The sequence below is a fragment of the Vicugna pacos genome, chromosome 5 (genome assembly GCF_048564905.1).
Source record: "Vicugna pacos chromosome 5, VicPac4, whole genome shotgun sequence".
Classification (NCBI taxonomy): domain Eukaryota; kingdom Metazoa; phylum Chordata; class Mammalia; order Artiodactyla; family Camelidae; genus Vicugna; species Vicugna pacos.
The window spans coordinates 31667578-32821010 of NC_132991.1; the positions used below are offsets into that span (position 1 = coordinate 31667578).

The 1153433-nt window shown below is 35.7% G+C and overlaps 2 protein-coding genes, 1 long non-coding RNA gene, 5 other non-coding genes and 3 pseudogenes across 20 annotated transcripts; 6 read left to right on the plus strand and 5 right to left on the minus strand.

The window, feature by feature from the left end:
* Window positions 1-26789: 26789 nt before the first annotated feature.
* On the plus strand, window positions 26790-27427 carry LOC102534691 (UPF0488 protein C8orf33 homolog pseudogene; annotated as a pseudogene).
* A 302696-nt stretch (window positions 27428-330123) lies between these two features.
* On the plus strand, window positions 330124-331022 carry LOC102532712 (ADP/ATP translocase 2 pseudogene; annotated as a pseudogene).
* Window positions 331023-394628: 63606 nt separating this feature from the next.
* LOC116280637 (uncharacterized) lies at window positions 394629-854314 on the minus strand. Of its 6 annotated transcripts, none has more exons than XR_012072592.1 (18): window positions 854295-854314; window positions 853008-853150; window positions 759574-759760; window positions 557620-557708; window positions 508283-508374; window positions 504101-504221; window positions 502597-502744; window positions 479900-480061; window positions 479079-479172; window positions 478518-478660; window positions 434552-434655; window positions 429024-429127; window positions 412649-412775; window positions 410983-411051; window positions 408503-408613; window positions 396110-396181; window positions 395157-395304; window positions 394629-395017 (listed from the first exon to the last, which is right to left on the minus strand). It is a non-coding gene; the product is annotated as an uncharacterized lncRNA (long non-coding RNA). The 6 variants fall into 6 exon arrangements; XR_012072590.1 differs by lacking the exons at window positions 853008-853150; window positions 854295-854314 and adding exons at window positions 627842-627928; window positions 764243-764398; XR_012072587.1 differs by lacking the exons at window positions 853008-853150; window positions 854295-854314 and adding an exon at window positions 764243-764398.
* Window positions 442382-442538, minus strand: LOC116280692 (U1 spliceosomal RNA). Its single transcript, XR_004190183.1, has one exon. It is a non-coding gene; the product is annotated as a U1 spliceosomal RNA (small nuclear RNA).
* On the plus strand, window positions 463983-464084 carry LOC116280755 (U6 spliceosomal RNA). The gene has a single exon (XR_004190235.1). It is a non-coding gene; the product is annotated as a U6 spliceosomal RNA (small nuclear RNA).
* LOC102532952 (elongation factor 1-alpha 1 pseudogene) lies at window positions 825406-827133 on the minus strand (annotated as a pseudogene).
* Window positions 854315-873291: 18977 nt separating the features above from the next.
* On the minus strand, window positions 873292-883323 carry NR4A2 (nuclear receptor subfamily 4 group A member 2). The gene is given in 8 exon segments (XM_006196174.4): window positions 873292-874860; window positions 875010-875188; window positions 875583-875785; window positions 876682-876845; window positions 877237-877354; window positions 877356-877367; window positions 878159-879024; window positions 881337-883323. Coding segments are annotated over 8 exon segments (1830 nt in total). The 5' UTR covers window positions 881368-883323; the 3' UTR covers window positions 873292-874603.
* Window positions 883324-895969: 12646 nt separating this feature from the next.
* GPD2 (glycerol-3-phosphate dehydrogenase 2) lies at window positions 895970-1091278 on the plus strand. Of its 8 annotated transcripts, none has more exons than XM_072960982.1 (17): window positions 895970-896133; window positions 989000-989109; window positions 1007415-1007586; window positions 1021153-1021277; window positions 1022565-1022662; window positions 1023656-1023819; window positions 1055509-1055673; window positions 1056495-1056639; window positions 1062949-1063142; window positions 1073788-1073922; window positions 1074152-1074327; window positions 1074876-1075007; window positions 1075932-1076090; window positions 1084469-1084581; window positions 1084685-1084763; window positions 1084959-1085057; window positions 1087861-1091278. In XM_072960982.1, exons 2-17 carry the CDS (start codon window positions 989008-989010, stop codon window positions 1087984-1087986), a joined length of 2184 nt encoding a protein of 727 aa, XP_072817083.1. In that variant the 5' UTR covers window positions 895970-896133; window positions 989000-989007; the 3' UTR covers window positions 1087987-1091278. The 8 variants fall into 8 exon arrangements, with proteins under 8 accessions (XP_072817083.1, XP_006196240.1, XP_072817085.1 ...); XM_006196178.4 differs by lacking the exon at window positions 895970-896133 and adding an exon at window positions 957198-957539; XM_072960984.1 differs by lacking the exon at window positions 895970-896133 and adding an exon at window positions 957931-957950.
* On the plus strand, window positions 928348-928419 carry TRNAA-CGC (transfer RNA alanine (anticodon CGC)). The gene has a single exon. It is a non-coding gene; the product is annotated as a tRNA-Ala (tRNA).
* Window positions 928717-928787, minus strand: TRNAG-GCC (transfer RNA glycine (anticodon GCC)). The gene has a single exon. It is a non-coding gene; the product is annotated as a tRNA-Gly (tRNA).
* LOC116280727 (U6 spliceosomal RNA) lies at window positions 1026609-1026715 on the plus strand. The gene has a single exon (XR_004190212.1). It is a non-coding gene; the product is annotated as a U6 spliceosomal RNA (small nuclear RNA).
* Window positions 1091279-1153433: the final 62155 nt, after the last annotated feature.

Sequence of the window (1153433 nt, forward strand, 5' to 3'; positions counted from 1 at the left end):
GTATCTCTTCTTCAGTTTTAATGACTTACATGTCAATAAATGCAAAACATTTAAAAATAATAATAACCTCTGAGAAAGTCAATTTCAACTCCTTTTTGCATGTTCTGCAACATATTTTACATTTTGTGCTAACTGCAGTGTTGATTATCATGACCAACAGCAAATCCTCTCCCTGCAATAACTGAAATGTCAAGTTCTAAGAAATAATCCTTAGAAAATTTTCTTTGATTTGATGCTTATAATGTTTAGATACCCTCTAAAATTTTTTTCAAATTTTAATTTTAATTTAATTTTTAAAATTATGGTAGATTAATTATGCATAACTATATATAACATAAAGTATACCATTTAGAACATTTAAGTGTATACTTCAGTGACATTAAGTACATTCACATTGTTGTGCAACCATCACTACCATCCATCTCCAGAACTTTTCATCTTCCCAAACTAAAACTTCACACCAATTAAACAATAAAGCATCTCTCTCCCTCCCCCAGCCCCTGGCCACCTCTGTTCTACTTATATTATCTCAGTGAATTTGGCTATTCTAGGCACCTTATACAATGGAATCACACAATATTTATCCTTTTGTGACTGACATATCACATGGTATAATGTCTTAGTATTTAATGTCAACAGGATTTATTCATGTTGTAGAATGTATCAGAATGTCCATCCTTTTTCAGGCTGAAAATTTTCCATTATATGTATATATGTAGGCACCTTCGTGTGTGACCCAGGCACTTCATTAACTGCTGCTCCTCTACTGGGTCTTGGAGCACGTGAATCTTTGCATGTGAACTTTGAGTGCAAGTCCTTCATTTCCTACAGCCCTCTGGCTCTCCCAGATGTAAGCTCTGCTGGTTTTCAAAGTCAGGCATCTGGGTTTCATCGTCTTCCTGGGCTGGGAAGCCTGATGTGGGGTTCAGAGCCCTCACTCTTCAGGGAGGACCTCTGAGGCTATGCTGTTCCTCCCACCTGTGGCTCACAGCACTGGGGATGTGGGTCCCAGCCAGAACATGTTTTCACTGCTCCTAAGCATCTCAAAGTGGCTTTTTCATTTTATCCTTAGTTTTAAAAAATCTTTTCTGCTAGTCTTCAGGTTATTCTCAGAGATAGTCGCTCTCCATGTAGTTGTAATTTTGGTGTGTCTGTGGGAGGAGGCAAGCCTAGGGTTTTCCTACTCCACCATCTTTTAGCATAAATTTCTTTTTCTTTCTTCACAATTTCAGATAGAAGGTTTGTTCTTATTATAGATCTTAGCAACTTCAGTATATGATTATTTTCCTTTCCTTTTTTAAGTAGAGAACTTTCACCTTTTCACTCAAAGGAACCACTTTAACTGCTTTCTTTGGCATATCTGAATTGCCAGCAACACGACTCCTGTGGTTTGGGGTCATTAAGTAAAATAAGGGTTACTAAACACAAGCACTGATACAGCAGAAGAGCTGATCTGATAACCTAGATGACTACTAAGTGACTAATGGGCGGGATACACTGGATGAAGGGATGATTCAGGTCCCGGGCTGGGGCAGCAGGACAGCACGAAACTTCATCATGATACTCAGAATGGACTGCAATTTAAAACTTATGGATTGCTTATTTCTGGAATTTTCCAATTAATATTTTCAGACCATAGTTGACCGTGGGTAATTGAAAACATGAAAGTAAAACCACAGATAAGGGAGGAGTACTGTATAACTCATATTTATCATACACACACACACACACACACATACGTAATACTTAATAAAGATAATGGTATTCTAAATCTGATTGTTTAAAATATTGGATACATAACCTACAAATGACCAGTGAATAATCATTATCTTTCTACTCTAAGTGTGTATTTTTCTCTCAATTGGTGATTCAGTGTATCTCATTTTCATCCATCTGTTAAATTACCCTTACTTATAATTAATGTCATCTCCAATCAAAGCCTCCTACACTTAAATAGAATAATGTATTTAAAAAGAAAACAGTTCTTTTTTTAATAAATGGAAAACACTTCAAGTTAAAATTTGAAACAGTATACAAAACATCATTTCCTGGTAGCAGGTTGCATACAAATTATATGAAATGAATCAGAAGGGCTTGAGTCCTCTCCATGATTAACAGCTTAGACAGTAACAGAGGTGCAGTAACCCTTTACAACCACGGTGTTAATGCTTGCTTCCAGCTCATATCTCTGCCTGGGGCAACTCAAAACTCTGTGATGGTGTGTAAGGTAGGAAGAGAAGTACAAGAACAGGCTGCTTACATTCTTACACAAGATAGCAGGAATGTGACTTTCCTGCTCTTAGGTTTCCAATTTCTGGGATTTACTTTCTAGAAGTGATTTCCAGTTTACTAGTTATGAATGTGAATATATAACCACATCAGTTGTTATTTATTTCCTTCCTCTCTGCCAACCATTCTGCCACCCAAGACAAGGGAAATGATGTTATAAAGGGAAGAATCATTAGGGAAGAGGCATCATGCCAAGCAGTTTACCTTTATGATCTCATTCTGACCTGAGAAAACTGTGGCTTAAAAAGAATAAATGTTAGCATCATATCTAAATTAGGAGTTAAACAAATTTTGTTAGTTTGTCATAAAAAACCTAGTAAATATCAACCAAATATTCTAGAAAAGATTGTGATTAAGATCATGTATTTAAGACCACATTTTCCAACCCCAGTGTTCCTATCCTAAGGCAACATTCTAACAGTCTTTGTGTTTTACTTTCTTCTAGAGATTTCTTTCATGTTGTTTTATGTTAATTTTTTATTTTGTCAACTTCAGGCAATAGTTATTGACTGCATCTTATAAAGCTAATGATTTATCTCATTTTACCTCTTCTTGTACTCTCATATTCTCAGTGTTTGACAGTTGTATTATTATCTTATTGGTACTGATTGCTCAAGCAACTTTAAATATTATAATTGCATTTTTATGTGTTTCAGTCATTTCACAGTATTTATTGGCACCCTCATTTTGAATATGAGAATAATAGTGTCTTTAAAATCTTTCTCTTTTCTTCTCCCTTTGCATATACTATATTCTTTTAAAATTTGCACTGTCAAGGTAATTAACATTATGTTGCATTCTTGATCACAATTAAATCTTTGTCTATATCTTAGCTCTGAAACTTGAGGATAATTTTAATCTTTTGATTAGGCAAATACTGTTCATCACAGAATGCTAGAGTTCAAATTCATTCTCAGGTCACTGTCCCTGGTTAGTGCAGTTAACCCGCATACAGACCTCAATTTACTGCCTATACCTGCTAATTTTGGAACCTTGGTCCTCTCCTGCCTTCTCAAAGTTACTTGCCCCCCCCCCACCTCTTTAGCATCCATGCAGCAGCTTCTGGTTTCTATCTTCGAGAAGTTTTCAAATCTTATCCTATAGTAACTACTCCTTTCCATTCTGTTTGCGTTTATGAATTTATTCCTTTTGTGTTACACTTTTAGGAAGGTTTTGTGGCTGAAAGGAGGGCAGTGCATTTGCACAGTCCATCACCTTCAAAAGGAAGTCATGAAAATTGTAACCCTGCTTAGCTGTCTCCATGGTCCCAGCTTTTGCTCCCTAAATGGATATGGCAGTGCTGGATTCAACATCTCGACTCTTTTTCAACTATGTCTGGATGGCAGTGGATATTTTCCAGTACAACTCTCATAGGAAAACCAAAGAGGCTGGGTCAGGCCCCACGGTGTCATGTAAACAGGTTAAGATAGGTACTATGGTAAGTCTTCCTGGGATGGTGAACCAATCATTATACAGTATTCTTTCCCTCTGTTTCTTCTTAGTGCTCACCCTAGGGACGGGGCTTAATTCCCATTATCATTTTACACCTAATAGTAGTGTTGGGGATCCAATTATTGTTACCTTCCTCCTTTATCTTGCTTAGGGAGACTAAGAACAAAAGACACGCACTATTTTATTCTTCAGATATGATTGGCCAGTAGAGGCCTGTTACTTTTGTCTCGATTACAAGGCAAAATGTAAGCTCCCTATCCTTTAATAACCTCCCAGGAAAAGAAAATAATCACAATCAGATTCCATAATTACTGTTTCTCAATGTATGTAAGCACTGAGGTGTCAGCTGCACAGGGTACTGCAATCCAAGAGGGGACGGTGTCTTGAAAGAAAAGTAAGCAGAAGGGAACGGAGAAACACCAGAGCAGGGCAGCTGAACTCTTCTGTTCTGGAAGGAAACTCAGATCCAAAAGGATAAGAGAAACTAAAAACAAAATAAAACAAAAGCTCCAAACAGGCTGTCTTTAGGCATTTAGAGGAGCCACTTTGATAGGTAAGAGTTCAGAGCTGGCAAAAGGAAATGGTGCCTTTCAACATTTGGGGAGCATTACCTAGAATCAAATTTAAGTTTGTGCTGATTACAAGGATGTCCCAATAAAGATGAAAAAAAAATCAGAATATGGTCCAGCACTAGGAAATAAGGTAAAGGACAAAAGAAAAGAAACGGAAGTGCTCTTGCTCTTTGACTAGCATACAGACTGAGATATTTGAATTAAGGAAGAGGAGAAACTTTGTGCAGAATCTAGTAACCCGAGGCAAACGTTTCCCACCCTATCTTGGTTCTGTTAAACTGTGGTGCTTTGTTCTAGTGCACAGGATGACAGACAGCTTCCAGACCCCACTGGCTCATGGCAATAGACTTTCTAGTACTCTGTAGTCCTACCTTCCCTTGGTTTATCAGGTTAGGCTGGGAGAGATGTGGACCAATGATTTACCTTTTAGATTTACAAAGTCAAAAACTTACTTAAATGTGATTGTAAAATTCTTCTTTAAATTTTGTCTAAGTGCTTCATGCTACCATTTTACTTCAGTTCTTCCTTTTAACTTCTTTACTGAAAATTCAAAAATCAATCCTTGACTGCACAGTGCTTTCCAGTGGGTATCCACAAGGACGAATCAGACAGCTCCTCCGTTCGTGCTCCATGAACACAATATAAAGGTATATGTCAAGGTGAATTTGGCACAACAATCCTCTTTCCTTGATCTTCTGTTTTCTTACTTTTTTTCACATATCACATTAAGTACCACTCAAAAGCATTACCAGCAAATTTACGACATTAAAGAGCAACTTGCTTCTTTAATGCTGTGAGAATGTATAAAATATAGAAAGCTAAAGGTAGAAATTCAGGATAATTTCAGTCTGATGAACATGCAAGACTCAGTCTTTAAGAACCAGATCAGTCTTAAAGTTTACCAAAAATCACTTGGCTCCAATTCTTTTATTATCTGGTGTTATCATCCAACTTTTTAAGCATCTCCTAACAGTGGACTTAATTATTGTAAAATGGGTTTATGAAATGTGAAGTGCCAGATGTAAGCTAAAACTGAAAAATTATATGAAGCCTGAATAGAACACATACTATAGAACAAAAGCACATAATGTGATAACATATTTTTAAAAATATAACTTGTTTTCATTTAAATGTAGCAACATATGTTTATGAAAAATGGAAAATACAGACAGAAAGAATATTAGAATGTTTAGAGCCAATAAGAGAAGTTTTTTGGTTGTTATTGTTCCGTTTTTCTTGTTTGTTTGTTTTAAATCCATGGACATGCCCAGGGCAAGAACTTGCATTGTGAAATTTTGCAAAGGATTTCTCTTCTAGAAAGCAACCTACATCAGGACTAATGTTTAAGAACAGCTTGAGTTTTATAGGCAAAGGGTGGCAGAACTACTTTAATAAAGCTCACCCCTGCTGTTCTTGCTGATGGTACCTCCTGCAATGCATTAAACCTTCTTTGTGTGCCAAATAGCGGTAGTTTTAATCCACGATCATTAAAATATCAAGTTTTAAAAATCCTGGAGGCACGGAGCTTAAAACTAAGGAATACAACAAATGAATAACCATATTCCAAGGAGGAATCCAGTCATCTCTAAGATCGTCATATAATTAACGTCTAACTGGCTGGCTTATGGACAAAAGCAAAAACCTGATTTCTGTCAAAGAGCATCTAAAAAACACATTTTTTTTCTGAACTGAGTTTTAATTTTTTTGTTTTTATAAATATTCATGATATGTACTTAAATTAGCATGAAATTCTCATATTTGTCCTATAGAAAACTGTCAGGAACTTATTTAAAAAGCAATAGAAACTCTACATTTTCCCAGTTAGAGAAAAAGTCAAAATTAGGGATAATGTGGGTTGACCTTTGTGGATAGAGAATTCACATTTCAAAGCCACCCCAATATTTTAAATTTAATCATTCTAAACAGCATAGGATTTTTTCCCTTAGATTTCAACTAATATGAATTTATTATCCATCACAAGGGACACTTTTTCTATTTGCACAGTCTCATTATGGACCAAGAAACACTATCAGTTTAAACACTACATGTGTATGCCCTTTTTTTTTTTTTTAAGAATTAGACAGACATTGCATTTCAATATAATAAAAACACTATTGATTATTTAACACTTAAAATGATTTGGTAACTAGACTAGTGGTGGTAATCACTTTGTGGTGAATATAGATGTTGAATTTTAATGCTATAAACCTGAAGTTAATACAGCAAAAAAAAAAAAAAGGTTTTAAATGATGATGGATCACACGTAATTCCGTGCCCTTTGATGGCTCCAAGTATAAATAGGCAATGAATCTTTACTTGAGTCAATATTCACAGTTATTTAGCACAAAAGGCTCTCGAGTACAAAATGTAATTCTTTGGTAATTTTAACTAAGAAATGGCAAATTTACAATTTATTGGTCATTTGGAATTGTTTCTAGTTCTGCTTTCTGAGGTATAGACAGGTTACGATATTGTGCTATAGTGTATGCTTTTATTTACCTGGAATACAATTTTTTCTAGCCTAAAGCTAATTCACTTTAATTCCTCATCCTGGGGTCCCATACTAATCAGAGATCAAAAAACAGCTTGAGCTGTTCTATCACCAGCTGCTCAAGGTGCTCTTGGCTCTCACTATAACTCTGTGTTATGCAGGGGGGAGAAAGCAAATATGGATGAACTAAGCAAAAAATAAAAAAATTAAATATAAAATAAAGATATGAACTCAGGTATTGCCTATAAATCTTGAATGATTATATTCTGACAGGTATGAGGAAGCACTGCATTTTCACAATCAGTTTTCACTGCTTAAATATCTACTTACACATGTCATAATTGGGCACTTAATTGAGAAGTAGAAGAGATAGTATTACATAAATAATTTGCTTTGCTGAAATATCTGTATCAGAATCTTGTGCTTTATTTTTCTCTCCTTGATATTATAATTTGAAATTAAGCTACTATTTGCCTACAACTGGTTTTATAAAATTAAAGATAATTTGATATTTAACAAGAAGACATATGATAATACAGATGTATGTTGTATTAAGTTTAAGTAGATCTGTTTTTTGAACATAGGTGGCAGCCTACATCTTAATGATTTTATTTGTGATATCAAGTTCTACTTAAGGAACACAAGTCTCCGAGATCATGTTTTGGTTCTGTTACTGAGTCCCTAAGAAAAATTTGATGAGTCAGACATAAAGAAAATTCTATTTCAGAGTTTTTAACAAAAGGCAACTCTCATTAATTATTTGAAGGGAAAATTAATATAAAGTCAAGTGAATGAGTACAGGTCAATGTAAACAGAACTGAATCCTTGAATCAGGCTGCATGGGTTCTAATCCTGACTATACTACTTAACAGCGACGTGGGCTGGGACCAGTTACTCACTTGCTCTGTGTTCATCTCTAAAACAGGGATAGAACAGTATCAACTTTGTGGGTTATTTTGTGGATTAAATTTATCAATGTATATAGAAGATCTTAGAGTAATATTTGACATCAATTAGTATTATATGAGTGTTCCTTCTGGTTATTATTATTTATTTAAATAAACTATGTTTTCCATATTGCTATATGGGATGACCCCCTAGTTTATGTTCAGTGGGCTGACAATGGGTCTAACTGCAGATAATAGATCTGAACGTCTTTATTCAATGGATTAGTACGCCTACAATTTAATACATAGCCGGACCCAAATGTTTTTGACACCTGTATGGCCCTTGCAGTTTTTTAATTTTTATGATGCAATGCCAGGGAGAGAAACTTCTACCCAACTCAATCTTCTAAAGTATTAGGATCAGAGCTCTAATGTCTTTACAAAAAATGAGAAGTTTCAAATCTCATTCCTCCTTTCCTGCATGCCCTCTAATTTACCTATGCCTCTCCTTGTCGGTAAATAACTGAGACTCTGTTATACTGATAACAGGCTTTTGCACACCTCTCTATTCTTTGATTGAACCCTCTGTGTTCTCTGTGCCATAATGAACTAAAAAATACAGTTGTCATTGGAGTTATTATTTTATAACATATACATTTTATTTCCAAAAGAGATATTTCAATGTATAAGAAGTTAGTATCTCTCTCGGGTAGACTGCCTATTTCTACTTCACTTAGCTCTTCCTCTGGAGTTTGATGTTGTTCCTTCATCTGGACCAGGTTCCTCTGCTGCCTCATTTTGTCTGTTGCTATTTGCATTTGTAGGTATATGGTAGGTTAGTTACCTTTCTGGATCTTGAGAAGCGGCCTTCTGTAGGAGACTCCTGTGTGTTCCAGCAGTGCACTTCCCTCTCGTCGCCCAAGCTCCCGGGATTCCTCCTAAGACGGCTGCGTGTGTCCCTCTGCTGTGATCAGCTCACTGCTGGGCCATCTGGCAGGCCTGGTTGCCAGGCCCTGCCTTGTGCGGATGCTGCTGACTGCCAGTTGGTGGGCTGGTCACAAGACGGCAGGCAGCAGCACCCCATGGGGCCCCAGGGCTAGTGCTGACTCACTGGTGGACAGAGGCAGGGTCCAGAAGACTCCAGAAGACTCCAGGACTATTGCTTCCCTACTGGTGGGTAAAGCCAGGTCCTGGGGTTAGTGGTGGACTATTGGCAGGCAGAGCCATGTCCTGGAGTCTGGCTGCATGGCCCAGGGATCCTCAAGCTGGTATCAGATCTCTGGTGGAGGGGAGCAATTCTTGACACAGTTGAGTATGGAGGTCCCGCTTGTCCCCAAGCTTGGGTTGTCCTGCCAGTGGGAAGGGCCCGGGCTGGCTGTTCCTGGGGCAGGGTCTGGCCTGCTGTGCCTGGGTCCGCAGGCTGTGGAATTGTGGGTGTCTTGCATCTGGTGTCCGCCCTGGTGAGTGAGGCTGGTCTACAGACCAGCGCAGGCTTCCTGGAGGGCAGAGCTGGGTCATGCCCACTGGCGGGCGGAGCTGGGTCTTTGGCCCTCTGGTGGGCACGGCCGAATGTTGAGGCGTGTCCAGAGGCAGCTGTGGGCTCCTGGAGACTTTAGACAGCCTGTCTGCTGATGGGTGGGGCTTGTGCCCAGCCCGGAGGTGTCCCGGCACCGGCGCCAAAGGCTGCTGGGCGGGGCCGGGTCTTGGCGCATGTCAGCTAGAGGGAGGGCGCCAGGACTGCAGCCGCCAAGGCGGCGCCGCCCTGTGACGCGCCGGAGAGGGAGTTCCGAAATGTGACTGCCGCCAGTTACTCCGTCCCCAGGGTGAGCCGCAGCCGCCTCCAGCCTCTGCGGGACATTCTCCGAGACCACCAGGTAGGTCTGGCCCAGGCTCCTAGCAAATGACTGCTTTAGCCCTGGGTTCCCCGTGCAAGTGAGATTTTGGGCGCCCGGCTGAGTGAAGTCTCCATTTCCCCCAGTCCTGTGGGGCTCCTGCAGTTAAGCCCCAGGGGCCTTCAAGCCAAGTGCCATGAGGGCTCGTTTTCCTGTGCAGGACTCCCTGGGCTGGGGAGCCCAAATTCTCTCACAGGAACCTATCCTGTGAGGGAACCTTTGCAGTATGAAAAAATGCATAGCATCCCTAATCATCAGGGAAGTGCGAGTCAAAGCCACAGCATCACCTCACCCCTGTCAGAATGGCCATCATCAAAAAGAGCACGAATAACAAACGTTGGTGAGGATGTGAAGAAAAGGAAACCCTCCTACACTATTGGTGGGAATGTAAATTGGTGCAGCCACTGTGGAAACTGTATGGAGGTTACTCAAAAACCTAAAAATAGAACTATTATATGACCCAGCAATTCCACTTCTGGTTATTTATCCAAAAACAAAAACAAAAACATTAATTAAAAAAATACATACACCCTGGTTTTCATAGCACAATTATTTACAATTGCTAAGATACAGAAGCAATCTAAATGTCCATCAACAGATGAATGGATAAAGAGGATGATATATTTATACACAATGGAATACTATAGCCATAAAAAAGAACAAAATTGTGCCATTTGCAGCAACATGGATGGACTTGGAGGGTGTTATGCTAAGTGCAGTAAGTCAGATAGAGAAAAACAAATACTGTATGATATCACTTATATGTGGGATCTAAAAAATACAACAAACTAGTGAATATAACAAAAAAGAAGCAGATTGACAAATATAGAGAACAAACTAGTGGTTATCAACAGGGAGAGGGAGGAGGAGGAGAAACATATGGGTCGGGGAGCAAGAGGTACAAACTATTAGGTATAAAATAAGCTACAAGGACATATTGTACAACACAGGGAATATAGCCAATATTTTTAAATACATATAAATGGAGTATAGTCTTTAAAAACATTGTGCACCTGTAACTTATATTGTACAGCAACTATACTTCAATAAAAAAGGAACTTAAAAAAAGCTGGTAATATTTTATAGTATCATCATTTAGGAACCATGAAAATTATTAAAAGGATTACTTTATATAAAACATAATCTCTTATTTAAGTGCATTATTCCAAAGAGCAGTCTTAAGGAACAATAATTTTCTTATAATGTCATAGTAATAACCATAACAATAAATAATTTAAAATATAGTATTGATAGAGAAAAGAGTTTGTACTCTAAAAAATATAATTTTGTAAATGAACTGAAATGACCTTTATGTGGTTGAAAACAACATTGGATGGAATCATGAAAATTACAAGCCTTAAGGAAATTGAATGTCCCCTCACCCTGGCCAGTATTTCTTGGTTTGTTTTGTTTAGCTCTTCTGTTTCTATTCAATGAAGAAGCAAGTGGTAACAGTGGACCTTGAGACCATGTTCTCTATTTGTCTGGGACCCAAGGTTTGAGAACTATTGACTTAGAGGTGAAAATTTTATCAGGTTCCAATTGCATATGGAATAGGACCCCTATGGAAGTTTAGTTATAAAACAACAAATTCCAGTGGCATCACAGTCTCTCTGCTCTTCCCATTATTGTTTCCCTTTTCAGTAAAATGCCTCTGTGTACTGTGAGAGTAAACCACTCCTCTCAAATTCAGGGTTTATTTAGTCATCAGAGTATCTAGCATCTCTATGACACTGGACGTATTATTGCTTCAAAAATTTGTTGAACTATTTTCTTATGGAATAATGTTAAGGTAGAATTTTTTTAAGTATTTGTCATTATGGAGGCATTAAAAAAGTCATTTTGAGACCTCAGTGTAAGTTAGAAAAAACCTAAATTTCATTAGCCACAATATTGATAGACTTCACCCAGAGTCTGCACCTATGCATTTTGTGTTAAAGTTTTAGTGTTTATTTAACACTTTTCTGCATAATGGAGAAACCAAAGGCCAGAAGACATTTATAAGCAGACAAGCAAGCTCATCCACAGCAAGGACAGGAAAACTTAGGAGTGTAGGCAACAGTGGGAAAGGCATGAAAATTATGCCACGAATGGGACACACTTTAATATAAGGCTTATTATAACTAGAAGACAGTAGTTCACATGTTTATAACCTCCAGTGCATAGACTTGAGAACAAAAATATATGGAGATACGCAATATTCCTTTTGCTGGTTAGTTTATGAAAATTCAAATCAAGGAAGTTATTTAGAGGAAACATAGTCAATCACAAAATCATGTCACAGGGGGAAAAATCACAATTCATAAATTAGTGGCCCAGCAGGTGGAATCCACATCAGAGTATGTGGGTTTGTATCCTCGATCTGCTACCTGCTAGTTGGAAACCTCTGGGAAAATCATTTCACACCTCTGTGCCTCATTTTTCTCGTCTATGCAATGGTGATGATAATAGTAACAGTACTTTCCTCATAGGATCATTTGAAGATCAAATGAATTAAGATCTGTGAAGTGCTAAGATATCTGATTCTTGTAAGCATTCAATGGTTTGTTGTTATTAATGGGTGAAGAAAAAAATGAAAACTAGCTAATGAGAAGAGGAATGAATATATATAAGGCACTGGCACATTTTAAGTAACAATTAACATAATCAGAGCATATCCATTGTTTTGCTTCATTTAAAAATTGCTTTTAAAATAATAGATTCAGAATAATTTTAAAAATTCACGTATGATAGATTAAAGGTGAGGTTTTTGTTAATCGAGAAGACTACTTACTTCAATTCTTAATGTATGTGCAGATGAGTTACTGAGAAATTTCTTATAAACGTATTTCAAGGTTTCTCAAATTTTAGAAGTTTAGAAATATACCTTTCTTCTCCTGTATCCCTTAACCTTCTTACTTATTTTGTTTTCTTTGTTTCTCAGTTTATTTTTTGATTTTGAGCACACTTTAATCTCCTCCAAATTATTGCAACATCTCACACTAAAAAAAGTTATTTTTCCTACAGATTGCCCTCAAGATGTATTTTATATTATTTAATTATTGCCCAGGTACTTGCTTTTATTTTGTTTCAATCATAGGTGATATGAAAGTTAATTTTAGGTTATTATATAGTCCTTTCCAAAAGTATCAGGTAGATTGGACCTGCTGGGTTATGGCTCCTTGGTTTTTTGGTGGGAGCTCTATTTGCATCAATATTCATTAGTTTTCATACAGAATTACAAATTCCCTGAACAATTTTAATAAAAATTTTCCCTATTTTCTTTTATGATTTCACATTATGATCTGAATCATTTAAACCAAGTATAAATAAAGCCACTGTTCTGAACAAAGCAGACAAAGGAAGCAGTTGCCTAGCAACAGAAATCGCAGAACAGATCCTGAACTCCTACTCAGATGGAAGCTTCCTACCCCAGCTCGGTGGTGAAAGCATTTCTTAGTACCCTTCTCTCACCGTGCATGCCCTTCACACTGGAAGAAGAGGCACCTTTTGATCCTGCTATTAAATCGAATTGGAAATTAACAGGCTTCACTAGAGTTTGTACCATTTTCTTTGAACTCCATGAATTATTATGTTAAAGATGATGAATACGTTACATGCCTGACACACTCTTACTTTTGTTTTAGAGCTGAGTGACTGTGTACCTGAGAATTATTCTGAATGCTCATGGGATGACCATATGGGCTGAGATAGAGATTAAAAATGCATCTGAATCTGTGTGTGAACAAATCCAAAACAAGCACTGGGACAGCCTAGAAACCAAATCAGCTTGATATACCCTTATTGGAAGTGCTGTTGTTTACAGCTCTGGGTTTTGCATATGAGGATTTGTGAACCCATGCAAATTACAGCTAATTTAGATTTTAATTCATATCACAATTCCCTGTATTTGAGCATTGGAATCTTCGAAAGTGATGACCGATTTCATTGTCTTGCCTTTTGTATGTGTTTTAAATTTCTCTCTGAAATTAATATATTAAGGAAGACCAGTATATTTTAAAATTATTTTAAAATTATTTTGAGGTTGTAGGTTAAGCTTTTTTTTTCTTTATAGATGTAAGGTGTACAGAACTGGCTCAATCTTAATTTCTGTTTCTCTGTATATCATCTTTGGCCCTTGCCAGGCCTCCTGCAATTAAAATATTTACTTAGCTGGCAATATTTTTGAACAGTATATCTGGTTGTCTTTCATGAGTGTGAATCCTGGTCATTGATGTTCAATCCATGGGCCAATTCATGTATATTTTCAGAATGGATGAAGCTGGAATGCCCTCCTAAGTGAACAAACTAAATTAATTCAAGCTCTGAGTACCAACCTGAGTGGAATATAATTGAAAAAGATCATTATAGATGTGGCATGAAGTGTCATGTGTAAGGGGAGAACATGTGAGACCACAGACAAAATAGAGAGACAACAAAGCAGGAGCCAAGGTGTTCATGGAAACATGAGAGTATAAAGTGAAATGAAGGATGTGGTTGGGGACCTAGTCCACGGACCAAGTCTGTAATTTTTAGTGGGGGCCATCTGCATGGGTATCGGGGGTAAATTGGTAGCTGAAGGTACTATGTTCTGGTTGTGCCAGGCATTGTGTTCCAGGCTCTGAGGATCAAATAAATAAATAAAACATGGTCATTGCTCTCTAGAGTTCATAATTAAATGGGGGAAGATGAGCATATAAATGAGTGATTCCTATAAAGTATGGCAAGCTCAAGAACAGAGATGTTCCCAAGGTGCATTGCAGAATGAAAGGGAGTGGGGCGGGATAACTGTAGAGGGGAGATGTACTCAGAGTGTGATGTGCTTAAATAGACAGCACTTCCTGTCAGTCCCAGAAGAGTTCAGTTCCGCATGCAGGTAAGGGATTTCCAGGCATCTGTATACAGAGATTCAAAATTCCCTGCACAGTGGTGTCTATTTCCCAAAGACATGGCTTCCCACAGTTCCTAGAGTCCTATCAGTTTCCATCAGTTATGTACCCTTTCTCACCTCTCCATGTCAGGAGTCCTTTAAGGCTTGCTTTCTCAGAGCAGTTGCCTTTCTTCCTCTTTAACATAAATGCCTACATTCTTTCCTCAAAGTTCTCTTTCATTTCCATAAAGTAGATTCTTTCTTCAAAGACCTACAGCAAGTGCACAAAAGTGACGCAGAATGTGAACCATATAGGGCCCTCCGCTGAGTGCTTTTTCATTCTGTGATTGTTTTCGCAGTCTCAAACTTGCTGTGAAATGAAAACATGCATAAAGCTAGAGAGAAAAACCTAATAGGAACGGGCCAAAGTGCTAATTATCTATTTCCCTCTCACCTCTCTAATTTGTTGTGGTGAAACGCATGTGATCCGCATGGGGGTTCATGCAGGTAGCTGGCTCCGGTAGATTGTTCCAAACTGCCAACGTCAGTAAAATTCTCTGCTCATTTCATAGACTCATCCTGCTTGTACCCCCACTTTCTACATTGTTGAGGAATGCAGAATTCCTTGGTATTGAACATTAGAGCATTTTCCTATTTTTAATTATTTTTCTTTCCGTATGGCGCATAACATTAGAAGGCACCAGGGGCTCCCTGAGTTGGATGGAAATTAAACTAAGACCAGTGACACCAGGAATTATTCATTTAGTCCTGAAGCAATATTTTTCCTTGAGGGCTAGCACGGCCAGAAGAAAAGGCACAGGAGACTGCAGACTTAAGATGGATGTTTTGGCTCCATCATTTACTTACCATATGGCTTTGTTAGGTAGTTGAGGATCTCAGAACTCAATTTCCTTTGCTGAAAAATTAGAGTAAGATCTAGCTCTCAGTGTCGGTTTCAGGATTAGTTGAGATAAGCAGAACAGAAGTGTCTCGCACAGAAGCACTCGACACACGCTGGACCCCTCTCTTTCGTTTCCCTAGTCCCCTGATGTTATCAGTCTTACTCCTTGACAGGACTTTGGTGGCATATCTATTGATTAACGTTACTTTGTGAATTTAAGCCCTGAATATTGTCACACTTCTGGCTGTAGTGAAAAACTACCTGTTGAAAGGTTTGCATCCCGTCCTTTTAAATTTTGTGTCGTCTAGTGGTGTTTTTTTATTGTGAACCTGAAGTTCCGAGCACGTTCTCATTTCTCAGGCCCCACTTGCATAGCTGACAAGTGCAGCTTTTTCAGGAATTTACAAATATCTTCAGCTTTTGCTATAAATTTGCACATAGTGACGTCTATGACAATTAAACTTGGCCTTCAGAATTCTCTCTGCTACATAGGGAGAGGCTGTTGATACCTGAGACGAAATACTTCATATACACTGATGAGAGAGCATCTGTAGTTAGGCAATCTGTCCTCTCCCAAATTTTGACAGAGTCATTTCACTACATTTATATTTATTCACTTGTTTATTCATTAACGCGTTTATTACTTACTTATTCATCTGTTGTTCAATGAATGCTTATATTCCAAATGGCTTTGTGTTTGCCAGGCTTAATGTTGCTAGGCACAGACTGGAACTTTAGCTTTCCCATAATAGTGTACTTAGTAAGATGCCTTACACATTATGATCACTTGGTTCTCCTGGAAATGATTCTTGAAAAAGAATTGCTATAATACATTTACTTTAGCATTTTCTGGCTCCCTATGATCTGATGGATAAACCAGGAAAGAAGATGGGTTAGTGGATTTTATTAATATAAAGGCAATAGCTTTTACTTTTTTCTGTTGTATGTACTGATCTTTTATTATTAGAGATCGGTCGGGTATATTGCATCATACTCATGCCACATCTTTACCGACTCAGTATTCCTCTGACATTTTTCAGTAAATATCAAAGTTCAGTAAATGACTGTAGAATGCAAAGGTCAGATTGCTTTGGGATCTGGAAGTACCCTCATATGAATTTTGCAGATGATATCAGTAAATGCCAAAGGACAAAAAAATCAATAATTGACCATCTTAGGGCCAATATAATGTAATATAATATAACGACTCTCTCTCTCTTTCTCTCAAGAGAGGAAGCTTTTCACTGTTAAGTGATACATTTTCAAAATATCAATTCCATTTCATTTTTTGAAAGGTGTCCTTGTATATATGAGAATATAGTCAGAGAATAAATATCAGAATGCTGATGGATTTCTAACTTAGGCTGCATTTTTTTTCTTCGAGCTGAGTGAAAGTTATATGCTGGACTTACCAGATAATCATCTAATTAAAATATCATTGGTATATTAAAGTTTAAATAATTAATAACAAATTTTACACACTTAATAGTGATGCTAGTAATTTGATTTCATTTTATAGAGGATGAAATTGAAATTTATGGAATTATAAAAGACTTTTCCTTTACATACCCAGGGCTTGGAAACCTATGAATCCACAGTCACTTCATATTTGATTAGTTTCTATCTCCTTATGTGACTGATCTTTGTTGGGTGTACATAAATCTGTAGGTGGTCTTATAAACAATACATGAAAATAAGACCTGGATTCTGCTGATTGGCATCAACACCATTCATTGAGACATTTATGTTCTTGCTTTCAAATGCACACACAGCCCTTTCTCTACAGAACTGCTTCCCAAAGGGTGGTCTACAGGCTGTATCCATCAGAATCACCTAGGAAGTCTGACAAAATGAACCCAAACTACCTGGATAAAGCTCAGTGTGAGTAGCAACCTGGGACTCTATAGTTTTAACAAGCTTCCGTCACCACTGTTATGTACACTAAAGTGTGGGAACAGCCACTAAGTGATCGTGCCATTCCTCCAAGATGAGAATGTAATTCCAGGCGCTTTCAGTTATTTGGAGAAGTTGTCTGGGCACGCAGAGCATCTAGCTGTGGAGAGTTGTGCAGCACAAATAATCCTCACAAGAACAGATGACACTTGATAGTAGGACACAGTACAGTCCTTTCGGAGAAAAAAGAAATCCATACAGAGCACAAAATGTGATGTCTCCCCAGGTTGAAACTGGGAAGCACATTCTTGGGAGAAGTCAATTTCTTTCCAGTGTGGTTAGCCTTATTGTGTGTAAAAAGGAGTATATATGTAAGTTTGAGTCTAAAATCACAATCTGCTTTTTTAAAATGTGTTTTACTTTTCTTAAAAAGCCAGTAGTTAATGAATTGAGAAATCATCTGTATGGTCTATCTAATACAGCACTGTCCAATACAAAGATAGCATGAGGTGAAATGCGAGCCACGCATGGAATTCCTAATTTTTCTAGTAGCCACATTATAAAGAAGGAAAAATAAACAGGTGGTATAAATTTTAATGCTATATTTAACCAGTATATAAAAATACAATTTCAGCATACAATCAATATGCAAATCATTAATGGGATAGTTTACATCTTCTGTATCATCCAGGTTTTCAAAACCCGATGCATATTTTGCACTTGTCACATCTCAATTCGAACTAGCAGTACATCAGGTATTCCATAGTCACATGTGGCTCGTGGCGATCACATTAGACAGTGCAAGTCCGATAGAAAGAGAAGGGTTTTGTTCGTCTTGTGATGACCACTTCTGGGCCTGGTGATGTCTGCCAAGTTATATAATTGTTTAGAGTGGTGGTTGTCTCACCTGAACAAATGTAAATCGGGAATAATATATAATATATAATATCTACCTTGCAAAACCACCATGTCAATTAGTCTACAAACACAAAGTACCAGTTATCTGTATCCATATATATACATTGGTGTGCTGGTATTAGGAATGACTGAAAAAGGAAATTTCCATCATCTTCAAGTTTAATAAAAAGAGGAAGTTATGTTAAGATTGTCCAAGTCTTTAAGGGCAAAGAAATGTACTTTGCCGGACAGAGATAAAGGTTATGAGCCTAATAAGAGAATTACAAGTTTGGTTTTCTGTGCACGAAGGTCCTTTATTCTCACAGAGCATGGGGTATAAATGACACAACCACTGTCTCTGCTGCACACCTTACACCCTCAACCTGGGCTTCTGCTCACGGAGGAACGTAAGAACAGCTAAGAAGAACTTGACTTTAGCAATTTGTTAGGCAGTTTAGTAATCCATCAGCACCCCAGATCTATAAATGGAAACAGTTCACTTCACCTAGAAAAAACATTACCGAAAATGTCTTATATTTTGCCTACATAACACTGAGGAAGCTCACCAAATTACTTTAGAGTTCTAGAACAGTACGGGGAAGTGTTGGCATTCTAGAAGACGTATCTAGGAGGATTCCATTTCTTGACTTTAAAAGATGAGGCTGTTTCTGCGTACAGAGGTGTTGCTACGCTTCCATTTGTTCTAGGAATGTATGATTTATGGCACGGTTTGTGTCACAAAATGACAAAGGGATAAAAGAGATAGTTGCCTTTTATTCGGATTTTTCATGTACGGAGAGAAGAATGGATTCTGATGTGTTTTATTTATATTTTTGTAGGGAATGTATACAGCAAAGCAAAAACTCTTCAAAATGAAATAGTAAAGCAGGTTGAATAACTACTCATTTATTTATTTGTAAATTGTAAAGGGACAGATGAGTGGGGAGATACTGAGAGGCTTGGGTTTTCTTACTTTGATTAGGGGGAAAGTTTGCAAAGCTAAGGCTATAAATGACAAGTTCTCTTACGCTCCATCTACTGAAATTCATGGCATTTTTGTCTGAAAAATGTTCCTTATTGCTTTATTAATAATAAATAATAGTGCCGGCTAGTGCTTCTGTTTTTATTCAGAGACAGTCCAGGAGTTTGCATCTCTAATCCTTTCTTTCTAGGGTCTGAGCACACAGATGGCTAATAATTGAAATTATGTGTTCATGGCTTACAGTGTTTTTGCTTGTTTATTCAGTCTGCAGTGTTCCTTTTGGAGCTTTGCATGTCCAAAATAGTAAAGCAAATTAATGTGTCTTTTGTTTTCAGCAGAACAGTCTCCAGAGGTAATTGCCTTTAAGTTAATGATTGAGGTTTTTCCTCCCACACATGTCATATGCCATGGCTTGGCATGATTTTGTTTGCGCTTCTCAGAATATGAGACCCAGACAGCATGTACAATATTCACAGCAAGGATTAGAGACACCTTGTTGAAAGCAAAACAAAAAGATGAAAATAGCAAAGCCCACATCCCACTTTTTCTTCACTTCTTTTTCTCATTAGCACAGATTATTTTCCAGAAATGGCTTCTTACCAGATGATTCTCTGGCAAACATCTTTTTAAAGTTCGCTTTCTCTCTCTTGCGCTAGTTCTAATTTAGGGTGGTTGGAAGTGTTAATTATTAACACTGCCCCGTTCAGATACCTCAGCAAGCATCTTCTGAGAGTCAACAAAAATCTGATGCTACAGTGGGGTTTATGTAGACAAAACAGTTCACCTTAAGGGACTATCATCCTTAAGAAGCTTATAAAAATAAGAAATTAAAATTTAGGGGTTCAAAAGAGTGATCCAAAAAGTATTTGAAGCAACATATATGATAAAGAGAAGAGAATGTAGCTTTAAAAGCCATAATATAGAGTTGTCGCTTGGTGTCTGTGGGGGATTTGTTCCAGGACCCCCGCAGATGCTTAAATCCCTTCTATAAAATAGCATAGTATTTGCATATAACCTATGCACATCCTTCCATATTGTTTAAATCATCTTAAGATTATTTATAATACTGAATACGATATAAATGCTATGTAAATCATTGTAAATAAAATGTAAATGCCATGTAAATAGTTGCCATTATGTGGCAAACTCAAATTATGTTCTTTGGAACTTTCTGGAATTTTACTTTTCAAATATTTTTGATCAGCGGTTGGTTGAATCTGGTGATGTGGAACCCAAGGATAAGAAGGCTGGCTGTATCTGTAAAAATACCTTAAGTTTGCACAGAACCCAGACATTATTGTTAACAAATAGTAATGGCATTCTTACTATCCGTGAAGCAGGGTGTTAAAATCTAAGAGCAGTAAGATATAGTCCCTAAATTCGTATAGCTCGAATCTGGTGGAGAGATGTTCACATGTGAATAATTTTAGTACACATGGGATACTTTCCAAGACCCCCAGCAGATGCTGAAACCACAGACAATACCACACCTTAAATTTACTATTTTTTCCTATATATACCTACCCATAATAAAGCTTAATTTATAAATTAGGCACACTAGGAGATTAATAACAATGACTAACAATAAAATAGAATTATAACAATATTCTGTAATGTAAGTTATGTGAATGTGGTCTCTCTCTTTCAAAATATCTTATTGTGCTGTACTCACACTTGTGATTAATATAAGATGGTAAAAATGCCTGTGTGGTGAGATGGAGTGAGATGAATGACATAGGCATTGTGATAGAGCATTAAACTGTTTTGACCTTCTGACAATATGTCATAAGGAAGAATATCTGGTTTAGGTAATCCTGGATCATTGAGCCATGATAATGTCAGTGGTTGGATGTCAGGAGCTGACAGTGTTGATGGGTGGGGATACCAGGTGAGACGGAGTCAGATGGTGCAAGATTTCATCACATTACTCAGAATGGCAGGCAATTTAAAACTGATTAATTGTTTATTTCTGGAATCTTCCATTTCATATTTTCAGACCGAGGCTGACTGTAGGTAAATGAAACTGAGAAAATCAAAACCATGGATAAGGGCTAAGGGGGTGGGGGTAGTACAATATGTAACAACTATTTAATAGAATCATATTTGTGATTCTTGGGAAGTCTAGAGGTGGGGTCATTTTTCCCTGACTGAGGAAAAGTGTTCAGGAAGAAGTGATACCTGAAATGAATCTGTAAGAATGAGTAAATGTTTGCTAAGTTGACAAAAGGAAGAAAAATATTCCAGGCAGAAGAGCCAGCAAAAGAGAACATGACTCACTCAGTGAAACGTGGGATGTTAAGGCATATATGGGAATATGTAAGGATGTTTATAGGAAATAGGTACAAGCCAGATCCTGAAAAGACTAGGTTTGCTTGGTATATTTAAAATTGTTTCTTTGTGGCTCATTTAAAATAGGAGATAGTTACAATTAACTTCCTTCTTTGAAAAAAACACGGTACCTGAAGTTTATATAGGCATGGAATGAGACTTGGATGGGGGTGTCCTGCTATAAAGCTATTGTAATAATCTAAGTAAGAGACGAAGTGAACACAAACTAATGAAGTGGAAGTAAAAATAGAAAAGAGATGGATTTCAGAGATATGTAGTAGTCAGAATTGACAAAATGATATCTGAATGGATATGGAAATGGAAAGAAACTAAGAAATTAGAGATAATTCCTATATTTGAAGATTGGGCAACTAGATAAATGGTCATTCCCCAAACCAAAAACCTAGTGTATAGGAACAGAGGCAGGTTAAAGATACAGGGTGGTTGCTATAGTTTATATCCTACTTGGTGTCTAAGTCTTATTGCATGAGGAAACAGGCATGCACTTGTAAGAATTCATAAGGGATCTTAGAACTAAAAACTTCTTAGGTCTAGGATTCATTCCTTTTATTCTCCTGTGTTATTCTATGGCATTGCTGAGCATACTTCTAAAGTAGTCTTGGTTCAAGGCTGCAGCTCTTTTCTTCCCCTGCTGATCTCCAGTGATTTATTGCAGGTTCAAGCTCTTTTTGATGGAATTGCAAAACAGTTGGACTGAGGTCAGATATTTCACTGAAGTAGTGAGAAAAATTGAATAATAGAACATTAGAATCCAGCAGGTGATTTGACAGAATTATAGAAGGTTGTTGGGACAATGAACATGGTAGTAATTTATTCCAGAGACCTTTTATAGGCTGCCAGAATCTATTACACTGTAGGGGTCAAGAACTAACTAGATTTTAAACTGCAAAACTCAAAGACTCAATTAGAGATTGGTAAAACCATTGAAACAGTAGATAGCCTAGTCATTGGGTCCAGTTGACTTGGAAGATGTTTTCCATAGCTCTTTCGCCCTTCTGGGATGGGAATGAATTGCTGCCAGTGCGTTATGTCTCTCTGAGTAGGAGAGTAAAGTTTTTGAACTTACAATAATGGTGGAATCTCCAAATCTCTACAGAGAGTCAAGGTCAGAGAATTTTTGTAATAAAATTGCAACCCCGGAAGCATGCCATATAATATGCATTTTTTCAAACAGAGCCTAGAGACAGTTGAATTAAGGATCCCCTGGTTTTCTAGGATGAAGAGACTTAAACAAGTGTAGAATGATAGAAATGCTTTTCTAACACTGTTTAATGCATAAATCCATGTGCCTTTTTAAGGCAGTTTCTCATCTCAAGGTGATCAGATGTTGCATGTGCTCAGGACAAATTTTTTTGTCACTTTAGGCAAAATTAGGTGTAAGCCAAGTTTATCTTTGGCATCCAAATTTGGATTTTCCCTGACTTTCTCCCCAGTCACACTGGCTGCCCTCCAACTCCAACCCCTCCAGACTCTCTGTATTATACTCCTTTCTTATTTTCTCCATACTCAGTCTGCCAAAAACTTCTTTCAAGAAGGCACTGGATAAAGTCCTTCACACTAGGTTTATATTTTTGATGAGGCTTAAAATGTTAATTCTTTTTTGGGGGGATAGAGGAATAGTGATTAGCTTTTCCTTTAGCCATAGGAACAAAATGTTCCTAAGAGTGGAACTGCAAGGTGCCAACAAACAAAGCGATGGGGAGACCTCTGTCATCATCTTTCCTGGATCTGCCTGCCATCACCAAGCTTTTATTAACTGGCAGCTTTAAAAGACAAATGCTCTCTTTGCCTCTCTGCTTTTGCACCTAGAAAAAAAGTAACGTATGCTAAAAACGACTCATATATCCAAACTGACATCCTCACTCCCTGCTCTTTACCGGTGACCTACGGGGATATGCCAGGAGATTGTCTACTGTTAGATTACTACTTCTCTCTCCTGTCATTTTGTTTTGTTTTGTTTTGCATTTCTTTTTTGCAGCAAGCCTAATGGCTAAACATGTTCTCCTTTCTGCTTTATATGTTCTACCATGTCCTATCACTTGGAATTCTTTTCCATTCTAAATCTGTTTTCTCGTCTCTCTGGGGCAGCATGCAACTCATAAGAATAACAATAACTAACAAGGGTGAGTTCTGGATAATAATCCCTTTGAAGCCTCATAGAGGGCCTTCCCAACCCTGTATATACCCATCTACAAAACCATAGAATTGTCTTTTTCTCTGGTTCAGTAAAAAGATCTTAGAGATGCTGAAAGCCATATTTAGAAAATGCAAAATTATTATTATATTTTTAAACTAAGATTTAGAACACTTAAAAAAATAAAATAGAAACAGTCTAAATGGTAAATTTTTAAAGGAGGAAGTAATTAAAACCTCCCTAAACAATAAAAATTAAAACATATATTCTTTTATTCCTACCTTTAAGAAATACATCAATCTAGGTTTAATGATTAAGTATCTATACACAGAAGTCTAAATTTTTTATGAAGACATCACCAGAGGAACATGAATATGAATAAGTATATATATTACTTAACCAAAAATAATACAAGCAATCATTAAACAGATGGATACTTCTATGCACTTTTTAGTTTCTAAAGATTTTTCATTACAAACTCATGTCACATGGATGTTTTAAAAATACAGAAATATTTATTCAGAGTACATGAACTACCAGTGACAAAGGTTTTATTCTTCTCTAGCTATTTCTCCTTAGAGTCATTTTTATTTTCCTCAAAAAATCAGGTATGCAAGGAAGACAATGCACATGGTGAGTAGGAGGGACAGGACCAGTTCAGTCCAAACACAAAGTGTCCTCATTTAGCCCTCTTAGAAGTTGAAGTTAGCTTAGTTAGAGTAGTTATTTTCATCTTTAAATTACATGCCCAAGAGACCTAACATAATTTGGCTAGAGGAATTTTAGAACCTTTTTATGCCAAGTTATTTTTCCTCTATGATTGTCAATCCCAAATTCTCATTCAAAAATTCCAAAGAAATGACCCCTGAGAATTTAGCAAAACCTAATTTCTTTCCAAAGAACATTAGCAGCACATTTTGTGGACTTAATCAGGGAGATACCTCATTTGTAAAATGGCTCAGTGGGAATGGCCATTTTCCACCCTTCTTCACTCCCCTTACAATAACTGATTATGAGAAACCTCAGGACATGGAGGAGGGAGAAACCCCAACAAATAAAGATGACTGTGGATTTTAGCAGAAACTGAATAGCTTTCTCCACTAGAGGGTCACTACCTTTGTGCAGTGAGGGCTGATGGTGGACACATCTAAACCTCTGGATTTGGATTTTGGATGCTCCAGACATTTCATAAAACAACATCTCATGCAACATAATCATGAAACAAAAACCTTTAACTGAATGTTCTCCATTACTTATATAGTTTACTTTAAAAAAAATAGATCGACGTTCTGTCTGCTGTGGTGGTTGTGTAAGGTATCAGCTGGAGATCTAATATCTTAAAAAAACAACTAATGGTTTGATTGTGCTGAAGAGTTTTTTGTTGTTGTTGTTGTTTTATTTTGCTCTGCTTGGATTTTAGGATCTGACTTTAATTTCAGATTGTTTTTGTTTTTCTTGGATCACTCTGGAAAGATCCATTTTACTAATTTTAACATAGCCTTCTCTTTCCTATACTAATTCTGTTCCTGCAGACTTAGTTTTTCAATTTGTCATTATTGATTAGTGTCTTTGATTTGGTTGCAACGTTTCTCAAAAGACAAGTGATTGCCTTTGTACATGTGGAGAGGGAAGTAAATCATAAACTTATGGAAAATGGAGTCTCTTTCTTAGGCTCTAAGGAGTCATGCTCTTTATCTGCCATAGCTTTTGATTATAGCAAAGCTCTCAGGTGATTATTTGAGAGAGGGTTTGGATGTGAGGCAGAGTACATTGGATGACTTGTCATGGGCGCTGCTCTGAGTCTTAGGCGCTGGCTTCCATGCTTACTCTGGGAGCATCCTGTCAGAACTCCCACCTCAGAGAGCAGTGCTAACTCCTTTACCTGGATCCCTGTTCTTCAGTCTGCTGCTCCCAGAGTAGAGACGGTTATATTCAATTAATTTTATTTTTACCACATCTCCTGTTTGCTGGCCTTCATTTCCTCTCTTCCTGGTTCTCTTGAGGGATCTGTTAGGACAGAAATGTGTTTTGTTATTGTTCATGTTTGCTTTCCTTCTTTTATTTTGTTTCTTCTTCTTTTATTTAAATGCCTCTGGCTCCTAGTTTCTGTTTAGGGTAGTATGTTCTGTTCTTTTGAGTAGATTTTGCTCTCAGTCTACAGTCATCTGCTGTAAGCCATCTAGAATATCCTCAACCCTCTTATTTTGATAGTGGTATTATGCAGTCCTCCTGATTTTACTTTAAAAATATACTTACTGTGTAATTTCCCATGAATTTGAGGAGGAAGGATAGGTTACTGGAACTTTTCTCTTTCTCACTTTTAGATATATTCTTTTGAGGTGGGAAGCACCATGAAAAAGACCAGAAGGACCCCTAGACAGGGCCAATACTCTCCCACCGTCACCATCCGGTTCCCTGGCCCAGCGGCATTATCTCGCTTTTTGCCTCTGAAACAGCTTACTTCTAGGAAAGTGGAATTTACTCCTAAGATTCTATTGGTTCCCTGAGCTAACTCCTGATTGGTCCATTTCTACAAAGCCTGTTCCTAATTAGTCAAGTTTTGTTATACCTTATTTGCATATGATGTTGCAAAGTGTAGACTGGCAGCCTATAAAAGACTGTGTAAACCTAAGATGGGGTCCAGAGCTCTATTGTTAACTCCTATGGGCCCACTGGCGTAATAAACCTGAGTTCACCAACCCTCGGAGTGCTGCTTTGTCTCTCGCCCAGATCCGGGTTGCTGTCACAACTGAGCTGTAACACTGAGCTGTAACACACTTTGCTGCAACACTTTCTCCTTTTTTAACCATCACTTATTCTACCTGCCATTTATCTCCACTGTGATTCTGAAGGTGTGTAAGATACAGTGTTTGGTATTCTTTACCTTTCTGCCCAGTATTTGTTAATGTACCTTGAGAGTTGATATTCCAAACTTTTGTGACCAAATCACAGCTTTTTCTATTACGTATCTTTTCTTCACATATAATTGTTTACCTTTGTTTTCCATTTAACCATATTTATGAATTTACTGCAAAAGAAATATTTAACAACTTTTAGTAATCGTGCTTTGCATTTTTAACTTAAGTTTGAGAGTTCTTTTGCTTTGATGAAATGAAAATCCTGAGTTTCCTCTCTCCCCACCCTGAGAGATACATGTTCTCTTAGAGAAGATATATTCTCTAAATCCTTGCATTTCTGGGAATGTCCAAGTATTATTTCCACACAAGAAAAACTAGTTGGGAGACGTGTTTCCGGGGGAGCGAATTCGGCGTCGGACTCGAAGCCGTCCGCGGGCTCGGGCGGCGGCTGCGGCGGCGCAGGGCAGCTCCGGGACGTCCTGCCCGGGAGACGTCGGACGCTCCAGGCCCGGGCAGCCCACGGGCAGTGACGCCGCCTCCAGGGCCAAGAAGCGTAAGAAGAAGAAGAAACACCGAAACGTGGCCTCGGTGGCGAATGTAGGCAGGAAGCCTTCAGAGGAGCCGCCCCAGAGGAAGCCCCGTCAGCGCTGAGGCCCAGGCCGAGCAGCCGGAGTTGGGGCTGAAGGCGCGGAGCCCCAACCCTAAGCAGAAAGAGCAAGCTCTTGGGGCACTCCGAGCCCTGCGCGGTGGAAGAACCCCCCTACCTCGGAAGAAGCATCTGATGCGCTCCTTGTTCAGAGACCTCAGGGCTCAGATGGAAGCTGAGAGGTGCAAGGCCCTGCAGGCTCTCAGGACCGCATACCGCTCAGCCCAGGTGAGCCCACCAGAAGGAAGAGCTGGAAGGTCTGCAGGCCTCGTCCAGCAAGGGGAGCCGAGGACATCCTAGACACTCCTGATGAGTTCAGGTTCGATTTCTTTTAGCCTCTTCCCTATCCAGGACAGTCCCCCTCTGCAGGTGGTAGAGGGGTTTGCCTTGAGTGCAGAGCTTTTCCAGGGATGCTCTGTCAGACAGATGTGGGGTTGGCCTGTCCCTGGCCGGTCAGTGAGTCTTCTGTCATGGCTGTTGGGCAAATGTGAGACCTCCATGTTGGTACTGACTGTCAGATAAGCAAAAGAACCCACTTGTAGGTTTTCAGCTGAAATGACCCTCCTGCCAGAAAAGGGAGGTCCATTTAGAAAAGCTTCTGGAATAAAGTGAAGAGAGTGTTCAGCATGTTGTAGAAAGACTTACCAATCTTTCAGAGCGGACTAAGTAGGTGCTGGTAATGAGGATTAGTGGGGAAGCTACGTGCTTGTACGCTGGTGCTCACTCATGAAAGGACATCCCGTGGGTGGTGTAGAGCTCTATGCCATTACATTATGTTGTCTTAATAAAACTATTTCTTATTTAAAAAATAAGAAAAACTAATTGGAAGGATATAAAATTGTATGTACATGGAACAAATATTTGAACTGATATTTCATTGTCTTCCAGCATTTCTTATTGACTGACTGTGTGTGGCCTTACTCGCTATCTATCCATGCATGTGCTCTTTAAATTACCTTCCTAGAAGCATAGCTGAGAGTGGTAGAGGGAAGGTTGATGTGAGGTCTCCTAGCAAAACTTTCAAGTCTCAGTAGTCATTCATCTAATTTCCTTCTGTCCCTCTGAAGTGCTTTTCCTGTACCTACTAGCTGGTACTTCATCACTCTGAAATCCTGGAGCACTTCAAGTTATCAGGCTACCTCTCCACACACACCTTCACATGCTTACACACATATGTGCCGTGTCATCCCTCACCGGCCCCCCACCCCAGGCCACCTCAGGTATTAGAATAATTTAATCATTCTATACACAGAAATACTGGCTTGGGTTTGGAATCTGGAAATCAATGCTCTGATCACCTAAGAGTTATAATCCTTAGCATCAAAGAACAGCCAGCCCTTCCTTGTCATATCTGTTGGATAACTTGTTTTTCTTAACTGAATCTGATATTTTGTACTTAGTGGAAAAACCTAGTACTTAGTATCAGTTCTAAATTTCAGTGAGTATTCTTTTTCCTTTTACCTTACAGGCTTTTCAACGATAGGTGTGAGATGTTTCATCATGGATGCTTGTGAGACGCTGCTTCCCTGTTCACTCCAATGACACCGGACTCTTAGCAGGTGAGCATTCCCCTTATACTGTTCTTCATCCTATACTCTTGAATTGCCTCTGTATACTGTTAATGTCTCCTTAGGGCCAGCCCACAGGCAAAGCTAAAAGCTTGTCTTGAAGCTTGTATTACTTTTTCAATTCTCTCAGAATCATCTGTTATTTTAAAAATATGTTTAAAGAAAAAAATTGCTGCCCTGGATGTCCAGACGAGCTCTCACAGTGGAACTGGGCAATCTTCAATGCCTTGGAGAAATGTAGTGGTCAGTTCCTGGTGCTAGGGGACGCACAACATTTAAAAAATGATACGCTGTATTTTTACTGACAGTAAATCATCTAGTTCTGTTTGTACCAAAATTCAGCTTGATGCAAAGAACCCAGTCTCTAAGGACTAGTTTGCTTACCTCTTGTAAAGAACATTATGGCTTCTCTTATGTTACCTTAAATAAGTGATTAAAATGATATAAATTATAAAACTCAAGTTTTTAAAATAACAACATAAAAAACAAGTAGTAGATGAAAGCATAATCAAGTCAAACATAATATGTATACTTTACACTATATTTCTAAATTTATCAGAGAGCCTTATAAGAATTTCAATTTAAAAGAACAAATGTTAATGCAATTAAATTAGTATAAATTATTGTGCTATTATTGCTTATATAAGTATGCAAACTCAATTTTGTTGAATAAAATATATAAATAATATAGAAAGAAATAATATCTAAGAGTAGTCACACAAAAACATCACAAACAATGACAGGGGCAACTAATTATTTATAAAAATTTCAACAATCAGCAAACTATCTGAAACATAAACTCAATTCTTCCAAACATTATGCATTGTCTTTTTTTCCCCTCATCAAGTAAATGTTTAAGCTTTTAAAAACCAGTTTCAGAGTGTGCGAGTCATTTTTTATAGCGTAACAGTCTGAATGGACATTAGTTTAAAAAAAATGGGTAAGAACATTTTTCTCCAAGAAACACAGAGATAGATACCTCAAGCAAAACAATCCACTTAATCTACTTATTTACTGGTGCCTTGTTATTACAAAAAACACTAGAGAATTCTGAGTGGTATAAAGGGAACTTGTGGACACAAAATTCTTTGAAGCCTCATTAGTACCCAAGAATATTGTATTCAAGAATATTGTATTCAAGAAATATCCAAATACAAGAATATTGAGATCACTTAAATGGTTTGTAAAACATTCATAAGTGTGCTGAAGAAGTCATTTTGGTAGCTAGAATGTAATATTATTTCAAAGCCCATGGTGGAGGCAATGATCTCCATCTTACAAAAGCAAATGCAACTCAATCTAATATAGAAAGAAGTGGTTTTCAAATTGAATCGTGTTTAAGGTATAATGGCAAGGTTAACAACTCAAGGTGGCATTTGAATCTGTCTTTATAAACTCAAATTCATATTCTGCACTAATCCTATTTGGAAATATGTTGTTCACAGTGGACATTACGATGGTAAGTGCATTTCCAATGAACTGAGTTTTTAATTTTCTATGTATAAATTTTTAGTCATTAGGCATGCTGACTTTACATATTGCTTGCATATGAAAAGAAAACATGTCAAAACAGAATGGCTGGTCAATGTAAGAATTACGTTACTCAGTGTAAATTCATAAATGGGAATTTTATTTTTATATGTCAGCGTCAATCTCTGAAACAGTGCCTGGTATATGTAGGTGTTCAATATATATTTTTAACTTTTTGTGTTTTTGTTTCTTTTTTTGTTGTATAATATGCTATAGTTCTTCAGCTTAAGCTAAGATTCTTGAGTATCCTATGTTCAGGCCTTTGATATGACTCATTTTCTGAGTTGCAAAAGTAGAGGGGCTCATCTTAGGCAGTAATGAGTTCAAGTTAAATGCCATCTTGGGGAGCTATCTCTTGGTTGTTAGTGATCTTTTCTTAGCTGATACACCCTGTTTTTTCATAGTAACAAGGACACCTGGACACAGTAAGTAGAGGGGGCATGGTTTAAAGGTGTTACATGAATATTCCTCTACAAGAAGTTTGTAACTCTTGCACAAATAGAAGGTTCCTATCAATACGTTTATTAGATTAGCAAGAATTTTTTTAAAAAATTGAATATCCTTGCAACTTCTTAAATATCTTGAGATATAGAAACCCTCAAACTGCAAAAGTGAATCAAGCTTTTGACTAAAATAAACTAAATGTGCATAATTTACCCCTGCCCCCACTAATATGAAAGAACACAAAAACGGACAAACTGCATGAGACAACAATTCCCAGGGACTAAACATCAGACGTGAAGGACAGCGGTCTGTAAGTGGTGGGAGCGGCCGCGCTGAGCCCCTCGGTTGTGCTGGCTCTGCCCTTGAGTCACCAGACTGGAGACCAGGGAGCAGTGACTCAGGCAAAACCCAGTAGCGCCATTCACCATTTCTACCAAGCATTGCCTGTTCATACAAACCACAGATGATATCTCCTTTTCTTGGGTTCAGTTATGTTTCCTTGCCTGAAATTATGCATTTAATTTTGACTTAAATATCTACATCTGACAACATATAAATAGGAATAAAAATTTAAACACAAGTTCCTGTGTGTTGCTCTAGGAATAGTGAATTGTACATGTGATCATAACAGAGGAAGTTACCCTAAAAGGGGGCAGTCTTTAATAATGTTAAGTCCTGGACCCAAAAGTTGTCCCCTGGCCTCCAAAAACCAGAGGAGTTTATATAATTTGTCATATTTCCCCTTTTCCTGCTGCTACATAATGTAAAATAGAGAAAAGTCCAGTTCGGGTGCTAGCAGAGAGCAGCAGCAGCTAATTTGCAGAAGTGGAGGAGAGTTGAGGTTCCTGAACTTTCAGCATTAGTATCAAACTGTATGATAGTTAACGGGAAAAACAATACTATGTGATGTATTTTTGATGGAGACTCAGTAACAAAGCCAAATCCTTGAGCAATTATAGACAGATACTGAATTTTTCCCATTTTTTTTCAATGTACTTGTGTAAAATACAGAAATGTGTCCAAAGCAGTCCACCAAGTAGGATGATCCAGACAAGATCAGAATGGAAGCATGAATGTTATTCATATCTGCATAAGAGTATTATAAGCCCTTTCAAAACTAGATGAGATTATTAGAAACCAGAATGAGTTTCATTTGTGTATTAAATAGCTCCAATTAGCTGGCATTTGTATTCTGGGCATTTTTTTCCTCTCTGAGTCATGAGAGCTCAAGGAAGACAAGCAGTGGTGGCTACTGGTCTTTGATTCCATGTCTTGTCTCTCTTTCATCTCCCTACTTGTCATCTTAGGAAAGGTATGCTATACACGATGCTGGTATTCTCCCATGACTGCACACTGGAATTTTAAGCCAAAGAACAGAATGACAAAACTCATTCATTTATTTATCCAGGTCCCATGTATATTTTGTGCTTCATCATTAGCGTGGTTAGTGGAGAACAGGGTGAAGATAACTAATACCTTAAATTTAATTCCTCAGAATAATCATCGCACCTTAAATGTGTCTATTTCTGTAAGTTTGCGAATTATTCTGACATAAATAGTCTCATCATAACGATGGTTAATGACAAATGTTCTGAGCCAGGTTTTGTAATTCGTACCAGGGATACAGTGGTGAGAAAATTGATGTGGTTCCCAGACTCGTGAACATGATAGTCCATAAGCAAACTGAAAAAATATATACCTTCAAACTGTGATAAGGCATGTGAAGAAAAGGATAAGGTTCTAGGAGAGAGAATAATGAGAGGGAACTAATTGATCTTGAAGAGTCTTGGAAACCCACTCTTGAGGAGGTGGTAATAAAGATGAAACATGAAGAAACGAGACAAACCCGGACATATGAAAAGTTTGAAAAAGAGTTTCCAGATCTAGGCAATCACTTTAGCGATGTTTCAGAGTCATGTATCTAGTTAAGTAGCAGAGCTGAAATTTAGCAGAAAATTCTGAAAATGATAATTAGCATTTGTTTAGCTCTTTTCATGTATATAATCTCATTTAGTAAGCACACTATGAGGTGGGAAACTTGGGATATGATTGATAGGTAGAAAATTTGCCATCCTCCTTTTGACTTAGATTCTATTATTAATTGAAAGAAAGAAATCTGAGGGTAGGTTAAAAACATTCTGAGTGACATATGAATTATTTGTAGGTAAAATACTCAATAAGATATTTCCCATTTGAACAATGCTGAGAATGAATGTGTCATCCAAATATTCAGAAGCATGTGATTATATGCTAATCATTTACCTTAATTGAGCCTACACTGTATTTAGAGCTCTGTGTGAGGTATTTTAAGAAGAAAAATGACTATGTGGAGAAATAAGCAAAGTTTTAAAACATTCTGAAAATCTTTCAATAGGGACTTGGTATACACAGAAGTGTATTTAAATATTTTTAAGCAATGTATCTGTGTATACCAATGTGTATATATGTACATATATAATAGATAAAATATATATATATGTATGCATATATATATATACATACACACACATATAGGCCATAAATATGTTTTAATTCATATAGTCTGTACCAAATTATTATCCTTCTATTAAAAATGACAGTACACGTTAGCTTACCTAAAGTATTGCTAATTAAATTAACAGATCTTAGTTGAAACCATGACTAAAGAAACACCATTAAAATACATTAATATACTGGAACAACTGAATATCCACCTGCAAAAAATTATCTCAAAATGGATCAAAGACTTAAATGCAAAATTCAAAACTATAAACACTTAGATGATAACATAGGAGAAACCCTAGACAATCCTATGTATGATGATGCCTTTTTAGATACAACATGGAAGACATGATCCATGAAAAAAAAATAAGCTGGATTTATTAAAATTAAAAACTCCTGCTTTACCAAATACAGTGTCAATAAAATGAGAAGACAAGCTATAGACTGGGAAAAATATTCATAAAAGATATCTGATAATGGATGGTTATCCAAAATACACAAAGAACTCTTAAAACTCAGTAATAAGAAAACAACCAACCTGATCGAAAAATGGACTAAAGACCTTAAGAGACACTGCACCAAAGAAGATACACATATAGCAAATAAACATGTGAAAAGATGCTTCACATCATATGTCATCCGGGAATTGCAAACTAAAACAACAAAAAGACACCACTAAATGCCTATTAGAATAACTGAATCATGGAGTGCTGAAAAAAGGAAAGGCTGGCAAGGATGTGAAACAACAGAAACTCTCATTGTTGGTGGGAATGCAAAATGCTTCAACCCCTTTGGAAGATAGTTTGGCAGTTTCTTACAAAATTGAACATATTCTTACCAGATGATTCAGCAAACTGATTCTTTGATATTTATTGAAGTGAGTTGAAAACTTATGTCTACCCATAAACCTGCACAAGGGTGTTTGTGGCATCTTTATTCATAATTTCCAAAACTTGAAAACAAACAGGATATCCTTCAATGGGTGAATGGATTAATATACCTTGGTATATCCGGATAATGGAATATTTATTATTCAGTGTTAGAAATATGCTACCAAACCACGCAAAGACATGGAGGAATTTTGAGTGTTTATTACTAAGTGACAGAAGTCAATCTGAAAAAGATATAAAAGACTACATGAGTCTAGTTGTATGACATTCTGGAAAAGGCAAAACTGTGGAAACAATAAAAAGATCAGGGGTTCCCAAGAGAGGTGGTGAAGAGATGAATAGCGGAGCACACAGAATTTTAGGGCAGTGAAAGTGCTCTGTGTAATATCATAGTGATATATATGTCACCATCTAAACCCATCGAATGTTCAACACCAAGAGTGAGCCTTAAGGTAAACTATGGCCTTTGGGTCATTATGATGTGTCAATATAGATTCACCCTGGGTAAAAAATGTATCACGTTGGTCAGTGAAGTTGATAATAAGGGAAGCTTCGCATGTGTGGGAAATCTTTGTGCCTTCCTCTTAATTTTTTGTAAACCCAAAACTTCTCTAAAAATGGATTATTGAATTTCAGAATCATCAGGCTGTGTACTTACTAAAGTAAATTATTTATGTAATTACATTTTCAAAATATTTATGAGCATTCTGTGTGTTCTGTGTTCAAAGGTAGAAGGTTGCATGAAACTATCCCTTAAATTCCTTTTATTTCTCAGACGTCATTGAATCTCCTTTCTATACTGATACGTGTATATTATGGTCTTTTCTCCACCCAGCAACCACAGTGGCACTTTTAAAACATACTGAACATGTGGATAAAATGGGTTTAAAGGATACCTGTACACAGACGTGTAGAAATGCTAAGGACGATTGGTTAATTTCAGTTGTTGGTATAATTTGTAATTTAAAAGCTCAAATTACTTTCCTGGCAGCCCCTTCCATGCAAAGTAAAAGCCAAAGTATTTCAGGGACTGAAAACCACGTATCTTGCTGCCTGACTACTCTTATTTCTTCTCCTGTCACTTCCCACTTGCACCATGCTGCTTACAGCCACACCGGCGTGCTATTTGTGGGACACACGGAAAATGCTCCTATCTCAGGGTCTTTATACATTCTGTTATCTCTGCCTTACTTGCTCCTTCGTTTCCTTCAGCAATCTGGTCAAATATCAACTTACCAGACAGAGTCTTCTTTCTTCAGCTCTTTGAAAATTGAGCCCTCACTCTCTCCATTTTCCTTATTCTCTTACTCAGTTTTACTCTTCTTCATGATGTTCATCACCATCTGAGAAATACTTTTATTATTATTTTTACTCCTTCTATTATAGTATAAACCCACAAAGAATGTGTCTTTGTCTATTTTGTTTTGTGCTATAATCCTAGCCTAGGGGAAAGTTGATACTCAGTAAATATTTGTTGAATGATTGAATGAATGAAAATATTAAAACAATGTGTTGTAAAGAGAAGTGTTTTTACTATCACAGTTGATACCTCTTTATATAAATAAGTTTTCTATATAGAGGTAAAATTATGCCAGCAGTTATTCCAATACTTTCCCCGTGAGGAACAGTGATACAGTCGGCATTCACAGGGCAGAAGCAAACTGATAATCAAGTAAAGAGGATTTTACCTGAAGTTTTCCTTTTGTGTAATTTGAGGTAATGGTGTTGAGTCTTGGAAATTTACTCAGTATTTCCCAAAGATGGGAATGGCTCAGCCTCTCTAATATGTGAAAATGAAATATTAGTTGATACAAGTTAAATAGAAGACAAAGTGGACATGATGGATAATATTTCAAATGATACAGAATACACATAAGATACCAGCCTAGAGCAAAGATGAAACACTCATTTGGGAAGTTGGAGCTCTTTATTTAAACATCATTCATCTCTTGTACCAAGGAGAGGCAAACGCTAAGGGATGCAGTAGGAAAAGCAGCCTATTTTTAGAGACATACACACATTCATTTACTTTTTATCTTCTCAATAGGAGAAAAAAGTTCATAGATTATTAGATCAGTAAAAAACCTGCAAGGCATTAGCAGAAGAGGAAACTGATACCTAGAGGGAGAAGTAAGACCCGTGGCTGATGAGCGGAGGAGCCAGGGCAAACTGCTTCTGGTCACCAACTCCAGCTTCCACTGTACCTTCATCTTCATCACGATGCAGAATAAAATCAGAAATCAATCAAAATAAATTTTTTAAGTGATAAAAAGTAAAGGCAAGGACAGAGCAGTTTACATCTAGCAGCAAACAGATAAACACAATAAATCACAGTAAACAGAATAATAAGAGTGGCTAGAAGGAATGGTGATAAATCCACATATTTAGAGATGCTAAAATGTTCTTGTCAGAGCAACTATTTTGATCAAAATCATTTGGCATCAAGAGATACTGATTTTTAAGATTTCAGATGGCCTCAAATCTTTCTTCTTGTTTGGATAGGCTGGTTTGCTAAAAAAGGTTTGGGTTTTGTTTTCTTTTGTTATGTTGTTTGTTTTCACTTTTATGCTTCACGTGTTTCTCCAAGCCATCCTGGCCATCAGAGTCCTATTTTTATATTATGTGTAAAATGTGTACATAATAACTGATGTAAATATTCCTGTTAGAACTCAAGTTTATAGAAATGCCCCTGGTTTTATTAGAGACAAAATTAAGAATTACAAGAATGTGAAGTCCACTTCTCAAAAGATCTTTTAACATTGGGGCAGATAATTCTCTTCTTGAGTGATTTTCATTGAATATTTTCATTGATTCAAAGCAGAAAATTGTGGCTAGACGACCCTATAGGGCTAACCATCTCTTGTTTAAGAAGAGGGACCAGAGAACCAAATCCCTGTTTCTTCCTGTGCCAGCTGTTTGATCTCGGACGAGTTACTTAACCTCTTTGTAAATCAGTTTTCTTATTGCTGAAAATGGGGATAAAGGTAACATCTACCTCCCAGGGTTTCTGTGAGGATTAACTGATTTAATAAACTGTGAAGTGCTCAGAACATGCCTGGCACATGGTAAGTACCAAAACACTTCAGGGCGTTCCCAAGGGCAAAGGCTTTCCTTGAGAACCCATCACATTACAGCTTCTCCATCTGCCTGTCCTTTTCCCTTACCTTTCCTTCCCTTCTGTAGGTGATGCTCCCCAGAATGCTCTTCATGAACCTCCTGCCTGCTAATCTCTGACTCAGTGTCTGCTTCTCAGGAAAGCCAACTGTGTCATCCTCTCTCAGTGATTTCTCTCTAGAGCCAAGAAGGATCGTTACTTTTCAATTTTTTGATTATTAAACCAGGCTATAATTTCTAACATTGAAATTCAGTGATCTTCCCTCTCCCCTGCTCCACTTTCTGTTTCTTGATCAGCTCAAATTAGAGAGATACAGAGAATAAGAGAGGGACAATAGAAGAAACCCAGGCAGAAGCCAGAGTTGTCCTGGAAAGACAAGATCTGGACATAGGACAAGTTTGTCTTTGCCACCTTATACCCTTTTCTTAGCTGTTTTCTCCCTGTTTCAACCCCTGCATCCCAGTTAAAATAACTAAATAACCTGCTATGACTTGACTTCACGACTTCTCTTATAGTTTTGGAGTTTTTGTTTTAGAGATTCACGGGAATGGGCAGATGAGGCTTTGAGTATTACTCAAAAGTTTTGTCACTCCACTTTAGTTTACCCCGAAACCTAGATTCTTTCTTACAACTAAGCAAGGGAACCAGAAAAGAGAGAGAAAATAGTCAGGGGTATAAGGAGAAGGAAGAGGAGGAGACAGACAGAGAGAGGGAAGATAGAATAACTGGAAGAAGAATCTAGTCAAGAATTTGGAAGAAAAGATTTGGAGATATAACATGGAAGAGACAGGACAGGTGTTTGGAAGAGACACGGAAAGCATAGGAAATGTGTTCGGTGAGTAGCCTTGTCTGTTTAACGTAAGAGGAGTTTGACTCTTTGGAGTCCTAGTTAATGGAAATTATTCAAAACAGATTCTCTGTTTTAGCATGCATGCAAGCCATGTGTGCTCACATTGGTATCTTTAAACAGTGGCCTGCAAAGTTCTCCAGCTTTTCATTCATAGAGGAAGTGATGCTAAACGGTCACTTCCCAGGACTCCAAATGAGGCTACAGGTATGTCCCTTCTGATGTCTTATATGAATGTCAGCTTGGACCATAAAGGGTGTGTGTGTGTGTGTATAAATATATATATATATATGTATATATGTGAAACCAGTAGATCTAGCTGCATGATTAAATGTTTTCCAAATCACTGTGCCAAATGAATATTGTTTTCTGGAAGTTATATCAAAATTTGCAAAATAATTCAGTAAGTGGGAAGAAAAGTGCATTATAGATTATACTATGGTTTAATACCTAGAGCCACAGTTCTAGGAACTACTTGTAAAATAAATCAAGATATTGGCTGGAGAAATATTTGAAGCATCATAGAATTTTTAAATAATTGCATTTAATCTGAATTATAAATATGAAATACTATAAAGTAGAGGAACATTCACACACGTTTGAAAAAGAGAACGAAAACAGGAAATTAAGTAGTTTAGGGGTAGGCACATTGATTATTGTTGGAGATAAACTACTGAACATAATTACATAGAGATCTAGAAAACACATAGACATTACCAGAAGCTGACATTTTGAAATTGACATACATTTTAAAAGACTGACATCTATTAGAATTATATATGATGAGTTAAATTTTATTACAACAAAATTTTAGTGGCAAACAGGTTGAAAACTAAGACCATAAATACTATGTTAAATTCAGAACAGGTCTTTTTTTAACTTTTTAATTTTTATTTCATTTTACTTTTTTACAGCTGAGAGTAGGAAGTAAAATTGTAGTTCACTCTTAATTATAGAGTTACAAAAGGAACACCGTAATTAGAGCTGTGAAAATTGTCTGGCAACAAATTTTCTTTGTAGTTTGAAGGAGTAAAAAATCCTATGGATGGTATTTTGACATGGGTTTCATCAAAGTGCACCAAAGGGATACACTAACTTAATATTTCTCCGACACTCTGAATGTGACAACTACTAATTGTTATTTTAGTATGTGGTCACTGTTTGAAAATATTCAGGTTTGTATTATAAAAGGTTTACACTTTTCTTTCATGTCTAGAATTTTAGACTTAGAAGATTAGAAGAATGGACAGGATATAAATACCAAAGTGAACACCAGAGTCAAAGCTTTTACCCCCTTTTATATATCACATCAAAAGTATTCTCTGCTTATAGATGTTAAATGATTTGTAGCTTGTTATCATCCAGTTCAATTCCCTAATTCAACAAAGATTTAATCTAAACTGTGAAAGACAGATGGCTATTTTGTGGTCTGAAAACCTTTAAGAACTTGCATGTTAGACTGTACCAGTGTTAATCATTTTTATAAGAAGATAGTTGATTCTCCCATCTTTTGTATTTACTGAGTCAACTAAGCAATGAGATAGCTTTAATTGATTGAAAATTTTTTATTTTAAAGTTAAAATTTTTGATTCAGTCCCTCTAGTTTTGTTAATTGAAGCTTAAATATATGGGAGACTTTTTTTCAATATTTTCTCGTAAAAAACTGACACAACTCATGGGAAGAAAGAATGAAAAAATAAGGAATTGACTAGATTGGTACGATGATAGTAAAATGGATTTCTTCTTTGATTCTGTTGTTATTTTATTATGTAGTATGGGAGCAAATACTTTAAAGCAAAATTTAGAAAAAATACATTGAATACACAGACATGGAATATAAGTGTATTTATGGGATCGTAGAGGGTATTTTATTCAATTCCCACTTCAAGTTCAGAATTCATCCCCTCCAGGTGCAATTTATGTCAGTCCTTAGGAGTAACCGTCTTCTACAAAGGAGAGCTGTGAAGAATTATTGCTCAGAAGTTTATGATGCAATCAGGAGGATATAAATCCTGCTCTGGTTACTCACAACAATAACTGAAAATGAACAGGCTTGCTTTTTTACTTTTTCATTGTTTAACAAGGAAAAATCAATTAAGATTCATTTGCTTTGTGTTAAATAAAATTAGCTCATGCTCTACTGGAAAGCATACATACTTATAAATTATGTCTACCTCGTCTTACCCTAGTCAAAGAAGTATATATATATATATATATATACTTTATTTTAATATTATTTATTTTATAATTTTATTATTTTAATAATACATATTTTAAAATATGTATATTTTAAATGAAACAACATTGTCTTTATATACAAAAAGGCAAAGCAGAGAAGACTCTACCTATTAGAGAGGGGTGACCAAGATGGTGGACGAGAAAGAAAATGAATGCAAAAGACAACAACTAACAAGTGTTGGCAAGGATGTGGCGAAAAGGGAACTGTCCTGCACTGTCAGTGGGAATATAAACTGGTGCAGCCACTTTTTTCTTTTTAAAGATTTTGTTTTTATTTAAAATAAAATGCATTTATACAGTCTTTAAGCCATAGATTATTGGACAATACTGATGATCTACTCTCCCTGGCACCCTTTTGGGCTATATGAGCTAGGAGTTTTATGACTAGCATTGTGGAAAACAGTATGGCAATTCCTTAAAAAAATTAAAAATAGAACTGTCATATGATCTAGCAATTCCACTTCTGGGTATTTACCCAAAGAAAACAAAAACACTAATTCAAAAAGATACATGCATCCCCATGTTCATTGCAGCATTATTTAAAATAGCCAAGATATAAAGGCAACCTAAGTGTTCATTGATAGATGAATGAAGATATGATGTGTGTGTGTGGGGGGGGGGACTATTACTCAGCCATAAAAAATGAAGTCTTATCATTTGCTACAACATGGATGAATCTGAAAGTATTATGCTAAACAAAATAAGACAGACAGAAACAAATACCATATGATCTCACTCAAATGTGAGATCTTAAAAAAAGAATACAAAAGAAAAACAGACTCACACAGATAACAAATGGGTGGTTGTCAAGGGGGCAGTGTGAGATATAAGTGAAGGGATTAAGAAGTACAAACCTCCACTTATAAAATAAATAAGCCATGGGAATGTAATACATGAGTAGGGAATAAGGTCAATAATATTGTAATAACCTGTATGGGGACAGATAACTACTAAACTTATTGTGGTGATTATTTCACAGTGTACACAGATGTCAAATCCCAATGTGGTACAGCTGAAACTAACATTGTAAGTCAACTATATTTCAATACAAAAAGAAGGAAAAGATATCTATTAGAGAGTAACTATAAAAAGACAGATATACATATACACATGTATACAATACATAAACTATTCTATTGAAAATATGGCCCAAGATTTTATAATTTATTTTATTTATATAGATACTTATTTATTTTATTTATATAAATATGGAGGTTTCTGGAGTAGAGAGAAACAAGATTCTGTTTCTCTGGGTGCTTGTTATACAGGAATTTTTAAAAACTTTGACAAAACTTATCAAGCTTACAATTGTGACTTGCGCATTTTGCCGTATGTGTGTACATTTTAATAGTTCGTTTAAAAAATCTTAATAGTGTTCTACTTCTCTGCCTCTACATATTTCTATGTGATTGTAATGCAACCTCAAGTTATTTTCTAGGGTAGGTTCTTACGCCTGCATGATTTCTTTGCTTATTTTGTGCCATTGCCTCTTTCTGCCTGTTTAATGGCAGCTACCTTGAAGCCATCTAAGAACATAGGATTGACTGGAAAAGCCATATTTTTAAATTTTTTTTTCTTGCCACAAAGCTTTTCTATGACTGTTTCTTCAAGGGCTTTTGTTGCTCAAAGCTGCTTTTTTTTTTTTTTTTTTTTTAGTCTCATTAGACTGTCCCATAAGAGCCTTTGTTCAAAAGCTTTTTCAGTCTTATTTTCGGCCACTTGGGCTGCAGGAACACTTGGCTTTTCCAACCCTGAGAAATGCTTAAGGTCTGTATCCCCTCTGCTGTCCTCAATTTGTTTGCAGACCAGCTAGTTTATTCCCTCACCTCATTGCTTTCTGAAATACCTTGTCAAAAGCAAGGAGAAGCCAGCATTCTCCAACAGATTGACTCTTTTTCTATCCATTTCTCCTAGAACTACACACTCAGAAGGGACTTGGTAAGCCTAAGCTGCTGTTTTCCAAATGTACTGCTATGATATAAAAAGTTTTTTCGGCTTTCCTTTTGGTTAAATGGGTTTCCTTCTTGCCCAGTAACTGATAGCTGAATCAAAGTCATGACATATTTATCCGTTTTCTCCCTATAACTTTAACATGATCCTTTTAGGTTTACATTTCTTATGTATGAGAGCAAATCTTTTTCCTTTTATTTTTTTCCTAGTACTTACCATCGAAAGTTAAATAGAACATTTATTATTATAGTATTTTTGCATAATTATTTGAAGAATGACATACAAAACCTTTTCAGAGGCATTTTTTTCCCTGTCTCAAGTCTTAATGTTAAATATTCCACCAGTCACAGTTTAGGTAGGAATGTGCAAAATGTTTAAAGAGAATTTATTCTACTTTTGGACAGTAGCAATAAAGAGCTTTTTGATATTTATTCTTAAAAACTTTTAGTTGTAAAAATACTCTATTTTTGTATTTAGCATTTAACAAAATAAATTAGTCACACATATTAGTTTATGTAAAAAGAGTTCAGATTTTTTTAGATTTATCCGCTTAGAAGACAAGGTGTATTTAGGCTGTGTTAGAAGAAAATCTATACGACATTTTAAGAAAAAAATCGAATTAAGTCAATGGAGAAGATGATTTTGCAAAACTTATCCCACAGAATAGTTTATCAAGCCTTTTTAAGTGAATGTCAGGATTAGTTGACAGAACAAAAGATATAAAGATGATTTTTTTTTCTCTTCCATTACTACAAATAACCCCTCCTACAATTACTGGATAAAGTAAGCATGTACATAAAATTAAGTACATTCTATAATTGAGAAACCAAGATGGTTACTTTCTAAAGCTACTTTTGAAATGTTTCAAAATCAATTTTAATGCTCATTTTTCATGAAAAACAAATGAAATTAAAACTCATAAGGCAGCTTTAGTAATGTGTTTAATGCAGAGTTATTGAAATTCAATGACTGTGGAATCTATTTAACTATTAGTGACCTAGGCCTAGGGCATAGATAAGAAACAGAAATGATATAATGCTAAGAAAAGGGAACACATAAGAGAAATAGAAGTAAAACAAAGAAGAAAAAGAAGAGGGAGAACATTTTAAAAAGAAATTTAATGTTAGCTACCAAAAGTTTCAAACATTTCAGCAATATTTTGGATTAAAGATAACTTTTCAAAACCTGGCTTCCTCCTTCTGACTTGTGTTGGTCCCTTGGAAGCACCCTACTCTTCAGTGCCCAGAACTTCACCTTTCACCCATGTGCTCATTTCCAGATCTGCTCTCAAGGAGGTATTTTATAGAAGTCAAGTGTACCTTGTGTGCATGAGGGCAAATGGGAATGTTCCAGGAATATCTGCATATCATCTTTTGTCACTCATACTGAACAAAAGCCTTCTACCAAAATAACCTTTCCAATTTAGAAAGGAGACCTAAAGAAACCTGAGGGCTTTGCCTGGTGACAAGACATTGCACTGTTAATGCCACTCTGACTACAAAATATCAGTGAGATTTTTAAGCTAAATATCATATGGGAATCACATACCTCTTGGATGTACATGATCTTTTATAAAAAGTATTTCATGGAAAGCTATAAATGAGGAGAAGCTCTTTTTAAAATACAAAGTTACATGTACTAAATAAAAGGGAAAGATATTTCTAAAAATAAAACAAGTATAATTCACAAAGGTAACTTTTTTTAGTTTAAGTAGGTTAATTTTTTTAAAAAGTCAACACTAAATAAGTCTAAGTAGGCAAGAAGAAAGTATAATATCCCAAAGCTAATAACCATGGTTAAGGAAAGAAATACACAAGAAAAAAAATTTAATTTTTATTTATTTTTATTTCTAAAATTTTCAGTAGATTTCAACTAGATTTCAAAAAAGAGTCATCATTTTTATACATGCAAGGCTGAAAGAAAAGGATTTTTAGGTGAGAGCAGTAGTTTCGAGTTTATTAAGGATCTCCAGTCCAAATAGGCTTAAATAATTAATTAATTTTGTTGTTTTATGAGGAGTAGATAATTAGGTTTATTTATTTATATTTGGAGGAGGTACTGAGGATTGAACCCAAGACCTCAAGCACACCCTCATGCATGGTAAACATGTGCTCTACCACTTGAGCTCTACTCTCCCCTCCAATAGGTTTAATCTAAACAAGAGGCCATCCCACTATCTGTCGTCTCCCCCTGTAATGCTCAGAGAGGATATGCCAGGAGTCACAGCTAATGAGCAGTCCTGCAACATGACTCAAAAGGGCACTCTTGGACTGTGCCCTCATTAACTTCTAACTATAGCACTTGGGCCATTAAATCCCCCAGACTTCAGTTTTTCTCATGAAGATTTTAATAGCTACATTATTGGGTGTTTCTGAGAACCAAATAAATGACACCACTATACTTAGAACGTACTGGCTATAACCAAGCTCATAAACAAGTGAGACTCATATCAGATGAACAGAAAACAACTTTGTGTAGTTAGCTGCAGCTCACCCCATTAGTTGTATAGCTTTGTAGAGATAATCTAGTCTCCCTTTGGAGGAAGGGAGCATGTTCTAGTTCCCTAATACAGTTTAACAAAACTTAGTGACGGCAACAATTTATTATGATCTCTTAGGGTTTTGTGGTTTATTTGACTTAGCTAGAGGATTCTTGTTTAGGGTCTCTCATGGGTTTGTGTCAAGTAGAAGAAGCTCAGGCTAGAGTTATCTGCAGGCTCCACTGGAAGGGACGAGGAAGCTGCTGGGGCTGTTAGGGACCGTATCTGGGACTGGCACAGAATCTTGGGTGGTATTTTATTGGTTATAGCAACAACAGGGCCTGTTCAGACTTGATCAAGGTCCTGGAGAGATGAACACCTTCTTTTGATGTGGGAGTGGCAAGGTAACCGTAGTAAAGAGCAAATGACACAGGAAATATTATAGCCAGTTTTTAAAAAATACAATCTGCCACAGAGTGCTTGCTGCTGGTATTCTTGGAGCAATACTTGAAACTGAGAAATTTTTCATTTTAAATTCCTGATATGTAGGCATTCAGAGGAGGTTACCTCTTCTTCCTCACCATCCGCCCTTCCCATTATTCCTTTCATGGTGCTAAAATGATGTTTTTTTATCCTCTTAGTTACAAACCTTACGAGCATATCAAACAATGGAAGTCAAACTTTACAATATTTGAAACAAGTGTCTCATGAAATCTTTCGGAATTGAAGAAAAGATAATTTCATTTTCTTTTCCCCTCAAAGTTTATTGTAATTGAATTTAATTTCTAAAATTAACATATGTTTTCGGGTCAGAGTTTTATAAATTCTGATACCTGCATAGGTCCATGTGGCCATGGCTCCCACACTCAGAATTCAGAGACTTCTGCAGCTTCTCCAAAAACTCTCTCGGGCTATCGCTTTGCAGTCATTTCCTCCCTCAATCCCTCAATGTTTGCAACCCCTAATTTTTTCTTCACCACTATAGTTTTCTCTTTCTCAGGATGTCAAATAAATAGAAGCACATGGTGTACAAACTTTTGAGACTGACCTTTTTCCACTCAGCACAGTCCTGTTAAGATCTATCCAAGTTACTGCTCTACCTATATTCCATTACCTTTTATTGCAGGAAAATAGTCCATCATATGAATGTACCATGGTTTATCCACTTGCTTGTAAAAGACATGTGTATGGTTTCCAGTTTTTGACGATTGTGAATAAAGCTGTTGTAAACATGAATATACAGGTTTTGGTAAGAATTTAATTTTTCATTCCTTCTGAGTAAATTCCTATGACCTAGATCACTGGGTCATGAAGTTTATATACCTTTAATTCTTAAGACACTGCCAATCTCCTTTCCAGGGTCCCTGTATCATTTTCATCCCCACTGGCAATAAATGAAAGTTCTTACTGCTTCTGCACCCGCACCAGCACTTGGCAATATGTATTTTAAATAATTCTATTAGGTAAATAGTAGTTTCTCATCGTGGTTTGAATTAGCACTTCTTGAGTATCTAATGGTGATGAATATAATTTTAAGTGCTGTAATACATTATTTATGCTCCTGGTCAAGTGTGTGTTCAAGGATTTTATCCATTTTTTAATTGAATTGTTTATTCCCTTACTGTGGAGTTTTGAGTGTTTTTTATATATATTAGATACATATTCTTTGTCAGATATTAAATTTGCAAATATTTTCTCCCAGTTTGTGGCTTACTCTTTTTATTCTATTAACAGCATATTTAGCAGAGCAATTTTTTTTAACTTTGACCTTGTCTAAGAAATCCTCACCTAAGCCCAAGGTATAAAGATACTACATTTTAATTTAAGATTTATGATTTATTTTGAGTTAATTTTTATTTAAAGTTTAAGTTGAGGTTCTTTTTGGGGGCATTTATGCAGCTATTCAACTGTTCTAACATTATTTGTTGAAAAGACATCCTTTTTTCCATTTATTTGCATTTGTACTTAAAAAAAGTATTGGCTATATTTGTTTAGGTCTGTTTCTGGACTCTGTTCTGCTCTATTCATCTGCGTATCTAACCCTTTACCAATTCCACACTTTCATCTTTGCTATAGCTTTACAAGTAGTCCTAAATTCAGGTAGCAGGATACCTCTAACCTGAGCTTCCTTTATTAAAATTATTTTGGCCAGTCAATATCTTGTTCTAGTTCATTTGTCTTCCCATATAAATTTTCAAATGAGCTTGTCTACATCTGTCAAAATCCTGCTGGTAGGGAATTGATTATAATTGTGATAATCAGTGTGGAGAGAATTGACAGCTTTAACATGCTGTGTTGTTTGGTCCATTTCCAATTTTTCATTGTCAGCATAAGGAAATATAATTGATGTGTTGATGTGTGTGGACCTGTATCCTGCAACCTTGAATAATTTACTTATTAATTCTAGTTGCTTTTTTTAAAAGCTATCTTTAAAGCAGATTCAAGAATTGGGGAAATTGGTTGGTTTCAAAATCAACAAAAATAAAAAAATCATCTTACTCACCAGCAAAATGTGAGTAAAAATTTATAGTAGAAAAAAAAATCACTTTTATAAACTCACAAAAAAATATAAATATTTAAGAATAAATCAAATATATGCAAAAACTTGGTGAAAAAAATTAAAATGTGATTGAAAAACATAGTGTCTGAATGACAAACATCAACATAGTAGAACACTCAGATCTTTAATGTAACCTAAAGATGTAATACCAAGCAAAACTCCAAAATTCATCTTGAGGAATAAAAATGTAACAATAACTACTATAAATTTGAAAAAAATAACAAAAGAAGATTTTCTCATCTATATATTGAAACATGGCACAAATATACAGAAACCTAAGATTTGTTCTATTAATGCATAAATATGCATAGGGAACATTCGACTAAAAGAGAAAATGAGAAAAAAGGCTTACATATAAATGGGAATTTTCTGTGTTATTTAAGCAAGTGGGGAAACATCTTTTGACTGTGTGTGTATTTTGTGTATACGCACTCATGTGTATATTCACCATATACCTCTGTATCTGTATCTGTGTCTATATGTGTGTGTGTATATATATATATATATATATAAATAAACAAGTTAACCCACCACCTGAATCAATTGGAAAAAGAAGAACAAAAAGCCCCAAAAAGCAGCAGAAGGAAGGAAATAATAAAGATCAGAGAGGAATTAAATACAATAGAGATTAACAAGACCATAGAAAAAATCAACCAAACCAAAAGCTGGTTTTTTGAAAAAGTAAATAAAATCGACAAACCTCTGGCCAAACTCACAAAGAAGAAAAAAGAGAGAGCACAAATTAGCAAAATAAGAAAGGAAAATGGAGAAATTACAACAAACAAAATAGAAATACAGAATATCATATGAGAATATTATGAAAAACTATATGGAACCAAACTGGATAACCTAGAGGAGATGGACAAGTTTCTGGAAACATACTGTCCACCAAAACTGAATCAAGAAGAAACTGAACACTTGAACAATCCGATCACTAGAAAGGAAATAGAAATAGCAATTAAAAACCTCCCTACAAATAAAAGTCCAGGACCGGACGGCTTCACCGGGGAATTCTACCAAACATACAAAGAACTCATACCAGTCCTTCTCAAACTCTTCCAGACGATTGAAAAGGAGGGAATACTCCCAAACTCATTCTATGAAGCCACCATCACCCTGATACCAAAACCAGGCAAAGACACTACAAAAAAAGAGAATTATAGGCCAATATCACTGATGAACATAGACGCCAAAATCCTCACCAAAATTTTAGCAAATAGAATCCAACAACACATAAAAAAGATTATACATCATGACCAAGTGGGGTTCATCCCAGGGACACAAGGCTGGTTCAACATACGCAAATCAATCAATGTAATACATCACATCAACAAGAGAAAGGACAAAAACCACATGATCATCTCAATCGATGCAGAAAAAGCATTTGATAAAATTCAACACCCATTTATGATAAAAACTCTCGCCAAAGTGGGAATAGAGGGAACATATCTCAACATAATAAAAGCTATATATGACAAGCCTGCAGCCAGCATAGTTCTCAACGGTGAAAAACTCAAAAGCTTCCCACTAAAATCTGGGACAAGACAAGGATGCCCACTATCACCACTCCTATTCAGCATAGTCCTGGAAGTCCTAGCCACAGCAATCAGGCAAGAGAAAGAAATAAAAGGGATCCAAATTGGAAAAGAAGAGGTAAAAGTGTCATTATATGCTGACGACATGTTACTATATATAGAAAACCCTAAAAGGTCCACACAAAAGCTACTAGAGCTGATTGAAGAATTCAGCAAGGTAGCAGGTTACAAAATTAATGTTCAAAAATCAGTTGCATTTCTTTACACTAACAATAAATCAACAGAAAAAGAAAGTAAAGAAACAATCCCCTTTAAAATAGCACCCAAAGTAATAAAATATCTGGGAATAAATCTAACCAAGGAGGTGAAAGAATTATACACAGAAAACTATAAACCATTGATGAAGGAAATTAAAGAAGACTTTAAAAAATGGAAAGATATTCCATGCTCTTGGAAGAATCAATATTGTTATAATGGTCACACTGCCCAAGGCAATCTACAGATTTAATGCAATCCCTATCCAATTACCTAGGACATATTTCACAGAAGTAGAACAAATCATAATAAAATTTATATGGAACCATCAAAGACCTAGAATTGCTAAAGCATTACTGAAGAGAAAGAAAGAGGCTGGAGGAATAACTCTCCCAGACTTCAGACAATACTATAGAGCTACAGTCATCAAGATAGCATGGTATTGGTACCAAAACAGACATATAGACCAATGGAACAGAATAGAGAGCCCAGAAATGAACCCACAAACTTTTGGTCAACTCATCTTCGACAAAGGAGGCAAGAACATATAATGGAATAAAGACAGTCTCTTCAGCAAATGGTGTTGGGAAAACTGGACAGCAGCATGTAAAACAATGAAGCTAGAACACTCCCTTACACCATATACAAAAATCAACTCAAAATGGGTTAAAGACTTAAACATAAGACAAGATACAATAAACCTCCTAGAGGAAAACATAGGCAAAACATTATCTGACATACATTTCAAAAATTTTCTCCTAGAAGAAATAAAAGCAAGAATAAACAAATGGGACCTAATGAAACTTATAAGCTTCTGCAGAGCAAAGGAAACCAGAAATAAAACAAGAAGAAAACCTACGGAATGGGAGAAAATTTTTGCAAGTGAAACCGACAAAGGCTTGATCTCCAGAATATATAAGCAGCTCATATGACTCAATAAGAAAAAAATAAACAACCCAATCCAAAAATGGGCAGAAGACCTAAACAAGCAACTCTCCAAGGAAGACATACAAATGATCAAAAAGCACACGAAAAAATGTTCAGTATCACTAATTATCAGAGAAATGCAAATCAAAACTACAATGAGGTATCACCTCACACCAGTCAGAATGGCCGTCATTCAAAAATCCACAAATGACAAATGCTGGAGAGGCTGTGGAGAAAGGGGAACCCTCCTACACTGCTGGTGGGAATGCAGTTTGGTGCAGCCACTATGGCAAACAGTGTGGAGATTCCTCAAAAGACTAGGAATAGACTTACCATATGACCCAGGAATCCCACTCCTGGGCTTGTATCCAGAAGGAAATCTACTTCAGGATGACACCTGCTCTCCAATGTTCATAGCAGCACTATTTACAGTAGCCAAAACATGGAAACAGCCTAAATGTCCATCAATAGGTGACTGGATAAAGAAGAGGTGGTATATTTATACGATGGAATACTGCTCAGCCATAAAAAGCGACAACATAACGCCATTTGCAGCAACATGGATGCTCCTAGAGAATGTCATTCTAAGTGAAGTAAGCCAGAAAGAGAAAGAAAAATACCATATGAGATCGCTCATATGTGGAATCTCAAGACTCATGGACAGAGAATACAGACTTGTGGTTACCAGGGGGGTAGAGGGTGGGAAGGGATAGACTGGGATTTCAAAATTGTAGAATATATAAACAAGATTACACTGTATAGCACAGGGAAATATACACAAAATGTTATGATAAATCACAGAGAAAAAAAATGTGACAATGAGTGTGTATATGTCCATGAATGACTGAAAAATGGTGCTGAACACTGGAATTTGACACATTGTAAAATGATTATAAATCAATAAAAATGTTAAAAATATATATATATATATACACACACACATATATATATATAAAATTTTCTTTCCAGACTTGTTTATGATAGTGAATAATTAAAAACAAAGTTATTCAGTAAAGTAATAGTTAAATTAATGCTCTCATCTCTTTCATAAGAAATGCTTTACAGAATTTTAAAAATATAAATCTTTATGTGCTATGTTGTTGAGTAAAAAGAGCAAGTCAAAAATAAGTATATATAATACAAAATCATTTATATAAATACAAAATTATGTTTGTGTCTATTAATGCCCATTCAAAATACAATTCCACTTTTGTGGGGAAAATACGTGTGAACGTAAGTAAAAGCATATATACAGTGTATATTTTTATATATACATAGGTTACTTAAGGAGAGAGGTGAGGCTTGGGTTTATGTCATGTGAAAGGGAAAGAAGACAGACATTTACTTTTTCTCTCTGTAAATTTTTGCATTATTGCAATGTTTTTTTACAATAAGCATGAGTTCATAGAATAAAAGTTTAAGAAAAATGAAAAGGAATATCCTAAATTAAGCAACTAACAAGAAATTGTTAGTCCTCTTCTCCAGTTGTTTTAGTCTTAAATATAGATAGCTACGTAGATAGGTAAGAGATAAGATAACTGGACATGCTTGCTTCTTTTTAGAGTCTTCCTTCCAAGAAGGATTATACGAGCATTGTGTTTATTCATGTACATTATGAAGGCGGATTCCCATGAGATTTTTGTTAAAATTAATGCACTGTCATCTTGTCACAGCCAGATGATCAGTGTGAACCTGTGGCCTCTGTAACCACTGCATCACTAATAACTGTAGCCAGTAGAGTTGAGTCAGGATTAGCTGTCTTAATTTTAATTTTGCTTCTGAACTTTTATCATTATCTCTCATCATGTCAAGCAGGTGGAATGAATAACAGCTTCCATCTGTGACATTCAGTGGCTTATGAAATTCTAAGACTGATTTAGAGTGATGCTATTGGCCTACATCCCATATGTTATTGTGTGGTTCATAATAATAACACTGGCTTATCATTTTTCATCCCCATACAAGATTTAATCTTATAAAATCATACTGCAGCTGTGCCATATGGACAATATAATTATACACACTTCCATTTTTAATTCCAATTTGCAACTGTGAATATTCTAAATTATGTACCCTTTTAATCTGCATGTATATCCCTCCCAAATATTAGTAAAGCTATGTTTAAGGTGCTTTTAATAGTGATAATGGATTCATAGCTTTAGTGATGTTTCACGTGGGACTATCTGAATAAAGCTGGCATGATTTTGCTTTTGAGAGACTAACAACAGTTAGTAAGTTGATTGATCAAATTCTGGCTCCTGACATTTTGATCCATGATGTGAGCATGGGATGCTTATCATGTGAATCTCCTGGGGACTAAAAACAGTACTCATCAATGCATCATTCTGGTGGAAAGGAAAATGAAGCATCAGAGGAATAGAAAAAAATCAATTAATTTTGGGCCCTTGGAGAGGATTAAACCCTAAATTCTTGGCAGGGAACTAATAAAGAGGAAAAGAACCATGCATTTTTGTCCCTGAATAACCATCTTCTGTTTATTTTTATTCAAATAATACATAACTATGGATTTCTTCTTTTTCTCCTACTTCCATACTAACATGTTTGCACATACATGTAAAATGATGCATCTGCAAATGTAATTCATATGGGCTTTTGGTGTACTCGATTATGTCTACTAACATATTGATTTAAGTAGGTCATAGTAGAGTGAATATCACAAGACCCAAGTTTCTTCTTTTAGAATTTTAAAAATTAATTCCATCTTTGATCCTTACAGGTCATAAAGCCTATGAAAATTCTTTGGTTCTTACAGAGCTTGAGAAACTGGTTTTTTGTGCTTTTCCACTAGAGTTTTCTTTGATGGCTTTCATGTCTGGGTTCACAAAGTGTACTGCCCAATTTCTTGCTTTAAACAAGAATTTCTCAGATTTATTATGCAGCTGCATTGGTACTATACTTTAGAAAGAAAACAAAAGAGTAAAAAGTTGCAGTGGAAACATTTGTGTTTAAAAGTCTTTTGAAGTATTTCTTTCTAATAAAATGTGTGTAATTTAAAGCTTCCTAATGATCACTTTTTCTCTTATGAATTGATCCATATTTTATTGCCATAATACCACTGTCCTAACCAGTGCAGTGAAATTAATTTTCATATTATCCAGCCATTAACTTGGTCATATAGTTTCCGTATGTATGATAACCTACCTGAAATTTAATTTTTAGCTAATGATACTCTTTTATGTGTGAAGGAGATATGGCTTCTCTTTTTCTAACTTAAAAAAGTATGTATCAATTTCAGTTAAAGGCACTATGATCTATAGCCTGTGCTTTAATTTCTTAAGTACTTGTGTATGTGGTTTACGTATGATTCATTTCCAAGGAGATTTTGAGAAAGCAATATGTTAAAATACATTGTGAGAAAAAAGACAAATTAAGAGGTTAACCAAAATGGAATACATTTATAGAAAACAGGAGGAGTAAATGTTTCTAAACACTTGTAATAAATTGATAGCTACAACATGGCACTGCAATTTATTCTTACTTTTCTTGAAACAAAGGAAAAGAGAAAACATCTTGGATTGTAACCTTTCATCTGAAAGCATATGTCTACATCCAAAAAGACAAAATGTATCTGGATCAAAATTGAAAAAACAACGTACATTAACAAGCATGTGATGAGACTCTGTTTTTAAGAGTTATGTGTGACCAAAGTATAGATCTGCCCCTCAAAATTAAGGCACATGAGGGAAGGCCAACATGAATGACAAAACATAGACCTATTTGAAGGTCCTACATTCCCCTGAGTGGGGTGGGGTGGGTGAAGAATTTTGGAAATTACTGATCAGACCTACAGTACACCAATATTAAGTTTGAAAAGAAGAATAGAAACAAAATGTAATACTTCAAAAACTATTACAAGAATATAGATAAAAGTTATTCCAAACCCTGAGAACTCACACCAGGTGAAATGAAAAAGTACCCAACTATGGTAGTCAGACACAAGTTTTAAGGGCATTGAAGATTACTAAGAGAACAAAACACAGTAGTACCATTTAAAGACTATTTGGACCAGCCCCAAGGACGTTCTTTAAATTCCCCAAACAAGAGAAACATTTTACTTTATAAGTTTAGTCGAGAAGGAGAATACAATTAGGAAGGATCTGTCTACAAAGTTTCTGAGCCATGTGGAATTGCATGAGTTGAGTAAAGGCAGAAAAGTGGCTGCAGATGTGGATCCAAGTGGTCAAACAGGTCTAGAATGTCTCCACAGCAGAGCCTGCTATGGTGTCAGTAGCTATTGGACTGCCATGCAGGTGACGCTTACAGAAGCTCCAGTATTAGAGGGTAGCAGCAGCATGTGCTGGAGAGTTTCTCTTTCCTGAACGTACTATATAAAGGGAGATGGGCTTCTGGTACAAATGTGTGTGATGAGAGTCCTAGGAATACAATTCAAGGTCCCTGTGACTATGAAGTGTGGGAATAGGGAGATGAGAGAGAAACTTGAACCATATATAGCCATGATTTGCAGCATTTTGATTGTTCTCAGTGCATCTGCAGCCTGTAGGAAAAAAGTTAAACCAACTGTATAGAAGGCATTACACTGTGGGAGAAATAAAGATTTACTTTAGTTAAGAAATATTTATTGAACAACTTATATGTACCAAGAACTGTGCTAGAAAAAAACTTTTGTGCAAGTGAATAGAAGTTCTACACTTACAAGTCTCCATTTTGGAATATGAGACAGATAGGCAGATTTAAAAGAAAGTATAATTGCATGATTTAAAAATGTAATAAAGGAAATTAAGACAAAATGATTAGAAAAAAGGTGCAGTGATAAAAAATAATGATGTGGGAGATTATATTGGTTTGTCAGATAGGAATGACAAAAAGGAATCATATGTATACAAGGAAAACATGTACATGTTTATGCAGGCAAGGTTCAGAAGAGGGGGACTGAGAAGAAAAGACAATACAATTTATTGAGACAACAGAATGTGTGAAGGCCTTAAAGCAGGCTGTGTTGTGTATGAGGATCAGAAAGAAGACAAGTGGGAAAAGGACAGAAATGGAGTGGTGCAAAATGAAGTTGGATTATGAAAAAACAATGGCATCACAAAGTTCACTGTAAACAGGATCATTATCAATTTGTTCAACTGCAAAAGATATTGAAGAATTATTAGCATAAAAGTGACATAATCTGATTTATGTTTTAAAAATATGAGATTTGCAGAAAACAACAGCTAAGGCAGCGTAGTTCTCTTTCTTTTTTCAATCAATTAAATTCCACAATTAAAATAATACAGAGTAAATAAAAAAGCAAAAGCAAAGCACATGTACAGCATCAATTCTAAAACTAGATGACCGATTATACCTAGGAACTCCAAAATACCAGCATGTGGGCATCAGATACTTACAACTCTAAGGTCCTCATGGTATCATCACCTGCCTGGGAAGATGAGAGACAAGAGGGAAAAGAGAGAAGGAGGAGGCACTGGACTTGTAAGAATGTTGAGAAAAGGAGCTCCCCAAATGACCAAGAGGTATACAATGAGCATCTTGACACCTAAATCTGGGAGAGACTCAATTCAAGGTTGAATGCAAAGAACTGAGATGCCAAGACTGGAATCTGATATTTCAAAGGAAGTAATATAAACTAAGAAAATGACAGAAGCTATGAAAGAATAGCATTCACTGGAATTTTTTATAACTTCAAAACGAAGATCTGGCGAGAAGAACATTTAAAAGGAGTGTTGATAGAACTAAAAGTTATAAATAAAACAAGAAACGTTTTAGAAAAGAAGACTAAACTAGAAGGAAGACAGATGTAATAAACATGATGGATCATACTACAGGAGAAACAGAAGGTGGAAAAGAGGAAACAGAAGGTGGAAAAGAAGAACAAAAAAAGAAGAGGAAAGATTAAAACATCACTGAAACTTTAAGGTAGTTCTTGCTGTCTGATAGTGTAAGTTCTGTAATTTTGTTGTTCTTAGTCAAGAGTGCCATGAGTACTCTTGGTGCTCTCTATTTTTGTAGTAAATTTTCGAAAACTCTTGTTAATTTACACAAAAACTGATGCTATAATGGATTTGCATTAAATCAGTAGATCAATTTAGGGAAAATAACATCTTTACTCAATACATAGATTTAATTTAGATCTTTTTTGATTTTTCTCAAAAATATTTTATAATTTTCAGGATAGATATCTTATACATTTTTATTACATTTGTTTCCATTTATCTGAAATTTATAAATACTAATGTAAGTGGTGTCAAATTAAAAGCAACATTTCTATTTACTTGTTACTGTTGTATAAATATATACATAATATATATAATTTCAAAATAATGATGGCTGTATGCTCAAACATATTGATTATATCAATTAATTCAGATATGCTTATTACCATCAAAATTCCCTATGTTAAAGTTTATTTGGAATGATCCAAGGCTAACTAATTTTTATTAAAAGCATTTTGATAACATTATGAAGATGCTTTATAAATAAATTTTGCTATGGACCTTGGAAGATTTTTACATCAAAAATTGTTAGCTCTTTGAATTTCACAGTCTAAGTTAGTTTTGTAGAGGTAATTTAAGTACATCATCTAAAAATACTTTAACAAGACTTTAGAGACTAATATGGACAGATTAGAAGGTATCATAGGAGGAAATCTTGTCAATCAAAAGATTGTATATTAATCAGTAACATTCTAACATGCTCACTTTGTACTTCGAGCATAAAACTTTTATGCCTAGTACATTTATTATGAGTCAATATGGTGATTCAGCTCTTGACTGCAAGAGAGCCATTAAAATAATGTAATTAATTGAATGTTGGGAGAAAGGATAAGTCTCTAATTTTAATGAGATTATAATAATGTACTTCATGCTAGAATATCTATTTTTCAATTTTAATAAGTATTTGAAAAGTTTCCAACATGGACAGTTCTTGATTCTGTGTTGAATTAAAAGTTTTGAAAATAAATGAGATAAATTTCAGATATACATGGCAGTTTCTAATAATTAGTGAGCATCGATTTACATTTAATGTATGGGACTAGTCAATTTACTGAGTGAAATGGATATCCCTTAAAGTTTTTGTTGATGAATATAACAAAATCCAGACCATTTTCTCAGGTATCCAATTCCATTCATCACTTACACTTATTTAGATCACTGTCTAAATGTACAAATACATCACAATTAGCTGTTAGTACCCATTAACAAACCTTTTGTATCATATTAACTATCTACAAAAATGAAGATCATTTGGAAATAAAATTGCTAAGCACCTATTTTTTTGCTCCATATAATACTGATTGATTAATGATTCATTGTTAACAATGTAATATTCACAACTTCTTACTGATATTTCAAGAAGTATAATGATATAACCCATAATGAAGTGTATTAATAAAAATAGATTTGGAAATGATACTGTATGGAAATTAGCATAAAATAATATTGAAACAGCTATTATTAACATTATTTAAAGGAAATAATGTACATAATGAGTGAGCACATGGAGACTACAAGACCAGAGATATAAATATTAAAAAATGGAATTATCAAATTCAAAATAGAGTTTTTACGGTAAAAGTTCCAATGAGCTTAACAGCATATGGGGGCATCAAAATGAAATGAAGTCAGTGAACCTGACATTTCCTAGTCATTATCAAAGGAATATAGTTTTCAGTTTTATAAATTAAGTTTTACAAATCAATCAACCAATAAAAAAAGTTAGGTCTATTATTTTTCTAGCACTAGGCCAATTTTAGTATACATATACATAAAAGAAAATTTATCTCCTTTAAGTGCTAATAATTTCTTTGCATAAATAGTGATGAAATGTAGGAAGCAATTAGCAAATCGCTAAGTACATGCATGTGATATTATCAAAGTGCTTTAGAAAATCAGAAGAAGTCAACATCTGAATGGACTGTAGTTGTTAGACAAAAGTGTTTGGTAATTGGTACTTAAAAGATGGAAATTTTGAACTAATAATTAAACAAACACTCATAGCACTTACAGTATGCCAGGTCTTACTTTTAAATTTTCTCATGTATTATGTGATTTAATTTTCACACCAAACTTATGAGAAGGTAATATTATCTCCACTTTGCAGATGTGGAAAAATTCTCAAAACAGGTGACAGCCAAGGTGAGGTGAGTGGCAGCCTTAGGGTTGGAATACAGACTGTCTGGATTGGGGATGAATGCTCTTAAGTACTTGATTACACTGCTTCATTAGACTGAGTGTCAGACAAAGATAATGGACACTTTGAGCAAAAGTATAGGAATGGGGATTTATCTGACACATTTGGAGGACAGCAGGGAGGTCACTCTGACTGTAATAAATGACTGAAGTTTGGACTTGCTGGGAAATATTGGCTAGCCAGGATAAGATCAGACTATTGAAGGCCTTCTCTATTGTTTGGCAAAACTGCTGAGAGGCTTCTGTAGGCACAAATAGTTTCCAGTTCCTTCAATCACTTTCAATTGATTTCTAGGCTAAGATAGAAAATGGAAGCTGCATTGCTTTAAGAGATGAATGATCCTTCTTAAGTGATGGACTCAGAGCTAAAAATATCAGCAGGCAAATTCAATTCACAATGCGCTGCTTCACATGACACAGAGCAGGCTATTAGCCCAATTGGTATTTTTAATGGAGTTGCCTCCTGTGACTCCAGTATTGCTTTTCAGAGGTCATTGCCTGAAGAATCTAAATTATTTGTTTTAAAGCTAAACTGAAAAAAATCTGCCTTTGAAAATCTAAACTTTTCATAGAAAAGAGATGCTGTTATTATGGTTGCTCTCCAGTTGCAGTAATTTAAGAGCTTTAATTTTGCTTCTGTGCCCTGAAACCAGCATGGGGAAAGTGCTGCTAATACACATGATATTGATTTATTTCTAATAGGTATATACCCTACTAGAGCCTAGCTTTTTATCTGCTACCAATTACCTTTGATACACTGAAAACTTCACCTTCTATATAAGTATTATGTTTTTTGTGTATATGTGCATAGCCACAATAGTATATGTATGTGGCTTTACTACTAAAAAAAAATAATCATCATAAACCCTATTGATTTCTCAAGGAAATAATCATCTGATTTCATTTTTGAGAAGTTATAATATGTAGCTTTGATTCACTAATTTGCCCAGAAACGCACTGTACTCAGCAGTAAACATTTGTATCAATGCCAATTATTTCAAATGTTGTGAGGAAAAAAAAACCAAGATTCTGGGGTTTTCTAATGGCTTATGAATGCTATTTTGGACAAATTAGAAGGTAAATAATCTTTCAATAGACTGAGCTTAAAACTGATGAGAATAGTGAACCACAGTATCAGAGAAAAATCTTAGTAAGAATTCACCTCCTTTTTCTAAGGTCAGAAAGGCTTCCTGCTCTAGACTGTGAAACTAGGGTGATTTTAAGTTCTTAGCATAATGTTAGTCTTGGAATAGGAACAGAACAAATAATTATTGAATAAATCTTTTGACAGGTAAAGAATATATGAAAAAGTAGATGGGTCTTCAGTTATACATACTCACATTGCTAATATGAAATCTTACTGGGTCTCAGGATCAGTAAAATTGTTTTTCTTGCAATACTTAGGGACATAATGCTCTAGCTGCATCCAGTTATTACTCAAAGCAACATTCATGATTTTACTCAAGGCCTTTGTGTAATTATTGCATAACCAAATTTCTTAAACACTTTATTTCAGGAAAATATCTTTTAATAAAACAGATACTTTTTTTTTATTATAGCATAAGAATTGTATGCCCTCCTGTTTCCCTTTTTTTCTTTGACTCATAGCAATCATTTTAACTTAAATAGTTGATATATTTGTTTTCCTGTGTCTATTTGTACATTTGCCGTATAATTTATTATTTATATGTGTTTCTTTTATTATAGACTGATTTAGCCAGTGCTCACTGTGTTATATTATTTTAGGTCTAAGTTATTCAGTGTTTCATTCAAAAGCTCCTTGGGGCCATAGATGGAAACTTGATCTACAAGAGATTCTGTATTATATAACCAATTAATTTCAGTTATTTTATGATTAACTTTTTCCTACCTTATTCTGATTATACCTAAAATCTGGAGAAAAAGCAACTCTATAATTATAAAACTTTTAGGGGGTGTTATGGTCATATTTTAAGTCATTTGTTTTAGTCATAAAATGTTTTGCATGATGACAATTCAATTCAGTCATTAGTAGTAGTTAGTTGTCTTTTGAGAACCTAAATTTTGGTGGGTACTGGAGAAAGCCCTTCTGATTCCAAAATAATTATGATATTCTTTTAACAATAATAAGTAGACAAATGCACCCAATTCCATTAGACATCTTGGTTCACCTTTTTGAGTTATTTTGCAGATATATGATGGCTACTCTTTGGTATGTATGCTGATGAAACTTCCCAGTCTTTCAGAAATACACCTTTGCTTACTTTTCTCAGTCTTTCCAAGTCCTATATGAAAAAGTCTCTATGTCTTTGCCTTCAAACCTTTAGAAATTTCATTTATACTTATGAAATGAATGCTGGGTTTCTACAGACAAGGATTTTTCCTTATATTTAAACTAGATTTTTTTTGAAGGTCCTAAAATTTGACAATTCATAATAGGTGGCATAATAGGAGAATGACCCAGATTAAACAAAGACCTGTGTAACATGTTACTTTACTTCCCTTCATTCATTTTACTTTTAGTGAAAAGGTATGACATATCACACCAATGATTGAACTAGATAATTCCTAGATAATGCTGCTACATATGATTATGATTTAAGGGGGATTTGAAAAGATTAATGAAGAGGAACCAAAATGGCTAGGAGTACTGTCTGACCCATAAATGATGCCAGATACATTTTTACCTACTGGCTAGTAGGCAGGGTAAATGAATCTAGTTGATAACTATACTTATCCCATTATAATAAGGGCAACAATTACCAGAAATTCAACAGAGTTCCTTTTGCAAATGCCATTTCCTTTCAGAAGTTCATTGCTTCTTATTGCTGAGTAGTATTCTATTGCAAAGATGTATTTAGTTTGTATATCCACTCACGTGTTGGAGAACAACTGGATTGTTTCTAGGTTTTGGAAATTATGAATAAAATTAGTAAACATGTACATAAAGTGTTTAATATGAACATGCATGTGTAGAATGCAAAAATAGAACTTCATTAAAGTGTTAAATCAGTACATTTCTATATATTAATCACAAATGCAAGGTACTGGTTGATACTATTTTTTTCACAGTTTCTTCATATACAAGTTCTCTAAAAGGATCCTCTTTCACTTACATTTCCTTTACTCTTTACAACCGACTCCACTCCCAGCATCCCATTCCAGGGACAACTAGAAAACAAGGAGATCACATTTAGACTACTGACGACCACTGAAATGTTTTACCATCATATTTATATTCCTCACACTTCAGGAAGTAACAACCAACATTGCCTCTGTGGATACTTGTGTGTGATGTGGAGAGCGTAGGGTGAAGATGAAGAAGGGAACAAGGTTGAGAAATCTTTGCTAAAGTACATTGGAACAGATTCAGACCTCTGTTCTTCTAATTAGTGATCATTCCAGATTTCTAAACCAAATAGAAGGAGCCATGACCTCACTCTGATTTCTCACTTTCCATAATGTTCTAGTTTTTAGACTTGCTGCTATATAAATCCATGGTAATAATAATAATAAAAAAAAAAGACGAGGAGTAAATTCTCTAAGTACATTAGGGGAAAATTCCTTAAATAAAGCTTTTCCTTAAATAGTTCATCAAAATTAAAATTATTTTCCTCTGATTTCATTACACTAAGTTGATACATAATTTTTTAATGGGCTCCCACAAACATTTTCAGTTCCCAGAAAATCATTTTATCCCCTGTCCCTTTGACAATATATACACACAGGCATTCACAACCACACACACAGAGTTGTTTGGGAGAAAATTGATGCCCGGAGCCTGAAGAGCCTCTTGTTGCTATTCTGGGTATTTCCTTCTGTCCCAGTATTAGTGCCAACTCAAATCCACTAGCAAATAATGCACTCTTTTGAGGCAGAGATTCTATTTTTGTTTTGATTTTTCTCAGTACATCTTCCACTAGTAATTGTGAAATATTTATAGCAGTACTTTGATTCAAATTAGCTGAGGGGGAAATACTTCTGCTAGGAACATTTCTGTATAGGCAACATCACTTTTCACCAAAAACCTTCCTGGAAGCTAAGTCATTATGTGAATTGCCATGAAAAGCACAGTGTTTTCTCTGAAGATTAATATAGTCATATTTCTGACTAAGGAGTTTATTATATTCAATAAAGAAACTTTGTTATTAATTAAAAAATAATATATACCAATTATATTAAATTAACCATGCAACTTAATACAGACTTCAATATACTATAGACAACATATCATTCCCAAACATAAGCTTCTATTACATACTGTATGTAACTAAACTAATGTTATTTTATTACTCTGAGCTTAATAACTACTCAATAAATATCTATTAATAACATTAGAGAGGTTTAAAAATATTTTTTCCATCTGAAGATTTAGATAGAATTCCAAGGTGGTTTTGGTGATAACTTCTTCCTAGAATTCTGCCCAATTAACTTAGAACTTAGACTTCATTTTCTGTAAGTACATTTACTTATGTACTTTGAATTTACATCTTACAGCTCATTGATCTACTCACAGATTATACAGGCTTCACTCAGTGAATGTCAGCACTTAGCAAAAGATCATTTTTAATCCATTCTGACAGCTTTATTTTAAATTGGTATGTTTAAATAATTTACATTTTCTATATTACTGATAAGATTTAAGTTTTATAATTTTATTTTTGTTTCCTCCTTCTCTTTCTCCTTTTGAGTTATTTTAACAATTCTGAACATTCCATTTTTATTTTACCTATTGCAGTTTTGACTATATCTCTTTGTGTATTTTTAATGGTATCTCTATGGATTAAATTGTAAATACTTAATTTTTTACATTCCAGTTAGAGTCAGCATTTATCTCTTCAATTAGAAATCTGAACCACCACACATGTACCTTTACCTTCTTCTGATTATGTTATAGTTTCTTCTTACTACATCTACAAGTATTGAAAAACTGATCAGACAGTATTTTACATTTCTCCTTTTAGCACTCAAGCATATTTTAAAGAACTCAAGAGAAGAACAATCCATTATATTTACCCAGATATATATCATTTGGATTATTTTTCTTTGTTCTTAATTTCCAGTTTTCTTTCTGGAATCATTTCCATTCTGTATGCAAAACTTTCTCTGGCAACTTAGAGTAGATCCACTGGCAAAAATGTTCCCTTAGTTTTCTTTTTTCAGAGCATGTCTTTATATCATTTCATTCATGAGGTTTAATTTCACTGGATATAGAGTTTTGCATTGGAAGTTCTTTTCTTTTTAGCACTTTATAAATATTATACCACTTCTTTCAGGCCTCCATAGTTTTGGATAAGAAATCCACAATCATTCAAATTACTGTTTCTATATATAGCAGATTTCTCAGTTTTGCACTTTTGACATTTTGTACCAGTAATTCTTTTTTATGTATGTATTTGTGTGTGTGTGTGTGTGTGTGTGTGTGTGTGTGTGTGTGTGTGTGTGTAGGGGAATGGGGGTGTGTGCATTGTATGATGTTAAATACCATCTCTACTCTCTACCAAATAGATGTTAGTGACTCTCCCCGACTCATCAAAATAACAAACAAATGTGTCTCCCAATACTGACACGTGTGCCCCAGAGAGCAAGATTGATCCCTGTTGAAAAGTATGACTCCAGAGTGTCATTTCCTTTGGTGTTTTCAGGTTTTCTTTCTGTTAAATATTTGCAAGTTTGATTATGTTGTATTTGGGCAAAGATTTCTGTTAGTTTTTCCTGTTTAGATAGAGCTGAGAGCTTAAATAATGTTTTCAGCCATTATTTCTATAAGTATATTTCAGAGCTACAGTCTTTTCCCTCTCCTTCTAGTACCACGATGACACAAATGTTGGATCTTACATTATTTCTCTGCTGTCACTTGTGAATGAAAATATTACCTGCCATATCAGTGAACAAGGATGTTGCAGCCTTCAAGCCATCACATTGCAGCCACCCCCAACAGTGAGCTAGTGAGCCCTGAGGGAAGTCAGGATGGAGACAGGATACCCACCATCAAGCAGTCAGTCACCGCAGCCACCCCAACAGTGCACCTTGAGGAGACTCAGGAAGGGAAAGACTCAGCACCTAGGATGTTGGCCCTAGGTAGCTAAGGTGCATATCAAAGGAATGATTTTAAAGAATTTAGACTTCTGCATGTTCCCATACCTGAAATGCACTAAATTTCTTAAACTGAGATATCTGATTCTCTGTAATTAATGGTAACCTTTTGATGTTCTGACTACCTGGTCTTTGTTGCAAAAACTCCTATGTATCCTGGCTCCTCCCTGACCTCTTCAGAACAGTCCCTTAGAACTATCTGAGAGGCTGTCTCCTGGGCTTGAAGTCCTCAGAATTTCACCAAATAAAACATGATTCTCAACTTTCAGTTTGTGCACTTTTTTTCAGTCAACACCCTGAAACCCTGTTCATTTTGTTTTCAATAATATTTACTCTGATGTTGGTTCAATTTGGATAATTTCTGTTGCTCAGTCGTCAACTTCACTGATCCCTTTCTCTGCCATCTCAATTTGACTACTGAGCCCGTCCTGTGAGGTTTTTACTTTGCTTTAGTTTTTATTGTAAATTCTAAAATTTTCATTTGGCTTTTCTTCACATGTTATATTTTTTGCTAAGTGATTTTAATCTTTTTGTCCATTTCAAGGATGCATCTTCTTTTTATAATTACTACTTTCAAATATTTTTCAGATAATTCCTGCATCTGTGTCATCTCTGCATTTATTGCCTTTTTCCCATAAAATTGAAAATTTCTTGGTTCTTTCTATGCAAAGAATTTTTGGATTCTATTCTGGAGAGCTTTAAATATTATTTTAAGGAAATGTAAATCTTGATTAAATCTTAAGGAAGGTATTTATATTTTTATTAGATAAAGGCCATTTTAACTTACCTTCTGTGGGCTAGGGTACAAAGGCCAGTTCAGTTTTCAAAGTCTTGCTGTGTTATTAGGATCTGTCCCCATGGGTGCCTCTCAGTGACATTGATAGGCTGAGTGATGGCCCTCAAAGACATGAATGTCCTGTTCCCCAGGTATGTTATGTATGTTACCTTGTATGGCAAAAGGGATTTTGTGGAGGTGTTAACATAAGGATCTAGAGAAGGAGGAAATATTCTTGATTTTGCAAATTGTCACTAAATACAAGCACAGGTGTCTCCCTAAGTGGGGGACAGAAGTAGATACGACTACAGAAATAAAAGATGTGATGATAAAAGCCAATGACTGGAATGATGTGGCCATCAGCCAGGGAATGCCAAGGAATGCGTATACTCTCTAGAAGTTGGAAGAGTCAAGGAACAAATCTCCCCTGGAGTCTCTAGAGGAAACTAGCTCTACCAACACATTAATTTCAGTCCTATAAAATTCATTTTAGACTCTGACCATAAGAACCATAGAGAAAAATATTATGTTGTTATAAACCACTAATTTTGTTATAGATTTGTTAAAATACAATAAGAAATTAGTACAGTTACTGTACTGGAAACTGGTATTTGTTTATCTTCTAGCTCAACTTTTGAAATGTTTTGATTCGTTGACTATGGTCAGATCCATGCATGTTTAACTCAGAAGTGAGCCAGGACATTCACAGACAGCTTTACAGTGTTACTTTCAGATCTCTGAAATCTCTGGAATCTCCCTTATATTTGCTATTTCCTTTTAGTCTTCTGGTCCAGAAGGGTATGCTGAAGTTATCTTGTTACTCTGTTTGATTCCAAAAGTGCATACATACCTCAGGCCAAGTAGCAAGTGGACAGAGAGAGAAAAAAGCAAATAGGTAAGGGGTGTTGCTCCTTGCTCTCCGACTATAGCTCAACCACTTGGAGAGGAAGATTACCTTCCCTGGAATTTTAACTGCTGTAGGCTCCCTTTGCTGCTGAGGCCATGGCCTCCACGGAATTATTTGGGAACCAGGACTGAAGAAAGTGAAGAAAAAAAGAAATGAGAAATTTTCACATTTTCTGAGTATTGTCTTCTTCTTAAACCAGAGGGGTGATTTTGGAACTATGTTTTTGCCCTGGTGATCACTTATAGATTTTAGGGTTTGTTGAGATAAGGTGGGGGTGGGGGTGGGGAGCGAGGGGATATAGTGGGAAAATAAATTGTGAACTCATCGCCAGGTGAGTGATTCTTCAAATTCTGGTCTTCTTCCCTCGTCTACCTCTTACTGTTTCTTTTTTAGAGTCCTCAGATTTGCTATATAATGCATTCTATCCAGGTTTAACAGCTGCATTCAGTGAGAGAAACGAGCAGAGTGTGCTCTTTCTGTGTCTGTGTACTTTTTCTCAATCCTAATATACATTTTTCTCTATATTCCATTTTTGTAAGTTTTATGAGGAGCTTGTATACTGATTTTCATTAATTTCATACCTTTACATACTGCCTTTTCTTTATATCTTTTATTTTGATTCTTTTCCTGTTTTACAATTTTTTAGGTAAATGTTAACTTCCCTACTTTCATCATTTAATTTATATATTTCTTCCAGTTTCAGTGAGATATAATTGGCATACAGCTCTGTATAAGTTTAAGGTGCACAGCATAATGATTTGACTTACATATTATAAAATGATTGCCATAGTTAAGTTTAGTGAACATCCATCACTTCATATAGGTACAAAATTAATGAAGTTAAAAAAATTTTTTCCTTATGATAAGAATTCCTAGGATTTACTATCTTAACAACTTTCATATATAACATACAGCGGTGCTAATTATATTTATTGTGATGTACATTTTAATAAGAGAAAACACAGTTTCTTCTAAATACAAATATTTTGGTGTTCATAATCTTTTAATAACCTTCTACATATTATTCTACTTTGATTTCTTCTTGGATTAAATGGTTATCTGTGTGTATTATCTAATGCCACATAGCTAAGAAACCTTGTTTATCTTAAAAATATTTATTTCTAATTGTATTTGTAATCAAGAGACAAGAATTACATTATATAGAATGTTTCTTGAGACCCAATGGATCTTAAACTTGTGATCTAAACAGGTGATTGTGAATTGTGGGAGGTGAATGATATCTATTTTGCTTTACTGTGAAGAGGTTGGATTGTGTTTAAAATTAGAATCTAAAGAATCCCAGTTAAATATATATCCTATTTCCTCTCTTGGGACAAGTCAAGTCCACAAAAGGCTCTAGTCACCATTGATGTTCCTTTAATCTATCACAAGGTGCCTAAAAATAATTCACAGTTTTTTGAGAGAGGATGAGGAATTGATAAGACTTTCCAAATGCTTTATTGGAGCCATAAAAAAGCCCACATGAAGGTATCTGACTCTCTGAATGTTAGGAGTTCTGTTGCCTTCTTAAGACAAACCCATGGGAATTTTCCTGGAATTGTCTCTGTCTCCAACCTGGTTCTGGGTTCAGGGGTCATGGGAACCCTTCAGTGTCTCAGTCTACAAAGTCAAATCCAAGGTAGAATAATAAAAGCATTTCAAAAATCAACCATTTCAAAAAAATATTTACAAAAAAAGTATCTGTTAAATTCTCTATGGTGTTTATTCAATTAACTTTGTTTAGGGAAACACACCTGTATTATTAGGTTGCAGTTTATTTAAACAAATGTCATTTTAAACATGCCTGACGTTTTCCAAGTATAGACAACATATGAGATGGACTTTCAGACACATTTGCATTTTACAATTTCCCAGTTATTAAACCAGATTTGATTCTAATTAGATCATATTTTAAAGCAAAGAAGTTTTCTCAAAGACAATGTGCTCCTTTTCTGTACTTTTTTCTGTTTATCTTACTCTAAATGGAAAATAAAAAGAACAGAATTCCAAAGTCATTATGAGCATATTTTACAGTATGAATAATAATTTCAAAATCAGTATTGTTATACTAAGGCTAAATATAATCCAGAAAGTGTACTAATGTTCATGTTTCTAGCTATTTGAGAATATTCATTATCAATGTGTTCTAGAATATTTTCAAAGTTTGCTACTATTAATACATAGTGAAATTTTAATTTCTTAACATGCCCCCTAGGAATCATCAGATAGGGATTAAGAGCAAGTAGCACCATGCCTGACATATAGTAGAGGCATTAAGTAAATGTCAAACATATGTGAATCTGGATCAGTTAAATGGGGGGTTATATTGACATTAGCAAAAATAAGTTTAGAAATAACAGCTCATAAGCATATATGAAAGCATCCTCTCCTCCCTATTTCTGTGTCACAATAGCTTTGATGGACACTGAGAGGAAAATTTGAGGTTATTTGCACTACAGCTGAGTTGTTATGTGAATTATTCTGCAGTTTCTCTGCTGATTTAAAAACAGACTTTGATAAAAATCAAATTTACTTCCAGATAAGGACAGTTAGAATTACTTGTGCCCAGTTCAGGTGGAGAATCTGGCAAAAACATATATGATATAGTGAGTTAGCAGGAAGGCCTGTTAAATTTTTAATTAACAGATATTTTATGTCACAGAACGATGATTTTAAAAAGTGAGCAAGAGATTTTTCAATATTTAGGTTTTCTGTAGGTTTTGATTTTCATGAAGCCACATTATTATTTCTTTTGTATAAATTAAAAGTATAAATTTTCCTTTTGCTTAGTATATTATTGCTAATGTTTTAAGTTAGCATAAGTAAGGAATATTGTGTACCATGGAATAGTCCTGAAAAACTAGTTTTAATTTACTTTACATAATTGCTATATTTATGAAATCTTTACAGCTAATTAAAATTCGATTAAATCATATTATGAATAGACTTGGATTGGTACTACAATACTTACGAGTTGGTCCACTTATTAAACAACTCCATTTAAAATGTCAATAGTCAATCCTTACTTTATAAGTTTAATTAGTTTGAATTAATTAGTTAATTAGAGTATAGTTACTACATGGACTTCAAAAGGATTCTTTTTAGAAGATTTCTACCTATTTTATGTAAGAATTAAGCGATTTGACTTTTAGTAGTGTAATTATCTTTCTAATGTACAAAAAAGTAGTAACACTCCCAGAAAGAACTGGTGTTCATAATGTACCTACTAAATTATTTCATTGTTACCTTAAATTAATTTTCAAAATGACTCTAGGGGATTTTTTCTAATTTCCAAAGGACAAAATCAGGGTTTAGAGAAAGCAAGTAATTGACCCAATATTAAACAACAGAGCCTGTGTTTCCATGTTGGTCTGACTTAATGTTTTTCAAATATCATTTGGTAGAATATTTCATTGGTAGAAATAGGATTTTGTGCCCTTAAAAAGAAACATACCTTTTAGATGTCATGATTTTAAAAATTCTTTTGAAAGTGTTTATCTTCCATCTGACTTATTTATGATAGAGTTAAACTCTGTTGAATCTGAAATGCTGAACTGATATCATAACTAGCCACAGTTATAATATTCTGTGGGATCTAAGAATAGTAGGTATAATAACTACTAATATTACTAAAAATAGGTTAAAAGTAAACACACAGCTGACTTTAAGGCAATGTTGCTTAACTCCGGCTATATTCTATATTTATGGTGGTGACTTAAAAAAATATACTCTTGGCTTGGCCCAGTCCAGAGCATTTACATTTGAAATCACTGAAAAAGTAATCCAGCCATCAGAATTTTTAAAGTTGTCTTGATAATTCAATATGTTAGCCAAAATTGAGAACCACTACTTTTAAATTTGAGTCTAAGTCTTACAGAATCTTACATGATTTGATAATATAAGCAACGGGTAATTTCTTCTTTTTATTTTGTTGGTAGCTTATTGCAACTTGATGCAGTTGTCATTTGTTTAATCTATTGGGTTAATAGAGTTCCCTGATGGGGAAAATGTTTCAAACTATGTTACTAATCCATCCAGTATATGACTTTCCAAATAACAAATGGAATTTTGTTTTTTTAAACCTACTTAAGTGACAATTCATTTCATTATTGTGAATTGACAATTCATTCATTATATAAGTGACATAATCATTTCATGATTAAAGACAAATTTTTCAATTGTTTATTTCTAGATTTTTGTTTTAATAAATTTATAATATACATGTGACATAATGCAAATGTTTTATGTCATTTGCTATTTAAAAAACATTAATTTTAATGGGTAAGTTAGTGATCTATTGTTAAAAGTGAATATGTACTTACAAACAGAATTAAAAAAAATGTACGGGGAAGCAATCTCATTCTCCCTGCAGGGAAAATAATATTCTTTATGTGGAAAATACACAGATGAATTAGGAAAAACAAACATAATTGAAACAGAAAAAAATGATCATATCAGATCTATGATAAATGGAGCTATATGATATTTGAAATGAGAATGTGAGTGGAAAAAAAAAAAACACACCGAAATCTTGAAATCTTATTAGCTTGCATGCACAATTTCCACAAATGCAGATAAAGCATATTTGGAATTCACATAATAAACCAACTTTATTCTTATCTGTGCATTTAAAAAATTTCTTAATAGAGTTTAACTGCAGCTTTATAATACACTACGTAATATCTGTTCAGCTTACCACTAATAATATCTCAAGATGCAGTAAGAAATAAAATTTAAAACTTAATGATTTATAACTTCTGTTATTCTAATATAGAACAGAATCCACAGATTCAATATTTATAATTATTTCAATGTATAAAATTCAATATCAACCTTAGTACTTCTGATTAACTGAATAAATTTTACAAATATAATTATTAAATGCTACATATTACTTAATCATCACACATTGCTAACATATTACTCCTGAGTTATTTCCTATATGTTAATTGCTGTTCATTATAATTGATTTATATATTTTTAATTTTCATGAATCTTCAAAAAAATGGGAAAAAAGTCAAATAAACTTATTTTCTTTATTAAAATAGTGACATTTAAGAGACATGAGCTAAATATTCTGTAAGAAATTAACTTTTAAAGAATTGACTGTTAAAGGGAGATTGACGTCATCATGGCAGAGTAAGAGTTTTCTATCATCTTCATCCAAAGAACACCCATTTAGACAACCCCCATGGACAAGAGAGCATTTGGGGAGGTCCAGAAGTCTAGCAGAGAAGTTCTAGAATACAATTGTATTAAAACAAAAATACAGGACACTGGTAAAATCAAGTATATACTCAAATTCAGAATATTCTAATACTGTAGTATTAAATGTGTTAGTATGTGTTAGTATGGTGATGTGTTCACCATGTAACTATATTACAAAGGTTAAAGGATGAAAGTATTAAACATAACTACAGTTACAACAACTTGTTAATGGATACACGATATTAAAAGATATAAGCATAAAATGTTGAGAGGAGAGTAAACAGGTAAAGTGTTGTATGTGACTGAAGTTGTTATCAGTATAAAAGACTTGTATCTTTAAGATGTTTTATGTAAACCACAAAGCAACCACTACAGAAGATACACAAAAGAAAAAGGGAAGTGAAACAAATCATGCACTTTAGAAAATTATCATTTCACAAAAGGCAGTAAGAGGAAGAAAGGAACAAAGGAACTACAAAGCAGCCAGTAATCAAATAATAAGATGGCATTAGAAAGTCCTTTCGTATCAATAATTGCTTTGAATGTAAATGGATTAAAATCTCCAAAGGCAAAGAATGACTGGATGGATTAAAAAAATACCTGATGTTATACAGGTAGATGAAGATGATTTTTTTTAACCACTAGATTCAGAGTAACCTGAGAACCACTGGAAGCTTTGAATCAAAACTACAAGTGAATTTTATAATACTAAATTTAAATGTTATTAATTCTAGACCAATTTAAGACAGGCCTGCATTTAATTAAGTCATGTAAACAAGTAAGAGTTTACCAACATAAATAATTCTCTTCTTGTTACAAATATTTTAAAGGCAAAAAAAAAATTATGGGTCATTTTTTCTTTTTACCCAGAATGCCTGGTGTGGAAATAAATTTAACTGTAAATCTCACCAAAATGGAATATTGCTCAGTAAAGTTAGTCAATAAACTATCAAATAAATAGAAACTTCTATGTATGTCAGTGCCCATCAGCAAAATTTCACATGAACACACTTGAAGTTAAGCAAGTTAAGTTTATTACTTGTTGCAATGAGAGATAATACAACCATGGGGAAATATGGATATCTCAGTAAAGAGTGTTAGCCAAAAATTTTCACAGGATTTAGAAATTGTTAGGTGACTTGGGAGTGTCTGAGGAGACAGGTGTTTGTTCTAGATTGAATACTGTCATAAATCAGAGGAAATTCCGTGAGTCAGCATCTCAAAAATTTTTATCTATAAGAAAGGGAGACCAGAATGAAGATAAAGTTGTAATTGGTACAGAAGTAAGCAATCACTCCTTTTATCCAAGAGAGGGGATTGTTTGGCATTTGAGGGTAGTACAGCGACCTTGATTCTGTCTGTTCTTAGGCAACACTGTGAAACCACCTAGTTTTGTCTCCTTAGGTCATAGTATCTGAGTATCCTTGTCTGAGTTGGGTATATTGCAAGATTGTTTATGTCCAAATGGAGACCAAAATGGCCAGCTTGAACATCAGATCAGTTCCAGATACTGGATACTAATTTTACCTCTCATTAATAACAAGTCTTCTTTTCCTTTTCTTTTTTGTTGGTGGGGAGGTAATTAGGTTTATTTATTTATTTATTTAATGGTGGTACTGGGGATTGAACCCAGGACCTGGTACATGCTAAGCATGCTGTCTACCACTGAGCTATACCCTCCCAGTCAAGTCTTCGTTATCTTAACCCCATGGGGTGAGAACAACTAAGAAGGGTCACGTCACCTGCTGTCACAAATTACCCTTACAATTGCTGTCCATTAGACTCAAGTCACCGGTAACAGGCAGTAGTATCCATTGGTTTCTATCATTATGTATGTTACAGTGTATTGTTACGTGCTTTCTGTTTATTGGTAATTATTTTTCTTTAAAAAAGTAATTTTCATTTTGATTGTTAAACCTCTGGAAAATATAAGCAATGACTAATAAAACCAGCTCTTAATTCCACCAGGCAGAGAATTGTTAATATTTTCATGTGCATAATGACTCAGAAATTAGTGGTGCCCAACTACAGAGTTTTTAACTTAGTTTGAAAGGGGATCCTCTAGAAAAAACTCCTGCTCATGATGAAGTGGTAGACTTACTGCTTTCTCCCGTGTGTGTATATATATATACACACACATACACACGCACACATAGTACAGAAATTTTCATCAAAGTATAGAGCTGAATAAATTTTCACCAAGTGAACATGCGCATGTAATCACCGTTTAGATCAAGACATAATACAGCACATCCCAGGAGTCCTCCTCATGCCTCTTCTCAATCCCTCCATCACAACATTCTAGCTCTTCCACAAATGTAAGCCTAATCTGACTTCTAATGCTATAGACTTGTCTCCTGATTTAATTTCACATAAATGTATTGTCTGTGAATAATGACTGTTTAATTTCTCATGAGCCAATCATTAAACTTTCATTTTTTTTTCCTCTTTGTCTTTTGTACTGAATGGGACCTCTGGTACAATGCAGAAGAGAACTGATGGCAGGCAGCCTGGTTTTGTTCTTAATTTCAGGGGAGGAAAGGATGTTTTTAATTGCTCACCACTAATTACAGTGTTAATTGTGTTTCTGTCTGTGGTCGTTTCCTTTCTGACTTAATAACTTTCTTCAGTATTTACATTCCTGTCAGTCTTCTGGTGATCATTTCTCTCAGGCTTTATTTGTCTATCTTTTGCCTTCAATTTTGAAGGATATTTTGATGAATATAGAAGTCTGGTTTGCCAGTCATCACTTTGAAGATGTTATTCCTCTGTCTTCTTTTTATCTGGCTGTTTAATTTTTTTCTTTTTCTTTTTCCTTTTGGCTGATTTCTTTTTCCTTTCTTTTCTTTTGGCTGCAAGCTTGATTTTCTTCATGTTTACCCTGCTTCAAGTTCATAGCAAATCTTGAAACTATGGCTTGATATCTTTTATGAGTTTTTTAAAAATGCCCAAATATTGTTTCTTAATATATTTTTTGTGCCTCATGTGCTCTCTGCTCACCTTGGAGTCTAAGTTTGTGTATTTTATATGTTTATGCCTTGCTTTTTATATATTTTATATTTTTGATATTTTGTTTCATTTTGGTTACTTTATTCTTCAGTGTGTATAGTTTTCCATGACCTATTTTTTTCTTTGTGTAATATAATTTTAGTACTGAAGAATTTTCAGTTAAATCTATTGTGTTCTTAATTTTAATTTCTGTATTTTTAAGATCAGAGTTTCCATTTGATCTTTATAATTTTCATTTTTCTTCTGATAGTCTTCATATGTAATTTCTTGAATATTAATCACAACTATTTTAATGCTCATTTCTGTTAACTCCATTAATTGAGTCTCCAGTTAGGTCTCTGTTGTCTGGTTATTCTCCAAGGCATTGACCCATTCTTGTATTTTTGAATGCTTGGCTATTTTTTAATCACATATATTACGTATTTAAAAGCATGTAGAGACAATTTGAAGCTTTGCTGATGTTAATTGTCCTCCAGAGGCTACTTACCTTTATTTTGTCAGACTTTAGTGTAGGGGCTGATTAATCCATTATGAAATCAGCTATCTGGTAAACCCATGACTAAGGTAAAGGGTCCCTCTTTCTTTGTGGGTTTTGAGTCCCAATTTTGCCCTTCAGTCCCATCAACTGCCAGTTCAGCTGTTGCTTTTTCCTTTGGATTCCTAGCATCTTAGTCACATTTTGAATCAGCACATGTTTGAAGAGACAGCAAGACCAATGTAGGGCTCACCCTTATGGCTATCTTTGTCTTTTGGAATTATGGCCTGATAGTTCCTTCATGATTCTGTAACTGCAATGGCTTGAATTTTTTTTTTTTATTTGCCATCTTTCATAGTCAGTTTCAGTTAGAAAGTGCTCTGAAGCAAACTCTTCTGCCATTGCTTCAAGCAATAATCTTTTGGATTCATATTTATTTTCTTCCTTCAGGGTCTTTAGTTTCAATAGATTCCACATTTAGTAAAATTTGATATGATAGTTAGCATTATAATAACAATAATAGAAACCAGTCCCTTCTTAGAAATTCCACAAAAAAGTCCACACCTAAAATTAGTACATTAATATACAGTGCTCAGTGGGGTCCAAAGCTATAGAAATGGTGAGACAAAGGAGCAAAATCATCAGTTGCTTACATCTGAGTTATTTTTGAATATCCAAGTGTCCGTGCCATAAGCCCAAAGATCTCTATAAAAACAAGGATATCAAGGAAAATTCTTTCCTGGAAAGGAGAAGATTTATAAAGAACTTTAAAAAATACAGCTGGCATTTGTAAGCTAGTAAAGCCAAAGCCTCAAGTAAGATATAATTTTGCACTTATGTGTGTATGGAGAAGGCTGTTAGATAATAAAAATTAATATAAATATATATCTCTTCCTTCTAGAAGCTTATAATTTACATGGTGGATATAGAATAAAAGAAATGTTAATTACAAATATGGAACACTAAAAGAGAAAATCATTACGAAAATATAAGAGCAAGAATGATTCCTTAGTAGAGATGGATTTGTAAGAGAAGGCTTTAAGGATTTGGTAGGATTTAAGTTCAATTTAAAACATTGGTAGGATTTAGTTTGAGATGAATAAGTTGTCATTTAACCATTGCTGGCACTTTAATACCAGAGTCTATAAGATAGTGGAAGTAAATTCATATTCTGAAGCTTTAATTTAGTCTCAAGTTGGTCTAATTTTAACTAAAAAGAGATGATGGGCATTAAGGACTTCTGCTCCAGAAAATGTGTTATATGTTCACTTCTCTCGCTCCTGCCCACTAAGTGCAAATAGACTCTCTGGAAATAATTCAAGAGCCAACCCAAGAGGAACTGTGAAAGGTGAAAGAAGGAGGCCTAAATATTTAAGGCACCTAAGAATAGAGGAAAAATGTAGATGTAGGACATCTAATGAACCCCGCCCAGCAGAAAAAAACAAATGACCCAGTCTCACATTATCTCAACCCCCAACCTAGTAAAAGAAGGTGGCCAAGATAGACTCATTGTGTTTCTCTAGACTGAAAAAAATCCTCACCAACATCAAGTGATTCCAGCTTTACTAACTGGAGTAAGTCAGGAGTCCACTGATAAACATCCAGAGATAGAGCTGTCCTTTCCTCCTGAACTTGAGACATCCCTCACACACTGAGAGATAATGAGTGTCTGGGGATGGGACACTATCAAGGAGTGATCCCACCAAACACGCACATACTGGGAGGCTGAGCCCCACCGCCAAGAATGATTTCACCATAGCAAGTAGCACAGCACAGGAAGCCTCGTGGTCCCCTGTGGTCTGAAGGACCAGGAAGCTCAGCCTGGGGCAACTCCTTCAGCTTGTTCAGGCAGCACCAGCAGATGGCAGCGGGAGCCCCAGAGGCACCAGATAAACTAAGAAGACCAAAAAAATCGCTGCATGTATTTTAAAGATTAAATTGTCATAGGGACAGCAACCCACAAAAGTAGATAAAGACCTGCATGCTAACCCTAAATGATATGGTTGCATGCTAAAATAAAAGATTTAAATAGGACCTAGAATCTTCTATTAGCAAGCATGTCCAGGATACAATCAAAACTAACTCACTACATCAGGGAAACATAAATTGGACCAGAAAATCAAATGATGCCAACACAAAATACTTTAAGTGTTGGGATTATCAATAACTGTTTGTAAACAGTTCTCATAAAACTGCTTCAATTAGTAACTATAAACTTTTTTAAAACAAAAAAGTTAGAAATCTCAGTGAAGAACTTTGTTATAAGGAAGAATCAAATGGAAATTATAGCACTGAAAAATACAGTAACCAAAATTAAAAACTTGATGGATGAACTCAGTAGTAGAATGGAGTTGACAGAAGATAGAATGAGTAATGTTGGGGAGGGACTAATAGAATTTACCCAATCTGAGCAACAGGAAAAAACAGATTATCAAGGATCTGTGGAACAACAACAAAACATTCGATATTCATATCAGAGTCCTAGAATCAGAAGAGAAAAACAGGCTGCAAGAGTAATCAGAGAAATAATTGCTGAATACTTCCCCAAATTGATGAACAACATAAACATACTGATTCAAGAAGATGTGATAATTCCAAATATGATAAACCCAAAGAAATCCATGCCAAGACATATAATTAGACTTCTGAAAATTAAAGATAAAGAAAAAAAATCTCGAAGCCAGCAATAAATGACAGTTACCTACAGAGGATCACCAATTCAAATGACAGATTTCTCATCTGAAATTATATATATCAGAAGAAAGTAGTACATCATATTACAAGTGTTGAAGGAAAAGGACTCTATGTGTCTCAAATTCTGCATCTGGTGAAACTATCCCTCAGAAATAAAGGAGAAATAAAGGCATTCTCAGATTAAGGAAACCACAAATAATTTGTCTCCAGCAGATCTACCCTTAAAGAATAACTAAAAGAATTTCTGCAAACAGAAATGAGATGATTAAAAAAAAAAAAGAAATCTTGCAACATCAAAATGAGGAACAATGATAAGAGCAAAAATATAAATATGTACTGTAGACCATCTTTATCCTCAGGAGTTTTATAAGACATATTTCATGACTGAAACAAAAATAATAGTACCATGTAATACCCAAGACAATGATGCTGAAAAGAGAGGAGAGGAAAGAACCTCAATGGCAGTCAGATTTCCAAACTTCACTTAAAGTAGTAGAAAAGTTGACACCAGTAGACTGTGATGGATCACATTTGTATTTTGTAATACTCAGAGAGACCATCAATAAAAATATAGAAAGAAACGATGAATTATTTAAGATGAAGTCCTTTTAAATTTTCATACAATCACAGGAAGGTAAGAGAGTAATGGAGGAATGAGAACCAGGAGAAATGAATAGAATCCAAATAATAAAATGGCAGACTTTGTAATAGCCAAAAACTGAAAATAACCCATATGTCTTTCAATGGGTGAATGATGGATTAATCAAGCTTTGGTACATCCATGATATTTAATACTTCTTAGCAATCAAAAAAACAATAATTAATAAATGGAAGAACTTAAGTGAGTCTCAAGGGAAATGTATTGAATCAAAAAAAGTCTATCTCTAAGGATTACATCCTGTGTGATTCCATTTATATAGAGTTATTGAAATGACAAAATGATAGAAAAAGAGAACAGATTAGTGCTTGCTATGGGTTAGAACTGGAGAGGATGTGGAGGGAGATGGGTGTGGTTATAAAAACGCAAAGGATCCTTGTAGTAGAATTCTTCCGTATCTTAACTGTAATGATGAATACATGATTTTACACATGTGGGAAAACTGCATGGAAGTAAATGCACACCAATACAAATGAATACAAGTAGAACTGAAGAAATCTGAATCAGATTGGTGAATTATATCAATGTCAATATCCTGGTTATGATATTGTTCTGTGGTTTTGAAAGATGTTACCATTAGGGGAAACTGATTAAAAGGTACACACAGCATTCATTTGTATTATTTCTTACAACTGCATGTGAATATACAGTTATCTCAGAATAAAAAGTTTTAAAAATGATGAAAAATATGAGCAATTTATTTTTATCTTTAAAGAGTGCAAACTTCATAAATGATTACTTTTGCTCCATACTTAAATGAGCACTTATACCTTATATTATTTTTTCCTTTTGATTAGCAAAGAATTGTGCTGTTTTGCAAACTCAGTCATTTCAAGTGGGTATCAAATACAGTAAACATAGAAAAGTCAGATTTTCTGCATAATAGATCCATGGCACCTTGATCTTATTTATTGGCATCAAAATGATTAAAAGTTGGGTGGGGGGCTAAACTTACTGATTATAATGCCCTACATAAAAAACCCTTGGACAATAATTCTAGAAAAGACTGAGAGAATAGTAAAATCTAAACTTTGGGTTGATCATATTTCTCAAAATATTCACTGTCTCTTTATTAATCCTCTTGCTGCAGAAATATTATACACACACACACACACACACACACACACACAAATTGTAGAATTGAGACTTGGTCATCTGAATTGCTTTACCAAATGGAATGTGAGTATAAAGAACATGTAACTTGTACCACTTAGGAATATTAAGAGCCATCTCATGGTCTGCTGCCTTTGTCATTTCCTAGTACCATCCTTCTAAGTTCCAAATGAAAAAGACATGCAACTGATTTATGATGGAATTGCCATAGTAGAGAGAGATAAATCTTTGTTGTTTTAATATTGGATCTTGTCATTTTTCTTAACCTAACATAACCTAGGGTGACTTCCTCATCTTAAGTACTGAGTTCATCATGGTGGTTATTTGGAAACTAAGGGTGGATTCAGGCTCATGAATTTAAACACATCTCTGGAAGATATTTGTTCCAAAAAAATACATTTTCCAAGTATATTCAACTTGAAGTTGCAATAAATAAAATGTTTTATTTTAAATTGTATTTATTCTGAAAATAATTATAGCCATATTCATGGCTACCTCTTAATATTGAATATGTATTAAAATTTTGGATATGGCAGTGGCAATTGGAATTTTATTTATTAATATGAATTGAATAAACATACTTACGTGTCTACTTTACAGTTTTTCATTTTCTCCTCTGTTGGATCTTTTTTTCCTATCTTTATGTTCTAGCTCTGACAGCTTCTCCATTTCTTCTTTTTGTTGTTTTAAACTACTATGGGCTGGGAAACCAATTGAATATAAAAGGCAATAATTTATGCCAATAATTATTTTATCTGTAGAAACTCGTAACAGTCAACATCTCTTACACTTCAGTTCTTGGTTATGTTCCAGAACTTTGAAATTACTCCAGATATCTGCAACTTTATCATATATGTTAGGAATTTACATGCAAGCAATTGACATTTTGTATACATGTAATTATAGTAAGTTTTCTGATTAGCATCATTTATTTGAATATTTTCAGATGTGGAAAATTCTGAATCTACATATACAACCAAGGGACGTGTTCAAAATCTTAGAATTTGAGATCAATTCCTTGAGGATTGGGATCCTTAAAAATTTTTTTTTCATGTAAAAATGTTCATGGTTCAGTATAAATTATCAACATTTAACTTATGAATCTGATCCAATAAAGGAAATCATATTAAGTATCACATTAGCGGAGAAATGTATGTTAGGCTAAGCAAATTTAGATCGTTTGGTGTGAACTTTTAAACTAAAAGAATAAATGAACTATGGACAAGTAATCATTAAGATTTGATCAGAAAAGTTAACTAAAAAGCCTATTGACATCCTTCTTTATTTCTTTGTCTTAAATTCATTTATTTTCAATAAGCATTATATACATTTCTTTTTCAGTTACTTTATCTCCAATTCATATCTTTCTTTCTCATGCTGACGCACTTTACACAATGCCATATATAAAGTCAATTCACTAACAGTACCTTCCTGCAAAGCTCTGGTGTCCAGTCTTTCCTTAGTAACAATATTTGCTTTGCTGTATATTTATGTACACATCATTCAGCAAAGCTAAACAGTGAATTTGGGAATTGACACTGTCATGATAACATCAATAAGAAAAGATGAGATGCTGAAAATTAATTTCAACTACTGCAGGCTTTGAAAGCATGATGTCTCTTTCATCCATTCGACAAGACTTAACTTAATAGCATATTAATGTTTTTAAACCTAAGGTGAATGATAAAACTAAAGCTTGGATAAAATTTTGGGAGGAAAAATGGCAAGCACATTGAGTCACTTATGTGACAGTATTCTGTGAAGTATAAATGTGCAAATGGAAAGTATTATTTGAATCCATATATAAATCTCTTGCCAAAAAATATACTTTCTTAATGAAAGAAGATGAAGGGAATTAAATACCATTTTAAACTGCTGAATTCATTGAATTCTCTTTATTATAATAAATTCAGATTCACAACTTGAACTTTCTAATCCTTCCCCTATGATTCTCCTGCTCAGAAGTCCCTTTGCAATAATCAGCCAGAATTACCCAGTTTTCCCCCCAAGATCTCCTCATCCATGTTTGCTCATCCTTTAGAGACAGGATCATAAAGAAGTTCTGAGGGGTTAGAAATAGACTGAATGTGTTCGGCTGTAAATAATAGATAAAATACTTTTACAGTGGCTTAGCTCATGGAGAAGAGATTTTGAGATTTGTGAAAACACTTTCTTTTCAGCGCATTGAATTTTAAACTTGACACACTCGTGTTGTTTCGTCTCCTTTGTTCCTCTCTCCACTGATTTTTAAGTAAATCCTTTCCACTTTTTCAATGTTTTGATTTGTCTTTTAGGAAAACATCATATCATTATCAAAACTGTGAAAAGTATGTATGATGCTGGAGCAAAAGGTACATTTTTCCACAATAGGAATAATGCGATTTGATTTCCTTTTCATTATGGATTATATGGATCAGTTCCCCTTCTCTACTCTTACTAGCTGTACTTGGGGTTAGAATAGGACATCCTGTGCCTCTAGTTTTAATGATCATCAGAAATCTGACCTTTCAGACTAATTCCATTAAAGCTTTACTTTAGTGAGAAGAGGACAAAACATAGGCTGCCATGGTGAGATTATGGGAACATTAATATTTGGTAAAACATGCTTCTTTATATCTAGTGTAATTTTCCCAAGTAAGAAAAATTGCTACCTAAGCAGTCATTTTTTCAATTTTATTTAATGCATACATAATCTCTTTTAAGGAACAAATTTAAAGGCAAACATAAAGGTCAATTTCTACATACTTCCCAAGGAAGCATAAAATTATACTTCTAATTGTTTTACATATTCCTTGCATAATGATTATTTATAACTTAACTGAAGCATTATTCTTTTTCAAAATACTTTATGAAAGTGTAATCCACTGACTCTCAAAAAATCCATAGAAAAATCCAAAGATTTTCTCAAATGTCTCCTTTTAAACTGGCAACAATGCATGTCTATAAGGAGGGAAATCGGATGTCCCAAAGGTAGTGGGGGGGGGGACGACTTTCTTTTCATTGTGTATCCTTTGATACCTTTCTAGTTTTGTACCATGTGCACGCACTGCCTGTAAAATTTTAAAAAATAGTGAGTAGTAATAATTAGGCTGGCCAACCCTGCAAAAGAAATTCCACTTTATGTAGTTTATAATAAACTAAGCAAAATGTTTAGTTTCACTAATGAGTCAGAGAAGAAGGGGAAGAGGGATTCCTGGAGAGAAGTAGAACGTGATGAATTGTGGTAGAAGAGCGTGGAACCAGTGAGATGGTGAGAAGCTGGAATGGAGTTTAAAAGATGATCTCTGAAGTAGTCGGAGTGGTGGTTACATGAAATTTTATAAACAAGGCTATTTAAGGTAAGTTGTTCCCAGTATCCTCCTCCCCGTCTGCCTGCCTTGTATCAGATAGTCTTTTTCTAACTGCAGATACTGTGACTTTACTAAGAAATAAAGTCCACTTCCACTCTCAGATAGTGCCTCCAACATCTCCCTTTCTGCTCTGTTACCTTTGACCTGATTGGTTTGACCTGTATCAGGCATGTTAAGCTTGGTTAGCTGAGGCCACGTGATTATCCTTGAATCTAGGCTGGAGTGAGTTTACTGACGTCTATGGCTAGAATATTGAAGATGCTACATATAGATACTGGTCCCCCAAAATGGGAAGTGAAACGCTGTGCAAACAAAAATAGTGAAAATCTATTTTATTTAATAAATTTATATTATAAATAGCTGACTTGTCTAAAATGTATTTGGGGAAACTGTAGGGAATATGAGTTTGTTCCACTTGAGCTAATTGGCAGAAAAGAGAAGGGATACTTATATGTAAAATGAGAGAGGCTACCAATTTAGCAACCATTAGAAATCAGAACAACAACAAAAAGTCCAGAGGAAGTCTAACCCCATAAGAAAAAACCTGAGGATTTGGGCCACAAATTTGTCCCATGAACATAAAGTTTTTCTGTAGGACGATGTGTAATATCACAGGATATCCTCGATAATCCAGGAGACATAATTAAAAGATTCATGAAACCCACAACTATAATAAAATTATGCTTAAGGATTCTACATTAAGTTTAGCATTCTTGGGGATGAATATTTGGGTTTAACTCTGTTAGATATAGTTTTTCTTTTCTTTTTTTTTTTTAATAGGTGGATATGTACAAACAGCCTCAGGCAAATACATCACAGACCTGAAAGGGAAAAAACAAAAGAAAACAAACAAACAAACAAAACGTAGATCAAAGTGTAATCTTTTCCCAGAACACTCTCTACCTAGGTGAATATCTTGATGAGTAACTTTCTTTTCATGTAAGGAGATCAGGTATATTAGGTCTAGAGTCTAAGAAATGGACTTTAAATGCAGGATAATCTTCATATCCTTTTCTGTCCTCAAAATGCTCTTAAATAGCTTGTATTGCCCTTTTTTTTTCTTTATAAAATGAATTAACTGTGGTGGAACTACTTTAAATAGGAAAAATTATTTTCTGATCAAGAAAGCAAGAGTAGTGAAGAAAGTTATAGTCATTTTAGTTAATCCTGAAAACTAGAAGTAGGGAATGATAATTAAACCCTGTCCATAATTGGAATCCTAGCATTTTATATTTGCTGTCTACAGTGGGTGGTCAGATTGCCATTGTGTGGATTCAGTTTCTACAGATTTGCAGTCAGTATGCAAGATGGGAAGCGATCAGGCCTCAGAGTGACGTCTGGGTCTAAGATCACCGGCGTATACCAGCTCTGTGACCTTTGGGAACTTCTTCTAATGTATTTTGAGTCTGTCTCTTTTCCTGTCAAATGGTGATTGCTCTAACTTTAACTGTTACATAGGATGTGTGGTAGTATTATGTAGTCCTTTAAATTTTTTTCTTTTTATTTTAGAACAATTTTAGATTTACAAAAAAACTACGAAGTTATTACAAAGTCCCATATATAGCATGAAGGGGTGGTGGTAAATTTTCCTTTCCAATTGGATCCTCTGGGCTGGAAACAGTTTAACAGGTATCTTTGGCTGAGTCTACATTTCCATGGTAGATCACCCTGTACAAATGGTTTTGTAGACCCGATTTATAGCGATTTATGCACATTATGTCTTCAACAGCTGAGACTATCACTTCTACCTTCTCTGTCACTGGAAGAATCATGCAAGCTCTTTTTAGCAAATTGGCTTCACAAAAACCTATAGATCATTTTGATTCAGCTGCATACATACAGGCTCAGCCTGAATCTGAAAGCTTTATTTCTTTAATTGGGCCTAAATCCCTTTTTTGTCACTTTTGCACCAGGAGAAATGCAGTGGAAATTCTAAGAGTCCAGAAAGAATGAGACTCTAATTAAAAATGATTTGAGAACCAAGCAAATCTATTAACTAAGTTGCCAACTGAATATCTGAAAAAGATTTTTATATTCACATCTTGTTAGTTGAGCTTTGGGGCAAACTGTATTCCCTAAAGATTTTGATACAAGAATGTTTTCTTAACACTTTAATACTATTCTATTTGTGGATGTAGTTATGTGAATAATATTTGTGGCATAGAATAATAATTTTGTGTATATTAGGAATTTATTTCCAGCAACTGAAAATTCTGGGCAAACCCAATTTTGATGCATAATTCATCTATATCGAGTCCACATAATGTACAAATCAAAGTAGAGATACAGATAACCAGAAGTAGAGTGTAGAATGGCATAAATCCTATGAAGAGGGAAAAGAAAAACTGTTCAAAGTGAGTAACAGTTTTTCACTAGCTGGAGCATTAAGATAAGGTATCATGGCAGAGATAAATTGAGCTGGGTTTGGGGCCGGATGATGGAGAATACTGGATGCCAGACTAAAGGGTCTGGAGGCTAACTTTTGTAAGTTTTAAGCAGAGTAGTGACGTGATCAATATGATGCTTTAGGAAGCACACAGGGTAGGTTAAGAGGCCAATGGTCTATAGTAGTAAAGTCTCATCTAGGCAGGTGCAACTTCAAGAGGACAGTATCTGAATTTGGGAATCCTTTTTGTTTCATTGATAGGATGATGATACTAGCATTTGTGGGTAAGGGCCATAGATACAAGACATTCTGTCATGGGTAAGACAACTTCAAACAAGAAATGATGGTTTCATATTCCACACAACTTTCAAATGCTTTGATGGATAGTGTACATTAAAAACCTATTTAAAACCTATTTTTTAAAATGTAAATCCAAATAAAAATACTTCTGCCTGGCTTTAATGGCATTGAATTTTCTACAAATAAATATAATAAGGAAATTTAGGAGTGATTAGTTACCTGACTCATGTGACTTTATATTAATATTTGAAAATATTTCTATGGATTTAGTATTTATTCCAGTATATTGACTACAAATGATATGTATCAACATTACTCAGTTGTATATTTCAGACTGAGTTTTAAAGATATGTTATAAATAAGTTATCAGCATAGCTAACCTGCCAACACTTTTTATTTTATGAAACAATGAAATGTTAAGTTGAACAGAATATTTGACAATGAAATATGCTGGTAAAGTTAGCAAAATATACTTCCAAAATTTAGAGAAACTTTTGAAAACTCTATATTTTTATTTTAATGTTAAAAGAAAAATAACCTCATCATTAAATAAGGGAAAAGAGATTATTTAAGATTAGCACAAATGAGTATAGCATATGCTAAGCTACATATTACTAAACAATTAAACTTATCAGCTATGAGAGGTTATAAGATTGAGAAGTCCAAATAATACATTTTCTCTTACTCCATTAAGAAATAATTCTGTTTCAAGAAAGATTGATGCAATAGCAAAATATGTGAAAAATCAATTGTATGATGAACTGCAATTAAGCACATTTTCATTACAATCACGAGAACATCATGTGTCAGTATGATGCTTTCCTGCTCACATATGTTGTCTCCATAAAGTGAAAAGTATTAAAATTTATTTTCAAAAATATTGAGAATGGTCACCAAATGTCTGCCAATACTTATGCCTTACTTTATGGACAACATATTTGACGTTCCAAATGTCACTGCGTGTACAAACTGATGGAGCACCAGCTGTGGCTGGTAAGCAGAATGGTAGTAGTCATAAAGGAGTCACAACTGGTTACCATTTATTGACATATCTTAGAAACCTGGATTCTTACATCAAGACCACAAATTGCAAATGTTCTTATTGTTACTGTTAATAAAATTAAGAGTAGCATATTAACAAAAGACGAATTCGTAAGTGGTAAAATGGCATGTGAAAAATGTGTATGAACATTTTTCTTACACAAAAGGCAAATGACTATCCAAAGGAATTGCTTAAAAAAAATTTTGCTATTTGAGATGATTGTAATACATATAATAACTAATGCAAAATTAAAGATCAAAATTAGTATATTTTGATCTGATGTGACATGTCTTTCAGATATATTTTTAAATACGATTCTAAAACTGCAAAATGATGAAATCAGTATTAGAGAAGGGAATTAGTATAGAATTAGTATCATAACATTTAAAATTAACATTGCTTTCTTAGAATTATCACAATTTATTATTTTTACAGCAATTAAATAAAGATAGGATTAAAAATACTGCTTTTCCTTACATACTATTAAAGTATATGATGATTGATTTTTAAAATGTGTATGAAAATTTCAGTACCTGATTACATGATCACAACATTTGAAGTATTTTATAACATGCTAATGAACGTTTTTAGGAAGATATAATTAAGTTGTAAAAACAGTAAAGAATTTAAAGCTGAAGCCAGTTGGATTCATCAAATTACAAAATGTTTTAGGATCCATTAAGAGAAGAACACTCAGAAACATTTCCTAGGCAAAAAAAAAAAAAGGAAAAAAACCATTATAAATAAAAAAGATACGTACAATGAATTCATGTTACTGTAATATTTACATAAATGCACATGCATATTTTCAGCATGTAGTAATAAGTATGATACTTTGAGAAAATTCTTTATACAAACAATACCAGTATCTTATTTTATCTGTACCATGGGGTTTTGAAATGGCAACAAATAGTTAAGAATATCACTTTTTGTGACATTATTAGAAAGCTTTCTTTAACAATTCCAAGTATAGCTAGCAATCAGTTTGATTTTTGCTACTCAAGGGGAGGAAAACATGATGAAGTTCAGTTTAAAATGCTTTATTTATAATGTGATAAAGCTTTCTTCCTGTAAATCCATCAAATGATCTTATATAATCCTTTAAGCAGCAACCTCTGGTATGAGTCTATTACAGTTCTTTCCCGAACACTAGGGAAATAAATTTGAAAGATCCTTATTCAGTGTATAAAACCTTATGAATTTATTTGGACTACTGCATTTGGACCACCTCATCCTTCAAGCAATTTACAGTACTAATTCTTGGATTAATAAATAAAAAGTGACTTTTCTAGTCTCAAAAAGCCTATCACCAGTAATAGCTCTCAATATTTTATTATAAATTTAAAAATACTTGATATATATGAGCATTAGAGGATATGGTTATAAAATTACAGCAAGAATTAGGATAAGTATTTAAATAGTAAAGGATTCATTGTTGTTATAATAGTTGAATAGCAAGTGCTCATTCATAATACAATATGCAAAAAATTTAGAACATGCCATATGTTCTTTTTGTTAATTTTCTATGTACAAAAAGAATAAAGGTGGATTTTCAGCATCTTGTTATTTTTATATTTTTTCCTAATGATTTTCTAATTTAGAAATGTGACTTTAGTAACAAAGTAAATTGAAGCTAGCAGGAGATTCATGTTGTAGTATTTGTTCTGCTACTAACCCCATGTAGGATATATATGTGTCACTTTACTTCTGTAAGCTATAATTTTTTCATTGTAAAAAATGAGCTCTTAGACCGGATCATATCTACCATTCCTTCCACCTCTATTTTATGCTTCTGTAGCTGCATATTGGTTTGCTAAGCAAATCAGAGAATTATATAATATTCAGCAAGTAGGATGTGCTAGTATACTACTGCTTTTTCTTATTTTGCAATTATTCTATTATGATGATTTTCATACTCCATGATCATAATACTCATCTCCAGACCATTCTTAAAAACAGAACCTTACTAAATCAGAATCCCTAGGGGAATGATCTGAGACTCTGCATTTTTAAAACTACCAACTGATTCTTATAATTATGCATGTTTGAAAAATACCGAGTTATGATATTGGACACCAGGAGGAATTATATGATACATTAGAAAATTTTTGCTTGTAAATGATGGAAAATCCAACTTAAATTGGTTTAAGCATCCTAAGAAAAGAAGCATTTATTGAATTATTTAATAGAAAAGCCCTGGAATAAAGTATTGTTTAGTCTCTAGAAAATCCAGGGCTCATATGATGTCATCAGGGTCTGATTTCTGTTTCTATGTGTGTACACTAGTGTGTTGCTTATGATTCTGCTTTCCTCTGTGTTTTATTCATTCTCATACATACACTGCACTTGAGAGCCCTCGTTGCAGTCTCCTGAATTTCCAGGCTTGTTTTCATACTGCTTTAGGGAACTGGAATAAACAAACATCTTTACTAGTCACTCCACAAAATCCCTAGATCAGTGCTGATTGCTTTTGATTGATGCAGATTCCTGTCTGGACGGAATGGAATGCAATGCTCTGTTGGCCAGGTCTGCATCACATACTCATCCCTGAAACATCTGCTTCACAGAAATAAAACAGGATTAGGTTGGAGTAGAGAATATTTCCTGAGGGAGTATCAGGTGTTAACAGAAAAACTGATCTTGGGCAAGAAGACATTAACTATTCACTACATGTAGATAGATTGCTCAGAGACGTCTCCACTGTCCAGGGAAAGTCATGGATCAAAGTTTCTTCAGCCAGCTAAATAGGAATATACCCTGTCCTATACTAGATGTCATCACCACTTCTCATCAATACATTTTTATTCAGTTAGGTCCAAGTTCAGTGAAAATCGTTCCCATCTCCTGTTTCTCCCCAATGCTGCAGCTCTGATCCAAAAAGAAGGAGGAGAAAGGGGCGGGGGGAGGGAGAGAGGAAGGAGGAGGAGGAGGAGGAGGAAGAGAAGTGAAAGCACTTTGCTCAGTAAATCATTGGGAAAAATTTGTATTATGCTGTCAAAGTTTTGCAAGTAAAAGTTAAAATGTAAAAACACATGCCATTGTTGTTATACCCTAGCGTCCAGGAGTTTTAACTTCATTTTCCAAATTTATTTCAAAGGGTAAAAAACCGTAAACTTTTTTATTTAAAATTTCAGTCATGTTTAATAATGGAAATTGAAAAAGGTAATATATTAAGATATTTACATTTCTGGACATCATTCTGCACACTAATCTCTTCCTAACATTGAAAATATTCCTTCCTTTTGATTTCCAAATATAATCCATTTTCTAGGTGGAAACATTTAAAAGTGTTAATACTTTGAAGCACATAAAGACAACTTATTTATTATATTAACCTAGCAAATAATCCATCCACCTCTTATTTTAACTAAGTTCATCATATATTGATAGCATATTAATTTCTAGCTTGAAGAGGGCCTGTGCAAGCAATTCTCTAAGTGACACGATAACAGTATGTTTGGAGACTTCTGGATGTGGCTAGGATGGAGTAAGTAGAGGCCACCCTCCCTCTCCATAGACCACAACTTGAAATGCTGGGCACAACTCATGAAGCAAATACCTGAGAGCCCTGAAAAGAAAATAAGAGAGGGTTGGTTAGGGAGGGAAATCAAAACTCAAGGACCAATGCAGTAATGTTTTCTCGGTTACTTTTCTCTCTCCTATACTCTAGCGTAAAATCTAAGAATAATTCAGTGTTTGCCAGGGACTGGGGAAAGGGGATTAAAGAGGACAGTAGTAGGAAACTTTTTGTGGTGAGGAACTTGTTCGGTTATTCTCATTATAATGGTGGTTACATGACAACTATGTATTTGTCAAAAAGTACAGAACTGCACACTACAAACTTTAATATATCTGTATATAAATTAAATATAAAATAAATATATTACTTGACAAGTTTTCCCCTGCTTGTTACATCATAAACTCAGTAGATATATAGCATAGAGAAAAAATAATATTATATATCTGGTGAAGATTACTCATTTATTTGGGTAATATTACATCAATTACAGTCAAATTATTTTGTTTTTAATTCTTATTGAAGTGTGGTTGATTTGCAATGTGATTTCAGCAAAGTGATTCAGTCAAACATACATATATATATATATATTTTCAGATTCTTTTCTATTATATGTTATTACATATAGTTCCCTGTGCTATACAGTAGGTCCTTGTTGTTTGTCTTTTATACATAGTAATGTGTGTTCATCTCTAACTCCTAATTTACCCCTCCCTACCCTTTCCCCTTTGGTAATTAACATAGTTTGTTTTCTATGTCCCTGAGTCTGTTTTTGGTTAATTACAGTCAAATTCTCATTCAAGAAATTACTCATTCACTCCACTCCATCGCCACATGCAGAAAGGCTGCTTTTACTGATCTTTTACATAACACCTGTCAGTAAATCACAATTTCAATGTTTAATACTATTCAGTGACAGTGCAATAATTTTTAAAAATCAAACTTTATTTTATAGCCACTTATAACACTTTCATTTAATATTTTTATTGTTATTTTTCATATATTTTATTGAAGTATAGTCAGTTTACAATGTTGTATCACTTTCCAGGGAACAGCATAATGCTTCAGTCATACATGAACATACAAAAAGAATATGAAAACAAATATAACACTTTTAGAACTTATCATCTAGAATATTTCAGTTAAGTTGCCCTAAAATTTGGTATGTTTGTGTGTGTTTGACTAATGCTAGAAACTGGTTAAGTTATTTTCCCAACTAGCCCAATTAACAAAGATTCTGAGTCAGCAGGGCACAGGCATGTATCTTTTATGAAGTGCACAAATGAATGATGCACACCACAGTTTGGAAATGTTGTTTTAGTTAAAACTTATTCCTTAATTATGCAGACTGTGTTGTCTAATATTGATTCATCACAATATAATTTATATACAGTATTTTTATGATGGAATTAAGACAATGCACTAAGCTTTAATTATCAAACAGACAATTAATTCCAAGAAGCAAGATGAGTATCTATTAAGAAAAACCACTCTACCACATTCTTGTCCCAACCACCTTCTCCCAAAATCTCATTTATCTTTATCATTGAAGAATACAATACCACAATGAGCAGATAATTTGTCTCTGAATTACCATCACTGGCAGCTTGTTAAACTTGGTTTTAGGAAAATCTTTACAATAAATCTTTATAATAACTCTTTACATGTTTGTGAGAATTCAGATATTCCAACCTTTTATATCTTTATAAGCTTTTGTCTTCAGTAGTCACAAGGTAAATGCTCAGGGAATCATAGATTTCATCATGGAAAACTCAGGCAAGGAAGCTTCAGAAATCTGTGCGATCCCTACACAGTCTCAAAAGGAAAATTCCTAAAAACAATGAACTGTGTGCTTTAAATTACACTTTATTTTATAATTAAAATAACCAAATGTAATAATAAACAGATAATTTCAGGAGCAATGGTGTGTAAATAGGTTAAAAAGCAAGGAAAAATGAAGTTGCATTTGAAAAGTAACCTGAGAGCAATCTCAGCACTGTCATCCCTCCCAGCTCAGAGATCTGGCCTTGTTCTGAGAGCTGATGCAAATCTCAGAAAAGCACTGAAATGTCTCAACAAGTGGTACAATTCTGATTACTTTTTTACTTTTCCTTCATACACACACCTTCCATGTATGTTACTTTATTTGCATCAGTTTCTTTTCAGGTTACAACAATACAATAAAAATGTTTTAAGTTGAGAAATATCAGCAAAGCATCAGATACAAAATTTCTCTATAGAATTAAAGTTAACTTATTTTAATAGAAAAACATGTTTTGGGGTTATCAGTTTGGATTGTTATGGTTTATTGATTCCATCTTCCCCTTCAACTTCCTCTCCCTCTCTCTTTCACACATGTGCATGTGCACGCACACACACACACAATCTCAACTGCTAATTGTTAAGTAGATATTCTTGGAAGTCTGTTTAACCCACATAAGACTGAATTTTTTAGAGCAAAAATAATTTCACTTAAAGAGCTCAAATCTAAGCTTTTCATATTGCGTGACATACACTCGTATTTTTGAGGATTTTTAAAGTTTTCTCTAACATTGACATACCGCTCTGCCTAGCTTTGCACTCATCTTTCAAGCACATGTGCTCTGGATTATTTTCTTTTATTTTTTCTGTTTCCTTTATATTATAAGTACAAGTATGACAACTTTCCTATAGCAATGGAATAATTTATTTTATTCAATTGAGATTTCATTAGCCATTTTAGATACTTTAATTATAGGAATAAAATACTTCAAAACTCTATTGTGATTATCATACCAATTCATTGAGCAAATACACCTGGAATAGCTTGTGACAAGTTATCTTTTGTTGCTTTGTCTTTAATATAAATGTATTTTTAAAGTGAGAATATTTTTCACTTGATTTTAAATTTGAAAGGCTTGTGAAGTACAATCTCTATCATATTTTTCATGTCAAATCCATGAGTTTTACTCATTAAGCATTTGATAAACATTTGCAAATTACTAGGAAATAATTTACTTATACTTGATATAACCCTTCTAATTCATTTTACAAAATATTTTCATCTCATAAAACATTGATGTAATCACATCAATGAATTGGTCTTCATTATTGAATCTATTTCTGTTTCTTAAGGCAGATATTATTTTAGCAATCTACAAAGTTGACTCTAGTGTGAATGAAAAGATAAAAATCATTTTAGATACAAATATCATGTTAGATACAAATATAATTTTAAATAAAATAACTTTTTCAATATTTCAGCATGGGATAGACAAAGGCATTTTTTTCTCTCTCTCCTTCGTACACACAGAGACACTTACTATAGCTCTTTAAACTTACTGCCCACACAACACCTGTCATTTCAATATGTATTTTGCAGTGCACAGAATTATTTAGTCGTGGTTTCTTGAAAATGCTACACATTGCAACCATTTATTAGAAATTGTAATTTGTCATTACTGCTCCATAGGCCTGCATCAAAAATGAATAAATTAAACCTAAATATAGCTTCCTTCATTTTTCAATTTGCCTAATAATTCATTTTTCTATGGAAATATGTATCCATCTGCAATATGATTATTAAATGGCTTCTTCAAATTACTAACCATCAACATACTGACTTTTTTAAAAAGCTTTTGAAAAATTTAAAATGTTAAAACAAATACAGTCCTCAGATATGTTTTTCTCCACTATATAATTTCATGACCACATACCAAGATTTTTGCAGGGAAAAAAAAGTAAAAATGGAACCTTAAGAAAAATGTCTGGATACATTTTAGCCAGCAACTTTTTCAGGTGTATTCATAACAGACTTGCAATTTTTTTCATTCAAGACAGATTTTGTGTCATAAAATATATGTGCCTTACCATGATACATGTTTGTGACATAAAACAATACAAATTTATGAACTGAAATGGGTCTTACCTGGCAAAAATAAAGGGGTTAGCAGGGCTGTATTCCTTTCTACAGGTTTCCAGGTAGGAGCGTTTTCTCACTTTTTCTAACTTCTAGAGGCGGCCCACATTTCTTTGTGGTCCCCTTTCATCTTCAAACCAGCCATGTCTGGTTACATCCTTCTCACTTAGTATCGTGCTGAGTCTAGGGCAGTATCCTTCAAATTTTTATTGTGGTTGTTACTCATAAGCACATGCTATAGATTCAAATGTTGATAAAAAGTTGCCTGATTCTTTAATGCTGCACTTGGCCTATACTTATAGCGTGAGCATAATGTGGAAGGTAAGGACTGTGTACTTTTTTAAACAACACCTGAAAAATAATGCTTTGTGATGATGAATGGCAACATTATAGATAATTATGGTATTACTACCTTTGGTCCAAGTTACCTATCAAGAAGATTGGAATTTTAAATCTATACAGTTTATTGCCTCATAGCATAATAATATTTCCATAAAAATTACAATGGTGAATCCTTTTGAATACAAAAGGACATGAACATGCATATTATACCAGTGCACAAAATATTGTGAATAATTTAGTAGATCCATGAACTTCCTGAAGTAAATCTGTGGATACTCTAGGAGTCTAGAAAACTCAATTAAGACCCTTTGAATTAGGGTAAGCATACCAGCATCACACTATACTCCCATCTGGAAGGGAAGCTGGGATACAGCTTTTAGACAGGGAGCTATTTTCTTGGCAGGGCAATGACCTAAGGGTTACTTAATGCCTGTATGAGCAGGGTGGCAGATTCTGTTCAGTTCTAGGTAAGGCATAGAGGTCTAAAGCCAGTGAGATTCAGGGAGAGTTAGAGTACTTGGTTAAACTGCTGAAACAAAGAAGTTGGGCAGAACCAAAGCAGATCTAGGAATTTTGTTTGACAAAAGACAGTAGACAATGAGAAGGATTACATTTTCAGAAAATAGAGCTGGCAAGAATAAGCTGGGAAGAAATGAATTCTCCCTCCCATGACACCATTACTAAAGAAGTCCTACTCGAAACAAAGGCTGCAAACCTGTGCTTGTAGGTAAGTTATCAGCAGCAAAGAGGTGAATACCATAATGAGGGTTTGGAAATTTTATAGTATAATGTTACGTCTGCTGAGTCCAATCATGGAAAATTTGCTTGTGTTTGTGTGCATCTTTTCAATTTTCAAGTTATATATTTTATTTTACAAAAATCTTGATACACAAAACCAATACACTAGAAATTAATAATAATAAAAAAGAATTTCCACCATATAGCTTGAGTAATGGCCATTCAAAAGGAACTGAGCTATTCTAGCCAGTAAATGTCGTCGAGGGAGTAGGACGTATTTTCTCTGTTGAAATTTCTCATAGGAGATAATTGGAAAAGTGAGAAATGCCTAGTAACTTCTACTTCAGGTGCAGAACAACAGAATTAATGTCCATTTAAATCCTCTGCCATACAGACCAAATGTTTCATTGACACTCCATTTGATTCTGAGTAGTAGGTTACATGCCTGCAATACTTCATCACTAGAAACAACTTGAAAAAACTATTTGGAGCATTAATTGACAGAAAATTATCTTCTCACATTTTTTTGCTTGATATTTTACCCTAAATTTAAGAAGATTTAACTTCTTATAGTATGGTTCACAATATTTTCCAAACAGAATATCACCAGACAAAATACAGATATATTTTTCCAGGCTCAACTCCTATGAATTCGCAAAGCAAATGGAAAAAGTTGCCAATTCATAGAAAATTGGATATTAATTCAATATGTTCAGCTTTGCTTCCTTAATTTTTGAACACTACCATATTTTCAAATAGAAATTTTTAGATATTTCTATTAATAAGTGAGACCATTCAATTATCTCTCAAAAAAAAAACCACATAATTTTAATCAGGAGCTTCATCATCAGAATTATTTTAGGTGACACATATTTTGTAAAGATAGAATGAAAATTTATTGAGAAGTTCTTGAAAGGCTGAGATCATTTGCAGTAGAGTAATTGGATTAAACTGTAATCATCTTTCAGTTTTGAGTTTAAAATGGCATTGCTAACTTACTCCTAATTATAGCCCTTTAAACACATCGTTATGGCATTACAATAACTTTGACAAGAAATGATCCTCAAGTAGTTTTTCAGCTAAAAGTATATGGGTGAAATTAATGTGCACATGAATGATATACTGACAAAATTAGCTGAAGCCACATGTATTGAAGACAATGGCTTTAAATGAGCACTATTAATTCAATAATTGAAAATCACACATACACACACTTTAAAATGCTAATATTGGATATTTAAGATTTCAGACCATTTTATTAGGTATTCAAATTCTGACTCTTTGTCCCCACCAAACATCATTTACCAGTGGAATCCAGAAAGATGTATAAAACTGAACACAGGCCAAAATAAAACGAGAGACTGAATGTCTAATCAAAAGAGAAATGAATAGTAATTCAGAAAGTTTTCTTTTCCAGATTCTTGCTACTAATGCTCCATATGATCTTAAGAACTTTAAGTCTTCATTCTTCCATCCTTTAAAGGCATGTTGAATCAGATAAAGTTTATTTTCTATTTCAGCTCTAAGGCTAAAGTTAGCTAACAGTAAGACCATATTTGTGATTATAAGATTTTCAAATGGTGCCACATTTTCAATAATTTGTTAATAGTTGATTAAGTTTATAGTATATTCTTTTTGTCTTCAGCATGCCAGGCAATGTTGTTGTGATGAGTGTGGATTTAATAATTTATCTATTAGCAATAAAAAATAAATATAAGAGCAAAAAAAATTCACTCTGAAAACTCACATTCTTATTTGGCATCCAAAATATATAGGTTAACTAGCCATTACATTTAGAAATTTGTGTAAGTATTTGATCAATTGTTCTCAACTATTTTTTATTATAAATTAGTGTATTTACATGTTGTCATGCATTTGTAAAAATATAATAAGGGAAAAGATCTGCCAATTCCATTCATTTTTGCTTTTACATCTCTCCTAATTTACTCTAAATTTAGAACAGCTCTGTGAGCAATTTGCTGTCTGATTGAAGAATATCTTTTCAAAGTATAGCTGACTTTCTCTACTTATTTCTACATATAATTCTCTATGTGAAGTATTCTTGAATTATCTCAATTGCATTAGTTTTACAATTAACTAAAAATTACTCCATTTAATTTTTAATAGAGATTTTTTCCTCTGAAGACAATTACATAGAAAGCCATGTAGACTTCAGAATTATTCAGTGCATCTCTATATGGCGCCATTGTGCATTATCCATTTTTTCATTTGATCTTTACCATAATTTCACTATTTGGTTTCACCTGCTATAGTATCAAGAAGCTGTATTATCTCTCTTTGAAATATGAGTATGTACAAAAATGATATATAAGAAAGGCTAAAACTGAGATTAATTTGTTAATATAGTATATATTGTCGGAGCCAGCCGACAATCGATCAGGTCCAGAAATCTGTGCTGCAGGACTGAGAAAAGGAAAGACGTAACAAAGAGACAGCAAGACAAGAAAAGTTGGGGTTGAGAGGGTCTCACTCTAGCCCGCAAGACGCTAGGTCAAGAGTGGACGACGAGTTTATTTCTTGCAGTCAATTTATATGATTTTAACCGATTAGCTCATACATTCCTGCCTGGAGGCAAAGGTAGTGTTTTAAGGCGTGTACTAAAACCATTAACTTGTATATTGTTACAGACATCATTATTGTTTACAGTTCTTGTAAAAGATTAAGAGTTCCTGGATCCAAGATGATAAGCTAAGACATTGTTCCTCTAGGCTATCATCGTGACTCGTGTATATTTAGCTCAGGTGATTGTTCTCTAAAAAGATTACTGATTTGTGTGCCGATTGTATCTCTCCCTCTGAAGGTCCTTTGTGACTTAGTAGCTCAAGGGTATTTCCTCAGGCATAGGCGCACCTGGTGCATTCTTTAGTAAAAGGTGTGGCGGGACAGAGATTGTTCTGACTCAGTTGACCTTTGAGCCGGGCGCCCCGCACTGTGGGAGTTTAGGCCCAACCTTTGTGCTCGGCAGCCTCAATCTCAGAGCCTGGCGCCCTGCACTTTGGGGTTTTACGCCCAAGTTTTGTGCTCGGCAGCCCTCCGTCACCAGCGGCTCCCCGCAATATATAAATGCATAAATGAATATATATACATACTTATATTCATAACCATATCAGAGTTTAGATTTTTCTTAATTCACTGTGAGCCAAACCAGAATATCTGAGGTGGGGAGAACTTGGAATCATTTTTGTGGCTAATATCTTTTGTTCATTTAGGGAATTCACACTGGCAAATATTTCAGGCTAGGCTAGAAGAATGCATTTTAATAAACTTGATAGCTTAAAAAATTTAAACACAGTATTATATTTTCTAAGATAAAAATTTTAAATGCCATTTAAAGGTCAGTTAATGCCTAGTGTTTAAGACACATTTCTAGAAACTGCACGTAATACTTAACATGAGCTTCATTTTTCTTCATTTTCTACTCGTGTATATAGAATCCTTTGTTCCTCAAAAGGCCAGCTTCAATCAATTTGGTACAAAGTATAGTCTTGCCACGCTTTAAGAAGCAACTCAGTATATTATTCCATATAGGTTGTCAGCCAAAGGAACTGTTTTCTTCAATGCTTGCCATTATTTTATGTTTTTCTCTAACTCCTCTTACTTCATTTAAATATTTTAAAGATTTTTCTTAACCTTTTTAATCATCTGCTTGTCTAATTTAATGTATGTGCATGTCTAGTTTAATGTAATGTGTGAATTTTTAAAACAAGAAAGCTGACAATAAACCCTCTGAGGAAGATTTTATGTTTTGAACAAATTTCTCTCTTTCAAGAACTCATGACTTGCTGGGGAATGCTTTCCCCTAAGCAACATTTATAACTGCATTTGAATATATCATGTCACACAACATGAGCAGAAGTCTTCTTAGATGAATATAGTATCTCCTTTTGCCACTGATTTTTTTCTTCAATTTATCTATTGGTCATCACTCTTTGGATTAGCTATGAAATTACTAACAAAGAGAAGTTTTGCTGCCACTGTAAGAAGGAGAAACCAACATAACTTATTCTGCAGCATGAAGACTCGAAATCCAGCTCAGTCCACAATCAAAAGTCACTGTCCTCTAGTGGCTGCTTTTTAGATATCTCCAGAGACCAGAGGCAGAAAGTGACATGACAAAGCTGGGGACCTGAGCTGTAAATAATTAGAATGCAACAGAAGTGTGAGCAAAATTCCTCAGTGTAATTATTTAACTGTTGAAACAGATAACAGCACCCAATACCTACCCTCCTCACAGTCCAATCCTCAATAAAGCTGTTGTATGTATGTGTATGTATATAGACATCTCTCTCTCTCTTTCTATCGTGACTTTCAAAATCTGTGTAATGATCTAATAGGCCCCTGCATTTGACATCCATCTGTTTTTAGTTTCCTAACTGAAACAGACATTGTGTAGCAAAAGATTTTAAAGGTTTTATTAGCAAAGGGAAAGTACACCTCCAAGAACAGGAGGTGGGCTGATCCAAGGGCAGAAAAGCAGCAGTCTTTGTTTGCCCCTTCCTCTTATGCCCTTGCTTAGAAGTGGTTTCTTGATTATTGATGGCTCTTGTTCCTGGTGTACTTAGTCATGCTTGTCTCCTTTTGCACAAGTCCTTTCCCATGATGCACGCAGAAAAACCCATGGTGGGAGGTCTAAACCGCAATGCTAATTATATTACGATGAGCACTGGGTCACGTCCGGTTAAGTCCTTACTACAACGCAGTCGTAGCTGTCGAGTTCTACTTGGTTCCTTGCTGGCACTCATTTAGAGGAAGTAAAGCCCCTTTATGCTGAAGGCGGGCATAACGCCATCTTCTGGACCATCTTCCCTTTCCTCTACCTTATCTGCCTGGTGCCCCCACTTATCTAACTACCTATCAGAAAATGATGTAACCAAAGGCATTTGGAGAGAATAGTTTTATGCTCTGAAGACAGACATGAGCAGTGTTGTTGGCACCAGCCCTAATAGAGCTTCATGGCTTCTCATTCTCAGGCCCCCTCCAGGTACCAGTGTTGCTTCTCCAGGCCCCTTGGGACCCAGCTGCACTTTTATTTCTGCTGTTCTGCTTGATAGCAACACTGATGCCTGGTACAAAAGCAGGGGGATATTTGTGGGACTCAGGGAGGATACTTTTGTGAACCTTATAGTACTCTCTTTTAACAGTGTCTTTAATGTCTTAAATCAGTAATATTTGTGGTTTAATGTTTCATATATTTCAGCTTTTACTTACTTATAGTTCCTCCCACTGTGGGGCTGGGTAAGAAGAAAAATGTGACAAATAGATACCAAGGTTTGTTCAGAATTAGTGTTTCTACCTGTAATTTTGTTGGTGTTACTGTTAAAGGGATAAGTCTGTTGGGTCCAGGTCTTAATTGCCTTAGGCGGATTTTGTTTTTTTTCAGAAGAGACCTCAGTACTTCCTTCTGTATGCAAGTAGACTATTGCCTGTCTACATAACTAATCCAATTGATGGCATGTTTATATACAGTTGTCCCTTGGTTTTCTCAGGTTTCCCTTCTCAGATTCAACCAACTGTGAATGGAAAATATTTGGAAAAAAACTCCAGAAAGTTCCAAAAAGTAATTTGAATTTGCTGTGCACTGATAACTATTTACATAGCATTTCCATTGTATTAGATGCTCTAAGTAATCTAGAGATGATTTAAAGTCTGTGGATTGCATAGGTTATATGCAAACTCTTTGGCATTTAGTGTAAGGGACTTGAACACCCACAGATTTTGGAATCCAAGAAGGATCTGGAGCTAATCCCTTGCAGATACCTAGGGATGACTGTATGTTTAAAACTCTCCTATGCCCAGGATGAACTTTGTCTACTTGCAAATTAATCCCTTGAATCTTAGTTTACAAGTCATGCTCAAGCAAATCTAGATCTTAATTAGTCTTAGAGAACACATATATGTGTGTGTATACATGCACTTGTATGTATATGTGTACATATAGTAGCTGATAATTTCCTCCTTGATTTATATGTTGTTATTTTAGGTTATACACTTGAATAGAACTATTTAGCCCTGAAAGTAAAAAATATGACTTCTAAAGCTTGGTTTCCTATTTTCTGAGTAATTTTTATATATACCACCAAAACACCTTATTACTATGTATTACAAAATACAGTTTCAAAATTTAAAGTGTTTTGGTTCTGTTAGAATAATGATGAAGTCACTAAAAATAAAATAAGTTCTAAGTGTCCTGTATCCTAAGGAATTTCAGATAATAAATACTCATTTTATAGGATTATTAAATATAGTCTATATATCTTAACAAACAATAGAATAATTTATAAACCTCTAAAGAAATATGATTATAACACAGGGCATACTTAGGGATTATAATTAGAATTATCTTGGTTAATTAATCATTTTTCAGTTTGGAAATATGGTCAGATGGGTGTTTTAGAAATAGCATTGTGACATTTTCTGCTTAATTGCATGAATCTGTGTGGTATTTAATTGGATTTTCAGGCATGACTTAAAAATTATAATGTCTACTATTTAAAATAGTTGTTCTAACATTCCTTCAAGTATTTTTATTTAGTAGTTCAAATAATGATTAACTGCAGTTTGTGTAAGGGAGAAAAAAACTCTAGGAAGAAAATATGAAATTAAATCATACATTTGATTCATAAGTTGTTTTGTTTTATAACACATCTCTACATGCTCATTTACTCAGAAATGGCCACACCGCACCCCCTTCATTTCTGTTTTGTCATTTCTTCCTCTAATCACACATTATGATTTTTTCTCCTGAGGAAGTAGTTGCCTTCTTTCAAAGACACTCCCCAACCAAATATCACCTCCTCCAAGAGCATTTCTGATGCAACTGGATGTCCAAATCCATACAAGACTGTACTTGTAAAACATCGTCACCTAACACAAAACTTTCCTGCAGGCCTGTACGTGTGATAAATTCAGGAGGGAATATGGTGTAATTGCTTGGGAATGTCAGTGTGGTTGCTGATCTCTTCATGTGGTAGCATGTTTTACTCCAAAACTTGTCATTAGGATGTTTATTTCTTCAACTTTGAAAAAACTTTTTTTTAACTACCAAAAAACTCTATAACTCAGGATATGTTTTATTAATCAATGAAAGGCCAATTGACATCCTAATGATTTCAAGTATTTTGCAAGATTCATAACCTTAGACCAACACTGTGTATTGAAAACTTGTTATTAGTCCTCATAATTATGCCCTGAGGATATCAAAATTCTTTTAATGTGGGGAAAATAGGACAGGTAAGCTTCACTCAGTCATAAGATAGTGTATATTTATATCCACTCAACACCTGATTCAACAAGACTACAGATGGATAGATGTTTAGTTAAATAAGGACAATTCGTTATTGTACCTTTGTTATTCTTTTTGGCAACAAATGTTACAAATCTAATTTCATAAATGTATGAACTGTTTGTCTTATAAGTTAGCAATGAAACTTCTTTGCTATCAATTTCCATACAAACTATACCTTCTTACAGTCCTAGATCTATCTCCTCCCCTGAAAGAGAAAATGAAAACTCTTAACTCTTGATTCTGCCTCTGGTTAGATTTGCCTTCTGCTCATAGACTGGACCCCTCCGTGTGGTGCTAACTGTAGACGAGATTACAGAAGCAAAAGTTTCTGCCTAGGTTTTCCTCGAGCCTGTGCTCATTGGCACTGCATAATGACGTACATAACTTTACAGATTCATGACTCCAGCTTGCCTGTTTTTATCTATGTCATCTGACTCTAGATTCCCAGAGTTTGCTTTTGACTACCAATACTCTGTCTCTCTCTATATCTACCCCTGTCTGTCTGTCTGTCTGTCTGTCTATCTATCTATCTATCTAATTAGCTGTCCATCTATATCTAGAATTTTTCCTAAACCTTGGTTTTCAGTCTCTGATTAACATCTCCCTAGAACAGCTTGAAACCAAACCTGTCAATCTCAATTTAGGATATTTTCTGGCTCATGCATATACTTGGCCAGTCCCTTAGTAGTTGCTCAGCCTGTCAGAATTTTCATGAGGCCTCTGATTGATTTCCAATATAATTTAATATAAACTGCTATCATATATCATATGGTGTCTTATTTATGGTGTTATAATCTTTATACATAGGTTCCAATTCGTTCATCCATTGTTAGTCACTGTGTTAGTAAAAAAAAAATTGCATTGGTAAAAAAATAAATGAATAATTTTGTGCCTTAGGTTGCCTAGAGTTTGGAGGGGAGAAAAGATATATGCAATAATATTATGACATGAAATGCTACACGGTAGTACCTATGGACTACCTAGGAAAAATCTTGCGTTATCCACTTACTAGTAAATGACTTGAAACGTGTTCATCTACACATATTTACTGACACGTGATAATAATCCAATGAATATCTATAGCTACCACAGTTGTAGAAAGTCTCAATGCACAGTGGAATCCCAAAATGTGGGGAAATAAGGGCATGTTAACATAATTTGTTAGACTGAGATATCTTTTTATTATCTTTGTAACTAAAAGTTGTATTCTCAGTATGAACTATCTAGACTTTGATTTGTGGATTGCACCTTTTACTGAAACTGTCTTCCCACCTAGATTTACAGCATTACCTCATCCTTCTAAATTGTTTCCTTCATATTTACGCTTGAGTTATTCTCTCTAGCAACTCTTATGAATAGGATCAGATACCACTTTCCAGAGTAAAACTTTAAAATACTAAGGTATGAAATATCTTCTCATAGTACTTACAATCAAATCCATAATTAATAACTTGCAATATTATCTAGAAATGTCACCAAAATGATTTTCAGTAAAAAAGCAGAAGTTATAATTAATAGATTGCAGTTGAAAATTTAATTGAAGACTGACTTGTAACAAAATCAGAAAATCGTCCTGACAGGACTCAAGGAAGGAGGGAACCCCTCTGCCTGGCCTCCTTCAGAGGGAGCGCGGGGCTGCCAGGAGGATCCAGGTTGTGCACCTGCATAGGAACAGGGAGCTGGCCGCTGCCAGGGGCTCACTTGCCACCCTGGGCTGTGAGCCATCCCCTTTCTCCTGTGTCCTGGAACAGGAGGTCTGAACCCTGCACAGGCCTGGCTTACAAAGGGAGGGAAGAGCTGGCCCAGGGAGGTGGCCTCATGGTGGCCGCATGACACACCCAGAACCAAGGAAACAGCATTTCACTCCCTGGTGTTCACAGTCCCAGGATGTCAGAGAGCTGGGCCCAGTGGGTCTCCTGCCCTTCTCTTTGTCCCTCACACAAAGCAGCCTCATTCTAGGGGTTTAGCCTAGAACTCAGGGGTCACCCTGGGATCCCCTCTTTCCCTCCACACCCTGCCACCATGCCCTCACCTGGACATCTCACTGACCCCCACGGCCTGGGCTTCCAGCACCCCCAGTGCCTCACTGCTGCTGTCATAGTGGCAGCTGTGAATGGTCCCTCTGGTCCCTCCCTGCCCTGACATCTCCCAGGGTCCTTGGATTCAGCCCATCAACCTCCATTGGCTTCTCTCCAGCTCCCTCTTGACCCCAAGAGCACCCCTTGCCCAGGGCGACCTTCTTCCTCCCCTACCCCAACAAGACCAGCTGGACACCTCTGAGAACTGGCCCCAGCTAGTCATTCATTGTCCCCTCTGGTAAGAATGAGTCCTTCCCCACCCCTCCACCTGCAAGGTTCCCTGTCTGGGCTGAAGCCATTTCCTACAGAGAGACTCCCAGGTCCTCCAGCTTAGACACAAATTGTTCTCTGGGAGAGCTGATGGGGTGCCTGCTCCGTGGTGCCCCATCAGGTGGGGGCCTCACACCCTCTCTGGGCCTCAGTGCTCTGTCAAGTGGGAACCAGGCCTTGGGAAAGAGCAAATGGAGAACTACTTAAGACAGAACACAGCCCTTCCCAGGGGAAAGCAGCTTAATAAAAATAAAATTTAAAAAATCATAAAATTGAAGACAGAAAATTACTTTGTTGAATGATCTGATTAAAACTACTGAATTTACTTCTGAGTTCTTGGGAAATGCAGTCATATTTAAGATTTATGTATCTATGGCTCTGTAGTTTATGTAGACATGGTACTATCAAGTTAGAACATGGCATGTGCTATTAGTAGAATAATGGTTTAATTTTTTCTTTTCCTTTTCTCTGATGAGAATTGCAGGATTTGAAAGGCAGTCAGGATAAAATCTACTATTAAAATCTCCTCTAGCAAAAAAGAAAAAAAAGTGATAAAAACAGTGTACTTCAAGCTAACGCTTCATTTTAATCATAAATCATTTGAAAATTGTTTATGTAATACTGTTTAGATTTCTTCAGCTTTGAATAAAAGCTCAGCCTTTTATAGTTGTCTACCTGCAAATCTTGTGAAGATCAATAATGCTCTTCTCACACTGAAACTCAAAGGTCAATTTTTGGTTTTGCTTCTCTTTGTGTTCCACATTTAGGACACTGCTGACTGGCTCTACTGTAAACTCTCCTTTCGTGGTTTCCATGCTGATGTTCATTCTATCTATCTATCTATCTATCTATCTATCTATCTATCTATCTATCTATCTATCTATCTACCATCATTGTACCAACATCATTTATTTATAAGACCCATCTCAATGGTAGTAAACATTTCACTACTTCCTAACTTTATTTCCTGGAATTCCCCAGCATTTGGAAATATTTTGTAATAGCAGTTACAATGAGGTTATTAATATTAATGCTGTATTGCATCTTTTTTATCTAACATAATGCCTGTCACATAAAAAATGTTTGTTGAAGGGATCAGTGGATAGATTAATGATTCAATCAGCTTACCTTACTCTGTGGCCCATAGGTGCTCTCTCTCTCTCTTTTTTGTTAAGTATTTTCTTCCTTTCTTTTTATCGAAGTATAGGCAGTTACAATGTGTCAATTTCTGGTGTACAGCACAACATCCCAATCATGCATATATATGCATATATTCATTTTCATATACTTTTTCATTAACAGTTATCACAAGATATTGAATATAGTTCCCTGTGCTATAGAGAAGAAATTTGTTTTTTATCTATTTTTATAGACAGTGGTTTGTTAGGCTCTCTTAACCTCTGACTTTCAGCTGGGTATTGGCAGGCGAATAAGGGAAGACAAGAGAACATGAACAGGATGTTTATTCCACCAAACTCTGCCCCATCCTGGTTTCCTTCTATCAGGATTGCTATGGTCTGAAGGTGTTTCCCCATAATGAAGAAGACTAAGTCTGTCTCAGTTATCATTTCCATATAGTTGGGGTAAGAGATCATAGGCCATCTATATTTGCTATTCACCCTTACCCAGAGGAAAAGTAAACTTTCTAGTATCTTCATAACACAAGGTAATATTACAACTTGGAGCAAGGCTCCCACTGAAGTACAGCTCCTGCGTCCCACAGAGCCTGGAAGCTAGAAATGCGATCTTCCTTGGTGATTACATTTCCAAGAGATGGCTCCAATGGCTTGAGAAAAACTGTTCTGGAATGTAAAACTGGTAAAAGGCTTTTTGAAAGATTTACACCTCAAAGGGGCAAAGAAAGACTTGTCAATTACCAATTTTCTAAAGCAAATGCTTTAAGAAAAAGGAGGTAATGGGCTTCTGTAGTTAGGTCATACGGATTCTGTAAAGGACTTCGTGGGAGGGAGATCAGGGGCTTAGAGACAGGAAGTAGCCTGTTTAGTGTTTAGTCAAGCTGAGGGAAACCTTAAGGTTATCATGCTGAGTGTAATTTAGGAAGAAAGTACAAGGGCCCCTTAGAGAATGTCTCATACAAATGTGATGTACGGGCAAATAAAAGAACCTCAGTAAGTCTGAAGCATATAATGCGAGAGCAAGTATTTTGAGAGATGAGTCCATAGCAGTTAGAACATGAAAAGTCTTACAAGGACACTGAAATATAATCTGGTTCAGCTAATTAAAAGGTAATTTAAAAAGTAATGGAAGCACAAATGTATGACATAGAAGCAAAACTAGAAAAAAAAGATATATCTGAGTCTAAGAGCAAACAGCATTCATTAATAAATGTGAGTAAAAAATGCCAAAGGTGATGACTTAGAAACAGTCTAAGATGTAGCTCTTAGGGCAGAAATCCTAATAAAGTAGTAGAGAAAGGAATTAGATGTAAAGAGTTGAGGAAGTAGTAAATAGAATTTGATAATATGAAAGAAGGCCATTTTATAAAATTTTCAGGAAGTCTGGCAGTAAAGAGAAGGAAATTGTGATTCTTCATTTTGAACAAAGGTTTTAGAAATATTTCTGTATTGGTCTGTATTAGGATAACTGTAGTGGCTTAGCTCTCTGGGATTTTTCCTTGTTGTTTACTCAACCTGACTGATCCAAAGTTTGCTTGATAGGAAAGGCAAATATCTCATCAGGCATATGTTCACTTCATATGGGTTTATCCCATTCTCAGCCTCAATTGTGTGGACTAACCATTTCCGACCCATTTGTTATATATCTTGATGTTTGGCCAGCTTCATACCACTGGTTTAACTGGTTATATTTGGCCAGCTTCATACCACTGGTTTATACTGGTATCTGTTCAGGTGTCTGTGAACTGATTGGGAACTTCCTTATCAACATTATAACTCAATCCTATCCAGAGGCAAACTTTATTTAGATCCTATTATATTGCTCAAAGCTGCAGCATTGGTAAGACACACTAAAATTCAAGTCCACCACAAGAAATCTGGAAATACCATTTCCACTAAATTAACACTCACTGTGGGATTAAGTCATTCTAACACCTTGAATGGAATGGTGATTGACATATAAAAGGATCAAATTAGAGGCACAAAGAAAGTATTGAGTAGTGGGATATTAGAAAGTTGTTCTTCTGTTTTTTTGGGGGGGGGGTGTTTCTCTCTTTTTTTTTTTTTCCTAGGATATTAGAAAGTTAGTGGACCAGGGACTAGCAGAAGGGGAAGAGAACAGAGCAGTTAGGTAGGAGGTGGATTACATAGCAATGCAGGTGTGTACCTTGGACATTAGGGTCTTTAATGTGTTGGTGCTATTCTGGAAGCTTCGAGGGAAAATATGTAAATAAAAAAATGTATTACTCATAGAGAGTCACTAAAATAAATCATTATCTTTTTGTCTTCAGAATGTATTTTCTATTCACTGTGGATCTATGTTAAGGAAAAACATTGTAGTAAACTTGTGTGAGAAGTATTACTTTAAAAGTTTATCTCAGAAAGCTATTTTTTTCCCTAGTTCTGCATGTTGATTTGCAGTCATTTTTCAAGAAATCATTATATTCTATAATGATTATATTATACATATATATATAAAACATTATATATAATTTTATTTTGTTCCCAATCCATTATTAAATAAACATGCTGATATATTATTCCATTATAATGTATTAAAATTGATCAGAATATAATACAACTACAAGCAATGCAATTGAGTTTTTAGTCTGAAAAATACTATATTATCTAAGAATAATAGAGCTACTATGCTACTTATTGATAACTAAATGCATGGCCTTAGTTACTCATTTATAAGCCTTTTTTTTTTTAAAGAAAGATTTATGTTTCTTTGTAGGTATCAGTTAAAGTATAGCCTGAATGCTCTACAAACTTCCACATAGAATAAAATTACCTCCTTAAAATTATTTGCTTATTTTATGTTATATGATATATAGTTGGGATAAGATTTAAAAGTCTTAAAAGAATGATGAACTTTTTCTGGATGATCATGTACCTTATTTTAGTCCTTATATTTGAAGTTTCTCACCTAGACTCTCTACTTTAACAGCCTTTAAATTGTCTAGCTTCATTACCGAAAACAGTAACAGCAACAAAAGGAAACTTGCTAGGTTAAAGAAGTTAAAAATAGATTTTTTTTTTAGAAATTTATGCATATCCTGCTTAAAAATAGTATTAGTCAGGGTAGGGTAACTGAGAAAAAAAAGATCCCCCCAAATCTCCTGGGCTAACACAAGAAAATTTTCTTTCTCATTTGTGTGAAGTCCAATGCATTTGGTCCTTGTTAGACAGCTCCTGTGAACAACTCTTCCAAACTCTGACTCGGGTCTACCCTCCTTGTATTGTGTCTGCCATTTTGTAGTGCCTAGGAGAGCAGAGAGGGAGAGAGAGTGTACTGAAGATTGTGTTTTCATCATTTTTGTGAGAAGTATCTAGTTTTAATCACATATACTCCACCTGCCAGAATTTTGTCTCCTGAACCCAGGCTCAATCAGAGAGGCTGGGGAATATATTTAGGAATGTCCAGCATGCAGAGAAGAACCAGATAAATTGGTAAATACAATCAGCCTTTCCCACAGTTAGAAAATATTTTTTCTTATTAATATTTTATAAATGTAAATTGTTTTATATTGAGATCTATGATTGATGTAAAAAATATTGAAGTTATTATTATCTCTGTTACCAAATGAAGACCTTAGAGTAAAATAATTTAGCTACACTAATATTGCCAGTTAACTTAGACTTAAATCCAGCAAGGCTCATGCTCTATTCTAAAGCACAGTATTTAAGTTCTGAAAAAAATACAGTGGAGACTAAAATGCAAGTGTAGATATTTTGGTCACCAGGAAAAGTTACATAGTCTGTATTTATATATAATTTATTATAATTCAAAATTATGTGGCATAAGTCCAACATAAATAAATATTTTATAATATAATAAGAGAACAAAGAACTCAAGTATTTTTTAAGTTTTCTTAAAGACAAAATTGATACACATTACTATACAAATTTGTCTTTATTCTACTTGATTTTTATCAAATTAGATTTAGGTTAAACAGACTAATAGAATATTAAATCATGCATTTATTTTAAAAAATTCTGAAGGATAACACGTTCAATATTATTCAGTTCATCAATAATAGCTTTAATATTACTGTTCTCCCGAAATAAATTTCTCTTTGATTACTGCCCACTATTTAATCAAACTTTCAATGTTAGTAATATGTCGGTCCAAATGTTATCATGTTGAGCTGTCTTTTCTCTTGCCCACTAAGCCCGTCAAAATGTAAATTGCTTTCTCTGACCAAAGCTACAACAGGAGCACAGCCTGGCTCCTTTCTTGCACAAAACCACCAACAGATTTGTTAACAGCTGCTCTTAGGGTCTGTACACGTAATGGAAACTTCAGAACCTTGCAGGACCCACGGTTTCTCTGTCTGCCGCCCAGGAATCATTTAACAGTAGGTGACACTTTTGGCAATGTATAATTAAAGGGCTTGTTTTAGCAAAATTACACACTGTGAAACACATAATAAAAGGAGGTGGGGAAGGTAACATGCATGAGTGTACAATTTCGATTGTGGCTGAGAATGTGAGCACAGCTGGGAGCTTGACAATTTTGGCTGTGGTTCCTGAGATCAGATTTAGAAAAACAAATCACTGTAGGTTTCAACACTATCCAGGTGACAATTGAATAAAGATGATTAAAAATATCTTTCCTTCCTTATTCTGCTCATTGAGACTGGGGAAGATTATAAAAGGTCCACAACATGACAAACCAAGGTCGTCAATTAATTTGGATATCAGCAGCACCTTTCCAAGGTATTGATATTTGGTTTATAGGGGAATAAAATAAGGAAAGTGACTCTGACTTGCATTTTTCTGAACACTTATGCTTTGATTCAGACTGATGGGATTTAATAGATCTTTAAAACAAGACAGCTTTGGATCAATGAGGCAAGCATATTGGGTTGTATTTCTTTCAGCATCTACTTGTTGATTCTTCATCATTTGCTACTAAAAGGAAAAGCAATTCTGTAGTTTAGAAACTGATTTAAAAAATAAATTAGAACCTAAAGAGAAGAAATGTAATCTGTTCCATTCCTGACAGTTGTACATCCCATTACTCATTAATACCTTTACATGATTAAATATGTTTCACATCTTCCAAGGAAGATGACTTCCTTCTGCATGTCTATTACCTTTGGCTACTTTTGCCTACATCTGAAATGTACATAAATGAAATCATCCTGTGTGTACACATTTTGATCTAGCTTTTTTACTTAACATTATGTTAAATCAAAGTTGTAGTTTGACTAATTGTATAAATACAATTTTTTGTATTACAAATACAATTGTATTATAAATACACTTATTACAAAATCTACAAATAATTATAGTTCATTCATTTTCATTGATGCAAAGCTTTCCATAATAATTCATATTAGTCTATGCCATTCTATATCTGATTAATATTGATAGGCATTTTAGTTACTATAAGTAATGCTGACCTAAAGATTGTTTTACATGTATTTTGGCGAACATGTATAAGCATCTTGATAGATATATGTACAGATACAGAATTGCTACTTTACAAAATATGTGTATATTCAGCTTCCCTAATACTGCCAAACAATTTTCCAAAGAGTATGTACCAAGTTACACCCCTACCATCAGTATACAAGAGCTCCATATATTCAGCAACACTTAGAAATATCAATATTTTGTTTTATTTTAGAAATTCTCATGAGTATAGAGTGGTAATTCAATATTGTTTTAATTTTCATTTTCCTGATGATGAATGAGGTTGGGCATCTTTTCATGTTATAAATCATTTATTTGAAGTACCTGCCCAAGTCTTCAGCTTTATTTTTTATTGGGTTGTCTACCTTGATACTGTTGGTCTGAAAGGCTTTTTGTAGTCTCAGTATTTGTCATTCAAACATATAAGTGTATATAACACACACATACATTCACATATAATCTCCTTATGACTTGCCTTTTCAAACTGATGATAGTGTATGTTGAGAGAGACTGAATTTCTTAATTTTAATAAAGTCCAATTTTTCAGTTTTTCTTGTTTTGGGTTAATTTTTATTGTGTCATAATCAGCTGACTGTATATATGTGGTATGTGTGCCTCTGTACTCTACATTCTGTTCCACTGATCAGTTTATACATGTGCCAGTACTTCACTGTTGACTCACAATGGAATTTTGAGTTAAGTATCTGGTGTTGTAAGTCCTCCAGTACCACAGCTGTCTTGATTGTTATTGACCATTCTTATTTTCATGTATATTATAGAATCAGTCTGCAGTTTCTATAAGACAACCTACTGGGGATTTGCTTTGAATTACATTAAATTTATGGGTCTGTTTGCCAAAAATTAACATCTTTACGATGCTGTATTCAAATCCATGAATATAGTATGATCCTAATTAGTCTATAATTTCTCTCAAACATGTTTTGTAGGTATTTTTGTTTTGTTTTGTTTTTAGAGGTCTTATACAACTTTAGTTTTATTTCTAGGTATTTGATGTCTTTATAGTTTTATAATTTATATCATTTTAGAATTTTAATTTTCAATTTGTTGCTGATATTTCTGTTCTTTTCAATTTGTTTTCTCCCTTTGATTAACTTGTAAGGTATTAATTGATTTTGTTAAACTTTATACTCAACTTTATAATTTGTGTATTCCTCTATTTTATATTTGTTTTCTACTTCTTTAATTGTTTACTCTTCTTTCTTAATAGTTTCTAATCTCCACATTTATTATGATAGATTTTCCCCTTTTATTTCTAACTTCTTGAAATAGATATTTCAATAAATCAATGTTTTTCAGCATTTTTCTTTTATACTTATTTAATTCCATAATTTTTCCTGTTTCAGATTAGTGATTTCAACTTCTCATGCTTTGGAATAAAAGAGAATGGTATTTTTTTTTTAGTGGATGAGAATTTACACACGTACCCCCCAATCACAATGCATTTGTAGTTTATATGAGGCTCTAAACAGATTTTGAGAGGCTAAAATAATAATATGGCAGTTGAAAATCAGTTCTAGAATATATCATATTAATTAAATTCTAACTAGTGCTACACAATACTCAGATTAGATGAGAAATAATTTCAAAATTACATAATTTACCATCTTAATAAGATGTACACAGCTCTATGGAGAAAAATGATTTTAAAAATATTATTTATAATATTTACATGTTTAATTATTTATTAATTAATATAAATATATATTTTATATTTTTATATTATATATTTATATATTTTATATAATATAAATAAAATATAATGTTAATTTTCCAATTATTGATTTTGATAAACATAAAATTATTGGAAAAGTATTAGACTAAAGTAAAATTAATGATAAATTTCAATTATTGGAACAGGCTCAAATAAATAATTTTACAATTGGTGAACAGTTAATCTACCATGCAAACTCTGTACTAAAATCTTTGTGTATAAAATCTTATTAAATTATTGTAACTATTCTGTGAGATGAGTACTTTATCTTCCCCTTTTGAGACAGTTGAATTTCTGACCTGCTAAGGGACTCTCCCAAGATCACAGAGTAAACAGAAGGAGCAGCTAGGATTTAATACAGTTCTATCAGACCTGGGAACACAGGATCTACCAACTCAGCTAAGTTTTTTTAAGAAAAACTTTTTTTTTGAACACCATAAAAACAGCAGGAAACTTTATTTCTGTTAAAGAATGAAACTCATGCCAATTTTAAGCTGACAGCTGGGCTTCTCAGAGCCTTTTTTAAATGGCACAGCCCCCCTTTTTTTTTGTAAAGGTGATACTTTTGTTTTTCTTAGATATTGATGGATGCAGTATAATGAACAGTGGTTGTGAGACCTTCTGTGCAAACTGAAAGGAAATATTAATGCTGCAAATCTTTTTTTGTCACATATTTTAGTTGTGTGTCCTTATTCTTCTTAGAATATAAGCACTTATTTTACTATGATCTTCATCTTCCTCTTTTTAGAATTCTTATCAGTTTATAGACAGTAGTACATAGGTATCCAAATATAGAATCTGAGGTTGCTTTCAAATCATAGGGGAGTCTGAGCCTAAGAGGCTGCAAATAATTAGATCAAATCTTCAGGAAAAAATTTTAATGTTAGATTGTATGAAGTTACTCATGAGTTAAAGATGAGTCTGAATCTTTACTCTCAAGGTTTTGTTTCCATGTTAAACACTTGGCACTAAATCCGCAATCCATATGGGCTTTTATTCTCTATGTTTCATTTATGGGCTTTTTTTTTTTTCTTCAGGTAAATATTCAGGCTTAAACCTCTTTTAGGAGTAGAATTTATCTAGCTGATGTGCAGTTGAAATATCCCTTTATTCTCCTTGTCATTCTTTTCCCTTGTCAAACTTTCTTCTTCTGGTTTGTTGTCCAGGAACCAAATACAATTTGTTTTCCACTACTAAAGTATCTCTCTACTTTTTATTATCTAGTATATTGCTTTTAGTGTAATCAGTACTTACAAGTCATTGGTGTTGGTATTTAAATAGAGTGTTAATCCAAATCACCTCTTGACAATAAACTAATGAAAACTTTTGGACTACTATGCTTACTATGCTGGAGAGCATGTTACAAAGAGTGACTTTGTGTGTGATTTCCAGGAATGATGACAGGATAACAGGGGGTGGTAGGCCTTCGTATATCAGTTTCACCTGAATAAATATGAAGGGACTTAATTGATTTAACTGTCTATACTTACTAACATTTAAAAATTGTTGGGAATAGTACAGCTTTCAGATACATGCATCCTTATGGAAGTGCATTACTTTACATGATTATCCTCAATCATTTCCACCATGAATCCTCCATTTTCTATTGGTACAGCTTTTTCTACCTCACTATTCACTTAAAAGAAAAAAAAAAACACAGGTTTGTGGATACAATGTAGTTGGAAGAGAAATAAGTGCTTTGAGTTTAACTGAATCATTGGTCACAGCTTCTTTCAGAATTTGTGTTGGTTGGTCTCCCTAGGGAAACAGACTGAACATCAGCTTTGCAAGCAAGAGGTTTAATAGTGGGTGTTTTGGGCTGAAACACCCTTGTGAGGAAAGGGGAACAGGACTGGACAGTAGGAGCAACAGAGCCTCAGTCACTCATTCAGGGAGCTCATGAGCTGTAGGCCCTTCAGATTTGTCATTTTAGATACCAGGGGGCCTAGGCCTTTTGAAACCCTCCTCAGAGCAATTTTAGGATGCTGGTTGCCCTGGAGAGAGCATGTCACTGTGGATGAAACAGCTTGCTTTGGCTATAGGAAATTCTTGGAGAGACTGGGCTGTGAGCTGTCAGGTGAGGCCTCAGTTCTGAAGGAGGATCTGAACATCGGGCCTTGGTATCTACAAGTCTTTAAAAGACGTATTTGAAATCAATATACATCTACATGTATATCTTATGTTCTGAGTGGGGCTTTCCATTTTTCAAAACTCAGACTTCTTTCATAATTTTCATCTTTTCATAATTTTCAGTATTCATTATTTTCTCTCAAAACATGTGAAAAGGGGTCTCTGATTTTGAATATATTTATATATTTTAATCAAGTAGGAGGCTAGATAAATGTGAAGAAAACAGAGAACTGAATAAAATGCAAGATCAAATACATTCAAAATTACTTTTAGAATAGTTCCAATTTTAAAACTTAATAGTCCCTCAAATATAACATGAAATAACAAAATCATAAAAAATATTTTGAAAGTTTATGTAAGCTTTCTCCCCAGTGTTCCTTGATCTTTTGACTCGTATGTAGGTGAACTGGAATGTTGAGATATCTTTATCAACAAGAATTATATTAAATAACATTATCTAAAATAGGCATGCTCTTTTTTAAGTGTTAAAATTTTGACTAAGCGCTTAGGTAAGTCTATTATACCACAAAAGGACATTTAAAAATCATGTGTTCATTTCCTCACATGTGGAATAAGTCTGAATCCATGAGTTTCAATTCTGTGATGTGCTCAGGAAGAATTTTAAGAATACCATACAGAGCAATGACTTTGAGAAAATATTCAGAAACAGCTCTCAGCAACTGCTAGCATTTATTGAATTCTGCGTTCTAGGAACTGGGCTGTGTACTTCATGTATCTTATCTCATTTAATTCTCTGCAGGACAAGAAGGTAACTCCATTAAGTCTGTTTTCCAGATGAGAAATCTGAGACTCAGAGTTTAATGAGGTTGCCTGAGGCTACAAAGATAGCAAATAGAGAAATCAAGAAATAGATCTATCTTTATTTGCACCCAATACACAGGCTCTTTCTATATTACCAAGCTATGGGGTTCAACAAGAGTGGTAGTCACTGAGTTGGAAGTTGAGTACAAAGCAGTATGAATAAGCAGTCAATGTTCTTGAAGCGTAGTACTCAAAGCCTTTTTCTACCCATTCCTAAAATGAATGATAACATAGATAGGAAATGAAAATAGATCTAGGAATGATTGTTCCGAAATTTATTATGTACACTGGTATAATAACTATTATACACTCCTACGAAAGAGAAGAATAGTGTACTTGCCTTCCAGAATCTCCCAAGTAAGTTTGAGAGATGATGGTTTAAACAAATATACATTTCTTTAAACTTCAGAATCTTAATAATGTGCATTGTAAACACCCTAAAAAGAGAATCTAGTATGAATCATAATTGCAAATGCTTCTGGTCGAATAATATTTTTCTTTTTTTTTTAATCAGCCATCTCTCAGGACTCATTTCTTCAGGATACATGAATACATAATGCATGATATTATGTTAAACATATATATCCACTTCAGAAGAACAAGTACACTAAAACTATAGCTGTAAGATGACCATATTGTCACTGTTTAGAACTACATAAACTAAAAGAATAAAATCAAACAAAAACTGTACAAAAAATTAGGAAGTTTGGCTGAATTTAATTTAGGAAATCTCCTTAATTTATAGTCGATTCAGTCTTAACTGGTGCTCTCTGAACAGATTCACACATCCTTGATGCTTTTTCATGCCAACCTTCCCAACAACTTAAATACTCTTCACTAAAGCAATCTGCAGATTCTCTCAAGCTGAGATTTGCAAGGCATCAGGACAGGACTGATAGGGATTTGAGGGACAGAAAGGGGGACCGAAGCCTAAGTTCAGCCACATAGAAATGGGCAGAAGTTTCTCAAGATAAGGGAAGCAAGTGTGTGGGCAGCATAAAGGAGAGAAAAGGGGAGGAGTCACATGCTGTTTCTACACAACTGGGCAAACGAGGGGCAAGTCTAAGAAGTCCGCTGAAACAGTGGTCAGTGGCACGAAATGTATGGATAAATACACTCCTGGTACTTGGAGCAAAAGTACGGTGAAGAAAGAACCAAAAAAGGAAAGAACCCAGGCTATCAGAGGTCAAGACTAGAAACAACTTGATACCAATTCAATGACTTCCTGAGAGTGGCGGGTCTCTTAATTTCTTTCTGTCCCGAATCAGCTTTTCTGAAGTCCTATCCAAATGGAAAACATTAAACACAGTGAGGCTGAGGAAGTGAGATTGGGGGAATAAAAGCAAATGGTTACAACAGTTCTTACCGTACCTGGGAGGATATCTCAAAATATTAGGGGCATGGAAGATGTCTAAAATGAAGGACTAAGAGGAAGAGAGAAACTCACATTATTCAAAACAGTGTTATTAAGCTGTTGCTGTAAGCACAAAGTCCAATTGCTTTATTTTTTTTTCTGTTAATTCTGAAAACTGCTCCCAAATTATTTTATATTTTCCCAGTTCTGAGAAAAACCATCATTAGATTTACATTAAAGAAAATTTCATTGAAAGCATCTACTAGCATTTCTCAATGATACTGAATTACACACTGGGAAAGTTACTCTACTCAGCATTTCTCCATTATTCTATTCACTTTTCACCTAAGATCACTGGAAAAAGTATGTTAAGTAGTAGATATAGACACTCTCTGAAAAAAAAAGTGAAGTTCTTGTAAGCAAATATTACTTACTACTTTTAGAAGCATAGTTTTTCAACTTAAGTAGCCTCATTATAAGTCTTTTCTCTCGACACAAATATTTTTGAGTTTCAGAATATGGCCAATGTTGTATTACATATGTCTAAAAACTAATTTTTTTAATAGGACAATATTTTGGTTAAAACTATGATTACTAGGCATGTGCAGAGATTAAGGAAAATATAATTCACTAAATAGCTCCAGGGAACAAATTAATCTGGTGTGATATTTTAGATATATAAGCTATATAAACAAAAAAGAAAATCTTTGCCTAAATTAAAATAGAAGAGGTTGTGTGTGACTATGCACATATGCTTGTATTTACTAAGAGATTAGCTGAAACAATCTTATTTTGATTGGTGGTTTTAGCTTCAGTGTATTTGTTAAAAGACTAAACCCAGTGACAATGGGAGCAGTGATAATTTCAATGACATTGGGAAATTTGGTTATGATGGATTTTATAAAGTAAATGCAAGTTTTATGGAGTACTTACTTGTGGAAACATTTTTCAAGTTGTATTTGCTGTAATGCACAATTAGTTAAGAATTCAAGCCAAAGCACTGACCTTGTATATACAGCATATGTTGTAAATGGCTTTTGGCTGACTTTGCTGAACAAATTTATAAAGTTGTTGCAGTGTATTTTCTTTGCCAAAAGAGAAAATAAATAATGCTTCTGTAGTGTTATTTTAGGGACATCATTTTAAAGTTAGTACCATTCCTAATGGAAAACCTTTTGCAATTCAACAGTGGCGGCACTTAGATAAGGCTAAAAATACCAAGTGAAAAGAATGAAGATGACTTTGTGAAGCATTTAGAAACATGAAAAATATATTTTTGGAACTAGCTTTATAAAATTTACTCTGTAGGAAAATGACCAGATGGCAAGAAGACGAAGGGATATAATTAAGGAATGTCACAAATTATTATGTGATATAAATGTTAGAGGCAATTTGCATAAATCAAGGATGTATCACCCTCTGACTTAAGTCAAGCTTCAGGATTATAAATTAACACAAGTCAAAACTAGATTATCATTAAAAATGCACTGAAGTGGGTAAAGAAGGCAAAGTCTTTTCCTCCTTTTTTTTCTTTTCCTTTTGGCTATCACAAAGAAACTCTTTTGAATTCTCTTCTCACTTAGTAAATGAAGGTGAGTCATATGTACATTAGATATAATAGGTTTGAGCTGAAAAAAAGAAGCCAAGTCTAGGCAAGTCAGTCATGTTTCAAAATACAAAAGAATGCAAAATAAAGTACTAATACCTACTCTATTTAATACACAGGAGTTGGATGTAGAGGAGTAGTTATAAAATCAATTGAGAATATGCATATGAAAATTATTTCAGGAAAGAGCTATTAAAGACAGGAGTAGTAGGATAAGACTGGGTGACGTAGACCTTGGGAAGATGTATTCCTTAGGTCTCACATCAATTTTACTGAGAAATAATTACCCTACAATAAAATTCACAGATTTAAGCAACCCCTTCTCAGTCAAAATATAGGACAGTTCCTATCTTGGCAATTGATTCCACCACCTCCACCCCGCCACCCAGGCTGTCATTGATCTGATTACACCATAACTTCGTTTTGTCTACTCAAGAATTTCACATAAATGGAGCCATTTATTCTCCTATGTTTAGTTTCTTTTGCTCAACATAATGCTGGAGAGATTCACCCATGTGGTTGCAATATCCAGAGTTTGTTCATCTTTATTTCTGAGTTGATGTATACTGTATAAATGTACTACATTTTTTGAAATCCATTCTCTTATGGAGAGATATTTGTGTTGTTTCTAATAAAATTTTCTTTTTACTATGATGAATAAAACTTTCATGAACATTCATATAGAAGTCTGTCTGCAAGCATATGTTTTCATTTCTCTTGAGTACATACCTAGGAATAAAATTACTGAGTTGCCTACCTAGTATTTACTCATGAGAAATGAAAACATATGTCCACACACACAAAAAAAGACAAAAAAAAGAAAACCGTGCAAATGTTTACAGCAACTAGTTTATTTATATTTTAAGAATCTCCTTTGGGCTAGAGGATAAGATTGAGTATTAATGGATAAGGCAGATATTCTTTTATCCTTGTTAAGGGGTTCAGCGATTCCATAGTCAAAAACTCTATGTGGACAAATTAATTCTGGGGAGGGCGAAGAGACTAATATGACGGAGGGATATCTGCCTGTCTCTGGGTTTTTAATGTATTAACCTCAGATCTGAGACATGAAAACCCTGGAGTGTCCCTGGAGCGGGGCTGGCAGAAGAAGCAATACGCTATTGTTATATTGATGTGGAGCTAAACAAGGCGTAATCAGCAGTGTACTCACCCTTTACTTTTCACAGAGTGGCTTCAGTAGCTCAGATATCAGCTTTGAGTCCTGAAGCAAAAGTGGGAACATGGGTGGTGGTGATCACTTTAGGACAGGTCTGCCCAGGAAGTGGATATGTGCTGAGGGTCAGCGTTGGCATACACAGTAAAGTGGGCGGGAATAAAGGAATCCATTCCCAGATCTGTACCTTGAGAAAGTCCCAGGAATAACTTGAGAAATGACTCTTTACAGAATACTAATATTAGGCGAGTTGGCTTTGGAGGCTTGTCTTCTAATAATATGTATATAAAAATTATGTATGTTTTAATTTGTTTTCACTGATTCAGGACAGCAGTAGATAGGAGTTTTGTTTTTATTAAATCAAATAATTCAGATGTTTAGGGCATATAGTGCATGACCCAATAAGTATTAACTGACTAATTCAGGACGTATTCTTATTGAATAATTCTAAGTTCATTAAGCTTTTGGAATGCTCAGAAAATTAGGGGTCAGACTCAGTTGGAGGCTTGGATAATTATATGAGGCTTTACTCACCAGTTTCAAAGATTATTTCCTTCTCTCTGTATACTCTAAATAAATATATTGTGATTGTCCACTGATTACTGGAATTAATATTCCTTCTGGAAAAGTCCAGAATATTTCTCCTGTTTTTCCAGATCCCAGGGAACCTTCCCACATTTCTCAATTAAGAATTTCAACTATAATGATTACTTATTATTTCAGTAAATTAAAGTCAAAGTATTGCAAGACAGACATTAGTTATAAATTTTGAGTAGGTCTTAACCATGCTATTACACCCACAAGGTAACTGAGAATAAGAACTCCATTGCTGAGCTTATCTGGACTTGCATGGTAAATTATAGATGTAGAATGTAAAAAGAACATGGTTCCATCTTTTTTCTTTAAGCAAGTATAATTTAATTTTAATTTTGGCTTTTCTTCTGTCATATAAAGAGTACCATACCTTAAAATGGTAGTGTCTACTCTGTAATTACAATTGGTACATTTGAAATCACTAAACTATAACAAAGAGCATCCTTCTAAAAGCCTTTGTAGAGTATAGGTTATCACTGGCCATGCAGGCTTACCTCCTACTCTCATCATGTAGCCACGAATAACTAAAAATGATCCTCTAATATGCAGCTGCTATTAACAATGTGCACACATGGGTATTTTTCACTCTTTGGTTTAAGAACTGGCCAGAAATCATTACTCCAAACAAAGCACCTTGTTTCCAGTTGCTGCTTGCCAGGTGCAACTGTCTGCAGCTCTTATCAAGGTCCCTCTCTGTTATACTTGAAATACCCTTAAAACGTCCTCTTTTATCCATACATGTTCCTCTTCCACTCATGTTATGTAAGTTTTCTGAACATCAATCTTTCACATGATAATAAGAAAAGGAATTATTAGGGCCATGATTTTCATTAACTCCTCACTAGGCATCACAAAATTTCCTATATTTAGTATAAATTATTAGCTACTTTGCCTTCTAAATAAGGAAGGTTTCATTTTACATCTCCATTCCTATTGAAAGTAGATGCCATATCAACTCTATGTATCTGATTCATTAATTACATTTCTGAGATAATATTTGTTCCTTGTTGTCCCAGTTTCTGTTTTATGGGAGAATTTGAAGTTTCTAATAATATGCTGAAGGTGAAGGAAAAAAAAATCTTAGTGTTCCAGATGTTACATATGGATCACACAAAACATTTCCTAGGCATCTGGAAACTAAGAGGAATAATAAGTACTGATGTCAGAGAAAAAGTCAGGTCACTGGAGAAGAGGAGGACATGAGGAATATGATACTCCCAGGATCTTCCTATACAGAGCAGTCATATATGTATTTGTATAGCTGTCTATACAATAATAAATCAAGAAAATTATCTACAATACATTAAATTACTTCAGATACACCACCAATAGTACCACCTTGACAAAAATTTAAAAGACCAGGCAACTGACTTACAATAAATTATTTCACATTGGAAATAAAATTGTTATGAATGCTAGTAAACTTCTGAAAACTTGAGGGAAAAAAAGAGTCTTGTTAACCTTAGCGTGGTGTGGAAGACTCTCTGTTGCCCACTCTAGATTCTGCCTTCTGCTTCACCTCCAACATCGCTGAAATGAGCTCTTTCCCTTCATGGCAAACGGTGTACATCATGTGGGCACCTGGTCTTTCTCATGTCCCCACAGACTGACAGATGAAGTTACACTGCCCTAGAATGATCATTCCAGTCTCATCTACCTCAGATATTCTCAGTCCTAACACCACCTCTTTGAAGATCCCTTCATACAAGGCAGAGTAAATGTGCTCCTTCCCTCCCTTGTTTTGCTCTTGTAACTCCTGAGGCAATAGTCTACAATAGAACTTCTCACATAGTTGAGTGATTGTCCATTGAGCTGTCCCTTTTAGCAGCCTGAAAGAATTTTTCATGCAAAGGTGGATCTTATATGCATATTAATCTTAATACCTCACATATTCTTGACACACAGCACATAATCAGTAATTGTTAAATAAATAGAATTATACCACCAACTTGCACAGGCTATGGGCACAGAAATAGAATTTATTTTTTAAAAATGGATGTTGTCTTCAGGGCTAGCAGTTCAAATTTATATTATCACACCAACCTTAGTTCAGTCTGAAGAACTTTCTGGTGTTAGTGGGATTCAAATATTTCTAAGCTATGAGCCATTTATTTAATATTACATAGGAAGGGAGTGCTATGATCTGATCTGTGATTAAGAAATGTTATTTAGCAACACTGAGGGAATGAGAGAAGTGGGGAGATTAGATCCTTTACAGTGGTGTTAAACTATCACAAACCCACATTTCAAAGAACTTGTGACACTTGATAACACATGACAGAGCTTGGTGATACTTTGAGAATATCTGTTCCTTTAGGAACCTGATGAAATGCACTGCTTTTTGACTTATCTTAATGGACCTCCATAGTAGACTATTTGAAAAATCTATATTTTAAGAAAATCAATTCCAAGTATAAGGTTTAAAATAAAGCTACAATATTTTACCAGTACTAGAGAATAAATAATATCAAATGGAATCAATATCTTTAAACTTACTGTCTTCTACCCCAGGAAGAAACAGACCCTTATAGAGCTGAAATTTCACTTGAATATGTTTTGGCATAATTTGACCAGCTATTATAAAACCAAAAAAGCATGATTTTCAGGATTAAGCATAAGAAAATTTTCATGAGTCAATGTTCATTCATTCATAAAATATTTACAGAAAAATAAAGGCATACCTTTGAGTATAGCTGAGAAATTAAAATCCAACTCAGAATAAAGCTGGGGAAGTATAAACCTCCCCCCAAAAAAATCAAGGGCATGATTTAAAATAGTTGAAAATAGATAAATGTATATATATTTAAAACAATAATCTACAAAAGGAAGACTTTAATATTAAGTTTAAAAGTACTCCCATTTTCTCCATAATCAGTGTATTTATTTTGCTTTCCAATAAGTACAAATTTGTTTGGCATATGTAATGATAAAAAAATAAGGCAAATAAAATATATAAGTAAACCAATAGATTTTTCTGTTGTTTAAAAACTTGGGAAAACACCTGGAATATTTATATAAGATACAATTAAAACCAATTACTGAATAGTTAAGTGAGACTAACCCCAAATCATTATCCTCTATATCAAATAGAGAAAATTTCCTTAAGAGTGGAGACACTGGGAGGAGGGTATAGCTCTGTGGTAGAGCACATGTCTAGCATGCATGAGGTCTTGGGTTCAGTCCCCAGTACCTCCCTTAAAAATAAATAAAAATAAAGAAATAAACCTAAAGTGAAATTGAGACTGGTAAAAGGTACTTAATAAAATTATTTAAAAAAAAAAGAATGGAGACACTAATAATAAAAGAATTGCCTTATGTCAAATTTATAAGAGCCAGCTGAATGAGATGATGCAATGTCCTGTGTGTTGAACGAGTTAGCCCCAGTCTGAAATCTGAGAAAAAGAGAAACCGCAATGGTAATAAAGCATTCAGAGTATAAGCATGTTATGTTATAAGGAATATCTCAGACCTAAGATCAAAGACAAAATACCAAAAAAGCAAAGCACAAAGGAAATTTGCATTACTAAGGTAGGCATATCATGACCAAGCCTGGAGACATGAAGAAAAGAGCAAAGACGAAGGCAGCAGCCGCAGTCCTGGTGATGGAATGGTTACATACCACTGGGACTGGCCTTTTCAACTCTTCACATCATAAGAAGAAATCTTGTCTGCAACGGATTCCACAGAAGGAGCAGGAATGCTAAAAAAGTTTGGGCTTTTGCTCTCTTAAGTATTGCCACAGCAGGAAGGAGTGAGAAACACACAAATACACGGAGAAAAATATAACAAAATCTGGCAAATGGGTGAGAACCGCCACTGTGTTATACTTCTGTCATCAAGTATTTCTGACTCCTCATCAACACCAGTGACAAACTGAAATTGTGCTGAAGTAATCATAGTTCAGGCATGCAAAAACATTCTGGCAGCCGCCAAGGACCTGGGTTCAGACATGTCCCTACGCCACTAAGAACTTGAACTTTCTGTGAACTATACCAAACCCAAGGATACCAGCTGTTTTTTAAAACAACATGTGCAGTCTCTTCAATAACTGGTGCTGAGAAAACTGGACAGCTACATGCAACAGAATGAAATTAGAACATTTTACAACACCATATACAAAAATAAACTCAAAATAGATTAAAGATCTAAATGTAGGACCAAAAACCATAAAACTCCTAGAGGAAAACATGGCAGAACACTCTTTGGCATAAATAATAGCAATTTTTTTTGGATTTGTCTCCAAAAACAAAGGAAATAAAAGCAAAAATAAACAAATGGGACCTAATTAAACTTAAAAGCTTTTGCACAGCAAAGGAAACCATTGACAAAACAAAAAAGTGAACATACTGAATGGGAGAAAATATTTGCAAATGATGTGACCAATAAGAGGTTAATATCCAATATATATAAACAGTTTATAGAACTCAACATCAAAATAACCTGATTAAAAAATATGCAGAAGACCTGAATAGACATTGTTTCAAAGAAGGCATACAGATGGTCAACAGGCACATGAAAAGATGCTCACCATTGTTAATCATCAGAGAAATGCAAATTAAGACCACAATGAGATTTCACTTCATATCTGTCAGAATGGCCATTGTCAAAAAGAATACAAATAACACATACTGGTGAGGATGTGGAGAAAGGGAACCGTTATGCATTGTTAGTGGGAATGTAAATTAGTGCAGCCATTGTGGAAAACTGTGGAGATTTGTTCAAAAACTAAAAATAAAACTGCCTTATGACCCAGAACTTCTACTCCTGAGTATATATTTGAAGAAAATGAAAACACTAATTTGAAAAGATAAATGCATCTCCGTGTTCATAGCAGCATTATTTGCAGTTGCCAAGATACAAAAGCAGCCTCTGTCCATCAACTGATGAATGGATAAAATCGATGTGGTATACACACACACATACACACATATCTATACAATGGAAGCCATAAAAAAGAATGAAATTTTTTCATTTGCAAAAACATGAATGAACTTGGGTGGTATTATACTAAGTGAAATAAGTCAGAGAAAGACAGACACTGTAGGATATCACTTATATATGGAATCTAAAAAAAAAATACAATAAACTAGTGAATATAACAACAACAACAAAAAGCAGACACACAGATACAGAGAGCAAACTAGTGGTTACCAGTGGGAGAGGGAAGGGGGATGGGGCAAGATAGAGGTAGGGGATTTGAGGTACAAACTTTTACGTATAAAATAAGCCTCAAGGATATATTGTACAACCCAGGGAATATAGCCGATATTTTGTAATAAATATAAATGGAATATAACCTTTAAAAATTGTGAATTACTATGTTGTACACCTATAACATATAATGTACATCAACTATATATCAAAAAACAAAAAACCACAAAAAACTGCCAACTGCATCCTTGATAAATCTCCCTCATTTTGTAGACAGGTGAGATAATTCAAGAGCTTCTTGAATCTGTGTCTCCTGAGCTGCAGTCCTAACAAACCCCAAATAAACATCCCTTTATTTCAATCAGATCTCTGTTTCTGAAATTTAGTTAATAGTACAAAAGGACCTGACCTTAGATTGTGATTCAGAGGTTCTATACTTCCCTTAGATGTGGGTTTCATTTACGTGTTTCAACAAAACCAAAACTTTCAGGGGAGAAAAAAAAAAGAATTAAAAAAAAAGGAAGGAACAGAAACAGTTAAATTATAGGAAAGACTAATAGACTTTTCTTACTTTTCTGATATATAGCTTTTCTTGTATAAAAACAAAAACAACAACAAAATGAACAATTACGTTTCAAAGCTGATATATATATATGTTTTTTTTAGCTAAGGTTTGAAATGCTTACTTGGGTCTGCCAGGGAAGACAACCTAAGGAGAAATGTCAAAGTTTCTGCCCTCTTGACTTCTTACCAGAACTTGTGGGCTCAGTTGCTGATCTAACCATCGGATATGCTGAGCTACCTTCATAATGCCATCCTGCCACTCTCTTCCTCAAAAACTCTCATTTCCTACAAAATCCCTCAAAAATACGCTTTCAGTTTCATTTTATTGCTATTTCCCTAAATTCCACTACACTGCAAACTCCTTGAGAGGACGAGGTATGATTTGATTTTGTATCCACGGAGTCTAACTAATGCAGTTACATTTTTAAAATTTTAATGCAAATTACATTTTATATAGATAACTTGATGTGCCCTCCCTGAATGAGTGGTATATATCAATACAGGCATAAGGATATTTAGATAGGCCTGAGCTGTTTTCTCGACATGCCTTGCGTTTTCAAGCATCTTGAGTATTTACTTGGATCTGGAATGACTTTACGACCTCTGTCACTACATCTTCCCTCTTCTCTCCATCATTGTATCCAATGTGAACATTCTATTCAGTCTTAAAGTAAGTTTAATAATAATAACTGGTACTTAATGAACGTGTCCTATACACCTATACACCTGTAGGTATTTCTCAATGTGAGTTTGCTATAAAAATGGAGTTTTATCATTACAATCATGGTAATCTATCTTCTATAGCAGTGAATCTTAATCTGTCTGGGATTATGGGACTCTTTGGGATCTGGATCTCCGCAGCAGGAAAAAACAGTTATACTTATTTTCAATGTAATTTCTTCAGGACTTCCTCTTAAACAGAATTAGATTCCCCTACATAAAGAAGTGTTGAGGACAGAAATTTTGCTCCAAAAATTGAGAAGAAAATAATTTTACATTTAGAGAAACAGTTAAAGTGTAATAAGTAAGTACACTATGAATGTTTTTCACATGAATAGCTACAATACTGGGAATTGTGTTGAACATGAAATGTGCATAATTTTCCCTTGTCAACCACTTAAATTTGTCTAAAATAGAAACAAATAACTGTTTTCCTTGTTTTTTTGGTTTTACTTCATTCTATTTCATTTATTTGTGGGCAATTAACTTCAAGGCCATTCTAACACTAATTTTGTATATGCATTTTGTGAAAAAAAATTCAGGTGCCCCAGTTTCTAGATCCCAATGTTCTGCAATATTTCAGAAGCAGCATTTCAAGTCTCAGAGTTCTGGTCTGTCACTTCTCTGAAACTACTCTGGCCAAAGTTACGTACAACACCTTTGTTACTAAAGACAAAGGACACATTATTATTTTTTTTTCCCATACTGCAACTTTTGAAAGTATATTGCCTGGTGCCTACTTCTACTCTCCAGAGATTATAGCTTTTACCGCAAGGGGAACAGCTACCTTAGATTTTCCCCTACATTGCTTTAACTTGCTTTCTGACCTCTTAAATATCCTTGTTCATTGGTATTCCTTGAGCACTCTTCTCTCTCTTTACCTACTCACCATGGTTGGCTTCATCCAGACCAGGTTTTCTACTTATTTAAATGTTTATGACTCCATCTGGCATTTATTTCAGAATGGAAATTGGCTCTCAATGTCAACATCTAAGTTTATGGAATACAATTCTTTTCAATACTTGGTAGCACTTGTCATTAGAGCTCGTATGTTATGAAAATGGTAATGTAAACGTGTGGAAAATAGATTGCTCAATATATAGGACAATTAGCAATCTATTAAAATAAATATAGATTTGTATCTCAGGCCGTACCTAAAAATAAATTTTATATGAATTGAACATTAAAATATTAGAAGTTATGAGTGAGTCATATAAAAATAGATAAAAGCTAAGGTCATTTTTATTTTACAGGTAGTGAAAGAAGGAAGTTTAGTTTTTAGAACCTCATTAATAACATTATTTCCTTTTAGATTAATTGATTTAAGTTAGTAATTTTTTTTTAATGGAAGTACAGTCAGTTACAATGTGTCAATTTCTGGTGTACAGCATTATGGCCCAGTCATCCATACATATACATATATACATGTTCATATACTTTTTCATTAAAGGTTATTGTAAGATATTGAATATAGTTCCCTGTGCTATATAGAAGAAATTTGTTTTTTATCTTATCTATTTTTATATATAGTGGTTAACATTTTTAAAGCACTGACACAAATAGAAAACTACTATTTACAGTACTGAAACATATTTGTAAATTTAATAATCTAAATCCTAACTGCCTTTTTGTCTCACCATATATTCTACCTTGTCATTCTCTCTTCCTCTGAATATGCTCTTCTTTCAAAATTGCATCATAAAAATGGACTTCTAATGACAGAAAAAATTATGTGAAGCTGGATAATGCATTTCATTTGTTATAGAATATGTTTTCACAGATAAATGCAAGTATTTGTTTATATCTTTGAGTGTTTTCTCTCAGACCTCAATAGTGTAAAATATTCATCTGTTGGATACAGCAATACAGTATTATTAACTATAATCACCATGTTATACATTAGATTCCCAGAACTTAATTATTTATAACTGAACGCTATTGCCTTTGACCAACATCTCCCCAATTCCCCAGCCCCCAGCCCCTAGAACCCACATTTCTACTCTTTTATAAATTCGACTTTTTCAGATTTCACGTATAAATGACATCACACAGTTTTGTTTTTATGAGAGACAAAAATAATTTTATAAACACAAGGTTAGAAATCACCAAGAACAACCCTACAACTTTGCCAATAAGCTCAGGGGCTCAAATAACTTTGGCATCTGCTCAAATCATAAAGGTAAAAACTGAGAAAGGCTGTTAATAACCAGCTATCTTCTTTTGTACTTAGAATCCTTAAAATGTTACCTTTTGGCTACATACAGAAAATATTGCTGCCACTATTTACAAAGTATTATCTTTAGAGTTTAAAAAGTCACCATTGCCCTAAAACACTTTGTGAAAGTAACTTATAGCATCTAATCACCAAATACCCCAGTTTAACAATCTAACTTTAAATATAATAGTGTAAACTGGTATTTGAACCATGGGTTTACACTATGGAGAAATAACAGCAACTTGTTTCTATTCCATTGATTTGATTTCCTATCCGAAAAATGATTTCCTTTTTTTTCTTTAAGGCTGACAGTAGAAACTAACACTCTCTATTGCTACTTGTGATCAAAATCAAAATTTTTTTCTGGCTCAGAGCTTAAACCTACATATCTGCCATGGATATGAAATGTATGTTTAAGTGATTTTATGGTGTCTCTTTTTTCATACGGTCTTTCCATCACATGATGGTGATGTCAAAAATTCAGAAATACGAAAATTAATGCCACAGATCAATAAAATAGTATTCCATAGGGATTTATTGTGCAAATAGGTGAAGTCTGCAAACTGAGAGCTTTCAGATTCAGAACTGATGTGCAGTTCACGGACATGACATTACAGGATGGCTTATGAGATGAAAATGAAGAGGTTTTTTAACCATTACAATGATTGGTTTTTACAGTAGGGGTTTCCAGGTGGCAGGGGATTGGTTGAAAGGGATTATCTCAAGTCTAAATGAGTAATTTAATAAATGCTTATCACTCATACTAGGTACAAATATAAAACATTAAAGCAATTAGCAAACTGACAAATTATAATGATATTTACTGTCTAATTCCTAAGGCTAATTTTAAAACAAACATTTTTTTTTGTTGTAAAAGCATTAAATCAGTATGTTAGAGTAACTAAACATTTAGATTGAAAATGAACATAATTGGTAATATTAATTAATAGGCAAATCAAAAATGGATATTTATCAGGGCATACGACTGTAAAGAAATGAATCTAGACATTTATTTCAACCTTTAACCTGTATGATATGTAAAATTTCTAGCTATATTTTAATTATCTAGGCAGTGATTTGTTTAGGAAATTGCATGAAAACAAAAAAAAACCAGAGCAGAAATCAGGTGTAATTAAATTTTTTTATATGTAGAGAAACTTTCCCAGTTAAAAATGATTAGATTCTGAAAGACTGTTGATAAGCTGATTTCTTCATAAACACAAAGTAAAACTATATAGCAACAGCTGACATAGTATGGATATCCAAATTGATTAAATTTGTCCCTTTTTGTTTTTGTTTTTGTTTTGCTTAGTTGAAAGCTAGTGAATAGAGAAACTTGAATATATAAAGATCTAGAAATTCATTCCTTGCACCACTAATCTATTTTAAAATCATATGAGATAGTTATATTCATTAAAAGTTTATAATATTTATATTTATATATTTTACATACACAACTATATGTTTATGCATATATTTAAATATATATAACTGTGTTTCCAAATTTTACAATAGAAACATTTCAAAAAACTTTAAAAGGAACTTAGTGATCAGGTAATACAAATTAACTTTGCTATTGTTCAAATATAATAATTAATTTTTACCCTACTCTATCATTATCTGTAGCTCTTATATGTAATGGGAAAGCATTTCCATATTACTTCTTACTTCTAAATTAATATTTTTTCCAGTGGTGTATGTAGCAGCTATTACCTTTAGAATCTTAGAAATGAAGATGATTTATAACAATCGCTGTCAGTTAAATTTATGTAAATTAATTATTTTAAAGAAAATGAAATGACCATCAGAAATTCCATAATACACTTGCATATTAACCACACTATTCCGGAAGCTCTAAGAAACCATTTCTCTGACCAAATCCTCTATTTTCTTTTCTTTTCTTCTTCTTTTTTAATCTTTTAAAGACTCTGCCTCAGACAATCTGTTTCTCCTTTTCATTGACTCTCTCAACCTAGAGGATATTCAGTGCGTCTTAATTGCTGGCTCTATGATTACCTGGTCAGCATGCTACCCAATTAAGAATTGGACATTATTAAATATCCACATATCCTAATTTGTCCGTAAGAGAAAAAGCACATTTTACTTAATGTGCATTAAAACTGTATCCAGATCAACCTTAGTACAAAATTTGTTTTTGTATATGGAGGTGTGGATCATAGGCCAGTGACTCACCTTTTTTAAACCTAAGTTTGCAGAGCTGACAATATCTACCTATCAGAATTATTGCAAAGTTTAAAGATGTCTATGTGAAACTTCATCATTATCTATGTACTATACAAAATTAAAATTTTTTAACTATAAGTAAGATGAAATCGGACATCTGTGTTCTAAAGAAATTCAATACATGCAAATCCAAACATATAAAACGTAAACTAGCACCCAAAATTTTATAAGCACTGCATTTTTCATTTTTTAAAGACAGTTCATATTATGAGAACGACAGGGTGTATTTTTTTGTTTTGCTTTTTAAGTTTTCATTTTATAACTGTAGAAGTGACAACCAGAGATAAGTTACTTATCAAAAGTTACAAGTGTACTAAGTACACGTGAACCCTAAGTACAGGGGCTAGGACTACGATTTAAGCATTTGTAGCATTTCACAATTTCCTTTCACTTCACAAGGAGAATTTACACAAATGTTCAGGTACAGGGTAATATTTAAGTAAGTCAAAAATAAGGTTAAAGTCAATAGAACTGTTACCCTACTTTCTTCTTTCCAAACCCTATCTTAAAAAAGGTAAAGAGACTTCCATGTCCAAGGAAATAAGAAAATAAACCATAACTTCAAGGCACGATGAAGGACATCTGCCGTACACTGTAAAATCTACACACAGCAGGAAAGCGAATTAGAGGCAACTCACAGCACCCTCATCTCTGAAAGTGGCCCAGAACTAACTCAAAGTTCCTTATTTGATCTTGTCCTTAAAATGACAGGATCTAAGGGCCTGAGGAAAACCACAGGGAGGAATGAGAATGTCCCCAAAGGCCCTAGTTTCATAATGCAGAAGAAAGAAAGTAGAATTGAAAAAGGAAACATGTAACATCACCTACGTATTCTGGAATTTAACTTCCTAAGCCAGAGTGTGGTGAAAGCTGAGGGAAGATGAGGGAGAGATGATAACACATAGCACAGAAGGAAAGGGGCAGATCTGGCAAAGAGTAGGTGTGCAGAGCAGAGCAGCAAAGGGAAGAGAAAACCTCAAGAGGCAAGTTTTAAAAATGTTAAAACAATAAGCCATGCCTGGCTGAAAGTAGTGAAACAACAAGAGCGAGAGAGAAAATACCTGAGCACTTCCGGTGTACCAAGAGTGATGTGGCAGAAGAAAATATTTCTACTGCCACTGAGGAAGCACAAATTATTCAAGGTCCAGAAAATTCAAAATCTAGGCAAGGCAAGAGTTCTCTGAAGAGGGGACTTCAAAAGAGTTTTTCCTCACTACTGTCTTAGGTCCACGGGCTTCAGATGCTCCAAAAGCAGTTTCATTCAGCACCTGTGTAGAGTGATTATCTGGCCAAAAGAGATGTAGGGACACAGCAGAAAAAAGAGATACAGTTCACACAACACGCAGCCCAGGAAGTTCAGAGCACAGATTTTAAAGGAAAATGTACGTATTTATAGTGTGACATGGAGATGAAAGTTGGCCTCAAGTGATGCCTGGTAACATTATATCAAATTTTAAAACTTCCATGTAGAAAGCATGTAAAGTCACTTCGCTGAGCAAGGATGCTGCATGCAGAGGTAGATTTTTTTTTTCCAGATCTGAAATATTTAGATGCGTTATTAACCCTAAATATGCCAGATTTCCAAAAGTACTGAATCTAAGTTTTCTTTTTTCTCTCATACTTTCTTTCTCTGTTTCAAGATGCCTCTGAGTCTCTGCTTTGTTCTTGGGAAACAGTAATATGAACCTGATTGTACAAAAGTCAGTCCTAGGATCTAAGAGTGTACTTTTGCTTTTTAATAACTACTTTAGGTGCTGGGATGTTTGCATTTTCTCAATTTCATGTGCTTAATGCTGTGTTAATGTTTTGAGTGGGGCACCTGAGAAATCTGGTGTTGATTTGACTCAACCTCAAAGGACCCGAAGAAATTAACACTTGTTTTGGTAGAAGGCAGCTGAGGCTGCAGTTGCTAAAGGAACCCAGACTCTCCCTGGGCATCAGGGTAAAACTTCATTTGTTGGAGATAAAAAAGACTAACAAATTGGCTAGAAGAGTTGGTTTGTGATTCCTTTGAACTAAACTTTAATGAATTCGAACTTCCCTATTTTTTAAGTTATAAAATTCAAGGAAAATACAATTATATCAGCCTTGACTGCTCATTGAGATTTGAATAGTCAGAAGAGAATCATATTATTCATATGCAGAACATGTTACATGTCTGATTTATTGTGTGAAGTGCCTTTGAATTCACCACATAGGTTCAAGTGAATTATATTGGACATGATTTGTATATTTTGAATGGAGAATAGAATAAAGTTTTGATTTACGGTGCAGCATGGTCTTGGAGTTAACTATTTGGACCCATTTCAGAGCCTCTTCTAGTAAAAGTTAAATTGTTTACTTTGGATTTGGAAAACTCAGAGGAGCCATGGATAGTTGGAGAGGGTCTCGTGAAGGTGATACAGTACTACCCTTTCTTTTTCCCTGAAGAGTTAGACTGTTGGGGAGACTATTAAAACAAATAAGAGAAGAAAAAGCTGGAAAATATAAGGCTTATCCATCATTTATATTTATGTGTTCATGAAGAAACTTCCATTCCACTGTGATTAGAAGGGAACACTAAAAGGAAGATTATTTCTGATCTCTCAAACTTCTTTCCTCACTCCAGCGTCCACTGAGTAGGAATCACTTCCTAGTGATGAACTAGAGGAAGCAACCTGAGCATGAGTAGTCCAACTGTGTCCTCTCTAATTCTTTGAGTCCCAATATCCTGCAGCAGGTGTGCACCTACTGCTACTCCATGTCCCTTACTGGCAGATACCTATATCAATACTGACATCCATATATAGCCTACTGGGTCTTTCTCTGCTGGGTGTGAGCCTGCAGCTTAGGGTGGGAAAGTTTAATGAAGCCAATACATTATTCTGTATATGTCAGATTACCTTATTCTTTAATTGTGCAGAAGACATATAAGTGTATTTCTTCTATTTTCAATGCCCAATACCCATTCTTCAACTTGCAAAGTTTTAGTTACCCACTCAGACCAACTTACACGGCATCAGTCCTATAAAGACTTTTTCTGATTGTCTAGCAGAACTGGTTGCTCTGTTTTTGCTCATGATAACAGCTTCTGTTGTGTATCTTTCCAATTCCCTTCATTTGATCTGTCTGCATGTCTGTTTCCAAGGAGTCTATGCTAAGAAGCTTAAAGGCAATACTTATCTAATTTTGTGCCCCATCCACATAGTATTTAACAAATACTGATTCAGTAGCCTGACCACACCCCACTTTCACTTTTGATATGGCATGAAAACTTTCTCAGGTACACAGATTTATAGATTAAAATTTTAACCAAATCATAAGAACAAAGCTTTGGAGGAAAAATTCATTCTGGATTAATAGCCTTGTTGAGCCTCCTTCTCTGTGTACAGGAAGATTCTGAAATTTTTGAGCCTCGGTTTCTTTATCTCCACAAAGGAAATAATAATCCTTAATTAGCAACTTGACTAGTAGTTTTTGGAAACAAAAGGACGAATGTATATAAGGTGCCCCCACAGTGCCTGGCATATAGTAGTCACTCAGTGGACAGGAAGCATTATACACCAAAATAAAAAGACTCTTGCTTTTTAAAGGAGATATTTCCACCTCTTCACATCAATTTACTGATTCTTTATTTAAAGATACACTTTTTCTCATTAATTCCTAATAAATAGACAGGCTAGCTAAATTTTCCCATTTGACGAATACCTTCTCACTTTCCCCCATTTACATTGAGGTGATTTCAAGAATTAGAGAATGATGCCAAGGTCTGTTAGCTCTATTCAGAAAGAAAAATACATTTTTATTTGATTACATGAAATTCACAGGAAACTTGAAAGAAATATTAATATTATCCTACCAAAAACTATATGTTTAAAACTACAAGGTGACTTTCCAAAGAATAAAGTCTTGTGGTTGATAGAGAGGCAGGCAAGTCATTAAAAATCGTGTAATTAGCAGTTGTGACAAAAGCTTTGAAGAAGTATGGAGATACACAGACACATTACAGTGATGTCTCTTCTAGAATGGGCTTCTTTGAGAAGGTGACATGTGACTTGAGATCTGAAGAATGACGAGCAATTGTTAATTGGCATTGGGAGGTAGTCCGCTTTGAAGAAGAAACACCAGCTTGTATAATGGCACAGGGCAAAAAGAAAACATGTTTGCTTGAAATTGTAATCAGAAGGTGTTGAGAATACAAGAGCTTGATGCTGCAGCTTCTTACAAAAGTTAACTTCATTAAGAACACATTAAAGAGTTTGGGGGAGATAAATTATATGATGTATTTTTTTTAAATAAATGATTACTGCATCCACACCAATTGGGCTGTTGGAAATATAGTAGGAGTAATGGAGGCAATGTGAGTAAGGAATCTATGTAATAGGTGAGACACAATAGTGTCTTAGAATCAGATGATGGTGATGGAGAAAAATATCACACATTCAAAGATATCTAGGAAAAAAGACCAGTTAGATGTAGTTAATTGATATAGCATGGCAAGTCCTGAAGTCTAAAGTCATTTGTACATATTCTGAATCAAAAATAGATAAGATACATAGATAAACGAGGTCCTACTATATAGCACAGGGAATTATATCCAATACCTTGTAATGGCATATCATGAAAAAGAATATATATATATGTATAAATGAATCACTATGCTATATACTAGAAATTAACAAAACATATAAATTGACTCTACTTCAATACAAGATAAAGGCAACCTACAAAATGGGAGAAATATTTGCAAATCATACATATAAAAAGGGGATAATTTCCAAAATATTCAAGGAACCCCCTACAACTCAATAACCAAAAACAGAAGAAAACAAAACCATCAAAAAAAAGAAAAAAAGAAAAGAAAAAGCATTAACCAAAGCTCAGTTTTCTCTAACATTTCAGCTCTCACTTACTGAATACTTTTTGCATTGTCCAGAGAACTAGCTAAAACAATTCCATAAAATATGGAGTATGTACAAGTAGACTTGTACAAGTCATAAATTTGAGTCACTACTGAATTCAGTCTTCTGAACATTCATTTAACTAAAATTTCTGGCTAAGAACTATCTCATGTTACATTAGTATGGTCTTTCTCAATTCCTGTCCACATAAATAGACAGTGTCTAATCTAACAAAATTAGGATTTATCACTACAGAAGACATTTCCTACACATGCACAGAGAGAACATAGACACCATGCTGGGTGGTTAGTTGATCTCTCTTACAAGCCCGGTGGCTCAGTCCTGCAGATAAACTTCATAGCAGTAAACACAGAGTTCAGAATTGTGTCACAGCAGAATGCTAGATTACCACACGTCATGGACACAGAGTTACTCATGAATGATTGTCCTTGCTTTGGTGTACAAGGCTCTACCTTTTCTGATTCCTAGCTCAGTGGGCTCTGCCTTTGCTCAGTTTGCTCTTGGTGCTGATTCTTGTCCATGTGCCTGACTTAGGGCCCCTGTGGAGACCACTCCCTCTGCGGAAAGCCCTCCTGCCAGACCCTCTATTGCTTCTCTCCCTGCTTTATTCAAATTACTGCTCCATATCCCCCTCCATGTCTCTGATCATACTATCTTTATTGGTTGCTATTACTTGATGCCCTCGTACCTTGCCTATTTTTCATTCATAGCATTCATCAATACCTGATATTACTTTGCATCTCAAAAATTTTGCTTGCTTACTATGGTAGATTAAATAATGGTACTCTCCTATTGTGGGACACAAGGCGGGCCAGTGTGCGCAGGTGGTGAAAGAATCTACCAAAAAACCAAAAACCATGAGGATTTAAGAACAAAGGGGAAGTTTATAGCTATGCTGCTGCAGGCAACAGTGGGCCACACAGGCGGGAAGTGCCTGAGTGAGCGCCGAGGAAGGGCATGCAGGGTCTTTTATTGGGGGGAGGGAGCTGTGCACACAAGGATTAGGGGCTGCATGATCAATTCGTACACAGGTACCTGACTGGCTGCAAGATCTGTCAGGGACTTCTCTGAACAATATAAGTTACAACTTGGATGAGCGCAGGATGTGAAGCCTGTCCGCCTAGGGTATTGTGAAACAGACTGTTTCCTGGGGCAGTTAGTTTTGTTCAAGGGAAGATTATTTATTTTAGAAATGCATGTACGCAGCAGGTCCTGCAGTGAGGAGTGGGGGTTAAGGTGTCTCCAGGCACACAGAGAGCCCAGGTGTGGGGGTTTTCTAAGTTTAAAGTGGCTTCAGAGACCACCAGGGGGCTCCACACCTCCCACATCCTGAAGATGTCCTTGTCCCAACCTCCAGAAACTATCATTTTACATCATAAAAGGGACTTTGCAAAATGATTAAATTGAGGATTTGGGGATGACAAGATTATTCTGGATTATCCAGGTGAGCGTTAAGTAATCACAAGGGTCCTTATAAAATGGAGGCAGGAGGATTGGAGGAGAAGATATGATAATGGAAGCAAGAGGTTGGAGGAAGGCAGGGAGGAGGTCATGCACTGAGTAATGCATGCAGATGCTGGAAGCTGAAATAGGCAAGGAAATAGATTCTCTTCTGAAGCCTCCAGAAAGAACCCAGTTCTACCTTGATTTTAGACTTCTGACCTCTAAAACTGAATGAGAATAAATTTGAGTTCTTTGAAGCCACCAGATTTATGGTAACTTGTGACAGAAGCCATAGGAAACTAAAACAGTTCCTCTCTACCTTCCCCACCAGAACGTAAACTTGAAGAATGTAGGGACCTAATCTTTTTTTATTATTATATAATTATGTATAGAACACTGTGTGCTCAAGTTAGGTAATTAATGACCATTTCTAAAATAAATAAATTACACTAAGAAATAAAATGTATAAATACACTGAGCCTAATATACACACGTACACCACAAACACTACAACGTATACTCTCAGACATCTGAAAAATACTACTATACTCTTAGTTAATTCAATATATGCCTATGCATATATTTCAAAAATAGTTGATTAAACATCTTTTAGTTCTCACAAATGTACAAAAAATTCAGGTAAGGTAAGAAATAATTTAAGTGTAATAACTATACCCTAGTACATTGGATGAACCATTTTAATCAAGGAGATGAACTTCTATATCAGCATTTGGTACCTCCTGTTGCAATGCAATTGAGATGAAGGTAGCATGGCTGTTACGGTTTAAAGTGCATATTCTTTCTTGAAACAAAAACAAAAGAAAGAAAAGCCTTTTTGCTACTCGGCTAGGTCTTCAGCACCAGGTTTTCCAGCAATAGCAAGGGTTTGACTTTTAGGGAGAAACGGTAAATAAACATAATTCAGCGCTGAGCAAGAAAACACATTATCTCACTATTACTGAATTTAAAGGCTGATTTTCAGCCCTTTGGGTGAGTAGGATTACCACTGCAGCCAGCCAGGAGCTCAACAAACTACTGTAGACTGCCCTGGCAGCCACCCACAGTGGTATCCTGGCAACCCTGGGTGTTTCATTCAAGCCAGAAGCCTTATAATAGTTCTACTTTGGACTTAAGAGTGAGATTGTGATGCACAATTTGTTTGGAATTAAAATAAAAAGGCCATAATCAAATGTAATTCAGACGCTTATATCAATAAGTGGTTTTATCTGGTTAGTTACACACTGCAGCTCCCTTTATGCACTTGTTATATAAGGAGGATAATCTTCAGCCTCTTCCTTTGCCAAACAAATTCCTTACCTACACCGATGATGCGATTTCCTAGTCCTCCAATGTATTCAGCTATTAAAATAGAATAGCGAATGTTGGAAATTTACATAGAAGCCGATCAGCAGTGTTCATTTTTAGAATAGCTAGGATTCCAAACAGAGATGCTGCGGCGCTGCAATCTGCCATTTTTATGTTTGAAAAAAAGGCCTATTCATCCAAAGAATAGAAATGAGAAATCACAGAGCGATCATTTCCTTTAAAATTCCTGGTCAATATAATATTACAATGTGTGCTTTATTTCATTCAAACAATGAACAATTAACATCCCTTTGTTTATATATTTAGTTATAACATTTTAAGCAAAGCTGGTGCAGCTAGACCTCAGGACATTTATTTTAAATACCTACGATATAGCAAACTACAATTTATCCAGCCAATATTGGCAAGAAACTAGAATCGTAGTATAGTTAATAAGCATTTGGGGAAACATAACATAACAATTGGGTCTTAAGCCTGATTTAGCATTTGGCTTGATTGAGGATATTTCCAACTTTATTCAAAATTACTTCTAAAATTGAAACCTATCTCAATTTAGAAAGTATCGCATAACAACCAAATTACTTATAATTCTAGTAACCATTTTTATATTTAGTTCTATTTATCTCTTTTGAATTAAATGCTGGATTTAAATTCCCATGTAGTAAATGCTTTTCCAAATTCAATTTAAATATACACTTAAGATGTGGATTCATTTTGATTTTGTGTTTTCCTATTTGATTTTTCATAAAGCACATAGCTGTTTATAAGTTAATTAAGCATTAACCTTTTTATAAATTATATTCAAAGACATTTAGTATTCTTTATTAATTTAAATATGCAGGTTGATAGCCATTCCATTTTATAGTTTATTAATCTGATAAAGAGTGATATGAGCAGGGAAGATGGAGGAGAGAGCTTTGAAAATTCCCTTTTGAAAAAGCAATGAGAATACTGCCAAAATTTTTCAAAGTCATTTTTTCTTTCAGAACTTTGGGAATAAACCAAAAGCTTGCAACAATTGGGGGGTGGGCATTTAATTAAGGAAAAAGCAAGTAAATCTCAGGAAGAACAGTGAGATTTGTGGTGTTTTAACTTGCCCTGTTCCCATCACTCTCTTCCCAACTCCATAGTAGCCTTGAAAACTAACAACTCCACAGTCACAGTGAAAACCAGCAGTCCATCAGTTACTTGAGGTGGCAGTATGGGGTTGGAGCTCCCCCACAACCTTATTCCCAGAAAACTACCCTTAATTTACCTGAATGATAGTTTTCCTTAAAAATTCCACTTGTAAGGCTTGTCTTTATTTGCTCTGACTCGGAGTTTGCCCAGTGCAAATAGCCTCTCGCCTGAGGGTGTTTGTTGAAAACAGTTGGTAACAATAGTGTATCATAACTCCATTAGGCAGCAAAATGAGGTGGGGCAAATAACAAGGTGATGAAAATACTTAAAAGGAAAACCTGGAGAATAGATGACCATACAGGGCTTTGAAGAATTCTGTCATATTCTTGGAAATCTGGAAGTGCGTATAAACATGACTGTACAGATGTTCACAAAAGACTGGAGAAGCCTTCTAAGCTTTACTTCTGGCTGATCTCCATAAATTAAAAAGGAAGTCTCGGACATGGTTGTGAACTGCCTCCCTATGCATTGAAAACATGCCCAAATATGCACATGGAGTCTCAGCAAAGATTAGAATGCTTACTGATTCTAGAAATTTAAGAAAATCTTGTCCAATCATTATTTGACCACTAAGCTGACAGACCAGAGACTTCAGTAGCCACAGAATATGTAGTCCACAAAAATTGTTCAGGAAAGTCATTAAACAAACAGCTGCAACAGCAGTGAAAACAACAAAAAACTCTAGGAAATCTAGTTCCTAAAGTTGCCATTTTATACTATTAAAAATGTTCAGTTTTCAACCAAAAAGTTGAGACATGTAAACAAAAACAAACAAACAGGAATATAAGGCCGATTAAAAAATGTCAACTAAAACTGTCTCTGAGGAAACTTTACTTATTAGACAAAGACTTTAAATCTAGTATTTTAAATATCTTCAAAGAACTAAAGGAAACTATGCCTAAAGAACTAAAGAGAGTCTGACAACTATGTCCCATCAAATAGACAATATCAATAAAAAGAACGTAATAATAAAAAACTAATGGCAGTTCTGTAGGTAATAAGTACTGAACTCAAATGAAAAATTCACTTGAGGGGTTCAAGAGTATGTTTTATCTGTCATAAGAAAGAATTAGTAAACTGGAAATTAGGTCAATTTTGAAAATCTAGTCTGAGGAATAAAAAAGAAAAAAATAAAGAAAAATTAACAGAACCTGGGAAACCTGTGCGATAATATAAAGAAATCCACATTTACATAATGGGATTCTCAGGAGAGAATGAAAGAAAGGGGCAGAAAGAATATTTAAAGATAATGATGATTTAAAAAAACAAAAAATTGTTGAAAATATTAATCTACACTTCCAAGAAAAATCAGCCAACTTAAAGTAGGATACACTCAAAGAAATACATATCCAAGCACATTAGAATCAATCAATTGAAAGCTGAAGCTAAGAGAAAATCTTAAAGGTAGCAAGAGAGAAATGACTCATTATGTATTATGTGATATGCTCAATAATATTGACAGTTAACTTTTAATCAGAAACCATAGAGTCTTGAAGACATGCAGATTATATATTCAATGTACAATGAAAGAAAAACACTGTCTCAACTAAGAATTCTATATCCAGCAAAATTATCGTCCAAAAAATGAAGAGTGCTAAATTATTCTGAGATAAACAAAACTGAGAAAATGCACTGCCAGTAAAACTGCCCTACAAGAAATATTATGTAAGTATTTCAGTCTGAAATGTTAGGACATTAGAATTAACAGGAAGAAATAAAGAGCAGCGGTAAAGATAGTAGTAACATAGATAAATATAAAAAATAACATGAATGAATATAAATGTATTCCTTGTCTGTAACACTTTTTCCTCCTATCTGATTTAAAAGACAACAGTAACAAACATATAAAGCAATAATTATAAATCTGTCTTGTTAATTATGCAACATATAAAGGTTGACAATAACAGTATGAAGGAAGGGAAGAAAACAGAGCTATATAGGAGCGAAGTTTTTGTAAACTATTGCAATTAAGTTTGTGTTAATCTGAACTAGATTGTTAAAAATTAGAATGTAATTTGTAAAATTTGGGACAACCAGTACAAAATAATCAAATATTGTAAAAGAAAAGAAAATGAAATTAAAACAGTTTACTAGAGAATATCTATTTAATACAAAGGAAAGTAGTAGGGAATAATAGGTAAACAAACAAAAAGAAGAGTCAGGACAAACGGAAAACAAGTGGCAAAATGACAGACAAAATCCCAGTGTATCTGCAATTATATTAAATGTAAATATTTGAAGCATTTCAATCAAAAGGCAGAGATTTGCTAAATGGATAAGAAACATGAACCAGCTATAAGTGGAAACACACCTAAGTTTCACAGACAGAGTTTGAAAGTAAAAAATGAAAAAATATATACCATGCCAATAATAACTAAAATGACTAAAAAGAGCAGGAGTAGATATGCTAATTTAGACAAAGTCTACATCAATGGAAAGACTGATGCCAGAGACAAAAACAGTTTATAATGATAAAAACATCAATCTATCATGAAGCTGTAATTATAAACATATAATCACCTAACAATAGAATCCCAAAATATATGCAGCAAATATAAATAGACTTGAGAGAAATATACATTTCAACAATATCAAATGTATACTTCCATAAATGAGCTTCAGTAATGGATTAAAAAGCTAGACCTCAAAGAAACAAAAGATTTTAGCAATACTGTAAAACAAGACCTCACAGATATTTAAAGAATACACCATTCAACACAGCACAATATATATTCTTCTGAAGTGCACATGAAATCTTACCCAGGGTAGACCATATGTTAGGCCATAAAAGAGGTCTTCATAAATTTTTTAAAAATGGAAATCATACAAAATATCTTCTTAAGCCACAGTGGAATGAAACTAGAAATCAGTAACAGAAGGAAATCTGGAAAATTCATGGATCTATGGAAATTAAACAACACACTCCTAATTAATCAGCAGGTCAAAGAAGAAATCACAAGGGAAATTAGAGCATATTTTGAGATAAATGGAATAAAGACACAACATACCAAAACTTATGGGATGCTTAGTAGATCTATAGCTGTAAATAACTCTGCTTTAAAAAAGGAAAGATGGTAAATCAATAATATAACCTTCCACCTTAAGACACTAGAATTAGAAGAGCAAAATAATTCAAACAAGATAGAAGTAAGGAAATAAGATGAGACTGGAAATTAGTGAAATAAAGAACAGAAAAGCAATAGTGAAAATCAACAAAAGATAATGGAATAAAATTAAGAGTTCAGAACTATACAGGAGCGTTCATGGTCAATTGATCTTTGAAAAGGGTGTCAAGACCATTGAATGTTGATATTGATACTTAAATAACTGCTACTGAGACAAGGATTTATCTACATGTGAAAGATTAAAGATTGACTGATATACCTCACACCATGTATAAAAAATACCACAAAATGGATCCAAGAACTCAATGTAAGACTGTAGAACTCCTAGAAAGAAACACAAGTATAAATCTTCAAGACCTTGAACTAGGAAATAGCTTCTCAAGTATGACACCAAAAGAAAAAGAAGAAAAAAAAATCAGTTTGGTTATAAATTAAACATAGAATTATCAAAAGGTACAGCCAAATCCACACCTAGGTATATATATAAAAGAAGTGAGAACATGGCTCCATCCAGAAAAAATACATATTTTAATGCTTGTAGCATCACTATTGACTGTAGTCAAAAACTGGGAACAACTCAAATTTCCATCAACTGATGAATGGAAAAAAAGTGGTATATCTACACAATGAAATATTATTTAGCCGTAAAACATGTCAGAACATGGATGAATTTTTATCCTATTGAAAGAATTCGGACACAAAAGGCTATATGTTATATAATTCTATTTACAAAATTTCCAGAATAGGCAAATCATTAGAGAGAGTAAGGGGATTAATGGTGGCCAAGGGATGAGGGAAGGTGGAATTTATACTATTAATAGGTACAAAGTTTATTTTTGGATTAATGAAAATAATCTTAAGTATATAGGATGTAGTTGCACAACCTTGTGAATATACTGCAAATCACTGACTTTTGTGCTTTGAAGATTGATTTTATGATATGTGAATTGTATCTAAATTCCAAATAAACTGAGAAACTAACTTTGATTAAATCTTAAAATAATTCATGTATTATTTTTGTAATATTAAAATTTATTTTCAAAATTGAATAAGGAAAAAAATGAAATTTCAGCTCAAAATTACATCCATTAACCAAAAGAAGATAAATTCAAGGCAATGCAACACTGATCAAGTTTTTATTTATCTTTAGAGATGCCACATTGCATTTTAGAAAGATAGATTTTAGAACCAGATAAAATTTGCTAGGTGTTATGTTTTGACACCTGGAAAAGTCATCTGATGTTACTATTTCTCAATTTCCTCACCTTTACAATTGGAATCTATACTACTTTGCAGTTATTTTTAGATATGAAGACAATACATTTAATGAGCTTAACATAAGGTGCAGTGTAGAGGAAGTTAAAGAATTAGTTTATTTTATTATTATTATGATCTGTTTTAGTTTTTTTATCTCAATATTTTAATAAATGTGCTTGAATCATTAAGTCTCCTTTGGCGGATTAGAAATCATATTATTTGACCTTAACCATTTGTGATAGGTAAGTTCTATAACACAGTTGTTTAATACTTAATAATCAAGGGGGAATATACCATGTTTTCAATTTCACTCTCACAAAATAAAAATGAGTGAAATGAAAAGCAATAAAAGTGTTCTGCTTTATCTTTTAATGAAGATACTTCACACTAATAAATGAAAGTGGTTTGGGGCTCAGGGTATTTATTTGAAATACCCTATTGAAATCTAGTAACACTGTCTTGCCTGTCTATCCCTGAGTTTACAGAAGTGCAAAATCACAATAGTTATTTGGTTCTCTATGTTAGAAGTAAGGATTTGGGACTCCAAAATAGATGTTGTAATGTTTATCTAAATGGCAATATCTACAGTGTAGCTTCAATTTATGAGCAGGGATATGTTTTTCTCAAATATCAATAATATTTCCCCCAAACAGGTTAGTCAATAAATAGAAAACATAAAGATTACAATGATAAGTTCCTCCTGATTAAATAGCTTTGTTTGTACTAATAGTGCATGCAAGCTGAATTAAGATTTCATTGATATTTCTAGATTTTCATGTGAAAATATGAGATAATTGGTGCACGTATGTAATATCTTTACTTGAAGATCATAGGACCTAAACATTCCATGTCAGGACTGTAGACAGCTGATGAATCTATAAAATTGTGTGAAAAATGTGGGCTTGGGCATTCTTCAGAGAGATAATTTATAATTTAACCAGATTATTAAAAAATTGACACAATCAGTTTAATCCTCACATTAGTGAAACACAGTTCCTGAGTCTACAGTACACATTCATGACTGTGTTTACCTATATATCAGAAACTTCCAACAAACAACTGACATAAATTTAAGTAAAATGGAAATTTTTCCTTTCTGCTTATGTATCTTGCATTTTAATTTTTAGAGACAATTAAATTCAATAACTGTTCAGATTTAACAAAAGTATGTAAAGGAAACTAATATTGACCCTTAACTTGTCAATTTGCTAATTCACACAGTTTTGTTTATAAATGAGATTCATTTATTTGATAAGTATTGAGACTACTGTATTCATAATAAATACACTCATTACACTAAACAAAATATTTGTAACTTTTTACAAAGTTATGCCTTTTCAAATTCGCTGTCAGCCAAAAGCCGTCTAATGTACATTCCCAGAGGGATGGCGTTAAGCAAAGCTGCGTTGCTGGAAAGTTAAGCTTATTAACATCATCCATTTTTATTTCAAATTAAGCTACACTGACTGCATTTGTTGAAAGATTAACTCATTGCAACTCTGGCAGTACCCTATGTCTGATGGGAAAACACCATGTAAAACAGAAATGATCAAAGTTCTGAAGATATGGCGGATCCCACTCTAATAGGGACACCTCGGTCAAACTTTCCTCAAAGACGCTGTGCTGCTAATGAGGCTGTGGAAGGAAAGGAAATCCAAACTGTTACAAAAAGCTGCAGACAACCCCCACTTGAGTGCTAAGTGCAAATACGGGCTGCTCTGCACTGCAGAGAATATCCATCACCAACAGACATCAAAGGCAAGTCGGATGAAAAATAAAAAATGCACTCTGAGCCATTTTTGACACATAAAGCAGCATGAATGTTAACAACTTTTTAAACAGAACAGCTGAATTGACATCAACAAGATGGGTAAATAAGTGTCCTTGTCTGTATCCCCCCTCAAAAACAATGATTTGTCATCCATCGACAGACAAAAGTGCACTTGCGGGAGCTGGGGCATCCATCTAGGAGATGGTGGGACTCCAGGGCCATTGGAAAAAGAGGAGAGCCATTTTGAGAAGTCAGGCCTGCACGCAGGTGGCTGACTCACTCACTGAGGTCCCAACAGCAGTCCCAGAAACAACCCCATAACCCCGAGGACCCTGGTGAAGCCCCGATGTGCTTTGGTTCCATCATCAGCACCACACACAGAGGGACCCAGGGGAAGTCTTGCCTACTGATGTGCCAGGCACTAGGCATGCATGCCTTGGTCATGGCTCTGGACCCTGAAGTGCCCATGAACTGGCTTCAGTCTCTTTTGGCCACAGGCTGGGAGCTGCTGGAAAACACTGAATTAGACAGTTACCCATCTTGTGGAAATCCAGGAGTTTGCCAAAGAAGTTTTTGCATACCACTGAAGCCAAAACCACAAGATTCAATGCACTGGGAAGGTTAAGAAGAATAATCTGACTTTCCCTGTATTACCCTCTCCTAAGGGGACACAGCTCAGTGCCAAAAAAGCCTTTCTCAACCTGCAATTGTGAGTGAGCGCCCAGCAGAAGTCCTGGCCACAAGCCACCATTGACTTCCCCACCTGGCCCAGGACACCCCTGTGTGTACCTCACACATTCCTACCCCTGACTCCACGACTGCCTCCCTGTGCACTCTTAACAGTGGTAACAGCAAGCCTTTGCAGAAAGCTGGTGAGTGTATGCAGAGCTGGCCTGAATCTTCGGGCCTGGGTAAGAATGCCACTGGGAAAGTAAAAGAAGTTGTCAGCACATGGCCTGGTTATGGAAGATTGAGCCAAAACCCGCAAGGTTAAGGATTCTGCCACAGAGACAGCAAGAAGTGTGGAGAAGGCATATCCACAGAAGGTCTGAGGAAGCCTCAGAATCCTTTATAGGGCCGAAGGAAGGTATTTCTCTCCCAAAGAGAAATTTCTACCAAAGAGGTATTTCTCTCAGTTAGTAAAGACTCAAGGAGGAACATGAAAATTCAAGGAAATAATGACATCACAGAAGCATCCCAGCAGTCTTCTAATAACCAACCCCAAATATATGGAGAGCTGCCACTTTCCTGATAAAGAATTCAAAATTGATGTATTAAGGAAACTCAATGAACTACGAGAAAATACAGAAAGATAGTTCAATGGAATCAGGAAAACAACACATGAGCAAAACGAGAAGCTTAACAAAGTGATAGAAATAAGAAAAAAAAAGAATCAAAAGGAAATTCTGGAGCTAAAATTACAATGAGTGATATTTTTGAAATGCCACACAGAGCATCAACAGCAGAATTCATCAAACAGAAAACTGACCTAGTTTGAATGATAGGAAAAATATTTCTTGGGAGTTTTCTGTAAACTGCAATGAATTTGGGAGTAAATTAGGCAAAGCCTTGGGTAAGTCAGCTGGTGGTATTGTCAGGGAGAGAATTCGAGGTATAGGAAATAGCTAGATGGTGGGTAAAAAAATATTTTTCTGGATAGGAGTGGCAACTTGTAAATTTCTTTTCTACATGAATTTGTACTCTTCCATCATAAAAGCCCAATCTCCACAAAAGGTAATTATTTAGCATATGGTTAGTGTAATAAGACAGGGTCTGTCAGCTGCACAGCTTTACTATTTTTATCTTAATCTTCCTTTACATATGCAATTTATTTTCCTTAAAGTAGACATGTGCATTAAACCTGAAAAATTTAAAACTGGACTTCCACCATAGCAAATTAGATTTAAAATGCAATAACTGTCTGCTTTCCTCACACTATGTATCTGTTATTTCTAATTCTTTAACTGTGTTCTGCTTTTCTCTGTTACGTGCCAAATGTAGATTCAATTACAGGATTAAAAAAATTTTTTTTGAAAATGATACATTATTTTACATATATACAAGTCACTCTATTTCATTAATCTGCTTTATTTTCTTCAGGAAATTAGCATACTAATTTCTGTTTGTTGCTGCCTCCTCGACACTGGTAAACCCCACTAAAGCAGGGACCCTCCAGTCTTGTTCACCAGTATGCCTGTAGTATCACTGTAGACAGTTCTGGCTCAATAAACATCTGTTAAAAAAAATGGATAAGTGAGTCATATGTTGGCAAATATGGACACTGCATAAAAGATCTATAGTTGTTATTACTCTGGCTATCTGGAGAGGGACAAATTTCATAAATATATACAAGCAGAATACTTTTTCTGCCCTTATGGAAACATACAAATAATTGTATTTTAAAATCTTATCTTTGCATTTAAATAAATGTTCATTTCTTTAAAGTATTATTTGGAAACATTTAAAGGGCAAAAGCAGAAAAGGATAAAAGTAGTAAAATGAAGTCTATGGGATGCAAATATAGATTATATGATTATAAGAGAAAAAAACAGAAAACGTCTCTTTCCAGTTTTATTTTCTCCACAGGAAGAAAGTTGTTAGTGAAGTGACTGTTAAATTTATTTGTCCATTCCAGTCTGTTACTTCAGAGAAGCCAAGAATACTTTGATGTTTAATATCATGTCAGAGGAAAGTCATTATACTAAGAGATTCTTACAAGATAAAAATGGACAATTTCAGCTTGTGTTAGAAAATGACTTTTATTGCATTGACATGTTCCATTTATTTTTATATTTTAAAATGACATGAACTCAAATTTAAAGCAAATCCCATGAAATAACTAGAAAAGTATTTTACTAGAAGTAATGGGAAATGTAAAATTTGGTGAATCTCTTAAAACAAACTCCAATTATGCACATAGTTGGATCACAACCTTGCAAACAATTTGAATTGAAAACTTTTATATATATTCTTTTGTGTTTGTCTGAATAACTCTGAGGTCAAGTAATATGGCATAACATTTGAGCAATATCTTATTTTCCACTAATCTAATCATGAATGTAAATATATGGAGGTTCTTACCTTAGGAAAGATATATGGAAAAGATGCTAAATTCTGAGGGTTCCTGGATCTTTTTTGTGTTTATTTTTCTAGAATTATTTTGTATTTTTTCTGTTTTTTTCTTCTTTGGAGATTCTCCTAGAACATAAATTGGTAAAATCAATTTGTGTATTAAAAAATGCAATATAAATTAAGTTTTATTCAATCACATATTATTCACAAAAAATGAGTAAATTCATGATTTCGAACAAAACTGCCAAATTCCAAATAAAGATGATGTATTAAAATTTTCCCACTTTAGTTTATAATTAAACCCAAGCAAAAATGCCCATTATTTTTACCAAAATGGTATGGTATTTTACTATGTTTAAAAAATAATCAACTTAAATTTTTTACTCATAATATTTAGGAAAAAAATACAATTTCTATAAAACTCCTTATCATAAAGAATTATTTATGGAATATAATTTCTACAACACTGAATACTAACAAGTTATAATGTTTATTTGCCTTACCATCTTTTCCTTGACAAGTTATGAACCAAGGCTAAAGTTTCTAACAAAATATCATCAAATGAATAAACTGTTGTATTTAGTAATATTTCAAAATACGCCTGGAAAATAAATTTTGGAATTCCATCTCTTATTTCTGGGCTACCCTATTTCAATTTAATGAGTGAATATACAAATAGTTTAGGCAGATCCATGACTTCCCTGCGAATGCATAACTGACCTTTGTTTCATATGCAGTTCCTTTCTCTTTGTATCCCCTGTACTGAGAGATCAAATTTACAAAAACAATGTTACCTAAGTTGATTCTATTTATGAAGATGGATATCTGTACCCCTGCTAGGTAAGTGATGGTACATATCTGATTATTTTTGCACAGGAAGATGATTAGTTATAAATTCTGCCCCCAAATAAAGTTAAGTTATGTATTATGCATTTTGTTAAGCAATGAGGCTTCCTTCTAACACTCATTTACTTTCTTAAATTAGGACCGGGATTAACAGTCTTGAAGCAAAAGGGAAAAAGAAGTAAGTATATCCAAACACCCCCTCACTATCAACTCCTTTATGCTATAATATTTTCATAAGTAAAAATTTGAACCAAAGTTTCAATAAGATTGCTTAACCTTTAATATTGTGTTAATTATAAACGGCTCTAGAACTCACGACTTTGTAATCGTGCTGTTTAGTCACCTAGTGGAAACACTAAAAATAACATCTAAGGCAATCCTTCTCTCAGGGGCGAGGATGGTTCCTGGGGGGCATTTGGCAATATCTGGAGACATTTTTGGTCCCTGCTGAAGTTATTACTGTTATCTACTGGGTAAAAGCAAAGGATGCTCATAAACATCCCAAATAGGATGCTCCCCATAACAAATAATTTTCTGACTCAAAATGTCAGTGACACCAAATTGAGAAAACTTGATCTAAAGGTCTTGATCTGATTTTAAAATACGTCATTTTAAATGGACTAAATGGCCTTTAGATCAAGACATTCAGATCAACTTCAAAATTAGAAACATGTAGAGAAAAGCTGTATATTTGCTTTTGTACTTGGCAAAACTCACACTCAGGTATAGGAACATTTTCAGTGTCAGAAAACTAGTGAATTAAAGCGATGATTTCCGGGAACGTATGTGAGTAACTATTTTCCTAAAATCGATCATAAGGAATAGCCAAGAGGATACCTGAAAAGAACAGCCTTTCTATGCTCTCTGAGAAAATAAACAGAAGAGCTGAAGTGAAACAAATTTCCATACTTTCATCAATGTACTGGGCATTAGCATCTCAAAAACTTGGAGTATCTGCAGCATGTAGTGCTGATTGAACTAAACTAAAGGAAGATATCAGACGTTGACAGAAACTGCCCTTCCAGAGACCAGAAGAGAGTTATTGGAAGTGTGTTGTAGAAAATCTGGGAAACCATAACTGTCTCTGTTATTGTAGATTAATGCTGGAGAGCCACAGCCAGAGGGTGTGACACATTCAATATTCTAGCTTATCCATCACCCATCCCAATCTCCTTCCTCTGTAACTTCCTGTACTGCAGAAATTAGAAAGCAAAGAAATGTATTCCCTGAGTTCACAGCAGCTAGGGTTCTATGTGTGATTTAGATTTCTAACATCAGATAGATTCATATGAGTTCTGAATTGAATACTGAATTAAAATAAAGGAGAGATAAGAAAAATCAGAGAGAGAGAGAAATAGAGAAGAGGATACAAGATCAAGACATCCACTTGGCAGGACAGTGTATAGTGACTTTGGAGCCAACAGTCCTGGTGGTTTCTTCCTGATCGTCAGATTGCAGAGAGCAGGTAAAGTGATGGGAAACTCTGGCTGCTAGTTGATGCAACAGGCTTCTCAATCTCAATTTCTGGAGTTGGCCAAGTAAACTGTATAAAGGTTAATATCCTCTGTGTTATCATGGTGTTACTTAAAATAGGCAAAATATGGAAACAACATAATGTTCCTCAAAAGTGGGTCACTTAGATAAATAAATGTCCATTAGTAGCATGTATTTAAATTCACTAATTAAAATATTGTAGATCTGTGTTCAGTGTCAGGATGTGGTGATACAGATATTGAGGCATTCATTTTTTAGCAAATATTTACTGAATGCATACTGTATACTTGGTAACGTAAAAGATACTAACAATGACAAAATAGAAATATTTCCTAAGATAAATTAATATTTTGAAATTCATAAGATTTCTTTAAATAAAAAATGTTGTGAAACAGTATGAACAACAATAATCTATCATTTGTAACATGCCTGCATTTGCTTATTTGTAGAAAAATTCCTAGCAGTTCATTTAGTAAATATTAACAGTGACTATTTCCAAAATATATGGATAAAAGCTACTACCTGATTTCTTCATATACTGCTTGATTTTTTTTTGCATCGCAGTTTTATTGTTTGTATAAGCAGAGGAAATAAATTATTTTCATTTTGAAGTAGAAGGATTTAGAAATTTGTGATATAAATCCCCTTTATCTATAGTACACTATTTCTTCTCAGGTCCAACTTGTCTGATGTGTGAATGTACAGTCTTACATATATGTATTTGTTTCCTTATATATGTGTCATATTTTATACATCTGTTATTGATAACATTAATATTGTATGTCTTCTTAAGTTACAATAGAAATAAAAAGAATCAGCCAAATACATTTCTGAGTATGCTGTAAAAATGCCAATATACATTTCTTCCAAATGGCTATGCATTATTGAGCGTTTATAATGAGTAAACACTTCAGATGAATTCCCTTAATTCATCCTCACCACAACCCAATACACTAGATCCAAAACCTAGCACCCCTTTACATAATAGGAAACTATCACCCAGAGGAGCTAAGTGTATATGGCCTTACTCAGTGTCTATGGCCAGTAAATGATGAAGCTGTTGACTTGACAAAACCCACAACATAAGAACTATGAGTTGAGTTTATTTAGTGTTTTACTGAGAACTATAGCCCAGGAGACAGCTTCCCAGATAGCTCTGAGGACTGTTCTGAAGAGGTAGCGGAGGAACCAGGATACACATGAACTTCTTTGCTGGGAAAAACATGTAGTCAAGCACAGAAAGATTACTGCTAATCACAAAGAACAGAGAACTCTAGTTAATGATTTTAGTGCTTTTCTACATATGAGAAGATTTAAGAATCTAGGGTCATTTAAAATTTTCCTTAGATACGGGTTTTAACTCTCTAGGGGTCAATATAACCAAGGCACAGAATGTTTCCTGTTTTCCTCTGTCCTCCAACTCCCCGCAGGCGCACTGTTGGTGGGCGACCACAGTGGCGGATGGCTTGATCCTTGTAGAGCTGGAATGGGAGGCAGCATGTTTTTCTCTGTGGGGCATAGATTTGACTGAGTTTTCTAGAGCCTCAGAGTCCATGTTTTAAAATACTGTATCATTTTATTTACTTATTATTTTATTTTTGGTACTTCAAATTCATCTTCCAAAGGATTGTTCTTTCATCCAACAACAACAACAAAAAATAAGGATTCTAAGTTCCTTACATCATTTTCAATGCTGATTATCTTAACATGATTTCAGTTTCAGGCTATGTGATAGTCTAGTGTAAGCTAGACAGTTTGCTTTTCTTTTTGTAATGCAGGTGCCTGACTTAAGCTTTGGTTGCCCAGGCATTCACTTCAAAGAAGCATCCACTTCAAAGACAGCCATCTCCAGCATAAACACAACACCAGCCACCAGGTAAAGAGCCAGGCTGCTTTGGTTTAAAGATCTTGGCTTTTGATAACTGACCTTTGAACCATTTTTTTCTATTCCTGTGTTTTAAATTCCCACACTTATGTCTTAATTTTACCAATAGCAAGCCCTTGAAATCCTAGGCCCCCAGTCTCCACCCCAATAAAAGCAGAACCTCAGACCCATTCTCCCTCTGTACCGGTGACCTCCCCTTGTGGCCCCAGGTGTGCTGTACAATATCCAGGACTTGTAAGTAATAAAAATGTTCCTTTTTCAAGTTTTCTCCTGGTTATTGCTGAGCACATCTTGCAGTTATAAGAACCACAGGGGAACGTCCAGCCACAACACTGATTATCGACAGGATGAGACCAGCACAAAACAAATGCGCTTTGTGAACTTCTGTGTTTGTTTTCTCACAGCATGGTAAAGAGGCACAAGCTCACTGGCTACATCTTCACTTGTGTTGAGTTTAGTGTGTTGAGTTAGTTCACGTTAACCCCATGATCCTCAGTGAAATTCTGCTGCTTGCCATTCACAAAGCTGTGTAAACATATCTATTTTGTTCACCATTACTTTCTTCTGCCATAAAAATATCCTTGTTTTGGAATCTGTATATCATCACTTTGGTGGTAAAAATTTAGAAACAAATAAAGGAGCATATCAAATTAACCGCAGAAGGTTATTATATAACTTTGTGGCAGTATCTCGGTGTCCTTCGAAAGAATCCTTGTTAAGAACAATATGTGTGATGTGAATCTGAGGGAGAAATTAACATACATCCAGAATTGGTGTGGTAAAGATTTGTCTGTCCTTTCTCTACAACTTTGAATCAGCCTTCTTGTTTCTAATTGTCTGTGCAATTCTTAGTCATATCCTTTCAAAGAAAAAGTTCATGATTGAAAGTTACCATCCTATTATCCAAGTGACTGATGTTAGATAATGGCATTGTGAAAGATAGCACCTACAAATAAGAGCCTTCTTATTTTCACCAGCTTAGCACTCTTTCTTAATAAAGCACCAAACTGTTACCTCCCAAATGTTATTATTCACACTTGGTTTTATAACTAAACACTGTATAATAAAAGAACAAAGGTGACAGTGGGATATGAAGAATCCTAGTGTTAAATGTGAATGTGGTTGTATTTTTTTCCTTGACTTTGCAGTAACACTAAAAATACTTGTACAGACCTAAGGCAAATGCAACCAGATGAACTTAAAGCATAATATACAGAAAAATCATCTTTATGAATTCTGCCACCAACCAGAATATGCTTAATATAATTAATTAAGGTTGGCTCTGATTTCTAGACAGTGCAATTCAAATAATTTAAAAATCCATGTTAAACTACGCATTGTACTAAGTATTTAGGGTTCAAAATTGAAAAGAAGAAATCTGTCCTGAAAGTAGGAAATGCCATCTAACAGATGAGAGAGCCAATGCAATGAGCTGTAACCCTGTCTGCAAATACTTTATACAAACTGTGAGTAAAGGAATATCACAGAAGGTGCTTTATGAAACTCTATGAATCTTTATGGATCAGTAGGATTTTGTCAAACCAAGAAGGAAAAAAAGAGATTAATTCCAGGGAGAGAAAATAGTATAAAAGAAGCCAACATGATGAGACTGCATGGGGCGGTCCCATAATAATTTGTGGTCCAGTACAGCTAACATGGACAATGCATGGCAGTAAATGGCGGCAGATCAAACTAAAGGTAGATTAGAGATACATAATATAATGTAAGTTATCAGCTCTGTTTTAGAAAGATAACTCCAGCAGCATCTAGGGGGCATGGGGCCAGGGTAGGAACAAAGACCAAAGATCATTTCTGAGTCTGTTGCAGGAATCTATGGGAGAGATGATGAGCAAGCCTGAGCAAGGACAGTGGAGGCTGAATGCAGGTGGGGACAGAGGAAGATCCAAAAAAGTATAGAGGGAAGGTCAACATCAAGGTGGTCAGCTTTATGGGGACATTTAGGAAGGAGACAGGAAAACTTCAGCTTTAAAAACTGTGTAGTGCTTTATGAGAACTTCCATTCATTTCATTTTATAACATCTGTATTGGACAGTCAGCACCATGGCTGATCTGTAGGTAAAACAACTGAAACCCTGACATTGTGTAGTTTACCTAGTTCACCAAGAAGATTCTAATCTAAAAACAATTACCTTTTCCTGACTATTATTCTGATACTCTTTCCATAGAACAACAAGTAAATTTTTATACAGTCATAAAAAATTTTAGAAAATATGTTTTCCATTTGAAAATATGTCTGTCTACATCCACATTTACATCTGTTATCTCTATCATCCATCTATTTATCAATCTTTAGCATAATCCTCAAGAATAGGAGAAATTATGATATGAAGTTCTGCAATAAATTTCCTCCAAGTAACAGTTTTATTATCTTTATATACGATATGCTCACATTGGAGCTCCTGATTGCTTCTGTGTGCTTTCTTCCCCAGTCTGGACAACCATGTTCAGAGACTTCTGGAAAGTCCTGACAAACATTCTGTATATCCTAGTTCCAGCATGAACAACAGCCACTCTAAACTAAAATTACCACAAGTACACCTCTTCTTCCACTTCTCATAGATTGTTCTCAAGCCACAAGAGACAGTTTAGATCCAGCCCACTAAAAATATAACATTTATTTCAATTATATCCTTGTTATGGTTTGGAAATGCCTATAGGCATCAATCAGTGTATCTAAAATAATTTTAAACCTAGAATATAAAATGCCATTTTAAGCTATTATATCACTATTGCAATATTAATAAAAATAAACTAGAATTTGTTGAGTATTTTCTAGTTGTCAGTGTCCCAAGTGCTTTCCATGCATTATGCCATTTAACCCTCACAATAATATTATTATTATTTTTATTACCATTATTATTATTGTGCAACTAGAGCCATGGAGGTTTGGAAATATTAAACAAATATGTCAAGGTCACAGAACTATTAGCTGTCAAAACTAGAACTCAAACCCAGTTCTGTTTGACCCTAAAGTTAATTGTCATGTTGTAATATTATTGTATAGCAAATATCCTCACTCAAAGTCCCTAGCATAGTGCTTAGTAAAACCTAGGCACTAAAACTAGCCTTGATTGAATGTCAGAGTTGCTTAAGTAAGAAAATAAATATATTGAAATAAACACAAAGATATTGAAGACAACAATGCAAGAAGTTTAATACAAGTGTGTTATTAATTGGGAGATGCATGTACAATAATTGATGTTTTAAATTAAAATCCAACGGCCATCCAAATGGGCATTTCTTCCTTCTCTCCTTTTCTTTACCCAAGAGCTCCTTGAAATGATATACTGGATTTTACACAGTTTTGAAGAGTAAGCTCATAATCATGATGGAAAACCAGACAATATGCAAGCAGTGGATTTCATATTTTAAGAAATTCTTGGGAAATGGAAGGTAGATATAGAAGGGAGGGGTTTTATTTACTGATAAGGAGCAGAGAACACTACAAGCAAAGCTACATCATGAAAGAGTCTAGAGAAACTCTCAAATGATGGTGAATCATCAAAAGCAGGAGGGGAACTACAAAGGCACAGGACCTTCTTTAGCATTTCTGAGAGCTTTTTTCTGAGAAGCTGCCCGTGAGCAGTGTGGGCAATCTTCACTTTCAACCTACCTCAAACATACTCTGAGGAGAATGTTCTAAGAGCGAGCTCCCATTGTAACCATTAAGGCTGGAGATTTGCAGGAGCACAACTCCAGATCACCACTAGAACCACTGAGGAAGAAGCAGAAAGAGAAGAAACAGGTTGATTCTGGCTTCCATCCTGAAGCAGTGACTCTCTGAAGGAAGACTTCTGACATGCTGGGCTCTAGCTAGAGAAAGAAAATAGAGAAGCCCTGAAACTCTTGAGCCTACAGAGGATGGTCAGTTGCTGTAGCTGGAGTACATACTAACTACACACTCACCTGTCTTCAAATTCCTGCAGCTTTTTAAGCCACAATAACAGTTTCACTGACAAGGAAATATCAATAATCAAATTCAATTAAGAAAAAACAACACTGAACTGACAGATATTTGAGAAAATCAAAGGTTTCATGTAAAGGCAGGAATCCCTACAAAAGCACTACACCAAAGTATTCGATTTTAAGCAAAATATATATTCAGTATCTTCAATAAAAATGCACAGATAACACAAATAGAAAGATAAACACAATGTATTTAAAAAGAAACAAAGTAAACAAGACTGACTATTGAGTTAGTTAACTGGAAAGCACAGTCGAGTTTCTACATGAATGCTGAACCAAGGGCAAAGTGGTAAAACTTGTAAGAAACTTAGGAAAAATTAAAAAATGTATCCACATCCTCCAAGATGCATCTAAGAGAAGTAAGTAAAAGGAGAATATTGAAAGAATTAACAGAAGAAAATAATGACATGGCTCAATTAATTTCCCAGAGCTGTGGAAAGACAGTCTTCTTCAGATTAAAAGGGCTAACAGGGCTCTAATTAGACAAGAGGGGCGTGTATTTTAACGAGACAAATTTAGGCATATCCTTGGCAAGTTTCAGAGCTCCAGAAATAAATAGAAATAAAAACAACAACAGAAAATCTTTGGCATTAAGATTTTTTTTTTATCACTGCTAAAGACAATGACAACCTGAGAGGAAATTATTTTAAACTTATCATCTTATGCCAGGGAAAACTAGAATTTCAATATAAAAACTAAATAAAGATATTCTCTGAAAATCTCCGGTACAGTTCAGGGATGATAAATTGAAGAAAATAGAAATCAAATCCCCCCAAAAAATGGGATATAAGACATAGTGTTGAGCAAAACATAATTATATGTAAATAACTATCAAAATATACACTAATCAAATTGTGAAATAATATTGTAATACTATCTTGGGACTAGACATGGGGAGAGAATAACATATAATGAGAAATTTATTAAAGCATTCTGATCTATCAGTAAAAATAGAATTTAAGACTTATGGGCAGAAGCTATTAGGATTTACATTCACCAGAAATTAATGAATTAATGAGCTATTTTTCCACTTTGGCCCAAACCGTAAAGAGTTTGTCACCAGAGTTATTCAATTAAGTGTCTCTTATGTGCATAATAACATGCAAGGCTCACATTTTTTGGCCAAAACTTATAATTGACTTTCCTTTGGTTGGAATTGCAAACTGAAATAAATACTTCCTTGATGTTAACACGCACTAATAAATTTCTTGATTGCTTTGCCTCATGAGCTCCTAATAACCTTTTAATGTAGCAGTCAGATGTTTTGACTATCTTCTGAGACAAAAAAGAAAACAAATAAATGATGAAAAATTTTTGTTTAAACAGTGTTTTTATTTCTCTTCATCCAGTTTGTTAAAAGACATTCACATTTTCTCGGGAATAAAATTCTGCAGAAAACATTTCTTCTTTTATAATGTATATTAGATAATTATATATATATTTTATAATGATAAAACAAGGTACATAAAGTATCTGCCTATTTGATGCTACCATAATTTAAAAATACATTCTATATACTGGTTTATGTTTAGATAACTTCTTGTTCTAGTAGGGATTTTAGGTAGAGATGGAGAGCTCAGAGCAAAAAGTCAAGGAAATAACACACGTATTGGACTTGAAAAAAAATCTAGGAAAGTTATTGATAGCAAGATACACGTTCAATAGCTCTTTCTCCTCTGAGTGTCTCTGCAGGATATCAAGAATCTTCAAGCCCATGACTCTATGAAAAATGTGGCTGTCTTGCACCCAATCTGTCCTTATCATTTAGAGCATATAGAAATGTTCAAATGTATTTAAATGAATAAAGAAATAAATGTTTGCCTAAATGAGTAATGAATAAATTGATTGCCTGGAACACAGGAGAAAACATAACTTACGTTTAATCACATATGTATATGTATATATACACACAATGAAATAATTATTTAGAAGAATCATTACATTTAATATACTAGTGTACTAAATATTGGAAGAGAACATTGAATAAGGCAGAAATCATCCTTGCCTTCAAGATGTAAACATATGAGAAAAAAATGAAAATGAAAAAAAGAATTAAAAATAAGCTAAATATTAGCATAAGTGAAGGCAGTTTAGCTACAAAGAGGGAATACAAAACCTGGAGAAATCTGAAGGATAAATAGAAGGATGGGGAAGGAATAGAGTGTATAAATAACAGCTTAGAGAAATATAGCTGACCCTTGAGAAACATGGGTTTGAACTATGTGTGTACACTTATACGTGGATTTTTTTTTCAACAGTCAATACTGCAGTACTGCACAATCCAAGGATGTTTGAATCAGTGGATGTGGAGCCACGGATTTGGGAGAAGTGCAGGTACCGAGGGCCAATTCGGCATAAGTTATGCACAAATTTTTCACTGCACAGAGGGTCATTGCCTGTAAGCTCCATGTTGGTCAAGGGTAAATTGTATTTCAAATCATCATGATTTTCTCAGATGCACAAGGTAAGTTTTTGGACATCTTTTTTCTTAATGCCACAACTAAAAAGTCAAGCAGGAAGTTTAATTTGTATTGTTATAATGTGAATTGCATGTAACACAAATTTTAAAAAATTTCTTCTGACACTGCCCTAATTTTGACAATTTGCCTTATGTCTTGGATTATTGCAATGCTTTCTAATCTTACCTTTAACATAGAACTCTAACATAGAACTTTTTTAGCACATTGTTTTCATCAGTGATTGTTATTTTCTACAAGATCATGCTGATCACATAACACCTGTCTTTCAGATAGTGTTAGGGCTCCACACATTAACATCCTTACCATGGCAACCACAAGTGCTATTATGTGACACTGACTGATCTTTCTACTGTGTTTTTAAACCAACCTCTCCATGAAATCTCCATTACAATTACAGTAGAAGGAGAAACTATTGGTACTGACATAAAAACAGACACATGGATCAGTACAATAGAATAGAGAGAATGGAAATAAACTCATGCTTATATGGTCAATTCATCTATAACAAAGGAGGCAAGAATATACAAGGGGAAAATACAGCCTCTCAACAAACGTTACTGGGAAAACTGGACAGCTATATGCAAAAGAATCACCCTGGACCACCTGTAAGGCCTGAAATCATAAAACTCCTAAAAGAAAACGTAATCTATACCCTCTTTGCCATAGGTCTTAGCAGTATTTTTTGGATGTATCTCCAAAAGCAGAATCAAAAAACAGAAATAAACAAATGAGACTACCTCAAACTAAAATCTTTTGCACAGAAAAGGAAGCAATCAACAAAATATAAAGGCAACCTACTGAATGGGAAAAGATATTTGCAAACGATATATACAACAAAGGGTTAATATCCAAAATATATGAAGAACTCTTACAACTCAACATCAAAAAAACAAACGAGCTGATTAAAAACTCAGCAGAGGATCTGAATAGGTATTTTTCTAAATAAGGCGTATAGATGGCTAACAGGCACATGAAAATGTGCTCAACATCACTGATCATCGGGAAAATGCAAATCAAAACCACAGTGAGATGCCACCTCACTCTTGTCACAATGTCAGTTATCAAAAAGACAAAAAAAGACAACAAATGTGTTGGTAAGGCTGTGGAAAATGAGCAACCCTTGTGCACTGTTGGTGGGAATGTAAATTGGTACAGTCACTATGGAAAGCAATATGGAGGTTTCTCACGAAATTAAAACTAGAACTGCCATATGATCCATTAATTTTACTTCAGACATTTACCTGAAGAAAAAAAAATGCTAATTCGAAAAGATAAGTGCACTTCAGTGTTCTCTGCAATGTTATTTGCAAAAGCCATCTAATGGAAACAATCTGAGTGTCCGTCCATAGACAAACGAGTAAAGAAGATGTGATGTATATATAATACGGAATAATACTCAGCCATCAAAAAACAATGAAGTTGTTCCATTTGCATCAACATGGATGAATCTAGAGAGTATTATGCTAAGTGAAATAAGTCAGACAAAGAAAGACAAAGACTGTATAATGTTACTTATATATGGAATCTGAAAAAAACAAAACATTCAAACAAAACAAAATGAAAAGCCTCATAGATACTGAGAATAAATGAGTGTTTGCCAGAAGTCCTGGGGAAATGAGAGGGTGGGCAAAATAGGTGAAGAGGATTAAGAGGTACAAACCTACAGTTATATAATAAATAAGTCATGGGGAATCAATATACAGCATAAGCAGTATGGTCAGTAATATTGTAATAACCTTGTATAGGGATAGATGGTTACTAGACTTATCATGGTGATCATTTCATAACGTGTGCAATGTCAAATCATTATGTAATGCACCTGAAATTAACATAATAGTATAAATCAACTATATATCAATAAAATCTCCTTTCCTTTTTATGCTATAACATCATGTTAATATAATTAAGATATTTATTTAGTTCTTCTTTACATTAAAATTATTTCATTCATTTGTTCAGTAAATATTGCTCTGTCTAGTGTGTTAGATGTTTCCTGTGTGCCCCCTACTGGCATATAAATTCTTTGAGAATAAGTTGTGTGTTCTTTTATTATTTCATCAGTGTATAGAAAGGTATTTTGTGAGGCATATATGTAATATTCTATTTTATAATTTAAAAGTACAGCACCAGGAGATAATCTTTTAAAGAAGATTAGATAAGAAAATTATGTGTCTGTTATAAGAACAAATCCTAGGTTAAGTCGCCTTTTTAAAAATATTCAGAAAAGCTCAGTGATGTTCACACGTTCTCTTTCTTAACCAGAGTCATCTAATGCATTATATTTAATTTTGTGTTTTGCAATTGAAAAGTCCTATTGGAAAAAAATTAAGTGTATGCAAAGACACATAAATAGAATGATGAAGTTCTGAAACATTAGGTTATGGGAAAAGGGTTGGAAAATTAGAACAGTGGAAAATATCTGTATCAGAGTGGGGAGAGGGGAAGAGGAGGATTACTATCATGAAATTTTGCATATCCTTCCAGATAGCAGATCTAGAACTAATGCAAAATATAAAATGGAGATATAGAGTCAGATTTTGATTTTAAAAAAATAGGGAGTTACTTGTGAAGAGAGAGAGAGTTCTGTGGGAGTGTTCCTGCAGAGACTGGATAAATGCTGAATAGGAACTCCTTAACTGGAATGCTGTAGTACAAGCAGGGCATTGAACTACACGATTTCTAAGGCTCCTTTTCAAGTTATAAGCCAAGAAGACTTCACATGTCTAGTCATATTCCAGTTTTCCATTTTTTTCTTCGTTTTAGGATTTCATTGTTTTCACTGTAGCGAGAAAGAGTGGCATGTAAGTGAACATATTAAAGTATTAAACATTTGTACTAAGTAATGGTTTAGAAAGTAAAAATATTTCTGAAGCATAGATTTTTCAGAGATTTCAAATATTATTTACAAATGTGTATACATTAACAAGTCGTCAGAAATTTCAGTGCCTACCCAACTTTCAAAAATTGTATTATCACTCATAATTGAAAGTCCACTTTGGTCTCGTAAGATTTTCTTAACATAAGTACAATTCTATTTGTGAAGAGCAAATATATTCAACACAATTAAATAATAAGTCTATGCATGAGCTCAAATACTTTATATATTTGATGTGTTTTGGGTATTTTTTCTACTCTAAGCCAAAACATTTATAACATTTATAAAATGCCAAGACAAGCTGTATTTTAAAAACACCATTATAAAACTATAAAATTATTTTCACATGACATGTGACATTAATATGTTTAGTAGAGAAAACAGATATATGGCCTAAAGAGCAAAGAAAAATATAAGTAGCATGAGAAAATGTGTAATAAAAGAAGAGTTAGTGGCACACGTTTGAAAAATCTATAGGAGGAGCAATTCACGCAGTCACTCTGCTAATTATCTTGGTTGTAATAGGGCCACATGACCACCTTGAGTCTCAATTTTCTCATCTCTATAGAGAGGATATTGGTGCAGATCATCTAAAAGGTCCCTTTGAATTCTAAACATATAACGTTATAAAATTCCTATGTATTCATTATCGAATAAAGTGCTTTTCAGATGCTTTGGGAAGCAGGCAAGTTTTCTTGTAATGAAGGGAAAGGCTTTGGGAATATTTGTCAACTCCCAAATATCTAGCTTTGAAATTACCCATTTTCTTTATTTATCACTTGTCTTTTCATTGCACACTTTTCAGTCATTTTGCTGCTTATTAACACCAGAGGGTTTGTAGGGAATTGACCATGTGGGAAACTTAAAGCAGCAAATGTTGCTGTTATATGATCCTTTTAAAAACATAAGAGAGAAAATGGATTGAAATGAAGCCTTTGAATTAACCATACACTGAAGGAGTCTTCTCTTTACAGCAGATCATCAAGACTTTGCTACTAAGACTATGGAACATTTTGGTGAGAAGTTGTCCTTAGCACCTAATGATAATGTCAACAAAAAACACAGCTACATAACAATAATTATATAATTATTGAGATAGATTAAATTGTTAGAACCTTATCTAATAAGAATATTAGTATTAGTCCCTAAAGATGGTCACGTACTTAAAGATTAATTGTAATTGAATCATTGAGGCTGCAACCAGGTATTCAAATTACAAAAGAATTCATTTTGAGAAAATTTGATTTAATCTGAATGTATGATAGTATTAAAAAATAGAGATATGCCACATAAATAACCAAGTTAATTAATGATTAATGTATTCATGAACTCAGTTAATATGTATAACACAGTTATATTTGGGTAGAGTAGTAATGAAACAACAATTAAAATACAATATTCTAATTTATATGCATATATGTAGAAGAAGCTATAATATACATTTTAAATAAATCCTTTCCTTTTATAAAGTAAAATTTGCAATGGCAAAACATTTTATGTTCATATAATTTGAATGACTGTTAGTTAATCACAATTAAAGAAATATAAAAATAACTACTGATTTTCCAAATGGACAGTCAAAAAAATGTTTACTCATTTTTGTGTGGCATATTAGCATATAAAATATGTGTAAAAATAGAAGACACTCGTTAGAGTTCTTCCTTTGTTGTACAATGAACATATAAACCAGTCTAAAATAACATCTACATAGGTCTATTTGCTCTTTTTTTTTTTTTACTATTTAACTGTAAATTTTCTTCATGAATGGACACTGATTTTTGTCAGGTACTTTTTCTTTCTTGTGGTTTTGCAAAATTTGTTTTGCATTTTCTAAAAATAGCTACAAAAACATTTCCCATCCAACATGCTTTCACTTTGACCTTACCAATTGGAAACTATTTCTCTAGTCCCTTGAATGTCAGCAGACTTCAGTACCACTTTGTTTAATAAAATATGGTGGCCATGATGCTATGGGCTGATTCAGGATGTAGCCATTTACTGGTCAACCAGTTTCTTCTACTTGACACTTGGAAGACAACCACCATATAAGAAGTACAGCAACTCTAAACCTGCCATGCTGTGAGAAGTCAAACAACAAGGAGATGCCCTAGAGAATGAAAGGAACTATGCAGAGACAGGGCAAGGGCATCTGGGCATCAGACATGTGAGTGATGATGCCATCATGGCAGTGGATTTTCTAGCCAAGGCCACCTCAGCTGAATGTGCACTGTTATTCTGCTTCTGTTGATAGCTTTTACTTTAAACATTTTTCAGAGTAGCAGCTAAACATTGAAGAGTATATTTAATGCTATAGTCTTTCTTTTCCTGAAAAATATATTAACAGCACAACACATTATAAATGAATATATTATTAGAATTAAGAAAATATGGTACCTATCCAGTTCATAAGCTTCTCATCCTCCATTGACATGTGAAATAACCCTAAGAAATTAGAAAGCTTATCACTTTACATAACAAGTTCATATTTCACTATTCAACAAAATGATCTTTTAAATAAGTCCAAGGTCAAATTATTTCTTCAAGTGTAAGTAGTTGAGAATACTGTTTTCTAGAGTTATAAAGACCAAGTTTGAAGTCCTGCATCTGACAAGTGTCTGTAAGACATGTAAATAACCATCTTAGAAAAATTCCTCAACCATTCTTAGTATCATACATAAAATAAAGATCATAATATGTACTTTATACATTTGTGATGAAATTAAATGATCTCCCCCACCAAAATCAGTACAGTATGTAGTTGATACTAAAATTCAGTATATGTTAAATTATTAAGATCAAACTTTGATGGGATTTTTTGACAATTTTAAAATATATGTCCTGAAACTTCTAAAGGATCATTGTAATATAGAAGTTAATGGCTTCATTATTGTGTTATGGGAAAAAAACAATAAAGAGATAATATAATCTGAACCCAGTAGACAATACGGACAGAATGATTAAACCTTGAAAAACTAACTCATCAACTCTTCCTCCAGAAATGATTTACAGTGAAAGGTATTCCTCTGTGTACAAAAATTTCCGCCTATGTGTTTTTGGATGGATGCCTTGAGCAGCACTTTGCGTTTTCTTTCTGCTAAGTGTGCAGTGTATCTGGTATCCTTTTCTGAGTGAGGATGAGTGGAGGTGAAGTGGAGGATGGGTCTGGTCTGTAGTGTGCTGTTCTGTAGACGCAGAGGTTGGCTAGGAAATAAAGGAGCACGTGAAAAATAAATCAATCTGAAAGAGTAAAGGCAAGTTCAGCAACCAGCAACTGGAAATAAGTTCTAAAAAAAGGAAGAGCTGGAAAAATCCCCTGAGGCAATGTTACAAGATCTAGATTTGGAGTAGAGCGCCTTTTCTAAAATGCCAGGGGAGGAGCTCTGGGTCAGAAAGAGGGCTGTCAAGGGCCCTGAGCTAGTCAGACAAATTAAACATGTGTTAGTGTGAGTAAAAGGGTGTAAGAATCAGAACTCCAAGATATTGAGCAATGTTTCACTCATCACTTAACAAAAGAGAAACTTTAAAGAACAGGGAACAGTTGTAAAGCTAAACTTTATGAGTCTAGTAAGGAACATCAAGGAGTCATATTTGTGTCTTAAGGACACTTAAGAGAGAAAAACTTGCCTGTTATTAGCTGAAAAGACCAAAAATAAGAAGAAAACATTGACCTTGCTTAGGTGTATTTACAATTTATAATAACTTATAGTACGTTTTTGGTTTAAAAGAAGAGAGATTACTTTTGTGTTAGTTTTAAAATTTTAACTGTGTACCTAAATCTCCCCAAGCCTGTACTTATTCTCAGTTTCTAAATTAGAAAAGTCAATGAATGGGCTTCTTACTTTAACTCTACCTCTACTGCCGGTGTTAATGCAGATTCCAAACTTGCAACTTACACTGATTTAATTTAATTTAATTTTAGACAGCTTTATGAAAGTATAATTCATATACAAAAAAAAGGACATGTTTAATGTATACAATTTGATGAGTCTGCAGATATGCAAACACACATGAAACCATCACCGAAACATATCCACCACCTCCAAAGGTATCCTTCTGTCTCTTTGGATTTTTGGTTTATGTTGTTGTTGTTGTTGTTGTGTGATAAGACCTCTTAACATGAGATCTACCCTTTTAACAAATTTTCAAGTGTACGACACTGAGTTGTTAAGGATGGTCGTACCTTGGAGATTCTGCGGATTCAGTTCCAGACCACCGCAGCAAAAATATCACAATAAAGTGAATCAAATGAATATTTTGGTTTCCCAGTGCCTATAAAGTATGTTTACACTCTCCTGTAGGCTATTAAGTGTGTAATAGTCCATATTATACTATGTCTAAAAATACAATGTACATACCTTTGTTGAAAAAAATTCATCACCAAAAAATGCTAACCGTCCTCTGAGCTTTCAGTGAGTCATAATCTTCTTGCAGCAGTAACATCACTACCACTATCACAGATCCCCAAGACAAATATAATAATGAAAAAGTTTGAAATGTTGCAGGAATTACCAAAATGTGACACAGAGACACGAAGTGAGCAAGTGTTGTTGGGAAAATGGAGCCGATAGCCTTGTTTGAGGCAGGGTTGTTACCATCCTTCAATTTAAAAAAGAAAAAAAAACACAGTGCAAAGTGCAATAAGACAATGCGTGCCTGTGTGACATTGTTGTACAATAGATCCCTGGAATTTATTCATCTTGAATAACTGAAATTTCATACCCATTAAACAACTCCCCATTTCCCTCTACTCCCAGGCCCCAGCAGCCATCATTCTACTCTTTATTTCTAAGACTTTGACAGTTTTTTGATACCTCATATGCTGAATCATGCAGAATTTGTCCTTTTGTGAGTGACATTTCACTTAGCATAATGTCCTTCAGTTTGATTCATGTTGTCCCATATGGCAGGAATTCCTTCTTTTTCGTTGCCAAATGATATTCCATTTTATGTAAATACCATATTTTGTTCATCAGGCAATGGAAATTTTCATTGTTTGCCTATCTTGACTATTGTAAATAATACTGCAATGAACATGGGAGTGCAAATATTTATTAAAAATTCTGATATAAATTCTTTTGGTTAAATACCTAGAAGTAGAATTGCTGGATCATGTGGTGATTCTATTTTTAATTTTTTTTAATTACTGTTTTCCATAGTGGTCACACTACTTAACCTTCACACCAACAGTGTACAAGGGTTCCAATTTCTCTGCATCCTGTTTTTTGTTTGTTCATTTGTCTATAACTGCCATCCTGACAGGTGTAAGGTTATGTCTCATTGTGGTTTTGATTTGCATTTTCCTGATGATTAGTGATGTTGAGCATCTCTTCACATGCCAGTTGTCCATTTGTATATCTATTCAAGTTCCTTGTCCATTTTTAAGTCAAGGTATTTGATTTTTTGTTATTGAGTTGTAGAAGTTTCTGACATGTGATTGATATTAACCCCTTCTCAGATAGATTAATTATAGTAGCTACATATATCATGCCTCCCATTACGCCCTCCAGTGACTCCATTTTTCCAGTCCACCCCTCACAGTCACTAGACTATTTTCCTTCCTCTTATAGGACTCCCAAAGATAATTTTTCCAATCAATTATGTTTTTAAAAGCCAAAGTAAGTTTCATTCTTGTTTGCTTCTATGTCATGTTTTGTTTATTTTGTTTTGATTTTCCCCAGACAATTTCTGCTGTAGGCATGATTGCACAGACCAGCCTGGGGCAAAGATAAATAATTTCTTGTGATAAAGGAGAAGGGAAATGCATTAAAACAGAATATAAATCAGTATCTCAGTAGTATCTGGCCTACATATTTGCTTTAGTTGCCTTTAAAGCAGGGGGACAACTTTGACTCAAATTAGCAGACTTTTCTTAGTCCCTAGTAGACTCTTGTGATCTAAGAACCCAGATCTTTCTTAACTTTTCATTTAATTGTTTATGTTTCTTCTCCAGCATTTGTATTACAAGTATTGTTAGATCAATGGTGAATTACCTCTGCATTTTCTGTACTTTTTTTTTTAATCATAAATGCTATTGGCTCTTTTTTTTTCAGTTTTTAGCAAATTTCTCAAGCTGGACTCCTACTTCACTGATTCAGTTTTGCTCCTTCCACTATTTACAATCTTTTCCTAAGTGATTTTTTAAAAAATTTCAGCAACTGTAACTTTTAAAAAATTAATATTTTCTACAGGGTTTTTAAAAATAGATCCATTGACATCTTGAACCTTGTTAAGACTGTGAAAAGTATTTTCAAAGGCTTTCTCCTGTTTATCAGAATGTTTCTTTAAGAGGTGAACATTTACTTCTTTATCTTCATGTAAATTTCCTTCTTTAGAATGTTTATATATGCCTGACATTTTTCTCTTTTGGAAGAAAGTATGCATTTTTTTCTTCATTATAATTAAGATTGTCCTGTTAGACTTTTTAATGGGTCCAGTTTAAAAATTTAGCCTTAGAGAAAGAGAGAAGAGGAAGAATTGTGTTGTCTGCATTCTCGCATTGTTAATTGGGAACTCTGTTTCTCTGTGAAGCACAGGCAGAAAATTCATCCCAGAAGAGTGTGGCAATGGAAGGAACAGTTACTGCGGTGGGGATTAATTGTGATAGCTGGGAGTTAGCTAGGAACAACAATCCTCTTTCCAACTGGCATTTTTGATCTTGTAGAGAGCCTGTCCCAGCAATAACCTCTTTCACAAGTCTCTTTGTGTCTCTCCTGAGGTTTGATGAGAACTCACTGCAGCATCCCCCCTGGTGTTGACATTTACTCAACATCCTTCTGTCCTTGGAGTTGGTACGTGTCTCAACACCTCCCTCCTGACCTTGTCACGGCCACTCTCACTTTCAGCAGCTGACTCTCTAACTTGAGGTATTTTTGTGTTTCCCAAGAAGAGTCTATTCAACTTATTCCCAGGTGAACTTTTCCATTGAACTGATCGTCCCACAGACTTGGTGATATGTCCCTTTATCCAATCCTTTCTACATCATATTTTGCAAAACAATTTCATATATTGTGGCATTTCAGTGAGAATTTTAAAGGAGTGAAATAATTCAAATGTGTTGGTTCAAGTCATCAACCTGAAGTAGAGGACTTTTCTTCTACTCTAGAATAACATGTCACCCATGAAAAGTAGAAAATTAGAGTTTGACAGCACTTTTGAATTTCTTTAGTGTGTTCTGTGAAATAATAAATTGTCTGCACAGGGCTTTGAACCTTTGTAGGAAAATTCAACATAAATGCAAAGACCAGAGCTCTTCCTCAGATGGAAATGTTCTCTTACATAGTTTCATAATGATTTGGAGTTTTCAATAAATGACAACATAGTCCAAAAAAGAAAAAAAGAAAAGAAAAGAAATTTATTCTTCCTTAGAATCCTGCCTCTGATTTACCTCTTTTTAGATTCAAATATAAAACAGAGGGCATATTTTAATTATTTATAAAATAATTTATGTATAGTTATTAAATTCAGCTCCATATGGGAGTATACTTAAATGTAAAATTTAATGTTCTTCACTCACAGCGTAATTATTAATTATACTTAATTAAAATCCACATTTTAGCATACTAATTGGAAAGAAAATAACTATATACAACGTGTCATGTGCTTGAATGTCTTGTTCAAACCTTTAGTTGGATTGAATTGTCTGACTACCTAATATGCTTGTGTGGTCACCTTTGATAGTATATTTTTTTGAAGTTAGGACTTGGATTCTTTTTTAAAATGAGCAAGTTATTTGGTTACTCAAACATTAAATATCACTTGGCTTTTTAGATGGCATTTATACCTTTTTAAAACAAATCATCTGTTGTTCTTGCTTTAGTGAGTTTATGCTGCAGCATCTTAAAATCTTTATTTCTCCCTCCTCCGCTCCTATCTCCTCCCTTTCTTCTCTCTCTTCTCTTTCTTCTGTCTTCTCTCCCTTTTTCTCTCCCTTTTTGTTGCTAGTGTCTAAGTCCATTGACAAATATCCTTCTTTGACTCTAATTCTCTTATCAGTACCCTTATGAAAACTGTATTTTCCACCAGGATAATACAGAATAATTTTCCCATCTCATGACTCTTAATGTAATCACATCTGCATTGTCCCTTTTGCCAAGAACGATAACACAGTCACAGGCTTCAGGAAGCTAGTAGGTGGACATCTTTGGGAGGCCGTTATTCTGTCTGCCACAGAGATGCTTTATGAAACATCTGGTTGTACCTTAAATGTGTCCTAAAACAAATAAAGTTTGACGCATCACTACAATTAAAGGAGACTAAAGATAGATAAAAACTAAATGTAGTGCCTGATCATGGATTGGAGTTTGGATTAGAAAAACTTGCTCTAAGATCCTATTGAGATGATGGACAGAATTTGAATAACTGAACTATGATTATGTAAGTGAATGTCTTTGTTCTGAGGAAATACACATTGAAATATTTAGGAGTAAAGAAATGTACTGCTGCAACTTATTCTCCAATGGAATAATAATAATAATAATAAAGAAAAATAGAGAAGATATGGCAAAATATCAGCATTTGGCTAATCTGTTAAAGGGATACAAGAGTTCTTTCTTTGTAAGAGTCTTGCTAATTTTTCTGTACACTTTTAAGTTATTTCTAAATAAAGCAATATTAAAGTATACTTCAAGAAGATCTCTTTGAATATGATCTTCTCAGCTAAGTTCTTCATCATCAGCACTTACATTAACAGAGTTACCCAGAAATGATCTTCATGCTGGGTCAAATGAGGATAATAGGAAAACATAATTGAGGCTCAGGTGAGAAGACGCTGGAGGCAAATATTCAGTGTTGATCCCTAAATGAGCCTGCATTCAAGTACAATGGAATGGTAATACACAGAAGTTTAAAGTCAGTGGTAAATTAAAACTCCTTTTTGAGCTACAAAATATTTCAAAAGATATTTTAGTTTGGGGATAACATGATGCAAGCAATAATTAAGACAGAAATGTTTGAGATGATTGGAAGCAAATAACATTGGGATTTAGCAGCAAAATGAATTTACAACAAAACGTTATATGACTTCTCTGGCATTGTAATTTTGAGATGTTAGGGATTAAAACTGGGATATTAGCAGGTGGCCTGAAGAGGAAGAGATACAGAGTTATTGCAAAAAAGAAATCAATAGAACTTGATAACAAGCGAGACAGAGCAAGATAAAGATGAAACTAATATTATATTTGATTTTTTTTTTTAGTTTAGACAACTAAGCAAAGAAAGGAAACTTCAGGAAAATTGGCATGTGAAAATGATTAATCCAATATTTGGCATAAACAGTCTGGTTACACAGCAAATTAAACATTAAGAAATAACCAATAAGAAATTGTAGTTTTAGGAGTAGATCTCAGTAGACACAAAAAGAAGTTCAGCTGTAAAATTTAGTTATGGAAAGATGTCTACTGATTCTAACATCCTACATTAACATTGGAGCTAGAGTTATTTGATGTTATGGAAACATGGAAAATCTAATATAGTAAGAAGAGAAATCTATTTTAACTTCATCTAGTTCCATACTCAGATAGCAATAAGCTGTCAGTTTATGCACTTGCATATTTTCATTTCCTTTCAAGATAAAATGAATTTTTTATGTATAATTTATCTCTAATTTTATCACATTCTGTTATTTTAAGGCAATGCAACAGATTTATTTTTGTCAAGATATCATCATAATTTTAGAACCTGAGTGAAAATTAACTTCAAAATCTATAAAATCACATTGAAATTGTCTTGATTAATTCCTCCTCGTACTTTTCAAAAAAAGTCATTCACTCCCTCAAAATATGCAATATAAATTCTATGTTAATTGATTCTGCAAAACTGATAATTATCACTCAGTACTTAAATAGTCTGCAGATTTTTTTTTCCTTTTTCACATTCCCAGGTGCTATAACCTTTTGAAGAATTCCCAATTGAAAACTCTTTCCCCTTTTTGATAGCCTCTCTATCTGTACTTCTATCTACTGCCAGTGGGCTGCATCCCATTGGATCCTATATTTGTGTATCATCCTTTAGGAAAATAGCCCTCATTATCATAGATAGTATTTATTGAGCATTTGCAATGCCCTCAATGTAGCATGAAGTAAGTGATCATTTAAACATATGAGGAAGCACGATAGATTAGTTTCCTATTACTCCTGAAACAAACCATTACAAATTAGTGCCTTGAAAAGTGCAAATTTATTTTCTTACAGGTCTGGAAGTCAGAAGTCTTCTTAAAAACAAAAGGTGTTGGCAGGGCTGTGTTCCTTCCAGAGGCTTCATGGGAGAATATGCTTCCTCCCTTGTCTTTTCCAGCTTCCGAAGGCTGGCCACCTTCCTTGCCCCTTCCTCAATCTTCAAAGCTCATTATTACAACCACTGCTTCCCTTGTGCCAACTCCTTCTTCTACCTTTGACCTTCTTACCCCCTCCCATAAGAGCTTTCTGATTATATTGGGCCCATTCAAATCCAGGATAATTTCCTCATCTTAAAATTCTTACTTAATCACATCTTCAAAGACGCTTTTGTCACGTAAGGTGATATACTTATAGGTTCTGGGGATTAGGAGGTGGGCATTTTGGGGAAGTTGTTATTCTGTTTACCACTCCTGATTCAAAGAGATAAATAACTTTCCGAGGTCACTCAGTGTGTTAGGTAGCAGAGGTCAGAACAGACCCAGAATTTTAGGACTCCAAAGGCAATCCCTAGACCACTACACTGCATTGCCTTCCCAGATAGCCCTTGCACCCTCCATCCTTCTTAAGGCTCCTACCTACTTTAAATCCTAATTGAGTGCTAGGAAATACACATACTGCACATAGTAAAAACTGTGGAAATGAATCACCAGAAGGATATCCATGTCACTCCCTCAAAAATAACATGGACACATATTACTTCTCTTTAAGCCTTGGTAAATTTTTTATAGTTTAAATTTTTCACTGTGATGGATATCCACTTTGAAGTGATTGAACGAGAAGCCTTGAAGAATTGATGTAAGTACCAAAGCAAACACAATAGACAACTCTAGAACTCCAGTCCACAGGAGATCATATCTCATAATCATTGTTTATCTATATATCATTTTGTCTATATATTTTCTTTGGGGGCCATGAAAATTTTCATATGCTTAGCAGAATTTCAGATCTAGAAAATAAGAGCAACAAGATAATATCAATTTAAAAAACAATGAAAAGTGCTACTTTGAAATGGGGATTTCCAAATAGCTTTTGAAATATATTCCTAGCCTCATAAAGTCTGGAAATAACATTTACTGGGCACTTACATTGGAAATTAATCTGTGTATAGGTAAAATATCTCATTTTATTCAGAAGTTTATAAAACCCAGATTCCTACTTCTCAGTTTCTAAGTTTGTCCTTTCCCATATTTTGAATATTTCCACCTTTAATATGTCTTTCTGTAATTAAAAAAAAAAATCAGTCCCTAAAATGAGTCTATGCAATCACATTGCATTTGACAAACATGAACTTACCGTTAATCAAAATGTTATCTAAGACTTCTGATTTGTTTTAGCTTATCCTCCTCTACCACCTTCCATTTTCACACCAGTTGTCAAAAGAGAACTTTAGTGTGGTGATGGCAAATCATTCCTTATGAGTAACTTATGCATGTAGGTGTAGTCTGGTATTCTGTGTCCTAATAATATCGTTTCTCAACATGTTTTGTAAGCCCAGACCATATTTTTTGGCATAGCACTTAATTCAGATGGTTCCAGTTCTTCTTCCTTTTGCATAATTTATTCTTGATAACTTAGAATAACAAATTCTTGGTACTCTTTTCCATTTTCTAATTATACTGCTAAGGTAGGTCATCATAAACTGACATAGAAGGAAATGGAAGTTTCTTCATGGCTTCTTTTTTAAAAGATAAGAAATAAAAATCTCCTACAATTTCCTTTTAATATAATGCTATTTATCATTTTATCTGCAAGAGTAGGAAATAAGTTTAAAATATTATGTCAGGGGTTTGACACAAATAATCTTGGATGCCCTTCATGTCATAGTAGCTCAACTCTGTTGTATTAGTAACAGTATAGAATTTGGTATATTTTCTCAGTTAGGCTTATTGTATCAACACATCAGATGTAACATGCTGCTTTTCCTGCATATAACAGAAAAAGGAAACAATATGATATTCAGTTGGCTTACACTGAGCTCTCAGATCACACCTTCTAGATTTAGATAAGCACATTTATTATTATGCCAGCGTCAGAAAGAGGACAAACAAGAAAACTGATTCTTCTATTGAAGAGACACTTCCAGGCTATTTTACAAGGCTTTTTATTAATCATACTTATTTTCTAGAGGAAGTTTGGAATAAGATAAGAAGCACATGTTCAAATGCAGTGTAGTTACTTATTTGTCTGTTTCCTGATCTGGTTTTTAAAGGAAACAATATTAATTATTAGCAGAAGTTCTTACATTGCATTTAAGAGCATTATCAGGACTAAGTAAATTGTATAATAGGCTGATGTGTTGCTAAAAAGAGTCCAATTAATTTTTCTAGCACATAATTTTCCCCTACATAGTATTTATTTATACATTTCTTGTTTCTATTTAAATAATTAAAGTTTGTTTGAGCCACCGTGTAATAGCTCTTGCCAAAAGATCAGTTGATAATTAAGTGAAGGGAATGTTTTATAAAGGTGTTTTATAAAAATTGTATGCTTAAATATAATGTAGACAGTTATCATTTGGTGGCAGTTTATATGTATCCAGCATTGTAATAAATGCTGATACTGACAATTACCTTTCAAAGTAGTGGTTTCTTCATTTCATAAATTCATAAACTGAAGCTCAAGAAATTTAACCTGAGTAGTCAAACTACAGAGGTTTACTTACATTGTGTCAATTTTTTTTGAGTAACATTTAAGAACCTAGCATTACTAAAGAGTGGTTATCATGATGAAAAAAATGGGCTCGAACTTTCATCATATAAAGACTAGTCAAAGGCTTCATAATTTTTAGGGTGCCTAATAATGCCTGTCTTTCAATATTTTAAAGGCAGGTATATTTTAAAAGATCCTGATCTGATCAGAAATTCACATTTTCAACAGATATTTACTGAATATTTTGTTAGCCACTATGCTAGATGCTGAGAAATACTACAGTGAACCATGAAGTTATGGTGCCCTTCATGATCATTTCTGCAGTTCTGTTAGAGGAGAAAGACATTAAAGAGAGAAATTTACAAGTCGTTCTTAACTGTAGCATTGATTAATGGAGAAAACATCCCATCAGTTGAAGCTACAGAGAAAGACAACATTTGTCCAAAAATAAGTAGTATTGTTTAAAAATAAAAGATTCCAAACATCTGTGATAGGTGTTGAGAGAATTCTGTCACCTGAGGTGTTCATGTACTGATTGGATGCCATATATTCAAGGTTTGCAGATGTGACTTGAACACTTAACAGTTCCTTAGAACCTTGGGATCATTTGAGATTTTCTGTAGAATTGGTCTTACCTTTCTATGCAAAAATTTGCCATAGGTATTAAGGATACTCAAACCATGATAATGATTAAATATAGTAAGTAGTAGGACTGAATGAATAAGGTTATACATGTATTTATTAATGGTGTTTTTAGTTTGTAGTTGTTCAGTCACGTATGCGATCTGGATAGTCTGGATATTCTCATTACAGCATTATCATCTCAAGGCTGTATTTTGGGGGCAGCTTCTGGGTATGGGGGAGGCAAGCAGAATGCACATTTCAGGACAGGAGAGAGAGTGAGGAGCCTCCAGTTGCCTGGTCCAGCTTGTGGGTCCAACCTGCAGCCCCATCTCTTGATGACCTCCTCCAATATTGCTCATAAAATGTATTCTACACGTTCACCTGCCTTGTTTAACAAAAGTCTGATCTCTGTCCTTGAACATATGTTTGATGATTTGTTTTGTAATGTAATGTTTTGGTACTTCTAGAGCACTGAAGACAATGGTGACAGCATAGCTCTCTACTCCCAGTATTTCCTCCCCATATAATAAAAGTACAAGAAGTGAAAATTAAATTCTACCCCAAACCACATCCTCAACATAAATTGAAGGCAGATATTACCAAAACTTCAAAATACCTATGAATAAAAATATAAAAACCACTAAACCTGCATATGAAGTTGCACTTTTCCATTCCAGTCTTAACCTACCCTAATTCTTCATGACAAGCAAAGGCAAAGTAACAAAACCTGCAAGGAAGACAAAAGAAGGAAGTTAACAACTCTGTCCAAGTTCATCTGCAACCACTCCCAGCAACCTTGTTTGTCCTAAGTCTAAAATTACTAAAGATAACACCAACAAAAACAGGTCTGGTCGGAAAATTGCATGGACTACAGAGAGGAGACTCCAAAGGGCATGTGATTTAAAGAGAGAGATGAGATTGAAATGGGCATTCCTTGAAACAAATGCATAACTTCTGGGAAAGTTAAAAATCAAAAAGAAAAACAGAAAAAGAAGCACCCATTGATAACTGACAGAAGGGAAAGAGAAACAAGAGCACTGTTATGGGTTGAATGTGTCCCACCAAAATTCATATGTTCAAATCCTAACCCTCAATGAGATAGTAAGAAGTGGGACTTTGGGGAAGTAATTAGGTCATGAGCGTGGGGCCCTCATGAATGGAATTAGTGTCCTTGTAAAAGAGACCCTAGGGAGTGCTCTCTGTACCATGTAAGGTTACAAGGAGAATTTGGCTGTTTGCAACCTGCGAGAGGACCCTCACCACAACTCAACCATGCTCACATCCTGATCTCATATTTCCAGCCTCCAGAACTATGAGCAATAAATATTTGTTGTTTAAACAAACCCAGGCTCTGGTGTTTGTTATAGCAGCCTAAACTGGCTAAGACAGGGATAATTTAGGCAATCAAAAACTAGAGGAATAAAAAACTCACCACCTACCACAAAAACAAAAAGACAATTCTGTTCCTCTTAATTACTTCCCAAAGGCTCTACTTTCTAATACTATCAACTGGGCATTAGGACTTCAACATATAATATGAAAAACAAACATACAGACTGTCTATCTAGCTTTAGATATAGATATAGATATATATGTATATCATACATACATGCATTGGTGCAAAAAAAATTAGGAAAGTTTAACTAGAAACTAAAAAGTTTAGTTATAGGAGCTGGATGGGAAAAGCGTGGAAAGAAAAATTAGGACCTGAATGACAGGGATAAGGAGGAGGGGACACTACCATGACTACACATTGTATAGCTTTTACTCTTAGAGCCATATTAATGTTCATGTGCCCCTAATAAGTAAATAATTAAACCAGGATATGGTGGGAACCCCAAAATGGAATAGAAATGGTAAAAAATGAACCCAACTATATTACAAATGAAAAATGTAACATACTGGATAAAATGAGGAATGTTTAAGGTTAAAAAAGTTTGGATAAGTCTTTGACCCTGAAAGATTTATAGGTTCAAATTAGGCTTATCAGGTGCCTATGGTCAACAAAAGCAGTGATAATCTCTGGTATTCAAAAAAGCATTATACCATGTTTGTTACAGAGTAAATGCTCAACAAATGGAAGAATCAATGATGAATTTGAAATGTAAATGGTTATTCAATCCTCAATTTTAGACTGGCTTTCAAATGGGTATGATTTTACCCCCAAGGGACATTTGGCAGTGTCTGGAACGGTAGTTTTATAACAACTGCTGAGAGGGGACTTGCTGCTGCCATCTAGTGGATAAAAGCAAGGACTACTGCCAGTCATCCCTCAATGCATAGAGTAGTCCCTGTCTACAAAGAGTTATCCAGCCCAAGATATCAAAACTGCTGAGGCTGAGAAACTGTTTCAGAGCAGTGCAGTTGTAATAAATAATGATGAATTAATGAGAATCTGTACCTTTTGAATATGTAAATGAAACAAAATTAGTGTTCAGGATACTCCATAAATTAATATAAACAAATGCACATGTTATCACAAAAACTATTTATATAACATCTAGAGAGCAGTGGTAATTGCACTGATCTTGAATAAAGTGGAAAACAATTCGCTTTGTGTTGTCTCAGTCTTGTGGAGAAAATCACAGATATTAAGTCAGGTTTGCCCAACATTTGATCAGAGAACTATATGTTCTCCTTTTGGAAGTGAAAATATCTTTAAAAAACTCATCAAACACTGTAATTACTCTATTCTTTGTTCTGCACAAAAATTAGCCACAGCTTCCTGCAGAAGACAAGGATGCAGATGTTGCTTTTACACTCAGCCAGATGATTTCATTAAAACCAAATTGTAAACTCAAATATATGTTTCAATCTCTTCTCTCCCTTATGGCTGCAGCATTTTAAGGCCAGATTTTAAACTTTGTATAAAATATAGGCTAAGAGGAAATGTGCTTGAGATATCACATTAAAATCAATTCAAGGAAAATATTAGAATTTTAATTTTTTTAATCATTTTTTTTTACATATTATACTATCAAGTATAATTCTCAAATGGACTTTCTGGAGGTTCTAAGGACTTTATTGAATTTAGAGAGTGCAGCCTGCCACACTGTTTAAATCTCTTTCTCCACCAACAATGCTCAGTTCTTTTCCAGGCAGAAATATTTACCTCTCACCATCTTATTGTCTTAGTCAGCCATGTGTATTGAGTGAATCACTGAATTCTTTACACTTAACAGTTCAATTTCAGTCTCTAATATCACATGTGATCTAGTACAGTTTATTTTGTCTCCCTTTCTAAGTGACATACAAGTCACTTACTGTTACAATTCGTTTTTAAACATAAGTTCTGTTGCGAACTGTGAATTCCCAAATTTCTAAAGTAGTTTAATTGTGAGTGGGATAGTCTGAGAAACATTTAACTAGGCAATGGGTATGATTTGACTCAAATAGATTATTTAATTATTAATAAGCAAATATCCTGTGAGATAAGACAGGTGACTTTCAAAAAATCAACATTCAAAGAAAGTTTTTGCTTAACATAATTCCTAAAAGTCTGCCCAAGATCAATATACTTAAGCTAAGATTATATCTTATAGCATTTTAATTCTAAATAGGATTTTTAAGAAAGCATAGAAAAAATGGCCATTTTGACATGAGACTCTTAATCATAAAACCGGCAATACAGCAATAGATTTTATTCATTTTAAGGCCAAATTATATTTCATATTATGGATACACTACATTTTCTTTATACATTCTTCCATCAATAGACATTTAGCTTATTTCTATCTTAGCTATTGTGAATAGTGCTGTAGTGAACATGGAAGTAGAGATATCTTTTTGAGATTCTGATTTCAGATCTATTGGATATGTTCCCAGGAGTGGGATTATTGGATTATATGGTAGATCTACTTTTAATTTTTCAAGAAACTTTCATATTGTTTTCCAAAGATGCTGCATCATTTTATATCCCCACTAAGAATTCCAATTATTCCGTGTCCTTGCCAACATGTAATAGCTTTTGTTTTTGTGATAATAATCAGTTTAAGAGATATGAAGTTATATCTTACTGTGGATTTGATTTGCATTTCCCTGATAATTAGTGATTTTGAGCATCTCTTTGTATATCTTTTTATATACTGTTATCCGTTTGAATATCTTCTTTAGAGAAATGTCTATTCAAGTCTTTTGTGCATTTCTAATGACCTAAGGAAATTCCTACACTCTTTATAGGCAACTAAGACATACACAGTTAATTTCTAAAAATTGTTTTGCTCTACAATGGCATTTCTTCCTACCTTTTCACTATAATATTTCCTGATTCACAGAGTAAAAAATTTCTCCCTATGATGAAAAAATTAGTAAACTCAAGACTGACAATAAATTACTCAAGTTTCTCATTTCTTGGATCACATTACTTCTGTTCAATAGGTATTTATTTAGTAAATACTATTTGCCCAGCATAGTCTTAAGGCTGAGGGAAAAAAGAATAAGGCACCTGGATTTATGCACAAATAAATAACACTGTAACATGATCTTTGCAATAGTAAAAGTAAATGTGTGTCACAGAACTAATACAGAACTTAAACTAAGGCATTCAGGCAGCTGTAGTCATGAGGCAAGCATCAGAAAGGAAGAGTTTCCTCAGCAGAATTTTGAAAGATCAGTGGGAGTGCCCAGATTTGCATTAATTAGGAATCCCAGGAAAACAAATCGCATGTGTCAGTATCAGCATGTGGGTGACTCTGTTTTTGCCTCATTTAGTATCCACTGAGTAAAATGGACTTGGGAAGTACAATATTCTTCATAGATAAATATTCTATCAATCACCAAATCAATTTTTCACTGGGACATAAGATCATTCTACTCCCAATTATCATCAATATCAACTTCTTCACTGGAAACAGAAATGATCTCTCCACTTTTTTTCTGTTCTCTGTGGGATCATTCTAGGACCCTATATAAGATATTAGAACTTTGTGATAAGAGGTGTTAAAAACCCTCAAACTACATATCAAATATCCTCTTCCCAGTAGGTTTGGAAAATACCTGCTCTAATAGGAAATAAAGTGAACAGTTACCTGAATACCATATTTGCTTCTTATTCTATAGTAAAGAATGTAGTTGAGATAAATACTGCCAATGACCTTTATATGTGCCTCTTTACAAGCCATCCAGATACAGGTTAGCTATGTACTTAATCAATTAAGAATAGGTACCAAACAACAGATAGAAACTTTGAACAGGATTTATGCAAGGCCCTCTTTACTTAAATTTTTTGAGTTGATGTTAGAAGTAGGTAAAAATAAAATGATATAATTGTTCTTTTGTAGATAAGAAATATCAGACTGGGTCAAGAAATACCAGACTGGGTCCTTAGAAATCATATCCAGCTAATACACTGAAAAATATAGAGAAAGAGCTAGAAGAAGAGAAAAAAAGTTATATGGTATAAATTCTCAAAGTCACATCCAAGATTAATTTAGAGTAGGAGAGTTCTAACATAAATATTGGTGAGCACACATACAAATCTTCAAAGCTGTCTTGGTTCAAAGCATATTTTCATGAAACTGTAAATTGTCTTACATAAAAGTGATTCTTGAAATGAGTGTAACCAATACATTCATGATTGAAAGGGAATAGGAGAGCAAGAAAGTTGAAAAAGAAGCTTATTAAAGTGTGCTTATTTTACATTCATAACATTGAATAGTTACCACATTATTTATAATCATAAAATAGTTTATTGAAATCATACAATACAATAAAAATCACTTTGATTGAATAATGAGGCTAATGGAATAAAAGTACTAAAGTATAACCATAATTGACAAAATAAGGATAGCGGTAGACAAGGAATACAAAATAAAAGTTCACAGATGATTATTTTGGATTGTTTTTCAGAAAAATTTCAACACTCTTTCCCTATCACTTTGAATGAAATTTAATTCCTCCTTTCATTCATGTTGGGCTTGGCCATGTAAATTTCTTTGGCTAATGGAAGATAATGATGTTGTTGTAACCAAAGTCTTGGCTTAGATCTGATGGTCTGTCATGGGAGTACTACACTCCAGGTAGTCTGGGCCTCAGGAGGGGCCAGTAAAACAGACCATAAGCCGTGGAGCTGCTGGTTCAAGTAAGAGGCGATAAATATGAAACTTACCTGAATTTAAATCTACAGCCTGGAGCCCGAGGTCCAGAAACTAGAACCTAGAATCTAGTCTAACCCAACTGATTTGCAGCCTACCCTCACACCTAGGAGCATAAGAATAAATGATTGTTCTTCTAAATGAAAATAACCGGTCTCTTAAGAGCTAGATAGAAAAAGAACAAAGCTAGAAAGAAAGTAACGTATTGGGATGTCATGCACGAAATCATTTTGTTACGATTTATTATGTTTGTGTTTTTGCTCACCTTGACTGTACTACACTTGGTTGGTGAAAAGTCATACCTGAGTATAGTTGTTCATCCGTGTGGTATTTCCAGGAATCTTGAGTTGACCTGAACATAAAGAGAAGACCTGTAGGATACCAAGAGTTATGCAGAATAACTTACTGCTCTTCACCAATGAGCTCGAAGTTCGTAGACAGCAAGTCATCCTGACATTTTAAAGATCTTTAGGCCTGGTACTAATGTTTATGAACAACCAAGTTAAGAAAATACAAGCGTTTAGGGATGAGTGACAAAGAGAATAATAGCATGTCGGAAAGGAAAGTGTCAGTGGTTGATTTAGACGTGTACAACTGACTATAAAATTCTACCGTTGGTCTGTGGTTTCCTTGCAATTCTGCTTTTTTCAGGCTTCATGCTCTCACATAACACTGTCGGATGTGATGGTTAGTGAGGTGCCATATAAAATCCACTTTGTCAAGAAACAGTGTACTTTCTTCCTAAATTAATGAAAGATTTCCAGGTTACCTATGAAAAGGGAAATGTTGCATGGTGATCTTGCACTCAAGTCCAGAGAGATTTGCTTGTCTTCCACACATGTTGCCTTGTATTTTGAGTTACGTTCTATAATTAAATCCAGAGGGAATGAATTGTAATTCTTTCTGATAGCCCATCTTTCAATGTTTACACGTAAAATCGGGTGATGTCTTGGTATAATGAAGCTAATTGGTCTCTGTGGGAAACACAAAAGAGCGTTTTGAAGCAGTTGGGTTTCATTTGCCTATGAGTTCTGCTTGGTATATTATTAATATATGAAATAAAAATGTAGACGTCGAAGCATATGTAAAATCATGCCTAAAATCTAAGTAACAGATTCTGTTACATGAGGCCTGTTTAAGTCGGTTCTTTGGAACACAGATTGAACTTTGTCAGAAAAATAATGGTCTCTCTAAAGATTAGGATTCCAAAGACTGAAAAATAAAATAACTACACTCTAAAATGAATTTCAGTTCTCTTTGGAATACGGCAGAGTGCGAAAACAAATAAATCTTAATGTAGTTTACTTACAGATTATATGTTAACCATATCAGCATGTAAAAAACAATCCAGAATTTCATACTGGCTTCCAGGAAATGAATTACCTGTACTCTAGTCCAGGCATAAAGAAAATGGACTCTAGTTTTGAGAAGAGCTAAATAACATAAACATGGTATAAATTTAAAATATATTAGAGAAAATGAAGGATTCCACAGGGTAAAGTTGTGTGTGTTGAGGAATAAGAGTGAAATTTATGTTTAGGGTGGTCCGGTTCTAAGGCAGAATGTCATAAAGCAGAGTGGCTGACAGTGGTGGTAAAATATATGTGTGTGTGTATGTAATTTATGATATATACATAATATTTTACATAGTACCTATATACTTGGTAGCAGTATAAGCTGATCACCAGTGCTGACAGCAAAATTGGTGTTGACAGTAGTTGCAAAATGGAGCTCAAGAGCACATTTAAGCAAGGAAAAAAACTATTGGGAGCCATGGAGTAGGCATTAAGTTGAGAGGCTATAAGAGTCAGGAAAGATGGCGTACCTCCAGGAGTATAAGATGGGGAAAAAACATCTGCTGAGAATTTTCTGTATGCAATGCCCTCTAATAAAGAGAGAATTAAGCTGGCATTTTTTCTTGTGTAAATTAATGGCTTACTCTTTGTAATTGAACATAGGTTAATCATTTTTGTAAAATCAGCCTGAAGATAATCTTAAATATATCTTTTTGTTTGTTTGTTTGTTTGTTTTGATAGACTTTATTCTTTTAGAGCAGTTTCAGGTTCACAACAGAATTGAGCAGAAAATACAGAGTTTGCACATAGCCCTCCCCACCCAGACATGTATACTCCCCTACCTTCAGTAACCCTCATCAGTGTGGCATATTTGGTACAATCGATGAACCAACATGGGCACATTATTATCAACCAAAGTCCATAGTTTACACTAGGGTTCACTCTTGATGTTGTACATTCTATGGGTTTTGACAAATGCTAAATGATATGTAGCCACCACTACAGTATCATACAGAATAATTTCATTGCCCTAAAAATCCCTTGTGCTCCATCTATTCATTTCTCCCTCCCTCCATCTCCCCAAATCCCTGGAAACCATGATTGTTTTATTGTTTCTGTAGCTGTGCCTTTTCCAGAATGTCATTTGATTGGAATCGTACAGTTTGTAGCCTTTTCAGACTGGCTTCTTTCATTTAGTAATATGTCTTTTAAGTTACTTCCATGTCTTTCATGGCTTGATAGATTTTTTTTTTACTACACACATATTTTTTAATTTACATATATATACTGTTCATTGTTTCTAAGAATATTTAGAGCTTTAGGTTTTTAAACTTACACAGTTATCAAAGGAATAAAGGCAAGCACAAAATAAGAATTAACTCAAAAAGATACATACACTCTGCTATTAACAGCAAATTATTTATAATTGCCAAAATATGGAAGCATCCTAAATGTACATCAATAGTTGAATAGATAATGAAGATGCAGCATATATATATATATATATATATATATATATATATATATATATGTATAAATATAATGGAATACAACTCACGCATAAGAAAGAAAGCTATTTTTTTTTTTGCCACTTCAAAAACCAGAATTTGATAACTGGCAGAGACATTTCCATTATATCAAAAACAACAAAATACCTAGAAATAAACTAAACCAAGGAGGTTACCTATACTCTGAAAGCTGAAATGACACAAAGAAATGGAAAGATTTCTTGTGGTCTTGGATTGGAAGAATCAATACTATCAAAATGGCCTCACTACCCAAAGCAATCCACAGATCCAATGCAACCCGCATCAAAATACTCATGACATTCCTCACAGAACTAGAACAAACAATTCCAAAATTTATAAGGACCTATAAAAAGACCCCAAATAGCAAAGCAATCTTTTGTAGGTATCTCTCTTTTTTTTTTTCTTTTTCTTCTTTTTGTTCTCTTTTCTTATGGTTTGATGACTAGAGACGGTCCTTTAACATTTGTTGTAAAGCTGGTTTGGTGATGCTGAGATCTTTTAGCTTTTATCTATCTGTGAAGCTTTTGATTTCTCCATCAAGTCTGAATGAGAGCCTTGCTGGATAGAGTATTCTTGGTTGTAAGTTTCCCCCTTGCATCACTTTCAATATAGTGTGCCCCTCCCTTCTGGTGGGTAGAGTTTCTGCTGAAGAATCGGCTGATAACCTTATGGGAGTTCCTTTGTAAGTTATTTGTTGCTTTTCTCTGGCTAATTTTAATATTTTCTCCTTATCCTTAATTGTTGTTAATTTGATGACTATGTGCCTTGGTGTGTTCCTCTTTGGGTTGATTCTGTGTGGAACTCTCTGCGCTTCGAGGACTTGGGTGACTGTTTCCTTTCCCAAGTTGGGGACATTTTCAGTTATTATCTCTCCAAAAATTTTCTCAGGTCCTTCCTCTCTCTCTTCTCTTTCTGGGACCCCTATAATGCGAATATTAGAGCGCTTCATGTTGTCTCTGAGTTCTCTTAAACTATCCTCATTCCTTTTCATTCTTTTTTCTTTTTTCTGTTCTGAAGTAGTGATTTCCACTAATCTTTTAGCTCACTTATCTGTTCTTCTGCCTCATTTAGTCTGTTCTTGGTTCCTTCTAGTGTATTGTTCATTTCAGTGATTTTATTCTTCAACTCTGTTTGGGTATTCTTTATATTTTCCAACTCTTTGCTAAAAACTTCACTCTGTGCATCTGTACTCCTCTTGAGTTCTCTGAACATCTTGGCCATCATTGCTTTAAACTCTTTCTCACACAAATTTCCTATCTCCTCATCACTTATTCCTTCTTCTGGGATTTTATCTTGTGCCTTGGCCTGGGAGATATTCCTTTGCTGCCTCATATTGTCTATCTTTCTATGTGTTTGTGGATTTCTTCCACAGGCTTTGGGATCATTGTTCTCCTATTTCTACTATCTGCTCCTGGTGGATGAGACTGGACTAGAGGCTTATGCAGGTTTCCTGGCAGGAGGAGCCAGTGCCTCCTCACTGCTGGGGAAGCTTGGTCCTGGACCTCTGGTGGGTAGGGCTGTGTCTAGAGGCCTTTGTGGCTTAGGAAGTCTGCTGATGGGTGTGGCTGTGTTCCCACCCTGTATGTTGTTTGGCCTGAGGCTTCCCTACAGGCTGCTGGGTGGGGCTAGGTCTTGGTGCTAATGATCAAATCAAGGTGTCAGCCTCCAGGAAAGCTCATGTAGATTAACACCCCCGGAATGTCCACCACCAGCTTTTATGTCCCCTGGGTGAGCCACAGCCACCCCCCACATCCCTAGGAGACCCTCCACATCCAGCAGGCAGGTGTGGCCTACGTTCCTATGAAATCACTGCCTCTGCCTTTGGACCTGGTGCATGTGAGTTTCCATATATGCTTCTCAAGCGAATAGAGTCTCCATTTCCCCCAGTCCGGTGAGGCTCCCAGATCCAAGCCCCCAGCCTTCAATATCAGATGTTCTGGGGTCTCCTTCTCATCCCAATGGCAGGACCTGGGCTGGGGAACCTGACGTGGGGCTTGGAGCTCTCACTCCTCTGGGAGGGCCTCTGCGACTTAACAAATCTTCAGCTGGTGGGTCAGCCACCTGGGGGGTATGGGGCCCAATTATATCATGGACACACCCCTCCTACCATCCTGTTGTGGTTCCCTCTTTATGTTTCCAGTTGCAGAAGATCTTTTTTTGCTAGGTTCCAGTCTTTTTTCAATGGCTGTTTTGCATTCAGTTGTGGTTTCATTGTAGTCGTGAGGAGGAGCGAACTCGTGGTCCTACCACTCCACCATCCTGACAGGAACTCTCCCAGAACTCAATCTTAAATATATCTTAAGGCCAATAGTTCAGCTGAATGAATTGACTAGCAGAAGTGTTTCCAATGTTTAATGCAGTGGTCAATCTAGTATGTCAAAAAGATTATACAGATCATCAATAAATATAAGATGAAAATTAATCTAATCATGAAAGAAAAGTGAACAGATTAAAAAACAAGCCAGTGTTCACCCCAGAATAAAATCAGCAAATATTCCTTGAGCCTGAGGTGTGGGTTGAATATACGTCAACTCTGCTACTTTGGTAAGCCATCCAACCAACCATGCTCTATGCACTCTGCACTCTTCCCTTTCTGGGGATGTTTGAAGTGGCCCTGCTTAGATATGCATCAGATAAGGGGAGCAGAGATCTCAGAGACTGGTGTTTGGCCAAGAAGAATTTTCAGCTGAAGACAGGGGTCTCAGTCCAGTGCTGAGAATGCACTGAATCCTGAGGGGATATCAGGTGTTTACTGGGAAAAGTTGAGTTCAGTTTTCACATCCAGGGTGCCATCTGAAAGCCTTGATGACAGCATCTAGAGTCAAAAAGTAATGAGTAACCTAAGAGCAGGACTTTATTAATCTATCTTATTCATCACTGTTTACCAAGAGACTGGCCCACAGCAGGTCACCCACCAATCCTTGTTGACTGAATGATTAAATCCCAGGGGGCCACAAATAGGGAAAATGTTTTCAGATGTTTAAGACACAACTGGTATATATGTATATGTATGTGGGTATCATGTTATCATATATCATCTATTATATATTACACAAAGAACTTCTATAAATAGACAAGCAAAAGACAAGCAACTCTATTAAAAATCTGCAAAATCTTGCAGACATAGTATATGGGAAGGAACTGTAATAAGTATATGAAGTTTTGCCTTACCTCTTTCAAAATAAGAGGAATGCAAAATAAAATCACAATAAGACACCATTTCACATGTACACAGGCTAGGTAAGAATTTTAACATCAGAAAATGTCAAGTATTAGAAAAGAGGCAGAACAACCAGAGGCTGACGAACTGCCTGTGACAATGCAATATGGCCTAACAAGCCTAGAAAGCAATTTGGCGTTATCTAATAAACTTGAAGCTATGCAAAACACTTAGAAATCCTACTCCTGGGAATAGACTCTAGAGAAGTTCTCGCTATTTATAAGCTGCAGGAGACCTCTTCAAAAATATCAATGGCCTTACATTAGCAGACACCTGGGAAGAGCATTATCATCCATTAAAAGAAGCATGGATTAAAGGTCTCTCTCATATTCATAGGCTAGAGTATGACACAGTGTTGAAAATGAGTACATTATGACAACATGAACTGATTTTAAAAACTTAATTATGATTGAGAAATACAATAGGCAGTGTAATTTCATTGTAAACATATAAAATGAAACTGTAGTTCAGGAATGAAAACATGTACAATTATGATGAAAAAGAAGATTATAAGCACAAAGTCAGGATAGTGGTTTTCTTTTTTGGGAGGGGGAGGGAGGCAATTAGGTATTTATTATTTATTTATTTATTTATTTATCTATTTATTTATTTATTTATTTATTTGATGGAAGTACTGGGGATTGAACCCAGGACCTCGTGAATGCTAAGCACATGCTCTACCACTGAGCTATACCCTTCTCTCCAGGATAGTGGTTTTCAATCTGACAGAAAAAAAGGATTGACAAGGTAAAGAACACATGGGGACTTCAGAATTCTGCTAGGTAATATATTATTTCTTAGCTTGGGTGATATTAACCAAATCACTACTTTATACTACTTACATTTGATAATCTTTTATGCCTACAAATAATTTTTTTAAAAAAGAACTTCTAATACTTTGCTCTCACACCTCAAAGGACTGTCTGTCATACACCTACATGGAGGCTGCCTACTACAGAATAAAGAGGAAAGATAAGTACCCATCTTCACCAGAATTCCTTACGGCTCCCTAGAGACATACTTTTAATGTTTTCTAAGGTTTTATAGGGTTGGAGCCTTTCTTTCTCTATTTCTTTATATAATTAATTCATCCGGATTAATCCTCCTTCAAAGGTATTTTTTAAATTTCTTTTCCTTCTTTTTGTTCTCCTAAGCACACAGGCTGGCATGACACACAAACGTTCTCCTGGCCCTGGTCCATTCCCTTTATTTCTCTCTGGTAACTCCTTGATGTTTTATTTTTCTTAGTTCCATGTTCGTTCTTGTAATTACCACTCTCTTTAAATGTGGTTTGTAAAAAAATTCATGCTCAAAGCAATTCAGTAGGTTTTCAATAGAGGATAGCCTTTTCAACACATTCCCAGAGCGATTGACATCTATAGGCAAAAAGAAAGAAAGAGAGGGAAGAGGGGAGGAGGGGAAGAAAGAAAAGAAAAGAAAAAAGAAAAGAAAAGATTTCTATACATAGCATAAAACTATAAAAGTTTCAGGGGAAAACAATAGAAGAGAAGATATTCAATATTTGGGGCTAGGCAAAAGGTTCTTAAACTTGGCACTACACACATGATCCATAAAAAGAAAAATTGATAAATGAAGCTTCATCAAACTTAAAAATTTTTGCTTTATGAAAGATCCTGTTCAGAAAATAAAAAGATAAACTACAGTGTGAGAGAAAGCATTTATAACTTCATACTCAACCTAAGACTAGTGTGTGAAATATATAGAGAATTCTCAAAACTCAACTGTGAAAAGCAGATAATCCAATTAAATGAAGAGCAAAGGTCTGGAGAGCATCACTAAAGTAGATATTCAGGGGACAAATCAACACATCAAAAAGTGAGCAACATTGTGAACCATTAGGAAAAAGAAAGCTAAAACCATACGATACCACACAACTATGAAAAAAACAGTTTTTTTTCAGTGTAATAAAAATGACAAGACCAAATGTTGGCAAGCTTGCCAAGAAACTCAATTGTTCATACATTTCCAGTGGGAATGCGAATGGTTTAGTCACTTTGTTAAAGAGTCTGTTAGTTCCTTAGAAAGGAACTAAACATGTAGTTACCATAGGACCCAGCACTCCTGGCCATTTATCCCCGAGAAACGAAGACTGGTTCACACTAAAACATACATATGAGCATTTAGCAGCCTTATTCCTAACAGCCCCAAACTGGAAACAAGATAGCTTTCAATGAGTGAATGATTTAAAAAACATTTAACCATGGATAAACACACTGGTGCTGCCTTATCACGTAATACCTCTTAGCAATAAAAAGGAACATGCTATTGATACACACAACAACCTGGATGAATTCTGCTGAGTGAAGAAAGCTGATCCCAAAAGGTTATCTATTGTCTGATTCCATTTACAGAACTGAACAATCTACCACTGACGAAATTATAGGAATGGAAAACAGATAATAGTTATCAGGATTTATGGAAAGCATGGGGACAGGAGGGAAGTGGATGTGGCTATAAAAGGGCAACGAGAGGAATCATGGTGGTGCTAGAAATGTTCTGTGTCTTGACTCCATCAATGTCAGTATCCTGGTTATGATATTGTATTACAGTTTTGTGAGATGTTACCATTGGGGGAAATGGGATAAAGGAAACATGAAATTGCTCTGTACTACTTCTTACAACTGTATGTGAATCTATATTTATCTAAGAAAGAAAAAAAGCTTATCTTAAAAGTAAAAATTAATTTAAAAATAAAAGCACAAGTTTTTTAATTTAAAAAGTTTAATTAGAAAAAGCACATTAATGAGAGTCACTAAATTAACCCTAACAAAGTATAAACATGTGATATTAGAACACCTTATTGAAGTAATAGTTTCATCTCTTTATGCCTCTGCAGTATTAAAATATAACTCAATCAGCAAGTTACAAGGTAAAATTAGATTCACTTAATTTTATGTACTCATCATTACTTATCAATTATTCACTTATAATTAACAAGCTATTTAACTTAACTATTTAACTTAAGCTATTGAATTTAAGTGCCTTTGGTCAGTAATGTAATCTAACTTCTCATTTTCAGTGGGAAATCTAAGGCAGAGCTTCCTAAACTTTAGGAGTGATTGGAGAGTTTTTTGACTCTCAGACTGCTGGGTCCCACCTACGGAAAGTCTAATTCAGAAGCTTTGCCTGGGACTCTGCATTTCTAACAAGTCTGCAGGGCTTGCCGGTGCTGCTGGTGCAGGTGGTCCGGGTGTTGAGCTTCAGCCATATCTGAGTAGTACTTTCCTTAAGGCCAAAGGAATTGTTTTCCTAAAAGCCACCCAATTCTCAATAGCCAAGCACTATTTCCAGTCACATTGCATTCAGTACCACCTCTCTATAATGGAATTTAGTTGTTGTTTCACTGTTATTTTTAAAATACTTATAGTAAAAGATTTTTCATTTCCACTGGATGGTCTAATAAGCCATAAAATAGAATTCCTACTTCTATTGCTCATATCCTTCCATGAGCTCAACAGATTTCATGAAAAATTACCAAAGTTGAATGCACCATTTTAATTTTAGTTTAAATAGATAAAAGCGTCTGACGCTTTGTATAAGAAGTGTAAACTTGTCACAAGATGACTTTCAAACACAGCACATACATAACCACACAGAAGCGATCTCTTGCACAAAATCACCTTTAAACTGCACAGTAGCATTGCGTTATAGGTCTTACGTTTTTGAACTGTAAAAATAAAACAGCAGTATTTTTGCAGTATTGCTTAGAGGTAGATTTAAAACTTTAGATATACATGATAACATGGCCATCTAATGTGCGGTGCCAAGGAAGTTATATAGTTCATATTTAACACACCGTTGTTGCCCAGATTCTGCTATAAATCCAGAGGATAATCTTAGGTTACTGTATCCAAATATTGCTAAAAATAATAGGATAATTTTTTTCTGAAGTGGAAAACACTGACATAATGAATCACAAACTACTGAGTCTGTTAAAACATAAGCTTTCTTTTGCTGATAGATCTAATTTTTCCTATTTCCCAGGAAACAAAGGGGGACAAAATTCATAATTTTTTTGGTGTGTTTCTTAAAACTAAAAGTTCATTCTCAGTCAAAATATTTTAACACTAAACGCATTTTGTGATAGAATAAAGTGCATTTAAATTTTTTTTCTTTTTAAAAAATAAACTAGAAAAATCATCAGAAAGAGAAGCAGATGGTTTGCAAAGATTGCTGCATTAAAATAAGAAAGGAATGGAGATCAAGGTTAAGTACCTAGAGGTATGCTAAATAGCACAAGACCAGCAGACAGTTGACAGTCATGGTCTGACTTAACACAAATAGATCAGAGTTTTATTGTTCACAAAATAAAAAATTTGAGATCTTTTAGGCGCCTGACTGATTTAATCAATGTTTTTCTGAGGTGCAGTTCCTTTCCTCACGGAGGAGAAAAATTGTTTCCAGTTAAGAAAGTTCTTTCCAAGTAATGCTGAGCCCATAATCACATCTCTTTTCTCTGGGATTTCCCAAATGCATTACAAGGCACTCAGTTTAAAGCATTCCTTTTCACTCTTCACAACCCCAAGTTTTACCACTGCCTCAAGTGATGCAGGAAAAGCGGATGTGGGGCAGGAGGAGGGCCATGTTCCAGGCTTCAGTAGAGCCCCTGGGACGCGCCCCGCCAAGTGTGGGTCCTTGGCTTCGCACAGGGAAGAATTCAAGAATGAGCCACAGTTGAGTAAAGGTAGATTTACTTAGAGAGATACATCGAAAAGGCAAGAGAAGGGCCATGAGTTGTGGGAGTTGGGTACACACTCCATAAACAGAGCGCAGGCCGACTCCAAAGAGGGAGAGAGAGAGGGCAGCGGTGGCCCCGAGGCACCGTGTTGCCAGTTTTAATGGGCTCAGTGGCTTCATATGATTATAAGTGGAAGGACCAGTGTAACTAGTCTGGGGAAGGAGCTGGGATTACCAGCAAGTTGGCCATTTCCCACTTTTTGACCTTTTGTGGCTAGCCTTGGGACGGTCATGGCGCCTGTGGGCATGTTATTCACCATGCTAATATATTACAATGGGCGTATAATGAAACTCTACTGGAAGTCAAATCTCCCTCCATCTTGAGCCTCAGGGCCTACTGGGGGTTGAATCTTCCACCATTTTGATGTTAATTGCTGTAGCATTTTTTGAATGGCTGTGCCCTGCCCCTTTCGTGTCTCACTAGTATCATAAAAACACATTTTCCCCACAATATTCAATCCCCGAGTCACTGCAATCTTAGGAAATAAAGTCTTCCAAGTACTCATCTTTCTTAGTATATATGTTCAGTAACATACGTAAAGATAAAAGCAGAGTATCTAAAATCGTATTGTATTTAAGGTTGCCTCAGTTACATAATAGATCTCCTGATTTTTGTAAGTAACTTTGTATAATAGAATGTCCTTATTGTTAAGATGCATGTGGACATATGTAGAAGTAAATTATCAGGGTATCTACAACTTACTCTCAATGGTTAAAAAAAATTTGATATAAAAATATTGGGCAAATGTTAACAATTGATGCACTGGAGTAAATGTTTTATAAGGAGTCCTTTTTATTATTTTTGTCTTTCTTTTGATAAGTTTGAAGTTATGATAAATTTACAAAAAAAAGAAATATCATTATGTCCATTAAATAAATTATATTAATTTTAGATAAATATAGAGATTTAGTTTATTTACATTTTAGTGTATGTTTCAGGACCCCTGGTCTATATGTCTGTGTGGTGAGTAAATGGGTCCACTCCCACTTCAGAACTCTCAAACATCAGAAAATGTGTGACATAACAGTGACACAATAATGACAATTCTTGTAAATTTAACGCAAACCATATTTTTCAGCTTTCTAAAGGATAAAACTCAAAATTAATGTTTCAAAATAAATTCTTGTTAACTTCTTCATCAAACTAAAGGGGATGTGGAGCAGAGCCTACAAATTGTATCATCTTGATTAGAGCTCCCCTTGGTGGCTTTATTTAGAATTTCACATGATACACACACACGTTTGTGGCTCCACAAATACTTAACTTTACAAATAAAGTAGGAAGAAGACTTATTTCAGTACTTTGAAAGATACTGAAGTGCAGCTCCTTAAGTTTCTTTTCCAAAAATGCTAAAACCAGGCAGCTTAGTGTGAAATAATCAGATTCTTCCATTTAACCCAACCTGATCACAGTCTTTTCACGTAAGATACAAAAACAAAACTTCTAATTGTTTTAAAGAGAGAACTGTCATTAAAAAAGTGTCTATAAAAGCAAATGAACAAATATGGTAACACATTATAACTTATATTTCCTGCCTGTGTTTTCATAAAAAATATGCATTTGAGGGGCTGAAGTGAAAGTAGGACTCTTAACAACATATGTTTGCTTCCTCTTCTTTCAGTAATTGATGTGAAACTAAATTTCTTATGTGTTAGCCACTCAAAAACACACAAGATAACAATGCCAATAAAAATGTATGGGAAGATGCTGAGTTTATATTTTGAATATACAAATGTTACATTTGAGTCAGAGAGTTTTTGACTATTTGATTTGTAAGCCAGAAGAAGGTGAAGCAGAAGCAGAAAAAGAAATGAAAAGATGGCACAGAATTAAATAGGATTTGAATTTGACATTGTGTGGAGTGTGTGTGTGTAGGCGTGAGAGGAGGGGGCAGTGGGTGAGGATTGACCCAGCTCTATTTTCTTACCCTGGAAACAGTTCTCCCCTTCTTAGGGGGAATTATTTGAAAACCCAGCTTCCAGATGTGTTTCAAATGAAAGATGGCATTGTCCCGCTTTCCCGGCCCCAGTGAACGGTGTGGGACCATTCACTATCGACCCAGTGGGATAGACACCAACAATTTGTCCCTCACAGTTCCCTCCTCCCCTCCTGGTTTCCACAGCCTAACATATTATGCCAGAGTTGGTCTGTATGTCCAATAGAACATGCAGAAGTCATTGCAGGCTGCTTCGGAGGTGAGGTTGTAAAAGTCACTGTGAGTCTCATCTTGGTCCTTCCCCTGTCTGCTCTGTCTCTCTTGTCCTCTCACCACTTGCTCAAACAGAAGTCAGTCGCCTTGTTGGGAGCAGCCCTATGGCAAGGTAGCATGGTAAGAAACGGAAGATTCATTTTTGTAATATCATTCCTGGGTGCTACCTCCATATAGTATCAGTGTGAGGCATACTTTGACTTTCTTTGCCTCATGAAATCACGCCTGTTGAAATCCTACTCATTTTTTCCAAGCTCAGATTAAAAGTCACCTCTATATTGAAGCCTGCTTGAATCTGTGGACATATGTGACTTAAGAATAGTTCTGATCAATTTGATATTCTGACTGCTACAGTGGACTTGTGGCAGGACTGGGATATTAGTTGAACACCTTACCCTTCACATCATGCTCAGATGCCAAACAGAACCTAAAAGGGGAAGGGAGGTAATAAAAAAGAGTATTATTAAATTGTTTTCACATTCCCTATTTTTATTTCACCTTTTCTATCCATTCATATAAATATATTTAAGTCTATTTCAATGCATAAACCTACTAATACAGTTATTTTGACAATAGCAACTCATTATTTGGTCAAAAAAAACAAGGAAAATGAAGTCTTATTTACAATGCCATTTCTGGGCACTGGGAATATGCTATCAGTTTGGGTGGCCATTCCTGTCCATTTTCACCTGCAGGAATCTCATATATTGAAAACTACCTCTTTTTCCAGCCGCAGACTAAGTGCCACCTAGACTGTGAAGTCCGCTGGGTCCATAAAAATAAAACAGATTACTTTGCTGCAAGTTCGAATCTTTGTTTTGTGTTATAATGAGTTGTATACCTGTATGCCTTCTCTGCTGTATACTGTGCTCCTGGAAGGCAGGAACAATCATTGCCCCCTTTATGAATTGTATTAGCAGATAGCTAAATTAGAGTCTCTTTTAATAAAAAAAAAAGTTCTAATGTCAGATATGATATGAAATAAATGATAGATAAAGAAATGATAGAATTAAAATATCACCATTTTATAACTCCATTCACAGTGAATTAATAAATCTTGGTGTTAAGCATCAACATTATAAATGGAGAAATTTCCAGTTTATTTCTCCTATAATCTTGCCCAACAGGACCTATAGTGATGACAAAAGGCCAAAACTTCTGTCTCATTAAACCTCTGGATCTAGTTGCTAATTTTCAGAAAATACAAAGGATGGAGAATCATACTGAAATCCACTCTAAGTGTGTAGCCAGGAAAATCCTGACTGTGGAAAACTCTCTAGGTCAACTAGCAGAGTCCTTTAAAAATAAATTGTTAAGACAAAGAAAAACATAGGTGAGGGATACATGGAATAAGAATTTTTTTAAAATATTAATTTTAAATGGACATGATTAAGCTATATTTTCTAGGAATTCATATTTGTGTAATAAAACACTTTTTTAAAACAAGGAAACAATTGTTACAATTGTAGTCTATGGAAAGAAGGAAGGATTCATTATGGAACTGGATATTTAGAGGTGCTTCTGGGATGATTGGTAATAATCTGTTTCATGAGCTCATAGTTATTTGTCTTACAGTAGTTCTTTAAGCAAGCTGTACATTTGTTTTGTGAATTTTTCTGTCTGGGATTTATTTTATAATAATGCAATTTTTACAAAAAAGAAAAAAGAATATCTATATATAAGAGACTCATGGATACAGAACCCATCTCTTTCATCAAACGTTAATTTAAAATTAAACTCTAGTATTACAAATTAAATTATTGAACTGTCTACAAATGAAGGACTAAAGATGAATTTTAAAATTGCTTTGCTTGCTTCATTTTGGAGAAGAATGAAAACTAATCTGAAGTTAATAGAGTTAAAGTCTCTTCTTCTAGTTCTAACAACATATTTCTCTGAGGCTGGTTTCTCTGTTCTTCTATGAAAATAAACTGCAAAAACTATTTATTTATATTTGCAGTGCATGTAGTATCGGCATCAGTCTTACTTAGATTTGATGAGTTAACCAAAAAGGCAATCTCACTTGATACATGAAAAACTTTAAATATTGCTACAAGTGGTATTTATTCAAATTGTTTTATACAGATGTTTAATTTGAGCAATTGCTATATCACTTTTATTTAGTTATATTCATAGAACAACAAAATTTAAAATATAATATTCAGGATCAATCACCAGTACACAAGTTTTTGGAGAACAATAGGTATAGTTTTATAATTCTCTTGTATTTGCTCATGCAATAGATATTTCAATTATATTTATTGAAATAAAATTTTATGTCTGTTGCATCTAATAACAAAAAGTTAGACTTGCACTTCATACCACCTGATTTTTTAAATTTTACCGTTAATGTATTTACTATATTTTAAGAGAATTTGCTCTGCAGTGAGTTGGAAATTAGAAAGCCTAGTTTTTCATCATGGATAATTTGAGAAGTGTTGCCTTTCAACACTAATCAGAACACCATTCCCTTAATCCATAATGAATGTATTTATAATTCAGCTCACCAGATGTCATTGCTCAATGTTGCTTCCAAAATCTCCAAGTCTCCTTCTACTGTATTTTAATTTTTATCATATAACAGTACTTTACTTCAGAGTATATTTATCTAATACAAGTCAGTGGAATTTAGTTTAGTTCTACCAAATTCCTGGCATGTGAAATGTACTGAACTAGGCAATGAAGGGCAAAATGAATTATTAATAAATTGTCCCAGACTTTAAGTAGCTTAACACTCCAGTACAGAGAATAAGAAAACTATACAAATTGCTGTTATATAAATGCAAATAAGGTATATGAAAAGCACTTCACCACGTAGGGAGAAATCATATTTTGTTCAAGAGATCAGGAAAAAAAACATTTTAACTGAAGAGAATTTTGAAAGACCTTGATGGAGAAAAAGTTGTAGAAAGAATATGAAGAAAAGATTTTCATGTTTAATGGAGCACCTGGATGAATAGAAACAGAGACTTAATAGAAAATAATATTTGAAAGATACATTATGGAGGACTTTAAATCCTAGGGCTAAATAACTTATTTATACTTTCAAAAAACAATTTTTTTGTTACACAAGTCCATGTCACAGGCTATGTGCCAGAAAACTGGGGTAGACAGAGGGAGGAAGGGGAGGTGAGATTAAAATTACAAAGATAAGTGAACCAAAAAATAGTGCTGAAAGATAATTGCAGTCATGGTGATAAATTCTATGATACAGGGAATCATAAGTGTATGAGTATAAAGATGAAACAAACTATTTAGCTGGAAGCTTTGATTTGGGTGTTGAAAAATGAATAAAAGTCATCAATGGATAGAAAAATTGTATTATAGGCCAAGGGGAGATCATTTATTCTACCACATAGTTACCATTTACTAAACTCCTACTGCATTTAATTTTTTTTAACATTTTTTATTGATTTATAATCATTTTACAATGTTGTGTCAAATTCCAGTGTTCAGAACAATTTTCAGTCATTCATGGACATATACACACTCATTGTCACATTTTTTTCTCTGTAAGTTATCATAACATTTTGTGTATATTTCCCTGTGCTATACAGTGTAATCTTGTTTATCTATTCTACAATTTTGAAATCCCAGTCTATCACTTCCCACCGTCCACCCCCCTGGTAACCACAAGTCTGTATTCTCTGTCTGTGAGTCTATTTCTGTCCTGTATTTATGCTTTGTTTTTGTTTGTTTGTTTGTTTTTGTTTTTGTTTTTTAGATTCCACATATGAGCGATCTCATATGGTATTTTTCTTTCTCTTTCTGGCTTACTTCACTTAGAATGACATTCTCTAGGAGCATCCATGTTGCTGCAAATGGCGTTATGTTGTCGCTTTTTATGGCTGAGTAGTATTCCATTGTATAAATATACCACCTCTTCTTTATCCAGTCACCTATTGATGGACATTTAGGCTGTTTCCATGTTTTGGCTACTGTAAATAGTGCTGCTATGAACATTGGAGAGCAGGTGTCATCCTGAAGTAGATTTCCTTCTGGATACAAGCCCAGGAGTGGGATTCCTGGGTCATATGGTAAGTCTATTCCTAGTCTTTTGAGGAATCTCCACACTGTTTGCCATAGTGGCTGCACCAAACTGCATTCCCACCAGCAGTGTAGGAGGGTTCCCCTTTCTCCACAGCCTCTCCAGCATTTGTCATTTGTGGATTTTTGAATGACAGCCATTCTGACTGGTGTGAGGTGATACCTCATTGTAGTTTTGATTTGCATTTCTCTGATAATTAGTGATATTGAGCATTTTTTCATGTGCTTTTTGATCATTTGTATGTCTTCCTTGGAGAATTGCTTGTTTAGGTCTTCTGCCCATTTTTGGATTGGGTTGTTTATTTTTTTTCTTACTGAGTCATATGAGCTGCTTATATATTCTGGAGATCAAGCCTTTGTCGGTTTCACTTGCAAAAATTTTCTCCCATTCCGTAGCTTTTCTTCTTGTTTTACTTCTGGTTTCCTTTGCTCTGCAGAAGCTTGTAAGTTTCATTAGGTCCCATTTGTTTATTCTTGCTTTTATTTCTTCTAGGAGAAAATTTTTGAAATGTATGTCAGACAATGTTTTGCCTATGTTTTCCTCTAGGAGGTTTATTGTATCTTGTCTTATGTTTAAGTCTTTAATCCATTTTGAGTTGATTTTTGTATATGGTGTAAGGGAGAACTCCTACTGCATTTTAGATATTTGACACAACTTTACATATAGATGGAAATATACAGAATATAATGCTTTGGGCCTGACTTCCTTTACTTAATATCATGTTTATGAGACTCGCTTATGCTATGGTGTATAGCTGCAGTTTGCTTCCACTGGTGGATGGTATGTCTATACCATAATGTATTTATCCATTCTTTTTAATGAAGGGTGAGTTAAAGGGGCCTTGCACAGAGACCAAAAAAAAAAAAAAAGCCAAAACCTCAGAATTAAGAGCTATGTCTAAATAAGCCCTTTCACGTTGATGTTAGTACGTGAAAAGGAGTGGAAGTGTATCAGTCATACACAAAGCCCAGTAATATTTCGGAAACGTTCTATTGCTAAAGAAATCACACAACTGACCTGTCGAAGTCTATGTCTGCGTGATCCCTGAAGCCACTCCTGGTTACCCAAACCGGCGCCAGCAGGAAGAGAGTCAGCACAGTGCTGGAGACACAAGAGTGTACTCCGTGGTGTGCTACAGATATGGCCACACAGAATGATGTACAAAGAGGTTTCTTCCTGAGAGTGAACTGGGGACTGTAGACATAAATTTAAAGGTTTTTTCCCTGTCCCTCTAAGGAACTTATTCTACTCTCAGGGCTGAGATTTCAGCCTGAGTTTCTGCACAGCAGGATTTTAATATGGATATGTAACAGTGACAACTATTTGTACCTTATTTTTTCCCTTTTTAAACTAGAACTTATAAAACATAGGCATACCTTGGAGATGCTATGAGTTTGGTTCTAGACCACTGCAACAAAGTGAATGTTGCAATAAAATGAGTCACAGAATATTGCAATAAAGTGGTTTCCCAGTGCATGCAAATACAATGTTTATACTATAGTGTAGTCTATTAAGTGTGCAATAACGTATGTCTGAAATATGTATATACTTTAAGTAAAAAACACCCTATAGTTAAAAAAAATGCTAACCATCATCTGAGCCTTCCACGAGTCATAATCTTGCTGGTGGAGGGTATTGCTTCGATGTTGATGGCTGCTGACTGGTCAGCGTGGTGGTTGCTGAAGGCGGGGGTGGTTGTGCCAGTCTCTTAAAATAAGACAGCAATGGAGCTTGCATTGACAATCAGTTGACTGTTATTTTTATGAGTGATTTCTCTGTAGCATGCAATGTCATTTGACAGGGCTTTACCCACAGTAGAACTTCTTTTGAAATCGAAGGAAATTCTCTCAAACCCTGCTGCTGCTTCATCAATTGAGTTTAAGTAATATTCTAAATTTTTTGTTGTTATTTCAATAATCATCACAGCATTTTCATGAGAAATAGATTCCATCTCAAGAAACAATTTTCTTTGTTCATCCATAAGAAGCAACTCCTCCTCTCTTTAAGTTTCATCATGAGATTGCAGGCATTCAGTCACATCTTCAGGTTCCATTTCTAATTCTGGTTCTCTTGCTTTTTATGCCACACAAATTACTTGCTCCACTAAAGTCTTGAAACTTTCAGAGTCATCCATGAGGGTTAAAATCAACTGCTTTCGAATTCCTGTTAGTTGTGTTATTTTTACCTCTTCCCATGAATCACAAATATTCTTAATGGCATCTAGAATGGTGAATTCTTTCCAGAACATTTTCGATTTACATTGTCCAGATCCATCAGAGGAATCATTATCTATGGCAGCTGTAGTCTTACAAATGTATTTCTTAAATAATAAGACTTGAAATTCGACTTACTCTTTGGTCCATGGGCTGTAGAATGAATGTTGTATTAGCAGGCATGAAAATAATGCTAATCACATAGTACTTCTCTATGAGAACTCTTGGCTGATGAGGAACATTGTCAATGAGCAGTAATGTTTTGAAACAGATCTTTTTATATGAGCAGTAGGTTGCAACACTGGGCTTAAAATATTCAGTAAGCCATATTGTCAACAGATGTGCTGTATTCCAGGCTGTTGTTCCATGTACAGAGCATAAGCAAAGTAGATTGAGTATAATTCTTAAGGGCCCTGGGATTATCAAAATGGTAAATGAGCATTGGCTTCAACTTAAAATCTCCAGCTGCACTGGGCCCTAATGAGAGAGTCAGCCTGTCCTTTGAAGCTCTGAACCAGACATTGACTTCTCTCTATTTATGAAAGTCTAAGTCAGCATTTTCTTCCAATTTAATGCTGCGTTGTCTACACTGAAAATCTATTGTTTAGAGTAGGCACCTTTATTAATAATCAGAGCTAGAACTTCTGGAAAAATTACTGCCACTTCTACGTCAGCACTTCCTGCTTCACTTTGCACTTTAATCTTATGTAGATGGCCTCTTTCCTGACACCTCATGAACCTACCTCTGCTAGCTTCAGACTTTTCTTCTGCAGCTTCCTTAACTCTCTCAGCCTTCACCGAACTGAATGGAGTTCGGGCCTGGCTCTGGACTAGGCATTGTCTTAATGGTGTGTTGTGGCTGGTTGGATCTTCTGTCCAGACCACTGAAACTTTCTGTATATAAGCAATAAAGCTATTTCCTTTTCTGTTATTTCTGTTTTCACTGAAGCAGCACTTTTAATTTCCTTCCAGTAATTTTCCTTTATCTTCACAACTTGGCTGTTTGGTGCAAGAGGACTAATTTGGGCCTCTCTTGGCCTTCAACAAGCTATTTCATTAAGCTTAATTATTCTAGCTTTTGACTTAAAGTAAGATGCGTGTAACTCTTTCTTTTATTTGAACACTTCGGGGCTTTGTAGGATTATTAACTGGCCTATTTCAATATTGTGTCTCAGGGAATAGGGGGCCTAAAGAGAGGGAGAGAGACGAGGAAATGGCTGGATGGTGGAGCCGTCAGAAACACTTAGCAATTAAGTTTGTGGTCTTACGTGGGTTTGGTTTGTGGCATCTGAAAACAATTATGAAAAGAGCATCAAAGATCACTGATCGCAGATCACCGTAACAAATACAATAATAATGAAAACGTTTGAAATGTGAGAATCACCAAAATGTGACACAGAGAAACAAATCGAGCAAACGCTGTTGAAAAATGGTGCCGATAAGCTTGCTCAGAGTTGCCATAAACCTGCAATTTGTAAAAAACACAGTATCTGCAAAGTGCAATAAATGGAAGAGCAATGAAAGGGATATGCCTGCCCCTTTGTCATGCTTCTACTCCATCATTATAAATTCAGTTGGCTCAATAACGCATACAATTTTATTTGAGTTTATTGGTTGCCAGACTATGAGAAATTGTGCTCTGGAGATGGAACTGAATGTAATTACTGTATGGAACTCTGATATTCCCCTTTGGTTACTTGTGAATACTTTTTATGTACAGGCAAAGGGTGAGTATGGATAGTAAGTCAGCAGAAGGGACATCATTTTGGTGACTGAAAAGTTGTCCCATTTACATCCATTCTCTCTTTCACTGGAATTAGGCCTCCAGGGTTCATGGATTTCCAGTTTAAAAATATAATTCCCGGTAACTTTTGCAGCTAAGTATGAAATATTTACACTGAGAAAAAAAACTTCCTAAAATCTACTATAATTGATACAGTGTGGTTCTGGTGTAAAGACTGCTATGGATAACTAGGGAAAAACAGGGAATCCCAATATAGATACACACATACATATTCTGTTGCTTTCCAAAAACAAAGCAAAGAAAATTTAATGGTGAAAGAGTGCTTTTTTCAACAAATGATGCTGAAAAATTAAATACCTAAATGCCAAAATTAAAATTATCCATATATCACATCATATTAAAAATATACTCAAAATGAATCATAAGTCTAAATGTAAAATATAAAACTATAAAATATCTAAAAGAAGAGCAATGGAGAAAACCTTTATGAGCTTGTATTAGACAAAAAAATTCTTTAATGTAATTCTAAAAGCAAAACCTATTAAATATTTTATAAACTGTACCTCATCAAAATTTAAAAAAAATTCATTGTATCACATATAATGTAGAAAATTTAGTACCTCTTCAAATATTTGAAGTCCTTCAAATAATCTTACATTTATTATAAATATCTTGTGTCCACTTCCTGCCACTGTAGAATTCCTAGTGACTGTTTTGAGTTACACCTGTTGCCAATCTTGTGTTCATTGTTCACTTCACATGATCCCAGTATTTCTCTTAAAAATATGATTTATTTTATAGGCAGGATATTTTGCTGAAGACTTGTTATAATGTATACAAATTGTAACTTTGCACAATTAATCAACTATTATGAAGTGAAATGGTACTTATTGTGCCTATTAAAGTTCATTGTCCATTTTTTCACCACAGAAAATTATTTATGAAACATAATTAAACCCGTGCTCTGTCTATTGCCATATTCTTGGTCCTCTTTCCCCACACCTGGAACTTATTTCTCTTTACAAATTCATAATCATCAATTTTTTTTCTATTCAGAACAACTTAGATTTTAGAGGTCACTTTCAAAAGTCTCAAATTTCATTTTTTAAAGAATACAGAAAGCTTCCACATTAATTATGCCAATCTACTTATAGGCACAAGACAGATTTTTTTCCCCTTGCAAATCTCTTCCCAGTGTCCTTTTAGCAAGGCATACATAGCACCAATAGAAGGAAAGAAAAATAAGTACTACGTATTAAGGCAGATTGTGTTCAGAAATATTATGCTTAATAAATATAACAAATATATAACAGATGTATATATACTACCATATATATATATATATATATATATATATATATATACATACACACACTGATATACTATGTGTGTGTGTAATATACTTGTCAGTAGAGGGCAGTATATAATCATATAGCTCTACTTTTTGGTAATTCAAGGACAAATACATGGAGAACATAAATTCCAAAGAAATAGATTAAAAATTCCATTCAGTTGTTCATTCATTCACCTGACACAACAAAGTAAAATACTGCAACTTAAGCAAGTGGAATAGAAGTGTACAGAAAGTAAGGCAGCGACACTTCTAATTGCGTCTTACCCCAACACTTTTGCTATCTCTTGGCCTAAGTTTGTAATGTTTGCTCTCCAGTTCCATAATCATCACCATACACTTTGCCTTCCAATTTTTATTTTTTATTTAAAAATGCACATATATAAAGTTCAAAAAGCATTAAGGGAACAGTCAGTGAATTATGGCAAAATTTTCACACCTATGTAACCCTTCCTGGATGTAAAGGATGCTATATATGTCACTGAAATTGTCTGGGAGTGAGCTATTCATTTCTTCTGTTGCCAAGAGTGTTGTCTCCTCACAACTCACAACTAAGTATGCCTTGACCAAAAGTTGCTACCTTTTTTAGGTTACACCGCCCCCCTGGGGCAGAAATTATCCAGTGATGGGTTGACAAGTGAGGACAATGGCTCAACACTCTTGCCATGAACAAGACGAGCTCCAGCGCTCACCACTGGGTCAGCTGAGGCTCCTACATCTGTTTTGCAAAAATAGAAAGAAAAAAAAAAGCTGCTTTTCCTGTCCAACTCCACTTCTTTCACTCCTTTCTAAATATATTTCCCAGGAGTCCATGAATGCAAATTTCTACATCAGAAACTATTTCCAGAAAGCTGGTAACAGACTTGATCCTAGAAAGCAGGACCTAAAATGGGGTTTTAGAGGTGGATCGTTCACTGGCCCCCTCGCACTGGGGGCTCTAATCACTGGCGGTAGGTAGAATGCTGGCAGCTTGTGGGATATACCCTGGCAGCACAATTTTTAAAACTTATACTGGTGATGAACTGGACTGGAATCCCAATCAAAATGAATGCATTGGTGGGTACACCAATACAAGCATTTGAGACATTAGGGGAAAATAATAATTACAAAGACTATGAAATTGGCTGGAACTCGCCTTGCATTGAAAAAAAACAATGAAAGACTTCCGGTGATTAATCACCAATTTAAGGTGAAGTATGAAAGCCAGAGGGTCTCTTTGGCAGCATATAAAGAGACTCATTTACTGCAGCAGGAGTGTAAAAAAAAAAGGTGATCATCAGGTCCAGTACTTAATTACAGTGTCAGCAGAGCTCGAGAGAAGGCTGATGGTCAGTGCCAGCAAGTCTGCTATGGTAAGACGAGTGCCCTAACTGGGAAGGTGTGGAACTCTAGATTCAGGATAAAAAATCAGAGTCAATGTACTTGAAAAGTTAAACTGTCAAATTTCGCTGGACTCTCTGGGCTTGAAGAACTGACCCATTCCTTGTTAAAGGCCAGTGACCCTCCTTGCGTGAGTATGGTGCAGAGGCTCAGTGTTAAAAGGATGAATGTAGACAAACTTCAGGATCCATCACCTTCTCCCATTCTGGACATCAGACCAATCACTGCAGTTAGGCTGACATAACCTAGCTGGAGGGAGGCTGGAATTGTTCAAGGGCCAAAGGAAGTTGCATACTTGCTCCAGAACCTAGTCACCTGCACTGGAAAGACACATGGGAATATGGAGCTGGAGTCTGATGGTGTTGCAAGTGTGTGGGTGCGGGTTTGGGACATGAATTTGGAAAAGGAAAAAAATGATTAATATGGAAGGTGTATCTCATGATAAAACACTGATTTGTTAGTTTTTTATTTAAATATAATTGTCCTACAATATTACATTAGTTTCAGGTGTACTACATAGTGATTTGACATTTGTATGCATTGTGAAATAATCACCACGATAAGTCTAGTAACCATCCGTTCCCGTCTTACAATATTATTGCCCATATCCCTTATGCTGTATATTACATCCCCGTGGCGTATTTATTTTGTAACTGAAGGTTTGTACCTCTTAATTTCCTTCATCTATTTCACCCCAACGCCCATCCACTACCCTTCTGGCAACCATCTGTTTGTTCTCTGTGTCTACGAGTCTGTTTTCATTTTGTTTGTTTGGTTTGGTTTGGTTTTTAGATTCCACATATAAGTGAGATCATACAGAATTTGTCTTTCTCTGTCTGACTTATTTCACTTTGCATAATACTTTTTATATAAAAGATTTAATACCCTGACATGGATCACAGGAAATATTACTAACAAGTTGCTAAGATAGATGGTTCTTGGAAGCTTGGAAAAAAATAATTTCTGTGGGATAAAGAAATTCCAAAATTGTCATGAAAAACAGTGGAGAAACAAACAAAGGCTCAAATATATGGGCCAAGCTAGAAAATTAAACTGCCCCAGATAGTTTATTAACAAAGCAATAAAAATTTCATTGTTAAGAAGGACAGCAGAATTATTGAAAAGCTTACATTAAAGATTAAATTAAGTTTGTCTTTTCTCTGGGGCCAGGGCTGGCTGATGGCAAGAGACACTTTTGTGTGCTGATTTCTCTGACAACAATGGAAATAAAAGTAATTGGTGTCCAGTTCCAAGTGCTGCAAGCAAAGTCTGACCCACCAAGAGCTCTCTCTCCCCATCCCACTCCCTCTCTCTATATAGTTGTTCAAACACTGTATTCCTAGGGTGAAAATAGAGGGGACACCAGCAATAGTACTGCTTAGTTATGACAAATAAAGTAAATCAAGGATGAATATTAAGAAATTTAAGGACATCTATCCCAAGAAAATCATGCGCTCAGTATATGGAACTGAGCTAGTTCCCAGATGCAGGATGGCTGAGTCTCTGGGAGGAAGGATCCTGCAAGACCACAGCAAATACTCCCATGGTAATGATGCCCATGGTCCTTCCCCAAGAGGAACCTAAGGCCACTTAGGTTCAGGTACTGTATGCTGGGAAAAGGAGAGCACCCAGACTTTTCAAGGACTGTTGCACCAAGGTCCGAGATGATGCTGACAGTGGGCACTGAGTATCATCATATCCCCCCATGAGGCTGAGTACCTCTGGGGGCCTTGGCTTAGTCAGGCTCACTGGATGGTCCCGTGGTGCATGGATCCACATGATGGTCGTTTTCCCGGTTCATAAATATATCAAAATTAGACATACTCGATAGCTGGCAGAATACCCACGTGGATCCTTTTGCCCGTGAGTTAAGAGCTATTGCGAGGAGGAGATCAACAGAGTGGAGTACGAGGATGCAAAGTTCACCTCCCTCCACGAACACACCAAAAATACATCTGGATGTGGAACAATTCTCACTGAAGACAATCCAGAGACTTTCAGAAAGACTCTTATACAATTAAGGCTGTGTGAAAGATGCACACGGAGTCAGGTAGGATGGGAAGAGCAGTGGTCACATTGGGACCTATGCCCCTAGAAAGGGACACAGATGAGGAGGGAGATTACACTGGCTTGAGGTCTTCCCTGGGGACTGAGCAGTTTGAACCACATATTGGGCATCCCAGCCCTGGGGTCCAAAACTGAGAGGACAAAGGCCCTCAGTTAGTCTGCAAACCAGTGGGACTAACAGCAAGGCTGTAAGAAACCTAGATGATACTCTTAAAGAATGTGCACATACTCACTTCTGAAACAAGGCAGAGAAAGCGGATTGAAACTGGCAGCCTGTGCTCCAGACCACAGCTCTCCTGCTACAAGGTGCAGCTCCACACTAGGGTGAAGGCGGCCGTTGCCAAGGGGTGTGTGCAGTTGTGGAGGGTGGAGTCAGCTCAGACCCAGCACAGCATCCAAACAGGGCGAGCACAGCCACAACTGGCCTCTACGTGGGAGGGAGATCGGGAGTGGTCTTGATCTCCGACCGGTGCTGGGACCACCCCAGCACACACCCTGACCCATGGCAAGTGCTCACTCTGTCCCTTTTTCTCCATGAGGCAGCCACCCACAGGGGAAAGGCTGCCATTTCTGAGAGAGTGCAGTTACTAGGGATGGAGCAGGCTGGGACCTGGCACTGCGTCTGAGCTGGGCGAGGGCAGCCACTACTGGCACTCGTGAAGGCGGCAGATAGGGAGCAATCTAGAGCTCCAACTGGTGACCAGAACTGCCCCAAATGCAAGTCAGCATCACAATGAGATCACCACACACCTGTCAGAGTGCCTGTCACCAAAATGACTACAAATAACAAATGCTGGCCAAGATGCAGAGAAAAGGGAACCCTAGTACACTGTTAGTGGGAATGTAAATTGCAGCAGCCACTGTGGATAACAGTATGGAGGTTCCTCAAAATACTAACAATAAAATTACCATATGATCCAGCAATCCCCTTCCTGGGTACGTATTTGAAAAAAATGAAAACACTAATTTGAAAAGGTACCTCCACCCTAGTGTTCATAGCAGCATTGTTTACAACAGCTAAGATATGAAAGCAGCCTGTCCATCAACAGATGAATGGATAAATGAGATGCAATATATATAATATACACAATGGAATATTACCCAGCCATAAAAAGAATGAAATTTTGCCATTTGCAGCAACATGGATGGACCTGGAGGGTGTAATGCTTAGTGAAATAAGTCAGACAGAGATAGACAAATACTGTATGTTATCACCTGTTTGTGGAATCTAAAAACTAAAATGAATGAATATAACAAAACAGAAACAGACTCAGATATGGAGAACAAACTAGTGGTTACCAGTGGGAAGGGGCATGACAGGGGTAGGAGATTAAGAGGTACAAACTATTATGTATGAAATAAATACGCTACAAGGATACATTGTACAGCACAGGGAGGATAGCCAATATTCTCTGACAGCTTTAAATGGAGTGTAGTCTATAAAAATATGTAACTGCTATGTTTTACATCTGAATCTAGTATTGTAATATTTATAACATTAGACGAGAGAAAAGACAGTTTACTTCCAACTCTTATATCAATTTTCTATGTTCCTTTCGGACTAGAGATCTGACCACATCTATGGTATGAATGATACACACACACACACATTTCTTATTGTCACTTTTCCTCTGACTAGGGGTATTTCTTTATGTATGATTTTTAAATTTTATGTAATTTGATTTATCCGTTCTCTCATTTATGGCTTTTATATTTTGTGACACGAATAGCAAAGATTGTGCAACTCCAAGGATATATAAAAATCATAATTCAATTTCCTTTCTGGTTATTCTTTTATTTTCTTTTTACATTTAGAACTTTGACTCATAAATCATGATGTATGATGAATCATTCAAATGAAAAAAAAATCCAACTTTACTCTTATAAAATTGAAAAAAAAAGTCTGACATTAAGAAGTATGGTGGCATTATAGAATAATAAAAATTCTTACAAATTTCTGGTCGTACAGTCACTTTGGAAAACAGTTTGGTATTAATTATTAAAGTTAAAGAATATTTAACTCATAGATATATCACATAGAGGCCCTTACACATGTGTGATGGAGGATGTGTACCAGAATGCTAATAACAGCTTTGTTCATAATAGGAAGAGATATTAACCAAAATTCTTGACAGGAAAGAAATAAATACTTGCATGTGTATACAGCAGAACAGTCATTTTATATATTTATTTATTTAATAATATATATAGTTTAAAACAAGGGAAAACCGAATTATGTATTTATTAAACGTGAGTATGTGTGTTTTAAAACCATAGAGAAAACAAGGGAATGAGTAACGCACCGTTCGGCACTGTGGTTATTTACCTCACGGAGGGTGGGCGCTGTGCCCAGGCAGTGCGCCTGGGGGAGGCAGCTTTACCGTAGCGCTCTAGTTTGTAAGCTGAATAATGCTGCCTCTGTTTCATTTTGTCCTATTATGTAACATGTACATATAGATAAACTGTACTTTTTGCATATATGGTATCTTTCAAATAAGAAAGTTGGTAACATGAATAAAACCGAGACAAGAACTCCCTTAAATTTTTACACCATTCCATTAATTCTGACATTCTTATTTTATTTAAAATTCTAGCTATAAATATGCAATTCTACATCTTGAAAATGTTAAAAAGCCACTTGAAAATACGTACTTGTTCCTTTGTTGAAAATAAAATGCCTGCCAGATAAAATAAATTTGATTTTCAGCTATATTGGTATTAAACATTTCCCTTTCGTACCAATATGTAAAGTTGTTCCAAATTTGCTTTCATGAACATGCCATTTGAGCTAATTGCTTTATAGTAAATGCAGCTCTTAAATAATTGCTAAACCTTGGGAAATGCTTTCAATAATTGACTTGGTTTTCATAAGCAAAACTTGTGTTATTCAATTTAAATTAAATGCACATTTGAGACAACTTAAAGTGTTAACATATCAGCATTTTAATAGTGCAAATGAAATAACTTGTAGAATTAATACCAAAAATAATTTAAACATTGCATTCAGTTTTTTTACATATTTCCTTTCATCTGAAAAATTTGTAAATACTTTCCATATGCATTATGTCATCTGCAGTATCTGTTTTCCTACCTATTGGCATAACCTAATTTTAAATATTATATGTGTTTTCCTACCTATTGGCATAACCTAATTTTAAATATTATATTTCCTAAGGTGCAGATTTCCAGTTTCTGTGACCTATAAAAAATGAGATGGAAAGATTATTTTATGGTGACATAAGTATAAATCAGTGAAGAAGTAGCAAAATACTGCAGACAGATTGATATATCTAAATGTTAAATTATTCATAATTAGAATTTGTTGGTAATTTTTCATAAAGTTTTTTATTCAAGTTTATATAAATTTTATACAATTGGGAGGGAAAAATCACATTTCTCATCTCTTTTCAAATATTTTCTGTTGTTTTACCTCTTGTTTGTTCATATACGAGAATTTTAAGCATTAAGTATTTTTTTCTGCTTTCAAAAAGAATTTAAAAGATAGATTAGTGGATAAACTAAATAGATACACAGATAGAGGTAATTTCCTAAGCATGACACTTTCCCCTTGATCAATCTTTGTTCCTGCTACAGCTGAAAATCTTTATGAGTCTTGTATTCAAAATGATTAAACTCTCTATTTTCAAGAAAATGTATATTTTACGAAAAATGAGGAAGGAGTAGTTACATTACATATCACACATCTAAATGCATACACGTGTAGTGATTTTAAATTTATTTTATTTTCTCCCACTGGAATCCTTCTTCCTTGCCCAGTAACCTTAACCTGTCTTCTTTACTTAACCTCCAACACGCCTCTAAGAAACCTACTCTTCTCAAAAATTAACCTAAAAGTTACAATTATATAAGTATTTACGTATATAAAGAGAAATTCCACTCCTACAATATTTCCTTAGAGTACTCAGCCAACTCGGGAATCTGTGGCAGGTATTTTAAGGCTGAAAAAAGTAAGATTTTTATCTAAATTGTAAGATTTGTGAGTGTGTGTATGTGTACACACATATATGCACATGGGTACGTATATTTTCAGGTGCATACAGAGGTAAACATACTACACAGAACAATGGAGAAGTGCTGCATGTTTCTGACCGTCAGAGAAGACAGAGGTTAAGATTTGGGTATTATTTAAGGACCCTGAGTTATGAAATCAAGACACCCGATTCATATCCCATCTTGACCACTAGTTACTAGATTTTTGTTATCTGTAACTGTCCTCTCTTACACATGGGAGAGCACCCACCTCATAACTATATTAAGTCAACGCCAGTACATTGGACTTGGCAATATTGATGCGTGGAATAAATGTGAGAAAGACAAAAATGAGCGTCCAGCTGTGAGTCCTTTTCAGTGGTGTGACAAAGAGGAATGTGAATGATGTTTGACCTGCATATATGGGTAAATATGCTTGACTAGAACCAAGTCACTGCACAGGGAACTGTGCAAACATAAAGACATGCTCTCTTATTTGGACTCTACCACTCTCTGACATTTTTATACCCTCCCCTATACTCAGTTATTTCTCCTTTCTCCCTACCCTGAGTCATGATCACATCATTTCTCTCCCATGAGCTGCATCCATCTCTCTTCCCTCTCCTGTTTTTGTAGGACTAGTACTTGGACGTCTTCAAACTTGAAAGAGGAGCCTCAGTTCAGAAATGTACACTAGATGGCTTCCTCACTTCCTTCAATGAAGGGATGGCAATTCTGCCTAGACAGTTACATTCCAGGACAATGTAAATATAACCATAATATATTGATGAAGTGGCACGTATATTAATGGGCTAAATTATCAATGTAATGGTTATTTATTAATTTGCAGGATTATTTCTATTTTCATTTTCAAATGTAATTTTAAATCTACTTTGGAATCTTTCCACTTTCTCTCATCTCTGGTGCCTATGCATTCATTCAAATGAGAATAGTTGTGTCACAGATTCCCTGTTCTACAAAAAAAGGTGCTATTCTATGAAGATGTGTGCCTATTTTAAAGATTATTTTACAATTATATGTTTACAATTTTCCCATAGAAAATATAAGCTATGGATACACTGGATGAGTAAAGATAATCCAAAGAAAACAGAGGTATGCCATAGATTTTGAACTTTTTGGGGAACAAATTGAGTGCTTGTGGACTATCAGGGTTTCCATGTGAAGTGGAAAATGGAAAGAAAATAAGCAGACAAGGCTTTGCTCTTCTCTTCTGCCTCTTCTTTATCCAGAAGCTTATCTGTCTGTTTTTGGCTCTTATAGAAAATTTTACTCTAGGAAAGTTTTTCAGCACTTTACTAATTTGAGAACACTGAGTTAGTGGGTTTTTAAAAAAAATGCCTTTCAAGCCTTAAATTTATTGTGCCTTGACTATCCTCTGGTCCCAGCTGCATCCCTGGTGCCTAGCGCTACTCTTGGCCACAGGCAACAAGTGTTTGTGGACCACTAGCTCAGCAGTGGGACTCTGTTCCCCATCACTTGATCTGGTGCAGACTTTATCCTCCAAATCTTGTTGTGTTTTTATTGCTTTTTTAAAACATTTTTTCCTTTTGCTGTTATTTAGCACTCCCCCTTCAACCAGGATTTACATTTTTACCAGTTGACTCTTTTCTTTGGTTCTAATTGAATGCACTGTGAGTAAACACCTAAATCAAATAGGGTCGATGAGAGGCTGTTGCTTGTGTGAGAACTAAATCTGTAAGTGGGATTACATAACCTTGGTTATGGAAAATGTAGGTATACATTTACTACTAGGACACAGTGCTTATCATGACTGAAAGTGAAGGTTGTGTGAGTTCAGCAGGAAACAGCTCCAGGATGTTATTACCACCTTTGTCCAGAAGATGGCAGTAAAATATTTTATTTTTAAAAAGGCACCACATTTTTTTAAACATTTTTTATTGATTTATAATCATTTTACAATGTTGTGTCAAATTCCAGTGTACAGCACAATTTTTCAGTTATACATGAACATATATATATTCATTGTCACATTTTTTTCTCTATGAGCTACCATAAGATCTTGTATATATTTCCCTGTGCTATACAGTATAATCTTGTTTTATCTATTCTACAATTTTGAAATCCCAGTCTATCCCTTCCCACCCTCCGCCCCCTTGGCAACCACAAGTTTGTATTCTATGTCTATGAGTCTATTTCTGTTTTGTATTTATTGTTTGTGTTTTTTTTTTTTAGATTCCATGTATGAGCAATCTCATATGGTATTTTTCTTTCTCTTTCTGGCTTACTTCACTTAGAATGACATTCTCCAGGAGCGTCCATGTTGCTGCAAATGGCGTTATGTTGTCAGTTTTTATGGCTGAATAGTATTCCATTGTATAAATATACCACATCTTCTTTATCCAGTCATCTGTTGATGGACATTTAGGCTGTTTCCATGTCTTGGCTATTGTAAATAATGCTGCTATGAGCATTGGGGTGCAGGTATCATTTTGAAGTAGGGTTTAGGAGGGTTCCCTTTTCTCCACAGCCTCTCCAGCATTTGTCATTTGTGGATTCTTGAATAATGGAAAAAGGCACCACATTCTAATTAACCTAAGCTGTACAGGGCGGAACCCCACTGCCACATGCAGGATGGACCAGTTTTTTTTCAATATTGTTAATTGTTTGCTAGGTAAATGGATGCACTGCATGTCAATTAAAAACAACTGGAAAAAAGTGTATAGGTGAAATAAAGTGAAGGATTCTAGATTTAGCATTAAGATGAGACTGTGGTGGCCTGAATGTTTAAAATCCTTGTTTCAGTCCATTTTCCACTGCCTGTGAAAATCTGAAATCATCCTACATCTATACCTTGGCAAAATCTGCTGAGAAGTGAGAAGCTGGCACATGTTGGCATGGATACCTAACATCCACACCATTTCCCTTTGACAAGTTATTAACAGAAATGTTTCACTGAATCTGATGGGCTTTGCTTTACTGAAGAAGTATTTCCTGCCAAAATATTTCTTTTCTGTCACAGGGCCAGCCGAAATGGTGGACTGGTGCTCTTACTTCAATCTCTCTTGCCTCCTCTATTCAATTAGATGGAAATTTCACACCCTGCACTTTTGAAAAAATTATTAAACGTTTACTAAGTGCTTATTTTGTTCTTTTCCTTCCCCATCCCCCCCACCCCTCTATCCCAATCCAACTCTTATTGTTTTAATCATCTCTCTTAAAGGATTCAGACCTGGCTTTTCTTTCTCTAGCGCTTCTGTTTTCCATCCATTTAGTCCACTGCAAATAAATTAATTTTTCTGATGTAGATCCTGTGACATTTGTGATTTGTCTCACCTGTTTATTTGGTGGGAGGGGGTTAGTTCTGGGGATATCATGACCCCCTAGTTTGTTGTAAATGTCCATAGGTTTTTAGCTTTTCTTTCTGTATACTCCTTTTTGCCCTCTGTGTGTGTGAGTGTGTCTGTATATGTCTCTGTGTGGGTGTATGTGTGTGGATGTGTCTGTGAATTCAGAAAATTTCAGAAACTATGCTATCACTGCTTCCATCCTCCCAGAATGCTCTCGATTATGTAGTATAATGTTTTTATAGCTATTGACATTTTATACCATCTATTGATATTTCTGTATCAATATCTACCTCTCATTATCAGTATATGCAATCAGAATATATAAACATTTGTATACAAAATAGCCATGTTAGTTATGGTTGATAGTAATTGGAAATCGATAACTTTGTAGGTGAGTTTTTACCTTCTCTCTTTATGAACCGGGTTTTTTTATAAATAGAGAGGTATAGCTACACACACACACACACACACATATATATATAAATTGGTGCCAATTTGAATTAAACTTTAGATAGACTCATCCAGAAGAAAACTTTGAGAAGTGGTTATCATTTCTGAGGTTAAGAAAATGACTTTCCTATGCTGAGTCAGTCACACAACAACAACAACAACAAAAAAGGAATAAGAAACTCAAGGCAAAATGAAATGCTTTACAATAAAAGCGTGATACTATTACAAAACAAATAAAAACATAGTGCATAGTGCATTTCATTCAATTATTGATAGCTTAAGGATTCATTTGAACATAAGGCTTAGCATTTTCTCTTTTGAATGGCACACATTTAGTGACAAAGACCATGTTTCATTTTATTTTTTACAAGTCAATGGTATTGCCGTATAAAATGATCAAATGATCTTTATATTATCTGTGCTTTATTCATTTTTAATTAGTATAATCAACCTATAAACACAAGTTATTGAAGGTTTGCACATCCTTTTAGGCAAATAACAGATGCTGTAATTTTAAAGCCTAAAGTAATTGCGTGTCCAAAAATGGTCAAGAGGTGGAGTGAGTGGAAAAGGTGTGAGGCGTAGATGGACCAGTTCCTTGGCTAACATAGTGGCTGACATGCACGGACTAAAGATGCTAGTTCAGAAATGCATGTGTAAGTATTTTATGTGTAGAGAAAAAGTAACAAATAGGGAAACGAAATGTCTGCAAGAGCAAAAGAGAGGAAGCAGTGCAAATATGCCTAATGCTACAGTCCTCAAAATGGGAAGCAATAAATCCTGTCTAACTTAGGTCTGTCTGGAAGTAGAGTTAAAAAATAGTATTTAGAATTTGATAAAAATCTACAGAAGAACTAAAAGCAGAAATAAATAAAATGTTAACCTTAGGGAATGAGAAAAGGTTTTTTTTTCATTTTTTTATTTTACAGAATCCTGTATTATTATAATTTTTCAACACAGGCACATTATTTTTACAGTGAAAAAGAGAAATTTATTGAGGATTACCAGTTTTGAGCTCTAAAACTTTATATGAAAGCATTTTATTATGAAATGTTTCATTTAAAATGTCCTTCCCGTTCCATTCTGACACAGTTCAAAGGTATTTTTCACTTAGATTTAAAAAAAAAAACTATTTAAGGCAGCCTACTATAATTGTAAATGACTCATATGTTTTTATAGGTTATCTTGCCAAAATAAATCACTTCATAAATTATATCTTCTAGAAAACTGGGTGGTATCAAAACCTAAAAAGAATATGAAAAGGCTGAAAAGTAACAGGTAACACCGACAAAGAGTGGGAGAACAATTCCTGATAAAAATGCAAAGTGATGATTCAATAAAATTTTTAATCACAATTGAGCGAATGAAGGACAATTTGATGAATCTGTGTATGAGAGTATCATACTAACGTAACAGGAGAAATCAGGCATGGACTATGTCGGGGTCTGTACTTTCTTCAAATTTTTATGTAAATCTAAAACTTCTAAAATAAAAAGGTTATTTTTAAAAAGTCATTCAAAAACCAAATTGAGAGTGACATGACTTAACGTAGTCATTGTATTTTTCAAAATGCTTTCCTTTCAAAAGAAATAACCTTCTTTCTACTCAGGAGACTGCACTGCAACTTTAAATAGTCAAGTCAGTTCACTAATCACATCTCTGAAATGCACTAAACTTCCCCCTGGTAAGCAAAGGATGGCCATATGTAAGGCACTAACCAGTTGAACCATTTTATGGCGATCCAACCAGTGTAGCCATCTTGAAATCTATGGCTGCTCCGGACACAACTGATTGGGTGGCAGTGATCAGGGTTGACGGTGAAAGTGTCAGCATTGATTGAATTGGCTGTGTTGCAGCTTAGTTTAGCTACCCTTGTGGTGAGTTTATTCCAGGTAGTAAATCTACAGAGGCTTTCTTATTGGCAACTAGATCTGAAGCACTACAACTAACATTGTCATTCCTATTAGCTACTTTAAATTATCCCTTCTTCTACACCCTTAAGGATGTTGTTTGCTAAACGCTACATGTTCTCCTGGAATAAAAAAATAATTTTCTGTTTAGACTGAATGGTCATTTTGATTGGAGCACTGGTGTTTACCTGTTTAAAGCAATTGTAGAAAACATGCATCCTGTCGTAGATCTTGCAGTCCTACCAGTCAAGGAACTAGTGTGACCTTCAAGAAAGAAAAAATGAAGCAAAAAAGAAGGAAAAAATATTTTTATGAACATCTGAGGATTTTTAAGGTACTGGTGATTTTAAATTAATGTTCAAATTCTGCCACTTTCCTGTGCTTCCCCATCACTAAAATTTAGCCAATACCTGCCTCTCACCCAAAGTGACTTTTATAAGCTTTCCTGCCTCGTATCTGCACATCTCAGCTAGTTCCATTTGAATTTGAAAAGCAGTGAAAGTACCTTTTCCCTTGAGTTTTGTGTCATGCTGATCTCACCCTGTTACAAAATCAGAACCTGGGAGGAGTAAGTAATGGTACAAGGATTAAAATTGTTTTCATCTCCCTAAAATTTAAGACAACAAAATCCTGAATTCTGCTAATGTCATAAAATTAACTAATCCTAGGGAAAGAGCATTCACAAAATAGTATAGTAGTTCTTAGTATCTAATAGTAACACACTGTAAAATATTAAATAAATCTTATTTGCTGTCCCTTTTTAAAAATTCTCCATTACCATGAAATGCAGCTCTAAGTCCCATGATACTGAAAGTCACACCTTCAAGTAATTTCTTCAGTCTCTACTAGATGGAGCCAAAGTATAAAGAATATGTCCATGTTAGACTCTGGTCTAAGGATTCTTAATCTTAAGCTAAAAACAGTTTTACTAGCATAATAAAGCAATGGAAAATTCTGAGAAACTGAACGTTTAGTATTAAGGCCATTCACTAGAATCATTTGGATTTGAATTGGATTTGAATTCATTCACATATTTTTTTCCTGAAAAATTCTGTACAGGTAAACCTTATGGAACAGATTTTTTTCCTAGAATGTTTTATTGGCCAAATTTTGAACATTTTTCCACTATATATATTTGAAAATTATTAGTACTGTATAACCTTTATTTGAAAATTATACAAACAATCCAGTTTACTCTTAATATTTTAAAATATATCATTTTCAGTTTTTTTGTAAAAAAATAAAAGAGGGAAAAGAAAATGACAGTGAAAGAAATAGTGACATGTGTTATAAAACCAGAGTAGTTTATAAGAGCATAAATAGTTAGAGACAAAGAAGAAATGTTAACATAATTAGTTTTAGCTATTCCTTGACATGTTTTTTTTAAATAAATCAATTGCCTATATATCATGTCATTAAATTATTCCTGTCATGATTAGTTAACAATGTAGTCTCCTTTTGCTTTTCAGACAATTATTTTTTGGTTTCTGAATGGCCAATTAAGAGAATCCAAAAAACAAAACCCAAAACATGAAATAAATGTTTTCTGTTGAAATACAGACTTGTGGTTACCACGGGGGTAGAGGGTGGGAAGGGATAGACTGGGATTTCAAAATTGTAGAATACATAAACAAGATTACACTGTATAGCACAGGGAAATATACACAAAATGTTATGATAAATCACAGAGAAAAAAATGTGACAATGAGTGTGTATATATCCATGAATGACTGAAAAATTGTGCTGAACACTGGAATTTGACACAACATTGTAAAATGATTATAAATCAATAAAAAATGTTAAAAAAAAAGTTTTCTGTTGCAATTTTTCTATTCAGGGAATAACCTTATCTCAACACAAGAAAGTCATAAATTTTTAATGTACAAAAACTGAAACTAACATACTTAAAAATTTTTTTTCCTCAAAGGTAGAAGCCTAAGAGTTGAATCACAAAAAAATTTAATGGTACTTAGTTAATTAAATTTATTTATTTCATGTAAATGAAGAAACTTCCCTTGAGATATTTGGCAGATGACTGAGTCTCAGAATGATAATGGCAACGTACTTGGCTTGATTAAGTATTTCACGTTTATGAAATGTATTTTGTCAGTTCTTTTAACAAATCTTTCCCTCTGGTTATAGATTACCAACCTTTCAAGACGATGTAAAATAACAGGTGGTTGAATAATGAAAATTTTGTCCAGTAAACGCACTCCTTTTCCATCCTTGAAACCAAATATGTTAGATGCATAATCCATTACTTTACTGGTTCTGCTGAATCCATTGAGTAGGTTGGTCATGTCTAAGCGCACCATCTACCAATAAGCCCCGCCCATCACTTGAATCACATAAAGAGGGAAATGTTACATACAGGCTGTCTGTCTCACAAAATGCAACTAATCAATATTACCACTCAAATAACAGTGGAGGTCAGCTTAAAAAAAAAAAAGCCCAGAAAGTTAAACATGTTTTGTAGTACTATGTTGAAAGAAATCTAGTTGTTTTATTGATTTTTCTACATTTTAATTGTTTAAATCAAGGTTGTGTTGTAACCATAGATACATTTAGGTGAAGTAAATCATAAATGTCACAGTGATTAGTCACCACTTTAGTAAACAGGTAAAAGAGAGGCTGTGATTCTTCAAAATATTTCAATAAATAATTTGTACTGTGATTTTAGAAGGTGAACTTGATGGTAGTAAATATTTATAAAATATGCTAATAGACTAATAATCAGCCAGTTTTTCAGTTTTTCATTCCTGTGAAATATTTGTAGACATAGATTGACATGTATCAAAGCAAAAAGAAATTCTAAGCTTAAAAAAAAAGAAAATTAAGATTTATAAAAGCTGGAGGGTTTATTGCAATATCATTAATAATAACTTGATAACTTTTCTTCCAAGGAAACTAAAATTCTGTGCAAAAATTATTTTATGATGTAAAAGTTGTAGGGATTTAAAGCTATCATTGTAGCTCACAAAAAACAAAGCCAGTAAGTTCGTAAGATTAATTTCCTAGTAAAATTGTATATTTTTCCTAGAATCATTCAAGTATAACCAGTATAGAAAAAAAAGAGAAGAGGGGAGGACAGGAGACAGCAGAAAGAAGGAAAAGAAAGAAAGAAAATTCGAGAAAGTAGCAGGCAGTATCTAAAGTATAAAAGCAGTCTCTTGGTTTTAATCAATGATTTAATGCAGATCTCTTTTAACAACACACAATTCGGTTTATAAATGTTTTCAAGAACAATATTCGTCCTGAAACAGAACAGGTATGCCCACAGCACTGCTTTGGTACCACACTGTAGATCTCCTTTTGTAATAATTGATTTCATCTTTTTTTTTAAATTGAAGTATAGTCAATTTACAATGTTGTCTGTAACACAGGGAATTGATTGTGTCTTTTAAATAGAATTGAGGACACTAATTTCCCCGGTTCTGCTCTCATTAGTGTTGTTAAGTAGAGGTTACATGTGCTTTGTTTATTCTGTGTGTGTTGTTTTGTTTGTTGTTTTCATTTTTTTTTGTACAACCTAATGTGAAGTTCTGTACGTGATAAATACTTTTGACTTACTGTCACCTGTTCTTTTACCAATAATGTTGATTCAGAATATGCACCTACTGGGAATAAGCAGGTAAATAATCATAATATGCTAAAAATTGTTTCTTTTTGTGATGTTTAAACAGAAGAAGAATTTACTGGTACTTTAACTCCCTATTTTATATTTCAGAAAAGGAAGAGCAGTCAGTATCAGTTGAACTATTGTTATTGAAATATGACTTTTAATTTTTTTACATACAAACTAAAAATATATGTAGGTTTCCATGGCAACAAGCAGCACCTTTTTGTGTTCTGTAAATCTTACGTATTAAACGGTTGACAAAATTTTGGAATATCATCTGAAATTTAAGGATTGGAATTTAAGATTGGTTTTTCTCTGTGACAGAGAAAACAAGTACAATATAATTACTCATTATTGAGTAGGGAGGAGGAGGGGTATGTACTGCATCTGTGTATCATAACCTGCTGCCTTTTTTGGTCATGCATCTGCATCAAACACTTTAGGATGTAGTTGATATCAAAGTTTACATGGAGCAATATTTTGAATGTTATACATTTTCATTTTCCATTGGGGTATCTGAATACCTTTCCCTCCTCTGCCTCATGTGTATAGAAGATATGCTGAAGGATTCCAAATAATCTGTCAAAAAAAAACAGTTTTTGTTGAATATCAAATAAAGAAGAGATCAAAGTCATTGAGTGCACCCCAAAGCTCAGTCAATGGAGCAAGTTCACCTCTTCTTTTATTCCCAATTTTATTACCATCTTACCAGCGACTTAAGAATCCCAGAAGTCAGAAGTTGAAACAGACATGACAGATAGGTTCATCCAACCTACCCATTTTTCAGATGAAATTGAAGCCCACGAAGTCATCTTTTAAGTTCAAGCCTGTACAATTAACTAGTAGCCAAGATCCTAGAACCCATTCTTACTGATTTCAGTCCCTTCTCTCAAATAACTTTTATCCAAATTCCAGGTGAGCAATTACAATCAAAATACATATTACTGTAAATTCATATTTCTCCCTATAAAGCTATAAGATGGTTTCAGGTTTTTTCAGGGTTGTGTGAGAAGTGATCATTGCTGAGGGCGACACGAATTATGATCTTGAAGAACTTCGCCCTCCATTCTTCCGAAGACCTGGCTTTACCCTGGAAGCCAGGAGCTGAGAAGGGCAAAAGAGAAAAGAATTGCATTGCATGGTAGTTTGGTTAGCCATAGTTTTATGAAGACTAGTTTTGAAAATCAAAGATTCAATAAAAGGGATGCTTTCAGTACAAATGACTGTAAAGATCTATCGGATGAGCAAATATCAGAGATTCTATAAACTCGGGTCACAGGCTGATGGAGACTCCGGATGCTTTACTCTTGAACATCAACTCCCCCGCGTAAAAAAAGGACGCTGTATAAAAAAGGCAAACATGAAAGTTCGTTTTGTCCTCTGTGTTACCTTGTATGGATAATTTATCGAAAACTAAAATGGATTCCAGGAGTGCTCTATTATTTCATAGAATTTTAAGTTAAAGTACTATGTAATTAATAGCCGAACACTTGCATTCTCACCGTACCCGGAATTTAGCTGCGGAAAGAGCAGTTCAAACTCTCACCGCTAGATGGCATTGTTACACTTGAATACAATTTAAATAATCCCATGACCAAATGAGCTGGTTAAATTAGTAGACAATTATCCCTGCTCTACTCCTCCTTTTATGTGATGAAACTGGTTACTTACAGCCTGCAGGATGAGTCCTATCGGATGCCCTGCTCAGTCAGGGCTGTTTTTTCACAAGCTCTCTCTTCCCAGCTTTCACCTCAATCTGTCATCCAGATTTGACACCGCATCGTTCCAACAGTACTCAGAAATGACATGTATATAATGTGGAATATTGTGCACATTTACAGCCGGGGCTCTTTCTCTTAAACATGGTTTGCTCTGTCTTGGCGTCACTATTCTGCCCAGCTGGGTGTTCTTTACTTTCCACGTAAAAATGAGTTCCTAAACCAAAACTTGAATAATAGTAATTATTGTTACTGTTATGATGATGATTTTTTAAAAAGAAAAAACACAAAGAACAGCATAACTGATTTCTGTCGTTTTCTGTTAGCATTTCCAAGTTTCCGCTGAGCCGCGTTACAGGCTAATGAAGGCCACGAGACATGCAGGGCAATGCTAACACATGATATTTTTATGATTCAGTTCCATTAATGCTGCACATTATAAATCAAGTTAAGTGGCATTTCTATTGAAAGAGGTTCTTCTTTACTTATTTATTTATTTCCTTAAGATCAACAAGACCTATTCAATAAGCCTCGGAACCCATTTTCTTCCACGGAATAGACCCCAGCTTTGTTTTCCTGTGTTATCATAATCTAGCACTTTTCCTGTTCTAACTGAAAACCCACTAGGGAGGCGAATCATTCCATTATGCGTGTGATCGCAAATCAATACCATACTATTTTTAAATGAATACGAATCTAAGATGTATTGTAAATGGTAACCAGCCCACACTTCGCTGATACCACCCAAACATTCTGTGCATGATTACAGTACATCACATTTACATATTTCAGAAGCAGTAAGTACAATGCATTGTGGGTGGTGGTTTCTATTTACAAGAAGGGATGCTGGAAATACCTACCCACATCACAGAAGAATATTTTTGTTTTATTAAAGCAATAGGGCGCAGTTGTTCCGGCAGACTGCAATGCAGCTATAGTATACTTCTTCAGATTAGGATTGCTACTTTGTTCTTTTTCTGGATACCCACCTGCCCCTCAGCTCACTTCCTTCCGGTGAATCTGGAACATTAACTCTTTACATCGCTACAGCAAAAACCTGAACACATACTTTCAGTTTCTACTAAGAGAACACAGAAATCAGAGAGTTGAGTGTACAAAAGATACAAGCCATCCAATTAATTCTATACTATAAGCTATTAATTATCAAATACACATAAACATTAAAGCCGTTTTAAATTATAAACAAACTAGGATTACATATGAAAGCCCGATTTGGCTATGAATATATACCAAGCATTGAAGAAGTTCTGTTGGATTTACAATATGATGCAAACTTCTGTTAGACTGCTGTCACAACAAGCAAGAGGGAAGTGGGGGAAAATGACTGGCCTGGTCTAGGTCTTTAATCATCAGTTACCTGAAAGAAAGATAAATCCTATCCCGACAATTCTCAGCAATCATAGTACTGAAATTTATAGTAATATGTTATGGAAATTTACAAGATTTTAGATAACCTTCTTGACAAAGTGCCTAGCATCAAGATCTTAAACTCAAACTTGAATATGTCTTTTTACCTTATAAAGTGTTATTAATTTATTCAGAAAATCTGTTCATATGTTACACAGGCTCACTAAGATGTTAAAAGCAAGTCATTTTTATTCAAGCCAACATCTTTCAAAAATTCCTTTTTTTAAGCTTTCATTCATCTCAGATTCCTTTCAATGCATCTTAGAATCACAAAGGAAAATGCTTCTGATTCAGAATTTGTCTGTATTCAATTTATATTTCCTGAGAGAACGTATTTCACTAACAAAATTATGAATGAAAGAGGGAACTTTTTCAATATCATGTATTTGTATGGGTTCTTAACTTGAGTGTCACCTGATGAATTTTAATGTTGAAAATGAAACCTGGTTGTTATTCTACCAGTGTTCTGATGAACCCCTTCATTTAAATTGTACGTGCAGCAAATTAAAGTTTTTAGTTTTTTGACCAAAGTCAAAATGTCACTTCTTACTATGATTCATATAAACCATATTTTGATTACATTTTGTTTACAGAAAAAAAAAAGGCAATTTAGTCTCTGTAGAAAAAAATGGCTTGATCCACATTAAAACACTGGTCTGCTGAAGGGCTGTTCTGTCCTGAATGTCCTGGAGCACTGATGCGGGTGTGATTTAAGCTCCTGCAATGTATATATTCAACAATGCATTTCTCACAAGAATATCTCCCGAGCTCACTCACAGTATCCTCTCTCTCCACCACTGTCTCTGTCTTTTTCTCACAGAGACTGGCATTAGCTCTTTATTTCTTGAGCATCAATTTTAAATTTATCCCTGAAGCTGCATCAAAACTTGTGAAAGAGCTGTTTATAACAGTCCCCTAAGGGAAAATAGAGCGCCTTCACGTGACATAGGACTTCATCTGAAAAAGTTTACATGTGAGATAATTTTCAGTATTGCTGTCAGTCAAACTTGGCTCCGCTCATTTTGTTCAGCACGCTGACATGTTTTTAATCTTTTCAATGTGTTTCTAAATAAGAAGCCAAAATAATTGAGAGGCCAAACCACCACTTGAATTGTTTGATTATTAACTCCATGTTAACTTCTCATGCAGATTTTACAAATAAATCATTGACTAGAAATAATCCTATTAGAATCACAATAATAAACAGTGGTCATTTTGTTTGCAGTCAGTATTCACAGTTCTGCTGTAAGATTGCCTTGAAGTAAGACAGTATACTTAAAGACAAATTCAGAAGAAAGCAGATGGTTTTAGAAACTTAATTTTGTTAGCATGATTGTACATATTTTGAAAAGTATTATCTTATAAATAACAGAGGTTTAGGTACAAGCATTATTCAGTTTTATTTGTGTAAACTGCATTGATGTTTTTTCCATCAAAAAATGGGTTACAATGAAAATAGTCTTTAATTATTAGGCTTATAAATGCATTTCACTAAAAACCCTACGATGCATTAATAGTGTTATTGATTTTATAAAATGAGTTCATTTTGGGTTAACACAAGTCTCTCTCAAGGGGTAGATGATGAGAAGTGGTTCCTTTGTAGGCATAAATGTCAGCGGGCAGGATGGCATAGCAAAAGAAAAAGTGGGACAAAAATCTGGTGACCTACCTCCTATCTCTGCCATTTTTATTAGCCATGTCACCTCTGCCAAGCTTTTAGCATCACGAATCCCCATTTTCCACATCTGTAAATTGAGAATACCAAAACTTGCCTCGACTTTCCTATTGGGTAAGGGAATAATGAAAGTATTCAGATAACAAGAAATTATTATAAAATGCAAGGTGTTATTACACTGCACATCTTTCTGGTGGAATAAATACTTCTCATGAATATGGGAAGTTGAGTTTTGTTTGCTTTTAAAAGTTGGCAGTGTCTTAATAGTCAGGTGTACAATCTGCCAGTTCACAAGGGGTTCCTTCTCTTTTACACCAAAAATAATTTGACATTTTGGTGAAAATGGAAAGCACTTAGAATCTGAAGATCAAGTTGACAGTAATTAGAGAGATTTTACTAGCAGGGGACCTCACAAAGTTTCTTACAGAAATGTTTGTTAATATCATTGTATTTCTATATAAAGCTTGTGTGTATCTTTATGAAGAAATAGATATTAATATGCAACATATAACACATATATATGGGTAAATGTCACATGTACACACACACACACACAAAATCATTCTGCCTCACTGAGATGGAGAAAACTGAAAATGACTGCTCTGGGATCAGATACTTAGTCTTCATTTTATTTAATTTTAAATATCAGATTTGAAATTAATCCAAAGACCACCATGGAACAGAAAAATGTGTGTGTCAACATCATCTATGAAAACGAAACTTTGCCAGGCACAAGCCCTATTTTAGTCCTCAATTCAATTTGATGCAGATAACGAGATTAATTTGCAGGCTTCATTTTAATACTGTCTTTATTTTTAAAAAGCCCATTGATGGTGTCAAAGATTTTGATTAGATAATTTGATCACATTTCTCAAGCCAGATACAAATTAAAGTTGGAGCTAAAACAGAAAATCTTACTGTTTACTATTCAGAACAATCTTCCTATTTCAGGAAATGGCAGAGCTCCAAAAGCCACATGTGTACAAATGAAAATTCATAACATGTTATTCAAACTCCTGTTGTATTTGTGCAATTTACTAATTAGATATGGTAAGTATCAGCACTGAAATATCATAGTAATAGCATTAAAAAGGCCCAAAAAATCTACTTTTCTCAGTTCGCTTCTCTTTATGAATGATATAAAAGTCTTTTTTTGTAGCATAACTACTCTCTATATCAAATATAAAATAAAATCTTCTGAGTGTAGTGTATATTTTAGCAGGATTCTCATTTTCTGTATGAGAAACAGAAAAACTCTGATGGAAGATACTTTAATTAAGATTGGTGATATCTGGAATAAATCAAGGTAATACCCACGTATACAAATTAATTTCTTCTTCAAATCATGTGTGTTATATTATAAAAATGCCAAGTCATTTGACTTCATTGGGCCCCAACATGGAAACTTAAAAAAGAATAATTTCTTCTCATAACTATCTCTTCATTTTTAAAAAAAATGTCTTTTTCTCCCTTGTAGAATTCTTTGGAAAGTGATTCATCATACACATGTATTAGCTATACATAATTATATACTGATAAGATATTAAATTTCAGGTTAATGGTTTTAAAAATTAGAGAGGGTGTGTTTTTGTAATTTCTGACAGGTGAATAAACCCTGACTCTCCTATTACCACAATTACCTTCTTTAGGTACAATCCCCATTAATCCTCTGCTGGGTAGATAATTGTGTTAATAAAAATAATATCTAATATTTACTCTGCCAGACATTGGAATAAACATTTCAGATAAACTTTATCATTTAACCTCTTCCTTTTGTCCAGAGGCCATAATTTCTGATAAGCCATTTTACAGACTTAGGAAACCAAGGCTTAGTGAAGTAAAATAACTTGCTCAAGCCTTGTATTCTAGTGGTGCTGAAATTTGAACCCACATACGTCTGATTTAGGAGCTTACCTTCTTACTCACCATGATGCATATACTGCCTGCTCATTTTAATCTCAGCTATTTCTCATTAACAGAAGAAATTGTCTAGTGCTAGAGATCATACTTGTGCAAATATCTGTTAATGACGAAGATTTGCCAGTAAGGTATTCAAGGTTGACACTGTTAGCAGTCACATATTTCTTGCTTTCCAATGCTAAATTAAGCATCTTGAATGTACAAATTTCAGGACTCTGGAGTCAGAACACATTTTTCATGCCAACCTAAACAGAAAACACTTAGTTTATTTTCAAAATGGATGAAAGGGGATAAATGTAATGGGCGCCTACTGTCTCCCTCAGGTTCCCATGGCAGCAGAGCAAGCTCGAGAGCCATCAGACAGTGAGAAAAAGGAGACACGAAGGGATGTGCTGGATCTCTTACATGGAATCACATCAGAGAGAAAGCAGGGGCTCAGGCAGTGTGATGTCTGGGAACTGAAGCAGAGGGATGGATTGGGGGAGAGTTGGGCTGGCTTCAGTAGCTCGTTCCAGCCTCCTTAGTTCTCATTTCCTTGACCCTAGACTGATGATCTGGGGACATAGCTGTCCTCTGTCCTACAGTCTCTTCTCTCTTTCCTCAGCTTATTTCATTATCTTTTTTCTGGCTTCCTTCCCTACTAACTTCATACAGATGGAGACACTCCTGAAAGTGCCTGTGTATACGAGGGCACACATCCTTCTTTTCCATCTCACCATACCTTCTCATTGGCCTCTGCTGCACACACTGAGAAAATCTCCACCACACTGTTAGCATATCCTTATTTAAAAAAAGAAAAACAGCTTTCAGAATTCTGAGAGACTATAGATTTATAGTAAGTATATGTAGACAAACTAAAGAAAAGGACATTATCTGTATTGATAAAAAATAAATGTTTTCTACAAATCTATTTGCAAACACACACAAATACACACCCATACACAAAGTCCTATAATTAAGATGCTAATCTTTATTCATCAAAATAATACAGTCTCCCAACAGTCTTCAGCTTTGCTGAATCTTCCTCTGATTCCTCCAATAGCTTACTACTCAAAAGCCAAAGCTACTTAATGGCAGACAATTTTGCATCTTAGTTCTCATATCAGCTCAAAGGCTCCCTGCCAACACAATCTCTTCAAACATGGACTTGCTTGGCTTGGCTTGGCTTTCTTTGATTTGTTAACACAGCTCAGGAAGTCCAGGGCTAAGTAAACCAACTACATTAAGGGACAGGAATTTATTTCATACTTAGAGAATTGTTGGCTTATCAGTCTTTCCTTCTTTCATTCATCCACTCTTTCATACATTTTTTGATTCTTTAATATTTTTCAGTTATATAGTAGTATATATCTAGTGTTGGACTCTAGGGTCATTCTCAGTCTTGAAGAAATTATTCTTTTGTTCATTTTTCCCCTGAACAGCTTGTTTATAATAATGAGGGGTGCTAGCTAAAAATACTTTCTTGCCTCTCTCCCAGAGAGTCTCATACAATAGGGCTAAGATGGTACCAGGTAATCCTTATGAAAGGACGTGTTTGTAACACGATGGTGTTTTGGTAATAATGAGTTTTTGGCCAAGTTAATGCTGGCTGTAATGTTTTTAAAATAAATGTGAAAGAATTCCTGTATCAAAAATAGTCTGAATTACCATTTTTCTATTTCAAATAGAATATATACAAAAGCAACACCATAATGCTGATCTAGGTGCTACATGGACATTCCTGACACCTGAGTTTGATACCTACACAATGACCTCAGGAAAATAAATACTTCTGTGTAGCAATGATTCCTTAACTACTAACTACTTGATTCGTGGCACAGAGTGTTTGGAGTAACATCCTGAATGCCAGGAGGAAAAGGTAGTAGACAAATATTCAATACACTTAAAATCATCAGTGAACCCATATTATCATTCTTGTTTCTAGAATACCTGACATTGTTAGATTTTGCCTCAGTGATACACAATGGTGGCAATGTACAAAAATCAACTTTTATCAAGAAAGCACAATTCAAGACCCTTCCTAGGCCTGCCAAATCACACTCTCTAGTGGGTAAAGAGTAGAAATACTTTTTTTTTAAACAATGATCTTTGATGCTTTCATAACCCTGATCCCATTCCCAGTTAAAAACAATGTTCTCCTTGGGCAGGAAGCCATCGTGGTCCAGGGTAGAGAAGTTAAGTCCATATTGACAAAATAAAACAGTTATGTTGAATGATGAGACAGTGAGAATAACTCTTACTTTCCATATGCATCATAATTCATAGTCATTTTCATAATATTGATGGAAAGAGAGGGAGTAAACGTGGTATGATCCACCCTCTGAGAGAAGAGCTCTGGTAGTGCAAAACAATGACTAATTAAAATATTGTGTAGTGTATTTTGAAGTGTGTTAAGATACTTGTTTTTTAACAGATAACTTTTTGCTGAGTCATACACTAATAATTGTCATATTTAATATTATAATTAGTTTTGTCTCCCCCTGCCTTCTACCATCTGGAAAGAAAAACAATTTTGGAGATGGTCCAATACGACCTTTTTTTTTTTTTAATGCTGTAGACCTATTACCACATTTAGAATAAGAAAAATTCACCTTAAAAAAGATCTGAATTATAATCACATTTTTAATTTGTATGATCCACAGAAAGTTTAGACTGGCAGTCTGGGATATCTTCCTTTTAACTGAATGCACATATAAACTAAAAGGGTATTTATATAGACTAATTTATGAAAACATCATCTGAAATCTTATTCTTTCACATAATTTACAACCTGGATAATTCAGGGTTGAAATAACCTTTATAAGGCTCAGCATTGTGGGGACAATTAAATGTAGTATTCCATATATTTTCTAAGTGTGGGGCACACAGTCTCTTTGTGTGTTAGCTCCCCCCACCAAAGGAGGGAATTGGATAATATACTATCAAAAACTCTTCTGGTTTGGGAAAAGGAAAAACAGCCCTCTATAGCTATATGTTTGATGGTGGGGAAATGATACAGAGAGAGAGAGATGGGCTGTCCAACCAGATAGCTGGTCGTAGCTGAGGTAGCTTAACTTTAGAGCCATTAGCTAGAGCTGTTATACAAATGAAATTTGCTTTCCACATTCTTCTTCAGTGCCAGTCAGTTGGGTATTTTTAATCATTGTGAATTTTCAGAATCTTTCTAAAACCATTACTCGGATGTGAGAGGTTAATCCCACCTCCTGACCTCACAGAGCTGTGGGCCAGACCCTGGAATTCTAAAAGGCAGTGAGGTCTCCTTCCTTCTGATTTAGTTTCACAGGCTCCTGGGACATCCATTTTTAAAGGCCTAGTCAACAGATCGCAGAAATCATTGAAGTTAAATTTTTACTGGGGAAGGACACATGACTTCACAAATACCTTTCCCTGTGAAAATATAAACTTAAATATCTTTAACTGGAGAGGAATGGCAAAGGGGGTGGAGCAGAACACTTGGAAGATTTTTGTACTGAGCATATGCAGCCCTAAGATTAAATAGTTTTCCTAATGGTTCTTTTGAATAATTGATATCAATTACTATTTCCAAGGGCATCCAATATTAAAGGTAATTGGCCAGGGCTCTTACATGAAGAGCATCTGGGAGATGACTACGAACAACAGATGCAGGCCCACTAAACCTCCAGAAAATCTTCCGTTAGCTCCAGTTTTTGAGAATGAGTTCTGATGTGTGGTAGGTTTCCAGCCTGTTTCTGAAGAGGCAACTAACCTTCTGTCAAGTGTTCTCAGGATCTTTATCTTAGAAATTCAATATATGGGACTTATTTTGGGCTTCAAAACTAAATTACAGAAGATATACCTTGTCATAGGGGATAGAAGTTCTAGTTGTATTGGGTTTCTGGTCATTTATACAGAAATTGTTTTCAAGACAGTAGTTTGGGCTGCATTCTCTCATTTCCTTCCCATTCCTGGGACCCTCTGGATTGCAAATCAGAACGTCTGAAAGAGTTCATGCCCTGAATGGTGGGTGCTGTCACGGTCTTGCCAGGATCAGAGTTGCAGGGTAGAGGAACAACACTTATAAATGCTATTCTTAGTTAGTAAAGCTTGAATTCTGTGTGTGTGTTTTGGATTTTCCTAGTTATGGTGAAGTATTTGCTATACTCTGTTGGCATTTGTCAAGCAGCTGGTTGAGTTAGGGTTTCGCTCTGTGCTCCTGGAACAAAATAAAGCAAAATAACCTCCACAGCGATCAAACACTCAACCTTAGCACCAGGCTCATCAGACTTTAAAACCAATTGAACTGACCCAGCGTTAGACCAAACCAGAGCCAGCTGAACCTGAAACTCCTGACAGTTCAGCTAATCAGTCTAATCCTTGCTTACTCATTATAGTGGCTTGGAAATCTTCCAGAATTCATGACAGTAGACTTCTCATCACTAAAACTAGGGGGCAAAAAAGTGATCCTCTAGAAATGTTACAAAATTTCAAGTTTACCTTGTACAAAACAATCACAGTACTGGAACCCTTCAGGGGATCTGAGCAGCCTGCTCATGAAGGTATGTTGAATTGCTAACAGTGAATAACTGGTAAACCACTGAGGGTAGGCTGATTAATTTACCAAAATAATTATAGATGGGATACACAAATCATAGGCAAAGGTGTGAGGCTATAGATTGTAGTGACTAAGCAGGATTTAAAAAATAACTGTACTTCCCAAGCGTAAACAGTAAATTTGACTCCATGGCCTTGCCCTCTTGCTCCTTGCTCCGAGTCTTCTCCACCAAATTCAATGGTAATGACATTCTTCCTCTGCACAGGCAAAAGGATTGGCATCACCTTTGACTCTTCTTTTTATCTCTTACACCAATCCATTGGCAAACTGTGTCAGCTGTATTTTCAAAATACACCCCAAATCCAACCACTTCTAACCTTCTATCAACCATCTTTCTCCTAGAATATTCTACAATCTGCACCATATAGTCTGTACTTAGCACAGCAACCAGAGTAACACCATTAACACATATGCCACATCAAGTCACACATTTATTAAAAATTCTCCAAAAGCTTCTCATTTCCTTAAGAATAACACCCAAACTATTTGTCATGGACTGAAATGGACTACCTTCATGATTTTTCCCTCCCACTGCCTACCATTGATGTCTGATTTTATCATTAGCCACCCCTTCTACCTATCACTCTTCTCATCCTCCTCACCGACTTCCTTGCTCTTCCTTGAGGAAGCCAATCATACTCTTTTCTCAGGAGTATGTATCTCATTTACACTGAAAGCTAGTTGTCTCCTTTGCAGTCATATGCATTTGGAGGGGAGACTACGAGGAGGAGGTTCTCCTCACTATCTCCAGGGCAGAGGGCTATATGAAAGATAAGAGATGAGCTGTTGGGTTACCTGGGTGGCAGCATACAGGAGAATTGTTGCTGCATTGAAACTGACCTGCATATCTATATCTTCAGGCAAAACATGAACAAAAGTTTCGCAGAGATGTGGGTCAGACAGGAAAGACAGCTGATGCAATAGTAAGCTTGGATCCTGTCCAATATGACTGCTCAGAGGAGCAAATGAGCTTCTGGAGAAAAACTGTAGATGGCTTCCAAATTCCAGGGGCAGAGGATAGAGAGATCTTCCATTAGAACAGAATACATCCACCTCCAAGGCTATGAGGACTGTAAACAAAAGACTATTAGTCATTGAGAGAGGTCTCCATAGAACCCTGCATGGATAACCATGAAGTTACCCACAAAGGAAAATGTCAGTTTCAAACATCTGCCAGGCCACCAGAGTGTACTTCCTCCCCTTTCCCTCCTTCCTTCTCTCCAGATGAATCATTTTATGGGCATGATGGGGAAAAGAGTGGGTGAAAAAAATGAGGGAAAAGTAAAGACTTTTCTCCTCACTCACTCATGTTATCAACTTCAACAGTCCCAAACTAGGAAATGGAGTTATGTTAACATTAATTTAGTTGAATATTTTATTGATTTTATTGTTATAATTGACTGACTATTATTAATTACTAAACTGGACATGTAAAGTGACCAACCCATGAATTGCTAAAATTTTCTTGCAGGAAGGAGATAAATTTCCTCTTCAACAGAAGTTATAAAAAGACAGGAGACAAAACACTATGTCCAATAACAAGGTAATCCCATCTTCACAAGGCGGGCCAATAATCCCAATAAATTGGGCTTGCCTGTTAAATATTGCCCAAACATGCCCTCTTCCTAACACCCAATACAAGTACTGGAGCCCTAGAACTTAACTTTGCTTATAGAACCTTACCATCCATATCAACCAAATCTTCTGTAGAAGATAAGAAGTTAACAGGCAGAAGGCAATCACAAATGTGTTTTTTCCAAATGTGCATTATCATGCAAATTTTCTAAATACATTAACATCACGTTCTTAATTTTTACAGCTGGTCATGATAGGCAGTTTGGGTTCTTTACTCCTCAGTATGATTCAAGGAACCCCTGGTGGTGCAGCTTTTGTAGGGTTTCTGTAGCTTTCCTGTAACTGATACCATTGTAATTGTTGTCATTGTGACTCAAGTGACCCTAAGATCTCCCACTTTAGACTTAGACTTACTCATTCACTATTATGAACCTATGTCTTGTCTTGAACAACTTCAGCCAATGTGATAACTGCTCATTTTGCTTATTAACCCATTGGCATGAAAAATTGGAAATATCCTATTTGTAGAATTAGTTTCCTCTATAAAGAAACTTTCTTTGTATACCCAAAGCTTTTAACATGAAAAACCTAGTCGTAACCAAGAAACAAAACTTTCTGTGAGTCACTGGTCATCAAGTGGAAGACGCTTTCTCTACTAACACTTCTTGCTTCCTTGAGTCATTAATTTTGCATCGTAAAAATGCCATGGTTGGGAATCTGTGATAAATTTTCACAATTCTCTGGCCCTATTCCATGGGGTTCATTACAGTTTCTCCTTTGATTGTCGCTAATTATTAAATCTTGTTCTGCTCAAATCTTGGTTCTCCAGTCAAATCATTAGCCAATGTTCATGAAAAGGTTCCCTGCCTTTCCAGGAATGGCATTTAATTAACTGTCCCTCATATCATTTCAATTATGCATGGTACCAGCCTACAACATAGAGCCATCTCTATTTCCTTCCTCAATCTATGAGTTCTAGGAATCCTCATAAGGCCATGAGTGTATGTTGAGAAAAGCATGTGTCCAAGAATACACATACTCAATTCATAAATTCACTTATATCTTCAGGACCTGTTTGGGCCAGATGCCTTACAATCAAAATTCTACTTTATTATGGAGTGTTCCTGGACACATGAAAATCGTGGGTAAGTGGATCAGATAGAACCATATGCATGACAGAAGGCTCTATCCAGTCATATGGTTCCCTGGTATTTGATGATCAGAATTTTTGTTTGTTTATTTGTTTCCTGGAGCCTGATAGCAAATCAAGAGCTAGTTTTGAAAGGAGAACCTATATTTGAAGTTGAGGATATAGTTTTGATTCAGTATCTAAAGACCCTTGCTAGGAAGTTTTACCCAAGCTCCTTACCGTATCCTTATTTAAATGATGTGAAATGACAGAGCTACTTGTACTTCAGCCTTCAGTAGCTGGAGAACCTTCCTCTTGGCCTCACTAAAAGCTAGGATTTTATTTTACCTGATAATTGTTAGGACATCATGTCCATGTGGTTTTTATCTCCAAAATCAAAGAGGAAGTATACTGTCTATTTCTTAGAACATGTAGATAAAAAAGGTAGCAAATTTCCCTTTTGTTATCTCAAATCATAGAACACTGTATTTTTGTTGGATTTATTTCCTATCTGTTGGTGGTGTTTAAGGTATCTAAGGGTACCTGCTACTTCTTTCTGGGTTCTATAAGTGTGTTTATAGAAATGTAAGAGTCTTCTATTCTATGGAACATGAAGATGATTATGGTCACTGAGAACTTAATAGGTACACAGAAGCTGAGAACTGATATAACCCAGAGGAAAGTTGGTAATGGCATAACTCCCTTCACTGCCATGTAAAGTAAACTTTTTTTGATGTTCATTAGGTAATGAAATAAACAAAAGAAAAAAACTTATTTTTCCCCAAGTTAATACCTGTATACCAGGACAAAAATGCATTTACTCTTTAGTCCCCATAAGCAGAATAACAGTTATAGTTGGTACTATGACCTGATTAAGTTTCTAACGATGCATTGTCTAGGATCCATTCATCCATTTCACAGGGGAAATAAATGTATTGGATAGGAATCACCAACCCTGAATCTTCCAGATTCTTGTTGATGACAATAACTTCTGCAACTCTGTAACTCCTCCTGGGAGACAATACTGCTATTGATCATGATTTTACTTTTTTAAAATTTATTATATTGGTAGAGAAGCAAATGTCTGAAAACTTCAGATTGTTACTTCTAACTGTAAGAACCCTCATATCATGTAAAGATTCTGCCATTTGCTAAGGTTCTATATTCTGACTATTCACAAATAGTTAAGAAAAAATTAACATGAAATTTGTGGACCCATAAGCAAATCTTGAATAAAACTTCACTGACAGTTTACCACTAAAATCTTGATATACCACAGTTAACACCTGGCTTCCCAGAAATTAGAGTTAGCCCAAAGACAAAACTTTGAGTATTTCCCATCTTTAGTTCTAAGTTATCGATACTTTTTTATGAAAACTAAGGAGAAGTTTGTAGAACATTATCATGTTATTTCAGGATCCTTTTTGAGGATACCCAATTGATCCATCATTTAAGATATTCTTGCTACTCAATTGACTTAAGCCTTGAAACTGATCACTCTCTATTGGATATAGTCATATTCCTACTGAAGTCAAGAAGTCCTTTTCTAGCCTACAATAAGCATTCTAAAGTGGGGTTTTTTTTTTCAAAACTCATGTCTATCTGATCCCTGTTGTTGAAATATACAAGTTTCTTTTTTAACACAGCCATAGAAAATATCTAGTTTTTAATCAGTGACATCTGAAAATTTAGATTTGAGCTTGCCTTTAATTTCTTTAAGTTGTACAATGACGTGCATTCCTTGAATTTTAGAAGACTTTCATATGGTTCTAAGGCTTTGGAAACTTAAATCATTATCAGTCTAATAAGAACTTCTTTGTCTCATATATCTCTCCATCATTCCAACCTGGTAGGAGTCATAAAACACATTAGCTATTTGGAAAGAAAGACTGTTCTTCCACTTGGATTTTTTGTTTTATGTTCTGTTCCCTTAGTGCAGATAATGCATTCTTTTTCACTCCTTCCAAATTCTTCAAAAATTTGCTGATACTTTCAGTTCTCTATTACATTCTGTTTACCCCTTTACGTGGACAGAACCTAACATATCCTTGTGTCCACTCTCATTCTCATGAAGCCAACATCTGGAAACACACAAGTTTTTCTCCAATAAATCCTGGGAGTGTGGGTTACCACTTCTTTTTGGCTTGTCAGTCGTAAGTAGATAGCTCATCTTTTGCCTTTGACTTTTATTGTGAGGAATCATTTACCAGTCTACTCTGTAGCTTTCAATACCATAAGAGATTCCTTTTTGGCTATCTGAATAGTCTCATTGATTCTCTCTGATTATATTTGAAGAGATAGCTAGGCACATTCATCTTATCCCCTTTGTGAGAGGGGAACTTAAGCTCACAAAAATTTCTTTTTAAAATTTTTCTTTACAAATTCTTCTTTAATATCCCCAATGAAATTGCAAAGCCTAAGAGCTTCTAACCCATGTCCCACACACTTCCTTTGAAACTCTCTTTCTGTCTAATATTTCACGTTGATGTCTTATTATTCCTGCCAAAGTTTCCACTTTAGCATCTTGTTACACTGTGAAGATAATTCAGATGCTGAGAAGCTAACAATGACAAATTTCTATCTTAATAACTTTAAATGTGCTCAGTTGACCATTTTCCTTTTAAAAAATGGCACAATGTGCTTGTGTTTTGAGCATGACAAATGAAAAGATGGCAATTGGAATTAACTGAGATTATGTCATGTGGAACATATTCTGCTAGGAGCCTTCACCTAAGAGAAGTGATGGATTTAGAAAGAAAAGCAAAGTGTGTGTGTGTGTGTTTGTGGCAGGGGTGGGGAGTAGTGTACTATTATTAGGGAAATTTTTTAAATGTCCTTCATTTAGTGAAAGAGAGTGCTTGCAGAGTGAAGAAATCTCCCATCACCACAAAATTTTTTATTTTTACACTATCTTTTCCTCTATCAGCTTTGTGTTATCACTACAATTGAATTAAACATTGAATGAGTGTTGTGTATCAACCTGGTCAGTCTCTAAAATAATTCCTGAATATTCAACTTCAAGTCCTCTATTCAGCTGTCATTTTTAGCTTGTTTTCAGTATGCTACCAATCTTTAATCACTGCACTGATTTGAGGAAATTCCATGAGAGGGACTACAAAATCACTAGAAAAATTCCAGATGTATGGACTCCTCCAAACTCTAAGAATTCACCTCTCTTCATGTGTAAAACAAATACCCAAAATTGAGTAAATTCAAATTTCATTGACAGAAGAAAGAAATTCTGATAAATATACTTTTTTTAGTAGCAGATTCTACTGTTGAACAAGTGGGTTTTCATTTTATGTATGAAATGTTGTTTGCCACAAATATACCTCAGATCATATCTTGGATAAGCATAAGAACAGACTATTTTTAAGGCTCTATACTTTTTACATATTTATATCACAGATAAATTTTACTCAATAATTTAAGTACTTTTATTTATGCATCCCTCCCTGTCTTTGGTTAGCTCTAATATCAAAGAATAGGTTCTTTATCTACATCTGCCTTGTCCTTGATTTTCAACCAGAAAATGAGTTACAACTGAATTCCAAAAAAGGTGTTGTCCTGTATTCTACTAATTTTAGAAAGTACACAGGACTAGTCTCAGAATGGAGTATGTGCAAACACCATATTATTTACAGCAAACTAAATATAATGCCTTGATTTGGCACTGCCTGCTTGATATTTCTCTTGAAAACTGTTACATATGTTTGTTTTGAGTTACTGCCAAAATAGCAAGATTGTTAAATATCTTTCATGTGCTTCTTGTTAAATTCAAGGAAAGAATTACAGATTACCTTAGCTTAAATTTTATACAATAGTCCCTTGGACACTAAGTCATTTGGAAGAATAAAATAATATTCAATTTATACAGAAAAAAAATTACTCTTGTAAGCACAAAGGTATTGCAATTGTAACATGCCAATATTCATTTTTATACCTAAACCAACTCTATTTGTAATAATCTGAGTCATTGGTAAATGACATGTAGAATATAGTGAGATTATAATTATGTGAGGGCTGATTATCCAGGTTGTCAATTATTCAAGGCTTTTGCTTCCCTTTCTTCTTCATCCTGCTGTCCACCTCTTGGACAGTTATTGCCTTGTTAGTATTTTTACTCTCTGCTTGTTAGTGAGATTGGCAGGGAAAGGAAAAGGTGTGAAAACTTAAATCAGTAGATATTATTACTTGCAAGAATTTCTCATAAAAATTGGTAGTGGAAGAGTTTGAAGCTAATTGCTAAAATTATGTTGGGGATATGTGCATTTCACTTATGCTTGTTTGTCTAGTTCTCCATATATTAGAGAGAGTTAAAAGTAAAATGCAAGCCTTTCAAAGAGAGAAAATTATTTTTGATAGAGACTTTCTGAGCAAATTAGTTTAGATGGAGGTTTTCCAAAGAACCTCACATAAAATAGCCAGTCTAACAATTCAGATTTTTACACTAAGATTTTTCTAATACAGAAAACATTACAATTTGCTCCCCAATGAACTGGTCAAATGTATAATTAAACATTTACAAAATATGCCTGATGAATCTCTTTATTGGGAAAGAATATGTATCTGAAAGTCAGTATTTCATATTTTTATATTTTGCAAGCTTTACAGTATATAGCATACAAGTTTAGATGTAATTTATTTTATTTAAAAGTTTTATATTTCTCCTTTCAGCAAATCTGAGTTTATTTGAAAACATTATTCTATATCTATTTTTTAATTTTAATATTTTTGGAGGGTAATTAGGTTTATTTGTTCATTTTTAATGGAGGTACTGGGGATTGAACCCAGCACCTTGTGTGTGCTAAGCACGCACTCTACCACTGAGCTATACCCTCCCCCTATACTTATTTTTAAAAGATATAAAATTCACCTGATTTGAAACATGTTCCATTTGTTCACTCCAAGTTTTAAAACTTCATGTAAACATTCATTTTAAAATTATTTAGTCAAAAAAGATTTATTGAGCATTAACTCCATGCCCAACATACAGTTGACACTGGAGATAAAATGATGAACAATTTATACATTATTTTGACCTCACAATACTCACAGTCCAATAGCAATTGTAGTCATTCATCAAAAAGTCCCACAATCTCTTTTGTACTTCCCCCACCCTTCCCATTAAGGGTGAGGCTAACACAGAATCATGTAAAGGGCAGAAGGAATAATCAAAGCACTTAAACTTACTAGCCCTCTGCAATTTCAGACCAACTCTAACAGGGCTTCATGAGTGAGATTTTCCACCTTTTCCCACAGTCCATCATTTTTACCCTGGGGCTGATTTATTAGAATACATGAGACAATGTGGTGTTACAATAACATGATTTATAAAGCATTCATTTCAGAGACAGGGAAACAAACAATAGATCAATAATAACCCAGAAAATTACCAAAATATATGCTTGGCTTTTGTATATTTATTTATAACCTGACCCCATTCTCTTGTTTCTTTCTTCTGACTCTGCTGATGATCCCAATCATCACTACTACTGCCAAGGTTCTGATTTCTCTTCTGGAAGTTCCCAATATACTGTCTCTTGCAATGCCCAGATTTGGTGTGAACACCGTGTCATTATACTACAGGAGACCTTTATTGTTTTTAGCTTCCATATCTTGCACTGCATAGCCTTTTTGTAGTGATGCCTTGTAAGAAAAATTTATCTTAGACATCTGTGGTTCAAAGAGATAAAGAACAACATTGTGCTTTCTGTTGTATCTCATAGCACCAGTTGACTGTTGATGATAAGCAAATCTTTTTTTTTCTTTTCTTTTTGTTTTACACAAGCTCTTATTATAGGTGACCAGTGATCCAAACGGTGTTGTTTAAAACGATGAGACTTTGTCATGTTGTATACATGATGACGGTATCTTTGTATTGACCTTTGAACATGTACCCTTAACTTTGTATGTATTAAGCCACTGAGAATCTGCATTGATTATAATACAACAAAATCTAGCCTATGCAACTATTACATTTTCTTAAATGCCAGATTTTCTCCTCAAATATGTCTACTTATTTTGAAAGTAGAGTTAAAAAAAAACCTCCCAAGTATAATGATAATCAGCAGGCAGGTAGCTCTAAGAAGCTAAAAGTAGGAAAAACAAGATTTTATCCTGTATATTATCTTCATCTAAGCTGTTTATGGAAGAAAAGCAAAAATAGATTATTAATAATAACATTAATTAAACATGATATGCTGTGCAGAAAGAATTCTATGCCAAATGTGTAGACATAGTTGGAAAAAAATTTGAAGGTTTTAATGAAGGGAACAGTTTTTTTCTTATAAGTTGCTATAATTAAGCCCCCCTATTATGCTGCTAAGGAGAGGTAAGAAGATTCTAGTGGACCCAATAGACGGACGTGCTTTCACATGGTTTTTGTCAAAACTAGGGCCATTATTAAGGCCATTGGTTTATTAGTTGAAGGAATATTCTGGGACACTAAATATTTTTCTTATATATAATTTCTAATGCAATAAAATGGAAGAATTAGTGTTCCCCTGACAGGATGACTCAGACAAAAGACAGCATGCAGGAAAAAGACTTACCCTGTTTTCAGTCAAAAGGCTATCTTTTATATGCTTCTTGGACATGAGCACCTATCTTCTTGAATCGTGTTTATGGCACATTTTTTCCATAGCTGGAGATTTTCAAGCCAAAATGTGTTCAATCTATACATTTGGAACTTGACCATTCTCTCTCTACCTTCAACAGGAATTCCCTAACTGCTGATTAGAAACACACAGAAATTTCAGTCTTGTATACTGACAATATCCTCTTCATTAGTGTGGTCCCCTGGAAGCCCATTTCCCCAGTTAGGACACTGAATATGCTGAGACTCTAAGCCCAAACGACAAAGAAAAAGCACCTCTAGTTTGATTTGTGCAGAAGTATGTAATCACTACACACAGCAAGTCAGCAGATCTATGGTTCTCACTTCCTGTGACTGACCATTTATGCTTAGCAAAGATCACTTTTTCACCATAAATTCTATTGACATTAAGTTACATAAATAAGCTTTATAAAACACCGTTCATATTTCAAAGAGTCATATAAGACAGTGAAGAATTTTGCCAACTACAAAGAAAAGTGAAACAGTGTCCACAAGACTGCACACTCTCACTTCTGACACCAACTTGTGAGAGTTTTGGTCACTGTTTAGTTAGAGTGAAGAGTCCACATAAGACTACTCCCTCTTCTGACACAAACTACAAGTTTGGAAGGCTCCCCAAAATACCCTTGGTCATGATAATTTGCTACAACTCCTAGAACTCACTGAAAGATATTTATTCATGCTTATTTTTTATTAGAGAGAAAGGTACAGAATAAAATCAGCCAGGGGAAAAGATGCATAGGGCAGAGGACAAGGACATAGGAAATATGGAGCTTACATTGTCTCATCCTCATGGAGACTGAACACATCACTTTCCCAAAATCAGTATGTGACAATACACATTATTGTCAAGCATGGAAGCTCATCCAAGTCTCATTGTATAGACTTTTTATTGAGACTTTATTACATAGGCATGATTAATTGATTGCCTGTTTGTTTGATCTCACTCCCCAGGTCAACTGATATCCTGTGGTCAAGGACTCCACCATAAATCACATTGTTTCTATTGGACTAGCCCAAGACCACCAAGGGAACAAAGATTACCAACCAAGAGCTGAGGGCAAAGGCCAGATCTCATGTCGGAAGATAAAATTCTTTACTAGATACATACACAGGTTATTTCTGAAAAGTCACTTGAGATAGTATCAAATCTTTGAAAGATAGTTCTCTGCCTTCTGTTTGTTTGTTTTTACCTTGTGTTTCTACTTTTTTCATCCTAAAGATCTGTGTCTCTCTAAGATAGTCTAAGAATTCTTAATCCATCCTTAAATTCTCTATCATGTTAAAGACACTAGCTTTTTCCATACAATTTTCATTATAACTCTACTTCTAAAATTAAAGAGCAACCAATTATTATAGTTATCACCAGCAAATTGACAGTTATTCTGACTTAACCTGCAATTGTGTGTGTATGTGTGTGTTGTCTTTGCCTAGTGAACATAAAATGTTTACTAACTATATACTTACATGGAAGCCATTTGAGATCAAATAATAAGAACATTAAACAAGTTATTGGGTCAAGCCTCATGGATTCAATGGTGATAAGAGCCTTCATTTTTGCTTTCCTTAAACATAAGGTAAAATTTATACATTCTTATATAATCAAATGATAAAATAGAGAAATATAGGTTACCTAATTTAGCATGTGAATCTATTGTATGTACTCTCTAATTAATAACTTTTTAAAACTAAATTCCTTATAAGAACTACAAGTAGGCATTTGAAAAACAACTTTTAACTTGAACATATATACAACTAGACTGCTAAAAACATTGGCTATAATTCATTTTTTTAATTTTACACTTATTTCTTGAATTAGTCCAAAATCATGATGTGGAGGACAACAAAAGGAGAAAATATGCAAAATGACTATATGAACATACAATTAAAATTTAGATGACAGAGCAAAGTAAAGAAATACTACCTACATATCCTTAAAGCATCAAGCTTCTTACTCTAAGCTAAAGAATTGGACATATAAGTAAGACAAATAACTAGAATCATTTTATTTATCTTAGTTAAAATATTTTTTCCTGACACTGTGAATGCTATTTCAAAATCCATTTCTCTAGTGCTTGTGTATCATTCAAAGAAATAGGTGGGGAAATTATTATCAGTCTTACCACACAGGTAAGATGTGACCTTTGAATTTTTAATTGAATTTTAAGAAAATAAATGATTTTACAATTTTCATATCATTAAACAAAATAAATATGGAGAATTCTTTACTATGCTAAGCTTTTGGCAGAAACAGACAACAGACCAGAACAAACGAAGTTCCTTTCTTTTTAAAGTGTGGCATGTGGACAGTTTCTCTGTCTCTGTCTCTCTGTGTCTCTGTGTGTCTCTCTCTATTTCTGTCTCTTTCTCTTTGTGATATAGGAGTCACTCATATGTCTTGAAGATCTTCCATATAGAAAGGTACATATGTCTTACTACTGTTCATCACCACTATCCCTATTTTATTTTTATTTCTTTTAGCCCCTTCATTTCTTTTCAAGTAAATTATTACACTTTTTATCACTATTTTGTAATTGGAAAACTTATCTCTAAAGTTTCCTCAGATATCTTTGGTTATTGTTGTTTGAAAGCAGGGAGGGAAGGATTGTATGTGTTAATAGCAGTCGCTTGATTAGTGCATATTAAGTTAGTAAGATGCCATCAGCAAAAAATATAAAATAGTGCTTAAATTATACTTCCACTTTATATTACTTAATAGAATTGTTATATTCTATTGTCATGGAGGCCAGGCACCAAAATATTAGCTAGTAGTTAAACAAACAGCATTAATAATGTTGTTACAGAGTACTAATTTGTGTCAGGCCTTTGCAAAACATCAGAAATGTTCCAGAGTAGCTGTTCTTTACTTTTGCATTTTATACCTTCCCATTAGGAGGATCATAGAGATACTTATAAAGGTATGAAGAAAATAGATTTAAAAATACTGCTACATTTCTTCACAGTTTTTGATTATGTTAATGTGCTTTGTGAAAAAAAATGGATAGAACGATTCTGGGATTTAGGATGTAGTGTTTTTCTAAGCTTATTTGACTATGGAACTTATGTCCCCAGGGCATCTAAAATTACTTGGTGAACCTACCAAGTAATTTATCATTGATCTACCAAGTTATTTACCATTTTTTATTCCAATGACCTACACAATATTTTATCATTCCATCGGACACACACAAAAAATATTTTAGGATTTGCCCTTGGAACCATAAGTGTCTTAGCACATATAAGAACAATTTTATAGTAATGAAAAAGTGTAAATATTACAGAAGATCATTTATCATTGAATTTATGTGCCAGTGGTGAGGTGGTGATATAATTTAATTATGTTCTATGAGTGCCATCAATTGAAGACATAATTAGTTGAACACATGAAAGAAGAAAAATCTTTTCCTCAGAAAGCTGCAGAATTAACAAAACTTAGGAACTAGTGTTCCAGAAATTGTTAAAATGAAACTGGCAGTGAGCAAAAAGGAACTGCAACAGAGAAACCAGGACCTCTTTTCGAATGAGTAATAAATAACTCCATATCACATTCTAAGTGTGAAAAAATCTGCAGCAACTTTCCTTTCTCAAGTCAAGCAAAATTATGAAAATAAGGCAGAAATTATAAAGAACACAGTAAGTGTGAACAATAAACTATGGCATCGTGTGATATTAAAAGCAAATTTATAGCATCATATTTAATGGTGCAAAAATTGGAGCTTTTACATTAAGATTAAGAACAAGGCAACATTGTCCCCTCCCACCATGTCTTTCAACATCAATTTGGTAGTACAAGCTAATGACATAAGAAAAGGAAAGGAAATAAAAGGTATTCAACTTGAGAAGGAAGAAATAAAAATATCTTTGTTCAAAAATGACATGATTATCTATGTAGGAAATTCAAAAGAATTGACAAAAAAATCTGGAACTAATAAGCAGATTATGGCAAAGTAGGAGGATACAGGTTAATATATAAAAGTTAATTGTTTTTCTGTATGCTAGCAATGAACAAGTGGAATTTGAAATTAAAAACACAATATCATTTACATTAGCATCCCCAAAATGTAATAATTAGGTATGATGTAACAAAATGTGTACAAGATCTACATAAGAAAAACTATAAAACTCTGGTGAATAAAATCAAATAAGGACTAAATATTCCATTTTCATGGATAGGGAGACACAATATTGTCAAGATGTCAGTTCTTCCCAACATGGTCTACAGATTCAATGCAGTCTTAATCAAAATTTCAGCAAATTATTCTATGAGGCACCAATGAACTGATTTCAAAGTTTATATGGAGGCACAAAAGACATAGAATAACCAGCACAATGATGGAGAAGAACAAAATTGGAGGTTGAAACTACTGGGCTTTAAGATTTATTAGAAAGCTACAGTCATCAAAAGAGTGTGGTATGGGCAAAAGAATGGACAAATAGGTCAATAGGACAGAATACAGAGCCCAGAAGTAGACCCATGTGATATAGTCAACTGATCTTAAACCAAGGAGCAAAGGCAATATGATGGAGCAAAGATAATCTTTACAAAAATGATATTGGAACAACTGGACATCCATGTAACCAAAAATGAATCTAGATGTCAACCTTATACCCTTTTCAAAAATTAACTCAAAATGGATCATACTCTTAATGTAAAACTCTTATAAGATAACTTTTACAAGAGAAAATCTGGGATGTCTTAGGAATGACTTAGACTTTTTAGAGACAATATTCTGTGAAAGAAATAATTGATAATTTTTTATTTCATTAAAATTGAAAATGTTTGGTCTGTGAAACACAATGTCAGGAGAGTGAGAAGACAAGTCACAGGCTAGAATAACATATTTTCAGAGGTCACATCTGATAAAGGACAGTTACCCAAAGTGTAACAGCCCTCAAAGCTCAATAATAAGAACATGTGCAACCCTACTGAAAAGTGAGCCAAAGACCTTATCTGGCACTTCACCAGAAAAAAACTTTAAAATGGCAATATGCATATGAAAATATTTCACATCGTACATCATCAGGCAAATACAAATTTTAAAAATGAGATACTACTACACAGCTATTAGAATTGCCAAAATGCAGAATACTGACAACACCAAATGCTGACAAAGATGTACAACAACAGAAACTCTCATGCATCGTAGGAATGCAAAATGGTACAGCCACTTTGGAAGACAGTATGGCACCTTCTCACAAAACTAAACATATTCTTATCCAATGATCCAGCAATCACACTCCCTGGTATTTACCCAAACATGCACTCCCTGGTATTTACCCCAAAAGAGTTTAATGCATTTGTTCACACAAGAACCTGCATATGTATGTTTACAGCAGCTTTATTCATAATTGCCAAAACATGGAAACAACCCAAATATCCTTCAGTAGTTGAGTAGAAAAATAAACTGTGGTACATCCAGACAATGGAATATTATTCAGTGCTAAAACGAAATGAGCAATTAAGCCATGAAAATACTTAGAGGAAACTTAAATGCATCTTACCAAGTAAAAGAAGCTAATCTACCAAGGCTACATACTATACGATTCCAAGTATATGAGGCTCTGGAAAAGGCAACATTGTGGAGACAGTAAAAAGATCAGTCATTGCCAGAGTTCTGGTGGGGGTTAAAAATAAGGGATAAATAGGTGTAGCACAGAGGATTTTTATGGTAATGAAAATACTCTGTATGATACTATAATGATGGATACATGCTATTATATATTTGTTCAAACCCACAGAATGTATAGCAACAAGAGTGAACCCTGATGTAAACTATGGACTTCAGGTGATTATGATGTGTCAGATCTGTTGCAACAATTGTACCACTCTGGTGGGATGTTCATAATAAGACAGGCTGTGAATGTAGGTGGCCAGGTAATATATGGGAAATTTTTAAAAGTAAAAAAGTATAAAACATAAATGCATAGCATTTTATTTATTGCCTTATTTAAGTTAAAACACTTTTGCATATTATATCAAATTTAGAAAGTTGCTTTATGTTAAATTGGTATGTAATTTATAGCTGATAAAGATGAGGAGGTTTTTTTTAAGCCTCCAACATCGAACCTTAGCTTCTAATATTTATTTGCAACATATTAACATGATTTTTATCACTTTGGCTTATTTTTTTCTTCTAGCATTATCTACCATTAAATATGAGAACTCTAGTCAATCTGTGAAAAATTGACACTGATGAAATGAAAAGAAAAAATAAACATACAAAGAATTTGTTTCAATTTTGGCAGGACCTTATTTATAATGTTTGTCCTGGAAAGAATAATTTAAAAAATTAATGTTTCAAATGCCTTAATTTTGAGGGAATTAATTTTTTGGTAGAAATCCTTACCTTTGTGTGGGCTTCAACAATTAGGCATGGATTTTTGTTTGTTTTCTTCTGAAATTTCATTGCAGTTATCTCTCTCTTTTTTTTTTTAATTTCAAAAGACAGATGTTAACTTAGCTTTAAAGAACTCACCCTGTTTCCAATTACTGTGCACTGCCTTTGTTACTAAGCATTCCTGAGTGATTATGAATAATGTTAAGTCATGTTTCAGTGTATTGAGGCTCTGGGAGTCAAATGTCAAATTAGAAAAGCAAATGTGGGGCAAGCATCTTCGTTGGTGTCTTCAGTAAAGTGTCCTAAAATTGAGAATTCTCAAATGTCTGAGTCAAGATCCATAAAATCTCACAAAGATACAGATTTTTTTTCAGTGCTGATTGACATTTTTCACACATTGAAGGCAATTCCAAAATTTCCCATTAAAAAATAAGTGTATAATTTGGACATTCAACATATTAACATAAACATTCAACTAACATTATTATCTCAATAGACAGCTGGCATCAGTTAGCATAAATAGTGGGTTGATTTAATCAACAACCTCTAGACTTGAGGCATTTTACTACTATGCATTTGGTGTTGTAATAATTTTTGAAAGAAACAAACCCACAGGAAATCATTTAGATGGATTTTACAGTCTTAACATTTAGAGATTTAGTAAAAACTTTGAAAATGCAATTTAAAAAATATATTAAAACCCACTAAGTGTAATTCCAATCACTGGAATTTTGACGATTGAGATTTATACATATTAAATATATGCATGTTATATATGTGCATATTACTTATAAATATATAGGTATATCTGTATGCATCTGTGTGCCTTTGTGCCTGTCTATGTTATGTATTTACGTGTCTGTCTATCCCCTGTGTATCTCTGTATCTATACCTGTCTAATTGCTTCTCTTGCTGTTAGTTTTGGTCAGCTCACTATGTTTAGTGTGTGAAATGTAACAGAAATGTTCACTGTATTTCTGAGAAGTGTCCTCAAAAGGGAAATGTTATACTCTTCTTCTCCCTTTCTCCATCATCCAGTTTGGAATAAACATGAATTTAGGATTTGTACCAGCCATTTGGGACCATGAGGAAAAGTCCCGTGTCTTAGAGAAAATATAGGGGGCACAGGACACAGTCAGTTCTTAGAGAATTTGTATCATCCTCTAGTCTGGGTGGAAAAGAGGGAAAGACACTGACGAAGTCTTGGGTCCCTGATGATTTGTGAAGGTTCCAAGTGTTTCTGGAACTTATCTAACTTCAGATTTAATTTGCATAAAATGGAAATACATTCTGATCTTATTTAAGGGATTAACTGATTGTGTAAATGGTAAATTGTTGGATCCTCAGACTCCTATCTTCTTTCCAGAAAAACAAAAAAGGAGAAAGAGTCCTTATACTTGAGAAATACACACTAATGAGTGAAGTGATAGAAAGACAATATTTTGCTCAAAAATAAATCAGTGTGGATGGTGGGTTCATAGTATTGAGGGAAATACGGAAGGGTGGAGTGAGACTGACCTTGTGTTGACAGTTGCTGGAGCTGGGAGAAGGGCATATATGGAACGTAAGGGTTCATTAGACTGTTCTTTCTACTGTTGTATATGTTAGAAAATTTTAGTAACAAAAATGAGAAGATATACTTAAAGTATTCAGAGGTGAGGGGAAGTAGAGGGGAAAAAAGAAGAAACTGACAAAAGAGACAAGCTGAGTGAGAGAAAAAGAGAAAGAGAGCGAGAACCAGAGGTAACATGCACAGAAATGGAAATTAAAGACGAAAGAAAAATGGCATCAGATTTCTCAAAAGGAGCACTATTGCTAGTTTACTATAAAGAAATAGTTTTAATATGATGGAAGAATTTTAACTGAGAATTTAAACTTAGTTAAGTTATTAATCAAGCATGAGGGTAGAATTAAGCGATTTTTGAAATTGCAAGTTGAGCTCTTGTTCTTGGTAAGTACTAGGGAAAGTGCTTTAAGAAAATGAGAACTAAACAGAGAGAGACACCAGATTCAAGAAACAGAAAAGCCAACACAGGGCAAAGAAAAGGGAAGTGTCAAGATGATAACTCTGGTCTGGATTTAGAATTTCACCTGGCTAGATTAGAGGGGTTATCGAATGAGATGTAGTTAGGAGAAAACATCAACTGATTGATTAGCCAATATCCTTGAGCTTTCACAAATTATGCTGAAATCATTTGAAATATCTGATGGAGCATTTAAAAAAACAGACCTATAGAAAATTAAGCAAAATTTTAAAATGCTATTCTTAATCTAATAGAAATAAAAGGTTTGGAAAAGTGTATAATTCTCCATTGACATTGATATAAATACGTAAACATTTACAGAACCCCAAGCTGTAATAAGAAGAGTAAGAAGGAAAAATAGAATGAAACGGTGTAACTGTGAAAAGATAAAGGCAACAGATTATTTTTAAAATTGATAAATCAAGAAATGAATTTTAAGGTTATTATTTACTAATGTAGAGGCAGAAGTTAATGTAAGAGCTGAAAGCGCAGAACTGGGCATTAGAAAGACATGGGGCAAAGTGCTGCTGTTTTTTCAATATAAACGTTTAAGTACTGTTTGAGTTATTTGATAAAATTGTTAAAAGATACATGATTCAAGTTATTTTTATCAATGAATATATATCTGTATCCGAATATATCTAGATACATTTATGTACATATATAAAATATATGTATATATAATATTCATATACACACATAACACACTCTCACACACACACATATACATGTATGCCAAAAAGTGTATTTTTCACTGTTGTTATTGCTATGGTGTGTTTTTGTTTTTGTTTTTAAATTTCTGTATTACCCAGAGAGGCTGGCCAGCTGCTCTTTGAATCTGCAGAAATGGAAGGTCATTCTTGTGCGGATCTTCTTTGTGTCGTGCTCTGGGTCACTTGTATGACCCTTTCAGTTATGCAAATATGGGGCAAGAAGAAACTCATAGCCCTGGGATTAGGGTGTAACAAGATTTTTTTCCTATGTGATTTAGCAAAATCCACCTCTATGCAGAGCTCAGGGGTTAGAGAATGAACCTATTTGCATAATGACCCTGGGGACATTCTGGCCAAGGTACCAAGCATGAAATTACAATGAGTCTCTGATCTGAAAATTTTGTTGATGAGCCCAAGCATCTAGACAGGTGGTTTATCCTCAGTACAAGAAACAATATAAGAGTTTTTTGGCTGGAACTGATTTTAGCCCAGTTTATGGCTAATGCATTCTCTCCCAGATCACCCACTCAAGAGGAACAGTGGCTAAACTTAAGCTGAATTTACACGTAAGGTAAAATAAATTATAACTTTGGTGTTTAGCTTGGAATCACAATTTGGGATTGTAAGAACATATTATGCCAGCAATGGTGACAAATGTCACCCATTGATCTATGCAGGATAAGTGTCCCGAAGCTCCCTTATATGACTAGAAAAAATAACAGCAGTGGTAAACCAATCAAGATCCTACTTCCGTCTTATTTGCCAATCAGAGAATTGTTTCCCTCTGCTATGAATAAGCTGATAGGGTCTTTGCCCAATGTGAGGTGGTGGGGTCTTGAGACAGATTGTGGAATTACTGCTCATAGGGAATTGTGGGCTGTAGAAATTAACTGAAAAAAGATCAAAAAGACATAACTACATGTGTAGCCCAAATTAGTAACACAGATCCCACTATTTACATATGTGAAAACACATGTTTATACATCCCTATGTCCTTATATCAATCTACCCTATGCCAAGTCAGCAACTAAGACGTAGAGCCACACCATGGATAGCATTACCATTCCAAGACTCTGAATCGTCTCCCTCAATACCACTAACTCTCCTCTTTCTTCTACTCATAGTAGTCAATCTCTGAGGCTCTTTCTAATCTTTAAACCAGCAAAGATTTTATGTAAAGAGTCAGATAGTAAATATTTTATGCTTTCCTATTATAAGGTGTCTGTTGCAATACTCAGTCAGCCATTGTGGCATGAAAGCGACCACGGATATTTGTAAACAACTAGGCATAGCTGCGTTCTAAGAAAATTTTAACAACAAAATTTATTGCCCACGATCCAGTCAGGTCAGATTTTTTGTAGGACTCAGAATATTGTTTGGAAATTTCTCTTCCAGGCCTATAAGGGGCATATATTACTTTCAATCATAATCCGCTGGCTAGAAACCTCTCAGATGGCCTCAGTCCAATTGCAGGAGAGTTTGAGAAATTCACTCCTGCTGCACGCCCGGGAGTAGCAAACAGGCTTAGACAACATCTAGCCATTTGCTAATAAAAATACTAAATGTAGTCCAAACTGTTTCTCTTCACTGCAATGTCATTATTTCTGAAGATAATTTGGGGTGCTAGTACTTATTTAGAATGTTTAATATTCTCTAGTGTTTTTATACTTTGCTTATTAGCTTAATAATTTCAGACCAATTTCTCCCTAAGAAATGAGCATGAGCTTAAAGCAAGTTTGATTTGAATCTACATACGGTAATTTGAACTCAAGAATACGACAAAACCACAACAAAATCATGAGAATCCTGAGGGTCTAAAACTAGATTTACAAAAATACAGGAAGACTATTGATGACTAAGCGCTTTTAGAGGAAGATGGAAAGTGAGGGTACCGACCAACACTTCTATTACCCAGAACAAAGATTCCAAGGTCTAAGAAAAATAAATAAATAAATAAATTTAAAAATAGAGATGATCTATTCTCCTTGTTGTGACCATTATTTTAATATTTAAGAGTATTCATTAAGCCATTCCACCTGGGGACCAGATTATTACATGAATTGATAGGAAAGCTTATACACCGTAGAGGAAAAGCCCTAATCCTCAGGCCACCTCTAACTTTTCTGTGCATATCTGAATCCTGTGCAGGCTCATTTGGATCAAAAGATGTTGCTGCTTATAAGAATGTGTGTTACATCTTGCACAGGGGCCCTCGATGTCTGCAAGATATTCTAGCTAGGCAGCTTCCCTCAAAAATAAAACATTGGGTGAGAGCGTCTCACCAAGCCCTCATTAAAAGGTAAACTTCCTTGTGCTGGGAGTCATGTCAATCACCGTTTACTTGCAAACCCAAAGCTGCCTTTGTCTCTGTTAGAAGCTGTTATCATCTTCAAAGCCATATCAAAACAGTGTTTGTTCTGTGCTTTGATTTCACCCACATGGTGAATTCAAAGACAGGTCTACTTCAGAGTGGAGAGAGACGATTTCAGATGTTGTCTGAACGTTTGTCTTTCCATGTTTGTAAACGTGATTTAAGTGCCTGACAGCTAACAAAAATCCTTTAAATGTAGTGGAATTTTTTTTTTCATCGAAACTATTCCACCGTCTGTGTTTCAAAATGCTTATGGCTGAGGTCTCACAATCTTAAATATAAAACCCCCAAAAGGCTTGTAGAAGGGCAATATAATCTTAATTCACCTCAAAGAGTTCATTTTCCTTTTTTCACCCTGATGCAGTCTAGTGAAAACAAACAAAAAAGCTCTTTTTGAATGACAATTTCTAAATACCTGGCACAAATAGCCAATTTTTCACTGGGAAAAGAAAAGTCATTAGGAAGATAATGTTACTTAAGGTTCATTTTGCATTGAGGATATTTGACACTATTCACCGGAGATAAACAGATGCATGTAATTTACATATGAAAACCTATCAGATAATGCAAAAATTTGTATGTGAAATGCTTCATTCACTGAATTAGCCTATGGTAATCTCTCATTATATGAAAAAGAAAATGATTACTAAAAATGTCTAAATAAATATTAATGTGCTTATATTGTTTTTAAATAAATAAAATATTTAGAGAGAACAATATGCGGAGAGAACCATTTAAAGGTACAGTTGTTATTTTAGGTTTTATTTATCTGAAAAGCCAAGAAAGAAAACTTACCAAATTAAATTTGGTGATGAGCAGAAAAATATGATTTTAAAGCTTCCTCTTTTGTGGCACCATTTTGAGTGATGGAAGAGAAGGAAAAATGATTAAAAATGAATACGATAATCCTTTCATATCTTGACTGAGTTAAAGCAATCGTGAAAATGGCCAAACTTTGATTATCTTTCTCCCCCTCCACTGAAGTCAGAATGGTATCAAGGTTGCGATAAATCATGTTTCTCTCTCAAACACTTTTTCCCCTTTCCTCCTAACTAGCATATATTTTAAAATGTTTTCAAAAATCAGGCAGCATGAAAACTGACATCGTTTTGAACACATTAGGATCACAAGACATGCCTCCAAAAGAAAAGTAAATTTTGCCAATATTTTATCACTGATCACGTTCTTAATGAAAAGAGGTCACTGCCCTGGGGCACTCTACAATCCACTTGGGTGACAGAGCAAAGACGTGGGAAGCAAACTAGAACAGTAAATGAAAATCATTTTATACTTGCACATAGTAACACAGTTTGTGATAAACTATCGATATTCTTTTTTAGAGATGCTTACCAAGATATAATCTCTGAGATTGGTTTTCTATAACTCAGGAAAGAGAAAAGTAAGAGCAAAAGAGCCAGAGCTGGAGAAGAGGTTGGGTAATCAATAGCAAACTCTTGCTAAGAATCGACTTTGGCAGTAGGTTACAAGGGATTCATTTACTCCTTTTGATGTTTTTGCAATGTTTGAAACTTTCACATGCCAAAATATATTTTTAAGGACCGTATTTGTCATCTGTCAAATGTACTAAAGTGTAGTGAAGATATTTCTTGGGTTAATTTAAAGAAAAATATTCTTCATTCTCCTTCCATAAACATATCGAAAGAAGCCAAGTCCATAACCTTTAGTATGTCGTATTTTTTATGATGGCCAATAAATTAGTGATGCTGATTAGAAGTACTGTTTCTTTTTTTTTTTTTCAAATCAACACTATCCTGTCCCTCCAGTCTCCACACAACTTCGCAGTAAAAATGGGTTCTAATGATGTGTGGATTAGCTAGGTTCCCACTTTGTTCTTATTTTAATGCTGCCTTATCAATGTATGTGGGTAAGACAGGAAGAAGGAACTCTTCCTTAGACAATCTCTTTATATAGTGAAAGTTGCTTTCTTTCAATGTTAGCTAACAAAGACATTATTACTAGGAATACATTTATATATTTCAAATTGTTAACAATTTTGGTATGGATTTGTCATATCTGTTATATTATTGTGTGTGGAAGTACTATTTAAATTGGAAGATAGTACCTATTCTGTGATTACTTTTCCAATCTAAACCTCTTCTCTGACCATAACTAGGTTATAGAAGAGCCAGAAATACCTCTTTGTTCCTAAATATTGACTCCTGTGAAATGTCATTAATCTGTACTAATTGGAGGAAGCTTAGTCTCAATTAAAGGAAAAAAGTCTGAAAATATATTATTTCAGAAAGGAATCGAGTTCTATTATTTCAAGTACCTACATTAACTCACATTAAACTAACAAAGTGTTATCCAATACACATCCTTGACTTGATTTAATGGTTTGTAATTAGCATATCAATTGTGTGGAAATGGATCCTTCTACAGTGCTTGAGGGTGCTTAGAAAGTTTGTTCTACTAAGTATTTTCAAGGATCCTCTTGTAATCTTATTTACATTATTAATTTACTTCTATAAAAAGAAATACATTCATCAAGGCAAAAATAACATTCCTGTCAGCCTCTGGTCAAATAATGAATTCTGAATTGGTGAAATACAATTATTAAAGGTTTTCACTACCATTAACACCTTAATTATAATCTCATAGTTTTGCTAAAGTTTGATGTATTTTCTCCATCTGTCAAGGTGATTCTATTGATTGGAAGAAGGCTATCTCCTTTTTGTATCCTGTTCTTTCTCATTATAGAGAGAGAACAGTTTCCTTGCAACTAACAACACATTATTTGAGAGATAGTTCATAGTCATATGTGACTATGTGATCTCAAAGAGAAAGCCGTATTTGAATTGAGCACTTGCAATGGATTTGTATTAGTACCTAGTACAGTGCCTGGAATATTAAATACACACACACACACACACACACACACACACACACACACACACACACAAATTCATTTTTAGCTTCTGGACCAGTAAAAAACACATTCATTTTCCATCCTGCTTGCACAAGCTAATCCAGCTTTCAAAGTAGTATTTATTCTTTTCACTTCATTTTTGGACTTCATTCTATTTTTATGTGAAAAACTCAGATATTTTTCAAATATGAGCTAGAAGGCTAAAGGCAACCAAATCTCAACAATAGAGAGAAAGAGCAAGTAAAATTAGGATTCAACTTTGGAAGGAAGATCTTGGTTTATATCCGTTCTCCTTTGTAGTAAGGCAGGGTTAACTTAATTATTTATGAGCCTTTCTTAATAAGCATCTAACATCAATCTTGGTGTTTCAATAATGACAGATACTAGCACTATTCTCTTGGTTTACATCTTTCACTGTTGAGAGAGTGTCCTAATTTTTGCATGTCTTTCCTACTTCATATTTTCTATTCTGCCTTTGTCTTCTTTCTATCATTTCAATACATATTTGTAAATAACTATCATATTTCCTTTTCTCATGTTCATTTGACTGAACATGCCTTGTTCTTTTAACCTTTCCTCATTTCCCAAACCTTTCATCAAATCTTTCCTGTGAACCCAATTTGTTTCTATTCTTTCCCAAATGTGTCACTACTGTATACACTTACGTGTGTGCACACAATAATGAATGTTGCCCTAAGGTATGTACTGTTTTATTTAAGCTTTCATTCTAGTGAATGTGATTATGTGTATTCACATATTTATTATTCCTTTTAATTTCCTGTATTTTCCCTTGGTTTATTCTGAATTTTTTTTCCTGTTTGAAACATTTACACTTAGGTTAACAAATTTACTTATGGAAATATTGATGAATAAATAAATGTGTGAAATGAAGTGGATCCAAAGTTTATGTCATGTTTGCTCTTACGACCTTCTTAAAAGTAGGAAACATTAATTTCGGACAAAATACCTATATGTGGACTTTTCCCCTATTTTTGAATTTATATGTTAATAACTGGTAGAATTAGATGATCCTTATTTAGCTCTTTATACCCATAAAGCAGTTCTCAGCACTTTTTAATAATTCATTGAATGTTTTGCTTCAGGGCTGCTGTGTTCTCAAAATTATATAAATCATATGATTGAGAGGAGAGATGCAAGAATTTACAGTTTTTCTAAAGGAACTTTATATGCATATTGTGTAACACAAAGGTGTCATAAAAATATGATAAGATCAACATTTTCACTGAGTATGTAGTTAAATCAGAGAAAGATAAAAAAAAACCTGTCTACTTATTTTGTACTTTTTGCATTTATTTTGACTGCACACATCTTAGAATCAAGTTTGAGACAAGAACTGTACTTTGACCAAAACAAAATGTTCTAATTAAGGTCAATGGAGGACAGTGGAGTTATTATTGACACTTACTTTTATTTTAACACCTCCTCCCATAAAGATGAAAAAAGGAAAAAAGAAAGCATTGATTTTTCAGAGTATGTTGCTTTTTTTCCTGGGATATACTTCAAAAATCTGAAATATCTTTCTTTAAGAAATATTGACTTCTTGAAAATGAAGGCAACCTACAATCATCCTTCCAATTGATTTATCAGAGAGAATCCTGGAGTTACCAACACAATGAATAGGCACCTTGTAAATCAGTTCATAATCTGGGGTCCCTATGCATGCTGATGGCTCTAACATTCATGTGGGAAAGCAGAATTCTTAAAAAAATCAAGCTTTTTTCTATCTTCAAGTGTCTCCTTAAATTCAGATTTTAAAAACTAAATTCCCTAAAATGATCTTTTTTATCCATCTGTATTGTAACAATTCATATATACCTAGCATCAGAATATTTTATCAAGCAAAAGCTGTATTCAAGTGTATGTGTGCTTTTTTCTATCTTCAAGTGTCTCCTTAAATTCAGATTTTAAAAACTAAATTCCCTAAAATGATCTTTTTTATCCATCTGTATTGTAACAATTCATATATACCTAGCATCAGAATATTTTATCAAGCAAAAGCTGTATTCAAGTGTATGTGTTCAATAAGACAAAAAAATCACGATTCTCATACAAATATAAAATTAAACAAGTAAACTAAAAGTAAATATGTCAACCATAATAAACTAAACTGTTAAAGGTAATTCAAAGATGTTCAGGATGATGTCTCTCTCTCTCTCTCTATCATCTATCTATTACATATACCCACACACACTATATACTGCATATAATATACATAATATATTGTCCATACACACATATATATCCACACGTATATAATCAGAAATGCTGAAATGAATTTGCTAAAAATGTAACATTGATTAATGTTTTAAGGTTTATTAAATGCATTGTTTCAGGTAATAATTTCTGCAAGGTAGAAATCAATTGTATGTCTACTAGAGAAAATTTATTTGCATTTCGATACAAAAGTCACTTGATTTACTATCAATTTTCTCCATCTTAATTTGTAGAGACAGTCCCATTGAGTTATAAATTGACCTAGTTAACAGAAAGATGATCAAATGTGCTCACCTCTATAGAATAGTGTACTAACTAGAGAAGTCAGTAGATAATGCTAAGTACTCAACTGAAAGGAAATCCAGTACCTTGTTTGTTTTCTTATTTTGCCTACTTTCCTGGCAGCTGTAATACACATAATTAGATTGTGCAAAAGGATCTAGAGTTTAATGATCCCTACCCACCTCACCCTCCATATGACAGTTTTTTCATTTGAACTATAATTTTAGTTTAGCTAAAAATCTCAGGGTCAGAAATATTTTATATAATTCTATCTCATTGCTTTTGTCAATTTCTTTCATTTTTTTCTTTGCTGGCCTCACAATATAATCATGTTGATCAAACTACTCCTTACAAATATACTGAGTTTCATCTTATATGTCTTGATACATTTACTCACTTCTCCACCTACTGAATGATATTTTTGAATTGTGTTTTGCTTTGTTGAACCAGTTGACAGCATCATTTTGGAAATCCTGGCAAGTTGAAATAACAAATCTTCCAATCCATCATCTTAAACTATCAATTAAATATTCTCTGGGATCAGACATTAGACCAATGACCAAAAATGTATCCCATAAATTTAAATACCATTATTCTTTTTCTTTCTATATTGCTAACCACTTTTCTCCTCTCACCATCCTCACTGCATTTAACTCCCAGAATTGTGACCTTTGTTCACCTATCTTTACAATTGGGAAAATGATCCAAGGTAATAGCTAAACTTGATTAAATCCAACCTATATCTTCTGCTCTGGCTTGGGCTCCAGTCCCATTTTCTTACTTTCTTTACATCAAAACAAGTTTCTTAGAAGCTTGGAATCTTAAAACTGAATAAAACTAGGTGGAAATTAGCCCAAACTCTTAACAAATGAAAATTCTTGACAGTAGTTATGGTAGACAAAATAATGTTCCCCGCTCAGAGAAAAAAAAAAATAAGTCTACATCCTAATCTCCAGAACCTTTGAATACATGACCTTATGTGACAAAAGGGTCAGTAGGGATGTGATTAAATTAAGGATCTTGAGATAGGTAGATTATTCTGGATTATTCTGGTGGTCCCAATGTAATCACAAGGATCTTGATAAGAGAGAGGAAGGAAAATCAGAAAAGAGGACCGAAAGAGAGGTGTGTATATGTGGGATCTGGTGCGTGTGTGTGTGTGTGTGTGTGTGTGTGTGTGTGTGATGGAGAGAGAGATTTAAAGGTGCTGCCTGCTGATGTTGAAGATGGAAGAAGGACATAGTCTAGGGAATGTTGGGACCTCTAGAAAGTGCAAAAGGCAAGTCTCCTCCTCAAGTCTCCAGAGAGAAAGCAGCCCTACCCACAGCGGCTGGATAAGCCACCAGATTTGTGGGAATTTGCTAGAGCAGCAACAGGAAACTAGTATTATGGCCAAAAATTAGAGCCCTTATAGAAACAGGGAAAGTATCATTTTCTAAATCAGCCTTTTCCACAACTGAACGTCTGTATCTTCAGGAAATTTAAATTGAGTTAAATTCTTGTCTGGATAGTTTCCTGTTAGCTCAGATGGCAGTGCTCTACTTGCTCTCACCCCTTCATCCCCTGGCACCCCTGTGCCATGTCACAGCGTTTTCTCCCTCTTCCAGTTAAGAGCGAAATAGAACAAAAATTTATTACCATGTTTGTTATTTTTTGGGGGTAAAAATCTGTCATCATGTTATACATGCCAGATTTTTCCTTTCGCTCTGTTTCCCCCTCCACCAGGCTGGTACAAGCTCCCCCCTCAAGCTACAGTGACTGCAGTCGGCTCTGAACTCTGAATTCTGAACTCTTCTTCACGCCCCTAGTCTGAGGTCTTCTTAATTCAGCCTATATGCTGCTGCAAGTGAAACCTTTTAAAATAACTAGTTTCAAGTCATTCCAAGCTTACGAGCCTGTTTTCCCCTATTGCTTATCAGGTAGCAAGATTTTTATTCCTACGTCACTGGTTCCTTTGTAATGTCCTGCAGCGGGGCTGGCTTCACGGGCAGATGTCTTGTGCTGAGCTCAGGGCCACATGCTTGGAAAGGCTCCACGCTTGCTTAATGCCCTGCTGTCTCTATCTCAAAATTCTTAAAAACTTTTATACAGAGGCCCACCATTTTCATTTTACATTGGAAATTATGTATAATATAGCAAATTATGTGGCTTGTTCTGTCCCTGAGTTTATCCACATTTTATTTTGTGATCTCATTCTTTCTCAAGATAGCCTTGTTTCTGGAAGGCAGATATTATTTTTGTCCCTTGAATTTACCATCTTTAGGCCAACTCCTGTTTCTTAACAGCTGCTATTTCTTTTTCCTGAAACGCCCTTTCTCTTTCATTTCATGCTTCTAGGCCCAGCTCAGGCCCTGCGATTGTGCCAAGAATACTGCATTGGACATAATCTGTGTTCCTTAAATGTCATTTCTCCTTCTCGCTCCGTGCCTTCTTCCTTTCCTTACTGGCAAGTTTGTCAATGAAATCTCATTCACTTCTTCAATTCTCACTAATATCTCTTCTCTGAATTTAATTTGCACTTTACTCTTTCATAATTACTCCTAAGCATTTTCTCCCTAGCTGTGTCATAACTGTGTAAGGGCCATAAGCTTGTCTTGCCCTACTGTGTGTCTGCCTTGGAATAAAAATAGTACTGGAGTTGTGCAAATAATGTACATTTGCTAATACATTAAATTATCCACCAGGAGATTGTTCCTGTCAACTAAATACCTTAAGAATAGGGGAAGCTGCTTAAAAACTCTTCTGCTTAAAAGGAAGGCAAGTTAGTTCCAGAAAGGTCACTTACATGGTTACTCCCAGGAAGTTAATATTACTTTCTAATTTCTCCCACACTAAAAAGACTAAGTGGAGATACATCTTTTTTGAGCCAGTGTCATTGAAACACTTTTATTTGAAGCCCTAATATCCCCAAATTTTCTTTAAAGTAAATTATATATATATATATATACACACACATACACATACATTTGAATATGAGGAATGACATCTATCTGATTGCTAAATATAACAAAGTGAATTATAAGTTTATATAAAAATTATATATCAGATATATATATATATGTGTGTGTGTGTGTGTGTGTGTGTGTATGCACATACTGTATTTCTGTGCCCTGGCAACAAAGTGAGGTTGGATAGTTTTGTTTTTTTCCCCACTAGAATTAGAATTTTCTATAAATTCTAATAACACTTCCCCTCATGGGGACCATTGTACGTGTGAAGTGGGAGATTTTTGTCTGTAACTTGACCTCTACTGTAGTTCACAGTAGTGGAGGGTCACTGGTTCAAGGGAGAATCAAACTTGAGAAGTTCTGCTTTGGACAGAACTTACCCTGTAAAATAAAGTCTATAGAAAAGGAGGGCTGAAGGGTGACACAATGGAGAACACTAAGGAATTTTCAGTTTTTGGTGAATAGATTTTTCTTCTGATGCTAACCATTCCTACTGTAAAAGACCTCATCACGTAAGTGAGATAGAGTAAAAAGGCCAGGCGAGGCCATTTGGAACCCAGAAAATGAATATAAAGAGGCACAAAAGCTCTGGATGGCAAAACTGAAACTAAAAAGTTGGCCTGATACTTAGAACACCTCTGTGCTTTAAAGAACTTTCTAATGTTATTGCTTAAAAGAAGCACCATTAACTGACACAAATATGCTCTCGTATGCGTTGAGTTTTCCTTATTTTGAAAGCATATAGTTAAACTGATGTTAGAGTCAACTTGTTTGGTTTATTTGTGATGAGTTGAAACATTTTCTGTGTAGTGTGGTTACCTTTTAATTTTTAACCCAACCATTAAAAGTGGCCTTTTATTCGTTGTCATAGCAATTTATCAACAATCAACTGCTAAAGACTTCCTAGAGAAGTTTTCATGTCATTAAAAGCCCAGCAGTCTCAAAAGTTGGAAGTTTGTCCAGATAGTCAGGCAGACTTATAACCTAAACAGATGAGATCAGGAACGGGCTCAAGCAACTGTCGAGCCTTTCGAGAGCCTGTACAGGCACTCTTGCCTACGGTTCAATTATGCATTCCCCAAATAGGGGGCAAATTACTTAGGAAAATTTTGAATTTCTTCAAGTCTCAAATGAGTGATTGATCGTATTCTTAAATCCAGGTATGTTTGTATCCAAAGATCAATTTTTTTTCTTTCTTCCTTTTTCTTGAATTAACTGCATCTCCTATTTTTAAGAAATTCAAATACAGCACTGTTAAACGCAAGCTGTAATTCTGAGTGCTGTCATGAGAAGGTGCTGAAGAGGAAGGGTGGTGTTTTTACAAGGCTTTAGCAAGAAAGGTTAACCAAAGCTAGTTTCAGAAACAGTTGGTTATATATAGAATAAAAAAATCCTTGGACTAGGACAGAATGGTTCCTTCATACCGCAGCCATTAATTGGCTAATTTGGTTTTAGCAAGACGAGTTGAGGAAAGTAGAATCATGAGCAAGACAGGATGGGGCAAACAGCTGACAGTGTAAGAACTCACAAAGGCCAAGGATGTGGGGGAGTGGAGTTAGCACAGGCACCTTGGTGAATTATCTTATTGTAAGTAGGGAAAGCAATCCCTGATTTTGGTTTGCAGCAAGAACCCTAAGAGTTTGTTCAAAAAGAAATTCTTTCAGTGTGGTCACAGAAAGGCTCTACATTTCATTCTGTGCTTTGAAATAAGAACTTTTAAATTTGAACTTCTTCTCTCTCTTTGAACTACCCAATGCCATCCCAAGTAACTCCCTGAAAACACAGTGCTAACATTCCTCATCTATTTCAAATTATTTTGTGGTAGAGCTCCCTTGTTACCTAGAGTTTCATCCCAAGTGGGAACTTGCTCTAAATAAAGAATCATGAGCTCCATTATTATCTCTTTGACTACCAAGGACTCCTAAATTTTCCATATCTCAATTCCTTTTAGCTACTTCAGCTTTTAAACCAACATCAAAAACTACACATTTCCCTGAGGTTCTCTTTCTTAACCCAACTCCCTGGTACCTCTTTACTGAAACAAGGAGATTTGCCAATTTAGAAAATCAACTTAAGGAAGTGTAACTACTACTACTACAATCAAGAGGTAAAACATTTCCATCACTCCATAAACTTGCCTCTTGCACCATCATCATAGACATTAACCTCTCCCTACTCCTTGGCCTCTGGCAAATGCTGATCTGCTTACTATCACTGTAGCTTTGCATTTGCTAAAAATGTGTATGAAACGTGTAGGGGATGAAAAATAATTTTCCCTCTACTCTCTCAAGTTCTTAGCTGAGGTTCCTGCAATAAAACACAGATTAAAAAGAGAAAAACAAATATAAGTTATTAACATATATACTTCATATATGCGTGGGAGATACCTAGGGAAAAATGAGTAATTCAAAGAGGTAGTTTTAGAATTTAGACTTAACTACCATTTTATAGGGAAAGAGGAGGAGGAATGTAGGTCTCTTAGGGGAAAGTAAATGATTTTTAGGATAGATGAATTCACTTCACCCTTAGAAGAATTCACTAATAAAGACCTTTTGATCTAAAGTTTTTTTGATAGGAAAGTTAACTATAAACCCAATTTCTTAAATAAATGCAGGACTATTCTGGTTATCTACATCTTCTTGAATGAGTTTTAGTAGTTGTAGTCAGTTAAGAAATTAGCCCATTTTGTCTAATTTTAAAATTTATTAGTATAAAGTTTTTGACATTATGACTTTATTACCCTTTTAATATCTTTAGGATCTGTAGTGATGGTCCTTTTCCTATTCTTGTTAATGGTAAATTGTTTATTCTGTTTATACTTGATTATCCTAGTAAGTAGTTGATTAATTTTATTTACCTTCTCAGATAATCAGCTTTTGATTTCATTAATTTTCTCTGTTTTTTTCTGTGTTCTATTTGTGTTATTTGTTACTGTCTTCCTTCTCATTTTGGGATTTAATTTGTTCTTATTCTAGTTTTTTTAGATGTAAGTTTATATAGTATGTAGCTTCTGATATTCTAATTTTGATCTCTAATAGTTTGTTTTTGGGCTATTTATATACTTGTTACTCTCCTCATTATGTTAATGATTTCCTCTAGTTTTTTGAAAGCTACACTGTGGTACTCTGAACTAGATCTTGAAACAGAAAGAGGACATTAATAGAAAAACTGATGAAGCCCAAATAAAGTCTGAATGTCAGTTAATGCTAATGTAAAAATGTCAGTTTCTTAGTTTTTACAAATGTGCCATGGTAATGTAGCTGGTAACAATGGAGAAAATTGAATGGGAGATATATGGGAAACTCTGCACTATGCAATTTGTCTATAAATTTAAAACTATTCAAAATGAAAAATTTATGTAAAAAATCTTTGATTTACTTCAGTCTAGTTTTTGTTTGTTTGCTTTCACCCCATTTCTCTGCCCATATCCTCAGCACAAAACTCTCAGTGGATGAGCACTGACACCATCTCCCTCCTTTCTCTTAAAGACCCTCTAATATGGCTTTCATGCTCACTAATTCAACAAAATTCCTCTTTTCAAGATGACCAATGACATCGCAATGCTAGTTTTGAGGTGAGTCTTCAGTCTTTATTTTACTTCACCCCTCAGCACTTCCTCACTATCCCATCCCTCAGACTCTCGTGACTTTCTTCCTCTATAATTGACTGCTCTTGCCCAGGTTCTGTCATTGGTTCTTTCTCTTCTTCCCAACACTAGATCACTGGCGTGTCCCTGCACTTACCCTTGTGTTATCTCTCTTTTCCATCTCAACTCTTCCTTTCAGTGATCACCTCCAGTCTCACTGATTTAACATGACCTTTACTCTGAAGATACCCATGTTGATTTTTCCTGCTTAGACATTGCTCTAGAATGTCTGGAAACTCTAAAGTCTTCTGATTTGATTTCTCCATATGGACAATTCAAGTGCATGTAAACTTAACATGTCTAAAAGCGAACTCAAGATCCTCATCTTCTGTAAATCAGCTGTAACAGTCTTCCTGACCCAGTATGATGTGCCTCTTTCCATCCACTTGCTCCAGCCAAATATCTTGGAGACATCCTTCATTCGTTTATTTAACAACTCATATCAAGTTCAGACAGAAATCCTATAGCCTCTAACTTCAAAAGATAGCCTTAGTTCAATCATTTTTCACTCCATGCGTTGCTAAACTTGAGTCTCAGCCCCCAAGCACTTTTTCTCCTGGATTATCCCAGTAGTCTACTACTTAGTAGTCCATGCTCCTTCCCATCTCCCTCGAGTAAAGAATCTCTTTTTCACAGAGTGGCCAGCATGACTCTCATTTTACTCAGAATAAACTAATCATTTCAAAGACCCACAGACTCTACATCATACGGTTTCCCGATAACTTCTAACTTCATCTATAGTTCTGTCTTTCACACTGGTTGCTTTGCTATTTTGCCAATAAGTACAGTCACCTCTCAGACATGTTGCATTGAATATTTTCTCTTTCTGAAATGCTCTTTTTCTAAACATCTGTACAGCTGTATTAATGACCTCTTTTAAAACTGTTTCTTCTCAGTGGGGACCTCATTGACCATCTTATTTGAAGTTGTAGCACCCACATCCTTATTACTTCCCATCCTCCTTATTTTGCTTACTTTATATAGAAATTATTACTTCACATTTTTGTATAATCTATTTATTTATTAAGTTTACTATTTGTCTCATGAAGACAGAAATTTCCTAATTTGTTTACAACACACAGAAGACAATAAATATTTGTTGAGTGGATGAATGGGTTGACTTATGATGACGGCATAACAATCCTGAGTATTTTGGAGGCATGTTATCTATTTCCATCTTTAAATTGATATGACATCTATATTGAGAATTGAGAATAATTCCTACAGGGAGCCTCTGCAGGAGGGTGAAATTCTGTACCTTCTATTACAAAGCAATCATTTTCTGGTAGCCTAGGCGCACGTATGTATTTTTCATCAGCTGAAAACATGAAATAGATTTACTGAGTACCCAACTGTGTAAAGCACTCTATTTCCTTCTACTGAAATATTATAAAATAAAAAATTTGTGCCCCAATTAATTTTATTGGAATGCATTTTGAATGAAACTGAATTTGCCCCTTTTCAAGTTTAGCTCAGTATAAGACAGTTCTATTTATCAAGGATATTTTTATAGTAGAGACCAATTAAACCTGACAGCTTATTCACAATGGTTTTTTTGTGTGATAGCAGCTCAGACATGTCACATTAAGAAGACAATATAATACAGAGTGTGGTACTAAGAACTATTTGATTTTGGAATATTTGCTGCTTATCTGTATTTCCCTTTTCATTATTGTACTTTATATTGACAGGTCTTAAAGACAAAAAGATGAGGAATGCTGCTTTATTTAATTTCAGGAAATATTTTAATAGCTTGCTACTATAATAACTGAGAAGTAAATGGTTGGATAGAAGTGTCAAGTCTTACCCTTAGTCTTTCAGGGGTTTTGGTAAAGAGAAAAAAGGGAAGTATAGCCCTCAGATATTATTAACCAGTACTTAAAAATACCTATCTATTTCAGCCATTGTTCCAATGATTTTTACAAATAATAACCCCTTTAATCACTTTAATAACCCTATGAGTTAGATACTATTATCTTTATTTGCAAATGAGGAATGTGAAGCAGAGGTTAAGTAACTTGCCCATGGATATAAAGAAAGTAGATGGTGGAGCAAGGTTTGAACTGAGGCAATCTGGTTCTAGAGTTTGTGTCCTTAATGCTATACACTTTCCCCCTCCTACCTTGCTTAGCCTTGTCTAACACGTATCTCCTCCTTTACTGAGGACAATGTGAGTCCCCACAGCTCTTTTCAGAGGGTTTTGAGAATTGATGGTACACTTCCTAAGCTGGGACACTGCAGCAGACTGTGAGTGCATTGCTATTTTATGAGATTCTCTCTGGACTGCACATTCCTTGAGGGGTGGAACTTGGGGTTGTTATCACTGTAACCACAGCATCTATTGTAGGTACTTGCTATACAGAAGAAGCTCAATAAACAGATTCTTGGTGTAATAAATAACATTTACACAAGATCCTATTCTACTTAAATAACTCTTGTAGTAGTCAGAAAAGTTAGACTCCATTATGGTAGCAAATAGGTCTTAAACCCTATGGATTTAAGATAATGAAGGCATAAATCATTTGTGGACTTTTTAATGATGGCTGGAAAGGGTGTGGAGAAAAGGGAACCCTCCTACACTGTAGGTGGGAATGTAGTTTGGTACAGCCATTATGGAAAACAGTATGGAGATTCCTCAAAAGACTAAAAATAGACTTACCTTATGATCCAGCAATCCCACTCCTGGGCATATATCCAGAGAGAACCTTAATTCAAAAAGACACATGCACCCCAATGTTCATAGCAGCACTATTTACAATAGCCAAGACATGGAAACAACCTAAACGCCCTTTGACAGATGACTGGATAAAGAAGTAGTGGTATATTTTTACAATAGAATACTACTCAGCCATAAAAAAGAACAAAATAATACCATTTGCAGCAACATCGATCGACCTGGAGATTGTTATTCTGAGTGAAGTAAGCCAGAAAGAGAAAGAAAAATACCATATGCTATCACTTACATGTGGAATCTAAAAAAAAAAAAGACAAATGAAGTTATTTACAAAAGAGAAACAGACTCACAGACTTAGAAAACAAACTTACGGTTACCAGAGGGTAACAGGAGTGGGAAGGGATAAATTGGGGGTCCGAGATTTTCAGATACTAACTAATATATAAAATAAAGAAACAAGTTCGTACTGTATACCACAGGCAACTATATTCAATATCTTATAGTAACTTATGAGGAAAAAGAATATGAAAACAAATATATGTATGTTCACATATGACTGAGGCATTATGCTATACACCAGAAATTGACACAACATTGTAAACTGACTATACTTCAATAAAAAATATATATATATACAAAAAAAAAAAAGATAATGGGGGCATATCTACTCTGGGTAAAGACTACATCATTAGCTTTCTTTGCAACTTGATGGGGTCCTATGGCCATCAGACTATAAAGGGAAATGCTCTGTACATCAACTGAGAAGTGACTTTAATAGGAGGTCATGTGTCTTTATTTGTTTCCTACTTACACTTGGCCATGATTTTAAATAATGGTCAAGTCTCTAGCAACTACACTGGGCCATCAGATGATACTGGGAAGGAAAGTCAAACATGGCAAAAGCATAAGAGATAAGAAGCTTAGTTCCTTGACAGTACATAGCATCTTTCCATCTCTAATATTTTCTCCCTTGACTCTCTGAATGTGGAAAAAATAAACTTCTATTTTATTTAGCCAAACTTACATTTGTATTCTTCAGTTACTTTCAGACAACTTACTCATGAACAATACAGCGATTGATTTAAAAAGATCAGCCATACCTATGTATAGATTTATATGTTCTAACTTGTGATTTTGAGGCTTCTCATTCATTTACATTCACTGTCATTAAATTTTGCACCAGACCAGAGTCTGATCTCTGGATTCAAATTTAGTTAGATGCCAGGTCTGCTTACTTGCTGTAAGACTGGCAATGGAAAAGTTTTATAATGTTTTTAAAACTTATCTTATATTTCTTAAAATAGTAATATTTTAATCCACATAATAGGCTTTTAAATGATTAAATAAGTTGATACCTTTAAAGTACTAGTCACATTTACTACTAGCATAGAGAAAGTGGTCCTCAAATGTTATTTCTTTTACAACAAATGAAGCAACGACACTGTTTAGATTCCTTCACTGATTTAAACAAAGGTTCTATTCAGATAATAATATATTACTATGGGTAATTAACAGAGTCTTTTTTGGCTTGTATAAATTTACTAATTTTACATGGCCTTTTGATATTACTAGGTTGGTGATATTTATGCTATTGTCTTTAGAAGTTTGAGTCACATATGGGCGTGCATTCCTTTATATCTCCAAATAAGAAAAGTTCGTAAGATTCCTAGCTTGACCCCTGAAAAATCTTGTCTTGCTGTGTGTGTGTGTCTGTGTGTGATAACAAAGTAGGTAGGTCAGTTCTTCTCAAAGTCCCTAGACCAGCGGCATTAACAACATCTAGGAACTTGTTAGAAATACAAATTCTCTGGCACCATCCCAGACTTACTGAAAGAGAAATCTGTGTTTTAAAAATCCTAATGATCCCAGTGTTGGCTAAAGTTTGAGAACCACAAATGTCTACCTTTAGCTGAAAATACTAAGGTTAAGAAAAAGTTTTTAGTTTGTGCGGAATCACCAAGCGAATTGGTGATTGTAACGAGAATTCAGCTTGAGCTCCAGCAAGGCTGGCTTTCCTGCATGAATTTAACCTAACTGAACAATCTTTCATGTATTTATTTGTTTTCTATTATGCCTTCCTTCATTATATCCTAATGTTATTCAAAATTGTATGTGATAAATTCTTATGAGTACTATGGTAAAAATATGTTATAAGTATCAAAGATTTAGGTTACATGCAAACAAATAAATACAAACAAATGATATTACTATTACTCTGATCAAGCTGCTTGCTTTTCCACTGGCCTTAACTCTGTAAGTAACAATTTGTTCAACTCATCAAAGAACAACTTTTTCATGGTTTGATAAAAATCAAAAAGAAAACAGGTAACAGAATAGATTAATAAAATATAACAGTGCACATAAATGCAACATCTTAAACAATTGTCTCTACTTGTTGAGCTTGTTAGAATGTAGGTCTTAGAAACCTCTTTGGTCATCAGCTGCCTGACAGAGTGCAGTTCAAACAAGGTCCCTTGTAATAAATTCCCTTAAGTATATGCTAGAACATATATTATTTCAGAATATAAAATTTACTTGCCATTGTCATAAGGAGTCTAAGGGACTCCTTCATGGCACCATTTTTAAACCTCATGTGAAACTGATGCTAACCTATTTATCTTTTAAAAAATCAACAAAAAGTTATGGTAAGAAAAAGGGAGCAAACTACCATTATTTGTAGCTAATACAACTATATTCCTAGAAAACTGAAAACAATCAGCTGACAACAGGTAACAATGAACCAAGAGTCAGGCATCGTAGCTCGTTGTGGAATCAGTAACTTTGTTATAGGTCAGTGATAAACCATGAAATATATTTAGAAGTTGATGTTCTTAATAGCATCATAGAAAACCTCTTATGAACAAAATTTCCAATAAAGTCAGAGAAAACATACAAGAAAAATAAAGGCACAAAATTCTACTAAGAAAAAAAAGGGGGAGACCCAAGGACATGAAGAGTCATGTCTGTTCTCGACTGGGAAGACTCAATATTGTAGAGATAGCATTTCACCTATAAATTAGTCAGTAAATGTTTGTTTCTAATGTAAACAGCAAGCATGCTTTAAAAAAATAAACAAATTATTTCTAAAATTTGTTGATTTGTGGATCTAACCAGTACATTTTTGAAGAGAAATATGGATTCGCAATTGGAGGTGAGGCAATTTTGGAGGAGGGCTGTCCTGTCAGAGAGAAACTGAATTATAATTCTGCAATAATGAAACAGGCTGATTCTAGCACTCCTTAGGTGGTAAAACAAGGCAAACTAGAAAACACGAAAACATGTTCAACTATTTATAAGAATTCATTATACAATAAAGGCCTAATTTCAAAGTCCACAATTATTGATACTTGACATGAGCAGACACGATGAATGTTTAATAAAGCTTGTCAAGTTACATTGTATTAAGCGTAACTTTGGCAGGACAGAAAGCAACGGTGTATGTCTTAGCACTGCAAAATCATCTGTGAAAACAAAATGTAAAATTTGGGAGGTTTGGAGTAAAATATTTTCTATTTTAATTTAATTTTTCTTTAACCTTTTTCTTGTAGTTTGTGGCAGTATTCTTCCACTGCACAACTATAAACCACAAAAATATAATTTCCTGAAGTTAGTCATTTAAATCCATGATTATCACTTACAAGTCTTCCCATGTTATTTCAATCTCTATATTCTAACTATGTGAAAATCATGCAAACTATTTGAAAATGACTTGATCCTGAGAGTTTTCCAATCCTTTTACCCTGGCTGCTAGTGCTTGTCTATTTCAAACACAGAAAAAAAAATTGAAGATCATAATTCTAACTTCCTGGCAACCTTCTTATATCTGGGAAATGTATATATCATGGTTGTGATTAATTCTCTGTGTCATCAATCCTGTCTTTCACTAGTAATGACATTCTTTTAAAGAAATTTGATTATACAATTTCCCTTCCATGTTGATCTCCATCAACAATCTGTTAGATGGTGAATGAAAGAACTGAAAATACTTTGTAAATTATTAAATGGACTGTGTGCAATGCACTAAAAATTTAACTATATATAAAGAAGCATGCACATTCATTTTCATTTCAAAGAAAGTCAAATTTGACTTAATGATTATGGAAGAAATAATAAATGCTTAAATAAATTAAATAAAATTCTCCTTGAGTGTTAAATAAAAGCCTTGTACCAACACATATTGAAATGTAGTAGAAAAAGTTTCTACAACAAAGAAATGTGATACATTTAAGATTTCCTTATTGCCATTGAAAAAAATGCTACAAAGGGTAAAATTGCTTTATCTGGAAAATTCTCAGGTTATAATGAAACAACATTAGATTACTATTTCAAAATTAATACTACGTAAATAGAAATACAAAAAATTTCGATTTGGATTTCTTTGATGTCAATTTTTTACTAAGGTAGCCTTGTTTCCTCTTTTATTTTGAATTATATTTCTTTGTCTACTAAAAACAATACTTAATGTAAGATATTAAAATATATTTACATACATATAATAAGATATATAGAATATATGTATTTGAATATATTTGTACATATGCGTGCATGAATAAATATATTTTTTGCCTCTGTGATCCCATTAGTCATTTAATTGATTTTTCTTTCCATACCACATCATTTCACGATTACATGTACATAACACAAAACATAAATACACACACACAGATAAAGATAATCCCACAAAAATCATGAAATTAATTCTGATTCTCAAGAATTAACCCACTCTAAAAAACACTTCGCTATAAAAGAAGACAGGATCAGTTCTTAAATCCACTTGTAAACTGATGAGATTTTCTTCATACCTGAGAAATATTTTTCCTGAATGAATTAGAGGCAAATTTGGTGGCTTAAAACTGATCCCTATACCACAAAGACAATATAGGAGTTAACTACAGACCACACGTCTCAGTCTGTAAGAGGTCCCTTGGGGGTCAGGAACTCACACTCATTTTTGCAGGATTATTTCAGGTGGCACAATTTCTTAATTACTGTCAGATGCCTCAGAATAGAGACCTAAATCCATCTAAAACTCGTGCAGCAATGATGACAATTCCGCTGAGGTTATTTCTACATCTGCTGTGTGTGACCATGTTCCACATTTACCTTTAAGTTTAAGCAAATTATGAAAAGCAACCCTGCCAAAGCTGTCATAGTTGAATATCATCATCGTCACATAACTGTTTGGACTTAAGAAAAAAAGTTCAAACTGTAAAGGGTTTTGGTAGCAGATGGTTGAAGAAGAGAATCTGGAAGGACTTTCCAGGTTTCTCATCTTTAAAATGTCATCATGCCATGGCTCTGGTGTCAATTCTGCTAACATGGCAGATAATGCAAGTGAGGCTCAGAAAAGAGCACCTGCTTCGTCTAAGGTCCCTGAGGTGGTGGCAGAGTTGAGGCTTGGACCCAGTTTTCAGTGGCTCCAAATTTCACTACTCCTTGCTGCGTGAATGACTTCTTGCATATCACAATCTGTTCTTATAACATATATTTTTATGGTTTTATAACTCCTGTTGACAGCGTGTGAAGGTTTAAATTCCTCAGGCACTTGTCTTTTTGACTTTCCCTCCAGACACAAACTAAGAGTTGGGTCAAACTGGCATCTCACAGCGCTAATCACACAGCAGGAGAAGTCTGCAGAGGAGTCAGAAAGTTCCCCTCAGCTCTCAGTCTTTACAGGGGTGTGGAATATCATGGTCTCAAAACCCATGATGACCAGGCCGTTAACATTATTCTGACATGTTTATAAATTCAGCAAGACTCTAAAGGTGCAGAACACTTGCCCAAGAAGACTTATAATTCTTAGAAAAGATTTGGCAATAGTGTTTGTTGTTTTATATAAAAAGTTTAGAGGTACAGCATGGTCATGTCTAACTTGGTATTTTACTGCCAAAAAATAATCATAAAACACAACTAGACATCTAGAATTTTGTAAAACCGTTAAAACCCCAGCCATTTCATTTGGGTTGGAATATTTACTTAAATACATACATGAACTCAGCAAAATAAGGCTCACAAGAAATGGCAAAAGAGTAATATTGGCTGAATGATCTGACAGTATTTGTTTCAGACATTTATTTGAAAAGGCTTGGTTCACCCTCCAACAATATTTTTTAAAATTTAAACTTGACCCATGACAGCAGCTCAGAAAGAACCAAAAGAACTTTTTAGAAACGAGTAGTTTCACAGGCCGTATCTGCAGAGCAGTGGAAGAAATGTGTGCTCCCTAAGGTTCCTGCAGAGCCAGGATCTATGTAGTAATGAATTGGAACAGATGTGCAGAGTTTCCTTAATGTAGTTGACTCAGAATTTGCTTTGGACCATTATATAGAGAACTTGATTCCTCTCATCATAACAGTAGGTGAGACACTGTTAAATGGACTGTGATGTGTGGGTCAGTAATCAACCACAAGATGATAAACAAATTGTACAGAATTAGGATGATAAAAACCAAACATAGGCCAGATCTGGGATAGGCAGAATTCTATTAACTACTTGAGATAAAAGACTTTATCAATATGGGAAGGACAAGGGATTAAAAGTGAACCGCATAATCTCACTGTATTTACCTCTATACATTATTTATGACTTTTACATGAATAAGCATAATATATATCATCATATAACAAAATGTACATCCTTTAATCAATAATCTTTGTAAGCACCATGATCTATAGGATTAGGTAATTCAGTCTCAATGTTTGTTGTGCTTTTAGCAAGTTCTGAATAAAAAGAGTTTTGTCAGGGGCTATTTTGTAGAAGTCCTTGAACAATTTTATAATCGATTATATACATTTAAGAATATGGTTTCCAGAGCAGGCAGACCAGGCAAACGAGACCTTTTAGTACATAGTACTTTTGAAAAAGGGATCTCACATACCAACTTCTTTGTAAGTTAACTTAACAAAAGAAACCTTGGGTGCTATGTTGAAAGATATCAGACAAAAAGATAAAACTCCCTAGTTGTTTCAACATAGAGATTCTGTTGCATACAATTGATTATATGTATGATGCAAGCATTGAAGAACCAATGAAGCCATCTAAAGACTAGTGAACAGATGAACTAGTTATCACTCTAAAGGCTGGAGGAAAACAGGTGGAAATGATGTTACTAGAATCTGGACACCAGGGTCATTCTATGGGATCTAGACCCATGGATGGGAAAGAATGTCAAGTGGGTATTATGAACACGGAGAGAGAAATTGGCAGGAATTAGAGCCACTGAGGTGACTGAGACATTTGTGACATCAGTGGCAGCGTGAGAAAGGAGATATACCATGATTTCTCTTCTCCTCCTAGTCCCTAATATTCTACCAATGTCTCCTACTGGCTAAACCTAAGTTATTTGGCAAGAGTGTGCATGAATGTAGTCCCTTGAGATAAAGAGGAGAGCAAATAGGAGACTGAGAAGTCAGTAGTAGGCAGATGGCTGGCCCAGTGGTAAATTTACAAAGGGACATGTCAATAATATCTCCACTGTTTCATTTATTGATTATTGATCTGTTCCATCAATAATGGATTGAATTTCATCTTGTATTCATAGCTATTAACAAGCAATTGTATCTTTTCTATGCTGTCACTTTGAATATTATGAAATTCCTAGAAGTTACTGATGGCTTTTAAACACCATATATTTATAAGGAGAGTTTACTTTCCCTTATAGAAGTTATTCATAGACAGATTGTATGTATAATTACTCAAAGAGTGACCAAAGTCTGGCACAACTGGACTGGTTCACAGATATTTTAAAATTTCTCTTTCTTATATTTTTGAATTCAATTTAAACCACACTGAAGAAATGCAAATTTACAAATTTTTCTTAGACAACGTGGATACAGTTTTAGCTTTCACAGAACTCAGCAGGCAGTTAGGCTTCTTATTAAATACTGGCTCTCATTTTGATAGGTAATATTAAAAAATAAAGACAAGCAGATTGGAGTCAAAGCAGTTTGATCAAATTAAATTGCAAAATTCTATGCAAGGCTCGCAGAGGAGGTGATGCTTGAGACTTCAGACATGAGTGGAGTAGAAGAAATCATATTTCAGAGAAATGTGGTAATGTAATTTCAATTTGGTATTTTATTATTGCTTATTTTTACTTCATTTTTATTACCCAAATATTAAATGTTCTTTATAGAATAACTAGACAATACACATATGAAGAAAAGACTCCACTAATCCTACTAATTTGAAGCAAGCATTACTAACATTTTAATGTTATCTTTCCAGATTTTTATGTGTCTATTAATTTATTTATAGAAAAATAAAATAATTCTTGCAAGTAAAAAGTAAATTATGCATTTCGTATTATAGCTGTTTTCGAATGTAATATATTATGAATTTATCCAGAAATACCTATAAACTCCATGTTTCTTAGATTGCATACTTTTAAAACTGACCATGTTTTGATAGATATTTTGGTCACTTCTAAATATTCAACATTATGAGTAATGTTGCAATAAATTTCCATACTTCTTTTACAGTGCATGATTAACTACATATTTAAGATAAATTCCTGGAGTATCAAAAATACATACTCATATTGAAGGCATTTTATCCATCTTACCCTAAGAAAATCTTAGCAATTTATAGACAAGTATGAAATTATTTAGAAGTTAGGGAAGAAGGTGATTGTTTAATTACACACATGAAAACCTGGCATCTTAGCTCATTGATATATTTTCTTATTAAAAATGTAATTTTTATATGAAAACAAATATGTGTATGTATATGCATGACTGGGACATTTTGCTGCACACCAGAAATTGACACACTGTAATTGACTGTACTTCAATTAAAAAAAATTAGAAATCAAAAAAAGTAATTTTTAAATTTTCTTAAGCAAATATTGCTAAATTCCATTTTAAAAAGGGATGCCTGGTTGGAAAACTGAGCAGTGGTTTTTACAAGCAAAATATTCTTTAAAAATCTGCACTATTCACTATTTCTTATGCCCAGTTCACCAATGCTGAACACTTAATTAAAAAAGCTTGTTACTCTATATTTAAATCAAAGGTTTGTGAGCCTTCTTGCAGCAGCTTATATAAAAAAGGAACTGTCAGATATTTAGCATTTGGGGCAGAAATTTGTATAAGATTAAGCACATTGACATGAGATGGTGGGAAGGGATCAAGAAAATTTAACTCAGTAGTTCTGTTCTAATAATAAGTCAGGGGTGTTAGTTACTTAAGACATTTTTTCAAACTACATTTGCCCCCGCACTCCTGTCCATTCCTCATGCGGGGTCTACCACGTGGAGAAAGCAAACTACATTTGCTTCGAAAACATTCTTCTATTTGTTCTTTCCTCCCTTCCTACTTCCATGCTTCCTGCCTTCTGCCTTGAATTAAATTAAATATTTAATTTATACTGTTTTAAGTACAGTAAAAAAATTTTTTTTAAATAGCCAATAATCTCACCACCCAGATAATCTCAAAGATTAATTTGAAATAAAATGAACAGTCTGTCAAAAATGTCAAACAGCACACAATGTACAAAATGAGAAGCAAATATGTCTCAATTTCCCTGAAACTATTTTATTGTCTTCAAAGCTATTCATCATCATTTTTTCTTTGCATCTTTCCAGAAAAATAATGTGCATGTACTAGCATATGTGTAAAAATAATATCTCTATCCCTACATTATCTATAGGTGAACATGCATATCCTTTTTTAAAAATCAGAATAAATCATACAATCTGCACTGTTCTAAGTTCTAGTTCTAGAGAATGCTGCCTAATAGATAGATCTACACATTCTTTTTAGTAATCCCAAATTATTCTGTTGTAGAAACATATACCATAGTTTACCTGTATATCAAGGGATATTTAGGGATGAATTCTGATATGCCCAACCCCTTACTGAAAACAGCTTTAGTCTAGTTGAGAAAATAAGGACACAATTTAGGGCAGTAAATGACAGGTAGAAATACAAATTATGAGTTCTTTAAGAGTAAGGCTGTTTTGTTCAAGATGTTTCAAACCTTTAATCTTGAGCTTCTTAATGTTTTTGCCTCAGATTCTGATGAATAATTTTCTTAAGTAAAATTTAGATCACTAAATGATCCTGGTAAAAGTATGTCTTCAAAGAGTGTACAAATCTACCAAATGTCTTTGACTTGGACAAAACGTAATAATTGTTATTATGTAATTTTTGGATCTCATAAGGCATGATTAAGACCAAATTGTCTTAAATCCAGAAATTGTCTCCAAATCCAGAAATTGAACTCCTCTCAGCATGAATGTCTTAGCAAGTAGGCTAATTGATAGACTTGAAAATATGCTCTAAAGCAGCTATTTTAACCATCTGGAATGGGCACGTTAGGTATTGTTTTAGTACAATTGCCCAGGTAAGGCTCTTACCTTACTTCTATGTTACATAATTAAAATTTAGATACAATCCAGATTAAGGATAGTGCAGCTCTATCTTTTCTAGCACCCTAAGTACCCTATGCTTTGTGTTTTTAAAGACCAATTCCACTTACAGTTTCTTGGCATTAAGAAATGCAGGAAAACAGCACCTCCAATCGCATTACTTGTTCTGCTATGAATTCTGTTTGCTTAATGCTACTATTGCATTCAATATGTGCATTTACATTTAAGTTAACATCTAGAGTTGGATAAAATGATTTGGAACATTTTACATTGAGTGTTAAAGAGAAGACATTTGATATTTATTCGCACTTTGCTCGCCACCAGTGATTTTCCAGATCTAAAATCACATTACATTCTGTTTCACATATAGTGGCATTTCCTAAGTGTCCTGTCATCATACTTTACTATTATTAAACCAATAACACTGGGTTATAATCTTGCTAGAAGTCCAGAAGGAGGACTGTAAAAGAAAAAAATAAAAAAGACTGAAGAGCTTAAAATACAGATATAAATTAAATTATTACAGACATTTTTGTATAATTCTTCTATAATATTTAAAAATTTGGAAATAACAATATGGTCCTTAATTTATGTGCTCAGCCAGGGTCAATGTCTTGACAGAAATGTCACAAGCTTATTAAAGAAAATTCCATTTCTTTACATGAATAGTTCATACGTTCTCAAGGTCCTTGTTGTAGAGCAAAGTTAAATGAGACACATTTACTGCATGTGTGTAGAACTGAGAGATGAATTCAGACATGTTTTAAGTTTTCAAACCTCTTTAAAAAGGTTAGAGGTATACTGAGAATAGATTCATGATCCTAAGATTCCCTGTGAAAAATATCACTTGAAGAAAAATTATTGCCCTAAAGGATGGATTATACACAGAATCAAATAAAAGGAAGGAAAAGTGATAAACAAACAACAAACAAAAAGCAACTCCTCTGTCTTAATAGTAAAAGTGAACTAGAGATAATATAATAAAAAGCCATAATACTTACCAGATACACATTAGAATTTTCCAAATATTAAGTCTACATATCCTATGTAATTCTTTACTTTAGCACCCTCTGTTGCTTCATAGTGCTTTATGCTTTAATTAGAGCTCTAGTTAACTTTAATAATGTTCAAGGGAATTTTTATCATCTCATTTTAAATGTCTTTTTATTTCTGTACCGTTTCTCTCTATTCTCTCCACCTCATGAAACATCTACCCTCATCTTTTGACCAAAGTCCTTAGAGATATAGCCACCCATGTATAATATGTTGCTCTTCTTTGTGGTTTATGTTTACATCAGTTTCATTCTGTTTCTAACTTCATGCACACACACCCTGTTTTGAGGACACACCCATATTGTTTCATGCTCTTTTGGTCAATTGCTTTATTGTTGCAGATTTTTTCATAGTATACATAGGGTGTATATTCCTGTAGTGATGAGTATCTGAGTTGCTTACAACTCCCTCCTAACACAAGAAATACTTTGGTGAGTGTCCCTGTTGATTTTCCCTCAGGGACCCCTGTTGGAATCTCTCTGGCATCTAAACCTAGAGGTGGGAACCAGGAGCTGTGTGATCAACATAGTTAATTTCATTAATTAGCACCATATTTCATTGCAAAATCACTGTATCTGTTTGTTCCAGGGACACATAGTACAGCTACACTTAAAAAAATTTTATTGAAGTATAGTTGATCACAATGTATTAGTTTCAGGTGTACAATGTAGTAATTTAATATTTTTATAGATTATACTCTATATAATGTTATTATAAAATATTGGCCATATTTCCTGTGCTGTACATCACATTCTTGTAACTCACCTATTTTATACCTAGTAATTTGTACCTGTTAATACCCGTCACCCATTTGCCCCTCCCCACCAACTCTTCCTGCCCCTCCCACCCTCCTGGGAACCCCAGTGTGTTCTCTGTATCTGTGAGTCTGTTTCTGTTTTGTTATGTTTGTTTTATTCTTTAGAGTCCACATATAAGTCAAAAAATACAGTATTTGTCTTTCTCTGTCTGACTTATTGAACTAAATGTAATAACCTCCAGGTCCATCCACGCTGTTGCAAATGACAACATTTTATTCTATTTATCGCCAAGTAATATTCCATTATATATATGTAAACCATATATGTATGTGCCAATACCACATCTTCTTTATCCATTCATCTGTTGATGGGCACTTAGGTTGCCTCCACATCTTGACTGTTATAAATAATGCTGCTATGAGCATTGAGGTGCTGTATCTTTTCAAATTAGTGTTTTCATTTTCTTTGGATAAATGCCCAGGAGTGTAATTGCTGGATTGTATGATAGTTTTATTGTTAATATTTTGAGGAACCTCCACACTGCTTTCCATACTGGCTGTACTAATTTGCACTCCCACCAACAGTGCATGAAGGTTCACTTTTCTCTGCATCCTCACCAATACTTTTTATTCGCTGTCTTTTTGATTATGACCATTCTGACAGGTGTGAGGTGATATCTCATTGTCATTTTGATTTGCCTGTCCCTGATGATTAGTTATTTTGAGTATCTTTCCATGTGCCTGTTGGCCTTCTGAATTTCTTCTTTGGAAAAATATCTATTCAGATACTCTACCCAATTTTAATCAGGTTGTTTGATTTTTGGATATTAAGTTGAATGAGCTCTTTATGTATTTTGGAAATAAACCCCTTATTACATATATTATTTGCAAATATCTTCTTCCATTTGGTAGACTTTCTTTTTCTTTTGTTCTCATTTATTTTTACATTGCCATTATTTTAAATTTTTATCATGCTTATGGTTTACAGATGCAGTCACTATTATTTTAATTTGCACATGTTGGATTACCAGAGAGTCTGAGTATCATATAAAGTTTGTTGTTGTTGTTGTTTTAATTCATACAGGCTTTCTTTCTAGGGACTAGCTATTTGTATACTTGGCCCCAATTTAACATGTTGTTTTTTCTCTTTTGCTTATGAATTTCCAGTAATGGTTTATAGATTTCAGTCATTTTATCATGGGATTTTGACATGAAAGCATCTCTGATTCATATGTGCTTATTAACTTTGACATCACGTAAGTGTCTTCTGTAAGTGCAGACACTAAATATGATTGCAGTTAATGCACCACTTTCCACTTTACGGTTTGAACTTTTTGGCTTTTATCTAAGAATTTTTTCCATAATCCTAGGTCCCTACTCTATGTCCCCATGTTTTCTTCTATTCATATTATATCTTCGTCTGGTGTTTATCCAAAGTGGAGCAGTGACACTTTATTTTCCACCAAAAGTGGATCAGTTTCCTCAAGTTCAGATATTAAGTAATCTGTCATCTCCCATTGCTTGGTGGTACCAAGTTTATCATATGTTAAGTACCAAAATATATACATTGATCTCTTTTTGAGCTCTTTATTCTGTACCCATACAGTTTTTATAAGAACGTTTTTGTAGTATGGCTTACTACTCGGGAGAGTATACTTTCTAAATTAACCTGGCTGTTTGTGGACCTTTATTTATCTTCATTACCCATATTGATACATACAATTTTGACCATGATTTCATGAATTTATAAATTTATTTTGAGATGTAGTATTTTTAGTATATCATATTGTCCTATCTATAGTAATGATAAACATCTTCAATTATGCAACTCTTTTATTTCCTTTAATAAAATTAATTTTTGCTGTAACATTTCTATGCATTCATTAACAGGATACCTTATAATGTATACTGCTAGAGAAACAGGATGTTTTCTTTCTAAAGTTTTATAGTTGATTTTTCCAGTATAGAGGAAAAGTATTTGACTATTTTTTATTAGTTCTATAAGTTTTTCTATTATTTCTTTTGATTTTCTACAATAATAATTACATGATCTACCAGAAAATGAGATTTCTATTCCTTTTCTTCTAATTCCTATATCTCTCACTCTTTTTTCTTACTTTCAGTGTTTTCTAAGACCATCAATGCTATATAGATTGTGGCAGTGATTCTAGGCTTCATCTTATTTCTGATCTAAATAGGAACACATTTAAATTTTCTTACAAAAATTGATATCAGTTTTTTCCCACAGATTCACTAAAAATGTTTTTTTTTTGTATTTCTCTTGCTTAGAGAACTTCAATATTACTTGTAGTATAAATCTTCTCTTGTAAGGTCTTTGAAGTTTTGTCTTTAGTTTTTTAAAATTCTTCATCCTTTTCCATAGGTACTAATACTAGGTCTTGAATTCTATTTTATCTTTTCTTTCTATACTTTAAAGATGACATTTAATTATTTTCTGTATTAAATAGTATCTGATGAGAAATATGCTTCACATCTTATTTTGCTTTTGTCCATACAACATGCCTATTTCCCTTTAATTTACTTCACAATTTTCTTTATATTTGTTTTTGGCAGTTTGTATGTGATATGTGTGTGTGATGGTATTTATCCTGTTTAGAGTTCTCTGAGCTTGTAGATATTTGGAAAAACACGTTTCATTATTTTTTGGAAAACCCTCAGCCATTATCTTTATAAATATTTTTCTCCCTTATTTTCTTTTTCTTATCCTCAAACTCAAATTATACCTATGGTAAATCATTTGATATTGCTCCACAACTCTTGGATTCTCTGTTCTAGTTTTTTGTTTTTCTTTTGTTTGTTTGTTTGTTTGTTTGTTTTTACTTATTCCCCCTTGCATTCCAATTTGGTAATATCTTTCAATCTATCTTCAAGTTCACTGACTCTTTCCTCAACTCAGTTGAAACTACAGATAAGTTTAACTAAAGCAATCAATCTCTATTATAGTCCTTTACTTCTAGTATTTCCATTTAATCTCTTCTTCTGTATTACCATTCAACTTTTGTTATAGCTTTCATCTGTCTGCCAAAATATTTCATGAAGATTTTAACATGATAACCATAGTATTTTAAACTAGCTGTCTCGTAGTTTCAATATATGCATCCTTTACTAATCTTTTTCTGTTGATTGTTTTCTTTGACAGTGTATTTCTTACTTTTATGTATTTTATAATCTTTGCTTGATGCAAAATCAATTTAGAATTTTATAGAGTCTGTGGTGAATGTTTTTAGGCTTGAAAAATACACAATTTTCTTCTCCTAAGCCATTAGTTTGAATGCAGAAGGCCAAATTCTCACTATGTTGTACACCTGAAACTAATATAATATTGTAAGTCAACTATACTTCAAATACACACACAAAAAAGAGTTTTTGTTTGTTTGTTTGTTTTGTTTTAGTTTTATCAGCTTTTTCCTTGTTGTTAAGTGTGTAGTGATTTCTAAACTTGCATGTTGGATCAGAAGCATGAAGTCTGAGGAAAGGAAATTCGTCCCAGAATAACTTAACAGAATAAACATTTTTAGTTGGATGGTGTAGATATTGTCTGGCCTTCAGGAGGTAGTTAGACCAGATAGATTACTGAATATAATTCCAAAAGGTAAATAACATGTTTTAAAGGAAAAACTACATAAAAGGATTTTAAGTTGTAAGGATTCTTACTGTTGGTGAGGCATAAGAAAAATTTGAATACGACGTTTCTGATGTTCTAGAAGGATTCTCCAGGCAAGTTTTGAAATGCATACCTATACATATTTTTAAGAATTATAAAGATAATATCACCAGGACAGGTGATTGTATCTCATGCTGCTAGCAAGAGTAAAATCCTTCCAGTGTCTTCCTGAAATTCTATCATAACTGTGTTATGCTTTGAGGACAAATCATTTGTGTCAAATTGTGTATTTACAGTAGAAAAAAACTCTGTGGATGATTTAAAAATATTTTCAAGAAAAAACACTACAAACAATGAATCAAATAGTATTGTTGTTAACAAATAGAGATGTTTCTTAGAAACAATGGGGATAGAATTATATTTGCTATAAACAGTAGGGAAATAAGAGACACTTTATGAGGATAAAATTTAACTCTAAGGAAGAATCATTAAAATTCTATTACTGGAAAAAATATGAAATAAAATGTTTATTGTAAATGATTAACAGAAGATTAAATAAAAATTATCCAAATTGAAGTCAAAGACAAACAAGTCAGAGCACCAGAGAGACATTTCAAACTATGGAATGTTTTTGTTGGAGATCAGAGGAAGAGGAGAGACAAAATGCAGCAAAAAGAATATTCAAGGATGTCTGAGAACTCCCTAAAATCGCTGAAGCATCTCCATCTGTTAGGTAGTTAGATAAGTGGGGCTCTGGGCAGATAGGTGGAGGAGAGGGAGGATGGTCCAGAAGATGGTGTTATGCCCGCCTCCAGGGGCATAAAGGGACTTTACTTCTAATTGAGTTCCAGCAAGAAACTGGTTAAAACTTGGCAGCCAGGCCTGCTGACTTCGGTAGCAGAAAGGACTTAACCAGCTCGACCCAGTGCTCATTGTATTATTATTAACATTGCAGTTTAGGCAGCCCCTCCCCCTCACCAATGGGTTTTTTCCATTTACATCTTGAGTAAGGACATGCGAAACGGGTCCCAATGTGACTAAGCACTCCAAGGACAAGGAAGGTCAATCAGTCAAGAGACCACCTTTAAGAGAGGGTGTAAGAGAAAGGGAAGACCAAAATCCCCACTTTTCTCACCTTGCATCAGCCCGCCTCCCATCCTTGGGGGCTGTACTTTTCCTTTTTTCAAATAAATCTTCTAAAATCTTTTACTACACAATGTACCATCTCCCGACCGTAAACTTGTCTTTCAGGTATGACAGGAATCGGGGTCTTTACCTTTTGGGGTAACAGATCCGCTAAAAAATTTGTGCCATTATAACTCAAAAAACTGTTTTTTTTTAAATTTCATTTAGTGAAAAAAATGAATAGTGTTATCTTTACCTATTTCAGTCATATAAAAGAATTGGCTATTTTCAGCAACCTAATCTTATTTCTTCAGTTGAACAGAAAAAAATTAGCAGAAATAAATAAAAGATTTTGATAACGCAATTAGTTCAAAAACAAATAAATACATAAGCATGAACAACTGACAAAAACCAAGAAGCCTGAGAGCCAAGCCTCTAGTAGAAAAAAGGACTGAAAACGCATTAGGAGAATTTGATGCCTACCTATTGCTGGAGGAAAGTTGGTAAAAGACTTGAGGTAGATTATGGAATGCAAATTTTATCAAGGAATTCAGGAGAAATAAGCTTAGTAGACCCATGGGCTAAATGAATAGAGTTCCAGGCAGAAGAAAATTTGCCAAAAATATTTTCCCTTGATATTGTGACCATCTCTGGTGAAAGTTAGATCTCTAATAGACAAGGCTGGAAAATGAGAAAATAAGAAACAGGCTTTTTTTGGAAGATTTCTCGCCATATATTACATCCTTGGTGCATTAAGCATCTGGGCAAAAATGTTATATTCACTTGCAAAATCACTCAATTACGATCATTTGTTACTTAAAACAATTACACAAGTACCTACAAGCAAAAACTAGGTGATTATAAAATTCCAAAGATATTCTGTGAAAGAACTAGACATTTTAATGAGAGACACCAGTAAAAAGAATTCATAACTGATGAGACACTTCATCAACTTCAGATACTGCCAAGTGGAATGGATTATTCAGTTGGTCACTAGTCGCCAGGTGGCCACAAAGCTTTGTGAAGAGATGCTTCTCTGTGGTATAGTAACTATCTTGCAGCAGTGGTTAAAGATGATGGTTTGGGAAAAAACCTTTAGAGGGTTAATTGCCTCAACTTTCACTAACTCACAAATAGAATTCTCCTAAAGTGAAGAGTGTGCAGACCACCCAGCTCGTCTGGCTTTATCATGATCCAGGGTGATGCACTGTATTTAAAGCCATTGACACAGACTATAGTACAGTATGTAATAAAAAGAATTACCCATCTTGAGTAACATAGGTACCTTCCTCTTGATAGGCTAAGAGAACATTCAGGAGGTACTATCTGATGTGTGACTTGGACTGTGTGATGGGAAAATAATACACATTGTCCAATTGACAGACGGCATCAAAAGAAAAATGAAAAGACTAATGAAGGTAACAATTCAACTGGTGGCTCTTGAAGAATGTGTTGAAATAACCCTGACAAGACTTTCACTAGAAGTTGATCAATGGCATATTTTTAATGCTAAAGAGGTGAGACATCCTCTCTGATCCAATCCCGGCCTATTAAAGCATCATGCCAGTAATGTCTTATTATTATTTTTTCCTAACCTGGAGGAATTGAAATCTAATTATGATAATCAGGATTTAGAGTAGAAAACACTTGAACAAGTTGGAGGGTCAGTTTGCTCATTTACATAAATCTATTGAATCTAAAACAAAATCACTGAAGAGAGGGGAGGGTATAGCTCAAGTGGTAGAACACATGCTTAGCACACACAAGGTCCTGGGTTCAATTCCCAGTGCCTCCTCTAAACATAAACAAACAAACAGACAAACCTAATTACCTCCTCCTCCAACAAAAAAGAAATCACTGAGGGGATCTGAGTGTTGCTTTCCTGATCCATGAATGATGTGGAGGGAAATGTGGGCTGCATCTTAGGCCTTATGTAGCAATTGGAATGATATTGCTTGGAAATATTATGCAGAATCATTTTAGGATTGATGGATTTGGAGGTTTATATAGAGTAATCCTTAAAGAAGATAGAGTTGGCACTCTGAAAGGTGCAGAGTTAAACTGGGAGAGTGTGACAATTACACAAAGGACAAAACAAAAGCTACAAATTGGAGAGATTATTCTCTAGTCCAGCCACCTTTACCTGAAGTTATAATAGTATTGGACATTTTGGAGTGTCCAAAATCCGTTTTGGAGAATTTTTTTTGCCATTACTCTTTTTCATGGGATTTATCAACTAAGCTTGTCCTTGTCCTTGCTATATGGGAACTCTGTAATTACCCGTGCCCTTCTAGGTAATAGAAATTAGGCAATGCAGAATTCTAAGGGGGCAGCATAACATCTGAGCTCTGATGAAGAAAATGGTTGAAGTTGGAGTTTGATTCTTCCTAATTCTCTTTTAATCAGTCTTTTCTGGTTGTTATATAAAGTAGTTCTTGGAGACTCACAGTAGATTGTCAAGGATTAAAAAGTTTGTTCCTCTGAACATTTTGGTTGTACTGAACTATACCTCTATGGTACATATATAGTATCTTAAATACTATATAGGAAATACAACAGGTCAAGCAGGATTGGTAAGTCCATATAGATATGGTTAATGATTTATTTAAAATACCAGTTTTGAAGCCCATCCAGGCACAATCTGCCTTCTAATGAAATTGAATCCACTATGCCACAAGGATATTTGGATTCACCACATTGCCATAATCTATGAGGTGGTACTTGGACTTGATAACCATGAAAAGCATGTTAGTTCCCTATGTTGATAAAATAATAATTGTTCTTTTTAAAGGAGGAAATGTAGGAGGAGTTAAGAAAGGCAGTCACTCATAAGACTAACAGTGTTTGTGAAATAAATCTAGCTGAAAGTCAAGGCCAATTCATTTTGTGAAATTCTCAAGAATTACGTGGTGATAGCAACCAAGGACATTCTTTAAACGTGAAGAATAAGTTTATCACCTCTCACTGAATTTGTTTTAAGCAAGAAGTTTCGGGATTAGCAGTGTCCAGGCTTTGACAAAATTGCATTCCTTATCCAGGAATCCTTTTCACAATGCTAACATAATAACATCAGAATTTGAATGGGGCTCTGAGTAAAAACAAACATTAAATGTCTTATTAAGAGCGACAGCATAGGCTGTTCCAATCAGACCTTATGGCCCGTGTGAGCAAGTAGTGCTAGAGTGTTTAAAACTAGAATATGCGAAGCCTAGAGCACTGGGAAGAAATTGAGTAAGACTAACCCTCAGATGCCTCTAGGCTTTAAGTACAAATGCTGCCATTTGGAATAACATTTGTAGCTTGTTACTGGGCATTGGTCAAAAGTGTCCCCATCACGGTGTGCATCAGATAATTCTAAAGCTAGAAATAATAATTATGTCGTGGGGATGTCAGAAGAACATTTGAATAGGGATCAAAGTTCGTGGAGTAAGAGTGGAAAAATTCAGATATATGAACAGATTGTTGTACCTCCAATGGAGCCAACGACTGAGTCCGGTAGGCTTTCCACGTTGATGAAACAGGAGCTGGAAAACTGATTGTATTCTGTGTCATCTCTTTAAGTGCATCTTTTAATTTTATTGTAAATTCTTAGGAAGTGACATTGCTGGATGGAACCAAAATAGGTAGTTTTCTTGAAGCATGTTACAAAGCATAAAGCTCATCCTGATGGAATATATGCTAAGGTCATCCCTCTAAGTGAGGGGAACCTGATAATTATTCAGTGTTTAAATATCAGGGAACAAATGAAGTTGAATTAATATCATTGAAATAACACATTTAGTTAATATCACAATCAATTACAAGGAGGCAAAGGTGTCTGAATTTTCAAATACACTTTTTTGAAATACACTTTTATATAATTCAGAATATTTTTTAAATGATAGAAACTGCTGGTAAATGTAATGAATAACATGATGTGTTAATGGTACATATTTGTAAGGAATGTTGCTTGCTATGCGAATCAAAAGAAAAAATTAACATATATTTTCACTGGTAAAAATAATTTTCTTATAGAGAATGTTTCATAATAAAACTGTATTTCTTAAACTAATCCTTAATCTTTCAAGCAAGTTCAGTGCTGAAGCTCTCCTTTCTGAAATAAACTCTAGGTGTGATTTAAATAATTAAAGAAAGTAATTTCTTTTTGTCCATATGCTGTTGGATTTTATAATCAAAACAAACAAAAATATTTAACACATTTTCTGTTTTCCATCATCAAAACAAGAGAGTTTTAGAATATTGCTCACTTATATACTATCTAAACAATGCCATTTTAATGTTAATAAAATGCATTGATATTTTGACTTTATTATTTAATAAAAATTTAAAAAGAAAAATTGATTGTTACCTCTGAATACAGTGTCATAAAAATTATAATGTTGAGCATTCAACATTTTCACTAAACAGAATTGAATTTCTCCTTTTTTATCATATATAAGGTTAAAAGATACAAAAATTAAATTTAGGGACATCTCCATTATGCTAGTTCTTATTATCAGAAAACATCCTGTGAGATTTAGAATATGTTTTTCTTATCTCAACATGACAAGTGTTACCACTATTGATGACCCTAACTAATTATTCTATTATCTAAATGTTTTTATATTCAAATAAGACATTTAAAAAATTGCTACTGACTTGCTGTGTGACCTGGAGCCATTCACTTAACCTCTCTGTTTCTCGATAGGAATCAGATTAAGGTTAATTATCCATGCGTGCTTTGCTAGCATAGAGAGAAAATGAGAAAGAATCTGTAAACTAAATTAGGAGTTAAAATATGTCATAACATTCAAAGTATTATTCAAATGTGTAATCATATACAGTAGTGTCTGTCAGCATTTAAATTGAATGATAAACTTGGATATTTAAAAGTGGTTTTGTATGGAATTTAGAAATTAAAATAAGACCAGAGTTTTGCCCACATCATAGTTCATATTAAATGGTTTGAGGGGGAAAAAAAAGGAAATTAAGCTTTTATTCAAAGTTGAATGTGGTTTAAAAATCTTAGTGTTCCTAGAATGACATTACTTCTTCAGAGAAAGGGGGAAATACCTCTTCCTAGAAAAACTGTCATTGGGCAAGTCATCATTCATAATCTCAGACACTACTGGGGAATCAAGATTCCTGATTTCAAGTTTTAGCTAAGGATATAATTAATCAGTTGTGCCTTGAGGGATTCAGCTACATAGTCTGAACCTCACTTTTTAAAAATTAAAAATATATATTATAGACATTTCAAGTGGACAGCATTTATAATTTGTATACATCTGTATACACTGCAAGGTGATCAGCACCACATGTCTAATTTCCATCTATCACCACACAGTTGATCCCTTTCACCTAGGTCACCCACCCACCCCTACTCCCTTCCCTTCTGGTAACCACTAGTCTGTACCTATATGTTTGTTTTTGTTTTCTTTTGTTTGTTCATTTGTTTTGTTTTCAGATTCCACATATGAGTGAAGTCATATTCTGTTTGTTTTTGCCTGACCTATTTCACTTAGCATAACACATTCAAGATTCATCCACATTGTCTCAAATGGCAGGATTTCATGTTTTAGGGCTAATATTCCATTATTTATTTATATTTAAATAAACATATCACATTTTCTTTATCTATTCATTATCGATGAACACTTAGGTTTTTTCCATATCTAGGCTATTATAAATAATGCTGCAATAAACATAAGGGTGCATGCATCTTTTCGAATTAGTGTTTTCATGTTCTTTGGATAAATATCAGCAGTGGAATAGCTGGATCATATGGTAGTTCTATTCATAATTTTTTTTGAGAAATTACCATACTGTTTCCATAGTGGCTGCACCAATTTACAGTTCCATCAACAGTGTACGAGGGTTCTGCTTTCTCCACCCCCTCCCAAACAATTGTTTTCTTATCTTTTCAATAATAGCCACTTTTTAAATCTGAAAAATGAAAGGAGATTTAGAGCAAATAAATTCCATCAGTAATTTCAGAGTGAATATCTTATGATTTGTAATCATTCAAATTATTCTTATAGCCGTGTCAATTCTACCCAAATAATAATAATTATAATAATAATAATAAAACATGTACACAAACACAGATCAGTTTAAAAATAAGAAGTAGATTAGGAACCAGTTCTTTGGACTGTATTTAAGACGGCACAAGGTCTTATATGCATGGTTCCGTCAAGAGGTGGACAAATAAACTTGTAAAAAGTCTCTCAGAGATATACTTGATCATGTAATTCTGAACAGGAACACGTTTCCTTTTTCCATGGAGGGTATTTTCCTAATTCTTTGAGTCTGATCTCATTTGGTTGACAGCCTTGGTCTCCGCGGAGAGCGCTGGGGGCTTTTACCTGAGGTAGTTGTTTCGTTTGCCTAGTTTGGCACTTTTACATTATTTTATCATTGAATTTTACCCATGGCATTTAGAACTGAAACCTAGTCCTTGGATCAACCAGAGTTTCACTCTAACATGTCCAAATCCCAAACAGATTTTTGTCGCTTTCTGAATCGCACATGCCTTCCTAATTTGTTTTTCCTCTCCCATTAGGTCCCCGTCATACTTACTGTTTTCTAAGTACTCCTTTCCATTTGCTATAGAATTTTTTATGATCGGCTGCATTCGTCTGCTAGAGCACCACTGCAGCTTCTTCACCATATGTGCATGCTTAATAAGTTGCTTGTGGCCAGTCAATCATGGACCATTTATAATTTAAGCCATTTATAATTTAAGCCTTACCCACATACCAAAGATTTCAGTGTTATTCATGTGCTCCTTTATCTGCTTTTACTTGCAAACTAACTATCATTCGCTCCACCAGAAGCAATCATCCACCATCTGTCAATCTGAAACTCACTTGTCTTGGAAACTGAAGCCTGGTGTTTATGTATTGCAGGTATTATGAGCCCTTCTCATCTGACACCCTTCGATCTCTTCCCCATCCGTTTGTTCTGTTGTTAACAAGCATCCTTTATGATGTTTTCTATGCTTTGTGACTTGTCTTGTACGTAGATATTTTCACCATGACTTGAATGAAATGACTTCATTTTTGAATGAAAAGTGGTGTCGTCATATTCACCCTGTCATCTTTAAGTATATCTAAAAGCAATGGGAACTTCACCAAGTGAGAACAATAATGATTCATTGTATAGAAATTTTCCCAATTTTTTATAGGGAGAGACTGGATATATTAATTACATGAAATAATTAAAATTACATGTATCAACTAATTGTCAAAGAAAGTTTATTTTCACCTTGAAAAGTAATTCTATTTTCCTCTCCATAATCTGCTTATGTTGTGTTCACATAGTTTTTTAAATGAAAAATGGAACTAAGTAAACCACAATATGCAGTCCACTTCTATATTGTGTGTGTTAATGTGTGAGTATATGGAGGTAGAAATAATTGTCAAATTAAGGTCAAAAATGGTATCATCTGAGGAGAACCTCCTCAAAAGTGGAGGTGGGGTGCTTCTAATTTGGGTCACATCTGAAAAGTTGAAAATGTATCTAAATCTACAGTGGGATAGATATTTTGTCTTAGAAATTCCATGTAGCACAACTCTTTGTCTTCTTTAAATAAAACCAATTCATAAAATAACTACCACTATGCATTGGTGAGTTAATAAAAATTTTCAGTGAAATACATTTTTGTTCTGTATTTTCACATTAAAAAAAACCCCTTCTCTTTTTCATTTTCAAGGCCACTACCAAGTTCCCAGAAAGAACTGTGAAATACTTAATGAGACATTTATCTGGTCTATGTATTTTATATTTAGCTGATAATATAATGAGGCCAAGGTACTGGAATGAAACATCCCTAACATTTCACATAATTTTCCACTTCCTCTCCACCATTTTTGGTCTTTCGGCAGAGTATTTTAACTTCTTGATGTTTTGAACTTTACCATTACTATCAATAATCTGTATGTCAGACACAGCATACTGCTAAACCTTATCCTGAAAAATACATTTTCACTTATCTTTGAGTATGTTATTAAGATGATTGCAGTCTAATAAACAAAGCACTATATTTTAAATTTGATTTTTCTGTAATGTCACATGAAATGTTTTTATGACTGATGTTTCCTCATGCACATTTTAAAACCATATTGCAAAAGAGACTCTCTTACGTTCTCTAAGTCTTTTATAATTTTACATGCACGTGTCTCTGTTTCTCCCTCCCTCTCAAAAATATAGTGATCCATTGACCGTCCTTTGAAAGTATAAAATACTTCCATTGTATATTTTATATTCTCCAAATACATGAAAGCATTTATTACCCTTAGTAGTGATTGAAAATTAATCAACATATTAAACAAGAAGCACAAAAGCTTCTCATTGTTTCCTTCTTTACATATTTTAATATTATGTTGAAAGGAAAAATTAAATTATAGAAAAATATCCATTTATTCTCTTAAACATATTTCTCCTCTGAGTTATTTACCCTATTCCATGTTCCTTCTTATTTCGTATGATCAGTCTCTAATCAAAGACTGACATGGGAGATTTTCTGTAGCAGGAAAAAATTCTTTCTCTCCTCTATGCTCAACCAAAATAAAAAGGGGGCTGCATATGAAAACTCTACATAAATTTAAGAACAGTATGCAGATAAAGTTGTTATTGTTTCATATATTTTCAAGAGGCAGCTTAAGTTAGCAAGACATGTACGAACTGAGTACAAAATTGGCTCTGAACTGTGCTTCTCGAACAAGTTACCTCTTTTCTGCCTCAGTTTCTCAGTCAATAAAATGGGGAATAATAGTAGTAGTCACATGACATTCCTTATACGATTGTTGCAAGTTGGACAGTGATACAGTAAATTTGGCAATGTAGTGTAAACTGTATGCATATGAAGAATTGTTATTTCGCTTTTATTTCTAGAGAAATGATTTATATGCTGAACTGAAGTCTGAAGAATAAACAAACAAGAAGTCCAACATGTAAGAAGATTGGCATCAAGGTACAGGTTTCCTTTGATCTTTTGCTATTTCACTCATTACAGAATTCTAAAGAGTAAAAATAAAAAATTCTTTAAAATTGGGTTGATACATTTTCTGAGAGTAAGGAAAATATGTAATAGTATTTCAGGAATACTTTTTTGAATAGGGCAAGCAAAAGAAAGTACAATTTCACTCAATTCATAAAATACTGCAGAAGAAAGTGCGATCATATCTACTGTCAAAATCACTCAGTTCTCTGAAGGAAACGCTCTCTTGTTTCCTGACTCCGCGTGAAAACCTAATGTTTTCCTTTCCTTGGATGATTTTGAGATACAATCAAGTGCACAGAATATATTAGAATACATTTGCAATTTAATTCAAGTTTCCCTTTTTTAATTTGAATGCCAAGGTCCAGAGGCACTACGTTGAGAAGATTACTAAGGTAGTAAAAATGGGGGTGCTAAAGTTTTCATTAAATAGCATGAGATAAAACAATAGTTTGAAAAATCAAATACCTCACGGTTTGGGGTTATTTCATGCAAATAAAGTATGTGATAGAAAAGTTACAAAAGAAGGAACTATTAGAAGTTGGGTCTACAGTTAAGTATAGAAAAAATGACATGTCAGGAATAGAATTTTATTCTTAGAGACAAAAGAATAGTTCCAGGACAGCCAAGAGGGGAAATTCTCCACTGTGTTCATGAAACACAGCAGAGGCCTCCAGGGAAAGGAGAAAACTCCACAGAGATTGCCAGCATAGAGTTGGCCCCAAATGACAGAGGACACAGCATGCAGATAAAAAATGTTTAAGATGTGCTCAGGTGAATTCCTCTCTGCCAGAATGAAATTCAAGTATGAAGGACCAATTCCCCAATGGGCAACACTACAAATTGATTTTTAAGACCCCTTCCAACTGTACATAAATAGAAAAGTGCATGTTAGTAGTTGAAGATGGATTTTTCCAGTTGTACTGGGAACCTGCCTATGTATAGAAGCACGTCGGTGGGAACTGTCAAGGCATACATTGCATAGGACTATTTGAGATTGGCAATAAAAGGCTATATTGAACCTTGGTAAATTTCCTCTGACACGCTCTTAGCAAACTGTGGATATGCAGGATAGCATAAAAAAAGATATTGACTAATCCCCCATTTTGATTTTAATTATTAGTGTTAAATCGGCACATTCAACTAGTTTGCACTTTCAAAATGAAACAATTGAATAATTAAAATAAGTTTGAAACTTCTTTGTGATAAATTAATTATTCTTTGGCTCAATTGTCTGGCATTTCATTCAAAAGATTTAGCCAACTAATAGTAGCACAATTCTGTTTAATGCACAATAACTTAGAGTCTCAATTTCACTGTTTCTAGTTTTTCACTTTTTAGCACTTCTTTCATATCTTCTATTTAACAACTGTGAAGTGGTCAAAAGGCGGGGATGAGGAGAAAAGCAAAGAGGAAGAATCCACAGGGTGTAAATAATCCACAAACAGGCTAATTGGTCCCTGGATAATTGGTGACTTTCTTCAGTAGCAATACATTTGAGATTTCCAGAAAAATGAGAATACTTTATGTATATTTGCATGAAAATTCTAATCAGATGGACTTAACTGATCAGCATCTCTAATCTATACCTACTTTCTAAATACTAAATATTTGCTATTGTCTGCTTTATCATACAGTTTTATTTCCGTTCATTTATAATGGAACAAAATCCTGATTAATATGGCATTGGAAATAGAAACTAGAAGCCACCTACTCTCTGTACCTATTTTTTTCCCATGTGCTGTGATCCTGGCTCAGCTCTATCAGTGCTGACAAGCTGTATGACCTTGTTTCATTACTTTATCACCAATATACAAAAGGGTTTTCATTTCTTAAATTAGAATAGTCTAACATTAAGGTATTTATGCATGCACAAAAACATTTAAAGGATGCTTATTTCCTGAAAGGCATCATGCTTGGCCATGAGAAAAATGCAGTGAATAACTAAAGCACAATCCTTTTAAGGAACTAACATCCTAGTAAGAGAGAACAATTATGAAGGCAAATGACTATAATGAAAATTCCTGCAATGTCTACTTACAAATATGAAAACAAACTATAATAGGTATTAAGAGATAACTTCAAAATGCAAAAAAAGAGAGAGAGCTTCATTTTGAAAGGGGACATAAAAGAATGTGTTATTGAAAAAAATAGTATTTGATCTGGACCTCCAGAGATTGTTAAACTTATGACAGTCTGGGATATTATAACTGATGGGAAAATACAAAGAGTAGAAAAGAAAGTGCAAGCTGTAAAGCTGGATGCACAGGGAATTTTTAGGGGACTGTGTGTAGTGTTATTTGGTTGAAGCATTTAGTGTATGTAAATGAGTTGTTGGACAGCGGTTGAAAGGCAAGCTGGGGCTTTGAAGTTCAAGGAGAACAGGATTTGATAGTGAATATTTTTCCAGCAGGGTGATTGTTCTTTAGAAATACTTAACTTGACACAACGTATGGTATGAATAAAGAACAGAGATTCTGGGTGAGTGGAATTAGGGAGGAGGCTATTCGAGTAATCTTTTTGAAAAGCAATTGGTAACTAAATTAGGATGGTAGTAATAGACACTGTAAAAAGAGAATAGATGTAAAAGACATTCCAGCTATTAAAAAACACAAAACTTAAAGTGCAACTAGACATGCTTCCCAGGTAGAGAGAGAATAAGAAGTAGTATGTCAAGTTGGATGAGTGGAGAAGGTTGGGTCCGTTAAATGAAATAAAGGAATACAAAGAGGAGTCAGTATGTAGCTAAGTTATCTGTAATTGCACATGTTGACTTTGAAGTACTAACAGTTAACCAGTTGGTCAACGAATGATGTATAATTGGGTTTCCAGGAAGAATTTGAGTTTGGAAATAATACTTTTGTTCAAACTATAAAAGTGGATGAATTCATCAAAGATGATAGATAAAGAGCAAAGATGCATCCTTAGAATAACACCACAAGGTGGAAGTTAAAGAATAAAATGTGGGCAACATAGCAAGAGTGGTTAAGGTACCAAAAAATAACACACATAGTAAATGGTCCTAGAAACAAATAAAGGGAAGAATAAAGTGTGTTTATGTGTTTTACGTGTGGCAGAGAGGTAAAGCAGCTAAATGAACAACAACAAATATAAAACTCAGAAGTTCAGAGAATTCCTGTAGAGTTGGAGTAACCAATGCTAAATTTAGTCTTTAAATTTTGACCTAGGCTCTATGGTGAATAATGTTTAGGACTAAAACAAAGATGAAATTTTGAGTTTGGATGATAGGAGTTTTGATGGTATTAATAGAAACGTAGATGTGATAAAGTGCTAAATATTAACACACAAACCCTCCTTGTCTTTAATAAATAAAAAATCCCAACTCTGTGATGATTAATATGGCTATCGATTCTTGTGGGGTCACTAGGAAATCCCTCCCAAGGTCACCTGTAGATCTACGATATATGTGTTTTAGAGTAAACTGAAGAACTTTACACCCCACTTAAATTCCTAGAACGCTGACCTAATATTTAGTACATTTAAGTTAAAGATAGGTGTTTGCAGGCCTATCCCTTGATGCATCTATGTGACCTGAGGTAGAATCTGGCAGTTAAGAATGGAGGGTGGTGCAGAGAGCTTATCTACACTGCCAAGTTCCAAGTGTAGAGGATTCTGGGATTACATAAGTTAGAAACTCTAGTTTAATATCAACTTGATTTCACAGCTATTTTGATCAAGGGAATTCCAGGACATAGGAAGATTCCAATGACTAGGAAAGGTTTAGAACTGAAAAAGAAATCTAGAGCCTTTTAGGTGAAGACCATTTCAAGACTCTCCTATTTCCTAGGTAACTGTAGTAGTTGCATGCTTTAATGGCTTATAAATATCACAAATGGTTTTGTACTTCAAATCTACTAAACAGAGATCAAGGAAGAACTGCGTATGTGACAGCATGAGGGCACAACATATACTGTAGCTATACTTCTTCTGATCTCAGAGAAGGATCTGTGCCTACCTATTTTTGGTTTGGAATACTTCGCTGTTGATTTTCCATCTGTAACAACTCTCCTTGTGAAGCACTGTCCACAGTTCCCTACTGAAAGGAGCATAATTTACTTAAAACATTATTTCTGAACTGTGCAACTAACTTGATTGCAACCTAGAGGAAGAATACATGGTAGAATTAATTTATTTCCTATGTAACGATGATATGAAGATGAGAGGTTCTCATATGTTCTCCCTCCCAGTTCCATTCTGTGCCTTTCAGTTGTATCCTTCCATGTTTTGTGTTCACACCCATCATCCTTGTCAAGTACACTTAACCTCTGAGCTCATGACTATGTCTCATTTTCCCCTCACTGCCATACGTGTTAGACACATTCCAATTCAACATCTTTGACAAAATATAACAGCTAATTTCTCTCGAGCATTTTCTTAGTGTCAGGCACTGTCATGAGCATTAGAAAACCCCACTCATTTAATTCCCAAAACAACCGAGTGTAATAAGAAGTCTGACTTCATTTCTGAGATTTGAGCGCCAATAGCTTTCAAGCCCCACCTCACCTCTCCCCTTCTGTCCCACATCTGGGCAAGCTCATAAGAAAGACCAGGTACCCCTTTCCTTTGAATTTACTCCAGTTGTCCAAGGACCCACACCTAAGAGAGAGCAGGATCTGCATTTAAACTCAAACAGTCTGGTTTCAGAGCCTAGGCCTTCACTGCTAAACTAATCTGCTTCTCTAATATATTCCAACAGAAAGATTCTTAGATGAACATCAATTATCATGATGTTACACCTGAATATATTAAAATATATTAGGAGAGTAAAATGAATAAGGTAAGTTTATAGGTTCAGTACTGATACATACACACAAACATTTTGTGTTAATACTTGTATTTAATAATTAAAGTGCTGCATAAATGTGAAATGTTTGTGGCTAATTTAGCTCTCAATAATAAGACTAACGAAATAAAAACACTTTCGTGGCTCAGATGACTTTCACATATTACTGTTAGCTGTCAATTCAAATTTCTTTGGTTATATTAATTTATTAGGCTTGATAACTTTTAAGGGTACAACCAGCTGAGCTTAAATTTATTTTAATAATCTAATAATTTAAATCGCCTGAGTCAAAAACTTTCAGTGACATAGGATTCTAGCCTAGAAGATTTTTTCTTGCTTTCTGCTTTAGCTGCTCATCTTCAACGGTCAACACAATCCAATCTTTACTAGCACCGCTAGAATTGACATTGGAATCTGCAGCAGTATTTGTCTTAATCCAATATTTATCTCATTCCCAGTTCTTACTCTCAGTATTTACCTTATTCCCGAGAGTTTTAATTTCTGTATTTGTTATATGCTTTTTCTTCTCCCAAAGACTCATCTTGTCAGGTTTTCTCTCATTGCATCTGTAAATGACGGTGCAGCGTATGCATGTGTAATGTGGGAGATTGCAAATTTCCAAATAATGACTAGATGAGCTCAGCAGGTGAATTCAGAATTACCAAGTCGCTCTCAACTTTCATGAGTTTAAAAGGCAGTGATGAATAGTCATGGTGTCTGGGCTTAGCTAGATCTCAGGCCTGGGGAAAAGGTACTGTTTTAGATCGTTGAGTAAAGTAGCTTCAACTTGTCTCCTTCCTGCCTTCCTTCTTTCCTTCCTTCTTTTGACTCTTCCTCTATCCTCTATCTTTATATCCAAATATAAAAAATATTCTAAAAGAAATTTTGCACTAGATGATTTAAACTATGCTAACATAGACCAAAAGTGAGGAAAATATTTGAATTTCACACATTATGCAGTTAAAATCCATTCATGCAACAGCAAGATAAAAGAAGCCTTTATCTTTTAAAAACATAATACAATAAAAGCAACAGTATAGGATTTGTCATAAAAATAAAATCAAGGAGTATCTTCATGACATAGGACTTTTAATCTTGATTTATTCGACATAGCTGAATAATTTTAGCAAATATACTACAGTCCATATGGAAACAAAACAATTTGGTGTGGGAGAGTGTATTATAGAAGGAGAGCTCAAGATCACTTGTTACCCTTGCGATATTCCTGGAGATTTTCCTAGAGGTTGAGAGACCATCACGTGTTGGTAACATTATGAAAACCTTGTATCTCATGTAGCACACATATTTCTGGGACCAAGTGTTACTTATACCAACAGGTGAAAGCTATATTAGGGTTGTAGTCAGCAAAAAAGAAATTTTGAGTACATTTAATAAATATTTATTATCCATTGCTGTACACATAGTTATTTTATAAAACATACAAAAATGAAATACGGAAAGGAGTAGAAAACTACATATGACTGCTTGCTCCCCAGTGGATTTTCTTCGTGTCACCACACCTCTTCTCACCCTAACAGTTTGCATACCGACTTTGAAGACCATTAATACAGACCAAGGGTCAGCGATCTATAGACTGAATGCCAAATCTGGCCTGCCTTTTGATTTTTGTACATTTCATGAGCTAACAATTTTTTTTTTTTACATTTTGAAATCATTGTAAAAAATCAAAATAGAAATATGATTTGGGGACACATGAAAATTATGTGAAATAGATATTTCAGTATCCACAAATAAAAGCTTACCGGCCCACAATAACACTCATTTGCTTACTTATTGTCCATGGCTGCTCAGGGGCCACAGTGGCAAAAATGAATAGCTGTGACAGAGACCTTATAATCCACAAAGACTTAAGTATTTACTGACTCTTTACAGAAAAACAGTTTGCTGATCCTTGATTTAGGGGATAATGCTGTGCTGCATTTAAATTCCTTCCCTACAGATCAAACTAACTTTACATTCAAGACCTTTCTCTTCATCAGATGAATACACCTCTTTGTTTTCTCTCTATTTTTTATATTCCAGAGCCAACACCCAAGTTAGATGATCCCAACGGTTGATGAAGGGCTGAATCTCATATGAGACTGGTTTTTACTTTGAACAAAAATATAGAAAACAAACCTAGAACTAGAGACATTCATGGATTTTCGTTGCCAACAACAGCAACAGGTTATCTTCATTTTCACTCTACTTTTAGGTGGCTCTTCTGATTATTCTATCTTTTTCATCTCATCATCTTCAGAAAAGTTGACCTGCAAAGTGGATATCTTGCATCCTTGGCCTCCTTGTTTTTGACCAATGGGTGACACCAGAAAAATACTGGATAAGGATTTATTTCCTGGTTTCTTCCCTGGACTGCTTGCAGCCCGGCTTTGGTCTGAGATTATGGAGATAAAGGCAACATTGTGATTCAATGTTTCTTTGAGTGTTTTAAGCTAAAACCTACAAGTACACATTTAAATTTTATAGTATATTATTTTTAATGTTGTACCAAACCTACTTTTTAAATGATATATATTCTAATAAATATTTATTAATTTCCTATTTATTTGAGACTGGCAGAGAACTGACTTTTAAGCTAAGCCTCCACAAAATGGAAAATGGTAAGTATCAACATGTATAATTTGCATTTTCTTTTAGAACTTACAAAATGTCAAAGTTTCTCCTTTTATAATCATCTGGATCCCCACCCCCATTTAAAAATAATTCTCTCTTTTCTCTATAACAAAAATTGGTATATAAAAAGACTAGAACTTATTTTATATGGACACATATAAATTGTATTTGCATATTAGTATCCATATGACTTTCTTGTTATGTTTTACATATTCATAAAGAGATTAAAATGATGTAAAATAAATAAAATGTATTAGTAAATCGAATGGTTTGCAAATATATTTTATGTTTCTTGAATGCCACATCGCTGATGGATATAAGGGATTTCTCTCAACTTTCTTTCTGTAAGAAAGAATGCCATTGACTAACAATGTGCTAGACTGGGTGATGTAGTGATGAGCAGGAGTCCAGTCTCAGATTTCTATATTTTATGTCACTACTTAGAATAGAGCTTTTCTTCTTGAAATTGAATTTTTCTTCAATTGGCTAAAAAAGTCACAACAGTCCATGAAGCTGTCTGCAGTACCATCTGGGAAGGGAATTAACAATCTGGAAAAATAGTCCATGGTGGAATCCTTTGCACTTCACTGTGGTGGACAGCACGGACCAGTTGCATTTTAACAGATGTGTAAAATCTTTCGCAAGTTGCCTTTATGTTTCCATGGATTCAAATGAAATAAGATACAAATTTGCTCTATGAAACCAAAGATGAAAAATACTTCAACTGCAATATTTATTAGCCTTTCATAGAATATTACACACTCACAACAGATTGTTGAAATAGACTCACTTAATGGAGACATTGACATGTTGATACATTAATGAGTAATGTTTACTGCATTTAAGAAAGTTGCCATCCAACAAGGTGACAGTTAAAATATGGAGTTAATTTAAAAAATTAAAAATAGTGAATGATCTAAAATTATCTTTTTAAAGGGACCAGATACAATAGAAATCAGTTAACTAATGCAGTCATTGCAAGCAGTTTTTTCACCTAGAGCCCAGATATGTAAATAATTTGTGAACACGTGATCTCTAGCTTTTTTATAATAATTTTTTCAGATATTTTCTTAAATGTTTTTCCTCTTTTTATAATAGCCTATCACTCCTTGTAGAGTGACTTCTTTCTTCTATGAACAATTTATTTAGCTAATAAAACTGAAAAACAAAAGAGCAGAAAGAAAAACTCTCTAGACAAAGTCTTGTGCTCTGATGTAGCTCACTACTTTTCCTTTATTGAAAAACTATCTCCAATAAGTAGTTTTTATACAGTAGACTTTTCTCTATTTCTATTTTATAATTAAATCATTACACTTTTGTGAAGTTAACATACTCTAACTCTAGAAATATACTTAATTCAAATGTTATATTTTAAACACCAAAATAAACAAATTTGACTGAATATGAAAGTTTTTTTTTTAAAGATTTAGGTCTTTAATACAGTAATTTTATTTCTATAAATTAATCCACATAAAATGAAGACATTTCCATGCAAAAATATGAGAACTACTCAAATTTAACTTTAGCAAATTTGTTCAAATAATCTCATAGTAATTGCAGAATATCAGAATAAGTATAATATGGTAGAAAATTATGAAAAACACAGCAAAATTACCCCTAGAAGACAACTAGTTATTTTAAAATTTTCTTTTCTTCAGGATTTTACCTTTACACAATGTAATTTAAACTGTGTATATAATTTTATACTATGCTTCTTTTACATGTTACAAAGATTATTTATAAACATAATTTTAAATGAATGATTACTATCCCAGTATAAGAATTTTCGTAACTTTACTTAAGCATATTTACTCACTTGCATATTTGTTATTTCTAATAGGAAAAGATTGGATATTGCCTTATTGCCTTCTACTTGGGTATAAATTCAACACCTTTTGATATATTTCAAAATGGAATATCATGCAGTCAGTATCTTTGATAGTGTGAATGAATATTTCTTTATAAGAAAATAGGTTTATTAATAACCATGGATTTGTATTATTCTCACATTTAACTCTTGTAGTTTCAAATATAACATCAAATGAAAACAAATTGTATTTTTCTTAAAACATCTCCTAAATCCAAGTCATCAACTTTGCCTAATGCTAAATCAATAAAAAATTAACTTATTTTGATAGTAAAATAAATGCTGTTAGATGTGTTGATAAGCAGAGTAGTAAAAATAGAACAATTTGCATCGACAAATATGTTTGTAATCGTAAGTAAAAGTAATAGACTCTGGGAAATATAAGTAAGAGCTGGGAGCAAGACATTCTGGTTTGAGAAATATTAAATAGGACCAATAATCGAAATCAGGATTGTTTTGATGTAGATACTCCTGGTTTGGTTCCTGGACAGACACACCAATTTCCCTACTCTCTATCCTTACTACTTCCTAGATTGGACTCTGAGCTGACATCTGGAATGACAGCCATTGCTGCGTCTGGAGACTGAATGTATCTACCACTGCCTGTCACCAAAATGGGTTCCTGTAATCTTTGCTTCATCATCATTAGCTTAAAACCTGAACTGGTGAGAAACCTGGCAGAAATGATATTTAAACAACCCAGAATGCATTGGCTTCTCAATGGAAAAATAAAACAACTTTTCTCAAAATAAGTTCATACACGAAAAATTGTAAACCACTTAAGAAAATAGTATAACTTCAACATAAGCCACATTGTAAATTAGTCCATCTGAGGACTAGGTAGAAAAATTCAAAGACCATATAACAATATATTTTAAATTGAATTGATATAAAATAGAAACCATAGTAAAAAGTAAGGTACTGCAAAAAAAGAAAAAGCATACTTTTTTAGAAAGATAGAAATTTTATATATGAAAAAATCTTAAAATGGAATTTAAAAACTCAATAGATATTAAATACTCAATGGAAATTAAATGATTGAGGATATTGGACAGTAAACATGAAATTAACAATATGGAAGGCAGAGTAGAGGAAATCCTCAGTTTAAAGTTCAGAGGTAAAAAAGATGAAAAAGTATAAAAGTAAAAAAAAGGCATAGGATAAGCAGGTCTAATACAGATCTAAGGACACTTAAGATAATGTAAAGAATATTTAAAAATATAATGAGATGATAATTAAAGTTAATGATTAGCATTATTAAAGCCATGAATCTTCAGATTTGGAAAATATAAGTCTTGCTCATGATAAATTTAGAAATTCAGAGATACATTGTAGTTAAAACTGCAGAACATTAAGCATAAAGAGAAAGATCTTTAAAAATAGCAGAAAAGAAATTCTAATTATCTTTACAGAATAACAATCATAGTAGCAAATGTCTTTATACAACTGATAGCTTGAGTCCTCAGTAATATCAAAGAAAAATAATAATTATATCACAAAGTTCTATACACATAACTGTTATACAGATGAGGGCAAAATAAAGACGTTAAAAAAACTAAGAGTTTCCCCTCACCAAATCACATTAAACAGACTTCTGCAGAACATTTTTCAGGAAGAAATAAATCAAGAAGGAAGAAATGGGAAGTACAAAGCATGGCTGAAGAGGGGAACTGGCAAATATTATGAAAAGATTCCTCTTTCATGCTTTATGTTTCCATGTTGACAGGCATCTACTGTGTTGTTGGCCTTTCCAGTGTTTGGTGAAAGCATGAGCACGTGATTGATGAGTTTTTCAAATACTGATAAACCATGTTTGACTCAGCATATTCTGTCCTTTGAGGCTCTTCCTACCTGCAAATACTTGTAGCCTGTTCTGTTATTCCATGATACAACCAATGTCAGCACCTGAGAGGGAAGTTTGTAGTTTTCTAGCACTGGTGGGGAAATGCAGTTTGGGAGAGAGCTAGGAAGACGAGCTGACACAGTAAGTTGTGTTGTCCATTTAGTATCACTGGTACAATACAATGCACTAACCTACCCGACTTCAGATTCAGTCACTCTGCTTGACTTTATCTCTTAATTGGTTTAGAATTGGTTATTTACAAAGGGAATATTATTGACTTCTGGTGCAAAGACTAGGAACTTCAATAAATTGACACAGAGAGCCATTTGGGAAGCAAAATACCTGGGGTTGAATCATATTAAAGGGAACTTTAAAATTCCGAATTTGGTTTAAGGGATTGTGCATGAGATTTAGACATTGTCAGGGTACCTGGAGTTTCTTATGGCTCTATACACAGTATTTTCATTTTAAGTGAAAGCTGTAGGCATGGACTTATGAGTGCTTAAACTACAATCCTAACACATGGATGGTAGAATTTGATGTCCTTCGAAAATAGGGCACTGGCTTCCTGAGTTCTTAGCAATTAGAAACTGCTAAGCCAAACATAAAAAAAAAAGAAAGTTGATATGCATGTTTTTTAGGCAGTAAAATGTATTTTTCTGCTTTTATTGTTTTTTTTTTCAGCCATATTTGCTGGCAAGGAGACCAGGGACTTAAAATGGAAAAGACAGTTTTGTTTCATGTTCATTAACAGCCCTATCGAACATGTAGCTTTAAATTGTGGGTGTCAGGCAGTGTTAGCTGAACTGTCCCCATTTGTCTTTATCTTCATTTTTGCATTAAACCACATTTGAGGCCAAGAGAAGAAACTCTGAAAGAGACTAATCTTCGATTTTTTTAAATTATTCTATAGGTTGAGAGGAAAAAGGAGGATGTTGGAACTAGAATACATTTACAGATTTGTCAAAGGATAAAGATGACAAATGAACTATTATAAGTATATTTACAAGTAACATAGTATGAAATAATAATAAGTATGAAAGTAATCAACTAGAACAAAATTTCAAATAAAAAACAATAACTGAAAAATGAAGATAGTGAGGCAATAGATCAATACATTTTTGGGCATGTCTATATACATGTATACTTATATACATATTTATATATGCATGTGTATTTTTATGCATACACACATATATACACATAAAATTACAGTGGAACTAAGATCAAACATATCTATCATGACAATAAATGGAAATAAGCTTCAGTTCACCTATTAAAGAAAAATTGTTCAAGCTGATTCATAAAATTTAAATCTTTGCTATTCACAAGAAACACAGCTAAGGAGAAATTATTTAGAAACATTAAAAATAAAATTATGGGTAACATGTTCAAGGCAAATGTAAACAGAAAAAAATACTGTGAACTTGTTATCAATAAGGAAATAAGTGTGCATTATTTAATTAAAAGCTACAGTTTAAAAAGAAGGCATAACACATATGAATGTATATATTTTATACATACAGAAACTAGAAGCTACCTTGATATAGAGGAAATTAGAGGAGACACAGACAGAGTCTGATAAATGACATTAATATATCTCTATCAGTCTAAGTTGGTTGGTATTACCTATAAAATAGTACTTATATAATTAACCAATATGATTGTACACATTCATAATAGAAAGCATATCTTCTTTTCATGAACCCATGGAAAATATACAAACATTGAAGATATATTTGATCATAAAGTCTCATTTTATTTTGTTAAATGCAAAAATACTGGCACTATGAAAGAAAACAAGAAACCAATAACAAATATTAAGCAAGTTGTTTCCACCTGATCATTAAAAAACAATTTATTAAATGACTTGTGTCAAAGGGTAAGTATAAACCAGTATTTTTTAAAAATATGAAATAAATATTAAAATCTGTGTGATACTGCTAAAGCAGTACTCAGAGGAAAATTCTTAGTCACAAATATTTCCTTCCTTCCTTCCTTTTTTCTTCCTTCCTTTCTTCCTGCCTTTTTCCCCTTTCTTTTTTCCTACCTCTCTCCCTCCCACTGTCTTTCTCTTTTTTCCTTCCTTCCTTTTTAAGACAGTGTTCTACATTTAATGAGATTGTGATTTTTTGTTTCGTGTTTCTTTAGTATATTTTTGCCCATATTTTCATTTTTAATTATTCAGAATTTCCTTTTCTTTATGTGCATCTTTAATATTAAGCCAAGTTAGGTTTTCCTTTCTTTTTTTTTTTTTTAGCAAATCTGAACAGGATTACCTTTTAATTATGATAGATTACTTAAATACTGAAATGACTCATTCATTCACCTTCATTTGGTCATATTCATGTGTAGGAAATAAGTGAAAGGTTTAAATATATAACATAATATGTAGTTAATATACTACGAAATGCTTTTCTGTAAATATATATAGTATATATAGTACTATAAAATGCTTTCCCTGTGTTTATTTTTGAGTATATATTTCAACATTTTAGGAGTTTTTCATTGTTTTCTAATGGTACTTTCATATAATAGTCATAGTTCCTGTTCATTAAAATATATTTTCTATTAATTCAATACTACATTTCAAGTAGACCCTCAGAGGATAATAAAAGTTCATTTTTACAGTGATTATCACATCATGTATGCAGTATTATTATAGTCTTCTCTATGAAATATTTTATATTTATTTTCTACTAAGAGTAATAATTGGATTTTCAAATAATGTCTTCTTTCCCTTTCTTTCCCCTTCAGTATCAAATTTACTTTCAGTTAATATCTATGAATAACTCTCATAAAGATTGATTCACATTTTACATACCCATACTTTCCATCCTTACTTTTTTGTTTATAGGAGATGCATTTCATCATAACTTTTAAGAGAAATGTCCTGAATAAGGAAAGAAAAGTGGTAGATTTTCTAGTTTCTCTAATTAAGAACTACATCTTAACGTTCAATATGAACACTTCAAAAAGGACTCCTTCTTATTTCTGAGATCTGTTTCTCACGAGATTGTGTCTGTAATGCTTATGTATGAACATTTTCCCTTCTTTACACCCAGTGTTTCCTGTTTGCTCTTCATTTCAGTTTCCAGAATTTTTCCTCCTGTTGTCTTAGGTCTCTGTCCTTCCAAAGAATTTTTGAGTATTTCTGATACCTTTAATGAAGTGTAATAAACTCTCTTGGTTTTCTTGGGACTATTTTAACACTGAAAGTCCTGCATCCACGGAAAGCCCTTTTTCAAGGGCAAATTGACAGTGTTGGTCACCCAAACCTTGATGTCCATTCTCCTCCAACATTAGAGTAGTGCAACTGTCAGCTTGGTGTCAGACCTACACTGGCCGCCCTCCAGCTCCATAGTGTAGCGAGCACTTTCAGTCTTCTCTGCACTTCCATGCAAATTAGAGCTTGTGGAATATTTTCTAATTTTACTACTTTTTTTCTCAGCTCTCTTGGCTGAAGATTCCATTCTGAGAGGACTTCTTTCTCCTTTTGGAGGTAGCTGTTTATTGACTACATCTGCATTCTCAGGTTCTTAAGAGTCCTCAACTCTCGTTTACCTTATTCTACTAACTCTTCAGAAGCAAAACTTGCGTAGGTTCTGGTTTGATGATGATTGGGCCCTATCAACTCGGATGTTATAGTTTTTAGATATGCCTTGTTATTTTTTCTTTTTTTTCCTCATTCTATTTTTTTCCATCTATTTTATTAGTGAATTTGTGTAGATTTAAAAAGTACCACTAAAATCATCTTGTTCTGACTCAAAATTCCCAGGAGTTGTACATATATGTGTCTAATGAATATCTTTTTGATAAGTTCTCTGCCTTTGTGTAGTATAAAACTTCCACCATTATTGTAATAACCAGCAGGAGGATAATATAAGACAACTGTTGCATTGCAAGTTTGGATAGATTATTTAATTTTATCTTTTTTTTCCTCTATATTTCGTCTTTGAAGAAGGAGGTATTTACCACTCAACACTTTTTCCCATGTGGGCCCTGGGAGAAAAATAAAAGATTAATTCATTAGAAACATTTCCAGTTTTGTACTATTTGCATAAACCTGCTCAAGATTCATTACAGATATTCTCTGCCCAGAATAATACAGTAGTCTCGAGATGCACAAAACTGGCCCTTCCATTCTAACATCTGTTAATCTTTGGCAAGTTGACTTACTTTCGTAGCATAAGGTTATTCATACTAAAGAGCTTATTTGTAATTAAGGAATCAATGAAACTGGTGTTAATGAAATAAAAACCTTAGAGCAAGAGTTAGTAACATTTTTTAAAAACCATATCCCCAAGGGATGGCCTCTTTAGCTGTCATAAGTGCTTCTAATATGAAGAATTTCTCCCTCAGTGAATCCCTTAGAACAGGTTATCTCTTCTCCCATTCTTGTTCTCCTTTAATTCTAGCATCTTGAACAGTTAATCTTTTCCTCTGAGTACATAAAAATCTTATAAAACTTATAAATACATAAAGTCCGTTGCAATAGGATTTTATTTCTATAGGATATCAATCAATATTTTAAATACGCTCTTCGGTAAAAATAAACTTGCAAGATTTCTAATAACTAAATAAACAATAAAAAGAATATATAAACCTAGAAAAATATTGGACCTCTACTTAAAATATTAGGCTTATTCAAAGTTGGAAAGATCACCAGTTGGATAGTTCCCTCAAAAATATAACAAGCAGATTAAGTAAAGTACCTGACATTTTTCTGAACAAGAAAAATAGGGAAAAAGACAAAAAGAAAAAAGTAAGAACAAATCAAGACATAATAATATATAAATCAGAAATATTTTTTAGAGGCAGACAATCTATTCACACAGGAGTTTAAAATACAGGAATATAGTTTTTTAATTTAGTGAGTTTTATATGGAACCCAAGTATGACAATAGTTCACATATATTAAACTCCTTCTGAATAAAAAGAAGGTTGGGAGTAAAATTTAAGTTACTAAGGATCATCTGCTATTTGAATGCCTTCTGGTAACAAATTGATCTTCCCAATGTACTGAATAAACTTCAATGCCATCCTTCCATTTGTAACGAATATATCACTCTAATTTAGTTATTAGTAGCTACTTTTAGGAATATATGTATTAAGGACAGCATCATAGTGAGAAAGTAAAAAGCCTTGGGATTCATTATAAAGAGTGGGAAAAAATCACTTCTATTAGCTTAATTGGGTCTTAAGTGGGTTCTCAAATTTTAAAAAAGTATTTCTTTTTAAGAAATACAATTTTAACATTTGAAGAAACTGCGGCTATTTCAATCTCTTAAAAATGTGACACTAGAGAACAATTCAAAAGCCAAATTAAAATGCTCTAATTTTAGTCCACCTGGAATGTTTGGGGGTTTAGACCAAAAAAAAAAAGAAAAGAAAAATAAAAAGAAATAGTTGCATAGTTGGCACAGAACTCTTTCAAATATTACATAAACAAAAGAGGTAAAATAGTTTATTTGATCATGCACTATATATATGGTATCTCACACCCTTCTATGGCATAAGGTTTTAATTTCCCTAAAAGGTGATCATTTGTTGGAATGCAAAACTATTTATTACTTGAAATGGAATTTTAAACTAAACCTCAACTAATGTCATCAACATTGTTGTGATATCTGAACACAATATTCACCATAGAAAGTCATCATAGTAGTTCTAATATCTCTCTCAGGCAGTACACACAATTTTGTACATTCAGACCATCATTTTCTCCATAAATAACCCATGACGATAATCCATGCAGAAGAAAATGGAAGACAAAGTTAAATACTCTTCGTCTACCATTGTTTCAATGTGGTACCATTTAACTTCTGCACAGACAGTAATGCCTGTCATTGACATTTCAGAAGAGGACTGAAAACATTGTAAACCATTTTCTGATGTAAGAAATTACGGTATCCAAACAATGCTTCAGTCTAAAAGGGAAAGGCTGAAGACTCTAACACAAAACAAAACTCATCATAAAACATGCTGTTACCTCCTGTTACAGGAAACACGTGAAAGTTTGCTAACAAGAAATTCAGCTTCTTTTTCTAAAAGTCTCAGATTTCTGTGCCTACAAAATGGAATATAATTCAACATAAAGGCAATAGCAAGTGATGGTGTAATGGCAAAACTAAATATTCTGTAACTGCTAAAAAAAATCACAAACTGTATCGTTCAAGTCATATGCAATACTATCTTTTTAAATTCTACTTCAGTGACATACATTGTAATTTAAATAACTGAATCGTAATCATCTCATGTTTAGTGTTTATATCCTTAGGAAAACTTTAAAAATGTACCGAATTCTATCTTGAAGATAACTGAGGAATATTTTGAGGATGTTGGGGATAATTGAAGATTACAAATGGAAAGTTAGGAATTTTACCTAGCTGTTGATAATGCTAGTGAATAATGTTAGAATCTCTTCAGGAAATGGATTTATATTCAAAATGTGTATGCGTGTTTACGTTCTTTCAGCTATTTTTGAAGATGGCAAATCTACAGTTTGAGGGCTGTCAGGTTTCCTATCCAACAGAGTTGTTGAAAAGTACATTTTCATAGTTCAATTTGCTACCACTGGCCAAAATAATGTGACACTTAAAGAGTGATATGATAAATTAATTGATTTCTCCACATCACCAGGCACAAGGATGCTTCTTTGATGTCTATGGAAGCTGTGTGAAGTCCTGGCAACTGACAGGTCTGTAAAAATATTCATCAGGCTTTTCTTCAGCACTAAGTTTCTACAGAAAAAAAAATTATCTCTGAGTCTTTTACACAACACAGAAGTATAGTATTTATTCCATTTATGATAGGAAGTACCTGAGGTATTTGGGTACACAGGGGGTGACAGGGCACTTCTATCTCAAGATGCTCTTTCAATACAGGTGAAAATACTCAGCTTGTTTATTTAAATAGAATTTCTAAAGGGGGAGAAGGATACATTCAAAGTTTGGGATTAAAAGATACACATTGTTATATATAATATATATAAACAGCAAGGGCCTGCTGTGTAGCACAGGGAACTATATTTGATATTTTGCAATAACCTATAATGGACAAGAATCTGAAAAAAATATACACCTGTAACTAACACTGTAAATCAACTACACTTCAATTAAAAAAATAAGAATTATAAAAAATGAAATTTCTATTTAGCGTTTTTTAAATTATCCTCAACGAGTATTTTCATTCAAAATAACAGGCTGAATACCGTCTCTAATTATTTAGGTGCAGAAGAATAATTGCTAAGAAACTTTAGGAAATACTGTGAATCATTTCTTGAATGAGTAGCTCAAATGGCTTCAATTTATCAACAGAGAGGTAATATTACAATATATTTATAAAAAACTAAAATTAATAATAAAAAAACAAAACAGAGGAGTCCAAACCCCTGAAGCTGACAGGCTGCTGAGCTCTAACTGGCAGAGGGAGCGCAGAGCGATTCAATGTGAAAAGTGGAAGATAATGTGCTCACACGCTAATGGGCACTGAACTAGACACAAGCTCATTTTTCACATCATGTCATCTCTAAGGTTTGAATAAAAAGTAATGGCCAGAATGAGCCTGGCTCTATCTCAGACATCATCATTTGCCTCCTCGGTTTTATTTGTGTTGACTTGTACAGCCTAAGACGATGACAGTCTCGGGCCTCCGGATCACTCCGAGTGATAATACACAGCACATTGCGCGGCTGGTGACAGGTTCTGTTCTCCTGGATGGCATATGAAAGGAACGCATCTCCTTCCGTCATTTCAAATGCTATAAACTGACAGAAGAAAGAATCTTGCAGAGGGGACATCACAAACCCTGTCTGTTATGATTTTATGAGATAAACTGGAGTTTCTAGGGTATCTTGTTCAGGAAATTAGTGTCAGTCAAACTTTTGTGGGCTTTTTTTTTTTTTTTTAGGAGATAAATAGCAGACTCTGGAAAAGTAAGTGCTTTATTTCAGACGGCAAAACCGCCAAAGCCATATGTTCAATCTTGAGAAAAACTAGAGTCGTCTTCTCTTTAAAAAGATAGCTCCTGGGTTACCTAGTAAAGTGCAATAAACCATCCATGGCTTCAGCAAGAAATAAGTGTTCACATATGGATGAGATCTTTAAAGAAATCACTAGCCTGACTGTATGAAAAAATAAATCAGTACTTTTAAATATTTTGGAAGGCTAATTTTTTTTTGCTGAATTGCTAACTTAATGTCCTGTTGAACTATAAACATGCCAAGATTGTAATGTTTTTTTCTTGGCACATTTATTCAAGGGTTTTATCTTCTTTCTCTTTATTTCAGTAACTATTATTGAATTGATTTACAGTAGTTTGAATTTAACTGAAGACACCACAAAAATATCAGTAAAGTAGATAATAATATGCAGGCTTTTATTAATTTATCCTAACCTGAATAGCATATGGATTCCCTACTCTTACGTTTTTTAAAACATTACAGTGTCATAAAAATTTACAGGTACTTGAATCATAATCTGCCAATTGTCATAGATTCTCCCTGTGTAATTTCAAGTATTTCTATTATAATAAACGTTCCTTGCATGACTTAAGTTTAAGTGATTATTTAAGTTGGACTTGCTCGTTGTACTTTTCTGTCCATTTCCATGTTCAAAACTTTTTTACTGTCAAGATGAATAACATGAATGTCAAAGGATGTTTAACACATACATTTATAAATGATCTTTTATTCAAATTTTTTATTACAGAATCACTAAAAAATTTATTTCAAACTAGATTTGACCACATGGCTGTATTTTAAGAATAGGATAAACCTGATGGTTCCATTGACTTGATATTAAGCCATAGGAATGTTTCAAAGATTAAAGATTATAAGTAGAACCATACATAATGTGATTAAATAAAGGAAATGATGATAAAGAAACAATGAGAATTTATTTTGTGTGTTTCTCCCATCTCTGCAGATGCCTTTTTAATTAATACTTACGCTGGAGATTATGTATTTAAAAATGTAAATCTAGGTTAATCTTTTAAAAGGAAAAATCGAGTACAGAACCCTTAGGAAAAAACATGAGTATTTCTTTCAATATGTTCAATAGAAAAAGGCATGGTTCACAGGTGGATTTTCAGGATTTTGTGGTGCTTGGAAGATTGATTTGACATCCTCTGAACTGTGGGTCTGTGGAATGATCTGGCCACTAAGGCATCCAGACGTTTGATTGGATTCTCCCTCCCCTTCCATTGGGGCATTTTCGTGTATACAATCCCATGTTGAGATTCAGGCACCTGCCACCCACTTGTTATATCCTCCTATATGGTCACTACCTCATGTCAGTTTATGGGGGTTACACAGGGAGAAATAAGAGTGAAAGGATCTTAAAGGCCTTAACAGCGTTAATTGGTAGTGGGATTATCTCAGGTTTTACGGTTTTTTTGTTTGTTTTTAGGGTTGCCCAAATTTCCTCTCAATCAAACAACTTTTATAAGACCCAGAATTAATCTGCAAATTACTCTCCAACCTGGAGATCTTTGCTTGCTCTCCTCTTTAGCATAACTTCCGAACTTGAGCATTGTCTATATTCGCTAATTTATATTATATCGTATAGTTTGATTCCCACTTTTATAGCCCATCTCTTCCCCAGTGTCCTTACCTGATTTGTCTCTGTGTGTCCGACTCTAGAAGGTGAAAAACACCCTCAATTACCTCTCTCTTTCTCTCTCTTCTGAGAGCCATGCTTCATAAACACTGAAAACTGAGAGGTGGTGACTGGAGGATGGTCAACGAACTGCTATGTTTCATGGAGCTAGCTAGTCTCTCTGGGGTGAGGTTTACTGAAAGCATCTTTGACGCCTGCAAATGGACCTCAGCTTTACAAGTATATATTCAACAAAGAGCATTTAGAGTCTGAAATGTTACTTTAATAAAATCAATGTGGTTAACCTAGTAAACTATTTACTAGCATTATTTTAAATAACAGCAATAAGTAATAGCACACTTTATTCCCTAAATGCACACATGTCTGATAAAACTCATTTATTAGTGCCATATATATTTATACAGAGAGAGAGAGACAGAGAGCAAGAGAGAGAGAGCTCTCAATAATAACATTTTTAACAAAGAACTTCTTCAAGTGAATATCCTTCTATTATATACATGGGAAAAAGATAGAATAAAAGCCCTTCAAAATCATTTACCCAGTGGTCTACAGAAATGCGTATATAATAGAATTTCTCTTTAAAAAAAAGAATTGTTGCAAAGTGATATCTGTCCCTCCAGGAAAGAGAGTGACTTGTAGCCCCTACTGGAACTCTGCAAACCCACTACTTGCTCTGTGTCATGCAGCATCGTGACCAACCACGGGGTAGCGCAGGGATGTCGAGAGCACAGCCACTTGCAGGCTTACTGAAAAAGTCATTTTCGCCCTGGGAAACGGGAAACGCTGCCCAATCCCATTAGGCTTCCACCTCCTGTCCTTAGACTTACCTCTGCCTTTCTTTGTTCAGGTCTTATCCCTCAGTGTCGATGTTGAACTCGCCTCCCAGAACAAGTAAGCCTATTCCTTGTAGTCTGCCCATGGAGTCATCAGGTTAAGGGTGTATCTGCTCCATTCCTGATAAACACCAGTTTTATCTGGCCCATTTCTTTTGTGTGTCTCTCAGTTAGATAGCAAGGTTAGGACATATCACATCTTGTATTCTCCATGCCCCTTTTATTTTGGAAAGCTTTTGAGAGCTTAACATTTCCCTGTTTCTTGTTGTTCAGACCAAACCATTCCCTTCTGAATCCGTTTACTCGTGGCCTCTTGCCTCCTACAGCAAATCCAGGCTTCGCCTTGTCATCTTCAAGGAACCCACCCCTATCTCCCCTCTCTGTCCTTATTCGCACTGCCCTAGCTGTCACTTTTATCTCTGGTCAATTCTAACCAGGTAAACATGGTTAGAATCATTATAACAGTTAAGCAGGAAGTCAAGAGATACCAAAGACAAAATGTTTGAGATTCAAAAGGATAGGCTCCAAATTGGTTTCATTTTAAAGAAGTAATAAATATTTACTAAGACTTAACTTCTTACAACATAAAAAAACAACTTGTAATTCACATTCACCAGACACGCTTTTATCCAAATGAGTGTAATATATACATATATACATAATACATGTTATATATCAGCTCAGCTCAACAAATTGGCCTTAGCTTCTAGAAAATTTTCATTTAAATTGTGTATGAATTTAAAAGGACGGTAATTTGCTCCATATCCCCTACTTCCCATCTCCTGATAGAAAATTGAATCCCCTTTTATATGCTACTTACAAATAATCTTCTAGTCTCTGCATAAAGGCGTTCAAGTATGTTTCCTCAGAAAACCCATTCAGTTTTTTACGTAGTTCTTATTTAAAGAAAGGTTTTCCTTAATTTAAATTTAAATCTGTCCCTCAATAACACTCAATTGCTGGATTTTATTTTTGCCTCTGGAATCCTACAAATCATGGCTAAATAAATTTTTACATACAGTCTTTCAAATATTTAAACATATTTATTATGTCTTGCTTAAATTCTCTAGGTTGATAATCTCGCTGCTTAAACTAAGCATCGTATAATCTCCTTGGATCTTTCACCATTATGCTTTGAGTTCTCTATTCTGTTTACTAAAACTTCTCTTGAAATGTGGTGACCTGTACTGAATACGATGGTCTGGTCACCTCACACTGACTACTGTGATTTACTGCGATTTTTACATAGGTGTTTCCAAGGCAAGCATTTTTTATTGTGTCCTTGTAAACTGAGATTTTTTTTTAGACTCTAAAACATGGAGGCTTTACATTAATCAGTACCTTATTATAATTATATCAGTCTATATATTTATTTTTCACCTGTCAAGATTTTTTGGGGGTATTGATAACAATATTTTCTATATCTTGTTCAGACTCATATCATTCACAGATATGATTGGTATGCTGTCTGAGTGCTTATCACAGTCTTTAACAAAACAGCCTATCCACATTTAAAATTTGATTTTTTTACAAACCTAGAAATTTGTTTTGATCAAGCTTCAGTCAATCTAAAGGACCACAAAATATCAAAACTCCTATTTTATACCTATGATAATGTGAAACTTTGGATATTTAGAAATAGTTTGTGCATTCATAATTATTTATCTTCTTGTACAATTCTGATCTTTAAAAAGATTGTAAAAGCTGACAAAATTTGAAACATTATCTGACATCTTTCCCAAGAATTTATGTTCAAAGTTTTCTGAAGAATTCTTTTGGTAATATTCCTAAACCTTCTTCTAAATGGCCCTTCTGGTTCAGAGACCACCAGTCCAATAAAGTCAAAGCAAGCATCAATGTATCTGTGTAAGAGGAGAATGTAAAATTAAGTTCAATTACTGGTTTGAAAGTAAGGGTCTCTAGACATATAATACATCAGAACTTATAGGAGCATTGTGTGTTTTTGTCTATTTCGAGTGTCATACCACTAACTACTCTTTTAGGAAATATCTGTGTCACCTTACCGAGCACGATCCATACCATACTGAATTGCATGATTTTTTTTCCCCTTCAATTTGAATATCAACAACTTAGGTGAAAAGATGTAGTTTCAAGTAAACAAACCCAGATATTCCATTGAGCATTCACCTGTGGATCTCGTTAAGTCACTTCATCTCCTGTCAAGGTTCCCTAACTATAAAGTAAACTAATGAGATGTCACGTCTTTCAAGGGAATTTTGGGGAGTTAATGAATGTACAGTGAGCAATTTAAGGATCACACACACTGGGCAAAAGATGAAATTTTTATTATAGTGGATACTCACAGCCTTATGTAATCTGCCAGTCTAAACCATGTGCTGCTTTGGCACATGCTTACTGAAAATAGCAGACCAGTTTGTGAGCTGGCAAAATCTCAACAGAACAGATGGACATGCAATGCAATAACTAGCAAAGAGACCTTGTTTCAACATCAAATATGTTTCTGTAGGGCCAGATTCCTGGGCAAAGTTGTTTCAGTGAAGCTGCCAACTAATGTAACGCAGTATATCTCCCTTGTGTTGAGTCTTCACTAACTTTTTCTGTCTCTTTTGGAGAGGTCTCTCAGGCACTCACCCATTTCAAATACTGAAAAACTCATATTGGAAAGTCACAATGGCTTGCACTCTTTCAGTTAAGAGTTTTGAAACACCAGTGAAGAATGAGGTATAAATAATAGTCAGAATTTTTTTCTTCTTTGAGAAGAAGCTAGTTATCTGGTCCCTTACACAAGCGGGAGATCTACTCTACCCTCTGTCATGACACTCTCCTCTCAAAGTTTTGTAATCTTACCATGTCTCAAAGGAATGATGTTATTGAGCTCTTGACTAAATTAGAATATTCCAGATATTTCTGACTGCTCCTTTGAAAAGTAATACATCCACATGGCAAGTTAAAAAGAGTAGAAACTCACCAAAATTAGTGCAAAGTTCAAATAACTTTCAGCTATTGTGAAATGGGAGTCCTTCCTATTTTAGTGGTATTACAATTATGGTCAGAGAAATCTGTGTCTGCAGGGACAAATGTGAACCTTAAAATTAATAGTATACTACATGCATTCAGGAAAAAAGTTATTAAAGTGTTTCATAGAATGCTCTGAGCTTATTTTGTTTTGTAATAAGTTTTAATATAATATTTGTTATGGATATAAATTTCATTGTGATTCCTGGGTACATCAGAAGCCTATATGCATTAGGAAGTTTTCTTCAGAATTAAATTAAGAACAAGATCTAAAATAATGCACACATATGGCAAAAAAGGCAATCAGACAATGAAAAATGCAAGTTTTTTTCCCTTAGTAGAAAACCACTAGTGTCTCTCTGAATTCCGTAACCCGTAACAGTTTTCTGTATTTGTTCAGAAATGTCTGATGTGTGTGTTCTTACATTCACATACCTATTTATGTTTATATATTTAAAATAATATGTCATGGAACTCTGCAGATGACACATTCATATCTATTTTAATAGCTTCGTATGAATTATTGCATAAAAGAACAAAAATTTATCTAAACAGTCCCTCATTAGTGGCCTTTTAATATCTGATAAGGGTCTCATTACTGAACTTATTCTGAAATTTCTTGGATATTGTCACATATTTAATCCCCCTGATGAACCCTAGTGTCATTTTGTCAAGTGCCCCCCAAGTAAAAAGGCTGATGGAATTTTAATTGGTATTGAATAGAATTTATGAATTTAATTTAGGGCAACTATACTTCTTATCAAATAACATTGTCTTTTTTACTATTCATTCAAGATGATTGCAGTCTATAATTTGTATAATGTCTGGCATAGAGATCATAGATTTATAATGTTTTAAATTGATTCAGTATATATCTGGTTAAGCACATTTATTATTTTTATTACTACCAATGTTAATATAAGACAGTATTTTTTTTATTTCCCTGCATTTTAACGTGACACTGTTTGTGTATAGAAAAGCCACTTTCTATATTAATTGGCAAACCATCCACTTTACTGAATTATTTTACTGCTTGTTGACTATAGTTTATTCTCTTGAGTTTTCTTGCTTATATAGTCATACCATCTGCAAAAAGTGTTAAATTTTTATTCTCCTTGCAAACTTGTATGCTACTTATTTTCTTCTCTTCTCTAATTGCACTGGCTAGATTTTCCAGAATATTGTTAAAGAATACTGATAAAGTAAGCATCTGTTCTGCTTCTAACGCTTAAATAAAAATGTGTTTAGTGCTAAACTGCAGATATATGTTGGCTTTTGAGTTTCAATAACTCTTATCTCTATATTGTTATGTCAAAAATAACCCATCTCCTTTTAGGCTATTAAAGGTCTTTATATGTTAATTTATGTATGTTATTTTGGGGGGTAGATGGTATGGTTTGTTCCAAGTGAATTTTTCTCCTCACTTTTTGCATCATTTCCCCCTCTGCTGACCTTGGGCTGGACCATGTGATTTGCTTTTGACCAATGATACATGGATGCAGAAGCCGTAAATGAGTTTGTGTCTTTTTCACCCAACCCCACCTCTCTGTCCTATGCCATTAGAATAGAGTGCTCCAGCTGGGCTAATCCTTCAGATGGGGTCCATCTGAAGGTTTTCCATTAGATAACCCAGTCAGCCCAGCCCAGCTCGACATAGCCTAGCAGAGCTCATTAGAGTCGAGGCATTCAGCAACCCAAAGAGGAGCAAGTGACTAAATTATTATTTGCCTATGTTAACAGAATTTCAATCTTTCTAAATGTCTTTGTGTCTTAATTAATATATTATTTCTTTATGTATTCTGAAAGGAAATGACCTTTGCATGTCTTGGATGAAACCCATCTGTCCACAGAATGTTATTTTATATACACAGCTTAATTTGGTTTGATAAAATTTTCTTTTGGAACTTGGGATCATTTTAGTAAATGAGGTATGTTTGTCTAAGGTTATTTTGGCTGGCTGGCTTTTTTGTCTTTGTCAAGTTTTGCTAGCAGTGCTGTGATAGATTTGAAAAAAACTTAGAAATGTTTTTCTGAAAGTAGTATTTTAGATAAGTTTAAACAGTATTTGAATTTGTTTATTCAGTTTTTGTTTGAAAGAATTTACAAACAAAATAATCCAGACCTCATTAATTTTTTATAGGGAGCTCTTCTATAATTTAATATAATCATTGTTTACTGTTCTATTAAATGTTTATGTATATTTTACTAAAAACTTATATAATTCACTTAGATCAAGTATATATATATATTTCAAAACTTTTACAAAATAAAAGCTCCCTGGGTAATTCCAATGTGCAACTGGGGTAGAGGTACATTGCTGTAGATATTCTTATGCTGGCTCTGATCCGTTTTTATGTAACAATTTAAAAATCACTTGAGAAAAGTCTTCCTTGATCATATTATGTAAAGGACCTCCACAATGTGATCCTCAACCTTCACAGAGGTTATATCTATTACCTGCTTTTTAGAACTTACCACTTTCAAAAATATTTGATCCCTTCATTTCTAGCTTTATTTCTTCAGCCAATATGTGTCCTCCATGGAGTATAACTTTTGTGACCCAAGTGAATAATATACATAATTGAATTTAATGAATTGCATTCTCTCTCTGTTTCATTTGGTAGATTTGCTATAATCTGTTATTAATATTGTAACTCTTGCTTTTTTAGAATTTGAAGAATGTATTTTTCTCCCCTGGTGCTTCATACCATGATATCATTTTGCTTTAGATGTCACCTACACATAGCACACAGTTGTCTCTATTTCCAACCTTTCTTAGAAGTGGTAGAAGGTGTAAGTGTTAAGCTATTTATTTTGTCTTTTTAAATATAAATTGCTTTTCTTGTTTTCTTTATGTTTACATCTGGTAACTTTCAAAAATTGCAGATTTGTGTCAGCTATGAATTGGATGATTGTAAACAAGAGTTTACCTAGTTTTCTGTGTAGAGAAAGACTTTAAAGGAAATATAAGCAATGCAGAGTAAATCACAAACAAGCCAGGAAAGCTCTTCAAGTCCAAGATTAGGTATCAGTGTTCCTAGAAATGTATCAGCCTCTAGAATTATTTTGGACTAAATAACAGGAAGAACTTATTGAATAAAGTATCAGAACTGCAAAATAAAATATGTCTAACTTGCTTTTCAAATCACAGGTGAGAATAAGTGACACAACAATATTAAGGAAATAAGCCTGTCACTTGATTCTGTAATTGTATGACCGCGAATGAGGTTAGGTCATTGAGTCAGGAAGCTGCGGTGAATCTCAGCAATAGGATTGTGAGTCTGTGCCCACACAAGGTGGACTATTATCATTGGGAGCTACACAAAAAGCAGTGAACTTCACAAGACTATATCCTGAGGCAAAGGATGGATGAGAAAAATAACCATCCTTCAATGTGAAAGATGGGAAAAGAAGCTTATCTTTCCCTACCTGGTCTATTGTTGAGGAAAACAAAAAAATACATCTGCTGAGAATTTGTAAATGTTGGCCTAGAAGTTCAAATTTACTTTATCCACATAATCTGATAATCTTTTAATCAACAACTAAATATAAAATTTTCTCTCCCACTGGAGCAAACATGTAAGTATTTTAGAGCAGGGCTACTTACAGTGTGATCTGTGAATTGCTGCTGACTGGTGAACTGTTTTCTACTCATCAGTGGTGATAAAGTAAATACAGAAGTTGAAAGTCTTAGAAATGGGTATAGCAATTTGATAGAGGAAGTAACAAAAATGTGGTCTAATTTTTCCTTAAAAGCTAGTACTTTATGTCTCTGTTTATTTTGCTTTTTCTAACAATTCATTTTTATATTATTTAGAAAAGTATAAACCTATGATGGATTTGAAGGGAAAAAAATGGTTCTTCATGGCTAATATTTTGAGAAACAAACACGTTCCATGCAAGATGGCAAATAATTTAAAAGATAAAGTCTAGCTCACAATTAAAAATTACAAGACACATGAGGGGATAGAAAAGACAATGTGATTAGGAATCTGTACAAATAAACCCAGCAGACTAGACTTCAGATAATATAATTTATATGTTTAAAGAGATTAAGTTGAAAAACAACAGACTAGAAAACAGAAAAATGGAACATGACAATATAAAATAAAGCTTAAGTTGAAGAAGAACTAGATATAACATCAAGAAATGAAAAAAAAAACTTAGTGGAAAACTTAACCATTAGATTGGATATTGTTGAACAGAGAATTAGCAAAGTGAAAGATAATTTAAAAATTATTTTGTATGTAGCATAGAGAGTAAAACAGATGAAATATGAAGAAGAGAAAATAAAAAAGGCTAGATGTAATGATGTAGTGAATAGTGTTCCAAAACCAAATTCCCCAGCATTATTAACTCATGAATTCTCAGAAGTGGGATATACAATAAATCCTAAATAAGGTAATTAAAACTATTGTTGGGGAGTTCACTAAAAAGAGAGAAGACAGTCTTGAATGTAACCAGAGGTTATCAATAGGGTTAGATGTGAAAGAATGATGCAGTAATAAGTAAAATTTTTCCAGAGCAACATGAAGCCACGAGTTGATGGGCGAAAATGTCTTTAACATGTGGAGAGGAAATATTTGTTAAGCCTCAATTCTATATACAGCTAGTTTATTATTTACAGAGGGGGAAAAGAGACATTTTCAGAGAATTGGATAGAGGGAGGATGACATGCTGTCTTGGGACCCTGATCCTCTATTGCAGTGATTTGCCTGCATTCTCTTTGTTCTTTGTCTTGTCTGTTCCCTTTCTAGTTGCTCACAGATACCTGGTCCTTGGACTTCTTGAACAATGTTATGAGCTGTCCTCACACTGAAAAATAAGAGGGAATGATTACAGCGTGACTTTAAATTCATAATTATTGAATAATTTCCAAAACTAACATCTATTATTTATATTCAATTTTCAGTTTATCAACCAGACATTAACCAATAGAAAGATGCTTATTTACAGGGTGTATGGAACCAAGTGAAAATAAATGAAATTACATCAATTTTTCCAAACCACTGCCCCATGCACTTTCCAAAAGCCCATATTTTTTAAAGATTACATTTTTAATAAGGTATATGTGTGTGTGTGTGTGTGTGTGTGTGTATATATATATATATATATATATTTAAACTCCTTTATTGTGGTATGATTCCTACACAGTGAACTACACATATTTCAGTGTAACCAATGAAACCACCACCACAACCAAGACAGCTAACATTTCTGTCGCTCCCCAAGAGGTGCAAATTTTAATAAAGTATATTATCTTCTTTAAAAATCAACATTGAAAGATGAGTTACATACAATAAAATGCACTCATTTTAAAAATTCAGTTTGGTAAATTTGTACTTGTGTAACCACTGACTCAATTTGGGTATAAAATATTTTAATCACCCAAAGTTCCCTCAAGCCCCGGGCAGTCAACTCCTCCCCAGACCCTACCACCCGCTCCACTCCCGGACATCTCTAATCTGTTTTCTTTTACTTGAGTAGATTTGCCTTTTCCAGGATTTTATATGTTAAGAATCATATAGTATGTACTCTTGTGATTGAGTTCATTTGCTTAGCATAATGATTTTGAGATTTATCCATATTACTTTAATAGCCCAGTGGTATTTCATTATATGGCTATGGTACAATTTGGGTTTCCATTCCTTTTGGATTATTTCCAAATTCTGGCTATAATAAATAAAGTTGCTATGGACATTCTTATAAAAGTCCCTGCATAAAACATGTATTTTTCTTTTTTTAACTGACTTTTGAAATAAATAATGAACTCAAAAATATTAAAACATAAACAATGAAGTCTCCTTAATCATAGTTAGTGGGTTCTTCATTCTTCCAGATAAGTTTTATGCACACAGACACCCACAGAACTATATATCCTTTTTTTCTTCTCTTTCCTCCCCCAAAGCAGCATATTACAGATAGATTTCTGTAACTTCAATCTTCATTTTTTGCCTATTTTATTTATAAAAATCAGGTAAAATTATCATTTTAATGTACAGTTATTTGAATTTTAACACATGAGTAGGTTTGTGTAACCATAACCAGAATAAAGATATGAAATAGTTCCCTCACCTCACAAAATTTCCTGATGCTATGACTTTGTAGTCACATCTTCCACCAACTCCTAACCCCTGACTGCCACTGAGGTATTCTCCAGACTGTGGTCTTTTTGAGAACATAGTGACACTAAATACTATATAACTTTTGGAGACTGGCTTCTCTTATTTAGAATAATGTCTCTGAGATGCAACCAAGTTTATGTATCAATGGCTATCTGTTGTAAAACTTTTCATGTGCTTTCTTGCCATCTGTATATCCTCTTTGGTGAAGTGTCTGTTCAAGTCATTTGTCCATTTTTTAAAGTTTGTTGTTGGTTTTCTTATTGCTGAGTTCTCAGTATTATTGAGAATCATATTACATATTCTAAATACAAGTCCTTTTTCATATATGTGGTTTCCAGATACTGTCTCCCAGTCTGTAGCTTGGCTTTCATCCTTTTAATAGTCTTTCAAAGAGCAAAACTCTTTAACTTTAAGAAGTCCAATTCACTGATTTTTTTCTTAAATATTATGGATCATCCTTTCAGTGTGGGGGTAATTTCTGGGCTCTCTCCTCCATCTCACTGATTTATATGTCTGTCCCTCTGCCAACATCACACAGTATCGTCTACTGTAGCTCTGTAACAATAAATAGGTTTTGAAATCAAGTAGAGTTATTCCTTCCTCTTAATTCTTCTGTTTCACAATTCTTCTAGCTATTCTAGTTCCTTTACTTTGCCACATAAATTTTAGAGTAATCTTGCCTGTATTTACAGAATATCTTGCAGGGATTTTGATAACAATTGTGTTAAACTTTTATGTGAATATTCAGATAATTGACAGTTTTACTTTGCTTAGTTTTTTAAATTCATGAACACAGTATGTCCCAAAACTTATTTAAATCATTTGTTGTATTTTATGAGCACTTTGTAGTTTTCAACATATAATGTAAATGTTTTGTTAAAGATTTGTAGTGAAAAAAAAAAGGAAAGAAAAGACTTGTAGCAATTGTGTTTCATGATTTTAGACCTATCGCAAATATTATTTTTTTAACTTGTTTTCAAATTTTATTAGTTCTACAATTCTTTTTCATAGATTCCTTGTGATTATCTATGTACAAAATCATATCCATATAATAGGAGAATTTTAATTCGTCCTTTCCAATATGCATTTTATTTCCTTTTTACCCCTTGTTGAGTTGACTAGAGCTGCCAGTAAAATGCGGGACAGCAGTGGCCAGAGTGACTGCCCTTGCCCTGCCCCCTAACTTGGGGTCAAGCACTCAGTCTTCCATCATTAAGTAAGACATTAGTTGTAGAATTTCTTTTTTCTTGATTCCTTTATCATATTGAGGATGTTCCCTCTATTTCTTGTTTGCTAAGGGTTTTATTATGAATCAGTATGGTATTGAATTTCGTGAAATGCTTTCTTTGCATCAATGAATACATGTGGATTATAAATGGATTCAATTGATTAATTTTTGAATATTGATTATTGCATTCCTGAGATAAGCTACACTAAGTCATGATGCGTTGCTTTTTTAATTGCTGAGTTTGATTTGGTGATACTCTGTTGAAGATTTTTATGTCCATTGCATGAGAGTTAGTGATACATAGTTTTCTTTATTTGTACTTTCTTCATCTGATTTTTGACTCAGGATAATTCTGACCTCATAAACTTAGATAAGAATTTTTCCCTCCTCTTTTTATCTTTCTGGAAGATATTGTACAAAATTAATTTTATTTGTTCTTTAAATGTTAGAATTCACCAGTGAAATCTTTGGGTCTGGAGATTTCTTTATTTGAATGTTCTTATATTGCTGATATTTTCTATTAATTCTGCCTTATAATTTTTCACAACACTGTCCTATAAAGGCCAACTAGTATTAATTTTGATAAAGTCACTTTATCATATTCCTTTTGTGGATATTTTTAGTCTCCTAAGAAATCTTTGCCTGTCCCTTTGCCTCTCCAAATATTTTCCACTACAAGGATCTTAATTTACTTTTTTTTCTAAAATTGAAGTTTAGTCAGTTACAATGTGTCAATTTCTGGTATACAGCATAATGTACTTTTATTTTGCTTGGCTTTTACCCCCATAGACTCCCTGATCAATCCTCACATTGCTATAATCCAGAATAGTAATTCCAGACTGTTATTAAAGTAATTATTTAATATTAACAATATTTATTTATATTTAACATTATGTTTAATTGATATGTGTGCTCATTAGTGCTCCTTGAAACCCCTTTTTATCATGATTTTTTTCTGAAGTACATTCTCTAATGTACTACTGTTGTAATAATGTAGTTCAAACACAAATGATATAATATAGCATAGTATCGTACAGACCAATGTGTATAAGAGGTTAACTTTCTGAGTTCTTATATGACTAAACGTCTTTTTATTTTACCTTAGTCCTTGTATGGTTATTCTAAAGCTGATAAAAGTACTGTGGATTTAAAGTAATTTTCCCTTTTGCTGAAAAATTTGAGACCAAAATGATTCTGTTGGATATAAACTATAAAACTATTGTGCTCTGAAAAAAAATGATCTGATGTTTCTTAGTGAAATATTTAAAAATTAAGATTCATTTATTATTTTATTTTATGGAAACATTTCAGGCAATCTTGTTCACTTTTTTTCTCTTTCATTCATTCTATTCTCTTAGTCTAGATCTGTTCTTGGATGGATATTGAAACTTCTCAATATGTTCTCCATGTCTCTTAGCTTATATTTTATATTTTACATTTTTTTACATCTTTTTATGTTGTTCAGGAAGATTTTTATCTACACCATTTTTTTCTATCAGACCTCATATTGAGTTAAAAATTTTATTGCAATTGGTATATTTTTTCATTTCCAAAATCTCAATTTTTTTTATAAATATCTATTTTTATTTAACAGGTATGAATTTCAACTATTAAATAAATGTATATTTTCCAGATTTCTCTATTATTTTTATTTCCTTGGCTGCTATTTTCACTTAGTAGCAAAGTATTTTCCAACATAGATGTTTGGTGACATTTCTGCCACTTAAAATTTTCATGCTTGAAGAGGGTTGCTCGAGCTCTGCAGACGATGTTAGGGTCCTCTGTAGCAATAGCTTACTGTGTTGCCTTTCTCTACATACCTGAGACGGCTTTGGTTGTTTCCTTTAAGGTGGCTGCAGAGATTCTCTAATACGGTGTGCGCTGTAGCCCCAGAAGAGTCAGCCACCAAGGCGCCATGATTCACCCATTCCCAGTGAAGCAGTCAAGAGGGCTTCTAGCAAAATCTTCCAAGTCTTACCACAGCCTTGGCTTTCCACCTTGATTTTATTTCTACTGATTCCCCTAAAAAACACATCAGGGAATTAGTCCATGGATGATATCCCTGCTTGGTTTTCGAAAATCATTAGTTTTTTTAAATTTATTTTTCTTTTCTACAATATTAGAGTTTGTTGGACTTTGAAGCTAGAAACTTCCTTGAATTTCTATCTAGAAAAATGTAATCTATTTATTTCTTAAAACTAAGAGCCCACTATGCAAAAACAATTATCTCCTTAACAGTACTTTGTTAGTATATTCATTAAAGTAGAATTTAAAATAAGTTGTAAGTATGTTTTGTGTTTCTATTTTCCATAGCAGATGACAAACACTTTGAGCTCAAAGACTGTATATTAGAAAATGTTAGTATTGAATATAATATTTACTCTCCTTTTCTTTATTAATGGAATTCTAATTTATTTGGGAGTGGATGTGTACCAGCTAAGAATGCATGTCCTGCTTCCTTTGCAGCTAGAAGTAGACATTTGACACAACTCTGGCCACTGAGATGTAAACACTGTTTATTGGATATGGTTTCTGGGAAGATTTTTTATTGCAGATTGACCCAGCTGGCATGTGTATCTTTTGCTTTTTGTCTTTTTTCTTTCTGTCTAGACTGCGGACATGATAATTTAGAGCTCTAGCATCCTGGCCACCTTCATACTAGTAGCAGATAAAGATTATCATTCCTATAGCCATGAAATAAAATCACTATCCTGTAGTATGATTGTGTCAGTCAGGTCACATACACACACCTGAACCAAGATAAAATGTCTTTGTGTGATTAGAAGATGATTTATGTAAAACTAAGTTCCTGGAACACTAATTCTCTAGGGAAATGCACCTATTTTAATTGGTTTAGTCTAAGAAACATGTATCTCTGAACCTGAAACTAATTTCTTCCAGAATACATGGCTGATATGTATGAAGAGGCATTAAAAGTGGATATTTAAGAAGTCACCTGCAATATGGACTCTAAAGTCTGTATTATTATCCAACAAACATATAAACCCCTTTCTTCATTTACCCATTTAAATAAACTCACTCTATAGGAAGATAATCTAAGCTACCCTTCATCTAATATACTTCATATCATCCTTTAAGAATAATCTTAGACATCACTTTTCCCACAGTGCTGTCCCTGGGCTCCTCTTCCCCCATGCTGTGTCTGCTCCCCTCTGTGTTTCTAACTAATCTTTGCCTACCTTTATCATTTCACTTATCACACTATAGGGCCATTATCGTGTTATTTGTCTAAAACATCTATCTTGTTGCTATACCATCCTTGTATACACTAGTCATTAATTCAATATTTAGCCCATACTGGATATTCAATAATTATTGGTGGAACTGTGATTCAACTGTGATTCTATTTTAGTTTGTGTTTTCTTCAAGCCTATATATTACATTATATATATATGTATATCAGAATATCAAGAAAAGGAGTGAAGACTAATTACAGCTATTTAAAGTTTCAAAAAGTTTTCTGACCTTGTAAACTTGAATAACCAGAGCATCACTGGTCATATGTTAATGGCTATAAGCTTAGAATGGCCATATAATTCCCAAAGAAATTTAAAATATAACTAAAATCTGAAAAATAACACAGGCAAATGTTAAGTAAAAACAAAAAATCCAGCTATCATCATAACTCTTTTCTTAAGAGCCCAAGCGCATACTCTCCTCTCTCTCACACACATACACACAACATACACACACAGCATTTATTTCCTTAGAATGGCCAGGTAGGCTGTGATGATGCTACACACTTATGGTTATGAGATTCGGCAGCAGCATAGCCTGCCTCACAGCACTTATTTTAAGTGTTTTCACGTTCTACCATTTCTCTTCTTAAAAAGGAATTCCCATAATCAGTTTATTTAAAAAATAACAAGAGTAATTAACGCACAGCAATATATCATTCTCCTTAGGATTTTTAAATAAAAAGAAGACAAACGCTGAAAAATTAAAATCTGATTTTTCTGAAAAGAAGAGCATATTGTTCACTAAGTAGAAGTCATGAATTTAACTGAGTGTGGAAACATTTAGTTTAGAAACGCATGGACAGCCCGGAGTCCGAGCTGGTCCCTTACCATTCTCGCAGCCGCCCGCTTCCTCTCGCCTTCCAACATGGCAGATGCCGCTGTGTCCTTCGCCAAGGACTTCCTGGCAGGTGGAGTGGCCGCGGCCATCTCCAAGACCACAGTAGCACCCATCGAGTGGGTCACACTGCTGCTGCAGGTGCAGCATGCCAGCAAGCAGATCACTGCAGATAAGCAGTACGAGGGCATCATAGACTGCGTGGTTCGTATCCCCAAGGAGCAGGGAGTCCTGTCCTTCTGGTGCGGTAACCTGCCCAATGTCATCAGATACTTCCCCACCCAGGCTCTCAACTTTGCCTTCAAAGATAAATACAAGCAGATCTTCCTGGATGGTGTGGACAAGAGGACCCAGTTTTGGCGCTACTTTGCAGGGAATGTAGCATCAGGTGGTGCCGCTGGTGCCACATCCGTGTGTTTTGTGTACCCTCCTGACTTTGCCCGTACCCATCTAGTAGCTGATGTGGGCAAAGCTGGAGCTGAAAGGGAATTCAGAGGCCTTGATGACTGCCTGGTTAAGATCCACAAATCTGATGGGATTAACGGCCTATACCAATGCTTTCATGTGTCTGTTCAGGGTACTATCATCTACCGAGCTGCCTACTTTGGTAACTATGACACTACGAAGGGTATGCTTCCAGATCCCAAGAATGCTCATATCTTCACCAGCTGTATGATCGCACAGTATGTCACAGCGGTTGCTGGGTTGACTTCCTATCCGTTTGACACCATGCGTCGCCTCATGACGATGCAGTCAGGGTGCAAAGGAACTGATATCATGTACAAAGGCACGCTTGACTGCTGGAGGAAGATCGCTCGTGAGGAAGGAGCCAAAGCCTTTTCAAAGGCGCGTGGTCCAATGTCCTCAGAGGCATAGGCGATGCTTTTGTGCTTGTCTTGTATGATGAGATCAAGAAGTTCACATAAATTATTTTCTAGTTTTTCTCCCTCTGTGAACAGGCATATTGTATTATATCACGTTATCTTGAGCATTCTTGACAGACTGTTGGCTGTCTGTTTATCAATGGCAACTATTTACTGGTTGAAAATGGGAAGCAATAATATTCACTGGACCAGTTTTCTCTTAAAGCCATTTCCATGATGATGGGACCCAATTATATATTTCAGTCACTCCTGATAAATAACAAACTTGAAGAAATAAAAAATATCTGAAACACACACACACACAAAAGAAAAGCATGAGCATCATAATGAACTAACTTCTATTTAGGAAAAAAAGCAAACATAGATACAGACACCTCACACACCCAGCTGATTTTTAAACAGGAACAATAGCCGTAAATGTATATTTTATATTCTGTCTAAACATCTCTCTGCATGGCTGTAAATATGTCCAGGTTAAGTGAAAATGTTCCCAATTGAAGTGTGCCATTATCCATTCTATCCTTTTTCAGCTCCACATGTACAGTTCTAAGGTAAACATGCAGTTGTACACTTGGAAAATTTTGATTTCAAATCTTGACAGCACATTTCCAAAGGTATAACATCTTAATCAAATTTAGAAGTAAAACATCCCTGTTCTGAGCTTGGTTGCAAACCTAAAATTATATAACATACATGTTTTTATGCTTTGTCAATTACATTTGAAATAGGGGACTGTTTGTTTCAGTCCTTCTAAAAATGAGACGAGGATGAGAAAACAACCTATTTCCTTATTAGGTTCAGAAGTCAAAGGACTCAGCCAGGAGCCGCAGGCTTCAAGAGCATAGAAGATTAAGACATATATTGGATTCATGATGGAGGGCAGAAAGTTCATTTTCAAAATAAAACAGAATTTTATTCATATTCCTTTTAAAATTCAGATTGCCATTTGCCAGCTGACCTGTGACACGGCAGCAGTGTATTACATTTTCAATGAGCAGTCTGTCTGGAGCTGCTAGTGGGAGAAACCGCGTCCTGGCTTCTAGGTTTGTATTTTTTTAAGTAAGATATTGTTGTCAGAATTTTAGATGGTGCAAACAGGGGCAAGGTAACATATTTATTTTTAATAAGGAGAAGATGTAGAATAGTATAGTCATCAGTATTATGCATGGAATAATCCTGTACAAAAAAACACAACGGCTCAGGTAAAATGTGTATATGGCACCATCAATGATGGGGACGCCAGCATTTCGATGAGAGATAAGGGCAGGCCAAAAAAAATGAATCTTTATTTAAAAAATAAATACATGAGAATGCCTTTTTAAACAAATTTTGGTGGAGTGCAAGACAAACCAAGGTTTTCTATAGTCAAGAACTAGATTTATCCAGCTCACCATCTGTCAAAATTATATTATAGACGACACATATGCATAGATACAAGATCGCTGATTTTCATATATATTAAAACCTGAAACTACTGCAGGATATGAAAACCTACAAACTGTTAAGCCAAAAGGCTTACATCTAGAACTTTTTTTTTCCTCAATATTGTTTAATTCTATTCTCTTCCTGACTACATGCAGGAGAAACGGACATATAGTCCATGGAAATACATAAAAATTAAATTTTCTTTAGGAAAAAATCAAACTAGAAACTTAAGAAAATATAGAAAGTAAGAGAAAAGATGCACTTTTCCTTATTTTGGGGACCACTTTTGAGAGTGAATGTGTGTAGTTCATATCTTAGATTGGAGGAAAGTGGTTTTCAGGGAAGGATGAGGAAAATTTTTAACGTCCAATAAACAGAAGTGATACGTGTAAAAGCAGAAAACTAGCAGTCGTGATGAGACACGGCACAGTTCAGTTAACTTGAACCAGGACAAAGCCGCCCATATTTTGCCCCGAGCATAGCTTTGCGCTAAGAGTTACTACGTGTGTTTTGTTAACCTCCTACATGGAAAACAAAGGGCAGCAAGCACACCAGTTGTAACTGATTTGGCACCAGACTTTTAACATGATCAGAAGAGAGAACTGTTAACCTCATACTTACTTTGAACAAATCACATTTACACATTTTTCTCATATATTAATAAGAATAGTATGTTTACTTGGTAGCAAGTATTGGCTTTAATCCATTTGCTGCATTTAAATAAATGACTGGCTTGTAAGCACAGCTCTGAAAGCTTTCTTTTGTCACTGTAGATGGTTTTGATATCATATCCTGCCACAATAATTGAACAATAACAAAAAAACCCAAGTTAGTGAACTATTTAATTCTCTCTTCTTATCAATAATAACATGAACTTTCCATATTATACAAAAGAGTCTCAATATTCCTTTTTATTAGATATTTTCAGGTGAAGACTTTGATAATTTTTTATTTTTAAGAAATGACAGCAGAATTGAATTGAATGACAATGGCTTTCACTTTAAGAACAGCTGTTCTAAAAGCAGGTCATTTCTATTATAATTTAAAATTGATGACAAGAAGAGAAAACTAGATATCTTTCTTAGACTCTGTCCAAGTGTGTTTGCATCCTTATCACTGCAACTTACGATCCATAGATCATGAGGTAGCAAAGCCCATCCAAATTCCTGATGGACAATCTCCCTCTAAAAATTCATATCATTCTCTTTTTGTAGTTTCAACATTTAAATTAGATAAACACATTGTCTTTCCACTAAATGTTTAAAGATCAATGATTTTAAACATTCTTTGTGTGTGTGTGTGTGTGTGTGTGTGTGGTTTTCTTAGCCAATGGGAAAACTGACGAAATTATTTTATTATAAGCTTTGTTTTATTTTAATTGTTAAAACACATATTGAAGTGCAAGGAATTTCTATAATATTCAAAACAAAAGAAAAATATTCTGATTCTCCTAAAAGAAAGGAAAGAAGAAGGAAAAGAAGGCAGGAATTAAGGATGGAGGGAAGGAAATAATTAGCAAACAAATAAAGGAAGAAAAGGGAATCCTTAAACAAATAAATTCTGAATACAGAAGAACTCCTTTGGGATAATATGATTTACATGTGCTATATGTCAAATTACATACACTCTTTCCTCACACGCCTCAGACACGAAAGCCTGCAAATCCTGATACTCTGGCTTTATCTATGCTGTCTATTAGTCCAGTCTGCCTAGACCTAGTGCTAGAGAACAGATTTCTTTGCTTAGTGTGGAAAATGACTGTCAGAACTGATGAAATTAGTGTCTTTTGAGCTATAATGTGCTTGGCATATGTCACTGAGAATGTTTTCCAGTAGCTCACACAAGCACCCAAATTGTGTTTCTTCCTATTGACTAGCAATATATTGATTTATTTTAAGTTATTATTATTTTTTTAAAGTTTCGAGCCAGCGACTTAACCAACTGAACCCTGAGCAGAAAACAGGCACCACACTTAGCAATACAATGGGATTGAGATCGCTTCTTCCCTGAGCTAATTCTCCCAGAATCCACTGTTCATCTCATCACTCCTTATAAAATACAGAATCCTTAATTGGTCTGTGCTCCTCCAACATGTTTTTAATGAAAACGCAGCACATAACTCTTAGTTTGTTGGCTGCCAGAGCCCAATTTACAAAAGTGGGAGTGCGAGATAAGAAAAGAGTACATCTGCAGAGCAGGCTGCGCAATGAATCACGCGGTGCCAGAGTTGAGTAGAATATAATTGAGTCCAACATCTCTGAGCACTTTCACCATAATTAATGATAATCTGTAACAGAGGAATCTGAGATTCCAGTTCAGAGAACTGTTTAATTAGGCCAAGTAATGAAAGCAGAAGCAGTACAAGAATATGGCCTGTCTCATGATTAATGATTCATGCTACTGAACACAAAAGTGCCGCACCGTTAACTCTAACGGATGCTGCATCTCTCTGGCATTTACAAAATAGTGAAATGCATGCATTTTTGTACTTTAAAGATGTAACTGGCAGTATCCTTTTCTGAGCTATTTACATGATAAATATGGTTCCGAACATAACTGTCTTCTTCACAGGTTCTTTGCTCTGGGGTAGTGTAAGATAAATATGGTATCTGCCTCTACATCAGGCCCGAGGTAAGTGCTGCTCCAGCACAGAATAATTAACGCTTTGTCTTTCGCCTTCCAAGTGAGTAAAGCATTATTTTCAATCTTACTTTTTTGCTGCTTTAAAAACATGTGTCTTTCATTGACCAAATCATACCTCTTAATATTTTACATATACACCTCGCTTATTAATAATACAATAAAGAAAAATTGGGCTAAAGATCAAATCTAAGATACAGAAAAATAAAACATGTTTGACAATTATTATTTTAGGGGGCCAGAGTGTAAAATGTCCTCTCAATGTACAGCAATTTAACATCGGGATGGCCCTACAAGTAGGGGTACGAGACAAAAGAAAGAATGGTTTGCCCGAGGCTTTAACTCACAAGCCAGCAAATTATGTAGGTTTTATGTGACAACTTACTCTGTCTTTTAATAAAATAAGGAAGAGTACTTCTTAGAAGGGTTGCAGAATTGCATCGTACATATGCAAGTACTATGATAAGATAACCTCCAATATAAACTATGCATCTTCTGTTCTCAACAAAATTAGGTCTCTTCAGGGGATTGCTGCAAAAGCTTCTGTGATTCAGCACCTACTGTGATTTAGACTAATTCAGAAGCACCTTATCTGTTACATGGATTTAAGAAAAGATTTCTGGATTCTCCAGTCTCCTTACCCTGCCTTCCAATACTTTTGAACAATTAGTTAATCACAACAATGCCACTCATGTTTAACATCCAGATATTTCCTTTTGGCCCAGATAAATACATGATCTCATAAGAAGTGGAATTCCAGGGTTGCCAATAAGCTTGGAACCATGTAAATCTGGAACAACTGGTAGAGATGTGAAATTTCAGTGATTGCCTTCAAGTAGACTAAAACAAAATCTCTCATGTTTATAGATTTTTCACTCAAACTAAAAAGGGGTTGCTCTTCCAAGGATGTTTTGAAGACGATCAGTAGTACAACACATGTAAATGGAACAATTTTGATGAATCATTAAAGATCTATACTTTATTCTAAAATGTCAGACATACGTACTGAAATCATTGCCTAAATATTACTGCATGCACTTTTTAAAAATGTCAAGTAAATTTCTCTTAGCTACCTCTGAGACTATCTGGGTAGACTTTATTTATACATGAAATGATTGATTTCTACTACAAGTCATAAATGACATATGTATCATACAAGAAATAGTAATTTTCTTTTAAACAAAATAATATATTTAAACAAAACCTTTGTAAAGAACATACACATATTCCTAGCTAGTTTGATAAATCATATATATTGAAATAATTTGCAAATCAACTATTACTGGCTACAGGGATTGCAGCAGATAAAAATAGAAAAATTGGGCTTCATGATGTGTGAGGCTCTCAAAGGAAGAAGCTGCCTACCAATTATTTAACAGTACATAAAAATAGCTAATATTTTTAAAGCAATGTCTATATGCCAGCAATGATCTTCATAATTTCATATGTTATTTATTCTTAACAACAAACAACCTAATGAAATAGTTAGTATACTTTTCCAAATGTGAAACATCAGAAAAAGAAAGCTTAAAAAAACTATGACCTGGGAAGATTAGCTCATCAGTATATAGCAGGAAAAAAGAATATAATATCAGTGCCTTAACAAAATTACACATGCATTTCTCATATGAAGAAGACCAGAGCTGCCATGGTAACTTCAAAGTGTCATCAGAAGTCTGAATTCTCTCTTTCTGCTCTGCCTTACTCAGCAGATGACATAATCAGAGCTAGCTGATAGAGTTCCAGCTATTACATTTATATTCCAACCAGTAGGAAAAGTGAGGAAGGATAAAGGGGATTTGCCCTGTTCCTTAAGGAGCCTTCCAAAAAGTTCTATGCAGCTTTTCTCCTTAAATCATGTAAGCAGGATCCTAGCCACAGGGCCCCACATACCTACAATATAGACTGGGTAATATGGACTTTAACCTTGGCAGCAGTGCATTAAACTCAACATTAGGTTTGCACCACTAAGAAAGACTGGAAAAGTAGACTTGAGATTCAGCTGGCATTCTCTAGCTGGTAGAGATTTAGTGACTTACTTCCTTGTCATGCAGCTGTTAAATGGTAGAGCCTAAATTTGAAGACAAGTCTGTCTGAATCAAATGCCATATTCTTAACTATAATTATGCACACATAGTGCTTTATATCATATGCATAGTAGCTTCCTGATAAGTACTAATTTTTATTAATTTTAACTGATAATTGATAGAAAATTATATTATCATTTTACTCTAGCTTGTATTAAAACCCTGAGTATTTAAGCAAAAGTAAAATATGATCTGTTCGGTCCTTCAAGTGACCATTTGAAGGTGTCATATGTAATTATAAGAGAAATAAGAGGTAAGTATGAAGCATGGCCAGTAATTTGGCATTAGCTACTGACATTATATTTCCATTTTTAAATACAAAATCTTCTTGAAGATTTTTTTATAAGTGGACTAACAAATGTTCTGCAAATTTTGAGACTAATGCTTCTTATTATACGTGTGGAGACAATGACAACTTAATAATAACACACATCTGGTGATAATTTTGATATATCATTAAGAAAAAACTTTCAGAGATGTTGAATATGAAAAATATACATCTTAGAATAGAAGAAACACTACAGCATATCATTGAAATGAAGAACTCAGTGGATAAAATAAATCCAATGGATGGATTAAAATAGACACAAACAGAAAAATATAAGTAAATTGTATAATAAACTTGTAGAAATGAATCAGAATCCAGATAAGATGAAAGAAAATATGAGAGATTAAGAGCATGAAAAGTAGAATGAGAAAATCCACTATATATTTCTTAATAATTATAGACAGAGAAGATGAAAAATTGGGAAGAAGATACACTGCAAGAAATAATGATTATGAATTTTCTAAAATGAAAACAAAGAAACAAACAAACAAAAAAATGAGTTTTCAGGTTCAGAAAGCTCCCTGAGTGCTGAGGTGGACAACTTAAATTCAAAACAAAAACCTGGCTTTATTGTAATAGAATTTCTAATTGTAAAGACATAGAGAAAATTATAAAAACAATCAGGAAGAAAAGATAAATTACATAAAAGTAAATAATAATTTAGATGACGATGAATGTCTCCTTGCAGCAACAAATAGCAAAGATCAATGCAGTAGTATCATTCAAATTCTCAGGGAAAATAACTCTCAACTTAGATCTCTATACCTCATCGGGCAATTGACAACATCATGCAAATAAATACTGAAAGACTTTAACAGTCACAAAATCGATTAAAAATAAAAACACTAAGATGCATTTCAAACAGAAGGAAATTGAAACTAGGAAAAAAAAAGTACAATGCGAAGAACAATAAAGAAGAAAGAAGTTAAGAAACATGTTGGTTAACACAGGAAGTAGGAAATTTCAAACAACAAAAGTAGTTCTGGTTTCTACCCAGGGTAGAGAAAGGTAGAAAGAGTGTTTCTCTCAACTTAATGAAAAGAAAAATCCAGTTAATCTGCAAAACCACACCTTGTTGCATCTACTAGAGAACTGAAGGCTCAAGGCAACCACGCTGTCTGAAAACTGAAAAAGAGAGAGAGAGATCCCACCACTGAGAGATGGGGTGTGAACAGTGAAAAGAGTCAGGTGAGGCTTCTTCTCTTCTTTTCTAGCGGCAAAAGGAATTCAGCTAAAAGTTCTACTGAATACTAGGACCTCGGTGTGGGAAAGAGTAAGATTATAGTAACAATATCCCCGGGAACTGCAGACACAGGCAGAGTTCATATCCACCGGCTGGCTCTCTCTTGTGACCCCTCCAGGGTGCACAAAAGAAAAGATGAGCACAGGGAAAAGCAGAAGGCCTGGGGGAAACGATCTGAAGAATTTCAGGACTATAGGAGAGTAGCGGCTGGCCCTGTAGGAAAAAAACTCAAAGTGTTTCCTAGTCAATTCTCTAAGGAACAAAGCCATTAAGTTGGTGAGTCAAGAACAACAAATCTAGTCAGCCCCAGGGCAGGGTGGAAATCCTGTCAGCCTGGGGTAAAAGTAAAACAAAAAGAACATCAACACCAAAAAGCCCTCTTTCCTGGGGAAATGGAAAAACATTGTCCTGAGGGCGGACCATTAGAGGTCTTTTGTTACAATGACACAGGCCTATATCAGGCCCCAGAGAATGTCTGCCTTCACGCCCAAGCACTAGATTATGTTGCACCAGTAACAAACTACATTAGTTTCCTGAAAGAAAGGGGTAAGAACTTGGAAAGAGGCCCTCTTTGAGATGCAGGTGCAGAAGGGAGGACTTAGCATTCCTGTGAGAATGGAGTTCTGCTGAGGATGGAGCAGCACCATTGAGAAAATCCTCTGGCAAGCAATCCCCATTGTAAGTACATGATTATACCAGGGGCAAATGAAGCCAGTGCTGCATTAAAAGTAACCAAAGAAAAACCAATCCAAACCAAGTCAACGCCTGATTAGACTGACTCAATCCCCCACATGAGAAGTCTTCTCATTTCCAGGCATGCATACTGCTTACCTACACATACTGTGTACCTCTCTATACTGTGGTTCTGCACACTACATACAACGATGAATTACAAACTGAGAGTGTGAAGGAAAAGCCAGGCTGGTCTAACAAGATAACTCACAAGTCTAGGAATGTGAAGGAGAGGCTGGGCTGGGCTAACAAGATAACTAACAAGTCTAAGTATTGGAATACTGATCTGAGTTCTGCTGGACTAACTTGTAAATCTAGGTTAATTAGTGTTGGTTTGCTGTTCATGTTTTTTTGCTAGCCAGCTGGGTTTTCAAAGATACATATCTGGCTTTGGAATGTTGGTTTGCTGCCTCCCCGCCTCCACTTTTGTGATGATAATGCTGCTAAAGTTGTTCCATGCCTATTGGCCAAATACCCCAAGCTTGTACTTTACCCTTATAAAACCTCATGTGCACGTCTTGAAGGTGCTCAGAGCTTCAGAGCAGAAGCCCCTCTGAGCCCGCAGGCGTAATACATCTGAGTACTCCAACCCTCCAAGTGGTGCTTGTTTCTTGACTGGCCTGTCGTTTCCATAACAAGAGAAACCACGTCTGAGAGGACCTAGATGCTTGAACTGTCAGAGAGGGAATTGAAGATAAATGTGATTTATATGTCAAAGTGGTGGATATTTAGAAGGTGAATAATATGCATGAATAAATAGAAAACTCAGTAGAGAGTTGGAAATTATTAGAAAGTGTCCAATGAAAATTCTAGATACAAAAATACAGTCACAGAGAGCAAGAATGCCCTCAATTTGCTCAACAGTAGATTGAAACTGTCAAGAAAAGTATCGCTGAATTTGTAGATCAATGGGGAACAAGGGGAAAAAAAGAGAATGAGAAAAACTGAGAACATTAAAGAGCTCTCAGACAATATCAAAGATTCGAACACATCAGAAGAGGAAATTTTTCCCTTCTACCAGTCTAGGGTCTGTCGTTGGCCTAATCATTATACTGACTTACAACAGATTAGCAGGAGAAAATAAAACTATTTTAATTATAAACATAAGGTGATCCCCATAAAGATATGAGATTTAGGAGGTGCCCAGATAATTGAGACGCATGTACCATCCTGAGCTAAGGACAGGGATTGTGGCTTGGAGCTTCTGGAGTTGACAAATTTAATTCATGGGAAAGTGAGAGGAGAAAATGTTGGGTAAAGAAAGGTTGTTCTGTTATGCAGATAAGTTTCTTAGATAAAAAGTTACCTCTGGCAGTAGCTCTCTTCCTGGTAGAGGCCCCCTTGCTCTTGTAAATTTAAAAATGTACATATATCTCTCTCACAAATGGGGAAATACATATTTTCTTTTAGGCAGTCAACAGGGAGATAAAAGGCTTTTCCTGATCTGCTTGGTCTTAATTGCCTTCAGCTTAAAATAATCCTCAGGCCAAAGTGGATATTTTGAGGTGGAATATTCTGAACCCCTTCAACACACAAGCATGTATTACTGGAATTCTAGAAAGCGAAAGAAAGGACCAGTAAAGAAGAAATACTTGAAGAGAAAGTGGCTGAGAATTTCCCCCCTATACTGAAAGGTATCAAACTATATATCCAAAAATTTCAAGAGCCCCAAAGAGGGTACATAATGTCAAACCACCACCCAGACTCATCACATAAAACTACTGAAACCTATAATAGCAAAGTAAATTTAGTATTAGTCAAAGAAAAAAAAAAGATACATATCTACAAAAGAAATAAAGTTAAATACTAGAACAGACTTTTCACCAGAAACAAACTTGTAGAATGGAGTGAAGCATTTAAAATGCTGAAAGGAAAAAATAAACCTGTGAACCTAGAATTCTAAACACAATGAACATATTTTTCAAAAATAGAGAAATAGCATACAAATAAATCTTACATTATGAGAAATATTGAAGGGACATTTTCAGACAGAAGGACTATAATGCCAGACAGAAACACGTATCTGCACAAAAAAATGAAGATTCCTTGAAAATCAGGGAAATAAATCTAAAAGACATTTTTTCCTATTACTAAAATTTATCTGAAAGAAAGAGATGGTCTATTATAAATATAGCAGCAATGTATTATATAAAGTAAAATGTGTGACAAAAATAACAAAATGGAAAAAATAATTTGAGAGTATACTTTTATAAGATTCAGAGCCCACACATGAAGCAATAAATTATTTGAAAGTGACTGTGATTAATTAAAACTATATTTTAAATCATAGGTTTATAAAAATTTTAAATAGTTACAAGTAATAGCAGTAGGTAAAATGGAATCATAAAAAATATTCAGCAACAGTAAAAATAGGTTTTAAAGAAAGGAAAAAGAATTAAACAAAAAGAAACCACTAGCAGGTTGATAGATTTAAATCTAACTCTAATAACAATTAAATGTAAATAGCCTAAACAAAACTATTAAAAAGATTGTTAGATTGTTAGGTGGGGAAGAGAGTAAGATACAACAGTTGTCTTCAAGAAGTACACTTTAAATTATAGAAATATAGACATATTTAAAAATATGAGGAGGAAAATATATACTATGCAAACATTAATAAAAAAAACGTAGAGTGACTATTTTGATAGACAAACCACCCTTTGAACAAGATTTATTATCAATGATAAAGGACATTGCATGATGTTAAAGGGGTCAACTCATCAAGAAGTCATAGTAATATTGAATGTGAATGTACTTCCTGACAAAGCATTAAAATACATAAAGCAAAAACTGATAGAAGTGAAAGGAAAAATTGGCAAAGAAGTCCAAAATGATGACTGGAGATATCAACACTCCTCTCTCTCAATAATCAATAGAAAAAGCAGACTGAAAATCAGTTAGGATATAAAAGACCCAAACAATAGTATAAATGAAATTGGATAAGCTGATATAGAGAAACAGCAGAACATATATTCTGTTCAGGAGCATGCAAAACATTCACCAAGATAGCTTGATGCTAGGCAGCAAAATAAATTTAAAAGAAATTAATGTGAGTTAATCTTATAAAATGTATTCATTTAATAAAAAGGGATTAAACTAGAAATCATTAACAGAAAGATATTGAGAAAATCCTAAAGTATTTGGAAATTAAAGAAGAGATTTCTTTAAAATAAAAACATGAATTAGAGAGGAAGTTACAAAGGAAAGTAGAAAATATTTTGAATTGAACAAATATTAAAGCATATCAAAATTGATGGGAGGCAGCTGAAGTGGGAGAAAATTAATTAAATGTTATAACTAATTATGTACACATATATATCCTATAATATAGTATAGAACATATAATATATTGTAAATTGATTATATAAATATGAAATTAAACAATTAGTATAAATAAAAATCATTATATGTGATTTTTATAAAATTATAATAGAGGGATATTATAGAATTATAAAAGAAGGAGATATCAAATCAGTGATCTAAGATCTCATCTTAAGAAACTAGAAACAAATAATATTAAACACAGGAGGAGGATACAAATCAGTGGTAGAGTGCATGCCAGCATGCACAGGGTCCTGAGTTCAATCCCCAGCATGGCCATTTAAATAAATAAATAAATAAACCTGTCTACCCCCCCCGCAAAAAAACAAAAAAGTTACAAAAAATAATATTAAACATAAAACAAGCAGAAAGAAGGAAATAATTAAAATATGATTATACATCAATGGAACCATAAATAAAAATTCAAGACAATACAATCAAATCAAATTTAGCTCTTGATAAGATCAACAAAATTGATTGCACTCAACACATGAAATGTTTAGGTATAAATCTCATAAAATATGTGCAAGATCTGTATGCTAAAACACTCATTAAAGAAATTAAAGAATACCAATAAACAAAGATAAACTGTGTTTTAGATGAAAAGGCTCAATATTGTTAAGATGTCATTTTGCCCCAAACTGATAGCAATGTGCTTCTCTCTATTAGACTGTAAGCTCTTCAAGGGCAGCATAATGTCTAATTTAACTTCATAGCCTTGTGCATTAGGCCTTCAGTAAACTTTTTAAATTAACTTAGGAATGCAGAAACATAATCAGTGCTAAGACATTTACAGTATTAGGTCATTAATGTAGTGCAACAGTCTCATGATTACATACTCCTTTTTTTTTATAGAAATTGTACTTACTTTTTAAATATGAAGGAATCATAAGGAAATACAACATGTAGGCTTAGTAATTTTTCCTTACATTTATGATTAAAATATAATTATCTCATCAGCGAAAAACAGCATAATGAATAAGGTATGGAACACAAACTGTAATGAACGTAGAATTCAATTAGTATTTCTAAGATTTTAGACTTTTTTTCAGCAGTGTAACCTAATTGACATCTATAGAGTAACAGCAATTTTCATGTCAAGCTGGTATTAATTTTTCTGTATCTATTTCAGGGGAGACAGAATTAATAAATAAATAATATAATGATGGCTATTAATAGGCACTACAAGGTGAAGAAAATCAGGGTGAGGAGAAATGAGAAATGATGTAGGGAATTTGAGAGCGTATTCGCAGAAGCCTTTTCTGAGGACGTGCTATTTGTGAACAGATTTGACACACAGGAGAGCATTCATGAAGAAAATGACAGAAATCAGATGTGAGAAGTAGTCAAGAGACTGCCCTTGCAGGATTGTGCAGACCAAGGTCTGATGAGAGGCCAGTTCGGGTTGTAAGCATGACTGCGGTACACTGTTAGCGCTTCAAAATACATCCCCAAATTTCTAATCCCCTCCGCTGCTGCTGTTCTGGTCTGTACCATCATGGAATCTTGCTTGAATTCTTTCAATAGCCTTCGGACTGATCTGCCTAATTGTACTCTTGCTCCCCTATAATTGATTCACAAGATCTAGGGATCCTTTTAAAACACAAGTCAGATTGTGTCACTCTCCAATGACTTCTCGCATCTCTGAAAGTAAAACTACAAGTCCCCGAGGCCCACGAGACCGAACGTGACTAACCCCCGTTGAAGCCCTCATTCAGTCTCCTGCCAGGTGTCTTCCCTGCTTTCTGCTCTGGAAATCACAAATGCGTCCTTGCCTCAGGGCCTCTGTGTATCCCTTCTTCCTCAGCCTACGGTGACCCTTCCCTAGAAATGCATGGCTCACACTCACTAGTCCTCCTTGTCTGCTCAGAGGCTGCTGATCTCTGAGTCCTTCCCTGATTCTTCTCTGTGAAATTAAACCCCCACCCTCTATGGCAGCACTCTCTAATCCCTTTACCTTCATTTGTTTCCTTCCTAACAGAATCTGAAGAAGTTCTTTTTATAAATACATCTACTTGAGAAATACTTATTGAACTCTGAGAATGTATGAGTTCCTGTGTTTCCTCTTGCCATCAAGAGGAAAGATTTAAGCCTATCACCCAGCTTTTAGTTCAGGGCCTTACATAGTATATGATCTGAATTTAGCAATAGTTTATGAGTATCTTGGTTAAGAGAGAAAATAGATTTTAAATAAAGCTCTCAGCTAAAGATCAAAATTAAATTAAAGGAATCATTTATTTTCTCATGGTAATTATTATTTTTTTTCTTTATAAAGACTCTTACCTCAAGGTTACTTTCGGAAAAACACACTTGAATCTTCTCAAAAACAGGTTTCAAGGATCCTATGAGTTACGTATTGAGAAGCAGTGTTATCTAGAGAGAAGAATGCCACTCTAATTCGTGTTTTACTCTGGGAGAATTAACATGTGCAAAGGCTTCAGTGAGGAGATGAGAAGAAATCACTTGGTGTCTTTTTACCTCTAGTCAACAAATACGGATACCACAAACACAAAGTTTCCCTTTTTTTCTTGCATGTCTGCCCGGTCATTTTCAAATGCAAAAGTCATATTCAAATACTCATTTATGCTTTCACTTTGAGGAAGAAAAATTTTTAAAAATTACCTTGACAATAGGGACAATAATATATTTATTTCACAATAGGGGAAATAATATATTTATTTCACTTCCATTAAGTTCTACACTCTATCTATCTATAAATGTGTTTTCTCATAAACTCACTGTCTATAGTGATCAGCATCAATATTTCATTCATTATTGGGTGTTTTGTTTTTTATTCAAATCAAATTTTATTCAAGTAATAAACTTTTATTTTCCCAAATGTTGCACAATGATAATTGGTTTTGGAATGGGCTGGATATTTTGGTGTATACTCTCCTCACAATCCTGCTTGGCTGACTCTATAAACTATTGCAAGGACCCAATGCTACCTTTAGTCACTTTCTATCTTATGCCAGATGTCAACAGATCAAACAATTATAAAACTAAAAAATCATGAATGATATGGTGATTCTTTTTATATAATTGTTATAATAACATTAAACCATTGGCTTTAATTATGAGGAAGATTTATATTTAAAAATGCTTAGTTAAATGTTTAATAATTCAATCATATTGTGTTCAAATACTCCCACTCTATTCTATCAAATGTTATTTTCTATAGAGATTTAACTGTGTTATTAGAGCTTGTACTTTAAACATTCATGGAAAATTCATAGACATTTCAAGTTTAATTCTTCAGATTGTTTTAAAAAAATGACAATGTTATTTCATATTTAATGAAGAAATTGACTCATTCATATATTCATTTCTTGAATTCACTGTGCATTCAATCACCATATTAAGAGAAAATTACTTTACAAAGTATAGACTTACAGTGAAATATAAATTAGTGGCAGCCAGATATTTCAAACTAAAACACATCATCTGATGAACAGAAATGTATTAGCAGTGCATAGATTCCTGGAGTGATCTCTCTCTCTAGTTCTTTTGTCCCGGAGTGCACTGAGGTAGAACCAAGGAGTCCTATAGAACAAATGCAGCACAAAGTTGGGAAGTGGTCCCCAATGCAGAAAATGGCACTAATTTCATTGGAAGGCTTAACGACATTTCACCATTTGAAACACTCATCCAGGGTGAGTAAAAGGAAGCTGCATTAATGCTTTTATATAGTTTATTCATATATTTGGCTATTAATTTCTGGGGTCACTGAATTTTATTTTTATTATCAATTTAATTTTTATTTCTGTATTGTAATTTAAAGCTGTTTATAAGGTACAGAAATCTCTAACTACTATGTGTGCACCATGAACGAACAAAGTGTTGGAGGTCAATTATGTTTCAACAAACAAACTAACAACAACAAAAAAATCAGATTTGTTGGTTACCAGGGGCTGGAGGGAGAGGGGAGGGGAACTAGATGAAGGTGGTCAAAAGGTACAAATTTCCAGCTATAAGATAAATTACCATGTAAAATTACAGTGTAAGTTACAATATGAATAATATAATTCAGTCTCCTGTATGTTATATATGAACGTTATTAAGAAAGTAAATTCTGAGTTCTCAACATAAGGAAAATGTATTTTTTTTATTTTTTTTCTTTTGTATCTATGTGAAATGATGCATGCTCACTAAACCTATTGGGGCAAACATTTCTTGAAGTATGTAAGTCAATCATCATGCTGTACATTCTTAAACTTATACAGTGCTATAATGTCAATTATATCTCAATAAAACTAGAAGAAAAAGTAATTTTTAAAAGGCTGAAGGCCAAAATATGTTTTATTTTAACTATATATTCAAACCATTCAGAATATTGTATTCAATTTTTAATTCATCAGTAAATACTCATGATATCCCATTTGCTCCAAAAAATTGCTGTTGGGTTTAGAAGTCAAGAAATTTTGTTGTAAATGAGAAATAATGATAGTCATTAGTAATGCCAGATGTCTCGGATCTCCTAAATATTGAATACAATAACAAGAAAAAGAGACTAGGATAGAGGCTTAAAATGTATCAAGATACAAAAAGAATATAGAAGAGAAGAGAGTGCCAGCAAAAGAGAACCAAAAAAAAAAAAAAAAAAGAAAGAAAGAGTTCCCAAAGGGATTGGTTGACCTGGATAATGTTGTGAGATAGAAAGTTTACGTCTAAGAACTGTGTAAGCTGCTGCCCGTGAATTTTTACAGGTTATGTTTTTAGTATGACCTAATTATTTATATTCTAATGTTCTTTGTAACTTTTCTGTTTGATCTTTGGGTTGCTTAGTAAGCAGTGTGGTGTTTAAGTTCCAAATATCTCATTATTATTGATTTCTAGTTAAATATCAGATGGTGGTCAGTGAACATGCTCTGTCTGACTTTGATTACTTGAAATATATTTAAAATTGTTCTATGGTCAATATTAGTCAGTGTTCTATTCACATGTGAGAAAGACTTCATATTCTGCTGTTACTGACATCTTTATTGTGTGGACACCCATAAGGTCAATTTAATTGGTACTGTTGTTAAATTCTGTAATCTTATTGATTTTTTAACCTATTTGTTCTATCAATTACTTACTGATGAGTGTTAAAGCCTCCAAAGATAATTGTGGATTTTTCCACTTTTTACTTTATTTCTGCCAATTTTTTGCTTCATGCATTGGAGAACTGTGTTATTAGATGTTACTGACAACTGTATCATTATTATTGTCTGCGTTGCCACTGTTGTTAGGTGTTAATATGTACTTGCACCTACTAATAATGTAATATGACTACATTAGAAAGTGTGGAAGATATTAATGACCTGTCTGAAAAAACAGCAATAAAATATCTAAAGAAACAAAAATGATTTTAAAAAAGAGGGCATGAATTCCCAAAAATATGGATGACTTACTTAAAATTCCTGTTAGTACATCTGGAAGTTGCTTTAACAAACTTCATTCCTTTAATTCTCAACAATTTGCATTTAAGTTCAGAGTTGGAAAATTAGGCTAAATTGGTTAGAATAATCAGAATTTTTAGAACAAATACAGATAAAATACATTGAATATTAAAAGAACAGGGGAATTCAAAGATCAGCCAGTGAAGTTTGGAAGTGTACACAGGCTTCCTAGCTCTTACCACATGGACCATTCACTGGGTTCACCTTCCTGGAGTCTTGTAAGACAACCACCATTCATCTGTCTATATTCAAGTTTCAAAAATTATTCCTTCAGCTTTTTCACATTCATTTTAGGTACATTGACTTATCCATCACCAACCCTCCCCCTTTTCGGGGGAAAACATCTTTCCTTTGTTTTATCAAGGATACTGGATGGAACCCAGGCTGCTAAATGTGTTTGATTTGCCACTGTTGACTGCAAGGCCAACAAACAGGTCTTTGCATGACCTTCTCTACTAGTATTGCTGCTACCTGTGCTGCTGCTATTGCTATTTCTAGCTTTCATTTGTGGAGCCTTTAAAAAAAAAAAAACATAGTGTCTGGCACATAATAAGCCCAGAGTCCTAAACAGAAGTAAAAATACCAGGTACAACAAGGTCACAAAAAAAAGAGTGAGTTCTGCTCCTCAGAGGAACAGAAAAGGCTATCTAAGCTCGTCGTTCTGCATGCAGGCGTCGTGGAGGGTAGGAGCAAACAAGGAAAACAGAATGTGCAGAACGTCTGGGTTTCTAGACAGGAAACAGAATGAATAAAGTCAGAGGTCTGCAAAAACGGACACTCTTGGAGAGTTACTGTTTACATTTCAGTCTCATTTATATGACCAGATTTTCTAGCTTTTGGTAAACTAGATTTCCATTTTTAAAACTAAGGAAACATGTGGTAGGGTTTTTACAATTTCCAGTTGTCTTGCATAGCTCCTTCTGTACAGTATGCTCTTTGGAAGCTGCGTTACATGAAGGTATGTCACACCAGTCAAGATCATGGATTCTGGAGCTAGACTGTCTGGTTTCAAACATTGCTCCACCATTTACCAGTCTGTGATCTTGGAAAGTATTCCTTAATATAGTTGCCTCTCATTTCCCACAGCTGCAACTGGGGCTAATGATAGTACCTAATTCCTAGAGTTTTGGTAAGGTTTAAATGAGTTAAAGCATGTAAATCACTCAGAATAGCACCTAGCATTTAGTAAGCATGGAGATATCATGACTCTTGTGTTACTACTATTACTATTATGATATCATCATTATTATTATTAGTGGATGGCAGCATCATAGAATGAGCTGCACTCCAACAGTACGCCTCTAACTGGCTTAAAGTAGTGGTTGCACAATTTTAATAAAAGGATATCATCCTAATAAGCTTAATTCTTCTACCATGCGAAATCTCTGACTGAGGCTTTTTCTGTGTGTGCTTAGTCACCATTCCATGAAACAAAGTTTAAAGCACAATGGATCTTAAATATAATAACAATAATCATCATCTGTCAAATGAACAGTTATCTTGTGGGATCATGATTTGAGTGCTCTGAGAGAAGTTAATAAAGTAGTCACAGAGGATCCTGTCCACTTTTGTACTGACGAGGATCATTTTTAAGGCTCCATTTAATTTGCAAAATGTCAAAGAACATCAAAAGGGAAAATTTATTGCGTTAATCTGTGAAAGACATAATATAGAAACCACATAATAGCCAGAGTTATTAATCAAAATTAGGTATTGATTTTGCTCCAGTAAATGCAAATGTACAAGGAATATTGGTTATCAACATGTAGATGATATAACTGGAAGCCTGGGATTTTTTTCTGTCCAAGAATGTTTTACCCATTAGCATTTCTGCTTTAAGATATCATTGGAGTCCTAAAAGGGTTGCATGAATTGTAGTCATTTTCCTAAATGATAAGATTAAGTCAAATTAAATAAACTGGTCAACTTCACTATTAATGTTAAAAAATGACTAAGCAGTACTATCAATTTTTGTATTAATAATGTGAATGTGTTAGAAATAGATGGTATCATTTAAAATGAGGGCTGACTGAAGGTAGGGAAATAAGTTATAATAATATTTATTGAAAAATATAGGTAAGAGTCCCAAACTTAAGAAAAGGGACATGGCTATAGAAATGAATCAAGACATTATGAAAATAGAAGCAGAAGAATTTGCCTAAATATTAAAAAGGAGAGGTAATACTTTGATTCTAGGAAGAATTTATGAGACAATCTAGAAACATAACTTCTCTTTATAGTTGAGAAAATTGAGGATTGACTAATCAAGATGAATGAGAGACTATAATTATAACTTAAACAATTTCTTTTATTAATTTTATTTAAAACATACTTGGTTGATTTTGGAGGACAAAAACATGGATAATGTGAAGCTCTGGTAAATTAATTTCCTGAATGTTACATCAAGTATTTCCAATCAGAAAAATACTGAAATTCATAATCACGTATATTAATCTACTTAGCCATGCCTAATGTGGAATTTTGTTTTAATTTGTCATTGTTAAATTTTGCCTCTCTTTGGGCCATAATTCCTTTCTTTAGTCAAAGCAAAACTAATTACAATTCAATTTTACCTTATCATTGGTGGTTATATGTTTTGATTTTACCTTTAAATTATTCAGCATAATACCTACAGGTAAAGGAGTAAAAAAATACAACACACATTTCTCCAAACATTTGCTAAATTTTTCATAAAGAAAAAGAAATTGTCCTAGAGAATGAATGGAAAGTTAAAGATACAGGAAATATTGGGGATATGCATATTTATTGAGTTCTTTTTACCTTCATAAAGAAATTGAGCATTGAACGTAAACAATTATGTCAGCATTTACTCACCGAACCTTCCAAGAATGGAAAAAAAAAAAAACCCATTGTAAGACCAATACTACAAAGCCAGGTGATCTATCAGTCACGAAAAAGAACAAAAACAACGAAGTTCTAGATGAATTAGTTTCTCTCTGTATATGGAAAGACCATGGAAAACTCCAGGTAAATCTTTAACATCGATTCAAATGTTTCTTCTACTCCCGGGTCATCAAGTTTTTGTTTGTTTGTTTTTGTTTTTGTTTTTGTTTTTGTTTTTTTGCTTCTTCCCTATTTTAACCTAACACAGTCTGAATCTGGGCTAATGTATCCATTGTTATATCACATGTGCTTCTATGACATAGAAACTTGTGGCTAAACTATATAAATAAACATTTGTTATTTTATTTCTTCTGGATTAAATGGTTTCCCTTAGCCGGGAATGTATTTGGAAATCTCTGGTTAATAAGGACTGAATTTCCCAAGCCCTATTTTAAGGTAGAGGACCCAAGAATGTTTTTATATTCTTCTTATCTACTTTACTTACATACTTTTATTTCAGAGTAGCTTTGGTTTATGTACCTTAGGCTGAAGTTGGCAATGTACTTGGCTCTGTAAAGAAAATTTCTAGAATCAGAAGGAAACAATAAAGTCACACCAGTGGGAAGATTGTGGACCAGCCACATAGAATGATAAGTTCTACTGATTCTCTGCCCTGGTTCCATTCTGAGTCCTTATGCAAAGTCTTATATGCAAGTTCAATTGTTTCTAGGGACTGATTACCTTTCAGTCAGGCTCAAAGATGCCAGTGGCTTTCTTCCTAATATGTATTTAACCCAAATGCTTGTAGAATTCAGTGGGAGGCTCTCATTGTCCCAGCACATGTATGAGATAATCGTCATGTTCATTAATCCACTTTACCTTCCAGGGTCATTAAAATAGAGCATTCTTGTCACCACACTGACACTTTAGCTGAGTTTTTAACAAGCAATTCTATTATTTTATTAGGCTGACTGCTTCTGGGAAATGAGATAGACAGTCTGGAAGTCCCTGGACCATGCTTTTGTCAGAAGTGCTGGGTAATGGAGGAGTAACTCTACTACTCTGTGTGAAGGAGTCAGTCCTGGTCAGGACACATTGTTGCCTCTTCCAGGTAGAAAGTGATTAAATATAATCAGCAAGGCATATGGTGGCTTGGTGATTTTCACTGAAGGGTGCTGGTATATTGATAGGTCAGCATCACTTTCTACTCCTGGCAGTGACAGCAACTAGCTAACCCTTGTTTATGGAGAGCCTGTATGTAATCTACATCCTTGACAGCATAGAGACTTCATGCTTGAGTATATTACATCAAAATATCACCCAAGGGTCACAGCCACCATGTAAGTGAATGACTCACCTAGAACCTGCTGTACATTCCAATCAACCATGGGTTATTGTGATACCACCAGATTCAAGGGTTGTCACCCCTTTGCTTCTCTATATCTGGGAGGTAGGCAATAATGGTAGAAATGCAGAGGAGATGGAAGGAAAGTGAGAAGCAAAAGAAAACAAAGTCCTTCAGAATAAAACAGCATGATCTATCCCCTTCCTGTCTATAGAAATATATAACTATGTGTGCACATATATAGAGAGAAATATGATATAGTTAGAATTATGCCTACCGACTTGTAGAATTATGTTACATTAAGCATAGAAAGTTGCAAATTGATGTGTACAGTCTGATTGTATCAGTGAAAATAAGCACAATATATATTTGTATAAAGAAGGGTGCTGAAGAATAAGTGAGACTTTCTTATGTTAGTTCCTGAGTGGTGAGACTGGAGGAGTACAGGGGAGATGAGGAGAATGTAGTTAGCTTTGTCTTAATGCACCTTTACCCTGTATTATTTTATTTATTATACATTAAGAAGATATTCTTCTATATTACAGATAAATCCAATAAAGAAAAAGTTAAATATAAATATAGGATATAATTTTGGAAGAACGTTTGCCAAAATTCTAGATTGGTTTTATTACTTTGGGTAAAGGTTTTGGTTGCCTTCTCTGAATTTTGAAGGCTGCTTAAACTAAAACGTCTTTCAAATTTTTTACATAAAAAACAGCAATGGCAAATCAATCAGTTGCAAATGTTGAGCATAATTCATGATGTAGTTTAAAGCATTCATGTTATCTAAATATAAATAAAATATATTTTATTTCTCGCTGAAAGATTAGCAGCATCTTCTGGGCAAAAAAATTTTAAGTAGAAGTGTCTCAGACACACAGGTCACTGAGGGATTTGGATGGACCTTTGCAATATCTTTTAAAGCTATGCTCTTATTTCTGTGGTCTATTTTGTGAGCTCTGTTAAAAACAACTGGCCCTGTAGCCACTGGAGAGACGTGGAGTTCAGGTAACCTCATCCTTTGCTCTGCCCCGAAGTGCTTAACCCTCTCTCCTTTGTGTGCACACATCCCAATCAGCACGAGACACTTTTCATTACTTCCTGAAAAACCACAACATCAGAATCTTTTGGATTTTGGGATAACCCTAAGATCATCATAAAGGGACTCTGAGGCATCTGGCAAATCTCTCTCTCAGAAACACTAATTGGACAGAGACACTGGGCTTTTAAACTTAAGCTGTGTGTGTATTTAAGGTTGACCGAGATTAAAGTAGAAAGAGAAGAGAAATAAAGTAATTTGCTTCCATTCTCTCATTTCTAGCGCTCCAGGAGAGAAATTCTCTAAAGACAGCTTCCAAAGTTCTGGAGGCCTCGGTTTGCTTTCTATTTTAGCATTTTGTGATAATAATTCAGGAAAAAAAGGAAAACAGCGTCTCTCAGATACCCTACTGGGTCCTCTGAGAAAACAGGAAGGTGAAAATTAAAGAGAATGTTAATATACACACATGCAAATACACGCACGCACACACACACACCCTGAACATGGAACGAAGGGAGGAAGTGAAGGAAGGATGACAGAAGAGAAAGAAAGAGCGAGGGGAAAAGAGACAGAGAATTCAGTCCCATAAAGAAAGAGTTGAAAAGAGACAATATACGCACCTACGTAAATTTCATATTTGTCTCAAATGTCTGTGTTCTTCGTAGTCTGTATTTGTTGGCTGAAGCAATGTACTAGGTTGACAGTTTGGCTAAAGTAGTTAGAGAGTGTTATCTCTGAATAACACAGAGGTGGGAAGAAATAAATGAAAAGAGGAGAATTCAGACCTGAGAATATTTAGAACAGCATGCAGTAAAGCTCCTTGAGGACTCTAATATTGAAAAATAGGAAAACGTAGCTCTCATGTAGTAGGGCTCAAAGCATGTGAGCCGCGAACCTCCTTACTAGGCAGTAAGTCTGCATCACACATCTCCTACACGGTTGTTGGTGGGATTATTTGCTCCCTAAAATCTTAGAAGAGCCAGCAGTCTATCTGAAAGGTGTCTTCCTGTGTTACTATCACTAAAACATAAAATGAGAAACAAATCCTAAATAGAGTAAAAATATCAGAATTGAAAAAAACATATTTTTGCAAGTACATATTCCTTATATAATTACTAGGCCCAATATCATTTTATTCAAATTATGTACTAAAAAATGTTTTAGATAACAGTGAGAAAGGGAGAGAGAGACAGAGAGAGAGAAGGGTATGTACATACACGCAAAAATCTTCCAAAGAATTCAAATTATTCCTCCAAAATAATTTTTTAAACTAAGTTCTATTATGTAACATCTTTAATTTATATCCAGCTATGAAAATTAGAATACTTGCTTATTTGATTGATTCTTATTTTAATGAATTATATTGCTATGGATATTTCTATTTTTGTCATAGTAGTTAAAATTCTTCCTTAATATTCTTACCTGGATTATATGCTGACAATTGCTTTACTCAGAAATATTCTGTGATGTAAATATTTTTGACTATGAACTTTACATATTCATGTTAAACATTTCCCTATGAATGCTTAAATAGGAACTTTCATCTAAAGTTTACTCATGTCTAGTCACCCATACCTCAGTTTTCTAGATAATTTACAAAGACTTACATTTTAGTTTCAAATGGTTTTTTACCTCTCCCCTACTTTTTAAATAGAATAGAGAACACAGCATCATACCGTCATATAAAGTATAACTCTAAGGCTACTGATGTGTGATATTCCACAGCCAGAAACAGAGTTAACCATTAATTACACTTATCTACTATAGTATAAAAAACTTCTCTCTTGTGCCAATAGTTTTTGTGGTCTTTCTCTGCTTCTAGTTCCCCATTCTTTATAAATTAATTAATTTGTATCTAATTAGCATATGTGTAATTTCAGTATTAGAAATAGTAGGTTCCAGGCATCAGAAGGAATACCATGATAAGGGCCTCTGAAAATCCTCTTCTTATAAAAGCAATGAGAATACTGGCAGAAATCAGCTTTTGCAGAACTCTGGAAATTAATCAGACTTGTGACAATCCAGGGTGAACTTTTTTTAAAAAAATGTCAGGATCACAGTAAGAAAGCATCACAAATTGTCAAATCACTTTCCTTCCAAGTCCCTGACCAGCCAGGCCAAACTACTGGCCACAACCCCTAAGGATGGACCTGGCTAAAACTCCACTGATTGCCAGTCCTCCATAAGCTCCAGCTCTGACTGGAGGGCCACAGTTAATTTTTGGCTTTTCTGGAATTAATGTCAGTTTACAGCCAGTGTTTAATAATCTTTGGAAGTTTTGATTATGTCCTTTCCCCAGTGTACAGGTAATCTGGTAAAAGGTAGCAGTTCCCTTTGAGGAAGTCTGGGAGGTAGATTAACCACATAAAGTTTTGGTACTGTATGAGGATCCTTCATCAAGGGCACCTCACCTCCCCCTCATTCAAGGGATTCTGGGTCTGTAAACTGGCTCAAGTCTGGGAATTGAAGGACAATGGCCCGCTGTTTTTATGACCCAGGTTAGAATACAAATCTGTAGTAATCAACACATGTTGTACTAACCTGAGGATAAATTTATAGATCAATGGAACTGAATTTAGAGTCCCGAAAGAAACCCATGATATTAGTTAATTTATTTTCAACAAGGGTAACGAGACAATTTAATGGAGAAAGAAGAATCTTTTCAACAAATGATACCGAGACAATTTGATATTCATATAAGAAAGAATGAAGTCAAAGATCTCATATCATACACAAAAATTAACTCAGAATGTATTAAAGACATGTATGTAAGAGCTAAACTGTAAAACTTTAAGGAGAAAAGTTAAGGATAAATCTTAGTGGCTGTTGATTAAGCAATTGTTTCTTAGACGTTACACTAAAAGCATAAACCACAAAACAGATAAACTGGACTTTATCAAAATTAAAACTTTTGTGCATCAAAAGATACTATGAAAATGTGAAAATCTATCCCATATAAAGGGAAAAATACTTATAAATCATATGTTTGGGACTTGTATTCCAAATATATAAAGAACACTTACAACTCAATAGTAAAAGGACAAATAATGTATTTAAATAAATGGGCAAATGATATGAATAGACATTTCTTCAAGGAAAATATAAAATGATCAATATGCAAATAAAGACATGATCAACACCATTAGTCATTAGGGAGATTAAATTCAAAAGCACCATGAGATTCCTCTTCACATCCCCTGGGATAGTTAAAATAAAAAAGACAGATATTAGAAAATGTGGCCAGGATGTGAAGAAACTGAAACCTGCATGCACTGCTGTTGGGAAAGGAAAATGGTAATACAGCTTCTTTAGGATGCATTTGGCAGTTCCTCAAGACGTTAAACAGTTACCATGTAACACAGCAATTCCACCCCCAGATGTATACCCTGGCGATTTGAAAATATATGACCACACAAACACTTGTACACAAATATTCGAATCAACATGATTAATAATAGCTCCAAAGTGGAAATAATCCAAATGTTCATTTATGAATAGTCATAGAAAAGAAAGTAGAAGAGAAAGTACATGATATAGAAGTTAGACCAAGTAAACAGAAGTGTAGGATGCCATAAAGTGAGGGGAGAGATTCAATCTGGGGAGAGACAGTTGAGTCACATTGTAGAGCATCTCTGATATTAAGTTAAGGCATTTGGTATTACTATTATCATTAATAATACAGAGCTATTGCCGGATTCGATCAGCAGACTGGATGAAACAATGTCTTTGAAACATTAATACAATATTGTGTGTAGAAATATTTAAGAGAGGAAGTATTGGAAGGTAGGAGGGAGGCTAACCAGAGGCCTGTTCTAACGGGTCAGGTGAAAGATGATAAGGCCCTAGTAATTAGTAAGAATGAATTATTACCTAGGTCAAATTAACAAATCATGACAATATAATTTTAACAGTAGGTGTGAGACAGAAGGAAGATTCAACTCGAATGCTTAAATTGCTTGGAGAAGAGAACTATTGCTCAGAACACAGAGGTCGCACGTGTACCTCTGACGTGGGCTGGGCTATAACATCTAATCTGGGTCCCATCAAGTTTGTGCTCGGAGTGCACATACAGGCAGACACGAAACCCGGCACTCAGGTGACAACCTGGACTGCCCTGTGGCTTTGGTAACGTATCTGCACACATGCATCAACTCAGCATTATACACCAATCAGATTCCTCATTTCCCTTCTCCCGAACTGCCTTTCCCTGCTTTCCAAACCCTCAGAAACCACTGGCCAAGTAGCCCGTGGCAGTAACTGATGACATACTTCCCCTACCCCACTGAATGGTCGCTTTTCAACACAGGATTTCTGCATACACAGTCGTGGTGCTCCAAAAGACTGATCACTCCGGACTGAATTCTGGTAACTAGAAATTGTCAGCAAGGAAAATAGCAGGGGCCAAGGGTATTAGGGCTGTCTCTCAAAGTTCACTGTTCCACAGCTTGATTTATCTAGATGGAATCCTTGCCACTGTAAGGTTGCCTGTAAGACACACATCAAAGGAAATATATTTTACAGACTGTTTTTGTCAAAAACCTGATTAATATTTTTGTAATAAATCAACTTTATTTCAGAAGTTTAAAAGAATTTCACTGGCTCCTGTTTTTATATGAATCAGTTCATTACTTAAGTCCTCATCTTAAGGATAAAAAGAAAGAACTGAAAAAATTATATAGACAGCATTAATTCGATTTTTAAAATTATATATGCATGTGTATTCACAAAGATGTCCAAGGAAGTATTAAAAATGGTTGCCTCACAGTGGTAAGATTAAATGTGATTTCAAATTTATTCTTTGCCATATTGTTCAAATTACCCATAATGAACATGTATTACTTTTATAATCTGAAAAAAAAAAAGGTAGAGAAAGTAAAAGGGTTATTCGTCACACAATACATTTGAGGAATAGAATTCACTTGGGCTTAAAGGCATAAAAAATTCCCACCCACAAGACAGCCTTGAAGGAAATGTATCAGTGCCAACACAGCAACCCCCAGACTTCTGTGCAGATTGGTGCCATTGTGCGGTAGCATTACCCTCACAACGACCTGCTCAGTCTCTCGTGGCAACTATTGAATTCTGACTGAGGCCACTCCTGTTCATGCGCTTGCCTACTAGCGTAAGTCACTTGGTCGGGCACAGCTTAATTCCTGACTGTGGATTTTGTGAACTCCTCTTATAAAATGGTACAATTACTGCAGGTCATGAACATCAAATGCCACTAACACTTCCAGCTGTGACCACGGAATAGCCTCCCAACAGAAGTACTGCAACATGGTAATAATAACATCCCAGCTGTAGCCACAATCACTGAAATCACTGACAGTGTCAATAATGTATAAAACCCCATGGAAACTCAACTGTACTTGCCAAAAGGCATTCATCAATTTCACTGCCTTTTATCTACCATTTAAAATGGTCTGGTTTTAGTGTTAGGGTTTTAAAATAAATGACTAGGGTAAATAGGCCCTGGCTGAATTGCTCACTATCTGCTTTGAATTGCTTCTCTAAATGTTGGGGACGTGAAGTTCAGCCTTAACCACTCAAGTACAATCTGTAACCACTACATGTTAGGTGACGGGATGTGAGTGTCTAGAGAGGTGAAATTTACTAAGCCCCTTCACAGCTTAAGTTCATTTAATACATTGCAAAGGACATAGTGAGAATACAGGAGACGAAGCTGCTTTGATTTCTCAGAAGCCATTCAGCTATTAGGAAGATCCAAGGGAGTGAAAACACGGGCAGGCCAAAGAGAAAAGGCCTATTTAATCACCGTTAGGAATAATAAACTGCAACCATCATTACACCCTACGATAGTGTTTTCCTGTGTTTGCTCAAATACGTTGTTGAGGAGATAAAATGATTGCTTAGAATGTTTGAGCAAACTTAAACTCCTGTTGCTGAAGATAGAAAAAACTAAAAAAAAAAAAAATCAAAGAAAGGATGGCTTGCTATATAAAAAATAAAACTTTCAACATACTGGTCATTACTATTATAGTAACTTGAATTTGTATAATCGTTTCTCTTGTCATAGCTCTTTCAAATATATTAGCTCAATTGAATCTTCACCATAATTCTGACAAGTTTTATCATCCCCACATATTACATGTAACAATACAGATTTCAGAGAGGCTGGAATGATACGCCCCATATTACATGGCTAGTTAGAAAGCAAGCTGAACACAAGAACATTAATGTTCAGTCACACCAGCCACTCTTACCTGTGAAATCCTCTCTCTCCTTGACTGTGTGCTTCTTGTTGTAGATAAATATGAATCAAGCTTCAGAAAATCCATGCTTAGGAACCTCAGACTTTAGAATGTGAGAGACTTCAAATGTTTTTCTCTCTTCTGGGTAGAACCATGAACTTTTGGCTAGCAGGACAAATCTCCTGAGTAAAGAGCCAGGCAAAGGACCTTACAGAGTAGCAGCAAACAAGAAACAAAGAAGATACAGAAAGAAACTATAGAGAATCTATAGATATTTGGATAACTTTTTTTACACATTCATTATTTATTCATTCTTTCAGTAAAAATTTACTGATCAGCTTTAATGACAAGGATTTTATTGATGGTAATGACTGAATCAGGAAAAAAACAGATTTTTGTCCCTGCCCTAGGTTTATAATTTAGAAGAGGAGGTATAAATAAAAAATAAGTAAATAGGTAAGTAAATTAAGAAATTGCAAAATTTGACCAATGCTATAAAGGATATTGGGCTTGGCGATAAAAAATGTAAAGAGAATAATTTTGATAGGAGAGTCCAAGAATGCATTTATAAGATGACATTTAAGCCAAAATGAAAGATGTTTTACCTAAGTAATAAACATACTCTTTACAATAGTGAAAATGAATTTTCAATGCAGACATAAATGATTTTCAAATATTGAAAATCATCTAGATAGGACACAAAATTCTGAGAAGTCTTTTGTGGAGGTTAAAATCACTTGATCAAATTACTCTACTGGGACCTTATGAATGAAAGCGTGAGTTCTGTGAAATGTGAAGAAGTGGAAAACAAAATTAATGTCTGCCAGTAGCCATCCAAAAACTGTTTCCACTGCCAATGAATGGGATTAAAACTGTGTTTCAGCTGAAAGCTTTATATGCTACTTTCCTCCTGGAGACATCACTTCACATGTCCTAGCACAGCTTTTCAAACGTGGCACTTTTGGTGGATTGTGTCTTGGAAGCTGTCAAGTTGAATATGCAGTTTATTCCAATATGAAAGAGAAGTATGACTTCCTCCCTCACGACTGTGATACTTATTCCTGCATTGTTAAAAACTGAAGACATAAAATTCTTACTGTGTTTGTTATTCTAGACCTCAACTGTTTTTTTCAATGTACATGAATAACCTAATATATGATGATTTAATTATACAGCCCTGTATTATAATTTAAACATAGCATGTTCTAGAACTGCCCCAAATCTAAAGCTGAAATAAGCTGAGCTAATTACATTCTTCATCTTCCATAATATTTTCATGCTATTTGTTTTCAAGCAAGTTTTGTCTCAGATTTGTAGCAAATTTCATATTACACAACATTTTGCTCTGACCACTGTCTAACCAATGTGGCAAATTCCAATAGCTGAAATAAGCCAGAAAGTTGTTTACTGGAGTTTGGTGAAAATGAAAAATCTGTCTTCCAAAGCTCAGATTTTATGCCTTGGGTGTTTTCGAGTCAAGACTGAATGCTCATCCATCAGGGATGAAAGTTATGTTCTTCATGCTCTGAGGTTCTTTCTCTAATTCTATGTCAGAAGATGAGTCTATTTGAAATTATGACACCAGTTGAAAAGAAGAACAATGAACCATTCAGAGAAACATTTTTGAACCACTTTGAACACCATGTCGGTGTAAGTTATTATCTACCAAATTCAATCAGGTGGAAAATGTGATATAATTGTTTTAATAAAATGGCCATATTTTAACTAATAAAGAAGACAGTGATAGACCATTACTTATTTGTAACAACCAGTACAAGATTCACTGCTGAGATGAGGTATGCTAGCAGTCAAGAACAAAGAAGCAAGGTGTGCTGCAAAGCAAAAAGACTGGCAGTAGGAAGCTTAGTTTTATTTTTACTTCTACCACTGATTAATTCTTCAGCATTGTGCATTTCCTTAACTTCTCTGAGCCTTACTTTCCGTACGTAGACAGGAGGTGGAGGATACCTAAATTTATTCCAGCAATGTGATTCTCAGAGAAAAAGCAGATTTTTTTTAATGATAAGCAAGGAAATAACTACTGTGTAAATGTCATTTTCTCTTTAATTTGATTTCTCTGTAGATAATTTGAAATATTTCTGTTTGTCATTATGGTGTACTGGTTAAGGATATGGGTTGTGGGAACAGATCACTTGGGTTTGAATCTTTGCTCTCTTATGAAGTGACCTCTAAGTGTGATCTTTTATAAATTTCTTAATTTGTCTGCACCTCAGTCTTTTGATCTGTACAGAATGATTAGGCTGGCACTGAACACACAAAATGTCATGGGGACTAAATGAGTTTGCACATGTGGAAACGTTTCAGTGGTTTCTGATGCCTAGTAAACATTTAATAAATGTTAACTGTTTTTGATATACATTACTATATATAAAATAGATAAACAATCAGGACCTACTGTATAGCACAGGGAACTATATTCAGTTTCTTGTAATGAGCTGTAATTGAAAAGAAACTGAAAATATATATATGCATGTATGTTTATGCATAACTGAGTCACTTCACTGTACACCTGAAATGAACGTTGTCAATACACACACCTCAATGAAAGATAAGAATAAAAAAAAGTTTACTATTTTTATCTTATTCAATGTTTCATTCTTTTTACTTTTTATCTCATTCGAGAAGAAGAATGACATAGCACTGGAGTCATGGGTCCATGCTTTCTTAAACGCACTGCGCTATATGGGTGCAGCTGGGCGTAAGAGATGATAATTTCACACAAAGGGACTTTTAGGCTACTTTTCAAACTACGCATTTCAATAGGAAGAATTTTTTAAAGTTGTCTATGCTTCACTTTGTAATTAATTTTGTATAAATATAAAAATCAGGGCTTTTTTTCTTTGATCCATATAACAGACTTCCTTAATTTTGAAAATATACCCAGACATGAACTTATACATGTGATGTAAAGTACAAATAAAACGTATCATAAAAATGTTGCCTGGAAATGTTTCCCCTCCATATTTAAATGAATTGGCATCAATTATTATTTCAGGCTTTATCATTGCTACTGAAAAAGAAGCTTTTTCCAGAAGCCACGACAACGTAGAAATGGACTTCAAATTGTTGTCTCTGGTCGTATGCCATATTTTCCACAAACATGATTAAATCCTTTAACTAAAGCGGCACTTTGGGGTACCTAAAATAGATGCTTAAAAGTGGCAACTTTGTCCAAACACTTTAAATCCGCCTTCTTTTATCCTTCCTTTCTTTTCTGACCTGGATCGGGCTGCCAGTGCACATGAAAGAAATTACAAAGGCTTCTCAGTCACTGTGACTCGGGTTCCTTTTGCACTACAGCATTTGTCATTGCCAAAACAGCAGAGTTTAATTAAGTGTTGTGAGCAGCCTAGTGAGAAGCACACTTTAAATTAAACCTCCGTACACGCAGCTACTGGTTCTTTACCTCCCGAACAATCAGCGGGGTGTTAGGCATAAATTCCGTCTCTCAAGGGAAACGCAGCTCCACGCACCTCTAGCGACTCATAAATGATCCTGCTTTCTCAAAACCATATCTTATTAAAGCACATTTAATTATTTTTAAGTTTTAAACACCGATAGATGAAGGCGATAATTAATGTGCCTACCACTAAACATTTTATTTACTCTTGATATATTAATGGTATTATCAAGAAAATATGCTACAGTTTCAGGTTTAACAAAATTACATGACAAATTATCTTTTTGATGCATCAAGCAATCGTTAATATAATGGAATAAATTATTTTAACACCTCAGTGGTAATGGATGGGTAAAAGAATATAAGCATTTTAATTTTCAGACTGTTTTTGCAATTACACATTACAGGGGACGCTTAAATCAATGATGCAAGTGTTTGGAATTTTAGAAACGGAAACAAAAGAACAATTTAGAAGTATGACTTGTGGGGTTCTGAAATGCAAGGAATACATCAGTGTAACTGGTCTTCTAACAGCAAAGTTCTGGCACCATGTTTGTGTGAAAAACAAAATGATTGCTTTTTTAAATTTCTATGTGCTCAGCCCCCCTTAAACTTTCATATTTAGATTTTTGCTTAAAATGAAACAGGGTGACATGTAAGTTTTAAATCCACTTGGTTAAGTACAGTCTCATGTAAAATAATGGTGATGATTTTTCTCAACTGAGCAGAGTTTATCAGAGCAAGAGTCCGGAGAGTTGACCGTGTCCATAAAATAATCTTGACTTGTTCCACAGCACCAGGGGGTAATTTCTCACTCTGGAGGACATTCTCAGGGTAGACCTGATCTACAAAGATGCAGAAAAGATAAAAAGATGATCTATTATTCATTACAATTAGGCTCAGATATTTACCTATTCTCCATTCACCTGGATCCTATGTCTTATCTTTCACATTTGAAAACTTTCAACAAAGTTGATGTTGCTAAAAGCTTTCCGCTGATGAGGAAGTTCTTGCCTGGAACTTTGGGAGACAAGGAAAGGATGGATCATTTTTGGTCATTAAGTTTTTTAACTATAGTTTTACTAGATGATGCCTCACTAAAATCTCCATCGACGCTGTGATTTTAGTCTTTTCATTCTACCCTTATTATGAGTGGGTGAGGCAGATTTCAGTAATTATATTTAAATATGCAAAGAAGATACACCTGCAGAAGCACCCACTTGAAATTAGGCAGGACTCTAAAATATTTCAGGATTATAAAGTATTGATATATCTTGTAGTGATACTGATTGGCCTAATTTAATATAATTTATCCCAGCGAACTGTAGTTGTTACTTAGTGAGTTCGTGTATTGTATTTCACTTTTTTGATGAGGACTTCAAAGAGAATATACATGTTTGATTTTAGGAATGTATCCTGGAGTATCATCGCAGATGCTAAAATAATGCATGTTCTTGTAAGATAGCTAATGATTACTGCTTTTAATAGCATCTTAAGAAACTGATAAATTCATATTTTTTATTTGTGTAGCCTTCTCTATAATCTTCTTCAGGGTGTATGTGCAGCCCCCTCAAATGACTATTTAACTTTTCTTTCCCTTTATTTATTTTCTTTTTATTCTCCATTTCCTTCACGTTCTCTGTGTTTTTTCCTCCAGATTCCCCTCTCTTACTGTAATTGAGAATAGCAGTGAAAAAGCAAAACACAAAACTCTGGGTTGGAATGTGCAGAATTAAAGCAGACATACCAAGGCAGAAGTAAATTGGGGGGGCAATTTGTTTAGGGGTGGCCCCTGTGCTCCAAAATATCCCTAAATTATCTCACATTCCTAAATCATTTGACTTGCTGGTTTTTACATAAATGGACGTTTCACCAATGATAGATTAATTTGTTTTAACAAGCGTCCTCTTTAAAAATGAAAATACCTTTGGGAAGGTTTAGTGACTAATGCTCCCTACATTAATGTGAGTAGGTTTAATTAGGCCGCTTCCCCATAACCACCAAGCTGGTATCTGCTCACCGAGAGAAAAGGCACTTTGGGTGGTGAAAAAGTCATCAATCCTAAAACTTAACAATAGTTTGAAGAGAAAGTTATAAAGGAGAGAAGAGAAGGTGTTTCCTAGCGCAGCACCCAAAGCAGACGGGCTTGGAAGTAGCATTCTTCTGGGGTCAAATCCCAGCTCTGTGCCATAGGTTGGCAGTGAACACATCAATTAGCTGCATTCTCCTCAGTAAAATAAGGATGAGAATCATCAAGGTCCACTTTATATGGTGTCTTGAAAACTAAATTAGTTCGTGGGCATAAAATTTTCAGCACACAGATTTCAAAAAATGGTAACAAATTCTGTTGGACCTTTTTCGTGAGAAAAGTATTAGGCAGTCTTTCATTAACACTCTTAAGTCTGATGAATTAAAGTGTTTTGCTGTTTTTTTTTTAAGCACTTACCATTTGGGTCCTTCTCCAAACTAGCTCTCACATGGAGCCATAACACTGCACAGCGAAGCGCTCCCGCGAAGCCCTCCCGAGCCCTGCTCATCCAGCGGTCTCTCCCGCGTTTCCTCTCAGCTCTTTAATTTGCTGTCTGTCCCTTCCTACTACAGTCTAAGCTCCACCGTTTACCTCAACCTCAGGTTTGTCTTTTTGTGATGTGTACCTAAAGGAGTTTTCTCTTTGAAGCTTTAGGCACTGACAGTAGGGTTTAGAAAGCTACCGGGAGGGCAGAGAGACCAGATGGGCTCAGACTTGAAACGCATTAGGTTAGAAAAATTCAGGGCTTGAAATAAGTATTTCAAGGCCCTGGAACTGATTTCAGTAATGCTCTGTAGCTCTCGCTCAAAGATCACATTAAAATAGAAAGAAACAAATGGATAAATGTAGGTTAAGCTTGGGATCCAATCGAAGCTTTGAAAAAAATACAGTGGTTCAAAACAATTGGTGAGCCAGTGAAAATTTAGTATACAATCTATTTCTTAGAAGTGTCTTAATTTAAAGGACAAGATCCCAAATAACAACCTTGAAAACGTCACATTAACATCATAACAAGGGGGAAGGGAATAGCTCAGTGGAACAGCGCGCTCTTGGCATGCAAAGCGGCCTCGGGTTCAATTCCCAGTACCTCCAGTAAAAATAATACATCAGTGAACCTAATTACCTCCCCACCAAAGGAAAAAATATTGATTGTAAGTAAATAAACACATTAATAAATAAAAGATGGAAATCTTTTTTAAAAACTTACCAAAAAACCACGAATAAATGTATGCATGAAAGCTGAAAAAAAAAAAGTCATCACAGACAACAAAAAGAACAGCAATAAAGCAGGGGAATGGGAAAATGAGGAAACCAATTGGTAAGCTTTTATAAGTTGCCATTTTTTTAATCAAATCAGTCTAATAAATCAGAAGCTATACTGTAATATTTCACATCATAATTCTTCTATAATTTCAATTCCAGTCCATCATTATATGAGATCTTTATTAACCCAAAGCATTCCAAGATAGAATTTTTCTTCTTTTTTCCTCCAATTTATTACCATATCATTCTTATTTTTAAGCAAAAAGATATTTAATAAAGGTGAAATGAGCTGATTAATATAGAAGTTTAAAAGAAGAATGTAAATCGTGGCCATGACTCAATATTGCTACATGATCCCCATTCCTTAAACTATATCCAAGGATAGGAGATCAGTGAGATCCATTCACGCATGGCACTATACTTACAAAACCTAGCGAAACAGAAATACACATTTAAAATATTTTAACAAAAATTATACTTTAATAGGTTTTTAGTCTGCAACTTGCTTTATAAAGTTATATCACAGGCATTGCTCAAGATCCTTGCATATAGCTTTATTTGAGTTGTATGGCTATAGCAAAGTGTATTCAAACATTTTCCTGTTTTGAAAACATTCCAAATGATTCCAGCTTGGGCCCACTGTAAAAAAGAAAATCTTTTATTTTATTTTTTGTGGGAGAGATGTCCTAAAAGGATTTTTTTAATGGGCATGTGCAGCTGTAATAGATACTATCTCATTTTCTAAATGTAATCTAGTTTTCTAAAAGTCTGCAACAATTCATACTCTCACAGTGATACGGAGAGCTTCCAAATATGCACACCCTTCTCAAGGCTGGCTTTGAACAAGTGGTCAAAGCAGCTTTATTATGATCTAAATATATCTAAAGAAATATCAGACACTCTTATTGAATTTTATGGCCAATGCAATTCCTGACTTTGCTTGAAATTATGAACAAATTTCTGAAGTATTTCCATTTATCTAACTATAAACAGAAAACAAAAACACTCATCTATGGAACCTTCTGGAATGGGTGACTAGTGAGACAAAAGGGAATCAGGGAAAAAGTTGAGATATTCTAGTATTTTTTCATGTTGTGCCCTTTCAATAACCCAAATCGCATGCAACATAAAAAACCTAAAGTATTTCAGCAGTGACTTGTTTTATTCTATGTTAATTCACTTCTAAATTGAAAAGAAGTGTTGAAATTTATATTTTATTTATACCTTCTAAGTTCTGACTCTGTCAGTATATAACAAAGCTGAGAAAATGTTCTAGAATACAACTACCCATTCACTATTTTATTCTGATCACTGAGGAGCAAAATGGTAAGAATAGTGTATGTTCTGCCTACTCTGATCATCAAAAAGAACATTTCTGTAAAATGGGGATCTTAACACTGACTTTTCATGCATATAATGAACTAATCAATGATCACTGAAAGCATAAAGTGTCACGTGTAGACTAATTAATTATAATAAAGGTTTACAACTAATAAAATGCAATGAAAATATATGAACAAATTACCTGTATTTCAATAGTATTAACCTTAGAGAACACAAATTTATAACTGCAGTGTCCTATTAAAACAAACAAAAAATTACAACCATTTCTTCTAGACAGTATGAACTGTTGCCATATAGGTTACTTTGTTATATGACGTGATATGTTTAATGCTTATACTAATAATTTCTCTATAAAAATACTTTCTTCACTTTTCAGATGTTGAGGAAAGTTTTAAAAATTCATATCTTTTTAAATATCCACATATTTTTAGAAGTTATATAATATGCACATTTATTTTAAAATATGTATACTATATAGTACATGTTTATATGTATACACTAATATATATTTGATTTTCATTAAATTATGATAAGCTATTATTCAGTAAGTACCTACTAAGAATCATTAGTTATGTCCCAAAGTAAAGACTTGAATAAGACATGGCCCTTAGCTTAAAGAACACACATTAAGAATTATGTAAAAAAAAAATTTAATAAAATATAGAAATGCTCTAAGAATTATGTTAGAATGATTATATTAATGGCTTCAATTCTTCATTCTTCCCTGAATCCTCGTGACTCCAGATTTCTCCCTAAGAAATGTATATTTCCTCATCTCATGCAACTTATTGGCCAATTGGATAAGTTAGAAGTGACAGTTGCCATTTCTGAATCTAAATCTCTTAAGTTGGGAATATTTTTACTTGCCTTTACTTGCACCTCCACCACTGTCATGAGAACACACCCAAGCAAGTCTACAGTTAAGCAACCTATGGCAGACTGAATTGTACTAATCTCTCCAGCTGAAGCCAGCCTACATTAGCTAACCGTCAGCCAGCATTCAGACATATGAACAAGTCCAGCCAAGCTCAGCAGAGCCATCGAGATACCTTGCTTTGCTCTCACTGCTGCTGAGGTACTGTGTTTGTTTGTTACACAGCACTATTTTAGCCGTGGGTAACAGATACAATGACTAGAGAATAATTAACTATCTCCTGGTTAGTTAGTGAGGAAGGATGAATATGAGACCACCAGCAGACCAGAGAAAGGACAAAATATACTAAGCACAATATATAGCATGTCCAAGGCCATGACACACCACATGACTTGTTGAGGGACAGGTAAATAGTGTCTTTGTGCAGGAGCCGGTTGGAGATGGGCTCTAGATTTGTAGAAATGGATGAAATCACAGAACTTTGGATTATAACTTAATCACATGATAATAATGAAAAGTTTAAGAATGAGAGAAACATGACCAGATTTTCATTTTAAAACATCAAATTATTATTGGATGAAATACAATTTAAAGTAGGTGAGGCTAAGATCTGAACATCCATAACAATACTCCATACAAAGATAATGAAGGCTTAGAGCAAATCAATAATGGTAGAGATACAGAACAGCAGAGAGATAGGAGATATATTAATAGAGAAAATCAACTGTAATCGGTATCAATTGGATAAAAAGGGAAGAAAAGCAAAACATCAAGGATGGCTTTTTGGGTGTTTATCTTACATCTTTAAGACAGAAAATATAGAAGACTGAGTTGTAGAGGAAACATCTTCTAAGTTCATCAGGTCTAAAAGAAGAAGCATGAGTGTGCGGTTTTGAACATGATGGGGAAGTCTGGGATACTCAAGTTTAAATGTCATTGGGTCTGTTGATCTGGAGAGGACCAAAGAAATCTGTGATTTGTATTATACAGTATTTAGTTTACAGATGTAATAAGAGAAACCATGTATTTCTATGAGATTACCCATGAATAGTAGTACATTGGAAATAAGCAGTATAACGGAAAAAATAGTGAAAAGAACTATGTACTCAGTAAGAACCACGAAGACCTTTGAAGCACCTGTACAGACTGTCTCACTGCAAGATATCAGGAGACAGGAAAAATAAAAGATACCGATAGATGTTTTGTCTACCCAGTTGTAAGAACTGTACTTCAATAACTGCACTGTCTTTAAAAGTCACTGTAAACTCCTTATATTGGGTACAATTCAGACTTACTCAGATTCAGTGTTTGAGTATTTTCTTACAACAGTCACTGCTGTCAGCTTTTGTTAGGACAAGGACTTTAAAACTGTGAAGCAGAGGAAAGTTCCCTAAAACTACACAAGGCTCCAAATGCACAGCTTTCCTTCATAGGAGATAAATTCTCCTTAAAAGCTTAGCTTAAAGTATCTCCTCTTTGATGGAGCCCCAGAAGTCACTCTCAGAGTCTCTTTTTAGTCGTTTGGTATGTTTATCCCAGGATACCAAAAAGTATCTAAAAAAACATTAAAATTAAAAAAAATATATGTATGTCAGATTTACTTTCCCATGTATTGAGGATTGAAACACCAGGGTCAATTTTTTAAAAGACCATAGTCTAGGTGTTCTCAGGACCACTGGAAAATGTACCGAAGGAAAGGTGTGAAGCGTTGCCAGAGTACAGAAATTCTGTCTGTACGTATTTGCAGCAAAACCAGAGGATGCAACCAAACTGTACAAAATTTGCCTATGTTTTCTTAAAGGGAGTTTTATTTAACTGTATTAATACTGGCTTTCTAGTAGTTCAGTGGTTCTCAGTAGGGTGAAATTGTATAGAAAATTTGTAGTTATTTTTCCTACTGAAGGAAAGACATGGTTGTCATTTGTGGGTAAGGACTAGGGATGCTGAAGATTGTATAATGTTCTGTGTAGCTCAGGGATTTCACAATCTCCACTGATATGCAGGTAAAAAATACTTACGATACTTATAAGGGGAAGAATTGTACAATAGCACTGTACTGCGGTTGATAAAACTGTTTCCCACAGGGGTATAGGTTAACAATTAGGATACTTCAATACATGTATACCGGAATTGGATAGTCAAGCAAATGGACAGCATGAGTTGCTCACTGTTAGAGGGGGAAGGTACACGTGAGCAAGGGCAGGAGGCTAGCACGAGCCACATGGTAATGGACTAGAATGGGAGAGATCATTACAAACTCAGCTCAATCTAGATGCAGACGGTTACATATAGAAGTGTGTGTGTGTGTGTGAATTAATATATACTACATGCTTCCTGTTTTGTCATCTGGAGTGCCTAGAAGGAATGCTACCTCTGTGTCACACCTAGAACATGAATTTTGGTTCCCAATACCATTCTCTGCATAAAAGGAGCCAAGATTCCTTGGAGAAATGGCTGATTTTAGGACTGGGCAGGAAATCTTCAAGACGAAGGAGGCTGGTGCATCTTGTAGTAGCAGAGAGAAAGGAAGTGACAGTTTGAATGTACAACAAAAATAATCAAATTTAGTGTGGTAATTATAATGCAGTATGATGTTGGCTTCTATCAAGTTCCTCTGAGAAGAATCACTTGCACCCTGACAACTAGGAGACAAGTTTTAAAGAATTTTTAATTGGGAGGAACTCTGCTGTGAAGTCAAGCTAGTGCAGTGCTTCTCAAACTTGAATATGCACACGAATCCTCTAGAGATCATGTTTAAATGCAGAATCAGATTAAAGAAATCTGGGGTGGAGCCCAGGATTCTGCATTTCTAAGCTCCTAGGTGATTCTAGTGCTGCAGAAACTTCAGTTCCGTTTATCACACTTCGAAGGCAAGGTCTTTAGTGTGTAGGAAATGGAGAGAAGCCTGAAGTCAGTGAGGAGGTTTCACTGACTTACCCTCAACCTTGGGAAAGAACCAACACTTCTCTAGCACCCAGCGCAGCTAACATTCTCACCAACAATTTTACGAAAGAAAGAGCCTGACAAGGACAACTATTTGCAGAGCAAGGACCCAGAACCTTGAAGAACATGGCTGGAATTCAAGCTGTCATTTACCAATAGGAGTAATAAATAGAAAGTGACCAAAGAGACGTCAACGAGGGAATTTCTACAATAATGTGTCTAAAGGGGAAAGACAAAATGTACAAATTTCTCTGAGATGGAAAAGTTCAGATTGGCAGAATGAGATCTCAGGGCCATGATGGGTGACCATGTCCAAAGCGCACTGTGAGAAGCAGTGAAGCCAGGAAAGTGCATGCAGAGACATCTGGATGATCTGCTTACCTGTCCTTACCCCGAAGTGCAGGTCATCGGCAGTGCAGAGCTGGGCTTTGAAGTTCACAACTATAGATGTGTGAGGAAGATGTGGCAGTGACTGAGAAGAGAATACTACACAGAACAGGACTGACTGAAGTGAGGCTGCAAGAGGAAAATGCCAACACATTTCATTAAAACACAAATGGAAATGTGCTTGGAAGCAACCAGGAAACTCTCATACATGCAGTTATGTTGGCTTTACTTGTCTGCCTTCCTTCTTGTTCCTGGAAACTTCCTCGAGCTCTCCCTTCACAGCCTCTGTCTGGAATGTCATTTTTTCCTGCTATTTGTTTGGTTCATTTCCTCATTTCACTTGGGTCTGTGGGAAAACATCATATTCTCTTAGAGTTCTTCTCTGACTGTGCTTTCTGAAAGATCACCCTACTTCACTTACTCTTTTTAAATCACACTTAATTATTCATTTGTACCAGACTTTCATGTCTGTGAGCATGTACACACCCAGACTTCTTTAGGTATTTTTAATGACTCTTTTCCCCACTTGAACGCAAGCTCCAGGAGAGCAGGGACATTGTCTTGTTCACTATAGTCTCCTTAGCTTAGAAGAGAGTCTGTCACATAGTAGTTGCTCACTAAACTTGTTGAGCAAGCAAGTGAGTGTGTGTATCTGTGCTTTAAAACCAGTCGATGATATTACAAATGAATCAAAATCTATGAGCTATGGAAATAATATGTCAAAGGGTTGTTGGATCCATTATCAGTGTATCCATAGTAGGGAGATCAAATTTTAATGAAAAGAAATAATTGTTTAGACGTCTCAGAATAATTCTATCATTCCCATTATTTTCTTTTACTGTCCAGAGCAGCAACTTTGGTCTCAACAAATCTGGGTGTGGGAAGAGCCCTCAGGGTTATATACGATTATACTCTGAGAGGCCAAATTACAGACACCATACACATAAATTTAAAACTCTTGTTTGAATGAGTGTTTCACACTTGGACAATCCCTAGCTGCTCCTGGGCTCAGTAGCTTGATCCTGGATGTGCTACTGAACTTGGGCTTCCTGCTGGGAGCACAGCAAGTGTCCTCTGAGAGCGAGGAGGCTGAGGATGGCTCACCAATGGGAGCAAGTGCTTTGAAATTAAATGGTGTTTGAAAAGTGATCTGGTAGGTAACAATCTTCTATATCTAACTTGTGATTTATTCTAATTTTAAATTTTTAACACATACTCTCTGGAACATAGATGACTTCTGCATTTGTGTAATGCTAGGCCTGGCAACCAAAGACTTCCTAGTTTTCTCCCTCTGAAACTGGTAGAGTATTTTGTATGTTAGCCATACAAAGTCCTATGCCACATTTTGTAGGTCAGTATTTACTAAGTATTAAAGATAACATAGTTTATAAATTCTCCAACTACACCAATAAATCCAGATATGATATATGTATGCTGCAATTATAATTTTAGATAAATCTGGGCTGTTGCAAATATGATTAACTATAGATAAGTGTTTTAAAATGAAAGATGAAGTCTAAAAAAATCAAATAAAAGAAAAATAACTATTGAAAAATGGTTAATTCTCTATGATTGCTGCCTTTCCAGAAATCTGTTTTATTTACCAGTGAAAATCAATAGGAAGAGAGCCACCCATTTTCAAGATAATTTATTATTGCGTTTTGTTACTGTATACCTGTTTTTTTTTTCCTTCTAAATTTGCCTTCTTACTTGCTTGTTTTGTGAGAAATGGGTTTGCATCAAGTATTTTCCATCAAAGGATGGGCTCCCAAATATGAACTTGGCTTCTCACACAGGAATGTGTGGCTCTTGGGCAGAATGTTGTTGGCATTTCCCATTAAAAGAAAATTCTGGCAATAACTCCAGCTTACATTCTCAAAGGGAGACCTCCTCATATATTTGTTCAGTCTTCAAAAGAAGTGATGCATGAAGGAAGGAAAACTCATATATGTCCCATATATTTGTCTCAAAAGAAAGACAGGAATGTCTTCTTATATTTTTAGACCATAACCTACTCCTACGGCTCAGAAATGCAGCCAGGCTTGAATAGATGAAATAGCTCCATAAAAATCACTGTCAAAATCTATATATTTAGCACCAAGTGGCATGTTCTAGCAAATAATTCGTTGACTGGCTTTAGGGTCAGTCAAACCATGCCATTCAAATAGATCTTTAAAAGAAGAATAAATATTTAAAATACTATCTTTTCCTTACAGGTTGATTCTGACTAGCTGTAACATATCCAAGAAATATACCTTCTGTAGGAACTATCATTGAGGTGAGACCATGAACAATCTTACTTAATCAAGGGAAGGATGACTTTTCTTTCTTCAAGTAACCAAATATAGCCAATGCATTAAAAAAAATTAATCAATTAAGAAAGGGAAAAAACCAAATTTATTTTCATTTAGACTAAACAAAAACAAGTATTTTTTTTTCAACACAGTCAATGGAAAAAGATTTTTATTATTCAGGTAATTTACTTGATAACACAGGGGTGGATATTTGGAAATCTGTTTCTTTAACCACAAATATGCTGTGTATATGTACATGCTGTGCTTACATTCCTGCATTTAGAATGAGAGTTGTTGATATACAAGTTCATCTCTTGAGATAGAAACTACCATTAATTTTCATGGTGCCATTTATACAAAAATATTCTCAAAGAAGTCATCAGAATAATCACCATCTGTTTCAGACATCCATTGCTGTGTAACACCACACCAAACCTTAATGGCTTAAATAATAATCATTGATTTATTCATGACTGCATTTTTGGGCTGGCTCACTCAGATGAGTGGTTTGTCTGCCCTTGCTTGCTGGGGGTCACTTATATGGAAGCAGTCACCTGGAGATCTGACCAGAGATGGATAGTCTGGTAGTTAACTTGGTCAGTCAGGTATAATGCCTGGAATCTTTTGCACGTAGCGTCCCTAGTAGGATAGCCCAGGTTTCATACAAAATGGCAACGGTGTTTCAAGGACACAAACATGGAAATTCAAGGCTCTTTGAGGCGTGTACTCAAAAGTCACATAAAGTCACTTCTGCTTCATACCATTGATCACAGCTTTTTCAAATGCCAGTCTAGATTCAAGGGGTTGAAAAATAGATTCCCTTCCTGGAGGTAGGAATGGAAAATAATCTGTGGCCATGTTAAATCTTCCTCATGTCCATTTGTTTTCATACAAAATTTTCAAATGTTTTTATTTTGGAAATTTTAAACTCACAGCATAAAAAATGGGCTAGAGAATAATATCATGTGCATATTGTCCAGCCTCTCTGGTGCTTTACGGTCCTTCTAGAACAAAGAGTATTTGAAGAGTTTATTATTGAGAGGAGGACATATGGGAGAAGGTCAGAACTAAAAACAGCAACTGGCTTGTAATTAATTAGGTGCAAGTTGATTGTTTTGGGCTAGCCTTAATGACAAAATATAATTTTGCAAAAATGATCACAGAAAACTGGATTTTAGTGGATCTCCAAATATTTTTTACAAGTTCATAATATTTTAAATATCACATAAGGGATATGATTTTCACATGTATAAGGGGGACCTTGATCAATAATATATCTTTTTAAGCCTAAATCTTTGCAATTTTGTATCAGGAAACTAATGCAGTTGGTTCCTGGACTATATTTTGAGAAACGTTGATTTTAAGGCATGTGCTTATCAGAAGACAACCCCCAGAAAATATAAGTAATGAAAATAAGAGTTTAAAAAACCACATTTTGAGTGGTAGATGGTATATTATTTAAAGGATTTCTCAGATCACCAAATCTATCACTATTACTACAGAAAAAAAAATCAGTCGTGCAAATTTAAATGTGATTCATGCTTCTTGTAAGAGGTTGAGCTAAAAGATAAAGTAATTTTTGGCTTTAAGAATATGAGATTTGGAGAAATGATTAAATGAATATCCTCTTTTTCAAAATATATTATTAACATTTAAATATTCCTAATTAAGTGCTTCTTGAAGATAAACTCTAAGTACATTTTTGTAAAAACTGGTTACAAATACTTAGAATCTGAAATTAGCTCAATTTGTGACAACTTAGTCTTATATTATGTGGGTCACTTGAAGAAAACCGGGACTTTGTTTTATTTCTTTATTTTCATCATTTGCAGATAAACCAGTTATTATTTGTGGAACTTAAGGAGACAAATGGTGAGTGTGGACATCTAAATTACTAGATCCAAAAAAAACTCCAAGTTTAAGCAGATGTTATGTCCATAAATCCTCTCAAACAGCAGAGGAATCAAAGCACTCCTAGTTCAAGCCATATTTGTGACATGCCATATGGGCTGTGACACACAAGTCCAAAAAACACAAGTTAGGGAACAAAAAATGAATAAAAGCTTTAAGTTTGAAATCTTATAACTTTAGCTGTTTTCATCCCCAGTGGGCTTCATGAACATTATTTTAACATGTTAATAATCCCAGTGTTTGTGTCTGTGCTTAAACGGCAAATAATGGTATTCCATCCAACTTTTTAATTTCATTATAATGAATAATCACCCCAAATGTCTAAACTGCCATTCTGATTGGTTTTGGAAAATAAAATGAAATGCCATCATTACTCAAAAGTTGTCAGGGATTACCTATTGTAGCATTGCTTTACCTATACACTGCACATGTAATTTGTTTTTCAAAAAAGGCTTTATTTTCCACAAAATGGAAATGTTCATCTCTGTAACCAAAAGCAGTAGACAAGTCTTTCATGCACGCCAAAGTATTTAAATGTAGCCTTAATAGGTCATCATCTCCAGATCTCGCATTTCAGCATGAGACATTGAACGTGACAGACAAGATCTTGGCAGACTGGGGGTTAAAAAATACACGTAGCCGTTTACATGAACCTTAAACAAACTTGCAGCAGCATTTTTCTTTCAGTCGACTGACATTTTTCTTTATGTTTCGTCAGTTATATCTGAGTGATCAGACAGCCACTACACGTGGTACACCCACCAGGATTATTATCTAGACCAAAGGCCCAAAGCTCATTGTAGTAGGCATGTAATTCTTTACAATGTATGCCACGTTAACTGTGTTGGGTTATCTATTCAACAGCTGACTGAGCTGGGCTCTCAAGCTCTTCTCAACACCCATGTAAGAAGCGATGACAATTGTACTACTTCATAACAGCTGCATGGAACTCTGACACATACTTCACAGCAACCAGTCATCTATATAAACCAATTTCAGGAGCAAAATTGCATGGTGCCTCCACTCTGTTATAAACACAATGATATCCACTCAAAGCTGATAAATGCACCACATTTCTCTATAGCTTAAAAGAATAAGTTCTTTGCATCTGAGATTTCATTCCTACAAATTAAGCCTCTTTCTGTCCTAGCCATTAATTTAGAACTTTACAAAGAACCAGACAATTTACATTTTGAATATCTGTAAAATAAAGAAACTTCAGTATTAACATTTTGGCTCTTCAACTGAATGCTCTTTCACTTTTGTGTGTGTGTGTGTGTGTGCTAGACTTTCCTAGCTGATGATCTGAAGCCGAAAGCAAAAGGAAGAAATAATTAAGGTTTAAAATACTTACCAATGCCGTAGCAATTTGCCAATTAATTACAGTATATTTTCATAGGATTGAACACAATACAATCCCTATTATTGAATAAAACATCTACAAGCAACCTGGAAACCACTATTAAAAGACTTAAATGTTAACTACTCTATGCTCAGTGAATAAGGAAGCTTTGGTGGCTCAGTTAATAATTCCAATAGATGCAAGTAAGATAAAGAGGTTGCAAATATTTTTAAATACATGCTTGTATTACCAACATATTTTTGAATGAGACTTGAGAGGACATGGGTAAAAATTATGCCTGGTTCCAGGAAACTAATTTTTTCATGTTTATAAAAGTGACAAACATGTATCTATATATAGATCTATACCTATATATATGCATTTAGTATCATTTCAGAGATTAGAAAACATACACATACATACTTTCATTTTCATCACCCTAATAATTCTACAGGGAGTCAGAAGAATGGAATATTTGAGTAAAGAGAATATCAAACACTTCATTTTGTAAGAAACATTCTTCAATAAATCACAATTTATTCATATATTGGAACTTTATTACAGACAAGAATTCAGTTTATGCTTAGTGAAGTTTACTGCTCAAAGAATTGGAAAGACCATGTTATTATACTGTTTGAATTGTATCACCTCACGGAGCAAGTGTTAGTAGCCATTGCCAGTTTGTTAATCTATAAAAGAGGCTGATATAATTTCTGACATCACTTAATAACCCTTATAAGTTATGACACTACCCTATAATGATGTTAGTTTTAAAACTGGGGTAGCATGCCAAGTTTTATTTAAAGGGCTTTCCTGCTTTGAAAAAAAAGAAGTGTGAGAACAAATGATCCAACATGTAAAACTAACAAGGTTAGATAGTTTCCCACAATCATATGTTCGAATTCTGATTGTTTATTTTTTGAATAAGTGCTATGTTTACAAATATATTGTGATATGAATGCAAACTTGAAAAGAAACTTAGAGTGAAAAGAAAATCTCCCTCCTGCTAGTATCTGTCAGCGTAGTAGACGTGGTGCGTTGGATCTCACCCTCCACTGCCTTCCATTTGCTGAGACTGAGACAGTCATCCTCAGAGCTTCTGGGAGTGCTGGCAGGTGAAAGCTCTTCCAGCTCTTTTTCTAGGTCTTGCCCTCAGCTAAAGAGAGCCACCTTTCTGAAAATCACATGTTCCCAGGGTAGATTGCATCTCATGGCTGGTTGAGGCCAGGGCTGCAAAGACTCAGCCCAGCCCCTATGTATCAGGTTGGGACAATCTAAAGACCCATTTCAGTTCCAGAACTTCCTTTGTGACTAGGAAAAACTTCTGTCATTTCTGTGACTAGACGGCAATTCCTGCCTCTGCTCGATTCTCTTTTCTTTACTCCCTTATTGATATTCACCCCTAAAGACTCGTCTTGTTTGTTCTTTTTCTGTGTCTGTTTCTAGGACAACTTGATTAAAGACATCCAGTATCATACTTTCCTTTCAGAAACAACCATTACCAGTCAGTTTTTCAGAACAACATGAAAAAGAGGAGAAAAAAGTTTTGTTAAGGGGAACTTTCCTGAGCAGCTATGAACTATGTTGCATGAATCTCAAAGGAGGAAGTTTGCTTTATAAACGTGAAACTATAACCTTAGGGGAAGTTCCTGCTAGTAAAATTACTTGGTCAAGGGGTGTGTCCATTTTAAATTTGAAATACTCTTTAGAGTATTGTATCTTTAGATATTTGTAACCTCTTACAGCAGAACTTTTGAATCTGGCCAGACTGTATATGAAGAATGGTTCTCAGAATTTTATATTGTATTTTTTTGTAAGTGATTTTGAAACAACTTTTCATATGTGTATTTTATTTTAAATGATTTTGAAACAAGTTTTTATATGATCATTTGTATTTTTTTCATTAACTAGGTACAAAATATTTTATTGTGTTGTTGATATTTTTCTTATTGATATTTTGGACTTTCTTTTTATATTATGAAAATTAAAATTCTTGTCTGTCACTCAAGTTACACTATTTTCTTTGATTTTATTTATTATAAATCTTGCTGAGCAGAATATTCCAACTGCTTACGTATTTATAGTTATCAACGTTTTCTTTTATGCCTTCTGAGATTTGTTTCATAAGTAGAAATGATTTTACCACTATGAGATTATTTTAAAGTCTAGTATATCTTCTTATTGTCCTTTTATAGATTTTTTTTGTTTGTTTGATAAAATGTGGTTCATCTTGAGGTATATCTTGAAGTAGTAATCCAACTGTACATTTAAATTCTATTTGCTAATACTTTATTCAGGGTTTTTTATACCAATATTCATCTTATATGATCATTTTGTACACTCTTTTGTGTGTTATTTGTTAGTTATGTCCATGTATGTCACATGAGAATATAGATTTTTTTTCCTGTATATCTATAAACAGCTGGTTCATCTAGGTTTTGACTTTTTAAGATTTGGTGTAATTTCTCTGTGGAGCTAACTTAGCCTGGTACTCAGTTGAGGGTACCTCTGTGGCTACAATCTCTCTTTTTATATAGTTATTTGTCTACTTAGATATTCCTTTTGTCTGGGTTCACATTTAAATATTGCTTATTTATACTAATTTCCTCTGTCACTTTTGCTTGAATATCATTTCTTATTCATGAATATGTGAGTTTTGTCAGTTTATTTTTAATTGGGTTGACTACAAGTTTATTGGTTCTTTTTGAAAGGAAAAACTGTTAGATTCATTATTGAATTACATTCCTATATTATAGTATTAATCTTTGCTTTCCTTTTTACTGATTCCTTTCTTAGGCTCCTTAAGGTTTACTTTGGTTTCATTCTTCTAACTTCTTTAGTTGAGCCTTAATTTACGTTTCATTCTTACTTGTATTTTAATATAGATATTGAAGGCATATATTTTTTAAGCACTGCTTTAATTGACCACAGAGTTCAGACATGTAAGGTTATGTTATCATTATTTTCAAGATTTTTTAAAATTATAGATTTGATTTCCTCATTGGCCCAAGAGATGTTTAAGAGATGGACAGTTTTTCATTTTCTTGTTGCATGCCGGTGACTGATACTGCTTTTTGTTTTCACTAATTAATTTTCCTAGCTGTATCTGGGTATTGATTTGTTTTGCATCTTTTTTTTTAGAATAAGATATGACATTTTAATTTATCAATTCATATTTTCTGGAATTTTTTTCCATTTTTGTTTCTCATCTTCATGAACATCAAATAAAAGTTAGCCATTTTTCAGAGTATATATATATATATATATATATATATATATATATATATCTCCTTTTTTCTGATCTTTTAAAATCCTTGTGTATTTGCATTTTATTTCAAAACTCTTTTTACTCCCATCTACTATGGGCTTCAATTTTTTTAAATCTTTTAAAAATCCTTCTCTGTTCTGATCACTATCAGCTCATGGTTAGCTTTAATTTTAAATTATATCTCTCCTAAGCTTTTGTACATCTACTTTGGACTCTTAGATTATAAAGACAAATATTCCATAAAGGTTTCAACTCATTTATTTAACTCAGAGCAATGCTTTTGTTGTACTTTTTGTCTACTCTGTGATAGTATTTGCCTAACATGTGCCTTTCATCTGCCATTGCCTTTGGTTCTTTCTCCTATTTTTTCCTTGCAGTGTTTTTTTTATAAATATTATTTTATAAATATGATTACTCTACCAAGTCTGTGCTCATTTCTTTTTTTATATTCATTTTTGAATGAATTCTTCCTGGAGAGGCTGTTTGCAAGTAGTTCATTTAGAGAAGGGACCAATGATATGTTCCAGAACAGCAGGAATTTCCCTTATAACATAAGCTTCTTGCTTTTACTTTTTTCTAGCCACCTATACTGGCAGTTGTAATCTTCTTCCCAGTGCAGGGTTTCTCTCTGTCTCTGCTTCACTGTCACAGTGCTGTGGAAAATCCAGTTCTCCGTGAGATTCATCACTTACACCTGTGCTTCCTTTCCATGTCAACGCAGGTGCTGGCTACCACCCAGCACACACCCATTACATCCTTCCACTATTCTATCATTCCATTATTCCAAGCTGCAGTTTGTTTGATTTGCTCTTTTTTTTTCAGAGAACCCTGTTCTACCACTTTGACTTTTGCAACCACAGGCATCTTCAGCTGGCATCTTCACATATCTCTATTCAATTTTTCTTCTATTTAGCAATTCTTCCTCACAAACTGTAGTTTGAGGTTATATTCACCTCATTGTTTTGTCAAGGAAGAGTTTTCCTTTTCTTTTTATTTATTTTTTTATTAAGTACAGTTAATTCACAATGTTGTGTTAGTTTCTCGTGTACAGCAAAGTGATACAGTTTTATATATATATATATATTTTTCATATTCTTTTCCATTATGGTTTATTACAGGAAATTGACTACAGTTCCCTGTGTATACAGTAGGACTTTGTTGTTTATTTTATATACAGTAATTTGTATCTGCTAATCCCAAACTCCTTATTTATCCTTCCCTCACCCCCTTCCCACCCTGGTAACCATATGTTTGTTTTCTATGTCTGTGAGTCTGTTTCTGTTTTGTAAATAAGTTCATTTGTATCTTTTTTAGCTTCCACATATAAGTGATATCCCCTATTTGTCTTTCTCTTTCTGACTTAGTATGACAATCTCCAGGTCCATCCATGTAGCTGAAAATGACATTAAATTTCATTCTTTTTATGGCTGAGTAGTATTCCATTGTATATATAAACCACATCTTCTTTATCCATTCATGTGTTGATGGACACTTAGGTTGCTTCCATGTCCTGGCTATTGTAAATAGTGCTACTATGAACACTGGGGTGCATGTGTCTTTTCGAATTAGAGTTTTCTCTGGACCTATGCCCAAGAGTGGGATTGCTGGGTCATATGGCATATGTTTCCTATTCTTGTTCACCTGGTTGTTTTGAAGTTATTTCTAAGGAGAGAGGGGGAATTTTATTTTTCCTCTCTTTTAAAAGAGGAAGGCTTCTTTATTTGATTTTGAAATGTACTGTTGGAATTTGTTTTGATTTTCATGTATTTAACTTTATTATTATAATTTCTTTCTAAAATTTTTTGTCCTGAGAGTAATGGATGATGGCCAGTACAGTCCCCTGGATGATGAAATTGGCCTGGCATCAACATGACTATGGATAATCACCAGGTAGACAGTTGTTTTCAATATAAAAGAAATGGTTCTTTGAGCCCTAGAATCTTCACGTGGAAATATATATTTAGACCTTTCTAGATATTGTCAGATATTCATTATTATTATCATTATATTATATATTATTATATTATTATTATATAATAATGAATCATTATTAATCATTTTAAGACCTCTCTACTTCAGTAGAAATTGAAACTTAACATATTTTGAAAACTGTAAATCCTGTAATGTATCATACACATCAAAACATGAGCATTTGGAAGGGAGGGGTATAGCTCAGTGTTAGAGTGCATGTTTAGCACACATGGGGTCCTGGGTTCAATTCTCAGTACCTCCATTAAAAAAAATTAGCCTTTGCAAGTATCCTTTAGCTCCTTTAAACACTAATTTATTTCACAGTAAATATGTAGTTGCTGAAGGGAAAAGTAATCTGAATTACTTGTTAGGATGGTGTTCTGTAGAGAATCTGCAAAAGATTCTTTCTACCCTATGATAAAAAAAAAAAAGGTCAGCGTTTATCTGTTCTGGGCTTCTTTGCAGTGGAAATAGCTCATCTTCGATGCACAACTTTCATCCTGCTCTAACCACTGATTCTCTGCATCAACACTGGAATTGAGGTATGTATTCCATACACTCTGGAGGGAGGGGCTATGAAGGAAGGGTGCTTTTTTTTCTTTTTTGTGATAGATTATGTTATAGCTATGCCTTTCATTAGCTGTTTGACAGGAGGGAAATGACCTACCTGTCTATTTCCTCATCTAGATTGAGATATTTTCAAAGTTCTCTGAAAACTCTAAATTGATAATGTCTCAGTGATTCAGAATAAATCCAATTATTTCCACTAAAAAAGAAATACTCCAATTTGGATTAGAACCATATGGTTTGGATATTAGAGTTTTGGCCCATCTATAACTCATAATCCATTCCTCTCCTACCAATGTGGGCTAATTTACATTTCAAAACAGGGTGATATTTTAAAATCCTAAGATATTGCAAAAATAGGACTCAACTGAACCAAACTCTTTCTAAATTGAAAAAAGATGGATAATTTTAAATGAGAAATGCTTTAAAGTTTGGATGCAACCAAAGTAATATATTTTTCCTTCCTTAGAGTAATATATTCTTTCACACCAAAATCATTACTATGTATCAAAATGCTAGAAACTATAATTCTGACGTGCTGCAGTACTCCCAAACTGGATAATATTTTACTTGGTTATCGTATTAATGGAATTTTGGCCTCAAAATATATTTGAGTGAAGGCATTGTCTTTCTATTTGGAAAATAAAGGATCTTGGATGAGAGTTAATTTTTTAATATACAGAGAAAATCTTCCTAGAAAGTAAAGTTTTGAAGAAAAACATTCTAAGAACTGTACGTTTATAATTAATGTCTTGACCCGGTCCCTGATGCTTTCACTCTGAAGCTCACATTTTTTTAAGCATCAGCCGGAATAAACACGGGCTTTGTCAGAGGCGGGGACGTATTAAGAGCCACACAAGCGCCAGTGACCCAGCACAAGGAGACAGACACAGGCTTTTGCTATCAGTTCCCCCTTTTAAACTTAGATTGCCACTTTTCTTTTCCTTTTCTAGTTAATTTCAATTAGTTCCGCTTGCCAGCCTGCACCTGCCAACGAAAACATCCTAATCAAATGCCTGGTGTGCAAAGCAGAAAGGTTTGGTCTGATCCTGGCAGACTTTTGTTCTGTTCCATCTCTGTAACTGTAATACCTATTTAAAGTCTTTAAAATTTTTACTAAGGCAAGCTAGGTCAGGTATATAAACGGAGGAAGAAAAGAGAGTCAGCCCCTTATTTTTATCAAACTGGCTATCAACGGCACAAAACCTCATCAACCTGCCTTTCCTGCCGCTGTCAGGTCCTCCCAGGCCTTCAACACCTGGTGCCATCAGATCAGCTGCTGGTTTGCTTGAGCCTGAGCACACTCCTCTTCCAAGGCCATAGGTTCAACTCATGATGAACTTACTGTGCCTTCCAGAGTCTTTCCACCATAACATATGTAGTTAATAAACATAAACTCTTAGGGGAAAAAAGTGAGAAGAAAGTAAATAAAGTGCTTTAATACATGATTGAACTGTTCTCCAGACATATTTTTCATATGAATAATAAAGTTATAATTAATAGGTTATTTAGCACATTAAGAAAGGTGCAAGCAAAGATTGCCCAGGAATAACGGATTTGCAAGATGCTTTGGTTTTGAAGGCAATCTTCAGCCTTGTGCAGATCTGGCTAGCAAGTTCATGGCTGGGTGAAGAGTACACAACTTCCTCCTCATGCTTACGTGTTCTTAAAAGGCTGTAATAAGTTTTGATCTTTTCTAAAGATGCAGAAAAGCTGTATGCCCCACCCTCCCCCATGACATAGTAGTTACAATGGATACTAGGGAAATTCTTGAAACGCAATCTGAACACAATTTTGCCTCACTTTACGTTGAGTCTATTTTCCTCTAATGCTTGTGAGCTGATGCTTTTCAGCACTGCAGTGAACACAGAGAAATAGGTGGTTTTCTTCCTGTAAAGTCCCTAAGGAATTATAGTTGCTAAAATGCTGATGTATAGCCAGGAAATTTTATGAGTGATCGGACCAAAGGCAAAAATACTTCTTCAAGCAGGTGATTAAAAGTAACAAATTGCACAGCAACGAAATTAATCTTATTTTATAAATTATTTGTAATGGCTTCTTCTACAGCTACGCTTATAATATCTGGATGATACCCATACTTTTAGCAAAGCTGTATTTGGTTTTGCAGTTGCAATTATGGCTACAACTTTTAGGTATATTTGAAATACTCCTATAGTCAATCAGAGGCAAAGCAGAGAGACATAAAGCTGGGCTGGTGTTCCATTTCCAGGTCCATGGAGAATGGCCAGTCTCCACTACATGTGTTCCTATTTTAATACCACTAGTCAGTACAAAATGGTCACTGATATTCCAGACACTAGAGAACTCATTCACTAATAGTGAGTGAATAAAACTCGTACTTTTACTCTGGATAAATCTTCATCAAAGATCTACAAAATATAATGGACTTCATTTATATTCAATTCTCTGCCCATTCAACATACAGGTACAATGGACACGACTTTTAAACTTGGAATAAAGATTATGTTCTTCATGAACAAGCACTGGGACTTTCACTGTGAATGAATCAAGTAGGTAGTAGAAAAGAAAATGCTGCAGAGCCTTAAGCAGGAATAACATATTATCATAAACAAGATAAACCTTATTTCTGAATATGTCCAAGCCTTCCTGTGTCATCTAAGGTGTAGCTTTAGAAATATTCCTCTAGGTGCTTGCAAGAGATGTATGCAAAGGTAGATGGTTCAGCGCAGCAGTGACTCCCCGTACCTACGCATCTGTAATAGCTTTGTAAGTCCAGCATAAATAGATGACCTTGAACCCTTCTCAACTGTGCTTTCTCTCTATATATATCTATATTTACATATCTTTTTGATCTTTTTTTCCATTATGAAGATTTCCAAACTCATATTCCACTTTCTCCCAATGTAGAATGAATGTTCACGACTCCATGGTTTCACTGACACTATTTCCCGCGTCTGAACTCCATCCATTCCCTAGGCTATGCTGCAAAATCTTTCTTCAGGAACTCAACTCAAACGTTACCACCTATAATGAGAACTTCCTCCAATCAGAGTGTTTTCATTTCACCTCATTTATATTCCAGTTCTAGCACTTTATCTTGCTTTCTCACATTTCATCATAATTGTGTACGTTCTCTCTTCCCTTCTGGCTTCAGTCAGTTGGACCTGTATATGAAATCCAGCACACCCGTGTTTCAGCTATGTGGCTTCAGGAAAATAAATTAATCTTTCAGAGCCTCAATTTCTTCATATTTAAAATAGGCATAACAATATCAACTCAACATATTTTTAAAGAGAGTAGATGAAATCAAATATGTAAAATCCTGAGATATTATGCACTTTAACTAGATTATGGCCATTCTAGTGTCAAGGTCTACATTGTCTTTACCCTTATGTCTCAAATGCCTGACCACTATCTTGCATATACATCTGATTCATTCATCTTCTTAGAAGCTACCAAATCCCCTAGAGAATATAATGAGACTTCTAACCCATGATCATGAACACCACCATATAACCCAGAAAAGAAGAAACATGGTAATGTTAAGCCACTGGATAGATTTTTCAGAGAAAAAGATAAAGACTAAACAACATCAGCCCACATTCTCAAATGCCTCATTCTACTACAGGGTTATCTAACCAAATCCATCAGTCAATGGGAAAAATACTAAACAAGGCACAAGAAACCCATGCATTATGCCTGGCTCTGCCCCTTCACGGTCATGCGAAATGCTGCAATTCTCAGTCCCTCTTAAAAGTTCTTTTGTTTTCATCTATAAAATGGGTATGTTTACTTTTGGAGGAATCAAGTGAGATGATGCAGATATATTTAGCAAACTTAAAAAAAATAGATATTTGAGCCAAATTCACTAGTTTTATACTCGCTTTACAAAACATATTGCCAAGTAATGTACACTGTTTCTACATCTGCAAGTACAAATAACAGTATCTGCCTTTTAAAAAAAATTGGGAGCATTAAAGTTAATACACACAAATTTCACATTACATAGTGGTTGTTCAAATGTGCTAATATGTACCATAATGCTTTGTTTTATTATAAAAGTATAGTAAGAATACAAAAATACGTATAACAACTTTGATATTTTAAATGTTTTTATTAATATATTTTCTCATGGATTTAGTTCTTAGGTAAGACTAGTTGACTAATTTAACTTTTGAAATTTTACTTTTCTCATTTCTTCTACCAAAAGCAATTCATTTAAATCCTTAAATTCATCATCAGTGATTCAACCAAGATACTTCACTCTGTCCATTTAAAAGAGATAGTGTTTCGATTATCTTTATTTTAGCACCTAAAATGTACCACCTTGCCCAAAGAAATCAGCGCCTGTTAGGAACTAACCCTATGAGGGGGTCACTACATGCAAAGCCTTAGCACCACAATGGAAGTGAGCATTTCGAATTTTAATTTGGTCAGGTAGGCCAGATCCTGCCAAGAGTACTTTATAACTACTTAGTACTTCCCAGTCATTTGAATGTAAATAAGCTTGTCAAGAGAATTTGGATAATTTATTTTTATTTTTATTTTTTTAAGCAAGCATGTTTGGCAGGCACGTTTTCCCAAGATCACCCAGCTTTAATTTTAAAATTCAAAAGCCTCACATTTAATCCCTTGAGCTGGCCTGGTACCTTGCACCATCTGTTCCCATGGTTTTGTTATAACAGCGAGCACCTGCAGAGTTTTGCAACATTTCAAGCTGATTGTGGACAAAAATCAAAATAATTATAATTTTCAGAAAGCAAAGACTTCCATTCAGACACCACGATCCCATCTAACATGGATTTTGGAAAAACCAATCTTGCTCATAATGTGTTTCGTATGGATAAGGGTAATTTATTTCTATTTTGTGTTTGTAGAAGATCAATTCTTTAAAACACATGTACGATGAATGTGGAATTCTCATACTCCAGTCACGTCCATAAAACTTGTGTAATCCTAGTCAGCTCTTAGATCAGGGCTTCTTGCCATGCTTTGATCAGACGAGGCCATCAGTCAACAGTAATGACAACGTCAGTCTTCTTTTTGATTGTTTGCACTTTTTGTTGTTTTTTTTTTCCTTTTATATTAATAACAAGATAACATTTTGATTTTAAATATTTTCCATTGTCAATAGAATGTAAAACATTTGTGTTTTATCCATTAAAGATAAAAGGGGGAAAGATACAATGGGTACTCCTTCTCCCTACATCTTTGGTATAGAGAAGTAATTCATGCAAGCACAGGATCCTGCATTAGAAAGCCTGAACCTTTGGCAGAATCAGTGTCCTCCAGTAGCCAAATAGCTCACCAATATGTAGACCATTTACAGGGCACTAGAGAATTACTCATGCAGGCTAAAGAAAGCTCTTATAGTATGGACACCCAAGTATTGACCTTTACTCTGTGTCTTGGTATTTAAAAAGAGATCCTAATAAGTCGGCAATGATGCTCAGTCTTTCATTTTCTGTTTTAAAAGCACTATCGTTTTATTCACATTGTATTTCCAAGATTCTTTAAAATTTTGAGTTTCGTCTGAGTCCATTGGTAGGAAGCTAAATACGATAAGTATGACCTATTTTATCTATATGGGGATAGGGATATAGGGAATAATATAAGGAGTAATAATTCTGTGGTATAAACATACCTCATTAAGACATGACCAGACACATGGTAGAGTGTTGTAAGAAAATTAAGACTTGTATCTCTGTAGTATTGGAGTCCAATCAGTACCACTTTAGGAGACAGCCCCTTAAAGAATATTAACACCTAAGAGAATACAACTTTTGGCTACCATTGCCAAATCACTTTCGACATTGTGTGAGAACTGTAAAACCACGAATTGTGAACTGCCATTCCTAGCGGAGCAATAGGAATGAATGGCGTACTCAGACAAGAACGTTGAATAACAAGGATCTTGTAGAGATGGCTACACTGTTGGTGAATTGGTGAAAACTGCAATGCCTTACACAGTGAAGGCAAATACCATTAAGAACTGATATGATCAGAGGGGATTCAGACAAGATAGTACATCTTTCCTGAAAAACAGCAACGATAACCTCAGTCTCACTAAAGTGAAATGGCTAATGACACCACCATGTGAATGACAACATGTTCAAGCCCAGCCTGTATCAGTGGGAGTTCTGATCCAGTTGTCTGACCTCCTCTAACTCTCCCGACCTTGAGACTAGGAGTTGTTTATTGTTGCCCTTTATTTCCCAAGCTGTCTAGTGTATTACCTTGAATATAGTAGACACATAGTAAAGTCATTACTGCAATTATTTTAAAGAATAAATATTTTAAAGTGAGGAAAAGCCTGAGAAAATGGCATACTAAAGGTGGTTATTTATATGGAAAGCCATGGAAATTTTTAATAGGATAGCTAGAGATAATTCAACCCCACTCTAAAGAGGTATTTTTCACAAAATGTGATTTATTGGCTAAATGAAATCATGTTTCCACTCTTACATAAGTCTCTCCCTTGTACTTTTGCTTTCAAGTGAAACTTAAAAGTGATTTTTGAGCTTCCACCATTCTCAAAGCAGATCTCCTCTGTTAATGATTTCCAAGCTTCCTCTTGAATTGCCCCATGTCTTTGTCCATCTATTAAACTGCCATATACATGAAGCATGCTCTTCTTTAAAGTTTTAGGAAATAAAGATCACAATTAAACCTTAATTTGAAAAACTTTCCGCTACTCCTCTGGGCTAGAGGTTTTCTGTTTTTATTTTTGTGACAATAGCTGCTAAAGTACATTTAAAGTGCCAATTTTCATTTTATGACTAAAATTGAGTCCCTATCTATCACAGGAAGAAGGGGGGAAAAGCTTATTTCAATGAAAGGGAATTTCTCTCTACATGTTTTTCACTTTTTAATTGATTTTGTTTATTTTTCACATGATCTTTGAGGTTATATTTAGGTCAGAGTTAGGGAAGAAACTAATGTAGAAAGAGAAACTCAATGAGATACTTATAAAATAACTTTTAAATCATTTTAAATTGCTTTTTAAAAGGTAAGGTCTGAGTCTGAAATTGGCAAAAAGATTGTTCGCTTTTCCACTAAGCAGACTTTTATTTTGTTATCTTTAATAGGTGTATTTAAAAGCCTAAGCTACTTAGTTCATAAAATAATGATACTAATGGCCAACTGAATTTTCATTTTATGTATGCATCAATTAACCTGTAAATTGAGAATATATATTAACTATATTAAATCTCAAAATTTTAGTTTTTCTAATTCTCTAAACTCTGAATGTTGGTAAGATATTAGCTTTAAACACAGACTCACAGACATAGCAACCAAACTTAAGGCTACCAGAGGGAAAGAGGGTGGGAAGGGATAAATTTAGAGTTCGAGATTTGCAAATATTAACTACTACATATAAAACTGATAAAAAACAAATTTCTCTGTATAGCACAGGGACCTGTATTCAATATCTGGTAGTAAACTATAAGGAAAAATACTATGAAAATAAATATATATATGTATATGTATTACTGAAACATGTTGTACACCAGAATTTGACACGTTTATAACTGACTTTACTTCAGTAAGTAAGCAAGTAAATAAATAAATAAAATAAACTTCCCTTAATCTTTTAAAAAAAGGTATTAGCTTTAGAGAAAGAACACTTGTGTAAAAATCCTACCTCTGTCACTGTGACTTAGGCAAGTTATGCAATCTCTCTGGCCCACACTTTCTTCATCTGTAAAATGGGCTAACAGAATTAATCCACAGCTTTGTTGTAAAATTATTTCAGTTACTACACATGAGAAGTTTAGAATAAAATCTGGAACATCCTTAAGTCTCAATAATTGTAATTATTTTGCTAATATCGATTAAATACTTAAGTGGTCTCTCCTATAAAACAGGTAACTATCTTATATCTTGTTTTCTTTTACTTCATTTTGTTCAAAGACAGATTTAATTAATCTAAAAATGAAAATGAATAAACAGCAGCAGTGATAAGTTGGAATTCTGTGCTTAGTAATTTTGACATTTTACATTCAAAAGAAAGGGTGAAGAAGAGATGTCGCATTAATTGAGTCATTACAAGTTGCCAAGCACTGTGTTACGTGCTGTCTTATTGCTCTTTCTTATTGAACCTAGTCCTCCACTGGAGTTAAAGCCACTGAGGCTCGCAGAAGTTAGGTAGCACAGAACTGGAAGTGACAGCAAAGCTCCAATATGTACCCAGCTCTACAGCCAGGAATTTTTTTGTAAAACATAAATCAAAGGATGTCGCTCTCTGCTTTACATCTTCCAATGGCTTCCCACACATCAGAACATCATCCAAACATCTCAGGGTCTAAATGCCACATTTGGCCTAGCTGTTGCCTGTCTCCCTGACCTCGTCTTGTATCAGCCTTCTCCTCATCACTCTGGTCATTCTGAAATATCTTGCTTATTTTTTTCCATAGCAAGAACTGGGATTAACTGAGCTAGAATAATCTGGCCTCATGTCTTTGCATATGGTACCTGTTCGTTATTTGTCTCAGCACCGTATCGGCCACACAGGAAGGATTCTCTTGACCCCTCATGCTAAATAAGGCCCTTGAGACTTACTTTCCCCAGTCTCTCTCGAGCACATCACCTTACTTTATTCTCTTCAAAGCACATATTGCCATCTGTGGTTGCCTTATTTATTTTTTTAAAAAACATGTCTGTGTTCCCTGACAGGATCTAAGCTTCGTACAGGTAAGAGCCAGCTCTCTCCACATCCTAGTGGCCAATAAATATTTATTGGGTAAATCAATGAATAGAAACTCTGAACTTTTAATTATAGCATTCCTGATCACGTGGCAATTCTTAGCTATCAGTTTGATTTCTTTTACTTATAATACCATATTGACTTTGACCACATACTTTAAGTCCGGACAAGATTATGTTCTTTCATTCTCCCTGATATTAATACTTAGAGAAAAAATTCAATAGTAAAATCAACAAATAATAAGAATCCAAATTAGGATGCTGAAAATAAAGACACAAGTCTATTAAAGCACATGGTTTATCTCTAAAAGTTATATATTTATTATACATTAAATATGTACAAGGTACCTAAATATTTTTAAAAAGTTCATAGATTTTATACTCTGTGAGAAAACTTGCACAAATAAAATCTTTTGAATTACTATTAATCACAATGTTAAAATTAAAATCTAAAGAAGCTGATTATTTAAGGCAGTGTACAGTCCCTTGATTGATATTTTGAATTTGTATAATCTATCAATGATTAGTGTGTAACACAATTTTTAAAAATTTGCATTATAAAAGAGATGTAAGTATTCATTTTAGTGACCATTTAGTGCTGGTCCATCTGACAAAACTGCTAAATAATAATTTTAAATGTATCATAAATTTCAGGACTTTTGAAGGTCAGCATCAACATTCCAAGAATGAAATAACAAACTGATTCTGAGTCAGTTTAGGAAATAGATTGGAATATTATATTATTTCTCAGATAGTACACTCCTGATATCAAGCATTGTATTTTTAAGCATTATGCCTTTACTGCTATTTTGTACAAATTCTGGTTTAACAATTTGTGCGTTAGGTTATTTGGAAGTGAATTGTAAATTTTATTATTATGAAGGCATTAAATAAACACAGTATTTTATTTTGAAATCAGTGTTGAATTTAGGTAAAATTTCATCTGTCTCAGTGCAGCATGACTGCTTTTTATATTGAAAGTCTTACGATGTCTTAATACCAAAGTGTGGTTTCAGGTTAAAGTGTGCTACAAGTGCTTCTGCTTTATCGGAATTTCCTTTTAGGATTTATTGAGAGGGAGACATTCAGAGTGTCGTAAAAAAATAAAACTGATGCTTTGTTGTTGTTGGGCTATAAGCACTGTACTTTGGTTGGTTATAATGCTACCAAAATCCACACAGTACTTAATTTATCTAACCTTCTGATAGTGAATGAACAAAGGTAAAAATAACAGGCTAGTTATAAACTAGTACTATGGTGATGACATTGTGAATTATTTAAAAAGGGCATATTCAATGTGACCATAGAGCCATCAATCATAATAGACATTGATGAGAAAAAGAGGTTTCAGTCACTTCCTATCTGCAAGGAGAACAATTCTATCTCACAGGTAGCTATGAAGTGCTGGGTGACCTGATGTCACTTGCATTGTTGCTCTACCCTTTGAACGGAGCGAGTAGATTCTCTCAATATTAGAATCGAATGAGTAAATAAATTCGCAGTTCACTGCCACTCTCCTTCTGAGTGCACACTTCAATTTGTCTAACAATAGAGAGGACAGAAAAGCAGAAATCTCTTAAAGCGTGGATGAATTTTTTATGGAATGTTCAAATCCAGCTGCAAAGGATGGGGTTTTAAATGGTAGCAGACACTCTTTAGAGGGAGTCCCAAGAGACGAAATCTTTTGGAAATGTTTTGTGCTGAATTCATTCCTTTCCACGTACACATCCGTAGCTTTTCTTCTTCTGAAACGTTGTTTTTACTAAATTGTTCCACCTTTGAGTTCACATTGATCATTGAGATGCCAAATAAAAACACTTCCTCTCTCTTTAATATATAGAATGCAGTAGAATTTTCATTTCAAGTAGGTAAGAACAGTTTTTAAACTGCATGTGTGTGATACTGCTGTATTTGCTTCATTCAGTAGCGAAGTTAAGTTTGCAGGGGAAGAGAGAGGTGGCTGGTTAAGAATTTTTTTTTTAACATACTAATAATTTTAACTTCTTTTATTTTCCATTCAGGTAATCAGAATAATTTTGTTTAGCACAATTTCTCACCTCAGGGTTTCTTACTTGAATGTTAACATCATGTGTATTCATTTATATTATTTATATTTTTGAGTACCACTTTTCCCCAGTCACAGAATCCTACAAAATCCTCTGGCATTTACCAAAGCACAAAGCTACAAAAATGTGCATTATTTTTCTATGTGGCTATCTGGTAAAATCCACCACTTCACTCTAGCACAGTCATATTTTACGACATAAACCCATAAATGGTATGATTTTTTTCTTTGAAATATTCTCACAAAAATCAGTGAATGTAGCTAACTAAGCTTTCTTCCTCTACCTCTGCCCACCCCCACTCTCCACCCATCCTATTAGAGTGGAAAACATGAAGTGTGTTTGCATTGCATTCTGCATCTACAGCATAGTCTCTTGAAGCATGTACACTACTCATTTTTATTCACTTTTCCTCTGCAATATATTCTGGAAGTATATTCATCTCAACGTAACCTCTGGAACCACTTTAGAAATGTGTACTACCACTTAATTGTTAATAACAGGTAAATCAAAGGTAAAAGATAACTAATTAATTTTCTAGCTCAGTTTTATTTTACTGTTACTGTTTTGAGAAAATATAACAAAACCCCATTAGTGTTAAGGTAAGCCCATGAAACAACATAATATAATGCAAGAAAGACATTTAATAGTGTAGAGGAATGTTAAATTACTAATTAACTCCAAGTTACTGTATAAGAAAGCATAGTAATTTACAGGATTATTGCAGTATGCAGCTTGGATTGCCATGAGGGTCAGCTAGGGAGCATTTCTTTCTATTTCCCCCCTTAGTGTGGTGGTTACTGTAAAAATCTTCTCACATTAAAGCGCACTGTCCTACCCACAGTTCATTGCTGCTAATTAGCAGCAGTTGAGATTTTGCTAGCAGTCATTTTTTTTCTGTGTTAAGCTGCCAAATGTTACCAACTGCTCAAGATTCTCCATGCACAAAGTGTCCAGCTGCCCGGCTCACACCACAAGGCTGTGTCTTTCAGCTGTTTTCTGTCAACTTTAACACCTGTGCAAAGAGAACACTAATCAAGTTATCTGTCCTGCCTTTTGTGATCGGAAGGTTATCAAAAGTGTTCTAGATATTGTGACCCATGCTCATCATCTACTTCTAGAAAATTGCATTGAACACACACACACACACACACCTTTTTATTTAAGCACCCAGTTGAGACCAGTACTCTCAGAAAAGTTAAATCACTGCTGTAGCTGCCATGTCAAAGTCAAGTGTTTTCACAGTCTATTTAAACTTTTATTTAAGCAATAAGGTTCGGGAAAGTCATCTTTTAGTTTTACCTAAATATATAAGAAGAATGCCATAACTTTGATTAATAATTGATTAAATAAACCATTCTGACATCAAACGCAGGAAGAAGAGCTGTGCACTGAAAGGCTAGACTATCAAATAGGACTTTGTTGTCTTCAACGTTGCTTTAGAACTGCAGCATTATAGAGTAAGAACATTAATTTTTGAGGTCTTTTATAATCATGTGAAATAAAATGGACTCCTTTTCTTCCTTAATTAAATACTGGTAGTGTTAAAACACTATAAATTTAGAAATAATCATACAGCCTAATCATTTTCTGTCTGTTCCATTGGCTTTATAACTAATTTATATTTAACCTTCTTGGGAACCTACGATCAGAATGTACTTTTTTAAAAAATTCAAGGCAACTGTCACTGGTGTCTAATACCTGTGCAAAAGGGAACTGGGACTTAAAAATGTTTAAAAACTGAGGGCTGATCTACAATGGACTGCACTGCTTATATGATTTGGTAGCAAAATAGCCTCTGCCTTCTTATGATTACAGAGCAATTGATAAATGCTTAGCTCATTTGTTCCTATTTTCTATTTATAGTGATAAATTTCATGTTAAAAATAATTGCAGTTGTATAAATGCTCGTGTATTTACGTTAATATTAGCGTTACAATATATTTAATTAGACAATCAGAATTGAAAGGGGACTGATTTTGGTCCATATGTTATAACTGTTTGATACTATCGTTCTTCTTTACCTTTTGCTTCAAATAATGTTTTAACTGAATTCAGTCTTCCTTCATTTGTACTTTAAAAAAGGCAAAAGGATTGTAAAATTTACCTGTGACATGAGTATAAAATTCATTGTCCTGACAGGAATGAATCCACGCAGACTATGATCAAAACCGTAGCCCTAGGGTAACACAGAACGAGTGTCAACTACATTTTGCTGTTAAGTTTCACAAAAATCCCCTCTGGGAATTTCAATCACAATATTCTGAATCTATATTTATGCAATGGTTACAAAAAATTACAGAGAGGGCAGATAAAAATTGTATGTGCTTGAATTTCAGAACCATTCTTTTGTGATTGAAGAACAAAATATTCTTTAGATTTTGCTATTTTATGAAAAAGGAACAATAAAGATATTATTCAGTATTCAAGAGTATCTTACCAGAGATTTACATGTAAAATCCCTGCTAATGTAACTTTCTTCTCCTTGAACTATTCAAAATTTATTCAGCCAAAATTATCAAATGAGTACATAGATAGATCAGTATCGCTATGATTCCTATCAAAAACATTCTCTTTTCTGTCCTTTCTTCACCCATTGCATGTCTGCACTTGGAGAGAGAGACAGCTGGTATAGGGATGTGAAAGGTTGCTCTTTAATTCAGACCAACACAGATGATTTTGCTGGCACTGTTAAGAAAATGTACAAAATCATTTAAAGTCAGTAAAATTGATTCTCACTTGTTCGGGTGCCTGATTTTTCACAACCAAATAAAGGCCCTCAGATTATGAAGCAGGACTTTGAACAAGTTAGTTAGCCTTGCTGAACCTCAGTCGTTCAGCCTGGACACTGGGCATCATGACGCCTATTTTGTAGTTCTGTGTTGATGAACAGTCTCAGTTCTAACCAGGAGAAGAGGAAGGATTTGTACATTTCTGGTGGGTTCAAGATCATCTTGATACAGAAGTGATCTGAGTCCACAAGCCAAGGCTGGCCATGCTCTCCCTGGTTTCTTTTATTAGACCTTGTATAGGAAAAGTTGCATAGAATCATCTCTTTCAAGCTGTGGTACAACTGACTGAGGAAGATGAAATCTCTTTTCTTTTCTTGAAGTATAGTCAGTTTACAATGTTGTGTCAATTTCTGTGTACAGCATAATAGTTCAGTCATACATATGCATACATATATTCCTTTGCATATTCTTTTCCATTATAAGTTACTACAAGATAGTAAATATAGTTCCCTGTGCTATACAGTATAAACTTGCTGTGTATCTGTTTTATATACAGTTGTTAGTATCTGCAAATCTCCTCCAAAAGACACATTTTTGTATGAGGTAAGACTAATTGATCAATTAAAATGCCTGTAATATTATCTTGTGAAGGTGGATGGGTTGGGAGCGGGGTTAGCTGTTTGGAATTGATATTCGCATACATAGCACCATTAAAATGTCGCTGTAGAATCCTACCAATAGCATCACCCCTTCTCACACATGTGCCTGTAAATTTGACTTTTTAAACTCTTGTGTTAGTCAGATATCATTTTCTCCGAGGCGCTAGTAAAATGTGACGTACTATTATTTTATAGGCTTTGAAGGGGAATAGAAAATAATTAAAAACGGCTGCTAAAAAAGTAAGTATGTGTGGCATGAAGAGCCTACGGGCAGATGATAATCTCTGGTTGGATTACTTGCTGTAAGATGTGAATATGTTGTCTTTAAGGGAAAAAATGCCACTAAATAAGCTCTGATTATATTCTCAAACTCTTGTTTCCTCAAATAATTTATGTACTCTTGTATAGAGTCAGCCGTGGTACATTTCTGGACAGGCCCAGTCACCAAGTAGTCACTCAGGACCTACAAAGAAAAAAACACATAATACTGACTTCACGTAAAAAAAATTAATTAGCAATGCCAGGCAACGTTAAAAAGATGCTCTATGATGGATGATGATGATGGTTGTGGTGGTGGTGGAGGTGTCCACCATTTGTGAAGCCCTTCCTAGAGGCCTAACCATCTATTCCTTCAGCAAATAGTATGAATTTCTTACTCAGTGCCAAACATTGGTCTCAGTGCTGGAATAAATGAGCAACTCACAAAATCGACAATATGTCTGGCTTCTTAAGCTTATAGTGGAGGGAGATAAGCAATGAATAAAAATAAACACACTAAGATAAATACGACAACCAAGATAAACATTTTAAACCACATTCTGTGGCTGAGAAAACAGAGACAGGGTGGTGAAGTCATTTGTCTACACTCCAACAGCTGGTGGAATGGCAGAGCTGAGATTCAACATATTCTATAAGATTCTTTGTATATATTGTGATGCATCTCAGAAAAGACCCTCCACAACTACAGAGGTGAAAGAGCTGGCTTGATGTTGGAATTTGAACATAATTTCTTGAACAAGGAAGTCTCTGGATCTATTTTTGAAGGAGGCAAAGCATTTAGATAGAATTTACATTGGGCACAATCAAAGGTATAGCGCAGACAGACACTGGGTTGTGTTTGGAAGACAGGAGATTAATTTGAATATAATGGAGAGCGGAGGATAAAAGAAAGAAGTAAAATTCTTGTTGGAAGAACTTGTGTGACTGATGAAAGAATCTTGACTATCCTGCCTGCCATCCATAGACACATGAAACTTTTTAAATCAAGAGATTCCTGATAGTTGTGTTATAGGAAGATTAATCTGGTCACTGGGAATGTACACAAAGCTGAAGGAGTGAGAGTTTGCATGTCAGAGGGTCCAGTAGTCACAAGGCTACTGTAATAGTGTGAAAATGAGTTAGGGTGATTGCCATGGAATAAAAAAAAAACAACAATGCAGGAAATTTTCAAATAATGTAACTAGAAAAAATAATTAAAATCCCTAGTAGTGATTAGAGTTATCTGAAGTTTATTAAGGTTATGTGATACAGCCTTCTATTTGCTGCTGTAATATGTGAGCTAAGACATAAAAGGCAAGAAGGAAAGAATAGGTGGGTGAAAAGAAAGGCCTTTCCAAGCACAGGAGACAGCAGGAGCAAAAGCAGGCAACAGCCACAGCTAGAGCAACTGAAAAGAAAGTTTTCTTTTAAAAATTGGGGTTCAAAAAACACTTGGTCCAGTCTGATTGTCATATATTCACATTAAATACAAATATCAAATACTACATTTTAATTAGCTTAAATGCATTTCCTTGGTCTTAAATAGTAACTGGGCCTTATCACTTATTTCCCATCTTTTTTCCACTTTTCTTAAGATGTTGCATTTATGTGTGAATTTTCTATACCTGGATTACAAACTCTTAAGTGTTTAGAAGTATTTTTATCTGGTCCACAGTTGAAGCACTCATTGAATACTAACTACAGGTGGTTGAGTGATGGAAGGATGGATGTGACAGGCTGATAATGTCTCCAAAATAAGTCCCTGTCTGAATCTGTGGTACCTCTAACTATTATCTTATATGGTAAAGTTTTTGCAGATGAGATTAAATTAAGGCTTTTGAAGTAAGGAGATTGTCCTGGATTATCTGGCTGGGTCCTAAATGCCATCACAAATGCCCCTAGAGGAGAGATACAGAAGGACTGAAGACACAGAAAAAGAGGAAGCAATGTGACAATTGTGGCAGAGGTAAGAATGTTGTGGCCACAAATCAAGAAATGCCAGCAGCCACCAAAAACGGGGAGTCAAGGAGCAGAATCTCTCCTAGAGCCTGCAGGGGGCACGGGGCCCGCCAATACCTTGATTTTGACCGAGTGAAACTGATTTCAGACTTGTGGCCTTCAGAACTGTGAGGGAACAAATTGCCTTTGTTTTTAGATACCAAATTTGTTTGTAATTTGTCACAACCATGGGAAATGAATCCAGTGGATGCTCAGCATATTAAACATCAGTGGAAATGTGGTTTTACCAATATCTACTGGCCAGAGGCTTCCTCTGAAGCAGAAGAGAGTGAAACGTTGCCTCGGCAGTGCCGACCGTTTCCACTCCTGGCACACTCTCAGCAGTGCCAACAGATTCTGGGAATGTGAGTCCATGGAAAATGCCGTTGACATTTTGAATATTCTGATTTGGACTTACTGGCCATTCTACTCCAGAAATATTTATAACAAACTAATATATCTTCATGTTAACCCTATGCTAGAGATTTTTAAACATTGCAGCAAAGACAAATATCAGAAATTATTCCCCATTATGGATGTCAGACCCACACTGACCTTAAAAATTAAAACATGCAATACATTTCAAATCATATTAAATTCTGTGTTATGTACAATCTTAAAACTATTTCAGAGGAGTTGAATTATTTTCTAGGGGTTCACAGTATCACACATGTACTTAAGACTATATATAGATATGAAATTGCTAATGAATCTTGGTATTATTAAACATATTACCATGATAAAAATGTAACCAAAATGAATCCACATATTCTGAAGAATGAAATATAGCTTGTGGCCTCAAGGTTTTGTCTTATAATCTCTTAGTTTCAATGTCCATATCTCAATCAAATCAAGGGACCATTTGAACTTATACGCTTAACTAAGTAGATTTACTGCTGAGTAATTATGTTAAACACAAATTTATCTTAAAGATGTGTAAATTGTTTTCTACTTTTTTCTTTGAAAGAGGTAGTTACTAATGACATGTTAACAAAGCCTCAGAAATTGTGACTGTGTGTTCATGAAGGTATACACATGTAATAATTGTTGAATTGTTCTGCTTTCATATTTGGAATTTTCACATATGTACCTGCTTTAAGAAACACTGTAACATAAAATCTTAATTTGATAAAATCAATATACAGGAGAAATACATTATAAACCAGGGACCTTTAAGTTGACCAAATGGCCTTGTTGATCATGTGATCTAACACCTACTTTTAATAAAAGACTAGACTAAGACTCAGAGATGTAAGTGATTCGACTAAAGGCACGTTGCAAGCTACTGGACAAGACAGGAATAGAATCCATGTCTTTCAATTCCTGGTCCAAGACTCTTCAAAAGCCCCAGGGCTGGTTATTTCCACTAGTTATTCTAAGACTTTGGTGTAAGTTGTTAACTCCCTAAGTGGGTAATGGAGGAAAAGCCAAGGAGCAAAACAGGGTGAAAGTGATGGAAACCAAATGGAGACCAGCCCAAATTAAAGGTAGATATTATGGTGATATTAAATAAAATACTTTTTTTGAACATCTATGACTATCAAATCAATTTTAAAATATAGAAAATCTATTTTATCTTTCAAAGCAGATTCAGAATTTAAAATATTAGATTTTAAAGCATCAAAAATTAGTCAAGGTTTAGAGTTTCTAATAGTTATCACTCCTTATCAGTGAGAAGTATGGAGAAAAGGTTATTTTAATCCTTCTATACATCGATTCTAAAATATTACAGTATGCTTTGAAATAGTCTCATTTATCTTAATTATCCATTAAAGATATATGATCCATCATGTCTGTGAATATTGAAACACATTTCAGAGATAAATGACCTAGTTTTAGCCTTTACTTTGAAAAAAATCACAACTCCTTGACTCTATTTTCTCATCTATAAAATGGGTTTTTGAGAACTTCCAACTAATTTGCAATTATAGCAAGAATTCATATATGAAAGTGCTCAGAAATCTGTCAGGTGCTCCATATGTAATGTGTCTGTGTGTGTTTGCGTGTGTGTGTGTGTGCATGTGTGCCTGTATATGTGATAATTTCTATTCATTTGGCTGTCAGCATATAGTGGGGCAAAAAGAAAGGGCATGTTTATTTTAAAAAGGCAATGATGCAGTAAAAGGAAAAAAAGATAGAAAGAAAATGCTTCCTTCAATGAAAAGTAGGTTTAAAGTGAGAGATGACTCTATTATTCAAAACTACAACTACTGCTTTGCATTGTCAGGGAAACTAGTATCTCCAAGAGTTACATGTGGAATAAATGCTTAAATAAATGATTGGGGGTAGATAGCTACATACTCTGACTAATGAGAGATGGGGTGACCTTTAAAAAGATTCAGATTCCAAAAAAAACCCCACTGACTCCTTCATTTCTGCAATCTGTGTTTTGTGTTGCACAGAACAAAACAATTAATACAGTTAAGAGCAAAACTGCAAACCTAACAGGGAACAGGACTGGGAGCCAGGGGACCCAGGTTCTACTCCTTGGTCCTTTCTTGCTCTACATGTGACCTTGAACAAATCACTTAATCCTCCTGGGCTTCAGCCCCATCACTTCCAACATGAGGGAGGTCTAAGGTCCCTTCCAGCTTTTACACTTTGTGACACCATGATTCCAATTCTTAGCTTCTCTCTCACCATATTTGACACGTTGTTGACACACTGTCAGAACACTTCACACATTTTCAGAAAGCCGTAACAAAGCATTATCAGGTCATTAGCACAGATTTTTTAAGAGAAACTTTAAAATATCTTTCACTAGGTGTTGGTCATAGCACCTATGTTTATGCTATTGGAGTCCTTAGTGGAGATATAGATGTAAAGATGTAGATAGACATTTTTAAAAGTCAACCTAGTTAAGTCCATATACAATGAAAAATAAGGTTGTGATACAGCTATGCATGACAAAAACAGCCATTTACTTTCCACAATGTGCAAACAACAACTTACTTAAAAATGAAAAAAGAAAAAAGAGAGATAAATATTTTTAGTGTTATAAAAGTTGTGCACATTTCTTTCATAGCCTTGTTTCTTTTTCATTTCTTCCATAAATGGTTGACATTACATGTATGTCTCATGGCACATATGTGTGTATGTATCTCATTTACATCCAATGTTTACGGAGCAGACTGTCCCAGACATTGTTCTAATCACCTTTCTTATGCCTCTTATTACCCGTGACACCCCGTGTGCATCCTCGTCACTATCTGATCCTGATGGAGCTGTACTCCTGAAGACCTATTTTCTGAGTCCCTTTATTTTTTTGTAACAAGGAAAACAACCTGTGCCTAAACTGGCAAATTATTATAGTCCAAAGTTTACCTGGACTTAGACAGATCTAGAGATCTCCTTCTAGACCATTTAAAATTATTTTCCTTCCCCATTTCTTACACAAAAATAGCAGACTCCTTTGCTGTCTCCAGCTTAATCCATATCTTCTACCCACCCTCACCAAACATGACTTTATTCATTCTAACGTACTTGACAACATCTCAGAAATTCTGTGTATGTGAGGGCACTATTATCAATCATAATGCTTTCCAAATTGGTGCTGAACAGTGGTTTTGTCATTCTTTCCACAGTACCTAGTTTTAAAATCTGAACACATCATTAAAATATATCAGTTTTAGAAATAAAACTATTACTACACCCAGGTGGAAGAGATTCAGAACATTGATTAATGAATGATTTATGCTTTTCACACAAGCCTGTGATGAAGTATTTCTTTCTTAGAATATTCTAGAACCCTTGTGCAGGCTATTCAGCCTGTACTCCAGGCCTAGGCAGAACTGAACTTAAACCTCAGACTGATAACAATTTGCCATTTTCTTAAAAATACTCAAGAAAGAGGTTGCCTTACTCTCAAAGATGACTGTCTGCATAGCACTTTAGTGAAGAAAGGAAGATGTACTATTTAGCAGTGCTCCAAGTTATGGTAAATGGGCTTAAATTTATTAATTGGTTTTATCCATTTTACTTGGAAAAAGTAAATAAAGTCGAATAAATGAGCCATATAGTTCCAGCCCGCTGGCTATTTTAAGCCAAACTAGAAATTAATGAGGTGATTAAGGAAAAATGGTGAAAGGAGGGGAAAAAAGAGGCCTTAAGTACTTAATCTGGACGAACACAATTGTAAACATTTTTGGATGCTGTTGAATGAAAATGAAATTTTGTTCCCATGTACACGCCTTCCCCCGAGCACTGCCCCCTAGTAGGGGCTCTTTGAGTGACAGCCTTGGTCCCCAGACTGAACCTTCCTATGACACCTTTCCCAGCAGGCCCCTGCCCACTAGCGGGCCCTGAGGACCTGCTCCTGCTGAGGACGCCGCCCCTACGGTTTCCCTCCCTCGTCCCACTGAGACCACGCTGCGCCCGCGAGGAGGAAATCAACTAGAAGAGCAGAGACGCATCTCCCGGGAAGCACGAGGCCACGATCTAAGTGGCGAGACGTCACTGTCAATCAACACCATTTTCTCTTCTTTGTAGCAAGCCTAACACAGTTAACGTGGGCAGTCATCACCCCCTGCCCCGTACAAGTCAACTAGGTCCAGAGATTCAAATCTCTGCAATTTGTAAATAACCCCAAGAATAGGCAGAAGCCTAGCAGAGTTTCCTATTCCTTTATGTTCAAAGGGATTTCCACATTCAAAAGCTCCATATGCACAGGGAACTATATTCAATGGCCTGTAGTAACCTGTAATGAAAAAGAATATGTCTTTCTCCCTCTCTCTCTCTGTGTGTGTGTATAACTGGGTCACTATGCTGTATACGAGAAATACAACATTGTAAATACTTCAATTTTAAAAAGGGGAGGAAAAAAGCTCCCATATGGACAAATCATAATACATGTTGGAAAGACTACAGCAGCTGCATTTTAAATTAACAGTATTACTATTAAGGTTCATCAATTTTATCTTTAAAAAAAAGAAAACTGAAATTAAAAATAAATGCAAACTTCCGCCTAAAAGTAGCACCAGCTGTGTGTTGCATTAGGACTCATTCTTGCCTTCCTCATGCTACAGGTCTCTCCACAAAATTAAACATTTGCCTGCTAATGCGGACCTGATGTAGCTGTTCTAGCCAGAAGGTCAAACATACTGGACCTACTACCAGAGCCAAGTTTGGAGGAAATATTGAAAAACACAGAAGGCAAAACCTTACGGTGAGCTATAAATAATCATAAATACACTAAAATCTACAGTTCATTATGCTCTAGTTTTGTCCTTCCTGCCAAAGTCAAAAAGCACATGCACCTTTGTTTTTAAAAGAAATTTACTTTACATTAGGAAACAAGCCACAGAGTGGTCCAAAACACCGCCAATTCTCAGCAGGTCAAATAGGTGGTGATTGCAGGTTTAAACTAGGTTCATCCTTCTCAGTTTTACATATGAACTTTGGAGTCTGAATGCAGGATGCAGAGTGTGTGTGTGTGTGTGTGTGTGTACTTTGAATTCACACTCTAAAATCACTATTGCCGGAAGCTATCTCACCATTCAAATAAATGACAGAGAAATTTCTAGTAAGAGTTTTTGGTTTTCTAATCTCATAAACTATAAAAATTCCACTAAAAAGGAACTAGAGCATCTATGACAATGATGCTAAGCACAGATGCTCTATTCAGCTGTGAAATTATCACGTAACAGTAATTTTTAAACGATTCTAACCTAAAACATTTTTACTTTTAGCATAATGTTTTAAAAATACTTGATATAAATTGTTACTTCTTTCATATAGAGGTAGTTAATGAATTTACTTTTAGTTCAATTCTAACTAATGAATATACTCTCTATAAAAATAAAACTGGTATGAAACTGGCAATATTTTAATAGCATAGTATATTGAAGAAACATTATAAGCCTATGATATACTATAGCTTTGTTTAATGTGTAGTCCAGAGACCAGCAATATTGGCTTCTCTCAGCAACTTGTTAAAAATGCAGAATTTCAAAGTTTCCTCCAGAATTACTAAATCAGAATTTGTATTTTAACATCATTCTTCTGTGATTCTTGTGGACACTACAGTTTGAGAGGCATAGATATAAAACAGTAGCTTGATTAGAAAGGATATAGAATCTACCAGATATTTTTCTCAGCAAAAAAGCAAAACTATGCTTAAAGTCCAGCTGGTTACATTGGAGCCTGTTAATTTCTTACCATAAAGGAATAATGTACATATTACTCAAAATTATTTTGCAGGGCACTGATCAAAATGTGGGCATTTTTGAAATGATAGCCCACAGAATTTAATCTTCCCTCCAAATATAATCCTATATATTTTCAAGAAAGTTCAGTTTTGTCTTAACAACTATGTAAATTAAACTCAGACATAAATAATCAGGTCCTTAATAAGTTCCACTGAATAGACTATATGCAGATTTTCTCTCCAGTATTATTTAATCTCACCAATTTACCTAACAGTTTTATTTTGCTTCAATCATGGCTTCTTTATAAGTGCAATATAACCACATTAAAAAATAAAATACTATTCTACAATGAGACATTTTATTTCATTTCTTCAAGAAATTTGGCCCATGGGTACAAAGGATCTATCTTTCTTTGACAGAAGTGGCCTCTCTGGGTCAGGTCGGAAATCCACTGTGGCCTGTGGAGGACTGCCTAGGAAGCTACCGAGCTTGGACCTGGCCTTGCACAACAAAGATCATTCATCTCCGGGTCTCCCAGTATGGTTCTTTTGAAGAGCTATAAACACACCTACTGTGTTAGCCTTTCCAGAGATATCAAAAGGTATTAAGAGATATTGAAAGAACTAATATCTACAGTGTTCTATCCTGATTTTTAAAAAGCCAAATCTGAGCTGTACCTGCTATCTGGAGTTTAGTCTCCTGCCATTCAAGAATATCCCACTTGAAAGTTTCAATATTTCCTTCAAAAACCCTAATTTTAAAAATAAACACTATCAGTTTATGAACATATCACATCTATCCATCCAAGCTATTTAATCTTTTGGGAAGTGTATTTTGTGGACCACTTTGAAAATCTGACAAATCTGAGAATTTTTTTCAGATAAATGTACCTGTATATTTATCAAGAAAACTATGTATTTGATTTCAAGAATTTCACTGGCCTCCAAATATCTGATCCATGAAATCCAGTTGAAGAATCCTAGCTGCATATGGTTGACTGAATTCTGCACAGAGTTATCAAGCACTAATATGCTCAGAAATAGATACTTGCAATGTAGCTCCAGCAGGCATATACACCTTCTTCCTCCTTTTATAAATATGCTTAATCTTCAAAATGGCTCTGATGTGATTTTGTTTTGCTTTGTTTTTTTAAGCAAATGTGAACTCAATGTTAGAAAGAGTTTAAGATTGGAAATTAAACATTCTGGAAAGGATTAAAGAATATTTCATTAGAACTCTCTTTCCAAATATAATTTAGAAATGCATGAGCTACTTTTCTTCGTTTCCTCAACTTTCAGGATGGCAATATTAGCTGCAAACATTTCTGATACAGGTATATGAGTAAACACTGACTAAAACAAGTCTAATTAATAGCATCACTGGAGAAAAAACAACCAACCAACCAACCCAGGAATATACAAGACTGGTTGATCCTAGGAGGTTCAGTCAATGTATTCTGTTCATGGGTTTCTTACTGCCAGGGTGGTGGGGGAATGACATGGACTGGAATTACCAGAACCTCTCTTACTAGCATGTTAGTTCTAATCTATTTTTAAGTCAACATTGGTTTGATCAGGGTTAGCACATATTAGTGTCCTTTGAAAACACCGAATTTTTGAGTACTAGGAAAAGTGAACATGTCCCATGAAGCACAGGAAACTCTGGTGCCTAAAATACATTACTTATTGTATACAGTCTTTTGTGGTATAAATATTCACTGTATTTCCTCTCTGTACCTCAGCTTGAAATGAGCCCTAGCATAAGGCAATTTTACATCAATGAGGCCATCAAATCCACAATATTCCAGAAGTCCTATTTAGGCAAGAGTCTCTGACATGTTTTAACCAGTAGAGGAATAATATGGATTTGAGGAGGGTACTCACTAAAAGGATTTGTCATAAAGGTACATTTTTAAACAACTGTTTATCCCACCATTTCCAGAACTTTTAATATTACATTTTATTAAATTGAAATTCGCAGGAAGATGGCAATAGAGGTATTTCAATCTTAGGCTATTTTGTTAGAACCACTATAACCAGAAGCCCAGTGGTGATAATCCTGACCAGCTTCTGGGCTTCAACTTACACAATGGAAGGATTCAAGACATTCTCATTAACAAAGAAGAATGCAATTAGGTAACAACCAGAATAGTGAAGGAACTTAAAACTTTGAGGATAGAATGGAACATAAATTGTTTTCAATTATTTGAAGAACCACTCAATAGTATATAGACAGATTCCTTCTGCATAGCTCTGGAAAGAACAAGAACCAAGAGGCAGAAATTATGACTGTAATACAAAAGTGGAACAGACCACTTCATAGAGGTTAATTTCCAGTCAGAATTTATACAAGACAAAGCTAGGACAGAGAACTGGATATGAAACTGTGAATCTCCACATGTCATTCATATCAGGTTTTTGTTTGTCAGACAACAATTTTTCTCTTTATAATTGTTAAGCAACAACTTGGTAGACCACCTGTTTTGTCCTTCATGATACTATTAATTAGAAAATGTCAAAGATCCCTGTTCACTATTCCATCTCTGAGATTTATATGGTCATTGTAGGTGCCTTTTCTTTAGATTGAGAGCCGTGATCTGGCCTCTCCCACTCAAGGCTCCCATTATTTCCAAGGAACCACAGAACCCCATTTCATTGGGGGTGCCTTCTACTGTATCCCCTGTCTGCAGAGGACAGCCACAACTTACCTTTTCAAAGATGCTGGAAGAGTTCTCTTGGGTTCATCTAAGAAATGCTTAAGGGGAAGCTGAGTGGGTCATACATCATAAATTCACTCCAGTATTCTCTTCTTCCTGAGCCTAAAACATGCCAGGAATATGCCAGAGTTGCAACCTCATTGATTTTAGACCATTGTTAAATTCAGGCTTTAGTTAAGCAATATAAAATACTGTCAAGGCCAATGCCAGATGCTCAAGTCAAATCAACATAATAAATTCCAAATCCCAGGAGAGTGCACTATATCAATAAACTCTTCCCACTCTAATCTAGTATTTATCTCTTCTTTCTGACATGCTTAAAATTAACTCCCTTACAGGTACTCCAGACTCCTGCTGAGTTTTATTTCAGTATCTTGCAACTTTTTAATGTGCACCCTACCTCATTCAGTATCAGGCTTTGTTTCTATCTGGGTTGTGTTTGAATTATGAAAGCATGTAAAAAACATATAGCAGATATATATAGTTATTGACTATATTCCTTATGCTGTACACTTCATACCCCTGACTCATTTATTTTGCAACTGAAAGTTAGTATTCTTAATGATAATATTGAACAATAATACTAAAATTATCTCCCTTATGACCGAGAAGCATTTTCTCCCTTTAACATGCAACATGATGTTTGGTGTGCCAAACATCAGCCAACTCTTTAATAATTTGCCATTTTTGATAATTGTCTAACCAGTTGATTAAATCCAAAGATTTCTAGACAGTTAAATGTCTTGGGTTAACCATCTTGTACTTCAGTGTTAAGTGAGATTTTTTTCTTTCTTACATCAATACCCAATATTTAATATATAAAATTATTGTTTTCCAAGCCTTTAAGGGCAATACAGTTGCCAGTTGAACAACCCAGGTTTGAACTGTGTGGGTCCACTTGTACATGGATTTTTTTCAATAATACTACAGTACTACATGACTCCATGGTTGGTTGAATCCAAGAATGCAGAACCAGGGATATGGAGAGCTGACCATAGAGTTACTCAGATTTTCTACTGCATGGGGGTCAGTAGTTCACACAAGTTGTTCAAGGGTCAACTGTATTTAAATCTGTAGCATTATGGTAACTTCAGCTCTCTCCTTTGTTTTAATTTACCTGGTCTCTGCACAGAGACTCAGATTCAGTGCTGCTCTCTGTCTTGTTGAGATACTAGATATGCCTTGGGATCATAGTCTTGGTTTGTTACTTGTTTTAATTTGTCTGCTAACTTGGGAAATGTAGTTTGTCATGTTGGTACAGTTTTTAGACGCATGATATCTAACTCTACTTCTTTATCATTTCATATTATACATTAAACATTTATATAGTTACTATAGGGGAAGTCTTGGCTAATATATTTAATTTCACTGTTTTTTTTTAAATTAATACCTATGCATAGAAAACAAATAACATGGTTATATATAATGAAAGAGAGGAAAGAGGGTGGGGGATAAATTTAAAAGCTAGTCTTCTCTGAATACACTTTGTTTTAAATTTGGAACCATAATACATTTAACATAATTTTTTAATCCAAAAAGAAAATAGAACACCATTCTTAAAATTGGAAAACAAACCAAAAAAGGCAATCTAACTATAAATAAATTGGTTGCATAAACATCAGAGGGAAAGTAAGTTTTCAAACTACTTTCTTTTTCAAACTACTTTTAAATAAAAGTGTTTTGACTATAAACACCTAGTGTGATAACTTAGTAAATACCAAGTCTTCCATAAAGATAAACTTTTCATCATTGACTATTTGTTTATACTGATGTTCAAATTATACAGGATTGCAAGGTAACAGCTTGCTTAATTTCCTTTATCAATTTTTCCTAAATATTTGCCCCAAATTCTCCAAAGCTGACCCAGCATATTTTCAATGTAATTATAAACTTACGCACTTGAACTTATTTGATGAGTTGCAATCCATTGCACTTAAATCTTTACTTGTGCTCAAATCATTTCATCTTTGCTTCTTGGAAGCTTATTAAGGTTGACTCTTAAGTTCTATGAATATAACCCGAGGTTTCTTTAATAAATTCTTTGCTTTCTGGTCTAACATATTTTCCAGGTTTATATTGTACATTGCAAGGGCCAGACTTAGAACCTAGAATCAACCATTTCTGCAAAGCCTACTGTCCTTTCAATGAGGATAGTTTTTAGAAACTGCACCCTGGGGGCTGAGATTGCTCACTGATAATAGGCTGGTCATTTCTCCTGGTCTTTTGAGTGGAGAGACATAGACTGTGTGTGTGTGTGTGTGTGTGTGTGTGTGTTCATATTTCTTAAGACACAATATGTGGTATATTCTTATTGATGACTCCCAATTTAAATGTAGGATTTAAACTTAATTTCATTTTCCAATATGTTTCTCCCTCAATCACAATGAAACTCCTCTTTCTCAATGATACAACATTTATTGAATTTATCCCATAATATACACACAACCAGTTCAGAATAACTTCAGCCTTACCACCAAAGACATGGTTATAGAAGACAGGGTTTTCTGCAGGACTTTTTTTTCTGTTAGGTATATGTCATCCTAGAGATTTAAAGACAAATTAGTTTACTTTGTTTTATAATTTATAAAACATTTACATTGCTCAAAAGTTAAATCTACACATCTATCATTTATCTACAGAGAGATCCAGTCCCCATTATCGTCCTATCCACTCCATTCCTTCCCACCCATTTTAGGTGATATTTACACTTATTTAAATTTCATGATTTATATGCCTATTTTACTATAAATAAATATAACATACACATTTATACACATATTTCCTAATTTTTAAATGGTAGCAACTATACACACACAATAATAGTTAGCACATATATATATGCTATGCATACATCATACTGCATTTCTCTGAAATGCTTTTCCTGTTGAACAGCACATTCTGGAGATCATGTTCTGTATACTGTATTCAGCTGCATAGTATTCACATGTTTGTTTAACTAATCCCTTATTCATGGACGCATGTTTTCTTTATTATCCTTTGCCATAAAAAACAGTGAGGCACATTTTCATATTTCTATGAAATATGAAATATTATTGTTGATATGTTTTAATACCACTAAATGTATAGCAACTAGACGTATGTGCCTTCTGATGGATGAAAAAAGTATAGGGTATCAATTAAACTTCAATCTAATCAAACTTCTAAATATGACTCTAAGTTTATAGTAAATACAGGGGAATCAACCAAATCCAAAATGTGTGAAATTTTTCAGGGAAAATATTTAAGATTTGAAATAAATAAATATCAAAAGAAGATGAACTATTATAGATTTAAATGACTTGAAAGGCTTAACTGACCAAGTGCAACATATAAATTTGTTTATATCTTTATTCAAAAACTATTTGAAAAAATAGAGCTCATATGAAAAATCAAAACATTTGGATATGAACCAGATGATTAGATGATATTAAGAAATTATCCTTAATTTTATTTGGTTTAATCAAGTTTTAATTGTTAGGGATACATACTAAAGAATTTAGGCTGAGATAAAAATTTTTGATATTTACCTAAAATATTACAACAAACATATTGGGGCATTATTTGTTAATACAGCCTTGAATATATGTAGGTGAAATATGTTATCTGGGATCTGCTTCAAAGTATTCAGACAGAAAAACGGGGGGGCTACACAAAACAAAATTGGTAAAATACTTACATTGTTTAGATCTGGGTTATAATATAAAGAATCATTATAACAGTTCTTCTTCAACAAAATACTAAATCATGAAGGTTTGGAGCAAAAGAAGAGGTTCACAAGGTCATAGATCTCATCAATCTTCAGTTTACTAAATATTTAACACTGTACTGGATTTGTTCTAATTTTCATTACTAATGTTACTGAAGAGGGTCCTTGGAAATTTTTCCTCCAGTTACTGTTTCATTATTGGTCACAGTTTGATCTCTGACGAACACACGACAATAATTACATTTGATAACGAGCGTATTATTTGTAATTTAGACATTTCTAGGAATAAGTTGTAATTCATTTCTCTATCACCCAAGCAACTACAGCAATTTCACAGAGAAGGAAAGAAGAGAGGCAAGGTCTAGTTCAGAGCATCAGTGAAGTTCTGTCTTACGACAAAGCACCACTGGTTAGACTTCCTGAGTACTCACCAGTCACTGGTCACGCTTCTTTCAGAAACACGTGCTTCCTTTTGGCTATAGTTCTTGTTTTTCCAGGTTATTTATTCATAGCTACCAAAAGTGCTTGTAACCGTGGAGAGCAGTAATTTTTAGATACCTGTCAGGTCAAATGAATTCATATTTCCTCTGTTAACTCTTTTAATGGGAACTAATTAAGGTTCCAGGGGGTAAGCTGTTGCTATCTCACTTCAAAATACATCAGTATTTTGTTTTTGTACTAATACTAAAAATTGATCAATGTTTCCCTTGTTTTTATCACGTTGAGCTGCCTTTATTACTCTGTTGTGATACATAATATACAAATATTGGCAATGTAAAGTCCATGTAGTGTTAGTTTAGCTAAAATAATGTTAAGTAAACCTTTAAAAACCTGAGCATGTTGCTTCAAACAAATGTGTTAATAAATTGAAATATCAGTTTCAACAAACGTGTTTTCTCTTTCCCCAAATAATTGTGGGGTGTCAGAATTAAGAGTTCTTATTTAAATATCATAAATTCAATAGAGAAATGGGAAGAGGAGTGTTGTGGTCTACAGGCAGAGCACTGGTGCTTTATTATTATCATTAATTATTTTTTAAAATAATACAGTCTCTCTCAAACTGATATACTTTTCCATCTTGTCCCCTTTCCTTGAGAGTGAGGCAGCAGAGATATGTTAAACATTAAAATAATTTAGGTCATAACACTTTTTCCGGTCTCAAGTGTGTGGAGTTCAGATTGCACTCCCGTATATATAATATACTCAAGGCACAGCTCTTGGCGAGATGCACAAACGCTACTGTCAATCACACGTTTCTATTCTTCAAACCTTGTCCATATGTAAGTGACCAGGCATACATTCATTAATGACAATGACCATTTTCTGAAATCAGACAATACTATATTTTGAACATGCTTGATAGGTTTTCCTTATTTTTTCTTGCATTTGCATACTCATATATATAAGAGGTCAACCACATTTGGCAGGGTCACTTAAGACAACCCCTTCGGAATATAAATGATATGAAGATAGTAATAATTCAGATGCTTTGATAACTATGGACTTAGAGATACATAATTGTTCTCACTTCACACTGTATTTGACATTGTAAACACTATTTCTGTTATAAATCGGTGTCTCAGCTGCACATTGCAACTTGGAGTAGACCATTGAGCCGTCCTCTTAAATATTATGACATGGAGAAAATCACATTGTGCCTTAACCTATCAACAAAGGAGCAAAGCAATTACAGAGCTAAACAGAGTCCAGGAAGACCCAATAAAGAAAAATCCAAGAAAATTTGGTGAAAATTCTTAAGGGGCCTTCCAATGTTTAATTTAGGCCTGAGGCATGATTAATATTCTGATTCTAATTCAAAAGACTGAACCACAAAGGTACATCTTTTGGGTATTTTTAATAAGCATAGTACAACACTCCGTGAATTAACAGCTGGTCTGACTGGTATTTTACTTCTTCTTTGCTTACTCAAGTGAAGCAGTTAATATTAGTATAATCATCAAACTAACACTAGTCCGGCAGAGGGACAGATATTTTTTTTCCTAGTGTTGTGATGGAGAATATAAATTTTGAAATACACACAAAAAATCCATGGCTGTATTAATATTAATTAAACCATTGTTTTGGATCCAATACACAATAAAAGTGCTTTTAAAAAGAAAAAAAGTAAAGAAAAATTTAAAGCTCTACTCCATTGGAAAAAATAAAATGGCATTAATTGTATATTTCACACTTTGAAAATATAAGCAAAATATCAAATACTAAAATCATTAAATGAAATTGAATAGATGTTGGTGATAAATATTGAGAATAATATTATTATGAAAAGTGAAAAACATCACTTATCGTGTTTGTTTATCAGTTAGTTAAAACTATCTAATAACTTCAAGATGAAAGTCTTTCTTCATAAAACTGTATGAACACTTACAATATATTTTATACAAACCCAATACAAAGGTCACATTTTCCTGATCAGTGAAGAATAATATTTAGATCATGCAGCACTGATTTTCATAATTTTCACCATTTGCAAATAAGATTCCAATTTGTCATGCTCATTCAGATTCAGATTAATCATTAGTTGCTAATATTAGTTAAATAAAAAGTAAAAACAGGAATTATTTGATTTTCATTTCTAATACATTTACAGAGGAAGCATATTTGAAGCAAAATTTGGAACATAATACTTCTTAGTGTTTTATGCGGGTCATATTTAATTTTCATGCCAAATGTCTCATAGAAAAGCTCATGTTAAGCATTACTGTAAGTCCAAGTCTAGGTCTTTTAACCGTTGTGATCAAATCTGATCATTCTCCAAAACTAAATGGAACTACAACTTACACATATTTTATAGCTCTCACAATGACATTTAATTAGCTTGTAAAATCTTTAACATTTGCTGTTTGTCATTTCATTTATGGTAAAAAAAATTGCAATATTTTTATTGATATTATGAAATGCTAACTAAAATATTATGATCGTGTTTCTAATTAAAATCATTATTACAAAAAATTAACTCCATAGTACTCAAAGATGTACACTAAAATACGAATGAACTGTCTTCATGTTTTGGATTTTTTTTTTAATTCTATAATCAACCATTTTTAGAAAAGATGTGAAAGATAGCAGCTTTAAGTTTGACTGCATTTAGAAACTGACCCATTTAATATTAATAGGCATTATGCCTCTTTATATTTAGCAAATTAGGGATATGAAATGTGTCACAATATTATGTACAGTAAGAAATGTTTTTCCAGTTTTTAAGTTTTCCTGAATCAAGTGCAAAGATATTTTTCTTTGCAACATCAGTGGCACTATTAGTCTGATGACTGTCTTCATCCTCCCCAAACATTTTCTCTATGAGAAGGAAACATCCACGCACCCTCCTCTCCAATAACAAGATGAAACAAACACAAAGCAATAGTCATGTTGGTTTCAATTACATAACCAGTTACATAAACTGATTTGAGATGTCACGCACAAAAGTAACAGGGTATGTAGGAACTGTGACACACTGGTAAGTCTGTCCTCAATTAAGGCATTCAAATTCAATTTTTAAAAACTCCATGCAACCAAAGAAAAACACACTGGCAGCAAGATTCAGTTTCGAAGTCATTGATTTGAGATTCTGGCTGGTAAATGGTCTATGTCAAAAGCTACCCAGGTTTGTAACCCCTGCCTGTCAAATATTAGCTGCTGAACTTGACTGATAAAGGGGTGAATTAAATTACCAACTACTACAAAGGACATTTGTGACTGGCTGTTGAGGAAGTCCTGACATCAAATGTGGCTTTACTGAAAATAGATAATTTGTTTATTGGAGACATGTTGACGAAAGATTGATTATGAAGTTTAGAAAAAGAGAAAGATACAGAAGAGAGAATAAAAAAAGCTAAATCAAATTTCATTTTCCCTCAAAAATGCTCCAACCAGAACTGTAACACAAGTGTTTCAACTTCTTGCAATTGTAAGAAAACTCCATTATTATAAAGAAATCCAGATTCTAGCACTACTTTAGTGACTGTCCTAGAAATTCCTTATAATTTTTAGAATTCATTTAGAATTAGTAAAACACCAACATTGTATTAGAGCTATATGATTGCTTCTATCTTTTCCAGATCTAAATCTTATAAATGCTATTTTTATGGCATAATATTAACTGTTGAAATAAAAGCTTAAATCTTCACAAAAAAATATTAAAGAAGAAATTCCAGCACTTAGAAGAGAAGGAAGGTGGATGAAAGGGACCTAAAGGATGTATCTTATATGATTCTGCCCTCCAAAGACAAAAAGTTCTAGAAAAGATTTTCAGACACGGAAAATTATTTATAGTTTGCGACTACTCAGAGCATTTATATATTATCAGTTATTTTAGAATTAAGTATTCAGACAGAGAAGTTTATTGCACATTTAATACAAGTTTTATTTAATCTTTAGAGTGAAATTTTATTACAAAAGTATAACGTCCTATTTTACTAGTAAGAACAGAGAATTCTGTTAAAGCAGATTTACAGGGAAGTTCACAAGGGCACATCTCTAAACCATAGATCATATTTCTATTGGCAGAAACATAGCTGGGAAAGACTCATAGAATTTTAGACGCAGAAATGTTTTCAAAGGCCATACTCAGGATTTAGTGTGCTGTTCTTATAAAACTGTCTTCGTATTTTAATACAGGACTCTCCATAGTCTATACCTATGAGTACCTACTGAAACCAAACTAGTATTACTTTTGGATTAAACTAAGTTGATCAGTAGACAAATAAAAATTAACCATCACTTAATTGTATAATACTGGCTCTCTCTTTATATAGTAATTAGACTTGCTTCTATTCTGATTGAATTTTTTAAGCTACTGTTTGAATTTTGTAAGCACATTTATTTATTAAATAAATTTAAATTTGGTAAACTTTAATTTGCCAGAATAATTGTAAACTCTCATTCAATATCTTTTTTCTAAAAGAGGCTAAATTAAAACAAATGTTATTGTCTTTCATAACTTATTTGTCACTGAAAAGCATATTTGTGGAAAAAAAACTTTATCTTATTTATTCCTATTTACAGCACATATTTTTACATACATGAGATGTTTCTCAAGCTCAAAGACTGTTTGCCAACTTTGGTTTTATGGAAAGAAGTGTCCTAATAGTTGATATGGGAAGTAACTGACTTGGACGTTAAGAATGCCAGGATGGGGGACTAGTCATTCAATCACAAGAATCAAAATCACTGGAGAATACATACTGATGAAGAGAATATTTTCCTAATGTTTTGCCTTTTTAAAAAAAATCTGTTTCAGGATGTAAAGAGGAAGAATTGATGAGGAATCTGCATAACTTTGGGACAATGACTGAAGCCACAAAAATATCACAGTGGTGGCAAGTGCTGGAGGAAGAATGGTGGGGAGGATGGCTAGAAATGCTAGTGGTCTGACACTCCTGGGAGAAACTGCACTCTGGACTGATTGTGAGGGAGAGAGGGAGCTTTCTGTTGCCTGCATCCACCTGGAGCAGTGCTTCCATCTTGCTCAGCTGGCGGAGAGGAGCATGATGTGGAAGATGACCATATAGTTTTACAATTTTGAAGATGCCAATTTATCCCTGCTCTGCATAGACTTCTTTTTCTTCTACAGTTGAGGTAAAGTGCTTTGAGATCCTCCAAGTTTAAAGTTGAGGATAAACAAGTACTGAAAAGAAAGAACTAGAAATGGCTCTCTCTAATTGAATAAAGAATCTAAAGAATCAACTCTCTTATATATATTGAATGTTTTCAAGTTGCAAGAAATTAAATACCTAAATAATTGGAAAAATACATGAGGTTCATGGACTGGGTGTCTTGATACTGCTTAGATATCAATTTTCCCCATATTGATCTCTAGGTTCAATGCAATCCCTATTAAAATTCAAAAAATTTTTTCATAGAATTTATTAAGCTGATTTTAAAATTTATATGGAAATGCAAATAACCTAGAAGAAACAAAAACACTTTAAAAAAGAATGTTAGAAGATTTATACTACAATGCTATAGTAATCAAGATAGTGTGTTATTGTTAGAATAGACATACTTGTCAATTGAACAGAATAGATTCTAGAAGACTCACTGCTATAATAACACTTTTGACAAAAGCACAAGGCTATTCAGTAAAGAAAGTACAGTCTTTTTAACAGTCTTGGAACATCTTGACTATGCATATAAGTCTCAATATTTAACTCACACAGCACACAACATTTAACCTTAAATAGAACCTAGACCTAAATATTAAAATCACAGGTACAAAAGTTCTAGAAGAAAATAGTAAAAAGTCTTTGCGAACTTGAATTAGGCAATGGTTTCCCTTAGATGGGCTACAAAAAGTAGGAGCCATAAAAGAAAAATATTGATAAATTGTGAACCATCGAAATTAAAATCTTATGTTCTTAGAAAGACACCATTAAATAAAAGAAAGGAGAACCCATAGACCAGAAAAAAGATATTCACAACATATAAGCTGAAAAGAGCTTGTATCTAAAACACGAAAAGAGCTATATAAATGGAGTATAATCTGTAGAAATTGTGAGTCACTATATTGTACACCTGTAACTTATGTAATATTGTACATACACTGTACTTCGATTTAAAAATTATAGAACTGTAAAAAGATAAAAACAAAAAATAAAATGTTAAAAGAATGTTTACAAATCAGTTATAGGATGGTAAGCAATCTAAAAGTGTTGAAATGGTTTGAACAGTAGGATTACAAGCAAATAGATGATGAGTACAAGAAACAATGCTCAACATCATTAGTAATCAGGGAAATTCACATTAAAATCACAATGAGATTCCACTACAAACATACAAGAAAAACTAAAATGACAAAGACTGAAAATACCAAGTGTTGATGAGGATGTGGAGTAACCGGAACTCTCACATTTCTGGGGAGTAGAGTCTAGCAGTCTCCTGTAAAATTAAACATACACTTACCAAAGTAAGTTTATTTTTTAAATAAGTGATGATTAAATAGGATAAAAACAGTTAATCCAGATGACTATATGCCACATTTTAGAACAGATTTGATAGATTCATGTTAAGAGAATTTCAAATTATTTATATTTGGCATAAATCAGTTTGAAAAGCGGTGTTGTAACTGGGCTTGATACGGCATAGTGAGTCAAAATCACATGGATGTAATGCTCCAATTCAGGAATGATTTTAAAAATTACTGTTTCCTGGTGACATTTAATCTAAACCTTTATGCACCTGTGACTGTCATTGTTCTAATTAAAATTCAGAGATCACATTCATTTTTACCTTTTGCTTGTTAAAGTATTACTTTTAGATTTCTTTTTCTGTAAGAGTACTAAACATCTGACTAATAGTTTCCAAGGTTTTAGAAGGATCATAGACAGTACTAAAATCTGCAGAAGCAATCTTCTCACTTTACAAAAAAATACAGCAAATTGCATTGACATGAAAGTTAAGATATAATTTTAGAGGGTCATTGGTCGTCTAAGGCACATCCATATACTTCCTAGGGATCTATGAACTCTTAAAGAAAAAATCCATGATTCAAATAAGATTTTGAAATTTTGAAAATATGAGACAGGCAGACACAGTTTCAAAATTTCTTCTGGCTTGCTATAGATTTAACTTAATGTAATAGTGAACAAAACTCTTTACCATTTAACAGTAAGAATTTCTTGAAAAACCAAAATTTACATCATTATTGGGAGGACATATTGGATGGCGGTTGTAAGTGCCACATCTGAAATCGTTTGACTTGAGATTCTGGATCAGGAAGTGGATAAACTTTTAACATACTGAAGCCATAGTTCTCTCATCTAGGAAGTGTGAATAACAACTAAATCAGTCTCTTCAGTGGGTATAAGGAGTAGGTGAGATAATCCACAAAAATTACTTAGTAGAATGACTGGCATATATAGTGCACTTAATGCATATTAGCTACTATTAATGTTCTCACTGGTAAAATGAAGGCATAATTTGAAGATAATCTTCCAAAGATGCTGAGGTTCCGTGATTTCAGTGTTCTCTTTAAGTGGTTGCTTTTCATTATTACTTTTACATTTATGTAACAAAGGAATACTATTTTTATTCTGGACCCTAGCGTTTAGTACTGCACATATTCTTTTCCTTACATTATTGTCGAACAAAAGAACTCTGATGATACACTGCCCCATACAAAGCTTCCTTGTGTAATATTAAGATAGATCACTTGCCAAAAGCATAACCTCACAAGAGGCCAAAGGCATGGGGCAACAAAAACGTCTTTATATAATGACTGGTTCACAGGCATCCTGTGCCTTTTAGCATGATTCAAATTTCCTCCTTGGATTAATTCTGTATAGCTCTCACGCATACCCATGTCCCTCACAAATCAACTTCCCTTGCTTCTAGAATGCATTAGGGGTCTTAGCTTCTTTTTAAAATAACTACAATCTAATTTTCTCCCCAAGTTTTGTTTTCAACACAGAACAAAGAGGAGCTGAATATTTAACTCCCTCATCAATAGTAATCATATTGGTAATATAAGATAAAAGAAAAATGAAACAGAAAACTTTGATACTCAATACACCACCTAAAGTTGCTCAAGCTTTAAATTTATACAATTAAAATGTGAAATATAAAATAATTAAGGTTAAAAACCATGCAGAACCAGAAAAGGGAAACCTAGAAATTATTCTATTAAAACATAATCATAAAACTTTAATTATATTCAGCATTCTAGGTTAGAATGATGAAGAATGCCTACTTTCAAAGTTAGTTTGAAGGTAGTAGATCCTCAGTTCACTTACATTTTTTTCTCTCTTTATGTTTTCTTTTTATCATGATTTGCCTTCATTGACTCTCTTCTGTCAATAAATAGGACAGAGGTAGGAGTAGCAGTGATAATGAAAACCTAAGGGTGTTCAGAACCAATATCCATACCTTATTATTACAGCTTCTCAATTTCAAAGGATTATCATAGTCATATACAGAAAAAAATAAAGAGCTTATATATTATAAAGCTCCTTGTGCCTAAAATCAGAAAAAGTGTGTTGTTTACATTGAAATTTCTAAAAACTGAATGATATATCTCCATTTTAGGTTTTGTTGCTGTTTGTAAGACCATGACTGGAATAACTATTTTATTACATTCTAAGCACTTTAAATGGATTTTATCCACCCAAATAAACATTTAATGAGAGCATATAAATGTATAAATGTCTTGGTCCTTTGTTTCTGCAACTTACCTAGATTGGTTCTGTTTATACCATTGCAAAGAAATCGATGTTCTTTCATTTTTCTAGTTCTGCTAGTCTTGCCTATATTTTCTGTTCTTTTAACTTCCTTGATCAAATATCAAATATTATCTATTCTACCTCTTAAATATCTCCAAATATATGCACTTTTCTCCGTTCCGTCAGGCTCTTTATATATCTTGTTTGGATTATAGCAATAGCTGCCAAATCAGTGTCCTTTCTGCATGATTTGGTTCCCGTCTATCTGTTCTCTAGATTGGATGAAACTTTCTCAAGGCAGAACAAATCATGTCTCCCCTATTTACCATACTTTAAGTATAGTATTAATATGGTGCTGTTAATTTGTACTGTATATATATATATATTTTTAAATTTTTTGTATCTCTGCACCCCTACCTCAAAAACATAGACATACACTAAAAGCTTCCTACTGCCTGAATGATAAAGTTCAGTCATTTCACAAGGACAGTCAAGGACTTTCATGTTTCAGCCTCTTGCTTATCTTGTCTGTATTGACATATACCACCCCTATCTGTGTAGCCTAAATTTTTCCCAGATCTTTTTAGTCTTTGTACATTTGACATGATGCTTCTTCTGATTAAAAACTCTTTAGCCCTTATTTGTTTAAAATAATACCTCACTAATTCTTTCAAGATTCTACTTAGATGCCACCTCCTTACCTATTCAAAAATAGATGTGTAGCTTAAACACCTCTCATGGGAGACCAACAACAGCTCAAGAGCAAAGATCTTGTCCTAGCTCTCCTTGTGTGCACAGCACCTAGTCCCTACTTAATGCTTATAAATATGTGCTAATGAACGTATGCATGCTTGGCTCTCTTCCTGCATTTTCACTTCACTTCTCAGGTCGCCTCACCCCACACATTATTTTTGGATAAACCCACCTGGTCCTATTGACACTCTCTATCAAACACATTTCAGAATTTGTTAAAGCTGGGTGATACACATGTCGTACAGCAGCAAAAGGTGAGTTTCGATGTATAATTTTGGCATTTGAAAACAACTGAGATAATTTAAGTGGTATACAGTCAGATTTGCATGTTAGCATAAACACTTTTATGACGGTCTGAAAAACTGATTGGCTATGGGAGAGACTGATGTTGGTGTGGTCAATTCAGAGGCTATTTCAATAGTCAGAAGAGAGATGCTGAGTACATGGATAGGAGTGAGGTAGGAAAGAAAGAAGCATATTCTAAATATTAGGAGGTAAAATCAACAACTTTTCATTAGAGATTCAGGGGGTGAGTTAGAGTCAAGGAAAATTCCTAGGTTTCAGGCTTTCCCACTCTGCCAAATTAGAAAAAGAAGAAGAAATTTTGGGGTTGGTATATGTGGCAGTGAGTGAATAGAGAAAATAAACAATTCAGTACTGGACATGTTAAACTTGAGAAATATAAGAAAAATATATGCTCAATGCATTGAGCAGAAAGGTTGGAACAGGTTTAAATGTATAAATCTAGAAATCTTGGCATTGCCAGACCTATAGGTAAATATCTGATACTATTAAGCCTACAAATACTATTTGAAATCATGAGAGTACATGAAATTTTCAAAGGAGACCACAGATTTTTCTCCAAGACGTCCAGACCAATATTTTTTCCAGATGACATAGCTGATGAAATTGAAAACTGACTTACACAGTACCTCAAATAAAAGTTCTTTTATCATTTACAAAATAGTAATAAAAGTAAGCTGATTCATCCCATTGTGGGATCCACAGAGCTTCATTTTCTGACTTAACTCTCATTTCTGTTCAATGCACTCTAATGTGGTGCATCATTTTGCTTTGCATGTTATTAAGTACATTTATATAGCACTCAAAATAATTCCTTCATCTTTTCTTTAATCCAGAATAATTTTTCATGGTTGGCACTTCTTTATTTTATCCAAATTCTGTCTTTTGGGGTTGTGTGTAAAAGCTGACAAGGGTCAAATGATGTGTGGGTTGAAAGTAGTTTCGTGATTCATGGGAACGATTAAGCTATGCAAAATTATCACTCTGGCACAATGAGTTTCTTATGAAAGCCTTCTTAATGCAAAAAGGAAAATGAAGCATTCCATGGATTTTCCATCTCAAAAAAATGCTAAGAAGTACACGGAAAATAGCCACATAACAGTTTCCAAATAATGGCCATATAGCTCTGTTGTCATGCAAACATTTTTCCACTGTTGCCTGGATGCGAGTGCTATATATTTACTGGTTCTCTTGTAATTCTGACAATCTACTGCATGACTCCAACCTTATTCAAATATGATTTTTTTAAGTTTGTGGTCAATTTTGAATAATTAGAATAATAATATCTCAGGTATTTGTTCAAGGTTTGCTATTTATTACGTTCTTTCATAAAGATTACCTCATTAAACATCCAAACTGTAGGTTGCCCAGTGGCAAAAATTGTTTTAAATTACATTTCCATTTGACTTTCATTGTTGACTCTTCTGACCACACGAACATGTAGTTATTTTTAAATGGTTTCTTATTCTATTCAAATATTTAGAAATAAGTTTTATAAACTAAATGAATTAACATATAAGTGCTCAAAAAGGGTCTAAGAGAAAACATGTACTTATTGAATCTGTTGAATAAATAAGAAATGAAATAGCCATCTTCAGGAACATTTTATGACCCTTCATTTCACTTGATCCCTACTTTTATCTATATGCCTAGGTCTTATCTGCTAGGTTCATTTTAGCTTCTCCTTCAGACCCTCCTTGCTCACCACTAAATTTAATACTGTTAAATTCCAATCATGTAAATTTCTTGTAAAAATGAGTATTACTTTCTAACTTTCAAAATCCTCATTGTGTATTTCAAACTTAATCAGCCAATCCTACTGAAATACTTATTACCCCTCCTTAAGCAATGTGTTCTGCTCTCTTGACATAGAATATTCAAGACATGGAGAAAAAGCCTGCTAGTATGTCTGTCTTTGGGACAAGTCTGTCTTCAACGCTACCTTTTCCACTGAAGACTCACCTGCTTATTACAGTAGGATAGCAGGTTTCCTTCCTTTCTACTCTGATGGAACTTAATGCTTAAGATTCAAAAAACATTCATCACCCAATGCAGGGAATAATAGATGTGTTGGTGTGACCTGTCCTGCTCAGCAGAGTGGAAGCTGATTAAGGACTGGATGAGACTTGGCGAGTTACACATTCACCCTAAGTTTTCCTGAATGTTTTTAATTGGTTCAGAAGTAGCCTATAGTAGATTAACACTTTTGCTCTGCCTTTTGTATAGAGTTCTAACCATACTGGCTTCTCCCATTTTCAACTTCTGTCCACACACCGAACTGTAGCTAGATTTCCTCCTAAGCCTCGGGTCTCGATGGTGAGTCTCTCTATCTTCCTTTCTCTTCTCCCCTTCTTTTCTCTTCTCTTCACTTCTCTTCTCTCAATTCTCTCTCTCTCTCTCCTCCTTTGAAATATGAATTATGAAAGTCTTGCCAAAAGAATGAGGAATGTAAAAAATACAGGAAAAACCTATGTATTCGTTTCCTAAGAACTCAAAAATAAGCATGGCATTGTAATTCATTAAATGAGTCATTAAAAAACTAAAATTAGGCAAGAAAAGGAAAAGGAAAAATCATTAAAATACTGAAACCATCTAAAAGTTTTCTCTTAATAATGCACTAAATACATATGTATCTGGTATCCAACAAACAAGAGAAATTAGGGAAGATAGAATTAAGAATTGACTTTAAATATTTTCTTCAGAGATTTTGACTGTTTGATAAGCAAGTGGAAGGCTCAGGAAGGAGAGAGCCAAAATGAAAATCCCTCAGAAATGAGTCTGTTTTATACTAACATTTTAACCTTATAATTATTAAACTGGACAATGCAGGCAGCAGCCCTAGTATCAAATTAGTATCATTGCTTTCCAGGAGTGTATTATGATATTGAGATTATGATCTCATGTATCATAACAATTAAATACTGTTTAAATATGATTATAAATATAAAGGTGAAATGCAGCTAATCAGTTTTAATGTCCATTCATCACAAATTTCCTCATTAAGTGCAAATACCTCTCATAAGCATTCCAATTTGAAAACTATACATTGCTGTAACTTTAACACTAAGTAATAACATAATTGTGGTTGTTCCGTAGCTTTTCCAGAGGTAAAAAAAATGAAAATCCAGGAGTTTCTTTTGATGATTTTGAAACCTTCATCAACTTAACTGCAGGCAACATGTAAGGAAAATATTTAGAAATCAATAAGTATGTGTCAAATTGATGATTGGATGATTTAAAATAAATAGAAAAACAAGCCTCCCATTTCAAAGTGCTAATATTGTCCTAATTGATCAAAAATAAATGTTACAATTATATAAACTTACAAAATGAAGACTACAAATATTTATCCCTTTTGCAACATATTCTTAACTGAAAACAGTCACTGTTAGAAGTATTCTTTAGTTGTATGAGGCTAAAGTCCAACACTGCATTTCTTCAGATTAGAGTTTATATGAAGAATGTAATACAGCTGTAGAGACAAGTTAGCTCTCTATTACAAATTTAAACAGAGGTAGCAAACATAGAGGTACTAAATATTCTAATCCCATGCATCGTATGCAGCATCAGCATGGTGTCAAAATTTCAGGTCTATCTGCACAATTCCAAACATTATACAGTTTAGCTTATTGTTTCCCTGCTTAATTATCTATTTAAATGTATATAGTATATATGTGTGTATATTTAGTCATGTTGACAAAGGTTTCACTCCCTTAAAATGATTACTAGCATTCCTACAAACTTCAGAAACATAAAAGACTTTAATCACACCAGTTATCTCTATTTGGGAAAAGAACCACAAGGACATCTTTATTACCAGGAATAAAACTAGAAATTAGCCAATATTAGTGAAAATAATACCAATCATATGGACTATTTTACTAATTCAAGCTGTTAAGCTACAACTATCAGACTAATAGTCAGTTGTTTTTACATTTATGAGAAGTCAGACACAAAGATGATCTCATAAAGATCACAGGCTTTCAGGACAAACAGTTATATTAATGAGTAATTAAAATACAGTTTGATAAAAATTATGTAAGTTTTCAGGGCAGCTATATGGTAAATTCAAGAGAAGAGTGGTTAACACTTCTGACAGATTTAGAAAAGCCTTCAGAGAGAAAATGATGTTTGGGTTAAAACTAGTAAGATGGAGGAAAGACATTCCAGGACAAAGCATAGTGCAAGGATCATTGTCTGCAAGATTATAATTATTAAATAGCATAGGATATGCAAAGATATCTGCAAATTTGTGAAATAGTAAATAAGTTTACAGAGTAAGAAATGAAACCACATCATTGAAAGCCTTCATCCATATTTTTATTAATAAGCAATAGAAAATAGAAATTTTATAAATAGAGATACAGAATTATTAGTATTTTCATTAATTCAAAGTCCTTCAGCAAACACTTTCCTAGGTCTGAAGATGGCACATGAAAAAATGCCTAATATTGCTAACTATTAGAGAAATTCAAACCAAAACTATAGTGAGGCATCACCTCACAGCAGTCAGAATGGCCATCATTCAAAAGTCCACAAACAATAAATGCTAGGTGTGGAGAATAGGGAACCCTCATACACTGTTGGTGGGAATGTAGTTTGGTGCAGCCATTATGGAAAATAGTATGGAGATTCCTTAGAAAACTAAAAATAGACTTACCATATGATCCAGCAATCCCATTCCTGGGCATATATCCAGAGGAAACTCTAATTTGAAAAGATACATGCACCTCAATGTTCACAGCAACACTATTTACAATAGCCAAGACATTGAGGCACCTAAATGTCCACTGACAGATGATTGGATAAAGAAGCTGTGACATATATATATATATATATATATATATATACACTATGGAATACTATTCAACCATAGAAAAGAATAAAATAACACCATCTGTAGTAACATGAATGGACCTGGAGATCATTATTCTAAGTGAAGTAAGCCAGAAAGAGTAAGAAAAATACCACTTACATGTGGAATCTAAAAAACAAAAAGAGAGAGACAAATGAGCTTATTCACAAAACAGAAAGACTCACAAACATAGAAAACAAAATTGTGGTTACCAGGGGGAAAGGGCAGGGGGTGGAGGAATAAATTGGGAGTTTGAGATTTGCAGATACTATTATATACAAAACAGATAAACAACAAGGTCCTACTGTACAGCACAGGAAACTATATTCAATACCTTTTATAAACCTATAATGAAACCTATAATGAAAAAGAATATGAAAAGGAATACATGTGTATAACAGAATCACTATGCTGTACACCAGAAATCAACACAACAGTGTAAACTGACTATACTTCAATAAAAAAAATTTTTTTTAAGTTTAAAGAGCTGAGAAGTCCTTACAGAACTGAGAGCTTACAATCCCCTATTGAGAAATGTGTAAATATTTATCAAAATTTCAAATGCACGTTACTTTGACCCATGAATTCCACCACTAGAAATGTATCCTACAGAAGTACATGCAAACCTGCATACAGACTGGTACAAGGTTATTCATCACTACATTGTTTGAAAGAGCAAAAAAAAAAAAAAAGGAAATATTTTAAATGTCCTACAACTGGGTATGGAGTAAATTACAGTAGCTCCAGGTGATGGAATACAACAACCAATGAAATGAAAAGGATGAGATAGATCTATATGAACAACTGTGGAAAGACAATCAAAAGAAAAAATGTAGAAAATATAGTTATTATGTTCTCTTATTTAAAAAAGAATGACTTAGGGAGGTGGGAAGGGACAGACTGGGATTTCAAAATGTAGAATACATAAACAAGATTATACTGTATAGCACAGGGAAACATATACAAGATCTTGTGGTAGCTCACAGCAAAAAAAAAAGGGACAATGAATATATGTATGTTCACGTATAACTGAAAAATTGTGCTCTACATTGGAATTTGACAGCAACATTGTAAAATGACTATAACTCAATAAAAAAAGTTAAAAAAATTAATGACTTAGACACGGTCTTGTTTTTCAAGAGTGAGAAAATCATTGAGAGAAACAGTAATATGTTTAAAATTATCCATTTTTTATGTTTCTCTGATCTACAATTTTTTCAGACAATATTTAAGATATATATATGTATATGTATGTGTGTGTGTGTGTGTGTGTGTATATATATATATATATATATATATATGAAATTATATGACAACAGCATATTTTAAAATTTAGGAAAATATCCAAAAGACAAGGAAAAAGTTTGGCAATAAGAAAAGAATTTTATGGTAGAAGGACATACACACATCCGTACTTGGCCATAATTGATGACTCCAGGGTTTTTTGAAGCCAAAATATAAAAGTAAGACTTGATAATTATACAGTTCACAATGGTCATAAGATTTTTTTTTTTTTTAGGCTCAAAAATCTCCATTCTTTTTGGAGTGAAGTTCAAACAGGAATTTCTCATCAGAGACTCATTAAGAGCACATTGTATGATGTAATCTATATCTTTAGCAATATGAAATATGAAATAAGGAGATTCATAAGGATATTTGGTAAAAAATCACTCAACACATAATCATACAGATCACAATAAAATGTGATAAAAGAAAACTCACAGAAATCAACAGTTCCAACAATTGCTTCTCTGCACTCCTCAGATGAAAGCTTCTTTTGTGGACAGTCATAATCAGTTGAAGAGCAGCCTACGATGCAAGGCCATCTGTTGAAAAATAAATAAAACGTGTTATACTTTAGAGCAAATTATCTGGGTGGATTTTCCTGAGATGGTGCAACTAATGCAAAATTGAGGAATCAACTGAATGCTGAGGTTGAATGATATTGTCATCTGCAATACACAATTTCTATTTCTGTTTTCAGTGAAATACCCTTATTATTCTCTTGGACTTATAAAATAACAGTTTCATCTATTTTATAAATGAGGTTCTATGCAAGATCTCATTTGAAGAAAGTTTACTATTATCGATTTAAAAAATTTTAAAGTATGGAAATCACTGCTGTGATCCTTGGAGTCCTCTCAGTGAAACACTGGGACAGTGTTGAGATTTCTTTTCCTTGACTGTCCTCACTTTAGCCAACCTTCTGACTTAGGAGCCAACCTTTATCTCTGTCTTTAGCAAGTGTTTATTCAGTGGAGCCAAATTTGAATTAGATCAGCACTGCCTTACATCTAATTAGAGAGCTGAAAGTTGCAAAGATGTCTGCTCAAAATGTTGGAGATGGTAGCTTTGAAAAACACAAATTGGTGAACGTGGTGTCTGGGGAAATGGCGTTTTGATTTGAACATCGTGAGAAAGGTGTCATTAGAACAAAGCCCTAATGCTAGACACATTCCCTGTATGACTTCAGAGACAGATTCTCTATAGCACTCTTACTTTCAACCACTGTGATATCTTACAATGTCAAAGTTTGAGACTGATTCATATATAATGGGTTAATTTAATCACATCAGAGCTGTATTGGATTAAATCATATTTCTGATCATTCTCTTGAGCTACATTCTGAGAAAAGGCTCTGCAGTTGGATTATATCAGCTTTCCTCAGTGGTATTCAGCAAGGATATTTTTAAACCTGGACTGGGAACATTGTAGTAAAATCTAGAGAGTAAGTAGCATGTTATCTGATATGTAGTTTATCGTCTTAATTCTTCATCAATAAGTTCCGAGTAGGAGACATGAGCAATTGTCTGATTGCCTGCATAATCTCATTCAACAAAGAAACATTCATTTCAAAATTTTGCTTTAAAGGCAGATTGTATTTCTTTCATATTCTGAGTTTAACTCCATGTTAGATAGTAAATGACAATAGCAAATTTATTCTATGTATTCTAAAGAAAAAAAGAGTTAAAACAGAAGGTTTTGCTCCATGACATCAAAATTAAATAATTAAATTTTAAATTGACCTTAGTAGAAGACAAAAAAAATCAACAATAAAAAGGGAAAAAAGAAAAAACAAACAGAATAATTCTGAACACTTCATGACACAAGACTAAGAATGCATTAAATTAAAGAATATTCAGGAGCTCTTAATGACATAGATACTGTTATTTGTGAAGATGATGATATTCATGAAAAAAAAAGTTCTTTAAAATTAAATTCCCATTTTGTTTAGGACACAGCACTTAAGGCGTTAAAACAAACTCACCTTTTCAACAAAGACAGCTAGATATATTTTGACAGCACCAAGCAATCCCCTTGGCCCTCCTGAGTAAAAAACATTGCTTGCATAGACTTTCTTCCCAATAAATTATTTTTAAAATGATCAAACTGTGTCATATTATATGTAATGCTATTAAGAGTAATATCTAAAGTACTTAAACTAATTATGCCTATTTTGTAAGATTAATTATCATTAATAATTTAACATATTTTATCATTTAAGTCAGTATCCGTTCTGATCTTTAACTTTAGAGAGCGCACTGTATATGTACCACATAATTAGGGCTTATGCATCACATAATTAAGGCTAAATACTAGGAAATCAGACTAATGAGACCAAATCAAACTGAATTATTTAAGCTTTTTTTTCTTTAATTTTAGAGGTAGAATATTTAGTAATTAAACACTGACTTCATTTTCTTGAGTTTGTCTGTGTCTCCTTTGTTTTTAAGGTCTTCGCTACAGAAGCCTTCAAAAGTGTGACACTGAGAAGTGAGAAGTCATGAACAGAGGCAGGTGATTTCGATCTCTTTCTCTCTGGCCCTCCTCTCTCCTCCTTCTTTAGTTTCCTGTGGTCTTCATCGTTTCCTTGTTGTTGTGGTTGTTTTTCCAGGGTTCCAAGGATCTGTCCTCAAAGAGGAACTTGCTCAGCTTCCTGTCATTTTACATTCTGTCCTCCCAGGGCCTGGCTGCTGTGATGGGGAATTAGCAGCTATTCAACAAAAAATATTATTTAGGATTTCAGATTTTTGAGAAATCTTTTCAACAGAGAGATTTTTGTGTTCTTCTCAACATTTTGTGCCCTCATTTATTTATCCACTCATTTAATCATTCTTTGAACAGATGTTTGTGGATGGCTATTGTGGGCCTGACTGTTGTAATGAAGCATAACTGGTGAGATTTGGGCTGTGTGACTCTGATAAAGAACGAAGCACATTTGAGGATGTCATTACACAGATTTTCACTGAGAGTCTCCTACGTTCCCAGGAGCTTGGTTAGGTACTAAGGATAGAGTGTTGAGCAAGAGCAACACGATCTTTGCTCTTGGGGCTGAGTGTCTTGTTGGGACAACATAAATACACCATTCAATAAGATGCCTTATGATGGAAGACGTGTAGGGTCATCTAGGAGTCAAGAGGTGGAGGATTTAATTTCAAGTAGGGGTGAAAGAGGGACACCTGGAGGAGGTGTCGTTTAAGCCAAGGCCTGAGGGATGGTGGCAAATCAAGTAAACATGTGTGTATGTGTGTGGGGATGGAAAATAGCTGATTAAAATTGGATTATAGAAGAAAATATATCCTCTTAATGAATTAAAAATGTACATTTTCAGAAAAGCAATTGATACATCTTTTTACTTCTTTAGCTATGGTTACAAGAGGTGATGTGTTTCAAGAAGATGAAAGGTAAGATTTATCCTCTTACTTCATCTCCCAACTTGCTGCCTCCCTGATAACTTACTGTTTTTCTAATCCCCTCCCACCTCCTCCTCCCCCAGATTTGGTCCCAAGAGAGCTGTTTTCAGGCAGCAGGGCTCTTTACACAGGAAACCAGAAGGAAAGTGAAAAGTACCTTTCATACAGAAATCAGAGCAGTGACACACATTGAGAGGCTACTCCTGAAGGAAGTTGCCAAGATTTTGAACTAAGACAATGGGAGTGGGAATAGAAAAAAGCAACCAGGTTTGAAAGATACTTGTGAAGAAGTGACACTATGTGGTGAACCAGTTGGGAAACAGCTGGTACCAGCTGGAGGAGGGAATGAAGATTCAGATTTTATCATTTGAGAGTAAGAAACAAGGAGTGAAATACAGACATACACTGATTTCAACATTTTCAATGAATTTTTATTATTTTTTCCATTGAACTGTCCCCAATGGCAGAAACATTCATGATTATAGTGCTTTAAAAGTGTTAAGTATCCATCAGATTTCACACAATTAAACAGAGCAACTAGGTTACTTCTCATGTAGACAAACCACCTGCAGACAAGTTGTTTTTATCAGTCAGTCTTGAAACCTCAGCAGGCAGACCTAGTCACCGATGCTTGGCATATGCCCTGGGGTTACCCGGCATTATTCCTGCTGGGAGAGGAGAGTGACTGGCAGAGCAGCCCCTATCCCTGGCCCACTCAGAAAGCTCCTTGTCAGCAGTTCAGGCCCTCTGAGATCTCTCTGCCTCACTGCTGCTGTTCTTGGTATCACTCGGTGACAGCAACACTTTGAGGAAATTGAAATTAAAAGTAACTTTTCAGAAGAGTCAGTAACCCATATTCGGGACAAGACACATGCATTACTCCATTGGCAGATCCTGAATCAGAACATGCTACTGGTTGATGGTGAAAATGTTAGAAAGGATAAAGAAACATCATTTCCCTTTAGTGTCAAGAATGACTTGAATCCTAATTGGCATACATTTTTTAACCATCTCCATTTACAACTGTAAAAATTTTAAGTAATTTTTGCAACTGTATTTTTCACTGGCTCTTTCTAATGGCCTCGAAACTTACCATTACCTGGAATTGTTTTTCGTTCTCTACTGAGGAAAGAAAATAAGACCATCATTACCACAATATTCATCTTGGGTAGCACAAAATGACATACATAATTTGGACCAGGAGACAAATATAATAATACCTTACAAATGAATCTCTTTTTTTTTTCCAAAGTAGATTTGGAAGATATTATGAATAGAAAAGATCTTAAACCTGAGTCAAGGAAATAGAGTTCTTCATTCATCACAGAAACAAATAGTACAGTAATGACATAATTTCCCATAATCTTGCTTGATCGAGTCAACCTATTTCGCTCATTTTATTACACAGGCTCTTCAAATGTTTTCGATCCATCCCATCACCTGTCAATTCGTGCTTCATTATCCTGCTCTTCAATGTCATTCAAGGTTGACTTTCTCTCAGATAGTTATCCATGTCCAAATAGGAGTCACGCATGCCATTTCCATCTCCAATGTCAGTTCGAAACATGGTTTCCCATAATTGTATATTTTAGAAATCATAGTGAGCTCAATTCTCTCTGCCCAAAACAGGAAAGAACTCAAACTCTCTAGGAAAAGTGAACCTTCAGCCATTTTACATTTTCTGGGAGATTATGAATTAAGATACAGTGTTTGTTCCATCTTATAATTTCACAGAGTGCCACAAAAAAAGGGCCTTTAACCAACAGCAATCAGCAACTCTGTCATGCGGTCCTTTTTAAGAGCATGGTTGTGGGCAGAACAACAAAAATACCAATGAATTTTCCAGAGTGGAGCCATTGCTTTGGCCTGCTGCAGTTTCTCTGTGAACTCATGAGTCTGAAACACTTTAAATTGAGCATTTCAGGTTCAGAACAGCACAGTCAATTCACTTTGCTACATGTGGGACAAAGGCTACTGTCACAGTCCTATAAGAAGTAGCTACTCCAAACCCATACTATTTTTTAAATCACATCATCACTGGCCACTGACTGGTCTCTGTCCCTTCTGCCACATTCATAGTAAAGTAGTAGGCACAACGAAACCAAATGAACAAACACTGATTACTACCCTTTACTCTTGACTTCAGCTCTGTCTGACCAGTTTCATTATCCCAAATGTGCTCAAAAGGAAAGTGAGGATGGGAGAGGTCGAATGAAGCCGCATGGATAAGTGGTTGAGTCTAAATATAAACCCAGGTCTTGTGGACTCCAAAGTTCTTATTTTGCCCCTTCACAACATTGTATCCAATATGGAAACTTTATGTTTTAAGATCATCAAGTTTAACCTCTACATTGACAGACACAGAAACCGCAGCACGTATTGAGCGAAAGACTCAATCAATGGCACATGACCTTGTATGAGTGAGAGCTGGCACCAACACCTAAACTGATGAGCCCCAGTTCAACTCTCTTCCGCATTGAATTTGACTAAAAAGACAATAGGCACTACAGTAACCACCATCCATACTAGTATCACCGCTGCTGGTGGAAACCGCACCTCTGGTTAACATGTGAACTTCCGTGGGACTACCACACTATTCCCTGGGGCCACATCATCGCGTGCTGACTTGAGGAACAGCTTATTCGTCACGGACTAGGCACCTGTTCAGTGAGAGAGTGGTATCATTAGAACCAGAGCTCTGGAAGGCTTTGCTTTCAATATGGTAAGACTCAACGTTTTTAAATATAATTGTGTGTCTAAGGATGAACAAGATGGCCTATCTGATCTTTTCACTTCTCTGAGCTTTGCTAGGATTAGGTTCATTTCTAATGAAAAGAAAATGGAGTCGTTTCATTTGATTGTCTTGACAAAATGCTGATGCCTTCTTTGTACTTTTTCTAGAGAGGAGGGAAGGATCTATATCATTTATCAGATTTTCAAAAGGTTATATTTTATAATGCTTGGACAATGAATTAGTTTAAGTTACATGGTATCATCAGCCCACACTATGTGGAACATATAGAAACTATATGGAAATAGGGGCCGTCTGCCTATGTTTGCTCACTTGGTACCGTAGGTGTAGTGCATATTCACCTAACCTTCCTCACATAGTGCTATGCAAACATTTCACTGAATTGATTTTTTTTTTAAAACCAGGCACTATTCCAACATTGAAGTTCCATAGGAAAATGGAAATGCCAGTTCAAACTTCTATTTTTATTTTAACTATCCACTGATTCAAATTTAAAATGGAAAAAAAAAACCCCAGGATATTACCATGTAAGGGCAATTCTCATGATGACTGTTACTTTATAACATCATTTGCAGATCAGGCACAAAGATTAATTTAGGACCCATTAATAGAAAAATTTTCAGAGGAACTTGAGCTCAAATTATACCAATCTGTTACTGTTCCAAAATAAACGCATCAGGTGGCATTTAAATGCAGGTGGTTAACCGTTTTATCAGTGCAGATATTTAAGCTATTAGAAATATAATTAGAAAAATTAAATTAAACATACTTAATGTAGATTCTAATTTGAGCAGCACTGTCCTTAGCCTTACGTTATTTCTATTGTAAATGATAAAATGTGCCTAAATTGCACAGGTTTGTTTCTGAGTGATAGCTGAACTCAGATAATTAAGTTGTTAACCATGAACTTCAGTGGTCAACATGGTTATATATCTTTGTCTTACGCCTGTTCCTCCTTCTTGTTTCCACAAATCTCAGGGGAGGCAGATGAATGGCACTTGACTCTACCCAGCTACACAGTCGACTGATTAGACATAGCCCTGTACCACAGGTACACTCAATTATACGCCTTTCAGAGAGTCAAGCATTTCCTGAAGCTAAAAGTGTTGAATCTGTTGATTTCACACATTTTATACTAGGAGAAAACTGTGATCAAACATATTTAAACCTTCAATTTCATTTCATAACAAACGTCCTCCTTCTGCTTAATGCAGGATGGTAAGGAGTTTATTGAGATAAAAAGGATAAATCAATTTCCTTCCAAATAATTAAGTCATTAAGAACTGAACAGCGACTTCATTTTTAGTAATTAAGTCATCTGTGTGGGGGAAAAAATGTGACATTGGATTTAAGGCACAACTCGGTGTCTATCATGATACAACCCTATATTTAAATTTTAAGATGTCACGTAGAACAAATGCAGTTAAAGGGTAATGCTAAAACAATCATATTGGCTGTCGTCATCCTCATAATAGAAAACCACTTAGTAAGCACTGTTCTTAATGCTGCTTGTATGGTAAGAAAAATGCCCAGTGCCGAAGACAAGCCTGAAAGCATTAACTGCTACTAGTAAATACACACTATACATAAAATAGCCCTTTCTAAGGATTGAGACCCAACATATGTTTAGTGCTAACATTTTATAATCCATATAATGAACTGCATATCCTTTATATTCCTTTATCCACTATGTTTCAAAGTGATCATGAACAAAGGGATATTCAGCTTCCTAAATTTATGCTTAGTATAGAAGGTAGATGTGCATAGTAACTTAAATGCATAGTTATTTAATGGAACATGACATAAACTACTCCCTCTTTAAGACAAAAATAATTACATATTCTACAGTTATAAATCCGGTAGATCTCCCACACACACTAATCTTAATATCCTTGGTTTGAGCCAAAGATTCAAGAAGCTCCTGAGCATGCTAAAATATCTAATTTGGAATAATTTTAGAAATGACAAAATAATATCTCTTAACAAGATAGAAGAGGAGGCCCAGCAAGAATCAAAAAATCCTAGAAATCAAGGGATCTCTTCCATGATCTATTTCCTGACCAACACAATTGGCAAGTCCTTTGATTCCTAAGCTTTATCATGAGCTAACCATTAAACATTTTATGTCTATTTTGGCTTTAATGAAGGTAGATGTAATTTCTGAACAAGTTCAGGAAAGTACTTCTTTCAAGCAGGGAAACTGCTTGAATTAATTAAGCTAATTAGGTTAATGAATAATTAAGGTAATTCCTTCTCTCTTCCCCCACAATTCAATCTTTTCATCTCGTAGTCGTAAGCCTCAAATGGTGGTATTAGAGCTCCTAAATACAATCACACACTATACTTCTGTTTAATATTCCACATCACAAATGAGACTAATTTTTTTTTGTTTTTCTCCTAGTTCATAACTTTAAGAATGGGCCATCTCTCAAATATTGAGTATCTCTCTAATTAGGAAATGTAAATATCATAAATTAAAAATTAGTCTAAGTTAGAGAAGATCTTTAGATTTTTTAAATACTTTTAATAATAACTCATTTCAAATATAATAATAAGTTCATAAGCATTTATGTCATACTGCAGGCTCTGCAAAATAGTATTTCATGTGATCCGTTAGCTACCCAAGGATATGTGTACTATTATCATATTTTGACAGTTCTGAAGATTCAAAAGATGTGAAAAGCCTTGCCCAAAGTCATACAGCCTGAACATAGTGGAGCTTGGATTTGCCTGCTTCAAAGGAATTATTAAATTCTTTTAGCACTTGGCTTATGTTTGGAAGGTGAATGTGACATTACTTCTTTAAATATACAAAGTATATTTCTATCATTTGCATATTTCCAATGAGTTAGCCAACTGGTAACAAATGAAAAATTAGTGAAAACACAATAGCAAAGAAAGATTAAACTGACTCAGGCAAGTGGTAATTTGTGTCCTTTGTCTCCTAGACCCATACCCACTGAACACATTGTCGGTAGTTACTCAATTTAATTTAGGTGCAAAGTAAAAAAAATTTGTTTTTAGAGAACAGAGATATTTTGCTACTTACTTCTACTATCACAGACATAATTCTGTCAGTCATCTAACTTCAACTAACCTCTGTCATCCCCCTCACCACTAAGGGGCAATACAGCAGCACACATGTCACTATAATTAGCATGTAGCAGTAATTTTCATTAGACCAATGATCTCCAATAAGATTTTCCCAAGGGTTGCATTCAGTTATATGTAATAGTTAGGCGGGCCACACATGTATTAGCATATAATTTGCACATGATTTGCATATGCATTTAAAGATTGCATCCTATTTCTCTGAATATTTCAAGTAAAAATGTAATTACTACAACACTGAAGGTTATGATTTCTATGTCTCTGCACTATCCCACCACATCTGACCCAGATGGCTTATGACAGAATAGCTCAACAGAAAGCCAGGAAAAGCCAGAGGGGGAGGAAATAGTCAGGAGAGATGGTTAGGGTCAACAGAAATCTTTTTGGGGGCACTAATGATGACTACTGAGAGAACATTGCATTAGACAATTTGTCTCTTTTAAAAGGATAAAGGAATAAATGCACACTGGGTGGACCTTCTAAGAAATGCCTTTCTAGTTACTGCTGATATCTTGTTGAGCATCTTTTTTTCAAACCTCATTACAGGCTAAATGGCAAATTATCTGTTATCACTTGGGAAATCTCAGTTACCTCTTAATTCTAATAGTGTAGTCACATAACAACTTTAACTGAGTTTTCTTCTAAACCTAATTACTCTCTGTTTTGAACACTAATTTTAAGTGAAGAGCTCTCTACTTCCCTTTAGTTTTTATACATATGGACCAATCCTACACAACTGGAGAGCATACCCTCTCCCACTCAAAGAGCTTTCTGGTGCATTAGTATTTGGTTAGGTAGAGGAAAAGTTACAAGAAAGGGAACAAGATTTGTACAGGAAAAAAACTGGAAAATTTCTGGAACTAGGTGCACACATAAACATATGGATACATATTTACCCACACGTATTTTAATACATACTTCCTCTTATATTCATGAAAAAAGAATTTCTTCCTTTTTCTATCTGCAATGAATTTAAAATTTACATCCATTTATGTAGAAAAAAGATCTTACAGCTAATTAGGTGGATGCTGGATGTTGGATAGATAGACGAAAGATAGAGGACAGGTAGATGATAGTTGAATGGAAAGGTGGATGAATGGATGACAGACAAATGATCGTAAAAATTGTAACTATTGTGTTGAAACTTACACTTCAGTAAGATATAGTTCTCTGTAATTTCTACCAGCGTTTAATTTATGCTTTCCTGACTCAGATCATCAGAATCATGTGGAGACCACAAAGGAGAATTTTCTTTACCTACCCTTTGAAAGTCTAGGCCAGGCCAGTAATCAGTGGAATGTCTGTAGCCAATTCTCAATAATTGACTTGCCCAACGTGACACAGCTTTTGGGCAATACAACCAGGACTTGAACCTGTATCTGTATAATTCCCTATTCTACCTTTAAAGTCCTTGTTGTTGTTATTGTAAATTCACATCTATGTCTATTATAAATAGACATCATTTTCTTTTGTAAACAGAGCAAACTTAAGTAAGTCTCAGTACCTTGGTCTTGTAGTTCACTGAACATGTCTGTTATCCAAATACTTAGCTAACATTTGCAACAATGACTAAGTAGAGAAGAAACAGAAAATCTATTTTTCCCTTGTCTTGTATTCAACTTGTTATTTTGCATCAAACTCTACCATGATTTGGTATAATCAATAACACATAGCTTTGAAATGAACCATTGTATCCCTGGACAATGACTATGCCTAGAATACAGTGAATTCTCAGTGAGTATTTTTTATTGGATAAAATTTTTAAATGATAAGCATTCAATTATTATACAAACTAATTTCTTATCATAGGAAGAAGTTCATGATATATTAAGCTAAAATATAGATTAGAAAGCTGTTTTTTAGAACTATCCCAATTTTGAGGGGAAAAAATATATCTTCATGGAAGAACAATTATTAATGTATTTACAGTTATTTATAGTTTAGTGTATTTTTGTTTTGTTTTATTTTCAGAAAAATAGTGTATTTTATAATAAAAATAAGTGTTTTATGTTTGTTTTGTTTATTTTAAAAGTGGTCTCTTCTACCACATTTCCATAGTACTTTCTAGAAAACTGTTGGAAAGCCTACATTACAATTAGTTTTCCAGTGTTCCAATTTGGAAAGTGGCCTTAACCTTCTTCTTCAAGACCCTCAGCTCCTTATTTTATTTACTCTCCACTGTTATTTGTGCAAAAACTGTCTCTTCTTTGAAACTGAAAGTGTTTTAAAGATCAGATGCCATATTTTACTTATTTCTGAGTTATTTCACCCCTACACCAACCCTCGAAATCAGCTTGTACATAGTCAATGCCAAAAAACTGTGATAAATATTTGGTAAATCATTCATCAAGCCCAAAAATTTACAAATTTTTCACTTTAGGCTAAGTAATATTTCCACTGATTTTTTTTTCATAAAGAATGAATACTTGGGCTCAATGGTAAACAAACTAGAATCATAATAACTTTTTATACCAGAGATAAACCCTACACTATTTACGCCACCCAAAGTTCCCCTTTCCAGAGTCATCCATGAACTGGGGTTTTCCTAGTCCAGTTAACTAATATCTTTTTCTTTCAGCATACTGTGTAAGCTACATATTTGACAAGATCGGATGTGTTCCTAGGCTGATGTGCAGTTAACAGTTTAAGCTTCCAGGTAGCAATTGTGATAATGTCTGAACCTAGAAGAATATTTCTAATTATAGGCACTTTAGGCACCATAGCAGAGAGTGGAAAAATATTCTAAGCCAGTTGGATCTTTAAGTACTTTGTGCTATATTTACTGAATAGATGATGTTTGGTAGCAAAAACTCAATTAACAGTCTTCGTGATTCAGTGTTTGCTTCAGCCCTTGGGGATTAGCCACCTTGGTGCTAAACAAACGCATAATCATAGCAGTTAGTCCCAAGCTTTCTTTTAGTTGCAGGGCTCGTTTAATAATCTAAATTCTTGAGATGATAGTGTAGTTTAAAGATAAGTAGAAGGCCATGTAAACTGGAACTACAGAATAACTCTTTAAACAAGGTCAAAGGATATCACCGTTCTTCTTTTCAATCATTCATATGGTATTTATTACTGTACTTATCTTCCCAAGAATATATAGTATAGTACAAAATTTCAGTACAGTAAAGAACAAGCATTAGTTGCTTATCAGAATGCTTTGAGAAATAGGGTTTTTTTCATAAGTTCATTTGAAAAAATAAACTTAAAATACAAACTTTGAAGTTCCATTTCTACTTTTGGCAGACTCTGTTTCAATTACCTATAAGCCTAAGTAATTCATATGAATTTCTTCTCCTTCATTAATATTGAGCACCTGAGAAAAATCATATAAGGCTTTCAAAATCCAGATTTTCACTAGATAAATAGCAAAATGAAATGATTATTATTCATGATACCAGTTGGCCTCTTTAGATACCTACCTAGGACTGTGGGTATGTAAATCCACCATGTTTAACTGAGTACATCAGCACTGAAGATCGAATTACCCACAATCCAGGGATAGAAATAATTATATTAGAGCTCATTTCAGACCATGTAGTTCTCTATTAGTAATTGTATTGGGCTATTGAGACACAATCATTAGAGACATAAAATGGTCATTTTGTATATTAGTAGTAAAAGAAAAAATCGTAAACCTTTAAGGAGAATTCATAAAATATGTACTTTTGACTCACAGTTAAAACATTGATTAAATTGCACACTACAAAAGAAGGCATTAAAAAATAGGAGGCATCGCCAAGGAGGCCGGCTACCAACAATCACCTTAACTTTTTACAAGTATCCTGTCACCAATAATGTAACATGCACAGGGCTTTGAAACACATATTTCATTAAAGGCACCTAGAAAACGGAGATACTCTCCATCAAACTGCTAAATGCTTTGTCTGAAGAGCAACCTGACAGCCAGAGAGCAGCCCTGAACTGGAAGAGATGAAGGGTGTTGCCCACAGCCTGTGACTCAGATTTTCCTTGAAAAACGTCAGACATTTCTAGTTAACGTTACCATGCTATGAACTTTGCATAATAAATATCCTTATTACAATTATTCAAAGAAAAATGTATCTAATTGGACAACTATTTTTAATGATTACATATCGTTTTGTTTTACTGTAACTGTCTCCAAACCTTAGTTTTATATTGTATTATTTTGGTTTCCTGAAAAACCTACAAATACAGGGAGAAGCTTCACATGTATTAACTTATTTACTCCTAACAATAAAGTGTTGTGAGAACAGTAATTTATCTCATTTAAAGTAGAGAAAACTGAAGCACAAAAAGATATAGGCATTTGCCTAATGTCACACAGCTAGGAAGTAACAAATTTGGGGTTCAAAACAGAATATATACAACAGGTAATTACATATGTCATGCAATTTCAGAAATTCAGAAAAGAGTTCCCGGCCCCTTTTGGCCCCTCTTAAATAAAATTATTGATGTTACTTGCAGGATGACCTATCCATTTCCTGTTCATCCTCACCAGGGTTAGAGTCAAGTAACTTATTAGATACCAACTATTTTTTTAGTACAAATGTAGTCCCCCACTACCACAAATTATGCAGTTGCATGTCCCACGTCTGGGGAAACTGCAGGGGTCAGCACATCCAGAATGCAATGGATAAGCCTTGCCCTGGGAAAACTATCTTCATGATCATGGTATCTCCACTGCCAGGTAAGTAAAAGTACCTACTATTTTCAATAATAGACATTAGATCAGGAGTTTTAGCAATATTATTTCACAATTATCCCCAATTTTACAAATGAGGAAACTGAGGCTCAGAGAAATGGAAGAATCTGGCCATGGGATGGCCATGCAGTCAGTAAATGGTGAAGCTGGTCCACACACTCATATTTGCAGACTTTATAATATAAAAGAATTGTGAAAGAGACACCATCCAAAATTAGCTGTGATTTCAAAGGGCTGCCGTAATCTCATCTAACCCTAACCCTTGAAAGATGGTCTTATTTTTATAGTAGGGCTTGGGTCTGAGTTTTTCTGCCAAGAATCCCCTGCCCTCAGCCCCTGGCCACTTAGCTAGCATCCTAAGTCCTGTCTAGCTTCAGCCAACCTTCTTTTCAAGAGGGCACATTTCTGTTGTCTCTCCCTAGACGCTACCCAGGTCCTATTAAGTTCCTCTTGAGTTCAGCAACTGCCTGTCACTTCCACTAATTCTCTCTAACCCCATTCCCAGAAGAAGGGGCAGTGGGAACAATGTTTCGGAATAGAATGAGAAGGGTGGAAGAGATTTTAACTATTTCATAGTTAAATCAGACTAAATCTGATAAGGAAATAAAACCGCTTGCTATTGGGGTAGAGCTTGGTAGTTTACAAACCACATTCCTTGTAAGAATTCAGCTTTGCAATAATTATCTCCATTTGATAAATAAAGAAACAGACTCATGGCGAATTCATGACTTCATGTAAGGTAGTTTGGGCTTATAAAGGCAGAAATTCTGGCCCATTCTTAGCCATTGACAGCCAACCTGAAATCTTAAATCATAAATCTACTTTTCAAGTATACTGTTTTAATTTTAGTTGATCTGTAAATATTCTTGGTGGTACTTTTTACTAGACTAAAGTAATCACATTACAATATTTAAACATGATACCTAAAAGGCAATTAGGTTCTGTCCTCAGTGTCTAGTACCTGCAGAGGAACACTTGAAATGCAAAAATACTCCTATTGGCTTTTTATTTTCAGAGAATATGTGACTCTCAAATAGGCTGCATTTGCATTCTGGAGAACATTTCAGTCCAGCTCCACTGCATTTAACAAAGCTGATCTTGTGCTCCCTTCATCACCACTACAGAGGGCAGCAACAGACAGCAGAGCTCCTGAGCATCACAGAGGAAATGTTCAAAGTTCCTAGTAAACAAGAGGGTTAAAGACAAAGTCATGCTTAAATCACTCCAAATTTTCTTTTGTCTTTATGCTGTTTAAAATTAATCACATATATAAACGTTCATATACATTAGCAGGCAAATGGATATGGAAAGTACCAGAAAAGACTTGTTTTTTTTCCCAAAAGTTGAATCTAAGGAATTTTGCTATTGTGCCCAAACCAGCATTAAACAATAAACATAGACGATGTGTCATGCAATATTGCGACAAGTGAAATTCAGTCTGGTTTTTTTTCTGGTTAGTGTTTATACTCATTGCTTCCTTTAAATCTCTGTCTTAGCAAATAGAAGTACTTTATATATCAAATATTTATTATTATTATTATAAAAATATTTTTTAAATGTATCTTAATTTGTTTTCGGTAGGTAAGAACTTTAGAAGCCATGGTTTTACAATAGGAAGATTTACCTGCAAAGTGCCTTTGGGACAGAAATGCCTGGGAATAGCGGTCTGCAAGGATGAGGACATGGTGCTTGCTTCTTAGCTTGGTTGCATAGACCTAGAACTGATTGTACATGCAAAGGAGGGCAGCAAAGGTCTTATGATCAAAAGGGAAGAAATGACTGACAACACAGAGCTAGTTCAAAGGAACTAATGGAATAATTAGTCCCAAAAAGACCAAAAAGACTGAAGAATTCATGATGTCATAAAAAGCAGAGCTACTTAAATTGGATTAGAAAATAAAAATGACATGAACATTGTAAATATTCACAGATCACATCATTGACGTGTAATGTGCCGTTAAATGATGTCAAATTAAAGGGGAAATTACATGTGTTAGAACCAGGACGAATAAAGAGAAGACATTTAAAGATACATGGTCCTTCAAGTGAAAATTCCTAACATATATTACACAGATGATCATCACCCAGACAGTGAAACTGGGTGAATGAAATGTAAAATAAAATATGAGGGAAAAGATACTGGCTAAAAACAACTCATTTTCCTGTAGCATAAATGGTAGTGAACTTTAGATTTCAAAGGAGCTATTTTGGGGATTTGTTTTATACAAAGCAAACCCAAACGTGGTTACAGTAAATAACTGATAATGCCATTAGACTCTTCAAATCTGTCCGGGCATCAGCCCTAAGTATTGAATTAGTGGCATGTAAATTTGTCAGAAAAGGAAAGAATCTCCAGGTTTATTTTAATTTTCATGTGCTCATTTTTCCGATGTGTATATTGGAATTGTATATATTGCCAATTGCATATATTGTTTGAATCATTTCAGTGATTTTGAACTTGTTTTGAAACTTATATAGGTGATAAAAAAGAGAAACGATAAAAACTCCATATGAGGTAAATGTTGTATTTGCCTTCTTCCTGGGTCTTGCCAGTATCTCGTGCTGAGAGTCACATTTTTTAACGCATAACTAACCTGAATTTAACAAACAATTCAAATACTTTCAAAGTGTGTACATGCACTTGAATAACTTCAGGGCAATATAACACAGGTTTAGCTAAGCAACATTTCCATTCCAGACACATTTCCTGTTTGACAAATACTTTAGAAAGTATTAAAAATCATTCTCCTTTTAACTGACTTATTCTTTCTTTTGTATTGTTTTCTCCTTTCGGGTTTTATGTTTCTTTTAATTGAAGTATAGTCAGTTCACAATGTTGTGTCATTGGTGTACAGCATAATACTTCAGTCACACATACACATACATATATTCGTTTTCATATTCTTTTTCGTTATAGGTTACTACAAGATATTGAGTATAGTTCCCTATGCTATACAGTAGAAACTTGCTGTTTACCTATTTTATATATAGTAGTTAGTATTCTTTCCATTTACCTATGTTTACTGTCAGTAAGTTCAGCTTTACCTGAATGTTCTGTAATATTAATGAGATACCAAGTACCTTTCTTTTACTGAGGCTTATTGTTAATAACATTCAGCAGGTTGTACCACTGCCTTGGTTCCTCAAATCAACACAAGAAGCAAAGCCCAGATAAGCAGCAGATACTACACTCCTTCAAAATGACCACATATACTAATGCTCAAAATGTACTCTCAGTGCTCAATAGGACTCTTCTCTGTTTTCAAAAGCTTCATAGGTTTCCTTGAAACCTGAAAGGTATGGTATGTCTGAAAAGGGAAATGAGTTAATAAAAAAGGTAATCCAGGTTTCAATGAAATATTCACAAGAGTGTTTTATCAATAGACATACTCTCCAGGTTTAAATGAGTTTAATTAAGCATTTCACTGAGCACATGGACCTTGAACTGGCTACTTATATTCCCCACCAAGGAAGAAAACACTTTGAGAAAATCTGATGTGTCAAGTAGTGGCTGTTTGTGGAATAGTAGAGAGTGTTTCTCCCTCCCTCATGTGTGGCTCTAGTGAAATCTGTAAAATCCAACGCTCATTCCTCAGAAGGCAGAGTAAAACTCCGTGGAGCAGAGGGGAGAGAGTGCCTCTGTTGTGACACAGCTAATTAATTCATAAACAGAAAAATAGCACGCTTAAATGCTTAAATACTGCAAATCAGTGTACAAAACGCCCAGGTCTTTCCAATCTTAGACCAAAGAATATTAATCCTTTACTTCTTCAGGCTACACCCATATGAAATAACAGAGAAAAAGGAAAATAAATAATTTTCTTCTTCTAGTAGGAAAAATGGAGGAAAATCTACTATGAACCAGGTTTTGTGCCGGTCACTTTTGATATGTCACTATTTTAATCCTCATACTAGTGAAGTAATTGGTTAGAGAAATTAAGAAAAATATTCAGATTAGCCATACAATAAGCTAATTTCAAAAATGAGACCTCAAACCCATTTTACCTGGCTTCAAATTTGATAATCTTCCTCTAACAGACTTATCAAAATTTCATATTCTGCAACCACTATGTATAAAAATGAATTTTACCAAAAAAATAGAACAATTGGCTTGATTTGGGAATAAAGTTTTGGCCCTGTACCCGGAAACTCCTACCTTATGGAAATTCAGTAATGTCTGTGGTTAAGAGCGTGGAAACTAGGAGCTACACGACTTAAAATTTCTGTCTTTATGATGCATCAACCAGCTCTTTGATATTGAGGAAGTTACTAATGCTCTCTGTGCCACAATTCCCATCTGTAAAATTGGAATAATGATAATAACAATACTGTATAGGGTTCTTCAGAGAATTAAAGCAACTATTCATACAACAAATTTAGGGGAAACCTTAGCATACAGTAAGTGTATCATGGGTCATTTTAAGCAATATCAATCCTCAATTGAAAGAATTAATAACTTCTTCACGAACACTTCTAACAAATATAAGTGAAACTCCAGTTGCTACTGCTGTGTAGAATTTATGAAGCTTAATTTTGGGTAGGATATATTCAAAAAGACCATTGATCAGAAAAGTGGGGAAGAAATACAGAGATAAAGCTGAAAATAGAAGAGAATGTAAGTTGAATGGATGACTGGAATTGAAATAACACATTATTTAAAATTAATCATAGACAATTAAATACGCATTACATTCCCAGTACCCTAAAGAGAAAAATTCAGATCAGGTTTGTATTTCTGAAACAAAAAGTACATCGCAACCCTAATACTACTTTTCTAGAACCAGCTTAAATTATCTGAATATACAAGTTTGATTTTTTTTGAAGGGGGAAGCTTAAAAGATTGGATTCTCCACTCACTCCTGCTCCCTAGTTGGGATGGGGAATGAAAGGAAGGGAAATTCACTCTGGTAATGGTTAACTTTTTCAAACTGTTCTGAACATTTTAGATAATCAGTGTAGACTCTACCAGTGTGGAAGCCTTTGAAGGATTAATAAATCTGTCCTGAAGATTCTTACTGCACATGTGGCAGGTGGGAAGGGTATATATGGCCTAAGGTAAAACCTTTGACAAGACAGAGAGGATCTGGATTCTGAATTGGCCTAGGCTATGACAAGTGATTGTAAATTTCCTTTTGCAGTCTATAATCTTGTCAGAAACTAATGCAATTCTCTCTGTTGCAATTTTCATTAATATTTAGACTAGCTTTAATGTAGAAAATGGACTGAATACTGGGTATAAACTATTTTATTGACTCAACCAGTAGATAGTTTTGTAGTTCTACCAACATTTCTAGGCCAGTTGCAATGATTTAAAAGCTAATATTATACAAAGAATTTGTACATGCATACTTTTATTTGCATTCTCTGACGGTTATTTTTTGAGTTACATTAAATTTCAAAAATAAAAGTCCTATAACTTATTAGAATGTTCCCACATTTTATCATGTATATCAATAACTAAATTGTGGTCAATAAAGAGATCAATCTATGTGTAATAACATTATTATATTTTTAACTGAATTAATTTTTTCTAGAGTTAGTATGAGGAGTATAAATGAGAATTTCTTTTTAATGAATATAGGCACTCACAACATAAGAAATGCTAATAAACATGTGGACTTATTCTACAAAATTAGGAAAAAAGCTAATAAAGCTAGGATATCAAACATAAAAAGTAATTTTCTAATCTTCTGGAAAAATGCAATCAGAACAATAAATACCCACTTCTAAAACAAACCAACCCTACCCCAGGGAGAAATTTACTATTAAGGGATTAATATATATTCCACTTCATCCTAATATCAAGAATAAAAATTCCAAATAATAAAAATATTTGATGTTTTTCTAAAGGTCTTTAATAAATCTTATCCCTGATTCCTTGCCTCTCTTATCTTCATGACATCATATCTTTGGAAACGCTAGGATGGGTTCATCTAAATTGACTGAATAGAGTTCCATCCAAACAAAACAATTTTTATATAAACTATTACAATACAGAAAGTAAATCAAGCAATAGGTCTTTATTTGTAATAATTTATATTATTTGAGCTAAGAGTTATTTCTTAATGTATGTGCAGTTCTCAGGCAAAGTAACATGTATTGTTCTCTCATTGAAAATGAAAAAAATTCAATAATATTAGAAATTATTTAACAAAAGAAAGTGTTTAGGCTAGAGTATTGAGAGCAAAGAAGGATGCAATAGTATTTGGCAAAGACTCTTAATGAGGGAGTAGGGTTTTTCTCACCGATAAGCACCAGAGGTACAGAGAGGAAGGTTTCAGTTTATCATAAGGAAACATTTTACAAAGTTGGCACAGGATGGCTTCAAACACATTAATCCTGACACAATGTTTAAAATTTTGTTATGGGAATAAACATCCAGAAATGGAGAAAACAGTTACAAATTAGACCCTACTCTAATAGTTAGGGTATTCTGGAAGTACACATGGAAAATAACTCTGCTAAACCATAGCCAGGCTCTCATTACTTCTCAAGATTCTTTTTACATTGTGTGTGTGTGTGTGTGTGTGTGTGTGTGTGTCTGATTGCATTATTTTTCCCAGTTGTAACTGTGAAATAGTCTCTACCTTGGTCAAGAGAATAACCCACTTAATCTTGCAAACTGCCTTGGCTACTATTTCATGAGAAGTTATCTGCTGTGAGCACCCCCTTCCACTTTAGCACCTCAACTTTTGTCCCTTGCTTTCTCTCCCTGTTTTTACTCAAGAATGTGATGCTTCTTTCATTTGAACTTGCTTGTCCTTCACTTTTCTAGAGCATGTCTCCCCAGGCATGATTTCTCTGCCCTAGAAAAGATTTTTCCCTTTTCCAGTTCAAGACATAATCTTATCTTTGGTTTTCCCTTTGTTGCCAAATGTTTAAAATTGTTCTCTCATCTCTGCTGCCCATCTCACTAGCCACCAATTTTCACTCTCCTGAAACGTGGATTTTTCCCACCACTGTGCCAAAGTCCTCTCATGAAGGTCAGCAAACCATCTAGTCATAAATTTCAAAGGAGACTAGTTTCTTCACTACTTTCTTCACTTCTCTCTTTCACTTTCTTGCTCTTTTCCTTATTATCTAATTGTATTAATAGCACCACCATCATCCCCGTCACTCAGAATTATCTTGGATTTCTCTTTCTTCCTTACTCCTTCTTCCTTGACCAGGTCCCATGACCAACCTATGACAAAGATCAGCAGATTTCACCTCCTTTCATTGTAGGATGAGGTTATTGTCCTAAGGAAAGCACAGAAAATCTGGGAGAGAAGCTTCAAGAATTATGAGGAAACCAATGAATGAAATGGAAATGAGAAGGAACCATAGGCTAAGGATGCAGTCCACTGTGCTCCAATCAAAGTTTCGCCATAGTAAGAGGATATACTGATCAGTAGACGTCTGACCTGTTTTGCTCTGCCTAATGAAGGCTTTTTAAGAAAAATGAGGAGGGAGCTCTAAAGTAATGAACTTACATGCTTGTTCATGTGGCGTCTTTCTGTAGGCAAACTCAGTTTCAAAATATGGACCTTGTCTTTGGTGTTGATTCCAGTCCCCCAACCTCTCTCTACAAGAGGGGTACCTCCTATGTTGCATACCTTTTATCACAAAGTGAAATATATGGAACTGGATTTGAACTTTCAGCTTTGGCTGGAGGGATCTGGTTATTCGGTGTGAAGACTATGCTAATCCAGTAGATTGTATGACATTAGAAAGGCTGATTGGTTAAGGCAATGGAGCTTTTTTGAAACTTCCGTTTTTGATTTTTAGAAAAATAATAGTCAGTTAAACTTCTAGCATATAGTCAGAGTCCAGTTTTTAGATAAAGCAATGTACTAATATGTCATGCCAAGTATATCCTGGTTGTACACAATATAGATAAAGCATCCCTCTAAACATTCTAAAATTTCTAAATATTTTGAGGGTTAGAAAGTTTGATTTAGCCCATCATTAGTCAGATTACCTATGTTGTTGCTGATGTTAGTATTTCTATAATTTTAGCCTTTATTAGAATTTAGTCAAATTCAAAGCCAATTATTTAGAAATAGGAAATAAATTGACATTGTTGGTAATGTATATGTTTTTGTTTATTTCTTTGATTTTTTGATTTACATTAGTTCCTGGGAATACATCCTCCCAGTATTGTACTCTTGCAGACTACCCAAAGAAAGGATAAAACATTTTTTACACAGAGTTGGGCAACACGGAATAATAAACAGTTAAAACACAGTGCTTCCCAATATGATTGTTCTAGAGTCACCGCTTTATCTAGTTAATGATTAAGATATGCTACATAGATTTTCTGAGTAATATGAAGACATTGTTTTAAATTAGAAATATTTGCAACTGGTATAAACATGAAGTATATTCAGGGTGGATATCATTCTTTTAAATATTTTTAAATTTTGGTGTATTTTTATTGGTTTTAGTTTCTAAGTCAAAGTTTATTTGCAAAAGAAAATACAAAAAAATTGTTTTTCAAAACCTATAAACACAAATAAAATTAATTTTATTTGCTATGGTTTCTCCTGACTGACATACAGAAAACTGATAGCATGTGATACATGGCATCTGGTTTATTTAGTATTACGTAGATAGAGCCAAAGAGTTAAGACAGCTCTTAAAAAAGAAGTTACTTGCTTCCTATTCAATAAAGGTTTGCTCAGGGGGTGGGAAGGGACAGACTGGGATTTCAAAATGTAGAATAGATAAATAAGATTATATTGTACAGCACAGGGAAATATATACAAGATCTTATGGTAGCTCACAGAGAAAAAAAATGTGACAATGAATATATGTATGTTCATGTATAACTGAAAAATTGTGCTCTACACTAGAATTTGTCACAACATTGTAAAATGACTATAACTCAATTAAAAAAAAGTTAAAAATAAATAAATAAATAAAGGTCTGTTCATGGACTAAAGCAGAGAGAAGGCAGAGCAATAAGCTGGGTATTTAATTTACTCTAAAATTAATTTGCATAATTTGGGAAGAGAAAGGTGTTGATTTTCTTAGCTACAAAGATTGTCATCTAAATTTCTCACTTAAGATCTCTTCTTCATGTTATTGTCTTATGAATTGGAAACCAAGTAAGGAATGTCCTAGAAATTGTTAAGCAAGAACGTTGTCAGGGACATAATAGTATTTAGAAGTTAAGATTGCTCTCAGCCTATTTCTAGCAGTTGACTTTGCTTCAATCTAAAGTGAAATTTCTCAATTTTTCTTTCTTCCTACTCTAACTGAGCTCTTGCAAAACTGTCAAGGTTGTCTTCCTGAAACAGAGAGGAAAAAAAAATTAAGAAGAAAAGAAAAAAGGTGAAAGGGGAAAAAAAGAAAAGAAATCAGGATGGATGTTGTCACTTGGCTGATCAGACATACAAGGTGCTCAAGCTCAGTCCCGTTCTGACTTCATCAGCTATCACAGGGCTCTGCTTTATTTACCCTGCTGCAGCCACACTGGCAAGTCTTCTCTTTTCAGAAGATACATGCCCTTTCACACTCTAGTACATTTTCTTTTCTTACACTTTTCATTCATTGCAGACTGCTTCCTCCTCCCCCATTCATCTCATTTAAATAAGAACTTGGTTAAATGTGACTTCTTTCATGAGGCTTTTCCTAACAGCTCAGATAGAATCTGTTGTCCCTTCCAATGTGTCCTTCTTGCAACCAGATTATAAGCTCTCTCCGAGCAGAGATCATATGGTTGATGATAATAAATGCTTCCTAGGTTTAATTGAATTGAACTTCAGCCTCATCTAAAATAAAACTTTCCCCATGAAGCATTTTCTGATCCTCTATTAAATATGACTTCTTTCCTTAAGTGCTGCAGTTTTCATCCTTTCATGCCGCTGACTACTCTTATAATTAATACATAAAAATATTACTCCCAATATACATCATAAAATAGTTGATGGCAAGAAGATTGTGTTTTCTGACATGTACTCTAGAGTGAAATGCACATGATAGGTGCTCAAATATTTGTTAAATGGATTTTATATTTTTCAGAAATTTTCAAATATGTATATATCAATATTTTAAAATCCCTACCCTCAAATACATATGGTCAAATAATCATCAACGTTGTAACATTATGTGATATTTAAAGAATCCCAAACATAAAAAATATAACGAAAGTTTGAGAGTGGATATACTTAGATGTCACTATACAACTGTATTTTATTTTATATGTTTTCTACTGTTTTTAAATGTGACTTTTTGAATTATGTATTATTTCATAATTAAAATAGAGACATTTTGAAAATCAGATATATGGTCTTTACAACAGGAATGCTGTCAGTTAATCTGAGTGTCATAAAACCTTTCCCCTAAACTTAGCATTTTAATGATATGATTAGATCCCCCCAAAATGACTAATTTATGATCAAGAAAGACAAATTTTACCTACCTATGAACAATTTAAGTGGTTTTTCCCTCTCAGTGTAATGCTATTCTCATTATTAAAGAATTAAATCTTTCTTGAATACTTTTGAGGGAAAAAATAATGAACCAATTCTGTTTTACTCAACAGAGAAATAGTACAATGTGTTATTGTAATCTGACTTGTATCCTACTTGTAAAGCCCTGGAAATTATTATTTTAAATTATGATGTTAGATTAGATTTCTGCAGCTTAGTATATTGTAAATGTAACATAATTGCTAAATGCAAATGAGATACTGTCCAGCTTTTCCATAGAGTTGTTCATGAAAGCCAAGCATTTTACATATTACAGTCAAGTGCATGTTATTAAGAAACAAATTATAATGAAGCTCAATTTAGTATAAAGATAAGCTACTGCAGCGTTATAATGGATGACAGTACAGTAGGGTACGTATACAGCAAATCCACCACCTTCAGCTGTCAAGAGCATTAAATATGCCAGGAGTGACAGCACCATATTAAAGATTTCCTTTTGCTCCTATTACTTCATGTCAAAGTTACACTTGAAAGTTATTTTATCTTTCAAACACTGGCCAATGTTTTATTGCCAAACAAGGCCTGGGATTTATCCAGTAATACTCCAGGTAGATACGAAGGAGGTAAATTCTGCCTCTCAATATTAAACGTAAGAAGTTCCTATTTCACTCAACTGTAACTAGCGTTAATTGCTAATTACCTTTTTACATGTGAATATCTTGTCTTTCAACTATATTTCAGATGGAGTAGGAAAACAGCCGTACCTTGCCCTCCTTTTTCCTAGCCCAGTGTGAATTTGTTGTCAACCCAAATCTAGCTGTACCAAATGGGGACGTAATTCAATCTCCTTGCAGATTATTTTCTTTCTCCAAATAAATGAAATTCAAAAATAGCTTACACTAGATGATTTCAAAAGATTCTAAAAATCAAAGATTCTATGAAAAATCTAATAATTACTCAGAAAAATAACTGTGAACTGATTAAACTGAGTAACAAAACTGTTAGAAACCAAGGCTCTATGGGGGAAATTATGTAAGTACAGAAACAATGGACTCATGAACAGTGGCCCTATTCAAGATCACAGTATTCTGTGAACTTTCAAAACCATCCACATAGTTGGTGAGGATAAACCATGTGTCTGTCATCCAATCACACTGAAGCATTTGGCTCTGCCTAAGGTATCCCACCTTTATACAGATTGTTCGGAGACAGTCTTTGGGAGAAGAGGAAGGTGAAAGCACAGCCATTAGTACTACAAATAGCAAAACAGCCTACAAATTATAAAACAAAACTCCTCATAGATATGTTTCTTACTGTTCCCGATCATAGTGTTCGTTAAATAAAGTGCTATTTTAAAAAGAAATAAGAAAAGAGCCAGGACACCGATGGGTTTGTTGCATGCAGAAGAAACCAGCTCAAAAGCAATTCATTATTAATGCCTGAATATTCTTGCTAAACAGTTCTGATTATTTCACAAGAAAGAGGTCAAGGCAGTGGAGAAAGGGATTTAATCAAATAAACTCTCAATCTCTCTCCAAATAGCATTTTCATCCAGCTGCATGTAAATTCATCAGATGACTAGCCTCCAAAAGCACAGGCAAGGTTAATCTGCTATGACTGTTAAAACTTCTGTGATATGCCTATTGAATAAAGATTTAAGATGGGATGAACCGTGCAAGTTACCCCAAATTATATTTTTTTTGCTTGTAAAATACATGAAATTTCCACTTTTAAAAACAAACAAATAAACCAAATTTCTCCCATCTAAACTGGAGATTTAAATCTTCCATCTAAATTATTAATTTCTTAAAAAGGGCTTTTTATGATGTGTAGCTTTCATTTATTGGGATTTTTAGGACTTCCCACCCTCAGGTTCCAGGAACCTGAAGTGTTTCTTCTCTGGTTGGAATTCGCTTAAAAACCTTAAGGCCTCTGAAATCACACAAAAGAAAAAAATTATAATAAGTTTTACAATATCTTTAAGTCATGTTGATCTACTTTTACTTTTATGCGCGATTATAAAATTCATCCTATTTTTATCCAAAGGCAATATTACTGGCAAACATTATCAAGTGTGTTGATAATTTATTACTTAAAAGATAAATGTAATTTCAATTTCCAATTTTAAAAATGCAAAAACGTATGGAAATAATATTAGTAAAAGGGCACATTAGTGTGCATTTTCACAGACAAGGAAAATGCATATAAAGATAAAAATAACTGCACAGGAACAATTTTCTTGATATGTTTTTGTCTGCTTCATTCTCCATGAAACTTTGTAACTGTGTGTAAGTATATTCTAAAAGTTAAAATCCTGTTTTAAAATATAGCAAAGTATTCAATATACTTACTTTGGGAATGAAGAACCATGAATTTATTTTCTAAAAGTATATGAAATCATGCTATATAGATGTTTCTAGAATTTTTTAAAATGTAAAAGCATAAGTAATCTTTGACAAAATCTATAATTTACCCTCACTAATAGATAATTCAAGTCGGATTTTTCAAATAAAGCCAATGTCACAGCTGTGAACCAATATAAAGATTTTTAAGACGTCTATGATCTCTTCACTATTTGAATGCTCATTTTGTGGATTTTTTAATCTATAATTTCAAAATCCATTTGAAAGCATACAACACAATGGTAATGTTTAATTCAGCCTATTGCTATTTTAATAATTTTTACATTGCCTTTCGTTCCTGCCAAATTTATATGATTTCTTTTATACTGCATATTTCATTACTATATTTAAGAAATCATGCAGCAGTTAATAAATCTTCTATAAAAAAAAATCAAAGTGTTTTTCTGCTGGCATTCTTTGCCCTCTTAGCTCTCAGCACCTTTCTTGAGTCTAAGACACCATTTTACATGAGGGCAATTTCTAAAAAGCAAAATATAACTGTCTAATTAAGGGCTGTGTGATTGGCTAGTTCGCGGTCTCTGTGACAGTTGTGACAAATACACATATTGGCACAGCCCTAACCTCGCTTCACAGTTGGCAACACAAAGATGGTATTTTCAGAAATGTGGAGAACACTCTGATACAAAGCTTCACCTTGTCTAGTGCTATTCCATTTAATTTTTTATTAACTGCCTGAACATATGCCATTCTAGAAGAGGGTAATAGTTACGAAATGTCAGCAGAAACATTTAAACTGCTAAAATGTAAATGATTTTATAAATTTGTAATGAAAGGTAATTGTCATGTGGGAAAAGTAACAGAAAAACAGATATGCGTAAATGCAAAACTGGTACAAAATACATCTTATGGGTTGAAGGTAGGAAAACCTAAGTATATTTTAATGAGTACTGTAAGTAGTATTTAAATAAAATTAGATTCATAAGCAGAAAATGTGAATTCTATAATATTTTATTTTCTAACATTAGGAAAGTTCATAGTAATGACAAGAACTCATAGAACTTTAATGTGCTAAATTCAATAAACAGCAAGACATTAAGATGCTTCACCTCATTTCGAAAAAAAAAACCAAATAAATCAAAGTGGGATAATATAAATAAAAACTGCCACTGGTATCAGCACAATAGCTTTTAAAAGCACAATATTCAAACATGATTAGCTTGTTTCTTTACTTTCCACTACAATGAAAAACTACTTAGTGATTAATCCCTTTAGCAACATAATGCTGGGTCAGTACTTTCAGATATGTCAAGAAGACGACTCCGGCAAGGAATTGAGTATTTCCTCAGCCACCACACGGAGCAACCACCTTCCAGTTAGGTTTGCGGGCAACCATCTTTAAATGCTTGAGCTGTTCTGCGTGGCCATGACAAGATTTGCAATTCTCTACGTTTATTTACACACCATCACCCCAACTAGACATCACATGGAAGTGGCATGGTCACAGCTGACCCCAGGGTAGTCCCTGTCTCTGCCGATCCAATTTCATCGTGCTCTGCAATTGAACTGCAGTCATACTGCAGAGCATGTGTGCACAGGACTCTGTGCCACAATAAAATTAGCAGAAGCTTGTCAGGGGGCATTTTCCTGTTTTACAGTGACAGACCCGGGACAAATAGGTCTGCTTTCCAGAAATCCGTGGAGGTCTGGCTCTCTTGAAATGTATATGAGCCCAGCGTATTTATGTCACAGTGTTCTACATGGTAAGCTTGTTATGTGATAGTTTGAGAACAATGTTAAAGCCTTCGCTGCAGTTTCTGTTTCCTCCTCACAGTTTTCAGGGGATTTAAACTGCTGATGAAGAGACTACTTATTTGTGATTTGTGGAAAAACAGTTTCTGCTTAGTAGGAGTAACTGAGAAAAAAATTATTCTTCCTTCAGAGAAAAGATGCAGCACAGATCTGTTGTATTTTGAAAGGAAAAGTTCAAAGAGATTTTTTTTTTACAGTTTGATAAATCAAGCTTCAAAATCTCTTTTCTGAACTCTCATTTAACCTGTAAGAATTAATTATACCACAACTAAAATCTAAGAAGGCACACATTTAAAATATGCTTATAAAATAGATTTAAATGATTCTTTCTGTTTCAGACAAAATGTTAAAAGAATAATATGGGAAATAGATACACTTTATCATTTGTAGGCAGAAGATTTTAAAACATAATATGTTTTGTAATCCAGCCTAAAGTAATTTTATTAGATGTTCTGTGTAGTTCTTATTTCAAACATTCTCAGAAGCCCTGGGATCATTTTATATTCACTGGAAGACAGAAAGAAATCCAAAACCTAGTTAAATAAATTGTTCATTTATTCCTTCCCTTTTATGCACCAAGATCTACATGTGGTCATTAATTATAAAGAGACTATTATAGCACCATATTTTCATTCAATATGATGTCCTGGTATATATCAAAGAAGTCCCATAATTAAAACAGAAGGGCCACAATGACAATTAAAATTACAATCTATATGGGGAAAGAAAGTACAGTTCTGCAATTTTTCACCCTGTCACTGTCAGCTGCGTGGAATATTCTGGTCACGTCCCTTGTAAAGCAGCCTAAATTCTTCTTCACCAATGCAACCTCAAAAGCATTATCAGCACCTAAGCAAAAGCCTATGCAAGTATAATTTAATACGAAGCCACAGTTTGCAAGTAATAGCGTATAAAGTGATATTTAAGTGGTGTTTTAAGCACACTTCTGATGGCTACAGTTGCTTTTCCCTGGTAAATGCGTTTTCCTTTGAGTAGTGATTATGAGTCCTAGGTGAAGAGGTCCTGTGTGCAGGTCTGTCTGTAAGCCTTACTTCCAGCTGCCAATCTTTACTTCACAGTGAAGAAAAAGCCACATAGCACCTTGTTCTTACTCTTGTATGCTGTCATCCCCTGAGCCTGATAACACAAAATCATTTCCACATAACACTTTCCTGCTTCTGCCTCTTAAACCCTGAGACCTACACATTGTGCATATGCACTTGCACCCCTGGCAACCGGCTCCCTGGAAGCCCCTTCCTTTGAACCATCAGAGTCTTCCAGCGGACTATTTTTAACACTTATCTTGGTAAATATCTGCATTAATGGAGTACAAAGCTTTTTGGTAGCAATATGTATTTGCTACAATTTATTGTCTATAAAAGTCACGAACAGTGAATTATGACTCTTAAAATTGTGTTTTTCTTTATAATAACTTTAAACTGAGCACTCATATATGAAGCATGCAATGGAGATTGAGAAGGTTTTGTATAATAAAACGGTGACATGGTCATTTTTTCCAGTTTTGCATTACAGAGACACACTCATGCATGGTGCTTTTTAAATTCTTATTATGTGTGAGGTCAGGGGGTCGAATGTCAGAAAGTACTGTTAATTTCACGGGGTTAGGGGAAAGTAAATTCAGAGGGAATACAGATCACTTAGCACAGAAAACCAGCTCCTCTGAAGTTTGGTTTTACATTTGTTAACCATATCCTTCAGCTGACGAACCATTGAGACCACGGTGACATTCTGGTCCCAGATATAATGGCTTGACATGCTGCAGTGAGAGTGTGATTCTGTCGCCCTGCTCCCGGTGCCAGCCTCAGCCTTCCTCTGAATCAATGAAGCACTAAAACTCCACACAACTGGAACTGAACAAAGCATGTTGCCATTTTGGCTGTGATGTTTAAATTATAGAGAAAGCAGTCAGAATGTCTTAAAGTTCAATCTGACAAGAAATGTAAAATATATTTCTGTCTTCATTCTCTGGGAAGGTAGCATCTTCCAGTGTGCTGTATCACTACCCAGAGTTCTTTTAAAGTGGTTCATAATAGAACATTAAAGACCAAATTCTTGCATTTCTGGGGTTTTTCCCCTCATCAAAAAGACATCTTAGCACTGGTCAAAGTTTCGGGGGTGAAGGGGGAAATAATAATCTGGATAGTATTGTATTATTCAGTTGGTGGTGGAGAGATGGAGTTTCTTTATTTTACTATTTGTTCTGGAAGACAAAATTAACATTCTGGCACAGATATACAAGGCACAGGTCACACAACTCGGTACCACCGACGACAAGGTAAAACAACATCCCATTTTACGGTTAGGATAGATGAGTAATAATCCAAATATGTTGAACTCTGATAAAACCTGCAATTTTATTGAATTACAGGGCCAGCATAGACAGATGCTGATAGGTTTGGTTGAGTAGTTTTGCTTTTATTCGTTTTTTTAAATAAGATTTTTCAGATTCAAAACTCAAACTGGGCTCAGCTGCCCCTTATAATTAAATTTTAATGACTTAGGCTGAGTGTTTGTGTTTTGGCAGCATGCTTAATAGTGTTAGCATTTAAACGGTTACAACTAGACTTTGAAGGGAGCAAAACCCATTGCAAGTCATAGGTGAAGTCCCTCCAAAGATGCTCTGATTTACTTGGATGCTGTGGATTTTGCAGGACAGCCATCCACAGGTCATCTGGTTGTAGTAAGTCGTTAAAAAATAAATTAGAATAAAATGCTACATACTCTAAATTCCGCAGTAACCTGAGGGCCAATGCTTTCCAGCTGTAACACTTTTTCACCAGAAGTAACAGTTCTATATGTTTTTGTATGCCAAAGGGCCTACTGGTAAATAAAAGCAGTATGTGGTACTGCTCATAAAATCACCCTTTTTCCCAAAATGGCAGGAACGATCCAGGGTACACATTTTAATCAGTTCTTTTTTTAAAGAATTATTATGAACTTTGCAGTGGTATGTTTCACAGGCTTTCTTTTTATAATTAAAATATTTTTTCCTCTCAAATCCTCTTTCCAGCAAGCAGCCTGTTGCCTGAAGTTTTAATCCTTCATTACTAGTTAAAACAAAATCACCAATTAGGCACATGAACACGTCTGTATTAATCTCATTAAGGTGATGGCACCAAATAAATTGGAACTATTTTTGTGCTTTTACTGTGTTCCCATGGCTTTATCAGGCCCTGTGGTCATATACAAAGACCTCGAAGCTTAGTCATTTAGAGTCATTCGGTTGTGGACTGAATGTGGCATTACCATCTATGGCTGAAAATTGCTTTCAGCTTTTAAACTGCACTGACTAGTCTGTAGTTAATCTTAGATCATTCACTCGCAAAATTAAATGAGCCAGAACGATGGTCTTTTTTTTTTTTTTATAAAATAATACATCACAAAACACTTATTTGCCCTGCCCAAAAGAGAGATCAAATTCATTTAAAATCCCATAAACCAGAGTTGTGAATTTTTAATTTTATTTAGTAGCAGAGAAATAGAGGGTAAGCTATCTTTCTACAGCACATCATTGCTATAAATTTACATATGGAACATGGTTTGATGCTTAACCAACCTTTAATCTACCTTTGATGTATACTTCTACTTCAACGTGATCATGTGACCCTCCTTATTAATGCAAATGTAAAAAAGACTGTTTGGGATCTCTGATGTAATTAGCCATAAACCATGTTTTTGAAAAAAAAGAGAGAGAGAGAGTGCCTGCTTGTGTCACTGGAGTTGTATATAAAGTTCATAGTTATCATCACAGAAGAATAACCTTAAGAAACTAAGTTTAAAAATTTCACTTCATTCATTCCTATATTTTCTGCCCAAGTAATTACTGAAGACCATTTTACTATACCAGTGATAGTCAACTAAGATTTGATTGCTATATAATGTGTTTTATAGGAATAAAACATCTTAATTTTCATAGGATTTTTTTTACCCTGTTTCTTGTAAAAGTAAAATCACATTGAGAGAAAAATTCTAACTGAGGCAAGGGGAAATGCAATACCTCTTATCCCTATTAGCATATATTATAATCATTTCAAACACATTGTCTTTTAAAAGAACGTGCATTTGCTTGCTGTTGGCTCCCTCCCTTCCCACTGCCCTATCCTTTGATGTGGGCCAGATGTCTATGTTTTGATTTTGACAGTCACTAATTTTAGGGTCCAAAAAACTTGAGCCACCACAAATGAGGTGAGGTCACCTCATAATGTCAGATGGAGGCAAAAAGTTTGGATATTTGAGGGGCTGACCCAGTGAGTACCCTGGTGGGTGACAGAACGCTAAGGTTAGATATTGGAAAATAAGGTTCATGTTACTCTGTCACTGGGGCCGGTGCAAGCTGCCTGCTTGACAGAGAAGGTGGTATGTGGTCTGGACCTCAAGAAAAAGGAAGTCAGCCACCCAGATCAAAAATTACCCTGTCGGCCATCCAAAAAATGATTCTGACATCAGCTTAGTGAGACAGGAAGAAAACGATTTTTTTTTTTAGAGTTGATTGTACTTTATTCTAGGGGAGTCTAGGGAAATTCACGTGTCCATCACAGCATTATGAATGGACGTTTCTGCATTGAGAATACAATTGCCAAAATCACATAGGTAACATCTCTTTACGTATACTACGTATTGCAGGTGTACATGACGCAAGTTGTGCAATTCCAGAAGTGAATCATTCATTATTTTTTTAAATATAGTGTTATAAGCATAAGGACAGTAAAATAAAATGCATTTCTATTGACTGTTCTTTTTAGTTTAAACACAAAATTGTCTGGAATTATGAGAAGCCACTCGTTGGTTACATAATTATCTTGGCAGCTATGGACACCTCTTTCTATTTAATTTGTAATAACTTAGAAAAAAGGCTTTTATGACCAATACCTCATACTCATTTTTACTGAGACTGCCCTTCCTGTCCTATAAACTTTCTTGAGACTCCTTGACCTAATTCTAAGCATAGCTGTCTGTGTTCCTTAAATCTTATTGTATTGCTACTTTGAAACAGATATTAAGTTTATATTTTTCAGTAAATTTTAATGATTTAAAAGGACCTAATAAAAGGACCTAAATCTATTCAAGATTTGTTCCTTTTCTGAGAATATGGACAAAGCAAAAAAGATACATGTATATATTTTTTGATATCATCTAAATATCAGATGACCATTCTAAATACTGCACAGTATTAGTTTTCCTATCTCAAGAAAAATATCTACATATTGTTGTTTATTCTGTAAAATATTCCTTTTTTTAATAGCCTGAACCAAATAATTTCTCATTTTTACAGGCTTCACTTCACTTTTCTCACAGTGAATAAATTGCAACTTATTTCCATGAAATTCACAGATGACACAGATCTTTATTTTGCATAAAGGCATAAAGAAGTGTCTAATATCTTCAATATTCATCTGCTAAGTGGACATTTGCATTGGGTTAGAACGGAAAAAGAGCCCCAACCCTCCCGCAGTGACAGCTGTACAAAGGGATGACATCTGACAGCTGTGACAGTGCTGAAGGGAAACTCAGATGACTCGCAGCATCCATGATCCAATTACAGAACACATCCCTCTGACAGACCCAGCAGCTTGACTCCAGCGTTTGGAAGGACAGTATTGATCTCTTGTCAGAAACCAGTTGCCTGCCTGCAATTGTGCGCTGCTGAACTTTGAAAAGCTATAGTACCCTCTTAAATGATAGGGGCAGTCAGGTTATAGTATTCAGGTACAAAGAGAGGTGCAAAGGGTATCTGCTAAATGCTCTAAACTTGAACAAATCATAACAATATGACAGTCCAATCATACTCAAGAAGCCCAGCTGATCTAGCTGGCTACTGTCTGTGCTAATGGAGAGACAGCTCTTTGTGTTTAGTGGGATGATCTTACTTGATGAAAAGGCCACTGCAATTAGTGCATACTGTTGGCTGTGCTGGGTGACAGCAGCACGGATGGTATAATGGCAGCTGCCAATAACCCTAACTTCAAGAAAACAGACAATTAGGCCTTTGATCCTAACACTGTTAGTCCCTCCACTCTGGACCTCTGCTCGGCTTTTACTGTAAACCTCACAAGGGCAATGTGGTACAACCGCACCAAACAGAACAACTTGGTCAAGGGGTCAATTACCTTTCTCCCCTTGCCTTCTGCCCGCCTTCCTTAAGGGGGGAGAGAGAGGGAGGGAGAGAGAAAGAGGAAGAGAGAGAGACGTGCAAAATGTCACAAACATAAATATTTCCTTTCAACTATAGTTTAAAACAAGTTAATATATGCTCATAGCTGTTTTAAGATGCAAAAATTTTAAATACATTTTAAAACTAGGGTGGTAAAAACAAGATGCTAAAAGAGCTTTCTAATGGCAAGCTATCTAATGTTATAAGATACACGTAGGACTGAATGTTAAGAAATTAGGATGAAATAAAATACAAGGATGTAATGTAACAGGACAGGGAATATTGCCAATATTTTATAATAACTTTATGTGGAGTATAATGTATAAAAATATTGAATCGCTATGTTGTACACCTGAAACTAATACGATAACATACATCAGGTATACTTCAATAAAAAGACTGCATCAAAACACTAAAATAATAAAAAGTTATCTCCAGTTTATCTGTATTATTCTAGGACTGGATAAAGATAGATGAAACATTCTGAAGACTCAGAGTGTACACAAAATTTATAATGCACAAATATTTTACTGCTTTTCAGCAAGTGCAGCTCCAGAACAGGCAGAGCACTCAGGTACCAGTAAAACAAGTTATATTAAATACTGGAGCACATATGCATTTGCTCACATACACACACTAATTATACTAGTATAGAAAGATCTGTGATTAGAAGAATTAGCGCTTGCTTCAGCAGCACGTCTGCTAAAATTGGACCTATATAAAGAAGGCATGGCCCCCGTGCAAGGATGACACCCAAATTTGGAAGAATTCCACATTTTAAAATGAGTATTCTTTATATACCTCAAATCTGGAACTTTTTTAACTTTGAAAGTTTTTTTTTTCTGTAATTGTTGAACAGGTAATAAGTATTCCTAACTCTAGGTAGGAGGATATTGGAAATAAAACCTCATAGGAAATATTGACTGTTAAATTTCATTAAATTGCAATAACTTTTAAAAAAAGAAAAAGGAAACTTAGGTCTATGACAATATCAGATCCTTTCTAGTGGCAAAAGTACAATGGCAAAACTGGAAAACTGACCTTATATAAAATATAAATATATATATTTTAAATAGTCAGATATTGAAGAATAGTTTGGTATTATTAAGAGAAAAAATACAGTATGGAAACTAGGGTTTTGTAAATGAACAGAGAACTAAAGATCAAAAGACGAAAAAACAAACTTTTAGAGAGCTTTAAAGCAGAGAAAAATTGAGATATAACAGTATCTAAGATATAAGATGACAACCAATGTGCTTCGGAAATACAAATTCTTAATTACATGCATAAATACTCTTGTTCAGTTGAATGTAGATTAATGCTAATTAAAACACAGAGAAGATCACCCTAATATAAATTGAATAATATAAAATTGGTGAGAGTGTGGAGAAACAGACATTCTCTTTATCTTGATAGGAGTATAAATTGTAGCAGTCTTCCTTAAGATTAATTCAGAAATATCTATCCAAAGTGAACATTACTTTAATCATAAAAATTCTTCACTGCACAAAAAACTGTATGCAGTAATATTCATTGCAATATTATTTACAATGAGAAAACAATTAAAACAGCCTAAATATCCAGTAGGAAGGGATTAACTATATCATGATACACACATAAAATAAAATAATATACAGCCAATAAAAAGAATGAGATGGATTTACATAAGCTAATATGAAATTTTTCCTAAGATCTAAAGACAGCATTACCTTATTTGTATGAAAGCATACACAAAACAAACATGTATGTGTGGATGTTTGTGTATTAGTGCCTATGTGAATATGTTTAAGATATTTAATTACTACACATATATGCTTTATGTATATCAACATTGCTAGAAATACCAACAAGAGACTGTAATAATTATTATGTATTATGTATTAGTATTATGAGCTACAGATAGTAAGAAGGTTCATTTTTAATTTATATTACCTTATACTATTTGCATACATATGTTTCTTTGATAATTTTAAAAATTAGTTAATTAAATGTGTTTGTATTAATAAGCTCTTGCAACTAAAATAAAACTAGCCATGAAAGTCATTCATGTAGGTGGAAGATACACCAAGAAGAAAAAAAGGCACATTCCCTAAAAGTAATGCAGGTTTAGGGATTTAAAATTATAAAGCAAGAACCCAAACGATTTGTACTCTTCATTCCTTTAGCAAACATTCATTAGATGTCCATAGTAAGTCAGAGTTAGGCAGTCTGGGAACATGAGGAGCAATGAATAGTGTGCCTGCCCACAAGAATCTTATGGTCTAGTTGAGGAGATTTAAAAAGAGGAGTACAGTGAAGAATGCTGAGTATTATGGGTGGCACAGGTGGTTTACAGTACAACAGGTGGAGACATCCAGGCATAGGATGTCAAGGAACCATTCCTAGAAGACTCTAGATTTAAGTCTCAGATGACAGATGCGGTTAGCCAGGTGAAGCGAACTTGAAAGCCACAGGATTTTAAGTGCAGGAAACAGCATGGGCAAAGGAAAAAGGGAGCAGGTAAGCAGTCCAACATGACTAATTCTTAAAAAACAAACAGATTAATGGTGAGAGATAAATCTGGAAAGAAAAGTAGACATCTCAAAGGAACAAAGGGTGCTTTGACCAAAAAGACCTGCAAATTTTCCAGATTTTTTTCATTCACCAAACTATTAGATGCAGTTGTTCAAGTATGTTAAAAGAATAAGAATTACTGGACTTCATGTTAAAATAAACAAATTCTTAGAGTCCAATACAGATTCATCAAATTGAACCAACTGAGGTATAACAAGTATCTCAGTGATTGTTATTATCTGACAAGTTTAGAAAACACTGGTAGGTGAGAATATCCATGACTGATATCTTTAGCCAAAATGTGACCTACCTGAGAAAAAGCGAACAGCCCAAATCAAAAACTTCATCTTTGAATTTATTTCTATAGTGACAAATAGTAAATAAAATATATGATAATCTTAATTGTGCCATGAACCTATTATGAGATAATAGTTTACTTTTCTTGACAAGTCGAATAGTTGTATTTCCTTGGGAGCATCTAGTAGAACAAAGAAAGTTCATAACCTCTATTCATCTGACTTTTCAGTACAATTTATTACTAATTCAAATTATGAGATAATATGAACTAATATTAGTTTTACCTCCTTTACTAAATAGATGAATAACTTCACCAATAATAATTGACTATATTTTAATGGTATCTGTTTCCTATAAGTCTGAAATACAGATCTCTTAAGGCTAAACAACAATAAAGAAAGAGAAAATACATTTCTAGCTTCATAACAGTCCTCAAGATGGGGTGAGCTTGTTGGTTTGAGTATTATCATTCTATGGTCTAATTCTAGGCATTGAATGATCTCCTTCTGGATCATTTAACTTTGTTCTGCTCCATTTCAAAAGAATGTGCCCTTAAACCTGTCTATCTTTCAAATACCTGTCATTGGTTAGAAGGAAAGTGAGGGAAGACAGTGGACAGTTTCATAGAAAAATACACAACTATTCAATGTAACAAAAACTTAAAAGAACTCTATGCCAGAAACACAAAACCATGAACCAAAGTTCAAAGGTGTTGCAATTTATTGGAGATCAATATGAAAAGAGAAATAATAGCTTAGTGTGGTGAACATAACAGAAATATATATCCAAAGCACAGAATAGTGAGGACCATCTGATGGGAAAGTAGGGAAGAAGAGTATATTTATGAATTTAAGAGTATTCTAAATGATAAATGAGTTCATCAGATTTAGAGGGTATTGGGAGAGGTGAATTCTGAGCAGGAATAGTAGCATGCTCGAAAAGCGCATGGAAGTGTGCACATCAGAAAACTGTAACCATAGCATTTTAGTATTGATGGAATGCACATTTTGAGGAGAAGGAGAGACTCAATCCTACTGAGGCTGTTTTTAATTTTGGAGGTACAAACACAGCAACATTATGGTGACAATGCATATTGAACTAAGGAAGCTCTTAAAGAGGTTGAAACAGGTCAATAATATCCCCCAGCTTATGGTTTTCTTCTTAATCCGGTTACTTTGCAGGGAAACAAGTCTATTCTGGTAACCTGGAGACAGTGCATGTAACCACATAGACTACACAGGCAATGCTTGACCACCATCTGATGCAAGTTTTGGTGAAATGCCCTGCAAATACTGATACATGCTAGACCATTTCTCATCTGTAGTCCTAGCTTTAGGAGCATGCAGATCTATCTTGCCCCCATTTTAAGATACAGCTTCGGGTTTCTCTGTGAGTCTATTAAACTGCTACGTAACATACTTTGTGGATTCACTTGGGCTCACTGTCTCCTCACTGGCCGAATCTATGGAAGTGTGGCAAGTAAACATAGCAGCTGCCACCACAGCATAGTTTATGGGCTGCTTGATCACTTTACAGATTTAATAGTTAGTCCTAAGGTCCATGGGAAATATTGCTCCCACTTGAGGGAGAAATTATGTTTGAAGACACAACTAACAGTAATTTTCAACTAATGTCTATAAAATATCTTCTGTACAGAGAATATACAAACATTCTATTGTGTAGTATGTTAACTCTTATCATAGACGTCATACTATAGAATAGTATGAGATTTAAATAACATTTAATGAATTAACATCTATTGGACACTTACATGCACCAGCCACTATTCTAAGAGTTTTACACAAACTATCTATTTCACTCCTCACACTAACTGCTTTATTAGTTCATATTTACATAAGAGGAAATTGGGGTTTGGAGAATTTAAGTAACTTCCCCATAGTTAGTACAGAGCTAAGTTGAGCCAGAGCCAAAGTTGAAATAGAGACAGTCTAATTCCAATGCTCTCATGTTTAACCACAGGGTTGTTCAGCCTCCCCACTAACTGTGCTCACACCAAGTCTGATTTGTGCACACATCAGTCTTTCTTATTGTGGATTTTTATGCCAAATAAAACTGATCACGCCATGTGATCACCCATTTTCTCAGAAATACCACTTTCTCTAGTAACAGTCACTTGACCAATTAGTCATTTTTTCTACCAAATTTAGTTTACGTGCTAATACAAGAGAGGCATCAACACTTCACCCGGATCCCATGTTTATCTTTTACATGATATTTAAACATTTTAATAGAAATGTAATTTAAATTGCATTATTTAAAAAGAATTCTATTCATTTAAACACATCACACTTATTTAAACCAGATATAGACCTCCCCTTAAAGGGAACATGACAATGAGTGGTACCTAGTACTCAATTCCTACCTGTCCAAAATCAACATCAAATACTGATTTGTGTTGCCAGAAAAATACTCTAAAGATCGTATATTATTTTCTATGGGCTGTTACCTGCTTGCAGCTTTTCAAGAACAAAATTCCAAGGAAAACTTTCCTTACTATGTCCTCTGCATAGTAGGGCCATGGTAAAAATAGCTGCACTTCTGATCTCTGCCATTTTTTATGTCCTCGGTTTGATTAGACTTGGGTTATGCAATCATCATCTTTTGAAACAACCCTGTATTCCCCATGAACACAGAATCCCATGAAAATCAAGCAAAATAAAATACAAATGAAAGGAAAGCAATTCCAGAATTAATCTCTTATTTTATAATATTTACCAGAGTTTTTATTTAATTAATGCTTATATATGTAAACAAGAGTTTATTCTTTTGTGTTTGTTTCCTTTTTAAAGCTTATTCTTATTTTTGTTTTTTTAGTAAAATATTCTTTTAAATTATGCCTACATACTATATTTTTCAAGCTATTAAGAATTTTCCTAACTAAATACAAAACAAAATTTGCAATGAAAACTGCAGGAAATTCAATATAGATTTTGTGTTTGTCAATCAAGCAGAACAAAATATTTGTCCCCCAAAAAGTCTTTGCAGAATTTACCAGTAAAGAGATTCAAAGAACAGTGAGAGATGAATACTTACCAACAACAAATCTAAAAAGCAATATATAAGAAATGTTTTACATGGAACATTTTGTTATGCATATGAAAGAGATCAAGTAATTATTTAAATTCTTGAACATTAAGAAATAAAAGAAATAGCAATGAAGAATTGTGAACTAGATGCACATGAAAGAGTTACTCTTTATATTTTCTATTGACTTTTATAATTCTTTATCAATGTCATTTTTACAAATGCTCATATCTGAAAATTCATAAAGGAGCACACACAGGATGATATTTCGCTATTGTCCACCTCAGCTTTAGAGTTAATGCATAAAGTCATACTAATTTAAATGACTATAACAAATATCTTAGTGCTTTGAAAATTGACAGAATTAGTTTTACATATTTTTATTCGTTTCAATTTACGAACTGCAACCCATGGCCTCTGAGTACATGTGCATGATAAAATTATCAGAAAATAAATTATAAATAGCCATCAGTGACCTCTTTCTTAGCCACTGAACTTTATCAATGGCCTGACCCAAGATCCCAGCCTGAAGGCCAATCAGCTTGTACGCTGTCAGTTCACATACGAAGAAATTTCTAAATACAATCCCCTACTCGAAGAACTGCCAACCTCCAGTTTGATGAAACTGAGATTCACTGACTGCTGTCTGTAGTAGCCATAAAGCAAATTTTAATTGCAAAAATATAAAAGCAAAATTTACTACAGTGAGCTTATGGAGCCTAGTTTATGCATTTAATTTTTTCTAAATCAATTTATAGCAATAAATATAATTTGGTAATTCAGAATTTCTATTCTGAAAACATGTTTCAAGAAATGTTTCATTTTAATAAAGGTCTTCCTGTTGACAGAATTAATATAATAGCAATTGAAATGAAAGCTATAATGAATTCTGAATTTTTCAGAAAAATTACATTTTCCACATTTCAATAAATTGACTAGAATTCTGAAAAAGACTAAACAGTTACTTGAAATTTTGAAATAAAGGGAAATGCTTTCATCTGTAATGTTCAATGATGGCATCTATTTTTTCCTTCCTACGTTCTTCTAATGTTTATGACCTTTACAACACTTTGATGTTATTTAAAAAGTGTTAAAGACTTGCTTATCTAGGGCCTCATTTCCAAGAATATTGAGAAAAAAATAAACAAGGGGCTATGAGGGGAAGAAAGAACAGGAAGAGAGGGTGAGAGTCAGAAAAAATTTCAAGTCCTTTTTAAAAACTAATTTAAGTGAAAGTGGAATACCTGAAATAGACCAAACAAGGAAATAATAATGAACTGAGAAAAACTGAAGGTTGAAAAAGAGTACTACAAGTATCACTATATTTAAAAATTTTGACATATTAAAGTCAATTTTTTGAGGAGGTGGGGCAGAGATGGGCAATGAAAGACAAATGGTTGTATGGGGATGTAAAACACCCAGGAAGTCAATACAATACTGAAGATGAATAAAGTTAGAAGACTGATGCTACCGATTTCCCAAGACCTACAGTAAGCAGGATAGTGTGGTATTGGCTAAAGAATAGACAAATAGTTCAATGAAACAGAATAGACAGCCCAGAAATAGACTGAAATGAATATACTCAACTGGTCTTTGAAAATGTAGCAAAGGTAATCCTGTTGTCTAACTCAAGTTTGCCTGCCTGATGCATAGTGAGGCCAAACAAATCGAAAAGTCAGAGTTTGGAGCAGGGAAAAGTTTATTGCAAGGGCCATGCAAGGAGAATGACTTGTGCTCAAAAGACCCAAACTCTCTGACGGTTTTCAGGGAAGAGTTTTTGTTTTGTTCTGTTTTTGCTTTGTTCTGTTTTTGTTGTTATTGATGTATAATTGATTTACAATGTTGTGTCAAGGAAGAGTTTTTATAGACAAAATTTGGCGAGTGGTCTGCTGGGTCTGTTACCTTCCTCTGGTTGTTGGTAAGGTAATGGGCTGGTGTTACAAGAATCTCAATCATCAGCTTTCTGCTTCCAACCAATCTGGGGTCCAAGTGCTTGTGCTCAGCCTGAAGTTATCACCTCCACTGCCTTAGTTCCCATGGAAGAACTCAAAAGAGATGTATCAGCTTGTTATATATTTCCCTTGAGGAGAAACCAGGACCCTGCCCCATTGTTGCACTATTGTTTCTTGACTGCCTTTCCTTTGTTTCTATATTCCCTCACTCCTCTAATTAGTAACTGGTTGAATCTGCCCTTTGATACTCAGGGAAAGTCTAGGAGGCTGAAACACTTTTCTACAAACAAGAAATCTCTGGCTAGAGGGTTATTCCTTAAGAATTATACCTACTAACATTCTAAGATATTTCTATTCCCCAAACCACATAAATGTTTTCCTGTAATCTTTTCTCTTTATTATAAAATACACTGGTTATTATAATATCAATATTGAATCTAAATAGAGCAATAATACCAATAAATCTGTAAAGTTAACTTTTTGTTAAACTCCCTTGATTTAAAGTATTGCTTCTTATTCAATTCTGGCTCCTCTCACCCCAAACATCTGTGATGATATAAAGCCAACATAACAGTAGATACTTATCTAAGAAATACTTTGGTTACACTAAGTCCAGTAAAGATAGAATACAATCAAGATTGAGATCAGAGCATCATATATGAGGGAACCCAAAGCACAAATCTTTTATGTAGAGTAAAAATCTGTACACTTACAATGACCTTTACTCCTCTTGAAAGAGGAAATAGAAATAGTTATTTTATCTGCAGGACTAAAGCTGAAAATATATAAGCAGAATTGGACAACTACTGCTGATTATTATTCAATCATTACTAATTTACATTATTTAACTGAGAACCAACAATGGAATGAACACTGTCTAAGTTTTATTTTAGTATATAAAAAGTTTTGCATTAGTCATAATGTGTTCAAAACTACAAACAGGGGAAAACAATAATATATTGCCAAGGTGTTAGCTACTCTTTTAAAATGTTATCCGTTATCTATTTTGTAACAGGACATTCTCAAAATTTAGTGGCTTAAAACATTAACAAATTACTATTCCTCACAAATCTGAAGGTTAGTTATATAGTTCCTCTGCTGAATTTGCTGTTATTGGAGGGACTGCTGGTTTAGGATGTTCAAGATAACTTCCCTAACTAGTCGGGAATTTGGTTCTGGCTCAGTTTTTCCCCTATGTGAGACAACAGAAAATAGAGTAGGAAATATTAACTAAAAAGATAATAAAATAACACAATATAAAGAAATATGTAAGAAATGACTATATCTATATCTGCAAATAAAAATAATATTTATATATTGCTTAGCAGTTTTAGAAAGTGTTTTTAAGTATAACACTATTTGACTGATTTTCACAATAACTCCATGAGGGAGAGAGAAAGGGTATTATTATCCCTATTTTACAAATTGAGTTCAAATATTTAAGTGATTATTCTAAAACCGTACTTGTGGTAGGGACAGATCTAGAATTCAGCTTTCCTATACTCAATAATCAATCCATTATGTTTCAATAGTAAGTAAATTGTATCTCTCTTGTCCAGTGAAAAATTACTTAGAATATGCTCATTAGGATATTTTCTGGACTTATCTTACATTTCTTACTGTTTATGGTCACGTTTTATGATTTTTATTTATTGGATGGTAAACATAGGAAGAAATCTCAGGAAGGAGATAGCTACAGAAGGAGAAGCCATAAAGGCGATATACATAAATGCCACCTAAATCCTTGTTTTCTCCCTAATCTGTACGTGAATGAGGAAGATTTCAAGGTGAAATGCCTGCTGTAAAGCTGAAAACTAAGCAGAGTTTTCACATTTTTTTAAGTAGATGAGACTTGAGTTGGAGTTAACCAAGTTAACTGCATAGCAGTTAAGAAAGAATACACTTCAAAAGAATATTAGAAGAAAGATTTTACAACATATTATCTAAAATGCTCATTAATCAACTAAAAATTACTAGAAAAAACCTTAAAAATAAAAATTATTAGATGTTCAAATATTCACAACATTGACATATCTCTAGCCTTGCTGACAATGAAAAATGAGAAAAAGCAATATTACCATCATCAAAAATGAAAAAGGAGAACATCACTACGAACTCAGACATTGCAAGGTTAAGTATTACAAATAATGCTTTGTCTGTAAATTTGGCAACTTAAAAGTAAAGAGACCAATTCCTTGAAAGACATAAATGAACAAAACTCACTCAAAAAGAAACAAATACCTAAATAGTCCTCTGTGTATTTTTTTTAAATAGATTGCTGTTTAAGAACCTTCCAACAAAGAAAACTTCAAGCCCAGATGATCTCACTGACAAATGTTCCCAGACAACCAAGGAAGAAAATACCAATTCTACACAATCTTTTCTGGAAAACTGAGAAAAAAGCTCTTCAAAAATTACTTTATGAATCCAGTATTAGTCTTATCTCTGATATCAACACTAGACAAAGACTTTGCAAGAAAAGAAAACTATAGGCCACTATCACTAAGAAGCATAGATGCAAATCTTATCAACCAAACACTAGCAAATCAAATTTAATAATATATAAAAATCATAATATATCACAACCAAGTAGTTTATCCCAAGAATGCAAGGCTGATTCAATATTCAAATATAACTCAATGTAATTCACCACATTAATAAACTAAACATACACACCCAGACACACACACACAAATGTGGTCAATTTATTTTTAACAAAAGTGTAAAGGCAATTCAATGGATAAAAGACAGATTTGAATGAAACAAGGCTGGAAAAATTTGATATCCCTAAGAGGGCAAAAAAGGACCTGAACCCATACCTCTTACCATATACAATATGAATTCAAAAATGTCATAGAGGCAAATATAAAATAATATAACTAAAAATATTTTAGAAGAAAATTTTGGAGAAAACCTTCATATTCTTGGTTATGACAAAAAGTTTGTATATATGACACCAGAAGCAATATCCATTAAAAAATGATAAATTGGACTTTATCAAAAATATAAAGAATGTTTAGTGAGTGATCTATTAATAAAATAAAAAGACAATTTATAGACTAAGAGAAAATATTTACAGTCACATATCTGTTAAATGACTTGTGTCTAAAACATACGAATTGCTCAGAATCCAATAATTAAAAAAAATCCTATTAGAAATGAGAAAAATATTTTAAAAGACACTGTATTAAAGAAGCCATATGCATAGCAAATAAGCACATAAGACATTCAACATCAATAATCAGTCATTAGGATAATGCACTTTTTAAGTAGAAATTGATAAGTTGATTCTAGCATTCATGTGGAAAATGGAAAAAATGAAAGTGAACAAAACAATAACAGAGATTAAAAGAGCAAAGTAAGAGACACATTATCTGACTGTAAGTCTTAATATAATATAATAAAGCTACAATAATCAAGAAATCTCTACATAGAGTCCAGAGATAATCCAACATTTATGTAGTCAATCGATTTGACAAAGGTGTTAAAGGAATCCAAAGGAGGATATAAGTTATTTTCAAGAACTTTGCAGGAATAATTGGGTATCTTATATGGAAACAAAAAATAAACTTCAACTCCTACCTTAGACAATGCTTAAAAATAACTCTGAGGTAGTACAAATTTGGCTTAAACAAAATCAAAATGAAATTCTACAATAAAACATGGGAAAATATTTTTAGCCAAAGGATGGGCAAAAATTTCTTAGAAAGGATACAGAAATAATATTTCTCAAAGAGAAAAGTAGATAAAATAGAATTTATCAAAATTTTAACCTTTTTTTAATCAAAATACTCTGAAAAATTTGTTAAGCATATGTCTGATGAAAAAATTGTACCCAGACTATATACATTTTAAAAACCCTGTATCTCAATGATGGATTTAAAAATAAAAAACAAGATATTTGAATAGACCCTTACACAAAAGCCATATGAACAGACATACAAGCACATGAGGAGTAATTAGTATTATTGGTAAATTAGGGAAGCAAAAATTATAAACATAAAGAGATTCCAAATCTCACAAATTATAATGGATAAAATTTTAAAAGATACCATCAAATGCAAGGAAGAATATGGGGCAATTGGAATGCTCATAAATTGATAATGGGAGTGTAAATTAGAACAATAAGTTACAGGAAATTTGGCAGTTTCTTATAAAATTAAACATATACCTATGATATAATCTATATAATTCCACCCCTAGGTATTAATCCAAGAGAAATAAAAATATGTGTTCACAAACACTAAAATAGCTGTAGAAACTTTGCTCATAAAGGCAAAAATTGGCAATATTAAATGCTCACCGACAGGAGAATGGATAAGCAGATTGTGGTATATGAACGAAAAGACATTCATGAAATTAGCTTGGAATGAGAGGATAACAACTGGAAAGGTGCCCAAGAAAACTCTTTGAGGCTATAAAAATATTCTATATCTTGATAGGGATGGAATTACATGAATGTTTACTTTTGGGAAAACTCATTGAACTGAATGCTTAAGATTTATGTATCCTACAAAGTAAGAACAGTAAACAAAAATCAAATTCCTTTTTTGTAGTCATATGACAGTAATTTTGAAACTACTTTCTATATATTCTAGGTTTGAGTAAGTAAGTAAACATATTGACAGTAACAAGAGTCCAGTTTCTCACTTTTGGAAATTTAAACTATCAGTATGAACTCATGTTTTATAGGAAAGAGAAAAAATAAATGGATGGATGTGAAAATGTTACTATGTATGTCATATGCCCACTAAGAGGGCCTAGAAGCAACGACACAGGTATCGATGAGCACACCTATCACTCTGATCTTGGTGTCTAAATATCATTTTCCACTAAAGGTTGTCAGGTATTTTTGAAGAAAAAGCTGATTCCAGAGCTGGAATATGGAAGTTAACAGTAAATCTGAAATGTCTTGTAATGTCTTCAATGGGAAATTGAAAGGGGACAAGTCAAAAGGACACAAGAGCCAAATCTGCCTATTGAACAAATCTGATCTTAATTAAACATTAGAAACAAATAACAATATTAATGCAATACGATCTATTGCACAGAATAAAATTCATGAGCCAGACTAATGTAAATAAGTAAATATATAAATAGATGACTATAGTTTATCAAGCATTCATAGTTTTTGGCAGGGAGGTATCTATTTAATCACACTGTTGAAAATAGAATTTCTTACAATCCACTTTGAATCTCTAAAACATGTACCACTGTGCTTACACATAGTATGAATTTAATAAATTTTTTGAAGTCTAGGAATTAAACACAATAAGAAAAGCAAGTGATATTACATTCATTTAATGGCCTTATTTTCAACATAATATCCTATTATACATTTTACAATAAATGTTGAAACAATTTATCCAAACTGCATGTTTTTAATCACCTTATGAGTAACAAATTACCTAGTCAGCTGTATAAAAAACTACTCCTCCAAGCACCATCCTTCCCTTCTGATGCTTTCTATGATAGAGTTTCCAAATATTTCACAAGAGAATCCCATATAGAGAAAATGAGACCCACACTGCCAGAAATGGGACACCAGGGAGTTTATGGGGATATTAATATATGTGAGTCACAGTAAATTAAACTAAGTGAAGAGCTGTCACATAAGGCATTGTGTCTACTGATTGCATATGAACTATTCTGAATGAATTGCCAGCTCTCACCTATTCACTCAGCATCAAACCAGGAAACAGTAACATTTGCTTCTAGTTGCAGTGGCAATAAAGAACTAAATCTGAGGGGTTTTTTTGTTTGTTTGTTTGTTTTTATAATTTATCTCTTGTTAATTCCAGGTTGGTGAGATTTTTTAAATACTTGAAGTATTTCATTTCACTCTATTCTGAATTGCATGATTTCTGAAGAGAAGTATGCTGTATTTCTTATTTTTTTTCCTCCAAGAAAAGTCATTAATTTTCAATTTACTAAATTTAGTTTTTGTTGTAATAACAGAAGTGATAATTTCCAAGGTCTTTACATTTAGAAGCTGAAACCAAAAGTTCCTGAAATATCTTTTTTTAATAAGAAAGTACCAAGAACAATTCTATGAAGATAACTTTGAAAACTCACATGTAACAGATATTTTTCTAAAAATATTTAACTTTCAAAAAATTGACTAACAAAGAAATGGGAAATATAATGAAAATCATACTAATAAATGTAGTTAGTGACTTAAACTTCCCCTCAACAAGACACTAGGCACAAAGAGTTTTACAGGTAAATTTTATAAGCTTTTAAAGAATAAAAAATTCTTAGCTATGAAACATTCTTCTAGAAAATAAAGAAAAAGAAAAAAATCCTACTAGAAATCTAAGAAAGAAAGGAACTTTCTTAACCTAGTAATGTTTATTTAACAGAAACCTACAGCAATCATGCTAGAGAATGGTGAAACTCAGAAACATCCTTGTTAAAATGAGAAGCAAGACAATGATGCCAGATTGCCAATTCAGTTCAATTACATTCAGTGTTTCACTGATGCTCCTACTTAGGTAATAAGACAAGAAAAATAAATATAAGATAAATACCTCCTTTCTTTCATTCCTTATTATTATTAGCAGAATTCAGTTCCCTTATGACTGCAGTATAGTCTCCATTTTCTCGCTGCCTGGCAGCCAGGAATGACTCTTAGGTCCAAAAAGCCTCTATGAGGCCCCCTTTATCTCGGCCACAGAGAATTTCCCTTACATAAACCCTTTTCAATCTTCTGATCTCTTTTTCTCTTTTGCTGACAGCCTGAGAAAACTCTCTGCTTTTAAAAAGCCCATGTGATTCAGTCAGCTCTACTGGGATAATTGCATTATCTTAATGTCAACATATTAATAACCTCAATCATCTCTGCAAAATCTCTTTTTCTATGTAACATAATCATGACAGTAACACCACAGGGTGGAGATCAGGGGGGTCATTTTAGAATTCTGCCAACCATGCTACTCATACCGCTGTCAACCATGTTAGACTGATACTTAGTGAACGCACAATGCTCATTTTATTGCTTCACTAAATATTTTAGTTGTAATGATAATGAATTCATGAATGAGCTGACAGCATAGTCACTTACAAAAGTCCTATAACTTAATTGTAGTGTTGCTTATATATCATTACATCACATGTGGCTGAATTTTAGAGGCATTATCAATAATCATCTCATTACCTTTGTTACACTTCTCTAGGTTGTAACAGTTAGTGAAAATGAACTTTTTAACTCAACTCGAAAGAAAATTATTTCTGTGAAATGGACCTAAGGATTTACTTCAATTGCAAAAAAGAAGCATCTCTAGGTTAAAAAATATAATTATTAACATTTGCCTTAATCCTCACACTAAGTTCAGAATGGAAGGATAAAAAGGAGTAAATAACTTACCAGTGGTTTAATACACTATGAAGTAGAATTCACCTACTATAGACTTTGTGTCTTCAGATTGAACAAGGACATCAAATTCTCCTTTAAGATAGACTTCCATTCTGGGATGCACTGGGAAAATTCATTGTGTATTCCTCCACAAACTAGACATAAAATGGTAAGAAATATTATTGCTTTTTGTGAACTTCTTGAAAGCAAGAAATGTTTCTCTGAATCCTTTTTTCCTTCAGCCTTCAATGTCTAGAACACAGTCAACTGGTCAGAGACTCTAATGATAATCTCACCATTGTCACAAACCATTGGCTCTGGCCCAGCTTATAGGCATATTTTCTTTGAACCATACAGTGACTTTTAAATGTTAGAATCTGGTGTCAATAATTGTAACATTAGGAGATTTTATATTTTTTTAAACAAATCTAGATGTCTGGCTTATTCTGAAACACAGAACCCACATTCCCATATACCACCTGTCTTCTGAAGGTGCTCCAGTTCAGCTAGGCAAGCACTCTCCAGTTTAGTACAGTACTCTGCCGGGTTGTTTGACTTATTTATATTACCTACCTGGATTCTGTGGGAATTTGGGTTTTCTACCATTTTGCATCTCAAAATGTTGTTTTCATGATGTATTTCAGATATGCTAGTCTCCGTGGATGCTCTAAGGAAGAAAAAAAAAAAAGCAATATACTTAAGGTTATTAAATAAAGAAACGACTAAATTTACACATTTTCAAAACACTATTGGCTGCAGACCACTTTAATGAGTCACTCTTACTAATATACAACAAAACTGGCAACTTATGGCACATGTTACATGTTTACATTAGTCATTTAGTTGTCCTTACCCACTGAAAAACCTGACACCTTGTCATAGCGAGGCTCTTCTAGCTTAAGGCAACATTTACATGCTGACATTTTGAGCAAAGAGAGAGGAGAAGAAAGATATTTCAATCCCAGGGCAATAAAAATAAGGAAAATGGAAAGGATAACAAAGAAATGAAAAACTAACCCAAGGTGGCACTTGAACTGGTAAGTCAAGGCTTTCCAAGAAAACTTAGCTCAGTACTAACAGGAGATACTCCTGCAGTGGCCATATGGAGCCTCATGCTTCATAACAGCCTTTGCTGGTCCCTTCCTGTCTCCTGTCTCTCACTGGTCAAAATTCCATTTTTTTTTTTTTAATGTTGGTTACCTGTCTTCTCCAAGTAGCCTTTAGAAAAGCTTTATATCAAGTAAGATGCTTCACGGGAGTCTGATAGTGGTGAGAAGTTCCGGAACCTTCAGGGTCTGGTTGAGTTGGATCTATAAGCCAAAACTGTTGCTATTTTCTCTATGACAGGCACAATTTACCCAGGAGATCTGCACTTGTTGGAGATCTACACTTACCCAGGTTCAGGCTGACACAGCCGAAAATGAGATATTGGCACTGGCACCCAGGAATCTTCACTAGGCAAATGGTCCAGAAGACAAATAGAACCAAGCAAATTGGGAGGATAGATACTTCAAGGTTGACAGACTCTCTATCAGGTAATACTTCACTCTGAGAAGCTAAGACAGCAGGAAAAAAGCAACAACTTTGGAGAAGCTGTGAATCAGTTTTCACTGCTACAAGGATCTTCTACAATGAGATGTTTGAACCCATTTTTCTCTAGGGTTTTTTTTTCCCCATAATTTACTAACTTCTTTTACATATTAGAAGTTCCTCTAGTTGTATGTAAAGTGACATGACTTTTCCAGTTTTTTATCTTTGTTCCCACTAAGGCTCTGGTATTGCTGCTTTTCAAGATTGGCTGTCTTCCATTGCTACACAAAAACAAAAACATTGCAAATTTATTCACAATAACTATTTTTTAAATTTATTTTATGTCAAAAATACTGTGCAGAAAAAATTCTAAGAACGGTTTTCTTCATTGATGGACAATAATTATTTAAAAAGTGATGACTCTAACATCCTATTTACAGTCTCTAGGATCTAAGTTTGAAGAATACTCACATATACCATATTTTCTACTAATTGCATAGAGATTTCACAATTGTTTTTTAAAAGAGAATTTTTTAGCAAGATAACTGGTAGTGCATAGAGTATAAAAATTCAATTCCTTCCTTTTCTGACAGACATTTACTTTTTTCTTGCTTCATTTTTGTTTCTCCTCTATGAGCTCTCTACTCTTTTCTATTGTTCTGTTACTGTGTCCTTTCACCAGTACTAAACTGCCTTGATTACTGCAGCTTTATAATATGACCTCACGTCAGGTAGTATCAGTATTCCAACTTTGTTCCCCTCCTCCATTATTTTGTTGCCTCTCCACATAAACTTGAGAATCAGTTTTTTAACACCACAACATAACTTGCTGGAATTCTGATTGAGAGTGTAGGAACCTATAGATCAAGCTGGGAAGAACTGAAATTCTGACATTGAGTTTTCCTATCACGAACATGGAATATCTCTTTATTTATCTAATTCTGTGATTTCTTCCATCACAGCTTTACAACTTACCTCATATAGATCTTGTACAAATTTTGTGTCTATTTTGTGAAATACCTAAATATTTCAATTTGGGGAATATTAATGTAAATAATATTGTGTTTTTAATTTCCAGTTCTGCTTGTTCATTGCTGATATGAATATTGACTTTTAAATCACTCCCTAAATGTATAAAATTATTCAGTTATTTTTAATTAGTTAATTTAATAACACCTGGCAAAGAAGATATGTATGTTAGTTTCTATTGTTCATTTCAATTTGTTTTAATTTTTCATTCTTTTCCCTCCTTTTCTTAATATCAAAGATAATAGCTGCCCCTGGGATAACAGTTAATTGTCCTGTGTCCATAGCCAGTGCCTAGGTCAGACAGGAACCCTAAATCTTGTTGAGTGCACACCATGTGTTAGTTTCTGAGCTGGTGGCCTATTAAAATTCGTAACAGTATGAGATGAGTGCTTTATGCCCTTGGCATATTTGTATTTACCCTGCTCCACACAAAGCATCTTTCTTCAAATTGAAGACTAATATTTTTCTTTGATTCTTGACGTACAGCTTTATACAAGTAACTCAATTTTCCTCCCCAAAAACACCAAACCAGGGCTACTGGATTCTTCTCCCAGTAGAGGCATTATAGCCTGGATTCTCAAAAACAACCAGAAGCAAAAACTCCCAAGAGCTTTAAAATATGCAGATTTCTTCCTTTAGGCCACTCTTCTCTTTAGGCATCCTGGAATTTCCTCTTCTGGGATTCAAGTTCAGCTAAGTATTTATTTAAATTATTCTATTTGTCTACATACATAGATGGTCAGCATATTCTGATCTTTGCTCATCAGTTTGACTAGTCTACCGGTTCAAAATTACATCCTTCTGTTCTTACTTTCTCTCCAAAGTAATTTCAGTTTGGGGATAAAATTTTTGTTGAAATGAAGAGAAACTCTGGAAATTTGTTTTCATTTCTTTACTACTCTTCAGCACAGCTGAAGCAGGATAAAGATGTATATTTATCTTCTCCCAGCCCTGTTTTTAATAGTGAACCAAATAAACCTACATACTGTCCTGTGAGTCATGCTCCATCTCTAGTCCCATCTAATACCACGTCTTCTCTTTTTTATACTTCCAAAGCCCTTAATGTCTATGAAATGTCTTTACCATAAAGGTTTTTAGTACTCATCATTAGCAGTAATAATTATATGTGAGACTGATAGTATTGGGGGTAGGAGTGGGAAAGAAGCAAATCTATGCTTATTTCTAGGGACAACTGGAAGTCTGGTACTGACCCTTAGTCAAAAAAACAATAACACTAACTAGTGATTTATAATATTCCTTTTAAAGCTTTAAACTCTTCAGGGGGCACTGGCATCTCTCCATTCTTTCAGGATATATAAATGAATGTCTTGTACTTGATGTAAATAGTTACCAAGCCTGGTTTTAGCTGTATGGTAAGTGGGCAAAAAGTCCTTGGTGTGCTTGAGTTCCCTTGAAACTGATGACCTCACACAGATCTTGGTGTTTCATAATCTGAATCTGATGCACATCTTTGGAGGCTGAGAAGGATCTTGAAGGGCTGTACCTGGAAGTTCTCCAGCCTTTCTGTGATTGCCTGTTCCTTCTTTCTCCTGCTGTGCTGTACACTTTACTTTTCTTACAGCCATTAGAGAGCTCACTCCATGGAGTCTTGTGAGTCCTTCCAATTAACCAACCAAAGTGAACTGATGGAGGTCTCAGTACAATATGTAAAACATCACTCTATTTGGTGTAGGTGTTTTTAAGGGGACGTAATGCCACCACACTTCACAGATAGCGAAATGAAACTAGAGAAGTTATATGGTTTGTTCAGGATACCATGGCAAATTTTAAACTATTGTATTAGTTTTAAAAAAGTATAAGGGGATGGTCACTGAGTTAAGAATAATAAGAATTAGGTTTTCACTTCAGCTCTGTTATCAGCAAGTTATGGCACCAGAAAAAAAATTGCTTAATCATTACAATCCTCATATGGTAAACTGAAGTAATAACACAGCTTGTATCTGTCTCAGTGTGATTGAGCAAAAATAGAATCATTTTCACAATAGACAGGCAACTATCTTTCTTTCAAGATGACAGATGGTGGAAACTGCTCAGAATCAGATGATGAAAACTGATCAGAATATTACAGAATGAAGCACATAATTCCTAATGAGAAGCATAGAAGGGTGTGTGTTTGTGTGTGTGTGTGTGAGAGAGAGAGAGGGAGAAAGAGAGAGAAAAGAGACAAGGGAATTTTGGAGTAGAAATTTTGAGTATTAAAGAGAGATGAGAAAATTTTATGGAAAAAGGGGTATTTCAACACCAAATCAAGATAATATTTTTTGATACTTTTGATTATTAAAAAAGAGGGAAAGGAAATGGTAGGCTAAGGAATTAGAATAAATAAGTCAGGAAGAAAATTGAGAAGCTACAAATAAACTGAAAAGTTTTATTTTGAGGAAATTGAAATTTTAAAAATTAACTGAAAGAGCAAGTAAGATTGCATCAGAACAAGAAATCTAACCTGAGGAGGAAAAAAAAATGATAACAGAAGCTATCACAGAAATGAGTACCATCGAGCTGTTTGAAAATAACTTAGGGATGTAGTAATTTTGAACAAATTGACACTTTATTTCAATAACATTAGAGATAGAGGTAAACTGAACAATACAAATGACATTTGAAATAAATAAACATATGTATGTGTTCACACACACACACACACACATATATATATATATACACAGAGAGAGAGAGAGAGAGGAAGAGAGAGAGAGAAAGAGAGGATAGAAGGCAATAAAGGCCATTCTCATCATTTCCATGAATGAACCCCAAAGAAAATAATATATTTCTCTTACAGATTTCTTACTGTAAAAATCAATATGTAAGAAGAAGAGCATTGTACTGATAATTAGTGAAAAAGTCAACTCTTTGCTACAAATAGAGAACTTGAGAAGAAAATTTTATAATTATAAATCATTAAAAAAAACTTTCTGATCAAATGAACTATGATTCTTCTTTTAATATTATTCAAGTAGTACCTAATATTAAGTAAGTACACAAAGTTGATACTAGTTTTATTACTATATTAGTAGTAAAACTGAGAGTAGCAGGAGGCTACTAAGTGTTTAAAGTTGGATACAACGTCAGAACTAAAAATATGAGCAAAGGCCTAGAAATGGAATCACCACTGTGTTGTAATTAATTGCCTACAATTTGGGGGTACCAATAAATATGTGTACAGAATTATTTTATAATGTAGGGAATTAAATTAAATACAAATGTAGTTTATAGTGGACTAGTTGAAATGGTGAACTGTCATATATTTACAATATTTTTGTTATTGTTAAATTTGTTACAAAGAACCTTTGTAAAATCACATTTGCCTATTCTGTTTCCTTAGGATGAAATACAAGTACAAATTACTTCATTAAAGTTATATGGACATTTTAAATTTTTAATATAAACTGGCATAAACATTGATAAACAACAGTTTAATACATGATTTTGCCTTGCATGATTTAGAAATCTAAATTGAACACACTTTATATTTCTTTCAGCAAAGAATTAAGCTCATTTAATAGGTTGTTGACAGGTCCTAAGATACTCAGAATTTTTTTTAGCTTGTTATGCTTTTATGTGGGAAGTCCAAATTTGGAAATTTCTGCTAGATTTTACAGCACCCTGTTAACATCTTTCTAATTTAGTCATTTTGCCTTACAGCACTATACAATCAGCTATTACATCCCTTGGGTAAATGTAAAGTTTAAAGAGATATTAAACCCAAATAATTTCACCGCCTATCAGGGAAATGACAGGGAAATACTGTCACACATCATGTCGTTTTATGACACTTGTGATTAAGATTATGTGTGTGCGTGTGTGTGTGTGTGTGTGTGTGTGAGCACAGTAAAAATACAGTTGTAGGTGGTACCAACTTTTAAACTTGGCTGTTCTTCAGATGTTGATGAAAGAACTTTCTGAACATTAGGAGGTACTTTACTCAGATAATTTTATAATTGTAGATAAGACCAGGATGTCCTGCAGTAAATTATTTCAACCAAAATGGGACTAATTTATAAATCCTACAGTGCTGGTTTGAAATCTGGATGTTATATACAGGGAAGGGTAAGAGGGGATTAAAAGGATGCCTAGATCATTCTAAGAAAAAAATTAAAATGCAAAGACATTTTTTGGTACATATATATATCTATTCTGCACCACTTTTCACTTCAAAGCGTCGTTTTCTTTATGTTCAAGTACCTTATGTGCTCATGTTGCTTCCCAGTTTCTCAGTTCTATCCCATGTGACCCAAAATTACCTACCTCAACTTTCCTCCAAATTTGGAAACTACTTTTTCCAGAACAGCTAGTCTCAATTACATAGTAGATGTAAGTTAGCTTATTAAACTAATTTAATGTTTTTCAAACTTGACATGATAATAATTACCTGGGTTGTATGTTCAATATTAGAAACTTTAGAAACTCTCAGGTTCTATTCCAGACCAACCGATTGATCTGTTTGAACTAACTCATGCCAGTGTTTTGTAGTTGTTTTGATTTGTTTTCTGTTTGTTTTGGAGGCGTTTAATTTAGTCAACTGAAAAGAATTACATGCTCAGTAGCAATGAACAATGAAAGAGAAAACAAATCAGTTACTTCAACATGTGTTCCTTCTTCGTTACAACCAAAGCAAGAAAGTCTTCCTGCTTTAAGGAAAAAATTAGAAAAATAGGGCAATATATTTTTCATGTCCATAAAAACATACATAGCTACAAGTCTACTGTAATTAGAGAACTTGGATGTTGGCTTGCACATATACTCATTGAAAGGAGGACAGGCCATCATACTGCCAGAGCAGGACTCCACCTGCCTTCATCCGACGCTTTTGAAATTTCACTTACAGGTAACACCAAGTTAGTTCCAGCACTAAAGCTAATTTATTTTCCTTATTTACTGCTCATGTTTGCTTTGACCAGACAATAACTCTGGATGGTTAATGCTTTTCTCTGCTTGCTTGTTTTAGTCCATAAGTTGTACACTATCTGTGGCAGACACCTTATGCTCAGGCCTTAACTTCAGGACCTGAACTATAAATGGAATCTGAACTCTCTGAAGCAATGTCTTCTAGCTTCTCTGGTATAGCATTTACAGACAGTCCCCAAATTACAATGCTGTGAAAGTAACACACTTCAGTGGAAACTGCACTTCACATTGTGATTTTTGATCTTTTCCTGGACTAGTGATGTGCAGGATGATACTCTTTTGTGATGCTGGCCAGCTGCCACAGCAACCACTCAGCTACACAATCATCAGGATAAACAAGCCATACACATACAACCGGTCAGCTTTTCATGTTCAGTATAGTATTCAGTAAAGCACATGAAATAAGCAACACTTATTATAAAACAGGCTTTGCCTGCATTAGATGGTTCTGCCCAACTATAGCTTAATGTAAGTGTTCTGAGCACGTTTAAAGTAGGCTGGGCTAAGCTATGATATTCATTAGGCTAGGTGTATTAAACGCATTCTTGACTTACTATTATTTTCAACTTACAATAGGTTTATTGGGATGTAATCCTATTGTAGGTTGAGGAAGATCTACATATAAATATATGTAAATACCATGTTATAAATACTGGTAATGTGCATTTATTTATTCCACACTGATATATTGTTATATATAATTGTATATAATATAATATACATTATAATCTATGCAATATGAATATAGCAAGGTATAAAATGCACCTCCTAATTAAGTGAAGAACATTTAGATTACTTCATATTTTTAAAATGTATTATAAACAACACTATGATGAACATCTTTATAGATAATTATCTCTTTGCATTGGTAACTTTTGCTTTTGGATAGTTTTCTATGTAGAAGCAATAAGAAAAATATGCTACCAAATGTTTTACAAAAAACCTGATACTGCATCTGCCTTTTATATTTAGAAAAGTGTGTAATTTATATCAAATAGGTTGGCTCTTTGTGGGAGAAGTTTCCCTGAACGATTCTATATTAATAAAAGGCAAAGTTCTTGAAGGAGAAAGCAGAAAATAAAGGAGGGTTGAAACATTCTGCACTTAAAAATTAGAGGAATAAAAAGCTTGTTCAAAATTTTACCCAATAGTTTAGTTTGGGAACAGAAGGAGAGAGGAATGGACGGAGGAAGAGAAGGAGGAAGGAAGGAGGGAAGGAGGAATAAAAATTAGAGGAATAAAAAGCTTGTTCAAAATTTTACCCAAATGTTTAGTTTGGGAACAGAAAGAGAGAGGAAGGGAGGGAGGAAGAGAAGGAGGAAGGAAGGAGGGAAGGAAGGAAGGAAGGAAGGAGGGAAGGAAGGGAGGTAGGAAGGAAGATGCTGAAGAGAAAGTAAGGGAATGGACTGAGGAAAAAATGGGAAGGAGAATTTCATCTTGGAAGAGAAAAAGGGAAGAAGGGAAAGAGCTGAACAACATAGTATGGAAAGTAAGATCAGGCAGAATCCCTGAATGGAAGAGGGACTATCTATGTAGCAGAATAGAATATTGTGTATTTGTACAGTACATGCATATCTTCCTGATTCTTATTAACTGTGGGACAAATTCTATGGGTTTTTTGATAAAAATATATAGCTGGAATTTCCCAAGGTTTTAAAGCTTTTTATAATGTAATAACTTTATAGTTGCATAGTAATCCTTTGTAGACTTTCCACAGTGCATTTAACCAATATGGTATTGTTTGCCCATAGAAATATAATTCTAGCTATTATGCATTATATTTTGGTGAGAATATGCATAAATAGATGTTGTCACAAAACTTGATCATTTCTAAAATTGGAAATACTATAACATATGTTGCAATATTTTTCCTTAATTGAAATCAGCCACTAAGATAGAGATATTTTAAAGACTCTAGTATATACTTCCAAATTTTCCTCTGGACTGGTAATGCTGCATTTTACACTCCATCTGGGGTGCATGAATTTGCTTTCTAACTTGTTCATACTTCACTAGGTACAAGAAGACTTTTTCTTAAAATTAGTTAATTTGAGGTGATAAAACATATCTCAGTGTAAAGTTTAGATACATTCCTTTGAATACTTTTTGCATATATATCATCTGAACCTCAGTATTTCTTCTTTTATTAATTACCTGCACACACAAAAGGTTTTTCTCATGTTGGTGGTTGTGTAAAAGCTTTTTCAATATTACGATCATTAATAATTTTTGTGTAACACATAGTTATATTCTTGTACATATTATGAATTACATACAAAGAGATATTTTGCTATTCAGTGTCCTTATATTACTAAGTGTAGTTGGACTAATATTTTCTTTGTGTGTATGTCAAGTTTTGGAATATTTATGCTATGTTCTTGTGTCTTCATTTCATATGTTCTGGTCTAAATTTGTAGGACAAATTTGGATTAGTTTTCTTTTGCTGCCCTAAAAAATTACCACAAACCTGCTGGCTGAAGTGACAAAAATTATCTTACGGTTTTCTGATATAGAATTCTAACATGGATCACAATAAGATCAAAGTTCAGCACAGCTGCCTTCTTTTCTGCAGTCTCAAGGGGAGTATCAGTTTCTTTCACGTTTCCAGCTTCTAGAGGCCATCGCCATTCAGTTGCTTGTGTCCCCCATCCTTCACCTTCATAGAACTTCTGTCACCACGTCTCTTTCTCTGACTACAGATGAGGATGATTCTCCATTTTAAGGACTCATTTGATTAGATTGGGCCCAGCTGGATAATCCAGACTAGATTTCTTATCTCAAGGTTTACAAACTGAATCATATCTGCAGACTTGCTTTTGCCATATACGGTAAGAAACTCTTAGGATTAGGATGTGGACATTTTAAAAATTATTTACTGGATTTTTAAGTGTCCCCTTATCTAGCAGACCTGACTGTCCACTTAAAATATCCTGATACCTTGAAACTCACTACTAGTGCTCAGCTGATTCTCCCATTCACACCCTCTGGAATCTTTCGAAAGATTTTGTAACCCCTTTGTGTAGTTTTTGCAGTTACCAGGTACAGACTTCCTCACATAGTTTGACTATAGCTTCTTTGTTTCAGAGACATTTTGAATGGCAACTTTCAATTATTTCCTAGATGCAGATATGTAAAGAGGAAGAATCATTTCAGTGTTTTCCCTCTCCTCTACACTGAAATTATTTTATATGGTAATCATTCTCCTTCACTCAAGAACAACTAAAATACCTCCCTCTTTCCTCTTTATACTAGTCCCCTTGAGTTGTTATAAAAAAATACTACTTGCTGGGTGGCTTAAACAACAGAAATGCATTTCTCACAATTCTTGAAGCTGTAAAATCTAACATCAAGGTGCTGACAAGATGCCAAGGCCTCTTCTCTCAGCTTGGGGGCAGCTGACATCTTGCTGTATGCTCACATGACCTCTTATTTGTCCACAAGTGGAGAGAAATAAATCTCTGGTGTCTATTTATCTTCTTATAAAAAAAATCAGTTCTATCAGATTAGCATCCTACCCTTATAACCTCATTTAACCTTATTTACCTCTTTAAAGACTATTTCAAATTATAGACACATTGGGGGTTAGTATTTCAACATCTGAATTGGGGAGTGGGAGACACAATTCAGTTTATAGTACTCTTCCTTCTTTAAAAGCAGTCTAGAGACATTAAGTTCTCATAATATACAGCTTACACAGGGTTGAGATCACCCCCTTACAATAACTTTGACATTCTGGAAGAAAATAGCACTCATTTAAAAAATTCAAAACTACATTTATACAATTCTAGGAAAAAAAATATTCTAAAAAAATATATCTGTATCTATATCTATATCTATCTATCTATCTATCTATCTATCTATCTATCTATCTATCTATATATCTTTACACCTAACTTAAACAAGTGGATTGGGATTATGAAATATAAATTATTATTATGGAAAATGAAGACAATAGATTAACCTTGAAAATTTATATCAAGACTGAAATGTCTCTACAACTTCAGAGATATCATCCTATGATTGATGAAGTGTAGGTTATTCTGGAACATGAATGAGATAAAAGTGTAGAGATAATATTTAAAATGATAGACAATTAATTTTAAAAGCTACTATTCAAAATATAGAAAATTAAAATTTTTGATATAAATGAGCCACCATAATGGGCTTACATCACCATTAGCCTTAATTTTAGAGAACAGAAAGACAATAGGTAACGGAAACAACTTAAATTTTACACTAAAAGGATAGTTCCATAAGGCCAGGACTCCCTTTAGTTCACTCCTATATCCTTAAAATACACATAGATCATAGAACTAATAGCCTTCTTTAAATGATTAAAAAGATTTAAAAAAAACACATTAGAATGCATGTGAAAATAAGAATGCCCCTCTAAAATTAAAACAAGAGGCACTTTTGTGAAGAAACAGAGTTTTTAAATATAAAAGTATGAAGATAGAAATTTAAAACTCATTGCAAGGGTTAGACACAGGTGAAGAGAGAATTCATTAACTGGAAGACAAATCTGAAGAAATTATTTAGCATAAAGAAAAAAAATTAAAAATTAAAATATGCCCAAGACCAGACAGTTTCACAGGTAAATTCTTCCAAGCATTTACATAATTATCACCTATCCTTCTCAAACTATTACAAAAAATTGCAGAGGAAGGGACACTCATTTTAGCAGGCCAGCATTCCCCTTGCTAACAAAACTAGACAAAGACATCACAAAAAAGAAAATTACAGGCCAATATCACTGCTAAAATTTGATGTAGAAATCCTGAACAAAATATTAGCAAACTCAAGTCAATAATACATTAAAAGGATCATACACCATGATCAAGTGGGATTTATCCTTGGAGTGCAAGGATAGATCAATATCTACAATTCAATCATTTTAATATACTATATTAACAAATTAAAGAATAAAAATCATATGATTATCTCAATTAATGCAAAAAAAAAAAAAACGCTTGACAAAATTCTACATTAATTCATGACAAAACGCTCAACAAACTGGGTATAGAAGAAATACACCTCAACGTAATAAAGGCTATTTATGAACAATATACAACATTAAAAAACATTTCATCACCAATGCTGAAAAGATGAAAGCATTTTCTCTAAGATCAGGAAAATATAGGGATGTCAAGTCTCACCACTTTTATTCAACACAGTATTGGAAGTTCTAGCCACAGAAATCATATTAGGAAAAGAAATGAATCCAAATTGGAAAAAAAAATTTTACAGTCACATGCAAAAGAATTAAACTAGATTACTTTCTCAACCATACAAGAAATGAATCCAAAATTATTTAAAGACTTGAAGGTAAAGCCTGAAACCATAAAACTCCTAGAAGAAAACATAGGCAGCATGCTCCTTGACATAGGTCTCAGCAGTTTTTTTTTTTTTTGGCATGTCTCCTAAGACAAGGGAAACAAAAGTAATAATAAAAAAAAAATGGGACTAAACTAAAAGTTTTTGCACTGTGAGGAAAACTTTCAATAAATTCAAAAGGCAATTTATTGAGTGGGTGAAGATATTTGCAAATGATATATCTGATAAGGGGTTAATATCCAAAATATACAAAGAATTCATTCAACTCAATGTCAAAATGAACAACCAAATTTTAAAAAGTGCAGAGGACGTGAGGAGACATTTTTTCAAAGATATACAAATGGCCAACAGACACATGAAAAGATGCTCAGCATTATTAATTATTAGGGAAACGCAATTCAAAACCAAAATAAGATACCACCTCGACCTGTCAGAATGGCTATCATCAAAAAGACAACAAATAAGTGTTGGTAAGGATGTGGAGTAAAGGGAATCCCCTTGCACTATTGGTGGGAATGAAAATTGGGTCATCCACTATGAAAAACAGTACAGAGTTTCCTCAAAAGATTAAAAATAGAAAAATAAAAATGATTCAGCAATTTCACTTCTGGGTATTTACCCAAGAAAAACAAAGTCACTAATTTGAAAATAGATAGAAAATCCAATGTTTGTTGAAGTATTATTTACAACAGCCAAGATACGAAAACAACCTAAGTGTGCATTGTCCATTGAAAGATGAATGGATAAAGAAGGTGTGAGAGATAAACACACACACACACACACACACACACACACACACACATACATACACATACACACAATGGGAAATTATTCAGCCATTAAAATAATGAAATCTTGCCATTTGCAACAACATGGATGGATGGATTGTGCCAAGTGAAATAAGTCAGGCAGAGAAAGACAAATACTATATAATCTCACTTATATGTGGAATCCAAGAAACAAAACAAATAAGGAAACAAGCAAAACAAAATGAAAACAGATTCATAGGTACAGAGAACAAACATGTGGTTGCCAGAAGGGTGAGGGGTGATCAGTAATGGGGATTAAGAGCTACAAAGTACCAGTTATACAACAAATAAGTCACAGGGATGTAATATAGAATAAGGTCAATAATATTGTGATAACTTTGTATAGAATCAAACAGTTATCAGATTTATCATGGTGATTATTTTATGATATATGCAATTCTCAAATCATTTTGTAGTATACCTGAAACTAACATAATATTGTACATCACCTATATCTCAATAAAAAATTTTAAATCCTGGAGTCATTAGACTGTTAAGTGTACTATTCTATTGGCAAATTAATTCTAAATACAATACATACAAAGAATTTATTTACTTAGTGAATATGGTGACTTTGATTGTGATATTGCTTCATTTGCTTCCATACTGGCCCTAGGTAAAGCTATGTTTTCCTTCCTCATGAGGGGGATGTAACTTCTTATTGGTTGGCTGATAAACTCTTATTCCGCAAATTTGCTTTCCAAATTGGAAACCATGCTTACTTTTTGTATTTAATAGTCAAACCAGAGTGAATTTGAAAGCACAGAATATGGTATAACAGAGACTAGAGACTAACCAGAGAGAATCCCTGAAAGAAACCTTCAATCTAGATGGATTTCAAAATAAGATAAAATAAAATTTAGGTTGCCAATCCATTATCTAGCAATCATCAGGCCAAGACTGCAAATGTAAATTGGTAACTACATTACAGTAGTTTAAGGTGTTTCCCATTACCCACCAAAAAGCCAAGAATATAGTTTCTAAGACATTACCTAGTTTATAATGTCTTTTCATAGTTTTTACATGTGATAATAACTTAATTAGAGATAGAAATCCTATACAATAGTAGAATTATTTGTATTATTGCCTAATAAATTCGGTTACACAGGAAAAGTCTCATAGCATCATGATTTTGGTATTTTTTTGTTACTTTTATTTTTACTTCCATTAAGTTTGTATAATTTTTCTGTCTTTAAATAACAAGAGTTAAAGAATATATCCAGTTAGAGTATGTCTATATTCATTTTATCATAGAATAATATCAGATTTTTTATCTTCAGATTGAGGTCTTTACAAACAAATTGTTTTTTATTATTTTGTTTTCAAAAATAATTTTATTATGTATAATTCATACTATCAAACTATGCAATTTTTATATGAAATATAATTCTTATATGAAATATAAATAATAATACTGAACTAAATATTCATGTAATAAACACTTGTTTGGGAATTATAACATTAAAAAGTACATCGAAAGAACATTGTTTATAAAAAAAATTGCATTCCCCTCCTACATCTCCCTGAGATAATCACTATTCTAAATTTAGCGCTCACCATTTCATTTTTTAAAAATATTTTTTAACCTCCTATGCATGTATCCATAATAAATATGGTTTATTTTTACATAGCTTTAAACTCTATATTAATAGAATAATTATAAATAATTATAAATGCAATATGCAGATTTACTAAATGTTATCTTTGTAAGAGTCTTCTTAAAGAGGCATTTTGCACTACTAGCATGGTATCCTGTTACTATATGCTTATATTTCAGTTTACTTTTGCATTCAAATGTGTTTTGTGACTTCAGCGACCAAAAATTGGCTTTTGTGTTTTGTTATTAAAGGAATATTTTTATGAACATTCTCTATGTATCTCTCCATGTAATATGCAAAGTTTCACTAGGATATGTCTAGAATGTTCAGTATTTTTTTCACATTTCTTAACTACTCATGTTTTCTCTTGTGTGACATGCCTGTCCATGTCTTTTTTCTTTGATTTTGTTGCTTTCTTTTTATAATTGATTCTTAAATACTGTATAATGCTCTTTGCTTGTCTATTCTAACTGATACAGCTATATCAGCTTTCTTTCTTGTACTGATGTGATATATTTAATACTTATGTATGCTACATATATAAATATATTTACAAAACTCTTATTTTAATAGTTTGCATTGTTTTCAGTAGTCTAAAACAATCATATCTACAAATAATGATGTGATATTTACACTTTTTTAATCTTATTGTACTGATTTCAAAATCTAATAAAATTTACAGTAGAAATAGATGAAAACAAGTGTTCTTATTTTTTCCTAATTTTAATGGAAATGAGTTTAACGTTTCAACATTAGGATGCTATTTGACACAGGATTTTGGTAGATAACACTTTTCAGATTACAGAATTTCTATTCTATCCCTAGTTTTCTATTTTATTTCTGTTTTGTTTATGATAAATTGATATTTACTTTGTCCACACGTTTTTACCTGCATCTTTAAAAATTATAGGTCCTTTTTTCCTTTCAAATGGTTAAGATGGATAATTAAATAGATAACTATTCTAATGTTAGATCAAGCTGGGATTTCTGGGATAAATCCTCCATGGCTCATATATTTTACATATTGATGGATTTCATTTATTAAGTTTGTTTATAATTTTTACATCTGTGATTATGATTGATACAGGCCTATAAGTTTTCTTTCTTATACGTTTTTATTTGATTTTACTTTCAATGTTATTCAAGCCACACACTTTTTTAGATTTTTTTTGTTTTCGTTTGGGTTTGTTTTTTTTTTGTATAATACTCTCTGTTTTATTGTCTTTGGAATAGTTTATGTGTTAACTATGTTTGGTATTGCTTACTTAATATTTGCTCGAATCACGCCATAAAATTGTCTAGATTTGGTCATTCCTTATGTGATCATCTTAATTACTGTTTCAATACCTTTAATAGTTATAGGATCATTCATATTTTCCATTTCTTCTTGTTTTAGTAGGCTGAATTTTGCTGGAAATATGACAAATTAGCTGCATTTTCAAATTTTTAATTTATTGGTGTAAATATTATTTACTTTTTCTTATAATTACCTTAATGCTACTGTATTTATCCCTGCTTTCTTAGCCTTCTTATTTGAAATTTTGTTTATTTGGACTTTCTCTCTTTGTTTTAATGAGACTTGCTGGAGATTTGACAATTTTATTATTCTATTCAAACAATATATTTTTTGATTTTTTTATCATGCTACTTGTTTTATTTCTTATATTGATTCTATTTTATTATTCTCTGAACCTTATTTCTTTCATTCTTCATTTATTGTGATTTTTCTCTTGTTCCTTTCCTATCATCTGAATTTAATTGTTTAACTCATTCATGTTTATTTTTCTTCTTTTGTGATTAAAAGTATCTTAAGGTTGCACGTTTTCCACTACATCACTATACCCCCTTCAGTGGCTGTACAGTTAGCTACATCCAGTAAGTATTCTTATGTGGATTTTTATTCATTCTAAATACTGTCTAATTTCTTTTTAGACATTAAGCATTTTAGATGTCCCTTTTAGGTTATTTTTTTATTATTCTTGAAATATAGCTTTTATGTTGTTTAACTTGGTTTGAAAATTATTAGATTTTTTTCTCAGACAGGAAGAAGTCATGCACAATCCTAGCAGAGGTTAAATATTCTGGCAGTTCAGAATCAGATACAATGAGTTTGAGACAGCAGAATCATAGAAATGCAAAGTAGCCAGATGACATTCAGATAGAACTCCAGGCCAGAGATAAAAATTTGGGAATTGATGGCATATAGATTGACTTGAAAGTCACAGGAATCAGCATGATTCTCCTGGAAGAAGGTAAATAATTAGAACAAAAGAGGGCCCAGGACCACAGGCTACAGAACCCCATCATTTAGAAGTGAGGAATTTTCAAGTAATAAAGTAGAGGAAGTTTAGTTGATAAAGCAAAGCAGTTTAGCTGTAAAAGAGAGTAGAGAAATAATTTGGCAGCTGGAGGGAGACATTTGGTCAAAATTGATGTTTTGCTTTGTTTTTTAAGGAGGAGAATACCAGAGATTAAAAAAAATCTTGAAGGAAGAGAGTGACTGAAGACATAGAAGAGGTGAGGGGAAAACTAGAAAAGTAAAAATGCAAATCAGCCTGAAATGAAAAGACTGACAAAATCAGATGTTGTCAAGGAGATAAAACAACCAAAATTTTACTTATTGTTGGTGGGAATATAAAATGCACAATGATTTTGGAAAAAAAAAAAAGTCTGTCCATTTCTTCTAACCATATACTTTGTAAGCCAGCAATTCCATCCATAGATATTGATCCAAAAGAAATAAAAACACATGTTCATAAAAATATGTCCACAGCCGTATTTGTTCCTAATACCCTTAAATAAGAAATAACCTAACAGTCCATTAATAGCAGAATAGATAAACTGCAATGTATTCAGAAAATGTAATATTACTCAGCCATAAAAAGAAAGAAACCACTGATATATGTGACAACATGGATGAATCTCAAAAAATGTGCAGAGTTAAAGAAGCGAGACACAGAGCAGTTCAAACTGTATGAGCCCATTTTACATAAAGCTCCCAAACAGGCAAAACTTATTTTTGTTGGGAAAAAACAGAAGAGCAGTTTCCTCCCTTGGGAGCAGAAGTAAGATATTGATTGGGAAAGAGATGAGGGAATTTTCTGGGGTCATTCTAATGTCCTATATCTTGATGGGGGTTTGAGTTATACAAATGTATGCATTTATTGAAGCTCAACAAGTATATATTCCATTGTATGTAGAATTTACTTCTAGGGGAAAAAACAGAAATAAATGTTAAGGTCCAGTTAATGACAGGCATGCTGAAATGTTTAAGGGACATGTAATTATGCAAATACTTGGAAATACACTAAAAGTTACCAAATTACAGGTGGATGGATGGTGGATGGTTAGCTACGTGATAAAATGAATACAGAAAAATATCAATTGGAGGATCCAGGTAGTGAGTACATAGATGTTCACTTCCTATATGTTTGAAATTCTTTTTAGCAAAATGTTGGGAAAATAGGCGGTAGGGAGGTTTCTGGAGCTGTGCGGCTGGATTTCCTTTCGATATGAGGGATGTCAATGTAAGGATTTGGAGGAGGAAAAGCAGAAGGAGAAGTCCTGCTTCTGGAATAAACCAGCTCGGACAGGAAAAGAAGAAATGAGCATAGTTAAGTCACTTTGGTATAACAGAGTTCCTCAGAAATCTTAATTTGTAGAATTGTGGGAAATGGTGGACCTTTTTTTTTTTTTTTGTGGCTCAACTGCTTACCAGTTAGTAAGACTGTTAAGGGCAGAGCCAACATTCTTTTTTTTCCCTTATACACTTGGCACAATGACCACTCACTGTCACTTCCATTAATCAGGTGTTCCCCTCCTTGCTGTAGCATATTCTTGAATCATGCAAAGGGCCAAAAATCATGGTCTTTTCACTGCATAAAGCATCTCCTTTTTCCACATCTGTATGTTCATTTAAAATCTATTCTTCACTATTTTACTCAGGAGTCTTTTATTTTGCTCTCTCAATGCTTTGGAGTCAAAGGCATCCTCATTTCCTTTTTGCAACTCCCTTTGACAGCTGAGCTAAGCTGGCAGAAGACGAAAGGTATATAAAGTGAGGCAGAAGGGCTCGGTTCACATAAAGCAGCCATCCTCTCCTTTGATACCCTCTTGATTGCTCTGAGCTGTGCTGGCTTAAACAAGTCCACTCTCTCCATAGTCTTTCATACAGGATTCGAATTTTCCTCAGAAGGGCATGCCCTCATTCATTTGTTTGCATGTTTATATTTTCCATGGCAAGTAAGAAAAAAGGAAAGGGGGAAGGTGAGGGTCACCTTTAATGAAGCAATGCTGGAGTGGACTGACCTGAAAGGTGCCATCACCCACAACAGGAGAAATGTGAGCATGCTTTGTGGAAAAGGAATGTGCCACGGAGAAGCAGCTCTGCCAAGACATTCCCTAAAATCAGCACGCTGTGCACCTGGACCTGGTCAGCCCAGACCCTGATATCAACAACAAGCAATTCTTTCTGTTTTCCATTTTTCACACCAGAAAGATTCAGTAAAATTCTACATCCCAGGTTGGAGAGGGGAGATGGGCAAGAATAAAAGCAAAATGAGTTAAAAAGTGGCATGTATATTCAACATTTAAATTTCTTGCCAGTTCCGCCATGTTAGGTGTCATGAGTAACGCAGGCAATACTTTATCTAAATTTTTCATATACTCTCAAAATGATTCAAGATTAAAATGAGGAGGTGCACATATTAGTGTAAAAGGAGCAAAATTTCAAGCCTTCTTCCAGGTGAAGGATTAGTCATTTAGGTGCTTCGTATTTCACAAACAAAACAGCAACTACTTTGTGCTTGCTTTAGCAACAAGCTTGTCAAAAGTGGTTCTCTGGACATTTCTGCTCTGTTGGATATGTAGCATACACTTTAAAAAACCAACCCATATCCTTAATCCTGATCAAAATATACGGACCTTTGTAATAGCAAGTACATTTGATCTAAGAGGCTGATCATACATGAGTAGACATATAAACTCTGGCTTAAGTAGCCTGACACAAACAGACATTTTTAAATGTGTTTAGTTTTTTTAGTATACCTCTTATTGGAGAATTTTGGTTTTGGTTTTGGTATTGTTACTGCAGTGTGCAAAGTAGGTGAGTGTGTGCTTTAATTATCCAAACATAAAAAGAAACTTGAGAAAATGTCTTTATTTCAAGATCTGACTTTGTCTTCTGCACTCCAGTTGTTACTGGTGTTAGACACAGTGACATATAGACAGAGAAGGGACATGACATAGATAAAGCAAACAAAAATTGAACAAAACATGGGAAGACGACATTTATAATGCTGCTGACAAAGGCAGTCACTTCACTTTAAATAATGTGGCAGGCTGCAAAACTACAGTAATTACTAGAATTTCATTTTCATTAACTAATAAACCAAGGAAAACAATTTAAGTATCTGAATGTCATTTTTCAAATGAAAATAAACTGTAAACATTTGAATAACATCACAGCAGGGATAACATACCTAAGGAAATCTATTGAAATATGCTAGTGGATTCATCCTCTTCTATCACATTAAAACTGCAATTGACTGTAAACCTCCTACCACTCTCCACTGAGACTTTAATTGTAAAGATTCCTGTTACATATCATATTAGAATTTAGTTAAAATTGTAGAACACATTATTTCCAATCAGACAGCCAACCATCACTCACAAAGATTTTTTAAAAGGTGATTAATAATTCATCTCAGATAAGGAAAAGATCTATATTTATACCATCTTCTCAGCCACCATAAACTACCTGACAATTGTTCAGTAATGATGCCCAGTAAATTCTTTAAAATGGTAATTTGTCATCCTGTCACTTCATTTGTGACCTAAAATTCCTCACTTGAGGCGTCATCAAATAAATTAATCACTTCCCGGGATCCATTTCTCTGTTCTGCACGTTATTATGCCCGGGCTCTCCTGTGTTTCTCTTCATTTACATACACTTAATGGCTGAGCCGTGGTTCACGATGGCACATAACGCGCACATCTCATTACAGGTGAAATATTCTAACTGCCACTATCACTGGGAAAGAAAATAACTCTCCCAATTTAATTTTCCTGATGTAACAAAACCATGATTCTTCACTATGAAATGTTGATGCCATCCATCAGTCACAATCAATAAAATCATCATAGAAGTACGCCTTCTTCAGCATCTTCCCTTCATCCTGGTATTATTTGAGGAAGGTAATTAAACTCATAATATGTAATGAATGTAAATGAACTAAAAATCCTCATGTTAGCTCTCTAACCATGCTTATTTTACAGCTTTGATTTAAAATACTTCCCCACAACTTACAAGTACATAAGACCTGAATAGAGAGACAGCCACTGCAAAGACAATATTCATCAACAAATACAACTCATTTTTTTAAGGAAGCATTTTTAATATAAAGGTACCAAGTGCTACTATTTACAGATTTTTGCTTAAATGATATATTCTCTTTGCTTTTACATATTTTCAGGCTTTCTTCAAATGTGGCTAGTAGCTTCAATGTATATGCTATCATGTGATTAAGTGATTTTTTTTAAAGTAACCTGGTCTACTTGGTTCCTCTCATTTAAGGGCTGCAGGTACTGCCTGTTCTCAGATAAGAAACTGTCTTCTTGAACTTAGCAATCTTGCCCATCTCTGTCTGAGGAAGCCTACGAAAATATAGATCAAAAAAGCAGGCCATTTCACAAACAGTGGTTTGGGAATTAGCACTTCAGAACTATTTCCACCTACTGTAAATATTCATCTCCAATTGCTATCGTATTATTTCTGTAAAGGTCAATGGGGAGCGTTTTAAAGTAAACTAGTGCCACATAAACATCGCCCATGTCTCTAAGTATGTTACAACTTAATTTAACATTCATTAACTGGTTCTCCCCACATACTTAGGAACATTAGTTTCAGGGGAATGATGCCTTACAGAAGTCCATTTGGAATGAGGATTCCCTTCATTATGAATTCATCATCAAAGAATGGCGACTTTCTTTATCTTGGAAATGGTCCCTGTTTGCCTGTTTAAAATAATGCTTGAGAGCGTGTCTAAAATAAGAAGTGAAATATTAACTCTCTATCTCTGAAACAAAGGAGAAAGTAGGTGAATATCACTGCTCCACAGATGAATGACCTAGCTACAATATTGACAAACCATCTACACGGTACTACCTTCCTTCCTCATTAATTATCATATGCTTATATTTAATGGGCCCTTATTTAAGAAAAAACAAAGACTGTGTGTGCAGTTTTGCATATGTTTTTAATAACACTGCAGTAATCTGCTAACCTAAAATAAATCTTCTAGCACATAAACCCCCATGGAATTATCTGGAAAACAGTGGCTAACCACTTTCTGGAGCTCTTTGCGGGCAGTCTGAGGTGGATCTGAATTTTGAGAGTGTCATCAAGCAGACTAAAGCACGAGCTGGGAGTCTTGATGGGTGGTCCAGCATGAGTCCGGACCAGAGCCTCAGATGATGCTCTGCTATGGGATACAGCTGATTGAACCTTCAAATAGACAGTGAAGTGACTTGGAATGGCTCATTGTGATGATGGTGACAGGGAATAGAAAATGAACTTCTATCTTTATTAAACAAAAGACACAACTGAAATATCATGGAAAAGAAGACTGGGATGCAGTAGTAAGGATTAGAAGAGTTATGCTGAAAGGCTATTAGAAAATCTCATGAAATCTATAGCCAAGAGCACTAAATATATAAATAAAAATATAAATGTGTGTCATATATATACATATATATATATATTTATAAATAGACATATTAGGCTAAATAGATTAAACTATTTTGGACAATAGAAAAAAGATATAGAGAAAAAAACATTTTTTGTGATGCATGAATGAGCTCTGTGTATTTTAGCAAATTTGATGCACTGAATATTCAATGAACTAAAAGTATACTTTAAGGACAGATGCTAGTAGCCAGTAAAGAAAACAGATACGAAGGTGAGAAAGATTTGCGTGATGAAGAGGAAAGAGGTCAGATCCTTGCAAATACAAGTGCATACATTAATTATGCTAAATGTACCACGGAAACTCCTGATTGCCCAAGTTGTGGGAGAGTGCACTTAACCAGACAAAACCTTTCATGGGGGCCGGGACATTTCCTTATTACTTAAACAATCATATATTTTGCAAAAGAAGAATTCACAACCTCAGCCATATTTACAGTTTTACTAATAAAAACTGCCCAAACTGAAGTTTCTGGATATTCTACTCATAGAAATCTGGCCATTAACAGGTGTACCCTAATAATAGTACCAGGAAATATTGTTACTACAATTATTTGCATCAAATATTGTTTTCCAAGGCCACAGAACATTTGAAAACTCAGTTAAACCCCAAGCTGCAGTTGCTGAAATAAATGCCACATGGGAATTTCCAATAAAATTGAAGTTTCCATGGGGCAAATCTTAATAAACCTAAGGTAGCAAGCTTAGTTCACACATTCTTCTATGGCCAAAGGCCAATGTTTATAGGCTTCTTAAATAACCAGTTTTGCATGAGACGACTCATTACTGAAAATTTGAGTTACCCCAGAACACAAAGTAAACATTGTACTGAGTAGATCCACTAGTTAACTAGGTAACTTTGCATAAGTTACATTTCCTCTTGAGAATCTCCTCTCCTTGATCTGTACACTTGGTATTAAAAAACAAACAAACAAACAAACAAACATAATTTACAGGATGGCTAACAAATCAATAAGCAAATGAGTGAAGGTAAGTTAATAATGCTTTAAATGTTAGTCTAATTACATTTTTTTTTCTTTTGTGTTAAATTAGTTTGCTAGAGCTGCCATAACTAAATATCACAGACTGGGTGGCTTAAACAAAAGAAATTTATTTCTCACAGTTCTGGAGGCTGGAAGTCCAAGATCACGGTGTCGGCGGGTTTTGTTTCTCCTGAGGTCTCTCTCCTTGGCTTGCAGATGGCTACCTTCTGGCCATGTTCTCACACAGTCTTTCCTCTGTGCATGTGCATCCCTGGTGTACCTTTATCTTGGTACAAGGACACCAGTCATTGGATTAGGGCTCCACCCTTATGATCTCATTTAATCTCAATTACCTCTTTAAAAGCCTATCTCCTCTACATTTGGGGCTAGAGATTCAACATACAAATTTTGAGGACACAGTTCAGTCTGTAACAAGTCTAATAAATTCATATAAATAGATCAAAATTTCTAAGGAACATTTCTTAGGATAACTGTGGTAGAAACCATGATTGCCTACTCATCCTGAGTTCTCTTTCTTCTCAGGCATTTGGGAAAATTAAATATCCCATCCTTTTATAGTTAAGTGGGGACTTGTGACAGATTGGGGCCCACTGGTGTATGTGATCATTTTAACTCCTGGTGTGGGACTCTCTAGCGCTCTCTTCCCTTGCCATGATGATGGTGATCTTGAGTTGAGATGCAAGTGTCACAAGATTGAGACAGCCTAGATGGCTGGGTCTCTATGTGGAGGAAAGCTACCCTACAAAGTTTTTCAAAACTGCAGCAGATTTTGCATGCATAGGAAATAAACCCTAGATTTTGTAAAACTACTGTGTCAGGCACATCCTGAAATGAGTCCTAGTCACACCCTTGTCTGATCCCCTCTCCTTGAGTGTAGGCAGAACTTGTGACTTGGCTTCTTACCAAGACAATACGGCAAAGGTGAAGGGACAGCCAGTCCCTTGAATAGGTTATACTGTGTGGCAAGGGTGATGGGCCTGTGTCACAAAATAGAGGACTCTGCCTTAACAGACCACAGGAAAGAGACTCTCGTTCTAGCCTGGAAGATGGAAGCTGCTATGATAGGCACCACCCATGGGAAGGACACTGTGGCAAGGCACTCTAGGAGGGCTCTAGGTCTAAGGTTATCCCCTATCTAACATCTAGCAAAAAAGCTGGGCCCTCGGTGTTACAATCTCAGGATTTAAATTCTGCTAACAAGCACATGAACTTGGAAGAGTACCCTAACCTCTAGAAAAAAATACAGCCTAGTCAACATTTTGTTTGCAGCCTTATGAGATGCTGAGCAATAGACTTTGGTAAACTATACTCACACTTCTGATTCATTAAAACTGTGAGATAAGAAGTGTATGTTGTTACAAGCTACTGAACTGGTAACAAACTGTAAGCAGCAGAAGAAAATGGACACAGCCACTGAGACTTTAGGTCTGTTTGTCATCACAGCATAAACCTAGCTTATCCTGACTGATAGGAGAACAATGGGTAAGCTGGAAGACAGAGGCTGATTGCCAAAGCAATTAGGCAGACAATCAGGGAACAGTCATAACACAACTTGAATGAAGAAGAGTGGACTGACAACATTCAGAAGGGAGGTATGCTGTGGCATTAATCTCTCACTCACAGTTTTGTCCTTTGGGTGATGTGAAGAAGACATATTTCCTGAATTTCAAGATGTCACGAAGTTGAGAGTGTTCTCAAAAACACTGAATTTAAGAAATAGGATCTCAGTATACCTGTAAAATCTAACAAAAATTAATTAAAATGAAGTAAAAGGTAGAGTCTGTGTTTGTTACCAAGTCCAGCCCTGACTTTTTTAGCAACTACGACTATATGACTTACATACCATGATTTCAACTGATTTATCTCCCACCTAATCTAAGAGGAGCACAAACTGAAGCAAGCATCCTTCTCTGAGAATATTTGGCCGCATTTAATCTGATGTCATCTTCCTCTCCCTCTTCAGCATCATCGTCAGAAAACATGTATTAAGAACTGTGCTGGCTTCTGTACAGAAAAAATCACAGACACAGTCCCCCCATATGGGAAATTTCACATCTAAGGTATTCATTGCACCCACTAAAAAGAAGAGATAGAATTGAAATAGTTAAATACACAATCCTGAGACATACAAAGAACTATATCCTCTAACGTTTAGAAAAGGCTTGGCTAATGAATCACAGAATGGAATCTTAAAGCATGGCAAATTATAAAGAGAATTCTCTAATAAGAGCCTTTGTTTGTTGGTTTGGAGTTTAAGTACTAAATAAAACATCAGAGACAGCTCTGGTTCTTCAGAACAGCAGCATCCCAATAGAAATGATAAAATAAAATATTCTCTCTCCATTTGGTAGAACTGTGGGGCATCAATAAAAACACTGGTAAATAACATGTCTCTTGTACATCTTGCCACTGGAATTCATAAGAGAACGTGTGAAATCTCTTAGTGTACAAATTTAATAATTGGGCATATTTTCTACTGTCCAGTATAATAGAAACACAGACCTGACTGAAAGCATGGTCCTGTCTCTTCTAGTCTGATTCAATTCAACCAGATAATTTTTTTTCTGAAGGATTTTTTTTAAACACTTTATTTCAAAATGCTAAAATGGCCTCTTTTTTCCCTCTTCTTTGGCATTTGATCACAATAGATACAGAACTGAATTCTGTACTAAAAGATTCTGTGATCATTATGGAAACAAGCCAAAGGGAGAAGTTGTCCATTGTGAGTAATGCCGTTGTAGTTCACCTGGGAGGGTGGGTATGTGGACTTCAGCATTTTCACTGGAATGGTGTCTAGTAAATGTATGAACCTTGCACCACCTCTGTATAGTTCACAAAGTAAGATGGAAGGGCACTGACAAGTACAACTAACTCACTCCCTTTCAGTAGTCTCAGTTCTAGGGGAGCAAACCTAAACCCTGAAACACGCTTTCCCTGTTTTTCCTATTGCACAATACGATGAGTTTTTTTTTTTTTTAATTATTAATCCTTCCATTTGCTGTTTTGGTTTTCCGTGGTACTTAGTTTCAATAGTAGATGTGCATTTGTTCCTCAGTGCTGGGAACTGGATTTTTTTTTAAATAAACACATCCTGTTTTCTGTAATTTGTTGTACCATCAAGGAGTTAAACAAAAGGAAGACAGAGAATTAATATTCCAATTAGGTAATTACAATCCACCAGCATAAAAATCCTTCCATCTTTCCCTCTTCAATCACAGATTATTGTACAACATAGCTCTGTTGTAGTTAAAGCCTACTTTCTTACACCACACACAAGAACGCTTTTCAAGTTTGGGTTAAAATTATTTCTTCTGATGTTTAGAGTGGATAGTTCTGACTTCTTTGGAATTTTCTGGCACCATGCAGCAAACGAACTGATTTTTCTCAGTGTTCTTGCTGCCCCCACCCAAATTAAGGATTAAATAATATGAATCATTTATATGATGCAATGTAACATTAGATTTCTTTTACTGAAAAGAGGTACAGAATTAATGTTAAGAGAATGAATTTAGGAGTCAGACTGCCTTGGTTCAAATCTTGGTAATGTCATTTCTTAGCTGCACGACTTTGGGCAAGTTACTTAAACTCTCATTGCCTCAGATTTTCTCCCATGTACAACTGTAATAGTTCCCACATTATTGTATATAATAATAATAGTAGTTAACACTTGTGAGCATTTAATATGCACCTAGCACACATCTAAATACTTTACACATATATTGAATCTATGCATGTATAAGCCAGTACTTTTTTTTTTTTATTAAGCACCTATACTGTGCCAGTCTTTTTACTGGCACAGTATACAATCTTTTTATATCTCTGGCTCTCTTCTGGAAGCCCAAGATACAAAAGGATGAAAAACATTTACAATCTAATGAAGGAAGATAGACAAAAACAATATTAATGTAAGGTGATTCCTATGATGCGCAAATGATAAGGGGAGAAAGAGTCAAAAAGCGTTGGGGGTGTGGGGCTGCCCATGTACATAAAGCAGTTGAGAAAGGCCTCTGTGAGAGGCTGATGTTTAATCAGATCCCAGAAGGAAGTGGATGAGTGAACCACATAGGGAAGGGCCTTCCAAGCAGGGAAACAGCGAGTGACACAGGATTGTGCTAAGTGTAACAAAGAGGCCAAAGGCCAAGTGATGAGAGGAAGGTAAGTGGTAGTGGATGAGGTCAGAGGAGTGGCAGGTATCAAACCAGGCAGAGCCTTGTAAGCAGTGGTGTGAGAAACCACTGAGCAGTGTATCTGACTTCATTTTAAAGGATCATTTTTCCCTGTGCTACAGAGAATACACCACAGAGAATGAGAATGAAGGCTGAAGCAGGGAGAACATTTAGGAGGATATCACAATAGACCAGGTGAAAGACAACAGCTTCGGGGCATTGTGACATGCTTATACTTTCTTTAAGACTATAAAGACAAAATTGACATACATCTTCCTGAAGTTAGGTTGAAATTTTTGTTTATCATTAGATCTTTTATCATGTACAACTTATTTCTTTTTATTTTTATATTAATTTACTTTAACTGAGATAAAACTAACATACAACATTGTATAAGTTTAAGCTGTACAACATGTTGCTTTGATACATTTATATATTGCAATGTGGTTTTCACTTTAGCATTAGCTAACAAATCTATCACTTCACATAATTATTATTTCTTTTTTGTGGTAAGGAAAGATCTAGTATCTTCAGCAACTTTGAAGTATTGTTGACTATAATTGCTATGCTGTGCATTTGATCTCTAGAACTTATTCATCTTTCAGTTGCAGACTTGTAACCTTTACCAACATCTTCCCTATTTCCCTACCTCCAGCCTTTGGTAACCACCATTGTACCCTGGTTTCTATGAGTCTGACTTTTTCAGATTCCACATATAAGTGATATTATATAGCATTTGTCTTTCTCTGTCTGGTTTGTCCCACTTAGCGTAAGTCCTCTAGGTCCATCCATGCTGTCACAAGGGCAGGACTTCTTTCTTTATCATGGCTGAATAATATTTCCCTGTATTTATAATACCATATTTTCTTTACCCATTCATCCACTGACAGACAATTAAGTTGTTTCCCTATCTTGGCTACTGTGAAATAATGCTGCAATAAACATGGGAGTATACAGATCTCTTTGATACCTTCTTTTTATTTCCTTTGGATATATGCCCAGAAGTGGGATTGCTGGATCATCTGGTAGTTCTATTTTTTATTTTTTTGAGGAAACTCCATACTGTTTTCCACAGTGGCTGAAAGAATTTACATTTCCACCAACAGTGCACAAGGGTTCCCTTTTCTCCACATCCTCACCAACACTTGTTATCGCTTGTCTTCTTGATTATAGCCATTCCAACAGATGTGAGGTGATATCTCATTGTGGCTTTGATTTTTATTTCCCTGATGATTAATGACATTAAATATCTTTTCCTGTATCTGTTGCTTCACAACAAATTCAGTCAAATTTGGGGATATTGTAGATATAGTTTCCAAGTTCAGAGATTTGTTCTGATCTCAAGAGAGCTCCTCTAAATATCTCTTTTCCCATTTCTCTCCAGTATACCACCTGTCCTACAGTTTAGCTCATATTTCCTATAAATATATTAATCTCCTGTCAATTGCTTTTCACCAAAAAGTCCAGTTTCTGACTTGCATCTGTTGTTGTTGGCATGCAACCCTGCCTCATGAGCCAGAGTGAGGATAATCAGGCGCTCCAGAATTCTCAGCAACACCATACCATAGGTAGAGCCTCCGTCCCTTGAGTAATGACTAGACAGAATAAGCGTGCCCTCACCTCTCAGCCACACTCACCTGGACCTGAGCTTCAGAAACAGGTAGCTGGGAGCAAGATGAGAACTGCTGGTATTCTGCACTCACAGGAAAGACAGTCCTTTAACTTATTGCTGGAGAGAGAGAGAGAGAGAAACCTTGGTTTTTGGCTGCTCCAGTCTGGAGTAGAATTTGTGTCTCACTCAGCTGGGAGGAGGAAGGGATGAAGGGCATGAGTCCTTATTTAAATACCCCAGACTCTTGCAGTTCTTACTGAGTTATAGGAAATTTTCTTGAATAAATATTTCTTTGTTTATTGTATACCCTTAGGAGCACTTCCTAAAATATTAAACAGTTATTTTTATTTATAATTTTCACCAGTGTTACTGGGGAGTGGGGCTTGCGGAGCTCCTCACATAGTCACTGGAGAAGTGAAATTCTCATTTTGTTTTTTTTTTCTTTAAGTATATTTGATTTACAATATTATATTAGCTTCATCTGTACAACATAATGATTCAATATTTTTATAGATTATAGTCCATTTAAAGTTACTGTAAAATATTGGCTATCTTCCCCATGCTGGACAATTTATCCTCGTATTTTATTTATTTTATACATAGTGGCTGGTATGTATTAACCCCCTACCACTATCTTGCCCCTCTCCTCACCTCTCTTCCAACTGGTAACCACTAGTTCTTCTCTAAATATGTGAGTCTGTTTTTGTTTTGTTATACTCATTCACTTGTTTTATTTTTTACATTACACATGTTAGTGATAACATACAGTATTTGTCTTTCTCGATCAGACTTATTTTACTAACCATATACCCTCCAGGTCCAACCACATTGTTACAAATGGCAGCCATTTTTTTTCAACTGCAAAAATATTAACAGATTCTATTCTATGTAAATAGAATCATATGAGTGTTCTCTTGTTATGGTTGGTTCTTTCACTCACTGTTGTGCCTCTGAGATACATCTACGTTTGCATGTAGCAGTAATTTCTTTTCCTTTTCTGGATAATATTTCACGAATATGCCACTATCCTCTTGAATGTTATGTGGTCTCAGGCTATTATAAATAAAACCCCTATGACAATTTTCATACATTTTTTGATGAACATAAACAGTCATTTGTTCTTAGCATATTTCTAGAAATAGAATTTATGGGTCATAGAATATATGTATGTTTAGCCTTAGTAACATTTCTTAATTTCTCTAAATTAATTTTCCAGTATATATTCCCACCTTCAGTAAATGAGGATTTTAATTGCTCCATAGCCTACCCAAAATTTGCCTTATATTGTCTGGTCCTTTTAATTTTAGCCCTTTTGAGAGGGCCCTAGTGGTATTTTATTATAGTTATAATTTGTATTTCCATGAAAACAAACGATGTTAAGTATCTTGTCATATGTTGGCCAATTATTCAACTACTTATTAGTTTATTTCAGATCCCAATTGTTGTTGTTTGCCCATAGTTTTAAAAAAAATTGTTTGGTTGTCTGTTTCTATTTATTTTTTACAAGTTCTTTATATATTATATCAGATAAATGCATTGAAAATATCTCCTCCTAGTCTGTGGCCCATCTCTTCCTTATTTTAATGATGTCTCCTGATTAATAAAATGAGATATTTTAATAAACTCCAGTTTAACAATCTGTTCTTTTGGCTAATATTTTGGTATAATTTTAAAGAAATGTTTTCCTCCATCAGGGTCATAAATACATTGTCTTTTGTTTTTTCCTATTAACTTGATAGTTTTACATTTCACACTTGGATCTAGAAACCACCTTAAATTACTATTTGTGCACAGCATAGAACAGAGTTTAAAGTCCATTTTTATCTATCTATCTATATATATATAATTGGTCCATCATCATTTATTAAAAAGACAACATTGTCCCCTCTAAATTGTCACTTTATAAGCAGGCCTACTTTTAAATTCTTTGCTTAGTTGCTTTGATGTTTTTATCTATGCCTGCACCAGTACCACACTGGCTTAATTTCTCAAGCTTTACAACATTTTGATATCTAAAGGTGTATGTTCCTCAGCTTTGTTCCTAGGTAAGATTACCATGGCTATTTTTTGGCTCTTTGCATTTCCATATATTTCACGATCAGTTTTTATCTTCTTTTAATTTACACACACACACACACACACACACAAATTATACCCCAAAGTCCAGTCACTGGGTCAAAACTATTAAATTGGGCAATCATTATTTACCCATAAGAAAAAAGAGACCTAAGGAATTACTTTAGAAAAGTTTTGGAGGGCAATAGTTGGGAATAATCTAAAGGAAAATAAAACATGTTTTAGTTTGATATTCTTATCTGTAAAATAACATAGAAGATTTGGGGAAAGCTAATTAAGAAACAATTGCTTCATACTTATATATCCAAACCACATTTTGAAGGTAAACAACTCCAGTTCAACTCTAGTTCAACTCGATCATAAAGCATTTTCTTCACATTTCTTATTAAAAAGAGTGTACCGATTATCAACCAGGCATTATCAATTTCAGCATAAAACTATTCTTTAATTGTTTTCTGTATGTGAGCATTATCTCTCCAAAAAGAGTATGAGTCCCCTAAGGGCAAAAGACCTTGAGATATTCTTCTGTCCCCCTTGGCTAGACAACCTGTAGTACTTAGTGAAATGCTCAGCATATTGAAATATTCAGAAATACCTCTCAATTAATTGTCAGTTGACTGAGGCCTTTCTGCTGTCTATCTTATTATTTGGGATTTTCTATATATTTTCCAACTAGCTCAGGTAATAATACTGAATAGAGACAGATTTCTTTGCAAGTAACTAGATTATCTTTTCAATTTCTCCTTGTAGCGATAGTGGTTATCCATGTTGAGCACCTTATATTAACACAACAACCATGAGTTTAAAAAAAAATTCCTAATGGCAAAATAAAATCTTGAAAGACAGTGCCTCGAAATAAGCACAGAGAATGCAGTCCACAAGTGAAGACACCTTTAGGTCCCCGCATACCTACTCAGTCGTCTAATCACACACAGTAGAAGGCTAACCACAAAACAGACATATTGTGATTATCTGTAAACATTAGAGGATGTAGCATCGAGCTGTATTTCCTCTACCAGGACTCTAAGCCGTAAACTTGTAAGTACATTAGAAGCCGACACTCTTAGCAGACTTTGCTGAATTGCTGGCAGCGTCAACATCTGATCGATATGCATGTTCACCAGCCAAGCTGACTAGTACATCTGTTCTGTGAAGAAACATACATTCTGCCTCTAGTACAATCAGTGTAATTAAAAATTAACATGCATTAATTGTTAGAGCTGATGTAAACAGCTGATGTTCCACTTAGCACTGTCTTCTGTACATATCATTAGGCAAAGCCAAATATTGTTAAGTAAACAGGCAGAGCTTACAAAAAGGAGAGAAATAGAAAACTAATTTCAACTAAATAAACTGACACTGTATTATAAGTCAAATTAAAACCATTAACCACAGCCAGATTAGGCTCTGGATCTTCAGAGGAAAACAATTATAAAAGTCACATTTAATTATTTGAATCTTATTTTGGTAAATGTATTTAAGCTCAGCCAGAAATAGAGTCTGTGCGTGCGTGATATACTAGGATTTCAGAAGAACAGCAAAGAACTCTAGGAAAAGTATGATTCAGGATTGATTTATGGCTGGAACATTCCGTGAAAATGCATCATTCACAGCCACTCCAGTAACCAGCTTTCTCTGGGGAGACCCAAATCTGATGTTTAATGTTAAAAAGAGTCTATTTTCTTCTGCATGCATCTGCATAACTGCCATCACTGTCAGTGGGAGTTACAGGCACATACAGAGAAGAGAATATACATCTCATGAGTTAAGTCTTGCCTGACTTTTTTTTTTTTTAATAATGTCAGGGCAAAATGATTTCTCCATCTTGAGTCAAAACCAAAAAGAAAGAAAGAAAAAAAAAATCAGCAACTCCAACAAGCAAATCTGTCCAGCGAGGTACCTTCCCAGTTCAGAGAGCAGTTCTGTCTTTACACATTGCCTGGGGCAGTCAGCTGCTAGGGCCCCAGGCACTTCCTCCTCTGCTGAGCCTGTCCCTGCAAGTGGCTTGCCTGTCTCTCAAGTCCGATTTAAAAATAGTGTGAATCTGAATTTTGAGAATGATTTCTTAGGCTGTTTCCTCATGAAGCTCACTTATCAAGAAATCACTGGGGAAATCGTTGCCTTACCACTCAGAATCAACCTTTTTTGTTTTTATCATAATGGCAAAGCCATTATAAAGAGAATAAAGACAGAAAAACTCCCTTAGCATATGGGCCTGCAATGGTGAAACCTCCGCTGTGACTGCATAGTGCTTGAGACAGTGTTTGTGTTATTTATTCATAATTTTATTAAATTTGACTGGAGACTGAATTAGTTCATGTATTAGGGAAGATATAAAAATGTTGCATCTACTCATAACAAACAACATTAGACATGTCAAGGATCACAGGAATCAAAATGAAGCCTATAAAAGTTAAATAAGTTACATAAATTTAGGCATGACTATAAAAGCTAGCTTATGAGCTTCTAAGTTTTCTGTTTGCTATTCAAAACTGCCATCAATCTTCATGCTTAAAACATAAAATTTAAAAGTTGGTGGTTATAACTGTTTTTGAGAATTTAAAGTAAAAACCTAAAAGACATCATCCTTATTATTATTAAAGTGTCTGATATTTACAAAATACCAAGCCTGTAACATTAAATATCAGTTTACTATCTGAAAACACAATTTTCAAAATCGTGGCATAACATTAAATATATTTTTCTCTTTTTTTAAATCAAAAAACTGATTTAAAAGTATTGGATAAACTATATAAGCAAAATAATTTTAAAAGGATGCCATAATAAATTAAAAGTTCACATATATTCAATGCATGGATTATTGATTGAGAAAGCAAAACATGTTTCCAACAGAATCTATATTGAACATTAAGTATTTCTTTGATTTTTTTTTCAAATTACTCAGAAAATCTCAGTGATCTTATGGTACCTGAAAACATGAATATCTCCAAGCAGTACTTTGTAAAGTATTGTAGATACTGATAGTTTGTGCAATTAGGATAACCTTGTTTTTTACTTTGAAAATTTCTTTTTAAAATATTTCTCATATCATTTTATTTTCTTGACATTACACACACACACACACACACACACACACACACACACACTTCAATCAATTCTGAAAAATTCTGCCTAATTGTAGTTCCCCTATTAGTACAGTAAGTAGACAAGAATTTGTACAAATTAAAAATTATGAAAGATGTGTACCTCCTTTGTTAGAACTTGAAAATAGTAAAGGTGTTTTCTTCATTTTCAAGGAAAGGTGAGACCAAGAAAATATGTTGTTCATGAAAAGAATAACAATACATTTTTCTATAACATTTTTATGAGGATCTCATATACTATGTAATAATGAGTCTTAAATCCTCAGTGTAGTTGCAAATACACATTTTTTTCCAAAGAAGAAAGTATGAGTTTATGTTATCTTAAATCCCTTACAGTCTATAGGAGGCTTTCATGAATATGGTAGCAATAAATGTTTGTCATACAAAAAAGGAGAAAAATATAGAAAGATTACTTACTTGTGGTTATTAAAACTTCATTAATGCGTGATAGTGTTAACTCGTATTTCTTGGAATGTAACAAACATGTTTAAGGATTGACTGATCTAATTGATATCATTTTCTGTGTGTTATTTAATTTTGGAATAACTTATCCATTCTCTTTTTCATGGTACGGCCAGGTCAAAGCCTTTTTGTTCATATTTGATTGTGCCTTCAAGGTGATGGAATTTTCAGCCATTGATACATATGATTAACAGTAAGAAATACATTTGCACCCAAATTCTCTATTTACATGCCAACCTATCAATAATTTTGGCAATGTGATTTGACAAATAAAATGAAAAAACTGATAGTCACTTTTTCTGTGTGCAACAGAGCAATATCCAATGTCAATATCACCACTAATCATATCATCCTTTTATTTGTATCTCAAGGAAAAAGTCATACAGTTATGTCTGGTTCTCATCATCAGTTTGTTAATGATTGCTCTTCCTTGCTATAGGATTCTTCAGACATTCATTTCTTTTCTCCATTCCTTTGTCCAAAATTACAACTGTGATGTGCTATGAAGCTATAATTACAGGCATGACTATGTATTTTCAAGGTACAAATAAGGCGAAATAACACTCCTCACAGGTTCCCCTTGGGTTTTCCATTATTTATAAGTGATGTGATCAGAGGGTGGGTGCTACATAAGTGGTCCATCAGGAAGACTTGAAATGCCTCAGAAGAGGTATGCAAAGGAGAGGTGAGAAGAGGCTAAGGATAATCTTTTTATCATTTCAGCATTTAGACTTTTATTAGTTAAGAACTAGAAGTCAGGTATCACCATTCACACTAAAGGCAAGGAGTGTCTCTAGTACTGAAACACTCTGTCAGGGTCCTTAAGGAAACAGGGATCTTGAAACAACTGCCACTGTAATTCAAAATCTCAGAAACACTTTCACTGAAGTTACCCAAACAGTAGAGAAGAGTAACAGGGATGGATGTAGTTAGAAGCATCGTCTGAATACAGGGAAATTAAAATTCAACTCAGACTTTTCTCAACCTATTAAAAAAAAATTACTGAGTTCTTCTAAAAAGATAAAAGCAGTCAATCAAATTCACCTTGGCCCTTGACCTGCCCCGAAGTCCAGCTGTGTTTCCTTAGTTTACTCTCTCTCCAAAGCTCTACACTGCAGGGACAGCAGTGTCTGTTTCAGACTTTCTTCCTCAAACCCCTGACCATGCCCTTTGCTCTCAAGGGAGACTTAACCTCCTAATTCACAGATTACAAAGAAGCCAGAAAGTGAAGATTGCCTTAAGATCCTTTCACTAAACCTGCAAAACCATTGCATCTTTATCCCCTTTACCTCCTCCTTTATTTAAAAATAAATGTTATCCTTTTTATAAGACTACTTTTCTGCTGTCTTCTAGATTCTACCCTTTCTGACTTCTCAGAGAGCCTGCTCTACACATTTAATGATTGCTTCTTCCTAGAAGCCACATTTCTGGAAAATGCCATTTGCATAATGTCTCCAGTTTTTATCTCTTATTCATTCCTAATCATCAGTTTGCATTTTCAGAGGAGCAGATACCAGTACAAAATTAAGTGTGCAAGCAGAGATTTCTTGGGGAAAATACCTATAAAGGAGAAAGGGGAGGGAGCACAGAAGGTGGGCAGAGCTTTCAGACATGAGCCCTTGAAGAAGAGAGCATGCAGGAAGATTGATTAGCGAGAGTCTCAAGGCTGTAACATAGTTCTAGGATAGTTTCAGCCTGGCCAGTGGGGACACCTCCAATCAGAGCTGCCCAGTTAAGGAATGCCAGGTCTCTCAAGAATGGACCTGCCTTATACTCCTACTGTGCTGTCATTGGCTTTAAGTAGCCAATGGGAAATACGGACTCTGCTCCAATGGTGGAAAATCCAGAAGGAACCTGGCTGGAGTCACCATTCAGTTATGCTCCTGCAGCAGGATGTTAGAGTGAGGCATTCTCTTGACAACACTTTCAGCCTCCTGAGCATGAAGACTGGAATTATATACGCACTGTGCATGATTAGGACACTAGAGAAACAGTAGTCAGTAAATATGCTTAGTATCCATTTTAGCAGCATGATCTTGGAGACATTGTCTTCTTCTATTCCTCACCATACATACATTCAGTCATATGAACTAAGAATTAGAACAGCTGAGTCAGATCCTTCACTCTACCATCAATTAAGTGTGAAACCTTAAGTTAATCTCCCTGTCCCTCAGCATCTGCATCTTGGGGATGTGCCCTGCATGTGAGTGTCGTTCTTCAGGTGAGCTTCTTTAAAAAAAAAGTTGAATTTCACTGGACTAGATGACCTTTATGGTCCTCTCCAGCTCTAAAATATATTGTTGCCAGACTAGAAAATATTAAGCTGAGTGTACAAGTGTACAGAGTAACATCACTCAATTATATTAAATAGTTTTTATTATAATGTCCTTTTCATGTAGTCTTCTTCTATTAATCCAATACTTAGTCAATTTTTTTTTCACTAATTCTAGTTCCATGTTGACTTCATACTGACAGGTTATATCCCTGCTCCTTCAGCCTCAGTTCCCAGAGCTATCCAGCTTACCAACTGGCCAGGATTCCAGAGGTCTGCTTACAATAGCTTAACTTCTCTCTTCCTCAGTTTCCTCATGTGTAAAGTGGGTATCATAATTAGGTTTTCCATAGAAAATTAAATGAATTAACTTTCTTAAAGTGCTTGGCACACAAATTTTTATAAAGCTGTCAATTATTATTACAGTAAAGAATTTGATCCTTTTTCATTTACCCTGGTTTGATTTTTGAATTAATTACCTATCATCGTATCACAACCTTTCAACCTTTTTTTTTTTAATCTCCAGGCTTTTAAGTATTTTTCTAGTTTGTTAGATACCATAAGCCCCTAACATGTATTTAATAATTTCAGGGCTTCATTTTCTCTTTGAGTAAGCAACTTTTTGTTACCAAAACAAAATGAAACAAAACAAAAACACACCCAAATTAATTTTCCTTTTGGTTTCCAATTTTTGTCCCCATCAGTCCCTCCTTGTAACCCACTATCCTTCTAACCTACAGTCTGAGTATGTAGCACCTTATAGCTTAACTAATAAATTAAGAGTATTTAGTGGAACTGTCATTATGTTCTTGTACCTACACTGCAACGACCATGGCCTCAGACCAAATGAACACTCTCAAATCCATTACAACGTTAAGGGAGGGACAGTTTTCCTACCATAAATATTTATTAAAGATTACATGGGAACTGTAGGACTTTTAGGGACGGAATATAAACCCTCCTTCCTAAAAGTTGTCCCCTACCACCAGGTAGAAGACCCACAAAGCTCAGTTCTTCTCAGATGAAGACTATACTACCTAACATTCCAGAGGACAAAGAAAAGAAGAGGCTTTTTTAACACCCTACCTAGTTTGTGGAATTACAGGAATTTAGCAGAAAAGCCCACATATACTCAGTACTCCCTCCTACTCTCACCTCAGCTTGTACTTACTCCCATTGCACCCCCAGGCAATATGGCATGAAAAGGCTCAGCAAGAAATATTCATTTGTAAAAGAAAAACAAATCATTATAGCAACACTCACTGGTCATTCTGTAGCAAATGTGCAATGCTCAGATTTTGTATTTTCCTGAAATAACATGCACATTTTAGGCATGAAATTATGATTGTTTGACTGTGAAATGCTGCACCCAAACACCATGTGGCTTTTAGCAGCATATCATCATATCAAGAACTATTTTTACCCTTTGGCGATTTTTCCTGCTTTGGCTCTGAAAGCTAGTCCATACGGTATTTGTATGTGGCATCAGTGGCAAAGATTTTTATAAGAGTAGATTTCTTATGTAGTCCCATTTACCAATGATAGCACAGAATCTAAACGAGAAATTAAAATAACCTGCTTTCAGGTTCAACTGGGAAGAAATAAAGTCAGCAAATATGAAAGAAAAAGAAAAAAAGATAAGAAAGGACTTAAAGCGTACTTTTCTGCTCTTTCTGACTTTCCATAAAAAATGATTTAAGTACTTTCTAAGTTTTAGAATATCAGAAAAACAATAGCCTATTTACAACACATATTCTACATTTCCTCCCCAATGACTTTGGATCCTACTGGCAGTGAATTTTGTCCAACATCTCATTTGATGAAAGCGGACAGAAATCCTTAGAACTTCCGTGCATTTGCTGCCTTTCAGAAGCCTGGGAAGAAGAAAAGAGCAACTTCTTACAAGATTTAAGCACATATTGGTCCCCTTCCAGGATGCAGACATGAAGCCATATAAGAAATATTTTGAAAAGACAACCAAAATTAGCCAAACTCTTTAAACTTCCAAAATGCTTGGAGCAAAAGTCTGTTTTAGTTTAATCCAAATTAGTTTGCAGACTTAACTAGAAAGAGAAGCTATAGGAAAATATGAGCTGGCTTAACGTTTGTGTCTTGTCTATAACTACAAAGTTGGCTTTTGTCTCTTTAAGAGGCAGATCTGGTTATGGGGTTTTCCAAACATGTGATGACATGAAGGTGTAGTGACACTGAGCTTGGATCCTTAGACTCAAAAATTCAATTTGCATTGAAAACAAAATAAAACTATGCTAATTCATACAAAACTCCTACCATCTTGCCCACTTTAAGAAAATAATAGTGTTAGAAAGATAAATTAAATCAGTATTATTTTATACTCACCCAATATGTACTGCTGTTTGACTTGGGGAACAATTTCCAAAGCTGCAGAAATGACTTTAAGCTGCTATTGTTAATCATAGCATCTTCTTCGTATAGTCACTCTTGTAGTTACCTCTTTAAGGAGCTTTCAAGCACTATTCTTTTATAATAAAATGCTCCAGAGTTTCTATATTTAAACAGAAGCTCAACTTGTCCATGCAACCTAACTTGGCGCATATGTATTGCAAAGAAATTCCATTTTGTCAGTTGATTTATTGTTGTATCAAAAGAAATAAACTCTTGAACCCCAGGGGAGAAAAATTATGCTGTTCCATTCTACTCATGACATTTCAACATAGGCCAACAAATAACTGGAATTATTCTCTCAAGTGAAGAAACTGAAATAATTTTTTTAAAAGCAAAATTTTGTCCCAATCAACGTTTTTGTAAACCTTTATAAGAATTGTTCTTCTTTCAGACAGTGCTCAAGTTTCATAAGTTTATCTTTTCTAGAAAAGTATTGCTAAACCATTTGTTCTTTAAAATTTGTCATCCAACTTAAAAGGGAAGATACTAGGTAAAGAAACAAACGTGTGAAGTAATGCATTTCCTTCTAGCTAATTCTTTTAGTGGAATATCTGCCTGATAATTGGACATGGTTGAAGCAGTGTATCTGTTCTTGTCATTTCTGGACATATGTTTAAAGGGCCATTCAACAATAGCAGCAGCCTCAGTAATAAAGATTAACCATTATTAAATGTTTATAGGCTTCTGCAAATGCTACAACAAAAGAAAATAAAGTTCTCATTCTTGAGAGGGAAGACTTATTATGATCCCCTTTCAGAGATGAATGTGAAGCTCACAGTAGTTGTGTAGTTTGCTCCAGATCACAAATCTAGCAGAAGGCAGGCAGGACATTGAAACTATTTGTTTGACTTTAAAGCCCATGTGTGAATTACCACTCATTCCTCTGCTGTTTCCCTCCTGCACCAGAAACTAGCCACTGGGTACCTAATAAGTTCGATTACCAAGACTTGCCTTTAGTGTGATTTTCTTTCTTCACTCCTCTCCCTCACCCTCCCACTACCAAAAGGGGGAAAATTGCCATTAAAAATGGAGGGTGGCTTTCTGAAAGGGTATTTGCATGATAGCAAGGCCAATAGACTTCTGAGTTACTACATTCAATTTACTCAATTATGATCATCAAACAAAAGAAAGGGGCAAGGAGTATCAAATGGGAAATGCCTAAATTAAGTTTCTCATTTTCCCCAAGTATGAATATCAAGAAGACTACTCTAATGAAGAAAAGCAGCATGTAACTTCTCTAAAAGAGAACTGCGGTCCTTGAAGCTGTTTCAGTGTGTTATTCAGCTTTATGCTGTGAAGCAACTCACAGTACTCCAATTGTTTCCTCACTCAGCTACATGTAAAATGTGTACTTAGGAATGCTTTATAAGACATTCAACAAAGTCTTTCTTATTTAACTGCAGTGATTAGAAGAGGCAAGCATTTCATTTTGGCACAGTGTGGCTCACTACCTCATTTCATCCTGTTTGAAATATTACTCAGAGTTCAGAATGCCAAGCTTTGAGCAGAGAAGAACAATGTGTGGTTTTTTTAAAAAAATAAAATAAAATAACAATAGTGATGATGAGAAAAGAGTGAAATAATGTAATTCTTGATTCTGTCAGATGGCACTTCGTTTGGGGAAGAAACAAGTGAGTCCCATGATGTTACCAAAACAGCATCTTAAAAAAATCCCTGCGATTACAAAAGAAGCAAAGTTTAAAACTACCCTGTAGGAGTGAGGGTCAACCAAAGCACTGGGTGACTAGATGAGAAAGACTCGAAGAAAATGTCTGTGAGAAGAGCTATTGATGAGGGGGAGGAAAAAATTGCCAGGCAGCCTAAAAACAAACCTGACCTTAACAGTGACCATATTAAACATATAACAGAAAACCTCATGGAGCAAAACCAGGCAGTGAAGAAAACAAGCAAAAGCTACATGGAGTCACTTAAACATTTTTCATTAGATAATTAAAATATTTAAGTGGTGGCCCCTGACATTTCTTGGTGTTCCATGTATGTCAGTTCCAGATTTTGTTCCAAAAAGGAAGAAAATCTACTTCTCCATGAATATTAAATGAGATCATGCATTGAAGCTACAAATCATGTTAGAAAATCGTGGTCTGTGACCTCAACCCCAACCATCTTTAGGTGAAGAAACTCTATGTCCAAATAAATTAAATGACTGTCCAATGCCACTGGTGTAGTTATTGTCAGAGCTGTACTCAACAGGGCCCAAGTGTGTGACCACAGCCAGGGAAGTTATTTTTAATCCCTTCATGTTAAACCGTATATTTATTTTTTCACATTTTTACAATTCTGAAATAGGAGTACATTTACAATTAATGCGTCTATTTTAAAAAGCCATCTTTTATTTCTTTTATTTTCTTCCCTTCTCTTCTTCCTTTCTTTCTTTTCCTTCTTTCCTCCCTTCCTTCCTTTCTTCCTCACTTTTCCTCTTTTATTTTCCCTCCTAAAGAGCTGCTGTTAAATCTATGATCCATCTTACTTTCTTGAATCTTTTAGACAAACTTCCAGAGTGAGATCTAAGCCAATGAAGTACAATTCTCAGTGAACAGATCACAGATATGATGGAACTTTTGGGAGAATACCAATTCAAGCATAGCTAAAAAATTTTTTTGTTTAATTATTTCAAATCTCATGAAGCATTAGCTGTACAAGGACTAAAACACACTTTTTCTAATTATAAAGCTAATGTATAATCTTCATTTTACCACATTAATTATTTTAATTATTGTTTTCATGTGGCAATTGTTAAGGTACAGAAAAATCACTATGGTGTTCAATCACCTTTATACTTCTGGTCAGTACAAAAAACACTGAAACTGAGTCAACATTCTGTGAATGTCATCAGTGATGACAGTTAATGTATCTATAGACTAAGCCATAAAGTGTTTTTGCCTACATCAGCAATAGATCCAGAAAGTAAGGGTAGAAATTATTTCTGAGGACTAAATTTAAAGACAATGGGATATTTAAATTGAGATCTAATCAGCACAAATTCCGTTATGTCCTGGTACAATGAAATACTTGAAAAATTGTGATAGCAGAGATTCTTCCCTGGGTTTGTAGGCTAAACTTTTAAATAGTGGATAATTTAAGGGGAGATTTACTGAAATTCACTCAGGATGCAACCTGGGTCTATAAATTTGGAGCACTTGGGCTTAGTTATAATATTTTCAATTTCTATTACATAAAAGTGAAGTGAAATGTGTATAGTATGTTAAAGTAAAAATTCTACTTTATAAATAACTAAAATCCCATGTAAAATATGTACTCCGGAGTCTTAAACTGAATTCCATGTACTTTGAGTTTTCTCTGTTATAAAAACATTGTGGAAATTCAAGTAGTTAAAGGAAGAGAAAAGAGTCATTGCTAGCTTGCAAGTAGTATTAAGAATTTGACTCAAAAACCTCTAAACAGACATTCTTATCCCCATTTCTTAGCACAGAGCTTGCTATGCATTAAGTAATTGATAGATATTTGTAAATCATTGGCTAAGTAAATAGACTAGGCTTATTGTCCCATCAAACACCTTCAACATTTTCAGTACTTTCTAAGTAAACTTTGTTTCATGTGTAAGAGGAATACATACTGTATTTTTGCTGTTATTGTGGCTCTTAGCACTCTCTGTATTCTTTTTAGAGACATAGGTACATTATATCACCCCCTTGGTACTTATTATAATGCCTTTGTAAGACTTAATCTTTGCATTAGACACAGAATAGAATCTTGCAGTGGAAGACTCAATCAGTTTTTAATGTATTAATTATAAAGGAATAAATGTGATTGCATGAATGATTTTGAATAAATGGAATATTTATGAAAAAAGACAATGGTATAAGGTTAAATTAAAAAAGAAAATCTACATATATACTTGGCTATACATTTTTAGATTATCTCGTTAGTATGTTCAAATCCTTTCTCGGAATAATCTCAACACAACTTCCTAAGGTGCCTCATTATATGGAAGAAAGGGAGGGTAGGGACTAAACCAGCACTGACCACCTATTTTTGTCTCTTTTTTTTCTGTATCGGCATCCATCCTTTATGTATGTACATTTACCTTAAAAATTGCTACTGTTTGGCTTGCAGCCATTTTCAAGATTAATATCATGGCTTATTTGTAGATTTTTACAACTATTAGAAAAATAAGACTGTTTTTCAAGCAGTTTTAAGGGAAAATATTCATCCTCTTTTCCTGATTTTAACAGTCCAGAACACTATTGATTTATTAAAATATCAGTACTGCTTGATAAATGCAAATATTGCTTGTCCAAGAAAAAGTACAACATTGAGATATTGGCAGGAAGTTTATATTCATTCCAAAGAGAAATTTCTACATAAGCATTTTATCAGATGGAGTATATGATACAACTATACAACTTTCATGACAAAAGTTCTCTTTTTTCTTGCTTTACGTTCCAGATTTAAAGAAAGAACATAATTGCAACCACTCTTCGTACACGTCAGACACCTCATTTCTCCAAACCGTCTTCTCCAAATGAAACAATACAGATCTATTAGTGTAATTATCACATAAGGTCATTTACCACTTTGTAATTGCTGCAGGTTGTGAATGATGTATGAAATGAAAGCATCTGCAGTGCAAATAGAACATAGGCAAGAATGTGCTGTGTGCTAATTAGGTAACCATCTAATGATAAGACCCCAGGGAAACACAGGGTAGCAAAATCCCACAGTGCTCTGCAGTCACAAGGCAACAAAACATTCCTAAGGAGTTCAAAAATATATCCATTATTAAGTATAATCCTTTCCTCTCTTCAGACTCTCTGAACTCTGTTCCCTGCGTGCATACACCCCTTCTGTCTACTGCATCCTGTGCAATGCTAATCAGGTCCCAACAGTCATAAGAATTGCTATAAGAATTGTTCTACTTATTCATAGTGAAGATTGAGGACTTATTTAAAGAGTGTTGATGAATTTTGGTTTTATATTGTTTTCCTGACCGTTCTATTGAAATTTATGTTCCAAGAGAAGGCCACATTGTTAAGTAGGATTGCAGACCTCAGTCATCAAAAATCTCAGCTGATGGGTATAAAAGGAAAGGAGTTCATGTTACTTAGAGCAAAATCCTACTTTGTTTATGCAACAATCCAACAGGTTTAGAGCAAAGAGAATACATAGACCAAAAAAAATGTTTATTAACAAGTTCTTAACCAACTCCTAAATTTTTAGCTAAGTATTTTGTATGGATGAACTGTAAATTTTGGGAGCCTAACTGACACTGAGCACCTGACACCAAATATATTGAACATTTGGCCAAATTAACCAGTGAGATGTTCCTTCGTCTCTGTAATGCACTACTGAAAATATTTGTTTAATTGCCTGCTGCATCCATTTGGACAGAAAAGATCTTCTTCTATAAACTAATCATTCTGAATATCAACAATGCTGATTATTTCCTTCTATTGTGACCTGTTTGCTATTTATATAATATTTTCTACTCATCTTTGTTTTCTTCTTGAGCTGAATATAATGTACTCCTTATGTCACACTATCGCTTTCTATTGCCACTCCAGTATAGCAGGATTCCTATGAACTTGTCTTCAGTGACAACAGTTGACCTTGTGGTTAGTTTCTTGCCTTTCCGTTCACTGCTATTTGTGATTCACTCATAAGTGGTGCTAATAAAATGTGTCTATATGCTTCACATAACAGGTTCAGCTCTTTGGTAAACTTCTACTTTAATTTGGAAATTTAGGCTACATTGAATTTTTTTTCTGCCAGTCTTCTACTTGATGAACTCTTCTCTTAACACATTATTTTCTAGCTTCTTGCCACTTCACAGCTGCTTAAGTAAACAGAATTTAGTGACTACTTTTTATTCTACACCATCAGTTTTTAGACTATGAATGTGGTTCCCCAGTTATTGGTTATTAATACAGATAGAGTAAATTTATTCCTCAATTATTTTATAATTTTCTGTATATGTCCACATACAAGGCTCAATAATTTTTTTCTTTATTAAAAAATATATGCCTGCTATGTGATAGCAATAGACATAGATTCTGAGATATAGGGGGAAGAAGCAGAGAATGTCATTGTTATCATGGAGCTTCCGCTGAAAGTGAGAAAATCAACAAATAACCAAGAAGCTTTTCAGGTAGTTATAAGTATTTGGCAGAAAATTAAGAGTGCAATGTGATAGTGAGTGCAAATTTTCATTGAGGATTTAAGAAGCTCTCTCTGAATATGTGATATTTATGCAAAGATCTGAATGACACAAAGAAGCTAACTGTGATAAAAATCTGAGAGAAGAACATTTCAAGTAAAAGGAAGAGTTAGTGAAAAGGTCGGAAGGCAAAAATAAGCTTAGTTCCATTAGAAGCTCCTAGAGTTTCTTAAGCCTGAAAATATGTATACAGTGTAGGATTTCAAAAGCTCTTTAAGGCTTCAGTGGGGAGAATCAAAGAATCAGGGTTTAAATAAGAGGCTTGTTATCTGATTGTTGCAGTAGTCCAACTAAACAAGAGAAAATGGTCGCTTGAACCAGAGAAGAGGTGGTGGTAATGGAAAGAACTGGATAAATCTGGAATAAGTTTTGGAAGTAAAATTTGCAGGACATACTTGTAGAAAAAATGGGAACAGAACGAAAAGAAAAGATAATTCCAAGGTTTTTGATGATGAACAAGTAGATGTGAGTCCGTTTACTCAGAAAAGCAAGGATAGGAGAGGAACCTTTTTTGGGGGAGAGGTGAAGAAAAGTTTGCTTTGGCCATGTTTTGACTTACGGAGTGTTGGAGACATGTCTGTGAGAATGTCAAGTTGGCACTGAAGATAAAGTAGAGATTCATTGCAGCTCTGAGACTAGAAGACCTCATCTAAAATATTTATATTGATAGACAAGATAAAAGTGAGCAGAGCCATGCCCTGAGGGCCCTCCAATTCTAGAGGTAGAGTAGAGGAAGCAAACAAAGGAAGGTGGGAAGGAAAGGCCAGTGAAGTAGAAAATATGACACTATGGTATCCCTGAAGTCAAATAAAAGTATTTCAAAATAGAAGGAAAGGGACCAAAATGGCAGAGTAGGAGAATCCATCCTCCATAGCCACAAAGATCAAGTAGACGGCTGTCCATGAACATGAATAGTTCAGGAAGAGCTCAGGAGTCCACCTAAGAAACGTCAGCAACACAGTGAAACAAAAAAAACCTGAGAACACCTGGATGAGAAGGGAAGGAAGAACTACTCCATTTTCCCTGCATCATCCCATCCTCTGGGTTGGCACTATTCAGTGCCAAGAAGGGATGCCCCAATTAAAAAGAGGAAGGGAGAGTGAGTGAACAACCAGGTTCTCTAGCCTTTTGGTTTTACCTCAACCAGAGACAAGCAAAGCTGAGAAGTATAGAGACGGCTAAAAACACGGAAGAAGGGCAGGAGCCATAAGGATCAGCCATGTAGCAGGAGTGACCATGGTTCACAGTGATCTGCTTTTTGGAGGACCCCAGCCACTCTCATCACTGAAGAAACCAAGGCCAGCCAGCACAGCTGCCAAGGATCCTCTGTAGATTTCACCAGGTTCCCCTCATAGGTATTTGCATTTACAGATGCCAGCCACCTGAGTCCTTGGTGGCTCTCTCCGCCTGCCCCACCTGAGCCTAGGATCTGCACCAGCAGACAATCGAGGCCTCTGTGCATGCGCAAGAAACCAACTTAGAGCCTGAGACAGAGCCTCTCACCACTGTCACTAGCCTCCACTGTTGTGTGTGTCCCTAAGGCAAGATCCTACTGCCATAGAAGTGCATGCCCATAGTCAAGACCCCCAAAGGTTTGTATTAAGACTGTCCCTATTTAATAGAGCCTTGAAAATCATGACTCTTATACCCAATTGTGTTAAACTGTAAGTTACATAATGGCAGGAATGATGTCTTATTTACTTTTGAATCTGTATGATCTTCCAAAATGCCTGGCATATAGTAGGAAATCTATATATACCAGTTGAAGTAAACTGAACTGAATTCCTTGTTGGTTCTTGTTAATTGCTGTATAACAAACCATCTCAAAACGTAGTGGCTTAAAACAACATAATATTTATTTTTGATTGGGATTGCTTATTCTACTTCACTTAGTGTCAGCTAGGGTGGCTCAAAGCTTGGAAACTAGAATTGTCTTAAGGTTCATGTGCTTTTGCAAATGCCAAAAAATTTACCTTTCTAACCCTACCTCTAGCCTCACAAACTCCTCTTCAAGCTCTGGCTAGACAGTACTATCTGGAAACAACCACTAGAATACTAAAGCAAAGTGAACTCAAATAGCAATAAATGTTTATTTCTCAAGTTTTCATCCTTTCAGTACAGTGATAGTCCATTAAGATGAGTAATGTGCTCTTTTTCTTTAAGACAAGAATGCCAGTATTAGTTGCACATAAAATACTTTTTACTAATCAAGACAGACTAGGTAACAAACAACCTCAAAATAACAGTGGCCTATAACACCTATAATTTATTTCTAGTTTATGCAAAGTGTGTCCTGGCTCAGGTCACCCTCCAGGGTGTTGTACTCTGTGTGGCAACAGAGCAACCAACCCTAAGGTGTTTCAATCTTGCTGCTCCACTTTCTCAACAACGAAAAAAAATTTCCATGATTACTACTGAAGGAATAGAGACTGGAGAATCATGCAGAGGCTCTGCATTGCTTCCATCCAGAAGAGACACTTTTTATTGGCCAGAATCAGTCATGTGACCCTACCTGGAAGTATGTCAGGGCTGGCTCAGTGGGCTCAGAAAGAAAAGAAATATTGATAAGCTGCTGTTTCCATGTTTTAAATATTATGAAAAGGATACTCTAATAAGACTACACTGATGGAAATGGAAAGAGAAAGGTTGAACAAAAATTTAATTATAAATTCACTGAATTCCCACCTATGTGCAAAAATATAAAAATATTGAAAGTAGTGGTTTACCATTAATGTAGCAAGATTTTCCCAAGTTGTACAGTGACATCTCCCACCACTGCATTTCTTTCACTAGAATAGCAGGATATCACTGGAGGAACAGAGGTGATAATAGTAATAACAACATCAGCAACAACACTGTGAGCTAATGTTTGTTGAGTACTTATTCTGTTAGACACTATTTAAAGGGCTTTGTAGAAACTATTTTATGTAAAATGTCAAAGATGACCTAGAAAATAGTTATTATTGACCTAGAAAAGTGTGTTTAGAAACCCTGAGTAGTAATTAATACAGTAAAATTGTTTCAAAGAAAATATGAATGACAGACACCAAAGAATGTAAGATCTTGATGACAATATCTCATTCTATATAGTAGTGTAGTTTTTATATTCTTTACATTCTTTTATGATTTGGCAGGAATTCAAAGATAACATATGTGCATTCCAGTGCTCCAAGTATTTTTGAATCTGTGCTAACATAAAATGTGCTTTCACCTCACCAACTCTGTGCTATAATACCAACTGGGGAATATTCTCATATACGTCAATCAGACATAGGGTAGACACTACAAATCTTAATCCTATCTTAGGTTGGTATGGGGGCAGGGGGAAGAATTTAAACAAAGAATTTATAAGACTACAAAGTTTTTATGGAAAGTAAAAGAAGAGGTGTGCAAAATTCTAGATAATGAGGAAGAGGGAGAATGTGATGAGGAAGGCACACAAGTGGCTTTGAAAGGTATTGACTGTCGTTTCCATTAATGGACAGTTGCATGCAGTGGCAGTGTGTTAAAGTTAATTGAATTGGATTAACAGTCATTGTAATATTAAATTATTAGGAATAGATTTTACAAGGGAATGCATCCTTGTAACTTCCAACTGGTTTCTCTGCATCAGCTTCCCATCCATCAGATACATCCTCAACACTAATGCCAATGGATCTTTGTAAAACGCAAATCTGGTATTTGACTCCTGCTAAACATCATCCAGGGTTGCCTCTGTTTCCATGGAATGGTATCAGGGTCTCTATGTATTTTTTTAAGCTTTATTTTCTACTACTCCCATCATATGATAACAATTACCCTCAGCAACACGTGGTCCCTCTTCCATGCTCTAACTCCTTCCATTTCCTGCTTTTGTGCATGCTGGACTCTTTTTCAGGAGTGTTCTCCACCTTATCTGCCTGGCAAACTTCTTTAAAATTCAATTCAAATTTCACCTCTGTTCAGAAATTCCCCTGACTTTTCTAAGAGGAATGCAATTCTTGCTTCTTATGCTCTTATAGTATGTTATCCATATCTCCACAAATGTACTTTATGTAATTTTGTTTTTTTCTGAATCTCTCTCCCACTGGACTGGGAACACATGGAGAATTGGACTAAACTCTATTCTAGTCATCTTTGTATGCAGACATCTTTGTAACTGTCTGTATCTGTGGGTTCTGCATCCTCATACTCAATCAACCCTGGATCAAAAATATTCAGGAAAAAAATTCCAAAATGTTCCAAAAAGCAAAACTTGAATTTTCCACACATCAGCAACCATTTACATAAAATTAACATTGTTTTAGGTATTACAACTAATCTAGAGATCACAAAATATATGAGAGGCTATGCCTAGGTTATATGCAAATACTACACCATTTTATATGAGGTACTTGAATATCTGTAGATTTTGGTATCCGAGGGGGGCCCTGGATCCAATCCCCCCTGGATACTGAGGGCTGACCATACTCTATTAGAATTTAGAATAGTGCTTGAAACACAGTGGGCACTTAACAAATGCTTGTTGAATGAATAACTAAAAGTGAATGAAAATGAGAATATATGGAGCCAAGTTTGCAGAAGTACTCACTATAACTGAATCTGATACTGTTCAGGTTTGACCAAATAACCAACAAATGAATCATATTCCTTTCTTCCAAACTGATGATAATCTTCTAATTATAGCTTCCCTAATAATGAATATAATGGTTTATCTTTGTTTCCTGTGTTATAAACTTGACACTACATTAGATGCAGTACATGCATTCTCAAATCTTCCCATCAGTCCTTCTAAAATGAGTATTATTAAAAGCCATTTCATAGTGAAAATCTGAAGCTGACAACAGTTAAATAACTTGTCCAAAGTAACATAACTAAAAATTAGTAGAGCCAATCTCCAAATGCCCCCAATGTACGTGTTATAACTCTACTACACAAGAAAAAGCATCAAAGATTACAGAGATATGAAGATTTCTCAACCTACAATAATAACACGAAACCACAGGCAAGCCTGGATAACCAAATCCAGATGATCTATTCCCAGATAACAAGGATTGCTCTTACATCCAATATGGAGGTATATGAAGATCTTGAATCTAGAGAAAGGGAGACCCTGCCCTTTATGCCTATATTTCTGAACTACACAAAAGGAGAAATGTCCTAATAAACTCATTTTGAGAATGTTCTTATATGCCAACAATCTGGGCAAACACTTCTATTTCATTCAGGAATATTTGTTGTCAGTTCCCCCAAAAAGAGCAAAATCCTAAAGCTTTTGAATTTCTATTCACATTGTTTTTATCTCAGTAAGAAAAACAAAATAGCCCATATTTCTTCAAAGTTGGTCACTAACTTAGAGACTTAGAACCGTATCTTTGCAGTTACATTGCCATCATTTTTCTAAGACTCCTTCAATTTCTCTGATTCTTCTTCAAAACCATATTTAGATTCTTCTATTTCTAATAAAATATTTTGTTACTCCTATCAGTTCTGGAAGATTAAACTTTGCTTTTTTAGCCTGTGTTTAATCCTACAAAAATAATTTATTTAACCTTCATCCTTACTTTCCTTTGTGAAAGCAATGAGGAATAACTTATCTTTGGTTTTTAATGCATAGTTTTTTTGTAAGTTGATGGGGAAGATGATTACCAGATTAATCGACTGTTTAGTTTGTTGAATGTTGGTGGTTTATAAAATGTTGTATTTTAAATATATAATTAAAAAATATACACAAGAAAGATATCCAGAGGCAAATTTCCCTAACTAAAATAGAAGACCTCTGTAAGTTGGAGGGTATAAATTCAACTAAAGGCAATGTGCACCAGTGTGGCTATATTCATACACGACATGCCTAATGAAATATGCTATTTCTAGTACAAATAATTGTCTTTGTTTTCATCATCTTGTCTGGTGCATCGTAGCAGGCTACAGAATAGTGTACATTTTATCCTGATCTACAATCAGACAGTTCATAAAACTCTAATGGAAATGAAGATTTTGCTATTTGAAGTGGTCAAATTTCCATTTTCAAACACATCACAGCTTATAACCACTGATAGCATTTGGGTTTGCTTTTGAGTTTTAGGATAATAGCAAATTATAGAGAAAATCTACCAATTCTTTGTCAGCTGAACTATGAGAAAAAAGGCCCATTATCTGTCTGAAAGAAAAGTAAATCTGTATGGTGTTTTTAAATGAAAAATATATATTTGTTTGTAGCTGTATGCCATTTATAAATTTAAGATCATTAGTCTTGCTTAAGAGACCAGGGAATTTGTTCAAGTAGATAAAAACATTTCTTCTCTTATGTATAAATCCATTTTAGGAATAAAGTAAAGGATAAGGAAAGCAATACAAGACAGTACTATTTCTCTTCCTATTTCAGTGACCTGTGATCCATAAAATCCAAGTGGTTATTTGGAACAATCTAACTTGATTGGAAATATGTTGTTGCATACCTTAGCCTTTCTAATTCTTTTTCTTCTAAATATTACTTCTACCCATCTTTCTTCATATCTAATTGAAATCCAAAAGGTTTCCCTGCTTCAACTCTAATCTCACTTCTCTTGTATTTCACCATGTGAGCCTCCTAACAACCACAGTGATCTCATTCATTCAACAAATATTTCACAAAAGCCAGCATAGAGAATCATCCTCTCTAACTTCCATCCAATTTAGGAAATCTTGCTATAAAATTCCTAACATATTTAACTGTTGGTTAAATACTTGAAACTTGCAACTAGGTGGAGCTTATTACTTTGTAACCTACCAATTTCTAAAACATCTTTCCCATAGTTAAGCTAAAATCTACTTGTCTGTAGTCTTCACATACTGGTTTTTGTTCTGTTCCTTAAGAAATTATCTAAGCCCTTTTTTCAAATGATGGTCCTTTATATATGTGAAGAACTCTGTGATGTTTCGCTGTTGAATTTTCTCCAAGTAAAAACATGCCCTATTCCTTCCATCAGTCTCCAGTATGCATCAGTTCTAATTGCTCCACAATCTTCATCTTCCTCTTTCACATACACTTCAGGGAACTGAAGTTCCCTTTTAAAATATCACCTTAATAACTGTCCTATATCTTGATAGTGGGGGCGTTTATATGATTTTATACAACTACTAAAGCATATCAAGCTATACTTAAAATGGGTTAATTTTATTGAATATAAACAACACCTTAGTGAAAAACAAAAAACACTAAAGCAAAGTCATACATCTAGATCCCCCAAAACAGAACACAATAACTCAGGCATGGCTTAATGAAAGCGTAACGTACAAAAGTGAGCATCTTCTTGGTTCTAGACACTACTTTTCTACTTTAATTTTTCAACCATGGCAGTCCTAGTTCATGGTAAATATGAAGTCAATAAAAATTGCAAGAGTCTTTTGCTGTTTGTAGGAAATTATACACAATTGAGTTTTGAAATCAAACATAAACATAAAGACATATCCCAGTTTTGTTCCTTAACTTCTATTTCTCTTCAATGTCCACTAATTCACTATGCACATATCTATTGAGTCCACATTACATGCTATGCAAAGGTGAACAGGAGAGACAAGGGCCATGCCATCTTGTGGTTCACAGTCACTTGTGGGGAAACAGATTAAAACAAAAACAAGAGAACAGACAAACAAAATGATTACCATTTGTGTCAGTGTAATGAGGAATAGAGAATAACAAGAAATAGGATGTAGAAAGCAGAAAAACTTTATACTGAGAGTTTAAGGAAGACAACATAAAGGAACTTACATTTAATTTGAAACCTTAATGTTAATCTGCAAGAGGCAACTAAGGGAAGACCTTGGAAAATCATACTGCAGACCAAGAAAACAGAGCTCAGAGTGTTTAAGGAAAAGACTGAAGTCCAGAACTGTAAGGCTAAAAGAAACTAGCAAGAAATAAGGGAGAACAGTCAGGCTAGACCAGATCATGCAGCTGTCATTAAGGATTTGGATTTTTTTTCTATGTAATATAGGAAGTCATTGTAAGATTTTTAATAGAAAAATTCTGTGGTCCAAATTATAAATGTGATAAAGATCACTTCATTGATGTGTGCACAACAGATTGCATAACGACTGAATAGAGAGGAAAAGAAACCACATTAATAAAAATACTGAATAGTGTTAAGCTTGGACCACAATATTTGAGACTTCCTTTCAGATCATGATGTCTCCCTTAGTCACCAACCTTTGAATATGGTTGTTAAACGGATGGTCTCCAAAGTGGGATGCACACACTTCTTGACTGTACAAATAATCTTTTGAGATAAGAGAAGAACAATGTGGAATTTCTACTTATTTTATTTCACCTGTTAAAAAATTCTAAGATATTTCATGTACATTTCATAATATATATTGCAGTACCATTATCCATATGTGTGTATATATATATGTGTGTGTGTGTCATGTAATAATGGGGGTGCTTAAAAAGTTATATTGATATAAATGCACTATCTCCAAATAAGGAGGCCAAAGTTTCAACCAGCTGATATTACAATTACCTATCATCGAGCATGTAAGTCTCTATTTTGCCCATTAGTCTATGTCATCCATAGATGTTTCGGCAACACTCACCCAATGTAGCCACATATGGATTCAGACAATGTTATATACTTCTGTTACTAATAGTAATTATAATTTATGCTTTCCAGTTTTTATTAGCTCTTAAAGATAAGAAAGAAATGATAGTAGAAGTCTAAGCATTGTCTAAAAATTATAAAATTTCATGAATGGTCACATAATCTTCCTTAAAATTACTGAAAGAGCAAGAGAGAGAGAGGGAAGAGAACCATTGGGCAATTGAAGAATTTGAAACATTAGCCAAAATTAAAAACACATTACCATTTACAATTACTCCAAAAAATAAACTACTTAGGTATAAACCTAACAAAATATGTACAGGATCTATATATTACAAATAACATAATGCTGATGAAAGACGGATCTGAGTAAATAGAGAGACATATCATGTTTATAGATGGGAATGTTCAACATTGTAAAGATGTCAGCTCTCCCTAAACTGATGTGTAGATTTAACACAAGTGTTATGAAAATCTCAGAATGGACACAGACAAGCTTATTCTAAAATTTCTGTGAAATAGCGCAGGCCCTAGAATAGTTTAAACACTCTTGAACAAGAAGAAAAAGTGGGAGAAAACACTCCCGTAGATATTAAAGCCTACTAGATAGCTCCAATAAAAACTCCTGCAATGCTGGCAGAGGGATGGACATATAGATCAATGGACAAAATAGAAAGCCCAGAAACAGACTCACACATATATGCAATCTAAATTTTACAAAAGTGCAAAAGCAATGTAATGGGGGAAAGTTAGCCTTTTCAACACGTGGAGCTGGAACAACTGGATATCGAACTTACACCTTCAACTCATAATAGATCATTAATTTAAAACATTTAGAATAAGTTAAGTAAAAATTCTTTATTAAAAAAATAAGAAAATCTTCAGGATTTAAACTAAGCTAAATGTTTTTATAATCAGCACTAAAGTACTATCCATAAAAGAAAAAAATTGACAAATTGAGTATCTTTGAAATTTAAAATTTTGCTCTGTAAAAGCCCAGTGAAGGGGATGAAAAGACATACTACAAAATGGGAGAAAATATTTGCAAACCACATATCTGAGAAAAGACTAGTATCTAACATATACAAAAAAAAGTTCTCAAAAGTCAAGAGTCAAGAATGTTTAAAAATCAGTTAGAAAATGAGCAAAATACATGATTACATATTTCACTGAAAGGATAGACACATGGCAAATAAGCACATGAAAAGATGTTCAACATCATTAGCCAACAGGGAACTGCAAATTAAAACCACAATGAGATATTACTAGACACTTATCAGAATGGCTAAGGTGAAAAATAATGAGAACCCCAAATGCTGGGGAGAATTTGGAGAAGCTAGGTCACCCATACATGGGTATTAAGACTGCAAAATGGTACAACCAGTCCCAAAACCAGTTTGACAGTTCCATATAAAACTAAATATGCAATAAACTGTCATATAACTCAGCAATTGAACTTTATCTCAAAGAAATGAAAACTTAGGTCCATACAAAAATCTGTACACAAACATTTATAGCAGTTTATTTTAAAAGCCAAGAGATGGGAAAGCCCAGACATCCTTCAATAGGTAAATGGTTAAAAAAAAGTACAGTACTTCTATGCCATGGACTACCACTTAGCAACAAAAAGGAACAAACTGTTGATACATACAACTCGAATGAATCTCCAGGAAATATGCTAAGTGAAAAAAAGCTGATCCTCAAAAGGTTACATACTGCATGATTTCATTTATATAAAATGTTTCAAATGACAAAATTATAGAAGGGGGCAGGGCGTGGGAGAGGGGCTGTGTGTGGCTATAAAAGAGCAATGGTAGGGACACTTTTGATGATGAAGCTATTCTGTATCCTGACTGTATTATCGATATCCTGGTTATGATATGATGCTACTATGGTTTTGTATGAGGTTACCATTGGGGAAAACTAGCAAAGTGCCCATAGGATCTCTCTGTTATTTCTTACAACTGCATACAAATCTACAATCTTCTCAAAATAAAATATCTAATAAACATATAATGTGAATATAGTACATGATTAATATACAATTAATGTTATCTTTAGAATATGTAGCCTTCACCCTAATCTTTAGGATACATTCTTTATATGGTAATTTCTGAACAGAAAGTTGTCAATCAAAATGAAATTGTCTAAATTTATGCATGTATATGTAAATATATATATGTCTGTCTATCTATCTATCTTTCCGCCAGGCAGCCATAAAGCCCATCCTCTTGCCTTCTGTAAGATGTATTTAAGATTATTTGTCCATGTGGGAAATATGACAAAATGGAAAATATTCTGTCCATAAGTTTATCAAAATTTCTTCCAATAGTTTTAACATCAAGAAAAGGTGTGATGATAATTCTTTAACCCAAAATTACAAATTAAATATTTAAAGTTAGCATTTGCATTCAACATAATACTGATACTTCACTACAGAGTTAGTATAAGTAGCACTTTTGCCTATGTGTATTTTTTCCTACATGGAATTTAAAAATTGGTAAGACCTACCTCTGCCAATCTAACACCAATAAGTAATTTTAAAAGGATTGGTAATCTCAGTAAATTCAGAAGTAGAAATGAGGTTGGCAAGAAAAGGACTTAAACACTGGTAATGTTTATACTTCAAGACACATATATAAATGACTTCAGAATTGTTGTTTAAACCATAATTACAATGGCACAAATAAGTTACTTGAGTGAAAATGACTGGAAAGAAATTCTTACCATGTGATTAGTGGTTATGTTTAGTATGGGGGAGAGCATATACATGGCACTCCTTTCTGTATCATGGCAGACATTACAAATCAATTACAGTTACTGTGGCCAGATGTGGCCAAAGAATCTTTCTCAATTTGCTGCCTTGGAGTCATTACAAATCTGTCAAATTTAGCAGTCATGTTAAAATATTTCCAACCCTTGTAAGAAATTGCATTATGAATTATTTTGTCTATTTTTCAAATTGTCTATGTTCTATTTTTTATAAATAATGTGATTACATATTAAATAATTAAAAATTTTAAGCCAGCGTCAGAGCTGTCCAAAAGAAATAAATTCTTTATCCCAAGAAGACTTGCCTAATGGGAAATTTGTACTGTCAAAATTAAGAGAATTAAATGCTTAAGTTTTCCAAGAAAGAGTAATTCCAAATATGAGTAAGGAGCTGGAATTGTTTCATAAACTAAAAACACTGCACTCAAAGATTTACAGACTGAAAGAATAAGGGAGATCAAGTGATTTCTAAGTGTAAATTTTTACTCTATTAAAAGTAAATATCAATCCACTCTGTCCAAGTGAGATTAAAAACTCAATTTAGCTATTAACTTCTATGTTCCAAAAATTGTGCTATTGTCTAGAAACCCAAAGAATGAACAAGCTGTACACACAGTCTTTCCTTCATGTAGTTCACAGTCAATCAAGGAAAAGGCTTACAAATAATTACTTGTGGTGTCAAGTGGCAAATGTCCTAATAAAGAAATATACAGAGTGCCATGGGAACACAAAAGTTGGACAGTTAACTCTGACTGGAGAAATCAAGGAAAGCTGTAGGAAAAAAGGTACCATTGAATCAGCTAGTTCTTGAGAAATAACGTGAAGTTCTTCAAGGATACAAATAAAGGTATGCTAAAGAGAAATGACACATAAGTAAATGCATCATGTGCTGAATTTTCTTATTCCTCTACTTCTCCTCGCAGCCTCTACCTTTTGAACCTGACTGGACCTGCAACCTCAGTCAGCAACCTTGGAGTGGAGGGAGAGCTGACCATGATGTCCTGCCACTACACATGCCAGCCCTTGTCAGTGTGATGAAATTGAGACTGGGAAAAGGTTTAAGATTAAATTAGTTTAGAATTTTTCTGTTATTTTTTTGGAACTGGATCTTTTAAATTAGTGAATTGTAACTGAATATTGAACTCAAGGAAATAAAAGATTTTTTTTTTAACACTTGAAGATGAGCAGGAAGTCATGGACTTACTGGAACTTTCATCAAGAAGCAAGGTAAGAATTATCTTCCAAATGATTTGACAATAGGATAATTAAAGTTGATTTTATGATTACTTTCATTGCATTTTATTTGGTCAGTATGCTAATGATACAATCATTTGCCGCTGAGGCCATATAGAACAATGTGCAAAGCTGGTTTCTCCAAAATCTGACCTTCAAATGAGTTCGTAGCTATTGAACAGTTACTAGGGATCAATCACATATCTAAATGCTTTGTTTGATCTCATTTCTTTCTCATTAAGCCCAAGGACACTCAGTTGGTAAGTAAGCAGCAGATCCTGAATCTTAATCCGAATAGTCCGAATCAGCACCCATACTTGAAGTATATAAACTACACATTCTTCTAAATGTCTAAAATTTCAATTTCAAAGTAGAGGATACATTTCTAATCTGAGACACCTTTTTTAATGGTATAATATTATTAGTTTCCTTATCTGACCATTGTATTTATTATCCTAATTAAAAATAAATACTGTCAGTATACATGCATGTAAAAAAGCAGTTCATTTCAATAAATCCACACAGGAGACACAAGCAATCAAAGAAACAACTGAAGAATAACTAAAACCCTTCTGGCTGGGCTTTGTGGAAAAGAGTAGTACAATCTCATATTCATCAACTTTTAGACTTGTGGACATGAATGCCTTTTTTTGATGGATTCAAGAAAAGGCTTTAGGAATAAATAACAGATTTCTAGGCATTCAAGTACAATTCACTAACACCAGCTCTTCTAAGCCTTTAATGATATGCAGGCTAGAATCATTTAATGATACCTGAAACAGTATCATTAAAGTCCTGGAGACATGCATGTCTTGGACTCAAAGTTGGACACATAGAAATCTGTTATTTATCTCCTTACTTATTTAGTCTGTCTGAAAACTGATACTTAAATAAAATATTTAACAGCTAAATTCTTTTTTTTCCTATTAAAGATGTTTCATATGAAATTGCAAACAGAAAAAAAAGCAAAAAAAATTGCTCAAAAGGTTACAGAAATTGATGCATATAAAAATGTCCATCTAAAAATGACACAACCTCAAAAAGTTTCTATTTTTTTTAACAAGTATGTTCCAAAAGAATATGGCCACATTTCAGAGAGACATTTCTTCTCCCAACACCATGACAAGTGTTGATATCACTAAAAGGATTCTGAAAATGAATTCAAAGCAACATCATTTTTTTTAAATGTTGGAGAAAGTAAAATGACTTTGGTATATATGTCTTGTAAAGACCTTAGTTTTTACAGACTTAACTGTATTCTCTTAATACGCAAAAGAACTATTTAGACTGTTATGTGGCTCTTTCTCAAAAACTTTTTTTAAGCTCTCACATTCACACACAGATGCACACAGACATAGATACACACACTTACACACACGCACACTTTCATATATTTTAAAGCGAGCAAGTCATTTTTTTCACAATCTCACGTCTTCTTTGCCTCACAGCATATTTTGATCCCTGCTAAACAATACAAAAACAACTGTTTTAGCTAAAGCTCTTATAAGGAGAGTGAGAATTTTCTGCAGGTACTCTCCAAGAACAGAGTGATTTTTTCCAAATGGTCTGTAAATTAAGCACTGGCATTTTACTTCCCTTCTGCTAATCACGTCAAACCACCTAATTCCTAACTGTAAAATCAAATGTCTTACTGACTTTCTCCTCGCTAAGTCTTCTCGAATAGCCTCACATATTAAGGATTCAATGGCTGTGCTTTAAATGAACCCGTTTCACTGGCAGGTGCCTGCTGGTTTTTAGGTTTTAAACGGTACCATTACTATCATTTATAAGGATAACATCACAATTAAGAATGTATGAATAATTTAAAATTGAGTAGCATTCAGTTTCACAGTCTGTCTGGCACGGAGGTTTGAAAGTGCAAGGTCTTTATTTTATTACAAAACACCGGCTGTCTGGGAGAGGAGATGAAAAGTTACTAATTTCAGGCTTTACTTCAAACCCTTTAATCTTGCAAATAAGCGCCTTCAGTGAGGACTTTGTTATTTCCTAACGCCTAGCCAGAGTCGTGCCTGCTCTTTGTCTTTACTCAAAGTTCTTACCTTATCCTAGGTGAGCCAAATGAGACAAAAGGGAATCCTTTTTGGAGGAAGTGATTATTTAATAGAGCTTTTCTTTTTAAATCCTAACTTGTGCTGTTGGCAAATATTATGAATCACGATCATTTCATTGCCATAAATAATGTTATATAATTAAAATTCCATTCTGTGGTTGGGAACTGTGTGATAAACTGTTTGCGAATTGGTAATTCTATTTATTAAAAACAGAGGCATTAATTTTGACACATTGAATTATAACACAGACAAACAGATCTTGTGTTTTAATTAAATGCTCTGTTTGATGAGTTTTTTTAATCTAAGATTTAATACCAGATCCTACAATTCGTATGGTATAGAACGGGGGACAATCTTAGCACAGAACAGGCTCTGGCAGAACAGCTCTGCTAGGATTCAAAAGATGCAGAGCAGAACTCCTGGGCTGCTCCCTAGAACACCCCCTCTTTGTGTCAGGCCCGGTCCCATTAGCTGGTTTGTTAAGGCCTCTCCAAGCTGCCTTTTTCTTCCAGTCTCCAGCAAGGCTTCCGGTACAGCAATGCATTGCTTATTTTCTAATGAAGCAACTGGGCTGAATATTTCTTAAATAAATAAATACCCAAACTGCTTTGAGCTTTCTTTCACATTAAACTACATTTAATATTCATTTCACATTTTTTTCCTATTAATTAAAAGTAAACCGTGTATTGTATGGTACATTATCCCTCTAACAGCCCCATGTGGAGATCATGAAGTGGAAGACTAATGGTGTAGACTTTAGCATTTAGTTTTAACCAGAATAATTTACATATCTGTGAGAAGAGTCCAAGGCATGTGTAAATAAGCAGAACTCTGAGATATCAAGACCCTTGCTCAGTTTACTATGGACTGCCGAGCTATGGGCTGTGTATTTATTCCATCAGTCAGGTAATTTAATGAGACTTACACAGCATCTATTTCTGCAGAAGAGACAAAAGTTATTATTAAGGAAAGGCATGTGGCAGTAAGAAAAATGTGTTTGCTTGTTTTATTTTATTCTATTACCCCAAGTAGCAAAGGTGATCCTATTCAATGTTCGTTAAAGTTTACCTTTATAATTTATCAAAGGGGAACCACATCAACAGTTTTATGCTGAGATTTCAAAATTGGAAACATTAAAATTTGATCCAAAATGCCAGATATTTAGGGAGCTTTTCTATTAGAAAAATAACTACATAGCTTTAATCTATAGATTTTTATTAATGCACAACTCTATTAGGTGAACAGGAGAAAGTAAATTAAAGAAAAGTCATCAACTCTGAAAGGGCATTTTTAACTTCAAACTACCAGGCTTTGGGAACAGTTCTAAGAAAGGACAGATATTTTTTAAAGAATTGGTAAGTTTGAATAAATGTTCACAGAAGTTTTAGTGAATTTGTCTGGAAAGAGTTACACTGTATTATGAATAGTGTTAGGCAGTTACTAGAAGACAGATTATTTTAAGAAAACACTCTGTTTCTTTGATAAAATGTAAAAGGAATGACATCAGGATTTAGTATTCAAATCAATTTAACTAATACTCTTTAAAAATACACCTTGAATGACAGTTTTCTCTGTCAGGAAATCATTGCAAAGGGTACCAAATTCAGTGAGGACTGTGGCTATAAGATGCCAAATATCCCAGAGAGAAAAGTGAAAAACTCAATTACCCAGGATGTTTCCAAATATTCATAATTTTTGGCATCGATGTAGCCAAATGGGAAATGAAGCACAGAAGCAAGTTTCACCCTAAAGGTAATTCCTTTTTCAGTAAGATATTCACATCATTGATGCCAATTTGAATTACCTAGATATTTATCCTAAAACTTCATTCCAAACTTCATGACAAAATTGAAATTAATATTAAAATATTTAGAATTGATTGAATTGATGCTGTTCCTTTAAAAAACATCATAATCTTTTGTAACCTAAACCAACAGTACAGAGCACAAATGTTCAGACATAGACACTGCATTTTTACATGGCCTCTTGAGTGTTCACACTCCTACAAAGGCTGTCAGACCTGCTAAATGGCATAGCCAAATTTCTCTTGAATCTTTTTATAATACAATGATGCATAAGTGTAAGTCAACGTAGCATTTGACTCTTCAAATGCCACACCAAAAAGTCCTTTAAATACACAACTCAATCCATAGGATGAATTTGAGCCAATTCCACAAAAATATCTAAAACTTTACATACACTGAATATTATAATCTAATGTTAAACTTACATACAATTCTTCCTGAAGCAAAAACTCATTTTGAAATTATCTACCTTGATTTAGAATGGATATACCTGACTCAAATCATGAACTCTACCCCAATTAAATGAAAATAAATCTACAAATGCTTATTTTTGTAATACTAATGACACATTCTTCTTATTTTCATTACAAAATAATTGTTTTAAAGGATGTAGGAAATCATTTCTTGACAAAACACATATAATGAGAGATGAATCTGACAACGGAAGACTGAACGTCTCAGAAGATACAGTTTTTCATTCTTACAAAGTGCTTGTCATACTACATTTTAATCCTTTTTTTTGTCATTGTCTTCAATAGATTTTGAGTTCTTAAGGAATAGACCATAGTTTAGCTATCTTTCTCTCCTCAGCACCATTTATATTATCTTGTACACAAAACATGCTTTTTAAGAATATTTGTATTGAATGTCGAATGAGTAGAACTTTTCCAGGAATTCCTGCAAGAATTTCAAATAGTTCAGCTGCAACTTGGATTTCGAGACCCATAAGTAAAAGACAAATGGTTTTGAATAGAACAATATATGCATAAATCACTGAAAACATTTTTAAAGCAGAGACAATCATTCTTTCTGAAAGATGACTCTTTTTTCTTCAAGTTTTATGGTCATGATAGATAAGCCACACCTTTTATAAACTTCAAAAAAAAAAAGGTATCAATTCTTATTTTATTTCCACTTAGGCTTCATAAGGTACTTCTGTTTGTCTAAGTCTGTCCATTTTATGTTTTTAAGACAAAATTTAGCATCTTAAAATACTGTCTTCCTGCATTTTTCCACCAAAGTATGATGATATAGTAATATGCATCAATTAAAAGATTTCTTGCCATATCATCAGTTGACAGAGATTCAACGGAGTTTCCCAGCAAAGTGAATCTTGATGCATTTGCCACTCTTTTATTGTGCAGTCTCTTCTATATTTCTGTCATTACACTTGATTGGACAGAGATTAAAGTAGAGCTATTTTCTATTAAATTGCTCAGCTAACCATGAGCGGTTCTGAATTTTCAGTGCCTTCTTTCAGAAGACACATGTACGTGTCCTTTTATTGGTTTTGATTTTTAAATTCTGGCGTGAGTCCAAGGGATCTGTATGTGGCATTCACTCAAATCACTGTGATACTTTCTCACGTTTAAAAACCAGTGCTCACTTCCATGACATTAAGGCTCCAGTGTCACATCAGATGTGAGCTTCCACGCCTGCTTTCAACTTAGTAAAATGCAGTATACAAGTATTATATGACCAAACCCCTAAAATGTGGAACAAAGACTATACAAATTTTCTTATCTTTTAGGATCAAATTGTTAAAGTAAAGCAATATATTTGAAAGTCCTGAATATTTACAAATTATCCAGTTGAAATGCTGTGATTTTTAGTGATATTTCACTTTTATTCTCTGCTTACGGTGTTAGAAGATCAACATAAATATATTGAAAAAATAAATGTCTTTCCTCTTAAATCATAACAATGTTTAAAATGGCTCCAAACATGGAAATATACTAATGATGATAAAATTATTGAAATCTGATGTCAGAAAAAGCCCTCTTCTGTAATGTGAAGAATTTTGTAAAAGAATCATATGATTGTTTGGATAATGCTAGCTTAAGACAATAAGAACTGGAATGCTGTGACATGGAGTCTCCTTTCTCATGTATTAATAACAGCTTTCTGAGCACACACATCCACTTTCAAATTTTTAAGCAATTAGTTTGCAGATGTCACTAAATAAATGGCATTCATTCCTTAAGCAGGAACCATACCTGTTAACCATCTCAGCCTATTCTAGCTTTAAAACTGGGCTTGATGTGCACAGCATGCTCAAAAACTGTACTCACAGTTCAAATGAGCTGGATTACAGACCATGACCACAGAGACCCTCACATGACAAAGCCTTTGTGTAATTAATATGCAGGGTAAAATGCTCCCTGGACTGCTGCTAAAGCGATTTAAATCATGCACATAAAAATGTAATCACAAATTTAGCATGGTGGACAGAGTAGTCACACTGGGCTTGATTGCATAGAAGGTTCCAAGTGTGTTTTAAATGTCCTTTAAGATTGAGATTAGGACTTGTACTTACAAGATGCATATTAATCTAAAACTCAACATTTTTCAGTGTGGGATCACAGTAGGAGAACATTATGGGCAATAGAGGTTCATTCTAATCCCAGTAGGTAATTACACTTTGAAATAATATTCTTTAATTAAATCTTGTTTGCAGTTGATTGATTTAAACACTAAATCTAAAAACCTAAATTTGAGTTTTTATCAATTTTTGATGCTTATTGCACACAACTTGGGCTTTAATTGATGTTTCTGAAGTTTGAAAGCCCTTGTCTGCCATATCCTGGTTGAATTTAGTACAATTATCAACATCGTTCTTTAATACTCTTGATGACTTTCTGGAAGCTCAGTAAGTTTGAGCACTTTTACAATTTTAATGTGTACCTGAAAGGTATTTAAAATGTCACAGTACCAATATTTACATGGAAGATTTTTCTCTCACACCTTTAGTAGACACATAGACTAATCTCTTCTCTGAAATACACAGGGTTTTCCCCCCAAAATATTTAACATTTGCAATATTACAGTGTAAAAACTAGGCCATAGTTCTAATAATGGACAAGGTACAAACAAAAGGTACTAAATTCCAGAGTTATTTGCATTTTTTCAAATTTGAAGAAATATGGCACTGACTAACAGCAACAAAAATACTCCTTTCACATATTTACAAGGGGAAGTTCACAATATATACATCATCTTTTGTATTTATAGCTTCTTTCTTGCCATTTGGCAAAGCTATCAAAACACAATCAAAAGAATCATTGTGGACATTTTAAGATAAATTCCTTTCATATTCAATAATCCATATGCCACCAAATCTGTGTAATAACTGTTAAAAGCAATATGTTTTACTTTTGCGAATGAAGACGGTTCTGGCAAGTAACGTTAATATCTAATTGAATTTTAGTCTTGTAGAGTTTGGAACTGTTAACAATTCCTCACTCTACTGACATAAGTGCTTTTTCTGAAGGAAAGTTGTGAAAAATGTCATATCTTATGACCCACAGAAAGGAACTCTGAAATATGTCCTAATTTGGCACATGATATTATCTGTCAGGGATGATCAAAGATCTTCATAATTTGTTGCAAATTTGCAGATTACAATGAGACCATTTTAATAGGCATCCATATAACCAGCAAGTTGTATGGTTTACATTTTATTTTCAGAAACACAAAATTAGGTCTGGTGTTCTAAGCATTGTGATTTATAAAGATACTGTTCACCAGTGTTTATATTTAAATTCATACAAACAAGGATTGGCTTGGTTTCAGCTTCAGTGATGCCATACAGCAGCATCTTGTAGATGTAGCCCAGTAAATTACATTCATGATGCCATATTTAATAACTGAAAATTCACATTTTATCACAATTGCATTTGTCACTGCTGAAAAACAAACTAGTATGTGGAATGCTTTATTACAATGACTACATTCTTGTGAGAAATGATTAAGTCACTATAAGAGAAAAGTAAGGCCAAAAGACCTCATTCACCATAACGCAAATATTAATCACACATAAATAATACAGGTGTCTTACAGTAAGCCACATTCCCCTAAAATATAGATTACACATCCTAGGGGCAAATAGTAGCACAACAGACTTGAAATAAATCCCTCAAGCCATGGTGGCCAAGAGGAAATCATTTATGTTTTGACAGTTTAATATACTTTTTGGTTATGCATAACAGATGAAAATATTTACACCAATATAAGAGAGTGAAAGAAAATTAAATCTGACTAATCGACCTGTTCAAAGTATGATTTTTAATTTCAAGGAATTTTTTTATAACTACTCCAAATAATAAATATGCTTCCTACAATTCAACCGTATCCATTCATTTTTAATTATTTCACAGCAGCTAAAAAATAAACCAGTCTCTCAACTCAAAGAGAACTTTTCCTGGTTGCACACATACCCCATCTGGAGAAAAGGAGAGCTGACTGCCAACCCAGAACGCTGCAAAGTGAGATGAACATCACTGGGAGGGGAGCACAGGAAGTGGAGCCAGGAATGCCTCTCAGGAGAGCATCAGGCCTATAGGAGCGTATGGGGGCAGAAACACCTATTTGTCATGACTTTCACTTTTGTACTAATTGAATTTTTTAACATAGATGTGCTATTTTTTCAAAAACAATCTTAAAAAGGTGTAACGTTTCAACAACATAAGAAACTGTACATCTTAGAAATATATTCAATCCTGCTTTTCAACAGGGATTTATTAAACACTTGCTAAACTTGAAATACTGGATTAGGAACTAAGGAAGGAGTAATATATTAGCAATCAGCCAGCTCCTTGGCCTTAAATTGTTTAAAATTTACTGAGAAATTAATCCAATAAATTGAGCATCAGGACAGACCATATATAATCAAACAACATTATGTGGTTCATACTAAAGCATTTCAGGGAAAAACTCAGTAAATTTAGGATAATCAGGGAAGTGAGGATACAGAGAGAAGGTGTGGATGAGTAGTTGGCCTTTGACAGGAATATAGACACTCCAATAATATAAGGAGTTCTGAAACTGAATTACAGAATTCTTAGACTGACAAATTAAGAAATTACTTGTAACACCTATTTTAAGGAATTAAGAAAATCTATGTCAAGATTTTTAAGGTTTTAGACAGAATACATTTATAAATGTGACATATCTATATCAAAAAAAGCAGATTTACCCAAAATTGCTAAATAAGACAGGGTGATCTGCTACACAATGATCACTATCCAAATGAATGGTATATTTGGAAACTAACACGTCAAAAGATTAAGAGATGATCAAAAAAAAGCAAGTTCTAGTCTTTCCTAGTTGATTTACTTTTAAGTCCCTGTTCTGTTTTTGACTGGTTAGGAATTCTCTTCTTCAAATAAAGTCATCCTCTTTTGCTAATATCTACAACAGAACAAGTTTCTTTTCATTCCCCCAGCAAAACGACCAACCAGTCATGTCACAGGCTCTACTGTCTTACCTGTACCTAGGAACACAGTGCCCTACTGCCTGTCAATGGCAAACCACTACCATGTGGATCCTTCCTTCTCCCCACTCATTACACTGATGAGAACTTCGATCCTTCATTATCCCCTGTGGCTCTCACATGATCAGCTTCTATCTCCATACAATATCATTTCTATCAGCATACAAAGATGACCTAAAATCTCTTATCTTTAAAAAAGGAGAAGAGAAAGGAAGGGAAGGGGATTGGAAGAAAGGAAGAAAAACAACTTCTGACTCACTTTCCTTTACACTGCCTCCTTCACTCCAACATTTCTTAAAAAGATGGTTTATATTCACCTTCAAATATTTTCCTCAACCTAATCCAATCATACTACTATTCTCACAGCAGCACCCAAACTGCTCTTAAGGTCACCACATTTTCAAATCCAATGATCCAGTCTCTGTACTTAACTAATTTAAATCCTTACCAGCATTGGACACAGTTGGCCACTCCACCTTTTTGAAAATCTTTTTTTTTTTTTTTGCTTCAGTCTTCGACATTATTGGTTTTCTTTCTGCTCCACTGATGGTCATTTCAGGATACCATTTTTGAGATTTTTCTATTTAGCTCAACCTCTAAATTTTGAAGACCTGCAGAACTCTGTCTTATATACCTTCTCTTTACTATCACACCTTCCACCTAGGTGACCTCATCCAGTCCCATAGCTATAAATTATAATTTTAAGACTCAATCTTTATATTTCTAAGACCCAAATATCCAACTGCTTAATTCAACTCTGCTACTTCTACAGTGAAACAAAAGTAAATAGTAAAATACTATTTTTAATTTTTCTTGCCAAAATTGCATTTCTTTATGAATTTTTCTCACTCAGTCATGATGAACACCTTCCACCCAGCTTTGCAAACCAAAAATGTAAGGTCATGTACCTCACTTGTTTAAAAGCTTCCAAGAAAGTCCCATCATGCTAAGAATGGTATCTTTATTGGTTTCTAGTATTCCACAAAATCTGGCCCTGTGCACTTACTCCTCCGGTGTCTTCTCCTGTGTTCTCTTTTTTTGTCACTGTGCTCCAGTCACATCAGTCATTTTAAATTTTCTGAATATTTATGCTTAAGTTAAATGCTGGACTAGCTAATCTAATGTAGCAAGTAATACCAATGTCCCCTAACCCATCATTCTTTTATAATTCTCTACATTGAAATGAACATGATATGATACTTATCTTTTGGTTTGCTTGTGTGCTATCACATTAGACTGTTAACTCTAAGAGAGTAGAAACCTCACCTGTCTATTCTCCACTGTTTTCCCAGTGTCTAGAACATAGTAGGTAGTAGATACATCCTTCCTCCTTGATACATAGTAGACATTCCAACAACTTTTACAGGATTGTGGTGAAAATTCAAGGATAACACATTTGAATAATGTGTGATCCAACATGTATTGTTCTTCTAAATTAATTTTTCACTAGTATCACCTATTTTTATTAATACTGATATAAGTAGTTGTAGGTAAAGGTGGTATATACAATGTGTACATCTCTTAGGAAAACTGTAGCTTCCAACTAAAGTGTTAACATAACAGGGCATATGTTTAGCCTTATTCCTCTTGTGTAATGCCAGCATTCACTAACTACTAGCAAAGATTTGGATGCTGGAAGGAAGGGCATTTGTTTACTTTACACAGCAATAAGCAAAGTAGTACGTCTAAGAGCCACTTGGGATTTGGTCCTAAATGAAATGAAGGCTGGCCTTGAGAAGCTGAGGCTCCACCCAGCTCATTTTGGAACCTGGACTACAACGTCCCTCTCTATCCCTGCGTTTCCATCTGAGAGGCTTGCCTGAGCTTCCAGCTCCGGGCATCTCCTCAAGCTTTCCATAAGGAAACGTCCTCAATAGTTCTCACGAGGACTTTTACCATTATTGAAAAAGACGTTAGTTCTCTCCACAAAACACATAGTAAGGATATTTGAGGAAAGAGGATAATTATCTTTAGAGATTTTTCAATGCCCAAAGAAAATATGTTACCTTGTTCCAGATCCTCAACTTAAAGTGGAATCTTAGGTAAGACCAAAAAAAAAAAAAAATGTATTCCTACACTATACTGCAGGGTTTTTAAAGAGCATTTCTTTAGGAAATAGATCTTTTTTTTCAGTTTACTTGGATTCAGTGACTACTGTAGGCCTCAGGCACCTTTGCTTCTGTGGGACTCCTTTCTCTGTAAGAATTATCAAAAATTACATCTTCTGACAACATTAATTTAAGAGCAAATATATTATTATTACATATTGAAAACATCTCCCATGATCTAAGAGTTTGTTATTTTAATTCAGATTTTTAAAGAAATTAAAACATTTTCACAGACCTCCAAAAGTATGGTAGGCCCAGGCGGTGGTGCCCTCTGGGCCTCATGGGTAAGCTGGCCCTGCTCAAATGAAAGACATAATTTAACAACAACTTGTCTGTCAAAAGGACTGAGTGATTCTTCAAACAAAACACTGCATTTGCATCTCACAGTCTTTATGGTATCCCACATTACTAACTGATGACTCAACATATATTTTGAGTTCTTAGACACATGAGAAAATAAACTCAAGGCCTAATGTTTGCTCTGGTTATTAGAAGAGTTAAATACATTTCTCTAACCAAATGAAAGCAAATTCTTTTTGATCATCCAAAAATATTGCTATTTAATATCCTTGAGCATACGGACTCACAGAGCACACTCACTTTTTTTTGAGTAAGGTCTTTAAAAGCTAAAATGATCTACATCAGAAAAAACGTTGTATTTCAGTCCATTACAGACCTTGAATATGCAATTAAAAATCAAAGATTTTATTATAATGACTCATTATGTTTACCTTTTTCCAACCTCTTCCTATTGTCACGTTTTTGTACTCTATATCCTACCCCCTTTCTCCAGCTTCACCTGAGATGGGATGGCTATACATTCCAACGTGATTGAGAGATTTCCTGTTTATGCCTTTTGCCCCAACACCTCCCTTTCATTCTTATAAAGCATCCAGGTTGGACAATAAATTATAGACATCTTATCTACAGTGACCCTGGAGTTTATTGTTCATTCAATTCCATTTATATTCTTGTCAATAAATTAAACTATTTAAATACAGATAAAGATAAGGAAGATATTTCTATCAGATTAAGTCTCTTCAAGTGTAGGTCTGGCTCTGTAAATTCCAAGTGCAAAAATTACCATTAGCATTCCACTGCCATGTAACATAGTCCAATATAAGACTCCCTGTATCTTATCTCAACCTAGAAATACTATATTGTCTCTCTTATCTAATCTATTCACTGCTTCCCCACTTGGCTTTTCATCATACTCTCATCCTTCCCATTCCAGGCAGCTTTAAATGAAATATTGTGCACATTCCAGGCCCACCCCAAGAGCCAAATCTTATGAGTTGGCCTATCATGTCAGCATCCTAAGCAGATCTTTCTCTGCCTCCTTCTCTCCCTGCTATGCCACATGGCTTCATTTTTTTCTCTCAATATTAATAACTTGCCTGGTAGGTAGACAGCACAGACATCCATCTACACAGCTATTTCAGAAATTTACTTGAGTCCAAAATGTGTCTTCTTCTATCTCCTGAAATATTGCCAGAGCTTCACTGTAAAGAGGATCAGATAGTGAAGTACTGATTTCCTGTAGTGTTAAGTCATCCTGTAAATACAGTGGGAGATAAATAGCCTGTATTTCCAGCTTCAGCTCAGATAAGATGAGACTAAAATGGGAGGCAGAAATGTACAACGTGAAGAAAATTATGGGAAATTGAGAGCCTCATTCTTTACTTTCTTCTGGCAACATAAGGAAGACATCCAAGAGGATCTATAGCAATTGTGGTAGACCACGGGAAAAATATTCGTGAGTCCCATATCCAGGAGGACATTTGCCATGGACGAACCTGATGCTGTCATGAGCTAGACAAATGAGTCTGGGTCCTTTTCAGTTTGCTAGTCCCATCCTTTGCCTTTATCAAGAGACCTCCACCCTCATGGAACGCCTCTCCATCTGACTAGCCATCTTGACATTTCCTTGAGATCTAGTCTCAAAACACAGAGTGTTTAGCTTAGTGAACTCACTGAATTGCACTGACTTTCTCCCTGGATGCTTCTGGAAGGATGTTTTGATAGACTGCCACTGGATTTTACAGCCACTAAATCTGTGGTGAATATAAGAGGAATGCATAATAGAAGTGGACATTGGCTCCCAGGCACCAGAGTCATAAGACTCTGCTGTAGGTGGGTGTGCCATATGAATCCAAGGGAAGCCCAATGGTGGGTGACTTGCTGAATGGGCACCACCATCTGCACATCCAGAGAGATGCTTGACACGTATTGCCCTCAAATTCCTGTGAAGTTGACTGCAGCACAGCAGGTGCCACGGAATAGCTTGTGCTCCTTAAATTCATAGTGTGTTCAATGTTCAAGGAGTTAATTAAAAAATACTCTCCAGATTTACACATTTCCTCAGAGTAGATCAAAAGAGGGTTTGGAAATACAAGTCTAAAGTAAATAAGACCAACTGCTGATTTTTCAATTAGGTTATGTTTCAGGGATACAAAATTATATATTCCTTTCCTATGCACGTCCCCTGCACTTTTTAAACACAGAGCAACCCATTATTAAGCTATTAATCACCTCTTCCAATTAATTGCTAGAAAATGACCCAGGTTTTAGTAGTAGAGTTGCAATTGAAAAGCTCTTTGATGTTTGGCAAGGTAAAGTTACAGGCAGTAGTAATTTGAGACAGTGAGGCTATTAGCTGCTGTTTAGAATCTCAATTACTCTAAAGATAGATAATTACAAATAAAATAAACTTGTTCTCCTACATTAGTAAGTGCTCCTTTTTGCTTTACAAAATTTATGAGTGATTTTTTTCAGCCACTAAATATAATTTCCACGTGAAAAATTGACCTTAGCAGTATGAAGTATGGCTACAGGTAAAAGCTGTGTTTTCATCGAAAAGAATAAATGCATTTGCTGAACTCTGGCTGTTAAAGCTAATTGATTTATTGGCTCTCTATATAGTGTACTATTGTCTTTATGCTCTGGGGACACGGAAGCTCTTCAGAAAAGAGCTAAATTCTGCCACATCAATATGACAGTTGAAGCACATCTTCCCTTTTTTCAAGTGCAGGGTTTCTTGGAGCTTAAAAATAAGAAAGAGAAAGAAAATCCTTTTGCAGGATTTGTTGGAGTTAACTGAACGCTGCTGCATCCCTTGGCTTATAGAGTGTGTACTTTTACTGCTTTAATGTTCCTGAGAAGTTAATAGTGTGAGGGTTCTTGTCTTTTTAATCATATTCCTTTCATAGTAAAATATTTATTCAAGCAAATGTAAAGTACTTGTCAAAATATAAGAATATGAAATTCCCATTTTTAGGTTTCTTGAACACAGCAGTGATACAAAATAAAAAGTGATGCATTTTCCCCCAGGGCTAGTTTTTAAATTCATGAAATTACCAAATATGTTTTTGTTTTATTTCCCTTTTACCTTTTGGTTGCTATACAAATTAGTAAATATAACGAGAGAAATTTCTCAGCTGCAGGTGATGTCAACATTGTACAATCATCTTCGTAAAAACCTATTAAAAAAAAGGTGAAAAACCCAAATACTGAAATGATTCTATCTAGATTTTTCCCTTAACATGAGGTACAGTCAACAGATTTGATGATGCCTTTAAGATGAACTTCAGTTCAGAAACCAAAACAAGACAACATTTTATAGCTTGTGTGCACATATCAGACTGACATCAAATGGAAGAGAATATGGATGAAGTTGTTCCAGGTTCAAGGTATCTTATGCAGCCTCCAGTTCTTGGATGAGAAATTCTCATCTTTCTTTGCTCCAACCCTACCCTTTATATAGCTGTTGATTTGGGTTGGTTGGAAAGATAGTATGGTGAATTTTATTTTTTTCTTAAAAGTTTCTTTACCTCCAAGAAAATATACACAATAGTATTCTGTATAAAGATATGTGCATAAGGCACATTTTTTCCCTCAAAATAAGAGCCTTAGTCTGTGATTTGCCAATATCATCTTTCCATTTGGTCCAAGTGTCTATTAACTTCAGGTGCTGACTGCAGTCAAAAACAGAGAAAGAGGAGCTTAGGTATTTTGAAAGGAAATTAGTAAGATAAATTTCTCTTGCATGTCCAGAAGTTCTGAATAATATCTGGAAAAGAAGGTAATTGGTGTGAGGAAATAGGATTTCTCCTTTTTCAGACACTTTCGTCGTTCAAGTTATTTTGCTGTTCTCTCTCACCAGAATTTATTACCCCATCGATTTTCCTAGATAAACTCTTCCATATATGTAATTGTTGCCTCTTTCATAGCAGCACACATTTAAAGCAAAGCAGCAGAATGCTGCTTCGAAGTTTTAAAAAGAGATACTACTAAGTGATTCACAAATTAAAATTGTCTTTCTCAATACAAAAAAAAATCTATAGTCTTCATGTGAAACCAACAGTTTTGAAATAGAGAAAGTTTGATTTTCCAAGTAAATTTAACTTTGTGAGTTTGAATAATGGCAAGACAAAAGCTCATTCTGAAATAGGTAGTTTTCATTAACAGGATCCATATGTTTTCTGAATGATCACTGGAAAGAGTACAGGCACATGAGGTACCATTTAAGAATGAGCATGTTCCCTATATTCAAAGTGTTTAGGATTTAACACTGAATAATAAACAGAGGAATTGGCAATCTGTAATACCATATATCGATGCAACCATTTCTGAAGAGCATGTCGTGGTGAATGGGTCAGAATTTGACAGAGCAGCTGAACAGGGAAAGCCTACAGTCAGACGTTCTGTACTCACAGATGTTCTGTATTCTCTGCCTATGTTGGGTCACATGAACAAGTAGTCCCATCTCTAAATAGCCGTCATAATGCTGGCTCAGAAAGTCAGAGACCAAGTGAGAGACCTGCCAGTGATGAGTAATATTCAACTCTGACTTTTCGGTGTTTCCACATTTATTGACCCTACTGTTCTACTGCATCTGATATACCTTTGCATTTGTTTTAATTTGCACGGTGTCCTACACACTGTAGTAACTACGTAAATAGTCAGTGGCTGAGTGAATGGAAGAATGAGTAAGTAAATTTGCATTTCCTTCTGATGAAATGAAGCCCTGTGCACAAACGGGGAGAGATTACAGATATTTCTGAGACTATGCCTTTTGTCCACGAGGGGACTTTCTGCTTCATCCACATTTGAAGATACATCTTCAGAGACTACAGAGTCTCTCACCCTCTTGACTCTGCATGTGTGTGTGTGTGTGTGTGTGTGTACGTAAATACACTATAAAGAGCATCAACGTTTGTAGAGAAAAAGCAGCCACTATCCTGGGATTAGAATTCTCTGGGTTTTCCTGGTTCCATAATGTTCATGCTAATTGTCTGACATCAGAGATCTATACACCTCGTATTTACCACATCCTGCGTTCCTAGTACAGGACTTGGCTCTGGATAAAACTCTATATTTCAGTATCTGTCAGATCATTTATTTTTCTGACTTTGAAGCTCTATTTCTGATCTCTCCTAGTCATCTATACACTGTTTCTTCATATTTTGCAGGTCAGTAATTAAGTTTGTCAGTGGAACAAGGTAAACTGATCATAGTTCATCACTATGTTGGGGTTTGTATCAATTAGACTGATTATTTTAACAAAATTATACTACTCTCTCTTTAAATATGCAGTAAACTAATCTGATCACCAGAAGCCTAAGCTTGACTGCCTTCATATCTCCACAAATAATATGAGACATAAACATTTTAAATTATGGTTGGTAGTAGAGTATGTAAACTGTTATCCTCCATTGAGACATGTGTGAGGAGGCACAGAACAAAGGTTCCATGGTGTACCTATGGCAAGCCCAACTTAAACAACTCCACTTCCAATGTTACTTTGCTTTTTTCAGTAACTGTCCATTTTTGATGGGACAAACACTTCAGAGCATATGCAAATCCAAAATGATAATAGGTACTAAGCAGCACACAGAAGCCTGAAGATTAAGAGAAAAAAAAACGATATGCCCAAGCAGCAATGAAATCTCCTAAAACAATATTTAAAGTTCGTACCTAATCATACATGGCCAAGACTTGTGTTAACCTAGTAACTGTCAACTGAAGTAAAATCACACAAGGTGAGAGTTGTGAGTTAAGTTTTACTTAGGGCAAATGAAGACTATAGCCCAGGGGGACAGCATTTCAGATGGTTCTGAGCAACTGCTCAGAAGAGACAGGGGGGAACTCAGTATTATGTGTGATTTTAGTGAAGGGGGTACGTGCAGTCAAGCACACATTTAGGCAGAGGCTTGCTGCCAGTCACAAGGAGCAGATGTCACCATTCATGATTTTAGTGCTTTTCTAGATATGAGGAGACTCAAGAATTTGGGGTCATAAAAACCTCTGAAAATATGTATCTGTAGGCCTGTTCAGCCAGTTTTCCCAGAGCACAGAGCACCTCATTGCTGATCTCCACCCTGAACTCTTTTCAGGGAATGTTGGAGGTCAGCGGCTGCAGCAGTTTGTGATTTAATACAAGCAGAGGTTGATGGCAAGTGCCAGTGTGAGTCAATCTTTGTAGAGGCAGGTGGCAAGTGCCAATTTTCAGTTGGCATAACGTATAATAAAATGCAAGTTCTTATGTAAACATACATAATCAAGTCCTCCTCTGATTAAAAAAAAAATCATTACTCAGGATATGCCTAGACAGTAAGTACAATTTTGGGGAAAATATTGGCTAAGGATAAAGAATTATTAATTGTACTAGTTTGAGTAGTGGTGACTCCTTACTACCCATTTTTGTCAGATTTTTTAAAACAAATCTTAAAAATTGTCATGTAGATACAGGGAGCCTGTTACTTGCCTGCTTCTCCCATCCATCCTCCATTAGCTAGGGAAGGCAGCTTTGCCCATTGGTTCGTAGAGAGTGACCTGTTCAGCAGTGTGAATCTGAAAAGATGTTCCATGAGCCTGAGAAGCTTCAGAATGGGTGTCCCAAAGAAGTGCATATTTCCTAGTCCCTTAAATGATTTTCACCTTTTTATCTTGTTAGGGAAACTGGAACTTGCATGAATAGCCACATTTTGTAGAAGAAAAAGAGGAAGAGCCAAGTGCAAGGTATTAGCATCTTACATAGGAAAAGACCACCGATCACCCTGACTGAATAGTGGGTCTGTGCATGTCATCCGTTGTCCTATCCATTTTTCCGCTCAGGCCATGTGGCTTTTAAACCCAACCTTATAACAGTTTTTAAAATGCAAAATTAGAAAACATAGAAATGTCATAAAAATATTTTTTTTTATTTCACTAAGTTTTACATTTTGTAAGAGTGTTGAGTGAGGATGGATAAAAGGGAGTTTTGGCAATTCTATTTCATTTGTCTGCTCCTTCAGTGCAAAGGGAAATAGCAATCTCATGCATAAATGGCTACTCCTACCTTCCTAGCATTCTTGTGTTATAAAGCCCTTTATAATATCGGATGCCCAACTGAGTACTTCCTTTTACCATTAACTCCTCAAACCATGAATATTTAACGAAAACAAAGTTTAAACCCCTGACTCTTTTCACAGTTAGTATCTATAATCCTTTTTTCCAGACTAGGTATTTTTAAATCGTGTTAAATCTTTCATCTTCCTTCTGGTCAATTTCAAGGTTTTTATTGAATCAAATGTAATTTTTTTATACCAGCGTTCCTTTTGCTTTTAGACATTTCTACTGGCTTAGCAAGAGCTGTTCAAATTAGGTGATTATCCTATATGTGGTACATTGAATTAAGCATTCCTTATTTTTAGGCAATGACCTCTGAGTGAATCATTTATTTATCTATTTATTTTTAATGCATGGGATAATTAAAATTGGTCCTGAAAAATTGAGGTGATTTCCTTTTTTGTAGACTTTGAAAAAGTTTGATTTTTTTTTATTTTAACAAACATCCCAATAATCTACTTTCAATAATCCTAAAAGAAATATTAATAAACAAATCTCTGATTAGGTATTACATTTTCTTCCAATAAATTACTAGAGGAATACACTAAAAGCAATATAGTTGAAATATAAGTGCAAGTGATTCCATAATAAGGTTTTTTCCCCACTTTAAATGATTATTTCCTATGAAGTTATAAAAGATTGACTTTGTTATTTATTCCCCTTAAATCATAAAACCACAGAAAAGGTAAAGAGGGGGAACACTTAACCTCTGGTGACCAAAGGTGCGCTGGATCTGTTATTTTGTATTCTATACTCTTCAAAAGAGCAATATAAACAGAATTATTTATGCCCAGCAAAATGTTGCTTAATTACTTATGCACCACTGTTTGCTTGTATTTTAAGCTCTCTCTACCACCCACAGGCAGACGTTAAACAGCTGCTAAAAGCTAGCTTTAGTCTTGCCTGTTTGAAATTAGCATACTTGAGCTTTGAAAAAACTTTGTTACCAATTTACATATGCATAGAGACTGATATTTAGACTCACCATATGATATGTCCCTCAAGAGCTTTTCTTATTGCCTCCATCCTCAGGTCTCAACCTAGAGACTGTAAATCTAGCAGGTGATTAATTCTATACCCTTGAGAAACTAGCAATTAGCACTTGCAACCAGTAAAAAATTGTCATTTCAAAACCCTGTTTACTATGCCCATGTATTTTCTATGAACTCACAGTTAACTCTAAATAGATGTGTATGGCAATAGATCTGCAGACATTTCTGTCTCTTTATGTAAAATATAATATTGCTACCAGCTAATCAACCTATTAAATATATATAATTGACATTCCTTTTTTAATATAAAATAGCAAGATGTAGCAAGCATGGAAACACTCTACATGATGTTTTATGTTACTAAACCTTAATCAGTTCATTTCAACATGATGACTTTGTAGGGTTTACCTGTTCTGTGTCAATTCTTATCTCTGATAGCTGAAATTACCGTACTTCCAGATGTTCTTATGCATTATTGAGGTCTTCTGCAGTAGATGCTGGAAAAGGTAAGATAAGGTTTTATTTCTTTGTAGTAGTCACAACACTGAGATCAAAGACGCTAAAGTGCAGTGCTTAGTATTGAAAACTATGATGAACGTAACATTTATTTTCAAGTTGCAAACCTATCATAAAAATTGCTCATCAATCTTTAGTTAACCATTTTATATGTAATCTGCGAGTCAAGGAAGGAAATGTTTTGAAAGGTTTAAAAATGCATATTTGACCACACACAATAAACTAGTGCTAATTATGTATGTGCATAGGACAAGGTTTACATGGAAAATATATGTTGGAGGCTCTATCCTGTAAGACAAGTGATAAAAGGAAAGATGTTAAAATTGTTTTATAGAATAACTTGCATGGAACAATGTATGTTGGTCAGATTTCAGAATCTGTTAAAAAAGAATTTATACATACACACATACGTATTTTAAAAAATGGTTTCTGATCAAATCTGCCAGAGCTCTGGAGAGTGCTAACTGACATGAAAACAGAGTAATTCCATTTTCTGAAATGTTTTTCAGTTCAGTTCAAGGGAAAGAAGACAGGTGAACGTAGCTAACATGCACACTACCCACAGTGTGTTAATTTACTATAACCAAAACATTTCATTTTGAATTATATGTTACACATTTTTATGATTACAAGAGTAAAAGAAAAAAATGCCAATGTAGAGTATCTTGATTCTTAACGTCAATGATCTTCAGTTAACAGACAGCTTACTTTACAAATAGACATTAAAAATCCAGAAAACACATGCAGGAACAATTTAGTTCTCAGTATTAGGAAACCAAGGGCAGCAGATCTCCTTTATTCAGAAATGCAAAGTGAGGAGCAAATACAGATGATCTTGTAGAAAAGTGGACTTTATTTTCTCCAGATGCACAGTCATTAGATGGTCTGCTATAAAAAAGCCTGCTAGACTTTTGACTAATTACATCATCGAATCATCATACTGTTAAAATCAGTTGCAGGGCACTTGTACACAACTAAATCCCTGCTTCTAATTACTATTTTAGTCTCTTTTTCCTTGTGACATGTTGGTGATAGATCATTATTTTTTCAGCAATTTGTTCGCATTTATATGCAATATAATTGGATCTGATTAATTATTATGATTAATGACTGCAGAATTTCCTTGCAAAGCTATTAATACTGGTAGTATCAAATGAAAGACATGGACAAATGAAAGCCAATGGATTCCTGTTGCTCGTACTTGCAGTGTCTGGGCTGAAGTAACCCTTTGCTGTTCCCCAGCAAACAGAAAGGGATTGCAAAAGAGAGCTCTTCAAATGGCTATCAGAAGCTCATAACGTATGAAGTGTTTAGAATGTTTTTTTAGCTTATTTAGGTGCATTGTAAATGAGAAATCTAGCAGGTCTCTGCTGAAAAAGAGCATGTCGAGTTATTGATCTAAAGTAGTAAGGAATGTGTAGCATTCAAAATATGTAGAAAGCTATTAAGAAATAATTGTCTTGAAGGATATTTATAATTTCTCCATTTTCCTCAATAAGCATGATATAAGGCACTTAGTTAACTTCTATTAAATGTCAGATTATGAAATTTCCAAAGGACATATTTATGCAGAGTGTGTTTTGTATTTTAAATTATATTCTGGCTTAGAAGTAGGATATTACATGTAAAAAAAGCAAACAATGACTGAGTAGCTTAGGGGATCGACTTCCTGTTACCTCTGGGACCTGACTTTAAATCTGGCTTTGAGCAAACTGAAGAAAAATCATTTCAATCTAATGGCAGCAGCAAATAAAAAAATCAGATAATTTGAGTTCCTTGAAGGTGGCAGCAAGCTTTTTGCTTTATGAAGTGTCCAGAATTCTGAGCTTTAAAAAAAGAGCTGAATTTGAAGGATGCATGCCTGATTATAAATTGTAAAATACAAAAGATGTTGAGTATAATTTGCATCTGTCATAAACAGTACCAGCCCTGCTCATAGCATGAGTCTTAACAGGGGGGCATGAAGTCTTGAATCTTGCTGAGAAAATGGATTCATCTGTCTCACCCAGAATTGGTAGTGGTGCCTGCATTAATGTCAAGATTCTAAGAAATTATTTTAAAGCTTTTGGGTTAGAAGTGGATGAAGGTATCTGAAAATGTTCAACAGGAAATACGAACAATTAATTTTTTTAAAAAACGAAACTGCTGCATAACCAAGCCAATGTACAAATAGAAGAGATGAATTTGCTTTATACACAGATGCAATTTTTCTTCGATGGTTCATATTAAATTAAGTTCACCAAAAGGAAAAAGAAGGTAGACTAGAGAAATCATTGTATTCAGGTGAAGAGCAAAACAGTTAAATCACACACGACTCCTAGTCCTTTTAGTTTCAACAGATAGTGAATTCCAGTGAAGCTTTCACATGGTTATTGATATTGGCATGTAAAATTCTTCATAAAATTCATACATTTTACAAGATATTTGGGTCAGGTCTGTATTTCTTATGGAAATGACTGAAACAAATGCAAGAACACCATTAAAAATCTTCTAGCCCCTACCAGAATATACAATTTGGCCTATCAGACTTCTTAGATAAGCCACCAGCGCCACCCTACTCCCCTGCCAATGGCTTCATATAAATTATTTATATAAGGATAATGCTAGTTTTTCTTCTGAGAGTAGAAAAATGAGATTAATGTGAGGATCAACACTGAAGCCATTTTCATGGACTCCTTGTATGTATAAACTATGTTCATGGCAATTATGTTAGAAATTAGAGCTGGCCTGCACCCCAGGTGACAGTAGGAGTTGTGGTGAAAGGCACGAAGCCTGCTCAAGGATTTCATTTCTATTCCCAAGTAAGCATCACCGCCCAGGAGACAGAGGGCACTCACATACCCAATAAATAATGTTGGGTGTTCACAGTTGCTAATATGAGAAAGGTAATGAAACAATTAGTAACAGAGCGATTAGTGACATTATTAAATACACCGTGTACGAACTGCCATTAAGAAAACTGGTTATGAAGTACATTTTGTTGGGAAATGCAACATAAAACAAATAAAACCCCACACCATCCAAGGCATAAATAAGAATAGTTATAAGCACAGAGCATTTACAATTAGAGTACATGACCTATCTGCCACTGCAAGAGAACTTCTTTTAGTTCATATCTTAGCTCAATTTCAGGTACTCGCTTTAGATTCAATGGGAAAAATATCATAATACGTTAATAACTGTACTGCCTTGTAGCAACAGGCATCTAAGCATTTTACACACTTTTTTTGAGAGAATCTTTAGACTTAACATTTTTACTGTCATTACCAAGACAGAAAGACCATGGAGTTGGGATATGTGTGACCAAAGGGCTCCCAAAAAGAAGCTCATTTTTATTTTAATCAAAATAAATAACAGAATGATCAAAATCAATTATCCTCATGTTATCATTTTAGAAAACTAACTTAAATTTATCAGTTCTTTCTTTAACTATATGACAGAGCCAAAAGTAAATCATCTAGCAAACTAGTAGAAGAAGCCAGAGTAAATACTAGTGTCCTTGAATCAGTCTGTGCCACTGACACATTCTCTAGAAGCTGCTCCTTGGCGTGCTACAGTCTAAGCAATTCATTTCTAACGCTAAGGATCTAGAGAGACAAGAAAGGCGGTGAGAAAATCTGATCGATCCAAGACCGACCATGATGAGAAACTCTCCTACCCAAAACTGAATTAAGCTGCTGTGTCAGAGAATAGGACAACCCTCCTAGGAATATAGTCTAGATTCTCCCACAGATACCTGTAGTGTAGAGCGCAGGACAAAAACTGGCTAAAATACAGGCATGCAAAGGGGTATAAACTTTGGCTATTCTTCAGTTGATGCACCATTAATCCCATCAGCCTTTTCTACCACAAAACAAGAATCTAAGATGATGGAGGACTGCTTATTTTTCTCTGAAATCCTCACCTCACCTAGTGAGTGATGGGTCCATAACATTTTACAATAGCAACATAGAATCTTCCATTTCAAGTTCTTACACTTTTTTTTGACCATGGAGTTCACATTATTTATTTTGAAGACAGGAAAACAAGGCTCACAGAAGTGAGATAGTTTGCCCAGTGCCATGCAGTTAGTAAGTGACAGGGTTTGAAAGAGACCAAGATTCCTTCGTTCCAAATCTACACTCCTTTCCAATATGCTACGCAGTTGCTGACTGACACAAAAATCTAACACTTAGATCACTATTTTTCTATTCTGACTTAGAATTCCTTAGGAGATTAGTGTTTCTCATCTGAATAACTAATACTCTGGTTCATACTTGAAGCACATCTTTTGTAACTATTCCCTTAGAAATTGCATTACAATTGGAAACAACCTAAACATCCACCTGTGGGTACTTAATTCAATAAATGATGACATATTCATACCATAAAATGCTATTAGGCCACTGAAAGAATTAGGTAACTCTTCATGGACTGGCATGAAAAGATATTCTTAAATGTTTAAACAGAAAGCAGTAGAAAAATACTGCTGTGTTGAATGAGGTATGGAATGACCTCACTTTAAAATTCTATATTTGCTTATTTGAGGAAAGAAGTCTGACATAGTACACACCAAATGTTTACTAGTGGGTATTGCTGGGAATAGATATAGAGGGACTGGAAGGGACCCTTCCATAATGTGTCATGTATTTCTGAGTTACTTCATTTTACTTCAACAACAAGGATATACTTGCCTTTGTAGTTAAATATTAAAAGGTAACACTAAAGCAATTGCATAAAATTAAATCCTATTTTTTACAGGCTTATTGATATTTATGAAAATGAATTTTAAGAGGGCTTATTTTTTCAAATTCTTAGCACATTTCTGAAGTGCAGACAATTTTGGTAAACAAAAGGTTTAGTGATTTTTTTTAGTATCTCATTAAATATTTGCTACTTTTTATTTAATATGGATATAAATAATAATGCATAGTCATAAAATAAGTTATGAAGTTTTACATTTTTATCAAATAAGAAGACATTACTCTATTTTATTGTAATTAATATAGTGCTATTTTGAAGCAGGAAAACAGAAGAACCAATTGAGGGCTTTCTTCCCCCACAATTCTTTAATATCACTTCCAAGAATGTTGATGCACATATCTTGGGTAAAACGATTCAAAAGACAAAGCAATTTAGCTGTTTGGCAACTATCATTCTGCTATGAGAGTTCAACGTATAATATTTCAGCTCCTCAACTTTCCACATATACAGCATATTCTTAGAGAAAAAAAAAGATGCAACCTCATGTGGAGCTAGTAAAATCATATTTGTTAGGAATTTGGAACTCCTCAAAAGAAGACATTCTATAAATATTACATTTGAAGAACCCCAGAATTGCCTGACTATTTAGCGTGCAAAACAGAGTTTATCAGAGCATCAATTTGTAAACTCATTTCTCATCCAAATGTCTGTTTTAGCTAAAATTTTTGGAAAATGTTAATATTAGTCACATTACTTTTGCTAAAATCTCTATTTAACAACAAAAGAAGATTCTCAAATTGCAACTCAGAATACACATTACAATTTTAAAACATAAAAATTTTGAAGTAAAATACTATTTATATATTTCTACATGATGAATACATCACTTCTTTTCTCAATGCTGAATGAAGATGTGTTTATACACTTATTCTTGAAAAAAGTGCAATAATTTTTAATTTCACAATTCCATTTTAGCAACTCATTTCTGCTTGAGTATTCAGGTCCTGTATAAGAACTATTTAAACGAAAGGACAGTTTCGTTTTATTTCTGATGAAACAATGTACAAAGAGGGTCAGTTGCTCCCCCAAATCATAAAACAAGAAATAGAAAACTAAGTCAAGAACCAAAGAACAGCCAATGCTTTGCTGTTCTCCAATACTCATATATTTATGGAAGGGTACATATCTTCTGATCAAATTTTTCACAATAAAATATTTCATAGAAATTGTTGTGAAAAGAACACAGTTGTTCTTTTCAAATATTGATAATGGTACATTACAAAACTATGAATCAGATCAGCAGCAATATTAACAGACAGAAATGTGTTGCTACATATTCCTGTTTCTCATTTTTTTTAATCCTAGAAGTAAGGTAAGCATATACCGAATGACAAATACACATTAGAAATTGAAGTTTGTAGATCAGATGTAAAGGATTCAAGAATTTGAGCTTCAAAAAAACAAAAAAAAAGGTCAAAAGGCACACTACTGTAAAAGAGATCTGCCAACCACTAACTATGTTTAATCACACATTAAGATGTGATCGATGCAGTTCACTAATGGTCATCTCTAGTGGTATTATGGATTTGCAAGCACCCTGCTTGCATTTATATTCAGGAAAATAACAGTGATTTAACAATTTACTGCCAGGAGTTGCCTTGGATTCCAGTTCTAATGCTGTGGAAATACTTCTTAAAGCTGTTTCACAGTAATAGGAAGGCTACTCATCTTCTATTGTTGAGCTGAGATACTCACATATGTTCTGTTAGATCGAAAACAGCAGAGATCAGTTTATTTACTAGTGCCAGGAAGCATCATTGCAAAGAAATCAGAAAACGAAAAAGAAGGTTAAGTGAAGGAAGCTGTGAAACACAGTGGCTGAGGAAGTAGAGAGTAAGAGTAGGTTAATAATATCTAGCTGAATAAAAAAGAAAATATTTTAATAATAGAAGGTCCAGGAATGAGAATTGTGTGATAACTCAGTGAGAAACAATACAATTTGCTCCTGCAATTGTCAATCCTTGTCAAATGACATCATACAGTTTTTGATCAGGAAGTACATTAACACACTTCCCTTTTTTTCTCCTAATGTTATGCATGAAATCTGTAGAATCAGAGGAAGAGAATTTTTAAAACATGTCCGTACTATTTTGGTGAATGATTTACCTATTTGCTAAATCAAGAATCGGGTCATTCTGATCAGAATTCACAGCAAAAATGTCCCCAAGGTTAATGCACGATTAGCTAAGTGCAAAGAAATGCCTGTTATCTTTTAAAGAAGAGTAAAGGAATTAAGACTAAGTGCTGATTTCTAGAGAGATAGAAACTAAGCTTAATATACTCATCTGCTTAGCTGAATCTGTGTATGAAAAACACAGGCTCCTACAACTAAGAGTCATTGGTGAAACAAGGACCAGAAATACACTGACAAGGTCATGCTGTGACATTCCATGATTGCACTGACTGTCGTTTTGGTGCCCAACTGTTCTTAGGCAAAGACCCTGTATCAGTTTATCACATATATCAGTTTGTTAGGGCTGCTGTAACAAAGCACCACAGGCTACGGCTTAAACAACAGAATTTTATTTCTCACGGTTCTGGAGGTTGAAGTCAACATGAACTGGCTCCAAGCACACCACTGTCAGTTACGTTGGTGGTTTCAAGGGTTCAAACTCATTTTATTAGAGCAATGCCCCTTTTTATTTGTTTTATATTCTTGATATTCATTTTTTAAGTGGTTGGATTGACTCCACAAAAAAAGTTTAAAAGTTTCTGATTACCTAGTCTCTGAGATTTTCTAACACTATAAAACTTTTACTCTTGATTTTAGTATATTGAGTTTCCATTTTATTTTTGATGGATTCTAAAAATCTTTTTTAAAAAATAGAATATTGTTTTTTATTGCCTCCTTGACTGGAGATGTGTGGTTCTTAAAACTCTCCTTGAAATTTTTTTGCAAGATGTTTGTTACAGTCTTTGTCTAAAAGATACCAAAACAATTGATCAATGTCCCAAAATTAGTCCATATAGTTATTAGTCTTTAATTCCTGTAAAGCTGTGATAGTCACTTGTCAGAGGTTGTTCAGGTTTTTTGAAAACATAGCATTTAATGTAAAATAGCTTTGAGAAGAATGAGGCAACTATTAAATAAATTTCTCTCTTCTAATCTAGTAGTCCTTTTCCTATGCTCCTACTAATCTCTGAAATATCTTCATTAAAGCAACAGTTGTTTTGATTAAATATGATTGCATTTCTATCTTTTCATTAACACTCAGAGAAAGTTTCATATTTTGTCTTTATGTCTGTAATAACTAGAATTTATTACACACATTATAAATATTAGTTGATTAAAAATTATTAATTAGTAGAAAATTAATAATTTATATTCAAAAATGAATTATTATTCATAAATAATACATGATGTGCTACATTCAGGAAAAATAAAGGGTTAAAATGATCTTTTTTAATTAAGAGAACTTTCAGACTGGAAGAATTTCTGTATTTATATTAACATGTGCTATTTTTAACTTTTGAAGAAATTTTTAGCAAATCTTCCCTAGGAAGATTCTTACAACAGGTAAATAGTTTATGACTTTAATTAGCTTCCTGAAAATGTTTTAATGAACAAAGACTGCTGGGTAATTTCAAGAAAAGCATGGAATAACTAATGAACAAATTCTAAATTTAACTAGAGAATAATTTGTATTATTAAATATAATAAATTTTGAATAATCATTATAAAAGGGACTGTAATATTTGCAATAATTTCCCTAAATCTAAATTTATCACTTTCAGTATTTGAAAATATTACAGTTATTGGCCATTATGATATTTTCTTGGTTCAACAATATTCTATTCTGAGGTACCAAAATGTATACAGAATATAACTCAGAAATCCTATACAATAATTTAATCTCAAAAATCAGCCCCTCCTTATGTATCTCTCAAATGTATGCAATAAACCACATATATTAACACTGCTATGCACACTGCCCTATTGATCTCTGAACCTCACTGACTTCAGTGTACAAATACAGAAAAACGACAATAAAGAAACACACACACGCACTTACATTAAAACAAGGAGGCCATATAAAAGACATAGTTTGGATAGCCACCATGCCCTGTAACTTATATGGCCAGATCTAACTATTTCACTCTAAAATTAATCACTAATCATTTGTAATCGATTATTTAATGAATTTTTTTTCTTTTTCTTTATTTTCTGGGTCAAAAGAGCATCTGCTAAAGAGAAGCTACTTTTAAAAAATGTAGTTGGGTGAGCCTATTGTATTTCTAGAAATGTAAAGAGCAAAGGTTTAAAATCCCCACAGTCACACAATGTATCTCCAACCACAGGATTCCAGGTAAAGCAAACAAACCAAGTAACATTTAAAAACTATGCAAAAGAATCTTTTTTTTTCCTAATAGGAGGTAGCAAGTTTCCGTATTTTTACATTTGTTACCCGCCTTCAGATACATCACTTGTCAATCAACTTCTGTGTATTTATGTAATTGTCTCATCCTTCCGTCAAATATACAAAGTATGTCTGTGGAAACCTTGATCTGAAATGGCCAAATAGGGTTAAAAAATAAAACTGAAGATCAAACTGACATTTTACATGGCATCAAAAGGTAATCTCCCCCAAAATATATGTCAAGCAGTGTTTATTTCTTCCCCTTTTGAATGGGCACACTGTGATACTGCACCTTTCTGTCAATGGGATGGCGTATTTCTTTCGGGAGAAAAAAGCAGAGAAGTGTATATTTAAAACTTTGAAATTATGTGGGATTCCATTAATAGCTTAGAGAAAAATAGCATTTTTGGAACCTAAAGTTGAACTGACCCAAAGGAGGTAGTCATTAAACATCATGGCACTAGCATAATAAACGAATTAGGATGTATGATTTAATAGAAATTGCTTACCAGGTCTAAATTGTATTCAGTATAAATGTTCAATCAGCTTAAAGGTCACCTAACACTTAGGAATAAGAAAATGCCTACCAACCTGTGGGAAACCTAAGAAAATCCACAACATCACTCTTTTTGAAACAACAGTATGCAAGAATTGTAACTTAAAAGTAGTAAAATGAGTGATACTCTCCTAAAATATTTTACCTTCCTTTGGTGTGACTTTTTATAGGACATCAGTGCATTATATCTGTTCCCTTAAACTAGATTTTCTTCCTCAAATGACTATAAATTTAGGAAAAAAATGTTTGATACTTAAGCATATGTATAAATGACTGTGTGTCAGGAGGTGGGAGAGATCCTATATCCTTAAATCAAAGAAGTTTGAAGTACTGTTTTATTTATCTTTCTAAAATTTTTTCAATGGAGTTTCTTTATAATTAAGGCAAATTCTGTAAATGAGAGATCAGTGAGGACATAAGTTTGAAAATGTAGTTTAAAAGGTACTAGAAGGAAAAGCAAGAATGAGGTTCATAATCTGTTAGTGCCTTGCATTGTATTAGCGAAATACCATATCATCAATCTTTCTTTTTCTGTGTCTGACTCTGCCACCTTCTTGACTTGCACACCCGGAGGAGCATAATTATAGGCATGTAACATATGCATTGTGACTTTGAAGGTATGGAATTTAAATTACTTCAGTACATAAATCACCCTTAGCCTATAAGTCCATATTACTGTGCAAATGAGGGAAACCTAGTGCTTGTTTACCATACTTTGGAAAACTTAAAAAAAAAAAAACCTAGTACATTGCATAATTATTGTAAAAACATGCTTTGATCAAATGAAATGAGCATTTAGGTTGTTAAAAGCTACTTTTCATAATCCATTACACAGCATAAATTTCATATAACTGCTCACATAGCAACTTATAAATACACTTATATATTTTTCTTTACTTTAGCATTAAAGAAAAAAGTTATTAAAGATCTAGCATGCAAATCTCTTTTACTTACAGCTTTTCATTTGAGTTAAAAATCTAAAACTATAATAATTAACCCAATAAGCCTGCAACAAATATACATATCTGACACTATTTCTCTCCTGTTTTGCAAATGTTTCATGATAAGAGACAAAACATTTGGGTGGCTGGTAAAAACTACAAATTTAACTACACATAAATGTATTACAGCATCCTTCCAAAACCTGAAGTAGACATCCATTTTATTACAAAAATCAAACACAAACAGAAGCCCAAACCTTGATCTTATCCTAAATTAAGATAAGGGAAGCTTGCAGAATATCATTTTGGCTTTAATTATTATTTTCTGAAAAGCAGTGCAGTGTTCTCTGGGGCACGAACAACTAAGGAAGATTAGAGTTCAGTGAGAGGTTCCACTTATTTTTTTTCTACCAATTTAAGACAGAAAAATATATGAGTTCTAAGAAAGGGAAAATAACCCAAACCAATTAATATATGCTCTTGTTTTTCATACTGTTCTGATGGAGCTAGTCTCAGACATATTTTAGATATCAGATTCTGAAGCCTTTTTATTTTCAATCTCAAGATGACTATGGAAATACTAAGTAGCTGATGCTAAAATGAATTCCTCCATGAAATTCATATTACACTTGAGAATAACACTCCTTCCCTACCCAGAAAGTGTCAGATCTTCTGGTTGAAATGTGAATTCTGCTTCTATAAAATTCTCCCAAAGATCTATAAATTTTTAACTATTTAAAAATTTCTACATATTTCCCAAGAAGAAATAAGATAAAAATGTAATAAAAATAAAATGAAAATAAAAGATCAAGACCATACAGAGTAGCACTGGTCAACAGAAATATAACAAAAACCACAAATGTAATCTTAAATTTTCTAGGAGCCACATTTGAAAAGTAAATAGACACAATGAAATTAATTTAAAATATATTGTTTAGCCCAATACATCCAAAATACTATCATTTGATCATATAATGTATATTAAGGCACCCTTAATGAGCTATTTTATATTTTTGTACTAAGTCTTGTAAATCCATTGTGTATTTTACACCTAGCCATGTCTTGATTTGGACACTAAATTTTCATTGGAAATTCCTGGTCTGTATTTAGATTTCACACAATTTACAGTTGGAAAAAGTAGATTTATATAGCCAAATTTTCCAAACTAACTAAATTCCAAATTTCAAAATTTTCCCAATAACTAAATTAAATATGTTTTCAAATTTAATTAAAAGAAAAGAAAAACTTATTTCTATAGTCAGGTTAGCATAGTTCAATTGTTTCATATCCACACATGTCTAGTGGCTGCCATAATGGACCTTATATAGTAGAGAAATAATAAGGATAATTAAAACCTTAAGAAAGACTAACGGCTTTATTACCTAATTAAATATCTAATACCCCTATCCTATCAATTTCTGACATATTTGAAAGAATATAAGCTATTGTCTGTTAGTGAAATTGCTATATATGTAAACATTATATAAAGTCATTCATATTTAAGTCTCCAATTGGTAGACACAGTATTTTCTACCCTATATTTAGATGAATGCACTTTAAAGTTTGTGAAAGTGTTTCACATGATTGCCATTGAAAATATCTGAAAAAGGTGTCTTGGATGAGATTAGGAAGGATTTTAAGGATGTCATACCATCTTCCAACTACTTATGTTCATGGGTTACATTTATTTTTAATCGTCTTTTATTGAAAGTCTATTTTTAATTCAACAAACATGGCCAGGTTCATGTTTACTACAAAATTATTATGCCAAATAATGAAGTAGCTTTAATCAATTGTGAATATTACATTCTTCATATTTCCTGCTGTCAGCGGGGGATTGCTTTCCACTCCTAAAAGCTTCCTTAGGTCCTAGCCACATGACTCTCTTGCAGGTAAGCAGCTTATTTCCTCAAGGCCAGCAAGAGAATCTCTCCCCAACCTACTAAAATGAAGTCTTTTGTAAAGTAATACACATATCACTCTTGCTCATATAATGTAACCTCATAAAGGGAATAGCTGTCCCACCATATTCATAAGTTCCTTCAACACTGAAGTGAGGGGGTCTTTATGCAGGATATGTAAACCAGGGGCAGGAAACTAGGGAGCTATCTTAGAATTTTGCCTACCAAAAATAGGTATACTAAATGAATAAAAAAAAATTAGAGAGCTATTAATATTAATTCGGAGCAAGTTAAAATTCAAGAAAAATATAGTTGGCTCCACCCATGTGTAAAATTTCTATCAATAAAAATTGTAATTTGCATAGAGTATAAAATAGTCTTGAAGATTTATACACTAAAAATCATAGCATCAAAATATTTAAAGGATAACTGTTAGAAATAGGAGAAATTAATGAACTTTTAAACATAGCTTAGATGTTTCCCATAATTTGACAGAAAAGGTAGAAGACATAAAAAAGGAGACGGAAAACTTAAATAGGATAAGTAATGAATTTGTTTGGTGAATACACACTACTTTGTGTTATAACCCAAATTTAAACAGACTTGAATTTCATAGTAAAAAAAAATTAAGACCATTTTTTAAAATATTCAAAGAATACGAACAAAATCAATCATAAAATGTCAAATTATTTCAAAAGCTTAAAAAATTACAAGCTGTATACTCTAAAGGTAAGTTGTCAATTAGCAAACATAAGTTAATGTAAAAATATTAAAAATAGAATAATAGCCATAAAGATTAAAGCAAAATCCAATACCTTGCCTCCACATACAAATAATAAAATTAATCAATCAAACCAGAAGCTGTATTTATCAGGGATATTTGCCTAAAGTTTTCTTTTCTTATACCGTTCTTATCTGCCTTTGATATCAGGGTAATGTTGGCCTTGTAAAATGAGTTTGGTAGTATTCTCTCCTCTGTGTATTTCTGGAAGAATCTGAGAAAGATTGGACTAATTCTAATCTTTAGATGCTTGGTAGAATTCACCAGTGAAACCTTCTGGTCTTGGGCAGTTCTTTGTTAGGAGTTTTTTGATTACTTATTAAATTTCCTTAGTCACTCTTGGTCTGCTCAAATTTGCTTTTTCTTCATGATTCAGATTTGGAAAATTTTATGTTTCCAGGAATTTATCCATTTCTTCTAGGTTGTCCAGTTTGCTAACAGAGTAGATCATAAGTTCTCACCATACGCATGCATGCACGTGCACACACACACACACATACACACAAAATTAACTATGTGAGGTGATGGATGTATTAACTAACATTGCGGCAATCATTTTGCAAATATATACATATATCAAATATTACATTGTATTCCTTAAAGTGACACATGTTATATGTCATTTATATCAATAGAGCTGTAAAAATATTTTTTTAAAAAAACCAAAAGCTGGTGTTACTAAAGAAAATTTTAAAAAACAACATAATTTAAAGTTCAGAATACTAAATATTGAAGGTTATAAATGGAAAAAGACACTTAATCACAGAAGCAGAGAATTTCAAAGATTTAAAATATAATTTTATCTTAACTAATAAAATTTAAATGAAAGAGGCTATATTTTCTAGGAAAATTTAAACAACAAAATTGACTTAAGTGGTGATAGAAATTTGAATAAGAAATAAACATAAAAGAAACAAAACTTACAAGCTTCTGCACAGCAAAGGAATCCATAAGTAAAACAAAAAGACAACCTATAGAATGGGAGAACATTTTTGCAAATGATGAAACTGACAAAGGCTTGATCTCCAGAATATATAAGCAGTTTATATGACATAATAAGTAAAAAACAAACAACCCAATCCAAAAATGGGCAGAAGACCTAAACAAGTAATTCTCCAAGGAAGAAATACAAATGATCAATAGGCACAAAAAAATGCTCAATATCACTAATTATCAGAGAAGTGCAAATCAAAACTATGATGAAGTATCACCTCACACCAGTCAGAATGGCCATGATTCAAAAGTCCACAAATGACAAATGACAAATGATGGAGAGGCTGTGGAGAAAGGGGAACCCTCCTACACTGCTGGTGGGAATGCAGTCTGGTGCAGCCACTGTGGAAAACAGAATGCAAATTCCTCAGAAGACTAGGAATAGACTTACCATATGATCCAGGAATTCAGCACCTGGGCACATATCCAGAAGGAACCCTATTTCAAAGAGACATCTGCACTCCAGTGTTCATAGCAGCACTATTTACAATAGCCAAGATATGGAAACAGCCTAAATGCTCATCAACAGATGACTGGATAAAGAAGATGTGGCGTATTTATACAATGGAATACTATTCAGCTATAAAAAACGACAACATAACGCCATTTGCAGCAACATGGATGTTCCCGGAGAATGTCATTCTAAGTGAAGTAAGTGAGAAAGAGAAATATCATATGAGATTGTTCATATGTGGAATCTAAAAAAAATTTTAAAAATGAACATAAATACAAACAACTCACAGACACAGAATACAAACATGTCGTTGCCAAGGTGGCTGGGGGTGGGAAGGGACAGAGTGGGATTTCAGAATTTATAGATACTGACAGGCATATGCAGAATAGATAAACACGATTATACTGCATAGAACAGGGAAATATATACAAGATCTTGTGGTAGCTCACAGCAAAAAAAAAAAATGTGACAATGAAAATATGTATGTTCATATATAGTTGAAAAATTGTGCTCTACACTGGAATTTGACACAACATTGTAAAATGACTATAACTCAATAAAAAATGTTTAAAAAAATAAACATAAAAGAAATGGAAATGACTGTCAATTATCTAAATTAAAATTTCATTAGCATAGAAGAGTATTTTAGGAGAGTTTTATATAATTTTCTAAGGACAAATATTTTGGTTTTGTAATCAGTTCTAACACTTCTCCCTCATTTCTAAAACCAGATAATGAACTCTGGTTCTCAATCTTGGACTCTCATTAAATTCTGCAGCTTCTTTATCTTTCTATTCATCAACACATAGCCTTTCACTCAATTTATTTGCTTGCTTTTAGGCATCTCTTTCTCATCTCATTTGTTTTCTGATACAATTTTTGACTTTTTTTGTTTATGTATTTTCTTTTACATATATTTTTTTGAAGTATACTCATTTTACAATGTTGTGTCAATTTCTGGTGTACAGCATGATGCTTCAGTCATACATGAACACACATATATTCTTTTTCATGATGAGTTACTACAAGATATTGAATATATTTCCCTGTGTTATACAGTATGAACTTGTTGTTTATCTATCCTGCAATCCCACTACTGGGCATATGTCCAGAGGGAATTGTAATTCAAAAAGTTAGATGTACCCCAATGTTCATAGCAGCACTATTATAATAGCCAAGACATGGAAACAACCTAAATGTCCATCAACAGATGACTGGATAAAGAAGTTGTGGTGTATTTGTACAATGGAATACTACTCGGCCATAAAAAATAATAAAATAATGCCATTTGCAACAACATGGATGGACCTGGAGAATGTCATTCTAAGTGAAGTAAGCCAGAAAGAGAAATAAAAATACCATATAATACCATTTATATATGAAATCTTAAAAAAAAAAAAGACAAACAAACTTATTTACAAAACAGAAACAAATTCACAAACTAACTTATGGTTACCAGTGGGGAGAAATGGGTAGGGAGGGATCAAAAATTGGGAGTTCAAAATTTGCAGATACTAATTTATACAAAATAGATAAACAACAAGTTCATACTGTTCATGTATTTTCTTTATTTTTTTAAATTGAGGTATGACCTGAATACAATTACTCAGTAATTTTAAGTGTGTAGGTCAAAGAGTGTTGACAAATATAGGTTTATATAACTACCACCATAATTATAATGTAAAATATATCCAGCTTCCCAAATAATTCTCTCATGCCCTGTGAAGTTAATCATTTTTCCCATTCCTGGTCACTATTAAACATTACTTCATATTTTGTCACTATAATTATTTCTTTCCTGGAATTTCATGTGAATAACATCAGGCAATATGTAGTCTTGTGTGTCTACCTTTTTTTATTTAGCATAATCCTTTTGAGACTCATTCCTGTTGTATGAATGTATATTTTGCTCCTTTAAACTGCTGAATAGAATTCCATAGTACATAGGTACCATAATTAGTTTATCCATTCTTCTGCTGACATGCATTTGGGTTATTTCCAGTTTTTAGCTCTTCTGAATAAACTGTGATGAACAACTGCATCAATTTGTGAAAAGTACGTAGTTCTCTTGGATAAACATCAGGGGGTAAGAGTGCTGGGTAGTATGGTAAGTGTATGTTTAATTTATAAGAGATTAACCACTTTCCAAAGTATTGTATTATTTTGCATTCCCACAAGCTATAATTGGCGTTTCAGTTGTCCCACATCCTCACTGATACTGGGTATTGTCACTTTTACTTTTTAGTTTTAGCCATTTTAGTAAGAATGTAGTGATAAATCATTTTGGTTTTAATTTGCATTTCCCCAATGAGTGCTGATGTCGAGCATCTTTCCATGTGCTTTTTTATCATTTTTATTTCTTTAGTGAAGTATGCATTGAAATATTTTTGGCAATTTTTAATGAAGTTGTTTATCATGTCACATGTTTATCATATTATCTGAAAATGTTATTATTTTGCCTTCATTTTTTACAGATTTTTGAGGTAAAATAGATGTAGCAAAAACTTCACACATTTTAAAAATATAACTTGACAAGTTTTTACACACTGTTATGCATGTGTGTGTATGTGTGTGTATTTCATGAAATCTATATATATATATATGTATCACCAAAATCAGTAAATTAAGACAATAAGCATTTTTATCACTTCCAAAAGTTTCCTTGTGCTTCCTGTATAGCCCTCCATCCACTCCTGTTCTCAGGCAAACACTGATCTGCTTTCTGCCACTATAGATTAGTTTGCATTTTATAGAATTTTATTATAATTAGAATCACACAATCATCTTTATTTATGAAGGATAACTTCACTGGATTTAGAAATCTTGGTTGCCTTTTTTGTTCCTTCAGAATTTTGAAAATGTCAAGCCAATGTCTTTTGGCTTCCATAATTTTTAATGATAAGCAAGCTGTTAAAGTTATTGTTATCTTTCTTCATTGTTGTTTTCAAAATTTCCTTTTTGTCTAGCAATCTGTATTTTACCTACTATGTGTCTCAAACTGGGTTTCTTTATTTTCATTTAGCTTAGGGTCCAGTGAGTATTTGAATCTTTAACTTAATATTTTCTAGAAAATTTGAAAAGTTTTTTTTTCAAATCATTTTTCTGTCACTTCCTTTTGCTTTTCTCCTCCTAGGATTTCAATTACATGCATGTTGGACTGCTTCATATATAACCACAGATCTCTGAGATTCTGCTCATGTTTCTTCACTCTTTTTCCATCTGGGCTTTGGATTGAGCAATTTATATTGATCTACATTCAAATCACTGCTTCTGTCTTTTGTCATCTCCAACATGCTGTTGTGTTCACCCTCTTATTTCGGTAATTGTAATTCTCAATTCTAGAACTTATATTTTTTTTTAATAGTTTGCATTTCCCTGTTGAGATTGCTCATCTCTTTAATTATTGATGCCATATTTGCCTTCAAATATTTGAATATATTCTAATTTAATTCTTTGAACATTTTTAGAGTGGCTGCTTTGAAATTTTCCTCTGCTCATTTTAATATTTGACCTACTAGGAATAGGATTCTATTATTGCTTCTTTTAAATTTTTAAAATTTTTTATCTATATATGGGCTGCACTTTTTTGTTTCTTTGCATGTCTGGTGGTTTGGTTGTTATTTGCTCATTTTTATAATTTATTCTGGTGACAATGGACAATGTTCTCCTGATGATTATCAAATTTTTGTTCTAGTTGATAGTTAAGCTGCCCAGAATCAAATCACAAACTATTTCTACTCCAAGTTATGCAGCTACGTACATCTGCCTTGTCCTTATGTTTTCCCACTGCTGCATTTTTATTTAACCTAATCCCTGTGGGACTTCCTTTTATGTACAAAATTTGGCAGGTTTCCTTGCTTTTCAGGATATCCTTAATTCCAGCTATTCTTCTGGCTTTTGGCTTTGTAATCTTGCCCTTGAGGACTTCTGCACCCAAAGATATTTACAGCTGGAGAATGCACTTGTTTAAATTCACATTTCTGACTCCCTGTTGCTCTGTTTCAAGAGTATTTTTCTCTCTGGTCTCTGCCTTTCTTTTTGGTGTGCCCTTTCTGATGTCTCTTACACATGCATAACATAACTGTCAACCAGGGACTCAGACAATTTATGTTCTGAAGGGGTCTAATCTTTTGCTTTTCACAGTTAGGGATTGCCCCTTTGAGTTTCTCAGTGTTTCTAGACCTGAATGCTAATCTCCAATAACTTTAGTCGATCAGTTTGTTGTTTTTCCACTATAATCTGTTTCTCCAGTGCCATCTCTTCAGCAGGAATCTCGGGAAGTTGGGCAGCACACTTGGGCCAGGAAGCTGCAAACTCTTTTCTAGTTTTGTCATTGGCTACTTTCTAGTATCTTTAAATACATAAATATTATTTTTATCTGTATTTTATAATTGTTGATACGTTGGAGGTTTATGGGACCATTTCACATCTCTGCCTCATCGGTAGCTGAGTCTCGGAAGCAATTATTTTTTATAATTCATGGAGTTAGAGGTTCTAACACTGGTCTCAGTGATAATAAAGTTTGAACTAAAAAAACAATAGTGTTCCACAGGTAATGTAATTTTTTTTTTTAGTATGAGCTATATAAAACATATTTGTGACTTTTTAAAAACTTGTGATGTCTTTGATGTTTAAAAATAATAATCCTTTTATGATAATGTGCTTGTTTGTTTGTTATTGTACTAGTGAGAGTTGTAAGGTGAATGAAACCCACGGAGAAGAGTAAAAAAAATTAAATCAACTTTAGATTTAGTTACTAATCTATATACTCATACATCAACATTTTTAAAGCATTTATTTCCTCTTAGAACCTGTAGAAGTAAAACATCAGGCACAGGGAATCCCCAGGAAACTCAACATTTTGAGAAAAAATTTCACCACTTCTTTGTGGGATTTTGTATTGCAAATCAACATAAAATTCTATGAAAAACTTGACAAAACAGAAAAATACAACAAAATAAGAAACTATATGTTGTTTCTTAACAGAGACATGGGGCTTCCGCACCACTGATCATGAATAAGTGGATTGATTCCTATTCTCCCATATGTGAAACATGGGCTCCATGGAAAAGTCACATTCAAGGAGTATTGTGAAATTGTATTACGGAGTTCACATAAACACAAAAAAATATGAATTAGTTTTGTGTTTTAAGTGAAAACAATATAAAATGATTTTTCAGTGCATAAAAAGAATTAAAAATGATTTAATTCTCATACCATGATAATAAAAAGATGTTTTTAAATTCTTAAAATATTTTTCTGTAGGCCTGTGTAAGTGACCTTTTTTTTTTTTACCATAGACATGTTCTCCAGGGGTTTGTTTTACATTCAACACTTTTGATATTTTCACACCATTTTAATTTCAAGTTGGCATAAGTAGTGATGCTCTCACACCATTCTATCTTAGAACTGGAAGTTCACAAAATAAAAAAAAATCTACAGACTTCCTGTTTCTCTAAAGAAGTTTAAAAAAAAAAAGACAGTGATGTGGTAAGCAGATGTTAAGACTATGGATGGAAAGGAAACTGTATACATATATTTAAACAAGATTTAAATAAGATTATTAACTTCTCCCTGGGCATGATAATCTCAACGTATTTCTTAATAAATTCCCATGTATGGAGTGGATAGAAGACTTATGTGCCCATTCACATACTAACAAAACGTCATAACTGGTGGCAAACTCAATAGCACATGATGACATCAGGCCTAGGAAGACTCCCAGAGTCAGGAAGGCAAAATCACTGTGATTGTAGGTAGAGAAACCATACAATCTATTATCCAAACCAGGACACTTTTAAGAGAGAAACACTATTAATAATTACACTAGCCAAACGAATCCAAGACTCTTACTGTGCCAGGGAAACCATATGTATAGTCTTCTTAGCAATAGGCAATCAGAGAGAAGAAAGGTAAATAAAGGAGTCAGAATTACAATTCACCAAGTTAGAGTACTCAAGAAGAGCTGCTTACAGCAACAAAGAGCATTTCCTTAAAGATAGTGCTCTACTTTGAGATCTGACTAAAATCTCAAATATTCTGTAACTCATCCTTTCAAGTCAGCTAGTAAGGTACTTGCTAGAGCTTAAAGAGCCTGAACCAAAAGTGGCATTGTCATGGGAGAACTAGATATAATTTTTCAATCCGTATTTTGTGTCTTTTAGGTCTAAAAGAAGAATCACATCTTCTAAATTAGCTTTTCCTCAAGTAAATCCTGGGAAACACTAGAAACAAGAGGTATAATATGTTACTATAGAAAAAAATTCCATTGTTTAAAAATATTTGGAAAATTATGTTTTAAAGAAAATTAATAATATTTGTGACTATAGAACATCACAACCTTTAACATGCAAAGTTCACTGACTCTACAGGAGAAGGCAGTAATAATAAGTAATAAGCAGTTTTTCCCCCAAATGTATTTGTCTTAAGTCAGATTTCTCAGTAGCAGAGAATGAGATAGGCATTCTAACACAAGTAATTTACTGAGAAAGTGCTTACAGGAACAAAATACAATTTCAGCTGGAGATTAGCTTCAGTTTGATCCTCCCAGACAGCACAAATTGAACCACAAAATTAGTCCCACTTTGTGTCAAGGTGGCTAGCCCTTTTGTATCCCTTCAGCAGTCAATCACTGGCTATGCATTGCCTGGTTGTGGGTGTAGAGCAGATGCTACTATTAAACGAAATTCAACTGAGTAAATTTAAAGATCTAATTGGCTTTATTCAACAGTTCATGAGTAGAGCAGCATCCCATCAAGCAACCATAAAGGATCTCCAAAGAGTTATAGAAAAGGAAATGTTTATAAGAGTAGAGAATGCAAGGGACAAGGAAGTTGCAAATGAAAAAAAAAAGAATTATTTTGAGTAAGATCACCTTCCTTTGGAGAACAAAATGGTCTAATAGGCAGATTACTTCACTGGTGCTGAGCAGGAAATTCCAGACTGACTAGTTAAGATTACATTCCTAGGGAAAATTGAAACTGCAGTTGGGTTAGGTTAATCCTGGTTTGGTAAGTGGACTTAGCACAAGTGACTCCATTTAAGTCCTGTTGTTTTTTGACATTACCTTCTATGTCAGATAGCTGGTTTTAATAAAAGGGTAATTCTCTGGGAAAAAAAAAAAAAGCGTAGTGGTCAGCTATGAATAGCCAGTCTTCACAGCAGCTGGGAGATGACTGCACCCGACAGTAAAGGTGATGTGAGCAAGGCAGCCTTCCTCTGACCAGGTAACTGTGGTTTTTCACAAAGTATCTAATGAAAAAAGTGTTCTACTAACACATTGAAAAGAACACCTTTCAGAAGATTATGCATCACCAGTTTCCATATCTATTATCCACTCTGTTATGCTAAGCTCTGGGAAATCCATTCACATTCCAGCAGGGGGATCTCAAACTTTTCATCATCATATAGTCTTTCAATAAATAAAACCATAAGCACCTGGGGCAGAAATCTCAATGTCTGAAATGCCGATGACAAGTTCATATCGGAAACTAATATTAATTTGTAAAAGCCAAATTTTCAGGTATTACAGAATCATCAGTATTTGGATTTTTTTTGAAAGAGGATAGAGAATTCTCAAAAATTCCTGGGCAACTTTTCATTTGAAAGATTTAAGGAGATACAATGTCTCATAGTTTGAATATATGAGTAATCAGAAGTAGTTATTGCAAAGAAAATTCATTCTCAAAAAGGAGAATGTGTGTGAGCTGGTCGTGAGATGAGTTAAGGCCGTGGGACGATCAGAGCATGTTTATAGTATGCAGTAAATAATTGCTCCACATATGCGTCAATTATACAAGATTTAGAACAAAGAAAATAGAAGCACGCATGTGCTAGAGATATTCTGTAAGCCTAATGAACAAAGAAACTCAGATTGCACATGTGCTGGCAGAAAACAGATAAAAGCAGGACAGGTGCATCATAGGCGCGCACCTCCCTGTGGCAATGAAGTGTTGTTAACCCCATGGTGTCTCTGGCTGAAGTCTGTCCGGTGGTATGGCAACTCCTTGTGCATTTTTTTGTTTGGGCTGCTCACCTCCTAGAACCCCACGTCAGCCTCCCTCGGCTGACAATGTGTTTATGAAATATTAAGAAATATTTCCAGTTTTAATGCAATTCACAACTTAATAGTATTTTTATCAACTAAAATGTTCAAAATAGTATTTCAATTTTTAATTATATCCATAATACCCAGAATTTAAAGACCAGTATTGAACTGCACAATTTCTAGAAAACAGAAGTGATTAATTGTATCAGAGGATCTTAAATTGTCAAATGAAACTCAGAATTTCATTATTGTTAAATCAGTTGTATAAATAGTAATAAAATAATTTTCAGTATATATAAGCACAATTTTATAATTGTTTAAAGTACTACATTCTTCCACACTACCTACCTAGATAAATTCACTTGAGAACATCAAAATTAAGGGTTATCAAAGATACTAAATATTTTCTTCTCTAGTTAAACATAGTGTGTTCCAGTCCATAAAAATTTTTTTGATAAATTGGACTTTAGATTAAGTACTTGAGCTTCAGAAATATATAAGATAAGAAAACAATAAAACAAATTGGGAGAAAATATTTACATATATACCTGATAAAACTGGGAGAAAATATGTTCATATCACATATCTGATAAAATAGATTATTCAGAATATATAAAGAACTCTTAAAAACACAATAGTTTAAAAAACAACTTAGTGTACAAATAGGAAAAAGATTTGAACAGATATTTTACCGAAATACGTAGCACAAATAAACGTATAAAAAGATGCTCAAGATCATCACTCATTCAAGAATTGCCATTTAAAACCATAATGAGATGCCATTCCACATCTATTATAATGGCTAACATTTTAATGATAATAATAGTAATAACAATAATAACTAACAAGACCAAGAGCTGGTGAGAATGTGGACCTGGTGAGAATATGGAGCAACTGGAACTTTCATACATTATTGGTGGGAATGCAAAATGTTACTGCACCTTTGGGGAACAATGGTAATTTTTTACGAAGTTAAATATACTTATGGCAAAACCCAGCCATCCAATTTCTAAGAATTAATCCAGTAAAATAAGAACTTATGTTCACATAAAAACTCAAATGCAAGTATTTCTAATGGCTTTCCTTACAATCACCAAAAAGTAGGAAGGAAAAAACTCAAAGAGAGTAGATGAATAATATATGATGGAATATTATTCAACAATGACAAGGTAAAAATTGCTGATAAACACAGTAACATGGATGAATCTCAAATGCACTATGCTAAGTGAAAAAAAAACACAATCAAAAGGCTACATACTGTATGATTCCATCTATACGAAATTCTTGAGAAGGCAAAACTTGTGAGATAGAAAACCCATCAATGGTTGAGTGAAAAACTGACTAAATGAAGCATGGAGAAGTTTGTGGGGTGATAAAATTTCTATAGCTTGATGTGTTTATGATTATAAAATTGTACATGTTTATCAACACTCAGAGAATAGTCACTTCAAGGGATGAATTTTACTGTATGTAAACTGTGCCTTAATCAAAAATAGGCAAAGAGTAACGTCAATCTATTTAATAAAGTGACTTTTCTTATCAGAATATCGTGGTGGTCTAATTAATATTATTTTGATGCTCTAGCTTGAATGGAAACTATACACAACTTGCTATACTATTTCATTCATGAGAAAACATACCATCTTCTTCAGATAAGTTCAGGATGACTCTTTCAAACCAATATTGTTTTGGTTAGCCCGTTTGTGAAACTTTAGCAGCTCAGTCAGTTTTGAAGAATGTACCTCAATCTAAATGTTTCTACTAATTTGTGAATTTTTTTTTTTTTACAAAACCATGATACAGTTGATTCTAATAGCTGAATATAATGTGACTATCTTGTCATATTTAAATGATTTTCCTTGCTAAAAAGTTTTCTTTTAATTAAAAAAAAATGCTGTTGAGCTTTATTCATTAAGAAATGAATCTGTCTCCATTGGAAGACTCTTAAAAATAATACATATTTATACCAAGTATTCTTGTACAAATTAACATTAAATCTAAATAAATAGAAACTACTTAATAATATTTTCAGTTTTCATGAAGCTCATCAAGATCTATTTGCAAAGAAAAAGACACAAGATAATTACTTCTATAAAATTCAGCTTGAGCAATCACAAACTCCTTTATCAATCAGACTCCATGTGAAGGAGAAAATCTGTATGGTTCATGGCCCTCTAGTATTCTGTTCTCGTTTTATATATGAGAAATCTTCTCATCTTATCATAGAGTCCCAGAAAATTCTAGCAAACTTTATCTGCTAAGTGAACCTTAATAACCCCAACTTTAACTTCAAGAAAATTACCCTTGGAAACAATTCAGAGTCCTGCAGGTTTCTAAGGATATAAATTATTTTCCCTCTCCAAGAGTTATTAACCCTCACAACAGATTCCCTGAGACCTTAACAGTAGCAGTTCAAAAACATTCAATTATAATAATCATATTTTATATTTCTCTTATAAAACTATTTCCTCCAGATTTTACATAGCAAAACAAACTCAGGTCAAAAGCATTAACAATTTATTCACTTTGCAAGCTGCCTAGTTCTTAACATGCAATTGCGACTTTATTGACACTGCAGAGTACACATCAACCCTCAGGAAATATTTTACAGGGTACACTTCAGATTTTTTAAAAATGTAATTCTTAAAATGTTCTCAGAATATCATGAAGTCATACAGAAATAATGGAAGAAATGCTTATCTGGAAGGCTAGAGCTCTTCTTTAAAACCAGTTCCCCTCAAATTGCTTTTATTAGTTTTTTTTTTTTAATTTTAAGTTTAAAATTTGGGAGTCTATTCTGGAAACCTATATACTAAGAAGGAGCAACAACCAGTCTTGACAAATACTCCATCTAACTTCCAAAATGCTGAAGCAAATCATATGATTTTAGAAAATGCAGGACATACTCATCCAATATCCACAAGCATAATGAAATTCAGACTGGTAACTCTAATATCAGTTGCACCATTCCAACATTTCTTTCAATGAATTACCTGCAACCAATAATCCAAGTAACTGAGAAACTTCCGTTTCACACATCTTGCTTTGCCATCTCTATGCCTTTGCTCAGACAATTCATTTACTTTGAATGTCCTGCCTTCTTATCTCAGAATGTCCATACCCTACTCATTCTGCAGATGTCATGTCAAATGCACATTTCTCCCTGAAGCTTTCCTTGACCACCCAACATTCAATTAATTAAGCAAATCCCTCCTTCATTAGAACTTCTATACCTAAGGACACTTAATTGCTTTACATTATAATAGACAATTAGTAGCCATGTTATGTATTTATTATTCAATTGCAATATATTTAAAGGTCACAAAAATTTTCTAATTTGTTTTTAATTCTCTCCCCCAGTTATGCCATGCTTAGCATATATCAAACTCTCAATAAGTATCTGACCAAATGAAAAAACAACAAATAACATCAGAACATTTCTAGTTTAAACAAAAATCAGCTTGAGAAGTATGTATGTTCTGAATAACCACTTGAAAAATTCTTCCTCCTACCATTTCAAAAAAAAAAAGTATCAATCCTCAAGAGAACAAGGAGATAATTAAAGAAGTGGGACAAAGAAAGTATCATTTCTGATAACACTGACTCTCTCTGTATATTGATGCTCATAAATACTCTAATTTATTCAGTACCCCCAACTCCTGTGTTGTTCAAGAGTGAACTGTAGACCATTTTCTTACACGATATACAAAAAATAAATTTAAAATGGATTAATAACTTAAATGTAAAACATGAAACCAAAAAACTCCTACAAGAAAACATAGGTAGTATGCTCCTTGACATCAATCTTAGCAATACTTTTTTGATATATCTCCCTAGGCAAGGGAAACAAAAGCAAAAATCAATAAATGGGACCAATTCAAACTAAAAAGCTTTTTTACAATGAAGAAACTATCCACAAAACAAAAAGGCAACCTACTGAATGGGAGAAGGTTTTTTGCAAGTAATATGTTTGATAAGGGTTAACAGCCAAAATATATAAAGAACTCATATATCTCAATATCAAAAAAACACAACAAACAATCCAATATACAAACAGGTAGAGGACCTGAATAGATCTATTTTTCTGAAGAAGACATAGAGATGTCTAACAGGCACATAAAGATACTCAATGTCATTAATCATCAGGAAAATGCTAATTAACCACGGTATCACCTCACACCTGTCAGAATGGTTATTATCAAAATGATGACAAATAAGTCCTGGTAAAGATGTGGAGAAAAGAGAACTCTTTGCACTGATGGTAGGAATGTAAATTAGTACAGCTCCTATGGAAAACAGTATGGAAGTTCCTCAAAAAAATTAAAAACCAAACCATCATATGATTCAGCAATCCTGCTTCTGGGTATTTATTGAAAGAAAATGAAAATGCTAATTTGAGAAGATGTATGTTCTACCCCAAAGTTTATTGCAACATTATTTATAACAGTCAACATATGGAAGCAACCTAAGTGTCCATCAACAGATGAATGGATAAAGAGTATGTGAGATATATATATTATATATTATGTATAATGGAATATTACTCAGCCGTAAAAAGAATGAAATCTTGCCATTTGTGACAACATAGATAAATCTAGAGGGTATTATGCTAAGTGAAATAAGTCAGATAGCAAAAGAGAGATAATGTATTATATCACTTATATGTGGAATCTAAAAAACAAATGAACAAACATAACAAAACAGAAACAGACTCACAGATATGGAAAAGAAGCCAGTAGTTACCAAAGAGGAAGTGGATGAAGAGACACACAAAATAGATGAAGAGGATTAAGAGGTCCAAATGTTCAGTTATAAAATAAATGTCAAAGGGATATAATGCACAGCACATGTAGTTAATAATATTGTAATAACTTTGGTGACATAGTAACTAGATTCATAGTGGTGATTATTTTACAATGTATAAAAATATCAAATCACTATATTATATACCTGAAACTAACATAATATTATAAGTTGATTCTCTTTAATAAAGCAAACAAACAAATAAATAAATAAAGTAGTTTCGGTTCTCAAGACACTTCTATCCTCAAGACAAGACACAAAATTTATAGATTTGTTAAAACTTGGATGTCAGAAAGTTAATAATAAAATAATATGATATAATAAGAACTATGCTAGGCATAAGCACAAGGTTTTTGAAAACACAGAAGGGTATCACAACTTTGAGTGACAAAGATATCTCCCAACAAAGAGGAAATATAATTCGTGCCCTCAAAATAAGAATATATTTCCCAGGCAAAAACTGAGAGTAAGGACAATGCTATATAAGTTACAAACATGCAGAAGTGAGATGGAGTATGACTCCTTCAGAGTCTGCAAGTATTTCTGCCTAGAGAGAGGCACAAAAGACAGTGGAGAAATTATCTGAAACAGCCTAGTGCCATTTGAAAATTATCTGACCTAGACTTCATGGTATTCAGCTTGTGGTCTATTTTGATGAAAATTCTATATGCTTGTGCATTCTACATGGTTAGATATAGTGGTCTATAAATGTTAATTAGTTCAATTTGGTTAATATTGTTCACATTTTCTACAATTTCTATAACTGATCATTTGTATGCTTATTCTCAAAATTACTGAAAGAGGTGTTATATTTTCAAGTATGATTGTGGATTTTTCTATTTCTCCATTTGTGTTTATTTTTCCTCTTTTGCTTTCATATATTTTGTAGGTACATAATTAGCTGTATAAACATTTAGCATTGTTTGGTCTTCCTGCTGAACTGATGCATTTGCCACTTTGAAATGTCCCTCATCATCTCTGATAATTCTCTTTGACTTAAAATCTACTTTGTCCAATATTAATATAGTTGAAATACAGTTTTTTCCATCCATTTACCCTGATGTAGGTAAATATATATCATATTTGGGTCTTATTTTATACTGACTGAACTGTGGGTTTCATCAAAACTTGATATTATAACTTGTTGAGTAAATATAGTCTACTATTTTTTTTTCTGTTTGCCCATTTTTTCTTAGCTTCTTTCTTCTTTCCTTGCTTTCTTTTGGATTAACCAAGAATTTGGGGAGAAATCCATTTCGCATCTTCTACTGGCTTTTTAGTTATAACTTTTTGCATTTTTAATTAGCTACTCTAGAGATTGCAATATGTATCTTTAACTAATTAGAGTCTACATGAATTTAGTATGTTATCATTTCATGAATAATGTAAGAACCCAGCAACAGAATGTTTCTATTTTTTTAAATTGAAGTATAGTCAGTTTACAATGTTGTGTCATTTCTGGTGTACAGCATAATGTTTCAGTCACGCATATACATACATATATTCCTTTTCACATTCTTTTCTTTGTAAGTCATTATAAGAGACTGAATATATTTCCTTGTGCTATACAGTAGAAACTTATAGTTTATCTATTTCATATATAGTAGTTAGTATCTGCAAATCTTAAACTCCCAATTTATCCCTTACCATCCCCTTTCCCCCTTGGTAACCATAACTTTGTTTTCTATGTCTGTGAGTCTGAGAATATTTCTGTTTATTCTCTCCTCTTTCATTTTGTGTTGTTGGGTTCTGTATTTTACCTCTGTTAATATTATACACCACACAATACATCATTATTTATGCTGTTCTATATAATTAATTTATTTTAAAAGCTTTAAAAATATTTGTATATTTACCCAAATATTTACTCTATTTCTTCCTGCAGTCCTATGCTTTTATCTAAAATGTTTCCTTTCAATCTGAAAACTTTCCTTTACTATTTCCTATAATTCGAGTCTTTGGCAATGAGTTCTCTCATTTTAATCTTTTTAAATATGTCTTTATTTGGTTTCACTTTTCAGTGATGTCTTTATTAAACACAGAATTCTAACTTGTAGTTATTTGTCCTGGAAATTTAGAGCTGGTATTCCATTGTAATTTTGGCCTTCATAGTTTGTATTTAGAAATCAGCTTTAAATCTTATGGTTGCTCCCTGAATATATTGTGTCTTCTTTCTCTGGCTGTTTTTAAGATTTTCTTTTCATCTCTGATTTTTAGCAATTTGACTGATGTGCCTAGATGTGGCTTCCTTTATGTTTACCTTACTTGGGGTTTACTGAACTTCTTGAAAATGTGTATTGAATTTTTATTATTGGTTTCAAAGAACTCTTGGTAGTAATCACATCAAAATGTCTCCTGACTTGTTCTTTAATCGCCTCTTTTGACCCTCTAATTATCCATATGTTTGGTGACTTGACAGTGTTCTCTCACATTCTGTTCTGTTGTTTTTTAGTTCTTTGTTTTCTCTCTATACTTTGGATTGAATACTTTCTGTATTTCACTGAGCATTTCTTCCACTGCTTTCAGTTGTTATCACCTGACTGATTCATCATTTCAGATGTTGTAGACATCTCCTCTAGAATATCCATGGTTCTTTTTTTAAAAATTTTGATACTCTGTTGAATTTTCCCATCATTCCTCCATTTTTCCATCTTTTAATTTTCTATAACATCTTTATGATAGTTATTTCAAATTACTTTTCTGCTTATTACATTTGTATCATGCATGTTTCTGTTCCCATTAAGTTATTTTTCTCTCCATTATATGGGTTACATTTTTCTGCGACTTTTCATATTTCATAATTTTGAATATATGGCACAAATTCTATATTTTAAAATGTTAGGTAATTTGATATATATTTTCCCAAGAGAAGACATGTCTTTTTCTCATGAAACAGGTAGTAGGAGGGGCTGATTACTTAGATTTAATTGGGAACTGAGCTGTGTTGAGGCTGTTTTGTGGTTTTGTTTAGCATCTCTTTACTTCGTGTTAAAATGTCTTGAAGATAAGAACATTCTTGTGTATATCATTTGTTCTTTTTGCCAGAAGAACTCCTTCCTAAGCATTATGATTCTGTGGGGGAGTTTCATCTGCCTTTCTAGCCTAGGCCCTCAGGTTCTTTAGCCAGCAAAGTACTTAAGGGGATACCGATGGTAAGTCAGGGCATTAGGGAGCCTAGGATTCCTGATGTTCCAGTAGGTCAAACTGGCCTGCATGCTCATTAAAAGCTTTCTACATTCTCACCTGAAGTGGATCTAGTTTACTTGCAATCAAAACGGAATTTTAATGGTTTAAAATGAATAAACGTATTTAAAGAGTATGTGTATATACATGTACATGTATGTGTGTGTATGTATTCCTGCCCTAATCTACCCATCCACCTCAGAGACTCATAAAAGATTAATGTTCCTTACTTAGAAAAAAGGACAAAAATAGCAATTAATTGAATGGCTATTGTAAATAAAAATTTGTTCACCAAATCCTAGACAAATCCTTAAAATTTATAAATGTAAATTTCTAGGATGTTCATTACTGTGCCCTTTCTACCTCCTTAAATAATAAAGAAAAATAATAAGTAACAAATTCTTAATGGGTTATAGGAAATAATGTGGTTTCAGTTACATTCCTAACTTTTGAAGTTGTGATCATGGATAACCAGGTTCTCTTACACATGTCTGCTTGGTTCAATGGTCAGAGACAAGACACTGCACTGGACCACAGCTTTCAAGCCAGGAATCAGCATGGCAATACTCTCTCCATGCTATGGCACCAAGTAGTATATTTATGTCTCTAGGTCTTTTTCTGGAAAACAGAAATGATCATATTCATCACAAGTCAATGCAGCAGCATTTTCACCACTATAAAAAAATAAAGACCTATTTAAAAAAATTTTTAAACAATCAAACAACTCTACAGCTTCAAAGTATGGATACCAATTTTTTTTTACTAGGTTGTTCCAAATAAGTCAAGAATATTTTATCAGATGCACAAAGGGATAAAGGGAAATTTCTAAATCTACTATAGTAAAGAGGACTTCTTGAACAGCTATTGACTTAAGGACATTGACAGATAAAATTTCAGAATTATTTTAAGTAAAATTCTAACTTTCTTTTAAAACTGGATAAATTGTATTATATTTACTTTCTTCTAGGATTTCTGTGTGTATATGTCTGTGTCTATGTGTACATATGCACATATATTTTCAAGAGAACTCTTTTCCCTCAAAGAACTAAGTTAGTGCTGATCACTTTCATTAGAGTCAGACTAGGGCATTTCTTTTCTAAGCACAAGACTTTCATTCTTTGTCAATTCTAAAGAACAAAATCTTTTTCTGTATAACAGAAATTCTATTTTTAATTTTATTTAAAAAGTAAAATTTTCCTTTAAATCTTCATTAAGTTAAATTCAATTTCCAGAAAAGTTAGAGTTAAGGCAGAAGTTTAATATTCCTTCTCTTTTTCAGGGGAGAATTATACAAGTTGCCTTTTTCATTCAGAAATTTTAAATAGCCATTTTCACCAAAGTTTTTAAAACTCCTTAGTTTGTTTGGATAGGAGCTCTGTACAAAATACAATGCAAAAATAACCCATTTCTAAATGTGCATTAGAGGATCTGGCTAGGGAAAAGATTCCTTTATTTAATTTAACATCCTGGCAACTGAAAAATGAAACATATGACTCAAAACAGAAAAATTCTTCTGAAATACCCTTTGGTTTAAATTCCTATAATTTCCCATGAATCATTTTGGAGAATACAAATATTAACTTAGTACTTGAAAGATAATAAAATAATAATGGTTGGTTGTCAAATATGATATGACAAAATGAAATGAAGAAAAAGTTCACAATTTGATCTGTTCAGTAAGTTCATTTTTTGTCACAAATGAGTTCACAATTTGATCTGACTATATTGATTGTCAATATAGTATCTCTGGACTGTATCAAAAATCATATTAAATAATGGCTTGTAAAATATTCACTTATTACACTGTATTTTTATACTTCATATTTATATATAAACTGACTCTGTGAAAATTAACAAGAAAACTGACTTGCTGACCAAAAAAAAAGTACATTCCACTCCTGCTTCTTAATCCAAAGGACAAAAGACATCAAGATATTTCACATTTTAAAGTCTAAGACATGATTCTCAAAATGTAACTACAGTCATTTAATGATGATAATATGCCGCTAAGTAGATACTTTAACTCAGAATTTTAAAGGTGATCTTAGAGAGAAATTACGTCTTTTCCTCATAACTCACAGAGAACCTTGGCTTTATTATTTAAAGTTTCAAAACTTTCAAATATATGGAGCAGTAAGTGAACACTTTTTCTTGTATAAAGTAATCAAAGTGTCATAAGAATCCAAAAATATCATACCACTGGTCAGTACATACAAAATATTTTTCTCTGATGATGATTCAGGAAAAATTCCTTCTTAATGTCTAAATACTTCCCATGATGTTAACCTCCTTAAATAAATTGTGGAACTGTGTTGCCCAAAACTGTGCTGCCAATTATATATAATTTTATACATAATTTGACCTCAGACCTTCTGCACCATATGGTTTAATTCTATACCATTTCTTAACATTACAAGCTTATAATCATCCTATGCACGTAGTAGAGTGGAAATTACACTAACTACACCAACAAGTAACTAGTTATGTCACTTAACTTCCTAATGTGTTTTTCACTATCTGAAAATAAGAAGGCTTCTTGGACTAAAAAAAAATCTATAAGAATGGGACCTTCTAGCTTTACCTGTAGACATTTGTATGTAATCCTACTATTGGCTGAGGTTTCCATCCAGAAAACAATTTGTTACTTTTGGTCCAACTCCCAGTGCCATGGTTTCTCCCTATTTAAGTATTTCCATATTTGCATAAACTGTTATACATTTGTCTGAAGACAAGCTTTTCACTGAGCCACACTTCAAAATCCTCTCCCACCAAACATTTGGTGATGTTAGTAGGTTCTACTGACTTTGGGAGGAAGGGCCTACAGCATAGTCATCCTGCCCCTCTTTTTAACAATCACATTTTCCCACTGGCTCCCTCCCCAAAGAAACAAACACATCCTCTCCCTCCCCACTAGTTTCCACCCCTCAACCCTGATAGATATCTCATCAACCATTTCTCCCTTTATCTGAGGCCCTCTGTTTTACTTTCCACTCTAAGGGCTTATATTAAAGCATTTATTTCCAAAAAGAATGCAGCTCCCTACCTAAGAAGAATTGTAGCAATAAACATTTTTTCTATTTTATGATTGTTTGTTTTGACATAAAACATCCTTCCAAAAGAACTCTAGTTTTAATTTTCAGAAATTTTGTAAACTAGTAATAATAATAAGCTATTCCTTTTTACAATGATGATTTTGTTAAAATCTGATCATTGCTCCCCTCAGTCTTAATTTTTCCAACCTCTATGTTTTCCTTATATGATTAAGAAAATGCCTTATTGCTCTTTTTTCAGGATTGAAGTTTTATTAAATCATTTTTGTTATGCAGTTATGAGAACCTAACACAGCATTTGATCATCATGGTTCCTGTTGCTTTAGAGAACATAAACTCCAAAGTCCTTCCTGAATATGATCAATATCAATAAATAAAAATAGGAAGATATCATCTACATTAACCAGGACTTAGAAGAAAATATGACCTAAAAACAGTAGCTTTCCAAGTCACTTCTGTGAAGCAAATATTTTACAATATTAAAATCAGTCACTAATCGTTCAAGATTTGCAAACTTAGACTAATAAGATATTTCACAGCTTATCTAGCATATTTTATTTTTGCAAATAATTTTTGAGCACCTAAGACTGGCCAGGAAAAATTATTTCATGAAATGAATTTGTATTTGAAAATAAAACATGCAATAAAGTTCACTTTGAACAGAATGTAATCTAGAAAGAATGTACATTGAAATATAAACTATTGGATGGTATTAAGACAACCACAGTTCATTGTGTTGGGCAGACGGGTTAAGGTTTGCAATATGCACACTTGAGATTATCATACAAATACAATGCCTCCCCCCTTTTTTTTGCTCAGAAACAAGCAGGTATAAATCCATGGTATGAAGACTGCACAGGCATCTATAAAAGCTTTTAAACTATTCTTCCAAAGCTGTCCTACTAGATATAGATTGAAAGAATTCATTATTAAAAGGGAGATCAAAACAGGCTGCAATTATGCCCAGTTAATCCCCTCAAAACAGTGTGGTATTTCTTAACTAAAGTAATTATTTGCACAGGAGAGAAAATAACAACCATATAGAACAAATTAAAACTTTACCTTCAGATGCTACCTCAATTGTTATGCAGATTTCACTCTGTGCAATCAGTGAACAGCAAGAGAACCAAATAATAAGATTTTTCTTCTCTAAGAAAATTATTTTAATATTATTTATTCCCCAAATAGTTGAAAATGGTTATAAATGTCACATATTTCCTACTTTATATTACCATATACATTTGAGCACACTCGAAAAGATGTCTTTAAATACCCATGTATTGAAAAGGTGAGCAAATACATCAAACATTCTTAGAATTTCTGTAGGCTGCACCTGAATGCATGTGCAAACACACATCAAATGACCACTGCCGTGTACAAACTGCTTGTTTAGGCTTTTTAAATACGACGATCACATGTTTAAATGTCATGCTGGGATTTAGTTAACTAAGGTGGCAGGTTCTTAAGATGGAGAATTTATTATGTTGAAATTTTCCTAATGCAAGACTGAAAACGAAAAAAATATGTCAGCTTTTATTTATCTCCTATATAAATACAGGCAATTTAGTTCTTCCCCAAAATACAGGCGGATTAGATGAGTTAGACAGTAGTCAATTCATTTTGCATAGGAATGGCTCATTAAAAAAAAAAAAAAGGGCCCTGCATTTGTATTAAGCTCTGATTGGACAGAGCACAAAATGAATTTACAGTGTCACTCAGAGATGTAGCAGGACTAATGAGGGAGGAATGGTGCAGTGCAGGGTGGGTAAATCTGCAGTGTGTTCATTCATTCCTTCAGCTGGTACCGCTCATGAAACTGAGGTGTACCTCATTATGCATGTGTCCCAGGGGCATTCTTTAATATTTTAATAAATAACAACATCAGCCCAACAAGAAATTAATGAATAGTATCATTAATAATGAGCTGGAGTCTTGTAGTGATAGGACAGATATTAAATTGAACCACTGTGGTGCTATCTCTAGAGACTTGGGATATTTCCAGTGGCAAACAAGGCGTCTGAATGAAGCAACCACTGCTCTGTGCCAACAGCTTTTACAACAGGTTGGGAGTAATAAAAGAGGATTTTCTGCACGATAAAGTTAAGCCCTAGAAAATCTGCTGGTGTAGATCGGTGTGAAAAGTACTGCCAAACGTGATCCTTAATTAAACTTTAATTAAGATAAAGCTTTTATTTTTTTTCTCTTCCAAGAAAAGTAGGAGCCAAATGGGCCCTGGCTATTTTCTACCAAAATCTAACCTAAAATCATTTTGTAATATACCACAAAAATTATGCTCAAATAATATTAAGGTGTTGACTTAAATCCAGCCAAATGAGAATTTTATTAGGAATAGTTGAAATGGCATAATTTCCCACCAGTAAGTAAGAACATATGTGCATATCTGGAGTTGTATGAACAATGAAGGGGTTCCCTGTCTCAATTCCTCACTTTCTATTATTTTCATATTTAAACCAACTTCAAAATTCTTCAGTTTTTTCTCACAACATTGAGAATATTTTTACATTTAAAACAATATGTATTAAATAACTTCTCAATTAATCTTGAGTCTGATTATATTCAGATTATATTAAATTGCTCAAAAATTTAATAATTCTCATCAGTTTAAAAAACTGCTTCTGACACTGAAAAAACTCTTAACTTCAGTTTTTATTCCTCTAATTGTATGACATACTGCTGCTAGTTTTATTCAGGTTAATAATGGTCTTCATGTACTTTTGTAAACAGGTTGTATAATTTGGTGCTTGCTTCTCAGCAAAACTGTGCAGAGAGATGTGTTATACTGACAATCAAATATAATATTCTGAAAACCAATAACTATTTTATTCTAATATTTTACATATAGCATTGAATGTTATTATTGTGAAGTTCCTATTTTCTACCTTCTTAATTTTTCCCACCTTGTAAAATATTAAAACATATGATTTCAAAATTATTTTTAATGGAACTTTAAAATTCCTTTTTAATGCAAAAAATCAACTTTTGATACTTTAAGAGTAGAAAAGGTGGTTGCAAACTGTATACATTGCTGCAACGCTCTATGCTTTTTATTCATATGCAGTTATATGCTTTGTTACATGGTGACAGATTTTAAACAGTTTGCCTCTTTAGCAGACAATTTCCAGATTTATAAGAATTCTGATATTAAGTGGTTTGAATATAAAGTATGTTAGTTTTATTATATCTTTGTAGTTTATCTCTGAATTTTTACACAATATAAAAATGATAGCTACCACTTATTTAAGAAATGTTTTCCAGATATCATAAAGCCCAATTCTATAACTAGGAACAAGATTAATTCTATATAACTAGGATATCAATAAAGGGTATTAAGTATTTAACCACCATATGGTTTCACATAGTCATGGAGCAATCTAAAAACCAATGCCAACCTGCCCCTAAGAAATCTTTGTAAAGCAGATCCATATTTTTGTTTTCATCACCATTTTCATTTTTCTCCTTTTTGGTACTATGTCCAGACAGTTTCCAGTAAAGTTTAGGAAACAAACAAAATAAACAACCCTCCAGTTCTGAACAGTGGCAATTAGATAGGATAAAGTAACTAATTATCTCTAAGGAGAGCTATAATTTTATGGTAAGTATTATGTCATTAAAAATAGTCTCAGACTGATGGAGAAGTTCTGTCCATTTTTGGACAAGAAAAATGGCTATATGGCTCAAGGTATTAAGTAAGTAGAGTACTTTGTTGGTTCTCTCTGATAGGCTTGTAAATAGTGACAAGGTGTTGTTGAGAGGAAGGTGAGTCAATGAGATGAGATGAAGAGTTAGGGCTCTTACACTCAGTAAAAAAGACTTTTATCCACGGCCCTATGTATCCCACTTTATTTGATTCTGAATCAAGTTAATTATTCCTCCGTTTTACAATATGTATACACAGATCTTAAGTCAGATAAACATTTAAATTAGTTCTACTCTAGACAACTTTGAAACATTTCTAACTCACAAATTATATGATTTCTGCTTGAGGAAGCTTAGCATTTCAAATGGAGTTCCAGCAAATGTTGTGTTGATAAGACTTTTTGACCTCAGAACTAAATTAATCTATAGTTTATTATAGGCAAAAAATTACAACTGCATTGTATTATAAGTCATCATGGTTGCAATAACATAGTGTCACTGTTGTTATAACAACTGACAAAAGCATATTCGAACTATGCAGTTGAACCAATTATATCACATATACTCATAGAGCATAATCTTAGCATATATGTATTATTTGTAGTCTCCATCTTGATTCTAGTCCATATGGATCATAATTGGATCTCCCTACACATGAAAAACTAAGTACAAAGATATTCACCAGAAAATTATTTATAACAGAAGAAAATTGGGATTATCCACAAATTACAACAACAAGGAGCTATTAAGTAAAATATGCAGTAGACTATTGGGTAGTAATTTAATTGTAAAAAAATAAAAACTGATTTAATAAGATGATAAATGGATGTGTTATGAGATAAAGTTTTAAAATTAAATTTAAAATTATTAGAAATAAAGACAGAAAAGATATGTGTAAGATCATGGAAGCATTGTTCACAATAGCTTAAACTTAGAAGAAGTCTAAATGTTCATCAGAGAATAGATACATAAATTTGCTTATTCCCATATTAGAATACATATAGAAGTCAAAATGACTTAACTAGAGTGGTATGAAACAATATAGTTGAATCCGAACCCCTATTAAATAAGAAATGAAGGTTTAATTAGGTTTGTATGATTCTAAAAATAGCACAAACATACCACATCACACAAATGCAACAAACATATAAAAAAGGAAATAAAGTACTTATAAATATGGAATTTAGGGTAATAGGATGAGGGAGAGCTTATAGGTAAGGAATTTTTAATTCCAAGCTGGTGATATATTCATGGTTTTTTATTACTTAATGCAGATAGACTGATGATGATGATAGATAAAAGTAGATAGATGATATATAGATACATACATAGATACATAGATAGAAAAATAGGAGGGCTAAATTAACAGGGTATCATCACTGAAGATTATGATTCATCCATTTCTATGTACCTAAATCTGAGACACAAAGTAAAGGTGAAAATGGTATTGTAGTTCAGTGGTTAGGAGCATAAAAATTTCAACCAGACAGACTTAGGTTTGAGCTTCAACCTTACCACTTACTGGTTTTTGAACAGAAGAAGAATTATATAAACGCTTTAAGCCTCAGACTCCTCATATGTAAACTAACAGTGGCCTTCTCACTGCTGTACAGCATATCATTTATAAAGCACTTATCAAAATGCCTAGCACATAGTGCAACCTCACAATAAATGTCATGATCATTGAACACACATGTATAATCAAATAATTAAATATATATTATACATAAAATTTTACATACATATTATATATATTACCTAAAATTATATACATATAACTTAAATAAAACAAGCATAGAGAAGGACTACAATAAAATATTTCAAATCTTGACTTTGTCTGTTTCTAAACAGTATGACAATAAATTAGTTTTTTTCCCCTGCTCAATATATGCTCATTTTTCTATAATGAATATGCACTATAGAAGCCTAAAAACAGAGCCTCACTCCCAGGAGGACTACATATAGGACATGAGGATGGAGTAGGACATTAGAAGGTAGTTATGCTGATAGTCAAATGGGTGGGGAAAACAGTCATACTACAGCCTTCAGAGTGGTGGATGCTGATGTTGTTGATGATGATGATGATGATGAGGCTGGTGGTAGTACATGAAAATGATGGTGGTCATGGTCAAAGATGATATAATAATAAAAAATAAGAAGAGGAAGAGCTAATATTTATTAAGCAGTGAGAGGATATCTGGTGTTCCACAATTATTAACTCATTTGATTTTTTACAACAATTTTATGGTATTAGTTTCCCTATTTTATGAATAAGGAAACTGGCACAATTTCTTCTAAAATCCTCTAAAATGTATCTAAAATTTTAAAGTTATGAAAGAAGCAAAGAAGAATCAAACTCAGATATTCTGACTCTAAATCATAGAATATTATAAAGCAATGAAAAATGAGATTTACAAGGAAATTGTGGTCATGTGAGAAAGCACTTAAAATATGAAGTGAAACTACATTCTATAAAATAAGGTATACACAAATATGAATTTAAGTTTTAGCAACATTTTGAATTGAGCCTATGTAGGTTTCTCTCCAAGTACAGAGAAACACTGGCTATTTATTAAGAATACCTTAAAAATTAGTAGAAAGAGAAATTCCTGGGTGCCAAAGAGAAAATGAAGCTTAAAGCAGATTGGTACTATTACTGGTCAATGGTGTAAAAGCCTAGGTAAAACTGCTCTAAAGTTTAGGACCTATAAATTAGGGAATGCAGTTTTAATCATCCATAAACTTTGAGAAACAAACAAAACTAGAAGCAAAAACTCTACCAGGTCAGGAAAGACTCAGGCCTTATCTATGTGCAAAACTTCTAGGTAGAAAAATAAAAAGCCATCTATGAGGAGAAATCAAAAGCACAAGCTTGCAATAAGTATAAATGTGGAGTCAAAATTCTACCTGCATTTATTCATTCAACAAATATTTATAATGTAAAATAAAACAATAATAATAATAATAATGATAACTCACATTTGGTGGAATTAAAAGTAAGATGAAACTAAAATACAAGACAATAGTATAATTTAAATGAAAATGAGAGTGAGAGGTTTTAGTTAAAGTATGCTGATTATTATACAGTATCTAGAGGACAGACCTGTCAATGGATTTATTGCGTAAAAAGTATGCTGGTTAAAATGCAAAGGTAACCACTAAAAGGGAAAAAACAGAATGAAATAATAACTTCCAAAACAGTGAAGGGAAAAGACTTGGGGTGGGGTGGCAAATAAAGTCAATAATGCAATAAAAGGCAATAGAGGAGAAATATGTAAAGAAAAGATATTACAGTAAAACTCATAAAAGCCACAATTCATATATATGAGTTATCCTAATAAACATAAAAAGAAAAAAAATTTCCTTTTAAGGCAAAGTTTCTAAGGTCGGATTTTTAAAAAATCTGTCCACATACTTTTCATAAGAGAGACAACTAAAACCAGGCATACAAACCCAACCAAAGCAGCAGGTATGGCGAAATTAGTATCAGACAAATTAGGCTTTAAGGGAAACGTAATTTAGAGGAAAAGGGAAGTTATTCAACTGTAATAAAAAAAAATAGCAATTCATCTGAAGATATAATAATACTAAAACTGTTTGAGCCTAAAAACATAACCTCTTACATAAATACTTGTAAGAAAAAAACATTAAAAGAATTTGAAACACATATAATCAATCACAGTGAGAAATTTTAACTTAATACTTTCAGAAACCCATTGGATGAGCAGAAAAAAATATATGTGAAATTTTGCACATTAGATAAGTTATTACTAAAAAGGAGACTAGTCAGTGTGCCAAAATTCTGGAAATATCACATATTTTTTGATGAGGCATTGGGATAGAGCTCAGGACTTTGCCCTTTCAAAGTAATAAAGTCTCAATGACTGTACCTTCCATGTAGCTAATGCATTTGGTCCTTAGGTTAACTAATAGTTCACCAGATGGCTCTCAGGTAAGTTTATAGACTGGAAGCACATCTGCAGATGTTTCATTAATTTGGGTTGTAAAATATTAAAAATAAGGATAAGTAATGAAACTTTTATGACTCAATTTAACTTTACTAAATGTATCATAAATTTCCTTGTTAAAGCAAGAAAAAAATAATATTATATACTATTGCTTTTTAAGTAATTGTGTGTATGTATGCATACACTTTTAAAATAGACACTTTTTTTAAACCATGTTGATGCACATGGTAGTAAATGTAGTGGTGTTTATATGCACTTATATGTGTATGGATTATCTCTAGAAGAATATACAAGAAAGCAGCAGGAGCGACTACTCTTGGGAGGACACTAGCTGGCTGGGAGATAGACTTAAGAAGGAGGTTGATGTTCACATCACACCTTGTGTTTATTTTGAACCACATGCATGTTTTATAAAATTTACTTTAAAATATACTTATTAAGATGAAATGTTAGTGACATCAAATAATTTGGGTAGCCTAATATTCTTTTAAAAAATACCAATGCATATACAGCAGGATGTCAATAATGTAAAAATTATACATAAAAAAGAATTTATGCAAACATAAAATTTATGCAAACATAACAGTAGTATACTTGGTGATAAAATACTGAATTTTATTACTCATTTTTTTTCTGAATGTTTAAGTATTTCCCATTGAACATGTAATTTATTAAGAATCAAGGATAAGAACTTTTACAATACTATTATAACAATGAGCTTGTGTATTAATAGTGAAACTGGAGAAGAAAAGATACATAGGAAAGTTTTAAAGTAAGTCTAAATAGGGCTTTTTAACTGATTGGATATTGGTAGGTGAGAAAAAAGAAAAAAAAAAAGAGTTTGAGGAATCTGAAGTTTGGCCTGACAAAATAGTAGTTATTAACAGATACAGGGAATTTAAAGAGAAGACAGTTGGGCTTAAACTGATGACAAGACATGAAGTAGAAATGTCCAGCAAACTTTACAAAGTTTTAAGAATGAATTTTTAAATAGAACCTCCTAGAAGGTTAATGAGCTGTTGTTTGGATTTCTGAACCTTTTGTTAACTGGCACTACCCAACTTCTACAGGCTGAAATCCAAGACAACAATAATGTATCAACAGCAAAAATACTGAAATAAATGGCAAGTTACAAACCGATTTATTACATGTTATATCATTCACACTATAAAGAAGAAAAGATAGTTAGTATAAGATCTATTTTAGCAATGAGGAAAAAAGACATGCAAATTAAAACCACAATGAGATATCACCTCACACCTTGGAATGGTTATCATCAAAAAGACCACAAATAGCAAATGCTGGTGAGGATGTGGAGGAAAGGGAACCCTTGTGCACTGTTGGTGAGAATGCAAATTGGTGTAGCTGCTGTGGAAAAGGGTATGGAGGAGCCTCAAAAAATTAAAAATAGAACTACCAGATGATCCAGCAATTCCACTCCTGGGTATATAACCAAAGAAAATGAAAATGCTAATTTGAAAAGATACATGCACCCCTGCTCATAGCAACATTATTTACAATAGCCAAGATATGGAAGCAACCTAAGTGCCCATCAAAATGGATAAAGAAGATGTGATATATATTATATATATTTTTATATACATATATATATACTGAAATAAGTCAGACAGAGAAAGACAAGTACTGTATGTAATCACTTACATGTAGAATCTAAAAAATAAAACTAGTAAACATAATAAAAATGAGACAGTCTCTTAGATACAGGGAACAAACTAGTGGTTACCAGTGGGGAAGTGGGGAGGGGCAATAATGGGGTAGAGGATTAAGAGATACAAATTACTATGTATAAAATAAATAAGCTACAAGGTTATACTATACAGTACAGGGAATATAGCCAATATTTTATAATAATTATAAATGGAGTATAATTTATAAAAATTTTGTATCACTATGTGATACACCTGAAACTAATATAATATTATAAATCAACTACACCTCAATAAAAATGAATGAATGAATGAATGAATAAATAAATAAATAAATAAATAAACAAATAAGTAAAGTAAAAATATGGGGCATTTAGAAGGCAAACCTCATTATCTTTACGTTTTATTATCTTGTAAATTATTGCCATGAGCATAATATCTACATTCTTGAAATAGAATAATTAACTTTCATATGAGTCTTTCACAGTAGCAAAATTGAATTAACGTGGAGTAGGAGGTATATAGTTTTGTGCATATTATATGTTTTCTCTTTCCTCTATTTATGACATCAGTATTTAACAGTCCTGATCTGTTTATAATGCTGCAGAATGCAAACATAAAATGGAGGCCAACACCATTGTTTCTAAAAAAGGTTAAGACAAAAAAGTCCATTTTATAAACAACAACAAAGCCTCTCAGCAACCTCAATGGACAGGGAGTCTTGTGGCCAGCTCTCCTTGTGTGAACAGATCAGTTCAAGTGGCAACATTTAAAATGCAACGAATGGTTTTGATTATAGCCCATTGTCACAGGGGTCTCTGAAGTCTCTCCTTAGTTACAGGGGGTGAAAAGGCAGCAAATACACAAACAAAACACCCAGTTTAGAGAGTTCACAGTCTTATCATTTGAGTGACTATGACGTCTTTGAACTTTGTTATAATCTCCTACTTTCTGCTATGGTCTGAATGTTTGTGTTCCCCTACAAAACTCCCATGTTGAAATCTTAACCCTCAGTGTGATGGTATTAGGAGATAGAGCCTTTGTGAAGTGATTAAGTCATGAGAGATTGCAATCAGTCCCCTTATAAAAGAGATTTCAGAGAGCTACCTAGTCCCTTCCACCATTTGAGGACACAGTGAGAAAGTGCCATCAATGAACCAGAGAGTGGGCCCTCACTAGACACAGAACCTGCCAGCACCTTAATCTTAGACTTCCCAGTCATTAAAACTATAATAAATAAATTTCTGTTGTTTATAAATCACCTGTCCCTGGCATTTGTTATTGCAGCCCAAACAGACTGAGACACCCCTTATAGGCAGGAGTAGCATTAGTTTTGCCTTCTCGAATCAGTTTTTGCTTCTGGGCATGATTATTTGTGCTTTCTGAATTCACAGACTGGCTAAAGAAGAGTTTGTTCGCACAGACAGCTAGTTTTTGAAAGAGGTTTCCACGAGACCTTTGACTTGTGCTGTTCGTGCCAAGTTCTGCACCCAGAACTGTGTGTGGGCACTAACTGCACCAAGGATATAGAAATTGTGAGCACTTATAATTTCAAAGTGAGGTCAGATGGCTAATTGTGCTGGCAACCAGTCATCCGTTGGCATTACCACCTAACTCCAGCACAGTTATTTGTATTCATGATTTGAAGTTCAAACTAATTGAAGCAGCAACAACTATAGAGATTGGAGAAGGGGGATCATTGCTTTCAGATTTGACTCTCCATCTCTTCTTCTGTCAATTAAACAGCCTCCCTGTCCTCTCGCAAATAGGATGCTTATTTTATTCTGGTGATAAGTATTAGGCAAGATATTCAAAATACTGATAAATTATGGAGTAAAGACATTATTTTTATTGAAGTGTATTATTAATTAGGGCATAATGAAATAGTTAGGTGGCCTTTTCAACTGACAGCTAGGAGTTAAAATTCAAAAGAGCTGTTTATTACAGAGTACAAATGGCATCAAGATTCCAAAGTAGAGTATGAGGAAGGTACGCCTCTACACACTAAGTGCTCTCATTTGTGGTGACTCTATCGTGCAGCTATGATGCCCTAGCCACCAGGTGTTTGTTGATAGCTTTCTTTTAGCTTTTCATTTCTGTGTAGGGTAAAGATAGTGGGCATTCTTCCATTTTTCTGATAGAAGTCAGTCACACTAGAGTCATACAACAAAACTATAGCAGTGATCTATCTAAAAAGTCATACTTTGCCTAAATGATAATAACTTATTTATGCTTCAACCCCAAAAATTAAGCCTAAAAATGGGAATTGATTCACATATTTTTAAATTGTTTAATGAATATATTAAGAGAGAATACATGCTATGCTACTATATAGCATTATATACCATGCTACACCAATATTATACCTATATTTCTGTGCACGTAACTTCTATACCCACATCCACTTAAAGATGTGTGTACCTGAGATTCTGTGTGTATATACACAATGGAGAATGCTGTTTAGGTCTCTAAATGATTTCTCCCTACCCTTAATCTGTATTTAATCAGAAAACCATTCTGTAATGAGAAAACTGTTCATTTTAGTCTTTTATGTTTGCGATCCCAAGGTTCCTCCTTAGTGATTACATTTAGTAACTCCCTTTTGCTGTCTGAAAGCACAGGCAGTTTTTCCATAATAAAAACTGGATTAGCATGTATCAGGAAGAGACACCACCAGCTGTCACTTTGAAATCAGACCACTCAGCCCCATTTGAGATGACAATGGATAAAATGGTAAGTGACAAGTAGTTTCCCTATATTTATCCAGTAAATGGTTAATATAGGCTAACATTTTCTTAATAAAGCTATAAAAAGGGTCAAAGCAAAAGAAAGTTCCATTTAAATATGATAAACATTGTTGCAGAGAAAAATTCACTACAGGGCATTGTTTTATTTCATTTATTCAGCTGAGCAGTTATAATTGTCATTAATATTTCTACTTCTCTTTTTGGATATGTTATCTTTTCATATGATAATATTCAAAGTTATATTTGCTGTGCAAAATCATGGATACATATGTTTAAAGACAGAATCCAAAATGATTAAAACTTTAAAAAATACCTTCTTCTCTTCTAGGGATTTCATCAAGTCATGGTATTTCAGAGGATTCTCTGAAACCAAAATTAGTAGAGGAGTTTTAATTCTCACTATGTTTAGCAAGCAGAATGCTTCAGGCTGACCTCAAATACTGCTTAACACTGTTAGGCTGTTCCTGACTATAGGAAAACCAAGATAAAGGACATATGAGCAATATGTACCAATGAGAGCTCTACAGGAAGCACTTATTATTGGTAATGACTGTCAGTAATCAGGAAGTTAGGAGAGCACGATAGTCTGATCATCACCACTCAGAATCATAGTTTGGGGGATTTAAATGATGACTGTTGGATTTAGAGCCTTTCAGTTAAATAATTTTGTTTTCAATGTTCTTCACTAATTGCTTAAATAACAAAACAATATAGTCTCTTTTTAAGTATTGGAAAAGTACATATCAAGAAAAAGCCAATAATCTTCTCCATCACCCTCCCTACGTATCCACTCTCTCAGCTAATTTGTATCATCAGATTGGTATCTGTCCTTACATGACTTTCTCCATGGGTTATCATGCCCATTATAGAGACAATGAGATAAGTACAGACAGGTAAAGCAACTTGCAAAAGATACAGAACTAGTAAGTAATAGAGTCAGGATTTCAATAAAAGCAGTCCACATCCAACACCTATGTCAAAATCATATGCTAAAAGCCTGCTTCTATCAGATTTGATGGTTGCATAAATTTATGGGGTGAGGTAAAAGTTAAATTTGATTCCTATATTCAGTTTTGGGCAAGTGAGTTCTGTTATTAACAGAGTTCTCAAAAGGGAGGAGGAGGTTTGGAGTAGCAGCGATTAAAGTAAAGTTCACTTTGGTGAAGTTAGTTACATTCTAAAGGACATTTGAGCCTCATGTGCTGGTAAGATTTCCAGTTGTGGATGTCCAGCAGGCACAATAGCAAACAAAAGATGCCTGGGCTAAACATATAGAATCAAGGGCATCAGCGTACAGATCGTGCTTATAACCACGTGTATGAGAGAGACAAAAGATCATCTGATGATGCCACACAAGTTTTTAAGAACAGAAAACTGAAGAAAAAAAATCTGAAAGAACTCATCAGAAATTTAAGGCCAAAAAAGAAAAAAATGGATTCGCAGGCGCCAAGGGAGCTGAGAGTTCCAAAAAGAAGAGAGTAATCAAAAATGTCCATCCCTTCAGACAGGCAAATTAAAGGAAAACTAAAAGGAGAACACTGAATGTGGTAATTGTTAAATCATTCTATCCTTCTGCCAGAACAATAAGTGGAGATGTAAATAAATTGAGATGATGAAAGTAGAAGACATTTTCATAAAGCTAGCTAGGACAAAAATTGGTATTCCCAGGGCATTCCTGGGCCAGTGTAGTTTCCTTTGTATTGTTTTGCATTATTTTGTCTTACTTTAAGTGGAAGTGATCATTGCGCATACAGTCGGCCTTCTGTATCTGCGGGCATCACACCTGCAGATTCAACCAGCTGCAGATGACAATGAAGGGCAGTTGGTTGACCACCACAGATGAGAGGATGGACTATATTCACTGTAATATGTCATTTTATATAAGGTACTTGAGCATCATGGATTTTGATATCCTGGGACTCCTGGAATCCCCCACCAACACCAAGGGACAACTGTATGTATTACAAGCTGCAGGAAAACAGTCAGGGTGTAGGTGGGGAGAGTGGAGAGGACAGAATCTGTCCTACTCATCTTCTTATCCCCAGTGTCTTCCACAGCATCTCTTACTGACTAGGTGCCTGACCTCCCAAACTCTCTGATCTGAAGAATAATAATGCACAAGTTGTTCTTAGAAGGAGATTTTACCCTCTGAAACTTTTATTTAATAGTGAACATATTTTACTCTGAAAACAAAACAAGAAAACTATATATGGCTGGGAATCTGAGAAAGGTTAGAAAGTCACTAACTCCACATGTTCTTGTTAATACCTTTAACCCTCACTTTCCCTCTGTGAGAGTAGAGTATCTGGTTCCTACAATTTCCACCCAGTCCTAAAGGCCCCTTTAAGGGCCCAGGGGCCCTGCCACGCCTTTAGACCCAGAGACCCTGGCCTCAATCCTCCCCTTTCCTTCACTCTGGGATATGATACACGTGTTCATTGGGTTAAAAGACTGAGGCGGTTCAAGAGTCTACCAGCATAAACCTTCTCATGTACTTATGCTGTGCCCATGCTCACCCAGCCTCCAACACTGGCAGACACTGAGCAGATCTGGCGAGTCCACCATCCACTACTTTGCCCCTGCTACCTGTGGCTGAATGTTCCCAGAGACTCCTAACTTCCCAAATGCTAAAAAGTTAATGTATTTTAATATTCAGGACTATTTTTCTAGGTGCCAGTTTATGCTCCGCATGGTGCTTGTTGAGGTTGCAAGATGATTAACACACTCACATATACATATGTACAATAAATATGCTTCCATATCTATTAAAATGTCATATTACACATATGATATCAGAAACTATGATTTTCTATAGTTTCTATCATACAGAAAGGTAAGGATTTGCTAATTGAACACAAAATGGTCTACTTTGTTAATAATGCTATTATACTCTTAACTTTCAAATTTAAAGTTTTAACATTTAAATCTGGAGTGCTATATTAAAGGTTTTGGGAAATAAGATATTTTAGGAAGGAGGGGGTTCAATGAATAGGATCACGTACACAAAAATACTGTGCTTTTTAAACAATAATATAGTGAAAGAACTGTCTAAACGCTCACTTCACTGCTCATTTTGAATTTATGTTTAATTAAGTAGGCCTTTTTGGTGTCTCAAGCACTTTCACATATGAATATCTATTTTCAGAGATCAATGAACAATTTTCCAACATTATGCTTTGTTATTTTACATTCTTCTCATGTGTACTAGTTGGCCAGTTTCTTTTTGGTTACCTTAATGTCTTTCTTTTTTTAAGATTACAGACATACTCTTAGTCATTTTTGCCATTATTTATAACAACCAAAAATAACATGAATAAGGGTTTTTCCTTTCCATTGTTTCACTCAAATAAGATTAAACTTGTTTATAAATATGGAAAACTTTACATGGAATAGCTTATCAAAGAACAGTAAAGGTTTTTCTAAAATCTTCTGTGTATAATTACTATAGTCCTGTACTTAACTTGCTGTTCCATTAACGAGTCTATTAAGATTTCATTTGGAACTATCATAACTGAATATGGTTAATATCTCATGTCCCTGTTTCATAACACAGATGTAAGTCAAGTTCAAAATAATTATTTTTATCATTCTGTTGCCAAGTAATTAAAAGCATGTAAAATCATCCCTAAAATTATCAGCGACCTGAAAAACTCTCTTTTTGATTATCCAATAGCCATTCATTCCCATTCTTCCTCATGAAGAGAATCTGATTTTGTTTTGGCATGGGGTAGTCACATACTTTAGAGGAGCTAGGCATTTCACCAGACCCAGTGGATGATTCTTGATTAGTGAGAGCCAGTCATATATATGGTGAATCTGATTTCCATGACCATGACTGTTAGAGAATGGGTTTGCAATGGATGTGAGATTGTGTGGAGGAGCCTTAGGGAAAGAGAGTATTTGGTAAATCTCTTATAAAGAGGCACCAGAAAAAGCATTTTCTCATCTGGGCTTTCAATTTTGTGTGCCTGCAGGTGAGAATGTGATAGCTGGAGCTTTTGCAGCCACTTTATGACTATGACAAAATAAACCCATGGTCAAAAGCCAACATGATGGCAGTGGCAGAGCTGAGTTATAAATCTAGATCTTTGACCATATTACATAATACTGAATTAGCCAATCTTGAAATCTTCCTACCTCTTCATTCCTTGTTCAATAAAGAAATGAGTTTAGCAAAATCATAAGATATAAACAAGATCAATATATTAATAGTAATCCTATATACTAGTTAACACACAATTGGATTTTTTAAATGTCATTAGATGAAATATTTAGGGATACTTCACTTAGAATGACAATCTCCAGATCCATCTATGTTGCTGCAAATGGCATTATTTTACTATTTTTATGACTGAGTAGTATTCCATTATATTACTCGGGGAAAAGGGGGTGAGAAGGGATAAATTTGGGAGTTCAAGATTTGCAAATATTGTCTACCATATACAAAATTAGATAACAAACAAGTTTCTTCTGTATAGCACAGAGAACTGTATTCAATATCTTGTAATAACCTTTAATGAAAAGGAATATGAAAATGAATATATGTATGTATATGTATGACTGGGACATTATGCTGTACACCAGAGATTGATACATTGCAACTGACTACACTTCAATTAAAAAAAATAGGGGATACATTTAATAATAAATGTGCAATACTTATGCCCTGAAAACTAGAAAATTTTGCTGAAAGAAAAGAAAGAAGACCTAAACAGACTGGCTTATAGATTTCAATACAGTCTCAATCAAAATGCAACTAGGCTTTTAGTAGAAATTACCATCTGATTCTAAAATCTACATGAAATTCAGAGACAAAAATAATTTTGAAGAAGAACAACATAGTTGAAGGATTTGCTCTACACTATTTAAAGACTTACAGTAAAGCTACAGCATGGTGACACTGGCCAAAGGATAGACATTTAAGTCAGCAGAACAGAATAGAGAGTTGAGAAATAGAATTACACATACAAAGAAAAACCGATGTTGACAAACACGTCAAGGTAATTCAAGGAGGAAAAATAGTCTTTTGAAAAACAATTCTGGAATAGTTGGATATTTATTATAAAAAATAAATAAATAAAAGTTTAATACACATCATTTGTAAAAATTAACCTGAAATGTCTCATTGATCTAAATGTAAAAGCTAAACCTATAAAACTAACAGGAGAAAACAGAGGAGAAAAACTTTGTGACCTTAGGAGAGTCAAGGTTTCTTAGATATTGTTCCAAAAACTGGATCCATAAAAGAAAAAAAAAATGATACCTTGGACTTTACCCAAAATGATAAACTTTTATTCTCCTAAAAACAAAAGGAAAACTTAAATCGAGAATATCTGAAGCCTTAAAATTCAGTAATAGACAGATACACAATCTCACTTTAAAAATGAGCAAAAGATTTCAACAGAAACTCTACCAATGAATTGCAAATAAGCAATAAAAGTCAACACCATTATTTATCAGAAAAATGTACATTAAAATCACAATGAGGTACTCCTCCCACTTGAATGGCTAAAATCAAAAACACTGAGCATATCAAGTATTGTTGAGAATGTGGAGCAACTGGAACTCTAATACACTGCTTACAAAATGGTTATAGCCATTTTAGGAAGCAACTTGACAATTTCTTATGAAGTTAAATATACATTACTATATGATTCAGCAATCCCACTCCTAAATATCCCCCAAAGAGAAATGAAAACATATTTCCTACATATTTCCTACAAAGGCATGAACTCAAATATTCATGAAGTCTTCGTTAACAATGAAGACAATGAGACAAATGAGACAAAAACTCAAGTGCTTATCAATTGTTGAATAAGTCCATATAATAGGATACAACCCAACGATAAAAAGAAAAAACAAGCTACTAATATATATGATGATATAGACGAAATTCAAAACATTATTTTGCTAAATGAAAAAAAGACTACATACTTTATGATTCTATTCATATGAATTCTGAAAAAGGCAAAGACAGAAAACAGATCAGTTGTTGCCAGAGGCTGATGGTGGGCTGGCAACAAAAAGGCCCAAGGGAACGTACTGAGGTGACAAAAAAATCTGATGTCATGATTGTGGTAAGGATTATCCAACCATATATATTTTCAAAACTCATTGAATTGTATAATTAAAATTTGTGAATTTTATTTCATATAAATTATACATCAATAAAGCTGATTTTTTACAAAGCATCTGCATTCTGCTTGTTTCTGCATCCCTTTTCATCTTCCTTTGTCACCTCTACCCAAGAAAAAGAATACCTAATCTGTGATCTTTTGGAATTCTGACCATTTTGGAGACTCTAAACACTTCGGAAAATGTTTCATCATTTTTTATTAATTCTAACTCTTTGAAAAATATTCTCTATTGCAGGAATTACATTCCCTTGGGATTAAAAGCAAGGAACATTTTGTTTCTTGTTACAACATATAAGACATCACTGGAATTCAGACCAAAGAATTAAATAACAGAGAATGGTATATGGTCAGTCTCTCTTCACCTTATGCCCCCTGAGATTATGTAAACTAGAGTGCATAAAATTGAACTAGCACTGGCCCTCATTCTTAATATTAGCCTCATCTCTGAATAGATTTGAAGTGATTGCCAATCGTTTTTGAGTGTATGCTTTCTCTCTGTCTCTGTCTTTCTTTCTCTAGCAAGCCAGTTTTTCATATATAAATACCATTTTTACTTCTTACAATCAAGAAAGTTTGCAGCATTTAAAAGTGAATTAACTACAATCTTATTCTAAAATTAAAATTAAAATGCTTTTGAGTTGTGGATATATTTAGTTAACTCTTTATTGCCACTTTTCTTGGCAGGCTATGAAGAAAAACAGTATTTGTACGGCATTTATAATGTTACTACAGCCAAGAAAAGTGAACAATTTTCTGACAAGAACTCCATCCTTATGCCTCAACAAAAGAGACTTAAATAAATCTCAGTTCTTAATCTGAAATCTGAGATGATTAAGCCAAGAAAATCACATTTGGCATTTTAACACTTTCTAGCTTTACTTCTTTTCCCACTTGCATTGTTTATTTTACCCATTTTTTCCTCATGAAATTTTATTTACATGTATTTTTTAATTAATATAACCACAGAAAGCTAAGTGTTCAGTAGCAACAGGCAGGTTTGAGGGATACAAAGGTGTTATCTTGAGCCTCTTTCGACTTCGGACACTAACTTTAACAATTCTCTATTTTATTCTTTAGTTTCCTTGCAAATAAAAGGATAAAAATACCTGTAACAGCTAATGTTCACATGGTAAGGACAAATCTTTTAAATATGATAATCACAGATTATCCAACAATTACCCATATTTGTACACATAAAAGAAAATTCAGGCAGTTTATTTATGTTCTGAGTTTTCTATTTTCTTAGCCATATCTTACTTTTGTAATATACCAATTTATGTTCTCTATTCTTTAGGAAGACACAGTTCTCTCTCCTGACTACCGGACATCTTTTATTTGCGCACACCAGCCTTGTTTTTAGAAACTCTGCAAGTACCTCCAAACTATTTCCCTTCATTTCTTTAATTTAAAAATAAAGATAAGTAAACTTAAGGAAGAAGATAAATAAGCAGGAATGTGAATATTGAGAATCACTGTGTCTTTTCAGACGCATATAATTCTGGTCACAATTTCTAACATGCTTTTGATGTCAAACAAAGTGTTTAAGAAAAAAACAAAAATCTAGGAGAATATTAGTAGTTTCTTATTTTTAACTAGCAACTTAAGATTTTTTTTTCTTGTGCTCATGAAATAAGAACTTCCATATTTTCTAGAACTGTTTTAAGATCATTTAGTAATAAGCTATAAACACTTTTAGCTGGTGGAAAAGCTTGTCTCACAGTGCAAACAATACTTCTTGGTTTTAGAAGAGGGGGAGCTAAAGGCCAAAGGGTAAATTCCACTTGTAACTTGCTGCATATTTTATGGGCAGAATCAATGCCAGAATGGTCAGCAGCCTTTACACCACCAGGCTAGCTTGTTGCTTATGTGATCGACTTCCCTTAGATATGATAGAAAAAAAGTCACTTTGAAAACTAAATATATTGATAAGTTGTGAAAAATTAACCCTGCCCTATTTCGGTTAGATTTATGGTTTCTGCATTTGCTTCATGAAAATCTGCTTCGTGAGGTTTTGTCTTTGTTTTATTCAGAGTGTAGGAAGAGAAGGAGGACGTGAGGAAGAAAAAGCCTGTGAAAGAGTTTGTTTATAACATTTGTTCTTATTGTTTAAAAGAATTTTTAAGCTGTTATGGAAAAGGCCAAAAATAAGGAGAAGGAATAATTATGAAGGCAGTATTTTTAAGATTCCTTTTGAGAATAGGGATAAAGAAAAAATAAGCCAGTTATAAAGAATGTCTCCCCAAACCCAGGTTTCTTGTCTAATTAGATTCTGGCAGAAGTTACATTTTAAAGCATTCTTCAAAACATTTGGGAATTTTAAAAAATCTCTCTACAGGGGGCTGTATTGGCAAGCACAGGCCCAACAGTGAAGAAAATGAAAGAATCAATAAGACGCCCCAAGTCAAAAGAGGAGCATTCTTGTAGTACACCTCCCCTAGAGATGTCTCTTATGTATTAACGGGAAGAAGTAAAACCTCAAGAGCAAGAGAGGACTACCAAATGTGGTGAAATATACTTATTTTTATTCAAAGCATTTTTTAATTATTACACTCAGTAGATTTTGATAGCATTTACCTGGGGAGGTAAAATACTTGGGACAAAGAAACACAAGCCTCTGCTGTCAAAGTGTGAAACAAAGAAAATTGGGTAAGAATAATTTACGTTAATTTTTTCTTTTTCTGCTTGATTCAGACTAATAACTGTTTCAAATGAAAAATTAAATTAAAAAAATTAGCCTAGAAAGATTAGTTTCCAGTTTACATGTCAGGAGCTTGGAAGTTGCCACCCACTCCTAACAACAAGTAAAAAAGCTGAACAGACTGAAAAGTAAACAACCCTTCCTGGATCTGTTAGGGAGTAGGGGACTCAGGGAAAACTGCTGCCCTTGAGAATAAGAGACAGGCAGGTGAAGACAGTGAGTCTCTACTAACTGTGAAGGGAACACGTGCTGCGTAGGAAAACCTGAACTGTAATTGATGAATTGCCGGGGGCTCAGTGTGGACAAATCAGAGAGTTAAAATTTCAATGGGGGCCCAGTAATATGGGGTCTCCTATAATATTGTGAGATTTACCTCCAGAAGCTCAACGATGTGGCCACAGTAAATATAAGAGAAAAACTTCCTCTTTCTACCATCAGGAGGAGGAGAAAGGAACCATTCTGAAATCCACCAGAGTACTCTGTTCTTAACAAGGCCCGCCCTCTGGGGACACTAATTAAGCAGAACCTATCCGTCTTGGGTACTATCAGAGGCTAACCTGGGAAAAAGAAATACCCAGCTCAAGCCCACTCTAGCCATTCTTTGTTGCCTAAGTTCTATGTAATGCAGTAAGACAAGGAATGGAGATAAAATTTTAGAATACAGATTGGGAAGGAAGAAATAAAACTATCTTAGTGCACAGATGACATGATCGTCTGTGTAGAAAATTTTAAATAATTGACAAAAACACTCTTGTAACTAGTAAGTGATTACAGCAAGATTGCAGAGTACAAGGTTAATACACTAAAGTCAATTGCCTATCTATGTACCAGCAATTAACAAATGGAATTTGAAATTAAAAACACTACCATTTACATTAGTTCCCCCAAAATTAAATACTTAGGTATAAATCTAACAAAATACATACAAGATCTATATGAGGAAAACTACAAAAATCTGATGAAAGAAATCCAACAAGAGCTAATAAATGGAGAGAATTTCCTTGTTCATGGACAAAAAGAAAATATTGTCATGATGTCAATTCTTCTCAATTTGATCTATATAAAAATGCAATCTCAATCAAAATCCCAGTAAGTTATTTTGTGGATACCAACAAATTGATTCTATAGTTTATAGAGAGAACCAAAAGACCCAGGCTAGCAAACACAATAGTGAAAAAGGACAAAGATGGGGAGGAGTGATGCTACCCAAATTCAAGACTAACTGTAAATCTACAATAATCATGATATAGTGGTATTGAGGAAAGAAAAGGCAAGCTGATCAATTGAACAGAATAGAGATTCCAGAAACAGATCCACATAAATATAATTGACTGACTTTTGGCAAAGGAAACAAAGGCAACACAATGTAGCCAAGGTAGTCTTTTCAACACATGGTGCTGGAACAACTAGACAAACACATGTAAAAAAAATGAATCTAGACACAAACCTCATATATGTTACAAAAAATTAACTCAAACTGAATCACAGACTTAAAGGTAAAATACATAACTATAAAATTCCTAGAAGAAAATACAAGAGAAAACATATGAAATTGGGTATGGTGATGACTTTCCAGATATAATACCAAAGGCACAATCTATAAAAGAAATAATCAATAAACTGGACTTCATAAAAATTAAAAACTCACGCTCTGTATAAGACAAGGTCAAGAAAATAAGACAAACCACAGAGTCAGAGAAAATATTTGCAAAAAATGTACACGATAAAGAGCTATTATTAAAGTACACAAAAAACTCTAAATACTCAACAATTAAAAAAAAAATAAAGTGAATACATGACAAAAAAAAACCCTGATTTTTAAATGAACTCAAAACCTAAACAGATAACTCACCAAAGAAGTTATACAGATGACAATTAATTAAATTAAAAGATGCTCTCATCAGAAGTCATTAGGATATTGCAAATTAAAACAATGAATAAACATGTATTAGAATGGCCAAAATGCAGAACACTGACAACACCAAATGCTGGTGAGGATATAGAACAACAGGAACTTTCACTCACTGCTGCTGGGAATGCAAAATGGTACAACCACTCTGTAATACAGTTTGGTGGTTTCTCACAAAACTAAACATATTCTACCATATGATACAGAAATTGTATGCCTTGATATGTTCCCAAAGGAGTTGAAAACTTATGTCTTCACAAAAACCTGCAAACAGATGCTCATAGCAACTTTATAATTGGAAAAACTTGGAAGTAACCAAGATGTTCCTCAGTAGGTTAATGGATCAGTAAACTGTGGTAAATTTAGACAATGGAATATTATTCAGCACTAAAAAATAAATGAGCTATCAGGCCATGGAAAGACATGGAGAGAGCTTAAATGTGTATAACTCAGTGATAGAAGCCAATCTGAAAAGGCTATATACTGTATGATTCCAACTATATGACATTCTAGAAAAGGCAAAACTATGGAAAAATTAAAAGTTTAGTAGTTGCCAGAGGTTGAAGGGCAGAGGGTGGAGGGAGAGGTGAATAGGTGGAACATAGAGGATTTTTAGCACAGTGAACATACTCTGATACCATAATGATGGACACATGTCCTTGTATATTTGAGCAAACTCATAGAACATACAACACCAAGAGTAAGCCTTAATGTAAACTATGATCAAATATACTATTGGAAGACATAGCTCTGGGTAGGAGCATGGACATTTAATATTTAATAACAGAATAATAGGTAAAGCATATGGGCACAGAAGAAGGTAAGTAACTGGACACAGTAGTTAAATCTTGAGAATATTCTCTTCTAATTGTTTCATTTTCAAAAGTGAGCATTTTCCACTGCAGAGTGTGAGGGTTTGGAGGAGGCAGGGGAGATCTGAGGTGAGTAGAGTTGAAAACAGTCATCTAGGAGGGTGGAAGAGTGAATGGATTATGAAAATGTGAGATTCTTGGGCAACACTAAAGATCCACTGGAATTTAAGGATCATAAAATTGAAATGACTATAGTATGATTGTAAAACCTCCATGGAATTCTTAAGATTTACCTCCAAGGACCCTGTAGCTAAAAAACATTTAAATATAATTGGTTTTCTTTGTAAACCTATGTATTATGATCACATGTATTTGTGTGTGCATGTATTAAAAAAATTTTTTTTCTAAGAAAGGTACAAAGCATTCATCAGACTGACAAAGTGGTTCATGCCACAGAAAAAGGTAAGACTCTTTGAACTCTAGGAAGTAACCATAAAAGTAAGGGACAGGGTCAGTTGGAGTACAAGCACATTAAGGAAAAATCTGCATCTTGATCTTTGCTGATAGAGGTATGGCATTCTGCAAAGGGGCTGACTTACTTTGAACAGGATCAATCAATATTTGTGTAATAAATAAATATACTCGTCCTAAAATCTGGGCCACCTACTTTCAAGGGTAATCCTTAAAGACCTTCAATTTCTTCTATAAATATTAGTCTATGAGGGCTTAAAAAAATCTTTGTCTCAGTCAATTTTTAATTTCATTTTATCTATCCACTTATATTTTATATCTTCCATTTCATCCAGATGATAAAATATATTGCTATAAAGTTGGGTATAGTATTTCCATAAAAATTTTAAACTCTACCCCATATCTGTAATTTTACCCTTTTCTATTCCTAATGTGTATTTTTGCATTTTTAATTTTTTTTCTTTTACTTAATCAAACTTATTGTGGGTTTGGTTGCTATAGTTGGTCCTTTCAGAGAACAATCTTTAGAATGTAATGATGCATTTTATCAATCCTAGGTTAGAGTCAATGCCAACTTCCCCAACATGCCATGAAGGTGACCTTAGGAGACTTACATAAGTTTCTTATGCTTCAACTTATTTATGAAATAGTGATAATAACTGCCAACCTCAGAATTGTTTTGCAGTGTCAATGAATTTATACGTAAATGGGTTAGAAGTGTGGTTAACACATACAAGCCCTCAAGAAATATTTTATTTATGACTTTTTCCTGTTTTTCCTCTATAGAACACATAAGATATTTTCCACCTTTCTTGTTTTCTAATAAATAACTTATGGTGATAAATTGTATTTTCTGAATTTTGCTTTGGCTTTAACTTACAAGTGTTGAGTGTACAAGCACTTACTTTGTCATTCATTTCGAAACTGTTTGCCATCTCAATTGCATTTTCATCTTTATACCCAAGAGTTATGTAGAATGTTTTAAAACATTCCATTAAGTAGTCTATGGGACATTATTTGTGGTTTATTTTAATTTTACCATCTAATGATCTAATGATCAAATTTATAGTTTCTCTTATGTTTTATGTATTAAAATTTTCTAGAGATTTTCTTATGAATTACCCATTTTTTTAATGAAGTATAAGTTGATACACAATATTACATTAGTTTTAGGTGTACAGCATAGTGATTCATTATTTTTACAGGTTATACTCCATTAAAAGTTATTACAAGATAATGGGTATAATTCCCTGTGCTATACAATATACCCTTGTTGCTTATCTATTTGCCCGTGGCTTTTATTTGACAATCTCTGTGAATGGTTCTTTGAAATTTGAATATAATATATTTTATCTGTTCATTTCGTACAACTTGAATCCCCTATCAATGGGGAAAGGTAGTGTTAAAGAATCTGTGGACTTAAAAAATCTCCACACCTAGAATATACAGAAAAGGGATACAGGACTGAGAATTAGAAGACTCGAGGACTCCGATATTTAGAATATTCAAAGAAAGAAAGCTATATGGATATATATGTACCTAAACACATAGGAAAATATTAGATACATAGTTACCATCTGTTAGCAGTAGTAAAGTCTGAGGATAGATACAACTGAGAAAAGGCAAAGAAGAAGATAACTTCTGTAGAGCTTGAAACATTTTTAAAGAAAATGTTTTACCTAAATATTGTTTTTCCAAATAAGTGATCATTAGATTATAAAATCATAATAAAATGTTTGTTAAATATGTTTGTTCCTTATTCTGTAACTTGAAGTACATAGTTTTTTAAAAACATGCCAACAGTTGCAGATAAAATTCAGAAAATTTTGTAAGAAAGCTGAATGTTTAGGTTTTTTAATGTAAAAAGAAATGAATTTCAAATATTCTCCACAATTCTGATCCCTAGCACTGGGTGTTCAGACTCACTGGAGAAGAAAAAGGAGAAGAGACAGAGATTACATTACATTTTCCCTTTCTCTTATCAGCCACTGTTGGGTAATTATCTATACACTCTATTTGTAAAAACAAATATAAGGAGAAATTAAACAATATTTTAACTGAGTTTGAAGAGGTTTATAACTGTAAACTTAGCTAAATAAAAGTCTTGAAATTTTATAGCTTTCCAGCTTTATTTGGCTTTTAAAACAGAACTCTTGCTCCTAGATAGACAGATAGATACAGAGATACAGAGATAGAGATACGTACTTTGTTCTGAAGAACTGAATTCATCCCAAAGCAAATTGGAATAGGAAATACATGTAATCAATGTTTCTCTAAAAAGACTGAATATTCATTCACAGTTCATCAAGCCTCTCCCAGGATAAAGCAGTCAAATTGATCTATTCCTAAGACCTTTAACACAACTAGTTTTAACTGAATAGAAAGGAAGAAAAATACTTCTTTACTCCCAAAGTCCAGTCTCAGGCAATGCTTAGAACCAGACTACTCTATCTTCTTCCTCAACCATTGACAAACGGTCTGCAAAACTATGATTATAATCTGTGAAATTACTACACAACAGATAAATGATACCTTTCCATACAACATCCCTTGAAATTTGTAATCAAAATTTCATATCTGGTGCAGCTTGGTTTGACAGAGAGCCCCACCATGAAATGCCAGTGTTTATTCATTCAGCATCTTCCTGCCTTTAAAGGAAGTCTCTGGCTTTGTCCTCATGCAGTGAAGAGTGTGCTTTTACATTTTCAGACAGCATTTGACAAAGTTCCACATCACAGATCAAGGTCTTGGTAGAGAGATTGAGGTCTACGAAAGGAGGAAAACAGAATGGACATAAATGTACATAAAATGGATTGAATGTTGGCCAAAGGGCAGATGAGGGTACAGTCATAAATAAAAACTTCTCATGGTGGCAAAAGGTAACTGGAGAGATATTATTGGATCAGTGTGAGAATTCCATTTATTTATTAACCGTTAAGGTGAATTTGGCAATCAAATAGAAAGGAAAATATCTGGTTCTCTAAATATAATTATATTGGAAGAATGGAGAATAAAATTGAAATTCTAGTTTCTGAAGGAGAAAATATCAGTAAATTGTGTGATAGATGTTTTATAAATAGATACAAATTAACAGGGCTTCAGCTTGAAATGTTAATCTGTATTTTTCTCTCTTTTTTTTTTTTTTGTATATCCTACCTCCTCACTATTATAAAGAGGATCAGGTAGGTAAACTGAAAAGAGAAGGGAAAGTTAAAGTGGAGAGTCCATGCAATGGAAATGGAGAGAAGAACCTTTTTTAAAGAAAACCAGGAAATTATGGACTCAGCACTCAGCTGTCATTGCTTGCGGTCCACTTGCCCCTCTGACGTATCACCCATAGTTGGGCTGATAAAATATAGGTTACCACTTACACCTGAATTTCAGATAGACAAATAATAAATATTTGGTATAAGTATGCCTCATGCAATATTTATAGGAAACAGTTATACTAAAATTTATTTGTTATTTACCTGAAATTCACTTTAATTTTGTGTCCTGTTTTCTTGTTGTTATCGTTATTTTCTAAATCTTGCAACCCAAACTCAGAGACAAGCTACCATCAACAGTTCTGGACATCTGTAAGCCCACTGGGGAAAGAATGGGATACTTGGGTGCATTATTGGGGTAAAAAAAAGAGAGAAAACCTTGGCTATGATAAAAGTGGAATTAAAAGAACAAATTATCATTGTTAAGTTAGATTTCTGTGTAAATGGCCTTTTATCTTCTTTGAAGAATCTTCCCTTCTGCTTTACTTCTCCTGCCCTGCTCACTGTAGATACAATAATTTTTACTAAATAACATTTTGCTGTAGCTAACATCATAATGCATATTTTAGTCTTGAAAATATTTTTGTATTTTACTTTCTTTTTATAGAAGAAAATTATTTTAGATCGCTTTAAACATATCAGAGCAATTTTAGTCAATTTGAACCTAAATTCAGTTCATCAAAGTTTCTATCAATTCAAGGTAATAAAGAAAAAAGCAGTATAATACTGTCAGGAGAGACAGGAAATTCAGCTTCTGTCTCTTCTGTGAAGTAGTATTATATCTTTGGATAAACCTGTGACTTTTTTTGGCCTCAGTTGACTCACATATAAGAAAACAATGCTGAAATAAGTAAGTACATTACATTCAAAATATTTTCTCTTAAGACTTTAAAATTACAAAAATGGGAAATGCAACACTTACATGGTAGATTGAAACTTTTATAAAATTAACCTATTTTTCTTTGATGCAATCCTCCATCTTTTCATTTATAGTTACCAGGCCTATACAACCTGAAATGTATGGCACAGTCTAATTCCAAAATTCAGTCCCAGGACTTGCATTCCCAACAATATGACTGACTGGCTATTATGAAAACCCACCTGCTATGAGAAACTTTAAAAAATATATAAAATGTAACATAAGGCCTTTTGTGTGCATAGCTGAGCTCAGGAGACTTGTGAGTTCTTGCCAAGGGCAGAAATTGGAGGAAAACTGAAAACCAGAAATGGAAGTGAACACAAGATTCAGCTGTCTTAGTTCTGGGTGTGAACTGAGAGGCAGTGTGTAGTTGTTGCTGAACCCAGTAGCCGAGCAGTTGGGATTTAATGGACATTAAGGGACAAATTATAAAAGCCTGGATCTATGTGAGCTGAAGAGTTGGAATTGAGACAGCACAGAAAGCAAAATCCTCTAAAGGATACATCCTCAATGAAAGAGAAGACTTTAACATAAATACTTCCTGTCAAAGAGAGATGAAAAAAGTGTATCTGTTGTGACACTGACACTTCACACAAAATTCATTCTCATTTAAGAATTATGTTTATCTATCTACATATATACACACATATAGTATATTCATATACATACAGCATGTAGTGTGTGCGTGTGTGTATGTGTGTGTGTGTCCCAGAAAGCAAAATTAGGATTTACTCACAGAACTTCTCACACTCCCAGGGTGGGTCTTGGGAAGGATATGTGTGATCTATGTTTGAAAGGGAGAATTCAGTGTATATGATAAGAAAGTAAACTCTGGCAGGAGTACCCTATGCTTCCACCAATAACGTTCCTTTTCTTTCTGTTTACATGGTTTAACAGCATTTTCCAGCCTCACCTGCAATCAGGTGTGTCCTTATCACAACTTTGGCCAATGGAATCTGGTGGAAATGAGTATGTATCTACAGCATCTAATACAAAACCTTTAAAAAATAGTAGGTGCTCAATAAAAAAGGGTGAACACCCTCTTCTCATCTTTCACATTTATTTCTGATTCAGTCATTCTATAAATACTGACCAAGGACTCTACTCTTACTCTTTGTCTCCTTGGGATTCCTCCATTTAAGGACAAACCCAAGACATCTCTCTCCAATAACATCTTATGAGCCACAATATCTCATGCATCCTCACTGCTATCAGAATTTTCTTTCCCCCATGTCTTCTAAGTTTTCCAGATTAACAACCAAACTGCTAAACCATTATGAGGGCACTCTTGCCAGTTGCTTTTTGGCTGCAATGCCCTAATGTATAAGAGATACACTTTGCTGGGGATCTCTCCAGTTGTGCATTAGGTTAGTGGGGATTTGCCCTCTCTGATACAGTTTTTCCACAGGGGTTATCCTGTTGCCAGAAGTTGACAATAAACCATTTAGGGAATTTTTTTTATTAAAATGTATCACTTTAAGTATAGTCTCTAGGAGTTGCAGTAGCAGGCCCTTGATATCTTGACAAAAACACAGCTGCAGTGGGAAGCATCTAAAACACCTCTTTGGAAAGCCAAAAGTTGTGTGGCATATTGCTGGGCCAAATTTAAATTTTCTGTATCTGAGGTATCTTCAGAACAACATTACTATTTATCTTCCCTTTGTGGGATCCAAATTATCTGGGAGCAATCTAAAAAGAATTCTAAAATGGTAAATATATGCGTTCTTTGAAAATAAACAAACACTTTTTAGACATGACCAGTTGCTTAAACACACTATTTATCATTATAATGAAGACCCTGGTCTTTTCCTAACACACAAAGCGTAATCATTTTGGCTTATAAATTTGGCTATGACAAAGCCCTTCCTCCTCTCATTTTATATGATCTTTGAACATCATCCTCTTACACTTTCATGTATGTAGACTAATTAAAAGAATAATATTACATCTCATTTTCCTATTTTATCAAAAGTGATTATCTTTAACAAATTCTTTAAATTGTTCTGCTTTTGTATCAGTGATTAATGTATTGTGCCTGGTTCTTCTTGCCTGTTAATTGTTTTATACAAGTGGATGCTAATATAAGCAATAAGGTTTTATTAATGTCCTAATCAAATATATTGAAGCATATATGTGTTAAATACATGAGTGCTAAATAGGTGATCTTTCTTAAAAGAACATTAGGTTTTGAACATTGATCCATATTTATTAATTAATGTCTCTTTTGAAGCCTTTCTGCAAGATGATTAAAAATTGTTTATATTTTATCATATAAAACAGTGTATCTATTAACTTACAGATTTGTTCAAAAAGTATAAGTGAAATTCCAATCCTTGAAGATACAAACTTGAATACAGAGAAACTTATAATTCAATTCATATTTATTTAAATGTAACCTCTTTTAATAAGTACTTTAAAATAAATTCTTTCTCTGCCAAGTTATAAAAAATAAATGACCTAGAATTAAATAAAACAAATTCTGAGGGAAATATATGCAAGATCTTGTGGTAGCTCACAGCGAAAAAAATGTGACAGTGAATACATGTATGTTTATGTATAACTGAAAAATTGTGCTCTACACTGGAATTTGATGCAACATTGTAAAATGACTATAACTCAATAAAAAATTTTTTTAAATAAAAAAAACAAATTCTGTTGAAATCTAAAAAAAAGAAAAAAGTGTTTGTTAATTGTGATAGTTTGATGCTATCAATATGTAGTTTCCATTGCCAAGAAATATCCCAAAATTAGATTTGGTTCAAGCATTAATTATAGAATCTCAGAGACAACACAACAACTTTTTTAAAATTTTGAAAAAAGGGATTAACAGAGACAGAATAAAATGCTGACGTCAATATAAATGTGATTATATCAAATAGTATTCAATTCTTTCCTTCCTGAACTTTCTCAACTTTCTTGCAGGGTTTCTTTCAGTTACCCTGAAATCTTACCATGATGTTCTTCCTGCTTAGCCTTCAGATTGAGCTGCCATCTATGAGCAAATCAGATCTGATCCCAGACAATCTCTGAAAATGCAGTTATTTGGTTCATTTTTACTCATTTTTCTTTAAATATGATTTTTTAACATTTTTTATTGATTTATAATCATTTTACAATGTTGTGTCAAATTCCAGTGTAGAGCACAATTTTTCAGTCATACGTGAACATATATATATTCATTGTCACATTTTTTTCTCTGTGAGCTATCATAAGATCTTGTGTATATTTCCCTGTGAGATACAGTATAATCTTGTTTATCTATTTTACAATTTTGAAATCCCGTCTATCCCTTCCCACCCTCCGCCCCCTTGGCTAAATACATTTTTAATTTCAAAAATAAGATATGAGGAAAGATGGCAGCCTGGTCAAAAACATTTTCAATAATCGTAACATACAAATGGTTCATAGACATAATAAGCAAAGAGCAAAAATCAATAGGAAAAAGACAAACCATTTATGGTAGTTTTAAAACACTGGGTTTAAATACTTTGTTGAAAGGTCTTTGCCACCCTCCCAGGAAGAGATCAGATCTATGAATCTTCCCCTAGAATTTGGGCAGCCTTGTGACTGCTTAGCCAATAGAGTATAGCAGAGTAATGCTGTGTACATTCCAAGGCTGTACCATAAAAGACAAAGCAGCTTCATCAGAATGCTCATTCTTGGGGCTCTAATCCTCTATAACTGTCCACCTGTTCTGAGGATGCTGCAATGAGAAAGCCAAACTTATGAAAAGAACTTAAGAAGGTGTTCTAGTCAGTAGTCCTAGTCTTTGAGTCACCCAACCCAAATGCCAGATGTGAGTGAATGAGTTCGTGCACATACAAGTATTAATTGTGTGTATTAACACAGGCAAGTTTTAGTTTCCTTTGCTGCTATAAAAAATATTACCACAAACTTAGTGGCTTGAAACAACACAAATTTATTATCTTGCATTTAGGAGGTCCAAATGGGTTTCACTTCCATTTTTTTCACCAAAGTATTCTAATGCTTGCTAATAGTTCTGATAAAGACCTGAGTGGATAAAAAGCCTGGTTTATGCAGGGAGCCATGCATTTTTCTTCCCTGAGCTGCATATTCTTGGTTTACCCTGGAGATATACCACCCACTCTCTCCACCCTCTTCTGTGTCCTGGGAGATTGATCTGGGATAAAAAACGCCTTGTCCTTTGACTTTCAATAGGCTTCCACCAATGGCAGCCCAGCAAGAAATTGGAGAAAGGGAAAAGAGTGATGGTGGTACCTTGTTGTAAATGAGTCTTAACTGCATTGAAGTTGCCCTATACCCACCTGCACTTTGGTAAAGATCTCTCCTTGTGATGGGCCATCTGTTTCCTAGCCACTTCATTATTAACACACCATCCATGAATGTATAATTGTATTTTTTCCTATTTAAAAATATGTTTTATAATAGTTAACATTTTCATCTGAGACTTCTAAGCATCTCTAAAAGCTAGAAAAGGGAGTACATCCCCCTTAGAGGCTTCAGAAGGAACACAATCCTGCTGACACTAATTTTAGCCTAGTGAAACCCATGCTCCTAGAGGCTGTCAGCATTCCTTGGTTTATAACATCTTCCTCTATCTTCACAGCCAACAATGGCTAATCAAGTCTTTCTCCCATCACATCACTCTCACACTCACTCACTTGCCTCCCTTGTCCACTTACATGACCCTAATAATTACAGTGGGTCCAGCAGAATAATTCAGAATAATCTTCCTACCTCAAACTTCTTAACATAATCACCTCTGCAAAGTCCCTTTTGCATATTAGGTAACATATTCATAGGTCCTATAGATTAGGAGGTAAGCAATTTTGAGATCCATTCTGACTACCACAAGGTGATACAGCCATTACTATCAAAATATATAAAGCAAAAGTCTTAGAAATAAAAATGGGAATGGAGATACAAACTATTGAGTGTAAATAGGCTCAAGCATGTTTTATACAACATGGGAAAAATAATATTTTGTAATGACTGCAAATGGAAAGTAATCTTATAATAAGTTACACAAAAGAAACTCAATATAATTCAAAACATAAAGAGAATTCTGACTGTATTCTCTTACTCACAGTGCCATAAACTAAAAACAGATAATAAAACTTACAATAATAACAATAATAATATTCTCAAAAAATTGGAAATAAAATTATAATTCTCTTCAACAATTAGTCAAAAAAGAAATGAAAATTATACACTGATCCAAAGAGTAACAAAAATAAAATTCATACAACTCAGCCTGTGGAATTTTGTAAGAATGGTGTTCAATGGTAAATTCACAGCTATATAATGTTTTTATTTCTAAAATTAGGATTAAAAATAAATAAATATGCAGCCCTAGAAGGTAGGAAAAAAGGCAACATTAGCCCAAGGAATGCAAAGAAAAATAAAAATTAAAGACAAAAATTAGTGAATTAACAAAAAATAATTTAATTATTCAGCACATCCAATTCCTGATTCTAATGAAATGATATGCTGTTGAAAGTATACACCAATAAAAGAAAGTAATGAAAAAAGTTACTTCAAAAAAATAAAGTACAAAAGTTTTTATTTTAATACTTATTTAAAAATACAAAAACACTATTATATACAGCCATGAGTGGATTTGGGGTTTTGTTTTTTGTTTTTTACTTTTTTGCTTTACATTTTTGCTTTCACCAAAGTAACCCTATTTTACTGGTGAGTTCTTTCAGTTTTTTAAGAAACAGATCTTTCTATTGCTTCCCCTTAGCTAAGATGAGCTTACTTTTATTATGTTAGTATATCTTCCATTCCAAAACGTTGAAGTTTTGTAAAAATAGGAAAACTAAGTGGCTTTTACTTATAAACACAGATAAGTAATGCTAAATAAAATAAGGACAACTAAATTTAAACAGTATTATGAGAATTCACTGCAATCAAGTAGTATTTATATGCAATTATTATTTCATACTAAGAAATAACAAATTATACAAATTTTCAGAAATATAACAACTGTTTCAATAAATATTAACAAGGAGCTTAAAAAAATACAATACCAATTTCTGATTGGAAATTTAAATAAAACGTTCTAAGTAAACCAGCAGGAAGTGTTCTCACCTATATGATAAACCATTTACTTTACCAAGAAAAGAGGAGGTAAAGAGGAGGTAACATTATCTGCTGATAGTGTAATTGTCTTCTGACAAAACTCAAAATAATTTTTGACAATAATTAGCATGAAAAACAGAGTATATGAAGGTGGCCTGTTACAACAATGAATGGAATCATTCTGTGTTCTCCTTACAAGTTGTTAGTTATATAAACTATGGATTTAATGTTCAGTTCACCATCAGACAAAACATGTCAGTTGCCCAAGGTCAAGTCAAATATTCCTACTATGCTTTTCATCAGTTTGAAGCTTGCTCTCATCTCCTATAACATCAAAATAGAGTTTTATTTTTCATAATACTTACCTTTGTTTAGTGCAAAAATGGCTCTCAAATTAGTAAGAAAATGACAAACACAAATGTATACTTGATTCTTTAGGATTTGTATATACTTTATTAGTTTAGCCTCAGTGTCACCTGTCCTCTTGAATTAGGTCGAACTGACAAAGCCCATGGATTGGGCTTTCCCCAAGATGCCGGCAATGCCCAAGTAATCCTCCTTGTCACCTCTGCCTCACTCTTTGTTCTTTGCTATTCTCTCTTCTTTCTTATCACTGTCTGTAAAAACAAGTTTGGCTTTCCCCATCTCTAAGTTTCTGTTTATTTTTGATGTTGGAGGATGTAGAAACTCTCCTATAGTCTCTTTCTCTTTCTTGAACTTTCTACAGCCAAAAAACATAATTCCTGGTTTCTCTAAACAAACAAGCAAAGTTCCTTCCCTAAGGAGAATTCTGATGTCTCTTAAGTCAGTTTAATCTCATTATGGTATATAATTACATATGCATTTTATCAACACTACCAGTTTGTAAGAGGATTTTACATAGAGGTTAAAGCATGTCAAAAGAAAAAAGAAAAAAAAATGTCTAACTGCTTTAGCCCAAATTCAGAATTCCCCCCTTACCAGCTTTGTGACCACATAAGAACTTTCTTAAGCGTCAATCTCCTCATCTAAAATAGACCACAAAAGCACCAACTTCACAGGTTATTCTGAAGACTAAATGAGATAATCATCAAGAAACATTTATTATAATGCCCCATAGTAAGCCCAAATTAATATTTTATTAATTTTTTTTACCATTTTGCTGGTTAAGCTTATTTTTCAGTTAATGGAAACATTGTAGTTTTTATAATAAGTATAATGCTGAATGGTGACAAACACGTAAGTGTACTTTAAAAAATATTTTTTCTCTTATGCTATCAAAAACCAATTGTAAATAATAGAATGAAATACCTCACTCATGAAAGCAAGAAAAATATTGACTAAGGATAATTCTAGCAACAAAAGTGAAGGGTTTCTGAAGGAAAATCTATGTAAAGAATCAACTTGGCATATTTCTCCATAAGAAGACAACATTGACTGATGACCAATCACCTAAGTTTATAAAGTAGCTCTAATAAAACCTAGTAAGTTTCTTTTTCTTTTCAAATTTGGAAAATTATTCTAAATTTCATCTAGAAGAATAAACAGGCTAGTATAGCTGAAAACTCTTAACAATATTGTCTCTCTATTGAGATCAATTTACTGACCATCAGGAAGTATTTAGTATTTAGCTTTTTGTGACTCACACTTAGGAAGTAAATATGCCATAGGTAAGAACATCACCATTCCTTTTTCAGTGAGCATAGACATCCTGAGTGTTTTGTTGCAAAACTGTTGTGGTTTGTTTGTGTTAAGAGGACAATAAAGGAAATAGGATATGAGGATTCCAGCAAAATGTCCAACACAATTTCTCTACCTACCTCCTTCCTTACGAGAGTTTTGTTCCCTTTTTCACTCTCTTAACAAGGAATGTTAAGAGCATGGGGGGAAAAGTCTTCTTAGTTGTATGAAGAAATTAATGTATTCTATTCAAATTTTAGCCCTCTTATTTTGATATCAAAAGGCATTTGTGTTTTCTAAAGCAAAAATGAAAAATGATAGGACTCACTTTTAGCTATTTTCTCCTACTAGACAGAGAGTTCACTCTTGAGGGCACACATATGTTTTTCTTCCTTCGAAGGATGCCGTTTTATTTCTGAATAAACAAGAAGTGAATGTTTTCTGAGTGGAGGAAGACATGGCCTCAGAGCATTCTAATGCTTACCAGGTTGTTTATCTTCTAACTGGAAGTGGATTTACTATTTTCTGAGGCTCTGCTCAACTTATGGTCTAAGTTTCAGAGAGAGAGGCAAACAGAGACAGAGAGAGAGAGACACTGGCTAAGGCAGAAGAAGAAACACTTGCCTAAGGGGAAATGAGCAACAACAAGAAGGACAATGTCTTAGGCCACCAGTTCTCAACAGCCATCTTTTATTTTCTACCACATAGAAATCAAAGGAAATGTGTAAAAATTACCAACAATGTGAACAACCTTTTTATTTAAGAAGCTTGTTCTATTCAGATAGAATGTCTCAAAGAAAATCTGTATATCGTCTACATATGAATATTCACCTATATACAAATAAGTGAAGTTAGAAAAGAACGTTTAGCCCTGATTAGTTTTCTCCCTCAGTCCTCATCTTCTTTCTTATATCCAAATCTTGGATTATTTTAACTAAGCTTCCCTGAAAATTCCCTCTGTTACAGTTACTGACATAAGTGAGGTTACCTTGGAATGACTTCCTTTTATCCTGTCACCTTGGAAATCTATTTCCCGAACTTCTACCTGTATGACATTTCTCTTCTCTTTTTATATTCTTCTATTTCGAAAATACAATCATTTCCATTGCCTCAATTATCACACTTACAGAAATGGCTCTCAGATAGAAACCTTAATTCCCAACCCTAGTTCCCTAGCTGCAATAACAAACTCAACATTTCTATATATTTTACATCTCAATCGTATTTTCAGTTTCTCAATTCAAAAACGTAGATTAATTCTTTTCTCCTTTTTCCTCTCAATTTCCTTGCTAATTCCCAAATTTCAATGTGCTTTGCATTATACATCCTCCTTCCCATTCTTATTGCTGCCACCCCAGTTCACACCTTTCATATTCCCTGGTTGGACTGTCATAAGCACCACTCATATCTTGTCTTTTCCTGTTCACATTTATCCATCCCACACACTGTGGTCAGATTATCCTACCTAAAGCATTACTGAGATCCTCTCTGCCAGTAGAAATCCTAAACTCTGCTTTAAGGTCCATTTCAAATGTCACTTCTTCCATGGCAATTTTCTTGATATACACACTGTTTGTGACAATCTCCCTCCTTTCATACACCATAACATTTTGTGTATGTGTGTTTTTGTGTCAATTGTATTACCCCTGTATCTATTTATGTGAAAAAGCACACAGAAAAAGAGAAATTCAAAACGTTTCAAAATACCAATAGGACAGAAATGAACCTACGTCTCCTGTGATTCTAGCTGGCATCCTTTGTTTACATAAATTTTCAACAGGAGTGTTAATTTGATACCTCTGGTTTTCAACATTCTTTGCATTCTGATTCATTTTTTTTAAACGTTAGGCATCAAGACTGAACTCCATTAATTATAAACTATGTCATCCAATAAGATTCTCACTATTCCGGAAAATGACAATTTGATACAAAACAACTGTAAGCAGAGAGAGTGAGGGAAGACACAGAACTCAATCTGTGTATCCCATTGCAGTTTCATGAATTTTGAATTTCTGAAGAAAAGCAGCTCACTTCTATGTTATCTGGAACCTGTCTGAAATGAAACCTCGGCAGCCTAAAGGCCACACAAAAGCCCAGCTCTAATGATGAGCACTACAACTCCACTCCTTCTGTTTCTAGGCCTACTGTCACTGATGGCTTTATAAATGATTGCAAAAGTCACAACTGCCCAACTTCCAGAAAAGAAAAAAAAAAGGACCACTAAAATCAAGGGTACAGCCAGCTCATTTATAGAGGTTAGAAGTATCAATATTTTTAAAGCTATTTCTCATCCCTGTAATGTAGCATCACTGAAAAGCTAACAGTCCAAGAAAATTATATCATTTCTTAGCATCTTCATAATACAAAATTGCTCTCATATGGCTGGCAATCTGAAAGATGAGTTATCTATAAAAGGAACTTCAACCGGAAGTCAGCATATTTGGAGTCCACGGTCACAATAATCAACAGCTTGCTTATCCTTATCCCTCACTCCTTTGCTTTCCCTAAGAAGAAGCATGCTAATTTAAATTAAATATTCAAATTAAACACCTTAAGTGAGAAAAATATAGGTTAGGGAATAGAGAAGGTTAAGTAGAAGGGAGAGAGTACTTATAACTAAATCTTTGTGTGCACTATTTTAAAGACAAAAATGTCCAGCAATGCCAAACTCAATGTCCGCCAGCTACGTAATAATGGTGCCACCTCCTTTCACTTTTTTAAAAAGAAATCATAGCTACCTTAGTGACTTAAATGCTTACAGGCAAACATTTTATGGCAAAGTAGAGCTTTCTGCTAGAAAAATCTAAAATTCGTTAGATTATTGGAATATTAAAAATTTTGAAATAATCTAGAAAGTACCAATGCAACATCTCTCAAATGCTTCACTACAGTTTATTCACTTTCCTAGTAAGAACCACCAGATTTTTTTTTGAAAATCCCTACTGGCCCCAGGTAAACATCTAAATTAATTCACCTCACCAATTAATATTTTTGTATAATATTTATAATTTATACAGCGATGAAACTCTTGGTAAATGACCCATAAGATACCACCAGATTTAAGTCCTAGAACATTTACTTAAAGCAATAAAGTTGGAAGAAACTGAACTTCACTCCCAGTAGAACTCTCACTTAGAAATAAGAAATGCCTTTTTCTCTTTTTCTTCTCTCTCCTATAAAATCCACTCTTAAAGCCACTTTGCTTTGTTAACTTTCATGGCATGTATTCTCCCTACAGCCTTCAACACCTGAAAAATTAGTGGAAGAATTTGACTGATTATAGAGGCTGTTTTCCTTGTTCTACGGCTTGTTCTAAAAGGGATACTCAGCAGAACTTGCATTTTTTTCTTTCATTTTGTGCTGTCTGCATGAGTAATTACCTCCCTGATTTCTGAGATGCAATTGAGTAGCTTCCACATTAGAAAAATCCAAAGATTGATAGAGCCATCGCTCCTAAAGGATTAGTTTGCTGCTGTAATTCCACGGAGTAGGTCATTCAAATAGCAAAATGCTCGAAAGTTTAATTTCTCCTGTTTTTAAAAGTCAGATATTGTTACCAATTTCACAGAAACTGGAAGGGTTCCATGGGTCTTTTAAACAGGTGATGATCTTTAAAATTCCCCTGACGGGCTGTCTCCTGCCTTCATGGAATGTGTCATCCCAGAGAACTGCTTTGAGATTACCAAGGTGTAGAGTTCACTTTCTTGAAAAATGAAGCTTCTGACAATTAATTTACTAATCTGTTAATTACAATTTCTAAATATCTGTACTGATAACCTCAAAGCAAGCTGAAATCAACTATGCAACCCCCTTAGCAGTATTTGAACTATGAAGAAGCTTTATAACCTGGTTCAGTAAGGAAGAAGTACTTCTTTTAAAACAGGTGTCATCATTGGCTAAGTCAGCCTGCCTTAGTCGGTTTGGGCTGCCATAGCAAAACACCATAGACTAGGTGGCTTACACAACAGAAATGTATTTTTTCACAGTCTGGAGGCTAGAATTCTGAGATCAGGATACCAGCATGGTCTAGTTCTTGTGAGAATTAGTGTCTGACTTGCCAATAGCTGCCTTCTTACTGTGTCCCCACATGGGGGAGAGAGCAATCTCTGGTGTCTCTTCCTCTTTTGTAAAGACACCAGTTCTTTCAGAGCAGAACTCCACCCTTATGACCTTGTTACCCCTCAGTCACTCTTTTAAAGCCCTGTCTTCAGTACTGACACATAAGGGGTTAGGGCTTCAACATGTAAATTTGGAGGAAACTCTTGATCCATAGCATAGCCCAAAGAAAATAAAGAACTAATGAATTTTCACACATTCAGATGCTCAAAAACTGCCTAATTCCAAATTTGTGTTGTGTGTGGAATTTGGGCTTCTATTTTGGTTCTGCCTTTTTTTCTTTTCCTTTTTTTTTTTTTTAACTAATCACTCTGGTGGTCCCTTATATCAGACAGTTATCTAGCATGTATACTATAGAGATTGCAAAAACCATTACAAATAAAATTATTTGTAGCTAGCCAAAGAAAACAGAATCAAGTTTTGTTTACTTCCTAGTACTTCTCAAGTTAGCTTATTTATTATATTTACAAGCTTATTTAATTTGTTGCAGATGTTCAGGGGAAGGTTTTGTAAGCATTCACTGTTAGAATGTTTTTTTCATAAAATCCATTTTCCAAATGTCTGAATAATGACAAAAGACCTCCTAATAGAATATTAAGCCAGGAAATTCATCTAAACATCATAACTGTAATCATAAGTGGTATAAGCTGTAGTTGCTGTCTGATTAATTTTGGCTCAGTATAATGTGGTTGGAATGATTACTTCTGACTGAAATATTTTTCCCTTATATAAAAGTAAACACTAAAGTCGACAGGACACAAGAAGAAATGGTGACCTCTCAAACTAAATTCTTAATAAAATCAAAGAGTTTAGTTTTCAGGTAATCTTACAAATATGTCCTATTTTCTTCTGTCAGTATTGAAAATAGACATGCTTTCCATATAGAAAAACAGTAGAATTTTATTTAACTATTCATTTTCAGTCTATATAGTCTGGGGTATTTGGTTTTTAAGGTTTTTTCTGTTATACTATTTATTCTTAGCTTTTAAAATTAGTTCTGTTCCATAGTCAGTTGAACTGAGAAGCAAGATCTTTGTAAGTTAGCCGCACAATTAATTGAAATTCAACCTCCCAAGACAAACCACAGATGCTCTACATATTTAGCACAGTGTCTTCTAACCAGCTGTACTAATCTGGGCAGTAATGCTGCCCTGTAGCTAAACATCTGGACAGAGCTAGAAACCAGAATAATAAATAGTTTTAGAGTTCTATCAGACAGATGACTACAGGTGACATCACAAAATGCAAAAGCGAAAAAATATATATTTGTTGCCAAATACAGTATTATAACTTAAAAGATGGATCATGCAAATTTCACATTACCACTGTCAACAAACTTGACTTAAAATATTTTCCATTTTATAACTAGCTGTCACATTACATATGCAAAATCTTAGATTTCAAACTAAGGTGAGGTTGTACTGTTATAAAAATTATATCACATTTTGAAGAGGCGAAGGTATTGACTCTCTTATCATTCAGTACTTATGTCAGGAATAAAGTTAAATTCCCCAGAGAACATCATGTCAAAAAAATGTTCCCATGCCCTAATCCTACCCACTGCATTAAGACACCATTGAATTCACTACAAGAATTGTGGGGATGAGTTGATTACTTTTCAAGATTCTAACAGGGAGGCATATTTTTCTATCCATACAGAATTTACTATGATAGTTGACATTATTTGTTTCTACTTTAACACAGGTGGAAGTTGAAACTACTTGCACCACCTGCTTCAGGTGCCAGAATTCCAGGATAACCAAACAATTTTAACATTTATGTTCCCAGAGGAGATTTAGAAATTTTGATGATATAAAAGAAGAATAAAAAATATCTGTGCCTAATGGCAACTTTCCTTTGAAATAGATAGGAATTCAGAGACGATGGCTATCTGATAAATACATTTCTTTTAGACAGAAATACATATATTGGGGGAAAATCTTCCTCAATTTTAGATTAGAAATAAGGAACAACCACATAAATATTGTACTCAAATAATTTGTGCCTAAAATTGACTTAACTATTGCATAAAAATTACAATAATTGTAAAATTTAGTTCGATTCTGCAAGAAGACCAAACATTTAGAAAACTGTTTTTTTTCTTCATGCCAACTCAGAAATCACTAATTAAAATCTCTAGACATTGAGAAAAAAATATTAATTTTTTTTAGATTTGTCATTTCATAATTAAGCATAAACATTTATATTTTGGAGTTCTTTTTTTAACATTTTTTATTGATTTATAATCATTTTACAATGTTATGTCAAATTCCAGTGTTCAGCACAATTTTTCAGTTATACATGAACATATATATATTCATTGTCACATTTTTTTTCTCTGTGAGCTACCATAAGATTTTGTGTATATCCCTGTGCTATATATTTTGGAGCTCTTTTTCACTATCTCAATGTTATTTCAAATATATATGGAAAGTAACTGAGCATTTAAAGCTTTCTTATAGATGTGAATCTCCATAGAGGACAGTATTGTTCTTTTAGGCCAGGATTTATCCCTACTTTAGCTTTAAGATTTTATTTCCTTTATATTCAGATGAAAAGAGTGTTTTCATATAAATAAAATTTGAGGGAGGTTTGACATTTTTATTGTCCTTTCCATTGCAGAATAAAGTCATCAAGTTTGTGCAGTTAAGAACTCACAATATCACTGTAGCTGAAATCTACATATCAGAAATTTACCATTTGATAAAGAGGGAGGAAAGAATATTAACACCAGGAGTTCACTGAGCATCATTTTCACAGTAATAAAAAAAGTAAATACGTTTCTTAAAACTTGTTTGGAAACACATCGAATGAGGAAAAAAGCATTTTTTCGTTATAATATTCAGTGTCTCAACTGAAAGACAGCTCAGGATTTGGGGAGTACAAGAGTTTAAAGAGACGTCTGAAAGATGAAGAAGCAGGAGGACACTGAGCTCAGCTCCCCTCATGGACACATCAAAACTACAAATACATAGAGAACAACTCATGCTGAAATCGACCTGAAGATTAGCAGAACAGCTCTTCCACAATCAAGGCTGTAAAGAAAGATCCACATGACGTCTGGTAGGAAGAGAGGAGAACTGATACAGTCTGGGCCTGCACCCCTAGCAGGGGACTCAGAAGAGAAAGGGGATATCACAGGCTCAGGTATCCTCCTTGGGAAGTGAGGGGTTTAAGCCACATACTAGGCACCCAGCCCTGGGGTCCAACAGTGGGAAAATGAGCCCCCTAGCTGGTTTTAAAACCCATGTGAATTATTGAGAGCTGTAAGAGACCCTGCTCTTGACGAGTCCACATACAAATTTGATGTCTCCCAGTTACACTATAGAGGCAACAGATTGAAAACTGCCTGGTGCTCTGGTCAGCTTGTCAGGCCTGCCCCACCAGCCCACACCAGGCTCTTGGTCGAGCACCTCTTGCTCCAGTGCTGCTCCCAACTGAGGCAAAGGCAGTCATTACCAACAAGGGTGAGTACATTTCAAGAGAACAGAGACAGGTTACGCCCTAGCACTGCCTCTAAACTAGGGTGAAAGCAGTCATTGCCAGCATGAATACATACTTGAGGGAGCAAAATTAGTTCAGTAGTATGTCTCCAATCCCTCCAGCTCAGACCCACTCTGTAACCAAGTCACACTCACCAGCAAAAGTAAAATCAGCACAGACATGCAGTCCCAAATCCTTGGGCTCTAGCCACACCCCAAAGGCAAAGACTTCCATCATACTTTGGTGTAACCCAACTTCCTCAAAACTTCTGATCCAGCCCCTGGGGACTTGCACCCAATTCCAATAGGGCAGTGACTGCCATTGAGTATAGGAAAAGCCAGGGCTTGCACCTGGCTCTAGCTCTAGCTCCTCTAACTCCAACCCTACGTCCCACCAAGGCAGTGGCTGCCGTGCACCTTGCTGGAAGACATGGCCTATGCTCAATGCACCTTGCTGGAAGACATGGCCTACGCTCAAAGGCCTATGCTCATGTCTCCTTTACCTTCTTCAAATTTTGTGTGGTTTTCAACTTGCCAATGAGGACGATCCTGATCATCCTACTTAAAATCACTCTTCTACACCCCAATTCCTGTGCTTCCAGTCCCCCTTACTAGTTCTAGGTTTTACTGTTGTGTTATTGCTGCTGTTTAATCTACCCCACTTACTCCTTTCTAACATACTCTACATACTATACAATCTACTTATGTTTACCAAAGTGTAAGCTCACTGAATATACTTTTAAAGTCCTTATCCCTTTCAAATGTTCTGAAAAATACCTACTATAAAATTCACGATTACAAGAATGTCATCTCTTTTTTCATATCATCTTTCCTTCTTGCTCTGAGCTCCTAAGGTTTCCCTGGTGAAAGGGTTATAATTTAATGGAAGAGAGCATCTTCCAGATGAATTCTAACTTTTGAAATATTCTCACTTGTCTAAGGCTCACATTCTAGGATAGTTCTAATATAACACTCTCAAGCAACCTTCTCTGACATATCCAACTTTGTCTTACTGTCTCACAATTTCATGTCTACTTTTCTATAAGCTAATTACAACTGGATAGGATTCTCCCATAAAAATAGGACATCCTTATGGTCTGAGGCCTTGAGGGATTTAAGACATAGAGATGGCATATCCAACTTTGTAAAATGTAAATTCATTGCATTTGTTTAATTAAAAAAGTAATACCTCACATTTCTACAGTACTTTATTTCATTAGATCTTCATAAAACAGAGTTAGAGCAGATATCATCAGTCTTCATTTTTAAGATGAGGAAACAAGGCTTTAAATACTTTGTTTTCTAAGGTCAAATTTCTAGTAGGTGAAAGAACTAGCACTATAATATGTCTTCTAGCCTCTAAAACAATGCTGTTTTTCCTAAATCATTCTATTACCTTTACATCAAAGTCCAGGTCACAGCAACTCAAACAGTGGATGTATGAAAATTATACTTTATATCAGAGAAAATCTAACTATCACAATATACCTGTCCACACAGTCAAGTCTTAAGAAGTTAAGTTGAATAGAGGTTAGGTCAAACACCAATTATGAGAACCTCAGCATAAACCAAATTTTTTTCCCTATTACAATATCACAGGAATCAATATTACTAGAGCTGGTGCAGTACCTGTTACGCATTCTAACACAGATATCAGTGATAGGGAACAACTTCATGGAGACAGCCACATCTAGAGCCAGCAAAGGTATTTTAGGAGACCCCAGGCTACTCTGAGACCATGATATATTTGTCAGTAGACTCAGACTCAAGAACTTGCATAATGAGTGTTTATTGGTTTATAAGTAGCACATTGAATTTTTAACATAAATACAGTCAATCTACTTAATATTAAAGGAGTAAAAAGAGAATTGAATAGTAGAATTAGTGGATAGAAGTCAGTTTAACAATGGCCTCCAAAACAGACATGCCCAAGTCCTAACCACTAGTACCTGTGAATGTCGCCTGATTTGTAAACAACCGTCTTTGAAGATTGATTAAGTTAAGGATCTCAAGATGAGTCTCCCTTAGCATAGGCCCTGAATCCAATGACAAATGCCCCTAAGACAGAAAGATTTGAGAGACAAACACACACAAAGATGAAAGCTATGAGAAGACAGAGGCAGGCAGAGAGTGGTATTATGTAGCTATAAACCAAGGAAAGCCAAGGACTGCCAGCTGCCCCCAGAAGCTAGGAGAGAGGCATGGAACAGATTCTCCCATAGAACTTTGAAAAAGAACCATCCCTGGCTGGCACTAATTTTCAACTTCTGACCTGTAAAACTGTGAAAAACAATTTTCTGTTGTTGTAAGCTACCAAATTTGGGGTAATTGGTTACAGCAGTTCTAGGGAAGTAACATAAAAGTTGAGCATAAAACTGAAGGGAAAGGACAAGATAGGAATCAAAAACAAAGTATTGTGCATATGATATGAGTCTACAGTAGCCCATAGACCATTGCTCATTCTAGAGCTATTATAAAAAGCACTCAAGGTAAACATGTAGAGTTTAAGACTGGCTATAATTTTGTAAAGACAAAATAAGACTTTTTTAAGTGCTATCAAATGATATGCTCTTTAGTGTCCATTTTCAAAACAGTGGGATGTGTAGCAGAGAGGATAAGCATATGGACACTTAATGGCTAGACTGTCTAGTTTTAAATCCTCCATTGCTTTGTTCTTTATGCTTTTGTGTTTGCTTCATCTGTAAATGGGGATGATGATAATATCTATCTCATATTGAAAGGATTAGGTGCATTTATGTATAAACTACTTAAAGCATTATAAATTCTGTATGTCTGTTTACTTTTATTATTCAAGATATCATTACTGTCAAAGTTTGCAATTTTTCTAATTTTAGCTCAGTGATACCACAGGTCTAATGTATGGATATAATCTGGAAGTGAATAAGTCATATCACATTACAAAGAAAACAAAAATGAGAGTAGGAACTTCAAGAAGGCAATAAGAGAATACAAAATTTAACTGGGGCTCTTTTGAAAAACGCTGACTGTTGTACTGTGCTCCACAAAAACAGACATCAGCGAAACAGCACTGAGAAGGCTTCCAGAAAGAAGCTGGGGCCATCCAGCATATTGTCACTTCTCAGGTCCTTCTACAAAGAATGTTCTCTCTTCCTATACTTTGGCTCTTTCTCTTTGTATATCCATTTTCCCCATTGTTTTCTATCCAAACTCTTTGTTCTTCCCTTTGCTGAACTCCCTCATTTTGATCCATTATCTCCAGTTTATGAAGTGATTCATTATGCTCTAACTTTTCACTATTCATAGATATCACTCTAAAAAATATCTCCACTAAGTAATTTGGGATAGGGAAAAGAAGATAAGGAATTAGAAGAAAGGGAAAAAGCACAAAAATAAATTATGTTTGTCTTTTATTTTGTGCCGATGTGCATCTCTAACGCAGAAATTCTAGAAATACTAGTAGGTTATGTTCCAAAAGCCTGTTTATAATGTCATTTATTTATGAGTCCTTAGTGACACTATTGTCACCTACTGAAAGCAGACAGAGCTGAAACATCATTTTTACCCATTGGGTTCATATTTAAGAAAGTACATCAATTTAAAGTTAGAAGAGGAGCCTCTATTTGTGGTCCAGAGGTGTGTGCCATGTCTGGGTCTCACTACAGGAGAATGAGATTGTACCACATGTGTTGGCCTGGGTTTGGAGAAGTGACAGCTGCTCCTGAGCCCTGTCACTCCAGCTGGCCATTCTTTTTTTTTTTTAATATATTTTTATTGAAGTATAGTCAGTTTATAATGTTTTGTCAATTTCTGGTGTACAGCACAATACTTCAGTCACATAGGAACATACATACATTCATTCTCATATTCTTCTTCACCATAGATTACAAGATATTGAATATAGTTCCTTGTGCTATACAGTATAAACTTATTGTTTATCTATTTTATATATATATTAGTTAGTATCTGCAAATCTCAAACTCCCAATTTACCCCTTCCCACCCCCTTTCCACTCTGGTAACCATAAGTTTGTTTTCTATGTCTGTGAGTCTGTTTCTGTTTTGTAAATAAGTTCATTTGTCTTTTTTTTTTTTTTTAGATTCCACATATAAATGATATCATGTGATATTTTTCTTTCTCTTTCTGGCTTACTTCACTTATCAATGTTGCTGCAAATGGCACTGTTTTATTCTTTTTTATGTCTGAGTACTATTCCATTGCATAAATATACCACAGCTTCTTTATCCAGTCATCTGTCAATGGACATTTAGGCTGTTTCCATGTCTTGGCAATTGTAAATAGTGCTGCTATGAACATTAGGGTGCATGTGTCTTTTTGAATTAAGGTCCCCTCTGGATATATGCCCAGCTGGCCATTCTGAGTGCTCTTCTCCCACACTTCCCTGTTCCATGTTCTTCTGAAAATGGAGCTTGCCTTCTAAGGCATATCAAATGTTTCTGTATGATCAAAATTATGATAAATGTTGAGGGACAAAAAACAGTGGGCTCCTGGTAAGGTTAATATGCATATACATCGTTCTCCTTGCAAATTTTTCTCTTCTTCACATCACAGATAAGCAGTCAGTTTTGTGTGCTGTTGCCTTAGGAATTTTAGCTTGTATGAATGTAGTCAAAGAGGAGATAATGGCAGGTGTTCAAGAATGGGAAATTTGAGGAAGAAGGCTGTTGCAGTCAAAGAGAATCTCTAAGATAGATAAGGGGACATGTTTGTTATCCCTGGTGTAGTGACCATGTGGATACATATAGAACAACTAAGAAGATCAGATCCTAGCACTGGAGTCCCAAGTTCATAGGGTCCCTATGTTCCACAGATGGCAAAATACTTGAAAACTGAAAGGGGCTTCTCTAAATTTACCAGTGTAAACCAAAGGCTATGGCTCTCAAAGTTCTACTCTACATCTTGGTTCTAGATGTGACCTTCATCGAACACTTTATGGAGATTCTTAATTAGAATTAAGGTTAAATTTGCAAACAATCTTGCAGGAAGGGAATTCCAGAGTCAGATTTTGGTGGATTTAAAAAAGATAAAGTGTTATCTCTTGCATACTGAATTTGTGAGCAAAAAAACCCGTTAAGCATTAAAGCAACACCTTCTGTAGAAATTCTGAAGGAAAATAATATCCTGTGATCTTGGAAATTCAAGCAGAGATGGTAAGGGAAAAAAAGTAAGCTACAGGAATAGAATTATAAAAAATGCCCTGGGTAAGACAGAGCAACAGAAAGAACAGAAACTGAGAGAAGAATGACTCTTTTTGAGAAAGATTTCAGGAAGAACATAGTTTTGAGAGTAAACTTGTATACCTTAAATGTATACACAAAGCAAACTATAGTTTTTACATGTGTAAACTGCAAAAATCTATTGCATTACATTATTCTTTTCTACAAAGCTGCCCATTGTAACTATGATCACATAGACAGAGAAATATTCCATATCTAAGAAAATGTTAAGATAAGAAGAGTAAAGTTACTTTTTAAATGAAATATAGACATTTTAGTAGATAATTATGATGGTAAAATATTCATTGGCCCTATGTGATCAGACGTCTATTAGGTAAGAATTGTGGGAATAAAAATAGAGGAAGATATATGTTCTTGTCCTTGGGTATTTCAGACAAAATCTATGAATAAACAACATGAAAACAATACATCTATCCAAATAATAGCATATGTGCTGTAAATACTCAGAGAAAAATAAAACTGATGTGGCAAACAAATCTTCCCAGAAAATAGGGAAAGAATAGAGAAGAAAAAATTCAGACCATAGAGAGATCCTGCTAAATGTATATTTTTATCAAACTTACTGTAACAATGGTAAGTAGTTTCACTACATTCAGAATCAAAGTAAAATAAAAATAGGTGAAATAGAATCAGCAATCAGATTTATAACAAACACATCAGTATCTGAGAAATCAAGAGAGCTGAAAGTAATTATATCACATGTATGTTATATGTATCCAATGTACATTATTAGCATAGTAAACATGAAAGTTTAAATTTATAAATTTTCATAGGGAGACAAAATGATCAAGTCTCACTGTACTAAATTTCTCCTCCGTTTTACTCCTTATACAACTTGTCATTCACTAAAATACATGGCATGACTCCTCACAATAAAGCATATGCAAATAACATCTCAGCACAAGAGATTCCTCCAAACTCTTAAGCTTCAGCTGTGAGCAAAGAGTAACTGAACAGACCTTATACTCAGACCATCATGAGTGTCCTAGGTAAACTCTGAAGGTTTGGTAAATGATAAAAATCCACTCCCCAGTGGGAAGTCCAGTTGACTACAGTAGCTAGACATGGAACTCTGATTATTATTCAGCATGTCTTATAAAAAGGTCCAGAGTCTTTGGAAAACTCTGTTTTATTCCTCATTTAAGTGGCATACAAGGTGGTGAAAACCTACAAAAGCCATGGAACATAGTTCTTATTAACCAGCACTAACTGCCTGCTCTGGGAATTGAGTCCTGGTTCTCAAAAGCAAATAATAAAAAGTAAATTTCATCACACAGGGATTTTTTTTTTTGGTTGGGTTTATAAATGTAAGAAGGAGATTAAACAAAATGCCCTTAAAGGCCACAAATGTCCAACAGAGAAGGCTTGCTTCCTAGGATTCAAATCTATATTGCAAGAACTACCTGTTTTTTCAGAGACAGCTTTCTTCTGATCTCTATAAACTGGCAGTTTTCCCTTATGTTCCCATTGCACACTAACCTTTTATTGGAATTCCAATTAGTTTCACTGTTTATCTAAGTGAAGAAAAATCTTGCCCTTCATTGCAGTTAAATCTCAGATAGAGCATTCATGTTATTTTGATAATTGGTAATGCAATTTTTCAGTATTTATATACAATATATTAAAGAAATTTAGACAACATTATTAGCAGATACATTCTGATGGATTCCCTGTGGTGTCAGTTCACTGATGAAATATCCATTTGGCTCATAATATAGTAACAAATATGAGATCTAGTTGGCATTATTAGACTTCAAAAATGGAAGTCCAACAGAATAATTGCTTATATTCTTGCTCCATTATTAACTTAATTAACCAGAGAGAGTTAATTGTTTAAGCCAATCAATTATTATGAAACAGTAAAGTGAGCCAACCCATATAATCATCAACTTGGTTGCTTGTAATCATCATACTCAGGAAGCAAACCTTTCCAGACCAGACTTCAGTAATCTAGTTCAAGTCTAGAAACTGGATTAAAAAATGTATATGTTGGTGTGCAATTTCTTTTCATGTTTCCTTCCTACCTTCTTGTTCTATTTGCCATCTAATTACGAATTATGATCCTTAACTGAAATTAACTAATAATATTTTAGACATAAGAAGTTAGACATTTATATAAGGCAGATTAACTCTATTGAATACCTCTGAACACATTCTTTCATCTTGTCCATCCTGGAAAGACCTCTTGTAAGTTCTAGATCTCACTACAGAAAAATGTCTCACTTTTTCATAGTCATCATATATCCACATTGATCTGAAACTAAATTGCTTTATTATGCTTATAAAAATCCTACAAAGAAAGCTGTCAGTAGTTGCATCAGTGATTTCAAACTCAAATGCCTACTCAGGCCAGAAAGTTAATTAAAATGAATAAAGTTGTCCAGGGGTGGACCATTGTAAACTGGTCAAGCAGGCACCAGTCAGCAACAGCATATTGTCTCCGAAAGGGCACTGAGTCCAGACCAGCCAAATCTTTTGATGTTCCAAGAGAAACCAGAATTCTAGAATTTTATAAGAAAAAAATTATGATTTTAAAATTTTCGCATCAATTTAAACATTTTTAAAAGACTATGCAAATTAAAATAAATACATCTGCTATCTGGATTAGCCCCGTTTGGACTTCTAAACTAAATGACAATGCCTTTCACCTGAGGGCGGGGAGGCCATATTTGACTCTTGAATGCCATTGTAGATATTATCATTGTTATCCTTTTTCCTTTTAGAAATTTATCTTGATTTTATTTCTCTCATATCCTTTTTTTTTAAATTTTATGTATTGTTTCCTCATTTAATTCACAAGGAAACATAAGCAAATTAAGTTCAAAAGGATAATAGTAGGGAATGCTCATATGCACAACAATAAGAGTAGTTAAATGCTTTTTCAACAAAATTATCTTCATAACCTAAGTTTAGATTTTCTACCCTGACCCTAAGGTAAACCTTCATGGAAAGTATAGATTGTTACTGTCTCTTGTTAACTAAAGTTCAGTGTTCCATCCCTACAACAAGGAAGGCAATTCAAAACCCCTAGTATATCTCAATAAAACTAGAAACAGACAAAAAAAATGAAGGAAACAAATACATACATACATACATACCCCAGGATATCAGTTGGAAAACTTTTGAATACTTATTTTTACTATCATTCAGAATCTATATTTAGACATTCACAAATCTGATCAATGGTTTCAATATATAAGACACTCAGATGTCAATCCAATTTTCTCAGCAGCCCTTTCTGTCTGACAATACATGAGGTGGTAGAAGAGAGGGTTCTTCAATAAATGCTCAGAATTTTGATTACAAAGCATTATATTTTTGTGATAATAAAGGGTGAAACACAGTAGAAGAATTAATTCTTTTATCATAATGGAAGAATTAGTAAATAATTTGGGTCACACTGGTCACACTATGATTTCTCCCTAACACATATGATCAAGCTGATTCACTTAAGAAAACCCTTTTTTTTTAATTGAAGTAAAAACAGTTACAATGTGTCAATCATGGTGTACAGCATAATATCCCAGTCATACATATACATACATTATATTTGTTTTCATAATTTTTACCTATTTTTATATATAGTAGTTAATATTTGCAAATCTCAAACTCACAAATTTATCCCTTCCCACCCCCTTTACCCCCAGTAACCATAAGATTGTTTACTATGTCTGCAAGTCTGTTTCTGTTTTATAAATGAGTTCATTAATGTCTTCTTTTTTTCTTTTTTAGATTGCACATATGAGTGATATCATATGGTATTTTTCTTTTTCTTTCTGGCTTACTTCATGACGATCTCCAAGTCCAATCATGTTGCTGCAAATGGCATTATTTTATTCCTTTTTATGGCTGATTGGTGTTCCACTGTATAAATACACCACAACTTCTTTATCCAGTCATCTGTCAATGGACATTTAGGTTGTTTTATGTCTTGGCTATTGTAAATAGTGCTGCTATGAACATTGTGGTGCAAGTGTCTTTTTGAATTAGAGTTCCCTCCAGATATATGTCCAGGAGTGGTATTGCTGGATCATATGATAACTCTATTTTTAGTTTTTTGAGGAATCTCCATACTATTTTCCATAATGGTTGCACCAAACTACATTCCCACCAGCAGTGTAGGAGGGTTCCCTTTTCTCCACACCCTCTCCAGCATTTATCATTTGTGGACTTTTGAATGATGGTCATTCTGACTGGTGTGAGGTGATATCTCATTGTAGTTTTGATTTGCATTTCTCTGATAATTAGTAATATTGAGCATCTTTTCATATGCCTATTGGCCATTCATATATCTTCACTGGAGAATTGCTTGTTTAGGTCTTCTACCCATTTTTGGATTGGGTTGTTTGTTTTTTCTTATTAAGTCACATGAGCTGTTTACATATTCTGGAAATAAAGCCTTTGTCAGTCTCATCTTTTGCAAAAATTTTCTCCCATTCCATAGGTTGTCTTTTTGTTTTGCTTATGGTTTCCTTTGCTGTGCAAAAGTTCATAAGTTTAATTAGGTCCCATTTGTTTATTTTTGCTTTTATTTCTGTTGCCTGTAGGGACTGCCCTAGGAGAATATTGCTAAAATTTATGTCAGAGGATGTTTTGCCTATGTTTTCTCCTAGGAGGTTTATTGTGTCTTGTCTTATATTTAAGTGTTTGGGCCATTTTGAGTATATTTTTGTGTATGGTGTGAGGGAGTGTTCCACTTCATTGATTTACATGCTGCTGTCCAAATCAATGAATTCAGGTTAGAGAGCCCAGAAATAAACCCTCAGACACATGGTCAATTAATCTTTGACAAAGGAAACAAGAATATTCAATGGAAGAAAGACAGTCTCTTCAGCAAGTGGTGTGGGAAGAAAAACCTTTTAATCTTTGGGGAGTCCTGGGAACCATGGCATTATCAAGAATTAGGAGGCACAAGAGCTGAAATCATTCACTAACCAAGAGACAGAGGTGATTGTGCTGCTGCCAAGTCACTGCCTGTTATAATTAAGAGAAAACATACAACATTCTCTGGTCAGACCTGACAAAGTGTTAGAACTTAGTGAAGAATTGTTGATTTATAGGAACAGAAAATTCCACACTAATAGCCTTCATAAACATAGATGCAAAAATTCTTGGCAAATTTTTAACAAATTGAATTCAATAATCCCTAAAAAGACTAATATATCATGACAAAGTACAATTTATCCCAGGAATGCAAGATTTGTTTAATATTGGAAAATCAGTGTAATTCACCATATTAACAGAAAAAAAAGAAAAACAGAAATGACATCTCAAGAAATATAGATAACATATTTGATAAAGATCAACACTTTTCCTGTTAATACTTCTCAACATGTGAAGAATAGAAGAAACCTTCTTCAACATGATAAAAGGCATCTATTATGATTTAATATTTATAATTTATATTATAATTTAATATTGGAAACAACCTAAATGCTCATCTATGGAGCATTGATTGAATAAATTATGGTACATTCAAAAAAGTGACTAATATATACAGATGTTAAGGTAGAGAATAAGGAGGATATGATGTAGAATAGTTCGAGATTTTTAAATGTTTGTCATTATATATAAAAATAGATTTAAAAAACCAAGTTTCTTCTATATAGCACAGGGAACTATATTCAGTATCTTGCAATAACCTTTAATTAAAAGGAATATGAAAACAAATATATGTATGTATATGCATGACTGGGACACTGTGTTGTACAGCAGAAACTGACACATTATAATTGACTATACTTCAATAAAAAAAGAAAAAAAGGAAAGAAAAAGAAAAAAAAAGATGCATTGGAAAGTGAAAAGGTTAAGTGCTACACCCCTTCCAGAAAGTGGAGCTTAATCTACTACTCCCCTTTGAACATCAGCTGGACATAGTGACTTGCTTCCAAAGGACAGAATAGGGGAAGGGGAAAAGTGACTGGCAAGCACTACCTTAATCAAGTAATCAAGGTTAACATCACTAGCAGTGAGTCGAGTTGATAACGTGCCCCCGTGGTATGATGTGATGAGAGGGGCACCTCATCTCTATGGTGTTCTTCCCCAAAACCCATAACCTCAGTCTAATCATGAGAAAAACATCAGATAAACCCAACTTGATGGGTATTCCACAAAGTATCTACCCAGTACGTATCAAAAGTGCCAAAGTCAAGAAAAAAGGGAAAACTAAGAAACTGTCAGAGACCAGATGAGACAAAAGAGACACTATGACTAAATGGAATGTGGGATCTTTCATGGGATCCTGGAACATAAAAAGGACATTAGTGGAAAAACTAGTGAAATTCTAGTAAAGTCTGGAGTTAACAGTAATGCACCAATGTTGGTTTTGACAAATGCACCATAGTAATGTAAGATTTTAGCCTTAGGGGAAACTGAATGCTGAGTACATGGGAACCCTGTACTATTTTTGCAAGCTTTCTATAAATCTGATTTTTTTCAAAATGAAAATTTATTTTTTTAAGTGAGGTGGAAAATAGTGTATGTAATATAGTAACTTTGTGAGAAAAATAAGAACATAAATATATTTTCTTATTAAAATAAAAGGCCCAGGAAAGACAAACTAGAGGTTGGTAACAATAGCTTCCTATAGAAAAGGGGTAGAACTGGAGTGGATGGGATATGAAAGGGCACAAGATTTCCCTGAATTTATCACTTTCTATAGTTTTAATTTTTGAAGCATGTAAATGTCTTACATATCTAAAATATAAAATTAAACCAAAAAGAATAGAAACATTTTACACAAACAGAAACAAAAGATCCTAAAGGTATCCTTGCTGGATCTCTTTCCATGAAACCCTGGAGAATCAGAAGAATTCAGAAGGTAGGGCATCCTGCTGGACAATGGAGCTGAACTCTTGAAAGGATCTGAAGTCAAGAAGAACCGAGTGACGCAGTGGGGGGTAGGGGATAGGGTGACTACTCTAAGGGACACCAGAGAGACATAACAATCAACTACAATGTGTAAACTCTAATGGATCCTCAATTAAAGGGAAAAAATCGACTATATGAAACATTTTGGAGGAATAGGAAAATTTAGTATTTAGTGTGGACTGCATACTGCATGGAGTTCTATAAGTAATGGTGATGTTCTTGGGTGTGATGATGGTGCTGTGTTTGTCAGAGGATGTCCCTGTTCTTGGCAGATACATGCTGAAGTTTTTAGGCATGAGGTATCATGATGGCTGAAATCTACTTCCATGTGATTTGGCAAAAGGTAATTGTATGTCTATTTATAAAGAGAGAGGGATCAGACTTGGCAAGATGCTATCAGTTGGTAAAACTAGGTGTGGGATACACTGGTATTCATTGTACTGTTTTTTTTTTAACTTTGTAATTTTTCAATAGAAATTAGATTTCAAAATCAGCTTACTGTCTTTTATCTTTCCTTTTTATGAGCACTCTCCATCAGGCTAGGCACTTTGCAGCAGTCAATTTTGTCATCTATTTTATGTTCATTTTACCTATAGTATTTGGCCTATTCATGTTTTCCATTTTTCTTATTAATTTTGCTAATTTGTATTCTTAGGAGACCATCCATGTTAGCCATATTTCCAAATTCTTTAGCACTTCTCACATATTAAAAGTACATACATGGAGTGTTAAGTTATGGACATCCCACCCAAAGAAGGCTTCAGTTCCTTCCATATTTCTCATTTTATTGTTTGACTTCTCACATGGAAGCTAACTACAGAAATGGCCATGAGCAATGCAGGCCAACATATTCCATTCCAGTTAATGTGCTATATATGCCCCCTTTGATTTGACTATGCCAGTACTAGATAGCGAGGAAAACGTATTAGTCATAACCTGCTGATGTCAACTAGGAAAAGTGGAGTCTAATACCATTAACCATTAAACATTAAACATACTCACGTAGACTTATGATTTTAACCTCTCTTCTTCCTACATGCCTTCCTCTCTCATATATTCGAAAGGACAGGATACAGAGAGCCAAAGCCACACAAATTGGTCTCAGGCCAGTGATACTGCTGGGATACGTGGCAGAAGCAAAGCTAATCACACAGCAGGAAGAGATTTCCTCAAATGCAAGATGTTTTCCTAAGTACAGCATGGCATTTTGGGAGACTTTTTCTAATAGTGTCTCTCTCTTCTCTTTAAGTTCATTCTCTATACTGTAAATATCGAAGACTTGCTACCTGAGTTACAAAGAAGTTGAAGACAATATTTTTTATTTCCCAGTTTTAAAATATTAAAACCTAAAAACCCCTGCCAAATATGCATTTTAATATCAGCTCATGTTTCCACAAATAATACAAAATGAATATTCACCCAGAATTTTTAATGTCCTTGATATGATTCCCTAAAAAATATCATCTCAAGGTTATTCAAGAATTTAGAGAGCTGAATTGTAATAACAAGTAGATGTTTCTCTCATATTTTAGCTCTGTTTATTTTTAATAGATGAAGATGATCATTTAAAGTGTCCTAAAGGTGGAAATGGGGAACCAAAATCTTACACTAGGGTTAGTGGCTAAGTGCACGGACTTTCTGCACTCAACTCATAGCTCTACTCCTCCACAGCCATGTGGTGCTGGGAATGTCATTTTACCTCTTGGCCTTGGGTTCCCCATCTCTAGGACAGGGTGAGCAAATACCTGCAACATGGGATTATAACAAAAGTAAACTGAAAGCCAGGAACAAGGTGGATTAAGCAGAAAACAAACAAGACCAATAGGGATCAGAGTCTCCGCTCCTCAGTAACAGTGTCATTTCCTCCAGATGCCCAGCTCTGCAACGAAGCTAAACAGTATCGTGCTGCTGGTACCTGAGGCCAAAGTGAAGGCAGGTCAATCACCTGCCCCAAACAGTCTTTGTGATCAACCTATTGTTGGTGGGGGTTAAGTCTGCAGAAATGACTCTGACTTACCCACCTGGTTTTATTATCAAATCAAGTCGCGAGCAGAACGTAAGGTGGAAGAAGAGAGTGGTGACCTTCTGACATGATTGTGCTTACCGTGTAGAAAGAGGAAGTAGAGAAGAGACCAATTCCCTTCGTATCAATTCTTGAAGCAGATAAAAATGAGAGAGACAGGGAAGGGGGTGGGGAGAGAAGGCAAAGGAGAGAAGAGAGAGAGAACAACAGAGTGTAAGAACACATGAGGGAGGATCCACGTTCCATTTTTGAAGCTAGATAAGAGTACCCACCAGAAAAGAAAAAATTTGGTCAGCAAAAATGTTAAGGTCGCCTCAATTTTACCAGCATACTAGGTACTTCTTGTTTAGAGAGACACAAGCTAGAGGAGGAGATTCTCTCCGTAGCTGCCCCATCCCTAGTACAGAGGAGAGCAGAAGTCCCCACCAAAAGTTTACAGATCTCCCCAACGAATGAGACAAGGTATAGGTCATCTGCACGTACATCCATGGTCATCCATGGCGCAGGTACAGTTACTGCTTAAAGAACATTAAGTCTGTGTATTTTCAGATTTCATCAACATGTCTAAGATGTTTTATTCTCCAGACTGTAATTCTAGACCAACCATTTCCAAGTCTTTCAGTAGATCAGAACCCTAAAATAAATGGTTTCCTTGGCCTCCCCTATGCCCTTCTTTCCTCAGCAATGGTCACTGCCTCACAAGGATCCTCTGAGACACGTAAAGTTGACAATGCCTAATTGTTTCCTGTGGTTAGCATCTAAGAATGTCAGTGTTGTTCATATCCACACTTAAATTACTAATCCACCACATTATCATAAACATCCTATATTTTTGGAAGTTTCAAGCTATGTAAGTTACACACATACAATTCTTTTTTCAAAGAAGTTCATTTCTCTAATTGAAATAAAACAGTTGTGATTGTTTTTCCACATTATCTATTTAGAATGTACAATAAAAGATTCTTATCCCAATGCATCTATTACAGTATCGTAAAGGAGGTTTTAAATTCTATTGCCTGTTCGTACTGAGTCTCCATCTCAACTACTCTACCATCTGGCATCTATCCCAGTTACACAAATTTGCCTTTCAACTGCCTGATCAATTTTTGTGTTGCCTACAAAGGCTATCACTTTTCCACTGGCAGGTTCTTGCCTCTTCATCTATTACCAACCTCTAGCCTTGTCTCCTAAACATGACCCACAGCCTAGTGAGATAAAACGGGGAAATTGCACGTGCTTTGGATTGGACTCAGACAAAACAAATCGTTCAAATCCTGGTTCTACCAGCCACTAGAAATATAACCATGTATAAAACATCTAAATATTCTATCTTTTATTCTCCCTCACTATTAAATGCATACAATAAAACCGCTATCATATGCTTGTATAGAATAAATGAGATAATGTATGCAAATACTAAAATATCCAAAAGTGCCCAACATGAAGTAGACATTGAGCAAATCTTAGTTCACCTTGCAACAAAATGTGTATAACATTTTCGAAAAACTGGCAACTCCTGTCACCACATCTGAAAGTCACTCCATGCTGGCCTTGCCAGTTATTTTGCTTTTTGGACAGAAAATATATTACCTATACTTCCACTGCAAACCACACTTTCCAGGTTCCACTGCCAGCTTAACAGCTAAATTCAGCCCATAGGAGGCACTGACCAGATATACGAGGACAGGAAGAAAGGAGAAGCCAGGGTTTAGCTCACCTTCTCTCTCCTCCTCACAGCCTTTCCAGCAGCAGCAGCTTCCACTGGACAAGATCTCTCTCCCTGTCCCAGCTTCCTCTTATAAGGGCTGTGAGGAAGAATCTGTTCATGCCTTTGATAGCTGTTGGCAGCCTGGTGACAACCTTTGGCACGCTTTGACTGGTGGAAGCATCACCCCAGTTTCTGCTTTTCTCTTCACACTACGTTCGCCCTGTCTTCATGTCAATGTCTGAATTTCCCTGTTTATGAGGACACCAGTCTTTAGATTAGGGGCCCACACTACTCCAGTACGATTTCATGTTAACTTAACTGGTTGCATCTGCAATGATCCTATTTCCAAAAAAGGTCACATTCTTAGATACTGGGGGTAATGACTTCAATATAATAATCTTTTGAGGTGGACGCAATTCAACCCACAACACAGGCTAAGGTGCACAGTGAGAGAATGTACTTTTTTAAAGGTTGCTTTCAAAATCTAGGCACCTCTTTGAACATAATCTTCACTCTATAAAAACAGAAAATCCGCAAGCATCTTCCTTTCTTTGAAGATCATTTTGAAGAGAAAAAGGAGATAATTCAAATGTAATTAGGTCTTTCCTTTATTCATAACCCTAGGTACTAAGTGATTTGTGAAGATATCAGTTTATGTTTCACTTATATTACGGTACTGAATGACGTAACTGCATATAATTTATGATGGCTCTCCCAATTAGTTGTGTTCCTTAAAAGTCAGGTCACCCAGAGAGGGTCTAGCGGTATATTAATTAGAATCAAAGAAGACAGATTGGCATTACATATCACCACTATAAAAGGCACAGGAGAATCAGAACAAGAGGAGATTTGCTATAAGCTGTTACAGAAAGAGGAGACACCAGATCAGGGGAAGAAAACAGGACAGAAATAAACTAAAACTGATGCCCTGCAATCCAAGAAAGAAGCAGAACAAAATATTGTTTAAGACAGCCTAGTAAGTAGAAAGAGATAAAATGCTATTAACATAAAAATAAAGCTTAAAACCAAATGGGAATGAGCTGTTATGAAAACTTTTAAAGCAAAGTTATTACAAAAAGTATTTTTAATTTGTGCTTGCATTTTGCTTGAAGCAAAGAAAGCGCTGGCATTATATATGAGAAGGAGAAGGCAGGTTGTCTTTACCATCCTTTTAACACTAAGCTCCTATTTATGGTATTGGCACTTGGAAGAAATAATTTTATGGATAAGATTGCTTGGGGAGAAGAAGTACAAATATCTTGAGCTCTAACCAAATTTCCTCCCAAATCTTTGAATTTTGAATGGAGACATTGGAAGTTAGAAATAACCATTTTCAAAAGCTCACAGTAGCTCTAGCTTTGAAAGGAGACAAGACTTGAATTCACCTCTGGAGCACATGCTTCCTTTGACTTTAAAGACCACTGTGATAAGAATTTCCAGTCAAGGAAATGCAAAGCAAGAGTTCCTCTTCTGAAATGAGTGAGTTTGCTATGCTCCCAGAAGGTAATCTGCTCTGTGTGATTACGTGAAATAGTGGCTTTGGGAAACACTGCATCACTAGATCCAGTTTCCTTCTGAGAAATACTTAGAATGAAGACTCTGAAATGTTTGTTTGTATGTGTGTTTGTGTGTGTGTGTGTGCTTGCACTCTTTTTCAAACTGACATCATGAGACTAGGAATTAAGACCCTGATGACTACAAAATCTCGTATAATCCTTAAGCTAGAGGACCATCTAGAAGAAGAAATAGGTCTTCACTTGATGAAGCTCAACTTAACCTGGACAGTTTGTGGTCCAATGAAGCTTATGCCAAACAGAATAACTCAGATCAATGGCAATACACTAATGTCAGATGAGGGGGTATAGCTCAGGGGTAGAGCATTTGGCTGCATTAATGTCAGACTATGCATTCCAGAATGAGTGTACTGTTGGAGACAAAAGATAAAGGCAACTTCTATGCGTAGGGGGATGGATAGTGAGTGAATATCTTGAAATGCAGATGATTTGGGATCAGAAACTGAGAACTTGGACTTAGACTGGCATTGAGAAAGAGTTCTCCCTATTTGGGGGGCTTTAGATGTGCGCAGAGGGCTGGCACTACTCAATGTATGGATATACAGAAGTTTTCTCAGAGTGGTGGTGAAACACTTCTCTTTAAGATGCTCACAAGAGCTTAAGGCATCATACCTAAAATTTAATCCAGTTTGAGCTGTCCCTGTATAGGGCACTCTTCTATTATCCCTAAGTCTTAAGAACAATTTGTTAAATGCTACACTCTGGTCTTATTTGTCTTTTGAAGAATTAGGAGCAGAATCTATGTCCATGCTCAGGACCAAGGAGTAAAGAGGAGAGCATTCTTATTCTTTCTACTAAAGGTTGAATATTGACAACATCTTCCCAAGAATGGTCAGCTTTTCCAGAACTGCAAAAAATGATGAACGGCAAAGCAAACAGGATGTCCTACTAGGTGGTGACCAGAGTAAAATCAGGCATACAAAGAATTTTATTAGAAAGTAACAGAAGCTAATTCCCCTAATGTCTAGAAGGAAAAGAAGATCTAAGAAAGATGGGAGTTTGGGTATCAAGGACCCATTATTACTTGCAGGGTGGTAACTGAGCGAACAACAGGTATTTCAGTTACGTGCACTTAGGCGTTTCTCTGCTTTGTATTTTGTTTTCTGAATAGTATTATTTGACTCATCTTTGCTAAATAAACTAATGTATGCTGTTCTTATAAAAATACATTTAAAAAAATTAAGTTAACAGTACATTCATCTTTCCTTTGCACTTGAGATGAAATCCCTGAGTAATAAAAAAAAAAAAACAACCTCATTTTAGCTAATAGTTTTCCTTTCCTCTCTCCCCAAGAAGACTCCCACACTTAAAACTTCTAACCAGTCCTGGAAAATGGTAGAAAATGCTGATTTTCACCTCTTCTCCCTGCCCACTCTTTGATAAGCTTGTTAGTGAGTAATGAAACAACCAAAAGGTGAGGAGAAGGAAAAAGAAGAGAGGTTAAGGGGTCTGAATAATCAGCACACTAATTAATCTCTGACTAATCCTTGATTCATAGAGGAACATGGAAAATATCCCCAAATATTAACAGTATTCTGACTAGATAGACTATTGACAGTCTCACAAGTGGAAGAAGGAAAAAATACCTTTGCTGTAATTATTAGGAGAAAATAAGCAAGAAGCATATTTTAGTCATGAAAGGTAAAAATAGTTTAAATTTCTTTCAGGCATCATCTAGCAGTAACATAAATAGAAATAAATTTGGCAAGGGTAGGTAAAGGGTCATTTATTTAGACCATGGTTCTGTCTCCTAACAGAACAAGATTTACATTTTCAGCCTCGTAATTGGCAATTCCATCCAAAAAAAAAAAAAAAAAGTGCTACTTTGCTTAGTAAAACAAGTAGGTCCCACATTTTTCCCAATAAATATACTCTTTTATATCTTGTCTAAAGGGATTGTGTAGTTTTTTGTAAAAGTAAATGTTATTTTAAATAATTAAGTAATTACCTCATGATGTTTTCTTGAAATTTAGCCATGTCTGTGGTTTGACAAATAAGTTACTGTGAAATATCTGTTCTATCTATATCCCCATAAAGAAAAGAAAAACCAAATTAAAAACTTTGTGGGCTGATCAGTTTGTGGTATTTCCTGACAAGGTAGTTTACCATCTTGGACAAAGAATTTCAGCCTCCCTCAATCACTTGTGCATCCCATGCTTTACTAAAAGAAAACACTTTATGTGACTTAAATGCTCCTCCTTGTCAAAGGTCACAGCTAATTAGTGGCAGGGCCAGTTGCCTTTGGTTCCTTGTCCAATGTTTTTTTCAACCATATTACACTATTTGTGTTCAACACTGCTCTGTGTTGAACCCTGAGTTCTGAGTACTCCCTGGATTCAAACATTCCCCTCAGCCTGTCCATTCCTTTGTTTTGTACCTTCTACTCTGGTTCTCCATATCCCCTCATTTGCCATTACCCATGATGCAGCCTGATAATGCCTTCTCAACAGCAACATTCAAGAGAATTAGTTAAGGTTATACCAAAAAGAATACCAGTGACCCACCCTAGGATCTCATTTCTTAATTAAACAAGTATATGGCCCTTTATGATCAATAGGTCCAGCTGTTCAGGAGTAACAACACTGTCATAAGTCCCAGAGGCCAGCAGCCCCAGGAAGAAAAATCTTTCCTGAAGAAAAAACTCAAAATTAACTAAAAATGGATATGATACAGATGTGAAACTTTTTTTTCTTTTCTATGTCTTTTGTCGGTTTGCATTTTCCTAGATCAAGTGGAGAAATTCAGATTAAATTACGTGCACCCACTAAGACCTGACCTGATTAGTTGATGCATTATAGAAAGAAATTATTATTTTCAAATGAGTAAAAATCTTTTGTGGTTAACTCTGCTTTCTTCATCAGAAGAAAAAGAAACAGTGAGGGGAAGGAAGGAGAGAAGCAGGGAGGGAGAAAAAGAAGAAAGAGGGAAGGAAAGAAGGATGAAAAGAAGGGAGGTAGGGAGAAAGAAAAACTGATAGATGATACCAAATAGAGATCTCAGAATTTATAGGGACTTTACTATTAAAAAGTGGGAGGTTATATATAGCTTTATGATGAAACCTCATTATTAGACTTTTATTGCATTTTAATTTTTTATATATCCTTATATGTCTGAGAGAATAAAAATATTCAGATAACAAGATAAGGTGTGAGTACCAACTTCAGGTTAAAACAGATTCCATTTGACTAAAGAGAACCAGATGATCTGGTTCTTTTATGGAAAAACATATTCAATTCCCCCAAACCAATCAAGAAGCCAAATTACTTCTCTGTTAAGAGGAATGGAAGAACTGAAGGGAAGGAGAAAACATTTGTCATGCAAGCCCTATTCTAATGCTTTCTGGGACCTATTTATCTCTTGCTTATTATGTATTTGATATAGAATATACGTTCTCTTAAAGCTGTCTTGCAGCTCTGGGGAATAGCAAAAAGTTGTATTCCATGGACCTCAGAGAGAGAGCGGTCTCCCCCTTGGAATCAGGTGTGGCTCCCCATGGCTGCTCAACCTCTGAAATTTGTGAAGTGTCTACGGTCCAGGAACTACCAAGGTAATTTTGCTCTGGACAGAGCTCAGAGAGGAGCTGTTCTTCACATGCTATTGATCACAGATGGAAATATATCTTCCTTAACTGGGTATGCTGCCCTTTAAAGTCTCCCACTTCAATGTAATGGGACAGATTGAATATTTTTCCATTTTAGTGGGTGGAAGTTTTTCCGATGCCACCCAGTTGCTCTTTTCTTACAGAAAGCAAAATACAGATTTTCTTTGGGTGAAACAGACATCAAGAAATAAAAAATAGCTGTCTCACATGCAATGCAAAATGACATCCAATGAAATCACACATCAGAAATCACACATGGCAGAAGTAAGCTTCCTTTTTGAAATATTTTGGCACCTGACACAAGAGTAAAAGAATTGCACAGACCACCTGAAAAAAAAATTCTGTTATAAAAAAAATAAATTAAATAATACACTCCTTACAGGCTTGTCATGAAAATACAGATTGCGGGCTAACTGTTCAAGCACAATACTTTGGGAAATATGTTTATCAAACTAAGAAATAGCAGTTAGACCTGTAAGAACAAATTGCAGCTGTTTCAAAGTGCCTACATCATACAGATTGTGCTTTAGTTGCTATAACCTAAGCAAATCAGGGACAAGTGGATTAAAACCATTATTAAAATTTTCTGGCTGAAATAGTCAAATTAGTTCCCAAAACTTTTTTTTAAATCTTCTAAACAGAGAAAGATTCCCCTAAGTTCTAATTCAAATGCATTCTAATTCATTTTATTAGATATAAATCCCCATATAGAATTTCAACAGATTAATCATTTTTATCTTAAAAGCCATCAGTTCCTTTTGAAAATTTCTCAACACTTTTGCAGAGACAATGGAATTCTTCCCAAAATAACTTAGAAAGTAACGCCTGGAAGCAGATTACAGGGAAGCACATGTCTCATTCCTTGAAAAGGTGCACTTTTATATGTCTGCAAACACTAAATACCAGAGAACTTAAGAACTGAACGTCATATAGTACACCTGTGTGAAATATTAATGAGACAAGTTCCCAACCTGTGTGTAACTCAATGAAAAGTTACCTACGCAGGGAAGTTAACTCAGGAACATCTGCTATATTGGTTGAAATGTTAGAGGTGATGTTTGAAGTTTGTAGCCTGTCAATGCAAGTAAGAATATGAGCTGGTTCACTTGCTGCAATAGCTTACATCTTTTCCTGGATTTTTCTTGATAGCTGGACAACTAAAATAATTTCAGCACATAAAGTTCTCTAAATTATACACCTGGTGTCATTGTACGCTTCTTGGTCTTTCTCCTAAGGTGAGAGAACTATTTGCAAAGAATGAACAAAATGTTCAAATTTTCCTTCTGATTCTTTGTTTTTATTCTGACTATAGTATGACCAGAGTCCTAGGCTTTTATGTAATCCATTGTTACGTACACTAATGTGAATTTTTAAATTCCATACTAAAATTTTAAACTGGATATTAATGTGAGTTTTAAAATACCACAGTACAAAGGAGAAAGCATAATTCTGCCCGAAGAGGTTTAGAAGAATTCACTAAAGAGATGACATTTGAGTTCTGAAGCCTGCATAGGAATTTTCCAGGTTCAAAAAAAAAAAAAGAATTTCAAATTTGAGAAATACCGTGTGGTCCTAACAAGAGTCTAGTGTAGTCCAGAAATGACAAGTCTTTCTGATCAGCTATGAAATAGAATACATGAGGGGAAATGATGGATAGGGTCAGCATAATTACAAGCCAATGTGTTTTTAGTTTCCAAATAACAGCATTATGAGGATCCGCATTTTTAAGGTAGTTCTGCATATGCTTAGCTCTACTCTGCCTTACAATCTTGCTCAGAATGGCACAAAACATATGCTGTGCGAGCCTGCCAGCTGAATTGACAAAGAAAATTGATAGAATACACTTTCTTGAGCAGAGGCACTCTAAATACCTTAGTAAGAAAGGAATAGGAAGTAAAATTCTGGAAATAGAATGAGGAGATAAAATAAATCTTATATCCACAAATAGATAGATAACATTATAGAGAAAATGTACATGATAAAGAAATATTATTACCTGAAATAAGCACTGGATAGATTTAAGTTGAGTTGATTAAACTATGTGCAAATAAGAAGATAAATACAATAGCAGGTATTGAAAATGGAGAGGTAAGAATATAAATGACAATTTTCTTCTGTTTCTTGGGCTTAAACATAAAGTCTGTTGGCCATTTTTTCCCATTATTTGGAGGGAGCTGATATAAAAACATATCATACCTATAGTAGACTCCAAGGGTTTTATTCTAAGTCTACTTAAGTCACTTACTCAGCTAGGCCCAGTCACTGGGTCATTTCTCTGCAGATGGGAGATTTCCACACTAAATAAGACATCACGGAAGCTTTTAACAAGGGAGTAGTGTGGCCAGATTTGTTTCTTAGAAAATAAACACTGGTGACAATTTAAAGAAAGGCCTATGGAGGAGAGAATCACTAGACCCTGATACACAGAGAGTAAATGAAAACTAGCATGATTTGGATGGTGGTTTGTACAAGAAGCAAAATCATGAATGAGAAAGTAATAACGGGTTCTGCTACAAGTTTGACCAGAGCCAAAGGGAATGGAAAAGTGAGCTAGCAACAGCCAATACGAACTGCTCTCTGTTTGAACCACTCCTTTCAACACCCCTGCCAGAATATGGTAGAGTTTATGAGAGGTCCCAAAGGAAGTTGAGTTTGGTCAAAAGAAGGTTTAATTGTGCAATTTTTATGGAAAGAGAGACGGACTTCAAATAGCCCTTGAAAAATTAACACCTGTTCCGGAGTAAATACTTACAGGCATAATAGAATGCCATTTAGAAAGTTTGTATCAGGAGAAAAACAAAAGGAGTTTGGATATATTCTTTTGCGGATAGAGAAAGTATTTGAGGAAACATCACATTGGCTTGGCTATTAGCCTTTCAATTACTTCCTCGGTTGGTAATGATTAACAATTACAGCAAAAATCAAGATCATTAAGGACTTCTAAAATCACCTACTTAGACCTATGCCTTATATAACAGGTTTTGCTTTTTAGATATTTCTTGAACATCATAAATTTTAAATCTAGTATTTTTAAATGTCCTAAAAGGAAGCTAGTTATTTAAAGATATCCTGTGACAGATGTTTGGTAAAGGAAGGATTCTTTGGTAACATGAATAATTCCCCCATATTTATAGGTTAGTCACTTTGAATTTTTATGTACTGAATTATGTTTTCTTAAAGGGAGTATATCCTGACTGGCAATGATTTTATGTTACAAAGTGTATAAGTTATACTTATTTCAAATTTCAGTGCAAAATAAATGCAAATATTATTCCAATCACCTTTACACTATAAATATGCCAAAATATCTTAGCCAATGAAAAACTTCCTACTGCTAAATACATGTTTTCATGAAAAACAAATTAGATACATTTTCCTAAGGAAAAAAATTTAAATGTATTCTTTGAATCATGCTCTAAATTTTTTTCCAACGCAGCTTATGCTGTTCCTTACAAAGTCAATGTTTACCAGTATATTTATATGATTTTCTTTCTTTTGTTTTCCCTCTGTTTGGCAGAACACGCAGTACTATATAGGCATGTGTCTGAATATTTAGCCATACTATGCCAGGAGTCCACACAATGCTTAGGACTGTTTAGTTTAACAAAGAATGTGTGGCTTTTGCATGTGCTGGCACATTTATGTGAATGGCTCCAAAAACTCTATTAATGGCAGAACATACTTGTCATTTAAAATTTACAAAAGTGCAGTGAGTTTAAACAAACCACCACCAACTTTATAAATATTTCTTTTCTAAACTTGATGCTAAAAAAAAAAAAAAAGAAAAGAAACAAATAGACCGAAAAAAAAAAAAAAACAAAAAACCCTGATAAGTATTGTAAGCATAGGGCAGTACATCAGAACTTAGGGAAATAAACTCTAGGGCCACGTCTTTGTGGTTGCCTTTTGAATGTTCCCATGTTCTGCTTCTAAAAAAAGAAAGAACATAAAGCTCAAAATATAACTTATAACCCTTCCATATAAATCATTTACAAATGCTAGAACAACCAAATATTTAAGAGTTAGTCAGTCTGCCCATAGTTTATATCTAATTTGTGATCTTTGGGTTCAGACATCGTGCTGTTAAATTAGTTAAACATTATTAAAATTAGGGGATTGCTGGATTTAAATTTAGTAAACTATTTTCTTTTACATGAAGGAGAGCTGATGGAAAACTACCTTTTCTGTCTTTGGATTTTTACAGATAACAAGGAGAATTTCTAATATTGAGGCAGCTGTTTGAACCACACACTGGTAGAAAGAGTTTTGTAAATGCCAAACAAACTATTTTACCTGTACTGAAAGATTTGCTTTCTCATCTATATTAGTGCTTCTTAATCTTTAATGGAACATCTGAGATGTTGTTAAAGATACAAATTCTGATTTAGCAAACCTATTTTTGTGGTCAAAGATTCTGCATTTCAAACAAGCTCCCAAGTGATATTATTTTTGTCTGTCTGTGAACTGCACTTTGGAAACAAGGATACAGATGGGGACTGAAATATGAATCTAGTCTGTATCTTGTATTGACAATGAGTCAGTTATCTTTTCTAAACTTTATTTTTACCCAGTTTACTCAGTATTCTTTGCAGAAGTGCAAGGATAGAGCATAAAGACAACATAGTAGTATGCACATAACATAAGATATATTCCAAAGACCTGAATTTCATCCAGTTCCTCTATATAGAGCTGCACAGCATGATCAGTTACATCAGCTCTCCAAGCCATGGTTTCCTCTCAAATTGGGGAATATGCCCTAGCCACTTCATAAGGATGCTGGATAAACAAGTGAGATAATGTAAGTAAAAACTCTAGATACTTTAAAGTACTATAAACATTGTAATTGTTAAATTTATTACTGGTATACCACTGAGTTCTTCAACATCAACTATCAACATGAATTATTATTCTGGGTTTTACACAGTGTTGTGATGTACTTTGTATTCTCCTAATCACCATTCTGAGTCTTCTATCTTTCTTTAAAGTATTAAAGTATTTAAAGTTGCAATGTTTCTAATGTATGTTTAATGATCCCTCTCCATGTACAGGAGGCAGTGTTGTTTAGGAGTAGAAAAAAAAATGGATTCTGGAATCACCAGTTTGTGTTCCTGAGATTTTTAGAAGCAGGCAGATATATTTTAAGAAAGAATGCATGATAAGAATCTGAAATTTTGTTTCTCTAAAAATATCCATACCTGAGTATCTCCTGCAAATTATTTGTGCACCCTCAAGAGGGCCCAAAGACCTCCATTTTTGAAGGGAAAAGGATTACCCTTCTCCCTTAATTCATTTTCACAGGTAGTTCCTACCCAATTTTCAAGATTCAAGTCCAAAAATATTACTTTCACAAAGTTTTCCTGATCCATGTCCTACCCACCTTTCCCACCACACGAGCACACAGCTAGATGTGAATGTTTCCTCTTTTGAAATCTTAAATTGTATTTTCTTTGAAAGATCCTTTTTCACAGAACAAGTCTGTGGTATAGATGCACACTTCATTTTCTAATTCCCCAAATAGTAAGCTACATAAGCACAAGATATATCTTAATATGCTGCGACCCTAAAATATTTAGCGTATTAATTTGTACATGCCAGGTACTCATATAGTATTAAGCTTCCATTCTCAATATGTATTTATTTATTTATATATACACTTGCTGTTGTGTTAATATAACATGCACATATAAAATATGCCCCAAATTTAAAAGTTTAAAAGCTATTATTTGAATAAAAATAGGTAGAAATGTTACCCCATATGCTCTCACTGAAGTTTGGAATTCTTTTTCTCAGAAAATATAAAACAGACAGAAATCGACTTTTATGCTATATGACTACATAGCTGTCTCTCAATATCCGTGGGGAATTGCTACCAGGACTGGCTGCAGATACCCAAATCCACAAATGGTCAAGTCCCACTGTCACCCCTCTTTATCAGAGGATATGGAGGGCTGACTATGTACATCTAATGTCAGCATAGTTTGTTGAGATACTATTCTGTGCATGTTCTCAGCAAAATTTCTTCTGAGTTTAGGAAGTAGAAAGAGGGAAGGAACCTGAATTGGAGCTCTTTTCATTTTCTGTAAACCTGAGGTTCATGGAGAAGATGATATTTGGTGCTTGGAGGAAGATAGGCAAGAAAGAGGGGAAGGATAGAAAAGGAAGAGAGGGGAGGAGAAATTAAGCAGTACAGATAGAGAGAGAACGAGAGGGTGCACTGACAGATTCCTTATGTGGGAAGAATGGGAAAGTCCGCTGGTCCCAGGGTTACTAAGGAACTGAGCCCCACTCTCACTATATGTCAGCTAGATGAGTTAGCCATTTCTAGAAATACCTGAGTAGTGAAACCAGTGTTCTCCAATCTGGCAAAGATCTTCCCAACCCTTGGGGTGGCATCAAAGCAGGAGCCCTAATAACGACTGAAATGAAATGTCATGCCATCCAGGATGGATGGGATTGCAGAATCAAAATCAAAAAAGGGCATAATCATTCTTGCATACCTGAGTATATATGTTCTGATGTTTATACCTAATGCTTGTACCATCTTGAATCTACTACTGCTCTGAATTGTTGTTTTGCTTATCTCTTTTGATGGTACTTCCTAATTCTCCCATTTCTGGTATTGTCCTTTATATGTATTATCTCCTAAGTAAAAATGTTTAAGGAATTAATTCATTTTTGCAGTGTTATTGGTCTTACAAATTATCAGTGTTTATTTGTGATTTTACTTTTTGTAATTAGACAACACTTAATTGTTTTTGTATCACAGCTACTAGCAACCCAACAATCAAAGGCAATGAAACCTAAGAGAGGTGGTAATATCTTTAGCAAAATTTAAAGTAAATTAGTTGAAAAATTTACCATCAAAATGAATAAGTGATGGTAAAGTCAACTCATGGTAACCATAAGTGGCAGGTACTATCACATAAAGGTTAATTGCCAAGTGGTTAAAGTAATTCCTATACAAGTAATTACCAAGGAAATAGAATCCTATTCAATAATTACAAGGTTTTTTTTTTCCTTCTAGAGAAGTTCTGATGTGCTGTCCATGCTACCAAAATGTCTTTGCTAATAATAAAACTGAATGTGTCTCTCAGTTTATCATTAAATAAAATCATCTTTCTAAGTGAGACTAACACTAAAGAAGCTAATTATTATTTTAATAGGAAGTGAGGGTAGTTACGGGACACTTTGGAAACTCTGAAAACAAACTGATTCTTGAGTAATTGCTCTCTATGTAAAGTTTTGGTCATTCACAGGTAACTCCAACCTAATCCAGTAATTAAATCCTTCAACACAACTTGAATCTGAATCCACTCATTAGTAGCTTTTTTAATATGTTCCACTGCTCCAGAATGCTCAATACAATGAAATCTTCCCATGTGGAATCTAGTTTTTCTATTCCACAGGACAATAAAGTACTACTTGGAATATCTGTATCTCTGATAAAATTCAATTACCTTTTCCTGTCTGCTTCTACCAGCCAACAGTCATTCTAATCCCGCTTAATACTTAATAGAAATGAAATGGTACAAACCTACACCTTGCATATATCTATTAAAATCTACCTGAGTTTTTGAACACTCAGCAAGCCAGACACATTTTATAAAAGTGTCTTATAGGAAAATATGTAGAAACCACAGGTATGGAAAAGATAGATACCAGTTGTCGCAAAAAGTAGTGGGAAGAGAGCTCACAGATTGCAGAGAAGAATAGGAACAACTGAAACAGGTATCTTCTCTTCCTTTTTTGTCACCAACCTTCTAGGGCCATTAGTACTGGTAGATCTGCTCTTTCTCTTTCCCTCCAATGTTTCCCCCATCTTGTTGACAAAATCTTAATTATTAAAAGAGTAAGAGAGAAGCATTAGGACAGTTCTTTCTAAGAAAAGATCTTTGTAACTATTGTTTTCCTACACGTTGAGAATATTTGAATTTGTATGAAGTCATTTTTTATAACATAGGCCTAGGAAATAAAGAAAACTAAGTCAATCTTAGGAGAAGATTAATAGCCCATAATCCCTTTCTATGTCTCACCAGGAATTGGGTGATAATTTAATATTCTAATTTATAAGAAAAGTACATCATTTCCTGCCACAGGGGTTTACTGGATCATGAAAATGTTCATTTTTTGAGGCTTTATTAGAAACCCAATATATGAAGAAATTGTTTATCACATGTGTTTCCTAAAGTCAGATTTTGTTCAACGAATTAAATTTTAGGGGAAAAAATAATTTCTCATGACCTTGATCATCTTTTTTCTCTATTGGAAGCCAGCACATTTTACCCACAGCACATCTAGGAATCACAATGAGAAAATTTTAGTCAAATGTGGAAAAATTAGTCATGTTAAGATTAAAGCGGGTCAAAAACAGGCTCCCAGAAGAATGTTGGACTCAACCTAATACAGACATTTCATTCATGGACTGCCTGAACCTGCAACGCAGGAGGCTATAACCTAAGGAGGAGACAGTTTCTTTGCCTTGGTGGAGTATGTTAAAACCAGCTCCATTCTGATCCGTGTGGGTGGAGGGATTACCACCTGGCTCACACCATGGTTAATGTGGTTGACTACCAACTGCTGTCATTGAGAAGGATAACATACAAATCTTTCAAAGAGTTGACTTGTTGGCCTTCCGTATGTCTTCTGTGGAGAAATGTCTATTCATGTCCTTTGCCTATTTTTCAATTAAGTTGTGAGTTTTTTACTATTGAACTTATTGGGGGGAATTAAACCCTCATCAAATATGTGGTGCAATATTTTTCCTATTCCATAGGTTGTCTTTTCACTTGGTTGATGATTTCTCTTGCTGTGCAGAAGCTTTTTAGTTTGAAGTAGTCCCACTTGTTTATTTTTTATTTTGTTGCTTATGCTTTAGGTGTCATACAAAAAATCACTATGAAGACTCTTATCAAAGAGTTTTATTCCTATGTTTTCTTCTAGAAGTTGCATGGTTTCATGTCTTAAATTTAAGTATGTAATCCATTTTGAGTTAATTTTTGTGAGTGGTGTAAGATATGGGTCCAGTTTCATTCCTTTATGTGAGTATCCAGTTATCTCAGTACCATTTATTGAAAAGACTATCTTTTTTTCCATTGACTATTCTTGGCTCCCTTGTCAAATACTAGTTGACTGTATATGCTTGAGTTTATTCCTGGCGTCTTGGTTCTGTTCCATTGTCTCTTTTTATGCCAGTACTATACCATGATGACCATAGCTTTACAGTATAACTTGAAATCAGGAAGTTTGATGCCTCCTGCTCCCTTTTTTTTTTTCCCCCAAGATTAGTTTGGTTATTCTAGGGTTTTTTTAGGAGTATTTTTTCTACTTCTGTAAAAAAAAAATGCCATTGGAATCTTGATAGGGATTGCATTGAATCTAAAGATGACTTTTGGTAGTATTGACATTTAAACAATATTAATTCTTCCAATCCATGAACATGGATGACCGTTCCATTTACTTGTGTTTTCTTCCATTTCTTTTACCAAAGTCTTGAGTTTTAGAGGAGAGCTCTTTCACCTCCTTAGTTAAATTTAATCTAAAGTATCTTATTGTTTTTTTATTATTGTAAATGGAATCAATTTATTTCTTTTTCAGAAAATGTATTGTTAGTGTATACAAATGATTCTGATTTTTGTATGTTAATTTGTATCCTGCAACTTTACTCAATTAATTGATTAAATCTAATAGTTTTTTTGGTTGAGTCTTTAGAACTTTCTATACATAAAATCGTGTCATCTGCAAAAAGAGACAATTTTACTTCTTCCTTTTTAGTTCTGATACCTTTTATTTCCCCTTCTTGCCTGACTGCTCTAGCTAGGACTTTTAGTACTGTATTGAATAGGAATAGTAAGAATGGGCACACCTGTCTTGTTCCTTATCTTAAAGGAAAAACTTTAAATCTTTCACCATTGTATGATGTTTGCTCTGGTTTTGTCATATATGGCTTTTATTATGTTATGATATGTTCCTTCTTTGCCTAATTGGTTGAGTTTTTTATGTTGTGATATGTTCCTTCTTTGCCTAATTGGTTCAGCTTTTGCCATAAATAAATGTTGGATTTTGTCAAATGATTTTTCTACTTTTATTGGGATGATGATAGGATTCTATTGTTTCATTCTCTTAATGTAATTATCACATTTATTCATATGCATATGCTGAACCATTCTTCCATTTCAGGGATAAACCCCACTTGATCACAGTGTATGATCCTTTGAATGCTGCTGAATTTGGTTTGTTAGTATTTTATTGAAAAGCTTCTATTAAAAAATCTGCCGACAGTCTTATGAGTGTTCCCTTGTATGTGGCTTCTCCCTTTCTTCTTGCTGATCTTGGATTCTTTGTATTTGACTCTTGACAATTGAATTATAATGTGTCCCACTGTAGCCCTATTAGGCTCCTTTGTGCCTCAGAGATCTAGATATCCATTTCTCTCCCCAGGTTCAGGAAATTTAGCCATTATTGCTTTAAATATATTTCTATCCCTTTCTCTTTCTCTTATCCTTCTGGAATTCCTTTAATGTGAATATTGTTTCTTTTCAATGTATTCTATAATTCTCAAATGCTTTCTTCACTCTTTTTATTCTTTTTTTTTTTTCTCCTATCCTCCAGGTTGCTGATTCTTCTTTATGCTGCACAGTCAAGTTGATTTTTGAAACTCTGTTGAATTCGTCAGTTCAGTCATTGAATTTTTAACTCAAAAATTTCTTTGCTTGTTTTTTAACTTTTCTTTGCTTTTTGGTGTGTCTGCTGGTAATGTTCTTGGGTAGGTGGGGCTCTGCTATTATGGTCTATTTGGGGGCAAGATAACTGTTCGAGCCCTGAGGACAGAAATGGGGAGATTTGCCATTGGCTGAGAACAGTTGGATAGGACAACTGACTTGGTTCTCTACCAAGTGAGGCTGAAGGACGAACCCTAGGATTGCCTGGGTTCTCTGGTCAGACTTAGTAGGTGATTAGGACCGGGTACTATATGTAGTAGTAGATGGGGCTATGAATTGGCCTCCCTGCCCTGACAGGGCAGCAGGATAGGGCCCAGGGCCTGTATAGCTCATTATTTGGGTGTCTGAATCAGGCCTGAGTGTGTACTGAATTTTCTGAGCAGGTAGGGATACTGGTTTTGCTATGCAGGCAGGGGAAGCTACAGGCTGTGCCCTTGACACAAGTGCCACTGTTCATAGGGCTGTTGAATTGACTATGCAGTTTGCTGTGTTCTCTGGTAGGTTCCTGGCTTGGACAGGCTGAAGGCTTTACTGAGCAATGAGCAGCACTATGAATTAAATTGCCTGCCTAGGCACAGCGGCAGAACTGACTCTCAAGTTGGTAAAGCTCTTTATCGCCTTAAGCTGACCTGAACCAAAGTTCCCTGAATAAACAGGGCCACTGGCTTTGTTCAACAAACTATCATCTCTAATATCTGCCTCTCAGCTTGAGTGCCATTGTGCCGCATAGCCTCCAGAAGTTCCTGCCAGCCCTCCTAGGCAGATGGGGCCAGAAGACAATCTTCCTATCTGGTAGAGCAGTGATTAGGCTACTTGCCTGGGTAGGAGTGGGAGGGGCCACTTCAGGCTACTCTAAATTTCTCAGGCTCTCAGGCTGGGAGGGGCTAAGAACTATCCTCAGCTTTGTCTATGAATTAATTCCACTGCCTGTGCAAAGCACACGGAGGCTCCACCCCCAGTACTGGCTTTGATCTAGAGGCGATCAGCTCTACCTGCCTTCCTCTTGGCTTGAGCACTGCTGGGCCACACAGCTTCTAAAAGTTGTCACCAGTGCTTCTGGTCAGATGGGGCTGGAAAACACTCTCCACAGCAGATGGGGCTGTGATTCAGCTTCTTACCTGGCCTTGGGCAAACTGGGCTCCAGGACTGGCAAAATTCCTTGTTTGAGGATTCAAATTAGGCAATCAGTACCCTACTGGGTTTCTTGGTCAGAGGGTGCCCCCAGCTTGGTTCTTCTGCAGATAAGCAAAGCTGCCAGTTGGAATTACTACTTGGGCACTGCAGGTATGAACTCAGTCTGCCAAGATCCATGTGCTACTTGTCACAAGCCCCTCCCCTTCTCTCTTACAGTCAGATTCACAGTGGTTGAGCCCCAAAGATTCCCCTGCAATCCCCATAGTGCGAGATTAGAGTAAGGGCTACTGCATAGCAACCCACAATACTGAGGCAGTAGGGCTGGTTATCCCACCAGGTTCTCTTCCCCCTGGAGGAACCAGAGGCTCAAGGGAGTCCTCTCCCTGTGGTGCTGCACTGGCCTGGAGGCAGGGCAATGTGGTCAATGTGCAGTCACTTCTCTAACTTTTCTAATGCAGTCTGTCTTGGTCTCTGTGATGCAGGGGAGTGCTTCAGCCACATTGCCAAGTTCTATGATTCTCTAGGTTGCATAGTTGTTAGTTGTTCTTCTTGTGAGAGAGAGAGAAATCAGGAGAAACCTACATTGTCATCTTTGTGATGCAGTCCTTCATAAGATTTTTACAAAGTTGAGTAATATTTTAGATGCAAAATTATGTGCAAAAGTGGGTGGAAAAAACCACAGATGTCTTTGGAATCTTGAATGTGGTGGTAAAAGGAAACTCGCCCAATAAAAGAAGGATTCAAGGAGTAAAATTTAACCTGGGCCTCAAAGATTGGTTAAGATTTGAATAGGTAAAGGAAATTGTCAAGATAATGCTCATTTAAAAGAACTGGCTTTTATAATTCCTGCTTACTAGCTAGACAAAAGAGCCACACCAGGAAGCCCTAAAATGCCAGGAGAGGGAACGAAAATGACATTCTCTCTCCAGAAAGGAACTGTGTCTTTTAATACTTTGTTTAGCAAGAAGGAAAGACTAGATAAATTTCATTAAAAATAAAAGTAAAAAGACATGTCTATATCAAAGGCATAATCCATCAGGGATCAAAAACATATTGACTCTGTTTAAAACAAGTATGGAACAGCAATTTACTTCTATAAAAAGGTTAAAAATCCCAGTCAACAGGTATCATTATATGTGTCAGCCAACAGCGAAAACAGCAATACAAAACAATGGTTTTAAAATGCCAACAAAGCTTGAAGAGCTATAAAAGTTATTTTTTAAAATGGATCTTCTACTTCCCTCTACAATTTATTTTTATTAATTTTATGCTGTTTGAATAAGACTTATGAAAGCCATCACTTGTTGGAATTATGATCCAGGTGTTTTAGATGTTCCTGACAAGCTGCATATAGTAACTCTATCATTCAGTTGTTTTCACTGTTTGGAGTAAATTCTTAAATACAGCAAAGAATATTTTTTCTTTTTTATGACTCAAATGCTCAACGTGTAGTTCAGTTTTTTTTTTGGTTTGGAGTCTTCGATGATGCCAAGTTGTATCAAAGTTTAATATGACACAGCATTCCCTTTAACCATTTCTTTTTCTCTCCATTACTATAAACCAATAGCATTAATCATAAATGGTATTTGTCAAACTCTAATAACTGAAAGACACTATGCCTTTTTGAAACAGTCTCCCAGATTATAGCCATTGATATATGTGAAATACTTCACACTCTTTGGTAGGCCTTTCAAAAATATCTGCCACATTAAAAGAAAGAGAAAAAAATGATGTCATAGATATGCAATAAAATCTGACTGAAAAGACCCTCTCCTCGCCCTCAAAATAAGTTGGTGTTTTCTTGTATTTCTTCCCGTGGCACATTTCAGCAAGTCTCATTTCTCTCCTCTCTCCCCCAGCAATAAGAACTACTCATTTTGCTTTTTTTTAAGTGAATTAATTTGAAGATTTCAGCTGAGTGCTTTACCTAAATCCCACAGATGGATGCCATATAATTGTTGCCACATTCTTGATTATCATCAAGATACATTGCCATGATAACTTGAAATCCTTGACAAATTTAATGGACATTTTATATAATGCATCTTGGCTTGAAAATGTCAAGCAAAAATAAAAGTCAAAGCAGCACACGACACAGTCTATAGAAGCTCTCCACCTAGTGTAAAGGGCTGCTTGAGACATGGAGCTCCGGCTGCCTGGCTTCTAGTCACAAAAGCTAAGTGACTCTGGTGTTATCAAACTGATTTCTCCCAAGTACTCAAGTCCTAAAATGACAAATCATAGGGGTGGCTGTTAGCCTGAAGACACTTCTGTTCTATTATTTAAAGTCTGTTTTTTTTTTAATGTCTGAGATTTCTATGTGGAAAAAATAATGAACTTTAAAAAATGTCACTTTTACTAACAGAAATTATGGCTTGAACACCTGAATATGAATATTAAATACAAAAAAGTACATTTAAATAATGTTAAGGTTGTGACACAAACTGACAAAAGCAGCAAAATTCAAAGTTAAGGATGACACTCTACCTTAACTCACCCCCTTATGAGGGGGAAAAGGGCACCAGAGTGTACAGCAGGAAATGCTACTTTGGCCTTCATTCTCTGTCGCCTGATTGTGTCAGATAAATGTTTTACTCTTCATATTATTTAATTGGTTTTTGGCATTTGATTCCTTCTCTTTTGCTTAAGAGAATTTTTGGTGCCCATTTATAAAATGTCACTTGGAAATCTGCAAAAATTGGACACTGTATATTTTGGGGTCACTCTTGGGAAGAATATCATTTGAGTTATTTAGAGAATATGTTTGCATGTGTGTATGTTGGGAAAGAGGCATTTATCAGACAATGTTAGTACTTGATATAAGACAGAAGAACAGCAAAAACTAACAATTTTTGGGTGTTGACTCTGTGCCAAACATTAATTGTTTACAGTTATTAACTTCTTCAATTGTCACACACACACACACACACACAAATCTATGAGACAATTACCACTGTCATCAGCATCATCACCATTATTCATTTTACAGATGAGGAAACTGAGTGAGACACAATGATTCTGGCTAAGATCACAGTTAATAGCTGCCAAAGTCAAGATTCAAACCTGGACTCCAAGCAGTCAAGCTCTTAATCACCATGGCCAATAGATATAAAAGTGACAAGAACATCACAAATATTTCTTCTACAGCAACTTGTACATGGTTATAGCCAATTCAGAATTTCCAGGTCCCACCAAGCAAGCATCTGTCATATATAAAGCACCTATTATATGCAAAGCATTGGAGTATATGCTTTGGATAAACAGAAAGAGGCAAGAGAAACTAACATTTATAAGGAATCTGCTACATGCCAGATGCTTCCTGAGAAACATGCATATGATAGCTCTTCTAATTGTTTCAAAATCACTCTAATTGTATTACAATCCTGGTTTTAAAGATGAGTAAACTGAGGCTCAAAAAGATTAAATAATTTGGGAAAGACCACTCACAAATTATAGTGTTGCTGCATACTAGCTATGCATACTTTTTCAACTTAACTTCTATGACCCTTGCTTTTCCTTTTTATTTTTTAATTGAAGTATAGTCAGTTTACAATGTCAATTTCTGGTGTACAACATTATGTTTCAGTCATACATATATGTACATTTACTAGTTTTCATATTCTTTTTCATTATATGTTACTACAAGATATTGAATATAGTTCCCTGTGCTACACAGTATAAACTTGCTGTTTATCTATTTTATATATAGTAGTTAGTATCTGCAAATCTCAGACTCCCAATTTATCCCTTAGCGCCTCCTTCCCCACCTGGCAACCACAAGTTTGTTTTCTATGCCTGTGAATCTTTTTCTGTTTTGTAAATAAGCTCACAGATAAACAACCCTCATAGGGTTATTGTGATTCACTCCATCTTGCATTTTCCAAGGGAATCCTATTGCCAATCTATCAATCAACAAATATTTGCTTGAAGCCAATAATACATCAACTAAGTCTTCTTGGGATTGAAATATTAAGGATAAATTAACACTGGTCATAGTATAACATGTGGACTTTGTTGGAGAAAAATGGTGATTAGCAGCAGCCAACTCTATCTTGCTTCTAATCCTATCAATATCCATCTAATAATAAAGCAAATATGACATAAAAGCATTGTGTTGTATTACTAAAAAATATTCTAGAGGATATCTCAACCAAATTTATTTTTATTTATGCATAAATTGAGTTCTCCTCACAATTGTATAGCCTGCCTACAGCAGACCAAAGGTTAGAAGGTCCCTGACTCCAACGTGAATGTATTTTTACTTCACCATTCTTTACTTTGTCATCAATTGTAGAAGCATCTTTGCTTTAGAAATTGTTCACTGTCTTCTGATCATTTTTATCCAAATCTATTGAGGCAAAGTTGTCTGACACTGATGATAACGGTACCAAATGATATTATGGTGATTAAGAAATAAACACTCATCTTATTCAATGTAATTAGAATTATATTTAACCCAGCAGGATATCAAGTTATTATAAAGTGGGATGTACAACGTAAAGATAACTTTTCATATATGGTCAGTTCTCATTCCTTTGCACACACTAATGAAGGGAAACGAGGGTGCAGACGATTAAATAGCACATAAATCAAAAGTCATTAATGATAATTACTTGTGAACTGGTAGTTCTGTCTGTTGCCAACCCCAGATCCAGGATTTACATGTACCTGCCCTGTTTGGGCCACAGTAGAATGACCTGTGCAGACACAGGAAGAGTGTGGAGGGCCTCTGTTTCTGGGCCTCTTTTTAGCAATGGCTATCCTTCTCCATATTCCCTCTCGTGCTGGGCAGCCCTCCTCCATGGATCCAGGCTGTCCTGGTGTCCAGTAACTCTATTACTTTTCTCATGACTTCTTCTGGCCTGGAAGTGGTGATATAGATGGTATTATTTCTCACCCATATCCACAGCATCTCACTGTACATGAACTATACATCCTGACTTGTTAAATTTGAGCATGACAACACAACGAAATCTGGCCTATAAAAAGCAAAATGACTTATGTCACTTCTCAGCCAGACTCTTACTATGTTCTCATTCCCTCTGCCATGGTGACAAGCAATGTTGTCAGGATTTGCATCATCAGCCTGGCTCCTAAAAGGAAGACACAGAAAAGACCTTTAACTCGCCCATAATAAACATGTCCAAAATGGACATGCAGTGTGAGCAGGAAATAAATGTTTTTGGAATCATTTATTTGGAGTCATTTATTACCATAGCATAACCTAGCTCAGTGATTGTCAATTTTCAGCATCTATCGGAATCACCTAGTCCCACACCCAGAGTTTCCCATTCAGTGGGTCTAGGGTAAAACCTGAGAATTTGCATTTCCAACAGATGGTACTGATGCTGCTAGTTCAGGGACCAGACATTGAGAATCATTGATACAGAGATAATGGTTTCATGCCATTGTTCATCTCTTGTAGCCTCCGTCATCTTTTTTTGCTTCTTTAACCTTGCCTTTACCTCTTTACACACTGATTTGATTAAATTCTCTTCAGTTGAAACCATTTAAATGGAAATTCTCCTTCATGCTAGGACCCTGACTGAAATCCCTGTATAAAACTGTTCTTGACGTTATCCCAAAACTGTCAACATATGTTTTCTCTTACTATCCACACATCTACCTTGAAAGTTGATAGGGCAAATGAAACTTAGCAAATGAGGAAACTGAGTTTCAGACACAGTGAGACTAGTCCTTTCTTGATGGCTAATTTATTTCAGATCTTGGATTAATTTAGATAGCTCCTACTTCATATATTTAACATGATGATATGTTACAGTGTTGGAATATATCCTATGATCTTCTTTTTGGTTTTCCTCATAGTAGTTTACTGCTTTCCTAATTACATTTACTGCAAATGACAGGAACTAGTTTCAATTTCCAAAGAAGACAACAACCACGTTATAAACTTTCTGAGAGAGGCACAAAGTAACACATATTTTGGGAATAAAATTAACCTGAACAAAAGTGATTCAGCAAAGAAGGGAAAGGCACTTGGTCGTGGGATTTAACTATACGTGAACTGGTTTTCAGTCTCTAATCATTATAAACTAGGCACTGGGAAAATGCAGTAAGGTGCTTAACATTGAATTAAACATTTCTATTATTAGTATAATAATCCTCAATTTCTCCCATCAGAACCACTATTCACATATAGAAAAACAGTAAATTATGAACTTGAAAAGGAAGTTTGGAAACATTTCACTTTTATGGGAGAATATGCAACAAAGTTATATAAGCTACTGGATTGCTTATACTGTATTTTTGCTAAAATTTCAGTATCAAACACTAGAGATTATTATACAAATATAAAAAGTGTGTGTAAAAGAATATCCATTGCAGCGAAAAACTGGAAATAATCTAAATGCTTGTCAATAATACAGTAAGTAAATTATGGGACACCCATTCAATGGCTATGCATACTATAAATTTAAATAGTAGAATACATTGCAAAACAGTGTGCAAATCACATCTCCGTTTTTTTCAAATGTATGTGTCTATAGGATGTGTGTATGTACACAATTATACAGTAAATTTTGGGAGAGAATTTTAGTATATATAGCAAAATGTAAATAATGGTAATCTTAGGTTTGGGTAATTATAGGTTACATTCATTTTCTATATTATATTTATATTTTTTCTAAATTTATAAATTTTATATTTACAAATTTTCTGAATTTCTGGGAATAAGCAATATTACTTTTATAATATTTATATAACAGTGTTTACATAAATATAATAGTGCTATTTCAAAATAAAAAATACAAGAGAGGTAAATATCATAATAAGGTGCTAAAAGTATGAATATAAAATTGATTCAGGGCCCACAAATTTAAAGAGTAGCCTAAAATAACAAAAAAATTGTAATAATAACGCAAATAACTTTTAGTTAAATTTATGATGTATGTTTTTAATTATCTTGCAATACTCACTGTGAAAACTGAAAATTATATAAAAGCTAAAGAAAAAAATTAAAATCATTAATAAAATCTTTTATTTTTAGGAGTATGCTTTAAATTAATATTTTAAAATTAATCTACCAGATTAAAATATATAATTATAGATTTCACGTTTCTATAGTTGAAGAAATGTTCTTTCTGTCAAAGTTAAAAAGAACACATTGAAAAAGAAAGATACTACCAGTGTAGTTGATGAGCAAGAATTGGACTAAAATACTGGAAGCATAGAGAATTACATCTTCAGATTGCCAGGGAAGAAGTGACTTGGGCATCCCTTGAGCTTTTTCATTATCAACAAACTGTATTTTTAAATGTAAAAGCAAGAGAAATGAATCAATACGTAAAAAATTGTTTTTTACTTAGAATTTGGGTTGACTGCTTTAATAAGGCCAAAAGCTTCCATCACCCAATCAACAAAGAAAACAGAGGTATCATTCAGAGGGACAAAAGTAAAGCAATAAGTAGAGAACTTCTAAATAAGACCCTGACTTTTCTGTTTTTTCCTGTGTAATAAGGCCCCTTCCAGGATACTCTAGGAAGCAACTGGCTTCTGCCTACGGAAGGATTATCAGTGGTGGACACAGCTGTGCAGATCTGGCACGCAGTGTGTTTTTTTTTTTTCTCTCCCAGATTTGCCAGCTCTCTAACTTCCCTCACCCCGCAGTTGATGCTCAGAGTCTTCTAATCCTCCTCTGAGAACACATGATTTAAGCCTGGAGCCTGACTCTCCCACCCTGACCTCCACGGGGAATCTGTCATTAGAGGCAGTAAGACTGTTTTCCCCTTGCTGTTTTCAAACAACATTTGGGGAAAAAAATGTAGAAATTATATAGTAGTAAAACTTCTATCATCTTCACTTTTATGAACCCATGTCCCTTGCTGCCTTTTGAAATCCTAGCTTTCGTTATGACTCATGCAGGATAATGCAACGTTTAAGAAAATATCTGCAGCCCATCAAGAAGGAACAATGTTGATTTCAAGATTCTACAGCATTTATCTAGATGAGATTAAAGAGTACCACTCAAAACCAACAATGAATACCCAAATAATGTTTAACTTCACAAGGACTTAAATTGTGAGGAAGTTCATAACCCTTCTATCTGTCTAAAGAAAAACTAATGAAACAAACAGCCAGGTTAAAGCTAGGTTTTTCTATCTTGTAAACCATAGTTGTTTATATTTTTAAAAGGGTCCAGGTTGATGAATTTTTTTCATCAAACAAGTGGGAAATCTTTGCCTTTGGTTATCTTATCCATTCATTTACTCATTCGGTCAATAAATATTTCTTGACCATCTGCTATGTGTCAGCAATGTTCTAGGTGCTCAGAATATAACATAAACCAACGATGCCAAACTCAAAACAAACATATAAAACCTCTTGGCCTCGCTGAGTTTAAATTCTAGCAGAGGAGACAGATGATAAACAAGAGACATAATAAATACACAAATTTTGCAGTATTTTAGAAAATGATACATGCTCTGCACAAAAATAAAGCAGAATAAGAGGACTGGAAGTTCTCAGGGAAGCCGCGACTTTAAATAGCTGGTCAGTGTAGGTCTTAGTGAGAAACTAATATTTGAGCAATGACTGTAAAGAGGTGAGGAAGCTACCCATGTTTTATTTTGGATGAAGACCGTTTCATTTGGAGAGACTATGAAACAGGAAAGCCAGTGTGACTGGATAAGGATGAGTAACGAACGGAGAGAAAGGTATAAAATGAGACGGAACGAAGATTTCAGGCTGCATAAGGCCTCGTTGAACATTGTGAGGACTCTGGCCTTCTTCTGTGAAATGAGAAGCTGTGTGAGGGTTGTGAATAGAGGAGTAAGTGATTGCACTTCTTTTGTAAGGGTCCCTTTAGCTGTGAAATCCCTTTGGAGGTGGGAGTGTTAGGTGGTTAGCTAAGTGGGGGCACCAGGCAGACAGGTGGAAGAGAGGGAGGATGGTCCAGCTTCCCATTTCACAGAAGAAGGCCTCCAGCCTACAGGGACTCTACTTTTCCTAAATGAGTGTCAGCAAGAAACTGGTTAGAACCCGACAGCTACATCATATTACAATTAACACTGTAGTTTAGGCTCCCCCTCCATGGGTTTTTCTGTAGACACCGTGGGTAAGGACATGCGCAAAAGGGGCCAAACATGACTAAGCACTCCAGGGACAAAGCCATCAGTCAATCAAAACACCACCTCTAACTGAGGGTGGAAGAGTAAGGGGAGACAAAAAACATAGCTTTTTCTCCCTCAGATCAGCCCACCTTCCGTTCTTAGAGGTGTACTTTTCCTTTTCTAAATAAATCTTAAAATCTTTTGCTACACAACACGCCATCTCCTGACTGTAATCTTTCGAGTATGACAAGAACTGGCCTCTTTACCTTTTGCGGGTAACAGGAGTACAGATGGAAATACGGAAACCAGTTATGAGACTTTTGTAGTAATCTGAATGACAGATAATGGTTACTCTACCACCCAGGATAAAAAAACAGTTTAAATATTTTTGCCGAAAGAAAAATGTTTGCTCTATTTTACAAGTCAGCTTGATAACAAGATTGCTAATTAAAAATTCTACAGTCATGGCCGTCAAAGCAGGGTAAAGTGATGATTTAGGCTAAATTGTGAACTACATATGCATGTTGGTATCGGGGTTCTGAAATGCCTCTTTCTCCTCCAAATCTCTAATAGTTTATCATGGTGATATGGTGACCCTACAAGGGCACTCTGAATATGCTCAGCACCTGGGAGGGAAGATGGAACTTACTAATAATTTAAATCCCATCAGTACATTTGATAAAGTTTCAAACTGTATAGTCAGAGTCTTCTAAATCAGAAATCTGAGAAAAAACAATGCAAGCCCACCCTCTTTGGTTACAAGAAGGTAAGTAAACAAAACTCCCCACCCCAATCATAAGCTGTGGCTGTTGTTGTGTAGTTCAGGGAGCTCCTGCCTCAAGGCACCTCTGCAACTAGGACTGGACACAGGGGATGGAGGTGTGCCGGTCTTAACTAAAGCAAAGATGCTACTGCAGCCTAGGATTTCCCAAAGTCTGCTTGTCAAATAGGGGCTCCTGAAGAAATTAAGAGTTGTTTTATTTTCTTTTACGAAAGAAGAGTCCTTGGGAAATAGTATCTTCATGTTAAATCGATACATTCCTATCAGAACCTTTAATATGCTAACTTTCATCACAAATCTCCAAGGGTGTAATATAGTATGCTCAGTTTCCCAATGTTATTCGAGACTGCACCACAGTAAAATTTTTTCCATTCTTCTTTGTATCTTTTGCCATCCTAACACCAAGCGCAGTGCTTTGAGTAGAAAATTTTAAAAGTAAATAAATTCATCTTCCTAATTGTCCAAATAACTTATGTTTGATAAAGGCTACAAAGATGCATGGCTTTACTTTAATATATAAGACATCAGAGAAAGACAGCATTCTCAAAAAGAAAAGACATAGGATGTGGCTCTAATCATTCTGCTTTCTTTTTCTTTACACACTCTGGATTGTGTAATACACAAAATAATTCTCAGCAGTTAGTCCATGAGCTCTAAATACTAACATATATACATATATATGTATACATATATACATGCACCCACACACACACGTATACATACACACACATTCCTAGAATTATGATGTACCTTTTAGAAATGTGCTCTTAACTTCAAGGTCTACCATATATATCATGATGATTGCTTTAATATGTCCTTCTTCTGAATAATAGGTAATTGAAGCAATTAGCATACTTGTTCTCTGTCATCCACTATGCAAGATAAAATGAGTAAGAATTTAACCCAGCACGTGCTAAGTCGAAGTCTGTTTTATCTACTTCTAAAAAGTAAGACAGAATATGAAATGGCTAGGTATTAAATTAAACTATTTTTATAGCACACTTACAACAAGTGACCTGAAACTCGTATTACCACACATACTTAGTCCATTAAGTAGTTTTGTTTCAAATAACTGAATAACTATAGATATCATTAAAAATCTTTGAGCCAAGCATTTAGAAGCTTCTATACACCAGTAATTCTATTCTTCAAGAATACACATATGGGTTTGCCATTGTAAATAATGAATTTATATCTGCGATGAGTGTTAAGTCCTTGTATACACACACACACACACACACACCACAAAGGTAGAGTTTTCTTCCTGAATATCCTATTTCCAGTTTGAAGATTGAAATACACAGAAAATCTTTTTCTTTCTATAAAATAATAGCAAACAGCAAACTTTCCCTTTGTATAAAATAAGAGCCAAAATTCTTCCACCTTTTATGTCATATAAATTCTAAAACAAACAGTAAATGAATAGCAAAACATCTTTTGCTATGTAACTAGAAACAGATTCTTCGAACAGGTAAAATAATTTTTAAATCAAAAATACTGACCAAAAAGCATGGCTTCTTAGGAGAGAAAGAACTCTTGAAAGTTTCTGAAAACTTAGGCAGCCATCTGGTCAATATACTGATCACAGGAGAACTCAAAAAAGTATATATGGCTCTACCCAGGAAGGGTCCTGGAAAACTTCTCCTGAAAGTCTGCCCCTCCCCCAATGGGGCAGTAGCATCTTCCTCTAATACAAAGGATCATGCATTACGGCATCAATGGGAGAGGTACTCAATCAGATAGGTTTGAATGTGCACCCAGAAAAAGCAATGACTTTTGATACTGAATGACCCTTTTTATTAATACAGTTGACAGACAGCATTTGGTACATTGTGGGTACAGCTTATGGAATTTAAGAATTTATGAGTCACCTATAATAATTCCCCAAACTCCTTAAGGCAAAAAACAAATTTTAGTGTAAAGAAAAGAAAATGAAAGCCTTTATTTTCTTTTCTTCTTATTTTGAACAGATGCATTTTGGGAAAATGGTGGTGTCCTTCCAGTAAATCAGAATGTCAGCTGAGTAATTAAAAACAAAAAACAAACAAACAAAAAAACTCCTGGACTCTCTCTGTAAGTTAAAATGGTTTAAGTAAATTTAGTCAAAGTAAATGACATCTAGTGAGGAATAGAAGAAAACTGTATTTACCTATAAATGCATTCACTTAAAATCTAAACAAGTAGTTTACCAAGCTATAAATTTAAGAAATTGTGATGTGATTCTGACAAAGAATGTCAAGAATTTTAAATGGTAAAGAGGTGTTGGGTGGATAAAAGAATATAGGTTGATAAAAAGATTAATCTCAAGCATCTTAATGTTACAATCTGTGGTTATGAGTAATCATTCGGAAACAAAAACTCCTCTAAGTGGCTCTTGTCCTTTTCCTGCCCTCACAGTACCTAATCAGCTGTAGCTGACATCAGCTTAGGAATAAACCACTTTTCTACAAATCAGAGGCTGTAAAAAGAGATATACATTGTCAGCCAATCAACTAGATTCTGATGGAGTACTGAGATGCCAGTATTATAACCTAATACAGACCAAAGGTTAGTTTAGTTGTGGTTTTAAATAATTACTTTACTTGGAAGATCTTTAAATTTAACCAAATAAACATAAAATTAATGTGAAGTGCAAAGTGGAAAAATAACAATGTAAATAGGCTATTGAGAATTAAAACTAAGGGAGGAGGGTACAGCTCAAGTGGTAGAGCTCATGCTTAGAATGCACAAGGTCCTGGATTCAATCCCCAGTACCTCCTCTAAAAATAAATAAACCTAATTACCTCCTCCTTCCAAAATAATAACAATAACAATAACAACAACAACAATAATAATAATAATAAATACCCTAATAAATTAATTAAATATTTTAAAAAATAATTAAAACTAAAAGCACCCAAACCAGCTTGTTCCCAAATCAGCCTGACATCAGAGTTTACCAAGATTAATTGGTGGTCATGGATTTCAATGCCACAGATAGGGGAAGTCTGATCTGGTACAGAACAAATTACTCATAACTAATCATCATTTTGCTTGATTTCTTGCTTATATTTCTTACCGAAAGACCCTTTGCCCTTGAATGTCATCTCAACAATACTAACAATACTCAAGTTCAGATATTCAGGATACTTGGAACTCTGTGTGTTGTTTAAAAAAAAAATAGGTTGTTCTTTCACATCTTTGTAGTCCTTTACTAACACCAGAGTCACTTCCTTTACTCTTTAAACACTTGAACATCAGGCTTATTGTCACTCTCCCCGGCATTACTTCCATGGGTTGAGTAATGTCGATATCCACACTGATGGCTCTTTCAATACTCAGGTTCTTCATTCCTTGATTTCCTCTCCTTCAGTAGTCTTGTATTCCATCCTACTCCAGCGACTCAGGCTCATGGGTATACCATAGACTACAGGATGGCAAATTATGCCCATGAGCCAGTCACTTGTTTTTATTTTTTTAATACATTTTACTTTTAAAAGAAGTTTTATGTTTACAGAAAAATTGAGCAAAAGTTACAGAGTTTTTTTCATGTATTCACCTCCTTTTTCCCACACATGCAGAGACTCCCCTATCAACATTCCTCACCAGAGTGGTACATTTGTTACAATCGATGAACCTCACTAACATGTCACTATCATCCAAAGTTCATAGTTTACATTAGAGTTTATTCTTGGTGTTGTGCATTATATGAGTTTTAACAAATGTATAGTGACATACATTCACCATAGCAGAGTTATTTCACTGCTTTAAAAATCCTCTGTGTTCTGCCTATCCATCCTTCCCTCCCACCTAATTCCTGGCAATCACTAGTCTTTTTATCCTGTTCATAATTTTGCTTTTTCCAGAATGTCATATAGTTGGCATCATACAGTACATAGCCCCCTCAGATTGGCTTCTTCCACTTAGTAATATGCATTTAGGTTCCCGCTATGTCTTTTCATGGTTTGATAACTCATTTTTCTTTCACTATGGAATAATAGTCCATTATTTGGATGTACCACAGTTTATTTATCCACTCACCTATTTGAAGGGCATCTTGTTTGCTTCTAAATTTTGGCAATTATGAAAAAACTGCTATAAACATGTATGTGCAGGTATTTCTGTAGACATAGTTTCAACTTATTTGAGTAAATGCCAAAGAGTGTGATTGCTGTATATCATATGGTAAGAGTATAATTAATTTCGTAAAAAAAAAAAACTGCCATATTGTCTCTGAAAGTGGCTGTACCATTTTGCATCCCCACTTGATAAACAAAAGTTCTTGTTGTTCCACATCTTTGCCAGGATTTGGTGTTGTCAATGTTCTGCATTTTTGCCATTCTAATAGGAATGTCTTGATATCTCAGTGTTGTCCTAATTTGCAATTCCCTAGTGCCATATGATGTTGAACATCTTTACATATGCTTACTTGTCATGTGTATATCTTGGGTTGCTTATTTTCTTATTACTGAGTTTTAAGAATTCTTTTTATATTTTGGATAATGATCTTTATTAGATACATCTTTTGCAAATATTTTCTCCCAGTCTGTGGTTTGTCTTCTCATTCTCTTAACATCATCTTTCACAGAGAAGTTTTTATTTATAATGAAGTCCAGATAATCATTTATTTCTTTCATGGCTCATACTTTGGAGCAATAGCTAAAAAGTCTTTGCCAAATCTGAGGTCATCTAGGTTTTCTCCTATGTTAACCTCTAGGAGTTTTATAGTTTTGTGTTTTGTATTTAGGTCTATGTCCCATTTTAAGCTAATTTTTATAAAGGGTGTAAAGTCTGTTTTTAGATTCATTTTTTTGCATGTGGATGTCCAGTTGCTCTAGCATCATGTGTCGAAAAGACAATTTTTGTTTCATTGTACTGTCTTTTCCCTCTGTCAAAGATCAATTAACTAGGTTTATGTTGACTGGGCCCTTTATTCTGCTCCATGTATCTGTTTTCCCTTTCTTTTGCCAATACCACACTCTTAATAACACTGGAGCTTTACAGTAAGTCTTAAGATTGGGTAGTGTCAGTCCTCCAGTTTTGTTCTTCTTCAATACTGTATTGGCTATCTGGGTCTTTTGCATCTCCATATAAACCTCAGAATTAGTTTGTTGATATCTACAAACTTGCTAAGATTTTCACTGGGATTGCATTGAATTGAACTGACTTCTTGACAATGTTATCTTCTTATTCATGAACATGGAGTATCTCTCCATTTATTTAGTTATTCTTTGCTTTCATCAGAGTTTTGTATTTTTCTTCACATAGATCTTGTGTATATTTTATTAGATTTATAACTAAATATTATATTCGGGGAGTTGCCAATGTTAATGGCATTTGTTTTTTATTTCAAATTCTACTTGTTCTTTGCTGGTATATAGTAAAGCAATTGACTCTTCCTTATTAATCTTGGATTCTGCAACCATGTATACTGTACTTTTTTAGTAAATAAGTTTTACTGGAACACAACCATGACCACTATTTTACATATTGCCTGTGACTGCCTCCCAGCCACAACAGCAGAGTTGAGTAAATTTGACAGAGACTCTATGGCCTGAAAGCCTAAAAAATGTATGTTACTGACAATAATTGTACTCTCTCCCCATAATCTCAATTGCAGGCATCTCACTCTTCTGACCCCTGCCTTCCATCTTTTCAGCTCACTTCCTCTAGACTTCAGTCTCAAACAATTTTATGACTTTGGAGGCTTTTAATCCATTAATCCAACACATCATTTTTTTCTTTTATTCTTTACCCACCTTATGTTCCATAACCCATCTTTTAAATCATTTCTTTTCATACTTCTCTTTCTTTTCAACATATTTACTTGGAAAAATGTCAAGCCTGAATAAACGTAATTCTCCATCTGCTTTGTGCCTGTAACTTTGCAGTTGAATATAAGTGACCAAAAAACCATAGAACCATGGCCACTGGTTTCTCTTTCACTTCATAACCACAATACTTAAACAGACCTCAAAACTTTAAAAAAAAAAGAACTATTTTATTTTCTTAGACAATTCATTCTTCTTGCTGCCTATTTCCTACTTTCTCCAGCTTCCTTCAACTATTACACCTCCTCTCCTATCTCACAACTAGTGAATGAAAACAGAAGTAATCAGAAAAGAAATTTCACATACTCCAACAACATCTACCCACCTATCCAAATCTGCATCCTTGTACTGTTTTTCCTTTGTTTTTCCTAGATGACAGTCCATGCTCCTGACAACTGATGCGCTCATTCTCTTCTCTTCTAGAATAGACAAGAGCATTATTCCAGAAACTATCTCTTCTTCTTCATGCACCATTTCATTCTGTCTGCTGGATCAGTCTCATCAACACACAAACATGCTCTAGTTCCCCTCAAAATAAAATAAAACAAAAAACTCTTTTGACTCTATATTACTACTTTCTGCTTCCACTTAACATAAAACTCCCAAAAGAGTAAAGTATTTTGATATCTGTACTTCATTTTCTTCTCTTTCTTCTTGAAGGAGAAATCTAGTAAGACTTTCACCCTAAACTTTCCACTGAAACCACTCTTCTTAAGGCCACTAATGTTAACTCTAAGGATCAAACGTTGCTCTCAACTTACTTTTCAGCAGCGTTAGTTTGGGTTTTTTCCTGAAGCAGATCCTGAGACAAGGGTTCAAATGAAAGTATTTATTGAGAAATTGCAAGGAACACTAATAGGTGAGTAGAAAGTGGAACTGGAAAGGAAAGCCAGCCAATGAAGGGTATATTATTAAAACAGCTGCCACTGGAATTTAGTCCATTGAGGAAATTTATAAAAAACATTATAAATATTCATTTCAGCATTATTTCCACCTACAAATCTAGAACTGGAGTATTTATACGCTGACTCCCCCTATTCATTGATTAAGGATTCCTGAATAGGAGGATTGTATTAATTTCCCAGCATTTCTGGCTCATGCTTGGGCAGAGTGAATTTTCCTTTGTTTTGGAAACAATTCTCAGGTGTGAAGATGTGAATTTTGATAGCTGAAAGTTGGCAGGAAAACAGAACAGCAAGGTCCAAATGATGTGAATGAGGCACAAATAGTTGTTAAAGCAAAATACATTCTCCTTCTTACAATATTTCTTCAATTGACTTTAGAAATAGCATAGACTCTCAGTTTCCCTTTTAACTTTCTGGTCTCTCTTTTCAGGCTCCTTTACCTCTTGTCCTCATCCCTAACCACTAAATGTTCTCCTTGTTAGCTACACACACTACCAAGACAATCTTACCCAGTTTCTATATGTTAATATCTTCAAAATACATAACTTTTACCTAGATTTTTTTTCTTGAAATTAAGACTTATATATCAAACCATCTAGCTGACATCACCACTTACTTGTCCAAAAAAGCATCTCAAACATATTGTGGGTAGGAAAAAAAAGAAACATATTGTGGGTAGGACCTGATCTCCTTGTAGTCTTCCTTCTCTTAATGAAATTCCCATTTTCAAATTCCTCAAGCCCAAACCTGGGGAACAAGTTTAACTTAGTTCTTTACCTCAAATCCATATCCAATCCATCAGTAAATTCTATGAAATCAGCATTCAAAGTTTGTCTAGAATCAAACTACTTCTCACCACCTACTCTATTAATAACCTGGTCCCACATTTTGTCAACAAATTAATTACAATAGCCTTTTAATGTATCTCCCTGTTTTCATCCTTACCACTCTTCCTCCATACACATTTGCAAACACACAGCCCATTCTCAATACAGCAGCTGGAGTGAACTTTTAAAAACATTAGCTCATATGACTCCTCTCTTTAAACTCTAATGGTTTTCTACCTCAGTCAGAGCAAAATCATTCTTTACATGACCCCAGGGAGATCCTGTCTCCTTTCCTCCACTACCCTAGTGATCTCATCTGCTACCATATCTCTTTCATTCACTTTGCTCTGTCAACGCTGACCCCTCACTTTTCCTCAAACAACTAATCACACTTTCGTGTCACAACCTAGTAAATTGTTGGTCTCTCTGCCTAAAAGTCCTTTCCTCCAGTACCAGCATGGCTCATATCTTCACCATCTTCACGCTTCTTTACAAAAGTCTCTGTAACAATGAGACTGCCCTGACCAACCTATTAAAAAAAAAACAAACCTAACCCTCCCCAATAGCTCTCCTCCACTTTCCCCGCTTTAATCATTATTTGACATATTATACATCTTACTTGTTTATCTGTCTCTCCTCACCTGAAGGTAAGCTCCATAGGGCTAGGATTTTTCTCTATTATTCACCACCTTATTTTCAGACACTGAAATAGTACATGTCACACAAGGTTGGTACTCAATTAATGCATGGAAAATGTATAAAGGAATTCATGAAGAATAATCAAAATTTAACAATTAGCATTATGCCATGAAACTTACTCAAATTACCTAATTATAACCAAATCCAGATGAAAGGAAAAAGTGCAATCCTGTTACAATTTCTTTTTTTATATATAACATCTTTTTAGCAGAAAGTTCACTTTTATTAAAAAAAAATGGATCTAACCAAAATATAAGATGTGAATGTTTATAAGCATTTTATTTTTCACTGAATTTATTTTTTTTATAATTTATTATAAATTGCAGGAAAAAAGATGTACAGAGGATATGCTTTATAACTGGTAATTATTTAAGTAGAAATGTTTTTAAAAAGTTCCTAGGGCTTTTTGCTCACTACTATTTCATAAATTTTCCAAATTCTGATTATTGTGAATATCATACTTTGATATGCGATACACATGTAATTTCTATTCTTCAAATCAAACTTTTTTCCCCTCATTTACACTGTTTTGCAAACAATATTGGCTAGAGTTAAATTAACAGAAGGCAATATGACAAAATTAAACAGTAACTATTTCTTTAAATTGCTCCATTCTTTCTTTTTTTGTGTTTTGCATGTGTCATAACTTGCTCATGACTACAAGCACGGATATGTTTTAGTTTGGCACTTATCACCTCTTCCATATACACTCTGATATCTACCCTCTGTGTGTTCCAACCCCCCAAACATATCCACACCAATGTGTAACCTTTCTCTATGGCACTTTGCTTAATCTCACTGTTTTACTGTTTCCATTAAATTAATGCATAACTGTGACAATCTATGGAATATCTGTCACTTTCTTATTTTATGCTTATTTATTTATCCTAAAGTGAATTAATAATTTGGGAGATATTTCCAAATAATTATTTGTAGAGCAATCTACTCTTACATTATTCCATGAAAATAAAATTTTATTATATTTACTTCAGAATGTTAACAAAGGTAAAAAAAATAATAATAAAGTAGAGGGAAATCACTTTTATGTAATGGCCAGTGCTATAGACTGAATGTGTCCCCCCGAAATTAATATTTTTAAACCTAATCCTCAATGTGATCGTGTTTGGAAGTGGGGCCTTTAAGAAGTGATTAGGTCTTGAGGGCAGAGCTGTCATGAATGGGATTAGTGTCTTTATAAAAGAGACCCCAGAGATATCATAATGGTGTTTTCTCCTGGAGATTGTCATGTTAAGTGAAGTAAGCCAGAAAGAAAGAAAAATACCATATGATATCACTTATATGTGGAATCTAAAAAAAATAACACAAATGAACTCATCTACAAAACAGAGACTCACAGACATAGAAAACAAACTTATGGTTTCCAGAGGGGAAAGGGAGGAGGGTGGAGGGATAAATTAGGAGTTTGAGATTTGCAGACAGTAACTATAGATATAAAGTAGATAAACCACAAGGTCCTACTGTATGGCACAGGGAACTATATTCAGTACCTTGTAATAGCCTATAATGAAAAAGAATATGAGAAAGAATATATATATATATAGATATATACACATTTGTATAACTGAATCACTGTGCTGTACACCAGAAATTAACACAACATTGTAAACTGACTATACTTTAACAAAAATAGATAAATAAGTGAAAGAGACCCCAGGGAGATCCTGTCTCCTTTCCTCATTGAGAACACAGGGAAAAGATGAACATCTATGAACCAGGAAGTGATCCCTTACCAGAAACTGAATCTGCCAGCACCTTGAGCATGGACCTCCAAACCTCCAGAACTATGAGAAATAAAGTTCTGATGTTTATAAGCCGCCTAGCCTATGATATCTTGTTATAGCAGCCCAAATAGACTAAGACAGCCTAATTTATAAAAAGATAATCTTCAGTAGCATATTAATGAGTGCTATCTTCTCAGAATTATTGTGAGAAGTAAATGATATAATATATAAAAAAGACATCAAGTTCAGCATTAACTCATCAGAGATGCTTCATAAAATGTGAATATAGTGCAAGATCTTTTCATAATCAGCGTCCACATTAACTAGGCAGATGTCATGACTTTGCTCAGAATGTCTAAGAAGTTGATAATCTGAGCACAGCTGAGCACTATTTAATAAAGTCTAAAGAACTTAATAAAGAAGCTCCAAGAATATTAAACCTATTCATTAATACCAAGTAAGTGTACCCTTTTGAAAGTGATTGAAATAAGAAGCACAATAGCCTCACCGGGACGACAAAACTATTACACTATAGTGTAACTATTTTATATTATACTATTCTATAACTACCTATTATACTACCTTTAATAATTAAGATGTATTTTTAACCAGACAAAATAAAAGCATGCACCATTTTTTTAAATGCATACATCAATAAAACTTCTGAAATCAAACTACCACTCATCAAGTCTTGAAATTTCCTTTCAGGAGTAATGAGTCCAAAAATAAACAAAAATGAAATATTTGAGGACTTCAAATTGTCCCTAAATAATCAAAAATTGTAAATACAGTATTGATGATGAAGAACTGCTTAATACATAATCTATATTTCCTCTTTCTAGTAGATATCAGAAAACAAAGTCTTAAAACTCAGTTTAGCATAATGTTCAAGTCTTTGATATACATTTTAAAATCTTTTGTTAAAATGTACCAATTCTCAATTTTATACCATAAAAGTTAATTTAATGATTTACTAATTAAATCACCTGGAAAAAATGCTTTGTATACTTCAAGCTGTTTTGTTAATTTTGGTAGAGTTATTTCTAATAAAGATAATATTTATTCAGTATCTTCTGTTGTTTTTATATTCCTCCTAGTACTTTAGTTCAAAACTTCAAAATGTAGTTAAACAATAATTCTGCTCAATTTTATTAACTGGAAGTATGATGAAGCACTAACATAATTTTAGAAAGAAACAGTTTAAGATATACAGATTTTTCTTTTTTAAAAACAGTGTATAATCAACTTGGTTCAAAGTTTATCAAAGTATTTACTGGACCATCTCTATCCTCACTAAGAAATTGATCTAAATATAATAAGGCCATTTGTGGAGTCTCAAGTCTATTTAGTATATCTGGAGGATGAAAGATGTTTTCTCACTGAGAAAACAGAATAAATGGAGAAATAAGATATACTTCATGATAACCCTTAAAGAGTATCTCTAAAAACAAGGGTAACTTCCAGCAGAAACCTTTGTATTAGTGGAGAATTTGTTGCTAATTCTCATATACACAAAACTCGAGAAAAATTATATTACCCAGTAGTCATAAAATTCATGAATAAACACCAAGGAGTAGCTTATAGTCGTTAGAAAGAGAAACAATTTAAAATTCATCCCACTTTTATTTATACATTATTTACTATGCAAAACTTACAGCACATTCAAAATGGACCAAGCACTATTCTAGGGTGTTGTCCAGTATACTATGTTTTTTATTCTTATAACAACTCTATGAGATTGGAACTTGTAAAGTCCTCACTTTACAGAAAGGGAACTAAGGCACAGAGTTTAAGTAACTTTCCCAAGATCACATGGCTTAACCACTCTGTCATACAGCCTTTCTCATGACCTCTTTTTATACATCTATTCTTATCCTTTTATTAAAGTCTTCCATCTTTATCAGATTCTTCCATAATTATGTCATCCATTGCAAACATAATAAAATTCAGACACTCTATAATCACCTCTCAAATAAACACATCACAAAAGTAGATATATGGATGACCAGTAATCACATGAAAGGGTGTTCAAAATCCTTAGTTATCAATGAAATTAAAATTCAAATGAGAAGACACTATTTCACTCCCACTACCATGGCTAAAATTAAAACAGATGACAATATCAAGTGTTGATGGTCCAATCATGTAAACTAAACTACTCATATAAAACTGGTAGGTGTGTAGAATGTTTCAATTACACTGCAGAAGTGTTTAGCAATTTTTAAATAAAGATAAACATAAGCCAGTCTCACAATTTTTCAGTGGTGCTATCCCCACATATACTTTCTCAGATACCCTGCCCACACCTAGATAATTGCCTGCTGGGAAAAGGGATCCTCTTCCTCACTTTGTGTATTGCAGACTGAAGTGTTTTAAACTAAGCTCCAGTTTTCAGATTATTTTACTGCATATACTTTTTACTTCTGTGAACATCTTTAACAAGTTTCAGTACCAATCAAGGGGAAGTAAGTATCTTCCACTGTTTCTCTCCCACTGACTATAACTAAACACAGTAGATAGAATGCATGGAGCATTTTGAGGATTCTAAAAAGAAAATGGCAGCTGAAAGAATAAGAGAAGGAAACTATAACCTGAATGCCACTGAACTAGTAGTGAGTTTAACATATATTTTTTCCACCAGTATCTCATGATCTGGACTCAATAGCATCATAAAACCTAAACCTATGTACCAAACATGATTAAAAACTGTTCCAAGAGAAACTAACTATTTCTAGTCCACACAGTAGGAAAGGAGTCTTCTATGGGTCAGAGTCAGTTTGGGGAATCTCATGGGGTTTTTTGTTTGTTATTGCAGTTCTCTCTTCCCCTAGTCCCCAGGAAATCTTGTAGCTGTAATGAGGGTGATGACAGCAATAGGTGGGTAAGTTCCTAAAACTCTAAGGGAGGGAATCTTTCTCATTGACCAGAGAAACTGTGTTTTTAAGAGTATGAGAGGAAATCCTACTGTGCTTCTCTCTCCCTCCAACTTCTCCACTCCTCTACCATTTTCTCCTCTCTCTCTCTCTTTACTGCTTAGCCCTAGAAACAGGCATAATCACAAATGAGGCATGTCAAAGCAAGGAAACTAAAACTCAAGATTTCTAGCTGAAGAAAAGAGAAACATGTTGGGGAGATCACAAAGAGGTGGGAGTTCAAGAAAGTGATTTCATAAAGTTGTGTATGAACTACTGGGCTCACTATTAAGCTAAGCATGCATAGATCTGACCTTGCTAAATCAAGCAAAACAAGTGATATTCTCCACGGGCTTAACTAAGACCTAGAGTCATATAAGATACTATTAAAATGTCTAAGATATAATCCAAAATAACCTGACATATAAGTGTTGAAAATTTTTAACTTCTCACATTTAAGATAATCAACAGATGCCAAATTTAAGATGACACCAGTACTGGAATTATCAGACAAAATATTTAAATCAGCTATTAAAACCATGCTACAAGATGAAGCATGTGAAAGAACTGTCTTCCAAGCAAATGTTTTTCACTGTTGATTTCTACCAACATTCAAAGAAAAAATGGTATCAATTCTAAATAATTTCTTCAGGAAAATATAAGAGGATAGATTATAATCCAACTCATTCTGTGTAGCCAGCATTACCTACAAAATAGACCAGAACAGAAGAAATTTAACTACTAATCAATATCCCTTATGAATATTTACAAACAAAAGTTATCAACAAAATATATGAAATCCAGCAATAAATTTTTAAAATAATTCATGACCAAGTAGGGTTTATCTCAGGAATGCAAGGTTAGTTCAATATTGAGAATCAATTTTTGTAATCCATCATATTAACAGATTAAAGACAATACACTATGTGATTACATTAATCCATGCAGAGAAAAATCTGGCAAAATTTACATCCATTCATGATTTTTAAAAATGACTCTCAGCAAATAAGTAATAGAATTAAACTTGCTCAGCCTGATAAATGAAATTTTAAAACAAAAATAAAGCAAAACAAATACACACATAGCAATTATTCTTAATGATGAAGAGTAATTGTTTTCATCTTAGAATCAGTCATAGGACAAAAGCATCATTTTCATCACTCCTATCCAACATTTTATTAGAAATTCTAGCCAGTGCACTAAGTAAGAAAAAATACAGTAAAATGGACACAGTTTAGAAAAGGAGAAATAAAACTACTCCTAATGGTTAATAACATGACTGTCTATGTAGAAATTCCAAAGGATGAAAAATAAATCCCTGTAACTACTAAATAAGCTTAGCAAGTTCACAGAAGGATAAAACATCAACTTTAAATGCTCACACATTTTATGTTCACACAAAAACCTGTATCTGAATATTTATAGAAACTCAGTATTTTCTCAAAATTAATAAAACAGTTCCAATGTCCTTCAATGGATGTGTGAAAAACAAACTGTGGTAGAGCCATGCAATGATAATACAGCCATACAGCATCAACAAAGACTACTTTGTAAGCCTGCATAACAAGTGACAGACAATACCACAGAGGGCACTGGCCAGTGGACATCTCCTGTGGAGGTGTACTCAGTGGCTTTTCTTCCCAACTGAAGTGCTCCAACCCTGCCTGCCACACACTGCAGCTCAGAAACAGATCTGGAAACCTCTATTCCAACAACAGGGAAGCAGACCTGGCCCCTGTCAGGGGTGTGAAAACCATAGAACAAAAAAGGAGGCCCCACTCAACAACAACAATTAGGACAGGCTCTGATCACCACAACACCGCCCACACCCCCAGTCAAAGGGATAACAGCCAACACACTCAGAAGAAAGATGTAGCAACCATCCATACTAAGAACAGCCCTCATGACAAAACTGTTAGATGCACAAGGTCTACAGAGGAATTCTCCCACTTTAAGTTAAAAAAAAAAAAAAACCCTTCAAGACCGCAGTAAGTAATTGATTTCTCTAAACCCATAGAGCCAGAGAGATATAAGTAAAATGAAGAAACAGAGTAACCACTCTCAATTAAAAGAAAAGGAGAAGTCCCCTGAAAGAATGAACAATGAGATAGACTTTGACAGTCTAGATCATGACTTCAAAAAGGAGGTGATGAAAGAACTGAAGGAAATAAGACTATGAATAGAGACAGAGAATACTATAAAAAGGTAATAGAAACTATAAAGAGGAGTCACTTAAAAACAGAAAATTCAATGGCTAAGAGCCAAGCTAAGGCAATCAAAAGCAGACTAGGTAATGCAGAGGGATGAGTAAGTGACTTAGAAGATAGGATAACAGAAGTCACTCAATCAGAGTAACAGACAGAAAAGCAAGTAAAAACCAGTGAAAGCAATATAAGAGACCTATGGGATAATATAATATAAAGAATGCCAATCTATGCATAATAGGGGTCCCAGGAGGAGAAGGAAGCGAAAAGGGATTGAAAAGGTATTTGAAGAAATCATGACTGAAAATTTTCCAAATCTAAAGAAGGAAACAGATATCCAAGTACAGGAAGCACAGAGGCAAAAAGCAACAGAGATACTAAATGAATTTTAGGACATTACATCCCCCCAAAAATGGAATACATATTCTTTTCAAGTGCTCATGGAACATTCTCTAGGATAGACCACGTACTCAGGCACAAAAGAAGCCTCAAAAAATTTAAGAGGATAGAATTTATTTCAAGCATCTTCTCTGACCACAATGGCATGAAACTAGAAATCAAACACAGAAAAACAAATGAGAAAAAAATGACTGCATGGAGACTAAACAACATGCTACTAAAAAACCAATGGGTCAACGATGAAATCAAAGAAGAAATTTAAAACCCCTTTGAGACAAATGGCAATGAAAACACAACCACACAAAATCTATGGAATGCAGCAAAAGCAGCCCTAAGAGGGAAGTTCATAGTGATACAGGTCTTCCTCAAAAAACAAGAGGAATCTCAAACAATCTAACCTACCACTTAAAAGAATTAGAAAAAGAAAAACAAACAAAACCTAAAGTCAGCAGAAAGAAAGACAGAATAAAGATCAGGGAAGAAATGAATAAAATAGAGATTTTAAAAACAATAGAAAAATCAATCAAATCAAGAGCAGGTTTTTTGAAAGAGTGAACAAAATTGACAAACCGCTGGCCAGGCTCACCAAGAGGAAAAGAGAGAGGACACAAATAAACAAAATAAGAAATGAAAATGGAGAATTACAATCAACACCACAGATAATACAGCCATATAATGAAATACTATTCAACAATAAAAATGAACAGCATATAGTGGCACATAACAACTTGGATGAATCTCAAAGGCAGTATGCTGAGTGAAAGAAGCCAGTCTCAAAAGATTATAAACTATATAATTCTATTTGTATGACAGTCTATAAAAGGCAAAACCACAAGGATGGAGACTATCAGTGAATACAGAGGTTAGAGGAACAGGAAGTGTTTGACAACAAATATGTATCACAAAGAAGTTTTTGGAGCAATGAAGCTATTATTTATTCTGAATGTTGTGGTGATTACACAAACCTATGTATGTGTGGAAATTCACAGAACTGTACACCAGAAAATAAAAGTTAGTTTATGTATGTACACTTTCAAATAACTTTCTTAAAACAAACCATACATCTAACCTATGACCCAGCAATTTCACTCATAGTTATTTACCAAGATAAATGAAAACACGTGTCCAAAAAAGGCTTGTACTTAATTGCCTTACTTATAGTAACCAGAAACTGGAAACAGCCCAAATACCTTATAATAGAATAAATAAACAAATTGTGGTATTTTTATAATACTACTCACAAATAAAAAGAACAACATGAAGGAATCTCAAAAAATACTATTTTGAGTGAGAGAAGCCAGATACAAAACAGAACAAATGCATGCATGCTATATGATTTCATTTATAAGAAGTTCAAATAGGTACACATACACATCTACACACACAAACAAAAAATATATATAGGGGTGTTATGAGTGCCATTAGAAATCAAAACATTGACTGCCTATGGACAAGGATGGAAGAATCTGGAATTAGTTAATTAAAAGAACACTGAAGGAACTTTTAGAAGTGATAGATATGGTCTACGTCTTGTTTGGGTTATGGTAACATGGGTGTTTACAATTCTCAAAACTCATCAAACTGAACATGTAAAGTTTACTTCAAAATAAAATAAAATAAAAATAAAGAAAAAAACTACATAAAATTAGAAATTAAACTAGGGTACCATAACTGCTTCATTCCCACAATAACCACAAACTTAAAATGGAGCACATGTGGGAAAATGTGAATCAAAAAGACAGCATTAGACATAAATTCCCTGAAAAGTCATTCATTCCTTAAATGTAGTTTATTAAAATAATGTTAAGCTTAATTAGTTTCAATATCTATGCTAATAAGAGATGAATTATGTTTTGGATATCTGATAGTACCTTCTAAATTATATCTCAGACAAAGCAAGAGGATTTGTATGGATTCTAAACAAAATATTTTCTTTTTTTCTCTCTCTCTCCAAAACTTACAGGTATAAAAAGTTTACATCCTTAGGCATGAGATTTTTATTTCAGCTTTTCAAGGTACTTTTAATTCCTTGGGTCATAAAGGAAATGAAAAATATTTGGAAATTAAATGAATCTTTGTAATGTCAGTGCCTTCAGTAAACGGGCACCTGCTCCATAGTACCACCAACCTGCTTCTTCCCAGTGATTTTAACTTGCCAACACTACTGCTGTGCCAGTGGAGTAACTGCAGACCCTGGCACCCTTAGCAATCACATGGTCTCAAGACCACTTCCCTTGCCCATCAGAAGTTTCCCTAACTATGGAAATTTCTGGTGAGACAACCACATGTAGAAGAGAAAAGTCAGAGAAGAGCAAAGATAAAGAGTTACAGAAAAAATAAATGTAACAAATAAATATGATTTACATCTCTTTGGAAAAAAAGGGTAGTGAAACTGGTCATGTGCCATGACTTCCCCATCCTGCATTTAAGGCAATTCTCATTGTTTTTGTTCCTGCAAAAGACCTCAAAAATCCTCGTCATCTCACCATATCAGGAAAACATTACCAACTGGTCACAAATAGCATGCAAGGAAAAATCTATCTGCCATTCCACGACAGTTTTATGTTACCTTTACGAGAAGTATTTCTGAAAGTTATTTAATACTGGTATTATCATTGAGGAAAACTCTAGAAGGCATTTCAAAAACTGGTCCTCACATATCTGGGTTATATAAGAAATTACTCTTCCTGAAAAAACCAGATCACATCCATTTGAAACCTAAGAGTGTTATGAAAGGAATTTCCAAATGTCCTTACAGTAATAAAACCACTCCTCATCTTCCACCCCACAACCACACCACAAACCTTACCTACATTCCTCCAGAATTTCTAACCCAGTATTGTTCAGGTCAACACATGAAAATAATGTGGAATACAATGTCTCTAAAATTCCAAAAAGTGACTACTAATGAAATCGTTCATTTAAAAGCAAACCTCTGCTCGTATAAGTTGCTCCCATTTGCCTATGGAGCCATCCCCACCGTCAGTAATGAAAGCTTTATATATAATCAAAGAGCAATGAGCATCCCTAGGTATGAATAGCTTTAAATACAGTCCCATTAAGTCAACATTTAACATTTAAGACTCTTCTTCTTCTACAAATGAAACATCCACTCTGGCTTATGCATTTAGGTTTCCCAGGAAAATTCAGATTGATATAATTTGTAAATGTACAAATACTCTAATTTCATGAAAACATGGAAGATATCCATTGGCATATGATGTGAGAAAGCAAAGGTTCAATGAAAGATACACAAATTACAGTTTTAATTTCCAAACTACCACAAATCCATCATGCAGCATTTTCATCTCAAATACACCAAGAAATCAAAGATTATTTGACTTGCAGCAATTAAACAAAAGCACAGCCATTATGGAGGCATTGCTTTTCATGCACGTAGACTAGTTTTAAAGATTTGTTTATTTTGTTTTGTTTTTAAAGCAAAGGCATTATCTGCTCAATTGCCCAGCAAGGTTTTACAAATTTCTCTCAAGTTTCCATAGAAATGCATTGATCAGAGCATAATTTTCGTTAATATTTTCTTCTCCTGCAGACTCCTTCGCTCACTTAAACTAACAGTGCACCTTCCCCTTGCAGTCGTTTTCATCTTTTGTTCGCCTCAGTAGGTTACCTAACTGGTGGATTTTATTGAGTTAAATCAAGCTGTCACTTCATCTGCCTGAAGGATGACTCAAATACTACACATAATAATAAAAGAAAAGTAGGATAAAATAATCTTGTCAAGCCAGAAAAACTGATTGCTTGAAGTTGTAGCCTTCAATCAATACACTAATTCCACAATTTATACCTTTTTCAATTGAGGAGGAAAGAAACCCTGATATGGTATTTCTTGGCTCACTGACCAACTCTGACCTTCTATCTATGTGAATGTACGATTAACAAGGGCTTCTGCTTGGTGAAATCATCTATGAAAATAAGAAAACAAATGTGGGCATTTGTGGCTCCAAGTAACTATTAATTTCAGAAATGCAGGAAGCAAATAGCATTTATTTAGTATGTCTGCTAAAATGAAGATTTTATTTAGCTTGAGGTAGATGGTCTTTCCTATTCAGAAATAATTTGAGGCCAGAATTTGCAGCACAAAATGTTTTAGCATTTGGCACAGTGTAATCCCCTAAAGATTTTTTTTTTCTGTTTGAGCTACTCATTAAAAGCTTATGCAAAAGAATAGGTAACTAACCAATATACCAGTAGTTATTTCAAATTGTATACTTACTCGGCTTCTTACAAAATCTATCATCTATGATAAGATAGAGTTACACTCATCTATTGAACGAGAGGTATGATTTCATATAGAGTATAATGAACTATTTTTTCACCTGTTATTATTTTTTTAAATAATCTATCATTTTCAAACGCTTAGGTTTGTTTGTAAAGTGTAATTAATTTGCATACCTTTTTAAATCAATAAAAACACTTCATTTCAAAACTCTAGACTCTGTCTGTTAGATTTCTGCTTTCCTTTCATAATTTCTCCCCTGCAGGTACCAACTAGGAAATAAAATTCTTTGTTTAGCAATCCTTTTATATTTCACTAGACCACCTGCTTACCTTGAACTGTGGCATGCAATCAAGCAGGGTCCCCAAAACCAGTAGTTTTTCTCCTACCCCATATCTTAAATGTGTGTGTTTGTATATACTACAAAGCAACCTATAAATTGGTTCATTAAGATTTTGGGTAAAAACACTTCCAATTATAAAAACTAAGAAGTATTTGTTCAAATCATTTTGGCTTTAAATAAATTATCTTCTTACATTATCAAGCAGTAATATTTTCATCAAAATGAGAGCTATTATTATATGTATAATATATCTATATATCATATATGTATCATATATATTTCTGAACTAAGCTTCTTTAAATTCTGGTGGCTGTGGAAACACAAGACTACCTTTGTCCTTCTGATATGCTTAATCACATCTTGCTTCCAGCTTCAGTTTCTTAAGCCCAAATTTGAACTTTTGATAAAACTGAGTGAGACCATTCTGTCAGATAAACCATCTGAACAGGCTGAGATCACTGAATGAAGTAGAACACAGATCTCCAAATGCTGCTAGCCTTTAAAAGCAATGAATCAGAGTTTGAGATGGGTGAACAAAAATGGGTGTTATTTTTCTTCACAGCAAGCATACACTACCCCTCAAATGAAACCAGGGCCTCCTACTTCTATTCCATTTGGATTTGTTGTAAGAGGGAAGAAGAGAGGAAAAGAAGACCCAAAATAGTTTACAATCTTAAGTGCTTCTCCTCCCTGCAGTCACCTATACACATACACACATCACAAGTGCACACACACACAGATCACTTCTTACCTTCAGTAAGAATTAAGCCAAATCACCTATTAGAATTGACATTTATACATACAGAAATATACGTTCATTTCTAAATGGTGAAGAAGCACATTCAAACCAGTACCAAAATACCTAGCAAGTAAATTCCAGGATGCAATTAAAGGTCATCAATGGCTTACTGTTTGCACAATCCAATAAGCTGGACTCACTCTTTATTCTCTATGATATTTCTGTGGAATTTCACTCAGTTGACTAATCTCTTCTTCATGAAAATATTTATTCTCTCTTACACTCTTCCACCTTTTCTGTGTTGTTTATTCCCTTTTTATTCTCTTCTTCCTTTCCTCTACTTTGAGCATTTCAAAAGGTTTGACCCAGAGACCTGTATTTATATTAATATATATTCTCCTTCCTTGATAATTCATTTATTCTAAAGGCTTCCATCTTCTGGCTGAACTGTGGACAGCAGTCAATCTGGGGTTCAGGCTTTAGTTCCTAAGAGTCATGGAGAGGTCAGGCATTAAGCACAGGGTCAGGCCAAGCAGACAGTCTGGAACCAAGAAGAGTACAGAAGTCAGCAGTCAAAGGCCAATTGGAAGATCAAGGTTGAGTGAAATAAAAAGAAAGGGATCATGCCTCAGCCAGATGTCAAGCTAGTAGAATGGGTTTTAAACTGGGACAGGTAGGAGAGACCAGGAACATGCATAGTTTAGTATACTAAACACCTTAAGGAAGGAAATCCTGCCTCCTCTACTCTTCACTCAAGGTACAAACCAGAGACGAGTTCTCCCAGAGATTCAACACCCAGAATCTGGATGTCCTCACTTTTGTCTTCAAGTCATCTGAAACAATGAAAACTTTCCCAATAATTTTCTCCTCTGTACAAATATCTCCCAAATCTCTATTTCTTATCTGATCTCTCCACAGTCACATATTTTCAAATGCCAGCTCTCCCTGGAGACTCTGCTGTCACTTCAATTTGACAGAAGCCAATTACCTCTTCACTTGAGTTCTCTATTTCTGTCCATTCATTTGTTTATCTAACAACATGTATCCAGTGACTACATTATAATAGCATTCTGGAAAACTGTGGAATATTCTGGGAAACAGCAGAGAACAAAAGTGACAAAAATCTCATCCCTTGTGAAGCTTGCATCCTAGGGGTTGAGGGAAACAGACAATAAACAAAATAAGTGGGCAAATCATATAATATGTTCCATTAGAATACGATGCATAAAGAAGACAGTGTGGATAGAGCATCAAGATAGACAAGCAGATCTGTGGCACAGAATAGAAAATCCAGAGGTAGATCCACACACATATATAGGCAACTGATTTTTGACAAAGAGGAGAACACAGTTTAGTGGGAAAATAGTGGTGTTCTCAACAAATGGAACTGGAATAATTGAATATACATATGCAAAAAATGAATATTAATTCACACCTCATGCCATGTAAAAATTAACTCAAAAAGGATCACAGACCTAAGTGTGAGCCCTAACATTATAAGATTTCTGAAAGAAAATGTTGGAAAAAATCTTTGTGATTTTACTTTGGCAAAGATTTCTTAGATACAAGACCAAAAATAGAATCCTCAAAAAAGAAATTGATAAATTGGATTTCATCAAAAGTTAATACTTCTGTTTTTCAAGCGATACTGTCAAAACAATGAAAATACAAGCCACAAACCAGGAGAAAATATTTGCAAATAATATATCTGATAACAATACCTGTATCTAAAATATGTTCTTTAAAAGTTCTCAAAACTCAGCAATATAAGAATAACCTGATAAGAAAATAGGCAAAAGATTTAACCAAAATAGGCAAAACACTTTACCAAAGAAGATAGTGGGGTGGCAAATAAGCATATGAAAAGATGCAAATTAAAATCACACTGATATTCCACCACAGACAGATTAGAATGACTAAAATGACTGGCCACATCAGGTGTTAGTAAGAATATGAATGAACTGGAACTCTCGTAAGCCTCTGGTAGTATAAACACTTTGGAAAATAGTTTGGCAGTTACTAAAAAAGTAAAGCATCTATCTGCCATATGATCTGGCCATTCCACTAATGAGTGTTTACCCCCCCCCCAAAAATGGAAGCCTATATCCATGAAAAGACTTGTACATGAATGTTCACTGCAGCTTTATTTATCAATATCAAAAATTGTAAAGAACTCAAATGTTTATCAACAGAAGAATGGAAAAACAAACCACAGTATATTCATATACTGGAATAGTACACAGCAATAAAAAGGAGTGGACAATTGATACATAGAATAACATGGATGAATCTCAAAATAATCATGCTGTATAATTAGGACAAAAAAAGAATACATACTGTATTATTCCATATATAAAATTCTGGAAAATTCAAACATACAGTGAAAAAAGCATCAGTGGTTTCCAGGGACATGGGGGTAGGTAAAGGAAGAGCAAGAGGTGAGGAATACAAAGGAGCAGGAGGAAACTTCAGGGGTGATGAATGTCTTCAGTATCTTGATTGTGGTGATTGTTTCATAGGTGTACACATGTCAAAACTAATCAAAATGAACACCTTAAATATATACAGATTATACCTCAATTACACCTCAATAATGATGCTAAAAATAAATGTGATAAGAACTGGAGAACAATTAAAACGGATATTAAGTATGTGAAGTGAAAGAACAGTGACATATTCCTGACTTTTTAAAGGACTCTTCTGAGAATAAACTACAGAGACACAAGAGCAGAAGGAAAATGTAATTTAGGAGGTTAATGCAATAATCTAGGCATACTATAACTGTTGCGTGCATCAGGATTATAGAAGTGTGGTGGACAGAAGTCACTGAATTCCAGATGTATTTCAGAGATGGAATCAACAAATTTAGCTCAAGGATTAAATATGTAAGGTGAGAGAAAAAGAAGACTCAAGAATGACTTCAAGATTTTTGGCCTTAAGAACTTAAAGCATTGAATTGATAAGACTCTGAAGAAAGTGAGTGTAAATAAAGAGTAAGTTCAAACACTGAGCTCTAGGACACACCACATCAACAGTTTAAAAAGAACTAGCAAAGGACATTGAGAAGGAGCAGCAAGTATGTTAGGAAGAAAATCAGGAGAGTTTGTTTTCCTAGAAGAAAAGTAAAAAGTGTGTTTTAAGAAAGAAATACAGTTGACTCTTGAACAACACAGGTTGAAATGCATGGATCCACTCATATGCAGATATTTTTCAATAAATATATTGGGAAAAAATTTTTTTTGGAAATTTGTAACTAATTGAAAAAACTCTCAGTTAAACTGCACAGCCTAGAAATATCAAAAAAGTTAAGAAAAAGGTATGTCATGAATGAAGGAAATATATGTAGACACTAGTCTATCTTTATATAGGCATAAGGTAAATGATATTTAAGATAAAATTAATAATATATGAGTTTATTTACTGTTTTATAACTTTGCTTGCAAAGAATTACATTATTGTATAGTATGCCATTCTTATAATAAACTTTTGTTTAGTACTGAAATGTCAGGCATTGTGCTATGTCTTGGATGATACAAAAAATATATAGCAGGAAAGGTCCCTGAAATTGGAAATTGGAGTTTTCAATGGGTAGGGAAAGAAAAGGGTGAAGAACAAAGAGGGGAAAAAAAATACAAAACTGTCATAGACCTCAAATTGCTGGGGAAAAAAATGGTTAAAATAATAATAAAGAAATAAAGACTTAAAGGCAGGTGTGGATCCAAGAGGTAAATGTGCACACAATATGGCAGATTCAATGAAAGTACGTTTCTTCAAACTGGAGAACACAGCAGGCATGAACTGGAAAGCAAGGCAGAATTCCACTCATTATTCACTTACAAACATATATTAAGCAGATAATAGATGCTGAGAACTAAGGATACAAATATACATCTGGGTTCTGTCATGCCATATCAACATACCACCTGCCCTATATTTTCTTCTTTTGTTCTTCAGCTCATTTAAAAAAACAGTTTTTCTTAAACTTTACAGCATTGAAATAAATTAAACCAGTAACACTTGCCAGTATATGTTGTGGGAAGGGAGTGTTGGAAGAACTAATGGTCTGAAGCAATGAAAAGGGAAAGAAGCCACCTGCTCTGCCTCATTCCACCACACCCTACTCCCTCGCTGCTGAATTTCCCTTTCCACCCCTCCTCTTCTCCCAAGGACATTCCAAGCCAAGTCTACATGTCTTTCCACTTCTTCTTTAGATATTGTACTAATTTAAAGAATCTCCAGTCCCGCACAGCTTTGAGTAATAAGTCCCACATTGTGCTATGTCCTGAATGATAAATCTATCAGACTTAAGCAACAATGCACCAAGCATTAATATATTTTAAAAACTAATAACCATTAGTGATAAATCTAAGGATTTATCTAAGGATTGCAGAAGATAAACAAAAAGAAAATGTAAACAAAAAGACACGGAGAAACCATCTAGGAAAGTATTCTGGGGTTGGGATGGTTTGGTAGTAGGTAGGGCTGACATGCTAGTATGCATGATTTAACATGTTTTATGTAAGAACATCAAATCCGTATTCTAAGATTTTGTTCCCATAGTTGAGGAATAGTGGCTATTATGTTTTATTTTAAAGAAGAAAAAGCCTATAACTTTTCAAGATTTAATTTGTTTAGCTGGTGATTCAGCTTACCCTCACCTTGTGATGTTATGTCTTAACTTACATACAAAGAGTCAATCCAGGTTGAATTTCAGCAAAAACTCCAATCCACAACCTGTTCTGCTTAATCTAACTCTCTTCTCATGATTTTAAGGAAACTTTCCTTGGGAAACTTTATTCTTGAAATTGAGGGTATGTATACTCTAACATAAATCTAATACGAAACAAAATTTATCATTTGAAAGTTAACAAACACAGAAAAAATTTTTGTTTTCTACACAATACACACTCACTAAGAGTCTGAAAGCATGTTGCCAGTGTTCAGTTAGCTGAGCTTTTTTTGTAACAGTTTCACTGAGATATAGTTCATATACCATACAATTCACCCTTTTAAAGTATATGATTTAAGGGTTTTCAGTATATTTACACAAATGTGCAACCTCAACCACAATCAATTGTAGAATATTTTCATCATCTCAAAAAGAAACCCTGTACCTTTTAGTTATCACTTTCCAATCTTCCCACCCACTCCTGCTCAAGCCCTATGCAACAACTAGTCCACTCTGTCTTTATATTTTTGCCTATTCCAGATACGTCATGTAAAATGAATCACATAATATGTGGTCTTTTCTGTCTAGTTTCTCTCACTTAGCATAATATTTTCAAGGGTTATTCATACTGCTGTATGTATTGGTACTTCATTACTTCTTATGGCAAATAATATTCCATTGTGTGCACATACCATATTGTGTTTTCCATTCATTGGATGATAAACTTTTGGGTTCTTTCTGCCTGTAGGATATTATGAATAATTCTATTATAAACATTCATGTACAAATTTCTGTATGCATGTATGTTTTAATTTCTCTTTGGTATATGCCTAATAGTATATACCATAGTATAGTAGAATTGCTGCATCAAATGATATCTCTATATTTAACTTTTTGAGAAGCTGCCAGATTATTTCCCAAAGTGACTGCACCATTTTACACTTTCACCAACTGTGTATAAGGGTTCTTATTTCTCCACATCCTTGTCAACACTTGTTATTAGCTGACACTTTGATTGCAGCTATCCTAGTGTGTGTGAAGTGCTATCTCATTGGGGTTTTGATTTGTATTTCCCTGATGACTAGCAGTAAGTACTTTTTCTTTGGATATTGGCCATTTGCATATCTTCTTTGGGGAAATATCTATCCAAATCCTTTTTAATTGGGTTGTCTTTTGATTATTGACTTTTAAGACTTCTTGATATATTCTAGATAAAAGTATCTTATCAGATATATGATTTTGCAAATATTTTTTCCCCACTACATTGGTTGTCTTTTCATTTTCATGACAGTGTTCTTTGATGCACATTTTACTTTTTGAGTAATTATAAGTTATTTTTTCTTTTTTGGTTTTGCTTATATTTTAGTTTTCTGTTATTAGGTGCATATATGTTTATAATCATTTCATCTTCCTGGCAGATTTACCATTTAGTCATTACAAAATGTCCTTCTTTATTTCTAGTAACATTTTTTAAAGTCTATTTTGTCTCCAATTTTCTTATTGTTCAGTTAAGTTTTTGCTGCTGAGGAAGGATTCACTCTGGATAGTGAATACATCAGTTATAGTTTAAAAAGTTAGTCATTATTCATTGCCTACCCTAAATAATAAAGGCCTAAGTCTTTAATGCCCCTTTAGAACTTTTTAAAAAGTGTTAGTCCTTTGTCCCCCAGGTCAACAAATTTAGAATTTGCAGGAATAGGATCTACATATCTGCATAATAACAGACTGTCTGAATAATTTTATTTTTGATGGCATTTGGCAGCTACTATGCTGAAGATTTAATTACACAAATATCTTTATTTTTTATTGACTTACATCTTGTCATTTCCTGTTTGATATCATTCAGTCAACTCCTCCTCTGGAATATAAATTCCCTTCAAGAACAAGCCTACATTCAGCAATTAAAGAGTATGAATGATTCTGCACCCACAGCAAGTTATACAACAAATGTTGAGCGAGAGATAAACAACATTCTAGGCAAAGGCCTATTAGAAGTGTGACATAGGCTAGCTTGATTGGACACCTGTAATCAGTTAGATTATCAGATGAGCCTGGCAGGTACAAAATACATTATTACAGAGATAACCAAGGGCCAGGTCATTGTGTGACAGGCAAAAGAGTTTAGATAATATCCTGTAAGTCATGCCTTTTAAAAAGTTTATTTCACTGGCATACTGAAGTCTTAAATTTCACAATATTCCATAGAACATAACAAGGGCTTGACTATAGAAAGAACTGAAATACAGATAGAGGGTGGGTAATAAGGACGTTAAAGGCATAAAATCAACCTGATTTGGATGAGGATAAAAGAAAAGGAAGTTTACAAGCATAATTCCTTAGGTCCCTTAAATGAATTGCATATGGTTGATGCATTAACTAAAATTTACAAAGAAAAGTGTTATGGCACCCAAATATTAGTTACAGTTATACAAGATGAATAAATTCTAGAGATCTGCTATACAACATAGTGTCATAGTTAACAGTATGGTGTTGTGTACCTTAAAACTTGTTTAACAGGAGTGGGTCAGTATAGCTCAGTGGTAGGGCACATGCTTAGCATGCATAAGGTCCTGAGTTCAATCCTCAGTACCTCCACTAAAAAAAAAAAAAGAAAAAAAAAAAGAATAAAAGAATAATCGTTTAAAAAAAAAACACAACATTGTAAACTGACTATATAACTCAGTAAAAAAAAAAAACTTGTTTAACAGGATAAATCTTATACTAAGTGTTCTTACGACCAAGAAAAGAACAAGGAGACTCAGGAAATCTTTTGGAGATGAAGGATATGTTTACTATCTTGTTTGTGATTATGGTATCATGGGTATATGGAGAGGTCCAAACTCAAAATACATATATTAATATATATACATTAAATATGTACAAATTTTGTATATTAAATATACTTTTAAAAGTTGAAAATTAAAATATTTTTTATTTCAAAAAAAAGAAAGGCTTTGTAATTGTTGAAAATTAAAAAGCATTAAAGAGATATGACACCTAACTAATATGTAGTCAATGTGCTTCCTAAAAGGAGATGATTGCAACATTTCCCACAATTTGAATAAGGTCTACTGATTAGATGATAATATTATATCAGGTAAAATATTTAAAACGTGTGTGGGTCTACATTTGGACTCAAGTGAAAAGTTGGAACTAACTTCCCTTGATCAGCTGTTGTACCAAAACTTGATTGATTTATAAGCTTTAAGAAGTACTATGTAAATTTTACCCCTATCTGATTATGTGTAATAGTTATCTATTGCTGTGAAACAAATTATTTCAAAACTTGGTAGCTTAAAACAAGAAATATTTTAAATCTCAGACTTTCTCAAGGTTAAAAATTCAAAAGCAGCTGAGCTGGATGGTTCTGCATTAAGTTCCTCATTATGTTGCAGTCAAGAAGTCGGCTTTGGCTCTGTGGTCTTGGACTTGGACTGGAGAATCCTCCTCCAAGGTAGCTCATTCACATGGCTGATAAGTTGGTGCTGACTAATGGTAGGAAACAGTTACTGGGCAGGTGGGCCTTTCTGGAAGGACTGCTTTATTGTCCTCATGTTTGCTAAACCCCTTCAGAATAAATGATCCAAGGGAAAGAGAACCAAGTAGAAATTCTACCCTTTCAATGGCCTAGCTCCAGAAGTCACTTGGCATGCCTTCCACTACCAACTATTCATTAGAAGCAGATCACTAAGTATGGCCTTTTTCAATTGAATAAGAGGCATGTGGCACTTCATACAGAGGCCTAGTAAACACTCTAACTTGATAGGAAAACCAGTTAGTTAGAATATGGGCTCCACCTTTTAAAAGAAGGGGGGAGTCAAAGATGTGATAGACATTTTAAAGCAACACATTATGTTTAACTTCCAAGTTGAAATACTTTATTTGAACAATCAAAAACTCTTGATACTAAGTATAGTCACATTCCTCAAAGTATCTGTATATAAATTGAATGGCTCTAATCATACTTATTTGGATTATGGACAAAATGAGATGGAAGATGCAAAAGAAGGTGTTTGCAGGAATCTAAATATAAAGTGACCAGGATTTGCAGATGGTTTGGTGATGAAAATGAAGCAGAAAAATGTCCTTGCAAAATAACTGGACAAAATCACCAAATCTCACTGGCTTTTGAGGCTTTCTATCCTGGCCTCACCCTTGTATAATTTCTCTACTCATTATGCCACATATCATATTTTATAGTTGAATTTTAATTATATAAACATTTAGTTCATTGTGTATCCATTAGCCTTTCCTTGTGACTTAAAACAAAAACAACTTATTATTCCTCATATTTCCGGTGGGGGCTTGGAAGTTCTGGTCTGGGGTAGTTAAGCTGAGGGCTGGCTGGTCAGTTTGGCTTTACTCAAATGTCTGAGGCTGTGGCAGGGATGGCTGCAATGTTTGAGCCACTCTCTACACGTTGTTTAGAGAGGTTAGAACGTTTGAACCTCTCCGTCTGGTCTCTTTCCTGGACGCTAGCCCAGGCTTTTTCACTTGGTGCTCTCGGGGTTCTCAGCAGTGAGAGAAAGCCCCCGTATTAGTCAGGATTCTTCAGATAAACAGAACCAATAGGATATGTATAGATTTACATAAAAGGAAATTTATTATAGGAATTGACTCACACAGTTATGGAGGCTAAGTCCCACAATCTGTCCTCTGCAAGCTGGAAAATTAAGAGAGCTAATAGTGTGGTTCAGTCAGACTGAAAAGGCCTGAGAAGGGAGGATTGAGGGAGGGGTTGATGGTGTAACTTTCAATAAGCCTGAGAACCAGAAGTAGGACAAGATGGATGTCTCAGCTTAAGCATGGGGTTGTGGGGGAGAAGGAGGGAGGGAGAGAGTCTGACCTTCCTCCCCCTTCTTTTTGTTCTATTCAGTCCTTCAAGGGACTGGATGATGCTAACACACACTGGGGAGGCCATTTGCCCTCACCCATTCAAATGCTAATCTCTTCTGGAAACACTCTCACAGACACACCCAGAAATAATGTTTCAATGTTTCGCTAGCTATCAGGCATCCCTTAGCCCAGTCAAGCTGCTCATAAAATTAAACACCACAGGCCCCAATGTACGAAGGGTTTTCAAGCTTCTGTTTGAGTTATGTTTGCTAATGTTCCATTGACCAAAGCAAGTTATATAAGCAAGCCCAGACACAGTTAGTGGGTAGAGAAATAAAGTTCAGCACTTGAGAGGACCAGCAAAGTCACTTTTCAAATGAATGTACATACAAGAATGAGAAAAATTTTTAATTATCTACTACACATTGTTTCTGACTTAGTGATTATTACAATTTTCTATTTCTGCTTATTTTTTTGACTTTTAGCACTCTGAAGTTTAGTGAATACCTTCAGCAGTCAACAATGTGACTGAAACACTACATAGTGGGCTTCAAAAAATATCACTTACTTGGTAACCTCCACAATTTTGCCCTGAGTTTTTTATGAGGATATATATTTATTATTCCTAGTAGCATCCTTTAATATATATCTTTTTTTACCACACAACAAGCAGAAAGGTGAGCTAACTATAGGCTTACTTGGTTATTTTCCATCAAGTGATCCATGCTTCTTGGTTTCATTTACCTACTTGAACTAATCAGTTAACACATTTCCTCCCTTTGGGGATGTAATATATAACATGTATGCCCATTTTTCACTTTCATGATGATGTGGTAATACTGGCAAGCACATAACCACGCTAGTTAAGTGTTTTGTAGCTTATTAATGAGATTGTACTGGGTTCCATTTAGGATTCTAATTGTTATTTTTTCCTTTTGCTTCAGGCTTGTTTTGGTTAATAAAATTACTCAGAGCTGCTTCAGACTGGCCAATTCTTCCCAGGAGGAAAACCATATGGAATGCTTAGAACAGGTGCTTGGGACTTGACCAGCTTCATCAGGTTAAATGAGTTTGACCCATGGCACCTAATGTTGGAGCATCAACCTACAGATGTGTTTGCAAGAATTGGAAAATTACTTCTCTTATATTACAAGGACAATGCTTAAAACTTTTGCTTTCAGATAAGAATTTTCTCAGTCGATGTGAGACTCCAGTGTAGTAAACTTGGAAATGTTGATAGTATTTAAACTGGCAACTGAATAGGGTTCCTCGGCCCTCATATTACCATAGCATTGGCATGTTCCCATCAACCAAAGAGCAAAGAACAGAATTGTTATTGTCAATGAAAGCCTGCAGTAATGAATTTTCATACCCTTTAAAGTGGCACTTGGAGGAACTGGAGACTATACAGAGAAAGGTAACTAGGAAAAAATTAATGCTGGGGGTTTTCCGAGAAGTTAGGGCTACTTAACCTAGAGAGGAAAATAAGCCTGAGAGGTTTCTACATTAATGAATTAAAATTAAAAAGGTGCTGAGCAGCTGTTCTCTGACTCTATAGAGCACTGAACTAAAGAAAAAATAGTCTTGACAGGCAACAATAGATGTATCATGCAAAATGTAATTCTAAAAATCTTGATTCTAAGGGTTGTCAGTCAGTGAATGGTACCAAATCCACTCAGGAAGTCCCAAAGAATACAAAAATTATAGCATATAATTCTGCCCCAAGGATGGTGACTGGACTACTTCTTCATTCATTGATCAGAATAGAGATTGTTGAGCCTCTGCTACGTGTCAGACCCTGTGTATGTGAGCATATAAACAAGGCTTAGTCCCGTTCCTTATGCTTCATGCTAGAGCTAGGATAACTCCTGCACCCCAGTTCTGTGCTCTGCAGTCAGTGATTTCTTTTTTTTCTTTTTTTCTTTTTCTTTTTTTTTTTTTTTTTTGCAGTCAGTGATTTCTAATGTCCTTTTGGGTCAAACACATCTCTGACTTCTAAGCTTTTGTTTTCATCTCCCTGAAATACTAATGAACCACAATAGACTACCTTTTATCTTTGGCTTCTCATTTCAATTAATTTAAAACCCTGAGCTTTGGTGATCAAAACTGCTGATTTCTTGCCCAGCAAGGTCATTTGGTTTCTAACTCTGGATAGTAGACCTATAGGTATTCCTGGTACTAGCAAGACTGAGTGAGAGAGAATGAATGAACTTTCATTTAGCCCGAATTTCCTAGGCAGAAATACAAGCCAAAATATAACTATGTTGATAGCAAATCACTAAAATTACATTAATCTACAAAAGCCAAAAACACATCATGCCTTCTGTTAAACTAGTAGTACCACCCTCTATTTTTTAAATCAATGCACACCAAAGGAGAACTCAAATCAAAATTATATATTCAAATAGATATTTCAATAATTTTTCTCATGCTTTTGATAAAGAGCCAAATTTTATCAAACTCCTTTATAGACTCTTATCCAAAACTCTTATATGATTAATGTATTATTATAGAACATAGTATAAAATGTTAGTGAAAATATGTTTTGAAGTGGTTGAAATTTACCCTTTAAAAGAACACTGAAAAGTGGACATACTGCAAATATTTTGTTCAGGAACATCAATACATTTCTTCAAAATATTATGCAAGAAACTCTACTTCTGATTTGCAAATAAAAACAGATCATCTCATTTTAATTCAACAACTGTTTATCAAATGTTTACCAAGTGACTATAGGAAATCAGTGGGCCAATACTATATGAAATGTGAAGACGAGTGTAAGGCACAGTCTTTACCCTCAGATAGCTTACAGTCCAACAGAGGAGATAAAAATTTTTCAAATCTATGATACACTGCACAAATTAGAGTATAATAAAAGCCATGTATGAGAACTTAACATTGCAAGTGACTAAAACTGGCTGGAGGGGGAAAAAAGTATTGGGAAAGGAGGAAAATATTGCTTCACAAACTGAAAATTCCATAAGCATTAGTAAATCCAGACCCAGCTGGATCGAGGCATTCAAATCATGTTGATAGAAATCTGTCTTTGGTTAATTCTTAGCTCCCTTTGGTCCAGGATTGGCTTAATACTCAGCCAGGCTCTCCTATGTGTTGGCAAAATAACTACTAATTGTTCCATGCTTATGTTCTACCAGATTGTCAAACCCAGAGATAGGCAAATCTTTTTCCTAATAGTTCTTACAGTAAACTTGGGCTGGTACCATGGATTTATTCAGTCTTTTAACAAATATTAAGCACATACTAAGTACTAGGCAGTGTTCCAGGTTTAAAGACTTGGGTGGTGAACAAAATAGACAAAGTCCCTGCCTTCATGAAGCTCATATCCTAGTGGGGAAAACGTACATTAGACAAATACAGATATAAACATGTAAAATTATTTATAATAAGAGCTATAATGAAAAATAAAGCAGGGTAAGAGATAGAAAGTGATTGACCTGCCCAGTTTATGTTGTCTGTCCATCCCTGAAGCATTTAAGGGGCAGTTTAGGCAGACCTGGAACCTGTGACCACCTCTGTATCAAGAGGAATGCCCTCAATACCTCCCAAATTATCCAAGAGAAGAATATGGAATAAATAGCTCCCCCAAGAGAAATTCAAGATGTTAACTAGAAGGAGGCATAGCTTCTCAACTGACAAAACTAACCAAACCCCACTGGGTTATACAAAAATTCTACAGAAAGTCTTCTCAAGGGCATGAGCTAGTTCATGTGGACAGAAGATTAATAAAAGTTATATGGTCCAGTGTTTAGTGCCACGTGTGAAATGGGCCTGGAAAGATGGCTAAGATTTAGACAAAGATTATGGAGGAAGGTAGAGTCACAGTAAAGGAACAAGGAATAGAAAATTTTAGTGTTTGCAGAAGTGTATATATAGTGTATATAGGCAGGGAGCACTAGATTGTAAATCAGGATGTGGCTATATTTGGAAAGGCCTTGCAATGTTCATTTGGTAGGCAAAGGGGAGGAGTTTGAGTGGAGAATAGCATTAATGAGATCTGCTTTAGGAAAGTTAAACTTACAACAGTGCACAGGATTGGTTCAAACAGAGAGCTAGAGGAAGCAGAGAGATAGTTTGGAAATTTATTGTAATGATCTAGGTGAAAGTCTGAGTTGTGATGTTGTCATGATCAAAGGAGAAGGAACCATATGTGTTTTGGATGTTTCAAGCCTGGGTCACTGAGGGAATGGTGCTGCCACTGCCAGCATACCAAAGGTAGCAGTGAGGACTAAACTGAACAAAGGGGTTGAAAGAGAATTAGCACCATAGTATACTGAGTTAGATGTTCTGTCAGAACCATGGTATAGTGTTAAAATGACAGTTAAAAAAGGCAATCTAGGGCTTAGGGAGAGGTTGGTGCTGGTGACGTAGATTTAGTAATTACCTGAATAAAAATAATAATTAAAGCCATCAGAATGAGATGAAATCCACGTTTGCTTCTTCTCAGACTCCTTTGCAGCCTCTCATCTCCCCAACCTCTAAAGGTTGAAATGGCCAGCACTCAAGTCTTTGTAACTCTTCTCATGTCTAAGCACAAGCTGGTGATCTCATTCAAGTCTCAAGGTTTTAAATATTATCTTTTTTTTTTGGTGAGTCCAAACCACTCTCATGAATATCAGACTAGTATACTCAGCTACTTACCTAACACCTTCCCTTTGGGTGTCAAATAGGTCTTTTGAACTTATTTTCAAAACCAAGGTCTTGATTTTTTTCCCTAGACCTCCTTCTCTAATAATCTTTATGTCAGCAAATTGCAAATCCATTTTTCCAGCTGTTCAGACCAAAACTTTGGAAGTCATTCCTCACTCTTCTTTCTCTAGTATAGTACACATAATCCAATGTCAAATTCTAATACCTATTCTATGACCTGTTCTAGATATTTCATATAAATTGAATTATACAATATGTGATCTTTTATATTCAGTTTCTTTCATTTAGCATAATGTTTTCACAGTTTATCCATATTGTAGCATGTATCAGTACTTTATCCCATTTTGTGGCAATATTCCATTGTACTGGTACACCACATTCACCACATTTTATTTATCCATTTATCCCTTGATAGACATTTGTGTTACTTCTGCCTTTTGGCTAGTGTAAATAATGATACTATGAACATTCATGGACAAGTTTTGTTTGAATATCTGTTTTTAATTCTTTTGCATATCACCTAGGAATAGAGTTGCTGGATCATATGGTAATTATATGTTTAACTTTTTGAGAAACTGCCAACCTTTTCCCACAGTAGCTACATAATTTTACATTCCCACCAGCAGTATATACAAGGATATCAGTTTCTTCCCATCCTTGCCGACACTTGTTATTTTCTGTCGTTTTTTTTAAAGCATCCCTAGTGGGTGTAAAGTGGTATCTTGTGGTTTTTATTCGCATTTCCCTGATGACTAATGATGTTGAGCATCTTTTCATATGCTTGCTGGTCATTTGTACAACGTCTTTGGAAAAATGTCTATTGAAGTCCTTTGCCCATTTTCTGAATGGGATATTTGTGTTTTTGTTGTTAGTTGTAAGAGTTTTTAACATATTCTGGATATTAGACCTTATCAGATACGTGATTTACAAATATTTCTCCCATCTTTTGATCGTCTTTTCAGTTTCTTGATGGTGTCCTTTGATGTGTGAAAAGTTTTAATTTTGATGAAATCTAATTTCTCTGTTTTTTAATCCCTTGTACTTTTGGTGTCATATATAAAAATCTCTTGCCTAATCCAAGTTTCTGAAACTTTAATCCTGTGATTTCTTTGAACAGTTTTATAGTTTTAACCCTTAAATTTTATTTCTTTGATCCATTCTGAGTTAATGTTTGTGTACAGAGTGTCAGGTAGGAGTAACATACTATATTTTGTAATTTACATATTTACTCAGTTTGTTTTCTGTGCTTCCCACTAGAATATAAGCTCCATCAGGGCAGGAAAATATTTTGTTCACTACTCTGTTGTTAGCCTGGCTAATAGTAACTTGCACATAGTAGAGGCACATTATTTGTGAAATGAAGAAATTAATTGACCAAAATTGTTCCAAAGGGAAAGCAATTAAAATGATCTTATGTCAATATATTATGATTTAAAAGGTTATCGTTAATGGAAAAAAAGTTCAACAAATTTTACCACAGTCCTATAACAACCTACTATAAACACAATAGCTCATTTGATTTTTGTTCTGTGATAAACTATGTCACTTGAAATTTGTTTGTTTCTTTTCCTTTATAATTTGAAAACCCTATACAACATTTGGAGTTTGCTTTTAAAGAGACTTACATCAAATTACAAATACAAATTACATTTTGATCATCTTGATCACCTTGGACTATAAAGTCCCCTAGAGGGATCAACTGGCCAATAACTAAATAAAAATCTGATATTCAGAGTCATAAAGAACAAATATGTAATTTTGGAATTTCACCCACAATAATTTGTTCATTTATCGACAATGTGTCAGATACTAGGTGCTGGTAGGAAAGCAAAATTGTAACATATTCCTCAAACTTTTTATCATAGGGAAGTGAAACACACACAGAAATATTAAGCTATGTCTTAATATTAGGAAGAGTAAAAACGCACAGTTCATTACACAAAAGCACTGCTACTGGACAAACGAGCCAGCAAATTGTCCAAGAACTGATGGAAAAATATTTATTTGTGTCAGCAGTTGCCTGTCAGTCAAATTGAGTTTGTGTCCTATGGACATTAAAGGTCACTTTCTCTCTGACCTCTCCTCTCCACGTCCTCCAAAATTTCCTTGCATTTTATTTCCTCGCACTTTATTTCCTCTGAGCTCCAACAAGTTTCTGAGTCTTTCTCCACTATGCTTTGGCCCATGTAGTCCACCCTCTAGCAAGTTGAGGGAAAGGGAGCAGACTTCCAGATTCTGGGAAGGAGAGAAAGGAAAATTGTCCTTCCCAGTTTAGCCTCCATGAAAATAATTTGTAACAGAAGTCAAGCCCTTCCTGCTGACATTGACTGTCCCCATTGTGTAACTCCTATTATTATGCTATGAAGTATCTTTCTCTTTTGTCTGCATTCTCAAACTAAACACAGAACAAACAAAATAACTCTTTTATCTTAGTTGTATATGGCTCAGAGCTTTAGAAATGGGGTGGATATATGCTTTTTTTCCCCCAAAAGTGAGGAGAAACAGTATTAGAAAACTCCATTTTTCATAATAATATCAACTTTTAGTACTACTAGTACAACCCTAAGAAATGATAAATCAAGTGGAAGTTATTTAGCCCAAACCAGGACTGGCAATCTGTTGGCCCTGGTCTGGAGAGCCATACTGATTGGCCCCAGTCTGTGATGGTCCTGACTGGTTGGTGATAAGACACACCAGTTGATAAATATTTTAAATATCCCTTGTAGCTAACACAACTGTTAGAGGGGATTTCTCAAAAGAGTTAACGGGAAACAAAAGATCAAACCAAAACCTTACCAGAGTGAACTAACTTTTTAAATTATTGCTAGAAATTTAATTTGGGCTTCCTATAGACACCCATAAAAGTTCTCATTTACCCCAACACCATTTTCTACAGAAAACCCCAAAGCAAATTTATTGGCACTAGGTAATGAACCTACCAAGTCAATGAAAAACCATCCAGGCCTCTACTTTTTGTACACAGTGGAGAAATCTAATGCGATTGGAAAACAAAATAGACTCCAACTCTTAGTAATAAAACTAATCCCTCTTTAATTATTGAGAGCACTGTGTATTCAGAATCCAAATGGATCTTGAAAGTTGATCAATAAAGCATCAAAAGCTCCAACTACACAAATTAATTGAACATCCATTGTTGGTAGTCCTCTTTTAGACTTAAGAAAACAAAAGCAGCACACAGGATTTAATAAAACTAGATTACTTCCAGTTATAAAGAATCTGGTTCTCTTCTGAACTCAAATCCACTTTTTTGAAACTTTGTCATACATTTGTATTTAGTCTCATATATGTATATGGAGGTGGGAGGAAAAACATTATATTTATTTACTGTAAGATGGATCCAGGGGAAAAAAATGAATAAAACCTTCCATCTTATCAAATACTAATATTAATTCTGTTTGAGAACCATCCATTTCTGGTAATTTTGAAGACAATTCAAAGTTCGACTCCCTTTCAAGGCACCTCTTTCCTTCCCAAGATAGCATCTGGGTGTGAACAGAAGCTGGCCCCGCAACTTGGCATTGAGGAAGGGATCTAGCACTCTATTTCTCTTTTGGTTTTCATCCCACTAGCCTGTGGGAGCAAGCAGCCTCTATCCTCAATGGTCAGTGCTAAAGTGGCTGCAGTTTTAATTTGTCTATTCTATTCTCTCCTTAGAGAAAGGAATTGTGATTTCTTCTGGGAAACTTGCCTGCCCACCCACCTGTTGTACAGGACCTCTCTTCTTTTCTCATTGGAGTTACAAATCTGCAGTCTAGCCATAATTCCCACTTAATCCCCAACATTAATATCCTCCTTCTGCACTCATCAATTGGAGATACTTGGGAATTTTTCAAATGGAAAGAAGGAGACTCACGGGAATTATTTCAGGTCCCTCTTTGCCTAAACATCCCATGCAGCCATTTTTGTGCAAAGATGAGAGGCAGTCAAAGAGCTATACTCAGAATTACAGTTAAACAATGCACAACTCCGGTGGCACAACAGACATAGAGTATAATTTGACTAGCAGACCCTAAATTTGTGTTGTGCTCACAGTTACATGGCTGCATATTGTGACAGTCTTCCCCCCAGTTCCTAAGATAAAAGGGGGTATGAAACCTCATAGCTTTTAGCTTCTACCTCAATTATATATTGTTTTTAATCTCTTCTATCTTTCTACAACCACCTTATAGAACCAAGGCCAAAAAGAGCCTGAGCTGAGGAATGCCTTTCTTTCCCACAGTTCTTTAATGTTTCTATAATTTTATAGCCCCAGGACAACAAGAAAAAAACTTCCCCTGTGTCTTGGATGAGAACTTTTCTTACATCATGTCTTATAATCTCCATACTTTATACTTTATAGTAAGATGCTAAGATCTCCAAGTTTTGTTACTACAATCTTTTGGATCTTTGAGTGCCATTTTCCTACTCAACAAAGTTTGGTTTTTAATACTCTTGTCTCTTTAACTTAAAATCACTTCTGAAACTTAAGCCTGAATAATAACTTTTTTATTTTCTCTGAGTAGTCCATGGGCTCCAAGGATGGTGGAATCACAATGCAAAAAGATTGATGGGGTACAAAAAATAAACAAGGTAAATATTTTAAATACTATATATACTTTAAAAATTGATTTATATTGGACTTTAAACTTCTTAAGGACAATGTTCCTGACAAATTCATCTTGATAGTACCCTAATTATATATAGTAGGCCCTCAATTAGAGTTTGAGTGAATTAAAGAAACATGTTTTGTCTTCATCAAGACCAGACTCCAATCTTAATAAAGACTGAATATAGAAAGAAGTTGCTTCTCAGTTAAATGCTGTGGAGCCTTACTGTGTACACCAGTAAAAGTATTTGGATAAGAAAGTTGAGAGAAAGAGATTCAATGTGAAATCCAAAAAAAAAAAAGAGAGAGAGAGAGAGAGAGAAGACACTCCTGTACCCAAGGCATGCTGATTCTGGAGAGAATGAACAAAATTGAACAGAACTTGAAAAAAAAAAAACTACTTGTTCTTCCTCTGATCTTGCTAGATCTCTAAATAGAATAGGCTTTTGCAGGAGGACTATTTGAGACATAGCTAACAGGGGTTCCCTTTTCTTTTCATCAAACATACTAAGCTTCTTTCTGCTTTAGGAAGTTTGCACTAGTGTTTGCATAGCTCATTGCTACTCATCCTACAGGTCTTCTCTCAAATGTCACCTCCTCCCCAAATCCCTCCCTAACCACCTGATTGACACATTATAATCCCTATCCTCCTGCATCCAAACCCCATCACTCTGTCATATCACACATTTTGATTGTTTTTTTTACATGTACTAGTTTTTCATTTACTTGTTTTTTGTTCACTGTGCTTCAACCCTCCTCAACTCCTACACATCTCATTTCCTAGCTATGTGACCTTGCTGATTAGTGTCTATGCTAGTCTTTTCATTCTGTAAAATGTGAATAATAACAGTACCTATATTGGGAGTAGTTTAGAAGACTTAAAGGAGATAATGCATGTAATAAAATTAGGACAATATCTGGTATGAGGTAAACTTAAAAAGCAGCTTTTGTTACATGAAAGAATAATATATGAATAAACAAAGAACCTTTGAAACAAAGAATCGTATCTTCCAAATTGTACTAAATATTATATAAATCTTTATATCTCAAGCAAATTTATTTATAGTATCTCATTTACAGTCTACTCTACACAAAACAATGAAGAAGGCAAAACTGTGAAATTACTTCTTTTTCAGAAATTAAACAGGCTTTTCTTCTGCATACCACGGGGCTTGAGACCCTATCTTTCGCCAATTTCCTCTCCAGCCCCCATACCTTTTCTGGCTTCAAATGTTAATGGCTCTGTTAATGACCATATATGTTATCCTCACAGGGCTTTCTAGGAATAATGAGTTAATGATAAGGTAGCTCATTTGATAGGAAATACGGTACTTGTTTCAAGAGACTCTGTGATAAAGGAAGTTTTAGTAGGTCCAGAGGGCTTTTTGGCTGCCCCTCAACTACAGCATACAGATGCCTGATCATAAAGTCAGCCCAGATTAAACTGCACAGGAAATGTGAAAACAATTCATGATAAACTGAAATATAATACCTTATCTAAAACTCAACACTAATCTTGTAATATCATCCTAATTCCATATATAAAATTGCTCCAAAAATACATAAATTTTGACCATAGATATTTTAGGACATGGTTAAAAAGTGCAATAGGCTATTAGGTTTGAGACAGTTAAGTACAACTTAATGACTTGCTGAAGAGAAATACTGCCTATTTGTAATGGTGTATCAAGAAGGAATTATGGAGAATCATTTACAAACAGATGTATAATCCTGAGTCTATTCAGTTATACCAAGATTACAGGGAATTAATGGTTGTCCTAAAATCTAGAATTTTGAAATTCTAGTAAAATAGTGCTTAAAACTGTGATAGAACATCTTCTTTTGCTAGAAACAATAGAATATAAATATAAAGAATAATGTCTTCTCTCAGTAGTAGGTGCCAAAGGACAGAACAAAGTTGCGTAAGACAAAAGTTCTAAAGCATAAAGTATAAAACAAAAGATTTTATTCACAAATTATATTAAATTTAAATTAATTTATTCTAGACTCCAAAACTTTCAGATATTATATTTTACTTAATCCATTAAGTCATGTTAAGAGTCTGGAATAAAATGCTGCTTAATGTTGTTGATGAGATCTTATACCTGAATATTATTTTAGCTAATCTACTGAAATTCATCAAGGTGATCATTTTTCTCCTCTTTCCATTCTCATTCAATAATGTAATTTTATTCCTGATGTTAAAAATAATGTCCTCTAGGGGCATTGGAAGTCAGTGTGGTGTGACCAGTCAGCTTATGCCGCCAGCTAGAGTCTCTTCAGTGGGGAAAATGTGCCCCTTTCTCTCATCCACAGCTTTGACTCTCAGTTGCCTTCAAAATGAAAGTCCAAATTAGATTAAAAATAGGGAAGTCTCTATATGCTAGTTTCTCTTCTAGTCTAACCAATATTAGAAATAATGTATTCATCATACTTCTCAACTACAAAATTAAATATATTCCAAAATATTTTGGAAGACTGGATTTTTAGTAATGCCCTACGGTTTTTACCACAGTAGTTGGATTTAGCCTTTGAGAAAACTTCAGTCATTTAGTAAATGTGACTTCAGAGCTTTCATAGCTTTTCATTCTTTATAATCCTTTTTCTAATATTTCCATTTTTGTCTACATTTCTTGCAATTTAATCTATTGTTCCTGTTACCCCAAGATCCATTCTTTCTTCTGGAAATGTATCTTTCTATTTCCTACCGAGCCATCTTTCTTCCCACTCAGTTCTTATGATTCATCTTATACTAATCCTACTCCTGAGTCCAAGCATTAGATCTAGGCCCCAAGACAGAGCATCACATTGCACCAGCAACACAAATTGAATTAGGACAGGGCATATGATCTAGACACTACAAATGCATATTCCATTTGTCTGGTCAGAGTGTTTGAGTTAAAGATGGGCACAGGACCCAAGCAAGTCAGTGAAGCTCCAACTTCAGAACTTTTGGTAAGAATATTGGAATGGAGATTCTCTTTCAATTAAATTGAGTTTAGTAATAAAGCAGTTTGAGTTGCTGAGGGCCATCTAACATTCCTATGGGAAGAGCTACTTGAGTAGGAAGTCAACACAGAGGAAATCATAGCCAAGAGATAAGAAAGTCTGAATTCTGGTAACATTATTTGAGCTCCTATATCTAGCTGTGCCTGAAGATCTCCCGACAAGTTTTCAGTTATATTAGTTTTTATACTCTGTTTCAGTTGGGTTTTATATAACCTAGAACTGAAAACATTTCTCTCAATATATTGTTCCATTACTTTTCTAGAATGTAAGACTCTCTTGTCATAATAGTCAAGCAGATAAAAACAAAGATCACCAAATTATTTCAACAGAAAGTAGATCAGAAATTTTATCTGTTAATCCAGAGTTTATTGAGGAAAACAAGTACATTAAATCAGTGTCTCATGGCTCCAGAGGAAGGCTATCACAATCTTTCTAGTTATTATGATGTATATTAGTGACATTAATACAATTAAAGAAATGGTCATATATGATTAAGTCATGTGGCTGTTAAGACAGGCTTTCTGTAAAGCAAACTAAAATAATGCAGCAAATTTTGAGCATTATAATTTCCAGATTTTAAAAATGCACAGTTGAATCAACTCACAATTCAGTTATATTTTCAATTCTCTGTTTATTCATTCACAGAAATATTTGTTAGGTACCAACTCTGGGCCAGTCATTTTGTTTATTGCTGAGTACACAATGTCTATGTAGACTAATAAGGACTTATTTTGCCTTTTGACCCCAATGGGTTATTTTAGTATTCATCAGTACTTTCTTTATCCGATGGATAAGAGGGGGAAAAAAAAGAGATGAAAATCTTTTCAGTTAAATGTCATCACTTGTAAATGATTTTACTGGTGGCTGAGTGGAAAAGCACTTTTAAATGAATGAACAATGGGAAATTTGGAGATTTTTTTGTCATTTCCATTTTCCTCTAACTTCCTTTTCACCTATTCTAATAAATCATTGATAATTTGCCATATTCCAAGTGAAGAGATTTGTCAGAAACCCCAGGTTATGATGTTCACTATAACTATTTCAAAAATTGTCATCTCTCAAATATTTTTGTCTACACAGGAATTGTAAAGTGGACAACTTTATAAGACTATCTGCATAATTCAAGTGTTCTAATTACTGATGCAAAGTGAGGTTTTTGATGATAACAACATCATAACAAGTTTAACTTTGGGAAATTCAGTAAGATCAAGCATTTGAACATTATACTATGAACCATGGTTCCAGGAATTCAAAATTTGAATATCCATAACTTTGCCCCCAACCATTTGAAAGAGGGAGTTATTTAGTGCTAATAGTTGCAATCATTATGTTCAAAGGCAAAGGGAAAATACTGTAAACAAAGCAGGAAAATATTTTTGGTGTGTAGCATAAATACACAAATAATTATCTTAAAATGTAATCTTCATGTGACTTATTAAAGTAGATTACATTTTAATGTGCATTGCAATTTGCACATTATAGACAGCACGCTACATGCAGCGTTAACTGTGTGACCAGCCTGACAACCTGCACAACTGAAGATATAAAAAAAGAAAAAAACCTCTGCTATCTTTCTCTAAATGGATGTATTTGGTGTTGATAGTCAGATACAGTTTTCACCTTTATCCCAGCTTGTTTCTGACCCAGTGGGTTAGTGTTAATCACCACTGTAGGCACCAATAATTTCCCCATATGTGGAATTTGATAAGTTAGAGCACCCACTTCAATTCAAGAAGATTCCAGCTGACTATCCAGTTATCGCTATGGACAGCTTCAAGCACATCCATGGCTGGCCTTGTATTCTTAGCTTTATCAAGCGCTTTGCACTTTTTGTCTTTTATCTCTTAATTGAGACCTGACTGCAAGAAGTGCCTATCTCTTCAACTGGGTTGCATTAAGTATTAACTTTAACTGCTTTTGGTACTTGAGGTACAGAAGAAGAGAAAAAAAAAAAAAGCTTTAAGAAGCTGTGTAGAGTGGAAAATCTTCCCAAATCTCTATTTATAAATTGTGTAAATGCTACAGCATTTTTTAAAAAGTAAATAAATCTTTATCTCTTTTCCAGATTTAAAAAAAAAAGGTGTTTATATTACCAACTGGAGGAAAGTTTATGAATCTTCTATCATATTTGGCAGTAATAATAATCCTACAATTCTGGCCAAAAGAGATAATATTTAGGAAAAGTAAATAATTCAATAATAATAGATGAGAAATGACTTTGTATTTTATGTCTCTGGAATGTCTATGGACTAACTCTTTTCTAAAGGATGTGGAAATAGGTTTTTATCTGAGCCTAGAGCATACCAATCTGAAGATTCAGGATAGCCTGTATAGGCTCCAAGCCTTGCAATTTCCTTTTCTAAATACTTCCTATTTCTAAATATTACCCATTTTACTATTTTATGAATTCCTTGAAAGCCCTGTCTGTGCTCTTCTCATCTTTTCATCCTAGTTTCCTATATATAGTAGACATTCAACTAACAGTCACTGACTTAAATGATACTTACATGGAGTCTTGCTCAGTATTTATAAAATCTCCCTATGACTCCTCTTTGTTTTGCTCCATAAAAGATGTCTAATTCCGCCAGCACAGTAGCACCTATGACAGATGTCCCTCCAAGAATAATATAGAAGCAATACTTGGGAAATACATGTCATGAGCAAATTAATAGCTTTACATAACAGCACTGAAAAACCAAAACTCTAGAAAAATAGCAATTTGCTAGTGGAAGCAGGGCCTGATAATCACTAGTTGAAATGGCACTGCTCAATTTTTATATCAGCACCTAAAAACTCAGAATAAATGCTATGTGCTAGTGCTTAGATATCCCTCCAGTCAAAATGTCTCCAACCAAATCCAAGTATAGACAAGAAATATCTTTCTAAGAATCAGATTAAAGATAAAGCTCTAAAATAAATTTACAGCCAGGAAGATTTCTAAAAAACACAGAATAACAAATAAGACCATCAGAAAACTCATTAACAGTTATTATAAGACAAATTAATGTACTAATAATGAAAGTAAATTTTCTATGCTGTATGTAATTTAAACTAAAAATCTGGTGATGAACCATAAATTGAAGGCTGCATAATGAAAAGCATCTATACTAGCAAACTTCACATTTGAGATTTTGATACGTAGCAATCAGTACTCAAGTCCATGTTCTAACTGGAAGTGTTGGTTACCAGAGAGCTATCTAGATCTGAGAAGGGGATGAAAAAGAAGAGAATAATAATTCTCAAGACAAATAGAATATTAAGTTCAAATGGGAAGAAATTCTATCCCCTACAGCTCATGTGGTACCAGAGAACCATGGGATGAATTAATGTTTCATTCACTCATTCACTCATTTCACCAGTTCCTGAGGACATTCTAAATGGAGGCACCAGCATAGCAAAACAAACATGCTTTTCATACAGTCCTCTAGGCATGGATGGCAGAGCACACTGCTTATGTTTAAAACTGAATCACTAAGCTTGAATCTATTCATCACCTATACTATCTACAATGGAATCTGGATTTTCCTTCAAGATTCCTAATTCACTGGTCAGGCGCACTCATCTTCCCTGTACCTACACCAACAATCTCTGCAAAAATCACAGTGTAACAACGTTAACGTTCACTAGTAAAACCTTGTCTTGTTACGAGGAAAAACAATACTATTAGTAAGTGTTTAATACTCTGCTTTTCTGTAGTCATGGAGAATATGCTAAAAGAATTTTTTCTTTTATGCTTTTAACTTCAACTTTTTAAAAAACCCCTCCCCACTAAAAAGGAAAGACAAAATACCCTCATTTTATTGTTTTCTTATAGGCTCATAAAATTTTAGCTTTGTGTTACTTTTTCAAAGACTCTATTAAACTTGATACATGGGACTGGTAGGCTGCCACAAACTCATAAAAATCTTTTCAAAGAATTGCTGCCTAGCAGTGGAAATTGAATGGCAATTTCTAAGAATCAAGCTAATGGCTTAAGCTATAGAAAATGTGAAGCCTACTAATAGATAATTTAGGATTTCCCCTTGCCCCCCACCACTGGAGAGAACAGAACATGAGCATGAATAAAATTGCACCATGATTTTATTAATCTTCTGTCTGTAAAAGCTCAATTTTCCTAAGCAATGGGCTGTGGTACACATACCACATTAAAATCTATGCTTAAATGTTCTTCATATTTTGGAGCTAAAAGTTGTGCACCTTTTGACTATGTGGACACTTGTATTATTGTCAGTTTCAAGAGTTAAATATTCCAGCAGGAATTTGTTACTACACAGCGGTACATAATGCCTGAAAACCCCCTGCACCAATATTGCTCTCAAATTGGCAGCAAGTGAACAAGGGACATGAAGGATGCTTCAGCACAGTAACCTATCCTTCCTTCTCTCCTGGGAGCCACTTGGCCAGCTTTCATCCTCATAATTATAATAAATTTGACATTTCATAGATAATATTGATTTCTGTATTTTAGCATTTCACCATAGGTGACAGTCTAGCGTCAAGAATGAAATTTCTATTGATCTCCTGCGCATTAATCTCTCATGTGTATGTGATCATTTTTATAAGACCTTTTACTGCACATAAATCAATATTTCATATTTCCAGCTATGCCAGAGGAGATGTCATATTTGTAAACTGTGAGTTGACACCTGCAATTCCTTCCTGTTCAGCTTCAACTGTTCAGTAACAGTCGATTCAGGGTTGGGAAAGGATCAAGCTCAAGAAACAAGGTAGATGAAAGGCGTGAATGTAGACTAGAGTAATTAGCTTAATGAACAAAGAAACCAAGTAAGTGAAATAAAGTGAAATAACATTTCTTCTATAAAAACTGCTTCTGTGGGCACAAGCATCTGTAAAACAGTTTGGCTTTCTGTGCTTGCTAGGGACCTGGTACTAGATTTAAATGTCTATGTTAATAAGAAACACTGAAATACTTTTAAATAATTGCTTAAAAAGAACTAACAAATCTTGTTGGACAATAAAGTCACTATAATTTCAAAAATGTTCAACATATGAGTATGCGATCTTACCCACAACTCCAACTGGGTGTCAATACTGATGAAATAGTTTTCAGGATTGTGATCTCTTTGCTTATTTAGCAAGCATTTTAGAAAATGAGTAAACCTTTTTTCGAGTTTAATACTTAATGATTTTCATATTTCAATAATAAGATCTTGGAATTATAAGTGAATATTCTGATGAATCGAAATATAATAGTAGTATGAATGGAATGTGAGGTACTCTTTGTATACAGTTAATGCAGAGTGGGAACTAGCAGGTATTTTTAGAAAGCGAATTCTTCACTGAAGAGATACTACTCTCATAGCTACTTAGGGATCCACTAAAGTATTCATTTTGCCAATTTCAATGACATGTAAAAAATTAGTGTGCATTTGTATATAATCTTGTTGGACTTTTCTATGCTTTATCATTTTCAAAAATGTTTCCTACCTATTAAATAATTGGATTTTATCCATGACATATTTCAAAAGAATTTTGGAATAAACCATTAGACAAAAACTGATCTATGTGTATGTTTATGTTTCCATCTATAAATTTTCACTGACTATTCTTACACTTTTTGATAGAGGTTATTAAACACCAAAGTCAATTTGGACATGGTATAATATAAATGAAAAGGATTGAGATTAGAATGCTACCTTGTACAGCATTAACATTTATCCTTTACAAAATTGCTATTCCACATATTTATAGAGAAGTTCAGAACTTCAAACCTTGTGCAATAAACATTTTCCAAATCTGACAAAGATGCTTTTAATTCAATAAAATGTTTGCTGGTTTAGAAAGAATTACTTTTTCCCAGATAAAAGCGGACTTGGAAATGTCCACTTTCTAGCAATTTCCTATAGTCACTATTGACACACTATTACTTCAAATTATATGTCGTTTCACTAGAGGGAAATGCTACTCTTGCTTATTTTTTAAAGGCCAATCCTTTTTGCTGGTTTCTGAAACATGTTCATGGCCATAAAATATGTCAGCAAATGACTGTTTTAACATGATGACAGACACATTATCAGAGTGTGACTGACTAGTATATGAGTGACTGTGTTTCGACAGATGTGTCAGCTTTTGACTGAAGGCGCACAATTAAAAAAAAAAAAAACCAAACCAAATAGTAGGGTATTACTGAAGACAAGTCAGCAGGTGAAATGTATCTTTACAAATACTTTAGTTTTCTCGAGTATCAAAAGAAATAGTAGTGAGCTTTAAGCACTAAAAAATTTATTTTGTTTGAGAACAAATTAACATTACAGGGAACTGGGCAGCAGAATTTTGTGTACTCAAAACTTGAGAACTTTGACATTTAATGACCAAGTGTACTGGATCTAATGCTATCATTTCGACTTAGTTAACTTTCATTGTACATTTCAGCATTTTATTTCTTGAAGATGAAATTTTCAGAGCCCTGAAATCCCAAAGCTTAAATGACCACCTACATTCCTAATATCTATTTTTTAAGCAAGTTGAATAAAGAACTAGAAATTCAGTCTCTTAGGGAAGAAACATTTCTCTCATTTTGTGAGCAGAAACTTTCAGCAATAACAGGTTATATGAGGCAACGTTCCTAAAATTATGGCGGGCATTTTTAAATGGTGTTCTAACTTGCACTTGATAATTTTGCCATTTCTTTGTGTTCCTTTCCCTCCTTACAATTGTTAGTTGCCTTCTCTATTCCAGAATTCGTAGAGGTTTCTCCAGGACACAAAATATCATTACTTCCACTCTCATGCTCTCCCTTCCATTGCCTGGATATAATACTTGGTATTCTTGGTAAAGCTGGATTGTACATCTCCTTGGTTCTTATGGCTCTCATGGGTAGTTTTGTCATGGCATTCAATTATACTATTATTTTAAGCCTCGTATTTCTTTCTTTTCAACAAGTTGAGAAATTTTTTTTCCTGTCAAAATTCTCATTGTCTTGTATATAGTATACGTTTTAGGAACCATTAGATAAATAAGCAAACCATTGTGGAATGAATGGATGAGTGAATAACAACTGGTGGTGCATTTAAAATATGATGTTTTACAATGAAAGGAGTCATTAATTCAATGATGTGGATGGTACAAAGGATCCACTTCCTTATCGTAACAATACTATATATTTAAGCCCCTTAACACCATTTTTCTTTATTAAAAGGTACTTAGCAACTGGTGTGGACTCAGGAAATAATCAAATAATGTAATTCAAAGAACATACATAAATGACATTTTAATTTTAAGTGCACAAAAATGTTGCCCCATAGTCTCAGTGTTTTAAAAATAAGCACACTATTAGTGTTTTAATATGGGAAGAAATATTCTGATGATTACATTTGGGGTTATTTCTAATATCTTTATAATTCTAAAAGAGAAATAATTTTTCTAGATAAGATATCAAAAAAATCTCTTTTCTTCATGTTAATTGCTTAAATTGTGTTGACAGAACATTATATATTTTTAGAAAAAATTGGTTTAATTTTTCAAATTAATTTTCCATTATTTAAAATTTTATAGTATATAAATCAAAATTTCAAGTTCTAACTAAAAAATTTAGGAAGGAAATGCATACAGAAATTATTTGAAGTCATGTAAAATCTCAAATTATGGTAAAATTTAGAAATGTCTATAAAGTAAACATAGATTACAGACTTTTAGGACTAGAATAATTTTGATTACTTGGAACCAATTAGTTGCCTCTGTATAAATTATAATTTGGAATAACTGATAACAGATCTTAAAATCCAACTTTTAAAATAAATTTGATGTCTTAAAATTAAGAGATTGTCAGTGACAACATGAACACTGAGTGAAAAAATATTTTCTAGAATGAAAGTAGGAAGGATGAAATTATTATTATGGTAGGCTTTATAATATATAAAAACAATTAAAGTATTTCAATGAAATTCAAAAAGTTGATAAGCTGCAGCAATAAAAATTCCCAGGATTAATATTACATGATAGATTATCAGGAATTTCTTCATTCACATAAAAAAGAGTTTACCAAATATATATAAATTAAAATAGATATAAGATATGTAAGCATTTTTAGTAAAGGATTCTTATGTGTACATTTAACAAAAAATTATCATTAAGTAATTAATAACAATCACACATAAAAAATTAAATTCAAATTTCCATAGGATTTTTTAAGTGTTTTAAAATTAAAATGTTGAAGCATGTTAGGATTAAAAAGAATTGATTTAAGAGACAACTATATAAATTAAGGTTTCAGTGAATACATTTTTGTTGTTTTTATCAAGAATAATATGGAAATTTTTATAGTGCAGAGAAATGGAGAAAAAGGAAATGATTCAGTTGCTTCAGTTGCTCATGCAGAGCTAAAATTATAAGTAAAAGGAAGAACACTTATTTTAATTATAATCAGAGCTCAGTATGGAATATTTTTGCTCACGTCTTACGGAATCTTTCAAGAAATTCTCTCATTGATTTGGGTTTCCCAAAATTTAAAAGTTCTCTCTCCAGAAAGAACATGACAAAGTATGCACTACCATACAAATCTATGTGCCAAAATATGATTAAAAATGACAGTCAAACCTAAAGAATAGAAGACTACCAAAAAGAATTACCACGTGATAAGACCTCCTTTCTTCATTCAGTTCAACTTGTCTCTTTTGTACTTAAACTGTATTTTCTTAGGAGCATGCCACCTATCAGTCCCTTTGTAAAGTCCTTTCTGGTAAACTTTTTAGCAAAATTTTCTATAAGGAATTAGAAATACCCTTATCTGTCCCATTTTACAGACCTACTTAACAAAGTTCCTTATCGTAAGGACAAAATTATAACCAAGAATGTTTTGTAAAAGGAAAGCGTTTAGGGAAAAAGTGACAGAATGATCAAGTGAATCAGTAAGATAATACAATGAAAATGGGAAAAAGAAGTTTACAGTGTGAGAAAAATAATAAACTTATGAGATGTTCAAATGCATTCACAATTAGATAATTAAAATTGGATACTAATTTTTGTCCATCAGATAGGTAGTTTATAAGTTTGTTGATAAGTAGAATGCGGGAAATGGAGATTCCCATATTCTGTCAGTGAGCACATAAATTAGTGTTACCTTCTAAGAGTAATTTGGCAATTAAGTTGGCAATATCTCTCAAAATTAAAAATTTATATACTACTAGACTGAGAAAATCTATGACAAGAATTTACAGAATATTTATACAAAAATATACATACACAGGCACATATAACAAGATTTATAACATTGTAGTTAATTTTGTAAAATCAAACAATCAAAAACAACCAAAAATTCAATCAATGAAAGGCTGAATAACTAATATGTGATATATCCATACAACAAAACACTCTGTTCTCTGAAGAGTAAAATTTAAAAATATATTCATGTAAATTTGTAACTATTATACTAATCCTTTCCTGATAAATTTTAAATTTTATTTAAGAAAAGCTCTCTTGTTTACAAAAAAAATTGATAGTACTTGGTTAAACTGAGTAAACAAGTCTTTTTAGGGAATATGAATGTGGGGTGTGTGGTAAGGAAAAAGAAGGTTTTCAATTTTTATTTTTTCTTTCTGAATTGTTTTAATTTTCTGAACATATTCAGTTATTTTATAATTTTAATAAAACAACTGATTATCTAGACATGGTGATTATATTTTTTCCTTTCCTTTAAAATCTGTGTCTAAAAGCTTTTTTAAAAATTAGTAAATATTATACACAAATACAGACACACACATACATACAAAGAATAAATGAGAATCAAAAGGCTCATATATATAGTCAAATATTTAATTGATAAAAGCATATATATATATGTATACATATGCATAATATATATGTGGGTAAGTATGCATGTGTGTATATACATGTCCAGATCAACATACATGTTAATAATGAAACAGCATCGTCACAAAGTTATCTGGTTTTTCTTATTTAAAAATGCCTGTAACTGACAAGTCCCTCTTTATCCTGGGGCTCAAAATATTTCCAAACACCCATTCCTCAAACTAACAATAGCACAGTGAATTAAGAATGTAGATTTTAAGAAGAAAAAAAAAGAATGCAGATTTTAGAGGCCATTTCTGCCCCTTACTAGATATTGGACCTTGGGCAAGTTACCTAGTTCCTTTGTGTTTTGGCTTCTCCTCTGTAAAGTGGAGAACATTTCCTACCTCCGGTTTCGGGTGTTGTAAGGATGATGTATGTTAATATAAGTAAAGCCTTTAGAAGAATAAATTGCTATACAAACATTAGCTAAGATTAGCATTCTCCTTTCAGGTGTTCCCAAAGATTCCCAGGGTTGCTTATTCAGTCCAGTTCAACCAGATTGTAAATGGACAGTCTGGTCACTCAGCTAAAAAATCTCATCTTCTCAGTTTTTCTGCTGTCACTGTCTCACAGTATTGCAAACAAATATGGGCAGTCTGGGTAATAGAAGAAAAATGCATTCGTTCAATAAATACATGTTGAGCACTCTCTATGTACCAAGGATTCTCTTAAGCAATGGTGAGCAAAACCAAGCCACTGCTCTGGGGGGCGTTTCTATGTATTTTATTGACCAAGCTTACATTCAAATCTCTACAATATAGCAGTCTAAAACAGAAATCACCAAGTTCGTTTTCCCAAACTATTCTTAATTTTGAATGATGTTGTAATGGGAAGCAAGAGAAAGAAGCACTAAACAGTTTTCTGACAGCCCTTCCCCAAAGGAATGCCTTAAATTACCTTAATTTAAATTGAATATGTTTTATGTTACAAAAACAAGAAAAGAACATTGAATATGTTTCATGTTACAAAACCAAGAATAAGAATGTATGTATTTGTGTTATGTATGCATGAGAAAACATAGGGTCAGCAGTATGTGTTAAATGAAACTGCACCTGCAAGCAACAAAGTGAAAGACCGTTCATTTAATTTTTCTTTTATTTAGAATTTAAACTTAAATCCTCTAATTCCAAATTTCTACTCACAAGAAACACCCTGAGAAACAAAAAACACTTAAATGCAATCAGGTGACAATGGAAATTTTTAATCAAAGTATTTTGTAATTGATGCTAGAACAATAAACCTAAGCACAAAGTACACATATATAGGGTATTTCCCCCAGGAAATGTAAACATATTGTACTCTTTGTCCATGACAACTATCCTTGAAAAACTGATTCTACATGCCAGTGATGTAATTTCACAGAATTCAAGGAACAATGCAAACCCACCAGCAAAACTCTAGCCAGGCCAAGTTGTTGCATAATTCCATCACCATAGAAAAATGAAGAATACAAAATGTCAGTGCATAGCTATCCCTAATCAAATTTGCATTCCTTGGAAAGAAATTTTCAGTTCTATGAGAAAATACCAAGCAATGGAAAAAGGATGTCTACCTATTTGCTAAACTGAAAATTCTCTATGAGCACAACCAGACTGAGATTACTCACATGCTTATAGACTCTTGCAATATTTTCCCAAGTGGGATTACATTTCCCATTTGAAAAAGGGAGAAACACAGAACTGCATTCATCTGGAAAACAGTACGCAGTACATCTTAGAGCCTCAAATGGGAGTTACCTCAATATGTATTTGTTTATTTCAAAACAAGTGTTTTTCATGCTCTAAATTTGAGGAATTTTTTTTCTTATAATGAGAAATATTATCACCTGAAACCCCAAATCATGCAAAGTTCACAGTTTTTAACTCCAAATTTGCATGTCCATCTAATATATATTCTTTTATTCAAAATATTACTGAACATATCATGCAATAGACATGATACTACTTATAGCAGTGTATAAAACACATGTGAGCCTTACCCTCATGTAGTGTGAAATATTATAGGGTGGAAAGTAAATACACTAATAAATATCTAATTACAAATCCTGATGAATGTGATGTAAATAATAAAGAGCCATGAGGGAGGTAAGCCACCACAGACTGTGTAGTCAGGGAAAGTCTCTAAGAGGCAGAGTGTTTGAAAATGAGACCAGAAAGATGAGCACCTTTTTAGCAAAGTGGGAGACAAGAACTTGCGTGAAGGTCTTGCTGAGAGATTATCTAACTTATTTCTGGAACTAAAAGATCAATAGTTGAAACTTGGTGAGAAACAAGGAGAACAAGTCCAGGAGAAAATGAGAAGAGAAGTAGGAGCCATATGGAGATCCTTGAGGCCAAGAGTTTTAATTAGGGGAATGACATTTTCAAACTTATGATATGAAACAGTCGCATCAGAGAACGTTCTGAGGAAGGCAAGGGTAGAAGAATAGAATGGAAACAATAGCAGCTATGTATAAAATGCTATAAAAGTCTTGTTTTTGTACTAACGACTTTAGACATCTGTCTTGGATTCATTCATTTCTATATAATTAGTAGAAATAAAAATTCATTTTCTTTGGAGAACTTGTTCTGAATTGTTGTCAACAGTTACCAAAAACCACTGTCTTCCATATTTCAAATATCTTTTGGGTTTATATGGGTTGTCCTGGGACACTAAGTGACATTATAACATATTTATATGGGAGATATGTCTCATGTGAAGTTGGGGATCATGGCTAACCAAGGACATGTACTCCATCTAAAACAGAAATCCACTCCTCGTTTTTGTTTTGAAGGAATGAGGTTTCAGTGCTAATAAATTTCTAGTTTTCCAGGATAAGCTGGAAATCTGGATTTTGATGTGAAATCATCCAATGTTTTATGTTGGCTTGATTTTTTTAAATACCCTTATATTAACTTTCAGGCCTTGTCAGCAATTAGACTCTTGACCATTATAAGGCTTGTCTGGCTTATGCAGTGAGTAAATAATGATTATTTCATAATATAAGAGGAGAAATTTGATTAAGCAACAATATAATACACAAGTACCTTTCTAATTCTAAATTAGTCTAAGAAATCCTCAACATTTAACAGTCTGCCTCAAATCCAAAAATACGTGTTTTCTACAAACGAATTCTATGAAAAATTTTGACATTTTCAAAAATGCCCACTGTATCCAACCTCTCAGAGCAGACATTAAATTATTTTAGGATTCGTTCATTCAGCAAATAGAGCAGATCAAGCATTGTGTTTGGCATTGGCACAAGCAGGATACATGATAGAATTTTTGTCCTCATAAGGCTTCAGTCAGTGGGTGAGGAAGGTAAGTCAATAGGTAGCTATATTACAGTGTGTTGAATGCCTTACAATGGGGAGTACAGGGTGCAATGGAACTACATGGAAGGAGCACATAACCCCCAAGTGGGGGATGGCAGAATGGGCCAGCAACATTCCTTGTCAAAGTGCCTCACAGCAGAAGGATAAGTATGAATTGCCTAGGTGTGTGTGTGAAGAATGAGCATGTTTAAAGAACCAATAACTATAAAGAGTATAATGCTTTCAACAGATCATTGATAGCAAACAGGAATGGACCAACTATAAGAAAGAGGAAGGCAGAGCATGAGCCACACTCAAAAGTAATAGCTTCAAACAACAAGGCATTTGGTGAACTTTTGGAACAAGAAGCAGCCCTAAGACCCTCAAGATAAGCAGCCAGGAGAGAGAAAAGGGGAAGCTTTTTCATATCAGCACAGCACTCCAGGTAATCACATATTTTAGAGTTAAGAGAGTACAAAACAGCAGTCTTCAAAGACTCCTTCAAAGAAACCAAAGAACCAGTTCCTTATGAATGCTGTCTAGTAAGAAAACCTCCTTTTCAGTGACACCTTGCACAAAAAAGCACAGCATCTTTATTGGAAATGGATGAGAATTTATATCAATGAGGAAAGGCCTTTGGGTAATCACTACCACCCCAAAGATACTCAGAGCTAATAAACCAGCATCCATCTTTTATTGAAATTCTGGAGAACCCAAATCTCCCCAGCAGGAACTTCCATAACTACTGCGACTGGTTATACACTGTTTTGCAATTTCTGCCTCCAAATATTCCATGAAATCCTCTTCTCAGCACTTAGGCAGGCAATACTTGATTTCAGAGGAAAGAAATGGCAGAGATAAATAAAAAAATGTACTCATCCTTCACTTATTCTATTGGAGAGAATGATGTCATAAAGGTAAAGATGCTGTGAGACTTAGAGAATGATGCAGTGGAAGACTGGGTGACAACTGCAAAAATGTTCTGGTGAGGTAGGAAGTAAAGGAATCATTAGCTAGATCCTGGGGAAGACAGCCCAGAAAAGTAGTAAGTGAAAAGAAATGAAGAGTGAGTCTAGATGGAGCTGTGACATGTAGTTGCTATACACACAATGATTTAGATACCTACCAGGATGTATCCATTTAAGAGTTTTTTTAATTTAGAAAACCCAATTTAAACTGGGTTACACAAAAATTATTTATTGGTTCACATAACTGGAAGATCCAATGAGTATACTGAGCTTCAGACTCAGCAGAAGTTCAGAAGTTCAAATGACGTCATTGAAACAAGTTTCTTCTCTTTTCTCCACCTTCTAGTTTGCTGGCTTCAGTAACTATGCACAGCTTGTTGACTTTTGACAACTTCAGAACTGCCCTTGTGATTCCAAGATATTTAATTTGTATTTCAGTTTTATGACTTTATTGTTGTACTTTATCTTATATTCTCATTTGACCTTTTTTTTTCTTTTTTTGTGATAAAATACACGTAACATAAAATTTACCATCTTTACCATTTTAAGCATACAAGCTCAGTGGTGTTAAATATATTCAAACTGTTGTGCTACCATCACCACCATCCATCTCCAGAATTATTTTTCATCTTTAAAAACTGAAATTCTATACCCATTAAATAGTAATTCCCCATTCCTCCCTTTTCCCCAGCCCCTGGCAACCAGTATTCTAATCTCAGTCTCTATGATTTTAAATACTCAAAGTACCTCATATAAGTGGAATAATACAATATTTATCTTCTTGTATCTGGCTTATACTTAACATAATGTCCTTAATATTTACTCATGCTGTAGCATATATCAGAACTGTTTTCCTTTTTAAGGCTAAATAATATTCCATTGTGTGTGTGTGTATGTATGTGTGTGTGTGTGTGTTTGTGTGTGTATAATATATACCACATTTAGCTTATCCATTCATCCATGGATGAATACGTGTGTTGCTTCCACATTTCACTTATTGTGAATAATGCTACTGTGAACATAAGTATACAAATATCACTTCAAGACCTTGGTTTCAATCCTTTTTGGGGATATACCCATAAGTGGAGTTGCTGGATCATACAGTAATTCTATTTGTTTTATTTTTTGAGGAACTGCCATACTGTTTTCCATGGTAGCTGTATCATTTTACAATTTTATATTCCCACCAATAGTGCACAAGCATTCCAATTCCTCCACATTGTTACCACACTTGTCTTCTGGTTTTATTTGTTTTTGACAACAGCCATCCTAAAGGGTGTTACTTCATATCTTGATTTGATTTGCATTTCCCTAATGATTAGTGATGTTGAGCATCTTTTCATATGCTTGTTGGTCATTTGTATATCTTCTTTGAATAAATGTGTATTGAAGTCCTTTGCCCATTTTTGAATCAGGCTGGTTGTATGTTGTTTTGTTATTGAGTTTAAGACGTTCTCTTTGTATTCTGGATATTAATCCCTTATCAGTAAGTAATTTGCAAGTATTTTCTCCCATTCTGTGAGTTGCCTTTTTACCACTGATAGTGTCTTTTAATGCACAAAATTTTTAAATATTATGAAGTCCTATTTGTCTATTTTCTTCTTCCGTTGTCTGCTGTCTGTGCCTTTGGTGTCATGTTTAGTTTTTATAGAAAAAGAACAAGGGACTCTTTTCCCAGGATGTTCAAAAAAGGATTCATTGTCTCCCTGGTTCTGATTAGGTGTCACGCATATATCTAGAGCAATCACTGTGGCCAGATCTATACTTGGAATGTATACAGAAATGAGAAGCATTAGAAAGTGAAAAAGATTTGGGGGAATGTCTTTTATCTGAAAAGTTCTGAAATGATAATGCATAGTACAACCCACACTACTTCACAGGTTTATATCAAACCAGGGCTTCAGCCTATTTTTTTGTAAAAGACCTGTAAACATTTTACCAAAGAGATATCCGAACAATGAAGCCTTTCTCTCCTGCTACAACCTGAAAATACTCCATTATGTTACACTTTGATTAACAAGTCAGTAGGTATCAAGAGGTACCTAAACAAAACACAAATAAAATGTTATATTGAAAATTCTTCTACAACACTATCTTTTTACCTCAAGAATGATGCTGTGGAACCAAAATAGTTTCAAAGACCAATTTAAAACACAAATTGAAGTGGGGGAAAGAAATATGGTTTAGTCTGTTCAGGTGGCTATAACAGAATACCATAGACTGGGTGGCTTATATACAACAAAAATTTATTGTCACAGTTCTAGAGGCTGGGAAGTCCAAGATCAAGGTGCCAGGAGGTTAGGTGTGTGGAGAGGTTCACTTCCTGGTTCATAGATGACTATCTTCTCACTGTGTCCTCACATGGTGAAAGGAGCAAGGAGGTTTTCTTGGGTCTTTCTTATAAGGGCACTAATTCCATTCATGAGGGCCCCATCTTTATGACCTAATCACCTGCCAAAGGCCCCACCTCCAAACACCATCAGTTTCAACATGAGAATTTGGGGTGGAGGGCAGGGTGTACAAACATTGTCTATAAAAGAATTTATATATTTTGTTTAGGTAAGTGATGACTGAAGGAATGCATTAGTAAGACCTATTAACTCATAAAGGATATAAAGATAAAAATAGAGTAAATATAGACTTAATAAGTAGAAACCATAGGACTTGTTGAAAAATAGTGTGCATAACTTAAGAAAGGAGAAGTTAAGAACAATTCTAATTTAAGAGATTAGTTGGTAATAAGGACTTTTGCATAATTCAGCAATAACAGGGCAAGGGATATTCACTGAAACCCCAGCCCATTAAATTTAGAGTAAACTAAAAAGAAATTGCACTTACCCCAGTAAATACCAAATATAAAGAACTTATTAGAAACTCAAGAAGTGGTTAAATCTGAAAATCTAAATGGATCAGAAAGTATTTTCTTTAATTATGAATTACAGAAACTTTTTAAAATTACAAAACCTTTAAATGAAACTGGCATGGATAGAACTTTAAGGACTTCATAGACAGTAATCACATGCCTCTTAATTTCATGCCCACCAATATCTGTCATTATTTCACAAGGCAGCATATTATATTATAGAACAACTCTTAAGGTTAGAAAGTTCTTGCATTTGAACTAAAACAACTGGTTACTTTCATCTACCTTAGAATGACTCAGGAAAAAAAAAGAGAGATTTTTAAAGAGTTATATTCAGAATTAAAACCACTGATCTCTATGTGCTCCAACCAATAGAGATGAAAACAGAAACATGGCTTCCTTCTTCAGAACACGTATCTCCTATTAGTGCCCAAATATCAAAATCCATTAACTTCATGGATAATTTAGCGTTAGTGAATTCTGTGCTGGATATTGACTGTTTTATAGACAGCATTCAATTTCATTTCTTTGTATGCTCTCTCCTATACTGCTGAATAGTACCCCTCCTTCCACCTCCTATCCCCCTCACCTCCAGATATCCAGCTCCTAATTCCTGGGACCTGTGAGTGTTACCTTGTATCACAACAGGGACTTTTCAGAAGTTATTAAGTTAAGAATATTGAGATGTGGAGATTATCCTGGATTATCCAGGTTGACCCTAAATGTAATTGCACTCATCCTTATAAGAGGGAAGAAGAGAGGGAGATTTGAAACACAAGACAAAGACAATGTGATGGAAAGAAACAGGAAGACGAAAAAGGTGATACGATGCAGTGATCCAAGAAATAGGGATATTCTCCAGAAATTGGAAAATTCAAGAATATGGATTTGCCCCTAGAATCCCTGGAAGTGTGGCTCTGACAACACATTGATGTCAGCCCAGTGAAACCTGTTTTAGACTTCCAGCGTCAAACTATGAATGAATAATGTATGCTGTTTTAAGCTACCACATGTTTGGTAATTTGGTACAGCAGCCACAGGAAACTAAGACAACTAAGATACCTTCTCTTTGTGAGGGGCACTCACATGAAACTAGGAAGATGGAAGAGAACCCAAATTATTATTATCCTTCCAGCAGTAATGTACAGGCATAGGTAATTTGGAAGTGGCTTCTAGGATTTCTCCTATGTCTCATCCCCTTTCACACTGAAGACAACTAAGTCCATTGGCAGTGGGTATCTATGAATTTCTGATCTCCTGAAACCTAGCGACAGCTTTCCATGACTGCCACCACGTCCTCAGTTCTTCCATCTGATTTTAAACTCTTAAATTTAAACTTTTCCTTAAAAAAATGTTTAATAAATAAATAAACCCTTCCTGTTTGAAATACCTAGAGTGCTTTGTTTTCATGACCAAACTTTGACTAATAACATACCAAGCTCTGAATGTCCAGCAACTTATTTAGAATGAATACAAAATATATGTTTCCAAAAACTTCACAAGGAAGGTTTTCATTTCTACAATTAGGAGTCATGCAAACAGTTAAAAATTTTCCAAAGCAATATAAATAAATGCACATAAAAAGTATAACATTTAATATTTACTTATTCCCTCATTCATTCAATAAATATTTATTGAGCACCAACTCAGTCATAAATGCCATATACAATATTAGAGATGCAATGATGAGCAGGCTGGACATGATTCCTACCAACACAGAGTTGAGAGTAAGAGAAGAAAGGCAAATATATAGGCAATTAAATAGAGTATAACATTCTGTGAAAGGGTAAGTACAAGGTGCTACAGAAGTATTCAAACATAGCAGGATCAAGGAATCCTTCTTGGAGGAAGTTATATCTAAGCCAAGATCAAAAGCATAATAGGACTGGACAGCAGCATGTAAATCAATGAAGTTAGAACACTCCCTCACACCATGCACAAATAAATCATACAAAAATAAACTCAAACAGCTTAAAGACTTAAATATAAGACAAGACACTATAAACCTCCTAGAAGAAAACATAGGCAAAACATTCCCTGACATAAATCTCAGCAATTTTTTCCTAGGGCAGTCCATCTAGGCCATAGGTATAAAAGCAAAAATAAACAAATGGGACCTAATTAAACTTATAAGCTTTTGCACAGCAAAGGAAACCAAAAGCAAAACAAAATGACAACCTATGGAATGGAAGAAAATTTTTGCAAATGATGCAACTGAGAAAGGCTTAATATCCAGAATATATAAACAGCTCATACAACTTAATAACAAAAACAAACAAACCCAGTACCAAAATGGGCAGAAGACGTAAGCAAGCAGTTCTCCAGTGAAAACATACAAATGGCTGAAAAAAATGCTCAATATCACTAATTATCAGAGAAATGCAAATCAAAACTACAATGAGGTATCACCTCACACTAGTCAGAATTACCATCATTAAAAAGTCCACAAACAATAAATGCTGGAGAGGGTGTGGAGAAAAGGGAACCCTCCTGCACTGCTGGTGGGAATGTAGTTTGGTGCAGCCATTAAGCCATTATGGAAAACAGTATGGAGATTCTTCAAAAAACTAAAAGTAGACTTACCATATGATCCAGCAATCCCACTCGTGGGCATATATCTGGAGGAAACTCTAATTTGAAAAGATACAAGCACCCCAATGTTCACAGCAGCTTTATATACAATAGCCTACCTAAATGTCCATCAACAGATGACTGGATAAGTAAGCTGTGGTATATTTATACAATGGAATACTACTCAGATGTAAAAAAAAGAATAAAATAATGCCATTTGCAGCAACATGGATGGACCTGGAGATTGTCGTTCTAAGTGAAGTAAGCCAGAAAGAGAAAGAAGAACATTACTCATACGTGGAATCCAAAAAAAAAAAAAAAAAAGAAAGAAAGAAAGAAAAAGAGGACACTAATTAACTCATCTACAGAAGAAACAGACTCACAGGCATAGTAAACAATCTTATGGTTAGCGGGGAAAGGAGGTAGGAAGGGATAAATTTGGAAGTTTGAGATTTGTAAATGTTAGCCACTATATATAAAAATAGATAAAAAAATAAATTTCTTCTGTATAGCACAGGGAACTATATTCAATATCTTGTAAAACCTTTCATGAAAAGCAATATAAAAATGAATATGTATATATATATGCATGATTGGGACATTATGCTGTATATCAGAAACTGACACATTGTAACTAACTATACTTCAAATTAAAAAAAAATTTAAAAAGCATAATAGGCATTACTAAGGCATTATGTAAATGGAAGAAGAAATAATCTTTCTCTCCTCAATTTGCCATATCTGCCATTTGTCCCTCCTCCTACACCAATGAGTTCCTGCATGACTCAAGCCATCTCACTCTTCTTTCCAACTGCACTTACACATAAAAAATTATATGGCAATCAAAATAAAATATTATTAAAAGGCAATGAGTATTTCCTCCAGTTTTGAGTTCCCAAGATAAAGATCTAGAAAACTGTAGCAGAAAGCAGGGGACACCCCAAATGTAGGAAATGCGTCCCACCACTGCTTTTTGTCTTGCTGCTGCTGCTTTTGTTATCATTGTCATTTGCATTTTGTTATTGGCCAGTACAGGATTAAACACTTCTGAAACTGAGTATCTTTATTCAGAATTCTGCAATTTACCACTCTCCTATAATTTGGATTGAGTACTTCACACATCTGCTTCATTTACCAGGCCTCTCAAGCATTTACTCATGAATCCCAGTTCCAGTTGTATAAAAGAAAGAGTATGTAGACTAAGTCAGACAAGCCTCGTTTAGAGCTGATTCAGCACTTACTGCAGTAGTGTAATCTGGGGCAAGTACTTAAATTATCTAGTTTGCCTTTTTTCATCTGCAAAGTGAATATAATAATATCTACCTTGCATAGAAACAATGTCTGTGAAATGCCCAGCTGGGTGTCTGCCTTGCTCTTCCTTCCCCACTTCCTTCCCTCCTTCTTTCCTTCCTTTTCTCCTTTCCTTCTCTCTTTTAAAACAGCACAGTATTCAGTTTACACTTTCATTTGTATGCTGGGCTGAATTAAGCTTTGTTGTGACTGTGACCAATATTTAGGCTACATGAGCATTGTTTTATGACGTGGCCAATTAGTTACAATAAATGTTCAATGTACACCAAAAAATAAATAAACAAAGTAAAATAAGATAAATAGTGCAGTATATAATCATATTATAATAATATGTGAATGAAAAGAACTGCTCTCAAATCATCTACATTCTCATAACCTACCTTGTTTTGGAAGTTCTTTTCTTTATCACTCACTAGATTATGAGAACCCAGTAGGAAAAAAACTATCTCTTTCACAATTTTGCACCCTAACAGATTTCCTAGCAAAATGTTTTAAACAAAGCAAATGTATGTCAATGTAATGGAATCAAAAACCAGAGACAATTGCGTGACTCCTAGCACATCACTGAGTGACAAAAGTTTTGTCAATTGTCCATGTATTTGGACAATCTTTGGACAATGTATTTCTACAGGGAATTTTTTTTAATGTTTGAGAAATATTGATTTTCTTTAAACAAGGTCTTAAATAACAAAGAAACAAAGTAGGTCCCAGACTCTAGATCCTGCAGCAGGAAGCTGTTGGGTGAAAATTGGAGGGTGTGATGTATCTCCTAAGACAATCACAGAAAAGATGGGCTTCAGAAGACGGCCCCTTCCTGCTCTTGGAAATGGTGTGCTTGGGCAGCAAAGGAAGGGGAGACCCCAGGGTCATGATGAGCAGCTGAAAGAGGACAAAGATCGAGGGCACTGGCTGTATTGTTTCTATGAAGAGTCACATGGAAACCACAAACGGCAAATGATATAATGAAAACAAATTATAACCACAGCTATTCAGTATTAGGATAATTTTTCTCCAATATGAGGCTAAAGAAAATAGCGTCTGGTTGGATTCTTCAGACACAATTGTTTCTACTCAAGTTACCATGAGATAGTCATTTCCCAAAATCAGCTAAAAATCCTGGACGAACAATCAACACCCTTTTCTCCCTGTTAGTATCATTCAGTCCTTCAGGTTTTGGAAGAGGTATATGCACCAGATTTTCAGACAACTTTGACACTTTAGTCTACCAAAAAGACACAAAGATTTTTAAGTACATAGGAATATATCTTTACTTGGGGCAGAGCCATTGGTTTGTGGTTTTGTTTTTGTTTGTTTTTTTTTATGTGACTGTCTCCTTCATTATAGGAAGAATTACTTGAGAGTTTGCAACTTCAATATAGTCATCTTTGCTTTCATAACTCTTGACGTGGTGCCTGGCATATGGAAGATATTTGACAGATGTTACATGGATGGATGGGTAGGAAAATGAATGGATAGGTTGATATTCATGGCAATAATATGTACTATGGCAATAATAGGTACTTAGAAATAGCCTACAGTTAAGAAAAATGACTTACGTTTTTAAGTTCCCAGGCAAACTTTCTTCCTTAAAGCATGAAAATTCATAGGAGATTTTCCTTATTGGAGGATGGAGAGTTTTCTGATGTCCAGACTAACCCACAAAATATCTTAGAGCCAGAGTATAAACTTAAATACCAGAATCTAAAGCATCAAAATGAAGAAACTAAAATATAGTGAGAGTATACAGTCTGTGAAAATCAGCTAAAAAGAAGCAGAGCAGTTTTATCAAGGTTAAGTGCAAAGTAATACAGTTAAAAATTTAAAATACATAAAAACATTAAGACCTCTGATTTGGGACCCCAGTGCTCTTGCCTTTGTCAAGAATCAATCATCTCTCTCATGAGATGAATAGGGCATTTAGGTTTACTAATTGTCCTTATATGGAAGATACAATGTTTAGGTTTCCTATCTGAAAAGGTTTAGTCTCATTTCAGCTTGGAAAAAGTTAAAGGAAACTAAATGCTCAGTATCTTACGTGAAAAGAAAACATACAAATGCATTGGCCCTTCAAGTCTGATGAATTGAAATGGGAACAGCATTAAACTTTAGGCTTTTTAAAGCACAAAATTATCAAATTTTACTAAAGGAGTGACTGTGTGGGTCTTCACACACGTTTAAATATTCACTGTCACGTGGTTACCGCCCCTAACCATGGTGGATGTGTCACATAGATCCATCCTGCTTAATCTTGCTAATTATAGTTACATGCCAGAGACAATGAAGGAAGGAAATTATTCTAAAGAGCTAATCAAAATATAAAAGCCACATGTCATTAAAAATGCAAAATTAACACATAAATAGCTATTCTCAGAGTTGGAAAAAATTGTTCTAAAGATAGTCATTTGCTTCATATTTCAAAGAAATATTGCTGTGACCATAGGAATGTCAGTAAGGAGAGATCTGTGTGACTCTAACACTAAGAGCCAGAACATGCTTTTCTTCCTTAGGCGTAACAAATTGCAGATTAATCTATAAGATAACTATTTGAATGGATTTATTTCTTATCCACCCTAAGTGGGTTTTTCTTCCTTGAGAATACTACTGTTTCATCCTGAAACTTTTCCTGGAGCTCACTGTTGTTTGGGGTTTTTGTTTGTTTGTTACAGAGACACATTTTGAAGAATTATTTTCTCTTAATCGTGAACATAATCACTTTTCCTTTCATTTCAGTGGTTGAAATATGTTCTCCTCTTGGTAAATGTGGCTGAGGAAAATGACTGACCTTTTCAAACAAAATTTATAATTTTAGAAATGTAAAACTTAACATTCTTTAGTAATCCAATATTAAAATACATTTAGGTTGATCTATAAAATGCTATGATTTCAACTATTCTTTTTTGAGTGTGCAATAGAGAAACATTAACAATGCGTGTGGTTTAGAAAAATTCATTTATATAGCCGTTTGCCATGTCATGATGTATTTTAAACAAAAGAGGTACAGACAAAGGTATTGATTTTAGGGACTTAACTAAATAAACAGTATGTAAATTGTGTCTTTTTCTATAAAATTAGATCAGGACACACATATTACACTGCCTTTTTCTATAAGAATGACAGCTATTGAATTTGGCAGACATTGGAATTTGGTTAAAGAGTTACAGACCTTTGATCTTTGGATTACAATTAAATGAAACCATTGTAAAAGGACAGTAGTGGGCAAGCCAATTTCTCAAGCACGCCACAGCAGCCAGGAGGCGTTATCGCTTAGTGCTGTCAAGAAATCGACTCTGCATTTGGTTCTAGTCCCGTGTCTTCTAGTAGACGATGAGGATGGTGATGATATCCTCATTAGAATACACAGTAACACCTTGAGAACACAGCTTGGTGTTTTTTTTTTTCCCTCCCTTTTGGTTTTGACCAGCTATTCATGCTGATTTATTATATTTCCAAGTAATAATATAACACCCTAGTAGTTGGCTCATTTATATATCTTTTTTCTTAAGATTCTATACAGGGTTATTTTTAGAGGGAATGGAGAGAAACACTAAATCTCATGTTCAAATCCATTGGAGTTTCAAGGAAAACAAATGCAGGAAAGGAATTTAAGAATAATGTTACTCTAGTTACTTCCTTATTTGTGGAAAGTTTTGTTTTGGTTTTATTTTTCCTTTTTTATTTCTTTTGATAACACCTTCTTAATCAACCTGGCTGCTAATAAATTAACTTTCAGAGTCATACCCAAGGGAGTCATTCCTTTTAAGTCTTTGCTATTTAAGCTAAATTCTCTAAGTTACAAATAATGCCATTACACCATAAAGACAACATTTGACCACTATTTTTAAAAAGATACTTATTGAAAATCTTTTGAATAAGAGGAATGCTTGGTCCAAACATTTCCTATTAATTCACATTCTTCTAATATAATTATGGCTAATTTTAGCAAGAAGTACCCTAATAAACTGATAATAAACAGTGACTTGGCAAGTTTCTTAATCTAAAATTATATATTCATAGCAACAAATAGGCAAGTTAGATCTCTCTTAAGTCTTTTTATCCAGCCCACCAGTTCTGTGTTCTTCTTTTTTTTTTTTTAAACCTTCTTTGTTATGTCATTCCGCAGACAGAGCTCAGGCTGTTTCCTGTCACCCACTGGAGCAAACTGCTCAACAGAAAGCACAGTTGGACAGCCCTTAATTAGTGCTACTTGGGATAGTCAGTGTGTGAGCTTGTGTCAGCATCTCACTTAAACAGGAATAGAGCGGTGAGAATCAGCTGACAGTTTGAAATGCAAGACACCAGGTCTTCCGCTTCCACCTACAGTCACACATTGCATGCTGCATGCCTGTGAATGTTACGGAAAATGTTGGAAATAATGTTCTGTATGTAAATTGGAGTCAAATTATTCCATCACCTTCTACAGGGTGTTTATTTCTTTAACTTATCCAGGTACAAGTTCTCCAATCAAAATCTGATGTGCAAAAATAAATAAAATAAATCTTGAAATCACTTTCCTGACAATTTTTAAAAATTAACTAGACCTGGCATAATTTTTAATATTAAAAAAAGCAGAGAATAGCCATTAGCAGTTAGTTAAAAAGAGCAATAGAATGCAATTAACTTAAAATCAAGTGAACAATAGCCTTAAAATCAGCCTTAGAATTTTATTTTGCATTGGCATTAAATATGCTAAAATGATCGTTGATTACTATGACATCAAAACCATATATGTAACTTCAAAAACAGAAAACAAATTATATCTAGGTAGACTACATAACTAACATACATCTTAGCCAAAATCTGAGTTGGGGGTGATGCCTTACAAACTTTTCATGTCCATGAACATAAAGGACGATTCACAGCTTGACACATCTCTTGTGGGATGAAAACCTGAACATAGAACTCTATCCCCTACTTACACCCCTCAAGTTAAGGCGACTAGCTATTTTGATATTTTATTGTAACTCCATCTCTACAGCTAAAGCCAAAATTCTATACAGCATTTGGTTCAGCTTTGTGATAGTGGAATTTTCTTTGTTATTGAGCAGACACTGTTTAGTCTGGGTGAAAAATGAGATCAATATATTCTAAACCTGTAACTTACTATAAACATAACCTCCCCTCAAAGTGTTTTAAATTAATATTTTTCTAGTGGCTAATAGAGTCCCTTTAGGTTAAATGTAAAGGGAATCTACCACGTATGCTTTCAGAAGGTAAACAGCCACCACTACATTTTTTTTAATCCTCTGGAAAATTTTACTTTATATGGTAGACATTTTTAAAAACTGCTTTTGCTTTTTGTTGTTGCAGTTCAGAGGAAGGGTGGCGTTTCAGCGCTGGTGGCAGTACAGCCTTCTTTATAAGGATGAATGAAGATGAAAAGCAAGACAAATAGAAGCGAATGAGACACTGCTTTATGTGATTCATGATAGCTTGGCGTAAGCCTGTTAGCCTCTGCCTGGCTCTCCTCTCTGAGAAAATAATGGATAGTTACAATGTGTATAGTGACATTGTCAAACCATCAGGAATTGCTGATTATAGTGCTAAATATTGATCCCTGCTTCACATGTGTCAAAATTCTTTCTTCCCTTAATTAGAACTTCCCTAAGCACCATACAAGAACAAACTGAATACATCATATCTCTGTGAAAGGGAGTGTGATACCAGAATATAATTGTGACCTCTTGTCTTCTCCTTTTCTCTTGAGTTCTGAGATGACTTCAGCTGTCTCTCCTGCCCTTCCCAGCACATGTGATCATCATGCTCATTTTTCCCAATCTAACCATAGGAAGATTTCTCCCAGACTCTGCTTTTCATCATTCTGAACCACTAGGGTAGTAGTCAGATGGCAGTGAGACTTAAAGTGCCAGAAGGTGCCTTTTTCTATTTGTTTGTTTCATGGTACACCGCACCAGGCAATGACCTGTGGCAACAATGTCATACAAAACGGAGACAGGTTCACCCAATCAAAGGGAGGTTTAAAATTAATACAGATCCCTTCATTTCTTCATGCGAGATCTGGGAAGGGCAATTTCAGGGTGCCACAGTCTTCCTGATCATCAGCCGCATTCACTTAAAAAATATCTTAAAGAAACTTTTGTTATGGAAATAATCCCCCTTTAGCTCCAAATTCCACCATTAGCTGAAGCAGGGTAAAGCTCCCTGCTAATTTGATATTACCATTCAATCAGCTTCCATATTTTGTATTCTAGCAGTAATGTAATGTAATGAAAGGTTGTGATATATGGTTTCAATTTGCACTGCAAACTGAGCACTTAACTCATTTATCTTAGTTTACCTGTAATATATTATTATTTTTTAATCATGACACCATGGTGCATTTGCCTTTAGTTTGATGTGCTTGATAAAATCAATATTTCATTAAAAGATTTTCAAAAATTGTTTGTTTCAAATATAGAGCCAGACCAATTTGGCAACCATTTCTTAGAAGCAACATCTTGACTGAGACTGCAAGTAAGTGTCTCCATGAGTACCACTCGCCCCACAAATACTTTGTGTAGAGGATCTTGGTCTGCAGTTACCTCTCTGGTAAATAAACTGGCAAGATCTTTACTAATAATATGTGGTTCAGAGGGGCTATAAATAGCAAATTCCAATTCTGACCTTTTCATAATAAATCTAGAAGAGGATGATGAAGGGCACATTATTAAGCCTCCCCACTTTTTCTTAACAATTCAGACAAGAATCTCTGTCCCCATACAGAGAAAGCTCCAAGTGTCCTGCATGAATGCAGGTCTCTTCCCCTTGCTGCCAAGTCACCTGGCTATATTGCACTATAGGTGATCTGCGCCAGTGGTAATGATCAGGTTAGCACAGTGCAAAGAACTGAAGTTTAAACTGGGCTGAAAAGCCTCCGACTGCAATGGAGAGGTGCCAGTGTTTCAAACATCCTGGTGCACAGTGATGACACTGAATGCTTGTTTTTCAATGTGGCATAGTTTGCAAGTAGAGCGTCTTAACATGAGAAATGTTAACTAATGGCAACCGTCAACTTTTTCTTCCCTAGCTCAAGGGTATAGGAAGAAAAATGATCATTGGGCTGCCTGGTTAAAACACACATTACCCATTTTCTGGAAGCTATTCAGCTCACAGAAATAACACTTTTGCCTGTTTTTCCCTCCATGTTACACATAAAATATATATTTATCATTATAAATCAATACCTATCTATCTTCACAGGCTACATTTACGACCTTTGGAGATAAATGTAGAATATGATAACTGAAGCCATTATAACATCTCTGAATAGATACTTAGCTATTATATAAATACAAAGAATGTGATGCAATATAAGCTTATGTTTGTATATTTAAGTAAGTTTGTTCTATAACATAATAAAAGAAGAAAATGGTCACTGAAAAAATTACACATCATTATTGAAATCCTATTCATTCTACTTTAAGGTGACAGCAATTCTGTAAATACCGAAAAATTGATGACTAGGATGAGTACACTGACAATTACATATAGAGCTTTCCATCAAGAACAATTACCAGTTGAAATGATTAACTCGCCCTCTCCTTTGGTTATAACTGGATGGAGCAGGATTTGCAAGGGCAGGTGTGCATAATATTTTACTAGCCAATAGCATCTAAGGACTCCTAGCTTTTCTTTAATATCATCACAACTGTGTATCACCCAAAATCTGGAATGAATTAGTCATTCCTCTGTAAGAAGTATTCATGACAATTCACAGCTGAGGCAGATAGGATATGATCAATAAAAAGCCCACTAGTCTTTAGTACTTGTGTCCTGCCATGAATCTTAACCAAAAGAAGTAATAAATAAGCGGCACATATGAATAGTACCTTTAAATAAGCAAGTGATCCTTCCCCAGCAACAAGCAACATTCTCTGAATATCAAAAATAATAACTGGTTTTGCAGCAATGCAGCATGGAAACACGAGGGTATAAGATATACTGTACTTTAAGCTCTGTTTGATGAATCTGAGCACAGTTCCTGGGGGATAGATTACTTTAAACCATGCTCTTTTACTTTCTAATCCTGACTTGATTTGATTTGTACTTTAATACAGCTGCCTGGCAATTCAACAGCAAATAGAGACTATTTATGTAATCAGATTGTAAGTAGTGGGACAAGAAGAAACTCTCTAGAACCTTTTTGGAAAATAGTTTGTTGTACTTTTTATTTATTGAACAGCAGGGCTCCAGGCTTTCCAGTGCTCATTATAATTGGTTTTCTGCTTGAACTTTCAAAAACTGTCATGTCAATACTCAAACAGAATTTTTTTTTGCTTACTATATGGCTCTGGGCTCTATTTTCTCATGTGCAACTTGACAAAGTTCTTGTAATACCTTGGAGGCAAAGTTCTAGAGTTTTCTTTTGCTATTTAAGAAAACTGGGCATCAGAGGTCTTTAGTGTTTTGCACACTTGTGTTCTCATTTTACGATTAAATGTCTTAGACTAAGATATTGTTTCCTTTTCTGCCCACCCCTGCCTGTTCATGTGTCTCTGTTGTTCTGTGGGAGGAGCTCCTCTGCTTTTGTTTTACCATCCAACCATATGCTCTTAATTCTACCACCTTGACGCACCTCCACTTGTAAGTAAAGTCATTTTTCCACTAATGTGTTCATAATCACACTTCATATTTCTAGTTACCATTTGATAAAGAATTTTCCCTTTCCCTAAAGTTCCATTTCCTGTATCACTACCAAGAGTGCAAATGTGAATTCTATATTCCCCAGCCCCTTTTTTCAGAAACCCTAAAAATCCATCCAACCATTTATACACAAGAACCGCATGAATTTAAGACAAAGAAAAACATGCATCTAAATTTGGAAATAAATGTTTAAACTCCACCCCTGGAAATAACTTATTTTGACTAAAATATTTTCAAAGTGGTTAGCCCTATCATATTCTGTTTTTTTTTTCCTAGAGTGAGATCTCTCATGTATATAGTAAGATTATTTATTTATAATAATTTTCTATGTGGCCAGAACAGAAATAATTGAAGACAAAGGATTTCTGCTAGAAATTAGTGCTCTACACTTCATTTTATTTCCTATTCTTTTTCATTTCATCCTACTTAAAGCAATCTCTTTAAGGAACCATGCAATGAATGGATATTTTCTGTTCATGATAAAAACACAGTACTAAAAATAAATTAAAGAAGGCCATTAAAAATGGCATTAAATTTTGGATAACTTTTAAGGTATTAAAACAGGCTGTGCTTCAACTAGACAATAGAACACATAGATTCCATAGCATTTCAGATGGAAGTTGACTGTCAATTATTTGGTGATCCTCTTTAAAGATTACTTAAGACAGACACTGTGCTATTAAACTAAAACTTTGCATTTGATTTGGTTCAATTTCATCCTCATTTTGTTATGGTGGTGGTTAGATGTGTTTATGAAGCTGAAACCATTTTTTTTTCCTCAAAACCAACCCAGGTGCTGTATTTTCAAAATCCAAATGTTCACTGACAAAGCAGCCATCCACAAACACAAGCTTGACATTAAACTCAACCAAAGAAATGCATCTGCAAGGAGAAATACATCATTGAAATGCTGTAGCTGCTGATCAAATCCGCAGCCATATTCTCAAGCATGATCCTTATGAAACAGAGTGACGCAAGCTGCAGGTTACTTTAGAAGGCATCTGTGTGCTTTTAACACTTCTATGGGGAAAAAATGGGCACCTCTGGGGCTAGGAGAATCCTTGTGCAGTATGGAAAATATCAATTCCTCTAATATCATGCATTCAGAACTTTTCATATTCAGTATCCAGAAAAAGATTTCTAAAACATGGTGGGAACTAGGTCGTAACTAAGAATAGAAGGGATAGTTCAACATAATGATAGTGTGACTAGGGATGAATTTTTTTTAGAAATTCAAGAAATGGAAAAACTCCTGACAATGCTTAATTGAAACAATAATAGACATAGAGGCTCTTGCTGGACTCTACTATTTATTTCAAATATTTAACTGGAGTGGATTTGTATATTTATACCATCATATCTATGAGGGTAGTAGTTATGTTTAACCACAGTATGACTTGCAGCCTGATTCTGGAGATGGAAGCTTGCCGTGCTATACTACAGGTTTAAGGTGACCATTGGAATCAAATAAAAATATGAAATCCATTAAATTCTTAAGAGTAAAAGTCATTCCCTGGATCTCACATAAAAAATTGCCTGTGTATGGCAGCTTTTTACTTTCATTATTTTATGTCTATGCTATTCCCTGTGTGAATGAATATATAATTTGTTATATACAAACTGAAAAAAACTATTACAATTTTTTGAAAAAATATACTGAAAGATAGACACATTTATCATATATATATATGTCTATACATATGTATATACCAACAAATATGGTTTGCTGATTATTAGTAAAGAATTCATTTTATATTTTCCTTATAGAATGCTCAGCTCTTTTAAGAACCTGTATGACTGTATTATCTATTCTATTATCTATTTTACTGTCAGCCAGAGAGGATGGACTAGTGTATTTGTTTCATCACACAGAACTGGCTGAGATTTGCTGTTCTTGTACACTAAACTCAGAAGACAGATCTGATTCTGTGTCTTTAGCTCCCAAAACTACATCAAGGCTACTCTTTAAGTCAACTTGGAAATTTACATACTATACACTAACCCTCCTTTAATATCCTCTCTCTCTTTCCTCTGGGCATTTATTGCTGTTCTTTCTAGTTCAGTAACCAGTGAGCAGAAGGTTCATTAAAACTAATTGAATTGGAAACTTGTCTGCCCTGGGAAATATTAACTCTTTGTTGTTATCTATAGGAAATTCCTTTTGTTATATTCCTTTGAATTGAATTATTGGATCTCAATGTTACAAACGCTGTGTTAAAAGCAATTTCCATCTTTTTGATGCTCTAGACAGCAAGTTTCAGGAAAATGTCCTTACATTGGATTGGATTTTATAAAATAAAGCAGCATTTTATCCAATGATGTAAACAGCAATATTGCACTCTGTTCAAAAACTGGAACGATGCCCTGTTAACTCATAGTTCTTCTAGTCGCTGCTACACTGACTGGATTTTTTTTTTTTTAATAAAGAGGTTCCTTTTATGGTTCATTCTCACTTGGTAAAACAAACAACACAACTGCAGGTTAGCAAGTTAATGGCAGTGGGATATAGATTATCAAAGAACATTAATCCCACAATTGCTGCCACTCTATCCATTTGAACAGATGTCAAAATGAAAAGATTATAATTATTTTTAATGATATAGGAAACCTCACTTTAACTTGTCATTTATAATCATTTGGAAATTGTGTTGAAAAAATACATTTGAAATAAGGGTTTAGAAGGCTGTGTGTGTTCTGGAATTGTTTATAGCAGAGAGATATTGACAAAATTGGGAACATTTGATAATATTCACAGTGGTAGATTTTTGCCAGCTTTAAAAATCAATTGAAAATAACAGGCAACCCACTGTTGCTAATAAAAGTAAATATTTATGACTGATTTGACTGTGCTTCAATACCAGTCAATCACTTTCTAAAGGATCTTTGCAATTCATTAACCTCTTTTTACTGGTCTTGTCCCTGTTGGTATTAGCCATTAAAAAAGAATAAGGGAGGGGGTTTTGATTTTTCTGTTCTCATCATTCACAGCTTATTTGTTCCTTCTCTTCATTCCCATACATTGCCGCTAAATTGATTGTCTGTTTAGTCACATGAATGATAAAGTAGCAGTGCCAGCAAGATTGAAAGCTTCCATTAATTTCTGAGGAAGGTGAGTTCCTCTGCTTCAACCACAACTGAAAACAAACCTACTTCTCATAATATCTTCTATCACTAGTAATTCTTGTTGTGATAGAGTCCACATAACTGTCAGAGTTCCTTTTTGGACTTCTCCCTGGGGAAACTTTAAAAAAATAGATATTTATTAATATTATCTCAAAACTTCCTATTCTTCTGTGCTTTCAACCTGGCCATAATCTTTGTGTACAAAAACCCAACACCTGCAAAATTTTTATTTAAACAACATTGAAAACAATGCTTACTATGTATTTTTTTAAACGTTACAAAACTACATTCATTCAGTCATCAGGGTACTCAAAAGTAAATCTTTCATGCAGTAAGAGACATTTTCCATTATTAAAAGAGCTTTATAGAGCCCTTCCATGTCACAGCTTTAGATTTCTGAGGTCTGTGTTTAAAAATAATAGCACTACACTTTACTGCTGTTTTCTCCTTTTTAAAATATTCATAAAATCATAACCATCTAAAATTATCTTCAGCAACTGTGTTTCCTTACAAAGGTATTCTGTGATGTATTACAGTGGTACTTTAAGTTGCTTTAATTGCCGTTGTAAGTACGTATTTTGTCACTGAATCACAGACTGAGCAGACATGTAAAACCTGCATAACTTACCGGTATGTGCAAGTTAAAACCACCTCTAGGTAGCCTTAAATTATAATTCTCTATGGAGACAGATTTATTCTACTCTTTCAATGGTACATGTGTCTTACCACCTCACATTCGCGTTAGACTTTGATTATAATGAGAGCTAACACTTATTGAGTATAAGGTTTGTTGTGTAGCTGGCACTATGTTTTTTAAAAAGAAACTTTAACATAAATTACTGTAATAATTTACAATAGCCAAGATATGGAAGCTACCTAAGAGCACATCGGTAGATGAGTAAATAGAGAAGATGTGGTATATAAATACAATGGAATATTACCCAGCCATAAAAAAATAAATCTTATCATTTGCAATAATATGGATGGATCCAGAGGGTGTCATACTAAGTAAAGTAAGTCAGACAGAGAAAGATAAGTACCATATGATCTCACTAAAAGTGGAATCTACAAAGCAAAACAAACAAAATAAAACAAAAACAGACTCATAGATAGAACAAAGGAGTGGTTGCCACAGAGGAGGAAGTTGGGAGGTTGGGTGAAATCGGTGAAAGAGAGTAAGAGATGTAAACTTCCAGTTATAAAAAACGTCATGGGGTGTAATATACAGCATAAGGAATACAATAAATAATACTGTCATAACTTTGTATAGGGACAGATGATTACTGGACTCATTGTAGTGACCATTTCATAATGTATGTAAATGTCAAATTGCTATGTAGTACACTTAAAACTAACATAATACTGTACATCAATCATATTTCAATAAAAGTAAAATAATAAATAAAAAAGGAATTTTAACATAAATTGCCCTATTTAATCCTCTCAACAACTCCATGAGGTAGGTTCCATTTTAACTGCAATTTCTCAGATGAGGATACTGAGGCTGCCAGAGATTAATTTTCCCAAGATTACATGCATGTTAAGTTATAAGAACTGAATTTGCATGACAGTGGGAAGCCAGAGCCCATGTCCTCAATGCTCTACCTCATCTCTACTGGACCATTCAGCCTGGTCTACCCTGCAAAAGAAATGCTTGTAGATTTGCTTGTTCCACCATCCCAGTTTATAATATCCAACAAGGCCTGGGGTAACATTCCACTTTGAACCTCACATATGTCTTAGCTTGGCATTTTGCATATAGTGAGTACTTTTGCATTGCCAGAGTGTGCCTACTATATAAAGACAAGTTCTAATTATTTACAATTTTTAGTTTTCTTTCTTTGTAATGGTTCCAAGCACTATACATAAAATAACAGTACAAAGGCTAACTCCAGAGAAAGGAATAGAAACACACACACACACCAGCACACAAGAGGTGGGTGATGAGTGTGGCACAGCCAGCAGTAGAGCAATACAGCAGGATTTTGAAGCTCTGTCCCTGAGCCTACCCATCTACCTTCATATTTAGAGTTCTGAGTGTGGCCTGTGGCATAAGAGCTTATCTAAAAGTACCACTGTTTCTGCATAAAAATGAACAAGCCTAAGTTATTGGTTCCATCCACACTGGCATCTTGGCCTCCCATATGAATAGATATCTGAAAGCCTTATCACCAGCCTTTCAGTGCAGAATCAGCACCACTGAAGTTAATTAGAAATGAGAACATGTTCATCTTAGATGATAGCATTTGGTCCTTGATAGTACCAAGTTTGGAAACCTCCTTTCTGTGGATTGGCAATTAAATTCAGTTTGGTAGACAAGACTAATCTTCTGTTGTTCTCAATAATGGATGCACGCAGGACAATGTCTTCATGCTACCAGCAGTGCACAGCAAGATGTTTTTGCAGAAGCTATTCCACAGCAGTAGACCTAGCATAGTTCCACATACTTTATGGGATACTGAAGGAAAAAAATGACTTTAAGAAGAGTAATACAAATTCCAGTAACAGAAGCACAACCCACTACTGGCAAGAATGGAAAGAGGCAAGAGTCCTTCTCAGATATGCACCTTAAGCAGAAAGTCCATGACCTTATTTGACAGGCTTTAAAATTTTTTATTCTCATTGTATGCATTTGTCTTTTCACATATTATCCTTTCCATAAAAAAGAAATATTACTTCCTTAGAGAAGACTTCTGAAAATGAGTGCCTGACTATTCAAAGGATGTAAATGGCAGATGGGGGCACAGTAAGTAGAAGAGGTTCTTCTGTGAAGCTACATCTGCTAAACCACTGTGTTTGGGAAGAGAAAAGTACACTTAGAGCAAATATGCAAAGCCTAGAGGCCTGAGTGATCTGATTCTCCTTAAGGATTTTAATAGCAACCAACAATTTACATGTCGGTTTTTAAAGAAGGAATATTAAAAATGAGTATAAAATATTCATTAAATGTATTAAAAGTCACATACCCTGTTGACATTTAATATTTCCTTTACTGTTAAATAATTATTTCTCATTATGTTAAGAACATGTTTTAAATTACTTATAAAAATGTTTTAATGTTTATTTTAATAAAATTAGTAACTTTGGTATCTAGGAGGAGATAATAATAACTTCACAAAAATTATACCATTTTATTTATTTTAGCACTAAAATATTTTATTGGGAAATATATTCAAAGCCGAATAATTTACCAAAAAGACTAAAAATTTCTTTTCCAAACTAAAGATCTATCATAACTCTCTATACAAAGTTAACAAAATAAACTTGAGAAGAACAACTCAGCAAATAGTGAAACCTTTACAATGGGAACAAGGACGAGGTGATGCCAATATGTTAATGATAAAAGATTCCACTGAGGTTGCCTGTTTGTAAGATTTCCCATGTCAGTGGTTCTACAGAAAAGCTGAAGTTCATTTGGCGGTAGAAGCCTCCTGGGAACCGTTTTGCATCAAGCAGGGTTACAAAAAATGTTGAGGAGATGCTAATAGCTGTCTTGAGCAAGATTGATAGCACTTTAGGATTCCTAGGCCAGATGCCTCTGCCTTCCAGTCTATTCATCCTTGCATGCTGGCCCAAAGAAGACTTACCTACACACTTTCCCCAAGAAGCAAGTAACCTTGATTTTTACAGAAGTCCACCTGACACTTGTGTTCATACTCTATAGTATTTACATTGCTAAAGTCTCATTAATGTTGGCTCACAAACTCATTTTGTATTTATTCCTTCTTTTTAGATCTAAACTCTTTATACAGAAGCCAATTTTTATTTTCATAGTTTAAAATTGTTTTCAAAATAGTAACAAATAACTCATATCCCAAAAGCTTTTTGCTAAAAAGTTTAAAAATAAATGATAGGAAATGAGTCGTATATTTAAAGATATTTAAATTATCTTAAAACATATCTGCCTTGACACTCGAATATCTGGAAATGATAGATGGTATGAAATTAAAATTTTTGTGACCTACATGCAAAACCAATTAATAATAATTCCCCCAACATCAGTAACTAACTCAGATGACTTATATTGAAATTATCAGGAGGATTTAAAAGCATATCTTTAGGGAAGTCATCTAAGCTCTTTAGATCTTAGTTTTCTCTTCTAAGAATGAAAAGATTGAATGATTTGATCTCTTTAAATCCTTAACAATCCCAAACACTTTGACAGAGAAGGAAGGAGGAGGACTTGAGCTACCAAGTGGGCAGGTAAAAAGGGAAGATTGGAAAGGTCACCAATGACAAAACTCATAATTTGGTGCTAAGACTTGGCCTGGTAAGCAGTACTGAGAACTGGTAAATGTTCTGAGCTTATCTTCAAGATTAGGAGACAGAGTCAATCAAAAGGATTAATTTTTTGTAAGTTTGAAGGCCCCTGAAGAGAGGCAGGAAATTCAATCCACTGATCTTAAGACCCCCTATTGCCCTGTGATGGTATCTGTCTCAGATGAGGGGCCAACTCCGACCTTTTGTGGAGGAATCTTCCCTGCATGCTTCTCTACTATAGCCAGACCTTTGAATTTCAGGAGAAAAGGGACCTCTGGCCTTAAATAGGCCATCTTGAGAGCCCAGCCACGGATTTCTGCCACATGCAGCAACTTCTCACACAAAGAGTAAGCTCTCACCTAATGCCTCTTTGTACATGGTGGAAGCAAACTTGGTTTGAAAATTTTACAAAAGAGTAAATGGGAATCTTGCTTTTTCTTAATCCCTCTTATCCATTTTGACTCACATAATATGGAAGTAACGAACCCGGAGTTTGCGAGGTTCACTCAGGGAGTAATAGAAATACGGTAATACATCAATCCATTCACAGATATATTGGAGAAATTCGTGTGACCTTTAATGCCTGGGAAGATTTTTGCCAAAGCCAAGGTCATCTAGAATTTCTCTCTTAAATGTGTTTCATAAAGGTAATCTTGTTCTTCCACCCTTTCCCCTAACCTGTCAGAGACTGCTATTTGGATCATCTTTCTCAAGTGTTTGGTGCCTCCTTCAATTTCCTAGAGAGGAAAGATGGACATTTCAATAAAAATTCATGTTCAGGAGATTTCTTCTTTAACATATTTTGGTGAGTTCTAGATACATTTTTCTCTCCCTTTTTAATGTATTTATTACCCACAGCCTATCCTTCTAGTAAATAGAATTATTAGATCATTATAAAAGAGAATTTTCAAAGTTTATTCTTCTATATTCTCCATTATTGGGAATAATTATCTATATTTATTCAATGTTAAGGTTGGAAAAGGCCTAATACCTCATGAATTATAACAATTAATTTTCAGAGGAAGAAACTGAAATTTGGAGAGATTAACCAACATCCAAGATTACAAAACATCCAATCTTATCACTCCTAGTTCAGTGCTCTTTCATTGCGATAAAATGCCTCATTTTAGATGAAACCGTGGATTGCCAAAGCTAATAGGAAACTTGGAAATAAACTATATCATGCTCCTTCTCTCCCAGGAAAAGCACTAATGACTCCCCAGTGCCCTTCGGACCCTCTTTTGTATTCACCAAGCAAGACTTACCTGACTGGAAGAGGAGATATAGACCTAGATTAGAAGATGACAGACATGTGAACCCAAGACAACCAAAGGAGAGCTGCTTCATAATCCGTATTAGTCTTTATAACCACAGAATGCACTTCTCCTTTGTGTACCTTAACTTTCAAAGGAGTATTTAATATGGGAATTTTGGCACAGTATGGACTAATGGGGTAGAGATCTTTAAGTTAAGTGATGGATGCATTAGGATTCTTCATACCATCTCATGTAAACCTCACCTAGCTCCATCTCTGTGAAGGCCTACCTGGGTACAACCACAACTACTTTCCCAACCCTGAGCCATGCCAAAAATAATAAAACAATCAAAATCAATATTGTTAGTGTTAATAAGTGAATCGTGACTGCCTGTGGGTAAATGGCTAGAGACAAAACTGACTTTTTATTAAGCCACAGTAATGTTTCCAAAGTGCAAATGGTCTATAGTACACAACTGATTGCTATGTACAATACGAATCTGCTTTTCTCATTCTTCCTTTTGTGGAGTTACTTTCCTTTATCTGTTCAGACAAGGAATATACATTAATTACCCATACTCCACTAAGCTTAGTGGTAGGTCCTGGAGTACAGTTTTGAATAAGACAGGTATGATTCCTGACATATTTGTTAGAAGGGAGAATTTCAGAATAAGAAAGCACATTACAGGAGGACAAAACTACTGGGGATTCAGGGAAGACTTCCCTAAAGGAACAACACAAAACTGAAACTTTGAAAGAATTAATAGTTAATGAGTCACTGAGCAGGAAGAAAAGTATTCTCAGAAAATGGAACCCAGAAACAAAAGGGAATACAGCGTGATTAAAGAACTAGAGAAGATCAGAACAATTGGAACAGTAGAAGTGATGAAGAAATACCCATGGTTATGATTACCTAGGAGAAATATTTTTAAAAGAAGAAAGAACCTAGATGTGCAATTGGAATCAACTCTGCTGATTTTGCTACATGAAGCCTTCTGAGTGGCCCATGCAAAAATGTTAGTGCTCCCCGGGACACAGGTGAGTACCTTGAGGTAGCTGGGGTGCAGTTCATCTCCACTTTAGCTCATGCCTGATGTAGAAGTCTTGCCCTGGCTCAGCTTCTTCTAATGCACTAGGTAGGCTTCCTCCTTGCTTCTTGGGGCCGGATCGCTCATGCAGGCCTCTCAGATGGGTCTTCAGCCAATTGGATCAGGTTTGGCCACTCTGTACAGACTGTAGGGACCCAAAAGAACAAACCACATCAGTGCCACACCAAGCAGTCAATTTGTGGGCTTCTCTTGCCTGACATTTCTCTCCACTCTCTTCTCCTGCCCAGGCACAGAGTCACAGAGATCAGATTAGCAGAAGTCTAAAAAAGGACCAGGATGCCAGTCATTGTTTCCTGCAGGCACCTCCAATTTCTACAAGTAACTATACTGAAGATCCCTCACTTAACCTGGATGAAGAATACTTCCCTCACCTCTCCTATGGGAAGAAAAAGGGAATAAAACCCTCAATTGTCTCTCCTCCCCAGAACAACAAATGACTCCACTTCCACATAATTCCCTCTCCCCTGAGCATTTTCTCCTCTCTTCTCTGTCTTCCTGTGCCTCGCCACCCGAATCTTCTGCTTATATATTAGGAAAGGGGAAGATGAGTCATGCATATATAATCCATAGAAGTGTAAGGAAAGTTCTGATTACAGAAATAGATTTCTTTCCTATCACCATTTCCTATTGGCCTATTACCACAAGATGAATTTATCAAAGGTATATCCTTAAATCCTTAAACTTTGAAGGAAGCAACAATTGACAATTGTTCCTATTCCTTTAAAATCTCTTGCCTCAGGGACCACAGAGATCCATGCTCAGCCATTTTAAAGCAATCTTGATTCCAGAAGATGTTGACCCCTGGAATTAGTTTCCTTTTTAACTCTCCTCTTCTGCCCCCTCATTTGCCTCTGATGTTTCCTGACTTTGATGTGTCTTCAGGATTCCCATTCTGGTATCCAGGCCATTCTGCTCCTACTGTCTTTTGTCCTGACACCCTGTAATTGAACTTGGCTTAACCCTCCAAGTCTTCTTCTGCCTCCCAAGCTTCATGTTGATCTTTTCTTTCCCGGATACTGGCCCCCAGGATATCTCTGGTTTATATCTTAGCCTTGCAGATTCTTGATATTAACCTTCAGAATTAGGACACAAGAAACTCTCTGTAATTCCCAAAATCAAAGCATTCTGTGTTTTTAAATAAAAAATGAATGATCATAATAATAAATAGCAAATCATTTTTCTGTTAGAGGTTTTCTATTAAACTTTCACAGGTTTTCTGGTTAAAAAAAGTTAGTAATAAATAATAAATTCATGATTTGTTAATATTATGAAGCAATATAGATCATAAAATTCACTAACATAAAATGATCTCTACATGATATAAACATTTGATCATTGAAAACATTAGAAGGAATCATTAGTACAAAATGCCAATTAAAAAATTTTTTTAATTAAAAGGCAGTACTATAAAGATTAAATATTTAAAAGCTGTTACTCTTAAAATGAAATTTTAAACACATAAAGCATTAATGACCCTATCAAATAGTCTTGACATTTGTTCCATGACAAATATTCCAAATGTAGAAAAGCTCCTTTCATTTTGCATTGTTCAGAATGCATCCAAAAGTATATTCAAGCTGGGTGTTTGGGTGCAAATTAATTCATATGAACTAATTCCTTTTTTTTTTTTTAATTGAAGTGTAGTTAATTTACAATGTTAGTTTCAGGTGTATAGCAAAGCAATTCAGTTATACATATACAGATTTTTTTTTCAGATTCTTTTCCATAATATGTTTTTTAACTAATTATTTTTTAAATGATGAAATGTTCTGTCTCCTTGCTCTGATTTTGATTTTGCTCCTGAAATTGATATTATTTTTACTAATGCAGATTTTAGATTGGCTTTTGACTCATCTAATTATTAAATTCACTTCTCTTTTTCCTTGTATTTTTTCTGTTAAAGTGCTTACAAAGAACGGTAGCCTCCAGCAAATATTCAAGCACTAGAAAGCTCCAGGAACATTACTGGGTAGTATTCAAATAAGGTACCTTTTGAATCACTTGGCAAAGTTAACTCACAAGTTGAAATTTCCAGTTTAAAAAGTTATTTTCTTTCTTCAGCAAATGGTGTTGGGAAAACTGGACAGCAGCATGTAAATCTATGAAGCTAGAACACTCCCTTACACTATACACAAAAACAAACTCAAAATGGATCAAAGACTTAAACATAAGACAAGATAAAATAAACCTCCTAAAAGAAAATATAGGCAAAACATCATCTGACATACGTCTCAAAAATGTTCTCCTAGGACAGTCTACCCAAGCAATAGAAATAAAAGCAAGAATAAACAAGTGGGACCTAATGAAACTTACAAGCGTCTGCACAGCAAAGGGAACCATAAGTAAAACAAAAAGACAACCTACAGAATGGGAGAAAATTTTTGCAAATGAAACCGACAAAGGTTTGATCTCCAGAATATATAAGCAGCCCATATGACTTAATAAGAAAAAAACAAACAAAACAATCCAAAAATGGGCAGAAGACCTAAACAAGCAATTCTCCAAAGAAGAAATACAAATGATCAATAGGCACATGAAAAAATGTTCAATATCACTAATTATCAGAGAAATACAAATCAAAACTACAATGAGGTATCACCTCACACCAGTCAGAATGGCCATCATTCCAAAGTCCACAAATGACAAATGCTGGAGAGGCTGTGGAGAAAAGGGAACCCTCCTACACTGCTGGTGGGAATGCAGTCTGGTGCAGCCACTGTGGAAAACAGAACACAAATTCCTCGAAAGACTAGGAATAGACTTACCATATGACCCAGGAATCCTGCTCCTGGGCATATATACAGAAGGAACCCTACTTCAGGATGACACCTGCACCCCAATATTCATAGCAGCACTATTTACAATAGCCAAGACATAGAAAGAGCCTCAATGTCCATCAACATATGACTGGATGAAGAAGATGTGGTATATTTATACAACAGAATACTATTCAGCCATAAAAAACCGACAACATAACGCCATTTGCAGCAACATGGATGTTCCTGGAGCATGTCATTCTATGTGAAGTAAGCCAGAAAGAGAAAGAAAAATACCATGAGATCACTCATATGTGGAATCTAAAAAAAATATATATATATATATATACATACACAGACACACACACACAAAACAGAAACAGACTCATAGACACAGAATACAAACTTGTGGTTGCCAAAGATGTCGGGGATGGGAAGGGACAGACTGGGATTTCAAAATGTAGAACAGATAAACAAGATTATACTGTATAGCACAAGGAAATATATACAGGATCTTACGGTAGCTCACAGAGAAAAAAATGTGACAATGAATATGTTGCCTGACAATGAATATGTTGCCGATAGATGCAACCGGTGTTCCGGGTTCTTGTCCTGCCCCAGAAAGAATTCAGACAAGACTTAGAGGTTAAAAAAGGTAAAGTGAGGATTTATTAAAGGATGGATAGTACACTCTCAGGGGAGAGCGGGCAGGCTCAGGTAAGCAGCTGCCCTGAGTTTCTTTGGCAAGTTAGTTACGAAGGGTGTAAAAATGAATGGGCAGAATATTCACTGGGGAGGGAAGGGTTTGGGGTCGTATTCCCTGATTATAACCAACTCTACCTTCCCAAAGGGAGGAGGGATTTTTGTCCTTATTTAGTCTGGATCGGAAGTGTCATGGCGTTGGTGCATGATGGGTACTTCTGATCTGCAAGGCTAATTTTATTGAAATGAGGGCATGATGAGCAAAAGGTTACATTAGGACACTAGAAATTCCTGCCTTTTCTCACCTTTCTTTGTTCTTCTCCAGGCCACTTGTCATCCCAAAAGGCATGATCCCTTATCAGCCCCAAGGTTCCTGCTTTTCTTTCTCTGCCCAAGGATCCCTGCTGCTCACATGATGTGTGGTTTCCTGCATTTGGCCTGTGCCCCTCCTTTCTGCTCAATTCCTGCCATTTGGTCTGTATCCCCCTTTCTCTGTTCATATCTAGCTAACTGCCTGCTCTAACAAGTGTATATATATATATATATACATACATATACATACACATATATATATATGTATGTTCATGTATAACTGAAAAAGTGTGCTCTACACTGGAATTTGACACAACATTGTAAAATGATTATAACTCAATTAAAAAAACCTTAAAAAAATAAAATAAAGTTATTTTCTTCCAAAACATCTCATGGAATAGCACTCAAAGACTCAAAGAACTTATATAAAATACACTATGTGCATAAATTTACTAACATTTGTTTTATTTGCAAAAATGGTTTTGTCAGCAGTAGGGCCACAAACACACAGATAACTGGGCAACAACCGCAAGCAAGACTGACTGATAAAACGGTGACCACTGCTCTCCCCCTTGTTCCAGTTCCAGTATCTGGAGCCCTCCAACAGCCTTGTCAGTGTTTCCCTGCCCTTGCTTTTGACTTAACATCAGTGGACACCCTCAAACCAAGAACTTCTTGATTATAAAGCTTTCATTCTCTTGGGAGAATTATAATGCTTATTTTTTCTCATCTTGAATTCTGAACTGATTTTTTTCTGAGGATTTATCACCAGCAAAAGCCCATTAACAATTCCCGGGAAATAAAAATAGAATCTGGGTAATAAAATAAAGTGTAACCTTTTTTTTTCCTTTGTGCTTCATCCAACTGCCCTTGCTCACAGCGGGCCACGGCAGTGGCCTTGCAGGCAGCCCTTCAGACCAGAGTTCCTTGCGCAAAACCGCTGAGTCCGACACCTCAGTTCACTGGTCCGCGCGCAGCGACCGACGCCTCAGCTCAAGATGGCGGCAGCGGGCTGTGTGCAGGGCGGCTGCGCCCGGCACTGCGTGCGATCTGGAGGCTGGAGCGGCACAGCTGCGCTTTACGCAGGAGCGGCACATCTGCGCTTGCGCTGGATCGGCAAGCGCTCCCCTCTCCCTGCTGACGAGAACTGTATAAAGCTGCCCCACCCAGGGCCAGTGGGGAGAGCACCTATCTAGTCGAGCTAACGTCTATCCATTCTGTAATCAAAGAATAAAACTTTCCTTCTCTTCTGAACTGAACTCAGTCTCATTCTATTAGTGAGAGCAACACTGGGCAGAGGACCTTTGCTGGGGCCCAACTCAAAAGGGTTGGCAGATTCAGGATTCGAAAAACAAACTTCCTGAGAAATGTTGGAAAGGATACCTTCATGGAAATCAAGTCTCATTACTGTCCAACATGTAATCACTGCATGACAAGGTTTAAATGACAAAATATAGAGTTTTGTTTTCTAGTAAGTGGAATTTACTAAGTAGAAAAATAATCCAGTTTTGACATGAAAACATATACCTCCCAATCTTTTTCATGTTGTAGAACACATAGAAAGTGATCATGTTTGCAGTACACACTGAGGTCCCAGAGGAGGCTGTCCTCTGGCAGTCTGCCACCCCAAGGCCACCCATCCTTCCTGGGGGCTGAGATCAAAATCTCAGCCTATCAGTCAGCCACGTCTGCCTTGTGACCTGGTGTTTGCCCTTGAGGGGAAGGGCATGACACTGACAGGTCCCAGTGACCAGACCAAGACAGGCCAGCCCCATAGGCTCAGAACCAAGCTCCAGCCCTGAGGAAGGAATCAACAGCGTGGGCAGAGGGGAAGCAGTGATTTACAGGGAGTGATTCTGATACAGGCCAGCCATCTGTTTATTCATCCAAATGTATATTACTCAGGTGTTAATGGATTTGCAAACGTTTTGCTTTTGTTTTGTTTGTTTTCAGTTTCTTATTTTTTGCATGTCAATGTATTATATTGTTGTTAATAATTTCTGTTGGCATACCATACCTGTCAGTTCAACTGGCAGGAGGTGTTAGTCAGACTTAACTGCCAGAGGGGGCCCTTGAGAAATAAATGAGTGGTCTGAACCCTGGGGTTATAGAAAGAAGTATCTGCAGGTATGTGAAAGAAGAGGAGGAGCTGACCCGTGGAGTCTTTTCTCTTGACTTTCGTTCCTAAACTAAAGCTTGTGGCAGTCCAAACTGATTTCACTCCACTCCTGGGAACCTGAAGCTCAGGGAACAGTTCCCTTCTGTTTGCCTTAACCAACTGGTCAGGTCAGCTCTCTGGCAGCACACACAAAGGTGGTTTCATACCCCAAGGTGTGCTTTGTGGAATTAAAGTCCCAGGAGCCCATAGCAATTCCTCAGGAGAGGACCTTCAAGCAGAGAAATCCAACTATTCAGCACCAACTTATAAAGAAAATTGTTAGAAATTAGTTGATATTTCTCTAACTAGTGGTTCTCAGCTCTGGTTGTATATGAGAGTTTCTGAGGAGTTTTAATGCTGATGCCTGGGCCCCATATCCCCTCACTCCTCAGAGATTCTGATTTAATTAGTTTGGGGTGACACCAGGACATCACAATTATTTCAAAGCACTCCAAGTGATTCTATTATACAGCCAAGACTAAGAACTGCCGTGCTAACAGGTCTTTACAAAAAGATGCTAGCCTTTCCTGTTACCCAGGTAGCTACATAGGTAATAGGAATATTCTACTTTTTATTTGGTTCACACCAATGTATTTAATAGAAATACTAATATTATTCACATGTTTAATGCATGTCAGTCTGTCACACAGTCATGTGAAGATACCTCCTCTTTCCTCACAAAGCTAAGAATCTAAATAATGTCATTTGACCAATGGCTAATTAGGGTCAACAATAGGTTCCAAAACAGGATGTTCAGATTAGATGTCAGAATTCCCAGTCAGCAGGTTTTCTAAGATGTTGGAATATATTACAAAAAGAGCCCACAGAAGCTTCTCACCCAAAATTATAGAGAAGAGGCTATGGACAAATTTTTCTGATCAGGATTTGAGGGCAGATTCACCTGAAGAACAAAGACCTAAAGAGTTCAAATACACAATGAGATGCTGGGAACTTCAAAGGTGGATATAAGAGCTCCAGAAGAAATATATACAAAAGTTCTAGAATGATGCCACAGGCTTAAGGAATAAGGGACACAATTTCGTACCAGAATTAGGCTGATAGTACCTAGGCTGATAAGTGTATTTCTGATTTTATACATTCATTGAAGAAAAAAAAAACCTTTACGGACATATTTAAGAAGAACTCAAGTTTACACAAATGGTTTGTTGAGAGGAAGGTTCTTCAAGTCCTAAACATCAGTGCTATGGTGGGTAGGGTCAACCTGTAGAGACTTTGCATAACAGCATGGCCAGCAGAAGCAAGAGGACGACTTGGGGGGTATGCAACTTTAATATTTAGTGCAGAAAAAAGTTTGGATACTGTGAAGGAGCCCAAGTAGAGTCTACAAAGATAGTAAGCGTAGACAGAAGGAGGCAGGCAGTCTCGGGCCATAGGTTTTGGTGGAGTCCGGTCAGAAGGGAATGAGCTGGGGAGGGTAAGTCTGAAATATACTCAAGTCTCTGACTCAACAGTCCTGATGCTCCTCAGTAGCCAAAGCACTCAGAGCAATCTCCAAGTTAATGTACAGTGTTACCTTGGAGTTGCAGAGAAAGATAGGGAAGTTACGAAGATTGGAAACTTTCTGCCTCAAACATGAACTTACTAAGTCTACTTATGAACTTTGGGGCTAAAAACAATCATTGCTGATTGAAATAACTGAGCTATTTTACACCATGGATGATAATTCTCATTAATCCCTCCTTTTGGTATGTGTATCACACAGTCAAGCTACTAAGGCCCTTCTCTGGTGTACAGAATTGTGATGAAAGGCAAAAATTCAAGATATTTGGACTTGTTAACACAATTTTCTTCAATACAGGAAATATCTGTCGAATCAAATGGAAACTGGAAATCAGCATGTATCAGATCTATTTCTGAAGCTGAAAAAGCCAGGGAAATTTGGGCTTCTTAAAATCCTAATCTATAAAATTATAATAGTAACATATGCTTCCCTCTTATATTGCTTTGGAGAGTGAAAATTAATGTTATGTCTCCAGTGCTCTATACGGTTTTAAAAAATAATTATTAAAAATTAAAATACCACAGTTGGACCTATAGATTATCATACTGAGTCAAGTAAGTCAAACAATAAAAGACAAATATTACATGATACCACTTATATGTGGAACCTAAAAAATTATACAAATGAACTTATTTTCAGAAACAGATTCACAGACAAAGAAAACAAACATAGTTACCAAAAGAAGGGAAGGAATAAATTAGTAGGAGTATGGGATTAACAGATCACATCGCTATATATATAAAACAGATAAACAACAAGGATTTTCTTTATAGTACAGAGAACTATAGTCAATATCTTGTAATAACCTATAATGGAAAGGAATCTGAAAATACATATCCATATTTATATTTATAACTGAATCACTTTGCTATACACCTGAAACTAATACAATATTGTAAATCAACTACACTTCAGTTAAAAAAAATTAAATCACCAAAGTTTAAGAGAAATATGTAATGATTCTTTTCTATCAAACTAAAAGCAAAATTTTCCCAAAACATACACACACACACACACACACACATACACACATATATATATCTTTGCTTCTTGAGAGCCAGTAAGAAGAGGAAGAGGAAAGATGATTTTCCTTCCAGAAACTCCTCTCCAAAGTTTAGCAATGGGGATGCTCAAATCAGTTATGGAAGCTTTAATAAAATGGGTTTTTTTTTATTTTTTAATGGAGGTATTGGGGATTGAACCCAAGACTTGTGCATCCTAAGCATGCACTCTACCACTGAGCTATACCCGCCTCCCCCTCAAAATGAGATATCTTGATATCTTAATCATCACCCTATCAATCTGTCAGAAGGAACTATTGAATTCAGAAGTTCAGAGAGTATGGGTCTTTTTGTTCATCTAGTTCATCTAGTTCAAACTCATCTTGACAAATAAGAAACATAAGGACCCCTAGGCCCATCCATGTTGCTGCAAATGGCATTATTTTATTCTTTTGTATGACTGAGTAGTATTCCATTGTACAAGAGACTGTCATTCTAAGTGAAGTAAGCCAAAAGAGAAAGAAAAATACCATATGATACCACTCATACATGGAATCTAAAAAAAAAGAAGAAAAAAGGACACTATGAACTCATCTACAAAACAGAAACAGACTCACAGACATAGTAAACAATCTTATGGTTACCTGAGAAAGGGGGTGGGAAGGGATAAACTTGGAAATTTGATATTTGTAAATGTTAACTACTATATATAAAAATACATTTTTAAAAAACAAGTTTCTTCTGTATAGCACAGGCAACTATATTCAATATCTTGCAATAACCTATAATGAAAAAGAATATGAAAATGAATATATGTATGTCTATGCATGACTGGGACATTGTGCTGTACACTAGAAATTGACACACTGTAACTGACTGTATTTCAATTTAAAAAAAAAAAGAAATATAAGGAGCCTATAGGGGACCCAAGGTCACAGTAAATAGGAGAAGTCAGTTTAATCCAAGCCTCTTTCTCTTTCCACTACCAACCTTCTCATAGTTCTGACAGAACTATGATTATCAAAATACATAGCATATTTTAGAGTAAATTAAGCCCATATTGTAAATCCCTCATTGAAAATTTCTTTCACAAACATTTGCCTGAGGAATTATGCTAGAGCATATTTATATTAGGAAACTAGAAATGCACTCGTGTCACATTTCTAAATGACATTATTTTAAAAGGTGCCCTTTAATTTTATTTTGTCCATCATTAATTTTTATGGCACTTTTCATCAAAGGAGTAAAGGTTTTCAATGTTGTATCTTTTAGCCTTAAGATACCATGTGTCTGTATCATTCTCCCACTTCTTTGAAATGATGAAATATGTTTAATTCAGCTTTGTATCCTGCCCTGAGCCCAAGAAAATGCTTTGCACATACTAGGTAATAAAAACAATCTTTGAAAAAACTATCATTAATGAGCATTTGTATTAGTGTGGGTTCTCCAAGAAGCAGACATCAAGATGCAAGGATTTTATTCAGAGAAACATCTGTGACAGAACATGAGGAGGGAGCCAGAAGAGGCCAGGAGAGCCTTCATACTACAGTGCAAGTGAAAGAGAAGGAAGCAAGGTTGGGTAGAAGTGTCCTACACTGCCCTGCTGTGAAAGGAAGGCTCAGCAAGGTCAAAGCCATGATGGTATCCTTGAGCCAAAGCAATCATGCTAAAGAGGCCCTTGTCTTCCAGGAATGAGCCTTCCTTATTCTCACTGATACACCCAATCACTGGCTAGACGCAGCCTACACATGGCTTCATTGCCAATGCTCTGGTGGATTTCAAATCACAAAAGTTGATGTTCTTGTTCAGTAATGCTCCCTATAACTGGAGGTCTGCAAGTTGCCTTCTAATGGCCACTCTGGCACCTATCATGAGCCAGGCCTTGGATCAAGTCATTTATTACACATATCCTTCCACATCACAGCAACCTTGTAAAGGTAGCATAATCATCCCATCTTCACCCATGAAGAAATTCATATTCAGCAAGGTTCGCTAACTTTCCCAAATGCAAGTTAGTATGGAGTGCAACTAGGATTCAACTCCAGGACTATCTAGATCCAAAGTCCACATATTTATTGCATCAATGAATTAATATATAAATAAAGGAAAGTAGTCTAGACATAAGGAAGGCTTAAAAAGACAAGTGCGTTAAGAGACTTAAAGCTGATGCACCAAAAAGTCATTCAGCTAGTAGGTAATAGAATATATTTTTTAAAAAAGAGATTTCCTATCTGATTTTTCTCTCTACTAAGTTCTACTGTTTTGTGCAGCTTGAGTTTTTATTATATCTATATATACATATTTTATTAGGGAAAGTGAAGGTCTACTTCACAAGAAACTCAACTTTGTTCATGGTTTCAGTCCTACTTATAAAACTGAATAATTAAAATTATATGCAAATTCACCTGTGTACCTCAAGAGAGGAAGAGTTCCTTACACTATGACCTATATTTGTTCAGCTCCATGGAAACCATTTCATTCCATTATCGACACACAATTTACATAAAACTAAGGAGGGGAAAGGTAAGGGATGTGAAGTGTCACAACCTGAAAGGAAAGAATAAGACAGCCTTCATTACTGAGAAGTGGAGAAGAACCCAGAGGTATTACTGAGCCTGTGCCTGTAAAAGACCTATCCATGTGTAACCATGAATCTGTCTTTAATAGCATAAGATAGAGGGAAAGGAACCTCCACTACAAAACAGGCAGGGGGACAATTCAAGTCTTCTTTATCACGTTGCTGAATCTCGTTTACACAAAAACAAGCTGTGCTGAACCACAATATAATCATAGGAGCAACACTATCAATACGTATATATACACACACCCAAAAAAGCACATCATCTAACTGCTACTTGTTCCACCAAAAGAAAATAGAAAAGGAAGGAAAAATCCAAATGACTCAATCCTCAACCCTACCACTGCTTGAAACACTATAATTGAAAGAAAGTCATGGAATATTGCTTGAATTATATAGTTACTTGCTTCAATTGTTCACTTCCTTATGCCATAGAAATCTGGCCATCCCACAAATAGACTGCCAACCATGTGCTCAGGAAGGTAAACCTGGGCTGCCACCCCCCGTATTTGATTGTTCCAGAAACATTGATTGCATAACATCTTCTCTTTAAAAAAGGAGTGGTTCTTTGAACATTTTTTTTCCCCCACGGAGTTTACTGTTCTGAAGCATGAATGAGTGCTATGCCTCTTTCTGAACAAGAAGGATGATTCTCACAGTGGAAAAACAAAGAACACGTATACTGACCTTGAGAATGTTTGCTCTGTGTGTGTATTTCACTTGAAGTAAAGTGGCCCTGGATTTGGGTTGGGAAACACGGGCTGAAGCTGATTTAGCGCTGACACTTCCCTATTTGCCAAGCCAAAGCTGTTGCGCAGATCACACACTCTACAAAAGGAAGGGGAAAAAACTGCTTTGTCCAGTTTTTCTGCCTCAGGGCTGAATCAGATACACCTCTGCTTCAACTGTAAACCTCTCCCAGGATGTGGACTCCTAACCGTGACATCAGCAATCTTCTCTGGGGCAAGTACATTTTCAAGAAGTGACAGTTTGAGGCATACATTCCAACCCATTTACCAAAAAGCATAGTGAATTAAATACTTCATATAAAATGATTTAGAAAGGGATCCCTTTCCAGGTTATAGCTCTAGTTTTGTCTGGTTAGGAAATTTAGTGGGTAAGAGCATGCAAAAGCTGTTGAAGTGACAATGATTGTTGTCTTTTCTAAATGACCTCCATAAGCACCTGTTTCCTAAATAAGCAGGGAATGAAGGTTGTATGTGTCTTTAAATGCTTTTGAGTTTTTGGATTAACGGATTTTTAAAAACCAACATGGCAGTTACCAAAACCATAATTTATTCTAACTGGTAGAAAAATTACCTGATTATAATCTGAGTATCATATATTACTTTCATCATTGTTAATACTCCTGGAAAGACAATTATCATTTCAGCTGTGGTTTTCATTTCAAATGAAGACAACCATCCTACTAGAGCAAAGAATATTTTGCTTTTATACTTAAAAAGGAATTTAAATAGTTAACTCTAGCCACAAAGGACAACTGTGATTGAGGGCAAATAATAAGAAAACTTGTCAGTCTAAACTGATAAACAATGATGATCGCTACCAAACTGACATCAATTCCAAATGAAATTCTATAACCGATGGTTTTAATAAAGTATTTCAAAGCAGAATTATGACAACCATGGCACATAAGTGAGGGGAACACGTAGTCCCAGTCAACTCTTTTTGTTTTCCTGATTTCATGGTGGGTCAGTTAATCTCCTAAGGACATTTAGGAAGTATTATTATCTCCCACTGCAGCAAGAAAGGACAACTTTAAGAAACTGACACAACATTATAAACTGACTATAACTCAGTTACAAAAAAAGAGAGAGAGAAAGGACAACTTCAATGCCAAACTAAGGAGTTTTCAATTACACTCAGTGCGTAACAACGGTCCACCGAAACTTTTAAGTAAAACAATAATTTAGGGATCTAATTTGATGAGAGTAAAAAAAATAATAAATTGGAAGGAAAAGAATACAGAAGGCAGAAAGATTATTTAGAAAATGAGTAAAATAGTACCAATTTTAACTAAGAATGCACCAAGAGGTGAAGAGAGTGATGAGAGAGAGGCAGTGAAAGGAAACTGTTGAGAACTTAGCAAGAACTTAGCAAGAACTTAGCAGAAACTGAGGGAGTCAGGAATATGAGAAAGTCTGGGGAAGTGGTTAGAGAAGAAATTGTGTTTTTGTTTGGAACATGCTGCCTTTAGAGATTTGCAGCAGGCAGTTGACAGCATGGAGCAGAACTCCAGTAAAATATAGTGTGGCAATAACATCATCACTAATTATCCACCTTGAGATAAGAGTTGAGTGTCCCTAATACTGCCAGTATGAAGAATCAGGGAGACTGATGATGATCAAGGACTGAACCTTGGAAAACACCTACTTTTGCAAGGTTGGAAGAGGAAAATGTATGAAACAGAATGGCTTGCAGGTGTGTGAAAAAACTGGGATGCTACCATATAGAACTTTATTTGCCAAAGACTAAAGAATTACTGAGTGATGGGGTACTGGAGATTGCAAATTTCAAGAAGGGAATGAGAAAAAAAAGTCCAAGTAGATTGAAAAAGGTTGGGGGAAGACCACTGAAAAATGAAGTTAAAAGTACTAGTGTCCTGGAAGATGTATGAAATACGACATTGAAGTTACAAATAAAGGAGGGAAGAGGAGAAGACTTGTTCCTCAGAACCAAGAAAGAGCAGGAGGAAAGAAAAAGATGAATTTCAAGGGTGTAAAATTGAAGGAGCTTGAGATGGAATGTCTAAGGTAAACTGCAGAGGAAACAGAGCTGGGGAATACAGAGAACATAGGCTGAGATCTCGAAATAAGTGAGAAAGTTTGGAACATGCACTGTGGGAAATAGGGATATTATAAACAATCATTTTAACAGTGTGCTCTTTCATATACTCCCACCATTAGGAAGATATTTTTCCCCATGTGCTTCCTTTCTTCATTGAAGATCCAGTTTGCTTTCAGAATCATTGCATAATTAATATCCTGGGTAAAAAGCTAACCCACTGAAATGTATTCTCTGCAACTATGGACTACCCTGTGTCCATTCTTCTACAAATTAAGCAATCAAAAATTCTAACCAGTTGCTACCTTTTACAAATAAAGAAAAAAATTAAGTCTTCATTTCTTGCTTGAGCTAAACATGCTACCAGTGTATCAGGAAAATCAGTGCCGACTCCTTACAGGACAAGTGCCTTGGCAAATTACATTTGGCTCCTTCAAATTGCTTCTAGCATGTCAAACTCTATTGTAGTACAATATATACCATTGTTTTTTGTCCTAAATTGTCACATCCTGTTGCTCTGCATGAGTCTGTAAGTGCCAAGGTACGCCCTAAAGAGGGATGTTTTCCAATGGTGAGTCTGTAGGACAGTTTCTTAATAAGAATCTTAGTTCCAGATGAAAGAGCAGATCTGGGAAGTAGGCTTCTAGCTCACACATTTTGCCAAAGAGAACATATTAAGTTAAAAATGGAATGGAGGTGGATTTTGAAGTTCCGGCACGTGATTATATGAACATGTGTGATACGAAGCCTTTCCTTGGAAATGTACAATGAAATCATTTTAGTCAGAGTGTAAGTTTTTAATATTAAAAATATACCCACTGTTTAACTAAAAGTGTATTCTATAACTACCTGACAAAAATACCCAGAATGACAAGATTTCATTAATGCAAAAAAAAAAAATCATTTCTGGACAGGAATAAGAAGCCTAGTTCCAAGTAATCTCACTGAAGAGAGCAGGAACTACACTAAATCCCTCAGGATAGCCAGGGCTATCCAACACCTCTTCTCTCAAAGGAATCAACTTTCTGGAATGATCACAAGGGCCAGAATGAAGATGTTCATTTAACTCAGGTTCAAGTCAATATGTGGGCTGTATTCATACTGGGAAGGCAGAAGGGAGGACTGAAGAGTAATCTGTCTGACTCAGTCCTGCCTGCATGAATAGCTGAACATACCACTAAGGAGACACTCCCGCTCCTCCTCTTCCTTCTTTTTCTTCTTTTCTTCTGCTTTCTTTCTCTCTTCAAGAACATCCACTCTACTTTGTATTGCCACAATATTTAAATTCTTCATTCACACTTAATAAAAAAATGAATCCACTCTAATAGTTGTGTAAGTGTTACACTTTAGTTTTCCATGGGAAATAATTTTACAGCTTCACCTTTAAAAAACATACAACCCCTTTATATAGCCAAAGATATTTACCATCTCAATACCCAAAGACCTTTCATCTGCTTTTTTCTGTAATGGCTCTTGTTGTTTTCCTCTAGGCTAGTAGTGTTTTCTCCATGTACTTTTAAAATGCAGTAGTTAAAACCAGACATATTCAAGGTAACACTGTAATCAATGTGAAAGTGCCTCAGTACAGGCTTTTGAGAGCTTTCTCGGGATTGCAGTGACTTTCACTAGGCCCGTAGCCTACAGCTGACTCTGAACTAAACACTGGGAAGAAAACAGGAGCAGAAGCTGATCCAAGGACAAAGCCGTTCTTTCACCACGTATAACACAAATATTCCACAGGTACAACAAGCTGACCACAAGAGTTCACTGATTCTCAAACTATAAGAAAATTATAGTTCTCAATTCCTTGAAATGTGTGGCAGAGGCCACTACTAGTCCATCAAAATCTGGGGATTTTCCCTTCTGTAAGAACAAGACTGTAGCTGGGCGTGTGATTAGATCCGATTTCCCAGCTCCCCTTGAGTTAGATGTGGCTACATGACTTAGGTCTCTCTATTAAAGGAATATGAGTGGAAGGGATACCTCTCATTTCCAGACCTGAGCTTGAAAGAGAATGGCTATGCCTCTTCTTTGCTGTCTTTCACTTCGCCTGCAAAGGACAAATGACAGTGAGGCCCCAGAGCAATGAATATTTTGTCCACTCAAGGATATCTAGCAATGGCTAGAGACATTTTTGATTGTCTCAAGGTAGGACAGGGAAAGTGCTACTGGTTTCTAGTGGTTAGAGATCAAGGATACTACTAAACATCCTTCAACACACAAGACAGCCCCCTGAAACAAATAGCGTCAAGGTTGAGAAACTCCATTCCAGGGTACGACAGAGCTATGGTGTTGAACAAGCCAGGGGCCTCTGGGTAGCTGCATAGAGCAGAGCTACCCTGCCAGCCTGAATACTGACCCAGCCCGTTACTAGAGTGGATGCCAATTTCTACTGTGTTAAGCCTAAGACATTTTGAGTCCACTTACCACAAATCAGTCTACCCTAAATAAGGAAGTTAAATAACATATGGCTTTCAATATATAAAAGATCTTGAGCACCAACAACACCTATAGGTCTCCATTAACCTTTATCTCTTTTTTGGTTCCATCATAGATATATTGGCATTTTAAAATTATTTTTTATGTCATGTGTTTACTTCTGCAGGGTGCTTGTATTGTTTGTTTTCAGTTTTGTTTGAGTGCATTGCTCCTAGTGAACATAAACTCAATTGGGGTAGGAGCCATGCCTTTTGTGCATCAGGGTATATATAAATATATATATATACCTTATATATTATATATATATGTGTGTGTGCATCTTAGTATTGTGCCGGCTATAGAGTTGGACTTACTAAATATCTGTTAAGTAAATAAATAGATCATAGAAAAGAAGACTTGAATAAAGGAAAACAGGCTACAAGTTCAGTTTGAGATAAGATATTTCTCGTAAATTAGCTGAAGGTGATCAAAGGTTGATCTAAACACAAAAAATATATAGTTGAATAAATCATTCTAGAATTTTGCTTAGAAGTAACCTCATTGTCATCAGATTATAATCTGTAGGACCTGCCTTCTTGTTTTTGAAAAATTAGACACTGGGTAATGAAATCTTCTGGTCCCTGCCATTAGAAAAGCACGGCTTCTCCTGTTTTAAAGAGATCTATTGCAAGCCCTTACAAATGGAATTGTAATCCTGAGCAACACTGACAATTCTTGACTCTTTCGAATGGGGAGATAACTTTAAAAAGAATGTAATAGTCCATAGTCAGCATCCTTTTCTAGCTGAGAACAAGGATTTTCACCTGTGAAAAAAAGAGCGCCATAATATATGTAAGTCACTTTCAGAAGACCTTTAAATGGTAATTAAGAGACACACCTAGAACTGGTGATTGATGGCAGGTGTAATGTGCAGCTATCTGTGGGTTAAAACAAACATCTCAACCAGCACTGTGTACACAAGAGACCTTGGTGAACGGAGTGGTGTGTTTAGACAACGATTGCTGGAGAACAGCATACCCATGGCTGGCTCATTCCTGGGAAGGATATGCTATCAGTTGTTTTAGCTTAGGAAAAAGTAATTTCATTGTTGTTTCTTGCTGACATGGAATCCTAACTTCATTTAACTGAGCGATTTTTGTACATTCTCTGGGCCTACATTCCAATACCAGAAGGAGACACTGACATGCATAAGGTTACTGAAAGAACACAAGGAGGCATAGGAAATTTGAATAATCCTCAGTGGCTCCGAATTGAATAGAAGCTAAATGCAAACTCCTTAGTTTGTCATTCAAGGTCATCGATAGTCAGAATCCAACCTACTTGGGCTGAATTAGCTTCACAAATTTTTCACCACAATTGAACTCCTTTCTTCACTGTCCTCCAACCACACAGCACAATGTCATTTTTTTGAGCTGTTCTAAAACAGAAAGGCCTCTCTTCTCTACTTCACCTATTGAGAGCCCACACACTCTTCAAACGAAAACTTAAATCCTGCTTCCTCACGCCAATAAAATCTCCACCGTTGCCTAAAGTGCACTCTCTCTGTCCCTGAAACCTATCGCAATTAAATATGTCTTACTTTGTCACATTTTTTGCATTGTCATCTTAAAAACTATTACCTTAAATAGTACACTAACATGCTTCTTTATCTAGTTTTTCATGGTGTATATTTTATCCCAACTACTTTGTAAGTTGTGAGAGAGCAAATTTCATGTGCTACATGGTCTATGTAGTATGTAGACAGAGAGAAAGAGTGAGCACTCAATAAATACTTAAAGAATTTTTTAAATTAAAACATTAAAGAAGAGAAGATTCCTTAGATTGGTGTAGTTTAAGAATAACACAATTTGAAGGAGTATGTTCTTTGTTACAACATATTGTATTAACAGTTATTGGTATACTACTTTCACTGATGTAAATTATGTCAAAAGGGCATGTTCTGACCTTAAGTAGATAATTGGACGTGGTTGCCGTTGTGTTTGTTTAACCAACTTGGTGCGATGCCCAGTAGAGCAACCAGGATGACGTTGGAGCTTAGTACCTGTTACCTAATGCTGATGCAGCTAAAACCCTAATTAGCTTTGCTCCCAAATGCTTCCGCACTTGCAAAAGTTGGATTGAGTTATCTCCAGAGTTCCACTGTTCTCCTAAGCTAAAGTCATTATTAAACACAAGGGTCTCCTCATAGTTTACCCAAGCCATAATGTATTCTGAACCATGGCCCCTATAAGCAAAAAAGTTTTAAGATTTTTTTTTGAAGACACTTAAGTTAAAAAGAAAGATTGCATCAGAGTTGTCATACTGATGATCCACATTTAACTCTCAGTTTCATGTTAGACCATTATATGACATGGTATTTGATCTTCCAATATCCTCAGAAGAAATTTCCTTAATAAGAGATTGAGGAAAATATAGTGCTATACTAATACAATCATTTAAGATTTATATTCATCAATTTCTGCATAGATTAAACATTATAAATCCATGATTTACAATCAGGAACTAATATAAAGAAAAAATTCTCTGAGCATAGCACTGAATAAGTACTTCCAATCCACAATGAATACGTCTCATAGTAGAATGCATCCATTTCAAAATAGATTTATTTAGGGCCTTTCTATAGTCAGTTTGTTTTAAAATAAGTTTGACACCTTTTATTATTCTGATGATCGGAGTTTACCTATTTATGAGTCTAGGAGCCCTCACTGAATTGTGACTATACAAACTTAAATCACATAATCCTCTCTCAAGAACACAGAAATGTCGAGGGTAGGAAAACATTATATTAATAACACAGCAGTCCCTTCTGCCTTGCCCAACCCCCATCGAAAGCAGTCTAGAGAACTGCACTGCTCAAACTGCACAAGAATAGAGAGTCAGGCACAACTGGCAACTTCTTAAGAAGGGGAAATTGAGGATTAATGTGTGTCCGGCTCTTGCGTAATTTTGTCATGGGAGAAAGCAAATTTGCATGTTTCCAAAGTAAACTGCAAGAGCTACTGTTGCCCTCCCCCTTGGTTCCACCTACAGGCTGATGACAGATAGAGATGGCAGTGCCCCTGGAAAGAGACCAGCTTTAATCCTTTGAAGAGCATATAAGTGAGCCTTCAAGGTAATCAAGACCAGACCTGCATTCCCTCACGGAGAGAAGACACATGAAGCTGCACTGCTATCCTTTTTATTATGTACAAATTTCCGTCATATTTATCCCCAAACTACATTATACCCCATATAAAAAAAGATCTGTGTAATTTAAATGAGGTTATTTTAAGGCTAAAAAGAATCAAACAAAGGCAGAGTCAGATGAATCAAGAGTTACAACTCATTTTTGGCAAACAAGAGAAAGTGAAAATCTGAATGTCATCTCTCAGTGTAGAGATTGTGACCCTCAGGGCCCATTTGTGTAGCTTAAGAATGAAAGAACAAAGCAAACTTTATGTCCCAGGCACCCCACACCAGGTCTACAAAGCAGACTGTTGCAAGGGACCTCACCAGAGGTTAAGCAGCTCCCTGTTAATCACTACACCAACTACTAAAGTCACGTAAATGTCAAAAACCTGACAAGGACACGTGCATTTCCTAAAGAACCGTCTCAAACTTTTTGCAGTCACGATCCTTGCAAAATTCTGATGAAGCTGTGAACCCCTCTAATTGAAAAATTCTTAAATTTGCATACAGAACAATCTTGTCTACATTTTACATGTGGATATGCAGGTCCATGAAACCAGGTCAAGAGCTGACGTTTTAAAGGGTGATGGGAGTGGATACTGAAGGACCACAACAGAACTACTGTTCATAATATTATGAACAGAATAAATGATTCTCCTGAAAGAGACTGAAGTTTTCAGAGCCCCTTCAATTTTCTCAGTTTTGTTTCCTTAGTTTCCTCATTCTTTCCACTGAAGGTCAAAAACTCAGACACTGAACTTTCTAGAAACCACCTGGAGAAACCACTGCACCTTTCATCTGCCAGAGGGGGTCACTATGCAGCTAACTTCACTTACAAAAGTTAAGCATACCTTTGTTCTTTTCCGTAACTGCACCCAGAAGAATAACTTTAAAATGCATTTTCCACACTGTAAAGTGCGTCCTAGCAAAACACAATAAACTCAACAGCAATGTGATTACTGAGCTTGTAAAACAGTTGGTGTTTAAGCAATATGCCCTTAAAAAAAAAGTATGCTTGGAAAAATGGATTCTGTTTCAACATTAAAAGGACATAATTATTTTTCTGCTGCAGAACAATTTTTAAATGTTAATGAGTTAAAATACAGCACCAAAACAGCTCCCATGCAATAATACTGTGTATCATTTGGCTGCCCAGTTCCCTTCTTTGGCTGTTCCTTTAATGGTCAGGTAATATGCAACAGTCAGAGAAGAACACAGGCATCAAGCAACTAAGCACGACCATCACACGAGACAGCTCGCTCTTCAGGAACTTTCTCTGGGTTGGTATAGACTAGGGCTTTTCAACCTCAGCCCCATAGGTATTTTGAGCCTGGTAAGTCTTTGCTGTGTGGGCTGCAAGGTGCAATGTTGACTAGTGAGCAGGAACCCTGGCCTCTAGCCACTAGAAAACAGAAGCATCCCCAAGTCCAGCCCGAAGTCGTGACAATCAAAATGTCCCCAAATATTGCGAAATGTCCCCTGGGGGTGTAAAACTGTCCCCAGTTGAGAATCACTGATACAGACCATGGTTATAGGAAAAGAATCACTGGTAAGGCCAAATGTACTGGATGACTGTACCTAAACAATCCACCTACTAGACAGAGGGCTGATTTTCTGGAATTACGTTTGTCTAATATTATGAGCAGTGTCAGTGGCATGACATGTCTATTAAAAGTGTTAGCAGCTTTATTGAGTAAAAAGTAATTGATTTGCAGCCTCAAAATTTCATATAGCAAATGAAGGAAACCCTAAAAATCTCACGTCATTTATTCAACGTGCCCATTAAGAGCCTTCAGGCACCGTGTTAGAAGCTGGGTTCCAGGGTAAAAATGGCAGGAACATTCCAGACTTCACAGACCAATGGGAGTGTCAGGTAAGGAAATAGGCAACTAACTATGGTATAAAGTAAGTGTCCTGGGGCAAGTGGCTGGGGCACCTTCAGTAGAGTTAAGGGATTTAAAGAGATTCCTAAAAGACATTCTATCTAAGCTGAGAACTATAGGATGGACAGAAATGAGACAAAGGAAAGACAGTGAGAGTGACTAAGAAGCTGGAACAGCGTAAGAGATGGCCCAGAGTGCAGACAAAGCCAGGAGAGTTCAAGGAAATAGAAATATGACAATACAGAGAGAGTGTAGGAAATGAGGGAGGTGTGTAAAGAAGTGAGACTGGAGAGGAAAACAAGGGCTAACTCATGAAGATGTTAAGTAGTCTGAGGTTTACTGCAAAGCAGTGGGAACTCACTAAATAATTTCGAGGGAAAGCAGAATTATTAGATTTTTGCAGAGATCACTGTAGCTATAGTAGTTGTATTAGTCAGGGTTCTCCAGAGAAACAGAACCAATAGGATATAGATATAAACATATATGTCTCTTAGATAGAGAAACAAAGACAAATAAAGACAGAGAGACAGAGAAAGACAGAGACAGAGACAGATTTATCATAAGGAATTGGCTCACAGGATTACTGAGTCTGAGAAGTTCCACAATCTGTTGCCTGCAAACTGGAGACCCAGGAAAGCTGGCGATGTAGTTCTAGTTCATGTTCCGGAGCCTGAGACCCAGGAGAGCCAGGGCTGCCGTTCCAGGCCAAAGGCAGTTAGGCAGGAGAAGTTCTCTCTTATTTGGAGACAGGGGGAGAGGAGCCTCAGCCTCACTTGTTCTGATCACGCCTTCAGCTGATTGTATGAGGCTGACCCACCTAGGAAGAGCCATCCTCTCTACTTACTCTACCGATTTAAATGTTAAGCTCATCCAAAAACACCCTCACAGAAACACCAGAATAATATTTGACCAAATCTCTGGGCATCCTATGGCTGAGTCAAGTTGACACATAGAATTAACCATCATAGTGGTAAAGTGAAAAGGAAACACTGGATCCAGGGGGAACATGAGAAAAGCTGATGCAGTAAACTAGCTTAAGACATTACAGTGACCTGAACATGAAAATTTTACCACCAAGTGTTTCAATAGAGGTCACAGCCTGGCACATAGAAGGAGCTTATTGAATACAAAGGTAATATTTGTCAAATTAGTGAATGAATGTGAGTGAAATCAAAAGCATTTTTTAATATTTTATTTGTTTATTGTTGTAGTATTTAATTATTAACTTTTATTTTGGTGGGGGGAGGAGGGAGGTAATTGGATTTATTTCTTTATTTTTAGAGGAGGTACTGGGGATTGAATCAAGGACCTCCTACATGCTAAGTATGCACTCTACCACTTGAGCTATACCCTCCCCACTTCAAAGGCATTTTTTAAATAATTTATTTAGTTTAAGAGCTTGGGAGGTAGTCCCGTATACCCACAATAACATGTCTACATATGAATAATCTCCTCAGTCCTATTCTAATCAGAAACCATTTAATGATATTCCAAACCTTGAGCACTGTTAACAGTCAATACTGGTTACAGTACAATGAAAAAGATATTCATACACTTCGGATGGAATTTCTGGATAGCAATCTGGTGGCATTACAAGCATTAAGAATGTTCTTACCCTTTGGCTTAGTAACTCTCCTTCTAAGTTTCTATTCTAAGGACCATACATTGCAGTGAAAAAATGAAAGTAACTTAATTTCTACCATGGAGAAAAGCACTAATTAGTATCCACCGAGTAAAAATCTTATTTTCAATGTCAGTTTGCTGAAACAGACAATGCTTTAAAAAATGTTAACAAATTAGAATACAAAACTCTCTATATAATAGAATTCAAAATGCTTGTCCATTTCTTTCCAGGCTTATGTATATTAACTGAGATGGAGAGCTCAGCTGTGTACAAATGAGGGCAATGATCTTACTTTATTATATATATATATACATAATTGCACATACTTGGAAATTTTTAGTTATTCTTTTCTTTACTGAAATTAGTCAGACTATCTATCACTTAGTCACTCCAAAAATGTTTAAAAAAAATGAATAAAAGAATGGATGAGTGAATTGTTGCTCTTAATTGCAAATGACCAGATGTCTGCCGATGAGCTGTAAACTCAGTATTTGGCTCACAATAGAGGAAAGTAACAGGCCTCTGAAGACTATCTTTCCAGTGATACTTGCATATCCTGACTGTTTTGAAAGGACTTTAAGACCTTGGGTTTGGAAAGGCAGAATAATTTGCCAGAATTTTTTGTTCTCAGAGTCACATAATTCAATTCCGTTAGTTTTCAAATTTCTATAAAACTGTGAAGGGCCTCAAAAGGTCTTGCAGCCTGGACTCCGTCAACTGAGAATAACAGCTGAGCATGTATGTGTGTCTGAAGGGACAAGGACAGACCCTCCTTTCATAGGAGTTTCCAGTACTGAAGAACCTCCTTTGTCAATTCTTACTTCAAGTTCAGTTCATTCCTTCTTGTCTGGCCTTCATTAAGTATAGAACAGCTGGGTTCCATACTTTCTATATAATCCTTCAAACTCTGTCAGGAAGTTAGTTGTTAATCAATTAGTTGTCAACTCTCCTCAACCCCATGCCCTGCAGAGTTATTTTACCCTCATCAGCCTAATACCATGCTTTTCCACCAATAAGGTATAAGCCTTACACCTCCAATCCCATCTTTCTTAGAAGCTTTTCCCAATTATAAGGCTGATATAGAATTCACTGCTATACTAAGCATTACTTTTCAAAAGTCAGCCCTTGGAGGTTGACAGTAGAACAAGTAGACACAGCCTTAGTATTTCTGATATTTATTCCCTAGGGTACTCTCCCAAAGGGAAGGGATAAAAAATCTTTAGTATGCTTGGTCATTTGTCTCTTGTAGAGAGTCTCCACAAGAAGGTGTTCTGAAGTTGTGTTCATTTTGTTCATGGAATCCTGCTTCATTACCCTAAACAAGGCTTGTTCATAAACAAAAAATTACCACAGCTTACAGAAGTGCCCACTTTTCTCTCAGGAGTGGATCATCCATTAAAAGGATCAGGCTTACTGAGTGACCTCATTCAATGAATAAATTTGTTGAGGAGCACACCTTACTCACCGTAAAAACCATTTAGTGGTAGTCTTTTATTTCATCATTTTAAAGTATGTTTAATACTTACAGCTTATTCAGTTACAAAAAAAATTGAGGAATGAGCTCTGGAGACTGAGGACACCCCATTATATGGCTATAATATGTATTACTAAAGCACCTAGGTAGTCTTAGAGATACAAATAAGAAACCATCTCTGTTCACTACTTAGTAGTTCTATGTTGTTGCACTACTTACTCATAAAAATAGGAAACATTTCTTCCTCCTTCGGCATTCTATGATTTGTGTGTTTTTTTTTTAACTCTGTCAGTACTGATTGCTAGAATAAAGTGCTATTCAAACAGCAACCAATAGAAATAGCTTCATATTTCTCTCTCTCTCACATACACACACATAAATACAAACACACACACAATTCCAAGACAAAATTACTGTAGTATTGCTCTTTGAACCAAACAGAAATCAGTTAAAAACTTCACCATCATTGCCAGCACAGCTTATCTTTGAAACTGCAGCAAACAAAGAATTAAAGTAAAAGTATAAAGACTTTCTATTATTAGTGGGGAATGATTAAAATAAAAGACCCCTTAATAGTTCAATTCTAATCTATGGGATTGATTTGTTTGTTAAATATGTGTTTATAATCAACTGTCAAGAAGTTCTCCAGATAAATAGACATTAGCCTAGGTGGTCTTTTACATTATTAATAAAAATGTTTTTAAAATAGTTATTTATAAACAATTAGGTAGACCTCTGCTTTCCAACTGAATCCATTTTTTACATTAGATATTAAAATGGTGCTCTTTCAACATCACTGTATATTAATTATAGCTCATATACAAAGTGCATTTATTTCTGGCTAATTGTGAAACTACGTGAGCTAACTATATAAAATTTTCAGACTTTCATTTTTTTACTTTGTCAATATAGTGTCATCTAAGAAGCACAAATTTTTGTAAAACTAAAATATTTTACCTGTGAGAGAACACTCCAAAATATTCTTTGAGAACTGGAAAGCTAGGAGAGCTGGCAAGAAGCTCTCTGGGGCTACTAGCAGGACTAAATCTGTAGATGGGAGACAGGAAGAACATAGGAGTCGATGGTTTTCCATGAAATGTGACTATCCGAAAGCTCTCAGTCCACTGCACTCATAAGGAGTGATCGATACAGACTTGTTAATCATAGAATGCCTGGTGACCACTCCAACAGTATATTTTACTGTATGTGGTTGACTAAAAAAGGAAAAAGCGCTCATATTTTTTAACCAAGATTTATAAACTTTTCTTTAAAACCTGGGCTAAACAGACATTTCTGTAGTTCCCTTTGGATAAAGATTTTCTTTTTTTCAGCTTGTCTATTTTTTTTTTCCTTTTGACAGCTACAGTCCCCAAAGGAACAAATGAGAATAGCATTTCATAGATGAGAAATCATACTCCCTTCATCAAACATCTCACCTCTTGACATTACTTGCAGTTGGATAAACATGGGAGATAGTCCTATTGAACTGATTCCAAAGTTGACTGGACAATTACAATTCACCTGCTACATTTCTGATGCAAAATGATTCTGCTGCCAGTAGAGTCTTTAAAATGCTGATCATGGTAGAGAGAAACTCTTACCAAACAGGACATGACAGTTCAATAAATATCTATTAAAGCCTATGCTCTTCACAGGGTAATATTTCCTTTCTTTGAACAAATGGTTTTAACTTAAAGGAGGGTGACACAACATGTTAATCAGCTTAATTACATTAAATTTTTTCCAGTTCTTTTATTTATTCTAAATGAGACATGCACCAACACCTTAGTTAATTTTGTACCAATTATCAGGTTTTTGACTGAGTCTTGGGCAAAATATCTTTGTCCAAACGATTTCTTTGTATACGCTAGTGACTATAAAACAAATTCCACTACTACTGAAAATTAAAATGTTAATGCTGCTTCAAGTATATTTATATTTTCATCATTTTATTTACTGAATATTGTAATGGTTAAAAAAATCAAATACCATGTTGTGGTTTTATTTCAAAAGGCTAAATGAATACCTAGTCCTATGGAAGGCAGAGAAAGAAATGCCTGGTTGTGTTTCTAGCACATTCCAACCAAGATGCTATGGCCACATTTCTAACTACACTTCTCACTCAAGGAGGTTGCCCCCAGGGAAAGAAGCAAGTTTTAACTTTTTAAAACTTAAGGAAATCTCCTTGCACCAGTAGGAGAAGGTGAAGTGTGAGAAACAGAGCATTTCCTCTCTGCTCAGGTTGTATGGGGTGAGCAGAGGTGCAGCTATGCTCAGGCTATCTCAGCAGCCACCGTGTGTTAAAGCTGTCTTGCCACGGCTATAACAACAGGTACAGCAGAAGGTCAGAGTCCTGCTGAAGTTATCTCAACATTTTAAATATAAGACTCTGGCTAGAACACAGCATCATAGCAAATGAATTCTTCATGACTCACGAATTCACTTATCTTCCACTTCATCTGATTTGGGAAGTACTCAAATCATATTCATAAATCATACTTATAACATGACATTTTATTAGGTAGGATCTGAGTAAGGAAAAATTGCTTATAAGCAAATTGCAATGACTGGCATGAGGAAAGAAAAACCCTCTTAGCAGTTCTTAGAGGACTTCATTCCACATCAGTAAGCAAAGTCAAATCCATACTTCCATATGCATAATGTAGTAGGTATAGAACCTAGTGCCATGAACACAAACAGAACCTCTTGACCCATTTCTTCCACTTTGGTAGCCATTAGAATGCCATCAATATATCTTGCCTTTTAAAAGTTTATACTTCAAAGGTGTAATTTGAAATGCATAAATGTCTTTTAAGTGAAAATTCTAATATATGATGTGATAATTCACCATATTCTTTAACTGTTCTCCTAGCATTTCCATATTCTAGCTCTCACCCTTACCATAGTCCTCTCCCATAATAATACCCCTGAACTTCTCAAAAGGTCAACTATATTCAATTTTGCAGTGTCTTCAGTGATTATTTATTGTAAATTGAATGGACTTGCTCAAAATATATGAAAATGGTTATCCATCCCAAATGCACATACAAAATACCCATTGTACATACTTGAATATCTTGCCAACCCCTTCCTTAATATTGTGGCCTGAGTGTGCAAGAGCCTTCAAAGACGATAATACTGAGGAATACAATGGACAATTCATCTCTAGCTAATTTGGTACAGAACAAGACAAGCCTCCCTCATAAAGCTATCTGATCCTACAGGATTACCAAATAACCTGTTCTTTTTTTAATCACAAATTTGATCTAAAGCCAACAGGGCCTAAGGAGTTAATTAGTGTAAATGCAAGGGTACACCCTGGGACTTCTTCTTTGGGGTTGGTTCTACACTGAGAGAAACCAAAATCACACACACCCATTATTCAAGAATACGCCTCTCTTCCAGTCAGCTTGAAAGGTTCCTATTTTGAAACTACACAGGGCTGACTAATTACATATTTGGGCTTCTCAGATACGCAGGACAAAAGGATTGTTTACGTTCTAAAGAAATTCATTTAGTGAGTTTCATAGTAATCATATATCTAAAAATTACATTTTGTTAAATGACTCTAAACCCACAAGGAACAATAATATTTTATGTTCAACTTTTTTCTTACTTTATTACTTTTCATTCTAGAAACTATGGAATTAAAGCAGAGAAGCCAGTTTGAAATAGAAAAGAAATAATCATACTGCTACATAGCTCCTCAGTCACCTGAAAACTTATTGTGGTCTTAAAAAAAATAGGTTGTGGGACAGTAATCATTAACGATAGCTGGGAAATAAGTAGATTTCAACATAAATGGACATATTATGTCCACAGTCCTTTTTTAGCTGATTTAAGTCCAAAAAAATACTTGTAGAGCTACACAGAAAGGCAATCTTTGCCCAAGATCTAAAGCAGCAATTGGAAAAATGGTGTTGTCTCTTTTCTCTTAGAAGGAAGGGAGGGAGGGAGGGAGGGTAAGAAAGAAAATGATAGCTGTTCACTGTCATTGTATACATTACTCAACTAGAAATGCTTTGTGGGTAATGTAATTTTAAAAGAATAATTGGCCTTGTGAGAGGTATATGTGCATGTGTGTTTCTTATCCCTTTTCTCTTTTAGCCCACAGAAGGATCTGCTTCACTCAGGGCACAGGGTGACCTCCACCCAACCCTGAATCCCAAGGTCAAAATTTGACTTTCCTTTTCATATATTACAGAACCCTGAAGCTATTAAATCTGTATGTGAAAAGTATCTACAGCTAAACTTTCCATGATAATCTGATGAATGAAATAGCTGCCTGCAGCTGGCTAACAAATTCCATGAGAAGAATTTCTCTGATCATTAGTGCTGAACATCCCTCTCAGCAGAACCCAAGTATCCCCAGCCACTTATCTTTTAGGTGACCCAAAAGATAAGTGCTAAGTTGGTGGTTTGGAACTCAAAACTTATGTATCCAAAAAAACTGATGTTTGCATGACAGCTAGGTCCACAGTCTCTCCATAATAACCTACCTAGCCAATTATATAATTTAATGTGTAAAACCTTGGAATCTTAAGTTCAGAGAGGAGAAGATAGGGATGACAATACCTGAGTTCCAAAAAGGAATGGAAAAGAAGCTTCCTTTTAATTTGGATGAAGGGCCCATGCCAGGCAATAAATTGAAATAAGCAAAATTCTTCTGGCTTAAATCTCTTGGTGCTTCTTTCCAACTCCTAATTTCCCTGATCCAGTCCCTTCTTTGCTTAGTGTCGTATTCAACCTTCACTAAGCACCCTACCCCACAGTTCCCTGCAAGTCGGTCCTGTGTCTCCAAGTTGCCTCAGCTCCCAACCAGCCTATTGCCTTTTCCTCTTCAGATCAAATACTCACTTGTTCTATACAACACCCTTCAACTGGATTTTAGGAAGAAAGCAAATAACTGGCTGACCATTTCCACTCGTGTGAATAATTTTTATCTTCTCAAATGTTCCTTGAATAATTTTCAGTAGCTTTCCTTGTTCGTTTGTTTTGTGTTTGAACCTTTTTCTTAGCATTCTATCTTGATTTATCTACAGTGTTCTGGGGGTGTATTTCTATATTCAGCCTTTTGGTAGTTGCCCTAGGTATTACATTCTTTAAAATATGTAACTTTCACAGTCTTTCAGTGTTGGCATGTAGAAATCTTAAGTTTCTTTAAGTCCCTTTGCTCTCCCCTTTCATAATGTAATCATCTTAAATATTTCTTCTACATACTTTGAGAGCCATGTCAGACATTGAGAACCATCAAATATATTTTAGAAAACTCCAGAGAAGAAGGAATATCCATTGCATTGACCTATACTTTTACTCTTTCCATTGTCCTTTCTTCCTTCCTGATGTTCTAAGGTAGCTTCTTGTATCCTTTCCCTTCTAATTCAAAAATTTCTTTTAGCCATTATTTTAGGGGAGTCTTACTCACAACAAATTCTCTCGGGTTTTCCTTCATCTGAAAATGGCATTATTTTCCTTCATTCCTGGAGGATATTTTCAAAAAATATAAAATTCTGAGTTGACAATTATTTTCTCTCACTACTTGAAAAATACCACACTTCCTTCTCGCCTCTGTGGTCCCTGAGAAATCCTCTGTCCTTGAATTCTTTTCCCCTATAGGTAAGGTGTCATTTCTCTCTTACTGCTTTTACATTTTTTCCCTTGGTCTTTAGTTTTCAGGAGTTTGATCATGATGTGTCTTGGCCAAGATTTCTTTGGGTTACATTGTTTCCGTTTTGTTCAGCTTCTTGAATCTCTAGGTTTGTATCTTTTCCCAAATTTGGGTGATTTTCAGCCACTCTTTCTTCTAATAATTTTCTAGCCCTGCATTCTTTCTCTTCTCTGGGATTCTGGCAACACAGATGTTAGATCTTTTTTGTAGTCTCAAGCAGACCTGAGGCTCTATTTAATTTTTTCCATTGATTTTCTCTCTGATATTCAGATGGGTAAGTTCTATTGCTTTTATCTTCAAGTTCACTAATTCTTGCTTCTGTTCTCTTGAAGCTACAGTTGAGCCATTCCCATAAGCTTTTTGTTTTGTTCTGCTTTGTTTTGGGTTTTTGGTTACTATAATTTTCAGTTTTAAAATTTCAATTTGTCTCTATAGCTTTTATTTCTCTGAGACCTTCTATTTTTTCCTTTGTATCAAGTCTGTTTACAATTGCTCCCCGAAGCATTTTTAGAATGGGCATTTTAAAATCCTCATCAAATAATTCCAACATTTGTGTCATCTCAGTGTTGGCATCTGTTGATTATCTTCTCTCATGCAAGTGGAGGTTTTTCTGGTTCTTGGTGTGATGAGTAACCTTCTCATAGCTGGGAGCTGGTGGAACTCCTGGCTTCTCACCAGGCAAAGAGGGAGAGGTTTGTTCCTTACAGCTCAGTGGGGCCGCAAGTCCAGGATCCTGCTCAGCCTTCTCTAATGCACCACTCCTATCTGCCCCATCCTGAGGGGTAATCATCCATGCTTTTCCTCTTTCCAGATTTTTTTTCTCTTGCTTACCTTCTGAATCCACAGATTTTTCGTAAGTTCTAAGTATTCCACAAAGAATAACAGGATCAGATGAGGGGAAGGTGGTGATCAGCTTAGGTCATTGGTTTTTCTTTGTGCACATGGAATATTTTTAAGATAAGCAACTTCCCATACATATAAAGTACCTATGCAGCAGACTAGGGAAGTAAGTCTGCTAGTTTTTTTCTTTCTTTCTTTCTTTCTTTCTGAAGGCAGATTCCCATTAAGGAGAGATCAAGGGGAAAATACATATGTATGTGTGTGTATATATATAAGCTCAAATAAAGCAACAGAAAGGACACCAAAAAGGATAAGGAAAAAGAGAAAAAAAGGAAATATTTTCTGCTTATTATTCTTGTACTCTTTATCTCTAATTTGGGTTTCTGGGTGTGTTGGGCTTTTATTTATTTGACTCTTAGGCTTTTATTGTCTCCACCTATAATTTCTTCAATGACCTGAATTTATTCAGAGTCCAAAAATTAAGGAAATTAAGTCAACAGAAAAAATAAACTTACTTGCACAGTAGATATGCAAAGTGTTTCGTGAATCTAAACAAATGACGCACCTTTTTTTAACCCCTGATTTTTTTTTCCAAAATAGGAAACAATTCTTTATTTGTGAAAATAATTAAATAAACAAACAAGTAAAGAGATAAAAAGGGTCTACTGTCAAAAAAAAAAAAACTACAATATTACCTTAAGTCTGTAAAACCCACACAGATACTTCACTTCACATTATTGGAAGGGAGGGGAAGCGAAATGATTAGCTTTGAGAATCTTTTCTGCAAATGCTTCTCATAAATAGAGTTTCAAAATTAAGAAGACCAAGCAAAAGAGAATCATTTTTGACCTTTAGTTTCACTTCTCTTCCAAAACCAGTACTTATTTTTAAACTCTAATTTGAAAAAAATAAAATAAAATAAAATTGGGCATAGGACAATGAACATGGAAGCAGTATTTGCAAAATCTGTAGAAGTGTGGCTGTGTTTTGCAGAACTCAGTTTGTAACCCTTTCCTGGAATATGCAAGAGAACCAATCATACAATTATCAGCATGCTTTTTTAAAGCACACATGCCATGACAATTAAACGCCACCACCATAAATGTGTATCACTTAAATCAACATCATGGGAAGCACGCCATGATACCCCGCCAATCCAGACAGCCAAATACCCTCTTCTTTCTAAATTACCCTCTCAGATGTGCTGCCTAGTATGAGGAGATATGATACTAACAGAAAAGAATTACACTGAATTTTCAAGAAAGAGAAAAATGAAATGGCTTACCAAATCTGGAAGGTGTGTAGTCACTATTCCTTCCTGTGTTAAACCAAAAAAATAGGGGAAGGTGTTTTTTAAAAAAACTTTAAAATTTTTCATTCAGTGCTTAATTTGTGGAAAGATCACACTCCATCATGTTAACTGACCTATTTATATTTAAAAGATAACCCTCAGAGATAATTTAGTCCAATCTTTCATTTTACAGATGAGGAGGCAGAGATGATCTTCCACAGTTAATCTCCAGGCATTTTTCCTTTTTGTGTTATAACATCAATAAAATATATATTCACATATGCTTTCCCTGTACACTTAAGAAATAGAGAGGAAGGGACAGAATCTTCTTTAACATAGAAAAACATCACAGCTCAGGGATGGTCCTTGAGTTGCCTTCTGTCTTCCATCAAGTCTCACAACTTGATGGTTTCTCTTGCATCTTTCAGAGAAAGAGAAGCCATTTGGAAATGCTTCTGACTCAGGAGCTTGAGGGGTTTGGGGCAAGACATTAACCAGCCCAAGTCACAATTTCTTCATCTTATCTTTAAAAAATAGTACATGCTTTATAAAAGAGCTGTGACAATAAAATTACAATAATAATTATAACTTACAGCATACATTTTGTATGAGGTCTACATTGCAGGTAGCACTGTTATCAGTATAACCTCTGTGAAGATCAATTCAGCAAACCCAACAATTCCACTTCTAGAATTTATCCTACCAATATACTTGCACATATATAAATTGAAATATGTGAATGAATATTCACTGCAGTGTTGTTTGTCATAGCCAAAGATTGGAAACAATCAAGTGCCCATCAGGAGTGGACTGGTTAAATAAATTTAACAGAACAATACAATGGAATTTTTGGAACAACTTTTTAAAGTTTGCCTTTGGAAAGTTTTACAAGATATATAGGTGATAGGTAGACAGAAAAGTAAATAAGAAGTTAGATTAGATAGATAGGTAGATAGATCTGAGACAGGAAGGGGGCAGAGCACAGCCATTCAAGGACTGCTACAGCAATTAACATCAAAATGGTGAAAGATTCAATCCCCAGTAGGCCTTGAGGCTCAAGATGATAGGAGATTTAACTTCTTGTAGACCTTGAGCTTCATTATATGCTTATTGTAATATATTAGCATGGTGAATAACATGCCTACAGGTGCCATGACAGTCCCAAGGCTACCCACAAAAGGTCAAAAAGTGGGAAATGGCCAACTTCCTGGGAATCTCAGCCCCTTCCCCAGGCTAGTTAGACTGGTACTTCCACTTATTCGCATATGAAGCTACCAAAGCCCATAAAAATGGACAACACTGCCCTTCATGGTCTCTCTCTCTCCCAGTTAGGAGACAGCCCACACTCCGTCTATGGAGCGTGTACCTACTTTTATTCTAATCTGAGCACCCAACCCCCACACCTCTTGGCCTTTCTCTTGCCTTTCAATGTATCTCTCTAAATAAATCTACCTTTACTCAATTGTGGCTCCCTCCTAAATTCTTTCCTGTGCAAAGCCAAGGATCCACACTTGGCGGGGCACATCCCAGAGGCTCAACTGAAGCCTGGGACATGGCCCTTCTCATGCTTCACATCCTTATTCCTGCATCAGGTCAATTGATAGATGGATGTTTATGCTTGTCTATGTACAGAAAATTTACAGAAGAAAAGGAACTAAAACAATTGTTCTTTTGAGGAAGGGAACTGAGTAGCTGCACATAAATGGAAGGAAAAGTGACTTCTTACTTATACCTTCTTATATTTTTTACTTTGTTCTGTATTCATTATCCATATATTCAAAAATAAATAAATAAAATTTTAAAATATAATTCTTGGGGAAGCTGATAGAGTGTTAAGATTGCTTAGTTGGCTTCTTTGTGTCTTTGCTCTTGTTTGTTTCTTAGACTTTCTAACAGATTTAAAGAATAGGAATGGTCAATTAAGGGCATACTTTCAAATAATAATTCAAGACATTAAAACCAGCACCAACAATAATATCAATAGTTCGCACCAAAATAGCCAAATTGATTGGAATGGAAGAAAAGACTGCCTAGTTAAGCAATGGTGCAGTGTGTGACTAGTGATGTCAATAACTGTGAGAAGGGAATGGCAGATTCCCCTGTGACATTTTATGCTCACATATTTGTAACAGACAGGGTTAAAAATAAAACTAACTGAAATCACTTATGCCTCCAAAGAATAAGCATTAACTCTCTCTAGAGTAGATGGCCTTTTGTTTAGCAAAACACCTTGACAGGCCACTTGGCTTTCAATGCTGAGGCCCCCAGGGCTTAGTTTGGAAAAGGACAAAGAAACTAAGACCCATCTGAGTTGTTCTACATAAAAGAAAAAAAAAAGAAAGAAGAAAGAAAGAAAGAAAGAAAGAAAGAAAGAAAGAAAGAAAGAAAGAAAGAAAGAAAGAAAGAAAGAAAGAAAGAAAGAAAGAAAGAAAGAAAGAAAGGGAGGGAGGGAGGGAGGGAGGGAGGGATGGAGGGAGGGAGGGAGGGAGTGACTCGTTCTCAGCAGCATGAGTGGAAAGAGAGTCTTAACAGAAATAAATGGGAAATGGGAACTATCAACCTAAAGACCAGAGAACAAGGAGAGAGGCCCATGCACCAGGGAGTGTATAGAAAATTCTCTACAGTCAAATTTTCAACAGGTCCTTGAAAAACTGATACTTAAAGAAAGAAAAGGCCAGATGATTAGAGGCCTACAGAAGAGATGAGGGGAGCACAAAGAACCTGCAATACAGTTAATCCTCTGGGTGTGGACACAAGATAGTAGCCTTTCTCTTTGATTATGCTAGAGAGAGTTGAATGTTGGTGCGTTTGGAGGGTTACACGGAAAGAATGGGAGAAAATAACATTTGAATAAAAAACACACTATAATTACCAGTAAAATTTCACTACTGTCACCTACCCCAAAAATTGCCTCTTCCATTCTCCATCTCTTTGATCATCAGTAAAATCGAATATAAAAAGTTTTATGCATATTTGAATGCTCTAGATGCATTAAAGCAAAATCAGTCTTTGAAGACCCCATCTGGGTAGTAGTTTGATTCCGGAATTTTGTTTTGCCTGAATATGCAGATCACAAATGAGTTTCTTTAATTACCACCTGTATCACTTTTTTAATGGTTACACAAAAATCATCATATTTAAAATTACACCAGGCTATTACTTCTATCTAGATAAATAAACCTGGTCTGTAAATCTAACAACCTTACCTAATATTTAAAATTATTTTTTTAAATGCACATTTATGCATCTCATAATATTCTCATAAACCGTTTTACCAAAGGAAAGACAAAACCAAGGGCATACCAGTCTAGAGGCAGTGACAGATACTAGATATTAGAAAGGCATATAGAAAATCTCTTTCATTGCAAACACTCTGAATGACATCCAAATCAAGATAAATATCAGATGGATCTGAATTTTTTTAAAAGGTCTGAAATCCATTAAGTGAACAGAAATGTGTTCTTGCAGTGGCTAAAAAGAGAGAGAGAGAAAAAATACAGAACAATGAGGATAAAGAAAAATCTAATAATACAAGTTAGAAATTCTTGGGCTCAGTATTTCATTACAAGCAAAATTAATTCTTCTCTCTACTTAATAGAAATATTAATTGAGAAATCTCTCCAACAATAAGTTATAGATAAATAATTCTCAATTACACATACTCATAAAGAGTGGTTCAAGGGTGTGCTATAATATTGAGGTTGCTTACACATGACTTGTATTAATTAATTTCTAACTAAGATTTTATTTGACCAATCTAAACCTGCTTATGTTCCTTAAGTATACCTCACCTAAGGGTTAAGGAATGGCCAGGAGTATATTTTGTATAGGTGGGCAGATCAAAGGAATTGTAAGTCTGAGAAGTTTCTATTAGAAAGGAAAAGCACACTTGAGATTACATTTCTTATTATAATAAGTATAGTATGTAAAAGTGCTCAGATCATAAGTGTACAGCTTCATGATTGTTCACAAGTTAAACACAACTAGTAACATTAACCCAGGTCAAAAAATGGAATGTTTCTAGCACCTCATTGGACTCTGGCTTCTTTCACTCAATTTTATGTTTATGAGACACACCCACATTGTTGGCTTGTAGTTGCAGTACACTCATTCTCATTGTTGTACAGTGTTAATACATCACAATTTATTCATCTTTTCTATGACTGATAGGCATCAGGGTAGTTTTATCCTTGCGTAATTATAATAACATTGCTATGAACATTCTAGTCCATGTCTTTTGATAAACTGATGTACACGTATCTTTTGGGCATATGCCTAGGACTGGAACTATTTGTGTCATATATTCAGCTTTAGTAAATACTGACACAGAATTTTTCAAAACGGTCAGGCCACTTTACATTTTCACCATCAGTGTATGACAATTCTGAATACACCATGTCATTGTTAATAGTTGTTGTTAGGTATGGGCTATTTCTTTGTCAGTTTGTTTGCCTGGTTTTGAATTTAGCCATTCTGCTGGGTACAAAGTGGTATATCATTGTGCTCTATTCTCTATTTCCTGAAAGTCAAAGAGTAAGGCTAGTCTTTTGGACATCATCATTTTTGAAGAACCTATTCAAATCTTTTATCCATTATTCTGTTGCATTCATCTTTTACTTATTCATGTACAGATGTTCAGCATGTATTTTCTTTAGGTCCTTTTGTCAGATAGATTCATTGCAAATATCTACATTCACTTTCTGGCTCATTTTCTAACTATCTTCAAAATCTGAGATTTTTAAATTGAAATTTTAAGGCCACATGGATAACCAAGAATTTACTTTTCCAAGAAAATGGAGAAAGATAAGGAAGAGGAAATACAGCCTTGGCTTATTCAAAGGACTAAAACAACAAACTTAGTAGATTTGTTAGAAATTGTAATACTCCATTTAATTTTACTGTTTCTCAGTTTTCTCATAGGGTGGAAATAAGTATTTGTTTTATACAAAATCTTTCATAACATTAAGCTGCCTAGGATAGCAAAAGAAAAAAGAAGTGGGAGAAAGTAATAAAAGTTAATTTGTGATGCCAAGTTTTACTTGTCAAAATGTACTAGAGTTGGTCTTTTAATCAGATGCACCTTGATATATCTTTCTAAAGAACTATTCTTTGTGAAGTACTGCAGTAGTAGAAATTGTGTTAAAATCCACTGGGGAAACAATTACCCTCAACATACAATGGCAGTATATAGAACAAAAAGGAAAGAGCTCTGTGAATAATCTGAGCAAGTCACCCAACCTTCACATTCTTTCAGGAGCAAATCATGTCTGGTGAATGTTTGATTAATCACACTGTCGGCAACATCAGCTTCAAAAACAAAATATGCAAAGAAAATATAATAGTACCATAGTTTTTGTACAGTTTAGTAGAAAGATGTGGTGTGTAATAGGAAAAAGAAGGGTGACTTTGACATCAGGCAGACGAATTTAAATCTCAAAAAATCATTTAGTAGCTGGAAAATCTAGGAAAAATTGTCTAACTTCCCTAACCTCATTTTTCTATCCTAAATGTGGCTAATATCTTACTGTTGTATGAGGATTTAAAATAACAAATTGACAGTTCTTGGCATGTAGTTGGTGCCCAGTAAACAGTAATGATCATACTTATCTAGCATTTTTCAAAGGACAGTTAACAGCATTTGATTGACTGTGATTGTGGTTACATAAAAAATGATTTAAATGATCGATAAGAGGTCATGGATAGGGATTAGCTATTTTAGTACTGGGGAACATTTCCTTAAATGGTAAATTTACAACATATTTACTAGCTACCAAGCATTTTAATGTCCTTTAGCTGTGGAACATTGTCTTGTAGGTAGAAAACGACTGATTGATTTGGCTGGAAAATTCAGACACAACTAGAGAATGTTAATTCTAATCACTCCAAAGACCAGTCATTTAATTAGATCAATATATTTGTTACTTTCTTTGACTACTGTCTTTTGAGCTAAACTTGAACTGAATTACCTAGATTCAGAGATCTAGTTTCTGAGCCTATTAACTAATTCCATCCCTCTCAAGACTCAGACCAAAATATGACTCCCACTTCCCCACAAGCTCACCATTTTTGGTAACAGGTAGTCGTCCAATTCAGCCAATTTGTCTCCCCCTTGAAAAACTCTTTTGCAAATTTATATCAGTGAATTTGTGTTATTTCCATACCACCAAACATTCCTTAGGGTCAAGATTTGTCTGTGCCAAGGCTGTGGGAAGCTACGTTATCATTCACAATTATTTGGTTTCTCTTCCTGGGGGACATATATACCTCCCTGTCCTGTTGAACTTAGATGTGGCCTTGTGGCTTGCTTTGGCAAATAAGATGTGAAGTGACACGTGTCTCTTCTGGGATGAATCTGTAAGAGCATACCCTGTTTCCCTCGCCCCTGAGATTGTGGAAGTGCAGTTAGGTTGGAGCCTCCATCAGCCTGGGTCCCTGAGTGACTACTGAGCTGAGCCCACCACCAGCTTCCACTGAACATGGAACAGGACTATAAAGTAAACTCTGTTGTTTGAACCCATTAATATTATGAATTGTTTGTTTCCACAGCATAACCTCACCCATCCTGGCTGATAGAACACATGAGACCAAAAAAACAAAACAAAACTGTAGGACACAAAACCGTGCTCTGTAAAATATCAAGTTTTGTAAAGGAGATGATTAAAGACAGGAAAGCCTAGAGTTCAATAAGGAACGGAAAAAAAGCTATCTCAACCAACATTGATAAAGATATTACAGATCTCCAGTTTCCTTAATAATGATTACCTCCCTAATAACAAATATTCTACCAATTAATGGTGGGAACATTTTAAAAGGAAAATTATACATAAAGTGAAAATTTTAGAAAATATCCATGATTGTCACTTTATCTAGAAAATGTTTTTAACGAAGTTGACAATGGAGTTTTTTGAAACTTGAGAAATAACTTTCTTTAGAATAACAGTGGGATAATAATGATGGACAAAGCAACAAATATTTACTATGCAAGGTACAATTAAGAATTGCCTATCACTACAGCAAATAACCATTCTGACAGTGAAAAGCAATCATTTCCTAGGAATAGTGTAAGAATCTTTCTCTAGTGCAATCTAGGCAACATACACAACAAAACAAACTATAGAATTGATATAATTTGCTTTGGAGAATTATAAATGAAACAGAAAACATTCTTCTGAAAGCAAGTTCTTTTTACTTTAAAATTACCATGATCAACAGTGCTCCACTGCATACAAATCACTCACCAGAACAATAATAAATCAGGCATTTTTACATTCTAGGAAATAGCTTTGTCTGTAACTACAGCTCAGAGTAGACCATGATTATTCAGAGAAAAAAGTTCTTTTAGTGAATTTTGCCCAGTTTCTGCAGAAAGATAAAACGTTTTCCCTCTCTCCTGAAGGGGTTATGGCCAGGCATAAAAATTGAGCAGAAATTGAGATGAAAAACACCAAGATGTACGAAATAAAAGGTAATCCAGGTTAGCAGATGCTTAGGGAACTTGTGTAACTTAGCAGGGGATCAAAAAGCTAAAAAATACTATAGCAGAGGCTGATAGTTGTCCTACGATATGCATTTTCCTCAGTAACAGAACATCCCCCTCAAATAAAAACTATACATCCCAGACTTCCTTGCATCTAGATGTGGCCATGTGTCGAAGTTCTGGGCAATGACTCACTGCTGGAAGTGCTGTGAACAACTTCCTGAAGTGTCTCTAAAGGGAGTAAGCAGACTCTTCTTGAGGCTAGAGGGGCAGCAGAATGGCAAGAGCCTGGGTCCCTGACACTGAGGAGGGTCATATCATCTCAGAACTGCGTATGTTCATACAAGAGAGAAAGAAATTTCTATCTTTTTTAAGCCACTGTTATTTGGGGGTTTTCCATCACTTTCACCTGAGCCTAATCCTAAATAGTACATATTATGGACAGAACTATAACCCTCAAAAAATCGTATGTTGAAACTCTAACCCACAGAATGATGGTATTTAGAAATAGGTCCCATAGGAGAAAATTAAGGTTAAATGGAGTCATAAGGGTATGATCCTAATCCAATAGGACTAATTTTCTTAATAGAAGAGGAAAAGACATTAGAGATACCTCTGTCTGTCTCTCCCTCTCTCTCACTCTTTCTCCCTCTCTCCCTCTGAGGAAAGGCTGTATGAGGATGTAATGTGAAGGCAGCTGTCTGCAAGCCAGGAAGAGAGATCACAGCAGAAACCTAACTCTGACAGCATTGTAATTTTGGACTTTCCAGCCTCCAAAACTGAGAAAATAAATTTCTGTTGTATAAGCCACCCCATCCGTGGTGTTTTGTTGTGGCAGCCTTGACTAAGACAGTACAGATAGTATAGAACCACAGCATCCAAGGCTTTGTATGCCTTATTAAAAAGTTTAGATGTTACTAAACAGAGGTGTTGGGCAGCAGAGGTGAAAATATCAAGGTAATGTATTCAGAAAATGAATATCATAACAGTGACCAAAGGAAAGGCTGAAGCAGTAAGAATGCTATGAGGTGAAGACCCATGTTATATGAAATTTCATTTAAGAGATGAGGAACTAAGTGGAACTTGGAACATTTCCTTTTTCAAATTCAAGACACTCTTCTAAAAAGTCCTGCTATGATATTTGATAGTTTTCAACATAAAGTCTGAAAGAATTGAAGAATTTCGATTGAAACAGATAATTCAACAATAAGAATTAGAGACTTAAATGCCCTATATCTACAATAATTGATAGAACAAATAGGCAGCAAGTGAAGAAGGAAATAGCAGACTTGAACAACACTGTAAACCAACAAGACCTAAACAGACGTTTATAAAACACACACACACCACCCATTTTTTTCTCATATGCCAAACTATTTTATAACCTTTTCTCTCAATATTTGTACAACATAGAAATTTGTTCATTAATGTTCTTTGAGGGATATCTGCCCATGAGCAAACTCTGACCAATAAAACGTAATGGACGTAAATCCAGGAGAAAGTATTTTGATTGTATTTACCTACATAATCAATTTTGTATTACAGGTTATTCACAGTGTTTGTTTTCAGTACGCTTCTCAAGATACTTGGCTTGTTTCATAGTATTTGTATCTTGCTGCCTAGTGATATGCATGAATAAAAAGCAGAATCATTTTAATATTAGCTCCAATCAGACATAAGGAGAAAGACAAAACTGTTGTAAATAAAAATAATCCTAAATCTCTGTATACGTGAAAACTGGTTTGCCCACTGCTCAGGGTTTAGCATACTATTGATCTTTCCATTTGTGAGAACAACTGAGACTCAAGGTACAATTCTATCATCCTCCAAAAGAACCACAAAGAGATGTTTCATCACTTGTGTTAAACATTCTAAAACAGCAATGTAGACATCAGACATGTTTTGGTATGCTTGACTTTTATTAAGTTAATACATTCCTAATATTTTTCATTATTTCTTCTAAGAAGAAAACATCTATTGATTGTAACCAAGCTGTCAAGTATTTACAAATTGTATATTGTTTAATCCTCACACTAATACTATGAGGTATTATTATAACCATTTAATGGATTAGAAATTCAAGTTCAAAAGAGTTAGGTCAATGTCTTCCTAGGTCACACAGCCAGGATATATCTCAGAGCTAACTCCAACACTGTTTGATTTTTCCTTATAAAACATTGTATAAAGCGCCACAAATATACAAACAATAATTGTTGGATATAAAAATAACACCTTTCTATTTTTTATTTTAGAGTGTAAAGCAAGACTGAGAGTGACTATAATTATCCAGATAATTGAGTTTCTTAAAATTAGTCATCAAATTTAGATAGTATTTCTAATTATTTAATTCTGCTTTACTTTGCCTACATGGACTGAGCCTAATTTACAGGCTAACACTTCTTGTGTTATGTTATGCTTTTTTTAAATGTATATTTGTAATTACAAAGAGTTGACTATAGAGGTCAACTTTAGAAGGGTTCCACTTCCCTTAGGGTTTTGCTACTCACAAATTAATGGTCTGATGTCTCCTCTTTTGAAGAGGTAAGTAAAATATTCCAATTAATTATTTTAAAAGTATCTCAAACCTTATGGTCATAAGAGTGTCCCAAGTGTTCTATGCCTTTTAAAAGTACCAAAAACTTTAAATAAATGCTTTATATTATGTTTATGTACACTTTATATCAAACTAATTCATTCTGATATAGTTGACATGAAGATAAATGACTTCCATATTGGTACACAAATAATAGGTACCCAAATAATATCAACTAGTTCCTTCACTCACATTGTTCTGAAAAACTAGGTAGGGGAATAAAAACTATACCATATTGCTATGAAATTGCATATAGTTCTTTCATTGGCTATTAAAATTCCCTCCATTGGCTGTTTATTTTTCTCCTTTTTATTTTCACAAATAATACATATAAATGTAGTGTAATACTTTTTAATCTGACATATAATTAACATTTAGAAAATCCTCTCACAATTGGTGATTTGATAGATACATTAACCAACATTTTCAATTATTTTTATTGCTTAGTCATTTATATTAATCCTTTAGTTCTCCTATGACTTACTTTACTCCCCTTTTAAAAGATAATTTTGGATTGTTTTCTCATTTGGCTCTTCTGTTGGTCAGGGTTCTTAGCTGCAAGGAACAGACTCCTTTGGCTAACTAAAGTAGAAAAAGAATTTTCTGAATATAAGGTAGTTCACAGAATTGTTGAGAGGGCTGGAAAAAGAGACTTGAGTCTAAACTGAGCCAAAAGCAAGAAACTGTCACCAGTACCATTTCTGCCACCACCACTACCAAGCACCACACCTAGATTTTGACTTATGGCCATCATCAGTACTTCTAGAATGGATGCCACTTCTGTAATAGGAAAATGATCTTGCAACCAGTACCAGAAACCAGAAAAACAGAAGCTCCTTGCAATGTATTTTTCCTCCAAATCAAAGCCTCATGTGCATGCATCTGATTTGCCCAACTAGGTCTCCATCTATGAGAATGCCTGAGATTTGAGTTCTGACTTTCACATGAGGGGACAGAGCTCATAATTTCAAAATTTTCTCCAAAATATACAAAGGAAAGGCAATCACATATAGAACAAATGTCCATAAGTTAATTTTGGTAAAGTAATCCAATATTTCTTCCAAATTTTCATGCTTATTTTAAATTACTAAAACTGTATCTAGGTTAAGAGCCCTAGAGGGCATAAAATTGGGAAATATGATTCAAATATTGCAATTTTATCTGAGTCCAAAGATAAAGAGCAAGAACTCTAGAGTAAGACTGCCTGGGCTCAAATTCCAGATTTACCTCTTACAAGGTGTGTAACTTATGCAAGGTAATTGCCTTAGTGACTTCATGTATAAAATGGAGATAGTTAATTACCTACTCCACAGAATTATCTTGAGCATCAAATGAGTTAATACATCTAAAGTTTTTAAAACAGTGCTAGACATAAAATAAACATTATGTGTTAGTGATTTTTTTTCAGTCTTCTTCCCTAAGGTATTCCTTGTGCTGCTTGAAATTTTTCCATTTACTTCTACCCTTAACTTCTGCCCTTAGCCAGTTTTCAGTCTAAGCTGTCAACTTCTGTTCTATTTCACAACTCTGCACCTTAGACATTTGCTTCTGATGCGTAACTCTGTTAAATGCTATCTGAAACGATTTGTAAACTGTGGCTCAATTGTCCAGTATAGCAGGACACATCAGCAGTGCATAGGTAAAAATTATCTCCAAGAATTTCAGGGAAATATTAAAGAAAGCGATTCTGAGCCGCTTTCCAAAGGACATGAAAAGCTGCATAAAAGTAACTGTACTAACTGAACATTTCATATTTGCCTAACCCTGTGCCAAATACATCAAATACATTATATCATGTAAATTTTGAAAAAAGATTTTGAGGTTGTTGTTTTAGAGGCAAGTATTATAACCCTCTTTTTAGACTGAAGGAAAAAAAAGCTCAGAGAATATTGACTTTTATGGTTTGGGTATTTTGTTACTGTCATAAAAAATTACCACTAACCCACTTGACCCAAATTTATTATCTTACAGTGCTGGAGGTCAGAAGTCTGAAATGGGTCACACCAAGCTAAAATTAAAGTGTGGGCAAGTCTACCTTCCTTCTGAAAGCTCTAAGGAAGAATCTGTTCCTTAGGAAGCCTTTTTCAGCTTCTAGAGTCTACCCATATTACTAGGTGTACATACAGCCCCTTTCTTCCATCTTCAAAGCCAGCAACAGCAGATCGAGTCCTTCTCATGCTGCCATCCCTTTGGTTATCACACTTCATTTTCCTCTTCCACTTTTAAGCACCCTTATGATACACTGGGCCCACCCAGATAATTCAGGGTAGTCTCCCCATCTCAAGATCATCTAATTAGCAACCTATCTGCAACTTTAATTCCCTTTTGCCATGTCAAGTAACATATTCACAGATTCCAGAGATTAGGACTTGGACATCTTCAGAAAACCATTACTCTGCCTACAACAGTTTCTTAACTTTTGTTATTCCTTGGCTTTAATAATCTGGCCAGATTTCTCTCTCTCTCTCTTTCTCCATCCACTTGTCTAGCCAAAGTACTTCACAGCATTTAAACTTATCTTCATATACAGGACCATTCCAAACTTTAAATCTGGTTCTAGTTTGTTACAATATAAAAATATCTTCAATAATTCTCTAGCTCAGAATGGAACTAATCCTTCTGGTGGCCATTCTCTCCTTCTGATGACTCACTGTCCCAGGAGACTTGTACCTTCTTGTGACCTCCATCTCCATCCTAATACCTCAATAGTTGCCCGATGCCTCTGAGAGCTAGTCTATCCAGTTTGGGTCTTCGGTAACTCAACCTGTTTTACCACTACCTTTGACCTAAAAGTAATTATTCTCAGAATAATTATACTACAGAAAATACTACATCATTCTTGCAAATACCAAATCTAATTCAACTATGTACCCTCTTAACAACTGGTATAGAGTTTTGTATAGATTAGGTACTCAAAAAAGTTTATTAAATGAATGAAGAAATATTTTTTTAAATAAGTCAAAAATTTTAAATATTTCCTTAGCCTCCTTGTTTGGAGAAGCTTTCAGTCTTTACAGTTTATTTTTTATTCCCAAATATTTGCATAAACTTCATGGCATGTCTCAGGTACAAAATAGAAAGGAATTATAAGCACATTTATTTAAATGTTTTTAAAGTAAGATGTCATACAAGACCCCTAATGCAAAAGACAGATGAAAGTTCACAAAATTTGGCTGTGAACTTCATTTTTAATTCCTATTCCATTCTAACCCAGGCCAAAAGAGATCTTAAACAAAATCTACCAATAATAAATACAAACTTTTAAAATGTAATACACTCAAATTTTTAATTACCTAATTCCTAAGGGGAATATCTGCACATATTATAATTCCAGGCTGTCTGAGGAATACACTGTGGTCCTTGGGTTTATAACCAAGAGATTGTAACTCAAGGATATTTTCTTAACCAAACCTTGTGATGCCTCCCTCATTCAATCATGATCCTAAGTTCTATGATCCAAAAAATACTGAAGTCATGATTCTACTGATTAATAATAGAATAATTTCTGTACCTCTCCCCCTTATGATTAATTTAGATTTATGAGAATAAATATCAATATGCTGCCATTCATGGATTGCCTCAGAACATGCTAAGCCTTAAAACCACAATTTTTGATAACCTAGCATAGCATAGAAGGAACACTAAGTTTTACAAAAAAAAAAATAGATAAAGTATATCTTTACTAAAGTGGAATATTCTCACTGTCGCCTATCTATAACTATAAAATCTGGACAAGGGCTATCTAAAGATAGAGCTACTCTTGGCCATTTGTTATCTCCGTTAGAATGATCTCCCACTCCTTGGTTCATGGTTTCGTGCCCCCAAGCAATGAGCCCTTTGTGTTTTTCAAAGCTTCTTTAAATTATCTTCTGCTCTGAACCCTTTCCTCCATTAAAGCTTACTTGTTTCTACCTGTGTCTTTTAGCTAGGTGGTTAGCTGATCTGATAAGGGGTGCCAGTGTGATAATAATGGTTATGGTTTAAGGATTAGGTTTCACATAGAATGCAGTTATACTATTTAAGCATAAATAGTACAGTGTCATAACCCCAATATGTTATTAATTGTGTATTTTTCAGAGATTGGGTCAGATCAGTAGTGAAGGCAATCAGGACTTTGTCATATCATCGTGCAGTGAGCTCCTTACTCAAGGCCAGCTGTAATTACAAAATTATCATCCCATTCTTGCATGACCATTGAATAGAAATCTTAGAAGCGTACCAGAAGCATTCCACTTGTTCCTGTCGTAAGGATCCTTAGAAAAACACAATGTTGTACAATACATTAGCTAGGACACTTAAATCCTCTTATTAACCAACAGCAAATGAATTAATTCTGAACTACTCTATTTCTTGCTTTACATTAAAGCCCTCCATTTATTATTATGTAAATGTTTGCATTCCATTTCCTTCTTTAGTGTATCTTTTGGATGAAAATTTAAATAATACCCTCCATAATTCATTAATTGGTTAAATTCTTCTTCTACAACAAAATACTTAGTAATTCATAACAGATAAATCTAGAAAGCCACCACCCTTGGACTTAAACCTAAATGAAGATGACATAGACAGAAAGAGTAAGCAAACAAAGGTGAGTACTCTGTTCTTTGTACCGGAAGTTGGAGATTTTAATTTCTGAAATTACAAGTTTTTCTATGGTCTTGGAAAAGTTATTAAACAGCTTTATCCAATTTTGTGTATAAAGATTGTTTTAAGTTCAGGGTCCAGCTAGATACCTTTGAAAAAGTAAGCATATGCAAAAGAAGAGTGGCAACATTATAAGAATGATAGGAAAATAAATTACACGCAATAAAATTAACCATTATTTTTTCCTTGATTTCAGAACCCCAGTAGGTCTTTAAGAAACAAAATTAGTAAAATGTTGACAATTACTGAAATTAGATGATAGGCACATAGGACTCACTAAACTAGTCTCTAATTTTGTGTGTGTTTAAAATTTTTATAACAAAAACTTTAAACAAAGAGAAGAAGAGTAAGAACATACTAGATTACAGTGATTAAAATAATGTCTCAGAAGTGGGCCTTTCAGTAGGAATCAATGGCAGTTCAGTGACTCCCCTCTGAATTAGTAGGCAAATTTTTATCTACTTAGCTTACAGGATACTCATCTTTGGTAAGAGAATTGGTGGGTAACAAGAGGAAATATCAATCCAACCTGGGAAAGCCAACCAAGAAGAGATTTGAACTGAAATAACATAACTGAAATTCTCTTGCTATCATACAATTCTGATAATATATTTTCAAGGGTAGTGAAATGATTGGCCAGCTCCCATTATTGTAGGGTTAAATAAGACAAGTATAATTCTATAGTAGAAACAAAGAAGACAGTGAGACAAAAGAAGGAAATTTCAAGATTTAGAAAAGAAATCAGTATCAGGAAGCTGAAAGAACACGAAGGCTGTGATGCAGTTTAAAAGCCCATCTCCCACATGGACATAGGCGTTGAGGATGGTGAAGGAAGTATAAAAGGCCCTGGGATAGGCATCAATGTTGAAAGAAGCATTTGTGTCTGGCACCCCATCTCCAGCAACCCTCCTGTTTCCCTCTGCAAGTAGACAGGAATGCATTATTAAGACTGTTCAGTTCCTTACACCAGGGACCTCAGGATACTTTGATCATGCACTGACTGTGGAGCCAGATGCACTCACTAGCTATATGACCTTTCCTTACTATAAAACAGAGATACGAGCATTAATAGTAGTAGCATTATCAGTTTACACTGTTCAATGAAATGATAATGTGATAGTTGAACAGTTCTTAGCCACTCAGATTACATGGAAAACTTCAAAGGAGAGAATAGCCCTGATTTGGAACCTCCTGGCATTCAAAATTTACCCATAACTCTTAATAGTCTTAAATCCAGATAATCATTATATGCCAAAGAAAAGTTCGGACGTGGAAGTTGTTTACTTCCATCGCCACTTTTCAATACAGCTTTAGCCTCAGGGAAGTGAAACAATCATACACGAAAAAGACAGAGAAAGTTAATCAGCCATTTAGCTGAGAAATAAAGAACAGAGGGATGGTGTGATGTGGTGAAAGTGTCACTGGAAAAGGTGTTTGATGAATGTGTCGGAGATTCCAGCTGTCTTTAAGGACAAGACCCTACAAAGTCACCCAACTGTTCAAAGCTGTTATCTGTCTCTTGTTGGGATCGGATTATATTAACTCCAAGGTCCCAGTGCTAAAATTATGCAACTCAGGTCCCCACTATTCTCGTTTAATAAGCTAGATGGTTCTGTAGAGTCCCTCTACTCTTCAATCATTTTTTTTGCTTCAGACCACATTCTAGGTCTAATATTTTATTAACACCTCAGAGGAATGTCACAAATAGACTAAGTTTTTAAAATTTTTTTCATGAAGTCTCCCATTGTGTCCTTGGGAATAAAACAGACATGCAAAACAATGGAAAATGATATAGCGAGATAAGATTTATATCTTTCCTAGCAAATACACTGAAGAATGAAGACTGATTCATTAATTACTTCATCAGTTACTTAGCAATTAATAGATTTCAGTCTCTCTAAATGGCAGTTTATAGTAGTATTTCATAGCATTTCTGATCTTGTCTCTATTCTACCCAACATTTTATTATTAAACTTCACATAGATAAGCTGGTATATTCAACAAATATGGTGATTTTCTAGAATAGGAAGGTTCAATGAAGATATTTTACAAAGTAAATTTAAAACACGTATCCACAGACTAAATCAGAGTGAAATTTAAGAGTTAAATATAAAGTCTTTTAAATTCCAGATTTAAATTCTATGAAGTTATAGCTTTGAAACACAAAACAGGATGGGAAAAGAATGGTTTTCAAAAAGTTAATGTGAAGAAAGCTTACTTATTTTCACTGGCTGCCTGCTCAGCTTGAGACAAACTGGTGATGAGGTGATTTGGTGACTAAGCAGACAACACCCCTTCAGGCTGTGCTGACACAAGTACAGCGACTAAAAGCGGACAGACAATGGGCTTATCATACTCTGTGCTGCTTATACTTCAACTAAAGCATCACAATCAATTCTTGGTGTCATACTCTAATAGGGATATTGACCATCAAAAGATACTCAGAAAAGAAAGCAAAGGGGTAGGAAAGAATTTGAAAAGTATTAATTATTAGAAACAGCTGAAAGAACTAAAGTTGTTAATGCCAGGTAAGAGGAAAATATTTAACTATTTTAAATACTTGCTAGATGTGAAGAGGAAGAGAAACAGAGAGGGAAGAAAGAGGATGAAACCTAAGATTTGGTAAAAACACACCAACTTGTCCATTTATTTAAGTATTTATTGAGAACCTACTATGTGCCAAACCTTATACAAGTTGCTAAAGATTCTGAAAGACTAGATACAGTCTCTACTGTCAAAGTCTTATAGGAGAAACACAAGTAAAGTGACCGCGGTAAGCTTGATGTAGTGCTATGACAGGACACAAGAGACGTGCCTGATCTAGCGCTGGACGGACCTAAGAAGATTTCCCAGATGAGTTGTCTGAGTCTGGCACTGAGCCACTTATATCTCATTTATTCATCTCACTTCATGTGGCTATAATAAATAGGATTAAAACCCTTGGTTACAAGCTATATGGAGATATTTTTCACTAATGTAAAAGAAATATTTTCAAATTTGTAGTTGTCCAAGAATAGAATGGTTGCCATAAGGTGAGTATGTCTCTTATGATTAGGAGAGTTTAAAAAGGGAATTTGTTAATTCTCTTTATTATTCCATTTAGTAGGCTGCATTATATGCTATTTCTCCTGGCTCTAACTCCTTACTTACGTCTAAGTTAACACTTTGCACTGCATTACAAGCTGTCTTCTTCACTGAATTCTGAATTCCTTCTATACCTAAAAAAATCACTAGGCTGGTAAATTGGCAGGATAATAAATTCTGACTTATTTACCTTGATATCCACAAATGTTTGCTGAATTACTTGATGTAGCTGTAAGATGAATTAATGTTTTAAGTAGACAGTTAGACTTAGCAGTGGACCACAAGTACTTGTCATTCACAGCAGAATCACCTAAGGAACTCTTTTTAAAATACAGAATATCAAGAATACCATTAGAAAATCTAATTTGATAAACCTGAGGTGAAATCAAGGAATCTATTTTTAAAAAGCTCCCCAAAGTTGTTTATGGTCAAGTTTGAGAATCACTGGACTCAATGACTTCTAAGATCTTGTCAAGATTCTATTAGCTCCTCAATTCTCATTGCCATTAAAACATACTTTGATGCAATTTACTTCTTCAGCAGATCTATTATACTTATCCTGGTATCTAGGCAGTCTGATCTCTGGTAATGAATATTTCCCAATTGCATTTTTAAGGCGCTACTTTTCTTACTTAGATTCTGCAACATGGGTTCTACCACTAATTCTTTGGACTATACGTAAGACACTTTGGTCAATTACGAAAAGAAACATGGACCCCGACTGCTTTGGGACTCCAGAAAAATCAACCAAGTTGGTCAGTCAAAACCAGATTATGGTCTTAGGTTTATGCTACCTCTTATTTTCATGTTCTTTTTGTTTGTTGTTCAGGGAAATGTATCAGCAGGGGAACTATGACCTCATCTATACATGTATGTATAAAGAGGCAGATATTTCCACTACATAGTTTGGGCCACAGTGAGACTGCAAAGTGTATGGTTGAATGCAGTTCTGGCCTGACAAAAAGTGTTAATGGCTGTATTAGTTTCCCACTTCACTGAAACAAATTACCACAAATATAATGATGTAAAACAATGCAGATGGATTATCTTACAGTTCTGTAGATTGGGAGTCTAACATAGGTCTCACTGGGGTAAAATCAAGGTGTCAGCAGGGCTACAATCCTTTCTAGAGGGTCTTGGGCAGATCCCTTTCCTTTTCTTTTCAATTTCTAGAAGCCACCCCAGTTTCTTGGCTGTTGGCATCCCTCCTCCACCTTCAAAGCCAGCAACGTTTCATCTCTCTAACAGCTCTTCCTTAGTCTCCTTCTGACCACACTTAGCAAAGTCTCTCCACTTCCAAGGAACTACGTGATTAGGTTGGACCCACCCAGATAATCCAGAATAATGTTGCCATTTCAAGGTCCTTAACCTTAATCACATTGTCAAAGTCCCTTTTGCCATTTAAGGTAACATATTCAAAGTTTCTGGGGAGTAGGACACGGACATCTTTAGTGAGTCATTATCTGTCTGCCACAATGTCCAAACAGGCGGCATTTTCCTACAGGTTTCTCTATGTACAAACTGTATCACTCATACCATATATTCTTGGATGAAATAATTTAGACTGGTATAAATTATATATGAGAGTTATTGCATGAATTTTCCAATCCTTGGTTTGGCTAATCAAAGTCTTCGTTTTACTTATTTTTATATTCTGGACCATTCTATTAAATGACTGATCAACAAGTTAGTATTTGACAAAACAGTGTCCTGCCTTCAAGCATCTTAACAAGTTAGCTTTAAGTATGTGGATACTTAAGAGTTGGGTGAACATTGCAGTGTATACAAATCACACAAACATTGTAAGGAGATACATCCTATTATTTAAGATTCATACTTATTCTACACTGTATTCCCAAAACTAAATTGGAATCAATTTGTATAGCATATAGTCCAAAAGTAGACTGAAATTTATGCTGAAATTTTTATTTTCCCTGTACAAAGAAAGATCATGAGAGGACTTTCATATATCTAGTTTTCACTCAGTGTGGTAGCATATTAGAAACATAAAATAACAAATCCTTATAGATGTAAATAAAGTATAAGTCCAGATTATCCATCTTCTGAAATATGAATTATTGTATTATGTTTTACCTACTGTCTAGCACAAAATAAAACAATATTCTGGATATTTGTTGAGACTCCTTCTGCCTCTAATCACTCACAGCTAAGAGATGTAATTTTCTCCAATAGTAATTGTATAGAAATTACCTAGCTGATTTTGTTAAGTAATTAATTGATTTGTTAAAATGTCAGAAAATTCGAATTGGTTTAAAGAAACCAGGAATTGTTTGGCTTACACATTTTAAAGTCTAGTATTTTAGGCAAAGGCACAATAGAAGGCAAGGGTTCAGATGATGTTACTAGAATGGGTTCAGGTTCTTTTCCTCTGCTTTATCTATGTTGGTCCAGTGCTCAGGCAGGTTCTTCTTTTCAGGTGTCCACAGGACTACTGGCAGCTTCAAGCTTACATTCTATACTCCCAGCCACCTCAGAGGATAGAATGTAACTTTTTCCCTGCCATTTCAGGCAAAAATCCCTAGGTTAGCCCTGATTGGAAGATTTGGGCCTTTCTCTGAACCAAGCACTGAAGCCATGGTTGTAAATTACACTGCTGGCTCTGGTCTGAGTCAGGTGTCACCCTGTAGCAGGAAGTAGGTCAGCAGAAACACGAGTAGAGAGTGGTGGCGTGGGGAGTGGTTCACCAGAGAAAAACTGGGATGCTGTCTCTGGGACAAGCAGATCCTAGATGAGCCAAATTAATATTTGCATGTCACTGTGGAAAGAGAGTGCACTCTGTTAATTCTGGTGCCTCTGATCTGTTCATTAATTTATTCAACACATATTACTATATGCCAAGTGCTGTGCTATGTAGACTGAACTCTGGAACTTCTGGTTTCTCTTAATTTCTCCCTAAAATTTTAGCCAGCTACTTTCCTTTTCCTATGACAAGAATTAAAAAGGGTATCAGAAATCTCTGATCTCTGATATTCATTACCTAATTTTGATTTAGCTTCTCTGTTTCTGATTTCCTATATCTGCATATACCTATAGGAACTAATTCTGGGTCCTCCTAAACCCCTCTTGACTTTCTTGCCATGCGTGAGTTCCTACAATATAGCTGTGGAGCCATAGGACATTAATTTTCTAACTCATATCATTATGAATTGGAATATTTTCTTAATTTGAAAAAAAATCTACAGCATAATGCCGAGATAATTCTTTTCCCCACACCCCTTCTTTAGCTGCTCTTGAGGAGAACCATTTTCAATCAAAATGTCTTTTAATGAAAACTGCATCTGGTCTAAGAAACAGCTGCCAGTTTCCAACCTGTTGTGAATTCTAAGAACTAAACTTGAAAACCTCTTAAAATCAAAGGATAGAATGGAAAGGTTGCCAGACATTTCTCTGAATAACAGCTCTGGCCCTTTTCTCAAGCTCACTAATAACCATGGCCTATTCGCCCCTGATTGGCCCACCTTTATTCAAATCTACCCCCACACATCTCTGAGGGTTTACACTCACGTTAGCCTGACATTATGCAAGGTCAGTCAACAACCTTAAAAAGCCGGACAGGGAAAAGAGCTAATGTTAATATTGTCTCATGAACTCAAACAGCCCCCCAAGAAAGGGTCTGTCTGCTCAGTCTATGTTTAACTGTGGCACCAATTCTGAATCATCCTTCATTTGAGAGAACTCCACTTTACATAATAAATTCCACTCATCCCCTCACTGAGCCCCAGCCCCTTTCTCCGCTCCCTCCCTGTCCCTCTGTCTTTCTGTTTCCGCCTGATTCCTCTCTTCCTCTTCCTTTTTCTGATTTATTGCTCACTTTCCTCCCTCAATTTCACCCCTCCTACCGGGGGGTCCACTGTTCTCTTCAGTGATTAATAAAACATGAGCAAGAGAATATTTATCAAGAATCTATTACTTGCCACAGAAAGAAATAGGGTCTAAATCCAAGTCTGTCTGAGTTCTTATCTAGTGAAGAGACCAGAGTTTGAACCCAGATTTGTCTGATTCCAGAGTCCACAATCTTCTATCACCCCACTCTATCTTTAATCTAAAAATTCTTTATTCACTCAGTCCACTGGTTTCACAACCAAAGTACATCCGACCTCCCCAGCCACTATCATACAGCCTATTTTATTTTTTTCAGAGTATATGTTACTATATGAAATTATCTTTTTCCTTGGGGTGGGTATAGCTCAGTGGCAGAGTGCAGGCTTAGCATGCATGAGGTCCTGGGTTCAATCCCCAGTACCTCCATTAAAAGAAAAAAAAGCTAATTACCTCCCCTCTACAACAACAACAAAAAAAAGACTATCTTTTTTCCTTTACTGGTTTTCTTATTTATTGACTATCCCCCTTCACTTCACTTAAAATTCACTTCCTTAGAAGTAGGGCCTTTGCCTCATTCACCACCATATCACCACTACTCAGAAGTGTATCTGTCTCATGGTGGCTTATCAATAACTATCTCTTCAATGGGTAAATTAATGTATAAATACTTTAGATATTTAAGCTCCACAAGTTAACATCATAGCCTCTGAGAGCTCCACTGATGTAAAGAAAAACCCCAAATTTTTAATATAGGTTTTTTTCAAACATACAGTAGAAAAAATGGCAGGATGAAATCCATGTAAACTCCAAATGGATTCACTAACAGTTAATGTTCTGCTATATTTGTTCTCTCCCACCTTCCTTCTCTCTCTTTAATTCCCACTTAATTTTATAAAATAAACACTTCAAAAATGACTATCAATTTATATTTAGAAGATAGAAGGAACTCTTTCATCAACAAGTAAAAATGAGAAACCCAAGAGTACCCAATTGAAAAATAATTATAGGAAGAGATGAACAACTACTGTAGCTTTCACATAGATGCAAATTAAAACGTGAGGCGTCGCTTTATACCCACGACTCTGGCAGAAAATTAGAAATGTTAGTGAGAAGCTGGAGAAATAGGACTCTTGTGGATCACTGACAGGCATGAAGAGCAACAGGGCCCATCTGCCAGCAGTGCCCAGTGTGCTGGGGGAAGGGTATACCCTGGGACCCAGCATCCTTCTCCTAAGTACATGCCCTGAAGAAATATGTGCATAAGGAGGGGTGTATGACTGTGCTCATCACAGCATCGTTTGTGGTAAAAGGAAGTTGGAAGCAACTCAGCTGCACTTTGCTAGGGAAATAAATAAAGTATGGTAGATGTGTCTATGGAATATTATGCTTAGAGCAGAAGGACACAGAACAATATGCACATCTTAAAAATATAGTGCAGAATAAGAAAGTCAGAAAAAGAATGAGAATGTAATATACTGTCACTTATATAAATTTAAAACATACAAATACAAGCAACATTCTATATTTCTCAGATACACATATATTCAAATGCAACAGAGTGGGTTGCTATTTTGGGGAGAGAGGGAAAATGAAAATAAAAAGAAGAAATAAAATGAGAAGGGCCTTGCAGGGATGAAAGATAATAGCATACCAGGAGCAGAGGAATGTGACTGGCCTCATTTTCCACACATGATTTAAAAAAATAATAAAATAAAGTACAAGGAGGAATGACGTAAAACTCTTCATTCATTTGCAGACATTTTCCTCTTACTACATTACTCCCATCAACAATGCACAAGGTTCATAGTGATCGATCATCTTTCCATATAATTGTTTTTCTATTGGGAAACCTTTGGTTTGTCAGTATAAATTCTAGTGTTTATAGGCACTCTGTAAATGGACATGGTCAGATCAATAAGAACATCCCATTTTATACTCACAAAACTAAATTAAAGAAAGGAAGGGAGCATCCCAAGTAATAGGATGAAATGTGTGATGCACTGATAAAGATAAACAGCACCTATGCGTGTTCTTGCAAAACTAACTAACCTGTGTACTTAACGGTGAAGAAATAGAATAATCTGATTTTGACATTCAACAAGACAACAGGCATGGACTTTTCAAAAAAGTCAATGTCATTAAAGATAATAAAAAGACGAGAAGATTGTTTTAGATTAGTGATTGGCAAGCTATAGGCCAATGGACAAACCCAGCCTGCTTCTGGTTTTTGTACAACTCACGAGCAGACTGTGGTTATATTTTTTAATTGTTGTGGGAAAAAATCAAAAGAAGAATAATATTTCATGAACCATGAAATTCAAATTTCATACTCTGTAAATGAAGTTTTATTGGTGCACAGCCACACTCATCAGGTTGTCCACGGCTCTTTTTACACTGCAATAGCAGAGCTAAGTTGTTACAACAGAGACTATGTGTGGCTCACAAAGCCTAAAATATTTACCTGCACCTTCACAGAACACATTTGCCAATCCCTTCTCCAGATTAAAGAAGACAAAAGAAATATAACTTCAGACAATGAATGACCCTTGATTGACTCAAGGATTTAAAAAAAAAACATCAATTGGACAACTGAGAAAATTTCAAAATGGGCTGCATATTAGATTAATAGCATTGTATCAATGTTAAATGCCTCTGGTTTGTGTTTGTGTAAGAGAGTTTCCTTGTTCTCAGTAAATATGTGCTGAAATATTAGGGGGCAGTCTCCTGTCTGCAACATACTTTCAAATGCATCAGAGGGAAAATTGTGTGTGTTTGTGTGTTTATATATGGAGAGAGAGAGATACCAAATGTTATCAATTATTAACAATTAATGGATGTAAGTGAAGGGTATGTAGTTGTCCATTGTACTATTTTTTCATCTTCTTGTTTGACATTTTTCAAAATAAAAAATATTAAAAGAAAAAAATGTAGACTATTTAAAAAAATAATAGTAACTGTTTTCTTTTGAGTCTTCAGGAAACCAGAATAAATATTTTCCTGAAATGCATCAGCTCACTCTCTTCCCTGAGGAAACACTTATGGTAAAGGGGATTTTCCCAGCTCAGCTGAGGAACCTAGGGCTCCTCCTTAATTCCTCTCTTGCCCTTGCTCACATTGAATTCACCAACAAAAACCTTACTTTCGTAATATATCCAGAAACTGAGTTCCACTCCACTGCTACCATCCCAGTTTAATCCACCATTATCCTTCACTTGATGCTACAATAGCCTCCTTGCTGGTCTCTTCACCAAATGGCCTTTTACTCAGTGATCTTTTAATCCTATAAATGAGATCATGTGATTTTCCTGTTCCAAACTCTCCCATGGCTTCCAAATCATATTTAAATAAAATTCAAAATCCTTAGCATAACCTCTAAGACCCACACAATGTGGCTCATCTCCCTGACATCGTCTTTCCACCCCTCTCTCCCTCAAATGCACAAAACATGTTCCCGTCTCAGGACCTTTCTCCTTTCAGTTACTCTTGCCTACTCCCAAATCGTTTCATGTCCAAAATCTTCACATCACTCAATACTTTGCCCAAATTTGTCTTCCAAAAGAGGACTGCTCTGATCACTCCATCTAAAATAACCCAAACACCCTCTACCAGTCACTTTCTATTTCCTTAGCTTGATTTATTTTCCCCATAGTACAATGACATTCTGAAACTCTATTTGTTTACATTTTTATTGTCTGGTAAGTTTTGCCTTTTCCAACACTCACATACGCGTTAGAATGTAAATTCCATTTTCCTTCCATGAGAGAAAGAGAATTTTATAATCATTCCTTGTTATCTTAACCATATAACCATATGTTTGTTGAAGAATACATCATTCAACTAATAGTTATTGAACGTACTCTGTGAGAGGCACCATCTTGGTTACTTGGTCCACATTAGTGAATAAACAAAAGTCTGCGCCCTCATAGAGCTTACACGCTATCAGGGAAGAACATTTTAGAGAGTGTGGAAGTTGAGGGACCATGCAGAGGATGAATGCATGCTTGTAATACTGCGCATATGTCTAAGTGACTCTCTAAACTCGTCAGTAGGCAAAACATGCACATTTCAGCTCCATTATGACTAACATCAGCATTGAAGACATGGGAGTTATTTACAGTGGAATGGGACCCGCAGTTGGAAGGAAAGTTTGTAGAGCGCAAGGAAACGGGGGTTAGAAGGCCCAGAGCAAACAGCACTGGGATTGGGAGGCATGAGAGGTTACATTTTCTGGCAGTGTCAAAAGTAACAGGAATACAGTGGAATTAGCTAGTCTCCGGATTCCACCTGTGCCACTGATATGCTGCTGCTTCCATTCCAACATAGACAACCCTGGTGTGGGAAGCTGAATTTCATCAATGATTTGTGGTGCAGCCTGAGTGGTCTTTGTACAACTGTCTAATAAAATGGTTGAAGAAGTGTTGTGCCTCGTCAAAAAATCAAACCCATTGAGAATTTTATTATATGCAAATTATACCTCAATAAACCTCTTAGTTTTAGAAAATCTGCCCATAGTCGAGAGAGAAATCACAGTTGGGACAGAGTTCCAGAAACCTTTTGGCTTTCTTATCTATCTCCTATGTGTTAAAATAAAAACAAATTAGTTATTCATTTCTGTTTATTTGCATTTTAAAGCCTTTTTCTCTACCATTTTGCTTTCAGTGTAAAGAAGTTCCAGCCTCTATAAGCCAGTGTTTGAGAGACTGCTGTGTGCCTGAGTGGGAGTTGCTTGGGACAGGGGGTTCAGTTCTGAATTAGAAAAGATATAAAGACAATCCTGACTTAGGATGGTTCCACCTACGATTTTTTGACTTCAGTTAGGATCGTGCCAAAGCAGTGCGCCTTCAGGAGAAACTGCACTTTAAATTATGATTTTTGATCTTTTCCCAGGTGGCAGTACATAGTACGACACTCTCACAAAGCAGCAGCCACAGCTCCCAGCCAGCCACACGATCACAAGAGTGAACAACTGATATATTTACCAGCATTCTGTACCCAGACAACCATTCCCTTTTGCTTTCAGTATAGTATCCAGTAAGTTACATGAGATATTCAACACTTTATTATGAAATAGGCTTTGCATTAGATGATTTTGCCCAACTGTAGGCTGATGAAATTGTTTTGAGCCCTTTTAAGGTAGGCTAGGCTCAGCTGTGATGTTCACTTAGTTAGGTGTATGTAGTAAATGCATTTTTGACTTAATGGTATTTTCAGCTTATGATAGGTCTATAAGGACATATTGCCACTGTTAAGTTGAAGAAGATGTATTGTTAGTCTCTCCTTCCCTAAAGTCTAACCTCCTCTTGTCCTGGGAAATAAGTTCAGGCTGAAGCTGCTCAAGACCAAGGCATGTAAACTGTTGGATGTTAAAACTGTTCAGCTGACATCACTGTCCTGATTCAGTTATAAATGGTATATCTGGACTTTGAGCAAAGATACCAACCTACCCCTTCCTGTTTCAATAGTACTACCTCCTCTCTTACATGTGGGACCCCGGACTCTCAGATCTTACTCTACCTCCCTCATCTTTTGTCCTCTTGACATGGGACTTTACCCCACTTCCCTGGCCACCTCAATGGTGACAATCCCATCAATTTGTACCCTACTCCAAATCCTTACCCTACTCTCACTCCCTAGACAATTACAGTCAGCCCAGAATTTCTCCTGGCCCCAAACCTGCACCACCACTAGAGGCAAAAAAGTATAGAGAAGCTGAACAGACAGCTGAAGGACTACTCTTGTGGGTGCTTGAAATTGGACGTATAGAGTAACAACAATAATAACAACAATGATAATAACATAATTTATGCCAAATTCTAGCCACATTTTTAATGCTTAGTCTTCATACTTGCTTGCTTATGGGATGGAATAGTCTGCTCATACGATTAAAAACAAAACAAAGAAAACATTATTGAAGTTTAAACGGTAATGTTGAATTCTGAAAATTGGGGGCTAGCAAAATTATAGAACACTGACAGAACTGATACCTTGTAAGCACTTAGAAAATGGTGATCATCAAATGTCAACATGGATTCACTAATAAAACATTATTGTCTATCTTTAGAAGTTATAATTGAATGAATGAATAAATGAATGAATGGATATCCAACTAGCCAAGTTTCCAATTTAATAGAATTACTAAACTAGTAGATATGGAGAATAACAAATTAGTTTATTTGCTTTAGCAAGAGATTGGACAGACACCATTCTTTGGACCAGATGGAAAAATGTAAACCAGATGATAACACAGTTTCATGCATATTCAGCTGATTTCCTAGACAGATCTAAAAAAATGTGGATTTCTAGAAAACAAAACTTTTAATCTCATTATGTCTTTATCTATCTTTGATGTACATAGAGTTTCCAGTGATCCTGGATCCATACTTAATCCACTACAAATAATAGGACATTTAATAATTGACCTTTGAGAGGTCAATTATTTTCACATATTTTAAGAAAATGATATGTTGTACAACATACAATTGAAAAGTATATAATAGACTTCCTAATCCCTTTCAGTAGAGTAGAAAGCACCATATAGAATGGCCAAAACAAGTATCTTGTCAACTAACCCAGGAAATTAGCCATACACAATGGAAATTTTAGCTAACAGTTGTATTTATTTGGATAAGGCCAATTTATCAAGTTAAAAATATGAATTTTTCATATTCAGCTCTACCTTTGTAAAGTCTTTAGTATGTTTATCACTCAGTATCACCCATAAGAGCACTGCTAGTAGTATAAGCATTCAATTCCCCAATTCTCTTAATAATTTATTTACTAATATTTACTTTTTGTAAAAGATGTACTATATGGCTGGTATTGTCCTAAGTGCTTCCTATATATTTCCTTACTTAATCCACACTCAACAATATAAAGTGAAGATTTTTATACCCATTTCATAGATAAGGAAACTGCATCTGTGAAGTCAATTCCTAAGGTAGAATAAGAAGCTTTCAATGGTAGGCAGTATTATACAGAGTTGATAAATTTTTTAATTTCTTTTTAATTACCATTTTAAAGCTCAGAATTTTGGTTTTATGTTAGGAAAAAATATTAGCACACACACACTATATCTGCATTTTATTTTTGTGTGTGATTGTGAGTGTATTCTTATGTAAATCAGAAAATCTGTGTGGACTAATTTTATATTTTATAAATGTGGCCAAAGTTTCTCCCAAAGTATGAGCACAAAATTGGCTTGCATTTGCAATAAAGAGTCCCCTTTCCTTTGCTTCTCTCTACTAAAAATAGTAACATATTCTTGAGAATGATTTTAGGATGAAGGAATTTTTGTGAAATTCATTTAATCAACATATATTCACATTCTCAAGTCTATTTTATCAAGATGAACTCATATTTCTTCTATATTGTGAACTTTGAGCCTTTTCATAAACACTAAAATTGTCTACACTTTTTGACTTCTCTCAATTCTCATCTCTCATCTCAACAGATCTAATTTAGATTTGTCAAATGTCTATTTTCTTGACCTTTATAGTTTTATATTTGATAGTTACTATAATACCTTTAGTGCCTAGCTCTGTGATTCTGAATCTTTTTGTAGTTTTGAGTCCTTATTTTTTGTTTTGTTCTTTAACTTTTCATAATTTTAATAATTTTATAGTATGTTGAGAGTTTCAGTGAATCTTTGATTAGCTAATGATGCTGTCTCAACCCCAAAACTGAAAATTGCTGCTCTAATTATTATAAATCAGAACTATTTCACAAGATCAGCCTGGTCAATCACAATTTTCCATTTTTTTCTGTATATGTAAATGTCCTCTGCTTGTTGATCTATCTATGTTGTTTAATTTGGGAGAATCCTAAGACCCTGAGTGCCCTTCAAAACAAAAGTAGACTGAACTCCATGGGTATAGGTTTTTTGCATTGATGATCCACTGGTGCTATAGTAAAATCAGTTGTGTACACAGCATATTTAATTTTTTTTCTAGTTATCTGTTCATCGTAAGCTTTTCTAATTTACCTAATTCTTTAATTTTCCAAATTATCTCTTCTTTGTGATCTTCAGGGACAGGTTTAATATAGTTTTAAATTAGTGTATCTGACTAAATTAAAGAATGAATGCATTCATTTATTTTTGAATGATGTACAAATCGTGCTTTTCTCCTGCACTAACTAGTGAACATTTTCTCCTAAGAATAGTCCGTGAAATAAGAACAAAAATAAGAGCAACCTACCTATGTGTAGACTATAAGATATTTGAAAAATCAAAGGTCAAAAGTTAGCCAAAGAAAGGTGGAAAGTAGAAACATATTTTCTTGTCAATACTGTATAAGTCAAAGGAAACTGATCCCAAAATAATTTATATGAGAAACTGAACCCTGACAGTCTTACCCTATTTTTGATTATCATGTCAGTATCTCTCAAATTTCAGGAAGAGATTTTTGGATTAATTGATGACAATCAACTTTTTTCAATTTATTCCACACTCTTCAAAGTCAGCTAATCCTTTCAAGATACTACTCTTGATACACACCCTCAGGTGATTTCAGATCTTATGATGTGATGACAAGACATTCAATATTCACCAGCTTTCATCTTATTTATCATACTTGGTTCATTTCCAAGGACTAAAGGCCTGAGTCATTAAAAATTATATGCTCCATTTAAGCAGGTTTTCTGCACACTTTACTCAGGGGAAAATGTTGAATGCATTTTCTCCCTTATAAAAGTATGCCTTTTATGATTAATCAACATTTAAACCTAGTATATAAGTAGATGCCTCTCAGCCTCACACCCTCATGGTGCATAATTCTGAAGAAAAGCAAACTTAAGTAATAAAGCCATCCTTGCATAAGTCCCCTCCCCACCCCCAGGTAATTATTTTTGGGGAAAAAAAAATCCCAGAGCTGTAAATTCCTTTTACCAGCCTATGTATTTTAACATGATTTCACTTAATATAGAGACTAGAACACTCCTCCCTTAGGGTAAATGTAACCAACAAATTGTTTCAAAATAACAAAACATGTATACTCTTTATCTTACTGCTTCTTTTTCAAATGTGCATTTTTATCAAAATATATGGCTTCTAGTATGATTTAAGTGAATGTTTATCATAAAATTAAAGTTTCTGAGAGCTATGATTATTCCAGAGAAGAAAAGATCAACTATACCAATAGTATTCCAACAAGTGAAATGATAGCTATGAAAGATAATACAACTAACATTTATGGTAACTCCTTTAATCCATACAATGATCTTATGAGGAAAGTTACAATTAATAGTATCCCCATTTTACAGATGACAAAGCCAAGACATGGAAAGGTTGAAAACTGTATCGAAGCTCCCACAGTAGTGCTAGTTTTAGTAACTTGTGGATGCAGCGTTCTAAGCATTGACGCTCAGGGCATCCTCACTATACTATTGCCAATCCATTCCCTATTGCTCCATTTTGGAAACTTCCATGTTTTTATTTCTTTATCACCACCCTAACAACCTTGACATGGTCTTTAAGATAATCACTTAAAAATTTTGCTTACTTACTCTTTGTAATTATTTACATGTTCCTCAAGTGTAGGAATTTTTCTTTTACTACAAGGGACATTCTGTGTTTTTAATTCTTAACCTGGGCATATGCAATTTGAGAATGTGGTTTCTGGTATAACCCTCTGCTCAGTATCTACATCTTCCGTACGCATCTTGTCCCTCAGTTAAAACAACTCTTAAACCTGTTCATATATTGTAGTGTATAATGAGCTTTGTGATCATATGTTATTGGTATATTTATTCCAATCAGAAACAATCTACCAGAAGAAATTATGACTATCACTGTGTATAGAAGGCTTCAAGTTAGAAAGAGAAATTTGGGCAAGGGAGAGTGCTTATTAAAACTCATCCTTATCTCCTTCAAAAGTACCAAATAGCTAAGCACTCAACACAATATTCTAAAACTAAAAGGAACAGAACGAGTGAAGATGGTGTCAGGTTGCACCTTAACCTACCACCAGGTCTCAGGGCATGGCACTGCAGAGTCAGGTCTTCTCCCTCTGGGAATAGGTGGCTACCGAGAGATGTGTTGGTTTTGTTAGATTGCCATCTATGAGCACCATCTCAACAGACATATACTCCGACTCCTCACAAGGGTTTTATCCTCATATAATACCTCCATCCTAGAAACTCGTACTCATCCAGCAAAGTAGGATCCAGTCTTCCCTCAAACGTTTACCCGAAGGCTATAGCATCAGAAGTAGAGCCTTGGCTCTCATCAGCTTGTTTCTCCTGAAGACCCACTCAGAAGAGCAGAGAAGTTAATCACTATTGGCCTGACTACTTCAGCTTCTACGAAAGTTTAAATACTTAGCAATTGAAGTACTATTACATCAAGCTTCATTGCCCAATACAATGTTATTTTCAGTTAATGCACTCCAAACAATGTATTTTAAAACAAAACATTCAGTAAAAAGTGTACTTTTCTTCCTCCTCAAGATGAGGGGAGGAGGTTTTCACATGTAGGAAAATCCACATTTACAGTCTGATCCCTGCTCGCCTTTCTTTCTTCAACTTACAAGAAATGTGTATTTAGAGAACTTCAAGAAATCCACTAAATGGCATATGATTAAAAAATGTACCACAATAAATGTCTTCAAAATAAGTTTTTTTAAAAAATTAAATAAAAATTAAAATTAAATAAAATAAAAATGAGCAGAGCACATGTACAAATATATTCATAAAACATACAATATACACAAGAAACATACAAATTATCAACTGTTTCTAAGGTTTCTCATTGATATTTACTTGCTATTTCCTCATTGGTTTGGTTTTCTACTATCAATCACTGGTAGACGTAAGAAATGGTGAAAAGAGAAGAAAATACAATGGAATAAAGACAGTCTCAGAGAATCAACACACACTGAGCTCCTTCAAGGTGGCAGACACTCAGTCTCATGCACAATACTTCATTTCAACTTGAAAACAACCTGATAGGATATGTAGGTAGGTGTTGTCCTCATTTTTTTCAGATCATGGGGTTGACTACAAGGCCATATTTCTTCCACAGCATAGTGATGACAACAAAAATTTTAATACATCAGCCAAAAATTTTAAATGAAAAGAATCATATAATCTGTTTTCTTTTTTACTGAAGTATAATTGATTTACAAGGTGTACAGCATAGTGATTCAGTATATTCACGGACAATTCTCCATTAAAAGTTATTCCAAGTTATTTCCCTCTTCTTAAAAAGGACTGCACAGAGAGGTGACAAATATTACCAAGGAACAGGCTGTTAAAAAGAAAACAAAGAGGTTCTTGGATAAATCCACGGGGAACACTGGTGTTTAAAGTGTCTTCATAGTTCAACATCGTAATTTAGCTTTATGAGAACAAAGATCATGATTCCTAAATTATCATTCTGGCTCATGAATATACACTGGTGCCTCAATGCCCCCTGAATCAAGCCCAAACTTCTCTTACTGACATACAAATTCCTTTACAACATATGTTTATGCAACCTTATTTCATCCTAGCTTCCAGCCCAACTTTTAGTGTCTGTCCTCAACATGTGCCTAGTTCATTCTCACTCCCCTGACCTTATCATAGAAATAACTTCATCTTCCTCTCCACGACTTCAAATCTACACCTTGTTCAATCCACCTGTTCAAACCCATTCTTCACCCATGGAACTTTCCCTGATAACTCTTCCATAACTTATTTCTTTTAACTTTCACATTGTTAACCCTAGGTCATAAAGAATCTTTTATTGTGCCCTAACCCATTAATTTCTATATTTTTCTTTCTCATCAATAAAATTGGGAACTAAGGCCACATACTTTCCTCCACTCAGACCTTTTCTTCACTCAGTAATCTACCATGCACTTGAATGAATTCAATAAATTCATATTGACATATCTATTGACTTCTTTTTCTGCTTGTTTTATTTATTTATTTTTTCTCATTAAACTTTGTTTTAATGGGTTTCAAAATTCTGTGACAGATTTTTGGTCAAGTTGTTTCCATTAAAAAAGTACTGATTTTAAAAACTAATAACTTAAAACTGCCACACACACAAAAGAAACAAATGGTCCACAAAACATTCTCCTTTCCTTCTGAAGGTTTTACGATGCATTGTTACCATTAACCAGCCTTTTACTATTAAACTTAAATGGCCAATTGAGACAAACAGTTCTGAGACCGTTCTTCCACCACTGATTAAGACTGAGGTGGCAGGTATTGGGGATAATATTCATTTAGCCTTCTGAGCTTTCTGGGTGGACTTGGTGACCTTGCCAGCTCCAGCTGCCTTCTTGTCCACTGCCTTGATGACACCCACAGCAACCGTCTGTCTCATGTCACAGACAGCAAAATGGCTCAGAGGAGGATAGTCAGAGACGCTCTCAACACACATGGGCTTGCCAGGAACCATGTCAACAATGGCAGCATCACCAGATTTCAAGAACTTGGGGCCATCTTCCAGCTTTTTCCCAGAATGATGGTCAATCTTCTCCTTCAGTTCAGCAAACTTGCAAGCAATGTGAGCTGTGTGACAGTCCAGCACAGGTGCATATCCAGCACTGATCTGGCCTGGATGGTTCAAGATAATCACTTGAGCTGTGAAGCCAGCTGCTTCCATTGGTGGATCAGTTTTGCTGTCACCAGCCACACTGCCACGATGAACATCCTTGACAGGCACGTTCTTGACGTTGAAGCCCACATTGTCCCCAGGTAGGGCTTCACTCAAAGCTTCATGGTGCATCTCAACAGACTTGACTTCAGTTGTAACGTTGACAGGAGCAAAGTTGACCACCATGCCAGGTGTGAGAACACCAGTCTACACTCGACTCACAGGAACAGTACCAGTACCACCAATCTTGTAGACATCCTGGAGGGGCAGATGCAAGGGCTTGTCAGTTGGCTGAGTTGGTGTCAGGATGCAATCCAGAGCCTCAAGCAGCATGGTTCCACTGGCATTGCCATCTTTATGGGTGACTTTCCATCCCTTGAACCAGGCGTGTTAGCACTCGGCTCCAGCATGTTGTCACCATTCCAGCCAGAAATTGGCACAAATGCTATGGTGTCAAGGTTGTAGCCAATTTTCTTAACGTAGGTGCTGACTTCCTTAACAATTTCCTCGTATCTCTTCTGGCTGTAGGGTGGCTCAGTGGAATCCATCTTATTAATGCCAATGATTAGTTGTTTCACACCCAGAGTGTAAGCCAGAAGGGCATGCTCAGGAGTCTGCCCATTCTTGGAGATACCTGCTTCAAATTCACCAACACCAGCAGCCACAATCAGGACAGCACAGTCAGCCTGAGATGTGCCTGTAATCATGTTTTTGATGAAGTCTCTGTGTCCTGGGGCATCAATAATGGTCACGTAGTACTTGCTGGTCTCGAATTTCCACAGGGAGATATCATGGTGATACCATGCTCACGTTCTGCCTTCAGCTTGTCCAAGACCCAGGTATACTTGAAGGAGCCCTTTCCCATCTTGGTAGCCTCCTTCTCGAACTTTTCGATGGTTCTCTTGTTGATGCCACCACATTTGTAGATCAGATGGCCGGTGGTGGTAGACTTGCCTGAATCTACGTGTCCGATGACCACAATGTTGATGTGAGTCTTCTTTCCCTTTTTGGCTTAGATTTAGTGGTGGTTTTCACGACACCTGTGTCCTGGCGGCAAACCCATTGTGAAAAAGCTGCTTGTTTTATTTTCGTTTTTTGTTTTTTATTTGTTTTAGAGGGAGGTAATTAGGTTTATTTGTTTATTTTAATGGAGGGTCAGGGTATTGAACTCAGGACCTTGTGCATGCATGTTAAGCATGCACTGTTCCACTGAGCTATACCTTCCCCCAACAACGTACTGGGGATTGAACCCAGGACCTCATGCTTGCTAGGCACACATTCTACCTCTTAGCTATACCCTCACCCCCTAATGACTTCTGATATGAATATCATACAAAAACCCTGAATGCCAAATTATCACTTCTAGAGAACCCAGTAACAAATGCCAAAATAAAGATGTGTGGTTGAATTTTTATCGTTTTTAGGTAATGTTTCTGAATATTAGGGATTTGAAATAGCAATAATGTGCAGAAATTATATATCTAACTGGACATCTCAGTAATGAGTATTTTACCAACTAAACAATCCCTTGATGTGTGGAAGCAGCGCAGAGTAGGAGAAATGCTTGCCTCAGTTTACAACCTGAGTCAACCACCAATCAGAATCATTGTTTTGAGCAAGTTACTTTATATCTGTTTTCTCACTGGTGAAATGGGAATGACAATAAAACCGACAACATTAAGTTGTGATGTGACTTAAATAAAAGAACATAAATGAAACATGTCATGCCTGGCACATGTTAAATAGCCAATAAATAAGAAAAATAGTCTGTATCTTGATTGCGGTGGTGGTTATGAAACTATACTATTTGACAAAACTCATCAAGCAATGTATTTGTTTCTTACTGTATGTAAACACCATAACAAACCTGAATTTTAAAATAGTGGTATTTTTAAATGAATAAACTGGGACTAGGCAGCCAAAATTACAACCAAAATCATATCACAGTTTCCATCTGTTGAAAACACCACCACCAATGAAGCTAAGCATGGGACATTAGGTGCAGCTGCTGACAGTACTTGAGCTGCCACCTTACCACTACCACATTACTGCTTTTTTACATCACTAGCTCCCGATCTAAAGCCCCAGATGGATGCAGCTGATTGGCTGCACTAGATCACATGAATACCATAAGTGCAAATGACCTTGGGAAGCAGAGTATCCTCTCCTCTTGGCTTTAGTAGAAAACTTTCCAGAACTCAAATGAAGGAGAATTCTCAAACATAGAAAAGAAAAATTATCAACTACACTACAATGCTGAAAAATCTTTAAGATCAATAAGAAAAAGACAAATACATCAATACAACATTGGAGAAAGTATATAAAATTGATGGCATATCTCCCCCCAAAAATAAGCATTTGAAAATATTTCATATTTAATAAGTTTATTTCTAGGTATTTTGTTGTTTTTGATGTAATAGAAACATCTCTGCCATTTATAAAATTCTGCTTTTTGAAGTGAAAAAAAAAGTGAATGAAGGGCCACAAATAGCAAAATATCCTTCTCTTTTATGGGTGAGTTGTATTCCATTTTATATATATATATACTGCATCTCCATTATCTATTCAACTGTTGATGTGCACTTAGGATGCTTCCATATCTTGGCAATTATAAATAATGTTGCTGTTAATAGCAGGGTGTATGTATCTTTTTGAGTTAATTCTTGTTTGTGGTTAGCTTTATTCCCTTGATAACTATGTAAGTTTAAAAAGCTAAGCTCTAAACGTTCTTAGAAACAATGAACAATACATATACGTAAATCTAAAAATATATGTGCAGTAAAAAAAAAATGATCTATCAAGCCATGAAAGACACAGAAGAAACTTAAAAGACATATTACTAAATGAAAGAAGCCAGTATGAAAAGGCTAAAAACTGTACGATTCCAACCAAATGACATTCTGGGAAAGGTAAAGTTACAGAAACAATAAAAAGATCATAGTTTCCAGGGGCTTGGGGAGAGGGAGGGAGGGAGGAATGAATAGATGGAGCACAAGGGATTTTTAAGGCAATGAAATTATTCTCTATGAAATTATTCTGTAGTGGTGGCTATATGTCATTATGCATTTGTCAAAACCCATAGAATGTACAACATCAAGAGTGAAACCTAATGTAAACTATGGACTTTGGTTGATAATAATGTGTCCATGTTGGTTCATCAACTGTACCAAATACGCCACAGTGATGAGGGATGTTGAGGGTAGGGGAATATATATGTGTGGGTGGGGAGGGCTATGTGCAAACTCTGTGTTTTCTGCTCAATTCTGTTGTGAACCTGAAACTGCTCCAAAAGAATAAACTCTATTTTAAAAAAAAGAAAAACACAAAATATTTCATATTTAATTTCACTAGTAACCAAAGTAAATTACAAGTATAACATATTTTTAAATAAATTTGTTAAGTTTTTTTAATATGCCCAGATTGGGAGAGGGTTTGAGAAATGAGTATTTTATAAACCAAGATGAACATACACATTGCTAATATAATATTTCTAGAGGACATTTGGCAATATCTATTAAGAGTTTCAAAAATGTTCATTCTCTTTGACCAAGCAATTTCACTTCTAGGAATTCAACCTAGTAACATATTTTCAGAAATACCCAAAGACAGATGCACAGATGCTGGTTCTAACAGCAAAAGCTTGGAGAAATTATCAAGGCCCAGCTATAGGCAATTGATTACATGATTTATATGATACTGTTCTCACTTTGGAAGATTAGTCACATAAAACTGTGTTTACACAATTTTAACAATATGAATGATGCTCATTTTGTTAAGAGAAATAGAATTTATCATTTATGTACACCTGATGAAGTGTCTTCATTTACATGGAAAAGTATTGTAACTATATATGTAAAATTTTGAATGATATTACTAAATGGTGATATCATAAGTGATTTGGGGGTTTTGTTCATCTATTTCTCTGAAAAATATTAAATAAATGTGTCTTTTATAATAAGAAAAACAACAAACTTATTTTTTGAAGTTAGAAATTGTCCCTTCAGCCTACAAAGACTCATTTCCCTTAACTAATCACTATGTATCTATCATGTCTTGATTTATCCAAGTCTATTTTGAGGCTAGTTCTACATTTCCACCAAAACCACCAACTCTTTCAGTACCAAATTTCATATGTTTACTACCTGCAGCAAGTTATATTTCTTTTTATTTGTGTTAAAAATTTCCTCTTTAAACTTCCAAATAAGCTTTCACAAGACGGGAATTAACATTTATTGAACACCTACTATGTGCCAGGAACTATTTAAATCCCATTCACATATGTTCGTTCATTTGCATTTAAGTCTGGTTTCAATTATACATAACTCTCATAATTTGACAGGCATCAATCATTTTTCATTTTAGCATGCATATTGCCAGACAGATGAGAGCAAATATTTTTAGACTGTCCTCAGATGGCAGCACTCACATTCTCTTGATTCAGTTCAGGTGCCCTTTTCTGGACATCCTCTAGCTAGTCCTCTGGTTGCAACATCCAAAATTCCACATGTTGATCTCCTGACGCTAATACCCTTTATGATAATTTCCAGAAATAGCCAGCATTTTGAGAAACATGTTGCTTTCTTGTGGGAGAATCTACTCTTAGAAATCTCTCAAGTAACCCCCAGTTCTTGGGAATGAAAAGGTTTAGCAATATATTTTATCAGTATTTTTTAAAAGATAAATTAAACCTACTTGTCATACATCTGAAGCCTTGTTAATGATGTAACAGCAAATGCTTCCACAGCAATATATCTCTCAGTTTCTATGTGTTATGAGGTTTCTACCTACTGGGAGATGGTCTTATTCATTCTTTCTCTGTGCCTTGTCTGGACAAGAAAGATATGGTTCTATCCCAAATTGATCTGGAAACCCCAAGCAACATAATTACCATTAAGCAACACTTTTGCTTCTGGGGTCAGAAAAAATCCCAAGGACTGAAAAATAGAAACTAAATCTGTTCTTTTAGTTCAGCAATACAGTAGGTCAATATTAAGAGGTTCTGTCTAAAAGTGAGCACAATTTCTTTCCTTCTCTCTCTCTCCACCTGCCTCCTTCCCTCCAGCAAAATAATACAAAGCCATTTGAGTTATTAGCTTAAAGGCTCCTTGAAATATGATTGTGCAAAGGATGGTAGTGAGTCACAGAATGACCTTGGTAACTCTATGGAGCAGGTCTCTCTACAAGATCTATCTAAAAAACTCCAGTTTCTATTCCTTAGGAGCTAATGAGCTAAGGGAATTTGATAACTAACCCATGATTTTATATCTCATTTTTAAAGCTTTACTACTGCAATGAATATTGATACTGGTCCATAGAGTCAAACCCAAAAAGAACTCCAAATGGAGCTAATGAAAATTATGGGGCAGACCAAGAGGAAATCAAGCAGAAGTCCTAAAATAAATCAGATACTCTATAAAGCCATACATGAATGCCAGGGTCTGTGAACAGGATTATCATATGCCTTATAGACCCATCATGTTATATGAGGCTTTTACTATAAAACTCATGGAATCTAATTGATTCTCAAGGTTTTAAAGGAATTACGGTTCATCTAGCCAAAACTCTACCGTATTTGTAAGACCCCTTCTCAACATAACCATCAAAGGAACCCGCAGCTTATGCTTAAACTTCCCCATTGATAGAGTGCTGATTAACTCATGAAGCAGCCAGTTTCAGCTCCAGAGACCTCAAATCACTGGGAAGTTCTACTGTTACTAAATTAAAAGCTGCTACTCTGCTCTTTCTATATCTACCCTCTAGGAAGAAGGTACATCTGAGGGTTCCCTAAAAGTGTGTGCATATTGTTCTTAAACTTCCTAAAATATATGTATATATATTGTGAGTACATTTTTCTGCATCAAATGTCCACACATCAAACGTCCAAAGCATGTTCATCAGATGCACAAAAGTGTCTACAACTCACAAAACTTAAGAATCGCTGTCCTATGGGTAACACAGAATAAACCTAAATCTTATTATCCATGAGAGATATTTGAAGGCAAGAATCACACAGCTGCAAGTCTTCCATTTGCAAGTCAACGACATGTAATTCTTTAACCTGTTTCTCATTTCAGTAGCTTATTCAACTGACTATATTTCTTCAGCATGTTAAATGTCACCTGTAAAACACGGCCCCCAAACCAGGCAGCATACCCTAGGAATTCTGCAGCACAAACAGAACAGGTTTGCCCTCCCCCACCCTTTACTGGGTGCTCTACTTCTACTAATGAAGCTTAAGAACTCCAGTTATTTCTATCAACTGGGCAGGTGCTGGTTCCGAGGCCATGAGATTGCTCTACATGAATAAGACAAAGCACGACGGAAAAGGGGGCCTTAGCCCAGTCAGCACAGCTCTTCACTTCCCCGCAAGAGGCATGTGTTAAAACTCACATACATATACACCAAAAAAATAGGCTATTTGACTTTATGTTAATTTTAAAAGTTTTTCTCAGAGGAAAAAAACCCTTATCCTGAACCCCTGACAACTGGGAAGGGGGTGTGGAGAGAGAGAGAGGACTATTGCTTTTAATTAAACTTAACATAAACAGAATTAAACCTGCTCCTTTTTCTCCCTGCTTCTTATAACTCTTTCTCCATAAACAATTGGATACATGGATTTTAGTGAAGCTCTCTCTACAGATCCGGGAATCAAATCTTAATTTAATCCAAAGTGAGGCAGCTTGTGAGTGGGAAGCATTCTTCTGTCAGAGACCTTTTGCTGTGACCTAAATTCAGCCTCTAATGATCCAAAACCGAAGTCTAAGGTACCATACTGTTAATCCGCCAACACCGTACATACAGCTTTAGGTGCCTAATATGCCCGATTTGTGTCCTCATTGCAATGCCATCGATCAGAGAGTCTCAGCTCCTGCTCCAGAGATGATGCACTGGTTTTCAGGCATTTTTTCCAGAACACGATAAAAGCCTACAAAATGCAGGCTGACTGATAAGTCAAGCACAAGAAAATGAAAGAGAGAGATGGGTTATACGTATATGAAAGGAAAGCAAGCTCTATGAAAAATCTACCAAGTTATCCGTTCATAAGCATGGGTTTTTCTTTAACACAAGTGAGAATTAACAGAGAAGAAAAGAGTAAGGCAGATCCAACAAAGATTTTTGTCAAAGCAACTGTTCGGTCCTGGGAGGCTCCGCCAGCTGTCTGGTTGAGTGAGGAATCCGCAGCCATGGCTCGCTGGTTGCAAAGCTGGGAACAGAGTCAGAACTGAAGCCTCATTGCCATAGGAACACTAACTTCTGCATTTTCCTTTTCCTCATAAAACCACACATGAGAACTGCTAATAAGTTTCACATTTCTTGGCTTTGTAAGAGAAAAATCTTAAGATGTGCATAACTTGGCAATACTCCTCAGGTTTGGAAGCTTGATGGAATTTTCAGAGTATTCCTACAGGATGTGTCCTTGTTTTTTTTAAGTAAAGTTGATTATATTAAAGAATTCAGTGAGACCTATACCCCATACCCTTATGGATTGATACCTGTTTTCTTCCTTTCTTCCTTTTTTTTCTTTTATATTTCCTACATTTTATTATGGAAGTTGTCAAACATACAAAAAAACAAATTGCACACCAAACACCCAGATACTCACCATAATTCTACAATTGTTAACATTTTGCTATATTGATTTCATCACTTATCTATGCATCTAGGATATTTTCTTCTTATTCACAAAAAAGAGAGAGAGAGAGTTGATATGAGAAGAAAAGTCACATAAGTTCTAAACAAGTGAGAATTTTTTTTAATTTAATTTTTATTATTTGAGGGGGAAGGTAATTAGGTATTTATTCATTTATTTATATGATGGTACTGGGGTTTGAAACCAGGACCTCGTGCATGCTAAGCATGCACTCTATCACTGAGGGATAACCTCCCCTTGAGAATTTTTTTAAATAATAAAATAATTCTTTTTTTTAATCTTAAAGATTTAAACAGAGTATTATATAACAACATTTATCTAGTGGATTTGTTGTGATCCCTTCAAGATGTTTAATCCTGTCATGCCTACTGATGCAAATATCCTTATCACTTCTAGGCATTACAACAATCTTTTTTTGTTAGGATGGCAATTACATTGTTTTTGATACAATGATGTATTAATGATCTACCTTGTAGCATGCCAGAAATTGTTCTGGGCACTGGGGGAGAAAAAAGATGACTAAGATAGAGTTCTGGTCTTCAAAGAATTCGGTCTAGTAGGGGAGGCAGTCTAGTCAGGAAGATGCCCGGACCAAAATAAGGTGAGGTAAATACTGCCATTCACAAGTGTTACATGGGGACTGATTAGCCTATCAGGTCTTAAACGTTCTCATCACAAGATAATTAAAAATGTGTAGCTATGTGAGGTGATGGATGTTAACTGAAATTATTGTGGTAATCATTTTGTAATATTACATATATCAAATCATTATTATACACCTTAAAATGATATGTTATATGTCAACTATATTTCAATAAAACTGGACAACAATGACACAACACACCCTACTGAGCAGAAACTGGGCAAGGGGGAAGGATGGAAACCTTCCCTGAGACAAACAGTTAAGTTTTCTATCAACAAAGCATGAGTTGACCAACAGGACAACATGAGAAAGAACATTCTCAGCAGAGATGAAAATGTGCGATGACCATGCTAAACAAGAACCAGTTCACAGATTTAGTCAAGAACCAAGTGGACCTTCATATCACCAAGAATATAATGCCTTCTAATATAACAACACCTCATGAACTAAAACAGTGATCAGACTCAAGCTTGATTACATCTAAATGTTAAGTGAAATAACTCAAAATAAAATGGGCTTCTTACAGGCTCCAAGTAATTACCATGGATATTTTTTCACTACAGTATTTGAATGCAGGATATTGATAAAAAAAAAAACAGACATTTCTGAATCTGCTTGATGACATCTAATCATAAACACAACAAAATGCCACAGTAATTATCACTTATCAACGATTTGTATTTTTACAGCATTTATATACCAGCTTTTCTTTGCTCCCCATTTCTCCACTGAGTGTGATTTTTTTTGCAGACATAGTATGATAAATGTATTGTTGGTTAAGGTGCTATATATGCTATTTTTGTAAATTAGGGATTTATTAGCTGGAGTTTTTGTTGTCATGTCATCTTGAATGAATGTTTGTTTCTATCTTCACTAGCCTAGAAATTAGGAAAATATAAAGAGATTTATGACAAAATTATCTGTGAATCTTGAAGAGAATGGATTTGTGGTGTGTTACAAAGTGGACACCAGTCACAAACTGTGGGGTGATTAGATAGCAATAATTAGTTGACAAAAAATAAAATAAATGTTAGAAATAATAAAGGCTATTTATAATAAAATCATATAATAAAATACATTTTCCAGTCAAATTGAATTAATAATTAATAAATAAAAATAGATGTGTCTCATATTTACAAGCAGCACGTAGAAAGTGGTAAAGCCAATATTCAGAGTGTTCTCACTAGCTAAAGACAGTGGGTTTACTACAAAGGCTTAATTGTGATAAGACTCATTCTAGGAAACTCCTCATACTGGGGCTTTAGAGAAGCTTTACATATCTGATACCAGCAAAGGAAAAACTGCTATAAGTTGGAGATTCAATTACCTAATTATTATTAGATTTGCTAGAAAGAATCAGTATCACTCTTCTCTTGTATGATGGAACTAACATAGCAAACCAGAAGTAGTTTCAGGATTTTCATTATGTTATCATTTCAACAATCTCTGGTGTATCTCTGTTCATGAATAACACTTTGCTCAAGAATGTCTCTTCTCCTAATAGGATGAATGCTACCCTAAGTCGGATACTACATTAAGTAGAAACGAATTTGCAAAGTCAGAGTTATATAATCCATACTATTTTACTCTTATTTCATACCATCATTGAACAGTTCTAGTATCTGATTTGCCATAATTTGTTTTACTATCAATATCATTTTGATAAAAGTATACACACCTTTTCTTATTATAATGTATGAAAATTATATTTCTATACTATTTGCATTCTTGGTTATAAAATAACTTCAAGGTAGTAGTTAATTTATTTGTGCCAAGGCTACTTTGATGATTTGTCTAAAGCAACACTGAAATGGAAGGATTTTTTTTTATTAACAGCCATTAAATATACTCTCATTTTAGGCACAGATCATGCAGTAGGATATAGCTATTCACTTAGTGCCTCAGCCTGTCAAAGAAAATTACATAAAGTGCATTGTTTGTCCTTTCCACTGTGCTCTCAGAGAGGAAAGACATTCATTCCACCAACTTCAATTTTGCAACAAAGTTACCACCACATAATGGTACAACTGGCAGAGCTGATATTTTTTTAGGAAATGCCAATTAAACAAAAAACCACTTCACTAGAATAAAATAATAATAACTATAGCAAGCAGACTTAAACTATGGGGGCAACTTGTTCAATGTGGTTAAAATGGTCACTGAATTTTTGATAATTTGCTATTATACTAAAATAGTCTGGGGGTTGTCAAAGAAACTGAACAATTCTTATAAGCCTGTAAATTACTTACCACACAATACCATCATGTAGGCTATACATCTGCTAAGTGAATGGGCAATCTGTAAGCATTAAAATATGACATGGCAAATGGTAAATTTACTCTTCTACACTTAAGTTAATAATGGAATTTGCAGCCTGGTAAGACAAGAAGTGTAGCCATGTCATTCAGTTTTCCTCATTAAATCCTTCCCTTTTTATCTAGGCCAACTTGACAAAAGAAGTGTTCTGTTTTGTTCTGTTTTACTTTGGGTCTTCACATAGTAAATTCACGATTGTTCTCTCATTGAACTTGGAGGCCTTCTCCCAGGGCTGGCACAGTTCTCTGTGCATGGCTCCATGTCACACACTTCCCCAGCCCGTCCAGCATGCTTTATGGACCCCCCTCTTCCCTATGAGGCTATTCCTTCCTTGAGGACTGGAATAAGCAAGTCTTTCTTGACTTTGCATCCCAGCACTTAGGATAGTGCCTGAAATATAGCATTGGCTCAATAAACACTTGGTAAGTGAGTTAAACCACCAACTCAAAGGGAAAAAAGGTTCAATCTAATGTGAATTAATATTAACAACTTGCCCTTTTCTTTTCCTTTGTCTTAATCCTTTCTCTCCACCTTGCTCATTGCTCACTCCTCTTTGTGCCCCTCCTCCCTTCTTCTCCCTCTCAAAATGCTGTCAAATAACTATTCCTTAAAAGATAAAGAATAGCTTAACCAGTATCTAGTACCTAGCCTGCAGTAAAGCACATTCTCCATAAGTGATTTCCAAATAAAGGATAGGAGAGAGCTAAGGGAGGAGAAAGGAAGTGTAAATAGTCAAAAAAAATCTATAGAGAAGCTATATCTTCAAGGCTTATCACAGTATAAAAAAGGGTTTTAATTTGCCCTTTCCTCTTTTTCTTTTGGTGTAATTTATCACCAAGTTGGCAAACTATGTGCATGTTCAGAAGGCAACCATGATTATTAATTGTTGGTTCCGATGTGATGCTGTTGGCATTAACATAAGCAAAATTGTGCTCAAGTATTACATACATCTTGAGTTTTCTCTATAACTCCTATGTCTTGCTATAATTTTCTAAAGATTAAACATGATTTAAATGAAAAACATAGATTTCACCTGAGAAAGATCAGCCCTGGTGTTCCAGATTGTAGCCCATTTCTCTGACTAAGAAATAAATATGCTCCTTGTCTATCAGACTGTCAGATTGTAGGGAAATCAATTACATCAAATGATGCTCAAAACCCCAGGAGTGTAAGAAAAGTCAAACCCACACCCACCCATCCACTTTAGGTGAGGAAAAAATAAACAGCATGTGGAATCTGGATTATGGGTTCAGTTTAATTCAATCAATGGCTGAATATTTGTTTAATTCAATCAATGTCTGAATATTTGTTTCCTGGATGTTTGTTAAATATTTGCATGGGGGAATCAGGTTAATTAATGCATAAAAGTAGTCTGACTTCAGAGTAACTTTCTGTATAATTAGGAAAGAAAGAAAGCTGGAGATGTCGGCTCTTTATGGAAGTCGATTTCTCTTCTGTGCTGACCAAATAATAGGAAAGAGACAATTTTTGGTGCAAAGATTTTTTTATTTTAAGAGCAGAAGATATAAGTGACATTTTCTGTGCACTGTCATAGTTTTTCTAGGCTAAACGGTAGTAGAAATGTCTGTGATTTCATTCAGTGTACTCTTTTAAAATCAATTTTTGCCATTAAAATTGTCATTGTTTTCATTCAAAATTTTACATAATTGTAGTGAAATAGAGATGTACTGGTGACTGTCTTTTCATATACTTTTTAAGAGAATCAAATCTATATAAAAGAAATACTTCATTTGGGAGAGGATTTTAAAAGGATGGATTAATTTATTAATGGTAAAACTCACCCAGTCCAGCAGAGTATTTTCAGTGAGCATACTCTGTGAATCACTGCTTCTTGTCATCTGAGAGGTGTTTTCAGACTGTCACAGTGTCACACATACACAGAGTATTATGTAAGACAGACAACATAGCTTTATCTTCCCTATATTCAAGAACTTCAAAGTTTACCCAAACCACTGCTATCTCTGTGGTCCTAGGTCCAGAACCAGAGCCCATGGCGTACTACTACTGTAGGACCAGACCAGGGCTCAGAAAGTCGTTCCTGCCCCATTCATGAAATATTTCCTGTGTCCCCAGGTGCTGTCATGCTTGAAATTCTCGCTTTAGAGATTCATTCATTTGGGTTAAACATTATCCTCTGATTAAAAAATGCAAATAAATGGAATAAAACATTAAGCTACTAATCCATAAAAACCATAAATCACAAGACTGAAGCAACACTTGAAATCATCTATTCCCACCTCTGCTCTACAGAGAATCTATGTCTGATGAGAAACCTGGTTAAGCCATTTTAAAATGGCTGGAAGGAAGAACAGGTACAGATAGAGAAGTTCAAGGGGATAAAGAAGTGCCATCTTATTCACCATTGTTAGGAACTGATGCTGGTCTAGTTACCTAATGTTGCTACAGTATTTTGACATAGTATCAAGAAAACAGATTTTGAAGACAAACAGAACCACTATCTTCTGGCTATATCACTTAGGCAAGATTTTTCATCTTCTCAGCTCTGGTTTCTTATTATAAATAGTTAAAAAATAAGACCTGCCTTTAATGATCATTTTAAGAAGAAAAAGAAGTAAGAGTTGTGACAAGTAGTAGTTTATTGCTTTCTTTTTCTTTCTTTTTTTAAGTGTCTTCAAACTGTCTAAAACATCTGGTACCAGACTTCACATGAAGACAGCCACTGTTTTCTAAAGTCAAGTCATTCAACAACCACAGCATTGGCAATTTATGGTAGCACTTTCAAAGGTGTAGAAACACTACTCAATTTTATATCAACTCAGGTTTTTTAAAAGAGCTAAACCCAGGTGATTACTCATAACCACAAGTATGTATGTTCTATGAGGGAAGGGATTTTTATTTTGTTCATAACTATATAACCAACATGTGGAAATGTGGAACACTGCCCAACACATAATGAGAGCACATAGTCACTGAACAAATAAATGAATGCTTAGCATCCTATTTCTCTGCAAGACAGGGAGAGACTTTTTAAGGAAGGAAAAGGGCATTACAGCTACCAATAAGTTTATTTTACATAAACATGCAAAGGTTGTAATAGTGAAGAAAAAGGAGAGGAGACGAAAGAAAAGGGCATCAGCCAATATTTGCTGTATACCTGTTAGTGCCAGGTATTTCGTGGACATTACTTTTACTCCTCCCAGCACCCTACGAGATAGATTTTACAACCCTCATTGTAAGATAGGGACACTGAAGAGATATTAGCGACTTATCTAATGGGACAACACTGGTTGTTGTAAGTAAAAGGTAACCCTGGGATCGTTTGACTTGAAAATCCACATTCTTTTTACAGTGCTATGTATGTCTCCTCAAACTTCCAAAACAGATCAAAAAAAAAAAAAATTGACAAGCCCAAATGCAGAGGTGGAATGGGAAAGGAGGAAAAGTAGAAAACCATTTTGCCAAAAAGGAACATAAATGCTTCTGTTTCAAAAGTTAACATGAGGATAGAAAAGTGTTTCAGAAACACAGCAATGAAAATTCATGTCCAAATTTCATTGGTTTTAATTTTTAAACATTTTTATTAAGATATAATTATACGATTCTAGTTACAATGTATTTAATAGCTCATTGACTTCACACACATCATACAAAACACACAAAACCTTCACTCTCTAATATGTTTTTCCTATTAGAATTTGTAGATGACTTCAAGTATTCATCTCACAGGTTATAATTAATTTCAATGGGTTCTGCATTATCTCTGTGGCTGGAATTTCTGGAAAAGTACATCTGATGATTCAGTTAATGAATAATTATATAAGGTAGGAGACTAAACCAGAGGCTACATATTGGCAAGTGTAAGCTGTGGCTGTAGAACTGTTGGGTAAGTTCATCTAGGTTGCATTAAGTGCTATGGATCAGAGATTTGCCTCAACAAGTTAGAGAAAGTCATGCTGCGCCCTGGGGAGGAATAAGCTAAACTGAACTGAATTAAAGTTTATTAGACTGATCAGACAGTATGCTAATAAGAAATCTGCTTCCTAAGTCACATTATCTAACCTGATTGAAAGGTGCATGGCTGACAACTGCAAATGAATGTGAGACACAATGTATGAACACAGAATGTGTCTGCACAAATCCAAACAAAACCAAACTAAGTCAAGCTAATGTTTAAGTCACATTAATGTTAACTAGACCAGATACACAGAACCCAATTTAATAAATGCAAGCCAGTGTGATATGTATGTAAATGTATATACTGTTAATGAAAAAAGAAAAAATATTTTGTTGTATATGTGTCACCAAAATGGGTTTAACAATCACAACCAGGACAGGTTATATGGAATGACTGAACCAAGGGAGAATTAAGTCAGGTCACTGAATTTAGAAACTCAGAAATGAAACAGATCTAATAAAATTAGGCAAACCTAACCATAAAGCACAAAAGGGTGAACTGACAAGGAGAATGGCTGTATCCTTTCCAAACTAAAGAGCAATTCTAACTCTTCTAGGGTTACACTCACTCAGCACTTTGGAGGGTAACTAACTACTTACCACAAATTTTTGCCTACAAAGCATAATTCGCAACTATTAACAGAAAAATTCAAAGATAATGAATTAAGACATTGATGATATCATAAAACAGCTAGACTACTGTGGCTAAACTGAAACATCATTTCCATTTTGTTTGTACAAGAAAGCATCGATGTCTACCAACATGATGACCTACCTCTCTTTTAAACAGCTTTACTGAGGTTTTATTTATAGACCAAAAAGTACACTCATTATAAATGTATAATTCAATCACTTTTTGGTAAATGTATATATTGTGCAATTATCATCAAAATTCAGTTTAAGGACATTTCTATTACCCTAAAAAGATCCCTCACATGCACTTACTGTCAAGCCCTGATCTCGCTCTCAAACCCAGGCAACCACTGATCTGCTTCCCATCTCTGTAGATTTGCCTTTTCTGAAAGGTGTATTTAAATAGAACTAAGCAAGTTGTGGTTTTTGTGTCAGAATTCCTTCGCTGAGCATGTTTTTGAGGTATTTCCACGTTGTAGCATGTTTCTGTAGTCTACACCTTTTTACCTTAAGCCAATCTTGTATTTAGTGTAATTATTGATATAGTTAAATTTACATCTCCATGTTGCTATTAGTTTTGTAAACATGCCATTTTCATTCCTCTGCTCTTTTTTTTCACAGCTTTGTTTTGTACTAAATCAATATTTTTAGTATATTGTTTTAATTTTTCTGTTTATTTTTAACTACATACTTTAATTATTACCTTACTGGTTGCTCTGCAGATCACAATATGCATCTGAACTATTTACAATTTGCTTCATGTTATTATTACCTTAATTCCAGTAACATAGGGTAATTTTGCTCCAATATCATTATTGATTCCCTCTTCCTTTGTTTTACTAAATGCATATATTTCACCTAAACGTATTCTAAAATAAACAATACAGTATTATAATTGTTTTAAAAATCATATTGTAAAGAAATTAAGAAAGTGAAAAGAAAAATATATATTTATACACACTTTCACATTTATCAACATATTTACTATATATGGTGCTCTTCATTTCTTTCTGTAAGTTCACATTACCATCTAGTGTCATTTCCTTTCATCCTAAAGAAGTATTTCCTTTAGTATTTCTTGTAAGGCAGGCCTAGAAACAAATTCTCTTAGTCTTCACATAGGATCATCTTTATTTCTTTTTCATGTATGAAGAATAGTTTTGTTGAATATAAAATTCTTTGTTGACAAGGTCTTTTATGTCTTTCTGCACTAGGAATACATTATTTCATTTCCTTCTGGTCTCCACTGTTTCTGAAGAGAAATCACTTATTAAACATGGAGTTCCTCTTGCCACCTTCATCAGTTTGACAACAATGTGTCCAAATGGGTATTTATTTGTGTATCCTACTTAAGATGCATTGAGATCCTTGAACCTGTAGATTAATGTTTTCCATTAAATTTGAAAATTTTTCAGCCATTATTTCTTCAGATTCTTTTTTCTACTTTTTTTCTCTATCCTTTTTCTGATGCTCCACTTCAGGCGTGTTAGTACATTTAGATATTGTCCCATGAGTCTCTGAGGGTCTCTTCATCTTTTCTAAAAAATTTTTTCTTTCTGTTCTTCAGATTGGTTAACTTATTTTGCTATATCCACAAAGACATTAATTTTTCTGCCATCTCAAATCTGCCTGTCTCGCCTAACCAGTGAACTTTTCATTTTGGTCACTGTATTTTCCAACTATAGAATTTCCACTTGGTTCTAGTTTATGGCTTCTATTCTTCATTAATGTTCTATATTTATTGGGTCATCAACACCATATTTCCTTGAATTCTTTGAACATAATTATACAGTTGCCTTAACTCTATTCCTAATAGCTACTTGAGTCTTTTCTGCTAAACCCAACATCTGCGCCCATTCAGAGTCAATTTGTATTGGCTGTTTACTTTTTCCTGAGTAAAGGAAAAATACTTAGGAAAATACTTTTTTGTTTCTACGAATTCTCCATAAATTTTCGTTGAAAACTAGATATCTTAGAAAATGTTTAGCAACTCTGGATTCTTTTCCCCTCCTGAGGGTTATTGTTGCTGCTTTTTGTTTTGGTTTGTTTTTCTTTTTAATGACCTGCCTAGACTTAATTTATGGAAACTTCCTTGCATGGTGGGAACTGATGTCTCTGCTTTTTCTTTTTTTTTTTTTTTTTTTTTTGCCTAGTTTCCCAGGAGTCATCCTGATTGCATAGCAGCCAACAAATGCTTGATCAGAGAATGTGTCCAAACATCTTAAGCTAATAAGGTTTCCACCCTCTGTGGAAGGAGCTATGGGTTGAGATCTCAAGTCTTCCCTGGCTTTTACTTTTTATAAGTCTCTCTTCGGTCTTTCCTACTTAAGTGCACAGTCAGCCAGCAAGGTGTGCAGAGCTTATCTAGTTCAAGAGTTTCTATCTCATTTCCAGGATTGCCCTGTTAAATATTGTGCTCATCAGTTTATCTGTTTCTTGCCCTAAACAGGACTATAACCCTAGCCAAGGAGAACTGTAGGTTTTCTCCATTCATCTTCTTCCAAATTTGCTATTTTTATTGACAACACCAACGAACTTAGGTTTTGTTACTCTCCACTCCAAGTTAAGCCAGTCCACTCTGGCAGTGAAACTAATGTTTTTTTCACAGCTAGCCCTGCCCTGGTTTTATTACTGTGCTAACTAGGCTGAGGAATAGTGGGGAAAGATGACAGAGAAGGAAAGAGCCCCAGGCAAGAATACCACAGACTCCCACTGTTTTCACCTAACATTTAGTTGTGTCTTATAAACAAATATTTCTCAATTCATTATTTGCCTGTGGTTAATTTCTAGATGTTGTTTTTGAGAATTTTATCAAGTTTTTCTTAATTGTAGGAAGAACACTTAACATTATGTTTAAGTGTACAATACAGTATTGTTAACTAAAGGCACAATGTTGTATAGCAGATCTCTAAAACTTACTCTCTTGCATAACCAGAAACTTTATACCCTTATCCCTCGACTCCCACCCCACCAGGTCTTGGCAACTACAATTCTACTCTCTGTTTCTATAAATTTGACTATTTTAGATACCTCATATAAGTGGAATCTTGAAGTATTTGTCATTCTGTTAATTCACTTGTTTTTTCACTTAAGATGATGTCCTCAAGGTTTATTCATGTTGTCAGATTTGGCAGGATTTCCTTCTTTTTTAAGGCTGAATAATATTTCATTGTGCATATACACCACATTTGCTTTATTTATTCATCCACTGATGGACATTTTGATTGTTTTCAGTTCATGGCTATTGTGAACAGCGCTGCAATGAACATGAGAATGCTAATATCTCTTCAAGAACCTGATTTCAATTATTTTAAATAAATACCCAGAAGTGGAATTGCTGAATCACATAGTTCTATTTTTAACTTTTTGAGGAAACTTCATACTCATACTATTTTCCATAGAGACTGAATCATTTTGCATTCCTCCAAAAGTACAGTGAATTGTATATAAGGAATTCCTACAACTCAGTAGCAAAAAACAACCATTGGTGTTGAAGGAAAAGGGTTTGCCAACTTCCTTAACTTTGCCATCACTGAAAGTCCCTTCTAAACCTCTCTCTCCTTTTGTTTCTTCTATAATGCATCTTGTTTTATTTGCTTGAGTCTTCTGAGCAGGTTCAATTATTTTCAGTTTTTTTCTTCAACATATTTAGCTGTTGACATTATGCTTTTTTATCTCTAGAATGTATTTTCCTTTTTGTATTTTTGTATCTTTTGTATATTTGTATATCTTTCTTCCTTTTAAGCTACTAAGCATTTAGAAATAATTTGCTTCAGACTATTACTTCACATACAGGAAAATAATACACAGTTTTTTTTTTAAGAAAAAAAGGATATAGTACATATTTTTAACCTTTATCAGAATTTAGTATCTTTTCCTGTCATCATTTTCAAAAGGTATTTGACGATTGTCATATTAGGAAAAAAAAAATGTCAAGCTGAAAGAGGCGACAAAGGGATTTTAATAAAGGGATCATTTTTAAGGTTTTAAAACATTGGTTCTCAACTGGGGATGATGATTTTTCCCCTAGGAGATATTTGGCAACATCTGGAGACATTTTTGGTTGCCACAACTTGAGATGTGCTACTGGAATCCAGTGGGTAAAGGCAAAGGGTGGTACTAAGCATGTTACACTACACAGGACAGCACACACAACAAAGAATTATCCAACCAAAATGTCAGTGTGCCAAGGTTGAGAAACCATGGTTTAAGGAAACCAACAAAAGATGATGAATTCTTCAGGGAGTCATAAAATCAGGAAGAAGTTACTACCCTTAGGCCTGAAGGGTCAAGATGAGAGAGCTGTTATCAAATCTCAGAGCTATAGTGAAGAGATTCAGGGTTTTGTTTTGTTCTTTTAATATAATTTGGGATATTCTCTTTAAGAAAAAATTAAGCAAAATTCCAAATATAAAATTAGGCATGAATTTGAATATTTTAAAATTAAAAAATCTTAAATTTTGTAAACCTAATAAATACAAACATAATAAAATCCAGAAATAATTGTATTAACAGAAACAGCCTTGAAACATCTTTTATCTGATTTCTTTTTATTGTATATTCTGATTGCTTCATCATACAATAATTTTTTCTTCAGAGCAAGCTTTACTATTATATAATAATTTTTAAATTGATTTTTTAGGGAGAAAATAAGTCAATATTTTCTATAACATGATGGATTGAAACTTGTTTTTCATCATTAGTAGTTTAGAATCAACTATTACAATTTATAACTTCACAATTCCTATTGTTAATGTCATGTAATTATTTTGTTTTGTATTCAAATTTTGGAAATCTTCCATTCAAGTTTCTGTCATATATAAGCTATAAGATTTCAAGTCATTTCAAGTTTTCTTGTGTAGCAACTAGTATTAAATACTGTTTGAGTTGACAATAGTCAATAACCAGTTTGTCCTAACTGTCCTCGTTTTAGTGTCCTATTGTGAGTTTTATATTATCTTCATCAATGTCAGTAATTCATGTCAAAGTATCAACAAATTTATATCTTTCTCCAGTGTGTCTGTATGATTCATTCCTCTTTGTTAATTAGATTATCAAACAATTCAAGAGCCTAGTCATTCTATCTATTTATAATTTATCTCTTCCTTTTAATGAATGATAGCTTTTAGTATGACCTGAAAAAAAATTTGTTTTACTTCTTAATATCAGAATAGCTTCTATGGATTTAATCACTCAAATTATCACTTTTGTTTCATATTTCATTAATTATTTAAGTTCTTCTCTCTCAACTTTTTAAATAAATATATTTAGAGATGATAAAAGAAAGTCTCATTCCTTTATATCCTAATCAGGAATCTCAAATTTCTCATTTAGATTTTTTAAATTGGTAATGTATTATTGAAAGACTCTAAAATTTATTTTCTAATATACTTTTTAAGGTCAGAATATTTTTTTTCCTTTTAACAAAAACACATAACCATGCAAATGGAGCCCCTCTCTAGGCCTTGTAAAGAGCCTGTATTCCTGAGCGGTTCTGAAGCTTAAGCTTCATTCATTTCATGGAAATCCTCCCCCAAGTGCAGTCACTGCTAAATCTTGGTCTACCAAGGAAGAAGCCGGGGAAATAAATACCTCAACCTCTCTCTACTGCTAGTGCCTCCAACAGGCAAAACCCACATGGAAGAGCAGACCTGCAAACACAAACAGTATAAGAAGCCCAGCTAAGTGTATTTAAATAATGGCGTCTTCTAAAACTTCCATTTTACAGTATCTTTATTTCGGGCTTTTGTGCTGCTGTTCATAAGGAAGAAAAACAAAATAAAGAACGTGATCGGCACTTGCTCACAGAAATCAATTCCTCAAGAAGCACCTGCTGGCTGAAGTATGACTGTGAATACTGTACAATCTTGGTTCTGCAAAGCATATTCATCCCATAATACATTCACATATCATAATCATTTTGAAAGCTGCAACACATGTCTTCTAATGGTGTCACTCTATATAATGAGATATGCAAATTAGAATGTTATAGTCTTAATTGCATTATATCATTCAGAGTTGTAAATGTTCAGCTAGTTACAGCCCAGGTAGGGCAATCAGAAGAAGAAAGAAAAAAAGAAATATTCTTTTGGCTGTTTGACCCAAAAATGAAATAGACTTACATTGCTAATAGGCATATTAATATGCTCCACAGGCATCTGTAGTAACAGCAGGTTAACAGGGATGGCTTCAAGAGCGGTATAAGCATCTTCTTATAAATGCTTTATGAACCCTGGCTTCAGTGTTTTGGGGTCCCCAGGCTCTATTTCATATATTGCTTAAAGCTTATTATAAACTCCAAGGAATGAAAAAAGAAAAATATGACTCTTCAGGTAAAGAGTATAGTAGGACATAGCATATCTGCTAAAGAAAAAATGTGTTCCCTTTTGTATACTTTCCATGTAATTAAATAACGTCCATAATGTTATTTTCCAAACTCTAAATTCTATCATGATTTGGCAAGATAAGAAAATGGAACCTGGGAACCTTTTCCATCTCAGAGTAAGTGGTTTCTTTTAGTTATCAACTTCCAAGCAAGCAAGGAACTGCTAAAAAATTGTTCTACAAGACCACAGTCAGATGCTATTCATTTTCCTCTCTCCATTTCTGCTGTGTATGATTCTAGGCATGCAAGATCAGCAGGACTGAGCAGCAGACTATCAATATAAAGAATATCCCAGATAGATCCATTCTTCATTTAATAAACCACCACCATCCTCTCCAATATCCACACCCACTCCCTTCTACCATCAAAGTCCTATTGTGATCACTAACTTTACTATCCCTGTTACCAAGAAACCACTGTGCTGGGGCCATGCTTTTTCAGAGTTGCCTTTGTCTTATTCACTTACAGTTTCTTGTATGGTCTGTCTGGAATAACTTGCCTTCAAAGTCACACAGACCTATTAAGTCATGTTGGGATAAATAAAATTCGAGGCAGAAAAATCACAATTTTCACACTCTATCATTTGATCCTTGGAAAAAGCATCCATTTATTCATTCATCTAATGAGCAGTAACACTTGAGTGTTTCACCATTATCTCACATTAAATACATTCAAACTATAAACTCTCTGAAACAAGATACCTGAATAGAAATTATTTCACATTTCACATTTCTGTCAATAGCATTATTTTCCCATTTATCAAATCTTTTAATTTGTTAGTTATTCAGTTAAATCTTTCCTCCCTCTTATTCATTCTCTGTTGCAAATAAGTCTCCGAGTTATATTGGATTTTCTCTCTAAAATATTTCTCACATTCTGTTCCCTTCCCTATAATTCCTTCACCGATGCTCTGGCTATTTTACACCTACTTTACTGCATGAACTTCATAAATCGCTTCCACCCAATCTCTTCTAAAAATTGCTTCTAAATTAATTTTCCAAAAATATAATTTTGTCATGTCATTGTTCTGCTAAAAGTCTTTTATAGATACCCAGTAACTAAAAATAATAGTTTAAAATTCCCAGTTTGAAAAATCTTTCACTTCACCAAAATTCATACCATATTGGATTCTCTTATCCCCCACAAACCTGCCAGGGCTGGTATGAGCTATCTCTACCAGAGGTAAGTCAAAGTAAAACAGAATGTACTCAAAATCAGCAGATAGTAGACTCTAAAGGCAGGAATCAACAGCAAAGATACTAACATTTAGGGTTTAAGTCAATGGAGATCACTGCAAGTGGATCAGAATCAAGGGGCAGAGGAAGAAAAGCAGTTCCTAAGAAGTTCCTTTACACATAGGCCAAACTTTGGCCACTGAAAGTTTTCAAATCTTCACTTTCATATACTACTACTGCAGTGTAAGCTTTCCACTTGGGCACTAGTTGTTCTCAGAATTTACTGCCCATCAGAACACCTACAGGGTTTGTTAAAACAGATTTCTGGACTCAATTGCCGAAGTTTGTGATTCAGTAGGTCAGGAGCCAGCAAATTTGCATTTCTAAAGAGTCCCTACGTGAGGCTAACGGACCTGTCTGGGGACCCCACTTTGAGAATCCATTCCCTAGGTAAACACAGTCTTCTTTCTGCCTCTAAAATACAAACATGCATTCCCAAACCCTACAAACTGGCTAGAATTCCCACTCTACTTCAATCAATATATACTCTACTCAAAAAAAAAAATATATATATATATATATAGTCTACTCACACTCCATTGCCTTATGAAACTCTCCCTTCCCTTGAGGTTTACACTTTATTTTCTCTGCCAGTGGCACTGGCTTGGTTTTGTTTTTTGAGAAAGAGAGACTTCTTTGGAAATAGGCTTGGATTCTAATCCTGACTCCAACTGTGTAAATTTAAGCAAATTATTTAAGCTCTTATGCTCTTTTTGTCAGCTGTAAAACAATAATAATACGTATTTTTATTTTGTGTGAAGAAACCAACATTTTGTTCGTTCTTCTATCTGTACTACTTGCTTTCCAGTTTCTGGTTCTCTACCATTTAGAGCCTTTTTTCCTGCCTTCTCAATTCTAGAGACCAAAGAGCTCAGCAAACATTTGTTTTATGGGATCTTAATCATTCTAGTCATAAAATTTCCAAGGTGAAAAGACAGTTGTGGCCATTAAATGTATTCCCTTTATTTGGGCTCATTCTCAGAGATGACGTATTTGGTAGATGATTGATCAGGCTCAATTCCCTTCTCCTGATGCCACCTTATCAGACAAAAGCTTTTCACTGTGGTTAAAAAGTTGCAGACATGGTGTGAATTGGTGTAGATAGAGGAGGAAGGAGTAATTTGGCAAAGGGGTGGTCAGAGAAGCAGACAACATACAGGAATTCTGATGCAAAAATATTCATTACTTCATATCTCAGTCCATCATTAAACTTCCATTTTTCTGAGTTTTAAAAGTTTGAAATTTTACGGGGTGAAAAAGTAATCAGAAGGGACTCCATGATCATTCAAGTTCTTCAGCGTAATCTGAGCTAGATGAGTAGAAAATTATTTCATTTCCAAGAGAAAATGCTAGGCTGTATCATGTTTGCAAATAAGAGTACAGGAAAACTGTTTTCCCCAGAATAGATTAAAGCAGATTTCCCAGAGGATTACGGATGTCACCAGCCCCGTCTTCCCCTCAAAGGAGTCACGACCTTTGTGCTGAGCCCTAGCAGGCTGCCAGTGCATTCCAGCACTGGTGTTATCCTCCAAAAAAGTAGGTGAGGTACCAGGTCTCTTCCCTTCCTCTTAAAAATGTACTTGTCCCATGTGCTAGCCCCTTAGGCCCTCAAACTTATTTAAGAGACAGCTAGATTATTTAGTAATCCATGGTCATGGGATGGTGCATTCCACAAGTTTACTATTTTCATAGCAAGGTAACCATTTGCTTTAGGGGGATCCTCTAGAATATATGCCTCATAACAAAGGAATAATTATTCTGGTAGAATTGTCAGGCTCCACAGCAGATCTGTTGGGGAACCGGTCTTTTTGTGGCAATCAGATTAAGTCATGATCAATGACTATCAGAACTTTATAATTTAGAACTCTGGCATTAAAATTTTCATGTATATACAACTGAATATTTACGTATTAATTCATTCTGGAGTCAGTATAGTGTATTGATTAAGAGCAATGGCTCTGGAGTCTGGCTACCAAGGCTTAAATTCTGGCTCCAATTTGAAGGCTGTGTGACCTTGGGCAAGTTACTTAACCTCTCAGTGCTTCTGTTTCCCTGTCTATAAAATAGGTGATATAAGATCCTCCTCACAGGGCTGTTCTGATGATAAAATGAGTTACTGCATACAAAGGATACATAGTAAGCAATCCATCAATGATAGTTGTAAATAATTATTCATTTATTTGTAACTGGCTTGTTCCCAAAAGGTTTAAACAAGCCAACTGAATAAACAAGACATTATATATGTAAACCAATTCCATAGTTATGATGTTATCTTTTTAGGAATAATAAACAAAGCAGGTCACTCCTGAATAGGAAAAAATGGTGTTACTCACCCACAACTGCTAATTACTATCATCTTAAATCAGATTTTGAAACAACTCAATACTGAGAAGTGACAGCTACCAATGAAAAAGAAAATATTCACCAACTAGAAAAACACATCAATGCGGGGTTGCCTGTTTAGTTATCTATATTTCCCACTAGATTATATTTTCTGGAGGAGCCAGGACTGTGTCTTTCTTTTTCATTTTAATTCCCCAGCTCTAACATATTGCCTGACACATCTTAGGTGCTTAGTACATTTTTAAGTGAATTAACACTAGGAGTCTTGAGTAGCAGAGTAGATTGTGCAAAACAATAAACATATTTCTATATGTCAAATTATATTAAGGTCTGAAATGTTTTAGGCCAACCCAGAATAATGGGCATGTCAAGATCATGTCAAGTTCACATGTGCAATTTTTTTTCTGAGTAAGAAAAGTCTTGTACACCTTATGAAGATTTCATACATGCACACAAACACAAAAAGTAATTTTAAACAACTTCTATATGCTTTGCTTGTATAGAAAAATGCATATATATAGTTTTTTCATTTCCTAACAATGTGAAGTAAACATGCTTCTTGTGCTCCCCTAACACAATGTGCATACTTCTATTCCAGCATTGCTCACTATATAGGGTATCTCTTGATTTCTGTGAATGCACTAATGAACTAAACATCTGTGTCTTCCATTCTTATATTCCCCATGCTATCTGGTACATAATAGAAACCTAATAAAGTTTCTTTAATTTATTAAGTAACTATTTCCCATGTGAATGTCTTCTTTAGGTATATTTGACCCTAGAGAAAAGTTATCTTTATGGAAGATCTTTATGGAAGCCATCATCCTCCAGTAAGAAAGATGTCTCTGGGTAATTCGTGTCAGTGGCCACCCGCTGTCCTCATGATAACGTTAACACCGCTTAGAAGGGCCTGTGGCTCCAGCACCTGCTTTTGTCTCCAGATCCACCCTCATTCTCTACCTCGCGTGTCCCTTGAGCTCCAAGGGAGCTGCATTTCATGAAATGGCTAACCAGGAAATCTTCACAAGGATCAAAAAGGAAACCTTCAAGACTCTAGTTAACCTGTCATTCAAAAAAATAATTTTAGGTAAAAATCCTTTGACTGGTTGGGATCATTAAGAAAGCATACAGATTACTTTACAGGAGCATCCATCAGTGATGGCTCTTTTCTCTGATTTTTTATTGTTAAGTTCTAAACATGATATTATCTTGTCCTTGAACTATAATTTATTTTGATTAGAGATTGAGTCTTTCTTTAGTGAATATTTATAACTTTGAAATAGATACAAGGGCAGCTACAAACATGATTTCTTTAACAGGCAATTGTTTTTACCATACGTTTTTAATAAAACATAAATAAAATATAAAAGTATTTCCACAAAAATAGTTGCATCTTTCTAACAATATATGGGTGCTTTATACCTTCCCATGAAATGATGATTTATACAGACCTATGTTTTAAAGGGTTAAATTCTATTTTTGCTGAATCTATTGGGTTAATTCTTTGAAAAACAACTGCTCATTTTTAATATGCATTATATTTTCATATGTGTCAACATATACACACTCTTTCCTTAGCATAAAAGATTATAATTTAAATATATGAATTTTTCTCTTAGAACATGTGTGTTTTTCTTTTCTTTCAAAAAGATTGAGCATTTACATTACCCCTCTTGAAAAAGAAGAATGGTATGAGTAGACATTTTTTGATGTATAAATAAAATATCTTTGGAATAACAATGACTTTCCTCTTCCAACAGTCCACACACCCCTGATTTTTTGTTTACCTTTATAGAAACTCCAAAGGGACAATCATGGCAAAAATAAAAAAGAGGTTGTATTCCACAAATATCTCTCTATAGAAGAATTCATAGCCTTCAAGTGGACCATATAATCTGATGCTTTGAAATGTGACCTGGACACCCAGAAGCTGCATTTAAAAACAGAACACATCATCACTTTGTGATTCTGGGGTTACCCTTTGCATAAGATTTGTCAGCAGCAAGATATACAACAAACCTGATTCTGGACTTAGAGTCTGAAGCTGAGAGGTGATACAGAGAACCCTGAAGAGGTCTTTCTTAAAGAACCCAGACAACATCAGGGTATTTTCAAAAACCAAGTGTTAGTCACAAGCCATTTGTGATAAGAGGAAAAAAATACCAACATGTCTTTATTTTGCAGTATAGTCACATATCAAATAATTATGTTGTACACCTGAAACTAACATAACATTTAAAACAACAAAGAATACCAAGATCCACTAAAATCCTTGTCTCCTTGATACATGTAAGTGACAAAGGACAAATATTTTTCCATGACCCATGTTGAACAAACTTACATTCTTTAAAGCAGTATATATTTTTCATTTAAATATGGCTCCTCTTTAAACGAGCAAATTTTCTCCTTCTTATAGTTTTCAAGTATGTTACAAATCTGAAGTATTCCTATACTATTTATTCTTCTACAGTAGCATAAAAAATTTAAAAAATGAACTCATTCACACAAAAAACAAAAACGAACTCTCAATCCTAAGTTGACTCACATATGTGGTAGCTGATTTATTCTTCTTTGCTTCTATCGTCTTACTAATGAAAACTAATTATCAGTCATTCCCTGAGATTTTCACAGCCAAAGGCTGTTGAACCAACCCTAATAAATGATTCTGTTTGTGCCCTATAACTCTTTTTTTTCCTCCAAGAAAAGCAGAAAATGTTAGGAAATAATAACAAACATGTCTTCAGTTAATAAAGTATAGAACAATCAGAAAAAAAAATACAGCTTGTTGCATGATTATAAAATTGCTTCTCAAGTTAGGATATTTACAACTTTCAAGGTATAAACACTTTCAAGGTATAAATTGCTGAGATAAAAAATATTCCAAATCCACAGGATTACAATGAGGAGTGAGTGCCTCTTGGTTAATTTTATTTGACGGTGAGAAAAATTCAGTAATTTTTTCAATTTATAAACCTCCTATATGAGCACATGGTCCCTGGGGGGATAATTACCAACACAGAAGTCTGTATAATAAAATGCGAAAGTTTTCTTCAGCTTCTCCCGGCCCTACTCACCTCAGCCTTGGTAACCGCCGGCGCACGAGTGAGGAGCGTGACGTCATCAAGCGGCGACAGCGCTCCTTCCCGCCTTGGCTCCTCCCTCAGAATAGCTAATGTCTATTCAAGAATAAGACACCGCTGAGAGGATGCTAGAACACCGGGGTGGGGCTGAAGCATCCCTGCACCTCAGAGGCCAAGTCAGACTATAGAAGGGTAAGAGAAGCAGCTATATAGTGATGACGCTGCCGATCTCCCAGGCCAGTGCCGCACCACGCTGAGAGGTCTCCCCTGAGCCTCTGGTTCCCACTGGAGTGGGAAAAGATAACCCCGAGGGGAAAACCAGCCTCCCTCAGCAATGTGGGTTGCACTGTGGGAACCCCTACTCTGACCTCGCACCACACGGATTGCAAGCGAATCACAGGGTCCAGGCACTGAGAATCTGACTGATGGACAAGGTGGGAGAGGCTTGCAATGAACTGCACACAGATCTTGGCAGTTTCATGCCTGCAGAGCGCCAAGTAGTAATCCCCACCAGCAGCTCTGCTCACCTGCAGAATCAGATTGGGGGCACACCCTGAAGAGAGAATGTGGCAGGCTGTTGATCTGCCTAATTCAGATCCTCAAACAACGGGTTTTGCAGGCCCTAAAGTCTAGTTTGCCCATGCCCAGACAAGGTACAGAGTCACTGTCCCACCTGCTGTGGAGAGTTTCCTGCCCCCAGCTGACTAGAAGGCCTGGTGAAAATGCCTGAAAGCTGTGCAGCTCAACCACATGCAAGCCAAGAGAAGGGCAGACAGAGTTGATGATTTGCAACGCAAAGCCAGTGGCTCCATTTGGCCAGGGAACTTGGAGTGCAGGTAAGCTTGAGTTAAGACAACAAACAGAGCTTTACTGGTTTTAGAGCTGCATCTCCCATTGTGCCAGGCAAGGAGTCTATCTCATAGCCTTGCTCATCGCTGAATACAGCCTTCAGCCTATCCTAACCAGAGCACATGGGAAGCTGCATAGCCCATTTGAAATCCATATAAACAGTGGCACTTTGACACAGAGCACAGCCCATGATATCCCCCAACCGCTGAACAAAACCAGTGGCCTCACCTAACCAGGGAATTCTGTGCACACTCAAGCCTGATTTAGGTCCCCAATCAATTAGATTGCAGAATACAAAATTAACATATAAAAATCAGTAGTGTTTCTATACACCAATAAGGAGTTATCATACTATACCATAAATGTATAGTGGTGTATGTGAATTATTTCTTAGTAAACCTGAGGGAAAAAAATCAGTGGGCATGCAACATTCCAGAATGTTGTTTGTGTATTTAAATTTATGTGTAAAGCATTATGTGTAACATGTGTATATGATGATGTTATTTATAAATATATATATTAAGATCATATTATAATATACATATTGTGATTTGTAATAGAAACGTATAGTTGTCTTTGTCCCTGTTTCTGGCATAGAGCTCCAAAAACCCTCAAAATTTCCAAAATGATGAGAGTAATAGAAGTCTTTTTTTATGTGAATGAGGTGACTTTTGAAGCACCTAAGGAAGGGGGCTAGTTGCCAGGAGAATCAACCAGGTGATTAGAGGCTTGGAACTTTTAGTCCTATCCCTCCCAGCTCCACCCTGGGGAGGGGAGAGGGCCTGGAGATTGAGTTCAATAGCCAATGACCAATGATTTAATCAACGATGCCTATGTAATGGAACCTCCATAAAAACCAGAAAGAACCAGGTGAGAAGAGCTTCCAGGTTGGTGAACACGTGGAGGTACTGAGGGAGGGAGTGGGATTTCTGGAGAGGGCATGGAAGCTCCACACCCTTTCTCCATGCCTCACCCTGTGCATCTCTTTCATCTGGCTGTACTTGAATTATATCCTTTTATAATAAACCAGTCATCTAGTAAGTAAAATGTTTCTGAGTTCTGTGAGCCAGTCTAACCTTAATTAAACTGGAGGAGTAAGTCTTGGGAATCTCTGATTCATAGCTAGTCAGTCAGAAGTACAAGTATCAGCCTGGACTTGAGATTGGCATCCTGAGGCAGAAGGGGTCACTGGAACCTTCATTCTAGAATCAGTTGGTCAGAAGTGCAGGTGATGACTTGGGCTTGCAGCTGGCATCTGAAGGAAGGGAGCAGTCTTGTGAGACTGAGCTCTTGCTCTGTGGAATCTGACACTATCTCCAGGTAGATCATTTCAGGATTGAGCTGCATTGTAGGACACCTCACTGGAGTCTGCGAATTGTTTGTTGGCGTGAGAAACTCACACACACACACACACACACATTGGAATTGGTATCAGAACCATAAAAACATGCCACATAACTATAAATATTATTCTTAACAGTATATTTTAGAGATTTACCATAGTCAGATTCATTTATCTTACCTCATATTTTTACCAGCTGTGTTATACTCTATGGTTTGACTAGATCATAGTTTATTTAATAATTCCCCTAAAAGACATTTTAGCTGTTTTCAGGCCTCACTCTTACAAACTGTTCTACACTAAATATCCATGTGCATATATCCTTTTGCTTAGGAAGAATTTATCTAGGAGGGATACTAAATTTTGGAACTATTGTCATAGGTACTGCCAAAATGTCTTCCTAAAATGCTATCCCAACTTACACACCCACCACCAATTTTAGGAGATGGCTCATTTCCCCTCACCCTCACCAAGGGATATTGTCAATACACTTAATTTTGACTAATTTCTGGTTTTAAAAAATGGGCTCTGAGTATTGCTTATTAGCAATAATAACAGAAAAAGAAAGAGTTACATTAAAAAATCAATTCAGAAAGTCCAAAATTCTTAGTTTTCCCTTAGGTATTCCCGAAAAAGAGACCAGAGAATAAAGAGAAGAAAATTATTAAAGAAATAATTGAGGATATTTTCTCAAAACTGAATGGCACCCTAGACTGAAGGATTCACTGAACATAAAGCATAGCATAATAAATTAAGAAAGACCCACATCATAAAAAATTTTAATACTAAAGTTAAAAAGATTCTAAGACCTTCCAGGGGAGGAAAAGAGGCCATATACCAAAAAATACAATCAAAATGGCTTTAAGCTTCTCAGCACAACACTAGATGCAAAAGAAAAGTATAATGATGCAATCAAGATTCAGAGGGGAAAAAAAATACTTTCAACCAAGAATTCTATAACCAACCAGAATGTCAAACAAGGGTTAGAATAAAATAAAGATATTGTCAAACATGCAAAATTTCAGAAAATGTACCTCCCATGGGCCCTTTCTTAGAGTGTTACTGAAGGATGTACCACAGCACAAGAGAGTAGAACCAAGAAAAGGTAAAAAAGCATGAGATCCAGGAAACAGAAGTGACACAGAAGACCAGAAAAGGGAACTATTTCCCAGGCCAAGCAGCATGCAGTCTAGACCAGAATAGAAGGTCTGGGGAGTAGGGACAGAGGTCTCTTTGGGAAAAAATGTAATTATCAGAGAATTTGTAACTATATTTTAAAATTTAGAAAAATTAAAAATAGAGTGCAAGAAATCTGGGCACTTGAAAAAAGTAGTGAGAAGGAACATGGGAAACTGAGTAGATGAAGTAGAGAGGTAGACTACATAGGAAAACAAGCAAAAGATGAGATGTAAAGGAAAGATAAAATGTGCAAGAAACAATAAATCATAGATAGTCTGGGTAAATTGCTCAAGGCAACACAGCTAGTAGTTGGCAAGTGTTCGGTTGGTTACAATGACTGCTACTTTTACTTCAGTGCTCACAGGAAGTGCCAGGAATCTCACTCTTTCCTGTACATGATACGATGCATTGGACTCTCGAGTTATGGAATAACTATCATCTTGCATTTAGTCATCTTCCACAGTTATATCCAAATCTTCAGAACTATTCCCCAGCGTACTCCTAAAAGATTCTAAAGCTACCATTCCACTGGAGCCTGCTTCTTCCCTTTGTTTTTCTAAAACAAAGCGTTAAACCAAGCAACCAACCTAATTTCTGAAGGGCTCCTGGTGTCAACACAAAGTGGGTTCGTTTTTCCCTAAAACCCACAAATAAAAAAGAACAAGGGGAGAAGGATATGTACATAGAGTCTTGTGTACACTTATGAAAAAGGAAAAGCTCTTAAGATGAGGGTTTACTATTAAATATGTCAACACTTCCTATTCCACAAGCCTCCAGACCATAGACTCTCAATGGGAGTTCAGTGCACTCAGAACAACACAGAACTGGGCACTGTGCACCTGTCTACTTGCTTGTGTTTTATCTACCTGACCTAGACTGTTCTAAACAGATGAATTTTGAACCTGCAAAGACGTAAGTTATATTTTAATTACCAAACAAATGTTTTGCTGGCATTGTTTATGCCCTAATTGGTGTTAGAGCAACTTGGTATCCATATATGTAATAGTATATGTCTACTGCCTCAAGCGCTTCCTCTACATTGTGTGCATCTTTAGAACATAAGTCATTATTTATAAATCCACAAAGAAAGTGTTAACCAACAAAGCTCACCATTGTCAAAAACTCTCATGTTCACACCAACTCAAAGACATCTTATTCCTTGGAAAAAAATCAATGGAAGTTATTCACATATGTTAAAGAATCATCTCAAAAACTACTTTTTCTATAAATAAATACATTTTGTATAAGTAAGCCAAATGTACATAATGTAATTTAGATACACTTGGCATCCTAAAAACACTTGGGAGAGTATTCATGAAATCATTCACTAAATGCTATAATATTCTGTCACTGTATCATAATATTTTATATGCAAAATATGCCCTTCCTAAAGTGGGCCTAAAAACAGTCATTTCTGAGACATTTATCTGGAATATAAATGTGTTAATGCACTATGGGGTAAAACTCTTGAGTGTCTAAGGATTTTCACTAGGTCCCAGAAATTTATCAAGATAAATCTTTCATCCCTTTTAATTACATATTCAAAGTTGTTAACGTCTAGTATTAAAGTGCTAAATTAAATTAAAAATTTTTTTCAAATCCCCATTCCATGACACATTACCCTTTGTGCACTTGGAGATAAACTGGGATGTTGTCTTTGACATGCAGGGGAAGCAAGACAAGATTGGCCATGAGAAAGAAAGATGGCCTTAATCAACCTTGTGAGACCACTCTATGTTCATTTTACAATTCTATAAACAGACAAGTGCTTAATTTCCTAAGAAGACAACAAATGTTAACTGATTCAAAAATCAACCTAATTCACAAAGTAGACATTATAAATGTTGCACAGATTTTGTCATAGTTAATAATAATGTTCTCGTACCAAAAGAAAATTCATGTGTTGTACAATGATATAGCGAATTTGGAAGGATCTAGACAATTCATTGATACAGTCTCATTGTGTAACTCTCAGCTTCCTTAACATGACCCCTCCACCCTGGTTGACTTGTCCTATGGTTTCAAAAGACAGACTGAAAGGAGCCACAAACAGCACAATAAGAAAAAAATGCATAAGCACTTTAGGAAGTGAACTCAATGCAAAAATTAAGCTGAATAAAAGATTTATCATGAAAATTGAAGGGTTAGGACTAAGATTCCACTTTGGAGCCATGACAAGACTAAAAAGGAAAAAAGAAACAATTAAAAAAAATCTCAATATCACAACAAATTCCAGGTTGTTGAATAAATTAGAATGATAAAAAGACTTTGCCCTTAGTTTTAGAATGTAGGTTAAATAGAATAATCCAAAATCCAACATTTCTTTAAATGATCAGAAGTAAGAATGTTTGAACTAAGCTAATTATAAAACTGAAAACAAAAATCAACCCCTCCTTTATCCACGTTGGTATTTTTAAATGCACAGCAGAACTGTTCCTTGTTAGAAAAGTTTATCATTAGTTTTGCAAGAAAAAGTCAATGATAGCAGCTTTGTTTACTTTAATTAATTTTTTGTGCAAAAGTAAGGTCATTTTTCCACTAAATCATTAACACAGTGACAAAAGTAAAGCAGTTTACCAATTTAAATGTTTGCTTACAGCATAGTCTACCTAAGTAATCTCTTTTCTATCGCTTTTTAAAGCAAAATGATTAAATTAAATATCTGGGCTAAAGACTTTGCTAAAATAAAAACAGAAATTATAACCATTTACAAAATGTAAAAAAAAATCTACTGAAATCTTACAGCATCCCCTCCACTTAATAAAACTGTCTAGTAAATATAGTTCATTGACTTTTATTAGGGTAATGCATTTTTTAAAACGTTATTTTTAACAAATAATAAGAATAAAGAAAAACACTTGGGATCTCCTGCAGCAGAATAAGAGGGTACCACCCAGATACTTTATATGTCATTTTGAAACTAAAATTATATGGTGAGTCTTGGTATAAAACACACCTATTAGAAATTTAAAGATACTCCTGGTAAAACCAATTGACTATAACTGACAAAAGTTGTTACGTGCTGGCTATGAACAGCATCCTAAAAAAATGTAAAACAAATGTTGACTGGTTTTTTTCTCCCCCATTCAGCACGGTACATCCACCAGAGTTCAGACATCAACGTTCACTATGCAGCTTAAGAGAAAATACCTTTGTGCTCCCCTAATATGATACCTGAACGTGAGAAGCTTAAATTATGCATATAGGAAATATCAGCTCAAATAAACACAGGCTACGAGTCAGTATTATCATGGAATCGCATATAGGATCCTATCCAGAAATAATTACACGCAGCCTTCTGTAGCAGGCACGCCCTGGAAGCCTGCATATGTTGGCTTCTCAGCAGCCTGACAGCAGGCAGTTTCAAAGTGCATGGGGAATGGAGAGCTCATGTTAATGAGATTCTCCTTCTGCATCTCTCTACCTCACATGCTGCATCTTCTAGCACAGAAAAACCACTCTCTTACTACCGCAGAGAAAGCAAGAGATCTAAGGAGCCTTGAGTTCACTTACTTCTCTTTCTCTCTCTCTCTCTCTCTCTCTTTTTTTTTTTTTTGCCATTAGCATTTTTAGATCCATTTATATTTCTCATTGACACTGGAAGAAACATTTTCCTTTGCTTGGCTTCTAGAGCAGGATGCTTTGTAATATCTTTTCCCTCACTTCCTTGCTTATAATAATTTAAAGTGGCCACTTCATTCCGTTCGTACTTTTCCCTTCCAAGCTGAGCCAAGTTTCAGAGGGGCATGCCAGAAAAAATACTAGTAAAAGACAAATGAGAACACATCTTGCTTCTTTTATATTTGATCCTGGGCTGATTTCCATCAACATCACTTCCATTATGAGGAGAACAATTCCATCAGAGGGATATTTTATTAAAAGAAAATGTTAAAGTCCTCTTATTACATTGACCAAGATAAGACCATTGACCCTACTATAGAATATATGGTCAAGAATAGATATACTGCTAAGATGACCTCTGAAAGTAGGAAAGGTCCTATTTTTAGGATAGCTTCATTTAAGATTCACTCTGACCTTTATTTGAATGTGTCATATTTAATTTAAACTACTTACAACATTCTTCACATTCTAAATTGAAGTAAACTATTGGTTTTTCTTTGTTTTCTTCCTTCTCATCTCAAAGTTTTCCTAGTAGTAAATAAGTGATCCTTTTTGCATACAAATAATAGTAGGTGGGAAGGGATAAATTGGGAGTTCAAAATTTGCACCTCTTGGGGAGCAATGGAAATGTTAGGTATCTTGATTTTGGTGATGGTTTCATAAGTGCCTACATCTATCAAAATTCATCAAATTGTACATCTTAAATATGTGTATTTTACTGTACAGAAATTATACCACAATAAAGTTGTTTTTAAAAATAAAATAATAATAATCAAGCAATACAGTTTACTAATTCCTCAAAATTGCTACCATTCTTTTACCAAGTAACATCATGCAAATTATTTTTCTGATAATCTACCAAATTCCTCTTTACTTATTTTCTTCACCTTACCTCAAAGTTATCACTGCCCTGGACCAATCTAAACAATTTATCTCCTACCTTGGTATTTGCACTTTCAAATCATATATGGTTTCCTTGTGTCTTCTCCCCACTCTACTGCTTGTCTTGTTTGGAGAAGCAATACATAATTGGTTCTTTTCATCTTTTCTCATAAGTCAATTGCTGCAGCCCTTAATCATTTTTGTTGTGGTTCTCTGAAATCTGTCCAACTTGTCAACGTCTTCTGGTGCTGGGAAGTTCAAGACTGCATGCTGGATCCTGGCATTGCCTCCTCAGTGCTTTCTTCAGAAAAGGATTAGCACCTCTCTTGTTCTGATGGTGAAAAGTCCCTGGGCATGCAGCTTTAAAAGCATATAAGCCTTTTTTCTTTAATGCTCTTAATTTCACATGAAATATTTCTACCTAACTTTTTATCTAGACTTCACTCCAAACGTTAACATTTTACAAATATTTCCCTTGCGCTCATGCTCTGTATTTCAAACCCGTTATGCTGAGACATGCACTGGATATATTTGCTTTCATCATTCTCAACTGAGAAGTGCTTTATTTTCTCCGTGTATGCCTGACCTCTCTTTGTGCCTCTGTATTTCTCCAGTCTCACCAAGTTCTCCGTTCAGTACCATTTGTGAGTGTAATTAATGTGATCTTTGCCCATTATGAAGATTATTAATACTAAGGTTAAATTAAAACCTTATAGCAGCACCCTACTGAATCACTCTACACAAGTCAGCTTATTGCCAGATAACCGTGCATTTTATTTATGTTCTTTTCAACCAATTTTCAGCACATGTGACAGGGCTCCTGTTAATCTGAATAAGATTTCAAAAAATATTTTGTGAAACTGTGTCACAAGTTTTGTGTTCTTTTTAGTCACCCAGTTTTCTAATTTGATCAAAGCGTTGTTAAGTTTGACTGCTGAGGTTTGGTCTTCAATTTTGGAAGTTACTGTTATTAGCTGAAGGAAAAAAAATGATTAGGCTGTTCATAGTACTGGGAGATTGCCTTCTCTAAGTGAAAGCCACAGGAACATAGACTTTTAAAAATAATAAGCATTCATTGCAAAATCATATACATTTAATAATATGCCTTGTTTCCATATTTATGATCCTGTTTCACTAAGTTATCAAAATTTATGACTATGTCTACATAATGCAAGTATTTGTATTCTAGTTACAGAAAGGAAAAAACTGCTTATTTACAGCTTCCTGTTTATAGTACCTTGCCTTTTCTGTATCATACATTGCTGCTTGCAATCTAATGAACAATGCATTTCTCACCCACACCAACTTTCCTATAGTCATCAAATTCTATAACTATTTTATATTATGCTACATTGGAATGCTTATTTTGAATACATGTTAAGGGAAATTAACTCAAGGAAAGACAAGCACTTGATTTTCTTTTTCTTGCTGTTCTGTTAAGTACATACAAGATATGTAATGAATGAATCAACAGTACATATTTTGATGAAAGCCATGCTAAGCATACAAAACATGACACATCGAAGAGAAGCCTTGCATTTTTTCCCTAACTCATAACATTGGAAATGAGATTCACAATCTTGTTAGTGTTAAATTCTACTCATTCATATTGCTCTACAAATCAAAATACTATTTTTAAAAGAACAACACCGCACCTTCATGTTAAAGTTTTCTGTTGTTTTGTGTCTTATGAATGAGATTTTGCTCTGAAAGATGCCCGAAGGGATGGGAGAGACTTCAGGCTCTGTGAGCCCAGGAGAGAAGCTTGGAGGATACCCATAGAGAGCAGTAGCACGTGCAAGTTGGTCTCCTGATGCCATTTGAATTGCAAGATGCAACCTTAAATACTGGCACAAACTGAAAGTAAACTTATGGTATTGTTGTCAAACCCCAGGCCACAGCTGCTGTGTGTGTCATGGAGGTGATGTGTTGGTCCCCAGGGAGAGGGTACAAAGGAAGTGCACATAAAACTTCCACTCCAGAGGAAGAGCAGCTTTGACACCTTAGACAGAGAAAGCTGCCCCTTTGTCCTACGACCTGGAGGTACAGTGCAGTCCTGGCATGTGACAACAGGTGGAGATTAAAAACAGGAGAAATATCTAGGACAAAAAAATGTCAAAGCCTTGGAGTCAGTTACAGTCTTAACGAGAATAACATTTCAAGGGAAGTCACATTATTAGCAACATCAGCTTTAAAGGGGGAAAAGGTAATTAGCAACTTATTAGTTCTGAATTAAAAACTTTGGTCAAAACTTTCCATCCATAGACGAGTCTGAATAGACATTAGAACAGACTTTGCATAGCATCCATGTTTATTGCACAAGGTAAAGAGCAGTGGCAGAAGCTTTTCAATCAAATTTGTTGCCCTTGTCCAACACTCAAAAAGCAAATGGTAACTCTTTTCATTAACATGGTATTCATAAATTTAAAAATGCCTCACCAAAGCTTAGCTAAATCTTTTGAACTCATTTACTCAGTTCTACCTGTAGAGCTAACATAGAAGGTGATACAAAGGAAAGATGACCACAGTATCAAACCTGTGTCTTATTCTGAGAATGCTGTTGAAATCTCTGATTCTCTCCACATTTAAATACGTGCTTACTTTACAGTATACTTATCTCAGGGCCACCTAGATTTCTCAGTTCAATTGGCAATTCCCTGCTAGGGATCCTTTTTACCCTTCCAAAAATAAATGAATAGAGGGCCATTTTAAAAGCTACTCAGACAGATTTCAAAACCTCTATTCATTACACTAGATTTCGGTACCCAAATCCCTCAGCTTCCAACAGCATCATCATCCACAGAATTGCTTTTCCTTAGGTGCTAATCCAGGACTGTAGCAAATTTGGTATGTTTGATATATATCAAATATATTTTTTCTTTAAAAACTAAGAATCAAATTAGCTCTTCTGTAGCTCTCTTTTTATGACCATAGCATGAAAAGCAGTAATAACCTAATTCATTAACTCATTATTTGCATGAATAAGAACAAATCATTCATCCAATAAGCAGACTTATAGACCCCAAATATAAACACCTAGAGCTGCGTTTTAGTAGGAAAACATACACTATTGGGGGAAAAAATGCAAGACAGACAGAGCAACACACCATACAGAAAATGTCAAACATGTCAAAAGACTCATGAATACCAACATCTCCCACCACACCACGACCAATTTTGAAGGTTATTTAGGGCTAACACATCTGCAAGTGCAGATTTTACAGCAACAGACTCTATTTTTCTCAGAGATAGTAATAATAAGTCACTGATGTGTCAAAGGTTTTCAATATTGTTTCCACATATGTGGCCCATGCAGAGCCTGCCCAGCACTGCTGAGAGCAGGACAACTACACAGAGCACAGATTTTTGGTATCAAGTAGATTCATTATGGATTTCTAGATGCTGGTTTTTAGCTGTATCAATTCACTATACAGGGAGGATAATTAAGCAAAAGAACAAGAAAGCAAATGTAGCTATCTTCATTCCTCAAAAATAAAAACCCCTGTTAGGGTGTCCATAATTCAACTTTTCAGAACTTCATTTCAAAAAGTCACTTTCAGAACATTTCACAAGGCTTCCTTGTCCTAAGTCACTGTGAATTATTTCCAGAGAGCTGCAGATAAGTAAGTTTTATAAAGAAGAAGCACAACACAGGCAGAACATACTTATCCTATTCCTGGCCCTCAGATAAGGGAAGCTTAAATTAAATGTCAAAGACGAACAAAATCTATTGTATAAGCAAACAGCTGACCTAAATCCACCATATTTTGTTTGTCAAGTGCTATATTCTAATAAATTGTGTAATATAATAAGACTATTTTTGCAGCCCTTTGACCATGCCAAGTCAGATGCAGATCGTCTTCTGAAGAAATATCACTCTCTACTTGACACTCCAAGCAAAATCCACTTATGCCACTTGGTGGACTGTGAGAGTAGCTTTTAAGAAAATGTTCATAACCATTAAACATTGCAGACCACGAATACAGAAGAAGGGGGAGAAAGAGTGAATGGCTCATGCACAGCCAGTTTTTACAAAATGGTCTGCTCGGGGCTGTGACTAAAGTGAACTTACTGATGTGCAATTTGGTTTTCCTGATAGGAAACGGAGAAGCTGGCTAAAAATCAAATGATTAATAAAAGGAAATTCAAACAGCTTGAGGAGGAAAAACATTTTTCCTCTTTACTACCCTTAGTGTGACTTTCTCGGTGACATAAACAAATACAACAGTCATTCCCATTCTTTTCTTGGACAGCAAAGCAAGCAACTCAAAACTCCTTCATGCATTAACTATGAAAGCAATCAAAACAACCCCTTCTGAGAGAAGGGATTATTCTCGTAAATAAGAGAGAAGAGCAACATACTATTCTCACTACCCCACTATGATTTCATGTCAACCTCCCCTCTAGAAGTCTAAATACAACATCCTCAAGTCTCAGCAAAAACTCATAGTCAGTTTGGGCAGAAGCTGTAGGGAAAAGTTACATCCTTCTGTGCCAGGTAGCACAAAAGTAAGGCAGTTGGAATTGTAGTCCTGGTTCTGAGTTCAAATTCCACCTAGCCCACGTACTGACAAGCCAAGATATTTAACAATACCTTTGAGCCTCATCTTACTTATATAATGGAAGTAACAGTGTAGATCGCACAGTTGAGATGGATTTGAGAGGATTATGTGAGACGGTACCTAGCCTTGCTGCATATCACAGGGCGAATTACTGTGGTGGAGGGATCCCAGAAACCCTGGAAGTTGGCCTCATCTGCCATTTGGTTCTGCCTTTCACATTGGCCTGAATCTTCAGAGGAATACACATCACCCCTGCCTGGAGGCTGCAGCACCTCTTAGGAAACAAGCCTGCTTTTGAAGCCCTTCCGTTAGAGTGGAATGACAGGGAATGTACCTTTCCATGCCGATGGTTTTGTTCCTTTTCATTCTTTATGACATAACTTGAAACTTCTGTGTGGTCCCCATTTAACCTAAGGCTTCCCACACCTAAAGCCACTCTCTCCTTACATGATCTTTCTACTATGGCCTCCACATCCAACTTTCATCTCATATCTGCCCACCCACACCTAGCATCCTTTATGTGCCCTTTCTGTTTGCTTTTATTTATCTCTTCTTTTTTCTTTAAACTCATTCACATTATCATTGGTGCCCTGGCCTCCTGTATTTCTACAGCATTTTAGTCCTCTCTTTCCATCTCTATTTGCTCTCAATTCTAGCACCCTGATTAAAGAAATTCTCAAACTTCCCCTTCCTCTTCCATCTCCTCAATCCTCACTCATCTGATCTTTCTCAGGATGGTTCATTAGCTTTATCCCTCCCGATCTCTAGCTATTTCCCTCAAAAGCCTTGGCTTCTTTCCTTGTGTTGGGCAACAAGTGAGAAAGCCTGGCACGTGGTGAATGGACAATGTGATGGCCATTCACCTTCCTTCCCCCATGACCTTCTTCACAATTCCTTCTCCTCCCAGGTACTAGGTTGCTTAGGGAAAGGAAAAGGGGGATGGTGGCTTTGTGTGCCTGTCCTCTGGCCCTTACGATGTCCAGCAGGGCTCCAAGTGCTTAACAGGCCAGAGGCTAAAGAGATGTGGAAGCCCTTTGGAGTTGGGGAGGAAGAAGGAAGAGACGTAGGACAAAAATAATAATAAAATACACAGAAGAGAGAAGACTGACCACAAAACCACATGGCTGAAATCCCCTTAGCAGCATCACTCAGTACAGGCAACCCCTCTCCTTCACTTCTGGCCAGTGGCTCTCAAACTTTTTAACTGAGACCCACACTCATAAATATGTTCTATACTGTAGGCCAAGAAGTTCCAGCCAACAATGCTTAGACTTTTTCTACTTTGGCTATTCCGTGCAAAGCACTCGTGATTTCTATTCTATTTTTCTTTTATTTCTTTTAAAGAAAAATCTGATCACAACCCATTATATTGATTTTACAAACCACTAATGGGTCAGAACCCTCAGTCTGAAAAACACTGGCCTATTTGCAACCTACTGATGGAGCGTCCTCTCTCTCTCTACCCCATATCGTTTTCAAAAGTTCAATTTAATTTGAGATCGTTAACACGATCCTCTCAAGCTTTCAGAGGCAGAAAATCTTAGCAGAAACAGCCCCTCTAGAAGTCCTCTAGTACCCGATGGAGTTCTCACAAGCGCAGCATCGCGTCGACCAACCTCTACCGTCCCAGGGAAGCCTCGAATAGAAACCCGGGTAATCTATCTCTTAGGACAAGAGGTACTTGTCCTGGAAATCTTAGTTTCTCTAAACACAGGTTTAGAGAGAAATATAAAGAAAAGGGAGAGAGATCAAATAGGGGAAGAAACACGGAGGAAAGCGTGGAAGCCGATCTCTCCAAGATTCTGGATCCCTGCTTGCGCTCGGTCCAGTTCTGTGAAGCACGACAGAACCCTGCGGTGAAGCCGAGAAGAGGGCAAACAGCAGTCCGCAGTCGGCATCTTTAGGGGAGGAAGTAGCGCGCCCGCGGCTGGCGGATAGGCGGACCGGCTGCCCTGAGGCCCCTCCAGGCGCCACAATCATCTGGCCACCTGACGAGTCGCATTCCCCGGCGCGGCGGGCCTAGGGCTCATAACCTGCGGTGCGAGGAGACCTGAAAGCAGGGCTGGATGCGCGCGATCTCTACTTGGAGCCTCGGAGTTGAAAGCACACGTGCTGGGCACACGTGTGGCGTGAGTGCGTGGGCCCCTCTCCCGACCCTTCCTGTAGCGCGGAAGCGCTGCCGACTCGCTCCCTGGAGCCTCTGCCCCGCCTATGCGCGCGCCCCACAACTCATAGTTTCCCTTGTGTTGTGTGGATGGATGCTCCAGCCCGGCTCATAGGTAGGGGAGACTCAAGACTGGCCACTGATCAGTGGGTACAGAGTAAACCGGGGGCGCGCCCGGTTGCACGTGCTCGCGCCCTGTCGCACCAGACCTGGCCACGCAGCGACTGGAACCTGTTGCAGCCTCGGGCCCTGGGGAACATGGAACAGCTGAGAAAGAAACGGGGAGCAGCTGGGGAAGGCTGGGCAGGAAACAGAGGAAACAAAGTTAACCCGGGCAAGTTCGTCCTAATTGCTCCAGGGCTTCCTGGGCAAAGTCTCCTAGCGCAACCGGCAGAGTGAAACTCTTAAGTCTTCGAAACGCAGCGGGCAGAGCTGGAGCGCTTGCGTCTACCGGACCACCCCTCGGTTCGTACCCCGGACCAAAAGCAGACACACGTGCTCTCCAGCAATCCTAGGGCATCAAAATCAGACCAGGCTGGGAGGAGGGTACCTAGTGAGAAGGCATGGGGCGGGGAGTAAGCAGCTGGAGCCTCGTTCTCCCGAGTTCTCCCGCCACAGCCTGCACGTCGCGGCTAGCAACCAGGGGTGCAGTCTCCTCCTTACGCCTCACAGTGGGTGAGATCCGGCTTTCCAGCCCCAGGAGGCGCCCTCCGACGGAAGCTGGACATTCCCTAAAGAAGTGCACAATTAAAGTCGGAGCAAAGACCCTGCGGGCCCCAGCGGTCCTCTTCAGTTGTACTCAGGAAACAGAAAGACATAAAGAAAATGACTTTAAATGACAGCCTCGCTATCCTAAATGGCTATGTGTAATATCCAATTTGGGATTTCTAGTAAAATTAAAAAGTAAAAATGAAAAGTAGATTTTTGTCTTTATTATTAAAATCGAATTAGAAAAAAACCTATGACCCTGTTTGGAATTCCTATCTTGCTTTACTAGTAAAGTCAGCCAGTATCGACTGAACACCCCCCACCTCCAAAAAACGCAGTTATGCCAGACGCGATCCTCTGGTTCGAGTTCTGCCAGATGCACAGATTTAGCAGAACCTTGCCCGAAGACTCTTGCAATCGGGTGCGCTCTTTTTAGTCGTGTCTGAGACTTATGGGGAGGATCTGTTGACTGGCCGTCAGCGTCGACTGGGACCCCGAACTCCACCCCTCCTCCGTGGGACTCTAAAACTGCGTCAAGTCCCGGCTCGCGGGGTGCTCAGACGGCTTGAATTACTGAGAAATTTCTGCGCGCGCCCACGTAGGGACAGTTTCTGTTCCCAAATAACGGGCACAGGTTGGGGGTTACCTATGACCTCTTTTGGAGGAGGATGTTTTAGGGATACTCCCAGACCGCTATTCAGCCGTCAAAATAATACTGAAAAAAGTTTTAAATCCGCAGGGCTAGATACCCTCTTTCTCCCTCCTACCTGGATAGAACCTGTCTCTATTTTTGAGGTGGCGGCGGGCACACAAGCCTCTAAATAGGCGCCTCTCTCACCGAGAGAAGCGAGGCCGGTCCCAGAGACCCCCAGCCCTCACTCTCCGAAGCCACCTCCGCGCTGCCGCGCCGCGGATGAAAACGGAAACGGACGCAAGTGCGGAGTTTGGCTGGGAGCTGGAGGCGCAAAGATGCGCAACACGCGAGATGCCGGGAAGTGCCTTCGTATCGGTACCCTGGATAGGGCCTGACGGGATGGAAATGTATCTCGTACCAGAAAGCTCTGTGATCAAAATATTTCAAGGAAGTAAAACTTTTCCCTCACAGACCTCTTTGTATCTTGGAAGTATTCACTGCCGACGTCTAGGTTTAAAATATTATTAGATAATTAAATATTCGTGTTGAAGCACGGACAAAGGCAAGAGAGTCTCATGGCGAAGTGAATTTGAACCTTCAAGTGACATTTTTAAGTTGGCGGAAATACCTGCTTCTCCTTGTTTGGCTCCGTGCACTCTCTGAAAATCAGTGCCCGGTAAGACTTATGATCGGTACTTTTAGCGGAGGGGGCACACCAAGTCTTTAGAAATGGAGTTGAGCACCAAAAAGAAATACACAGGATAAGGTCGTTGGGTGCCCCTGCCACCGCGAAGTGCTATCGGCTTCCCGGAACAGGCGTATCTCTCTTGTTAGAATCAGGACCAGAAACTCAAACACTCTCGCGCTCGCTCTCTGAAAGCGGAAGGTCGGAGCGAGGGCCGCCTGGGCATTCGGAGAGACTGCGGAGGTCGCCTGGACGGTGGGGAAGCAGAGCCCACGAGGTAACAGGCGGTAACGCTGCTCACCCGTGCTTTGAATTAAGGGCATCTCTCCATAAATTCAGGGCTTTCTAAGCAACCACTCAACGAGGTCTAGACACCGTGAAGACTTAAAATTAGACCCTCCCTCGGAGCTAAGAAGTGCATGGCCGAGTCTTCGAAACAATGATTAAGTGTTTTCCACAGCTGGAAGGACACACAATAACTGAAATTCTTAAGAGAACTTGGGGAGAGGAGGACAATATGAAAGCCCCACTGTAAAGTTTTAAACTCTTTCTAAAGAAGTTCCATGTAACGTGTGTCTTTTGAAATGCAGCGTGTCTGTTGCTTTTCCTGGTCTTTACCCCTAGAAAGACCAGGACAGGAAAAGTCCTCAGCTTCGAGGATCCCGGAAGACGCAGGAGAGATGCGTGCGAGATTCATTCCCCGCACCACCCAGTGCGCAGCCAGGAGTTGAAAATTGACTTGATAACTGTGGAGCAGAAAAAGCCCTAGCCACTTTTCCATTTAGGAATACAACTAAACTTACGCGGAGCCGGTGCAATGTGCTCGTGAACATAGGAGAGAGTCATCCCTCCCTCCTTTCACCCCAAATTCTCGGGAGGCGCACTACCTGACATCCCATTGGCCTCAGGTGATGCGCAGCCGCTTCCTAAACCTAAAGGGAGAGCCGGCAACAGAGTTCGTTTCTTGTTTCAACTCTCTAGGATTCTGAATCGGAATACAATTGTCTCGGGGCCGCAGACACCTGGGAGATGAGTGCTGACGGCTCTGCAGACCCCCAGCATTTCTAAAGGGCGTTCTCTTTCTCTCTGCTTATTAGTGTGTGGCTTTGGTTGGGCAGAAGTTGTGAAAATAAAAGGAAATGGCAAGCCCCATCTTTTCAAGAAAACCAGGAAAGTTGGACATTTTGCTTATTATTTAATCTATTATGTGGCCACCCACTCTTGCCCCTCAGAGTTACCTGCAGAGAAATGCATCTCGTAAAAATAACCTCAAATTACCACGGAGACCTGCTTTCTTTCTTTTGCCTAACCCTCAAAACATCTTATCTTAAAAAGCAAGAAAAGGCAAAGTAAAAATAACCTGAGAACTCTCCTGGCAATTTCCTGTTCTAACTCTGCGTTTTAAAAACAATAACACTCTCAGTAAATTTCAGTGACCCTGAGGCCACCTGAAATTCACCAGGGTCAGTGAAGAAGACAGTCTCCCATCCTGTGCTTTCTAGCAATTCACAGTTGACCTGAGGAGAAACTGGCTGGACCTCTAACGGCCAAGGACCAGGTCACTGAGAGGAAGTTCAGACCAGAAGTGGCTTCTACAGCGTTAGTTACTTTCTTTGCTAAAAGTTGGCGCTGGGTGAAACCCTAGACACTGTAGTATATCTTGTTTGGGGCTGACAAGACCCAGGACCTGACAAATGGATATTTTAGTCTTTATCTGAGAGACTTTTAAGACAGAAATACTATTCAAAAACTGCAAATTGAAGCTCATCACTACCCACTGAAGGAGGAAAACAGAAAGTTGTAAGAAATGCCTCTACTGAGTTCTGCTCTATGCCAAAGACCACCGACCCAAGGCCCAAAGGGCCCAAATGCTTGGCTCTTCCTCCAAGATCATTTACAGTAGTAATAAGTAGAGGAATTGGAAAAGTCAGAGATTGCATACAACACACTTAAAATCTGTGTTGGCTTTCTGAGTCTTAAAAAAGATACTTTCTAAACACTGTGCAAGACAAAAACTTGACAGGACTTGGGACCCTGCAAAACTTCAAAAGCTGTTGGCTTTCCTGAACTTCTCTTCTGAAAGCTGCACTTAGTAGCAAAGTTAACAGAAGAGCTGACACTCAACTGATTCTGATAAATGTAGGTTACCACACTGGAAGATTCTGGTTAAGGAAAAATATTGCACTGGATCCTCTGGATAATTAGTTCAGTTCCTCAGTTCCTTTTGCCAGAATACATCTAGGCTGTCAGTTTGAAACTCAGATGTTGAATAAGTGATCTAACTTAAATCAATCTCCAATTCTGTCTATGGTATATTGCTGTTTAGTCATCATTTTTACCTGACCCAGAAAGAAGACAAAATTTGGTTCATTTACATAGTTTATTGTTGTAAACATTAAAATTGTCTTTCTCAAAGAAAGAATTTATCAGAAAAAAAAATCAGCGTCTCTAACTGTCATACACCATAGAAAAAAAGGCAGTGACTCATTTCATGTGCCATACTGGAAATATACAAAGAAAAATACTACAGAATATGGCAATATTAAAATTCTTACTCAAACATAAAATAATATATTAACTGACAATCTTAGACATTAAAAAAAAAACAAACATTCAAAGTGCTCAGTAATTTCCAGGGAGTTATGTATATTATAAGCACTCTGGAAATGGTCAAAAGCTGCTGCATGCAAGTTTTGTTTAGCTTTAGACAACAAAATAATCAAGATATAAACTTTCTTTTATCAACATCAACGGTACATACAACACTTACAAACAAGGAATGTTGGACGGTGTTACAAACACTATGTGTCCCTTTTGATTCTCTGATATGTAATACTTGTGCCCACCTATTTTACAATTGAGAAAATGTTTAAGCTCAGATAACTACCAATCTTTATAAAATCTAACAGACTACATAGTGTCTGAAATACTATTTATATAATATAGACATTACTGAAGTAGCAAGTGCCTATAATATTTTCAACCTAGAATCAACATGCTTGTCCCTTTTTGTGTAGTTATTTTTTTTTGCAAACACACTTATCTTTTAGAATTTGCAATATTTATTCATAAATAGGCACAAAATAATTTAAAAAGCCAAACTGCATTGGGTAAATTTACAAGCCTTTGCCTTCTTCAACTCATGCCACCCACGCAACATTTAGTTTTACTATATATTACAGCTTTCTTTACAGCAGAAAACTTTGAAGTCTTTTAAAGGGCAATACTTTTGTGTCCCCTTACGATGTGGGTGTGTGTATATATGTGTGTATATGTATTACATTTGTCTTAACTGCAACAACCAAACATGGCCAAATGTTTTCCATCACACATTAGTAATCTTCCTTCTGAACAATAAAATTATTTTTAAATTGATAATAAAAAGTTTATACCACTGTGTGTAGTCCGTGTTCTAAATCCAGGATGCCACGGAGCCAAAATGCCCTTTCAGGTTCTGCCTGCAGGTTAGGAAATAGCAACAGTTTTTGTTTTTGTTTTTGTTTCTGTTTTTGTTTGTCTGTTTGTTTCTTTACGGAACAAGGGGCTGGGGGTGTCTGGGAGGGGTGGGGGCCAGCTAGAGCTGAGGCAGCTCAGGGGGATCTCTCTGCCCTTGTGACTTGCCCCCTCTGGACTTTTAGGTTTCTTTCCAGTTCCTCTGAAGTGCATGGAAGGAGGTCTTAGAAAGGTAAAGTGTCCAGGAAAAGTTTGTCAATTATTGCTGGTGGTGGTACCAAGTCTTCCAGTTTCAGGTAGAAAATGCGCTGTAGCCCCTGTGTGCAAAGCGTACGGAGTTCTGGGAGTTTCCCCAACAGTTTGGACAAATAGTTGGGGCGGTTCAAGCCCCCATTATTGAAAGTCACGTGGTCTTTGAGACAATTTACAATCTTATTTTGCAGTTCTTCCACTCTCTTGGGTTCCTTGAGCCCGTGTCTCTCTGCAGAAAACACAATCAGAAACAAAAGGCGAATGCACAAAGCAGTTAGCTAGCTGACAGGATCAGGGAGGGTCGGCAGCAAGGGGAAACCGGGATGAATCCCGCTGGGCAGTTCTGGAGGAGAAGTGCCCTGTGCCTGTGGTACTGACCTGTGACCATAGCCAGGGCAGCAATGCAGGAGAAGGCAGAAATGTCGATGTTCATATTCTGCAAGTTGGAGGAGAATTCAACAATGGAATCAATCCATTCCCCAAAGCCACGAACGCATTGCAACCTGTGCAAGACCACCCCATTGCAAAAGATGAGTTTACCCTCCACTGGGTTGGACCTGCAATTAATACCAAAGAGAGAGAGGGGAGAAAAAGAGAGAGAGAGAAGCTAAACAACTAATTACTTGAAGAGCAATAAATGAGGGATTTAAGAGGCACCTAATTACCGAAGAGTTAATAAAATGTAGACCAGTGGACCTTGAAAGGGTTTAATTTCATAACAATCAAGAACGCCCCCTATCCCACCTCCATCCCACTCATTCAAGGCTTCTGGGCTCATTCCTTCCTTTCTCTTCCTTTGATCTACTCCCCTTTCCCTCTATTCCCTCTCTTTCACTTCCCATTCTGTTCTTCCCTCTTCCCCCCACTTTACTTCCATTTTTCTCTTTCTTTTCCTTTCTTGATACCTCTCTTCCTCCATACCCAGCCTTCCTGGATTGCTCTCTCCATTACCTGTACGCTAATCGCAGCACAAATAGTTCTAAGAAAGCCGATTCGAAAAGCAGGTCCTGGTCGGCTTTGGGCAGGTCAGCGAAGCCCGGGATCTTCTCAGCCCAGCCCCTGATGATCTCCATGGAGCCAGTCAGGAGATCATAGAATTGCTGGATATGCTGGGTGTCATCTCCACTCATCTGATAGTCAGGGTTCGCCTGGAACTGGAATTTCATTTTAAAAAGCACTTAATGAGGTTCTCTAAAATATATAACCCGTGAAATTGCTAACCTCGTTTCTAGTAGGGGAGCCAGGTTTTTATAACAATTAAACCTCTCTCTGACCAGTAAGGAAATTAGATGTTCCGGGGCAATTAATTCAATTAGGGATGGTGCTATGAGGTCGCTGCTTTAAATATGTAAATTACCATTTCCATACAGACTAAATACAGTGCCAACCAGCCCTGGGAAACGTTCACTCTTATCTCCACAAAACAATTGACACGTTAGTATTCATGCCAGTCCCAGAGTGGGTCTCGAGCAGAGACGCCCTTTGCAAATCTTAATAAAATTGCAGAGGCTTCTAGGTTTGCCCGACATATTTCCTTCAATTAAAGCCCACACATTCCTCACAGCTGGGGTAAGAGGAATCTGACCACTTGATACCCCACCCACTACCATTCCTTATACCCTCTCTCTTCCTCAACTGCCCCACCACCACCACCAAGCAGGCATCCCTCTCTCTGACAATGCCAGAGAGGATGAGGATTAAAGCATCTCTATGAAGGACTGGGGATGTACCCCCAGGCAGAGCACTTTGCATAGCCTCTGGTTTAGGCATCAGAGGCATTAGCGTGCGAGTTCGTGTGTGCACAGTGGTACTGGAAGGGGCCTCACAGAGATTTCACCACTGTGGCCTGTCCTCTCTTACTTCCTCTGCCCTGGCCTCATGTCTACACCCCCAGCAACAAGGTCTGTCTTCTGTGGCCCTGCCCAGAACTGTGAAGTCATGGTCTTGCCTGCTTCCTTTATCCCTTGGGTCTGGAGGTTAGTCATGAGGGGGGAAGGGGTCCTGCCCATCTGTCAGTTTGTCCACATGATAAGCCCCGCCAGCTTCTTACCCTGGAATAGTCCAGGCTGGTCATAGCCGGGTTGGAGTCGACATGGGCCCTGACAAGGGCACTGATCAGACTCACCGGGGGCGAGGGGGGAGAGGGCTCCTGTGGGCTCTTCGGTTTCGAGGGTAAACGACCTCTCCGGCCTTTTAAACTGTCCGTGCGAACCACTGCAAAGGAATAGCTGGATGAGCGCTGGACCCAGCTGCCACCTCGGCCCCTCCCCGGGGAAGGCCGCAGCCGCGGAGCACCGGCAGGCAGAGCAGGGCCCCACTACTTGTAAAGACTTTACTGAGGAGAAAAATTTAAAAATGCAGGGTTGTTTTATGTCTTCTTCCAAATGGGTCGTATAGTTCAAGGCGAGAAGGGCCTTGGAGGCTTTCTCTAGGGCAGGATGGGCAAGCAGGCAGCTGGTGGGTCTTAGAGGCCAGAGGCGGGTAGGGGGTAGCAGGAGAGCCCCCCAACCCGCTTCGGCTTTGAGAAGTGGAAAGTGGGGTTGGGGTAGGAGCAGCGGTTGCCCAAAGGCGAAGACTGGGGAGTGGGCTACTTGCCCCAACCTACCTTCTTTGACCATCCCAACAGCCAGGCACTTCTGAAATCGGCAGTACTGACAGCGATTCCGACGCCGCTTGTCCACTGGGCAGTTTTTATTTGCTAAACATACGTATTTCGCGTTTTTTTTGCACCGTGCGCTGCAAAAGGAGATAATATAGGCCGAAGAAAAATATTTTTCTCTTGAAAATCCAACAACCCGGGGAATCCAGAGACAATTTCTGAACGGCCGGGATCCCCACTCCCTCTCCACAAACAAACACATACACAACTACTTTATTATTATTATTTTTTCCTTTTCCTTTCTCTGTCTTTTCTTATTCCTCCCCCAGGGCATTTAACAGAAGAAAATTGATAGCGTTAACATTTGAGCTAACCTTGCCGCTCCTTGCTGTGTTTTATATGCCAAGAGAAGGAGAAGGAGACGCTCAGTAAATACAAATCCGTGGGCATTCATATTATTTACATTCCTTAGAGACCTTCTCTATTTAAAATGATAAGATTATTCAATCAGGATGGCGAAATAAAGAGATCACTTAATTTGACCATAGGGAATTCTGTTCCACTTGGTTAGCTCAGACACGGTTCTCTGTCCTAACCAATTTCAATCTGAACAGAGAAGACAGCTCCTAGCACATGCAAATGACCCTCTTCCAATTCGGCTCCGGCAACTTCGGGCGGGGGCCTGCCGGCTCCTTTGCGTGCGGGGGATGCGACCCCGGTCTGTCTGTCTTCCTATTTCCCTTTCTCAGGCACCAGAAGCCCCAGCCGAAGACCCGGGGCGGCGGCAGGGCAGCCTCCGCGGACCCCGGGAATAGGACGGTCCGGGACCAGCTGGGGCTGGGCGCCTGCACCACTGCGGAGCTCGCATTCTGAGGCTCTGGGCACTAGGGGGCCCCTACCTGCCTCCTCTGCCCCCGGCCTGGCTCACCTTAAAGAACCCTTTGCAGCCCTCACAGGTGCGCACGCCGTAGTGCTGGCAGGCCGCGTTGTCGCCGCACACGGCGCACAGCCCCTCGTTGGAGGGGGAGCCCCGCGACGGCGGCGATGGCACCTGCGTGTCGAGCAGCTGCGAGGCGTGGCCGATCTGCAGGCCGGGGAAGCCCATGGACGCGGGCTTTCGGATGGGATTGGGCACCGCGAAGGTCTGCCCGTCTACCACGTGGTGGCTGCCCGCCGGCTCCGGGTTCATAGGGACATGCAGAGGCCCGTCGAAGCGCATCTGGCAGCTAGACACGGGGGTGCCGGGGGGCGACTGCTTAAAGGAGAAGAGGGAGAGGCGGGAGACCGGCGTTTTCCTCTGCTCGATCATGTGCGTGGTGGCCACGTAGTTCTGGTGGAAGTTGTGGAGGGAGCCTGGGTCGTCCCACATGGGGCTGTGCTGCACCTGGAAACCCGGGGTGGTGGGCGTCGGGGGCGAGGAGGGCTTGTAGTAAACCGACCCGGAGTGCGGCATCATCTCCTCGGATTGAGGGGGCAGGTGGCTGTGTTGCTGGTAGTTGTGCATCTGAATGTCTTCTACCTTAATGGAGGACTGCTGTCCGGACAGGGGCATTTGGTACAAGCAAGGTGGCTTGACGTCGTAGCCTGTGCTGTAGTTGTCCATAAAGGTACTGAAGCTGGGGAGAGAAGTGGTGGCAGTGATTTCAGTGTTGGTGAGGTCCATGCTAAACTTGACAAACTCTGGAGTTAAGAAATCGGAGCTGTATTCTCCCGAAGAGTGGTAACTGTAGCTCTGAGAAGCGGGGCTGGCTCCTTGAGGCGAGGACCCATACTGCGCCTGAACACAAGGCATGGCTGGAAATGAAACAGGGTAATATACACTCAGCCTGGTCAACTGAACACTTTCTCCCGGGCTCGGGTACACCTGGAGCTACACCGGCAGCCCGCGGCAGTCAGAAGCGAGTAGGGGCGCGAGAGGAAGGGCGGAGATTGCAAATACTGCGAGGCCAAACAGTGCAGGGCAAGGAAAGACTGATCCAATAAAGACCCAGAATTGGAAAGCTATTGAGGGTCTCCATTCCCGGATATTTCCAACACCTCCCCCTTCATCCACTTTCATGGACAATCCCGCTCCAATGAGCCTTTCCTCTGAAGCTTTGGTTCAGCAAGCTCAATCTGGAAATAAAGTTGAATTGCACAATGAGAAACTTGTTCCCGAAGGCGATGGGTCGGGAAAAATTTAAGTTACAGGGCTTGCTGAGAAAGATCCCATTGCCCTGTTTCTTGACTTTTAAGGAACCCCGGGGAGAGAAAGAAAAAAAAAAAGTTGCACTAACCTTCAGCCGAGTTACAGGCGTTTTCGAGAAAACTAAAGGTGGACAGTGTCGTAATTCAAAGAAGGACAAAGTTTCCCAAGATTTTTAGAAAAGCAGTGGAGAGCCCAGCCTGTCGGTTCTCCTCCCTGAAATAAACATACAGGAAGCCTCAGGGTGACTTTCCGGACAGATCTGTCTGGGCATCTGTATCACCAGGCAGGCCCTTTTATGCCCTCCTTGATTGTTTTATTGGAAATTAGTGTGTAGCCTTTATCAAACTTAGCAGTTAAAATGAATATGTAAAAGACATGGCTAGAAACAACAGAAAATTTCACCCACTGACTGTAAATCCTTGCAGAGAGGGTTCTGAAGGAGGAAAGCTATTCCATGTAGTTATTTAATACTTATGATGAAGTAAACTGGCCCCTTTGCTAGGGTCTGTATGGGGGCAGTGGGAGGAAGTGTCACTTCCCTTTTAGTTTAATTCACAACTGAATAAAAAGAAACTAGAGTTTAATAAACTACAGCATTGAAGCTTCTTGATTTTTTTTTTCCTTTGGTGAAATTAGCTTTTCTTTTAGGAGTGGTGGGGGTAGAAAGTAGAAGTCAAGAATATAAAATGTAAAAACAATCTTTCCCTCCACCCCTAGGAGTTGCAAAATGTTAGCAAGGCCTGGGTAGCCCTGAAGGCAATCTGAATGGAAACATCTGGATTTCCAAAGAGCTTTTGATGGAGCACTAGGTTTGGGGATACAGGTGAACTGGCATTCACTTTTCCAGGAAATTTGTCTTTCATCTTTAATGGTCAAGGGGTGGAAAGAGGGGACTCTATTTTTCCAGGAGCATCTTAGGTCAATTGCAGAGAGAGGTAAATTCTGCTTATCCAATATTGGCACCAGTGTTAGAAGCGCCTCTCAGCATAGAAATCTGAACACCTTCCCTATCCAGCCTTCCACAATCTGCCTACTTGCTGGAACAAGGCATTATTGTGTCCTAGTAATTCTCAGATGTTCCCACTTGGAAGACATTCTAGAGCATAGACAATTTTATTACTAATGAAAAAGAAAGCCAAGCATCCAAGCCTTCTGTTCTCCTCCCCAATCCCTTCATAATCTTGCTACATGGGGGAGGGACAGTAACCAGAAAAAGTAGAAAGAAAGGAGACTCGACCCCCATAGCCCATGTCAGATACGCCTGTGTTGGATGTTAACCCTCTGGTAACTTCGCAGCTTCATAACTGTACTCTGTTCTGTCTCTCTGTCTCTATCTCTCTTTCTGACAAACTCACACACACAAACGCGGCATATGTCAAAACCAGAAATTTCAAGCAACTTAGTAATAGGACACTCTAATAACCAACCGCGCCCCTCCACCCCCTTACTCAACAATAACCAGGAAACATCGGCACGCTGACCAGTCCCGGTGACACAGTTCCCAAGCAACACGTAAACTGAAGAACTTTCTTTCTCCCTGTCACTTTGTGGGCAGCGTCCAGGGCCCTTGTATACGCAGAACTTGGAGTCTCCGAGTCCAAAGACAACGATCATTCGCACTAAGAGCAAACTTTGCACACATTTCTGCGGGCAAGTCCGCAGCTCCCCAAAGTATGCAAGCCTCCCTTCCACGCCCACCAGTGAGGAGCCTGGAAGCCTCTGTTGGGTAGCAAAGCAGCAGTTCCGACATATAGCCTCTGTCGCTGCGCACACCTATTCCCCATCCTCCCATCCAACTCGCGCTCCGCACCTCTGGCGCCCACTTCCAGAGAACCTGCACCACAACAAGCGGAAAGAAGAGACGGGCAAAAGGAGAAAGGATAAAAGAAAGCGAGCTGTACAGGCTGCACTTACTCACTTAGGAGTTCTCTGCGTCTCTCTTCATTCATTCAACTCGGCCGAAGTGCAGTTCCCTCCCGGAGTCGGGGTGGCAGGGTCGGGGAGGGGGTGGGCGAAAGGGGCACAGGGAGCCGGGACGCCAAGAGCCGGGAGGGAGCAGCGGAAGGCGGCCGGCTGGGCAGGCGAACGGGACCGCGGAGCCTAGCGCGAGCCACCGGGCGGACTGGCCCTGGCCGCCAATGTGCCTTTGTTTATGTGGCTCGCGCTGCCGCTGCCAACATTCACCTAAAGTCTCCGCGCGTCAGCGCGCGTCAGCGGCCTGCCGCCCAATCGCCGCGCCGCCGCGCTCCCCAGACTCCTGGCCCGCGCTCGCTTTGGTATATTTCCGACCTGACGTCACGAGTGGGGCTGATTTTAAGGTGGGAACCGTTCAGGGTTCACCTTGGTAGCCAGCTAGGTTTTTTTTTTTCTTTTTCCGAAAGAGGTGTGACCTCTCCACTCAGGTCTGCGCAGCCCGCAGCACCGCAACCTCTCACCTCACTTTCCCCCCCCAACCCCCTCGCCGCCGCTACCACCTGGTAGTTCACACGTGGAGGAGGGTGCAACAAAAACCCGGGCGGAAGGGAACCCAGGCGTGGGCCAGGTAGCCAGCACCTGGAATCGCTCGAGATGGGGTGTGCCTAGCAGCGCCCTAACCTCGTCCACCCACAACTGTCACCCCCATTAGCGGAAGCGTACAGATGTCCCATGACACGAGATGTTCAGAGGCTCAGGCACTAGGGGTGGGATTTCCCTAGCCCAGCGCACCCCCCTTTTCTCTCTTTTCCTGTCCCTGGCCTTCTCCACCTCTGGCATATTCATATTCTCTCTGTCTGTCTCTTTCTCTCTCTCTCTCTCTCTCTCTCTCTCTCTCACACACACACACACACACACACACACACACACACACACACACACACCCCAAGGTAGAGGGGAGTGGGTAGGGCCTGTTTTCTGTTTCCTTCTTTCCTTGTAGTGCTCACGTGCGAGAGAGGACGTGGTGCGTGAGAAGGGGAGGGGAGAGGAGGGAGGGGAGAGGAGGGGGTAGCCAGTGACCCAGCCCGTCAGGGATCCCCAAAGTCTCCCACTTTCCTTTTGCAGACAATGCAGCCCAGCAGCGGGCAACAGGTGTGCCTTCTGCAGATAGGTGCTCAAGTCTCACCTTTTGCCATACTTTGACACTCCTGGGTGCTCATCAACTTGTACATTTCCCCGAGTTTTAGAGAAATAAATTGACCCTCCTCTGAAGCACAAGGGCTCTCATAGCCTCAATCTGAGAGCCAAGAGGGAAAGACTAAACGTGGGGAAGGCGTGGGGAGGGGTGAGATCTCTGCAAAGCGTACGGTGTGTGCAAACAGCCCTCCCAGGAGAGGGGCCTGGCGGGCGGCGAGCTCGCCGCACCCCCGAGGGCCGTCCCAGTCGCCGCCGACTCGGCTTCACAAGTCAGTCCACCTTCCACGCTGAGGGCGCAGGGCGCTTTCTAGCAAAGAAATACTGCTTCTCCCGGGAGCGAGCCCCCTTTACGCACCCTGGGCCCGAGCTGGCGGGCCTCGGGGCTTCTCCATGGGGCTGAGGGAGGCACCAGGGGGAGGGAAGGTTCGGAGGCGTCCCCCTCCTCCGCCCGCGAAGACTTCCAGCCGCCCCTCCCCCTCGTCGTGGCTCGCTTCCAGGCTACGGGGGCCCCTTTGCATCACCCCCCGCCCATGCTGGTGTTCCCAGTACTGGCCGGCCAAAAGCGCCGTGGAACTCTCCGCGTCCCCAGCCCCTCAGCCCTAATCTGCACCCCCGCCTTTGCCCGCTCCCGGCAGCCGGAAAGGCGAAGCCATCAGATGCCCCGCGGCTGCCCCGAGAAGCCGCAGGCTCTTCTGCGCCGCAGCCTCGGGAAAACCTACGTGAACACCTTAAGTTTCCCCCAGATGTTGCGATTGCCGCTGCTTCTGCCGCTGCCGCTGAGGCTCAGCGGTGCCCTAGCGGGCGCGAGAAAAAAATAAAACCAGGAAGTGTGTGTGTGTGTGTGTGTGTGTGTGTGTGTGTGTGTGTGGTGTGTATGTGTGGTGTGTGTGTGTGTGTGTTGGGGGGGATGTTGTGGTGGCGGGTGAGGGTGTGTGAGTAGAGGGGTGAGGGGAGGAGGGCGAAGAATAGCTTATTAGCTGGGTAGCGTCAGCGCCCTGTGGGCAGAAGCGATTCCATGCGAACGAAAGGGAAAAAGTGAGAGTTTGGAGAGCAGGGGAGAAGGAAAGGGGTGGGGGTGGCGGTGACGCAGGGGCGCAGGCATTGACGCACCCGCCCGGCTGGGCCCAAAATAGCAGCAGCTCCAGCTTGGTGGCGCCCTCCCGGGTTCCCTTCCCCTTCCGCGAGGGAGCAGGGCGCGGCCTGGGGGAGCTTTCCTTGATCCCAGCAGTGGGCCAGGCTCCCAGCAGCTATTTTCAGGCAGTCGGAAACTCAAGCGCAGCCACGCTGGGGTGGCGGTTATTATTTTTTAATATATTCCTAGGAAAGCGGAGGCCGGGAGAACTTTGTTAAAACCATCCCTCTGCATACACAAATACCCAGATCTAAGTAGTTATGTTCCCTCCACAGGCTCCTCCTCCCTTAAGCCATTAAAAAACACTTGGCTTTAGCCTGGGTTGAGTCTGCGGACAATTTCTAAATTCTCTCCCAGCGAGTGGGAAAGTGTGCTGGAGTTCTTAAAGTGAGTTCTAAGGAAGACAAACATTGTAATGTGATGCGTTATTCTATAATAGCAACCTGTCGAGTCTGGCTTGTTGATAACAGAGCCTTTGCCCAAGTCTTAAGGCACCCAAGATCAAGAGGCAGTTTTCACAGCAGCTTATTATAAGAATGATTAGTAACTAGAAATGGATTGAATAAATATAATTAAAATGAGGGGAGGGGGATGTGGCTTTTCACTTTCTACTCTACAATCCGTAAGATTCTTCTCTTCAGAAATTCCTGTTCTAGTTCCTGGGAAGCGTGTCTTCTTAGGAGGACACACCGGATGCAAGACTGATAAACCGACTAAAACCAAGTATTAGGTAAGCTGCTTCCTGGGTTGGCATCTTGGGTAGGACTCGGATGTTCTGGATGTGGAAAGAATCCAGTAGACATTAGAAAGTGTAAAGAACGACCACGCTCAAAACTCCAGACTCCTGTGTCCCCACCAGATTCTGATGGAAAGAAGTCTCAGGAGAACCGGCAATGCCTGTAATTGACTGATCCTGTCAGTAGGGGGCCTGACTCCACAACGTTCAGGAAGATGCACCCCACACACATACACACTCACACGCACATACGCACAAAGCTAGCTATTTACTACTTAGGCCAAGCCCCAGGAGAGCTTGCTGCAGGCCCAAATATTCATTTTCTGCTGGAATTCATAAATAAGTACAAATCATTGATTCTCTTCTATTTTTCTCAAAAAAGGGAAACAGTTTAACACTGGAATTAGGTTCACAGTAGATTTTCTTTATTTCCTCCTGCCTATGTTTAGCTCACTGTTAGGTCACAGGAGGGAGAAAAATCAAAATGGTAATAAAATCTCTCATTTTATCACCAAGCAGTTCAAATTGGCATATAGTTTGGAAAAATGAAAGCATGTTTTAAAATCCTATGATTACATGTTTAAATAAATTATAGTTTAGAAGAGGATTCCTGTGGGTGTATTTGCTAGTACATAAGAGTATGCTTTTGTTCATAGAGGTTTAATTACACATATAATGGAACCAAAATGTAGAATTGAACAACCTTTTAGAAAATGTTAAAATGATGCTTTAGGCTAAAGAAAACTAAAATTCTGCATTTATATGACTGTAATCCTTCAAGATTCTTGAACATGAATAAATTCTTGAATACAAAGTATTTTATAACTCAATTAAAATACAATAATGTTTTTTCAGGGCCCAGAATCTGATATAACTTTAAATCATTGCCATGTATAAATATGCAAAGCAACCCTAAATGAAGGTCTGTGTTCTTAAGAATTTAAAATAAATAGGAGTAAAAATTAGTCCTATCCATAAGTACTCCTTCTTTTCAAACCAACTAAAATAAATTACAAAATTATTTCTCTCAGTATACAGTATTAGCACACCACTATATATAAAATAGATAAACAAGGATTCATATATTATGTATAGCAGAGGGAACTATATTCAATATTTTGCAATAACCTATAATGAAAAAGAATCTGAAGCTCTACACCTGAAACTAACACAATATTGTAAATCAACTGTTACATAAATAAATATATATATATACATAGTATTATAGAACCTCAGAAAAAGCATTTAGAAAAGTAATGTTACTATATTATGTTTTATGATATTAACCAATACTAAGCTGAATACACTGGTACATGTATAGAAAAGATTATTTTAAAAAAGAAATGATACATCTAAACTAAAGTATTTTATTTTATGCATGGCTAAGAAGATTATACTTAATAAAACTGAGCTTTTGATATAATTTAGAGAGCAAGCATGGATTTAATTCCATAGGATTTTCTATCTTAATGCATGGGAAAGGGGCTTTTGGGGATTTCACTATTATCCCAAAATGTACTCAGAGTAGCCCTTGGCCCTTACAATTCAAATATAATAAGCAGACACAACTTTTATGCTATAAGAATCGAGGTAACTGAAGATGTTTCATAATAAAAGTAGCTAATGGAACCTATGTTAAGCATAAAAATGAGATACATTTTAAGTTATATTTGGACAAACTTCATGGCATTTGTTGCCATTCGGCAGGAAGTTTTATATTAGTGATAAAAGAAAGAAATTTTCACCTTGAAAAAAATCAGCTTCTGAAAACACAAAATCATTTTTTAATATGGAAAGTTTTGGTTTCTTGCTTTTGCCATTTCATTTGCATTAATAAGATATTAAGTAACCAATCATTTGTTCCTTTTCTATAAGATGCTTAGGGAATAAGTCAATTGCTTAGCTGATAATTCACATTTTGGGTAGTTGGGGCTTTTACTCAGTTTTATCCAGCCCACTTTTCACTCAAAATTACTTAATGCAAAGACTTTAAAAATTATTTCCTACTTTGATTCAGAACTCACTTCTACAAATGGGTAAAGATGTGCAGAAGAAAGCAGCACTCTTCTTTTCTAGAAGCATCTACTTGTAAATTAAAATTATAAAACTGAACATATGGTAAAACCTCATGCCACTCAAAAAGTATTTTGCATAATAAAAACACTTCATCTTTTCTCTAATACTTGACTCTCAGTAACTATCTCCTAAATATTTGCTTTTAAATTAATCACTTAATATTTTCTTTCTGTTGTGGTGGTGGTAGTAAAATACACGTAACATAAAATTTTCCATCTTACATTTTTAAGTGTACAGTTCAGTCATGTTAAATACATTCACATTGTTGTGCCTCCATCACCACCATCCATTCCCCACAACTCTGCATCTTATAAAACTAACTCTGTACCCATTAAACATTAACTCTCCATTCTCCCCTTCTCCCAGCCCCTGGCAACCATCAATATTTTCTTAGGTAAGAAATTTTTTTGATTAAGCAAGGAAGGGTTAACTTTGGCTTTAGATTTCATTGCTAGTTTCAGTAAACATGGGTGTCATTAAAATGGACAAAGTCCTGAAAGACATTTTAAAGATTCTGAAAATTAGTTGCTATAAGCTAAGAAAATATCAAGGACACTTGAAATTCAGAAAGTAGCTAAGAACATTAGTAACCATCACAGTATTACATATATATATTTTCTTTTAGTAGACAAAATACATACATTTTGCATCAGTTCTTATATTCGGCTGGCTAGCTTCTGTTTTACCTTTAATGATAAAATAACCACTTGATTTTTTCCTTCAGACTAACTGGCATATAGAAACCTCTCAATTTAATAAAAAATGAAGATATGGTGTTGATATACCATGACAAAGGCATATATGCCCTTTTCTCCATCATAATTCTGCAATTATCAAGCCTACAATTTGAACACTACAAAAGTAATGTATAGTAAGGACCCTTATAGTGATAAGTAATAAATCTAATTACCATATCCTTTGAATAGATGTAATATAAATTTCATTGCTCAATTTTAAGTTCTAAAGTTAACAGCATAAAGTTGAAGTTGAGTAATTAAGTAATCCTTATATAGACACTTATTAAAGTATTTATACATATTATCTTAAATCTACATCTATCATTTTGCCAATTAAAATTAGGACTTTAATTGCAATTAAGTAATTTAATTGCCAATTGAACAGCAAAATTGCTAAGTGACTAATTTTAATGCCTATTTTAATTACCAATCATGACTGGGGAGGGAGCTAATCAAGTTACATCAAGCAGTACCAGAGTAATGATGTGAAGAAAAAAAAAAAGTAGAACAAACATTCCAGGCTACATGCTTTAAAAAAAGAAACATAAATTAAATAAATGCAAACACAATCTTATAAATGTGTAAAAATACTGTATTTCAGTATCTGAATACAGAACATGAAAGAGAACAAGATTAATTAAAGAAGCTTCTGCCATTCTTCAAAATAAGGAAAACTGAATCAAATTTCTATGTGGTATTTACATGGCCCTCACACTAACCCAGATAAAAACAAAACTGCATTAGTCAAGAATGAAAGACTGTTTCCTGCTTGGCTGGTTAAATATTTACAGATTGACAGTTAAAAAAAATTGTTTTTAATGAAAGGCTATAAAGGAGAGAAACAAGTTTCCAATGCAGCAACGTGGGTTTTGAATTTGAAAGGCAAACAGGGCTAGGGCTGTGGAACTATATACTTTTCCTGATGGCTCTCCTCCCCACTCCCACTCACTGGAATGAAGTGTTCTATTAGAGGCCTGATGCCTATCCATAACTGGTCCCATGGTACCTTGAGAAAGGCATATATCTGTCCTATCTTAAATATTTAAAAACACATTCAAAATGAAAAATAAGAAAGCAGTTAGGGTTACAACACAATTAAAATTACTTAGACCATGGGGAAATAATACCTTGTCCTAATAGTATTTTTTTGTTTTCAATTACAATATATATGCCCGCTCAAGATAAGACTGTAAAGGGGCAGGCAACCAGAAACACTGGTGAGAATCTTGGCCAATGAAAACACATTTTTTAAAGTTTTCAAATTCAAACAAATTCTCCAGATTAGCAATATGGAAGGGCAATATTGAAAGAGGTAGGTGCAGTTGGGAGATCAAAAAATAGAAGTGATTCCCTGGTAGACAATTAACAATGCTAGTACTTTCCAACGATAGGGATCGCCTTGGCAGCCAGCCACCTCATCTAGAGTAACAATGGACATCCATCAAATCTTCATTTAAAATAAATCGTGATGCAAGATACGTATCTTGTTTTTGTTACTGTGTATGTATACCAAATATACACAGTTTTTATCTACAAATGGGCCCAAAAGTGCTCACATGTATGTAATATTGTAAATTGAGAAAAAGCAAATATTGCTGCTTAGGATTTTATGTACTAATGCACTTGCATTCTGAAATGAATCACAGCAGGACTTTCAGCCTGGCTTTTGAAGAAGGACCACATTAATAATCACGGGGCTTGAAAAGAGCCTGCAATATCTGCTCATGACAATAACAGCTTTATAAGGTGAGTTCTGTGTGACTGATTAAAGGACACACTCCCTGCCTATTCAGAAGTCTTGGATATGGAGTCATTATTGACAAACTCACCACTGATCAAGGTTAAAACTCATTGAATGCTGATGCCACAGAGAGAAATAGTCTCAGTCACTAAAAGATTACCAAAACCAGTCTCCATTAAAGGTTGCCATAACTCAGATCTTAATTTGTTCTGTATAAAATTTTCTGCCATTTATATACACAAAATATCTTATATGATAAATATTAAAATGATTGCCCTGACTCAAGCACTAGATAACGAATCATCAGCCATTAGAAAATGAAAAAAGGAGAAATATTATGTTGTAATTTCAAAATGATTCTGAAATTTGACATGACTGAAAATTTATACATTTTCAGACTATGTCTATTTTGTATATTTCGCAGTGTATCAGTTCACATGAATTAATGTGGTTTACCTATTGTTGGAAGTAAAATCTTTTAAAAGATGTATGTCTATGGCTTTCAGATATTCCTTAATAGGTAAAAGTAAAAAAAAAAAGTTATAGCAAGTTATTTTACTTTTTTACCCTTAAATTATTTCTTGTTTTTCAGTGCTGCTTCTCTGCATTAGTGAAAGAAAAAGGAGTGATACAGTAAAAGACAACCATGTTTATAATCTGAAATTAGAGGCAATCATTTAAACATTTTATTAGTCACCAAGATTTTTTTTTAAAAGACTTGTGAAATATTACAGAAATCATTCCACTAGGATCTAACAGAAACCTCAGTATGCTGTCACTGTCTTGTTGATGGGGGGAAAAAAAACAAACGACCTATACCACCACATACAGGATTCAAGTTAAAGTAAAAACAGTTGAGTGTGTTGGGGGAAGGAGGTATAGAAACTAGTTTGCTGAGGAGGTCCTTCTTATATTTCATATTCCTGAACATTTTTCTGTAAGTTACTTTCCTGAAGTATAAAAACCCAGAGTTTCAAATAGTTAATAAATGGATTTAGGAGTTATACTGAAATGACTAACAGAATACATACTTTTCTTAGGGGTCCTTTAATTTTCTGGGTTCTTAAAGTATGGTGTTCCAAAAGATTGCTCTTAAGTAACTAGCTCTGGAAGTCATATTCTCCCTCATCGATTAGTATCTGATCAGCTGATTGCCAACAGTTTTGCTAAATTTTATAAATTTTCTATCAGCCAGAGTTGGGGGACAATACAAAAAACGGATTTTACAGCCAGAATAATTTGACAGAGCCCCTCAAACTACAAGTAGATGTTGTAAAATTTGAAATGTAGCTCTGTATTTCAATTTATACCACAGGAACTGTGAGATGCTATCTTCCTGTTGTTATAACGTATCAGGTCAAGGGATATAAATTGTACCAGGTAATTCATTTTACCGTTCAGAGAGTCATTAAATTCCTCCCAGAATATATGTGATTGATATTCCTGGAGGTGAAAGGCTAAAGGAACCATATGGCAACATGTTGCATTCCGTATGCTATCTGCCCATCCGTGCTTAAGCTGCCATTAGCAACATCTGTACCTAACGGAAATCCAGCTGCGCCGACGCCGCCTGACGGAATTGTACTTGGGGGGGGAGGGATCTAGTTTAGCGCCATTAACTTGAGACTTAGAGTCTATCTACCAGGACGGATGGAAGCTTTCACAATTAGACGAGACGACACAAATGCTTTATTAATGTTTAATTTTGAACTCCCAATTAGCAAAACTGCATTACAAATCGATTGCAATTTCCTAGAAGGCACAGCAAGTTCTCTGCCTGCCGGCCACGTGCGAGAGCCTCCGGAGCAAGCTTTCCCAGCTCCCGGCTGCAGAAAGGAGACGGTTCAGAGCTGGTCACCGCATCTCAGGAAGTCCCTAAAACCCTCTCCAGCCCCTCCTTCCGCAGGGCGGGGGCGTTCGAGGACAGAACCCGCGGGGCCGGGCGGGGGGAGGACTCCAAAGTCCCCGGCGCTGGGGCCGCGGGAAGAGAAGGGTGGGAACGGGCGGGGGAGGGGCGGCGCGGGGTGGGGGGGCGGGGGTCCTCCATTATCTCGGCCTCTCTGGAGAGAGCTAGTCACGCAGAAGTTTCTCTTTCGCTCTTCGCGCTACATACCCAGGTTGGCTTCCTGCGCGCTGCTGAAGGGGGCGGGGTGGGGCAGGAGTCCCAGAAGGGCCGCCCGGCGTCCACACCCACCCCACTCCGCTCCCCCGACCCCAAACAAAGCCCCCGCTCCAGGTCCTGGATACGTTACCTGCCTGGCGCTCCCGGCCCCTCGGTCACCGCTCCCCCGCTGGGCGCGCCTTGGGCGGGTCCCGCTCTCCGGGACGCACAAAGTGGTCGCCCCCGGCCGGCTAAATCCCCCTCTCTAGTCAGGTTGTGGGGCAGGGAGGGAAAATGGGGTAGGTGGAAGCGGAGGCTAGGGCAAGGAGAACTTACTGATAACATTTGAAAAGAAAAAACAAAGAAAGAAAGAAAAGGAAAAAGCAGTTGGCGGGGCCCGGCCAGGGGCAGAAGAAGCCGGCTACCTTTCGGGGGTCGCGGGCGGGAGGGAGAGGGGTCGGGGAGCGGCCGCCAGCCCCCCTCCCCCGGCCCCCAGCGGCGGCGGCAGCTGCACACACAGAAGCCCATTGTCGCTGGTCCCCGCGTGCAGCCCCGCGGACTCGGCCCCGCGGCCAAGCGCGTCAGCGGCCCCGTCAGCCGGGCCGGGCTCCGTGACGCGCGCGCCACCCGCGCTATAAATAACCCGCTGCCGGGCGGCTCGGGAGGCTTTCCAGTGACGCCGGGGCGAGGCGCGGGAGGAGGAGGGCGAAAGGAAACAATAAAACCGACCGCCACCCTCCTCCCCGGCCTCCCTCCGCCCACCGGGGCCGCCCTCGGCCCTTCCCGCCGAGCTCCCGGGCCCCGCCCCGGCCCACCCTGCCCGGAGCTCCGCGCGGGTTTGGAAAGGACCTAGCGGAAAGCACGCCCCCCCAGCCCGCGGGGACACCTGAGGGTCGGGACCCATCGCTCTCCCCCGGGGCAGGAGTAAGGGCTACTTACACACCCAGGGACGGGACCGGGGAGGGAACTTGGCGACGAATTTAGCGATGGAGTCGCCGTGTTAACTCCCAGATTGATTAAACAACTTGATGCTTTCTCCACGCTCCAAGGCCCATTCTAGTACAGGTCGAATGTGTTAATGGCAATAAATCCTTAGTTAAAACAAAACACTTCCCTCTTAAATGTCCTAATCTAGCTTGAAGTATGTGCCTTGTTTGCACCTCATGGGGTTCTGCCTACATCCTAGTCTATATCAGAACCATGTCCTTCCTTAAACTAAACCGGAACTTCACTGGAATTATTGATCGAGGTTTTTGTGGGGCCAGGCCTAAGTTACTGTTTTCATCTGGGAAGTTGTATAAAGGGTGCCAAGTAGAAGCAGCGTGGACGTGGGTTCCAGGACTCATGTTCTGAGTCCCAGAACCTTTTTGCATGTCTTTTTGGTCTTGATTAAATCATAGGCCTTGAACAAATCATAGGCCTTGAACATAGAACATTTACATTTTCCAAAGTCTATAATCTTTCAACGTTCTGGACTTTCATCAAGACTACCAGTTAAAGGGGGCTTTCTCCGCAGGTAAATTTTTCTGGGGACTTTCTGTTCTAGCTTCCATACTTAGGCAATTCTGTGTCACACCCAGATACTCCTCCAATTCACTAAGGTGCCCATATACAACTGGAAGTAGTCTTTTCTCCCAGAACTATCAATTAATAGATTAGTAAGATAGTAGCTTCTCTTGAACAAAATGTCTCAGATATATGAACTCCACAGTTTCTGAGATGCTAATATATAATTTACAGATGCAAGCAAAGTTTTGAAGTGGCCAGGCATGTATAGAGTGAGTTTAACCGGCTTAGGAAATGGTTCTTGGTTCACAATCAAGACAAAATAGTGTAGTGAAGGATTCACCAGGCTGGGAGTTGGAAGACTAAGAAATTCAGGTTTATTGTTCGGTTTTCATTGTATCTCTCTTGCAGAAATCACAGCCTGTCTCTACTTCAGTTTCCTCATCTTCAAAATGAAGGACCAGTGGTTTCTAAGCACCTTTCAATACTAACATTCTAGGACTCTACAGAATATAATTGTGTTCAGGTATAGAGTTACTAATGTGAATATCCAGTGTCTCATGGGAAAAAGATACCTAAATGTAGAATAATTCATTCTTCATACAATTCGTTATTTTTAAATTTTTTTCAAAAAGAAAATCTATTAGGGCACCTTCAGAAAAAGAATGAATTGACCTGTGCCATTAAAACTATTTTAGGAAGAAAAGATATTTGTCACTATTTGCTTCATTCACATGACAGCAAATATAATTGTAATTTGATGATGTCTTAGGCCCTCTCCAACACCATATTCACCATGTGAGTGAATAAATTATGAGAAGTGAAATATAGGATGAGGACCACTTTCTCCAAATTTGCCCCCGAACTTGGCTTCTATGGTCTTAGGAGGAAGTTTTCAATTAAAAGACATTAAATTGTTTATCAATGAGCGGTATTTATTAGACAAGCAAAAGTCATTTGATTGACCCTCACTAGGGAGTCAGAATTTGCCTTATTCTCCTGTCTCCAGGTTGGTGAAGGTAGAAAACATAAAAGCAGCAGAAACAAGTTCAGAGCCAAAGCATTTGCTTCACATAGACACCAGCAAAGTGTGATCGCAACTAAAAGTTAACCAGTATTTTCCCGGTTCCCAAAGCACATCTGTCTCCCTTTCCCAGAAAATGTTATGTATTTCTGATTTAATTTTATCTCTGTATCTTTCTTCTGAAGCTAATAAACAGGTATTTTCCCTTCGCTGCTACTTTCCTGAAACTCCCAGCTTCTCATACAGTTTTAAATTAAAACTTTTTTGTTTATGTCATCCTTTTTCATGTGGTCAATTCCATCCTCCATTATCCTTATCCTTGAAAGTTTAACAGAATGAGAATTAGAGTATCCAGGCTAAAATTGAAACATGCCCAATTTTAGAGTGGAGAAAAAAGGTCCATTCAAGGACTAGAAGAAATATGGTGAAACAACCAATCTCCTCAAAATAAAAGAAAAAAACCCCAGAACAATCATGCTGAAATTTGCGAAAATAGGAGATTGAAAATATGGAAGTCTTTAATGTGGATCTCCTTGATACCATAAAGCTTGTTACCATTTTTTAAACAGTGAATGTTTTAGAATGTGGACATTTCTCAATATTTCCAAAGTTTCTGTCTACCTGAAGTTAAATCCTTTGAAAAGACTCTTCTATGCTCACAGTATTGAAGAATTTATTAAAGAAACTACTGTGCATCCATGCCTTATTACTCAGTTAATCCTGATCTATATGTAGAGAGTGGTGCCAGCCAGGTTAAGGTTTCAAAGAAATGAGCATAAACATTTGCCGTAACCTACACAGTATAGTTTGGATGATAGAAAATTCATTTTGGAAAATATCATTGAAGTTATAGTATAAGCAAATTCAGTAACCTTCAAATAGATAAATAGAAAGTTAACAAGAAAAGTGATAATGGATTCTCAGCATTGCAAATGAAAGGAAGGGGGCAACGGAGGTCACAGAGCTAGGAGCTTTCTGCATTAAAAAGCCAAGAAATTAAGGCAGGCAGTGTTCTTAAACATAAGGTTGACTAAATTCAGCAAAATAACAGGATTTCCAACATCAGTTCTAAATATGAACAGATATACACAACTGACCCTCTGGTAAGATTGTCCTGATTTTAATGGTTTATCCCTAAGCTGTACAGCCTTTCGTAACTCCTTGGTGGGATCCATCATAACAACTTTTTTCTTTCTGTATAAATTATAACATCAAACCAGGATTTGTTAGCAGTGAATTTTTAAAAATTCTTTGTGAGGGTTCAGGGTCCCAAGTCTGTTTGTGCTCTGATCTATTCCTGGCCCTTCTTTACCGCTTTCTAGTCTGTATCACAGGGGAGCCAGTTCTGCCCTTAAGACTGGGCTACCAGCTGGGTGTGACCAATGGAAAGCAAGAGCTGGAAAAGGGAGGGCTGGAGGATGGGGAAAGCCAGGGTATTCTCCGCGCCCCCTCTCCCCGCCCAGCTCCTGCCAAATGCCCTATGTCTCCCTCCTGACCCTGGGCTCGAGTAACATTGTCTTTTCCCTTTATTCCTCCCACTTAAGAATTGTAGTGGTGTTTTCCTATTCAAAATCACTTTTTGGTTTCTCTTCTCCCTTCTATCACCTGTCTTACAAATTCCTTGAATTAAATTCTCCGTGTGTTAACGTCTTTAGAGCAGTTTCTGTTTTTCTGGTTGGAGCCTGACTCGATACACCCCATGGAAGGGCATTATTGGATTATATACATGGAAAACACTATTATTCCTTGATTTTCTTTTAGTAGAAATTTTTTTTTATTTTTTAACGTGCTATTTATTTATAACATGCTATATTAAATGTGCCAATATAGGGTTCAGTCCTCAGAAAAGCAGAAGGAAACCAGCACATTAAAAAAAAAATCCTTTTTTCATGAATATAATGTTCAAAACTATAAACACAAAATATTATAAGCTTTACTGTTCATTAGTCAGAGCAGGGCAATACTTAACTGTGACTGATATATAAATTCCATGCTAAAAAGAAGGGTGGCATATAATAGCTGTCAAGACTTAATTTACATCACACTTCTTCTATAAGGGCAGCTCATTCACCGGCTTATTTGCCGTGGGGGGGATAGAGAAGAAAAGAAAAAATAAAACTTTGTATTTCTAATTTGAAATATCATGTGTGTGAATCCTTGGGATACTATTTTGAGTCTAAATTATGTCTACACTTTTTTTCTTCCTGTATTTTCTGCTATTGCTTCTCTCCTCCTTTCCCATCTCTGTAAACAGGTCTCCTGCTAGGTGTGTTGTTCATTGTCCCAAGAAAAGGCAAAAAGAAGGGCAAACAAAGATAATCTATGTGTATTTCTGGCTTTTTTTTTTTTTTATAGAATCCTAAATTCTCAGGGCAAAGGGTTTCAGGATGCAGATGTGAACTCCCACCATAGGCAAGAGTCTGTGAGAGAAAACAGCCAACCCAGAGAGAGTGGATCCAAGAGATGGAGAAGGAGAATTGGGTGTTGAAGACATTTGAGCCTGGATCAAACTGTTCCTGGAGCAAGACCTATCACCTGACCCTCAACTTCTGTGAGTAAATCAATCCTCTTTTAACTAAAGTCAGTTGAAATTGAATTTTCTGTCGTTTGCATTGGAAGGAGCCCTAACTGATGCACTTGTCCCTAATACCTGTTCAAGGACTTAGTGCTGGGATTTAGTAAGTACAGAGCTTCGCTGAAGACTAACATTGATGCATCTACATATGATGTAATTTATTATATACTGCTACTGAGCAGGGGGAAGGAACATTTCATATTATCACCTAGGAAGTGGCATGTCAAAATCAAATGAGAGGAGGGTATAGTCCAGTGGTAAAGTGTATGCTTAGCATGCACAAGGTCCTGGGTTCAATCCCCAGTACTTTCATAAAAAAAAATCAAATGGAAATGCTCATTTTTGGCTAAACCTCCAGGGTTTAGCCCTCCAGGGAGGATGAGACTCTCCCTACCACAGAGACCTTATTATTTCTCTATGTCCCCTACTAAACTGAGCTCCATGAGGGCAGGAATTTTCTCTAATTTATGTTGGAATTTTTAGGACCTAACCATTAGGCTATCTGCAGTCATTTGTGAATAGTGGAAATAATTGAATACATGAAATAAATAAATGTGGAAACAGACAGATTTTTGTAGCTGGGATCTTGGAGTCCACCTAATCCTTGTGAATCAAACTATTTACCACAATAACAGGAATAGCAAAGTTATACATTCTAAGACAGTGGAAGGTTAAATTTTATCAGACCGCATCGAATGATAGCATCCTTTATTTTATTCTTGCACAACTATAGAAATATATTACAACAGAGTTTAAGAATTCTCATTTTTAAAATTTGCTGTCTTCCATCTCTTTTTTAAATGCAAGACCTTCTTTTCCTGTAAGTATTTTATTTCTTACGCATGTCTGTTTGCTCCCCACAGGTACGCAGTATCTGTGATTAAAGAATATTTTATTCTAGTCAAGAACCAAAACATTAGTTCAAATAACAAACGAAATCAGATACTCAAAAGATCCAAGCTAATTATAACTGGAAAAAGACTCTCTGCCCACTTTACACACACACGCACACATTTATATCTATACTCTTTAATAATTCCATGATTTCAACATCTTTGTGTAAGAAAGGAGTTGCTGTCACTTGAAAAGGTTACTGTAATGCATCCTGTTTCTTACAGACCAATAGAAATACAGGCATGGTTAGAAGCAGGAGGGTGAACAGAGTGGGAATCGACATAACTCTGAATAAAAATGTAGCCAGTTAGCTCCATTTGGGGTAAACTCAGTGCTGATTATGTTATATTTAGGGAGATTTTTCTCTTCCTTAATGTGAGTTGTCTTTGATAATTATTATTTGCTTTTGGGAGATATGTGTGTGTAGAATCCAGTGGATGATCAAGAAGAATGAGGTGGCAAATCTTCACCGCTACCCATAGGCACAAATTGAAATGCAAACTCTACCAGGGCTGTGCTGTTGGAGACCTTCTGTAGTATTATTTTGGACTGCCTGATTCAGGCTGTGGGAAAGGTATTGCTACAAATAATATCCTGTGGGTTGCACTGGTTGGCAAAGGAGGCTGGACCCTCCATGAGATTAAACTACCAGACATAGATAATAAAGATATGTAATGTAGAGATACAAAGAAAGGTGTTTTCTAAGGGGAGAATAAATAACAGCGGACCTTGAGACAGGGGTCTTGAGACAAGGAGGCAAGGCTAGGAATTGGGGTATGCTTTTAAGGGGATCTCTGTGTAAATAGTATGTTTTTTGTTGCTCTTTTCTTTTGAACTGTTGGGAAGTTTCATTTAACAAACAGTTTTTAATCTCTCCTCTATATTGTAATTTCCTTCATTTGTTTCTAGTGTTCAGTTGTTGTTAACACCTCCACAGACTTGAGTGGTGGAGGTATGGGATAATCAAGGAAAAGAACAGCGTAGGGAAGTATTAATCTTCTACACATCTCACCTCCCCATGGGCAGGGTTGTGGTCCCAACTTCTGGCAAGTAGGAGGGAAGTGAGTGGTGGCCTGTGAAGGAAGAGAACAGGCACCTGAAAGAGCTATGGATGAGTAGCTAACTCGGGGGCGGGGCAAAAACTTTCTTTGCCAAAGGCAGCAGAGCTTCCTGTCCATTCTTCCTTTAAACACTCTATCACCGAACCTCTCTCTCCCTCCCCTCCAAAATCTGGCTCTTTCCTCTTCCTTCAATTTTCTTCATGTTTTACTTGGATTTTTGGCCACGACTGCCTATGTCATTTCCTGTCACCGGTCGCTTCCCTGCCCTGGTCTGATTCTACTCCACATCCCTGCCATGGTTGTCTTTCTGAAGAGTGCTGGCCTGTGACCTTGCCCAGTGCTTGGCTAGTACCTCCTAGAAAAACCTTTTTGCCTGTTTACTGTCCTCGGGATTTCTATTGAAAGTTGCACCTTTCATTTGGAGAGGTAGGTATTCAAAGCTAGTAGACATTTGTTCATTAAGAGGTGTCATTAAAGTCATTTGTCATGCTAAAAGGATTCCATTTAAAGATTTACCCACTTAAAGATTACTCAAATTTTCAGTATTGAGACAGATGGCAACACAGTAGAAGCAGTGGTGTCCTGGAAAATCTGTCAGTTTTGTTTGGGAAAGTAAATGTTCATATAGTCAAAAGCCTTTTGGGATATGCTTAAGTAATTTCATAATTCATTAAATATTTCTGGTCCTAGATGAATTTGGGGTGGGGAGAGATAGTAATATGGGGCATGATAGAGGGCGTGGTAGACTCTCTGAACACAGATTTTGGATACAAATGGACTAATTCTTGGGCAAGGATCTTCACCGCTGCACCTTGTCTTTATCGCATTACATAGGGGGCTTTTTTTACACACAGAGCTCACTTAATTGCCTGAAAGTTAGTTATGTATAGCATCTTCAAAAGTCTTCTATGGAGTTAAGTGCATACCCACATTTCTAATATGCATAATGGTTTATAAACACATAGAAGAGAAAGGAGGAACCTGAAAGTATGCCCCTCTATCCATCCCACTAAGTCAGTCATGCTGTTGAAAACAGACCCAGACATAGCTTCAAAATCCAGTCTGGAGCTCCCATCATTCCTCTCCTTTCATATCTTTGTCTATCTTGATTGAATGGATAGCATTAAGCTGATATGTAGAGTCTTGTCCTCATCTGTGTCATAGAGAAGTACACCACTGATGTCTTCATAAATGACACTGATGTGAGATTTCTCCTATATCAGCAATGATGTTATAATACAGTCAACTTTGGTATTTAGTTTCTATGCCTTAAATTCAAATGCTCTTCACCCACTGCTGCCCACATATACTGACAACTGTTCTGATCCCAGCAGGAGTAACAGATTTTATTTCTTAAGCATTGCAGAACTACAACTAGTGTGTTATTATTAGATGAAAGATCTCATACTGGCTTTGCAATGGAGAAAAAAGAAAGAACTAAGATGAAAATAATCTAGGCTATTTAAAAATGCTCCACATTCTCAAAATTGTAATTCAATTTTGTTTTCAAAGGTAACACATTCAAATGGATCAAAATTCCAAAGGTACAAAATTGTGTACAGAGAATAATTTCTGTCATACCCCTGTTCCCCTGCCATGCAGGCCTTTCCAGGCTAAACTAATGTTATAAAATGTTTGTATTTTCTCCCAGAGATAGTCTACATGTATACAAGCAAATGTGAGCTCACATATGTGTTTAAGTACTTATTTTATTTTATCTATTTCCCTTAACTTATTTCAGAGATGGTTTTGTATCAGTACATAAAGGGCTTTTAAAATTTTTTTTCCTGGTTGCATACTATTCCATTCCTGGGATATACATAATTTATTTTTCCAGTATGAAGTGAATGTGTATTTAAGTTGTTTCCAATCTTTTGCTAACACGAAGATATTCCTGCACCTACTTCATTTGGCTTATGGATAGGTATTTCTTTAGTATAAACGCTTAGAGGTTGAATTTCTCTTGTGTTGGATCTCATGTTCCCTCTGGCCCATGTATTCCTCTTTTTCTTAGTGTTCTCCCCCAACTACCCCTCCCCTCAACTTCCTCCCACACACACCCCCCATACATTCTTTCAGAATATATCTTCCAGTAGCCCCAGAGCAAGATTTGGCTGCCAGTGTCCTGGGAATTAAGTGGGGAAGGGGCTCGAAGAGGGTGTTTTCGATCGAATATTCAGGTCTTCAACTGTGGCTGGCCATTATTAGTCCAAAGTAAAACCACGCCTTATCCCAAGGTGAGGAAAGTTGGTCTCCCACTGGCATGGGGTTGGGAAGATCTGAGGAGATAATTGCTTCTCAGTCAGCTTTCAGCTAATCTCCTGTCGTAACGACCTTCCTTCCTTCACTTTCAGTTTCAGAATTACCTAGGGCTGTTGCTTCCTGAACCTTCTGAAGATTCTGTTGTCTTAATGGAGGCGTTTCTCAGCTTTCCTGTTACTAGCTTAGCTTCCACTCTTTGGGTCTGCTAAGTCGGTCAGGTTTCATTCACTTGTTTCCCAGTTTTCAAAAGTATATTGCTGTTATCATCTCTGTTCCTCCTTATTTCTTTGTGTCTTTTAAAAACATGCCCTTAAGATTGCTCTTCCAGGATGTCCTGAAGTGGTGGCAGTTGTGTGTGTGTTCAGTCTTACTTTAACCCGACACTGGCAGATTTGCCACTTGCCTGGAAAAGAGGATAAGGACCTCCTTATTCAATAAACTTCCAAGAAATTTAGGGATTTAGAATTTAATTTTATGCCATTAACTTAACATTGCCCTATCAAAAATCCTCTCATTTCTTCATTTTGAGGAAATATTTAGAAATTGGTTTATTTCTCCACCACTAAGTTACTCAGGTTAAGCCTATGTCATATAAAGTGCCCATTCTGAAAAGGCAGACCTGTCAGCAAATGAATCCTGTAGAAAATTATATATACTTATGATAGATCTTAAATTATAAATGATTTGTGTTATTTGGTCCCATTTATCTAAAAACGGGCTCCTTGGTGGTCCTTTTGAAGAAGTTTCACATATTTTCTCTGAGGTCCTTGCAACTGGTCAAATTAGAGTAGTGTTGCAGTAATTGAAGTGAATCTTCAAGGAAAAAAATAAACTTAAAAATAGCACCTGTTTATTGCCCAAATATATCTGTTCCCTCTGCTTCATTTTAGTTATAGCTATTTAATTTCCTGAAACAAAACACAAACAGATTTTTCACTAATGTCAGTCCTGCAGAGCTAGCATAGGACAGAAGAGCAGCTGTACTCGATTTCATCTTATGCATCATCAACAAAATTGGCAGCGAAGTTCTGATTTCAGAGCCTTTATGGTTAATGATGATGTACAAGCTGTGCTTGATTTTCAGATACAAGACTGATCTTTGCTGACAGAAAAATCTATTTTTGATTTGTAAATTGAGCAAATCTGATGCAAAATTATTGATGTAGGATAAACGCAGATCATGAAGATAGCATTTTTAGACTCACATTTGTAACCATAAAACTACTTCAGTATATTATTATTATCATCATCATCATCTTTATAATTATTAGCATTATGATGATGGTAACTAAGTAACTAAAACTGCAGTTAAGGTTTGTGAATGAGTCATATATCGATAAGTGTCCTAACTTAAGAATGTGACTGCAATGAAAAGGAGCAACAGAACTAATTAGCAATGAATTCTGTTAGCATCCCTGTTCTGGGTATAAGGCTAATTCAGAATCAGGTTGCAAGTGATCATGGGTAAAATCTTCTGACATTATGTAAAGAATGGTGGAGCAGATAGGTATGAAAGAGGGAAAAAATGCTTTCTTGATTATAAGTTCTTTGACAACAGCATTGCTTTGAGCAGCTACTATATTTTTTGAAATCATACAAATCAATTTTATCATACTTGCTAATGGTGTACCATTGAATTTTAAATAGAAGCAGCGATATTGGCTTTGTGCAAATTATGGAGCGATAAAATTTTGTCTTAGATGTTCTCTCATCTTGTCGCTGTTTAGGAGCCTCCCCACACATACCCGCTTCTTTCATGCTGCCTCTTTCCCAGAGGTAGTACTCCCTACATCCTGCTCTGGCTTGCTTCTCCCTTATTCCATACCTGTCACTCCTTAACCTTATCAAAACTTACCTGCCCTTTGTCCCATTCCTTTAAGATTTTGCAAGGACACACATGTTAAGAGCTTGAAAATTTTTATTTTTAAAATACGTTATCTTTCTAGGAGTACAGATTTGCATTTTTAAGAGGAACTCTAGAAGACCTATTGCCAGCAGTAGAAATGTCACATCTTTCTGTCTGTCAAGAGTGGCAAAAATCCATATCCTACAATAACTGGCTTTTACTTATTGATTCTACCCAGCTTAAAAATGTGTGTTTCTGAAGCATAATGAGATAGAGATTAAGATCAAGGGCTTTGCAGTCAAATGGATCTAGTTTTGAAACTCAGCTCTGCCACTTACTAGCTGTTAGTCACAATTACTTATCTTTAAGATGGGACACCAGTATCCACCCCATAAGGTTGTGGGGAGAAGTAAATAAATAAATGCATATAAAATTATTACTATGATGTTGAGAAACAGTGAAGGTTTAATAATTGTGAACTATTATTATTTACACAATTGATATACATTCAAATATTCTTTGTAAATTGTTGATTTTTCTTGGTCTCAAATATATGTCCTATATAAATAAACCTAAGTAAACCAAGAATATGTAAGAATTTGTTTCCCCAAGACTCTGCATATAATAATTGCTAAATGGATATCAAATTTTATTTAATCTATGATGAAATATCTTTGATTGCAGAATATATTAATAAGGAAAAAAGATAGGTTTTCACACTAATGTACTTTAATTGAATCAACTCATTTTTTGTGGTTTTCTTCAGTAAGATCAAACGAAACATTTTCTTAAAAGACAGTTCCATGTCTTTTGTCATCAGTGTAACAGAAACCTCACAAATTATAAGCAATAAACCAGTATCCCAGAGTTCAATTTACTATTAAGATACCTTTAGATTACTAGGAAAGTACAGCAAATTATACTCCAGGGATCTTAAAGAGTTAATATTTCCCTATAAAGTGCTACCTGTTTCATTATCAGGAAATAATTTAAACTTCTGGAGAATCTGTTTTAATAATATCAACAAAAAAACAACTGCATCAGTAATGTTTGATCCGGTTCTGTAGGGTATAATTGGTGGGCTGGGAGTTTAAAAAAATCTTTTAGAAATGGGGGTAAAAACCTGCCGCTCAAGAATCATTAAAAATGAGCATCCAAGAGACCATCTCCAGGTAGAGTTTACTTAGTATTTGCAGGGAACTTAAGCCCAAAGATTTTTTTATATTGAAGTGTAGGTGCTTTACAATATTGTATTAGTTTCAGGTGTACAGCAAAGGGATTCAGTTACATATTTTTTTCAAATTATTTTCCATTATAAGTCTTTATAATATACTGAATATAGTTCCCTGTGCTATACAGTAAATCCTTGTTGATTATCTATTTTATGTATGATAGAGTGTATCTGTTAATCCCAGACTCCTAATTTATCCCTCTCTCCCCTTTCACCTTTGGTAACCACGTCTGTTTTCTATGTCTCTGAGTCTGTTTCTGTTTTTTAAATAAATTTATTTGTACTATTTTTTAGATTCCACATATAAGTGATACCATACGGTATTTGTCTTTCTCTGTCTGACTTATTTCACTTAGTGTGGTATTCTCTAGATCCATCCGTGTTGCTGCAAATGTAAGTATTTTACTGTTTTTATCAGCCTAGGGATCTTTTAAAATTGTTCTATAGGTTGAGTTCTAAATGCTGTCATAATGAATGACTGGTGAGGGACTCTAAATGAGTCTGATGCAAAAACCAGGCCCTCAAAAGGATGGTTTGATGTCTAACAACATCTAAAAGCCTGCTTGATTGGAAGCTGCTAATCATCTTTAAACATTGGAGAAGCCTGAAATTGACCTGCTTAGTGACTGAGTTTGGAGATATAGACATAAGTGGAGGAAGAAAACCTTGCCCATTCCCATATTTACCAATGATTGTATCTCCTTCCTTTAGAAACTCAAAGTGTTTCTACCTACATGAAGCCTTACCATGCCCTTTCTCCTTGAATTAGAGTCACTTCACTTGAGTCAACAGCACTGAGCATCCTGCAGAAGAGGTAGTCCCAAGTTTCTCACTCCAGATGAGGGCCACTTATCATTCTGGATTATACTGGGCCACTTAAAAGCAGATATCCTCACCAAAACTCAATGCTTCTTGCCCCACCATAGCAGTTCTGTGTCAAGGTCCTCTATTATCCCTGGCTGACACACCTGGGGGCTACGGGAGCCAACATATGCTTGGTAGCGTCACATCTCCCATCTTAAAGTGGCTATCTTTCTTCATTTTGACCCACATTTCTGCCTCTTACCTCAAACATCACCAGAAGCTTATGCTCACTTTATTACCTGCTGTTTTTATTACCCATGTGCCAAATCCAGCCCACTGCCTGTTTTTGTAAATAAAGTTTTATTGGAACACAACCATGCCCATTTCTTTACATATTGTCTAAGGCTGCTTTCACAAGAAAAAGACAGAGTTGAGTAGTTGTGACAGAGGCCATCTGGCCTGCAAAGTTTAAAATATGTCTATATGACTCCTTATAGAAACAGTTTGCCAATCCCTAGCCTACACCTTCATCCTCATCCTACTCTGTATGTCCGCTCTTCTGACCTGTTCTTTCCCTTCTGCTGCCATCCCTTCCACTCTGCCACCTGGAGCTAACAGCTCATCATCAGCAGACTTGTCTGCATCCTCAGCTTCATTTCTTTGCTTAAGTAAGCACTCTAAGTAAAACCTGGATGTGCTCTGTTGAAATCACTTCTGATGCATCACAGTCAATGTGAGCTGTTTTTCTTTTATATCCTACCTAACCTCAAGCCTGATCCTGGCGTGAGAGTTCTCCTTACCTTCTCCTTCCAAACCCCCAGCTCTTTGAAGTTTGTGCCATCAGACTTTGTCACCTTCTACCCCTCTTTTTTATTGCCATATAGAGAACTCAGTTGCCTTCGTTATTTGATTACTTTAGCACCTGGCTCATTATCTTTTTATTATTCTGCCATTATTCTCATAGACTTCCTTCTTACTGACTTGAGTACCCAAGTAGATGATCTATCTAATACCTGAAACTTAGTTTCTAAACCTCCCCACTTTACAATAGAATGATGCTATATTTTACCCACCCTCAGTCACTCTCTCCTATGGTTCATACTTTTGACCTTGTGATCATCAATAACTCCATCATCTCCGAAATTTCAGGTTCAGACATGCCATTCTCTGACTACTGCTTCCCAAACTAAATGGCTCATTAAATCAAGTACACATACACGAACAACACTTTGACTTCATTAAGATGTTCCAATCTGTTGGATTTGTGACTGTATCACTATGAGTCTGCCCTTCCCAGGTCCTCTCTTCCCTCTGTACCCAGCTTAGGTTCTGTAATACAGTATGAAGCCACTCGTTGACAACACCCTTCACTCCTTTCTTTCTGCCATCATCTCTCACCTGACTGAGTTGCAGTGCTGGTTGCACCCAGTAGTCCCCATGCACCAAAACAACTGAACGGTGATGAGGACACAAAAGCTGTGTTGGTCAGTATCACTTTAAATGCTGGCTATAAATCTCAAATGGGTAGTTCTATTAGGATTTTACAAAGAAAGAAACCAATAAGATAGATAGATAGATAGATAGATAGATAGATAGATAGATAGATAGATAGAAAGAAGATAATAAGAAATTGACTCATGATTATGGAGTCTGAGAAGTCCTGAGACCTGTAGCTGGCAGGCTGGAAACCCTGGAAAGCGAATGATGTAGTCCCAATCCATGTCCAGAGGCCTGAGAACCAGGAAAGTCAATGATGTAAGTTCTAGTCCAAGTCCAAGTGCGAGTCCAAAGGCAGAAGACCAATGTCCCAGCCCCAAGACAGTAAGGCAGAGAGAGTGAATTCTCTTTTCCTCAGCCTTTTTGTTCTATTTAGGCCTTCAGTGGATAGATGACAGTCTGATTTACTCAGTCTACCTGTTCAAATGTAATCTCATCCAGAAACGCCCTCACAGACGCACCCAGAATAATGTTTAACCAAATATCTGAACACCTTTTGGCCCAGTGAAGTTGACATACAAAATTAACCATTGCGGCATCAATCAAGAGCTATCTTATTACTTCCATAGGACTTTTGCATTCCCACTTTCAAAATGATAATTTCACATCTTGTCTTTACTCCTTAAATCTCGTAACCTCTTTTACTCTCCACACTCTCAGCGTATAACATTGCTTCATAAATCACTGAGAAAATGGAAGTAATTCAATAAGAGTTCCTTCACCTTTGCAGCCTAAATCTGTCTACCCACCTCACTCTATGCCTGTTCTCTGCCTGCTTTGTTTTATTACGGAGCGGGTGTCTCTGCTGACGTCACTGGAACACCCCTCTAGCTCTGCTTGGGGTCCCATTCCCCGTTTCCTTATCAAGGGCTTGGTTTCTCAATTGTCTCCTCATCCTCTCCTGAACCATCATTCTTTACTTGATTACTCTGACTGGCATGAACCATATCAGTAACTCCTTTCTTAAACACACACACCCCCAAGAACAATAACTGCTACTACAGCAACAACAACAAGAACAAAACAGCAGCAAAAAGACCCTCACTTCACGTTACATCCTCTTCCAGGGTTCTCTTGAGCCTCCATCAAAGCGTTTTCTAAGAGGAGTCTTCCCTGTCTTCCCACATTGTGAGTAGTCACACAGGTACTCTTTATCATATCTATTTGAAGTCTCCACGTTGCGTTTAAAACACTCCCTTCTATGTATATATATTGATGGTATGTGTTTGCTGTTTTTCTTCCCCCAGTATTACATAAGCTCTGTGAAAGCAGGTATCTTCTCTGTCTTTTCACCTCCATGTTATCAGCACATGAGACAGACATAGAGGGTCTTCAGTAATGATTTCTCCAATGACTAAATAAATGAACTATTTCCCTTTTTTTCTGTCTATTGCTAGACCATAGGATTCTCACGGGCAAGGACTTTGTGCCTTGTACATCTTTGTAGTTGATTTCACAAACACTTGCTGAATGAGTGAATGAATCATTGATATAAATGAGCAATAACCTAAAGATGAAAGTTATTAACATAATGTTCTACTTTTAAAATTTGCATTGGCATTTTTACTTAAAGAAATCAGAATGATTTCTTTTAGGTTTATACTAATTCCTTTTAAACTAGTGCTAATTTGTGTGACTTATCCATATGCATCTAAATTAATTTTTCTAACTTTAACTAAGACTTATAAATAAATAAGTGTACATATATGTATGTAGATAGATGGCTATATATACACCTACCCACACATATATAAAACATATGTTAGTCCTGTTCTAAGAATCTGCCAAACTCTCTTGGTAAGACTTGCCAATTGCAATCATGTGACAGGATGACAGTTCTCTTCTCTGGGAGAAGTCCAGACTTCCAGTGTCTGGGACAGAAATAATATAGACCAAGAAACATATATAGCTGATGATGGATGATTTTTGGCTCCCATAATGTGAGGTTTGGTTTCCTTATTGTGAGACTTTGAAAATCATTAGACCAGAAATTATTTTTATTTCTTCTCAGCTGAAAGTTTTCTTTCTCGTATTTCTGTATGCAAGCATACTGCAAAGATAATTTGCCTGGTCAATATGGGTTTATACTAAACTCTACCACTTAATGAAAGTGTGAGATCTTTTTGCCAGTTTAGCTGCCTTATTTTATTGGCTTAGCAAGCATGTGTCCAAATATACCCAATTACGGATGCTTTCCTGGTGTCCTTGTTAAGGTACTACTTAAGAGGGAAGGTGTTCCCACTCTCTGCAAAACTGATTCTGAGGTGATGACAGGGACACTTCAGCAATTGCATTTTTGCACACAGAGGGGGCAGCAGTTAGGAATGCTTTCAGCTGCAAGCAACACAGGAATCAACTAGCAGTGACTTCAACAAACTTTGGCTCAGTGGCTTAATGACACTAAGTCTGCGTCTCTGCAGTGCAAGTGACCTTCCCCTCAATGTCAAATGATGGCTGCAGCATGAAAGTGTACTGGTGCCCTTGTCTCAGCAAAAGCATGTTTCCGATGCAGGAAGCAGGAGGTGTGTGGGCAAGTGATCTTTCTCCTTGAATATTGTCTTCTCATCAAAGAGAGAAAACCCTTCAACAGACTTCTCTTTACATCTTCTTGGCTACAGATTGGTCCCACGACAGTCCTCAGACCAGCTGCTGAAGCCACATTTCCTGAGAACTAGAGATTGTTGTCTGATTTCTGAACAAATTTGGGGCTCCATTTGAAAGAGTAAAAAGAGGAATGGCCTTTTCATTGGCAAGGAATACTGTTTCCCACAGAAGCTACTGAGAACACTCATGAGGCTTCAAGGAAAAGATCTTGCTTATGTTGAATCTTAAATTCAAGTAGAAGTTGGCCAGGTGAATAGTTCGGAAAAGTTGAAAAGGCAGAAAGAGCTCTTTCTGCAAGTGTAGGGGACAATCAGGGAACTGCACATAATTAGAGCTGGGCATTCTGTGTGTGTGAAAGAGTGAGAGAAGAGACTGCAGAGGTGGCAGAAGTCTTGTCATGAAGGCAGCGTGGAAGCTGGGAGTCAAGTTCTCACACCTTCAGGCTTTCATGCTGAGCTTGTTAAATTTGCAAATAAACCTGTCTGGGCTTCCCACCCTCCTGCCCCGCCCCGCCATACTTGGCTAAGAAAATCTAGACAATAATGTCATTTCTCTCTTTAAAAAAAAAAAGAAAAGACAGAGCAGTCATTACTTTCAATTACCTGCTCTCTCTCTCTTCCCCTAGCTAGATCTTGCTTGGGGATTTTTCAGGTGTTTGCTAAGCCAGACTGTACTCAATGCGTTATAGAGCCTCAGAGGACTTGCCAGCTATGTTTCCTCCACTAAAACCTTTGGAGAAAAGAAACTGAGTGCTTAGAATGAAACCAGTCCTGCTACCTTGATCATTATCGATTAGACCAATGGATCAGTACCTGAGCCAAAAGCTATCCAATAGGAATGCACCTGATGAGGTAACACAGACAAACATAATCAGATCTTCTCACTGTCAGAAGGTTAATAGGGTGAGGGGCCAATGCCAGAAATATCAGGAGCAGAGGCAAGGTGAGGGGAGGGGGGGAGAGGGGAGAGAGAAAAAGGGCTAGAGAGAGAATAAGAGAGAGGGAAAGGGAAACAGGTGAGCCCTAGAAGTGAACACGGTTAAGTCTTTGCTCTTGAAAACTGGAGGAAAAAAGAACATTGAATGTGTCAACTATTGAACAGTTCTTTAGTGACCTGGATTGTATTGTCATCACACTGCAGAAGTCACTGAGTCTACATTCAAAACGCTATAGTAGAATGTAATCCTATTCCCCCAAAGAATATGATATATTCAGATAAAATCACTGATGAAGGTTGCAATCATAAATTATTTTGGGTCAGGTTGAATTGCTGCTCACCTTCCAGGTGTGAGTTCTCTGGGAATGGTCATGCCCCTGTTTCCTTCCTGTGAGCTTGTGGTCAGTGGCGCATAGAGACTTCCTTTCTTTGCTGGGTGACTCTGAATGAGGAAACAACCATCGCAGGGGAACCAGGTAATCTCTGAGGCAACAAGAGAAAGAGAAATGATGTAACTGAGAAACTGAGGGCCAGAGGAGACATGATTCCTGGATCTACAGGGCTGAGGAGGGTAGCCTGAAGTGCAAATAGAAGCAGATTGTAGAATGAAGCGAAGCTTGTGGGGAAAGCAGGCCTGGGGACCTGTTCCAGGTGAAGCATACCTATGACTCCTAGAATAGTAGTTCTCCACCCTGGTTACTCATCAGAATTACCTGGAGTGCTTCTGAAAAACCCCATTTCCAGACCTTACTCAAGTCCTGCTGAATCAGAATACAGTGTTTTGTGCAGCCGGCCAAGCGTTATCCGGGTTGGAGATTTTGCCGGCCGCAGTGAAAATATTCGTGCATGATAGCAACAGTCCTTTCAACAATGTTCTTAGCAAAATAAAAATTAGCACAACTATTGCTGGGTTTTGACCTTGCATAATTTACTAACATCGCTATCACTAGTTTCCTGACCTTAAAGTGTAACAGAGTAGTTTTGTGCAGATTAAGTGAGACAATGTGCATAATATGCCTGCTACGTAAGAAACGCTCAAATTTTTCTCTTCCTATGCTGTCAAATAAGATACTTGGTTTGTAAAGTTTGACAATTCCTGCTTAAACAATAGAAGTGATTTGCTGTCTTAGATAAGTGCAAAATCTAGATCTTGTGCCAGGCATCGGGTACTGTTTAAAACAGGACTCGGCTCTATTTTTCTATGATCCTTTCTGTTCTAACCTCTGTGTTTTGGTTTTGCCTCTGGGCTAGTTTCTCAAGGTGGCTGCCAAGATCCACATAGTGAGAGAGAAATGCAGTTCCAGAAGCCAGGGACCAAATTTCAGTCCTAAGGAGATTGGACCATCCCTGAGCCAGTGACTCCGGCCAGGGAATGCCATGTATTGACTGGCTCAGGCATGATTAGTCTGTTCCAGAACCAGTGCCAGTGCTGGGGGAAATGGGATCACCCTAATCAATTTAACACACCGGGACCGGTCCCGAAGCTGGAGGTGAAAATACTCGCTGTTGGCTCGCTGCATACAGCAGCCTCCTACACATACCCTTACTGCCTACATTAAAGTGGTTTGGGTTAAAATGAAAGAAGCTTCCAGCATTCAATATTATTTATGTTATTAACTTAATACTTAGAAGTACTGAAATGTTGTTACTGAAGATTGAAAAATATAGAAAATTAGAAAGGAGAAAAGGCTCTTAGCCCACCAGAGAAGATAACTGTCATTAATTTAGTGTATTTATCATTGTCTTTCTCTCATGTGTATGTATATTATACATTACATACAAAATTGTGAATATTATTTTAAATTGAGTATTAAGCTTATACATGCATTTCTTGATTTTAAGAGAAATATCTAGTCAAGTTTTTAAAATGGGAGAATACGAAAATTTAAAGTTAAGAGGAGGGGAGGTTGGAAGGAAGGAAGAAAAAAAAAGAAATCTCATTGAAATACCATCTCTATTTTTCAGTATGCTTCAAATATTTGTTTTATATAGTTACAGTAAAGCTATTTATACTTGTGTTTTAAGCATAATTAACAAAGAAGCGCTCATTTGTCTTAGATGACAGATAATATTTACCACTGGATGGTTTATTAGTCTTTCCCAATTAAAAAAAATGACTCAGGTAATCAATATGAGTTTTAAAGATGTGGAAACTCATAACTCAAACTTCCTAGCAATAAAAATGACCACTATTATGGAAGGGAGGGTAGGGACTTACATATAGTAATTCTCTCAATGTGGCTCACAACTTAGTAAATAGTTCAGCCATTTTTTATTTTAATTTCTTAAGTCAAAGTAGTATATGCACATAATTTTAACAGGTAAATATGAACACAGTTCTCTGCTCCACCTCTCTTAATGGACCCACTCCTCCAGTCCATCTTCCCAGAGATAACCACTCAGTTCTTCTTGCTGTGTCTTCTAGACTCTACCATCATGTGTCTTAATGCTTTTAGTGCCATTTATAATTATTGATTTCAAACATTATTACCTCTCAACTCTGGAATATGAGTATTTAGCATTTCCACTCTCCCTCCCATCCTCCAAATATTATCTCACAATTTTTTGTTAAATCAACATAAATTGTATTGTTGTGTCCATATAAATATTATTAATAGATAAATATATAATTTATTATGATTATACTTCCTTTCTTCTATAATTTTGCCTCTCAGAATTCATTATTGTCTGATTTGGTTGTTATTATAAGTTTACATTCTATACACCTAACAGTATTTACCTTCCCAATTTAAAAAAATTAAAACTATCCCACTGAAGTGAAAAACATATGAATAGAGTCAAACATACCAAGTTTCTCTTGCTTGCTTGCCTGCTTTTTTTTGTGCTGTCACCTCACCCCATCTGTCCTCCTGTTCAGGGACACAGACTGACTGATTTCTGGGTCCTCTGCATAATTGTCGTCCTGGGATTCCCCTCACCACTCTGTGCTGACTGTTTTCCAAACTGAAGACTTTTCCTCTTTCAGGGTACTCCCTCATTTTAGTAGAGCAAATCATGCGTTGGAAGGCCATTTTTTGAGAACTTGCTTGTCTAGTAAATTTTTATTCACTCGGGTTTGGGTAGGTGGATAATTCAAGGCTAAACATTTTCTCTTAGAGCAATAAAGGCATTTCTCCACTCTTCTGGCACCCTGGGCTTACTGTTACTCTTCCTTGAGTGTGGTCTCCACTTTCTCCGTGGGGGCTCCTACCTGTCACAGGTTCTGAAATCTTCTAATGAGCTTTGATATCTGTCTCTTTTCATTCACTGTACCAGGAACTCTGCAGAAACGGTATTTTCTTATATTATTTCTTTGATCAATTCTTTTTATCAATTTGCCCTTCTCTTTCTCTCTCTCTCTCTTTCTTTTTTTCTCAAATTCTTACTCTTCTAATTTGGATCTTCTTTGTTGGCATGCTTGATTTTCTAATTTTTCTCTCCTGTAGCTCATCTTTTTGCCTTTTAAGCTGTTTGGTCTGGGTGATTTCCTCAACTTTATGTTCTAAACACTCTAGTAATTTAAAACATTTCTGCTGACATATTTTATAATTTCTCTTAACTTTTATTCATTTCTTTCTTCCCCTCCACTTCTTTTTCTTCAATAACACTCTCTTCTTGATTCATGGATACAATATGTCACTTAGCTTTCTGATTATATTAATTATACATTTTAAACAGTTTTCCTGTCCTCCACATTCTGTTTCTTCTGCATTCAAGTTTATCTTTTTAAAAAAATAATTATTTCTATTTTATTGAGGGAAGGGTATAGCTCAGTGGTAGCATGCATGAGGTCCTGGGTTCAACCCTCAGTACCTCCATTAAAAATGAATAAACCTAATTACCTCCCCTACAAAAATAAAACAAAAAATAAAATAAAAACATTAAAAAGTTATTATTTATCCTTTATATTTTGGACATTGCATGCACGTTCCTGGGGGTAGTGGGTTGTCTGTTCAGGTTCAAGATGGAAGCTCTGAATGCTAATCGGAGGCACTAAGCATGTGTATGCAAGGGGGGGGGGCGATGTGAAGAGAGAGGGATGTTTGCAGATTTAAGGCTTCTTCTGCAAGGGGAAAGGAGGGGAACCTAGCTGTCCAAATGTCACTACTTGTTGGCTTTTTATTTGGGCTAGACCTTTTGTATTAGTTTTCTATGACTGCTCTAGTAAATTGTCACAAACATGACGACAAACCAGCACAAATTTATCTTAGAGTTCTGTAGTTCAGAATTTCAAAACAGGTCTCCGGGGCTAAAACCAGGTGTGGGCCAAGCTATGTTTCTTTCTAGAGGGTCTACAGAATTGGTTTTCTTGCCTTTTCCACTTTCTAGTGGCTGATTATGTTTCTTTGCTCATGGCCCTCTTCCATTTTCAAAACCACCAGTGGCTGATCAAGTCTTTCTCCTATCTTATAACTCTGACCCTGACTTTTACTCTTCTGCCTCCCTCTTCCACATTTAAAAGACCTCTGACTACTTTGGGCCATTCATATAACCCCAGATAATCTTCTTACTTTAAGGTCAGCTGGTTAGCAACCTTAATTCCATCTGCAACCTCCATTCCACCAGCCATGAAGTATAATGTATTCACAGGTTGGGGGATTAGGATATGGCCACTTTTCGGGGGGGTCACTATTCTGCCTCCTACACATTCTAATGTCCTGTCTGATGATCTCTTCTAGGAGCAGGGAAGAGAGCTAAGATGTCTTTATATTTTATAGGAATTTCATATATTCCCCTGTTTTCTGCAAGGGTTCACTTCCCAATCTCTGGTGACTGATTGTGGGTTCCCTATAGTTTAATTTATCTGGAAAATGAATCTCTGGCTTTTGTCAAATATAGAAATAAATCCATCTGTAAGCCAGAACCTGCCTAGGAGGGTGATAGTTCCCCAGCTGGGGAGAGGAGATCATGCCATGTGGGTGGCTGTGTAGCTGGGTCGTGAGCCATGCGGATGTGAGAGGCTGATGGCTGATTTTTCCACTTTCAATTCCAGCCACTGCTCCCACCCTTTTAGATACCTGATGTATTCCTAAGCCTATGCAGGATTCATTCATCTGCTTTCCTTCTTCCCACTTTGTTGACTTCCTCTTTTCACTAATTTCTTCTCACATTATTTTTCCTCCTGTGAGTTTTTACCTCATTTTATTCCTTTGTTTTGATTTTAGTGATATTTTTGGAAGGATCAGAGATAAACAAATATAATCATTAACCAGAAGTTGTTTATCATTTTTAAACAAGTGATAAAACTAGAGAACAACAGATATTATTTTAGGTTGGCAGTAAATATGGAGGAAGTTTCATTATAAATTGAGAGGTACAGATTTGCAAATAAACATTCATGTTCAGGTAATTGGAAAAGAGAAAGGGAAGGAAAAAAAACAGGAAAGAACATATTAGGGAAGCACTGAAGATTAAGATTGTTCCAAAATTGCAGAATTCATCTGATACCACATTTTCAGCTGGATTAATGAAAGAAGTCCACACTAACTGAGGAAAACTATGGCAAAATTTTTCCTATCACTACTTTTGCATTTTTGAACTCTTAATTATGAATCATGTCTGAGTCCTCCAGATTATAACTGCAAGACACGATATTTTCTGAGACAACACATCCCTAAGAATCTCTTCTTTTTCCCTCATGCCTGAAAGACAGCTTGTCCAAGTGGAAATATTTTTAGTTATTTTTTTCTTTAGAACTCTTCAGATGTTTCTACATTGTCTTGGGAAGGTGTTGTTGTACAGGTGTAAGATGGCTTTTGTTCCTTTCTAGACAGCCTACCTAGTTGCTTTTGAGACTTTTTTTTTAGTTCTTAAAATCCTAAATGTGGACAAATTTGGATTATATACTATTGATCACTTAAAAATAATGAACAGTGAAAGTTACTATAACATACATATTGACACATTTCTGAGATTAGGGTGAAATATAGAACAATGTAAGGGTTCATTGAATCAAGTACAGATGGTCCGGCTTAATAATCTTCAGTGCTAATTAAAAGCTGTCTTAATTTTTAAATCAGGTTTTCCATGGATTCACAAGTGGGATTATAAATTAAAGTGAGATTATGAATTTTCAGTAAAAAGCTGAATCACTTAATTATCTGAAAAGTTCTTACTTTAAAATCTGTGTAAATCTATATAACTACTTCTGCCCTCCTTATTTCAGAATGTCAAAGCCATAAAGGCTTTTGTTTACCCTCTCTATAGGAGCTGACATATATGTGGCACTTTAGCTTTTATTACAGAGTAGACATTGTTACAATCCGACTTGGTCCTATTATAGGCAAAAAATGTTTTCAGCTGATTTAATCATCATTTCAATTTTTCATGGGTTTTTTGTTTTGGTTATTTTGTTTTTTGGTTTGGGGTTTTTTTGCACTTTGGAGACGTCATCTATTCAAATTATAAGCGCTGTTTTGTTTCTTTCTAATCCTATTGCCTCAGAGTGTCAATTTTATGGGCTATATAGGCCTTAAAGGTAGGGTCAGGTGTCATTCATTTCTATATTTGCAGGGCCAAGTACAAGAATTAGCCTGAAAGGTGTGGAGTGCGGGTGAAGTGTGGGTTGTGTGCATTTATAGTTGAGCGGACATTTAAGCCAGGAATCACAACGGCCTTCCTCCTATCGCTGTATAGTCCTTTGGGCCTCCCAGAGCAGATACCCTGTGCCCTCTGGCTTTAGTTGTGAACTTCCTATTTGGAGGCATGGACTGTGGTTGAACATACACAGTATGTTTGCCTTTGCGGGGGGTCCACTGCCCAGGCCACCCATGGTACTGCCGATGGCATGTTTGATGACATCTTGAGAGGCTGAGTGGAGGACTAGGATAACTGTTGTAAAGCTAGAGTACAATTGAACAAACAGCCCAATATAACACAAGTGCTGAAGGAGAGAAGAAAGAAATGTAGGTACTGAAACCTGCACAGGAAGGTGGGGTTTACCGTGATGACAGGGCTAGAGAATGACAGGAGAGAGAAAACAAAGACTTGCTGAATTTCTGGGCACAGAGCATAAGGAATTTGAATTCATTTATCTCAAATGAGTCTCCACCATTATTTAAGCACTGAATTTTTAGGAACATCACTATTATCTTCATATCCACAGGCATATATACCTGTAAGTATACTGTACTGTTTTCCTTTTGAAGAGTTACATCTATTTAATCTCCATTCTCCAGTGGTGAATTCTTAAATCATGATCTCTGACCATTCCTTTAGTGAACAAGGGAAGTCTTGTGAATAACTTGAGTCTTTCAACAATGGTCAAGTAAGCTTGCAGGCAGAAACTTCTACCTAATGGCTGGATCATTGCCTTTACCTAACCAAAACAAGGTAAATCAAGAATTATCCTAAATCACACTCTAAAAATTTGTTTTAGCTTCTGACCTTTCCACACGTCTGTGAGAGATCTGGTTAGTGTTTATGTATGACTTTCCTGACAGGTGGGAGCAAGCAACCCTCCTGCTCTCTCTCACATTGCTCCCCTGAAGACTTCTCCAGTCTTTTCTGGTGCCTTTGTTATGGAAGAATTCCAGGATCATAATGACTCAGATTAGTCAAAATTATTTGGAAAGGGTTTCATTCAGATCCTAACCCGATCCTGAAATGGACATCAAAATGGAATATGATCACAGTAACAGCCATAGAGGGGTCCTTAAATACTGCCTATCAAAGGGTTATTTCTTTATGATGTAAGTTGAAATCCAGGGAAGTAAGTAATATTCTTCAAGGCAATAAATAAATAAAATAAGAAAATGAAGTAAAAATTGAAAGCAAAGAGAAAAAATAAAGAACTTCTCTCAAATTCCTCCCAGAATTATCCTATTTATGTGTCCCAGGGATATGGTGTGTGTAGCCTCCAAATTCTGTGGTTCCTGTATTCCTGGTCACTGATCTGTAAATTTTATTCTATTTAATTCAGTTATATAGAAATAGCTAACATTTATTACTTCTATATAGCAGGTGCGACAATTTTAAGTGCTTTGCTCAATCTCCGTTTAGCTTTTCTTACTCTTATTTGGAAACTAAGACACAGAAAGGATAGCAACAGTCCCAAGGTTGTTCAAGTAGGAAGTAAGAGAACTAAGATTCAATCCCAGGCAATCTGATTCCAGCATCAAAGTGCAGAGACCCACACCATAATGCCTCTCTCAAATTCTTAATTTGCTACACATATTTATCAAATCCTTTGATTTTAGAGAGAGTTTTTTGAGTGGAAAGAGGAAGCAAAGGAGAGCTGTTCAAAAATGTGAGAAGCAAATGTTATCCTGCTGTGTTCATTTCTTAAAAATCTTTCACTGCCCTTATAAGTACAAAGGAATATGTCCCCAGCCATATTCAACACCAAACTGGATGTTCCAGAAATGGATTTGAACTCAGAATCTATGATGATCATAGAAAGGGACTTGGGAGAACCTAATTTAAACATATTGATTTTAGCTAAACACAAAACTCAAATTAATGGTACAACCTAAAAATGCTCACTGAAAGGCTAAATCTTTGGATTTTTATACTATTTGGAAGAGGAGTGGGTTCTGTTAATAGGACAGACTTTGTGCAGCATATGTTAAGAAAAAATTTGGAAGCACTTAAAAAATACAAGTTGGAAGCTCAATCTTGCAAAAAAGGAAGAAAAAATCCTTAAAATATTTTGGAGCTTTTAGAAGAAAGTCAATATTAAAATTAGTACGAATATAGACAAAGGGCTTTATGAGTCGAGTGACTGTTGTTTTTCTAAATGTCAGCATGGAAACCCAAACAGACAGAGGTGAGTTGGGTCCCTGGAAAGACTGACTGGGAAAGCTGAGTGTTAAGTCTATGACGTGGTTGATGGCAACCAAAAATTGTCAAGTGTGTGATGACAAAGTATTTCCTGGAACTAGGGGCTGCTTCAAGACATGTAAACAAGGGTAATGTTATGGGGGCCTGTGCTTTAAACCAAGATGTGATCTGTATGTGGCAATAACACCAGCTATTTGAAAAATGTTCCCAAAGAGGTCTCTGGAACTTGGAAAGCATTCATAGATAGTTTGAGCTGAGCTTTGTACTGAGTTGACAATCTTAGCGTACAGCAGAGGAAAATAACCAACTATAAAACATAACTTTCTCTCTGCTTTTATGTTGACATCATGGAAAATAAAATTTCAAAACATAACTTGCACTCTGCTTTCATCGTAATGTCATAATCTTGAAAATACAATACTTGGCTATTAACAGAGACTAGGACTCTTACTTCGTTACAAATTTTAGGGTTTACCCTAAAAAATCATATTTTACCAAGTTCTTAACTTTAATTCAAGAAAACTTCCTTTAGAGGTATGACCACCTACTCCAAGGAAAGTAGGAAAGTGTGTTCTCGTTTAAAGTTACCAAACTTTCCTGAGCCTTAGTTTTCTTATGAAAAGAACAGTTTGATCTAACTCCCCTGTAAGAGTTTATGGGGCTTTATTGTTTTAATCCTCATAGTCAAACTCAGATGTTGACATGACCTCCCTAGAATGACTGTCAGTTCCAACAGAAGAGAAGAGAGGCCTTGGGGGAGTGTGTGTATGTGAATCAGACACACCCACACATATATACATACATATGTAGTATATATAATACTCATAAGTGAATATGATGCTCAAGAAACTTACCACACTGTAAACTAAATAAGAAAACTGGAAAAGAAACTTACTGGCTTTTCCAATATGCTTCTCCAGAACACTTTTCTTCCCATAGAGTAAGAAAAGCACTTTGCAAAATTCCTGAAACATCAGCCTAAGTAGAGTTGTGACTCCTTCTAAATCCTTCGGTGTTTCTGGCTCACACTTTACCGTTTCTGTTACCGCTTACAGGAACAATGAAGTGTTTTTGTTTAAAAGTCTTTCCCCTCTAATTAAAGCGAGATTGAACTGAGTCAACAATGAAGTTCGAGAAGCTGACAAACTGAAAATGTCAATAAGCTGTTTAAAGACATGCTCTGTCTAAAGATATTAGGAAGTTGCATTGATTCTGCATTCTTAAGAAGAGAAAAAAGACCTTTAAATCAAAAAGCAGGCCTTAAGAGGAGCTGAGAACCTTAGCCTGATCATGAGTCTCTCCCCTTACAAATGCTTTCTGATCCACGGGCTTAGCAGTTTGGCCCTGCAACGATTGCATTCTCTCTCTAATATCCCCAAAACCTTTTGTAAAATGGAGAACATCTGTTTAGCAGAACACCACCAGTGCTTGGAAAGCAGACCCGTCTGATGGCATGCAATGATCTTGCCTTTTATCTATCGTTATACTTGGGGGTGGGGGAGGGGGTCTTTATACCTGGACCATGGAGCAGCCTCAACCTCCATGAAACTTTTGACTAACCCAGTATACCTCAGGTTTGATGGTGATAGTTGCACAATTTTGTGAATATACCAAAAACCAATGAATTGTACTCTGTAAATGGGTGAATTATATCTCAACAAAGTTGTTATAAAAATTTTTAGTATGCATAGAGTCACACTTGGATACAGGTTTTTGAGTCTTAGCCCAAAGGGGTGACTCTCTATTTGCTGAATTCAGGCAACTGTGTTTTCAACAAACATTTCAGGTGACTCCAATGAGATAACTCAAGGTCCACACTTTTAGAGAAATCTAAAAGAGGTGATGTATTTCAGTACTTCCTCTAAACAAGAAAAGAAACAAACAAACAACAAAAGTTCAGAATAATCAATAAGCAATAAGCAAGTAACATAACCATCCTTCAGAAATCATAAATTTGATTCAATTCTTAATTCCCCATTATGAAGGTGAAAATTATCAGTACTGTAGAACTGTGATAAAGTTTTACTAGAACTAGGTCAGGAGTCCCCTCAAATAACTTATATGAGCATTTAATAGGCCACAAAAGAATTTCTGGTACATTTTCTTACTGAATCCTCACAAAGACCCTGTTGAGTTGTAGGTGCTATAAAAGCCACCTGTCTTCTACAGATTGGAAGATGAAGATTCAGCCAGGTTAGATGTTTTGCCCAAAACACCTAACTGATACCTGACCAATCTGCTTGAATACCAGGTCTTCTGACTCCTAGTTCAGCACTCTTTTCTCTATAAAAATCTGTCTAAAAATGCTTCCTCAGTGTGTACCAGCATGGCCTTCCCCTAACCTTTAGAAGCTATTGTTTGAACACATTTATGAAGTTTCTATTGTTAATGATGCAAGACACGATACATCTTTTTTTCTATCTGTACCGGAAAAAGAAAATGCACAATTTAACACATTTATCTCCAATTTCTGTAACAGTTTTGTCTAAAAAACTGGATTAATGTATATCAGCAGTGGGGAGCATATGTGAATATGTGTGTATGTGTGTGAGTGTGTTGAGAGAGAGAGAGTAGATATATATTGGGTCTCCATATGTTTGTGGAAAGAAGGATGGAATATTATTCTAATGTGAAATTACAAATGGAATTATTTATTAATTTGTATGTGAACTATTAAAAGAAATTAACACTTATTGGATAATTGCTGTGCTATAAATCTACTTCTCTCCTGTGGCCTTCCCCCAGCTCCTTCTCCTTTCCTTAAAAACATGCACTGGGCTCACTGCCTGCTCCATCCAGACCCCACCATCTTCCTAAACTGAATTAATGTCCCTGTGAACATCTGAAGCCCTTTGATTCCTTGATCATCTCATTGTTATTAACCACCTCCACTCTCCTTTAGATATGCATTCTCAGGGCGATGTCATCACCCTGAACTTCCCCATCTTTGAAATATTTATTCCAAAGATCCCACTGACACTGCTCTCTTATTTGACGGCAAGGAAATCTTCAAGCACCTGGTCAACCTGTTCCTCTCTTCCTTTCAGGAAAAGCTTAGATTCTGTCTTCCTCCCTTTGGTCATACCTTTGTCAATTCCCAAACTTCCTGGCCCCATTATGCTTCTGCCAAAGGCACCTTCAGAATTTCTACCCGGGCAATCTGGCATCCGCTTTCTCTGTATCTACTGCTGACCAGTGGCTTTCTGCATTCCTCTCTCTAACCTCATCTGGGTCTCAGTGCTGCCTGGAAATCCTTCCAGCTCCTTTAGACTGTTTCCATTTTCAACTCTTTAAACACAGTAACTCAGCTTTAAGGCCGAGTGGATGAACTCTTTTCTTTGAAAAAAAAAAAAGGTAGAAGTTTTTTTCATGTAAGTGTCTTTAATTTACTACCTCCAAATCTATAAAATTAACTGTATCTCAGAACCCATCTGTTTACACTTTTCTTTGGCTTCAAGAAAGTAGGTGTGTCTTCCCTAAGGGAGACTCTTAAGGTAGTCTTCACATGTCTTTGTTGCCTCCCTCTCTTTTGACTCCATATTTTCATTCAAACACTGAATCTTCTTCTACCTTAAAATAAAAGCAAAACAAAAAACCTTTCTTACCCCTAGGCTCTTTTCAATCTACTATTCTTCCATTTAATTGCTCAAGTCAGAAGCTTTGGAATCATTTATTCCTTTCTTTTCCTTTTCCTCCATATCCAATTGATATGAAAGTTCTGCCAAACCCATTTCCTCAATATCTCTTTTATTTTATTCAATTTTCTCCTCGCTCATTTCCAGTGCAAAGTCTCTAAATCAGTGTTGTTCAATAGAACTATAACATGAGACACGTGTAAAATTTAAAATTTTCTTGTAACCACAAAAAGTAAAAAGAAAGTTAAATTTATTTTAACAAAATATTTATTTAATCTAATATATTAAAATATTATCATTTTAACATGTAGTCATGATTAAAAAAACTATTCCTGAGGTATTTTACCTTCTCAATTTGGATTAGCCATATTTCAATAGACATATGTTGCTAGTGGCTACCATATTGGATAGTGCAGCTCTAGATCATCATTTCTTTGCTAGATGCCAGAGGAAAGCTTCCAGTGGTCTCCTTGGTTTCTGTTGGGACCCACTTCCATATGTTCTATAAACTACAGCCAGAATGCTTTTTCCAAAAATAAAATCTCACATTCTTTTCCTCTGTAGAACTCTGCATGGTTTCTTACAGCTCTGTAAGCTCTTATGATATTTACAAGACCGTGCATGAACTAGACCTTGCCTATATTCCAGCTTCCTCTCTTCTGCTCCATATTCCACAACACAGCACACACACACCCCCACTAAATATCTTTTGTTTGTTAAAGACACCTTCTTGGCTTCTAGGTCTTTGCATATTCTGTTCTCCAATTAGATTGCTTTTCTTCGTTTTCTTTATCCCCACTCATCCTCAACAGGCTAACTGCTACTCAAACTTCAAGTCTCCACAGAAGCCTTCCCTGATCCTCTAGGTTTGGAGTATGTGTTCCTCTCCTGTGCTCACGTGGAGCTCTTAGTTCCTTCTACCATAGCCTTTATTACACAGTCAATGTTTTCTTTATATTTAATGCTTCTTCCCTTACCCATAAGTACGGTCAGGGCAAGGACAGCACTAACTTTGTCACTTTTTTATCCCCAGCTCCAAGCATAGTGCCTAGCATGTGGTAGGTGATCAATAGATGTTCACTGAGTAAATGAATGAGCAAATGAATAAATGTGATCCTCATTAAGACCAGAAAAGGAAAAAAAAAGAAGAAGAAGCAGCTTTCCTATTTGCAAATTCTCCTGTGATTTAAAGGTAGTTAGTTGTGTCTATTGTCCTTTCTTGATTCCTTGGATCTCACTCATTTCCAAAAGAATTTGCTTCAGAGGAGATAGTTTCTTTAAGGTTTATATTGAAAGGTAAAGAGCATGAAATAGCTCTTTGACTGGAAGAAAGACAGGAAAACTTCCCAGAAAGAATGACTGTGAACTGCTTGCCATATATTAGAAGGATTAACATTTGATTTTGTAGTGAAATAGCTGTTACTAATGTTAACCAATGACTTCCATGTCACTAAATCTAAGGGACATTTTAAATCTTTGAAACTTTACCTGATTTCTCATCTGCCAATATTTTTCAATTTATCTTCCTATTGAAACATTCTTTTCCAGTTGGGATCCCTGAAATCTTATGCTGGCTTTCCGTCTGTCTCCTTGGCTGTTCCTTTTCATTCTCATTTCTCATCTTTAAATGTTAGTGTTTCTCAAAGCTAGACCTCTTGTCTCATACTCTCCTCTCTCCCTAAATGGTCTCATCCAGTCCATGACTATTTTTAAAATATATATTGCAATACCAAACCTCTCTTCTTGTCTCCAAATTTATCATCTAAGCATCTACTTAAGATCTCCCTTTGGAGAGATGAATGCACCCCAAATCGAACAGAATAAAAATGGAATTGATGACCACTTACAAATCTCTCTCAACATAGCCCTAAGTCAATCAATAGTTAATTTAATATCAGAGATGTTTTACATTAACAAATATGTACAGAGTTATTAACATATATGTATTATACGTTACACATTGTTATTGTATATAGGCAAATATTTAGATCTATATTTGCAGAGCTGTGGAATGTTTTCCGAAGTTCCACACAACATTTACCTGAATGCTATTCACCCCCTATCCTTGTAACAGTTATTGGAAACAGTAGTTTCACAATCTATGTAACAACTATTTGCTCCTTTCTACATTCACAGGAAATCATTGCCTTTCATTCTCCACTTTTTCTCTTCTATGTGTCATCTTTTTTTTTCTTTTCCCGATCAGTTATGCAATTTGTATGTGTAACTTCTCACTGTCACATTAATCCCATTTCATTGTTAACACATTCCATTCCCTTATACCCCCCTCTTTTAAAACTTTATTGAGGTATAATTTACGTATCATAAAACTCACTCATTTTAACTATCAAATTAAGTAATTTTTGGAAATTTTACTGAATTGTGCAACCATCACCATAATCCAGTTTTAGAACATCTTTTAGAATATCTTCATCACTTCAATGGAATCCTTTATGTCCATTTACCCTTAAACACCCTTTTTACCAATTTCCTACTTGAAACTGTAAAGCCGGGATGTATTATATGCCTCAATAGAACCAAGTGAGTGTAGAACCAAGTGAGTGCTTGGTTCTATGGGGAATTCATGTAGAATAAAATACAATATCTAATCTCAAGGGAGTTAGCTAGTTGGTAAAATAAGACCTCAGTCAGACACTGGCACAAGAAAATCTATATCCTATTTCCAGTTTTTGTGAATGGGCCAATACTGTAAGACTACAGAAACTCATTGAGCAGATAACCTAAATTCAGAAAAATCTTTCATACTCGACACAGATAGATTTTTTTTTCTCCTTGCAGTCTTAAAACATCTTTCTTAAACTGACCATTGATAGTTTCCAGAAGTATGGGTTTTTTGTAACATCTTTTCTCTCTTAAATGTCATCTTAAATATGTACCTCCTTCTGTTTCCATCTATTTGTAACCAGAATCTAAATTATAGAATTTGCATCTTTCCAAGTAGAATCTAACACTGTTCAATAAATACTTCTAATTCTAAATGCAAATTATGATCACTATAATTTTTCACTTTGGGGTACTTATTGAAAAGAGTAATGTTTATTAACTTTCTCTGAATTAAATGTAACCAGTAGCTTTTTTGGCCCTCAGGTTGTTATTAATGATAATTAACTGTGGTGATGGAGAATTACTAATAGTTATGACCCTGAGGAGCAAAATAATGTATTTCAAAGAGCTGTCTGTTCCTTTAGGTGTTGAATAAAGCAATTCAGTCCATTTTCATCCAGGAATCTACAAGCACAGGGCATTCCCAGGTGCCAAATGCTGATTACTCCTCTCCCACTCCTTGCTAGTCTCATCTTGAGCCCTTCTAATGGCCAGCAAATCAGCAGGGACAGCTCACTGCAGGAACCCATTCATGTAATGTGGGATGCAGTAGAGGAGAGAGGATAGATGAGGTTAAGAAATGCTTGTTTTTAGCACTTGAACACCTGCCTCCAGTGAACATCAGCTTGATTGGACATAAAGGTAAATAGGGAGAAGTTGGAATGAGTTAGCTTCTTTTATCCTGTAGCAATGCCAGCTTCCCAATGTAGGGGTTGGGGATCAGGGCTCTGCATCCTCTACGGTCAGAATTATGGCTGACTTGGCTGATCATTCAACTGGGTGAAGAACTTGAGAAAGTATGTGCTTGAACACTATGGTCCTCTGCCTTGCCTGCATATTAGTGTCACCTAGGAAGCCTTTTAAGATTCTTATGCCTGGACCATCCTCAGACCAATGAAATCAGTATATTTGGGGATGGGATTCAAGTATCAGTATTTCTCGTTACAGTTTGCCAGGTGCTTCCAGTGTGCAGCCAAAGTTTGAGAACAACTGGATTGCTAATAGACATCTTTTGGGTTTTTTCCCCAATTTTATCAAGATATAATTAACACATAATATTGTATTAGTTTAAGGTGCACAAAATGATTTGATATATGTATATTTTGTGAAATGATGAGCACAATAAGGTTAGTTAACAGCCATCACCAGACATCCTTTGTTGTTATGCAAATAGCCCTCAAGCCATGGCTCTCAGGCTTAGCTGCACACTGGAATAGCCTAGGAGTTAAAAAAAAAATACTGATGCCTAGCAATTCTGATTTAATTGGCTTAGAAGTAACGCAAACAGGCATCAGCATTTTTCAAAGGTTCTGTCAGTAATTTGAATGTGCTTGAACTGGGAGAAGACATCTTAACTCATCAAACAGCTTCGAGGGAAAGGTGCTCTATAACCTAGACAGAGGGCCAAGAGCTGAAGCAAGAGTGTGAAAGGCAATGTGGGAGCAGTGCCAGAGATAAACATCACCTGCCTCAAAGTGGGGGCAGAAGGTAAATCGTTGTGAATGGGATTTGTGTGTGTGTGCACAATGGGTGTGACAGCGAGAGGCTGGGAATAGGGGAAATTTGTTCCCAACCAAGTCAGTTGTGGGGAGGGTGGAATATAGAACTGAATTTTTTAATACTCCACAATTTTGGACATTTGGTCAGCCTCTCTTCATCTGCAGGCAGACCTGGGGCAGTTTTATTTGCATACAGAATAGATGGGATACAAGAAGTATTCCCTGATCCAAAAGTGTGCCTTCTCTTTCACCTTCCCCATCAACCACAGTGGCTGAAAGAGCCAGCAGAGTTACAGTCTTTCTCTTGGATTAAGCCAGACCAGTAAACCAATTTCACATCCTCTGTTGGCTTTAGAGCTTGGCTTCATTTTCTTTATAAAATGCACCAAGTTAGGCCTTGGACTGGTAGAATGTGAGTGAATATTTAGAAGGAGGCTTCTGTATGCTTATCCCTGAACCTTAAGATTTGCCTGAGAAAGAGCTCCCCAAAATGAAATGCCTCGAGTGATGGAGAAATAAGGCATAATAGGAGGAAGGGATCCTAAAGAGGATGTCAGGGTGAGGTCACCAAAGGCAAACATGCTTCCTGTACAATTAACTGAATACTATAGTTGTGATGTGCACTGATGAAAATCCTGGTTGGTGAAAAATTGCTCTGTCCCTGTTTTCTGACTCAGAGTCAACTGAAGATGTTCATGTTCTAGTGCCTCCAGATGGGATGGAAGGCAGGAGTTGCTTTGGAAATGTTTTGGTTTGGAGCAGAGCTCCTTAATGACTGTCTACTGACGTGGCCTTTTTTCCCCCCTACATTCTGTATTAGAGTTGTATTAGATCAGTATGTGCTTGCTCTTGTTAAAAACAAAATCTGATTATGAGCTATTGTTTGTTTAAATTACTGTAAGCAAACACAGTAACTTATTTATTTTTAATTTAGGACTTGATTATGAAACTTGTGGTTTACCAGAGTTATTTTGAAACTTCTGCTTTTCTGCTTTGGCTCTTGGCCTGCTGACTATTACATTTACAAGGGGTGCTCTGCTGTAGCGAGGGCAGTGGAAATTCTGGGCCTTCACCATGTGCCTGTTGGGCCAGTCCCACAGGTCGGCTGGAAGCGAAGGTAACGCAGCTCCCCTGACACCAAGTCTCTCCCCTGCTCCCTCCCATCAGTCTATCTGAGGCTTCTGCCACTCAGCCTCCACTTCAGTGGGGTGGTATCAGTTTAAACTGCACCGGGAGGGACAAACACATTTCATTGTAATGCAAGTTAGCTCAGGAAGGACAAACACATCATTTCATTGTAACGCAAGTTAGCTCATCATATTGCCGAGCACTCAAACAACTGCAGAGAGGCAATTTCCGAGGAAACAGAGCTTGGGGGTACATTTCTTTTATTTGGGGCTAGGAGTACGATTAGTTCGGTTCAGGAGGGTTCAGAGGACAATAGAAGGTGTTAAATGACTTACATTACTGTCATAACGTATCAGTGAGAGACGTCCAAGGTGTAAATATCTGACGGAGAGAAAAATGCATCTTTAGCAGGTAGGTTACCTTGACCCGAGTTTATCAACATTTATATATGATTAAGCTACAAAGAGGTAGCGGTGTTACTTTTTTTCTTTCATTTTGGACCTCTTGAGAAAGAGCATATAGCAAAGTCATTTTCATCTCCAAAAGTTGGTTGTAACCCCTATAAAACCCAGTGAACACATCGTTTTCCTGGGATGTGGGTTTATTTCGGTGAGAGGTGGGGTGGTGTTGTACAGGTAAATCCAGAAAGTTTTCGAGTGATCACAGAACGTCCCCCACTGCTCTGCTTCAGGAACAGGCCCCCTTTAGCACCAGGGCAACGCTCGCGGCGCGCACCGCATGCTGGCCGCTGGGTCGGTAGTTGAGGTTCCCCTGGGCAGCAAAGCCGCGGGCTGGATTCCCCCCTCCCAGCCCCGCGGCGAGCTCCCAGTTCTGCGGCGCCTGCGCGGTAAGGCCCACGGAGGAGCACGACGCGGGCGGGCGCTCTGCGCGCCGAAGTCCCGCCCCATTAGCAGGGCGGGATTCCGGAGCCCTCCTTCCCCGAGCTTTAGGCGCCCGGCAGGAGTACTCGGGAGCTGGTCTTGGTAGTGGCCCATACTACTAGCTTCATGGAGTTGCGATGCACCCTAGAAGCAGTTTAGACCAGGGTGGAACACGTAGAAACAGGCTGCAGACGCGCTCACCAAGATAAAGTCTTTGGAGTTACTATGGTGATTGGACTAACGCTAGACTGAACGAATACCTATACCAGAAAAGGCTTCTGTGGCTGGGGGATGTAGCTCAGTGGTAGAGCGCGCGCTTCGCATGTGTGAGGTCCCGGGTTCAATCCCCGGCATCTCCAAACAGCCGATTCAGCTTTTTAAATTCTTATCCCAGAACACTGTATGTCCTATTCATATATTTTGCTCATATACTCTAGGGCGCCTCAAAAAATCTAAAAGGAAGGCCCAAAAAATACGCTGAAGCTCGGGAAAGCAGATGTTTCAATTGCTCGTAGAAAAAGTGAAACGGGAAATTATCCTTGATTCATCTTTCTTCATTTGCATAAGACCGTTTCTTTGTTTTTATTGAGCTAGTTTTGGGGACCCGAGACATGCGGGGGGGGGTGGTGGGGAGGTTAATCAAGAAAAACTTGTACTGCATTGGCCGGGAATCGAACCCGGGCCTCCCGCGTGGCAGGCGAGAATTCTACCACTGAACCACCAATGCTTATGTGGAGTAAAGCTTTCCCTATCTTACTAAATAGATATTTCCATGTGCTCAAAGATTCCCATCAGTAAGGATGAGTTTATGTATTCAATATCAGAGGAAGCAATGGATTTTTTTTTAAATTAAATAACTATAAAATATTAGGTTAACAGTTATTTTAAAAATTCATTATATTAATTTCTATTGTACTTTATGGGGAGAGTCTTTCTCTTGAAATCGTCGTTGGTGTAGGAGACAAAGGAAAATTTTGTTATGTATACATAGGATTACATGTTTTAGTTGTATATTCAGATATTTACATAATTTAGAACAACCCTGTCCTTTTTACTTGTATTATCTTAGCTATTCAGACAAATACATGAAGATATTTCTCAGGGATTGGGAGTAAGGTTGAGGGGAACCGCGACACTGATCCAAGTTGTAAGATTATACTGGAACTATGTGATCTGAACAGGGAAATTTGGAGCATTGGTGGGTCTTGAAAAGTGACCTAAATTCTCTAAAATGTCCCTTGCTTCATAGTGAAAGACTTGATCCTGGACCCTTTCTACTCTAATAGTATGAGTCTGATCATTTACCCTTAGTTTCCTTGGAAAGTAGAATTGCAAACAATACACCAAAGATATATGGAAAAGAGAATGTAAAGTGAAGGAAATGCATTCATGAAAATGAATCTAAATATAAGATAGAAGGCTCTGGATTTAAGCATCAGTGACCCTTTATCTCTGAAAGGGAAATTCCCAGCAATTTGCAAGATCTCTGATGGCCAAGAAGAATTTTGGGGGAAAAATATACGAAAATAACAGTAAACAGTCATTATGTGCTTGGCTAAGTACATTACAGATAGACTCAACCCAGTCAGGTAGGTATTATAATTACCCCCAACTTAACAAATGAGAAAATTGAGGCTCCTAAGGCAAGATTGGAACACAAGTAGTATCATGTTTAATGTTTGATTGCTTAGCCACTGTCCTAATCTGCCTGCAACAGAATAAGTCACTGTGTGGTTGCACCAGAAATACTGCATGGAGCTCAGGAACACTATGTATCAAGAGTGGAATTAGAAGAATATCATAACAGACTACTGAAATAATGTAAAGACTTCTACATCAAGATTTATTTTTAAGAACTTCTTAGTGTGTGCATACAAAGCAAAATTTGAAGACAAATATATCACAGAATTATAAAGACATGAAAGATATGAAGAGATTAGGGAATTATGAAATCTAGACTACAGTCTTCGTAACCTATGGAAGAACAAGTTCAAATCATTTTACCTCTCAGAATGTCAGTTCCTTAAGACAACTGGAGTAGAGATGAGGTTTTAAAATTGCATTCTGAAGGGCGCTAGCACTCAGAAGTGCCTAAGGGCCACTGGCTAGTGGGGTGTCACCTTCCTTGCCCAGCCCCCTCACTTCTCTGGGCCCATGTGTTTTGTTTGTTTGTTTGTTTTGGGTTTTTTAACTTTATTTTTTATTTTTCTGGCCCATTTGTAAACTCTCCTATCTATTTGCATTTGTTTGATGGATTATAAGTCTGGAATAAAAAACACTGAGAAGTCCTGAACTAAATGACCTAAGTTCATTTGAACTCTGAAATGTTATATTTCAAAATAAAAAAAGCAATCTTAAAAAAAAATTCCTGAGCATAAGAAACACTACCAAAAATTTCAAACACGTGGAAGGAATCAAGTAAGAAGTATGATCTAATGACAGCATTATTAGTGGCCTACCAAAGGCCATTTAATTCTTTTTCTTACTAAAAGTCTGTAGGAGTCTACCTAGTTCTAGGGACAAATGTGGTGCATTAAGCCAGTTATCCCATTTTCTTTCCCAAGAATTGAGCGGGGATGGCTTTGTAATGTTCCTGCCAATGAGAGGAAAGAATGGTCAGCGAGGGGCTTCTGGGATGAACGGTATGGAAGATCTCTTTTGTCCTGTCTTTCTTGTAACACCGCCATATGAGGCATAATGCTTGGAGCTGCCCAAGCCGTCTTGCTTCTTGAAGGGAGACTGAAGATCACCCAGCAGAAAGAGAAACATTGCACCATCCTGGAATTGTCTCCACCCAGACTTTTGGTTAGGAAAGATAATTAAGGATCTTTATTATTTAAGCCCCTTCTAGTTGGGTATTTTCGTTCTATACAGCTAAAAGCATGCAGGGTGTGTGTGGGCGCACGCGCGCATTTCCAGCAGTTCGTACATTTTCTAGTGCAAGTCTTCTATTCTGTAGAGAATCAATACCTTGAGATTTGAGTGAGGTTAACTTACCCCTTTATCTTTATTTCTCTGCCACAGTGATAGGTCTAGCCAGATATTTTTTCTTGCCACTGTGCTTAATTGGAGATGGGTAAGTGACCATAACAGGGATAAGCAGAGTCCTTACCAGAACTTTCTCATCAGAGCTTAAAACAAAAAGTATACTTTTGCTGGGGTGGGCAAATAGGTTGAACGTATAGCTGGGCTTGTTGGGGCCATCTTGCTTGTTCAAACGAGAGACATATCCATCCCTATATGACATTGAATCCCTAGAGGCAGCCATGCCTAAGTAGAACAAATTCTAGATTTTGTGTTTATGTGAGTCAGAAAGTTGTCCTTATACAATAAGTTGTCCTTTATTTTTTAAGACAGTCTGGGTAGCATTTATATTGCTTGTATCTGAACAGCACAAATTGAGAAACTGTTTTATCCCAATCTCAGTAAATTTACAGAACTCGTTACCATAGAATGTGATATAGGATGAAAGTATGAAAGTTAAAGAAAAATTTAAAGACATTCATCAGTGGTAGAATTACAAAGAGACAATAAAAACCTTAAGAAAAGTTTGAAGGACCCATCCTAGTTTGTTGTTAATTCTGTAGCAAGGAAGCCACTGAAGATTTTTTTTTAGCAGGGGAGGGATCAAAGCATTTGAAGGGATGATCTGGAAACAGCATGTCAGAGAAGTGGAAGTAAGAGAAACTAAAAGCCGGGGAAATTCACCCAGTAGGTGGTTACTATGGTAGTAGAGAGGCAAAGAGGTCCTGAATCAGGGTGAAGTCTCTAGCATGAGGTTCATGGCAAGACAGGAGAAGGAAGAAAAATGAATTGAGGAATCTAGTTTAAATGACTGGGAGAATAGTGGTGTAATGTAGGGGCGCCAGGAGGAGAGAGGACTAGAAGAGAAGGGTAGAGTAGAATGTTCACTTTGGGAAATACTGACTGAGGTAAGTGGAAGAAGACGCCCCTACTAGGCAGCTGGTGCCTGGAGAAATCAAGGCTCAAGGTAGAGCTGGGAGTCAAGTGCACAGAAGTGAGAAGTCAGAATGTAGACATGGAGGAAATCACGGAGAGAGAAGAGAGCTGAAGGCAGAGCTTTGGGAAGGTCTGTTTTGGGGAGTGGTAGGAGTTGAGCAGTCCAAGGTAGAGAAGCTGGGGGTGTCATGGAATCTGTGGGCACATGGCTCCTTCAGGCAGGAAGAACCTCCTCCCTCTTTGCTAATTCCAAGTGACACATTATGATATACTCTGTATTAACCCTGTTTCACATCAGAGATGCTGTGACAGGCAGTGATTTCATTCTTAATATGGTCAAGCTTAGTATGGTCTTAGTATGACAAGATGGTTCACACTAACACGTGCCCCAGTCTGCTGTGCTCCCAGGCTCTGATGAGGCGCTCCCACTGAGGCTGGCAGAGAGGAATAAAGCAGGCAGGGCCATGAACTGTTACCCAGTCCTGTTTCTTAGGAAACCTGGTCTTTATGACGCCCCTGTGGGACAGGTAGGGGCCTGTAATTTGCATCATAGCACCTTCGAACCATTGTTCAAGGCACCTGGTCCCTGGTTGGTGTTGCTCACGTGGTGGGAATGTGGCCAGGCTTACATCTGAAGAAAGCAAACCATTAAGAAACAGAAATAGTTCGTATACTACATAGCCACCAAAGCAATGACTTTTTTTTTTTTTGGCTTGTGAGTGATTGTATTGATTTAATACACACAGCTTATTTCTGTCCCAGGTTACAAACTAGCCCTGGGGAAATGGTGGAGCCAGTCATTTGGATTGCCCTTTACTGGCTGGGAATTAAATCATTACTTATTCCATTTTAGAATCACAAGTAGTACCCCAAGGCCTACTTTCCTAAGGATTAAAATCAAGGCATGGAAATGAAGAATCCAGGTGTAATTCTCAGATGCATGCAGATGTTGAGAATGCAGCAATTTTTCCTGAAAAGCTGTCACTGCAAAAATCCTCCTGCCTGTGCTATATGCTCATTCCTAATCCTCCAGCATGTCTAATTAATCAACACATCTGATTTTCCCCTTCTAAAACGGCATTGAATCTTCCTCTTCCTCTTCATGCCCATCCTTGGGTTACCTGGGAAACCCCTGATTTCCTTTGCTGTCCTGCATGCTGTTTCTAGTTGAATTTTCTCCCTCTGTCTCCTACTCTTTCCCTCCCTCTCTTCTTCCTTCTTCTTTTTCTTTCTTTTTTAATATTTTTTGGTTTTTATTTGGGTTTTGGGGGGGTGGGTTAGGTAATTAGGTTTCTTAAGTTTTGAACTAGTTTTTGTTTTCACCTTGCACTAGGTCCTAAAAATTATGTAGCCAGTCCTGGCTAGATTCCCTAGACTCCCCAGGTCCCAGGCCCATTTTCCCTATTGCAGCCACATATTCTTGCTGCTCTCTTGTCGTGCACAAGACACAGCATGTTAATTGCTCACAAAGATGGCTTTGTTCGGGTTGCTCTCTCCATCCAGAACATTTCCACTTCTCCTCTGTTCATCTCTCAAAAGGTAGTTGCAGCTTTATCTCCCCCAGGAAGCCTTATTCAACTATTCCAACCACCTTGTATTTTCCTTTTTCTGTCCAGCTCCAAAGCACTGCATCTCATACCCTGTACCTTCCTGTTCTGGTTTGCTCCTCAAATGCCTTTAATAGTAGATGAGTCATTTATTTTCTCTAGGCCTCAGTTTCTTTGGGTATAAAGTGAGGGTATTGTTCTACATTGTCACGATTCTTCTCAACACTAATGATCTGTGAATATTTTACATTGCTTTGAAAGATGATGAGTTTGAGGTTGTAGAGAAAATATAGTTTGATGAAGTAAAAACACATAGCTGGATTCTAAGAGAGGACATAGCAGAGTGAAAGGGTGATAGATTATAGAGTGATAGATTTCAATGGAGAAGACGTTTTCTTATTACATGTTTTTAAAGTTATCAAAGAAATTCAAGTTAAAAAAGGAGATAGCAGTTTAAACCTGCTAGACTAGACAACGCTAGAAAGCTGCACGATGCCGAGTGTGGGCGGGGACATGGAGACATTTGACCCTGGTGCATTGCTGATGGGCATGTGGATGGGTGCAGCCATTTGGGAGAGCAGCTAGAATCACTCAGCCAAATTAAATTTACATGTAAACCATAGACTAGTATTTCCATTGGGTGTTTATTACAAATAAATTCTTCTGTAGGTCGATAAAAGGACTTGTACCAGGGTATTCATTGCAGTGTCATGTCCTCTGGGCAAGTGGACAGGCGGATGGTGATAGCACACACCATGACTTGTATGCAGCACATAAAAGGAATGAGTTAGAGCAGCCCTGTTGTCATGGAGCAACATGGATGCTCTCAAAAACGTGGTACCTAGTGAGTAATGTAAACTGCAAAATGAGATATGACAACATAACTTATGTAAGTTTAAAATTATTTACTCAAAACCATACATGTGTTGCAAGATCACATATAAACAAAAATATGTATGTTAAGTACAGTGTAGAGATGGCTTATGGGGAGGCAAAGCAAGTGGAATAGGGATATGGGGATAAAAGTGAGTAAATACATGCAGAAGACAAGAAAGGGGTGTGGTCCAATGTTAATAATGTGCGACGAGTAGAAAGTATAAGTAACTCAGCTCTACGCAACTGAGCTCCCCCCAGCTCAAAAAATGATGAAAAGTAAAAAGTAAAGCATATGCATTCATCAGATTATACATCTGAGATATGTGTAGTTTACTGTACAGGAATCATACCATAATAAAGATGCTTCAAAAGAAAAAGTAAGGCATATGTTATAAAAGTGCAAGAACACAGAAAGACATAAAATCAAAAGTAAAATTTTTCCTCCATTTTGCTCTACCTCCAGGAGACAGTACTCTTCTCTTCCCCATTTCCTGAGTCCAGTTCCTAAAGTTTCAGCCGTTAAAAATTTCTTGTTTAACCTATCTCTCTGTATATCCACTGCAACACAGGTAGATCTGCCTTTGCTATAATAATGGCAGAGTCCTCCATGGTAGAAAGAGAGAGAGAGACAAAGCATAATTAATCAATCCTCTACTGATGGACCCCATTTACTAGAGTGCTTCTCATTTTTAAATTGATTTTTCAGAGTATTTGTATATAAACAAACCTCATTTGCATTTTCCTTTTCTGAGCTCCTTCAGTGTTTCTAGTCCCTGACAAAATTTAGCTCTTATATATTTACAAACAAATTTCTACTTTTGACTGCTACTCATATCTTCCTATTACATTGTATTTGTGGTCAGAGAAGCTTTTATATAGTTGTTTTGTTTGTTTGCATGACTGTGTTTCAGCAGTCCCTAGCACAATATTGGGTATAAAGCCAGTGTTCAGATATTCTGATTGATATTGGGAATTGCATATGCAAAGTAATCTGTCAATATCCATCAATATATATATTAATAATACTCAATTTTCTTTATAGAAAACCCCAACTGAGATAAACAAGATTACACTGTATAGCACAGGGAAATATACACAAAATGTTATGATAAATCACAGAGAAAAAAATGTGACAATGAGTGTGTATATGTCCATGAATGACTGAAAAATTGTGCTGAACATGCTGAACACTGGAATTTGACACAACACTGTAAAATGATTATGAATCAATAAAAAATGTAAAAAAAAAAAAAAAAAGAAAACCCCAACTGAAGCTTGGTAAGATTTTAAAACAATTTCTCTCTTTCTGTCTCTCTCCCCTGTGTCTCTTTTTCTTTTTCATATCCTAGAATGATAGTGCTGAGCATTCCATATTCCAGAATTGCAAAATCACTCCAAAATTATAACAGAATACATGTAACTTTTGGTATAATTTATATATTAGGTGCTATGGATTGAACTGTGTCCTCCCCCCAAATTTATCTGTTAAAGTCCTAATCCCTAGTATCTGTGAATGTGACCTTTTTTTGGAAATAGGGTCTTTGGAGATGATTAAGATGAGGTCACACACTGGGCCCTAATCCAATATGACTGGGTCCTACTGAAAGGGGAGCCCTGGACACAGCAATAGACACACCCAGAGGGAGAGCACCATGTGAAGCTGAGGGCAGAGGCAGGACGACACTTCTACAAACCAAGGAATACCAAAGAGTGGCAGCAAACCACCCAGAGCTGGGAGAGAGGCATGAAACAGATTCTCCCTCACAGCCCTCAATGGACCAGCCCTGCCAACGGCTTGAACTTGAGCTTGAGCTTGAGCTTCTAACCTCCAGAACTGCGAGGCAATACACTCCTGTTCAACCCTCACAGTTTCTGGTACTTTGTTGCTGCAGCCCAGAAAACTAAAACATCAGCTTGTCTAACTCAACAGTTAGCATACTACAGCCTCAAATTTTGGATGTGGCAGAACCCAGGATTTTTGGTTATTAATAACATTAACTTCATTCTTAATATGAATTATTGCCTTGATAATTTAAGCTTTTATAATTTATAATTTATAAGGTTTTATAATTTAAGCAACACAAAGCTGACCCAGTGGTAATCTGATACCAGAAAGTCAAGAAACTATTCAACATGAATCGTTAAGAGAGAGGACTGAATTCCGCAAATAAACCCTTCTGCAGAAGTAACATCCTGATTACCAGAGATTTAATTTAAAGAAACTTAATAAAAGTCCTTAAATAATTTAATAAAGTACTAGTTTCCTAAATAAGTTACAGTGTAGATTCTTTAAGAAGCACATAGATGATAAAGTAATTGATCACATTTTTTAAAAAATAGCTTTTTATTTTGGACAAGTTTTTAGAATAATTCCTAATCTAAATATTTATGGTTTGATTTCCATGATTATTTTAGGAGTTAGAAGTATTAAATATAATTAATGGTCATGAATTAGGCATAGCTAGGCATAACACAAAATAAAGAGGACACAAAACTTTAGGGAGGTGATGAAATATTTTTATTTTCACTTTTAATCATGTAAATACCATTGTAAAATCCATAAATTTGTTTTGTCAAATGCTTTGTTTATTAATCATGCTGGCTTTTTGGATTTTCTGATTTGCTCTTGAATGTACCATGTTCATTTGTAACTGTAAGCTAAGTTTCCATATACCTCATTAATTGTTCACGCAAACACACACACTTAGACATATACATGAATTTAACTTTTTTTTCTTTCTCTGAAAGGAAATATAGGTAGGAGGAACCTATAGGGGATGTGTGAGAATAAGGCAGAGGAAAGTAAGACATCCTTAAGTACACATTTCTATATAATTCTGCATTTTGAATCATTTAAACATATTCAAATAATATTCAGTAAAAAACGATGGAGAGGCCAAACTCCAAAATTTGAATGTAAACAAACCAAGCAGCCTAACCATATATAAAACATAACCACACATATACAAAAGACCTCAAATATCATTTAACACAGTACTTTGACCATATACTTACTGACTAGAAGTCTAAAGAAAAAAATTGCAAAGAAATCTTGAACTTTACATTGTATCTGTGTCACTAATGGTGGTATTAGTGTATTATTTCTGAAACTGTTTTATGTGTGTTGTGGGATAGTGCAAATGAGTAATATAGAGAAGTTTTGTGGTACTCAGTTTCTCACTTTGGAAAGGGAGATAAGAATATCGATTGGGAAAAAATGAGGAAGAACTCTGTGTTGCCAAATTTGAACTGGAGATGATTCCCTCCCCTAAAAAAAAAATCATAATTAAGTGTTTTTCTTAGTCTTGTCAACTGAAAGGGCATGAAAGCAATGGTAACCTAGTTTCCAATGAGCATACCTTATGGCTTGGTCTCTAAAGAATTTCATGATGCATTTTGGTGTTGTGGGGGTAAGCAGAAAGGATGTAGCGTATAATCACATTTTCATAAGGAAAATAATGTATCTATTAGTAGGAGAGGACTGTATGAAAGAAGGAATTATGGGACCTGTACAAAATGGGAGTAAGTGCACCCTCTGCCACTTAACCGGCTGTGTGAGCTTTAGCGGGTTGCTTAACTTTTCTGCCTTAGTTTTAAAATCTATTAAATAAGAACAACAGTTAGTTCCAGCCTCATTGGATTGTCCTGAGAAATAAACAAGTTAATTACTACAGTTAAGCACTCAGAACAGTTCTTGGATTATAGTGGGGACGCAGTAATTGTTAATTATTACTATAGGTAATTTTTCATGTTGAGTTTTTGCTTATTCATATTTTTAAAAAATTCTACACATATTGCTTTTGTAATAAATAAAAACAACACAAATTATTTTTAAAAAACAAAATTATCTGAACATGTTTCATTCAGTGGGTAACTATCAGTCATCAGTTTGAAGTTTGATGGAGGCAGGTCAGGCTAGATGCTTTCCAAGAGTGTTCACCATGTGGTATTTTCCTTTGTTACTTTTTTCACAGCTCAGGATCTGGTCCTCAATTTTGCAAGCTTAAAAACTTCATTTGATGGTATATTGGAAAAAAATCTCTCTAAGTCAAATGTGCATTAAATAAGACAATTATTTGGTCCCCAGTTCAAACCACAGAGCATTTTTCTTCTTCTGGTCAAAGTTTAAGAGAAGTAAGGGTTGTAATCTGATGAGTGTTGGTAAGCATGGAGTTAGAGCTTGGGGGAATTCACTGTAAATTCAAATGTTTAACGGCACCAGTTTATGAAGTACTTAATATTTCCACCTTCATGTTTTGCTTTTGTTTTGTTTCGTTTTATGACGGGGAGGTAATTGGGTTTATTTATTTATTTATATTTGAAGGAGGTATTGGGGATTGAACCCAGGACCTCATGCATGCTAAGCGTGTGCTCTACCACTTGAGCTATACCCTTCCCCCTCCCCCTTCACAATGGGCATATATTCCTGTCACAGAAATTGAACAGAGCCCACAGGCCTTCTCACCTTAGATGAGTTGCATATAGCTATGGTGTGCATTCCTACTCCAAGCTAACTATCCCCAACCCCTTCCCAGAGAGACATTATTTCCTTTTGATATATTAATAAATAGTATTGACAAAGTTACAGCTAGTTCTAGCTCCTCTGCTCCTTGCTTAGGAAATGGTTTCTACTGCTTATAACATGTCTACCTTATTATTTAAATCCATTAAATGGCCAGACTGTGTTTCTAAGGTCACATTTAGAGTGTACAGTGTACGCTAAATAACATGAAAGGGCAAGCAAAGCCAGTGGTGAATTATCTTCCAAACATCTTTGTTTATTCACAACCAAGAGTATTCATGACAAATTATAGTATAGTAAGTCACAGAAAGATCTAATTTCCCCATGACCCCACCAGCACATCCTGGGCTGACCCTGCTAGTGTTGGCCTCCAAAGCAGACTCTGGCTTTTTTTTTTTTAAATATGTATTCTGTTGTTTCCTTGTCCCTGTAGCCCCCAGACATGCTCTTGGAAATGATTTTCAACTTCCTTGCTTTCTGGTTCTTCCTCTTTGGGGCCTTTATCTCCCTTAACCCAGTGCTCTGTAGACTCAGTTCAGCTCAGTTCCTGAGGTCCTACATCAGCCATTGGCCTAGGAAATAGGTCCAAGGTGACATTTTAAATAACTCAACGTTCTGCACAGATTTAATTTTCTGTAAGTGTGTGCTAATACAATGGACAAATCCATCTTCTGAGTTGTTTGTAAATGCCTTGAGCTGTTTTCATCCAGGACTGAGTCATCCCAGCCCAGAAGTTGTGGAAGTGAGTAAGATATCTTATTAGAAACTTACAGATTTAAATTTGGTTGAACTTGAGGAACCATGAACACATTTGTCTTCATTTTTCTCTTTACCTTCATTTAATGCAAGGGGCTGTATTGCAAAGTCATATACCATTTGACTTTGTTTTGCTCCTTAACATTCATGACTGTCTTATCTTGAGTTTATGCTTAAAAGGTTAATACTGCTATTAGTAACTTGGAGACCTCTTCACTTTTCCCCTTTCCTCTATTATATATATATATATACAATATTTACCCAAAAAGGATAGTGCACTGGTGAAAAGAATATTCCATTTGGTCAATTAAGTGAATGTCTAACAGACAAATTATTTCTGATTTAATGGGTTTTTTTCTTCCCACTTCTAAGACTAATCCTATATAATGAAAGAAAAATAATAGGGTTGGAGAAATAGATAAAACTACATACAGAATTTTTTCAGAAGTTAGTCTTTGTTCATCTTGAACTAACAGCAAAATAATTACAACAAACTAGAACACTTCTAGTTAACAGATGAGAAAATTAGGGTTTAAGGAACTTGCTTAATATCCTTCAAAAAGTAAAAGTGGAAGATTGGAAGTATGGCTCCAGAGCTTATAATCTCAGCAACCTGTCTATACCAGGCCCATAACAGATTGACTTGTATAACTTTCTAGTCATGCTAAGTTTTATATATTAAATAATTGCAGCAATGGACATGACTGGCAGTTTTGCCTTTAACACCAAGTAGCTGGAGACATCAAGCTAATCAGATGTCTTCTTCTATGACCTTAAGGGTCATTAAACCTGCAATTGTTCCTCAGAAGGGTAAGGAATTCCAAATATAATTGCCATATTCTGACTTAATGATCCCATATTATAGAAGCAATACATGTTATTGAAATAGTATTCAAATGTTTGAATCATTGATAAGAATTCTTCCTATAGCACTCTCCATGGTCTTGAGGAATATTATGCCTGGTCGGAAAAGCTAAGTCCACGCAAATACTAAGTTGTTTCCTTGGCTCAGTGTACCATCCTGAGTGAAAGTGCTTGCCCAAGCCCGTTGAGAATGCTGGTAACCACCCACAGCTAGCAGTGTTGAGTAGCGAAGAGGTAGGCTTTATCAGTTGACCTTAGAAAGTACCTGCAGACAACTACATGGAACACCTGTGGCACAGTGTCATAGCTAAAAGTTCAGGATCAGGTCAGGCTACCAGAGTTTAAATCCCATTTCCATCTCTAGCTCTGGGAACTTAGGCAAGGCATTTATCTCTCTGGCTCAGGTTTTTCCTTGATAAGTACGCAGTTATAGTTAGGGTTATTTTGAGAAGTAAATGCGACAATACGAATAAAATTCTCCCACAGTGTCTGGCAAATAATCAGCTTAGCTCGATAAATATTAGCAATTAATAATAATAAGTGAGAACCAATATTGTAAAACTTGCTTATAATCAGTATAAAATGAGCAACATTGTTATAAGGACCAATAAATATAAAACTGAGAGGACACAACATTGTAAAATGATTATAAATCAATAAAAAAGTTAAAAAAATTAAAAAATAAAACTGAGAGAAGAAATTACATAGTAGCCAAAATATATTTTTTGCTAAGTTAGCGAAAAAAAAGCAGTTTTTTTTATTTCATCAGTATTTCATAATCTTTGCTTATACGTTTGGTGGCTGTTTTGGAAGGGGTGATGTCAAAACTAATAATCATGATGGCCTTTTATATTTATAGCATACTTATGTCACGAAATACTTTCACAGGCATTTTGCTTTGCAATAACTGTAATAGCTAACATTTCCTTGTTTTAGAAGTGTAGGAACATTGACACAACATTGTAAACTGACTATAACTCAGTTAAAAAAAAAAGAAATGTGAAAAAAAAGGGGGAGGAACTGAAGGTTAAAAAAATACAACTACCATTTTAAAGAGGCAGAAGTTATTTTCATTCTAAGTTCCTGAATTTTCTTCCATGGGAGTGTGGCGAATATAGATAAAGCGATTTATATTTTTAACACAATTAGTGAATCAGCAGAAGGTGTTGAATTGGACTTAGTCTGCCTCAAAGACTCAGTCACTTCGGTTTAAATAATTTGCAATGTTAAATTAAAAAGTTTTGATGCAAATGCACAAATCATTTGGAGACAAAGCTTGATTTTCCTTATTAATGAAGGATAGGGTCTTGATGTCATTTTTGCTGTTACTTACATGTAAAAATTGTATTAAAAATTCAGAGAACATATGTCATTCATCTGTTCTCCTTTTAGCATTCTAAGTGAAACTGTTTTCAGAATTGGTGCTTTAAAGCAGACTAACACATAAATGACATACAATTTACTGCTTACCTATGTTTCTGTTTCTTCAAATTGTATATAAACTGAAAGTTAAACCTAACCATTCTGTACTAATTGATGCTGAAGCACAAGGAGCGAGAATAGACATGTGAGGGCAAACATTTACATTAAAATTTAAGGAATAAACCTATTATCTGAAAGTATTCATGTTTCTTATGCATATATCTAAATGTCTTTCTATTCTAAGGAATACGTGGATACTGAATAGTTTAGACATTCACATGCTTCATGGAAAAGATCTCAAATTACCTTCTAGCTCTGTAGCTCTGTGACACTTCAGTGGCTTTATCAGCATTATATTATTAGTGAAATTTATTAAAAAAGAAAGCAGCTTTTTACATTCACAGTAGATGAGATCTAAAAACTTTTTCTAAGGTTATTTAGTACTAGCATTACTTTAATGAGTACTTACTTTTTAAATGATTATAATTTCAGTGCTGTTTGTATTTTTAAACACGGAGAATGTCATCAATTATTCCATAATATTCTAAATAACAGTGGCATTCCCAGAAGGGATCGATAGGTCTTTAATATAAGTTGTTAAAAATGTGAAGGTATTACATAATATCTAACTAGATTCAGAAATTACATTATGATGATGATGAGTTAATGTGCTCCTATTTTCTAGACAATATAATGACCACACATGCTATTATTCAACAATTGGACATCTAATTCAAATATTTACTTTTCATTAAATACTTTAGTCATCCATGAAATATTTTTTGAGGCTTTTATGTGCCAGACACTCTTTAAGTCACTGAGGACACATCCTTGAATAAAACAGACGTAAGTCCCTACCATTGTGGCACTAACATTCTAATATGGGAAGATTTTTTAAAAATGCAATAAATAAGATAAGATGTATTGTTCTCTAAATAGTGCTAAGGGCTGTGGGAAAAAAATAAACCAGGGAAAGGTGTTAGAAAATGCTGGTAAGGGATAAAATTGTAAATAGGGTGGTGAGGAAAGGCCTCACTGAGGTAGTGACATTAGAGGGAAGATGTAGGGGTGGAGGGAGAGGCCTCCTACAGATATAATAGAAAGTGTAAATTCCAAAGTTCTTGAGGTGGAAGTGCTTTTTTTTAAGAAGCAGGAAGGATATCCTGGGGTTGGAATGAAATGAAGGCAGGTGAGAGTGATGGGAAATGAGATTAGGTAGATAGGGTAAGTGGTGACCATGGCAAGGAATTTGGCTTTTGTTCTAACTGATATGGAAAGCTATTGGAAGATTTTAAGCAGAGGGATGGTTTTACTGAACTGTTAACTACTTAACAGGAGTAGTCTGACTGCTGAGTTGAGAATAGAGTGAATGGGGGCAAGAAAGTCAGCAATGAGTCAAGGTAAGAGGTTATTTCAATAATATCTGCAAAAGATGATGGAGCCTGGGACAGATGGTAAGAGCACACTGGGGAGAAGTAGTTAGACTCAATATATTTTGCAACTACAAGCCAAAGTGAGATACTTCCAAAGCTGAGAACAATTCAGGTTCAGAGAGGCTGAAGTTTGGCTTAGGACAGGGCCAGGTACTGGTAGAGCTGTCATCAGATGACAGGTTTTCTACCCCATTTGATACTTTCTCAATAATCTCACTTGCATAAGAGTTAAAATAACTCATCCTTTGAAATCATATTGGAAAATGAAAAATATTACTTAAACCAATGTATTAGGATTCGTGGTTTAAAATTAAATGAGAATATTTCGAAGTTTCCACGTGTTTTATATCACTTTATTCCAAAGTTCACACTGATTTGCCTGGCATACTGGACACCTTAGATCTGGGTTGATTCTTTTCCTGTTTGTCCAAGTGGTTAACATCTGACTCTATTCTTTCACTATTTATGAGTTTTCTAAATGATTCTTGAGTGCCTCGTATGGTGCCAGATCCTGGAGTTTAGCTACTACCTGACTCCACTGAGACTTCTCCTTGGCCGTCCTTGGGTGCTGTTGGTCACTCACTCCTTGGTACTCCTGAGGCACTGACACATACCTCTCTTATAAAATTTATTGCCAAGAATGACATTTATCTGTTTAACTGCCTTGTTTCCTCATGAAATTTTAAGCAGCTTGAGGTCAAGATTGTCTTATTTATCTTTGCATTTTCAGAAATTAGCACAATGCCTCACACATAGGTGTTCACTGAAGGATGAATCAATCAATTTTACTCAAAAGAATTTGGTTTGGGACCACTTTCTGGTTTTGTTTCATTTTTTTTTCTTTCTTAGATCTCATTCTTTGCAAGATGAATGATCAATAAAACAGATCACTGAAAAGTTACAAAATACTATTTGATTAATATCAGTAATTAGCTAAACTCTGAGAAAGGTTGTATAAAATTAAATAGATGCCAGAAGAAAAAATTATGATTGATTTGATGATTTGGAGCAAAATCTTGATGAATAGATAATGATTTTCCATTTATATCTTGCATATTCAAGTTCATAAACAAGGTACTAAAAATAAGTTAAGATTTGTTCCTTAATTTACCAATTATTTATGGAGCACCTATTATATCAGGATTTGCCAAATGCTGTTGGTTCATGAAATGCTTTTAGGTGCATATAGACATTTAAAATTTTTAATTTATTTTAATTTGCTTAGATTAATGTGTAATTCATGGACATTATTTCTTAGGAAGAAGTTGAACTTTTTAGAAAGTAAGTTGATTTGAAGAAAAATGTTAATGAAGGAAGCAAAAATAATGAGGGAGATGTACAAATATTAAACGTTTGAGAAATATTACACCATGAATCAGAAAGTGGCAACCAAGAGATTTCCATAGAGACCCATTCTCTCTGACCAGACAAATGGACCATGAAGCATTATAGCTGATAATGAAGCTGAGTTTCAGGAAGAAATAGCATTTCTTTTCAGTTTTAATAAGAAAAGAATTAGAATTTCAGCTCTTTTTCTTCTTGTTACTGTTGCCTTTAAATTTATATATCTGAGTGATTTAGCATCTCCTTACTGACTGGTCTCATCTGCATCTCTTCCACTTCCCTTCTGCTTTCCTTTTTCTTGAACTCTGTCTTTTTAAATCATCCTCATCCTCCCTATCAGCAAGGAAGAGTTCAAAGAGACAGAATATGCTTAAATTTGCACTATAAGAGATTTTTACCCAAGTATTTTTTATGGTGAAATGAGCATTGAGACATATACGTTTGAATACCAATCAAAAACTTATAAGTGCTCTATGGCTCTATGGTTAGTTCTGTCTGTCTGTCTGTCTGTCTGTCTCTCTCCTCTCTCTCTCTCTTTTTTTTGTTAACCAAAGCCAAACATTGCTTAATTTAAAATAAATTTAGAGAATGAGGACAACTAGTTAAATTGCATCTTTAAGGTCTAACAAACTTTGAAACGTTTTTGTAAGGATATTTGAAACACAAGAAATTGCGGGATATAAAATTGTTACTTGATTCAACATATGTTATTTTTCCTTTGGGTTTATCCCAAATCCCACCATACCTATCTAATTATTTAACTATGTAATGAAATTCTCAATATCCTAACAGATGTTCAGATTTGATTACAAGATGGTTATTTCCAAACAGTTTCCTATAAGAGATTAATACAATGAAATTTGTGACTTAACAAGATATATTTCTACTAATTTTGAACCTCTTAAAATACCATCTAATGATACTAAAAAAAGCTCCATCATTTCCCCTATTTGCTTTTGGTTTCAGCTGCATAACTTTATAATTTGAAAGGTTCATCAATAGAAACTGATAAGAAAAATAAAACCCAAACTAATTTTACTTCATTTAGCATCTATTGATCATACTGGAAGCTGTTTAAATCTTTCTTGCTTCGATCTCTCATAAAGTCATTCAAACCTAGAAAAGAGTTAGAAATTGATATCCACATAGACGGGCATAACCAGAGAACTATGAATAGATCATTTAGATCTCATTTTTCCTCATCATTTTTCCTGGAATATTAGTAAAGGAGTCTCATATGCCACTGGTTTATCCTTCTGGGATTTTTTTTCCCCCAGATTATTCAAGTGATGCTGGAAAAATGTGAGATTCAAGGCTTCTTGCTATGTATTCTCAGTATCCAATATTGTATGAATTCTAAATACCATTCCCCCACCCCGCTCCTGCCAAAACCAAATGGATAGGACTTCTACTTTTCATGGGAAATTTTTTCTGCTTTGGATCTACTCACTCAATTATTTATTGACAATTAAACTACAGGACAGGTTTTATCAAAATTTAATGTGCGTGTGAATCATTCAGGGAACTTTTTAAAGAGCAGATTCTGTTTAGTAGGTCTGGGGTGAGGTCTGAGATCCTGCATTTCTAGTAAGCACCTGGATTACAGGCTCTTGCTGCTTATACAGGAACTGCCCTTTGAGGAGCACGAGACTATAGCAGAGTTGTTCAACATGGTGTAGTCTGAGGACTATCTCCATTCAAATTAGCTTGGGGTGCTCATTAGGATACAAATCCTTAGTCCCCAACCTGTTTGTACAGAGACAGAATCAATGTGGGTAACCTTTACTTCTAGGAACAAGCATGTTTAAACAAGTGTTCCAGGTTATTTTTACATATATTAAATTTTAAAAAAAAGGAAAAACAAAAAACAGTCAACAGCTTTGTATCAAGCAGCACTGTAGTTCTATACTTTTCCTAGGAGCACAGAGCGGGTCGAGTAGGCATTGGAAGAGTGGGCTAAGAGGTAACAGTGGTTTGCTTCCTTGAAAATCCTATCTGGTGTTGTGGCTCATGAAAATGTTCACATTAGCATTCTGGGAGGAATGCTATGGATTCATTTGGACATGGATACAAAGATGTTCAAAGCAGTGTTTTCTACAATACAGATTGGAAACCATCTTTGTAGTTCCTTGACTAGGAGATTGGCTGAATAGCTTGTGACATACATTCCCATTGAAATGCTGTGTAGCCAGTAAAAATGATGATATGGATCCATGTTTATATGTTTATTTTCATTGAAAGATATTCCCTAAATTGTTAAATGAAAGAGAATTCACAAGGCATGATAATACTAATGATAATATTTAAAATAAATACCATATTTAGTTCACTAATGTAGTCTAAGTGCTTCATCAGAGAGCTCTTAATAAATACTTGTTAGACGAATGAACATGTTGAGTGCTTTATATGCCTCAGAGATTGTTCTAGGAGTTGTATTTCTATCATCTCATTTATCTTTACAACAACCCACTGAGGTGTAGATATCGTTACCCATATATTACAGATGAGAAACCTGAATCTCAGAGAGATTAAGCAGATTGTCCAAAGTCATGAAGGTAATAACTGGCAAGATCTGGTTTGGAATGATCTGATTCAAAGCCTATGTCTTCACATATTTTTGGTTTTTATTATTTTAGAAAGTTGTGCATATATATAATAGAAAACATTCTTAAAATGTTTACAGCAAACTATTAGCAGAGGTTAATTGTGATCTGAGTGGTGGGACTATAGGGGTTTCTTACTCTTGTCTATGTATTTCAAAATGAACGTGGATTACAGTGACAGTCCCCCTTATCCATTGTTTTATTTTTCACACTTTCAGTTAGCCATGGTCAACCGCAGTCCTAAAATATTAAATGGAAAATTCCAGAAATAGTTTATAAAATTTAAATTGTGCACTGTTCATAGTAGTGTGATGAAATCTCAAGCTGTCTGGCTCCGTTCGTCCCTGGGGTGTGAGTCATCCCTTTGTCCAGCGTGTCCCACCCAGGAGCCAGTGACTATCTAGGTTATCAGATCAGATAGACTGTTGCAGTGCTTGTGTTCCAGGATTTCCCTTAATAATGGCCCCAAAGCACGAAAGTAGTGATGGGGCAATTCAGATATGCCAAAAAGGGGCCATAAAGTGAGAAGCTGGAAGTTCTTGACCTAATACAGAAAGAAAAAAAATCATATGCTGAGGTTGCTAAGATCTATAGTAAGAAGCAATCTTCTATCTGTTAACTTATGAAGAAAGAAAAAGAAATTCATGCTAGTTTTGCTGTTGCACCTCAAACTGCAAAAGTTTCAGACACAGTGTGTGGTAAATTCTTGGTTAAGGTGGAAAAGGCATTAAATTTGTACGAAAAGATAATTTGAGAGAAAGACCACAGTCACATAACTTTTATTACAGTATATTGTTATTATAATTGTTCTATTTTATTATTAGTTACTTTCGTTAATCTCTTACTGTGCCTAATTTATAAATTAAACTTTATCATAGGTATGCATGTATAGGAAAACACATAGTACGTATGGGGTTCAGTATTATATCTGCAGTTTCAGGTATCCACTAGGGGTTTTGGAATGTTCCCCCAGTGATAAAGCTACTATTATAGTTTCATAATAAAATACCCATATTAAAAAGGGACTTTCTGTCATTTCACCATCATTACCAACAAAAAGGCATTTTGGGCATTTTTCTTTCTAGAAGGAATAAATCATTCCCTTTCCTATGCTATGTCAAAACCCAGTTTCACATCTACTTTTTGCTCTTCTCACTCTTTTATAGTAATTATTGTTTCAATTTTGTCTCTTTCCAACTTAACCAAGTTGGAGAGTGTATTTGATTTATCTTTTTATTTTTAGGGCTAATGTGGTGCTTGGGGCACCAGGCATAAATACAAAGAGATTTATCTAGTTGAAAACAGAGCCTTAAAAATAGTAAGATCACTGTTCGTTATTATATTTTTCTTTGCCCCTTTCCTTGTGCAGTAAATATTACATGTTTGTTTCTATTCTCTGCTGTGGCAAAGCGAGTCTCTCCTGCCCTTTTATCTTCTATTGCTAAGAGCAGTAGCCACTAAGTGTAAAAAATCAAAACAAAGCACTTTCCCACCTCCCTGATGGAGTAAAAGCAGTGAAGCCCAAAAAATGCTTAGTTACCACAAGCCACGCCAGATGTCTAATCAAAAGGGTATTGATTTTAGCTAGTAAATAGCCCTTAATATAGTTGAAACTTGGGTTGAATATGCAGCCTGGTAATTAGCTAATAAAGCAAACGAGGGCTGGAGAGAATGTGGTACAGTTGGATAAGCAGCAGCCTGTCATCCAGGAAGCTTGCCTAGGTCTAATTCCTTCTCCTACAGAGGACTCGAGTTACCTTTAGGACTCCATGCTTAGTGTTTTCAGCCATTAAGTAAGGGGTGGGGGGAACTATAAACTTATCATAGGGCCTGAGATACAACTAAAAGCAGTTGTAAACGTTTTGCAAATATTACATGCAATAGAAATCCTTCCTGAAGACAGATGTTGCAATTTAATAATCTTAAGTGGGAAGGTTTAATAACTACTTTAGATCATTAGGATAATGTTTAGTGCCCTAGGATAATTATTAAACAATTCTCGGTTTGCTAAATCATCTGATACTCCAGAGAAATCCATAGCCTGATTAATTTTTGCATTATCCGCCAACTGCTCAATGAAACTGTAAAGCGTCAGAGGCCAGTTGGGAAAAAAGAAGAGCAAGAGTGAGAAAAGGACTAAGTTAGCTAGAAGTCACTTTGAGAGGCAAGGAAACCAGGGATGGAGGGTCAGAGAGCAAGGTGGAAGGAAACGGGTTAAGGTGCAGGGATCTCAGAGATGGGGAATTCGTGTCTAGAGCTTTAGCATCCAAATGCATTGTATCAGGCCTGCACAGAGGTTCTATTGTTACTATTTGTTTTTAGATTTGGCTGCTAATATTTTCTTAAGTGGGAAAAGCCTTTTGTATAAAAATTCCAGATTTCTGGGTTCTTTTGAAAATTTAGAGTATCAAGTAACACGGCCTAACTCCCCCATGACAGTGATGGACAATATAAACCATGCCCCATTTCTTTTTTCTCAGGATTTTGATTATGAAAATCTTAAGGCAAACTGAAGAGTAGAATTACAAATAAATATCTATTCATCTACCTCTGGATTCAACAATTGTTATTATTTTGCCATATTTATTATAAAATCAAATCCCTATATCTATACATTTATACTTTTGCTGAACTATCTTAAAATGTTATATTACTTCACCCCTAAATATGTTAGCATGCATTTCTAAAATAAGGACAGTTTTGTACATAATTGTGATATTATCACTCTGAAGAAGAAAAATCAATCGTAATTCCCTAAGGTCATCTTTACTCAGTCCATATTCAAATTTCCCCCTTGTTTCCAAAATTTCTTTTCCATTCATTTTCTTTCTTTCTTTCATTTTGGCGGGGGTTGGGAGAGGTAATTAGGTTTATTTACGTATTCTTAGAGGAGGTACTGGGGATTGAACTCAGGACCTCATGCATGCTAAGCATGAGCTCTACCCTCCCCCCATTCATTTTCTATTCTAGCCAGAATCCAATTAAAACATGCATTGCATTTGTGGGCTAGAATTCAGATGTAAAGGCTTGATTAATTTAGGTTAAACATTTGGGGCAAAAATAAATCCGAGGTGATAATGCAGACTTCATCTTATATCACATAAGCAAGCACATAATACATGTTTTCTAGCTAGTAACACAAAGTTTGATCATCAGGTTTAGGTAGCGAGCTCACCTCTTTAGGTGTGGTAGGCGCTCTCCAATTTGCCCCAGACCCACCACTCCTTATTTGTCTTACATCTAGCCTAGTTAATTCATTTACCTTGCCTGGGAGGCCTATGTAAAGGTCAATCTAGAGTATATCACATGCTGCAATCTGGACTGTGTGATAAGAGCACCTAGCCCTGTATCCCTGGAATAATAGATAGTGCCTGGTTCGTAGGTGATGCTCAGCAAATAGCCTTGGATTGACTAAAATCAGAAACATGTAAGTTAGAAAAACTTGAAAGGAAGTAGGGTTTGGGGGGAAATGCGTCAACTCATACTCCTGAACTATATATGTGGTTCAGAGAAGCCTTGTGCCCTGAGATGGAGAGCAGATTACAGAGGCTCCAGGCAATGGTTCTTTATCTGAGCTGGACAGAAATGTATAATCTAAGTGGAGAAATCAGAATAAGGAGGAAGAATGATTTTAAAATTCTGTGGAACTCAAGGGTTTTGGTTACCTATTTATGAAGGGCCCTGATGCAGCTTAGGTTTTCTGGAAGCAGATGCTGGGACAGAGTATGGCATACAGGTTACTATTAGGGGTACTTGTGAGAAGAGGAGTGCAGAAGCAAGAGTGGGTGGAGGGAGAAGCGCAACTGTGATGCAAGCCCAGCAGAGCCTCAGTCACCCCCTGTAAGGGAGTTCTGGAGCCATCGGAGTTATCTCCCAATTATCCAGCTAAGCCTTTATACCCCTGCTTCATTCAACCACAGGGTAAGGACTAGTCCAGGAAAGGAATGACCTTGAATGAGGAAGCTTTCTGCAGTAGAGGCAAATTCTAAAAGAGTTGAAGCTGAAAATGCTTCCAGCAACTGGCGCAAGAAGTTCTGCTTGAAGGAGGATCCGGTAGAGGCCAGACATTCAAAATCAGCATTACTGGACTGAAATTAGGGTTAGCAGGACCTTACTCTCTCCAGCAGATCTAGAGGGGCGGGAATCCATTCCTTGCTTCTTCAAGCTCCTGCTGGCTGCTGGCATTCTTGAGCTTGTGTCCAGCCTGCGTCCCTCATGACACTGTCTTATACTTTTCCATCTGTGTAAAACCCCTCTATTACTTCTCTCTTAAAAGGAAGGACACGTGTGATTGCATTTAGGGTCCACTCTGATAATTCAGGATAACCTCGTCATCTGGGGCTCCTTAATTAAATCATATCCACTAATACTCCCCCCTCCTAGGGTGACATTCAGAAGTCCCAGGGAGGCCACTATTCTGCCCACCACAGGACAGCTTTTAAGTCTTTACTTTAGCTCCATAAACTTGAGGACAATTTGCTTTTCGCATAGCCCAAAAGCAGGAATGTAAATTGTGTTTAGGGTAAGGAAGATGATGGAAAAGCTGGAATTCCACCCTGTGGTGCTCTCAGACCCACTGCAGGAGGACGGTCTTCAGGAGGGCTGGAATTTTACTCTGTTTCAAGTTCCCAAGAGGATCAGGTTGATAGTGAAGGGCACATGCTCAGGAAAAAAATGTCTTCCTCCATATCTGACTATTGAAAGCTATATTTAGCACACACAGACACTAAATTTACTAGAAACAAAAACAATTTTCAGATGCCCTGACACCAGTTTGTAGCTTTTCATCACATGTCAAGTTGTCTCAGTTCTCAAGAAACTTGACCACAGTTAAACGTTAAGCAGCAAGGAAAAGGGATTATCTATTTATAGTGTGATCTAGAATTTTTTTTAACTAAATGACTTTTTTATTATTGAAGTAAAACAAATTTTTAAAATAATAGGCTTTCCATTTAGTTGTCAAATTTCTCCTTGATGAAGGTTACACTGAATCACTCTTTTCTGTTTTAAGCACCACCACTCCCCTCCCCTAAAGAGCTATTTTGAAAATAAACAGATAAAGATAACAGAACAAGATGCTCTACTTTTCTATGGTTCATTTTCAGCTTTGCATGATGCTTTTGCTAATAGCGGAGGAATGAAGGAGATTCCCTTCTAAGTCCAAGGTATTTACTGAGGAAACAGCACCTGTTACTCTCTGGCCCACACCCCTGTGTGTAAAGGGCCTTTCTCTTGGCTTAGCAGAAATTAGGTCAATGCCCATGTGCTTCAAGGCTGCTGAGTTAAGACACAGTGTTCTTCTCATTTTAAAGCTAATCACGCAAGACATAAGCCCCACCCATTGCTACTGTTGCTCTATATTTTGCCGTTCAGATTCATGCATTTAAAAAAGAAATCACATAATAACATTACAGACTATGGTCAAGTCTGTTTCAAGTATTTACGGCTGAGATTTAAGCCATCTCCAGGTTATGTAACAGGTATTCAGAGATGGAACTGAACAATCTCCAGTTTCCTGGGCTGTTTACTCTTGGCTCAGTCACCTCTTTCACTAAATCATAACCAGAGTTAACTCCATTTTGTTTCAGCTCCACGTCAGAACCTAATACTTATGTATGTTCTCTGCATGAGTTTCTTGGGACATTTCTGCTTACCCACAACTTTCCTCCTGCTGTTAAATAGGAGGCTATGTTCCAGAGACATTACTCGATTTATATCACCAACATTTGCAAAAGCTTATTTTCAGTGCTGTCTTGTCCTAGGAACAGAGTAGATGCCTGCCCAAGGAAGGAGTTCACATTTCCTTTACCCTCAAGACCTTTAAATCTAAGTAAGTTTCCTGGTGCCACTTTATATTGATGCTTTAAAATTTTATTTCAAAAATACTTTTCCCAGATTCTTGTAAAGCAGAAATAAAACTTCAAGTACCCTTTTAAAATATATTTAGTATTTTTATCTCATCCTTTCAAGGATCATATACTGTATTTTCATCTCATTCTTGATTCTGACTCTGAGAATCAATGACGTGGGAAGAGTTTCTGTTGGATATTTTTCAATGTCTATAATTCTGCTTTCAAGAATTCAAGTAACAAGGAGGTGGAGGCCCACTAAGTGATAAATGAGCTGCCCTAATCTCCAAGCCCCGAATGTACTGGTCCGGTCCTGTTCAAGGATTTTTTAATAGATTTTCATGGACAGCATTCCTAATCTTTTAGAAACTGTATATTAGGGATTTTGTTTGTTAGTTTGGTGATAGTAAACTTGTAGTCTTTAATGCTTGGTTATCTTCTTAATGTTTTAACTATTGTTAACAGTGGATAAGATTATAGGTGCATACAGTACTTCCTAAGTTATGTAAACTACTAAAATAATAGAATGGAAGAAAGACGTGAGCCTACACAGCAATCAGAGCTCAGAACAAAGGTATCTTGGCCCAATGTTGGACCAAGGGTCGGAATGCCTGGGGGTTAGGGAAGAGAAATGAAATTGGTGATATTTTATTGACAACCTGTATGTCAGGCATTTGACATTTATTATCCCATTCCATCCCAGTTTGGCTGTTGCTAGCTATGATATCTTGGGCATGTTACCTAACAATTCTGTGCCTCAATTTCCTGTTTGTAAAAAGAAAGCAAAGAAATGAAAAAACTCATAGTTATTCTGAGAATTAAAGATTACATACACCTCGTTAAGACTAGTGCCCGACACAGAGTAAATAATATTGAATGTTCGCTATTAACATCCTCACTGATGAGGAAACCAAGACTCTGGGAGACTGGCCACAGTTAAAGAACTTAGAAGAGGATGGATTTGAAGAACACTGTTCTCTATACCAAGCAGTTTCTCATTTTAGTCTTGGCTCTAGGTTTAGCTAACTTTGTAAGCTTAGGTAAAGTACTTATACCGATGGGCCTTGGTTTCACCCTTTGTAAAACAAAAGTGTGGGCGTTAATATCATTTATGGCCCCTTTTGTTCCTTACATTCCATAGATTTGATTATGAGCTTTGGTAACCAATGAAATTTTGTTTCTCTCTAGAAATGGGCAGGGCATAAAACAGTGGACCCTGGGCATGATGCAGATATGGTCATAAAAGGCACGTAATAGAATCGTCACTGGAAGGTTCCCCATGTTGGGGAAAGTTCACCCCTAGCAGTTGGGTTTCCGATGTCTAAGTAGCAGGTAACTTACTCTCTGGGCTTGGGAAGGGAAGAACTTCTTGCTCATTTTGTTATACTGGAATACAGAAAATAACCTAAATTTACCTGGTAGTGCTACAAAAGCAAGATAAATTAATGGTGGGCAAACTTAGGCTTTGTTAACATAGAAACAAATGAAAAGGGGAAAGCTTTTCAGATTTTGGTAGCCATGTGAGGCTGCAAACCCATGACAGTCCTCAGGTTTTCTTAGGCAGACTAGAAAAGTGTTAGGTAGCACCAAAGTTATCTGACACCCTCAATCTGAAAGACAGTAAACATAGTTTCATTCCAAATGCTGAGTCATGCTTATAATGACTAGGAGAAACACTTAAGAGTAACTTCCCCGAGGCTGGTCTTCAGTAGACTGCCTTCTGCTGAAATAATTACTTCATGTTTTTAATTCGGTTATGATAAGTGCTTCCTCTCCTCCACCTTCACTCAGTTTTCTCCCTTTTCAGGCTTTGACGTGTTTAGTTTGTTTGGTTTTGTTTTAATTCCTTGAGAGGCTGTAGCTAGTGTATATGTGTATAGGCAAAGTTTTTTGTGTGTGTGGATCTAGTGTAATAATAAATTCTAAACGGTAATCCCTAAATTAATGATTATTCCCCTCTTCCCCGCAAAATTATCTTAATAACGAAAATAAATTACTTAGACATGTGGGAAATTACACTCCTGTTAGATACCCCAATCAGCAACCAAACTCTTTTAGTGGAATTCTTGTCATGATAAGCAAGATACAGGGACAGAGATATAGAGGTGGAATGCTACTTTAGGTGTTCATAAATAGTATCTTAAGTTTTAAAGCAGTATGTAGAAGGCTAAAAAGAAAAATTCATTTTCATACTTTATTCCATCTAGAAAATAGTGATGGAGTAAATAGGAAATAATTTTGATTTTGTAAGTCTCTGTGGGTCTTAAAGAAGTATCATAAACTTCTGCATTTTGAAATTATCTAGCATATCTCTCTAAAAATTAACTTTTTTTTAAACCACTTGGCCTTGAATAAAAGTGGATGCCTAACTTATATTGAGTAATTTCAAATGGGCTGTTTTCACACAGCAGTTGGAAGTAACTATTTCACAACAATTTCTAATTAAAATTTTTCAAGTCTGTAGTTGAGATTATATATATATATATATATGGAGCCTGAGGAAGAGGAGGGCTCAGGTGGGCTGTTTAGAAAAAGATCAGAGTAGGCTTATCATGTTAAGCTTTCTTATCTCTCCTCCCTTAACCCCTCCCATACACACCTTTCTTCCTTTGATGCCTTTCCTGAATTCCACCCATGCTTAGGTCCTTCTTGCTTTCCTTTGGTTGCTTTGGGCCCCAATTTTGGCAAGTGAAATCATGTCCAATGCTTCTGACTTTTCCCACCTCAACATTCTCTACCTCTTCCCATTTTCTGTTCCATCAGGGTCTGACTTGGACTGTACCATCATGAATGATCATGGATTATTGATAAGAACTGAATCCCTGCTGGCTTGTTAGCTTAGCAAGGTGACTAGGACATGTGGGGAAAATAAACAGTAGACATAATAGGGCCTGAAACAGATCGTTCACTGAAGTATTCATTTCAAATCAATTAACAATGATCAAACATCTATTATGTTATAGGCACTGTGCTAGGCACCAGAGTACAAAAGTGAATAATAGCAGATGGTCACCATTTCCAATCACTGAACTGTTCTGGGAGAATTAGTGGGAAGGCAGGAAATCCAGAATTTGGCACCTCTATTCAACTAGATTATTCCTTTTCTGTGTAACATGTTGCTCTTCTAGACAAATGTTTAGGATTTGAAAAAAAAAAAAAAAGTGAAACCAATGGTCTATCACAGGGGTTTTCAACCCTGCCTGGGTGCTCGTGTGAATCTTGTGTTTTCAAACAGTTGTGTGCATCTGAATCTCCCCAAGAGCTTGTTCAATCAGTTAGGCTCCTGGTCCCAGAGTTTAAGAATCAGGTAGTCTGGAGCGAGGCCGAGAATTTGCATTACTAGCAAGTTCTCTGGTGATGCTGACTTCTGCTCGCTCCCCTAGCCACATTTTGAGATCCACAGTTTTAAAATATAAAGATTTTCAGGTTCCATCCACAGACTGATTCAGTTCGTGTGGGGATGGAAACCGGACATCGATCATTTAATGTCCACTCCCCTCTCCCGTCCCCCATCTGTAATGTGTATCCAAGGCTGAGAACCACTGTTCCACTGGATACACTACCCATTGGATAGGCAGGTTTCCTGTTATTAAGAGTTTGGGGTGCAATAAATCTACATATTCCTCTGGGTCAATTATAATAATTCTTTGGTATTTAAAGAAATTAGTAAATGTCTTAGTAAATAATTGGCTGGAAAAAAAAAAACCCACCCCTGGGATTCCAGTTCAAAGGCTGCCACTTTTTGGAAGGCCTTTCCAAACCTTCCCTGGGTATTTTCCAATACCACGGTAGAAACGTTACGTGTAAAACTCCCAGAGATCTTCGGAGGAAAAACCTTAAAGAAATGGGTCCATTTAAACACCACCTGCGTCCTCCTTGGGTCCCCTTGGGCTCGCCTGCCTGCCTAGCTGTTGTAGTTCCAACAAGTGAGCTGGGCATGCTCAGTGGGCAGGGTCGGTTTTAGGGGTGCAACTGGGAAGCCTGCTGCTTTGCTGGCCGGGCTCTTCCCCTCCCCCCACCTGTACGAGGCTGGGCCTGAGGAGCCTGTGCTCAGCATCCTACCCCGTTGCCTGGGCTTGGTCTTCCCTGCGGGTCCCCGCGCTGACATTCAGGCGAGGGTCAGGAGGCCGGGCGCGTCTCCAGAGCGCGCGGGGCGGGGGGGGGGGGGGCTGGGGCGAGGGTTTTGGGCTCTGACGACGGGGTCCCAGGGGTCCGCCCGCCTCCCAGACGCGTTTCTAGGCCAGGGGAAGCCTGCCTGCGGAGTAGGGGAAACCAAATTCGGGGTCTGGGGACGAGAAATCAGGTAAGCCAGCCCCGCCAGCTTGCAGGCGGGCGTGCTCTCTCTCTTGTTCAGGTGGCGAGGGCGGGCCGCACGGGGGGGGGGGGGGGGCAGAGGAAATCGGTCACCTCCACCGTCCTCGCCCGGCCTAGCCTAGCCGAGGCTTCCCGGCCCGCCAGCCGCCTGGCCAGGCGAGGCGGAGCGCCGGGAGTGCCGCCCGGTGCTCCGCAGCCTGGGGCGAGGACCCATCCATCGTCCGCCGCGCCGCCACCCCACCCGGCGGGCCCCGCGTCCTCGCGTCCCCGTTAGTCACGTTCACTGGGCGGCGGAGACCTTGCTCGCTCGCTGGTTCGCAACGCTTCCCCCTTCCCCCCGCCGGGTCCCCCGCCTCCACTTCCGCGGTTCCCCGCCGGCCCAGAGGAGCCTGGGCCCGAGGTATCCGGCTGGATGTGGCGGCCGCGCGGCCGGGGTCGGCCCTCGGGGAGGGGAGCGGGAGGAGCAAGTTGCCGGGGAGGCGGGGGCGCGGCGGCGCTGGGCGCGTCGGGTTACAGTCGCCCTGCCTGCCCCGGGTGACAAGCACGCGCGCCTCGAGTACCGGGGCCGCGGCTCTGACTCGAGGGGGAGGCAGAGACTCCGCCCCTGCCGGAGGAACCGGGCGCTCCTGCTCTGTCTCCCCTCGCGCGAGAGGATCAACCTCAGGTGTGTGCTTCCTGGGAGACCCTCTCCGCCCCCGCCCCCAGGGTTGTAGCGGGGGAGTGGTCCCTCTCTGACCCGGTGAGTCCGGTGTTGGGGTGGCGGCGGAATCTTCGGAAAGATTTAGAATTTCTCCCCATCGACAGAAACGTGGGCTCCTTCTTAAACAGGGTTTAGCTCTTTTGGAGGGCGATGGGGTGTAATACACTTACCTCCTTAGCTAAGAGGCAGGACTTTTGGGTGAGGGTTGGTATCTAACTCAAAGTTTGTTACAAACTTTTGGCTTGTGGATGTCGCTTGTCTGATAAGGACTGTTGCTCCCTTCTGAAGCAAGGGAGGGAAAGATTCTAGAAGGGGATTGAGGCTTCTTTGAGGATCTTAACTGCTGGAGTGTGACAGTTCTAGGAGGAAATAGAAAGTGTACACTGATGAAATTAACACAGCCTCCACTCCCCACGTAGTAACTTAAAGGAGCAAAAATAGATTTGTAAAGAGTGCTCTAGCAGGAAGGTACAGCCCTGTGAATGAAGTCCTGATCTTAGCCTTAGGTCTCTGGACTGTCTTCCACCTAATGCTAAAACTGTGTTCCTCTGGAGTTCCAAAGTAATTTACAAATTCAAATTCTCTCCAGGTCTTAGTGACAGGGGCCAACCCAAATGACACAACACATAAATATCATGGGGGTGGGGGCAGCTATAGAAATGGCTCCTAGCTAATTTAGTCAACTTGTATACTTGTAGAAATAGGTGAGGGAAGGAAGGGTAAGTTCCACTGAGTCTTCATTGCTTAAAATAAAACTTAGAATTTTGCATATGTTCCCAAGTTTAATAGATGTGAAGTTTCATTTAGGAGTGTGGAGGGTAATGAGAACTGCCACACTGGGGCCAAACACTTCCTGATAGCTACTTCCCACTCTAATCTCTGAGTGCTATAGTTCTTGTTGGCCATGGACTGAGTGCTGGATGCCTTTGCCCAATGGGCACCATGTGCAGCATGGGAAACCTTGTGATGAGAATGTTGAAACTGTCTTGTGTTACTCATAGGGGGATTATGTTGAGTTACAACACTCCCTTGATTTTTCCAAATAATGCAGCTGTACCTTAGTAATAACAAATAAAGGCAAAATTTGCAGTTTGAGAACCAACATTGTTGGCCCTGTCCATTCTGATATCTCACACAATCACTTTATTTTATAAAGACTTTCTGAGCACATTAATACTCTGCTTCCTTCTCTCTCCCTCTGTTTGTTAAAAGATGCAATAGCTTAGCTTAGTTCGACAAGAGGGCCACAGTGTTACCATTCATAAGCACCCCCCCCCATTTTGTTTTTGTAAGTATTTAATCTCATAGATATTTAGAAATACTTGACTATCATTGTACATAAGTTATATTGGTAAACTGTTATAACTCTCAGATATCCTGTTTGGGTATTTGTTTTCTGCTTTCATCACTAGAATGTAAGCTTTATGAGGGGCTTGGTCGGCCTCACATACTTTCTTATTTCTGATGTCTACAATGATGACTAGCTTTGGTAAGTGCTCAATAAATGTTTTTTCAATGAGTGACTGAACTCTGGGATAAATTTTGCTGAGGGTAGTCGGGGAAAGGAAACCAAAGTCTTTGTCCTTAGGTTAAACTATTCAGCCTCACTGGGCCTCAGTGTCTCGTTGACAAAATGTGGATGGTAATATATGATATAACACATGTAAAATTGCTAGTGATGTTCCTGTCCGGTAGTAGACTTCAAAATATTAGCTTTCTTCCTTCTTATATATTTTTCTTTTTATATTCAAAAAGGGAAGATTTGGGCAAAGAATGCAGTTGCCTAGATAATTTAGCTCTTGCATGTTGTGAATGAATTATCCAGACTTTTCCCCCTTTAATTTGGTGGATATGGTGGGGGCAGGGCATGGAGGAAGAGAGGTTAGTGGCAACTATAGTTATTTGAGAAGGGAAGCAATTTCTAGACCATTATCTAATTTCTCCTTTTTTTTTTTTTTTTTACTGTGATGATGCTTCTGCTTAGGTTTCCTAAAACTTGATTTTTTTTCTACTTGTCAATGATCAGACACACTACACTGTCCTAAGTGCAGAAGCAACACTTTAGAAAGAGCATTAGGAATCAAATATATGTAACACTTGAGTTATTAAATGAGGTTTTCTGTGGACTTGTGAGACATTATATAGTAACAAGTTCTAGGTAAAGAAGAAGTATGGCTATCCTGCTTTTGAGAAAGTTAGAGTTTAGCAATGTAAAACATATAGATATCAATTAGGGACCAGTGTAAGATCTTGCATAGTCACTTACCCAGTAGTAGAATGGGGTATAACTATTGGCTATAACTGTTGTGGTTATGGAAGGAAGAGGTTAACTTGGGCTCAAGTAGTTCTTGACAATTTTGTGGTGAAGAGACTGTTGCTTCAGCAACAGAGAGACAAAGTTTCCTGACGATTGCAGTAGATCAATTATCTTTGAAGAATGTTTCCTATTTTGTACTTCAGTATTTTAAAAAGCCAGCACAATCATATATTTTTAAAAATGAAGTTTCTATGGAAAAGCTACAGTACAATTGTGTATGTGAACTCAATAGTACTTTTCACTGTGTCTCTGAAATTTTAAAGTCCAGGATTGGAGTTAAAAATTATAACTCTTCATTTTTAACATGCTTGCTTGAAAAAATGTGTCAGATGGCCTGCCTGTTACTCTATCTGATTGTGTACAATACGATATCTTTTTCATCTGAAGTTTCCGGGGAAAATTACTAGTCATTAAATTTGAGACCCCTACGACTGGCTAATTTCAGGATTGTTATTTTGGAAGGTAGGGAAGGAATGAATGGCACTAAACTAGCAGTAATATTAAAGTGGTTTTAGATACTCGTCAAAATACTTAGAAAATTCCATCAAGACTCATTCCCTCTGAGATAAGAAGACAATTTGGAATTTGTGTTAAAGAGAGCGAAGAAGCTAATAAAGGGCATTTTGTATATTTCCTTGTTTTATAATTGTTGACAGGATGGGGGAAAGAAATGTAGGAGGGACAGATGATCAGATTTAACTGCAAGTGAGAAAGGCAAGGGCCCAAATGGCTACAAGCCAGGAAATCTCTAATGACTTTAGACCTCTTCCCGTATTATCTGACCGGGGATTGATCTCAGCAACATTTCAGGAAGAGGAAGCATGAAGAGCTGACAGTTTGAATACCTGAGAATGTTTAGGTAATGACTGTGGTCACAGTTTGTTCAGAACTCTAATTTCATGTCTTGACATGAATGTGACCCTATGGGTTTTTTCTTTCTTTCTTTCTTGTTTTTCAGGATTTTCATCTTTTGTTGGCAGTTCTTACTGGTTCTTTGTGTTAAATATTTCTTCCTATATTACATCTGTATTCTTGTTTCCCATTTTTCAGTTGAAAGCTTTATGTTGATTCTTTCAAAGTAAAATTTCTGCTTTATGCAGCAGACAATGCATAGTTTCTGGTTTTAATTAGGAAAATGTTTCCCTCCTAAGTAAAAATTTATTGTGACATAATGTATTAACAAAACTTTAAAGCATTATTTGGGGGTATCTTTTAATTTGACCAGCAAAATAAAAAGATTACTAATATATTTTGTAATAGTGAAACACTGTTGAGGTGTGGGTACTGTTTGAACAATGATTGTTTAATTCAGATTTTTCTAGACTCATAGTCTTTAAATGGTGCTATGTCCTCTGTGGAATTTCATATTTGATTATCCACCTATATCTTTCAAATACCACAAATGATAACAGAAAGAATGTTTTCTGAAAATTAGATTTTTAAAAGCTGCCACTGTCAAATGAGATGGCCTCCGAGTATGACTTGGTGACCTGCTTAGAGAGCTTTCTTCCTTACCTTATGTGCACCAGTGACCACGAAGGCTGGTTGGAACACAATAGGAACAAAAGTTGATGTTCAGGGTAAACATTTTGGAAAATTTTCATTAAGATTTTATGAGTTTCAGTAAAACATCCTCAACTTCTAAATGTACTTGAAAAGTGACAAAAATAGTACAGCTCAGAATACTAGGTTCTCCAAAGTTGTTTTCCTTTTATTTATACTGAAGAAAGAAAGGATGTTTTGTTTCTCCGTGGCAATATCAAAACTGCTTTGATCACATCACTCTTTGCTCCACCCTTCCCTGAGTCACTCTGCCCTATTGGACCACACTCTAAATACTTGTCTTTGAATTCATGGACAGTTGCCGTCTTGCCCAGTATTAAGGTTCTGCTCTCATCTTCCTCGTGATCCGGTTGAGCTGGACTACGTAGAATTCCCTGGATCTGTTTTATTCCTGCTGCTGCCCCTGTGCTAATGCTCTTCCTTCTACTCACCTCTTTGAAATCCTGCCAATCCTTGAATGTCCTGACCACAGACTACCTCACTGCCCCAGTCAAAAGTCTTTTGTACATTTCCTGAACTCTTCAATTACTCTTTTTATGCCACTAAGTGTCTCATTTACTCCTCTGTATGGTAATTATTTGAAAACACGTATCATTTCCTTTCCTGGCAGAAGACCATGCGGAGCAAGGGCTGGATCTTACAGGAGTTTATAGACCTTCACATGCCCAACCCAGGCTCCTTGCATTTGGGGACATCGTTGTAGAGTAAATGTTCTGCTTGTCTTGCATTGTTGTAGAATAAATGTTTGCCTCATAATTCACTCATCTCTTATTTACCCAAAAAATAAGTGAAAGAAATGGGTTGAACAGCAGGTGACACACAGGCAGGTGCATTTCAGATATTCAGTTAAACTGGATACTTTATCTTTTCCTGGCCTTCCCTTTCTCCCTACACATTTGGCAGTTTTTATTTCTGAAGTATGTCTGGGAGGAAGAAAGGAAATTGCTGCATTTGAACTAAAGTTATAAAAGCAATCTGTGAAGAGAACCAGTGGAAGAATCTACTATGAGGAGGTCGTTTCCTGTCCATTGAGGCTCAGTGCTTCCTTCTTTCCCACTGCCCACCTAATCCAGTCTCTTAAGAAAGAATCCAGAAAATGAATTCATAACAAGGTAATTGATACAATTCGCTTGTCACCCTCCAAGGTCTCTAGATTCTAAGGGTACAAAACTTTGGGGACAATTTCTGTAGGCTAGGTAGAAGGAGCTTTGGGGGGACAGTGTTTACTTCTGCACATCCCTGAAGCCAAAGTATGGCTTTGGTCAGTCTCTGCACCTGTCCATTTCTTCCTCTGTAAAATGAGGTGGCAAGACTGGATGAATTTAAAGCCATAAAAGTGCAAGATACTTTACTGCTCTTGTCCTGCCTGAGGGGAAGCCAGTCTTGGCCAGTGGGTTCTGTTCACCACTGGACCTGATCTGACTTTTCCTCTTACTTCCTGGAGTTTGAAATGTCCTTTCTCTCAGCCTCTCCAGATGTAGCAGTCACATTGGGAGGATGCTGCGTATCCTGCCTGTCCCTTCTGGCTTGTGCTCAAAGGATCTAGCATAACAAGTATATTTCACTTCTCTCTTTATTATGTTTGCTAATATTAACTCCTTTTCCCCACCCCAACCCACCATTAAGTAGCTGGGATAATGATCTATAAAATACAGATTCCCAGAATTTTAGCAGAGGAAGGGGGTTAAAGATCTAACCGAACTCTGTCTTTTTACTATTAATAATAAATAGTAATGATAAATATTATTTAGAGCAATCACTGTTTTCGAGGCCCTGGGCTAAGCGTTTGCACACATTATTCCCTATGTCAGCAGTGAACCCTATTATGTCAATGAGGAAACACAGTTCCAGAGAACTGCGGTGACTCACTCAAAGCCACAGTTATGTTCTGGTATGACAGAAGCTTCCTTGAAAACCATGTAAAGAAATAATAGACCCAAGAAATGATCCCACTTACATTTCTGTCATGTATTTCCTGCTTTTTTTGTTACACTAGATTCCCCTGCTCCACTCGCTGAACTTTGCCTTTTATCACCTCCACTTCCTGATGTTTCCACCAGTGATACTGAACACAGCATGGCATGCCTGCCTGAAACATTATTCCTTGTGATTTGACTTCTAGGAACCCATGACATTGTTAAAATCCTCTTTAGTCTTGTTGGATGTGGAAACAACCTGAAACTTGATAACAGTCTGCCTTTTCCACTCCTACACCTGGGTTTGTGAATGCTGTTGGGAAAATAAACACGATCACGCAGACTGGAGGCACCTACAAATTTATGTTCTCCAACTTTAGCCACAAGGCAGCTCTGTTTCTAGACAACAACTTTTCCTATTTCTCAGCATAGTTTTTCCAAACCTTTAGCATTTTTTGAGCATTTTACACCACCTATGGATTTCTTTATCAGAAGTTAATTGTTAGTGGTTAGAGTAGACTAAATTGTTACAACAGAAAGATCAGAAAATAGATAAAAGCACAAACACAACTGATGTTTATTTTTTGATCATATCATACTCTCTGTTGGTGGATGGCTTTCCTCCAACTGGTGATTCAAGCATCCTGGAACCTTTCATTTTGTGACTCTGCCATCCCTTAGGGCTTTGCTTCCAACCGTTTTCAGCTTCTCTGAAAGAGAAGACGCATATCCACTTTCTAAATACTTAGTTTGAAATGAATGTACCAATTCCACTCATATAGCACCAACCAGAAATTATGTGCACAGTCATACTTATCAACAAAGAGAGATTGGCGAATGTAGTCTAGATGGGAGCGAAAGAGATGGTGGGTTTTTGGTAAAGAGTTATCTTCCCTTTCACCATGTCCTTGCTTTCTGTTACACTGAGAAAACAGGTATCATGTCAACTCTTAATATTTTGCTCTCCCTTCTACACCTTCCCTGTGTCTGAATCCATCAAGTCTATCATTAACTCTAGCTTAGAGGCACGGTTATCCAGAGTTGATGTTTTCCCCAGCACTCTGGATCTCCCATCCCTTCAGCTTCCTTACTCTATGAAATTTCTCCATGTTCACCTGCATTTTAAATATTGACAAGAATGTGCAAGATTCTCCCATCACAATAACAAACAAGAACAAAACCCCAAACTATTCCTCCTCTCTGCACTCCCCTCTAACAACAGGCTTACTCTCTCCTTTCTTTCAAGGTATGCTTCCTGAAAGTGTGTATTTTTTATGTTATTTTTCTACTTTGTCGGCTGAAATAAATGCACAGCCTAAAAGCTGAGAGTTACAACAAAGACCAGGTAGTTGGGACATTGAAAGATTACTTGTTAACTGAAGAAAACAAGGCATCTCAAATTAAATAATTTAGTGCTCTTCTGTATATGGGAAGGAGCAAACATTTAGGCTCATTGAAATCATTCCTTTGACCAGCATCTAGCTATCTAGGGCCAGTATCCTGTCCTTTCACACTGTAAGTCCCCTCAGGCTGCAGAGGCCAGCCAGGCTGCCTGCTTGCCTTCACTGTAGGGGGCTGGTGGCAGCAACTGATGACTTGATGGCTTCAGCATTCTTTGTTTACTGATATGGTTTGTAGTATTTTTCGTTCACAACTTCTTTACCTTCCATTCACCCCACAACTGTTGGAAATTTGGCTTCTACCTTAGGTGAATCTGTTCTTGTTATGGTTATTGGTGTCCTCCTGACTGGCAAATCCATTGCGTGAAATTTCTGTAATTGCTGGTTCCCTCTTTTGTGAAATTGAACTTTCACCAGGCTACCATGACTACTCCTTTCTGGGTCTCTCTGTGGGTTCTTCCCCTTGATTGGTAGTCCCCAGGGTCTGTTCTTAGTTCCCTGACTTATCTTTGTAGATATTCTTGGTACCTTTAAGTACATCTATAGCTTTGATTTTGATGATTTCAAATCAATATCCCCAACCAGACCCTTTCCCTGAGTTCATACTCAGTGTATGTTTCTACTTGGATGTCCCACAGTCAACACCGGACTCATCATCTCCCCTCTCCCCACCGTGCTGTTTTTCTTCTCATTGAAGAGCACCACCATCCTTTCCCCCATCTAAATCATACACTCATTGCTTGGTTAATCAGTCACCTAATATGTGGCCGGCATTTGTTTTACAAATGAAGATTATAGCGGTGTACAAAACAGATACAGTCTCTTCTCTTGTAGAGTTTACATTATCAGGGAGAGGGAACTCTCCCCCTCTGATCCTCTTGAGTTCTTGTGTTTAGACTAATAATAAAATTGACATAAGACATTAACAGGAGAAAAACAAATTTTAATTCGTGCACACAGAGATCTCAGAAATAGAAGCTAAGTGACACAACATTGTAACATGACTATTAATCAATAAAAAAAGTTAAAAAAAAAAAAGAGAAAGAAAAAGAAATAGGAGCTAAGAACTGGCCAAAGGAGGCAGCTTTTCTACTTTTTAGACAAAGAAACAATATATATGTGAGGAGTTAACAGGGCAGAGACATTTAGGTTTCGGTGCTCAGGTAGTGAAGAACCTCAGCAGAGTCTGGGCTTGAGGTAGTAAATAACAGAAGTAGCAAGGTCTGTTTGCACAGGGATCTCTGCCCCAGTGCCCTGTCTCTGGCCATAAGGGTGTCCTACCTCCAGATGCAGGGAGTATACCTTTCACCTGGGAGACTTATTTCCTGCTTTCAGGGAGACAGAAAGGAGGGTCAGTGTCCCTCTTGTGCTGGCCATCTCTTAAGTCACTTGAATTCAAAATAATCAGTATGCCATCATGTGTATTTTGGGGTGGCCCACCCTGAGCCCCCGCAACATTCTGGCAGGGTGAAGGAAAGAAATAATAATGGTTAAATAAAGAGGAGACATATGAGCTGATGAAAGCTGTGTGGTTATTTTGGATTTGGATGGTCTGGGAAAGCCTCTCTAAGGAGCTGACATTTGAGCTGGGTTCTTAGTGACCAGGAGCTCTCTGTGCAAAGATGAGCAAAGCATTCCAGGCAGAAGAGACAGCTGGTGCCAGAACCCTGATGGTATTCTTGTTGAGTCTGACGGGCAGAAGAAGGTAAATAAACCTGGAACTTAGTGGGTGAGAAGAGGTCTCTGGATTAGTTCCCTGTGACTGTTAAAACAAGTTTCCACAAACTTGGTGGCTTACAACAACAGAAATTTCTTCTCTCTTAGTTCAGGAGGCTGGAAGTCCAAAATCAGTGTTAACTGGGCTGACATCAAGGTGTTGGCAGGCCATGCTCCCTTGGGAGGCTCTGGGGAAGATTCTGTTCCTAGCTTCTTTCAGCTGCTAGTATCTTCCAGGATTCGTGAGCTTTCGGCTGTGTCACTCCAATCTTTGCCTTTGTGATCACCTTGCCTTCTCTTCTGTGTCTCTCAAATCTCCCTTTTGCTTCCCTCTTATAAAGATATATGTGATTGCTTTGGGGTCCACCCTGATATTTCAGGATAAGCTCTCCACTCAAGATCCTCTACTTAATCACATCTACAATGTCTTGTTGTTACTGTTGTTATAGAAGATAACACTCACAGGTTCCAGGATTTAGGATGTGGATATCTTTCTGGCACAGTATCCAACCTACCACAGTGTCCAAGAGAACCTTTAAAAAGTAGGCCAGGGCCAGATCCTACGGGGCTGTACAAGCCAGGGTAAGGCATTTCATTTTCATCTGAAGGTTATGTAAGCCGTTGGAGGATTACATGCTAGCATATGAAATGATTTTCTATAAAACATGGTTTTATAGAAATGGTTTCACTGTAAAACAGTCTCTCAACTTTTTTTTTTTCCATTGTCTCTCCAACATGAAAAGTTAAGTTGGAATTTATTAATTAAACTTTTAAATTAATTTTTCCCTAGCTAAAGAATGTTCCTTAAATATTAAAAAATAAGATTTTTGTTTGGTAGAGTTGAGCTTTGGAGGACCACAAACCACTGTGATGTGTAAGATTTTTCACTGTCGTCCCGCCCCCGCCCCGCCCGCCTCCAAGAACCAACTTTGTCCCCTTGTGGGTGTTCCTGCTGCCACTGAGAACTGTGCTATTGCAGACTGCGCTGGCTGCACAAAGGAGATGGGGTGATGGTAGGCGGGGGAGGGAAGATTGGAAGCAGGACTCCAGCTGAGGAATTATAGTTGTATGAACATACCTGTCGTAAAGCCAGAAACAATTGGATGGATTTAGGATTTGTTTTTGAGATCGAGTTAGTTGACTGAACTTCCTGATAGATTAATTATCTGAAGAGAAGAAACACAAATGGAGACAAAGGCTTACATTTTTTACTTGAGCAGCTGGGCCATAAACCGAGAAAGGGAGAGTTGGGAGGGAAGCAGGCTTGAAGGGGGAGGTTAAATGTTCTGCTTTGGCTGTGTGAAGTTCAAGGTGCTTATTAGACGTTCCTTTGGAGATATCAGTCAGGAGATTGGATAAATGGAGTTTGGAGTTTCTGGGAGGGGTTTTGGCTGAAGGTAGTTAGGAGTCATTTGCATATAGGTTGTACTTGATACAGGATGGAATTACCAATAGGGAAGGTCTAGATAGAGAAGGGTCTGTTGGAACATTGTATCATTTAGAAGAGAAGGAGGAGTTGCCAGAGGAATAGGAGGGAAACCAGGAGAGTAGGTGTCCATAAAGTTAAAGAGTTCAAAATGGTTTTAAAAGGAGATGTTAAAATGTTTTAAAAAGCGTATTGGATTGAGTTGTGGAAGTAGAGACAGTGCTTAGAGGCAACTCTTTCAAGTAGTTGTATTATGAAGAGAAGAAGAGAAATGGAAAATTTCTTGGAAGGAGTTATTGGTTAAGGGAGGGCTTCTTCGAACTGGAGAGTAATAGAATGAGTGTAAGTAGAGAAGAAACCATAGAATGGACTAGAGAGGGAAAATTGATGAGGGCAGTGATTGATGGATAGCTGTCGGAGTACAATTCCTAAAGACGCAGGAAGGGAGGAGATTTAGGGCATAAGTGAAGACAGTCTTCAGCAGGAGCAGGGACATTTCATTCATGGTAAAAGAAAGGACTGCAGAGAGAATGGGTGTGGAGACCTATAAGTCATGGTTTGGGTGGTGGAGAGATAGAGTTCTCACGTCACGGCTTCTATTTTCCCAATGATATGTGATGTGTGTTAGGGTAGTGCAGGGTAAACCAGATTTGGGGGAAAGGTGAAGATTTGAAATGGCTGTTTTGAAACATCCTGGGAAATGTGATAAGATTGCTGGTCAGTGTGGATTGCCCATTAGAGACTTGTAGCCAGGAATTTAATTGAGGCTGGTTGTGGATGTGGTTTTTTCTCTAGGCAGTTTCTTTAGCTGTGCAGGCAGAGATGTGGAGCAGGCAGGTGGTTGGGCTTAATCATCTTGAGGATTCGCCAGGTAAGGAAGAAGCAAGAAAAGAGGAGAAAGGGAGTTAAGGGTGCTTGCAAGGGAATGTTTACAATGATGGACCATGACCGTAAGCTGGGCAGAAAGGAAGTGAAGTGTAACTGACGGTGGAAATTGCCAATAGATTGAAAGCCAGATAATGCCAAGAAGATGCTGAAATGGAAATACCAGGGTAGATGAGTTGGAAAAACAGAAGGTGGTGTTTATAGTGTGGGTTGCTTGCAGCTGAAGTCTCAGAGCTGGTGCAAGTACTCGTGATGCAAAATCAGAGGTTATGACAGTGAGAGCGGGTGGCTGTGGCAGGGTCAAAAGAGAAGACCTTCAGAGGTGGAGGTGGTTTGGGAACTGGGGCGTCCAGGAGATACAGAAGACAGCAGAAGTGAAGACAGACATGAGTTTAGAGAGGGTACATAGCCAGGTACATAGGTCATCAGTGAATGGGGGAAACAGCAGGAGATGGGTAGATGACAGCAAGAAGGGATGATGGGTGGTAAAGTCTAATGACATGAACTTCAAAACTGTTAAGATTTTTAGACGAGGATAGAGAAGAAATTGGAAGTTGAAATAGACAGACACTTAATGATCTCCAGGCTGGGGGATTTGTGGAATGGAAGCAAAGTTTTACTCAGAGTATTTACAGCTAAAATGGAATGGGAACCACAGATGCAGGCTGTTAGTCTGAGGTGGGATCCTGGGGGCCTTTTGTGAAGCTAGACATTAACTCTTTAATCACTTAATCATAGGGAGGTCCCCAAAAGGGGGCTAGTTATCACCTGGTTCAGAGATGTTTTGATATTTTGGCCACTGGTACAGCCATCCCCATTTATACTGGCTCAACATTAGACTTAAATGTGAGTGTATAAACAACCTCCCCTTGATAGGATGCTGGGAAAACAGAATTAATAGGCTTCAGCCTTTAAAACTCAGATTAAATCTTGCTTTCTCCATGTTTTGCCTGGTGAAAGAACATTCAGAGAAGGAAAGGATAGATTTTGAGTTCTTGAAGGCTTAACTGGGAAGGAGGGAGGGCTGAGAAGGTGAGAGATGGGGCAGACTGGGCTTCTGGTGACACTCCAGGTAAAGAGGATTGTGGAACATGCTGGGATTAGCCCCAGTGATGGCGGGGGGTGGTGGGGGGAGCTGGACTCTGACCTCTGGCAGCTCCTGCTGACGTGGTGGCCAAGGGTGAACAAAAGCCTCCTCAGAGTATCTGCAGCCCTCGGGCATCTCTTGATGGTGTGGTGGCCCACTGGAGTGTAAAGGCCTCCTTGGGGACTGCTCATAAATGGTCAGAAGTGCCAGTTTTTTTGCAAGCCTCTTCTCAGCCGAGATGGTGGTGCAACCCCTGGGCGAGGTGCTTTCTCCTATTTGGCCGAAGCTAAGGAGTGCTGCTTCTGGGGACAGTTATCTCAGCAAATGTACTAAGACTGTGCTCTCACTCTGTGTCACTGTCTTTGGCTTAGTATGGACCCTTAGGAGTGAGTTTGTGTCTGGAAGTTTACATCCAGTCTCCTGATTTCCCTCCTCCCAGACACATGTCCTTTTAGTTTATTTCCCAACCCTTCTTCAGGGAATGGGGAATGGGAGAATGGTCTTTTAAATTCAGATATGATTCTATCTATCCTACTAGGAATGTTGTGAGAATTAATATAAGATGTATCAACCGACTAGCACAGTCCTTGTAACACAGTACGTAGCCAACGAATATGCTTGAAAGCCTTCCTTGGTGATCCATTGCTTACTAGACAAAGGCCAAAGCCCCCTGAACAGCCTGTAAGATGTCCAGAGATTTACTCTGGCTTGTGCATTCAGTCTCCTCACCTCCTCACTTATGGCTCCTGTGTACCATCCTGTGCTCTAGACATACGTATCCCACCCCCTTGTTCTTGAAAATGCAATGTTCATTCATTCCCTCATGTCTTTGCTCATGTTCACCCTGGATCCGTTGCACCTTCAACATTTGAGTTAATTATTGCTTTGTCTACAAATCTGCCCCAATGGTGTTTCCTATCTCCCCTTAACCCCGTGGGTAGTTACTCCCTTAGCCCCTAGTCCAAACCTTATTTGTATCACTTGTATTTGTTTAGAATTTTCTTCTCTAAGCTATGAGTTCCTTAAAGTCAGAAACCATAAATTATTCATCTTTGTTTACTCACAGTCTAACACAGTGGGTGCCGAATGAATTTGTTGAGTAAATGAAAATTCAATACATATTTAATCTTACATATTGTCTTTCTGTTATGAAATCTAAATTGCATTTTGTATACCCTTTTTTTCTTTAACAGTGGAAGCCAACTTTCTGACGAAGTAGAGGATGAATGCAGAAGAAAATTGGTGACCATGTAGTTAGTCAGGATGGGAGGCAGATTTAATCCTGTGTTCTTTTTCTTTATTGAGTGACTTTTATTTATCTGAGTTATCCAGTGATTTTGTTCACCACTGTCATTGTTTTATGCTGAGTTGTAGTCATAACTTTTTCAGTTGTATACCCAAAGAAATACAAACATCAAACCAATGTGGATTTGCATAGTTTTAGAACCTTGGTTAAAATGTCCAATTCCTTTTAGGTGTCTTCAGACCTTGGTTTCCTTGAACCTACATGAATGAACTGATTAATTATATATAATGAAGAGTTTAGATGTAAATTTAAATAACACATCAGCAGTAAGAATCTAGTCAGAGAAGGATGGAAGAGCAAATGTGAAGTGAGGTGACAGGCATGAGTCTCTCCTTATTGTAGATGATTAGGAATGGTAAGAGGGCAAGGGTGGATTGAGGGGTAGTGGAGTGGTCAGGGGTCTGTGGGCAGAGGAGTGGACCTTGTGGACATGGGTACATAAACGTGGTTTGGGTGACACAATAGACTATTGTCCGGTAGTTGGCACGCACTGAATAAATGGCCAAACAAGGCCCTTTTGACACATTCAGATGATTCTTGTCCCAGGTTCTTGCTGGATGTGTAGCCAAAGTCGTGGTGCATGTTTTTACATTTTGAGATCAGGGCATCATCCTAGAGGGGTAACATTCTTGAGAAATATACTGACTTCTTTAAACAAATATGGACTCATAGCGTTGGCATTTTGGTCTTATATTAGTATTTTTTTTCAAGGTAGATGGGGTTCAGGGTTTGTGATAGAGCCAGAAAGCAATTCCTCATCCTATGTCAACTAAAAATAAATGCCAGGAAGTATTCTGAATAGAGGACAAGAAAACCACTCTTATGGGTCAAAGTTGTCCCCGTCACTAGGGTTAACTCAGGACACAAACCTTAGATCAAGCCTCTTGCCGGGAATGTTTTAAATCCCTTGACTAATTGAACTACTAGAGACAGACATATAAACATTGGGCTCCACGGAATCAGAGTCTGATCTAAAGTGGAAGAGAGCCCACTGCCTCCCTGTGGCCTCTGTACCAGGTAACCTCTGGCCTGGAGTTGGACGTGCGTAGATGCTGGGCTTTCCAAGGCTTTTATGTTTGATGGAGTGCTCCACAAATAACAGTATCTGTTCTGTTGAAGAGAATGTTTATTTTGGGAGAGATGCTAGAGAAAGTGTGGAAGGGCCCTGCTTACTGTTTTTTTCAGGGGAAATGGCTAGATTCACTTCCCCCGCGTGTGTCTTAAGTGCACTTGCTTGGGCAGAGCCAAGTGCAGCTGGGGCTAACGCAGGGCCGTGGCCGCTGTTTGTTCTCTCTGACCGCAGCCTCTGCACACGTGGGAGCCCATGTAGATGATGTATTGGGAATGGGAGTTGTTGACAGCAGAGGTATTTTTCTACATTTTTCACATTATCTCAAATTCTCAATGGAAGTTGTGAAATAGATGAGATTTTATGCATAAGGCTAAAGCTCACAGTCAGTCACACAGCCAGTAAGTGACGTAAGTCAGAGTTCAGTCCGGGGCTGTCTGTCTCTGATGACCTCTCCACTGGCTGCCTCCCACAGAGAATGTGCTACTGACTGGTCGGTAGTGTCGTCTGAGTATGCCAAGGACAGCACCCTATGACTAGAAGGATCCCAGCTGTGCCTCGGGCAGCAGCAGTGTTCCTGTCTGAGAGCACTGAATTGTCACAGGGCGGGGACAGAGAGAGCATTGGCCTCCATCTAGGATGATCTGTCATTTCTCTGTGCACCTGTGGGCTTCCTTCAGGGCTGGCCCAGTGACTGAAGAGATTCTGTATTTCTGGAGTTGAACCCTGGGGGACACTAAATTCCAGGAAGTTCTATCAGCTTTGCAGTCACTGCTTTGACTAAATTGTTGGGATCTTTGATGTTGTGTTAAACTTTAAATCCCTAAGAGGATGTGATATGAAATAACTAAAAATTCAAGACTAGTTTAGGTGTAGTTTAACTCAGGCTTCAATAGTTATTGTGTCAGATGCTCAAGGCAGATTCATTCCAGTTAGGGTAGAAACTGTTCTTCAGAATCAGGTAGATAATTCTGTGACATTTTCCAGTTCTTGCTGCAAGATTCCTAATAAATTCTAAAGGCAAACTATCCTTTTCCTTTCTCTGTGTGGGTCTTTTACTCTAGTCCATTAAAGATGAGAAAAGTTGTGTAACAGGAAAGTCACTCAAGCAATGGTCAGATGATATGGGATTTAGTCAAATGTCAGCTATCTATCTGCACGTGATCTTTAGAGCTCTTACTTTTTTTCCTTTCTCTCTCATCCGCACATACACATAGATAGCTTTTTTTTTCTTATTACAAGAACACTACATACTCATTTTGAAAATTTTAAAAATGATACACACAAGAAAAAAGGAAAATGACCCTACCATTCAAAGATGAGATTTTAAACATTTTTGGATATGTATACACATCATACATCCTTTGTGTATGTGTGTGTATATGTGTAAATCAGAAACACACGTGGACACTATTTTATCTATTTTCGTTCTCTTCGTAATTAATTTTCTATTGCCCATTACCCCATCTCCATCCAGAGTGCAATTAACTCAGAAAGAATTGACTCCTAAGCAATCAAGAAATTCTAGAATATGTAAGTTATTCAGAGCTGTCCACTTATTTCTAGACCTTAATAGTTATTACCAGCATAAAAATGTTTTTTCAAGTCAGAGTGGGATAAGAGACTGGCAATCACTTTGGCCTGGTGAGTGACCTACCCTTGTCATCCAGTTTGGGTGGGAGAAATGGCAGGAGGCCAGCGTTATGGGATCTAGCAGTGCCGTGAAAAAGGAAATGTGCAGAAGATCTCAGTCGTTTATATGCGGAATCTGAAGTCCAGAAATATCAGGTGGCTTTGCTGAGGCTGAGACTGTCACAGGGTGGGGGTCTGGCCCCAAATGCTGCTTGCCTGTTCTGTGACTGCTGCCTCAGGATACAGTCTGAACAACAAATCATGCAGCTGGCGGCTATCAAAGTCATGACCATGGGAGTAGGCACAAGTGCACTGGGTGAGGTCATGCCTGAAGGTCGTGGCGTTGATATTGGAACCTGGCATTTTGACAGGAGGCCTATTAGAAATGCTGTTTTGTAAGTCATTTTGTAAGTCCTGATGGCCCGATGGTAAGATCAAAGTCTCCAACTATGAGCTAAATTTTTTGGATTAACTTTGGGTTTCACTGAACATTTTCTCAAAATTTATGGTTGAGAAGAGGCTATTGAGTATAAATTGCTAATGTGCTCTGCTGATTTCCATCAGCTATGTGATTTGACTGACAACACTGCGAGCCTAGCCTACTGGGGTCTGGTGAATTACATCTGCTCAGCCAGAGTGTTTCTTGAGCTGGAATTGAAATGCACGGCCCTCTAGTTTCCAGTGTGATGCCAACACTCAGGCAATTGACTTTTGCTCTTCAGTCTCCAGCAGGGGGAAAATTATGAAATAAAACGGGGAGAGGACAGGCATCCTCAAGATTCAAGCCCATAAATATAAATAACAGTAATTAATCATATGCAGTCTCTCTTGTCTATTACATCTATGCTCGGTGTGTCAGTAAGTTTTACACAGCTCTTTAGCACCCTGCCTGTAGTTGGTGGGGAATGTTCCGAGTGCCTCGGCTTGTTGAGATGTGACCTTGGGTTCTTTTCCAAAACAAGTCCTCAAGATAGAATGAATTGTGGGGGAGAAAATCACCTGCAACATACCCCAGACCAACAGGGAATAGAAATATAAAAGAATTCTGCTGTTGGCATTTGAGAGGCTCTCTCAGTTGACACTTCCCAGGCTTTGTTACCAGCTTGTTAGACTGAATGGGATGGAACAGTCTTTCAAGTGTGTAAGTTCAGTAGATATTTATATTCAAGATTATCCCTAAAGTGTTTGTTTTCCTATTATAGAATCCTGCTTTTGATTGTGGTTTACATTTTTGACTATTTTCTCATGTCATTTGTTAACTTTTTCTCTCTGTCCCCATAATGTCCCTTTTTCACACTTTCATCTGCTCATTATGAACATTCCTACTGGTGTCCTTAAGAAAAAATAGCAGCTTTTACTTTGATTACCCTAAAAAGCATCCTTTATACTGTAGCTAGGGTCGATCTTCTTTTCTCCCTCTTTCTCTAAATTCCGTCGTATTATTGCACTGATTAAGACCTCCCATTCATTTTCTGTCTCTATCTTGTCAGAATAAACACCTTGCTAGGAGGAAGTCATTTGTGACTTGCCACCTGCCTGGCTCTCTGACCTGACCTGGAACCCACTGCCCACATCGTTCACAGTGCTGCCGCCACAGTGGCCTTTTAGTGTCCAGTAGAGGCAAAGCTGACACATGCTGTGTGTTTTTGTATGCCTGTCCCCTCTGTGTGGCAGGACCTTCTCTTAGATCCCTGTGTGACTGGCTCTTCCTCCTCAGTGACATTTGTGCCAAATAACCTCCATGAACCTTTTATCTAAAGTAGATCCCACCTACTCCCACTCTCCAACCTAATTATTTCCATAGCACTTGTCAGTTTCAAAATACTCAATTTTTAAATTGTGTTTACATGTTTATTTTTTGTTTTCTCTAATTCATGAGAACAGAAAAATTGCCAGCCCCTAAGCAGTGCTAAGGATCTAGCAGGCATTCGTTCAGTCAATCCCAGCTGCATGCATGTTGCAGAACGAATGTCCCTCCTTTCGTCTTCCTTTAGTTGGGTAGGTCCTTCAGTGATACTTTCCTGAGTATTTGTTGAGCTCTTGCTTTGGCTATTTTCTTAGAATGTGCAGTTTTTATCTTTCACTCACCAACAGCGTGTTTTTCATAAGCCAGTTTCCAACAAGGAAATTTGACGTTTTTTGGCTCATCTATCTGTAAACTTTTCTTTAAATCCAGGAGAGCAGAGAAAAAGGTTCTAGTTGTGTCTAGAGCAGAGAAACAAACAGCTTTGTCATATTTTTCCCAGGGTACGTAATGTGAGTTTGTTCAGATGAGGCAGAATTGAAGTAAGAATTTTCTTTTTCTAATCTTGGACTATGCGCTTGTATCTGGTTTGAAGTTCTTAATCATCTTAAGAGGCTTGTGTAGTTTGTTTCATCCATACTGTATACAGCAAACTTCAGAAATTATCTGGTAAGATCCATTGACCTAGAACAAAGGAAGGAAGAGGGGAAAAGGCCCTTGAATAGATGGAGAGAGAAAGTTGAAAATTCAGATGCTAGGATGCTAATAAGTTGTTCCTTTTGCCTTGCTCAGAGTTATTTATTTGTATTTTAAACAGTTTTAGCTAACTTGGCCATCACTTTTCTGACCGTAGTGTCAACAAATTAGAAGTGAGCTGGAGAGCTCAAAGATCAAAAGGGAAACTTACCATGAGCCGATCGTTTGGAAGAAAGAGGAAAATTTTATAAAGCAGATGTGGGAAGAATTCAAGCGGGAACAGTCTGTGGTTCGGAGCCACTTAGTAAAGAGGTAATAGTATTCAGCTGTTCCCGAGGGCAGTGCCCTATCAGCATAGTCTAATGCACAGAAGGATGGCCCTAAGCCATCAATAATTGCGTTCACGGTTGATATTCTTTAAGAAGACAAAGTGTGGCTTGTATTTTTGAAATATTTCAATTCAAAATAGCCTAGACACTTTTTAAAATAGTAAACTCCATTCAAATGTAAGCCTTTGGAAGGCAGGGATTTTTGTTGTTTGTCCTCAGTTGTACTCTCAGTGCCTGGGACATGTTAAATGATCAGAAAATAATTATTGAATGAAAGAATGAATACAAATCTTAATCATCCAACAGTGCGAAATAAATAGGACATTAAGATAGTACCTAAACTTCAATGCAGAAGGTTTGGGTTTTTTTCCTCTGTACCTACTGAATGAAGTAAAACCATTAAATAACACAAATCTAAAGTTAAAATAACTCTGACATTTTCAGAGATACTTCATTTATAGATGGAGTGAGGATCAGCAAATTCAAATGATTTGCCTGAAATCACAAAGCAAGTTAGTGGTACAGACGGAATTACAAGACAAGTCGTAATCTCTCCTTCTAGAATACCCACTGGTGATTTCCTTTTTTTTGATCTGGTGTTTTGAGAATTAGAAGAATATAGAGGGTTTTGTGTGTGTTTGTACTTTTGTTTGTTTTGCAGTGGCAGTTTTAGCAAGAATATTGAATAGAACCCTTTATCTTCACTTTTGCGTGCTATTTAAATTTTCGACTGTCAGATGCTAGTGTATTACTGTGTAATGTTGGTACATAGTATCTCCTGCACAGTGACTAGGCTTGTTTATAGTCTAGTACTTGAAAGCTTTCCACTTAGGGTGTGTGCCAGTCCTTTTAAAGAAGAAAAGAAAACTCAAAGAAAGAGAGGCTTGGAGAGGATGCCTCATTCAAGTGGGGAGAATAAGATCTTAGGACCAAGACTATTTCAGCCAAGATGACTGAGATCGAAATACAGCTCTGTTTTATTATTTTTGTATAGGTGAAAGAAGACCTACTAGCTTTTCTTCTCCTTTTTGAGGGGTCAGGGTATGGAGCCTTTACAAAATGTTGTATGATTTGTATTCCATACTTTTGAAAGAAACTTCTGTTTGAAATACGACTTACTGCAATCTGTCTCTCCCATTGTCCAATTCTTAACTTCCTTAAGAGTCAGATATTTTTAGGGAGTGTCATCGCTGAACTAAATCATATAATACATGGTTTTTTTAAGATAGTACATCTTAGATTTCCTTTGCATGTGTATAATTTCACCCTTTGTTAATAGTTACCTTTATACCTACAGTGGGTTATTAGATATGCAGGGGAGTGAATTTTAAATGCAAATTTCAACGGATTGTTGGGGAAAAAAGGCTACAGGATGTACAAAGTGGTTAGCTTTACTTCGTGGGGATCTTCTCTAGCTCAGAAAAACAGAATAACTGGTCTCCCCGCCCCGCATCCTTCTTGGTCTCTGTTGTAACTCTCAACCATGGCTTATGCATTTAAAAAGCGGTAATGGAGCTATAATTAGATTTAGAACTTTTTTTTACAATGTAAGTAAATTAAATTAACCGAAATTATTGTGCTATAACTAACTATCATAAAAATTATGTTATAGTTTTTTATGAGCTCAAGATTTCATAAACTATCTTCAACAAGTATTTCCTAAAATGCGTTTTTAATGAAATATGTAATACAATTACTACTGGAACTTTTGAAAGAATTGCTACGTTTTCCTCTTATTCAGTGATAAAAATAATAAACAAAAGCTGAATTAACTCAGTTGGCATCAGCATTTTGAAGTTAAAAAAAAAGCCAGTTTTTTAAAGTTTTGTTTGTGCTTATTATATTTGAAGGCAGATTCTCCATCCTTCTACATCGGTGCTGTTCAGAAAATGAGCCTTCAGAATAATGATCATGAGTCTCCTTCAGGTTTTTTTGAATATTAGAAAAATGCCTATATTTAGTAGATAATTTTTCCTAATTCATAATGCTGTATTTCTTAAAAATATATGATATTGGATAACAGTAGAAGAGATCTCCGATTAAGATCCAGGTAAATAGAAACTTAATTATCTGAAGCACTTCTTTCTCTGAACATGTCATTTAACTGAAATTTTCTTAGGGTGTTTTCTTTTGACTAAAGTTCATTATCACCCACATGTGTTAAGAACGTTTTCATTTGATTCACAGTGTCTGCCCACTATTTTATAGCACTTACGCCCTTTTAAAGTACATTTATTTGTATGGTAAAGTAGATATTTTCTTATGAAACATTTTGGGGTGTATATTCAATAGCCATGATTCTGATTACTTTATAAGGGTTCGTTATAGTTATAATAAATCTGGATGAGAGGCATGACGTATTATATTTTACTGTAAAGGCAGATATTTTGAGCTCTGTTCTTTGGTTTGCAGTTTATTCGATAACAAAGTAAAGGGTCTTTTCTTGTTTTAATTACTGAAGTAGAGTCTATAACAGCATGTAAAAATCTAAAAAGGGGGTTTGTGCTGCCAAAGGAATGTGAACCATTTTTCGAACCCAACAATAGAGTTAATAAAGGGGCAGAAAGACTATGAGAAGCATAGGAGAGTCTGTTTGCCTGAAGAACTTTTTTGTGTGATTCATTGGTAACATTCCTTCTTCCTCAAGACAGAATTAAAGCTTTTTTCATTGTCAGCTCTATTCTTGTTAAGTGAGGCATTTCTTATTGGTTGATATATAAATACAAGTTTGTTATTTCATACTAGGCATGTTATCCACTCAGTTCCTTAACCTAACTTGTGTCTTTATAAGGGATGGGTATTTGCGGGGAGTGCTCCGTAAGGATTTTCACTTATGAGGGCATTTTATTTTATGCTTCCAGCATTACCTGAAATTACATATATGGTAAACAAAGAAAGCAGACGTATATTTTTATGGAAAATTAAAGATAGACTTTTACAACTTTAAACAAAAATCTATTAACATATCTAGAATGGCAGAGAATATATATTAATTTTGGTTTTAAAATGAATTTAAAATGGAAAACAAGTTCACCTGCATGAACTAAGTGTAGTTCTTTGTAATTTTTCATAGCAATTCTATGGAAAGCAAATACAATAGAAATCATTCCATTATGAATTAAACCATGATCATTTGCATTTAATGACTATAAATCTGTTATTAGCTGAGATAGGCTTCATTGATTTCTTGTAATTCTACAGAGAACCTTAAGAAAGTAAGGAAAAGGGTCAAGTTTGTGACTCTGTAGTACTGGTGTGCATTTTAGAAATGGCAGAGGACATAAACACATAACATGGAAGTTGCCTTGGAGACACTTTACTTTTTTTTTTTTTAAATTGAGTCTTACATAATAAATGACTGTTAGAGAGTGAGCATGTATCCTCTTGTTCCTCCTGGGCCCTCTTCCCTTTTGGTATGTTTTCATTTTAGAGGACTTTGTGAAATAAATGCTTTTAATCAATTGTGGCATTGCATATTAAATTAAAAAAGCAAAAATTACACACCGAAAGAACTCATGGGATAATGTTTGAGCTGAATTTTTAACAGAGACTTAACTGGCTTTCTTTAAATGGTTGAAATTATTTTCTCCTCTCTCTCTCTCTCTTTTTTTTTTTTTTTTGGTGCCTTTGTTTACATTTCTTAAGTCTGATTTGAAACTCTGGAACCAGTTCAACCCTTTCTGTGCCAGCTCCTCCTTCTGTCACGCTTCCAGGCTCGCACCCTCCTTTGAGCCTGAGGCATGGTCCTGGGCTAACCTCTGTCTCAGTCCTCTGCAGCTGTGGGTTGTGTTTGTTCTAAAATGATATAACTGACCTAAGGTGCCCCAGAGAGACTAGTGGGCGTCATTTCCAAGGTGCCTACTGGCTTGGAGCTTTGTGGACCAATGCAAATACAGGGTTTGTCTTCTTTCATTTTCTCTTGGTTCCACGATTCTGTTTCTCTTTTGTCTTTGTTCAGATGCTCTCGCTTTGTTAAGATTTTGTCCCGTCTTTTGGGTTCTGTGCTTCTGGCAAAGGATTTCCTGGGGAAGTTGATTGGAAATGGAACCTGCCCTTCACTAAAGCAGTTGGCCTTCAGATAGAGTGTGAAAGGCAGGGGCCCAGCGAGGGTTTGGATGCCGACCCAGCCGTGTGTGATTGTTACCTGAGCCCCCTCATCAGCCACAGGCCAAAGTTTTGAACATCCAGAGTGTGAGGATTCATTATATCTCTAAGTTTTCGGTGGACTTTTCTTTGGTTCTTTCATTTATTTTATCAGGAGAATGCTTTTCTCAGTGACTTCAGAAAAACCTTATGGTCTGTGCTTTGATACCCTGTTTGGTGTATGCATTTTTACAACTATAGGTTGTCATTGTTACTGTTGTGGTTGTGGCTCAAGATCTCTATATGAGGAAGGGCTAGGGAAGAGTGATAGAAGAGTAAGTGTCTGCTGTTTCCTTAGGACTCGATACTCCACTTATTTCCACTGGGATAATCTTGTGGATAACCCTTGGGTCCATTTCCTATCCAGACTTGGCCTAAATCCTTTTCAGAAATGTTTAAAGCAATGGAAGAAAGGACAATTCATTTTCAGTTTATGGACTAGGACTCCTCTCTGTTGGCAGAGAACAGGTTGATGGGCCTCTGATGTTGACTGTTTTGTTCATTTATGTTGTCAGCTTTCAAAAGACATGCTTGAGGGCTCACTGTGTGTTTCTATAGAGATCACAGTGCTGCTGTGTGAGATGTATGTGCAGAAGTGCCTCTCCGCTTGGCTGGGGAGGCTGCGTTTGCAGGTAGAGTGCTAATCATTATCCCCTCCGTAAAGATAACCTTGGGGAAAGAGGAGGGAGTACATGGCGCACTTTGGTTGGTACTTGTCTGTGTAAGCACTCTATCAGCTTATGCTTGGTGTGCCTCAACTGTGGTGTACTTTCTTATAGGAGCATTCCATAGCAAAGCATTATGGAATGCAAAGCATGCATGGAATGCATATGGAATAGCAAAGCATTCCATATCACATCGATTAGAATAATAAAGGGTTGGCTTTGTTGAAACATGTCTATTTCAAAGCAGCCCCAAATCTTGACGTTTATAGTTTAAACTGGACTGCTAGGGGCAAAGGTGCTTTTGCACTCACTCCCTCTTCATCCACTTTGCCGTGGACTTGATGCCAAATTCCATGGTTATAGACCTGTTGGGTAGGACTTCCTCTGATGAGGTCCTGCACCCCCATTTAGTAAGATTCATGGACCTTTTCCCCTTTAAGTCACTGAATTTGTATACAGGTGGACCTTGGGGGCCTGGCCTCTGAGTTGTGCCTTCTGTGGGTTTGACAGTGTCATGACTCAAAATAGAGGAGGGGGCAGTTTTCCATGCACAGCTACAAGGTGGATGGCTGTACAACCAAAGTGTAAGGAGCTTCCGGTTCCTTTGGACCTGCATCTATCTGTTTAGGTAAAGGGCTGAGTCAAGTAGCACAGGCTACGTCTGGGTCACATGCTGCAAGTTGTATTTTGTGTTTAAACGCCTCGTTTGTCTGGGCTCCCAGTGTAGCTGATCAGAAGGGCACACGGTGCCTTTATATCTTGCTACAGAGCACATGTTCCAAGGATCACAAGGTTTGTGGTGGAAATGACTCTTCTGAAAATGATCTCTGAGCTATCTTCCCCCATCCCCACCGCCTACACTGATCACTCTCGTGAAGGATGGGGAGAAATGTGCTTACATCTGTGCTGGCATAAGACTCAAAACTCTGAGAAGTCTCAATTTTTCTTAAATTAATGGAGAGCATGGAAATTAGAAAGGAAACTACTGTTTCCAGGCAAGAGGCCGGAGGACAGAAGAGTTTTTGTAAAAGTGAAGGGACTCCCTTCCACAGAGAAGTGATAGATCTGTTTGGATGGGTTTTTATTTAGGCTCAGTTAAGAGAGAAACTAGGACTGTAAGACAGGGAGAAGAATTTGAGGACTCTGCTTTGAGAATTCGGGGGCCAGGAAGCGTGCTCTTGTTCTGGAATAAATCTGCTTGTGAGTGGTTGTCCAGGGGAACCTCAGCCCTTTTCATTGGGTGGTTATTTCTTGTTTCTAAGTCTCAGGTATGTGGCTAAGTCATTTCGATGCATGATTTAGCTGGAAGAGTAGCCTTGCCACTGAATGGGAGGAGGCAGAAGTGTGAGCTGTCGGGGACTGTTGGGAGACAGGACCTGAGCGGTGGTTTTCATTGTCAAAGTCGCTCTGTCTACAATGGGAGTCCTGAAAGGACAGCTAAGAATTCAGCAGAGCCAGATAACTCGCAGGGTTAGCTGGAAGCATGGGTCAGCAAACTCTGAGAAGTGGCGAGCTCGATTTTTGTTTAGCTAGCTGTAGGTATATTTTATTTTGTAGCAGATATTTCTGTCAGTTCCAGACAGAAGAGTCCCCAACCCATACCTTTAGTGCTGATGACTTGTGTGAGTTTGAGGCCCATCTGTCTACCTCTTTGCTCCTTTCTCTCTGTAGGTGTTCTATCTAGATCTCAAATTTCCTTGATTCCAAATGAGCTTGTCTTCTCCCTTAAAAACTTGCTTTTCTTTCTGATTCTTAATGTTGTAATGTTGGGGCAAGTCCCCAGCTACCCAGGCTAAAACCCCTTATGGCATTCAGTCTCTTCCTGTTTCCTTCTGTAACCACTTGTCAGATCCTGTAATGGTCTCTAACTGAGTGCTGTCATTAGAGATTTCTGGGAAGCATCAATCTCTGCATTTGCACTTTGCAATGTTGTCCTAAACTGGGCTGTCATCCTCTCACATGGGGCACGGGGACTATTTATTGCCTTCCAGTTGGTCTCTCAGTCTTAGTCACAAGCTTCAACACAAAAATCTACTTGAACACTCTTCATAAATCATGGGATGAAGCATCTTGCTTCCTTCATCTGCAGTCTCAACTCTCATGGCCAAAAGAATATCATAGAAGAATACTGTATTTCACATATACAGAATATTCTTATCTCTTGCCCTGCACTTCTTAGACCTCATTTCCAAATGAACATCATCTCCAGCCAAGTCAGATAACAACTTGCATGACTCCTGAACATTTCCGTGGTGTTCCTCCTCCAAATCTTTTTCAGTCCAGACCTGTTCATATTCACTGCCCCCCAAATCCTTTTCTTTCTTTAAGAGCCCTCTCAAGGATACTGTCTTCTGAAGCTTTCCTTACTTCTTCTAGTTAGAACTACTCTTCTTTCACTGCAATGATACAGCACCTTGCTTTCTTTTCTGTCAGAGTGTGTATGTGTGTGTATATGTATGTATTTCTTTTTTCTTTTTTTTCTATTTTTGTCTGTCGTTACCATGTGTTTAGAGCATAGAGGATGAGCTGAAGCATGAATTCACTATGCCATCTGAACTGGATACTCTACTGATTTTTTTTCAACTTGATATTGTCATGGTTTAGGAAATAATGTCATTTAGCAGCCTGCCTTATTTATAAACTAGTCCAGCCCTTCCAGGCATTTTGAAGGACCCAAAACACAGAAATGCTGGTGAAATATAGTCATTGTCTATTTAGTGATTCCATTCTTTCTTTGAGGGCATCATAACTTGGCACTTGAATAGAAATAGCATCCTAGTTTTACTCTTAACATATATCTTCTGCTTGATGAAAGTGGTTTTCGGATAGTGCTTTACCATCACCCCCACCTCCACTTCAAGCTACTGCTTTTTTGGGGCTATAATGTAATTTTTTTTCTTCCAGTTTTATTGAGGTAAAATTGACATATAACATTATATAGGTTTAAGGTATACAACATAATGATTTTTTATATATAATGAAATGATTATCACAATGAGTTTAGTTAACACTCATAATCTCACAGCTACAATTTTTTTTTTTGTGATGAGCACTTTATAGATTTCTTCTCTTAGCAACTTTAAAATACACAATTTGGTATTAGTAACTATAGTCACCACGCTGTATGTTAAATCTCCAGAACTTACTTATATTTGAAAGTTTGTACATTTTGACTATTTCTCTCCCCTTCTACCCCTGCCTCTGGCAGCCACCAAGCTCTTCTCTGTTTCTATGAGTTGGGGTTTTTTGTTTTTACGTCAGTACCATAATGTTTTGATTACTATAGCATTGCACTATTGTTTGAAATCAGGAATTTGATGCCTCCAGCTTTGTTCTTCTTTTTCAAGATTGCTTTGTCCATTCAGGGTCTTTTGTCTATCAAAGTATTATTAACACTCAGTATAGCACAACTAGTTAATAAGACAGTGTTATAAGACACATTTTGATATTTAATCCTCCAAATTGATTGTAAGCCCCTTGAAAGGTTGATAAACTCACAGATTATATTTAGTTGTGTGCCTTTTTATTTAGGGTTTTGTTTAGTTGGCCTGGTGTTCTCACAAGAATTGGGGGCTGGCATTGGTCTGTGCAAATGAGGAGCCAGTCTTGAGTCAATGTATATGTGATTTAATTCATGGGCTATTAAACATAGCTATCACACCATGATAACTAAGCTATTCTTATCTTTGGATGATTTTTCTAACTCTGGTTTTCTTTCCTAACTCCAGTTTTCTTTCCTACCTCTAGTTTTCTCACACTTTTACTTGCAAGAGGTAAAGATTTATTGACATTTGTGTTCCCAGTCTTTGCTAACTTCCTGGTTGCAGGTTTTATCTAGAAGGAAGCAGTCTTTTCCTCTTGGTAACATTATGAAGACTTTTCTCTTTGTAATGGAATGCAAATGGATACGAATAGTTCACAGCATATGGTTTATATTAATCTGTTTTTACATTTCTTTCTTTCAACATTAAAATGAAGTTTTCACATTATCTGGCAGAAGGTCACTAGTAGATATTTTGTCAGTCTTCTTCAGTGCCTTAGAGAAACCGTAATGCTGAGGAACTCTCTGGGTGAATGCTTCTGAGTAGAGTCTTATTTTGGGTGTAATAGCAAAATATGGTGTGGCTCTTGGGGAGAGGTTGCCTTTCAGAGCAAAGGCAGGGCAGAACCACCTAGTAATTAAAAGCGAAGACTAAATTGTGTTTTTTGACACTTACTAGGGAGTGACCTAGGACAAATCCCCTGCTCCCTTTGAACTGCAGGTGCCCTTCTTATGAAATTATGATGTTGTGAGGGTAATATGAGCTGATGTATGTAAAGAATTAAAAACATGGTACCTGTTACCGAGCAATTAAGTTAATAAATGGTAACCATTGTCATTATAACATTAATAATAATGATGGTGATGATGATGATAATGTTAGGAGAGCCAGGTGAAATTGATTCTGTGCTTTTGTTTTTGAATTACCTGTAAGAGTGATTTATTCATAACAACTAGCTAGATTATCTTACAGACGAATTTGATCACAATAGAAATAATAATATCCCCTAGGCATAGGTTATTTTATGAAAATACTGAAAAAAGAAACTATTAGCCAATATTATTGCTAACTCCACAGAATAATGTATGAATGCAGTTTTTTCCGTACTATTAGTGGCTCATTGAGAAAACCCATAAAGATACCCTCCTTAGCATGTTTTGGTTTCAGACAAATCAAATTGAAGCAATATACCAAGGTGAGCAGGGAATGTTGGGATCTATACAGTTGGAAAAACTAGCTCCAAACTTATCTGGCTGAATGAGCGCCTCTGCTGAGACACTTTCATTGACTGTATTGTACAACATCCCTCAGTTGGCGCTACTAAAGTGTGGTATCCTTTGTGAGGTCATCGGTGACATTATCCACAAGACAGAAGCAAGGAGACTGAGCTAAAATCAGCCACATACCAAACTCACATCCAAAGGACTGCCAGGCTGCTATCTATATGGGGTGGGCACCAGCGTTGTTTAGGTAAATAGAGCTGGGTCTCTATTCTCTGTCCCTAATTGTCAGGGGAACTCAGCTAGCCTGGGGATAGCATGAGTTTCTACTGTGTGATAGGCACACATGTGAACGGTTATAGCAGTATTAGGAGTGGTGATGGTGAACTGTGACAAATGGGTGCCTTCCAAGTTGGCTAAGTTGTGTTGTTTACTATTAGAGCAACCATGGACATTAGATTTTGCTTAGAGTTGACCAAATGATGAATGGAAGCCCTAGCCTGCATATACTAACCGTTTTGCATAACTTGGGAGAGGGGATGGTTGATGTAGAGAAGGGACCGGAAAGAAGAGACTTCCAGCAGCCGAGAACATACACGTGTGAAATATTTTTCTGGTGAGAATCTTAAAAATAAAGATGAGTCTTAGAATTTAGGAGTTCATAAAAAAAAAATGAGATCAGAGGAAAAATAAAATTTTAAGAAATGCCAACTTTTATTTTAGTATATAATTTATAGTATTCCAAAATGAATTTTCTGTAGAATCATAGTTACCAACTGCACAGAAATTCTTTGATTTAGGCTAGTTATGCTGATAGACTGTATCCATTCAATATGAACTCAGATTTTAACTGTATCATAAGTTACATTGAGATACTATATGTTCTTTACTATCCTAGGTTAAAACTGACTTCATATTCAATACTTTCTTGGGTCATGGGTTGTTTGTAGATAAGGTGCGTTGTCCAGACGGGTCAGTCCTAGGCCCATTCAGGAAAGTGGGGTAGTGCCTTCCCTGTAAGATGTGGGTGTGCCAGCTGCTATTGTGAGTGAAAGGCTTAGGCAGGTCAAGTTGCTCTATAACAACTCTTAAGTTAGAATTTTTTTAGGTGATCACATAGTTTTGCCTTTGTTTGTTTGTTTAGCAGACTAAACAGGAGGGTTTTTTTTGTTGAATTTTCTTTTTTCATCTTTTTTTTCTTTTCGGTTCCTGAAAAAGTTAGACTATTTAAATCCTCAAAAAAAAAAAATTCTAAAGAAATTTTAATCAGTCCAAGAGCAGAAAAGAAATTTTTTTAAACAAGTGAGAAGAAAGTCAAGAGCTAACACAGTGCAAGATTTTATCTAGAAATATACAGTAAGCACAAAAGAGTGCTTGATCTGGAGAGTTTCCCTTTGAAATTGTGGTGTCATGCCACTCTGGCTGGAAGAAACCTTTTTTTTTAAAGTTCCTTTAATGAAAGGAATTGCAGCAGTGTTAAATCTGTCATTTTATAAAAGGATCAAGGCATGGTTTTCATTGACTTTTTATCTGTAAAGTGTAGACTCTCCTAGGGATAGAAATGTAAGCGTGTTGGCTTTCAGTTCTAGTGAGAACTTCATTCGGAAGAGGGAAACTCAGGAAGGGAGTTGTACCAGAGCTGAATTAAGCACTTGCCAAAGAACCTGAAGCAGGCGTGAGGTTCATTGTCACGATGAGTGACAGAAGACTTTGACCAATTCTTTTTGTGGAGGGGATTAATGGTTGAACAAACTTGCAAGTCCAGCATGTGGTTTTCTCAGATACACAATGACATTTCTTTTCACAGCTCTCTTGACTTTATACTATTTAAATATCCTCAGTTGTATCTTAATTTTCCTTTCTTTAATTCCTGTTGGATGGTAACTTTTATATAGTCAGTTCCCTAGGGTTTTTTGTGTAGTGTTTTTGAATTGTGGTTTGCAAATTGGTACATTAGTAAATTCCTTATCGTATGTTTCTTTTCTAGTTTAACATAATTTCATAATCGACACAGTCTCTTTTTACTATTGGATTGTTGTGTGATAAAAATCCTAATAAACTTTTTTTGTTTCCTTTTTTCCTTGTCTTTGTAGGCTAAGAAATGGCATTTCAAAAGGCAGTGAAAGGGACTATTCTTGTTGGAGGAGGTGCTGTTGCAACTGTTCTAGGCCTCTCTCAGTTTGCTCATTACAGAAGGAAGCAAGTAAGTAATTGTACATGCATTGATTGTAATATGAAACTTAGATCTGTTAAAGAATTGTGTGTGGGGCGTGCGCAGGCTGATGGTTTTGTTTAGAAATTACTGTCTCAGCTTGATCTGAAAGACTCCAATTTAAAATACTGCCTTAACGATCCTTGAGAACTGTGTGTATCTCATTTTTTAAAAAGTAAATTTCTTTATCAGAAAGCATTATGTTATTTAGCCTCTGTTTTGGCTCTTTGGTCTCAAAAGACTGCTTCATTTCTGAGTGCCAGAGTTTATTCATTTAGACTTTCCTTGTCTAATTCATCCAAATGTCTGGATACCTTCTATGTTCCTGCCAAGAGTTTGTCTTATTAGAAGGCAGGCAGCTGAGAAAGGAAATGGAAAAGAAAGAGCCTCTACAAAAGGCCCAACTTGGAATCTTGGTTTTATTTTTGCTAGGTTTTGTTACTCATATAGTTCTACTTAATACTGGGCAAAATTTTTCGTGGGAGAAGGCCATGAAAGTGAGATTGGCATGAAATTTCTAAATAATTTAAAGTGTTCAGTTCATTTTCATTTTGGTTTTTTTCCCTCTTGGCACTACAACTATGCCTTTGCATAGTCCAAATTGATGCTGAGAAACAACTTTGGTGAATGGGTTTGTTCTTTTCAGGCTTGAAATACTGACCTCAGTAGTTAGTGTTAGTCTCTTGTCCCTCCTTCCTCATGTCACTAGGGCATTTCGTGATGCCAGCTGGTTGGTGCATTCCTGATTCAAAGATGGAGGTGAAGACTTTGGGAAGCTATTTATAGATAAGCTTCCTATGAACTACTCATATCCTACATTTTTGTGAGAACCTTGAAACCTTGAGTTTTCTTGCACTTGCTGTTTCCATTTCTTTGTGCTAGAAGAGGGTGGAGCCAGCCGCCTTGCTTGAAGTCCCATGTCTTGAGTGGGAAATACCACGTTAAAAACACATGGTAGAAAGACTCAATTTGCTGACTCGTGAAAATTAAAAAAAGAGAAGCTCATTTTTAGTGTTACCTCCTAAAGATGGACGGTATTGAATAGGTTACTCTAGTTTTTTTCATTTTTAACTGTGAGCACATTACTATTCAAGCTTCCCTAGGTATATGTGTTGCAGGTGTTATTGACTGACTTGCTGTTGAAACTCATCCTCACCCACTGAACATGCTTGATGCACTATTTTTTTAAAAATATTTCCTTAGTTCCTTAAAAGTAAGTGCGAAAAGACGTTGTTTATGCTGAAGCTATTTTAGAAGTGCAGTTCTGTTTGGGACTTGGACTTTTACAGATTAAATTACTTCTGCCATCTTTACCAGGGCTATCTGAAACGATACTGGTAAATGCCAGTGCCAAAGGTCATGACATCTAATATGATGAGTTGTTGCTAAATTTGTATGTGGGATATGTCTGTTAACCATAGTAAACATATTCTATTTCAGAGTTTATAACTTAATTTTAAACCTAGGTAGTACTGTGTCTTATATGTTTATCTGTCTGTCCATTTATGTATATGTTCTGTTTGATTTCCCTTTTATCTCACAGAATAGAATAAGCAGTTGATGCTGCCTCCAATCAATCAAGTTAGGGGTTAATTTTAGTCAGTAACATCAAGCAAAACCATGGTCTATTGACTCCTGGGACATTTTGTCATTTTCTCCTTCCTCAGTTAGACATCGTGACCACCCTAATAGCCAAATGAAACAGATACCAGCAGTTTCAAGTCATTTATAATTTTAATCTGACAAGTTCTTTTGAGAAAAATCACCATAGGCATATTCAATCAATGAGTTGCGTAAGCCATGCACTCCAAGTGCGTGTGTTCTTTTGTGGTGATTCCTGTCCCTTTAAGCCACTGCCGTCAGCACATTTTGGGTAGCAGGTTTGGATGTAGCCATAGGGATGGGCAAAAAAGAAAGAAAAGGGTGTGTAAGGGGGGAGAGGAGACCATCTCAGCTAGAACCATTGACGTAAAATGACCACAGGCCTCAGCTGTCCTCTCTTAGAAAATATCTGCCAATCAGAGCCATTCTAGGGGAGGAAATTTTCCTGACTTCAATAGTCAAGAAAAATCTGCCCGTTGATACCCATTATTTGGCTACATATTATAGAAGCTGTGCCCTTAAACGTGCCTAGACATGCTCTGTTTTTCTAGAGAGCAATGCTTAAAGTATTGGCTTGTGTTTTTAATCTTTTTTCCAGTTTTGTGAGATGATTCTAACTGATAAACAGTCCTTCTTTAAGAATAAGTTGGTATTGAAAGCCCAGATACTGACGGATGAGAAAGCCTTCACCAACTTTAAGTTCAGGCACATTTTGCTGGCATTCCTGCCGTCTGTCTCCCTGGTGCCTAGCTTGTGCTCATTTGATACTCCCGGTACAAAGCTTCCTTCCTAACATGTAGGCAGAGGCTATATTCTGAATATAAGTGGGTTGATTCTAAAAGTCAGTCAATTGTTTTAGCATGTTTGGTGATGGGATGGTGCTGGAAGTGTTTAGGTGCCAGGTCAGCTCACAAAAACCTTTTAAATTATCTTATATTTGCAAGGAAATGAATGAAAGGAAAACTACTGTATACACTTTTTTGATTAATTAAACAGAAAACACAGTGAAATTCAATAAGATGTAGTTCACTTACTTTTTACTCAGTTGCTTGAATAAAAGCTACTGTAGGTGAGGAAATTGAGACGTTTGTGGAGACACATATCTGGGGGAAGGTTAGGGGTTAGAGGTGATAGCAAGGATTTTTTTGGCTCCACTTTCCTTCGTGGTATGGCTTTTCTTCTTGCAAACATATTATTTACATTTGTGTTATGTTTTTCAGTGGTGAATATTCTCCACTGTTGAGCCAAGTGAAGCCTAGAGATTTTCTTCTTTTGAGATAAATAAGGGCAGAAAGGGTGGAGATTGTGGCCTAAGGAGAGAGCTGTTATGGTGCTGGTGGTTATTATTATTATTTTATTTTGGAGCTGGGCAACTGAAATCTTCAATTCCAGTGAGGAAGCTGTTGGGGAAAGCTGCTGAATGTTGGCTGACCTCTTTTGACTGAGTCTGCCTGCAGGGAGGGAGGTCTGTGGCCACAAGTGGCATCCACACACCAGGCCCCCTCCAGTTGTGAATGTAGGGGTTTTTTGAGTGGCCTTGGAGAGGCTTCCTGTTCGTTTCATTTTCCCCCTGCGTTTACTTCCTCACCCACTCACAGGTGGCTGAGTTTCACAAAGGCTTCCTGGTTTTTCCTCTCCCCAGACCAGCCATGTGCCAAGAAACAGGAGGCTGAGTAGCGGGATGTAAACATCCCAGCACTACCTCAAATCCCACCAGGGACGTAGCCAGCAGACACCTCTGTAGTGGGGTGCAGATTTTTGAGAGCAACGTATTTGTCATTCACTGCTTAGCATCAGTCTGTGTAATAATAAACTATTAATTGGAAGGGACCTAGAAGACATCTGATCTTCTCAAAACAGTATGCTCTTTCCAGGGTTCCTTCATATCCAGTGAAAGGAAAGTCACTTCGTGGGACAGCTTCCTTTTCGAATTCCAAACTGGTGGGAGAATGGAGTTTAAATTAAGATGGGGGGTGGTGGGTATAGCTCAGTGCTAGAGTGCATGCTTGGCACGCAGGAGGTCCTGGGTTCGACCTCCAGTACTTCCAAAAACAAAAAAAAAGAAAGAAAGAAAGAAAAAAAAGTAAGAAACAGGCATAGGAGAGAGTCTCTGGGGCGGTTCAGAGGCTGTAACCTTAGGGAGGAGAGTGGTATAGTCAGGGTTGCAGGGCGGTTCTTCAGGGTAGGGTGGGGAGAACCGGGGCCAAAATAGGGTGGGAGCGCAAAGTGTTAACTGAGGGCCGCCTCAGGCTTTTGTCTTTTCAGTAGAGACTGAGGGCATTTTGGGGAAACTTTAAAAAATGTTTAAACTCCACATTTATTTCACACCTTCTAGGTCCTCACTGAAAACTGGTGTGACAATGTGGGCTTCTTTTTAACCCCAGTGGTGTGGTTGATGGAACAAAGGTCTCTTTAGGTCTGCAGGCGGCCTTCTCAGACACACACGCCAGCTTGGTTCCTGCCTCCCCCGCTCGGGGGGTGTGGGCCCCGCCAGCCACACTGAGGGGCAGCCTGAGAGCCACGGAGAGCTTTCTCAGAGCCCGGATGCTTTTTTTCTGCCCTGTGCACAGGCAAGGAGTCTCTTTTCAGTGTGAGGAGTGATATTATTAGAACTAAGGAAATGAGAGTTTCACATTGATGTTCTGTTCTTGAGCAGTGAAACAGAAGGGACAGGAGCAGGCCCTTTGGAGCATCTTTGCAGGCTGCCTGCAGCCCACCCCTCGCTCTGCTGCCGAAGAGCTGAGTGATCACGGGCAATTCATTTTCTTCAGCTCTCTGGGCCTCAATTTTTTTACCCTGTCTGTAAGATGGGAAGAACAGTGGTCCTTCCCTCACAGAATCTTTGAGGAGCCTGGAAGAGTTCCTGGAACATAATAAACTTGCAAAAAAGTTTAGCTACTCCTGGGTGATATGAATATACAGTGTGGTTGTTAGCAAGAAAGTTGCTCTCATCACTGGAGACCCTTGCATTCAGGGATACTTTTTTAAGACTTTGAGGTTTAGTGGCAGATGTCATGTCCTTCATCTGAGCTTCTAGGAGAGTGGCTAAAAGCCAGTCACACAAACACCCCTCTATTTTCTCTTCTCCTTCCTGCCTGATCAGAAGGTGAGCCAGTGACAAGGTAGACAACCCCAATTATTGGCTTAAACTTTCTTCCTGTTGTAAGTAGTACATTCCTTGAAGTTCCCACTGTTTTGTTTCTTTTTCGATTTAAACTTATGTAAGTTATGGCAGACCTGATTTATGTGGTGATATGTTCCTAAAAAGTTATGTGTTTTGATAAATTAATGAGCATAGAGTATAATGCTATTTGTTGTAACTCTATAGTGAAACAATTTAAAAAGCTGACTTTTTGAGAGTAAATCAGAATTTTATTTTATTTTTGGAGGTAAATCAGAATTTAGCTTGAAGGGGAATGCAATTAAACTTATTTTTCCTCAAAGTCAATGATGGGATCTTCATGCTTTGCAAAGCAACCTCTCACTTTGTAAGAGACAGCAATTCACTATACTTCGTGTGGCTTACTAAATACTGTAGTTCACTTTATTAAGTATGGTAATTAAGGGAACATGAAAAATGATAGTGGTGATGTGTTAGGTGAGTTGAATTATGCGTAAACGTGTGCTTCCTTTGTTAGTGTCATCAAAACTGAGGAGGAAAAGTACTTACGCTAATGAGCGAATGAAAGGCAGAGGGATGCATGAGTAGTTAAAATCTACATGAATTTTGAGGACATTGGTTTAATTTCAGTCTCTCCCTCTCAATACATTATTTGTAAGCTATTCTAATAAACCAGGGTCTTTTGATTGGTAGTATCAATGACTTAAAATTCAAAAGATAAGATTGATGAGACAGCAAAAAATAGAATGATTTTATCTAGTCAAAGTAGGGTCTACTCTGGGGTTTATTTTAATGGACCCCCAAATGAAAAGATATTTAGGTCCCTGAATGTGTCTATTATACAAGTGTGGCTGAGTTTTGGTGAGCTTGTCATCGTGCACATGAAATTATGGAAGTTTCCAGAACTCTAGTTTTATCATAAGGTTAAAGATAATGTCACTTTACTCCCAGGCATTTTGCCCCTGCCAAGCACTAAGTCAGAATATACAAGCCAATTATCACAGTACACATAGCAGGTCTGTAGTATCTGTGGTGCTTCTTCCCTTCCCCTGATATAGGATAGGAAAATGTGAAATAGATACAACTTTCTTGGGCATAGTAGGAAAGATATAACTCCAGATTTCTTTCAATAACTGAACTTTTAATTGGTATAATGCTGCTTATATTAACTGCTGGCCAGAGAAACTGGTAGAGGTTAGAGAAACTTGAAGTAAAGATAAATATCCATCAAAGAGAAATCAAAACTGTAAGCACAACCAGCCAAAATCACTAGAGGATGTGGATCAACAGGAACTCTCATTCATTGTTTGTGGGAATGCAAAATGGTAATAGCGACTTTGGAAGGCAGTTTGGTGGTTTCTTACAAAACTAAACACATTCTTGCCATGTGATCCAGCAGTCACTCTCATTGATATTTACCCAAAGGAGTTGAAAACTTATATCCACACAAAAACCTGCACACAGATATTTATAGCAGCTTTGTTCATAAATGCAAACACTTGGAAGCAATCAAGATGGCCTTCAGTAGTAAATGGATGAGTAAACTATGGTCCATCCAGACAATGGAACATTATTCAGCACTAAAAAGAAATGAGCCATCAAGCCATGGAAATACATGGAGAAACCTAAAATGCATATTACTCAGTGAAAGAAGCCGATCTGAAAAGGCTGCATACTGTATGAATCCAACCATATGACACTCCAGAAAAGGCAAAACTATGGAGACAGTAAAAAGATCAGTGGTTGCCAAGGGTGTGTGCAGGAAGACAAAGGAGGAGCACAGAGGATGTTTAGGGCAGTGAAAATACTCTGTGTGATACTAAAATGATGGATACATGTCATTAGGCATTTCTCCCAAACCATAGAATGTACAATGCCAAGAGTGAACACTTAAGTAAACTACTGACTTTGTGTGATTATGATGTATCAGTGTAGGTTCATCTTTCATGAAAATGTGCCATTCTGGTGAGTGATGTTGGTTATGGGGGAGGCTATGCATATGTAGGGGCAAAAGGTATATGGGAAATCTCTGGAACTTTCTCAGTTTTGTTGTAAAACTGAAAGCATTCATTTTTTAAAAATTATACTTAAAGTTGTAAGCATAGCATCTAGAACATGATGTCAATTGAGAAAATTTCAAATGTAAAAATTCTACATAAGCATCACTTTTTAATAGTATCTTTGACTATAACAATTTATTTTTTGAACATGCTTAACATCTTTAAGAATTTAACCTCAGTTCTTAGCTAAAGAGTATCTGTGGATTTGAAATCAGTCTAAATCTTCCTGAACTCGGATGTCGCTGAAATTATCACGTGACACATTTGCTTTGTGCTTACCAGATTGCTTTTAACTTCATGAGTCAAGTCTGGCTACCAGACTTGTTTGTTCTCTCTGAGTAAATAACCTTCCCTCTCCAGAGGCATTTTTCATAGGTTCATGAACAGCCTTTCTCTTAAAAAGATCTTACGAAGTACTGTAACAGCAGCTGTTCTTAAACAGTCTTCATTTTTGTTGATTTCAGTGTTTCGGTGGGAACTATAGTGTTAGATACCATGTGAAGAATGCATATTTAGGAGGAGGAAGGCTAGTGGTTGGATAGTAGGCTTCTCTGTTCACCCGCCAGCTTAATGAGCCATCAGCATCTGCATTATGTCAAACATGGAGGTAGTAGTGTCTCTGCATCGTGGTTTGGTGGGGCTTGCATTTATCTGTTCTTTTGGAGCTTTATCTCTATGGACTTATTTTTCTATAAATGGTGGAGCCCGCCTGTCCCTTCAGATGGAGAGTCTGAACCACATATGGATGGTATACAAAGTAGAGAAATTTGAATTATAATGCTAAATGTATCCCCTATTTGTGTGTTAACCTGGGTAAACTAACTGGTATGATAAGCTACTCCCAAAGCTCCGTGGCTTATCACAATGAAGGTTTCTTTCTTGCTCATGTTGCAGTTCAATGTGGGTAGGTGGGGGATTGTTTCTCGCAGTCATTCAGGGACCTATGTCCCTTTATTCTAGTGGCTCTGCCACATTTATAGGGTTTGTTGACCCGCCAGATCATTATAAGCCAACTGTAAGGGAGAGTGGGAAATGTAATCCAGTGGTGGTCTCTGGAAGCAGAGAAAAACTTTTGTTATGCATCCAGCCATTACATCTGTGTCCTGACTTTAGTTCCTAATCAGTTGACAAATGAGCTGGGTTTTTTTGGGGTGGAGGATGAAAGTTTTGTTGTTAGAGTTTATGCCAAAGATTCATTTTCTTCTCTCGTTTAGAACCTTGTGTATAGATTCCTGGAAGAACTCTTTTTCTCCTAGAAACACAACTAAATACGTTGGGGCTGTGTCTGATATCTAAAGCCTGATGAGGACTCTGAATACACTATTTTTGATAAGTCTAGTTGAAACTATTCTTAACTAACTTTATATAGTTAACCGTTTCTCAGAGGCATGTTTCATTAAAGGACTAAAATGGTGCAGACAGAGCTGGAAATGTTCTTTGAAGTGCATCCTATCATCTTCCTTATAATTTTGGTTTTTATTTAACACTTAGCTCCCAAAGTGGGGCCATGGCAATATCTTTGAGTTATAACTCATATCAGGCCTTCGAGGAGTTTGTGATGCTATTTTATTGCTGGCATACAAAATCCACGAGGTTAACTGTACTGCGATAGGTCACACAGTGAGTCAACAACTGAGCTATGATTAGCGTTGACAGCTGGTGAGCTTCTAGGCTGTTGCTAACTGAGCAACGTTGACATTCATTTCAATTTGACTTTGCATTTCACTTTCAACTATTTATCCATTTTAAGGCCTCTTTAAGAAACTTTTTAGGGATATTGTGGGCCTGAGGAAACTTTCCATAAATGCTTTGGGAAAAGTTTGTTAGCTTCTCTCTCCCCATCTTCCAGCTTAACAGTTAAATTTTGTCGATGCTAGGTAGGCCTCCCATTGGTAGAGTTTTGCAAATTAAGAGAATAGATGCTTTAAGTTGTTGAGTGATGCTAATTTTACCTGCTTGCTTTATTTCGAAATCTGTGATTTTTCAACAAAGAAGTTCTGCGATCCAATTATATGCTTGTGTGTATAAACTAGAAAAATTATAAATATGTGCATATTTGATGAAATAATTCACAGAGAAAAGGAAAGTGTGCATCACAAGTTTGATCCAAAACTATTTTGAACATAAAATTAAAATGTAGCTAAAGGCCATCTGGATTGTAAAGCTTGGAAACGGTTCTTTGGCTCATTGGGTCAGCATTTTATTCACCTGACAGGGATGGAGGAAGAGGGAGCCCCGGTTCATTCCTGTATCCACTTCCAAGTGTGTGCATTAGGGAGGTTTTTAAGGAAAAGTGCTGTTTCATGGAACTGTGCGTGTCTCTGCCCAGAGTGGCTGGCCATGGACGAGACAGGTTCTGAGACTCTGCATTACACTGGCTGCCGCCAGCAGCTCCCTGCATTGCTGGTGTCAGCGAGGCTGGCGAATCTAGGGCCCTAGGTAACGCACACGGATAGGGAAAGATGACCTAGCAGACATGTGATTTAGAGTTACACCTGGGTGTGATCGGATCAGATTCTGATTCTCTTAGTTACTTGCCTGAGGAATAACAAAACTCAGATTCCTCACTAGTCAAAGGATGCCTCCCTTCCGTGGTCAGTGTGAGACCCGAGGAACGTGACTTCTTAGTGTGTGGGCAGCTCTTCTTCCCTCGCTGCCCTTCCTTCTCTCAGGCTCCCTTCCCAGATCCTTTCATTTTCAGCACACAGACTGGAACTAAAGAACAATATCAAACTTAGACACCTCCAAACACATAGTCTATGTCTCTAAAATGTTTATTTGAAAGTTGGTCAAACATATCCCTCAAACCTCAGATCCTGTAGTGGTGATTTTATTTGAAGTAGATTCAGACAGCGCCAAAGGGTTTTCCTTATTTTTCAGTTATAATAAAGTTTTATAACTTAATGATTTAGCTATATTGTGATTGCTATTAGAAGAGCTTCTCTGTGATTTCTCAAAGAAATCATAGCCACTTCAAGGCTGGAAAGCACCTTCGAGATAAACTAGATAAACTAGAACTCTTTTCTCAGCCGCCCTAGAAGGATGGACTTGTCCTTGTTTTCTCTTATCTGGTCCCCAGTGGAGACGACAGTCCATCCATTAGCAACTGTTCCTACGGAGTAATCATGAGTCCCTCATCCAGCATGTTTACTTTGAGAAACGTTGTTTACTGTCCTGTACATACACTGCTCAGAATCACAAAGTGATTCAGGAGGTGAAAGGTCAGTAAATCATCTTAAGATTCATTGTAAGGAGATCCTTGTTGCATTTCCTTCCAGGAATATACAAATATAGTATTTTTCAGTGACAACATAACATGAAGCAATTTCCCTTAAATCTAATTGTTCCATTATCAATATCTGATTGAATCACACAACATGTGTGTGTGAGAGAGAGAGAGAGAGAGAGTTGTAGTAAGAAGTGATTTGCATGAAACCTTGTTTTATACTCCAATTATTACTCTACATGATTACAGGACAACCTGGTTTTTAATTGCCTGTGGTCTTTAAATATGCACATCTTTCAGAAATAGACACTAATTATTAGATCTTGTTTTCGGTCTCACCCGAAGTTGCAAATGTCTAGGAATTTTTTTTTCTAATTTGCAAGTCTAATGGTGTACAGACATAGTAAAACTGATCACATTCTGAATCTTGTTCTGTTCTCTGGAATGTAAAGTCTCAAAGATTATGAACTTGGCTTCAGTTCTATGTAGGTGTTCTAGGAGCTAATCTCTTGAGAGAAGCCGTATGTTCACTATCAGAATGCTAGAGGAATTTTATCTTCTTAAAATGTAGAGGAAAATATACTTACAAGTTAAAAAAAAACCCTACTTCCCCACAGAATTAAATATAATCAGGAGTAACAACATCAAAGTAATATTAAATGTTAGACAGTCTCCTAATTCTACCAAGACAAGAATTTTTTGTTTGGAGGCTGCCCTTGGACTTGTGCTAGACACAACAAGGTGGTTTGCTTTGTGTCTTGGGCTCTCCTTTCTTCTGACTTCAGTGGCTGAATTAGGTAATAGATCCTGAGTCTGGTTGTGCAGGGCTTGTCCTGTCATTAGACCAGGGTTGGCAAACCTGTATGCTTATGGGGCCAGACTGAAACGATCCAAGTGTGAAGCCAGTGAGTGGGATCCTGGGCCAACAAGGATGCACAAGCCCTGCCTATGGGCAGCAGCTGCTGTTCAGTTTCAGCAAGTTGATCTCAGATAGTAATCCTGATTTTCATGTGAAATGTAGCGATTTCTGTGATTTATTCATTTATTTATATTATTTTTCTTTAATTGAAGTATAGTTGACTTGCAGTATTACATTCGTTTCAGGCGTACAACACAGCGATTTGATATGTTTATAGATTACGTGCTGTACAAAGTTATTATGGTATTAATGACTGCATTCCCTGTGGTGTACATTACATCCCTGTGACCTATTTATTTTATAACTGGTAGTTTGTACCTCTTAATTCCCTTCACTGTTTCTCCCACTGCCTCCCACCTCCCCTGTGGCAACCTGGTTATTTATTGGAAGAAAATGAAAACACTAATTCAAAAAGATACATGCACCCTGATGTTCACTGCCACATTATTTACAATACCCAAGACATGGAAGCAATCTAAGTGTCCATGGACATATGAATAGGTAAAGATGTGGTATATGTATGCAATGAAATACTAACCATAAAAGAAGACTGAAATCTTGCCATTTGCGACAACATGGATAGACCTGGAGGGTACTATGCTAAGTGACATAAGTCAAACAGAGAAGGACAAATACCGTGTATTTTCACTTACATTTGAAATCTAAAAAAACAAATGAGCAAATGTAACAAAACAGACTCACAGATACAGAGAACAATTTTAAAATATTGGATGTGTAACTCATGTTTCAAAGAAAGTAATGTGCTGACCAGTTCCCTACGATGACTTCTGTTTTTAGTACATGCTGTTCCTACTTCCTTTCCTGGTGTTGTCACCCAGCTAATGCCTTCCTTGACCTGATTTAGCTTTGATTTCCAGGAAACCTTCTCAGGTCTGGATCCAGGGATGCCTCCCATGGCTCTTTCAGCTTCTTCTCTATCTTAAATCTACCTGTAAAACAATATTTTAATTTCCTTTTTATGTTTTTATTTTGTCCTCCAGTCTGTAGAATCCTTGAGGGGCCTCCACTACAAATTGATTGAAAGAGGAATTGCGGTGGTGGGTCAGGTGTCTTCTCAGGTGACGTAGGGCACGTGCCTTTCCAAAGCTTCTCCCAGAATCTCTGGGTCAGTCCTCTAGAGGAGCCTGTCTCCCAGATCCCTGTTCAGTCAAACTGCCTTAGGGAGAAGGAGGGTGAGGAAAGGGCGGGTCTGGGAAGATTTGGAGCACAAAGGCCTCTTTTCAGCGTGCTGTTACTTATCACTACCATGTTATTCCTGCTGCTTTTCTTTATTTCCCCTCAATCAACATATTCTAGGGAAGGTAGAGTGCAGATGTGTTTTTGCGACTCAAAGCCATATGAAGCCCAAATGAGTCTATCTCATTTCATAATTATAAGGAGGGCTTTAGGCTGTGTTTACTGCCTCTAAAATAAACTTGGTACTTAGCTTCTCAGTTGCAACACTTTCCAGCTTTTATGAAAAAAATAAACAAAAATAAAATGTTACTTTAAATGTAGTGTCAGAAATTAAATAAATTACCCTCAATCGTGCCGTATATTTTAAAAAAGTTTTTTGGAAGAACTGTTCAACAGAACCTCCACAACAGAACCATACCAAACAAACAAAAACTTACTGTGCTTGGCAACTGGTGATATCTCATCCTGTGATAAGTATTTAGTCTGTTTCTTTGTTTTTTCTCAAATCATACGTAGAATCAGTATGGTGCAGCAGTGCAAAACTTCGTCTGTCGCCAAGCTGTGTAGGTTCAGTTCCCAGCTCCGCCGTGCACCAGCCACACAGTCATGCACCAGGTACTTCACTCATGTGTCTCCGCTACCTCTTCTGTAAAATGGAGATCATGATAGTTCCTAGCTCAAGTTATTGTGAGGATTAAATGAGTGAAAAAAGTAAAACCTTCATAGTAATGCCTGGCTAATAATTGCTGTGTACATAATTTACTTATTATTTGTAAAGTCAAGTTTATTGAGGTATAATTTGGGGTGTAATTTACATGCAGCAAAATTCACCCTTTATAATATACAGTTCTGTGAGTTTTAACAAGTGCAGACATTCATGTAACCACCACCACAGTCAAGATACAGAACATTTCTATCGTCCTCAAAAGCTCTGATACTTCCTATAGTCAATCCTCCCCTCCCCTCCCCATCCCCAAACTCTTGACTGTCACTGATCTGTTTTCTGACCCTGTACTTTTGCTTTTATGGCATGTCATGTAAATGGAATCATGCCCCGTGTAGACTTCTGAGTCTCGCTTCTTTCACTTGGCACAGGGATTGGCAAGGGCCGGGTAGTACAAGTCAGAGGCTTGCAGGCTTTATCTTCTCTGTTGCAACTACCCGACTCTACTATTGCAGTCATGCTCTGTGCATGAATGATTGAGTGTGGCCATGTTCCAATAAAACTCTGTTTATTAAAACAGGTAGCAGCCAGATTTGGGTGGAAAATCATAATTTGTCAACCTGTGACTTAGCATAATGCTTTTCAGATCCATTCATTTTGTTGTGACTATCAGTAGTTTGTTCTCTTTATTGCCAATTATTATTCCAGTGCATAGATGCACCAGAGTTAGTTTAGTCATTCACCAGTTGAAGGATGTTTGAATTTTTAACTAGTTTTCGGCAGTTATAAATAAAGCCACTGTAAACATTTGCTCACAGGTTTTTGTGTGAACACAGGTTTTGGTTTCTCTTGAGTAAACTAACCTAGGGAAGGGTTGTATGGTAAGTGTATGTTTACCTTTATTAGAAACTCAAATTGTTTTCCAGAATAGTTGTGTTATTTTGCATTTCCATCAGCAATGTAAGAGAGTTCCAATTGTGTGGTATCATTCCCAGCACTTGGTATTGTCCTTTTTTTCTTTGTTAAATTTAAGCTACTCGGAAAAACTACGAAGAATCTCAGAAATCAGAATAAAGATGTTTACCTTCAACCTATATTAAGCTGAAAGCTCTTGAAGGGTTTTACACATGGAAATGACATTATTTGGGGTTTGAAATGTTTACCCCAGCTGCAGTCTGGAGAATGACTTGAAAGAAGGAAAGGTAAGTGTGTGAAGACCTGTAGGAGGATATCATTTTAGTTAGGGGAAAGGGAAGACACCTTGACTTGAAAGGGGGCAGTGAAGATGACATGACTTAGATGTGAGAATTTTTTAGGAGGTGGAGTTTATAGAACTCAGTGACCTATCAGATGTGGGACTTAAGAGAGTGGCACAAGTGACTAGATATATAGTAGTGCCTTTACTGAGCTAAGGAAAACTGACAGGGAAAAAGATTCAGGGAGATAAAGTCATCAGTACAGTCTGACAGAGATGTGAGGCATCCAAACGGAGGTGCCAAGTAGGTAGTTTGATACCAGGGTTCTGGAGAAGGGGAACACAATTGAAAGTCAGTGTGGTGTAAAGAAAGCTGATGACATGGAGGTAGATGAGACTCCCTAGGGAGGCTTTTTAGTGATCTGAGGAAAGTGAATGGGACAGACCCAAGGAGACCCTCAGTGTTTAATGATGGGCAGTAGACAGACACCCAGGGGAAACTAGTAGAGAGTGGGTTCAGGAGGTTGGAGAGAGAGAGAGCATTTCAGACAGTTGTCCTCCAGATGCTGAGGTGAATGAAAAGTCACTTGTGTGCTGAGTTGATGACTAAAATGAGGGATGAAACGTGCTGATTGGATATATCAGCATAGTGGACACTGGTCAGGGGTGGTGGTGCTAGTGTTGCTGTGTATGAGAAAATCATATTACAGTGAGTTGAGGAGTGAATAGAAAGGGAGGCAGTAAAAAAAAGCAAGGGTATACAGTTCTTTCAGGAATTTTTAGGCTGATTGTTTGAAACATATGTAAGGACATTTTTTAGTGTTTGTTCAGATGAGACAGGTTGGAGCGGACCGGTGAGAAGGTTGAGGCAGCGGATGCAGACAGGAGAAGCAGCGTGGTCAGTAGAGAGATATGCACAAGGCACGAGAAATGCCCACCAGATCTAGCAGACTTGCTGAAGAAGAGATCCACCTGAGTTTAATATTCATCGTTATGCCCTGTCAGCACAGTAGAAAGGAGGCTTTTCGTATTATCAGGTTCTAAGGGACTCAGTCGTAGTACAGTCCTTACAGTTATTTTTCAACTATTTCTAGACAACTTACCAAGCAGCAAATGTCAGCACAATTCTTTGGATGTGTGAAAATGCTCTGGCGGTTTAGTCACTTGTCAGTCTCCTGTCCAAGCCTTGCCCATCTGTCATGGCCCTGTTGAAACCCTCAAAGGAAAGACTCTCCCTCTCTAATCTGAATGGTCATAGCCTGGTGCTTTTTTTCCTCTATTCTGGCATTTGTTCTCATATGTATTTGCTCTGTGTGTGTGTGTGTGTATGTGTGTGTGTGTGTGTGTGTTTATTCTTCTCCTTAGATGTAGAAGACAAAGACCCTGACTGAAAGGTGTTATCTTCTCCACAGCCCCTAGCCAGTCACATTTATTTAGCTTGTTACTTTAAATACATGTAAATGTGAACTTGGGGAGATGGTTCTTAGCAGGCAGTTAGGAGGAATTATATAAGGAAGAATAAGATTTTTTTGTGTCTTGGCATCTGAATTAATAGCCTAAAAGATTACAGTACCTTATTATAACCTTTTGTTTTTGTGAAACTTAGTAAAATATGTTTTGAAAGTTCCCTGTTATGTGCCATTCAGGAATCAAAGGATTTAGTAATAATAACAGCTCTTAGGTGGTACTTAACAGTTTGCCAACAACTTTCGTATTCCATTCAGACTGCAGGTAACTCAGAGATGTAGAGACAGAGACATCACAGGGGTTTAATCCTGTGCTGCAAATGAAGAAACCAAGGCCCAGAGAGATGATGAATCAAAAGTCACATTACTGGTAAACGCAAGTGCTGAGACCTAAGCCAGGACCCTGCAATTCTAATCCAGCTTCCTTCAGTGTGTACTCTGTGGCTCCTAGATTTATTTTTATAGAAATCCAATTGACCTGATAATAATTAAATACAATTGTAAGGAGCAATTTGGCCTATTTTACTTAAGTCAATACAAATTCACTTATCAGAACAACCTCTGGGCCAGGGCTAAGATCCCCTTTTCTGGAACAGTCTTGGCCTTGTGGTTCAGAGCTTCGTTGGTGGCCCCCGCAGAGAGTGGGAAGAACGCTGCCCTAAAATGCGTTGTGCTGATGCTGTGATTCAGAGAAAAGGAAACAGAGGTCGCAGGTCATGGATAACTACTAAAGCAGTGGTGGCCAGTGCTGTTCAATAGGCTGAACATACCTAGTATTAGCATTTTGGAGAAAAAATTAATACTTAGGCCATTTTCCAGGCTTTTAGCTCTGACTTCTGGCAAGTACTTTTTTTTTTTAAGACTAGCATCATTTTTAACTTAGGATGATAAGTTAGATTCTAATAAAAGAACTAGAAATAGGGAAGGTCATTTTCCTTTAGGGAGACTAGGGCTAGCTGTAAGTGTATTATTGTTAAAGCTTTCACAAATTGAAAATAGTGGATATTAAATATGTAAAATCTATCATTTTATGTTAAAACACTTAATAAGGAAGCCTCTGACTAAAATCTTTACATAATATTATTCCCATTGGCCATTGTTGATTATTAAACTGAATAATAACTTCTGTTGGACATTCTTTTTGTCTTTTGTTATTGAAGTACAGTTGATTTACAATGTGGTATTAATTTCAGGTGTATAGCAAAGTGATTCACTTATACATATAAATGTATATATGGATTCTTTTTCAAATTCTTTTCCAGTATAGGTTATTACAAGATATTGAATATTGAATATAGTTTCCTGTGCTATACAGTAGGTCCTCATTTATCTATTTTATATATAGTAGTCTATATGTATTAATCCCAAACTCCTAATTTATCCCTCACCACCAACCCTGTCCCTTTTGCTAATTATAATTTGTTTTCTATGTCTGTGAGTCTGTTCCGGTTTGTAAATAAGTTCATTTGTATCATTTTTTTTTCGGATTCCACATATAAGTGATATCATATGATATTTGTCTTTCTCTAATTTACTTCACATGATGTAATAATGTCTAGTTCTATCTATGTTGCCGCAAATGGCACTATTTCATTCTTTTTATGGCTGAGTAATATTCCATTGTATATATGTGGTATATACACACACGCACACACAGAGATCAATATTTAGGTTACTTCCATGTTTCAATGTTGTAAATACTGCTGCTGTGAACATTGAGGTGCATGTCTTTTTGAATTAGAGTTTTTTTCTGGATATATGCCCAGGAGTGGGATTGCTGGATCATATGGTATGTCTATTTTTAGATTTTTAAGAAACCTCTATTGTGTTCTCCATAGTGGCTACACCAATTTACATTCCCACCAACAATGTGGGAGGGTTCCTTTTTCTCCACAGCCTCTTCAGCATTTATTTGTAGACTTTTTAATGATAGCCATTTTGACCAGTGTGAAGTGATACCTCATTGTAGTTTTGATTTACATTTCCCTAATAATTAGTGCTTTTGAGCATTTTTTCTTGGACCTGTTGACCATCTGTATGTCTTCTTTGGAGAAATGTCTATTTAGGTCTTCTGCCCATTTTTTGATTGGGTTATTTGGGTTTTTTTGATACTAAGCTGTATGAGCTGTTTGTACATTTGGAAATTAATCCCTCGTCGGGTGCATTGTTTGCAGATATTTTCTCCCATTCTGTAAGTTGTCTCTGTTTTGTTTATGGTTTCTTCTGCTGTGCAAAAGCTTTTAAGTTTAGTTAGGTTTCATTTGCTTATTTCTGCTTTTATTTCCATTACTGTAGGAGACGGATCAAAAATGTTGTACTGACTAACCTTATAGATCCCCAAACTCTAGAATATACTTTTGTCAGGGGAATTAAGAAATGAAGAACATATACTTTTAAGAAATTGCAGAAAGGCATAGAGTGCTTTTTCCTCCTCCTTTCCACACTTCTAGTTGTTATCTGAATAAATGACTGCTACTAAAACATTTCCTTATGTTCTCCTATAAATTGTCTTAAACAAGATATTTGGGAATTGCTGTACAGTGTGGGAAGCAATTGAACTTGGCTGTATGTGAAACCAGAACAAGCAGTTGAGATATTGAATCTGAAACCAGGTGTTCCATGGATAAATAGTTATGATTCATGAAAAAAAACCCCACAAAATTTTAAGGCCTTTTTTTTTTCCTTCAAGGCACTTGATTCTATAACTCCAAGTGGACTATGGATTATGGACTATGGTCTAGCTTTGGTATTCCTTATCTCTGTTACAAATCTCTTCTTTAGGTATATTGTAAAACTGATTACATTGGTATGCCAGACAAACAACTGAAAATGGTCTCTTACCTCAGGTGAACCTGGCCTTTGTTGAAGCAGCAGATTGCGTGTCAGAACCTGTTAACAGGGAGCCTCCTTCCAGAGAAGCTCAGATATTGACTTTGAAAAACACATCTGAATTCGACATCCTTGTCATTGGAGGAGGAGCAACAGGAAGTGGCTGTGCCCTAGACGCGGTCACCAGAGGTTAGTCCTGGTGTGGCAGATGGAACACAGATAAAAGTTTCATCTGTCCTGCCCGATATAAACACACAATGTGCATTCTCTGCTGCTAAAGTCACATTTCTGTTGCATTTCTTAATTTTCCATCCTCTGGAGCACCTTATTTTAAAAATATAGGTACTTGTGGAATTTTAAAATTAAATATAACTTGGTTTTCACACTGAAATGAGTTTATTTAAAAGGACAATTTATAGTCCTTGAATTCATTGATTTGGTGTTCTGGTTAATTTTTTTCTAATACATAGTAAAGTGCATTTATATGAAATAAAAATGTTTATGTATCACTTAAAATCACATTTATGTCAGTGAAGGGCAGAAAAGATTTATTAAAATGAGTTAATCTCTTAAAATAATTCTTTTTGTTTTTGTATCTCTTAAAATCATCTCTTCCAATGAAGTATGGATACAGTTTGGGAGACTCCAGTTTATGTGACTACATACTGGAAAAGACTTACTAATCTATAGTTGTGTCACTCTATTAGAAAGCTTTAGGGGAAACATGCTGACAAGTTCTTTCAAAATGGAAACAGGACATATAAAGAAAAAAATTTTAGTATGGAACACCAGTGCTCTTACATTTACGTATGCTATCTTTATTGATTTGTTTCTTTTGCCTGTGGTTATTAGTGTGGAGTTTGGAATCAAAATCTGGGTACATATCCTGGCTCAGCTGCTTTATCAGATGTATACATGTACCTGTATACACACACACACTCGAGCATATTACTTAGTTTCTGTAAGGTTCCTCATATTTATTTTTTTTCCTCTTTTTAAAAATTTTTTTAATTTTTGATTTTTGGAGGGGAGGTAATTAGGTTTATTTATTAATTTCTTTTTTAATGGAGGTATTGGGGATTGAACCCAGGACCTCTTGCATGCTAAGCATGTGCTCTACCACTGAGCTATGCCCTCCCTTCTTCCTCATGTTTCAAATAAGGGAAAAATACTTTCTGTTAATGACTGTTGTGAGGATTAAATGTGTAGTCATGAAGAGGATTCAAAACAGTGCTTGTCACATGAAGTAGAAACTTAGTAAATTATAGATAATATTATAGCTGCCATTATTAACATAAAGGCAAAAGACTTTTAGAACCAATTTTCCTAGAGAAATTATCCTTTGTGGTTCTTAGATATGTTGAGGTGAGCTGGGTACTGCTGCAAGGAATTTTGACTCTGGATTATTTTAGTTACTATGTAAGGTTCAATATTCATTGCAGTTTCATATTCAATGGTAATAATTTATCACATGGAATAATTTTTCTCAGATTAAGTTACTACCACACCCACCCTAGACTTAGTTACCTTACACACCTGGTAAAACTTAGTCTTACAGAAATGAAATAAATTTTGTGAGATTAGGCACACACAATAAAAAAGCACCCTAGATTTACTATGATTGCATAGGACCCCCACTTAAATTTTGATCTGTGTAAACTTCATAGCCTTGGTCTTTTTTGTCACTTCCAAAGATGGTAAATTCACAGTATAAGTACTGGAATCTATTCTGTTGCCTAGTAAACTTGTAGAGAATTTTTATGTAATTCTCTCTCCTTCCATGGTTTATAATTTGAGCTGGATTATCTTGGACGTACTATAGCAGGTGGAGAGAATAGATGACGTTCCCTCAAGGTATTTGAATTCCACTTTCTCACCTAGAGGCCTGGGAAAGAGATGGAAAAAGAGGATATAGTTCCATTCTAATGGGAGGTCTTGTTTGGGACGGCCTCAGTTGTCCTGGGACTACCCCAAGGGTTAGAATTTACCAGATGACAGTTTTCTGTGTCCAAGAAGATCATTTCTCCAGTAGGATTCAGAAAAACATATTTCTTGGTGTCTCCAGTTATGTTCATGCTACGTACTGAAGTATATAGCAATTCTTTTTATTTCATTTCAACAAATATCCTCTGAGTGCCTGTTTTATGCATGGTAGTATTCAAGGCACTACGTGAGGTACAAGGATGGTTGATCCAGGCAGCACCCTTAGGTGCTCCCTTTGCTGTAGTGCTTGCTTGTTTGGACTGAGTTACCTTACAGGGAATATGTGCCTTTCAGAAGATTTGGGGGCATTGTCGCCTCTACGTAGAATGGTCTGGAGAAAGCAAGCTGCTGTTCAACATAGGTGAATTTTAAGAGGCAAACACTGCTTGTTGAAAGTGTGCCAATCTGAGGGAACATGCAGGAGGAACAGCGTGAAGGCAGAGTGTGTGAGAAACAGCCTGTGGTTCAGGCTATGCAGGGAAGACGAGTGCAGAGCGGAAAGGCAGGCCTGGGCCTGGAATGCCAGGCGAAGGCCTTTGGACTTCCCTGAAGAGGCCACTTTGGGACACCCAAGAGTGTTAGTGATGAGGAAGGGATAGGCAGTAGGGAAGAGGCAGGCATGGGTATGAACTTTTAAGAGATCTAGAGACAAATAAAGGAGAAAGGACGGAAGACAGAACTTGCTAGTGTAGTAGGAGTGAGGAAGGGAGGCAATGTGTGCAAGAATGGTTTTTTTCTTTCTTTTTTAAGATAGGAGCAATCTGAATATCTGTAGACTCAGAGGAGAACTTTAATATGTAAATAGTAAAGGCTACATGTGGAACAAGATCTTGGGAAAATACAAGGCATAGGCTATCAAAGGTGTATCTTAGCTTTGGCAGGATAGTAAGAGAAATTTCTCAGAGACAGAAACAAAATGTAAAGATTCTAAGATACAAGTTTGTGTGACTGTGAAGAACCAGGTTTTTTTAACTGAAGTATACTTGATTTATAATGTGTTAGTTTCTGGTGTACAGCAAAGTGATTCAGTTATATGTATGTGTGTATTATATAGTATATACACATATATGTTCTTTTTCAGATTTTTTGCGTTATAGTTTATTACAAGATATTGAATATGGTTCCTGTGATATACAGTAGGGCTTTGTTGTTGTTTACCTATTTTATATATGTAGTAGTTTATATATGCTAATCTCAAACTCATAATTTATCCCTCCTCCACCCTTGCCCCTTTGGGGACCGTAAGTTTATTTTCTATGAAAAGCTATTCTTAAACACTCAAAAATGAAGTGAGATGTCCTCCTTATGAATAACAGTAGGGGACTTGGATGTAGAAAAAGTTTAGAGAATGTGATAGGAGTAGGGGCTACTTTGCTCTGGTTAAAAAAGGATACGTGTGTGTGCGCGCGCGCTGGCGCGCAGGGTTGCTCAGAGTTGGGACAGAGGAAATACACAATAGGGTAGAATCCCAAATTGAGAACTGACTGGGTGTCAATGATTGAAGGAGAAAATGAGGAATGATTCTATGAAGGCAAGAAATTGTTTCAGTGGAAACCTAGGGCTGGTAGGGAGAGGGGAAGTAAGCAGAGTTGGAAACCCAGAGAGGTAGGGTGGGTTGCAGAACCCCGAGTACAACAGTAATAAGGCGACACTGATTAAGTGCCTTTTATTCCTTCTCCCCTTTCGGAAAGTCTCACTGATGCTTGCTTTTGTGCGTTTTCTAGATTTGTATCTTTTTAAAAACACAGGCAAGATCCCATTGCAGTCATTATTTTGCAGTGTGTTACTTTCAAATGACAGTGTATTTAACCAGTCTTTGCATGTATATGGTGTTTATTCTTTTCAATGGATGAAAAATTCACTCCAAAGGTGTTCTTGTTAATTATTCTTTAGGTCGTTCCCAATTTTTGTTTTGTTTTGTTTTGTTTTGTTGTTTAAAACTATACTGTTTTTGAGTCAACAGCTGAGCCAGCTCTGAGAATAAATATAAAGACTAATATCTGTGTCCTTGCCCCTCAAGGAGCTTATAGTTTATTACTGTTTGCTGAACAAGCACATTTTTCCTCTGGGCAGTAAAGGATATTAATCAGGATGTTGGCAAATGACTGTGGGTGATGACAGTGATGATGGTAATTTTGAAAAGATAAGTGTTCCCAGAGCCAGAATGTTGACCAGATTTTTAATACTTATATTTAGTAACAGCTAAGAAAACAATGTACTTGTAATATCTCTTGGCATATTGATTGCTGTCTTTTAAAATAATTGGCTGAATGTCTTATTTTATATATATGGAGTTATGATTTATAAAAAGGATAGATAAACTTTAGTTTGTATTTCTTTTATTATGCTGGTTGGTAGCCCTCTGGAGGTAGCATTTATAATTAAAATGTATAGAGATGGTGAAGTTAATCCATATTTATCCTTTTACTACAATTTCTGATCATATCAGTAGCCTTCTGAAGTGTGAAATAATCATAGGCATTTGGTTAATGAATTGTGCATTGTTGCTGTTCATTCATGGAATTTGCTCTTTTATTATATTTGATGCTTCACTTAACAACAAATTTTGCTTTCTCTGCATTTGATATGTTTTTACCAAATTATTCCTGATTGTATCCATTAATCTTTAGTCACATTTGACAAAAATAAATTACTGTGATCTTTTAAAGTTACCAGTAATAATTAGATTTTTCAGGACATCAAAGTTTTAGGGGAACCACTAGATGTTAAAGGGCTTGTATAAAAATGCACAAGCTTTTTGATAAAATACTACACCCAAATTCAATTTTGGTAATGGATAAACAAAGACTGTAAAAGGAAGAGAAAAAGTCATGAAGTTTTCATGATGAACATGTATTTGCATTCTTACTATCTGCATTATCTTGAGAATCAATTTTCATTTGTTTCATTTGGGAATATTATTTTATAAACATAATATGCACAATTCTCCTCACGTTCTCCTGCAAGTCTCGAGGATCGATAGAAATTGCTTCTCTGTTTAACACCTCTGTGGCCAGTCCCTGGGCAGAAGCACAGCCTTGAAGTGCAGTGATAGGCACTTTGCCCCCAAAGAGAGCTGGAGGGAAGAGAACCTGACAGATACAGTCACTCCCTGGGGCGGCTTCAGGATGTTTTTTTTTTCAGTTCTTTTTGTTCTTTTATGTGACTTTACCTGTATCTATCAGGGATCACCTTGTACATTTTTGGCTTAAAACCTGATTTACAAACTTAACCTTTATGGCTTCAATTCAAATTCCAGAGAAGGCTGCCTCTTGCTGGAAGAAAACATTCATTGTAGTTCTCTTGTTTAAAAATGTGTATATACTTTTAGTTTATGAATGGTGCCTGCCTAGTAATTCCTGAATTCTCACTGCAGTTCCTTTAAGTCAAAGGCAGTAAGTATAGCATAGCGAGTAAGGATAGGCTATGAAATTAGAACGAAGTGGGATCAAATCGGCTTCATCACTTTCTAGCTCCATGACCTTTGACAAGTGTCTTAACCTTACAGAGAGCTTCAAGGTTCTCAGACATAAATGGAGGATAACAATGACACTCTTCTACATAAGTAAAGGTTTGTGAAGGATAGGAGGTGTGTGCATTGCAGAAGAAAATGCAGAAAAGCAAGAGTTACAGAAGATAATGTGTTCTGGGAATTACAGCTCTCCATCCCTCACCCCCTTCCACTGCCACCCCGTTCCTGTCATGTATGTAGAGAAAATCCTATTCCAGGACAGAAGTGCAGCAGATGAAAGTGTACTATTTGCTGGACACTGCTAATTAGACTAGGTTGCAAATTGCTACTAAAATTAATCTGGAAAGTTAATGTAATTTAGTGATTACGTTATAGTGATTGTCTTTGACAGGAGCGGGGTGGGGAGGATTTGAGAAACTGTGCCAAAGTTATCTGGAAAAATAATCCTTTGAGAGTTACTAGGCTAATTTTGAAAAAAATGGTGATAAACGAGATAGAGCTCTGTCAGATATTGACATATATTCTAAACCTACTTTAATTAAAATAGTTTGCTAAAGGAGTAGAGAGATCAGTGGAACAAAAATAAGAGTCTAGAAATAGATTTAAATACATAAAATTTAAAATATGATAAAGGCAGCATTTCATATCTGTCACTATTGGTTGCTTAATAAGTGATGGAGTATTCACTTTCTGAAATTTTACATATATATATTCTGTTTATTATACTCCATGTGGATTGAGGATTTAACAATAAAGCACCACAAACCTATTAGAAGAAAGTATAAGTAAATTTTAAAAAACTGGAATCAGAAAGATGTTTTTAAACATGACACCAATAAAGCCATTTTCCTTCTGAAAAATCCTGTTTAATTTCATAAAAATTAAAAATTATCTATGGCAGAAATATAATAAACACATTTGAGATTGGAAAAATAACATATCAGATAGGGTCTGTTTCATATTGTTTTCAACTTTTCTATAGCCTTTTGTTTTACTATGTCTATGATTAAACACATAAAACTGGATTCTTTTATTTTTACTCTTTTTCCTTTGAAGCATTTAATGAACTTCTTCCTTGCTTTTTTGTAATTTTTTTTTTTACTCTTAGTAGACAGAATCTGTCTTTCAATAAGTAAGTTTGGTCCATCTCCATTTATTTTGATGCCATATGCTTTTATTTTGTACTTTTTACTTTACGTCTTTTTTTTTTTTAACTTTGCTTCATTTCCTTCCTTCCTTTCCTCCGTATTAAATCAGTTTTTCATCACTCTCTGTTTCTGTACCTTAAACTCTATAGATACAATTGCTGCCACCTTCAAGTCCCATCAGAGACTTTTCTTAGAACCAAACTGAGGCTCCTGCCAGGTGTTGATCTTGGGCATCCTCTCAAGCCAGCTGGTGGTGCCCTGGCCCAGGTGTTGCTCTCCAGGCTGTGTCCATCTTCCTGTCTCCTGGGCATCTCCCAGCAAATAGTCCACAGCCCAGACCGCAGTCAGCAGAAACTCTTCAGCTGGCACTCCAGCACTAGTGAGCCTTCCTCACCTCTCCCTACAAGGGAGACCTGTATTCCTCTTGCCCTTCAGGAACTGAACTCTGTTGTCTTTGCCTGTTTCTAGACCCACGTTCCACCAAGACAGAGGCTTTTGGCCTAACTACTCTGCTGGGAGTTTCTGCTACATTTCTGGTCCATGAAGTGTTTGTTCTGGAGTCAACCATGCCTTAAAATGTGTGTGTGTGTGTGTGCATGTGCATGTGTGCATGTGTGTAATATATATGTATGTTAAATATATAAATATTTTCTGTGTTTGGAGAAGCACAGGCATTCAAAGCTGAACTTACAATGCCATATTGGTCAAAATTTTACTTATAGCAATATTTATAATAGCAAAAAGTATAGTCTGGTTTAATAAATTGGGTTCATTCAGGAATCAAAAAAGAGGTTTATAAGTATTTACAGGGAAAATGGCTAAAGTGTATTGTAAATTGAAAAGCAAGTTGTGAAGAAGGAATTTGCTAATTGTATTTGTGTCTGAAGCAAAAAAGTACACAGGTTCATAAGCATAGAAAGCTTCTGGTAGAATGTATGGGACATGTTTAATAGTTAAAATTGGTTATGTCTGGGTTTTGTAACTAGGAGGCCAGAAGTGTATTATTCTCTGTTTTCATCCTTTTATATTGTTTGGATAGTCCTTTTCTCTTTGAACATTGGCTGTTTTTATAATAAAACAGTAAAAAGAGAAAGCAATCCTTTTATTCCCCTGAAATGGTATTAGTATAAATAATGTTATGACTTTATTCATTTTGTTCCCACATAGTCATGTGTGAACTTAAGGAACACAACGTATGTTAATGATATGTTCTAAATTAACGTAGTTATCTCCGTTACTAGTTTATGTTTCTAATATAAAAGTAGAAATAGGTATTAAATAACCAATCCAATATTATACAGTTCTATAAAGTATTAACATTCGCTGTTAGAAAATACTAGGCTTAAATCATAGGCGTCCTGATCAGGAGGATTCAGAAGCCAGGATTGCTTTACAGCTTTACAGGAGTGTTATTTTTTAGAGAAATTGATCCTTCGTATAAAATACTCAGCCTTTGGGTTAGTCCCTTTTCTTATTAATGGTAGTGGATCTCTGAAATCCAAAAGTAAGTACCCAAAGCTTTTCTAAAGAAAGATAAACTCCCTTTTCCTTAAACTACATCATTTTTCCTTCATGGGGCAAGTGGCTTTAATAACTATGCTTATGGTACTAATTTACAGAGGGTCTAAACTTTTTGATTTGTGTTATTACCTTGGTGCCTCTGACAGATAATTCATAGCTATTATTCTGTCCTTTCTATTTAAAAATAGTTAATGTCACAGCTAAAAATTTATTCTAATGAAATAAATATGCAGAGAGTTTAAACGAAAATATAATCTTGCAATACTGTGATCGTGAAGGTAGGAAACAACTCAAATGCTCAAAAATAGGGAATTGAATAAATAAATCATTGTAAATATTTAATGTATTACTAGTCACACATTAAAAATGAAATTATAGAAAATATGTATTGACATGGAGACATGTTTGCAATAAACAATGTTAAATGAAAAAAATAAGTGGGATATATCATGTGATCCTCTTTTGGTAAAAATGTGCATATGTGATTATATACATGCACAGAAAATGTGAACATTTAAACACCCAAATGTCAACTGTGGTTATCTCTGAGTGGTGTGATTACAGGAGAGTTTTATTTTATTCTCTTTACTTCTCTGCATTTATTATATTGAGCATGTTTGCATGCATAATAAGATAATCAGTAAAAGGTATTAAAATACACTTCTGTTCTACTTCATGTTGTGAAAGTTAAATGTCGTACCATTCCTCCCCTTAGATGGTAGTTCTCCCTCTATATTTATCCAACTGTCTTGATCCATGAGTTGGTTTAATTGGATGTGCCTGCTGGCTAGACATTCTTACTCAGGGCAGAAAAGGCAAATCTGTGAAGAGCTGTGTTTAGTTCACACCGTGGCCCCCCCACCCAGAAGATACAGTTTTAACTTGCTAAGAGATGGGCTGAAGATGACTGTAAGGTAGATTTCAAGTTGACTTTCTTCTTCTGCTCTAACTAATCTTGTTATTCCACCTAGGAATTTCAGCATTGCCTCACTCCAAATATTAATGCTTTACCACTGCTGTGAAATTCCTGAGGATGCCTACTAAAAGCAATCAATTATAAAAGCAAAAAAATCAAATAATCATACCACTCCTAAATGATCTAGTTCATCTCAGCAGTGATAGAATGTATTGTTTTTCATAAAAAGTGACTTCGAAAAGAAAAGAAACAAACTATTCCTCATAAAGTCTTTAACAAGTTTAGTGAATTATTTTAAATGTACAGAGAGGCCAGCCCTTCACTGCTGGGCATGTGGGGAAGTCATTCTTTCTACTCTGAGGAAGGAGCTTCCCCAGTGCCTCAAATGCACATCCAGGCACAGTTGCTTGAAGCATTATTATTTTTTTAGGTGCCTCATAATTTTTATTATTTATTATTTATTACTTTGTTATTTTTTTACATTGAAGTAAAATTGATTTACAATATTGTTATTTTCAGGTGCACAGCAAAGTGATTTGGTTATATGTATATATGTATATTCTTCTGATTTTTTCCAGTATAGTTTATTACAAGATATTGAATATAGATCCCTGGGCTATTCAGTAAATCCTTATTGCTTATCTATTTTACATATAGTAGTGTGCATCTGTTAATCCCATACTCCCAGTTAGTCCCCTCCCCTTCCCCTTTGGTAACCGTAAGTTTGTTGTCTATGTGTGAGTCTTTCTGCTTTATAAATAAGTTCATTTGTACTATTTTTTTAGTTTCCGCATATAAGTGATATCATGTAATATTTGTCTTCCTCTGTCTGACTTACTTCACTAGGTGTAATAATCTCTAGGTCCATCTATGTTGCTGCAAATGGCATTGTTTCATTCTTTTTGTGGCTGAGCTGGGTACATTATTTTTGATCACCTTCAATCTTATTTTACCCAAGATGCAAAATGTTAGCATTGAATGTCACTTAAAAATGCTGTTTATTCTCTCTGAGGAAATAAAATAGCACTCTCTCTTCACTTCCTTGGTTTATACTTAACAAAAAAAAGATCTTAATTTCAGATTAGAGGGGAGAAAATTTGGACTTTTGAGAGGTGAAGCAGAAAGGAACACATTGGGTAACAGAACTGTGCAAGAGCACTATAAGGCTTTAAAAAATGTCGTTGTCTTTGCTGTAGTTTATCAGTTAAGGAAGGGGTGGTTATGACTTCTAATAATGACTTGATTTTGCATTACTTTCCTTCTTCCTCATTCCATCATTCACATCCAACAAAAACGAGAAATCCAGAACATTTAGTATATGCACAGTTGAACATTTTAAAATGTTTTCTTTTTTAGAGTTTCTATTTTTCTGTGTGTGGTTCTGAAAACTTTTGGTGGTACTTTTAGGTTACATGGTACTTTAATATATCAGTTTAGCTATAACTTTAGAGACTAAAGTTTTATTTTATTTTATTTTATTTTATTTTATTTTATTTTATTTTATTTTTGCTCTGGAAGGAGCAGTATCATTTCTCTTCAGAAATTCTGGTGGGTTGCCTGACAATATGACACTAGAAATAATGGGATAAGAAAAAGACAGCCTGGTTTGACCGAAGAGCCCATTTTAACTTTTGTTGGTATTCAGTAGGGTTTCTCACATAAGTACATGTGAATAACTTTTTTAAATGTCCAATTCTTGCAAAAGCAATTTTGAGGCTTTAAAGTGTTAGCTCTCACTTAAATATCCTGAAATATCCTCCTGAGATGGCTTGCTAGTTCCTAGAGTAGTTCCCTGCCTCACACTGTGTCAGTCTTTGGAAAGAAAAACAAAAATCCATCCTCATAATACAAGCCTGTAACATTCTCTCTTCTTGTCACTCTCCAGTACTGTCCTGTGCCTCGTGAGGCTGGGGTCTTCATCGCCCCCCTCATGCTGTGTGGCACTGGTCCTCTGGAGGGTCCCCGTGCCTCCAGGCCCACCTCCACCCTCACAATCAGAGAAATCTTTCTAGAACATTAACCTGATTTCTCAGCTTTAAACATTTTGGTGGTTCCCTGATAGGCAGCACGGTAGTATCTCTCAAAACAATAGCTGAGAACCTCTGGCAAAATATAAATTTGATTCCTTTTTGAAAATGATAAAAAATTAACAAGCACACCCCTGTTCCTCCAGATGGATACTTGTAACTGAGTACCGTCCTTAAGGCCTGGCTTATTGGTGTTGGTACCGAATCTCGTACTTTTTAATGAAGCATTTGCTTCTCAAACTGATCCATGACTTGCCTGGTTTTGGAGGCATTTTCCTTTCGAGGAGGTCCAGACATTACTTGTGAGAAACGGTGGCCCCCAGGACAGGGTCCAGATGCCCCAGTGTGGATGAAAGGCCCTTTGTGATCTGCTTTTTACCGTTCCTCCCACTGGATCTCCTTCACATAGTCTCTGTACTGTGCACTCCAGCCCCTGAGTGACAATCAGACCCCGAATAAGCTGGGCCATTTCTATCATTTGCCCTTCTCTTGCTTAAGCTGCTTTTTGCCTGTGGTAACTCCCTCCCTCCTCCTTTCCATCCATTTGAACACATCCTTCTCTGTAGACTCAGCCTTTCTCAAAGACTGCATCCCCACGTACAATTTAAAAACCTCCTAACCTAACCACAGAAGTGGCCTCCCATCATTGTTGCTGCATTCTGTTGGTTAGAAGCAAGGCACTAGGTCCAGCCCCCACTCCAGGGTAGGGGATTACGTACTATGAAGTGGGGATAATTGAGGACAGTCTAAGACATCTCCCACCACCTTTGAGTACCTTTGGGGAGTGGGAGCCACGGGCTGGATGGGAGGCTGCTTATCCTCGTCTCAGTCTTATGTCCCTGCCTCTCGTGGTGTGGGCATCTTAATGCCGTGACTGATTCCAAGATTGGAAGAGAGGTGTCTTTGAAATAATCTGGCTCTTAAATGCCATTTGAAAGTCAACTCCCTCATCTGATCTTCAACTGAGGAAAAAATGGCATATTTTAGTGCTGGAAGAAGAACTCTCTGTGCTGGACTTACTAAGAAAAGGTGGTAGAGCTCACCAAGACTGCATTCTTAAGAGATTGCAAATGTAATCTCGACTAAACCATTTTGGGGTTGATGTCTTGAATTTAATTTTTAACCCGCTTTAAGATAGGAGTCCTCTGCGTTTTCAAATGTAGCGCCTATGAAACTTTGCTTCGCTGTTTACTGGCCTGTCTTTGGGCTGGGAGCTGCTTGACACCTTGGTCCACACCTATTTCATTTCTAACATCAGCACTTTGCCTAACACTAAGGCGCTCACAAACGTGATACACTCTTCTGTGTTTTTAATATATCCCACACTAAATTTACGGAGCGTTGCTAGTTGAGAATTTTGCAGATCTTTTACTGGCATAAATGCTTCACAAGAGTGACCTGGGTCTATGATGCTGATAATTTCTGTGTTATTTTGCTAGTTCATTAGAGCATTAACAGTTTTTGCCCTTGAATCAAAGTCTCTACTTTTCTCTCCACAGTTTCTAAATATTTTGTCCTTTTGAGTCAAGGGAATTGCCCTGATTTTATGATGACATTTGGGTACGATATTCAAAGTGTTAAAAGTTATAAAAACGACCCTTTGGTATTAAATGTAATAAATGGCTCTGAGTTGAATATATGCACAGGTTCTCTTATATGAGCTTTGTGAGCCCAAACTGCTCCAGTTACATATTCGCATTGTAATTGGATTCTATGTATGACATTCTCTCATCCCCCAAGAGTAGGCCAGGCCATGAAAATTCCCTCTGGCTTGGTGTTGATGTACGCTTTGGGTCTTTTGAAGCGTTGGATTTCATCTCTAACTCATAATGGATGGGACCCATAATGCTGTTGGTCCTACCCCACTCTGAGGAGGCAGGGGTGTCTCTGTAAGAAAACAAACAAAACAAAAGGTTTCTCATTCCCAAGAGAATTATTGCACCCCTCAAAGAAAGGGGCAGTAGAGGGATGATTTCTAGAACAGACCTGCCTTTGTTCAGCCTCATCTTTACCAAAAATATTGCCTTTCTTTACTCACAGATAGTCTATACTGGGTTCATCTGTCCTGGCTTCTATTTTCTTTGTAATTCTACAATATTGTGCTTGCTTGTCCTTAGTTAGACTATAAACTCCCCAATATCAGAGGTTATTCTCTCCTTTCTTCTTCAGTTTTGATGTCTTTAATCTCTCTTCCCATTGATACCCACTCTCACACCGCTCCAGAAAGAGGAGCCCCGGCACAAGGGGGGTATTCTAGGTTTACAGTTGATGCATTGGAGTTGACTGGACATGAGGGGCTGGCACGTCTGGACTCTTGTGATGAGGGGTGAATGTGAGCTCCGGAAGGGTTCGAAGCACTGGGTTAACTCTACATGGATAAAATGGGGCTCCCCTTCGACCCTCTGAGCGCACCAGAGTATGTTACTGCCATGAAATTGCACTGTAATATCTTCTAGTTGTGATTCATTCACAGTTTAATATGCTTCTAGTTCTGGTTTGACTTTTCCCCCAGGAAGAGACTAAAATCTCTTCATTATAATATAGACAGTGTACTGCACTTTGAATACAAATTTATCCATGTTCAGAGTAATTTTTCTTCTGATTGTCTCTACCCTGGAGAAGTGCCTTTAATGAATTACATACAAATTGTGTAATTTAAGAAGTTAATTTGGTTTTCTGGTTACACAGGACTAAAAACAGCCCTTGTAGAAAGAGATGATTTCTCATCAGGGACCAGCAGCAGAAGCACTAAATTGATCCATGGTGGTGTGAGATATCTTCAGAAGGCTATCATGAAGTTGGATATTGAGCAGGTAATTGTGTATGCTGGTTGTTAAACAAAAAATGCGACTATGCTTTTTTCTACCCAATTAAATCAGTTTTTTTTTTAATGGCTTTTAGCATTTCTTCCTACTGAAAATACCTGTTTATTGTATTCTGCTGGAGTGTCTTTCAGGAGAGGTGTGCCGGGTTTTTCCTGTAGTTTTATGTTTATGGGGAGTCAGTGTCTTTTTCCACACAGGCATGTCAATGTAGCAGATTTACAAAATCGCTTTTGATTGTGTTACCTTTGAACAATTGTGATTGGTTTTGTTTTTGTTTTGGCCAATGGCCACTAAATTGCTATTTCCCAAGCGGTTTCAGCAGAGCTGTGTTGTAATACATGAGGAGTATTAAACTGATCCTCTTCACTGGATATGCAATCCTACTGAATATTGTCACTGACATATTCTTAAGGAAAAGATGATCTGAGTCATGCTTTTTTTTTTATGTCACACTTTGTTGTGTCCAGTCTGCCACCATTTGAAAACTGCCAAGACAGTGTGGAAGATGACATTTCCCAGAGGGGTGAAAAAAAAAAAGAAAACTCAGCTGAACTCCTTATCTGCTTTTCGTACATGGAAAACACAGCAACGCTAACTTGACATTGTCAGTTTTGAATCTGTCCTCTTGTGTCTGTTTGGCATCATGATGGACGTAAAGAAAAGAGCATGGGGTTTGGAATCAGATGACTTGTGATGTGTTTCAGCTTATATTTATTCAATTTCTATGAGCCTCAGTTTTCTCGTTTGTAAAATTAGCATGGTGATAGTGATGCCGGGTCTTCAGAGGAGGGGTGATGATATGGACTAAAAGAGTAAAGACGGCAGCTTTTTAATGATAATCTATAAAATGCTGTGCAACTCCTAAGTATCATCTCTCGTTGGGCTAGTGGAGGCAAGAAGGAAATGTTTAACATGGATTTGAACAATCTGTTATCTCTTACATGAGAAAATATTATGGGGGACTGAGAAAAGGGACAATGCAGAGAATGCAAGATAAATTGTTACAATAATCTTGTAACTCAAGTCAGGAAAATATCTTACACCTGGGAACTCTGACAGCATGTTTTTCTCCTATGCAAATACAGTTAAGGTTTCTAAAAAATCTTTCAGGTTGACAGCATGATGTATTATTAGAAATCTGATTAGGAGGGAGCGATCCTCGCTCAGAGGTAGAGAGGTTTCTGTGTATCAATCAGGTGGCAGGGTGTCTATTTGCCATTTGAAAATATTATGATCTGTTACTGCCAAACTAATTTTCTCTGTTTTGCTTTTCAGTACAGGTTGGTAAAAGAAGCCCTTCATGAGCGTGCCAACCTACTAGAAATTGCTCCCCATTTATCAGCTCCGTTGCCTATAATGCTTCCAATTTACAAGTAAGCCTTTTGGTATCATCTATATACTAGCTTATCTGAGGTCGATAGAACAACACAGTGTTAATGGAAATAGTTCCTCAGTGTGTATTTCTTAATGTAGTTTTAATTGGTCCTAATCTTTAATCCTTTTAAAATATTTTCCTTTGTTGTATTTAAAAGTGAGACGGTTCCTGAATTACTCTCTGCTGACCCACCTCTAAGGGTTAGATCTTAAAGGCAAAGGAGGCTATGTTCTGTATGTGTAATTAGTAGTTTCATACTTCAGTTTCTGGGAGTCCACAGACGAGCAACTCCATGTGCCCTGGGGAACAGAAGAGGGTCATTTGCAGACTGAAATGCAGAGCTGGAAAGAATCTCCTGCAAAATCGGAACCTGACACATAGCAACTCCAAACCCAAGCCATTTTGTTTCATTTTAAATTTCTGAGCTAGCCAAAACTGAAATTTAGTTTGGAGGTGTCAGATTATAAATTATTAAGCCCAATTTTCTGAATGTTGTTAGAGCTATCTGTGAAGCTGACTTTAGAGTGCAGGCAATAAGGAGAAGTGGATCATGTAACTGTTAGCTGCATGAGTGTTGTGGGGGCCTAGAAACAGATTTTGCCATTTTTATCTATATTTTGTCATAGATTACTTAGGACATCTTAAGCCAATGATTTTCTACCCTGGGTGTACATTAGAGTCACCCCGGTCCTTGTCCTAGTCTAGTTAAATTGATCTCTAGCAACATGAGACCCAGGCACCTACATTTATTATTGACACTCCCCGGAAAATTCTAATATGCAGTCAGGAGACTCACTGCTTAGAGATGATTCGTTTACGTAATAATCCATAATCCAGTAGGGCTGGTGTCAGAATAGTCAGGCACTTCTCTTGTTCCTTTTGCAGGACACTATTAGATATACGTTCCTTTTCTTAATAAAACGTATCTTATAACTTAAAGGGACATTCTGTAATGTTACACTCTGTTTCTTTTCCTCTATTTATGCTGTAGGTGGTGGCAGTTACCTTACTACTGGGTAGGAATCAAGCTATATGATCTGGTTGCTGGAAGTAATTGCCTGAAAAGCAGTTATGTCCTCAGCAAATCAAGAGCCCTTGAGCATTTCCCAATGCTCCAGAAGGACAGGCTGGTAGGAGCAATTGTCTACTATGATGGTATGTGGTTTTTTTTTTTTAAAAGATACTTTTCTCTCACTCATGACCCTTACAGTATATTCTTAATGAGATAGTTTTGCACTCTAATTAATGCTAATCTTACACAACACACAAACACATGCACACACACGTTCACCATTTCCCTTAATACAAGCTGAAAAAATCCACACAGTGCTTTGCTTTCAGTATTGTCTGTTTTTGTACATTCCTTTTCTTCTTTGATTTCAAATTTGTGTCTCATGGTTGCTTTGGTCTGTTTCCCATTATTGTGATTTGGACCCCACCTTCGTGCCATTTATTTTGGTATATGTTTGCCAGTGAGTACTTGCCTTATGAACATATTATAATGTTGAAAGCAGCTGAGGATCTGTTAGGTTTTCTAGATGAAACCTCTATTTTCAAGGGGTTATAAACCTAGAGAAAAATGCCCCCTGGGCTGCAATTGATATGTTTGTATTTTGCACAGGATACAATTCTTGAACATATAATTTATGTGATGAAGTTGGATGAATGTTGCATCTGTTAAACCAAATTCTCAGTTTTTATTGCTTATTGTTGTTAGATGTTTTTCTAACAGTGACATTATCTAGTACCCATTTGTCACATGTTCAGTGTTCATTCTTTGTGTGTGTGTGTGAACAGTATAATTTTGTACACATTTATTTGAGGGAACCAACCACTTAATGTATCTCCAGATGGACCGCAATACAATACACAGTGACACAGGAAACACTGTTTGTCAACTTTTACTATAGTTTTAAAGGGTGAATGGAATTGGAAAATAGTCCAAAGATGTCTATAAGGAAATATCTGGACACAGATAATTGGGTGTGCTCTAAAAGTCTTAGAAATTTTGTGACACAAAGGACAGCCTAGGATCTACAGGTCAGTGAGGCTTTGTTTTTGTTTTTTTTGACCCCCATTATGTGATCTTTTATAATTAGTGTTAGATATCTAACTCTTAGCATGAAGAAATTTTATTTGTTTTTTGCTTTTCCAGGAGACGTTGGTATTTATACTTCATAATAAGGGATATCCTTAAGTCTACCACCCCATTTCTTTCTTCTTAGTGTTAGGTCCTGAATCAGTTTAGCTGTCAGGCTTTCATATATGAATGCAAAGTGTGTATGTGTGGATGGGACAATGGGGACTAACTCAAGAAGATGTGTTAGGAGCAACAATATTAGAAAAATGTTAAGGGTCTTAGACAAACATTAAAAGCTAGAAAATTCACAGTTTACAGTGCCTTCCAGCATCTAAACGCCACAGGGGAGGCACTTAACTACTTTTTTGGTGCCCTTGATTGAGCCTGCATGTTAAAGGACAATCTTCCTGTGAATTTTCTTTCTCTGCTTCAGGCCCTTAACATTCATCCATTGTAGTTTGTTGGGTGATTATATTAAAGAGGTTTTTGGTCCAGAAGGAGTAAGAAAGCATTCTGCAAATGGCCCCCTGCCTTTCCTGACATGGAAGTGTTTGTGCCCTTTGCCTTTTAATTTTAATCCTTCCCATGCAAACTCTGTCAAGTACTTGGCCATTTTCTCTAATCCATGTGATATACTGAACACTAATTACTTTTATTTTTCACTTTTATTTATTTTTTTAGCTTGTGCATATTTGAATCTCCTTAAGAGGAATATTAGTGGATGTGATATCTGAACTTGTGACATCCTGTCTTATGTTGGTTTGATATTGTTATGAATTATAGATTCTTATCGATTCTATAGATTCTATCAATCCCTGGAGAAACCAAGGGAAATCTATGTCATAAAATGCAGAAGAAATATTATCCTACTAGGATCAAGGGGAACAAGAATTTCTTTAGTCTAGAGTTGGATAGTATGGCTTGTTATGGCTTGTTACAGGTTGCAAAATTATGAATTTAGCCAAGATTATTGAAAATTTTTAAACTTATTATCTAAAATAATTTCAAAATGATATTTGAAAATTGATTGTGAAACCTATGTCTAGAAGGAATAAAAATAATTCTAGTCACTGAAAATAAATAATTTCTTTTTTAACCTTGTTCTGAAATGATGCAGGCCCAACTATGTCATGCTTGATGCAAAACAAACAAGAATGTGAAATACAGTTTAGTTCTCTGGTTTCACAGCTATATTTACAGACTGGCCAACTCTTGTGATACCTAATGATGTGATGAGCAAATAAATACCAACATGGAAATAAGGTAGAAAGGAGCATAGAGTAAAGGAATTAAATGCAATAAATTCGTGCTCAGAGGAAGGAAGGGATGACTTACCCCTTGACCAGAAAAATAATATTATCATCTTGCTACCAAGTATTTCAGAGAGGAAAAAATACTTCCTAAACATATACCATTGCAACTGAAGCCTGCAACTGTTTACGCTGTAATTTATAAGATAAACCTTTCTTAGCAGCAACAACAAAAAATACTCTTCTTCTTAAATAATCATTATGAGACTGTAATAACAGTCACCCAAATGATTTCGAAATGCATTTGGCTGCTTGAAGTAATTTTTTTTAACATAAAAAATAAATTTTTGAGTTGAAATTCACATAACATAAAATTAACCATTTTAAAGTGAACAGAAATAACAATTTTTATAACTCCCACCTTGGGAGAATCTTGATTATAATGAAAAAGTGGTGCAAGTAATTAATGAACTTTTAAAAGCTACAAGAAGTTTTGCTTACTAAATACTCTTATTAGTAATACATCACACAGTTACTTAAACACCAGTGAAAAGCTAAATGTAACGGTGTGAAAATACAGTCAGACTAGTAAACATCACTATTAAGATGGATAGGTTCTCACTTTGGCAGCATATATGCTAAAATTGGAACAATACAGAAAAGATTAGCATGGCCCCTGCACAAGGATGACATGCAAATTCATGAAGCATTCCATATTAAAAAAAAAAAAAAGATGGATGGACCAGTACCTGAGAGAATCTTTAAGATTCTTTCAAGACTGAGATGTTAGGGCTGTGAGGTATTCCCTCTGAAGCACAAAATGTACAAAGGTTAAAAAATTGTTCTTAATTACTCATGCAAACAGCTCATCCTAAATAAATAGTGACGACCATTGCACATGATTAAGGCAAAATCTTTTCCTCCACAAAAGTCCATAAAGGTAGTAAAATAAATTCCACCTGCTTTTTTTTCTTTTTATCTTTTCTTAATTGAGGTATAATTGACATATGACATTATGTTGGTTTCAGGTGTACAACACAATGATTCAATATTTGTGTATGTTGCAAAATGATCACCACAATAAGTCTAGTTAACATCTATCACCATACATAGTTATTATATGCTTTTTTTTCTTGTGATGAGGGCTTTTAGCAACTTTCGAGTATACAACACAGTATTATTAACTATAGTCATCATGCTGTACATTACATCCCCAGAACTTATTTATCTTGTAACTGGAAGTTTGTGCCTTTGACCTCATACTTTTAAATAAAGTAATTATAGTGGCTATTCTGTGCTTGGCATAGGTATGAGCCATTCCCATATTTTGGTATTAACCACTGGAAAACAAACTCACATATGTGGAGGAGTGATTATCTTTTTCAGGATAGACAAAGTAAATGTCAAATCTCTCAGTAAAATCCATAGGAGATGAAAGTTGGGATAGGAGGTGACATACCAAGTTATATTTTCATTTTATAATCTATTAGAGAAAACGTATAGTCACCGCACTGTTCTCTGACTGAGACATGTCCCGGTGTTTCCTCTCTGCTCCTCACCGTCTGCTACCAGAGAGCCAGCAGCTGGACCCTGTCCTTGCCCGTTGCCACTGATAAGGGGGTTTCCAGGTCGCGAGTGCGGGGCCTGGTGCAACTCTCCCACGTCAACAAGAAGTAGTTAAGGTGTGACGGGCTTGGGTGGCTTGGCGGGCTCTGAGGTTATGTGAGCCGGCTGTGGAGGGAGAGCCAGTGTCCTCAGAAGCTTGCTTCCTCTTCCTCTGTCAACTTTGCTCCAATCTCCCTGCTCCCAGAGAAGATCTGTGGTGCCATTCTAGTTGGACTTCAGTCATCCAAATCATGCACAGAAAATGAGATACAATTAAAAATCATTAAATATTTAAAACCATTAGATACCCCCATTAAGCTTCTGTAAGATGAAATTGGAGAGCAAAATTACAGCTTTAAATTCTTCCTTCTGAGAGCCCAGGTAGTGACAGAGAGAGATGCCTGTTACTTCATACCCGGTGACGCCCTTAAGTGTTCCTCATGCACATCGGAAGATAGCAGCCTTCGAGAAATTACACTGGCTTTCCTAATGTAAATAAAAGTTGGTTACAGCCATGTTTCAAAGGGGAAATTAAAGCCCGGGTTTCACTAGAATATTCATTTTTATTCCAACCTACAACTCACAGCATACAAATAGATGAATTCAGCTCGTGAGAGAGCAAAGCCAATTTAATCTCTGGCTCCCCTGAGGTAAATGTAGTTCACGGTCCTGCCCCCACCCCAACCTCAGTTATAATCCCTGGCTCCTGGAGGTAAAAATGCACTGAAGTGAGGAAAATTCTGCAGCAGGATATAATGATCCAAAATGACAGGGACAATAATGACAATGAATTTCATGTCTCCCAGTCATGAGCTGGAGATGCTTGACTAGGCTGACTTATACAATTAAACTGTTACAGGTACAGCAGGAGATGCAGTTAGCTGTGTGCTTTGGGGAACGATGCCTCTGGCAAAAGGCAGATTGTGGAATCCAGACTCTTTTGTTAGGAACAAACTATTATTCCTCTAGGCATGTACCCGCAATTGTACACTTTAATAAAAGAAAGCCTGGGTTAAAGACAAGTCTTTTAAAGTGTTGATTTTATCTACTTTGAAAGCTAAAAAAATCAATTACCCAATAACACAAAGGTGTTTTTTTTTTTTTGGTCTTACGTTTTCATTTTTGTTTTAATATGGAGTTCCTGGAACATAAGTCAAATCCAAAGATGGTGCCTTTAATCCTCACATTGTTTGCTAACACAAGTGTTGAACTATTACTGGGTGTGATCTGCTTTAAATCTGATAGACATATTAATTTCTTCAGAATAAAAATAGGTTGAATAAATAACCGAATAGTGGGTTTACAAATGAAACAGCAGTGCCATTTAGCAAGTTTGGCTGTGTGCTGCTTCATGCACTTCTTGTGAGGTTGTTAGGGTGATTCTCAAGCAGTTGTGTGAGCCTCCCGGGTTGTACAAGACCATCCCCTGTGGTAGGAAGAACATACTAGAACTTTTACTTAGATCTGTTTCTAACAAATTCCTTAGAAATGTCGATTTTTACATACGGTTTAAGTATCTATAATATATGTAGTACAATAATACAGGTATGTAATTTATAAATAAATTTCTATATTGGGGTTATATGCCAACATTTACTGTACTTCTAGAATACCCAACTTGATTTTTCTTTTTTGAGCCACTGAGTTAGTAATTTGTCGTTGTTTTATGTCTTTGGTAAATTAACTAATTGGAATATTTTCAAAATAGACGTATTCAGCAAGAGGAAAAATTCCTTCTCCTCTGAAAGAGTAAATATTACCAAATCCCTTCCTTCCCTTCTTAAGGTCCAGCTTCTGTAAACTTTGAGAGGAAGTCTAAAAAAAAAAGAAAAAAACCAGAGGGGGTTATTATCTTGGGATCCTCAAAATTATCAAAATTTGGCATGATACATTAAAATATGTGTTTATTTTTATTTTAATTTTCATCTTAAAATCAAAATATAATAAATTCATTTTAAAATGTAAAGCTCTATTTGCCAACAGTTCCCAAGGCTCCCAAACCTTTTCAGACCCTTATTATTTTTATACATATCAAAGTTTAAAATTGTGTGTATGTATCAAAAGTAATACATACAAAAGAATACATATAACACATACATAAATTGTCTTCCTTTTTATCTTATGTAAACATTTTAAAATAATCTATTGTTTAGTTTTGTTTTTAAAATTTGTAAAAGTATAATGTGATGTGTTGTATAAGTTGATAGAGACTTTGGAAAACAGATAGACACTCAGTAAAGTTGAGCGTGCATCTGTGTGATTCAGTAGTTCTACTACTAAGTTTATGCCCCAGAGAAACTCTTACACCTGTCAACCAGGAGATATGTACAAAAAAGTTTATTGCAGCACTGGGAATAATTTCAAAAAGGGAAATAATTCAGGTATCTATCAAGAGACAAACAAGTGAATAACCTCTAGTACTCATATAATGGAGTAAAACAGAACATTGAAAGTGAATGAACGAAGCTAAGCTGAACCACAGGGATAAGTCTTAGAAAAGATATGTTGAAAAGGGCATAATAACTTGTTTCACAGTTGTAACCGTCACAATCACGCTTGAAAATTGCTTTCTAAGTTCTGTAGTGTAGTTGAAACAGTCAACAGTATGGAAGTAGATGACTTAGGTTTATAAACTTTTTTGAGTTTTGAGCCCCATATTACACATCTATGAATTTAGGCTTGTAATGTTTTGCCCATGGGATGTTTTGAGATTTAAATGAGTTAATAATAAATGAAAAATAACTTTATAAGTAAAAAAACTTCTTAAATTTTAGTTGTTTTATTTGGGTCAATTTTATGGATATTCTATAGTCCATCAAATTTCAACTTTTCATGGAAGTGTTCTAAAGTGAAGCATCAGTTCTACACACAGCCCCTTGCATATTTAAATTTTGCTGATTCTTCCAGAAAATTTACAAAAAAATTTTAGGGAAAAAAGAAAATATTGTATACACAAACATGCTTCACAGAAGTGTATAATCTTTGAAATTTAAGGGTTAAAGAGCACATTTTAAAAGAACATACTCTAAAACTATCCACTTCTTAGACACTAATTTAAAACATATTTGTTTTAATGTTTTCCTTGTCCATATGCAGTTTTACACTTGTAAATTAAATGAATAATTTTTATGTTGATTTCCTACTGTCAGCTTTTCCATTGTATTTCTCTTCTTGTTTTCTGTGAGTTACATAAATGAAACTGACATTATTGCTCATATAGCAGGCATATATTTTGCCCCCGAATGCTGCCTTTTTGCTGTTCAGTGTATCTGGATACCAACTAATGCTAAATGAAGTTTGACATGTACCCCTAAGAAACAAAACTTATAAATTGCGGCTTCAAAGGAAACCTTGAATAAATAGGACACATTTGTGTCCACCCAGGCTAACATCCAACATATGCTTTAGCTTCCTGATGATGAGACAGAGCAAAATAGCCCCTAGGAAAGTTTGCAATTGTTTATTGCTCACTTGACCAGCACGTATTAAATACCAGACTTTCCCTCTCCTATAATTAGTTGGGTTTTTTTGTTTTTTTGTTTTGTTTTTTTAAGAAAATCAAAAGCACACAAAAGTAGATTTGGTCAGGTGCGGCATACCGAGATAGTAATTCATATTGTACTCTAAGTATAAGTACTCAGACTTTACAGTGCTAACATTCACCAATAGAAGGGTATGTAGTGTATGTATGTGTATATGTTGTTGGAACAGATCGTTCCAGTGGGTTTACAGTAAGCTATTTACCTCCGACACTCTGTTGCTTTGACCCTTTTTGAAAAGATGCAGGATCAAAGGCAAAAGCAGGTGTATCAAAAATCTCCATGCCCTCTTTCCTCCAGTTTACTCTTTCATCCAAAAAGTATTTATGGAGGTTCTATTTTCTAGGCACTGTTCCTGGTATTAGGGACAAATGCATTAAGGACAGAGGCTGAGCTTTCAGGCTTCAGGGAGTTCACAGCGTATATCCCAAATATTGGTGCCAAAACATGTGGTCCCTACTACGAATGAGGTTTTATATTTGTGTAGCAGAATGTGGTTTTCAAAACATTTTTTCTCCCATAAACTATCTTAGTTGACCAAACAAAGCATATACACTGGAATAGGATATCATGATCCCTATTTTCCAAGAGAAGGGGAAGCTGAGCTAAATATCTGGATCAATATTTTGGATTTACGGGGGTGTGAAAGTAATTTTTTCCCCTTGGCTAAAAAAAAAAAGAATTTTACAAAATAAAGATTATAGCATCATGGCTTCTTTCAGCTACCATTAGGTTTTAAGTCTGTCACAAGCTTTAACAAAAAAAGGCCAATTAGTTTAACAAAGTATATGCATTTTCACTAAGAGAAATTCAGACATATGTAAAAGTAGTAAGAGTGAAAAAATGAACTTCCAATTTCAACACATAAACTCAAGGCCTAACTTAATCTATACTTCTATCTGCTACCCCTTGCCCCACCAGATAATAAATATTTCATCCAGTGATATTTCAGTCTTATATCTTTAATGTTAAGGGCTTTCTTTAAAATACAACCACATTTAAATGTTTAACAATAATTCCTTAATATTAAATATCTGGTCATGATCACATGTCACCTCTAGTCTCATATAACTGTAATTGGCTCCTGATTAAGAAACCCATAAAACAAAGCAAAATCCTAGTTAAGGTTTATATATGCCAGTTCATTCTTTTTAACTAGCAGGTTTCCCATACCTTCCTTTGTTTCCTCACGGCTTTAACAGTTCCCCTGTATTTCCTATACAGTGATTGTTAGGCTTATTCCATTAATCTGTTGCAGCACAAGAAACAACATCCAGACAGTGGCTTGAAACATCAGTGGACTCTCACAGGTTTGAGGATGGATGGGTTCAGCTGGGTGTTTCCCACTGGGGCTCCTTCCTATGGCTGCAGTGAGCTGGTGGCTGAGGCTGGAGTCTCCTGAAAGCTGTTACTCAGGTGTCTGGCTCCTGGGCTGAGAAGGCTGGAACAACTGGGGATCAGCCCTGCATCTCTCTCACTGTGGCTTTTCCACATGGCTGGGTTGGCGTTTTACACAGACTTCTTATGTGGTGGCTGGCTTACCCCAGCGAGCGCACCAAAAGACCAAAGCTTAAATTTAAGCAAGGCTTCCTCTGACCTCACCTTGGAAGTCATACCTTGTCACTTCTGCCACATTCTGTTAACTACAAATGAATCACAGAGCATCCCAGATTTAAGGGCTAGGGCGTTACAAAAGCAAGAAAAAAGGCATCGTTTATTGGTTGGGGAGGTGGGGCACCTGTGGTGACTAGTTGCAAGGAGGTTGAATCAAATTGTTTTGTCAAAAATACTTTATAGGTGGTGATGTGAAATTTCCATCACAAATCTTTGTCTCTCTCTCTTTTTTTTAGTCAGTCATGGTTGTTGCCTAGATCAATTTGCAGTATGTCATTAGAGGTTAAGAGCTTAAAAATCATACTTTTCTAACTCTGCCTTTCCAACTTCATTTATTAGTTGGAATACTTATAATTTCCTGTATCATCTTTGCCTACCTTGAAGTACATTTTGTATAAGATGTCTGGATAAATGTTTCTTTCCTTTTATGTACTAGTTTTCAACAATAATGAGTTAGTTTTCTAGTATCCTCCAAATATGGAGAAAATTTTTTGGATTATTATTAAACTCAAGATTTTAAATATATTTGATATGTATCAGTCTATTAGAATTATTGATATTCAAACTACCCTTTCTCTGGCCCATGGGCACCTCCTCAAGTTAGCTCCTGAGCTCTTTTGATAAGCTGTCATTGGCATGATGACTTCTATGTTATCTGCCATGACAAGATACTCCAGGCTCATCTTGTAACTTTCCTGACCTAGACCTGGAAGCAGTCATTTCTCTAATAAGGCTTGACTCCTTCTGTGGGAAATGGTAATTAGAAACCATAATCTATTTGCTACAGCTGTTCATTGCTACTGATTGGTCATTGTTTCTAGGCCTTTATGTAGAAAGAGTTAAGGGAAATTTTTGTTTAAAGAAGAAAACTATGATGAATTCTCAAACATAGTTATACTTTAAATTCACGAGTACATGGCTTTTATTTAATCTCATGAATCATTCACGTCCAAAAATGTTATTACTGAAACCAATTTAAAATTTTTGTTGTTGTTGCAGTTTTGTTGTTATTGTTCTTAGAATATATGCCAGAGGGAATATACAGACAGATCTCTGTCTTTTAAAGCTACTTGACATAGTTTCTATCAATGTGGTTATGCCATCAGCTCACTACAACAAATCATATTAATTTTGTTTTAGACTTTAGGAATTTACCTTTTTAAAGCTGAGTTTAAGAAAAAACTAATTATGTAAAATACAGGACTTCTAAGTCAAAATAAAAACAAAAACTTCAAATAAGGCTAGCTTCTCTCCTTGTTCACTCCGCCCCATTTTTTCCTTCTCCTTAAAGATAACATTTTTAAAAACAGAATTTTAGCGTATCCTTTCATTGTGTGTGCATGTATTTGCATATGTGTATATTATATGTACACTTGTATTTGCCCCCCTACCATTTCTTAGATAATAGTAATACTTCGCTCTTCTCACCTAATACGAGAGATATTTCATTCCGTAGTAGTATAAAGAGCCACAAAGTTTTGAAAAGGTGAATTTAAAAAGGATCCAGGAACCAGGTCTCATGGAGTTAAACTTTATAGTCATGTTAGCCACTTAGATCAAAATATATCCATTGGTACAGCTTAGCCATCAGTAAACCACATTTTCAAGTTATTTCTCTTTTTACAAGTGAAAACGAAATCTTATTTCCTTTCTTTGGACACCACAAAACAATGGCACATCCACTAGTTTCATCTGTATAGACAGATTAAAATTAGGCTACGAGTCTCAAATGCTAGTGTTATCATTATATAAAATTTGTCTGAGTTGTTTAAATTTGCTAAAATCTAGTTCATATCATCTGCTTGTGGCGAAAGCCAATCTGCTTAGTGAGGCTAAATGTTCATGTTAATTATAGTCTTTTAATTAGATGGGTCTGTTTTACACTAATACATGAAATTATATACTTCTTAGTAAATTTTTATTTCATGTTCTTTATATTAATGGTGCATTAAAATTTAGACATGAAACCAATTAATTGTAGTTTATGGTTAAGATTTAAAAGTTTGAAGGATTTTTTACTTTTGTCTTAGGGACATTGGGAAAACATGCACCCAAGAAATAAGAGCCATGTTTAAATGTGCTGCATATTGAAATTTAAAATAACTATCCAGTGCATTTGTCTCAAAGCCATTCTTACTCAAAAAGGCAATCACATAGTTACATTTAGAAAGAAGGGGAGAAAGGAATAGTTGCCTTTGGAATACAGGGAAATTATAAAGCTATGATGACTGGTTTTCAGGGACTGATTTTCTTGTTACTTTATTATATGACAGTATAATGCCTCCCATATCTATTGGCAGAGTCCCAGGTATCCACTGATCTACGCACTCAAGCATGTTTTCTAGTATTCTTTTAGGAGGATCAACAGTCTGCCCAGGTAAATGTTTAGAAAAAGGGAGAAAGAGAGAAAAAATGGTAGTCAAATCCATTTTTAGTCGTCCTACTCACAGCACACAGCAGCTTTCTTAGTGTAACAGAAAGCCAGGCTGGTATCTAGTCTACAAGAAAGAGTACTAATAAAAATATCACTTCAGTAAAAAAAGCCCCATGTTTTAGTCTCAACTAGAAATTCTACAGCCAAGCCCTGGTAATGTAATAGAGAAAAACCGAAAAAAGTCATTGGTACATAGTTCTTAAAAATGAAGCTAACACCTTGGTGGATTGTATTCTCTGGAACCAAATAGACTACTATTTAAAATGTGAATTTCACACTGGTTTCATGATTGCTATTGATGCTTTACTCATATCACACTTTATATTAGTAAAACACTCCTTAGGTCATTATAGCCACCCACAGAAAACATGAACTGCACAACCACTTACTTTAAAAAAAGAAAGACAAAAACCTCAGCTCTGCACATTAAATGCACTCAAACACACATGCACATAACTGACTTCCCACACAACTTACATACTTACTGCTCCTCTACTATCCAAACCCAGGAGGTACTCGTGCATTCACTGGAGAAGCGTTACCAATTTGTAAGTTAATATCTATTCAAAAGAATAAGTCTTTGAGAAGAAAATGATAAAATAACGCAAGGATTAGATGAGCAACTCTCAGGTTAAGAACAAATCAAATAACTTGCACTTTATGTCTTTATGTCAAAGGTGGATAATATATACTCTGAGTTTACTTGTGATAGGTAACTCCAAAGCCTCTCAGTAAACTAGAAAGTTCACATTTCCCACGTGTTTTAAATTCTAATCTTTAACCTGAGAAATGCAATAATGAGTGGGCTTGGCAATTTATGCAGTTTTATTTTTCCTTATAGAGGGCAAATTCTGACTGAAAGCCAGCTGAGAAGAGGCTCCAGAGTGCTCCCTCTCTCAATAATTTTCTGTGCAAAGCATTGTACCTCAGTAGTCACCTCAAATCTGTTTTGGCAAAAGAAGGGGTAGAAATACATTATTATTAAAAAAATTAATCTGAATACAGTCAGACAAATTCACTACTCCCACCCTCTTAAGGGAATAGCATAAACCCAAGTTATCTTTGTCAATAGTTGGCTCTTCAAAAAAATATTTAAAAAAAACAACAACATGCTAGATATGTATAAAGCAAGATTAATTTTTTTTTACCTTTTCCCTCTGTCTTCTACTTGTATGTTTCTTTTCTTCATCTCTTTTGGGTAAAACTCACATTTTCATGATCCTTCAGTATGAATAAAGAGAGAAAAACACATTTTGCCACTCAATTATGTCTGTTTTTTAAACAGCAAAAGACCCTCCTTAAAAGAAGCTAAGCCTAAACATTAACACAAACATAATGAAACAAACATATAATTTAGAGTAATATGTAAAGTATATAAATACCTAGATGCAGTTAAATGCCTCATTCACTAAGGTTTAATTATTTTAATTTGCTGCATTTGCTGCTTAGTGTAACTTTGGTCCTTCTCTCTCCCCCACCCCCAAATGGGAATAGAATTAATTCACTCCATACATTTTGATTTAGACATTTGTCTGAAACTTATTACTCCCCTTTTTATTATTAAGTATCTTTGATCAACAAGCCTTTGAGTGCATCTCAGTGTTACCGAGGGCCTTGTGTGTGCAGGGTGGCTCTCTGTGACCACCCTCTCACCCTCCAGTGCTTCCCCACCGTCTGATTTTGAGTAGGTGGTCTTCTCTCAGTATGTGTACTTTCTGAGCTACAAATTTCAGACTATTTCCCTCTTTTAATTTTCTTTGAATTATGGCATTTTAACCATTTTTCACAGATACTGAGCTTGAAATTTTAGAGACACCACAAGGGCCTATTCCTGTCAGCTTTTGTTGAAATTGTTCTGCCGGCTGCACCAGCAGTTACAAAGCAGAGAGCAGTGCCACTCGGAAACCAGGTGAAAGCCAGTCGCAGGAATTCCAAGCATAACCAACAAAGGGACAGGAATGCAGAAGGCTACCGAGGAGCAGAGAGCTAGAGAGAAAAAGCACAGTTCCCTAATTTCCATGTCTGCTCCCTGTTTTTGTTGTAGAAATTGTGCCTTGTCTAGGGCTGGACAGAGCCAATTATTAAAACAGGTTGTCGTAAACATTTTCCTAACTGATGCTCGGAGAGCTCTGCACTTCTTATTGGGTCGTTAGTGTGTGGGGGAGAAGAGCTCCGACAGCCTGTGAGGCCTGCCATCGGCCTCCTCCAGGGGGATTAAGTTACCCCAGACCTTCAAATCCATCCTCTATCTCCACAGGAGGGGACCTTTCCAAGGGCAGGAGGAAGCAGCAGCTGAGTGCTTCTCTCCTGTTCAGGAAGTTGTGACCACACTCATTGCTTTCAGTTTTCCTTATGCCCAGAGTCCTTGGGTCCAGAATAAAACACGAGTCCTCTAGAAAGTTCTTTACCACTGTAGCACTGTGGAGCCCCTGGATCCACCTTGGTGGTCTCCGTATGTACGTTTGACTGATCAATGAGAGGGAAGGAGTGGAAAGCCATATTTTCCCCCATCAGTGCATGAGCCGTGAGATCGTCTGAAGAAATGTCAGAGAACGGCTTAAAAGCAGTAGTTGAATTTTAGCCTCATGTTTCTGCTGCTGAAGCTGCTCCTCCCCAAATTGCAGGGCTTCTGGTCCAGCCTGTGTTTTACCTGTGGACTGTAAACATAAGTCTGTCCAGGCATCTGATCTCATCTGCAGGGCTTCCAGTTTGGACCTTACCTCTCCTAGTTGTTTTTGATAAATCTGCCTTCCAAAAGTTTGTAAAAAGTCCCAAGTTGTAGAGGGGGAGAAAAAGGTTTCCATGTAAACACCACTGAACTTCTTGAAGTCCAGTTCTTGGGAAAAAGTTCACTGAATGCTGACACGTGCTACTTTTGAATTGAAGTGTGCCTACTCCAAGTTTAGGCTTTCTCTGTATTACTGCCATGTCTGTGAGGCTGTAAAAGTGAATATCAGCACTTTTTAAGATTTTCCTCTCTTTAATTTTTACTTTCTTCTTCAAGATTGTCTTTAACATATTAGTCTTGGGATGTTTGGAAGGACCGTAAAGAAAGCAGCACTTTGCAGGCAAGTTGAAATTATATGTAAACTCGTATCTTTCTAGTTAGGATAGCATTAGTTTCCTTTTTCCTCCCAGGACTAGCAATTTTATTTATTCACCTCTTCAGTGACCATGTACTGAGTCAAATGTAAAAGCCAGGCAACGTAATGGGTCCTGGAGATATGCAGAATAACCCAAATTGTTTCTTTTCCTCAAAAAGCTCTTTGGAGAATACAGACAATCAAACCAATGGTTTGCAGTGCTGTGTGGCAGGTTCTGTGAGAGGCATATACCTAAGGTGGGTGTGGGGGAATCTAGGAGAGCTTCCACAAGTAAGCAATCCTTTACTGAATTTAAGAAGTAGCATAGTTCGGTGAGGTCAGTGCGGGGGATGTGAAGGAGCTCTGTGGCCAAAAGCATGAAGGCTCACAGAGTACAAGAGTACAGGAAGCAGTTGTATGGAGTGAGCATGCGGCGAGTAAAGGTGTGGGGGAGCGAACGGCCAGGATCACGGAGGCGCAGGTATGCTGTGCTGAGGAGTCCAGTTTGAATTCTGTAGGCAGTGGGCCTCCAGTGACTCAAGACAGCATTTGATGCAGGGAACTGGGATCTAGGGACCATATTTGGGTGATTAATGGGAGAATCTTGGGTGTGATTTTTTATGCTGATTTGAAGAAACCCAGGCTGAGAGAGAGGCGAAGGCATAGAAAAGAGACGGTATAACACTGGTCTATCTCTTTGCTCACTTTTCCTGGACAATTCCAGTATTCCCTATTTAGATTTTCCTATTCTTTTAATAGTTGCTTTTTGTGGTTTGGCCTTTATATTTAGTAGATGTCAGCCCTTTCTGGTCTTTTGTGAAATCTTCCTCAATTTGGAAGTGAATTAATAAACTAACGTCAAGTGTTTTCCAAATTCAGTTTTAAGAATAATCTAGATTTTTAAAAACTTAAGTAATGTGGGCTTTGAAAAAAATCTGTAATTGCCCAACTGGCTTATGTCAACATTTTGGAAAGAATATTAGTCTTTAAAGCAGTGTGAGAGATACAAACCCTTGGGGGAGTGAAGAATGCCTGGTGTGTGCTAATTTTGTGCTCATCCAGGTGGGAGAGGAGAGGAGTAGCCAAAGCTATAGATAGAACAAAGGGATGTCAAGTGCAACCTGGTCTCAGCTTGGGCTTAGCTCTCCTCACCACTTCCAGATCAGAACGTCAGCGGTTTGCTTATTTATTTCTAACCTGCATCGTATTAAGATCTTACTTTGACAAATCGCATTTTGATTTATAGTCTGTGCTTTTGGCATGTGCTTTAATGGCATTAGCCAACTCTACTCACATACTGAATTCATTATGTACCTTATGTATGTAAGTAGTAATACTTCCTTTTAATGAACATACGGTCACATCAAAGTGCTGTGAGGTTGTTTTACAAAAGCGTCTTTGTGAAACAGGGCTCCTCAGAAGTTTTGAGACGTGTGTTAAGTTGAAGACTAATATGCTGCATTTTAAGTTGTATTTTAATGGAGTAATATATTATAATTTGGCCTCTCCTTCAGGTGAGTAAGTAGACTGTTATAGTCTGGGTCTTTGATTCTCAGGCTAGGTTTTTCATTAAATTGAGTATTTTTGACATGTTAGTTTTCAATTTGTGACCAGGTGAATTAAAAGCTCATAAAGTAAAATAGACTTTGAATTTGTATCCTGAACTACGTACTGATAAAGGGTAGATGAGTGACTTTTCTTATTCTCTACAGGTGTTAAGAAGTTCACAAAATCTACTTTTATAGATAGCTAGATGTGGCAGCACTAATCCTTGGCTAGATCTGCTAAACTGTTTTTCACCCTTAAAATATAGGCACCCTTCAGTGACGTGTGAGGACAGGGCTTTCCCAAGGAAGGTGGTTAGAAGCAGAGAAGTGAACCAGGAAGAGGCAGGCTCGAGGTCTAGCCTGGCCATGAGCAGTCTTCCAAGTGGAGAGGTTGGCAGTCCTAAGCACCTGTCTCAGCTGACTTGGCAGCCCCAGGACTCCTCATCCCGGCCCTTATCAGCGTGCAGGAGACTGCTGGCGGGTCTGAGCAGGGAAGCAGTTTTCTCAATGAAGTGATGCTCCGTGAAGTCAAGTGTGCGACAGCATATTGGGGATATTTTGGGAGAAAGGGGGCAGAGGGTGGTCTAGTGGAGAGAGAGAGGCCCGTCCTTGAAGGAAGAGCCAGGCGGAATGTCAGAGCTCTAGCCAAGCAAGCTGAGATGAGAGCAGTGTCCTAGTCCAATCCAGATATTGGGGAGGGACTCTCATGCTTGGTGTATATGGCGGGAGTGACTGCAGTGCAATCCAGATATTGGGGAGGGACTCTCATGCTTGGTGTATATGGCGGGAGTGACTGCAGTCTGGTGAACCCCAGGGATTCCCTTGTCTCGTGGTTCCCAGAAGGCAGATAACAATCTGTGGGCAGATTCAAATTCTGGAAGACTGGGACTCCTCATTTATTACCAAGTATGATCAGGATTGACTCAGGGACTGCTTAGGGCTGAGGCTGCAAGTTGAAGGGTGTCAGTAATTACAGCTGCCTGAGAGTACCTTGACAGTCTCAGATAGAAACTAATCTAGTCTTTCTTTGACAATGACCAGTAACTAACTTTTCCAGGAAGATTTTGAGAATTGCTGGAAATAGGGGCAAGAAACTATCCACCAAAGCATGGTTTTTAGTTCTTTTTGCTTTTTCTTATAAAACACAAGTGAAAACATTAGTAATAGTCATGGCATGTCCCAGCCTTGTATTTAAAAGTTGAAAGTAAAACTTAATAAATGTGTTTTCAATTTAGGGTGGCATTATATAATATCTAACTTTATTTTTACTGCTTTTTTATATTATAGGAAATGATTAGAGATGTGAGGGTGTGGTTAGTTTTTTTGTTTTGTTGGTTTTTTACACTTGAGTCTTGCTTCATGTTACCATGTTCCAGAATTTCAGAGACAAAGGGAAAATTTTTTGACATTTATTGAAACTTTTTCCGTGAAAAAGCTGTTTTAATGGTACGATGTAATTTTAATATTTTTTAGTAGTTTACCAGAAATGACTCTATAGCCTATTAATTGAATCGTTTCATTTTTAGACTCTTATGTATTTGTTGAGCACAGATTTGAATCAGATTGTCTAGAATATTGGAAATGTCTTTCTCAAGTACAGGGGTATTGATTACATCAATAGTCAGTTCTTTCCCCCTGGAGGAGGAGTTCTGAACAACCATGTTTGACATTGATGTGGAAAGTCTGACCACATGTGACAGGGTAAAGGCAGCTTCACTTGAACCAAAGTAACTTTGTCATTGGGAGCCTCATCAGCATAATGGTGGATGATGGTGGTGGTGGCAGGAAAAGAATCGTCCTTCCTTCCCTCCCTCCTCCCTTCCTCTTTCCCTTTTTAAAACTTGAATGTTTCCCCCAGCTTTATTTAGGTATAATTGACAAGTAAAATTGTAAGATATTTAAAAGTACACAATGTGATGACTATATATATATATACACACACACATTGTGAAAGGATTCCTTTCATTGATTTATAACATTTTAACTTTTTTTTGTCAAAATGAGCCAACGTATACAAAAGAGAATAGGATTTTGAACTCTTAAGTACCATCTCCAGCTGTACCAATTATCAGTTCATAGATACTTTTATTTAATATAGTCCTTCCCTTTCTCTCTCATACATTTTTTTAACTCCTAAAGCAGAAGTCAAATCCCTGCCTGCCTCTTATTTTGTATGCTGAGAATAGTTTTTACATTTTTAAATGGTTAGATTTTGTGGCACAAAGTTGTGTAAAATTTAAAATTCAGTGTCCATAAAATAGAGTTTTGTTGGAACACAGCCACATGCTTATTCATTTAGCTATTGCCAGTAGCACAGTTCAGTGGGTCAACAGAGATCGTATGGCCTTTACAGAAAAAATGGGTCATCACCACACCTAGAACATTTTAAAGCATATTTAACTTATAAGGACCATTCTTTATTTTTTTTAAACAATATAAAGCTCCATGTCATTATTATATCCAATTAAATTAAAGACAGTTTCCAATATCATCTAGTACATTGTCCATATTCAAATTTAATATGAGATATAGGTTGGCCAGCCGGAAGTTGAAATATCATTGAAGGTTAGAGCAATGAAACAAAACTGTTTTTGTGTGTGTCAGGAAATGGATTGTTTTCTTGTACTTAGAAACAAATGTTTTCAAATTAGATAATAGAATGTAGTTATCTAATTCTTTTTCTAGCCTTTTGAAAAGTCTGACTGGTCATACTGAGTCATCTATGTAGCTAAGCTACAACGCAGGCTACGTAGGAGATCTTTCTTCTTAACTGTCTCTAGTCTTTTTTCTCCTTTGTGTTCATCTATCCAGAAGAACAAATATGCTGGCTTTAAAAATATGGCTGTAGCATCTGGCATAGTATTTGATGTATACAGTTGTAATGTTGACATCATTTCACTGATAACTACATTGTGTATAAGCATCCTATTCGTGTCTTTTTATCTGGGAGGTATCAGATATTCTACTAGCTGATAGAAGGTAGGTAGTGACATTAAACGAAGAGCCCTGTTGAGCTGGTTCCCACCATGCTTGCGCCTCAGTGTTCTGCCTGAGCACGTGATCTTGGCTGTAAAGTTTCACAGAATCTGTTTTTTCACATCTCTCAGGGTGATAAGGCTCTGCTAAATTGATGGGCACTAGCCAAGCTCACGACTACTGAATTATTAATTGTTTACTATAGACAACAAATAGTTTATCACCTTCTCCATGCCTGGCACTGTTGTCCTTCCTAGAGATAAGTTGGTGATGGGATGGTGATGGTTGGAGTGGATAGAACTAAGTCCCTGCCTTAATTTATTAATTCCTATGACAATCAAAACATCCACGTGGATCTGATGACTCATGAGTGTTGTTGCTAAAAAAAAAAAAATCCCATAAGGCAAACCTATCTAAATAATCAAATTAAGATCAGGATTAACAGGGATGTTAAGGGTAGGGGAGTATATATGTGTGAGTGAGGAGGGCTATGTGTGAACTCTGTATTTTCTGCTCAATTCTGCTGTGAGCCTGAAACTGCTCTAAAAGAATAAAGTTTATTTAAAAACAAAACAAAACACAAAAAACAGATCAAGATTTTGCTTAGTAACTATCAATTTCAAGTAGAAGTAATTGGATATTTTTTACTATAATTTGAAAGAATACTTGTTAAAGATATATTTGTCAAATAAGTCTGAAAATTTTGTTTTTGTAATTAAAAAGAGAAGTAAATTCTTACTCTTCTTTTTTAGGGTTCAAGCCCCAAATAAAGTTTCTCAGTAAACACTGAACCTGCTAAGAGATAGTATTCTGAAAACTGAGGAATGCTTATGATTTGAAAAACAAGTAAAAGACTATCTCAAACCAAAGAAGAGGGAAGGTAAATATAGTAGAAGGAAATCTTTGTCAGCAGTAATAATTCTTAGGATGCCTCCCAGTTTACAAATGCTTCCACCTATGCTCTAATATGATCATTTCAGTGGCTCGTAAAGATCTGCAGCAAAGTTGGTGTGAGCTCTGCTTTGCAGGTGAAGAAACAGACTGATGGCAAAGGGATGTGCCCAGCATCGTCAGTCTGGCACACTGTGCCCTAAACTCAGGTGTTCTGAGTCTCCAGGTCCAGTGCTCTCCCTGGGCTGAGTTAGCCTGCTTTTCATGTTAATGTGATAGTGCACATTCTTTCCAGACAATCAGGATCTTGGGCTCTGGTCAGACTGATTTGATAACAAGTTGATAAGGTGTGGAATCTTCCTGTGATTAGAGACAGAAATCTGACAAGATACATGACTCACTTGCAACAGATAAAGGTTCTCAAAAGGCTGCTTCTGGGTAGAATTCCCCAGCTGGTCCTTAGCACACAGTCCCAGGTACTTATTATGTCGCTCACACTTGGAATTGCTCCTGGGGCAGGTGGAGGCATTCCAGTGGATTTGTAAAACGTGGTGTGCATGCACTTACACACAAATGAGGAGACAGGACTGAAAAGTAGTTCTGTGTAAGTGAAAGGATTCACTCACCTTTCCCAGTTCTTTTATGAGAGGTGGATCGTTTCCCATTGGAGGGCTCCTTTTACTTTGTGGTAGGATTCGATTCTCAAGTTTTCAGCTGGCTTATTTGACATTTTGTGATTACAACTGAGAGAACCGGTAGAGCTGGGGGCACCTGTAAGGTCACAAAGTTCCACTTGTGGATCACGCTGTGGGGAAACTGAGGCTTAGGACTTGCCCAGGTTTTTAGTCACAGGCAGAAGAGAAATAAATTGGGCTGCCTTAAGGAGAAAATAACTTTTTGAGAGTCCATCGATCAACAGGCAGAACCACTGGGAAAGCTGCTGAAGACATGCTTGAAGAATAAGGGACAAAACCGTTTGCCTGCCCATGACTCGGAGCTGGGGAGATGGGGGGGCGGGTTCCTGGGACATAGGGACTTTCAGTGCAAACACCAGGAAAGGTCGAGGCAAACCAGGCCAAGTCAGTCACCCTAGAGATGGGCAAGAGGGGAGGATATAGGATCCAGGAGGGAACACAGGCAAGGCAAAGACTGATTGTTCCCCCTGTGTCTGTTATCTCCTTGCTGTCTGGTGGTCAGGAACAAAGACTGCCTTCTCCAGGGCACTAGGCATGGCCATGTCACGTGACTAGATAGATTCTGGCCAGTGGGAAACAGTGTGCACAACTTTAAAGAAATGTATTAAAGGGAAGGGATACATCCTTCTTTACCCCTTGCCTCTGCTGACTAGAATTGGGATGTAATGGCTGGAGCTGGAGCAGTCATCTTTAACCACAGATATTAAGGAACTAGAAGCCTGGACCCCTGATGATCATAGAGAAAGCATATTGATCAGACCTCATACATCTAGACTTCATTTATGTGAGAAATAACTTCTACTTAAAAAAAAAAGACTAAGGGACCAAAAGTAATTGTAGCAACCGAAGCCTCAGGCGAAATCCGATCCCTGAACCAGTGCACTGGAGACTTTCATGCTGATTACCGCCCCTCTCACCTTGTTCCGTAGTCGCTGCTGGCAGCTCTGTCCCTGCTCCCCGAGAAGGGGATGGTGCTGCTGCTGCTGGTTTGCCCCCACCTTCAGGTTGGATTCTCCAGGGCCGCCTCTTTGGGTCACTGGCTCTAGACTGAGGTCTGTGTGGAGAGCATCTGATCGGTGGAGCGGGTTACAGGCCAGTATCCCGGAGCGGGGAGGTGGACTCTGCCTCTGCAAGGCTTATGTGACGGGGAGAAGGCGGGGTGGATGCTGGGAAGCAAAAACAAACAAAACCCAGACCATTACCTGTTACAGAGACACGTCCAGTTAGCGGCTGTTTGAGGCATTAGAACTGGGGTCATTTGACTTTTCCCAATTTATAGCAAGGGTTGACTTCGTTTCTAGAAACTGGCAGAGGCTCCTTATTTTTAAAAGAAAATGAAGTCCTCTGGCTGAAGACTTGATGATTCTAATATTTTGAAACACTCTGTTATCCTGTCAATGCTGTTTCCTTCTGGTTTGAAAACCATTCTCCTGTCTCCCTACCCTTGGTAACACACAGAAAAGAACACCTGGCTTGTCAGCGGTAAAACGGGAAGAGAGTGAAAGTGAAACAAAAGAGCAGGCAGTGTTCAGGAAGTGCAGAGATTAGAGATTAGTTTTTATACATTCAGGAAAACTTTGCCAGACTGATGAGCTAGAAATCATTTAGAACTAGAAAATATACAGAGCTTTTTTGTTTTTATCTTTTAAGTATTTTGAGCAGTAGTGTTATCTTTTAATTAAGGCACAAAATGGTCTTGACTTTTCAGTAATTTTTTAAATCTTTTAATAATAATAGTTAAAAGTTATTAAAAAACTATTATGTCATACCTACATTATCTGTCTCACTCCTCACCCTCTGTCAATCCCATTGTCATTGCCCTTGTATAGATAAGTGAATAGAACCTTAATCACCTCACACTGGTCAGAATGCCCATCATTAAAAAGTCCACAAACAATAAATTCTGGAGAGGGTGTGGAGAAAAGGGAACCCTCCTATACTGTTGGTGGGAATATAGTTTGGTGTAGCCATTATGGAAAACAGTCTGGAGATTTCTTAAAAAAAACTAAAAATAGACTTACCATATGATTCAGCAGTCCCACTCCTGGGCATATATCCAGAGGGAATTCTAATTTGAAAAGATACATGCACCCCAATGTTCATAGAAGCACTATAAACAATAGCCAAGACATAAAAACAACCTAAATGTCCATCGACAGATGACTGAATAAAGAAGCTGTGGTATATATATACAATGGAATATTACTCAGTCATAAAAATAATAAAATAATGCCATTTGCAGCAACATGGATGGGACTGGAGATTGTCATTCTAAGTGAAGTAAGCCAGAAAGAGAAAGAAAAATTCCATGTGCTATCACTCATATGTGGAATCTAAAAAAAAAAGAAAAATGAAGATACTAATGAACTTATCTTCAAAACAGAAACAGACTCACAGACATAAAAAACAGTCTTATGGTTATCAGGGAAAAGGGGGTGGGAAGGGGTAAATCGGGAGTTCGAGATTTGCAAATATTAACTACTATATCTAAAATAGTTAAACAACAGGTTTCTTCTGTATAGCACAGAGAACTATATTCAGTGTTTTGTAGTAACCTATAATGAAAAGGAATATGAAAATGAATATATGTATGTATATGTATGACTGAAGCATTATGCTTCCACCATAAATTGACACACTGTAAACTGACAATTAAAAAAAAATTAGAACCTTAGATGAAGCAACTAGCAATGATTTCATGATTGGCAGAGATAGAACTTGAACTTGAGCACACACGCCTATGAATGAAGCCCTGCAGATCTTCCTGTAACATAAGCAAGGAAAGGTGTGTCTGGAGCCCTGTGCTTAGTGATATTTTAGGAAAACTGCAGAGGAAAGAGACAGGAAGTGAGCTAAGAAATGGAGAGACTTTTTGGAACTTGTGACCTTTTTAAGTTAGACTGTAAACTTGCTCTTGTCCTGGGGAGGCTGGGCCAGTCTGTTTCAGTTTCTACTCCCCACAGTGATACTTAGCTCACTGCCGGGCACATAGTAGGTGCTTAATAAATATTTGTTAAAGAAGTAAATCCTCGGGTCAGTTATCTTGGGTTAGGGCACCACGTATTTCAGACCGCAGCTCTCAGTGATGAAAGACCTGCACCCTCAAAGCTGCGCATTCTAAGACGGCTTATCCATGACCCTGGCACATCTCACAAACCACCAAGGAGGATGACCTGTGGCTTCAGGCCTCATAATTGTGTGGCCTGTAAAAGAGCCTCTATAGTATATCATGATCCTGACTTCTCAACTTCATTTCAATTAATCTTTGTCACCTTGCTCCTTTCCCCCTTTTCTTCCTCATAGATATAAAAACCTATTTTGGGTTTATACGAGAGAGAGAATTAATTGTCCTAGGTAGGCACAGGAGGGGAGGGGTCTTCACTATAAACTGATGCACAGTCATTTTTGCACAGACAGAGCAAATGAATACTCGGAGCATTCTGTTCTTTGCAGTTTAAGTGTAGTTTCATTTTCATTCAAATCTAGCTAGGTTCCTAAGTATCCAAAAAAGTAGAAAACTTACTCTTCACTAGATTCATTTAAAACGTTTTCAAGAAGGGGAAGCCCTGAGGGTATAGAAACTTTATGTACTTAAATATGTCAGGTTGAGGCACTGCACAATGTTTCGTTTACTTGGGGCCAGAGACCACAAATCCATGCTGATTGCTAATTATTCAGATTGTAAATAGCTTATTCGAGAACTTAGGGCGAGACAAAAGAAAGATGAAGGAACAAAAGGCCTGCGATAATGAAAAGGATATTGTGAAGAGGAAGGCTGGGCAGAATTATGATGCAGGTCACATCCTCTGCCTGTATTTAATTGTACCTTTGTATTTAATAATAAAAATGATTACATGCTCAGTGCTAACAGGTGTCTCTTCCTGAGAACTGTCGTATAGATAAGTGACAGCAAATTACTCTAATTCATAAACTTTGAATATTATGCTTTTATTTTGAGTTTCACCAGTCTATACTAGAAGACATTTCCTGTGAAAAGGTACATGAACCTAGAAAGATTTTCAAACTTCATTCCTGATAAGTATATAAAAATACAGATGACTGCTTGAAAGACGAATGAAAAAAGTCACTTTGCAGGCGCTGTTTAACCAAACATGGCTGTGCGAATACCGTGGTCACATTTCTGATAGTCTGTGCCTCGTCTAAGCTTTGGATAGAGTTGCTCATTAGCAGTGGCGACAGTTTGTAGGTGGTGGTCTTGCTGTTAGGACTTATTTGCCGTTTCTGCATTTTCTCTACTTCTTGCTTATCTTGACCGCTTTCCCTACTGCCCTGCCTTCTCTGACTCCCCCGGGAGCTGCTCTCCCCGCCCCCTGTTTCCCCTTCTATTGCCATTATTGCAATTTGTAATTGTCTTATTAATTTATTTGACCTGACTTTACCTGCCTTCCCTGTAAGAATGTGGTTTCATAGAGCAGAGACCAGGGGAAGCTTGCTTTCCCTCCTCGGTGGATCTTTAATGCCTGGCATCATGCCTGGCCCATGGTGTGTACTCAGTCAGGACTTGCTAAAGGGGTCTGCCACTTGCTGTTCTAGTCATACAGCAAACCCCTGCTCACTTTAACTTTATTATTAGCCTCTTCCTTTCGCTTGTACATTCACCAAAAATGTTGTGATAGAAGACATTCTGTTTCTATGGTCTGCTGGGTAACCAAGTAGTGAGACAACAGCCCCGTGGGTCAGTGGAGACCACAGCTATAGTGGGGGTAGGGTTTGAGGTCAGGGACTACTCCTAGAATCTCTAAGGCCTGAGCACGTTTCCCGTATTTGAATAATCTCTGAGCTGTGATTATCTTCTATAATCATGTTCGCTCATTTATTCATTCATTCAATAGCTATCTGAATGTCTACTGGGTAGCAAATGCTCTGGTGGGTACTAGGAAATCAAAATTGAATAAGAATACATGTTCTTCTCAGAACGTATTATTAGAATCAAGGTGCCCTAGGTCTGGAACTATGTCTGTTTGGATGTCTGGTTGTAGACTCAGTTCCTAGCATAGTTTCTGGCACATTTAAAAGCAGTTAGTATATTTGCTCAATAAATGAGTATTGAATGCAACTATTTAGAAAATAGTTTGTGCTGTAATAAGGGTGCGTACATTGTGCCATAGAAACACAGGAGAGAAGGCTGTTGTGTCTGAGAGGAGTCAGGGAAGGTGTCATGAAAGAAAGATGAACATTTGAATAGTTTTCCAGGTCGGGTGAGATGGTCCACGGAGTAGGGGTTACGTGAGCAAAAAGTCAGAGGCGTGAAAGTACAGCTTGATTTGAAGATGAGCACCTTGGTCAGCCTGTAGATTTAGGGAGAGTGAGGGGATGGTGAGCATCAAGGCTGTTAGAATCATTATTAATTTCCTCATTCAGGGACCCAATGTACTCAGTCGTTCTAGCAGCACAAACTAATCACCTTACCACCACCTATTTATAGCGTTCCTAAAGGAAAATGAATTGTGTTCTAAACAGCCATCTTAGAATGCAGTTTTGAAGATAAAACCTGCTTTTGAGCTGGGACTTACTTTATTAGAAAATTGCCTGTAAAGTTATCTGCTGTGACAATTCCACATAACAGCCATAAAACTTCCGTAGTGTAAAAGTAATTAGGATTCGCCACTTGTGCATTGGAGTGTTCATCTAGATGGCTCTTCTGATCTGGTCTGGGGTTGGTTCAGTGATCCTTCTGGTCTCCACTGAACTTGCACTCATGTTTGGAGGTGTTGACTGTCAGCTGATGTGGGGTGACCTTTGCTGGGATGACTAGGGCAACTCACCACAGCCTCCCATCGTCCTCCTGTACCAGCAAGCTGGCCCCGGCTTGTTCTTTTCAAGGCATTGACAGAGTCTCCTTTTAAAAATCACATCTACTAACATTCCCCTGACCGAACCAGTTTCACGTGGCAGGGTTCAGAGTCACAGTGCGAGAGGAACTGGGAAGACTCTTGGCAATGGGCATGGCTCCAGGGAGCGGTGAAGAATTGCGACAATGTTTGCATTATACTACCTGGCTCATAAAACTAATCAAATCAAGGTTTCATTATAATTCTAGAGCTAATGGAAGGGTATGACTTCTGATTTTATTTTTCATATTTACTTTATAGAGCACCTATCTTTTGTTCTTTATTAATGCCTAATCTCTTTTTTGACATGCTGAGCCAAAGTCACAGAGACCAGAAATGAGGAAAATGTTGAAGTGAGATCTCGAAAGAGATAGGTAGCTGTTGAAGATTAGCCATTACATGCACGTCTATTTCAGAGGTGCCCACCCAGCCCCTCTCCGTTTATAGGACACTGAAGCCCGGAGGAATGCAGTACATCACCCACACCCTCCCCACTAGGTTAGTGAGTCACTCAAAACTTACGACCCAATCATCCCAAGCCTAGAGCTGTTCTCTGTGTCTTGTAAGGTGCCTTCTCCCTAAACTGCTTCATGCGTCTCCCTGATCCCCTCTGCTCCCCACACAGATACTCACTTTTATAAATAATTTACTTTTGGGGAGAAATTTCATTGTTGTTATAATTTACCGTGAAATGTATATTTTCATTTGACTTTCCTTTTCAAGCTTACTCATCATATGTACTTAACCCAGAATTCAGTCATCCCTTTACACACAGACGTGCGCGCATACACACAGACATCTATCTTGCTCTGCCTCTACCTGTACTCTTCCCATCAGAAAGGGAAGTTTTAAACATAATGGTTATGTTAGGTCAGCTCAAGTTTTGGTGTGTTAGCCTTTGGATTACCTTCGCCAGACAGTTAAGAAGCTTTCTGAGAGGTCATTGTGTCATTATCAGTTTGAGACAATGAAGCATGCCCTATGGATTTTGTTAGAAAAGCTTTAGGGAGGAATTCTTTCTCTCAAGCATCCCTTTTCCCTTGGCTAGAAGTAGTCCCATGATTGTATAAGCCCCAGGTCAGGGCCTGGGGAGGTGGAAGGAAATCTCAGCATTTCAACAGCGGCAGTCTTTTATTGATGATGAAGTTATGGGCAGGTGTTTTTTTAATTAAGAACGAATTTTTTTTTTGCCAGCAATTAGACCTTCTCTATGGATTTCTGGGTCCATAAAAAGGTCTGTGGCCATCTATGGTCATTTAACAGTATGTTGTATTAAAACAAGATTGTATGTGGAATTTCAAAGCATCACAGAATTCTAGATCTGAAGGACCAGGAAAATGTCAGGTAATTTGTTAACCTTGGGTTTTTCCCATATTTACTCATTCTTCATACCCTTTACACATTCAATTATTGTTTCTATTTTCTTCAGCTGTTTTGCATGTTAACTTAGCTGCCAAGCTTTGAAACCCTCTAAGGAGAGCAATATTGCTCTGTCTCCAAAATATTTATATTTGAGGCTTGTCTTTTAGAGGTTTACATCTTAAACTGTTTTTCAACTTAAAGTCTCTCTCACTATCCTGGGTGCAAGACCATTGAGGACTAAGGTAAAATCCTTCTCTGCCACTACTGACCTTCATATTTTTTGGTGAGCGGATTTTACATTTTGTTTTTCTAAACAAGAGAAAACAGTTACAGTTCTACCTCTTGTGTGCTTCCTCTCATGTGAGCTGTAAGTTCAGTGCAAGCACATATGTAAGATTTCAAGTGCAAAAGGAGAACAGAGTAGGAAACAGATTTTCACAGTCCCCGTCTGGGTCCTTGCCTAAGTGCCAACGTAAAGCTATTCAGTGATCAGTGAATAGTATCATGCTGCCTGGCTCTAAGGAGACGGACTTAAAAATCCAGACTTAATGAGCAGATCAATTGGGTGGGGGAGTTGAGATGATTGTATTGCATTCCAATGACATGCAGTGTTGTCAAAAACTTTTTTTCTCCAGAAATAAAATTGCCGGAGGCATATAGATACCTTCAAATGTCAGGAAAGGGGGTTGGGAGGAATTTAGTTAAGAACAGTGAACATATACCACGTATCACAGGAAGCATGCACTGCGAGCATCTGGGTATCTCAGGGTAAAGGGTGAATTTAATGTGGGTGGCGGGGAGGAGGTCTGCCCTGTATCCAAGCAGGTAAATGAATTAAGCTGAATGTCTGCAAAGAGGGGACTTCTGGGGAGAAATGTGAGCTCCTGGGCCCAGAGGGAAGTCAAATTACTTAACACCTTAATTTTTAGGAGCTTATAATAACTGTGTTTGCATTCCCCTGCAGAGGCAGGGGCAACTTGTGGGTTAACTCTTGAGGGAATCATTCATAACCATTTCTCCTTCTGTCCCACTTATTCAACTTAAATATAAGAGCTAGTTTGGGTTTACATTCAGATTTTACGCATTTCTGAGGATTTCCCTGTTCCCCTCAAATTTATTGTCACCAACTTATTAATGTCTGAATTTTTTTAACATGAGACAAAACATTGCATCCCATATTAGAGATAATACTGTAAATGTATGACTATAAAATTTTATATAAGTATTTAAGATTTATGTAAATCTAGATACATTCAAGACTATAGATAAACTTGTTTAACACATCAAACGGAATTTGGCTAAACTTAACACTTACTGGGTACCTGTTCTGTGCTTAGTACTAATAAGGAAAAGAAAAAATGAGCAAGTAAGACTTCCTGTCTTCCCATGCCTGGACAGAGGAGACACAGGAATCGGACAGTAATTACAATGGGATGTAATTTCCACACGGACAGGGGTCACTCTGTCGTTCTCACTGTTGAGTTCCTTGCGTTTGTCACAGTGCCTGACTTACAACCAAGGCTTACTATTTTTTTAAGTCAATGGATATACGGATGAATAGTATCACAAAGACTATAAAAATGGAAAAATGGTATGTACGAGGTATAATGTGGGTGCAGAAGATGGAAGGAGCAACTTTGCCTTGGAGGGACACAGCACAGAGAAGGAGAGTCTTCATGGGAAGGTAGTTGAATTGGCTCATGAGCAATGAATAGGGGTTGTCCAGAGCTCCCAGAATGGTTTTCCAGCCAAAAGAATTAGTGTGGACAAAAGCAAGAATGTGTGAAGTGACATGGATGTCCAGGGAGTTGTAAATATTTTGACAATTCTAGATAGTAAGAATAATGGAAGTAGAAGAGTTGTGGCAGATGAGGAGCCTCATGAAGGGCCTTAATAAATAAGTAACATTTCTGACTGGAGTCCAGGCAGGTGCTGCTGGGTGTCAGGGTGGGCGTGCAAAGTAAGGACCAGAGGAACTTGTTTCCACCTCACACTTTTAACTGAGGTTGAGCTTGTTTACCTTCAAAAGTGTTGGGATTTGGAAGCTAATGAGGGAGATATATCTCAATATAGAAACAACAGAGCTTGGCAGACTACACCAATACTTCCCCAGTGAGACTTATAAATTAAAAAGATATTAAAAGAAAGATTTTGTATTTTCAAAACTTTTCATTACCAGACGAGTGTGCAAATAGATGTACCCCTTTACAAAGGAATCTGCCATTTAATATACGGGATTTCTACCTGGTTCCTTTCAACGGTGACATCATATAGGATTTCAAATAGTTGATTTACACATGGCTTTCCAGAGGCTTGTCCTGTGTGTAAATCAAGGCACACCTGGATGGGTGAATTTCCCTCGTGTACAAGCAGGACTGGACTTCTTGTACCACCCCTAGAGGGTGTTTCATTGTTATGTATGTAAATCCACTAGAAAGACTGGGTGGGATGAATACTTTCTTTAGTTTAGATGTGTAATCTCTTTAAAGAGAAGCTCTGGAATAGGATTTTTATTTTTTTCTTTGAACTGTTTGCATATTTCAATTTTAAGTGAGCCCGTCATTAAAAAAAGTTAGTTTCTTAAACTTCACTTCACTGTTTAAATAACAGCTTCAGGGTCGCACTGAGTTGGACCTGATAGAAATGTTACCCTTTTTTCTTCCCACTTCAGCTGCTGTTGCTTTCCTTCTATTAATGTTTGGATAAAATAACTCCTCACTTTGCATGTCGAGGTTTAATGCATGTTCTCCACTTGATAAAGGATTTAATTGAGGGAAAGTTTCTTGGCGGATCGTAATAGTTCAGCCGATCTAGAATGAGATACTTGTGAGGAGGGGCGGCAGAATCTTCAGCATTGATTCTCTCTTTATAACTTTGCCCTTTTAGCTGGAAGAGATGACCTGTGGTGCTTCTGGCCCTGCGCAGACTGAATCACAAGGAAGAGACTTTACATAAACCATTTATACTAAATGTTTGATATGCTGGCAACATAAATCAACAACAATATCCATTATAAATTCGTGCCTTTATCAGTATTATCTTGATAGCACTGATCCCAGTGTGTGGGAATTTGAACCCTGCTTCAATACATCTAGCCCTGGGTAATTAATTATTCAGGGCACAGAGAACCTGGCCCCTGCAACATGGAGTAATTCTTCCTGGTCAGTGTTAACTCCACTGGCAATAATAAATAGAAAAACTCTCCAGTGATGCCGGTATTCTAAAGTGATTAATCATCCTTCCCCCCTTCTCCTCCCCCTTAGTTTTCTTTAACTAGGATTTTTCAGCAATAAATCTTTAACAATACAGGTAGGAATTGTTCTATAATTAAATTTTGCACTGCTTAATTTCTTGCCTTTTATGTACGATTAAAAAGAATGTTACATTTTAAGGAGCTCTGATCAAAATTCAAACCAAGAAAAATCCTTTTCTAGAATACAGAGAGATGCTCTATGGAAGATTAAGCTCTTGATTTTGAATATTAGATAGAGCACATATTCATAAAAATTGTTAATCAACACCAGTTGGGGTGTCAAATATTCTGAAGTTTTGAATTGCTTCACTTTCATGCATACGGGTTGTCTGTATTAGGAAAAGTCTGACATATACATATGTTCCCAAACTGAGAGAATAATTACTTATTTCTTAACTTTGAGATAATTGATGTGAGCTCTGTCGGAAAGGGATTTTTTCATCCTTTTGAGGTACACATAGTGCACTTGTAGAAATGGCAGGTAAATGCCTGACCGAGAATGACTGTGTATTTTAAAATCATGCCCTCTAGAGCTGACCAGCCATCATGTATATTCCGGGTGACAGGGACAGATGTGACATATCTGTTGTGACACACTTCTGTACCACCAGTCTGTGGCTCGAGGTGACTCCTGTCTCTCCCTGATGCTTCCCCCCGCTGCAGGACAGCACAACGACGCACGGATGAACCTTGCCATTGCTCTCACTGCTGCCAGGTATGGGGCTGCCACGGCCAATTACATGGAGGTCGTGAGCTTGCTCAAGAAGACAGACCCCCAAACAGGGAAAGAGCGCGTGAGCGGGGCGCGGTGCAAGGATGTCCTCACAGGTACGCGAAGGCTCTGGCAGGGAGCGATGTCTTAGCATCTGGCCTTGCCCGTGTAATGACTGAATGATAATTTTTCTCTCACTTCTCTTTTATTCAAGCCAGATTTCAGAGTCATATGAACTATATTCCTTACTGTCGACACTGACTGGATTCACATGAAAATTTACCCTTGTGAGACGATAATTTTTCCTCTTTGTGTTAAATAGTAATGATGATAATGATAATAATAAATGCCCACAAAATCCCCACAGCCATGAATGCATTCTGTTTTCTTTACAAAAACATGGTCTTAATAAAATTACATAAATGTGCCAAGTTTCAAAGTGTCATTTAGGTGACAGAAGCACGGTGCCCACGTGTTAAAGCCAATCACTTTAACGCTGGTTAGACTTTCATTCCTGTTCGGCTCTGGCCGGGTAGGCAGAACTACAAAATTACATCGTTTCCTTGAACAAAACCAGCACTGGGAAACTTACTGTCTTACAGCAACGCTGCTTACACAGTTGAGCTTTAAGGAGAAAGCGGCTAATTTACTCACTTTCTTCATATTTGGCACTAAGGCCGGGCATTTTCCAAACTAGAATGAGAGCTGAAATGAAAAAACGGCATGCTTTCTTCCTGCAGTTTGGGTTTGTTTTTGGTGAATTTACTCAGATGTGAGCCTTTTGTGAGGCTTTTCAGTGACTCCAGTTGCCCGTGACACTTAGTGTGGCATACAATATACTCTGCCTTAGGTTAAGTTAATAGATGGATAATAATCCAAAGCGTCAGTGGGCTGAGAAACAAATGGGGTGTGTGATAGACGCTGCTTTCTTTCACAGGGCAGGAATTTGACGTGAGAGCCAAGTGTGTTATCAATGCCACGGGACCTTTCACAGACACCGTGCGCAAAATGGATGATAAGAACGCCGCAGCTATCTGCCAGCCGAGCGCCGGCGTCCACATCGTGATGCCTGGTTATTACAGGTACCGTGTTCCCACCCGGCGGTCACCGCCGGAGAACGAGGCCGTGAGAACCTGCCTACATTTACTCTCGTAGCATTCTCTTAATAATAGATGGTCTAGCTGGCCATTCAAAATGAGGAAAAATGAGTTTAAAAAAAAAAAAAGCCTCTTCCAAAACACAGAATATAAACCAGACTTGGGGATTTCTTAGCTTTAATGACAAAACTCCTTTCTACAAGTTTGTGATTTGGGATCTATTTTTGTGCTTTTTTTCAGTGTACTCACCATCAAAAGGCTAAAACCTTAGCATTTTTCAATTTTAATTTTCATTAAAACACTAGAATTAATTTTGCAGGAATTTCCATATGGACATTTTTATTAAAACACTAATTGTAAATTTTATAAAATACCCACATTTGCTTATGATGAATCTGAAAATGAGGACCACTCAGGTATTCTTGTGTTTATAACTTTGGAAATGTGTTTTGAAAAATATGATAGCAAGTAAAAATCAGATGTAATTCCTGATATATCAATAAAGATAACTGGATGCAGAGAAATGGACAGGGATAGAGATGAAATAAGAACAGCTATTAATTGAAAATCATTTAAGTTGGGTGATGGGCACATGAAACTTCTATTTTTGTGTGTGTTTGAGTTTTTAATATTTTTAAAAATTTTAATAAATAAAAAAAAGGGTTCCAGCTAAGAAATTAATGACTACCCCTAATGTACATTTCAAGACATCTGGGGAAAAATTTGTGTAACCATGCTGAGGTTGGAACACGTATACCATTTTTATTTCCATATGTGGTAAATCTAGTAGGTAAACTAGTACATAATTCAATGTGAAATAATGATTTATGCTCAAGGTCTTTATTAAGACATTATTTGTAGTTGAGAAATGTTAGAAACCACTTCAGTTTCTAACCTTAGGAGAATGATAAGTAAATCATGGTGTATCTGCACAGGGGAGTATTATATAGTCATTAAAATTATCATTATTATGACTTTTATGTTCTAGGAAAACACTAGTAATACAATGTTAGTTTAGGATGGAGGGTACAAGTACGTGTAACGTGTTGTAAACGTTATATAAGATTATAGAGAAAAGGTCACAAGGAAATATGTTAAATAGTAAGGATGATTATCTCCAGGTGATGTGATTATGGGTAAGTAATTTCTAGGTGAGGTGGTTAGGATGAGAGCTGTCGCTTCTGTATTTTAATAATTTTCCATAACATGCCTATAAACCTTTAATATATGATAAAATAGATGTATGGATCTATGATTTTACCTTTAATATCTGCATTCTGCTAGACTGCTACCCTGCTATGTAATAGATGCTGCTGCCGTATTAATTATCAGTTTTTCAGTAACTAAATCTTCTTGAAGAGAGTTCAAGGTACACCTGATTGCCAAATACACTTCTAATGAGAAGGATATTACACTTCTGCCAAGAATAATATTAACAAAATTTCTTATTCACCAACTTTCAAGGTTCCTTTGTCATTTTCTAAATGTCTATGTGTAATTGGTAGACGATCCTTAGTATTTTCACTTAGGACTGGAGAAACGAAAGTGCCTCCAGTCATAATAATAAAAATTTATGCAGTGGTGCTTGAGAGAGTTTTTAAAACTGCTAAGCAGAAGTGTAGTTTAAAAGGAGAGAAGTAAATATATGTAAATGTTGCAAATGTTTCTTGTGTATAGAGAAGTTTTCAAAAATAGTTCCAGACACAATTATAGACATTTATTTTGTGCCAGGCCAGCTAGTTTGTAAATTTTTTGGACGGGTTTGTTTTTTAATGTCTCAGAGTACAGATGTAGTACCTAAACTATAGACACACACATCATCATAATTCTTATAGTTTAGATCTTACTTGATTCAACATATTCTCCTGTGTATTGTGTTTCGTGTATTCATCGCTATTGTCCCATGATATCAGAGGATACCTTTCCCTTATTATTCCCTATGGTAGGCATCGTTTGGGACAAGCCATTTTATTCTGCAAACCTTAGTTTACCTATCATTAAAATGGGAAGACATTCTACTCTTTCGGATGTATAGATGAAGCGACTGTATGAAGAGTGGTACAGAACTTCCTGGTTTGTTCATCACTTTACCTCTTGTTAACTGTGCGACTTTGGGAAGCTGTTCATTTCAGCTTCTAATTCCTTACCTCACAGTAGTACTTAATTTGTATACATTTTGACAATGGTCGTTTGATTACTTTTTATCTCTTTTTTTGACTGCTGTATCCCCACTTCCTGGTACATTGTCCAGCACATAATAGTGACCAGTAAGTTTTTTTTGAATGAATCCTACCTTTTTGTGATAATTGGCCCAAATTGAGATTGTAGCCTTTGTACTTAAAATTTTAATATACTATCTATAAGGGAATTTTTAAATATATAGAAATTAAAATATGAAAACACTGTATGATTTTTCATTTTAATGCCCAGATAAGACCTGTAGACAAAAATAATCACTATAGAAAAATATACAATGAAAAGTGAAAACCTCCTTCTTTTTGTCATGCCCCATGCCTTCAGTTCTCCAGTGATGGATAACACTTCCTTCTGGTTCCTTCCGTAACATTTTATATTTATACTTACACAAATGTATATCCTCTTAAAAATTTTACAGGCAGGAGGTCAAACTACACATGTTGTTCTGTACTATACTTTATATTATGCTAATAAAGAGTAGATAGGTGTTTTAAGAAATATAAATATATATCACTTGGATGTAATATTTTCAAAACAGAATGCCTTTCTTAATTCTAAAAATTTGGAATTAGCTTCGGGCCCCTGCCCATAAATCATGAAAGTGTTAGTCCCAGCTGGGTCTGTTTCAGTCTAAGATGCAATAAGTGATCTCATTCTACTTTGGGAGAAATTAATCTCCACTTTTAGCACCTTGAACTACAACCACTACACATCCTGTTGGAAGGAAACCCTAGAGCAGTGGTCTGGCAGCCCAGTTCCTGTTCAGGCTCTGTTGCAGATGAGTCCCTTGGTTTGGGATTACAGCCTCGGTTAGGGGTCTGGTCCCGCTTTTAGCAACTGACCTTGAGCAGCTGCAGCTCTGGTATCCCAGAAGGACGGTTTTGCTTTCTGTACTGAGTCATTCTCTTGGGTGGGTGGGGGGGTCCGGAGATCTCAGGCTGAAATGGCTCTCTGGATCCCTCAGTCAGTCACACTCAACAGTTATGACTCAAGAGTTCGAGCAGGTCCTCAGGATGAGTTAGACCTTCTGATGCTGCCTTACACCGCCTCATGATAACTGAGGACCTTGCATTTCAGCTAGAACCTAATCAGTTTGGCAGCACAGCGGGTGCAGGAACCCCTGATTTACTGAGCGTAGGCTGCTAAATGGAGAGTGAGGACCATGTATGTGGTATCCTATTGGGCTGTTTTCAGAATATCTTCACGGCATTTATGAAGCTTGTTAAGACCCTAACATTCCACATGTGGAATTATCTTGTGTCATGGTGGCAGCTCTCCCTCCCTCCCTCTCTCTCTCCCTCTCTCTTTGGATTATTTAATTTCAGGAAACTCAACATATAGCAATCATTTACTTTTGAAGGCACTCTCTACATTAGGGACAAATCTGGAATTTTCATCAGAGTTGTGGGTAGATGCTCTTATGAAAAAGCAGCAACAATCCACCAAATGACTGAAATACATGAAAATAATCATCTCCTTCTTCTAGCCTACAGATGCTTTTTACTACTGACGAGACGTCAGTTTTTTTTTTCTACGATGTGTGTGCATACTGTTAGCCCTAACACTGATTGCTAAGTAGTTAACAATAAATTGATTTCATTTAAATAAGGGTACTTCAGAACGGCAATGGTCTGCATGAGGAAAATGTTCATTACAGCTAATCCTAGACACACACATAAATTAGCAGCAAGCTTTTCCTGCTGATGTCAAGTGAATTATACATATTTGAGAAAAGACCTATGCCTCACCGCGCTGTGTATACCATCACTATGGCTGATGGCCATTTTCAAACTTTAACTCGACCTTGCAGAATTAATCCTTCGTAAGAAAACAAACTTTTCCCTAAGGGCAAGTTATGAATTAGGTAATTTAGAACCAATGAGAGATATTTCCAAGTGGATTCTTAAATTTTTATACCATTCATTAGTAGCTTTGTCTTCCCTCTGTGCTTGTTAATTTTATGTTTGACACATGTCTTCACTTAAGCAGCTGATTCTCTACAGGTTCCAGTTATGTGTGTGTTGGTAACCATCATGTTCACCCTTTAAACTGCTTTTATTGCATTGAAAGGTTTTAAAGGATTCAGTAGTTGGGAATTTCTAACAGCATTTTATGTCTAGGTTGCTGAATATTATAACTTTATGCTGAAGTTGATCAGGTTTATTGAGTTATTTAAACCCATTATATGATACCTGGTCCATAAAATGATCATATATAAAATATACCAACATACAACTTGTTCCTTAAATATTAGAATATGGAACTTTTCCTTTTGTTTCAATATAGTACCATCTATCAAATTTGAAGTTTGAACTCATGAATTAATTTCTAATCGCAAAGTGACTGATTTAATCTAAGGGCAAATCAACTCAGGATCAAATTAGGTGCTTACAAAACATATAATTGACTAGTTTCTTTTACAATCTTTAGAAAGTTTTATAGAAAATACAAAGAAAAATGTAGACATACAGAGACTGAAAATACTCAGTATTTTTAGTTTTCAATGTATTTTTAAAAAGTAAAGTTATTTCCTTTAAGTAACCCTGAGTGAAGATGAGATTTTAGCTGAAAGTTTAAATGATTAACACACTTTTTTTGTGCTTTTTGCATGTGCTAAATAGAAGAACTGAGGCCCACTGACTCCTGTGTCTCATGCAGGCTGTAAAGAGTGATTTCTTTCTGTGACGGCTGTGTGGATGTGGCAGGCATTTCATGGGGCTGATGGGTCTCTGCAAAAAAAAAAGACTAGTACTCCTTGTGGTTTAAATAAAGAAGACGCGTTAGCTAAGCTGACTGTATATTTCTTTTTCATAAAAAAGTTATTTTTGATTTGTTTTTAAAAGTTTTTAGACCCTCATCTTTATACAGATGTATCTTTTTGAGGTTTTTTTTTTTTAATTCTAAGGGAATGAGAAACATAAATAGTTGACTGTATGCCTTTTAAAATATGAGGATATAAGAGGGTTTTTTTGAAATTTATTTAAACCAAATAGAATTGTATTTCCATTTAAGAAATTTTATTAATAGGAACTGAAAATATATTTGCAAAAAAATACCTCTAACATTGGCTCCTTATGATAATTCAGTCAAATTGAAACACTTTCAGATTCCTCCCACTAAATGGTTAATGGATACATTAAAACACTGGTTTCTAGTAATTTAATAACACAATTGGACAGGCTTTGTTAATGTTTATTTACAGTTGCCTATTCTTTCAAACGTGTTTTATAATTTGGCTTTCGAATATTAAATAGGTATTAGTAAAAATCCTTGATTAATATTTTTAAAGGTTTTATATAGTCTGTCAGAAGAGGCATCCTTGAACCTTGATTTAATAGCATAATACACTGATGTCTTCTGCCGATTTAAAGATTTTCATCACTACGGTGTTCCTCTCCCTTTTGACCTTATCCCAGTACATTGTTACTTAGGTAGTAGTAGAAAACTGAGCCCCTTTCTCATGGATGAAGAAGAAAGAAATCTCATTCTTGAGATTTCTGTAATATTGAAATAAAGTAAGAAATCTCATATTTGGTGAAGTGGTACAAGTTTATTTAGGCACAAAGGAGTAAAGAACTTTTTGATTACATTTGCGTTTCTGGGCAGCCAGACCCTTCACTTTTCTCATGTATTTCCGAGACCTTGTACTGAAAGATGTGCCAAATGTCAAATGTCCCAGGAAAGTACTTTTCATCGATTTGAAAAAAGGTTGAAGAGCTATTCTTAATTGACCATCATGAAAGAAATTACAGACAGTTATCCCACTGACACTATCTGATGTGAATGGTCCAAGGAATATGAAAACCCAAACGATTGGAAGTTGATATCCACTTTCTTAACGAACTTTGCATTGCTGAGTGGGGTGGCCTGGTTCCGCTGTGGGATGTTATAATTACATTTGTTCCATTTGTTTTTTGTTACCAGAATTACTTTTTTCCTTTAGGGATTTCTAGGTGAGGGTAATGGCAGTGAAAGTAATAGTTCACATGTCCCTTGTTTGTTTATATGAGGATTAGTGAATAAAACAGTTTTTTGAATGCAGATTAAGATCAAACTAATGCTAATTTTAGAAATATATAACCCTTCTTTTTACCCCAGCCCAGAGAGCATGGGACTTCTTGACCCAGCGACCAGTGACGGGCGAGTGATTTTCTTCTTACCGTGGCAAAAGATGACTATAGCTGGCACTACTGATACGCCAACCGACGTTACACATCACCCCGTTCCTTCTGAGGAAGACATCAACTTCATTTTGAATGAAGTGCGTAACTACTTGAGCTGTGATGTTGAAGGTAATTTATGCATAACTTCAAATTTATCCTCCCTCCTTTATATCTCCCACGCCACTCCAGCTCTCCCTGGGTAACTGCCATGTGTCCAGTCGGCCTCATCTGCACACCTGGCCTTCCCTAACTCTTAGGTGCTGACCACTTCTTCTAGAAGTGTTATGAGGGCCAAGTTATAACACAATAGGAAGGGACTGCCTTTTTTCTCTCTGCTTTCTACATCCACATGAAACTCATACAGTCCTCTTCTGATCATTTCTAATGGCGAGATTGGAGTGCCATTACATGAGCTCTAGACACCCATGCTCTTCCAGAAGATTATGGAATGTTTGCATTGCTATTTCATTCCTAGAGCTTGGGAAGATCTGATTTACAGATACGGAATGTCCACAGGAGATCATTAATCTGAGAAATGAGAGAATAGAGGTATGTGTGCTAAGAAACATAGTGAGCTGTTACTCTGTGAAAAGTACAGAGTATCAACAGTGGATTTCACTAAGAAGGATGAATATACTCCTTTTAATTGAAAAAGTCAAAGTTTACTTCTTTAAAAACAGGGCTAACCTGGGCTTGCTTTCTTTTAACTGGGTGCCATAGCATTTTCTCCAGTGGACATATGTAGTATAATCATTGTTTAATCCAGTCTAGTTTCAGAAGTTTCCCATTATTTCCTGTCTCAGTTAATAGCCTCCCTCACCATCCATGTAGTCACCCAGACTAGAAATGGCATGCTTCTCTCTGCTGATCCTTCTCTTTCTTCATCGAGTCCAACTCCCATTTATGCTCACTCTGAAGTATCACGTAAAATACCGCCTCACTTTCATTGCCCTGGTTCACACCCATGTCATTTTTCCCTCAAAGAGTTGAATTGGCTCCCTGACTGGCTTCCATCTCAGATCTCTGTTTCCAGCTAGCCTGGTCCTTCCATCAGAACTCTCTTTCTGAAACACAATTCTGATCATCACTTCCCTGCACAAAAATGTCCATTTGACATCTCATCCTTAACTTTAGGAAACATTTTAAACTATCTCATATGGAATCGAAGGCTTTTCACAACTTGTCTTTGCAGATTTGTATTCAGCTGCTCCACCTCTGCATTCTGTAGTCTAATCATATTGTATTAGTTACTCTTTCCAAATCAGGTCCTGCACTTTTGAACCTTCATGCGTTGTTTAGGTTGAAGTCTTGCTCTGGAATGCCCTTTTCCCCAGCATCTCACCTTGGCAAAATACTCTGTATACTTCAGAAACCACCTATCCTTTGGATTCCCCTAGGATGCTGGTCCAGTATATCACAACATTGTACTTCAGGTAGAGTCTAAGATATATTCTCGCTTGGAGCTCCTTAAGGGTAAGGATTCTTTATTCAGCTACAAAGGTTGTTATATACCTGGTATGTCACTCACGGTTTTTTTTTTTTAATTAAAATGAATTAGTAGTAGGTGCTTTCAGGGTTTTTGATGTTGATAGCAGTTTGAAAATCTTTCTATGTTAAGGTAGTTTAAGATTTTTGAAAAACAGTCTTCATTTGTTTCTATTGGGGATCTCCTATAATGTTGGCTGCAATGGGGGACATGCAGAGACAGTTTCATCCTGATATGACTCACCTGACTCACCAGCATCTATGAATCCTTTCTCCTTAAAGAATTTTTTTCATTATGTGATCACACGTTTAGAAGCAAGTAAAACAAATTGCTTTAAAAAATGGTTTAGGGAATTTTCCTAGTTTAAGTGATTGATCCATGTTGTATGGTTTTAGCTCCTTCTAATTTCAAGTAATGGATTGATTTCATTTTGAGTAGAATCTCTGAATATCTACGATAATAATATAAATATATTAAGTACATGTAATTGAAATCTATGTAGCAAAGTTTATACTCTTTCAAACACACATTCACACACAGTTACGTGGACATAGTCATGCCCTATTTAATATCCACATTTAAATACTCAAAATGCATTACAGTTTCAGCCTGATGTTTTTTTCCTTTTGCAATCTTGGAGGAGCTTCAACTGGGTATAGATTGTACTTTAATGTTCTGATTATTGTTAACGAATCGTGCTTCATTTCATATTTACTTGAATATAATATGTTAAAAGTGGGTTTGTACTGAGACCTAAGAGCAGGAAGTTTAAATTGTTGGAGCAAGAAATAAAATTAATTCAAAAGCAGAGAGCTGTCGTTGACGGTTTCCAAATTCTTAAAGTTCAAATGTGCTAACGAGAAATCTGACTGCTTATATGTGCTGAGAGGCTGCCTGTGCTGGAAACAGGTGTAGGTTCCAAAAGGCCGCAGTGCCCATATCATGGGTGGGTGGGGGTTTCCACCAGCAAAATGAGCCTTGGGCTGGAACAGAGAGCGAGCCTGTACCCCTCACTTCTATGTTGCTTATTAATAGATGGAAGACTTGGTAATACCTACTGGGACCTGCTTGATCTATAAAGGTCTTTTCAGTTAACATACTTTTCGGTAGTCAAGTTAATTGGTGAAACTTACAGAGAGTTTTTTTTTTTAATCAGTTTTGAGTTTTGGTAAAAGTGGATTGAAACTAATGTCTGAACACTGTAAAGCAGGCCTTTCTCCTGTTGGTCTGGGGACTCTTGAGATTAAATATTCTTCAGGTGGCAAATATTCAGGGCAAAAGCAGAGGTGACAGCTCTCTTATGTACTTCATTTCCCTGTGCTCACCATCTCTCACACCTTTCCTACTTATTAGCATATCCTTTTAAAAACAAGTAATTAGTAATGATTCTTTTTAGTTTCTTTTCATTCTTATTTCTACTGGACTGAAAGCCTCGGGGTGAGGAACTACCTTCAGACTTGGTAGAGCACCAGTTAGCTAAAATATGCCTATATATAAAGTGAAGCATTCACATTCCTATTTTTTCCCCAGGAATTTTGGTGAAACTGATATTCTATTCTGATGAAATGTGAGAGAGAAAGTCAGCTTCAGGCACCATTCAGTTTTTTAACTGCATGCTGTTGCTACACATATTTTAATCTTTCCATTTGTCTGTAGTGGGTAATACATGCTTCATTTTTTTAAAACTCTACTACTATTGAGCACTTTTTATGCTAGACACTCTGCTAAGCATATTGCTTGTATTGTCTCTTTGATTCCTCATAACAACCTTACTGGGCTTATTTTGTAATTCCCATTTTATAGATGAAGAAACTGAGGGCCAGTGACTTTAAGTTTCTTGCCTATAGCTTATTCGTGTTGGAGCCATGATGTTGAGCTCAAGTCACTCTAGCTCTAATACTTGTGCTTCTAAATATTGCGCAGTGTTCCAAATGGTAGTTCTGGGTTTGTTGCATGATGTGGTATTATATCCACTAGGGAGTGGATTAAGTCTCTCAATTCATTTCATGGAAGCTGCTGGACACCTTGAGAATCACAGTGACATTTGCCCTCGGCTGGCCTTATTTGGATTTGAATGTTAAGGTAGAGGAGGTTTCATTTCTCATAACCAATCCCTTGGGGCCAAGCAGTCTTCTCTACAGACTTAAAAAATAAAAACTCTGTGTTGATCCTAAAGCAAAGCTATGTTTTGTATTCACCAGGGTTGAAATAATCATTTCAAAAGGATTTATTAAATGGATGAATAAGTAAAATTCTGACAACGTTTTCTGAGCCTCCCCAAATGGCTATATCCTTAAGAAAAAAAAAAGTGTCAAATCTTAACACCGCATGCTGTTCACAGCAGCTGCCACACTTCTGCAAAACACGTCGGAACAATTCTGAAAAGCATTTTGCCTGTTGGGAATAAGACCATGTCTTCTCTTACAATTTAGAAAGCTTTCCATTCACAGGCTGAATTTTCTAGATTACTTGTTTGTTCTTTTCTGAAATGGGTAATTGATAGTTGTGCAGTGTGTATTGGGTTAGGAAGAAAAATGATCTTTTGAAAAATGTATCATTAAGTCTGCTGTGTAGAGGTTAATCAAAAGGATGCAGTGGTGAAACCAAGCTGCGACTTAGAGGGACTGAGGGAGACAGAAGACTTGCAGAGTGCTTTATCCGTGGAGCTTTTCTGGAGTGCTTCTCTAGGCAGCGTCTCTAGTTGTACACAGGTTTTCATATATGCAATTAGTAGTGTTTATAGATTGCCTGTTATTCAATTAACAACCGAGCTGGCCATATCAACTCACTGCAGACCTGCCTTTTCACTGCCAGAGATTGTTCCAGGGTTATCAACTTACACAGGCTTGGATGTCTTCCAGCTGTTTAATTATAGTGTCACACGCTTTGCTTTTTCTAGTTTCATTAGTTTATAAATGTAATATGGTGTCTTATTCCTGTGATTAACACTTCATTTCCGCAGGTTAAACATGCTGGTAGAGAAGTATTGATTTCTGACACTGTTTCCCTTGCATTCATTTAGGTATTTTCACATGCTTTTTTATTGATTTTTTTGAAAGTGGCAAACATGAGAAAGAACACCCCAAAACGTATGGCTAAATAACTGATGTGAAGCAAAACCGCACATTTAGCTCTTAATTGTCACTTCCTGTGGGCTCCATTTTCTATTAACTCTGAAAACCAACATTTGTCTTGCCACGTTTTTAATAGTAAAAATATTAATTATAATTTGAAACAATTACATAGCACTTAGTCTTTGCAACCAGCAGTGAAAAATGTCTATTCAACATTAGTACTTATATTTTACTCCCTATATATTATATGCACTACAGCCTAAATGAGTTATTTATCAGGGTTGCAGTAAAAATAATTATTAAACATGATGGTAGAAAGACTATTTTATTTCCTCACTATCCTTTTGAAAATATTGACAAGTACGTTTATATACTCTGGAGGTACTTGTGGGTTTCGTAACATCTGGGCACTTGACACTTAAAAAAAATCAACCAGGTGCCATCTGGGTGAGCCACTCTAGTAAGTGGTGTTTAATGAGAATTTTTCTCAACTTTAATAGTAATGTTGTTTCCTGTCGTCTTGTTTCATGAAAGTGTTCAGTTGTTTTAAAAGAAAATACCCAATTGTTTAAATATGTAGTCATTGGAAACCTAAAGTCTAGCATATTGGCTTAGAGCCAAAATATTATTGCTTTTGATTTTGAAATGCCAACTCTTATTTGATACAAAAAATTCAGAGAATGTTTTGATATGCCATTTAATATTTATTGATCACTTTGCATGACCCTCTACTTGATACAGTATTTGACATTGCTGAAGACTTTCAGCATGGTGAAGAAGATGCAGCAGGAATGCAGTCTTGTTTAGGTATCCTGACAATATGAGGACCAAGCGATCAAGAAGAATCTTTCAGCTGAAGCGTAAAAGCCTTGAGTTGGGTTATTGTCTCCGTATCTTAAACCATGGAGAGTTTCAGTAGGTGATGTTCACCATCCACTCTTGGGAACAACTTGAACGATAGACAGAGCCAGTTTCTGAGTAAGAACTTGAAGGTAGAAGTACTCAATTTAGTAAATGTATTTTCATTTCTTTTAATTCATGAGATTAGTAGGAGAGGAGGATGCTTGGAAACGATCAATATGGAACGTGTTAGGTCTGTAAAGTGTTGGCAGGTAGCAGATTATATTCTCACAAGTGAAGGAAGGACTGTCAGATTTCACGGGGAGGATGCTGCCCTGGAGACATGGGCGAGGTGGCCGTGGGGCAGGTGCCCAGCCTGACGATCTGCCAGGACGAGTCTGAGATCTGCTACTTGGCGGTTTGACTCTAGAGCTGCCTTATGTGGTATCATAGCCTGTGTATGTGCCTATCATGTGGCTGTTTTAATTTAAATTAGTTAAATTAAATTTGAAATTCAGCTTCTTAGTCACATGAACCACATTTCAAGTGCTTAATAGCCCCATGCAGCTAGTGGCTAGTGAATTGGACAGTGTAGGTAGAGAACATTTCCATCACCGCAGGAAAACTCTGTGGATCAGCACTGCTCTACAGAATCTAGAGGACCTTATATATACATTTAAAGAAGGAAATAACTTATTGGAGTCATTGAATTTGTATTTTTTGCTCTTATAAAATAAAGGAATGTATTATCTTATAAAAGAAAATCTCCAGATATAAGAAGGCTCAGGAGGAGGCTGGTTAGTGATTCAACAATGTCTAAGGTGCATAGCTTTTATTTCCCTTCACTCCCACCCCACTCAGGCTGGCTTCGTCTTACCATTGTTTCCCCCATGGTTGCAATATGGCTGCAGCAGTTCCTGGCAGTATTAGAAGGTTCTCTATGTTATCTGTCCATGACTTTTGAATCTCTTTCTCAAGAGAACTTTAATCAGAGTTTAAGTGTACAAGGTTTCCTCTGTGGGTGAAAAGGTAATAAGGAGAGAAACCTGTTACTTCAGTTTGTTGCTGTCTTTTCTACAAGAGTTAAGGATTCATGTTTTGTGTTCTGAGCTGTGTGGTGCCCTGTGGGCATAGATGATACCTGTAGCCCTGACTGGGCATTACTTAATTTGGACGGTAGAGAGGTCCAAGTGCTTTATTCTTCAGCAACAAATGGCATTTTGAATAATCCATACAAATCTTTAAATCTCAAGGTTGGGAGATGTCAGGTAACTTGATCCAGCCACACTCTGGTCTAATAGCATAAAAGTGCCATGGGCCACAGAGCTTGATTCATATTTTAAATATGATTTAAAACTTGATTATTCTTAAATGTATCTTTTTAAATAAATATAATCCCAACATTCATCTGATCGGATTCTCAGGCTAAGCTGAATGCTAAGCTATCAAGCAAAGTAAATTAAGGTTCCTGACACATTATGAACTCTTCCTGGTACTGTTTTCTTTTTTTGAGTATCAGTGTCAAGAGTAGGGATTAAAAGTGATATCAGTGTACATAATGTTTTATTTAATTACCTCCTATGAATGAAAAAACTCAAATGTTTTAGTTCTTTTTGTTTCAGACAATACAGTTTCATAGATGTATTTTTCTGCCTGTTATCCCAGGAAAGATAAAGCATTTGCTACAAGGACTATTCGCATGTGCTTCAAATTTACTCTAGAAAGTCTGTTTTTCCTTTAGATAATTTTAAAATCAGTCAGGAGGTTGTAAGAATTGAAAGCAAATTCCTGATCAGCGTGGCTACCTAAGGAATTTCAGAGACACACTCTGCAGACTTTGCAGTGACCACAATGACGTTCTAAGCGGTTGGCTAAGTTTTATTTTTGACTCAGAGGGCAATTTGAACTCTAATGGAAAATAGTGGTAATTTCCTAGTTAAGCTTTTTGTAAAGATTAAAATATTTCACAATTTGTGTTGAGGTTTTGCAATATTTCTGTGTAATTGTGTGAAGCAAGAATTAACCCCCATTCATGGAAGCCAACGGGATTAAACCTGCACCCATCAGAGGGGCAGATCTAGGGATGAAATCCCAGCATGGAGACACCCTCCCTCCTGGTCTCCAGTTAACAAGACTGGAAGAACGCCAGTTTATGAGGTTTATTCTTCCTTTATTTCAGTGTTTGAATATAGGTTTGGTTAAACACCCCTGCAGAGGTGTATGAGTACCTCTTCTTTCAGATTACAGTCATGTGAAGAGTGTGGCCCTTAAGGAGCTATGTTAAAATAAGTCACAGTTTCTTAGTTAAATTTATCTTTACCAGAAATCTGTTTTTCATTTGAGATCAAGATGGAGAGATTATCTGTCATCCAATATTACTTGTTTGTAGGGTCTTTTCCATGTACTTGGTTAGGTGCTTTTTTTTTCTTTGACTATTCCAATATTCCATTTTAAAGAGTCTTTGTGACTCTTTACACAAAAGTCTGCCATATATATATATATATATCAGGGGCTGCTATTTATAAATACATAGGAGGTTCACTGTACAAGGACACACGACCAAAGGGTGCATGGGATTTGCCCACTGCTCGTAAACTGTGCTTCCTTGAATGAGATATTTTAATTTGAACTAAAGCCACAGGGAAGATATGGGCTGATAGAGGCCCTGATATTCCTGTATTATATGTATGTAAAATATTTCCTTAAACTTCTGAGACTTGAATTATGCTAGTTTTCCTTTTGTCTTGTTTTTTAAAATTGAAGTTAAATATACATAAATGAGAAGTTTACCATTTTAACCATTTTGAAGTGTACAGTTCTGTGGCATTAAGTATATTCACATTTTGGTACAGCCATTACCTCCACCCATCTCCAGAACTTTTTCATCTTCCCCAACTCTGTACCCATTGAACACTAATTCCCCATTCCCGCCACCCTCTGGCAACCACCATTCTATCTTTTTTTATCTTTCTGAATGTGACTGCTTTAGGTACCTCATATAAATGAAATTATACAATATTTGTCTTTTGTAACTGGCTTACTTCACATGATAACATAATATTTTCAAGGTTTATTCATGTTGGAGCGTGTGTCAGAATTTCCTTTTTAAGGCTGAATAATATTCCATTGTGTATATATACACCACATTTTGTTTATCCATTCATCTGTTGATGGACACTTGAGTTGCTTCCCCTTTTTGACTATATGAATAATGCTGATATGAACATGGGGTGTAGAAGTGTTTCCTGCTTTCAGTTCTTTTGGGTATATACCCATAATTGTAATTACTAGATCATATGGTAAGTCTGTATTTAATGTTTTGCAGAATTGCCATACACGTGTTCATAGTGGCTGTATCATTTTACCTTCCCATCAACAATGCACAAGGATATTCGACTTATCCATATCAACACTTACTATTTTCCATTTTTTAAAAAAAATTTTTGTCAAAACTATATTAATGGGTATGAAGCTGTATCTCATTGTGATTTTCATTTTGCATTCCTTTAATGATCAGTAAACTTGAACATCTTTTAATGTACTTGCTGACCATTTGTATATCTTCTTTGAAGAAATATCTGTTCAAATCCTTTGCCAATTTTTCAATTGGGTTGCTTGTCTTTTTAGTTACTGAGTTCTAGGAGTTCTTAAAATATTCTGGATATTAACCCATTATCAGATTTATTATTTACAGATATTTTCTCTCATTTTCATTCTGTTGTTAATGTCCTTTAATGTACAAAAGTTTTAAATCTTAACTAAGTTCCTATTTTGTATCTATTTTTAATTTTGTAACCTGTGCCTTTGATGTCATATGCAGGAAATCATTACCAAATCAAATGTCTTGAAGTGTTCCCCCTATATTTTCTTCTAAATGTTTTATAGTTTTAGCTCTTACATATAAATCTTTGATCCATTTTGAGTTAATTTTTGTATATGGTGTAAGGTAGGGGTCTAACTTCATTCTTTTTCATGTAAAGATGCAGTTTTCTCATTGTCTTGATGTTTTCAAGACTATGTACAGTCAGTTTTTTATTAATATGGGTAATGGCTTTGAGTAACATGGAGAAGGTTACACATGACCCCAAGTCATGGTTGAAGCAAAATTGTGTTTCTCTGTTGTCCAAGGATGGACTAGCTGGTTTACCAAAGTAAGTTCAGCAGAACCAGGTAAGCATTCACTTCCCCATTGTCTGTATTATTAGATAGTTGTTAGACTGGTGCACATGGTCAGCTCCTTGATGTGGAGAGTGGACAGGAAAAGAGCTAAGCCATCCCTGAAGCTGACCTGGATAAAGAAGAGTAGATCTTGGAAGTTCTGCCTGTGAGTTCTCCCTTGTCCCTGATGGTACACCAGAATCACAGCTAGGCTACACTCCCTAGCTATTTTTAGGTCAGCAAGAAGTGCTATGCAACAGCTGTCTAATTTTACTGTAAACATCACCAATTCTTGGTATAGATGGGTAATTGGATTTTGGCAGAGATAGTAAAGGAAATTTCATAGTATCCTGAATATTCAAAGAACTTCCATTTGCTATAACAAAAATACTGTGTACCTATACTGGGAAGAGCCAGTATACCTGTTTTTGTGGCAGTTATAAAGGTAATGGGGTAAGAAACGAAAAAAAAAGTAAAATATAGAAATTGTCAATTGTTGATGGACAGTTTAGTGGGTAAGAAGATGGACTTTAAAGTCAGAAAGAACTGGGTTCTGATGCTACTATACCATTTATAAAGTTGCTTTGGATGAGCTGATGACACTCTTCCGATCTTTTTTCTTGTCTGTATCATGAGAATAATAATAACCAATGCCACGGGTCTCTGTAAGATTAAATGAGATGAAATGTGTACTTCAAGTGCTTTGACAAGGCCAGGCCTGCTAGAAATGCTCAGTAAGAGGCTGGCATTGCTGAGGGGAGGAAATACTCTGTTACAGATTCCTTTGTTTAATAAGTACCTTTGTCTTCTCTGGTAAGAGGTAGCAAGCTATATTCTAGGAGGAAATGTAACAAGTCACAGGTCTTTTGGTTTGTCTTTGTTTCTGCTGTGTTGTTGTTGTTCTTTGTAACTATTCCAGACTGTCTCAGCTGAGGGTTGCTAACATTTGTGTCTTCTGTTTCCTCTTTGGGACCCATGTCAGTGATTTTCAAGTTCTTTGCCTTTTTCATCTGGATTGTCTTTGTAAGAAAATGATTCTTTGAGATTTTCTTGTAATTTATCCGCTCACTTAGTTCTTACATTTAAGAGCTTTTTCTCCTTTCTAAAGTACATATTCATATACTTTACTGAACTCTTTCCTGCTTATTAGGTGTTTCCTGGTTTCGTTGAGATGTGTCGGAGTAATCCTCTTAATCCTTGCATTGATCCTTCCCAGTGAGAAGAGGGGACGTCCTGGCAGCGTGGAGCGGTATTCGCCCCCTTGTTACAGATCCCAAGTCTGCAGATACTCAGTCCATCTCCCGAAATCATGTAGTGGATATCAGTGAGAGCGGCCTCATCACGATAGCAGGTATGGGATATGCACCTTGAGTTGATGATATGCATCATCATACCAGAATCTCTCTTAATGCTAACAAAGAGGGATTTTTTTAAAAACGATTTTGAGTAAAATGTTATGCATTGCTTTGCCACATTTGTAATAAACAACAGGTGAATTTTGTTAATAATAAGTTGATAAACAGTTAATTAGAAAAACAAGGACGGGTAACCTAATGAATTATTTTTCAACTTACTTGTAGGTGGAAAGTGGACCACCTATAGATCTATGGCAGAAGATACCATAAATGCTGCCGTCAAGACCCACGATTTGAAAGCAGGACCAAGTAGAACTGTTGGGCTTTTCCTTCAAGGGGGCAAAGACTGGAGCCCCACACTCTACATCAGACTTGTCCAGGATTACGGACTTGAAAGTGAGGTGAGTGTGCATTGCGACATCATCTTAACCTAATCTCACTGTTGCCGGTAACAGTCAGAAACATGTGGCCTCCCTGATTTAGCATTTCCTATCATTGGGTTTGTTTCTGCCTGTGTACAGTGGAAGTGAACTAACAGGGGGAAGAAAGCATATTTTGCTTTAGTTGCCTAAAAAGCAATGCACATTTTGGTTTCTGTTTTAGAATCTGGGGTTTGTTTGGTTTGTTCTTAGCAGACAGGACCTCCCAGATTCTTTCTATCTGAAGCATAAGGAAGGCTGTTCTTTAGAAGTGATACCTGGAGCAGAATGAGGCTGAAGCTTCATCAGTCACTGATACAGTGATGCATGTGTATGTAGCAGAGTTAGTGCTGGCATAAGCATTCAGAGCCCTAGTGGTTTCCTCCCACGAAATCAAAATCTAACACTCTCTTAGAACGATTAGTTAGAGGCTGTAAAAGACTGACAAGATAAGCATGTACATCTTTTGCTCGCTACCTAGAAGCTGTGGATATTCAAAGCACCTGCCTGATGCAGTTTTGTCTCCTTAGGTGGCGCAGCATCTTGCCGCCACCTATGGTGACAAGGCTTTTGAGGTGGCCAAGATGGCAAGCGTGACAGGAAAACGGTGGCCCATTGTTGGAGTGCGTCTGGTGTCGGAATTTCCATACATTGAAGCAGAGGTACGTGGATGGCCATGCGGAAATTTCCTGTCCGCCATGGGGTACTATTCATCTGCTCATTTTTCATCCTCTTTAGAAATTATATAGAGCTAAGTTTTAATGCACATACATCAGCTAAAACCGGGAGTAAAATGTCTGCTCAACACAGATCTTCTCATTTACAAAATTTTAACTTCAGCTCTGAAGTGATATTGATAGTGGTAACAATACCAATAGAAAATAGGGCTTTCTTTCCCCTCCACGGATCTATCCCAAGTCTTACCGGTTCTCAGCTGTCTGCCCCCTTTGAGAACTTGTAGCTCCTCAGGTTGGCACCGCCCACGTGCTGCTTGATGATGCATCTTGATTTGACACGTAACCTCTCCCAGATTTAAGCTTTGCTTCTCATCAGGGTTTCACATGTTATCAAACCTGAGACCATGCTTTATATTTCTTTATAAATGACTGCACCTTAAAACATGGGTGTCTAGTAAGCATTTGCTTGTTGTTTGAATGCAAGAATTCTGTCATCTGATTACCCTGAGACAGAAAACTTTGGACAGCCTAAAGAGGTGAGACCATGACTTTTTAAAGCTTGTTCTTTGCCTGCTTGGCTGTGAAAGTTAACGTCCTTGCTATGTATAAGCAAAGAGGTGATTACTGTGGATGGTAAATGAGAAGTGATGCAGTTTACATGTTTGTGCCAGGTTCTGCTCAGGGAGAAGGCAGTAACTCATGTCCACTGTGTCCCAATTTTCAAACCTCCCTTGGCAGGCAGATGGGGAACTTGTATGATGTCACTGCCTCTTGCCTGCTAGAGAACCAGAGTATGTAAAGAAAAATGTCACCCTTCCTAAGCAAAAATTTTTTTTTCAAGTGAAACTTCATTGCCCCCCACCTTTTAAAAAGGCCTAAGTTAATAATTTTACTTTAATTCAAACTCAGGTGAAATATGGGGTTAAGGAGTATGCCTGCACCGCAGTAGACATGATTTCACGCCGCACTCGCCTGGCCTTTCTGAATGTTCAGGCAGCCGAGGAAGCCCTGCCCAGGATTGTTGAACTGATGGGCAAAGAACTGCACTGGGACGATTCTAAAAAAAAGGTATTAACTCAGCAATAAAAAGGAATGAACTGTCACTACATACTATGACATGAATGAATCTCAAAATAATGTTGAGTGAAAGAAATCAGATGAAAAAGAGAGTACATAATGTACAATTCCAATTATATAAAAGTCTAGAAAATGCAATTGCTAGTGACAGAAAACAGATCAGTGGTTGGGGATGGGATGTGCAGGGAGAGTCAGAAGAGGGGGTTGCAAAGGGGCAAAGTTGTATGTTTACTATCTGGTAGTCATGGTTTCATGGAGATATATACATATATCTCAAAGCATATCAGATTGTACCCTGTAAGTATGTGCATTGTTGTATGTTAATTATGCCTCAATAAAGGTATTTTAAAACTAAGGAAAAAATTTAAAAGTATTATATAGAAGTCTTTAAAACCACAGTTTCTTTTATAAACATGTAATGTCTTAGTCTGTTAGTAGAGGCCAGCCCAGTTTTTGATGATGACTCTTTTTTGTTTGTTTTGGGGGCGAGGTAATTAGGTTTATTTATTTATTTACTTATTTTAATGAAGGTACTGGGGATTGAACCCAGGACCTTGCACATGCTAAGGACACACTCTGCCGCCGAGCTATACCCTCCCCTTTGACGATGACCTTAGACTTCCTGCTAATTTCTGTGTGTGTGTTTAATATCAATAGGCCTTAGGAAACTGGGAAGATATTTTTGTAACAAATAGCTTGTTGTAACAAATTCCTGTAACAAATATTCTTGTGACCAAATACTCTTTTTTTAGGAGGTGGGGGTTGTTTTTGGAAAATCCCTTATAGAAAAAATGCTCTCAAATTTGTGATCATAATTCCTGAAAAAGTAAGATAATAATGATTGTGGGTAGAATGGTTTCTGGTTTTCATTGAAAACATTCTTAGACTGTATTCTACAGTGAAATTCACACTCCTGCAAGTTTGCCTTTGGTAGGAAATAGTGGTTTTAGGGCCTGACCACCAAATACTTATTGATTTGTGTCATTTGAAATTTTATATTTATATCCAAATTAAAAATGAAAGCCAATGACGATGCTCAGACACCCACACATACAGCCCTGGGCTGCTTGTAATAAACAGAAGATGGTCATGATTTTTTAATTAAACCAAAGTATTGTGGTGTGCAGAGACATGTTCACGTATTTATTCAGAGAATACTCACTGTACTCATTGGTTTGGTTCGTTCCCCCCCGCTCTCTCTTGAACCCACTCCGTTTAGACTCTTTCGCCATTTTGCTGTGTGGCTTTGGTCGTGCTCCCCAGTAACCCCCATGTCGCTCAGTGTACTTGTCAACTCTCAGTCCTCCTTTTACTCAGCCAGTTAGTGGCCTTGACAGTTGATCCCTCCCTCCTTCTTGAACAACACCTACTTAGCGTCCTCAGGCCGCTGTAACAGAGTGCCGCTGACTGTGGCTTAAGCAACGGACATTTACTTCTCATGATTCTGGAGGCTAGAAATCTGAGATCGGGGGCCAGCGTGGTTAGATCCTGGTAAGAGCCTTCCACCGGGCTTCAGAGAGCTGCCTTTTAGAGAGTGGGCAGAGAGAGAGAGAGAGAGAGAGAGTGCTCTGCTCTCTTCTACTCAAGGTGCTAATCCTAAGAAGGTTTCTTTGAAGCTAGTTACCTCCCCAGAGCCCCATCTCCAAATGCCATCACTTTGGAGGTTGGTGGTGGGGGGTGTACACTTCAGTCCACGGCACCATCTCTCTTGGATCTCCTCCTGCCTCCCTCAGACTGCTACATTACTGACCTCTCCATGTTATAAACATCTATTCCACTCTTTGCTTGGGCCTCAGTCTTAGTTTATGAAAATTGATCTAACTCCATCAGCAAACCTTATCATATTTATCTTCAAATGACTCAACCCTTTCTTAACACACTCAACTGCTATCACCCTGATTCAGGCTACCAGCATCTCTTACACAGATTATTGTAATAGCTTCTCTCCCCTCAGACAATGTCCCTGCTTTAACAATTTCAATAATTTCTTTAAAGTTAAGGAAGGTCATTGGATATGTTAGTCTGAAATTCAGAGGGGAAGTCTGAACTGGAGATACAAATTTGAATTGGTATTTAAGCCATCCCACTGGAACAGGCAGTTCATGTAGTTAGATGACAAAAGGTGATCCCAAGGGTGAGCTCTCGGGCACTCCAGAGTTTGGAAGTTGGTGAGGGAAGGAAGAACCAGGAGAAAGAGAAAGTAATGGCTAGTGAGGATGGAGAAGGTGTGGCCGGACTCAAGGGAGAGTTGTGACCCGGAAAGAAAGGGAGAAAAGATTTCAAGAAGAGGGGAGTAATCTACTGAGTCAAGTGTTACTGGCAGGCTTAGTAAGACGAGGACTGACAGGTATTCCTTTGCTAACACCCCATCTCTTTTACTCAGAGTAGAGCCAAGTCATTACCGTGGTGAACGAGGCCCTCTGTGATCTGGCCACCACCTTTCCCACTCCCCTAGTGTTTCTTCCCCCTTCTTCCCTCTCTCCAACCCACAGGTCGAGTTGTTTTTCTTTGATCCTTCTGCCTGGAATGTTCTTCTCTGGATGTCCTCATAGTCTGCCTCCTCACTGCCTGCTGTTCTCTACCCCAGGGAGGTCTCCCCTAACCAGGCTGAACAGTCAAGTACCACCACCTCCCCAACCCAGTCTGAATGGCATTTTCTATCCCTTCCTTTATTTTTCTCTGTAGCACCAGTTCCCATTTGATGTACCATGTATTTAGTTGTTTATTTATTGTCAGCCTTTTCTCCAGAAAGTAAACTCTCCAAAGGTGGAGACATGATCTGTTTTGTTTCAGATATGCCTGGCATGTAGAAGGCTCTAAATCATGTCTATTGAAAGAGTGAATGAACATTATGGAGCATATATGTCATATGCTGAAGGTGAAAGGAAGGGCTGGGCGTAGGTCCCGTCCCTCCAGCTTTCTCATCCTGGTGGAGATTCCTGAAGATGATTACTTATCAGTCACCTGAGAAATGTAGGGAAAAAGGCAGATTTCAAGGCTTGAATTTAGACTATCAGAGGCAGAATCTTCAGGGGTGAAACCACGGTCCTACATTTAAAATATTCTCTTCCAGTAATTTTAATGCCATGAATGTAGGGTCCTGATGGTGGAATCACTGTTTGAAAAGAGCTCCTTAATCCTGACCGCAACTCTGCCAGGCATAATCTTTATCCCCATTTTATAGCTGAGGAAACCAGCTCAGGGAGTAAGTTCTGGTCAGAGTTCACTCAACTAGCAGATTGTGGAGCTGGGATGGAGGCCAGGTACTCTGACCCCAGAGTGCACCCTTTTCCCACCTTGCCCTGTTGCCTCTGCACGGACAGGACAGGCTTATAGCTCTTCCAGTTTTGAGTTTTGGGGTGACCATTGAAAGCTAAGTACAGAGGCAACGTAAGAATGGAACTTACTCCTGTGCTACTGCCAATCATTTTTACCATATAGAAGGATTGGGGATAATGTGTTCCTATAAAAATTATGGTTGGAATGATTTGAATATGCAGGAAGGTACTTTGTGCCAGGAATTCAGGCTGTAGGAAGGAGGAAGGAGGAAGAAAATTCTGTAAAGTGATTGTGTTCGCCTTGCCGAAGAAACTAGATTTAACTTCAATTTAGATTTTATGAGCAGATTCATGTACTCAGAAATATTCTCCCATCCCCCTTAACAAACAGAGTAACAGAAATAAAAGACCTAAAGTTATTACTCAGTTTCTGAGACAGAGGTGTATTAATGAGAACTGTGGACAGTCTAGGGGGAACAAAGGAGAGGGAAAAAAAGAATTAAAGGTTAGAAAGCTGGACTTCTGAGAAAAGGTTAAAAGCATTGGGATTACTTAACTTGCAAAAGTGAAAGAGGAGCAAGGTGATAAATAACTCTCCGTAGATAAATTGTGGTTATTTTTACCAGTCATTACTTAATGAGTGACTCATGTACTAAGCATTATACCAAATATTTTATGGGAATAATAAACAGCTCATAGTTTCAAGAATCTTCAAATTTAATCAAGTGATTACAACACATATATACCTCAGAAATGTGTGTATATTTTCCAAAATTTAGAGAACTGTTACTCAAGATCAAATCCAGCCAACTTGGAATAACTGACTAGGGTGAAAGGCGTTGTGCAGGGGAGCTGGGATTGCTAGAGGAGTTGGTGAAGTCATTTAGAGGATGTGACATTGCCAAATTGTGTTTTTACAGGGTATAAATTAATATCAGTGAAAGAATGACTGCATGGTCAAAAGAGTTTGGGAAATTCTGAGGTAAACAAATGAAGCCATTTTCTTTAGTGCAGATAATCTCGTGCCTTTAATGTGCTTATACATGTTGTCAGTTTCCAGAAGGGAATTTATTTGGAGATAGACCCATCTCTCACTTATGGGAAGGGCTGGTAGGAAGGGAAGCTAGTATTGCTTTAGGATATGTTTTGGGAAATGCTGCCATATTATTTGGTAAAGAAGATTTTATAACCTTCAGACAAACATGCATTTCACTGAGAGACTTTTAGAGAAGACCACTTAGGTAGATTGAGAGAGTCTCACAAAAATAAAATATTCCAAAATTGATTCCAGTGAGAAGAATAAAAGGGAAGCAAGTGCAGAAATGAAGAGACTATGGACAGAGCAAGCTGATAAACAGCAAATGTCAAACAAATGGAAGACAGGTCCTCAACAATGAAAGGGTACCCAGGACTAATAAGCATGCATAAAAATAGTGTCAGGAACTGGCTGAATGTTGGCAAAAAATTCTAAAAACACCAAAAATAACTTCCAAAAATTGAGAAGGATGCAAATAAGGCCCAGCCAAGATCGCTGCTTCAGGTGCCTGGCACCATATCCTTGACTGTCGGAGAAGGGAGAGAACCTTTTAACTCAGAGTTTAATACCAATTTGTTTTTCTTTTTTTCCTTTTTGTCAAGGAGAATGATTTTCATTTCAAGAAGAGCAAAATAAATATTGGTAAGGGGAAACAGACATTCAAGTAGGAAGCTGCTCTAAGTGAGTCTGTATGCCAACCCAGAAAAATTATACCACAGGGTACTTGGAGAATTTGCAGATGGGATTTATTTAACTACTGTTGAGCTTTAAGTATTATGGCAAATAGGAACAGAACCCGAAGACAGAAAGTGGGTAAATGTAGTACCAAGTTCCAAAAAGAGAAAGGGCTGGTGGGGGGGTGGGGATATAGCTTGTAACCCATAAGCCAGTGGTCTTGGCATTGATCATGGGCAGTTTTCTAGATTATGGCATTGTAAGTTTGTTTCATCAGCATTTAGTAGGTAGTGATTACTGGAAGCTAGTAGTGAACCATTTAGAAAAATTCATTTAAGACATATTTTCTTTTCAGAAAGAGCTACAAGATTGTTAGATCATGGAAATGTTACAGACATAATGTATTTGGATTCCATAAAGCATTTCACGAAGACCCATGTGATATCTTTTTAAACTTGGTGAATTTGTAATTGGTCAAAAATCACTGTCCACGGAAAAGGTCTCTGATAGCATGTCCTGAATACTCCATCCTTGGTCTTGATCTAGTCTACCGTGGTTCCACTGCCTAGATTATGATGTTGATGGCATGCATCTTTGGTATATCAGTAAGAAACTGGAGAGAGAGTGAATGTTTGGTGACAAATTGAAGCAATGGGTGAAATTTCATTAGGTATAATTTAATAGAGATAAGTGGCAAACTTTGCGTTAGGTACCAAAACAACTCTATCCATTCATGATAGATTTGACAAGACTTTAACAGTAGCACATGCAAAAAAGAAATACGGTTTTTGTTAACTGTGAATGCATTGCAGCTAACAGTGGATCATGGCTGCCCCTAAATGCAACTAAAATCTTAAGATGCCTTAATAGGAATCATATCTCTAGATTGATGAAATTACTTCTTTCTAGGTACTTGCCAGATCTCTGTGGGAGTATTGTGTTGTGTTCTGATAATTTTATTATATGACAGACTAGCTGTGGTTTAGGGGAAATTATCCATCATGGTGAAGGGATTTAAAATCACTTATACAGGAGAGTAGTTCTAGACTTAAAGAAAATTCTTAAGGAGGAAATTCCTCTGTCCTTAAATATTTATTGTGCTGTGATACAGGAAAAAAACAACAGAAACAACAACAAAACTTAGACTTTAAAAAAAATTACTGTAGGAAAGTTGTGTTAATCCCAAACAGATTGGAAGAATTGCAGATTGTTGTAATCTCAGCATAAATATTTTTCTCAATTAGAGCCTTCCCTTTATGGGCTGCTGTCAGTGGAGTTACCTGTCTATTGCTAGAGTTCTTCTTTAGATGGAGACCTCATGCTTCTGTTTTTGGAATGTTGTAAATGAAATGTGGGATTAGGGAGGCACATTGGGTTATTTCAAAAGAAGAAGTCCTTCCAGCTTTGAAATTCCATGGTTCCTTGCTTGGTATGGAATATGGGCCCATTACACAGGCGATTAAGGGACACAACTTGAGGAAGGGCTTGTTCTTGGAGGGGAGCATTGGAGATGCCACTTCCAAGGAGGTGAATCTTGAACCAGTTTTGTAGAAAATAGCTGGGCAAAATTCGTGCAACAGAGGAATAATCTTATTTATAGCTAGTGAATTTTCTTGTGTGAAGAGAGTAATCTGCTGGTGAGGGAACGTCCTTGGTGGCTTCAAAGGTAAGTTTTATGTATACCGTATATATCATGTGTATGTGTATCTGTATATATAGAGAATATATAACATGTAAAAATTAAATATATTATATTTAATATATAATAAAAATATATAACATTTAATGCAATAACATTCTTAATGTTCTTACACAGCAAAATGAAAAGTTAGAAATGCTAAAAACTCTCTCAGTTTATATATATACTATATATATATATATATATATATAGTATATATATCTTCCTTATAGATTTATATTTTAAAATATATATATTTTTCCTAAGAGAAAGGAAAGTAGAAAGGGAATAATCTCAGAAAAAAGTTTATCTTCCCCAAGAAAAAAGAGTGAAGGGACTTGTCACATTTCATATAGGTGTATGTGCCATTGTTTTATTGTCTTTGTTTCACTTTGCACTGGCACTATTCTGCAGACCAGAATTTGGGTCCACAAATTGACATAGTAAGATCCTTTGATGGGAAGTCTGGAGGATTTAAGACTTGTGTTAGTAAGCATTTTCTAGGTTATGCTATATAACAACTTCATAATTTCATTGGTTTGCTGTAGCAAGCACTTACTTCTAACTCATATTACATGAAGGCTGCATGTTAGCTGCGGTGACTCTTCTTCCTATTTTCATATTGGCTTCAGATCTCTCTGATTCAGGCTCTTCTCGTGACACAGGAGCAAGAGAGGCTAAGCAAAGCTGTGCAGTTGTATTTAAAGCTTTTACTTAAAAGCGGCGTATATCATATCCATTCATGTGCCATTGGCCGAGGTAAATCACATGTTCAGACTCACATCAATGGCGTTGAGAAGTATACTTACAGGGAGAGAAGTGTGTATACATAATATGTGTATATATGAGAGGAAAGAGATATTTGTGAAGAATGCACAGTGCAATGGTGCCATTTTGGAAGTTCTTAGTTGGGAGATTGGTGTGATGAAATCTAAGAAAGACAATATTCTGAGCAATAGGCAATATCAGTTGGGGCTGGGGACATTGAAAACATGAAGAGTTAACTGTTCATTAGAATAACTTGTTTCTTCTCATGACTCTGTAACTTCCACCCAACTCTCAGCATCCCAGTGACAAAATTTTATTATTAGTTAATCCCGTGATGTCTGTCTTGGTACTTCTTGCCACATTATTATAGTTGTTCAAGTCCCAGATATCTTCTTCACTTTTCACTGCTTTTTTTGTCACCAAACCACAGAGATGTGGTCCTGTAGATTTTGCTAGTCAATACTGTGGAAGAATATTCAACAGTAAGAAGAAAAAAACTATTAAAACATGCAACAACACAAATGAATCTCAGAATTATTATGCTATATGCAAGTAGTCAAACACAGAAATCTACGTACTATATGAACCCTTTCATATGAAATTCTAGAAAAGGTGAAACTTTGGTGACAAAAAGCAGATCAGTGGTTGCCGGGGCTAGAGGTCGGGGGGAGGACTCAACTGCAGTGGGAATGAGGAGGCTTTTTAGGGGATAGAAATGTTGTATATCTTGATCATGATGAAGTCAACATCAAACTAGGTGGATTTTGTTGAATTTAAATTATATCCATAAAACTGGAGGAAATAAAAAGTTGTGCTGGCCAGAAAAATGAGGATGAGCTTCTTTTTAGAAAACCAAATGGGAGGGAAAAAAAGAGAAAAAAAATCAATAATTCTTTCCATAAATCTTTGAACTTTGTGTGTGTCTGTGTTTTAGGAAGAACTTGAAACAGCCAGGAAGTTTCTCTACTATGAAATGGGCTATAAATCTCGATCAGAACAGTTAACAGATCGCTCTGAGATTAGCCTACTGCCTTCAGACATTGACAGGTACTTCTAATAAGTTTCTGTATCTCTCTTTCTTTCTTTTTTTTTTTTTTTCTGTCTTCACCTACCTAAGTGTATTTTCCCATTATTCCACGTTGTGTTCCAGATACAAGAAGAGATTTCATAAGTTTGATGCAGACCAGAAGGGCTTTATCACCATTGTTGACGTTCAGCGTGTATTAGAGGTAATACTTTCTTTTTTCCGTTCAATGCCTTTGATAGCAGAGGAATGTAAAGATTATTTTAGGTAATTTTTTCTCATCTAGTGCTTTCTATAAGTAATATTTTTCTTTGAATTTTTGAAAGGCTGGTAACATTAATAAAAGGATGTGCATAATTTTTCATGAAACTTCATCACTTTGTGCTTTCCTTTTATTTAGAGTATCGGTGTCCAAATGGATGAAAATACACTACATGAAATTCTGAATGAAGTAGATTTGAACAAAAATGGCCAGGTTGAACTCAATGAATTTTTGCAGGTGAGTTGTGGTGAAGGGAAACAAGTGTACTTATTTTTTTTATCTTTTGCTTGTTGCTGGATGTTGAGGAATGGATTTTTAAGTCCACATAGTTGTCACTTCATTCTGAAAAAGAAGAGAGCATGAATCCAGCAAAGGTTGTTATGTCTGCCCTCAAGGATAAGGTGCCTATTCTTTTTCTAAGGCACATTATGTTGTGTTGGACAATTTAGATTAAATCTAAGTTACTCATGGCTTAAAGGGCTGAATTAGAAGCGTGCTTTATAAAGATGTATGCCATGGGATTCCACTAACAGACCCTTCTTTATGTCTACTGTGGAAAGTATATTTTAAATCAAGGAAGTTTAAAGAAATCAGAATTGTATTCATTTGAGAACCTGAAATGCAATGGTTATATTCTTATATTTTAAAGAACCTGAAAAGTGAAAGAAAGGAAACCTGTATTCTAAGGTCAAGACCACATAATTCAAGCATTTCTTTTGCAATTTTCCACTTACTCAAGGCTCAGTTGTTTAATCATAACAATGAAGGGAGTAAATTTTGTTCCTTTAACTTCAAACTGGATGCTACACATCATTCCTTAAAAGAAAGAAATTCAACAAACCCATCCATTATTTGTAGCTGTCCACAGGACACTGATCTTATGAAGAATGCATTGGTTTCCCAGCAGCCAGGTTTTTTCTGTAGTGCTTCTTGGGCAGGTATTTCAAATGAATGCTGGGTCTTGCTCGCACCATGGCAATGATGAATGCTGAACATGAAATAAATTAATGCTGGGGATTTTGGTCAATGTCAGCCCTTTCTTCACTGTGTCAAGTTAAACAAACAAGATCAAGGCAAAGGAAATGGTAATTGTCTCTCTGGAGATGAGCTGCAGATCAGAGCATTGTTGAATCTAAATGTAGAAAATTTTCACAGGTTGTGTCCAGCATTACAAAAAAGAATGTTTAGTGCTTTAGCTTACTTACTGTTTAACTAAGTGCACATCTGAAATTGAGTTTAAAATGTATGCTTGGGAATTAGAAACCATTTAATACATTTTTGGTCGAGTTTTTTCTTGAGAAAAATCTTACTATTTGTTTCCGGATTGCAGAAAACTTTTCTTCAAGGAAATAGTTGATGCTTCATTTCATACATTGCAAATAAACAGCAGCATTTAGGGTTCAAAGACCCAAGGCTTTAGAAACAATGAGTCTAATTTTATAGATATGATATGTAGGTCAGGTTTTAAGTAATTTTCTTGAGTGCAATAGAGTTAAACATGTAGAAAATAATTTAAACCATCTGTGGGTTTTCTTCTAGAGTTTTTTTTTAATAATTGAGTATTTCTTGTCCAATTCTAAATGAAAGAGACTATTCATGCTTCTACTAAGTACAAATACACAGTGTAATTTTCAACTTAAAAAATGCTGACCATATTTCTTATGAAATACATTCACACCCAAATATTATGTTTTTCTTGTAATATGTTTTCAAGATATATGTAATGGTTAAAGGAAACTCTGAGTTTGTAAAGGTTGGTACACCATATAATGTTTATGGATAAAGAAAAAAACTCTGGCTCTCTCAGTCTTGTTCATGCTGATAAACTTTGAAGGTCTTCATTGAGTCAGAGACAAAACAATAAACAATAAATTGTTCTGTCTTTAGATGTCAGCATTCTTCATTCATCGGATGCAAAGTATGTTTTCAGGGTTTTGTTTTGTTTTTAATAAAGTACTTTCCTTTTCTGAGGATTAAAAGCCTATGGTTATCCCATTAAACACCTTTTTGAATGTAGATATATTTTTAATAACCCTCACGAAAGGATCACTATAGATACTGCATGGTTGCATGACTTTATTTTTAGGTTTGGGCTCTAATGACACTTCTGTGTGTAGGAGTCCATCTCTAATAAGCAATAGCTTGTGAAACAGCTTTTAATAAGGTCATGAAATTCTGATCCAGCCCCTTAGCAGATGTCTCAGACTCTTATTCGGAGTCATTTTTAAGAAATGTATCTCTGTAGGCTAAAAACTATAACCCTAAAAGTATTTTGAGAATATATATATTATATATTTTCCCTAATGCTTGGCTATATCAGTTCTTTTAAAAATAAATAGATAAAAAAAGATTGGGGAAGTGAGATCAAGAAAAGCAAATAGTTAAAACCACATCAACTTAAAAAGGGAAAAAAAAAGCATCCCCATGCTCATAATTGCACAGTGCCTTCCAGATTAAAGGCCTTTGCCTGCTGACTGCATGTAATTTCAAGACTAATTCTGATTTTATCCATTGGATAAAAATGAATTAGCTAAAATCTGGGCTGTGGAGTGCTTTTAATTCTTAAGGTAGATCTCTGGGTCCATTTTCAAGGATTTAAATGTAAATTACTTTAAAAAGTCTTTAAGGAATTTGGATTTGGGGGACTTGAAGTTGTCAAGTACAGTAACACTAAAAAAGAGTAGTTAAATATAGGTCACGGTTTGTCTTTGTTCAATCCCTGAGATTCCTTTTTAAGATTTTTAAATGGAATTAAAGATTCAATATTTGAGTTGCTCAAAAAAAAAATGCTCTGAGCACATTAAGGGGCAAGAAGTGATGCATTAATTTGCATTTGAAGGCAGGCTGATTTGCAAAACAGCTGTATTTTTTTGCAGCAGTGGTGAAATAGCTGCCTCTTTCCCCCTTTTTGAAATGTTTGAAAATTGTACTCTTCTTACGTGAGCTGTAGTACCTGCTCTGGTTTTCAGTTTTCAATGCGGGCGTGAAGAAGGGAGTATGCTGGCTGCCTTCTGAATCTGTTGCCTATTTTCTCTTTAAGCTGATGAGTGCTATTCAAAAAGGAAGGGTGTCTGGAAGCCGGCTGGCTATACTAATGAAAACTGCAGAAGAGAATCTCGACAGAAGAGTTCCCATCCCCGTGGACCGAAGTTGTGGAGGACTGTGAGTCTGAGCAGTAAATCCACAGCCAACAAACACAGGAACAACAAATCACCATGTAACAAACCACAGATGACTTACACCACTCCGAACAGTGGATATGGATAGCTGCCTTTTTTAACACTGGGGAACATTCCAAAGCTGTAGGACGTTGATGTATACCCTTTATTTGTATTTGCCATTCAATCTAGCTTCTTAAAAGTGTATTTTATTTTTTTTCTCATTTTCAATGCACACTGGTTTAATGTTTTGCATTCATTTTGTGACCTGTTAGACTGGACATACTCCTTTTTTGTTTGTTTACTCATTTATTCAAAGTCAGTTTTAGAGGCAGAATATCTAGGCAGAAATTGAAAAAAGAAGCTGGAAACATTTTGCGACACGCACAAAGCTCTGGATATTAAGCTTGTTTAAGTGTTCGCTTCGGCAGCACGTGTACTAAGCTTGTTTGATAGTATTTGTTCTTAAAAGAAATTGAGTAGGGTGTGACCTATTAACACAATAGTGTCTCTGGAGACCCCTCAGCTCCTTCTTCCTCCAGCTTGTCTGCCTTCCTCATCCAAACAGTATTGTGCAACTTTACATCTAGACCATGACTGGCAACACTGGAGAGGGAAAAAATTTTAGATCTGGTGATAAGAGCTAGTCTCAAAGAGAAACTCTGAAAGCTTCCAGAATCACAGGTATAAGTTAAGGATAGCATTGACATTTCTGGGAGTTACAGTGATAGTTTCATCTCAGCAATTCATTTTTACCCCCAGTCACTGCTGGTTTTTCTTTGACTATTACCGTTGCCAGGAAGATCCTGGCTTTTCTTACTTTAAAACCAGCACTGAAGTGGCAGGTTGGATGTAGTGGGCTGAGACTGAATTTCTCAAATCTTCACAGTACTAATAAATTTAAGGATTAAAAACTTGTGTTTATATGTCCACATGTTATAGCACAATTTTCAGTCCCCAAATCCTAAATCTTGGAACATGTGATATTGTCAGATATGGTCTCTTTGACTTAGGTTATCACATTTTAGGGGGGTGTTTGTAAACAGTAAAAGAGGATTGAAATAGCCTTTCGTTAACTTCAGTTCTAATTATTTGTAAAAAGGCACAAAATTGCCATGTTCAAGGTAATTTTAATTGCTTAAAGCCTCTTCTCCTCTGTACTCAATGGAAAAGTTCTCAATCAACCAAAAAGGAAAAAAAGAAAGAAAACCATACCCAATACACACTCACACACATCCCGCATCACACACACACATACACACAGAGACACAAAACAAAAGGAAAAAGCAGTCTGCAATGTATAATATATTGAATTTAAAGGGCCAGTCTGGTATGCTTTTGCAATACTTTGGTGGCACTTTAGCCAGTCATCTGAATGTTTATTCGTTGTGTTTCCTCTTGTGAAGTTAACGACCTACTTTCTTTTTTATTTTTAAGATCATGTTGTGTATGAAATAGGAAATGTAACCCTTTATTTAACATTAGGTTTTCATTGTGCAGGCTTGAGATCTTAATTTTTTTAAAACTGGTAGATAAAACTCTGTTGTGCTTTTATTTCTATATATGCCAACATTGTAGAATATCTTTATGCCTCATTCAAGTGGGGTACGAGCCTGTATGTCATCATGTACACACTGGAGGTTCACTCATCTAAGCCCCCATCCTCACCTCTGAAACAGACAGTTAAGGTAGCATATTAACTCATTTTGTTTTTAAAATGAAGTTTAGACTTGCCACTTCCTAAAGGAAAACCTAAGACAGAGCAAGTGACGCTCCCAGGTATCACTGTGAACTTTTTTCTTTCAAGGTGTGATTTTTACAGTGGCTTTTTTTTTAAATAATGGAATCACGTGGCTTTGTAATTTAGTGTTTTTCTATGAAGACAATAAATTTCACTGTTTAGAACCCAGTGACACTTCATAGATAGAAGAGCTGTCCTTTACAACATGAGAGATGATGTACCGCAGTATTGTACATTTATGCTCTCTCTTTCTTTCTCTCCTTTTCTAGTTAAATCAAGATAACGATGGGCTTGTATCCTCCCTGAATCCATTACAGTAGGGACCGGGTTTATAACCTGACTGGCCTGGGCAGAGCTGTATTTGTAAAGAGGCCTTGTTTATGCACGACTTGCTATGAGTGAAGTTCCTTTAAGGACAAAAAAAAAGCGCACTTTTCTTCTTTTGAGCATATCTGCTTTGGCTTAAAATCTGCTAATTCTAAAACATACGCTTCTTCACCAATCCCAGAGACTTGTCTTGGAAATGAGCTGGTTCCAAGTCTTTACTGTGAATAAAGCACCCCGCATTTTTGCGTAAGTTCTTAATTAAACCTGTACAGCTTCTTTACCTGATTTCAGAAAAGGAGAGAAGAAAATGGGGGTTGGGGGTGTAAACTCCTTCAAAATCTATTCCAAGCGCAAAAGAATTTTTTGTCTTTTTGGAGAAACATGGTATTAGCTGATTATGTTGGGGTGGGTGTGGGGTGTGCAGGTTGTTTTTTTTTAATCGTCAGGTGATTTTTATTTAAAGAGCCTTTAAGGGGATTCAGGTGAAGGAACCCCTGTGGTGGAGAGCTGGATGCTCCTTTAAATTGTCCTTACCGCACTCAGAACAATAGTGATCATGCTGGATTATTTGTTAAGCCAAGGTTGTCTGCCTCATATCCATCATGCTGTTTGCAATATTCTTGCTTCCAATCAACTCATACTGAGTGTAACTTTAGGATTTCTACTACTAGATGCATGCTCCCTATTCTGCTTTAGTTTCTAGCTTTGTTTTGTCTTTTTCAAAATATGTAGCTTACTCTTTTGTACAACAACAAAAATTTCATTCTTTTACTAAACATACTGTAAGGATGATCATTGATCTTATTTCCTTTTTTAAATGTATTTGTAAAGATTTTTGGCATATGAATGTAATAATATTGAATCTATGACGCTAATAACTTGCACTGTTTTGCATTATGTCTTTTTAGAGAGTAAAAAAGCCCTACTGTGTTTTTAAAGCATCAGGTATAATCCCACTACCAGAGTGGCAGTACACACTGCATGTTTTCATATGTGGCATTTTTATGTATTGTGTTGGGTTATTGTTCTGGATTGGACTGTTAAATACTGTGTTTGAGGCTGGGTTGTCATTTTTATAACTGTCTTGGTGTTTTATCGCCATTATTTATTACTTTTGATATACAGAATGAGCTGCATGCATTTATAGAGCAATAAGAGGATGTATTTAATGTGCCTTGTTTTTAACTGAATAAGAACTGAAAGCATGAATCAATAAAACTGATTAAAATGGTCCATTTGCTGGCATTTTGATGTTACTTGCAGCCAGAGAAATAACTTTGATTACTGCTGAAGTTTAAAAAGAACTTTGAAAATATTTTCACAAACTCTATTTTTAATTGCACTTGCACATTAATTATTTTAGCTTGCATTTTTGAAATTTAATCTCAAAAGTGAATCCCTGCATAGACAGATGTAATTTTATGTGACTGCCAGATTTATTTGTATTAATTTGTTGCTGGAGCCTTTAGGGCATGACTTCTGTATCTGTGCAGTCTTATTCTAAAATTACATTCATCCTATTACAACTCTGTTGAATTCCTTTTTTTTTCCTTTCTTCTTTTTTTTTTTTTTTTTGTCAACCAGAGCCTTTCAGCCTGAGCATTCCCAGGCACACTGATGAATTTTATCATAACTAAAATCAATAGAAATGAATGAGAAAGATTACATAATCCATTTTGATCATCTTACATGTCAAGTTGGTGTAGGGTTGCCAAGTGTTGATAAATGCTCTGACAGAAAAAATGCTATATATTTTCATTGTCAGTAAATCAGTAAAGCTGTTATCAGTTTTAACACAAATTTTATAATGCCTATGTTATTTTATAGGTTTTAATTTCCACATATATAAGGAGCGTAGTCTCCATTCTGGTTTAGATGCACTGCTCTTGGTTTGCCTGCTTGAAGGCCTGGGTGAGCTTCTGAAAATTCTTTGAAATTGTATAGCATAACCCAGAGCACTGGCTCCCAGTCAACTTATAACAATGAACTGTTTGTTGAGTGCCTGAAAAAAAATATATAGTAGCTCAAATCATTGTTCATTTTGATCTAACTTACCAAATTTTATAGCACTTTCAAATTTGTCAACATAAAATTTGTCAAAATACATTGTTCCCAGTTTCAAAATGTGTAAAGTTTGTGAAGGTCAAAGAAAGTGAAATAGATACTGACATCAGTAATTTTGCAATTTTGGCCAGCACTGGTGGCAGATTGCACCTGGTGACACCTGACTTAGGAAGGAAGCCAACCAGGGAAGTTTTAAATGGTTATGGCCCCTCACTCGTAATGAAAATTTCTGTATAGGAGATGGAGTTGATGAGCCTTTTGTACCTGTGCTTTGTAGTTTAGGTCCCTAATTAGCTACCACACCTGTGAAATATGTGAACCATGATGACACCAGAGACAGTCCTGCAGGTCCTGTGCTAAGAAGGGTGTGGGCCCTTTATACAGCTCAATAAATACCTTTGGATTTTGTTAAATACTTGACCCAGAATAGTATGATTTATGTGATCTAAGCAAAATACCACTTTTGCAGAATGATCAGGGCTATATTCATTCTCCACATTTGGCATCGAATTACATTGCTTAGCAAACGCTACCATCCGTTCCCTGTCAGTTATCCTTATTCACATTGGGATTGCTTGAAACTTTGTAGGTTCAAGTGTGTATCCTATGGTCATAGACAACATATCCTGTTTCAGTGGAAGAGACTCAGGATCGGTACTCACTCGGATATTAGAGCATGGCATGTGGTACAGTGGGTTCCCCCAGCTTCTGAGCCATTGAAGCCCACTGTTGTGTGTCTTAAGCAGAATCTCTCTGCTCTCATTCTCCAGGTACCCCTGTAGTGCCCAGGTTCGCACCTTCACTGGCTGCTGGCTCCCTTCCCTTCAGTGTGGTGTTTCAGAGAGTTGGAGGTGTAAAAGCATTTTTTATTTTTCCTCTTGGCCCTGGTGCCTAAACAAAAACAGTTTGGGTAAAGGAGAATCTTGAACTGGAGGCTGCTTTTTCATGGTCAGATTTTCTTTATCTAACCTCATATGATAAAACTGGCTCTAACTTTTTTGTGATTTCTTTAAAAAAATCCAATTTAGGCATATCTGATTTTGCTTTAAAAGCTCCCTTCCTCTTTGTCTAAGCGATGTAAATGTAATGAGCTTGATCAACGTATCACTTTCCTTTAACCTGACCCCAACGCCCCCGCCCTCTGTTAAGCAAGCAGTTCCCTCTCCACTCCCTCCTTCCTTCATAGGTCTTTACAGTAAATAGCCTCTGCTTCTCCCTTTTCATTTGTTGCTTGTTAGATTTTTTCTTCTTTGCTTAAAATCAATTTTTTGTTGTTTTTCATCCCCATCATTAATTAATTTACAATTCATTTCTATGCATACAGAGTTTTTCCTATTCAAGTTAAGAAGCTGTAAATCTCAGATCCATTGAAATGACAGTGAGAAATATTTCATTTTATCTCATGAATCATTTGCCATCCTTATTGCAGAAAAATGGCAAAATTATGGTGTACCATGTTTTCATAAATTACTCTGCCCACACCCCCTCCTGCCACCCCAAGCCCCAGTTCGTTTCATTATTTGTTTGGAAAGACTGTAAGAGTCAGAATCCAGACACTTGTGGTAAACAATTCTGATTTTACAGCAGGCTAATCGAATTTTCATAGCATCACAAATTAATTCCTCTGGTACCGTGAAGAATTTAATTCGTGTACAAAATATATCATCTATTTTATAACTCAAAAATAGCTTGATATTAAAATACATCCTGTGATTTGCTAGTATAACAAAAGGGGAAGAGTGCTGAATTCCTTAAATAATGTATATAATTTTCGTTGGGCTTCATATGTCAAAGTAGTCATTTATGTCCTGAAAGGTGTATGCTTTGCACTATGTGTTTGAACACTATTAAAAAATCATGGCTTCTTCCAAAAAGGACAAATTATAGGTTTGCATTTCACATATGACCTAGAATGAAATATCTTATATGGAGACTCCCTCCCTCCACCCTTAGGAATATCCTCAAAAGTAAAGATTAAAATATTTCTAAAGATAGATATTTTTTAAAAAGCAGTGAAAGAAGGCAGTACCTATAATGTTATAACATTCCTAAATGAACAGATTTGTCTATGGCCCTTAATCTCTATTTTATTATCGGGTCTTTTAAGGAACCCTGGTCAGTTATTTGTACAATTGAAAAAGTCAAGTTTATCCTGATAAATACATTCGTCCAAGTGAACTGCTAAACTGTTTTCAAAATGGGCCATTTTTTAAATGGAGCTTATCCAGCCTGATCCATGCTTTAAGCAGCACTGAACCATTAAATAAAAACCTGGGACAAAATGCCTTTGAAAAGGGTTAATTAGCTTTAATATTGATTTATTCCGTATAGGACGCTAATAGACTAGAACATTTATTTCTGTTTTGGATCATTAAAAACTGGCTTTCGTTCTCAAACAATTTGTTTCTAATAAATAAAAATTAGACCAATTAGAGTAGTTTGAGTATAACCTACAATGCGTGATGTACTTTTTAAGAAAACAACCGGATCACTATTTCACAATTCATTGCCGTTCCAACAGAAACACCGTCCGCAAAATACTCACGAGATCATTAAGCTCAAGACAGAAGTACTTTAACCCTAAAGAGGGCTGAGGAGGAGAGGGAGTTAATGTAGGGACAGAAAGCTCCCTAAAGCTAAATTGGCATATGCCGTGCTGGCGTCGCTCTCCTCTAACAGTGGGATTTGCTCCCATCTTCTCCATTACTTCGCCTTCTCCAGGCATTGGCTTTGCCCTTGGAAAATATTACTGCATCGAAAAAGTTTACCCCCCCCCCCCCCCCCCGGCCAAGGTGTTTGCCTATCTGCGGGGGATACCCGCCCTTCCTCTGCTTAGTTTTTGTTCTAATGCTGCCCTCTAATGGATGCCAAATTATTTCATTAGACCCAGAACAAAAGTAAATTTTCAGCCTCTTGGAGCTCCTCCCGCCCTAACCCATCAGGCTATGCAATGGTGATCCGATCATTTTTCCTCCTGTACAAGTGCTTGCGTAGGAGATGTTCCTGTTAATTGTGTGGGGTCACCCCGGCTAAAGTTGCACTCCTCTCCTGGGCAGTAGAGGGGCAGCGATGCTAATTTGTGCTCTATCAAACTTTCCTTTTCTCCTGGCCGGCAACTGGAAAGAATTGATGTTCTAGGGGACTTAAAAATGAGGAATAAAAACAGTGTAAGTGCTGTATTAAGATGATATGCTGTATGTTTTATCAGCCACTGGCACCTAGTTCAAAAGACAAAAAAATTAGCAGCAGTGGTTTGGGAATAGGCCTGTGCACAGGGTGGATATCAAATCCATACATGAAGAATATCAGCACTTTTCACATGCTGCTTCCTGACACCCATTGCTAGAGCTGAAAACTATCTCTATTGTCCAGTTTGATTGCTTGAATCAAACTGATTTACAGCAAATCCATCTGAGCTTTGATAAATCTATTACAGTTTCATTTCACTGATTTCATTAACGTGAATAAAACCAGCCATGCTTTCTGCATAACTGCCTTTTAATGGCTTGGCCCTGTCACCTGCCTGAATATTAATCCCCCTGACTTATTGCTCCACAGAGGGAATGAGTAATGGGTATTTGAATGTGATCAGCACAGTACAATGCAATTAAGGAAGCAGTACTGTTCTGTGCCTTTAATCCTGAACTAATTTGAATTGCAGTTTGATAGCACAGTGAATCCTGCATAATTATGTAGGGTGCATATTAAACTCTGTGACAAACCGGAGAAGCTTTTAACCATCACAGCTATGGTAGACAGGGGAAGGCCAGAGGCAGAGAGCCCACTATTGGACTGAGGGCTCAATTAATAGAAAACCTTCAGCAGGGAAGCTTGGAGAGCAACAGATCTTGGACCACAAATACAAAGTGTTGACTTGTTTCAAATAGATTTTATTTTTTAGGGTTTGGGGCTTTCAGGGCTTCCTTTGAGTTTGCAAGGTAGCAAGGGGAAAACCAGTCCTTAACAAAACTTTGTATTCTCTCAGTGCTTTCGGCAGTTAGAAAACAGCAGCTGTAATAATTCACAGCTTCTTGGCCTCTTAGGATTCTGGCAGTTTGGTCCTCTATCATTCCACAAATGGTGCAGTCAGTCAGATCGGGACCGAAGCTCAGAACTGGTCAGCTGGAAAGAAAAATACATACACACGCACACATGCACGCACACAAGAAAAACTGTTTAGAATGTTCCCACTTAAAAGATCCTCTTTCTCCCGAAGTTTGAAAATCATTTTATCAGAAGTCAAGCTTCCCTGAAATGTATTTATTATATGATGGTCAATTATTTACTGTGCTATATAGATGTCTTTTACTCTGTGTGCAAGCTAGGGATTAAGAAAATATTAAAACAATGTAACACAAATGTTCTGAATACTTTGGATCTTTCGTGACTATATTGGCAGTTGATTTGCATGATTACTGAAGTTTGTTTTTCGTCCAAAATATATGGGCTCCTGGCTGTTGGGGAAAATGATGGGTCAGAAAATTAAAGACAGTAGTATTACCCCTGCTCTGTGGTCCTCCTTGCTGCTGTTAGGATCACATCTGAGTGAAAATAAGACAACAAGATGTATTAACTTATGTCCCAGGTTGGTCTTGCAGTGGGAAATAACTATAAAAGGTCAGAAATGACTAATTTCCTGCAGTTAGGGCATTTAAGGTAAACAATCAAAATCAAAATTTAAATGTACATTATTATCCAAATAAAAATGACGTCTTAATTCCACTGAACTATTTTTATATAGCACTCTAATGTCACTTTCCACAGCATCTCTGATACTTAAATGCTTTGTGGATCGAATAGAAAATAATAAATGAGGAGATGGTTTTTACTTAAGTAAAAAGTAGGAGACAGGACAATTGCATTTAGAGGAATCGTATGCTGGAAAAACCCCTAAACTGTTTTTACGATGATCCATTTCAATACTTGTTTAAACTTAGCAGTTTATTTTTGTGTCACCTAACTTATTTATTGACACAGGTGATGGTAGATACACTTACTGAAGCTTTAGAAAATTTGAGTGCGTGGAGATGTATGTTTAAGGAAAATACTAGTACTATATATTCTAAAATAATAAATAAATAAAAAGGTATTTTTCACTATCCAATTGGGGATGTAGATTCAATCCAACAAATTATTATCCAAAATAAACTAAATGGAAAATGCATCAACCAAAATGAAGCTGGGGGAGGCAGTGACTTCTCTAAGGGTGTACAGTAATATTAGCAGGATTACAGACCTTTAATTTTTTTCGATCTAATTGAATCCAGTAGAATTACTGTAGGTTCTTAAGAGTCACAATATCCTGCTCGGCTACTCTAATCTAAACATTGCTAGTTAACCTTGTTTTTCAAAAATACATTGGAAAAAGCTAAATGGAGCCTCTTTCAATAATCAGTTTACATTATGTTGCACACTAACTGTTGATTACATTTTCCAGAGATGGATTATTTCCCTTATGCTACCTGAAATGATTTTTTCAACAATAGTATTCAAATCTGATTTAAATAAAATAATTTTGTTTTATAGCCTCAAAAACATAAATCATAAGTGAAAATAGATAAAAACATACAGAAACTAGAAAAAAATGTACCCTAGAATTAACATGAAAGCACTTTCTGGGAGACTTTTTTTTTTTCCTTTTATAAATCAAAGCAAGTAATTGAATATATGGCACTCCAGAAAAATGAAGTCTTTGAAAGGCTGTGCAAAATGCAGCATATGTTCTGTTATTGAAACTGCTGTAAATCAATAAAAAATACAAATTATATTTGAAGTCATACCTTGAAGAGTTTAGCATTCAACTTATATCTTAAGAAGTTACTTCTGCTCAGGGAAACGTTAATCTAATTTTGTGTATATTTTCCAAAGACTTCTGAGATGCTCACTTTCTCTCATTCATTTATGTTGAAAACATAACAGTGAGCATTAAGAGCCTGTTGTTACTGTTGGCCATATAAAAAAATGCCATAGCCATCTTTGTTCACTTATCTATTTAGAATTTTTTAAAGATGTTAATTATGGCTTCTCCTTTGTAGCATGACAAGTACTTTTTATTAATCCAGCACCATGAAAATAATAATCAAAACCCTACTTTTACCCTGACTTCCACCTTCCCCCACCCTCATTATTGTTGTTGTTGTTGTTGTTTTTTAATCATAAAACAATTCGAGGCAGCAAGAATAGTATGTTGCTTGGGCTAAGGCTGGGCTGTTAGCTAAATTAAGCCATTGTGACTCAAAATCCTCCTTTAATAAGGTTCATGCTGTCTACAACTTCATCATTTTCTGCTGAATGATAATTACTTTATTCAATCATGTTCAAGGTTTTAGTGAAAGCTAGCATTGATTGATTAACTTCAATTACCATGCTTACATTTGCATAGATAAAAACTGCTTTTCAATTTGTGAGTGGCACGCCAGTGGAAACCCTGCGCTGATATTTGCATTTCAATGTGAACAGTGAAGAATAAAGGTGGAAGAGAGGTCTGATCAGTGCTAAGCCCTTTCTGCTTCAGTGCTTAAGCATTTTTCCATAAACACTCTTGTTATGATGTTAGTTTGTTCAAACCACTCTGAGGTAACTGATGGAGGCTCCTGTTTACAAGCTTTCCTGACAATTGAACAGTATGGATTAGGGGGAAGGGACTGCCACAGTAGCTCGCAGGCCGGCCACCAAGTAAAAGAAGAATGAAATCCCTTTCGGGAGCTGTCACAGAAACTCCCAAATGCCAGCGATGCTTTGAAGATCAACCTCGTCTGCTACCGACTGGCTCTAACCTGGCCTGACTTCACAATAGCTAGTGCTTTTCCCCCTGAGCAGTCTGCTGCTTGGGACCAAATGTTGAGCTGTTATCAGTCCCATTTTCTGGTCACATGCAAGGGAGGGTCCAAGCTGAAATGAATAAGTTCTTTTCATTCTTACCAAATAGGCCCATAACAAATATTTCGTTATACTAGATTCATTGGATGTTATCACCATGTGTCGTTTGAGTAACCTGATTTTTAGCATGTGCATAAGACAAGGCCTGCCCTGTTTCCCTTACCGTTTGGTGGTTCAGACATACAGAGGTTTGGTGTACTTTTCTTTGCCTTTTATGCATATCACAGTTTAATCAGGACCATAGTATTGTGCCAATCCTGAGAAGTTCAGCCTCCATAAAATCATAAAAGCTCATAACGAGGAGTTATTTTTTAAATCAATTTGAGACTCTCTGTTTTTTCTTCTACAGGGTGGGCAACTAAATGGAACACTTTCTCAGTATAAGCTCAATAACTTTTTCTGGTGGGTTAATATTTTGACTCTAAACAATTTTGACACATAGTAGCACTCAGTAAATCTTTTTGGTTGTGATATCTTTGAATGTTGAAACTCCTAGAAACTCCAGGATGTTTCTACTTGACGACTAGGGAGATTTCCTTGAAAGAATAATGTCCATCTTTAGATCTTTAGGACAAAGAAGTAATGCCACTGAAAATACACCATCAGATCTCAATGCAAAGTTTACATGGACATCCAGACTTCCACTAAGCAAGCTTTAAAATGCATAGGCAATTGCTCATGTAATTTACAATCTGTATACTAATGTACGTATTGTTTCAATGATGAAGTTTAAATAACTTGAAGGTTGAATTGCATGCTGTTCTATAACATATTTTCCTTGCCAAAGAAAAAAATCACTTGGGGGCTTCATATAAATTTTACAGAATATAAAAAGATGGGATGAAATATCATCTTTTGCCTAAATATTACTTGTTGTCACCCTCAGATCTGAAGCGGTATGATAATTGTTTTTAAATTAAATTTGGATGTGCGTTATAATGTTGTACCAGTCTCCCCTCATCAAGCTTGGAGAACTAAGAAGTGTTGCCTCATGCTTTATGCTTGAAGATTGGTCCTCCTTTTCATAGTGGCTCATGGTCGCAGCCTAAGGTTTAGCACCAGGCAGATTGGCAGCTGTGCCTCCCCAAGGGGAGAATCCAGCATCATTGTCATTATGTTGGCTCCTTAATAATATCAAAGGGAAGCCAGGCTCCAGAGGTGGTGATTGCTGCCAAGTGTGTAAATATTGCTTGTTAGCCCTGGGCTGGTATGTTAAATGGATAAGTCAAATTGGTGATTTCTCAATAGATAAGGCAATTCATACATTTTTAAATAAAATTTCTTTATTAAAGAAGTTCCTCAGAATGCAAAAGGAATCAAGCAGAGTTTAACGAAGCAATATTTGGATTGCAACTTGTGACAAGGGATTCTAATTTCAACTAAAGTGGTTTTGTCCCACTTCTTGGGAAACAAGGGTAGGGATGGTTACATAGAATTAAAACAAGTCGATTTCACAACAGATAAAGGAGTCATGATAAGAGGACAAATTGGAGAGATATTTCAGATTCTTAAATATAATGGTAAAAATGTGCTACCAATTCAAACAGTTTGGCTTGAAATATAATCCACCAAAACGTATAGAACTTTCTTTGTTGTCAGTTCCATAACTGGCATGTAAAAGAATGCTATTTTGGAAAGTTAATTTTAGCTGAGTTGGATAATTAAGAGTAGAAAAATGAAGCAGCCTTAGAAGTCAGTGAAATTGTGTTGTCAAACCAGCACATGACACATAAGAGGATAATAGAAGGCAAAAAACCCATTCCCATAAGATTTTAAATGGGTAAAATGAATCACCGATAATTTTAAAAAGCTTAAAAACTCCATCTTAGTAGATGGGCGTGAGCAAATCACAGATATTGTTAAATGCTTGTGAGTTAAACAAATGTGAATTACGAAGTGCTGAGAACGTGGATTTGAGGAAATAGGGCTAAAAACGAGTGAATGGTCTAGAATTGACTGTTATTTTCATCCCAAAGACAATATTCAGAACTAACCATTTTGTCATTTTTCTTAAGTTGGTGATCTTTTAACATCTAAAATTTGGAAAGCATACGATTTTAAATTAAGTGTACCTAATGCTCCAAAAAGTGAGCATGTCTTTCAGTCTTGTTTGGCCACATGATTGCCTTTGTTTCTTCCTCTCCAGTGCATGCTCAGTGCCTTCCAGGAGTCAAAATCTTGTCCATATAATGCTCCCAGCCTCGTGGGTGACCCCATGACATGTTCCAGAACTCTCCAGGGGAGTTTTTCACTGTTGAGGCTCAGAGACATGAATCCCAATGTGTTTGTATGCCCACCGACTGGATTTTGGCAGCTCTTTCTGGAAGTCTAAGGTTGGGACTCACTGGAATCTTTCTTTCTGTCCTTCTCTTCAATTGCTAGGCTCCATCTTTCCTTCTACCACCAGCGGTCTCCTCAGTCTCCCTTTGCATCCACTTTCCTCCATTAGAAGCTCTCCTCAGAAAGTTTCTCTTTACTGGCTGATCTTCTGTAGTAGGAACCAGTTATCTTGGTACAGAGCAATTTTTCTATCACAAGTTTAAAAAGTCCAGAAAACCAGATATTTCCAATTCTCTTCCAGTTTAAATTTTACATGATTATTTAAACACAGAAATATTACATTTAGAGATGAATATTTTCAAGATTCTAGAGAAACTTAATAATTCTTATATTTGAAACAAAGTAAAGCTTAAAAAATATCTGAGTGATACCTTGGCAATGGATCTAATGCCTATAAATTGCTCAATATATGGGTGAATTAAATGCTCAGTGTAGATGGAAATTATCCTAGAAATGCCCCTGAACTCAAAGTCCAGTTATGCGGAAATGGAATAAAAATTCTTAACGTCTATACTTACAGACATCTAACAAAGAAACAAAGAAGAGAAACGTCAAACACCTCAGATGAAACTTCAGAAATGCAGGTTTAAAATTGTTCTAGTTCTCCCTGGTCACCTGAATGGAAACAATGTGATCACTTAAAGTGAATTCAATAGAAATTCAAAGTAATTTAAAAGTCATTTAAAAGAAATTCAAAGTCATTCAAAGCCAGGATCTAGAGGAGATGGGTTTTCGATACCTCCCTCTCCCAGCCCTCAGCTGGGTTCCTTGATTTCCCCTCTCCTGGGCAGACCTCACTGAGAGGAGGTGGGGTGGGATGGGTATCTCAAGCAACTGCTCAGAGCTCGGGAAAGAGGGTTCAAATTGACAGGCTAGTGGAATCTTGCTTCCTCCAAATCTGTGAGCAACAAGCTATTAAATGAAAATATTTGGAGTCAGGAAATCTGTTTTCTGTTTCTTCTTTGGCATCGCCCTTTTGTGCCCTCCACCCCAGCAGCCTCAATATATAGCCATAAAATCATGAGACTGCCAAAAAGTCAAAATTGGAGTTATATAATTGTTCTTGAAAAATCCCTGGTTTCTTTCATCTGCAGCATAGAAAGGTCATTTTCTGGTTTGGTCACCTGGTTCTTAGGGTCACTCATGATTCATCAGATCTTTTAAAACAATTCTTCTCCCTTGGTATTTTAATGATTTTGCAGTACAGAAAACACACTTTTTTGTTCATTTACCTGGCATTAAGATAATTATTTTCCTCTTATACTTGGAAGAATGTAAGCTTTTAAGAAAGAAATCCAAAAACCACAGGATAGTCAAACGAAGGAATTTTTATGGCAGTGCCAGAAAAAAATTTTCTCCTTCTGTCCATATACCAGATCATTTTTTAAAAATGACATTCAAATGACAATCACATGGCACTGTCTTTGCTGGAGTTGCTATGCACGATGGCGCTAAACTCTGTATTATAATATATGTTGCAGATGGTACCTACAGTGCATTTATGTAGAGATTTTGCCCACCCCTCCAAAAAGATATATTTACTTACAATGATTCAAAACAGATGGATAGACAAATCTGTCTTCGATATTTAATACTAATATATTAATGTGTAAATGACTTATAACAATAGGTTTGTTTTCTAGAGCCTAATGCAATGGTTGCCATAAGAACACAAATTATGTGTACATTTTAATGCATCTATGCTTCATAATTATGCATGGTTGTGTGCTGTTATAATTGACATAAAATATAAAACAGGTCAAAGAGCAGCTATTAAAACTATTTTTCATTTTGCTTCTTGACAGCCGGCAACGTTGGTGCCTGGTACATTTAATAGGGCTGTATGCGGAAGGTGCAGATGGTTATAGAGCTGCGGCCACATGAAAGGGCTCCAGAATTTGTAACCTAATTATTTCAAACATTGTTTTAAAGCTGATGATTTTACTTAGAAGTTTCCTATTTTGAAACCACATAAGTGAAATACTTTAAAATGGGAATGAATGAGGGAACGAAGGATGGGTATCTTGTTTGAGGGAATGAGGGAAGGGTATTGTTTGTGTGTGTGTGTGAGAGAGAGAAAGAGAGAGGAGTGGGACTTTTATTTGCAAACAATACGTGTTCTGAAATCTTTTTTTTCTGCTTAGGTAAAATGAAGAGGTCGTCTCCAACATTCTTTTGTACTGATAACAGAATTTCTATTCTGTGTAGATCTGTTTGTTTTTGTTTTCTAACACGCTTAAGAATCACTAGGTTAAATGCTCCTCTCCCAAAGAGTTACAGAGGAAGACACTCTAGTTTTCTAATTGCTTAATCCACTTACCACCCGTGGGGGGACTGAGCATTAATCCCCTCCCCTCAGTAGCCAGGGGAGAGAGGCGAGGGGAGGTTAAGTGACTTGCCCGAGGGCACCCAGCAAGCCTCCCTGAGGCTGGAATTGGAACCCTGAGCACCTGCATCTCAGGCCTGCAGCCCGGCCCTTCTCCTGCTGCCTCAAATATTTGTAATTCTTCTGACGGCCAAAACCATCTTCGTTTTCCTGTCATAAAACTCCAGGGAGCTCTGGGTGAAAGAAAGAAAACCTGTATAAAATCAGCCAATAACAATGCAAGTTTGACTTACAAAAATTTTCTGTTACTGTCTTTTTCAAAGGCATAGATTTTTGGAACTATAGAACAGAAACGTGAAGTGTATTCCCAAAGAATAAGGATTCCTTACTGCCATTGTCATATGTCAACACAGCTGGTACAATTATCCCTTGTTTCGGAATTTTCATTTCAGAAAGAGAATTCTTTCTAAACAGTTGAGGAAAGACACTTTTCCCTCAGGGACAGAAATGAAAATTTCAGACATTTTTATGTATTTTAAGGATCCTTCCTTTCTATAAGCATTTTGGATAATTACAATGTTAAATAGTGAAGTTAATAGGAAACTGAGAGAAATTAAAATGGAATAAGGGGTGGGGAGGAAGTATAGCTTGAAGACGCTCCTAACTCTCTGGGCTGCCATGTTTCTCCTTCCCTGTCTCCTCTGCTCATTCTCAAACTGACCCCGCTCTCCACCCCACCTCCCCATTTAGGTCTGCAGCTCTTTAAAGAATCTTTCTGGCACTCAGTTCTTTAGGAACGGCCAAGCCCCCTGATTTCCAAAGCCCTTATGTCAATCAGAACTTGCTGTTTTCCTTATTTAGGATGCTTTAAAGTGCCTCCCTGTAGGTTGAGTTTTTGTCTCCTCTGAGGGCAGGGCCACAGTGTATACAGACGGAAACCAAACATCAATGGATGGAATTAAAAATTAGGGTAGGAGAGCCTTTTAAAAAATTGCTAATAATTTATTCTTCAACTATTCCAGATTGGTAAAGTGCTGTTGTGCCTCTAAACGCAATTGGTCTTATTACTCACATCAGGGAGAAAAGTCCAGAATAAACAAGCAACACCAATAATGGTCCCTGGTCTGAGTGTTTTACATTTAGCAACTAATGTAATCCTCATAACACCTCTACAATCAGGTATGGTCACGATCCCTGTTTATGGGTGAAGAAACTGAGATTCAAAGGGATTGAGTGACTTAGCTCAAGTTCACAAATGTGCTAAGTGGAAGAGCTAGGATTGTGTGTCATGGGGAGTTTAAGCCATCTATGCTTTTGTTCCTCCTGGTTTAGAGAGATAAGAATGAGGGCTAGTGGTCCAGAGACTGCGTGATCCAAGGCAGGAAAATTCTAGTCTTTCCTTTCTGCTTCACACTACCCACCACAACTCACACCAATTTACCCAAGAAAAACCCCAAACAATAAAAATGGTAAGTAGTAGCAAGGATCAGATAAAAATAAAATCAGAACTATTGTGACCTTACATAGAAAGAATTTAAGCATCTTCCAAAGGAACGTACTTGATTTTACCAGAAATAGAAGCTTATGACCTAATGCTATTCTTCTGTTAGGCATCTCTAGTCATTATCCTTAATTGTATCAACTCCTAAGTAGACGTGTTTTTGACTAAGAAGGCACAAAGGAATGGAAACAAGGCATTGTTTATGTTTGGTGGTTGATTGCTTTTTTCTCCTTTCAGTTGGCTGCTGTTTCAGGAGGAGTTTTAGCTGTCAGCTCTGTACTTATTTTGACGCTGTTGTGATCCTATACCCGCTGTGTTTATCTTGGCGTGTTGGATTTCTGTACGGGGCACCTGAATCTTGACGTCATAGCTCAAGCCGTCCTGAAAATACATGCGACTGCTTGGAGATGTCTTACTTTGGAATTCTATACGGTTTTGTCAACTAAAGAGTGAAGGGTTCATGACTGAATCATCAAAATTAATCTAACTTGGTGTAACAATCTCCCAAGTCTCCAAAATGTATACAACTGTATCATGAGTTGAAGAAATCATCAGAGTGTTTTTCAAACACTGGCAGTACAACAAGGGGAATAAAGCTGCTTTCTCCCTACACCTCTTTTTCACTCTCGGTTGCCAAGTTAAACCAGTTTTACCTACAAATGTTTTTTCCACTTGTCCCACCATCAGCACCCAGGGCTGATTCAGGCTTCCATCATTCCCACCTGACGGAATTCTGTTATCTCCTAGACTGTTTACTCTGTTCCAACAGCCACCAATAACTCAGCACCACGCCCTCATTGTCATTCTGACTGGGTCTCCGTCATTATGGCCTTTCTCTCATTTCTAGTAATTTGCTAAGTCTGTTCCTTCGTAGAAAGCCTGGGAGGGCTCTTTAACGAGGTGAGGAGACCACCCACAACCCCGTAGCTGCCTGTAAGTCCGGGCCCCTCCCACGCTTGTTCCACACCTTCGTGACACAGAGCCACTGCCCCTGGGGCCACACTGTGGCAGAGGAGGCCACCGTCTCAGTGATGTTCTTGCAGCTTAGCCCCTGCTTAGCTCCACTTCTCCACTACGTGAATTATTGTATTTTGAAATCCGGCTCAAATGTTACCTCTCTAAACTTTGTCTCCACTTTTTTTCATTCCAGCTTCCTATCCCAGGAAGAATGACTAAATTCTTCCCCTATACAACACGAAAGCTCGATTATGTCTCTAGTGCAGTAATTATTATGTTTTATTTTGTTTTTATTTCTCTGACCATGCTGATAGAAAACCATCCCCTGGTCAGAGACTTTAGCTTTTTCATCTATTTATCTCCAGGTAAGGACCTCGCAGGCAGTGGACATGCAATAAATATGTCCTGAACTGAGACAGATCCTGGCAGCCTCCTGGATCCCCAGGTGCCTGTCACATGCTGGGGCTTCTTTCCTCTAGGGCAATGGGGAGAGAGGCCAATGGGTCACATTCCGGCCCATGTGGAAGGTATCCCTGGAGACCAGAGGGATCTGCCTTGGGAACACATGGCTCAGGAAGTAGCAGGCTTCCTGGTCTGTGTGCTTTCAACACTCCCCAGAACACTAAACTCCTTTGGAATTTGCACACAGGGGATGCTGGAGGATCTGTACAGTGTTTCTGCTTCTCAGCTTTGCATGACGAGAGTGCGGGGGCAAGGTTGGAAAGAAGGCAAACATCCCTTTTCTTGCATAAGCATATGCTGGGAACCCTCCCTGGCCTCTAGACAAGGGAAAGAGCCAGGCTAAATGTGTAATGCTTAAAGACTTGAGGGAAAATAAAGAATATAGATGGCACATTTTATAAAACTGAAACTCGTAGGATGTCGAGGAATTCAAAACACTTTTATTGCCTTAAAAAACTTCACATGGCACTGGTTCTGTGTATGTCTATTTTTCCGGTAACGTAAATGGGAATAAAGAGCACTTCTTGTCTCTCAATGCTCTACATCCCACTGGTTATCAGTAACACAGGCTCACATTGTAGCCCACGTTGTGCCTAATTACAACCAGTCTTTATAAGCAACTAAGCCAGCCGGGTAGATGGTGTCAGATCAGATTTCAGTTTGGGATGATACTGGGGTGGGGGTGGGGGACCCGTAAATCTCAAATACAATGAGGAGGATGAATCTTAAATAAATGTCGAAGGAAATACTCACTTGTCCTGTATTGTCCTGTCTTCTCTTGGACTCAAAGTGACAGAAGGGAAAGCAGGTTAGAGGCTGTCATTGCTATCAGTGGTACAAATAATCACTGACAATTGTGTAAGGCCCTGGGGAGACAGAAAAGCAAAAATGACTGTAGGCTTTTGTTTCTCCAAATGTCAAAGGTTACTAAAATAGGAATGAGAAGAGATGGAATGGAAACTTTTAGTGCTGTATGATGTCATTCTATCTGAATCTCATTCAGGGACATCCAAACGTCCTGTTCCTTGGTGAGCATGTTTTCTCACTGCTAATCTCCCTCCACCTTCCCCTATTTCCATTAAAATGAAAACAAACCAACCAAACTTGAAGTAGAAATAAAATTAAAGAAGGAAAGTTTGAAAGAAGCATATACTTCGATGGTTTTGAGTTTCATAAGAATTTTGTCACAAATTTTAATTGATGATTTAGCATTATACAAATCAAAAAAATTATTCAAGAAGTTTAAGAAGAATGCTGAACTCACCTGAAATCCCTCTATTTGGGATCAGCCCAATTAATATTTTGGCAACCATCCTTTCAACTTATAATTTTCCCACATATAAGTATATATTTATGTTATGTCATACATGCTGATCTTATCATGGGTACTTATCATTTGTTTTATTATTTTTCACTAACTCTAGGTCTTACATGTCCACTGCAATGTATGAGGCTATTACCATATATTTCTAAAGAAGTACTTGTTACCACTCTTTAATATTAGCAAATGGCTTCTTGGTTCTTTTTCTTGACTGTTATCATCTTTCACAGGCATACTTACTTACCACTTAGATTAACCCTTATTTGAATTGCCTGTATCCTTTGTCCTTATTTTCTTAATTTGGATTAGTTGGTTTTAAAAAATAATTTGTAACAGATTATCTTTTATGTGTGTTCAAGTATTGTCTTTTTCTCTTTTTTGCAGTGGAAGTATATTTTAATGTTATGAAGTCAAATATATCTTTTCTAGTTTGTGGGGCTCCTGTCTTTGGTGTATACCTCTCCAATCCTTAGTTAATAGATACACTGATTTTTTTAAGCTTGTTTTATACTTTACATCTTAGTTTTCAATCCATCTAGACTTTATTTTTGTACATGTGGTGAGGTAGGGATCCACCTGTATTTTTTTCAGATGAGTAGTCAGTTGTGAAGGCACCATTCATTGACTTATAAACATTTTTCACATAGAAATAAAGTATATGTCAAGCATAGTGGGATTTATTTCTTCACTCTCTAATCAATTCCAGTGATTTATTTTTCTATTCTCAAGTCAAGAAAATACTCTTTGAAAATCATGGCTTTGTAATATGTTTTAGTACCTATAAAAACAGATTCACCCTCACAATTCTACGTTTTCATAATTAACTCTAATATTCTCATACACCTACTCTTCCAAAAGAAATTCAGTGAAAAGGAGCTCTTTTGAGATTCTAAATCTCTAATTTGAGATTCTAATTCTAATTCTAATTGGATTCTAATATGTACAAATTAACTTTGGAAGAATTGGCATTTCTATGATACATTCTTCCCTTCAAAATAATTTTAATCATATGAGCCTGTCATGTGAAGCTACCTAGCCTTTTTCTGGCCAATCTTTATAATCATGTATCAAATAATTAAACCCAGAAAACTAAGTGGTCTCCTTCCCAAAGTGATCAAACATTTGAGAAAAACTCTGAACCCTGTGACAGCTCAGTAGGACAATGGTCTGGTCAAAGGAAATTATATTGAGTAGAGGAGAAAGACAGGATGCTTAGGTGTAAGCATAGATCTTGTCCACATCTCTTCCAAGCCTAATTTAAAGCTTTTACTCAAAAATAATTAATTTTTTTTTTTACAAAAGCCACAGTCCCCTCAAAACTATACCAAGTCTTTTACTTCAGCATTCATAACACTAAAAACCTAAGTTTCATATACTCTGTTTCATATGAATTATGCATTGGGTAGCTTTGAAAAATATTTTTTATGGTTCTTTTCTACTACAAAAGTAATATGTGATTACTGCAAAAATCTAATCATGAAAATAACCCAATCACAGTGGGGGAGGTTATAGCTCACGTGGTAGAGCACTTGCTTAGCATATACAAGGTCCTGGGTTCAATTTCCGGTACCTCCTCTAAAAATAAATAAATAAGTAAACCTAATTACATCCCTCCCAAAACAAACAAACAAACGAAAACCCCAAAAAACCCAAATAAACAAAAATAACCCAATCACAGAAAAAATTAACCACAATTTGATTTTCTTCTGGGTATTTTTTTCATTCAAAATGAGATTAGGCTGTATTTGCTATAATTTACATTTTAACTTACCTATACATTTTATATTTTTAAATTTCAATACATACAGATTTTTATTTTAAAGGCTGTATACTATTCCCTTGTGTGTAAGAAACCATTATTTATTTACCCAATCTTCTAGTTACATATATTAGGTTTCCAAATCAATGCTAAAGTAATTTTAAACACCTTTTCAAATATTTTTTGGTAAACTAATAGAAGTGATTATACTTTGCCAAAAGGCTGATACATTTAAATTTTAATTTAATTAAAAATGTAGGATCAGTTGGCAGGCATCTCTGCCCACAGTGTATTAGAATGCTGTTTTATAGCACCATTGCTAGTTCTAGGTTTTGAAAAACTCCAGAACCTGTTACTCAGCAAGCATCCAAAAAGTTGGAAATGTTTTGCTGTATGATAGAACAAAGGTGTGGATGAGTACATTCCCTTTTCAGTCATTCCTTCTAGAACGTTGCTGTCTGAGGAATTCAGCAAGATACTATTGGAAACACCTCTTCTGATTCTCTAAATTCTGTCCTTGTTATTCAAAGAAAATACAACTGCCCACCATTTTCAGGGATAAACTTGAAGTTGTTTTTCATTTGGATGATAACTTTGATCTTCTTCAGGTCATACTATTTCATCTATTGAAGTCAAATGTGTTCATTTGTGAGATGGCTTAAACATAGCTAAACTCAGTGTGTCCAAAATGAACTCATGTTTCCCTCAAATTTCTTAATCCTCAAATCTCCTCCATCTTGGTAAATGACACCACCGCCACTACACATCAGTTGCTCTAGCCTAAAACAAAGCAGTGTTTTTTTTTTTCTCCTTTTCTCTCTTCTCCACTCTTTTCTCTCTCCTCCACTATTGAATACATATGTACCTGGTGTGTTCTACCTCCAAATGCGTCTTTCAAGTTTAACTCCTCTCCATCTGTACTATCTCTTCCCTTAAAATCCTCCAATGGCTTGCTATTATATTTAGAATTAAATTCTTTCTCTCTTTTTTTTTCTTTTTGAGCAGAGAAAGGTTTACTGCAGGGCCAAGCAAGGAGGACGAGGTGTCTCATGCCCGAGAAAACCTTTAACTCCTCTTTCTCTTTAAAATGGCCTCCGAGAGCATTATTTTTCCTTATAAAACTTCCCCACTAGTTCCCTGGCCTTCTTTGTATTTATCAGAGATGTCAGGCTTTTGCTTTCCTCTGGGGCTTTGACTTGCTGCTCTCTCTACCTGGTTCAGATTCTCTTTCTTCAGGGCTGCCTCTGCCACATCACTCAGGTCACTGATCAAATGCCACGTCTTCAGAGAGGCCGTCTCTGACCGCCCCATCTGAAATGGTCCCTCTCATCTGGTACATACCACCAGCTAAGGGTATTATGGCATTTATGTTTAAGTTGTGTGTTTCCTTCTCTTCCCTAATCCTGAAGGTAAGGTCTGCAGTGGCAGGGACCCTCTGTTAGTTGTTCACCCATGTGTCTCCTGTGCTTGTAATAGTGTCTGGCTCATAGAAAGCATCCAACAGATATTTATTTCATGGATGAATGCCTGGGGTGAGGTTTGTGGTCCTGGCCCCCACGGAAGACCTAACTTACCTACTTCTCTGCTCGAAATGCACCAGCTGCAATGAGACACAGGAGACCGAGCGCACTAGACTTGTTCACATAGCCGAGGTGTTGATGCCTTTGTTGAGTTTGTATAGCAGAGATGTATAAACACAGAATCAAGAGTTCATGCTCACTTACAGCAGTCAAACGATGGCATTATGAAGATGAAACTATTTGGGGCCTTTGACCAAAAAATCTGGACTTTTATGTTTGTTTGTTTTTAAGCAGTTTAAACTTAAGTAGTTTTGCAAAAATCCTTTTGGTTATTTTCACTGGGGTATAATTTTCGTATAGCAAAATGCACAAAGTGTATACAGTTCAGTGAATTTTTATAGACTTACACCCTGAGTCGCCATTCTAAATCAGGATACAGAAGATTTCCATTACCTTAGAAGTCTCCCTGGTGCCCCTCCTCTGTCAATACCCATTTCCCATTCTGGTTTCTGTCAGCACAAATGACATTTGTCTGTTCTTGAACTTCATATAAGCAGAATCATAAGTGACTATTGGTTGTGTCTGGCTTCTTTCCCTTAACCTGATGTCTGTGAGATCCATCCATGTTGAAACCTGCTGCAAGGTACATCCTCCTCTTTATTTGCTAATGGTAGCTTGGGATTACACTGGGTTCATTCGAAAGCACAACTTTAAATCTTGCACTTCAAGCTTCTTAAAAACTTGGAGTGGTGATTTGGTAGCAGTCTCATTTAAGGACTTAGAATGCCATCCTCATGGAATGTAACAGACTAGTGTTGAGCTAGGCAATTATCTTAATCCATCTGAAATAGTTGGTCACAGTATACATTAGATGAGCATCTTGACTCAAACTTGAACATGCAATCAACCTGAACAAAATGAGCTCAGTCACAGAGGGCCTGATTTCTTAATTAGTTCTCAGTGGCAAGAACATTTTATGTTTCCAAAAGTCAAGTGCAAATTCTATAAGTGACACAATCCTAGAAGACTTCATAAGGGTGAATTAAACCTGGCCTCCCACTGTCATCTGCAGCATCTGAAGCCATATTCATTTATTTCTCACTGTTAGTGTTCTTAGAAGCACCAATATGCTATAATAAAAAGTAACGGCTAACTTTATTGTGGTATTATTGAATTAATTACTACAGTGTGGTCCTCTCTACTTGAGCTTTGGCAGGTGATTGTCTTCCCTTTCCTTTTATTGTTTTCTCCATTCTCCCTCTTCTTGTTTCTGCCAAAGAAGAGTATTAAGTACATGAATCCATCTTAAGTCATCTTATTCAGTCAATCCTCTTACACACACACAGTTTTTAAAAGTTGGAAGAATTTTAAAAGGCAAGAAATCAAATATAAATGATTTTTTGTTTTTGTTTGTTTGGTTTAGTTTCATTTGATGTAGGGTAAATTATTTGTGGTTTAGAGACTGTATTTATAAATGTTAGGAACAGAATGTGGTGATACAACGTGTTGACACTTTTTTTTATTACTATTGCTGTTAATAATGAAAGCAAGCCGCCTCTTCCAAGGCTCAGACACACAGCTCCTGAAACTTTACTGGAGATACAATAATCTATGGATGGTCAATACTGAAAGGGACCAAATCCTTCCATCTTTAATTACACCTGTGGGGGCCTTCTTTCTTAGCTTTCCCTCATCCCAGTCTCATAGAGGTCAGTTGGGAAACTGCTATGTTGAGGCAGGTTAGCATAATAGCAGCAGCACCTCCTATGCTTGACAAAAGAAGATACACAAATAAAGGAAATTTAATAAGTGTTAAACATTATTCCTGACTTCATATTTCTCTGAAGACTGGGATATTTCAGTACTTAGTTTTCAGGTGACTGGAATTTAGTTTCAGTTTTCAGTCTTATAATTTAATTGAATTGTGCAGCCGAGTTACATTTCTTGCCACTGAAAATATCCACTCCTCTGATTCTGATAGTTCAAATGAGCCAAATAGTTTGATTTCCTGCTGCCTAAGTATTAAAAACTAATCATTCTTATAGAGGATTTGAAACTCAAAAAAAAAAAACCCAGTGAAAAATAAGAAGCTGTGGTTACAGCTTTCAATATAACTTATTTGTCAATACAGTCAGAAAGCACTTTGGAATTCACTGAAAAATAGATAAGTTATCTTGAGATATTTTTCCATTGCAAAGCATCTCACTTTGAGAAACCCAATGGCTCATAACATTGCTTACACTTCTCCCTTTAAAATATGAATGAAAGAGTTGAACAAGAAAGCGCTTTCCCAACTTAACGGGTAGCATAACAAAATAATTATAAGTATCCATTAAAAATCATACTTAGCATCTAGAAAAGAAAGTAGCATGTCAAAATAAAGCTGCATATTTCCCTTCTGGTTTAATCTCAGCTTTCTCTCCTTGCCATCTGTTTGGTAAGTGTAACTATGTTTGATTTCACTCCACCTCTAAGTCTTCACTACATGCCTAATTTCCTACGCCCCATGAATGCAGCCCTTCCTGGCAGATCATGCCTCCCACCCCGTAAGAAACAAATAATTAAGCCAGAGGAAAATTAGTGGGCTACTACTGCTGCTACTGCCCGAAGCTGAACAATTCAAGTTCAAAGAATAACTGTAATTGATGTATACAATTTAACATATAAAATCTATGAGCCTATAAAATGCTTAAAAAAAAGCAAACAACAACCAAAATCCCCTTATTGCTACTGGAGATGACTTTAATACCAACTTCTGACTCTGAAATGTAATTTAAGGGAAAGATCTAAGCATTTATCTTGCCTTTCAGGTAGAAACTGTCTTTCAGGGTAACCAGATAGTTACAGTCAATGAAGGAATGTTCTCCCTTACAAAAGGAGCTAATGAGTTTACAGGGAATGATATAAAATATGTCAACAAGAGGAGCAAAACATTAATACATTTTAAATCGAGAGTATATTAGATTATGGATTTATGGGTATTCATTATACAATTCTCTTATAGTTTTTGTATGTTTGAAAATTTTCATAATTAAAAAAATTAAGTTGCCATTATGACAACTAGCAGAAAACAAAGCTATAAAGATGATAACTTGGGTTTAAGAGACATACTTTATAAAACATGCCTTTGATATTCAGAAACCACCATTAAAATGACCAGCCCAGCTAAAGAAAGTTTCTCCAGAAGAGAAGGGAAGAATAAAGGTTTAGGCAAAACCAATTTCCCACCCCCTAATTCAGCCTAGCAAGGAAAAATCCCAATTACAATCACTCCAAATAATTGTGTTCAGCAGGGAAGGACAAGTGTGTCTCTACAGGCACTTCTCTGCAGTGACACACTGAATGAAACCCACAGTAACAAAGGATCTCTCAATGATATTTTAAAAACTTATCCCCATCTTACAAGACTGTGAGGCCAACCAGGACCTGAATTCCTTACCCTCTATTTTGTCTGTATCTGTGGCAGGGGTGATGGGCACAGCCAGAGGTCCAGTGCCTCGCGAAGTATTTGGCTTAAGGTAGCTATAAATTCACCATTGTTTACTCACATCCCAATTTTAAACTTGAGGAGCCTCTCCAAGAAAACAAAAAAAAAGTAGCCTCCTGCTCTAATAAAGTATCAGAAGGAATGAGGGCAACAGGAAATACATGTATATATACAGCAAATGAAAAAGATGATAACATATTCTTAAAATATACTCCTTAATCCTTATATAAACAGCATTATTTAATGAATCTAAGATTTATGCAAAATACTAGATTAAATACACTAATGGGAATTTAGTTACAAAGGAAAAGGAGGAGTTATAATCTTTGATTAAAATTTAATCGACTTTGTGATTATAAAAAAATGGCTTTTGACCATGTTTCAGAGCTATTATTTTAGCATTTTTTGAACTTTCTAACCTCTTTATATCCTCATGAAAGCAGCAATTTAATTTAACTCAATTTAATATTTTCCCCACAAATATTCTCTTTCCCCTGTATTATTTAGTAAATAATCTAGGACTTCTCCATCGGTCTATGGTGTTTGCTCTATGATACATTGTATGCACACAGCGACCGCTGCCTTCCCATTTTCTTCCATTCATCGGTCTCATCACAGTATTGTAATTATTTAAGCTTTGTAACAATTTAATGTCTAATAGAGCAAGTAATCTCTTTCTCTTTATTTATCTGGATGAAATTCCAAATAATTTTGATGATTTATCTGAAAATTATATTAGATTTTTAAAATTTGTTTTGCATTAAATCTACCCATTGGTTTGGGGACGGACAGATATGAAAGATGTAAAACCTTCTTTACACACAAATTTACATATTGATTTGTTAGTGTATCCCCACATACAGTTATCTACACGTATTTATCTAAATGTATACATAGATATTTATTTGAAAATGTATGTTGATCTGTATTTAGATATTTATATGCTCATATGACATTTGTCAAGACTAAAATCCTAGCTAAATGTCTTCATTAGGGAAAATGAAAGTGAGAAAAAAATTACAAAATACCCTTCTGCTCACCCCATACACATTAAACTATTTGTTTAATTAAGAGTTTGTACTTTAATAGAACCAATTGGTGATTACTAATAAGTGAAATTTGCACTTGGTTTTCAAAGACACATTTGAATTTCACTAATCTTGCAGTTTCAGTAGATCGGGGGTTTAAGAACTTTGGATTAAAAAAAAAAATGAGTCTGAAGTCTTGCCTCAGACCTTACCATAATAAGTAAACTTAAAGTTATGCAACATCTCTAAGCCCAGTTGCTTAACCATAAAATGGGGATGATCATAGTTCCCCTCTCTCAGTGTCCTGAGGATAAAATACAATGATCCCAGAGCCTGGTCCGTGATGAGCCCCCCCCATGTCAGCTGGTATTCCAATCTGGAATAAGCAACCACCAAAATTTCAATGTAAGTCACACAACTTCTCCTAAATAGTAAGTTTTAGTGAAATACAAACAGAAGAAAACAGTTTGCATTTAACCTTTCTCCTACTTTGAATATCCATTAGAAAACAACTGTCAAATTCTCTGTCCTTTTCTTTGTGCTTTATCTGCGCCCTTTGCTTAATTCTTCCTGCATCCTTTTTACTTTTTCCCAAGACTCAAGCTCTCGTCCTCTCTGGTCTTGTATTTATCTTTCACCCAAGCCTATCTTGCCTCCCCAGGGAGCAAAGATATTCAGCACCATCAAACTGGCTGAAGCACAGGTGACATCAATCCCAAGGTGACTTGTTGCCATTCTGTCTTCTCCTTCCTTACTCCATCTTTCATTTTATAAAACCATAACCTGAATTCACTTGAACCTGTGTCTTTAGGATCTCCCGAACTTACAGGCCACAGACTATAGGAAAAAGAATGTATTAATATCTCAAAAACTGAGAGAATACCATGTACCAGGCATGTAATTCATGAAATAACAGATTTATGAAACAAAATCCCATTTATGTATCTAGTTAAGAAGTAATGCGTTGAGCTTTTGTTAATCCCATGTCTTTACAATGGCCATGAGTGGAACACACTGACTGAGCTTGAGTTCTTGTCTATTAATGTAATACCTATTTAATTCCTACATATATCAGAAATTAAAACATTCATCTTTTCTGATCGACATTAGAAAACTTTAGTTCAGACAATGATTTTAGTATATGCTATCAATATTAAGAGGATTCTTATTAGTGAATGTGTAAAAATAAAGTGATATGCGGAGAACTGCCTTGATTACTCAGTTGTTTGCTTTCCCTGCCACTGAAGTCAGCAGATTCCTTTTCTCACCTCGCATGATTTCATTTTGGATGTTTGTTAAGTCAATAAAGTTTTAATTTGACTATTACTTCAAAACAATGTGTAAAAATATTTCCTGATTGCAAAATAAACAAAACACTAAGAATTAGTTTAATTTCTTAATTGGCATGTCTGATTTTTCAATTCCTTAAATCAAATTGGTCAAAATGACATCATTTTCCATAAACTGGCAGAAAACATTTAAGTGCCGTAAAACTCAGATTTCGTGACCACTCTTTCATTGAGCAATGGTCCTTAAGTGATGACATCCATTGTTAAAGGCATCTTCCCCAAAATACAGCAATTTTTGAAAGAGAAACAAGATTGTCTTTTTAAGTAATATAACCCCTATGCAATTTTCTCTCTTTTTTTTTTGACCCTTTTTATTTCCTGAGGGTTTTCAGTAAAGACCTCCAATTTAAAACCTATTATTCTGTAGGAGCTGCTTTTCCCCCTCCCCCAACTGTAACCTTGCTGTAATCTCTGCCCTGTTATTTTCTGACTTTTTCACTTTGCTTAGCACTGAACTATACTTAGGATATAACCAGAATATGTATGTGAGTGTGTGTGTGTGTGTGTGTGAGAGACGTTCATACAATAGTTAGAGCAGATAAGTAATTTTGAGTATATTAAATATCAACTTATTTTTGCTTTTATACTGTCACAATCCAAAGGATCATTCCTTACTTTTTTAAAAAACTGTATAGATTTTCATGAAGTTAAATTTTAAATGACAAGATTATCTCAGAAATAATTATTAATGAATTATTATTTCATATTCCCATTATGCATGGCCTTGTATTAATAGTGTGGAAGGATCATAACAATGAAGAGAGGATATGTTTCTTGGGGAGCATGTTCAACATCATTCAAAGAGAAATACAAGGTCAAGAAGGTAAACTCTGATCACACCCATTCTGGTCATCTTTGCCTCTTTGAGGAGGCTTATTGGAGAAGAGCTATCAATGTTTTAAAGAAGTGGTCTGCAAACCAGAGTGCACAAAGACTTCCCTGGGGTACATGGTTATAAATAATTTTAAGGGAATCAATTTCAGCTATTAACATCTATACACTCACCTTCCCCACCCTGCCTGGAGTGTTATCAATTGTCTGATTTCTTGCTCACCTCCCTTCTTTCCCTTCTCACACTTCGCAAAAGAAAAGCTTACCACCTATCTGGAATTTCACAGGGTGTACTACCCTAAGTATAAACCCTGTGATATCAAACAAGGGTAAGTTGGACAATTCCGTTGACCAAGACCTCATAAACTCACATTCATTTAATAAGAGATGGATTTACAATAAAATTTTGTTTCTTGGGATAACTGTTGATCCACATTTATAAATATCTTTGAGGTTTCGATAAATTATTTACCAATAACAAAAGTAATGACAGCTAAATCTAGGAGAAATATTTTAACTGTATGGATTATGTGAGTTATAATAGTATTATTTTAACCTAAGCATATGGTCACAAAATTTTTTTAAAAACTATTATATACATAAGAAATTCCAGAGAATAATGATAGGGCGATCAATAAGACAAATTCAAGCATAAAAGATACATATTACTTTAGGATAACATTCTATAGGGAAAGTGGGATAAAAATACTATTTCAGGAAAAAAGATACAATGTTAAATTTTCAACTGTTTATTTTTAATGGATAATTATAAGTCTCAAATTATTATGGTATTTGTATTTCATTAAAAATATCTAAAAGAGTGGTAGAACATTTTATTTTAAAAATATCAATATTTATAACATGCCAGAAATGACATATTTCACAATTAATTAATCATATGAAAAAAATAAGTTAAAAATGTTCTAGGGTGTGCATAATTGAACAAAATTCACTTGGCAACACTAGAATAAAATATTTGAAAGCCTTTCTTTTAAAGGATAGTTTCTACTTGGTAGTGAACTCATTTCTTTCTTTTTTTAAATATATTTTTATAGAAGTATAGTCAGTTTATAATGTTGTGTCAATTTCTGGTCACAATATTTCAGTCATATAGAAACATGCATGTATTTGTTTTCATATTCTCTTTCACCATAAGTTACTGTAAGATATTGAATATAGTCCCCTGTGATATACAGTATAAACTTGTTGTTTATCTGTTTTTTATATATTAGTTAGTATCTGCAAAGCTTGAACTCCCAGTTTATCCTTTCCCATCCTCTTCCCCTCTGGTAACCATAAGTTTGTTTTCTATGTCTGTGAGTCTGTGTATGTTTTGTAAATAAGTTCATTTGTCTTTTTTTTTTAATTTTTAGATTCCACATAAAAGTGATATCATATGGTAATTTTTTTTCTCTTTCTGGCTTACTTCACTTAAATTGACATTCCAATTACAGGTCCATCCATGTTGCTGTAAATGGCATTATTTTATTTTTTAATGGCTGAGTAGTATTCCATTGTGTAACTATACCACAACTTCTTTATCCAATCATCTGTTGATGGACATTTAGGTTGTTTTCATGTCTTAGATATTGTAAATAGTGCTGCTATGAACATTAGCAGGCATGTGTCTTTTTGAATTAAGGTTCCCTCTGGATACATGCCCAGGAGTGGGATTGCTGGATCATATGGTAAGTCTATTTTTAGTTTTTTGAGGACTCTCCATACTATTTTCCATAATGACTGCACCGAACTACATTCCCACCAGCAGTGCAGGAGGCAAACTCTCACTTTTGGTAAGTGTTTTTTTGTTTGTTTATTTTGTATTATTTTTTTGCTAAGACCAGATCTACTGCCAATAAGAGCTGGCACCCAAGAAGAAAGGTATTTGTCATCACAGAATACCTACAGAGGCATTATAGACTGTTACAAAGCACCTTGGTGACTCCTTGGAGCGTTGGGCCTTGGAGGCAGACAAATTTGGGTCAAATCCCTGTACTGCCACTAAGCTGTGTCAGTCTGGGCAAATGAATTAATCTCTCTGAGCTTCAGTTCCTTGTCTGTAACATGGGGACAATAATTCCTATACCCCATCCCCTGCCAGCTGATAGTCAGCATGCAGTCAGTCTTAGCTATTATTCCCTCTAAAATATTACACCTCTAGGATTGCATGATTTTAATCCAAGAATAAATGAGAATCCTTACCCTAATTTGCATATGGCTCTTTATCTCTCTGTTGTTGTCGTCTGCCTTGTTAGTAGCTGTCTCCCCTCAGCTCCCTAAACCAAATATGTTTATATCCATCCATCTGCTTCTTTATGCCGTTAGCTCAGCAAGGATGGACTGTCTGGAGCAGTGCATCAGAGTCTCAGGGCCATACACAAAGCCTGTGCACAGGCCCTGCTGGTACCTCATCTGAGTTCAAAGTGGAGTGGTTTCAACCCGAAGAGCAGTTTAACTACTCGCTGCTGAGCTTCAGCCATGAAGGGGCGTGGTCTTTGGCAAGAATCGAGAAGCCAATTAAGTGGCAGAGTCTCTGCTCCCCACCCCCACTTCAGTAACCCTGTGAGCATGACTAGGTGGTTTCTTTGGTGTAATTTGATTTGTTAGAGTGTGAGTGGTTTATAACCATCATTTGCGAGTAAATTACTTAGCCGTATTCTTCTTTATGACTGGCTGAAGAAACTTACTTGATGGTATAATATAATTTATTCCTGTGAATAAGTGAGTGACCTTCACATCTTAGTCTGTCTCCTGTGACTTATGGGCCTTTTTTCACTCAGGGAAATGGTCTGTGTTTTACCACTGCCCACCATTTTCTACATTCTGTTCCACTAATTGTGTACATAAATAAGCCAGCCTTCTAAGATGCTGATGAAAATTATATTAACATACTAAATATTGAAATAATGCTGCTTGGTGTGTAACAAAACATCTTTCTTCTAAAGGTCTGCAAGCAACATTCAAACTTTTCCCCTAGTATTGACAGTCCTCTTGGGTAGACTGAATCAGATAGTACTAGACCTATCTAACAGATGGAAAAACTAAGGCTAAAAAAAAGCAAGAGATGACCAGTGGTGGTGCAGAAGCAGGTCACAGAACACGTAGCAGGAAAGCAAGTTGCTTAAAGAGGTGTGTGGAATATTTGGCACATCAGATTTGGGTGTATGTATGCAGTCTGCGTCATGCTTTGACTAGTGAATGATAAGCACTGATATTTGTTGAGTTTCAAACATGTTCTAGGCATTGTTTTAAGTATTTGACATACATTAGATCACTTAGTCCTGGTGACAATCCTTTGAGGTGGGCATTGTTACAAATGTCTTCATTTTACAAGTGAGAACAGAAGAAGTTCAATGACTTGCCCATGGTCACCCAGGGTGGGTGCAAAGTGTAGAATCAGGATATGTGCTGTACTTTCTTGACTTATTACTGAAGGAAGCTGAAGAGACTTCAGATTCACTCAGTTTAGTATTTCTCAGGATGCGATTGTGGTACCATTCTGCATCTCTATTCCTTAATAAAAATGGTAAATGGTAGATGGTAAATGCTAAATGGAAAATTTCTAGGCTTTTTTTTTAGGGAATTACACAGTAATTTCCTATTTTAGCAAGTTCCCAGGTGATTCCTGAATACATCAAATTTTGAGAACCTCTGATTTGTTTTCCAGCTGTTCTGTATACAGCCGGAGAGTTTCTCAGATGCACTGAACAAGGTAGGGTGGAGCAAGATGGGATAGGTGGGGAGATCAGGACCTGGCAGGTGAGGCTCACCCCTACTTCAACCTTAGTCCTTCTGATTCTTCTCTTTTATATTTGAAGAGTTTTCAGTAAGATTTTATGCCAAGGGTCCTGATGATTAAAAAAAAAAAGACTTGAAACCCTTGCCTAGTTTAATCTCCTCCTGCCTACCCACTTCACAGATGTACAGACTAAGACTCAGAGATATTGGAATGGTTTTCTCAAGGTAATCCAGTTTAATGGAGGTGGTGGGACCTGAATCCTCAGCTTCTTGAACTTTGGGCTACTGCCCTGGCACCATAACACAGGCACTAATTAATACAAATCGCTAACTCTCAGAATAGCAGCTCTTAAAAATCAAGACAAGGAATGTGTACAGGTATATTTACTAAATTTCCCAGAAAGACCTGAGTCCCCAAGAGATAAAAGGCTGTGGGCGGTGCGCAGATGGTGAGCAGGGTGCGGTCTCCCAGAGAAACCAGATGTTCTTGTGGAGCCCGAGGGATTTGTACTCCAAGGGAATTGTTCCATGCTTTCTGGATTTTACAGAAAAAGAAGGATTTGGGGACAAGAAGGAAAAAAAGTCAGTAGGGAAAGAATGGTTTTAGAGAGAAAAGCTGGCTATCTAAATGGTGTCAAGAAGAGAATGGTCTTTTCTGGACTATAGCTTACACTTCCAGACTGATTTTTTTTTTTTGAGAAAGTAGAGAATACTTCTCAGAATGATGTGCATAATTGAATAAAAGAGGATTTAACGTGAAATTCCAGGGGAAGTAGAATGTTGCCCACAGGGAACTACAAAACGAAACGCAGAGGGAATCACATACATACGTAGGCTTTATAAATTCCAAACTGTCATATGGAGCCTTCCAATAGGGCAAGTGGTACTCAGAGATTTTTAAAAAGGAAATCTAGTAAAGAGAATCAGAACACTTGTGGAGTGAGATATTGATATGACAGTGCTAGAGAGCAGACACCCAGCGAACTCGGATCAGTAACACAAGGAGGAAAAGATGATGCCATAGTTGTCACTGAGACTTGCTTGAACAGTGACTGGACGATAGCAAAGAAATTGCTTGCTGAGTATGGAACTGATAAAACCAGAGGTGGAAGCATGACGAAGAGCAGCTGAGTGAGATTAAAAGAAAAGAAGAGAATTCATTTGATTTTTGAAAAATCTATTGGAATTGTTTTATTCAGAAGAGATTTGAGAAAGATGCTAACAACTGTCTTAAATTATGTTTTCAACCAAAGGACCCAGAAAGCATACACTACCACTTAGGCTTAGATTAATAAGTGATGAAAAGGAAGTAAAACTGCTGAATTCAGGTTTTGCTTGTATCTTCTGAATTATGGAAAGGGATCGTCAATGAGAAATTGAAGAACAAAGGTTGAAGTTTATGAATAAAGAACAGATGGTAAAGGAACCATGCAAATGTTTAAAATGAATTAAGCCAGGCCTAGATCACTGGTTCTCAACCCTGGCTGCTTATTAGAATTGCCAGAGAAGCCTTTAAAACCACCTGCAGAGATTCTGTTTTAATTGGTGTGAGGTGAGGACCCAGGCAGGGGCATTTTTTAAAAACCTCCCCAGGGGAATCTACTATGTAGTCATGGTTGAGAACCACTGCCCTGGATATATTAATTATATACTAGAATTCACAAAGAACTTAAGGGCAGTGCAGGTGGAGAACAGAAGAGGTGTCAGAGACGGGAGACGTCATTTTTAAGAATGCAGAAAATGTAGACTCTGGAAACCATAGAACAACAAGTCTGATGCCGTTCTTTAATATCCTCTGGAAAAAAAGTGCTGTGAGCACTAGTGGAAGAGAGAAAGTAATGATTACTTGGAATCACCATGAGCTTCTCGAGGACAAAGCATGAGAAACTGTGTGTGTGTGTGTGTGTGTGATATTATATGGGTAAATCAGTGCCTTGATTTTAGCAAGGCATTTGACAAAATGCTTTACGGTGTTTTTCACAGTGGTCTTCTTGGTGCAAACTGCAAAGCTGTGGGTACCCACGGAAACACCTCAGGAGTCTCTCAAAAGCAGTTGCCACATGGAAGGTCCTAAGAGTGATAATAATTCACTTTTCACAGGGTTGTTGTCTGGATTACAGGGGTCAAGTTGCGTGAAAGCATTTAGTAAACAATAAAATGTGATTTGTGTGGTATAGAATGGGCTGTCTCTTTGTGCAGTAGTCGCTGCCCTGTCCTCACCGATCCCTCCCCGCAGCATGAAATCACTCCTCCCTGCAGCTATCTTCCCCCTCTAGGAATTTCCCTTGGAGAGCCTCACCCAGGGTCACATCCCCTTCGTGGGACCAGTGACAGGTCTATGTGGGAAGATGGGGAGGTGAGTATAAATGTTTGAACTCCTTGTCCTCACTTGGGACAACTCTAAGGGATCATCCCAGTTTTAAGCCTTTTCCCTGAATCTGGTTGAATCCTCTGTTGTGACTGTACCAGCCCATCTTCCTTCTCCCTCGGCTCCACCCTACTTTCTTCCTTTCACCCAGGAGTGTTAATCCCAAGAGTGTGTCTTAACATGCTTTCTTCACATTAATCTTTATCTCAGAATTTGCTTCCTGGGGGACCCAGTAACACTTCCCAATCAGACCAAGGGGAAGCAAACTTGATAAATGTAATTTTCCCTTTTCTTGATCTTTAAGTATTTAGTGCATGTGAATGCAAGGGAATGTTAGAATTCATTTATTATTTCTCAAATGAGCATTCATTTCACATGTACTATTACATCCTCTAGACAAGCATAATACATGACCCTGAAGGGTAAGTTTCGGATGAATTTGGGAAGAAAGGACAAGTGAAAATGTTCCTCTGTTAGTGAAATTTAGCCTCATGATAAGTTGTGGTAAGTTGCAAGTTGCTGGTAGTAACTGCTTTGAAAACTCAAGAGGAGGCAGCAATAGTGTGACCTGGAATGTTTTGTGAAGTTTTTGAATCAGAAATTCAGAGAATTTTGGAGCTAGACAGGATCTTTGAAATTTTCTAGTATTAGACCTATGTTAGAAGGTGAGGTAATTGCCAGAAAGACCGAGTGACTTTCTCCAAGATCACAAAGCTAAAGTAATAGCTGAACCTTGAAGGAAGGGGTAAGATTTAGGTAACAGATAAATCACCCCAGGTTTTCATGGTCTCCCTAGGCTTCAGAATAATTGTTAATTCTGGGGCTGTCCAGTCTCTGCAGAGGTCTGAGCTTTGTCTTGTCACCAGGTGTCAGCTCTTGGGTTTAATTACTGATATATACTCAGCACTGTCAGTGTGGGCACCCTGGGGCCGGGCATGTTTGAACGAAGGCCAGCTGCCCAGGAATGGATCTGAGGTTCCTGGCGTTGCTTTTCCATTCACCTTCCACTCCTGCTATGGCTGGTGCTTCCTGCCCATGAACCTGCCACCTATCCCTCAGTTTCCCGTTCCTGGGGCTGAGCTGAAGCTGCTCTGAAGCAAAAGCCACAAATCACACTGGGATCTTTACATGATCCCAGTGTCATCTGAAACTTTACATTATAGCTCCCCTCTTCTGCACTCCTTCCTTGCTTTGATGTAGCGTGATTTAAATATCTCCAACAGCTCCACGATATGGTTTACAACAGTAGTATTTCAGGCTGACTTTCCATCAGAAGCTGAGAAGGTGATTCACAATTATAGTGACCGTTCCCTTCTGGCTGAAATTCAGATACCAGACAAAGGCCATGGAGGAAGATCTGTGTGTCTTTGTTGACCAAGAGCCCTGGCCACTCTTGTGGATTGAAGTGCAGTTGAAAAAGTTTAGAAATTCAGCAGAACACTTGAAACACACTCAGCTGGCCTTCAGTGATGCTACATTGGAAGCAACTGGAACTTTTTTAACAGTTGGTGATTTGCCAGTCGTTGATAAATAAACTAGCTTTGGCTCCCAAGACTTAGTCTTAGTGTGAGGAAGGTATGGAATTTCTTTAGTTAAAAAATCATAAGTAGTCATTTATTAATTTATCCTTCACCTTATTTTGAAGTCATAATTTACAAAGTAAAATAGCAATTCCATAAAGCTGAAATTAGAGAAAAAACTATCTATTCCTACAATCCTATCATTATAACAAATATAATTTTTAAATGGTCCCTTCTAAGCTTTTTACATAATCATGTGGGCAATAATAAAGACATGCTGTTTATTTTCTTCAGTCACTTTTGTGCATTGTCTATTTTTATCTTCTACTAAGTGGCTATGTCATAATTAACATAATCTTTTGCTCAGAATTGACATAATCATTCTGGTTTTGAACATTTATTTTGTTTTTACTTTTCACAATTATAGATAATACTGTAATGGACATTCTCATTACACAATCTGTTCCACATATTGCATTATTCCTTCAGGAATAATTCCCCAAAGTGGAATTACTGGTTTAAAAAATACAAATGTTGTGATTACTAGAACATATATGGACTCCAAAAAGGGATGCACCAATTTAAAATTCCATTGAGTATTACTGTACTAGGAAAGACTTCTCACTTTTGTTTTTATTTGCATTTTCCACGAATCCTACAAAGAATTGACCACTAATAAAAAACGTTTTCTCAAAGAAAGCTCTACGATCTGCTGAGTGTACAGGTCAGGGTAGTGTGATTAATTTACTGGTGTGGTGTAAAGGTTGCAGGGAGGGGTTCTTGCAACTTCTGTTCAGTGCGGTGCTGGTGCCCCGTGACCTGAAGTAGCAGCAGCGCTGGCGCTGTCCCTGAGCTGCCATAGGCAGCGGTGCCCCTAACATTGAGCACAGAGGCGATGTCCATGCCTCCTGAGAGTGAGTCCCGGGTGCGACTGCAGGAGGCCCAGCAGTAGGATGGAGCTGGTCCACAACCCGCTGACTGGTCCACAGGAGATGCAACCAATGGACACAGAGACCTTGATAGCCACTGAAGCCGAAAGCCCACATACCATACATACAGTTGGGAGGAGTATGGGTACTTTTGATGGGGGGGTGCTATAAAGCATTACAGGATGGGATGAAGCAGAAAATGTATTTATTACCAAAAACATGGCCTGCTTTTGTTTTATCATCCCAAGTCAATTCTGTTTAAGGAAATGCAGATTAAAGAAGAAATACTTGAGGGAAAATTTCCACTGAACATGATGCAATTTTTGCTTCAAACATATTTTATATTATATTACAGGACAATTAGTCCACCCCCAATTTTACTTTTAAACAAAATAAGGAATATATATCTTTTAAGGGATTTTTTTAAAACATGTATTGAAAAGATCATGATTTTTATTTGTTTGTTTAGCCTATTGGTATATTATACACACAGATTTTCCTATATTGTATTAGAATAATAAACACATCAATTTAAAAATATTTATTGAAAATTTGTTCTGTGTAAGGCATTAGGTGGGTTAGGGAATAGTAAAGAATAATGCATTTCTACTGTCTGATAATCGAAACATGATCATTCATGTTGCTGACATGACTGTAATTAGGGAGACTGCTTCTTTCATTTTATAGAGATGTTCTTGTCACATGAGCTCTCATTTATTTTTCCCATATATATTTTTCAGTTATTTAAATATAACTCATCTGAATAAAATTCTTAATTTTCCACTTTGCTTATGTGGGAACAGTTGCGGTAATCTTAAAGAATTTCTGTGGGTGTTGATTCTGTTCAAGTTGCTTGAGTTATACTTCTCAGGAATACTCATCAGAGAATTTCTAATTTTCCTGGTGTGCTGATAAAGCTGGGCTGGCCATTGACTTCTTCTCGTTTCCATAACTGACTTCTTTATTAAAATTGCTAAGTGGACTCTAGTGACCAGAAGACTTGGATATTGAAGCAATTACACAAAAGGAACCACAGCATAATCCGGGCTTAGTTTTAACCAATTTATTTTTCTAGTCCCTTTTAAGTTGTGTGCCAAAACTCCAGATGATAAACTTGGAGCAGGGTCTTTCCAAGAAAGAGAGGTTTGAAGTACCCTCTGGGCCTTTTGTGCCAAGGATCAGGAACAATCTGAGATTGAGTTCAGTTACTTAGATCTCATTTCTAGAAGACAGTTCTCCCCTCAAAAAGGATCAAAGAGGGCCCCTTAACTCAGATGCTGAAATGTATTCACCTGTTGAAACTCAGGATTTTCTTTTTACAGGACATGGGAAACATCCGCCATGTCCCTTTACCTGTATTACCTGGTATTAACATCCCCCAGAGCAAATTCAACTTAGTGTTTTAATTTAGATCATGTAACATGGCGTATGAATATTACTTCTTATGAATTAGTAATTAAACTTTTCTTCTAAAATGTATACTATTGTGAATTTTAATATTCTTTCTGAAGAAAAATGTAAATCAGATGAGGAGCAGTTACAATGCAACATTCAGCTACTGGCTGGGAGAAGAATGAAGAGGGAAATGAAAAAGAAGTACCAAGATTTCTAGCCCTTAGATTTAATTAAAAGCTGCTCTTTTTGTTTGCCTTTTTAGCATGGCTGCAGATTAATTTTTTTCCCATTTTTTCTGTAAAATTAAAAATGCCCATTGTTGCTTTTTAGTGAATATAAAAAAATTTAAATCAGTCTCTGAAATAATACTTCAAAAACCAAACCAATAACCAGTAATTCTGAAAAAAAAGGGAGGAGAAAAAACTAAAGCAACCTGAAATAAAAATTTGGAAAAAGCTTTCATTTGACTTCTCCTAGTTATTGAGAATATTTCTAGTGACTGATTTCTTTCATTTTACAAATAACCAACTTATTTATTAGAAGGAAATGTTTGGATTGTCTCAATGTAGCATTTTCTTACTCAAGACTACAGGTAAAATGCCAGTTTTCTTTACCCTGTTTTCATGTTCATCTATTTCCACCTGAAATGAAGTTCACTGTACTTTAATTCAGTCAATTGTTGTTTGTTGTGATGGTTTTTGAGCTCACCGTGATAGGGGCCAGGAACAGAAGGATTAATCAAACAAGTACCTGACATAAGGGAACTCACATCCACTGGCAAAATTGGTAATAGACAAAATAATACTCCCATAATGTTTAAATTCGGGGAGTTATACTAAGAAAATTTTAAAAATAAACCTCTATATTAGAAGAAACACTAATAAATTATATCATATGTCTAGAAGGATTTATAGAGATTATCCAGTTCAAATTTCTCAGTTTACAAATAAGAACATTGAAGCTCAGACCTCACAGATAGTGAGAGCTAAACTGGTAGAGGATCCAGATTTTCATACCTTCTAATCTCTTGTTACACCACCGCAAAGGGGCTAATTTGACCATCATCTATAGATGCAGACCTCGCACTCTTATTTCTAGGCACTCTGGATTGAAAATTAAACCACCTATTGGCATGAATTTGAAGCCTTTGTTTTAAAAGGTAGATTTTATTATGAATCAGGCATGAGACCAACAGTTTAGGGAATAACTGGCGTTGAAAAGATAGTTTGTTGCAGTTCCAAAGAAGAGATGCAGTACACCAGCAGGCCACATGGAGAAGCACCAAGATCGATCAGGAGGCAGAAGATGCAAGAGGAGAGCATGGGCAAGAGCCTTTACTGTGGTTTCCAAGGGGAAAAACAAGTGAAGCAGGGGAAGTGGGCTTAGGACTGGCTAGCTGGAATAATTTCAGCAGGCTCTGGGGTGTAGGGGTTCTCTTGAATTGTCTGGTATCTGGCCCTGAGATGATTAAGACAGAAGAATACTGATCTGGAATATAAAAGCCTGATAGAAGAGGTGTGTGTGTAGAGGGGGAATGTGGGCTCTGGATTGGCTGGTTTGTGTATGAAAGTCACGTTTGTAGGGGGTTCATTTGCTATCTCAAGTAATTAACTAGTCTGGGAAGGCAGTCTTTCCCTGGTCAGCAAGGCCCCAGATGCCAGACATCAAGATTGCAGAAAATGTAGTTAATACAGACTTTCTCTTAAGAAACGTGCATTTTATTCTTCTTGGGGGATAGGGCTGTCCTTTAAGAGAGACAGTTCTGATTATCAACATTATAACTGCCTATGATGAAGTTTTTAGTTTGGTTTGTTTCTACCTAAGCCAGAGTATCATTATATAATCTTGACTTTATAAAAGATGCTAAATATTTCTGGAGCTGCATGTCATTTGAACTTTGGCAATAACTTGAGCTCTCCGAATGAAAAGTGATAATATAATATAAACCTTCAAAATATACATACTTCTAGACTAGTAATTACATTCCCACACTTAGGAGGATGGATTTGTTAAATTAGTTTGGGAAAAATAACACGCTGAGTGGAAAATACCTTAAGCAGACTACACATTAACAAGCGGTTATGTTTGAAAAGTACGCCTATAAGTTCGTGTTTTGAAACTTGGAAAAATGTTTGTTATAAAAATCGCTTCAACAAATGGAACTAGCCTCAGTTAGCCACTTTTATCAAATTTAGCCCAAGTGTAGCTAAACTTTGAATTCAGTAGTCCCAGAATTTAATTAGCTAAAATTTTGAGAGAAGGAATAGTTTGTTGTATGGGAGAAAGATGGATGTATTTGTGGAAAATGTGCCTATCTGTGAAATAGGCATCATTAAGTTTTATACTGAGTCTATTATTACTTCTCCCACAAACTCCAACCCAACCTAACCCAACCCAACCCAACCAAAACCATGCACATAGTTCCCCTCACATTCCCAGTTATCTGGTTCCCCTGCTAGTCCTTACACTCAGAAATGTACCCACTCAATTGCATGTGCTCTAAAAACATATTCCTCCTTTCCTTCTAAATCAGCACCAGTGTGATTTAGCATAATTAGATGCTAGGGGGAAGCAACCTTCTCAAACTAAACCACATTAAGATATAAAATATTACTAATCAATCTTTTCACTCTCCCAAAATATTTGAGTTTTCAAAAGAAGATATGCGGGTCCTAACTAAAACTAACGGAGGGCAGGGATGAGATGTGTACCTTCACCAATGGGACAATGTAAAGTGTATACGGGGTCACATAACTTTTAATAAGAGGGAACTATTAGGTGAGCATAACAACAACAGATTTTCCCTTGAGGTCCCTTTTATAATAACTTTGCACACTAACGGTTAAAGGCTCTGAGAAATTCTGTAGTGAAGAAACCAGTTTAGCTATGATCAGGTCAGTTTCCTAATACTATTTCATTTTCTACAATGTCTTCTCTTTTTTTAAATTCTAAATAGTCATTTTCTAAGAAAGCCTACTTTTCCACAATAGTTGCTGTGGTAGAAGCAAGGAATTCTCCAGGGGGGGCCAAGAGGAGGGTGACAGCTGCTAGTTTTAAAGGAAGATGATTATGGTAAATGGAATACCGTCAGGTTGTGGGAGCGATAAACTTAACACGTGTCAAACGATTATGTCCCATGAGGACTACATTAACCAGGGCCAACACGGATACCGGGGGAAGGATGGGACAGCTCAACGTGCAGATTGAAGTACAGAAAGTTGGTGGTTTAGGTAACAACACAATATCAAATCCATCTTCCAGGTTTGCAAGAGATAATCCATAGGCAGCTGATGGGCGCAAAGGTTCTTCCAGGCTCTCTGGAGCCATAACTCTGGGATTCAGCAGTGGAGAAATTCTGCTCAGGAAGATGTCCTATCCCAGCGTGCTATTTCTACTCCTTGGCATCAGAGTACTAGTTATCTGTTGCTTGTTGTTGTAAACTAAGTGGCTTGTGTAGGTGGCAGCTAGAACTTGTCTTTCTCTCAAAGCAGGCTTGGAAACCAGCTTACTAGCCATTTAGGTGTGTGCCCCCATTTACTACAGAGGTAAGAAAGTCACTGAAGCAAATAACACCTTTTTGTAATTTTCATTTTCTTGTTTTCATATGAGGGTCAAGTGGTTAAAAGGCTAATGGAAAAAACATAGTGTAAAGGGTGACAGAGCTCTTGGTTTGAACTTGGTCCTCAAAATGAAAAAAACATTATACGCAGTTTCATCAGATGACTCATTATGACTGGTATCAGTCTTCCTCTGTTCTCAAGTCTTATACTTATCCTTTTACTCATGTCTTTATAAACTTGCTTTAATGAAGAAACAAAGAACAAAAAAACACAAAACCAAGAACAAAACACCTTTGCATTCTGAAACATAAGATTTCTACCTAATTTGAAATTTCTGCCAATAAATTTCACCAGAAGAATGTGCCAAATAAGTGACTATTTTTAGTTCCATGAGCTAAACAGCAGATACAGATCTGTGATTGAAGATAAACAATCTGTTAGCTAAATATTTTAAAATCACAAATACAGTTTCCTCCTAGTACACAGCATTAAATGATTTTTGAAGCTGAGATTGATTTTATTGGTAAATTTGTTTTTTTTTTTCTCTAGTGGATAGTTAACTAGTTTGTTTAAAAGGGTGTTAACCTTTTCAACTAGCCTATGATGTTGTGATGGGAGATGCCTGCTTCTGTAGACGTCCTCTTGACAGCTAGTTTACAGTAGCCTGTCGCTTTGACCTGAGTCTCTGACTTTTATCATACGTAGCATGGTTCTTGTCAAAGAAACACATTTTAAAAGGAAGCCATTTATAACTCCAAAACAATATCAATTCCTTCTTCTCATCATTGTCATTCTCTGTGTGATGAGGAAAGATCTTAGAGATGCTTCCTCAATTTGGCACAGTATCATTCTAATATCCTAAATAATGTCATCATACAAATTAATGTTGTATTCTGCTATTGAGTCACTCAATGCGTTTTTTGTATTTGTTTGACAAAATGAGTCATTGATTAAATACTATGATTTTAGTTATTTCTAAAAAATGATAAAATAAAATAGACTTTATTCCTCAGGTTTGTTTAATAAGAATCATTTAAATTGCAAAAGAGCTACCCTCAAGAGACTCTTCCCTGTTCTTTCTATTTTAATGAGCACATGAAACAATATTAAAAAAACTAGCACAAATTTTGGGAAGTTTTTTCAGAATCGTAAAATTATGAAAATGCTCCATAACAAAATATGATAGACTGGGTGGCTTATAAACAATAGAAATTTATTCCTCACAGCTCTGGTGACTGGAAGTCCAAGATTAAGGCACTGACAGATTTGGTGTCTGGTGAGGACCCGCTTCCTGGTTTATGGAGGGAGAGGATGAGGAAGCTCTCTGGGGTCCACCTTTATAACCTAATCACTTTCCAAAATTCCCATCTTCAAGTACCATCACACTGAAGATTAGGTTTCAACAGATGAATCTTAGGGGGACACAAACATCCAGTCCATAGTGAGTACAAAACAAGAAGTTACATAAGTCCTATTGTCAATCAATCTTTTCTTCAAAGCCTGCTACAGCCTTTCAATGCATTTAAAAATATTTGTTAAGCCATCAGTCATGGAGAAAAAAAGAGTATTTTTCTGGGATCTTTGGCCTCAAGAAACTTGTAATTTGGTGTTTCGTTTTACCAAAGGGTGTGTGTGTGTGTGTGTGTGTGTTCAGCTCCACAAATTCTTACCCTGAAAGGGAGAAATTCTTACCATGAAGTTGATCATATTATGTATTCTAGATTATGGCCTGGCGGCTTGACCTGATCTTTATGGTTTATAGGACAGCTGTGTGATCTTAGGGTTGGAGAGAATGCCACAATACGGGCGTACTCACTCACACTCTGTACCATGTGTTCATTTCACACTCGGTTCATGGAAAGCATTTGTAAATGCAAACACTTTGTGGCTCACCCTTGCTTGTAGTTCTGCCTCTCAGATTCAATACCTGCTTGAAACTGCTTTGTCCAAAGGAGGCAAGTGGCTGAGATTAAGAATTCAAGCTCTGCAGTCAGTGTACCTGGGCTCAGGCCCTGAATCATCAGCAGTCTGGGTATGCACCTAGGCAGGGAACAGGAACTCTCCATATCCAAGAGTTCTCATTTGCAAAATGGAAGTAATAATATGGCAAAACCCCCTCCATAACACTCCAACTTCAGTCTAAGAATTGAAGCAAGTGCAATGCACAGGGCCTGTTTTTATGAGATTAATGAAACGAGAACAAGGGCTTGTGCAGGAAGACTTCCTGGGACAGGTGGGATGGGCCTGTTTTCCTTTGGGCTCATTGTCATCCTCGGTCTCCGCGTGCGTGTGTCCTCTCATTGGCCCAGTGTAGAATGCAATCAGAAGTGCACAGTTTCTCTCTGAGGATTTGGGAGGCTGTTCACAGCTTGTTGAGTTAACAGCTTCTCAGAGGAGCAGAAACATATTTCACCACCAGCCTCCAGGTCGCCTTCTATGCCCTCAAGCATGGCTGCATGAAACAGGCTGAATAAGGAGTAACCAAGAGTGGAGATTTTTTTATTTTTTACACATCATTGACTATTTTCTTCTCTTCCCACTGTCTTTTCAGGGAGAAATGATAGGCTTTAGTGCTTCAATTATTGTGTCTATTAAAATAATTCCAGCTTTCTCCAATGCACAGCAATTTTGAAACTTCTTTCTTATTCATCATATTTGGTTTTTTTCTTTCCTAAGTTACTTTTCTCAAAGATCAAGTCTGTTGTAGCAGGAGATCTGTACTGGAAGCATTGCAAAGTTCAACTAAATCCTTCAAGTACTAGCAACAATAATAATCATCATAATGAAATAAAACCTATGATTTATTTAATACCTATATGCCTGGCATTTAATATACTATCATATCATTTGATATGCCCACCAGTCCTCACAGATACTAACACATATTAGTGAACAAACCGAGTTTCAGAATGTTCTGTCAATATCTCAGTTTGTAGAGTATCTGACCCCCAGACTCACATCCTCCTATCACAGTTGATGATAACCCAGTCACAAATTTCAACTTCCTTATTTCTTTGTGTGAGGCTGATAGGAAGATATACTAGCACCTATTTCTAAAAAAATATTATCATTTATTTGCTTACCTGGTCTCAAGGCTTCAAGATTTGGGTCAAGTAGTCTCATGGCCAGATATAATGCTTTCCAAATGTGATTTTAGAAACACATAGGCTAATGAAGATTTTGTTAGTTTGCTTTGGTTAGATGCAAGATTGGACCTTGATGACTGTAATGCCGCCGAACAGTCCCTTCATGTCAAAGGAAAGGCAGCAATTTGCTGTGACTATTTAGACATATTTTTGCCAAATCAGGCATTTTTTGGGGATATTGCCTGATAGGAAACTGAACTAATTTTAGAACCATCAGAGCAATCCATTGAAAATCTCTTTTTTCTTTTGCAGTGAAAATAAAATATTTTCTTGGGAGACACTGTGTGATCATTCCTAGTGGGCTGGAGCCTTCTCCCTGTACTCCTATCTCCTGCCTGTACTGCCACAGCTCTGTGAAAAATGCGCACAAATGAGAGAACCCAGCGGCATCTGCTTTCCTGCTTGTGGTTCCATAAGTGACACTTCTGTAGGATGCAGTTGTACTGCTACTGGTGGTGGGAAGGAGAAGCCATTATTCATTATTGAAAATAGCTTTTCTTTTCTTCATTGAAAATGACGATTGTGTGTCACAGGAAAGTGGGAGCTTGGAATGAAGAAAGCGACAGGATAAATTTAGCTTTTGCCTTTCTCATGATCTCAGTTTGGATACTGTTTGCAAGATGAACACTGTTCAACCCTCGGGACCAAGGAGATTTTGCAAGGGGTGGGAAGCGGCCAGGTGCACTGGACAGTGAACAATCAGATACAATTCAATCAATGGCTGGTTTTGTCTGTCCTTGCAGGAGGGCCTTTTATTCCCTTCCTTCCCTGCCCCTATTTTTCCAGTCACGCTGTGTGATAAATAATAAGATCAAGGGACTGGACACCAAGGTTCTGGCCTCGGTTCAACCTGATAAATTATTTCTCTGAGTGTACACTTTCTTGCCTTCTTGCTGTATTTTTTTAAAGCAACTTTTTTCTTTTTAGCAGTTATCATACATGGAAAACAAAAATGTAATATATTCTGTTATTAAAGGAGTATTTAATATATACATATGCAATGCATATACATACAAATTTAAATTATTGACATGTTTGCCAGAGATTTGAATATTTAGGGACAAATCCTCAGCCTTTGAAGGATAGATTAAGATCCAACATTTAATCATCAGAAAGCCATTTAGTTTAGGGAAAGTTTAGTACAGTTAAGATGGTCTCAATATAGGTGTCCCAATACTCTGACATCCCTTTTAAATTTTCATAGTGTTTTATTAGGGAAATGAAAAATACTGGTACTACTGACTATAGAGGGTAGAGAACGATGTGTTTTTGTGTAAGTGAAATTAAGGTGAGGATGGGCATGTGGTTCAATGATGGATTGATGCCTAGTGGTTACCAACTATTAACCTTTTATACAACTTAGTATCAGAAAATTTGCAGGCTTGTCAGAGACTTGAAAAAAAATAGAAACGTTATACTTTTAGTCTACTATCACATCAGTGGCAACTCCAGAGATAGGGCTACTATTAAATATTTTAATAATAATATTTATCTGTATATTCTATAGAAATCATTACAATACTAAGGCATATAAATTATTCTTAAAAAGCAGATTTGGTTAATAGCTATTAACTTTCAGGCTTCAACTAGAATCTCTTTTTTTGTAAATATAATCTTCATTTTAAAAATGTCTAATTTTTGTTGATAATGTCTTTATGTCTAATTTCAATATTAGCATGCTATAGTGCACATTCAAGTGGATCATTTGAATAAAAATAATTATGGTTTCTTGAGTTAGAATCAGTCAGAGATTTAACAATGATTTTAATTTGAAGAGAACTTTTAATTTATGTGCGTGCCCAACAATCTACTAACATAAATAGGGTGTTTAATTTTCCAGTAGGAAGCTTGTGGTTTGGGGAAGTTAAGTGACTAAGGGCCTAGGGTGAGTCAAAGTTAGGACACAAGTCCAGGATTCCACCAAGTCCCTCCACTCTCAGCTCCACCCCTAAAAATGAAGAAATTTCCATTAACCCTTGAATAATGACTTTCCAGTTAACTTCACATACAACAGGTAATTTAAAATTCCCAGCTACTCAATGAAAGAAATATTATCTCCATTTTACAAATAAAGAAATGTAACAAGCTCAGGAATTAACCTTCCAGGTTCACTGGCTTAGAAACTGTTGACAGGCAAAGGTTAAGAACAGCTTTTTGATTCCTAGGTTTTGGAATAGTGCAGCATGTTAGAAGTTTACCACTTTTCAAGGAAAACTGCTTTTCCCCGTTTCCTCCCTGTGACAGGATACTATACAATTCTTGTTTTGGTCCAAGACATGTGAAAATAAAGGTTAAATTCTGGTTAAGCCATCTAGTTTCTCTAAGTAAGGTGAAGATTAAAAAGAAGGTAGACTTAATAATTGCTAAGAAGATAATATAATTGAAGCTAGAGTTTGGCACAGGATTTGGGTAGGGTGATGTGGGAAACTGATACAGTAACAACACCAAAACACTTCTGAGACGGTCCAGTAGGGTCAATGTGGTTACTATTAATGATGCAGTAAAAGCTACACATGATTGTGTTTGAAGATTTGGAAATAAAGGGCATTTTCGCCTGGATTATTGAGCTGAAGTTTTGCGCATACCTACAAAGAAGGTAGCTGAATTTGTTTTGTTTTAATTTTGTGTATCTTTAGAGTAGTTCCTAATTTCCTTGCATTTGGAAAAAACTATCTGTTAACATTTTAGCTTCTTCATTGAATTTATTCATTCCCTCCCCTTTTCCAAATGGTCTTTGAGTAAATAAATAAGACCTGAAAAATTGTAGAATCTAAATATGCAAATTCAAGACATAACCTAGCTTTGTAATATAGTGCATCTTTGGCTTTGAGATTCTTTACGGACTGGCCAAAAAGTGACAAGTTCACTGAACTTTAATAGAAATATTTTCCAAAGCTTTACAGAAGGAACTCTTGGTGGATCTAACAAACAAGATATTCAAAAGCATTTTTCAGGGATACAATCATATCCCTGACTCTCCTAGTTATCTTTAATAAAATCGAAAGGCTTAATAGTAAAGTTCAATGCAGTGCAAGCAGGTCTGAGGGCCTAGGCTAAACTATCCCCAAATCTGGTGATCTTCTATTGTCCAAAGTCAGAATTCGAGTACCAACCTAGGGACTGTAGGCTAGGACATCCCTAAGACAATCTTACCTCAATTTCATGTGCCTCAGACAAGCTTTTGTTAAGAGCCAGAAGGCAGACAGGGAGGTTATGCTAACTGTTGAGAGCTGAAGGGTAACATTAAGACGCAGTAAAGAAAGAGCCAGAACACAAAACTCCAGGCCCCGTGACAGCAGCTCTGGGCAGAGAGGTTATCCAGCAGAATTAAGCCAGCTTACCCCACGGCCTACAGCCACAGATCCAGTTATCACACCAGCTTTCCAAGTCACCAATCCTTGGCTCTTGCTTGCCTATATCTCTGGCACTCCTGCTCGGCAGCTCCACTGGCTTTTTGGCCTTTGCTGCCCTTCCCAGCACAGCCTCTTGGGTCACAGACTGAACCAAGAGCCAACTCCTATTTCTCCAGTACCAGCTCTCACTTGAGCTTGGCGGATTCAATCTTGCCAAGCTTCATGAGGGCCAGGCAAGATAAAAGTCAGGCCTGCTGGTGGTCTAGTCTAGTATATCATATTGGCCACTTATCGAACTTCTATGCTGTAGAAACAAACTGAATTATTTAGCACTGAGGTGCTCTCCTGAAAGGTGAGAAGGCCATATTTTGGTGGAAATGACTAGGCAGTGCTGAGGCACAGACGGTGGCAGGGCTGGCTCACTCCACTTACACATGGCTGGTCCAGATCTCAAATCCATGTCCACTGTCCTGGAGCTCAGAGCTTTTTTCAAATAAGCCAAACCAGCCTATTAGCCTTTTGTTCTTTGAAATTCACACTGTCATAAATCCATAGAATTTTACTGCATCTTAATGATAATCCAGACTAAAGGATATTAACATGTGCAGATAGCCTGTGAGTCAGATATGCCCCACAGATGTGCACAGTACTTTAAAAATAAATAAATAAATAAAGCAAAACTTGAATTGATGATCAATTTGTAAAAGTCTTAAGATTTCAGGTTTAAATCTGGATTTCTAGGCTTTCTTTACAGCTAAGATATACTGCATTGAGCCTCATCTTCCAATATGCCCCTTTTAGTCCAGCCATACACTCTATCCTCACTACCTACTGTCTCCCTGACATGGGATCCAAGTGTCAGGTGTCATTTTTCATACTGACTTCAATATCACTCAGCCCTTCACTCACTTGTGTCAGCTACCCACTCCCTGAAACCATTAAAAGTGAGCTGCCTGAAGTCATCCATCATACACATTTTACCACCGAGGGACTGAAGGACCGCAGACGTGGTCCCAGCCTTGGTAGTCAGGGTTAGATTTGCCTACTCAGCTTCATATTCAGGACTATTTCTTTTTTGATTTATCTTACTTTCTACAATTCTGTAGATTTATGTGTTAAAACCAAAAAGCATAATAATGTACACCATATATTAAATATTTACCTCTTACATCAAGTCAAATATTATTTATATGCTTGATTCATAGATAATTGATCATGTACAGTTCCAGGAGTCTTGATAAGTGTATTGTTTTCTTTATGATACCATTTGTCAAAATTGAATTTTTTTTTTAAATAGATGTTAGAAATTTACCCCCAAATTACAGCTCTCAGATAGTGATTTTGACAGGGGGATTTATAAAGTCCACTGCATATCTTGAACTGTTTTGAGGGGACAAAGTCTTCTCTATCAAGTCCACATGACTTAAAATAAATCAGGAATTTCATTTAAACATGTAATTTCATTAGAAAGTCAAGAAAATGAATTGCTTAACATCATTTACACAAAATATACAGTGTACTACATTTATGGATCACTTTGCCTGCATGCTCCATTGTCTATTTGTCTTTGTCTGACCTGAATAGTAGCCTTGGAGGTGTGTTATCCAAAGATAATCTGGAATATGCCCAAAGGGAAGAACCATAAAATTCAGTACGTAGAGTTGGGGTTGGGGATTGAAAAGAGATTTTTCAAGAGATGCATGAAAGTGGGGAGAGGAACCTGAATGCCTAAGCAGAGGAAGGCTACAGAGACTTGGAATGGCTCCTGTTCATACTTCCCCGCCCTTCCCCTTCCTCTCTCTCTCTCTCATTCACACACATACAAACACGAAATAAGAAATAAGGTGCAGACTCTTTCAAATATATAAAGAAGAAAAGGCTCATTCATGAAACATACACCATTACCCATTTCTGTATTTTTCTCTCTTGTGTTTTTGTTGTTAAGTGGAGACAGGCCCAAGCTCCTTCCAAAATGGCCCCAAGCAAAAGAGAGAATGTATTTTAAGCTCTCACTCGTTATGCATTAACTTTTATATATTTTTCTTTTTTTGAAATAGTATTTTTAAATAGGATACTTAGGAAAGAAGAAATGGTAAAGAAAATTATTATAGGAAAAAAAAAGCCTGCAAAAATATCTAAATTGTATATTATCTTGCTGGTGAAATCTGAGTCCTGCTGCAGACTTCCCAAAGCATATTGGCTTCGGGTTTCTAGGGGAAGGTGCTCTGGATCTCTTTTAAAAAGCACACATGCTGCTCCATGTGGTGTGGCAGCTGCTAAGGTAATGATGCATTTTTAGTGAAAAAAAATACCATAAATAAACATACAAAAAATCATATGAAACTCTCTCCAACTAAGCACGAAATTTGGCAGCAAGTTAAGAATCTAAAAAAAAATTCACAACCGATAAGATAATGTACCAGTCCAGCCATTTCCAAATCCTATTTCTACCTACATATTTATGCACATATTTATATAACACATATCACCATTATATTTACCTTTCCAATATGCCCAAGAATTTAATCCATGATTTCCAATGCTAATATATTCCAAGGGTGTGGAGGATTCAAGATTAAATGTCTCTGCCACTACATAAAATTAGTTAGTAATGAATCAACTAATTATATAATTAACTACATTTTTTTCCACTAAATTAAATGAAGATTTCACTTTTTTTCTGAGTGATGACTATAAGACATTATTAATAAAGATATTTTTTCTGTTTTCTTCTGACTACTGGCTATTTCTAAGGTACATGGTAAAAGGAAATGGTTTGTAAGTAAGGAGACTGAATTTCTGTATTGAGTCCTCTCTATCTAAAATTACTTAACCAAAGTTGGTAATTCATTAATTGGGGAGTTCAGGGCCATATTAACTGCCTATAAGCTGAGAAAAAGTGAAAAATAAACTTTCCAGATAAAAGCACTAAAAAGATCTCACAACTGAGCAGATTCACAAAAATTAATATCATACAATACAATCTAATATCTAGACTGAAAGGATCAAATACTAAATTTAACAGATAGCACTATCAAGATGAAAATGACTCTTAAAAAGTAAAGTGGATACATTCAAACACGGTGTATCAATCAACTGTGTATGGCAGAACTGCCAGCAGCAGAGCAACAAGACTGACCTCAAAGCTGGGTGATCTATGCAGTATCTAATAGGGTCACTCAGAACTTTGACTAGACTTTATTTCTGAATCTAGTCTGCCATCTTTGTAAAATCGTTTTACTAAGTATGGTGGCAATTCAATAGCTTTGGGAGTTGCTAGGAATATTTGTGAAAAGAAGGGACGGAAGATGAATGAAAGAGGAGAAGGCAAGTGAACAGTAGAAATGAGTTGGGGACTAGGGGTGAAAAAGAACAGCAAATTGTGTTTAGTTCTCTCTCCTTCTCTTCCCTTCCCTTCCCTTCCCTTCCCTTCCCTTCCCTTCCCTTCCCTTCCCTTCCCTTGCCTTCCCTTCCTTTCCCATTCCTTCCTTCCTTTCCTTTCTTCCATCATATTATGTTTACTATGAGTTACATTTGGAACTATACTATATTCTTTTCAATGTTTAGGGTTTGTGAACTTTGACTATAACCCTCATTTTATGTTTTCTTTCTGATGTCTCCTGGAATATCTCATTCTAGATAATGCTGGCATACGATAGTTAAGTCTTTTCAGTGTTTCTGATAACAAATCTATTGATATCAAATTGAATAGCTCCTAAATCAGACTTCTGGAGCAGGAAGTCATAGTATAGCAGGTGTGTAAATTTACATACATGTACATGCCCACAGGAAAACACTTTTTGTAGGTAGTTCTAAAATAGTTCTCTGTAACTCTGTACATTGTAACTTTTTCAAATCTGGCTGTGATTAGGCTGGATTGACTAAAGTGAAATAAAACTATGTTTCTTAGACTAAAATGATACTTTCAGTGGTGAAATAAATACCTAGAAACTAGCACACAAAAATTATTGGTTTAGCTCTGGACTAACTAGTGTGTCACAGAAACATAATTTTCATTCCATCAATGTGATATAGAAAACCCAAACCAAAAACTTTTATTATAACATGTTTAAATACAGATCTCCTGGTTTTCTGGGGGTTTTTTTCCCCCTGACTCCAATTTCATTTCTTAAATGGGGATATAATGGCATTTATTCTTTGCAAACCTCAGAGTGCCCAGGTTTCACCTCCAGGGAATTTAATTAGTCTGAGGTGGGATGCGAACACTGGGATTTTAAAAAAGCTTTACAGGTGACTTTTAACGTGTGGCCAGGATTGAAAACCACTGCCTTGGAGTTTGAGCGTCAAGCTTGAGGTCAACTGCACTATGAGTTGAATTCACTACTGAACAATGGCAGGTATGAGTCAAATCTTAAGATTCATTTTTCCCACATTTCTCTGTCCCTCCCCCATTTTTCACTTATAATCTATCTGTTGTGATTCAAACTTTAAACTCAAGAAGATCATTAATCATAGATATAATTTGGTGACAGCAGGGTCATGTCCCACTAACTAAGTACACCTTGTTTGCCTCAAAATGCTAATAGCTTCTCTGCAACATTAATGAGGGACAATTGATATTGAGCCCAACAATCATGTATGGTCTAAGCTGCTGTTTTATTGAAATAAACTACTTTATTAGGTTATGGCAAAATACAGCAAAGTAGAAATATACAAATTCTTGAATCATATAGCTCCATACTTATGAAATTTTGGCATTAAGGAAGAGGGATATTTTAATGATTTTCAAGACTTTCTGGAAAAGAGATTACAGAAGTGATTACTTTGCATCTTCTCTGCAACAAGATATCTCATTCTCAGAGTAGGACCAATACTCCTGTTTCCTCTAACTTTTCAGCTGCAAGATTGTCAAAGGAGGGGATTCTCATTTTTCTCCTCTGAATCTCTGCTGCTGCTTCCATTCATTCATTTATTCATTTAGTACCTATTTTAAAAGAAAAGTCCTCAAATTCTCAAAGAAAAGTGACAAGTTTGTAGCAAGTTTGTGTTTAATGTCACTGTGTTTAAAGACGGCTTCTCTGAATCACCTTAAAAACAACTCACAACTTACAAAGGGTATTATTATTGTTTTCTATGCACAGCTATGTAACATGTTCTTGACACAGGGTGTTGGACTTTATGAGACACTGGGGTATTTTTAATCTCCCCTGCATGGCCCTCTTGCCTCTATTGGCACCTATCTCATTCTGATAGAAATGGTTTCCAATTTTTATACTATTTACTAAGATTGTTTAAGGATAACAATGATGAGTCCCTTAGAACATTTTGGTTCCAAGAAACATAATTGCCTTCAAGAAGGCAGCACAAAATATATTGATTTAGTTCAGCCTCAAAGATCAATTGATAAATAATAGATGATAAAAATCCATTTGAGAGTAGGTGAAAGGGTCAGGTCATAATTTATTAAGAAATTTCCCATTCCCCAACTGAGATGAACTTGAATCATCTTAATTGGAGAAATAACTTTCAATTGGCATCTGTTCATTTATTGGTGGGTGTGCTTGGGGGGTTGTGTGAAATAAGTTGGATAAGTAGATTATGAACTTTTCATAGGCGAGGACTGCTTCTTATTAATCTATGTATCCCCGGTGCCAGGTACTGAACTTGGTACATGATAGTAGATATTTAGTAGAACTCTACTAAATTATTTAAAATGAATGAATAAATACATGGACAATTGAAGCAGTTTTAGAATAGCAAAATATAATATTTGCTTTCTAAAATACACTTGCCTCAAGTGAGAAAGTGCAGTCATAGGTTTTTAATCTTCTAAAAAATTCTAATAAAATTCAAAATATCCAAAAGAGAAGTATATTTTAAAAAATTTAAGGCTACAATCTGATTGTTTGGGGAATCTAGGAAGGAGATGTATTTTTAGTATGTTTGATCAGATAGGAAATGATTGTCTGGAATATATAAAATACACTTTATATACATTTATATAACATAAATTTTCCCTCCTTTTTTCTAAGTTGATCACTTCTATAGGAAAATTTGCAAGATGAAGAGAAAGGAATGGATTCAGATATGCAGGGAGATGGAGAGGGCATTCTGAAGTGTTCTGAATGACAGCTGTGTTTGAAAGGCCCACTTTCACATGAGACAAGACCATCTTTTGAGCTCCACAGGATGCCACTGTCAGCCGCTATTGAAAACCCATTTGAAACCAGTGGATCAATCTGCTGTTTTTAAGCTCTAGTTTGAATGAAGCTATTTATTTCTGAGTGTGTTTCATCATCTTCACTAAAGACTAGAACTTGTGGGGGCAGCTTTCACTATCTTTTTTGATAGGCTTTAAAGTGGCAGGGATGTCTTACAGGAAAATGCAGAGTCTGTGTTTTGACATCAATGACTTGGCCTTCACACAAATGGACACAACACATCAGAAAAAAAAAAAAACCTTCTAACAAGAGAAACACCATGCTCAAGATGTTCAGATAAGGGCAAACACTGTGAGTTATGCAAAACTTGAAGTCTATAAGAATATTTCATGTTTTAAGAAGGCTGAGAGCCTGTGGCCAATTGTTTCCTATGTTGATGTGGAATTAAGAAAAAGCTCATCACGAAACAAGTCTGCCTTCTATTCTATGGTAGATATGACAGTAGCAAAGATGTGCAACCCAACCTAGGGACAGTTTTAGGAAACTATAGAATCCTGCAAATCTTTGAGATTTCTTATGGTAGTATGAATCTCATGGTAGCCTTTTATTTCATTGCTTTCTTGGTCTTAACTAGTTAAGAAAAATCTTGACTTTTTTCTTTTAAACATACAGTTATTTAAAAAAAAGAATATTGCAAATACCTTATTTATTTAGTCCCTAATCCCTGAAATATTTTAATTTTCCCAATGGATTCTAGACTGTATGAACTTACCAGAACATAGATTATTTAGAAAACGCTACAATAAGCAAGACTCTCAAAGTATGTAATTTTGAGTTCTTTATCCACTGAAGAAGCACATGATTCCTTCTCCACTTCATTAGTTCATCCTCTTATACTGAGTCATGTCTGAATCAAGACATTCACATAGAGAATAAAGAGAATTCTCTGAAGCATAGACTTTATTCTCAGTGAAATGTTAGGCTGATACAATATTTAGAAGTAACATCCTCCATATGTGTTTTAGTATTCTGTTGCTGCCGTAACCAAGTACCACAAAGTTAGCAGCTTAAAATACTCATTTATTATCTTACAGTTTTGTAGTTCGGAAGTCTGGACAAAGCAAAGTTCAGCTAGTTCTCTTTTCCAGATTTCACAGGCTGAAATCAAGGTGGCAGGGCTGTATTCCTTTCTGAAGGCTCCAGGGAAGAATCCACTTTCAAGTTCATTAAGGTTTTTGGTAGAATTCAGTTCCATGTGGTCTCAGGTATGGGCTAAAGCTTCTGCTTCCTAAGTGGCTGTTGGCCTGGGATTGTTGTCAGCTCCTAGAAGTTGTCTGCGTTCCTTGTCTAGTAGCCCCTTTTCATCTTCAAAGCCAGCAATGGCAGGTGGCGTCCTTGGTTTGAATCTTTCTGATCTCTCCCTCTGCTTAACTCACCTGTCTTTCTCCTCTGCTTTTAAGCGCTCATGTGGTTACATTGGACCTATTCAGATAATCCTAGGTAATCTCCTTGTTTTAAAGTCGGCTGATAGTAGCCCTAATTCCATCTGCAAAATCCTTTCGTAGCAGTAGCTAGATTAGTCCTGGGTAACCTGTGGATGGCAATCTTGCAGGACATCCTTAGAATTCTACCTATCACAACATGTACGTATAAAAAATGAGAAATTTATTTTCTATAAAATGGCAAACCATAGATACTATGCTAGTACTTTATTCATCGTAACATAAGACTGCAGAATTCTTCCAACTCTGCTTGAAAACTTCCTTTGGCATCTCACTCAGAAGAAAAGGCAAGGCTCTCAGGATGGCCAGCACTGCCTGTCACCTCTGCCCCATCTCTCTTTCTTCCGGATACTCTAGTTCAGTCCAGGCTGTCAGGACTCCTGTCTGTTCTCCCAGTACGGCTAGCATGCTCCTACTCTTGTCTTTGCATTAGCTATAGTCTCTGCCTGGAACCACCCCTTCTTCTAATGTCCATATGGCTTTCTCCTTGCCCTCCTGAAGTCATAGCTCAAATGTTATTTCTTAGTGAGGGTCTTGCTAATCATTTTTTTTGCACTTTCATCCACTGCTGTTCCCATATACATCCTGTCCCATTTTCCTGCCTCCCCCCTTTACTCTAGCAATTACCAACTATTAATCATTAGTTATTTGTTTGATAAGCTTTACAAAGGCAGGAATTTTCATCTGTCTTGTTCACTGATATACCAGCACCTAGAATAGTGTCTGGCATTTGGTAAGCACTCAATAAAATTTCATTAAAACCCTACTGAATTAATTAAAATAATGAGCCAGATTCTCATCCTCTGAATGGTTAAACTAATTGTTTAGTGAGAAAGTGTCTATTGTTACAAATTAAATTCAACCACTACTCTCCTCATCCTATCAATTTTAGCAGTCAAATCATAAAATAAGAGAGATTTTGAAAAAAAATTAAAACATAGCTTGTTCATGTCTTTTTATTTCTGGGTGGTTCTCTCTTTATATAATTTTTCCTTTCAATTTATCATAAATAATTCTTAACCTCAAGTTGTAGAAAACTTATAAAAGATTTAATTAATGGGCCACAAAAAAAGAAAAAAAATTCCACAAAAAGTAATGGCAAACCTATTTTTGTATTCAGTGCAACCAACCTGTCACCTTTTCCTTCTTTTAATTTGGTAATATCAATGTCCTTCATTAAATACAGTTTATATAATTGTTATAAAACCTCTTTTATTAGCATGTTATACGTATGGTGTGGTCCAGTCTAAAGAAAGAAATGTTCTAAAGTAATCAATTGCACTTTAAGCATTGGCAATTTAGCAGTTCCATGCCTTTCTGTAACTTAAGCACTTTCTTTTTCATGTTAACTAGATGCACGCAGTCTTTGTCTCATTCTGTCATAGATTATTTATTGTGATGTCTGCCAATTTGCAATGGAGTTAAAAGTAGATATTCTCCAGTTTCTATCCTCAATGCTCTTATACTCTCATTCAAAATTCCCCCAGGCAGCTTCTGTACTCCTGATTTCAGCTGTGAACTTTATGCTGATGTCTTCCAAATCTCCATGCCCAGATCCACATTTTTAAGGGCTTCAAATTTGAAGCACTTCAAACTCCACAAGTCAAGAATCAAGTTCATCCACCCACTCTGTTCCTCCTTCCTGGTTGATCTACCTCTGTTAATTGCTTCTACATCTTCTAGTCACCAAAACCTAGAAATCACAGAAACGTCTTTGACATCTCATCTAGGCCCTTTCTTTTCACATATCGGATCTCCTGAGTTCTGCTGCTGAAATAACTCCCCCATCTATCCCCTATCTTTCCATTGCTATTGCTTCTTAACTAATTCAGGTGCTTACCTAGACTACTGTACCAGTCTCCTAACTGGCCTATTAGCTACTGATTATTCTCTACTTCTCATGTTTGTACTAGAGAACTTTCTCAAGACATAAATCATAGCAAGCCATCACACTGGATTAAAAATTATCTTATGTTTTAGCATAGCATTCAAGACCTTCCCAATTTGAGACTAAATTTATTTTGCAAACTTATATACTATCTTTCTCCCCAAAACTAAGAATAATGTATCATTTCCTAAACAGATGGTACCATTTAAAACTTTTATGCCTTTGCTTAGGCTTCCTTCTTCCTGGAACTTTCCTCACATCTCTTCTGGACTTTTCTATTCATCTTCCCTCTCTAGCATAACACAACTTCTAAGACTCAGATCCAATATCACCTCTTTGGTAAAACTGTCCTTGACTTCTCCAAATAAGAGCAAGTTGCTTCCTTTCCTGTGGTGTTAAATCACTTTATTCACAACCATTTTAATACCTCCATGATAATATGGTAGTGTGTATATTGTCTATTTACCTCCAAACTTGTGAGTTCTCTGAGGAGAGCGACTGTGTCTTTTTTTCAACCTTAGTATCCCATGCATGAAGCAAAACTTCTGGCGTTTAGAAGATTTAGCAAATATTTGATGAAAGAAAAAGAGTAGAAAGCAAATTTAGAGAAACTGGACTAGAATCAACACAGAGAAATATTGCAGATGAGTATAGAAATCAGTAAACTAAGGAAGCTAATCCTGGGTATTTCCTATGAAGGATCTCACCTTCCCTTTCTAAATATCCTATCCTGTTCCATTGTATGAAATTAAATGATAGGGCTTCATAGTGTAAGAAATATCCATTCTATTCCTTCATCAGCATCATCAACAGAAATTTCTAGAGAGAGCTGTTTTACTAGGAACTATGGACACTTTTATTCAAAGGGTAGAGCATACATTGCATTTTTGGAAAACTACACCAAAAACTTAAGAAAACAAACAGATTAGTTCTCTTACAAAGTGCAGAAAATGTCAACCTGGATATAGTCAAATGGACTCATGTTTAATCATCAAAGATTAGTACTGGAAGTTGCATTTAAAATCTGATATACCCAATCCTGAATCTCAAATGGTATACACAAATTCATGGAGAAGTTGTTAAAGTGTATATTGTTAGCCCCTCCAATGCCTGCTAATCCTGTGGGTCTGTGGTATGGTCCAGAAATCTGAGTTTGTCACAAGTACCTCTACCTGATTCTGATGCAGGTGGCCTAAGGAATATGTTCCAGAAACACTGATCTAGCCTCAAACCCCCATTAGACAGATGAGGTGCCTGCATTTCATAGAAGTGGTAATTTATGTCAGCTCTAAGTCACGAGCTCAGTTTTCTAGACTCTCATCTTACTACATTTCCAGGGAACCTTCCTAGTCAATACTCACATTGGCCAGTAAGTAAACCTGTTATTGCGAATCATTTTTTGTTACCCTTATTTTTTGATTCAATTTGGTCTCCATCTACTGAAATAAGGAAAGAAAGGGCTGAAAAACAAAAGATTCTCATATATACCTGTATTGTATTTCATTTCTTTCTTTAATTTTAGACATGAATGGGTTACCTCTTTGGAGAAAAGCCAGACCCAGCCCTAAATCCCAGAAAGATCCAATCTTTATATCCTCAGCTCTGCTGAGTGTTTTCTTGTTCTGTTTTGTTTTGGTTTTTTTGCTTCTCCAGTCAATCTGTATGCATATAAACTTTTCACATCACACAGTATCCATACTCCCCCTCATAATTATAGACAGCACCATCAACTCACTTTCCTATCAGTACAGTGCAGCTGTGCAACACGGCGGGTTTATTTAACAACTGAATGGGTACATCAAACAATGTTGGAGGAGTGGGCAGGAAGAAAAGCAAAGCTTTCACTCTCCTTTTGGGCTTTGTTAACAGTGACAGCTCAGCTGATAGTGTTTTCTGAAAACAAGGGGATTCCTGAGAGGGAGAACCCTCCCGTTCCCATCAGACCATCACAAGTGGTGATCTGGGACAGCTTTCCTTGAGGGGAATGGTTAGGGTGTAAGGCCTTCTGACCCTGTCACTGCTGCTGATTTTAGGCATAATTCTCTCTACTCTGTGTTCATGACAGCGTAAGTCTCATCACTGTCTCCTGAGCTGAGCCCGTGAACTCATTATATTACGATAGAAGTAATTCTTAAGAGGTCATTATCCCAACCAACATTTTTCACTCAGTTTCTTTCTCATCTTTAAACACTATGGAGCTTGTTTACAATATATGTATTGTTTTACTAACTAAAGTTAAGTAATTCCAATATACAGAAGAGCATGGCAACAAATGTGCCCCAACCTGATCTTAAATATATTCTTGACATTTTGTCAATATTGGCTTCAGAATTATTTAAAGTAGTAAAACATTACAAATACAGTGAAACCCTTGTTCAACTTCCAATCCCTATTTTCTTTCTTCCCAGAGGTAATCACTTCCATTTACTATTTCCAATAATGTTTTTATTCTATTACTACATATGCATGTATCCCAAATTGAAACTTTGCCTGTTTTCAAACATCACTGTCTACATATTATTCTTTTTTTCATTCAGTATCATTCTTGGGATTTACTTCTATTGATGCATATAGCTCAAGGTTACTCATATTAAAATACTCTGTACTATTTTATTGTATATATTTCATTATCTATTTTTTTCTTAAGTTGGTTACATAGTTTCAATACGACCAACTACATGGTAATGAGTATTTTTGTCCATGTCTTGTTTTGTGCATGTGTCAAGAGTTTCTCTCGGATGTATTCATCAGATGATACAACTGCTGTGTTGAATCATAAGCACAAATTCTAACCAACTGGATCTTTCCAGAGCAAGTGTTCCAAACTACATACTTAAAAGCAGTGTCTGAGAGTTCCTCATGCTCTACAGTCTCACCACCACTTGAAATTGTCCAAATTTTACATTTTGGCCAAGGAGGATTACTTCAATTTTATTATTGTTTTAAGTACTGTAGTTGAGTTCAGTAGGTAGTTTGGCAATTTTTATGACTTTTCTGTGAAATTTCTGTCTATTTCCTCTCCCTTCTTTAAGAAAGGTTTATTTTTCTCAGTAATTTGTTATGGTTTTCTAAATATTTTGGATGTTTACCTTTTCTCAGTTACATGAGATGCAAATATCCTCTTGCAGTTTGTGCTAGCCTTTCATTTTTCTTAAGACAGTGTTTTAGATCAATTTTAGGTTTAAATAGAAAAATAGCACAGAAAATACCAAGTTTCTATATACCCCATCTCCACCAACACAGTTTTCCCTATTATTAATATCCTGCTCTATTGTGGTATATTTGTTACAACTGATGAACCGTATTGACACAAACTAAAGTGTATAGTTTATGTTAGGGTTCACTCTTTGTGTTGTACATTCTATGGGCTTTGACAAATGTATCACATAACCACCATTACAGTATCACACAGAATAATTTCACGGCTCTACAAATGCCATGTGCTCTACCTATTTATTTGTCCGCTCCTCTCTATTCCTTTCCTGAATTCTTGGCAACCATGGATCTTTTTACTGCCTTCAAAGTTTTCTTTTTCCAATGTCCTATCATTGGAATCATACAATATGTTGTCCTTTCAGATTAGCTTCTTCCACTTAGAAATATGCATTTAAGGGTCATTTATGTCTTTTTGTGGCTTGATAGCTCATTTCTTTTTATCACTGAATAATATTCCATTTTATGGATGTACCATATTTTGTTTACCCATTTTCTCATTGAAGAACATATTGGTTGCTTCCAATTTTTTGGCAATTTTGAAAGCATTTGCTATAAACATTCATATGTAGGTTTTTGTATGGCTCTAAATTTTCAACTCATTTGGATAAATACATAAGAGTATAGTTTCTGGTTCATATGGTAAGCTTATGTTTAGTTTTGTAAAACTGCCAAACTGTCTTCTAAAGTGGCTATACCATTTTGCATTCCCACCAAAAATGAATGAGAGTTCTTGTTGTACCACATTCTCTTCAGCATTTGATATTGTCAATGTTTTGGATGTTAGCCATTCTGATAGGTGTTTTATATTAATCATGTTCCTTATTTTTTGTACTTTATGATGCTTTGACAGCTTGGGGCTTCACTGCCCATGAGAGACTGCTCCTTCTAGAAGTAGCTAATTTTTAGAGATAGTAAATGATTCTCTTGTGATTGTGCCTTTCATATGCAAGCCAATCAATCCAAAACAATAACATCCAACCACCATCTGTATGAAACTCTCACATGCCAAGTCAATATTCTCCTACCCTAATCAGCCAAGGGCCAGGTATCAGATGACTCAGAACAGCCTCTACACCTCAAAGCCTGCTTAAATTTCTCAAATTAGCCAATCCCAAACCTGCTTACCTTGCCTCACCCATTTAAGGACTGCTAGATTTCCCCTTAAAAATCAGAATGAGTCTTTTCATCTGTGGTGGTTTTTAAACATCTGCAAATTCTTCCTCTAAATAGTAGCGTCTAATTCTGCACTCCTTGAATATGGGCTGGCTTCAGTGGCTCACTTTTATGACTAAATGTTGCAGAAATGACATACAGATCATAAAAGGTGATAGGCTTCCAACTGAATTTCAGCCCTCAGTCTTTGAGACACCCTAGTGATACTGAGTAGAGCAGAGACAGATGTATCAGCTGAGCCTGGCTCAAATTTCAGATTTGTGAGCAAAATAAATGTTGCTTTTATACTACTTAATTTGGGGATAGTTTATTACTCAGTAACAAAGTACATATTTCAGTATTTAGAAGTAGGATGCCGCCATATACAAATTTAAAATATGTGACAGTGGCTTTGGAATTGAGTTATGAGTGGGATCTGGAAGGACAAGGAGGGTAATGTTAGCCAAAGCTTAAGCACTTTGAAGAGACTGTTAGCAGAAGGCTGATGGCTAAGGAAAGGGCTACTGGGGAAGGCGTAACAGAAAGTGAGGAAAATGTTATTGCAGGCTAGGGAAAAGGAGGTTCTTGCTCTGTGGTGCAGGAAAGTTTAGCAATACTGTCACCTGCAGTAATATGGAAAATAGAAAATATACTAAATGAAATGGCTGATCTAACTAAGGATAATTTTAGGCATAGTATTGAAGGTATTTCCTGGCTCCTTCTAGCTGCCTATGATAAAATGTTGGAAGAAGGAGAGAGAAGCTGAAGAAAGAAATATGTTAAGAATCCAAAATTTGCTGCATTTAAAAATCAAAAACAATTTGTTTTTTATTCCCAGTCTTTCCAGATGGCAAACAATGCTAAATTTAAAAAATAGCTTCTGGGTAGATATGAAATCCAGATTTCTGTCAAGAATATAGTGTAAAGATTAAGCCTAGGGCGTGAGTTAAAAATCCTTTGATGTAAACTGAAAAAGATTTTATTTGGTACCTCAAACAGACAAAAGTGCCTCTAATAATATTACAGGCACGTCTCACAGATTTTTTTCCAATAAAAAAAAAAACTTCTAGGAATCTTAAAGGTGTTGTCTCACAACAGCCTTATAGCAAGCGCAATTTAAAGAAAGGCTTATCTCTATGAGATTTATAAGCATGATTTTTATCTAATGGAATGAACTCAACAAGACTCAAAGAAAGTCACAAAAAGTTTAAGAAAATTGTTTTGGTAGAAACATGACCAAGTTGGACTGAAAGAGAGACAGTACAAAATTAAAAGAAGCCTTTGGCCCCTGAACTACAGGAAATAGGTTGCAGAACTGCTTAGCCACAAACACTGGCCATTTTTTACGGAAAAGACACGGTGACTCAGAGGGTGGACTGAGAGTCAGAAGGCAGAGTCAATAGGCATGGAGAATTATTCCCAGTCATTGGAACTGAGCTCTAACCAAAATAATGGAAATTTGTGCCCAGCTGGATTCTAGAATTACTTTGGACTAGAAACTCCTGAGTATCTCTAATTTCCCCCTTTTTGCACAGGAAGGTTTATGGAAGCTATCTTGTTCATGTCCAGTCATTGTACATTGGAAGTGTGAAGGACAGATAACTTGTCTCTTTACTGGTCTTCATTTCAAGAGGAGCTGTATTGGAGGAGCTATACTTGAAGAACCACAAGCAA

What these genes read in the sequence shown, in the direction of transcription:
- GPD2 (XM_072960982.1), top strand. Translation starts at nt 989,008, where the DNA reads ATGGCATTTCAAAAGGCAGTGAAAGGGACTATTCTTGTTGGAGGAGGT. An exon ending in GTGATGCCTGGTTATTACAG is followed by an intron (nt 1,056,640 to 1,062,948) that starts GTACCGTGTTCC and finishes TTTTTACCCCAG; the next exon opens with CCCAGAGAGCATGGGACTTC. An exon ending in TTCCATACATTGAAGCAGAG is followed by an intron (nt 1,075,008 to 1,075,931) that starts GTACGTGGATGG and finishes ATTCAAACTCAG; the next exon opens with GTGAAATATGGGGTTAAGGA.